The 965,818-nt window shown below is 54.3% G+C and overlaps 294 protein-coding genes and 6 pseudogenes across 300 annotated transcripts, besides 6 other annotated features; 140 read left to right on the forward strand and 160 right to left on the reverse strand.

Moving 5' to 3' along the window:
* Positions 1–893: 893 nt before the first annotated feature.
* On the reverse strand, positions 894–2,434 carry NCS57_00078800 (uncharacterized protein; the record flags this gene model as incomplete). Its single annotated transcript, XM_053050867.1, has 5 exons — positions 894–1,215; positions 1,276–1,338; positions 1,396–1,843; positions 1,899–1,963; positions 2,016–2,434. The coding sequence occupies 5 exons, from the start codon at positions 2,432–2,434 to the stop codon at positions 894–896; spliced, it is 1,317 nt and encodes a 438-aa protein (XP_052919382.1).
* An 8,282-nt stretch (positions 2,435–10,716) lies between these two features.
* On the forward strand, positions 10,717–11,247 carry NCS57_00078900 (uncharacterized protein; the record flags this gene model as incomplete). The annotated part of the gene is made up of 1 exon (XM_053050868.1): positions 10,717–11,247. One exon carries the CDS (start codon positions 10,717–10,719, stop codon positions 11,245–11,247), a length of 531 nt encoding a protein of 176 aa, XP_052919383.1.
* Positions 11,248–11,714: 467 nt separating this feature from the next.
* NCS57_00079000 (uncharacterized protein) lies at positions 11,715–14,117 on the reverse strand (the record flags this gene model as incomplete). The annotated part of the gene is made up of 6 exons (XM_053050869.1): positions 11,715–12,159; positions 12,216–12,900; positions 12,953–13,024; positions 13,077–13,388; positions 13,438–13,463; positions 13,531–14,117. 6 exons carry the CDS (start codon positions 14,115–14,117, stop codon positions 11,715–11,717), a joined length of 2,127 nt encoding a protein of 708 aa, XP_052919384.1.
* Positions 14,118–15,414: 1,297 nt separating this feature from the next.
* Positions 15,415–21,554, reverse strand: NCS57_00079100 (DH domain-containing protein; the record flags this gene model as incomplete). Its single annotated transcript, XM_053050870.1, has 3 exons — positions 15,415–15,531; positions 15,586–16,683; positions 16,731–21,554. 3 exons carry the CDS (start codon positions 21,552–21,554, stop codon positions 15,415–15,417), a joined length of 6,039 nt encoding a protein of 2,012 aa, XP_052919385.1.
* A 3,835-nt stretch (positions 21,555–25,389) lies between these two features.
* NCS57_00079200 (Telomerase reverse transcriptase) lies at positions 25,390–29,289 on the forward strand (the record flags this gene model as incomplete). The annotated part of the gene is made up of 10 exons (XM_053050871.1): positions 25,390–25,785; positions 25,838–26,141; positions 26,191–26,361; positions 26,414–27,156; positions 27,204–27,665; positions 27,716–28,571; positions 28,637–28,705; positions 28,768–28,935; positions 28,988–29,096; positions 29,151–29,289. The coding sequence occupies 10 exons, from the start codon at positions 25,390–25,392 to the stop codon at positions 29,287–29,289; spliced, it is 3,417 nt and encodes a 1,138-aa protein (XP_052919386.1).
* Positions 29,290–29,478: 189 nt separating this feature from the next.
* NCS57_00079300 lies at positions 29,479–31,233 on the reverse strand (annotated as a pseudogene). The gene is made up of 2 exons: positions 30,534–31,233; positions 29,479–30,473 (listed from the first exon to the last, which is right to left on the reverse strand).
* Positions 29,479–31,233: a sequence feature.
* Positions 31,234–32,440: 1,207 nt separating this feature from the next.
* NCS57_00079400 lies at positions 32,441–33,971 on the forward strand (annotated as a pseudogene). Its single transcript has 2 exons — positions 32,441–32,549; positions 32,602–33,971.
* Positions 32,441–33,971: a sequence feature.
* A 664-nt stretch (positions 33,972–34,635) lies between these two features.
* NCS57_00079500 (uncharacterized protein) lies at positions 34,636–35,841 on the reverse strand (the record flags this gene model as incomplete). Its single annotated transcript, XM_053050872.1, has 1 exon — positions 34,636–35,841. One exon carries the CDS (start codon positions 35,839–35,841, stop codon positions 34,636–34,638), a length of 1,206 nt encoding a protein of 401 aa, XP_052919387.1.
* Positions 35,842–37,733: 1,892 nt separating this feature from the next.
* On the forward strand, positions 37,734–38,815 carry NCS57_00079600 (Mitochondrial thiamine pyrophosphate carrier 1; the record flags this gene model as incomplete). The annotated part of the gene is made up of 3 exons (XM_053050873.1): positions 37,734–37,766; positions 37,819–37,871; positions 37,930–38,815. 3 exons carry the CDS (start codon positions 37,734–37,736, stop codon positions 38,813–38,815), a joined length of 972 nt encoding a protein of 323 aa, XP_052919388.1.
* Positions 38,816–38,912: 97 nt separating this feature from the next.
* On the reverse strand, positions 38,913–40,325 carry NCS57_00079700 (IU-nuc-hydro domain-containing protein; the record flags this gene model as incomplete). The annotated part of the gene is made up of 4 exons (XM_053050874.1): positions 38,913–39,258; positions 39,309–39,956; positions 40,037–40,122; positions 40,275–40,325. 4 exons carry the CDS (start codon positions 40,323–40,325, stop codon positions 38,913–38,915), a joined length of 1,131 nt encoding a protein of 376 aa, XP_052919389.1.
* A 480-nt stretch (positions 40,326–40,805) lies between these two features.
* NCS57_00079800 (RED-N domain-containing protein) lies at positions 40,806–42,482 on the reverse strand (the record flags this gene model as incomplete). The annotated part of the gene is made up of 2 exons (XM_053050875.1): positions 40,806–42,285; positions 42,337–42,482. The coding sequence occupies 2 exons, from the start codon at positions 42,480–42,482 to the stop codon at positions 40,806–40,808; spliced, it is 1,626 nt and encodes a 541-aa protein (XP_052919390.1).
* A 440-nt stretch (positions 42,483–42,922) lies between these two features.
* NCS57_00079900 (DNA repair protein REV1) lies at positions 42,923–46,392 on the forward strand (the record flags this gene model as incomplete). The annotated part of the gene is made up of 2 exons (XM_053050876.1): positions 42,923–43,167; positions 43,218–46,392. The coding sequence occupies 2 exons, from the start codon at positions 42,923–42,925 to the stop codon at positions 46,390–46,392; spliced, it is 3,420 nt and encodes a 1,139-aa protein (XP_052919391.1).
* Positions 46,393–46,528: 136 nt separating this feature from the next.
* On the reverse strand, positions 46,529–47,104 carry NCS57_00080000 (WSC domain-containing protein; the record flags this gene model as incomplete). Its single annotated transcript, XM_053050877.1, has 2 exons — positions 46,529–46,751; positions 46,809–47,104. The coding sequence occupies 2 exons, from the start codon at positions 47,102–47,104 to the stop codon at positions 46,529–46,531; spliced, it is 519 nt and encodes a 172-aa protein (XP_052919392.1).
* Positions 47,105–47,995: 891 nt separating this feature from the next.
* On the forward strand, positions 47,996–48,922 carry NCS57_00080100 (uncharacterized protein; the record flags this gene model as incomplete). Its single annotated transcript, XM_053050878.1, has 2 exons — positions 47,996–48,269; positions 48,333–48,922. Exons 1-2 carry the CDS (start codon positions 48,182–48,184, stop codon positions 48,920–48,922), a joined length of 678 nt encoding a protein of 225 aa, XP_052919393.1. The 5' UTR covers positions 47,996–48,181.
* Positions 48,923–49,456: 534 nt separating this feature from the next.
* On the reverse strand, positions 49,457–50,490 carry NCS57_00080200 (Thymidylate synthase; the record flags this gene model as incomplete). The annotated part of the gene is made up of 2 exons (XM_053050879.1): positions 49,457–50,306; positions 50,360–50,490. The coding sequence occupies 2 exons, from the start codon at positions 50,488–50,490 to the stop codon at positions 49,457–49,459; spliced, it is 981 nt and encodes a 326-aa protein (XP_052919394.1).
* Positions 50,491–52,163: 1,673 nt separating this feature from the next.
* NCS57_00080300 (Amino-acid transporter arg-13) lies at positions 52,164–53,209 on the forward strand (the record flags this gene model as incomplete). Its single annotated transcript, XM_053050880.1, has 2 exons — positions 52,164–52,271; positions 52,319–53,209. 2 exons carry the CDS (start codon positions 52,164–52,166, stop codon positions 53,207–53,209), a joined length of 999 nt encoding a protein of 332 aa, XP_052919395.1.
* Positions 53,210–53,542: 333 nt separating this feature from the next.
* On the reverse strand, positions 53,543–54,226 carry NCS57_00080400 (uncharacterized protein; the record flags this gene model as incomplete). Its single annotated transcript, XM_053050881.1, has 3 exons — positions 53,543–53,903; positions 53,959–54,046; positions 54,115–54,226. The coding sequence occupies 3 exons, from the start codon at positions 54,224–54,226 to the stop codon at positions 53,543–53,545; spliced, it is 561 nt and encodes a 186-aa protein (XP_052919396.1).
* An 888-nt stretch (positions 54,227–55,114) lies between these two features.
* NCS57_00080500 (Cell division control protein) lies at positions 55,115–56,999 on the forward strand (the record flags this gene model as incomplete). The annotated part of the gene is made up of 2 exons (XM_053050882.1): positions 55,115–55,163; positions 55,237–56,999. The coding sequence occupies 2 exons, from the start codon at positions 55,115–55,117 to the stop codon at positions 56,997–56,999; spliced, it is 1,812 nt and encodes a 603-aa protein (XP_052919397.1).
* Positions 57,000–58,912: 1,913 nt separating this feature from the next.
* On the forward strand, positions 58,913–61,540 carry NCS57_00080600 (Arrestin-C domain-containing protein; the record flags this gene model as incomplete). The annotated part of the gene is made up of 2 exons (XM_053050883.1): positions 58,913–59,527; positions 59,582–61,540. 2 exons carry the CDS (start codon positions 58,913–58,915, stop codon positions 61,538–61,540), a joined length of 2,574 nt encoding a protein of 857 aa, XP_052919398.1.
* A 739-nt stretch (positions 61,541–62,279) lies between these two features.
* NCS57_00080700 (J domain-containing protein) lies at positions 62,280–63,077 on the reverse strand (the record flags this gene model as incomplete). Its single annotated transcript, XM_053050884.1, has 1 exon — positions 62,280–63,077. The coding sequence occupies one exon, from the start codon at positions 63,075–63,077 to the stop codon at positions 62,280–62,282; it is 798 nt and encodes a 265-aa protein (XP_052919399.1).
* Positions 63,078–63,968: 891 nt separating this feature from the next.
* Positions 63,969–65,643, forward strand: NCS57_00080800 (uncharacterized protein; the record flags this gene model as incomplete). Its single annotated transcript, XM_053050885.1, has 4 exons — positions 63,969–63,996; positions 64,079–65,356; positions 65,415–65,488; positions 65,557–65,643. 4 exons carry the CDS (start codon positions 63,969–63,971, stop codon positions 65,641–65,643), a joined length of 1,467 nt encoding a protein of 488 aa, XP_052919400.1.
* A 2,294-nt stretch (positions 65,644–67,937) lies between these two features.
* On the forward strand, positions 67,938–69,078 carry NCS57_00080900 (uncharacterized protein; the record flags this gene model as incomplete). The annotated part of the gene is made up of 3 exons (XM_053050886.1): positions 67,938–68,083; positions 68,138–68,690; positions 68,743–69,078. 3 exons carry the CDS (start codon positions 67,938–67,940, stop codon positions 69,076–69,078), a joined length of 1,035 nt encoding a protein of 344 aa, XP_052919401.1.
* Positions 69,079–69,397: 319 nt separating this feature from the next.
* On the reverse strand, positions 69,398–70,351 carry NCS57_00081000 (uncharacterized protein; the record flags this gene model as incomplete). Its single annotated transcript, XM_053050887.1, has 3 exons — positions 69,398–70,014; positions 70,123–70,201; positions 70,271–70,351. 3 exons carry the CDS (start codon positions 70,349–70,351, stop codon positions 69,398–69,400), a joined length of 777 nt encoding a protein of 258 aa, XP_052919402.1.
* A 462-nt stretch (positions 70,352–70,813) lies between these two features.
* On the forward strand, positions 70,814–74,497 carry NCS57_00081100 (Pre-mRNA-processing ATP-dependent RNA helicase PRP5; the record flags this gene model as incomplete). The annotated part of the gene is made up of 1 exon (XM_053050888.1): positions 70,814–74,497. The coding sequence occupies one exon, from the start codon at positions 70,814–70,816 to the stop codon at positions 74,495–74,497; it is 3,684 nt and encodes a 1,227-aa protein (XP_052919403.1).
* A 780-nt stretch (positions 74,498–75,277) lies between these two features.
* On the reverse strand, positions 75,278–75,915 carry NCS57_00081200 (uncharacterized protein; the record flags this gene model as incomplete). The annotated part of the gene is made up of 2 exons (XM_053050889.1): positions 75,493–75,915; positions 75,278–75,436 (listed from the first exon to the last, which is right to left on the reverse strand). Exons 1-2 carry the CDS (start codon positions 75,694–75,696, stop codon positions 75,278–75,280), a joined length of 363 nt encoding a protein of 120 aa, XP_052919404.1. The 5' UTR covers positions 75,697–75,915.
* Positions 75,916–77,897: 1,982 nt separating this feature from the next.
* On the forward strand, positions 77,898–79,867 carry NCS57_00081300 (uncharacterized protein; the record flags this gene model as incomplete). Its single annotated transcript, XM_053050890.1, has 3 exons — positions 77,898–79,380; positions 79,443–79,589; positions 79,641–79,867. The coding sequence occupies 3 exons, from the start codon at positions 77,898–77,900 to the stop codon at positions 79,865–79,867; spliced, it is 1,857 nt and encodes a 618-aa protein (XP_052919405.1).
* A 1,736-nt stretch (positions 79,868–81,603) lies between these two features.
* Positions 81,604–82,380, reverse strand: NCS57_00081400 (60S ribosomal protein L35; the record flags this gene model as incomplete). The annotated part of the gene is made up of 4 exons (XM_053050891.1): positions 81,604–81,609; positions 81,697–81,922; positions 82,016–82,155; positions 82,378–82,380. 4 exons carry the CDS (start codon positions 82,378–82,380, stop codon positions 81,604–81,606), a joined length of 375 nt encoding a protein of 124 aa, XP_052919406.1.
* Positions 82,381–82,812: 432 nt separating this feature from the next.
* Positions 82,813–83,599, forward strand: NCS57_00081500 (Golgi SNAP receptor complex member 1; the record flags this gene model as incomplete). The annotated part of the gene is made up of 3 exons (XM_053050892.1): positions 82,813–82,881; positions 82,933–83,046; positions 83,096–83,599. The coding sequence occupies 3 exons, from the start codon at positions 82,813–82,815 to the stop codon at positions 83,597–83,599; spliced, it is 687 nt and encodes a 228-aa protein (XP_052919407.1).
* A 127-nt stretch (positions 83,600–83,726) lies between these two features.
* On the reverse strand, positions 83,727–85,005 carry NCS57_00081600 (uncharacterized protein; the record flags this gene model as incomplete). Its single annotated transcript, XM_053050893.1, has 2 exons — positions 83,727–84,405; positions 84,464–85,005. The coding sequence occupies 2 exons, from the start codon at positions 85,003–85,005 to the stop codon at positions 83,727–83,729; spliced, it is 1,221 nt and encodes a 406-aa protein (XP_052919408.1).
* Positions 85,006–85,172: 167 nt separating this feature from the next.
* NCS57_00081700 (Dihydrolipoamide acetyltransferase component of pyruvate dehydrogenase complex) lies at positions 85,173–86,701 on the forward strand (the record flags this gene model as incomplete). Its single annotated transcript, XM_053050894.1, has 2 exons — positions 85,173–85,347; positions 85,416–86,701. The coding sequence occupies 2 exons, from the start codon at positions 85,173–85,175 to the stop codon at positions 86,699–86,701; spliced, it is 1,461 nt and encodes a 486-aa protein (XP_052919409.1).
* A 1,744-nt stretch (positions 86,702–88,445) lies between these two features.
* Positions 88,446–89,253, reverse strand: NCS57_00081800 (Gluconokinase; the record flags this gene model as incomplete). Its single annotated transcript, XM_053050895.1, has 2 exons — positions 88,446–88,889; positions 88,984–89,253. 2 exons carry the CDS (start codon positions 89,251–89,253, stop codon positions 88,446–88,448), a joined length of 714 nt encoding a protein of 237 aa, XP_052919410.1.
* Positions 89,254–94,149: 4,896 nt separating this feature from the next.
* On the forward strand, positions 94,150–96,421 carry NCS57_00081900 (Dipeptidyl peptidase 3; the record flags this gene model as incomplete). Its single annotated transcript, XM_053050896.1, has 3 exons — positions 94,150–94,274; positions 94,371–96,100; positions 96,153–96,421. The coding sequence occupies 3 exons, from the start codon at positions 94,150–94,152 to the stop codon at positions 96,419–96,421; spliced, it is 2,124 nt and encodes a 707-aa protein (XP_052919411.1).
* Positions 96,422–96,989: 568 nt separating this feature from the next.
* Positions 96,990–97,973, reverse strand: NCS57_00082000 (annotated as a pseudogene). Its single transcript has 3 exons — positions 97,848–97,973; positions 97,203–97,538; positions 96,990–97,142 (listed from the first exon to the last, which is right to left on the reverse strand).
* Positions 96,990–97,973: a sequence feature.
* Positions 97,974–98,373: 400 nt separating this feature from the next.
* On the forward strand, positions 98,374–100,767 carry NCS57_00082100 (uncharacterized protein; the record flags this gene model as incomplete). Its single annotated transcript, XM_053050897.1, has 1 exon — positions 98,374–100,767. One exon carries the CDS (start codon positions 98,374–98,376, stop codon positions 100,765–100,767), a length of 2,394 nt encoding a protein of 797 aa, XP_052919412.1.
* Positions 100,768–102,205: 1,438 nt separating this feature from the next.
* NCS57_00082200 (uncharacterized protein) lies at positions 102,206–103,033 on the reverse strand (the record flags this gene model as incomplete). Its single annotated transcript, XM_053050898.1, has 4 exons — positions 102,206–102,298; positions 102,406–102,471; positions 102,571–102,815; positions 102,886–103,033. 4 exons carry the CDS (start codon positions 103,031–103,033, stop codon positions 102,206–102,208), a joined length of 552 nt encoding a protein of 183 aa, XP_052919413.1.
* A 1,737-nt stretch (positions 103,034–104,770) lies between these two features.
* On the forward strand, positions 104,771–105,494 carry NCS57_00082300 (GOLD domain-containing protein; the record flags this gene model as incomplete). Its single annotated transcript, XM_053050899.1, has 3 exons — positions 104,771–104,968; positions 105,028–105,235; positions 105,289–105,494. The coding sequence occupies 3 exons, from the start codon at positions 104,771–104,773 to the stop codon at positions 105,492–105,494; spliced, it is 612 nt and encodes a 203-aa protein (XP_052919414.1).
* Positions 105,495–105,963: 469 nt separating this feature from the next.
* On the reverse strand, positions 105,964–108,885 carry NCS57_00082400 (uncharacterized protein; the record flags this gene model as incomplete). The annotated part of the gene is made up of 1 exon (XM_053050900.1): positions 105,964–108,885. One exon carries the CDS (start codon positions 108,883–108,885, stop codon positions 105,964–105,966), a length of 2,922 nt encoding a protein of 973 aa, XP_052919415.1.
* A 1,445-nt stretch (positions 108,886–110,330) lies between these two features.
* Positions 110,331–111,289, forward strand: NCS57_00082500 (uncharacterized protein; the record flags this gene model as incomplete). Its single annotated transcript, XM_053050901.1, has 2 exons — positions 110,331–111,129; positions 111,177–111,289. The coding sequence occupies 2 exons, from the start codon at positions 110,331–110,333 to the stop codon at positions 111,287–111,289; spliced, it is 912 nt and encodes a 303-aa protein (XP_052919416.1).
* Positions 111,290–111,436: 147 nt separating this feature from the next.
* On the reverse strand, positions 111,437–112,732 carry NCS57_00082600 (uncharacterized protein; the record flags this gene model as incomplete). Its single annotated transcript, XM_053050902.1, has 2 exons — positions 112,397–112,732; positions 111,437–112,300 (listed from the first exon to the last, which is right to left on the reverse strand). Exons 1-2 carry the CDS (start codon positions 112,664–112,666, stop codon positions 111,437–111,439), a joined length of 1,134 nt encoding a protein of 377 aa, XP_052919417.1. The 5' UTR covers positions 112,667–112,732.
* A 377-nt stretch (positions 112,733–113,109) lies between these two features.
* Positions 113,110–114,592, reverse strand: NCS57_00082700 (Pru domain-containing protein; the record flags this gene model as incomplete). The annotated part of the gene is made up of 4 exons (XM_053050903.1): positions 113,110–113,656; positions 113,856–114,357; positions 114,411–114,480; positions 114,542–114,592. 4 exons carry the CDS (start codon positions 114,590–114,592, stop codon positions 113,110–113,112), a joined length of 1,170 nt encoding a protein of 389 aa, XP_052919418.1.
* A 418-nt stretch (positions 114,593–115,010) lies between these two features.
* Positions 115,011–116,037, forward strand: NCS57_00082800 (uncharacterized protein; the record flags this gene model as incomplete). Its single annotated transcript, XM_053050904.1, has 4 exons — positions 115,011–115,050; positions 115,117–115,156; positions 115,375–115,757; positions 115,808–116,037. The coding sequence occupies 4 exons, from the start codon at positions 115,011–115,013 to the stop codon at positions 116,035–116,037; spliced, it is 693 nt and encodes a 230-aa protein (XP_052919419.1).
* Positions 116,038–116,575: 538 nt separating this feature from the next.
* NCS57_00082900 (DNA replication complex GINS protein PSF1) lies at positions 116,576–117,338 on the forward strand (the record flags this gene model as incomplete). Its single annotated transcript, XM_053050905.1, has 3 exons — positions 116,576–116,602; positions 116,657–117,189; positions 117,245–117,338. The coding sequence occupies 3 exons, from the start codon at positions 116,576–116,578 to the stop codon at positions 117,336–117,338; spliced, it is 654 nt and encodes a 217-aa protein (XP_052919420.1).
* Positions 117,339–119,115: 1,777 nt separating this feature from the next.
* Positions 119,116–122,647, forward strand: NCS57_00083000 (uncharacterized protein; the record flags this gene model as incomplete). The annotated part of the gene is made up of 5 exons (XM_053050906.1): positions 119,116–119,413; positions 119,477–120,172; positions 120,222–120,364; positions 120,414–120,960; positions 121,014–122,647. The coding sequence occupies exons 1-5, from the start codon at positions 119,176–119,178 to the stop codon at positions 122,645–122,647; spliced, it is 3,258 nt and encodes a 1,085-aa protein (XP_052919421.1). The 5' UTR covers positions 119,116–119,175.
* Positions 122,648–123,078: 431 nt separating this feature from the next.
* NCS57_00083100 (uncharacterized protein) lies at positions 123,079–124,170 on the forward strand (the record flags this gene model as incomplete). The annotated part of the gene is made up of 1 exon (XM_053050907.1): positions 123,079–124,170. The coding sequence occupies one exon, from the start codon at positions 123,079–123,081 to the stop codon at positions 124,168–124,170; it is 1,092 nt and encodes a 363-aa protein (XP_052919422.1).
* A 5,594-nt stretch (positions 124,171–129,764) lies between these two features.
* NCS57_00083200 (Kinesin-like protein) lies at positions 129,765–132,681 on the forward strand (the record flags this gene model as incomplete). The annotated part of the gene is made up of 2 exons (XM_053050908.1): positions 129,765–130,530; positions 130,589–132,681. The coding sequence occupies 2 exons, from the start codon at positions 129,765–129,767 to the stop codon at positions 132,679–132,681; spliced, it is 2,859 nt and encodes a 952-aa protein (XP_052919423.1).
* Positions 132,682–135,423: 2,742 nt separating this feature from the next.
* NCS57_00083300 (uncharacterized protein) lies at positions 135,424–137,259 on the forward strand (the record flags this gene model as incomplete). Its single annotated transcript, XM_053050909.1, has 1 exon — positions 135,424–137,259. One exon carries the CDS (start codon positions 135,424–135,426, stop codon positions 137,257–137,259), a length of 1,836 nt encoding a protein of 611 aa, XP_052919424.1.
* An 846-nt stretch (positions 137,260–138,105) lies between these two features.
* Positions 138,106–139,593, forward strand: NCS57_00083400 (TAFII55-N domain-containing protein; the record flags this gene model as incomplete). The annotated part of the gene is made up of 1 exon (XM_053050910.1): positions 138,106–139,593. The coding sequence occupies one exon, from the start codon at positions 138,106–138,108 to the stop codon at positions 139,591–139,593; it is 1,488 nt and encodes a 495-aa protein (XP_052919425.1).
* Positions 139,594–139,941: 348 nt separating this feature from the next.
* On the reverse strand, positions 139,942–141,039 carry NCS57_00083500 (uncharacterized protein; the record flags this gene model as incomplete). Its single annotated transcript, XM_053050911.1, has 2 exons — positions 139,942–140,285; positions 140,340–141,039. 2 exons carry the CDS (start codon positions 141,037–141,039, stop codon positions 139,942–139,944), a joined length of 1,044 nt encoding a protein of 347 aa, XP_052919426.1.
* Positions 141,040–141,559: 520 nt separating this feature from the next.
* Positions 141,560–142,498, reverse strand: NCS57_00083600 (DUF3074 domain-containing protein; the record flags this gene model as incomplete). The annotated part of the gene is made up of 1 exon (XM_053050912.1): positions 141,560–142,498. One exon carries the CDS (start codon positions 142,496–142,498, stop codon positions 141,560–141,562), a length of 939 nt encoding a protein of 312 aa, XP_052919427.1.
* Positions 142,499–143,042: 544 nt separating this feature from the next.
* Positions 143,043–144,795, reverse strand: NCS57_00083700 (uncharacterized protein; the record flags this gene model as incomplete). The annotated part of the gene is made up of 3 exons (XM_053050913.1): positions 143,043–144,179; positions 144,235–144,432; positions 144,547–144,795. 3 exons carry the CDS (start codon positions 144,793–144,795, stop codon positions 143,043–143,045), a joined length of 1,584 nt encoding a protein of 527 aa, XP_052919428.1.
* A 2,566-nt stretch (positions 144,796–147,361) lies between these two features.
* NCS57_00083800 (uncharacterized protein) lies at positions 147,362–148,642 on the reverse strand (the record flags this gene model as incomplete). The annotated part of the gene is made up of 2 exons (XM_053050914.1): positions 147,362–148,494; positions 148,546–148,642. 2 exons carry the CDS (start codon positions 148,640–148,642, stop codon positions 147,362–147,364), a joined length of 1,230 nt encoding a protein of 409 aa, XP_052919429.1.
* A 3,090-nt stretch (positions 148,643–151,732) lies between these two features.
* NCS57_00083900 (uncharacterized protein) lies at positions 151,733–153,400 on the reverse strand (the record flags this gene model as incomplete). The annotated part of the gene is made up of 3 exons (XM_053050915.1): positions 151,733–152,096; positions 152,152–152,759; positions 152,810–153,400. The coding sequence occupies 3 exons, from the start codon at positions 153,398–153,400 to the stop codon at positions 151,733–151,735; spliced, it is 1,563 nt and encodes a 520-aa protein (XP_052919430.1).
* A 431-nt stretch (positions 153,401–153,831) lies between these two features.
* NCS57_00084000 (NADH-ubiquinone oxidoreductase 12 kDa subunit, mitochondrial) lies at positions 153,832–154,293 on the forward strand (the record flags this gene model as incomplete). The annotated part of the gene is made up of 2 exons (XM_053050916.1): positions 153,832–154,057; positions 154,136–154,293. 2 exons carry the CDS (start codon positions 153,832–153,834, stop codon positions 154,291–154,293), a joined length of 384 nt encoding a protein of 127 aa, XP_052919431.1.
* Positions 154,294–154,679: 386 nt separating this feature from the next.
* Positions 154,680–155,316, forward strand: NCS57_00084100 (uncharacterized protein; the record flags this gene model as incomplete). The annotated part of the gene is made up of 2 exons (XM_053050917.1): positions 154,680–155,004; positions 155,060–155,316. The coding sequence occupies 2 exons, from the start codon at positions 154,680–154,682 to the stop codon at positions 155,314–155,316; spliced, it is 582 nt and encodes a 193-aa protein (XP_052919432.1).
* A 316-nt stretch (positions 155,317–155,632) lies between these two features.
* NCS57_00084200 (WH2 domain-containing protein) lies at positions 155,633–156,992 on the reverse strand (the record flags this gene model as incomplete). The annotated part of the gene is made up of 2 exons (XM_053050918.1): positions 155,633–156,793; positions 156,870–156,992. The coding sequence occupies 2 exons, from the start codon at positions 156,990–156,992 to the stop codon at positions 155,633–155,635; spliced, it is 1,284 nt and encodes a 427-aa protein (XP_052919433.1).
* Positions 156,993–157,901: 909 nt separating this feature from the next.
* On the forward strand, positions 157,902–159,137 carry NCS57_00084300 (uncharacterized protein; the record flags this gene model as incomplete). Its single annotated transcript, XM_053050919.1, has 1 exon — positions 157,902–159,137. The coding sequence occupies one exon, from the start codon at positions 157,902–157,904 to the stop codon at positions 159,135–159,137; it is 1,236 nt and encodes a 411-aa protein (XP_052919434.1).
* A 139-nt stretch (positions 159,138–159,276) lies between these two features.
* On the reverse strand, positions 159,277–160,600 carry NCS57_00084400 (uncharacterized protein; the record flags this gene model as incomplete). The annotated part of the gene is made up of 5 exons (XM_053050920.1): positions 160,424–160,600; positions 160,267–160,371; positions 159,832–160,205; positions 159,717–159,784; positions 159,277–159,662 (listed from the first exon to the last, which is right to left on the reverse strand). The coding sequence occupies exons 1-5, from the start codon at positions 160,586–160,588 to the stop codon at positions 159,277–159,279; spliced, it is 1,098 nt and encodes a 365-aa protein (XP_052919435.1). The 5' UTR covers positions 160,589–160,600.
* A 1,632-nt stretch (positions 160,601–162,232) lies between these two features.
* Positions 162,233–163,258, forward strand: NCS57_00084500 (AB hydrolase-1 domain-containing protein; the record flags this gene model as incomplete). Its single annotated transcript, XM_053050921.1, has 1 exon — positions 162,233–163,258. One exon carries the CDS (start codon positions 162,233–162,235, stop codon positions 163,256–163,258), a length of 1,026 nt encoding a protein of 341 aa, XP_052919436.1.
* Positions 163,259–163,966: 708 nt separating this feature from the next.
* Positions 163,967–164,887, forward strand: NCS57_00084600 (uncharacterized protein; the record flags this gene model as incomplete). The annotated part of the gene is made up of 1 exon (XM_053050922.1): positions 163,967–164,887. The coding sequence occupies one exon, from the start codon at positions 163,967–163,969 to the stop codon at positions 164,885–164,887; it is 921 nt and encodes a 306-aa protein (XP_052919437.1).
* Positions 164,888–165,676: 789 nt separating this feature from the next.
* On the forward strand, positions 165,677–166,657 carry NCS57_00084700 (uncharacterized protein; the record flags this gene model as incomplete). Its single annotated transcript, XM_053050923.1, has 1 exon — positions 165,677–166,657. The coding sequence occupies one exon, from the start codon at positions 165,677–165,679 to the stop codon at positions 166,655–166,657; it is 981 nt and encodes a 326-aa protein (XP_052919438.1).
* Positions 166,658–167,140: 483 nt separating this feature from the next.
* On the reverse strand, positions 167,141–170,210 carry NCS57_00084800 (uncharacterized protein; the record flags this gene model as incomplete). Its single annotated transcript, XM_053050924.1, has 3 exons — positions 167,141–168,695; positions 168,970–169,257; positions 169,915–170,210. 3 exons carry the CDS (start codon positions 170,208–170,210, stop codon positions 167,141–167,143), a joined length of 2,139 nt encoding a protein of 712 aa, XP_052919439.1.
* Positions 170,211–172,448: 2,238 nt separating this feature from the next.
* Positions 172,449–173,630, reverse strand: NCS57_00084900 (uncharacterized protein; the record flags this gene model as incomplete). Its single annotated transcript, XM_053050925.1, has 4 exons — positions 172,449–172,848; positions 172,899–173,072; positions 173,123–173,256; positions 173,301–173,630. The coding sequence occupies 4 exons, from the start codon at positions 173,628–173,630 to the stop codon at positions 172,449–172,451; spliced, it is 1,038 nt and encodes a 345-aa protein (XP_052919440.1).
* Positions 173,631–174,194: 564 nt separating this feature from the next.
* NCS57_00085000 (Rhamnogalacturonate lyase) lies at positions 174,195–175,869 on the reverse strand (the record flags this gene model as incomplete). Its single annotated transcript, XM_053050926.1, has 2 exons — positions 174,195–175,567; positions 175,617–175,869. The coding sequence occupies 2 exons, from the start codon at positions 175,867–175,869 to the stop codon at positions 174,195–174,197; spliced, it is 1,626 nt and encodes a 541-aa protein (XP_052919441.1).
* Positions 175,870–176,688: 819 nt separating this feature from the next.
* Positions 176,689–177,171, reverse strand: NCS57_00085100 (uncharacterized protein; the record flags this gene model as incomplete). The annotated part of the gene is made up of 1 exon (XM_053050927.1): positions 176,689–177,171. One exon carries the CDS (start codon positions 177,169–177,171, stop codon positions 176,689–176,691), a length of 483 nt encoding a protein of 160 aa, XP_052919442.1.
* Positions 177,172–179,134: 1,963 nt separating this feature from the next.
* Positions 179,135–180,283, reverse strand: NCS57_00085200 (uncharacterized protein; the record flags this gene model as incomplete). Its single annotated transcript, XM_053050928.1, has 1 exon — positions 179,135–180,283. One exon carries the CDS (start codon positions 180,281–180,283, stop codon positions 179,135–179,137), a length of 1,149 nt encoding a protein of 382 aa, XP_052919443.1.
* A 1,545-nt stretch (positions 180,284–181,828) lies between these two features.
* NCS57_00085300 (Annexin) lies at positions 181,829–183,320 on the forward strand (the record flags this gene model as incomplete). The annotated part of the gene is made up of 3 exons (XM_053050929.1): positions 181,829–181,868; positions 181,935–182,983; positions 183,033–183,320. 3 exons carry the CDS (start codon positions 181,829–181,831, stop codon positions 183,318–183,320), a joined length of 1,377 nt encoding a protein of 458 aa, XP_052919444.1.
* A 1,059-nt stretch (positions 183,321–184,379) lies between these two features.
* NCS57_00085400 (uncharacterized protein) lies at positions 184,380–186,774 on the forward strand (the record flags this gene model as incomplete). The annotated part of the gene is made up of 3 exons (XM_053050930.1): positions 184,380–185,045; positions 185,169–185,693; positions 185,746–186,774. The coding sequence occupies 3 exons, from the start codon at positions 184,380–184,382 to the stop codon at positions 186,772–186,774; spliced, it is 2,220 nt and encodes a 739-aa protein (XP_052919445.1).
* Positions 186,775–188,845: 2,071 nt separating this feature from the next.
* NCS57_00085500 (BTB domain-containing protein) lies at positions 188,846–189,946 on the forward strand (the record flags this gene model as incomplete). Its single annotated transcript, XM_053050931.1, has 1 exon — positions 188,846–189,946. The coding sequence occupies one exon, from the start codon at positions 188,846–188,848 to the stop codon at positions 189,944–189,946; it is 1,101 nt and encodes a 366-aa protein (XP_052919446.1).
* Positions 189,947–191,250: 1,304 nt separating this feature from the next.
* On the reverse strand, positions 191,251–193,188 carry NCS57_00085600 (uncharacterized protein; the record flags this gene model as incomplete). Its single annotated transcript, XM_053050932.1, has 1 exon — positions 191,251–193,188. One exon carries the CDS (start codon positions 193,186–193,188, stop codon positions 191,251–191,253), a length of 1,938 nt encoding a protein of 645 aa, XP_052919447.1.
* A 5,726-nt stretch (positions 193,189–198,914) lies between these two features.
* NCS57_00085700 (Ppx-GppA domain-containing protein) lies at positions 198,915–200,798 on the forward strand (the record flags this gene model as incomplete). Its single annotated transcript, XM_053050933.1, has 3 exons — positions 198,915–199,024; positions 199,084–200,553; positions 200,609–200,798. 3 exons carry the CDS (start codon positions 198,915–198,917, stop codon positions 200,796–200,798), a joined length of 1,770 nt encoding a protein of 589 aa, XP_052919448.1.
* A 219-nt stretch (positions 200,799–201,017) lies between these two features.
* NCS57_00085800 (uncharacterized protein) lies at positions 201,018–203,532 on the reverse strand (the record flags this gene model as incomplete). The annotated part of the gene is made up of 7 exons (XM_053050934.1): positions 201,018–201,160; positions 201,213–201,407; positions 201,459–201,798; positions 201,853–202,178; positions 202,249–202,363; positions 202,456–203,207; positions 203,478–203,532. The coding sequence occupies 7 exons, from the start codon at positions 203,530–203,532 to the stop codon at positions 201,018–201,020; spliced, it is 1,926 nt and encodes a 641-aa protein (XP_052919449.1).
* Positions 203,533–205,052: 1,520 nt separating this feature from the next.
* On the reverse strand, positions 205,053–206,817 carry NCS57_00085900 (uncharacterized protein; the record flags this gene model as incomplete). Its single annotated transcript, XM_053050935.1, has 4 exons — positions 205,053–205,156; positions 205,205–205,730; positions 205,781–206,166; positions 206,214–206,817. 4 exons carry the CDS (start codon positions 206,815–206,817, stop codon positions 205,053–205,055), a joined length of 1,620 nt encoding a protein of 539 aa, XP_052919450.1.
* A 4,574-nt stretch (positions 206,818–211,391) lies between these two features.
* Positions 211,392–215,119, forward strand: NCS57_00086000 (uncharacterized protein; the record flags this gene model as incomplete). Its single annotated transcript, XM_053050936.1, has 2 exons — positions 211,392–212,882; positions 212,942–215,119. 2 exons carry the CDS (start codon positions 211,392–211,394, stop codon positions 215,117–215,119), a joined length of 3,669 nt encoding a protein of 1,222 aa, XP_052919451.1.
* A 1,001-nt stretch (positions 215,120–216,120) lies between these two features.
* NCS57_00086100 (uncharacterized protein) lies at positions 216,121–219,745 on the reverse strand (the record flags this gene model as incomplete). Its single annotated transcript, XM_053050937.1, has 3 exons — positions 219,357–219,745; positions 217,820–218,542; positions 216,121–217,732 (listed from the first exon to the last, which is right to left on the reverse strand). The coding sequence occupies exons 1-3, from the start codon at positions 219,539–219,541 to the stop codon at positions 216,121–216,123; spliced, it is 2,520 nt and encodes an 839-aa protein (XP_052919452.1). The 5' UTR covers positions 219,542–219,745.
* A 2,118-nt stretch (positions 219,746–221,863) lies between these two features.
* NCS57_00086200 (uncharacterized protein) lies at positions 221,864–225,404 on the reverse strand (the record flags this gene model as incomplete). The annotated part of the gene is made up of 3 exons (XM_053050938.1): positions 221,864–222,470; positions 222,522–222,613; positions 222,663–225,404. 3 exons carry the CDS (start codon positions 225,402–225,404, stop codon positions 221,864–221,866), a joined length of 3,441 nt encoding a protein of 1,146 aa, XP_052919453.1.
* Positions 225,405–226,053: 649 nt separating this feature from the next.
* NCS57_00086300 (uncharacterized protein) lies at positions 226,054–227,614 on the reverse strand (the record flags this gene model as incomplete). Its single annotated transcript, XM_053050939.1, has 2 exons — positions 226,054–226,656; positions 227,018–227,614. The coding sequence occupies 2 exons, from the start codon at positions 227,612–227,614 to the stop codon at positions 226,054–226,056; spliced, it is 1,200 nt and encodes a 399-aa protein (XP_052919454.1).
* Positions 227,615–227,914: 300 nt separating this feature from the next.
* NCS57_00086400 (uncharacterized protein) lies at positions 227,915–229,246 on the forward strand (the record flags this gene model as incomplete). Its single annotated transcript, XM_053050940.1, has 3 exons — positions 227,915–228,404; positions 228,460–229,092; positions 229,140–229,246. 3 exons carry the CDS (start codon positions 227,915–227,917, stop codon positions 229,244–229,246), a joined length of 1,230 nt encoding a protein of 409 aa, XP_052919455.1.
* Positions 229,247–229,703: 457 nt separating this feature from the next.
* On the forward strand, positions 229,704–232,268 carry NCS57_00086500 (uncharacterized protein; the record flags this gene model as incomplete). Its single annotated transcript, XM_053050941.1, has 1 exon — positions 229,704–232,268. The coding sequence occupies one exon, from the start codon at positions 229,704–229,706 to the stop codon at positions 232,266–232,268; it is 2,565 nt and encodes an 854-aa protein (XP_052919456.1).
* Positions 232,269–233,392: 1,124 nt separating this feature from the next.
* On the forward strand, positions 233,393–234,661 carry NCS57_00086600 (SGNH-hydro domain-containing protein; the record flags this gene model as incomplete). Its single annotated transcript, XM_053050942.1, has 4 exons — positions 233,393–233,870; positions 233,995–234,040; positions 234,091–234,279; positions 234,382–234,661. The coding sequence occupies exons 1-4, from the start codon at positions 233,660–233,662 to the stop codon at positions 234,659–234,661; spliced, it is 726 nt and encodes a 241-aa protein (XP_052919457.1). The 5' UTR covers positions 233,393–233,659.
* Positions 234,662–234,815: 154 nt separating this feature from the next.
* Positions 234,816–236,140, reverse strand: NCS57_00086700 (COP9 signalosome complex subunit 4; the record flags this gene model as incomplete). The annotated part of the gene is made up of 2 exons (XM_053050943.1): positions 234,816–234,845; positions 234,905–236,140. The coding sequence occupies 2 exons, from the start codon at positions 236,138–236,140 to the stop codon at positions 234,816–234,818; spliced, it is 1,266 nt and encodes a 421-aa protein (XP_052919458.1).
* Positions 236,141–236,918: 778 nt separating this feature from the next.
* Positions 236,919–237,859, reverse strand: NCS57_00086800 (uncharacterized protein; the record flags this gene model as incomplete). Its single annotated transcript, XM_053050944.1, has 5 exons — positions 236,919–237,295; positions 237,365–237,495; positions 237,558–237,584; positions 237,646–237,761; positions 237,827–237,859. 5 exons carry the CDS (start codon positions 237,857–237,859, stop codon positions 236,919–236,921), a joined length of 684 nt encoding a protein of 227 aa, XP_052919459.1.
* A 1,049-nt stretch (positions 237,860–238,908) lies between these two features.
* Positions 238,909–241,365, reverse strand: NCS57_00086900 (DNA polymerase lambda; the record flags this gene model as incomplete). Its single annotated transcript, XM_053050945.1, has 1 exon — positions 238,909–241,365. The coding sequence occupies one exon, from the start codon at positions 241,363–241,365 to the stop codon at positions 238,909–238,911; it is 2,457 nt and encodes an 818-aa protein (XP_052919460.1).
* A 1,797-nt stretch (positions 241,366–243,162) lies between these two features.
* Positions 243,163–243,474, reverse strand: NCS57_00087000 (uncharacterized protein; the record flags this gene model as incomplete). Its single annotated transcript, XM_053050946.1, has 1 exon — positions 243,163–243,474. The coding sequence occupies one exon, from the start codon at positions 243,472–243,474 to the stop codon at positions 243,163–243,165; it is 312 nt and encodes a 103-aa protein (XP_052919461.1).
* Positions 243,475–244,148: 674 nt separating this feature from the next.
* NCS57_00087100 (Ammonium transporter) lies at positions 244,149–246,207 on the reverse strand (the record flags this gene model as incomplete). Its single annotated transcript, XM_053050947.1, has 4 exons — positions 244,149–244,726; positions 244,783–245,543; positions 245,649–245,713; positions 245,854–246,207. The coding sequence occupies 4 exons, from the start codon at positions 246,205–246,207 to the stop codon at positions 244,149–244,151; spliced, it is 1,758 nt and encodes a 585-aa protein (XP_052919462.1).
* Positions 246,208–249,440: 3,233 nt separating this feature from the next.
* On the reverse strand, positions 249,441–253,156 carry NCS57_00087200 (uncharacterized protein; the record flags this gene model as incomplete). Its single annotated transcript, XM_053050948.1, has 3 exons — positions 252,489–253,156; positions 251,713–252,400; positions 249,441–251,630 (listed from the first exon to the last, which is right to left on the reverse strand). Exons 1-3 carry the CDS (start codon positions 252,989–252,991, stop codon positions 249,441–249,443), a joined length of 3,381 nt encoding a protein of 1,126 aa, XP_052919463.1. The 5' UTR covers positions 252,992–253,156.
* Positions 253,157–256,762: 3,606 nt separating this feature from the next.
* On the reverse strand, positions 256,763–259,971 carry NCS57_00087300 (Mediator of RNA polymerase II transcription subunit 16; the record flags this gene model as incomplete). Its single annotated transcript, XM_053050949.1, has 8 exons — positions 256,763–257,676; positions 257,734–258,015; positions 258,066–258,179; positions 258,229–258,348; positions 258,395–259,045; positions 259,095–259,347; positions 259,399–259,753; positions 259,805–259,971. 8 exons carry the CDS (start codon positions 259,969–259,971, stop codon positions 256,763–256,765), a joined length of 2,856 nt encoding a protein of 951 aa, XP_052919464.1.
* Positions 259,972–264,303: 4,332 nt separating this feature from the next.
* Positions 264,304–267,661, forward strand: NCS57_00087400 (uncharacterized protein; the record flags this gene model as incomplete). Its single annotated transcript, XM_053050950.1, has 2 exons — positions 264,304–265,167; positions 266,204–267,661. The coding sequence occupies 2 exons, from the start codon at positions 264,304–264,306 to the stop codon at positions 267,659–267,661; spliced, it is 2,322 nt and encodes a 773-aa protein (XP_052919465.1).
* A 1,252-nt stretch (positions 267,662–268,913) lies between these two features.
* On the reverse strand, positions 268,914–273,683 carry NCS57_00087500 (Vacuolar protein sorting/targeting protein 10; the record flags this gene model as incomplete). Its single annotated transcript, XM_053050951.1, has 2 exons — positions 269,596–273,683; positions 268,914–269,535 (listed from the first exon to the last, which is right to left on the reverse strand). Exons 1-2 carry the CDS (start codon positions 273,522–273,524, stop codon positions 268,914–268,916), a joined length of 4,551 nt encoding a protein of 1,516 aa, XP_052919466.1. The 5' UTR covers positions 273,525–273,683.
* A 2,139-nt stretch (positions 273,684–275,822) lies between these two features.
* Positions 275,823–277,682, forward strand: NCS57_00087600 (uncharacterized protein; the record flags this gene model as incomplete). The annotated part of the gene is made up of 2 exons (XM_053050952.1): positions 275,823–276,125; positions 276,195–277,682. 2 exons carry the CDS (start codon positions 275,823–275,825, stop codon positions 277,680–277,682), a joined length of 1,791 nt encoding a protein of 596 aa, XP_052919467.1.
* Positions 277,683–278,554: 872 nt separating this feature from the next.
* NCS57_00087700 lies at positions 278,555–280,667 on the reverse strand (annotated as a pseudogene). Its single transcript has 4 exons — positions 280,235–280,667; positions 279,960–280,167; positions 279,694–279,903; positions 278,555–279,617 (listed from the first exon to the last, which is right to left on the reverse strand).
* Positions 278,555–280,667: a sequence feature.
* A 1,927-nt stretch (positions 280,668–282,594) lies between these two features.
* NCS57_00087800 (Alpha-1,2-Mannosidase) lies at positions 282,595–284,782 on the reverse strand (the record flags this gene model as incomplete). The annotated part of the gene is made up of 3 exons (XM_053050953.1): positions 282,595–282,828; positions 282,881–284,220; positions 284,281–284,782. 3 exons carry the CDS (start codon positions 284,780–284,782, stop codon positions 282,595–282,597), a joined length of 2,076 nt encoding a protein of 691 aa, XP_052919468.1.
* A 539-nt stretch (positions 284,783–285,321) lies between these two features.
* Positions 285,322–286,180, forward strand: NCS57_00087900 (uncharacterized protein; the record flags this gene model as incomplete). Its single annotated transcript, XM_053050954.1, has 3 exons — positions 285,322–285,639; positions 285,699–285,920; positions 286,016–286,180. The coding sequence occupies 3 exons, from the start codon at positions 285,322–285,324 to the stop codon at positions 286,178–286,180; spliced, it is 705 nt and encodes a 234-aa protein (XP_052919469.1).
* Positions 286,181–286,253: 73 nt separating this feature from the next.
* NCS57_00088000 (RRM domain-containing protein) lies at positions 286,254–286,952 on the reverse strand (the record flags this gene model as incomplete). The annotated part of the gene is made up of 3 exons (XM_053050955.1): positions 286,254–286,550; positions 286,607–286,823; positions 286,873–286,952. 3 exons carry the CDS (start codon positions 286,950–286,952, stop codon positions 286,254–286,256), a joined length of 594 nt encoding a protein of 197 aa, XP_052919470.1.
* A 405-nt stretch (positions 286,953–287,357) lies between these two features.
* On the forward strand, positions 287,358–288,572 carry NCS57_00088100 (Actin-related protein 2/3 complex subunit; the record flags this gene model as incomplete). The annotated part of the gene is made up of 3 exons (XM_053050956.1): positions 287,358–287,580; positions 287,648–288,475; positions 288,532–288,572. The coding sequence occupies 3 exons, from the start codon at positions 287,358–287,360 to the stop codon at positions 288,570–288,572; spliced, it is 1,092 nt and encodes a 363-aa protein (XP_052919471.1).
* Positions 288,573–288,811: 239 nt separating this feature from the next.
* Positions 288,812–289,645, forward strand: NCS57_00088200 (uncharacterized protein; the record flags this gene model as incomplete). Its single annotated transcript, XM_053050957.1, has 1 exon — positions 288,812–289,645. One exon carries the CDS (start codon positions 288,812–288,814, stop codon positions 289,643–289,645), a length of 834 nt encoding a protein of 277 aa, XP_052919472.1.
* A 191-nt stretch (positions 289,646–289,836) lies between these two features.
* NCS57_00088300 (2-iminobutanoate/2-iminopropanoate deaminase) lies at positions 289,837–291,010 on the reverse strand (the record flags this gene model as incomplete). Its single annotated transcript, XM_053050958.1, has 6 exons — positions 289,837–289,953; positions 290,007–290,210; positions 290,267–290,280; positions 290,340–290,395; positions 290,545–290,591; positions 290,954–291,010. The coding sequence occupies 6 exons, from the start codon at positions 291,008–291,010 to the stop codon at positions 289,837–289,839; spliced, it is 495 nt and encodes a 164-aa protein (XP_052919473.1).
* Positions 291,011–292,197: 1,187 nt separating this feature from the next.
* NCS57_00088400 (Dolichyl-phosphate-mannose--protein mannosyltransferase) lies at positions 292,198–294,611 on the forward strand (the record flags this gene model as incomplete). The annotated part of the gene is made up of 3 exons (XM_053050959.1): positions 292,198–292,449; positions 292,508–294,143; positions 294,193–294,611. 3 exons carry the CDS (start codon positions 292,198–292,200, stop codon positions 294,609–294,611), a joined length of 2,307 nt encoding a protein of 768 aa, XP_052919474.1.
* A 1,381-nt stretch (positions 294,612–295,992) lies between these two features.
* Positions 295,993–297,444, forward strand: NCS57_00088500 (uncharacterized protein; the record flags this gene model as incomplete). Its single annotated transcript, XM_053050960.1, has 3 exons — positions 295,993–296,691; positions 296,752–296,980; positions 297,029–297,444. The coding sequence occupies 3 exons, from the start codon at positions 295,993–295,995 to the stop codon at positions 297,442–297,444; spliced, it is 1,344 nt and encodes a 447-aa protein (XP_052919475.1).
* Positions 297,445–297,677: 233 nt separating this feature from the next.
* On the reverse strand, positions 297,678–299,197 carry NCS57_00088600 (uncharacterized protein; the record flags this gene model as incomplete). The annotated part of the gene is made up of 2 exons (XM_053050961.1): positions 297,678–297,809; positions 297,872–299,197. 2 exons carry the CDS (start codon positions 299,195–299,197, stop codon positions 297,678–297,680), a joined length of 1,458 nt encoding a protein of 485 aa, XP_052919476.1.
* A 5,768-nt stretch (positions 299,198–304,965) lies between these two features.
* On the forward strand, positions 304,966–307,308 carry NCS57_00088700 (Zinc finger transcription factor ace1; the record flags this gene model as incomplete). The annotated part of the gene is made up of 3 exons (XM_053050962.1): positions 304,966–305,715; positions 305,779–305,993; positions 306,045–307,308. The coding sequence occupies 3 exons, from the start codon at positions 304,966–304,968 to the stop codon at positions 307,306–307,308; spliced, it is 2,229 nt and encodes a 742-aa protein (XP_052919477.1).
* A 1,908-nt stretch (positions 307,309–309,216) lies between these two features.
* NCS57_00088800 (Glutamine amidotransferase type-2 domain-containing protein) lies at positions 309,217–311,015 on the forward strand (the record flags this gene model as incomplete). The annotated part of the gene is made up of 4 exons (XM_053050963.1): positions 309,217–309,843; positions 309,896–310,306; positions 310,354–310,890; positions 310,944–311,015. 4 exons carry the CDS (start codon positions 309,217–309,219, stop codon positions 311,013–311,015), a joined length of 1,647 nt encoding a protein of 548 aa, XP_052919478.1.
* A 1,159-nt stretch (positions 311,016–312,174) lies between these two features.
* NCS57_00088900 (uncharacterized protein) lies at positions 312,175–313,229 on the forward strand (the record flags this gene model as incomplete). Its single annotated transcript, XM_053050964.1, has 3 exons — positions 312,175–312,563; positions 312,649–312,897; positions 313,013–313,229. The coding sequence occupies 3 exons, from the start codon at positions 312,175–312,177 to the stop codon at positions 313,227–313,229; spliced, it is 855 nt and encodes a 284-aa protein (XP_052919479.1).
* A 4,078-nt stretch (positions 313,230–317,307) lies between these two features.
* On the forward strand, positions 317,308–318,210 carry NCS57_00089000 (uncharacterized protein; the record flags this gene model as incomplete). The annotated part of the gene is made up of 1 exon (XM_053050965.1): positions 317,308–318,210. The coding sequence occupies one exon, from the start codon at positions 317,308–317,310 to the stop codon at positions 318,208–318,210; it is 903 nt and encodes a 300-aa protein (XP_052919480.1).
* A 435-nt stretch (positions 318,211–318,645) lies between these two features.
* Positions 318,646–319,977, reverse strand: NCS57_00089100 (uncharacterized protein; the record flags this gene model as incomplete). The annotated part of the gene is made up of 2 exons (XM_053050966.1): positions 318,646–319,140; positions 319,198–319,977. 2 exons carry the CDS (start codon positions 319,975–319,977, stop codon positions 318,646–318,648), a joined length of 1,275 nt encoding a protein of 424 aa, XP_052919481.1.
* Positions 319,978–320,363: 386 nt separating this feature from the next.
* On the reverse strand, positions 320,364–321,894 carry NCS57_00089200 (uncharacterized protein; the record flags this gene model as incomplete). The annotated part of the gene is made up of 5 exons (XM_053050967.1): positions 320,364–320,869; positions 320,916–321,420; positions 321,473–321,599; positions 321,666–321,697; positions 321,751–321,894. The coding sequence occupies 5 exons, from the start codon at positions 321,892–321,894 to the stop codon at positions 320,364–320,366; spliced, it is 1,314 nt and encodes a 437-aa protein (XP_052919482.1).
* A 1,739-nt stretch (positions 321,895–323,633) lies between these two features.
* Positions 323,634–324,104, forward strand: NCS57_00089300 (uncharacterized protein; the record flags this gene model as incomplete). The annotated part of the gene is made up of 1 exon (XM_053050968.1): positions 323,634–324,104. One exon carries the CDS (start codon positions 323,634–323,636, stop codon positions 324,102–324,104), a length of 471 nt encoding a protein of 156 aa, XP_052919483.1.
* Positions 324,105–324,362: 258 nt separating this feature from the next.
* NCS57_00089400 (uncharacterized protein) lies at positions 324,363–325,636 on the reverse strand (the record flags this gene model as incomplete). The annotated part of the gene is made up of 2 exons (XM_053050969.1): positions 324,363–325,268; positions 325,319–325,636. 2 exons carry the CDS (start codon positions 325,634–325,636, stop codon positions 324,363–324,365), a joined length of 1,224 nt encoding a protein of 407 aa, XP_052919484.1.
* Positions 325,637–326,614: 978 nt separating this feature from the next.
* On the forward strand, positions 326,615–327,658 carry NCS57_00089500 (TFIIB-type domain-containing protein; the record flags this gene model as incomplete). The annotated part of the gene is made up of 1 exon (XM_053050970.1): positions 326,615–327,658. The coding sequence occupies one exon, from the start codon at positions 326,615–326,617 to the stop codon at positions 327,656–327,658; it is 1,044 nt and encodes a 347-aa protein (XP_052919485.1).
* A 3,916-nt stretch (positions 327,659–331,574) lies between these two features.
* Positions 331,575–332,921, forward strand: NCS57_00089600 (Asparaginase; the record flags this gene model as incomplete). Its single annotated transcript, XM_053050971.1, has 1 exon — positions 331,575–332,921. One exon carries the CDS (start codon positions 331,575–331,577, stop codon positions 332,919–332,921), a length of 1,347 nt encoding a protein of 448 aa, XP_052919486.1.
* A 1,751-nt stretch (positions 332,922–334,672) lies between these two features.
* Positions 334,673–339,114, forward strand: NCS57_00089700 (Phospholipid-transporting ATPase; the record flags this gene model as incomplete). Its single annotated transcript, XM_053050972.1, has 3 exons — positions 334,673–335,074; positions 335,134–338,606; positions 338,661–339,114. 3 exons carry the CDS (start codon positions 334,673–334,675, stop codon positions 339,112–339,114), a joined length of 4,329 nt encoding a protein of 1,442 aa, XP_052919487.1.
* A 193-nt stretch (positions 339,115–339,307) lies between these two features.
* On the reverse strand, positions 339,308–340,727 carry NCS57_00089800 (Sacchrp-dh-NADP domain-containing protein; the record flags this gene model as incomplete). Its single annotated transcript, XM_053050973.1, has 4 exons — positions 339,308–340,174; positions 340,226–340,298; positions 340,348–340,504; positions 340,556–340,727. The coding sequence occupies 4 exons, from the start codon at positions 340,725–340,727 to the stop codon at positions 339,308–339,310; spliced, it is 1,269 nt and encodes a 422-aa protein (XP_052919488.1).
* Positions 340,728–341,116: 389 nt separating this feature from the next.
* Positions 341,117–343,034, reverse strand: NCS57_00089900 (MFS domain-containing protein; the record flags this gene model as incomplete). The annotated part of the gene is made up of 4 exons (XM_053050974.1): positions 341,117–342,240; positions 342,290–342,380; positions 342,427–342,690; positions 342,741–343,034. The coding sequence occupies 4 exons, from the start codon at positions 343,032–343,034 to the stop codon at positions 341,117–341,119; spliced, it is 1,773 nt and encodes a 590-aa protein (XP_052919489.1).
* A 1,754-nt stretch (positions 343,035–344,788) lies between these two features.
* Positions 344,789–347,811, reverse strand: NCS57_00090000 (CUE domain-containing protein; the record flags this gene model as incomplete). The annotated part of the gene is made up of 3 exons (XM_053050975.1): positions 344,789–346,107; positions 346,162–347,352; positions 347,511–347,811. The coding sequence occupies 3 exons, from the start codon at positions 347,809–347,811 to the stop codon at positions 344,789–344,791; spliced, it is 2,811 nt and encodes a 936-aa protein (XP_052919490.1).
* A 1,722-nt stretch (positions 347,812–349,533) lies between these two features.
* Positions 349,534–350,733, forward strand: NCS57_00090100 (uncharacterized protein; the record flags this gene model as incomplete). The annotated part of the gene is made up of 1 exon (XM_053050976.1): positions 349,534–350,733. One exon carries the CDS (start codon positions 349,534–349,536, stop codon positions 350,731–350,733), a length of 1,200 nt encoding a protein of 399 aa, XP_052919491.1.
* Positions 350,734–351,167: 434 nt separating this feature from the next.
* Positions 351,168–353,263, reverse strand: NCS57_00090200 (Fe2OG dioxygenase domain-containing protein; the record flags this gene model as incomplete). The annotated part of the gene is made up of 2 exons (XM_053050977.1): positions 353,119–353,263; positions 351,168–353,053 (listed from the first exon to the last, which is right to left on the reverse strand). Exons 1-2 carry the CDS (start codon positions 353,180–353,182, stop codon positions 351,168–351,170), a joined length of 1,950 nt encoding a protein of 649 aa, XP_052919492.1. The 5' UTR covers positions 353,183–353,263.
* Positions 353,264–354,041: 778 nt separating this feature from the next.
* Positions 354,042–354,976, reverse strand: NCS57_00090300 (Ribulose-phosphate 3-epimerase; the record flags this gene model as incomplete). Its single annotated transcript, XM_053050978.1, has 4 exons — positions 354,042–354,305; positions 354,360–354,605; positions 354,668–354,794; positions 354,861–354,976. 4 exons carry the CDS (start codon positions 354,974–354,976, stop codon positions 354,042–354,044), a joined length of 753 nt encoding a protein of 250 aa, XP_052919493.1.
* Positions 354,977–355,797: 821 nt separating this feature from the next.
* NCS57_00090400 (CFEM domain-containing protein) lies at positions 355,798–356,597 on the reverse strand (the record flags this gene model as incomplete). The annotated part of the gene is made up of 2 exons (XM_053050979.1): positions 356,352–356,597; positions 355,798–356,250 (listed from the first exon to the last, which is right to left on the reverse strand). Exons 1-2 carry the CDS (start codon positions 356,427–356,429, stop codon positions 355,798–355,800), a joined length of 531 nt encoding a protein of 176 aa, XP_052919494.1. The 5' UTR covers positions 356,430–356,597.
* A 939-nt stretch (positions 356,598–357,536) lies between these two features.
* Positions 357,537–358,855, reverse strand: NCS57_00090500 (Protein phosphatase methylesterase 1; the record flags this gene model as incomplete). Its single annotated transcript, XM_053050980.1, has 3 exons — positions 357,537–357,703; positions 357,768–358,588; positions 358,641–358,855. The coding sequence occupies 3 exons, from the start codon at positions 358,853–358,855 to the stop codon at positions 357,537–357,539; spliced, it is 1,203 nt and encodes a 400-aa protein (XP_052919495.1).
* An 8,609-nt stretch (positions 358,856–367,464) lies between these two features.
* NCS57_00090600 (Zn(2)-C6 fungal-type domain-containing protein) lies at positions 367,465–368,972 on the forward strand (the record flags this gene model as incomplete). The annotated part of the gene is made up of 3 exons (XM_053050981.1): positions 367,465–367,870; positions 367,925–368,260; positions 368,314–368,972. 3 exons carry the CDS (start codon positions 367,465–367,467, stop codon positions 368,970–368,972), a joined length of 1,401 nt encoding a protein of 466 aa, XP_052919496.1.
* Positions 368,973–371,522: 2,550 nt separating this feature from the next.
* Positions 371,523–372,185, reverse strand: NCS57_00090700 (uncharacterized protein; the record flags this gene model as incomplete). The annotated part of the gene is made up of 3 exons (XM_053050982.1): positions 371,523–371,853; positions 372,039–372,106; positions 372,177–372,185. 3 exons carry the CDS (start codon positions 372,183–372,185, stop codon positions 371,523–371,525), a joined length of 408 nt encoding a protein of 135 aa, XP_052919497.1.
* A 3,142-nt stretch (positions 372,186–375,327) lies between these two features.
* On the forward strand, positions 375,328–378,726 carry NCS57_00090800 (C2H2-type domain-containing protein; the record flags this gene model as incomplete). The annotated part of the gene is made up of 1 exon (XM_053050983.1): positions 375,328–378,726. One exon carries the CDS (start codon positions 375,328–375,330, stop codon positions 378,724–378,726), a length of 3,399 nt encoding a protein of 1,132 aa, XP_052919498.1.
* Positions 378,727–382,158: 3,432 nt separating this feature from the next.
* On the forward strand, positions 382,159–384,510 carry NCS57_00090900 (TRP-N domain-containing protein; the record flags this gene model as incomplete). The annotated part of the gene is made up of 2 exons (XM_053050984.1): positions 382,159–384,046; positions 384,104–384,510. The coding sequence occupies 2 exons, from the start codon at positions 382,159–382,161 to the stop codon at positions 384,508–384,510; spliced, it is 2,295 nt and encodes a 764-aa protein (XP_052919499.1).
* A 321-nt stretch (positions 384,511–384,831) lies between these two features.
* NCS57_00091000 (RNA-ligase domain-containing protein) lies at positions 384,832–385,950 on the reverse strand (the record flags this gene model as incomplete). The annotated part of the gene is made up of 1 exon (XM_053050985.1): positions 384,832–385,950. The coding sequence occupies one exon, from the start codon at positions 385,948–385,950 to the stop codon at positions 384,832–384,834; it is 1,119 nt and encodes a 372-aa protein (XP_052919500.1).
* Positions 385,951–386,465: 515 nt separating this feature from the next.
* On the reverse strand, positions 386,466–389,049 carry NCS57_00091100 (uncharacterized protein; the record flags this gene model as incomplete). Its single annotated transcript, XM_053050986.1, has 5 exons — positions 386,466–386,508; positions 386,570–387,186; positions 387,236–387,408; positions 387,461–387,538; positions 387,585–389,049. 5 exons carry the CDS (start codon positions 389,047–389,049, stop codon positions 386,466–386,468), a joined length of 2,376 nt encoding a protein of 791 aa, XP_052919501.1.
* A 1,273-nt stretch (positions 389,050–390,322) lies between these two features.
* Positions 390,323–392,222, forward strand: NCS57_00091200 (uncharacterized protein; the record flags this gene model as incomplete). The annotated part of the gene is made up of 3 exons (XM_053050987.1): positions 390,323–390,468; positions 390,531–392,013; positions 392,067–392,222. 3 exons carry the CDS (start codon positions 390,323–390,325, stop codon positions 392,220–392,222), a joined length of 1,785 nt encoding a protein of 594 aa, XP_052919502.1.
* Positions 392,223–393,155: 933 nt separating this feature from the next.
* Positions 393,156–393,806, forward strand: NCS57_00091300 (uncharacterized protein; the record flags this gene model as incomplete). The annotated part of the gene is made up of 1 exon (XM_053050988.1): positions 393,156–393,806. The coding sequence occupies one exon, from the start codon at positions 393,156–393,158 to the stop codon at positions 393,804–393,806; it is 651 nt and encodes a 216-aa protein (XP_052919503.1).
* A 224-nt stretch (positions 393,807–394,030) lies between these two features.
* On the reverse strand, positions 394,031–395,091 carry NCS57_00091400 (uncharacterized protein; the record flags this gene model as incomplete). The annotated part of the gene is made up of 4 exons (XM_053050989.1): positions 394,031–394,215; positions 394,267–394,548; positions 394,599–395,003; positions 395,067–395,091. The coding sequence occupies 4 exons, from the start codon at positions 395,089–395,091 to the stop codon at positions 394,031–394,033; spliced, it is 897 nt and encodes a 298-aa protein (XP_052919504.1).
* A 1,027-nt stretch (positions 395,092–396,118) lies between these two features.
* NCS57_00091500 (uncharacterized protein) lies at positions 396,119–396,663 on the reverse strand (the record flags this gene model as incomplete). The annotated part of the gene is made up of 3 exons (XM_053050990.1): positions 396,497–396,663; positions 396,287–396,437; positions 396,119–396,193 (listed from the first exon to the last, which is right to left on the reverse strand). Exons 1-3 carry the CDS (start codon positions 396,532–396,534, stop codon positions 396,119–396,121), a joined length of 264 nt encoding a protein of 87 aa, XP_052919505.1. The 5' UTR covers positions 396,535–396,663.
* A 1,763-nt stretch (positions 396,664–398,426) lies between these two features.
* Positions 398,427–399,539, forward strand: NCS57_00091600 (uncharacterized protein; the record flags this gene model as incomplete). The annotated part of the gene is made up of 2 exons (XM_053050991.1): positions 398,427–398,940; positions 398,992–399,539. The coding sequence occupies exons 1-2, from the start codon at positions 398,685–398,687 to the stop codon at positions 399,537–399,539; spliced, it is 804 nt and encodes a 267-aa protein (XP_052919506.1). The 5' UTR covers positions 398,427–398,684.
* Positions 399,540–401,273: 1,734 nt separating this feature from the next.
* On the forward strand, positions 401,274–403,271 carry NCS57_00091700 (Aminotran-5 domain-containing protein; the record flags this gene model as incomplete). Its single annotated transcript, XM_053050992.1, has 6 exons — positions 401,274–401,291; positions 401,474–401,591; positions 401,641–402,554; positions 402,605–402,848; positions 402,901–403,027; positions 403,073–403,271. The coding sequence occupies 6 exons, from the start codon at positions 401,274–401,276 to the stop codon at positions 403,269–403,271; spliced, it is 1,620 nt and encodes a 539-aa protein (XP_052919507.1).
* A 917-nt stretch (positions 403,272–404,188) lies between these two features.
* NCS57_00091800 (uncharacterized protein) lies at positions 404,189–406,457 on the forward strand (the record flags this gene model as incomplete). The annotated part of the gene is made up of 2 exons (XM_053050993.1): positions 404,189–404,400; positions 404,486–406,457. The coding sequence occupies 2 exons, from the start codon at positions 404,189–404,191 to the stop codon at positions 406,455–406,457; spliced, it is 2,184 nt and encodes a 727-aa protein (XP_052919508.1).
* A 402-nt stretch (positions 406,458–406,859) lies between these two features.
* Positions 406,860–409,873, reverse strand: NCS57_00091900 (Zn(2)-C6 fungal-type domain-containing protein; the record flags this gene model as incomplete). The annotated part of the gene is made up of 4 exons (XM_053050994.1): positions 406,860–408,204; positions 408,259–409,000; positions 409,053–409,566; positions 409,640–409,873. 4 exons carry the CDS (start codon positions 409,871–409,873, stop codon positions 406,860–406,862), a joined length of 2,835 nt encoding a protein of 944 aa, XP_052919509.1.
* Positions 409,874–413,146: 3,273 nt separating this feature from the next.
* On the forward strand, positions 413,147–415,432 carry NCS57_00092000 (Zn(2)-C6 fungal-type domain-containing protein; the record flags this gene model as incomplete). The annotated part of the gene is made up of 6 exons (XM_053050995.1): positions 413,147–413,216; positions 413,281–413,300; positions 413,360–413,460; positions 413,517–413,744; positions 413,805–414,410; positions 414,472–415,432. The coding sequence occupies 6 exons, from the start codon at positions 413,147–413,149 to the stop codon at positions 415,430–415,432; spliced, it is 1,986 nt and encodes a 661-aa protein (XP_052919510.1).
* A 2,355-nt stretch (positions 415,433–417,787) lies between these two features.
* On the forward strand, positions 417,788–419,909 carry NCS57_00092100 (uncharacterized protein; the record flags this gene model as incomplete). The annotated part of the gene is made up of 7 exons (XM_053050996.1): positions 417,788–418,075; positions 418,160–418,207; positions 418,279–418,365; positions 418,462–418,612; positions 418,673–419,195; positions 419,248–419,463; positions 419,516–419,909. 7 exons carry the CDS (start codon positions 417,788–417,790, stop codon positions 419,907–419,909), a joined length of 1,707 nt encoding a protein of 568 aa, XP_052919511.1.
* A 729-nt stretch (positions 419,910–420,638) lies between these two features.
* On the reverse strand, positions 420,639–422,269 carry NCS57_00092200 (Glucanase; the record flags this gene model as incomplete). The annotated part of the gene is made up of 3 exons (XM_053050997.1): positions 420,639–420,989; positions 421,041–421,607; positions 421,661–422,269. 3 exons carry the CDS (start codon positions 422,267–422,269, stop codon positions 420,639–420,641), a joined length of 1,527 nt encoding a protein of 508 aa, XP_052919512.1.
* Positions 422,270–425,430: 3,161 nt separating this feature from the next.
* On the reverse strand, positions 425,431–427,220 carry NCS57_00092300 (uncharacterized protein; the record flags this gene model as incomplete). Its single annotated transcript, XM_053050998.1, has 2 exons — positions 425,431–425,526; positions 425,577–427,220. 2 exons carry the CDS (start codon positions 427,218–427,220, stop codon positions 425,431–425,433), a joined length of 1,740 nt encoding a protein of 579 aa, XP_052919513.1.
* Positions 427,221–429,149: 1,929 nt separating this feature from the next.
* On the forward strand, positions 429,150–429,683 carry NCS57_00092400 (DNL-type domain-containing protein; the record flags this gene model as incomplete). The annotated part of the gene is made up of 1 exon (XM_053050999.1): positions 429,150–429,683. The coding sequence occupies one exon, from the start codon at positions 429,150–429,152 to the stop codon at positions 429,681–429,683; it is 534 nt and encodes a 177-aa protein (XP_052919514.1).
* A 262-nt stretch (positions 429,684–429,945) lies between these two features.
* NCS57_00092500 (DRIM domain-containing protein) lies at positions 429,946–437,912 on the reverse strand (the record flags this gene model as incomplete). The annotated part of the gene is made up of 2 exons (XM_053051000.1): positions 429,946–436,483; positions 436,531–437,912. 2 exons carry the CDS (start codon positions 437,910–437,912, stop codon positions 429,946–429,948), a joined length of 7,920 nt encoding a protein of 2,639 aa, XP_052919515.1.
* Positions 437,913–438,227: 315 nt separating this feature from the next.
* Positions 438,228–439,907, forward strand: NCS57_00092600 (uncharacterized protein; the record flags this gene model as incomplete). The annotated part of the gene is made up of 2 exons (XM_053051001.1): positions 438,228–438,244; positions 438,299–439,907. 2 exons carry the CDS (start codon positions 438,228–438,230, stop codon positions 439,905–439,907), a joined length of 1,626 nt encoding a protein of 541 aa, XP_052919516.1.
* A 1,595-nt stretch (positions 439,908–441,502) lies between these two features.
* NCS57_00092700 (M-phase inducer phosphatase) lies at positions 441,503–443,359 on the reverse strand (the record flags this gene model as incomplete). Its single annotated transcript, XM_053051002.1, has 4 exons — positions 441,503–442,637; positions 442,693–442,909; positions 442,984–443,137; positions 443,186–443,359. 4 exons carry the CDS (start codon positions 443,357–443,359, stop codon positions 441,503–441,505), a joined length of 1,680 nt encoding a protein of 559 aa, XP_052919517.1.
* An 11,791-nt stretch (positions 443,360–455,150) lies between these two features.
* NCS57_00092800 lies at positions 455,151–458,280 on the forward strand (annotated as a pseudogene). Its single transcript has 2 exons — positions 455,151–456,225; positions 456,272–458,280.
* Positions 455,151–458,280: a sequence feature.
* A 168-nt stretch (positions 458,281–458,448) lies between these two features.
* NCS57_00092900 (Proteasome subunit alpha type) lies at positions 458,449–459,460 on the reverse strand (the record flags this gene model as incomplete). The annotated part of the gene is made up of 3 exons (XM_053051003.1): positions 458,449–459,096; positions 459,157–459,381; positions 459,458–459,460. The coding sequence occupies 3 exons, from the start codon at positions 459,458–459,460 to the stop codon at positions 458,449–458,451; spliced, it is 876 nt and encodes a 291-aa protein (XP_052919518.1).
* A 2,164-nt stretch (positions 459,461–461,624) lies between these two features.
* Positions 461,625–462,425, forward strand: NCS57_00093000 (uncharacterized protein; the record flags this gene model as incomplete). The annotated part of the gene is made up of 1 exon (XM_053051004.1): positions 461,625–462,425. The coding sequence occupies one exon, from the start codon at positions 461,625–461,627 to the stop codon at positions 462,423–462,425; it is 801 nt and encodes a 266-aa protein (XP_052919519.1).
* Positions 462,426–463,167: 742 nt separating this feature from the next.
* Positions 463,168–464,557, reverse strand: NCS57_00093100 (uncharacterized protein; the record flags this gene model as incomplete). Its single annotated transcript, XM_053051005.1, has 2 exons — positions 464,288–464,557; positions 463,168–464,232 (listed from the first exon to the last, which is right to left on the reverse strand). The coding sequence occupies exons 1-2, from the start codon at positions 464,480–464,482 to the stop codon at positions 463,168–463,170; spliced, it is 1,260 nt and encodes a 419-aa protein (XP_052919520.1). The 5' UTR covers positions 464,483–464,557.
* A 497-nt stretch (positions 464,558–465,054) lies between these two features.
* On the forward strand, positions 465,055–466,385 carry NCS57_00093200 (uncharacterized protein; the record flags this gene model as incomplete). Its single annotated transcript, XM_053051006.1, has 4 exons — positions 465,055–465,129; positions 465,291–465,448; positions 465,590–465,652; positions 465,713–466,385. The coding sequence occupies 4 exons, from the start codon at positions 465,055–465,057 to the stop codon at positions 466,383–466,385; spliced, it is 969 nt and encodes a 322-aa protein (XP_052919521.1).
* A 1,134-nt stretch (positions 466,386–467,519) lies between these two features.
* NCS57_00093300 (uncharacterized protein) lies at positions 467,520–468,185 on the forward strand (the record flags this gene model as incomplete). Its single annotated transcript, XM_053051007.1, has 1 exon — positions 467,520–468,185. One exon carries the CDS (start codon positions 467,520–467,522, stop codon positions 468,183–468,185), a length of 666 nt encoding a protein of 221 aa, XP_052919522.1.
* A 748-nt stretch (positions 468,186–468,933) lies between these two features.
* On the reverse strand, positions 468,934–470,409 carry NCS57_00093400 (26S protease regulatory subunit 7; the record flags this gene model as incomplete). The annotated part of the gene is made up of 4 exons (XM_053051008.1): positions 468,934–470,046; positions 470,094–470,208; positions 470,265–470,356; positions 470,407–470,409. 4 exons carry the CDS (start codon positions 470,407–470,409, stop codon positions 468,934–468,936), a joined length of 1,323 nt encoding a protein of 440 aa, XP_052919523.1.
* Positions 470,410–470,866: 457 nt separating this feature from the next.
* Positions 470,867–472,635, forward strand: NCS57_00093500 (T-complex protein 1 subunit delta; the record flags this gene model as incomplete). Its single annotated transcript, XM_053051009.1, has 4 exons — positions 470,867–470,929; positions 470,982–471,033; positions 471,087–471,742; positions 471,793–472,635. 4 exons carry the CDS (start codon positions 470,867–470,869, stop codon positions 472,633–472,635), a joined length of 1,614 nt encoding a protein of 537 aa, XP_052919524.1.
* A 384-nt stretch (positions 472,636–473,019) lies between these two features.
* NCS57_00093600 (uncharacterized protein) lies at positions 473,020–473,510 on the forward strand (the record flags this gene model as incomplete). Its single annotated transcript, XM_053051010.1, has 3 exons — positions 473,020–473,109; positions 473,163–473,275; positions 473,333–473,510. The coding sequence occupies 3 exons, from the start codon at positions 473,020–473,022 to the stop codon at positions 473,508–473,510; spliced, it is 381 nt and encodes a 126-aa protein (XP_052919525.1).
* A 353-nt stretch (positions 473,511–473,863) lies between these two features.
* NCS57_00093700 (uncharacterized protein) lies at positions 473,864–474,233 on the reverse strand (the record flags this gene model as incomplete). Its single annotated transcript, XM_053051011.1, has 3 exons — positions 473,864–474,004; positions 474,079–474,116; positions 474,173–474,233. 3 exons carry the CDS (start codon positions 474,231–474,233, stop codon positions 473,864–473,866), a joined length of 240 nt encoding a protein of 79 aa, XP_052919526.1.
* Positions 474,234–475,037: 804 nt separating this feature from the next.
* On the forward strand, positions 475,038–476,187 carry NCS57_00093800 (Abhydrolase-3 domain-containing protein; the record flags this gene model as incomplete). Its single annotated transcript, XM_053051012.1, has 4 exons — positions 475,038–475,094; positions 475,149–475,541; positions 475,590–475,857; positions 475,907–476,187. 4 exons carry the CDS (start codon positions 475,038–475,040, stop codon positions 476,185–476,187), a joined length of 999 nt encoding a protein of 332 aa, XP_052919527.1.
* A 1,035-nt stretch (positions 476,188–477,222) lies between these two features.
* Positions 477,223–478,320, forward strand: NCS57_00093900 (SHSP domain-containing protein; the record flags this gene model as incomplete). The annotated part of the gene is made up of 1 exon (XM_053051013.1): positions 477,223–478,320. One exon carries the CDS (start codon positions 477,223–477,225, stop codon positions 478,318–478,320), a length of 1,098 nt encoding a protein of 365 aa, XP_052919528.1.
* A 665-nt stretch (positions 478,321–478,985) lies between these two features.
* On the reverse strand, positions 478,986–480,572 carry NCS57_00094000 (uncharacterized protein; the record flags this gene model as incomplete). The annotated part of the gene is made up of 1 exon (XM_053051014.1): positions 478,986–480,572. The coding sequence occupies one exon, from the start codon at positions 480,570–480,572 to the stop codon at positions 478,986–478,988; it is 1,587 nt and encodes a 528-aa protein (XP_052919529.1).
* Positions 480,573–484,652: 4,080 nt separating this feature from the next.
* NCS57_00094100 (uncharacterized protein) lies at positions 484,653–487,916 on the forward strand (the record flags this gene model as incomplete). Its single annotated transcript, XM_053051015.1, has 1 exon — positions 484,653–487,916. The coding sequence occupies one exon, from the start codon at positions 484,653–484,655 to the stop codon at positions 487,914–487,916; it is 3,264 nt and encodes a 1,087-aa protein (XP_052919530.1).
* A 1,169-nt stretch (positions 487,917–489,085) lies between these two features.
* Positions 489,086–494,255, reverse strand: NCS57_00094200 (uncharacterized protein; the record flags this gene model as incomplete). The annotated part of the gene is made up of 2 exons (XM_053051016.1): positions 489,086–493,788; positions 493,835–494,255. The coding sequence occupies 2 exons, from the start codon at positions 494,253–494,255 to the stop codon at positions 489,086–489,088; spliced, it is 5,124 nt and encodes a 1,707-aa protein (XP_052919531.1).
* A 598-nt stretch (positions 494,256–494,853) lies between these two features.
* On the reverse strand, positions 494,854–497,046 carry NCS57_00094300 (uncharacterized protein; the record flags this gene model as incomplete). The annotated part of the gene is made up of 1 exon (XM_053051017.1): positions 494,854–497,046. The coding sequence occupies one exon, from the start codon at positions 497,044–497,046 to the stop codon at positions 494,854–494,856; it is 2,193 nt and encodes a 730-aa protein (XP_052919532.1).
* Positions 497,047–499,364: 2,318 nt separating this feature from the next.
* Positions 499,365–505,254, forward strand: NCS57_00094400 (uncharacterized protein; the record flags this gene model as incomplete). The annotated part of the gene is made up of 6 exons (XM_053051018.1): positions 499,365–500,036; positions 500,090–501,553; positions 501,606–502,738; positions 502,785–503,579; positions 503,635–503,882; positions 503,933–505,254. 6 exons carry the CDS (start codon positions 499,365–499,367, stop codon positions 505,252–505,254), a joined length of 5,634 nt encoding a protein of 1,877 aa, XP_052919533.1.
* A 365-nt stretch (positions 505,255–505,619) lies between these two features.
* On the reverse strand, positions 505,620–506,437 carry NCS57_00094500 (uncharacterized protein; the record flags this gene model as incomplete). The annotated part of the gene is made up of 2 exons (XM_053051019.1): positions 505,620–506,141; positions 506,375–506,437. 2 exons carry the CDS (start codon positions 506,435–506,437, stop codon positions 505,620–505,622), a joined length of 585 nt encoding a protein of 194 aa, XP_052919534.1.
* A 1,029-nt stretch (positions 506,438–507,466) lies between these two features.
* NCS57_00094600 (ATP-dependent DNA helicase) lies at positions 507,467–510,733 on the reverse strand (the record flags this gene model as incomplete). Its single annotated transcript, XM_053051020.1, has 1 exon — positions 507,467–510,733. The coding sequence occupies one exon, from the start codon at positions 510,731–510,733 to the stop codon at positions 507,467–507,469; it is 3,267 nt and encodes a 1,088-aa protein (XP_052919535.1).
* Positions 510,734–511,853: 1,120 nt separating this feature from the next.
* NCS57_00094700 (uncharacterized protein) lies at positions 511,854–514,064 on the forward strand (the record flags this gene model as incomplete). The annotated part of the gene is made up of 3 exons (XM_053051021.1): positions 511,854–512,345; positions 512,528–513,964; positions 514,020–514,064. 3 exons carry the CDS (start codon positions 511,854–511,856, stop codon positions 514,062–514,064), a joined length of 1,974 nt encoding a protein of 657 aa, XP_052919536.1.
* A 4,154-nt stretch (positions 514,065–518,218) lies between these two features.
* Positions 518,219–520,480, forward strand: NCS57_00094800 (uncharacterized protein; the record flags this gene model as incomplete). The annotated part of the gene is made up of 1 exon (XM_053051022.1): positions 518,219–520,480. The coding sequence occupies one exon, from the start codon at positions 518,219–518,221 to the stop codon at positions 520,478–520,480; it is 2,262 nt and encodes a 753-aa protein (XP_052919537.1).
* Positions 520,481–524,893: 4,413 nt separating this feature from the next.
* On the forward strand, positions 524,894–526,905 carry NCS57_00094900 (BHLH domain-containing protein; the record flags this gene model as incomplete). Its single annotated transcript, XM_053051023.1, has 2 exons — positions 524,894–525,424; positions 525,496–526,905. The coding sequence occupies 2 exons, from the start codon at positions 524,894–524,896 to the stop codon at positions 526,903–526,905; spliced, it is 1,941 nt and encodes a 646-aa protein (XP_052919538.1).
* A 441-nt stretch (positions 526,906–527,346) lies between these two features.
* On the reverse strand, positions 527,347–527,843 carry NCS57_00095000 (uncharacterized protein; the record flags this gene model as incomplete). Its single annotated transcript, XM_053051024.1, has 2 exons — positions 527,347–527,659; positions 527,821–527,843. The coding sequence occupies 2 exons, from the start codon at positions 527,841–527,843 to the stop codon at positions 527,347–527,349; spliced, it is 336 nt and encodes a 111-aa protein (XP_052919539.1).
* Positions 527,844–529,086: 1,243 nt separating this feature from the next.
* Positions 529,087–531,207, forward strand: NCS57_00095100 (Protein-tyrosine-phosphatase; the record flags this gene model as incomplete). Its single annotated transcript, XM_053051025.1, has 3 exons — positions 529,087–529,144; positions 529,342–529,647; positions 529,703–531,207. 3 exons carry the CDS (start codon positions 529,087–529,089, stop codon positions 531,205–531,207), a joined length of 1,869 nt encoding a protein of 622 aa, XP_052919540.1.
* A 791-nt stretch (positions 531,208–531,998) lies between these two features.
* On the reverse strand, positions 531,999–533,839 carry NCS57_00095200 (Protein kinase domain-containing protein; the record flags this gene model as incomplete). Its single annotated transcript, XM_053051026.1, has 3 exons — positions 531,999–533,152; positions 533,220–533,258; positions 533,323–533,839. The coding sequence occupies 3 exons, from the start codon at positions 533,837–533,839 to the stop codon at positions 531,999–532,001; spliced, it is 1,710 nt and encodes a 569-aa protein (XP_052919541.1).
* Positions 533,840–534,200: 361 nt separating this feature from the next.
* On the reverse strand, positions 534,201–538,304 carry NCS57_00095300 (uncharacterized protein; the record flags this gene model as incomplete). Its single annotated transcript, XM_053051027.1, has 2 exons — positions 534,201–538,172; positions 538,251–538,304. The coding sequence occupies 2 exons, from the start codon at positions 538,302–538,304 to the stop codon at positions 534,201–534,203; spliced, it is 4,026 nt and encodes a 1,341-aa protein (XP_052919542.1).
* Positions 538,305–540,969: 2,665 nt separating this feature from the next.
* On the forward strand, positions 540,970–541,608 carry NCS57_00095400 (N-acetyltransferase domain-containing protein; the record flags this gene model as incomplete). The annotated part of the gene is made up of 1 exon (XM_053051028.1): positions 540,970–541,608. One exon carries the CDS (start codon positions 540,970–540,972, stop codon positions 541,606–541,608), a length of 639 nt encoding a protein of 212 aa, XP_052919543.1.
* Positions 541,609–543,288: 1,680 nt separating this feature from the next.
* Positions 543,289–545,194, forward strand: NCS57_00095500 (MFS domain-containing protein; the record flags this gene model as incomplete). Its single annotated transcript, XM_053051029.1, has 3 exons — positions 543,289–543,527; positions 543,587–544,203; positions 544,263–545,194. The coding sequence occupies 3 exons, from the start codon at positions 543,289–543,291 to the stop codon at positions 545,192–545,194; spliced, it is 1,788 nt and encodes a 595-aa protein (XP_052919544.1).
* Positions 545,195–546,676: 1,482 nt separating this feature from the next.
* Positions 546,677–547,746, reverse strand: NCS57_00095600 (uncharacterized protein; the record flags this gene model as incomplete). The annotated part of the gene is made up of 4 exons (XM_053051030.1): positions 546,677–546,814; positions 546,864–547,357; positions 547,417–547,529; positions 547,583–547,746. 4 exons carry the CDS (start codon positions 547,744–547,746, stop codon positions 546,677–546,679), a joined length of 909 nt encoding a protein of 302 aa, XP_052919545.1.
* Positions 547,747–548,673: 927 nt separating this feature from the next.
* NCS57_00095700 (uncharacterized protein) lies at positions 548,674–550,296 on the reverse strand (the record flags this gene model as incomplete). Its single annotated transcript, XM_053051031.1, has 1 exon — positions 548,674–550,296. The coding sequence occupies one exon, from the start codon at positions 550,294–550,296 to the stop codon at positions 548,674–548,676; it is 1,623 nt and encodes a 540-aa protein (XP_052919546.1).
* Positions 550,297–551,672: 1,376 nt separating this feature from the next.
* NCS57_00095800 (RRM domain-containing protein) lies at positions 551,673–552,551 on the forward strand (the record flags this gene model as incomplete). The annotated part of the gene is made up of 5 exons (XM_053051032.1): positions 551,673–551,821; positions 551,985–552,008; positions 552,065–552,121; positions 552,225–552,352; positions 552,451–552,551. The coding sequence occupies exons 1-5, from the start codon at positions 551,781–551,783 to the stop codon at positions 552,549–552,551; spliced, it is 351 nt and encodes a 116-aa protein (XP_052919547.1). The 5' UTR covers positions 551,673–551,780.
* Positions 552,552–555,787: 3,236 nt separating this feature from the next.
* NCS57_00095900 (SWIM-type domain-containing protein) lies at positions 555,788–557,200 on the forward strand (the record flags this gene model as incomplete). Its single annotated transcript, XM_053051033.1, has 1 exon — positions 555,788–557,200. The coding sequence occupies one exon, from the start codon at positions 555,788–555,790 to the stop codon at positions 557,198–557,200; it is 1,413 nt and encodes a 470-aa protein (XP_052919548.1).
* A 338-nt stretch (positions 557,201–557,538) lies between these two features.
* On the reverse strand, positions 557,539–559,266 carry NCS57_00096000 (Protein kinase domain-containing protein; the record flags this gene model as incomplete). The annotated part of the gene is made up of 1 exon (XM_053051034.1): positions 557,539–559,266. One exon carries the CDS (start codon positions 559,264–559,266, stop codon positions 557,539–557,541), a length of 1,728 nt encoding a protein of 575 aa, XP_052919549.1.
* Positions 559,267–564,341: 5,075 nt separating this feature from the next.
* On the forward strand, positions 564,342–567,315 carry NCS57_00096100 (uncharacterized protein; the record flags this gene model as incomplete). Its single annotated transcript, XM_053051035.1, has 7 exons — positions 564,342–564,344; positions 564,599–565,067; positions 565,155–565,822; positions 565,893–566,762; positions 566,824–566,866; positions 566,940–567,095; positions 567,212–567,315. The coding sequence occupies 7 exons, from the start codon at positions 564,342–564,344 to the stop codon at positions 567,313–567,315; spliced, it is 2,313 nt and encodes a 770-aa protein (XP_052919550.1).
* Positions 567,316–570,236: 2,921 nt separating this feature from the next.
* NCS57_00096200 (TauD domain-containing protein) lies at positions 570,237–571,709 on the forward strand (the record flags this gene model as incomplete). The annotated part of the gene is made up of 5 exons (XM_053051036.1): positions 570,237–570,480; positions 570,579–570,809; positions 570,877–570,944; positions 571,039–571,193; positions 571,265–571,709. 5 exons carry the CDS (start codon positions 570,237–570,239, stop codon positions 571,707–571,709), a joined length of 1,143 nt encoding a protein of 380 aa, XP_052919551.1.
* A 2,696-nt stretch (positions 571,710–574,405) lies between these two features.
* On the forward strand, positions 574,406–576,416 carry NCS57_00096300 (3-phytase; the record flags this gene model as incomplete). Its single annotated transcript, XM_053051037.1, has 6 exons — positions 574,406–575,105; positions 575,157–575,224; positions 575,287–575,348; positions 575,397–575,539; positions 575,594–575,799; positions 575,850–576,416. The coding sequence occupies 6 exons, from the start codon at positions 574,406–574,408 to the stop codon at positions 576,414–576,416; spliced, it is 1,746 nt and encodes a 581-aa protein (XP_052919552.1).
* A 553-nt stretch (positions 576,417–576,969) lies between these two features.
* Positions 576,970–578,615, reverse strand: NCS57_00096400 (Ammonium transporter; the record flags this gene model as incomplete). Its single annotated transcript, XM_053051038.1, has 3 exons — positions 576,970–577,505; positions 577,556–578,479; positions 578,546–578,615. The coding sequence occupies 3 exons, from the start codon at positions 578,613–578,615 to the stop codon at positions 576,970–576,972; spliced, it is 1,530 nt and encodes a 509-aa protein (XP_052919553.1).
* A 4,014-nt stretch (positions 578,616–582,629) lies between these two features.
* Positions 582,630–585,039, reverse strand: NCS57_00096500 (uncharacterized protein; the record flags this gene model as incomplete). Its single annotated transcript, XM_053051039.1, has 3 exons — positions 582,630–584,618; positions 584,673–584,912; positions 584,956–585,039. 3 exons carry the CDS (start codon positions 585,037–585,039, stop codon positions 582,630–582,632), a joined length of 2,313 nt encoding a protein of 770 aa, XP_052919554.1.
* A 544-nt stretch (positions 585,040–585,583) lies between these two features.
* On the reverse strand, positions 585,584–587,083 carry NCS57_00096600 (Cellulase domain-containing protein; the record flags this gene model as incomplete). Its single annotated transcript, XM_053051040.1, has 1 exon — positions 585,584–587,083. One exon carries the CDS (start codon positions 587,081–587,083, stop codon positions 585,584–585,586), a length of 1,500 nt encoding a protein of 499 aa, XP_052919555.1.
* A 2,984-nt stretch (positions 587,084–590,067) lies between these two features.
* NCS57_00096700 (G-PROTEIN-RECEP-F2-4 domain-containing protein) lies at positions 590,068–591,692 on the reverse strand (the record flags this gene model as incomplete). Its single annotated transcript, XM_053051041.1, has 4 exons — positions 590,068–590,451; positions 590,502–591,272; positions 591,324–591,562; positions 591,614–591,692. The coding sequence occupies 4 exons, from the start codon at positions 591,690–591,692 to the stop codon at positions 590,068–590,070; spliced, it is 1,473 nt and encodes a 490-aa protein (XP_052919556.1).
* Positions 591,693–599,432: 7,740 nt separating this feature from the next.
* On the forward strand, positions 599,433–600,378 carry NCS57_00096800 (FolB domain-containing protein; the record flags this gene model as incomplete). The annotated part of the gene is made up of 2 exons (XM_053051042.1): positions 599,433–600,098; positions 600,148–600,378. The coding sequence occupies 2 exons, from the start codon at positions 599,433–599,435 to the stop codon at positions 600,376–600,378; spliced, it is 897 nt and encodes a 298-aa protein (XP_052919557.1).
* Positions 600,379–600,571: 193 nt separating this feature from the next.
* Positions 600,572–601,294, reverse strand: NCS57_00096900 (uncharacterized protein; the record flags this gene model as incomplete). Its single annotated transcript, XM_053051043.1, has 2 exons — positions 600,572–600,715; positions 600,767–601,294. The coding sequence occupies 2 exons, from the start codon at positions 601,292–601,294 to the stop codon at positions 600,572–600,574; spliced, it is 672 nt and encodes a 223-aa protein (XP_052919558.1).
* Positions 601,295–603,971: 2,677 nt separating this feature from the next.
* On the forward strand, positions 603,972–606,047 carry NCS57_00097000 (UTP--glucose-1-phosphate uridylyltransferase; the record flags this gene model as incomplete). The annotated part of the gene is made up of 4 exons (XM_053051044.1): positions 603,972–604,076; positions 604,472–604,567; positions 604,624–604,700; positions 604,757–606,047. 4 exons carry the CDS (start codon positions 603,972–603,974, stop codon positions 606,045–606,047), a joined length of 1,569 nt encoding a protein of 522 aa, XP_052919559.1.
* Positions 606,048–611,107: 5,060 nt separating this feature from the next.
* On the forward strand, positions 611,108–611,943 carry NCS57_00097100 (GPI-anchored domain-containing protein; the record flags this gene model as incomplete). Its single annotated transcript, XM_053051045.1, has 3 exons — positions 611,108–611,300; positions 611,353–611,751; positions 611,804–611,943. The coding sequence occupies 3 exons, from the start codon at positions 611,108–611,110 to the stop codon at positions 611,941–611,943; spliced, it is 732 nt and encodes a 243-aa protein (XP_052919560.1).
* A 1,495-nt stretch (positions 611,944–613,438) lies between these two features.
* Positions 613,439–614,032, reverse strand: NCS57_00097200 (uncharacterized protein; the record flags this gene model as incomplete). The annotated part of the gene is made up of 1 exon (XM_053051046.1): positions 613,439–614,032. The coding sequence occupies one exon, from the start codon at positions 614,030–614,032 to the stop codon at positions 613,439–613,441; it is 594 nt and encodes a 197-aa protein (XP_052919561.1).
* A 1,997-nt stretch (positions 614,033–616,029) lies between these two features.
* Positions 616,030–617,049, reverse strand: NCS57_00097300 (Abhydrolase-2 domain-containing protein; the record flags this gene model as incomplete). Its single annotated transcript, XM_053051047.1, has 1 exon — positions 616,030–617,049. One exon carries the CDS (start codon positions 617,047–617,049, stop codon positions 616,030–616,032), a length of 1,020 nt encoding a protein of 339 aa, XP_052919562.1.
* A 464-nt stretch (positions 617,050–617,513) lies between these two features.
* On the reverse strand, positions 617,514–619,412 carry NCS57_00097400 (PNPLA domain-containing protein; the record flags this gene model as incomplete). The annotated part of the gene is made up of 4 exons (XM_053051048.1): positions 617,514–618,245; positions 618,297–619,104; positions 619,154–619,284; positions 619,353–619,412. The coding sequence occupies 4 exons, from the start codon at positions 619,410–619,412 to the stop codon at positions 617,514–617,516; spliced, it is 1,731 nt and encodes a 576-aa protein (XP_052919563.1).
* Positions 619,413–620,069: 657 nt separating this feature from the next.
* Positions 620,070–621,353, reverse strand: NCS57_00097500 (uncharacterized protein; the record flags this gene model as incomplete). The annotated part of the gene is made up of 2 exons (XM_053051049.1): positions 620,070–621,044; positions 621,096–621,353. 2 exons carry the CDS (start codon positions 621,351–621,353, stop codon positions 620,070–620,072), a joined length of 1,233 nt encoding a protein of 410 aa, XP_052919564.1.
* Positions 621,354–622,067: 714 nt separating this feature from the next.
* Positions 622,068–624,029, forward strand: NCS57_00097600 (uncharacterized protein; the record flags this gene model as incomplete). Its single annotated transcript, XM_053051050.1, has 4 exons — positions 622,068–622,090; positions 622,907–623,265; positions 623,320–623,431; positions 623,483–624,029. The coding sequence occupies 4 exons, from the start codon at positions 622,068–622,070 to the stop codon at positions 624,027–624,029; spliced, it is 1,041 nt and encodes a 346-aa protein (XP_052919565.1).
* A 472-nt stretch (positions 624,030–624,501) lies between these two features.
* NCS57_00097700 (uncharacterized protein) lies at positions 624,502–625,203 on the reverse strand (the record flags this gene model as incomplete). The annotated part of the gene is made up of 3 exons (XM_053051051.1): positions 624,502–624,668; positions 624,778–625,090; positions 625,156–625,203. The coding sequence occupies 3 exons, from the start codon at positions 625,201–625,203 to the stop codon at positions 624,502–624,504; spliced, it is 528 nt and encodes a 175-aa protein (XP_052919566.1).
* An 8,596-nt stretch (positions 625,204–633,799) lies between these two features.
* On the forward strand, positions 633,800–635,689 carry NCS57_00097800 (uncharacterized protein; the record flags this gene model as incomplete). Its single annotated transcript, XM_053051052.1, has 2 exons — positions 633,800–634,560; positions 634,615–635,689. 2 exons carry the CDS (start codon positions 633,800–633,802, stop codon positions 635,687–635,689), a joined length of 1,836 nt encoding a protein of 611 aa, XP_052919567.1.
* Positions 635,690–638,292: 2,603 nt separating this feature from the next.
* NCS57_00097900 (uncharacterized protein) lies at positions 638,293–640,355 on the reverse strand (the record flags this gene model as incomplete). The annotated part of the gene is made up of 5 exons (XM_053051053.1): positions 638,293–638,344; positions 638,698–638,762; positions 639,083–639,229; positions 639,286–639,499; positions 639,688–640,355. The coding sequence occupies 5 exons, from the start codon at positions 640,353–640,355 to the stop codon at positions 638,293–638,295; spliced, it is 1,146 nt and encodes a 381-aa protein (XP_052919568.1).
* A 1,216-nt stretch (positions 640,356–641,571) lies between these two features.
* Positions 641,572–643,222, reverse strand: NCS57_00098000 (uncharacterized protein; the record flags this gene model as incomplete). The annotated part of the gene is made up of 4 exons (XM_053051054.1): positions 643,074–643,222; positions 642,945–643,019; positions 642,305–642,893; positions 641,572–642,259 (listed from the first exon to the last, which is right to left on the reverse strand). Exons 1-4 carry the CDS (start codon positions 643,120–643,122, stop codon positions 641,572–641,574), a joined length of 1,401 nt encoding a protein of 466 aa, XP_052919569.1. The 5' UTR covers positions 643,123–643,222.
* Positions 643,223–643,538: 316 nt separating this feature from the next.
* On the forward strand, positions 643,539–644,606 carry NCS57_00098100 (uncharacterized protein; the record flags this gene model as incomplete). Its single annotated transcript, XM_053051055.1, has 1 exon — positions 643,539–644,606. The coding sequence occupies one exon, from the start codon at positions 643,539–643,541 to the stop codon at positions 644,604–644,606; it is 1,068 nt and encodes a 355-aa protein (XP_052919570.1).
* Positions 644,607–644,776: 170 nt separating this feature from the next.
* NCS57_00098200 (Tubulin-specific chaperone A) lies at positions 644,777–645,195 on the reverse strand (the record flags this gene model as incomplete). Its single annotated transcript, XM_053051056.1, has 2 exons — positions 644,777–644,956; positions 645,016–645,195. 2 exons carry the CDS (start codon positions 645,193–645,195, stop codon positions 644,777–644,779), a joined length of 360 nt encoding a protein of 119 aa, XP_052919571.1.
* A 624-nt stretch (positions 645,196–645,819) lies between these two features.
* On the reverse strand, positions 645,820–647,748 carry NCS57_00098300 (uncharacterized protein; the record flags this gene model as incomplete). The annotated part of the gene is made up of 2 exons (XM_053051057.1): positions 645,820–647,433; positions 647,485–647,748. The coding sequence occupies 2 exons, from the start codon at positions 647,746–647,748 to the stop codon at positions 645,820–645,822; spliced, it is 1,878 nt and encodes a 625-aa protein (XP_052919572.1).
* A 1,307-nt stretch (positions 647,749–649,055) lies between these two features.
* On the forward strand, positions 649,056–655,290 carry NCS57_00098400 (Conserved oligomeric Golgi complex subunit 4; the record flags this gene model as incomplete). The annotated part of the gene is made up of 7 exons (XM_053051058.1): positions 649,056–649,223; positions 649,289–650,462; positions 650,514–651,845; positions 651,894–652,369; positions 652,716–652,792; positions 652,845–654,045; positions 654,094–655,290. 7 exons carry the CDS (start codon positions 649,056–649,058, stop codon positions 655,288–655,290), a joined length of 5,625 nt encoding a protein of 1,874 aa, XP_052919573.1.
* A 405-nt stretch (positions 655,291–655,695) lies between these two features.
* Positions 655,696–657,228, forward strand: NCS57_00098500 (Threonylcarbamoyl-AMP synthase; the record flags this gene model as incomplete). Its single annotated transcript, XM_053051059.1, has 1 exon — positions 655,696–657,228. The coding sequence occupies exon 1, from the start codon at positions 655,933–655,935 to the stop codon at positions 657,226–657,228; it is 1,296 nt and encodes a 431-aa protein (XP_052919574.1). The 5' UTR covers positions 655,696–655,932.
* A 159-nt stretch (positions 657,229–657,387) lies between these two features.
* NCS57_00098600 (Coatomer subunit zeta) lies at positions 657,388–658,119 on the reverse strand (the record flags this gene model as incomplete). The annotated part of the gene is made up of 3 exons (XM_053051060.1): positions 657,388–657,628; positions 657,691–657,931; positions 658,008–658,119. The coding sequence occupies 3 exons, from the start codon at positions 658,117–658,119 to the stop codon at positions 657,388–657,390; spliced, it is 594 nt and encodes a 197-aa protein (XP_052919575.1).
* A 338-nt stretch (positions 658,120–658,457) lies between these two features.
* NCS57_00098700 (DNA helicase) lies at positions 658,458–661,629 on the forward strand (the record flags this gene model as incomplete). Its single annotated transcript, XM_053051061.1, has 3 exons — positions 658,458–658,797; positions 658,845–659,717; positions 659,771–661,629. 3 exons carry the CDS (start codon positions 658,458–658,460, stop codon positions 661,627–661,629), a joined length of 3,072 nt encoding a protein of 1,023 aa, XP_052919576.1.
* A 192-nt stretch (positions 661,630–661,821) lies between these two features.
* NCS57_00098800 (uncharacterized protein) lies at positions 661,822–663,576 on the reverse strand (the record flags this gene model as incomplete). Its single annotated transcript, XM_053051062.1, has 3 exons — positions 661,822–662,553; positions 662,600–663,340; positions 663,394–663,576. 3 exons carry the CDS (start codon positions 663,574–663,576, stop codon positions 661,822–661,824), a joined length of 1,656 nt encoding a protein of 551 aa, XP_052919577.1.
* Positions 663,577–664,190: 614 nt separating this feature from the next.
* On the reverse strand, positions 664,191–666,703 carry NCS57_00098900 (SPX domain-containing protein; the record flags this gene model as incomplete). Its single annotated transcript, XM_053051063.1, has 3 exons — positions 664,191–664,472; positions 664,524–666,125; positions 666,176–666,703. The coding sequence occupies 3 exons, from the start codon at positions 666,701–666,703 to the stop codon at positions 664,191–664,193; spliced, it is 2,412 nt and encodes an 803-aa protein (XP_052919578.1).
* A 1,328-nt stretch (positions 666,704–668,031) lies between these two features.
* NCS57_00099000 (Arginine N-methyltransferase 2) lies at positions 668,032–669,382 on the forward strand (the record flags this gene model as incomplete). Its single annotated transcript, XM_053051064.1, has 2 exons — positions 668,032–669,295; positions 669,348–669,382. 2 exons carry the CDS (start codon positions 668,032–668,034, stop codon positions 669,380–669,382), a joined length of 1,299 nt encoding a protein of 432 aa, XP_052919579.1.
* Positions 669,383–669,557: 175 nt separating this feature from the next.
* NCS57_00099100 (Phosphotransferase) lies at positions 669,558–671,920 on the reverse strand (the record flags this gene model as incomplete). Its single annotated transcript, XM_053051065.1, has 6 exons — positions 669,558–669,981; positions 670,032–670,486; positions 670,538–670,948; positions 671,001–671,026; positions 671,083–671,205; positions 671,881–671,920. The coding sequence occupies 6 exons, from the start codon at positions 671,918–671,920 to the stop codon at positions 669,558–669,560; spliced, it is 1,479 nt and encodes a 492-aa protein (XP_052919580.1).
* Positions 671,921–673,395: 1,475 nt separating this feature from the next.
* On the forward strand, positions 673,396–674,979 carry NCS57_00099200 (Dolichyl-diphosphooligosaccharide--protein glycosyltransferase subunit 1; the record flags this gene model as incomplete). Its single annotated transcript, XM_053051066.1, has 3 exons — positions 673,396–673,736; positions 673,796–674,647; positions 674,700–674,979. 3 exons carry the CDS (start codon positions 673,396–673,398, stop codon positions 674,977–674,979), a joined length of 1,473 nt encoding a protein of 490 aa, XP_052919581.1.
* Positions 674,980–677,506: 2,527 nt separating this feature from the next.
* On the forward strand, positions 677,507–678,560 carry NCS57_00099300 (uncharacterized protein; the record flags this gene model as incomplete). Its single annotated transcript, XM_053051067.1, has 2 exons — positions 677,507–678,121; positions 678,174–678,560. The coding sequence occupies 2 exons, from the start codon at positions 677,507–677,509 to the stop codon at positions 678,558–678,560; spliced, it is 1,002 nt and encodes a 333-aa protein (XP_052919582.1).
* Positions 678,561–679,805: 1,245 nt separating this feature from the next.
* On the forward strand, positions 679,806–681,397 carry NCS57_00099400 (Inorganic diphosphatase; the record flags this gene model as incomplete). Its single annotated transcript, XM_053051068.1, has 5 exons — positions 679,806–680,396; positions 680,549–680,668; positions 680,726–681,069; positions 681,122–681,205; positions 681,256–681,397. The coding sequence occupies exons 1-5, from the start codon at positions 679,821–679,823 to the stop codon at positions 681,395–681,397; spliced, it is 1,266 nt and encodes a 421-aa protein (XP_052919583.1). The 5' UTR covers positions 679,806–679,820.
* A 222-nt stretch (positions 681,398–681,619) lies between these two features.
* On the reverse strand, positions 681,620–682,023 carry NCS57_00099500 (uncharacterized protein; the record flags this gene model as incomplete). Its single annotated transcript, XM_053051069.1, has 2 exons — positions 681,786–682,023; positions 681,620–681,732 (listed from the first exon to the last, which is right to left on the reverse strand). Exons 1-2 carry the CDS (start codon positions 681,964–681,966, stop codon positions 681,620–681,622), a joined length of 294 nt encoding a protein of 97 aa, XP_052919584.1. The 5' UTR covers positions 681,967–682,023.
* Positions 682,024–682,249: 226 nt separating this feature from the next.
* Positions 682,250–683,475, forward strand: NCS57_00099600 (uncharacterized protein; the record flags this gene model as incomplete). Its single annotated transcript, XM_053051070.1, has 2 exons — positions 682,250–682,545; positions 682,599–683,475. 2 exons carry the CDS (start codon positions 682,250–682,252, stop codon positions 683,473–683,475), a joined length of 1,173 nt encoding a protein of 390 aa, XP_052919585.1.
* Positions 683,476–684,444: 969 nt separating this feature from the next.
* Positions 684,445–685,542, reverse strand: NCS57_00099700 (Methylthioribulose-1-phosphate dehydratase; the record flags this gene model as incomplete). The annotated part of the gene is made up of 3 exons (XM_053051071.1): positions 684,445–684,538; positions 684,603–685,127; positions 685,373–685,542. 3 exons carry the CDS (start codon positions 685,540–685,542, stop codon positions 684,445–684,447), a joined length of 789 nt encoding a protein of 262 aa, XP_052919586.1.
* Positions 685,543–688,737: 3,195 nt separating this feature from the next.
* Positions 688,738–689,395, forward strand: NCS57_00099800 (uncharacterized protein; the record flags this gene model as incomplete). Its single annotated transcript, XM_053051072.1, has 2 exons — positions 688,738–688,896; positions 688,952–689,395. The coding sequence occupies 2 exons, from the start codon at positions 688,738–688,740 to the stop codon at positions 689,393–689,395; spliced, it is 603 nt and encodes a 200-aa protein (XP_052919587.1).
* A 1,525-nt stretch (positions 689,396–690,920) lies between these two features.
* On the forward strand, positions 690,921–692,827 carry NCS57_00099900 (uncharacterized protein; the record flags this gene model as incomplete). Its single annotated transcript, XM_053051073.1, has 4 exons — positions 690,921–691,037; positions 691,138–691,429; positions 691,490–692,274; positions 692,324–692,827. The coding sequence occupies 4 exons, from the start codon at positions 690,921–690,923 to the stop codon at positions 692,825–692,827; spliced, it is 1,698 nt and encodes a 565-aa protein (XP_052919588.1).
* Positions 692,828–693,931: 1,104 nt separating this feature from the next.
* On the forward strand, positions 693,932–695,702 carry NCS57_00100000 (Methylmalonate-semialdehyde dehydrogenase; the record flags this gene model as incomplete). Its single annotated transcript, XM_053051074.1, has 2 exons — positions 693,932–694,595; positions 694,648–695,702. The coding sequence occupies 2 exons, from the start codon at positions 693,932–693,934 to the stop codon at positions 695,700–695,702; spliced, it is 1,719 nt and encodes a 572-aa protein (XP_052919589.1).
* Positions 695,703–699,281: 3,579 nt separating this feature from the next.
* On the reverse strand, positions 699,282–701,431 carry NCS57_00100100 (uncharacterized protein; the record flags this gene model as incomplete). Its single annotated transcript, XM_053051075.1, has 4 exons — positions 699,282–699,574; positions 699,628–700,668; positions 700,720–701,099; positions 701,172–701,431. The coding sequence occupies 4 exons, from the start codon at positions 701,429–701,431 to the stop codon at positions 699,282–699,284; spliced, it is 1,974 nt and encodes a 657-aa protein (XP_052919590.1).
* A 3,916-nt stretch (positions 701,432–705,347) lies between these two features.
* Positions 705,348–706,732, reverse strand: NCS57_00100200 (uncharacterized protein; the record flags this gene model as incomplete). The annotated part of the gene is made up of 2 exons (XM_053051076.1): positions 705,348–706,096; positions 706,192–706,732. The coding sequence occupies 2 exons, from the start codon at positions 706,730–706,732 to the stop codon at positions 705,348–705,350; spliced, it is 1,290 nt and encodes a 429-aa protein (XP_052919591.1).
* Positions 706,733–707,261: 529 nt separating this feature from the next.
* On the reverse strand, positions 707,262–708,100 carry NCS57_00100300 (uncharacterized protein; the record flags this gene model as incomplete). The annotated part of the gene is made up of 3 exons (XM_053051077.1): positions 707,262–707,567; positions 707,617–707,909; positions 707,956–708,100. The coding sequence occupies 3 exons, from the start codon at positions 708,098–708,100 to the stop codon at positions 707,262–707,264; spliced, it is 744 nt and encodes a 247-aa protein (XP_052919592.1).
* A 1,267-nt stretch (positions 708,101–709,367) lies between these two features.
* Positions 709,368–711,951, forward strand: NCS57_00100400 (uncharacterized protein; the record flags this gene model as incomplete). Its single annotated transcript, XM_053051078.1, has 4 exons — positions 709,368–709,781; positions 709,902–710,578; positions 710,632–710,922; positions 710,976–711,951. 4 exons carry the CDS (start codon positions 709,368–709,370, stop codon positions 711,949–711,951), a joined length of 2,358 nt encoding a protein of 785 aa, XP_052919593.1.
* Positions 711,952–712,275: 324 nt separating this feature from the next.
* Positions 712,276–714,024, forward strand: NCS57_00100500 (uncharacterized protein; the record flags this gene model as incomplete). The annotated part of the gene is made up of 1 exon (XM_053051079.1): positions 712,276–714,024. One exon carries the CDS (start codon positions 712,276–712,278, stop codon positions 714,022–714,024), a length of 1,749 nt encoding a protein of 582 aa, XP_052919594.1.
* A 126-nt stretch (positions 714,025–714,150) lies between these two features.
* NCS57_00100600 (uncharacterized protein) lies at positions 714,151–714,648 on the reverse strand (the record flags this gene model as incomplete). Its single annotated transcript, XM_053051080.1, has 2 exons — positions 714,151–714,339; positions 714,391–714,648. 2 exons carry the CDS (start codon positions 714,646–714,648, stop codon positions 714,151–714,153), a joined length of 447 nt encoding a protein of 148 aa, XP_052919595.1.
* Positions 714,649–719,995: 5,347 nt separating this feature from the next.
* On the forward strand, positions 719,996–724,003 carry NCS57_00100700 (uncharacterized protein; the record flags this gene model as incomplete). Its single annotated transcript, XM_053051081.1, has 1 exon — positions 719,996–724,003. The coding sequence occupies one exon, from the start codon at positions 719,996–719,998 to the stop codon at positions 724,001–724,003; it is 4,008 nt and encodes a 1,335-aa protein (XP_052919596.1).
* A 377-nt stretch (positions 724,004–724,380) lies between these two features.
* Positions 724,381–725,187, reverse strand: NCS57_00100800 (uncharacterized protein; the record flags this gene model as incomplete). The annotated part of the gene is made up of 1 exon (XM_053051082.1): positions 724,381–725,187. The coding sequence occupies one exon, from the start codon at positions 725,185–725,187 to the stop codon at positions 724,381–724,383; it is 807 nt and encodes a 268-aa protein (XP_052919597.1).
* A 450-nt stretch (positions 725,188–725,637) lies between these two features.
* NCS57_00100900 (DNA replication complex GINS protein SLD5) lies at positions 725,638–726,414 on the reverse strand (the record flags this gene model as incomplete). The annotated part of the gene is made up of 3 exons (XM_053051083.1): positions 725,638–725,997; positions 726,051–726,231; positions 726,290–726,414. 3 exons carry the CDS (start codon positions 726,412–726,414, stop codon positions 725,638–725,640), a joined length of 666 nt encoding a protein of 221 aa, XP_052919598.1.
* Positions 726,415–727,072: 658 nt separating this feature from the next.
* Positions 727,073–727,831, reverse strand: NCS57_00101000 (uncharacterized protein; the record flags this gene model as incomplete). Its single annotated transcript, XM_053051084.1, has 2 exons — positions 727,073–727,247; positions 727,302–727,831. 2 exons carry the CDS (start codon positions 727,829–727,831, stop codon positions 727,073–727,075), a joined length of 705 nt encoding a protein of 234 aa, XP_052919599.1.
* Positions 727,832–728,276: 445 nt separating this feature from the next.
* NCS57_00101100 (Peptidylprolyl isomerase) lies at positions 728,277–730,253 on the forward strand (the record flags this gene model as incomplete). The annotated part of the gene is made up of 3 exons (XM_053051085.1): positions 728,277–728,346; positions 728,394–730,054; positions 730,116–730,253. The coding sequence occupies 3 exons, from the start codon at positions 728,277–728,279 to the stop codon at positions 730,251–730,253; spliced, it is 1,869 nt and encodes a 622-aa protein (XP_052919600.1).
* Positions 730,254–731,612: 1,359 nt separating this feature from the next.
* Positions 731,613–732,947, forward strand: NCS57_00101200 (Phospho-2-dehydro-3-deoxyheptonate aldolase; the record flags this gene model as incomplete). The annotated part of the gene is made up of 4 exons (XM_053051086.1): positions 731,613–731,618; positions 731,687–731,744; positions 731,837–732,739; positions 732,790–732,947. The coding sequence occupies 4 exons, from the start codon at positions 731,613–731,615 to the stop codon at positions 732,945–732,947; spliced, it is 1,125 nt and encodes a 374-aa protein (XP_052919601.1).
* A 709-nt stretch (positions 732,948–733,656) lies between these two features.
* On the forward strand, positions 733,657–734,814 carry NCS57_00101300 (uncharacterized protein; the record flags this gene model as incomplete). Its single annotated transcript, XM_053051087.1, has 2 exons — positions 733,657–734,170; positions 734,225–734,814. The coding sequence occupies 2 exons, from the start codon at positions 733,657–733,659 to the stop codon at positions 734,812–734,814; spliced, it is 1,104 nt and encodes a 367-aa protein (XP_052919602.1).
* Positions 734,815–735,052: 238 nt separating this feature from the next.
* Positions 735,053–735,733, reverse strand: NCS57_00101400 (uncharacterized protein; the record flags this gene model as incomplete). Its single annotated transcript, XM_053051088.1, has 4 exons — positions 735,053–735,348; positions 735,404–735,508; positions 735,556–735,673; positions 735,728–735,733. The coding sequence occupies 4 exons, from the start codon at positions 735,731–735,733 to the stop codon at positions 735,053–735,055; spliced, it is 525 nt and encodes a 174-aa protein (XP_052919603.1).
* Positions 735,734–736,476: 743 nt separating this feature from the next.
* NCS57_00101500 (Nuclear architecture-related protein 1) lies at positions 736,477–738,210 on the forward strand (the record flags this gene model as incomplete). The annotated part of the gene is made up of 1 exon (XM_053051089.1): positions 736,477–738,210. The coding sequence occupies one exon, from the start codon at positions 736,477–736,479 to the stop codon at positions 738,208–738,210; it is 1,734 nt and encodes a 577-aa protein (XP_052919604.1).
* Positions 738,211–738,238: 28 nt separating this feature from the next.
* NCS57_00101600 (uncharacterized protein) lies at positions 738,239–739,218 on the reverse strand (the record flags this gene model as incomplete). Its single annotated transcript, XM_053051090.1, has 2 exons — positions 738,971–739,218; positions 738,239–738,905 (listed from the first exon to the last, which is right to left on the reverse strand). The coding sequence occupies exons 1-2, from the start codon at positions 739,135–739,137 to the stop codon at positions 738,239–738,241; spliced, it is 834 nt and encodes a 277-aa protein (XP_052919605.1). The 5' UTR covers positions 739,138–739,218.
* A 482-nt stretch (positions 739,219–739,700) lies between these two features.
* On the forward strand, positions 739,701–740,118 carry NCS57_00101700 (uncharacterized protein; the record flags this gene model as incomplete). Its single annotated transcript, XM_053051091.1, has 2 exons — positions 739,701–739,947; positions 740,006–740,118. Exons 1-2 carry the CDS (start codon positions 739,812–739,814, stop codon positions 740,116–740,118), a joined length of 249 nt encoding a protein of 82 aa, XP_052919606.1. The 5' UTR covers positions 739,701–739,811.
* A 5,371-nt stretch (positions 740,119–745,489) lies between these two features.
* Positions 745,490–748,235, forward strand: NCS57_00101800 (uncharacterized protein; the record flags this gene model as incomplete). Its single annotated transcript, XM_053051092.1, has 2 exons — positions 745,490–746,730; positions 746,783–748,235. 2 exons carry the CDS (start codon positions 745,490–745,492, stop codon positions 748,233–748,235), a joined length of 2,694 nt encoding a protein of 897 aa, XP_052919607.1.
* Positions 748,236–749,297: 1,062 nt separating this feature from the next.
* Positions 749,298–750,042, reverse strand: NCS57_00101900 (uncharacterized protein; the record flags this gene model as incomplete). The annotated part of the gene is made up of 3 exons (XM_053051093.1): positions 749,298–749,569; positions 749,844–749,937; positions 750,016–750,042. The coding sequence occupies 3 exons, from the start codon at positions 750,040–750,042 to the stop codon at positions 749,298–749,300; spliced, it is 393 nt and encodes a 130-aa protein (XP_052919608.1).
* A 737-nt stretch (positions 750,043–750,779) lies between these two features.
* NCS57_00102000 (DOMON domain-containing protein) lies at positions 750,780–752,117 on the reverse strand (the record flags this gene model as incomplete). The annotated part of the gene is made up of 3 exons (XM_053051094.1): positions 750,780–751,127; positions 751,187–752,016; positions 752,072–752,117. The coding sequence occupies 3 exons, from the start codon at positions 752,115–752,117 to the stop codon at positions 750,780–750,782; spliced, it is 1,224 nt and encodes a 407-aa protein (XP_052919609.1).
* A 2,417-nt stretch (positions 752,118–754,534) lies between these two features.
* Positions 754,535–756,070, reverse strand: NCS57_00102100 (uncharacterized protein; the record flags this gene model as incomplete). The annotated part of the gene is made up of 1 exon (XM_053051095.1): positions 754,535–756,070. The coding sequence occupies one exon, from the start codon at positions 756,068–756,070 to the stop codon at positions 754,535–754,537; it is 1,536 nt and encodes a 511-aa protein (XP_052919610.1).
* Positions 756,071–757,485: 1,415 nt separating this feature from the next.
* On the forward strand, positions 757,486–759,045 carry NCS57_00102200 (uncharacterized protein; the record flags this gene model as incomplete). The annotated part of the gene is made up of 1 exon (XM_053051096.1): positions 757,486–759,045. The coding sequence occupies one exon, from the start codon at positions 757,486–757,488 to the stop codon at positions 759,043–759,045; it is 1,560 nt and encodes a 519-aa protein (XP_052919611.1).
* A 490-nt stretch (positions 759,046–759,535) lies between these two features.
* On the forward strand, positions 759,536–760,959 carry NCS57_00102300 (CYCLIN domain-containing protein; the record flags this gene model as incomplete). The annotated part of the gene is made up of 2 exons (XM_053051097.1): positions 759,536–760,003; positions 760,114–760,959. 2 exons carry the CDS (start codon positions 759,536–759,538, stop codon positions 760,957–760,959), a joined length of 1,314 nt encoding a protein of 437 aa, XP_052919612.1.
* A 1,843-nt stretch (positions 760,960–762,802) lies between these two features.
* NCS57_00102400 (U6 snRNA-associated Sm-like protein LSm8) lies at positions 762,803–763,359 on the forward strand (the record flags this gene model as incomplete). Its single annotated transcript, XM_053051098.1, has 3 exons — positions 762,803–762,977; positions 763,033–763,109; positions 763,165–763,359. The coding sequence occupies exons 1-3, from the start codon at positions 762,950–762,952 to the stop codon at positions 763,357–763,359; spliced, it is 300 nt and encodes a 99-aa protein (XP_052919613.1). The 5' UTR covers positions 762,803–762,949.
* A 250-nt stretch (positions 763,360–763,609) lies between these two features.
* On the reverse strand, positions 763,610–765,066 carry NCS57_00102500 (IU-nuc-hydro domain-containing protein; the record flags this gene model as incomplete). The annotated part of the gene is made up of 4 exons (XM_053051099.1): positions 763,610–764,595; positions 764,654–764,823; positions 764,877–764,979; positions 765,027–765,066. The coding sequence occupies 4 exons, from the start codon at positions 765,064–765,066 to the stop codon at positions 763,610–763,612; spliced, it is 1,299 nt and encodes a 432-aa protein (XP_052919614.1).
* Positions 765,067–766,818: 1,752 nt separating this feature from the next.
* On the forward strand, positions 766,819–768,045 carry NCS57_00102600 (uncharacterized protein; the record flags this gene model as incomplete). The annotated part of the gene is made up of 1 exon (XM_053051100.1): positions 766,819–768,045. The coding sequence occupies one exon, from the start codon at positions 766,819–766,821 to the stop codon at positions 768,043–768,045; it is 1,227 nt and encodes a 408-aa protein (XP_052919615.1).
* Positions 768,046–771,956: 3,911 nt separating this feature from the next.
* NCS57_00102700 (uncharacterized protein) lies at positions 771,957–773,186 on the forward strand (the record flags this gene model as incomplete). The annotated part of the gene is made up of 1 exon (XM_053051101.1): positions 771,957–773,186. One exon carries the CDS (start codon positions 771,957–771,959, stop codon positions 773,184–773,186), a length of 1,230 nt encoding a protein of 409 aa, XP_052919616.1.
* Positions 773,187–773,863: 677 nt separating this feature from the next.
* NCS57_00102800 (uncharacterized protein) lies at positions 773,864–774,499 on the reverse strand (the record flags this gene model as incomplete). The annotated part of the gene is made up of 1 exon (XM_053051102.1): positions 773,864–774,499. One exon carries the CDS (start codon positions 774,497–774,499, stop codon positions 773,864–773,866), a length of 636 nt encoding a protein of 211 aa, XP_052919617.1.
* A 384-nt stretch (positions 774,500–774,883) lies between these two features.
* NCS57_00102900 (Rhomboid domain-containing protein) lies at positions 774,884–776,536 on the forward strand (the record flags this gene model as incomplete). Its single annotated transcript, XM_053051103.1, has 1 exon — positions 774,884–776,536. The coding sequence occupies one exon, from the start codon at positions 774,884–774,886 to the stop codon at positions 776,534–776,536; it is 1,653 nt and encodes a 550-aa protein (XP_052919618.1).
* Positions 776,537–778,918: 2,382 nt separating this feature from the next.
* Positions 778,919–780,799, forward strand: NCS57_00103000 (Deacetylase sirtuin-type domain-containing protein; the record flags this gene model as incomplete). Its single annotated transcript, XM_053051104.1, has 1 exon — positions 778,919–780,799. One exon carries the CDS (start codon positions 778,919–778,921, stop codon positions 780,797–780,799), a length of 1,881 nt encoding a protein of 626 aa, XP_052919619.1.
* A 699-nt stretch (positions 780,800–781,498) lies between these two features.
* NCS57_00103100 (Ubiquitin-like domain-containing protein) lies at positions 781,499–783,078 on the reverse strand (the record flags this gene model as incomplete). Its single annotated transcript, XM_053051105.1, has 2 exons — positions 781,499–782,582; positions 782,633–783,078. The coding sequence occupies 2 exons, from the start codon at positions 783,076–783,078 to the stop codon at positions 781,499–781,501; spliced, it is 1,530 nt and encodes a 509-aa protein (XP_052919620.1).
* Positions 783,079–783,479: 401 nt separating this feature from the next.
* On the forward strand, positions 783,480–783,922 carry NCS57_00103200 (U6 snRNA-associated Sm-like protein LSm6; the record flags this gene model as incomplete). The annotated part of the gene is made up of 3 exons (XM_053051106.1): positions 783,480–783,657; positions 783,724–783,837; positions 783,897–783,922. Exons 1-3 carry the CDS (start codon positions 783,546–783,548, stop codon positions 783,920–783,922), a joined length of 252 nt encoding a protein of 83 aa, XP_052919621.1. The 5' UTR covers positions 783,480–783,545.
* Positions 783,923–783,984: 62 nt separating this feature from the next.
* Positions 783,985–785,018, reverse strand: NCS57_00103300 (Methyltransf-11 domain-containing protein; the record flags this gene model as incomplete). The annotated part of the gene is made up of 4 exons (XM_053051107.1): positions 783,985–784,388; positions 784,445–784,530; positions 784,581–784,591; positions 784,665–785,018. 4 exons carry the CDS (start codon positions 785,016–785,018, stop codon positions 783,985–783,987), a joined length of 855 nt encoding a protein of 284 aa, XP_052919622.1.
* A 47-nt stretch (positions 785,019–785,065) lies between these two features.
* NCS57_00103400 (uncharacterized protein) lies at positions 785,066–786,439 on the reverse strand (the record flags this gene model as incomplete). Its single annotated transcript, XM_053051108.1, has 2 exons — positions 785,066–785,088; positions 785,647–786,439. 2 exons carry the CDS (start codon positions 786,437–786,439, stop codon positions 785,066–785,068), a joined length of 816 nt encoding a protein of 271 aa, XP_052919623.1.
* A 1,816-nt stretch (positions 786,440–788,255) lies between these two features.
* Positions 788,256–789,575, forward strand: NCS57_00103500 (uncharacterized protein; the record flags this gene model as incomplete). The annotated part of the gene is made up of 4 exons (XM_053051109.1): positions 788,256–788,688; positions 788,819–788,847; positions 788,901–789,041; positions 789,195–789,575. Exons 1-4 carry the CDS (start codon positions 788,511–788,513, stop codon positions 789,573–789,575), a joined length of 729 nt encoding a protein of 242 aa, XP_052919624.1. The 5' UTR covers positions 788,256–788,510.
* A 782-nt stretch (positions 789,576–790,357) lies between these two features.
* NCS57_00103600 (uncharacterized protein) lies at positions 790,358–791,990 on the forward strand (the record flags this gene model as incomplete). The annotated part of the gene is made up of 2 exons (XM_053051110.1): positions 790,358–790,828; positions 790,950–791,990. The coding sequence occupies exons 1-2, from the start codon at positions 790,595–790,597 to the stop codon at positions 791,988–791,990; spliced, it is 1,275 nt and encodes a 424-aa protein (XP_052919625.1). The 5' UTR covers positions 790,358–790,594.
* Positions 791,991–792,600: 610 nt separating this feature from the next.
* On the reverse strand, positions 792,601–793,415 carry NCS57_00103700 (uncharacterized protein; the record flags this gene model as incomplete). The annotated part of the gene is made up of 2 exons (XM_053051111.1): positions 792,715–793,415; positions 792,601–792,664 (listed from the first exon to the last, which is right to left on the reverse strand). Exons 1-2 carry the CDS (start codon positions 793,266–793,268, stop codon positions 792,601–792,603), a joined length of 618 nt encoding a protein of 205 aa, XP_052919626.1. The 5' UTR covers positions 793,269–793,415.
* A 1,727-nt stretch (positions 793,416–795,142) lies between these two features.
* Positions 795,143–796,144, forward strand: NCS57_00103800 (NodB-like proteiny domain-containing protein; the record flags this gene model as incomplete). Its single annotated transcript, XM_053051112.1, has 1 exon — positions 795,143–796,144. One exon carries the CDS (start codon positions 795,143–795,145, stop codon positions 796,142–796,144), a length of 1,002 nt encoding a protein of 333 aa, XP_052919627.1.
* Positions 796,145–796,417: 273 nt separating this feature from the next.
* On the reverse strand, positions 796,418–797,476 carry NCS57_00103900 (uncharacterized protein; the record flags this gene model as incomplete). The annotated part of the gene is made up of 1 exon (XM_053051113.1): positions 796,418–797,476. The coding sequence occupies exon 1, from the start codon at positions 797,453–797,455 to the stop codon at positions 796,418–796,420; it is 1,038 nt and encodes a 345-aa protein (XP_052919628.1). The 5' UTR covers positions 797,456–797,476.
* A 1,256-nt stretch (positions 797,477–798,732) lies between these two features.
* Positions 798,733–799,641, reverse strand: NCS57_00104000 (uncharacterized protein; the record flags this gene model as incomplete). The annotated part of the gene is made up of 1 exon (XM_053051114.1): positions 798,733–799,641. One exon carries the CDS (start codon positions 799,639–799,641, stop codon positions 798,733–798,735), a length of 909 nt encoding a protein of 302 aa, XP_052919629.1.
* Positions 799,642–803,271: 3,630 nt separating this feature from the next.
* On the reverse strand, positions 803,272–804,941 carry NCS57_00104100 (uncharacterized protein; the record flags this gene model as incomplete). Its single annotated transcript, XM_053051115.1, has 2 exons — positions 803,272–804,646; positions 804,700–804,941. 2 exons carry the CDS (start codon positions 804,939–804,941, stop codon positions 803,272–803,274), a joined length of 1,617 nt encoding a protein of 538 aa, XP_052919630.1.
* Positions 804,942–805,712: 771 nt separating this feature from the next.
* On the forward strand, positions 805,713–808,682 carry NCS57_00104200 (uncharacterized protein; the record flags this gene model as incomplete). The annotated part of the gene is made up of 1 exon (XM_053051116.1): positions 805,713–808,682. Exon 1 carries the CDS (start codon positions 805,740–805,742, stop codon positions 808,680–808,682), a length of 2,943 nt encoding a protein of 980 aa, XP_052919631.1. The 5' UTR covers positions 805,713–805,739.
* A 175-nt stretch (positions 808,683–808,857) lies between these two features.
* Positions 808,858–809,342, reverse strand: NCS57_00104300 (Acylphosphatase-like domain-containing protein; the record flags this gene model as incomplete). The annotated part of the gene is made up of 5 exons (XM_053051117.1): positions 808,858–809,007; positions 809,062–809,136; positions 809,189–809,201; positions 809,245–809,279; positions 809,331–809,342. The coding sequence occupies 5 exons, from the start codon at positions 809,340–809,342 to the stop codon at positions 808,858–808,860; spliced, it is 285 nt and encodes a 94-aa protein (XP_052919632.1).
* A 382-nt stretch (positions 809,343–809,724) lies between these two features.
* NCS57_00104400 (uncharacterized protein) lies at positions 809,725–810,899 on the forward strand (the record flags this gene model as incomplete). The annotated part of the gene is made up of 3 exons (XM_053051118.1): positions 809,725–810,143; positions 810,200–810,576; positions 810,631–810,899. The coding sequence occupies 3 exons, from the start codon at positions 809,725–809,727 to the stop codon at positions 810,897–810,899; spliced, it is 1,065 nt and encodes a 354-aa protein (XP_052919633.1).
* A 586-nt stretch (positions 810,900–811,485) lies between these two features.
* On the reverse strand, positions 811,486–813,181 carry NCS57_00104500 (uncharacterized protein; the record flags this gene model as incomplete). The annotated part of the gene is made up of 4 exons (XM_053051119.1): positions 811,486–811,914; positions 811,969–812,424; positions 812,492–812,884; positions 813,068–813,181. 4 exons carry the CDS (start codon positions 813,179–813,181, stop codon positions 811,486–811,488), a joined length of 1,392 nt encoding a protein of 463 aa, XP_052919634.1.
* Positions 813,182–818,854: 5,673 nt separating this feature from the next.
* NCS57_00104600 (uncharacterized protein) lies at positions 818,855–819,918 on the reverse strand (the record flags this gene model as incomplete). Its single annotated transcript, XM_053051120.1, has 4 exons — positions 818,855–819,318; positions 819,390–819,681; positions 819,761–819,779; positions 819,878–819,918. 4 exons carry the CDS (start codon positions 819,916–819,918, stop codon positions 818,855–818,857), a joined length of 816 nt encoding a protein of 271 aa, XP_052919635.1.
* Positions 819,919–821,461: 1,543 nt separating this feature from the next.
* NCS57_00104700 (Gamma-glutamylcyclotransferase) lies at positions 821,462–822,424 on the forward strand (the record flags this gene model as incomplete). Its single annotated transcript, XM_053051121.1, has 4 exons — positions 821,462–821,514; positions 821,606–821,637; positions 821,699–821,748; positions 821,873–822,424. 4 exons carry the CDS (start codon positions 821,462–821,464, stop codon positions 822,422–822,424), a joined length of 687 nt encoding a protein of 228 aa, XP_052919636.1.
* Positions 822,425–823,021: 597 nt separating this feature from the next.
* NCS57_00104800 (RRM domain-containing protein) lies at positions 823,022–823,860 on the reverse strand (the record flags this gene model as incomplete). Its single annotated transcript, XM_053051122.1, has 5 exons — positions 823,022–823,116; positions 823,169–823,401; positions 823,486–823,592; positions 823,715–823,787; positions 823,841–823,860. 5 exons carry the CDS (start codon positions 823,858–823,860, stop codon positions 823,022–823,024), a joined length of 528 nt encoding a protein of 175 aa, XP_052919637.1.
* Positions 823,861–829,436: 5,576 nt separating this feature from the next.
* NCS57_00104900 (uncharacterized protein) lies at positions 829,437–830,456 on the reverse strand (the record flags this gene model as incomplete). The annotated part of the gene is made up of 2 exons (XM_053051123.1): positions 829,437–830,353; positions 830,411–830,456. 2 exons carry the CDS (start codon positions 830,454–830,456, stop codon positions 829,437–829,439), a joined length of 963 nt encoding a protein of 320 aa, XP_052919638.1.
* A 412-nt stretch (positions 830,457–830,868) lies between these two features.
* NCS57_00105000 (Golgi apparatus membrane protein TVP23) lies at positions 830,869–831,782 on the forward strand (the record flags this gene model as incomplete). The annotated part of the gene is made up of 4 exons (XM_053051124.1): positions 830,869–831,091; positions 831,152–831,200; positions 831,261–831,544; positions 831,625–831,782. Exons 1-4 carry the CDS (start codon positions 830,995–830,997, stop codon positions 831,780–831,782), a joined length of 588 nt encoding a protein of 195 aa, XP_052919639.1. The 5' UTR covers positions 830,869–830,994.
* A 730-nt stretch (positions 831,783–832,512) lies between these two features.
* On the reverse strand, positions 832,513–833,764 carry NCS57_00105100 (uncharacterized protein; the record flags this gene model as incomplete). The annotated part of the gene is made up of 2 exons (XM_053051125.1): positions 832,513–833,261; positions 833,323–833,764. 2 exons carry the CDS (start codon positions 833,762–833,764, stop codon positions 832,513–832,515), a joined length of 1,191 nt encoding a protein of 396 aa, XP_052919640.1.
* Positions 833,765–836,777: 3,013 nt separating this feature from the next.
* On the reverse strand, positions 836,778–840,227 carry NCS57_00105200 (uncharacterized protein; the record flags this gene model as incomplete). Its single annotated transcript, XM_053051126.1, has 2 exons — positions 836,778–838,139; positions 838,191–840,227. The coding sequence occupies 2 exons, from the start codon at positions 840,225–840,227 to the stop codon at positions 836,778–836,780; spliced, it is 3,399 nt and encodes a 1,132-aa protein (XP_052919641.1).
* Positions 840,228–841,219: 992 nt separating this feature from the next.
* On the reverse strand, positions 841,220–842,246 carry NCS57_00105300 (uncharacterized protein; the record flags this gene model as incomplete). Its single annotated transcript, XM_053051127.1, has 3 exons — positions 842,111–842,246; positions 841,972–842,061; positions 841,220–841,923 (listed from the first exon to the last, which is right to left on the reverse strand). Exons 1-3 carry the CDS (start codon positions 842,196–842,198, stop codon positions 841,220–841,222), a joined length of 882 nt encoding a protein of 293 aa, XP_052919642.1. The 5' UTR covers positions 842,199–842,246.
* Positions 842,247–842,663: 417 nt separating this feature from the next.
* Positions 842,664–843,929, reverse strand: NCS57_00105400 (Protein phosphatase; the record flags this gene model as incomplete). The annotated part of the gene is made up of 3 exons (XM_053051128.1): positions 842,664–842,719; positions 842,773–843,452; positions 843,508–843,929. The coding sequence occupies 3 exons, from the start codon at positions 843,927–843,929 to the stop codon at positions 842,664–842,666; spliced, it is 1,158 nt and encodes a 385-aa protein (XP_052919643.1).
* Positions 843,930–848,806: 4,877 nt separating this feature from the next.
* NCS57_00105500 (uncharacterized protein) lies at positions 848,807–853,731 on the forward strand (the record flags this gene model as incomplete). The annotated part of the gene is made up of 4 exons (XM_053051129.1): positions 848,807–848,822; positions 849,279–849,671; positions 849,788–849,945; positions 850,012–853,731. The coding sequence occupies 4 exons, from the start codon at positions 848,807–848,809 to the stop codon at positions 853,729–853,731; spliced, it is 4,287 nt and encodes a 1,428-aa protein (XP_052919644.1).
* Positions 853,732–855,146: 1,415 nt separating this feature from the next.
* On the forward strand, positions 855,147–858,875 carry NCS57_00105600 (uncharacterized protein; the record flags this gene model as incomplete). The annotated part of the gene is made up of 3 exons (XM_053051130.1): positions 855,147–855,171; positions 855,231–856,243; positions 856,299–858,875. 3 exons carry the CDS (start codon positions 855,147–855,149, stop codon positions 858,873–858,875), a joined length of 3,615 nt encoding a protein of 1,204 aa, XP_052919645.1.
* A 789-nt stretch (positions 858,876–859,664) lies between these two features.
* Positions 859,665–862,992, reverse strand: NCS57_00105700 (uncharacterized protein; the record flags this gene model as incomplete). The annotated part of the gene is made up of 3 exons (XM_053051131.1): positions 859,665–859,822; positions 859,883–861,563; positions 861,616–862,992. 3 exons carry the CDS (start codon positions 862,990–862,992, stop codon positions 859,665–859,667), a joined length of 3,216 nt encoding a protein of 1,071 aa, XP_052919646.1.
* Positions 862,993–864,169: 1,177 nt separating this feature from the next.
* Positions 864,170–866,673, reverse strand: NCS57_00105800 (annotated as a pseudogene). Its single transcript has 5 exons — positions 866,541–866,673; positions 866,416–866,439; positions 865,682–866,356; positions 864,492–865,629; positions 864,170–864,440 (listed from the first exon to the last, which is right to left on the reverse strand).
* Positions 864,170–866,673: a sequence feature.
* An 860-nt stretch (positions 866,674–867,533) lies between these two features.
* On the reverse strand, positions 867,534–868,074 carry NCS57_00105900 (ATP synthase subunit e, mitochondrial; the record flags this gene model as incomplete). Its single annotated transcript, XM_053051132.1, has 3 exons — positions 867,534–867,607; positions 867,724–867,904; positions 868,054–868,074. The coding sequence occupies 3 exons, from the start codon at positions 868,072–868,074 to the stop codon at positions 867,534–867,536; spliced, it is 276 nt and encodes a 91-aa protein (XP_052919647.1).
* A 678-nt stretch (positions 868,075–868,752) lies between these two features.
* NCS57_00106000 (uncharacterized protein) lies at positions 868,753–870,895 on the forward strand (the record flags this gene model as incomplete). The annotated part of the gene is made up of 2 exons (XM_053051133.1): positions 868,753–868,879; positions 868,929–870,895. The coding sequence occupies 2 exons, from the start codon at positions 868,753–868,755 to the stop codon at positions 870,893–870,895; spliced, it is 2,094 nt and encodes a 697-aa protein (XP_052919648.1).
* A 739-nt stretch (positions 870,896–871,634) lies between these two features.
* NCS57_00106100 (Aldo-ket-red domain-containing protein) lies at positions 871,635–872,724 on the reverse strand (the record flags this gene model as incomplete). Its single annotated transcript, XM_053051134.1, has 3 exons — positions 871,635–872,000; positions 872,053–872,624; positions 872,673–872,724. The coding sequence occupies 3 exons, from the start codon at positions 872,722–872,724 to the stop codon at positions 871,635–871,637; spliced, it is 990 nt and encodes a 329-aa protein (XP_052919649.1).
* Positions 872,725–873,260: 536 nt separating this feature from the next.
* On the reverse strand, positions 873,261–875,037 carry NCS57_00106200 (Peptidase A1 domain-containing protein; the record flags this gene model as incomplete). The annotated part of the gene is made up of 3 exons (XM_053051135.1): positions 873,261–873,957; positions 874,007–874,783; positions 874,847–875,037. 3 exons carry the CDS (start codon positions 875,035–875,037, stop codon positions 873,261–873,263), a joined length of 1,665 nt encoding a protein of 554 aa, XP_052919650.1.
* Positions 875,038–875,646: 609 nt separating this feature from the next.
* Positions 875,647–877,393, forward strand: NCS57_00106300 (Alpha-1,2-Mannosidase; the record flags this gene model as incomplete). Its single annotated transcript, XM_053051136.1, has 2 exons — positions 875,647–877,221; positions 877,277–877,393. The coding sequence occupies 2 exons, from the start codon at positions 875,647–875,649 to the stop codon at positions 877,391–877,393; spliced, it is 1,692 nt and encodes a 563-aa protein (XP_052919651.1).
* Positions 877,394–877,573: 180 nt separating this feature from the next.
* On the reverse strand, positions 877,574–878,437 carry NCS57_00106400 (C3H1-type domain-containing protein; the record flags this gene model as incomplete). The annotated part of the gene is made up of 1 exon (XM_053051137.1): positions 877,574–878,437. The coding sequence occupies one exon, from the start codon at positions 878,435–878,437 to the stop codon at positions 877,574–877,576; it is 864 nt and encodes a 287-aa protein (XP_052919652.1).
* Positions 878,438–878,650: 213 nt separating this feature from the next.
* NCS57_00106500 (CAP-Gly domain-containing protein) lies at positions 878,651–880,482 on the reverse strand (the record flags this gene model as incomplete). Its single annotated transcript, XM_053051138.1, has 3 exons — positions 878,651–879,794; positions 879,852–880,254; positions 880,311–880,482. The coding sequence occupies 3 exons, from the start codon at positions 880,480–880,482 to the stop codon at positions 878,651–878,653; spliced, it is 1,719 nt and encodes a 572-aa protein (XP_052919653.1).
* A 441-nt stretch (positions 880,483–880,923) lies between these two features.
* Positions 880,924–881,989, reverse strand: NCS57_00106600 (MaoC-like domain-containing protein; the record flags this gene model as incomplete). The annotated part of the gene is made up of 3 exons (XM_053051139.1): positions 880,924–881,693; positions 881,763–881,811; positions 881,870–881,989. The coding sequence occupies 3 exons, from the start codon at positions 881,987–881,989 to the stop codon at positions 880,924–880,926; spliced, it is 939 nt and encodes a 312-aa protein (XP_052919654.1).
* A 1,140-nt stretch (positions 881,990–883,129) lies between these two features.
* NCS57_00106700 (uncharacterized protein) lies at positions 883,130–884,509 on the reverse strand (the record flags this gene model as incomplete). Its single annotated transcript, XM_053051140.1, has 1 exon — positions 883,130–884,509. Exon 1 carries the CDS (start codon positions 884,459–884,461, stop codon positions 883,130–883,132), a length of 1,332 nt encoding a protein of 443 aa, XP_052919655.1. The 5' UTR covers positions 884,462–884,509.
* Positions 884,510–886,217: 1,708 nt separating this feature from the next.
* Positions 886,218–887,633, reverse strand: NCS57_00106800 (PLCXc domain-containing protein; the record flags this gene model as incomplete). The annotated part of the gene is made up of 1 exon (XM_053051141.1): positions 886,218–887,633. One exon carries the CDS (start codon positions 887,631–887,633, stop codon positions 886,218–886,220), a length of 1,416 nt encoding a protein of 471 aa, XP_052919656.1.
* A 1,770-nt stretch (positions 887,634–889,403) lies between these two features.
* NCS57_00106900 (uncharacterized protein) lies at positions 889,404–890,150 on the reverse strand (the record flags this gene model as incomplete). The annotated part of the gene is made up of 1 exon (XM_053051142.1): positions 889,404–890,150. Exon 1 carries the CDS (start codon positions 890,013–890,015, stop codon positions 889,404–889,406), a length of 612 nt encoding a protein of 203 aa, XP_052919657.1. The 5' UTR covers positions 890,016–890,150.
* A 6,583-nt stretch (positions 890,151–896,733) lies between these two features.
* Positions 896,734–898,142, reverse strand: NCS57_00107000 (S-adenosylmethionine synthase; the record flags this gene model as incomplete). Its single annotated transcript, XM_053051143.1, has 3 exons — positions 896,734–897,195; positions 897,253–897,918; positions 898,059–898,142. 3 exons carry the CDS (start codon positions 898,140–898,142, stop codon positions 896,734–896,736), a joined length of 1,212 nt encoding a protein of 403 aa, XP_052919658.1.
* Positions 898,143–899,692: 1,550 nt separating this feature from the next.
* NCS57_00107100 (GPN-loop GTPase 3) lies at positions 899,693–900,752 on the forward strand (the record flags this gene model as incomplete). Its single annotated transcript, XM_053051144.1, has 2 exons — positions 899,693–899,740; positions 899,901–900,752. 2 exons carry the CDS (start codon positions 899,693–899,695, stop codon positions 900,750–900,752), a joined length of 900 nt encoding a protein of 299 aa, XP_052919659.1.
* Positions 900,753–901,141: 389 nt separating this feature from the next.
* NCS57_00107200 (uncharacterized protein) lies at positions 901,142–901,672 on the reverse strand (the record flags this gene model as incomplete). Its single annotated transcript, XM_053051145.1, has 1 exon — positions 901,142–901,672. One exon carries the CDS (start codon positions 901,670–901,672, stop codon positions 901,142–901,144), a length of 531 nt encoding a protein of 176 aa, XP_052919660.1.
* Positions 901,673–903,130: 1,458 nt separating this feature from the next.
* NCS57_00107300 (uncharacterized protein) lies at positions 903,131–905,924 on the reverse strand (the record flags this gene model as incomplete). The annotated part of the gene is made up of 2 exons (XM_053051146.1): positions 903,131–905,131; positions 905,181–905,924. The coding sequence occupies 2 exons, from the start codon at positions 905,922–905,924 to the stop codon at positions 903,131–903,133; spliced, it is 2,745 nt and encodes a 914-aa protein (XP_052919661.1).
* Positions 905,925–908,412: 2,488 nt separating this feature from the next.
* Positions 908,413–909,973, reverse strand: NCS57_00107400 (uncharacterized protein; the record flags this gene model as incomplete). Its single annotated transcript, XM_053051147.1, has 5 exons — positions 908,413–908,496; positions 908,544–909,276; positions 909,350–909,586; positions 909,638–909,661; positions 909,948–909,973. 5 exons carry the CDS (start codon positions 909,971–909,973, stop codon positions 908,413–908,415), a joined length of 1,104 nt encoding a protein of 367 aa, XP_052919662.1.
* Positions 909,974–911,913: 1,940 nt separating this feature from the next.
* On the forward strand, positions 911,914–913,574 carry NCS57_00107500 (Nitrate/nitrite transporter; the record flags this gene model as incomplete). Its single annotated transcript, XM_053051148.1, has 3 exons — positions 911,914–912,065; positions 912,119–912,487; positions 912,554–913,574. The coding sequence occupies 3 exons, from the start codon at positions 911,914–911,916 to the stop codon at positions 913,572–913,574; spliced, it is 1,542 nt and encodes a 513-aa protein (XP_052919663.1).
* Positions 913,575–915,324: 1,750 nt separating this feature from the next.
* On the reverse strand, positions 915,325–916,226 carry NCS57_00107600 (GPI-anchored domain-containing protein; the record flags this gene model as incomplete). Its single annotated transcript, XM_053051149.1, has 2 exons — positions 915,325–915,941; positions 915,995–916,226. 2 exons carry the CDS (start codon positions 916,224–916,226, stop codon positions 915,325–915,327), a joined length of 849 nt encoding a protein of 282 aa, XP_052919664.1.
* A 4,479-nt stretch (positions 916,227–920,705) lies between these two features.
* Positions 920,706–922,257, forward strand: NCS57_00107700 (uncharacterized protein; the record flags this gene model as incomplete). Its single annotated transcript, XM_053051150.1, has 2 exons — positions 920,706–921,697; positions 921,750–922,257. 2 exons carry the CDS (start codon positions 920,706–920,708, stop codon positions 922,255–922,257), a joined length of 1,500 nt encoding a protein of 499 aa, XP_052919665.1.
* Positions 922,258–922,662: 405 nt separating this feature from the next.
* NCS57_00107800 (uncharacterized protein) lies at positions 922,663–924,821 on the reverse strand (the record flags this gene model as incomplete). The annotated part of the gene is made up of 10 exons (XM_053051151.1): positions 922,663–922,995; positions 923,047–923,269; positions 923,318–923,418; positions 923,466–923,568; positions 923,619–923,803; positions 923,856–923,862; positions 923,908–923,978; positions 924,039–924,083; positions 924,136–924,709; positions 924,763–924,821. 10 exons carry the CDS (start codon positions 924,819–924,821, stop codon positions 922,663–922,665), a joined length of 1,701 nt encoding a protein of 566 aa, XP_052919666.1.
* A 544-nt stretch (positions 924,822–925,365) lies between these two features.
* On the forward strand, positions 925,366–926,814 carry NCS57_00107900 (uncharacterized protein; the record flags this gene model as incomplete). The annotated part of the gene is made up of 2 exons (XM_053051152.1): positions 925,366–926,275; positions 926,327–926,814. 2 exons carry the CDS (start codon positions 925,366–925,368, stop codon positions 926,812–926,814), a joined length of 1,398 nt encoding a protein of 465 aa, XP_052919667.1.
* Positions 926,815–927,527: 713 nt separating this feature from the next.
* NCS57_00108000 (uncharacterized protein) lies at positions 927,528–930,123 on the reverse strand (the record flags this gene model as incomplete). The annotated part of the gene is made up of 3 exons (XM_053051153.1): positions 927,528–927,776; positions 927,828–929,990; positions 930,040–930,123. 3 exons carry the CDS (start codon positions 930,121–930,123, stop codon positions 927,528–927,530), a joined length of 2,496 nt encoding a protein of 831 aa, XP_052919668.1.
* A 1,015-nt stretch (positions 930,124–931,138) lies between these two features.
* Positions 931,139–932,134, reverse strand: NCS57_00108100 (uncharacterized protein; the record flags this gene model as incomplete). The annotated part of the gene is made up of 1 exon (XM_053051154.1): positions 931,139–932,134. One exon carries the CDS (start codon positions 932,132–932,134, stop codon positions 931,139–931,141), a length of 996 nt encoding a protein of 331 aa, XP_052919669.1.
* Positions 932,135–935,159: 3,025 nt separating this feature from the next.
* On the reverse strand, positions 935,160–937,341 carry NCS57_00108200 (MFS domain-containing protein; the record flags this gene model as incomplete). Its single annotated transcript, XM_053051155.1, has 8 exons — positions 935,160–935,388; positions 935,455–935,547; positions 935,602–936,040; positions 936,296–936,666; positions 936,717–936,778; positions 936,828–936,984; positions 937,041–937,263; positions 937,320–937,341. The coding sequence occupies 8 exons, from the start codon at positions 937,339–937,341 to the stop codon at positions 935,160–935,162; spliced, it is 1,596 nt and encodes a 531-aa protein (XP_052919670.1).
* Positions 937,342–939,593: 2,252 nt separating this feature from the next.
* NCS57_00108300 (Cytidine deaminase) lies at positions 939,594–940,241 on the reverse strand (the record flags this gene model as incomplete). The annotated part of the gene is made up of 3 exons (XM_053051156.1): positions 939,594–939,656; positions 939,714–939,795; positions 939,889–940,241. The coding sequence occupies 3 exons, from the start codon at positions 940,239–940,241 to the stop codon at positions 939,594–939,596; spliced, it is 498 nt and encodes a 165-aa protein (XP_052919671.1).
* A 637-nt stretch (positions 940,242–940,878) lies between these two features.
* On the reverse strand, positions 940,879–944,944 carry NCS57_00108400 (MAP kinase kinase kinase; the record flags this gene model as incomplete). The annotated part of the gene is made up of 2 exons (XM_053051157.1): positions 940,879–941,420; positions 941,476–944,944. The coding sequence occupies 2 exons, from the start codon at positions 944,942–944,944 to the stop codon at positions 940,879–940,881; spliced, it is 4,011 nt and encodes a 1,336-aa protein (XP_052919672.1).
* Positions 944,945–955,430: 10,486 nt separating this feature from the next.
* Positions 955,431–956,519, forward strand: NCS57_00108500 (2,4-dienoyl-CoA reductase ((3E)-enoyl-CoA-producing); the record flags this gene model as incomplete). Its single annotated transcript, XM_053051158.1, has 4 exons — positions 955,431–955,485; positions 955,551–955,744; positions 955,798–955,862; positions 955,910–956,519. The coding sequence occupies 4 exons, from the start codon at positions 955,431–955,433 to the stop codon at positions 956,517–956,519; spliced, it is 924 nt and encodes a 307-aa protein (XP_052919673.1).
* A 1,232-nt stretch (positions 956,520–957,751) lies between these two features.
* NCS57_00108600 (uncharacterized protein) lies at positions 957,752–959,207 on the forward strand (the record flags this gene model as incomplete). The annotated part of the gene is made up of 2 exons (XM_053051159.1): positions 957,752–958,373; positions 958,423–959,207. The coding sequence occupies 2 exons, from the start codon at positions 957,752–957,754 to the stop codon at positions 959,205–959,207; spliced, it is 1,407 nt and encodes a 468-aa protein (XP_052919674.1).
* A 339-nt stretch (positions 959,208–959,546) lies between these two features.
* Positions 959,547–961,547, reverse strand: NCS57_00108700 (uncharacterized protein; the record flags this gene model as incomplete). Its single annotated transcript, XM_053051160.1, has 5 exons — positions 959,547–959,617; positions 959,669–959,836; positions 959,885–961,232; positions 961,292–961,392; positions 961,502–961,547. The coding sequence occupies 5 exons, from the start codon at positions 961,545–961,547 to the stop codon at positions 959,547–959,549; spliced, it is 1,734 nt and encodes a 577-aa protein (XP_052919675.1).
* Positions 961,548–965,818: the final 4,271 nt, after the last annotated feature.

The raw sequence follows: 965,818 nt of genomic DNA on the forward strand, positions 1-965,818 counted from the left end.
TTAACTCTGGAGGTGGCGCTGACTGGTTGATCTGTCAGGTTGATTGCGGCTTAGGTTGCGATTGAAACCGCTGCAGGGGCGTCGGACCTTTTCACCAACAACATTAAGGCCTTAGCTTAGCATTGCATCGCCATCTTTTTTGACATGGTGGTATATTTGGTAGTAACGTGTTCGTTAGGTATCTTGGTAGGTTGACAATTGGTTGGTTGGTTGACAGGTAGGTAGCCTAGCCATGTTGTAGTCCAGCTCCTCAAGCAGCCAGCGCTCTCTATGATATCGTGATCAGGTAAACAAACACCTGTATAACTTGACGCATGAACAAAACAGAAAAGTGGGTAGAAGAAACTCCATACCGAAATGTCGGTATGGGGGTATGGTGTTGAGAAAGAGGAAATGGACAAGAAGAAGAAAAGAAGAAGAACCCCAAAGTCGACTCCGCAAACAAAATCTCAACCATGCTCCCCTCCAAGAACACCCAATCATCACCAAATCTCTCCCTTCTCAAATGTCTCCTTCAAAATGATGTTGTTGTTTCGTGATGTATACCTCATCTGGCCACCATCATCATGCCTGCCTGCCCCTGGCTCGCCATCGGATTGGATGCCGGCCATGGATGCCATCTAGATTCGTTCCCGAGCAAAAGACAACAACACCGATCCTGCGAGGCAGATTTCCTTCGCGTCCCTACCGGGATCTTTTGCCTTCCAAAAATACGCCGTACCATAATAGAAATGCGCCAACCAGTGCAGCAGCTTAGCATCCGTGTGTGATAAGCAACCAGCGCCAATTTTGGCTCAGTCCGAGGCTGAGCCCCCAGAAAAGGTCGGGGTAGCGACGGCACCCCATTTTTTTTTTCCGATGGCGGTGTTCGTTCCAAAATATCCCTCCATCTCTCAAGTGTTTCGTCGACCCTTGCACTTGTCGTGAAGTAAGTGTCCGTTTCGAGCGGTGGTCCTTGTAAATTCAGCTCCGCAGTTGGGACACGTCGCTTTGGCTGCTTGTCCAGACTTTTCGCGTTGGTGCCTCAGAAGGTTGCTAAATGTCGAAAACTGGCGTCCGTTACATCCGTGCTCCCAGCATCGTGGTTTTGGCCTGCTCTGCACAACTCGGACGTGTCCCCCCTCGTGTGAGCTGGTGCTGCCCGAGCCCATGACGGCCGGTACCTGGTACATGAAACCAACGTCCTGGCCAACGGGTATGGATGTCGGTCGCGTGCTGTCATGAACAACAAAATTAGTCAATTGCGCCTCAATCCGTGCGGGTCGGCGATAGTACCTGTAATGCCCGGGTCCTGCATAAACTGCCGCATAGTCTACGGGCATGTTGTAGTTGGCTTGTCTGGTCATCGCAGATTAGCATGGCCCGGGCGCCGCCCTATCGAGGCAGGGGTCTTACAAGTTCTGTGGGTATGCTGTTGGGTACACTGATGCTGATTGTGCTTGTTGGTCCTCCATCGTCGCTGAGCTGTAGGACTGTAGGTATGTCGAGCCTCCCATTGTCGTCGCCGGTTCGCTCATGAGAGTCACGGGAGCCGGAGAAGTTGTGTAGGCTGGAAGATTCATGGCAGTCGTCGCACTGGGGAGCCCCATGGCTGGCGGCGGGGAATCGACGTAGGAATTGCTGCTGGCTCTGCGCATTCGGCTCACTAGTCTTGTGTCCCGACGTGCTTTGTCTTGGTGCCGCTTAAGTTCTCGCTGGTCTGTTGTAAGGGATAGTCGTGGTGGGCTCGAGGTCAGTGATCTCGACTGCGGTGGTGGCGAGAGGCTGGTTCCAGAGACCGGACCCATTGATGACAGACCAGTGCTCATCATCGAATTTCCAGACGCATTCGACTCTAGAGGGCCTGTAAAGGTGGTCAGTTCCAGTTGTGGAGGCGATTCAGGGAAAGGTCTTCGTACCTGGCCAAGTGAAGGCCGACCTTGGTCCCATGGAGAAGGCCGGATCAAATTGGAGAGCGACAGTACTGCCATGGGCATTAGCTTTAAATCAATGTGCTGTAGCTAATCGTGATATACCTCATGTCGGATGATCTCTCTGTTTGGCGAGAGTCTGATGTCAATGGCTGTAGTGACGTCCTGCCCTGTTGTTGGCGAAGAGACGAAGTAGAGTCCGACTGCAGCTGGTCCGTCTGACTCCAGCTCGAATTTAGGCCGGCCGGAGTTAGGACCGGAAACGGGGAGTAGGGTTGAGAGGCAGGTGTGGGGAGGTAAGATGACTCTGCGGCCGACGAGCTCAGGTAGGTCGTTGACGAGTAACTGTTTGGCGAGGAAACTTGGGGCTGCCGCGAAGACTCGAGCGGGAGACTCTGGGGTGAGGCAGATATGTTTGAGTTGATGAACTGCCCTCCGGTGAGCGAGACTTGGCTGCCGGCAGTTGATCTGGCGGGCGGTGAGTTCATGTTGTCACAGCTCCCATCTGTTGCGGCCGGGTCCATCTTGACTGAGGATGGAGGGGATGGGGGAAGGTAGAGAGACTCGGGTTGAGACATACGGAAAGACAAGGAGTCAATGAGGTCGATGATAAAGGAGGGGTCTTGTCGACTCGAGGTGCCGGTGCGATTATTAAGTCACAAGCCGGGGGAAGAAATCGGGGCTTATAAGAAGCCTCGCGAAAGCTGATCAGAGATGGAGATGCATCGAAGCTGGGTTGAGAAGTGATCTATCTATGGAAGACCCTCTGAGCCCCAAACACGTTCAGGGACAGGATGCCGACACTTATGAGAGAGGCAGTACAAGGAGTTTTGCAAGTTGAACGTGCATAGGAGTGGAGGAGCTTTGACAAGAAACCGTTCTTAGATTGAGTGACATGGAAGAAAGACCCGGCAGGACAGGAGCAGGGCAGTACATACATTGACAGGGTCCGGATGGTGGCCGTACGTCGAGCAATGAGAAAACTCGCCGGAGCAAGGGTATGATCATGGCGGGAGTGGCACCACAGGAGATGGGGATGGGGGAGCCTTCGAAGGGGGGGTGAAGGACAGAAGGGGGGCGTGTTGATGCTTACAAGAGATCCAGCACCCATGCATGGAGACATCGCCCAAGAGACCTGTGGTCACAGCGCAGGTATGTGGCGTAGCGGGGAAGAAGCGAGTGTCGATAGGCCTATTGACCTGACCGGCAGCGTGTAGGACCCATGTCAAGGTGACCGGCCCTACCAGGCCATCGAGGTGCATGCCCGCGGTTGGGCCATGGCATGGGGTATGGCAGGGAGTGTGTGGGCAACCCGTGGCTCATGAATGGAAGCCCACCTCAAAGAAGCTCCATAGACTGCGTGGATGGACTGCCACTGAAGAGACGGGCGGGTCGTTACAAGGCCCAACGGTCCCTACCCAAGATGGAAGACCGGGATCATGAGACGACAGCCGAGCTGGGGTTGGAGCCGCAGTCATGTCGCGGGTATTTGGAACTACCAGGTCAACTTGTCGACCTAATTAGTCCCACGATGGGAGACCAGAGAGACGTAAGGTGACCAGTACGTACGTCAGTGACATTTGGTTCACTCCCGGTGGGGAGTCAAGACCGTCATGTCTATCATCTGTCCAATGCGAGCAATATGCGTGCCACTCTGAAAAGACCGAGCAGCGTGCCAGCTCGCTGAATTAAGCAAAGGTTGGTTCAACACTGCCGCATTGAGTTGGGCCGTTGACCTCGTCCCGCATTCGATCCTTGAATTAATCAGCGTATACGAGTCGGTCAAGTAACGATGGAAGTCTTGGTCCTCGCTCGAAGGACGGCAGTTGCTGTTGATTGTGTTTCCAACAGCGTCTCCGTGGGCGCAGAGCTCCACGCTCGCAAAAGGCAGAAACAGTTGAGGAAAGCCGTAGGATCGCGATCCCTGCACCTGGTGCTTCTCTCCTCAGAGCTTGGCGGGTAGGCGGTCGAGACAGACGAGAACAAGACATGAGTCGACTAGGCGAGCTAATTGTAGGGGGGCTGCGCACTCATTCGCTCATCCTCAGCCCAACATGCGGACTCTCTAGGGGCATCACGTCTCTGGCTTGTGGGAATAGACCGGCGATTTGGTCTACCCGACTCCTGCCAAGAGGGTTCGTCGCCCATCGCGTGGGCTTTCGGTAAAGCGTCCTTGATGGAACATGATCCAATGGCTTGCTTGGGCCCAAGCCAAATGATGAAAGGCGGGTCGGAGACAATCAAGAGTTCCAGGGCCAAGGTAGCGGGCTCCTCCCCAGCTAGCGAAAGGGCGGTCCAAGGGTCAGGGAGATGGGATAATGGGGACCCGCGCACGATGGCATTGGTGTCGGCGTAGACTTTTGCCGGGGGGTAGACGTCGCCGGGCGCCCGCTTGACGTGCCGTTGACATGAGTGCCGTCGAGTCGAGGGAGTGCAGTGCCGTGGGAGGGATGGATGGATGGATGGGGATGGAAGTGGGCTCGCAAGCTCGATACCTACCAACTCATACGTCGCAATCTTGGGATGGGAAGCGGGTGCGTGCGCGTTTCTCGACAACTGTGCCCAAGCGACACAGACGCCTTACCGCTTCGGGCGCTTGGAGAGAGTCGGCCGCCCCTCCCTGACTAGCCCGAGCTCTCTCGCCTTTCTCGCGCAAGGAGGGTCGGGAAGAACGATGGAAGGCGGGTGGTAGCGTGGAGTCGCGGAGTCACTTCGGCAGGCGCAACTGGCAGGCGCAATGGCTGCGCTAGAAAACAGGATGCTTGCAGCCGTTGCGCGGGCGCTCCCCCGTTGCCGCGCCGCGCACCTTACCTTACCTTTGCCTTGGATAGGTGCCTCAGGTTCCATTCCCAGCTTAGCGCGAGCAAAGGTCAAGGGCCCCCTCGGACTTTCCCCTCATTGCAGCAACACAGCCAACAGCACCTCCAAGGAAGGTACTTCCCAGTTGCCAGATCCCTTCCAGCTACCACGAGGACTCGCTTAAAGAAGGCAACTATTGGACTCCTCAAAGGGCAGGTACCGAAGATTATGAGCCTTGATGCCTTTTCCAGCCCTCTCCATCTCGATTTTTTGCGTTGGCGACTGTGCCGCTCAATTTTCCCATCCAGGTCGTTATCGAACGTTGTACTCTTATGCCCGATATAGCTACATCGAGGCGGTACCTACTATTTTTGATCCATGCAACACGACCTCAGAGCCACAGTCTTGGACGACTATCACTATCACTCACAGCCCCCCCAAGATGGCCTGCCTGGCCTCTTCCAACAGGCCCCCCAACTTGTCACCCGCCCGCAACCACTCGAGTCACCCTCCAACTCCTCTCATCCAGGCACCAAGAACATGCAGAGAAGCAGGCACCGAAGTTTTGGTCGGCACCAACTCCTTTAAGCGCGTTGCTCCCGTCACCTTGCAGTGCCCTCGCAGCTTGACTCACATGAGCAATTCCAAGTTCATCTTTGATCTGATTGGAACAGTTCTCGTGCTTCCCGCCGACTGTCTCTCCCTCTCCTTCGCGTTTCTCGCGCAGCGACTCGCTCTTATGTTGATCGCGAACAACCCTTGGCAAACCTTCTTGAGCACTGACTCAGACCAGTCCCAATTCGTGGCAGACTTGCGGGTGCGAATGCGACGAGAACGGCAGTGGCAGTGGCAGCCAAGTACGAACTCTGGCTCTTACGCTGACTCTAACCCCCGATAGCAGACTGATTGCAACACAGGGCTCTCCACCAGTCACTTAACTTAGTTGATGGTGGCTAGTAGGGGCTTGGGCCGACGCTCGTAAACTGCCCCAGACGGAAGTGGCCCAGCGCTGACGGCGTCTAATCGATCCAATGAATGCTTCCCTATCTGCTAGCACAGGCGCGCAAACAACCATTGCTCAAGAAAGCGGGGATCATCGAGGCCAGAAGGCGCAGTGCGACAAAAGGACATTGACGTGGATCAGCAGCTCTAGCGCCGTGGCCCCGGTGTGCGCAGAGCCCCAATCGGAAGAATTGGCTTGATCACAGCTTGGCCCCGTGGACCACTGACTGTCTCTGCCTTCCAGACCCCGGCCCATCCAGCTTCAAGGTCCATGCCGGTAGACATCACGTTGCGCATGCCTCGCAGGGCTTGCGTTACCTCTTCCCCCCTTGACACAACCGGCTCCAAGGCTGGGGCTCACTGCAAGCCTCGTTACAGATCAGAGCCTGAGCCCTGGACTGCGGTATCACGCTTCTCACCCACCGCCCGCCCACGCCATCGCATCGCATCGCATCGGCATCCCTCGCGAGCCACGCCACAGGCGGTTGATAGATCTTCGCGACTTTTCTCTCACAGCTCCAACACAGCCTCCTCCGCATCATCAGACCGTGACAGAAGCTTCAAAAATAGCTTCACAACTCGAAACACTCGTTATATGACAACTCATGCATTGGGGCAAAGCAAAAGTGAGCCCTGCATTCGCATGTTTCATCGCTCACCGGTGACCAGCAGTCGCCTTTGCTTGTTTTCACTGTTACACGCCCGTTGGAAACTGGCACTCTGGACAAGCCACTCACTCGGTGATGGAAGGAACTCAGAGTTGCACCGGGCACTGCAATCGACACCTCTATCATGGTATGATGGGGTAATTTTCGGGGGAGGGTAAGTAGTTTGACTGCCAGGGATGCGTACCTTACACCCACTAGTCTTGGTACATATCCTCGATCCCCGAATGTCAGACCCAAATCCCGCTTGCCAGTTCCAGATCGACCAGCCCAAACGTCTATCTCGTCTAGAACTGGAAAGTTGGTTGAGTCAGCACTTGTTTCAATGTTGCCGGGTACAGTAAACTAGGTTTGAATAAAGATGCTGACCCAGGAGCTCACGAAAAGCCACATTTGTCCAACGAGTCTAGGTATGACCAAGATGGCAAACGCTAGGGATTTCACGCAGTTCTTCACCAGTATCGCCGATGGATTTCAATTCATCGTGTCTGGACCACGGTTATCAGGATTTCGCAAAAGGCTCAGGGATGCCAAGGAACGCCTACCAGTTCCAGGCCCGTTCAAACCCAGTCCAGGTAGGTCCAACTACAACATTGGGCATCAGAAATACCTTATTGCTTCTCGCAAGGTATTTGACTGATACCAGACCGGCATTTAGACGGTCATGGGAAGGTTGTGGCGGGTGGAGGTGGACCGGCGCAGCCCTGCAGACGATCGTTCCCCCAGAGCGCCCCTTTCCTGGCGAGTTTCGACGTTCAGAGACAAGTCTCAATGGGTTCGGTTCTGAAGCAATAAGGTGTGACCGACGCGCGCGGCATCCCCACTCGTCTAGGGTCGACGACATGGGTTTGACACCAAGTCGATTTTGGAACAGCTGAACATGATGAGGCTTGAGCCACGTCCGACCGAGCCATTCCAAATGGCACCCAGTCTTCCCCAGGTCAAGGACCGTAAAACAACTATTCACGAATGAAGACCGCCACCCTCGTTTCAGACAAGGACACATCAACCACGGTCCCGTGTTAATAGAAAACCCCCCAAAAATGTCTCCGGACATGACCGTCAAACGGTTGCAATTCACGCACACAGAAACCCTCCGGATGCCACTAACTACTGGCCGCTATCACTTGAGGGGGCTTAGCATCGATCGACAAGGGATACAGTAGCTTGCAGATTGAATTGTCGCTGCCTACAGAAGTCGATCAATACCTGTTCGGTGTTAACCTTCAGCGGCGATTTACCACTAGCTAGCTCGTGTCTGGCCGGCCAAGGAACGATCATGACATAACGCAGGACAGTATGTCTTTCTTGTCATGAGCGCAGCCGAACTGAACACCAAGCATCATGCTTTGTCATGCCGCCAGTGTCAGATGCATCCGTGGAACGCCGAAATTGGCTGCAAGATGGCTAATGGTGCAAGACATTTTAGGGGACGTCCGACCAGGCACTCTCAGCCTTAACGAGCTGAGAACCACTACTGTCTAAACGGGATATTGGTCATGCTGTATTGGTTCTAATACGGAGCTGGAACAGTGCTGCGTCTGCCGGGATCCAAGGTCGACGAGAATACCAGGTCAGGGGAACCGCAGAAGCAGGTCAGCACAGATGTTTACGCCCGGCAAGTTTGGAACATGGTGCCTGGGCACGTTTCATGATCGTCTACACATGAGATCCTACGCCATCAGGATGCGGTTCTTGGAAACGGAGCTGCGGTAGTTCGGCGTGTTGTTGTAAGTCTAGCTCTGATGAACTTGGCCAGAGTCCCCACCAGATGTTGAACGCCTCACAAAGATATTGCAGATGGGTGGTACCGAGAATCCTTCGTCCTTTTGGAAAACCGACCACGGGGATCTTCATCCTCCTGTGTTAAAGCATCTCTTGAGAAGGTGTCTAAGCAATATTGAGTGGCCCTTGCGGACCCTTCCTACGCTTCACAATTGCCCATTTCCTGCGACGAGGAGATTCACAGTGGGACGATCTACTAATCTACAATTCACCCTTGGGTATGGTACGGCATGACGAGATAGCAGTACTGGCAAATGGTGTGACGCCTGGAGCGATAATGGAGCTATATGAAGTGGCAATCATGAGGGGCTATGGGTTCACTGGGGATGGAGCATGGGGCTATTTTCATGTGATGAAGCACTCGATGAGGGCTCCTGCGCATCCTTTGGGTCGCCTCCAAGGGCACACACAATGCTTCTAGGCCTCGAATTAGCCAGGCGCCAGAACCGCCAGTTGCGTTCAGGCCCTGATCGCAAAAAGTAGGGGGCTCGTTGTCGAGAAAATCTGCCTTGGGCAGTCTCTGCCAAGTTTGGATGGTGTAAGTGATGTTGTCTTGGGAGGAAGTGCGGCGTAGTTTACAGCCAAGGAGACGAACCCAAACGTGGTCATTTATAACAGTCATTGCTAATATTTGTTTGCCATATGCGTTGATATTGGCAAGTAACAAGCCAGCAGCTCTCTAGAGGAGCGGAGGTGTGGTCGAGATAGTAAGGAGGGTTCATTGACGATGAACAAGCACTGTTTTTTATGGCAAAAACTCACCATGGGATGGCCTCATGAGCTCTGGACTCGAAATGCCATCACGATTCTGATGCTTGGTCAATCGTAGCATGTAGTGTTAGTCCAAGGGGGCCTAGAAACGTAGAACAATCCCTAAGTTGTGCCATCCATGATGCGGAAGTACTGCAGTTCTCGATATGAATCAGCTTAAGCGTATCGGGAAGAGATTCGGCAGCTGTGAAAGCTCAGTGGTAGTGCATAGAACCCTCGGCAGCAGAACGAAGTCGGCAGTGCTCACCATGATGTTGGAACTTGAGAGTAGTCCCTGAAAATAGAGAGTGTTTTTTCGCGGAGGGGGCTAACCTTCGTGGACTTGACTAATGAGGGAAAAGCTGTTGAATGTAAGCATGATGGCTCTGCTCTGATGTTGCCGGCTGCCAACCTATTTTGCCTCTGTAGGTTTGGGGTTCCGATATCGCCTGTATTTCGTCAAAGCCATCTGTCTATAGCTATCAATACGGCTTCAGAGGCACGGGTCTCTATCATGAGCTGTTAACCTGGGATTATGGCAGTTTATAGCTACAAATGAGGTCTTGCGCAAGAAGAAACATCATGTCTCGATGGAGGATTAATCGCGTGAGCTGCCTTTGCTAAGGTGAGGGTGTACACATTACGAGATTACCTAATCTCTAGCATCATATACGAAAATATCTGAGACCTTTGGGGGGTTTTAATTGCTCTTTTCTATCCTTATCATCTTCATCTTGAGTAAGTTATCTTGACCAGGCGTTTCTGAAGAGCATCTCGTGCCCATGTCTTGATCACCAACTCGCACACTTAAGCATTAAGGACAGATAAGGCATCTTACAAACAACTTGAACCTAATATGTGTATACCCTGTAGGATTCAAGAGTTCTCTTCATCTCAGACATGCCGTTGTCTATTTCCCATTCGGAATACGAGAGGTGGTGCTCCCGTCCGAAGCCGTTATGCGAGGCAGTATAGGGTAAGCGACTTGACCATATCACCATGTCATTGATCGAGTGCTAACATCCAGGCTTATGACGGTTTCACATGCTGCGTTTCGTCTTTATGGCGTCGTCGACCACGCGTTCTCTCGGCCTTATTATCGGATCTCGCCTTATGCGAGAGCTCTACCACGTTTCGTGGCTTGGGTTCGCTTTACACAGCTCTTGTTCGTCTGCAGTGAAACTATGAGATACAACAGAGCAGGGAATAGGCCGATGGTGAATATTGGGTCTCACAAGCAAAAAAGAAAACGAGTTACATTAAAATCTGTACCTACAATATCGTGGTCATGAGATAAAGCTTGTGATATCCGACTGGCAGGTCTCAAGAACGAGTCTTATGTAATCCATCATCTTTCACTCTCTCGTGTCTCCCTTGACCGCATGATCTCTCATTCACACCCGGAAACGACAGCGTCTTTTATTTAAAAAAAAAAATCAACATTTACTGTTTGACACGCGTTTCTTCCTTGTCTCTATAGACAAACGTGTTCTTTTATCTTGTTACGGACACGGTTGCTCGTTGAAAAAAAGAGCGCAAAGATTAAGACACTTCAGCGCCGCTGGTTGGTACTTGGGCTCTATTAGCGACGTAGAGTGGTCGCCAGGCAGCGACCGCCTCTGCCCATAAAGACCAGCGACAACAACAACACTAGGGAATCTGGTCAAGAGAGAGAAGGAAGAAGAGGAGAAGAAGAAGCTCACGTATCAACCGCGACACGAAAAGCGCAACCCTAACAACGAATATACACCATATCTCGCACATCCCAGCTACACTCTCACACCCCGGAAAACCCCTCCCCCGCCATGTCGTCCTTCTTCGTCGAGCTCTGGGAGGGCATCTTTACGCCCGGCCCGACGCCCACCCTCCTCAAGGCCGCCAACGGCTCCTTCGCTGCCCTCCAGCTCGTCCTCCTCCTCCTCCTCGTCGCCACCTACAACATCCACTGCCTCGTCCTCTCCATCCTGTGCGCCGGCCTGTGGTGGAGCGTCAACTGGTTCGCCGCTGAGCTGGCCGTCGCGCAGCGCGAGCAGCGCGAGAAGGAGGAGAGGGAGAAGCGCGAGGCCGCCCGGGACGACACCACCACCGACGACGAAGACGAGACCGAGACCGAAGTTGAGAAGGCCTCCTCCGCACCCGCCGCTGCCGTCCCGAGCAAGGCGCCGCCTGCCAAGGATCCCACGACTCTTGATGCCGCCGCCGCCGCGGGGCTGGAGCCCGTCGAGCCAAAGGGCGAGGTGACGCAGCGCGTCGCTGCTGGTGGCACTCATTCGAGCGTCAGCACCGAGGACGAGTGGGAGAAGGTGTCCGAGGCTGAGAACGAGAAGGACAAGTAGAAGACTGCGCTGCGCTGCGCGAATGCGCGTGTGGTGTGCGCGTTGGCAGCTCAGCTCGTCAACGCCATGACGACGATGGATATAACAGGAAGAGATCGGAGATGACGGACGGCGGTGCAAGAGGCGCGACAACGGTGTTGTTGGGGATACCCTTTGCGAGATCTGTCATTTCTGCCTTGTACATGGGACAGCGTGGACGTATTCATTCATATTACTACCCTCAGACTTAGAGGCCATCTCTGGCCATATCTTGATATATGATTCTAAGCATCGCAGCACCTCTATAGACGTGCTCCATGTTCCCAGTCAGACTCCGGTCCTGCCGCGTCTAGTTGCCCAGAGTATATACCTCTTTTGCCTTCCCTACCGATGCGCTATTATACCCAAATCCAGTGTGACAATTCGAAACTCTAGATTGCTGATGCCATGTCTATGTAAGACAGTCCTCAGCCCTGTAAATACCCAAGTTATAGATCTTTCAGCTTCCGCGTTACATGCGCCGCAACCAAGCTGCTCATGGCGCCGATGAACAAGCAAACCGCAATCGCATTCGGTCCAGTCGGATCTGACGGTTCCTTTGAATCTCCAGCCAGCTCAGGGCTCTTTCCCGGCTCCAGGATGGCAAACACGATGGTGGAGATGAAGGTTCCGACAAACTGCGGTAGCGTCGTGTAGATGTTGAGAATGCCAAAGTAGATACCCGACAGCTCGCCCGTCGATGCTGTCGGAGGTGAGTCGCCCGGCCCATGCTCTAGACGCAGAGGAGCCTCATCTGAGTCGAGTTCCGGCAGCTCGATATCGGGCTCGTCCGAGATGCGACGATATGTGCCGTCGGCACCGGCGCCACCGCTGAGTTTGTTGACCTCAACGCCGAGAAAGGCGGATGGCGCCCACATGGCAAGTGTCCACGGTCTGTAGGTTATTCATGAGTATGAAGGCACGACACTTAAAGGGGATCTGTCACTCACATGCCGCACAGGCACACCAGCGCTGTCGCGAATCGGAAGCTCGTCGCAAAGGGCGCCAAGGACATGGCGCCAGCAAACATCAAGTGCCCAATCATCCATGCAGTTAGTAAACTCGGCTTCACCTTATTGAAGCGTGTCAAGAAGCCTGCGATGGCCTGGGGTGGCCGGTGAGTATACGAATTGTCTTCGGGCGACTGCACAAACATGGGCAGCACCCAAGCCCCGGCAAAGGTGATGATGGAGTAGATGACGAGCGCAGTGCTACCAATACGCCCAATCGCTCCAAGAGTATCCTCAGACTTTCTCGCGTCGGCTGGCACATCGTAGCGGAAGTACGTTTCGCCTACCCATGTGGTGCTGTAAAAGAGAAAAGGGAACCAGCCGATCCACGCCCAGAACTGGGCCCAGCAGATGGACTGGATTCGAGGAGGAAGGTTAAGCAGAGTCGAGTAGATCTGACGGAAGACCTTGAACCGACCCTGATGCTGAGTAGGCTTGGATGAGATCAATACGCGCTCTGTGACGGCCCAGCATGTGAGAGCTGTTGAGCCCAGGATGGAGACGGTCGAGATGACAGTGAGCTGCTTGAACTGCGTAGAGCCGAGCGTGGTTCCAAATATTTGCACCAAGTCAACAGCTCCAGCACCATAGGCGATCATGTGGCCGATGGCAGACATGCGACTCGCTATAGGAGAAGGCGTTAGCTATGCATGCAAACCAAGTAGAGTTAAACCTACACCAAGCTGCGCCCGACTGTTGCTTATCCAATGGTAGAGTATCTACAACGAGACTCTTTGCGCATGACATGACTGAATCTGTTAGCAAGAAGACACAAACATTACGTATGTTTAGAATACCAACCAGCATTGATGGCAAAGTCCACAACATAGATGGCCAGAACAGCTAGCACTATTGTAGGACGTTTCGCCCCCTCCTCGTCTTTCACCACCCATCCCACAATCTCTCGTGTGAAACCAAGGACGAGAAGATTGATGGCGACAATTATAGAGCCAATGACCATGAGCGGTCGTCGACGACCCCATCTTGACTTGCTCTCGTCCGCAATGACTCCAACAACGGGCTGGACTACGAGGCCGGATAATGGACCAGCAATCCAGACTAGAGAGGTGCTGCTCTTGCTAAGGCCGAGATTAAGCAGATACGGTGTGCAATCTGTACGAGCGTTAACAATTGATCGCTTAGCTAGGAATTGTAGACTAACATGTCATTTCAACACCCCATGTGAAGCTGAAATATGCCACACGAGTTAGCGACTCGGACTCTATAGGTGGTATCATGACAAAAAGACACGTACGTCACGCCAATGGTGATAAAGTTCAACAACACCATTCGCACCGCCTCGGTGTTGCCCTTGATCGAGGGCGTTCCCGACCAGCTCGCCATGTTGGCCGGGTTATATCTTTCGCGCCCGTAATCCTCGCTGTCCCTGTCGAAGCTGTCTTCGCGATCGTCGTTCGTGTCGAATTGCCTGAGGGCACGGCCGTTATGGGCCTCGGCGCTGGAGGAAGAGGGTGTCTCTATCGGAGGAGAGGCTTCCCTGGACGAGCGCGACACGTCAATGGACAAGACCGAGGCCGAAGGCGAAGGCGTTGCTGAAGGCGTGGCCACGAACGAGAAGGACGATGATGGGGAAGACGAGCGGGCGGCGGCTGCTGAAGGGACGGCAAGGTGCGTGCTGGACGGGGGCCGTCGAGGGTTCTGATGCTGTGGTCGTGATCGTGAGCGCTGGTTCTGTTGCTGCTGAGTTTGAGGCAGAGTCTGAGGTTCAGAGTTGCTACATTGCTCCTCGTCAAGTTGCTGATGATGCTGCTGTTGCTGCTCAGGCTGTTGCGGGTACTCCCCATGCCCCCCCTGCTCTTGCGGCGAGCTTGTCGCGGGCATTTCGTGTTGTGTGGGTCATGGAACGGAAGCAAGAATAGACGGGTACCTTTTCTTACGTAGCTTGTACCAGGGTATAAATGAAGCGAGAGGAAGATGAGGACAGAAAAAAAAAGGCTTGGCAGATGCTAGAGATAATGAATCCTTGGAGGAGAAGGCTAGATCTATTTCTGTTACAAGGAAGGTGCGGTCTGACTCCGCTGCAACTCTTACTGTACCTAATGTAATGTACCTGCCCCCTTACTCTTGTTTAAGGGAGGGTGGCTAGGAAGGTGGGATGGTTCTCGTTTCCCTTTTCGGTAGGCCCATCATCGGCTCCTGCCCGCCTGTAGTGGGCGGGCGGGAAGAGCCTCCGCCAAAGTCTGGGGTTTTAGTTCAGAGTCACATGTCAACAGTAACAAGGTCTGGGGCAAGAGTCCACTTGGTGTAGATCTTTGCTACTCTATGGATATAAGACCTATATCACGGCTTGATCGACTGTCTCGACATTGGCAGGGTCCATTATATCGATTCTACAGTACATCCCACCTATGACTTTTGGAATCTCCAATTTGTTCAACCGCTGGGTAGCTGGTTCCACCCTGATCAGTCTCCTTGTCACGCACAACACCGTGCCTCAAGCTTTTGACAATCATTTATTGTTCTGGTATCTCATTCCAAACTCGGCTCAGCACCCTCCTCCCTTGTCTCTTATGCATGCCCTTCCTACTTTAATATGAGCCTGTAATATTCATGGTGCAATGCTAGCAATGCGAGCCCTGCCCGCCAAGTTTTCTCCTTGTTCCTCCACCCGCAACATCCGAAATCTTACATACGCTGTTGGTATTTTCTTCTGAACGCCGAGCTCCCTTCCTCGTCTCCTAGTCCTCGACACATGGATGCTTTCTTCCACCTCCTCTGATGTGATGTGACCCCTGCTGTACTTGTACTTCTCGCCATTCGAGGACATTAAAGGAGAGCCAAACCACAATACACAAGTCCAAACAAATGAGAGCTCCTGAATCAAACCGCACACGCAAACACAATAACGCAACTTCCAGAATAAACAAGGGTCAGTGTCTGATCCATGAAGCAAAGAACAAAAGGTGGTAAAGAAGATCAAGAAACCAAAAGGAAAGACGGGCTCTCATTGCTGAGCGCCTTTCCTCCTCGTTGCGTTCCAAATCGCATGTCCGTGGAATAAACGCCCATAGCCCCCTCTTTAGTCCTAGTACATAACCTCTTTGATGCATTACGTAGTTCAATAGTAAAGTCAAGTCATCGCTTGCTTGCTGATGCATGAGTTGCAGCTTTGCCGCCGCTAGAAATCGGCCAGCTTGGCAAAATGTTTCGACCAGATCCATCCGACCTGGTCACTGGGATCGTCCTGGTTCTTTGCCAACCAGAGCTCTCCTTTCTCCGCGATCACATCGAAAATCTGGAACAGGAGTCAGTCAATCCCCCTTGTCATCCCATGAGACGGTTTACTTACCTCGCCAGCCTGATAAACCAGGTATGGGTAACCAGCTTCATGCTTTGTCGTAGCAATGTTGAACTCAAATAACGATGCTGCTAGCCAGAGCACATTGTACCCATCTGCTGTCGGTCCCCGTTCCCGTGATGATGCACGGGACGACCGGGCACTGTCTTCCGGTCCGTCAGCCATCGGCAATGCTGAGTGGAAGAGGCCAGAGAACCGCCGTCCTTCCTGAGGCTGGTTCTGAGAACTGTATGTGGTGTGTGAATCTCGGAGGTGGTGCGTATTCGAGTCGGAGCTCTGTCTTGGAAGACCACCAGAATCAAAGCTTCGTCCCGTGCTTGGTCTGGTGGAAGCAGCAAAGGACCGTGAGCTGCCTGGCATCTCTGGGGATAAGGGTGACGCAGTGCCTTGCTGGTGACCGCTGATACCAGCATAATAATCACGGTAGTAATACTGGTGCGGACTGGGGATGGTTCCCGCTCCAGCGCTGGTGGGCGACATGGTGTATGAACCGCTGTGACGCTTGAGCACATCTGGAGGTGGGAGACCTGGTGCCTGTTCGCCATTGACGGAATGACCCCGGCCTCGCGAATCGTTCTCCGATGGGCGTGACCGTATCCTGAGGGATGATGCTTCATCCATGCTTCGTGTGGTTGATTGAGAGACTCTGCCACGATATGCAGGGTTGAGGATTCCAACATTGGCCACCTGCTCTTGTGCGTATGGGAAATCTCGATGGAAGGTGGCAACAACATCCTTGAGGTCTGGCATGTCAGGGCAGTCACCCAGCACCACCTTCATCTTCTCCTTCCAGATACCGTACCACTTCGCCTGGATATTGACAAAGTTGCCAAGACAAATGTTGCCGATCTTTTCTGTCAGGGCAGACAGTTTGGGAAGCTCTTTCTTGAGAGTGTCGTTCAGGGCCTCGTATTGCTCGACAAGCTCGTTGAGCTTCGAGTCGATGCTCTTGCCCGCACGCTTCAACTGCTCGTAACGCTCAAAGTCCACGCGGCGCTTTTGCCGCTTCTTCATGGCCAGTGATGGGTTGCCATATGCCTTGATAACATGTTCAAACGGCTCAATAACATGCTTTCGAACTTGTGACAGCTATGACTTGTCAGCATGACTTCATCGGGATGTCTTTCTTCACTTACATGTTCCTCAAGCGCAACCTTTTCCAAATCCTGTATCGAGATGTTGAATTGAACCCACTTGCTCTCCAGCTCGGGATAGTTTCCAGGCTGGAGTCTCATGACCAGCTCGATCGACGACAAATACTGGAGAAACTCGTGGACATAGGCTGAAACTTGTCTCGTGTAGAATTCGACATCCCGGAGCACGACCTGCAGTCGCAGATAATCGTCACCAAACTTCTCGTTGAGCTTGGCATAGTCGGCGTCCTCGGATTGGCGGCTGCCCGAACCCTGAAGTTTATCAACTCGTTTTCCGAATGCCCGCGCAAACCCAGCCTTGACATCAGACTCTTTCCGTTTCCTTCCCACGATTTGCCCGACCAGTTCAAAGTTCTTCTTGGTTTTGTTAATCTCGATAATGGCTGTTTCGAGAATATCTTTGGCCTCAAGAAGGCCTTCTCGGTCGGGGTGGTCCTGCGGCGTGTGCTGGAGAAGAGTCATGATGAGATTGGGGTATTTGGTAATGCGCTGCATTGGCTTGATGAGGAGGGAGTCCAAGTCCCATGCAGCTGTCAAGTCCTTGGCAACCTCATTGCATTCGTTCAGCCACACCTTGACAGTGGGATCTTGCTGGATCTGAATGAGGCGCTTTGCCGCTCCGTCACTGTTCCTCAAGAAGCCCTCATGAGCCAGCTTCATCTTTTCCATATTGGCCTTGAAAACAGGGCCGAGCGCGACAGTCCGATCCTTGGCATCATCGATATCCGCGGGGTTCAAGTGACCAGGCTCCGACATGAATGAGCCCTCTCTGGAGAGATTCGAGCGCCGACCCTGCATTGCATAGACGGCTGAGACTGCTTCCTTGACTTGAGCAAAGAATGAAGTGTGGAACGAGATGATCTCATCCGTGTTGCGGAAAATGAGCTTCACAGTGTTGCCGTCGAGCTTGGGGCATGCTTCGGCCGTCCCCTTGTAGATTTCTTCGACGATATTCATATCCCGGACAAATACGGCCTCAGTGTCGACAAGTTCCTTGATTACGTTTCGACGTTGAATCAGCCGCTGCTTCTCCTTTCCTGTCGGCCCGTTCTTGTCCTGTGCCTCGGAGGCCCCGTCGCCATTGAGCGTCGCTGAGTCGGCAAAATATTGGTTCTGTGTCCCCAGGGAGGCTGTGTCCATTGACTGAGGAGTCATCATTGTTGGCATATAATCTTCCGAGCCACGTTCAGAGTTGACGAATGTGCTTCCGCTTTGCGACTGTTCATAAAACACACCGGAAGCCCTCTGAGAGTTGCACGCTGAGCCAGATGTCGAGGCAGGAATAGGTGGGGGTTCGTGATTCGGTGACGGAAAGTAGGAGAAGCTCTTGCTCGCCCTGTTGGAGAGATAAGGGACCGAGAATCCATCACCTGTATCAAGTTCCGGAAGCTGATGGCCTAGGTATGGCGATCGACTCGAGTCTATCGAGGGACGGACTTCAGGCTGAGTACTGTGCATCTCTAGGGGTCGGATTGTCGGCCCTCGATCTCTATGAATAGACATGGTTTCGAAGATTGTCACATGGCCATGGTCGCCATTGTCGTCCTCATCATCAATGTCTGGGAAGGCTGGCGAGCGGGTTGCAGGAGACACCTCAGCGCTATCGACGGTGTAGTCCGTCCATGTCGACTGTTGACTTGCTCGGTTAGGTGCAGACAGTGTCGGTACCATGAGATTCGTTGAAGACTCTGGGCGCTGATGCTCATAATGGGGGTATTCGTTATCGTCTGTGCCGTCAGCATCGAAAGATTCGCAGGTAGAGGCCCGATGAGAAGAAACCCGATCGTCAAATTGCGATTCCGACCTGCACTCTTCAGTTCTGTTGTGGTCATCCGTCTCCTCGGTGCAGGTATCGGTGATAGCGCCATCATCCTCATGGTGATAATGCACAGCGCCCTCATCTGCCTCCGATTCTGTCTGACATTCTGATTCATAATCATGCTCGATGCGAGGAAACGGCACCGTCTCTTCCCGCTCCTCGGCTGGCCGCGGTTCCTCGTAGGGTGGATGAGATGGCAAGACGGCAATGGTAGCCTCGAACAGTGACTGATGATCTGGTTGAGAGCGAACATCCTCCTCAAATACAGTGAACGCTCCCGGGATCACAGGCTCCTCAACCGCGCTGTGCCTCGGTGTCGTGTCATGGGAGTCCTGGATCGTATCGTGCGTGGTTCTCGGCTGTACCGGCGAATCGGGCTCATCGTGGAATGGGTACTGATACTCGACCTTTGGAGGTGTGACAGTCCTCTGTGCCTGCGGGCTTGGTGGTTTGACAATGGTGATTGGCACTTGAAGCGGAGACAGGACAGGCCTTGGCGGAGTCGTCTGTGGCTCGTTATCGAACTGGGTCGTTTCTGACGTTGCTGAAACTGCAGTTTGAGGCCGTACTACAGCATCGGCGATAGGGCTGGGGGCTGGGAAGCTGCCAGGGACGCCGAGTGTAGGTGAATCTGAATCCCGGACCACAGACTCAGCAGGTGGTGTCACTTCTGGGCTTGCAATTGTCAGTGCAGCTGGTGGTAATGCTGATGCAATATCAACAGGACTCATCGTCGAGTCGTCCATCGCTGGTGAAGGGTGATCCTCGTGGGTATCCAGATGAGCCTGTCCGTGTGACACTCCAGGATCTATCACGTTCAAGGCATTTTGGACTTCTGTAGCTGTAGATAATTCTGGAGAACCAGGCTCTTGGATGACTGGTGGCTCCGGCATTGCATGACTGTCTGGAATCGGCGGAACTGGAGGGATATCGGAGGTCGCTGGAGACTCTACTGCATCTGGCTCTGGGGTCCGCGGTGATGTCCCCGTAGAGGCAGAAGCGGCAGCGGCGGCCTTTGCCTTTGCCTTTGCAGTAGCCTCCATATCCCTCCGCCTTCGTTCCGCTGCCTTCTGCCGTGCCTCGAGGGCCTGGCTCTCACGGATAGACTTAGTATACGCGAGTCGAATGTGTTCTCGCCGCTGCTCGAAATCGATCGGACCGACAGATATCTTTCGCCGTCGAGGGGATGGCTCTGCAATCTTGGACGGTGGGAAGGAAGGGGGAGCCGGGGACCTAGCCCTCTCTACTGCCCTCATTCGTGAGCTTGCCGTGGTGGCCACGGAGACAGGTTGTCGGGGTCGAGAACTCCTCAGGGGAGGAGAGAGCTTCGGCGGGGGAGCAATTATATTGGCCTGGAGCCGATTATTACTTGTTGGTGTGACGAGAGACCGAGGTGCCGCTTTTCGAGTGACGCCGCCCTGGGTGGGTGTCTTGGCTCTCGAAGTCGGTGTTTTCGCTCGGCTTGTTGGAGTACCTGCCCTTGATATTCGGCCATTAACCGTTGGTGGCCTTTTGAAAGTAGAGGGGGAGTTGGAGCGTGTCGATGAGGGTGTCGTATCGCTTGGACTGCTGAGTTTTCTCACTGAGCGCGGTAGCTTGGACGCAGATCCACCCCCGGCGGTGGTATTAGAGGCGGTGCCTTTTCGAGAAGGCGTCTTGCGGGAGGGGGCAGAGCCCGATTGAGATTTGGGAATATCGCTCTGTGACCGCGTGTGGCCTTTGTGAGCGGGATCCTGTGCGGGCTGGCCGTCAACACCGTCGCCGTTGAGGCTACGATACCAGGTGCTTGGGGACGAGGGCTCGGCGACATCTGGTGGGTCAGATAGGCTTCTCTGGTGGCTCCAGGGATGGTGCAGGCTGGATTCAGACGTCCTCCGTGGGCGGACGCCCTCAATGCCATAACCAGCAGTCAAGAAGTTGCGCTGCTCGGGGAGGATCTCGCCGAACAGCAAGCCTTGAGAACGAGAAGGTGTGGGGGAAGCAGAAGTTGGTTGAGGTGGGGATTTTGGTGCTAGGTTGGTCATGGATTTGGAGGCATTTGGGTTTCCACTAACGGCGCTTCGTGGTTTGCCTATACGACTCGCAAACGATTGAGAATTATTCGAGACCTGATCCTCGGCAACAAACCTAGACCTCTGAGAACGAGCCGACGAGGAGGATGCAGACGGACTATTTGACGTGCCGGAGCCGTCACGCAATGTCGAGTAAGACGTTGCACCGTTTCGCGGCTGTGTACTGGGCCCGCCGACATCCCGCCTAGTCTTAGCTGCAGCACCTGTATGCGCCGGGGCACGGGGGATTGAAGAAGGTGCAGCACCATTCTGGTCGAACCGCTTCTTGAGGTCCCTCACGCTGGGGTGAGATGCAGTGGGCTTGTAGCCCGGGAGGGCGGGCCTGTTGTCGACGGGATTTGAGGCGGAACGCAGGTTGGTTCTGGTTGGGGAGAGAACGGGGTGCTTGGGGGTAGAGCCGTCACCGTTGGAGCGCAACGACGGGCGCGGGGTGGAGGCGGCCATGGGAAGTGTCTCGGGGTGGTTCTGGAAGGGGATTGCCCGGTAGCTCTTGTAAAAGTCGTCGGGATTTACGGGGGTGAAGGCATGATGGGCGTTTGCGGAGGTCGGGTCGAGGACGTCGTCGGCGTACGGCGCGGGAGGGTGGGAGTAGGCGCCGTGATAGTCGAGATGGGATGCAGGGGCGGCTGCGAGAGCAGGATCGAGGAGGTGATGCTCTGGGTGCTGATGATGGCGGAGCTCAGGGTCGTGAGGCAGCTGGCCCTGGAGGTAGGCCTGGGCTTGAGCGTCAGCGTCGCGGACGAGCCGGCGTTCGTGGTCGAGGCCGAGGTCGCGGGAGCGATGGAGTCGGTGTCGTTGGGGATGGCGATGTAGGTCTTGGTGAGGCTCGAAATTGGGATTTCCAAGGCCCGAGTCGACGTCTTGGAGGTCCGGCTGGAGGCCCGCGTGGAGGGCCATATCCATGTCGTGGTCCATGGTGGCCTGAGCATCGGTCAGGCTCGTCGAGCGGAGCGACTGGTCGGGGGACTAGAGACCCATGCAGCGAGCATCGATGCGTTGGCGTTTGGACGTTGTTGGTGTGCGGGCGGGCGTTGGTGTGAGGCGTACTCTCGATAGGCGTGGGTGTATGTAGGTAAGGTAGGTGTAGGTACTGTACCGTAGTGTAGGTCGGCGGGCGGGCAGCGAGTGCGGTAGACCTGGCGACTGGGAGAATTGTAAATGGACCTGGAGGGCGCAAGACGACCAGGGGGTGGGAGAGCGTCACCGGCTCTGGCAGACTCTCACAGGTTCACAACTGTGGGAGCCATCCGCGGACGACAACGAGTGAGCAGGAGCAGTAATGACGGGATGGGGCCTGTCCACACCGTCCCAGGGACTCTAGGGGAGGGATGAAAATGGGAGTGGACACTCTCAGTGGAGGCAGCTGCTGGAGTCGGCCGTTCCAACTCGTCATCCGCAGGCCAGCTTCTGCCAGAGGCTTGGGGGCCCAGGGCGATGACGGGGATGCTGGCACTTGAGATGCAATGCAGCACAGCTTTGAGTGAGCAGGTCCGTGATAAATGGGCACGAGCTGCTGGAGGCGCAGATGAGAAATTGCCAGTATTCCGAGGGCACAGGGCAGGACAGCACAGGGCAAGGTCGTATGAGGCTCGAGAAGGTGTGGTTCTCAAGGGGAGGATCCTCGACTGGACGGGAATGCTTCACAAGGAGGGAACAGGAGCAGCAGATATGAACAACAACGACGGCAAACGACTGCAAACGGCACCAGAAGCGAGCTCCGGTGTAGGGAAGGAGAGAGAGAGATGGGAGAAAGAACGATATCTCAAGACGTACAGAAAAGTACGGAGTGAGTTGAGGTCCCGGCAGGGTGAATACAAGCGTCGCGCGATAATCTAAGGTAGAGACCGCGGCGGCCTCACAGGGCTCGAAAGGTACAAGCCAACGGCACCTTCCTTTGGTCTTGGTGGAGCTCCCGCCGAGTTTCCATTCTCTCCAGTGGACAACCAAAGCCAAGGGTTGGAGCAAACGCCGGCGGAGCTTTCACTGGATTGGCTCCTCCGACTCTTTTTTCCCTCCCAGGACTCTCACCACCACAAGGCCCGGTAGGTAGTGCAGTCCAGTACTTTGCAGACCCTGGGCCGCAGAGCTCCAGGCCAGGTACCGGCAAGCTCCCCGCCCTGCATTCTGATGCAGCGGGTGGGTTGCAGTGGATCGTTAGTGGACGGCCTGCCTGTGGTATCCAGGACTGGACAGACTGCCACGGCCAGAGGATGACGGCCGGCCTGTCTGTGGAGGCCCACAACAGCACAGTAGACTTTCATGGGTGTAGGTGGCCCAGCGCGAGACCAAGACAATGGGAACCAACAACTGACACCTCATCGAGGCCCAGAAACTCAGGGCGGGCTTCCATGGATTGGACCCAAGGCTTCTGTGCATCTGTAATGTGCATTAGGTACTGTGCATTACCTACTGCAATGTGATGTTGGCTGTGAAGGAGCCGGGCCCCTACCACTCGTGCAGAGTCGGCAATCAATCCATCCATCCATTCTTCATGGATGCCAATTGATCCATGGATGGAGATGGGAGGGAGGGACACGAAATGCCGATACATACAGATGCGCTCGGCCTGAATGAATGTTTTACACACCATCTCATTGCAGCTCGTGGTACAGTGCACCACATAACTGAGCACTGGATCCCGATCTCCTCGCTCGTCGGGATAATATTTAGTGTCTCTCTCGAGTCTCCCCATTGTGTTGTGTGGCTGGGGGCCTCCCAAAGGGTTTCCAATGGATGTTTCTTAGCGGATGAAGATGCGACATTGGTCTTAAACACTGCATTGGCCGGCGAGAGCAGCAGAGTCGCGAGAACCAAGCAATGGATCGAGGTCGTCGGCCTCTGTCTCCCCTTGACAAGCCTCAGGGGTTCCCAGCGATCCAATCCATTTCCACCCTTCACGGTAGCGACCTCGTCTCGCGGCCACGAACCGTTTCGTGTGGCAGCCGATCCGTCAGCCTCAATTCCATCCGCTTGGCCAGTTCGTCCAGTACCGCGAGCCGAGCCCAGATGGCGACATGCACTGTGGCATTGATCCGCGGCCTGCTGTGCTCTGGGACATGCAATTTGTTGCGTTGCTGCTGGTCCCTGCGATGGGATAGGATGGGTAATATCTTGCATAGAGAGCGAGAGCCCCGCCGGGCGACGGATGGACTGGACGTGATGTGGTTCAATCTGCCGCCTCTGTCGCCAGATATTTGGGACAATTAATCAATGATTGATTGCTAGATATTGGGTGCCCCAAGATCCATATCCATCCATACCAATGTTACCCCGGGCCGTCTGTAAGTCTTGCCGTCCCCTGATGCTGTGCTTCCACCACCCCTTTTTGTCCCCTACCCATTTCGTTTCTTCTGTCGTGGCTTCCCCCCCCCCTCTGGTAAACATCTTGATCATTGTTGGGGGACTGTGAGCTGTCCAAAAGGTGGGGGATATCTCGTCATGTCATCCGTGGCTATCCATGGATCCAATGATGGATGGACCGACTTCGTGTCCTAGCAACAGGTTTCTATTTCTATTTCCATATTTCCATCCAGGGACCGCCTCCCGACCCCAGTCTGTCAGCGACTCGGTCCCTCTTCCCTCGCTTCCCTTCCCCTGCCGACCCCTGACTTGTTCCGCCATGATCCATGATCTGTGATGGGAGCTGGGTGTGCCCTGGTCCTGGCTTGTCCCGCGCTCGGAAGCTGAGGCAGATGGGCTGCAAAAATTTCCCTCTCTTCCATCCATCCCACCGTTACCGGTATTGCCGGAGAGAGAAAAGAATGAGGGAAAATTTCCTCTGTCTTTGATTACCCTGTCTGCCGATTCTCCAGACTCCAGACGACGTGGTTGTAGATCCGGGGTCCCATGCTAATCAGCCAATTCAATCGATCGTACCATGCCATGCCATCTGGACAGCAGGCCTGGGTTGTCACATTTTTTGTTTGTATCGCGCCAGGTTGCCTGGCGACCGGGTCCTCTCCGTGCTCCCCGTTCCTGCGTTGTGCTACTGTGCTGCTGCGTGTTGCTGCTGCTGGAGCTTGTGACGATGCTGTTGTTGCTGCTACTACCGCTCTTTTGATAACGATTGTCCTCTCCTGCAGCACAGCGTCGCTTTCTGTAAGCCACATGAAATCATCCTCAACTCACCCATCCCACCCTTTGTCTTTAACGGCCGCATACCCCTCGAGATGCCGTGCTTCCATGCCTCGTACCTGCGCAAGCGGGTGAAAGTCAATCCACTTGTTCTTCCGAATAGGCAAGATGGGAAGCAAGGGGCTCATGTTGGCCGTGGAGGTGGAATTCAGTGATAAGACAAGTAGGGTACTTGGCTTGGCCCTCGGCATTGCTTTGCTGCGTACGAAGAATTCTACTCCTATTTCGAACACGCTATCCACCACACATTAGAGAAATTTGGACCAGACTCGACCATGCCACAATTCTTCCCTCCCCATCCATTGACAGAGGACGTCTCTTGTTGTAACCTCTGGTGCTTCAACTTGTCGATACACCCGCGCTCAGACCTCGAAAACAGTGCCACACCCTTTGCGAGTCCCTGGCGCCCGCCGCACGCTAAAACTCGCACCTTACCCAATTGGGACCAGCTCCCGAGCTCCCTGAGCCACTATTTTAAGTAACAGCCACAGAAATCGATCGGCATCAGGACGATCTTGTGGCTGTGTTACTCTCCATCTCCATATCTCGACTTCAGGAAACCACATGCATCGCGATAACAGGCGCGACGTGAATGGTCAGCCCACGATCTATCAAAATGATCGTAGGGAAGAAGCGCAAGCTTGACCCCGAAGACACGTCAAACACACCAAAGAAGAAAAGTTCATGCAGTGACACGCCTGTGAGACGCGATCTTTTGGAGCGCTGCTATGTTAGGGTCACTACACTAAGAGACCATGTTCTCTCCAGCTTGCCGCGAGGTTCCCGCCTTCGACGCAAGAAAGTGGCATCAATCGGCCAGGGCGACAACATTGGAGAAGTTGAGAGTCAATTGTCTCGGCTATTGGATTCATCTCTTGTTTGTTTTCGTGACCAAGCTCGCGACAGCGATGACACGCGATGGGAGCAATGGCTTGTCTTCTCGCAGAAGGAAGATGAATCTTATGTTAGCATTTCGGATGGAATCACCGGTTCCATGTATTCGCAGTCAGAGGTCCGTCTTATTTCCATTCTTTATGTCTTCTCGTTCTGACTTGCCTTCCAAGATTGTCGACTTTGTCGTGTGGCTCCTGTTCTCTAGAGACTTAAAAGCTGGACGACGGCCGAAACATTTACTTTGCGACGGCTTCAGAAAATCAGCTGGACCAGCTGATCGGGGAAATACAAGTATCCCGGGACTCTTCAGCCTCTACCCCAACTCCCATGTCAAGGCGCTTAGGGAAGCTCCTTGGCCACAGTTGCTGGCACTCCTGGGCCGAGCTGGCGAGAAGATCATGATCGACTTACTTGTTGATACTTCTGTCTACATCAATATACAGGCGGGTTTCAACAATTACTACCAGCTCACTGGTAAATAGCACCTGTTGCTTTCTCTGTTTCATTGTACTGACCTCCCCAGGTGTACCGTTGTCAGAGCTTGATCTTCCCGGGGGTAACGTATCACTTGGAAATGGATCTTCCAATGAATGCCGAAAGCCTGCAGATATCACATTGGTGAGAAGCAGAATATTCTATGCCAAGCCTTCTCTCACTTCTCGAGGCTCGATCCAACCTGGCTACAAGCACATCCGTAATTCTATCTCATTGTTTATCAAAGAATCAACATCGCTGACATTGCGTAGATGTTCTGAACAGATACCCCCGTGTTCCGGACCCAAGTGATCCCCAGAAATCTGATCAAAACGTTCAGCGACAACACATGCTGAAAATTATGATGTACATGTTTCCTCGTCAGTTTGGGCTACACAACGTCTTCACTTCGCAAGTGGATTTCTCCAAGACCTCCCAAAAGTTCCAGGACTATACGTTGAGAGAGGACGAAATCGCGCCAGCCTTCCAACCAAAGCCTGGACAGACTGGCATCCAGATGCCGAAGATACCCAAGAGGCTTCGTGGCGACTTGGAGCAACTGGTTGAGCGTCTGCAAACTCGCCATGGGCGTTGCTCATACGTTGAACTTTTGCGACATTATTGCCCCTGTGTCTTTGATAGACCCCATCGAACTCGGAAACCGAAGATGGAGAAAGATTTCGTCTCATCTCATAAGCCCAAGCAGTCCCAACTTGTGTCAACAGCTTCGCGCCGAAGGAGGGCATTCTCTCAGAAGCCCCCTGAAAAGGTATGGGCAAACACGCAAATTCCAGCCTTACCAGAATGCAAGTCTCTTGTCGACCTCGCAACTCCGACGTCTCAGGTCTCGGCATTTTGTCAAGCGGTGCTGTCAAAAATCATCCCTCACAAATTCTGGGGCGATGAAGACGTTCAGAAGCATAATGAATCGATGATAATGCAGAAAATCGATCATTTTGTTAAACTAAGACGGTTTGAAACCATGTCGCTGCATGAGATGTCACAAGACTTGAAGGTAGGTAATCTTCTCGACAACTGGCTTAACTTAGCTGATCATTCAAGATCCCAGATATAACCTGGCTTCAGCCTCCAGGCTCCGCTGGCCAGAAGCCAAGCAAAACGGACACTGCAAAGCGACACGAGATTTTTCATGAGTTTCTCTATTTTGTGTTTGATTCTCTCTTGATACCCCTGATCCGCAACAATTTCTACGTCACTGAGTCTAATACCCACCGATACCAAGTCTTTTACTTCCGACACGAAATCTGGAAGCGCATCGCAGAGCCTGCCATGGCAGATCTCAAGGCGGATATGTTTGAAGAGGTTAGATTGGACGAGGCATTGGCTGTCCTCCAATCAAGGCGGCTTGGCTTCAGCCAAGTTCGTCTGTTACCCAAGGGTGACAAACTCCGCCCCATCATGAACCTCAGGCGGAGGGCTCTGACCCGAGGAGCCTCAAAAACCCTGGGGCCGAGTATCAATACCATATTAGGACCGGTTCATACGTTGTTGAAGCTGGAAAAGGTCAGTGAGGTCGCTACCACTTTACAACCAAGACTAACCACGGGCTTTAGGATGCCAATCCCTCGAAATTAGGGTCTACCATGTTCTCCGTGAGTGATATATACACTCGGTTGAAGCTTTTCAAGGAGTCCCTAGGGCCTAGTCATGATAAGCTGTACTTTGCCAAGATCGATGTCAAGGCTGCTTTCGACACGATCCCTCAACCCGCAGTTATCAAACTCATGGGTTCCATACCAAGCCAGGACAAGTACACCATCATGAAGCACGCCGAGGTCAAGCCCGGTGAGCGGGCTCTGCTCGAAGGTGAAAAGTCCTCATCCAAAGCCATCCGGCGATGGCACGCAACAGCCCTGACCGAGGGCGAACCCTTCAACTTTACCACACGGCTCGAGAGGGATTTAGCAGGAAAGAAGAAAAACACCGTCTTTGTGGACAGTGCCATGCGAAAAACTCACAGCGTTGGCGAGCTCCTGCGCCTCCTGACCCAGCACGTTGAACAGAACCTAGTCAAGGTTGGCAAGAAGTATTACAGGCAAAAGATAGGCATCCCACAAGGATCTGTTCTTTCATCTTTCCTGTGCAACTACTTCTATGCTGATCTCGAGGCCCAATATCTGGGATTCCTAGCCTCGCCCGACACCCTACTGTTGCGACTCATTGACGACTTCCTCCTCGTGACACTAGATCAGGACAAGGCTGTCAGGTTTGTGGACACGATGCACCAGGGCGTCCCCGAGTACGGCGTTGTGGTCAACCCGGCAAAGACTTTGGTCAACTTTGATATGTCGCATGATGGCACTCCTGTTCGCAAGGTTGATGGTCAGGCAGGCTTCCCTTACTGCGGAACCACCATCAACTGTCAGACTCTGGAGATTACCAAGGACAGACAGCGGGACGCTAATCTTGGTGAGTCTGATTTTACTATGAATTCTACACGATATCATGTAGGGACATTGCTTACGCTTAAACAGACGTGTCTGCCTCTCTTACAGTTGACTTTGGTCGAACACCAGGTCAAAACTTCCAGCGCAAAGTGCTCAGTAAGTCCACCCAGTATAATGTGGTATAGGTATTTGCTAACAACAGGCGTTCCTCCCAATAGATGCCTTCAAGATCCAGTCTCATCTCATGTTCTATGATACATCCCACAACTCAACACGAACTGTCCTCACATCGCTCCAAGGGGCGTTTGGCGAGACAGCCAAGAAGATGTGGGCATATCTCCGCTGCCTTGGAAAATCACGACAGCCCAGCGGTGAGCTGGTAGTCCGTAGGGACCCTAGATCTCTTCCTGTGAATCCTTTTACTAATTCTGCAATTAGGAACTATTATGAAGGTCATTGATGTTGCCTTTCTTCTCCTGACTAGCAAGTCTCGGACGATGCGATACCCCCAGTATAAATGCGACGTTCGCAAATCACAAGTTGCACTGTAAGTAGTCCAGACCTTGGAAATGAATGTGAACATGTTTTCTGACAAAACTAGTGTGGCCTGCTTGGCGTTTAGAGAGGTGTTGGCAGCGAAGCAGAGCAGATATCAGCAAGTTGTGGCCTGGCTGCGCAAAGAAGTGGACAGACTCGCTTCTGGAAAGCAGTATGAGAGTCGCTCGAATTCTCAAACGTAATGGGATGAGGCATAGGAATAATTAACTGAACCATCCAAGGGCGTTTGTTTAGTCTGTTCTGTATTGTGGGAAATCCCAGTCTATAATACCCGAATACCCATCCGTTTCTACCCAGCCATCTATGAACCTTTTTGCACACGTCCAAACACCTCTATGTAGCCTGTTGACCTTCGAGAGATTCCTGATACATCACATCTGCAGACCGCTCTTCCACCAGCTCTTGTCTGAATGCCAGAAAGGAAAGAGTTCTCTGTTCCATCTCCACCAGTGGTCGTTTGGATGACCAACCCCTAACCACCGCAGCGGAGAAATTGGCACAGGCTCCAGGAGCCAGAGTCCCGTAGATGCAATATCGTCCGTGAAGAATGGGGCCGTCAGGTATAGCCAGGCCAAAGAGGACACCAAGTTGAATGCCTGACGGAGTCGTCGTGGAGTGCCCGGCAAGTATCTGTCGATGGCATGGTTCACAGCATGTTGCAGAACAATACCGGGGGGCTGAAGGAGGAAGAAGCAAGGAGAGCGCCAGATTTTGGTATCTCGCATACAGGAGATGCTCCCGGCGGCGTGAAGTAGTCCAGACTGGAAGAACGAGATGTACATGGTGATGACCTGGGTGACCAATGTCTTCTTGCTGAGATAACCCTGATCAACCAGATACTTTGCGGGAGCAACAAACTGAAGACGAAAGGTCTGATGCCACCACGAACCCCACCAGCCAGCTAGGCCTCTATCAAGGACCTGGGAGAATGAGCCGAAGATGGAGGTGTATTGCCAGAGCTCGCCACGTGCTGGGAACAGAGGACTGAAGGCGAAGTACTGGTACAAGTCGTGGAGGTTGAATATTGCCTGGATAGGAGCAAAGATACCACCCAGGCTGAAGAGTTCCCGGTACAAGAGGAGAAGCCACGGGGGAAAGCGACTTAGGAAAGGGGGCAGCTCGAGGCCATGATCAGGGCCATAGATAAAATAGGGGTCCTTGACCACAAAGACGGCCAGGAAATCAAGCAAGGTGTACATGACGGCGACATTGCGGATTCGCGTCCATACAAACTCTGCTTGGGTGAGACTGCGCTGGTACCCGCTTCTCGACACAACAGGCATGCCCTTGAGAGATACAGGGTCTCCATCACGGACATTGTGAGGAATATTAGGCCTAGGAACTGAGGCGATAGAACAGTTCCAACCTGTCGAGATGTCAGAGGATTCTTGTCATGAATGTACTGTAATCTAGAACGAAGACTTACCGATCTTTCTAAAGTTGGTGGCAAGATCAAAGGTCCAGTTGAGCCTCTCACCAAACGAACCGTTCTCAGGGAAGGTCTGCCAGACGCAGCCCGAGTCCTCAAGACTGTTGTGCTCTCCGTCATTCTTGGCCGCGGGGACAGATTCTGGCTTCCGTTTTCGTAATCCATCTTCCTTGGATGATCCGTTTGCCTCCTTAACATGATGCTTGGACGCCCCGTTCATCTTGGTCGAGCCTTTGGCAACTTTGACGGCCCTCGCATAGTTTGACTGCGGATCAGTCCAGACGAGGAGGTTCAGAGTTGAGAGGATGCCCCAGATTCCCATTAGCCCAGAAGCATAAGCGCAGGCAACGTTCATGCTTGACATGGTGCGGATTATGTTGATGTCAAAGACAGCAACGAATCCGACGATGAGCCACCGAGAGCGGTATAGCCATGGCCGGTTTCTGTGGGGGATAGCAAGGTAAACTGGAGGTAGGATGAAAGGCCCGAGGAGACAGTATGGGAGGACTAGGGGACTTCGAGTACCCTCAGCAACTGCGCGAGCAAAGGTCTCCCTATACTCTATTCGAGCGAGATCCGCAAGATCTGGTAACAGGGTCATGGTTTGGATATATGGGTTGGGGTTGGGGTTGGAGTTGAAGTTGACGACAAGGGTCAAGGTTAGGTTGCAGCCAACGTTGCCTGGAAGGAGCAGCTTTTCTAGAGTTGTATGATCTGCGCCTGAAGCTATTTCATGACGCGGATAGTCAACGGTTAGGGATTTCTTGGAACTGTGCTCCGAACTCGGGCAAAAGGACGAACGCTGTGTGTAGTACAGCCACAATAAAAGGCTCGTTCAAGATAGGATAGAAGCGAACGCTGTGCTCGTCAAGAGCGTCTCAAAAGAAAAACAAGGAAACTGAATCAAGGAACAGGCTATGAAAGGATCATTGATCGGGGCCCGATTTGGTGATGGTGATGGGTGTGGAGAAGGATTTTTGGGCCAGCGTGAAGATCTGGGACAAGAGATTCAGGGTCACACGGTCGATGACAGAGCAAGTCACTAGGGCCTGCCTTCCGAGCCTAGCAGCAGGTCTAACAACTGTGCATGTTTTTCTGCCTTACGCTGTCTCACTAATGAATGAATTGCTTCTTTGTCCAACGTCAGCAGAAGCACCAGTAGGCTGAGGCCGCGTCTTGCATCGTCAGAACGTAGAGAAGCTTTTCAGTGGACGTTTAGTGGTCTCAGGGCCTTGGAGGGTGCCACAGCACGCTGGGCGATAACCTACCGATGCATGGACCGGGGTCGTGGTTGCCGCGTCTGTCTGTTCAGGCCCAATTTGTCAAGTCCTCAGGAAGGTGCCACGAGGATATTGTTGTAGGTGAATATTCCGACCATGGAAGCTTGCGAATACCATCTCCCATAACAAATAACTCATTCATTTACCTGACCATCTCGTTCGCCCATCACCGTGAACTATCAACAGAGAAGCTACAACGGGGCGCTTACGACCCAAGTCGATTGCCGCCCGCCCCATGATCTACAGTATCTCAACGCTCATTCGGCTGGTCGGACTCGGACTACCGCATGGACCAGACTCCTCACAGGGCTGATGCCTCAATGCAACCCCAAGCTTTATAACTAATCGTCAGCCGGAAGCGGTCAGGCGCTTGAGTCGCCTGAAGAACGGAACCTTGTTGTCTCTCTCTTTCACAAGCTATCGTTCTAATCGAGTCCCAGGTGCTGACGAACAAGGCTCCATTCTCGCCTCAATCCTTCGTGGCCTTTTTAGGCTGTAGCTCGAACCATTAGTCATAACCCTTCCCGTCTTCCTTTCCTTCGGAGAGAATGCGTGGCGTAGGCACCTAGGCGCCCGAACAAAAGCACCCGACGCCCGACACCTTGTCTTATTGATATCAGCAGCCGCTCTGAGTTGGCCCAGAACCAGCGCATCATCTGGCCAAACATGGCATCTACTGCGGTTGCACAGACTGCCGATTCCGTGCCCAAGCACCGGGCATGCGATGAATGCCGTAAGTCCGGGATAGTGGTCGTCCGTCAGCTCGGAGACTTATCAGTCATCAGGTTCCCGAAAACTCGCCTGCTCTAAGGAGCCCGATGGTTGCTCCCGTTGCAAGAAGGAGGGGATTCTATGTCACTACTCCCCCCAAAAGCCAATGGGACGTCCTCGGAAGAGACGACATGTGGAGAGTGAAGCCCCCCTGCCGCCTGCTCAAGATGTGTCCGGACCTGGAACTACAGGTTTGACATTTGCCCACGGCTTCCATGACCAAGCTCATGATTATCCACCCTTACCCTCTGATGGTTTTGATCAGGGACTCGGCTTCTTAGACGAGTCTGCCTCTTCAAATCTCGAGTTCTGGGACTTGTTGCCAAACAACTACCTCGATACACTTCCTACAGATCCTCAGTTACTCCAGCACGATGCACCGGCAACCCAAAAGACCTCTGGGGGTCCTCCATTGACTCTCAGTGGCGTAGACCTTCTTGGAACTATCAGCTTTGACGAACCCGATCTTTCACAGGCCCTTGTATCTAAGGACCTCAACGCATCACTACAGCAATACATGGCCGACCAACTCAGTCCCCGGCAGATACATGACAACTCAAATGCCTCTACACCACCCGACTCGACACTTGGAAGCGACCACGGCACGTCGGTTGGCTCCCCTGATGACAACGCTACGATACCACCACCTCCTTCGCTACGTTCTGTTCCCACTGTGCCCTGTGGGTGTCTATCATCGCTCTATCTTGCGCTGGACTCTCTCACTCGCCTTCCCGATGAGGTTATACCGGCCATGCGTGTTGCTCGTAACGCATCCAAGATCGCTCACGATGTTATTGAATGTTCTGTCTGCTCCAAACCTCTGATTGATGAGCCGACGAAGCCGCCCCCGATCCAGTGCTTTCAGAACCTTATGCTGATAGGCACGCTGGTGCCGTCTGCTTGCAACGCCTACGCTACCATTCTAGAGATGGTCGATGCCGAGACAGCTGCTGCCAAGAAACATGGGCGATCATTCTGGTTCTCCTTTAAGGATATTGGCGGTCTGTGGGGGCGTGTTGGCGACAATGCCGGCTCATGTTCTGTCATTGAGAATTACAACAACAAGAGCCTGGAGCCTGATATGTGGAGGCTAACCATTCGCGGACTCCTCCGCCTCGATGTCTACGGACTCGACGAAACGGGCTCGAACGTACCGAAGAACCAGCGATTCACGCAGCCGGGGCTCAGAGATGTCGTCAAACAGCTCGAGGAACGGAGCCGCAAACGCCATGAAATCTTGGATGCCCTCATAGCTGCTGGTCACCCGCATGACGGAGTCTCTGGTGTCATTTACCCCTCAAAGCCATGCACACCAGAGCAACGCACATGCGTCAAGGTCCTGGAGACTGCGCGGATTGCCCTGGACAACCTCGTGATTGCCTGATGCCGCCATGAGCTTTACTAATATGAACTTTCACAATACATGAGCGCAAGATTGATGGTGGACGAATATGAAGGTAGATGGCATGCTTTGTCTTTTAAAAATTTAGGTGCTCATTCGTTTGCGACGGTACTATTGGAGTTCTATTTGAGTTATCCACGCACCAAGGGCTGTGGGACCGGAGTTTGAATCTACTTGAAAGCCTTTTGCGTTGATGAAAACGACTTCTGTCACTATATCATGATTTAATACGAAACCTGCTTTCTGGAGCTCGTTGTGCTCTTTGACAAACATCTCCAAATGTAGGGAGCTCCAGTAGGATCCCACTAAATAGATCGCCGTGTTAGAATGGGTGGTTGGCCATCTTTGCCTGGGCCAAATCATATATGACCATCTGTATGATTCGCATTTCAAATTTGATTCATTCTTTCAAGAGGCACACACTGGCCCAATAGCCATATCCAAGACCTTGCTAATGCATGACCCCAAAACCGTCCAAAAACTCATATCGCCTTGACTGGAATTGTCCCCAATCGTATGCCCATGATAACGCCTTACATGCAGACTGAGATTTCTCAACCATGACTCCCCACCTTGCCACTCATTTCATACATCAAATAGGAAAAAAAAAGTCGCTGGCATTTGTCATATTCCCTTCATTAGATGCTCAATCGTGATCCTCCACCATACCGAGAACGTCAAGCTCGGTATGGATGATGCGTTCAAACTCCTGACGATCGATACCCGAGGCGCGGGCAAGCATGTACAGACTGCGAATACTACGCGAGACATGCTGCTTGACGCCAAACTCGTTCTGCTCCTGCTTGCCGGCTGAGGCTTCAAGCTTGGCGACCGTTTCCGACCCGTTGGAGCTGGCGCTTGAGGCTGGGCGCGGGTGCAGGAGAGCAGCGTGGCGCTCAGAGTCATCCCCGCTTCGGGTTGGGCTTGAATCACTCTTGTCGAGCTCGGCCAGTGTCCATGCCCCTTGAGTCTCGTTAAGTTCTGTGGCTTCGGCAGAGTCGTGCGTCACGACCTGTCCAAGCCCAAGAGGTGGAGCAATCTGCGCCTGCTTTGCCGCCTCTTCCTCGTCAGGATCGTGGTTGTCCATGGCGGGCTGGACAGTGTCGTACTGCGCAAAATATGCGTCCTCGGCTGAAGACGTGTGGTGGTCCCCAACTTGAGAAGTTGGCATGGATGGAGGAGCGGGTGACTGCTTCTGGGCGGGTGTGCGAGCAGGTGTTGCATCATATCGCGCCCAGTAATCGTCGTCGTCGTCCTCATCTTCAAGACCGCCATTCGGGACGTGTAAACTGTGGCTGGTCGCACTAGTTGTTTGCTTGGTCGCCTTCTTTGCTTGGGCCTCTTCAAATTGGCGCTCAGCCTCTGCAATATTGGAAACACCGCCAAACTGCGAGAACGGAGAAGGCTTATCCGTGGTAGTCACCTCGCCAACCCTCCACCCGTCACCGCCCCCTTCTTGGTCGCCTACACAGTAGACGAGCCGAAAGGCCAGGCCAAGATTGGAGAGGGCGACCAAAGCCTGCAGGGTCTCTTGGTCGACCCGGCGGTAGCGGATCTCAGCATCGTAATCCCAGTCTACCTCGACCTCTCCGGATACAGGGTGAGGCTCAAGACTGCCGCCTTGGGCAATCTGGGTAAGCTCAGGCACCTTGGATGTATCGTAGCAGAGAAGGCGCAGCCATGGCTCGGTACTTGAGGAGGACAGAATATTGACTCGTTGACGGAGGATGGGAGATAAGAGAGGCAGAATGCCAATGGCCGGCTGCTTCGAAATCGCGGCTGGTGGAATGGCAGGAAGAAACGGTGCCAGAAGCTGCGCAGTGTCTGGAGGAGGGACTGGAGCGGTAGCCATTGTGAGAGTCCGTGGCAGATTCGAGAGAGAGCTTGGTAGTGCAAGCTGGGAGTCGTCGGGTGTTATGGTGGCAGCGATGCCTCGTCCGGTCGTCGCAATAACGAGATCGAGATCGTGATCGTTCGAACCAGGTGGCTAGGCTTCACGTGTAACTCTGTGCCGTCGCTTCGGTCGGACCGCGGCGATGTGGTGGATAGCTATCCAGGGAGCTACCTCGTCAACACGTGCAAAGAGGACGGACAAGGATTTGATGGAGTCGTTTCGAGTAAGACGAGTTGAAGGGGAAAGATGATGGAATATGGGTGGGAGATAAAGAAGAAGAGTGCGGGAGGGTGAGGTTAATAAAGAGAGAGGAAGAGAGCCGGGAACAGAAGGTAGAGGATCGGAGATGCGGCAAGTTGCATCAGCGGGTAGTTGCCATCAAGTGACGTGCCTCCCAGTTGTTCTAGTTCTAGGCTCCGGCCCTGGGTATCGTTCGTGTGTGCGGGCTGGGACTGAATTACAGCGAGTACCGACGGGCCAGCCAATAGGAATGCCGGAGAAAGCAACCTCCCAGTTGAAATTCCGGGCTTCAGGGACTCGGAGCAATGGAAGCTAACGCATTGAGGGGTGCAGTGAGGCTGAGGAGGAGGACCGCAGTTCGTGGGGTACTGTAGGTACGTAGAGACGCGACGGTTGAAGCCCCACGTGGGTGCCGTCACCGGTTGAGCTATGCTGTTTTTACGTTGCAGCTTGTTGTTGTGTTTAAAAAGTGATCATTTTCCTCACCAATTGAGATGTGACCTTCTAGAGCTAATGTGTTTGGCATTGAGTTGTCGTTAGTTCAAGCGGATGGAAGAGCACCCCCAGCCTCTACTATGCCGTGCCTCACTGTGCCTCGCCTGCTTCACTTGCCTCACTGAGAGATTCAACGCCAACATCGGTTGAAATTGGTTGGTTCCAGCGGCCCGAGTTTAGTGGAGCCTCGCGACGCTTTCAAATCGCCCAGCCTTGCAGGGTTAGCCCGTGTACAAAAAGGTCCACTCAGTCAGGAACCTGACATAAAAGCATCGTGTGACTTGGGCACAAGCCTCGACACAGAATGAAGGCTTTATTCTGACTGCCCCCCTTTCTCGGCACACGGTAGCACAGTATTTCTTGAGACCTGCATGCAGGGTTCGTTCTAGAGATCCCAACCTCGGTCCAGCGCAGGGGCTTGCGAGCGATCGATGGATATTAAAGCCCCCCAACAGCCGCCATCGGAACTCAACATGAAAAAAATGGCTTGAAGATACATGTCCGACTTGACTTGTCCGGTTGGGAGGCCGCTCACCTGCTCTGTTTCCGAGGACGAGAGACATGCCTGCTTCCATCGAGATCAAGACAAGAAGACACGCAGCGAGTGCACCGCCTACAGCCGCCTCCACCCGTCCACTCTGAAGTGACCATGTCGTCACTGCATCGTCGGAGCGAGCGGGCGGGTGACACTGAAATTTTCGGCGCAAGTGGCCACGGATTTCAATTCCCGTGACGATGACGGCCTCAACAACCCAAACATGCAAAAAACATCATGCTAGGCGCTGAACTTTGCATGGCATTCATCAGAGCTGTCATGTCTTGATTCATCTATTAATTATCGATACCTACCTACCGCATATTAACCGTCTCGTGCATTCCTTCCTCATCGGCATAACTGCCCCCGACGTTCCTTTGTTCGGTCATCTTTCGACCCTTATCAGTAACTTTCGGGTTTTCTGGGTCATCGCCTTCAGCAACTTCGACAACTCTTCATCGCCATTACCATCGCCTGTTGCTCGGATCGTTTGCGCGTATTGCAGAGCGCTCTTGATATCCGTACCGCCCATTGATCTATTTGCGCAGAGCCACGGTCCGACAGGGCCTAGGCCGCGTGTATGTCGCACAAAGAAGGTCACCTCAAGGATGAGGTAGATATGCCAGTTTTACGCTTCCTCCGACAGAAGCTGACTTGGTGAACAGGGCTCCAGACTCCAGACTGTGTCTGCGGGTGCGATAGCAGGTCTGGTCTCTCGGTATGTTGTTGCCAGCTCCCGCTTGTCGAATAAGTGAAGGCTGATTAATGCTATCCAGCTTCGTCGTCTCTCCCCTCGACGTCGTCAAGATCCGCCTCCAACTTCAACCTTTCTCCCTTTCCGATCCCCTCGCACCCCTGCGCGAAGCTCCCGCATACCAAGGAGCGTTTGCGACTCTAAAACACATCCTGAAGTATGAAGGAATCACAGGCCTGTGGAAGGGCAACGTCCCTGCCGAATTGCTGTACGTATGTTACGGCGCAGTTCAGTTCACAACCTACCGCTCGACGACCGTTTTTCTCCAAACCGCATTCCCGACACGCCTACCCGATGCCGCCGAGAGCTTTATCGCTGGAGCCGCTTCCGGTGCCGCCGCAACTGGTATTACATATCCTCTCGACCTGTTGAGGACGCGGTTTGCGGCTCAAGGACGTCATCGTGTTTACCGGTCGCTGAGAAGCGCCATCTGGGATATTAAACGTGACGAGGGTTGGAGGGGGTTCTTTCGGGGCATTGGACCTGGCCTCGGCCAGATTGTGCCGTTTATGGGCCTCTTTTTCGTCTCATATGAGTCTCTTAGGATCTCGTTAGAAGGCTTGCATATGCCTTGGGGTAGTGGAGATGCTACTGCAGGCATGATGGCTAGTATCATAGCCAAGACGGCCGTGTTCCCCCTCGACCTGGTGCGGAAACGTATCCAGGTCCAGGGTCCATCTCGAAGTCGATACGTGTATGAGAACATACCGGAATATTCAACGGCGCGGGGGGCGATTCGATCTATCCTACGAACCGAGGGCTTCCGCGGTCTTTACAAGGGCCTACCGATCAGCCTCATCAAGGCAGCACCAGCGAGCGCTGTCACTCTTTGGACTTATGAGCAGACGATGCGATTCATGCTTAGTTGGGATTCAGGCGCCGAAGCGGTCATTCGGGAAGAATTATAGACAAAAAGTAATCTAATAGAGTCCTCATGATAACCATCAATCATACCCATGAATGCTTGCGCAATACGATCCTCCATTTCTTGCCTTATCCATCTCTTTAGTTAGCGCTCTTAAGCTCGGCATTCTTTGCGTCGGCTCGCTCAATGCACTCCTCAATAACCTGCCAAAACTTGGTAGTGTCGACTCCGCGAGGAATCCTCACACCCTCCTCTCCTGGGGGGAGGAGCTTGGCCAATGTACGTCCCGTCTGCTTTCCTGCCCTGGCCTCATCAAAGGTGCCCTCTGTGATGACAGTCACCTCGAACCGCTCATTGTGCTCCGGCGGCTCACTGTGCTTGGCATCCCACTCGAAGAAGGGGATTTCGCTCTCAGTGCCAATGAGCACAGCGGCAACGGCTATGGGATCATGCAGGGGAGGTCCGGCGGTGATGCCAAAGGTATCACTGTGATTGTCAACTTCAAGTCGCACGAGTATCATGGGAACTGGACTTACGCATATGTTTGCGCAAAGAAGTAGAGAAGCTCAACGAGCATGGTCCGCAGGGTTGTCTTTCCGGGACCTGTCTTTTCGGCTTCAGGCCCGTATAGGAGCATCTCTCTCACCTCGGGGGTTGCCAGCACCTGGTGGCTCAGGTCCAACGGCACAATCGTGGTCTTGGCCGCGATCTCCTTGGTATGAAACACTGTCGCGGCAGCTTCTGGGTCGACGAGAATGTTGAACTCGGCCCAGGGCGTGTAGTTGCCGATTCTGGGATGGCCGTCAACTTCACCAAGGGGCGCATCCGAGAATCCCTCGCCGATGGAGCCGCCCATCAGACTCACGCCTTTGACATGGCTGATGAGCTCCGGGTACTTGCGGAAGAGGGCGCCGACGTTGGTCAGGGCGCCGGTGGCGACGATCCATGCGGTGCCGGGGGCTTCGGCGCGGATGGCCTCAGCCATGGCCTCAACGGCCGGGACGGAAGAGGGCGAGACAAGTGGCTTGGGGAGCAGATCGGTGCCATCGAGGCCAGAGTCGCCGTGAATGTCTGTTGGCGCGTGGATGGCAGGGCGCTCAAGGGCCTTGGCTAGACCGACGTAGAGTGGGATGTCATGCCTGCCGATGGCGGTGAGGAGTGAGGCGGCATTGTAAGTGGTGTTTCTGCGCGATAAGGACAGGTTAGGAAACGAGGAACCGTGGGTGAAGCCTTTGTTTCTCTGGCGTAAAGTCCAAGGACTTACTCAAGAGGTGCATTGCCAAAGATGGTTGAGATGCCGAGTAGTCTGATGCTGGGGTGGTACGCAGCGAGAAGGATGGCAAAGGCGTCCTGCGAGGTTGTTAGTAGTTGGTCACTCAGACAAGACGCCACCGAGAAGCGAGTGCCAGGGGAGCAAGAATGCAACTGAATCTTTGTCGCTTATCTCGATACCAGGCCGCAACCCAGCTCGATCTGAGATGCCCATGGCAGCTTATACGTACATCATGGCCCGGGTCGCAATCCAGCCAGACGGGGATCTGAGCTTCGGACATGGTTCTAGGTAATGAAGAATGAGGCGGGTGAAGACGGGTAGGTAAACGGAACGAAAGTCACGGAAGCAAGTGTATTTAAGAGAAAGAGAGGATATCTTCTTCACACGCAACCATATGTTTCTTAGATTAAGTTGGAGTTGCGACGTTTCATCAGACCAGGGGCACTCTTCACCTTCCCTTCTCAATCTGACGGAGCTTATGGTGGGGTTTGCCCCTCACTTGTCCTATCGCTGGGTCTGCCAAACAAACAAAGACCTTATGTGCAACAGTGCACGCCAACGTGGTCCACTGACTCGACTCATGGCATCAAGGGAGAATTGCAGTAACTGCTGATTGAGTCTTGGATGTTACCAATAACGGATTGATACATGGCACTGGCAGTGTGGACGAGTATTATGCGGGGAGTGCCTTGGATGCGCCAATCTAGCTGGCCTGTCATTAGCCACGCTTGCATGAGGTGTTTCATGACACACAACTCCATCATGACTTCTTCCGCTGCTCCATAACCCGCAACACATCGGCGGCACTGTTGGCATCGCCCTTTCGCTTCTTCGGTCCCCGTTTTCGCTTTGATGATCCGCCTCGAGCTTTACCCTCACCGTCGTCATCCTCCTCGCCCCAGTTCGAGAGCTTGACCCGGCTATCGTCAAAGTCCTCCTCATCAGCGAAGCGACTGGTACCAAAGCCCATGTCAAGATCCTCATCGTCGCGATCTGCCATCTGGAGGAGCTTCTTTCGCCGTTCATCCATCGCCTTGGCCCGCGCATCTTCATCCTGGTCCTCCTCATCGGAATCCGCATCGCCCTTGTCCTTCTTGATAGGGTTGATAGCAGCTGCACGCTTGATGGCTGCCATGATGGCTGGGTCCGACATTGACGGCGCTTTGCTCTGTTCTTCAGATACAAGGCCAGTCTTGGCGCCCTGAAAGTAGTTCCGTGGTGCAGCTGGTGCTTGAGGCTTCGGCGGTGGAGGCATAGAATTGCCGGTAACTTCACCTTCTTCTTCGTCTTCCCCTCCCTTCTTTTTCCTTGACTCTTCATCGCCTGCATCAGAGTCTGAATCTGATCCATCCATGCCTGCCAGTGGATCGTAGTCGTCACCTACTCCCTCAAAGATGTCAATGTCTTCCTCCTCTTCTGGTTCTACCTTTTTGCGGTATTCCTCTGGAACCTCCATTCCAAGCGGCTTTGCATCCTTGCCCGGCATCAAGAGACCAGCTCTACTGGCCTCGGCTTCCTTGTCCTCCCCGGGTTGAATCTTGCGGACCTTACGCTTCTCGTGTCCGTCCTCGTCCACGATGATCAAGACCTCTCTCCCTTTGCTGTCTCGTTCTATTCGTGACCCGGCCTTCTGCTTGGCTCCAATCTTTTTGAACCTGTCTCCCAGGGCATTTTCCTGCTGCGCCTTGGCTGCCTCTCTTGATGCCTTCAGCTCGGCCAGAATTTGATCTCGTGTTCGCTTCTTCCCAGGCGCAAGCGATACTGTCGATAATTGTCCCTTCTTCTTTTCGGTCTTCTCTTTGGCGACAGCTTGAACCTCCTGCCCTTCAAGTTGATCGAATTCATCGTCGACGTCCAGCTCAGGCTCGGCTTGTTGCTCCGATTCTTCCTTTTTCTCCCCGTAAATATCGTCTCCGCGCCGAATCTTCTCCAATAGTTTAAAGTCGAGGCCCTTCACCAGATGGGTGCTCCCTAGATCTCCACCCGCAATCTCGAATCGTCGCTTTTCGAAGGTTTCTTGGTCAATTTCCTCATCTTTTAACTGCTTTTCAAGCTCCTTAAGTTTCTCGGCGCGATCATCTTCTGCATCTTCATCGCGTTCTTTCGCTCGATCGACGTATCCAGAGGCGAGTTTGACGCCCTTGGGATCATATGACTTGAATTTCTTCTGAGGTCGCGTCGCATGGTTTCGCTCGGCGAGCTGTCGCGCAAAGTCGGCTTGGGCACCCCCTACAGAGCGTCTATCATTATCACGTCAGCAAGCAGCTAGGGACAAAATCGGGGCCACTCACGGTGTCATTGGGATACTCGATCGTTGGCGCGAACCCAGCGTACTCCCACCAGGGGTAGATAATGAGGCTGCAGAGGCGCCATCTTTGCTAGCAGAACTCTTTTTCGAGTTTGCGTGAATAAGCTTCCGGAACTGTTCGTTATTCATAGCAGCGAAAGGAAAACGAGAGAGTGCTAAAAACAAAAGAGGTTGGGTTGACAGCAGCAAGGTGGTGAATGGAAATCGATGTTCAGCCTTGCGACCTGTGGCTGACATGTGTGGCGCAGTAGACAAGTCACGGGTTGTCGTGTTCAAAGGCGCGTCCACGTGCTCCACTTTACGCGGTCAACATCACTCACGCATCCGCTCTCCATGAAAGTGAGAGCTTCACCAACCTCCATCACGAACACGCGCTCATCAAGAAACGGTTACATTATCATGGTTTTCAAGCTTCTCAACATGCCTTCATTTTGCAGGAGCTCCATGTGAAAGCAGGGAAAATCTTGAGGCAAAATATGAGCGCCACCCACGATCGAGGCGCGCATTCCTATCCACCAACATCAGCGTGAACTCAGTCGACAGGCTTTTATCACATCACGAGGTTCAAGATGGGGAGCGTTCTCGATAAAAACTCTTCTCAAGTGAGGAAGCGCATTGAATCTCACACCTTTGAAGATGAAGGCGGAGAAGAGTACGATGCCAGTTCCTTCAATGGTTTCGGCGACTACTTTAGGCGCAAGAAGATCAAACTCCAAAATCTGGATGCCGAGATGCGCGAGTCATCAGACAAGCCTCAGATCTTCAAGGGCATCGTCGCACACGTTACTGGCTACACTCAACCACCTTTGCATGTGTAAGTGATGGGCCGTAACTCCTATTCTGAGTGGAGCTCACAGAACATAGCCTTCATCGCGAGATTGTGCAGCATGGCGGTGGATTTCTCCAATACTTGGACTCCAAGACCATGGCCACTCACATCATTGCCTCAACACTGCCCCCCAAAAAGTCTGTTGACTTTAGTCGATATCGGATTGTCAAGCCCACATGGATCATGGAGTCAATCGAGGCCGGACAGCTCCTCCCTTGGTCCAATTATCGTGTCTTGGACGAAGGACCCAGGCAAAAGGTGCTCAAATTCGACAGCAGTGGCGGTCTCACACAATCAACTCCCCGTCCAAAGCAGGGCTACCGAGAACAGACGGACGGCAGCTTTTACACCAGCCAGCTTAAAGCCGCATCACTACCCAGCCAAGCGCTTAGTGAGCTTGCCGAGAAGGCGCAAACTCCAGTACGGCCACCAGCCGGCGTTTCGCCTATTACGCCAAACACAATGGATATCGACAGTCCATCTTCTGAGAGGCTAAGCACGCCTCTGGGGCGATTATCACGAGAATCATTGCCACTAGGGTCGAAAGATGCTGGGTTTGCAGAAGAGGGCCTAGGTGCGACGGAAGCAGACAGTCCTTCTATGTCTGCAAAGCAAACCAAAGCCCCAGACACATCAAAACCAATGACTTCAGAGGAGCACAATGCATGGTTACTGTCTGATCCTCGGTTACGAAAGTCGTCAACCGCCAACCCCGATTTTTTAAAGCAGTTCTATTCGGAGAGCCGATTACACCATCTCTCCACTTGGAAAGCAGAACTGAAGTCAAAGATGCAGCGACTCGCTGCGGAAAAGGGTCTTTCAGGTATCAAGATCAAAAGACGGCCTGGCTCAAGACGATATGTTATGCATGTCGACTTTGACAGCTTCTTCTGTGCGGTTTCCCTAAAAAAGCACCCAGAGTACAGCGACAAACCGACCGTTGTCGCACACGGCACAGGATCAGGATCCGAGATCGCAAGTTGCAACTATCCAGCCAGAGAATTCGGTGTCAAAAATGGCATGTGGATGAAGTCGGCACTTGAAAAGTGCCCCAATTTGAAGGTTCTGCCCTACGACTTTCCTGCGTACGAAGAAGCAAGCCGCCAGTTCTATGAATCGATTATGAGCGTAGGCGGATTGGTACAAAGCGTCAGCATTGATGAAGCTCTAGTCGATATTACTTCCATCGTGATGACGAATACCGGTTCTCAAGGCACTGGACAAGATGGTGGGAACATCAGCAGAGAACGTGACATGGCAGACAGCCTTGCCAGAGGCCTTCGTGAAAAGGTCAAGTCGCAGACGGGCTGTCATGTTTCCGTTGGAATTGGCGCAAATATCCTACAGGCCAAAGTAGCCCTGAGAAAAGCGAAACCTGCGGGACAGTACCAAGTGAAACCAGAGGAGCTACTTGATCTGATTGGAGACCTGAAAGTTGAGCAGCTCCCTGGAGTCGCTCGGAGTATTGGTGGCAAACTTGAAGAAATCGGCATCGTTCACGTCAAAGACATGCGAGATTTATCAAAAGAGCGTCTGACAACAGTGCTTGGCCCAAAGACGGGCGAAAAGCTCTGGGAATACGCCCGCGGTATCGACCAAACGGAGGTCGGAGAGCAACCACCACGCAAATCGGTTTCAGCAGAAGTCAGCTGGGGCATTCGGTTTGTCAACCAAGCGGAGGCCGAGGAGTTTATATATAACCTCTGCAAAGAACTCGAAAGGCGGCTCTTGAACGAGCAGGTCAAGGGCAAGCAGTTGACCATGAAGATCATGAGAAGGTCGATGGATGCACCTCTTGATCCTGCAAAGCATCTAGGTCACGGCAAATGCGATACCTTCAACAAAAGCATCACCTTTGGTGTTCCCACCAACAGCTATCAAACCATTGGCAAAGAAGCCATTGCAGTACTGCGGTCCTTCAAGTTCAGCCCCGGCGATCTTCGTGGACTCGGAGTACAAATGACGAAACTCGAAGCTATCAAAGCGAACGCAGGAGCACCGGATGGAAGTCAGAAGAAACTTGTCTTTACTGCTTTTGCGAAACCGTCTCCCGCCAGGAAGCCGTCTACGACAGAGCAGATTGATGAGATAGACAGCCCAGAGAAGCCAAAGAGCACGCCAAACCGTGAGGTCCAGCTGGACCCGATTGCTGATGATCCCTTGACACCTCGAAAGCAAAGGATACACCCTGCTATGGCTCTTGCCAGGGCCAGTCAAGATGATGCGAAAGCAAAGACTCCTCTCAATATTTCTGGGACGCAGTTCATTATCCCAAGCAACGCAGATCCCTCTATCCTTGCAGAACTGCCGAGTGACATCCGCAGCAAACTCATGGCACAAAAGTCGAGAGCAGCCGAGGTTCGCGCTGAGTCTCCCGCATTGAAGTCGAGGTCTCAGAGCCCGATGCCGCTCGACATGATGCCGTCTCAAGTCGATCCTGAGGTGTTCAATGCACTACCCGATGATATGAAGGCTGAGATTCTCGCTACCTACGGGCAACAGCCAAGGCAGACCACTCCACGTCAGTCCCCCAGGAAAGACCGCACTATCCAGCCAAAGAAGCCCAGTACACCTACGAAACGAGGTGGCGCGAGAGGCTTGTTTAGCAAGGCTCAGCGGCAAAAGGATGCCCAGGCTGGTCTGTTGCAGACTAATTTCCGAGCTGCGGCTTCTGTGGGCGACGCCTTTGAGGAGGAAATCGAAGAACTCGACCCAGAGTTCCTCTCGGAACTACCAGAAGACGTGCGAAAAGAAGTACTTGCTGATCATCGGCGCCGGAAACTGGCCCAACAATCAGGACTTGATGCTCCCTCGCGGAAGCAGAATACTCCTGATCCCGAGGGGCTACTGCCAGGTGGCCAGCGTAGAATTCAGTTCGCCCCAGTGCCACGCAAGGTCACATTTCCAGGTTTAGGGGTCAGTTCTACTCGAGAGGTCAAAGACATGCTAGACGCATGGCACGGCGAGACGAGGAAGGAAGGGCCTCACCGAAGAGATGTTGAAGTTCTGGAAAAGTTTCTTGTGCGAGTGATTCAGGAAGAGCGCGACTTGGAGAAGGCAACCAAGTTGGTCAAGTGGTTGGATGTTCTTGTGGAACAAGATGGCCGAGATGGAAGAGGCCAGGAGTCTTGGAGACGGTCAGTTCAGAGTGTCAAGGATGCTGTTCAGGGTGCAGTGAAGCAGCGAGGCATGGCTCCCCTGAAGCTGTGAAGATTATGGCCAAGGAAATGATGCAAGTCAGGATCGCGAATGACAGGATAGACATGACGTTATACCCCTTTATTAGACATCGCTGTTCTATGTTTTTTATACAACTCGAGGTTTTCTCGACCTTGGCTCTCATATCTTAAAGGAACCATGCAGCCAACACAGCAGTGAGTAACAATGGCCATGGTGTCCTTGTTATGGCTGCCGAGTCTGGTGCATCACCCCCTTTTGACAACTCGTATATGCTCAACTTTAATGGACCACCACAGACTTGAGAAGAGTTTCCCTCGCATGGATTTGTGCAGTTATCGTCGTGAAGCTTCTCTGAGAGGGCAGATAGATACGGGGCGCACCAGCATTCCCTGGAGATGGAGTGTATTAGTCAAGAACGTCAGCCTCTAAACAATGAAGAAGCTCACCGTGACCATTCAAGTCCAGCAAATGCATACTCGGTGCCATTGAAAGTGCAAAATTCGAGACACATAGGAACCGTCATCTTGCCCGCCTTGACAAGATGGGTACCACCGGTGAGGGCACGTTCCTCGGCAGAGTCTTTGATATCGGTCGTCTCGTTGTAGCAGCCATAGTATTTGTACTTGTTAGATTCCCGATAGATCTTTGGGTCTTGACTTCCGGAATCTCGGATGGTAAGAGATGTTACGCGGCCGATGAGGAGGAATAGGACAGCAATAATGAAAGGCGACAGTCTCGACATTTTTAATAATATTGGTAAGATGTTTGGAAGCCGAGTTGGCGGAAGTGGTGGAAGGCCAGTGTAAGAGACACAGCAGATGATGAATGACGGCACAGGACAGTGCTACACCACCACCGAGAGACAATACGGAAGAAGGAAATGGAACTGGAGGAAGGAACACATTTTTCGAGAAGGCTGAATCTCTTTACATCTTCCCTTAGAGTTTCGTCCATGTTTGGTGGCGGAGGATCCTATACGCAGCAACGCGTTGACAGGAATGAGAGGAATGGAAGTGACGGATTTAGCCAACGGGTTGCCCGAGAGCTAGTCTACACTACTAGCTACAGAAAGAAGATCACCTCTTTTCATCTATTGGAAGAGGCGCCTATTACTATACAGTTCCTAAACCGGGTTATATGTGAGACATGGGACGGAAGAGACAGCCACTGTGGTTAAAACCAGCCGGTTCCGTCTTGACGCCTTATCTACGGAGTACGCCATGGACTATCAGTCAAGCCATTATATCATATCAGCCAAGTGGTTTATCAATGAACTCTTGAACTGATCCGTGCAGCTTCTAGAAAGGCCCATTCTTCTCTCTCCACAGAGTGAATCTTCAGGCCAATGCTCTCGTGCCAATTTAAACCTCGCCCGGTTTGTGGAGCCGTCAAGAGCCTAGCAACCACTCACAAACCCCACAAATACTGGGCAACCTGGTTAATCCTCAGCGTTCTCCAGTCACTATCGCTGCCCACTTGACGAGAAGCTGAGGTCGGGTGCAGTGAGGACAGCTAAGGTACTTCAGGGCTTCCCCGGTCTACCACCAAAGTGGAAGGTACTTGCTCCCGCCTTCCTCAATTATCTGCGAGGCTCCATCACCTACTTCGTCTCCTCTTCTCCTCCTCCTTCTCCCACTTTCTCCCCTCTACAACTCTCTCTTCTATCGCGACACTTTGTCAACGAGGTCGTTGGCTCTTGGCGACACATTCTAATCGCTCAGGCACATACGCGCTTCAGCCTACGCTGTGCATTCCCGCCTCCGCACTTTGCGACAGATCTCGGCCTCGCTTCGCCTTTCAAACCCCTCCCTCCTCCATCATGAGCTCCTTCATCGACTGGTCCAAGACCACCCGGTCCAAGAGCTACCATGGATCCGGTTCTTTTGCGACTTTTATGATCATTGCCCGTGAGTACCTCCTCGTGCGATCATGATCTTGTGTCCGCTTCCCCGCGCTGACTCGTGCCCTAGCCGTCTGCTTCTTCCTCGGCGTCCTTTTCGCTTCCTTCCCCTACGACTTTCCTCTTCTCTGGACCAAGGCGCCCATCCCCGACAACTTCTTTGATCATCTAGAGACGCATTTGAAGTTTGTCCACCAATCGCCGCCGCTCATCAGCCGCATCCTCCACATCATCATCTCTGTCGGCTTCCTCGGCTTCTTCATCAAGCTCTTCCGACCCAGCGAGGCCAACTTCCTCTTTGACGGCGCCTCTCTCATTCTCTACCTCATCGGCTTCGGCGTCTACGTTGCCAACATTGTCAAGGCTCTGCGAAGCGTCAGCGCCGAGATCTGGACCAACGATGGCTTCGACGGCCAGACGCACGAGGGCGAGAATGGCGAGCTCATCCTTGGTCGCGAGGACAGCCTGAAGGTTCTCTCTGCTAGCAACACCATCCTCGCCCTCGTCCTGGTCGGAATTCTCGTTCTCCAGGCTGGTCAGTGGTATGCCGAGAAGAAGGAGGCAGACGATGCTGCTGCCGCTGCCGCTGCTGACGCTAAGGAGGCTGCTGCGAAGAAGGAGGGCTCTCCCAGCAAGGCCGCCACTAAGAAGAAGCAGTAGAGGGGCTATTGACGGTGACAGCACTCGCTTTGGGGACGAAAATTGCATGAACTGCCATCATGTCTTGGGCAGCGTCACTGCGTGTATGTGCTACTTTTGATGCATGTCTATATCGTTGGATACACCTGCATGATTAGCAGCAAGTATATGTATGAATATAGTTGTGATATATTGATCCATACACCACATTGCTTTCACTCTTCGACCATCTTTCGCTTGGCTAGATACTTGATTCCTAAACATGATGAACCCGAGATAAGGAAAGGGGCATTGCCCCCGCTGACTCCGGACCTCTCTCATCAAGATTCGGGGATCCGCCCCTGGATCGAGCTTTGGTTGATAAGCCTATGAACCTCGTATGATGCTCAGACATCAGAAAACTGGAGATGGCACGGACGTAAAATATTAAGCTGTCAAATCTAAAACAGGGTCCTTGTGTGCTAAAACTCTATCCTAACGCCATCTATCATTATAGCAATCGGCCAAACCCATATCCTTCCAGCGTAGACGGTTCACTTAGTCTCATACAAAGTCTCAAACGGACATCTTCATGGCAATGGTCTTGTGAGGGTCATAGCCCTTGATAACAAAGTCCTCCGCTTTCCACCCGTCAATGCTACCGCCCTTCTCTCGGGTGATCTCCAGTTCTGGAAAGTCGCGGGGTTCACGCTCCAGTTGCGTGTTGAGGGCATCGACATGGTCAAGATAGACGTGTGCGTCGCCCATGACGTGAGTCAGGCTGCCAGGAACCAATTCGCAGACGTGCGCCATCATGTGTGTCAGCAGTGCGTAGCTGGCAATGTTGAACGGAACCCCAAGCCCCATGTCGCAGGATCGTTGGTAGAGCTGGCAGTGTAGATGGCCCTGGGGCTTGGTCTCGGAGTCGTCATCCTTTTGTCGGGGGTAAGAGACGTAAAACTGGGCAAACATGTGGCACGGTGGGAGGACCATCTTCTTCAGATCGGCGGGGTTCCAGGCGGAAAGAATCAGACGGCGATCGTATGGGTTGGTGCGCAGCTTGTGAATAATCTCAGCGAGCTGGTCAACTCCCTGGCCTGTGTAGTCCGTCTTGGCGTCGACGTACTCGGCGCCAAAATGCCGCCACTGGAAGCCGTACACGGGGCCGAGGTCGCCGACCTCGCGGTGGTTGAGACCGAGGTTGTCAAGGAATTCGCGAGAGCCGTTGCCGTCCCAGATCTTGATGCCGGCCTCGCTGAGGCTCGTGGAGGATGTGTTTCCCTCGATGAACCAGAGGAGCTCGGCGATAACGGCACGGGTAAAGACGCGCTTGGTGGTGAGGAGGGGGAGGATTGGGGTGCCGTTATTGTTGAGGGAGAACTTGAGGGGTCGAGGGGCAAAGATGGAGTATGTGCCTGTACCGGTTCTATGAATGCTGTCAGAACGATGTCGGTCATTGGAGGATTGCTTCTTTCTTACCTATCTGGCCGACGCTCACCGGTTTCTAGGATTTCTTTTACGAGATCCAAATATTGGTGTTCCTCTTGGTTGACGGAGGAACTTGAGCCATTGGAGGGCTTCTCAGCGGAAGGAGCTTGTGAGGCAGTCATTTTGGCAAGAATAGTGATCAACTGTTGAACTGGGAGTCAAGGGCCGGCGATGTCCTCTACAAAGGGACGAAATCAATTAAACATGCAGACGCGTCTAGTCGCGTCCCACGCGATACCCCTTGACCCCACCATCAAAAGACAATGGAAAAACATTTCTGCCGCTGCCGGTCATCCTCAATTCACGTGGCGACCCCCATTCCACCACGTTGGATCCCACGTTCCTGAAATGAGCCTAGCTCTGCATCCCACCCGTAGACGGGTGAAGCCGTCGCAGGTACCGAATTCGCGCAAACCAACAACACATGGAATTACCGATCACGGCATTTGGCTTGCAGTTTGTGGCCCTCTCCCCCACGGACGTGTTGCCGCCCTGGTAAGACGGAATTCAGGGATGGGACCCTGGATCCACGCTGAGGACTTGACGGTGTGTGGCTGTCGTCCTTGTTGAGCTTGCAGTTGGCCTTTCAACGATCCCTTGCCTGGGCATCATCACAGATCACAAAGCCTATGATGTCGAGATATAGAGCCACGATGCCCATTGAGCACGTCAGCTTCACAGAACGGTAAAAAATCTGCTCCATCGACCCGAACAACGGGTCAAACCCTGGTCGGTTATGCACCTGGTCCTCTTTGTGAGCACTAACACGAGCAGCACCGTGATGGCGCCTGGACCGGACACCGGACTGGCCATCTAATCAATCAGTCGATCAAGATGCAGGACGCTAAAAGACTCGTTCCAAGGTTGCAATTTGCCAGGGTTTTGCAGAGTTTCCAGGGTCATCGACGGTACGAACGGATCCGTTGGAGCTCAGGAACCACTCCGAGAGCCACGCCAGAGCCCCTCATCTCCTCCGACCCCTCCATAACGCCGGCTCAATTGAGTCGGGGTCCCTGAACTTGGCGTCCTCAAGCCGCGCACGGTCGATCAGATAAAACTCTGCCGCACGCAATTGGGCAGCCTTTGAGCGAAAAGCGGAGGTCCTGATGTCACATGCCGGGTCGATAAGCTCGATAAGTAGAATTTTCTGCTCTGCTTCGAGATCCACGGATGGGGGGGCCCGGCTGCGCAACTCACTTCTGGTGTAGTTTCATCTGCACCCAACGCCCATCGTCGTGGAACTCGCAGCACAGGGCGCGGTGATTTTGACGTCGCAGGCCTAGCCCACCGAAACGTGTCGTGACCTGACCTGGTGGACAAGCTTCGCCCTGTAGCTGCGAGGTCGCCCCCATCCTCTCCGGCAGGCTATTTTTCTTTTCTTGCTTTGCTTCTTAAGCCCTCGACTCGCCCTCCATCCCACCCCGAGGTGACCCTCTCACTGTTCCCCTACGTTCCCTCCAAGAGATGCCCCGCGGTGGTCGCTGTCCTGAAAGTTAAGGTCTGCTTCTGAATCGTCGGGCATTTCTCCGATATTCGCGCATTCGACAAACGATACTCGTTTTCCTTCTATTGTCATTTGCCAATATTGGGTTGGCTTTCGTGCAGCCGTTGAGCTTCCATTGCGACTCATTGCCGAATTGCCCCTCATCCGATACTTCACGATACCACACGGACATCGGCCACGACACCGCCATTCGCCAATCTTTCCTACTACTCCCGGCCTCGGCCTTTCTTCTCCCCGTCCCTCTTCGATTTCCACCTCCCTAAGTTCCGCCTCGGCCTTCACAATATCACAATGGAACCCAGCCCCATCGCAGTCGAGGCTTCGGCCCACTCGCCCGAGTTCCCCCTCAAGGGCAAAACCGCCCTCGTAGAGGCCATTGAGGATGTTCTATGTGGATCGGTGAGTTTGGCCGTCCAAAAGTTTCCCAGGTACTAACATCCCCATAGATTGCCGGCGCTGTTGGCAAGTATATCGAATATCCTTTCGACACGGTCAAGGTCCGACTACAGAGTCAACCCGATCACCTCCCATTGCGATACACTGGTCCCCTAGACTGTTTCCGACAATCTATAAAGAGTGATGGATTTTTAGGGCTATATCGAGGTATCAGTGCTCCTCTTGTGGGCGCTGCTGCTGAGACCAGCAGTCTCTTCCTCTTTGAGAGCCTCGGTCGCGAGTTGTTCTTTATGAGCGGCTTTGCTTCGCGAGAGAAAGGACTGTCTCTGCCCGACCTCTGGGTGACTGGCGCTTTCGCCGGCGCATTTACCTCTTTTGTCCTCACACCCATTGAGCTCGTCAAGTGCAAGATCCAGGCACCTGGACTTGGTGATGGATCTAACCGCGCCCCCCTTCGCCCGATCCCTGTCATCAAGGAAGTCTTCCGGCATGAGGGTCTGAGGGGCTTCTGGCACGGTCAACTCGGGACCCTGATCCGAGAAGCCGGCGGTGGTTCAGCTTGGTTCGGTGCCAAAGAAACGGTGACAACCATGTTTTACCAGGCCAAGACAAAGAAGGCCACTTCAGAGGCTGAAAAGCAGAAAATCCTAGATACCCCTCTTCCTCTTTGGCAGCAAGCCGTCGCAGGCGCCTCGGCCGGTGTGTCTTACAACTTCCTCTTCTTTCCCGCAGACACCATCAAGTCCCGGATGCAAACAGCACCTGTCGGTGACCTGCGAGAGAGACGGACATTTTGGAATGAGGGCTCGGCTCTCTGGCGGCAGCATGGGCTACGGGGCATGTATCGGGGATGTGGCATTACGTGTCTCCGATCAGCGCCGAGCTCTGCTTTCATTTTCATGGTTTACGACGGTCTAAAGCGATACTTCCCCGTGCAATAGTGCGACAAGACAGAGTGGCATCATTCGATGACTAGGGCGATATTTCATTCACGGAAAAGGGCAAAAGGTTTCTCAGGGACTTGGCGGATGTTATAAAGAGCATTTACGAGGCGTTATATCTTCGATGTGGTTTGGTAAATTGGCAATGCGGGCGGGTTGGGGCAAGAGCTGAAGGTATACATTATTTCCCAAACTAAGAGGAGGATATTGAAAATGAGAGGTTGGTATATAGACGATTAGAGGGGGATTGACGTGGACATGGTGGTGAAAAATATGCACCAGGCCAAAAAGTTTCCTCGAACATACACAATATGGATCCATTTGAGTATTCTCTTACTCCTTCTTGGGCGCTTCCTTGCCCGACAGATCCCAGTTGTTCAGGTATCCAATGCTAGTGCAAAGGTAGGTGGCAAAGCTCAGCCAGCCGAGGTATGGGACCTGGCACCAAGCGGCAACCGAGTCAATGGAGCTGTAGAGGTATGTCAAGTAGCCATTGACTCCAACGAGGGTGATAATATCGACCGATGCCTCAATAGGACGGTGGAGGCCAAAGAAAAGAGGGGTCCAGAGGAGGTTGAGGCCGAGTTGGACGCTGTAGAGAGTCATGGCTTGTCGAGCGGTACGGATGGTATCAGGGGAGGAAAAGGGGGAGAGGCCAATGTTGGCAGCTCGGTATGCAGCGTAACCCATGACACTGGAAATGGTCAGCTATTGCCATCATGGGTTGAGTATTGGTAGAGGTTGCTTGCCCATAAAGGACAGTCCAGACGGGGCCGAACAGCCATGGTGGAGGGTGCACAGAGGGCTTCTTCAGTGAGAGGTATGTCTTTTGGGTCTCTGGGACAGGAGAGCATCATGTCAGTATTCCAGCCATCGAGAGAATCTTGAGAGGGAGAGGAGCTCACGAGTGGCGCTCAGTCCGACAGCTGTGCCAAGACCGACGGGCAGCAAAACGGACACGGCAGGTTTGAGGAAGACGGCATCTGGCAAGGTGAGAGCGGGCACGTAGGTCGTCATGATGAAGGTTCTTGGTGTGGTGAATTGGACACGATTGATTAGTTCCTGTTGAAGAACAATGTCAAAGGAAGATCTGGTCCTGCAGAGTGTGTGACAGATGAAGGTGATTGAATTGGCTGAAGAGACAATGACGTAATATATATTTTCTTCAGAGAGAGGAGACACCGCCCCAATGCCGAGGCATTCTTTAATTGTGCTCCCGTCATGTTCGTGTGGGTGGCCTGATGGAGTTGTTCTTTGAGATGCGCAGCCGTCACAGGCAGGATGACGATCGGAGTAAACGATGTAGGTCGACGAGCCAGAAGCCTGCATCTCACTCCACGGCCAAGACGAGCCCATGTCCCCTTGCGCTCTGGCGAGTTGGCTACCCCATTTGGAAGCGTCAAGCGAACACCCCTGGCCTTCCATCGGATGTATCCATTCTCGCCGTCGAGTTGATCGAAGAAACAAGCCCAAACAATCGGCAATCCATCGTAGATTATTATCCAATGGACGCGCTGCTCGTCCTTGTCACGACCAGGCGTGACAGGCAGGGAGATCCCCTGGAGCTGACAGGGGAGATCTCGCGTGAGGCTCGTGGACCGTGGCTGACACAGCGCCTCGCGACTCTCGTGCACGGGCCACGTCTTTAATTGATTCGACTTCGCGATATCGCGTCTCGACGCGCTTGACACGCCTTGACGCTCATCGCGGCGCGCAGGGCCGAGAACATGGGGCTCCATCTAATATTTCCCACTCACCCTAAACTGCAACCGACAACCACCCATCACGTCGATTGCAACTTCTTCATCTTCCAAACCCCAGCACCTCAACCTACCCTGTTGGAAAGTGCCATCGACTTTCCATCTCGTACATCCTCACTGGAAGCTGGAAGGTGCCATCACAACCATGGCTCGAGCAACACTTGGAAAGAGAGCCCGAGGCATCGACGAAACCGGTAAGTCCCTTTTCGAGCACGGAGCAAGAGGTTCGCCTTCCTAGCAACAGTTGCTAACGAGGATTCAAAACAGATGAGCCTTGTGTGGTTGCTACTCCCACCAAGAGAAGTCGACGCTTCACAAAGACTGTCTCATATAACGACGAGAATCAAGACCCTACATACTCCCCCTTCGACGATGAGGAAGACGATGAACTGGCTGAGCTTCCTCCTCCCCGAACACGACGATCTCCCTCTCAAGCATCGACAAAGCAAAACCCCGTCACACCTTCAACTCCACGACATCGCGATGCTCTCTCGGTGCCCCCTACGACGCCTCGGCACGCCGTCATGTCGGCAGGCAAACTCTTCAAGCGACTGACACCGCACACGCCTCTCTCGCCCAGCGCAGTCCAAACCATCTACCACTCGGCTCGACAACTATTCGCCCGCGGTGCTGAGCCTGGCCAGCTTGTTGGCCGAGACGCTGAACGCAAACAGCTGACCGAGTTCCTCGACCGATGTTCATCGTCAAGCCCCAGCGGCTGCCTCTACGTTAGCGGGCCACCAGGGACCGGCAAGAGCGCCATGATCACAGAGATGACCAAGAAGTACGCCGAACACGAGAATGTGCGAGCTGCCTACGTCAACTGCATGAGCGTCAAGTCCTCCAAGGATCTTTATACTACCCTGCTTAGCTCGCTGGGCCGCGAAGGCGACTCGTCCGAGGCCGAGGCTATCTCGGCTCTGCAAACAATGTTTGCCCCCAAAACAAAATCGAGCACTGCCTACCTCGTGACTCTTGACGAGATCGATCACATTCTCACTCTGGGCTTGGAGAGTCTTTACCGGGTCTTTGAGTGGTCACTGCAAAAGAACTCCCGGCTTGTTCTGGTCGGCATTGCCAATGCCTTGGATTTGACAGACCGGTTTCTGCCCCGACTCAAGTCCAAGAACCTCAAGCCCGATCTCTTGCCATTCCTCCCCTACAATGCGGCTCAGGTCAAAAACATCATCACCACACGGCTCAAGTCTCTGATGCCTGCCGGAGGCAAGGAGGGATATGTCCCATTCATCCACCCTGCTGCCATTGAGCTTTGCTCTCGCAAGGTCTCGAGCCAAACCGGAGACATCCGTAAGGCCTTCGAGATTTGCCGGCGAGCATTGGATCTGATTGAGGCTGAGACTCGATCGAAGCATGAAGAAGAGGCCCGAGAGACCTTACTGCAAATGACTCCCTCCAAGCGACCCCTGGGAGAGAACATCAACGGAGCTTCGGGTGGTCCGAGAAGCGTGGTTCAGATAATGGCGAACTCACTAAAGGGACTCACCGCAGAGACGGCACCACGAGCGTCCATTGGGCACCTCAACAAGATCACCGCTGCCGCTTTTAGCAACGGCACAACACAACGACTCAAGGCCCTGAACCTACAGCAGAAGGCAGCACTGTGCGCCCTTATAGCTTATGAGAAGCGGCTTCGAGCAGCAGCCAAGATGACCCATGGTGGCTCTACCCCAGCCAAGGCAAAGCTATTGTCACCAACCATCAAGACTCTTTTCGACGCATACTGCCAACTGTGCACCCGAGATTCCGTCCTTCACCCCCTGTCCAGCTCCGAGTTTCGGGAGGTTGTGGGCAGCTTGGAAACTCTTGGGTTGGTCAACGCATCAGACGGGAAGAGCGGCAGTCTTGCGGTGCCACAGACACCTAGCAAGAGAGGCCGAAAGGCCCTGGCTGCGTCTGGAGACGAGCGAAGAATCACCAGCTGTGTTGGAGAGAAGGAGATTGAGTCCGTTGCCGAGGGTGTTGGTGCAGGAATCCTGAAGAGCATCTTGAGCGGAGAGGCACTGGATTAGACCGGAAAAAGTGTCGGGAGGATCATGTTACAGCATCGCAAGGCGTTCTGGTTGTTTCTCATTACAGTATGAGGGGGGTTGGAGGTCTTGATCATTGTCTTGCATTACAATGCGTGGATTGGTTTGCATGGGCCCTGGTAGGAATCCAGGACCCCAGGATGGATGATGATACCATGTATGTAATAGTAGTCTTTAGATGTTGATGTTTGACGGGCAGGCCGGTATGCCTACGCCTATGGGGATGAGGGACACATTGTCGAGGAACGACGATGAATGTGTTGATAGAACAAATGGATGAGAAATGAAAAAAAGAACGAAAATGATTATTTGCCAAGGATCTTACTCACTTGTGAGGTTTCGCTTGACTCAACCTGTTGTCAAGGCAGCCAGGTACGCGGTATGCCGAGATGCCTACGTATTCATGCTCCCCGGCAGTTTGCAATAACCTCGCCTTGAGTTGCCGTCCACATCCTCTTGTCCGCAACCCCTGGCCCAAGGCTGGTGTAGTCATCTCGAAGAGCCCCATCCAAACACGCGAGCGACGGCTTACAGTTGACGATTACCTACATGGGACCCATGGAGTGAACCAGGGCCGAGGGCGGCGCCTCAACCGGATCCAGCCACGCCGCACCGACCAAATTTCAATCATGGCGCTTGACAGGGGAGAGGATCGGATCGGTTGTTGCGACTGACGACTCGGAGTTTGTGCCATCCATCCCCATCCAGGGAGCCTGAGCCTGAAGAGACCTGGCCTGGCCAGGGTGGTTGTCAATGCCCAATGCCGCGTAAATCTGCAAATTGCCAGAACCGGAACCCCCTTGGGATCGGTATCCCACCTAGCCTCGCCGGGAACAGAGTCGCACAGGCAGGTCCACTTTGCTTGTTCGTCCCAGGATCTAAATCCTCGGGCGGAACACGCGAGACAAGCTCGTCGTGGCCACAACCAAGCTTTTCTTGGCGAGGGCGATAGCCCGTGAGGTCTTGGCATATGCAAGCCTTGATGACATAGGGAATTACTGGAGAACTGTCCAGTCTGTCTCTCAACACTGGAGGCCTGAGCCAGCGCAAAGACTCGACGGCGTCAAGCAGGCGAATTGACCTCGCCCCTTTGGTCGCAGGGCATGTTGCATGCATTCAGCATTCAGCAGCGCAAGCAAGAGGTAATACTGACAAATCAAGAGTGGAGAGAAGAGTGTCCAACAAAGATGAGTGGCACGGCAAAATGGCCTTGCACGTTGTTTGGCGCAATTCGGGCTGGTGACGCTCAGATGGATGGATGGGACCTGGCGATGGGCCCCTGGTTACGTAGGCTGGGGGTGCCCGCACTGGTAGGGCCACCTACGCTACGGGGCTCCCGTCACTATAATGGGAGCGTTCCAGTGGCTTCTCCAGCGCTGCCCTCCACTGTCACCTCGGGCAGGTTCCTTCCATCCTAGGTTCCCGCGCCCGAACCTTCCAAACCTTCAATCGTGCGAACTTACAGCCCGCCTATAGCTCCTTCTCCCGCCGGCGGCCCTCCACCTCCGCCTCCGTGTGCGACCTCGACGTTCTCGCACACCCTCACTCGCTCATACTCATCCGCCAAACTTACCCGGTCACTCAAATCCTCTCTAGCATAGATGCTACTCACATCTTTCAACATCGCTCCTCTCCCCCTCCGAAACTCCTCATCTCTCCAGAAATCCGGATCCATCCCAGGTCTCTAACCCCCCTCCCCAGAGCCTGAACCTCGACGACGCGCCCGCCAGCTCAGCGTCTCTGCTCACAAACACCGAAGCCCGCATTGTACGCGAGTCAGCACCCTCACGAGAGACACAACTGCAGCGAAGGACGACTTCACGAGCCTGCGATCCCAGGCCTGCGACGTCGGTTCCCAACCTCGACGTCGATCTCGACCTCGGATCCTGGTCTCCATGCCTTCGGCACCACATCTGGGAATGGGCCGTCGGTCGAAATCCTCCCCGTCGCTCGCTAATCCTACCTCTGCGCCTGGCGCCGCCGCATCCAACTCGTCCAACGTCGCGTCCTCGTCGCCCGTCGATTCCGCTGGCTCGTCGACATCTCCCGCCCCTCGGGCGACCTCCCCCACCGCATCCACCTCCTCTTCTACGCGCCCGAGTTTCCTGTCGCGCCTCAGCCTCCCTCTTTCGCTACGCAACCGAAATCGCAATGTCGCCGACTTCCATATTCGTGCCGAGGAGCCCCATCGCCGGTATGGCGCCGGCGACCATGTTCGCGGCGCCGTGGTCCTCGTCATAGTCAAGCCAGTGCGGATCACTCACCTAACTGTGTCGCTGCATGGCTATGTGCGAGTGCTCAAGGACCCGGCTGCGGTGGCCAAAGCCCAAGGGAGTATTGTGATGCCGCAGAACGGTGACTCAGCGAGACCACGGTATCACGGCAATGGGCTCGCCAGCCTCTTTCAGGATGAGCAGGTGCTGAGCGGCGAGGGAAGGCTAGAGCCGGGCAGGTACGAGTTCGGGTTCAACCTTGTATTCCCTGAGAAGGGTCTACCAAGCAGCATCGACGTATGTCCCTCGCTTGTTGGTTTGCGACTTGAGAATGACTGACCAGCGTCACAGTTTGAGCGAGGGACTGTCTCATACATGGTTACAGCGACACTTACAAGGCCAACATCGATCGCCCCGACTTCGTCCTGCGAAAGAAAAGTGATGCTAGTGGAGAATGTAGATATAGGAGCGCTACAGGCACCACGGCCACGAACAATCTTTCTTGAGCCGATATCGAAACGAACCCGGAGGAAGAAGTCGATGATGCTGGACAAGACGTCTGCGGCCCCGTCAGAGGTCAATGAGCTTGGTTCAGAGCCAGATCCTGTTGAGACGCCCACAGAAGAGACACGCGAACATGCCGTAGATACTCGAAGCCCGATCCAGAGCGATATGCGGAGCGAAGTGAGTGGAGAGAGCGGCGTGAGCGGCAGCACAGGCGTTAGCCGGCCTGATCTCACACTGTCCCAGGTTGGGACGCTGACATCAGCCAAGCAGCAGGCGGTGGACAAGAAGACTATTACGGCGACGATAGAGTTGATCAAAGGTGGTTGTTTGCCAGGCGACGCCGTATCCGTGCGGGTCACGGTTCAACATATCAAGCGTGTCAAGAGCATGACGGGTGTTATTGTGACGCTTTTCAGGCAAGGAAAGATCGACAGCAACCCACCGCCTGGCCTTTTTGACGGGTCATTGAGTCGAGAGGACGTGGCGCAAATGGACAAGGATGAAGTGTTTCCGCGGTCAAGAACCGGCCTCGGGGGTCTCTCACTAACATCATCGGGTTCGACCAGCATATTCCGCAAGGACTTGGACCAGAACATAGCGCCTCTCATCATCGACCCCAGCACCATGCAGACCTCGGTTACTGTCACTGTAAAGCTGCCCGACGACTCGTTTCCGACAATTAAGGGTGTCCCCGGGGAGATGATCAGCTTCAAGTACCTAGTCGAGGTAGTGGTTGATTTGGGTGGACGGTTATCCAACCAGATGCAGACAGGTCCGGCATCCAGATTCGGATCATATGGCCATGGGAACTCGGATAACTATACTTATGGGCCAAGAAGGGGGGCCAACATTGCGGATACTTCACAGCTACGGCACGAAAAAGGAGTCATCTCAGTGGCAATAGAGACGGTCGTGGGTACCACGGACACTTCGAGAGGAAGGAAAAGATCGAGAGCTTCACCGACATCACGGAGAAACCGAGCCCCTGAAAGCGATGACGAGGAAGCAACAGGTCGAGATTCGAGTCACGGTGATGAAGGGCCCCATGAGACACATCAAAACAATGGGCAATTGTCTCCTAGCGGCTACTTTCCATCACAGCAAAATGGGAACCGCCATCCGCTGCCTATCCCCTCACATCCTCCTCAGCCATATTCACAAGTTGTGCCCTTGCAACCTCCTTCGCAACCTCCGCCTTCCCATCCGGGTTATACTCACGCGCAAACCAATGGCTTCGTTCATCCTCCAACTACTCCCGCATATATACCCCCCCCTGAAATACCAAACCAGAGCAACCTGTCGGAGAAGGATAGAATACGGCAGGCTGAGACAAGACTATTACCAAGTCAGCCTCCAGAGGCGGGTCCATCCACCAGCAACGAAGACGAAAACATTTACGATGCTGAGGACACACCCAACGCCCCTCATCTCCCTGCCGACTCGGCTCCAAGTGCTCCCAGCGCGCCCAGTGCCCCTGACGCAGGTCCTTCAGCGCCTACAGAAGACGACATCGAGGTGGCTACAGCACCGCCGTCCCATGCTGTGGAAGACAAGCAAGAGATGGAGCGGCGACGATTGATGCAAGAAGCCAGCGCTCCGCCAGAGTTTCCAGAGGATATGGACCGAAGGAATGGGGGACCTTCAGGCGAAACGGCCCCAGACCCAGACCCAGAACCAAGTGCGCCTAGCGCCCCGGTTCTCGATGACTTTGATGATGACTTTCCAGGATATGGATCTGGCGCTGGACCATCTGGAAGCTCACGACACGGTGACGGGGAGCAGCTGCCAGCTTACCAGCGATGACATAATTTATATTGACATATTGGAGTACATTGCTTGGATTTACGATAATACGATGATGAAGATATCTATACAATCTTGGGGCACTGTGGCCGAGACCAAGGCGTTTGGATATAGGTGTTGGATTATGGATGACATGGAATGGATACTGATACTGTTGAGATTGTCAACAGGATGTTATATACGGCCAACTTCACGACATAAGTTCTGTCTCACATTGAACAGAAGATCTACTGCCGAGGAGATGTCTCCCAATGGAAGGGATAGCGAAACCACAGTCTATTCCCCCAACACCAACCGCACCAGAGTGGTATATGCACATGCATACAATTCTACAAATACAAAGAAGCAAGGCTCACGCCGTCGTCTATCTAAAGAGGAGATTGTCTTTTGCATCCCCGGACATGGCATTGGACAAGGTTTTTTCCCTACCCGTGCCCTCATTATGCATCTATCTTATCGGCTGGAGGTCCAGGTCCAGACCCATGAGCCCATTGTCTGGGCAGATGACGACAGAGTCGTTCGATGCCAATACCGCCATCTCACTCGGCGATCTGTACCTAATTATAGGTCCCCGTGCGCCGGAGCCTGCGCCGAGATTGATCACTCCTCTGGACGTCACCCCTCCGAACTCCGGAGTTTTTTTTAATGTACATCCTCCCGCTTCCGGCGCCGGAGGTCCGGAGCCTACCCGGACGTGATTTTTTTCTTTTTTCTTTTGGCTCGTGCTCACAGTTTTTGTCTAATGCTGCAGCACAATGTGCTTACCCCTCTCCCAGTTATCTAGGCTCTCCTTGATATTGACCCAGTATCGGAGGCGCACCGCTTCGTGCTTGGCAGCCTCTATGTCATCGTGCTGAAAGGCCCGCTCCAGCACCTCCTCACTCTGGGCGATGCGGCGGTCGTTTGCGGCGCGGGGCTCGGCGAGGTCATCCTCGCTCTCGGCTTCCTCGATCTCCTCGCGTGCCTCGAGGACGAGCATGAGCAGGCCTGGCTCCTCAACCTTGAGGGTCTCGTCGTTAGCGACGTCGACGCCGCGCAGGGAGAGCAGATACTGAGCTCGCAATATAGGATTCGCGAGCGTCTTATAGGCCTCGTTGATGCGCGCAGACATGGCCTCGGCGCGGGCCTTGTCCGCGGCTGGGTGCATATCCGGGTGCGCACGCGCCTGTAGGCGGAGGAACTCACGCCGGAGGGCGCGCACGTCGATGGGGAAGTGTCCCGCTGGGGGAGGTCCGTCCGGGAGCGTCTCGGGGAAGAGATGGTAGTGTGTCGTGGGCGGCGCCGGGGCGGAGGACGGCGGTGCGGACTCAGCGGAGGAGTCGGCAGCGCCGCCAGAGGACACGGAGCGGACTTGGACGAACGACGTTGCCGGCGCCCGTGCGGCAGCCGCGATGGCTACATGGCGCGGCGCAGGTGTTGCGGCAACGAGTGGACGATGCGAGGGCGCAAGAGTCGAGGCTCGGCGAACTCGGAGTCGACATCGGAGACAAAGCCGAGAGATATCGCGAACAACCGGGGAGGCGACGGGGGGCCGCATGGTTGATCAAAAGTGAGCTGATCGCAAAAAGGTAGGTCTAGCCGGAAAAAAAAGAGGTTGGTATTCCTGCCTTTGATCACGGAGGCTGGGAGATATCGCTTGGAGGATTCCAAGTGCAGGTTGTTTTGTGCCTCCTCCGGGCCAAGCGGACAATGTCGTAATAAATTGTTAGCGTCGGGAGGCTGAGAAGGAGGAGGCTTCTGGAAAATGTGGCTTGAGACTGTGGCGCGTCTGTTCCTGCAGAGGGGGAAAACTGGCGGCCCGGGATGGCACCAACAAGTACCAAGTACACGCTGAATGGGGCAGGAGAGAGCGAAATCTGGGGTGCCGGGGTACATGGCGCTTGAGAGAACATTACGTCGCTGGGTCCTTCCCTCGGGCGAGGTCGGCGGTCCTGGTTCGGGGTCCAGTCCGATCCAATAGCGAGGCAGCCATTGATATCAACGGAATCTGGAATAGTCGCCGTGTTTCGTTCGCGCAAAAAAAAAAGGTAAGATGTCATGGAAGTTTTATATCCTGCTCCTGAAATAAACCCCTGCTTGGTCAAAAAAGGATCCATTGCTCGTCATTTGATTTGATATCATGCATTTCTGAGGTCGCCTGCATCTCTTTACCTTCTTTCCTTTTTTTCCCCCTCCCCGCCTTCAATTGTCCTGTTTAGAACACACGCGCCCTCCTACTGCAAGCTCTGGGCGCCAGTCGCAAATCCCGCCGCCCCCAATCGATAACACAACCCCCAATCCCGAGATTCCAATTGGAAAGCGGGATAGTATTTGCCGAGTCGAATAGTAGATCTGACCTTGATATCCAAGGGAGAGAAGCTTCTCATCCTTTTCATATTCTCTCTCCTCTTCCCCTTTCTTCCACCCGTAGTCCACAACAGAAGCCATCATGGCCAAGGTATTCGACGCTGCTGAAGGTATGAAGACCCCCCCCAAACTCCACCCTCTTACATGTCGCCAGAGGGTGCAATTCCACTGACACGACATCCCCTCCGCCAGTGGCCAAGCACAACACCCCAGAGAGCTGTTGGGTCGTCCTCTATGGCAAGGTCTACGATGTGACCGAGTTTCTGCCATCTCATCCTGGCGGAAAGAAGATAATCCTCAAGCTCGCTGGTAAGGATGCCACAGAAGAGTACGATCCTGTCCACCCTCCTGGAACCCTCGAGGAGAACCTCAAGCCCGAGGACATTCTCGGTGAGATCAACCAAGAAACACTCACCGAGCCCGAACCCTCATCCGAAAAGGCCGTCGTCAAGTCTGGAGACGACATTCCGCCCCCAATGGGCTCACTCATGAACCTGGACGAGATCGAGGAAGAGGCTACCAAGCGCATCTCGAGAAAGGCATGGGCCTACTACTTCTCGGCCAGCGACGACCTATGGTCCAAGAGCTACAACAACTTGATCTACCAAAAGATCCTTCTCCGCCCTCGAGTCTTTGTCGATTGCACGGCTTGCGACCTCACCACAACCCTTATCGGCAATAAGGTCGGCCTTCCCGTCTTTGTGGCTCCGGCTGCCATGGCCCGACTGGCCCATCCCGATGGTGAGCAAGGTATCGCAAAGGCATGCTCACGCTTCGGCGCCATGCAAATAGTATCCAACAACGCCTCCATGACACCCGAGCAGGTCATTGAAGGCGCCAAGCCTGGTCAGACCTTTGGCTGGCAGCTCTACGTCCAGAACCAGCGCCACAAGAGTGAGGCCATGCTGAAGCGCATCAATGCCATGCGTGACTACTACAAGTTTGTGTGCTTGACTCTGGACGCGCCTGTCCCTGGAAAGCGTGAGCTCGACGAGAAGGCCAACTTTGACTACTCTGAGCCAAGTCCTGCAAGCGGTGAGAGCAAGCCTGGTGCTGGAGGTGTCGGTCAGCAGCTCTTCTTTGGCACCGCTGCCGACCTGACATGGAAGACGACGCTGCCGTGGTTGACCGAGCACACAGATCTGCCCATCGTGCTGAAGGGTCTGCAGACTCACGAAGATGCCTACCTGGCGGCTCAATATGCTCCTCAGGTCAAGGCCATCATCTTGTCCAACCACGGTGGCCGAGCTGCTGACACAGCGCCTCCGGCAATCCACGTACTCCTCGAGATCCAGAAGTACTGCCCCGAGGTGTTTAGCAAGATCGAAGTGTGGGTTGATGGAGGTATTAAGCGTGGAACCGACGTTGTCAAGGCGCTGTGTCTCGGCGCAAGCGCTGTCGGCATCGGTCGTGGTGCACTGTTCGGCCTCGGAGCCGGAGGTCAAGCCGGTGTCGAGCGGGTTCTCGAGAGTAAGTTCCAACCGCGATTCCGGACATGTCCGAACCCTGTCTAACACATGTAAACCAGTCCTCGAGGCGGAGACGGCAACGTGTATGAGGTTGCTCGGAGCCAAGAATATCTCTGAGCTTGGGCCTAGATTTGTAAGTTGTCTCCCCAGGTTTCCCCAGACCCTACCCCGCTTGGCGATCTCGACTAACTGGGTCGGCAGGTGAACGCTCGACAGGTGGAACGAGATATTTACGATGGCGATGCGGGGTTGGACCGAAGAGGCCTGTGGACGAGATCCAAGCTGTGAGAAGAGCCATCATGAGATATTCATATGTCAGATAGAGGCCTCGGCTCACAGACGAGGCGAGATCTTCCCCAAATGGGGCCCCGCCTTCCCCAGTTCAGTACCCCTGTCCGCGATGGCTGCGGCAAGGTCGGGGACGGGGATGACGGTTGGCGCCATGTCCGGGCGGAGAGGCTTGGGGACTTTTTGTTTCTGGGATGGATAATACAAAATTGGCAAGGACGGGCACGGTGGACTCGCGCGGCGTCATCCCAAGGAGGTTGCAGACTGTAAGGCACCGGGCAGAGGGCATTGGGTGACGCACGTGTCAAAGTACCGAACAGCTGAGGAACATTGCATTGTTCAGCGTAGATTTAAGTTGAAATTTGAATATCGAATATGAGAAGCGGCGTGAAACCTGGAACCATGTGAGGATATCTTGGCCGTCAGGGTCCAGAACCAGTCAAGGAACCGAGCCTGAGTGCCACTTTGACTTGGCAAGCTTGTGATCGAAGGCTGAGGATTCCGTTTGGCCGTCAAGAGGCAACAACAGTGAATCAGCATGCTGCACATTGGCTGCAATGTTGCACAATGTATCATTGTTGGCGGTTCTCATCTGCAGGGACAAGGGCATGCACCAAACAGCACCTCACGCCCCCCATGCTGATCCTGTCCAAGCTTCGGAAGGTGGAAAGTTGACTATCCCGCAATAGATGTCCCGGCCGAGATGGTGTGCCACAGCTGCCGGTCGGTCGTAAGAGCTGAAAGGTCCGGAGGCCGTGAGCCTTTTCCTCCTTCAACCAGCCACTCCGAGGCTCAAACATCAACGTACAAGGTGGCGGCGTCTGGTGTCAGCTCTGCTACTGTATCCAGAATGGATCGGTTGGCTGTCATGACACGCCACTGTGCAACTCTAACACGGCGGGAGAAATTGGCGGCGAAAATCCTGTCGCAAAACCCTCGCCGTCATGGATGCATTTCTGTTAGGTGAACATTCCATCTCTTGGTCGACTGATCAGGATTAGCTGCGTGGGCGCTCCACAAGGGGAGATCAACCACCCATGCCAGGGTCAAGGAATTGAATTGTATTGGCTTGGCTCTGCTCGCAATGGCCCATGGTTGGCTCGTGTTCGCAACCCTCGGTCTGTCGCGTGCACTCCTCCATCCTTCAGCTTTTACTGCACAGCTTTTGATACGCATTTCCTTCTCGGGCCCTTGAGCACTGGATGTCTCGTGTCAACTCAACAGTCCAGAATTTTACCGTCGTATGTCAAGCCAACGCTCGGTTGCAGAGCCGCCCATGGCGAAGGCTCACCGTTATAAATCGTGACCCGTCCATCACCAGACAACAGACTTGGTGGGAACAACTCAGAGGGTCTTGAACGCAAGGTGTATGTAAAGCGGTGTTGTCGCCGCCACACCCGAGAGTTGACAACACCTCAAGTGGCGACAGAACTTCATGAGCTCAGTGCTATTATTGCTTCCCATGTGGATGTTCATGTGCCAGTCAGAAGCGGCGGAATGCAACACCCCTTTGTCGTCAATATGCGGGGAAACCAAGCTTTCGGGGCCAGCGTAGGAGGCACTTCGTGACTTCGCAACTGTCTTTGAACAACTCTTTTCCCTTCTCGGTCCTTCTCCCGTCCCCCACAATTTCGAGGGCAGCAGGGGTGGGCGGCCTGCCGGCCATCGTCCGTCTTCCGGGCTCAATGGCCAAACATGGGGCCACTGCAATTGGGGATTTCTTCATCTCGTCGACTCGTCAAATTCACGAGCTGCCGAGGGACAGTTTGGAGATTGGCAAGGAAACGACAAGGGCCCTGAGGGTCTGACCAGGGTCTGTTTGCGACTAGGCACGTCGAGAAGCGCTCGTCCTCCCACCCTCTACACCCTCGTTTCCATGCAAGGCAAACCTGGGGTGTAGCGCCGTGCTGTCTCGTCGGCCACTTTCCCCTTTTGGCAGTCAATGCCCGGGGGGCAGATGCAAAGTAACAAGATCATGGCGATCTGGTCTCGGTGCTTGTATGTGTCGAGGGTGCGCCGTCTGCGCACTGGTGATGTACCGCAGATGCTGAACCCCCTCTCGTTCCGTTGGGTCATGGGCGGCCAGATCAACCCCGACGCCATCCTACTTAAACTCAGGTCTTGTTCCACCCTTGTTGTATGTTGAATGACTGGTTTCTCTTCATTCGCTTCCACCACGCTGTCCGTGCTTCAACCTGTCGCAAGTCCTTTTTTATATATAGGCAGGAGTTGGCTGTTCTGCTCGTCCACAGGAGATTACAAACAACCACCCAAGCAAGACATCCGAGCTCAACATGTCGGATAAGCAGGAGCTCTCCCAGACGGAGAATGGACCCATCGCTGGGTCCAAGAAGAGAACATGTGCGCGACACTGCAAGCGCTTCTGGTGGATCTACCTCATCGTGTTGTGCTGTATTGTTGTTCTCGTTGTTCCCCTGATGTAAGTCATACCGACCTGTACTCACCACAGGGATGGCTGACCCATACTCGGTAGCATCTTCGTCGCCGTCCCGAAAATCGCACAAGACAAGGTGAACAAGGCCAAGCTTGAGATCCAGGGCGTCAACATCCTCGAGACCGAACCCGAAAATTACCAGATGCAGATCAACTCGACCATCACCACCGATGGCAAGATCCATGCCGAGATCGATCCCTTCGAGGGCGATATGTATCTCGAGGACTGGCCGCCCCATGTCCCTTTCGCCAGAGTGCAGTTCCCTGAGACCAATTCCAACAAGCACCAAGTCGTCAACGTCAGTCAGCATATCGAAATCACCGACATGCAGGAGTTCACCCGATTCAATGTCTGGTTCCACAACAACGAGACTGTGCGCGTCACCATCAACGGAAGGACAAAGGTCAAGCCAAGGGGCTTGACGCGAAAGTATGGCGTCGACTTTAAGAAGACTGTCGAGCTGAAGGGCTTGAACCATTTCGACGGTACTGAGGTTACCGACGGCCACATTTCCTTGGACAGTGGCAAGGACGGTCGCAACTTCAACGGCACCGCCAACATCCCCAATGCTTCCGTTTTCACCCTGGATAACGTAAGTCATATGTTCCCCATATAGTTCACCTAAGCTTACCATTCCTGCAAAGGGCAATGTCACATTCACCAACTTTATCGGTGACGAAGAAGTTGGTACCCTGTATATCAATGATCTCGTACTCAAGCCAGGAAGCAACATTGTCAAGATCACTGCGAACATGGACCAGACTGCAGTTCTCAAGGCTGTCCGGGCAGAGCCCTATTGCAAGACAGGTGTTGTCCCCTTCAAGCTCCTGGGCAAGTCGGTGATAAATCATGGTAAGAACCTCACATATTTCGCCGCGGCTTTGGGGAGCTCGAACCAGACCGTCGAGATCGATATCGGCTCCATTCTCAAGAAGGACTTGGGGTACGATGTCAAGTGTTCTTCTGATAGCGACGAGTAGTTGCAGGATCTGTACGTCGAGCGTGCAAGCGCGCGCCGGCCGTGTAGCTGCAGGGGACTGCCAGGGATCTCGTGAAGCCTCCTTCACCCTCTTTGTTGGCATAGGTCGTCTGGCGAATAATATGAGGATGGGTGCTGGGAGGAAGGGCGTATGGCGGATTATGATACCTTTGATGCGGGTCACCATGTATGTCGGTTAGGACTATCAAATTTAACTGTCGAACTCTCCCTTTTCGTCGGGTATCATTGTTGTTCATCTAGCTCGGGCAAGGGATGCATCGTGTGAGTTGGGTTGACCTCGGGTGTCTGGCGACCTGTTCCTATTTCCAACCACCTTTCCGCTTCTCGCCTCGAGAAAGTCCACCCGTCACTGCTGAATTGTCGCTCGGTGCGTTTGTAGATGGAACAAAGTCGATGGCGGTCCTGCCACCGCTCGTCTTTTCGGCCTCTTTCTCTTTTGCGAGCTTCTCGCGGCTTTTTCGCAGCTTGTCCTTGAACGCCCATTCAGGAAAGGCACTGGGGTCCCATAGTTCAGTGCTGATGGTAGTCGAATACTGGCCCCGCTCATCGACGTCGACAAATTTCATCAACTTGTCCATCAGACTGGGGTTCTTCAGGGCTGATGACTGCTCCAGCTTCGCGTTGAAGTGAGTTCCTTTCTTCTTGAGCTCAAGAAACTGTTCGAACTTCTTGTTGGCCCCTGGCGGCGGTGAGCCAGGCGGTGATGGCGGGATGTCCAAGTTGGGTGCCGAAGGAAGTGTGAGATCGCGCAAAAGGGCACGATTTGCTGAGTATGGTGAAGAGGGCCTTTGCGCAGGGTCTTGGTCGTCGATCACAGCTTCTTCCATAGGTGGAAGTGATGGTCCTAGGGGAACAGCATTCTGCTGAACTGGGCCGATAGCAACAGGCTCGTTGCTTTGAGATACAGGTGCGGGTTCTGTATCGCGGTGAGTAAGTAATAGACATCAGACTTTCGCATGTTGAAAAAAATCAGGAATGAGGTGGCGAGAGAATTCTAGAAGAGGGTTTTGAGAGAAATCCATACCTGGTAAATTAGTAGAGGAAGTCGCGTGTTCCTTTTCCTGGTTCCTCGGCTCGGTCGCGACTGCGATTGTCACAGGTGCCTAGGGAAAACGAGGCAGGTGAGCCACCCATCAAGGCCATTGATTCGCGAGAGGAGGTTCAACACGTACCTTTTGTTCCGATACAGGCTTCTCTACCTGTTCAATCTCATCGTCTTCATCACTGCTTGCATATCCTACAAGACCTGCCATTTTGGACTGTCGTGATAAAGCAGAAGCCAGGAATGAGGCTTGGTGAGAGCAGGTGGGAAGGGTGTGGGGCCGAGGTGGTAAATCTGAAACTATTTTGGGCTTAGCGCGGCTCCTTTGCTCGTGACTGACAGCCTCAAGCGTTGGCGCCTTGGGGAAAACCTCGGGCTAATCACCCCAGACTTTTAGCCATCCATCATCTTTTGGGGACAATACAGTCGTGCCTGAGATTCTCGAGAACCCACCCCTCACAGCGTCACCCTTGTAATCTCCATCGCCAAACCACGTCGACGCTCATCCCAAGCTTCTCTGCAAGCTTCTTCTGGTTCTGGGCAACTCTCATCCTTGGGTGTCAGCATCTGCGCTACCTAAGACGCGCCGTTGGCACTGCCAAGGCTTCGGTCCCCCGTTAAAAAGTAGTACTCACCAACGAAGTGTCCTGCTGAGCCTGCGAGACCACCAACAATGGCTCGGCTGAGAGACTCGCGCTCACCAAGTCCTGCAGGCAGCTCTCACAGTTCCCGCCGTCACCGCAAAGATGACGATCGCCGGGAACGGGATCGTCGCGATGACGGGAGGGACCATCGCCGGCGCACCAGGTCGCGCAGCCCTGATGTGAGAAAACAACACCGCAACCCCGGCGGCCTTTATTCTGACGAGATTGTCCGTGACCAGCCCCGATACCGCGACCGCGATCGTGATAGAGACAGAGACCGCGGCCGAGACCGGGACTATTATCGTCGCAGAGACCGCTCGCTAGACCGACGCGACGATGACTACTACCGCGGCGGACGACGAGACCATCGAGACAGAGACCGCCGGAGATCGCGAAACCGCTACGATGATAGAAATCGATCGCCCGACCGTCGACGAAACCGCAGCCGGGATAGCGATCGAGATTTCAGAAGGCGAGACGACTCCCGCGACCGTGTCCGCGGTCGACGTGAGGGTACGGCTGACTCCCTTGCTCGCAGCAACCGTGAGGATGGTCGAAATCAGAGGACCCCGCTAGGTGACAATGGGAATACCGCTGCCAACGAGGCCCAGAAGTCCAAGACGAATGCTGCGCAAGCCGAGATCGACAAGAAGGCTGAGCGACTGGCAAAGCTTGAGGCGTGGAAGAAGAAGAAGGAGAGCGCCAGTCAGAAACAAAAGGAAGTAAATCCGAGTCAGACAAGAAATCTCTTGGCTGAAATGGATAAGAAGGCCAGCGGCGCATCGTCAAAGACAGTGTCTCCGTCAGTTTCTGCTGCCGCTTCACCTGCGCAAACGCCAACCACTGCATCTCCCATTACTCCTTATGCCGGAAAATTCGATCCCAAGGCCATCGCAAAGAAGTCGGCCGCGTCACGATCACACGATGCTTCCAAGCCAATTCTGGGCTCCATTGGAGGCCCAGCCGAGAAGATCTCGGTTCCCGTAAAGCAAGCAAGCAATGGTATGGTTGGATCCCCTCCTTTCACATTGAATTTGATTGATGAGATATTCGCAGCGTCGGCCCTCCCCGCGAACCGAGCCAAAGCCAGCGGGTTTGGCTTCGTCAAGAGCCACGCAGAAAACGAGAAGCTACCCACCAAGCGCAAACTTGATTTGGACGAGGAAGACACAACAAAGAGGAAGCTCACGAAGCTTCCTGCTCTCCCTATCGAGGCTGACGATACTCCTTATGCTGATCAGGACGATGATGAGTCTGATGGAGACAACTTTGCCGAGAACGAAGAGGAGGCGGCCGCAGCAGCTCGCGCCGCACACGAAAGGCGACTACAGGCGGAGAACCAGATGGACCAGGATGAGGACAAGACCACAACGACAGAAGCACAACCCAACGGGGACGCAGTTGCGGATAACTCGGCTGACAAGGCCCCGGTGCCTGAGCAGATGGAGGTTGACGAGGAGGATGAAGTGGATCCGCTAGACGCATTCATGGCTGATCTCAAGCAGACAGAGGGGAAGAAGCCTGCCAAGACATCAAAGACACAGAAGGTCCAGGAACCCGAAGCCTACTTCAGCGATGACGAATACAACTTTAACAAGGAGGAGAACGGCGACCCCAATGCTCTGCTGGCCATGACGGCCAAGCGAAAGAAGAAGGACATCCCGACAATCGATTACACCAAAGTTGAGATTCAACCCATCAGGAAGAATTTCTGGGTGGAGCCAGCCGAGCTCAGTCAGCTCACAGAAGCCGAAGTTACTGATCTACGCCTGGAACTGGACGGGATCAAGGTCAATGGAAAGGATGTGCCTAAGCCGGTTCAGAAGTGGGCGCAGTGTGGTCTCACTCGCCAGACTCTGGATGTTATTGACAACTTGGGATATGAGAAGCCTACACCGATTCAGATGCAAGCTCTTCCAGCTCTGATGTCTGGTCGCGATGTCATTGGCGTAGCCAAGACTGGCTCTGGAAAGACTGTCGCCTTTCTACTCCCCATGTTCCGCCACATCAAGGATCAGCCTCCGCTGAAGGATACAGATGGTCCCATCGGGTTGATCATGACTCCTACTCGAGAACTGGCAACACAGATTCATCGCGACTGCAAACCTTTCCTGAAGATGATGGGCCTCCGAGCTGTATGCGCATACGGTGGTGCCCCAATCCGGGAGCAGATTGCTGAGTTGAAGCGAGGCGCTGAGATTATCGTGTGCACGCCAGGCCGCATGATTGATCTGCTTGCCGCCAACCAGGGTCGAGTCACCAACCTGAAGAGAGTCACCTACGTGGTGCTTGATGAAGCTGACCGAATGTTTGACATGGGTTTTGAGCCTCAAGTCATGAAGATCTTTGCCAACATGCGACCGGACAAACAGACGATTTTGTTTTCAGCGACCATGCCTCGCATCATCGACTCGCTGACCAAGAAGGTCCTCAAGAATCCAATTGAGGTGACGGTTGGTGGACGAAGCGTTGTTGCCAAGGAGATTGAGCAGATTGTCGAAGTTCGTGATGAAGCCAGCAAATTCCTGCGTGTTCTTGAACTCCTTGGAGAGCTGTACGACAGAGACGAGGACGCTCGCACGCTCATCTTTGTTGAGCGCCAGGAGAAGGCAGACGACCTTCTGAAGGAGCTCATGATCAAGGGCTATCCATGTATGTCGATCCATGGAGGCAAGGACCAGGTTGATCGTGACTCGACCATCTCGGATTTCAAGAAAGGCGTTGTGCCGATCCTGATTGCAACATCGGTGGCGGCTCGTGGTCTCGATGTCAAGCAGCTCAAGCTTGTCATCAACTACGACGCGCCAAACCATCTGGAAGACTATGTTCACCGAGCAGGCCGAACAGGTCGCGCCGGCAACACCGGTGTGGCTGTCACGTTTGTGACACCAGAGCAGGAGAACTGTGCGCCGGGCATTGCCAAGGCACTCGAGCAGAGTGGACAACCTGTACCTGAGAGGCTGAATGAGATGAGGAAGGCCCATCGTGAAAAGGTCAAGTCTGGAAAGGCCAAGGACACGTCAGGTTTCGGTGGCAAGGGTCTGGACCGTCTGGATCAGGAACGAGAGGCCGCTCGTCTTCGTGAGCGCAAGACCCACAAGGCCGAGGGTGAGGAAGAAGAAGTCAAGGAGGACAAGAAGGACGAGGATGACAAGGCAGAGAAGGCTCTCAGCGCGATCCGGGCGGCAGCATCAAGCGTTCAGGCTCGCGAGGCGCAAAAGGCCGAGGGGGGCGCAGAAGCCAAGCCTACACAGACCGTCAACACCAACGTGGTCAAGGACAAGTCCAAGGATCCGCTGGACAAGGTCAGCTCGGCAGTCAGCGCCATCAACAGCCGTCTTGGAAAGGCCGGCCAGCTTCGTGCTGGTCAGCCCATCGACAACAAGGGCCCAGACGCCGGAGCGTTCCATGCTACCCTGGAAATCAACGACTTCCCTCAGAAGGCCCGATGGGCTGTCACCAACCGAACCAACGTGGCCAAGATTCTGGAGGCTACAGGCACTTCGATAACAACAAAGGGCAACTTTTACCCGCCGGGCAAGGAGGTGCCGGCAGGGGGGGAGCCGAAGCTGTACATCCTTATCGAGGGCGACACCGAGGTTGTGGTTGGTTCCGCTCTGAGCGAGCTGACACGTCTGCTGAGAGAGGGAACAATCGCGGCTGCGGATGCAGACAACAGGGCGCCGGCAAGCGGCAGATACACCATTACCTAGAGTTCAGGATGGCTACGACCATGATACAGAGACAGACTGCATTCTACAGGATGAGGAAGGTAAGTGTACTTGTATAGGGCTAAATTGTTCCAAAAAGGGGCGTTGCGGAGGGTTGTAGGAGATAAGGACTCTGTGCAACAGATTTTGGGAGTCTTGCTTGGGTTAAACATATAGTCGATGAATTGGCATGTTTATGATGCAATTGAAGTTATTCAAGTATTACAGCCATCCCCTCTCTGTACCAACTCGATTCGAAGTTCAGACACCTCTTGGCCAACCAAAGAGGTCAATATTCATGCAAGCACGACTACACATAGGAACTCCAGACGGGTTGTAGAATGTTCTAATCTCCTCGCGGAGATGGATGTCTCATAGTTGTGTACTGGCTACATGGCCGCCTGAGTAGCACCCGGGTCGAGGAAAAGGAGACACCAACCGGTATACACCATTTAGCTTGTCCTCCCCGAAAGATAGGAAATATAGTATAATAAGAATAGGAAAAGAAGCTTTAAAGCTTTACATTTATCATCATATATCTTCAGCTAATTATTATGCTTGAGAGAAGCTAGGTGATTAACCGTCTTGATATTCTGGTGACTCGTTTATTTCTCGACTCGCGTCGGTAGGTACAATGAAATCAAATCAACATCCGTCGTTCCGCCATCCTTCAAGCTCATTTTAACTTGCGTTATCAGTCACGTCTTAATAGAGTGCGCCATCAAACAATGCTCTCTTCCTCGCTCGCTACCCCATGCGTTGTCCAAAAAACCATACTGCTCATCACGCCCAGTTGCGGGCTTCGGCTGCTTCGTCGGCGTCGCGGGCGCGCAGCTGCTCCTGGCTAGCATCTTTGAGCGTGTCGGAGCGTGTCTGCTTCTTCTGCGCCGCTAGCTGTGTCTGCAGTTTCCCGCCTGGTTTCGCGAATGCCTTTGCTCGAGCCTGTGTCGCATGGCGTCAGTCAGTATGCGCGCATTGAATTACTCAGGTCTACTGACCTCTGCGGCTTCGGCAGCTCTCCTCCTCGCGTCGTCGGCGTCGCCCGATGCCTCTGCCGGCGCTGCACCTCCCAGAGTCCGTGGCGGACCTCCCACTGTTGTCGGAACCGGTGCTGTCCCTGAGGCTGGGGGAGGCGCGGAGCCCAGGACGCGGCCGGGCTGTTGAAAGGCCTCCGACTCTGATTTTCCACAGCAGTTGCCCATATCTACCGGCGCGATCTGTCGCGAAGCGTCGATGCGGTGAGTGCGGTTTTCGGATCTGGGCGGAGAGAGAGGGGGGCTAGCTCTGTGCGATACGAGCACTTGGGAGTCGAGTCGATAATTTTTTGGGGTAGATATATGGCGTTGAAGCTGGTACTTTGCAGGTGGACAGCGTCGCCGCGACGGGCGAGGCCTTGACGATTCGAGTTTCGTTCTTGGTGCCAAGATCCGACGTTGAGGGGAAGAGCGAGCGATGCTATGCTGGGGGTAGCAGGAAGCGATATTTGGTAGTTGCTGCGCCCCGCGAGGCTCAGTGGTTAGCGACGTCACGGTGCAGGGCCTGTGATACAAGTGCGCGTGACGGGCAGGAGCAGGAAATCACGCGCGAGACAGTCAGAGCAGTAATGGGCGAGGCCAGTGGTATCCCTTTTTTTTTTCCGGCCCTCAAGTAACAAAAACTGGTTCATTACGATGCTCCGATACAATGTGTATCCTAGCGGAGCTTCGGCGAAGGGTCCATTCGGTGCGGAGGCAGGTGGGGGCCGAAGGGCGGGGTGAGGTCCGGCTGTCCTCCGCGCCGTCGGCGTCGGCATCGGCGATGGAGGAGGGGAAGTCCGCCGTCCGTCTCAGTAGGAAGCATCGACATTGGCCTCGCGGGGGGGCAGCGCCGGGCTTTATGATTGGAGCTTGGGGGCTGCAGTTTTTCGTCGTATTCATGGGTGGTACTGGGTTGGGTGAGCGATCAGAGTGACACTGTCGGCGGACAAATGTATCCAGCATAGTTAGTTTAACACCCAGCATATTTGTCACCATCTCCCAGTTAGAAACGGACATATCTAAGCAAGACGCTGCACCCCCGCATACCCAGAGGACAGAATAACAATGGGCAATGGGAAACGACTACACGAGAGAATGGAGAAAGAGCCATCTTGGTGACATCGTGTAGGGTAAGGCGGCCAAATTCCAACAGCCCTTGTGCCTGTCAACTGGCACCACCTACCTTGCGATATGGCTGCAGGAGGACGCTACGACCAGACTTGATAGGGTCTCACTCGGAGGATTGCCCTAATTGAATTTTTGCTGTCTAAAAAACACACGGCGAGACCGTCCCGCGTGTGAGATAGGGTCATTGTGTTCGTGGCTGGAGGCTCATAAGCAATAACTTGCACCACCAAAACTCAGAGAGCAGACTGCGGTTCAGGTCGACGCTTCAGCTGCAAGCCGCAGAGTTTAACGCAGGCTCTAACTGGCACAAAAAAGGCCGGGGATGCAGCAAAGGGCATCAGGGTCGTTCTCCCGTAGGTACCTACATCAGACGAGCTAGTACAAAACGAAAAACCACTTCCCACGCGAAATAACAGCAGCATCGAATCAGGACTGACGGACGGTCAACCACCGAGTTCTTTTATCCCACGTTGTATCCACTAACCCTGACCCTTTTCCCGTATGGCTCGTCTCTGACATGGTATCACAGTCCCTTGCCTGTTCCCCCCATTCCCTCGTGTGAACCCTCACCACTGAAGAGGTCCTCTGAGTGGGGGAGAAGACACAGAGACAAGGCCCAGCTTGTGGTCTCATTCCCTCAGCCGAGCCAGACCAGACCATACCAGGCGCTCGAGGACAAGGACAAGACAAAGACCACAAGGCAGCCAACAGCACAAACCCCCACCTACCCATTGTGGTGGTGCCTTTCTTGCTTCTGCCCTGCTCGCCGTCGTTCACTGTTGAGGCAATCCCCGACCCGTGATTCGTCAGTGGCTGCCGTCCCTTGGCGACCCGGCCCCCACATCAATCCACAGTGGTCCTGTCCACTGAAGCCCACCAGTAGCGGCTCGCTGAACCTGCCTACAGTGGTCCACTGCAGCTCACAAAGTGCCTGCGACTTGCTTGTGAGTGCCCCTCAGTCCTGGGACTGTCGCTCAGCCTTGGTTCCCCCCGTGGATTGAGCCTCCAGGCCATCAAGGTTCTCACCTCTTGGCGCTCACTGGTCCGTATCCTCTCTCTTCTGAACATCCCACTCGGGCCGCCGCCCGAGCCATCCATCCGCGCAACCATCGCCGTAGGTTTTCTCTTGCACAAAAAGTCAAGTCAGTGGCAGTTGCTGTGGCTGTACGAATACCAGTACAGATACCAGTCCGGCCGGATACCAGTTAGCAGTAGCACTCGCCCATCGGATACCCCCCTCGCCTTGCGTCGTCTTCATCATGGATCAATCGGGCATCTTTGCCCATCATCATGCCGCCTCCTTCGAGTCCTCAGCCGATAAGGTCGACTACGGCTTCGACTACCACCTTGGCCACGATGCTTCGCTAACCCACGGTCTTGACGCACTCGGCACTTGCAACAACACTGAGAACGCTTGTCTCGATCAGCGCTGCTTCGACCACTATGGCAAAGCCTCCTCGACCCCGAACACCGCCCTGGACCTTGGCATCGACATGAACTCTGACGCTCCCTCCAGTCCCCGACAGAGAGCATCGTATGGTCACTCGCACCCTCATCATCAGAAGACCTCAGCTCGCTCCACCTGCGTCGCTGGCACTGCCAACATGAACCCCGACCCCAAATCCGTCAGAGGAGCACACAGGCAGAGGCAAAAGCGAAAGAGACAGGCTGCTCCAGTATCGCAACCCCACGATCTTCACCAGTCGCATCATGTCCACCAGATGCGTTCGCCTCAGGTCTTCCATCATGCCCAGCATAGCCAGAGCATCGAACCCATGACTGCTCTCCAGGCTTTCGCTCAGACTCCTCAGCTCAACTTTCACCACACCGACTTCCATACGCCTCCCACTCACTTCCAGCAACCCCTCAACAGCCCTGATTGTGCCGACTGCTTCAATCCAACATGGGTGACAAATATGATGGACCCGGCAGCCAACTGCATGTCCATGCAGTGGCCGCCGTATGGGGGCGCTGCTTCGGCTGCCTGTAGCTCCGCCTGCGACGATGTCAACTGCTGGACTCGGTGCGAAGAGGGTGTCGACGACCAGTGCTGCTACGATGACTGCTGCGCTCAGCTTGACATGTCGCATGCTGCGTGTTGCTTCGAGCCTACCTGCGCCTCCCTCGAGCCATGCCTCGACTCCTCATGCCAGGAGGCATCGATTCCTTGCACAGATGCCAACTGCATGGGCACTCCCGCATCCGTCTCCGTCACCACCCCATCTGCCGAACCTGAGCCCATCGTCAACGCCCTCGTGAGCCCTGTCGAGCCCGGCCGAGAGATAACCCCAGACGCCTTCGACCAATCAGCCATTGGACATTTTGCCCAGGGCTTCTCTAACGACCTGAACTCGACTCATGGCTTCACAAATGACCTAAGTCCGACAATCAGCCAATCGCTTGACCACCAACTCACCCAAAACCATGCCAGCCAAGGCGCGAATGAGGCCAGTGGCTTTGCCATGCCCACATTTCCTTCTGCCTCCAAGTCCAAGCCAGTCGACGAGCAGCCAACAACCGATAACGCTGAGCACTTATGCCGCTGGCTCTGCCTGGACGGCATCGCATGTGGCCAAAAGTTCGCAAGCAACAAAGAACTCCAGGACCACTGCAAGAGTGACCATGTCAAGAACCTTAAGAAGGGCCCTAATGGGTTTTGCTGCACATGGTGGGGTTGTGCCCGTCCAGGGCCCTTTTCGCAGAAGAGCAAGCTTGAAAGACATATGCAGACGCATACTGGGTGTAAGTGATGCCATTCCTGTGCTCCCCTCTTCGATTCGCCAGACGAATGCTAACCGAAACAGTCAAACCCGTCAAGTGTGATATCTGCGGCATCTACCTTTCCGCGAAGCAATCCCTCGAGCAGCACATGCGCACCCACTCGGGTGAAAAGCCTTGGAAGTGTGAATACCCCGGCTGTACCCAGAGCTTCAAGCAACAGAGTGCTCTCAGTAAGTCCGCAGACCACCGAGACCAGGATGCCATGCTAACTTGAGCCCCAGCTATGCATATGCGCACTCACACTGGGGAGAAGCCACTGGTATGTGAAGTTTGCGGAAAGCGGTTTGGCGAATCATCCAATCTCTCCAAGCACCGTCGCACACACAATATCCGGGGGAACCATGTGTGCAAAATCTGCCAGAAAGATTTTCATCGACTAGACCAGCTCCGTCGGCACATGCAAACGCATGCTCCCGACGGTGGTCGCAAGGGGAGTAAGAGTTCTTAACCGCCTAAGAAGGGCGAAGGGTGCCATATCGACGCAAGTCGTACTTGAAGGACGGAGTTCTTCTGTGTCTTTTCAAAGCGGCATCGGTGTTTTGGGCGTCATCGTTGATCATGTCAGAGTTGATTTTGGGTCGGATTTGGTGTTTAGAAAGTCAGTGCAACAAGGATCGGGCGAAAAAGTCGTATATCATTAGATACCCAATTGCCGTCGTGGATAAGAGAGGAAACCTCCCACGCGGGGGTCACGAAGTTAGTCCCAGACAACAGAAATGAGAGCACATCTTTAACCAGCACCGCATGGTTCTGGTAGTCATCTTGGAAGCTGCGGATATCTTGGCTCATAGCTCGGTGTCTTGTGGCTTAGGATGTCGTTGCCATTGTGGTGAGTCGTGATGGTATGCCACGTCGACGTGGAGTGGCCTGCTGACGTCTCATTGTTCCTCTGTCGATGCGTTCCCACCATTCGTCCCTTCCGGTGAACTAGAATATGCTCGATGTTGATCCATGATTGCAAGCCGAGAGTCTCTGTTGAATGAGAGAGTGCGTCGCTTTGAGAAAGCATGAGTAGGCCATGAAATCCAAGGTGAATAGTCGTGGAACTGGCGGCATCCCACTCGGAAGGTCAAAGCCACCAACACCTGGTTTGAGCTTTCCACAGTCAAAGTCCTCATCCATTGAGACGGGAGGGTGATGCGCTGGCATCAGAACCTCTCAAATCCATGGCCTCTCTTCCTGTCCTCGGGCCCCAGGCCTCGGATATCGATTTCTGCTCTGCGACGAAGGCATCCAGTGTCGCCGTTGCGGGGTTCATGATGCTGGATGTCCGATACCTCCGATTATCATCCAGTTGGTGTAAATCAGCATGACGGGGTCATCCATCTGAAAGAGATGACGAAGAGCGCAAGGGAGCGGCGCCGAGAAGGACTCGGGATTGAATGAAGGAGGGGAAAAGTGAAGAGGAGGCGAGATTCCTTTCCGTTTGCCTTGCCGATTCGAGGCATGTCGTTGGGGGTTGTGGTGGGGTGACGCGGGTTTGGCCGTTCCGAGGCGCCTCACTGGAGACCGATACGTAGATGGATTTCCGCCTGGGTGGTCACCAGGACTTGCCTTTCTTGGTCGTGCGAGTGTGTCGAGGTTTGATGCGAGGTCGAAATTCATTCAAGGGGGGTTGCTACATGAGCCTGGGCTTTTCTAAATCATGTGTGGAAGGTGACCTGGCTGTCTCTCAAGGTGCTTTTCTGGTGCCTGAGGTTGCCGTTGATCGTTTGATTGATAAACTCAGGCATCAAAGGCACAACGGGAGCACCACCGGCTCTCGCTGGACCAGGCCACTGGTGCTTGGCAGCCACACCCGAGTGCCTACCTCCTGCACAGTAACACTGCCCGTAAGAACAATCACCATACCGATGGATGGATCCAACCCAGATCACCATGTATCGAGGCAGTCGGTCTTCAAGGCATTGAACTTTGCACATGCACTCAATGGACATTTTTGATCATGACCTCATTTTTTCTTTTTTAAACAGACTGCCTGACCAGGCAAGCCCATCATAGACATCCCGTCCCAGAACGAGGCCAAAACCGGGAAACAAGTACAAGTCAGACCGAGATTCCCTGAGCCATGCGATGCAAATTTCGAAGCCTTTTGTTCAGAGAAAAAGCACGCCACGCCCTCCATACCCCGTTTCCTTTCTACCCAGATGTCCGCCATCCCCGAAAACTGCAAGTGGTTTTGATTTAAGCCTGCAATTGACTGTTAGCACACACATCCATGCAGACGTTTACCACGTAGAAATCCATATCATTTGTGGCGTCGGGGCTGCTCCGTACCTTAATGGCGAACTTGCGCTGGGGGAAGTGAACGCTGCGCTTCTTGGCCTTCTCCAGCACGCGGGACTTCTCATCGGGTGATAGTCGGCGGCGGATGGCACGGGTCTGCTTGGGTCGGAGGTCGAGAGGAGCGTACTTCTTGTTCTTGTAGAACAGGCGGAGCTGAGCCCTTTGCTTGGCGTTGATAACGGTAAGGACACGGGCGATCGACTTGCGGAGGTCGTGGCTGTTAGAGATAGACGCATTAGCTCGCGTGGTCTCGTCAAAGATTTTTTTTTTCCTTTTCGCGATTCGAAATCGTCGGAGGTGGGTTGCTCACATCTTGTTCAGCTTGGTGCCGGACGAAGCGACCTTCTGGATGCGAAGCTGACCGAGCTCGCTCTTGAGCTCAGCGAGCTGCTTCGTCAAATCATCCTTGTTCTTGCCCCAGAGCGCACCAGCCTTGACCTTGCCCGACGACTACAACAACCTGTCAGCGATCCGTTCGTCTCAAATAGCCCCGTGTGTATGCGTGTGTGGTGATGTCGGAGTCATGGCCAATTCGAAAGTGTATTCTCGATCGGGTGTTGGATGTGTGTGTGTGGTCTGTCGAATAATTTCGAGGGGTGCTGCTGCCACAGTACAGATGGACAACTCGAGGCCGCCGTCTGTCTGGGCGAGGGCAAGAAGGTGCGTACTCACCATCTTGAATAGCTTCGAAGTGGTGTGCGAAGTGTGTCGACGAGTGTGTTGGGAAAATATCAGCCTCGACCGTCACCGTCCGTGTCGCGATGGGATCGTTTGGCGTAGGAATTTAGAGAAGTTTGCCGAGAAAGTGAAAAATTGCCCTAGGGTTTGGGAAGGGGAGGGAAAAGTGGATAATTCGTGATGATTTGCAATTTTTGATTGGGCTGTGGGCGGCCCCGCTATCCTGAGGGGCTACTCCTCACGTGCCGATTCTCGTGACCTAAAATCGGCGCTAGCGCAGGCGGTGAATAATTCTGCCGCTTCCTTGGACCAGGTGTCGGTCGGTTGTCGTCAGGGAGTTTGGTCGAGGAGCTGGATGGTCGATCAAGCTTGTAAGAGTCCATCACGCACGTATTCTTGTCGCAACTACCCTTTCAATCCTCACACATAATGTCTGCGCCGTCAGGTAATGCGGGCTGGGCCCAACTAAGGCAGCAGGCCCGAACATTAGAAACCCAGGTTCGCAGAGTGGCATCATGCGCCGAGGGCATTCGCTGACGTCGTCACCAGACGGAGAACCTCTTCCACACGTATTCCCAGTTCTCGGCGGCTACAAACATCCCTCCAAAGCCCACAGATGAGGAGCGCAGCACTGAGAAGAAGCTTGAGGAGCTACTTCAGAAGGTATGCGTCCACAGCCCAGCTTCATCAACCGTATTAACACCGTCCTCAGCGCGAAACTGTCATCGACCAGCTCGCCCGCCTCCTCGACTCCGAAGCCGCCCTCACCTCGTCTGCCCTTAAACAAAACAACCTCTCCCTCCTCCGCGAGAAGCTCTCGGGCCATAAGCGGGACCTCGCGCGGCTGCGATCGACCCTCCAGCAAGCTCGCGACCGCGCCAACCTCCTGACCAACGTCCGCTCCGACATTAATGAATACCGCCAAAACAACCCCGAGGCCGCCGAGGCCGACTACATGCTTGAGGAGCGCAACCGCATTGACAACAGCCACAACATGGCCGACAGTGTTCTTAGCCAGGCGTACGCCGTTAACGACAGTTTCAACCTGCAGCGCGAGACCCTGGCCAGCATCAACCGGAGAATCACCCACGCCGCGAGCCAGGTGCCAGGAATTAACACGCTGATCACGAGGATATCGGCAAAGAAGAGAAGGGACGGCATCATCATGGGGGGCTTCATCGCTTTTTGCTTCATTCTGTTCTTCTTCCTCTCGTAAAACGGGATTGGGGCAGCTTGCCTATGGGACAGGCGTTCAGGGGTATCAGCGTGTTTTGTATTGTACAACATGGTGGGGTCATGGGTGTCTAAGTTACAATGCTCTTCCGCGATGGGAAGGCGCCTAATTACAACGGCTTGGGAACCTCTAGATGTTGTTTGCCCGGATGTTGCTCCTTTGCTGTGGCTGGCATCGTGGCCTCCCTCTTGATCTCGTCCACCAACCGTGAGAGACCCTTGGCCAATCCCTCCTGCTCAACGGGATGAGCCGTTCCACTTCCTGCCCATCGGACGCGGCAGTATTGGTCGACAAGAAAGATGTAGCCGACTTTACTGTTGAGCAGTCCGATCGACTCACGAATGTCGTCGGTGATGCCTCGTCGCACGAGGAAGTACTTGTCCCAGTCCTTCTCGGCGAATTGCCTCCGCAGCGATCCCATAAAGAACTTCACCAACCACGCCTTGCCCGCGTTGTCTTCGTAGTTGATATGAACCATCTGCGTGATGTCGGGGTGTTGCGCCAATGTGTCGTGTAGCGCTGGGTTTGCTTCATTGGAGGTGAAGGACTGGGCCTGCTGCTCGGCCCAGCGGCTGCTAAAGATGGATACGACGCTCGCCTTGCCCGAGAGGAGAGGGGTGGTGTCGCGCGGGTTCTTGTCCGTCTTGAGGAGGGTCTCGCCGTAAAAGTTGGGGAAGAAGAGGGAGAGCTCGGCTTTGAAGAGTCGCGGGGGTGCAATGAAGGACTTGCCTTCGTGGTATTGCAGATTTCCCCAGTCTCGGAAATAAGGTCTTGATATCTTGGCCGTCCTACAGAATTATGTATAAGAAAAAATGTCGATTCGAGCCCTCCAGCAGTTGTTCTTACAGCTCTTTTCGCCTTTGCAAGTGCTTGTCGTAGTTGACAAAATCTTCGCGGCGCTGACGCATTGATCGGTGGTCAATGCCGGTGTTCTCACCAGCCTTGGGCGGGAGGGGCATGCCAATCGGCCGGGGGAGGGGCTTCGGCGTAAAGACGCCCTGCTGTCGCTTGCCGTAGCTTCGCGGAGCTTCGATCGGGGTTCCGGCGATACTTGCTTGAGGGTCCATGGAGGCACCGGACCCGGGCTTTTCGGTGGTCGCCGCCCGCACGGCGGAGGACGTGAACGAGCGACGGGCCTGACAGAAGAGACATGTCAATGGCCGGCGGGTGAGGCCTGAAAGGGCCAGGTCGAATCGTCGTGACGCCATGGCCGAGGCGTGAGTGGTTGATGATTGCGGCTCTTTAACGTGTGGAAATTTCTCAGCCAAGGGTTCTTCCATCCCATGTCCCCACATCAAGATAAGATTTGGAGGAGCACGGCCGGGCTGTGGGGAAGAGAGAGCCGAGGACTCGGTCAGATCGGGCTTTAGTTTCAAGACTGCCGTCATTCCCCCGGACTGCGGTTATCCACGGTCATGAGCCGACCGAAGCCAGCCTTCGGCTTAGACAATGCCTTCCATTGCCATTGCCTGCCTTCTCCTCTTCCTGGGAGATTGAAATTCTGACATGTCCTCTCCTTGATTCTTCTTCTCGCCGGTGCAATTGCAAGTTAATCATGTTTCTTCAGCGTGGATCTCGAGTGCTGCGAAAGCAATGGCATGTCGCCAGAGGCGTGGGCCAGATGGCCATGGCGTCACGGGCACCCATGAACGCCTGTCCTCCCAGATGGTTCAGCGAGTCGAGGAGGTTAATGGCTGTGAAGCCTGTGCTCCTAGCCGACATTGGCGAAGGCAAGTTAATCATCTACACTGTCCGCCTGGTGATGCACCCCGGGAAGCGCACGACTAACACGCACCAGGCATCGTCGAGTGTGAAGTCATCCAGTGGTTCGTGGAACCGGGCGCTCGGGTCGAGGAGTTCTCCCCGCTATGCGAGGTCCAGAGCGACAAGGCCTCTGTGGAAATCACAAGCCGCTTCTCGGGCGTCGTCAAGAAGCTCTACTACGAGACGGGCGAGATGGCCAAGGTCGGCAAGCCGTTTGTTGACATTGATATCGAGGGCGAGGCCAAGCCTGAGGATGTCGACGCCGTGGTCAGCCAGCAACCCGAGAAGGAGGATGTCCCTCCCCCTCCACCGTCCTCCGCCTCGGAGTCCAAGCCCGAGCAAACACAAAAGACATCTCCAGCACCTGCTGGGACACCAGTAAAGGAGAAGGGCAAGTGCGCAAGCCTGGCAACACCGGCTGTGCGACACCTCTCCAAGGAGTTCAAGGTCGACATCATGGATATTGATGGCACCGGCAGAGATGGTAGAGTCCTCAAGGAGGACATTTATCGATTCGTCAAGGAGAGGGATGCCAAGGCCAGTGCCCCAAGTGCGCCGTCGTCTGCACCACGGGATACTTCAGTGCAGACGGAAACGGTTGTGCCACTGTCCAACACCCAGATGCAGATGTTCAAGACCATGACACGGTCCCTGACTATCCCGCACTTCCTCTACGCGGACGAGGTCGACTTCTCAAACCTGGTGGAGCTGCGCAAGCGTCTCAACCGTGTAATTGCCCACGGCGCCACGACGGACGGACAGCCCTCCAAGCTCTCCTACCTCCCCTTCATCATCAAGGCCGTGTCCCTGGCGCTGTATCAGTACCCAATGCTCAACGCCAGGGTGGACGTGGACGCCAAGACCAACAAGCCGTGCCTCGTGCACCGGTCGCAGCACAACATCGGCATCGCCATGGACACGCCGGGGGGCCTGGTGGTGCCCGTGATCAAGGACGTGGGCTCGCTGAACATCCTGTCCATCGCGGCAGAGCTGTCACGGCTGCAGAGCCTCGCGGCGCAGGGCAAGCTGTCGCCGGCCGACTTCCAGGGCGGCACCATCACCGTTTCCAACATTGGCAACATCGGCGGCACCTACGTCAGCCCCGTCATCGTGGAGCGCGAGGTGGCGATCCTGGGCATCGGGCGGATGCGGACGGTGCCCGCGTTCGACGAAGAGGACCAGCTCGTCAAGAAGCAGATCACCAACTTCAGCTGGAGTGCTGACCACCGTGTCATTGACGGTGCCACCATGGCCCGGGCAGCTGAGGTTGTGCGACAGATAGTGCAGGAGCCGGACATCATGGTGATGCACCTCAAGTAATAGAGAGCGTTGGTGTAACTAGCAAGCAGATTATCAAAAACAATGTAAACGAGATAGACTGAAAGAATAGGGAATCGGGCTGTGATACATCCGATGCTGATGCAGACGGTTCGTCCATCCTCATCTGGAAATAGCCGATGTTCCTATCTGCTCGCACTTACACAATAGGCATAGACAACCGAACTTTTGTCTTCTGCTGAGATACTAGAAAGCGCATAATGCAGAAATTATTGATTCCGCAGGAACATGGCTGTTGCCCGGATTCGCGACGAGCCCTGCTGATCTCTGTCCCCATGACCTCGCCGTGCGTCTCGCCCATGTAAGTCGCCGGATACGTTCATGCACCCCGCCTCGAGGAGCTGTCACTCGAGGATCGCCTTGGCTCTGAGGCAGGCTGTGACTGTGAGATGAGCAGTCATGATCATGCCAGCTTGGTCAGCGAGACGTGGCCGCTCACATGTCGACGAGTGCTCGGTCCCTAGTTTGGCGATGTGGATGGGCAGAGGAAGCCATGAGCTGTCAAAGCCGGTAGGTTCGGTATCATTTCAGGACAAGGTAGCATGTATGACATAGATAGTGTGCTAGTAGAAGCCGGATCAATACCTACAATCCCATTGACTTTGTTGGTCGTGTGCAGCCCGACCCTAAACTGTTTGCTTTTAACACATGGTTGCTCGATGGATTGCCTAGGTATGATGTATTACCCTGCATCGAATGACACGAAGTCGCAGATGGGGGCATGACATCCATCCATCGGAGAGAAGGCCCTTGCATCAAACTAGTCCGTGAGGCCATCTACCGCGTACAGTCCCTAGCTACAGTAATTAGGGCATCATCTGGTCATTGATCCGTAATACCTCGGAGCGCACTGGTCAGGCGTCGTGCCATGGTGGGAACCGATGGAGGCGTTTCGTGTCAAAATTTTTCTTTGCATTCCACCCACGTCTCACAAGAGACTGATGGGTTTTGCTCGAGGCTAATTACCTGACATGGACATGGGGGAGACAAGGGAACCCATGCTGGGATGGGGATGGGGCGGTGACCCCTGGGCTGGGCTGGGCTGGGCTGGGGGTGTCTGGCCATGTGCCGAACAAACAATGACGACCACAAGCATGCTCGTGTCTCTTGCCTTGAGGTCATCGTATCACAGTCTCAGCCATGGATGCGATGCGACAAACCCCAGACTCAAGAGCGTCAACCCCAGCTTTTGCCTCCCCGTGCCATCCCGCGCGCGGCGTCTCCCTCGCATGCCTAGCACAACGCCCAAACAAGCAACACGCACACACACACACACACAAACCAAGGATGTTCTCATCCCCTTCCCATGCCCGTCCCTCTTTCGCCAATCCATGCATGCAAGCAAGCAGCCCTCACCCCGCACTCCGCCCGAGACTGGCTATGTACAATTGGTTGGCTCCAACTTGAACGGTCTGCAGGGGCTGCAACCAAGGCCGCCGCCTAGTCAGAGGCCGCGGCTGGCTTCACCGCATCGGAAAGCTGTCCGAATGGGCGGAGCACCGGCAGCAGCGACGACGCGCGCGCCTGATTTCCCAACGCCATTAAAAATCCCTTTTGAAAAATACTCCGTTGTTAATGATTCAATGTCCGTAACGCTGTGACTCCCGGCTCGAAAACTCTTTTCGGATGGTGTTGGCTGCAACGACACTGCGTTTGTGAGTGCCTGTGGGCCTGTGTACCACCATGTACAAGGTGTGATATGATATGATGAAAGACCGCATCACGGCTATGAGCTGTTGTCGGCCTTGGTCATGGTCTCCAACACGTTGGCCAGGGCTTCCTGCTGCACCTCCTCGAGGGTTTTGCTGACATCGATAGTGATGACGTCCTTCTCGTCACTCGAGGGCCGCTCGAGGATGTCGAACTGGCTGTGGACCATGTTGGCGCCCATGTAATGATTTTGTCGCTTTTGCACGCGGGCGAGAAGGACCTCTTCGGCAGCGTCGAGGAAGACAAAGTGGATGAGAATTCGATGGTCGTAGTATCCCGCCACCCGGATCACATCTCGGTACTTTCGCTTGAGGGCTGAGCAGGTGAGAACGACGCCGCTGGATCCGGCATTAAGGCGGTGGATTGACTCTTCTCGGAGAGCAGTGAGCCAGTCCCAACGATCAGCATCCGTCAGAGGGATGCCATTTCGCATCTTTTCGATGTTGGCAGGGGGGTGATACTGGAGGGCCGTGTTAGTGGTGACGTTGTGACGCCGCAAATCGTGGGGGTAAAAAACCCCCGCGGGATGGGAAAAAAAAGGGTCTAGTACATACCGAGTCACCCTCAACATAAGGCATGCCCAGAGTGTTGGCCAAATATTCAGCGACTGTCGTCTTTCCACATCCAGCAGGGCCCGTAACTAGCCAGATGTGCTGCTGCTCGTTGGTGTTGTGGCCGTTGACGGCAACCGAGTTGAGGGATGGGGGTGCTGCCGTCATTGGTGAGGAATTGGTGGGGGTCGCTTGGAGAGATGGTGGCAAGGCGATGGAAGTTGGCGACTTGGACGCCTTGATGGGCAGAGGAGTGGAATCGTAGGAAAGCATGGTGGAATAGTTGTCGAGAATAATATGATTCGTGAGGTAGAAAGTGAAGATCGGTGCTGAAGTAATAGATGCTTCCTTCTCTTAAACGCCTATTGCATAATGGTACACGAAAGGCTGAAGTCGAGGTGACAGATGCAGTAGGTCAATGTCTGCCTAGTCCTAACAAAGCAATTGATGCAAGGCAATGTAAGGTTTTGAGTGAAGTAAAACGGGACAAACACAAACGTCAAAGAGACACAAAGAGCCCGGTGAAGTACTGTAGGTAGGTTGGACAAGATTCCGGGGGGTCAGGGGGAGGCAGACGACGGATCTATATAAGGTTGACGACGGGAAAAATGACAATTCAGGCTCAACAAGACGGGGAGAAGGCCGTGACAGGCACGACGACTTGGTTCGTACAGCCCATCTGGGCCTGGCAGTCTTTGCCAATTCCATTGTCCAAGTGACGTGGGGGGGGAGTGTGTAATGATGGTTAGGCCCCAGTGGGCCGGGTACAGGAGCCTCCGCCTGCCCTCCAGGGGCGTGGACAAGCAGAGGGGAGGCGTGTGGGCACTGGAAGCCTGGCAATGGAGGTTGAGAGAAATAGGGAGGACGGGCATTTTTCCCCTTTACGAGTCCACTCTGGCACCCGCCATCTCCTGGAAGCACCGTGGTGAAGCAGTGAGTGTGGAGTTGAGACCTTGGTGTGTGGGAACGTGGAGAAGAATGCCAGGGCCCGTCACGGACGGATTGCTAGACCGACAAAACCTGGACGGGACTGGACAAATTTGTCACCATGATGAGTCTATGTCCGTGGTCAGTTGGTGTTTTGGGCCCTTCTAGAGAAATTGCTTAGTTATTACTCACTTGTGCAACTCGAAAATGCCAGCAGAGCCTCGAAACCTACCTCATCTCGTCGTGCCACTCTTTCGTGTTGTGTGCGCGTGCTGGGTCACGAGGCCATCTTTTTGCTCCCGTGCTTGGCGGCAGTTTGATGTCACCGTCAAGACACAATCATTCATCATCCTCTCACACAAGGCAAGACTCCTCAAACAATTGCGAGGCGGCTTTGGGCGGACAACACCTCAGCCTCGAGGCGCGCATCATGCTGCATGCAGACGTCGTCCATCCAGAGACCGAGTCTGGGCAGAGACGGTAGGGGCAAATGTAGCAAAGCGACCTGTGAATGCATCGGATTGGATGGGAGGCTGAGTGACTCCCCCGGAAAAGAATCCATGCAGTGGAGGTTGCTTTTCCTTGTCGACCACCCAATTCCCGCCTTTTTGCAATTCCTGTGTCTGTCAGCCGTCACACTCAGCAGCAGCCCTGGTGCCCGCTCTGGCCGACCACGCAACGTCAATTGGTGTAACGAGCTCCAATCATTCCCCAAACACCGGCATCCCCAACAATGGCCCCCATGCTCTCTCCCAATGACCCCCCTTGGAGAATGTCCAACCTGGGTTGCCAGCAGCAGAGCGGTCGGTCGGTACAGCAGGAAAAGGATAATGACAAACAATCCTCCCTGTCTGCCGACCAGACTCTCACATCCGCAGATCCAATACGCATCCGGCCCGACTCTACGGGCAGGACGGATGAGCTCATGCTGTACGCAATGCCCACGCACAGCAGGTTTGCTAGTCCGAACGAACCGAACCCCGGATTTCATGACCAAACTTGACCGAAACACCACCTTGACCATGGCCGATGATCGCCACCGCGCCCAAGGGGCTGGGTCAAATCTCCCGACTCGAGTCAACGAGATCCCTCCCGTCTCTTGACCCAAAGACGTTGGGATGCTGCCCCAGGTTTATCCCCTTGCCTGTCTCATCCCGTTTTCCTCAATGGCTCATGGACTTGGACCAGCTTGAAGCTAGATGGCTGCGGCATCTGGCCCGGCACTGCACGAGCAAAGTCGGTCATTGCTCATGCTGGGATCAGGTCACGACGGCAAAGCGCCCCCTCGTCTCGTTTTGGAAAGAGGCGCCGGGCGGTCATCGCCGTAAAACTTCTATGTTTGTCGTTAAAGACTGGGGCAGACGGGATCAGTCGGTAGTGTACCTCCGCAGCGCGGCACCGGCACAGCCCATCAGGTCGTCTCAGGCGGCAGTCATGATCTGGACGAGAGGATGCTCGAATGAGGGAGAGAGCCGCGGCAACGGCAGCAGCAGCAGGAGCACAGTAGTTGCAGCGGCCAACACAAGGCTGATCAGATTATTGCATGCTTGTCTTACAAGCTTGCATCTGCATGGGGAGGGCGCGTGAGGGCAGGCGTTGTCTTCCCCGCAGAAGACTCAGCTCGAAGGACCCCTCGAGTCTGCTCTGATTCAACCATGCACCCGCGGTTGAGGATCCGTTTGCCGTGAGGGAGGAGCTCCGTCAAGGCAGAGGGTGTCTCAGCAGACACATTGTCTTCCACCCCCAACCCAACCAAGAAAAGAAAAGAGGCACAAGGGGAGAAAAAGCGGTAGCGTGGAGTGTGGAGCTGGCGCGTGGGGGTCGCAGACCTGAGCAGGTCAGGTGGTGGTGGACCTGGCGCTGCCCCACAAGCTACTGGAAGCCTCACCCAGCCAGAAGATTCCAACCGACTTCATCAAAAGGAACAATCCATGATTATAAACTTGATTATTAACATGAACACGATGCTCACCGTGATGATTTTGCAATTGATAGACACAGGTATCAAGCTTCAGTTAGAGAATTACTCTGTGAGAATACCTATCACAGAGTGACTAACATAATCACAACCACAGATTTCAACTTCACATCCTTCAACGCACAACTTGCTGGCATGTACGCTTTGGCATGGCCCTTTCTAGGCTTACTCGGCTCAGCTTGACTCGGCTCAATAGGGGGAGCTATTTTGCTTCCCCGGCCGGAATCATCACCTCAACCTGGCCAACCACAACCGCCTGTCGCCCTCCCACCCTCTCACCACGCCCCCTAGACCGTCCCGCCCGGGTGGATGTCTAGATTCCGAAGCGCTGGCTCGGTGGACGACACCAGGTCGGCGCCGTTGATCTTGCTAGTGCTTGCTTGCTTGCGTGCAGGAAGAAGCCCTGGTCTCCGAATCTCGAGTTTTATCAACGCCACACCGCTTGAATCTGTCTCCGATTCTGTTGCATCTCTCCATGTGTTGTTTGGCGAGCACTACCATATAGTCCTCTTCCACCCATCCTACGGTGTTGCTTTATTCATTACTTGACGACTCCTGTATAGTCCTCACTCGACTGCCGAACTCTCAAAACCTGCTTTGTCAACCCTTCTCGAACCCTGGCGATGGAGCCCCGGACCGTCTCTCCGTCTACACCCGTCCCTGGCATGTCCCACATGGCAACGCGGTGAAGCTGCGTCTCCAAATTGCGCTGCGTCAACCAGTCAAATTTTACGAGGACTCGTGGGTAATGTGACCTCCAAAGGTAGCATGCGCTGTGCTGAGCGCCCGAGGCCTCTTGGCCGACATTTGGCCATCCATGACACGATATGCATCTCATCTCGTCCGAAACCGCTGTGTATGCCGCGGAGTACGGCACAGCCCAGGCTTCATGCAAGACTCTGGACTGGCCAGTGGGGTCGTCTCAAGGTAAGGAAGGCCTCGGGAAGGAGATCGGGAACTTTCTCGGTTCGGCTCGCGGTTTGAACTTGTCTTGTGCTGTTGCCGTGGGGGTCGATGAGCGCCAGATAACTCAACAGCTCTTTTGGCTCTCCGGCATGAAGCTCGTGAAATTGGGCACTTGAAGTTGGGCAGACATGGCGGATGCTCAAGATTCTCGCATCGATTGGTTGTGAACTTGTTTGCTATCTCCTCATGAGACTATTCGCGCAAGTTGCGACTTGCTGTTCTATGTCGCCTCGACCCAGGATAAGGAGAGGACATTGGTAAGCTATGCGATACCGATAATAAATATTGGAATTAGGCAATATGTAACGGTTATTAGCTCTTAGTTAGATCGAGATTAAGGTACTCTTATGGACGTCTCACTGACCTTGGTAGTGATACTGGAAAAGGATCAGTCTCGTACTGTTGCGGACATATTACAGCAAGACTAGACTATCACTACGTGAGTTCAAAAGAATAGGCAATATCGAACAAGAGTTTACAATAGCACATGGGGGATTTCAGTTATGGGATAATGCGAGAACAACGATATGCCTGTATTCAAGAGCCACTTGATTAGGTACCTGACGGATATACCCCTTCAAACAACACCACTAGGGCCATGTCATGATACGCATTATCTTGGCATCCAGAGAGTCATGATCAGGCAAAACAAGGCTTCACGTGCAATTATGGCACTACCCGGGAATCATTTCTATCCTCGAAATTCTGGAATGCTACATTCCGCGTGACGCATGTGGGTTGACGCACAGGATGTGGATGTGACTGCGACTGCCACCCGATGCAAGTGATTTTGGTCCAATCTTTTCAACTTTCAACTTCCAAGTTGCACAAGGCTGAAGACTATTCAAACAACCTATCAGGTCCATCCCATCCTTTTGGATTGATTGGGTATTGTTGTCTTGTTGAAGCTCGCAACCAGTGCAGGCGTCCGTCCATGATGCCCTAAGTAGATGTCATGGTGGGGAAGGCACGCCTGGCTACAGTTGGTGCTAGCCCTGGTTGGCAACTGGCCGCCGCCTCACGCAAAGATCCCCGCGTTTTGCCTGGACACGTTTGGCAGCTGCGTTGCGTTTGTGCCCAGATACAAAGGATCGATTGGCCGACGTGACGTGAGCACAAGCGGCATGCCTTCTCCCAGCTTCATCTCACCGTCTTTCATTCTTCGAAGACTGCCATTTCCCTCCCTGAGAACCGCAGCATCGAAGCCTTCTATCGCCGCCATACGACGACCCCTCCCTCACGTTACAGCTTCCTTTGGACGTCAGAGCCTTCGAGCCTTTTCAGCCTCTGCCGTCGTCATGAACTCGCACGAGCTGGCCCACTACCTCGCTGACCAGCCGCCCTCGGTCGTCAGGCTTGAGATTGAGAAGCACTTCGAGCCTCTGACTGACCAGCAGAAGCGCTATGCTCACTTTATCAGCAAGTAAGTCATCTCTGGCCGGCGGTAGCTCCAAACTCAACCTGCCCGAGTTGACCGCAAGCTATCACGTGGGCGCCTCAATGCTAACCGCCCCTCTAGGGCCGCCTTTGCTGGTACCAGGATCGTCCTGCGCCAGATCTCTCCCGAGTCTGAGCCCATCTACGATCTGATTCTGGCTCTTCACAAGTCTGCCAAGGGCGACTGGAACGCCTTGGCCAAGCAGGCCGGTGTCGAGGAGGATGAGGTCACTCGCTTCCTCGAGTACGCTGCCATGTTCCTCGGCAACAATGGCAACTACAAGAGCTTTGGCGACGCCAAGTTCATCCCCCGCTGCAGCGAGAAGACTGTTGCTGCTCTGGCTGCCACCTCCCCCGAGGCTTCCAAGTTCTATGAGGCCACAAAGGGTGGCATCTTCAGCGCTGACAACCCCGCTATTATGCACTTTGGCTACCCCGATGATGGCCATATGACAACCTACTATCCCGACTCTCCTCACATCACCAAGGCCGAGATCAAGGCCGTCTCGGACTGGATGGAGGCCAAGGGTCTCCTGCCCGAGAACAACCGACTCCGAAAGCTCCAGGATGGCAACTTTGAGATTCTGATTGCCTCGGCCGTCAATAACATCCCTGCTGAGGGTGGTGATATCGGCAAGGAGACCGAGTTCACCATCGAGGACGGGCCTCTGAAGGGCAAGACTATCAAGCTTGTCTACGGCGACTATTCCGCCGAGATGAAGAACATTGCCACATTCATCAGTGGAGCTGCAGAGAACGCCGAGAACGATACCCAGAAGAACATGCATATTGCCTACAACAAGTCCTTCGAGTCCGGCTCTCTGAAGGAGTTCAAGGACAGCCAGCGGTTCTGGATCAAGGACAAGGGCCCCATGGTCGAGTCCAACATCGGTTTCATCGAGACGTACCGAGACCCTGCTGGTATCCGTGGCGAGTGGGAGGGTTTTGCCTCCATCGTGAACCTTGAGCGAACTCGGGCCTTTGGCGAGCTTGTATCCAAGGCCCCCCAACTCATCCCTCTGTTGCCCTGGGGTAGCGAGTTTGAGAAGGACAAGTTCCTGTCCCCTGACTTCACCTCTCTTGAGGTCCTGACTTTTGCCGGCTCCGGTATCCCTGCTGGCATCAACATTCCTAACTACGATGACATCCGACAAACTGAAGGTTTCAAGAACGTTTCCCTCGGAAACGTCATGAGTGCCAAGGCCCCCGATGAGAAGATTCCTTTCATTCGTGACGAGGACCTCGAGGTCTACAAGAAGCAGCGAGACGCTTCTTTTGAGGTCCAGGTTGGCCTTCACGAACTGACTGGTCACGGTTGCGGCAAGCTCCTGCAGGAGACATCTCCTGGTAACTTCAACTTTGACAAGGAGAACCCTCCTGTTAGCCCCGTCACCAACAAGCCCATCACGACATGGTACAAGCCTGGTCAGACCTGGGGCTCCGTCTTTGGTAGCATTGCTGCGTCATACGAGGAGTGCCGAGCTGAGCTTGTCGCTATGCATCTGAGCTGCGAGTTCCCCGTCCTTAAGATCTTTGGCTTTGGAGATGGCTCCGAGAACATCAACGGTGAGGCCGGTGATGTGCTTTATGCTTCATACCTCTCCATGGCTCGGGCTGGACTTGCCTCTCTCGAGATGTGGGATCCCAAGAGCCAGAAATGGGGACAGGCTCACAGCCAAGCTCGCTTCTCCATCCTCAAGTGCTTCCTTGAGGCCGAAGACGACTTCTGCAAGCTTGACTACAAGGAGGATGACCTTTCGGATTTGACTATCAAGCTGGACCGCTCCAAGATTCTCACGGCCGGCCGAGATGGTGAGTTCTCGCTTACCCTACCCTGAACGTTAAGCTAATATGTTTCTTTTAGCTGTTGCGAAGTACCTCCAGAAGCTTCACATCTATAAGTCTACTGCTGATGTCAAGACCGGTACCGACTTTTACGTCCACATGACGACTGTCGACCCCGAATTCTGGGGCAAGAAGGTCCGCGACACTGTTCTCAAGAACAAGCAGCCTCGCAAGGTCTTTGTTCAGGCCAACACCTCGTTGGACGAGGCGTCTGGAAAGGTTTCGATCAAGCACTACGATGCGTCGCTTGCGGGCATGATTGAGAGTTGGGCGGACCGCGACCTGTAAATGTGGATAAACAAGGAGAACACATGAAGCACAAGTCATGATGTGTACAGATATGAGAACATTAACAAGTCATGATCCTGTAGAGGCTAGAATCTGTAGAATAGAAGAAGCAAGAACAAAACATGCTGTGTCGACAGCCAGGCCACAGCCAGAAGTCCACCCTTGGTTGCAGAGTTGATAAACATTCTAGGCCCAGGGCGCACCACGCACACAATTTGAAACTTGAACTCCAAATCCCACCAACGACAGATAAATGTTCAATCTTGGCTCAGATTAGACAGAAGCAGCGGAGTTGCATTTTTTTCGTTCCTTTTCACCCGGTAGACGGGAAATCCAAAGTGGGATTCATCATCATTGGCCTCTCACCGGAAGCCTCTAGATTTTTTGTATGCTCGTTTGTTTTTTGACTGTAAAACCTGATTACAGACGCCAAGATGTGACCGATGCCGTCGACTTCCAAATGCAATTGGCCAAACCAGCCCATTTCGGAGACCCTTCCCGTTCTACTAGAACCCGTCGTGTGTCGCAACCCCGGTACTCCCGCCGCCCCGGCACAAGATGGACGCATTTACCAGGCCATCTCGTGGGGCTTGTCACCCTTCCGCAAGCTGAAGGAGCTGGCGAGGTAGGAGGCCAGCAGGTCCACCTTCTTGATGTTGGCAATCAGAGCCTTGTCGATAGCCTTCTGGTCGGCGGCGCGGCTGCTGTTGATCTCCTTCTTCTGTAGCCCGTGTGTCAGTTTTTGATCTCATCTGTCCTTTGGGTTGCAAGTCCGTCATACCTGGGGCTTCTCTCCCTGCTTGAAGAAAGCCTCCTCACCAGCCTTCTCCTTGGCCTTCTCGGCGGTGAAGTACTTGGGTTGGGAGATCTCCTCAATCTTCTTCTCGTCGAGGCCGGAGATATCGACCTTGTAGGAGGTGGCGATGACGTATCGGGAGTTGACTCGTCGCAGGGGGACACCGTTGATCTTGAAGGGGCCGGTGACGAGGAGGACACCCTGGTCGAGGGACTTCAGGAGGATGACACGCTTGCCACGGAAGCGGCCAGCGAGGAGGATGAGGACAGTGCCGGGCTGGAGGGACTTGCGAGGAGTCCACGATCGGACGGCCTTGCGGACCTGTGATTTGCACCTGTTAGCGACTGATGCTGGAGGTTGCTGGTTTTTAACAAATGTGTGCGTGTCGCCAATCGGTATGTGGTCGTGGGTTGCTGATTGTGTGTGTGTGTGTTCGATATCGTGGGACTTGAAATATATCAAGCCCTGTCGCTTCTCTCTGGTCGTTCTGCGCCGGCATGACAAAATTGCCAACGGTCGAGCTGATCTCAATCCGCCTCCCCAAAACTCCCAATCCACGCGCCTCCCCAAGGAAAATGTGCAGCTGCTCGCAAAGAGCCATCATCATCATCACCGCCAGAAGAAACTCACCTTCTTGTTCTCGGCATCGTCGTCAGCGGGGTACCACTTCTTCGCCTTCTCCGAGGGAGCGGGAACCTCCCGGGTCGTCTTCCCGAACGTCTTGGATGTGGGCTTCGCCGACATGGTGACTCTCCTGGCTGGGTGACTTGGGTTGGGTGGTGAAGGAAAGGAAGACACTTGGTGTTGATGCGCCCGAAATGTTGGAATTCTGTGTGAAGGCCGCTAACGAGTTTGTGGGAAGCAAAATGTGAACCCTCTGGCGCTAGCCGAATGGGGAAATGGTACGTGCTACCCGAGAGTTGGACATGGGGCTTCTTGCACGTGATGCTGATAAGATAAGAGCTCAAGAAAGTGGCTCCCGATGACGGCGGCCGAAGATGCGAGAAAGTGCTCCAGGCGTCATGAGACTGCTGGCTGAGGCTCTGTGCCGAGTAGATAATTGAGAGCTTCCCCCTCGAGATAGGATCTTTGATCCTGCTTTGGATTTTTCACGATCGCTCTTTTCTACTCTTTTCTTTGTAATCGAGTGCACAAGATGCAGGCTCGCAGACAATTGATCACTTCCACCCAGCGCCTGGCTGCTGCTGGCGCGCGGACCCGATCCATCCGACCACTTACACGAGTACTCGCAGCTCAACCTCTTCGCCCAACTCCTCTGCGATTGATCCCTAGCCTGGCCATCCGTTCGTACGCCAATGGCCGGCCGCACCCTCCCGGTGGCACTCACCGGATGAACATGGGCGGCGAGGAGGAGAAGCCCGCGCTGGAGCAGTTCGGTATCGACCTGACTGCTCGGGCCAAGGATGGCAAGCTTGATCCCGTGATTGGAAGAGATGCCGAGATCCAGCGGACGATTCAGATCCTGTCTCGGCGAACCAAGAACAACCCGGTTCTCATTGGTAATGCTGGTACCGGAAAGACGGCTATTCTTGAGGGCCTCGCCCTTCGAATTGTTCGCGGTGATGTCCCCGAGAGCGTCAAGAACAAGCGGGTCATCAGTCTCGACCTTGGCTCACTTATTGCCGGTGCCAAGTTCCGAGGTGACTTTGAAGAGAGGTTGAAGAAGGTTCTATCAGAGGTTGAAAAGGCCGAGGGCGAAGTTATCCTGTTCATCGATGAACTCCATACTCTTCTTGGCCTCGGTAAGGCTGAAGGCTCCATTGACGCTTCCAACCTATTGAAGCCTGCCCTGGCTCGTGGTGACCTCCAGTGCTGCGGTGCCACGACACTCAACGAATATCGCCAGATCGAAAAGGATGTTGCACTGGCTCGACGATTCCAACCCATCATTGTCAGCGAGCCCTCGGTTGAAGACACTATCAGCATCCTTCGAGGTATCAAGGACAAGTACGAGGTCCACCATGGTGTCCGAATCACAGACGGTGCTTTGGTGGCTGCCGCGACTCTATCGAACCGATACATTACCGACAGATTCCTCCCAGACAAGGCCATCGACCTTATGGACGAGGCTGCTAGCCACCTCAAGCTTCAGCACGAGTCCAAGCCTGAAGACATCATGCGTCTCGACCACAAGATCATGACCATCCAGATCGAACTAGAAAGTCTCCGGAAGGAATCAGACGTGGCGAGCAAGGAGCGCAGGGAGAAGCTGGAGAAGGACCTCGCCAAGTACAATGAAGAGATCTCGGTGCTGAACAGCCGCTGGGAGAAGGAGAGGGCCGAGATCGACTCAGTCAAGAAGGTCCAGGAGGATCTCGACAAGGCCAGGTTCGAGCTTGAGCAGGCGCAACGAGAGAACAACTTCGGCCGCGCCTCAGAGCTCAGGTTTGGTGTCATCCCGAGTCTCGAGCAGAAGCTCCCTCAGGAGGGAGAGTCCAAGGAGTCCAAGGCTGAAGACACCCTCATCCACGACTCTGTCACCTCGGACGACATTGCCAATGTCGTGTCTCGCATAACTGGTATTCCAGTATCGAAGTTGACATCCGGACATATCGAAAAGCTGGTCCACATGGAAGACACCCTCAGGGAAGCCGTCAAGGGTCAGGACGAGGCCATCAAGGCCGTCTCCAATGCAGTTCGTTTGCAGAGAGCCGGTCTGAGTGGCGAGAACCGACCCCTGGCCTCCTTCTTCTTCCTCGGACCTACCGGTGTCGGCAAGACGGAGCTTTGCAAGAAGCTCGCCGCCTTCCTCTTCTCGACAGAGTCGGCGGTGGTCCGGTTCGATATGTCAGAATTCCAGGAGAAGCACACCATCTCCCGACTTATCGGTGCACCGTCTGGCTACGTCGGTTACGAAGACGCTGGCCAGCTGACCGAGGCCGTCCGCCGCAAGCCATACGCCGTGCTACTGTTTGATGAGTTTGAAAAGGCTCATCGCGACATTTCTGCCCTACTGCTCCAGGTCCTCGACGAAGGATATCTCACCGACGCTCAGGGCCACAAAGTCGACTTCAAGAACACCATCATTGTCCTCACATCCAACTTGGGTGCCGACATTCTCGTCGGCCAGAACCACCTCCACCCTTACAAGGAGACGGCCGATGGAGACATTGACCCTTCAGTCCGCAAGGCCGTGATGGACGTTGTCGGCTCCGCGTACCCGCCCGAGTTCCTCAACCGTATCGACTCGTTCATCGTCTTCAAGCGCCTCGCCCTCAGCGCGATCCGCGACATTGTCGATATTCGTCTTAAGGAGCTCCAGCAGCGTCTCGACGACCGACGCATCGTCCTCTCTGTTCCGAACGAGGTCAGAGACTGGCTCGCTGAGCGCGGCTACGATCCCAAGTATGGCGCTCGTCCCTTGAACCGGCTCATCACCAACGAGATTGGCAACCACCTGGCGGACCAGATCATCAAGGGCCAGCTCAAGATGGGTGAGACTGCTGAAGTCAAGATCCGTGACGACAAGGAGGGTCTGGAGATTGATGTCAAGCCCAAGGAAGAAGCCGCCCCTGCTGCCGCTACTTGAGGAACTTTGGAGTTTATTGGTTAACGAGTTTATGTGTTCCATGTCTATTTAATCACATGTAGTATTTTTGTACAATAGTATAGCATAGTCTCCCACTGTAAATAACGGCAAGAGAAAAAAAAAAAGATAGTCAGGATATCATGATAACATGGATCCAAATGTAGAATACCAAGTTTGATACCCAGTTCAAAAACACCTCAAAGAGATGCACATCGAATGTCATGCGCACTGTTGCCCGTATTGTGACAAGGTGGAATATCCCGCCACCATGATGGCGTGTTGAGGCCTGAATGGCAGCACCACATTCCCGTTCCGTGAGGCCTTGCAGGTCACATCATGATGAATGCACCCACCAACGACAGACTCCACACTCATCTCGTTGTCTCTCTCTCCACAGTCTTGCAGTGAGGAGGGTTACTTTGGTAAGCACCCTGTGGTGGAGAGTTATCCCTCACTATCCTGCAGTATCCCAGAGTTGGCGGATAGTTGAATGACGGTCCGCTACCAGTCTAGCATTGTCACCTGCTAGACAACATAACCCCCTTATCTTTCCCAAGTCCTAAACCACAGTGACGAATCCCTCGCCAAGTCGTTTAGCTGACCTCGGCAAGTAATCATGTAGGACTGCATACTCCCACTAGCCCAATCTTGGAGGACACTCATCATGAACATGGATCTTCCAGATCAACTGGTTTATCATGGATGAAAAATAGATTCTACGTTCCATCACCAAGCACATCTACACATCCTTTTCAAACGTGGCATCTTTAGAAAAAACAGACATCTCTACGAGAACAGTCCAGTCTCGCATTAGCTCCTAATTCATGCGTTTCTCGTTACTCGGGTTCCAGTCGTGGCCATGCTCCCTCATGTCGTGAAAAAAAAAAAGACACACAAAGATGAAAGAAAGAAACCAGTGCGCCACGGTGTGAGAGACTAGGTATCGTGCGTGTGGTGTAAGATCTGTGAGGATGCATTCTTTTCAAAGAGCAAACGACACCCGAATTGACGACTGTACAAATATCCCGGGATTCCCCAAAAGACGCCTCCCATCATCACCCGACTTTTCCTCCAAGGGAAGAAAAAAAGAAAGTACGTTCTGTGTTCCTCGGGGTGAGCTGAGCTGGCGACTCTTGCGAGCAGGAATTGATTGACCGGACCGGAAACGCGAGGCGAGGCGAGGCTCACGAGGAAGCACCAATTGAGAGATTGAGAAAGAGGGAACGCGGAAAAGAGGTTGCTTTAACAGAAAACGTCAAGACTGAGACGCGACTTGTTTGGTTCAAGGATCATCTTCGATTGGTTGACCGATAACTTTGCAAATTACAACCGAAACCTCGAATAATCAAAGTCGAGAAAAGAGCCATGTGAGAGTATGTGGCAGAGAGCTGGAGGGAGAAGGCGGGTTTTGTTCAAAGGAGACTTCTCGTCAGTCTTTCTACTGGTGGCCAGCCTTTCGGAGCGTGTTGGCGAGCCACTCGAGACCCTCGTAGAGACCATCACCGGAGGTAGCACAGGTGGACTGGATGTACTGTTGGGTGGTGAAGCCTGATTAGCATGTGACTTGGTATGGCGAGATTTTGCCCGGCGTCTCGAGACCGAGCAGTCGACATCGGAAGACGACCGTCTTGTACTTACCCAGGCGCGTTGTCGCAGGCTGTGGAGGCCAAGCTTGTCTGTGATCTCGGCGGCGTTCATGGCATTCTATCGTAGGCATCACGTCAGTTCAAAGTTACCGCGGTTACATGGATGGATGAGGGGGAGAAAATGGAGAGACGGGGTCAAGGTGGGGTCGTGACGTACGGGAAGATCCTGCTTGTTGGCAAAGACAAGGAGAATGGCATCTCGGAGCTCGTCCTCGTTGAGCATGCGCTGAAGCTCCTCTCGGGCCTCAACGATACGGTCGCGATCGTTGGAGTCGACGACGAAGATGATACCCTGAGTGTTCTGGAAGTAGTGCCTCCACAGAGGTCGGATCTTGTCCTGACCACCGACATCCCACACGGTGAACTGGATGTTCTTGTACTCTACGGTCTCGACGTTGAAGCCTGGAGTGGAAAAAGACAACGTGTCAGCGTTCTAGCGCGATCGCAGCGGGCGGGCGGGGGCAGAGCATACCGATGGTGGGAATGGTGGTGACGATTTCACCGAGCTTGAGCTTGTACAGGATGGTGGTTTTACCGGCAGCATCAAGACCGACCATCAGAATTCGCATCTCCTTCTTCCCCCACAGTCGGTCGAACAGCTTCGAAAAGGCGAGACCCATGTTTGCGGTTTGAGGCTTGGACGCCTGTATGAATTGCTATAGAGTAGAGGGATCTGAGAGGAGAGGCGCAAGGTCAGCGGGGTCAGAAGACGGTGTGTTGAGAAAGGAGGACGTGGCGAGGGGCAAAAGGGGACGAGGCTAGATAAATGGAAGAGGCAAGACAAGACAGGCTGAGACAGAAGTGGGAGGGATAGCAGACAAGGGAGGAGGAGGCTGGTGATTGACTGATTTGATTGTTGCAGTTGATGATGCAGGAGGAGGCGGGACAGGTTTGCTTTATGGGCGAGTGTCGCGAAAGGACACCTAAGATGATGATGGTCGAGGCAGCGATCATGGTGCTCGCCATCACCATCTCCCGACTGTCATCCTAGATTCCCTTGGGCCATCAGGCACATCTCGTTCCAGGCTGCCGTATTCGCCCGGCTGATGCCAGGTGTACTGCGCTGTGCAGGTGCTCATGCTCAAGTGGCCACGAGGCGGATCAACGGGGGACAGCTGAGAGCCAGGCGGGCGGGATTGAACGGCGACGACGGCGAACACGGAGCGGCAGCGCAACAAGAGAAGAGCCCAACCATGAGGCCATCGCCAGCGGGGGGTAAACGGGAAAGCTCGAGACGGCAGCGAGGGCAGGATACGGCCGCAGCCTGATGGAAAATGACTCTGAACTGAACTTACTGGATCGTGGGGCGGTCCGTTTGGGTGGTGGTGCAGGAAAAAAAAACCGACGGCGACGATGGGGTGCGGCGGCTGTCGTGTGGTTTGGGGACTTGTCGGTGTAAGAAGTCGACGTGCTCAGAGAGAACAGGACAGAACGGAACAGAGGGGGAGATAGATCCGTTGATCGAATGGCTGGGCTGTGGCTCTTTTGGGCTTTTTTTGCGGCCTTGGGCTGCTGCTGGGGCTGGGGCCACTGGGGGCCACTGGGGACCGTGCTGGCGGAGGGCAGGTTACTGGCTCGCGGGGGCAGGGAATTCTGGAGCCTGGCGAGCAGCAGGTACTAGCCTGCCCTGGCCGTAAGCTACTCGCAGTGGATTCCAAGGACCGTTCAGGGGGAGAGGGGAGCTGAGACAGACTGGAGGGGTACGACAGACAGCAGCACATGTGCGTGCACCGCCACAGTCAGGACTTTTGCTCTGATACGAAGAGAAGAAAGAATGAGCAGAGAGAAACAAGACTGAGTAGGAGTAAATAGATACAATGATACTATTTCCAATTCACCATGATATCACATCTCGTCTAATATCCTACCATGCTCGACTCAATGCCACACTCCAGATGCCGCGCAATCGTGACCCGCCCCTGGCTTATCAGTCCCGCCATCTCATCCCTTTCTGAGGTGTTCGCAAGGACAGATAATCGACAAGCACAATCCCGCCCTCGCCTCCCAAGCCACACACACAGAGAGTGAAAGATCCACACGAGCCCACTTTCCCCCTTTTAGGCTGGACCGCCTCGGGATTGGCTTTGCTGTTTTAGAGGACAGCAAAGTTGTTTGATCGTGGCTGAGAAGGGGGGGTGCACCAGCCACAACCGAGGCTGGTGCTGGCCGCTGCGGAAAGGTGTCAATTCGCGACTCCATGTGTTGTAGCTCCAACAAGGGGAAACTTGATAGATGACCTTGACAGTGTAATCGCCCGGATCAAGATCCTCCCGCAGGCAACCACGACACTCCCTTGACCTTCTCTCACCGACGACCCTTCACTCCTTCGGGCTTTTATCACCAAAAACACAGTCATCATGCACTTCTTCACAGCCGCGAGGGCCCTCCTCGCCGCCGCCATCTTCCAGGCCGCTACCGCTCACAACATCGTCCTTCCCGCCCACGGCCGCGAGTGCTTCCACGAGACCCTCCACAAGGATGACACCATGACCGTCACCTTCCAGGTCGGCGACCGGGAGTTTGGCAGCGCAGGCAACCTCGACATTGACTTTTGGGTACGTGTCCACATGGGGGGGAGACACAAACAAGAAGTGATCTGACTATGGATGGATAGATCAACAACCCCGCCGGCCAGTACGAGGCCAACGAGAAGAGTGTCTCCAACGGCGACTACTCCTTCACCGCCAAGCACGACGGCAAGTACGTCTACTGCTTCGGCAACGAGAACTGGGGCGCCAACACCAAGGAGGTGTCGTTCAACGTCCACGGCATCGTCTACGTGAGCGAGTCTGATCTCCCCGCCGACCCCCTCGACCGCGAAGGTTAGTATCCGAAAACAGTGCACTCTAAAGTTCCAGCTCACACAATCTTCCAGTCCGCAAGCTCTCCGACCTCCTCGCCCAGGTCAAGGACGAGCAGCAGTACATCATCATCCGCGAGCGCACCCACCGAAACACCGCCGAGAGCACCAACAGCCGAGTCAAGTGGTGGAACATGTTTGTCATTGGCGTCGTCATCGGCGAGTCCCTGTTCCAGGTCTGGTGGCTGCGACGCTTCTTCGAGGTCAAGCGCGTGGTATAGATGGGGGTTTTGAGAACGCACATTGATTTAGTACCCGCGATTTGCGAGGACCGCACCGGCGCAAAAACTGGGAGACGAAAGAGCCTTGGGAAACTGGATGGGATGCTACACAAAAGAGCGGTCGGGAATATGCTCTATGTGATAATAAGTGTACAAAATTTATGTCTGAAGACGGCGACCTTTAATCATTCCTCACAAGCTGAACGAATCACCAGGAGTCGTGCCATATGATTCAAGGTGTAACCATCAAGTTTAACCAGTCTAATCCCATATATATGTATATGATATGTATACACTACACCATCTGAAAGATCCAAGGCATCATCCAGGTCATTCATTATCATTCCGTCTCATTCCTCAATGGCAAGACATGAACCCGTAGACAAGACGACCAGACAAGCAACCTAACGCCATCCGCAACTCCGAACAAATGTCAAGAGTAAAACAAATAGAAAACCAGAAAACAGCTCTATGCACCTGGGTCAGACTGGCCTTCTTGGCCGTCGGTGCCGGGCTTTGGGGCTTCAACAGGTAGCTCAACCTCCTTGACGGGATGCAGCAGCATGGGTGGAAGACACATCCTTCCCTCGCCGCCGCGCATGTTGCCCACGCCCTTACCCTTCTTGCTCTTATCCTCAGTCGCCTCAAACTCCTCACCTCCGTCATTGTTAACCCGGAGGCCCAGCCATCGGCGGTACAGGTTGGGCGCAAAGCCCGAGTTATAGAACCACGAGAGTCCATGCATGTTGTGCTCCCTGTCACCAAAGATGCTCGTCCGCGAACCACCACTGGAGCCATCGCGGCCGTTGTTGTAGACCTGCGCCATGTACGCCGTCGGCCAGGACCGGTCGACAAAGACGGGGTGAGGCGCTGAGACGGCCTTGTAGCCATGGTGGAGAGCCACGGTGGCAGGCCACATCTCTGGGAAGGCAAACTGCTTCTTAAAGGCTGTCATCTTGTGCATGGTCGTCAGAAGTCGGCGAGACATGCGCGAAGTGGTGATGATGTTGGCACGGCGAGGCGGCAGGCCTTCAGTGCGGTTAAAACCCGTGATGTCGTCCTTGAGACCCCAAGAAGTGCCGTCAGGGTTGAAGATGGGGTTGAGCGCGATGTAATCGGCCTCCTCGCCAACGCCCCATTGGTAGTGGTCCTTCTCGTAGGATGTAGGTGCGACAGGGTCGTTGCCAGGCTCAAACCAGTCATTGTCATCGTTGGAACGCAGAGGACCCCAGACGGTGCGATCACCCTTGGTGTCGGCATCAGGAGACTTGCCATCGAGATCGAGGCCAGGAACCTTCTTCCAGACATTGTCAGCACCAACAACACCCATCTGGCTCTGGACGCGAGCCATCTGAGAGAAGTCCTCCCAGCTGCCATGGACGCTAGGGAAGTAGAAGCGAGAGTTGCGCTCCCAAAGACCCTTGCGAGGCTGGTCTCTGGCCCAGTTCTCGAGCTTGCTGAAGAGATCATAGTAGTGGCCGGTGTAGCGCACATCCATCTCCCACTGCCAGAAGTAGTCGTACTCGGGGTGCATGTAAGCAAAGTACTGCATCGCCATCGATAGGCCGCGGTAGACGCCGTGGACGGGCAGATCAGGACCGCGAGTAAAGTGGTCGTAGATGCCCTGGTACAGAGCCAGCATCTGAGTCTCTGACCAGAGGGTCACCAGGCCCCTGAATTCCTCAGGGATGGCCTCCTCGATTCGCTCCCGGTAGGTGTCTTGGTCAGCCCAAACAGGGTGAGCAGCCTCGTTCTTGATCTGAACAAGCAAGTGGATGTCATAACGACCGCCAGATGTCACGGCCAGCTCGGTGATGAGGGATCGAATGTTGGCAATATCATCCTCACGCCAGTGGTACTCATCCCAGCAGCGTACAACGACAGCAGTACGTGCCTTTTTAACCAGAGGTGCCTTAGCCTGCTCGGTGCTGGCAGAGTTAGACTTCTCAGTCTTGGTCTCGTGGGTTTCTTCGGCCTTGGACTCTTGAGTCTTTGGTTCCGCGGTCTTGGATACCACAGGTGTGGGCTCAGCAGCCTTGGACTCGGCAACCTTGGACTCGGCAGCTTTAGACTCGGCAGCCTTGGACTCGGTAGGCACGGCCTGTGTGGACTTGGAGCCTTCGGACTTGACCTCCTCAGTCTTAGGCTTCTCACTGTTGGAAGCCGAGGGTTCAGGGGTAGCAGCCTCCTTTTCTGTCTTGGTCTTTTCCTCCTCCACGCCGCGACGCTCAAGAGAAGGAGATGGCGCTGGCGCCTTGGGTTCATGGATGAAGAAGCCATGAGGGGTAAGAGTCTTGGGAGGAAGGGCCTTGAAACGGGCCTGGTTGGCCTTGAAGCAGCGACGCTGGACCTCAGCCCAGTCAACCTGTCGGTAGTCGACCTTGGGTGTCTTGTCCCAGACGGCATCTGAGCCCTCCTTCTGGCCATGTTCTCCAACACTCAGTCCACCGTTCCTCGAGGAATAGCCATAACCGTAGGGTCCGTAGCGACCATAACGGTCGAAACAGATGTTCTCGGGCAGATCCAGCACTTCGTAGGATCCAACAGCGTGCTCGGGGAATCCTTGAGGGCGGCCGTTGTAGTACCGAAGCTGAGGAACCCGGACCGTGCGGTCAGCGTCAAGGAAGCATTCTTGAATGTCCATCTCTTCGCTTCGTCCAGGATATCCGTTCCAGCCGTGGCTCTCGGGGAGCTCTCGCTTGGCCTTGGACTCCTCTTCAGGCTTCTTTTCGTCCTTGGTCTCTTCCTTAGGCTTGGGTTTGCCTTCGGCCTCTTCTTCGATTTCCTTGGTGGCTGCCTTGTCGGTCTCATCGCTATCCTTGTTTCCCTTGACCTCGTTCTGATTATTCCATTCGTTGCCTTCTCCAAGCATGGAGGGCTCGTCCTTGACGTGGGGCCACTCGGGCTTGATCTCCTCCATTGTAACCAAATTCTTTAGTCCTCCATAGTATCTCTCCAGGAATGGGAACTTCTCCCAGGCAGGAGGAGGCGGTGGTCGACTCTTTACCTGGCCATTCGCGACCTTCCAGTTCTCCACCTGGCTGGCTCGCACCAGGGTCAGGATCAGAACAATGATGAAGCCTATTACGAAGCACAACAGATATCGTGTGACCTTTGTGGGTAGTCGGTATGGGTACACTCGGGCGATTTTCCGGCTCAGAGGGAGCGGCTTCTTCTTGTGCTTTGGCAGCATCAAAAGTCCGCTCGAAGCAGACCCAGATGTATGTCTTGAGGAACCCGGCGACGAGCTGCCTGGGGAGTAAGGCTCGTCATCCTCATCGTCGGTAGAGTAGTCGTCGTCCGAGTATCGTTCCTTGGTCGGAGAGCTGATCTTCTTATAAAGCGGCAGCTTCGGCTCGCGAGGCCGCAGAGGATTTGATAGCAAACCCATGCTGGGAGCTGGTTCTATAATGTCCTATATCTGGTCAACTATTGTTGGTGGAATGCGATGTCTCGGGACTGACCAGCAAGTGAAGCTCCCTTGGCCCAATTTGGGCAGATTCTCAGGTTCCAGCGGCGTCTATAGTCGGGTTCAGATCGCTGGAATGGACGTGTTCACGTATAAGCAGGCGTGTTAAAGAGTCGTCAAAAGAATCGTCAAGGCTATACGGAAGGAGAAATCATAAAGGGAACAGAGAGGTAAAAAGGAGACCTTTCCAACCCTAGCCGAGACAGAGTTCTTTGCTGCGGCACCCAGACCCATGCATCCGTCGTCATTCGCTATTTTGTTTTGTTAGGGATCATGCGGTTGCGGGGCAACAGGCGAGCTTGGCCTCGACTTCGGCCGGCCATTGTTCCATGGCTTCCGGTAATTAGCATGCATCCGCAACCAGCCAGTCACCGAGAGTCCTGGCATTGACTTGCACAACTCCAGACGGTCAGTGGAGGGCAGTGCTTGGGTAGGGTTGCATGTGCATTTGGGTTTGAATATGGTTTCGGGTATGCTGGACGAAGCAATGAGGATATTTCCTCCTCACGTGCTACCCATAGCTGCCTATTCTTGTACGACGGACTGAGTGATACAGCTTCTTCACCTGCAGGCAGTCCAGCTTAAACAAATAAGCACCCATTACTGATCGTCACTTTCTGTTCGAATTAAGGACATACTGAGCGCCCCTAGATATGCTGACCACCCAGTTCACCTTGTGTCCAGGGTAGCACTCACCTCGTCCTACACCGCGGTGTCCTATCTCCTCCCGTCCCGCTTAATACATCAAGCTAGACCGTATTATGACCCAATGCACCGTCGTCATCCCTCGAGATCCGCTCTTTGGAAGCTCAGTTAACCTCAACCCAACGTCATGGCTCAACGCCAATCAACCCCGCGCGGGGGGAAACAAAGCGCCTGGGCTTGAAACGAGACACGGCGGCACTGCAGGTGCAGCTTCCGTTGGCTGCTGGCCTCAAGTGCTGATCCCCGCGTAGAGCAAAGCTTGTGCGGCTGATGTGACGGCGCACAGGAGGCCCAATTGCACTTCTTTCGGGCTGTCGGCGTCAGGGCTTGCTCTGCTTGGTGTGGTTGGTGGTTGGATCCTGCCGGGCATCAGATGACGATCCCCTCCTCTGGTTCCTGCACACAGCTCCAAGTTTCCCGCCTTTCGTGAGAATTTAGGAAAGCCGCTGAAATATTAAAACCTGCCTTCTCGCCTGGTTCTCTACGTCGAAGGGGGGTTGGATGTCCCAAGTCTTTGAGTCTAGGCTTCTCCCATTGGTTTCACGTCACACTTACACGGGCGTCGCCCACAAAGAAGATTCATCGTGGCATTGTGGCCGACGACCTACTACCCAAACATACCCTACAACACGGCACTATAATCAATTGGTACTGCCACTGCCATGTCCATCGCCATCACGTCAGCCGAGACCCTCACCTCGCCTCCTCCTGATCTCCAGGGTGAAGTCGAGGTCGAGGCGCTCAACATCTCATGCGTCCTCCGCCAACAGCCCATCTCCGTGACCCTCGACGGCCCTACCATATTCTTGTCCGCTCTTGCGCTCCTCCTTGTCGTCCATTTCCTCGAACCCTATCACGCTGAGCTCTTCATCGGTCTCGTTCCTCTAGTATTGCTCATTCAGAATGATTACCAAAACTTCCTAAATCTGGGTCCCGGCGGTACGCCTTCGACCTTCACCGGTTACATCCGTATAACATGGTTCCGCCTGTGGTCTCTCAGTGACCCCTTTGTCCCACCAGCGGCGGACCCAACCCGTCTCCCGACATCTGGCATCCTCAATCGATATCACCTCCCGTACCGCGCGGGACCGCGTCCCATCGTTGCAGGCATCGCGCCCCAGAGGCAGCTCGACCAACACGGGTCCCGAGGGTGCTACCGTGCCGTCCGCAGGTCCATGGAGAAGCTGGCGAGCCGCATCCCCAAGAAATTTGGCACCGAGAGATCGTGCCTTGAGAAGCATGGCTTAGCCCTCTTTGCGAGACACCCACTCCAGACAAACTGCCAGGGCGAGATCTGCCATGTTCATGATTCAGATCACTCGATGCACATGTGCCTTCACCCGGATGATATAAAAGAGGTGCTAGACAAGGGCTGGGGCCAGAGACACCCCCTCGCGTGGAGGAGTCGCTTTCTCAAGAGCCCAGTGTCGCCCGACTTTGTCATGATCTATGCACCACGAGGTGAGATATGTAGATTGAGCATGTTAATCAGCAACCGGCTAATATAGCTTCCCAACCAGATGATGAAGAATTGCAAGTAATCTGCAATGTTATCGAGGCTGCCATCTGGTATACAGTCGCCGAGGATATCGAAATGACTACACCTCTGAAATCTACCTGACCCTACCTAGATTATAAGAGTCAAGGAAAGGAAAAACGAATTAAAGCCTATTATGCAGCCGGAACTGTCTACGTTGTCCCTATCTCTTCTGGGTTCTGGGTATCTTACACTCCAATCAAGACTCCAACTTCAAACATGAACGCGCCTCTAGTCAGAGTCTTCAACGCTCTGATCCTGCTGTGACCTTTTGAATTTCTCCTTTCCTGATGCCAGAAAAGCCTCCACTGTCCGTCCATCAAAACTCCTCCCATGCATGAGTTTGATGCATGCGAGCGCTGAGTCTGCATCCTTAAACTTGACCGAGACGATGCCTTCGGGCTCTTGGTCAAAGAGTACCACGTTCGTCACTGTGCCCAGCTTGGCGCATTCTTCTCTGATGTCCTCCTTGATTTCCAAAAGGGCTGCTGGATCCTCCTCGAGCTCCTCCAGCGTAAACATGTGCCGTAGGATCACCAGCTTGTCCCATTTTGTCGTCGCCTCAGGCTGCCCCGCGTACGGGATATCGTCATCCCAGTCGGCCAGCTTCGCGTCCAGTTTCTGCGTCTTCTTGATGATCTTTTGCCTGTCACGATCGTTCTTCTGAGGCTTTCGCTCCGCACCTCCGTTGCTCTTATCCCCAGAGGCAGCGCCATCCTGGTCATACTTGACCTTCTTGTAGCTCGAATCTGCAGCCTGGACCCTTATCCTGCCCTCACGCGTGCCACTCGGGTTGATTCTAAAGTCTGTGTCGTCAAGAAGCATGATAGCCATCTCGACACTCTGGGGCTTGAAGAAGACGATCAAGGCGTCGCCCTTAAAGTTGCCATCCGGGTCGGTATAGAGCTTGATGCGTGGTGCACCGCTGTCGATTTCCTCGGCTATGACGCCCCCCTTCCGGGAGAAGAGCTCGTGTACTTCTTCAACTGTTGTGTCGGCAGGTAGACCGGTGACATAGACTGCAGTATTCTGTCTGGGCTGTGGGGGTGCCTTTTGCTTCTTGTTTGGTCGTGTAGGCCTGGAAGTCTCTGTAGTCTAATGCATAAAGGTCAGCCTGCTGAGGTCTTGATCGAGAGGTGACTCCTAGAGTGTCGCGCAATGACGTTGCGATCGAAGGAAGTAGAGGCTTACCTCTGAACCCGGGCCCGACCCATTCTTCCGCTTCCTTGAACCCTCATCTTGAGGTCCTTGCGATGTGTGTCCCCCAAGGAGCTCATGTGTATCAAAAGGTTCGGGCTCCAATGGCTCGTCGTCCGTCAGGATCCATCGCTTCTGATCAGCGTCGAATTCGTATTCGTTGCCATCGTCGTGAACCGCGATAAACTTGTTGTCGAGCTTGGAGAACGATATGCGGTCGTCGCCATCGAATTCGCGAGGGTCTGTCGGGAACACGGCCTCCATTTTGACAATGCGCCGAGTGTAAAGGGCGTGGAATATGGGGTTGAAACGAGGCGCGCTGAGAAATTGAGGCGAGTGTTGATGAGCTAAAGCAGGTACGACCTGAGCGCGGGTACGTCAGTGTGAACGTGGGGCCGCTTCATGTCCACTGCCCTGGGCATGCATAAGTTGGAATGGCCCACCTCAGCTGGAAAGCGAGTTCATCTTATGAGCCGACTTTCAAGGTAGAATACGATGCTCTCTAATAGGCAGTTTACAGCATACGTGCAAAGAACTGAGATTTGATGCCATTTTATTGTCTAGGGTTGAAGAGCACCATAAGTCATCACGATTGCGCCGCTAGCTCTGTCAACACCGGACGTTGTCTATATGCTTTTCCATCAACATCAAGTCGTGAAGCATAGCCGGGTGTGTCCACCCTGTACAAGAATGTTCCTCATAGCTCCTTACTTCTTCTCCTCCTCGACTGTCTTCTTGACACCCTCAACAAAGGCCTCGACAGCCTGGCCTCCGCCCATTGGCATTCCACTTCCACGCAGATATCCGCCATCCTGGACCTTCACTCCAAGAGCATCTGCGATGCTTGGCAGTCCTCCATCTCGAATAGCCATGGTCAAACTTGCCAGAGCTTGGTTAAACTGTGGACTTCGAAGAACCTTCTTCAGTAGGCTGCGCTTATCGTCCAGCGAGAGGGAAGCCTTGGCCGCCTCAACAGCAGCCGCTGAAGGGTCCGACTTTCCATCAACATCCGATGAGCCGCTTGCGAGGACGACGACGGTAGGCGGGAGAAAACTGATCAGGGTATCGGCAAACTCCTCGGTGGCTGAGTCGATCATGGGCACTGTGATCGAGGTCGGCAGTAGGTGGTTGAGGTATGGGTACGCCTTATCACCCCCACGTTGTTGCTGTCCTCCAGCAAGTCCGGACTGGCCTCGAAGAGACTCCAGAAAGTTCCTCACGGCGGCGGCAGCATCAGGGGCTGACGAAGAGGCCCTGAAACGACGTCAGCGCTGTCACGGTTCGGGTCAACACCTCAGATCCAGCGCGTGGACACTAGTTCCCAATTCTTCTCGTCACCACCAGGAAATCTAGTTTTACACTGTTTGACCCGCTGTCCCAGACCAGTGATATACAAATCAAGACCCATATCGCGCGCGCCGTCCTGTTTGACCATGCAAAGGGAATCACCTACGCTCTCGCACCATCAGCTCCTCCTTCTCGCGAGCCCTCGCCCTCCTCTCGGACATCTCCTCCGGTGGCATCGGGGCCAGCACCACCGCTGCCGCTTCCACGGTGGTCATGAGGGTCACGGTGGCCCTCGACGTCCTCCATGGTCTCGTCTCCGTCATCGGGTCGGTCATCGTTGTTGCGGACAGCCGCAAGCTCTCTGGTCACATCGACCTCGTCGCCCTGCAGCAAACGGTGAACAATGTCACCAATCTTGCGATCCCGGGGGCTGAAGTAGCTGGGATCGCCGTTCCGGCTCTGGGGCTTCGACTGCAGCCAGAAGAGGTATCGCTGAGAGGAAGAAGAGAACTTGAGAACGAATATGCGGCCGTCGGTCTTGGATGTAGGCTGAGGGGTCGTAGTGTACTCGTAGGGAACGAAGCTACCGTCGGTAGGCACCATAATTAGATCAAGCTCGGGCTGGTCCAGCGGGTCGCTCCGCTTCCGCCAGCAGAAGTGCACGAGATCTATATCGACTATCAGTCATATCGCAAGGGCAAACGGCACATCATGCGCTAACCATCCTCGGAGTATAGATAGATATAACCTGGCTCGGATTGCGGCTTCACCTTGAAAGGCTTGGTCGAGGTCTACAGTTGAGGCAAGTCAGCGCGTGCCACAAGTCACATTCAACGATGGCGTAGGACATACATCGACCTCGCACTGGCCGGCCTTGAATGTGATGATCGGCGCAATTGGCATGGTTGATGACTTTGCGATCTAGAAGGGGATGAGTTGGGGAGATGTTGAAGGAGAAGAAGTAGAGAGGTGAAAGTGTGAAGCTTGAAGTCGTGGGAGCCTCTTGGTTGGCAAGGCTGCAGGAGCTCTTACGTCGTCGAGCACAATGGAGCTCAGCTTAGGCCACCCCTGCCAGCCTGTGGCGCAGAGAGGCTGTCACCTCGGCCCGACATTTCTCCATTCACCGCCGCCACGTTCCCCTCAGCGACTGATGCCACTCGCCCCTGCCCCATTACAAGCAATTTGGTTTGGGTGAAAAATCTCATAAACCCCACCTTGGACATCGACCAGACAACCCATTTTCTTCCTCGCAATCTCCCCCAGCTCTACAAATACCCGACCTCTTTCCTCTCCCTTTCCAAACTCTTCATCATTCTTCAAAATGGGCTTTACCGATCTCCTTACCGATGCTGGAGCTACCGGTATGTCTCTATCTGGCTTCATTAGCGCCCAGCTTTCTCGCTCCTCAGTCACTGACAGCTGATCAGTGCTCAACACCTGGTTGAGCACCCGCTCCTACATTGTCGGGTACGTATGCCTTCAGATCCCGCTCTCTACCCCAAATCACTTTTTCCCTTTCGATTCGACACCTCTATGATGAGACAAATTGGTCCGTGTTTCGGAGGCGGACTCAAGACCCGCCGATTGACGAAGCAACAAGCACTTGTGCATCTCTGAGTCGTTTTTTACACACCCGATGTTTCTGCCTAAAGCCAGGGTGAACAATGTACTGACATTGCCAATAGCCAGAGCGCCTCTCAGGCTGATGTCGCCGTCTTCAAGGCTCTCTCCTCTGCCCCTGACGCCGAGAAGTACCCCCACGCTGCCCGATGGTACAAGCACATCGCCAGCTACGAGAGCGAGTTCGCCACCCTCCCCGGTGATGCCGCTGCTCCCTACAGCACCTACGGCCCTGAGACCGCCGAGGTGACCATCAACCCCGCTGAGGCCCCTGAGAAGGCTGAGGGTGGTGATGACGACGATGTCGACCTGTTCGGCAGCGACGAGGAGGAGGACGAGGAGGCTGCCCGCGTCCGCGAGGAGCGCCTTGCCGAGTACAAGAAGAAGAAGGAGGCCAAGCCCAAGACCATCGCCAAGTCCGTCGTCACTCTCGACGTCAAGCCTTGGGGTAAGAACTTCCATGTCCGGGGCTGTGAAAAATTTGCTAACAATTTTCAGATGACGAGACCGACATGAAGGCTCTTGAGGCTGGTGTCCGTGCCATTGAGAAGGATGGTCTTACCTGGGGTGCCTCCAAGCTCGTCCCCGTTGGTTTCGGTGTCAGCAAGCTCCAGATCAACCTCGTTGTCGAGGACGAGAAGGTCTCTATTGGCGATCTTGAGGAGGAGATCCAGGAGCTCGAGGACTACGTCCAGTCCACCGACGTTGCTGCCATGCAGAAGCTGTAAAAAGTCGCGCGTAGCTGAGTCGACATGAATGTGATGAGCACGACGGCGAGGATTTATGATGGACGGTATTTGATGAGCCACATGAAGGGGGAAGTAGTCATGAATCCTACCCCTCGTACCGACCAGAGACGATGAAATAAAATAAAAAACACCATTGATCGTCAATGATTTCCTGAGTCCCAAGTCCCCGTGTGTAGCGACCATCTTAACATCGTACCATTCCAACATCAAGGTTCTCACAGCCAGCCCCGCCAGCTCTTCACAAGCAATGATGCTGAAGGAGGGGTAATTTTTGTAAGTATCAGATTCTATCGCTGTAGACCGTATTTTGGCGGGGTAGTCGAATCCACGGACGCGCGACGAATGGAACCCACCAGGCGCGGTCACCTGCATTACGCGACGCCAAATCTTTGCTGCATCATGATGAGAATGCCATCCCTGGAGATATAGGCAAAGCCCATCCCTTGCCCAAATTTCCCTTTGGTGAACCCTCAAGCAGGCTCTACGTACGTACTTTGTTTGTGTTGTTAACTGCACCATGTACGGAGACCTGGGCAACAAACTGGTACAATCATCTCTGTCACATGTTGGTTATTCAAGTCGCTAACATTGAATGCAGGTCCAACATGCCAAGCGAACCCAGAACCTAACACATCTTCCCCCATACCAAGCCGAGATCGTTCGGGCCGTAACACGAGAAGTGAGGGATCTCGACAAGGATGTGGCCGAACTACTAGAGCCGTTCCAAGGCTCATTCGATCCCAGCGCTGACCAGGCCGTCGCCTGCACGTTGCTCGTGAACCACCTCTCGATGCGAAGGAATAAGCGATGTCTACTTGCATATCATCGGACACGGACAGATAAGCTGGAAGAGCTGGTGTGGAATGGAGCAGACGTTGTTGACCTCTCTGGCCAACAAGTGCGAGACGGCGCCGGCCACTCTACATCAGGAGGTCCTGGGCCCAGCGATGCCCCGACCAGCAGTCTGAGTCCGCAAGAGGAGGACTATGTCAGACAGTATAGCGACCTACTGGCAGCATACAAGGGCCAATGGACGGATATCGATCTCACAGGTAGCCTAGAGCCACCACGGGATCTGTTCATCGACGTTCGGGTACTCAAAGATGCTGGCGAAATCCAGACGGAGTATGGGTAAGTGCTATATCGATGCCTCTTGGGGGATGATCTTGACTGACCATGACTGAAGCGCGATTACATTGACCAAGAACAGTCAATTCTACGTACGTCAGGGAGACGTCGAACGGCTGATCGCGCAGGGATATCTGCATAAGCTGGGTTGATTCGACCCAAAGCTTAAACAATAGCGCAAGCCATCGTTCTGTTCGAGTTATTATACCCTGTGCTTAACGGCTATGAATACCATTATCACATGTCGCATCCAAATGTTAAAACGGCCCTCTCTCGTCTCTTGCTCGGGTTGCATTGGAGACTCACAAGCCACAGTATGGGGTAGAGATGCCACCAAACGAGCCACATCTTTAACCTCCTCACATTGAATGGGTGAGGAATCACAAGACGGATGGTTTCCAGCAACGATAGCCCTCGGCAAAGGATTATTATTCACAAGGTAAGATGCGTTTTGTGATCCTGTGGAGAACATGGCCTTCCCCTCAAAGCGAGGCTAAACGCAAGGCAGTGGAGTTGACTTTGCTGAGAGATCCAGCTGCTAAGTTAGCATGAGGGGTCGCATCATAGTGAGCAAGGGAGTTGATGAAACTGACTGCTTGATAAACGCAATCCATATTCCAGACCCTAGAAGCCAATGTTTCGATAACGAATGGAAATGTCTCAAGAATACACGTTGCGACTGATGCTGCTTATCTGTGACGAATCACAGGTTTCAATGCGACTGAAACTGGCTAGATGGTGCAACTGCTACTGTGCAACTGGATAGGCCAAGCATCACGGCTTAAACGTCAATGTCAGGCAATCAATCCATAGTGTGATGTTTATTCTGCGAACATGGCATCAAGACGCAGGTAGCTTGCGTCATATGCCGTGTGAAGAATGAAGTGAGAAGAGGCAATTGCTTAGGCTAGTGATAGAGGTGCACAAGATGATGCCATTGGGCAAAGGTGTTTGAGCAAGAGTCTGGCCCAGCTCAAGCAATGGATGTTTCTGGCTTCAATTGGGCACAGGAATCCCACAACGGGCCGCTCGTCAAGCGAAATGAAACGCGTCTGCATTCTGGTTACCCCCGGCAGAAGGGCAATGGTTTAGTGCCTGTTGACGCCCGTCGTGAGGTCTCGGTATCATGTCTGCTTGGATTGTGGGAACCAGGTTGACCCGCCATCGCCATGGTCAACTCTCCCCTCGGCCGCCCATTCCAGGTTCCCGCCGACCGAGTGACATTTTGGAGATTGACTCTATTCCTTTTCCTTTACATATCCCGTCTCAATTCTCGCCCACGCAACAAAACACAGCGCAATGTCCGAGCGAACCTCTACGCTAAAAGTCACAGGTTCGGCCCGCCCGGCCAAACTGGGCAGCCGTTGGGACGTGATGGTTGCGTTCTCCTTGGGCCGTGGCGGCTGTTAGTGGGCTTCTCGGTCTCCCCAGGCGGGTCCATGCACGAGAAGAGGCTGCTGTGCATGTCAATCATGTCGCATGGTTGTAAGCCAAGGATCCATCCAGAGAAGAACTACTGCTTCAGTTGAGTCTAGTGCCGTCGGGTCAGTAGCACGAGGGAGGCGAGTTTCTGGACCCAGCAATGGATGGAACCCAGTCCACAGCCTGTTGGTCAGGAGATTGGTGCCTCTTTCACCTGTACAGTAAATAACCCGTTGTCCGTCTTGTGTGTGCGGGCGCTGGACGGACTTGAACTTTGATAGTGCCATCCATGATACGACCCACCTGGGATCCTTCCCGTCATTGAATTTCGTCACTCGATTCCCCACGAAATTCTCGCCATCCCATCCCATCCTATCCCAGTTTCTTGTGAGCACTTGGCTCGGAATGCTTCCATGATCTTTTCTCAATCGTGTCTGAGCCTCCCTTTCCGGCCTTGAAGAGTTTTTTTTTCGTTGTTATTTTTTGCTCTTGTTGCTCCTCTGTGCTCATGCAACATCACCCGCAGCTAGCTCTTTAGCTGCATCCCAAGCCGGCTGGGAGCAAATCATGTCGTCGCCGCTGGGCTTCACTCCGTGGCGGAGGAGGGCTCTGAGCTCGACCTCGCAGCGCGATCAGGACCAGGCGCAATTGCGAGGCGGCGAGCCCTCGAGCCCTCCTCATCCTCACCACGGCCACAGCTCTCACCTCCCAATTGCGACTCCGAGACCGTCCTCGATAAATTCTGTTCCTGGTCATAGAGAGCCCATCAGATCCTTCATCCATGGATCCGTGCGAGACAGCTTGGGTAAGTGCGCCAAAGCTCCAGAGAACCTTGTCCGATCTTGAAACTGATGTTTCTCCACTGCAGTCCCGATCGACAGTATCCAGAATGCCCGAACCGTTCGCGAAGACACTGCAGAGCTTGCGACGTACTTGCTCTCCGACCCAAAGACTCTGCAGAACCCGGCCTTTCTCCAGCGGGCAAGGTTTTCCCACCAGGAGGCTGTAGAATCCGAGACCGGCGATGATGCGTCCACTCTCGACAACGTGCGCTCCTCACAGACCATCGTCGAGGTCTCGGAACCGCCGTCGCCAGAAGGTGAAGATGCCGACACGGAGGCGCATGCCGGGCCGTCGGTACTAGCGAACCTACTCAAGAGGTCCCCTCCGCAGTCGGTCGTCCACGATCAACAGGACGCCGACAATGGCGACGAAAACGAAGACGGCAACCAGGCGCAGGCAGGAGAGTCTCGAATTGATCACCCAATGGACGATGCCACGGAGCAAACACCTCTGCTCACACGCATCATATCGGGTGGTCGGCGATCCTACATGTCGGATCTCGAGGGCCAAAAGGCTCCAACGAAACGGCCATGGATCACCAACCTTGTAGGAGTCGGTCACAAGATGGAAGAGAGAATGACCCATAGCGTTGCCGTCGCTGTCAACCCAAGAAGATGGGATCACCGTGCGCTCTGGAACTCGGTGGTAGTCAACCCTGCCTCATGCCTACCTGCTGTCGCTGTTGGACTCCTTCTTAACATCTTGGACGCTCTATCTTATGGTAAGTTTTGGTGGCATTGAAGCTGCCAGACAGTGACTAACGCAACCAGGCATGATCCTTTTCCCTCTAGGAAAGCCAATCTTCTCTCATCTTGGTTCAGCGGGCATCTCAGTCTTCTACGTTAGCACCATTGTTTCGCAGATCGCCTTTTCATCCGGGAGTATTTTCAAGGGCGCGGTTGGCTCTGAGCTGGTCAGTGCCTTCATCCTGACTTTCCAATTCACCAGCTAACATCGATCAGATCGAAGTGGTGCCCTTCTTCCACAACATGGCTGCAAAGATCACCGAGGTTGTTGGGGAAGACAACCCCGATGCCGTGATCGCCACCACTATTGTGTCATTCTCGGTCAGCGCCATGTTGACCGGTCTCGTCTTCTATCTCATGGGCCGATTCAAGGTCGGTTACATGGTGGGCTTCATTCCCAGACATATCTTGATTGGCTGTATCGGTGGTGTCGGCTGGTTCTTGATCGCAACTGGCTTTGAAGTCTCGGCGCGTCTCGATGGCAGTCTTCAGTATAACCTCGACACACTCAAGCAGCTGACAGACCCTGCAACTGTACCACTATGGGTGACCCCCCTTGTCTTGGCCATTATTTTGTTTTATGGACAGTCCAAGATCACGTCCAAGTTCTTTCTGCCATTGTTTATTCTGGCGATTCCCCTCATTTTCTACTTTTTTGTGTTGGCGCTTGATGCATTGGACGTGGATGACTTGCGCAGCCATGGCTGGATATTCCAAGGTCCTCCTTCTGGCGAGCCTTGGTGGTATTTCTATACCCTGTACAGTGAGTGACACTCCTTGGATCCTTGACAATCGTTTTGCTAATTATGGTCGCAGAGTTCAAACTCATTCGATGGGACGCTGTTGCGGAATGTATTCCCGCCATGCTTGCCCTCACATTCTTCGGCATTCTACATGTTCCAATCAATGTTCCTGCTTTGGCCCTCAACTGCGGAGAGGATCATGCCGACCTCGATAAGGAGCTGAGACTTCACGGTTACTCCAACTTTCTCTCTGGGTGCTTCGGTAGCATCCAGAACTACCTGGTGTATGCAAACACCGTCTTCTTTATGCGATCAGGCGGAAACAGCCGTCTGGCTGGCTATATGCTGGCAGCCGCGACATTCGGCGTCATGGTCATCGGCCCATCTCTCATCGGCTTCATTCCTGTCATGATGGTGGGCACTTTGATCTACGATCTCGGATTTGAGCTGCTTCTCGAGGCTCTCTGGCTTCCCCGCAAGAAGCTCAAGTTGGCCGAGTATCTAACTGTTGTGGTGATTGTCCTGGTCATGGGCATTCACGACTTTGTTGTGGGCATTGGAGTTGGCATCTTGTTGGCCTTTGTGTCGCTCGTTCTGCAGACTTCGCGGGTGTCTGCTATTCGTGGGAACTATTCCGGCGACATTGTTACTTCGACTGTGAGACGCAACCCCTCACAGCATCACTATCTGCACGAAGTAGGAAAGCAGATCTACATTGTCAAGCTCACAGGCTATCTCTTCTTCGGAACCATCGTCAGCGTGGAGGAGAAGATTCGAGGCCTATTGGAGGACAGCACGTTTGCTAAGCAGCCGATCAAGTTCTTGATTTTGGACATGTGGCACGTCACTGGGCTGGACTACTCTGCGGGTGAGGCCTTCAACACCATTAGCCGTTTGCTCGACAACAAGGACGTCATTCTCGTCCTTAGTGGTGTTGACGCTGAGAGTCAGCTTGGTCGCAACCTGAGGGCCGTTGGACTCGGGAGTGATGGTATTGAGGTCCTAATGCTGCCCAACCTCAACTCTGCCCTGGAGAGTTGCGAGAACGAACTCCTCAAGACCCTCTATGCCAGACAGGAGGAGCTCAACTCCCTGAAGCGCATATCAGCCCAGAACCTAGATGTGCCCGCGGCCAAGACGTCGGGCCTCTCGTCTTTTGATCCGCCTTTCAACTCACCAAGACGCAACCATCTTGCTGAAGCTGCCCGCGATGCTTTGAGCAACCTTGAGGTCCAGCGTCCTACCAAGTGGCAGGGTTTCAAGGAACCTCTTCGTCTCATGCTTCAGATCTTCCAGGGGCTGAGCGATAAGAATGAGGATTTTTGGTTCCCTGCGACGACTTACTTTACACGACGAGAATTCCCTGCAGGCACCGTCCTATTCCGACGGGGAGAGGAAGCTAACGGATTCTATATGGTGGAACGAGGTATCGTCCGCGCCGAATACGACCTTCCGCAGGGCTGGCTGTGCGAGAGCATCGTGGCTGGAACGACGCTCGGGGAATTGCCCTTCTTTTCAGAGACTGACCGAACGGCCACGGCGGTCGTGGAGCGAGATTGCGTGGTTTGGCTGATGGATAGGGACAACTGGGCCAAGATCCAGAAGCAAGAGCCGGATGTTGGACGGGAGCTGCTGAGGATATCGCTCAAGCTCACTAGTGAGAGGATGACTGCCATCACCTCGTATATCTTGACGACGGCGGGCTAGGCCGCATGTTGGGCCATAAAACGACCAATCAATATTAGTTTTTGGAAATATATGACACTTCATGCTGAGGGTTGACTGGAATGTTGGAGTTGATGACCACCGAGGAACCAGGTTAGTCAGCAGCTAGGTTGAAATGACCACATCTAGGGTAAATCCACTTCCTCAGATATCTACCACAGGCAGCAACCTTCATACATCTTCCACTATCATCCCGCCCTGGTTCCTCGATAGCCATATCGTGTGTAGGCTTGTTTGTGTTGTTAGGTTGTTGTTACACACACGCTCAAGTGCTGAGGAGAAACCTGACGGTTTGGTGTCTCCACTGGTTTGCCACTTCGAAGGGCGTGCAACGACATATCAAACTCGGAGTTGCAAAATTGAGATACTTGCAACAGACAACTTCCTACCAACGAGCATCGCTATACTCAAATATGCCGCAAACTATAAGATCCATCCTCGGCAAGTCAGGACGAGTTACAAAGTCGTTCAGGCCACCTACAACTCGCAAGCCATCATCTCCAGCACCACGTAGGCCGGCGCGAAAGGCAAAGGACAAAGATGCCGAACTCTTTCAGGACAAGCTCGACGATATGGGCCTGGCGAAACTGCTAGAGGAGGACCTCAGCCTCAGGGACATCGTACAGGCCATGCGCTATATCCGCTCCCGCATGTTCAGCCTAGTTCCCTCAACAGGGTTCAACTCGACAAGAACGGCGGAAGTGCTCAACTACCGCGCTACCACTGCGCCCCTCGTCACAGTTGGACATCTCAACGCAGTGCTTCGCTCACCTGGCAAGGTGGAGAGGGAACTGGCAGAGCTGACGTTAAAGGGCGTTGTGCGCAAAGTCAGAGTTGAGAGACGGGGTGGGATGGGCGAGGCGTTGATCGAGATGGCTGATCTCGAAGACATGTTGCAAAGAGCAAAGCTGAGCGAGGATACGAGAAACAAGTTTAGAGTGTTCCTGAAGGAGAACACAACCACGCAGACCTTGCCACATGGCGTCTTGGATAGCAAACAGGCGGACGAGCTTGTTAGGGCGGGATTCCTCACAAGCTCTACACCCTCTGCACCCGAGGGAACTCTCGACATGCGGCCGGAGGACCGCACGACGCTTACTTCCATCCACCACGTTTCACGCTTCGCTTCGGGCACCGTCTCAGCCGTGGGCGGCCGAAACGCCATCCATCTCGCCGGAGGAGGCGGCGGCTCCCCGGCGCTCACTCACTCGTCCACATCTCGATCCGACCTCCGACTCGCCATACCGGGCCACGGTCGACACCTTAAGTTGGCGTCAGCAGCTGTGGAATGGGTACGAGATGCCATGGGACGGACACGCTGGGGCGAGGCCCCGGAGAGCTGGCTAAAGGAGCGGTTCGAGGGCGGTGGCCTATACGGACCGCGGTGGAAGGAGTTCTGGGGTGTTGAGTGGACGTGGGTGCTAGGGGAGGCTGTTGGGCTGGGAGTTGTCGAGGTGTTTGAGACGGGCAGTGTGGGGAGGGGGGTGAGAGCCTTGGGGAGATAGAGTGAGAGGGCATCTACGTATTCTACGGGCAAGTTACTTTGGGCGTTTCTTGGATGGGCACGTGGTCTGGCGTTGTTCATGGGAAAGGCAAACGCGGCAGTTGAGTTAAGTTGAGATGAAACTGCTCGAAATGTACAGATACAGAGACATCATGCATAGATTGCCAAGCTTGAATCGACTTATGTTCGGATAAGACCGAGAGTCTCCATTCATGCGGCAGAGTTGAAGGCCTCATAAGCGAAATGGTGGACTCGACGAGACAATCTCACTGCAAGTGCATACTCCATACCGAGGAATACCGTCTGAAACTCGTAAGAGAGGAAGCTCGGAGGAGTCCCCGATACGTACGAGTTTAATCTCCCGGATGAACACAAGACTCAGGCCGGTTGCGACTCGAGAGTGATGCTGGCTGGAGTCTAGATGCGAAAAATATGGATATTGAGAGGAAAAACTCCACGTGCAACCAACAAGACGAGTTGACTCGGATAGTGGAAAGCTTGCAGAGATCGAGTTCCGTTTTCAATGAGCTTGAGCAACTCCTCGACGGGGGGGATCCTACAGCGAGGTGGAACTCTGGCCGGGGCTGGTGGCCTCGTCTTTGCTTTTGGCTCGCCAAGGTTTCGATTCCCTTGTGCGGACGGACAAGGGACATCCTGTTCCGTTCAACGGTTGGATTGATGTAACCCTTCCCCCTGTCGAGAGGAATGTCTAGGCTCAGCGAGGAGGGAAGGGGGGAAGAGGGAGGCAACCATGAGTTGCACGGGTGCGAACTACTGTATGTGCATGGTATCAATGTGCTTGTTGTGCGCACATCCATGACACGGGAGAACCAACATGATAATGCCGATCTCAAGAAGCAGGGCCTTGATATCGAGCTTTTGGGCCTTGCGCATGTGACAACCCTATGCAACTGATCAGACACGGAATGTCTTGGCGAGCGTTGCCAGCCCGTTGCGCACGTTTCGAATTCCTCTCGAGTTTTCCTATGGGCTGCCTTCTGCCATGTGGAAACGATTCGAGGCAAGGGCTGTCGCGCCTGGGGCGGCTCAGGCACACACACACAGAGTCAGAGCTATGCCGTTGCGTGGGAAAAGAAAGAAAGGGGGGAGGGGCAAAAGCAATGTCGGCAATGCGATGTCGATCTCGGGGGAGGAACATGACCCTTGCTGAGGCTGTGATGCTGTGCAACCCCTCCAATGGACTGGTATGTCCCTCTGGCTTGCCCTGTCTCTTGACATCAACTCGTCGCGAAGGAGCGAATCAGCGGGCATAGTCGATAGGGCGCCCGGTTTTCTCGGTCGTCAGCTCGCTCAGGCTGCATATCCCAACCACTGGGGAGCGTCTTCAGGACATAGACACTAATGCGCGGTTAGTAGTGGGCGAGGTGACGACGCCACGTGCTGCTGAGGTTCGTGATAGGCGGGAATGGTGTTCAGCGACCAAGATGAGCAGAGAGCCAACTCAAGAGGGATTCGAGGACGCAACAACAGGGGAGACGGCAGTAGTTTACTGATAGTGCGAATGTTCAAGCAAGTGAGCGTCGCTATCACACCGAGGAAGCATGACGAAGCTGTTACCCCTGCAAGCAGACAAAGCCTCTCAAGGTGAAGCGGGCTGATAGTGTACCCGAGACGGCGGAAGCTGTCTCTGATGAACCATGTCGACCAGGGCGAGAGAAGAGGCGAGCTTTTCTCCTAGCGACGAGCAACGAGATCTGGTCGCCTCGTCCCACACAGCTGGAGCTGGGCTGGCATGCAATGCCGAAGCTATCGATGGGATATTACTAGTTTTCCCTCGCCTGCCAGATCCTTTTCGCCGAGGCTCTGGTATCGGTGTCGGGTGGTTCGAAGGCCATCTCTTTTTTTCTTCATGGCTGGGTTGCCGGGTACTGGTAAAAGGGGGCACGGACAAGGGTCCCCCCCTCCAGGCTTTTTGACAACTCGCGATGCCCATTGACGAACCGTGCTAGCAGCCAAGCCCTGGGGGGCTGCTGAAATTGCATCCACAGCAAGGCTAGGACTCGAGCCAATGGTGGACGACGAGGCGGCGGGTTGAGAGACGACCAGTTGGTTCACTGTGATCATGGGGGCCCTAGATGAGACAAGCCATGGGGCTCTTTTGCGATGTCTTAATGAGTAATCGAGGACGACGTTCTCCGTCGGCTCGGAGTTTCAAGGCCATTACGATCGTGCGTTGCATCGTGGCTTCAGCCCGTCTCTGTCTGTAGGTTCGTGCTCTGTCCAGTTCATGATGCTGACGGTGGAGTATAGACAGTTCTGTCTGTGCCTGCTTGTGCATCGGGCCGCTCTGGTCATGGCTCGGCAGACGCACACACGCACAGTCGCCTCGCTTATAACGCGTCCAGTACAGTTTCCTCTGTGCTCCATTAAAGGCGTGCTATCACCGTCTCCGCAAGTCCGGGGGCGTCGATAGCATGTGGCCAGGCGTTGCATGCCAAGTGAGTGTGCAAATCTTTTTGAGGAGGGGCATGCAGGTACGGATTAGATCTGCATCCATGGCACAAACATGCAATGTCGACTAATAATGAACGCATCATGGACAAGTCTGTGACACGGCCTGAAGATGCTGATATGCTGTTGCATGGAATTGCACGAATAATGCATCTCGACTGCAGATGAGAGGCAAGTCTCTACTGCAAAGTCTGCACAGGTGAGCCTCGTGGTGTGTGATGTGATGAGTGATTGTTGGACCAGACGTGGGCTCCATCGACAAGGAGCAAAAAGGGGCGTCCATCAGGGCAGGGCCGAGGCGAGGCTAGCCTAGCCGTATCGGGACCAGGTGGGCGTTGGCAGGGGAGCAGATGCGCGAGAAACGCAGCTGTGTGAGACATGTCAGCTTTTCCTTTTTCTATTTTATTCCCAATGTTCTGCCATTACTGGTTGAATTATTGATTGGGATGCAACTGCAAGAGGGAGCGAGGACTGGCTTGGCAGGGCTAACAGAGAAAGAGGGCTTGGAATTCTCGGAGACGAGAGCTGTTCTCGGAAGAAAGGGGGGGTAGACTCGTATCGTATCACTCACTAACTGACGCATTGCAGAATGAGATGAAAGAGGCGTACGTACTGGTCGAGAAAGAGAAAAGAGAGCAAGGTGATGGAGGCGTCTAGTCTCGAACCACAACGTTGCTTGAAACGGACCATTCTCGGACACGGCTTTCCTCCACCACGTTTGAGATTTCTCTCTATGTCGGGAACTAAGGTACGCAACCTTATTAGTTCAATAGTTGACAAGAGGATGGACGGACCGACCGAGTGCTACTGTACGACGGGATCGATCTTGACGCAACCAGCCGACGGACGAACTTGTGGAGAGATGGAGGTTAGGTTGCCCGGCCGAGAAGTCAGACTGTCATCCATCTCATCGAGCAGCTCCCGTCTTCTGGCAGCTTATCTGGCGGGTATTATTGCAGTAGCATTGCAAGCGAGAGCGTTGGATAACTTGGGTCCATGTAGTGCAATTGGATGGCTTTCTTTTTGACATGCTTCCCTTTCACAAGAGTCTCGATCCCTGAACCCTTCCTTCCTTGGATTCCAAATTTATTTGTTTTTTCCTGCCCCCCCTCCACTCTTTCCTTTCTTTGGCTGCCCGCGCCCCCCACCCCACCTTCCCAGAGGACGACCGGGGAAGAAAGATGCCTTCAGGCTCGCTGAGTGGTCCCGGCCTGGACCCCTGTCGACGACCCCGGGCGGCTTTGGCCGTGGCCCCCCGGAGGCTGGGTCGACCTCTTTTGCCCAATGTAACCCGAGAATATGAACGGCTTGCATATCGTAATTACCGGCCCTGTAAAGTACAACCTCGCGCCTTGTGATGCCGCTATTCGGCGTGTTTCGTCTTCGCATTATAGTTTAATGGTACTTTGATGTCCACTGTAAAGGCCTCCTGTCGACTGGTACCTCTTCTAGTGGCCTCTCTTCCAGCTAAAACGCTAGTGCTGTACGCACTGTAACCGGCGCCGGCCTCTGGTGCTGCAGTACCGATACCTGGAAGGTCAGGTCGGGCCTCTGCTCAGGTGCTTTCCATGAGAGCCGTTTTCAGAGTTACCTTAACCACGCTCGTTAGCACGTAACAAACACGCTTTCGAATTCAACACTCTCACATTCGACTTTTGATTCCATTCATCTCTCGTTTCACCATACTTTCGTTTTCAATCTCATTCCCTCATTTCTCACTCCTTTCGTCGCTCCTTCTTCCCAGTCTTCCTTCCTGCGACCCGTTTAGACCCGCGACGTCACGCCACTCACGCCAGAAGCCCACATCCAATCCATCCATTTGTGCTGTGTTGTGCTTCTGCACTGCGCTGCCACGGGTCTTGCACGCGTGTGGGACTGCATCCCAGTTGTCCCAGCCCTTCCTTTCCCTCCAGACTCGCCTCGACAGGCTCTCGTTCTTTTCCTCCCCACTTCATCAACACCAAGAGCAGGGCAGAAAGTGGCACTCTTTGCGGTAATCTCAGCTGGACTGTGTCATACATACCTAGAACCATCACTCGTCATCTCATCTTGCCCCCAGCTGCTAGCATCGACGCCGGCATCCAGGCGACCTCGGCTCCATCTCTCTGGCTTCAGCCCGGCCCAGCCTGGCCATCAAACCTGACCCAGCGCTTACCATTGTGCAACACGCGGGCAATACATTACAACACTACAGCGCACCTGTAAGATCGATCACGCACCATCGGCCGCCAGTACACCAGCCTTCCAGCCAGCCAGGTCCTGATCTTGATCCGTGTTTTCTTGTCCCGGTCTTGTTAGTCGACCCCGAGACGCCAGAAGGACCCGGCATCGTCACCGTGCCCCAGTCTGCAAAAAAGAGACGAACAAGGTCACTTACCATCATCCGCAGCATCCACCCACGCTAGTCTAGCTCCCAACCTGGACTTGGGACCTTGCTCTCTCGTGGTGGTCTTTGCTTTTTACGAAGGGGGGAAGGGTTCACTTCCTCATCTCCTGTTGTGTCGCTCACTTGGACGAGGGCACCTGGAACGCTCCTCAACGCCGCCGCACCCCCTTTCAACTACATCCCTCTTTGGACGCTGGGAATTCCTTCCCTCGACATACTCGACGGCTCAGTACGTTGCTGGTTAACTTTCTTTCAATCTTGCTTCCATTCTGTTCAGCCTGCATCCTTTTTGTTGCCTTCTCACTAGGAACCTGCCTCCTGTCGCTATCATACGCTAGTCCCGTCGACTGCCCCAAAGTCACTGACCACCAGACCCCAGGTCAATCCATCCAGCCTCCGCGAGAGAAACACCCTCCCGAGTCCGCCCCGTCTACCCGCGTTCCAGCGATTTATTCCTCCCTTGATCGGCCGCAAACAAGTCCACCCTTGCGCAGGACGTCGTCGAAGCATTATCGAATTTTCTCTGTCCCTTGCGAATCGAGCGCCCTCCGCGGTCGAGACTGACGTTGAATCCAATCGAGCTATCATTCGACTTGTCGTCATCGTCCGAGGGAGTTCATGGACCGACCGACCTTTTGAACGGATAACCAGACTTTCTACCGGGCTGCTAGCCCCGAGCTTGCGAGTCCTTCACTCTCTTGACTTTTTTCCCACTTGATTTCATCACACACGCTGCCATGACGACTACGCTGCCGCGTCCATCGCGGCCTTCGGTCGGGCCACCGAACATGGCCTTGCCCGCTCTGCCCGTGAGCAAGACGCGCAAGAGCACCGGAAATATCCCCTCATCATCGACCTCAAGCAAGTCAGCACCTGGTACTCCCAGATCAGGACTCCGGACGCCCTCAACTCTGAGCCTCGCTCCTCCCAGTCCATCACCCGCACTCCCGCAGTCTAAGCTTACTGCTGGTGTAAACGGAGCGGGAAAGACTATCCGAAAGAGCGTTAGCATTAACTCATTCCCACAACCACCTAGAGGTGATACTCGTGTGCCGCCTAGCCCGCGAGCACCTGTCGACAAGAACCGAACATCCAGGAAACCTTCCAAGGCCAACAAGGACTCGATGTATAGCACATTTAGCTCGAGCACCCCCAGCTTCCTCAACGGCAGCGCCGATGGGAAATCCATCACCAGCGTGCGCATGTCTGATGGTCTGATCAGTGTTTCTTCCCCACCCCAGAGCAGGAGTTCTTCGGCGCAAGACTCATACTCAACATCGGCTACGACATATGATGATCCCGTAGAAGGCTCGAGCCAGAAGCCCGATGCCACTGCTGATAAGCGAGCGTCGAAGCATGATGGAAAGGGCAACGTCGTGGTGAGCGTCCGAGTCCGACCGGATGCAAATGGTAACAATGGGAGTCCGGACGGCGAATGGATGGTTGATGGGCGCAAGTCGCTTATTTCATTCAGAGGAAAAGATGGCGGGGATCATTTCTATGGTATGTGAATTCCTGAGGGTGGCTGGCTGCGAGCATCACTAACCTCCCTTTGCTTTAGACAACGTTTTTACGACTCACGATAACAACTCCCGAGTATACGATCACATCGCAAAACGGCTAGTCCGACGAGTTATGGAGGGCTATCATGGTACTGTCTTTGCCTACGGTATGACCGGCACAGGCAAGACATTTTCGATGCAAGGAACTGCCTCATCACCAGGCGTGATCCCCCTCGCCATCACTGATATTTTCTCTTACATCCGAGAAACACCCTCGCGAGAGTTTTTGCTGCGAGTCAGCTACCTTGAGATTTACAACGAAAAGATTCATGACTTGCTGAGCATGCCCACAGCTGGCGGCATCGGCGGCGGCACACAGCAGGATGAGATCAAGCTTCGCGAGGACAGCAAGCGTGGTGTCTATGCCACACCCCTAAAGGAGGAGATTGTGCAGAGTCCCACCCAGCTTCTACGTGTCATTGCCCGGGGTGACCAAGCTCGGAGGACAGCCAGCACCCAGTTCAATGCTCGCAGTTCGCGAAGTCACGCTGTCGTTCAAATTGTGGTTGAGAGCCGAGAACGCATGCCAGGCGCCAGCTCAGCTGGGGAGAGCAAGCGATCCGGACTTCTTCCCGGTGGTGTCCGCGTGTCAACGCTGAGCTTGATTGATCTTGCTGGTTCTGAAAAGGCCGCCGAGTCAAAAGAGCGGAGACAAGAGGGTGCTCACATCAACAAGAGTTTGCTCACTCTAGGAACCGTCATCTCGAAGCTTTCAGAGTTGAAGGAGAAGGAGAGCAAGGGTGGAGACAAGGAAGGAAAGCATCTTCCTTACCGTGATAGCAAACTTACTCGACTCTTGCAAGGAGCTTTGTCCGGAAACTCACTCGTCAGTATCCTCTGCACCATCCAGATCGGTGCTGGAAACAGCGCCGTGCTAGCCAATAACCACACCCTGGAGACGATCAACACCCTCAAGTTTGCCTCGAGAGCCAAGAATAACATTGTCAGCCACGCAAAGAGAGCCGAGGAAGCCCTCGGAGCTGGTGGTGAAGGAGGCGCGAGGGTGTTGCTTGAGCGTTACCGGATGGAGATTCTAGAACTAAGACAGCAACTGGATTCTCAGGCCAAGAAGAAGAAGAAGGAGGAGTCCGAAGAGGATAAGATCCAGAACGAGGTGGAGGAGAAGGCGCGGGAAGCTGAGGCTGCAGAACGACACGAGGAACAAATTCTCGAGATGCAGCTTGCCCGAACAGCACTCAAGGAGCGAATCGATCACCTGAACCGACTCATCCTCAGCTCCAAATCAATCGGTGTCAACTCGAACGGATCCATCAGCTCTCTTGGACAATATGCTCGCTTCTCCCAGATCTCACTACCGGCATCGATTCGCTCATCGGTCGCTACGTCTGTGGGCGGTAAGTCGCTCTTGGAGCGAACATCATCGATGACCTCAGCATCATCCACCATTGGACGTCGGTCTAGCGGCGGCCAGAGAATCGGAGACGAGATGGGCGAGGTCGATGACGACAGTGCCGGGGAGTTTGGAGACGGCACAGCTTCTTTGACGGCGCAGAACCGTGCCCTCCAGGCTGATCTTATGGACAAGAACCGGTATATCGCGACATTGGAGAAGCGACTCCTCCAGGCTCGCCGTACAAGTTCCAGCCGAGCTTCGGTGGGTTTCGCTGCGCCGAACAAGGGCATCATGGTCGGAGAGGACCATAGCGTGTCTGCGGCACTTCGAGAGAAGGACAACGAGATTGCCGATTTGCGAGCAAGACTGGACGACAAGGACAGGATGCTGGCTGCATTGCGGAGTGCGGCTCGATCCCGGGACACGGCTGAGGCGACAGTTGAACCTCGATCACCGCCTCCGCAACAAGAATCGCATCCTCAGACGCCAACTGAGACGAAGCCAGCAGAATGCGAGAAGAAGCGAAGCCGAGGGGTTGATGAGATGAACAATCTTCTTGATGAGATGCTCCAAGATCGAGTCGAGTCTGGAGAAGTGGTCCGGGGCAAGCGAGGAAGTTTGCGTCTGGCCAGCGGTCCGAAGATGGACTCGCTAGCAGAACCCAGCATGGAGCCGCTACGACGAACACCGACACCAAGCCCGATCGAGGAGCCCAAGGCTGTGCCGGCAGAGGTATAGAAGGGGACGTAGAGAGACAAGTGGTATTTTCCTTGATTCGAGAGCGATGGGAGTGTTTTGAACAGAACAGAACAGAGTGAAAAGGCGTTTCACACCGGCGTTAAGGAGGCGGGATACTATTCCCTCAGGGGAAAAGGGATTTTGTTTGCGTTATACCCGATTTTACTTTCGTTTGTCATAGGCAAGGAAACACGGGAATGGCCAGGTCTAGGAGGACTTGATTGTTTCTTTGGCAATGTGGGCGCCTGCGTTGTTCATTTCCGGGACTCGGGGAGGTACATCCCGCATTGTGTTATGTGAGTTAATTTATTGCGACCAGGAAGCGAAGCAGGCGGCCAGATGTCTATACTGTGACATGATTTTCCTTGGTTGAATTTTGTTTGGTGCTTAACGCAGAGAGAGGCGTTGTCTGTACTACTACTACATGATGGACGGCGGAAGGAAACTTGGTGGCGGAAATCAACGGTTGAGTTGCTGTGGCGAGATAATGACGGGGAATGAGAGAAGATAAACTCGAAAGGACAAGAATGATAGAAATTCCTGATGCAAGTGCTTGTTTATTTGTGTGCAGAGCAAAGTGAGTGAGGCTTGGATTGTCATGGATGTCACGATGGTTCGGAGACCATGGTTTTGGCTCGCTTGGTTTCACCAGGCCCATGTCGGTGAATGCAAACAACCATCTCTTGAAGAGGCAGTGGGTGGGTGTTGAAACTCGGAGGAGGGATTAGAGCACGATGATGGGCTGACATGGATGATGCTGGAACGGGAGATGGCTGATTCGGAGAGTATCTGTAGCATGAACTGGGATGCAGATGGCGAGACAGTCGGGCACGAAAAAGGTTGGCACATGGTTTATGCAAGGAAGCGAGTCGTGTTTGCTGGGACAAGGACGAAACACGGGAGGTGGGAGGTAGGATAGAAGATGCGTGATTGGGTGGGTATTGTTGCAGGGAGTACGGATGTGTTGTTGGCGATGGCTTCTTCTTCATGATGGCTGTTATGACTATAAACACCACTTGGAGAGCCTCAAATAGGCCATCGGACAGAGTTGAGATGAAAGAGAGCTTCCAGCCGTCAACAATGTCGTTGAAATTGGGGGAGCGCCGTTGGATGGACCAAGAGTAGGACGCCCGCTGATTGGCCCAGACCGTTGAGAATTGCCCAATGTGAAACAGGTCTAGAAATTAGCGAAAGTTGAAAGTCCCCCCGCCAAGATTAGCCAGGAGCTGTACCTTGCAGAAGCGCGGGACCGGGGTCAGCGAGAGTCGTCGAGGACGAAGGTTCGAGGTGATGTGAGCCCATGACAACTCAGAGATACGAAGAGGCGGAGGGGAGGTCTGTTTCGGTTGCCGCTGACAAAGTTACATTCGCGCTGGTGTTTGCCATCGGGTTAGTGGGCAAACTTGATGATCGACAGCATCCCAGTCGTATGTCAGTCTGTAACAGTCGGTGACGTTTGATTGCCGGGAAAACGCAACATGCAGTGTCTCCCGATGACGGTCTGGCGTCGATGCTGTGACGACGGGAGAAACATCTCTTTCTTGCTCAAGTCTGTGCGCCGAGCTGTACACGATAGCCATCCGCCCCCTGCGCAATCAACCTGCGACGGCCACTCCCTTTTGGTGTTGCTGCTCAGCTGTGATCCCGCCGCGCGACCTCGTTCACAGGTCTAGGCTTGATTACTTGGTGATACGGCCTGAGGAGCGGAGTGCATGTGTAGATTAGTTGGAGGTCATTTGGCGTGTAGGATGCTCAAGGATTGAAGCTAACGGTGACATGTCCATGTAAGAGTTGGATCGCGCCTCTTGACGCGACTAAGCCATTCAAAGGAGGAGGTATTGTCACGCCTTGTCTGCGGCGTCAGGTAACATAGGTAACATGATGACGGCTCACGCGTTAGCTTTACTGGCACTATGATCCATGGATCTGAGTGAGGTCACTTTGGGCTAGAGCATCTCGAAGCAGACCATGCCTCGGAGGTTCCTTCCCATCCGGGATGCTCCCTGCCAGCCCCATCTTGGGACGGACTCGCCAGATTTCTTCCTTCCACTCTTGACCAACATCCAATACCTTATCCATACACGTTGGGGACTCGAGACCTTTTTTTCTTCCTTTCTCTTCTCACCTGCTTTTGGCTTCATTTCTCTCATGCGCGGCCTGGAGGCTTGACGTCTTCATTTCACTATAACCGCCCTTTTTGATCTGCTTCTTCATACGCTCCTTCCAACCCCCGTCCTATTTCTCCGTCGTGATCTTTTCTGGACCGCCCTTTTTCTACCCAACAAAACGAACGACTCGTGTATGTCCGACTGGACGCTTCTGCTTCTCGCCTCTTGTAGCAAACAAACCGCTGGATGGGCTTGCGAAACGAATTGATGACCCGATCCCGTTCATGACGACGACTCCCGCTGTATCCGACCTTCTATCTTCCATTGTCTGAGCATCGGCGCGGACGACACTAAGCTCCCGTCTTTCTCCATTATCAGCAACTCGACCCGTGTTTGCTCCGGTTGCACCAACGGCTTGAAGCCCGCATCGGATATACAACCCCAATTCTTTCTTGTCACTCCTTTACAGTCAGAGATCTTCCTTCGAGAACGACCTGGTTTGCCGTCTCCGGAATCCTGACCTTCTTATCTTGCGATCTCACTGAGCTCCCCCGATCTTCGACCTTCGACTCCCATTCAACCGTCCAAACTTGATTGTTTGGTTCACTTACACTCATTTATAAACGAATTCATCATGTCGGCCCCGAGTCAATCCAAGATGCTGGTTGTGCCGCCGGCGCTGAACCTGCGCCGAGCTGGCTCTTACAACGCTCAGGATCGTGGGCCTCTTTCTTCTACCACTTCAAGATTCAGCTTCAACCACCTTCTCTTCTCTCCGCCACCTTCGCCAGCTCTTCCTGCGCTTGTGCCTCGACCCCCGAAGAGGACTTCGAGCCAGATCCTGGTGACTCGGCCGAGCCGAGTGTTTCGACGACTCTTCCTCCTCGGAGCGCTGCTTTCGATTATCTACGTCATGGGACTGGCCTTCCAGAACCCCGATGTCATTCCCGCCGCCGTTTGGCCTTACTTTGGCCAGGAGGAGTTTGAAATGGTTGGACAATACGATCTGCCCGACTTCCCAACTCCTATCCTCATCAGTGACAACAAGGGCCGCTCCAAGTGGACTATTTCTATTCCTCCAAAGCATGATTTCCCCCTGACCATGGAACAATACGCCGAGATGGGTAGCCAGTGCAGAGAAGTGTCTTCGCGAGCCCGAGACCTCCACCGTAAGGCTCCTATAACCGAGCAGGAGATCGTGAACTATGATGCCCGAGACGACTACTTTGTCGACATTTACGAGGCTGAGAGGTCCGGTCTGTTGCCACCCGGCAAGGGAATGCGGACCAGGGGCAAGGGCAAGTTCGTTGGGTTGGATAAGAAGCACATGAAGTATAAGCCTGTTTGTGAGAGCTCCATGACTTTTGTACTTGAGACTTCCGATGCCGGTCTTGGGAACACGCTCATGATGCTGTGGACTTTCTACGGACTCGCCAAGCAGCAAGGCCGAGACTTTTTCATCGTCGACTCCCGCTGGGCTTATGGTCCCTACACTGAGATCTTTGATGCCCCTCCTGTTCCCGATTGCCGACCGCCTCCACGACACCACATGGTTCCTTGCCCCTTCCAGGCCCGTCACCTAGTCGTCTCGGCGGCTACAGCAAGGGAAGTCTTCCCCGCGCTGTTGGCCAAGCACCACCGTATTGCCGGCACCGACAACCCCGTCAAGGACCTCTTCCAACTGGCACGCACTGGATTCGAGGATCTTTTCTCCTTGAGCGAGGATGACCAGGCTTATGTCGATAACCGTATAGTTGGTCTTCAGGCCAAGGCCAAGATGGGAGACACACTCACCACTCGTGCACCCATTGTCGGTCTTCACATTCGCCATGGTGACCAGCATCCGCTCGAGTTTCAGTATCGCGACAACTACATCCCAGCCGAAGTTTTCCTCAAGCAGGTGGAACAGTTTGTGGACGAACACTACAACGCATCCGAACTCGAGGATCCCAAGCAGCGTCACTACATCACCCTTCTTGCTTCTGACGACCCAACAGTGCGGGAAGAGCCCCAGTTTTCAAACGTCATCCTCTCTCAGGACCGAATCCGCCTGGCCTCGAAGGGAGCCATCGACCAGGCGCACGGCAGCTCGGAGCTGCTCCACAACTTTGTTGAAAAGACGTTTGGCTGGGAGGGCGGATTCTTTGCCGCCATGTTCTGGAACCTGGGCGTTGACAGCAAGAACAATGCTGCCGAAGCCCCTGCTGGAGTCAACGTTCAGGGCGTGAACGAAGAAGCCAGACACATGGCGCCACCATCAGAGGAAACGCTGAGATTGCGAAGCCTCATTGGGCGTGCGTACATGATGGACCTTGCTGTGCTCTCCGAGTCCAGCGACAAGATTGTGTGCGCAGTGAGTGCCATGGGATGCCGCCTGCTGGCCGTCATGATGGGATGGGAGGACGGCATGGAGAAGGGTGGCTGGAAGAACGTGGATGGATCGTATGGGTGGACTGGCATTGACTGGTGATGGCAGTCACCCGAACATTGGAGAAGGGTTCGACAATCCCTTCTCGTCCATCGTTGAGTTCATAATTCACCATCATTTTTCATGAGGCGAGGCAGGCATTGGGTGGCGTTGGTCGGCGTTGATTCTGGAAAGCAGCATGATACCGATCTTTTCTCTTTTTATTCTTTTACTTTTTGAAAAAAGCACTTGAACATGTTGGACAAGAGTCCTCTAGAAGCATATTCTAAATTTCAAACCATTACCCTCTTTTCAGTTGATGAGCCTCGTCGTTGCTTCATGTAAGTTGTGAGCTGGACTGGTACAAGTAGCACTCTTTCTCAACATATTAGCTCCTAACGTATTCAACCATTGGCTAGAAAATGAGTATCTGTAACTGATGGTGAATTTGAATGCAGATGAATTTCCAGCTAATAGTCCTATGCAAGCACTTGGGAAACTGCATGTGTTTGTTGTTTATGAACGAAATTCACATTCAATTGTTCAGGCGCCAGAGCGGATAAAAGCGGGTCCAAGCCACTCAACTCTGCGCTCATCATCATTGTTCCGCACAGGAGCAGGCGCGGCTCGACTTTGGACTCGTCCCAATCCACAAACTCCAAGCGTGCTTCATTCACATGAGCTCCAACATTGATATATTGATTACGGCATTTGGCCACTCTCTGAGCATCGCCTCGCCTTGCTGAGGCCTTTCGCTTTCATTCCACTTCTGACGCGATCAAGACACCACCGACCGAATCGCGATAGCTCTTCGATATATTGACCTTGATCTGCGCCGAGCACAGAAGCTCATCACAGCCAACCTCGTTCACGATCCCTCCCCGAGCCTAGAGCTCCCCCGTCGCCGCCATGTCTGGCTCAGCACCCGGTTCCGATGCTGCGCCTGCAGCGCCCCCGAAGCCCCGTCTCAAGATCAACGTGAGCCGGTCCTCATCCTTCGTCGAGGCCAAGACCAAGAAGGCCCCCTCCGCCGCAGCGACTCCCACAGAGGGCGGCGGCCCTCGCAAGGTCAAGCTCAAGATTGGCAAGTCGCAGCCGACGACGCCCGCGGAGCCCCCGCCGCCAAAGACAAAGGCCGGCAGGCAGACCAAGCCGACCCAGAAGCTGGTGGAGAGCAAGAAGCGCGCCCACGACGAGCTGGACGACGATCTACCCCTCGCTGCCTCGTCCCAACAGCACCTGGCAACAAAGATCAAGCTCAAGGCGTCAAAGTCGGGCGTCACGCCGACATTGGTCGTGAAACCCAAGGGGCGCGCCCCCGTACACCCGCCCGGCGACGGCTACGATTCAGAAGCTAGCGATCGCGAGAAGGACCCTTCGATCGAGGAACAGTTTGTGCTGAGGATGCCGCCGGGAGAGCACTGTGAATATGTGCGACAGTGCATGGAAAATGGAAAGATGGGCGTCGCGCGCGCCCAGGGAGGAGCCGACGTTCAGCTCAAGTTCTTCGAGGAGGACACGCGGCGCGCCGTCATGACAGTCAAGGGCCAACCCTTTGCTGCCGTCATGGTCGATCTACCTACTATTACTGAGGCCATGAAGACATGGGATCGCAAGTCGTTCCTCAAGTCGGCCGACATCTGCCAGATGCTCCTCGTTTTCCAAAAGGTCTCTAATGAAGCCGAAGCCAGGCAGGTGCCTTTACCGTCAATGATTGACCAGCACTTCCGATGGCCGCACGGTCTAACACCACCTATGCACGACTGTGTGAACCGAAGATTCGCCAAGACCATCAGCCGCAAAGAAATCGAGGACAAGGAGGCAGAGGTCGAGCGTCTGTTGGCCGAGGATGCCAAGGCTGGTTCAACGCGATGGGAGTGGGTCGACGAGAGGCAGCAGGAGGAGGACGAGTACGGAGCAGAAGAGGACGCCGAGGGCGAGATGGACGACGGCATGGACTACTTCCAGAGCCAGGATGTGTTTGGCGAGGACAACGATCTCGAGGCCGACCTCGAGGCCGCCTTTGCCGACGACTTGTTCGCCGAGACCCCCGCAACCGGCATGGATGCACCCACGCCTCTCACAACAACACAGGTCAACACCCCGGCGGCCATCCAGGAGAGCATCGAAGCAGACGAGTCTGAAGAGGTCTCTGATGACGATGATGATGACGATGACGACGAGGATCTGGATGACGATGCCCGTGCCCAGCGCGACGAGGAGCAGGGAGTCAAGGATATTATCAACGACCTCAAGAAGCAGCTGGCCAACAAGCAGGCTGAGCTGGCTCGCACCCAGAACAAGATCCTGCGTACTCGTATCGAGCAGACCATCAAGCAGCTCAAGTCGGAGATTGAGCTCAAGAATTCCTCCATTGGCATTGAGACCGATGACTAGATGGAGAACAAGCATCATGCAAGGCGGACTTATACAGGCTATGCATTCTACCCGTGGCATATTGCCATACTGGGAAACAGGCTACACGATTGGAGAATGGCGTACGGTGTCACCCAAGGTTTGGGAAAAGGGATGTTTGATTATCGGCTTAGAAATACCTCTTTCAATTCCATCAACATTAATACGTATTCCCCCCTCATGGCCTTAAAACAATATCTCGCCCATCTCCATTACCTGTCCGAAATTCCTTGTTACCTGTTCTTCTACCGCCATTCTTCTTGACTCTTTGGAAAAGATGCTCATCTTCATCGCCAGGTCTCATCAACCCTTTGCACGAACAAATCCGCTTCACATCTGCGCCAACAATTGCACAGTTCGGTGTCTCTTGGTGACCAATACCTCCGTCGCTACATCAATCACATCCCGCCAAGCCACGCTGTGGCAGAGCTCCGTGAGATCATGAGGACGCCATGGCTCGCCAGTTTCCATCTTGATAGCCTGGAAAACTCGTTTCTGGATCGCCCGTTGGAGCACCTTGGCAATGCCAGGGTCGCGTCGCCCTTGCTTCATAAGATAGTTGGCAATGAACTCGGGGTCTGAACACTTGGTCACTTTGTGCTCTCGGTTCCAGCGTTTGGTCGAGTTGATGGTCTCAGTAATTCGGTACTCATGGTCCGACGAGACGGCAAGCTCTGGATCAAAGTTAGCAACCGGCAACGGTACTTTGGCAGATTGGAGATACTTACGTTGTTGTCGATTGAGGACGACGGCATCCAACCTTTCTCGACGCATCGCACGAGTCTCCATTCTCGGGTTTGACTGCTGGGCTGGCAGAGCCCGAGTAGCAGAGGCAGGGGAGGGAGCAGGGGGGGCAGAGAGCAGAAGAGCTTCTGGCATTTGGTTGCTGCCCAACATCTCCTTGATCTTTTCAAATAGATTTCGATCCCTCAGAGCGAATTGTCGGTTTTGATCCCTCAGAGCATCGAGTTGCGCTCTGATATCATCCAGCTCCGCCTTCCATTCCGCAACTTCTTGAAGCATCTCTTGCTGCAGCTTGGCAATATCAGCCCGGGTCACGGGGGGTTTGTCGCCGTATTGAGCCAAGTGTATCTTGACAGCTTCAACCTCTCGCATGTATTTTGCCAGGGTAGCCTCATTCTCGCGTCTGAAATCTTGATCACCGGCAGTCTTCATGGCGAGGCGCTGGATATTACGCTCGAGGCGCAGGGCATGTGCGTTGAGGTTACGAAGGTTGAGCTCAAAGTTCATGCTACACAGAGCTTGGGCCTTCGCCTCAAGCTTGCTGGTTGATCTGGTTGTCTGGTTTACGGGGTTCGCGGATAGTGGGAATGAGGATAAGAGGGGGTAGCAATACTGGGACTGGCTTGGTTCAGGGGAGACAGGAAGCTGCACCACGGGGTCGGAGCGGCGGCGATAGAGGTCCATCTTGGAGGTGAGGTCCTGCTATGTGAAGAGACTGTCAATGACAAGGATGTTGTGATGGTTGCCAATGTGTTTGATGAAGCAGGTTGGGTGGATTCAAGTGAGATGGACGAGAGGAAGAGAATCCAATGTGAAGGTGGTTGAAGAAGGTAAGTTTTAATGAGGCTTGGGGAACAGGATCAAGCTCTTTATCTACAGCCGGTGATGGAGGAAAGAGGAATCCAGCTACCTGCCCGTGGCAAGAGGTGAATGGGCGTGGGAGAGGAAGGAGCTCATGAAATCCACTTACACGGTTGAGGGAAGGCACCCTGCAGACGACACCTCACCATCAAGCATCTTGACAAAATGGATGTCTTTCTCGCTGGTTGGTAATAAAGACCCAGAGAGTCTCAACATGGGTGTAGAGAGTGGGTGCAGACATATGATTAGCTACAAGACATTCACATATTTGATTCTCTGCATTCAGCTCCAGAACTCGTACAAGTAGACTCGTACTATCACTGTATCCCCTCGCAGCTTTCTACTACTCCAAGTCCCCGATAACTTGAGCATCTTTTCCCTTCTTCCTCTCCTTTGCAATCCATCGTAGAAACATGCCCACATCCTTCGCAATCTGTCCCGCCAGGCCCAACTTCTGCATCCACATGGGCACCAGACCTCTCGCATCAGACGCTGTCCCCATCACCCACTCTATCCTCCCATCCGCCAACTCCCTCACCCTCTCGACACTCGTATACGCTGCCGGTACTGTACCCTTATGTGAAGATTCATCAGCGTCATCGCTGGCCTGCATGGCGATCTGGACAACAAGAAATTCCTTTTGGCCCTTTAACGAAGTTGTGGCCTGCAGGACGGGAAAGACGCGGCGAGTAAGAGGGCCTGGGAGCTGATGAACTGCCACTTCACGACGAAGCGTCCAATCCGTCCATGTCGTGCCCTCGACTTCGACCTCTATCCCTCTACAATCCCACTCCTGCAGCCTTGACGAGCTCAAGACGCTCGGTGTAAAGGCCGTTTCCGCCTCTGCATGCTCCTCTTTAAAACACCTCAAAAACTCGACCCAATCCGCAGTACCCTCTTCCTTCTTCCCAACGTGAGTGCTCCGACGCAATGCCCAAGTTTCTGACTGAATATTGCCTGGCTTGATGCCCAGTGATGAATGGGTCTGGGCCAGTGCGTCGAGGGTTTCCGAGTCGACAGTGCGCTCAAAGAGATGCACAGCAGCCGTAGAGCCTTCAAATGTCTTAACTGACTTGTGCTTCCATAGCTCGGTGGGAGTGCGTTGTTCTGTGGTATGATCTGCGGCTGGACCTTCGGATGGTACGGAACTGATGAAGGGGAGAGCCTCGAGGAGGATTGAGGCGAGAAGGACCTTGAGTTCCTCAGTTGTGGCTCCTGCAGGTGGGAGTTTCGACGGATGGATGCCCCAAAGGCGAACAAGAGGACCATATGACTCGCTCATGGTGTCTTCGGTAGATAGGCTCGCCTTGAACTAAGGGACTACAGGTAAGTTGAGGATGACCTCTGTCGGGATGAAAGAAATTGAAATCTTGATAAGCTGACTAGTACTGAGGATGTATCTGGGATGAAGCCGCAACAGTAGAAGCAAGATCTGCTGAGAGTGTGTGAGAATGTCCCTAGCAAGGTATGAAACCGTCGACGGCCATCAACTTGCCCCTAGTAATCGTCATTGACGGAGGCTCTCGTCTCGGTGGGGGCTAGCTCACATTTCGAAGGCAAGTTTAACCAAGACACACATCATCTCATTCCAAAAACCACCAGCAACATGAAAAACAATAAGCAACCCAAAAATACATCAGTTTAACCATTTCTTATTAAATATGTATAAGTCTATTGCCAGAGCTTTGCCGGCATTGCATGGCAAATGAGTTCTTTTTTTAACCCAGACCAATCATTATGCACTCAACTCCTCAGCACGCCCATCGCATTGCCGCGTATATACAAGTGGTTTTCGTATTCTCTCATCATTTCTGTCAATTTCGAATCTAGTGGCGTCTCTCCCAGCGAATGTTGGCAGGCTCCAGGGGTCGCGAGAAGAGCGAGGCGTAATCGGTGCCAATAAGAGTGTTGCCGCCGTCGACGTTGCTGAACTTGAACTCACGGACAACCTCGGCCACAATGGTCTGCAGTTGCGCGTTGGCGAAGTGCTCGCCGATGCAGCGATGACGACCGGCACCGAAGGGCAGGTAGGGAGAAGCGGAGCCCTTGCTGACAAGGCCGTATCCGTAGTCGATCTTCTCTTCCTCCTCGGCGTTGTTGCGGGCAATGGTAGGGGCGTTAGGCGAACCGGCCTCCCATCGGTGAGGGTCCCACTCATCGGGGTTGGGGAAGTAGGCAGGGTCGGAAGCGCTGACACCGGGAGCGGCCAGGAGAGTGTGCGAGGTCGGGATAACATACTTGGTTCCGGGAACAGGCATGGGGGACTTGACGGCGCGCATGATAGAGTGGATAGGGGCGTGGAGGCGGAGAGTCTCCTTGATGATGGCCTGGTTGAGAGGGAGCTTGGCAAGATCCTCAAACTTCAGAGGGGGGAGGTCGGCACCGAGAGCCTTGACCTGCTCCTGGTAGAGCTCCTCCATAATGTGGGGGTACTGGGCGAGACGGAGCATGATCCAAGAGCTGGTGGAAGAAGAAGAGTGCTGGCCGGCCATGAGGAGGGCAATCATCATATGGGCGACCTCGTGGTCGGGGACGGGGGTGCCGTTCTTGTAGGTCGAGTTCATGAGATGCTTCATCATGTCGTGCTCGGTGTCATCGTTGTCCTTGTTGCGGCGCTCCTTGATGGTGTCCATGTAGATCTTGGCGACGGTTCGCTGAGCGTGGTCACGCTTGCGGTTCCAGGGGAGAGGAGCCCAGTGAAGCATGAAGTTGATGGGGGTGAAGCCCATATCAAGGTCGTGGTAGAGAGCGGCGAGGGACTCGTCAAACTTGCTGCGGATGACGCTGCCTTGGAGGGCGTGGGAGGCGGTGAAGATGGTGATCTCGGCCATCTTCTTGGGGATATCGACAATGCCGGTCTTGCCCTTGAAGTCGGCGCTCTTCTTGAAGTAGTCGCGCACCTCGCCAGAGATGATGGGGACGTAGGATCGGAAGGCCTCGGTGGTAAGAGCGATCTTCATGAACTATCATAGGCTGTCTTAGCATTCAGTCATGGAAGCGGATATCGTTATCTCTCACCTTCTTCTGCTCCATGAGCTTGGCGTTGGGGCAGTCGTAGACAACATCCTTGCCAAAGACGGGAGTGGTGAGAACAGTGTAAATCTCCTCAGCGCAAACGTCCTTAAGCTTTCCGTTGAGAATAAAGTCGTTTCCGGAGGGGCCCACGGCAACGGTGGTTTTCTTGCCGAGGAGGACAAAGGTAAAGACATCGCCGAACTGGATCGCGAAAGTTAGCCAATACTGCTCTCTGTCTTTGCTGCTGGCAAGCATATTTGCGACCAGGGGCCAAGTCCCCTCTCAATTGAAAGGCTATAACTTGTCTAGACTCACCTTGGCGCGGTTCTCCTTGAAGAAGCGAGGGGGGTCCATTCCATAGGTGACAGTGCTTCCAATGAAGGGGAACCAGTGGAACACCATGGGGGGCTCGTTGGGGTTGACGAAGAGGATCTGGCTGAGCACATTGAGGATAACGGAGAGGACGACGACGGCACCAAAGCCAATGCCGACCTGCTGGCCCAGGGGAAGCTCTTGGAACTGCTGGGCGAGCGGGTGGCCCGCGATCTCGTGAAGGAGTCCCATGGTTGAGGGAGGACGGGAGGAGTAGAAGGGTTGTTGCTGTTGAGAGCGGCTCTCTGGAGAAGAAGGAAGAGAAAGAGGAGGGAGAGGATCGTCTTAAACGTCAGGGAGAGCACAATTCCCAACGACGAGTCCTTGAAAAGAAGAGACCGATAGGGAAAACAAGAGAGAAGAAGACGGCGAAGGAGATTAACTGATATGTAATTGCGCCAGACCCTGACGTTTTTTTCCGACCAGGGGGGAAGGAGAGGATCAGTTGGGGACCCCACCCACCTGCCGAGCGGCAATCACTTGGAAGGCACAGAAGGTTCCTAGCCACAGCACGGCACACCGCCTGGACACTCTCGGGAGTTAGTGGGCTCGTCCCCCTGTAGGAGTTCACTCTGCAGCACCCTCCGCCTGTAGTGTCCGCTGCTGTGGCGAGTGGGTGACGGGACCTGCAACTCTGTGCCTGGCAGGTGGATACCTCAATCAGGGCCGATTCAGAGCCTGATTGGTTAGTGTGTGCGGATTCGTATTCGTATCTCTATTAAATTAAGATCTCGTCCCTCCTTTTTCGCATTCTTATCCATCTCCCCCGCCCAGTTTGACTTGCATCCGTCGCTGGAGCAAGCTTCGTGGCTTACATAAACTCGATCACCGCAGATGATACTTCTGCCATGCTTCAATGCCTACCAGCCAACTTCTCTAGGACCAATTGCTCGTGATCGCATTCCTAATGCCGCTCGAACTTGAGGGTCGAAAAGTTCTCCCCGTCAAATTGATCCACTAACGGCCTCCTGGTCCTTGCCCTTGCGGCTCATTGCAGTGCTGGGTCTCTAACCACGTACACCTTTAGAAATGGCCTGATGAGTTGTCAGCCGTGACAGTGATTGGCCGCCTTTCGCCCATCTCTTCGCCATGTTCCGAATAAGAGGATGGTCTTTTCCTTTGCCCATGAGCCGTGCCTTTTACCGGCCATCTGGCGTAACGATGCTCGGATCATATTCAGGGACCTCGATGAATAAGGCCATTCAGGCCATTGGTCAATTCCTCCTTCTTCTCTTTCGCGACCCTGGGGAGCTGTTGGCGATGGGCGTCCGCTTTCACATGCTGGTCGAGTCCGAGCCGGACTCTCGCAAGGGTGTTGTTTGTGTTTCTCCAAGGATATCCTTCAAGCAATGATCCGCTACATGCCCGGGTTACATCCCCAATACTCGTTTCTTTATCGCAAGAACTTGAGGCTGCCATCATGTACGAAGAACCTCGCTGAGACTGTGTTATCTAATCAGTGGATGTCTGCAGGATCTGGTTGCAAGTCACTGTCACTAACAACAATGCCCATCACCTGTAAGAACTTAAAAGATTCTAAACCTTCAATTCACCCAACAAAGCTTCCAAGCCCCTGACAATTCCCAAAACCCCCAGTAGTTCTCAAGAAAAAAAAGCGTAGTCTTAACCGCCAACCGCCCCGGATCGCTCCGACCATCGACCGCCGCGCCTCATACGCACCCCGCTTGTGGGCTGACGTCGCGGCCCTTCCGTATTCGGGAGCGACGGCGGCGAGCCGGCCCCGGGCCCTCGTCTCGTCCTGTCCCGGCCGGCGCCGACTTGCGCGACGGGGCAGGAGGCCCGGACAGGGGCCCCATGAGGGATGCCGGCAGATGTCGTGAGTGCCGCTTCCGACTCCTTTGGACTTAGTAGTTACTGTTCCCTTGTTGGCCATGCGTCAATAATCGCAACCTTGCTCTGAAACGTACTCGTATCTTGACTCTGTTCAAGATATCCGTTTCGTTGGCGCTTACCAAGTCGCATGATGAGCTGACACAGCCGGTGCCTTAGATCACTCACTGCAACGTAGGAAGACCATGCTCGCGAAAGTCAACCCAACATGAGTCTTTCCCCGCCTATGATGTCTCATTAATTCGATGTCCTCACGGGGCTCAAAACCTCCCAACAGTTTCCAATACCACGCGCCCACGAGACACCCACTCACGTTACCTCCTCTTGCAAGTTTAGTTGTTATTCACGCGACCAAAAATTGGGACAGAAGTCGATCACTCGCTCGTATCGAGAGGTCATGTCTTGACATCTAGTCACGATCAACCGCGTCTCGAATTCATGCCGATTATTCGACAACAGGGTAGGCATTTTTCAAAGAGATTTTTATTTCCTATATTCCAACTACCATACTTTGAGGGGAATAATTACCGACGCCAATGTGTGGAGAGCATCTACCCGGTTGCAAACAACGGTATAGCCAATCCCAAACATGCAAAAAATGAATCATAGAAGCCATCCCATAAATCCCCAGTGTATGTTCCTGAGAAGCGCGCAAAGTAGAATATGATGCAACAAGATATCCCCGCCTGTGTGTGTGTAACGAGTCGTTAGATGAAAAACGCCGACATTACCTCGCTGGGACCGTAGCTTTGCGTATCTCATGACCATGACCGCGCAGAATGATATCGTCAGTGCCCAAACGCCCGCCCCCTCGAAAAAGTCGCCTCCAGAGTTCGGAACGAAGTCCTGTCCGCTCCTCAGAGTCCGAGCTCATTAAACAAAGAAACCCAGAGTCATGTCCTCAGGTCTAAGCAACGATGCTCTTTCCCACGGCCCCCCAGCGAAGCTTGCGGAGGCCGTTGCCAGATGACCGGATAACTTCCTGGCCACAAGACGTGGTCTCGTTGACGCTGCCCACGCTCCCAACACTGGCTGCGAGCGCCTCTTGCTTGCCGACCTCTCGTCCGATAACGTAGCCAGCACCAAATCCAACCACGGATACAAGGACCACGACACCAGCGCTGACAACCCAGGTGAGGAGCGTCGGAGAGATGTATGGCTCTTCCGCCTGCGCCGTTCGCTTCTTTTTCGTAGCCCGTGGGGCCGTAGCCGATCCGGAGCTGTGCTTGCCCCTCTCCGAAGTGCGGGAAGTAGATCTAGCAGGGGAGGCCCGTTTGCGTGGTGGAGACGGCGCCGTGGGTCGTTGGGCCCGCGGTGGCTCCGTCTCCAGCTCCGACTCCGGCACGAGTCGCAGCTCCATGGGTTGGTTGCTGGGTCCCACGCCCGTGCTGGCAGCCCGCTGAGCCTCTGCCTCCTCCTTGGACTTGGGCAAGCCTCTCGCCGCATGAGCGCATGAGAGCAGCGTCGTCAAGGAAGCGCGCAGGGCGGCGTCGTTCTCCTCCCGAACCGAAGGGGACATGAAGCTGGGACCCGCACGGTGGGGCCGTGTCTGGGAGGAGCGCCGGGAAAACGACGACCGGGCAAGACCGCTGTGAGGATGAGGAGGAGAGACGGTTGGAATAGCAGGAGCAGACTCTCGTCTTTGGGCTTGGTTCGTTGGCGGATGAGAGAAAGCATTTGGCTGAGGTTGGAAGACGGGTTGGTCGGATACCCGCCCAAGCGCGGTGACGTTATCTCCGTCCGACTCCGCATCGGAATCCATGTCCTCATCATCATCATCCTGCCGCACGTTCTCGGTTGAACTTGTAAGCAGACGGTCCTCTTCGCTATCGCTCTCGTCGTACTCTTCCTGACTGCTCAGATCGGCGGCGTAGACGTTGTGGATGGCTGTCTGTTGCTGCGGAAGGGATCTTGTTGAGTTCTGGGGGCGCCGCCGACGTGCGTGCGGGTTGCCAACGCGCAAACCGGTGGTGACGATCTCATCGCCGATACTCGACAACGAAGATGAAGAAGGCTGCGACGAAACCTCTACCCACGATTCTGATGTCGTTAGCCCACGCGCGCAAGGCAGAAAGGGGGACAAGGACAAACCATCAAAGCGTCTCTGTGGAGGAAGCCCCGGACTCGATCGTGTTCCAGTCCTCGACACCCTGCTCCCCTGCCAGCTCTGACCTGCTTGTTCAGCCATAGTTTCTTTTGTTCGAGTCGTCAAGAGACAAGTTTGGTTGAAAGACCGGAATGTTAAGAAGGGAGATCAGATATTGGGAATCACGGTAATAAACTGCCTGGGCGCAGCAACAAAGCGTGGGGGTATTAGATCGGCGCTCTGCGCAAAACCCCGCTTATCTCACACGATGTCGAACCAGGGACTCGGCGCTCTGGGGTGATGTTATTCGGAAGGGGGAATAAGGAGAGGAACAAGACCTGCAGAAGCGGGAAAGGGTCCAGAACGAAGCAGAAGGGGATATTAAAAAAGAGCAGGCTACAAGGAGGTCCTGGGCAGCGAAGTCGGGGGTAGGTCGGTGAGGATGGGGACGGGGTGTTGTTCTGGCACGCCTTTGTTAGAGGCACGAGAGCACGTCCGGTAGCACATCGATAGCGGTTTAGGTAGAGGTACTTGACAGTGTGTGTGGGGGCACAGTGCGAGCGCATCACGCGCCTCTGTGAAACGCGGGCGTGTCACTGTCGGACACCAGGCCGACTTGGTCTCGTCGAGCATGCCGTAACGATGACGCCGATGCTGTCGCACACTGTGCTGTCATGGTCCCGAGGGCGGTGAGGCAGCCATTTATATGTACTGGTACTTGACGCCCCGCCCGTCTTTGTGAGCACGCAGCACGAACCAGCCGGTCATGAGCGCAGGGGCGGGGTTCTACTGCCCAAAAGAGTTCGCATGGAGGCCAGCTTCAGTGAGTGAGTGAGCGTCCAGTGTGTTTAGGTGTCCTCGACAGGAGGGAGGTGATATTGGCCTCATTTCGATAAAAGGGGCCATTCACGCCATAAAGCGTGGCCAAGGCCTTTGTTTGCGTTTCGGCCTCATGCCGAACCTCGAGGGTCTTGCCTTGTCTCGTATGGATCCATGGACGCTTTGTCGACGTGGATCAACAAGGCTTGCTTATCGATCTATCACCTTGCTTTGATCTACATGCCCCATCAAGCCAGCATCCAAATAAGCCTTGAAAACTACAAACCAAGATGATGGTATCTTGACGATATTGATGAGAAAAGTATGCCTTTCAACTCTATAAAAGCCACGTTAGATATACAATGGTTCTCTCTACTCTCCAACTTTTTTGTTTTATTTTATTTCCAAAACATGCGGTTCCTGTCCGACATTAAACTCCCGCGTCTCGTGTCTTCCTGGTCCATGCAGAGTCCCTGCTTATTCCCCATCGCAGCGGCCATGGCGTGGTGGCATCATCGCCCAGCGCCTCAGCTCAGCCCAAGAATCATTCCAAAAGTGCGCCTCTGCTTCTGGCTTTGGATCCTCTTTGCGTCATCCAGCAGCAGCCCTTACAGAAGCCCAAGCCTCAAAAACTTACGCAGCAACAGTCAGACAGCTGAAAAAAGATGGGCGTCGTAGTCGCCAGCTGACTCCCAACACCCAGACTCGCTTCTGATATGCCCTCCTCAACAAATCGTGTTGTCAACCCACAGCGTATGGGTATTAACTTGCTTATGCGTGTGTGGGATCTCTCCAGACTGGACCCTCCACGCGCGGTGTCTCATCGTTGAGCAATAACTGCCTATCCTGGGCGTTGCCCAAAGCGCAATGCTGTGCATCCATAGATCCTCGACGACATCTCTTGATAGGTCGCAGCCGATATTAGGAGCATGTGCCTAAAGAGAATTCGCGCCGTCTTTTGCGAGGCCTTTATTAACTAAAAGCCCGATGTGAGCCCATATGGAACTCATCCGTTGCATCTGCCGCATCAGCTTCCAGCACAACACATGACCCGGACGACAGAATCGTCCCACTACGAAACACTCACGCTCGCTCATCATGACAACCTATACAGCACGCAAGTAAAAGGGGTCTGGTCCCGTGACGTCATGAGGAGAAAACATGATCAACGTTTATTACGCTGCTGAACAGGTAATAGATGCCCCACGACCCTCTGGTGCTGGAACTGCCACTCTCGAGCGGTTTAGGTTCTCTCCAAATTAGCCTTTGGAATAGGTATACCCCGTATCGTAAAGGTAAGTTTAACCTTTGATACCTCTTCTAGCTTGATACGCTTGTTGATAGCCTTGCTATCTACGTCGATCAAGCCAGACGAGAAAATGGCTGGCAGACTCTTGGCTTCCTCGATGGGTTACTCACCAGGGCAAGTCCCCCAAGCGCCGGCCGCACGTCTTTGCTGCCATCTCGCTCCTGGACCTCAACCATGACTTCAATGCTAGGTGCAAGACCCAGGTTTCAGGAGTAACGCAGAACGGCATGAAGATTGGGCTGAGCCCCTGGTGGGATACCGATTGTCATCACGCTGATTACTCATGGTTGGCATTTGACGAGGACTTTTACAAGAACCATCTCAAGCATAAGCTACATCCAGACCAATAGGACACGGTCTGTAAACACATGTAGCACATCTATCGAATCACATATAAAACACCAAAGTTATTGGAACAAAAATGATCAACTTTTATTACGCCCTCTACCTAGTACATGTGGACGGATGCCGGTGCCCCTTGAGAGCAACGCGGCAGTGGTATACTTACCAACATCAACCAGAAGAAACAAATCCCAGATGGCAACTGAACATGGACAGGGTGATTAAGGAATTAGGGTGGGTGGTCGTCAAAGGCAGGGTCATCGTCAACTGAAGCTCGAGTCAGGCGAGGCAACGTAGGTCGTTTCGTTGCGTTTCGAAAAGCCCCCAGGACCCTCAGAGCATTCGCACGAACCGACTTGGTCCACTCCGCCCTGTCCTCTTGATAGAAGACTGGGGGAGAATCTTCCCAAAGAGCCGTCAAATCCCTCATGAAGCCCACGTGGTGTCCGTCTTGTCGACAGACTTGTTCAAAACCCAACATCAAAAAGCTGTAGTCGCCAGTGATGGCGTCTTTGCTAGATGCCACGAGCCCACGGTCCCCAAGTGTATATGCCCCCAGGTCTATCATGGCTTCACATCCATGGATGTGAAGCGTATTCTCAAAGCCCACGACTCCTCAAGGGAGGTATAACTTGTGTTGAAACGACAGCCCACAAAGCCCACTTTAATGGTAAACCCGCCATATGCCCACTCGGTCTGCAGTATTATGCATGAGCCCACGTTTAGTCGAACGAGATCTTGGTGCCGGAGTAGCTGGCAGGAGTGCTGTTAGCACCGGTGCCGAAGCCACCACGACCACCGCCACGACCGCCACGTCCACGACCACCACCGCGGCCACCACCACCACGGCCACCGAAACCACCACGGCCGCCACCACGGCCGCCACCGCGACCGCCTCCACGACCACCTCCGAAGCCACCACCACCGCCACCCTGCTGGGGTCGGCTGCTGGCAAAGTCCAGGCGGACGCTGCGAGACATGCGTCCGTTGCCGATAGGAGCACCGTTCTTGGCGTCAATGACAGCCTTGGCATCCTCAACAGAGTTGAAGCTGACATAACCGAAACCCTTCAGGTTACCAGAGTCACTGACATGTATGTTAGCTTGAATAGTCTTCTAAAGTGTTGACTGTTTGAACTTACGGGTCGGTGGGAAGTCGGACGCTGGCAACCTCAGCGATCTCGCCGAAGAACTCACGGACGGCATCCTGGTCAACGTCGAAAGGCAGGTTGCCGACAAAGAGAGTGTCGCTCTCGGGGCTGAGGGTGTCGCCGTGTCGCTTGGCGCGGTCGGCAGCACGGCCCTGGGGGTTGGCATCGGCAGGGCGAGCGTTGGCGTAGTCGAGGTTGAGGGCACGGCCGTCGAGCTCGAAACCCTGCATGGCCTCGTAGGCCTTGGTGCAACCCTCAGGGTTGTTGAAGTCGACGTAACCGAAGCCACGGCTGCGACCAGTTCCCTTCTCAGTGACAACACGAGCGCCGACGAGACCATCGAACTCCTTGAAGGCCTCGTAGAGGGCATCGTCATCGATGTTCCAGCTCAGGCTACCAGCGAAGAGGGTAGTAGGAGCATCAGTCTTGGTCTTCTTAGCCTCGTCAGAGTCGATGTCGTCCTCGGCCTTGCGCTTCTTGGAGGGAGCCTCCTCAGTCTTCTCAGCCTTGGCATCAGACTCCTCAGAGCTGTCATCGCTGTCATCAGAATCCTCCTCGGAATCGTCAGAGTCGTCCGAGTCGTCAGAGGAAGCGGCCTTCTGTTACTATGTTAGTATAAAACTTGAAAAGAGGACACGGTAAGACAAACCTTCTCGGCAACCTTGGCGGCGGGCTTCTTCTCCTTCTCCTCAGACTCGTCGTCAGAGTCGGAGTCAGAGTCAGAGCCAGAGTCAGAGCCAGACTCAGAGTCGGAAGAGTCAGAGGACTCAGCCTTCTTAGCAGGAGCCTTGGCGGTACCGTTGACCTTGGCGGCCTTGGCCTTGGGCTTCTCCTCCTCCTCAGACTCACTGTCGGAGTCGTCAGAGTCGTCGGAGCCAGAGTCAGACTCGGAGTCGGACTCAGAGTCGGAGGAAGGGGTAGGAGCCTTGGCCTTGGCCTTGCCGTTGGTGGTGGACTTCTTGGTGACCTTCTTCTCCTCCTCAGAGGAAGAGTCGGAGTCGGAAGAGGACTCGGCCTCGCTCTCAGACTCGGACTCGGAGGACTCAGACTCGGGCTCGGGGGCCTTCTTCTTCTTCTTGGAGTCCTTCTCCTTGACGAGCTTCTTAGCGGCAGACTTGGCCAGCTCCTTGGACTTGGCCTTGGAGGTCTTGGAGGGCTTGGTGATGCCTCCGGCCTTGACGGCGGCGAGGGGCTCGGCGGCCTTAGCCTTCTTGCTCTCCTTTGTCTTGGACTTGGCCATTGTGAGTGTGTGTGAGGGGGATGGAAGGGGAAATGTCTAAACGAGGTGAATAGACAGAATGAGGATGGAGAGAAGCGGATGCAGAAAGAGGATTTCAGTCGCGCCTTGTATACCTTTTTAACCTGGGAGGTTGGGTCGACTGGCGCGGCAGAGTTTTTTTTTTTTTTTTTTTGCCAGTCAAATGGTGGGGCAGTAAAAGCGGTGAATGACCCTTGCTCCGGACAAGGAAGGTGGTCTGGGGTCTGTGCTCGTCTGTGCTTGCCTGAGAAATCAGGTCGGCTGTCATTGGACATCCAAATCAATTGAAGCTTCAAGCTACGGACATCCTAAGTTGCCGATATCGACCGAGTCCACATCGAAAGCCGCGCCCATAGTCCCTCGCTCACGTACCCAGTTCGAAACCTCCGAGGCCTCTCAATCCGATCGTCGCCATGCCTACCCCCGAGTCCGAGCAGTTCAAGGCCCAGAAGCCTACCGTCCCTCCCACCTTCAACGGCGTCAACTACGATGATACCAAGGCCTTCAAGGCTGCTGAGGATGCCCTCATCCGGGAACAATGGGTCGGCGCCATGATGACCCGACTCGTCGGAGAGGAGCTGGGCAAGTGCTACGTCCGTGAGGGCGTGAACCACCTCGAGAACTGCGGTCACCTCCGAGGTTAGTCGGCCGGATGGAGCTCGCGGGATACAGCTGCTGGGTTCCTGCCCTTGAGCATTCACTGATGACGAGCTACAGAGCGATACCTCCAATTGCTGAAGACGAACAAGATCAAGGGCACCAAGTTCCTGCAGCAGAACTACATCGACCAGAAGGAGGAGGAGCTTGACCGGGCAGCCAAGGTGCACACCAGCGACAAGCTTGCCAAGATCAACCAGGACCGGTTCGCTTCGTGAGATTCGAATTGGCCGGTGCGTGCGCTTAAGAAAGAGGATTGAGTAGACCTTGGTTATCTAGATGCGAGGGAATTGTGGTCTTGATATCAAAGGCATCGAGTTGTCACAACCTCGGTTCTCGTGGTAATGGTGAAGCAAACACCTAAACCCTGTATGACTGTGTATATATCAGGAAGCAATGAAACAAAAATGATCCACGAGTTGCTATTCAATTGCATGATATGTCCTTGGTTACTAGTCACTGAAACTCGCGGGCATTTATCGCGAGGCTGACAATTGCCGGTTACCTTCGTCCTGATTGGCCGCTCACCTCACACCTCCAAAATTTCTCCAGAACAGCGAGCCTTGTCACCCACCATCTCCCATCACCCACCACCACATCCATCATGTTTTGCACCAGGTGCCTCCGCGCCACCGTATCGCGGCGTCCGCTGCCGCTCCTGCGGCAATTCTCGACAACAATTCCCTTTCGAAACGCCGAGCCCGTCTTTTCGACGCCTATCACCGGGCCCGGCGAGGCCTTGCCGGACGCTCCCATTCCCCGGTCGTCCTGTCGAGCTGGGACCCCGCTGAACGGACTCAACTATTTCAAGGGCGGCCAAGACCCCGTTGCGAAGAAGGACGAGGAATACCCCGAGTGGCTATGGTCGTGCCTGGATGTTCTTAAGAAGAGCGCCGATTCGGAGGACGCAGATGCCGGAGACGAGTTCTGTACGTCGTGGAAGACCCCCACCTAGCATGAATTCTTGCTAATGATCAATTCCAGCAAAATCAAAGAAGCAGAGAAAGCTAGCAGCCAAGCGTCAGAAGGCCCTCGAGGCCAAGCTGCTTGCCGAGGGCAACCTCGAAGCACTCGCTCCCAAGGTGCCCTTGCAGCACCAGTCCATCAACATCCTCGGCGAGGAGAACCAGGGCGTCGAGCACAACATCGAGGCGGCAGCGAAGCGAGAGGAGCTCAAGAAGGCGATGCGCAAGGAGAGGAAGGCCAAGATCAAGGAGACCAACTACCTCAAGTCTATGTAAAGTGCATGATGAATTGGGTATACCTGTACACTACCAGGAGGCGGATGGAACTCGACTGTACTATACATTCCAGGAGGCATGACGATTTACACATGATTGAATATAATTTTCAACGTGATTTGGTCCGCTCGTTGTGAGCATGATTCCATTAATATGGCTGTTTCATGATATCCACGCAAAAAGAGACATTGGGGAATTCGCCTTTATTCTAAAATTTCCAATCTATTCAAACCCCGCAAGTATCTACCTGTGAATGTTATAGAAACTCCTGTGGTGTCAAGAGCACAGGCTGGCTCAACTGGAGCTGCATGAGATCTCACAGAGCGCTCAGGTCCAACGGCACACTGCTTCCTCGCCCCGCCCTGTACTTCCTTGTGCCGCCTACAAAATCTCTTGGTTTGGGGAACAGACCCTCGTCCTTGAAATGCCACCTGGAGTCATTAATCACCACATGTGTGCCACCTGTAGCACCAGGTGTCTGCGCAGGCGAACCCTTGGCGGGGCTAGGAGATTTCGCTCCATTGGCTGTCAGAGTAAACATGCTGGGGTCCAACATGGATTGGCGGAGAGAGGAGCCGCGGGAACGTGTCACTGGAGGCGGCGGTGAAGCTGCAGTTGGAGGTGCTGGCGCTGATGATGGGGGCGGGGGGGGCGCGGAGCTTGGAGATGCTTGGCCAGCTGCGCGGATGGCAGCTTGAGCAGCAAGCGAGGGTGTTGAGTGAGACGCTGCAGGTGGTGGAGGAGGCGGGGGAGGTTGTGCTCGCGGCGTGGGAGATACACTTGGGCGAGGAGGAGGAGGCGCCGCAGAAGGGGGAGGTGGTGGAGGTGCGGGCGGAGCTGGAGCGGAGGACATTGGCGGAGGGGGAGGAGGAGGAGCTGGTGCTGACGGCACAGATGGCGGTAACGACATGGACGAGGGCTTCCGCGATGTCGGGAGAGGAGGCGGCTTCTTCCCTATCGGAGGAGGCGGAGGCTTTGATCCTACCGGAGTCGTCTTCCTCAAGTTCGATCCTCCGGGAGGCGGCATCGGAGGTCGGCCAGGAATCGCGGGAGCAGCCCCTATCGGGGGCTTCGGCGCCCCAAAGGTCGGCGGTTTCGGGGCGGATGTTGTAGGCTCGGGATCGGACAGATACGTCGAGTCGGAGTTGGCACCGGTGTCGATACCTCCCCCTCTCTTCTTCAACTTGGGCATACCGCCAGCGAAGAGACCGCCTAGCTGCGGCGCCGCGTCCATGCCTCCTCCCGCCGCATCGCGAGACCCCTGATCGCTGTTGCTCCTGGCTCGGTTTCCTGGCACAGGTGGTGCCAGTCCTCCTGGAGGCTTCGGTGCACCGCCCAGAACTGGAACAGGAGGCGCGCCTCCGATCGGAGGGCCTGACGAGCTTGATGAAGATTTGCTGACCTGAGGGGCGGAACGGTCATTTGTGACGGCTTTCTTGAGAGCTTTGCCTTTGTGAATGTCGGAAAGTAGAGCGCCCTAGCATGGTTCATTAGATTCTGATCGATTCCTCCTTGTCGCGATTCTGGAAATGCTTCCTGGGCATGGAACATACTCGGTTGGGCAATCCTCCAGCTGCAGGCCGTCCAGGAAGTCCTCCTGGGGGAGGAGGAGGCGGAGGAGGAGGACCACCACCACCAGGCGGCGGAGGAGGGGGTGGAGGAGGAGGAGGCGGCATGGCAGCGTCGACTTGTGGCCTTGACGATGCTGAGTTGGTGTTGGCGATATGGTGTCGTTCGATGGGATCGACAGGCCGTCTAGACTCGCCGGGGTCTTCGGGCGCGAGAGCAAAAAGGGTTCGGTCCGCTATAAGACAAAGGCAAAGGGCGGTATAGCTGTTGCAAGCTGACGAACTGCTGCTGCTGATATACGGGTGCTCGAGTATAGGCGCCTAATAGAAGGCAGCAGCCAAGAAGTGAGAAGTAAAGGTTGAGGATTGAAAAGCTGAGTCGTGGTACCCAACCTTAAGGTCAAGAGCCAGAGCCAGTTTCGTCATGGTCAACGCTTACGCTGCAAAGGGGGCACAGCATGGATGCAGCCCAGCCCGCCCAGCCCAGGATCCATCCTTAACGAGGGCCACCTCATGGGTGAGCCCCGCTTTCGTCCATCGTTCTAGCGCTTGGTCGCTTCGATTTTAGCGGGCATGTCACTGTAAATCAGGGCCTGATTCCACATGTTTGTCACTGGCTGCGATTTCGCTTCCATATGTTTCTTGGGCTTGTAGAAGTGGCATAAAGCATAGATGACACAATTTGGCCTCTATTTTGACATGGGATGATCTTACAAAGCCTATTATAACTATCAGGTAACCGTCAATTATTCAAGTCCAAGTTCAGGCTGCCATTTAAATACCGGCTTTGAGATGAGAAGAAGCAGCCTATCAGAGTCCCTGTTTCGCCATGGAAGTGGGTCTTGACCTTGTGCGAGAACGCTCCCTCTGATTGGCGACGATTTTCGACATCGGGAAATATTCAAGTCAGTTATCGACATCCGACGACCAAAAGAGAGGACGGCGGCCTTCAATTGGGGCTGAATCAACGGCCAAAGACATCGAACCCCGCGACTTCACCCATCACAGGCTTCTACCATGCGACGAGCAAGCCCGCGGCAGATCGGCAACGTCTGCCATCGATGCGCCTTTGCGCCGGCTCGAGCGGTCGCCAACCAAGCCTTCCTCAGCGGCGCTCTTCTATCAAGCGCTCGACATGTCCGAAATTCGACCCTTAAGCCCTTGGGCGTGCGATGGGTCGCAACATCTCCGTACCCCGATCTCAACATCCAGCCACCCGACGCCGCGAGTGTCCCGAGGCAACTGACGGACCCGACACAATTGGCCAAGATCGTGGGGGACAGCACGAACAAGTTCCTCTCGACGGATGGGATCCCGGCGAAGCAATTGACAAGCGCCGCTCTGGAAACATGTCTCAGGGCTGCGGAGGCCCTCCAGCCCCAGGTTCGGAAAGCTGAGGCTCAATCACGGGCGTCGACCTCGAAGCTCATGGCTCTGGGGGCAGAGAGGACCGGTAACAGGCCGATCAAGATGGACTCGCAGCTGGCCGACAGCATCAAGAAGATCTCATACTCGGCATACACCATCATATCACACCCCAATGTCGAGATAACCCCCGAGTTCCTCGAGCTGTATGTGGTCATCCAGGCGACCCTGGGCCGACCCGAGTCCCTCCCCGCAGTCCTCGACATGTTTGCCAGCAAGAAGAAGCCGGTCGTCAAGAACGGCATCGTTCAGTACGTTGCTTCAAATCCCAACGCTGCGATAAAGGCCGTCCAGAGTGACGTGGCCGACATGGCCCTGCAGAGTGCCATCGACGCCAAGAACCTGGATTCCGCCTTGGGCATCGTCGAGGCCTCGTTCAGCCTCCCCGCCTTCAAGCGCCAGAAGCTCCTCAAGCACGCCACAACCCCAGCCCTCGCCCTCGGTACCCTCCCCTTTGGCATCTTTGGTCTGGCATCTGCCTATGCCGCCTACTGGCAGAACACCATGGACATCACCACGGCGACTGGAATCGGTTTTGCCGGTATTTCGGGTTACTTCCTGGTGGTGGGATCTATGGGCTTGATCGCCAAGCTGAGCAACAAGGACCAGATGAAGCGTGTGACCTGGGCGCCCGGAACGCCGCTGCGTTACCGATGGCTGAGGGAAGAGGAGCGAGCGGCGATGGACAAGATTGCCTGCGCTTGGGGATTCAAGGAGCCCTGGAGGCACGGAGAAGAGTCCGGACCCGAGTGGGAGGGCCTCAAGGAGTATATGGGCTATCGGCAAATGATTCTTGATCGTGTCGAGTTCATGGAGGGCATGAGCTAGTTTTCTCCTTGTCGAGGTTCTTGTAAATCATATATTTGTATAAAAGACATTAAAGTTGAACGAAGCTTAGCCCCCTCCAAATGGATGATGTCAAATACCCTTGAAACCAAACACCTTGCATTCCCAAGATACAGTCCTTTTACGCGTCCCGTTGATACTCGTTCCTAGCCTCGGTATCAGTCTCATACGTGACCCCGTATGTGGTCTTCCGCACAATCCCAATTTCGCTAGGTGCATCGTTGCCTTTCAACGAGTCCAGGATGTATTCCTCACTTGCCCCGTCGGTGCGGAGGACTTCGCTCTGGTTGAAACCCTCAGCGTGCCGGGGTCCGACATATGGCCTCCATGCCCCAGGCTGGTCCCCAGACCTGTCGCTGAGGACATAGTCCTCGGAGCTGGAGGCCTTGGAACCGGCAAACCAGGCTGGGAAGAGAATCGCCAGGAACATGCGGCACATGGGCAGGCAGGCGCAAATAATGGCCATATTCTCCTCGATCATGGTCCATAGTGTTGACGCGATGTCGTCTAGTCAAAAGCCCTCAGTATAAGCCAACGATATATCCTAGGAGATGTACGTACATGTTATGTCGGAGCTGGTGGTTGAGAAGCGGAGTGTTGTCGCGCGCATGATGGACGTGACGGTGACACTTGAGCCGATCAGTATATGCTATCATGAACATAGAGCAGCACTTACAAGCCTCCCATAGCAAACACTAACATTAGTGCTCTCTTGTGAGCTACCGACAGCTGGCTCGCCCATATAGGCTGCATAGGCAGTAACAGGATCAAGATGTCGGTGGCGATCGAGAAGCCGGCGTTCGCATACCAGTTCTTAGTAAGACTGATACACGTCGGTTGCATCGACTTATCCCAGGCTCCTCTGATGGGCTTGCACTGCCAGATGGACGACGCGGTGGTTGCTATCATGTAGCAGGTGATGAGAGCCATGAGGGTATAGCAGGATATGCGGAACCATCGCTGGACGAAGATTCGGAGGTACAGGAGCAGGATCGAGATCTTTGTAAGGTTGATGGTGAGCTTGTAGAAGATCTGGGCGACATAGAAGAGCTTGAAATTGGTTAGTGTTGTCTGTAGGGGCTATCGAGGGCTGGAGATGGTGTCATGTTACTTTGAGTGCCATCAGCTTATTCTGGGGAGCCAAGTTCTTGATGTGTTGACCAAACCCATACTCGCACGAGATCATCATCAGAATCTGCACGATCAGAGCACAAATCTTTGTTGTCAATGTCAGTACTCTGCTGGAGGGCGGGATAGCTTCAACTTACAAAGGATAACAGAATGGTCCAGTCATCCCAGCCCAAACCCGACCTCTTGGCTATCCGACTCCAGAACCGAATAAAGAGAAAGACAGGCGTCAAGACGAAGAAGATTATACAAGGAATACGGACTTGAGCTGCGTTGCTCTCACCCGGAGTGTTTCCAGACACCATTGTTGGCAGATGGGGTCTAAGAAAGACATGTATATTGGCATGTGGCACCCCAGATGAAAATCACAAGAGAGCACTGGATGGGTTATATCTCGCATAAAAAACTCACCAGGATGTCTCTTGTCTCCTGTCTAGCCGTACCACGGATCCGCCGCCTTCTCTCTCAAGGTGGAGGAGACATGCTCGTTGCTTCTGCAAGGGCGGGCCACACGTCTACGAGAGCTGAAGACGACACGAATCGGCCTCTCCCGAGCCGATGCCCAATAGAAGCTTATCCAAGCTGGGAGCGGCACTTCATGACGACAAAGGACCAGTCAGTGGAGGAGACGGCACGGCAGGTGATGCTCAGCCGGGCTTAGATCGGTGATTGTCAACAAAGAAACGCGGGCTCCGATTAGCCTATTCCACCCATTGTTTCTTCTTCCATCTTCTTCAGCAAAATTGTAACTTGTGGGCGATGATGACTGGGTGCAGCAACTGTCTAAGACACGGCTCGCTGGTTGGACCGATGGGATCGAGACAGGACCATCTCGAGAAGCCACAGCTGAAACATGCCCTCGGGGCTTTTGAAGACAGAGTTTGAGGATGGGGACGATGCCCGTAAACAGAGGGGATTCAACGAGATGAGGTGGTCCCACGTCTACAAAGGGTCTTGTCCCGAGAAATCATCGACCACACCTTGTCGAAAAAGGCTTTTTCTTGAGTGTAACCTCGGAACATTCGGTATCAGACGATTTTTCTTCTCCTCCTATTGTTCCCTCTTCCGAATTCCAACCAGAACAAGGCTCTCTATTGAGGGACGGGCAAACATTGTTAGGTTCGAGATTTTGTTTGTCTTTACTTGCGCCACCAACACTCTCAACTCGTCTCAACCAACACAGCCTATTCAAGAAAAATTCCAAAAAGTTTCGGAAGTGGGATGGCGGATGTTGGTTTTGAGAAAGTTTCGCTGTGGGAATCAGGCACATCCAGCTGAGAAAAAGCAACGATTGCCCTTGGGTCTTGTGTCTGGGATCGCATCAAAGGTGAGCCGCCTCTGATGGCATGAATAGAGGCGGTACAGCAAGAGTAAGCATATTGAACATTTCCCAGGATACTCCTTGCTGACAAGAAGCTTGTTTAGTTTCTCTTCTCACTGAAATAGCCCAGAGCCTCATGTCATTGAGAGATTTTCACCCGAGGTCGAGGTATGCTAATCCATCAAAGTGGACTCGCCGGCACAACTGAGACAGGGATATCCCCTCCTTGTCAATTACAAGCCTCGAGTTGCACCCAAGTCAATGTTTGTTAACAACTCGGCCTGTGATGTTTGCTGATCAACATGCATAGCCACCTTCTCTCTTGGGTAGAGTCGTCAAAACATCTGAAACAACACCGATTTCCCTGAAATTTACCCAACGACAACCACCTCGCAATGGATATTACATCGGAGCCCTTGGAATGTTGGTCGAGATGCCTCTAAACCGCGGCCCCTCCCGGGGGTTTTCTACGGCTCCCCGCAGTGCGGATGGCATGGGTTGGATGTCAACAAGCCCAAGGTTGTATTACCATGGGGCATGAGGCTTTTCCCGGAACAAAACCCTTCTTTATACGGTCGCCGTCCCTCGCCTCTAATTTCCTCTGCGGCATCCTCTCGCATCCCATGCCATGAAGTTCTCACTCGCCTCCATCTGCTCGACTGGCCTCCTCTGCGCCGGTCTCGTCTCTGCGCAGGCCAAGGGCTCCGTGTACGATGGCGAGGTCGCCGAGGACATCAATGGATCCAATTACACCTATCCATGGCCGGTGAAGCTCTTCAAGTTTACCAGCCAGCTGCAGAAGCTTGAGATGGCCTTTATGGATATTTCGCCTGAATGCGACCCCAATGGCAAGACGGCTCTTCTCCTCCATGGCAAGAACTTCTGCGGTCCTACGTGGGAGGGAACCATTCGGGCTCTGAGCCGCGAGGGATACCGCGTTGTGGCTCCCGACCAGGTGGGCTTCTGCAAGAGCTCCAAGCCTTCATCGTACCAGTTCAGCCTTCACCAGTTTGCGTGGAACACCCGCGGGCTCTTGGATGCCCTCGAGGTTGATAATGTCACCGTCATTGGACATTCCCTTGGAGGCATGCTCGCAGCTCGATACAGCCTCCAGTATCCCGAGTCAGTGGACAAGACAGTCATGGTCAACGCCGTCGGCATGGAGGATTACGTCCAAAAGGGGGTTCCCTACGTCAGCATCGACACCACATACACCTCTGAGAACGCCTCGAGCTACCAGTCCATCCGGGGATACGAGCAGGCGACGTACTACATGGGCGAGTGGAAAGACGACTACGACAAGTGGGTGAGGATGCTGGTCAACATCTACTACGGTACCGAGCGCGACAACTACGTCAAGAACCAGGCACAGATCGTCGACATGGTCCTCACGCAGCCCATCGCGCACCAGTTCAAGGACATCAAGACGAAGACTCTCATCATGGTTGGCACCAACGACACCACAGCCATCGGTGCGCAATGGGCGCCGAAGGAGGTTGCGGCGAAGCTTGGTCACTTTGATGTCCTGGGCAAGGAGGTTTCGAGCCTCATTCCGGATGGACATCTGGTCGAGTTTCCTGGACTTGGTCATGCGCCGCAGATTTCCCATCCGTCGCTTTTTCATAAAAAGTTGGTTGCGTGGTTGTCTGAATGAGTGATTCACAGTCGTGGATTGTTGAATTGTGCCAGCCTGTTGGATAATTGGGAATAGTACATATTAATTCCATGTCAATTCTGCCAGACATCATTCGCCTCTTTAGCCCTTCTCGTGTCATGCTCTTGTGATCAGAACCAAGTCATGTCCATTGCTCACTTCTTCATCTTTCATATCCAGAGCAGTTGTCGCCGTTTGGATGTGCTCGTTTGTTAAGAAAGGGCGGTAGTTCATGCAAGCCAATCTCATAGTAAACGCACGAATCCTATTGCTTTGTTAGGCATTTTTTTATTAGCAAAAGGTTTGTTGTTCCGTTTCGTTTCTAAATGCCCTCGACCATTGCTAACGCCATAGTCAAGTGCGTGCCAGCCTCCATGAGAGCTGGCAATGAGTCGCATAACTTGGGAAGGAGCAGAATTAGCTCAACGACAAACAAACACTTGATCGTTCGTTCAATTGTCCAAGATTTTGCCTTTTTCAGCACTTCGAATGGTCATGTCCGGTTATAAGATCTCTCGTGATCGCCTCACTGGACTTTTCATCTTCAACCCGAACAACAAACTGGGAACAGCTTCATCCGCTTGCGCGTTCCTCTTGTCATCTCCAGCAACACAAATCAACTCAAATACGCCCTCGAGGCAAGTGGAAACCCCCCTGATATTTTCTCGTGACCTTACTAACATTGCTTCCCAGCCAGCACTTGTCAAGATGAACATCCCAGGCCTAAGCAGCGGCAAGCAGCTCGAGACCGGGGTCGCCCCCTCCATCGGTAATAGACGATTTGTCTACCTCTGGCTTCTCGACTCCTCTCGTGGCCCTGCCGGTTCTCGCAACAACCAGCCCGTCCTCTACCGCAACAACAAGCCCATAAAACAGTTCAACTATGCCGCCATCGCCGAGTCTCTGGTCAGCGACATCACCAAGACCGAGTACCACGTCTTTGTGTACAACAAGGTCAAGGCCAGCGAGCCGTCCGTTCGCTCCGAGGGTCCTCCCCAGTGGACCGGCGCCGGCTCGAACCCCTTCTTCCCCAAGAACACCGAGGAGTTCAAGGAGATGAATCACTTCCACGCCGTCATCGCCTATGACCACCAGGCCAAGGGGCAGCCCAACTTGAACCTCACTGTTGGCCACGGTGGTCGTGAGTCCGACTGGGAGGAGGGCAAGCCTTTCTACGGACTGACGCCCTTTGAGGATGTCGAAAAGGAGATTCCCGGTCCCTCCAACAGCGCCATTTGCATCACCATCAAGTTCGAGCTTGAGGACGCTTCCGCCTACGAGATTGATGAGACTGTCGGCAAGCCTCCCCTGACCGACTGCATCTCGCCTGTCTACAGACCCGACACCGACAAGTGGCTCGACACCGCCCGCCTCGAGATCGCCCAGAAGGGGTTCCCTAACTACCTCTCATTCAACATCCGCTTCGTCGAGTCTCAGGGAGAGCACCTTCTCGACCCTGTCCCCGTCCAGGCGCAGCTATTCAACATCTCCAACATTACGCTCTCTGACGTCGCCACCAAGGAGACTCCGTTCGGAGAGTTCGACACCGTCACGTGCGTGGTCAAGCTGGCCTTCCCCCGCAAGAAGGAGAATGTTGAAGCCGAAGGCGATGTGATCATGAAGGAGTGATCCACTGATCAATCCAGGATTGTGGTGGTCGCAGTAGCAAAGGCAAACGTGGAGTAGCAGAAGCAGTAGTGGTGCCAGGTAGCACAGAATAGCATACAGCAAAATGTGTCTTTGTTACACAACCTCAAATTACATGCCCAAGCAGTTTGCCTCTCAGTGACTGACATCCCTTTCATTTGCAAGGCCAACACCATCAGCATCCTGAAAGAGTGTCACATCCGGACTTCCACCTCCGGTCTGTCATCTATTACTGTGATAACCTCCCCCCTCCTGAAAGGCCCCAGCAGACCGGTTCTCGTGGCCCTCTGCTAGAAGCTTCACAGAGAGACTCATGGTCAAAGGTGCACTCACTCATAGAACACGACCACATTCACAAAGCACCGTGTTCAGCGAAACAGCGTCCCATTGTCTCCAACGAATCCAGCTCCCCCCTGACGAGCACCAGCTCCTTTCAATCATCCGCAAATAACAGCTTATATACACGCCGCGAGCCCAAAAGATGCCGCCGCCTCGTTCAGGTCAAACTCGCCCAAGACACAAAGCGCTTCTTTGAGAAGCTCTTTCTCCAGCCCAGCAAAGTAACGTAACCTGTGCGACAAGATAGCTTCTCGTGATCACCATTATTTTTTTCCCTACCACGCTTTCACTATCCCGCTGTCAACTACCGACCTTGCACAAGTTGCATTGGCAGCAACGGGGATTCTGTCGACTTAAGAGAAGGTGAGTGGGCATGCCCCTATTCCGAGCGCTGACAGAAAGAGGTGTAGCAGCGATAATTATTAAATCATAATGTCTCATCATCAACGAAGGTCTAGCACGTCGCATACCTACCAAGGTCATAGACGAAGCTCTCAACACGCCCGAAGCCGTTCCGACAACCATGGCATCGCTAGAAGCGCGCCCACGTCTGGCATCACTTACACGCCTGGCTCCGTTCACCCCGACGACTTCTATGACCGCGACGAACTGGAGGTAGCCGACTCATACACAGAAGGGCCTGACGCCCTCCAAGATACATACAGCAGCCCCCAATCTGATACCCGCGTCTCTTATCCCGACCCAGCGCAGTATGCTAGCCAAGGTCGCCAGACCGCGGGGTCCTACCCCGGAGGTGTGGCTTACACCAGAGGCGGCACCTATGCTGGTGGAAACACGCACACCAGGGGAGGCTCTTTTGATGCTAGGAACTATTCAAGGGGCGCCTATGACTGGGGAAGCTATTCCAGGGGTAGCACTGATAGTCCTAGAGACTATGCCAGAGGAAGCACCTACCCTGGCAGAGACAACAGAGTGTTCTCGTACACCCTGGACGGCCACTTGATACCAGACCCGGATCCTTCACGGAGATTCCCTGCCGACCACTACGATGCCTTGGGGAACTACATCGGGGCTCCTCCAATCTACTCCAGCACGACCGGCTTCATCTCATTCCCTCGATACCCCGAGCCCGAAGCACCACATCCACCTTCACCCCCTCCCCCACCACCAGCCACTGCTCCCCAGAACAACCGCCGGTCTTTATCAGGTCAACTTGTCGATGGGGTCCGCAGCCTCTTCTCCCCCGAGCCGGCTCCTAGCGAGCCCCAGTTCCCTCCCCAGCCCCGGCGGACGGGCGTCTACTTGTTCTGCAGGCACCGCCTTAACGACGACTGTGCTTGTATCACACCCCTTGAGGACAACGAGCCGGGAGACTACTGCCAGAGATGCTGGGAAGGACGGTGCAAGGGACCACGACCTCCAGGGTCAACACCAAAGAGGTCCTTTTGGTAAGAAGTAGAGCTGATCTTGTGGGCTTACGACGTAGGCAAGTACCCGAGGAAACTTGGATGGGATCATAGAGCATGGAGGTCATAATCAGGGCGTAGCTAATGGGAAGCGGTCAACATAATCAGCGTTGCTCTGCGGGTAGCTGGGATTAATAATACCATAGAATGGAATAGACACCACAAGACTCCTCTCGACCAACTGAATCACACAACAGACAATGAGACACAGAGATCCTTGTGCCAACTGACCATAGTTTCTATCTAGTTGAGCTATAGTTGACTTCAAAAACATGGGCATCTTTTTCTTTTTTTCCATCGCCAGACCTGGCATCGGATATAATGCTCGAAACAAGAAAAGCAACAAACTCGACTCCAGCTGCTATGCATATCTTACCAACGCCTTGCTTACACACCAGAGATCCCACCTCCCGTTCTAATACATATGTACAATGAATGTGCCGCTTCGCTTCGTTTCCTCTTGTCTCGGTCACGATGTGACTCGTCTGACCCACAGCGACGACGGCTCAAAAGCTGCTTCTCTCTCAAGCCGTTTGTTGGCTCGGTAGAGCTTCAAGCCCAAGTCATACTCCTCACGTTGAATCTCCGCCAGCTCCTCTTTGAGTCCCTCGACTTTCTTCTTCTCGATCTCGCGCCTGCGAATAACATCCGCGCTTGCCAAGAGGTTGTCGGTAGGCATCAGCTCCGTCATTTGCTTGATACTTTTATTGATGTTGGTGCGCCGATGGGCTAGACTGTCAAGTCGGGCTGTAAGGTACGCAACACGGTCGTTTGCTGACTGCATTTCGGGAGGCGCAAGTGGGAGGGCTTTGTCAGTCACGAGAATAGATGGGGGTCTCTCAGTGCTCGTTCGATCCTGGCTTGCTGCATCCGACCTCAAGGAGAGACTAGACGTCTTCATTGAAATAATGATAGGATCATTTGAGGCCCTCTTGAAACTATCGCCGCCGGGAACTGGCCTCCTACGGTCCATCATCGACGGGAGCTTTGAAGTAGTGGGCATCGGTGGTCGATCTTCGTCGTCAGAGAGGCGGGGTGATTCGGGAGCGGCCGTGTTGCATGTGGTAACGCTGAAACGCGAGGGGGGCTGAACCCAAGGATCCTCAGGCGCAAACAGGCTCGTTGGCTCGAGGTTGTTGGGGAGAGGTGCGGGACCGGAAGCAGTCTGTTCCGTCAGGGCAGAGTACACCGAACTCGAGTAAGAAGCGTGAGAGATGTGAGCAGAGGGCGACGGCTTTCTTTTAATGGCCTTTTGCTGATCAGGCATCGTGCTTGGAGTGAGCAGGGGCGCCGCATGAACCGGCCGTGCGGCATGAGACGCTACAGGCGGCTGAGAGGGGGGAGAGCTAGAGTAGGGAGGGCTAGGATAAGCATGTGAGGTACCAGCTTGCGAGGTAGGCTCGGGTGATGGTGTTTTGCTAGCATCCTTGAGCTTCTGATTGGATCGCGAGGGAAGCAGTCGTCGGACCGTTGAAGCTGCGCCGCTGGGACTTTCGGGAGATGTGCCACCGCCAAGTCCAACCCGTTTGCTGACCCTGCGCTGCAGAGACAACGGCGCAACAGAGGGGTCGTCTCGAACTGGTTCAACCAAAGGAGCACGGCCACTTGCTCCGTTCCATGGTGGTCTACTCTCAACTGGCTCGGCCTTCAATCTGAGCTTGCGCATCCGCTGTCCAAATGTCGTGGGAGGGTTGGAAGGGCGAAGAGCCCGAGGTCCCGTCACGGTAGTAGTGAGTCCAAAACTGTGTGGAGGTTTGCTAGAGGGGGCCTGCTGGCTCGCTGCTCCCTCCCAAGGGTGCTTCCCATGCTTCTCCTGGTCTCTGAGTTGATCGATTGACTTGGACTCTCGAAGAGGAGAAGGTCTGTGATCCTGGTCCCTTGTCTTGTCACGACGCATGGTCGGAATTTGGCTGCGAGGATGTGCGTGCGACTGAGGAGAGGGTGTATGTCGAGATTCTTGAAGAAGCTCTAGCTGAGACATATCGGGTGCCTCATCGATAGGTGAGACATCTTCATGATTTCCCCTACAGGCAAGGCATCGAATTAGTGAAACGGCTCTGCGTTGCATCCACCGCATTTTGTAGACGTTCAGGTATAGACAAAGGCCAAAAAAGGTTGTGAGAGGAAGGTGAAGGGATTCCAGCCGTGGTAGCTTTGAAGATGTCGTATTTGAGAAGTGTAAAGAAAACGACAAGGCTCTCAAAGAAGACGATGGAAATGCCAGAGCGGACAAGAATAGTAACCAAGAAACGTGGGATGGATGAAGACCAAAAGCAGAGTTGACTTGGGAGAACTCACCCATTTCGTGCAGCGTCAAACTCGGGAGAGCTGGGCGGGGAGATCTCAATAGCCGTTGGGCGACCGTACATGTCTTTGGCAGGCGCCTTGGCCTTGGAGCGACCAGTAGAGGAAGGCTTGCGATGAGGGCGGGAGTGGGAGTGGGAACGGGAGTGGTTGTTGTTGCTGTCGTCCTCGTCGCCGTAGATGGAGGAAGTAGGACGCCAGTGAGCTTCGTCGTCGGCCTTAAGTCGTTGATTCCTGGGAGGAGCCCGTACTCTAAGATCGTCTGAATCGAGGGGAGGGGAGCTGCGACCAAAGGAACCCGGTGTCAGTCAAGTGCAAACGATCTATTGCTGCTTCCAAGTGCAATGTAGGACATGAATCATTGGGAAAAGGCATTGGTCGAAGTCGAGGCTTGGGGAGGAGCAAGATGGTGGTTGCTGCGCAAAGAAAGTTGAAGTGGTGGACGCAGTGGCCCCAAGTTCACGGTGACCCTGTTTCGTCTTGTCCAGTCATGACCTGTCAGAGCGTTGGCCGTTGGCTGAGGCAGGTGCTGTGGTCGCCAGCGGTTCCAAAGGATCCACGCCGTCCTGCGCCATGTGCTGCGAGCGTGCAGATCCAGAACAATCGTGTGGCATAAAGGAAGCCCGATTCGTGGCTGATTGGAAGCCAACGAATACCTTCATCTTGTCGTCGTCGTACTCGGCAGAATGAGGCGTTCAGCTGGGAGACCTGCTGCGCCTGCCTGGCGTTGGCGTCCAAGCGTTCAGGTTGGCGTGGGTGCCCATGTCATGACGGGGTGCTGCGCCAGGAGAACGCGACGTCTGCCTATGATTTGGGCCAAGTCCGTCCATTTCGAGAAGGGCGCACACGACAACGAGCGCCGCAGTAACACGATATCCAATGCAAATGTCGCGTGTGGTGGAAAAGGCTGATGAAAACAGAAGAGCTCATGATACTTACAGTTGACGTGGACCAGAAACGTCTGGCTGTGGAACCGTCTTTCCACGGCGAATCTCGTACTTGAAGGGGCCGTTCTGGATGCCGAGGCCGTTGAGTCGGTTGTCAAAGTCGTTCTGCCAAAAGGCTCGGTCCTGGTCTTCGTCGCTGTTTCTGAGCTTGTTTACACTCGAGGTGGATTTGCTTAGAGGAAGAGTCTGGGTTGGGCGAAGGAATTGTCGCTTCTTGAGCTCTGGAGGCGGCAGCTGGTGAACACTGGGGCCCGTGGCAGTTTTCAAGTTGTCCCACATGGCGGGCATCCTTTCATCAGGCGTCACCGTGACAGTGACAGATCAGGTAAAGCTGCTTCAAAATACTAGGCCGGGCTTCGTTTCCTCTCCCTCGCAGTGCATACGGCTGAGACTGCCTGGTCAGCAGTGAGAGTGCCTCGTGCTGCCGCTAGTTATTTTTGGTCCCGGGCGTCCACAAGGAGTAATCAGCTTGGGTCGGCGATGAGACGCGCTGACAGGAGACGACAGTAGCTCCAACGGCAGCGCAGTAAGCTGCAGGGACTGGCAGTAATAAAATGTCGATGAAGGATGCGAGTCGAGCGGGGACCAGAATGTGGCGGAGACAGAATCCAGAAGCTAGAACCTGGGGCTGAGGTGATGAAAGATCGATTAATTGCAAGTATCGCTGAGTTGAGTCGAGTGTAAGGAAAAGCAAATGAAGGATCGAGTCGTCTGTTGTGGGCGCGAGTCCAGCTCCAAGCCAGTAATGAATGGATGGTCAAGCAAGTGATTAGAGCTGAAATGATTAAAGAGTAGAGAGAGAAAGAAGAACGACGAGAGAATTCCAAGGAACGGATACCTTGAAAGCAAGGAGGAGAACGTCCTGGGGTTCTTTATTAAATGAAATCAAACCCAGGCTGGTCTGTCTACCTACGCAGAATAAGTGCGACGCTGGCTGTTGGCTGGTCGGGGCGCACGTCTCCAGCTTGGTGGTGTCTTAATTTAAGGCCTGGTGCTTGCTCAGCGAGGCACCACCACCAACAGATTTCCTTTTTCCCCGGTTCCTCGAGTCTGAGGCGCCTCTTGCTCAAATGAGACAGGGATGCCCACCCGACGACGGCTTCTGTTGATGTCTAAATTTGTTACCCTGACCCGCAAAGCGGCCAACCAACAAACCATGAGACCCTGCATACCTCCAGTCCAGTACTGTCAAGACCGCCAGATCAAAGCGCCAGTCTTGCAGGTCCTCTTTAGTACTGTTTGAGCAAGATCCATCGACAAAGCAGTCGGCTGGCTCTGGGAAGGGCGCCAAAGCCAGCGACGCCAAGCGCCGTGGTTGATGTGGCAGTTTGAGTGTGGCGATGTGGCACGACTGGATTGAGAGACCTGCACGTAGTCGCGTTGCAATGGTCTAGCGCTCGACTGACATAAGAGACGAGCGCTTCTGCTCGACGACAACTGTTGATGTTTGGCGCGAATTGCCTGACCGGCGCTTGAGCATTCATGAGCTTGGTTCAGGACCGAGTTCTTATCGAAGCCCTGACCTGATTGGGATCACTCGATCAATTGGAGCCTGTCCAAGATCAGGAAGGATCACCCTCACACTCACAACCCGGACAGCCAGGGTATACTCGCCCAGGTTGAGGTGCTCACAGTTGATATCAACATGACACTCCGAAGGCTTCCAGAATAGGTCTGGCCTGGTTGGCTAATCCATTCGACACACGATTTTAGGTTCCGTACCTGCCTTACCGCGCTTGTTAGTTTGGATGGAGGTTGCCGTGGCCCGTTTCAGAAAACTCAGGGGCTCAAGATGAAACTTGGAGCTGCACCCGTTGCGCCTTCCATGGGAAACGACGCCGAGTGGAACCCGTGGAAACAGCCGCTCGCTCGGCTCCTGCCATCCCGTCCACACGAACGTTGACGGATCACCGGTCTAAAACACCACCAACCTTGCCTCCGCTGCCGAGGCTAAGCTGTGTCTGATTTTCTCCGTTCCTCGTCCCCCTGGACCGTTGGGGATATCCTCCCTAGCCCTATCATCGACCCTGATCCCAGCCCTGGCAGTCTTGGCCTCGCTTTCATCTCGTCCCATGCCGTGCCTGCCGTCGCTACCGTCGCTACCGTTTTCTCGCCAAAACCTTTATGGGGAAGTCAGGAGACTCTGCTCGACTTTTTTCTCTCCTGGCCCCTGCAGCGTACGCTCACCGGCAGACGACTATGTTGCACTCGGGACGATCCTGTCTCCTCCTTATCGGATTGTCTTATGAGGAAACATTGCGCAAAGATCGAAGCTTGCATCTTGGCGAGCGAGAATCGCTGATCAATGGCATCTTCGAAGCCAGTCACATTCCCTCTGGGAATCATGACAGGGACCAAAACACCCCCTGCTGAAGGAAGGCGACGGTCCTCGCCTGTCAAAATTAGGAGCGGAAATACGCTTGTTTTTGTCAAGGTATCAAGTTCCCGACGGGAGAAACCGACACAATAAGATTACATTATCAACACCGCCGTTACCTTCGCCTTGCGCAATCAACTAACATCGTCTTACTTCCAATCTCGCAAGATCGTATCCCCCTGCTTGATTTGCGCCGCTTCGAGTCCATACGCCCACAGAGCGTTCCGATTGGCGACATTTTTGGACTCTCTTCCGGTATCCAGCTCGTCTGTGCCATTTAGATACAGTAACTTGCCTGCCAGTACTTCAACCTCGAAGCAGAGACGAACTGCATCTCCAGCGCTCTTCCACAGTGGGCGGAATAGCCCATTGGGGTTGAACTTGACAGCAATGGGAGCCATGAGCGGAAGAAGCCACCTGACTCCAACAGTTGTCATCAGAAAACCGCCTCGTCGAGTAAGATCAGAGCCCATGGCCCCAGGATCCAACCCAACTACCGAGACATGAGACAATTCTGGGTCTCTAGCGAGGCGGCTCGCCAATTCATGCCTGGAACCATTAGTTGATGATTCTGAAAAGCCTTTTAAGGTTCGACTTACATGAGCATCACAGCGCAGAGCTTGCTTGCTCCATATCTCCGATAACCGGTAAACCATCCTCCACCACTGTCTGGCCTGCTCCACTTGCCTTTGGCGAGCTCCTCTGCTCCAGGGAAAAGAGTATCCCAGCCTTTATAGGGCTCCCCATTGGTGTTGTTTCGTTCATCGTCGATGCTGAAGTCAGTGTCAGTGTATCCCAACTTTATCTGCTTAGAGTAACTCACTCGTGCGACCAACTACCGAGTATGAGGATCCGGCCCTTTTCTTTGTCCATGCTTTGGAGTAGGAGAAGAGCCAACAGCTGGTTCGCCAGATAGTTGACTTGCCAAGTGGTCTCGTATCCATCATCCGTCATGGCCTGCAGTGTTAGCACCTCCTCGTGTCAACACCCTTCTCACTTACAATCTTCTCATGGTCTTGATATGCAGCGTTGAGAATGAGGGCTCTGATTGGGGGGAACTCCCCAGCAGCAACACGCTGGTTGATCTCAGTGGTTGCCTTTCGGACGCTGGACAGCGAGCCGAGATCCATGTCCACTATGTCATGTTGATGTGCTTTAGGAGCAGAACTGAGAACCTTCTTGAGGTGCGTCGCTGTCGCAGCTTTCCTGACAGTATACACGCCAGTGTAGTTGCTGGCCAAGTCAGGTTTCTTGAGGATATCGGCGACAATAGCAGAACCAAGTCCCCCATTGGCGCCAGTCAAGAGGATAGTTCCTTGAGAGGATGTCATCTTGAATGAGGTGGATATTGATTGAATAGAATAGATGAATGGAATCGAGGTTTGTTTGACCTTCATGACGAAGTGCTCGCACTTATACACCCTCCTGTTCGGACCTTACCCAAATGTGCATGCCCCGCTTTTGTTAGTACCGGAACCAGAAGTTCATCAGATTTGCTCACAAATCCGGGTCCAGCACTAACAGATCGGCTGATATAAGCCATTTGACCAAGTCCGCAAAGTCCGTGTCAACTGAGAAGGCTGCAGCCAGATCACGACTGATTAACTCTATTAATCTCCAATGAGGTCACCACAGAGGGGAACCCAATCAGAGGGTGTGAGCCATGGCAGACACAATGCCAAGGCCATGAGTGCTGGCACGAGACTGGTCAACGCAATTTGCGAGTGGCAGGTTGAAGGAATTCACAGAAAGCGGTCGTCACATGCACGGAACGCGCATGTCAAATAGCCGGAAGCAAGCTCAACTAAATTATATGGCCGCTACTAATATGTACAAGGTGAATAAGTCTATCTGACAACATGTCTAGGCAGAGCCCAACATATTCCAACAGCTGCTTAGTAGAACAGCTCAACGGCATCAAAGATGAAGTTGGGGTTCAGGTAGGTGGTGCCAGAGCTTCCCGAGATAACCTCAATGGTGATGGTGTTGGCGCCCTTCTTGAGAGTGCCGGCAGGGATGACAGCATCGTACACCTCGCCGAGACCACGGTAGGCACCACGGGTAACACCCCGAGAGTCGACCTTGGTGGGCGCACCGAAAGCCTTGGTGAAGCTGTTGTTGACGACGACCTGGGGGCGGCCGCTAGCAAAGGCCAGGGTGGTGCCGATACGGAGGGTAGCCTGGCCAGAGATGGCAGAGTCCAGGTTGAACTTGATGGTGACGGGGTTGTTGACGGTCTTGAACAGGGCCATGGGGAAGTCGCCGACGGAGCTGGATCCAACGGTGTAAGTCAGAGGGCCCCAGCTGGACATGCGCTTGTCGCTAGGGTGCATGCGGAGCTGCTTGTCAGCGTTGCGGAAGCCCTTGGGCTGGCCGTCCCAGTCGCCGATGCGGAAGACGCTCGTGTGCTTGCCAGTGGTGATGTCCGAGTCGGCAGCGATGGAGGAGGAGGCGGTGCCGCCAGCCGAGACACTGACGCTCTTGGAAGCGACCTTGAGCTCACCCTGGTAGAGGACCATGGTGTAAGTGCCGGGAACCATGAAAGGAGAGGTGAAGTCGCCGTTGGAAGAGGTGTAGGTCCAGTACTGGTAGTTGCTGTTGTACCAGTGGACGACGCCCTGGAATCCGGACTGGACGCCAGTGGCCTTGCCGCTGACCCTGCCGCGAGAAGCGTCGGTGGTGAAACCGGAGATGGACAGCTGGCTGAAGAAGCTAAAGTCAAAGTCCTTCTGCTTAGGGATGCCAGAGCGGGAGAAGGAGAGGGCGTACGGCCCGTGGAAGCCCTGGCGGTAGGCCTCAGTCTGAGCGTGGTTCGAGTTCATGTAGAAGGTGAGAGCGCTGAAGCCGCCGTTGTTGTTGGTGTTGATGTCGCGGAAGAAGGGGCCGCCGGAGCTCTTCTCGTAAGAGCGCGAGGGGTGAGCAACCATGCAGGCGTGGACATCCTTGGCGCTGTTGCGGAAGCAGTAGACGCCGTTGTCGATGAAGCGCTCCGAAGAGTAGAACTTAGAGCGGGTCTGGCCGTTGACGAGGAAGACGTCAGAGCCCTCAACGGCAGAGCCACCAGACGTGTTGGAGGCATCGCCGAAGGGGTACTCGTCGGGCAGCTTGGAGTTGTCGAGGCGAGCAATGTAGCGGAGCTCACCAATCTTGGGCTCAGACTTGGTGTCGGTGGCCATGTAGACGATACTCTGGCCGTTCTGAACCACGTAGTAGTGGGTGAGGGCAAAGTCACCGTTGTTAGCAGTGCAAGTAACCTTGACATACTTGTCTAGTCTTTAATTAGCATTTGGTTCAGGCAAAAATCTACTTGGACGCACTGCTGATGGTGGTGTACGAGAGAGAGGCCGAGCCAAGGCCAGAGGCGATGTGAGAGGTCTGCGACTTGTATTGGTACTCGGTGCCGCGGAACTTGATGGAGTTGATGGAGCAGTCACTCTTGCTGACGGTGATGGAGAAGCCGTTGGAGTTGCCAGAGTCAACGACCAAGTTGTTGCCAGACTCGGTGGCGCCAAAGGCTGCCAGAGCCGGGGCGGCGCCGAGAAGGGCACCGAGATACTTGAAGTTTACCATTTTCGGGCGACGATATCCAGATCAAGCGCGGCTGGTAAATGAGAGACTGACGATTCGGAGACGAAATAAGCGAGAGAAACGAATCAAGAAAACAAAACGAGAGAATGTAGAAGCGATTGAAAGCACAAACAGAGAGAGCTACGACTTCACCATGGATAGCACCAGGTCAGTATATACATAGTTTCAAGCTTCATCGCGTGCGCAGCACATGCCCCTCGATAGTGGTCCTGACAGCTCCTGAGATATATCGGCAGGTCGCCGCCGATTGGAGGAGAAACCAATCGAGTCGCGCGCTCGGAGGAAATGGTGAAACGGGAGGGCCGAGACTGCTACTCAACCACCCACGTCCCCAAGGGCTAGACAGGGATCTCCCATCCCCCATGTGCCGAAGGTAGGGTCGCCCGAGAGTGGGAGATGGGATCATACCTATAGCTGGCGTGTATAGAGCACGCATTAGGGGTAGGAGCCGAACCTCCGGCTTGGTTGACTTTCTGACGGATTGAGCCGTTGACGGACGGAGCTTGGGATGATTTCCCAATATGGCATCATGGTCGACGGGTATTGGTGGAGATGGGGGGCCGCGTCTGATGCAACCCTCTTGACGGGTGTTCATTTATATGAACTAATAAGCACTACAGTAGCAAATGCGAGATGGAACTTGAGTTTGTTAACTTTTCTGTTACTGTAAACTTATGGCCTTATTCCTGTGACTCTTTTGAGCCAGCTATGGTCCTAAAAGTCAATATCTATCCCTCACCATCCAAGACATCAGATGACAATTGTATCCCAAACGCCGCCCAGCCTTTCCCCTGTAAACCCCTAGACAAAAAAGCCCACAGCCGCCCAGAGCCCAAGAACAGCCACCGCCATTGTCTTACTGACAGAACTCTTGGGTCCCACGCTCTGGCCCCCATCGCTTGTGCTGCTGGATTGCCCACCGTTGTCGTCGTCGTCGTCGTGTCCGTCCCCGTCGCGCTCAATCTGAAAGTTGTAATCGTCTGTATATCCTGCGGGTGTGCACTTGGTCCCCTCTGACATGGCCATCTCCACAGACCAGTGTCCGGATGCACATCTCTGGAATGAGTTGGTCATGCAGTGCCACTGTCCCTCAGTGCTGCAGCCCGAGCCGGCCTCCTCGGCGCGTCTGACAAGTGTCCGGGCGACAAGGTCCTTGGGGGGTGCCTCTGGGATTGTGAGGTCTGTTGAAGGCGTTGCCAGAGATGGGAGTATGAGACATGAAAAGAGAATGAAGAAGGTGGCTATTGTGGCCGTTGGCCGAAGACGGAGAGTAAAGAATTGCATTTTGGATCCGGTGCTCCGGGCAAGATCGGCAAGATCGGAGGCGGAGCCGGCGAGATGTGGGGAAGACGGACCGAAGCGTTGAAGCGTAGACTTGTAGAACCGCAAGTTTCAACCTTGACTTGTCAGGATAAAAGGATAGGTTCGCATTCAAACTTTTCCAGACAATTCTCCCAAGGGGACCTGCATTTAAACATGTCAGGTCCCCCTCCCCCTTTTCTCACATACCGCCTCGCATCATGTTGGCTTGAGTGAATTGCTGCCCAGCGCCATTCTGTGGAAGAAGCGGTGGGGTCGACCCCCGGGACGTGGATCAGTCTCATTGGAGAAGCCAAGGGGGGAAGAGCAGCAACAATGGTGAGATGGCTTTCGAGGACGAGGCTCGAGGCCCGTCACACTGCGTGACTTATTGTGGGTTTTTTTGCTTGTTAGCGGTGATGCCCTTTGCATAGGGTTGGGGTTCCTGATGCTGGGCGGTCGTGTGAATCGTCATGAGGGCTCGTGAGGCTGCCAATCAGGTGTTGTTTTACAAAGAGTGGGAACCTATCCTTCTGAGACAGCTGAAAGCGAGTTTCTGCATCACTGGAACCATTGGTTGTCGAATCAGCTACGATCCTTGGCTGCCGGGGTGCACGTGTAAACGACAACTTGGAACTTGACGGTGTAGACAAGAGACATGGACTGGCCCCGGTATTCATGACGTTGTAATAATTAAAGTGATAAGTCGAGAACTCTACCCCCCTAAAGGAAATGAATATGTACTTGTTCATGTCAAGACGTGAAGCTGCACTTCAGTTCATGGAACACACCCCTCCCAACTTGGCCATAGGTACTCAGAAGCACAGCAACCCTTACCAATCCTCCACCATCGCAACATAGCGGGACATTCCCTCAAGCATTCTCTGGCGCAGTCGCGGGATGGGTCTCCTTGGGCTTGTGCTTCTTGGCCCGTTTCTTGTAGGTGACGTAGGCGGTCCCGGCGAGGGCGGCGACGAAGAGTCCGACCATCACACATAAGACGATGGCAATTGCCTTAGAGGGGTCTTGAGGTTTCTTGGCTTCTTTCGTGGTGTCGGTGGTGCTGTTGAGCCCGTAGGGCTGCTCGAAAGGTCCAAACACAACGTCCATGATGCAATGCTCTCACCAGCTGCTTCGGTGGTGCTGGGGGTGGTCAGTAGCTGGCAATCTGTACAGGAGAGAACGACGAACTATGTGGAAGTTGTAGGAGATACTGCAAAAGCTGTCAAGGTTTCTAATCCAGCCGATGCCTGACGAGTTGCGGTGATAACCTTGCAGTCGGAGGAAGTGAGCGAAGAGGGTTGGGTCTGTCCATGCTGCCTTGGTTGCGGGATGCGCCGTATTTATCTCGTGGGTGAGAGGAACTGCGATATTTGGTCTTATTGAAGCTTAGTATTGTTCTTGAGACCTGTCAGTTTCAATTTTACTGCTGTTTCGCCACGTTTTGGTGGCCTGCGTAGTCTCATTCATTCGCGCTAGCATTCTTTGTTCTTTCGTTTGTAGTCAGAATAATCCATTGATATATCATTTAAGCAACCAACCAGGTGACCGGCCATATCCACAATGGGTAATACGGCTTGTTTGACAGTCCACTAACAGAGCTTGCCAGGGTTGCTTGCGTTGTGAGTCACTCGTCTATTGTTCACCAGACAGTCTGTAACTTTGAAAATGTGATATCAATTGAAATTAAGTACTCATTACATATGGACAATACGGCCCAGCGCTTGGTCCGTATGCGCCTGTCCATGGGTCTATAGTGGTATAAAGAAGAAAAAAATGGTACAAAGAAAACCTTTAGGATGCTCCCATGCGGACGCTATGCATGGATCCATGTGCAGTTTCCCATTCGCCTTCCATGCCGCTTACCTTGCCTTTATCCTGTTCATTAAACGCATGCTGAAACGTGAATTCAATGACCCGTCAACTTTTTCGTAAATCATGTGGTGTATCAAACTGAGAGCACGGTGCCGTTCCAACCCGCTGGGTAGGTGGTGTGCCACGAGCCATCGTCCTGCGATTGCGCAGGGGGTGTGGGCTCAGGGGCTACAACTTGGGCAACCGAGGTGGTGGTGATAGAAGTGACGAGCGTGGTGATGTGGATCGGAGCCTGGAAAGGTACAGTAATTGTTGGCTGAGGCTGGGGCTCGACCTGAGTTTCATGGCCACCCACGTTGGTCTCTGGGGAGGGGTTAACCTCAACCGGGATGTCGTTGGAGGGGGCTGTCGTCTCCTGAGGAATCGTGGTAGTGTCGCTTGTCGTCAGTGTAGCGAAGGTGGTGGGCACGGGAATGGTAATAGTGCTTGTGAACATAGGAGGAGCAGGGAAAGGAGGAGGTTGGACCCTGGTCTCGGCAGGAGCAGAGTTTGCGCAACTGGATGTCGTAGATGTTGTAGAGATCGTCGATGTTGTTGACTCCTGGGTTGACTCTTTGGGCTCAGCGGGTGGGCCTGGCAGTTGGGGTTCTGGTTCAGAGGTCGGCTCTGGAGCTGGAGCTGAGCTCGAGGTCTCAGAGGTAACTTCAGATGTCGACTGGGGGACCTCCTTGGAGGTGGTCGTGGTTGCTGGCTCGCTGATAGGCTCCGGTTCCTGAGACGGCTTGGGCTTGGGAGCACTGGGTTTGGGAACAAAGGGTTCAGAAACACTGGGCTCAGGAGCCACGGTCACAGTGCGGGTGATTGGTTGCGGTTGTGGTTGTTCATCGACGTTGATGATTGAGATGGTGGTAGGAACGGCCTTGGTGACAGCCTTTGTGACCGTCTTTCCGGGGGCCGTGACCGTACTCGCGTCGCCTGTTTTCGTGACAACATGTGTGACGGGCTTCTTCGTCTTGACCACGGTCTGAATGACTGTCACGATCCCATCGCCGTCTTCGTCGCCGCCATTGCCGCTGCCGCTGCCGCTGCCTTGGCTGCCGCTCCCACCGTCATCACTTCCTGAATCGTCGTCGCCAGAATCATTGTCGCCGGGCTCCAGGGGCACAACTGAGTATTTGGGCTCGTCGGCAGGCTCACGAGGAACAATCACTGGTCGAGGAAGTGCAGTGATGGTGGTGTAAGAGGCGGAGAGAGCCAGTAGAAGGGGGAGATACCCGCGCATCTTGACGAGGCTTCTTCGCCAAGGTGACTTTGAATGGTGAATTCAGAATGATGGGGATTGTCCTGTAGTGTTGATATTTATGTGTTGTTGTTGTTGTGGGTGTTTGCAGGTGCTGGCACTGGCGGCTGTGAACAGCCGTCAATGCTACTTTGGCAGTGATGTTTGTGATGCACTGCTGAACGGGGAACGGACGTGAAAAGGTGAGGTAGGTAGAGGAGAGATGCAGATTCTTACTTGAAATGAGAGAAAAATTGAAAGGGAAGGCTACAAACCTGGGGTGCCCTGAATTTAGTTTTAATCATTGCAATTGAGATGGCTGGAGGTTGATGAATACACGGAGGTTGGAGGAGCCACGGCAGAAGGTGACTGGCGCAATTGGGCCAGGGACTGCCGGGGGCTCGAACGTTTGTGCTTCAGCGGTTCAAGTGAAGGGGATTCACCAGCCACCCACAATAGTCGTCTGCGCGCTGTGATTGGCTGGTGCGTCACCCGATGGCTTGACCTGCGTCTTGGGTTCAGCTCTTGGCCGAAAAAGACTGGAGCGCCCTTGCATTGAATGTATGTGATATTTGCTAGGGCCTCAGCTGTGATTAAGTTGCATCAACCCCGATTCCATTCTCTTCTTTTCGAGACTTGGAATCACAACGACTTTGCCTTGCAGTTTGCCGCCGGATTGCGATACCACCCCCGAGTTGCGTAAGTTTAGTGGCGGTGCTAGCGTCTAGTGGCGTCTCCCAAAGTGGCTGGTGTGCCTGACTGAATCCGGAGTCCAGGACCCGAAGTCACGTTGACACTGACGAAGTGGGATGAGCAAACCTGGTCCATGAGAGGGACGGGTTGGGTCAAGAGAAGCATGATGATTGCTCCCGCACAGCCTCGACTGATTTCCCGCGCTGACGAATATCAGTTTTGATAGGGTACAGTAGAAGAGACCTTTCACTTCACTTGAATCCTAGCAGTGACCTGCATGCACCTTGATTGTCGACATGTCACTGGGCGACAATGCGCCCAAGAACTGTCCGCGTCAGATGCTTGGCCCGCAGAACCCAGAATGCTTAAACATAGAACACCCTGCTTCTACGCGCGTACAGTACATAACTTGTACCTGCTTCTGTAATGGGTGGACTGGCTGGGGCAAAAAAGATGCGAGATCCCGTGGAGCGAGCCAAAAGATGACGTCCAACCGATGCTCGGATTCTGATTCTGTTCTAGCTGATGGGTTGGGCTAGGTTGTTGCTCCGCCTCCGAGCAGCCCACATCGTGACGGCACCACCATCCACAACGCCCAAGCCCAAGGCTGAGCAGGTGCAGCGCGTCTGGGCATTTTTCAGGTACCTACCCAAGAGCGATCGCCTACCTACTTAATAAGAGAAGCCTCGTGCCACACTCGACATTGACTTTTCCTGTTCCCTTTTATTCCTTTTGAACTGTCCAGCTCCAAAAGCGCATTTACCCCTCCATCCATCCCTACCGACATATTCCGTTACCCCTCAGTGCGGACTTTGAAATCTCGCGACAACAGACAAAACACTCATTTCCAGCTTCATGTCTTATCAAGGACAGGGTTACGGTCAACCTTATGGCCGTAAGTTTTCTTTCTCTCCAGCTCGTACAGTTGAGCTTTTGCGACACTTGTCTAACACATATTTAGAGCAGCCGCAAGGCTACGGCCAGCAATATCCCCCTCCTCCCCCTGGTCAATATCCCCCACCTCAGCAACCGTACGGCGGCGGATATCAGCAGCAACAAGGAGGATATCCTCAACAGGGAGGTTATCAGCAGCCTCAGGGCCATTATCCACCTCCCCAGCAGCCTCCATATGGAGGATATCAGCAACCACCTCCTCCTCAGCCCTACGGCGCCCCTCCAGGCCAATACGGCGCTCCTCCTCCTCAGCACCACCAACAGCCATATGGCGGTCATTCGCCCGCTCCGCCCGCGCCCTACGGTGCCCCTCCACCTGGTGCACCCTACGGAGCGCCACCTCAGCAGTATGGCGCGCCGCCAACACAGCCAACCCCACCATCGCTGGGCTACGGTCCTCCTCAGATCATTCAATGGGACGCCAATCCGGATGCCCAGGCGCTGCGCAAGGCCATGAAGGGTTTTGGCACGGATGAGAAGGCATTGATCTCCATCCTCTCTAACAAGGACCCTCTGCAGATTGATACCCTCCGTGCAGCTTACGAGAGAGCCCATCGCCGGAACTTGGTTTCTGACATTCAGAGCGAGACGAGCTCATGGTTTGAGAAGGCATTGGTTCAATTGGCTCGTGGTCCCCTTTTGTCCGATGTTCACAACCTCCACGAGGCAATGAGCGGACCTGGCACCAAGGAACTTGTTCTCAACGATATTCTGCTTGGACGATCAAATGCCGACCTGCAGGCCATCAAGAGCGCTTACTACCACACATTCCATGATAAGCTCGAGAATGTTGTAAAGGGCGATCTCAGCATGAAGACGGAGCGGCACTTCATGCTTGTCTTGGCTGCCAATAGAGCTGAAGATTCTGCCCCCGTGGACCCTCGCCAGGTTGACGACGATGTCATGCAAATCTACAAGGCCACCGAGGGCAAGCTGGGCACAGACGAGATTCTGGTCTGCAGCATATTGAGCAAGAGGAACGACAACCAGATCCGCGCCATTGCGCATACCTACAAGCAAAAGTTTAACAAGGATCTCGAAAAGGTTATCAAGAGTGTAAGTTTAGTCTCTATCACACACTCAGCTCCACTTCTAACATGCGTAGGAATTCTCTGGCCACATGGAGGATGCACTCCTCTTCCAGCTGCGCCATGCCACCGACAAGTACATGCACGCAGCCAAGCTTCTCGAGGACTCAATGGCCGGCATGGGCACCAAGGACCATCTTCTCATTGCACGTGTTATCCGCTTCCACTGGGATCGCAGCACACTCGCCAACGTCAAGGGAGCCTACCAGCAACGATACGGCAGAAGCCTGGGAAGCCGGATCAAGGGAGAGACCTCGGGAGACTACAGGAGGACCATGCTGGCAGCAATCGGCGAGCCCTGGTAAACGACTCAACGAGAAAAGAAAAAGAGATGGAAACAATGGGACGGTTAGGATGCAAGATTGCAAGTGGGATTGGGCTTCGCAGCCTCATTACGGCCGTTTTCTATGATCTGGCGTTGGGGACCTGTTTGGCACTGCGGCGGCTCTCGTCTGGGACCTACTTGGGGCAACGGCAGCATAACTTAAGATACCAGATATTAAAGTCATTTCGTTCCTCAAGTCGTATCCTTGTCTCATATTAACTCGTTGAATATTAACAGCTTTGAGTGGCAATATTTATTGTCACACCCCAAGTGGGCAGGCCAGAGCGCTGACAAAGGTGACATGCTTATAACCTGTCATTCTGTTAGAGCAGGATTGCCAAGTAGAGCCACTGTTGATTGTCCGATTGAGTTGACTTTTGCTGCAAGCAGTGGGTCTAATGGATAAACTATTAGCATTAGGTATTAATTGCTTATGAAATGCTAGTGCATAGTTAATTAGTGTGTGTGTAAGAATAATAAAGAAAAGCAGCACCTTAATAAGTGTTTTCACATTAAGGAAGAGTTAGAATTCTATAAAAGAGAGATGCACATATAATGCCTTTATTACACACGCATGTTAGTATTTTTATCTAGACAAACTATAACAGCTAGGCTCGTGATTAGTCAAACCATATAAGCTGTGGAGCAGCTAATAAAGATGCCCTATAATTTAGGCACTAACACGAGCACATGGTGCCACTTAGCTGCGTTATAGTGCATGAAAAAGACGCTAGCGAATTTTTATAAGAAAAAAAGGCCCCCTCCCCTAATTAACGCGCCTTGCCTCTCTCCCGCTCAGTATCCCACGCCTCGGCGCGCGCACAGGCAGCCTAGACCCGGATCGCCTTCTGACTTCTCGGCACAGCAAGTGCAGGGACGCGTCTGGTGAAGACTTCCTCTTGCAGAAGGGGGCTGCTCAATTGAACATTGAACAACTGTAATCTAATCTCGTTTTTTCTTCTCCCCTCCTCCTTTTAATTCTCGATCTTCTTTTGCCGCATGCGAGCTTCTCCCTTTTTCTACCCATCCTTTGATATCGATGGTCGCTGAATCATCAACCTCTATCGACACGCTCCTCGCATCCCTGCAGGATCCCGATACTTCTGCCGAGGGCGAAGCCAGACGCGACGCCTTTGCACAGTTTGTATCGGAAGCATTTGCAAAGGGAAACATGATGGCCCTGCCAGCTGGTGTGCCTGCGCACAACGGTGTGAATGGCACAAACGGAGCCGAACAGGTTGCATCTCCTCCGGCTGCCCCCACTGCGCTCTCTCCTCCAACCCTGCCTAATGGTCACTCTGCATCGCGTCGAGCTTCAAGTGCTTCAGCTTCAGCCAATTCTGCACTTGTCGCACCGATGGAGAGGGCATCGCAGGCTGGCTCACCAGCCCAATCCTCCCCGCTCGTGCAGCACAAGTCACCTCCGGTGCAGCAAGCTGCCCTCAACCAAAGTTCTCATCAGCCTTCTCAGACGCCCAACGGGTTTCAGCACCAACCATCCCAAGGGCCTCCACAGCAGGTTCAAGTTCATGGGCACGCTTCACCACAAGCTCAGGCACAGTCGACAAACGCTGCTCAAGAGACAAACGAATATCAGCAGTTGCTTCAGCTCATTAACAACTCACCCGCAACCGCCGTCCGTCAGGCTATTAGAGATAAATGGGACAAGGCCTTGTTGGGTTCACAGTACCACATCGCTTTCCTAGTAAGTCTTGCATTTCCAGTCATTTACAACGTTAACTGTTATCATCTCGTCTTCGGTCGCACTTATTCACCGTCGCCCACTTCATCTCATCCCCTCTTGAGTATCAGCTAACACACCCGACAGTTGAATGCAACAATGCATCAGGCTAGCCCTGAAACCCTCTCTCGGGCTGTCCGAGGTTTCGGTCAGAACCTGGTGCAAACTTCAAAGCGAGAGATAATGGAGCATCTCAGCCCAGATGACTTTGATGAGCTCGTGGATCTGATACTGCCTCGCGTTAGTAATCAGTTCCTCGACAAGGCACTTGCGAGACGCCTAGAGACGATACCGGCACGACACCTCGTGAATGCGTTGGCACGGGCTGAGCGACTGGGGTACGATGTGCAGGATATCGTCCAAGAGCAAAACGGCGAGCATGTCATTCCATCACTGCACTCAATCTCCTTGCCCCCTGGTTCACAGCCAGTTCCAACAATGGTTTTGAGGCAGTATCAGCCGACGCCACCTCTCCCGCAACAGCCGCCACAGGCAATGCAGCAGGCTCAACCAATGCTGCCTATGACTGTGCCCCAGGCCATCCCACATCCTCCAGGTGTCGTTTATTGCCAATGTGGCTGGCCTTGCACCTCGAAGGAAGCTCTTGACTATGTGAGTTGGAAATGTCAAGTCTCGCAAAGCCAATTTCGCTGACATTGAATAGCACCTGAAGAAACGAGCCTGCGACAAGGTCAGACCTGAGGATCAGGCTGGCAGAGACATCTGCCTGCATTGCGGATGTAGGTTTGGCAGCGGCGGTGGCCTGTTATACCATGAGAAATCCAACGTCTGCGGGACATACAATTCCGAGACTGGAGAACAGATGCGGAACCTGATCGCTGCGTTCCGCCAGCAATCAGGTTCTGGGCAGCATACACCTGCTGCTCCAACTCCACCTCCTCAGGTGAGGAACGTGGTCATGAGCCAGCCACCACCCCAATCAACTCCAAATGTTGCATCTCGATCGAACTGGACGGCCTCCCCACAACCCTCGCAACAGCCACCAAGCGGTACGCCAGGTCGTGATCCATATGCACATCTCACGGAACAGAAACGAATCGAGTTTGAGACCAAAATGCGAGAGGCTGAAGAGCGATATGGAAAGATGATGAGGGATGCCATGGAGTTGCCGGAAGCCGAGAGGGGAGTTCGCCTGGCAAGTCTCAAAAACAGCTACAATACCAAGATGAGCACGACACGCAAGAAGTATGGCATTCGGCTCCGCGAGAGGCGAACTAAAGAACAGATCGCGGCCGAGCAAGCTCGAATCATGGCCCCATCAAGCAACAGCGCTACGCCAACTCGTGATAGCGAGTCTCGTCCGAACAAGAGACCGAGAACTGATACTGAGGAACCAGCGGCTACTGGAGGACCCAACGGTCAACAGGACAGTCCCCGCAAGAGAGTTCCTGTATCAGAAATGGGTGGGCTGTCGGGGTCACAGGCGACGGCTGAGCTCACTGATCCGACAACCCACCTAAACCCAACGCAGCCTCGATATGTGCCTCCAAAGTCGTTGACTGGCACCGGCAGACCGCAGTCCAAGATGAGTGAGACACCGGATCCCGCCCGACAAGGGACCAGTGCATCCCTAGTGGGCACCCAAGCAGATCCCATGTCGATCGATGATGATTCGGACAGCGACAGTGACAGCGACAGTGATGACGACGATATCCCGGCCACCCTTCCCTAATGTTATGGATCAGTGAGCATGAGCACAGGAGCAACGGCGTTTGGGTTTGCATGCATTAGATACCCCCGGAAGAAGAAGCGAGAAGGGACGATAACGGGTACGTTCCAGTGCAGCGGGGATGGAGTTTTGACATTCAACACATGTGATGATGGGATGGGGCATGGGAAACAGGAAACGGATCTGCGACAGGGCCTGCGCGCGAGCTTGGCAGCAGCAGGTCGATAGAACCACGATGAAACCAGGAGAGGAGGGTGGTTCGACATGGGCACAACGGGGAGCTGATCACACATGGGTGCCAGAGACTTGATCACATTGCTATCACACGGAAATCTGGCACCCAAACAAGAAAGATCTTAAGGTATTTGGTAGCACGTCCTGTGACGGCGTCCTAATTCACACTCAATCATCTATGGTTAATAAGACAAGTTGATGCCCAACGTGAGGTGCAGAGTAAATATAGAGCTGACAGGACACAACAAGCAAAGAACCTCGGTTTCCATTGATGCGTGGAATTGATTGGTGATTGGTGATTAGGTGGTGTCGTTGTCAAAGTGAAGATGCAAGCACTTTACTCGAGACTATAAGGGTTTCATGAGCTGCGAGAGGTCGTGTCGCGCGGCTGGCAAGAAAAGAAAAGACGAAAAGTTTCGGGTTCTGGGCCGATGACGGCGTGAGCAAAGTTTTAGTTTCCAACGTCGAAACCGTCCGTATCCTGCTTTGGGAAGCCGCGAGAGGCGACGGCGGTTTCAGCAGCAACAAAGGGGGGAAGGCACCAACAGATGTGTGTGTGTGTCTTCCCTCTAGGCGCCGGCCACGGGTTCACGGGACGTTCCTCCCGTCCGGGGTTCCATGTGGAAGCCCGCACTCTGGTGGAGATGCCCACTGCAATCTTGGACCGCCAAACCGCTGATCGGACAGGAACAGAGCTTTGTGCGGCTGGTTTGAAACGCCAGACGATGGAGATGACCACTCAGAAGAGTGGTGTTGCGTTTTTTACTTTGACTCTTTCCGTTGTTCCTCTTTTGGACTGTTTCCAACTATCGCGAGGTCTTCGTATCGGACGATGCATTGTCATCTCGGCTACCTATTCGCCAGGCCTCAAGAATAATGCCAAGGTGTCCTGCAGGAACAGACGGCTTCACCACTTGCAGCGCTCGCATATCTTGTGCATCCCCAGCAAGAGATGATGCAAGGCCCCAGATAAGCTCAACGCTGGCTCACGCGAAGCCACTGCAAGACAGCGACGATCCCTACGACTTGACTCGACACGAGAGCGCCCAGTGCATCGCGGTCCACGTTTCCCTCTTGCGTCTCCAGCTCCGACTGGCTGCTCTGGCGCCGGCGCGGGTCCCAGGCACGTTCGGTTCGCCTCTAGCAGTGTGACGGGCGCTGGGCTGGCTGCAAGGGTCTGGCTGCTCACTGGAGGGAATTTCTTGCGCCAGAGGGCGTTTTGGATCCGGCGACTTGAAACGGTGAGCAACGACCAGGGCCTGCTCGATCAATAGGCTTCGCTGCTGGCTGTATCGCCACCAGCCACGGCTCGCGCCTTGGAGCCTTGGGAGAGCAGGGCCCAGCAACGCTAGAAGCCTCCGAGGCTAGAACACGGCCCATTCGATTCGCTTTGAAACCCGCCAGGGGCCATCTTGAACGTTCGTCATGTGGGTGAGCAGCGCCGTGACTGGCCCAGCGACCGCTGAGGAGGCAGGCGAGCCAGGGGGTTCAAGCGAGCTTGTAAGAGGACTCTGGCGGTTTTGTCGACGAGCGTTGCCCCGGATTGTTGATAATGCTACCTTGGGCCACTCTAGGGACGGCTCTTTCGTTTCGTCTTTTTCTTCCCTCTCTCTCCGTTTGTTTTCTTCACTCTTTACTTCAAAGCTGGCTGTGCCAGGTGCATTTTCTTAAACTACTGCTAAAAGCCTCGTTTCTCCTTTCCTTTCGTTTTCTCTGCCAGTTCAGACTTGCTCTCGCTTCTTGTCTCTTCGTCCAAGCTGGGTCTTGTCTTTCGCTCATCACTCTACGATAACCTCCTTTCTCAGCTCTGTTGACAGTCGCCTTTACCACTACTACCACCATGGTTCCCATCTTTAGCCCTACCGGCTTTGGCCGCTTCCTCGACAGTCACAGCCGGCGTACTTCAAGTAGCACCTCTCACAAGCCGGCGCTGTCACCGTCACTGTCACAACCTTCTACCGAGCCAATGGCAACCGTACTCATTGGTCCCAAGCAGCAGCGCTTCAAGGTCAACAAGCAGCTCCTCTGCGCAACCTCGCCCTTCTTTGCCGAGCGCTTCGACGACCCCTCCAACTCCTCGAGGTCCATCTCCCTGTGGCTGCCCCGTGAGTCGGCCTCCATGTTTGGCCTCTTTGTCGACTGGGTCCACCTCGGTCTCGGTTTCCGTCAGCATCTCGATGAGGCCGTTTCCAACGCTTATGATGCTGGAGATGAGGCCACTCGCAACATCCACTGGTCCATGATTCGCCTGCACCTATTTGCTTCCCGTCTTGGTCTCTACCGCCTTCAGGATCTCTCTATGGACGCCATCCAGGACCTCTACCTGCGCTGCGACTGGGATGTCCCTCCTGGACTTGTCACATTCCTCTACACAGAATGTGAGGACCTCGCCGCTATCCGACTTCGACGCTGGGCTGTCGCCATGGTTGCCTTCTCCTTCACTGGCGGACCTCGCCTTACCTTTCACCCTCAAGACTCTACTGCCTCGGAACCAGCTCGCTTCAGTGACCTGCTCGAGGAGCTCCCGGAATTCGCCGCCGACTACGACATGCACATGAACAAGATGCGCCTCTCAGGACTCGACATCCGCTTCAAGAACCCGCAGCTGCGTATCCCGGCCAACCGCCTCCGCAACGAAGAACGCGCCTTTGGTTTCCGACAGTGCTCCTTCCACTCACACCGCGCAAGCGTCGGCGAGCGCCGGTGCCCTCACGATGCCGGATCGTCAAAGCACCGCCGCGTGCACCCGCCGGGAGCCGCCGTGCCAGAGCAGAAGGGCTCCGAGTCGACCGGTCTCACGGCGCCGACACGGAGGTACCGCGACGTCGTGCCCAAGCCCCTATTCTCCGGCCCCGCGGATGAGGAACCGGGAGAGGACGACGACGAGATAGCCAAGGCCATCAAGCACGTGAGGTCAATCTCGAGTACGCTCAAGACATGAGGAACGTTTTAAACCCTAGAGTTTTTTCCCTCTCCCACGCGTCGGCGGTTGAACCTTGGGGGGTCTCCTTTATCACCGTCATACCCCCGTCACCGCCAAAAGACGGACCGAGCTACCAGCAACCAGGCACGAAACTCTGCTACACGAGGCAAAACACACGTTTTTCCCCCCTCTCCAAGAACCTTTCCGGGGTGCAAACGTGCTACTGTACCAGCCAGCGCCCATGTAACTGAACTTGGTGGCTCGAGTCCCATCCTAGCACAGGAGCGCTGTGCCCTCCCTCACATCACCCCCCTATGTCCGCGACATGGGGGAGCCTGACGTCTGTCGACGATGCTGGTCATTCCAACCGGCCTTTTCTTTTTGTTAGACGATAATTCCCAAATATTATACTACCCCCGGCGGGAGCTCACTGGACGAGTAAAGCAAGCCTTGACTATGATGTAGATTAATATTCTTTGTACCTAGTAATTAATACCAATGCACATACGAGAAGAGACAGCAGCAGATGACCACAATGCCTTGACATGTCCGTTGATAAGAGTCCTCACACCTTCATTGTCTATCAAGTCGTTGATGCATGCACTCATTCACATCACAATGGCCAAGAATAGTTTTACATCATTTTAGTCATTCCTCATTCTATGGACATTAAGCTCCTTCATGCCTCTCGTCTAGGCTATTCCCTTTCGCTATCGCGTCCAGACGAGGGGGTAGATACATCATGTCCTCATGGCGTCATCTCCCCTTGGCGGAGATGCCCGTCCATACTTTTCCCCCCCGTTCCAAGAAAAAAATAACACGGCAAAAGGGGCGGCTCTGTTTGGCCGGCCAGCTGTTCGTTCCATCATATCATCATGAAGCTTGCAAGATCATTCCAGTCCAGGTTCTGGAAGCATGAGAAGAAGAAGAAGTGGTAGAAAGGAAAGAATTCCCGCTGAAAGCAAGTGAGAAGGGTGAGGTCTTGTGGGGGGGCAAGTATGGTTGGCCATCGTGCGAGGACATGTTCCAAACACAAGAGGGTGTTACATGATGCCGACATATAAAAGGAAATGGTTGAGAAGTGGTCGAAGAGGGTGAGATGAAAAAAGAGGTGCAACAAGAAATGGAGCTGTCGTCGAAAAGCTGCTGCCGTCTAGATAATGCATCATGCGAAGTGGTATGCGTCGTGTGACACCAACAGGTCATGTTCAGTCGATATGTCGGCGTCCATGGACTCGTAAAACTCGTCAGACAACATGAACGTTCTGGGCAAATGTACAAAGGAGACATGAAAGAAAACATAAAAGCACGTGGTATCGTGATTAGAGAGGTGATTCGGATCGGCGGCGGGGCCGGTCTCGACGGCGGAAGTCCTTAAGTCGTTCGTCGATGTAGGCAAGTCGGCTTGCGAGGGAAGATCGGGTAACAGCAGGCGTGTTCTCGCTCACGCTCAACTGCTGAACCGTGGCAAAGGGACGGCGAGCGGCATCAGCATCGACGCCATTGCCGTGTGAGAGTCGGTTGGGGTATGAGAAGCTAGAGCCGCTCAAAGAGAAGGGCGAGCCAAGTCGTCGGGGAACCTCGGTGACGGGAGGAGCCAGCATGTTATGATCGCCAGCTGCCGGCTGAGAAGCTTCGAAGAGCTGTTGCAAATTCTTGCATGGCGCGATCGTCTTCTCAATCTCGTCAAGAGCCATTTGATGCTCTTCCTGCTCCCGGCGAAGAAGTGCGTCGGTGTCTGATGTAATATCGATAATAGAGGCGGGGTCCACCCAGAGATCCGAACCAAGGCTAGGTCGCTTGGTCTTTCTAGGCTCGTGCATGGCTTGCTTGGTCCGGCGCTTCTGGGTGGATCGGCTGCGCGTGAGTCGGACTGGGGACATCAAAACACGGCGCGGGCCGCCCGTGTGGGTTTGTCGCTGCTGCTTCGCGTCCACGACGAAGCTTGAGGGTAGGGAGCTTGACGAGCTCGAGCTAGGCCCGTAGCTATGCATAGGGAAGGGAGAAGCGAGCCGGGTTCGTTCCGACTCGAGCGGCTCAACTCCAGCAACGGGCGCCAAGGATTCAACATTTGGTGGCGGAGATGGGAGCTCATCATCAGGTTGAGAATTGGTGAGCTGGGCCAGAGGACCTTGTAGCTGCATAGATTCAGAGGTGCTGACCGCCAATGACATGGCCATATCTTGACCTGAGAAGACCGAAGGCGAACGGGCGAGTCCAGCACGGCGATTCCAGAATCGAGCGGCCGAGTTTCCGTATGGGGTTGGGCTAGGAACAACATGTTGGTTACCACGCGCGTTTGTCCGGACGCTCATCTTACAAAGCTCGCGGAGTTGAGCACGGGTAGCGGCACAAGTGTGAGGCCACTGCACATATGGGCCAGAGGGTCCCTGGGCGGTGGGGGTAGCACTACCGCTGTTCTGGTCGGCGGCACTGGCTTGGGCCTTGGATCCTCTCCAGCTTCTCTTGGCCTCTCGAGCAACTCGCAAGCAGACTCCGTGAGGGGGAATACCACTCTTGCCAACGCGGAAAGGTGTGACTTTGGGATCCTGCAGGTACATCGTATATGTGGACCACAGGTGGTGAATCATAGGCCTTGTCCACGGCGCCCTCCGCAGTGTATCTCTAGGAACTGCCTTTTGGGGCGCCTTGATCGTCTTATCGTTATCCTCGACGGATGACAGCTCGGCAAAGTTATCAGCCTTCTCGGTGTCCGGACTCACACATTGGCTCAGTTCCTCTGAGCTGATGGAGAAATAGCTGAGCAGGGATGTGCTAGTGTGAGTAGAGTGGGCAGTAGAAGGCCGACTGGATTCGTAGTCTGGGCTAGACTCGAGGCTACTGAGAGTCGAGTCGATAGACCAGTTCGGATACTGTTTCGGGGAGAGCTCAGGCAAGGCGCCGGGGGCGGGAGTCTTGGGAGGTGAGAACATGCGGTCCGAGCCGCCGTGCGGTGTCAGAGGCATGTCCTCCATGTCGCTCAGTTGTGAAATAGGATACATAGTGTCTTCCATCTCCTCGTCCATAACGCGGGGCTCCTCAATACTGGGAATGGGGATATCGGCCGCGGCAACTGACGCAAGGAATTGTTGGGTGGGTGCATTGAGATTAGACGCATTCCTCCTCTTGACTCGGAATCGCGGTCGCGGGGGCGACGGGGGTTGTACTTGGCCTGCGAGAGTAGGCTCAGGCGTCGTGGGGATTTCGTCGCGACGTGCGCTCCGCGACCAAGGGGCCGCGAAAGGCTGGAAGGGAGGCATGGTGGAGCGGGAGCAACGCGAACTGCGCAGCGGTGTCGCGTGAAGCCCAGGGGAGCTGGTATATAAGTAGCCAAGGGAGGCAGCGTCAGGCGGACCGGTTCGAGCGCGGAACGAGACGATGCAAATGTTTCGGTATGCGACAATGTTGTCTTGGATCCAACACGCGGGCCGCAGAGTTGACGGTTGGCAATTAGCGTTATCGGCAGTCTCGAAGCCCAAGGTTCAGACGTTGGCGACGTTGCGAAAGGATATTAAAGCCTGCGGTTCGTGGTATAGTTTTCGTGGGTATATTGATTCTGGTCCCCGGAGACGCGAAGGTGGGAAGCACGCAAGGAAATAGGTTAAGGATTTAGTCGACCCGATGTTATGACATGTGCGATAGGTAGGTAGGCAAGGAAAAGGGGGGTGTCTTGGTCGTCAGTCGTGATCGTGATGGTCGTCTGTGGCCGTGGTCGCCGGCGTCCAAGTTGTTGTCACCGCCGCGGATCTTAGTAGGGACTCGCAGGCGCAAGTGAGCGAGGGCGACTGAGGGCTCTCAGCCAGGTGTCACCGTCGCGGTTTCAGGTCCCAAGCTGGACAGACGGTAGACAAGCTGAGCTCAAGCAACCGAAGGACGGCGCAAGAAGCACAGAGGAGCACGGGGGACACGTTGAGCGCGCAAACGAAGGACTGGAATGGAGAAGATGTGAAGATGAGAAGAGAAGGGAAAGGCGGCAGAAGGAAGAGAGTGTGGGTGTGGCGGGCGGATGGTGTGTGATATGTACCAAGTGAGCGCGCTGAGTGGAAGGTGCAGTCGGCAGGTAGGTCTGCTGTGTGCTGTGTGGGTGGGGAGAGGGAAGGAAGTACAAGTACAGGTACACTTGACGACCTGAGGTGCCCTACAACTGGGCAGCCAGCCAGCACACCACAGCCAGAGAAGAGAGAGACCACGGCCAGAAACAGCAGTCGGGGGGATCCAACTGGACGAGGCCCCGTCGAGGTGGGCCAGCAGCGAGAAGCGGGTGGCGCGAACGATGCTGTCGAGGTACCTGGCAGGCGGGCTGGGCTGGGCTGGATGGTGGATGCCGGCCCAGACGGGACTGATCAAGGTTGCTTGCTTGCTGCTTGTGCTGTGCTGTGCTGTGCTGCTGGTGCTTCTGCTTTGCTTTCTTGCCTGGGGCCACACCCTGGGACCGGCAGCAGGGAACAGGGCTTCTGTAACCCCGTGGTGGTCGTGTCCCCTGTTGGAGCAAGCTTCTCGAGGTCCACTCACTGCGCAGAGTCTGAGGGTCGACGAGTTAGTTGGGTTGCGGCCGAGCTAGTGCAGAAGGGGCCCTTGACCAAGCCCACTCTGGCAGCACCCGTCACAGGAAGAGGGCTCAAGCAGCGGTCAGTGGACGACGAGGGCACGTTGCGCGAGTTCGAGCAAGGGCCCTTGGATAGTCTGGTTAGTCTGTCGAGTTGATAGGGTGCGGCTGGGGACCGAGAGGTTGATCGAGACCAGGTGATAGAATGGAGATGAGACGGTCGACCGAGACCCTGCGTTGATAGTCAAAAGATGGCGAGGCGAGAGTAGTCAGGGACGGTGGATGGATACTGCAAGTAACTAATATCTCGACGTCGACAATAGGAGAAAGAATGGAGGCTTCGGTTGTGATTCAGGTCAAGGGTGGCGTTTGATGGCCGACTCCTGAGCCTTTCCCACGGTTCAGAGGCGGTCAACCACAGCCCGCCGTTGGTATTCACTTGGACTTGATCGGGACCTCGCATGTAGGTACGCAGCAGATGCGGCGTATGGCCAACGCGGGTGCGGGCGTGTGTGTGCGTGTCTATCTATGTATCTATTGTATTCCATCCAGGAGTACGGCTGAATACCACCGCACTCGTACATATAATAGCAAACACCAACAGACTTTTCGATGCTTTGGTGCGTATTCAAGTTTTCGACGGACTTCGGGTCCAGTAGAATGGGAAACGCGATCTCAGCCAGTAACTCCCGTTTGTTTGTTATGATCGAGGCTGAGACATCCATCCGCAGCACAGCTCTCGAGTCTCGTCCTGGGGTCTCGGGTAATACCACACCTTGGTGCAAACCCACCATGCAGACGGGCCAGTTGACAATTGTCTATCGTTTGGCCCGGAGCGAACGTCAGCTTCGTAACTAAAAACAAAGGTCGGCAGCTAGGATGAATGACGATGGGCCGTCTCGTCCTGCTTGCTCGTCCTGCCCGTCCAGAGGCTGAGCGTCGACACACGTTTCGTCCCCTGCCGGAAGCCCTGGAGGCGTAACAGAAGCCAATGCACGTCGGCGGCAAGAAGACAAGCGACTCACACACATAACTTATCGGACTGAGGGGGGCATTTTTCGCACTACCGACGCAACAGAACGGGTCAAGATGACGATGGCACCAACGTCAACATCTGGGAAGCCATCGTCTCAAACGTCTATCTACAAACGCCCTACTGCCCAATTCGCACGAATTCAAAGTTTGCACGCACTCTGCTAACCTAGAGCGCCGTCTCAAAAGACGAACAAAACAACTGAAGGTTCTGATGCTTCCGGAGGCGCGTCTGCGCGAAATCAAATCAACATGGAGCACGCGTCGCCACCAGCCACTCACGGCCGACGAATCGTCGTCAGATAAACTTGGGCAAGCCAACCCCAACTCTCCAGACTGACCAATCTCGACGAACCCCTCTCTCAGTGCGGAGGAGTCCCCATGTCGATATCCCCTCGGTCCTCGGTGGGCACTGCAGCGCCCCGTCCGCTTCTGCAGCACAACCCGGGCTCTGATGTACGTGCAGCACCACACACGCCTGCTCAAGCCTCTCTCTCCAGACGTGGGCATTCCATCCCAGAGCAATGGGTGTGATGAAAGAGGCTGGCTGGTTGTGTGACAGACAAAGCTCGGGCCTTGGGTCAAAGGGGGGGCAGCTGGCAGCTCTAGCTTCGCACGACGAGGGGCAAGTCAAAAGCCGGCAAACGAAACAGAAACGGCAGAGAAGTGTCCAGGCCTGCTGACTGCGTGCTGGTTTCTACCAACCAGACATCGAGCTGGCCAACAAGTCAGAGGAGGTTGGCCAAGGCTCATATCGCTTCACGGACTATATCTTGATCCGCCCGCTTACCGCTGTTGGCTAACCAGGTCCGTCTAGCCGGGGTACTGTCGAAGGAGAAGGATCAAGGAGCTGGTGATGGCAAACCGCATCACTCACTGCTTCAGCGCCAGCTGAGTGAGCTGAGCTGGATACGATCCATGATGGGGTTCCTTTCGACCCTGGAGTAACTAGCTTCCTGTGTCCCACTTCAACCTGGATGTCCCGCCGTGTGAATGCAGAGATAATGAATGGATGCGACGTTCTGGCAAGACTTTTGACGATGGGTTTACACGGCAGTGCAACGTGCGTCTCCCGCCGTCGATCTCAACCGTATCAGGCTCAGAGCTAGCTAGGGCGACTCCCCCCACGTTCCATGGCCAGAGCCATATCCCAGCATCCTGGCCAGAGAGAAGAGGCACTCAGTCTCTGGAGTGCAGTGCAGCGCAACGCACTTTTCTGGGCCGATATGATGCTTGTCCCGGTACGTATTCCCGGAGACAGGGGGCCATGCTGCAGCATCGTACGACTTCTGACAAGGGGAGCTCTTCTCGAAATAGAGAGGCAGAGAGAAAGATTCACGACATTTGCTCAATTCGATCGCCATCAACCTCTAACTCGCGGGGCGTGGGTTGAAAGAATGAGAGGGATGCCTTGACAATCTCGATCCAGGTCAGCTTGATTGACATCACCGCCGCGCCGGATTGTTTTTGTCGCGGGCTCGATTACGTCGTTGGCAATTCCTCAAACGCGCGATGCGGTTCTCGTTGCTGAGCCCTAAAAGCTAGCCCCAAGACAATGTAGCGGCCATCTCATGCCTTGGAGCGGCAATGCAAGCAGGCGATGGATGGCATCAAACGGTTTTCCACTTCCCGTGCGGCCCTAGGCGCGTAGTTTCTCTCTCTTGCTTTTTTTTCCCCTCCCCCTTTTGCGGCGCCCGCCGTCCAAAAAATGCCATCTGGTCTTGTTTTGTTTCGCTTCGAGTTTGTTTTGTTGATATTTACTTTCAGTGGATATCTCTGTCCGAGTAACAGGAACTGGCGCAGCCTGTCAGAGGCCATGGAGCGCGTTGAGCTACGTACGGAACGCCGCATGCGCATGCGCTGGCTTGCAGAACGCAAGGCGCATTCCCGACTCCTTGCTGCATCCATCGACAAGCTCTTGTGTGGTCTCGTCCTTTTTTCTCATGGCTGGGCTGGTACGTGCAGTGCAGGGCCCTTTCCTTGGGGCTGCCGCGGGGAGCTAGCCTAGTAAGCTGAGCTATCGGGATCGACAGTGAGCGATTCAGCGTCACATCATATCATGGATGCTGATGCTTCTTGGGACTGCCTTGATTCTGCTGTTGAGGATTGTTGGGTATGGCATCACTCTCCCCGACACACCTCGGCTGCGGTCTAGACCTCTGACTCCGCACTGAGAAGCCTCGACTTTCCTGCTGCAGAACCGACGATCTCGACACAAGAAACGGGGGTAAGAGTCTTCAAAAGGACCGAGCTCACAGACCAGAGGAGGCTCAGAGCCCTGGTCCTGGTCAACTGTCATCCGGACTCCGGGCAAGACTGAGACATACAGAACGGACCACGCAGGTACCTTCACAACTTAGGGGGAAATGTCAACCGGGCCTCGCCGCGGGTGACATTGCCGGCGCTTGTCTTGTTTTTTTCGGATTCAGCGTCCTGGGCGTTGAGGATCCCCTGGCAGGCGAGAGCATAACGGCGAGGCCATTCCCGAAGCAGGTTGGCATCGCCCCTGAAGGATGTACTGTACCTATGGTCCCTGAACCAATCTGTCATCTGTTGTTCCGACAAAGAGGCCAGCCCGTCAACCCAACACGTATTCATCGTGGCAGTCCCGAGGACGACCAAGTGTCAAGATGGGACGGTCCAGTCGGGTTCGTTCGTGGCGGCCCAAGTGATACCGCGCCAACTGGGGTTGGTGTTGTCTCTTGATCAAAACAACAACAATGACAGCAAGATGCCTCATCCCCCATGCTCTGCGGCTCACCCTGGAAGACATCTTGAGCCTGCAACATCCAGTTCATGCGAGAGTCAAAGGATATGTCTCCGAAGGCCTTTGCCTCAAGGTCGCATCCAGACGCAAGACATGGGACGCAGAGCATGAGACGCAGAGTACGGCGCTTAATCGTGCGTGATCGGTCACATCCGCAGCGGCCATCTTCCTTCTCATAGCTTCGCCCACGTGCCGCGTCCCATTCTGAAGGCCATCTAGGCCGTCGGCGACCCAAGTAGAAACGTCAGGCACACTACGCCACGCGCGCTTAAATCCATGCCTTTAGAATGTGATATGGCCGCTTCCAAGGCCTTTGAATCTGCCTTGTCGGGAATCTCGTGGTTGGTAACAAATGCCGGACCTGGCGTTGAGCCGCTCCGAGAGACGGCGCCGTCGCGGGGCATCGGCCACGGAATGGGGGACCCCGCCCTGCCCTTACATGAGAGTTCCTTCCATTGCGGCTCCACGAACGTGACCCAGTTTTGAACCTCACTCAACTTTTCAAAGCCCAGCAAGGCAACAAACGATACGCTTCATGAACGCAGCCTGGGAGTCAAGCTAAATGCTCTCTCTTGGCTTTGAATTACCCCATACACTCGCTTACTTTACGATCCATCAGGATTGGCAACTTACGCTTGATCATGTCTACAGCAGCTCCTGACATCATCACCCTCGACAACTTGTCGCAAACCCTTACGCCATGGAACCCTGAAGGCGAGAGTCAGCTATATGCCATCGTCGACATGGGCAGGCATGTCTCCTTCTCTGATTTTGGAGCATGAGCGAGCACCTGGCCTAACACCTTTCTAGCAATGGTATCCGATTCTCCATTACGTCTCTTGCCCCTCCCTTCACTCGGCTACTTCGTCCCATCTACTCAACTCGAGCCCCAATTTCTCTCTTTGATGCCCTCACCACTACCTCAAAGGGCCTTGTATTCCCTTCCGAGACCATCAATGCAGTTGCCACTACCCTTGCGCGCTTCCAAGAGGTTGCGGTGCAGCATGGAGTCCCAGGCAGGCACATCACCATTCTCGCCACCGAGGCCATGCGGCGGGCAGACAACGCCGCCGACATGCTTGAGGCCATTGCCTCTAAGACGGGAGGTCTCAGAGTGAGCATCTTGGAACCTGCAGTCGAGACCCTCTTCGGTGCTATTATGGGTTCGCGAAGTGGTCTCGCAAGTGTCGACGGTGGCGCCCTATTCCTGGACCTGGGAGGCGGCAGCGTGCAGATGACATGGGTCGACACCAGCAAGGCTAATTACGAGATCGAGGCCGCCCGAGCGGGTGTGAGCCTGCCCTTTGGAGCTGCCAGATTGATCCGCGTCCTGCACGAGCAGCCGGCCGATGTCCAAGCCGCCGAGATCTCCAAGCTCCAGTCCGGTATGCAAGAGGCATATGCGAATCTCTGCTCCCGCTTCCCAGCTCTCGACGCCATCCGGGCTGCCTGCATGCAGGGCCGCGATGCCCGCGTGAACGTCTTCATGTGCGGCGGCGGCTTCCGAGGCTATGGTAGCATGCTCATGCACAACGACGCCGTGAAGCTGTATCCCATCTCGTCAACCAACGGCTACACTGCTCCAGGATCGCTCTTCTCTCAGGTTCAGAGGATGCGTAGGATCAACGACGAATATGATGGCCGTATCTTTGGCCTCTCGCGCCGCCGCCGCCAACAATTTCCCGCCATTGCCACCGTGATCGAGGCGTTTCTGGCTGCTGTGCCTAATGTTGGCAATGTGACATTCTGCGGAGGATCCAATCGGCAGGGCGCACTGATGATGAAGCTTCCCCTTGAGATTCGTGAGAGTGACCCTCTCAACGTTCTTGCTGCCGTCACGGCCGAGGAGAAGCCAATCTTTGATGCCGTCCTGGATGTCCTGAAGAACGCTTTCCCCAAGGAGGTGGACTTTTCTGCAGTGCCGACCGTCCTGACTACTGGCTTGGGTGCCTTGTTCGTACGCGAGATATGGGCTCGTCAGGGGTATGATGCAGACAACAACACTTCGTTTGTACTACACCATGCCATTACCCGAGACGCTGACGCCCCTGGTCTCTCACACGTCAGTCGTGCTCTTCTCGCACTGTCGACCTCAGCCCGATGGGGAGGGAACTTGGGACCTCTGGAGGCACAGCTTCAGCAAAACCTTTCTGATCTCCTCGAGAATCAGCACAGAGATGCCCCATTCTGGGCCTCATACACTGGTGCCGTGGCTGGTCTCATTGCCATGGCCCTACCCGTGCCTCCAAGGACTGCAGAGGAAGTCAAGAATGCCATCAAGTCAGTAACACCATTGCCCTCTTCCGAATTGCAAGATTATCTAACAGTCACACAGCATCACATCACGCATCAAGAAAGCCGAGGACAAGAAGGACAGAATCATGTTAACGATCGGAGTCGCCTCCGCCAACACAGAGGGTGTCAGTTTAGAAGATCTCGCCGACAGAGTCGAGGGAGCCGCCAAAAAGAACGGGGGGAAGAAGCCAAGGTTCAAGATAACCGCCCAAGTAAGCTTGCAGTCATAACACACATTTTCTCGTCAAAAAAGAAGAGCAAGCCCAATACATGAATTCGACCTATTGAACACATTTCATACGCAGCGAGCGTCATTACATTCGTTACCGTTAAGGACAGCCATGTTTTTTTTCTCTGTTTTCTTTTTCCTTTCCCTTTTCATATTCGTCATGTTCGTTATCGTTATTTCATTTCGTCTCCCAGTAATGACTGGACGTGGATATGCGAGACTAGCCATCATCGCATGAACCACCCTTGGATTTGCCAGCAGGCTTAGAACGTCGCTTGGTGGAGAGCTTCTTAAGCTCATGGCTAACCACCAGGAGGCTCAGCCTCTCATCAATCTTGTATGGCGACCGTTGGATCCCCTCGTCTGGTCATGGTTAGTGTCATGTTGGAGGATTGGGCCAAGTTCGGTCACTTACAGAATCCCTTTCTCGCATTCATCATATCTTTGGAGAACTGGTGGATCTTGGCGATACGGCTCGACCCAGTGGGATTTGCCGATTCCTTAAGCCAGTCCATAGGCATCTCCAGCCTCTTAGGAGTCTTGAATTGGCAGTGATAGAAGATGGCAATCAAGGGGAAGAAGACGTTGTATAGGGTGTCATAAGGCATGGCTATTCAAGTTTGTTAGCAAGGTACTTGAGCTCCGAGTTGGGGTTCCTTACCAACGGCCGGATCCCTTGTGGCGCTCGGATTACGCATGAAGAAGTTGTCATGCGCGATCACCAGCTCCCTATACATGAGCATGAGCTGCCACAGGCTAGCCCAAACGGCCATTCTCTCGCGAGACTTCAGGGGCTCCTGTTGCGCCAAGCACTCCTCAAGAAGCTTGAGGATATCGTGCTCATGAGACACAAGTGCCTTCCATGCGATGCGCCTCAGCTCAGCTTGGACGGTAAATGGCACGTGAGAGAACTTGTTGGATGAGCTGCAGCAGGTGAAGGGAGGGGCCTTCCAGATCCTGAAGAAGCAGTTCATGGTGTGGACCTTCGATACGAGCTTATGCTGCGACACAGTCAGCTTGATGTTGAAGTGGTAATAATGTCTCGATGGACTTACCTTGGGGAGATCATAGCCACCCTCCGAGTAGGAGAGCAAAAAGTTTTGCACGGCATGCTCGAAGTGGGTGCTGCGCTCACGCTTGATCTGGGCCTCGACCCATCGCTGCAGTTCAGTATAGCTGGGGAATCTATCGCGCTCAAAAGCGGCATTCCTGGGGTTCTCATCAAGACCATTCTGAGAATGGTATGCCTGGACCGATGCGCGGAGGTAGGGAGCATCGGGCTCGCGGGTGAAGAAAATGAGGATATCCCTGGGCTTGGCCGTGGGAAAGCGAGGGTCGTCAACGCAGCGGCGCTCCTCGGCGGGGTTGGGGGACCAGACGTCTGATGTGATGTGTCTCAGCATCATGTCTCACATTCAGATTGGGGGAGCCAGGGGGGTTGCTCGACATACCGGCGACATGACGAATCACGGGCGGAGCCACGGCAGGGGTCCTACGGGTACAGACCAGGTGCGAGTGGTCTGGGAACGCCTTGCGGCAGTGAGGACAGACGCCACAATCTTGACACTAGGATTGGCTCAGTTTTGCATACATGAGAGACGACAGAGGAGGGGAGAGGAGAGGAGAGGAGAGATGCTGGGGGGCGGGTTTTCTCTTACGCGGGTCTTGGAGATGCGGCACGGCAGACAGGCCCCACTCTTCCGGACGTCGGCCGTCTGGTCGGGATCAGAGAGGTGCCTCGACCTCTTGTCCAGGCTACTACTGCCAGACCTCTGCCGCTTGATGCCGGACGTCGTCTGCGTCTGGGGGGGCGAACCCCGGCGGGATGACGACTCGCGAACCTGGATGCGAGGTGGGTAGCCCCGGGGGGTGTGCTTGCTGGGAATGGCCTGGGGGTAGGTCCATTTATCATCCTGGGCCTGGAACTCTTCGAGGCTGACCTGGGGCCGGCGCCGGTAGGGTCCCTCGTCGGCGGCATCGAGGAAGACGGAGCCCGAGTGATCAGAGGGGGAGGTGCTGCCACCGCGGATGAGCTCTGGGGGAGTCTGGCCCATGGACTCGGAGCTGGTCCTCTCGCCATGGTCGGGGCTGAGGCCGGGGGTCATGGTGAGGTACCCGGACCCGTCCCGGTCGAGGGAGAGGTGGTCAAGGAAGGGTTGGATCTCAGTGATGAGCGAGGGGAGGTCCCTGTGGCTGTTGCGGCCAAGGGAAGAGGTGCAAGGAGACGAGGAAGAGGACGAGGTCTGGTCCGAGGAGGGCCGGGTGGAATCACAGTAGAGCTCCCAGTCAAAGACGGACCTGAAGAGCTCATCATAGTCCAGGCCCGGGGAGGTGGGAACACGCGGGTTTTCTTGACCCATCTGGGAAAAGTCCCTGGCAACAGCCCTTTTATCCATGCTCGAGACGTCCCCTTCGGATGTAAGTCAGGTCACGAGGGGGGGGTGTGTGCTGTGTGTTGATGCGCTGCCTTCTGCCTTCTGGTGGAACCTTGGCTTCCTATGCTGGACGAATTGAAGCTTGCAGCAACTTGTCAGAAGACGATAAGGGGTCGGGCAAAAAGTTCCAAATGTGCCTGATGCTTGTGCAAGATCTGAGCGGTTCAGAGACACGTCCCGGCACCAGAAGAGTTATAATTCGGCCTTTCATCGAGCCTCATGGTCCTCATGGTGGACTCGCTCACTTACACGCTTGCGCCGGCCCGCCGTCTGATTGGCCACCCCGCCGCGCGATCCCATTAATCTGGGCCAAGAAACATCCCTGCACTCACCGAGAATTGCAACCTTCGCGGGCTTGGATTGGCCAGAGGCCAGGGCGTGCCCCGGTTTTCCAGTCGGGGGCCAATGGGTTGGTAAAGCTTGGTGGTTTGAAACAACTTCATCTCTTCATCAACATGAGCTCGAGGTTGGATCTGCCGTCAACCACGGGGATTCCGCTTCCAATGGCTGAGATGGGGTTCTTGACACTAGTTTACAGTTGGATTGACCTAGTAGATGCCCGATATTCAACATGAGAGTCTTGGTGTTGTTGGCGAACCGTCTCCCCCATACGCTCCTCTGCCCTCCTGCTGAGCAACTCTACATATCTCTCTTCAACTCACCTATTGTCTCTATTTCACTGTCTCTTTTGACTCTTTATCATATCTACTACTTCAAATGAGCCCAGGATCCGAAGCTGGTTGTCTTGGCTACATCTGTTCCTTTGGTGAGAATGCCCGTCTCTGAGCCGTCGTCAAAGTGCGAATAGCCTCATGTGGGGCATTCTCGATCAACCCCTGAATACATCAATTAAGCTCAACCAATACCCAACCAGATCCGCCCTTTCTTATTTTTTACTTTCCCGAATCCTCATACTGTCTGCTCCGTGCCTCAATTTCTAAGAGCGATTTTTTAAGCCGGGTGTCAACCTAAAATCGCTAGCGCACACATAGCCGTTGAGCTCACGTGTCGTGGTGAACGTTTAACCACCCCCTAGTCAGAATTGGAAACTGATAAGCATCTCAACAAAAACCACCGCCACTTTATCAGTTTAACTGCTGCCAATTGGTCTTTTCCCCTTTGTCTTTCTAGTGCCTGGGGTTTTCACTTGGCAAAAAAGGGGAATTGTTTGTCAATCGAGTTGGTATAGGGTAAGACATGGGGTTCGTCAACTTTGCCTGCAATCGAGTCACTGTTATCCCTGACACCACATACGGTCCATTAAATACAATGCCTTGCGATTTTTTACATTGTGCTCTTGAAGTAATAAAGACAGTGACAAATATGTGTTCATGTTTATGTGATATCCGTTTCGCAACCATTCCCACCCTCACCCCCGAGACCAAACAGACATCTCCCGAGCGGATATATAGAAAAATCACAACGGAGGATATCCCAACTCCTAGGAAACTCCCGGAATGACGCTACTTGATCATACTAAGGAATAAAATCAAGTAAATTGCCGTTGAACTACTATTTACGTTATTTAGTAAGGGGAGCTAATGGGAATTTATCGAGTTCCCTTCAAGTTCTTGCACTAACCTAGACTTTTGATCGTTTTCTAATTTCCACTTTATTGAGGTCGGATAGACCAGTGACTGGACGTGATATATCGTGAATACTTTATGCGATGTTGATGTTCCCATCCAAGAAACATGTCTCACTCCGCCGTGGCGGCTTGCCATTGTGGGCGGTCTGTTGAGAATATAGAGGTAACCTGGTCGTCAAGGTAAAAGACGAATGAAATGACACCATTCCGATGGATGCTGTAGTGGTCAGGATCATGTAGCAGGAAGCTGCTTTGGCTTAAGTCCCGCCTCTCGATCCAAGATCATACGCCGCAGGAGCTGGTCTTGAGGCGTTGTCATGGAACACGACTCTCTTTCTGTGGCCAGGTCAGTTGATACTCCTAAAAGTTCCAGGACCTACTTACGAAAGTAAAAGCTCTCAGTTCGCAAATTCATAAATGCCCGCACAAGGGTCTCATCCTCGTCCAGAAGCTTCCGTGTGGCTGCAACCCTGAAGTCTGTGTACAGCGGACTGGTGACACGGAAAAGGGCGGCATAAATTGAGACGAGGTAGTGGTAGAAATGTGTGCCCACCTCCAGCTTGCATTCCGGAAAGCCGCTGTAGTCCTCGGGGACATGGCATGGGAACTGCTGGAAGGCGATATAGGACCGGACCAGTTTCCGGTACATGAGGATCAAGCACCACAGGCTCGCCCACAGAGCTATGGCGTTGTCAGGGCCGATACCAGCGGTGCCAAACATGAGTTTCTCCAACTCGGACAGGACCTCTTTCTCGATTGGTTGTGAGGCTGCCTTTGATATCTGACCGAATTGCGTGTGCAGAGCGCAAGAGGGCGGTGTCGTCTTGCCGTCCTCTTCAACACAGAGGACTAGCCCTAGTCGTATCTTGGTTAAGCAGTTGAGTTTGTGAACTTTTCGCACAAAATCATGCTGCAAGTTGTCAGATTGCAAATTATCCAACTGCAGGTCAAGATACTCACCATTGGAAGAGATGCGCTCGACTTGCTGTACCTCATGATGAAGGCATCCACAGCTTGCTGGAAGCCGATGCACCTTGTGTCCTGGTGAACGATAATATTCTCGACCCATTCGACTAGGTCACTTGATGGAAGAAGTTGTGGAAGAGCATATCGTGCACTCTCCTCCCGGTGCAACTCGATATGACCGTCAACCTGATTCATGACAACCCAGCAACACAGCCAAGGCGGTGTCTTGTTGCCATAATAATCCTGAACCTCAACCTCCAAGGCTGGGTTGTCGACATAGTCCATGGATATCGAGACTCTGCGAGGCGGACCGAGGTGGGTTGTCCCGGCGATGAGTTCTTGGTCGAGCAAGCGTGCAGTGTAGTCGATGTAGTGAAGGTCTAAGATGTCAGTCTAGGCCGGAAAGCTTCCACGCGGGCGAACTGACCACCTGAACTGAACCTCATCTTCGTTAATCTCTCTCGGATGCATAGCTGAAGCCCAAGAGAGCCAGCAGCCTTCTTGCATGCCTGGCATGGCTCTCCAACACCGCACTGGAAATGGAAAAGATCAATCATCCACTCATAAAAAGCCTCATCCTCTGGCGGATACTCGCGTGTAAGTGAGGGAGCACGTACCGAGATCCTTCGCACTTTGCATCGGAAACAAGCACCGGTCTTGCGTACTTGGGCAACCTCGAGTCTCCTCTTTTCGTCAAAATCCTTTCTCTTTTTCTTGATGCCGTCAGGTTTGGCAGGATTTGAAGGGAAGCAAATGACTGAGTAGTTGGCAGACGGGTTGGTACGAGTGGTGGTGCTCCGTCGCGATTTCGGGCATGCTCTGTTTTCTTGCCCAGCAGGTTGTGCTTCGCTTTGTGGATTATGGTCCAGGGGCGTCTGTACGCTAGTCAAAGTCGAGCTGATATCATATTGTGCCGTGGTAGCGTTTTGTCCGGGGTCGTCCGAAGAGTCCTCGCAGAGACCCTCGACGTCAAGCCATGTCTCCAGGTCATCATCAATAGCCGAGACGCTTGCGGGGTCGATGTGAGCCATTGAACATGCGTCTGTTGATGATTACCGAAAGGTTGAGCCAAATCAAATAAAGATTGAATGGAGAACAACTCCGCTCATTGAGTTCTTTGCTTCTTGGTCACTCAAAGATGCTTCATCAGCCCGATAAAAGTGGGACATGCAGAGTCCATGTCCAATGAGATGGGGAAGAGGATTGTGCTCGGTGAGATTGAAACAGGAAGTTATGTGTCACGTGGTGCGCTGTCTATGCAGACATACCCGACTAACAGCGAACAACCGAGCAAACAATTTTCGACTGAAGAATGCCCTTTGAGCTAGGATGCTGCTTGATTGATTATTCAGCGGAATTTTTATCAATCAGAAAGCCATTTGTCCGAGGCAAGAAAGAGCACGTTGCATGAGTGTCACTGAGACGGTGCGTCTCTCCTATGTCTCATCATGCAAATGCCTGATGGTCAGCACCTTGCAAACTCGCGACCAATGCCGGCTGAGTCGATGCCAACAGTTTAAGGGAAAGTCTCTGACCTATACGAGCCAAATCTCTCAAACCGAAAGCTATATGAAGGTCGTTCTAGTTGGTGGGAGTAGGACTTTTCGCAGTGGCTCCCGTTTACGGTTTCAGGAGCAGGAGGAATAGGACTGGACGGGGAACGACAGCCAAGCCCACAAGACGAGCGGAGGAACAGGACAAGGCCCTAGACAGGGGCCGGGTGGCTCGATTTTCCGGAACATTCTAAAAACGGCACCAGCGTGGGATCACACAGCCCGCGGATGCTGGGCCAAGAGCTTCTGATGTGCAGGGCCAATTTCGGCTGCTGCTCAGCCCCTCGAAACAAGCCGACGGAGCCACATTTCCTGGGCTGCCCATGCCAGGGTCAAGGGGGCACCGTCATGATGCAAGCGCAGATCTGGTGCGGGTCGTCATGGGTGCGAAGTTGGGTTGGGAGGGACGGAACCCTTTTAATAGACCCGTCGCCAAGACGTCCACCGCAAGAGATGAGGCGTCGTTCTCCGACGGTCGGGACGCCGTGCTCGGTACCGTCGTACGGACCTCCATCGTCATGAAGCACCGGATACCTCATCAACGCGGCTGGCCGGGGGTTGCGGTATTGTACATGGGCGTTTGCATCCTGAGGTGATACGACAGCGACAAATTCTTAAAATCCAGACCTTTCCCGCCCTTGGTTCACCGTCCTCTCTCTGTCGCCACTCGTACATGAGTACCTTGACCGGCGCTACAGTACACACGAGTCGGCTGAGTGGGTTAGACTGCAAAGTACGAGTCGAGTACGAACTGCAACACCTCACGAGGTGACCTTTGGTAGGCACGTCACTAACAAATAGCTCCAAATTTCACCATCAGGTACCGCGACAAGAAAACTGCAATACGACGTGGAATCTCGTACTCTGCGCGTATCCCCATGGCCGTTGGATCAAGGGGAGAGATGATCAATTTGTACCGGACGAGACAAGACAGCCAACGCCGTTCAGGAGGTACCGTAACTCCGGAAAACGCAACTCGGCTCGCAGATCTTACGACGGCAAATGTGCTCAGCGGCAGCCAAGCGCCCACGGCCAGAAGGGCTGAAAGCAAGCAAAATAGCACCAAAAACAGGAAAGGGGGCGATGCTGCGGGCGGGCGCTGGCTGACTGTGATGACATCTAGAACAAAATATGTCGATGAGATCCATTGAGGGATGACGATGGGCGATGCTGCTGATGATGGTGGTGACCAAGATGATGATTCCGTGATACAGCACGCTATCATGGCACGAGTCGGTGGTGAGTATTGACCATGACGATGATGCTGCCTACCAGCCAGCCCCAGCCCGCCTTACTGCGCCGTGCAGCTGCCGTAAGTTTCGGGTGAGAATTGATGCCCGTTGGCCGGCCGTTGACGACGCCTTCGACGACGACGACGACAACGGCACCGGAAACGACAACACACCTGCGAAGCCGAAGCCAAGGCCGCGTGGATTTCGGCAAGTGGTGCTTTGCAATTCGGGAGGCAGCTCGACTAATTAGTTTTGGAAGGGTATCATCCGCGTCAGAGGAGGTGGTGAGCTGAATGCACCAAGACTGCATGCTATTGAGGAGGGGCTAGTGGATGATTGATTGATTGACAACTGATAATCTTGTTTTTCCTAGAAGCTTCTTTCTCTCTGCCCCGTACGCACGCCCTGACAACGACGTGCTTGCTGTATGTACTGTCACTGTCGCTTTCGGGTTGTTCTTCTTGGCCGCCGCGTCGCCCAGAGGAAAGCTGAAACCACGAAACGACCAAGCACTGTGTGCGGCAGGGACACCGTGGGGTTGACGGTTGGCTCTCACTGATCCGGAGTCCCTGATCCCTGGCGGCGCCGCCCTGGCTTGGTGGTGTCGATGCCAATACTTGGGCTACCAACAAAACAGGCGCTTCGCACGCACACAAGAGGCCAATGCCGTCTCATCCAATTCAGCCTGGTACAGGAAAGACACAGGAGACAGATCAGACAGGACAGGACCCTACAGCATGCAACACAACAGCACGCGCTCTCCGGCGTGGGCTGGCTGGGCTGGGCTGGGCTCCAGCTGCAAGTCACCCTCAGGTACCTGACCGGCTCTTCACGCCGGGACTGGGCTCTGGTACCGAGCGAGTACCACCGAACGTTCTGTCTGAAAAAGGGTCCCCTCCCATTTGCAATTCTCATTCATAGGTCCAATTCACGCCTGTCCCCTCATGAGGCTCAATCCCGCGCTGTCATTTTCCGCGCACTCTCGCCATCGCCGTCCCCAATTGCATATTCCCCCTCTGTCTCTCAAAAGGTCCCCATCCTCTCGGCCTCTTGGTCATCCCCGGGCTTCCATGTCCAGGGGTCAGGGAGAGGGAAAGGAGGGTGACCTTTTTCTTACTGTGTTGTACTGTACTGTAATACTCACAATCCCTGGTGGGAGATCCCAGCGGTTGCCCAAAGCCACCCCGGAAAACAGCATTGAACGAGCAGTGGACGAGATTTGGCCCTGACGAGTCCCTCACTCTCAGCTGGAGCCCAGTATTACTCTGTACCTGCCACAACGGTCAATGGTGCGGGAACGAGAGTCAGGTGTTTGTCATGCTGCTGGATATACGGGAGGAACAAGAACCATCCATATCCATACGTTCATGACAAAACATGGAGAAGAGAAAAGGGGACTAGTGACTGCACATCATAGATTCCAACAGATCCATTCCATCGCTGGAATACGAAAACACACCCCAGACAATGATGTTTTGGGATTTTTGACCAAGGATGGCAAACCCTGAGATCATCTTGGCCTCTCCTCTCCTCTCACGCCCCGTTGCTTTTTCAGCCATGACGGGATTTTATTGCTCGTTTCCTTGCCGATATTGGATGAGGCTTTCGTTGTGACCTGTTATTAGGCGGGCTCCCTTACTTAATTCTCCTACAATCGGTCTCACTCATCCGGGACCTGTCTCTTGTGAGGTACTCCACTTCTCATCACCCTCAACTCACTCCGCCGTCTCGCGAGAGAGAGAGAGAGGAGGACAAGAGTCCAAAGCCCAGACCCCAAAGAAGACGCCAGAGCCCAGAGGGGACCCGCCTGCTATGCCTCGTCTCCAATCCCACGGCTCCGTGTTGCGTACCTGCGACACGAGCAGCAAGGCGCTGAGCACGAGCACGAGCCCGGCTGGGGCTGGACGAGACAGCAGCAGAGACAGACACAGGCACAGGCACAGAGTAGAGTGTCCACGCACTGTCTGGATACACGGATGGACGTCTGCAACTTGACGGGCGCCTGCACTCTCTTGGAGTGTTTTGTTTTTGTTGTTTTTCTTGCTTGATTTCTTCCTTTCTTTTCAAGCTCTCTCTTTAATTCCGGCACAAGGGGACATATTACACACCCCTTGTCCCAAGCTCAGGAGACTATACCTCAACTTACGTAGCAGCGAACAAGAGACGATGAAAAAAAAAAAAAAGACAGAAACTTCATCCACTCACGCTGAGCCAGCCAACGTCATCGCGTCTCCACCCGCTCCCGAGCCCCCGAACCCGTTGATCCAGAGACCGGCGTCTGTCGCCCCAAAAGTAGCATACGAAGTACCTTGCGAGTACTCCCTGGATCCAGACTGACAGCCATCCAGAGTCGAGCTTTCTTGCTCGCCTATGGGTCCCCTCGCTCTCGGGGGCTCCTCTAAGGACCCCATCTCTGGGGCTTGTCCTGGCGCAGGGAAGACCCGTCCTAGATCTGACACGCAGCCACAGACTAAAATACTGTGTGCCCTGGCGTGCCTAGCGGTCCATCCATGGTATTCGTGCAGCAGCCCTCTGGCAGAAAAGAACGAGAGCCTGCCTGTTTCTGCTGATTCCTTTTTCCAAAACTGCTGCTTCCTGCGCTCTCTCTCGGCCTGCGGCTGCGGACATCCCATACCTACATATTCTAGCCTGGCCGCGACCCGCCAACCCTCTCCCTCTCCCCCCCTTCAGGTCCTCCCTCGTTCGTTTTCGATCGACTACGCCGTACCGTACCTCGCCACTCCCCAGCTTTTCCAGTTCCATTCTTAGTAGCAGCATCTCGCTGCTGCATGTAACGCTGGCGTTTGCTGGCCGCTCATAATGCCCAGCATGACGTCGAGCAAGTCCTTCCGGGCCTCCATCATACCCGCGTCCTTCTCCATGCTGCGGTCCAACACTGATCCTGAGTCGTCGACTCCTTCGTCCTCGGCCTCTTCCACCGCTGGAACTTCGACTTCGACATCCCACGATCCCCGCAAGAAGACCTGGCACAAGTCAAACACCGTCGACCTTTCCCAGCTGCGAGACAACAGCTCCAATCCCGGCTCTGCACCCAATTCCGACAAGAAGGACGCCGTACGACACGACGATCAGAGCACCTCAAACGCTCAAGCTCACACTCGCTCACCCGAACGGCCCAAGACCCTCACTAAGCGCAGCAGCGGCGGGGACTCCAATAAGTCGGCAACTCTGCCCAAGTCTCAGTCCACAACCAACCTACCACCTGCCAAGCAGCAGTCAAACCGAAAATCTAGATTCCGTCTCTCATCGCTTCTCCCCTTGATCACGCTGCCCTCGGAATCCTCACCGGCTTCTCCCAAAAAGATGCCAGCCAAGCAAGCAGCACCAGCGCCTGTGCCAGCGCCAACAACGGCACCACCTGCACCGCCAACAACCACACCAGCTGCGGCACCTCCACAACCTGAAGTACAACCACCACCCGTGCCAGTGCCAACACACTCCGTACCTGTGGCCGTTGCAACCGCCACGGCTCCCGCTCCCGTTGCCGCACCCTCTCCTGCACCCACCAAATCTTCCTCTCCCACCAACACCTCCACCACCACTAACACGGTGACAACGGTCGCAACGGCTCCCACAACAGTCGACGACAGCCCATCGTCCAGCACCCCGAGCATCGTCGAGCCCACGGCCCACATGCCCGAAGAGCATCGCCCCGGCTTGGCCATCACCACTCAGGATCTGCACCTCCCTGGGTCTGGTGGTTCCCCGCCCAGCGAAGCTTCAATTCCCACACGTGGGAGCGACAGTCTCGAGATGCCTCAACCAAGCCCCAACCCTCAGATCATGGCTCCGATCCCGCCATCACCTGAGATGCACCGGGCTGTTCTGGCTCCTCAGGAACCCATGGTTCCCCCTCCCCCTCCTCCGACGGCTCCCGTGGAGCACTCTGGAAAGCTGCGCAAGGAGAACCCCGATGCTCGGCGAAGGAGCGGCTCCCTCCAGCACATCGCGAATGGCGGCGAGCCTCCCGTGCAGGGCCTCAAGAAGCGGACGACATCTCCTGTCCCCGATCGCGGCCGTCGATCATCCTCTGTTCAGTCCCCCACCGTGCGCAACAGCAACAGCAAGAGCCGCGTTGTCTCGACGCCGCTTTCCATCCGACCCAGCTCATCCAAGGGCGATGTTAGCCAGAGCCCGACCCGGGGCCGTCTCCGCCGAAGTTGGCTGCCCGGCGGAAGATCCCGCTCAAACTCTGTCGAAGTTTCCAACGCAAACGATTCGAGCGCCTGGGTCCTGTCCGACGACACACGAGCCGAGTACAATGTCTCGTTGCTCAAGAACGGAGAAAAGGTAGGTGGCATCGTCCCCTGTTGCACCTCAGTTTCAGAGTTAATCATTGTTCCTACCAGGTCCCCGAGCTCTGGAACGAGAGCGGAGCTGTGCTCGTTTACCTGTACCCAAAGGGTAGCGGCCATGGACCGTCGTTCAAGGTCCAGGAATTTACCATTAGCTCGTCCTACATCTTCAATGAACTCATTCAGACAGAGCGAGAAGCGCCCGCCGGTCGAAGCCGAGCTAGGAGCTTTGGTGGCCGTGATAGCCTGACTGCCGAAGACGCGGCCCGATACCTCTCCCCGCCAAACTCACCCCCCGTCCCTGACGATGGATACGATGACCTTCGCCTCTATCTGCCTACGGCCCCGCCTACTAGCTCCGGGCAGCTCGCGGCGCCTGGCCCCGGTGCGCAGCCGGACCTCGACCGACTGATCGGTATCCGAAATCTGTTCGCCTTCTTGACCGGACAGCCTCTGGTAGCAACCAAGACTCGACCTACCAACTTCCACGCTTTTCTTCAGATCGCCGCGCTCCTGGAGGAGTTTGGCTTCGTGAGCTTCGATGGGGCCACTTTTGGAGATGCGGTCGACCTCAGCTTCGGCTTCTACATGGACCAGCACGCTCTTGCGGACTGCCGACACAGCAGGGAAAAGACACTGGAGGCATTGATTCTCGGCGAGCGCATGCGATCTTCGGATCTTTACAATGAAGCATTTGCTCATGCTGCAGGCAAGTACGCTGCGATTATGGAGCTCCGACTGCCCCTGTTCGAGCAGGTTTCGCCCAAGACTCGCGTGAGCCTCGAACGTGCCCATTTGGACCTGCTCAACCGACAGCACAACGCCAACCAGCACCTGGAAAACTTTGACTTCCCGGCCATCTTTTCTGGCATCGCCAACTCAACCTCGATGGCGGAACTCAGGCATGTGCGCTTCAAGGTGTGGAAGAACTCTTTCAGCAAGATGCGACACTTTGTCATGAGCTACTACAAACACACGTTTGGTAACTGGCCTCCCAAGGCCAGCAGCAAGAAGAACCCGTTCGCCGAAAGCGGACTGAACAGACTGGTGCTCAAGGTCCTGTACTCGGACATGTGTGCGTTGTATGACCTGATTGTGGACCGAACCAACCGCACATCCAGAGTTATGGACGAGGTGCCCGCTCTTTCTGAAGAGACTGACAAGATGATCATGTCGGCTCTTCGAAACATCATGTCTGAGTTTGATCGCTCAAAGCCACCCGTCCTCCCTCCCGTTCCTTACGACTGCCCCCAGCTGCCCGTGGCCACCTCGATTCTGGAGACGTATGACACGCTTCCTCCTAAGAAGCAGGCCAAGTTCGACAAGAACATCAAGGAGCACGAGCTCATCCTCATCCTCAACAAGGCGTACAACTACGATACCAACAGCATCAAGGTCCCCTTCCTGGACAAGTTCAAGGAATTTGAGTTGCGAGAGGCCCGAGGCAAGACGCCACTGGACTTTGCTGATCAACGCATTGGCTACTGGCTCTTCCTCTACACGGTGATTCAGTCGCTGCCTGTCCTGGTGGTGGACGCCCCAGGCATGCAGTTCACGGAGGGAGTCGAGTACTTCCTTTGCGAGCCTCCCATGGGCAATCCCCCGTGGATCGGAGACCAGCAGGTCAAGAAGATGTGGTATGAGGTGGCTGGAGGAGGTGGCCTGGTGGAGTTGTCTACCGACGCGGTTCTCTTTAGTGTGGAAGCCACCTACCACCGAAGTCACTGCTGGCTTGCTGCTGCGCAGTGGGATGAGAATGGCGGTTCAGCGCTCCCGGTACAGGCGACGGAGCCCCCTCTGTCACCGCTCGAGCCTCCTCGCTCCATGTTCTTGGACGGCGACGACTTTGTTCCCACCCCGCCCCCATCTTTCGGCGGACTGAACACTCCTCCCTCGCCTATGGGTAGCCCCCAGGCTGCCCTGCGACCCAGAACACACTCTCCAAGCGGAAGCCGAGCCAACCAGGCCTGGCGATCCAGCATTGCCCTTGGTCTTGAGCCGGTGCCTCTCCAGCCCCCGAGCCCCTTTGGAGAGCGGAGCAGCTCCCTGGGAGGACGACCTGCTAGTGTCATGCTTGGCTCGAGAAGCCAGTCTGTCGGCAACCTGGCCGCGCTGGGTAACGCTCATGGCTCCCAACAGGAGTCTCCTCCTCCGGAACCATCTGGAGCCACCTTTGACGACATCTTGGGTAACGAAGACAAGAAGCCAAAGAAGAAGAAGGGATTTTTCTAAATCAACAATGGGCTGCCTGCCATTTCCTCTCTCTGGGAGCTCCCAAAAAAAGGCTGCGGAGTTCCCAATGTTTTGTACATGTTGGGGGTTGGGTCTCGGACTTGTTTTCTTGCGTCTCTTTTTTTTTTTTTTTTTTTTTTTTTTACCTTGCCGGCACTGGAGTGCTGCTACTCTTCTACCATTGCAACCGTAATTTGGGTCTCGAGCTCGTTTCTTCTTCTATTCTGACGAGAGCTAGTTGGCTAGGTACATGTTGGATAAGGCTGTTTTTTAAGGTGTTGTCTGCTTTTTTACCATATACGTACGCGCACGCACACACACACGCACATGCACGCAGATATTTTGGACAGGAGACCTGGGCGCGCAGAACAAAACATTTTAACGACTTAGCATGAGAAAATCTACACAGATGTAGTCGGAAAGGATACTTTTAGAGTTGATAGAGAGCCATGTCCACATAATTGGATGGATAAAAAAAAATGTTTAATTGTTCTTGAATTGAGTTTTGTTGTATGTAGCGTGGAGTTGGTGTGTATGTATGTATGTCTAGGTATACTGTATACCTGGGTACTCAGATAGAATCCCTGGAAGAGGTTACCATGATGTTTACCTAAAGGATTGATAGCTCAATGACCATTGTGTATCAGTCGCTCTATTCGCACCGTTTGAAGTCAGTTGTATCTCACCTCCGGAAGACATGTCATAGGATAGTATCAAGAGTTGTCATGATGCCTTTCCATCGACTCCCGTCGACTCATGCAGGATTTATATTCAGTCTTTATCTGTCCCAGAAGTTGTCAAATTTTAATGCCTTGCCCTGATCCCCGAATTTCCAAACTCCAATTCAAAATGCCCAGTACCCATCCATAGAGATTTCCTCAAGATCCGTTTATATGTATTGGCCGTGATATCATTACCATGCTTGCCGATGCGAGAGCCCAGTCTCGTGCTATCAATTATCCCAATGTTCCGAAAAACGCCATAAAAAAGAGAAGAATCGTTCATGATAGAGAGACCTTTGTCCAGCGGCCTCTCTCGGTGTGCCACCACCTCTCCTTCTCTTTCCTGTCTGCTACGACGCCGTCGCGCATGTTCCAGCGTCCAGTACAGCCCTCACGACCTCCAGCAAGACTCTCACCGCCATCGCCGTCCAGGTCACGCACATCGACTAGACCGCCCTTGTCGTCTGTTGTGCCCGGATCCGACATGAGGTAATAGCGGATGACACTGCCTGGTGTGCCGATGAAGCCGGCCATGGCAAACGTCTCGGATATCGTGCCGTCCTCGTCGACCACGTTGACGGTGAAGCGGGGCCGGGAACGAGCCGCCTCGAGACGGGCCTGAGCGGCGAGGCGCGCCGTGTGGAGGCTGGTGTAGGGGGCGTGGCGCAAATCGCCAAAGAAGGACATTGGGGTCCGTGGTGAAGGGAGGGGGGAGCTGCTGGAAGACTTGAAGAGACGTGTCGGTGACATGGGGCTGGTGTTGGAGCTTGGGGCCACGGCGAAGGGGGTCACATCACCAGGCTGTTCCGTGGTTCGGAATCGATCTGTATGGAGATCGATCCTCTCCACGGGGTAGCACAGCTCCTGGAAGATGCCGTCTGGGTCGTTGAGCACGCGGAGGGCCCTCAACGCGGGGAAGCCTCCGGCTGCGATGCTCCGTGCGAGGATGTCGTCGGCGGCGTTGACGCAAGATGCGTGGCTTGTGATGTCCCAATGCAGCTTCTTGACGCTGCTAGATGCGAGGTAGGGCATCATCCATAGGGAAAAAGTGTCGTCTTCAGGCATGACGGGCGGGAAGGCTTGGACGAGGGAGAAGGTGATGAGTGACCTCAGATTGGAGAGAATTCGTGCGAGAGCAGCAAGGGAGGTGAGGGGTGTATGGCGCAGGGTCAACTTGCGCAGGGGCACACCTGAAGAGTGAGTCGCAAAGGCAGAGAGGCCGCTGGAGGAGATGCCGCTAATGTGAGAGAGGGTCAAAGACTCCAGCGGGGGGAGGGCGAGAAGAGCAGCGTCGTTGAAGCTGTTGGGAGGGAGGTTACACAGGTGGAGGTGCTTGAGTTTTGGGAGGTAGCTGAGTGTCGATGTGAGGAGGCTTTCGGGCGTCAGAGTTGCTCCAGGAAGACAGTGGACTGTGAGGGTCTCGAGCTGGGACCAGTTGTCATGATGGCTCAAGAAGGCGGCCTCCTGGAAGGGTTTGAGCTCCCCAGGTATAACCAGACCCAGCTGCCGCGTACTCGACTGGATCCTCTGCTGCTTCTGCAGCGGCGATGGCTGGATCAACCAGTTCATCTCCTTGAGGTTGGTCCTCGTCGATAGTGCATGAAAGATCTTCTTGAACGAGTGATCGTAAGTAGTCGACAGACCGGAGAGGCTCTCGAGATTGGGGCAGGCCATGACAAGCGAGGCGACGAGGTTGTCGTAGTCGGCAACGGTGGACCCCTTGCCCGGAAGCGGCTCGGGGGCCGGAACCTTGAGCCGCCGGACGATTGCGGCGATCCGGGGTTTGGCGCGTAGCAGGCGCCGGAGCATCATGACTCGGGCGCCCTGAGACAGCTTAAACTTCTTTTTGTGGGCGGCCGAGTCTGGGCCAACCAGCTGAATGTCTTCGTACCTGAACCAGACGGGAATTTGTTAGCTTGACGCCACCCGGCATCTCTGGCGATCGCATTCCGAGCATGGGAAAAAAAAAAACACTTACAGGGCTTCTTGGGCGGGACCGTACCACTTGCGAGAGACGACGCACATGTTGCAAACGTCTCGCATCCAGCAAGTTGCACAGCTCCCGCTCTTGTATCCGACATGGAGTTCCCTCAGTTTCTCCAGAATGACAGAGAGCACCTCGATAGGCAGCATCGAAAAGAGCTCGTTCGGCTTGAAGGGATCTCGGACGGGTGCCTGTTTCTTGATGGGCATGGGTCGTTGATACATGTAATCAGGCCGCCAGTGGGCCATGGAATCTGAAGTGTCAACACTGGTTCTGCTTCCCCAGGATGGGGTTCGTCTTGGGCCCATGCTTTCCCGGCTCTGAAGAGATGACATGGTGGTCATCGAGTTGTTGCTGAGCTTTCGAGGCCGGTTGAGCTTGACACCAGGAAGACCATCGCCGCTCCTTGTGGGGTCGGCTAATGGTGTCTCCAGGACAGCATAGGTTGGACGTATCGGGTACGAGGTGCGAGGCAAGTTGTCCTTGGACTCATTGGCGAAGAAATCGTCCATGGTGTTCTCCTTTACCGGGTACAGGTCCGTCGGTGACTTGAAGGATGGAGGATGCATTGGCTGAATTGCAATCGTAGGCTCTCGCATGGTGAGGTCTGCTGATTTCGATTTTTCCTTGGACTTTTTGTCATTCCCTCGCTTTACCGGTGGTGGTCCAGCGTAGGCAGATGCTCTCTTCGACCTGAGTTTGTTGGGTCCAGGACGACTGGTGAACCAATGTCAGTTTGAAAGAAGAGAAGAAGAGAAAGAAGAAAAGGCACACAAAGTTCTACAACTGCGGGAGAAGAAAAAAAAGGCAAGTATACATAATGAAAACTCCCCGATGCATCCATGAAAGGCTCCTCAGCGCAAAGCACAGACAGGCGGGCTAGGCACACTCGGCTTCAAGTCCATCCGTCTAGAACAGTTCTGACGTATGTGAAAGAGCCTGGGTGATCTCTTGGCTCCGCGTAGCGCGAGGCTGCCAGGCACCTGGGGACGCCACCAAGGGGAAATTGTGGACAGGTAATCAAACCAAAGTCGTCGAGTTGAGCGCTAGTCCCGTCCATGTTGTTGGCGGCAGCCAAGCCCAAAGCGCTGGGGCAACATGTGCAGCCCGTGAGACACTTCCGGTGCTCGGTAGACGGAACGAGGAGAGACATGATGGAGGCGTTCATCAACTAGCAGTTGCTCTGGCTTGACAGCTTTGTCTGGCCCAGCAACTGGTAGCAGCCCATCCTCCAGGCTGACTCGGGGGTTTCAGAGGGGTTCAGCGCAAGAAAGAAATAAGCATACACTGCCCAAACCACCACTGCCACTGCCGCTGGATACCGAAAAATGGGTAATGGTCAGATGCTGGTAGGATTGAGGCGTCCTCTGTCTTGCAGCCGCCCGCATATAGAGAGAGACGGCCCAACGGGCCACCTATATTGGGGCCAAACTACTGCACTGTACAGCACATGTAGGCACGGGAAAGGGGTTCGGTCCTGATCTCCAACGAACAAAAGAAAAGAGGTAAAAAGGAAAAGATCAAGACTCACACAAGGTCGGTCGAGTGTCGGTTCATCTTACCCGACAAGGGATCTTCGTCAATCATGGTGACGGCCCACACGTGCTTGCGGAACTCGTCGGCCCTCTTATCCTCAATGGCCGACATGGAGCTGCGCCCAGGCGAGAAGAAGCGCTTAAAGTCCTTGCCATGGTGGTTGTGCGGAACCTCGAACATGGCGGTCGGGTCTTGGTGATGCCAGGCCAAGCAAAGCTGGCTGGCTGGTGGAGTTGTAAGATCGGCGAACCGGACGGAACGGAACGTCAACACAATATGACAGGGTGCTCGATCGTATATGTTCCAATGGCGCTTAGATGTGAGTTCGTATGGGTGTCTGCATTCAGCCCTCCCAGAAGGCGGCGTATCAACGTCTGAACAAGCTCGTAAACCTCGAGGATAATGAAACGAGAGTAGGACAATGAGGCTCCCGGGAGTCTAGAAGAGGGGAAGACGGCTTGAAATAAGAGAAGAACAAGGGAATAAATCGATCGACCAGCAAGAAATCAGGGAGAGCGGTCGGGAGAGCACACAATAAAACGCCTCTGCATCAATTGCGGCGCCGTCGGGACAAAAAACTCAGACATGCATGGCAAGCGTCGAGCAGGTACCGCACCGAACAGTCAGTTAGTCGTTGGTTTCCCCTTTCGCCTCTCTGAGCCGCGAGGCCTTGATTTCCAGGTTGCCAAGTTGGTTATGGTGGTGATAGTTGCGTCGTGAGCACGTCGTGAAGCGTCGAAAACAAGCTGACCAACGGGAACCGTCAAACTTAAGTATCATCCTTCCCATGGCCAAAACAACAACAATAGCAGCCGAAGGAGCCATGCTCGCGTCCAGAAACAGCGACATCTCCCAAGAACCACTGTTCTTCCTCATCCTCGGCCGTGGCGGAGCCAATGACGACCCACCCCTTGGCCAAGGCGCCCATGACCATTCCCTGCTTTTTGCTGTGTTTTGGATTTTGCTCCATCATGGAAACCTGGGGTTTGAGTTAGCATTGACGCCAGGGAAGGTCAGCAATAAGGAGAAGTGCCCTGTAACAGACAGCCTCTCCCTCCAAGCGCCAGGACGGACCCAACCCTCGACTAGAGCCTCATTAGCGGCGCCCTTTCTTGCGCCATCTTCCCGCCACAGTTCGAGATATCCAATGTGTGAAACCATGAGCCGTGATGGTGACGATGGACCGCCAACCACCCGCTAAAGGTCAAAAATAGTACCCTGTGGAGGAGCACAACAGCATCCCTGTACTGTACCACCAGTCTTGATGGCCTCACGCCTTCGAATCAGCGGGTCCTCACGACCCCTCACAGTGGAATCGTTCTTACTTCTTGTCATCCACTTGTCGTTCTCCCTCGAGTCCGTGGCCCGCCCGGGGTGTCCCAGTCGGAGCATTTGGGGGCGCCGCTGCAGCGGCTAGCTAGCATCACGTTGATCGACCAAACTCCGGCTCCTCCTTGTCGGCGCGTCTTGCTGTTCCAGTGAGCGGGACAGATTGACAGCAGGCAACCATCCTCATCTGCTTGTGCGACAAACCTAGCTCGCCCCAAATGAGCCAGGGATCCCAGCCATGCTGCTAAGATCAGAGCAAGCCAGGCCACGGGAGACTCCCTTGTCTGCTTCCCTTCCCTCTGTTTAGCGGAAGCCGGGAACATGGCCCTGGACTCAGAGTAGTAGCAATCGCCATCCCGTGCTGACCGAGAATGCAATGAATAGCGGAAAATCGATAATGTCAAGCTGCTGACGGCATAAACCCTCCGAAATTGCACTCACGCAGCCCCCGTGCTGGCCGACTAGCCATCCCTCGCCATCATGTTGGCAAGGCATGTCGTCAACTTACTCAGAGCTATTGCTTGCTGGGTGAGTGCCATCCGCTGTTCCCCTCTTGTCCAGACCGCAACTGACTTCCGATGCACTCGAATCCTTCTGACCGCACACCGTATCCGTACATGGGCTCCTGTTCTGTGCATTCGCTGCGGGGGTTGTCATGAGAGCGATCCTGGCGGGATAACCGCGCCTTCACTTCTGCCGTGACAAGTGCTCGGCTCTGCTTCGCTCTGTTCCTTTGCCGTGGCTTCATCCAAACCCACCTCTCATCATCTGCTTCCGCTGTCACCTCACGATAGCCCTGTTGTCTAAACCAGACAGTAAGGATGCCTTGACATGAAAAATGCCCCAGGACGTCGCTGCAGCAAACACCAAAAGGGCATCTTTTGATCTCCTCGCCCCAGTGAATCGCAAATCTCTGGTCCGTCACAGAGAATTCCACGCTTTAGACTGCTAGGATCCAGTCCTGCTGCGAAATTGTTATTCAAAGTATTCCAGCCAATTCCAAAAATCCCAATTCCCATCCTTGTATCTTATGTCTATGACGCCCAGCTCCAAACACCTTCACTGCCGTCTTTCCAACTTGTAAACTTGGTTCTGAAACCTAGCTTCCACCCATCTCCAACTTGGCGCGGGGGCTGGTGGCGCAAGCTGCAGCCGCAGCAACTTGGCTTTCCTTCACTCTTCGTCTGCTTCAACTGTGAACCGCACTTTTCTTGCTGGACGCGCAGCGAGATCTCGCTTATCGGATGACGACGCGTTTCCTCCAACTTGGCCATTTGCACCTGGGCCAGCTTCGTGTGCTCGCTTCAAACCATTCGTCATTTGGGGAGGCTCCCCCACACCATCCTTCTTCCTTGTTGGAGAATCATCCAGTACCAACCCGTCGTCTGGATGCATGGTGCGGCCAAAGCCTCTTCCGAACACGTATTGAGGCGTATGTAGAGGCGCCATCTGGCTTTCCTTACTGGTCTTGTCATTGGGCAATGGGATGATTTTTGCGTCCTTGATCCAGTTGTAGATTCGTTCGACCTGCAATATCGTCTTGGCTGCATCATGTTCAGCTTGTGTCATGTGTTGCTTCCGCTCAATGATAATTTCTTCGATGCTGTTGCTCAGCACCAGCGTCTCGACTGAGACTGGTTTCTGCTGGCTGATGCGTCGCGCTCGACCAATTGCCTGCGCCTCGACCTGAGGGTTGAGAACTGGGCTGATGAAGTAAATCCTGGATGCAACTCTAATATCTAGACCGAAGGCGGCTTGCGTAATGTCCATGAGAAGGACCCTAGGGGTTCCATTAGCAGACGATACCCAGCCTGAGAGTGAAGAGGGTTACCTGAAATCGGGATTCGCAAGGAACGTTTTGACATATTGGCCCTTCCTCTTGTTAGTGAGCCCTCTGGCATAGATGAGGTGTTGAATCTGGAGCTGTCCATTGTCAGTGGCAAGTCTTCGGCATAATTCCCTCCAAGCTCACAGTTTCGAGTACGCTGGCTAGATACCAAGCAGCGTTTTCGTTTTCATAGAAAACAACAATCTTTTCGTCCTTCTGATACTTGATGATGCCATCGATCAAATAGGAGAGCTTAGACGACGCGGTTGATGTGATCCTCGCTGCTTCTAGTGGGCCAAGGGCACCATCTGCAGCTGCCACCTCTTCGGGCTTCACAATGTTGGTTCTAAGAGTCTGCGTGGCTTTGTGACTGTCGTTTCCCAGTTTCGTATTCCCAGCCAGGGTTTGCGACCTGTCGCTGGCTTGTTCGAGAGACTCATCCAACATACGACGCCTCTCGATAACGCCTTCCTGGATCAAGCGGCCATTGAGCAAAGAGTTAAGTTCCTCAGGTTTCAAGGCCGACTTGTAGATTAGTTTCTGAAGTGCCAAGAGCATGCTTGACGAACTGCACATGGCATCATCCAAGTTGCCATCCAGGGACCACGCACCGCCGAGATTGTGCGGAAAGCCATTGACACAGACTGGCAATTCATGAAATCGGTTGCTGAGTGTCCTCACTTCATTTTCCATGGCCACATAGCCAATTCTAATTGCTTGCTCCAGGAGGCGTTGATCTTCGGCGCTGATAGGGACCTTCTCGCTGCGAAGGAATTCCTCTGCAGTATTGACAGCCGTTGAAATCATGTCCTTTGAGAAGAAAGAGCCTCCGAAGAAACAAGCTTGCTGCAGGTTTCGAACCAGTTCATTTAGGGATTCCCTTTGTTTCTGATGGAAAAAGTAATCCCTATCTGTTCGTTGTGACTGAACTGAGTTGAAAATAATCATCATCGAGAAGACGTTGACAGACAGTTGGTCCTGGTACGATCCTTCTAGGACAACCACCTTGTGGTTCACAGGTGGGAGAAGATCGCCCACCTCCGCGAACTGGTGTCGAATGATGAGAGAGTTGAGTGTCGATTTCAGACAATCCGAGCGGCCACGGCCAGCTGACGTGTGCTTTGGTAGCATCAAATACACCTTCGGGTCAGCCGTGGTATCTCCAACATCCACGAGCTTGTTCGCCCAGGGTCGAGCTTTCAAGTAGACAGCTGTAAGAGATCCAATTCTCTCCAAATCCCTTTTTTCCATTTCAGGGCTACTCCCAGTAATGGGCTTCGCCGTATCAATACCACTCGCATCATCGTCATAGTGGGTGGTAGTGCCGTTCCCTGTTTTCTGAGCATCGACTCCGAATAACCCTTGAGATGGTGTTCCTGTAACAGCCCAGCGGGATGAGAAATGCAAAGAATCCAAACTGGTGAGCAAGTTACTTGGGTTACTGATCGATGAATTACCAAGCTTGTGCCCTTCATCAAAGATGCATCGCTTGAAATGGATGTTGGACAGCGGAGACTCGCTTAGTTTGCCGCCCCCTTGCCGGGCCAGAGTTTCGAGACGAGTCTGGGAGAGAAGAATGAGGTCGTACTTCAATAGGTCTTTGGTTGGCGGTAGCTGGATTCCCTTGGTTATCACAAGAACTTTCAAGCCCTCTGTATGCTTGCGGATCTCTTGCTCCCATTGTTCGACCAGGTTAGCAGGCACTACAACGAGGCTGCAGTTGCTGAGATACAGCAGTTTCTTAGGTGGTTCGATGCGCTGACGGGACCGCCTTCCAACGTAATGAGGCACGGGCGGTGGGAGATAGTAATAGCCTGGGTTTCCTTCCAGGGCCTCGATGCAGCGTTCGTAATCATCCCCAGTCTGTTCCTTGAAGAGGTCAAAGTACGGTCTCCATGGTACCGAGTTTCGGGTTGCGCAGGAAGCAGCCATCACGGACAGCGAAGCAAGGCGCTTTCTCACAGGGGCGTCTCCGGCACGAAAATGCTCTGGGGGATGGGTAGGCAACGATCGAGTCGCGAGGATGAGGGCGAGGGTCATGATTGTTTTGCCAGAACCCATCTCTTCAGCTAGAATTCCACCAGACACTCCATCATAATAACGTGGCTCCTTGAGAACCGTACCGGCGACGGGGTCCAAATACCATTCTCTGCTCTCTTGGTCCTTGACGTGGAGTAGACGTGGGTCAAGTACAGTCCCTGGCTGAACTTCTTTTTGTAACATCAACGCTGCCGACCTTCTTTGGTAAGGGTAGAGCTGAGATTTGAGGCCGGGAACTTGGCTCTGGAGCAGGTCGTACATGGCAGATTTCGAGTACGGGTCTAGTATTAACTCAGGATCGGGGTCAGGGGATGGTATGGTGTTGAATAAGTGCAGCAGCGACACGTCCTCGTCAGACCCGTCGCTCTGGCTTGCGTCTTCATGCAGACGTGGCATGTCGGCGCGCTGGCATTGGATATCGCCTCGCCAGGCTTCCTGAGAATAATCCAGTTGGCCTAGGATCTTCCTTCTTGCTTTGATCAGTGTGGCGTCTGATCGTTTCACAGTGCTGCGCAAGATATCATCTGGGAGGAGGTAAACTCGGAAGGTGCCTCGCTCCGAAGTCCGATGGGGGACGCGGAATTCGAGCCTGATCCATGATGCTTCAAGTAATTTCATGCATGGTGCGAGCTTTCGGGACTTTCGAAGTGATGATTGCACGTTTTGGGGAAGGAATCGTTGTTGAGTGTCAAGGTTGAGATGGAATGGCGAATCCGGCAACGAGTCAAAGGTCCTCCAATCACCAAGTTCATCGAGAGACCAGAGTTCCGAAGTCAAAGAGCATTCCTCTCGAGAGACGGACAAACATCCAGCGGGTATGAGAACTGCGCTTTGAGAATGCATCATGCATCAGACTGATAGCCAGAGAGTCAGACAAGACGGCGGGTCAGCCGAGTCCGGTGCAAGCGAGGGGAACGAATGATGTCAAGTGTCCACATGAGCCGCAAAACTCAAAAGGAAGAACACAGGATTGGCTCCTCGGAGTCTTTGTTGGTGTGAGTGAGAGTGATGGAGGAGGCAGAGGTGTCAAGGTGCAGACGGATGCCTAGGAGCGTGGAGGTTGTGATACACCGTGCTAGTGAATCAGAGCACTGTGCGTCGAGGCAAATCTCGAGGAAAGCACAACCGAGTCAATGGCATTGTTCAGGCATCGGCTCGGTCCTCGCAAAAACAGCGCGTACTTCTTTAGATCAATGGAATTCTGAATAAATTGATTAAGTTGACGAGGTAAAATGAACGTGAAAAATCTGACACGCCGTTATCAAGTGACCAACACCAGGCTCTTTTACCAGGGGCTCCCCCAGTGTGTAGCAAGTCACATGATCTCGGTCAGCAACGATGATGGCGGCAACAACACGCATTGGGAAGAGATTAGTGTATTATATCCTCCAGCTATCTATGCATAGTTGATGTTTGTGTGCTCTTTCTCGGAGGGTGCTCGCTGTCCATGCTCGAGTCGATGTGCTTCTCAAAGATGGACATTCAAGGCCAATCTTCATGAAGTAGCCTCCCACCTTCCAAGGAGCCCAACGTCAAATGCCTTGAACTTCCTCTCCTGAGCTGGCAGCAAGTGACTGCTGGATGACAAGCAATCCTCGGCTGCTCTGATGGCTGAGATGGGCAAACTGATTTCTTGAACATCCGAGATCATGGAGGTGGTCAACTTCTCGCCCTCATCTACCGGGATCTGTCTGTAGAGTATCTTCATTGCTGTTTTGCTGCCAGTGGCTGAGGAGGAGGCGTACACAACATTTGGGTTCAGAACCCAGAGAAAGAGATTTGTCTTAGTTTCGTCTGTCTCTGCGCTTTCCGGGCCCAGAATGTGTGGCGTGATGATAGACTTGGAGGATCCTGACCGGGAAATTGTTGCCATAAGAGTGGCTGCCAGGCACTCAGAACTACTGGGCCTGGGGCTTGGTTTGATGGTTTGGCAAGTGATTTGCCATTTGAAGAGCGTCACGGATGATGCCAAAATGTTGAACAGGCCAACCTCAGTCTGGCATTTTTGGCAGAAGACATGAAGAAACTTCTTGGCCTCGTTGTCATCCAAGGCCAAAGAGGAGAGGTCGAAGCCAGCATCCACGGTTGAGGGCGAATACTACAAGGTGTAAGCAGCTAATCGATAGTCCAGGATACATAAACATTGTTCCTGTGAGCAAATATGCCTCCTATTAATCTCCTGTTTCCCATATCTTTGAGAAGCCGGATGAAAAAGAGTGGCTGCGTCTTCTAGGTCACGCAAGGAACCCGTTCGGTAAAGAAGGTTTCCAGGAGATTACCAGCCCACGGAATGGGAACGACGATGCATTCATCTTGGGGAGTTGTATCGATGGCCAGATCACTGAAAGGTTGGGTATACCGACATGGACATCTTCTTTCTCCCCAGTCTGGAAGCTGGGACCGGGTACAGGCGAGGTCAAGCATGGAACAAAAGCAGTCGCGTCAGAATCGCCACTTACCTTGACACCTTTACAGTCAGATTCCGAGAAGAGGAATGAGGTGAGGTCGACGAAACCAATGCCCGGCTGGGCAGATATAGCATGGTTGGCGCCGTAGCCCTTGCTCGCCAGCGATTCAGGATCTTGCTGGTCGTGGTCATGGGGTTTATGGCAATGCCAAAACTCCATCATTTCAGCCCAGTTCTCGCTTGGCAGATCTTTCCAGGCTTTTATGGCGTGCTGTGTGACGAACTCGTTGTCGCAGTTACGACAGCCTATCCGCGAGCCAATCTCTATATCGACTGAGGTCCATGGCAGGGCTTGATTTTCCAGGGAGAAGTGGGCGGGCCTTGCCTCGGCTGGAGACACGGGCAGTCTCCAGGACAGAGCAGGGCGTCCATTTGTCGCCACCGGAAGGGCCGCAGTGAGGGCGACTTGTGCCGGGAGGGATATGGATTCTGTCTGCCCTTGATGGGTTACTTCAAGGCGCCGGCCTTCATTTGAGATTTCTGCCTTGGTAGACGAGTCGGGAGGTGATGACAAGGACGCGACAACCGATACTTGTCTGATATTTGATAGAAGCTCGGCGTATATCGATATGTCCTTTGAAGCTGCCATTGCGAGAGGGCAGAGCGTATGTCGACGTGAATAGTTGTGATGTTCAAGATGAGAAGACGCGAAGCCAGACTGCAGATTGATAGCCCACTGCCGGTTGGTCCGTGCACGCGTCACTGAGTGACAGGGCACCTGAGAGTCCCCAAAGGAAAAAGCTTGCCCCGCCATTTTGTTAGTGTCCGTTGAACGCCCCCAACGGAACCGGCGTCGGCCATTTCTACGGCTCACTTGGACGTCATTGTGATCTTGCTTCTCTCATTATCAGATCACACTCGTATCAGTTCCACATTCTCATTTCTCACAATGGCTGGCCTCTTATCACAGGTTCCCGTCGTGAACCGACTCTTGGGACTGGTCTCAACCCGTCAGTCAATTGACGTCCCCCCGGTCGAGGTTCACTCGATTGAGACAGACCCGGACAGAAGGGCAAGATGTCTAAAGCATCTGTTGAAGGCCAATCACGCCAACTACTCAATCGTCTACCACAATCTTGAGTTCGACAACCACAACCCTCATGTCCTCAGCTCGGCGTACCTCCTTGGGGCAAGTGTCTCTCAGCTGAATGACATTTACGACAAGCAGATTGTTGAGCTAGAGCCATGGGTGCCTTCACCTGCGGAGATTGGTGACGATGATTGGGAGGAGCTTCGAGGGGACCGAAGATACCAGCGTGCCTTTGTCGACTATTTCGAAGACAAGCTTGTCATGCGCTTCAACTATGACTGGCGACAAGAGATGGTCCATTATTTGTTCACGGGCGACGAGCCATTGTGGCATGGTCTAATTGGTGGCCGTATGACTATCCTTTCATCCAAGGACTTGCGAATTTCATTAACTAACACTAACAGTTGGACACCCTCTCATTCATCTTGGATATGCCTTTGAGATGGACTGCAAGGAGGTTGCGATGGAGTCACTAGGCCTCGCTTGCGTGCAGTACAACTTCTTCCACAAGTACATTGACAACAAATCCTACACCAAGAAAGCTTCCTTCACCTCCGACTCACCGCTTCAGCTGCTCATCAAGATGACCAAGGACGAGCGGTTCAATGCCCTGCCAAAACACCCCGATCTCGACGACCTGCCAGAGATCTTCGAAAAGTACGAGGATCTGATCCTGGAGTACTGGAATGCCTGGGAGATTAACGACCCTCTCAAGCAGTTTGAGATGTCGCAAGAAGCTGCAGTGGCTATACTGGTTGCCACTGTTCAACCAGGAACTCATGCCTTCGATTTCTTCCTTGTCCATCTCTTGACCACGAGTCATGCTGTTCGAATTCTGCTACCTTACTTCCCGAAAGAGCACCACATCACTCTTGTCCGAGAGTGGTGGCTTCTGGTGCTGGCCGTCTTCATCGTCAGGGGCCGACCTCTGCCCAATCCAGACAATGTGGACAGCGACCTGAAAGGCAGGGACTGGAAATACGTCGTGGACAAGGCTCTGAACTCGTCTTGGGCCACCGATGCTCATTACGTCAAAGGTTAGGCAACCATCTCTCATGTTTGAACCATGACTAACAGGTGACAGCGATCCGCGCTATGAAGGAGGCGTCGCAGACTTGGGGTGATGCTAACAACCTGTACCTCCTTGCCGCCCTCACTTTCGTGGACAACTTTCAAGGATGGACATTTTAAGGGTTGAAAATGCTTGCAGAGCGTCTAGTTACGATATATTGAACGAAAATTGCATCAGGATGGCTACGAACGATTGTATATGCTGGCATTGGAAATGGGTAACGATATTTGCATTGTATTAGTACCAAATATTCAAATAATGGTTTGAACAAAGGAGATGAAACTATCATCATAGAAAGAACTATCTATGCCAATACCGTCTACTCATCATCAAACCATCCATGTCTTGTATCAGTGAGCAACTGTCGAGAGCCCTGCTGAGGTCATCGAGTGCGAATTCTCCACAAATACTGTGCTGCGGGTCCCTAGCGCATCGACAGCCCGTTCACGACGCCATTACTTCGAGACTCAGCATCTTCATCAGCTTATACGGCAATCACCTTTACGAAGCTTCCGGGCCAATCGCGCAACCTATCAGCCGCGGTATGCTGTCCCTGCAGATGCATAATTTGCGTTGATGGCTCCGCCCGCGAAGCGCCGCCGGCGGAATGTCGTCGACGCTTCAGACGACGAAGATGAGCCGCCCCGTGCGAACACGCTCACCAACTTCCTGCTCTCCTCACCGAGCTCGCCCCCAAAGATACGCCCTCCTGTCGCATCGCCGAGCCCATCCAAGAGCAAGCCCACCACTGGGAAGCTCTCCACGACTACTTCGAACCGCCTGCCTCGTCGACCGCAATCGCATAGGAACGGCACGAGCCCAAGCTCCAAGAAGACCAAGGATGTTGGGAAATCAGACGACAAGGGGAAGACTGCAGATCTCAAGACTCTGTTTTCAAATCAGGCACAGCGAGCTGCGAGGTCAGGAAACGGGGATAGGCGGTCCGTTCCTCTCGACGACATAATAAGCGATCCCATCTCGGAGGATGATGAGATTTCGGAGCAGACAGCGGGCACTACGGGCTTGGTCGGCCAACGCGCCAAGAAGAGAATCCGAGGCAGCTCTCAGACAACTTCATCGGAAGCTCCTAGTGCCAGCCAGAAGTTCTTGAGGCCCCCAAAGCCAGAACGCCTAGCAGCAGCTGATGAGGACCTGCGTCCTTGGTCAGAACGCTTTGGGCCGAAGAATTTGGAGGAGTTGGCGGTGCACAAGAAGAAGGTTGCGGACGTTAGAAGATGGCTTGAGGACGTCATGGCTGGGCGCATGCGTCAGCGCCTCCTCATCCTCAAGGGCGCGGCCGGGTCTGGCAAGACGACGACTATGCGGCTCCTGGCAAACGACATGGGCTGCGAGCTTCTTGAATGGCGAAATCCTACAGGAAGCTCCGGCCTTGGCTTTGTTTCGACATCGGCGCAATTCGAAGAGTTTCTTGGTCGCGGCGGTAAATTCGGCGCCCTAGATACAGACATGGCTGGGCCTCCCATGCAGAACAGTTTCCATGGGACACATAAGAAGGATTCGAAGCGAATCATACTCATTGAAGAGTTTCCCAACACCTTTTCGAGGTCCTCTACAGCTCTGACATCGTTCCGCAACACCATACTACGCTACCTCGCCGATAACACGCCCTCATTGTCCACATTCGCAAAGCCTTCGCGACAAGAACCTGTGACGCCGATGGTCATGATCATCTCGGAGACTCTCCTGACCACAACCTCTGCCTCGGCAGATAGTTTTACAGCCCACCGACTCTTGGGGCCTGAGATCCTACGGCATCCGGGGGTCGGGGTGATCGAGTTCAATGCTATTGCGCCCACCTTGTTACAGAAAGCGCTCGAGTTGATCGTGCAAAAGGAAGCTAGGAAATCCGGCCGGAGGAAAACACCAGGTCCCCAGGTCCTGAAACGCCTGGGTGAAATTGGAGATATCCGGAACGCCGCGTCTTCTCTCGAGTTCCTCTGCTTGAAGGGCGATCAGCAAGCAGACTGGGGCGGCAAGGTGGCATTCACAAAACAAAAGAAAGGCGTCAAGGATGCAATCAAGCTCACACATGGGGAGCAGGAGAGTCTGGAGCTAATATCTCAGCGTGAGGCAAGTCTGGGCATCTTTCATGCCGTTGGAAAGGTCGTGTACAACAAACGAGATGAGGTTGCTCCTCGGGATGACAAGGTGGAAAACCTACCAAACTTCTTATCGCACCACTCGAGGCCGAAGCGCTCTGAGGTCTCAGTCGATTCTCTAATCGATGAGACCGGAACAGACACACATACCTTCATATCAGCGTTACACGAGAACTACGTCCTTTCGTGTGAGAGTACAGATCCTATGGATCTCTCTACCCCAATCGACTACGTCAACGAATGCATCGAGTACCTTTCCCAGAGCGACCTCCTGTCCCCTTCAAGAGACATCTTCTTTGGTGGGAGAGGCGGCTTCTCCGGCCGGGACTCTGGCAGCCATCTCCTACGTCAGGACGAGATGACGTTCCAAGTCGCGGTCCGCGGCATGTTATTCGCCTTGCCAAACCCAGTCAAGCGGAAAACATCGTACACAAAAGGCACCGACGCGTTCAAGATGTTTTACCCCACAAGTCTCAAGCTCTGGCGTACCAAGGAGGAACTCGAGGGTCTTGTGGATATGTGGTCTGCGAAACTGCTCAAGGGCGAGGACCATGCGGCTACAAAGAACCTCACCGACGGAGCCATCGCGTTCCGTCGTCCACAACAGCAATCCTCGGCAGAAACATCTTGGATGCATCGCCAGCAACGGAACCGCCCCCTTATTGTGAAACCACAGCCAGATGAGGAACACGACAACGCGCCCCTCCTCTCTTTGGGCAGCGCAGCACGCCGTGAGATGCTTCTCGAGCGGCTTCCATACATGGCTCACATTGCCCGCGCCCGCAAGACGTCCAGCTTCCGGCTCCGCGACCTAGAGAAGATGGTCTCGTTCCAAGGGATTAACGCTCCAGACCAGGATTCGGACGCAGAGGAGGATCATGCACCAGGAGAGGCGTGGGCAACCGATAAGCCATCTGAGGAGGCAAGCCCGCGGAAACGAAGAGCGGGTATTCAGTCCGGTGGCGTGACAGGACTGCTGGCTCAGAAGTTGGTGCTGAGTGATGATGATATCGAAGACTAATCAGGGCCGGGGCAGGGCAGGGCATAAACATCACAGTGTACAAGAACAGGATTTTGAGTTGATTTGATTTGATTTGATTTTGCTATTGGGGCCGGGATCACGGCAACGGGGGGCTGGAGCAAAAGGGATAATACTGGATGGTTTGGGGTTCTCGCGTATACCACATATACTTTCAATCAAGATAGAAAACAGGGCGTATACAGACCTTGCAAGTGGACAAAGCATTATCACGTTGAGGTGATGTCACAGCTCACTGAAGTCTATATCGTGTGTTGAATGCTTGATCAGGGGGATCAAGTTCTGAGCTTTGATGGATGGAATTGGTGTTTAGGGGACAAACTGGAGGACAAGCTACCTTACCCAGGAATTGAGTTTATGGGTCTGCACATTGGCGTTTTTATGACGCGCCACAACCGCTGACGATAATCACATTGATGGTGAAGCTCAGCAAAAAAGAGAAGTCATCCCAAAAATTAGGAATGAGGGCAAAAAAATAATTTGATGAGACTGGGACTCGAACCCAGGAGGATTGCTCCATCAGGAATCTTAGGTTGTTAAGGTGACCTTAACCTGACGCCATAACCAACTCGGCCATCTCACCGGAGGTTGTTGAGGGGAAGGTTGCAATTGTGGTACAATCGCCTCGCGGTCACGAGCAGGCAGGCCGACAATCTCCAGGTGATAGCCCTGGTCTTACTACCTAGGTACAATACATATGGCGCTCGTATTTCTGTAAGCCTGGACTCTGACGGACTTCAGTGATTAATTGCTGCTCCTCTATTCATAAGGTGCACCGCACATTGAGTGACTCTTCATCATTGGCTGAGGTGCTCGTGATCAGGCGTGCAACTAACTACCCTACAAGGTAGCCGCAATTCAGCTGAGATGGGACAATGAAGCAACAATGCTTGCCTCTTATTGATGTATGAGATTAATGGTGTATTTCTTGGTTTTTACCTATGCGGTTATATAATAGGCCGTTCTAGGTACTCCAATGCAGTATTGTGGCTGGCGCAAGCATCATATGTACTCTGAATTCAGCATCTCGTGCTCGCATGTACTTGCGTGACCGAAGCGAACAATTTAACACCTACACAATCAATAGCTCGCCTCGTTGAGCAACTGCGCAGGTCATTCAGAACGCCGAGAACCAACATTGGATACACTTCACCAGTCCATCATCCCTCAACAGCTTTCACATTGCGCGTCTGGCCATCGAGTCTCAAGTCTCCCGATTCAACACTGCACAGACGCCCGCCAAACCAGGCTGTGCTACAGCTGCTGCCTGTCTCGCCCGCTTACACTCACACGGTCTCAACGCCATTCACCTTCATCACCCCCACCCAACTCACAATATCCCCGTCACGCATCCTCCGCCCGAATCTCGAATCATGGGGCGCAAGACCCTGCGAATCCTCTGCTTCGGCGACTCCCTGACCTCGGGCTATTTCGCCTGGGGTATGGGCTCCCACCCCTACGCTCTCAAGCTCGAGGATCGCCTTACGGGTGCCTTTCCCGATGTCGACTTTGAGGTGGTCGCTGATGGCCAACCTGGGGACGTTGCTTCCTTTGAACGCTTTCGCAAGAGGATGGAGGCTGCCTGTACGTCAAATTCACTCATCCATGTCGTGATGCTTGACCGTCTTCACGCCACTGCTTGAGCCTAGCTTCAGTGTCAACATACTTCTCAACGAGCATATAACTAACGATATACACCTTCACGCAGGGCGCAAGAAGACCTTCGACTGGACCATCATCCTAGGCGGCACCAAGTTAGTTCCATATTCCCCTTCTCACCGCCCACCTCTAACTGTGAATATAGCGACATAGCCTACGCCATCCCTCCAGCCCAGATCTTTGCAGCCCTCAAAGGCATCTACGACATTGCCCTCAGCAAAGAGCACAAGGTCCTTGCCCTTACCGTCCCCGAGTGCGAGGCCAAGGGTGAGCGAGGCACCCAGTCCAGGCATGAGCTCAACCAGATGATACTCAACAACAAGGACACCAACTAGTAAGTCACGGGACATCTTTACACCTACATAATACCTACATAATACACCACTCGGATCAATACTCACCACCAAGCATGGAGAGACCAGCTGACAGTTAGTAGCTACTCCTTTGACCTCCACGCTCACATCCCCTTTCACTCGCTCTCGGAGGCGGATCGTGAAAAGTACTGGGATGACGGACTGCACCTCCGCGATGATGGCTACGACTGGATGGGAAATCACATCGCCGACGCCCTGATAGACATCCTGCGGCGCGAAGGCACCCCCGGCAGCCCGTCCCAGCTGGAATTCGAGGATGACTTCGTCTTCGAGGAGGAGGAGGGCAACCCTCGCAAAATCAGCGAGGGTTACGTCGTCGTTCGCAAGAAAGATTTGGACTAGAGTATTGGCCTGTTCATGATGCCAGTCTAAAACCAAATGAGCCAGCTACATGGATATGCATTCATTTCATCGTGGAGGAAATGTCCTCGATGCCCAACCCCCCAACGCCGTGCGCAACAATAAGCCTTGATGCTTCTTTCTATCCCTTCTTTTTTCATACATTGAGATTCACGGCCACAAATTCCTGGGAGATAAGTAGTTAGCATCAGGCATAGTAATCAGCAAATGAAAAGGGATACTCACGGGAAACTCCTTTTGCAACGTGTTGGTGACGTTTTCCACATCTTCAGCCAGACTCTCGACGTTGTCGTCCCACTTTCGCATCTCCTTGCCTACAATGATCTCGGCTCTTCCACTGCCCTTCTCACCCGAAGCCTCGCCACCTTCAAACCATACTATGCCGTCAACTTGGTCCATCCTGCCGACTAGACGGCCCTGCTCAATCATTCGAGCTGTGGTCTCCTCCGCCTTGTCGGCATCGAGGCCAAGGAGTGACCCGAGGGCTTCGAAGCGGATGTTACTGTAAAGCCTGGACGCACCCAGGAGGTTGTGCTCCACGACAGCCTTGGCGAGCACCGTGGAACCATCAGAAGTCGTCGCCAGCTGGTGCGGCTGCAGACCCTCGGCGAACTTGTCCACCTCCTCAGGCGACAGGAGTCGGTCGAGGAACATCTTTTCCAGAATGCCAAACTCCTCCAACTGCACTGATCGCTCATCCTTGTACAGACGACCCAGCGTGCGACTCCTCATGGGGCCTGCGGGGGCCAGGACGGCGCACTTGACGGCCATGCTAAGAGTATGTAGCCGTTCCTCCTCGGCGATGGCGGGGGAGAAGCTGATCTCGTGGTATCGCTGCGAAGCAGACAGGAAGTCTCGCTTGGCATCCTGGATGCGGGCCTGAGATAGCTTGAAGTGCAAGTTCAAGTCCTGGTCTGTAACCAGGTGCATGATGTTCTTGAGCTTGTTGATGTACATCTCGGCAGCCGTCGAGTCGTCCACCTCGAGGTAGTTACGCACGATGCGGACCCACGTACGGGCCTTTTCCTCGTCCGTGACCTTGCGCTGCGAGCTCTCGAGGGGAATCTCGGACAGGGCCTTTGCGGCGTCGAGAAAGTCTTCATTGTTCTCATGGGCGGTAGCGACGAGCTCGCGGAGCGTGGCGCCGGCGTCGATGAATGAGGACGACGAGGGTTGGGCAGAGATGGTGTTTAGAGTCCGGGTTCCGACCTCGATCCACATGTCCTCGTTCTTGAGCTCGCGGAGGGTGTTGATAAAGGCGGCGAGAACGGACCTCGTGGCTACGATGCCGAGAGCCTGGTTAAAGATGGAGTCGACGACGGCATTCAGGTCATCGGTAGCGGTGGCCGGTGAGGAGAGCGTCTTGATTTCGGCGAGGAGCTGCTCGTAGAGGGGTCCCTTTTCCCCAGCAGCGGATTCTGCTCGCGAGATGGCCTCGGCGACTTTGGGGTTTGGCGCCATGGTTGTCGGTCGTCGTCGGGGAGGTTGATGAGGAGAGGATGGAAGCGATAGGAAGTTGGTGAGCGTGAGTGGAGGTGGAGTTGCCTGGCCGGGCCCCAGCCTGGAAGTTGAGGCTCACTGCAGGCGTCAGTGTGGAGGGGCAAGCAGGGGACAGCTTTAGCGGGGTAGCTTGCTTGATTAGCGCCAGATATTGACCGCGGCAAGCTGACCTTGGAAGTCTGTCTGAGACTCCACGCTGAATTAAGGGTCCTGATGGATTTCAATATCCGGGGGAAGAGTGTTTTCTTGAGAGATTTGTTAGGCAGAAATCTTTCTCTATCGCAGAGAGGCGTTGGTGATAACATTACCCCATACAAGCTTAATGCAAGAACCCACGTGGACACCTTCAACGGCCAACATTATGGGAAGAACATCTTCCATTGTTGACTGCCCAGTATCTACAATGGATGACACATGTTGTAAGCTTGATAGTAAAAAGACCCGGGTTATCCGAGCCGGAGGTTATTCCAGACGTTTATGGGCATCGATAAACATACTGCTCCCAGACCAGACACCGACTGCAAGTCTACTCGGTTATCATATTCCAAAGTCTACAATGCTACCTATAAAGACAAGGCCCAGCTGACTATTGAACCCTCGAGGTATGGATAATCTTCCAATGTTATGCAAATACCCAGGCAGACATTCACGATGCCTCCCTTGACAACTGCCAACCACGCCTAAAACGCCAACCTAACCAACCCAAGAACAAAAAACACCACCAACAGCCAACCTCCGTCTATTTGTTATGCCAGAGCAAGGTCCGGAGCGAGTCAAAGTCGTTGCAGTCCTTGTAGATGTACGTCATGCTGGACCGCAGACTCGACTGCAGGTCCTCGGGGTGGTAGCGGAACACAAGCATCACCATGGCCCACGACAGCGACGCAAACGCCGGCCAGGCGTAGTGGCTGATGGTCGAGTGCAGCGGCTCCGAGGACACGACGGGGAACCCGTGGCCCGGCTTGACGGCGATGCGCGCGAGGGCGAGCATGACGCGCGCAAAGACGTAGATGACGATCTGCTGGTTGACTGACGAGATCTTGCCTGTGCGCTTGGAGCGCCCGCCAAAGACAAAGTAGCCTCCGACGAGGCCGCCGACGAACGAGTCGTAGGTACCTATAACATTCTCTCCGTTAGAACTCGATGATCCTCTGGTGGTCCATGGTTCCGGCAGCTATGACGTACCCTCCTTGCCGGGCGTAGAGCCAAAGTATTTGAGCGCCAACATGGTCAGCTTGTAGATGACGGCGAATCGCGCTAGGTTGCTCGCATGGTGTCTTGTCGCTCGTAATACCAATCCAGCCTTGTGTCGGAATCTGCATCACAATGCGCGTTAGCTCGTTCGGGGGTTGTCATCTCGTGAGGCGGTCCAACGTACGTTCCAGAGCGGAAGAGGAAGATCATCCTGCAAATAACCAAGTTAGCGACGTCGCAAACCGTCAAATGTGGAAAATGAAGATGCCTACACCAGCGCGTGCGGAAACCGCACTTTGGTTCCGTAGACTGCGCCATTGCGCGCCGTCTTGATCAGCGACAAGAGATCATGGTATCGCGGGTCCTTGACGATCTCCTCCAGCGCGTTCTGCCCGAAAGCCCCGTCAGTACAGAGTCCCTCCTCCTCGTCGCAATGTATCGATGGGGCCGTACCTTGACTACTTCAATCATCGCCGACGACGCCATCGTGTCCCCCAAGCTCTCGAGCCTCGGCAGAAAGCACCTGGTCCTAATCCACCAGAGGAAACCTGGGCGTCGCAGGGTCTCAAGCTAGCAGCGGGTGCAAGGGAAAGGGTCGGCAGGGGAAGCCTCTTAGCACATCGGATGTTGTCGTCGTTCGATTCCTCTCGTGAGTTCCACGTGCCAGGGGTAGGATGTAGTAATCGGAGGTTGTTTTCGTAGGTGTCAAGACATTTATCAATAGAGTTGAGCCTCCCATGACTGGATGGGACTCGACGCACGTCACCTGGTCGCGAGCCTCGGATGTTTGGGGTTGCGCTCGGCTTGTGCTGCGGAGACGGCAGCTTGGGCCGGCACCCCCCCAAGGCCCCGCCGCTGGACGGACGGCTTTAGGGGACGGGGTAGTAGCCACAAAATAATAGCACACCTTGCGAATAGTCTACGTTTTTAATTTGCAAAACCACAGCATATAAGGCTTATTATCATAAAAAATAAGCTCACATATAAATATTTGAGGGAAATTTTTATCCCTTTTGTATTTTTATTTACTTATATTGCTCAAAATTACGCCTGTATGGTCGGACCAAGTTCTCACTGCCTACATCTACTGTGCCATTTTTCTCGGTCCGGGTGACAGGGTACACTATGACGCAGGGCGGTCTAGGGGATCCGTCCACTGAATGTCTTCACTGAAGATTTGGAGCACCTCTAGCTCGATTTCATGGAGAAAGGGACTTTCACATGTGATCCATTACGGCTCGAAGGAAGCTTCCAATGGCCAAGATCTGGGGAAATGCCACCTCGACTCATGCACGGCCAGATTCACATGTGCAAGTGGACAGGCATAGTTGAGATCCAAGGCAGGTACGTATATATCCCGTGTCCAAGGCCTCCATCAAAGACAATCTTAAAGATACAAATGCCTCGAGACCCTCTCGAATTCAACCCATGTCCATCGTCTCCAATTCCCCAAACTCCACGCTATGCTAGTCCAAATACCGTAAATTTTGACCTCGGTAGACCAGAAATGGCCCGAGGGACCCTCTCTGAGGCCCTTAGCACCACCGTTCGTGAGGTTCCCGCCACTTGACCCCCAGAATCTCAAATATCCTCCTCTCATCACGTCCTTCGACAAGTTCTCCCTCTGTGACCTTTACTCGCTGCGGCCCACGCATTGCGTCCTTGTACAAGCCGCGCTGGTTCAGTCGCATTCCCTTTTTGGACGCCAGGAGTCGAATGCTGCGGTTGAATATGTCGTTGCCCGTAAAGTACAACAGAGCTGCTCCTATCTCTGTCTCAGGCACCAGCAGGAAATCGATGCGTCGCCAGATGGGCCGGTAGTTTTCATCGTTGAAGCCGCTGATCTTGGGCAATACGCAGCAGCCATGCCACTTGCTGCCGTCGCTGGCTGACCTCGACGAAGCCAGCCTCGCGACGAGAAAACCCTCGGCTTCAAGACGATGGACAAGGTCGTCAAGAAACGGTCTCAACTCTGACGATGAGTCTGTGTTTGGCTTCGTAATGATAAAGTCGATATCGCCTGATGTTTCTGCTCCCCGCCTGTAGCTCCCACCGATGATGAGCTCAACGTTTGGATCAACCTGCTGGGCGCCTTTCCGCACCACTGTACCCAGAGCTTCCACTTCACGCCGCGGGATCCTGGTGTTGAGATCATGGTAGTGTTCGATGCCAAGTAATTGATTGGGTGAGAGCTTTGCCTTGGTCTTGAGATCGTCAAGAGTTCTGAATCCCTGAGCAAGCCATTGCTGGGCCTGGCTGGTGCCAACGCCGTAGATTCCAAGAAACAACTGTAACGCCTCGTCCATCGGTTCCTTCTGAGCGTATTCAAGCCGCCGCAGTCGGTCTGTCGTGACAATCTCTTCAACCTTCTGTGCTAGACGTGCCCCGACGCTGGGGAGTCGCTGCGCTTCTTCTGCCGTCGTCACCTTGGTCTCTTGACGCTTCAGAGTGCTGATGACCTTGCGGTAGGCGGTCGTGCGCCAATGATCGTTGATCTGATCGTAGTAGTCAGCCATGGATTGGAGCACTTCGATGGTGCGGGCATTTGGATTCCCCGCTTTCGCATCCTTTGCCCCAGCTGAGTTGCAGGCGAACCGATCTTGAAAAGCGAGTTCTTTGCGACCAGATCGTGTCTTTCTCCGTGACTTGCGCCTTTGAGCTTTCTCGTCTTCTGAGCCTGAAAGATGGTGCTCGTCTGATCCAGTATCGCCCATCTCTATCACAGTATGGTTGTCGTCTTCGTCGACATCTAACGGGAGGTCCTTGTACTCCATCATTAGTTTGATGTAATCGGATAACTCATCCTTGTGGTCAATGATCTTTTGAGGTTGTTCTGCATCATTCATCCGACTCTTTCTGGTCCCTAGAGCACCTGCCGAATTATCTTGAATCGCCCTGCCAGAAGACTCTAGGTCATCATCCGAAGCCTGTTTCGGAGAGGATACCATGGGTTCGAGATCGAGAATGACTGGTTGTGAGTCCGTTGGAATAGGTGTTTCAGAGACTTGACTTGGACGTGAAGACTCTCCACTCATGTCCGGCGTGCTTCCGGGAGGGATATAATCCCATCTCTTTGGGTTTTTGTGAGCTGGTTTGATCTGTAATGACTGAATGGACTCCTCAGAGCTCGATGGCGTAGTAGAGACCTTGTCCTCCTCCTGGATCACAGGTTGGCCCACGAGCTGGTATTTCTTCTGGCTATGCACAAGAAGCGCCTTGAACTGAATACAGTCGATCGGATAGTCCTCGTTGACCACCTTGGGTGGGAGGTTCTTGTTGATACCCTTCAGAATCCCCTCGAGGTCCTTGAACTGAATGTGCTTATCGACGATGATATGCGTTGCGATGCGCGGCGCCCTCACCCATGTCGCACCAAACTCGCGGGCCTTTGTTATGCGCAGCCGACGAGCCGGTGCAACGTCATCATCGGGGACGTAGAAGAATGTGAGGTCCTTGAAGATCTGCTCGCTTTCGGGGCGGAGCTTGAGCAACGGCTCTCGCTTTCGCTTCCTCATTGAGATGTTTGCCGACGGAGAGTCGTCTTTCGCCTGGCCCAGGTGCCGCCTAGATGGGAACAGCGGCGTAGAACCACCCCTAAGGAGGCCTTTCTGGACTGGTCGCGCGGATTCGGGGATAGGTGTATCGTCGACTAGGATAGCCCCAGCGCTGTGTTGGTTCAATAGAGTATCAAGTCTGTTCTTCTGGCCTGTCGTTGTCATCGGTGTGCCTTTGATGACCTTGGAGCTCCCGGTAAGCTCTATCGTCGGAGCCGATGAGATTCTTCTAGGTGTGACCCTCGTCTGTTGAGACTCATCGCCCGTCAGGTCCAGCACGATAGGCTCCTCGCGACTCGAAGATTTGGAGACGGGCCTGGCGCTGAAGAACTTGCGACAGCGCTTCCTCTCCGTCTGCTCATTCGCATCGAACTCGTCATCGCTGTAGAGCGGCTTCAGTTGGTCGAAGAATGCTATTTTCTCTTGCAGTGAAGCCATGCCGTGAATCTATAATGGGTTGACCTGGCGACAAAGAATGCTGGTGTTGGGTCGTGAGTCGCGGCGATGAGCGCTTAAATGCCTTCATGTCGGTAACGGCCTCCGCTGATGCCTGCACTTGAAAGCCGCAGTCATGTGAGCGTGAGCTGAAGCGCGCAGATGGAGACGAAGCCGTCGATGCTGGTTGATTGTCAGGTAACGATTCACGTTGGACTATGACCTTCCGAATCGATGCCTGGAGGCCACTCATGATTGGCTGCTTGGCGCTAAAGCCACCAATGACGACTGTCACAGGCTGCGACGAGCACAAGGATATTCCAACTTCAACCACACATCAATCACCCTGAATCACGACCCTTTGATAGCTGAGGAGTCAATTAGGATGCATTGCTCTATCAGGGCACCTGCCTGTGCATAATCATGACGGAGTGAATATCCCACTGATACATGCCATCTCCCCGTCCTTGTTCACTCTGTGTCATACCCCTCTTCTTAATCCTCACCATCTATACTTTCCAATTCGCACTCGCAGTCCCTTGATATACTTAGCTCGGAGTGTTTAGACACCGCCGTCAAGTTGTAATAGTTTCGGCAAGATTGGTTCTGACACGACTCCAGGGCGCCGCAGCCTCCTTCCCACGAGTAAGAATTTCGGTCCATTGCGTGATACCAAGAGTGGCTGGGTGTCAAGGTGACCCCGCCGTTGTCGTAGACATCGGTTTTTTTATCGTTAGCGATGATGAACTTCGAGTAGGTGAAGTTAAGGCCGTCTTCCGGAACAATCGGTAGCCCTCTCGGCGCCATGATCGTCAATCCCGTGCTTGTTGACGATGAAATTGTCGTGGCCGTGTGTAGTCCAGTGCATGGGACATCTGTACCTGTGTGCTTTGATACACATCTATCCTCTGGGAGCAATCTGATGCTAGTCTGTGGGGTAGGATGTTCTCCGAGCATCCGCGGCCAAAGCCGAAAGCGGTGGCAGTCCCAAGAAGCAGAAAAGCAGTCCATTTCTGGGAGGTGCGATGGCCCTTCTGCTGGAATGATGGATGCGGCTCCTCCGAGACGTAGAGTTTGAGCCATGACCTTCAACTCTTCAGCACCAAGTGGCTCAGAATCCCCCGTGGTTTGCGTAGTCGCGTGCTCAAACTCGACCATCCAACATAGAACCAGGCTAACGGAAAGCTCAGAGACCTCCGGTGCGGCTGAAATAGACATGAGAATATTGTGATGGTCGCATACCTCACGGTTGAGCTTGCGCCCCGGTTCTGGGTTCTGGTTTTGGCAATGCCTGAAGTTGATCTTTACGTCAAGGCTGCCGATGGACTCTCTCAATGCCTGATTGACGCGAGCTTCGATATCTGCCCATGTGATGGCCTCATGCTCGCAGAGACGCACGTATCCTTGCCTTCCGATACACAGACGCTCGTTGCAGGGCTTCTTCGCCTCCTCGGTTAAGAAAACGGTAGAAAGGTGGTCGACTTTACAGCCGGAGCAGTGCAGCCACTGGTTGTCGCCTTCGTAAGTGCTGAACTTGCAGGCAGCTGATAGGCCGTGTTTCTTCCTGTTGGTATATCCCTGCTGACAGTTCACGCAAAGCAGGTCCCTCCGAAGGCGTGACGCAGCTTCGTCCAGCTCCGCAGGGGGGCCATCACTTCTGTCCCTGGCCTTCACCTCGAAGCAGTGTCTGGGGATTCCGAAATGTTCGCCGGATTCCCTCTTGCATAGCTCGCATTTCATGCATCTGTCGTATCTTGAAAAGGGGTTCTTTTGGAACGCTTTGGTGTCAACAAGACGTCTCTAGCGTCTCGAGACTTGACGGAGACAGAAGAGGGCGGCCGCGTCTTCGTCGTTGAGGAAGCGCATGGCCATGACGAGAATCTCTTCCGAGATGCTGTAGATGCGACTATTCTCGAGGTTGTATTGGTGCCTCGCCACCAAAGGGTTCATGTTTTGTTCGAGGATTGACAGCTCGGCTTGGACTTGCTTTCGCCACTGTAAAAACTCGGGAAATGTTGTGGTGTGGTACAACTTGGCTTGCTCGTTCTCTTCAGAGTCGTTCTTATCCCCAGGCCCCGCGGCCGTTTCGGGGGAAGGCGTCGACTCCTCCATCGTCGAGTGAGAGGCGGGTGATTTTGCGAGAAAGGTGAAGCTTCTCGCAGTCGAAGCAGATGTTGGAGAGGATGTGTGTGCTGTGCGAGCTTAGGTCAAAGAAGCCCTCGAGACATGCATGTTTCTTAGAATGAGAGAAGCCTAAGATTTACCTAAAGTAGGCATTTAAGCAGCACATTGACAATAGCGGGTGCTGAGGTAACCCGCCTACCTTAGGCACATGTACTCCTCTGGAATTGGGCTTTCTTGTTCGTTTCCAGGAGATGTTGAAAATGAGGTGCGATGCGACAACACGGTGGTTAGTGCTGGCCTGGTACAAACTGGTCTTTGCGATCAAGAAGCTTCACCTAGGGAGTTGTCAGACCCGGTGGGCAAACTGCTAGAAAGGGTGGGGTGGACTCACGAATAGGGTGACACGAAGAGTAGAGACAAAGAGCAGAGCTTGGTGAATATGTATGGTTTAATATTCCAGTTGCCGGTTTCTATATCCTGAACCTGCATAGTATGCTAGCATTAACTTGTCGTCCTAATCTACAAAGAGTCCATCCGAAAAAAGCGCAAGCCAAAACACCGGGTATCTATATCCGAACAAATAAAACATGACGCCGATTGATGCGTTCAATACATGGTGTTCCCCCTTATGGAGAAGCGTCGGAAGGTTAACGAGGGAGCGCTCACTGGGGGAACCCCAGAGGAGCAGGCGGAGGCTGACCGCCAAACATGCGGGCATCTATCATGGGAATGCTGTGCTTCTCGTAGGGATGGAACGCTGTGGGATCCGCGGAATATCGGCTGCCGGCCTCGCCCTCGACGTCGTTGACCACTTCCCTAGTAAGCTCAACGTAGTCGTAGGCGAACTCGCCGATCTCGGCGTCGTCGATACCCAGAATCTCAGCTTCTTCGGAGACGCGTAGTCGGAGACCGGGGATCAAGTTCATGATGAACAGGATGAGGCAGGTGACGCTGAACGAGTATAGGCCTCCGCAGAAGGAGTCAGCGAGCTGGTACCCCATCTGTGCCCAGTGGTGGTGAATCCAACCGCCGTTGATTCGAGAGTGGCCATCGAGGGCTGCGATAGTTGGGCTGGCGAAGAAGGCGGTGCAGATGTTGCCGATCAAACCACCGACGCCGTGGACAGCAAAGATATCGAGAGCATCGTCGATACCGAGGAGGAACTTGACCTTGGTGGCATAGTTGGAGCCAGAAGCGCCGAGGACACCAAAGATGACAGCAGCCCAAGGAGGAACGTAGCCTAGAGGATGTTAGCTGGTATCCTTCGAGTGTGTTTGAGTGTGTGGTGGAACATACCGGAGCCAGGGGTAATGCAGACCAACCCTGCGACTACGCCAGAGCAAAAGCCAACTGTCGAAAACTTCCTCTCCAGGCGGTAATCCAGCAGACACCAAGTGATGCCCCCCACGCAAGCAGCCAGGTTAGTGACCACGGCGGCCATGACACCGCGCAGGTTGGCAGCGAGGGCGGAGCCGGCGTTGAAGCCGAACCAGCCGACCCAGAGGAAGACGGTGCCCGTCACGATGTGGGTCGCATTGTGAGGACGGTAGTTGAGCTCGTGTGTCCCGTGGCCTCGGCGCTTTCCAAGCATCATGGAGTAGGCCAGGGCAGCGCTGCCCGAGGCGATATGCACGGGGGTGCCACCGGCAAAGTCCAGCACACCCATCTTGTTAGACCATCCATTCGGGTTCCAAGTCCAACAGGCGATGGGGTCGTAGACAATAGTGGCCCAAATAAAGATGAAGATGACGCATGGGAGCATGCGGCCACGCTCGGCGACGGCGCCGGTAGCAAGGGCGACGGTCATGGCGGAGAACATGCCCTGGTAGACGGCGAAGAGCATATCCGGGACGTGAGCGGAGCCCACCGAGGGCCGGGCCAGGACATCTTTGAAACCAAAGTTGGCCAGGTCACCGATGAAGGGGCCCGACGTGTGAGAAAAGGTGAGAGAGAAGCCCCAGAAGAACCATTGGAAGCATGTTACCGATGCGCTCATTACTGAGAGCCATACTAATGAGAGGGCAGATTTGCGACGGGCGAGACCCGAGTAGAAGAAGCTGCATGACGCATGTTAGCCCACCGACCAATCTAGATGGAGATGGATTGTTCGCCGAGACCAGACCGACAAAAGGGGACCCAGGAGGAAAATTTAAAAGACTCACCCGACACCAGGAACCATCAACAAGACGAGAGCAGTGGACGTGAGCATCCAAGCGATATCTCCAGGCTGCGGGCGCAGAGTGTCAGCTTGCGGGCGTTGGTTGCGGGACCCCCTGTGACCCACTGGTGGACAGAGCGGGCGTCCAAAGGCAGTGCGCAGAGGGGGCTTGGGCTTGGTGGGAAGGGAAGGGCAGGGTAGAAACTCACCTCATACCAGATGTTGACGTCCATCTCGAGGGGATTGGCGCCAGTCGCGCCGGTGCCGTTGTACTTGAGTTGGGTCGCTCCTCTTGCGTCGCCGTCGCCGCCCATGGCAGCGACGGTTGATGTGGCCATGGATGAGTGCAGGACCGCAAAGGTCAAGAGCGTCGTCGATATCGGTGTCGCGTGTGGCAGAAGGTGGCGGGACTGGAAGAGACTGCGACGGGCGAGTCTCTCATGACAGGGGTAGCTGGGGCGCAACCTCGAGGACGACAAGTTGGACGGTCCTGGGCCTGGGGATGCGGCTTGATAAGTAGGGCTCCCCGAGGGGGGAGGACCTGCTTGAGGAGCTGCGGGCATGTCTGGGTTGGCTGGGGAAGGAAGCGATAAGGAAATCGATAGAGTGGTTGAAGGAGAGAGAGTGTGTGTCGGGCGACGGCCCAGAAACTGGAAACAGAGTTATCAGGATACGGCCGTGGCGTTTTCCGGCGACGCACTGGACCCAGCGCGATGGGTACGGGGGGACAAATTAACTCGCACACTACGCCACCTATTCAAGGCATTTGACTGCTCCTCTTATTTTTCCTGCCCCCCACCCTGCAACCTGCCTCCCCCGGACTAGCCCCCCGGCGTAGGCGGACGCTTATCGATTTGCGTTACCGGGCCTCATCATCGTCCTCATCAGCGCCAGGCACTTCAAATGTCATCCAGGTATGAGAAAAATGTCATTGCGCGCGCTTTGGTCAACAAACTCTTCCATCCCAAAAGCTTCAATGCCCATCGATCGATTCAATTGCCGACTCCCGAAGAGACATCCATATTGTCAAACACCACCCGCTTAATCATCACCATGACAGTCAAGAACAACAAGGCATCAAGAATACCGTGCTTCGCCTCACCGTCCATTCATGCTGTGCCCTGGCGCAAATCTCTGCCCTATCTGACACCAGCACATCTTTCCTCCCATCATCCTCAATTACTCGCTACATCACTCTTCAGGTAAAAGAAAGACAAACGGCTACTAACCCGGAGATAGACAGGCTCGCAAGACACCCCAGATCTTGGGACTGATAAGACCCTTACCTGAACCCCAGATCCCTGAACTGAAATCTTGCCCCTGGATTCCTTTTCTCATGCTTGCCCTCACTCACTCACTCACCCGCCAGGAGCCGAGATGCGCCGGATTGTTTAAAAATCTCCCAGCTGTTGTTGGTTCCTTCTATTGACCAGGTTCTCAGATCTACCGTGTCATGGAACTTGCTTGTTCCTCTGCTGCCAGCTCGTGTGTAAACACGAGCTTTGATGTCTTTGAGACTCCGTCAGAGGACGGCACGGCAGCACCGGAAGACGCGGAATGGATGACGGAAATGTTGCTTAGCCTTATCTCGAGGAAGCTATTCATCATCCCGACTACACGGTCGAACCCTCCATTACCACCACCAGCATCAAGTGTAGCAACACTCAATCTCAACAACCCGCAGACAATGGCCTCATCGAGCACACCTTCCCCAGCTCAAGTCGCCATGACCTCCTCCTCCTCCCTGTCGGGAAAAAGAAAGGAAACGTAGGTACCTATGTACAAAACCTCCAAGCCTCAAATGACGTCCGGGGTCTCAGCTGCTGATAAGCTACCCCACGTCCATTGGCCGCCGGCCCAGGTGGGGGCTATCAAGACATGTACGCCCAGCCTCAAGCGTGCGTCGACGGGACAGGACGAGGTCACAATGTCCTTGTTGATGAATCCGGCATTCATTCCCATGAATCAATCACAATGGCTTTTTGCCTTGTGATTTGAGTTTCACGGCTTTGCTTTTCTCGAGACGGTCACATTTGACATGTCCCCGTTCCATCCGCGGAGTTGATCACAACTCTAACTTTAGAGAAGATTGCTCAGGGGGAAAGATTACGCACCATGGATCAAGATTCCTACCAGGCTTGTTGGTCAAGGTTTCAAGATAGCGGAGTGATAAGCCAGAAGGCTTGAGCGTCAGCGGCAGGTACAAACACAGCAGCAGTCCGCATCGTACGGGGCGGCGGTGATGTCCTCGCGACTCTCTAATATTGATCTCAAACACATTCGTAAGAGTAGTTTCTCGGCGATGTGCTGAGTAGCATGATTTGTCCCTTCGTGAAGATCATGAGCTGTAGCTGGCGATGCTCTGTGGTGATGATCAGAAACACATTGCACTGCCCCCTGATCTGCCTTCAACTGTTATCACTCTCGCAAAACTCGACAATTGATTGCTATGACACATCAGACCATTTCTCTCAGGTACACACATGTCGAGTTGCATCCCCCAGGCCGACTATCAACGACGTCAGGAAAGGTGGCGCTTACCCCTGACTACTGCACGGTGTGTCGAGCATGGAGAGCCAAGTAACGGGACTGACCATCAGAGAGGGAGCCTCACTTTCCTTCCATCGTACGCTCGATATGCATCCTTCTTGATAAAGAAGGTCATTAACTATTACACACCGAATGAGGAATCTCACTCTCCCTGTTCCCCTGTGATGATCGGGGTCGTGTTAGCTCAACGCTTGCCATCCTCCGCCGTAACCTCGCCTCCCGGAACTTCCACTTGCATGTTCCTAGTGCTATCTGGAGAGTTCCTGGTAATTCCGGGGTAGTCATATCAGGAGGACCGGTAAATTTTCCCCAAAAGAGGAAATTGCACAGGAACGGGTGAAAGGATATGAGACAGAGTTGCTTTGACCTGTATAGACGCGAGATTGCGAAGGCACGTGAAAAGATAAACCAGAAGACAAGACGATTTATAAGAGAAACCAATGTGGCAATCTGATCTGAGACTTGTGTTGGTTGAATGAGTATAGACAAATACCGGGGTATAATGGTGATAGTGTCCGTGTTACGTACCGCTACTATCGTCCAACGGACCAACGGAGCACTTGGTTCTCAACTGGAGGTCAACTTGGCAAAAGCAACCAATTCTCAGGCCGAACTGAGGCATTGGCATTGTAGGCACGCAGTTGAATAGCCCATAAAGTGCAAGTTGCGAAAGGGTATTAGCACCGTACTTTGTTGTAACCAAGAGACCTTGGTGTAAGAGAACTTATGCATATCACAAATAGCAGATGAACCATGGAGTATTGTTATGTATCAATTGACTTGATAGGCTATGTATATTATACAACCCGTCGACTACGATTCTACACTCCTCCCCGAATAGCCAAACTGTAATACAAGACATTATATACCAAAAAGGGCCGCGGCCAATGTATGGCCTGCGTAATGTATATCCAGGCTTTAGAAAGCCCTTCACCGTCAAAACTCCAGAGTGCCTTCTTTTATTCCCAATCGCGAGCGCCAACATATATGTGTGCGTGCGCGGCACCGTATCCCAAAGAATATTGTACCCAACTCGGCCCATCAGGTGACTCTTCCAAGACCACCGAGGATATGCGTAGCCAGTCCCATTTTGCCAGGCCGCTATGAATCGTTGCCAAATATTGACAAGTCATGAAATCAAGAAACTCCGTTTCGCTAAATGCAGCATCCGTGTCAAGACACCTGATATGTGCTCCCTGTCCTCTTCTCATTAGGGGCGTATCCCATTCTTTAACGTCCTCCTCTTTCAACCACTCAGCGTCTTGAATCTTTCCTCAAAGGACTTCATTTGCTCCTGCTCTAGGAGCTTCTGTAATCGCCGCGTCTCGCGGACCGCGGCCTCGCGCTCGTCTTGAAGGTTCAGGACCTCGATCTGAGCGGCGCTCATCCTGGCGACAACATCTTGCATCTCATGCTCAGCGTCCTCGAGGGCCTTCTCGAGTTCCGAAACGCGCTCCCGGAGCACCTCCATCTGGGCAGCATCCTCAAAGGACTTATCCGTGATTCGTGGAGAAACAGGGCCAGGGAATCGCGCACTGAGGGGGCTCAGGAGCGAAGGCTTGCGGCCCGATTGGAAACTAGGAGAGCGCAGGCCTCCTCGGGTAGGGCTGCTCATGCGCTGAAGATGGGCGTTGTGAGCCTCACGGATCGCTGTGATCTCCTCCTCGTGACGGTTGACCCGATCCTCCGAAGCTGTCTGCGCAGCAATGAGCTGTTCCTCCATTGTCCTGAGGCGCACCTGCAGGTCGGCGATGCGGTCCGAATTGGACTTGCGATCGTTCTCGCCTCGAGTCACGGCATTGGCGAGACGCTCTCGGAGCTGGGCGTTTGATGAGAGTTGATGCCGAACCTGGGAAGCAAGCTCCTCCACCCGACGGGCAGATTCGTTGAGGTCATCGGCAAGGGCTCGCTCGCTCTCCATGGCCTTGCCCTCGCTGGCGCTGAGCTCATCATACTGGTTCTTGAGAGCGTCAACCTCATGCTTGGCGGCGTCACGTTCGGAGACGGCGATGGAGAGGGTGCGCTCCAGTCGTTCCATGGCGAGCTGGGTCTTATCATCGTTTGCCGTGTCGTGCTCGAGCTGCTTGATGCGCTCCAAGGAGTCGGCATACGCAGCCTGCAATTCTTTGTAGGCCTTCTCCAGGGACTCTGAAGTGACAGGTCCATTGGGGCTGGCAAATGAGCCGCTGGAAGTGCTAGAACCACTCGAACGAGCGAATGATTCCGGAATGAGAATGTCCTTCTCCTTGAGAAGGTCACGCAGGAGGGCAATTTCCTCCTCGGCTCTATCGAGATCCATCTTCAATCCACCAAGGCCATTCTCCACCTGATACTTCTGCTCAAGGGCATCCTCAGCGCGGCGTCGCAGAACGTTAATCTCGGTGCGCAAATTGGAGATTTCCCTCTCGAAACCAGCCTTGCGCGGTGACGTAGACATGAGTCTCTCCCGTTCGTGCTGCAAGATGCGGATCTTCTTCTCGTTTTCTCGGTTTTGAAACTCCTGTCGCTCAAGGAGGCTCTTGAGAGCACTGTGAAGAGCATCTCGCTGAGCCTCGACGTCCTTTAGCCGCTCGGCGAGGGCTTCTCGAGATTCCGCCTGCACGTTCTTAACACTGTTGGACCTCGAAAGACCCGATGGCCTCTGTCCTCGGAATGAACTAGTCGCGACTGAGTTTGATCGCGCAAGGCCCCCAGACATCGCGCGGGACATGCGGTTGAGGGGAGGTGTCGAAGTACCGGATTTCGAGCCTTGTCGTAATGTGTCGTTCTCCCGCTTCAGCATCTGGAGCTCTTGTTGCATCTTGGAGGACTCGTACGTAAGATTTGAGTACTCGGCAGCCTCTGCCTCGAGGCCCTCAACGCGCGCCCTCAACTGGGGAACAATCTCATCGCGGAGATTATCGCGCTCGCTGCAAGCTTCATGGAGCTCCCCTCGGATGGCGTTGATGAGGTCCTCAAAGTTGTTCTTAACTGTGCGCTCCTCGGACAATCGCCTCCGAAGATCGCCGCAGGTTGTCTCGAGGTCCTTGAGTCGCCCGCTGGCATCTATGTTGTTCATTTGAGCCAGATCAACTTGCGACGCCCTCTCGGCAAGCTCCTTGATCTGTTGATCAAGCGCTTTTCGTCTCCCCCGCTCATCTTGTAGTTTGTTGGTAAGTTCTAAACGTATCGAGGCCTTTTCTTGTTCGGCTCTTCTATGGACCTTGTCCAGTTCGTCTCGGCTTAGTTCGCTGTCGCTCGTCTTGGCTGAACTGTAGCCCGAGTCGGAGTAGTAGTCGCTGGTCCTCTTTCCGGGGGTTTGAGAGTTGTTGATTTGGTCTTGAAGTCGGTCCACCAAATCTTCCAGGTCCATCTCGCGCCGAATAGAGCTGGCTAGCTCGACGCTGATGGCCTTGAGTTCTTCTTCCATTTCGTCGATTTGCGCAGAAGTTGAAGACTGTGAAACTTGTGAGTATGGTTACCACATATATTGCGACCATTAAGCCACCCCTGGCTATAGTGTCATTGGATATGCTTACCGTTGAATAGGGGGTATCATTTGCTCCGCCGTTCCTCCCAGGCGAAATGGGCGACGATATAGATGAGAACTCCGTGGCGGATGGTGAAGGCGCTGCCCAGCTGAAGAGGGCAGCGAACGGGGAGGTCTGGCCGGGTGACCTTGGCAAGGGTTTGTTCAACTGAGGCGACGGCGTGGTCTGAACAGAAGGTGGTGTTTGTGCCCCGTCAGGTGGTGTATCGTAATTGGCGACGTCGATTGCGACCTTGTCAAGTTTCAGATGAGGAGGTGTTGGCTTTGGGGCAAACATGGGCGCAGGGGCGGGTTTGGATTTAGGAGTTTCGGAAGCGATTGAGCCAGTTTCTTTGACGTTGACGTCTGTTTCATCAACGTGATCGACTGCTCTGACAGCGCTAGGACCAACGACGGTTTCTTTGTCACTGGAATCGACTTTTGTGACCTTTGCGACGGTTGCAACCTTTGCGATCTCGGCCTCTTCGTCACTGGTGTCGTCGTCGGTGTCGCTCTCGTCGAGCACGGTCTCGGGGTTAACGTCTGGCGCAGAGTCTGACTTGAAGTCTGAGATCAGATCATCATATCCATCCAGGACGTCAGAGAAGTCAGAGTGCGAGGCGGTAGGGCTGTGGCCCGGAATGTTCTGCGACCCGGCGGGAGTCGCGCTTAGGGTCGCCAGACTTTTGTCGGAGGGTCTACCACGAGAGGATTCCAGTCAGCAACGGGTTCCATGGGGAGGTGGGATTCGGGTATGTGAGACAAAGAACGGACGAAGGGACTCACTGGCCAGCCGGCGGCGAGGCACGGGCTGCGGGAGAGAATTCGTACAGCGTAGGACTGTCGACGGAATCGGGCCTGGCGAACCTCTGGTCTGGCTTTGGGAGCTGCAGCGGCGAGGGGAGTGGCGATCCGGAGGAGGAGAATCGGAGTGCCAGAGCGGAAGCCGACGACGAGAGAGGTTTGCGCTTGATGGGCGGCCCGGTCGGAGAGGTGACGGAAGCGGACGCGGGAGCAGCAGGGCCGGAGGCGGAAGAGCTGTAGTCGACCGTCTGGGAGCGAGAATGCGCGGCCGCGTTCCTAGGGGAGGCTTCGGGCAGGCTTCGAAGTGGGTGGTCCGATGTTGAAGAAGACCGGCGAGATATGTCGTCAGGGTCAGTAGAAGCCGAGGCAGATGGAACGTCGACAGGAGGTGCAGTAGTATCAGGACGAGTATCAGAGTTGGAGGTGGACAAAGAAGGCATCGGCACTGCAACAGGCGCCGGGGCGGCGGCCAGGGCAGGTTCCATATTTGGAAGATATACCGACGACCGTCTCGATACGAACCCAGAGGTCAATTCGTATGAGGCCTTGGACTTGGGGGAGAGCGCGGCAAGAGCCCAGCCAAGTCGAGTTGGTGTGAGTGGTGTGGGGGGTGAAGTCGAGACAAAGGGCGTGTGACGTGTTGACCCAGGGGCCAGCAATAATGTCTTATCGCCGGAAATGGAATTGACCCATGGATAGGCGGGATGGGATGGGATGGGATGGGATAGAATAGCGGACAGTAAAGGCAGGCGAACGAGTTAGCAAGAGGAAGAGAAGGAGCCCCAGGAGACGAAGTGAAGGGATGAGATGGAGAGAATGAGCACGCGCCGAGCTAGAGGGGAGAATTGCAGCGATGGCTGGGGACCATGCGCGCTGGTCGACGGTCGGCCGGACTCTGTATCGCCGCTAAGTCAGGGGTCCAATGGGCCTCGAAAGAGCTTGTCGACGCTGAAAATGGCCTTGTTGAAGCCTTCAAGGGGACGGGAGAAAGGGGGTGGGGATGCAGCCTCGGTGGGGATGACGGGCGGTTGGAGTGGGCTACTAGGTAACCTAATCCTGGACCGTGTGCGTGGGACCCCCGCAAGCCAGACCAGGCCTCTTCCAAGGCAAGAAAGGCTTGGTTCTTTGGGCTTGTTTGCCAATCACCAGGCCAGAGTAGGAATCTCGAAGGGGTGGAATGGCGAGGCTTGAATGTAGAACGCCTCTGGCTGGCTGACCATGTCACGGCCGGCAGCAAACGACGAATCAGCCAGTCAGACGACGACCTCGCAGCGGTGCCGAGACAGAGGGCTGAACCACTCAGAGGTCGTCCGTACCTGAGAAGCGCCGGGAACCTGGGGGAGGCCGTGGCCTGGGCGACCAATTGCGACCGAGTGACCAGGGTGACTTTCTGGTGATGGTGGTGATGAAGGTGAAGATGGCGGACAGAGACGCGAAGGCAGGGGGGTACCTGCGCTAGCGCGAATGCTCAAGGTTCAAGGTTGCCCTGGGCGCTTCAGGGATTCGTCCAGTCGGTGGTGCGTTCAGGGGGCAGGCAATTACTGTAATTGACGATTGAATATCTCTGCGCAATGAGCGGCATAACCACTTGCTGTCTTTAGTTCATGTATAGGCAAGGAGTGGGCGTCTGCAATGTAACCTTCTAGATATCTGCCAATTCGCCGCTCTGAGTGGACGGTTCTTCTGCTGTGATGTGGCACGCGCAGCTGTAAGTGGGAGGGAGCCCAAGACCACGCTGACGGGTTTCTGCGATTGATTGATTGATTAATGGTTGATTGCTGGAACGGCCTAGTTCATCTGGTTGGCCCTCTGGCAATAATAAAATCAAACCCTTGATGGGATGAAAGAGACGAGAAAAAGAGACGGACAAACAACAAAGGCCAACCCGTGGTCAATGCCTATGTGTGGCTTAACGTGGTTGTGCCACCGAAGCCATGAGGCATGAGAGGGAAGCGCAGGGCTGGTGCAGGGGGGGCATTCACCAAGAGGTGGACGGCATGAATCGAGATTCCTGGGATCAGCCTGGTATTTTGATCCATCTTCTAGCGGGTGTCACGGCCATCTTTAAAGGCCATGCCATGCTGTGTCATGCTGTGCAACCGACACTTGTATCGTGATCGTTACCGTTCGGCGGCTATCAAGACGGGACGCTCGGTGCATGTATGCACGTAGCCGCCCGTACTGTTGAAAAAAGCTTGTTTTACTTCAGCGTCTGCTGAAGCAAGTGATATCATCTGCAGATATTTCTCGTCGTGATGCCCAGGTTATCCTTGATTCCCCCAGCAACAACACACCACACAAACCCGCTTTACCGCTCGAACCAGCCTGGAAGGGTCTATCGAACCTCGCGTGTCTGCTAGTGCTTCACGTGCTTCACATGGACACCGCGCTAATTAACGCTGGCTCGCAGAATGCAATCCAATGTGATGCAGAGACGCCGCCGGTGACAGGACAGGCTTGTAAAGTGCAGACCCAACTTTATCTTCAGAGCCGAGCGCAATAGCTAACGCTGGATCGTTAATCAACACCCCCGGCTCTTTCTTGGAACGGCAGGCCAGATGGCGGTGAGCAGCTTGGAATCACACTAAGCGCCTTGTCATACTTCAACGGCTCTTTGCAGTTCCATTGGCGCCCTGGCTAGAGCAGGAACCGTGTCATTGATCGACGGCGCCGCGGCTTCATCGATATGTGCACGACGTCTGCGGTATCAGGAAGTGTTCGGCACTTGATGATACCGACACATAGTTTACGCTTCATTTCCCATCATCACATCCGCTCATAGCTACCAACTCTCAACTTGTCAGCCTCCATCTCAGGGTCTTTTCCCTTCAAATCCCCGTCCGTCTCCGTCTTGACTGAACCTAAAACGTAGATCAGGGTCCAAGGGAACGACTCGGAAATTTGAACAAATGATGCAACCCTGAATCTACTCGGCCTACAAATTGCATCTTGATCACATCAGGCGTCTTGCCTTGGACGGCTCGAATCTGGGGGCAGTTCCGCTAACCAAGACGAGGTCCATCTCCGTTTTGCCCAGCAGGGGGGAGGGAGGTCCATGATGTGCTCATTTACGAAAATACAATGATGAACCTCTTTATTGCCGTGGCAAGCTGACGCTAGTAAAGATGCGTCCATTTGTTACCATGAACTTTCGATAACTGCCGCCTCAAGGGTAGATGACGAGTGAGCTTGTCGATCTCTTGTTCTAGCCAGCAAACCCCTTCCCTTCGCAGAGGAACAGCGGCATATCTCGGAAGACGGCCAAACAGACCACCAGATCAACTTCATCAGACCAAGACGCCGTCTCCAAGCTACCGCGTAGTACGCCGTCAACCTACATATCTCTCCTCGAGTCGAGGCCAACGAACCCTGATCTCCCGATCAAGAACGTTCCCACCCCCACCGATCGAAATGAGTGGCGCTTGCAGCGCGCAATAACCACATACACAGACCTCTTCCAAACCAATGCCGATCGATCCCTTTAGTATCAGGGGAAGATACGACGGCGACGTTGATCGCAACCCTCGACGGAGGTGTTCGAGTTGCCGCCGATCGTAGACTCGGCTTGCGTAGTTTCCGGGGCTGCTCTCCGTTCTGGGAAAGACAGGCAGCCTCTCTCGTAAAATCGAATCCCTTTACGGAAGCACAGCTGCTGTAGGGTATTGGCATCGTCATGGGTCAAGATGCCATTGGGCGCGTGCGTGAGATGACATGATTTGCCCATCTGCGCCCATAATCAAATCAGCATGTAGCCCCGAGTCTGCAGCCATCATCTAATAGTTTCTTCATATGCGTGTGATTACTGTGATTGCTGATATTGTATCCGGCTGACTCATTTTATTTTTACCCGTTGCGAATCAACCTGTCCTGTTGGTGGCCCTGAGACATGCCACCAACACCATCCGAAGTTATCAGCCGAGACCTCGAGGCAAGGCGCCGTGTGAATTGTGACAGATGAAAGCTGACAGAACCAGAAACCGGGGGCACGGGAAACCTAAGACAGACCGCATTGGGATGCCTTATTCCCACACGGCCGAGTTGAATGTGGCTCTTGGTCAAGATCGACAACCAACGGCCGCTCGACAGGTTCTCTGTGAACTCCCCTATACCTCAGGATCATGGGACACGTAGGCACCGGGCACAAACGAGCAACTGAAACGCTGTTTAATGATATGTTATCTATACGCTGTTATACCCAATAACCCACTGTAATAAGAATCCAATAGAGACGCCTATTATGCCCAGAAAAAGCTCCATCACGAAATCGGCTTCCCCTTCGGCAACAGAGTCCAGTGGCCACTACATGAGCACTTGCGCTGTTGACCCAGAACAAATGTAAACCCAGGACGGCTGCCAAACACATCTTCCATGACTGCCGCACATCGCGTGCATCGTCTCCATTGACGGTTGGGAGAAGGTTTTATCTCCATCCGCTTAAACACGTCGACGTAGAACATGCCCCGTGCCTTCTTCTCCGCTAGGCTGTGCTCATCGTCTTGAACTTCCAGGAGGTCGTAGTTTGCAAAGAACAGCCGTGACGGGTCCGTGGAACTTCGGAAAGCTGGTAGGTCCGTGGTGAAGAACTTTTTCATGATCTGAAGAAATGCCGGCGGAGGCGACGCAGCCAGGAGCATAGAGAGCTCGAACTGGATTCGCGCTGTCTTGACTGCCACATCAATCTGCTTCCCCTGCGGCGCGTTATGCTGGGCCTTGACAAGGTTTGGGAGGAAGACTTGGTAGGCTTGCCTGATCTCCTTGCTGAGCTCAGTCAGGAGAGCCTCAAACTCTGCCACCTTGACAAGCCCCGACGACGTCATTTGCTGCATCTTTTGATATGCCTGCTGTAGCTGAGGGGCTGTCCTGCCAGTCGATGAACCATCTGCCACGGCTGACTGTCGACGATAAAAGTCAATGGCTCGTGTGCTCAAGGCCTCCAAGTGGCCCAATCGACGGCAAACTGCCGACAAGAAGCCTCGGCTAGACGAGCTCAAGAGGAAATGAAGTGAGATATTTCCCTTTTCATGCAGGTATGGAGCGATCTCGTTAAAACGCTCTCGGGTCAATAGCTCCAAGAACTTGTTGTCGTTCATGAGTTCGAAGAGACAGTCAATCAACCAAGCGACAAGATCCAAGGCCCATTTGCCGCAGCCAGCGAGTGTTTCCACGACCTCTGCATCAAATGTGAGCGGCTACCCTTAGTACCAATTTGGGTGACCAGGCTACTTACCAGGTTCATCTAGAGGACTCAGCTTTTCCCTGACAGTCAGGGGAGTATTGCTCGCAATCGTAACAAGAACCACGGCGTTCCGCACGTTTAATGCCAGCATGGAAAACCTGCCCTGGAAAGATCGAGAATTGAACTCGCCGCGGAACCCCAATGCGTTCATGATGCTAAAGCAATACTGTAGCGAACCATTTCGCACAAGGGCATCATGGTGGGTATCCTCTGAGTAGTCCACTTGGATTTTGAGAATCCTGATCAGTTCCGTAATCCAGTCTTGGACAAATCCTGTTCTCTATAAGCGAATATTCACGCTTCTCACGGCACAAGTAGCTTACTCTTTTTCGTGGTGTATGGCCGGACAATGGCAAGCATGTCATCGTAGTTGTTTTGGTAGAACATCGACGGTGCAGCTGTCACGGTCAAGGCAGCAATGCTTCCGGAGTATTGCGCTAGATTCATCAGTAACACGTCCATAGACTTGGGTAGGAGTGGACATACGATCTTGCATAGAGTTCCCAATATCGCCTAGAGGAAAATGCAGCTTGTTCCACCTCACCTTTCCATCATCGCCCATCTGAATCATGGAGCAGTAGGTAGGCGAAAAGGCCACTTGCTGGCCTAAAGAATTGTTAACGCAAATCATCATGTTGGCGAAGAGACTTACAAGGTCCTTCATCAGCAAAGGTCCATCCTAACTGTCGAAGATTGATAACCTTGGTTGTGTCTTGGTTTGTATAGAGCTCCTCAAATGTGAGTCTGTCGCGAAACTCGACCGTGCCATCCGCAAAAGCCAGGACCAGCACCTTGCCAAAGTGAAGTGTGTGGAATGCGATTACAACCTTATTGATAATGACGGGAGCAACCTTGCGAAGTTGTGTGATGTTGGGAAGCTCTGAAGAAAGGCTGTTTCGTCGACCCCCGAGCTGCTCAAAGGCCTGATGTAGGTGTTGTCGTGACTCGACGGCTTCCCAGCGATCGATGAAACTCTGTGCCATTTGATAGGGCCCCTCACTAGAGGTGCGCGACCTGACAACGACAACCATTGGCGGTGTGGTGTTCATACCAGTGCTATCCATGAGTGAGGGGAGAACCTCCAGATGAGAGAGCTCGGCCATGGAAGCATCGTTGTTCGAATCACCAGAGCCGCCCTGCAACCAATTCGTGGTAGCTAGGTGTTTCTCAACCAAGGATGGGTTGAGGTTCCCAGCTGGCCGGCCAGCGCTCTTGTCGGGCTGAGGTGTTTGGCCCCAGTGTATCTCGATCCTGACCAGCCTTAATTGCTTTGAACTTGTAGCCAAGGCGAGAAGTAGGTGCTCTATTAGTGGTCAGTACTTGTATATTGGGTTGATGGGGTATATACGCACTCTTTTCGGAGGCAAAGGCAGCATGAGTGATGACATCATCAGATGAGCTGACGCTCTCAAGCTCTATAGTAGTTTCCTCGATCCTGTTGTTGTTTTGCGACCATATCATTCTGAGAATACCGTTTGTGGTGAGAGTGAATAGAGCGCTCTTTGCCGGGTTGGGGTGTGAGGGACCACCAGCTTGAACAAAAGAGCTTTCATAAGTATAGCCGTTGCCATGCTTTGTCGCTGGTCCGTACATGACATTGTAGGACTTTCATACTCTGTTAGAAGGAAATTCAAGGGCTTCCCGACCTGCACATACCTGTTGGTTGGATGGAGTGATGCTGAGCCAGTAGGCTCCAACGACGGCGTGTACATCATCAACGGGATCAGTGTCCCATTTCCTCTGGAGAAAAGGATGGTTGAGCGAGATGGAAAAGCTGACAATACTGACACGCCCAACTGCATCGATGATGGCCAGGTCAGGGCTGCTCGTGTTTGCCCATACCAAGTGGACTAGAGGGACAGCGGGCGAGCCCTTGACAAGGGGACATGTGGTTGGTTCACTGAGGTCCCATGAGCCATTGTCTGTACTGCGCCGCAGATAGCGAAGCTCGAGATTCTGGCCGTCTGGTGTGATGGAAGCGATGGTGCCGGTTCTCGACCAAGACACAGTCCTGTTGTGAGGTTAGTTGAAGCGTCCACCGACATGTTTGCAATTTTCATACTGGCAACACCCTCGACTTCTCAGATCGTCCATCCTCTGCTGGAGCTGCTTGCTTGGAGCCCTTACGGGAAGCGAAAGGCCCACGGCATCGCCAAACAGGTCGTCGACATCGTTGAGGTCCACTGGCATGGCATTATCCAGCATGAGAGGCATCTTTTCCGCAGTCATTGGAAGAGCGACGGGGTATCAAAAGGAAAGGTCAAAAAAAGAAGTAAGAATACATGAGTAGCAAAAGTTTAACCCTGATTCACCGATCCAACATGACCGGGCGATGAACAGTGATGTTTGAGTTGTAGCTGGATAAAGTTAGAGAGATGGATGGCTGGACTGAGAAAGGCTGAGGCTGAGGCCGTGGGTGTTGGCTGACACGCTGTCTCATTGGCTTGTGCTTTTGCCTTCAGTGGATGCCACGCCGGAAAAACGACGGCAAGACATAAAAGTTCACGACGAGACGCGTTGACTTTAGCGCGTCTGCATCTCTCAACTCAGAGAAATTGAGGCCTTCATGTGTCATTGAGATTTCTTTGTTCATCTGGATGAGATGTTGACTACCTCATGCAGACGCAATTTCATATTGTCTTTGTCTTGGAAGGGAGATTGGAAAGATGACGTGTCTTCTGGCACTATTGGCCACGGGAAACTGCTTCAACCACGTCTTTCAAGTTGAAGCTTGTTGAGTCATCGTCCACGATGTTTGCGTTGGCTCATGCTTTCACCATCTTGAAGCATCATGAACGCAAGAACTGCAATCATGAGAGGTAGCTGACCGAGGTGCGGAGCAACTGCCAGCTGAGCTTGTGCTCACGTGGCCAGTTCGGTTCGTCTACACGTCCGTGTTAGCTCGTGCCATCTCACAAAGACGATTCACTCCGAATCACTGTCAAATTGCCATCGCCTACGCCGCCTAGAGAAAATCGCACCATTCCTCCTAAGACGCTTAGCCATCTCGGCAGTTGGTCTTCGCTCACTGCGACGTTTGACACGCCGGGCTCACCCTGCCTGGCGATGTGGTTCCCGGACATTGGTGTCGCTAGGCGGAGCCACCGATGGCTATCGCGCCACGCCCGGACGAGTCGAGCACAGGAATGGGGCGACTCCTTTCATCACGGGCCCTTGGATGCAAGTGCACATATGCACGGCAGACGGTAAGTGGCGCCCAGAAGCGAAGCCTGGCCCTGAAGAGTGCGTCGTCTGTGCTTCTCATGTTGTGCTCCACACGCTCCCATGGGCGCAGTTTCAGGTACATATGATATTATGGCTTATCGACGATGTCAACATCTCCATACCCTCTCCATCTTACTGTGTGTTTCCAGAGACTCATCTCCATGATTACGTATATCTTGAAACTTGCAAGGGAACATGTTCAAATACGAACCCGGCATCACCGGGCCCAAGCCCGTCTCGGGTTGATCGGGAGGGTCTGCTGCTGGGATAGGTATTTTGAGGCTGCTTCCCCGTGGTCAACGGTGAGCTGCCCTGCTAGTCCTGCCCACTCACTGTTGTTGGCGGACCCCGGAGGCGGCTCTGAATGGAGTCGATGTGCTTGTGCAGCAGTGACCCACTGGGACCAGATATACGACGACCTCAACCAGGGCTCGTGGGTCGTGTTGTGACCCAGAATGTTCTCCAAGGCAATGGAATGGCCCTTTAGAGTTGAGAGTTAAGCTGTTGGGTTACATGGACGTTTCTCTTCCCCAGATGGATCGCCAGGCTGAAAACAATGTTTTGGGGTTATTTGAAGGACATCATGACGCTCGTTCAAGCGTAACGCAATAGCTGTCGTCAGCAAAATAGGCCAAGAGACCAAGAGGGATGAACCCCCGGATAGTCCCTCCTGGCCACTATCACGGCTCACGGCACTCTCGAGACCGGGGTGAGGCCTAGCCTGGAGGATTTCCAACAACTTGACTTCCCTTTAGTCTGACTTAACTTGTTGACTAGATTGAAAACTCGGTGAACGAATTGCTAAAAGCTTGGCTGTCCCGTAACTGATCTGTACCTCGTACCGGAGTCCTCTGAATTCGTTCCACCACGGCCCATCGGGTTGAAGCCGTAGGTTCGTCGACGGAGTTGTGTAACCACCACGATAATGTGAATCACGACGGTTGGCGTAACTGCCCACGTCCTCGGCTCCGTCATCAGTATCGGCCGCGGCGAGGCGATAAATGCCGCCGGCATCGTTCCCAACAAGCCCCAGGATCCCTGGGATGCTCATAATTGCTTTGCCTCTCAACGCAGAAGATGATCCAACGGCCAGGGGATCGAAAACAGACGATGTGCCTGAACTAAGCCCAAAGTCAATATCTTCAAGGAGGAACCCAAAAAGTTGGGGCACCAATGTGGCACAGCTAGTTGCACAGGGGTTTGCTGGCCGCCTGTTGCCAACGTCAACTGCTCGCTCTCGGTCGCCCTGCCGCGAGTTGCTCTCGCAAGAACCGGGCGACAGACGTCAGAGCTTAGCTCGACTATTCGGGAGAGATGCCCAAAGAGACTCAACGGGACAAGGCCGTGGGCCACATCAGGAACCGATGGTTCAGGAGTGGTTCCTTCGGATGCCTGTCACAGGGGCCGCTTAAAGATAGCATTGAACGGTTGGGCGAGCCCTGGCTAGTCGGGCGCCGGCCCCGGTTCCCTGTGGCTCTCAGTGTTGCATGGAAATCTGGCAGTTGATCTCACATGTCTTGTCGTGTCCTCCTGGATGTGCTGACGATGATGGTTGGACGCGAGGCGGCTGCATGAAGCCGAACAGAGTTGAGCTTGGCATCCAAAGGAGGACGAAGGAATGCAGGGTTAGGTGATTGGACAGACCCAAGTAGCTGGTAGAAGCCCCTGAGTTATCGAGGAAAAGGAATTTCGAGGTAAAAGTGATAGATGACTTAATTAGGTCTGACGTTGGCTACCCTTGGCTCGTCGGGCGAGAGCCCCAGCCGTGCAGAATCGAGGTTGGTGGAATCGAGACAGCGTGGATCCACCGATGTTTGCTCCCGTCTCTGGGGGGCGCCTGAGGTCTGAGCCTCATGAGAACGAGTGAGCAAGTTGACGGCAGCGAGCGAGCGGTGGATCACATCGCTCTGGCTTCCACCATCCACCGGTGCAGCGGGCCCGGGGCAGAGACGGCCTTGCAGAGACGGCCTCAAAATGGCCAATGCCAGGTGCATTGGTGCCCCCCAGACAAAGGGGCTAACAGAGATGGATCACGGCTTGTAACCCCCCAGACTTAGTCAAGCTTGCAGCACTCGGTAGAGCTCTAACGTGAGCTGAAGCCCGGCTCTCCGGTCGCGGCGTTGAGATGGCGCCCCCCTCTCGTCGAGGTGCCATTATTCAGCCGAACGCAACGCTCTGCTGCCGTGAAGGCGCCCGGGATTTTGGGATGCCGGCTGTGGTGCTAGACTCGAGGCTAAAACGGATTGGCCTGGTGGGTTGCAAGGGCGGACGGTGAAGGGCAAGCAAGGCCAAGCATTGGGGGGAGGGGAGGCCACGAACTGGGGGCCATTTCTGCCAGGGACCAGGGGCTGAGGATTGGCGGCGACGGGCACCGACATAACTTGATGCAGCGCCGTGCTTCAACAAGAATGTGACCTTGTCCATGCACATACGCTGTAGATCCATGTCTTGTTCGCCCGTTAGCTGGCCTCTGCACGCGGACTTTGTTCGTTTCGTAGACCGTTCACTTTGGCCTTTTCGACGGGACGACGGGGACGAGGACGAGGACGGGGGGGAAGGCCAGCGGTCGGACTGTGTCCGTACCTATGAATCTGGAGTTAGTTATGCCGCCCGAAGCTCATGACCCCATACGACACTGGCGCTGCCGCCGGTGAAGTTGGTTACCTAGATAGATCGTGGGTGGCCGGCCTTTTTCCCATGTGTTTTTATTTTTCTTCTTTCGTCATATGTAGAGGGGTCCAATCTCCATTGCAACGCCAAAATCCTCGAGCTCCTTCTTCCTTTTCGCAATCTTTGACCTCTTTGTGAGAGAGGCCTTTTTACTTTCTAGCAGCAGCAGGAGCCGGCGACCGGGCAGTTGGTTCACGTCATCAGACTAACCTCAAAGGAGAGATCCCGTACCTGCCGATTTGCGAATTCACGGTTTCCCGACGACGACTGCCACTGCCTGCGAAGGAAGCACTATGAACGATACCGGGGTCTTTGGGCAAGTGTGAACAGGAGTAGCGACTTCCTCCGTCGCATCCACGTGAAGCCCTCACCAAACCTACTTCTTCCAAGAGTCGTCGACTGAGCCCGGCCAGCTCTACTCTCTCTCTCTTGTTGTCTCCCCCTCGATCTTCACTCACACCAACGGCAAACGGAAAAGGCAAGGGCGAGAGGCGCGCCCGCGGGGGCCAGGTTGACAGCAGTGGACCTTGCATCACGGTTCATTTCCAAATCCCTTCATGATCAGCGCTCGCCATCCAATTCAATCACCGCTCCCTGTCGCAGAAATCTAAAACCCTGCTCCTTTAGCTGCCGCCTGCCCCAATCGACTCTTTACTGGGCTTCGTCATGGGCCAGGGCGATGGAGAGGATGCGACGCCGGTCTTGAGTCCTCAGTGGACTAGAGGCGGATGGCCAACGCAAGGTGCAGCCGCAGACGGCAATATCGAGGACGATAACAATCGTCTTACTGTCAGCGATATTAGCGACGCCGCCGAGTCGCCTTTCGATGTTGATAATAATAGAACCTTCCTCGACACTGAGACCCTCTGCTCTCGCTCTGGCAGTTCGTCCCATCATCTACACCCAAGGCCTCTGCATCATTACCAGCGCCGACCAGTTCACGCCGACAGCCGTATACATGCACAGCACGCACATGCGTATGCACCTGCATTCGCAAACCGCCATTCTCGAGACCGATCCGAGCCGCAACTGCAAACAGGGCGACGCCACCCTCCTGTCGAGCTCGACCTCAGCGATACTCTGACTACTGACGAGGACCGAGATTTCGGTGACAAGAGCTTCTTGATATCTCGCCCAGCGAGCATCGCGACCATGGCCATGACAACAAGTACGACGGATGTATCGCCTATATCATCGGGTCTGAACCATCCATGGCGGGTCGAGCTACGTCTCCCTACTGAAGCTCTCCCCGATGACGGCCAGTGTCCCAACATTCAACAATATCACGACTTGCTCAGTGAAATCGACTCCGAATTCCTCTTTCCCGATAATGTTCTTGCCGCAGTCGACAACCGCCCATCTTCGTCCCGTAGCCACCTGCTCCACTGGCGGCGTAATCGAAGCTCCGGGTCTGATTCTTCCAACCCTCGCGTTTCTTCTGATTGCCAGCCTCCAATGGATGATAGCCGGCCGTCAACGATTATTACGAGGGAGGAATTCGAAGCACTGCCACCCACGATCCAGAGAAAAGTAAGTTTGCTTCTTTCATTATTCTCACTTGCTAGGTTATCGTTTCTGTTCGGACTACATTCATTCCGTCATCCTCTCATCCACCGAATGGACCGAGAAAGACATGCAGACGGGATGCTCATTCTTGACGCCAGCCTCGACGGGCTATCTCATTCATACCCCTTTCCCTCACATCTTCCCATTAACCCAGAAAGCAAAGCCGAGAACCACCGAAACCATGGTCTTGGGTGACCTTCTTGACAGGGCTGCTTGGACAAGTGTCTTGCGATATCTGGGTTAGACAACACGGCATAGGGCGGCCATGATTCGACGAGTCCTGGCTGTATCCGCATCCACGGGTGCTGCTCTGCAGCTGCCGGGGGGTTAGTTGCCGCCTGGGCAGCAGACGAGCAAACCAGTAGGACCGTTAAGCACTCGGCGGAAGACCAAGACCACTCCCAAAAGCCACCGCCCACTGGCACCCATGTCTCGGCCATGCCTCCTCTGGCCTGGCTCATGGCGCCCGTTGTGGTGGCTCCACGCAGTCTGTGGGCTGGGCGCTTGGCCATTGGTCGAACCAGGCTCAATATTCTCCCATGTCTTCCCCCAATGTCCCCTAGCATCCAGAGCTGAGCGACAAAGTGAGCTCTCTCCTTTGCCCAGCAATCACATCCCCAGCCCAAGGCGCTGTGACAACGCCCTAGGCCTGCAGTTCCTGGACGATCCATGCCACTCGGAGCAGAAGGAAGCTCGTGCACAACCAACAGCCGGACCTCATCCGCCCCAAGACAGTGGTGTTCGGGGCCCCACGAGCCCTCACATCAACGACTCTCTGCCCTGCTTGTGCCGCTTCGTTCCTGGATTGAGACATGTCCATTCCCTTTCGAGTTTTGCCCCTCTCTCTCGCCTTAAGAACCAAGGATCCCCCTCGATCACCTGCAGTCTACTATCTACTGTTCACTTCATTTGTCTTGATGTAATTTCTGGGTTGGCCGTCTGTTGCTTTGATCGTTGTGTCTTGTGCCAATTCCGGGTGCTAAATCTTGACCTTGTGCAGTACTTTTCAACAATTGAGCGATCACAATTCACCCATTACCCCGGTTTGGAGTCTCGTTCATGCCTCGGGAGTGTCGGACACGACCATCTATCACCCCGTTCTTCACTGCCCAAGTCTTCGAACTGGGGCGAGCTGGAGAGGCCAGTTACCTCTGATAGTTCGACCCTCTACTCGAACCGCCGACCTCGGATTACATCAACGGATCAGCGGTTCTACGCGAATCTGCCCGAGAAGATAAAACGCCGCCACCTGACGGAGGAGGAACTCTTGATCGCCCACGACCGACCAAAATCAACCTTCGAAGCCGCGGAAGAACCATTGGACCAAGGCAAGAAGCGTCCGTCACAAGAAATGAGAATGCAGTCTCCCCAGTCCAGCCCAGGGCTGTCTGAGGGCCAATCGTCCTTCTCCAGCGTACAGCGCCGAAAGAGTGACAGAGAACCTTGCCGTTCGGACAGCAACAGGCCGGATTCTTTCTACGATAGCTTCCGGTGGCTCGAGGATGAGGAAGGCCTGGATCTGCGTCTGTACCTGGACGACTACCACATCAATCTGCGTGAGGAGGTGCCAGTTCCAAACAAAAGCCGCAGACCATCGTTCCGACGACATCTGTCGATCAACAAATTGCCATTCGGCAGACCCTCGGTTTCTTACACCAGACCTCTACCCAGGGAAGGGGTTGTGTCACCGACCTCTATCTCTCCTTCAGCCTCTCAGAACTCTGCCATTGGCTCATCGGGGCACATTCGACGCAAGTCTCGCGCCCTATCCTTGGTGTCCCCCAATAAGCAGATGTCACCACGCTCATCCCCTCCTATCGATCCTGCCGCAACTCATTATCAAGACCCCGAGGCCCGCCAGAAGCTGCGAGCGTATCTTGCCTCACCCCAAAAGTTTGATGAGGCAATCGAGTTTGGGTTTCCATCCAAGGATGGCTCGCCCCGGGAGCCCACATTTACCAGACCCGTCGGGTCCAAGAAAGAGAATGCGAAGGAGCCAGAAAAGTTCCGCAGTTTCTTGGAAGACGACCGGTCATCAAAATACAGCGATGATGCATCAGTAGCCGAGCCCGACTCACCGAAAACACCTCAGCTGTTTGACAAGCCGGTGCCGGTGCGACCAGCCCGGACAAGCACTGAGCAGCCTCCATGCGCCGCCAGGAGCGACAAGAGTGTCCTGGACCAGGCTTCTAGTCGAGAGATGACTCTTCGCATGACGCTGACGCGACCGGATCTTCGGCAAAGTGAGGATCAAATCTACGGTTGGAAGCAGCCCGGAAGCAGCCGAGGGGGCTCTTCTCGGGATGACTCCTCAACCAACACTGTCATCTATGCTCGCGATGGTAACCCGAAAGAGAGCATCGAGAAACAACTCGCGGCCCTGGACGAGTGGGGTGAGGACGCTGATCACGACAATGGTGTTGTGAAGAGGTTCTGGAACCGGGTCAAGCGGACATGATTGCCCTTGACGACCTCTTATTCAACGCCCTCTCAATTACCAGAGAGTACTTGAGAACTATCTGATGCCCTCGTGGCGCTTCTACGGAAGTTTGTTCTTTGCGGCATGAGGCTTTCATGCCGATGGGTTTTTAAAGCGAATCGTTACGATATGATCTCCTTTTCGTCTGTTAACAAATACCCCAAATTGTTTTTTAATCACCATAGACTCCCATTCTGCTTTACTAGTCACGGCCTCGTTGACTTACGGGGCGGTACCATCCATCGTTTAGCATATCAACTACAATCACTTAAAGGACAGGGAGGAGTTGAGGGAGTTTTCTTGTTGCCTGCTGTTTTGGAAGGGTTCACGTCATCAATAAAGGCTCCTGGTTGCACTGGCATCAGAATTAGGGAGGGCCAAGAGAATACGACTCGGAGTTGCAGGCTGTGGGCCCTTGGGAAGCAAGGCGTTGTACCAAAAGCGAAATCCATATCGAAATGACAATGAAAAAAAAGATGAAGAAGAAGACAGTTGTGTAACTTTGGGCACATGTGCTGACATGGATGTTTGACACATTGTTTGTCCTTGTGTGACCGTATATAACTTTGAACAACCTACCTCTTGAGGCAACCTCTGACCTTGGAGTAACTCTTGGACTCTGTGTGAGTTGCACCACCTCCCACAAGGAGAGAGGGAAGAGGGGGCCACAAGAGGCCAAACAAGGAGTAGCACAGAGAAGGAGACGCATATGCGAAATGTCGTGTGTCGAGCCAAGCTCCGTGGCGTAGCAGTTGGCGCCGGGCGGACATGTGCGTTGGAAGGGTTTCGTGGCTTGCAGCGCCGGCGCCGTGCCGTCGGAGCCTGTGTCCGCCTCCAGTCCGAGAGGGGGGGAGGGGATATACTGTGCCATCTCGATGCCAAGGAGAGGACCTCCTCTCGTTTCGGCTGTATCAGGTTGCCAAGATGCATGCTGTGATATCCGATACTGGGTTGTGTGTTCCAGTCTGCAAGGACTTAAAGATAGATATCAACGCGGATCCAGTCTTAGAACCATGCTTCATATTCCAAAGAGTACAGATAAACTGCTAATTATACCATCCTGACCGTCCATTCTATATCCCCAACGAAAGGAGTATCCATCCGCTCATCCTCAACATATAAACCCATGCCACTGTATTTTTCGGCGGCAGTCCCTCCAGTCAATACACCATATTCTCATGTTACAGTCCAGTCCCAGTCCCTGGATTCCTGTCGTAGCTCGTACAACCCATCAAACCTCTTCGTCGCTCTCCTCGCCGAGCAGCTCTCCCTCGTCATCGTCCACCATCGAGTAGTCGCTTCGGGCGAAGCTATCGCGAGTCGTGTACCGTCTCGACCAGTTGCCGCCTCGGCTTCGGTTCGAGACCCGCTCGTACACGCCTGTAGCAGATCGCCACAGTGAGGTGATGACGAGCGGCATCGCAGCAGCCACTGCTGCCACGGCAGATATGGCGATGACGGGATACTTGACCCATGGCTGATCGCTGTCAAACGTCGAGCTGTTGTCTCCCAGTCGGATCTGGCCGAATTTGCCATTCCAGTTGCGCCAGACATACCAGCCGATGGCGGCAGCCAAGCCGATCGGGATCACGACGGCGAAGAAGATGACCCAGCCCGATGTTCGGCGCTTGCGCTTAAACTCCTCCTCGTATCCCTCGCAGGCGTGCTCCTCTGATGTCTTGTCTAGCTCTACACCGTTCTTACAAGTCGTCAGCGGCAGGCGACGATAGCCCGTCGGCTCAAACCAGGTTGTCTCGTTAGGATTCTGCTTGCACCATTCCTCGCCGGATAGGGGCTGGAAGCCTGGAACCAGGGAGCATTGCCCATGGTTGTCTAGCTCGTAATTGTATGCACTGCCTCATGTTAGCTTTGCTCGACTTGACTCGACTCCAGTCGTCAGGGGCTTGGCTTACCATTCGAAATCTCGTCGGGTGCATTCGCAATTCTCGTATCCGTGCAACAGCGAAAGCGTCGCCTTGTTGAAGCACTTGCGATCCTTCTTCTTTCGCAAATACTTGGCCACGTGCCCAAAGAAGCAGTCGTTCTTTTGGAGCGGGTGCTTGGGAGACCACAGTTCGTAGTCAGAGGCAGACGCATCATCGCTGTACTCGCAGGCCTTGTCCGTCAAGCCCGTGAAGTCGATGTTGACGGCGAACAGTTGCTTGTTATCTGATCGGCACCACACCAAGAAGTTTCGGGCCGCTCCGGTCTTGACCGAGGTCAGATCTAGGATGGTCACCTCTTTGTCCGTGAATTGATACTCGTTCCATGTTTCGCCCTCGTCAAGTGAGTACGAGACAGACTTGGTCTTGGCGCCGTTTCCATGGGTAGCTCGCTCTGCGAGGACAATGATTGAGCCCTGGTCGCCATATTGCCAGGTCCAGGCGCCCTTCTTGACGTTCTTCCAGTTGATTCCGCCATCTGCAGACATGAAGGTGTCGGCATCCTTCATCTCCCCAAGAGTCGAACCCACATTTCCAACACCAAAGATCAAGCCAATCGCTTTGCTCGCCGAGAATGTCCTGCGCTTGTTATCCCGCTCCGTGTAGTGATGCAGATGCAGAGCACACTTGCTGTCACCTGCGGAGCTGCACTTGTACGCCTTGCCATCTACGTCCTTCGAGGGGGGTGGCAGGAAGTCCCATTCCGCGCCGTCATTGTGCGAAATCTTGGTCTGGATCTCCTTTTTGCCATCCTTCTTGTCGGGGTTGGCGACGACGTTGATGAGGGTAACGCCCTCAAGCCCGGCAACCTTTTCAAAGTCCACATAGCCAGCCTCGTCCGAGTTCACGTTGGAGGCACTCAACACGTACGTCGTACCGTTGGAGTTGCTCTTAATGATCGAGCCACGGCGTCGACCAGCCGAGAGGTCGGTGGCAACAAACAGGTTGACGGCATGGTTAGAGCTATCGAGAACGGTGTACAGGGATGAATGGGTGTCGTGGAAGTTGTACGGGAATTGGGCCGCTTCAAAGTGCTGTCCGTCGAGACTTGCAATTGCCTGCAGTCCAGCCTTTTCTTTGCCGGCCTCGGTAACCTCATCAGTAGCGAGAATGAACTCGTTCATGGTGGCGAAGCTTGCCACCGTGCCATGGTGGACAAGCTTGTCATCGACAAGGAAATCATTGATCGTGACGATGGTCTTCGGGGACTCGAGGTTCTCTTCTTGGTGGACGAGACAGACGATCTGTGTGAGAGGGCGGTACTTGTATGCAGAGTTACCCGTGAACTCGCACTTGGTCGCATATCGCAGCAGCGTCTTCCAATGATCGCCACGGTCGGTGGAAATTGACGCAGCAGGGAAACAGCTCTTGCTTCCGGATACGTCGTCGCAGTGCTTGCCGACCCAGATAAGCCAGTCCTTCTTGTCCGGGTGGAAGCTGAGAGTGAAGTCATCCGAGGCCACGGGTGTCTTGAAGCTGTGGAAGGTCTGACCACGGTCAATCGTGTAGAGGACCTTGTCGGTTTTGGTTGAGAAGAACATGACATCCTTGAAGTAGTCGTGATGGAAGATGGTCATGATATCTTCTTGATCGAGGATGCGTTTCCACGACTTCCCGTGGTCCGAGGTGAGCCACACCTTGTTTTCCACCTGTACACTGTTGCCTGTCCTTTCTCCGATGGGCCTAGCGATAATGGTTTCGTCTGTGCCCGAGCTTGAGTCTCCACGGATGAGATAGTACTTCTGCATATCCAAAGCTTCGGAGTCGAAGTCGTTCTTCTTATGCGAAATCTCGCCGTTTGCTGGAACGCTGGGAGACGAACCATCGCCTCCAGAGTTGCCACCACCGCCTTCGGAACACTTTCGCTCCACCTCATCGTCCTTTTGAGCACCCTTTGTTCGCTTGCACTGGTTTCCGGGAATCATTCGCCAGCCGGACGATCCCTTGAATTTATCGTCCTTGTCCTTGCATGCGCCCTGTGGCATAGGAATGGATCCAACCCTCTTGCAGACAGTCCTGTCCTCAGGGTCTCTCAGGAAGTTGTAATCGCATTCGAAATCGGCATCGGTACAGTCGCAAGGCTCATTGATAGGCTCAGGATCCTTAAAGTTGCTCTTGATAAAGCAGTCTGCTTTCTTGGTGCGGCGCTTGTACGTCTGCTTACGGCCCATGATGCAGGTCGCTTGGCCCTTGTCATCCACTCGGGCATTCCAAGACTCCATGTCCTTGTCGCCGCACGTTGGCTTCTCGAGGCTCTCGAAATCCAGAGCAACCATGTGATACTTCTTATCATGCTCGCCGATGAGGAGGAACTTCAGGCTGGTCGAGTCTTGAGTGGTCGTGAGGAGCGCAGGCCTGATCTTCAGGTCTTTCGGCAGTGGGACAGATTCCCAGGTGTCACCGTAGTTGAGCGAGTACGAGACTTTGTCAACGTCCTCTTTGGCAGAGTCGCGGACGGCAACAAGGATAGTGCCTGAATCACCAAACTCGTACTTGTGAGGGCCCTCAAGCGCCTGCTTCCAAGTTACTCCGGCGTCATCAGACACGTAGAGGTTGGAGTCGTCGAATTTGCCAAGTGACTTGCCCGTGTTTCCATTGCCCATGACCAGACCAGGAGCCGGACTCGAAAATATGCGTCCGATGTTGTTGATCTGGGTCATGGAGTGGAGGTGAATCCGTTGATCGCCAGCCTTGACCGGCTCAAACGTTCGACCGTCATCAAAGGTGATTTGGGTGACAACAACCTTCTCGGCGCCGCTTTCGTCGACATCCTTGCCATTCTCGACCGTGTTGACAAGGAAGATGCCTTGGATACCGCTAATCTTCTCAAAATCGACATGACCCTTGATGTTGCGGTTGGTATACGGGATGTTCTCGGTAAAGTAGGTGCCATTGGAGTTGCTCGTGAAGATAACGCCCATGGGCCTGGACGGATGAGATGTCATGACATCGATCTGGATGCTATAGTTTGTGCTCTCGAGCACAGTATAAGCCTCTTGGTTGATCTGGTGGGAATGGTCATGACTGTCGTCGCTGGGGAACATGGCCCGGTGCCACTGGTTGGCATTGGTCGTGACGTAAAGAGCCATTTCGTCGCTGTTGGCAGATGACGAAGCCACGAGGATGAAGCTCTTGACGGCAGCCAGACTAACGACTCCAGTCACGTCTCGGTTGCTGTCCAAAGTGGGTTCGAATTCCTGGTATTTGCCATTGTTCTCCTTCTTGAAGAACGTGTCCGAGACGCACAGCTTCTGACTCGTCTTGAAGATGCTCAGAGGATCCGTGACAATACATAGGATTCTTGTCTTGTCCAGATCTTCATCTCCAGTTGTAAATTCGGTGTTGGACTTGGCCCACCAGCAGCCCGAAGTACTGGGGCGCAAGGGCTGGATCGTCTTAAAACCATCGAGCGTGTAAGTAGTCTCCTCGTCGCAAAAGATGCCATCGCAATTCATGCCGTTGAAGATGATGCGCTTCGGATCGCCGGCGTGGAAGATAAGGGTATCGGGCTGGAAGGCGCTCGGCATGGAACCGCTGTCGAACTCGGTCCAGCTCTTGCCTCGATCTTCTGTCTTGTAATGCTTCCTGTCCTTGGTAAGGACAAAGGCAGTCGAGGACTCGAAAGGGTGGAGATAGAGGAACGCCGAACCCCCATCGGGGAGGTCTGACACTTTATTCCAAGTAAAACCAGCATCCTCGGATCTGTAAATGTTTCGCTCCTCGATATCTTGAAAGACGATGACGTCGCTATCTTCGAAATAGTTCAAGTTGAGCGGAGGATGCTCGAGCATCACAGAGTCAATCTTGGGCTTGTCCTGCTTGGCTGACACTGCTGTCCAGAGCAGAGAAAGCCAGAAGACGCGCCATGAGAGTGCGGCCCAGGCTACGGACCTCATCATTGCGACGGAGCTCGGGTTGAGGGTATCATGAAGGAACGAACGGAGCCGGCGGGGACAAAGAGAGTTTATCTCGCGATGCCGCGATGATTTCGGGCGGCAGAAAAGTCGTGGATGCTGTAGCGTCGATTTCAAAGTCGCAATGTTGTGATGGAAGTGAGCGTAGGACACTTTGCTCCTTGGAGGGACGAGGCAGGCACGTCAGCAGTGAGGCGGCAGCTCGTGTTTCGCCGAGTGTGGCGCAGAGCCTCGCGCCACAATTGCCGGCCCACGCCATTAGGCACCGGCGCCTCATGTGGCTGGTGATAAGGACAAGACATTTGTGAGCTGTGAGCTGTGAGATAAGAGGTCCATGAATAGATGATGTTCTTTTGTCCGTTAATCAACTCTATGATACGCATTTGAGGTTACATGTCGGGTCACCTGGCCTCTCGGCCAAGCTCAGATCACGGATGCATCTAGACTAGGACCGTAGCCAGATTGGTGAGTCCTAGCTGCTTACGAGGTATCCATCTAGCAAAGTAGCTTGGATGGAGATACCACACAAACCATGATTGACGAGCCAAATCTTATCCGCATAGGAGTGAAGATACTATCGCTGGATGCGAAGTAGATAATTGCTTGATTGCTGTTGGTTGTACCACGTATCTATGGAATCAGAGCTTGGTGATGCTCTAGAAGGTTACCCGCCAAGTAAATATCCGGATGCATGACAATGTTATATTCCGATATAGTGGAATCCGATCGGGGTCTTTGCCTGCTCATTTTGAAATAGTTTCGCCAATTCCACTTGCCAAAGCCATCAGCACCGAAATGGACGTCATACTATTAGATCTCACTATCATATTGAGAAACGCCAGCTTGTTTCTCCCCAAGCTGAGGGCCAGATATGTCTGAAGCTCAGCGAAAGAGGTGGGCTGACCAAGATAGGAAAGGCGTGGCAAGACATGAAACGCAGCGGGGCTCTGCTGTGACGCGCCCCTGGTTCGGCGTTGGGCTGGCTCCGTCGTCTTACATGGTGCAGCTCAGGGCAGGACCAGGAGCTTGACGCAGCTAACGCGTAGGCGGGGACGGTTAAGCTGGAGAACGCGTCCAAGCTTTGCCCCTTTTTAGATATAGCATCGTATTTAATCATTGTTTGTTGGCATGGTAGAGTTGGTGGCAGGGCAGCATAATCGACACAAGATGAGGCATCGAATATGACATCAACGTGGCACATTGTTGCCGAGGACCCGAAGATCAATCAGCCGAAGATCTAATCTTTCATGAGGAGGGGCATTCTCAATGCCTGTCATAAGCGCAAAGCTCACTCGTTGAGTTAAGGGGAGGGATGCTTCCTGGAGCTAGGCGTTAGCGCAATGCGACACCACCCAGGCAAACAAACCAAACAAATAGAGGAAAACATGGCACGTCAGCAAGTGCGCATTGAATAACCAGGTATTTCTTCATCACATGTGGTGGTGTTTGCTGACAGTGACATCCAACATGTTCTGGCAATGTGGTGATAGTACCCAGGTACCTGGCTCAGAAGTACCTCGTAGCAATTATCTTGGCGTTGTCAAACAGGTACCGTTGTCTTGTTTCAAGTCTGGGCGCAACCCGTCAGGATTGAGTTTGCTTCATGATAGGTGCCAGTTGAACCATCTTTAGAGCTCTGAAACTAGAATCACGAGGATATACGGAGGCTCCGTAGTAAGGCTGTCTCAGGCAAAGGGCATCGAAGCTGAGGAGCAGATACGGCCTCGTAACGAAGGTTCTGCAACACTTCCAGCAAGGGCGGCCAACCCTTTCATTTCCTCAAGAGGGATTGGATGTGCCTAAACACTCTGCTTCTCTCGACTGCGCCACTAGGAGCCCCCAAAATGCAGGAGGAGAGGAGGAGAAGGGAGACTATCCGCCCCCTTGCTGGTCCTTGACCCTTGAGGCCCATCCATCCGCAGTGTGTGCAGCGCATGCGCATGCTTTGCTTGGAGCGCATTGATGCCGGTGGCCAGGATTAAAGGGTACCAGTAGGCAGGTACCTCCGGACCCCTGACTCGCCCCGGCTGCCGCTTTCCCACTTCTCCCCAATCCCACTTCACGACTCCACGTGCTTGTTTTGAATTCATCTTTTCTTCCCTTCTCTTCTCTCTCCCAAACACAAAAATCTTTAATCTCCATCTTCATCATCGCCTGCTACATCTTGACATCGGTCGCTTCGAGTCGCGGCCTCACTTTCCCCCCGCTTATCCTCCGAATACAGCTGCTACACCGCGGTAGTGAACGTCTATTCCCCACGAGTCGCATATCCCCGTCATCGTCATGGCGGCCACTTACAAGCAGTTCCTTGCTGCGCCCAGCTCGTCGCTGCTGGCCGACACAGCTGCGCTGTACTATGTGACCACCACAACCACTTTTTCTGGCCCGACCCAGATCATTAAGCACCTCAATGGCCTTCAGAAGGTTGTCGCCAAGAAGAAGGAGGAAGTCTTTAACGTTGTCGACGGCAGAAACGTTGCCGTCTTCGAGATCGACACCGGCCTGGGCTTCCAGACTGGCGGCGGCCCTTATCTTCCAGGCCTCGATGACAACTTTCTGTCTGCCCGAGACGTCTATCTCCCCATTGTACGTCATTCGCCTGGGCGCATTCGCTCTTGCGCAGGCCGAGGCGCATACTGACAATGCTGGCTCTAGACTCACTTTGTGTCATTTGACGAGGCGGGCAAGATTTCGCAGATCCGACTCCAATGGGACCAGGGTTCACTTCTGAAGCAAGTCGAGGTTATCGGCAAGTCTGGTCGCAACTGGCCCATTAGGGACAGCCGGGAGCAGATCACCTACATCCGATCAGCCATCAGGTCTGCTGGCACCGCGCCTCCCGCTCCTCTCAGCCACAACGAATCCATTGTCCGAACTCGAGGCAACTCCAGCAATGCCTTCCGAGACCCCCATGCTTCCCTGCAGCTGTTTGGCTCTCGCGAGGAGATTGAAACTGAACCCGTTGCTGTTGTGTCACCCTACGCTGGCACCCGGCCCCGACAGCGATCCTTCACCGAGATTCTGGGCCATGAGCCTGATTCACCGAGTTCTGGACGCCAGCAAATATCGCCCTCCAAGGCTGGCCAGGGTAAGAACTTCCAGCCTATGCGCCTCTTCGATGGTTATGAGCATACCGACGTGCCAGATCAGCCCCTTCAGCAGAACAAACGCTATATTCGCCCCAACCCCAACAAGTATTCTCACTTTGACTTTGCCGATGGCAGCGACCCGCAGGATGCTCCTCAGAAAGGCGTTTCCATTGACGAGAAGCCCAAGTCTAAGCACGATAGTCAATGGTCCTTTGAGGATTTCGTCACCCCCCAGAAGGTGAAACCCTCCCGGGGTATGCGAACTCAGGATGTTCGCCACTGGGGCGCGGATGAGAACACCGCGGACGAGGCCGCTGCGCAGCCTGCCAAGCCTCGACGCGATGCCGAAGCACACTTCGAGCTCCTTGACGACGGTGAGAGAGTGCCCCAACCACAGCGCCCTGGTGCCAAGCCAAGAGGATATGCCCACAACGAGGGCCTTGGGCTCTATAAGAACCAATTGTTTGACACGGAAGAAACAGGATCCAACGAGCGCCCCCTGGGTAATATCACCAACGTCAACCGCGGAAAGGACTTTGACCACCACTTTGACATCGCCGACCAATCTCCAGCCCACCAGAAGGAAAATAAGCCTGTTCAGGAGCCTACAAACGACTCTCGAATTCACATTGCAGGCGACGGCATGGGGGGTCGAAAGGGCACGAACCGGGACTGGCTCTATGGTGAGACTGAGGAAGTCGCCCAGTCTATCCCTGCTCGACAGGCCAATGTCGCTGCCGCTGGCGTTCCACTCGGCAAGAGCAGCAAGATCGCCACTGCCGGTGACGGCATGGGCGGTAGAAAGGGAACTGAGCGCGATTGGCTTTACAGCGAGACCCAGGAGGAATCGTCCAAGTCTGTGCCTGGGCGGAAGCAAGGAGCCAGCGGCGTCCCCAGTGAGACCCAGGATAGCAAGATCGCTATTGCTGGCGACGGCATGGGCGGCAGGAAGGGAACAAACCGTGACTGGTTGTACGGCGACCTGAGCGAGCAGCCCCTCCCTACTCGAAAGCAGCCCACAACATCGGCCAAGAAGGACTTCTGGGACTTTTAAGTGCCAGGGAGTGTTTGATTAGGGAGCACAATGGGGGCGTCTACCACACCCCCCTCTTTGACCTTCACTGTTTTATGTTTGCGTGTTTCTCTTACTCGTTTTTTTTCTCTTTTTAACGATGTATGCGTACATACGGCTCATGGTTCACGAGGGTTCATTCTCGGCATCATTTTCCACATTGGAAACGGGCTGCTTGAAGAATGAGCGCCAGTCCTCGGAATACGGTCTTTGATCTTTTTGTCTTGTTTGTGTTTATGCATCATGTTTTTGTTTTTCACGGCCTTACATGTAGGGTGTTGAGGGAAAATCGGACCCGGACGGCGCAGAGCAGAGCAGACCAGGAGAATCCGAGAATGGCTATAAGTGCCGGCATCCATTGGTGGACAGGTATGATGGCTCGTGTCTTTGAAAAAAAGGGGATCTCGTGCTGCGGCACAGGAATGTATCGATATCATCTGGGAGCTGAATCAGATACTGCCTTCACCTGGAATCCTTCAAGAAGCACATGGTGATGATAGAATGCGAAACTCGTTATTCATGCTCATCAACTGAGCGTAAAGTACAAATACCCTAGCCCGTCAACCCCGCCTTTGACAAGAGCGAGTAGGCTTCGGTGCTGTTTGCTATTTAAACTCGTAGTGGTATCAAAATTATCCGTGGCTCAAAGGCCTGATATGTCCCATTTCCATTCATCCATCCATCAACGCCATAGGATCCAAGCCCTGATACATTTCCAAAATGAGGCAGCTCTGGCTGCAAAGGCGACCTAATCCGTCCGACTCCAGGCTAATCCAAGTCCCATTGTAATGATACAAAATCCCAAGCAACCCTGGCCCAACCTGCGGCTCTCCAAAGCGACGCAGCATCGCTGTCTAGCACAAAAACTTGTAGTACTTCTTCCATGCCGGCCAGCCCGCACGTTCCTCGCGTTCTTGGGCGACCAAGATGGGGACGTTGAAGTCGCGGCGACCCGTATCGAAGTCCATGTCCTGTATGGTGACAAAGGTGGTGCGATAGTATAGCTTGTGGCCGATGAAGAAGATGAGAACGCAGGGAGCGCCCACCCACTTGTGAAAGAAGTTGCTTGCGATCTCAGCGCTCGAATCCTCCTTCCAGCCGATAGGAAAGGCGCCGACCCAGAACTGGGCGACAATCACGAGGACGTTGAGAATGATGCCCAAGTAAGAGCCGGCAACACCAACCTGAGATTGAAAGGGGAGCTCCGAGACGGAGCGCCCACGGGCTGCCCAGGCGCGGCGGAAGCGGATGTGACAGACGCAGATAGAGCCCCAGGTGATAATGGTGGAGAGTCCTGAGATGGACATAAGCCAGTCGAGGACAGCACCCTGCTCAGGGAGATCGGCGAGAAAGGCGATGAGACCAAAGGCTGCGGCGATGGCTATGGCGACGAGTGGTCGGCCCTTGCGGTCGACGTAACCGAGAATCTTGGGCGCTTGGTTGAGGTTCGCGAGGGCGGCGAGTGTACGTGAGGAACCAAAGACGGCCGAGTTTCCGACTGAGAGTACGGCAATCATGATGACGGCGTTCATGATCGAGGGCAGGACCTGGATGCCCGCTTCCTCAATGGCGATAACAAAGGGGGAGGCCTTTGCGTCTGCATCGCTTTCACCACCGACCAAGCGAGGGTCATCGTATCGAACCAGGAGCCCGACCAATGTCAAGGCGACGATATAGAAGAGCGTGATTCTCCAAAACACCTGCTTCAGGGCGGTTGGCAAAGACTTGCGGGGGTTAGCAGTCTCGGCGGCAGCGAGACCAATAAGCTCAGTCCCAGCAAAGGCAAAAGCCGCCGTAACAAAGACGCTGCACATGCCTTTGAAACCATTATTAAAGGCGCCAGGGTTCTGCCAGTACCTGCCGCCGATGTAACCGCTATCCGGTGTGCCGCCGCAGTTGAGAATGATTCCGAGAAGGCTAGTCAAGGCGCCGCGAGTCAGTCAAGGGGTCTGATGATAGATTGGCGTCAAGCGAGGTGGTGGGGAGAACTTACATGAAGCCAATGACAGCAATGACTTTGATGATAGAAAAGATAAACTCAGCCTCACCGTAGCCCTTGACGCCAAACATGTTGATGAAAATGATGATGATGAGAAATACTGAGACGAAAATGGCGCGAGTTAAGCTTTCATCCCAGTATGAGAGGGTGAGGGAGGCGGCGATGATTTCTAGCGGCAGCACGATCAGCCACTGCATGGCATAGCTATCATGATGGTTAGCGTTGCAATCAAAATGGCTACAGAAACAAGAGGAACTCACTTCCAGCCCATGGCGAATCCCCATGAAGGATCAAGAAATCGAGTGGCCCAGGCTGAAAAAGAACCAGCAATTGGGAAGATGACGGCGAGTTCTCCTAAAGCCTGGCATGTACAAAATAGCATGGTGCCAACTATTGAAAAAGCTAGCAACAGCGATGCAGGACCACCGGCTGCTAGAGCTTTTCCAGAAGCGACAAAGAGGCCAGTACCTAGGTTCCATCATGTTAGCGTTTGCTTCGGAGATAATCCTCCAACGCTCGAGTCGCCAAAACATACCAATGGACCCTCCAATAGCAATCATCTGCAAATGCCTGCCCTTGAGTTTCCGCGCAAGGCCCGAGTTGGCTGTCTCCAGCATGGCAGACTGTATGTCGTAGTAGTGGACGCCATCGTGAACCCTCCCGCCAGCGCCACCCTCGAGCTGGCTCAACGGGTCGGCCGTGAAGAAGGAGGAGCTGCGGTCACGCTTGAAGCCATCGACGAAGCGGTCCCAGTACCGCGGCGGCGCATCGTCATCGTAGTCGGGTTCGCGCATGCTGAATGAGCTCCCCGGCGCGAGCGACTCCTCCTTCATCTTGAGGCTGCTGCGCTCAACGTCGGGTTGCGGCGTCATCCTCGCCCGCCGTGCCGAGCCCACGCTTTGTCGGTCCCGGGACTGCTGGGCGCCGGGACGGCGGGAGCTGGCTGCGGGCAGGGGACCTGTTGCGTCGCTGCCAAAGGTTGGTGGTGAGGGCGACAGGTAGGTAGTGAGAAGGCGATCCAATGGGCGAGGATGATCTCTGTCGTTGGTCGAGTTCGTCAGGGTTACGATTAAAGGTGGTAATGAATAAGCGATGAAATTAGATCAGGTCGTATCGTCGTCGTCGTCGGAAGCGTAAGATCGAGAGGGAACCTGGTGTTGTCTCGGTCGGCATATCGCCACCAGGTTGGAAGCTCGGTGGTGGATGTACAAGTCGGCGATGGATCGACAGATTTCGGGGCCGAACTAGATGGAGAGGTGTAGACGTCGAAGATCCCGGAGGAAGAAGCGAGCGGATGAGATTATCAACAGAATGAATTCCCGCCTGTGTAACAAGATGAGAGAGAGACTAGATAGGCCAACAAGAAGGAAGGGGCTGGAGGCAAGAAGATGGTGGTGGGCTTATCAAGCGTCGGTGACAAGATGCCTGGTTGCTTGGCGTTGACGACCTGAACCGAACCTGGGAAGGACAACCAACTTAAGACAAGCATGGGAATGGATGGATGGAAGGCAGGACATGCCTGGGGGCGGCTTCCTTCAAGTCCCTCCTCCCTGGACCAGAAATGGATAGGGTCCCCTCCATTAACTACTTGGTCAATGGGCTGCAGGCTAAAATGCATCATCCCAAGGCCCAGCTGTCAAACAGCCATCATGCTGTATCCGTCCACGGATCCATCCTCGAGATTCCTTGCACCGTCACCTGTTGGCCAATCTCACTTCGGTGGGGAGAGCGCTATCTCTGCGCGGGGGGCCCGCTGAAGACCACTTGGACCGGGCTCCTAGACGTGTGTGGTCCAGGCCCACGTCTTTTTGAGCCCAGTTTCGTTAGTCCAGCATGGACCCAGGTGTTGTACGACGGGAGAGATAAGAGTCAAGAGAGTGGATGAGACTCGGTACGGTACGGTACAGGTACGCAGCTCATTGAAGGACAGGACAAAGGATGAATGCGAATACCCTCTCGAATGTCTCGTGAGCGTGGGCATATCGTGTCAACTCCCAACGGTCAACCCACCAAGCTCCCGTCGATCAATACGACCCCCGTCCATCACCCGGCGGCCATCAACACCACCAGAAAGACCCCTGCCCGACCGCCCGCCCAGGCCAGACCATCTACAGCAGGTGCATTCATTAACTTTTGGCGTCCTCTCCAGGATCCTTACCGCTCTGTCGCCTCGATTCAGCCCAGCCCATCGCGTGCCACACCCTCCCACGAATCCTCGCCAATTGCGTCTATCCGAGAAAACACTCGAGATCCTCGGGTACCGGCGTCCTCCCCCCTCCCTCTCTCTCGGTTCCGACCCATTCGAAGCTTGGCGACCTCCTTATCCCACGTCGACAAGAGAGAGGTGTTGCGTGCCGTAGAGCTGTGACCAGCCAGCATCCATCCCCAGCGCCTCCTTGCCAGGGATCATGCTACACTTGGCCTTTCAGGGCTGCCTCTTCTCTTGGCTCTGCTCGACGATGCGTTTCGTTCAGAACCGAGCTCTCTAATCTGAGAATTGATCACATGCAATCTGCCCCAAAGACGGGGAAGCGGAGCCTGCCTAGTTGTATCAAGGTCCTTGTCCTTCGACGTGCACGAGCCGCTCAACAGATCGTGGCAACCTGGTTCACTCCATCTTGAACAAACATGGCAGCTCCAAACTGATGAAGCAACGGTTCGTTAGCCACGCACATGTGGCTGCCGCAGGGTTCAGGTACTAACATTGGTAGATAATGCTTTCGGTATTCTACGAGTGACCCTACGTACTGTCCAAATGCCGCCTTTGCTCTGCTGTATGAGTACATGTCATGTCCAATCATTTTATGTGCAGCCAAGACTCGCTTCCCAATGAATACTATGCCAACACAGCCCCAATTCCCTTGGCTCCTATCACGTCAAGTTGCGGCCAAAGGATCAGGTGCTCTTCTTCTCCTCCGTGATTACCTTTTCTTCGGAACCCGTGTCTGCGCTTACGGGCTTAATAATCTGACCAGATGCGTCTCTTGGCTTTCGCTTCCAGCCTGTCGAAAACAGCGTTGGTAGATCAAATCTGGGGAACGGGTGGCCCTCAGTGTTGATCACAACCTTGTCCAGAGGCAGAAGGTCAGGGGGTGAGAACAAGAGGTAAAAGTATTTCAATGTCTCGGCCTGTTACGGTGTCAGTGGCTTCATATCTAAATAGTTGCGGCTCGTCACTCACCAGCCAGAAGCTCTCCATGTTATCTCGAACCTTGGGCGGCACGACGTTGGCGTCTCGCAGGCTCGTAAAGCCTCCCCCGTTCCTCACGGCCGTGTGGTTCATGAAAGACTTGAACATCTCCCATCCCCATTCTCGGTACTTGATGTCGTTTGTGATTCTCCACATGTAGAACAGACTCTCGACCGTCTCTGGGCGTTGGAGGTTGTGGGCGTCCCCATTTTTGACGATAAAGTCGCTGCGCCATTCAGCGTCAGGGGCTGGGTCGAACACCGCCGGGCTCTGACGGGGGCTGCCAAAGGGTTGCGGTGGATTGTCAATTTCGAAATAGGTGATCTCGGCCGACAGCCCTGTCTCGGTGAACTTGTACATTCCCCAGCAAGTTTCCATGATCTCGCGCGCCAGCTTGATGTCCTCTTCGTTCTTCTTGGACCACGTAGGCAGCTTTCGGGCCTCAGCCTCAGTCAGACCTCCAGTGGCTCCCAGTGCCATTGTTCCAGGCATGAAGCAAACGAGGTGATCCATCTTGGGGCTGAGGGCTCTGTCCAGTCCAGTGGGTCGCTCCCCGATGATCGTAAACTGTGAGTTCTTGGTGTATGTCACCAGATGCTTGCGGACACCCCTCAGTGCTTCGTCCCACATATCCTCGTAAATGGGCTCTTGCTTATTCGTCTGGAGATACTGCTTGATGAGATACTCGTAGTATGAGTCGCCACGGCTGCCGAGTCGGATGTTTTTGCCCTTGAACTCGCCCGTGGTAGCGTAGACGTAGATGGGGACAAGGCCATCTTGAGCACCGTTGTCATCAACCACCTGCATCACCTTCTCGGCCCGGTCCCAAAAGTCCTTTTCTCCTGTGAGCTTAGCAAGATACTTAAACTCGAGCTGAACAGTTGTGGCCTCGGCAGTAGACGATGCTCCCGCATCGGCATGGGATGGGATACCCTCATACTTGTGCAAGTTGACGCTCGCATAAGGAACACCAGAGGGGGAGTCGAAGGCACTCATCAGACGGTCGGCCAAATCCTTTGCCTTTTCGAGGTAGAGGTCCTCCCCGGCCGCGCCTTCGTCGTCCTCGGTCAAGGGGGCGAGATGTGGGAATTCGTTGGACAGGTAGTGGGCACTGAGCAAGCCACCCATCATGCGGATGGTTGTCTCAAAGGTGTTGACATCCTGGTCCTGGTCCCATGTTAATGAATCTGAAATCCACCCGCGAGCATCTTGCACCCGCGATGTCAGGTTCATCAGAATCATTGTATCGAGGGCATCAATTATGATCCAACCCAATCCCTTGGGCGCCATGTTGTTGCCCCTCTTGGTGACAGGGTGGTACTCGTCATAACCTGTCCGGGTCCCATGTTAGCATGCATACTCTGTCTTAAGACCTGAGAATCTAGACGCACCCCATGCATATCGTCGGTAGGCGTCCCAGCTCAGCTCGAACGCCTCCACGACACGGTCTCTCCTATGGTCCCAATTGGCCTTTTTGTCGTCTTGAGACAAGCCCGAGTAGCTCCAGTCGGTCGGTACGGTGCTCTTCTGGGATTGTTGTTTCTTGGACGAAGAACCGGTCCAGTATAGTAACGTCAAGACGATAAAGGTAAGAAAACCTATCACCCTCTTGCGCTTCCATAGCGGTCGTCTTTGCTCGTACGGCGAATAGCCATATGGCTTGTCCTTGTACATGGGCAACCCCTTCTTGGAGCTTGCGCCGGAGCCCCAGAATCTGTCCTCGAGATCTCGATGCCGGTTTTCGAAGGAGGGTACGTTCTTGGGGATGGAAAAGGCCATCGCTAAATCATGGGCGACGGCCAGCGATGCCGATTCTTGTTGGTTCGGGACGTTTCGAGGATGCGGACGGTTGAAGGCGCTGTTGCTTCGGATGTTGAAAGGGTCGCGGATCATTGACTTGAGCTGGTCATTTCGGGATGGAGGGTTCGTGGTGTTGTTGTTGATGCAATTAATAAATACTTAGCCGGAACGGATAAAAGGCAAATAAATAAACAGAGTTTGATGTACAAGACTGCAAACAGCCAAAGTCAAAGATGGAATATGGATGCAAAAAGGAGTTGAGTTTGTAGGTACAGTAGATATAATAGTAGTAGGTCCGGCCCCGGAAACACGAGGACAGAATGTCACTTCGAATAAAAGCGACCTTGGGGACTTGGCGAAGCACGAGACCACAGGCGCCGTCCGTAACGTAGCCTGTCCTCCGTCCATGACGACCACCGCCCCCGCCGAAACTCATCAATGCACCGGGGAGCTCTGGACCGCGTCTGCCCTGAGCTTGCGGCCCCTGTAACCCTTTTGTCGTCCATTGCGTGTGAAGGACCCGCGATTTTATTGGGTCGTCAAGCGCCAGTCCACAACTTCGATGGACACGAACCAACTTGAGGCCTGTCGATTAAACAAGGTGCTGATTTTCTCGGGAGAAGGATACGACCATGAGCATCGCAAACTTTCCTTCGCTGAACCCAGACGAGTTTACAGAGGCGTGCCATCACCTGGAGACCCAGTATTGCCATGCTAAGTTGGGTCCGGAGCGGGCACGCTGGAAGCTAAAGGTGTGCACTGCTCTTTGCACCGACTTCTCCTTTGAGGGGGGTTATACGACATATATCCAGATCAGACGCCCGCTACAGACAGATCTAGATCATGGGGATCTCTCGCTGGACTTGGAAAACTTCTCCTTCTCCGATGAAAAGAGTCATGATGTACCGGGTGGAGACAGAGATATGATGGACGCAGAAGAGGCTGACGAGGTAATAAATCCTCGGTGGAGTTTGTCTTTTACTTAGACCGTTGTCTTACGATATTCCAGGCCGCTATTGTGAAGCCCCAATCTCGCCCAGATGTTGGCCTGGTGGAATACGAGATTCATCTTCATCCTACGTATCGCGTGCCTTGTCTGTGGTTCACTTTGCGCAATCTGCCCCCAGATGAGCCCGCATTCAATATTGACACCGTCTTCCGCCGCCTTGTCCCCGATGAGTACAAGGCGGGCCTCCGCGCGCTCGGAGCAGTTGGAGGCATCTCGGCCGATGTGAGTACGGAGACGAGAGAGCTGTTTGCACAAGTCAATTCAAAAATCCTGGGTATCGTCAAGATCGGTTGGCCTAACTAACACCTTGCTCGCAGCATCACCCTGTCACGGGTGTCCCGTCCTTCTTTGTCCACCCCTGCTTGCTCGGGGATGCCATCTCCAAATTCGAGTGCGACAGGACAAACTACCTGATGATATGGGTCGGGCTGGTGGGAGGCTGCGTGGGCTTGTGGGTGCCCAAAGAAATGGCGATCCAATGAGGCGATTTTCTCGATCCCGTCGTTTGACGCGGTTTTCTCTCTCATCGATATAGCCGACCATTCATACGCATCATTAATCATCATCGCTGTCCTCCTCCATAGCCACGTCCGAGTCACTGTCCTCGTCGTCGCGTGTTCGCTTCTGGCCACGGCTCCCGGGGCTTCCAACGTCCTTCATCACATGGTCGACATTCGCGGCGGGCTTGGCAGGGAGCCCAGCGGGCGCTGATCCAGGAAGAGGAGCGTTGAAGATGCTCTGTTGAAGTTCGGTCTGCTCGACATTGGCAGCGCCCGCATTTGTGGAAGGGATCTTGAAGGTGCCGTCGAGCTTGGCCACAAAGTTCGATTTCGACTTGGCGTATTGGATTTTCTAGAGAGCAGCGCGTTAGAGCTACTGTGTAAGCGACACCGACAAAGGAGACCAACCAACTCGCGGCCCAGGAACGTCTGTCCTTCGAGAGACCTCATGGCCTGTGTGGCTGCTTGTATATCTCGGAACACGATATGGGCTTGACCACGCATCGCCATCGTCTTGAGGGCGACGACATCTAGTACAGGACCGTATGTGGAAAACAACATGTACAAAGCCGTTCGCAGATCGGCTTTCTGGATTTTCGAGGACGGAAGGTTTGTGACATAGAGACTGCAACAGTCAATACGCAGTTATTAGAGATATATCGAAGGGAACTGACGTCTGGTTCGGAGGAATAGGCTGCACCTTGGCCGGCAAGGAGGAGCTGGGCTGGAGAGCGCGAGAAGCTGTGGTGGCCATTGTGACAGATGGCGGAAGGACCGAAGTCTTGGTTCGATATTTCTGCGCTTGTGATCGATATTATAAGTCCTCCTTGACAGTCCCTAAGCCAAAATCGTGTAAGGATGCGCGGGCGCGCCAGGATCGAGCGTACTGATATTGGCGGTGGTGTAGTAGCGGGATGGAGATTTTTCGCCGCACGACGAATTGCCAGCCTCGTCCATGAGGCGCTGCCGTCGGCTGCTGTGGCCCAAGCTTGCTGGAGCTCCTACGTAACCCCCCACCCCCACTAGCCATCTAGCCAGCGCAACCTACACAGCCAGCATCTATCGTCAGCGCCTAACCAACCCCTTCTTGTCTCTCTCATTCTCTCAATCGACTCGAAAGCGATAGTAGAGAGCTACTCCTATCGCCAACACCTTCACCATGGCCGCTCCCGAAGTTCACCACCTCTTCCACAACCCCATCGCCGACCACTCGTTCTCGGCCGATCGTTCCGTCCTCGCCGTCGCTCGTGACACCGCTGTTGAGCTCTACGGCAGAGTCGGCAATGCCTACAAGCTGAAGGACGAGCTCAAGGGCCACGACAAGACGGTCACGAGTGTCGACATTGCTCCCAACAGCGGGCGCATTGTGACCTGCTCTCAGGGTAAGAATGCGCAGCTACCCCTATACCGACAAAGCTGTTCATGACGCTAACACGACATGTCACTTAGACCGTAACGCCCTGGTCTGGGAGCCCTCTCCCACCGGTTACAAGCCGACTCTTGTTCTGCTCCGAATCAGCAGGGCTGCCACGTTTGTGCGCTGGTCGCCGTCCGAGACCAAGTTCGCCGTCGGCTCCGGCGACCGTGTCATCGCCGTCTGCTACTTTGAGGAGGAGAACGACTGGTGGGTTTCCAAGCACCTGAAGAAGCCCATCCGCAGCACCATCACGAGCGTTGCCTGGCACCCGAACTCGGTCCTCCTTGCCGCCGGCTCCACCGATGCCCACGCCAGAGTCTTTTCTGCCTTCATCAAGGGTATGGACGCCCGTCCTCCTCCCGGAGTCTGGGGCGAGCGACTCCCTTTCAACACTGTCTGTGGAGAGTACCTGAACAACTCTGCTGGCTGGGTTCACTCGGTTTCTTTCTCCCCAAGCGGTGACAGCCTTGCCTTTGCTGCTCACGACAGCAGCATCACTGTTGTGTATCCCTCCGGACCTGAGCAGCCTCCCCGCGCTGTTGTCACTGTCACCACCCAACAGCTGCCTTTCAAGAGTTTGATCTGGACCAGTGAGGATGAGATCATTGCTGCCGGTTATGACTGTGAGGCCTTCCGCTTCCAGGGAGGTGAGGGTGGTTGGCAACTGGCTGGTACCATCGAGACAAAGGGCCGCCCCAGCCTGGGCGAGCACCGTGAGGAGTCTGCCCTCAACATGTTCCGACAGATGGATCTGAAGGGCAAGGCCAAGGACGACACTCAGCTCAAGACGGTCCACCAAAACACCATTAGCACCGTTCGACCTTTCGAGACTGATGGGGAGCGTGTGACCAAGTTTAGCAGTAAGTCACAAAGTCATTCATTGTCATATGTCAGAAAAAGCTAACAAAGGCTGTAGCAAGCGGCGTTGATGGTAGGGTTGTGGTCTGGGCTGCGTAGATTGTCCAGGGGTAGATTGCCAATGACAAAGACATGTAGAACCATCAAGATTCACACCGACAAAAACTGGTCATCTTCTCGAATGAGTGCCTTGTGTCAGGCCTCTATCGCATGTGCCAAAGGTCTTTTTGGTGTTTTATCTGCCTTGTATAGTGCACATACATATATATATATACATCTATTACAAGGAAGAAATCAGGCTCCCCCAAGTTCTTACCATCACTCAACCCTCACCCACCATGTCTTCTCCTGAATCCCCTAGCCGATTCATCTACGAGCAAAACCCGTCCATGTCCGAGCGCAGAGACGAGAGCACGAATCTAAGCAACTATCCGTCTTCTATTCAACCTTCAGAAGATTGGCCTGACTCACCCGAATATTACGACCGGTTCTCCCCGAACCTAACACATCATGGCCATGGACCATTCGCGGACGGCATCCCACGAGAAGCTCATATAGCGGCTGGACCTCATTCTCGAGATGTCACCCCTTATGGGCAATCATCTGAACGAGACGATACTAGCACCGTGATGTCCCTGTTCAGTGACAACGGCGTGCCTGAACACGTCGCTCACGCCCTCAACGACCCAGGATTCCGATGCTTCGTCGCCCGACAAGTACACGACATCTGTCTTGGAGTTAGTCAAGATTTCATCCAGGGTTTCCGGCACAACATTGAACAGCGGCTCTCGGAGCTTCAGCATAATGAGTCTCGTCGTTTCCCAGACCGTATTTCTATATTCGACGAGACGGCACGAAGTCTCTACAGGAGCACACACGTAACGACTTCTTTGACGACTAACACGACCGGAATCTGCTCTATCCTCTGGGCCAGGGGGAATGCGTTGCAGATGCTATCTCCAGAATCGGTATCTAGAGCGCTAGAGAGTATGAGTGTGGTGAACGCAGCTGCGGAGGATATCGCGAGGGTCTTTGATATTGTCTTGGAGCGAGGGGACGTCCACGAGGCGGAGGCGAGGAACGTCCTCCAGGCTGGAATGGCATTTTGTGAAAGACTGGAGTATCTGGATAACCGTGAGGATCTGGAGAATCTGGTTCGCGTTTTTCCGTGAGCACCAACTTGCGTTATTGGTTTCTGGGGCTCTCTTGATTGAGTTAAAGTCTATTGGTTTGTTTGTCGGGGCGTTTTGAGTCAGGGTGTTGGTGGCGAGCACATGATCAGTAGCTGGGAGGAAACATGACAGATTTGATCTTCTTTTTGATTGACTTTTTTGGTATCCTAACTTTTCGTCAAAGTGAGTGTTTAAGGGAGAGCAATGACCTCAATCTCAACATCGACGTTCTTGGGGAGAGTCTTGACGGCAACGCAGCTGCGAGCAGGCTTGTGGGAGAACCACTTCTCGTACTCGGCGTTGAGCTCCTATAACACCAATTAGCCATGAAGATACCGATATATGTCACGGTGACTCATACAGCAAAGTGAGCCATGTCAGAGATGAAGATGGTGGTCTTGACGACCTTGGCGAGCTCGGAGCCAGCCTCCTCGAGAACGGCCTTGGCGTTCTTGCAGGCCTGCTCGGTCTGGGCGGTGATGGAACCCTCAACGAGCTCACCCTCAGGGGTAAGAGGGATCTGGCCAGAGCAGTAGATCATGTTGGGGGTCTTGATGGCCTGGGACTGTTGAAGGTCAATACACTGGTGGCATGAATGAGGGGTAGCTCTGGGAGCCATACGTAAGGGCCAACAGCTAATTGAGGATCCGTCAGCGGACATTCTACGACATTCAGGTGAAAAATGAATACTTACCCGCAGGGGCGTTCTTGGTGAAGATGATCTGCTGGTCGGACATGGTGGACTGGTGTCTAATCGAACGTGTGAACCTGGCTGCCTCTGATACAGCGGGAGGGAGAACAAGACGCGGGGCGGCAGCTCTGAGAGAAGAAGCGACAAAGCGGGGAGCTCGGCGCGCGGCGAGAGATGGCAGCATTGGATGCGGTAAGAAACTACCTACCTGAAGAGAGAGAAGATGTTTGAGATGTGATGAAAGAGGTCAAGTTCCTTTTTTGGTTGCGTCAAAAGATCGGAGCAAGCTTTCAAGCGGAGGGACGAGGGGCCTTATATTCGACAAAGCTCCGGCAGCTCGGAGGGGCAGCCGATCACGCCGCCTCCAATTCGTCGGAGGGTGGAAGCCGGTGGAAAACGGCGGCTGAGCCTGGGCTAACCATGGAGCGCGCGCTCTCTCATTACAAGCGCATTACACGTGTAGGTACATGGGATCAGTTAACTGGGCGGTCCTGGGCTCCGTTGATCGGCTAACTGTCGACGTGTCTGGGGTGAGAGTGTTGGGTTTGCCCCGCAACGCGCCCTCCGGAGACGGCGGCCAGGGCCGGAGGGGTCCCGCGGTTCGGGGGATTACGTACAATATCCTTGACGGAAGTGATGGTTCTATATTTTGAGGGGAATGTTGATCGAATCATGGGAATATATATAGGTGATTATGAGATGCAGGCGCTTCAGGGTATGTGTAGGAATTCAATATGTCCATGAACAGGTTGCTCGACTCGTAGTTACTGATAGAGCATTAATGCCCACCCCGAACCTCATACAAAGGGACAATTCCCAAAATTATAAGAACCTGGATATGGATACCAAATACAAGGCGATTAAGACAACCAAATCGATTACTCTACTCTGCAAGCTGCACCATGGGTTCTGCGTCACCGCCATGAGAATCGTCTTACACGGACGGCTCTTATCGATAAGCGTCGTCTTCAGGTCAACATCAGCTTATGGTTACGCATACCTTGATGGAGCCATCCAATGTTAATATGGCAATGCCCTGTTCAAGGGGAAGTCAGCGTCTTATACTAACCTAAGAAAGTCTCATCATATGAATAGCCCTCTTTCCCTATGTTACTGGTGTTACAACCCTCAATCTATAGTAGCCGATGGCATTCAGCCCTGCCCGATCAACCCGAAGCCCGTTGGTAACCAGTAAAACGATGAACCGCCGGCGCACTGTCACCCAATTGGTCCCCTTTGTCGGCTCCAGTCAATAGCGCCTCTATCCGGGGCGTTAGGGCGTCCCAGTGGGCGATAGAGCATCTGTTAGTACTAGGGGCTATCAGACGGCTGGTGGTATAACATAAGCGGGGCAAGCCATCACCCCCTGCATCCCCATCACAGCTGGCTAAGTCACAAGGAAAAAAAGGGAAGCTAGGTGGCCAGGTTGTCCTCGACGGCAGCTCAGCTCAGCTCATCGCCAGGAACTCTTCAACTCCAATCCATTGCTTCTGCAAAGGGAGGTCTCCATCTGCCCCTTTTTCTACCATTCTTTTCTTCTTCTTGAGGCGCGCAATTCTTTTCTGTGCGTTTGCCTCTTCAATCTGTCCTTCTAACCGCTCCTTTGTTTTATCTTCCTTTACCCACTGCTGTTTGCTGGTTATACCTGGCCTCTGAGCCTCCTCCATCACCCCTGAGGTAAGTTCTGAGACTCATCGTTCCTTGTTGCGGCTTGTGAGACCCTGTCGCGACGCTGCGTAAGCCCATTGCGACAAGCCTCCAAGTTTTCGCGTCGGAACCTTCTCTTTAAATTTCCCAGAAAGCAACCCTTACTGACAGCTGTGCTTCATCATAGCCTGCGCTTCCACGGTCGACTCCCATCATGGCTCGCAGCTCCACGCCGCAGGGCAGCCTGCGACAGAGGGGCACTGCGTCCAAGAAGGTTTCTGACGATACTTTCAGCCCCGAAACTGAGCTTGATAAGCTTGCAAAGGCCGGCGCCCAGAGAGCTGGCAAGGGCGAGGTCGAGTACAAGATTGGCCTTGCCATCATCACCATTCTGGCCTTTGTCACTCGATTCTGGGGTATCAGCCACCCCAACGAGGTCGTCTTTGACGAGGTGCATTTTGGAAAGGTAACTTGGCATCATTATCTGTCGGCTGATTCGCAATGGCTAACCAATCGACTCGCAGTTTGCTTCCTACTACCTCGAGCGAACCTACTTCTTCGATGTCCACCCTCCCTTCGGAAAGCTTCTCTTCGCCTTTATGGGCTGGCTGGTCGGCTATGATGGCCACTTCCACTTCGAGAACATTGGCGACTCCTACATTGCCAACAAGGTCCCTTACGTGGCCTTCCGAGCTCTGCCCGCCATTCTCGGTGCCCTGACCGTCTCCGTCACCTACCTCATCATGTGGGAGTCTGGATACAGTCTTCCCGCCTGCATTCTCGCCGCCGGTCTTATCCTCCTTGACAATGCCCACATTGGCCAGACCCGTCTCATTCTCCTGGACGCTACCCTCGTCCTCGCCATGGCCTGCAGTCTGCTCTTCTACATCAAGTGGTACAAGCTTCGACACGAGCCCTTCTCCAGGAAGTGGTGGAAGTGGCTCATCCTGACCGGATTCGCCCTGTCCTGCGATATCTCGGTCAAGTACGTTGGTCTCTTCGCCTTTGTCACCATTGGCTCCGCTGTCATCATTGACCTCTGGGACCTGCTCAACATCAACCGACCCAATGGCGCTATCAGCCTCCAGGAGTTCGCCAAGCATTTTGCTGCTCGAGCCTTTGGCCTGATCATCATGCCCTTCCTGTTCTACCTCTTCTGGTTCCAGGTCCACTTTGCCGTCCTCAACCGCTCCGGCCCCGGTGACGACTTCATGACCCCCGAGTTCCAGGAGACCCTCAGCGACAACGTCATGCTGGCCAACGCTATTGACATCCAGTACTACGACAGCATCAGCATTCGCCACAAGGAGACCAAGACCTACCTCCACAGCCACGAGGACCGATACCCTCTTCGCTACGACGATGGCCGTGTCTCCAGCCAGGGCCAGCAGGTCACCGGTTACCCCTACAACGACACCAACAACTACTGGGAGATCCTGCCCATGAACGACGACAAGAAGCTGGGTCGCACCGTCAAGAACCACGACCTGGTCCGCTTGAGGCACATTGGTACCGACAAGATCCTGCTCTCTCACGATGTCGCCTCGCCCTACTACCCCACCAACCAGGAGTTCACGGCTGTCTCGATCGAGGATGCCTACGGCAAGCGCCAGAACGATACTCTCTTCGAGGTCCGAATTGAACATGGCAAGAAGAACCAGAACTTCAAGTCCGTCTCGGGTCACTTCAAGTTCATCCACAATCCAAGCAAGGTCGCCATGTGGACTCACACCAAGCCTCTGCCTGAGTGGGGATACAAGCAGCAGGAAATCAACGGCAACAAGCAGATTGCGCCCAGCTCCAACGTCTGGATCGTTGAGGACATTCCCTCGCTGCCCGCCGACCACCCCCGTCGTCAGAAGCCTGAGCGCAAGGTCAAGCAGCTGCCCTTCCTCCAGAAGTGGTTCGAGCTCCAGCGTGCCATGTTCTACCACAACAGCAAGCTCACCAGCAGCCACCCCTACTCGAGCCACCCTTACCAGTGGCCCTTCCTGCTCCGCGGTGTCAGCTTCTGGACTCAGGGCGAGACCCGCCAGCAGATCTACTTCCTGGGCAACCCCTTCGGCTGGTGGCTCGCGAGCAGTCTTCTTGCTGTCTATGCCGGTATCATTCTTGCTGATCAGGTGTCTCTGCGTCGTGGCATTGATGCCCTGGATCACCGTAAGTAAATCAGAGTTCCGATGTCGTTCCTATGCTAATAGCCCTTTAGGCACTCGTTCCCGCCTGTATAACTCGACTGGATTCTTCTTCCTCGCGTGGGCCACTCACTACTTCCCATTCTACCTCATGGGACGTCAGCTCTTCCTGCATCATTATCTTCCAGCTCACCTGGCCTCTTGTCTCGTCGCCGGTGCTCTACTTGAGTTCATCTTCAACTCGGAGCCTGCTGAGGAGCTGACCATTAAGGACAAGAAGGTTGCCCCTAGCCCCAAGCACCACGTCACCGCCCGAGAGCGATTCGCTGGCCAGAGTATGCTCAGCGCCTGGATCGCTTGCGGTGCTGTGCTGGCTATCATCGTTGCCGGCTGGTACTTCTTCCTTCCCCTGACCTACGGCTACCCTGGCCTGTCGGTTGAGCAGATCCTCCGAAGGAAGTGGCTCGGTTACGACCTGCACTTTGCCAAATAAATGGTTGCGCAAGCATATTAATCGACTTGTTCAAGATTTAAAACATCTTGAAAAGTCGACGTTAGTGTAGGAATATATGACGGCTCCTCAAGGGGTTTATGCAATCCCACCTTGACACATGGCAAGGTCTTGGGACAGATCAGGGGTTCTGGGGAGGAATGTAACATACCTGACGAAGCAATCTCTCTTGATATGACGAAAAGGTGGAAGAGGGAGTATAGAGAAGCTAGTTGCTAATTTACTTGAGTATCTCAACTGATTGTGTTGTGTTTGCAAGTGTATGAAGCTCGTAAAGCTCGCGACTCACTCAGGGGTTCGGATTGGCTAAAACAGAAATAAGGACTTAAGCTAATCAGGCACATATTAACCCACATAGATCCTGTAGCTGGCGGTAGGACTGGTGAATTGACATCAGCCAAGCATCTAGATCCACCACCTAGGACAACCTCTCTGCAACTGGCACAGCATCAGGAAGGTGAAACGTTACCGACTCTGTCACAATCTCGCTGTCAGTCAATACTGAGGCTGTGTGCAGCTCACTGTTGGTGATATCCAGGGGCTCACAGGTGAGGATCCCTAACTTAGGGATGGGAGCCCCCGCAAATGATTTGCCGATAACCGACGCTTCCGGAGTGTCTCCTAGGATTGAATGGGGTGCGGTACTTGAGCGTAGCAGAAAAGTGATTGGGCAGAAACATACAGCGCGTTATGTTTGCTTTCAACTCCCTGCTAACAGCCGCGTCATACCTGAAGGCTGTGTTCTGATTAGCCAAGACGAAATGTCAGTCATGGCTGTCACTCCTGCAGCATCCTGTCTCAGCTAAGCGGCGGTTTCCATGTGCAGTGAGAGCATCAAGCCATGATATTACCATGAAGACTAGCTCTCGGACGCGAATGTCATGGATCTGTCTTGTAGCTTGTGATTTGCTGTCCAGTAAAATTCAATACATAGGCCTATGTTTGCTCACCTGGCAAAACACACTTTCGATCAGTGAATTGATTAACTAACAGTAAGCTCCATCCTTCTTTTCAAGGCCTGTCAAGGTGCCCCTTAAGGCTTTGTGGAGAGCCTGCCAAGCTCTGGCCCCATTACCATATCTCGTTAAGAAGAATCCTTAAGGTTCGTATTGGACCCAATGAATCCCCAGACTTTCCATTTATGTCAATTTACGGCGTGGTTTGATAAAGACGCGCGCTAAGTAGCCGACATGTGTCGTCTAAGCCTCCTTCCCCCACACGTGTTTGCGAGATAGGTGGAATGCAAGGAGCAGAGGGACAGCGGCCGACTTTGCTGATCTCCCCATGTCAAAGCTCGAGCTGGAACGCTGGCAACATGATTACTCCCGCTCTTCACCTACGTTTCACATGAGTACTCGATTCAATGCTTACTCGGGCTAACCGTCCAGGAAGTTCCACTAGCGTAGAACGTGGCTGGAACTCTCCCTATGATGCCGCCTTGCTGTCCTCGCAATCGAGCTTTCGTCCCCTTCAAGGAATCATGATCTCGCATGGGAACCGTCTCTTCCTGCGTCGCCTCGTCCGCTCTCGAACCACCAAGATCCTCCTCGTCCTTCTCATCGTTGTCAACATTCTTGACGTCCTCCGCATCCACCGAAACATCCTCGATGCCGACCGCACGCCCACCCCCAAGCTCTCGCAGCCCGCAGAGCGTATCTACATTGCGAGCATGCACTTCAACAACGAGGACATTCTGAAGAAGCATTGGAATAATGCCGTCATAGAGCTCGCAAAGACGCTGCACCCTGAGAATGTCTTTGTGAGCGTCTACGAGAGCGGAAGCTGGGACAATAGCAAGGCCGAGCTGCTCAAGCTAGACAACGACCTGGAGCGACTGGGCGTGCCGCATCGAGTGGAGGTGTCAGATGTGACGCACGAGAACGAGCTCGAGGCCGAGAATAAAGATGAGGGGTGGATTGATACTACGAGAGGGAAGAGGGAGCTGAGGAGGATACCATACCTTGCCAGGCTGAGGAACAAGACGCTCCGCGACCTACTTGAACTGCACAAGAAGGGCACGCGCTTTGACAAGGTTCTCTTCCTCAACGACGTGGTCTTTACGGTATGTTTGCTCCAGTTGACGGTCTTCCGCAATGGCTTCTCACTCTCTGCGACTGGATAGACCGACGACGTCCTCAAGCTTCTCGATACCAATGGGGGCGACTACGCTGCTGCTTGCTCACTCGACTTTTCCAAACCACCGAGTTACTACGACACATTTGCTCTAAGAGATACTGCTGGCCAGTCACACACCACACAGTCATGGCCCTACTTCAAGAGCAGCGCATCGAGGAACGCTCTGGTTAATCATCTAGATGCCGTGCCAGTGACGAGCTGCTGGAACGGGATTGGTTAGTCTAGAGTATTCCTCATCGTGGTCCATATGCTGACCGAGATAGTTGTTATGCCTGCCGAGCCCTTTGTTTCGTCGTCCAAGCTCCGCTTCCGTGGAGTTGCAGACTCACTTGCCGAGCACCACCTCGAAGGGTCCGAGTGCTGTCTCATCCACGCCGACAACCCACTCTCAAAGACCCGCGGCGTCTACCTGAATCCCCGCGTGCGAGTGGGCTACAACATGGCCGCCTACCAGGCCGTGCACCCCGAGCAAGGAGCCTGGGTGTCAGTGTGGGACATCTTTTCCGGCCTCTGGATCAACCGGCTAAAGCGCTGGACGGTGGTGATGTTTGAGAGGTGGGTGGTGAGAAGGCGTATAGCGAGATGGGAGAAGGAGGGCCTGGGAAGAAGGGAGCCGGGTGAGTTTTGTTTGATTAACGAGATGCAGGTTCTTGTAGCCCGTGGCTGGGCACATGTATGATGAGTTCAATGGCACGGCCAGGGAAGCAAGGCTTGCCCAGTGAGATACCCAAAAAGAAAAAACACGATTCTCTTGTCTATTTATGATATGAGATACCAGCCCACAAAATGGGCGGCTGAGGACGTTGATAGCGTCAATCCATGAGATCAACAACCTATTCTAAGAAACACAAACTCGGAAAACAGTACGAGGATACTGTAGTTTTGCAACATTTATTCATTCATTCATTCATCTTAAATATGTCTTCTCAACCCAGGTTCCGTCCAGGTCCTTTGATTCATGCCATCACTCTCAGAAGAACCGCACTCACTCTCAACTTCAAAGGACACGCCATCAGATTCAGCGTCCCAGTAATCCTTTTCAACCTGTTTCATTTCGGTTAACCCACACTTACCATCGGGGATGGTGGAGATGGCTCTGAACGTACCTCGATATGACTGTTGCTGTCGTCGGCCAATCTGTCAGCCTCAGGGGCACCGTTGATAATGGCACATGACGCTGCAATGCCATCAAGGAAGCCGGTGATGTCGTCGATCAACTCTTCAATGGTAGTGGAATCGGTGTTGATACTAGTTGGCGAGTCAACAGATGCATCGGCGTTGATGTTGCTATCATCGGCCAACCTGTCGATAACCGGAGATTCGGGATGCATATCATGCCTGTTATCGCCATCGCTGGTCATGCTCCCAAAGCCGGAGTCCTTAACGGGCGTGGTGGGCGACCCAGCATGACCATCGAGACTGCTACCATTGTCATCGTCCAAGTCTCTTCTCATTTCAGAGGCAAGGGTAAGGACGGTACTTGACTTGGGCGAATCGTCCTCACGGCTCCCGTGATTATAAGGAGGGACAATGGGAGGCAGCTCAGGCAACTTGGGTGCCTGGCTCCCATTCTCAGAGGGAGATTCAACCAAAGCGGCTCTGGGTCGAACCATAGCCTCTAACTGAGTGTCGATGAGGAGCACAGGGCGTCTGCTGTTGACGCTACCTCGCTTCCAGCAAATGTCCTCTTCAGCCGCTTGGTTCTTCTTAGGCACCGCGAGGCTCAGAGCATTGATGCGTTCGTTGAAGCTTTCATAGCCCGCCCCGAGTGGCCAGACAACGCCAGCATATGGGAGATCGAGTTGGCTCCAATCAGTGGGCCGACTCCCACAAGGGGACGACACGGTAGAGGAAGGGGGCGAGCGATCGAAACGTGTAATGTCGAGCGAAGACGGATCCCGAGAAAACGGGCTTCTACGTCGGCTAAGGGTCTCCTTGGTAGGAGGAGCAGAGGGAAATTGAGGTGTGAAGGGGCCCGCGCTGCCAGGGGATCCAACAGCGAAGAGATCCAACCCGTTTGAGTCCCTGCCAAAGTCCCTCTGGATTCTGATCGCCTCTGTTGCGCCGTACGAGATCTCGCTGCCTTCGTTCGAAAGGGACTTTCTGATCTCACGGTTGGCCGCGTCGCGGGCGGCGATGATACCAGAGTCGTTACCGTTGTTGAGCCAAGAGAGGGTCTCCTCACGCCCCTTGGGCGGCGGCCCCTCAAGTGGTAGACTTTCCAAGGATGGTCTCCTTTCGTAAGAGTCTCTTCGTGCACTGAACCGACTCTCTACTGAAGTGCTTCTTTCAGTGACATACCGTCTCTCTGAGGAAAGAGATCTCCCTGAGACGGACCTGGTCTCAGGCGCGACATCAGGGACGTCGGTCGAGTCGTGAACCCGTCGGACGGAGAGGCAGGAGAAAATCTGGCTGAACCACTCCAAAGCCATGGTGATGATGAGATTGTGGAAAGTTGCTTGCGGTGGTTTGTTCGTCTCTCCGAATAGTGTCCAGAGAGATGTGTTGCAAAGTCGATAGTCAGGTGTGGAAGTTGCAAGAAGACTGGCTAATGACAAGACTGGTTATTATACCTCTGGTAGGTTGTTCTTGGTACTTGACGCAAATAAGGAACACAGTCTGTACATTTCCAGAATAAACTGAGAACAGGAAATAATATGGGAACGTCTTGGAGTTGTGTTGGCGTTTTGGAAGATGGTCATGTTCAAGGTCTTTGTTCTTCAGAACTCTGCATTTCTCAGGAAGTGTACAACGCATGGACAGCCAAACAATGACCTTGTTGCCTGAGAGCTGTGTCTTTTTCTTTCACGGTGCAAGCTAGGCAGATCGCAAATAACGATGTAATCCGAGGTGAGCTGGCTAAGTTACGATGGGATATAAGAGTTCATGGAATGCCGTTCCAAAGTACAGATAATACACACTCGGTACTCAGTATCAACAGCAGCAGAACTCTCCCCAGAGACCACAAATCACACAGTAACCATGTGCGTTTATGAAGGGTTCAAGTATACCTGTGGACACACCATCTACGAGCGGCGGTCCACATGCTGGGGTTGGTTCTGGGAAAAGTTGCATTTCGTCGACTGTTGCTACGCACTCGTCACATGCACCGGCGGGATGCCTCCGGCATGCGAAACAGAAACTTACATTAAAGAAATTGATATGAAGTGTTTCAAGTGCCAGGAAGAGGAGATCGAGGCACAGAGGAAGCGGCCGAGGGAATATCAATATCCCTTGGCGGATTTGCCGCCCACCTCTTCGCAATTCGACATGTCGCTATCCGACTATACGCAGGGAAATTATTCGCCGCATGATCCACCTGGGTTTCAAGCTCAGCAAGGGATGCAGTATCCCCAAGGTCCTCCTGTGGCGGCTAGTCAGCAACAAACACCTCTACCTTCTCCCGCTGTCCGGGAGTCGCGATTCAACCGCGGTCAGAGTCAAAACTTGGGAACAAAAGTGATGTCCCCAGCTGCGTATCTTGCCCAAGAGACAGCCTACCACGGAAATCTGAGTCAGTCCTCCAACAGGGGTGAGTCTAAAAGCCGCCGCCGCCACTCCTCTCAGGGACCTAGTTCTACATCTCATCGTTCACAGCACTCTCGCCCACAACGCTCTCGCTCCCAACCCCGAGATGGCAGCCGCAGGGAGTCAACATCACAGGATCAGCGTCCTCATACTCAAAATCAGAATGGCAGTCGTCTCCCGTCACGTAGGGAGTCCAGATCACGGGATCAGCGATCTCACTCTCAACATCGGGACGGCAGCCGATCCCGACGGCGTAGGGGGTCGACATCACGAGGTGAACGTCCTCCACTGTCCGCGCGTGGTAGGCCTACCTACTACAACGATCCGACTCCAACGCGCTGAGACTATCTCAGAGTGTAAGTACAGGTGTTGAGAAGACAAAGTCAGTGTGTGTGGTTAACATGGGACATCAGGTAGGTTAGGGGTTGCGGGATCTGCAAACATCATCTTGAAGTTGAGTAGTTTGAAGCTGTAGTAATTGATCTGCTCGTTTAGACATATAATTCGCATTTGTGACCGTGAAAGTGAAATATCAATTTTATTAATTACGACGGTACTTAAGTCCCATCTTAATCTCATCTCAAATGGGCAACACGTGTGTATGGACTGGTTCTTTGAGACGTGGACCTTGATATGCAGCACGACTAAACAAACAAACCAATTCTCAAGCTCATTACCAAGGCCACGGATGATACTGGACTCTCTTTTAAGTCATCAACTCACCGTCAGCGTGAGTCGAGATAAAATAAGAAAACCTATAAAGATAGATCGTGAGCTGAGAATAGTAGCACCGTCAAGCCACGCATGTCAGTGCCAAGGGTCTTGTCATGGGATCACGTCGCCGACTAGATTCAGAGATGATCTAACTTGAGCGGGGACAAAGATAGTACCCGAACGAAAATAAAATGCTGCCTTGAGGCCTTTCAAGGCCATCGTGATCCCTTGCAGTTAGTCCAGGAACCGTGGTTAAAAATGGAGATGATGCTAGATCGAGACTTGAGATGTGTAGGCAACCAGTTAATCGGGAACTTCTGCGATGCCCCTGCCAGATGACCCCATCGCTGGAACCCATGGAGCGTGGAACTGGACTCGACACTGTATTGTCGAATCAGGGCCACCAATTCACGGGTGCCTTGACCACGGGTTGTCCTGGTTTAGATTCTTACGAGGCTATTTACGACCTAGCTCCCTTGAACCACCAGCGAAGATCTCGAAAGGTTGCAGCCACTCCGTGAGACAGCGGGGGTTGTTCCCTGTTCTAGGGTCCACAGGAAAGGATGGACGGGGACATCAAGGAAGGAGAGATCTCTGAACCACTGCTAAATCAAGCCCAAAAGAACCAAAAGAAAAGAGCATACGTAGCCCCTGCGAGTCCGAAATACGGGTGCCTTGGGAATGGGGTTCGCCAGCCGAGGCACCCAAATTTGTCCCTTACGCGAGAGGGTCACGGGCAGGCTGCCCGATAAAGTCGACGGCCATTGGCTCATGGCCGGGACCTTTTTACGAGTCGACGACACTCTGTGTTTGACCGAGCGCTGCTAATGGTAGGGCTGAGGTTGAGCTTGCGTGGATACATGTGCCCTTTGATTGAATGGCTGCATGTTTGCGTACTTGGGTGACGACTTTGCGCAACTCGGCATGTTTCCTGTCGTCTTGGCGCCAGTTGAGACTGCGATGGCTTCATACGAGCGTACAGTTTTGTTTAGACCAGTGACATGCCAAGAACAAAACACTCACAGACGCGTGACTGGGTGACGCAGGTTTCAGGGCCCGACGACCACCACCACCTTTACCATCAAAGAGTCGGGATGCAAGTGTCGCGGCAACGGACCCTAGGACGATGAGAGACGAGATGGGGCCTCAGGACGCATACCTGAGGACAGGTTGCCCGCAACAGGGATGGAAGAGGGTGGGAATGGATCTTTGGAGGAAATTGGGGGCCGAAAATTGCGAGCGTGAACCAAAAGGGAAATCGCCGAACCGCTGATTGAGTCAACGGTGACAGGACATTTTGTTTCGCCCCGACCCCTGGTCCAGAGAAGCAGCCCTACGTGTGGATCAAGCGGAGGTGGTTGTGGTCCATTGGCCGCTGGAGGGGGGCGTGAGTGCATGCAGATGAGCCCACGCAGAGAGACTTGCTCGCAGCCAGAAGAGGCGAGGAGGACTCTTGGTCTTGGGAGGGAACGAGGTTATTCTGGTGCCGGCAGACTCAGACTCATCAGTGAGTGACATGCTGGTCGTGCCCCGGATCGCGTCTCAACTAGACTCATCGTGGTGGCATCGTAGGACTTTGGCCCTTGCACTCCAGATCCAATGGATCCCCCTCCAAGGAGGTCCCTCGGTGTTTGTTCCTCAGCAAACGAACGATATGCATGGCAACTCGGCAGTGCAATGCCCTTTCCATCCAAATCCTGGACTTGCGACAAGGTAAAACGATTCAAAACAGATCCAAGCACGAGACTCTGGAGTTGATGTGCCAGAGTCGGTCCCCATCAATGCACCAGAGCTGCATGGAGGCTGCGCAACGCCAGGTCCATCGCAGCAGCCATCGCAGGCACAGCCGTAAAAGAGGGCTGAGGTGGAGGGTCGAGGTGCATCAACTTCCAACTCGGCCAACAAAAGACGGGCAAATCAAAGGACCGCGGGCTCATCCTGGCCAATGCTCGACCGTCTAGTGGAAACCTAAGCAGTCAGGAAGCGACTCACGAAGATGTCACGGAAGAGCGAGCTCTCTGGCTCTGACAGACACGGGCCATCTGGGAGATGCAAGTTGCGCCAACGGGGCAGACACCAAGAGGAGACCCCTCGCAACGGGCGTCGATCCCTGCATCGACTCCGCAAGGCGTTTCGATAGGCTCATGGCCACGGTTGTGCCATTTGCTCGCAGCAGGAGAAACACCACCAGCATCCGACGTCATGGCCACAGTTGAGTTCCTTCGTTCGGTTCGGGAGACGCACCCAGGGAACAACACCATTTTTTTTCATCCCACCCCCTTGCCCTTTTCCAGACGCCGTCTCGCGTTGATGAGCATGGAACCCTCGTAAGCGACATCTGTATGTAAAGAAAAGCTCATGACTTGTCAATGAGCCTGACCAAAACAGAAGGGCCCGAGGCCACGACAGCAGAATACGCAATGATGTGCATATTGGGGGCCAAAAGATCACTGAGAGTCTGCACTCTTCCCCAGCATTTCATCGCAGGCCTTGAAATCGTCCTGCGCATTTCGCACCTGCGCGCGCGGAGGTTCGCCGATGTGATGCGCCTTGAGGAGACACGGACTAGACGGACCGGTCTGGTCAATCAATGGCGAATCGTCCTAACGTGACGCCGGACGGCGGACACCTGTACGAGAGCGGGTGCGAGAGTGAGCGGGGCGGAGTTTGTGGAGACATTCCCAAGTCGCCCGTGATAGTCGAGGCACCTGGGCCATTAACACCGATGCCAAACCCGCTGGTTCCGGCCGGCAGCGTGTGATGCGGCTCTGCGACGGATTTTTGGGGGGGATCCGGGCGGAAATTGCTGTGGAATGCTCTCCCCGTCACAACAACCAACATTCTCGTCGCAGGAATCTCTGCCAGATGCCACAGTAACTCGCCCTCAAGGTGCCCCAGAAATTGTTAGTGACCCTATCGCCGTAGACTTTGCGCAGGGATACGCCTCCTCCGCACAGGCTACGCCTCAGCCCGCGGCGCCCCCTAATCCTAATTGGGCCGGGCCTCCAGGCAGCAGTCTGCCATGGGCTGAGAGGGCGGTCTCCCCCAGCTTGGTTTCTAAGCACATTGGGGAAAGTGGCATTAACCCCCAAATCCACCACTTCGCCCTCTCTCCCTCTCCATCAATCCAACTCCTCCCTTTTCTTCCCTTCCCATCATCGTTGCCGTCGTTGTCCTGAGGCCGCCGTCGTCAATCGATTCTTCTGCGTCTTTAACCCCCCCGGCTCTCGTCTTACGGACCCTGCACACCCTGCGTCGCTTGGCAACACGCCCCCCTCCGCCATCCCTCATATACCCTTTTACGCCCCGTCCTCTTCTGTCCAGTTCCACTCGCCTCTCTCTGCATCCCCCTACGACTTGATATCTAACATTTTCCGTTTCAACCGCCGACTCTCACGCGCTCGTCGCCCGTCGTCTCGTCAAACCAAACGATCCTGCCGAACCCTGCCGGGTCATCTTTCCGCGTGAGAAATATATCTGTTTGGCCCCGACTCGTTCATCCGCCGCCTTCCCTGTCATCCTCTTGGTCGTCTCGCGCCACCCGCCGCACCTCGACTTGTTGACGACAGGATTGACATCCGCTGCGCGCCCTTGCATCTCTATCACTTGGTACGGTTCATATTTTATCTCGTCTTGGTCTTCGATTTCCATCTCGTCACGCCGAAATTGTTTCCTTTCCGGTTTCTTCCCCCAGACATTTGCCAAACAACCTGGCATTGGTCAATCCCCCCAAACCCAAACCTGGACTCGGTCAACGTCTAGGCCTTTTCATCCCTCTTGGGTGTGGGAATTAGGAACCTCGACTGTGACTCACCATCCCGTCCTCCACTATCAAGCACTTGCTTGCATCCAAGATCGATCTTGTCAACTAACGGGACTCCCCGTTGCAGCTTCAAAGACACCCGTGGCTATCGGTCGACTGTCCTGTCGACTTGTACCCACCTCTCAGGTCTAAGCCATGTCCTTCTCCCACCCACGTCGAAGGACTCCGGTGACTCGCCCGGGCAGCGACACCGAGAATGCCTTGTCCCTTAAGACCAACTCGACCCTCCGTAAGGGTGCAACCTTTCACTCTCCTACTTCTCCTGTCTCTTCAGCTTCGGACCTCACCTTTGTCCCTCCTCGCCTGTCTCGATCCCAATCTCACTTGGATGATGTCGTCGATGCCAACCGACGTCGCATCGCCTTGACCTTGAACGACATCGACGAGGCTCTGGCCAAGACCGAAGAGCTCTCTCTGTCGCCCAGGTCCCCCAAGAGCAAGCCCAAGTCTCTTCGGGACACCAGCTTGCCCATCCCTCGCGGCTTCCTCGAGGGGCCCATCGTCGACCCAGCCATGGCTAAGGAAGCTGAGAGGCGCGTATTGCGTCCTCGTTCTGTCCGACACTCACGGCACCATGCTTCCGACAGCGGCCTTGGGACTTCGGTGGCTTCCACAAACGAGAAGCATGCTGCAGTCACTCCATCAAAGGAGACAAAGACGCGCTCCGCCATCACAAGATCTGCAGCTGCCTCCACAACAGAGAAGCTTCCAACCCTCGGCTCAAAGGCCATCAACCGCATTCACGAGCACACATTGCGCCCACTGTTGGCCAAGCCAACTCTCAAGGACTTTGAGCCCATAGTCCTTGACATTCCACGAAGAATTCGATCAAAGGAAATCATTTGCCTGCGAGATCTTGAAAAGACCTTGATCTTTATGGCACCGGTAAGTCAGCTTCTGACTGATAATGGCGTTTGGGGAAATACTTATCGGATGCTGTGTGTGAAGGAGAGGACCAAGTCCGCCGCCTTGTACCTCGATTTCTGCCTTACCTCCGTCCGATGCATTCAAGCGACCGTCGAATATCTCAGCGACCGCGAACAAATTCGACCTGCTGATCGGCCTTACACTAACGGATATTTCATCGACCTGAAGGACCAGATTCTTGAATACGGAAAGCAGCTCGCCGCCAAGAACAACGGCGACGACATGGATGTCGACGCGTATGTACCCAGCTTTGTTCCTCTGGATTACCCAACTAACTCCTCCCCAAGATCTGATGAGATCAAGCTCATCGGTGGTATTGCTGAGAACGGACGTCCCGCCGAGCTCGTCCGCGTCCGAAAGGACGGCACCTACATTTCCCTGGAGACCGGCAAGCCCGTCGACGTCGACGAGGCTCCCATGAAGATGAAGCGCTCCCTGAGCCAGCAGCTGGAGGACGAGGAGGAGATCCAGCGATCCATGGCTCGCCGCAAGAAGAACGCCTCCCCCGAGGAGTTGGCTCCCAAGAGGTGCCGCGAGCCTGGATGCAACAAGGAGTTCAAGCGCCCCTGCGACCTGACCAAGCACGAGAAGACACACTCTCGACCCTGGAAGTGCCCCGTCCCGACTTGCAAGTACCACACCTACGGATGGCCTACTGAGAAGGAGATGGATCGCCACCACAACGACAAGCACTCGGATGCTCCCGCCATGTACGAGTGCCTCTTCAAGCCTTGCCCGTACAAGTCCAAGCGCGAGTCCAACTGCAAACAACACATGGAGAAGGCCCACGGCTGGCACTACGTGCGAACCAAGACCAACGGCAAGGTGCCGCGTAACAAGCCCGCCAGCTCCACCCAGCAAACTCCTCCTCTCGTGAACGTTTCGACTCCTTCCACCACGCCCACCTACAGCGGCGTTCCCACTCCTCCTCAGCACGACGTTACCCAGTTCGTTGGCGCTGACTTCCCTCTCTACCCCAACGAGTCGGACTGGATGTCGATCAACAACATTCCTGCCGAGTCCCTTGATCTGGACTTGACTCTCGACAGCACTTCTCCCGCCTCAGCCAGCCCGTACGAGCAGTATGCTCCTTACCAGAACGGCTCGGCCTTTATCCTCGACAACGAGGACCTGTACGCTGCCCACATGCAGCTGCCAACTCAGCTCCCCACGCAGGACCAGATGGCCTTCTACAATCCCAACCCTAAGATGATGGCTCAGCAGCTGCCCATCTACCAGGCGCCTCAGCCTGTCGCTGTTCCAACTGGCGCCCCACACTTCTCGCCAACTGGCCAAGAGACGGCTATGCTCTTCACCCCTAATTCACTACGAGACGTTGATGAAGGATTCGATGATTCCTTCGGTGGAGAGGGGATGGACTTCCCACTCTTCCCTAGCGGAAACGGCATGACAAACAAGGCAAATGAGTACCAGCAGCCACTCTTTGGCGAAATCCCAAGCGCCAACCTTGGCTTCTCCCAGACCTCGCAGCAGGACCTCTTCCAGATGGACCTGTCCAGCATGGACTTCCAGCAGAACTTCACGGACTAGATGCCTAAAGTTTCAGAGGAGCCTCGTGTGAAGGTGGAGAAATAAAAGAGCACAAGGCTCGAGATTGTATCATGCCCCCCTAAAATTACCAATCAGTTTTTTGGTTTACGATTTACGACGAACTTTTCTCAGGCCATCGAGAGCGCGATGAGGCCTTTCATGTAATATGAGCAGATTTTACCTTGCCCCTTACGTTAGCTTTGCTTGCTTTGTTGCTTGCTGCCGTCTTGCAGAGACGAGGGGAGATGGGGGTTTGAGAATGGAGGGGAGATTAAGTGACCAAATTGGGTATCAGAACACGCAACACATCACTACACACACAACACCATATGACACTGCACGGTTCGGTTTTTGCGAGATCTGGTTTTCACTGGTATAGAGTTCGCCCCTCTCTCGTACAGTATTCTTAGGGATAGAAATACACCCATCAACAAGTATTGGTTCTCGGCCTTGACGTGTGACTATGATTGTAGACTTGCCTTTGGTCCGAACCATGCAAGGATTACATGGAGGTAGATGATATTCGTTTGTCAGCTATTGGGTGGCAACTTGGAGTGCTACCGTAAGCAAGGGTTGGTCTAGATGCTTGGTAAAACTCGGGCTTCAAGGCCATCTTGTCCTACCATGATGAGGCCGGTTAAAGCATGGGTCTAGATCAGGTTTATCTGAATAATCAGTGACAGCTTCCCGTACTTGCCAGATCTCCCTCTACAGAGCCCAGGTGATCAACTTGTCCATAGGTGAGTATATTCAGCTTGGGCAAGTTGCGCCAACAACGGTGAAAGTGACGGGTTTGTTTTGGACTATTGCTCTATCAGGAGTCATCGCAATTTAGAAGATTGATAAAATCGATGATTATCATTGATCGATCAGCAGAGGATCTGACAGTCGCTACCAATCCAGATCTCAACGGGTGGCACGGAGTAGCACACTCTACAGTCGGGCACCGCATGCCGTCCATTTAACCTCACCAAGACGGTTGCTTTCCTTTTTGCCCTGTTTGTATTCTGGCTGTACTTTCATGCTCGTGGTATCTTCGTACACCACATATTTTGATGGGAGGCTCGCTGTCGTAATCATCTCGACCACGTACTAGAACGTCAACGAGTAGCTCAACTTCCACTTAGACCCCATATCGCCAAAAGCACGAGTTCTCACCACGGTTCCGGTGCTATAGCATGTTCTAGGCCATCTTCCAATTCATTTACCTTTGGGTCACCAGGTTTTGACTTTTCGGTGTTGAGCCCAACATGTCCCTCAATGGTGGTTCACGGTTACAACTGTCATGCGTGACAACAGCAAAGTCTATGTTGACCTCTGTGCTGTTGTTAGTTGTGCGCCCGAGTTACGTATGGGTAGTCATGGGGCTTCTGGGATTTGGTGTGTTTTCTATCGTGCTCGTTACTCGAAAACTAGCTCCTGGGATCCAGCTCGTTGAGCTAGCTTCAACCACCTACCCTTCTTGGTCGTCTTCACTCCAAGTCGACCACGGGGGTACTTGTGCTTGAATTTTCAGGTCGATCCCTAAGTTTACTGTCGGTTTATTGAATTCACACATTCATAGGTAGGCATGGTTTACTTCTGTTGGTTATGTCTAATTGTCTTGCTACCGACATACCACCGACATGACACTCATCATTTTCGTAACGGAAATCTGACTCCGTGACTGTAGACTTTGGCACCTGTGTGTTCAACAACCGGTGTTTTTATTGCTTGTACGAGACTTAGTTTCTGATAGTGTTGAAAAATGTATGTAGATGGCACGGTTCCATCATTCTGGGCTTCTCGACATTGAGGTCCAGGGTAGCAAAGTGGAGACGTGCAATCTCGGCCCCCTTGCGCGAAGGCCAAGATCCATGACTGTTCTTCCTTCACGCGTTCTCAACTTCCGGCAACAGCACGCGCAAAATGTGCGGCATTCACGCCGTCATCTCATCCAACGCCGGTGATTGCATATCTCCTGGACTAGAGCGATGTCTTATCAACCGAGGACCAGACCACACAGGGACCGTACAGGCTCAGCTCGACGGGAACGAGCCCGATCAAGCTGGCCTTTTCTTGACCTTTACGTCGACTGTATTGTCGCTACGAGGAGATCACGTTGCCAAACAACCCCTTACCGACCCTGCCTCGGGTTCTATCCTCTGCTGGAATGGAGAGGCTTGGGGGCTCCGAGGAGAACCGGTTCAAGGCAATGACGGCGAAGCAGTCCTCGCCCTGTTAGCTGAGGCAAGCCGTAGTGCGGCACACACGCCAGGCCAGATTCTCGATGTCTTGCGAGCCATCGAAGGGCCTTTCTCTTTTATCTACCTGGACAAACCGGCGAAGCGGCTCTACTATGGGCGTGACCGCCTGGGCCGTCGGTCACTGCTCATCAAAGAGGGGCTGCCATTTGCCCTTTCGAGCATCGCTGAGACGCCCGTCGAAGGATGGAGCGAGGTCGAGGCTGATGGATGCTATACTCTGGAGCTGGGAGAGGTCGCAGCCGGCGGAATGGTGCCCCTGCGACATGACTGGACACCAGACACATCCATGGTGAGTTATGTGTGAGTATACGCCCCGAAAAGCCTGCTACTTACGTCTTCAGGTCTCGAGCATCGGCGTCTTCAACGAAGAGGTCCCTCAGCAAGCTACCAGACTTGTTCCGGATTCAGTATCCGTGCAGGATCTGCATTCGCATCTCGTCGAGTCGCTCAAGCTTCGAGTTCTAGACGTGCCGCTGCCACCAAAGGCCTCTCATACTGATGCAAGAGTTGCGGTGCTGTTCTCGGGAGGGCTCGACTGCACCGTGCTTGCACGGCTTGCGCATGATCTTATCCCCCTTGACCAGTCTATTGACTTGATCAATGTGGCGTTTGAGAACCCCAGAATAGCTGCCCAGTTCCCGGGATGTTCTCGGGATGATCTCTATGAGAAGTGCCCTGACCGGTTGACGGGACGGAGTGCTTTCGCAGAGCTCAGCCGAGTCTGTCCCGAGAGGAACTGGCGATTTGTGGCAGTATGACCATCTTGACCCTCTGGCGTTTTGTTTATTGACCACCGCAGGCGAACGTGCCATATACAGAAAATCTCGAGCACAGAGCCGATATTATTAGGCTCATATACCCACACAATACAGAGATGGACCTCTCGATTGCGTGCGCGCTGTATTTTGCCGCCAGAGGACAGGGACTAAGCGAAACGATAGGCGAGCCAACGCCACAACAGTACAGCACAACCGCGCGCGTATTGCTATCCGGACTGGGCGCCGACGAGCTGTTTGGTGGATATGGCCGTCATGGCGTAGCGTACACGCAGCGCGGCTACTCGGGGCTTGTCCAGGAGCTGAAACTGGACGTGGGCCGGCTGGGAAAGCGAAATCTCGGACGTGATGACCGGGTCATGGCGCACTGGGGCCGAGAAGTGAGGTTCCCGTACTTGGACGAGCGATTTGTCAAGTGGGCGATCGAATGTCCCGTATGGGAGAAGTGCGACTTTGAGAACAGCAGCGACGAGGGATCTCTGGATGCAGAGAAACGAGTGCTGCGACTGGTAGCCCAGTCTCTTGGCATGAGCACGGTTGCGCGGGAGAAGAAGAGGGCGGTAAGTGCACGGCCGATTGTTCTGTTTCCAAGTGTACTGACAAGCTTGGCTAGATACAATTCGGGGCTCGGACGGCCAAGATGGAGAGTAGCAAGGTCAAGGGGACGACGCTGTTGTCTACGTGAAGTTAGGGCAGTCGAGTGACTGTAGAGAAGAGCAAGGAACTCGGCAGTGATGATTCTCAGATACTTCCGAGGCAATTGCAAACCATGGGCCAACACGGGCTGAGCGAGTGTGCGTTTGCTGGCTAGTACAGCTAACCCTCCGCGTAGTCTGGTGTTTTATTGCATGGGCATTGCCAATGAAGTCGTAAAGGCAAGTCTGAGCCGAGTAGTATGGATGGTTAGACATTATAGCGTGGTGTTTTGCAGCTAGAGGGGGAGTAATAAGACAAAATTCAGGTACAAGCGCAAGTTTCGCTCAGATATCATGTCACTTGGGGACGTCAATGGATGTCAATGGACGGTAACCATGTGTTTTGTGTGTGTAGATGTGCGCCCCCTTGCATTGTGACCTGAGACGCACCATGTGGTGTTGAGGGGGAGGGAGCCAGTGAGAGACTCTAATGCTTGGCAGCTCGTGCTGACAGGGGAAGCTTGGCAGAAGCGAGGACGAGACAAAAACACGTGCGATAAGCAAGGACAGGCCGAATTGGATCAGACATGGCATTGTTTTTTGAGAGAAACGAAACAGACAAGTCGATTGAAGCGGTCAGGGGTGACCAAATATAGAGTAGAGCTGCTATCTAGAGTATCAAATGGCGGTGGTCAACTGAAAATAGTGGCTTGAGTGGTGCGACATGCCCCTGCCTTCTCTGCCTGCTCCTGCCTTGATGCTGGGCGTCTATCGCATCGATACGAGGAGGAAGGAGCTCCGGCGCTTCCACTCGCTGTCAGAGTTGCCGTCTTGTCCCGTTCTTGACCTTTCCCCGTCTCTCGCGCGCGCCAAATTGTCGATAATGGATCGATGAATCGATCGATTCTTTGCTGCCTCTTTCTTTTCTTCCCTCTTTTTATTGTTCCATTGATTCTCTTTTGAGGTCGAGATTCCTTCTTTTTTCCTCTTTCTCTCGTTATTCTGTTCATTTCAATTGATTCTAGCGCTCGTTCATTCGCCATTGTTCTTTTTCTGCCTCTCTTGATCAATACCATCTTTTTTGTTACTATTTCCATCTTTTGTTACTATTCGCATCCTTCGGCACACGTCACAACACCGATACGAGGCCTCTCAATGCTTCACTGAAACACACACACATATCTACACTTCTACTTACTATACCCCTTCATGTTCGGCTTCATCCAGGTCAGGGACCGGGATTCCTCTTCTACACACGCAAGCCTGTCCGCGACAGGTATCAGCATCTTTAACCACCAAGAGTCCGACGCCGACGCCATGCGCAAGGGAAACCGCCCTCCGCCGCTGAACCTCAGCATCGTGACCCGACCGAGGTCGCTGCCCCGGGTATCCAGGACACCCGTGCTTCTGGCAAAGGAGCTGACGCCCCTGCTGACTCCCCTTCCCGAGGAAGAGGTCGAGGAGGACCCGCAGGGCCCGGTGGTTCGCGCCGTGAGGATATCAGTCGACTTCCTGCAGATTGTTTCATGCATGCTGGTGATGGTGATGCTGGCCATCTTCCTGGCATCGTACCCGGGGGCTGCATCGTCGAGTTATGGGTAAGTTGGGAGGACCCGAGGGGAAGGATAGCCTAGAGGGAGAAGACAAGTCAGAACAGGATCACTAACCTTGGGGGAACTGCAGAATCAGAGCCTCGATACTCATGGCAGCATTAGCCTGCGATGTCGGCCTCGGCATCTGGTCTATCCGCTTCTACGATCGGCCGTGGTCCGGCCTCGCTGTGGTGCTCCGGATGCTCACCGCGGCGGTGCTCGTCGGGAGCTTAGTGGGCTTTCTCGCAGCGGGAAGAGTGTTTCCGGCAGACTACACGTACTGGAACCTGGCATCCTCGCAATCCGGCGGGCCGGTGTTGGGTCTTGTCTCTGCAATTCTGTAAGTCTCAGCTGCGAGCCCGTCATATCCCAATCTCTTGTGCTCTCCACACCAGAGCAGCGGGAGAGACATTTTTCTCTTCTTGAGTGAAGTTTGCTGACTGACTCGGCGATAGGGGCTGGGACCTGGTCCATGTTCTGCTGTCTCACCGGATCGTCGGTTGTTGGCTGTGGATGCAGTGCTGGTGGCAGCGGCTGCGGATGCGGCGGCGGTGTATGACAGCTGGAGCTCGGGGACGGGCGAGGAAGATGGTCGGCGGGCCCTGGTGGTCCGCCTCACGATCCCGACGAACGGCAGCCGAGTCGAAACGAGGCTGGAGCTGCTCGTTGTGAGGTATTTGGAATGGACAGATGAGGAGTGGAAGTCGAAGATGAGTATGGAGCAGCGGAAGTGCTCCCTCTGATATTGAGGTTCCACGTCAAACCTCGTATCCCTCTCTGGGCATATTCTTTTTTTTAATCATCACGACGACTGTGTCGAAGGAAGATGGGGCATTTACATTACATGAGTGACATGGACATACAGATGCCCAGTCAAAGTGGATGAGCAAGACTCTGTTACATACTGAGGGGGAATACACGAGATGCTTTCCCTGGTAGGGGGGAAAGACAGAGGACAGACGGACCCATGGGGAAAGTAATGACCCGTAGAGATGCATTCATGATAGAGAAATTTCACTCTTGGGGTTGCAACGCTGAATGCTGGGATGGTAACTATGGATGTTGGTGATGGTGAATGATAGGACCACAAAGAGGCTTTTTGATTAGTGCGTATGCGTGTCTGAGACCACGTCTTGGGCCTGCTGCTCTTCTGGGCAGGGGGGGGCTCTTCTTTTCTTCTTGGGCCCCTTCTCTCGCCCTTCTGTGTGGTCTAGAACTTTGCTTTTTTCTGTCCGACTGTAGCATTGTCTCTGATTGCGTGGTAGCATTTTTTCTCTCTCAGTATTTTCCATGCCGAAAAGTGCCGTAACGGTCAAAATTGCCGGTCAATGATGCTGCTTGACATGGGCAAATGCCGTGTGTGCAGGCCAGGGGCTGGTGACTTTTCTTTTGCCTCGTGGCGTGTGTTGCCCTTGCTTTGAGATGATGTCTCCATTTTGATGGATGGGTATGGTATGAATATCCTTTCTTATCTGGGAAGAGTAAAAGATGTGGTTTGCCCTATGGTTATTGACTGCATTCTGCGAGTACCGCGTCCCTGGTCTTGTTCATCGTGCAGGGCCTTGTTTATCTCGCATGTTGAGAATCTTGTTTCCTTGGAACTGGTATTACTCTTACTGCTGCTTGAGTCTGTGATGCTTGCTGTGTCTGTTGGTTGCGTCGTGTTTGCTGGGAATGGGTGCAGGGCGTCTTGCAGTAGGCGGCGGGAAAAGGTGGAAACGGCTGTCCCAAACAGGGCATCGATTGCCGTTCTGGGAGCATCAGATCATGGTTGGCGAGTGTCGATCACCCGAGAATACAGGGGTAAAACTGACGGCCTACCCAGGAGCTTGAGCTGAGGGCTGAGGGAGAGAGTAAAAGAGACCCATATCGACAAAGTGACAGTTGACAGACTGTTGGTAAGACTGTCTTTGTCATTGCTTGGCACATGACCTGCTGAGGTAGCAACGTTAGTAGGCTTAGAAAGTTCCCTCTTGCTTTTTGCCCTGAACCTGACATTTAGCTACCAATTCAGTTCCGCCCTCCATCTCGTTAATTAACGAGCTGTCTGTGTCATGATGGTCTGTCAGTCTGTGTCCCATGGAGCCGGGCACGTTGAAACGCGGCGCTAAAACAAAACGAGACACTCCAATAGGGCGAAGTAACATACCACGTCCTATGTCAGAAACACTAGATTCAACACCAGGGAGAGACCTGGGGACTTGAAATGCCAAAGCGTCACCGCTGCCACCAACGTCAACCTACCGTAGTTTTCATGCTAGACGTTAGACCGGTGGCCACCACTATGGCCGCCATAGAGATCGAGCGCCCTCCAAGATAATCAGCTACTAGATGTAGGACAACACGGCAAATGCGCGCCCTGAGACCGGGGGGACCCTTTCCTTGGCGTACATCGGAGCTCCCCCATCCCGTGGCCACAAAAAAAGAGGTCAGGCTTGAACCTGAACCCTCTGAGGCTGTTGGAAAGCGTCCGTGATGCTCCACCTGTTGTGCGCCAGCTCCGCTCGCTGTACCTGAGGCGACGGGAGGCGGCCCCAGCTTCAGCCAAGGCCACCTGGTGACCTACTCGATCCCGCAGAGTGAAAGAGAGAGGCAGCAGGCTCGGCGCTATCGTGAGGATGTTGAGGACAAATCAGAGGCTGCATCTGCTAAATCCCATGAGTCGTGGAGAGACATGGCTAGCTGGGCAAACAACTAATGTCGACTAGAAGGCGAATAGCCTCACTCAAGAGGGCAAAGATTTGCACGCCTAGACGACTTCCACCAGCTTAGCAGGCGCGACTTCCGACGACCTCGAGAACTATACGGATGTGTCTCTGTCTACCTACCCTAGCACACAGTCAAAAGCCCATTGGGCCGAAGTGACGGGTCGCCCGTTTTACGAGCTGTCAATTGCCACGGAGCTAAGACGGCTGGGACATGCAAGTAAGTCATTGATCAAGAGGTGTGAGCGGGAAGACTCCATCAACGGGTCTTGGCCTTTGATTAACACACCCCCTTGAAATGGTGCAGCCCGTCAATGTGCGTCCTTCTCAGCTTATGGTACGGCATCTCAGGAGAGGGAAACCGATGGCAATTGAGCCGTCTTTTGACCAATTTCGTCATAGACTGAACCTCGGTACTTGTTCAATTGGCTGCTGAACTGGGTTCTCCTTTCTTCCCCACGTTTAATGTTTGAGGCGACCAAAGGTGCTGGGCTGACTGAGACCAAGGGTAAAGTAAGGAATGAGAGAGACACAAGACTCTTTGACTCGACTCGTGGCTTGTTGGTCTATCGACTGTTCTGTTCTGTCTGGTAGCCTCGCAGCTTGGCAAGGCAGTTTGTCTGTCGATCTGCCGAAGTCAAGAGCCTTTGACCCCTTGTTTATTGCAGAGTATCATTTTTTACTGGAAATAGACTCCGCTGCACTGCAATCCTTCAGAAGACATGTACAGGTCAGGCTGTTGCTGTTGCATGGGAGAGCACCTTGGGGTCGCTTCCGAAATGGGCCATGACAACGGTCCAGAACCCGAATCCTTCGGGAAACGGAACTCGCGTCGACTGTTCCTGAAACGAAACTCGGATGCGTTAAGATTGGACCAGACTGAAAGGTAAAACAAAAACTTTCAGGGACCACGCTTCGAGTGAGAGTGCGAGACTGGGGTTGTAGGGGTCCCGCTGCGGCCCGAGGTCCTTTGTTATCCACCACCGCCCGCCGCCCGCGACGCCGAAATCCGAACGAACCGGTTGACACTCTCTAACTTTTTTTTTTTGTTTCCTCAGAGCAAACAAAACGAGGAAATACAGTAAGCTACCCTTGTAAGCTAGACTGGTAGCAACTGCCGGGCAGGGTGTAGAGCCAAAGTCTACCTCTTGGCCCCAGCTTACAACACACACGCCCTCTTCACACTCAAGAGTGATCGTCAAAGAATCGAACAACTGAAAATCCTGGTCCTTGTTGCATATGGATCACCCCCCTCTTGGATAGTTGTCAACACCTTTGCGGACATCCTCTTGCCTGACCGAGATGGGCCCCCCGTCGACGATCCCTCCCCCCCTTCTTCAGTTGCAGTAGGGCTGCTTCTTGTGCTCGGTAGGACACTTCCGAACTGCTACGCCAGATTCTTTGTTTCTTTCAGCTTTGAAAATAGAGAGGCTACTAGCAGTGTAACAGGTCAACCGAAACATTGGCAGAGATAGTAGAACCAATAAACCCAAAAAATGATATCACAAAGTTTACAGAGTCCAACGTTGGGTCAAAGGGAGGTGACGCTCCTGTCTCACTTCCTTAGCCGGACCTTGGAAAAAAGCACAGAGCAAAAAGAGACCAAGGATGTGGGTTACCACGGGTAATCTTGTTCATGTGGACTTTCTCTCTGTGGGGGAAACAAAACAATGCATTGAAACCTTTTGGCTCGACTTACATGGATATTGGGGTGTGGGGATGTCAAAGACAAACCACGGACTCGAACCTCCTGCGGATCACGGGAGATTGGCACTCAAGCAGACTTGTTGAGGACTACGGTGAGAGTGTGTGTGAGTTGTCAGTCCAGCCCCCTTCGGGAAGAGGAGACAAGAGAGACCTTGGGCTTCTCATGATGGTCGATTTCGAGTATATATAGAGCTTCATCTTCCCCCCCATATCACCACTTCTTCTTCATCAGCATCAGCATCTCATCTCCTGCTCTTCACTTCCCTTCACTTCTCTCACAACAACTCAAATCCAACAAAAGCACTCGCTCTCTTTCACTTTAATTACTCTTCTTCACCATGTTCTTCTCCAAGATCGTCCTCGGCCTCGCCTCCATGGCCTCCATGGCCGCCGCCATCCCGGCCCCTGACGCCCTCCTCGACACCACCTCCTCCATCGCTGCCCGCGACTTCACCATCCGCGATGACTCTTCCCTCGAGGCTCGCGGCAACTTCAAGTGCCCTACCGGCATGTCCTACTGCCCCTGGACCCGTGCCTGCTCTTGCCCCCCTGGCCAGGCCTGGGACGGCAAGGCTCGCAAGTGCACCGGCAAGGTCATCACCGGCTGCTGGCCTAAGCCTTCGCCTTCGGCCTTTGTCGATGTCAAGGTGAAGCTCGGCGCCTACTGCGCTGCCTCTCCCTACAAGATCGTCAAGTACGACGCCCACCACGCCTACTGCCAGGCCAGCCTCCTCAACGTCGTCTTCCTTGCTCCCCTCGAGATTGACGCCGAGATCTCTCTCCTCGGCGGCAAGCTCATTGACATCAACGCCCGCATCAGCCTCGCCCTCAAGAACGTCTGCGGTGGTCTTGCCGGTCTCTACCTCGAGAATGTCCTTGATGCTGTTGCCCTCTTCAACACCAACAAGTACGGCTACGCTGTCCGCCCTGGTGATGTTGTCGGTGGCCTCCTCTACGCTGTTGTCGACCTCCTGAGCGGCCTCACCTGCGCCCTCGGCCTCGGTGGCTGCAAGGTCTACGACTGTGTCTCCTACTGCACCAAGGGCTGCAAGAACTACATTGACGTCAAGGGAACCATCGGTGGCTACATCAACGGCCTCATCGGTTTCTGCCTCGTCAACGATGTCATCCTCATCGTCAACAAGGTCGGCGCCATCCTCACCGTCACCGTCAACAGCCTGCTGTGCATTGTTGGCAGCCTCCTCCGCAGCCTCCTCGGCATCTTCAGCTGCAACTGCTAAGCGCCCGGTCTTTTGTCTTGAAAACCGGGTGCTCGCACTTGAAACATACTTACACTCACTAAAATTGGATATAAGGAGATGGGATGAGCTATGATTGGCAGTGTTAACTTGGAGGATTTCATTCCTTACAATATTTGGGCTTCTGGATCCGGTCGCCTTAATCCTTTTCATTAATAACTGTACATGAGTGCACGTAAACAATATAACATGGGTTGTTTTGAGAATCTTGAGCTTCAATGATTGATTGAGTGATTGCGTGCAGTAGAGTGAAACTCGGAAATAACATCTCGGGGGAACCGGCCTTGGTAAAAACTACTCCTCAGTTCCATTCCAAAACTCCTGGGTATTGATATCGACCTTGATATCGACAGCCTGTAATGTGAACAATGTACTAATACACAACAATCTTCCAAGTAAGCCTTGTACAAACTTGACCTATGCCCCCACAGGCTCCATGATCTGTTTACCAAAACCATCCACTGAGAAATGGCTAAAAGATTCTTCATCATTCTCGTCCATCAAGAGACTCCTGTCTTCCGTCTCCGGGGGCAACTTTGCGTACAACCCCTCACCAGCCTTTGCCCACGTTGGCGGTAGGATATCCTCATCCTCTTCAGGTGCTGTCGTGATGACTTCAATAACGCGGGTACGCTTTAGTATCTTCTTGGTGGTCTTGTGCTTTGACCTTGCCTTGCTGCTTATAATAACGTGACCGTGCCGTGGCTTTTCTTCATGCTTTGATAACTTGTGAACGCGAAAGGGGGTTGCTAACTGAGCCTCCCAGTCTGGTGAATCAAACATGGGCAGATCAGGGTGTCTTTTCGACACAGACACAAGGATGTCGACAAGGAGGTTGGGCTTGAGCTGGTCACATAGAGAGAGGATGTTCAGAAGATCAGTCTTGCGCATCTGGTCAAAGTACTCGGTCCGCTTTGCTACAGTGTTAGCGTTGATACTCCCTACAACCGCTGCAACCGCTTGACTTACCGATGAGTCTGGAGCGCGCCCTGCGCCGAACCCGACGAGTCCAGGCTTTGCGGGAACGACGCCCCTTGGGAGCGCGGCCAGGCGCTTCTGGCGAAGCTTCTCGACCTCATACTGCCGCTGCTGGTTCGACTTCCCCTTGAGCCTGACCGCCTGTTCTTGATCTGCAGCGCATGCAGCACAGACGAATATCGAGGCAGCCATGGCCTCACTGGTGATCGTGGGAGCGTGACACTGATGATGCCAGGACCTGAGACAGTGCGCGCACGTAGCCAAAGGGCCCTGGCTCGTCTGCGCAGACCCCTCGCATTTCGAGCACTGCACCGGCTGCACCGTGGGTCGAGACTGGAGGCTTGGCTGGAGAGCATCTGTCCCCTTTGCCACCGGGAAGGCGACCGTGCTTTGCGTAAAGTCAACCTTTTCCGTCGATGACTCTCTCTTTCTCTTGGCCCCGGCGTTGGACGAGCTCCACGCGGCTGAAGTTGGATTCGTTGACATGGGCAGAGTCTGGAGGAGGGGCGATGCCGACGGCACTGGCAGAGTTGCATCCAGATCGTGAGCCACTTCGGTCCTTGATTTTTCGAGCATGTTTTCTTGGCGGCTGCTCTTTATGCGGTCCATGATGATGGAGGCGTTGGATGAGAACTGAGGGGTGTACGAGGCTTGATCTGGTGAGGGCGGCCTCAAGGAGGCGCCGCCTGCTGCAGATGTATCACCGTTGCGCATGTCATGATCGGCAGATTCGATACCTCCCACCATAACTTGATCCTGTAACCCATCCATCTTGTCGAGATGTCGAACCGCGTCCACTGATGAGGCCTGTCAGCTCCTATTCGCGAGCCAATGGTTGGGCGTGCTGAGGAAGGCGTCGGCGCTGAAAGTCGGAGCCAGATGAGGACTGAGAGAACAATGAAATAGGAACAATTGAGAATTGACCAAAAGAATTTTTGAAAAACCTGTTGCGCCAAAGTTGGCTCTGACGGGGAATTGAAGTCGATGGCATGTGAGCTCAGACTGAGATGTCGCGATAAACCTCAGACACGTGGGGTCACGTGAGTTCCCTCGACTGAGAAGACGCCGCAATTGTTCTTCCTTTGGGCAATTTAAATGCCCTTGAATATTATTTAATTCATTCATATAGGTACTCTATTCTTTTTTCTATGCGCGCTTTATCCGACAACGCCCTTTTCTCTCAATGAGATGACATCGGCTTCACTCAGTCCGAGATGCTCCTGTAGCACTTCATCCGTGTGCTGGCCCAAAGTTGGCGGCACACTTCGAATGGTGGGAGGAGTTTCTGATAGCTTAATGGGTGTGTTGACCATCTTGATGGGACCGCACTCCTGATGGTCCATCTCGACCACCATGTTGCGTGCCTTTGTGTGCTCGTGGTTGAGCGTCCCTTGGACGTCGTTGATGGCGGCGTAGGGCATTCCCTTGCCCTCAAAGATCTCGAGCCACTCCTGTGTCGTCTTTAGCTTGGTGAGCGCCTCGATCTTGGCCTCGAGGTCTTTGCGGTTGGCGACCCTATCGGCATTGGTCTTGTAACGCGCGTCGTCCTTCCAGTGGGATTGGCCGAGCCCATCGCACAAGACGCCAAATAGCCGATCGTTACCTCCTCCAAAGAGGATTCCTCCGTCCTTGGTTTCGAATGACTTGTATGGCACAATCGAAGCTATTCCAGTTAGCAACTCGCGCTTCAAGCTCACGACGAGACTCACGATGGGCCGTGCCCCAACGACCGGAATCCTTCTTTCCGCTGATCAGACAGCTGCTGGCGATGTTGGCCAAGGTCGCAGTCTGGCAGTCACTCAACGCAACGTCAATATGCTGGCCCTTGCCAGACTTGGCCCTTCCGAGGAGCGCAGCCATGATGCTGTTGCTAGTGTAGAGACCGGTTGTTAGGTCAGTCACTGCAACACCAACCTTGACTGGTGGACCGTCCCGTTCGCCGGTAATGTGCATCAAACCAAACTCAGCCTCGACCATTACGTCGTAGCCGGCTCGGTTGGCATACGGGCCCGTTTGGCCATAGCCGGTGATGGAAGCATAGATCAATGCTGGGTTGATCTTGCGGAGAGTCTCATAGTCCATCGAGTACTTCTTCAGAGTCCCCGGGAGGTAGTTTTCGACCAGAACGTCGCATTTTGCGGCGAGCTTGTGGAGGACCTCGACTCCCTCCTTGTGCTGAAAAGACAGGCCGAGAGACTTTTTGTTTCGGTTCGCCTTGAGAAGGATGAGCATCTAAACTTGACCATCTAGGGGAGGCTTGACATACCCCAAGGAAATAAGCAGACTCGCCAGGTCCCTTGGCCGATGAACCCTCCTTGTACTCGGCATATGGGGGCCCCCATGCCCTGGTGTCATCGCCTCGAACAGGGTGCTCGATTTTGATCACCTCAGCGCTGCGCGGTTGGCCAAGTTAACGCCTGGCCAGGGCCTTGATGACATCCAAATCCTCCTAGACTCACCCAAGGTCACCCAAAATCTGAGTACAGTATGGCTATGACGGTCAGCGCTTGCTGGGGGCAGGAAATTGCGGATAAGAAAACTCACGCCGGCTAACACTCTTGTCATGTCCAGCACGCGAATGCCCTCAAGCGGAAGACCGGTTCCCACGGCGCTCGAGTACCGGCGGACGCGCAGCAAGCCATTGAGAGGCTTGGAGCGCAGGGATCTGGCGGCAGTGAACAGGCTCATGTTCCGCGAGGCTAAAGGGGTTCAGAGGCGGTGCAAACAGAAGTTCTCAAAGAAAAGAGCCAGAGGGAAATTGAGGTTAATTAAGCCTTGAGAGATTGAGGCGATCGAGACGTTTACACCGGAGCCGGAACAGGAGCCGGAACTCGAGTTGATCTTGGCGGTTATGAGCGGCGGGGATTCGGGGCTCCTCGGCATGCGATAGTGTTAACCCGCGCCGGGCGATCAAGCGTCAAGTCTTCGGTGCCGAGTCAATCTTGCCGTTGACGAGTGTCATCGGCTCCGAAAGAGTTGCTGAGGAAAAGGCAGGCATTTCGGAGCCGGTGTAACAATAGCCAGTCGCATCGCAATAATGGGATGACTTCAAGTTGAACATTGATTGAGACACGACGGGAAAGATGGGGATATCGCCGCGAAACAAGTGCCAATTGAAGCGAGCGTGCTGCGAATTCACGCTGGCTTGCGTTGCATTGTGGGCGCAGCAGAGCAAAAAGTCTGGGGGTCGTCGATCATCCATCCATAGCGGCTGAGGCAGTTTGCGATGGGCATCAGCCCCCCCTCTCTGTGATGGAATCAAGCAAGACATTCATCATCGCGCAGCTAAATTCAGGGTTCAATTCGGGCTTTCAATAGCAAAGGATTGATATACATCCCTTGCATGAAACATTACAAACGGCCCGAGACACACCGACTTAAAAAAGAAGAAAAAAGCATCTGTTGAGTTGGCTTTTTTGCTCTCTTGTATCGAGCAAGTCCTTGCTTACAGTAATGCCCTGTCCTCCAGGCGGACCGTGCCAGTCGGGGCTTGCTAGAATGTTGGCTGTGTACAGTAGAGCCATTCCATTTCCATGCCATGCCATGCCATGCATCCATTTATGGCCATGGATGCGATTGCAGCATCTCCCCGTCTCGAACATGCTGTTCTGAAACAATTTTCTCTGGGTCATTAGCTAAAGTAGGACGACTCGGGCGTTGTTGGTCGTGATCCAGGCGTTGACATAGCCTCCACCGGCGTCTCGTATTGGGCATGGCCCATCGTGAAGCTTCTCTTTTTCGTTTCGTCGCTGTCGAACACCCCCCTGCTCGTGCTTGCTTTCCGGCTTTGACCAATCCGCGCCTCAGCCTCCCTTGGCGATCTATCACACTGCAAGCCCCAGGCCCGCATGAGGCTGTATCGGAGGACTCCCAGCGAGCGCCATTCTCAGCTTTCCCCCCAGACCTCGAAAGCCTCAGCTGCTCCTTTCGCGGCCTAACCCTTTTGTCGCATTGACAGCGAGGCGAGGATCCCTTGTTCTCCTAGGCCTTACTCTTGTTGGCGATAGGGTTCTCGATCCGTCATTACACACCGACCTAGGACGGCATATGTACGTTTACTCAAGCCCTCGCTGGACTCTGAAGCCAATTATAGAAACTGACAAATGAGCCGCCCGCCGTGCGCCCACCCTCCCGTCCGTCTCCCGTATCCCGTCTCCTCCTCTCCGTGGACGGTCGGAAGATTAAGGTATAGTGCTTTTGATAACCCAATTACGTGGCATTGCGCGGCTCGTAGCCGTTGCATGTTGGTTCCCCATTACCCAGGATCATGGTTCTCGTTCCCCAGGATTCCCCCACCTCCGTAGTGTCGCAGACATACATAATACGGGCGTTGTCTGCCCTCGTTGCTGGAGGGAGGACTTCTCTGGTAAAATGTCATCGTTCTTTCGTATCTCTCTCGTTTCATTTGTCTTGTCATCATTGCCGCCATGGCTATTCTATCGTACATCTACTCGTGGGTGAAGCCGCGCCAGAGTCGGCAGGACGACCAGTCCAGGACATTCACCTTTATCGGAAAGAAGAAGCGCACAAAGTCGGACCTCGAAAAGGTCGAGGAGGAGGATCACCAACGCCAGATCATGATTCGCAAGTCATTACAGAGCCGCGCCTCGTCGCGCGCCACCGACAGGGTGGAGTTCGACGACGGCGATACCGAAGAGGAGGAGCGCAACCCAGGCCTCAAGAGCGACTGGAAAGCCTACGAGGCCGATATCCAGCGCAACAGGTCGAAGCTGATGCGAATCCATCCCGGAGTTGATCGCTCACGAGCCCGCGCCGGCTCCTCGTCGAAGCGACCTCAACCCTACCCTTCCCCTTCAAGCTCAGCAAACCCCCAATCGCCGACGTTATCGATTACACCTGAAAGCCCAGCGTCACCGGGGATCGGAAGAGCATTTTAATACCCAAACAAACAAGCCCATGATTATACGAGACAGAAGGAACGGATTACAGATTACGACCCCGTGTCATTTGGATTGCGCAAGGAGTTGGATATACCACATGGCTACGCGCCTACACCGAGACGACTTCAAGATTGACGTCTTCAGAATCATGTCAGAGGCATAATGTAGATTCAAGCCTCTTTTAGTTTTACCGGAATAATGAAAACTTTCAACCTTTAACCTCCTTATCCAAAGATGTCGTGGCTGTTCCCCCTTTTAGGCGCCAATCTCGTTCGTGACCTCGACAAACTTCTCCCACTGCTTCCAGGCCTCGCCGCTCTTGAGAGCCCAGCGAGCCCTTCTGACGCCCTCCTTCCAGCGCTGCCCGCCGGGGCCTCGCTCCTTGATGACCTGGCCGTCGTCGTCAGGCCCCATGTCGCTGGTGTCGGCCTCGCAGATGCCCGAAGTGACCAGCAGGGCTGCAGTGTTGATCAGGATGAACTCGAGGAGTGGAGCATCATCCGGCAGCTCGTCGTGCAGGATCTTGGAGAGGATCTCTGCATTCTCTTCGGGCTCTTTACCACCCGACACTGTGTCCAAGGAGTGGGTGCTCAGGCCAAAGTCGCTGGGATGCACCTTGAAGTGCTCAACCTCGAGCTTGCCCTCGCTCGTCTCCTTGACCATCCAGCAAAGAGTGTTGCCGGCGCAGCTGACCTCGTCGAGCTCCTCCTCGCCGCAGATGATGAGGGCCTTTTTGAAGCCGGCCATGCACAATGCCTCCGCAAAGGCCGGGCCAAGGTCTCTTCGGCCGACGCCGATAACGCGCGCCTCGAGGACATCCTCGACGGGGTTGGCCAGGGGCCCAAGATTGTTGAAGACGGTCCTCCAGGGAAGCTGCTTGCGAACAGGCGCGACGTAACGCATGCCCGTGTGGAACACTGGGGCAAACAGGAAGGTGTAGTTGGTGGCGGAGTACGCCTTGACCAGTGTGTCTGGCCGGACGGCGCTGATGATGGGAGGCTTGGGCTGCATGCAGTTGACCAGGTCGGCGCTACCAGACTTGGAGGTGCTGGCCTTGTTTCCATGCTTGGACACCATGAGAAGTGCCGAGGCAAGGATGGAAGACGTGGTGCTGATGTTGAACGTGTTGTGACCATCACCACCAGTCCCAACAATGTCACACTGTTAACAGGTTAATATTAGAGAATGGGAGCGGTGCATGCAAACCTCACCAGACCACCTCTGTAGTTGCCTTCCTTTCTCCCCCTTCGCTCAATGACTTCCAGGAGTTGCTCGACGGGGATAGGGGCAGCCGCTTGGCGCATGACCCGGGCACACTCGGCCAGGACATCAGCCCTGAAGTCCAGCCTTGTGAAGTGCAGGGCCATGAGGAGCGAGGCCGTCTGCGCCTCTGTCACCTGGTTGGTGAAGAAGTGCGAGATGGCCTCGGCAATCTCCTGCGGACTGACATTGGTGTCGGTAGGCCAGAGCTTGGTCAGAAGCGGCTTAATGTTGACGGGCGGGAGGGCCTCTTGTGCTTGAGATGCCATGTTTTCTGAGCAACGATGAGAGGAGAAGCCGCTGGAAGTAGAGCGAAGGTGCTAGATGGTGAGCTGGGAGATGAGGCGAACCACAGGGAAACTATATAGAAGTTGCAATCCTATACTTTCTTTGTTAAAACCTCTGACTCTACCTTTCGAGATGCTATTGACTCAGTCTTTGTTCGAGGGTACGTACCTGTTTGCGGAGTGGTTCATATGCCCTGGATGATTGGCCGACCTCGGACAACAATATTAAGCCACCAGGGAGACAACAATCAGTATCAGGATGTCTGAAGGGGTCAAGGTTCAGTGAGATTAGTAACGAGATGTCAATCTTTTACTAAATTTCAAAGAGGTGATACTCTGCACTGGGTTTGTTATTGTGGTGTTGTCGTTTCAATGAATTTGCCATTTTCGTTGAATGAGGCTGGAGAATCCCATGGAAAGGGAAAGTTGTCGGTGTTAGCATGGAGTACCTAAAGAAGAGAAAATTTTGCCTAATAATGCCAAAATGTCAGGTACTCTTCGCTAGCTTATCTAACCACACTGTCCTGACAGCGGGAGCTTAACAAGTGGGGTGTAAGACACCAAGACAACAAAAGCCAATTTTCAATGCATATGCTCAGGTAGTTTGGAAGCGTCTCGGGGATTCTGCCTCATTATTATCAGGCCGTTGGAACGCCTTAATAACGGTGTCTTGCTCTTTCAATCACTTTCAACTCATCTCACTGGTTCGGAGTAACCGCCTGTGAGGCACGTGAGGCTGCCTAGCACCGCCCGCAGTGAATCACTGCGCCTGCTCGGGCTTTCTTGTGGCTTAGTCATCACTTTGGAGGTTCATTTGGCCTCCTCTCACCTCTTTGAGGCGGCCATTCATCATAACCTCAACAACAACCTCTGGAACCTCTGAACCTCCGCACTTCAGCGCTCCTCAGACCCTAAAGCACAATACACAAGTCTCAAGCGGCGGAGCGACACTTCTCCAACATGGTACCGCCTGGCAGCGGCGATACGAAAGAGGAGGCCTTCCAAGAAGATCTGAACAACATCCTGTGCTGCCCCGACTGCAGAGAGATCCCGCCAAACCTGATCGAGGAGTTCTCCAGTGGTGACGTGGTGTGCGAGAGCTGCGGCGTCGTAGTCGGAACCCGGATCATCGACACGCGCTCAGAATGGCGTACATTTGCCAACGACGACCAGGGCGGCGACGACCCTAGCCGTGTCGGTGGACCGCAGGACGAGTTCGTTGAAGGCCAGCAGCTCGCGACCACTGTGGCCTTCTCCGAGTCCAAGGCCCACAAGGCTTTGTCCCGCACTCAGAACAACACCAACCAGGACAAGGCTCAGAAGGGCCTCATGCAGGCATACAAGGAGATCGTTTCACTGTGCGAAGCTATCAACATGGGCCAGAACGTCTCCAACGCCGCCAAGCACATCTTCAAGCTCGTCGACAAGCACAAGTTCCTCAAGGGCAAGCCCCAGGAGGCCGTCATCGCTGGATGCATCTTCATCGCCTGCCGGCAGAACAACGTGCCTCGAACTTTCCGCGAAATCTTCAACCTGACCAGCGTGAGCAAGAAGGAAGTCGGACGTGTGTTCAAGCAGCTGCAGTCCTTCCTGCAGAAACTGCAGGGACAGGACGGCGAGGCGACAGGCCTCAACACCGTCACAAACTACGAGAACACATCCGTGGGCGCCGAGGATCTCTGTGGCCGCTACGTGTCTCAGCTCGGATTCAAGTACCAGCAGAAGATCTCCAAGATCTCCCGGGATCTGGCTGAGCAGGCCAATGAGATCTCGGCACTCGCAGGCCGATCACCCCTGTCAGTCGCCGCGGCATGCATCTACATGGCATGCCATCTCGTCGGAGAGCCACGCCCGTCTCTCCCCATCGCCAAGCAGGCGGGTGTCAGCGACGGCACCGTCAAGACTGCGTACAAGCACCTATTCGCTGCGCGGGAGCAGCTCATCAAGAAGGAATGGCTCGAGAACGGCGGCAGCATGGACAACATCCCCCAGGTTCAGGTTTAAGAACTGCGGGTGAAGGAATTGGGCATTGAAATTGTTTATAAGACGTGGTTTACAAAGCGATACCGGAACAGACCAAAGATTGTCTTTTCTCTTTATATTAATATATGATTTAAGCGACATCCCGTCTCTCCCATGTGTTGGTGTCCCTGATTGTCCCTGAATGTCATGCTTATTCTCAAAAAGGCATTGTGTCGTGTGTGACGATAGCATCAGTGAGGGAACTTCTCTACGCCTGTTGGCAACACGGCCGAGTTTGGTAGTATGAATAGTAATCTGAAATACCCGTCCATTCAACATAATGATTGTGACCTTTATTGTTGGCAATCCGTGGGGTTCCCAGGGGCGAAGTGAGTTGAAGAATATGGACATGTCACAAAACACTTGACTGTTGACCCCCAATTGGGTCATCCTAATCAGATTCTTACTGACACCTTCCGTTTCTTGTTGTCATATCATTGAAATCTCAAAGCAAGTGAAAAATGATCTCAGACCGAGTCAAGTGGATTGTGGCTACTTATTAACGGACCCTCATGCATGTGCTCAGGTGCAGGCGAACCATACATCGAGTGTGTCAAATGGCTGCACAGGGAACTGAGTTGGTGTGTTCAATATTCGCTCTTCAGTTGCATGGCTATTGCATGTATTTCGTGAATTTTGTAGGAATTTAAACAGTTCATCAGCTGCCAAAAGTCTTCGTGTTCAGTCTGGTGTTGGAGCCTCAACAGGGAGCCCGGTTGAGTAGAGTGACGGCCGTATTGCTTATAATCGAATGTATTAAACACTTGTTCACCAGCCTGCCCACCTTGATGCGAGATATCGTATGCCGAATATGAACGGCCCGGATGTCTCACACGAGGTTTACAGATGTGTGTGCCAATGACACTGTGCATATGCTTGATCATGATCACTCACAATATGCACTCCAATCTTATGCCGACTGCAGAGACAAAGTCATGAGTGTAACTTTGTATCTCTACGTACGTTGCAGCCGGGGTTGGTTTGCAACGCAACAACCTCGCAAAAGCTCGTTCTGCACTGCCAGGTCCTTTCGTTCTGCCTGCTGCATCGCACCCTTGCCGCGCTGGGCAGTCCCGTGGGGCAGACCCCCATCACGATGCGGATACCAAGCCGCAGCAGGGCCCAGGTCCAATTGCAACCGTCGCAGCCGATGGGACGTCGCCGATGGTCTCGGAGGCCCGAAGGGAGGCATATGCACCTGGGCACGCACATCTGACAGGAGAAAGGCCCAGAGCCAGAGCCTAGTAGAGAGAAGCCGGGCGCAGAAGGAGAGCCGGCATCGACGCTACGGCACGTCTAGGAGGGAGGCGTCTTCGCTTATCATTCGATCGGCTGCCGGGGGTGCGTGCTGCAGGGCATGTCTGAAGGCCGAGTTGAGTTTCTTTTACAAATGCTCAGTAGGCGCTGACGGCGCTCGCTTGTATCCATCGTGAACGGGCGACAGAGAGAGCCGTGTTACAACGGGGGCCCGGCGGGCAACGGGCGCTTGGAAGGTTCCATTCCAGCCAAGACTGATGAGATGGCGCATTGGCAGTCAAGGTGTCTGGACCCGCGAATAAGAGTCGCGACATTTGACGTTGGGGCCAGCTGCGAGTGCCGGCATGAGTTGTTGTCAAAGTGGAAATTGATGGGGCGGGAATGCCGTCGAAGAAAGCGAGCTCCGCCGGATGGACCATGATGGCTTTACAAGGAAGAAGAGGAGGGGGAAAAAACCTTTCAACGTATCATTCGAGACTGGAGCTCTAAAGTAGAGGCCGGAGCTTGGAGCAACGGGGGATCCCGCCGGACGATGGCTTCACGGACGGGTGATGGTGGCATGGGGTGAAGCAGCCGGACTTTCAGTTCGGTGAACCGGCTTGGACGGGTCGGAAGATCTGAAACCGTCTGGGCGGCGGACGGCCCTCCGGGAACGGCAGACGGCGGGGCTTGGCACTGGACTGAACGCCGAAGGAGTGACGATCCAATGCAAGCTACGTAACTTGTGTACTGTACTGTATGTATACGGGCGGCTCGTACACTGGCCACTGCATCTCCATGTTGGAGTGAGTGACGTGAGAAATATTATACGAGACTATTGAGCCAGGAAAGACCCGGGAGGTGGTTGCGAAGAACGATGAGGCGCGTGTCAGCGACATCATGTGAATCTAATTGCGAGATGGTGTTGCGCCACGGCCGTTGAGTGGTGTGCTCCTGTTGCTCCTTGGGGGGTGGTATAATCTGGAGAAAGGACGACAACCTTTTTATCCAACAGCCATGAGGTTTATTACAGAATGGATAGAAGCCATTCCAGATTGAGGAGATTGATGGACAAAAAAACAACGGGACACGGACATGCTCCAGAAAAAAACTGCCCTGGCATGTGAGAAGTTTTGATGGAATTGCCTCATATGGAGAACGGGGCATCGGCTGAGGACCCAGGTTGGGAAGCCCCACACGATGCCAGGCACCCTGACATGTACGTGCTTGCGTCTTGCATCTTGCGTGTCTTTTTTTGTTTTTCTTGATAATGATAACGAATGTTTTTTTAAGAATTATGCTGTTGATTACTATTGTTTACTTGTTTGTCTCTTCTCGAACCGAGGGATGAGAAGAACAAGAGAAACAAGAAGAAAGAAGAGTCAAGGGTCGACAACTTGCCCAGACCAGGCTTACGCTATCTAGCAACAACACCCATGGATGCAATGCATGTCATGCCACGAGTTGTGCTTTAGCGCACGCACGCACGCGCGTTTCTGGGCACGAGCGAGCCAGAGCCATGATTGCCATGAGCCGTGAACGTTCATCGGATATCCAACTCCAACTCGACAAGTCGGCTAGCAGGGGTTGGTAGACGTGGGATTCTCGAAAGGGAATTCTCGACATCCCGGAGCGCTTTTTGAAAGCAATCCCTGTCGAGGACCTGCTTGTTAAGGATTGGATAACTTTGGTTCAGACCATCCCATCCATGGATCCATCCCTCCATCCATCCCATCCACTGCCATCCTCTCTTGCCGGTAAATTGCAATGTTGGTATCGCCATGCACGTCGTAGAAGGCATTTCGTACCTAGCCTGCCTCCTGTGGCCAAGCAGCATCCACTGTCTGTAAGCGACGTCGCCCACCATGGATTCCATTCATGGGCTGGGACGTGCCTGCCCACATTCACTCGTCCATATCGGTGCAGATACAGGGCACCCCCATCTTTCACCACCACCACCACTGCTACTATCACGCTGCTGCTACCTCTCTCCCATCCACATCCATCCATTCACCACCACCACCACGCCAGGGTCCATATTGCTTGCCCCATGCTTGCTTGCCTCTGCCTGTCTGCCCCATAACAGCATGGAGCAAGCAACTTGGCCCCAGCCCGGGGTGTGGGCTTGCTAGGTTGCTTGCTTGCAGAAGCACCAGCACCAGCACCAGCACCAGCATCCACCATTGTTCTGCAGCCCGCATCGTGCAGCCAGTGGCTTGAGGCAAGGTCAGACCTCGGGAAACGGGTTCACCAAAGACAATAAAATGCAACCATGTCAGACCATGCTCCGGCGCACCAGGGTCGTAAGATGGAGTAGCTACAAGCTAGGTGTCTTGTCTACAGTCTACGATTCGTCTACCGGCCCGATGCACCGTGCTCAACTCGACCTCTGGATTTGACTAATTATAAACCGCTCCCGATGGTTCAACAGACGCATCCAAGCAGAGCTAGCTGCCTACCTTGGTTAACAACCAATCTTCAGCTCAGCTCAGCTCAGTCTCTCTCATCTTCACAGGCTGGACCTTGACGAGAAGGAAAAGGCGAGGCCGAGAGCTAACCGACCCGCCATCTGACGAGATCTACAAGGAGACAAGCTGTGTGTGTGAGAAGGAGAAGGCTCGTGCATCGCTCAGAGATCCAATATCAAAGAGATCCCGTCGTGATGATGCCTAGCTTAAAAACCGTCCATGCCCGCGCCTTGGTAGCCGCTGCTCCCGTTCTCTGCTCCGGGTCCGGAGCGTCGTCTTCTCTCAGTATGGCTTCATCTTCCGTTACCTGGGCTGCCTACCTGTGGCGCTTCATCGTGAGCATGCTGGCGCCCTCGACTGCCCTGCTCCCCTTTGGCGCCTGGGCCGCCTCCGTCTGGGGCTCACCCGTCCCCCCCGAGCTGTACCTCCAACCTCACCACCACTCGGCTCAGCAGCAGCAGCCGATGCAGACGGCCCTGCCTTTTGGTGCCAGGACCGTCTCCGACTTCAACTGCTTCTCCCCGAACCTCCCCAATGTCACCATCTACGCCACGGGGGGAACCATCGCCGGCTCCGCGGGCTCTGCGCACCAGACGACGGGGTATCATTCCGGTGCCCTCGGCGTCCAAGCTCTCATCGACGCCGTGCCGCAACTGTGCAACGTCGCCAACGTGCGCGGTGTCCAGTTTTCCAATGCCGACAGCATTGACATGAATTCGACCATGTTGATGATGTTGGCCGAGCAAATTCAGGATGATCTCGACAGCCCCTATACCCAGGGCGTTGTTGTGACGCATGGCACCGACACTCTTGATGAGTCGGCCTTTTTCCTCGATCTCACCGTTCAGAGCGACAAGCCCGTTGTTATGACGGGCTCAATGAGGCCTGCCACTGCCATCAGCGCCGATGGACCCATGAATCTGCTCTCATCCGTGACGCTAGCTGCGACGGAGAGCGCCCGTAGTCGGGGAGTCATGATTGTCATCAACGACCGCATTGGATCCGCTCGCTTCACCACCAAGGTCAACGCCAACCACCTCGACTCTTTTCAGTCCCCGGACAGCGGCCAGCTGGGCACCTTTGTCAATATTCAACCCGTCTTCTTTTACCCGCCCTCTCGTCCGCTTGGCCACCGCCATTTCGACCTTCAGCGCACCAATGGGCGCTGGCCCGGGCATCAACTCGCCCCTGATGCGGCATTGCCTCAGGTTGAGGTGCTGTACGGTTACCAGGAGCTCAGCGTCGGCATGTTCCAAGCGGCCATCGACCTTGGCGCTCGAGGAATCGTGCTCGCTGGACTCGGCGCCGGTTTTTGGACCTCAGCAGGCACCGAAGAGATCCGGAGAGTGGTCCGGGAGACGGACATTCCCGTTGTGGTCAGTCGGCGACCGGAAGGCGGTTTCGTTGGCCCATGCGAGGCAGGCATCGGCGCGGGTTTCCTGAACCCTCAAAAGGCGAGGATCCAACTTCAGCTGGCCCTCGAGACGGGCATGGACAATGATGCCATCCGAGCCCTGTTTGAGCATACAGGAGTGCATTAAAAGGGGGAGGCGAAGTGAAGCTCAAGCAAGCATCATGACTTTTTGCATTTCAACAGCATCAACAGCACATATTACCGACAGCACAAGTACACGACAGATGAGGGTAAACGACACCAGGGTGACAGTATCACCACATGCATGCATAAAAGAAAGGGATGGTATTTCAGGGCGCATGAATTTTTTGCTACTTTGGGGGAGCGAACCAAAACAAAAAGGGGTTGGCTATCTGCTTTCAACAAAAGATGATTTCTGCTGCGTTTTACCAGCCCGGGATGGGTTCAAGATGGTATGGATACAAAAAGGTATGGGTGGTATAGTGTCTTTTTTTACATTTGCAAAAGTTGGTGAGCTAAAGAGAAGGAGAGTGTCATAGTAGAGTAATCGTAATACGTACGAGACCTATGATATGATATGAGCTAGAGGGAGGGTAATGAATAGTTAAGTTAATAGCATGACATTTCTTACAGCTCATTTACTTTGTCCATCTTGTGTAACCGTTGAATGACGTCTGGAATGCAGTCTGATTGTAGTTATTAAAGATGATATGATGTTGCTTTACAAACAAAGACCCTTGTTCAACGTCACCCGTCTTGGCTTTCGTCTCGCCGGTTTAAGCTCCTGCGGAAGAAGCAAAACCGACAAGCGAGGTGGTACAGTGCTACGTGGTGGTGGTACTACGTACATCAAGGTAAGGTATGGGTACTCTGGGCGCGGACCGCCAGGCGAAGAAGTCTAGAAGGGTTGAGCAGCTCCGCTATTATCGAATCAACTCGGGGCAAGGATCTCATGAATGATGAGAGCGCGGTGGAGAGGTGCGAGTGGTCCTTGACGTTGTCAGACCAGGGGGTGCAGAGCAGGGCCAGCACGGACATTGTTCTGAATTTGAGGCTGCGATAGCAGGTACAGAGCAGGGAACAGTGGCTGATGGACGGGGATGGATAAGAAACGGTGCCTTTTTCTAGGAGCCCTTGAGGTCCACCATAACGGTGACAGTTGTTCCGTCAGGGAAGTTGGATGTAACTCTGCCCCAAGATGGAGACGGATGTTGAGACGGTCCTTGCAACGTCCTTGACCATGATCTAATCTTGGAAACGATGGATTAGACTTTGAGCAAAGATTGGATGAGGAGCTGAGCCACCGCCATCACAGGCCAGCTCCACGCTCCACGCTCCACGTTCCGCGCGTACACGCACTCCATATTTCGCCTCCAGTCTATCCATCCCTTCCCCCTGCGGCTGACGGGACGACCTAATTTTCACCTACTCTGGGGTTTTCGGGGAGTCCGAGGGACCGTCATGAGAATTATCATGGCCTTTGCACACGATCATCACTCGGCCTAGGACGAGGCTACCGTTCGTTATCCATCACTCTCTTTTTTCTCTACTAGTGACGGCCCTTCCAGCCAGTCGGACATCGGGCGAAACGGCCCCGACCACGCCACGCCTCGCTCATCCCTTCCTCGTAGCGTAGCATAGCGGTACAAGGCAAGGCAAGGCAAAGAAAAATACGAAGATCGAGATCGGGCCACTCCAAGAAGCCGAAACCCTGGCCTGCCAGGTCCAGTCTTTCCCCCCTACAACGGCCATTAGGTCATGGTCACAATTCCAAGAGTCGGAGCACGGCACGCAAGTCACTCGTTCGTTTCAAGACGCGCATCCAACTGCTTCCTTTGCAGCTCGCACATGGCCTTCCTCCACGACTAGCCTCAGCCAGCTCGCTTGACTCCTTTTGACGCCAGCCAGCCAGCCATCATGTCCCCAGGCCGCTCCGACCCGGAGGCGCGCCCAGGGCCTGAGCCGCCGGGCAGGGACTCCAAGGTCCGTCGCCGCTTCGGCCGTAGCAGCAACGACGCCAGTCTCTCTGCGCCGCTGGCCCGTCGCGTCAAGGATGCCGCCGCGTCCCTCTACCAGAAGACCGTCGTCGAACCCATCTTACGCCGTAAGCACATCGTTGCTGCCACCGACGGGCGACATATCCCCCTGCAGCTCGAACACGACAAGCCTCTGATCGACACCCGCCGTGGCCTCTCGTACGTGTCCAACAGCATCCGGACGTCGCGATATACCGTTTGGGACTTCTTCCCCAAACAGCTCTTCTTTCAATTCTCCCGCGTCGGTAACTTTTACTTCCTATGCGTCGGTGTGCCGCAGATGGTGCGTATAAACTAGCTCGATGTGACGGAAATGGTGCCATTGCTAACCCCTGGATCTAGATCCCGGGTCTCTCGACCACCGGATCCTACACTACCATCCTACCACTGCTTTTCTTTGTTCTCTTGACTATCTTCAAGGAAGGCTACGACGACTACCGACGATACCGCCTCGATCAATTGGAGAATGCTGGCTTTGCGACAGTTCTTGGGAGAGAAGATAAATATACGGGCAAGCTGAAGCCAATTACTCGATGGAGACGATGGAACCCCTTCTTGATCAATTCGACTGCCGAACCTCACCCCGCCCCTGACGAAGAGTTCAACGGACTACGATGGGTTCCCGTAAGATGGAGCGAGATCAAGGTTGGAGATATTGTCAGGCTGTGTCGTGACGAACCTATCCCTGCCGACATAGTCCTGTTGCACAGCGATGGAGAGAACAAGCTCGCATATATCGAAACCATGGCCCTCGACGGCGAGACGAACCTCAAGAGCAAGCAGGTCGCACACGCTTTGGAGAGTTGTGACACTCTCGAGGGAATATCCAAATGCGACGCCGAGTTCGTTGTCGAGGACCCGAACCCTGATCTGTACAACTTTGATGGTCGCGTGACTGTCAACGGCAAGACGGTCCCATTGACTTCGAGCGAGGTCATCTACCGAGGCAGCGTCATGCGAAACACCAATGCTGCCATTGGCCTGGTCATCAACACGGGAGAGGACTGCAAGATCCGCATGAACGCCAACAAGCACCCGAAGGCCAAGAAGCCCGCCCTTGAGCGTATCAACAACAAGATTGTCGTCACCCTCGCCTTCTACGTTGTTGTGCTCTCCGTCGGCGTGTCAGGGGGATACCTTAGATGGCAGAAGAGCACCGAGAGGCACTCGTGGTATCTGGAGCACGCCAAGGTGCCATTCTACCAGATCATCATTGCCTTCATCATCATGTTCAACAACGTCGTCCCTCTGGCCCTTTACATCAGTCTGGAAATTGTCAAGATTGGGCAGCTCCTGATGCTCAATTCAGATATTGAGATGTATGATGAGGAGACAGACACCCCTGCGCGCTGCAATACCAACACTATTCTCGAGAATCTTGGACAGGTCGGCTATGTCTTTTCAGACAAGACGGGAACTTTGACAGACAACGTTATGAAGTTCCGCAAGATCAGTGTTGCGGGAACCGTCTGGTTGCATGAGATGGATCTTGAGCCCAAGGTCGATGAGATTGAAGCAGCCAAGTTGGGCGACGAAGAGTCATCCGCCAGCGAACCATCTGTCTATAAAACTGAACCTGTTACAGTTGTTATTAGGGAGGAGCTGCAGGAGCCGACTTCGCCGTTGCCGCTCGCATCTCCATCTCGCCCGTCCATGTCACCTCGACCATCTATGTCACGCCGCCCCTCGATGGCCCCCTCGAGGCCTTCAATGGCGCCTTCTAGGATGTCGTTTGGCAGTCGCAGATCATCATCTCAGTGGCGCTCAACTGGACGCCCGGATCATGTCCAGCCCGATGTGACGACAAATGACCTGATTGAGTACATCCGTCTTCGACCCAACTCGGGCTTCGCCAGAAAAGCAAAGCAGTATATCTTGGCGGTAGCACTATGCCACACTTGTCTGCCAGAACACAAGGAGAATGGGGAATTGGAATTCCAGGCTGCGTCTCCAGATGAGCTCGCCCTTGTGAGGGCGGCTCAAGAACTTGGCTATCTTGTCATCAACCGCACGACTCAGACGATCACGTTGCATATCACTCACCCTGATGGACAAGAGGAGGAGCTCAAATACGAGGTCTTGGATGTTATCGAATTCACCAGCGCACGAAAGAAGATGTCCATCATCGTTCGTTTCCCTGATGGACGTATCTCGGTCATCTGCAAGGGTGCCGACTCGGCTATTCTTCCCCGGCTTAAGATGTCGCAGCTCGCTAAGCAAAAGGCAAATGAGGTGCGCAAGAGTGCTGATCTGGAACGCGAGATGTACCGACGAAGCGAGCAGCAGGAGCCGCGGAACAGTTTCGGCGGCAGACCCAGTCTTACAGTTCGCCGGAACCCGGGCATCTCTAGGGATAGGAGCACCAGCAGACGGCCCAAGACGGACAGAAGCAAGTCCTTTGAGTTCAGCAGACTTGCTCGTCGCTCTGAGGATAAGCCTCGTCTGTCTATCGCGACCCGCGGGGTGTCGATCGACGCACCCAGGGGTCAGTACTTGAATACTCCAGTTCACTACCAGCAGCCCTTGCCCGATCACCTGGCGTTCTTGGACGATCCAATCATTCTTGATGACTCGGAGACTTTCACAAAGTGCTTCAAGCATCTGGATGACTTTGCAACGGAGGGACTGCGCACTCTACTCTTTGCGCAAAAGTTCATCTCGGAGCAGGATTACAAGACATGGAAGAAGGTCTGGGACGAAGCCTCGACTAGTCTCAACAACCGTAAGGAGCGCATTGAGGAAGCCGGTGACATGATTGAACAGGCCTTTGATCTGGTTGGCGCAACTGCCATCGAGGACAAGCTGCAGAAGGGAGTCCCTGAAACCATCGACAGGCTGCGCAGGGCCAACATCAAGATCTGGATGCTGACGGGCGATAAGCGGGAGACGGCTATCAACATTGCGCACTCTGCTCGAATCTGCAAGCCGGGCTCTGATCTGTATATCCTCGATGTCAGCAAGGGTGGCTTGGATTCACAGTTGGTTGCCTTGTCCGAGGATCTCCAGGCTGGTTCGATTCACAGCGTGGTTGTTATCGACGGCCAGACGCTGGCAGCCGTGGAGAAATCACCCGAGTTGTCTGTTCAGTTCTTCAAGGTCATGCTGCAAGTCGATTCGGTCATCTGCTGTCGAGCATCACCGGCCCAAAAGGCGCTCCTCGTCCGAACCGTCCGGTCCCGTCTCAAGTCGTTCCGAGGAAAGAAGAGGCGAGGACTCACTCTGGCAATCGGCGACGGCGCAAACGACTTGGCCATGATATCGGCAAGCCATGTCGGCATTGGTATTTCGGGCAAGGAAGGTCTCCAGGCTGCTCGTGTGGCAGACTACGCCATTGCTCAGTTCCGGTTCCTGCAGCGGCTGTTGCTTGTCCACGGGCGATGGAACTATGTTCGCACCGCCAAGTTCATTCTTTATACGTTCTGGAAGGAAATGTTTTTCTATCTGCCAACGGCTCAGTATCAGAGATACACTGGCTACAGCGGTACTTCTCTGTACGAGGCCACAAGTTTGACTGTCTTCAACACTCTATTCACTAGTCTTGCCGTTATCTGTATGGGAATCTGGGAGCAGGACCTCAGCGCCGAGACGCTCCTGGCTGTCCCCGAACTCTATGTCTTCGGGCAGCGCAACATGGGTCTGAACATTTGGAAGTTTGCCCGGTGGATGCTTCTCGGAGCCGTCGAGGGAGTCATTGCTTGGTACGGTGTTTGGACAGGCTATGGATGGATCTCACCGTCTGCGCGAGACCAGGGGCTGTATGCTCTGGGCACGCTCACCTTCTCGGTCGGGGTCCTCTGGATCAACTGGAAGCTCTTGTAAGCAAAGCAGCCTTTGAGACTAACATTCGGAACATTGACTAACTGTCACAGTATCTTTGAGACCCATTACAAGTCAGCAATCGTCATGGTAAGCTTCTTTATCACTACGATTGGCTGGTTTGCTTGGCTGGCCTTCCTTGACGGGGTTTATGCGCCCTCGCCTTCTGGTCCATATGCCATACGCAACAGCTTCACTCATCTTTTTGGCGACGACGCCGTGTGGTGGTCAACTCTGTTCATCGTTCTCGGACTCATCGGGCTCATGGAGATTGTCATGAAGTGCTCTAAGCGGCTTCTTCTCATCGGCGGCCTCTGGCAGTGGCCGCCCTGGGGTCAGAGTCGACGTGGAGACAACATCGAGGAATGGGACGTGGAGCTTTGGCAAGAGTTGGAACAGGATCCTGCCATGCGGCAACGCCTCCAGCGCTTGTCCCGTGACGAGCCGGTGGACGAGGACGAACCTGACCTGGATGACATTATCATTGAGGAGGAAAGGGGACGGTAGCATATCTAGACGGGGGGTTGTCTGGCGCTTCTTTTGTTTCTGTCTGGTGTTTTGATACCCATAACCTACCTAGACAACGAGTGCTGGTTAGTACTTGATCAGCGGCATCATTCATTGGCTGTTTGCATAGATTTTCTTATTACGATACACGATATATAGCAGAGCAATCTAATAAGTAGAATACGGTATCACTCTACTCCTCCACAACCTTGATCTCTATTTCGACGCCTGCCTGTGGCCCCTTCAACCTCTCGACGAACTTGTCACCCAGCATGGCCGACGTCAAGATGCCTCCACGTTGGTGAGCCGGCGTACCGCCTTCAAGTAGCACAAGCGCCGCCTCGGTCAGTGACACGCCTGTAAAGACGTATGGGTCTCCTTGGTACGCAAACTTGACCTCGACACGGCGTGACGTCCCTTCTTGGTCAGGTATGGCCACGGTACGATACGTGAAGTGGTTTCCTCTTCGCTGCTCTTCAGACGGACCTGTCCCTGGTGGAAAGAGCGTCTTGGTGGCCAGGTTGCGTAGTGGAGGGATCTTGGTGATGGCAGTGGTAAGAAGGATAAACCCAGCACGGAACATCCAGGCCATAAATGGACCAGACTGTCTCACACGCGATGAGAAGAAGAAGTTCTTGCCGTATCCGTCTGGACCGAGAGAGTATGACTCTTGGCCTGCGAATAGACCCCAGCTGCGACCGATAATGCCCGTCTCTATCCCCGTCTGTGAGCCCTCGACTAGAGCACCCATGCCTTTAACCACCTGGACACCAAACACATTCGGCGCAGGGAGCACACCGCGTTTTGCAATTTCAGCGCTGCTCCTCGGTATGGGTGACAGTACAAAAGGTGCCGATGCGGCGGCGATCCTCGCGGAGCCGTAACTCATCTCGAGGTCGCACATGGAGTTGATGCTGCCACCACTGAAAGAGCCCCGGAGATCATCGAGCGAGACGAGCACCTCGCGAGTTGGGAGGGACATTGTTTCGCGGATGTGGCGCACGGCGAGGTAGGTTGGGAGGTCGGCTGGTACAGCACCCCAGCCGGCGGTCATAACTATCTAGGTGTGCTGTCAGTCGAGGTAAGGAAAGTTGCACAGGAGAGAGGTTACTCTTGAGCCTGATTTACGGGCTGTTTCGTCATACTTGGCTATTATGCCCTGCATCCACGGCATCTCTCCACTACTGTTTCTTTTGTAAATCGGGGGTTTCTGCAGTCAGTTGGAATACTTACCAGTCAACGTAATCAGTCCCATTCTCAGCGCAGGCCTTGATTACAGCCGTTCCACAGGTCGAAGAGTATGGACCAATAGTGTTGATAATAACGCGAGCCGTCTGGGCAAGCTCGGCGATGGCAGTGTCCGAGTTGAGATCAAGGGCGTAGACGGTGCCTGGAGTAGTCAGCATGGATGAAGGGTCTGGTGAAGCGAGGCTTGACGGACATGTTGCTCCTTTCCCCTTGAGCTCTTCCTGAAGATCCTTGAGCTTTTTCTGGTTTCGACCTGCGATGGCCCACGAGACGGTGTTGGGGATGGCTTTTGTCATGTAAGCCGCACAGAGACGACCCGTGTACCCAGTCGCACCGAGGAGGACAATATCAATCTTGTCAGCCATGATTCTAGTATATAAAAGAAGACTTTGAAGATCTGTATAATTAAAAAGGAATAAGGGTTGCTGAAAGACTTCTTTTATAAGTCAAAGACTCGCCTGTCACATCGGCCGAGTGGCGGACGAATCGAGGCCCGGCCCCACTCTTCGGCGTGATGCAGATCCGGGCCCGGGGGTCGTCGTTGGACGGAGCGGGGCCGGCGGAGCAATTGAAGGCCGGTCAAGCACGACTTTACATGTATAGCATGACGGGATGAGCTGATGAGCACGATGTTTTCTGGATCCCTTTCTTACGTGAGATGAGGCAATTGAGTCATATACCAATTTTGTATATTATATTCAAATCTTCCTGCTTGGACCTTCGACACTTCTTCATCTATATCTCATTTCTATTACTAACCTCTTCTCTCAACATCTACCGTCTCCTCATTCATAACACCCTCACTCCTCTCTCTCCTCGCTGGAACCTTGCCAATAATCTCCATACCCCTAAACGTAAACACCACCAGACCCAGCGCCATGATCAGGATGGCAAAATTGGTCCAGCCTCCCGCGCGGAGGCCCTTGAGCGACGGCGCGTCCCAGGCCTCGACGGGCCCAACGTTCTTGACGTCAACACCTCGGTCGCTGGCCATGACAGAAGACTGGATCGCCGTGGCGATAGCGAGGGCAATGGCTCGGCCGATCATGCCTGACGAGTTGATGAGGGCGCCGCCGATGGCTTGATCCTCTTGAGGCAGTGAGTGAGAGGTGAAGAGCGTGAGGCACGGCCAGGCTGTGTCAGCACCAATAACGGAAAGAATCATAGCCCACATGCCCCAAGCAAAGTAAGACGTTGTCGGAGGAATAGGCACGGCATAGAGAACGGCAGCGATAGAAACACAAACATGCCCGATAGCGAGAATGAAAAAGGTCGGGATGCGGCTAAGCAGGTGAGCAGTGATGAAAGCAACAATGAAGCCGCTGACACCAGTGGGGATGAAGCGCAGCATGGTCTGCAAAGGTGAGAGGCCCTGGTAATCCTGGAAGTAGTAGGTGGCATAGATGAGAAAGTTGTTGAAACCACCAAAGAAGAGACCCATGATGCACATGACGGACGTAAAACGCCAGTTGTTGAAAATAGACACCTTGACTAGGGGCGGGCGGTCCGTCTTGTTCTCGAGATAGCGCTGCCAGAAGAAGAAGGCAACGATGATGAGAACCGACACGACGATGAGGACGGGGATCCACGGCGCCGTCCATCCGACCACGTTACCCTCGGTCAGGGCAAACATGAGGGCCAGGAGTCCGCAGGTGATGAGGGTAGCGCCGATCCAGTCGACGGCCGCCGTCTTGGCCCGGAGGTTGTCGTGAGCCGGCCGGAGTCCGGGAGGAGGGGGCGGGATGAAGAGCACGCCGGCGACAGAGATGAGGCCGGCCATGATGGCGAGGGCGCCAAAGACCCATTTCCAGCTCGCCCACTCGGCGATGAGACCCGAGACAAGGTTGCCGCAGACGCTGCCGAGGGGGGCTCCAGCGGCTGTAGAGTGTCAGTCTGTGCCTGTGTTCCAGTGAAGAATGAGACTCACCGTATGCGCTGAAGGCATAGTTCTTTGCCTTGCCAGGGGGAAACGTAGTACCTAGGATACCAATAGCAGTCGGCACATTCGCAGCAGCGCCCTATCTCGTCAGTTTATCACTCTTAAGTCTATCACAAGCAACTCACCAAGCCGTGCAGCCCCCGAAACAGGTCAAACGCAATCTCGGTCGGGATGAATGCGTTGACGACGCAGCATATAGTAACCCAGAAGGATCCGAGGATAAAGATGAGGCGCTTGCCATAAATGTCTGCGATGCGACCCCAGAGGAGGAGGAAGCATCCAAAGGTGAGGACGTACGAGGACACGATCCATTGCTGGCGCGTGTCGGGCACGTCGAGGGCCTTGCCGATCTGGGGGAGGATGATGACGACGCTCTGACTGGCGAGGGTCTAAAATGTTGTTAATGATAAGTCAATGCCATTGTTTAAAGTACACTCACATTGAGAAAGGATGCTCCCGTCACCGTCGTGACAAGGGCGATGCATCGCGCCTTGGACAGGGTCAGCTCGTTCTTGGAGTCGATGGAATCGTTGTCGTTTTCATCGTCGTTGCCAATGGTGCTGGCATCAACAATGTCGTTGAGATTGGCATTGTCATTGTCATTGTCGCGGCCGAGACTCGTCCGAGTCTGTGGCGTTTTTTCATTGTTTTGCTCTTCCAAGACAACACCATCATTCCTCTCTGTCGCAGAGCTGACCCCGATCTCGGCCTTCTCACCGTCGCGACCCGTCATGATGTTTTCAGTGTCAGTCACTCTTCAGCAACTCGTCAAGTATACAGGATCCGTCTCAACGAGTCAATTGAAAGACAAAAACCAACTTCTCTCTCTACGAGCGTCTCATTTCTCCCAACACGAACCGGTGAGAGACGTGGGTGGCAGGGCGTCAGGTTAATATATGTCACAAAACACCACCACCCAACCCAGACAAGTGATTTTTTTGCCAAGAATGCCCCCAATCGCATGCATTCTTCCTTCTGCCTGTGGGGGCATAGCAAGGTCGGAGGTCATTAGGCGAAAGGATGGCGAATCTTGCAGGCCTTTGATTTGATTTGGTTATTATTCCCGGGGGGGGAGGGAGGGTCAATTCCTCCACCACCAAGATGAGAGAGAGACTCTTGAGGCACAGCTTCTTTCTCTTCTCATTGACTGGTGTATCCTCGTAACTCCGAGAAGGCATCAACCTCAAAGAGCACTGCAGATGCATTGGCAACTCTATCCGGCCGGGGAAGCTGAGAGACTACTCCAACTTGGCGTATGGAGATGATGATCCCCCCCGCTTCAAAGACCCCTGGGGAACACAACAGCCGGGTTTTGCTTCCGAAGCCAGCCATCTCCAATGTTGGACAGACAAAGAGGTAGGGCTGATGGTCTTGTGACGTTTCTCTACCTATTCCGCTTTTATTATTATCCCCCGCTAGGAGTCAGCTAGATCTGTTCGAGTCAGTCTCGGCAACCCATGTCGGCAGACAAGAGTTAATTGTCACGATAAAACATGATCAACTCCCACTCTTGACGTCCCTTGACTCATCGTGGCTTTCAACTCTGGTGCAGTAGCTCCCTACACCATCAACCACATCCTACCGGTTCGGGTTACACACCAACGCCCAAGATGACTTTGATTTCAAAGCATTGAGACTCTTCCCCTCGGTTTTATACTACAACTCCGACTGGAACATCATCATCATCACACGTCAATCACGAGAACCCAACTTGCTTCCTTCTCCATCAAGTTTTCTGGTTTTCATTGACTTCATTGGATTCGAGCCCATAATCAGAGGATCTCTCAATCTCAATCCCTTTGCTTCGCTTGGTTTCGCTTCCCTTCACGTCGCTTCGGGTTTCGTGTGTCTGGCGAATGTCCTATCCTGCCATTCCACCAATATCGTCACATCCCATTCATTCCAGTCCATCCATACCCATCCATCCCTTGCACGCCCTTTTCCTTTCTCGCCTCCACTCCATTTCAAAAAGAATACAGACCGCAAAGGAACTATAACCCCCCAGTCTCCCAATTAACAAATCCAGCCCTTGCCTTGCTTGTTGTTGCAGCCCTCCCCCCGAAAACAACCAAATATCAAAAGAAGCAAGCAAGTAAAGCGTTGCGAGGGGGAGGACACTAAAAGACACGCGCAATCCCAGTTCGTTCTTGTTGTTGTTGTTTGATTCCGGTCCGGCAGAGCACCGCGAGAAAAAACAAATAAAGACCACGGCGGAAACGAACGCCCTGCCTTTCCCTTCCATTTGCCATATGCCACCTTGATCTTTTGAGGTGATTCTCGAAAAAAAGAAAACAATCGTACACGTAGACACATCGAGGAGTGTTGAGAGAATATTCGCCTTGCCCTGCCTTGCCTTGCTTTACCATGCCATGCCTTGCCCTACCCCGTGAGCCCCATGCATCATGTTGATTATGCGTCATCGTCGTCGTCCTCTACGCCCGCTTCCTCCAATGCGTTCCTCAATAACTGGGCGTACTCCATATTCCTCTAGTGGTAGTTACCACCCCAGCCGCGCTGCTGTTGCTGCTGCTGCTGTTGCTGGCCACCGCCGTAGTAGCCGCTGCCGAAGCCCTGGCCGTAAGATCCGTAGGGGCTGTTACCATGCTGCTGGCTGGCACCCGCGTTACCGCCCATACCGTACGCGTTGCTGCCGTGCAGGCCATGACCTTGGAGGTGGCTGGGGTATCCAGCACCGTAACCGCCCATCTGCGAGTTCTGGGGCGGGGGGAGACCGGCCTGAGCGGCCGGGGCATTGGTGGCCGATCCGGGGCGAGCTCCGCCAAGCGATGGGGATGGGCCTGCAGCCGTCTTGGTCTCGCCAAACGGCTTCAGCTCATCAGTCGAACCAGCGTTGCCAGGCTGTGTCTGGCTGTTGAACGACTGTCCCTGAGACTGGAACGAAGAGGCGCTGCGTCCGAAGCTGTCGTGGACACTACCAAATGCGCTTCCTCCGAGACCGGGCTGGCTGCCAGCCTGGCTGGTAGCAACACGGCCGTAGTCACCAAGACCAGAACCCAGGCCGCTATCGCGGTGCAGAGAAGACTGGCCGAATCCAGCAGGGGACGACGTGTGGTCATAAGGCGCATTAGGCGACATGCCGTACGGCTGTCCATACATGCCACTCTTTCCATAGGGGCCGAATCCGCCCTGACCATATCCAGAGTAGTACTGGTGGTAATAAGGGCTGTTGTAATAGGGATGGTTGTAGCCGGGATACTGCTGGCCGTGTGACTGTGGCTGCGATCCCTGGGCAGGCTGCTGTTGAGCAGGCTGCTGAGGCTGCTGCTGTTGCTGAGCCTGGGTCGTAGGGTTAGGGGTGCTGTTGCCGCTGTTCTGGGCATCGGCCGCACTTCCGCCAAATCGGGGCTGGTTGTGCAGCGCGCCGCTCTGAGGATACTGGCTGAGGTTATCCGCCTGTGATGCTCCGTAGCCGGCAAAAGGTCGCTGTTGGGAGGCAGTGGCATCCTGCTGTCCCTGTCCTTGCTGGCCAAATTGCTGGTTGTAATACGCGTAGGTAGCATTGCGATCGGGTTGGTTGGCAGTGTAGTATGAGCCGTAGTCGCTGGGCGCAGAGCTGAAGGCGCCACCAGGCTGCTGGGGCTGAGAGGTCTGCGTGGGGAAGTTGTCGAATGGAGGCTGAGAAGAAGGGGTGCTCTGCTGGTTGAAAGGATCCAGAGGCTTCTGAGGAGCTGCGGCGGCCTCTTGAGCACCGGCCTGACCGAAGCGACCGAACTGCTGGGCGTTAGCGGCGGGGGCCTGGCCAGGTACCTGGGCCTGAGCCGGAGCCTGAGTCTGCGAAGCGGGTGCTGGGGAGGTATTAGTATCGAGGCTGAGGGTCGAACCAGGGTCAGATAGCATACCAGTCGGGGCGGCAATGGGGGTGACAGTAGAAGCAGGCTTCTGAGCGAAAGCTTCGGGGACAGCAGCCTGAGTAGCAGGAGGAAGGGAGGTGCGAGGGTGAGCAACAGGGGAATCGGCGGGGGGTTGAGCCCGAGTCTCGGGCTCCTCTCGGTCGCCATCAATGTCTTCATCGGCATCGGCCAAGTTGAAAGCTCCAAATTGGACAGCGGCGCGGTCAACCTCACGGTTGCCAGGCATGCGCACAGCTTCCTCCTGGTCAAGCACACGTCGTTGGTGGTGATGATGATGGCTAGGAGTACGGGTGGTTCGTTCAGCGGTGGCCTTGGCGGCAGTGGCGGCAAAACCGCTGGCATCAGGTCGAGGGGGAATATGCTGCTGTTGAGCAGCCGAGAGAGGTGTAGCAGTAACACTGGCAGGGTTCTGTCGAGGGTCCCAAGAGTCAGCGGCGGTGCTTGCGGCGGTACCAGTTGGAGGTGGCTTAGAGTCGTCAACAACCTGTTCAAGATTTGTTTCGGTGAGCTCGTCCTTGGAGGGGGGTAGAGCCACCTCGGGCTCTACGACGTGAGGAACTTCGGAGGGAGGAACGGTATCGGCAACGGGGGTGGTTTCGTCAGGCTCGGCAACAGCAGGGGCAGGTGCGGGCTCGGGTTCGGGGGCGACCTCAGGCTCAGGCTCGGGTTCGACAGGTTCGGGAACAGATTCAGGTTCAATAGGTTCGGGGGCGGGCTTAGGTGCAGGAGCTTCCTTTGGCTTGGGCGGGGCCTTGGGAACGGTCGACTGTCGCAACATGCTCGCCCATGTCTTGACCGGAGGAGCGGCAGGCTTCGGGGCCTCGACATTCGCAGAGGGTGTGGGCTTCTCAGACAGAACTTCCTTCTCCTCTGGGACATCACCCTTGGGTTCGTTACTGCCCCAAGCAGATGACTCCTCTGTGGGGATAGACAATTGCTGGTTCTCCTTGGTTCGGGCGCCGTTGGTAGGAGCAGCATGGGCAGATCGGCCGCGAGTGCTGCGACCCCCTCGATCCGTAGCTCGACCTCGGCCGCGTCCCTCAGATACAGCACGACCGCCGCGGGCGGCTCGAGGACCGGTAGACGTCGCGTCGTTCGAAGGCGCAGGAGCTTGCTCCTTGGCCTTGGCTCGGGAAGCCTTCTTGGGCTTTGAGACCTCGCCCCATTGCGAAATGGTACCTATGACGATCGCAGGTTAGCAGCAGGATCAGCATGTGTGGTGGGTTCAAGGGCGAGGGCGTGGGGCGCGCAGCGACTTCCAGCAGTTTGTGGATGTGTAGCGTGGCCGCGTGCGGTGAGAGAGGACAAGGCAGGGCAGGAAAAAAGGCCACACATACCCTCAGCGATGCGAGTGACGGCTTCGTTCTCGTCGCCGTTGGTCTCCTGGAGGGCGAATAGGACATCGGCCTCGGACCAGTCAGGGAACATCTCGCGGATTACCGATGTCTTGTCGCCATATTGCTTTCGAAGCTCGCCAAAGTCGCCTTCGTCTTCAAATGCAGCCAGCGAGTCGTCGGCTTTGTGGTCGGCCTTGTCGCCATTGGGTCTACGGCCGCCTCGACCGGCGAAACCTCCTCTACCACCACGGCCGGAGCCTCTGCCGCGCGAGGCGGACGTCCGTGAAGTCACTTCGGACATTAGATGGGTTTGTTGTGGTTGGTTATGAGCTGAGTGTGCGTAGGTATGCAGTGTGTGGTGGGAGGAGGAGAGCTAGGCTCAAAGTGTGGAGAGAGGAAAACAATGGAAGGGAAAAAGGCCTGTCAGCTGTCCTCTGCGGGAGCAACAGGCAGGTGGGAGGAAGGGGTCGACCGTGAATCCGTGGTCGACAAGTGAAGGCGTCGATGAAGGAGAGGCCGGGAGATGGAGAAAAAGTGTGGAAGGTTCTGGGCAAAGGGAGAGGGAGAGGAAGAGGAGAAAGAGGCACGAGGTTTTCCCCAGAGGCAGAAGAAAGGTTCAGGTTACGAAGGTTTTGCCTCTAGCGGCTGGCCCGTGGTGACGCCCCAGTCCCAGTCCCAGTCTGAGACCTGGGCAGCCTGTACTGTGCTGCAAAGGTTAGTGCCCCTCCCAGGTCAGGTCCCTCCACCTAGGCTCCTTCAGGCCCTGGCACCCCTTCGTAACACGTCGACTCAGGCGACAACCGCGCCCGCCTGTGCTGTCTCTCAGCCCTCTTACAGTGGGTGGCTCAATCGAATGCCTCGGTGGTGGCACTCGACTCAACTGATCGCGTCCAGAGTTGGCCAGCTTGGCATTCTGCCCAATTGAAGCCGTCGGCGTCGACGCTTGCCCTGACCGGAAGCAGATCGCCCTGGACGTGTTTGCCAGGTGGCGCAACCATGGGTACCTGACGGGAACCTCTCATCTTGAAGAGCGAGAGTCTATGCTTGCCCGTTGCGTTGCGTTGCCGCTGCCGTCCGTCTTGTGCCACTTCCATCGCTACGACCACCGGCCCTGGAGATCAGACGGGAGGTACCTGCGCAACCTGGAACCAAGACCAACAACCTTGACCTTCCTTGCTCGTTTAGCCCCAAGTCGGGTCGAATCAAGGATCATCCAGCTCTCTCCGTCTCCGGCCCCAGCCAGAGCCCACACGAGACCTGGCCGCCACCTACTACACAAAGGGATCGAGTTCAAAGCTGGAGTAGACAGCGTCGCATTCGCAGGGAAAAGATATGCCAAGTTGATGCAGCGAGACCTTGCCTTCCTCCTCTGGGACTCTGCCGACTCCCTGCTGCAATTGAGGCCTTGCTGCCCTGTTATTGCGCCCATTGGAGATTGCGACCATTGGATCTGCCCGCGTCTCGTCATTTTAGGGTGCCGCGTATCTCAGCGACTTCGGTAGCTGTCGCTCCAGTCCTATCACGCACGCCGGCTGTTTGCGCTTCCAAGGCTGTGTGCGGTGCGGCTGTCTCTGGCTCAGGTATCGGTACCCGACAGGCCGCATCCGCCAGGCAACCCCAGAGACAGGACAGGTGGCCATGGATGTCTCAGTACTTTGGCGACGGTCCAAATTTCAAGCCAGGGGGCTGCGTCAGGGCCCACCTGAGCTTCCTTGCTTGAGCGGGCGGTTCACACATTCACATCCATCTCCATTCTCCAATTCGCCCCTCCCCCAAAGCCACTTGAGGCTGACAAGCCCCTGGCATCACATGACACGTTTTCCGCCCCGCTTTGTGGCGTCTCGTTCGACGATGGCATCATGTTTGAACGTCGAGGCCGCATGACCGCAATGCGTCTATCGCAAACACCAACCCCGTTCCCGAGTACGCGATAATTACGTGGATTGCGTCGAGTCAGCTTCTTTCAGGGCAGGGCGTGCCACCGACATTGCTTCCCGTTTATCCCAATTGACCTTTGTCCACAATGTTTTCCACCAAGTCGGTCAACTCGCTCAAGAACCTCTTCGCCTCCTACCACGAACCCCTCCCCCTGTCCAAACAGCAGTCTCAGAAACTACTCGACGGTCTCAAGACATCCTTTCGAAAACAGCTCGACCGCGAGTATGGAGAATCCTCCGAAAGCCCACCGCCTGCCACGAAACATGCCGATCCGCCTAAGCCTATCCGATTATCCGCTACGAACCGGCATTTGAAGGATATCCTCGCGAATCCCCTCTTCAGCTATAACAAGGATGTCACATCAACATTCCCCACGAAAATATCTACGTCAGCGCTGGTCGCTCCGCAACGCGATCCCATGGAGGTTTTCGATCATGCCGTGGCTAGAGGATTGATGACACCGAAGGCCGCCATTGGTTGTATGATTGCCAAGTCAAAGCAGCTACAAGCACAGGAGCCTGGCCTCGGAGGTCTTGCCTCGGCAGGAACAGCAGCGCGTATTGTGCGATGGCTCAAATCATGCGGCGCAGAACAAGATCTTCGATTCCTGGACAACCAGACTTTTGTTCGAACATTGGCTCCATTCTTGGTTGCTGAGGGCATGGAGGAAGTAGCTTGGGAGTGGTTATCGCGGACAATCTACGATCCTTCTAGCAAGTTGTCCAAGGAGAAGCGCCTGAAGAGGGCATCTCATCTTCTTGGTGAGCTTGTCCGGACAAAATGCCAACCCCAGTACGGCAACCTCGATTCGGGCATTTCCACCATGCTGCAAGCGCAGGAAATGTTCAGAGCCAGTCCTCTGCTCTCGGAACTATTGGTCTCCTCGTGGAGATCGGTCTCGTGGTTCTCCACAGTCGAGGCCTACAGCCGTCCCGCGCCATCCGAGGAGCTCTTTGACGCCCACATCGCAACGGCTGATCGTCTACCGCAGCCATTCCTCATGGAGCGAGCTCACCTTCACCTCTATCACCCAACACATCCCGACCACGTACCAGCGCTCCAGTTCTTCAAGGACAAGGAAAGACTACGGAGACTGGTGCATGCTGTTGGGCCTAAGAAGTCGAGACCTGAGAAGTTGAGCGTCGTCTCCTGGCTTGCGTTCCTTGGACATGACACCGTCAATCATCTGACTCAGTCGGGCAGAACTCAAGAGGCGCAGGGAGTAACGGAGTTGTTGCAGGCGGAGGTTGCGAACCTATTCAACGACAAGTTGGAGCCAGCTTGAGGATTATGCAGGATATCTACCTCTACATAATCAGGCTGGATAACTACTATGCCTCTTGAGCATACACCCATATCTCCTGAGCCGTAGTCGCCGTTATGCTTCGGCGGGCCCTGAACAGAGAGCTCCTACATAGCTGGGGCAAACAGGCAGAGAGATGGAAGGGAACTAGCTCATCAGTGCCCAGCTGCGTACAGGGACGTGCGCCAGATTGAGTTTCAAAGAGAACTCTTGTACTATAGAAGGATTTTGGGAACAGCGATTACCAGTTCATAGAGCTGACATTTTACGATACCATGAGTCGGAGCATATCACGCAGAAGAGCACCATCAAATTGGATAGGTGGGAAATACAAAATATTTTCAAAATCAAATCAAAATCAATCATTGCCTTGCTTTTTATTTCATGGTATCTATCGCTGCGATATGGCAGACATTTTAGTCAGAATCGCTCTGTGCTGCATCGGGCGAGAAGCCCTGGAACTCCTCCTCCTCAGACTCGTCCGGCGCAGGGCCCTCGCCAGCATCAGCCCTCTCATCGTCACTGTCGTCCTGCTCCTCGATCTCAAAAGCGCCCGAGATGTCCCATCGGTCACCCTTGGCGCTCTTGCTGACGTACTTGATGAACTTGAGGGCGCCGCTGTCGCGCAGGACGATGGTCATCTTGTTCCAAGCGGCGGCCTGGAAGAAGAGGATGTTGTCGTCGTCGCTGCCCGTCTTGTACACGGCAGCGTCCTCATCGGCGTCGTCGTCGCCAGACATGAAGATCTCCTGGCCACCAACCTCGTCGGCCTCCTTGGGCGCAGGCTCATCCTTCTCAACGGCCTTGCCCTTGCCCTTGCCCTTACCATTAGTCTTGGCCTCCTTGCCGTTCTTCTCGGCTTCTTCCTTTTCCTCCTCCTCTTCCTCATCGTCTCCCCAGCCAGGTGTAGGAGTGAAGCCGAGGTTAATCTCGACTCGCGCCTTGCCCTCATGGCCGGTGGCCAGGGTGTAGTCCAGACCTCGGCGGAAGCGACGAGCTAGCAGATCTGCGCTCTCGATGGTGGTGTTGGTGGCCATCTGGAGCCATTGGCGGAATTGGCGGCTGGGGAGGAAGATGTCGAGAAGCTCCGTGATGGGCGACTCTTCTTGGGAGGTGCGCAGCTGGTCAGGACCACTGGGCTGCTGGTAGAGGTAGCGGTACTTATGAGGAGGCTTCGCGACACGCCATGACGAAGTCTTTTCTATCGTGGGGGTATCTTCGGGTGTAGGCTTCTTCTCCTCAGCTTCGACATAGGCTCTAAGGCGCTTGGCAAACTTCTTGCAGAGAATGTCGGTCAGGGTGATCTCAAACACCTCGTTGAAGTGCGACGAGATCTGGTCCAGGGTGTCAGGCACCAGGTACGTGGGTGAGAGATACTTGAGCAGGAACTCGAGGTCAGCCTCGTCGAAGCCCTCCTGGCCCGACTGCGAGCTGTCGACCTTGATAACCTGGGGTTGAGGCATGTCGTACTGGGCCGGGTTGCCCTGGAGCTGCATGAGGCCGCTGTTCTTTGCGTTCCTCTCCTCCTCGCCCTCGATGTAGCCCTCCTCGCCGAGCTGGGGGATGTGGAACCAGCCGCTGATGGCCATGCGGACACGGCCGCCGTCCTTCTCGAGCTGCTCCTTGGTGGCAGCGTGGTAGACCTCCTCGACGTCGTGGAAGCTCTCACCGGGCTGAACAGCGAAGAAGCTCAGCTGGTTCCATGCTGGGGGAATGACCTTGGTGACATCGGGCAGAGGGGTCTTGGCGACCTCACCGTCCTTGTCCGTGAGCTCCTGGATGGGGAAGAGGCGGAGGGCACCTCCCCACTCGGGCTTCCAAGTGTTATCGGGGTCTACGAGGTAGAGGATGTAGCTCACGCGGCGGCTGCCGATGACGTCGTCGTGACAGAGCAGGTAGCAACCGGGCGTGTAGATGTTGATAGCCATGTCGGTCTTGCGGCCGCTCAGGGGACCGCAGGCGGTGATGTGGGAGACGTAGTCGCGGAAGGACTCGGAGTAGATGGCGTCGCGGAGCTTGAGCAGCGAGGGGAGTTTGGACAGGGACTCGTCGTCGAGGCCGTCGAGGTTGGCCAGGTCGCCCGACTGGTGGATCTTGTAGATGTCGGTCTCCTTGGGGGTGAACTCGACGTTGGCCTTGATCTCGGCGCGCACCGACCGGAGGAGCTCGTCGTTGACGAGGCCGTTGATGACGGCATGCTTGTAGGGCGCAGACTCGGCGTACTGCTCCGTGTACGAGTCGAGCACGTCCTTGTCAAAGAGCCCAGCACGGAAGCGCTCCTTGGCCACCTCTGCGCTGAGAGCTACACCGTCAAAGTCAGTCAGTGGGCGAGCTCTGGGTTGGGGGGGAGCAATTGGGAATGCGCACAAGGCTTGGACTTCTTGCTGATGGCGGCCGAGGCATCGGCGCGGGAGTCTGCCTTTCTCTTCATCTTGTCCCTGGGCAATTGACTCTTGCAGCCAGAAATTGTGTGGATGAAGGAGTTTTGGAGGAGAAGAATTTCGGGGCGTTGGGAGTGTGCGAAGTCGCAAAAAGATGGGCTGACGTCGCCAATCTATAAAAATTCTGGCTCCGAAAATCGACCCATCATCCCATGGGCGGTTCGCGCGCCCCTTGTACCCTGCGTCTGTCTGTCGCATTGGAAAAATACACGGGCTGGGGGGCAGCCACAAGATTTTTCTGTCAATTCAAGATTTCTTTTTTGTTAAAAATGTCTCTCGAGATCGATTTCCTACATATTACAAGTCAATTGCCATTGGCAGTGTCTCTGCTTGCTGCACCGAGTTGTACTCTCTTGTAGCCGCCACGGGCGCTAACACGGAGCTCCCATGATGATGATTCGAGAGCTCCACCGCTTTATCTGATCGCCTGAACCACCATGATGCACAGTGGATTATACATGGTTTATGCACCTAGACGCCTGCACAACATTGGCAGGCTCATGGCTCTGAGATGGAAAGGATCCAACTCCAAGACAGAGGGCAATTGTTTGCATTGGTCTTGTTTTAAGACTCAGCTAGAGCCGCCGAGGCTGGCGCTTAGTTTACCAATAAGCTCGAATAGGCAACATCATACCAAAAGAGTTGGTCAAAGCAGGGAGACGGGATGGAAGGAAACACTAGCAGACAAAAGTCAGAGACTCAACAGTAGGTAGACTGGGATCTATTCTCCAAGAATTCCTAGAATAATCAACTTTTTCGCGTATAATCATCTCTCATCACATACATCATCGCTCAACTCCCGTCTATAAATCGCTTATCCGCAACACACACACACTCAAAACTCCCAACTTACTTTGCCTTGCGGTCATCCACCGACTTGCGCAGGAGCGAGATGACCTCGGAGGGGTCCTTGGCTCCGAACACGGCGCTGCCAGCCACGATGACGTTGGCACCGGCATCCGCGGCCTGGTCGATCGTGCCGGGGCCTAGACCGCCGTCGACTTCGATGTTGAGCTCGGGGTACTTTTCTCGGAGGGCCTGGACCTTGGGCAGCTCAGAGGCCATGAACTTTTGTCCACCGAAACCGGGGTAAACCGTCATGATCAGGACCATCTATTATTCCATGTCAATATCTCTCCCGTAAAAGCCATCCAGGCGAGATCTTACATCAGGTCGTTCCTGCTCCTCGGCGTTCTCCAGAATCTCCCACAGCACGTCGACAGAAGTATCAGGCTTGATAGCGATACCAGCGAGCAGACCGTTGTCGTGGATATATCGGATCAGCGCCTTGGGGTTGGTCTTCTCGTCGGTCTGCTGCTCGGGGCTCTCGGCGTCGCTGGAAAAGGCGGCCTCGTAGTGGAAGCAGTAGAGGTTGCAGCCGGCCTTCTTGAACTCCTTGACCCATTTCTTGGGCTGATGTCCCCATAATTAGCCCCTGTCCATGCTCTATCAACCGCCTAGAGAGTGCTGTTTACCTCTGCAATCATCATGTGGCAGTCAAAGGTGCCTCTGCCAAGTGCCTCGGTGGGCTGGTCGACGTGGCCTCGGATCGCGGCGACCACGGGAGGTCCAAAGGTGATGTTGGGTACAAAGTGACCGTCCCTATCTCAACTGTCAGCACTCGATCGCACATGGCAAGAGACTCTCCTGCCATGGAGGCGCACTTACATGATGTCGACGTGCAGCCAGTCGGCGCCCTGCTCCATGGTGCGAGCGCAGTCATGGCCGAACTGAGCAAAGTCAGCCGACAGGATGGAGGGCGCGATGATGGTCTTGGGAGCCATTGTTGAGGGCGTCTACGGTCAGCTGGCGAGAGGGAGACGGAGGTATGATGGTGGAGAGAGAATAAGAGGTGACTTCATGGTCAGAGACTGTTTGGGGGGTCCCGTCTTGGTGGGGTTTCTTACCCTTTCGCCAGTGACGTTGTTGGCGGGGTCGTCTCTTCAGGTCCCAGGAACCCATTGGCGTTGCTCTCTTTGGCCCAGGGACCTTTGGTGGGGCCTTCAAACAGTCTTGCCAGCAAGAGGCCTGCTCAATCTCTCCAGGCTGGCTCGGCGCAAGGGATAAACTGGAACAATTAACGATAGGGCCGAACAGGGGTGAGTAGCGGATAAGAAATGGTGTCATGATTCTGGTGTAAGTGCTGGTTCGACGTACAAGATGTGGGCATGCCTTGCCATGGATCAGGAGATAAAAGAGGTAGAAGCAACCCACCAGACCGACATCTTTGAGCTCTACACTAGATGCTTCATATCATCGAGGGCATGTCCTTACCTCTCTGAGCCGAAGTTATGATCCTTTGCTGTGTTAGTTATTCGACCTCGTTCAGCAGATGCCAACCCAAAGGATATCAAAACGTAACCCAAGTCCATGTGTCTTCAACGTAAATCTATTCGTAATTAAAGGCGGCCTTGCGGCAACCGTATAGTCTCTTCGGTATACATGACTGGCTCTGTAAACTCGATGTTGTAAAGAAGAAGCTCACTCTCTCGTCGCCGTCGATAGTATTACCCCTTCCTTTCGTTAAACATGTTCCCTCTCTTCAAACAACTCCCACCGCCCATCCCAAGCAATATCCGTCCGATCTCTATAGGATGCTTGTCCCTCACAGAGCGAGAGCCATCATGACAGCACCCAGCACTCCGGCCGCTGTTCCGCGCGAAGCACCGTTGCCGCTATCAGCGGAGCTGGTCTCGGCGGCACCGCTACCGCTGGTCTCTGTCGAGGTACCGGTCTCGGTCGTAGCCGCAGCAGTACCGCTGGCGGTGCCGCTGGTGGCGGTGTTGCTACCACTGGCGCTCGCGGCGCTCGCGCTCGTATTCGCACTCTCCTTGGCCGAGTCCTTGCAAACCACCTCGTCGGGGACCTCAACGCCCGAGGTGGAGCAAATCTTCTTCGCGTAGTCGACCGCAGCCTCCTTGCCCTTGTCGTCGCACTCGTCCTCGAGGCAGCACGCGATGCCGTCGAGGAAGCTCTCGTTGCTGCAGATGCACTTGAAGTCGAACTGGCCACATCCGGCGATGCCCTTGCCCGTGGTGTACTTGTCGACACAGGGTTGCTATACACAAAAATTAGTAAATTAAAGGATACACGGCTTGCAATGGCGACTTTTCACGCGACGAGCGGTGAGATTGCGGTCGTGATCAGGGGGGCACGTACAGCGCATGTAGGGAGCTTATCCTGCTGAGCAGACGCGAGACCCGCGAAGAGGGCAGCGATGAAGAGTGTAGACTTCATGATGAACAGATTGCGAGCCGTGCAGATGGTGATATCTTTGTTGAAGAACAGGATCGAATAGCGACAGCAAAAGACGGACGAGAGAGCTTGGGCTTTTGTATGCTTCAAAACAAGGTTGTTGAGAACATCAGCGTTCGGTCCTTCGGGGTCGTCGGAAGGTCCCCCAGTTGCAGGGCGACGGTTAATTATAAGGCCAACCCCGGAAATCATGGATCATGGGCCTAAAACGCGCCATTCCCCAATGATGTCCAAAAGCCCAGCCAATCGCTGCCTCGTCGCAATTCCACGGGTTCTAGACCGGGAGATTTGATGCCGGCACATGAGTCTAGTAGCAACTATTGCAGCGAGTACGACAAAGTTCAACAGGGTTGACAAGGAATTACAGTTTACGTACGTGGTAGCTTGAATTGTTGGGTAGGATTGTCATCCATGAATAAGAGATCAAGCCTTGGAATCAATAAGAAACACACATTGGATGGGAAGTACGTCTGTCCACGAGGACATGTCCTGCCAAAGGCCAATTTCCCCACTGACGATGGCGTCTCAATAGCAGCCATGGATGCCTCAATAATGCAGGCTTGTTACCGATATGTTCAATGACATTCAACCATCACAAATAGGTATGCAGCCCATGCCAAGCCTTAAACTATACCATCTTCAAACATTGACAATAACAACCTGTCTGCTATTCCTCAGTCTATAAGCGCCAGCTCGCTTCTATCTCGGGTCCAGCCCAGTTCCATGGATGACAATCAAAAGACTACATGTACCTAGCCCCATGCTCAATAGACGCCTCCTCCCGCGGATCCTCATGTCTTGTCCCCGGCACGGCACCCATCAGAAACTCGTCACAGTCGCACAAGCAAGGACATAATGCAGTTGGTGCCACCCGTCAACATGTACGTGATGCTGCCTGCACCTGCATGCCATTGTGTTACCCATCCATCCATGGATGCCGATGCCCACCCGCAGCTCTACCCTGACCCCGGCTTGTTGGTCGCTCCTCTTCCGAGGGTCCGGATTCATAGCGCAGCCCTACAGCCAGTGCGAATACGTACTCGAGAAATACGCATGTTGGTTGTTCGTGGCTGTGACTGTGACTGCACATCATACTCTCTTCCCTTGCTTGAGCAGCTCCGACACCTTGGGGGGCAATACGAGAGTGCTCCGGTCGTTTCGGCGGTAAAAGTCCACCAGCGAGACAGCCGTCTTCTCTGGCAAATCTTCATGAATGAAGTGGCCCGCTTCCGGAAAGACTTGCAAGGCGTATTTCCCTGTGCACACACTCTGGTAAGTACCCAATGTCTCAAGGGGTGTCACTGAATAGCGCCGACATACCTTGCATCTGGCCGATGGTCAACTCAGTGTCAAGTCGGTCAGTCCCAGCCAGCAGAAGCAGTTTTCCTCCTCTAGCCTCGAGGAATTTCTTGCTCAAGCCGACAAACCAGCCTTCCCAGAATGGCTGCGTTGCGCCCAGGTTGGTCCGCCATCTCCAAGGACGCGTCGGGTCTTGGTTCTCATCAAAGACCAGCAGTGCAGGAACAGACGTCCGGGCAGAAATCGAGTTGCGGATCGTTCGCGATCGGACATGCCAGTCAATACCTGCCTGCAGCGTCGCAAATCCCGAGGGTCTCGTAGATAGGTACGTATGCATGCTCTGCAGGGCATCGATGGCTGAGCCCTCCACCACATCCAGCACGACATACCCCAAGACTGATGTTCCCAACCGGCCCGTCTTGGCCAGATCAGTCACGACGGCTCCACCAAGGGAGTGTCCCACGAGCACGATCGGGGGCATCCCTGGCCACTTCATCTCAGACTTGGTCAGCTGGATGACGTTGAAGAGATCTGTCGATAGTGTCTCCAGCCTCAGATCCAGTGCCGCGTCTCCCGGTACAACCGTCGACCCGTGACCTCTGCAGTCGAGGGCGAGAATGCCAGCCGCGGGCAGTCGTTTTTTAATCTCAGAAGCCACCACGGCAAACGACAGCCCAGAGGATCCTCCTCCATGGTGCATTACAAACAGTGGCCCCTTGTCCACTGGCGATGTCAGGTAGGCATGATAGACCACCTCGGAGTCCTGCTCCGACCTCAGGGACAACTCTCGCTCAAAGTAGGTGGTCCAAGGGATCTGCTCGAGGGTCCTACCACGGGCGACTCTGCGAAGTGTCAGTCCCGCCATGGATTCTCAGCAAGATGCGTTGGAACTACCCTTGAGGTCGAGCAAATAGCTTCTGGTTCGGCGATGGGATGACGGTGCCGGTGGAGGAGACGGACGATGCCGAGGATGCAGACGAGGAGTCGTCGTCCACAGGCTCCGGAAGTTCAGGGACCTGATCAGTCTCCTGCTCCTCGTCCAGCTCGTTGAAGATGTCGTTGGACATGCCATACTTGGACTTTGCCCAGGCTCGCTGTAGGTCGCTCATGATGGATCATGGGCTGAGCTGAACTGAGCTGAGCTGAGAGGCGGGGTGCAGAAGAGAGGCGTGCCCTCCACCAACGAAGAATGGCAGAGATGTTTTGACCGATGCTTGCGCTCGATGTTTCCTGCCTCTTTCTGCTTTGGATCCGTCGAGGAGCCGCTTCTCATCCGGTCCTCCCGCTCTCTCTTTCTTCTTTCCGATTTCTTGTTTGTGAAGCCAGCCGCACTGATGATGATGGTTGGGCCACAGTGTCGGGCCTGTCAGCCAACCCGACTTGTTTGCAGGCGCAATTACTGGGGCACAGTGCTCGCTTCATATTTGGTTGTTCACACTGTAAGCGTCCTGCCTACCACCACCTAGCCATACAGTGCGGTGTCAGTCTTCCCATTTTATGGCGTCTGGTTCTGAATCATGGTCAGCATAATGTTCTGTCCAACTCATATTTTGAAGTACTGCCATGGAAAGTACGGTCTGGCCCAGGGTCTGGTGGTATCGCTCGAGTGACAGGCGCTGACAACTTGGACGAGGATTGGCATCAACATAGTCATGAGAACACATGTGCGACAATCGAAGACGCTCGACCGGGGTATGGTGGTGTTAGTCTACGGATTTCTGGAGTATAGGTCGGATGAGTGGTATTCTGTCACTGTGTCCGATGAGTATCGGGCTGAGTGTCAACTCGCCTCACCATCGCTTACGATTTACCCAACCATCTCGCCCCTCTGCAGCGCAACCACGAGGCCATGGGTTTCATTGGATGGCATGTACAGAGTACACAACCCTGATCAGCCCGAATGCAGTGACTGGGCCAAGAGTCGTGATCTTTCCTGCATGGGGAGTTGATCATCAAGGAGGGCCTCAAATGTGTTCTAGGGTAAATCCATCAGCTCGGCCAAACCAAGACACACCCACCGTTCCAACTTGGTGGCCTCCTGTCAAAAGGACCACGACTGATGGAACCTCACAGTACTTGCCTCTTGCTCACTTCTGTGAGACAAAGTGTTGTTGCAGTGCAGGATCGAAAAGTATCTCCACCTGTTGAGCGGTGCCAGCTCGATCCGGCGTTATCTTTCAAGCACACCCACCTCGCGTAAAGGTTTTCAAAAACATCCATCAGCGAGTGAAAAAGGCATACTTTAAAAAAAAGTCGGTAGTTTTCCGTACTCACAACCAAGAGCCCCATACTTTCACCCTCGCATGATCTTACGCATGCGTCGATAGGGAAACTACAAACCCAATTGGAAATCACTTGCCTCTGCAGAGCTACTGGAATCTCACTCGCACCCTCGTCGGCGCGCATCCTCGTTAAACTCTCGGCGAGATTAGAAACAGGCGTAAACCCTGGTCTTGTGATGTTAGTTAACTTCCCTGTTTTAGCCGACCAAGCTAAGAAGATCAATCGCCTAGTTGGGGAGACGAAGTTGGCTGTCTGGTGGAGTGCCTGGAGGGGTGTCTGTCATATTCAGATGGATGATAGAACTTGGTCTTCCTGGCCGACAAAATGATATCTCGAATCTGTCACAATGAGGAGGGGCTGTGGGGAGTATAGTAGAGGATCTTATGTGTTGGTCCCTGGACACTAAGGGACCATTAGGGCCTGCAAGCGACGAACGCGCGTCAACCACGTTCATATTTGGGGTACCCATCATCTCGATAGAGTTGAGACTTTACCCTCATGATCACTGTAGACGACCATAGACGGTCTAAGTGAGTACCATCGCTCCCGGCTTCCGGGAAACCGAACCACGAAAGGGTTAACCAAATAACATAGTTGCCAGATAGTCCGAAGTTAGCCAACCGAGAAAGAACCCTGATCATCGCCAATCCTTTCCGAAGCTGTCCCTCAAGATAATGAAGGAAAAGGCCGCTGACCGGAAAGAAGAACTCACCTCCCCAGCCAAGCGCCCCCAAAAGCAAAAATCCGTCGCAAGGGAGATCGGGAGTCTGAAGTTGATGGTTCCGCGTACCAGGGCAGCGGCTTGAGAGACAATCAGAAATCGTTTCCCTGGGATATTTCTTGACCTGGGGATCAATGGCTCCATAGCAAAAGTGACATGGTGTCGCAGACCTTTGTTGTCGATCTTAACTGATTGAGCCAGCCTACCAACCTAGGCGTCGCAAAAGAAAACATAAAGTCTATCCAACTGCAATGAATCCCCAAATGGGTTAGCTAAACGAGACCGCAACATCAATTGCAACCCAGTTTAGGAACCAACAGTCTCGGTAGGAAGTGCAACCGGTTTTCATCGCCCGCCACTAGAGCCACTCCAACTTGTTCCTGCATGTTCGGACCGGGCCCCCGGCGTCTGTACAGATGAAGTGGTGGGCGAAAGAGAAGACTGGGACTGCTTCTTTTGAAGGGGGGAGAAAGCGCGTGAGCAGAAAAATTGAGTATCTCAAACATGTGACCATACAAGCCAAGTGGCCTTCAGATCGACCCAAGGGTCGAGGCTCTTTTGTCTCCAATCAGACACAGCCTCTAGTTGAATGAAAGGCACTGGGATGAACGTGCGCCATCAAAGCTCGGTGAGGTCACACCTCATAACCTTGTCGGGTTTCCTCACAACAGCCAATCCATCAAGGCAAGGTGAATGGCAGGTTGGCCTGGATCTGTGAACGTGGGGGAAATCTCGTTAATGTCCGAACGTGGGGGCTCTGGCAACCTAGAACCTGTTCCGATTCCGGTAAAGATCGTCTACCGCTCCAGAATGTCTTTCGGGGAACGCTGGGAAACGACGGGTTGCTCAACAAGGACTAGAACAATCAGCCCTCCCTGTGGCAGCGAGCAGATGGCGAGCAGACGCTGCCCCAAAGACGCGGGGGACCTGAGACTTACTGTAGCTGAACAAGTCACAGGTCTTGGGCTACTGTCATGGTTTGGAACAGGCAAGACGCCCCTCGGACATTTTCCTGAATGTCCAAGGGGCTGCAGCCATCAGGGATCTAAGACCCCGTGGATCGATCTAGCGGTGGCGTCTCATGCAGTCGGTCATTTTATCTCTGGGGGCCAGCAGGGCTTGGTGTTCGATCGGCCTGACAATCCTTTCCCACCTAGATCGAAAGGTGCTGTCACTTCTAGCTCATCCAGGTATGTAGAGCTGCTACTGCATGTCTGTCTTCCTCCCATGTTCGCGCGAATCGTTTGAGAGCGAGGATATGGGAAAGTAGAAAGGCAGACGTATTTCCCATGTAGCAATGAGCCACCAACGACGCTGGATACGCCACCCCACTGATAATATACTACAAGATCCTTTCGACTGTTACAACATTAGCCGTGTGGCAAACGGATATCGTCCTGTCAGAACGGCAAGAACTCGCGCGGGCTCTTGATTCGGCAGTAATGAAATGGCTAACTCGAGAGAGTAACGGTCGCTGCTGCTTGACGCTATTGCAGCCCTTGAACCGGCATTTGGCGTAACGTTCCGGCTGTTGGAGGAGGGTAACGGAAATTATGCGCCAATAGCTGGATTCTGATCAGTAACATCCAGCCTGTCCGAGCGAAGAGGGCTGGCCTTGGCAAGACATAACCGAGTCAGTCAAGGTCGCGTCAGAACTCCGTACTTGGTACCAAAGGAAAGACACGATGGAGTCAGGGTCTTGCTCGCGGCAACAACCGGCGACTTGTGATTCCGTGGGTGCCCCCGCAAGAACTGGAGAACTGTACGGCACTTGAATGCTCCAGCCGCCGCTGGCGTGAGGCAGTTTCGATTTTCCTTTATTTTGACGAAGAGACCTGGCTTGGTCGTAGCTCGAATTCTCGGAACAAGACGGGGAGGTGTACAATCCTCTGGAATGTACAAGTCGAGGAGCGTGTTGTCTCACAGGGAGGCTAACGCCTGGGTGATCCGAGTGGATAAAACCCTGGTAGATGCTAACTAATGGCTGACAGAGGAGTCCGACCTTGGTCGGCATTTCTGATCCCATCCGATTCATGTGCTGAAAGCATGTCATCCCTGCTCGGTCATTGCGTCCGTTTTGGGTGAAGCTTTGAGGCCCCGTTGCTCTGGGTGTTTCGATCAATGACAGCACCATGCATCGCCAAGAAGAATCACGAGAGGGAACATGTACATGTAACATGAGGTGTATGCTGATATCACCGCCAGGTGAGAGAGTGTCTGGCTCTGCCTCTGCCTCCCAGCTGAGTGGCACGAGGGGTGGAGAGCACAGACTGCCGCAGACGCCCTGGAAAAAATTGCGACTGCATCCCATCCGCAAATCCGGAGAGCCGACCAGACGCAAGATTTCATCAGATCAAGGTGGATCTTGATCAACCAGGCCCCCGTAAATGGTCTCGTGGAGAGGTGCGTTCCCTGTTGTGAGAAGTGACGCAAACCGGCATGCCTGCTGAGAATCTGCTGTGTGTCTGACAGCTCTGCAGTAGATTGGAGCGCAAGTGGAAGCCAGTTGCGTGTTTGGTCGAAACCTTCAAAGGCCGTGGATGGAAGAGAAGGAGATGATGGTATCCGCGAGCCCTCTGAGACTTGAAGGCTTGGTGTGTACATTTCTACTGGAGCCCATCCAGTTTACCCACTCCGAGAATGCAGTGTCCCGTCATTGGATCCGGCAGGTTCTCTGCGTGTGCTGGGCAAAGAAGGTTGAAGGATGATGGCATCTCTCAACCTAGCCTGGTCAGGTTGGCAATGGCCACATCGGACCATGTCTCGAACCGTTCGATGTGAGGAATGATAAGAACTCCGCAAACTACCACGGAGTAAGCTGCGCAAGAGGGAACCTTGAGGCAAGAGGACAGGCCCAAGAACGGGCGCCTCAGGGGTTGAGAATGGGGTACAGCGGTGCGTCGGCAGCTCCCAATGGACGAGTTGAGAATGGGAGAATAAAAATGGCAAATGTCGCTCTCTCTAGCTTGTCCAGGCGGGGACGAGCCTTGAATGATGGGTGGGCCGGCACTTGGTAAGTGGCCTCCATCTGGTGGAGGGGAGGGAGTGTGAGGTGGAGACAGCGGAAGCGGAGAGATAGCGCACCTCTTACAGAGATCTCTGCCTCCCGATGAGGAAGCTTGGAGCATGACAGGGCACGTGCGTCTGCGGGAGGCCGATTCCCGTCGCTTCCTTCCCAGAAAGTGGGTCTGAAGTCCCTGCCAAGCTGAGCCTTGCTCTTTCCTGCTTGGTGCCCTGTTCCTTGTTCATCACTGGCCTGGCACTGACCTGACTGTGAAATCTGCTCTCTCTGCCTTCTCGTCGGTTCCGTCGCACGCCAATCGCGGCCAAACCGCTCTGATGAAGCCTATTTCGACTCTCTTCCTGTCAGTCTCCTGCTGGCCGCTGTCGCCACTTGCAGCCACTCGCTTTCCAGCCACTCGCAAGCTCCGCCCCGACTCAGCTAGCGGCGGGAGTACCCTCAGCTTGACACCTGAACCTCCAACGGGAGCAACCTGAACTCTCCAGCCATCCCGGTCACTACAGCACCTGTTGCCATGCCATGCCATGCCCCTGAATTAGCATCGTCGCTGTCCCCGTGTTGGTTTCCACTCGAGATGCGATGCGAAGAGATCAACATGTAAAGATGGAACCCCCGAACTGAACTGCATTCACGACCCGTCTTTAGGGGTCCTCTCGGTTGTTCAATGGCGCGCTCGCACTGCAACCAAACTACCTATCACCGCTGCCGAAACATGTCAGAGCCACCCAGGCCTGCCAGAATCACCATAGCGCCCGGCAGCGCGTGATCCTTCGCCTCAGATGCGGCCTCAGCTCTTTCAGCTTTCTCCCTCATTGGGGTCCTAGCAGGGCCATGGCCGCTTACGGGGCTAGTTGGAAAAGGGGCTCTCGCCTCCAGTGTCCGGCTCCCCGCCTAGAGATTTCTTTGAGGCTTGGAGAAGTCGGAAACGGGGTCGCCTGGCAGCGTGTTTGTCCTATCGGATTCGCTGGTTCCTGCTCCCAACAAATCGACTACCCGATACCGTATCCACAAGGCATCACAAAAGCTCGGAAGAGGGGTGATGGCAGCTCCAGCCAGAGATGCTATCTAGCGCGTAATGGTAGTGTTCTTGCATCTGGCTGGCTCAAGCTGTCAGGGCATGAAGCAGGGAGACGCACAGACACACCAGATCAACCTCTAAACAAGAACGCTTCCGTTGAAGCGACTCAGGAACCCAGCTCTAAGCTCCCTGACCACGGCGTGCAGTGTAGCAACGCTTGGCCTGAACCTTGTTCTGGCCCCCGTTACCACATCGGGGGTGACTTTGCGGGTTGGTCGGCCACATTGTTTGTCCGTAATTTGGAGCGCGCATCGGCGCCAGCCAGGATCCATGGATGTTGACGCGTCTGTGTCACTCAGTCATCTTGGTCAATTCAGTTCTGGCGGGGAGTGGCTCCAAGACACGACACCACGCTAACTCCATCTACCCGGAATTTCCACAGCAATCAGAACTTGAGAGCGACAAGGAGAAAAAAAAAAAAAAAAAGGAAACGAGCAACGGCAGCTTGCAGTAGTACATGGAGTCCATCCTTTGGATCTGGGTGGCGCCGTCGCAAACAAGCAGTTGGTCCCTTTGGACATGAGCATGACCATTGCTTTTTCTTCACCAAGGAGTGGGTGTCCGAATCTAGACTTCAAACACATGTGCGAGTGCTCGACGGATGGAGAAGTCTGATCATTCTATCGGCGCTTGTCTCTCCCGACCAATGTCCACAGAGGCGGGCAAGCGGAGAGAAGAGAAAAGACAACAATTGTGCATAAGGCGTATGTATCCGCAACGCGCTCCTTGGATGCTATGGCACGACTCAGATCAGTGGAGCAGGGACCAACAACCGGCTTCCTGGTGACCACTCTCCAAGAAGTGCAAGACAAAAGTGGGATCGCTCTGGACGCAGCCGCAGTTGGAAATTCTCTCTTTCGTCATTAGAAGAGGGTTTCTGCGGGATGGAACCTCCACGATGCTGCCTCGGGCCCCAATCTTTGATCTGCCCTCCAGAGGAGGCCCCATTGCCAGGGGTTTGGACCAAAGACGGGCAGACGCTTTGCAGAGGCTGGAGATGGAGATGGGAGATCAGCCATGTCGACTGGCCGACTGGATAGTCGTGGTGCTTTGTGGTCCATGCAATCTTGGCACCGCGAGCCCAGCTTGCAGGAGGGCGCTTCCGTATCGGGGTCTCAACTCATCTGCCCTGCCGCCACGGCATTCGTATACAGGGTTAGAGGCTCGTAACAATAAGCCTCACAGAAGGAGGGACGTTGGTACGGATATACACACTACGTATCCCTACGGGTCTGTTTATGGGCCTGGCTTGACTGCCTTGAGATCCCAATTATTGATCACAGCCCTAGTGGGTGCTTGAGCCGCTCCACGATTCAAGGTGCCGCATAGCGTGCTTACCTGAAACTCCAAAGGATCTTGATCTGTGGCCACGGATTCTATATCGGGGTTCGACGTCCAAGGGCTCCCCAGGTGGATCGTTTCTCATACGATCTTGGAGGTTACCGCGTCTATGGGACTGAAATAACTTCCAGAGTGTTTCCCTCTCGGATGCTAGACAGGGCCATTTAAGGAAACTATCGAGACGTCGTCGTTGGATATCTCAAGCCATGCCATGCCATAGTCAGCACGACACCCTGAACCCCCAGCTCCTTTTCTCCGGCGTGCCCATCACGTCCTAGGCTAAGAGAGGTCTTGGCTGCTCGTCATCATCATATCCGCCCATTGATCCACGACAGACTCTCTTATATCTGGCCTCGGCCGCGACCCTGGGAACCGCGCAAAGACACTCGGAGAAGAAACGAAAGACAATACGGCAGGAACTCTCAGGCATCGTCGATCTTTGGCCTGTTGACAGACGCCCATGTCGTTCAGGTTGCACCCCAACTGCCTCTGACCAATATTACCCCCCGGTGGCGCTCCAGACGCTTGCTGTCACCACCCATTCATATCCACCATTTTAGTCGTCGGTACTAAGCGGCCAAATACCCACAGCAGGAACTGCGTGCTAGTCGGTTAACCCTCCGACTCGACACCGCGATTCCTCACCCCCCTCCCCGGTTCGTTGGCTTAGCTCCCGCTGGCCATCTTGAAAGCATAGGATCCTTGACCTTGGCTCGCACTAGAAGTCGATCTGCCCCCCAGGGACAGGATTCAAATACTTCAAGGGGACCGCACTGAACCTGACCAGGGCAAGGCCATCGTTCTCGTTCTCGTCTACATATTCTGTGCTCGGTATCTCGGCCCTTCCGCTCTCGTCAACCGGCTCGCAGGCGTCTCACCACGGATTCACTGTCGTCTACTTGACTTGGCAAGCTTACTGTTGCCAACTCTGGGTCTCAAAGCTGCGGGTGCCGCCTTTACAAGCAGACACCTGCACAGCATTCTCGATTGGCCCTGGCCTGTCACACGCCTCTCTGTCTTGCATACCTACAGGCACGATAGGGCACGAGTGCCTTTCTTTCCAGCCTCTTGCATCGCCGCCCAATACATGCTGCCCTCTCGCCATTCTCTATGAGATCATTTCCAGGCCCGCGAATTACCTTGTCCTGGAACCATCCACTTTGCCACCGCCCTATCTACCTTGCGACCAACTCTATATTTCTCATGCCTTCAAGAGCTCCTGGCCTCCCAACCTGATACTACAACTCATCTCCTGGACCACAGGACCTATTCCATGGCCCTCGCTATCCCGTCATCCAGTCACTCGAATCCCTACCTCTGTAGTTCTGGTAATCTGGTGACGGATCCCCTGTCATCGTCAGTGCCCATGATTTCGGTCATGTCTTACCAATACCCACCTCTGCCTCCTCTCAGTAATGAGATGGACATGGCACATTCAGGCTACGTGCCATCCTACACTGTCCCTTCACAACAGCAGCTCTCTTCCTTGGGTATGGCCAATGTCCATGATGCACCATTGCCCAGCCAAGACCACAACATGGGCATCAAGGGGCCGTTTTCAACGTCAAGCGCTACGCCTTTACACCCGCCGGAAACAGAAGCTCAGCAGCAACAGATGGGTACCTCGGGAGAAAAGAAGAGAAACAAGCTTGGATATCATCGCACCTCGGTAGCTTGTGGTAAGTTTCATCTCTGGTTTGTCGTCATCCTCACCTTTGGCTAACCCACCCAAGGCCATTGTCGACGTCGAAAGATCAGATGTATCCCATCCCCATCTGATGTCCAAGGTCGATGCATAAACTGCATCCGTTTGAAGAAGGAATGCAGCTTCTATCCGGTAGACCAGCCACCACCGGACGACTCACGAGCGAAGCAAACCTCTCGATCTTCGGCCGGCCCTAAGGGATCATCTGCCTCATCATCACCAGCAGCGTCTACTAGCAACCCAACGGAGCGACCTAAACCATCGAAGCAACCTTTCAGCCCATCAACAGCACAAGTGACGCCCGTCACAGCTCCAACAGTTACGGAAGCTCCCGGAAATGAGGGCTTCCCACCTGAAATGAGAGGTAAGTCATCTCTCTCGAACTATGGGCAACATGATACTAACAGGGATGTGAAGTGTCCTTACCATCGTCGACAAATCTTCCTGCCTTTGAGATGGGTAACCAAAGTGTACCTACCTGGGTGCCAGCAGACTCATCCCAGAGCCCAACATCGAAAACAGCAGAACCCAACCCGACTTGGCGATCTTACCCAGCAGAATCGCCCATGAGTGCCCAGTTCTCCCCATTCTCTGTGTCTCCAGCGTCGGCTGGTTGGGCATCTGGAAGTTCAGAACCCCCCTCTCGCGAAGACATGGCCTGGGCTCATTACGCGCCCCCAGTACGATCCATGTCCTATGGTGGCGAGCCCATGCCTGGCCATCATACACCTCAGTATCATCTGATGGCCCCTAGCCGACAATACGAGCGGAGATCTTCTACGTTATCCGATGTCTACACTCCCGCGATGGATGGCATGGTTCCGGGATTCGAAGCAGGCACCACAACGAGTATGGATACGGCTGTTCCTCTCTCGGCCGGAGCAGTGCCCCCGACCGGCTTTGAGACTTGGGAGCAATCACAAACACAAGCCAACTACACCTTCCCACGGAGTTCAGAGGCCTACGGCGCCTGGATGTACGGGGAGAGGGGACGAGGCGCCCAACTACAGGCGGTTGACGCCAGCCATCAACTCACCAATAATGGGGTCACAGCTGGCATTTACCAGAACCGATAATGACGGATTCACAGTACAGGAGCATGTTTGGGCGTTGTTGTTTCTGAGCATTGGTTGATTGTGGCTGGCTTTCTTGTTTTAGCTTGGGAAGTAGGGCTCATCAAGGCCTTCAAAACAGGGGCATCTGGCCTTGGACATGTGCCCCCGTTCTTGTAATGTTTTATGCCAGGTATCGATATGAGGAAATGGTATATCATAGAGGCTAATACCCATTTTTAGATGGTGGTCTATTTTTTAAGATGGATATTTCTGCGATCCTGAAGTCCCTAAGGTTGAGTAAGCTGCACAGTTGAACTTTGTCGTTGCTAAGCACCTGATGTCTTTCTATGATAATCTTTAGATCAAGACTAGGTATTCTTCTAGCAAGCATGCCAAAAGTCTTGCAGAAATTATTCACCCCAGTCAACATATTTCATCTTCGGAGGCCGCCTCGCCCGACATTCAGGAATTCGCCCTCACATTTTGACGATTGACACGGGATTCCGTCGCCCAAGGCCACGCTCTAAATCATGTCGAACGAATTTGGGGATCTCATCGCGCAGATCCTCTGTAGAGGGTTCTTCAGCCTCTACGTCTTCATGATTGAGTACCAAGTTATCCAGAAACGACGACATGCGATAATAGCAAGGGGAAGACAATTTCAAGAAAAACTACGCCTCCCGGAATACCTTTGACCCTTTTCGGAACAAGACCCAGGCATGCGGGACAGTGACATGCGTAGGGCGGCTACCATGTTTGGCTTCTCGTGGTTATTCTCCACCATCGATCGGCCTTTGGGTTGGGATACCCATAAAGGGCACGGTACTCGACCCGGTTGTTATAGGCTTGGGATTCGTCAACCCGATCTGTATGATATGCATCGTCTGGCTTGACCTTGTTCTGACGAAGCGATACCGGCTACATTACCTCCATCGAACTGGACGGGTGCTGGGGGAGCCGAGCCTGGAATCAGACATCGGTGGCCTGTGGGCTTTCATGTGAGAATCACGTACCAACTCAGACGGGTCAAAGAGTTGCTGGACGAGCCGATTCATGCTTGGTCCCGCTTGTTGGGGGCCGTGTGTGTTGGGGGGACGTTGGCGGAGCACGGCTGGCCGGCAAACCACATGAGAGAAGGGCCGTGAGGTGCATGACGGGACAAGGAAGATGCACTATGAAAACTTGCAGCATCTGTATTGGTCTCCATGGTGTTTAATGAAGCATCTGGACGTGAGGCTTGATAAAAAATTTCAATCACACGCGCTGGCGCCGTAACATTGCTCCACCCAACCGCAGTCAAACGGCTTCAACTCGTTTCTTTTTTCATGATGGAAGCTGCAGAGCTCATCTTATTTCCATGGCCCGATATTTGAGGTTTCACAGCAGGCGCCATACTCAATATCTCCATGTCGGCAGCAAAAGGATTGGTTGAGGGTGGCGGATCCGGCTCAGGCACGTGCCCTCAGGGCCTATTGGAAGTTTGGATTTCAGCAAGGAAGACATGAATGCGATGCAGTGATGTGTACTTTTCTCTTGTTATTTGCAGTCTAGTTGCCCTTTTATTGGTTCAATGGGACCCGTACCATTCTTGAAGTACTGCAGCTGAAAGCTGAGGGCATCAAGGGCTCAACACCATGATTGATATCACGGACCCAACTTGGCGCTGGTTTGTGAGGTATGGCCAATTCAATTGTACTGCGTGACTCAAGATTGCAATCGGCCACAAAAGCCGTTTACTTGGACACGGTGTTTAAATACATTTTCATCAGTGTTTGGTGGCGACGTGATTCTAAAAACTTAATATCCCCGAGGGCTACGACCTCATATCCAACCCAAACCTCAATCAAGCACGCACAGAACTCCTTTCCAGATATTGACAGAGATCAACGCAGATCAAAAACAGAGTAAGTCCCCTTCAAAGCTCTCATCAATCGTGTTTCTTCTGAAGCTCATCATCATTCAAGCACCCTCATCAGCCACCGCCAAGTCTGCACCATGGGACACCTCTTCGCTGCATGCGTGGACCATCTCCTTGCACAAGCCTGCAAGGAAATCGAAAAGACCGTGATATACTATGGTCAGCGCACTCAAAGAGCGCTTTGCCTACCCGAATGCATCTGCGTCTTCTCAGATGAAGTACCGGGCATGCCCGAGTACGACTTCTGGATGGCCCAGCGAGCACTGACAGTCTCCTTCATTGCTTGCGGTTGGACGCTGCTGGTGACAATGCCTGAGCAGCACTTGACCTACTGGGATCCCTGGGTGATTGGGCTGGGGTTTGTTAACCCCGCCGTTGTTGTCGCCATCGTGTGGCATAGGCTGGTTCAATCGAAGCGACGACGCTTGGCACAGATTCCCTTCTTGCTCCGGGTTAGTTGAGCGGCACTGGAGCACTCGAGACTCAGGTTGATGGATAATGAGAATATGATAATGCCAGAATGAAAAGTAAACAGGAAACCCAACCAAGAAACACCGCTATGCTCCCCGAGTGAACATTATAAAGCTCCTCCACATGGTACTAATAGCAATCATCAGAAAAGCTGTCAAGAAAACCGCCACAAATCGCCACTATTAAACCAGACGCCAGGTGAGCACCATCAACGTCACGTAAGCACTCAGACTGAGGACCGTCAGCAGCAAAACACTGTTCCCGCTCGTCCTAAATTTGCGCTTCAGTGTTCCATCAGGTGACGCGGAATTGAAGAATTGGTGGTTGCCCTCATAGCGACGGTAGATGGCCACCAGCATCACTGCCACTCCATACACTGCGAACAAAGCGCCGATGGCATAGAACTCTGAAGTGAAGATCTTGAGGATGATCAGTGCAAATGAGAATTGGCCTAGGGCTGTGCGAACGTATGCGCCTTCGAATGTGCGCTGAGCCGCCCGAATCTCCACGAGCCTATACGAGACACCGGCAGGTTAGAGATGAGCATTACGAGGGGCAGGGTTACGGGAGTGAGGGGTAGAAACCCCCACAGGTCATCCAAGCCAAGTGCCAAGGAGATGGAAGCCTGTGGCCAGATCCATCTGCTCTCGGACAAGAGATCTGGATCAAGGCTATGTCTGCGGCAGAAAGCCACCTACTCTTGAGTTGTCAAGACGACAGACCGCGCCCTGTGGAGGCGCAGGTGAAATTGATCATCTGGATTGGGCTATACGACAACTACTTGTCAGAAGAAGCATTCTAGCAGATACGTGCTTGCGGGTTATTCGGTCACGGACCTGGAACATGATGGGCACAGCGGCGACAGGAGTCGCACGAGAGCTACAGCACGGTGCAGCGTAATGATGCAGCAGAGCCCCTCGGGCGTAGGTAGGTGAGGAGAGAACAGCGAGGTTTTGCAGAAACAGAGGACGTGCACGATCCGCTAAAATGCAGAAGCCAGAGGCGATGAAGCTGGGCGCAGGACAACAGTCAGAGCATCAACGTTGAGTGAAGATGGAGAAGTGAAGTTAAAGATGGATTGGCTTGATTCGGATTAGCGGGCCAAAGGTGTCATGGGCGCTATATCAGGCGCGACGCTCGGAAGGAAGGACCGGACCCAGAGGAAATATCGTCACGTGCAATCGGCAATTCGGGCACCTCACAGAGAACGTCGGGGACCGTCTTGGATGGCCACATGAACCAACCTAGAAGTCACGGCGATCAAGAACCAGAGACGATACATGAACCTGTGAATGAACGCAGCATTCGGCGCTTCATTCCATTTGCAGCACATCCATGTTTTTGAGATGACAGAGCCGAGCGGCAGATAAACAAATCTCCGCATGGCTTGTGCTTGACGGAGCACTGCCCCAGTTTGATCTCTCACTCAGCAACTCACCAGCAGACAACTTTCGACTCGACATCGAATTCCTCTGCCCAATAGCCATGTTTCTGCCACACAGCCTCGAGGTTGGTTCGTGGGTTTATTTGTACTTGGCCTGCCTGGCAGTCAAATCGCCCGAGTCTTGTGACTCCAGACGCTTGGACTCAGTAACAACCCGCCGCTGAGGGTCGCGCTACTCCCGACCTTGACAGGGACCGACATCTTGGCACATTTGCACCACGATTGAGCGCTTTCCAGGTCGCGCATCGTTGCCCAATCAGGAGCTCATCATGACTTCTTGACAGGACCGCTGGGAGAAAACTGGGGAAAGCTGCAGAGACACCTGCTTCAACGTCACATTTGAATCATTGTGGTCGACAGAGTTGGTCTAGGTTATTCTTGAGACTATTTTCAGCTTGACCAGTTGCCCACAGTCCCCGAGATCCACCAACCATGCGACCGAGAGATTCTTGTTCAAACGTTAATCGGGCGTAAACCACTGCATGCAAGATCCGCAACCTCGCGCAAGCAAGTGCCTGCCAGGACAACGCATGCTGCGCAAGGCGCTTTTCGCACCCCTTGCCATGGACAGTGTGGCATTAGAGCATGTCCATGAAGACTGCCGATGTTCCCCAGTCAATGGTCTGTCAATGATGAAATCTGACGGCGTTTCTACCGAGGCTTGCCCAGAGGTTCAAAGAAACGCCGCTGCTGACACGGGAAGACTTCCAGAAATCATGCCCTAAAGGAGGAGCTGGCGAGCGGTGATCGACACGATGATAGACCTATCGCACCATGCATGCGCAGCACAGGCGAGAGGCTGTGTCCCTCCTCAATCAACTCCAGTTTCAGCCGCACCATAAAGTGGAAAAACTCCGTCAAGTTTGAGGTATCTTCTCAAGCAGGGAATCAAACAGAATCGTACCGCTTCTGCCTGACACCTGCAGGCCATCGCCATGGTATTAGCTCGGATGCCTGGGAGCGGTGATAGACCAAGAAAGGATGCTTGGTCGAAACAGGGTGGCAGGGTCAAGCCGACAACCGACTGAAAAGTGCCTCGTCGCCGAGACACGTCTCACGCCGGCAGCAGAGCAGTGACATCAGAAAAACCCTACAAGGCTGATGGAGTCTCCCCCCCGACGCTAGGGTTGCAGAGCATCGCTTGAGGTGTGTGTCTGGTACGACAATATGCTCTGTAATGGTTCCCAAAAGGCGCCCCCTGTCCTGCCTCGTTCAAAGTCGAACCAAGACAAGCACCGCCGCAACTGGTGTTCCTCGCACGCACACACAAAGCACCAGCTGTGGTTGACCCGTTCCCAAGTCGGGGCATTGGAAAACGCCTTGGGAGATGGGCCAGAGGCTCTGAATGGTTGGATGATGGACGAGCTGGAACAAGGGTCTCTCATGGGGCGTGGGGCTGGGTTGAATGCGCCTCGGCTCCAAAGCCCCCCCATCCAGAACGCCTAGCGGAGATGGATACGGGCGATAGAGGCATACCGTTTCCAGCGGGCCTGATGCGAGAGTCCCGTCCAGCTGTGTGGTCTGTGGTTGCAATAGACACCAAACGACCGTTTCCCCGGCGGTTCAAACCCTGCGACTGGGCACTCGCTGGTCCTCTGCTCTCCAGCATGGCTCGCACAAGCAAGGGGACGGACCAGGCTGTACAGTATTGGATGGATGGATGGATGTCACGCCTGCGCCTGCAACGCCCCTCGCTCTGGACCAACTACCGCACGACCTTACCGCCCTCGTCTTTTTCTCTTGGGATCAAAACGCCGGCTCTCACTGTTCAAGCCTCATTTCATCCACCTTCGCCTCTGCCACAGTCGCTTTTGTGTCTGCCCTCCAGTCAGCCTCTGCATAGTATTGTCCCTGCGCCGCCGACTCTGGCCTGTCCTGATTTGCTCTCACTTCAGTCGCGAGCCCCTCCTCCGCCCATATCACAGACGCCGGCTTCCATTTCCAGTGAAACCCCCCTCCCACATCTCCCCTGCCAGCTGCCCCTCAACAAGACACTCACTCACTCACTCACTCGCCTCGCTTCTCTGCACATTCTGCTGCTGCTTCAATCCCTCCCGTCTGCTTGAACCTGCGCGCCACAATCCTGCGCCGATCTCTTGTGTCTCCTGCTTCTGTGGGTTCGCTGTCCTGGGTCAAGTAACCTACCTTACCTGAACTGAGCAGGGGCATCGGCGCCCCTAAGCGCTCTTTGATCCGCTTTCACGCGCGACGCCGCGTTCCAACCTCAGCCCTTTCCCCCTCCTTCTTCCTCTCAACCCGACTTCAAGGGAATACTGTTCTCCTTCACCTGTCACTCTCAACCCTACCGGCGGCTCCTGTTTTTTTGCATCCTACCAGTCGCCGCGACCTGTCTGAACCTTGACGGGCCTCGTTCTGCAGCCACGATCGCTCTCTAACGGAGCCGATCCACCTCCCACCTCCGCCGCGCACCGGTCCCCAGGACCATGATCCCCAGCCTGTGATCTGACAGAGGGAGCACGCCCAGTCAAGATCCACTCATTGCATATATACTCCCATTCCTCCCTCTCCTCCCAGTCGCAACCATGGCTTCCACATTCGAGGTCCAAGACCCCCATACTCAAGCCTTCCCTGGCCAACAACGCCCATCGACCTCCTCCATCGACTCGAACCAACTACCACCCACCCTGTCGCGCATCGATAGCGAGTCGCTGTCGCCCATCAACTACCTCGAGACCCCCGGCTCCAACTCTAGCCTTGACCAGTACCAGCCCAGTGACTATAGCGACTTTGAGGAGGACCCTTTCTTTGGCGCCGACTTCAACAACATCGAGAGAGTCGATCCTATCTTCCTTGGAGACCAGGCCGTGCTTGGCCCGTCTATTTCTCCCGGTCTTGTGTCGGGTCAGGATGTGGACATCAACAACTACAATCCGTTGACTCCCGAACAAACGGCGTCGGTACACACAAGAACCCCTCAGAGTGACCTCTCCCACGCGATCAAGGGATCGGCCCCTCCAGAGCTTCCCAATTGCATCTCGCCACAGGTGATCCAGAAGCAGTTCAACCCACCTCCCATCGTCACACAGACCTCCTTGACACCCAGTCAGAGTAGCAGCTGCCGGTCCAGCGAAGACGGCCTGGCGCCCAGTGTTGCGGCCATGACTAGTCCTCGAGTTACTGTCTCGATGTGGGGTAAGGACGATGAGACCCCTCTTCATACCTCTATCGAACGCTCCTTTGAGGATAGTCCGACTACAGTTCGCGGCGGGTTTGAGTCGGCCGGGGACTTGATATCCTCAAGCGACAATTCCGCAGCCCGTGACTCCACAGGGCAATGGCAGCGCAACTCGGTGACTGGACATGCTGGGCTGGACCCCAACAACCGTACCTCGCAGGAGACGCCAAGTATTAACGAGCTGGCTACTAGGCGAAACGACGAGGAGCGGAAGGGAATGGTTGGTGATTGGTTGACCAATAAGATGAATGACCTTTCTGTCCAGCCGGCAGAGACGTCTCAGGACACTATCAATGAGCTCAATCGCCCACGCGATGATGCTCATGACGGGGTCCCATTCAACCGCCAGACCGAAAACAGGGTCATCCCTGGCCAGACTTATTATCATGGCAAAGGCGAAATGAACCAGACAGACTACGACATGATCGCTGCTGACCGGAACTGGGCCGATGCTCCGATGGTGCATGGTATCAGAAACGGAGCAGATGGAAAATATCAACCAGAAACGTCGGCGGCTGCCATGGAAAGATTTGAGAGAATGTGCCGAGACACTGATTCAATCATCTCAAGAGCCGCCACGTGGGGTACCCGCCGGCGAAGTCTCCCCAGTCTGTTTGACCTCGACATGTCCGAAGTCACCAGCGGCGGCATTCTCAAGAAGCTCTCTGTGAGCCGAGGGGACAAGGGGAGCAAGCCAGGCGGCCTGCTCAGGGGTCTTGGAACATTGGTGCGTCGGCCTAGTACCTCTCAAATCCTTAAGCGTAATCGCACCGGGAACGACGATGAGAGTATACCAAGCAACGATAGCCGAGGAAGCCAAGACTCGAAGCGCGATAGCATCTCTAACAAACGCGAAAGTCTTGCGCCACCGGTCCGCATGGGAAGCTGGGGCAAGAAGCCCATGCCCTCGATCAATACGGCTATAGTTTCTATGGGTAGCAACATTGCATCCATTGGAACTACACACGCCCGCAATGGATCCGTTAGTGCCACACCTGTGGCATCTGTGACTTCGCCGAAGAGTCCCTTTGGCAGCCTCTCTATCAAGGGCTCCATCCGGCGACAACGAAGCAAGTCGGATCTTCCTAAGCCGACACCAGCCAGCATGCAGACAGAGAGCCACCCGACTCTTGTGTCGATGTGGAAGCGTGAGACGGGAGGACCACCCGTAGCCGCCTTGGCCAAGACCAAGAATACGGAATATGACGATGACGACGACGATGACGAGGACCTGGATGAATCCGATATGAAGACAAACCCCAACATCATCGACAACATCACTCCCAACCTTGAAGGATTCCAGCAGCACATCATCGATCTGAATCCCGACTTGGCCAACACCAATAACTATCTTGTTGATCGTATTGCTTATCAACAAGTGCAACGTTACAAGTCCTTGCTTAAGAACAAGGTTACCCACCTCGGATTGGGTGCCAAGTGCCCTTCCGGTATCCTGTGCATCGCTAGAGGTGGCTCGGCTGCTCTTCTCGACCAAAACAATAGCCCTCAAGAACTTGATCCTCTCTCATCGCCCAACGATGTCGATGACGGGACCCCGGTTGAGGGTGCCATCAACCATGAGAGCTTCCGCCAGGATATTCCCATGCCTCCGACCAGCCGCCTGCCGGCCGAGTTTGAGTGCCAGCTTTGTTACACGAGCAAGAAGTTTACGAAGCCCTCTGACTGGACCAAGCACGTTCACGAGGATGTGCAACCCTTCACTTGCACCTGGGACAAGTGCAGGGAGCCAAAGATGTTCAAACGCAAGGCTGACTGGGTTCGACACGAGAACGAAGGACATCGCCATCTTGAATGGTGGACGTGCGATGTTGAGGCTTGCCATCATCAGTGCTATCGACGTGACAACTTCCTTCAGCATCTCGTGCGAGAGCACAAGTATCCTGAGCCAAGGGTCAAGACCAAGGCCGCGATAAAGAAGGCAGGCGGTGCGGAGCCAACATGGCAAAAGGTTGAGCAGTGCCACCGAGAGACAACGAAGCGGCCACAAGATGAGCCCTGCAGGTTCTGTGGCAAGACGTTCCCGACCTGGAAGAAGCTGACGGTTCACCTGGCAAACCACATGGAGCAAATATCGCTGCCGGTGCTGCGTCTGGTGGATGCCAAGGCCAGCGAGCTCGAAGCAGACACTGTCATCAGCCCAATTCAGGATCCTCCCCCACGAAACATCCTCACAACACCTGTCGACCAAACTGTTTCTGATATGCAATTCCCTGGGGGGGCTTGCGGGGGATTTCCACCAAGTACTCAACAGATGCAATTTCAGCAACCGGGCCACCTGATCTACCAGCCAGTCATGCCGACGGATGCATATCAACAACCCCCTGGATTTTACCAAGACCAGTTTGGCAATGTCGGGCCCAATCCGCATGCGGAGATGGGGATGCATCCTATTAACCACGGCGGCTTTAACCACGCCGCGCAGATGCAGGAGATGCCTGTTGCTCGCCAAGGGGGCTACGTGCAGCAAGGCCCTAACGGCTATATGATGCCGAGCAACGGGGTAGATTCATACACCCAAATGAATGCGCTTGGGCTTCAGCAAAACCACGGAGTACCGATGCAACAGATGGGGTACGATGGGATAATGGACCCGTCCAGCGGCAATGGAAGCCCATTTAGTGGACAGGGATCAGTATCGCCTTATTCGCACTCACCAAACTTGAATGCCAACAACAACAACAATGGCGGAAACATGTGGAGTGATGGGCGGATGCCTGGATATTAGCAATGGGATGTTTAGCCCGAGACCTGAGGACATGAGTGATGACTGCGGCTGTCCTGGCTCGCACCGTCTACGAGTGAAGCGGGATCTGGGGATTATTATTATGTCTGGCGGCATCAGCCAGACCATGAATGGTAAAAGGGGAGGATGGCAATGTATTTGGGATACCATGACGATTCTTACGGGCGATGATTTGGGCTTATAGGCGAGAGCCTGTTTCTTTTCTTGGGCCGACTAGATTTCTTGGATTCTTTCTGGGGGTTCTCTGGGAGGCGAGGGTGTTGGCGACGGATGACTCGAAGCTTTGAGGCAGAGCAATCTGGAACGGCACCATAGGGACATTGAATAAGGAGGGATTTGAGACAAAGCAAGACGAGAAAGGGATACAAAGCTGGCGCCAGGGTCTTATTTATGAATGAAAATGTCAAATTGCATCTTGCAGCGATAACATCGAGACTCTATGATCTGCACTTGGCATTGCTAAATATACCGGCTGCGGCACGAGATGGGGAAGACATGGGAGGCTCAGCGGGAACACGCCTCTCGCGTGAGCAATGGATGACGAAGCCTGGGTCTAAAAAGAGCGATTGCAAGCCAAGCTTTTCGTCTCAAAAGGGGGCTTGGGGCGGTTGTGGATTCCATATGGACTCTGAGAGTGTGTGGTGGAGGATAGAGTTGGGATACGCTTGGGAGGCGCTTGGGCCATATGTGAAATCGGCCGGGCGTTTGAGGTTGATGGGCGTTAAAAAAATCTGGCTTATTTTGTGGTCTCATGAGATGAGAGAGATTGAGCAGACTGATACCGACTAGCTTGCTGTAATTAGTTCTTTGTTCATCTGCTCGCGTGTGCTATTACTGCTACGCGACATTCTCTGTCCAGCAGGTAATATCTACAACAAGGGAATCGAGAAATGTGACCGAGCCTGGCCAAGCAAGGATCGTTGTGGCTGGGTTGGTTACCGAGATTTGCAATGGCCGCGTCAACCCTGGCCATGCTGAGTAAGGAGATGATAGATGGATGGATCAATGTTTCTATCTATGGATAAATAAATGGATGTTGGCGACGACGACGGTGGTGGCGGCGCTGGGTTCATCAAAGACCGAACAGGGTCGGCTTCAGTCGGTGCCCGGTCTCCCTTTTCGGGGCCGAGGACTCGTGACATCCTTTTCGACAGATCGGCCAGAGCACGAGCACACGAAAAGAGTCTGGATTGCCTTGTTGTAGAGCTAAAGTTGCAGCAGCGGCTGCTGAGACGCTGACAAGTCAGTGATGGAACATCGAGTCAGTGGCGACATGACTTGACACGGCCGAGTGTCTGGACTACGATCAACGGTGGCATCGTAGCGTAGCTTCCTCCCGAGCGTCTGGTTTGCCTTTGCTGATGACAACAAGGACGGAAAGGCGGCACAGAGGTTTATCATTCGTCTTGTGTTCCATAGACAGGGCAACCTGGGACGCAATATGTGTGGAACACACCGGCTTGAAGCACTTGATGCCGCGTGGGCCTGTACCTGCAGAAAAGGAAGACGTGATTTCGACCAAGGGGGAGGGCGCCGAGGTTGGACACGGGCTATTCCTTGACGAGGGACAGAGGAGCTTGGGGCAATTCATGACTTCCATGGATGAAGCATGGGTGCTTGGATTTTGCGGTCGGGAGGCTTGAGGCGGGTGGCAGATCATTTCACGCCAGAAGGTTGGTTGGATAGTCGAGTCGAGGCTGAGACTTGGCAGCTCGAGACATTGAGCGGTTGGTTCATATTGATCAATATTCAAGAGACATTCAATTCATGTCTGGTTCACAGCGAGTGAGGAGGAACCCGATAGACGAGTTCGTGATGATGGATGTTGGCACATGAGCTGAGACGACAGACGAGATGTGCATGCACAACCACCCACAAACCCGAACGGACGTTGAATAAGCATATGGAGCAGGCCAAGCCCACCGCTCTGGCTGGGAACAGCTTTCTTTTCCTAAGCTGGTTTCAGAAGAAGCTGGGGTCGACCGCGTCTTGGCCTGGGACTGGTCAGCCGCTGAGAAGCCACCGTCTGAGAGGGAGGGTCGGGTTCTGTGGGTCAAAGGGTCAAACCCCTGCATCTCAAGACCTTCAAGAACCTGCTTGGACGGGCAGAAGAGCTGCTGGAAGCAGCAAAAAACGAGCGTGAGTGTGCCTTGAGCCAGGACCCTTGATGCGAGCCCCTGGCTGACGGTCCACTGAGGCTCCACGGGTGGGAGGGGCCCCCCTGGCAAGCGGGTCAGGGTTCTTGGGTTGGCGTCTCAGGGGTTCGATCCGTCGTCGGTGGTGGTTCGACAGAGCCGTTCTCACGCTCAAGGATGGTCGAATTGCTTGATTGCCCACTGACGGATGGACGTTGCTGTTGTTGATTGCTGACTGCGGCGACTCCAGGCGTAGGTCGTAGCTTCCCCCGCTGGTGGTTGGCTCCTGCCCGTGAACTGGAGGCCCTTTGGTGTTTGGGGCGTCTATCAATCGGAAGGGACGCCTCCCTCCCTCCTTCCTGATGGTTGGATCATGGATCGCACCTCAGAACCTGGAACCTCCTCCACCTTTGGGTTGGGATCCCCGTTTAGTTCTCGTTTTTCTGCTCGTGCTTCCTTGTCTCGTCTTGTCTTATCCTTTCTTCTCTTGGGCTTCTCCTCTTTTTCCCTCCTCTTGCTCTTTCTTCCCTCTCCTCATCTCTCTCTCATCACATTGGTCTTTTGCATTGTACAAACCCATCTCAAGCGTCGTTTCTGTCAATATTCATCTCTCCTTTTTCACTGTCTTTCTTTGCAACTGTTTCCGTCCAAAGAAGGACATGCTGCTTCCTTTGCGGCATTGTCGACTCCTGGCCTCTCATTTCAGCATCACATAACGCGCCCAATCGGCCCATCCCATCCGTTAGACAGACTCGAAAAAGCCCCGACCCTCCCTTATAAGCGGACTGGTCGCCCGCCCATCACGACATCCTCACTCAGCACCTCCACGACACACGACACCCACGAACGATCAAACGCCGGCACGTTGGAACTTCACGGGCGTCTAGGCAACTCGTTGCCCTTTCACTTCTTTTCTTTCCAGGTTGATCCTCGGCCATCTTTGCGCGTGCTTGCACTGCCTTGCCATTAACCTTTTGAGATAACTTGCATCTCCGCCATTCATTACACATACAGCTCTTCAGCTACAGTCTCTCTCTACATCTCTATTTTATCGTCTTGATACCATTCCTTACATCATCTTCCAACGATTTCCAACTATTTCTCGGTTTCTTTTCCGCTATCCATATCAATTTTCTTGGATATCACTACTCAACTGTGTCTCTTGACTATACCCTGACGACCAACACTTTTCGAAGCCCAACAACTCGATCCAGTCGCGAACGAGTTACGAATTTCCCGTCTTTTTCTCTAGTTTCCTTGTACGACACTTTCTTCGAAAATGACTCGATCTCACTCACAGTGGAGCGCATGGAAGGTGGTTGCGACGGCCGCGGCTCTCGTCACTGGCGTTCTGGGTGACAATGTTCTCAAGACTTCTGGCTTCTCCGACTGCGGTACCGTTCCCGATATCAAGGTTGAGAGGCTGAACCTCAGCTACGACAACGACAAGCAGGAGGTTACTTTTGATGTGGCCGGCACTAGCAAGACGAGACGGAACGTGTCTGCTTATCTCGAAGTGACGGCATACGGCCGCCAAGTCTATCAGAACAGCTTCAACCCTTGCGAACAGGGTATCAAGCAGCTCTGCCCTGTACCCGCTGACCATTTCGCTGCCAAGGGCACTCAGAAAATCCCCGCTGAGTGGGCAAACAAGGTCCCTGCCATTGCTTTCCAGGTCCCCGATATTGCTGCTCAAGCGACTCTTAAGCTCCTGAGCCTCGACGACGACAAGGAGCAGGTTGCCTGTATTCAATCCCAAGTCCAAAACGGCAAGACTGCCTCAGTCAACGCCGTAACCTACCTGTCTGTCGGTGTCATTGGAGCCGCCCTCGTCGTCTCTGGTGCCACGGCCGCATCGTCTGCTCTTGGTGGTGCTAGCGCTGCCAGTGGTGGTATCCCCAGTCCCAGCTTCGCAGAGACTTTGGGATGGTTCCAGGGCATGGCCATGAACGGCATGCTGTCAGTCGACTACCCGCCTGTGTACCGCAGCTTCGCGAAGAACTTCGGTTTCTCGGCCGGTATCATCCCCTGGCAGCAGATCCAGATCTCCATCGACAACTTTCGCGGCATGACAGGAGGTGACCTCACCACGGACAGCGTCGAATTCCTCAAGAACGCTACGCTCGTCTTCCCCGACAACTCGACTAGCACTCCGGAGCAGCACTCTTTCAAGGTCAAGCGAGCTTTCGACACTTTTGAGTCGTTGGCCAGATTGGCCACCCGTGGTGAGCTGGAGACTTCAGTCGGCGGCTCAAGCGAATCTTCTGAATCTGGCGAGTCTGGTGCTACCAACGTCATCTCCGTTTCTGGAATTTCTGCCTTTGTCCAGCAGTACAGCGTCCCCAAGTCCAACACCTTCATGACTGTTCTGCTGGTGGTTGCCATCATCATTGCCGCCATCATTGTCGGTATTCTTCTGGTCAAGGTCATCCTCGAGATTTGGGCCCTGTTCGCCAGCTTCCCCAAGTCTCTGGCTGGTTTCCGTCAGCATTACTGGGGCTCCATCGCTCGAACCATCACTCACCTTATCCTGGTGCTCTACGGTATCTGGGTTCTGTACTGCGTGTTCCAATTCACCCAAGGTGACTCGTGGGCGGCAAAGACTCTGGCTGGTGTGACGCTGGCCATCTTCACCGCCATCCTTGCCTTCTTCACGTGGAAGATCTTCAGCACCGTCCGCAAGCTCAAGAGCTCCGAGGGTAGCCCCGACGGCCTATACCAGGACAAGGAGATCTGGATCAAGTACTCCCTCTTCTACGAGTCGTACAAGAAGGAGTACTGGTGGATCTTCATCCCCACCATCGTCTACCTCTTCGCCAAAGGCTGCACCCTTGCCGTTGGCGATGGAAACGGCCTGCCCCAGACGATTGCCCAGCTTGTCGTCGAGAGCATCATGCTCATTCTACTCGTCTGGGCTCGACCCTTTGAGCGCAAGTCTGGCAACGTCATCGGTATTGCCATCCAGACTGTGCGAGTCCTGTCGGTGGCTTGCATTCTCATCTTTGTCCACGAACTCAACATTCCTCAAGACAGCAAGACGGTTGCCGGCGTGGTCCTGATCGCCGTGCAGTCCGCCCTCACTGGTCTTTTGGTGATCCTCATTATCTGGAACGCCATCAACCTCCTGGTCAAGGAGAACCCCCACCGCAAGCGAAGAAAGGAGATGGGTAAGTTGACTCGACATGGCCTGATGGATGACGTTGATACTAACCAACAACCTACAGAGAAAGCTCAGCGTGACATGGACACGCTCACTCCTCTGGACGCCCGCAACTCGCTCCTCCTCGACCGCAAGGACAACAGCAACACTAGCATCAACATGTTCCCCGTCTCGGCCCCCATTCAAGAGAAGCAGCACCAACGGTCCATGTCCCGTGACAACTATGTTGCTGCTGAGGAAGGCCTGCGGGCAAACGATTACTCTTCGAGCCCTCCTTCGTACTACCGAGATCTGACCGCCATGGACCACAACGACTCGCAAAACGCCCACGGCGCTGCCCCTGTGGCCTGGGCCCATAGAGCGCCAAGTCCGCCAGGCATGGGGCGCTATGACAACGAGTACGGTGGTTACAGCCCTCTCAACAGGCAATCATACGGGTACGGAAACGGGGGCGGCTACAGAGGCTTCTGAACGACAGTGACAGTTAAGCCTCACGATCCATGACTCTTGTATTTCTATTCCCGGGTCTGCTTGTACATACGACGCTCATGCCGAGCCTTTCTTGTCTGTTGAGAGAGAGTCAGGTCTTGGCTATATGTACAAAGACAATTTGGGTAGGGAGGGACCGAATTCACTTCGGAGGGGGGTATTGAAGCGAAAGACTTTGTTTTACCACGGAAGCGCATCACCATCTTTTTGTCCAATAGAACCTTTTAACTATGCAACACTGTCAATGGTATCCTTCGTAACTTGGTGCGAGCTATATAAAGCCTCACTGGCGTATCGTATCCGTCACTCCCCGTGCTTGATCAGGTACGAGTTCGATATGGCCTTGAAGCTGAACCCGCCATCCTCTCGCTTCAGCACGATGCCCTCCCTCTTCCTCCCGTTAACGCCCTTGCCCTCGGCCCGCTTGACGAGTTCAGCCACGCTCCCTCCAATCTCGCGCAACAGCCGATATCCATGCACAGGGACGTGCGGCACACCCAACCGTGGCGCCCAGTCATCATGTACCTCCCTTGGAGGCAGGTAGCGCTGGGTGTCAATATCCCACACAGAGAAGATGAAGAAGTTGTGCGTGTTCTTGGGGAAGCCCTCGTAGTTGGCCTGGATGCTAGACCCGCACAGCTCGCCCTGGATAGCTACGTTTCGACCCAGCGCCGAGAGAGTCGTGGGGAGGTTGAGCTTCCGTGCCGTGGACCAGAAGAGCGGCGGACTTCTTGGGTGGCCCTCGACGAGGGTCCGGTTCCGGGAGCACACGCCAAAGCAACCCGAGGGGTCGGTTACAATCTCCGGGGCCAGGAGCGGGTAATGGGGGCTGTCGGCGCGCACATAGAACACTGTCATGGACGAGCCGTCCATCTTTGTGGACTCCTGAAACACCTCGTCTGCATGGGAGTCAAACACCTCTGGCATGTTTTGCACACGCTCCTGGTCCGTCTTGAGGATAAAGTAGGGAAACTCTGGTAGAGCAGTGCCCCCGCCGGAGACAGGCAATAACGTCGAGGGATCCTCAAACTTGCGGACCTTGAGCATGTCCTCGAAGCTAGTCTCCTTCAGCTCCTCGGGAGAGAGTCCCTCAGAGGCGGCGACTACTTCTGGGAACTTGGACAGCGGCATGAGCAGGCCCTGCGAAACGACGCCCCGGACCCGGCGCGTCCTGATTCGGATATCCGGTGTGGGGCCGTTGTTATCGCCGTCCGGAGCGGGGTTTGCCAGAAATGCCCACCGGGGGTCCGACCCGGGCAGGAGGGAGTCGATCTCAAAGTACAGGCCGCGGTCGCCGGGCTTGAATTCTCCAATGGCGACGACGCATGTCCAGCCGTCAACCGAGGCGGCTACGGTGCGGTCGGCGCCGGGGATTGGTGTGAGGGCTGATACTTGCCGGACTGTGACGAGCTTTCGCGGCATGATGGGCAAAAGATGAGTTAAAATTGGTTTGATGGTAGGGTGCTGTCCGACTTGGTATCCATTTATATACTTGATAGAGGCAGGCTGGATTTATATAACGACTCCATCCTCTTTGTTAGGTCTGAGCTCAGCCGGCCAGATGAGTCAACCCAGCCCGTTGACAAGGATGTTTTGCTTTGGGTACATTCAAGACCAACACGACGATGCAGCTAGGCTGTGCTCTCTTACTAGAAATTTGTATCATCTCGTATTGAATGCAAATTACAGGCCTTTCTTATTCATCTTGGAAACACTCAACTCGAGACGCAGACACCCAGCTCAACACAGTTACAGGCACATGTGCTTGCTTTGGATATTGTGATATTTCTCTTGTAGCTTGCCATCTGCCCCAATGGCATATCCCAGATAGCCCTGTGATGCTTCGCAAATCGCCCAACAAAGTACAGCACCGGTAGAGCTAACAATAACTATCCTTGCAACATTGAACCCCGCTTATTCATCACACCCCAGCCTCATCACGTAGACAGTGCAAGGCATGCATCAACAGCTAGTCCAACCCTGGAAAGAGGTGTGTTAGCCTGAGCTGACCGAAAGACGATGGATCATGCATGTTACTCACCTTCCCTCCTTCTCGTATACCACATCACTAATCACCTCCTTGTCTAGATCTGGGAACATGCCTGCCAGCGTTTCGACGACATTTGCGTGCTCAGCCCGGGAGAGTCGTTGGGCTTCTGCTGCTTCGGCACTCGCTTGCCGTGCAGCAGCTTCTTCTGCCGAAAGCTCGTGCCTTGATGCTGGGTGTGGGGGTTCACGGGGCTCTTCACGACTCTGCCGAAGCTGCTCTGGCGGTGCTGGAGTGCGAGGTGCACTACTAGGACCTGGCTCGCTGGTGGCAACAGGTTCGTCGGAAAACATCCTTCCGATCGTGGACAGCGGTCTCTGGATTGTCTTGAGAAGGCCTGTAATGGCCGCCTTGTCGTCACCCGTGTAGCCATCGTTCGACGTTGAACGGCGGGGTGCGGGCGTGTTTTGCCCATCGAGAGATTGCCGGCTGGCCGGCTCACCAGGAGGTACCGACTTCTCGTTAAATACGGGCTGTTGGGTCGTTGGTGGCGATGCTGCATGCTTCTCGGCAATAGCTGAGACAGCTGCTTCTACGTGCCTTTCAAACTCATCATCCGTGATAGTTAGAGTCGTCCTATCCATGTTCTCGATGAACTGAATGGCACCCATCTGAGGCTCTGTTAGTATGTTAAACTCCTCGACCTAATGAATGTCTTACCAGGGAGGACAAGTAGTAGCCTGCTTCGCCTCCAAGCTTCTCCTGGTTTCTGAACCGAAGGATGTACTGCACATTAGACACCAAGTGGTCAGGGTTCGACTGCAAAACAACATAGATGAGCAGGGGCATGAAAGAGTCGGCCGATGAATCCGACTTGTTGTGTTTCAATAGACCTGCACCGTATTAGTGGACGCTTTCAGCCGAGGGAGGGTCTGGTCGTCATACCAAAGATCACCTTGCAACAGTTTAGGACGCAGATGATCTTGTCGCGCGGTGCTCTGTACGACTTGATTTTGAGTAGTTCTGCTCCAAGTTAGCGATAAACCACATATATTTTGAATGCGCTGACCTTGCTGAGCCAGCTTCAGGAAGCGGCGCCCACTCTCTCCAACAGGTGGAATATCCAGATGCTCCTCCTTGACCCAACCGTAAATGTTAATCTTTTGGGTAACGATATCATCCCGCTCGACATCTTCTTGATGCTGACCGCGTCGGCCAGGACCGAGGGGGATATCACCTCCCTTTCGCTTGGGCTTTGCCCCAGGAATGGGTTTGGGCGGCATGATGGCGGGAGAGAATGTTTGCGTGTACAGCCTATTCATGACCAACTTCTCCATTCCCTCACGAGCATTGTCAAACTCGGCATCCGAAACATCTCTCCAGACCTCGCAGAGTGCCATTTTGTTAGCGATGAAGGCTAAGAAATCCCCAATAATCTTGACCTGCTCATGGACCATCCATTGCCGCTTGGCGAATTCCGACAAGAAGGACTTGAGGTATCGCGCTACTGGGTCTGCCTTCTTATTCCGAAGCTGCTCTAGGAAACGGTGAAAGTCGAAGGGAAGAACTGGTTCTGGCTCTGGCTCGGGAGGTGGGGGTCGATGCGCTTGAGCCGGTGAGCTTGGAGTGGCCACGCTCGCAGTACGCTCTGGTTTGGGGCGTGGAGGCGTTCCATGGATTCCGTCCTTGGGGGGTACCGGTGGCCCATGATCATCGATGCCGGCATCGGCTGATCCTGCTGCGGGAGGTGAGCTGGTCGAGATGTGTAGGCCTTGAAGCTGTCCAGATATCGACGGTGCAAGAGGTTCGAGGCTCGACTTTCGGGGAGGATGCTGGACAGGGTGTCCCAGCATGGGCGACGCAATCTCTAGCCTGGGGCTCATGACTTCTTCCTCGCCGGGTCCGCCGCCTATCTCACTGAACTGCTCCATGATGCTCTGAATCTCGGACCGTGATCTGCCTTCCTGCTCATCCTCGCTCAGGTACCGCCTCTCGTCGTATTCGGCATCTGACTTGGAAGGAGAAATCTCTCCGGGGTGAAGCGAGCGGGTGGCATTTGAAGGAGTTCTTGAAGGTGGCTGAGAAGTTGTTGGGGTTGCAGGCGTGGGGTCGACGTAAGTGGAGGGTTCGGCGGTGAGGTACTGCGTAGCGGTGTCGTTCGACGAGGGAAGTATCATGGGCTTAACGGTCGCCAGGGATGAGGACTGTGCGTTTAATGCATCGCTCCCGGTTCGCTGGTGGCCAGCGACCTGTTTTCCTCTGGCCACTTCCGACTGAGGCTCCCCAGCGGCTGCATTCTCGCCTTGCAGTGGTACGCTCGAGGGCTGGTCCTGGAAGTCGATCAAGTCCTCCTCGGGGCCGCTGTTTGACTTTGGAGCATGCTCAAGGCTTGCATCTCGGTCACGTTCCCTTGTATGCGTCTCCCCCGCGGCGGGGTGTTTGGCAGACGTCACCTCGACATCGGGTTTGCTAGGCAGCGTCTCGTCGGGGACAAGCTGGCTGGAAGAGGTTTCGGACTGCTCCGGGGGAGACATGCAAGAATTCGGGCGGTTGGCGGTGGAAGAGGAGTCGGGACGTCAAGGCGAGGGGTAGGATTGTATGAGATGAGGGGGAGAGCCCATCCGCAGTCCTACAAGGCTGAAGCCCAAGGTTGTATTATCTCGAGAGCGGGGAGCTTGTCGCAGCTCAGGGAAAGTCGGATCGAGAAGCTGGCGGTAGGACCAAGTTGGAGGGCGTCAGAAGGTTCCGACGTGATGTTGGGGGAGAGTCTAGGCAGTAAATGGCCAAGAGAGTTTGTTGGTTGCCGCTGGTAGTGATGTTGCTGTGTCAGCGTCAAGTTCGAGACAACCAAGACATGGATGACTACCTAAACTTGAAGCTGGCGCGCGTACCTTCATGGATTCACCCATGGCAGGACCCCTCCTCCCTCCTTCTCCATCTCCAGCGGCTAGCTCCGCTAATAAGCACTTGGAACCTCCCTCATGCGTGTTACACCTCGGGCGTGCAAATTGGAGTGGGTCATAGTAGAAAATCCATTCTGGCACAGGGGTCAAGAGCTGTATTTCACGTGACCGAGTTCATCCGGTGTTTAAATGTTTTTTTATTGTATAAAGTTAATGGATTTTTCTAAAGAGTAAATTCTGATAAGATATATGAAAAGAAATATCAAGTCCATTGTCAGGCCATAGCAGCATTATGCTGCAATATACTGCTTAAGTAGGGCTTGTAGGTGTGCCACACAATTGCACCTCGAAGCCCAATGTGAAGCTATCATAACCTCCCCCTCCCTCCTTGGTTTGATAGCCTACACGTCTCCAATATGCCAATAAGAATAATAAGGCTGCCTATACACTGTAGCTGTATCCCTGTGTTTACATGACCTTGTAATCTCTTGTTCTTACCTTCTTATCATACCATTTTTCTCAGGTCTCTGCCCTTCGTCATGGTGGTGCGATTAGTATTTCATCTGGTGCGGGAAGACTTATCATAAGGCTGAAATCAATTTACTAGCTCCATAGATGACGAATTTCCCTCACTAACACGCCGGGCACCAAAAACTGCAGCACTTCTTGTGCTCATTTTTTTCTCTCTCGCTCCTGCCCCGCCCCCTCCCTCGAATCCTCGTTCCGCAATCGCCTCTTACCCCGCCAAACTTTTTTTCCCCTTCTCGCCGGGCGCGAACGAGAACCACTCCCACTCGTTGTACAGCCTTGCTTTTCCTTTTTCTTCCTCTTTTTCTTTTTTAAATCTTCTTCTCCTCCCCTCCCTTTCTCTCCATCATCAATCCCTTCTCTTCTCTCCATCACAATGTCCTCTCAGAAGATCGCCATCGTCTCGGTCTATGACAAGACCGGCCTGCTGGACCTGGCCAAGGGTCTCGTCCAGCAGAATGTTCGCATCCTTGCCTCGGGTGGCACTTCCAAGATGATCCGGGAGTCAGGCTTCCCTGTCGAGTATGTACACAATAACAAATACGAGCCTACCTGATCATTGGTGGCTAATTGGATCTCTACAGGGACGTCTCTGCCATCACCAAGGCCCCCGAGATGCTGGCTGGCCGTGTCAAGACCCTCCACCCCGCCGTCCATGCCGGCATCTTGGCCCGAGACCTTGCCTCCGATGAGAAGGACCTCGCCGAGCAGAACATCAACAAGGTTGACTATGTCATCTGCAACCTCTACCCCTTCAAGGACACCGTCGCCAAGGTCAATGTCAGCATCCCCGAGGCCGTTGAGGAGATTGACATTGGTGGTGTCACCCTCATTCGTGCTGCCGCCAAGAACCACAAGCGTGTCACCATCCTCAGCGACCCCCAGGACTACGCCGGTTTCCTCAAGGAGCTCGAGAAGGGCGAGATTACTGAGGCCAGCCGAAACAAGTACGCCCTCAAGGCCTTCGAGCACACTGCCGACTACGATGCCGCCATCTCCCAGTTCTTCCGCAAGGAGTACGCCGGCAACGGCCAGCAGCACCTGGCTCTCCGATACGGTGCCAACCCCCACCAGAAGCCCGCCGCCGCCTATGTCACCGAGGGTAACCTGCCCTTCAAGGTCCTCGGCGGTGCTCCCGGCTACATCAACCTCCTCGACGCCCTCAACGCCTGGCCTCTGGTTAAGGAGCTCAAGCAGGCCCTCGGCAAGCCCGCTGCCGCCAGCTTCAAGCACGTCTCTCCTGCTGGTGCCGCCATTGGCCTTCCCCTCACTGAGGATGAGAAGAAGGTCTACTTTGTCCACGACATTGAGGGCATTGACCAGTCTCCCCTCGCTCAGGCTTATGCTCGTGCCCGAGGCGCCGACCGTATGAGCAGCTTTGGTGACATGATTGCTCTCAGTGACGTTGTTGACGTCCCCACCGCCAAGATCATCTCCAAGGAGGTCTCTGACGGTGTCATTGCCCCCGGCTACGAGGCCGAGGCCCTTGAGATCCTCAAGAAGAAGAAGGGCGGCCGTTACTTGGTCCTCGAGATTGATGCCGACTACCACCCCGGTTCCATTGAGACCCGCAGCGTCTACGGCATCAACCTCCAGCAGGCCCGCAACGATGTCCAGATCTCTCCCAAGCACTTCAGCACCATCATCACCCCCAAGGACACCGGCTCCCTCCCCGCTGATGCTGCTCGCGACCTTACCATCGCCACCATCACCCTCAAGTACACCCAGAGCAACTCTGTCTGCTACGCCGTCAACGGCCAGGTCGTTGGTCTCGGTGCCGGCCAGCAGTCCCGTATCCACTGCACCCGTCTTGCCGGAGACAAGGCCGACAACTGGTGGATGCGCTTCCACTCCCGTGTCCTCGGCATCAAGTGGAAGAAGGGCACTAAGCGCCCTGACAAGAGCAACGCCATTGACCTGCTTGTCAGCGGCCAGCTCCCCAAGGACGGCCCTGAGCGCGAGGCCTTTGAGGCTGTCTTCGAGGAGGTTCCCGCCGCCTTCACTGCCGAGGAGCGTGAGGCTTGGATGAAGCAGCTCTCCAAGGTCTGCGTCTCTAGCGACGCTTTCGTAAGTACCATCTCGCACTATAGTTTCATTAGATTTGCTAACATGGATGGCAGTTCCCCTTCATCGACAACGTCTTCCGCGTTGCTCGCTCAGGCGTTAACTACATTGCCGCCCCTGGTGGCAGCCAGAACGACAGCGCCGTCTTCGAGACGGCCGAGAAGCTCGGCATCACCTTTGTGGAGCAGAACATCCGTCTCTTCCACCACTAAACGATACCCGATGCGGGACTTTTCTTTATGCTTCTGTTGTTTGGATTGGTAGGGAATGATGAAAAAGAAGGCCTTTGATGATCAGGCCGTCAGAGGAAGGGATGGCAAAAAAAATTGTAATCTACAAGGAAGGTTACGATGTTGTATATATGGCATGATATAGACTTAACGCTGCGCTGTGACGCTCACCTCAACGTGATGATGATTTAACCACTTGCATGTATGCGCCCCATCTTCTGTTGCAAGTATGTCATATGTGCGAGAGCCTCAGTTCTTATAAAGGGCGTATCAAGTTACACAAGTGAAGGGAGTAGCTACGGAGCACAAAAGGTATAAAAGAAGATGCTGGTACTTTGCAACAGGGAAGATGTCTCGGCGTGTGTTAAAATTGCAGTGCAAAAGTGGATAAGAAAGGCCGTACGGATACAGATCCCATGAACGTTCTGGACCATCCCATCACTGGAGCTCGGCGTGTGCTAAAATTGCAGCGCAGAGCAGCCCGGTTCTGGTCAAGCGGAGCTCGACGGTTTCGGCCTTTGACGTCGCCTCCAAGCACCATCCGTCGATACAGTCAAATGCACATAATTCTTGAGCCCAATATGGCTGTCCAGAATCTATGCTGCGTTCATTCCTCAATTCCCCTTCCCAGTGTCAAGAACTCACCAAGTCTACTTCATTCCACCTGAGTATTTTGGGGCAGCTGAAGCACCATCACAATGCCCCGCTGACATGTGGCGCCTCTAGTCTCCCATCACCGAAAGACTCATGCCGACAAGGCAGATAGGGCTGAATATGTTTGTATTCTCGAAATATGTGTATATTTAAAACGTCTTCTCCCTCAAGCTTACCCTGAATTAATATCGCCGTGCCTGAGTTCACAGTTCGCCAGCCCATAACTCAGCAATCTCATATTCCATATCAATCTAAACCATCATGGCTTCCACCTCATCAGACACATCTGTACCTTACCACCAAATACGCGCTCATTATGACGACAAAACCATAACGGTCTATCAAGCATACAAAGAATCCATCGCTAGAGATGCCGTCGCCGCTCAAAAACTCAACGCATCCCCCGACTTTAAGCCCGGCCGCATGACATGGGTCAAGCCTAGCTGGGCTTGGATGATGTACCGTGCCGGCTACTCATACAAAGATGCCCGCCAATCCCACATTCTTGCCATTCGCATGACACACGAGCATTTTGTCGGACTTCTTGAACGTGGCGTACTGTCAAAACATGCCAAGAAGGCTCCTGAGGACTCGGCCGTCAAGCGTGAGAAGACCAGTGACGTGAGGATTCAATGGGACCCTGAACGGACGCCGAAGCTTGGGGTGTTGCCATATCGGAGCATCCAGATCGGCATCCCTGGGGCGCTCAGTACACGATGGGCGGACGAGTGGATTGTCGAGATTGAGGATGTCACGGAAAAGGCCCGTGAGCTGAAGAGGGTCATCGATGAGCGACCAGACATTACTGAGGAGGAGCTCTTGGAGTTGGGTCTCATCTTTGAGGAGAGGCCATTTGAGGTGCCAGAGTCTGTTCATGAGAGGCTAGAGATTACAACGCTCCTTGAATCATGAGCTCAATCATAGCATCACTCTTGTATTATCGATTTACAAGCAGCACAAATTCTACTATAGCAGATATCCAACAGCGGGGCTTTAAGACACCATACAGCTCCTCAGTGTTAATGATTGTATTAGGTGCTTTTTCTACCGGATCCTAAAGACAAAACACTACTTTTAACTTTCATAGGTAGTTAAAAGGGACATGTTTTTCATCAATACATTCAGCAACTACATTCTCAGCCGCCGACCACGCTTCCGCCGTTACAATGAATCGTCTGACCGCTCACACAGGAACTATCACTTGATGCCAAAAACACTACGCAGGTGGCGATCTCTGAAGGCTGAGCAGGCCGCCCCATTGGGCTTGTAAACTCCTTTTGGGCCTTTTCGTTCATCGTGGCCGGGATGAGAGGGGTCCAGACTACAGGTCATGTTAGCTGCCTATGCCAGTTCTGAAAGAGACGGCACACACCTGGCCCTGGGGCAATAGCGTTGACACGAATACCCCTACCAACGTACTGATTGCTCAGGCCTCGTGTGAATGAGATTATGGCGCCTTTCGTCGAGGTGTAGTCGAGCAGGTCAGGCCGGCCGATGTAGGCGTTGATGGATGCGTTGTTGATGATGGTTGCTCCCGCCTTCATGTGAGGCAAGGAATACTTGGAGATGTAGAAGAAGGAGTGGATGTTGATGTTGAAGGTGTGAATCCACTGGTCCTCGGAAAGATCCTTGATGTCCTCAACCATCATCTGGTCTGGTGCTCAAGTCAGAATCGTGACTGTTGTACTCCTCAGTTTCACTTACAGGCTGCATTGTTGAAAAGGATATCAATTCCCTTCATCTTCTCCACAGCAAAATCGACCAGCTTCTGGCAGTTCTCCCGCTTAGACAGGTCGAGGGAGATGAGATGGACTTTTGTGCCCTCCTTTTCCACCTGCTGCTTGGTGTCTTGCGCGTCCTTTTCTTCGTCGGGCAGATAAGCGATGACGATGTCAGAGGCTCCCTCCCGACCGAACAATACAGCCGAAGCAGCACCAATGCCACTGTCTCCTCCGGTGATTATGGCTCTCTTTCCTTGGAGCTTTCCAGAGCCTTTGTAGGTCCTCACATTACCGCCGGCTTCAGGTAGTGTGTCCTGGACAGGCTGAGGGTCAGGCATGTCATGATCCTTGCCTGGAAAGTCCTGGTGGGAGACAGGAATATCCTTCTCTAGCACGTAGTCAGTATGTATGCCAAGCTAGCTGAGAGACTATCATCGAGGGGAACGCGTACCGTTGTGAAAGTCCCGAGTCGTCATTTTGTACAGGTTTCTACCGCAGGCGTCAATCGACTACCGACTATGTTGTAAGAAAAGAAGGTATCCCTGAGAGGTTTTCTCTGGGGGTCTCATTCTCAGGTTTAATACCCGCTCACTATCTACGTTGCGGACCTTTCAATCCGGACTCATGATTGTGATCGATCGATGACGACATAAAGGGCAGGGCTTGAGAACTGTCGTCACCGAACGGGTCAGTTTCTCCAGCCGGGCAATCACTCTGAATTGTCTTGCTTTACTAAGGTGTGTAACTGTCAGGCTTTAAAGCGTCTAAAAACTCAAGGGCATGGTCAAGCTTGATCATTGCGGCGCTGTGGATTGTATTCACCGAGTATTTCCAGCATCTTGGCCTTCACTGCACGAGGATGACGGCGGTTTCCCGTTAAAGGAAGCCACCTCCACATGCAAACGACATCTTTCGATGGACTCCCTTATCGTCATGCACAAATACCGATCGGGTGTAAACACGCTCCGGTGACTCCCGTGCATCATGCCCGGAATCCGGAGCGGCCCCACAATGCCGGGCCGCAGCCTTGCTAGCCGTCATGCTCAGTCGGAGCCACGGATTTGGATGCAAGTCCGGCCGCGAGAACAATAGGCCCGATGCACAAGCGAACAGTGGCTCTTGGCCTTGGAACGCGTGCTGAGCATTAAATTAGCAAGCCCAGGCGCTGTCGCTCTGAAGTCGTCTTGGTTTCGTCTTTGGAACACATCACCCACGACCCGGTGTCCAAACAGCAAGTTTAAATCCTCGAAGGCAATGACAAGTCCATAGTTTAGTACAGTAAAATGCGCAATCCGTCTAAGCAATCGAATATTCCTTACATGGCGGACTCTTGACCAAGTCCACGCCCCTTGATTAACACCCCATGTGACGTGCCATCGGTCCCAAACACGCAGGGTTATGCTTCTCTTTCAAATACAATTGCCAGCCCAAAACTGAAATCGATCAAGTTCCCAGAACGCCAGGTTCCGCGTCGTGCTCTACTCGCTGGAAGTTGTGTTGTTGTTACAGAGCGATCGCGCCTCTTCGGCTTTCTCGGGCGTGCATGAGACCTTGGATGCCGCAGAAGATGAAGAATGCCTACATAGGTCAGTTTCTGGTTCCGTCTAAAGGTTGTGGGAGAGTCGGGGGCTCCTATGAGCCTCGAAGGATACCCGCGACAGGGGCACGTACAACGTATACGAGAACAGCTGTGAAGATGGTTCCCGAAACTGCCTTGCCATCATCGGGGTCTGACACGCCGCCAGTAAACTCCTCGTGGCCGGTTCGGTATAGGAGGGCGAGGACGCTGAGGATAACGATGGCAAAGACGGAGAGGACGGTGCTGTTGGAGCTCGATGTTAGCCGCGTCATGATGGGGGATGAAGCTAGGGATTGGCGAACCAAGACCAGGCGTTGAACGCGCTGACGACGGGCTTCATGATGGGCAAAGGTTGTGGAAGCTCGGAGATTGTTGAATGAACGGAATTGCGTTGCGAGCGACGGGATGCGGATTCGGTTGGCGGCGTCGATGCTGGAAGCTTGCTTGGAGCTGCCTGCTTGGTGTTGCGTCAAGGTGTCGCTGTTTGGCTCCTTGAATTCCTGCCTCAGTGGTAAGGCTGGAACATGCGCCACAGGAGGCGCCTAACATTGGCAACCGCCTGTGCCACACTGGCTCTGCGCCACATCACCACCATCTTGAATCTCCAGCTCACTAACAGCAAACGGTCAATCGATATCATCACCATACTCTGGCTCTTCGGATTAGATAAAACCGCTTGGCAACGACTTACCTAATCTCGTCGATCCCGACTTACACGAATAACCTCAATCGAGGATCTAGGGGATCTAGCGATGGCGCTTGGGAACGCCTCGCCTGGTTCAGGACGGAAGTTCGGCCTGCTGCATACGTAACAGGAAACGCAGATATCCTTTCAACGGCCCAAAGGCAATTGAGATGAGCAACTCGTATTCCCCGAAGCATCTTGAGGAGCCGCGACAACCAGGAAAGGCACCGTGGGTGATGGTTTGATGCCAGCTACTTTGGTCCTAGGAAGTGCCCCCAAGCCGTTCAGGCGTGGAACATGCGAGCTATCGAAGGCTGATGCCGATCCAAGGGTGGGCTAGTCAGTCTTGAAAAGGGCAAAGACGATGCGAGACGGCATTGGTTCCGCAAGCGACCTTGGCGTTGAGGGTGCCGGACGTGGCAATGCGGCCAATGGTTTTCGGGAAGCAACCTCGCAGGGCTTCATACGAAACGAAACGAGACGAAACGCCTTCCGAGCCAGGCCGGAAGACAGGGCAGACATCCCACGCGTACCCATTCATGATCGCCCGCTACGGTGCAAGTCTTTCTTCACTTAGATGAGGCTATTAAATTGCGATCAAGGGCTCATCTCAATGCAGACCGCCGTCTTACCGGTGATCCCTTCTTGTTCAAGCCTCCAGAGCTGACATCCCGCGCGCCGACATCGCTGAAGCTTGGGCAACGGACTTGAGGGCATTCAGGGTCTCTCAAAAAAGGGAACTCGTGATGTTATCATTACGCACTTGTTTCTTGTCTGAGCGCGACGGCCAATGACCAATATAGCATCCGGAGCCTAGCTCACAGGTACCAACCAGCCAGCTACCTAGGCGCTGTGCGAGGTTACGCACGCCAGCAACCCTCCTCCTCCTCCATGCCTTGGCGGAACTTGTCAGCGACTGACTGCACTGCCACGGCCAGAGGGCCAGACTTGGATTGGAGCAAACACGGACCCATGGAACAATTGCGAGTGCTTTGTGCAGAAGGGGGGATGGACCACAAAGCCCGTTCTGCCGTCGCAGCCGTTCAATCAATCAATCCAGCAGAGCAAAGACGTCGCGCCGTGTTGAAACAGCAAGCCACGTCGCCAATGAATACGGGCTCCCGCTTGTGCCCCCCGGCACGTCATGGCCAATGGGTGCGCCCAGACGCCAGCACAAGGGGGACTCGTCGCTTGTTGGGCGCTGGCATGGACTGGCATGGCATCCATTACAGCACAGCTGACGCCCTTGGCCCCTTGCCTCTCAGAGGAGATGACTTCTTCCCCGCGTCTGTAGCTGAGAATCTATTCGTGGGGGGAGGGATCTTCGGTGCTCGTCAAGATGCGGCAGAGGCAGAGCCTCTTCTTGGCTCGAGTTTTAGTGCAGTGGTATCCCCTCGTTTATGCCGCTAGAGAGCCCTGCCAGTCCCCCAGCTAGTCTAATTACCTGGCAGCATCCAGCCCATCTCGTAACCCGGGTAGTCAGTCAAACGCCAGCCGCCCGCTGTCGGCAGTGATGACGCCCTGCACTATATAGCCTCGACTTGCCGCTGCTGCCAGCTGCCGGTTTGCCTCTCACCCTTTCTCCTCCCCCCTCCAATTCAGACATTGCATATCCTTCATTGACTCACCTCCGGGCTAGACCCATTCTCTATTTGACCCAAGAGGTCCCTCGCGTTCGCTCACTTTTTATTCCTACAACCTACCTGCCAGTACCTACAGTACCTGTCTGTCGCACGCAGCCTATCGCTTACACTGCACGCATACGTCGTTCTCATCTCCGATCCGCCATCACACCCTCGTTCAGAATGCGAGTCCACGCTACCTTGGCTCTCCTCTTGACGGCCCTCGCCGGCCAGGTCGTCGGCCAGGATGCTGAGAAGGTCATGGACAACCCTCCCGGAGTGCCCTACAAGGCCACACTCCCCAAGGAGCGCTTCTTCAAGGACGCCGAGCTCCAAGGCAACGCCAAGGGCTCCATCCTCGCCGTGGCAACCGACAGCGGAAATGGCGTCAAGTTTAAGGTCAAGTTCAGCAACCTCCCCAAGGAGGGTGGCCCTTTTAGTAAGTCCATGCATGCCCATCGGCCCCAGCAACGTTGCTAACAATGCACAGCTTATCACCTCCATGCTGCACCCGTCCCTGAGGACGGCAACTGCACCGAGACGCTGGCTCACCTCGATCCTTATAAGCGCGGCGCCGAGACTCCCTGCGATGCCAAGGACCCTGCATCTTGCGAAGTCGGTGACCTGAGCGGCAAGCACGGCAAGATCGACAGCGACCCCTTTGAAGCCGAGTACATCGACTACTACGCCTCAACAAAGGAGGGCATCGGTGCCTTCTTTGGAAACCGCTCCTTTGTGCTGCACTATGCCAACAAGACCCGCCTGACGTGCGCCAACTTTGTCTCTCAGATCGAGACCCCCGCGACCAACGAGTCTTACTCCGCCCCTAACTACCTGCCGACTCCGACAGAGACTGTCAACCCGGCTACTGAGACACCCAGCTCCGGCCCCAAGACGCCCTCAGGTTCAGGCACACAGGAGCCTGAGCCCTCCTCCACCGAGACCGGGTCGTCCACCACCCCGAACGCGGCCTCAACATTGGCCCTACCTGTCCACCTAGCCCTGGCGGGTGTCCTTGCTCTTGCCTTGGCGCTATGAGGGATGGGTGTTTGATATTGGTTCATTTATTACACTAGGGCGAAGCAAACATGGTTGTTTTTTTGAGATTGTCGAGATGCGAACAATGAGCAGGAGTTCCGGACTCACATAGGTAGTAAAAGAAAATAAAAGGATCTTTCAATTTGATGACAATATGTTGAAGTCGACGTCTTGAAACAAAGTTTAAATTGGCTCGCTTACGTGACCAGCCCTACTATCCCAGCACTTGATTCTTCGATATCGACAAGGTTGTCCATCATCTGTTTGAGATTGAATGGGTTTCCACTTTTCAGCCTCGAAACGGACAAGGGTATCAGCGTCACAGATGTCGATCTGGAGAGAAACACATTGTTTCCACTGAATCAAGGCGTGGCAACAATGGGCTGATAGTTGACTTTTGTGTCTCGGCTCTGATATGTGTCCTCCTTCCCGCTTACAATCTCATGATCACTTACCTAGGTACACAGGCAGGCAGGTATCTCATGTTAATCCAGGGTCCCCCGTTTTCTCTTCATCTTGGCACTCTCCCTCTCAGTCCGCCATGGTCAATCAATCAATCTGAAAAGCATAGACGCTAGACAAGTCGGCGCTTATCATGTCGGCGGCGCCGTTGACAACGGTTGGGCGCTTCGGACTCGACATCTGCAGGTCCACCTCGGCTGGTTTTCTGGGCGTTTCATGAAGGGCTTCACCAACACCAGCCATCAACGACGGCCTTTTCAGAAGTTTCTAAGCTTCGCCTTCTGCCAAGCGTCATTATTCTTTCGGGACCGACCACTCGCTCAGCCCGGGACTCGGCAGTTTTCCCCTTCTTCTCTCAGACGTTTTGAATTGGTGGCTTTGAACGCCGAGGCCCGGCCCTAGCGCATGCAGCTTTCCACTAGAGCTGACGGGCGTCGATGAGCGTCCGGGGTTGTCATCTCTCGCCCCCTCCATCTCTGCAGCAGCAACATCCAAGGCAGCGACACCAGGGGCTCCTCTTCAAGTTGGCAGCCACCAAAGTCCACAGCATCAGCTGACAAGCTTCGGATGTCGGGAAGGAGACGAGGCTTGAAGGATCCTCCAAGTCCCCGAATAACGAAACACCATCGACCTGGCTCCCGGTATGGGATAGCGGCCCGCAATGAACGGCGAAATGCGAGATCAACAACTCAGCCCTGTGGCCCCGTCCTGTGGAGACGGCATCTGACACGTCCACTCTGCCCTCACCAGCGCCTGGCACCTTTTTTTGCTGCCTTGTGAATTGATTCCCCCTCGTCATCAATGGACCGGTTCCTGCATCTCATCTTCAGCTCCGTGCCCTAGGGCGAGCTAAAGCCTATTTCTGGCAAAAGCCATGCCGCACTCGAGGCTTACCTCTTGGTGTTTTGTGGAGTTGCACGGATACCAAATGCTATCTTTTCCCTTTGAAGAAGTAGCCTCCGATGGTGTCTAGCAAGGATGCCAGTGTTTGCTTTGGAGGAGGCATACGTATATATATCGATTGACGCCTCGTATCTGGGGAGCTGAACTATCTTCGCTTAAGCTGCTCGCCGCTCGATTTGGACAGTTGACGATCTTTTCCCTCCGAGAAACTCTCCTTTAGGAATCATCTATCGAGACAACTCTGCACTGTCTCTCCTCGTTATTCGTGGGCTCGGACTTTGTCGCTATTAGGCTGGTTTACGAGACTGTCTCGGCGCTTAGCAATCGCCACAACGCGTCTTGACTCTTTTATCCACATTGCGCCTGCACATGGCTTCTTCGACTCTTGTATGTTGCCGATCTATTCATCAACCCAACCAACCAGTTGTGGATTCTGTACAATGCCCGGTTGAAACTTTCTACCCCTTACATCACATTGGCTCAAGCTCCTTAAGCCTGGCACAAACCACCCAACTATGCTACATGCTGTATATGAGGCCATGGCTGATACTGACTGTCTCTCCCTACAGACAGAAATAAAGACGGTGGCTTCTCAGCCTCTCAGGATGGCGGTTGGAACAGGAGTCATGGAGTATAACTCGTCGGTTGACAGGTTCAGAGATGACGAGTATCCCAACATGGCCCAAGGTGTGCACGTCCAACACCCCTGACTTATAAGTTATGGCTGACCTTTCAGGGGCCTATCTCGATCATGGCGGCGCCACCATCTACTCTCGATCTCTCATAAGCAGCTTCTCTCACGCAATGATCAGCAACCTATGGGGCAACCCACACTCGGAGAACCTACCAGCGAAGCTCTCGGGTGAGATGGTGGATAATATTCGTGCCAAGGCTCTCGACTTCCTTGGTGCTGACCCTGACCATTTTGATCTTGTGTTCGTCGCAAACGCCACGGCCGCTATCAAGCTGGTGGCAGATGGGTTTCGAGATCTCGGGGAGAAGACACCGACAAAGAGCTTCTGGTATGGATATCACAGGGAGGCTCACACCAGTATAATTGGTGTTCGGGAGCTTACGTCTGGGGATTATCACTGCTTTGAGGATGACGAGTGCGTCGACAAATGGCTCGACTATCCCTCCAACCCTGAGGTTCGAAAGAGCAAATCCACAGGCTTGGGCCTATTCGCATATCCCGGTCAGTCGAACCTCAGTGGCCGCCGGCTACCAAAGGGATGGTTAAGGAGAATACGAGAGAACCCTCAGCTTCGAAACACGTACACACTCTTTGACGCCGCAGCCCTCGCCATGACGACGTCACTCGGCTCACTGTTCAGCGACCCCTCCGACGCACCCGACTTTACCTGCCTCTCGTTCTACAAGATCTTTGGATTTCCGGATCTCGGCGCCCTGGTGGTCAGGCGGGCGTCGGGACACGTACTCAACCTAAGAAGATATTTCGGAGGAGGAACGGTGGCACAACTGTTTCCTTTGAATGGTGACACTCGCGTTGCGAAGAAGGTTCCCGGCTTGGGAGATCAGTACGACATGTGGAACATCCATGACGGTCTCGAGGACGGGACTCTTCCGTTCCACAGCATCTTGGCCCTCGGACTAGCCATTGATACCCATATTCGACTCTACGGCTCTATGGTAGGTTGCTGGCAGTGTTATATGAACTTGATGCGCTAACATACTCACAGGATGCTATTTCTCGTCATTGCTGCTACCTGGCCCGTTCCCTTTACAAGAGTCTTGTGGCTCTCAGGTATCCCAACGGTGCTCCCGTTGTTGAGATCTACGTCGACGACCCTTGCGCATACGGAGACCCTTCGCGACAAGGGGCGACGTTCGCCTTCAACATTATGAGGCAGGATGGCACCTATGTTCCTTGGACGGATGTTGAGAAGCTAGCCAATGATGCTGGGGTGTATATTCGAGCTGGCGGTATGGAGATCTGGCTGCTGTCCCAACGTACTCTGCTGACTGTGGTTTCCAGGTGTCTGTTGCCCCGGTGGTGTTTCAAAGGCTCTCGAGTACGAGGAGTGGGAGTGGAACAGGATGTTCTCGAGCGGACACGCCTGCGGTGCTAACGAGATGGCCATCATCAACAGAAGGCCAACTGGGTAAGCTCACTGGCGATTTATCTCTATCAGAGCTAACATGCGTAGTATTGTTCGCGCCAGCCTTGGTGCCATGACTACAAAAGCCGACATTCAAGCTCTACTGCACTTCCTCCACAACCAGTTCATATCAGAGGCCAAGACAGCCCCGTTGCTTGAGCCTTCCAAGGATTCGATACATCTACCTCTGCGAGAGGCGTATGCGATACATGGGATGGCCAACGAGGGCTACCTAAAGGATTTGTAGATGCTGTGTATGTCCTGGAAGTGTCTTGGGATGATTAATATTTGGATCGTTTACAACCATTCTTCTACTTTGCGAGTTATCAAAGGATGGCGTGGAGCATAGACGAGGGCGTGGGAGTATGGCGTTTTGAGATAAAAGGCTTTGGATTCGCACAAAATCGAATGGATTAGATATATTGATAATATGTACAAATACTAAAACATGAGACTTTAAAACATTCTTTTGGCATAGAGCAGCTTAACAAGCACTATCGCAATTCTAACAATACCTCCATACCTACCTACCTATCCAGCCACCAACAGCTTAAGTGAGACTCGGAGCTTGAACAACGACCAGCTCAACCAGGCTCCGATGCAAAACAATAGACTGGTCAACACCTATTTCACATCAGTATGAAATACAAAGGATGAAAATAGGCGCCTATTGATGCATATTTGGTTGCCGGTGGTTACAACCTATCACCTGTCGCTTTGTGAAACCTGCCTCGATCAACATTGCACATTGGTCTGCACGTGATTCCTATGGCATCCAAACCACCACACTTCAGGCGCAAATGGCTCTGAGAAGACAAGCACTGAATCACAGCCAGTGACGGGTCATTTTTATCAATTTTCTTCTCTCCCTCAAAACAAAATCGTTGAGAGAATATAAACAGATTCCATCATCTTTTTTCTCATCCACCCTTTTTTCTTTTCTTGTTTTCTTCTTCGCTCCCTCCAAGCTACCCACCCTGTGGAATTCTCTATCGCTACACTAACTACCTACCTACCCCACGCTAACCATAGCAATCGACAACGCTGCTTGATCGCTCTTGTGCGCTCGCCCTTCCAGTCCAAGGCATTTGGACACGGCCAACTCCAAGGCGAATGACCTCATCATATTTGTAGCCCTTGGTGCTACCCTCGCGGCCCTGAAAAATGGCAAAGAAGAAGAGCAAGCAGGCTCCAGCTGATGCTGGTGCTGGGGCTGGTGAGGGGCAGGATGCGACGCTTGAGAACGCTTCGCAAACACAACCACAACCACAACCACAGCCCGCCACGACCGCGGGAGGGTCCAAGAAGACCTCTAAGTCACCCAAGACGACATCATCGACATCATCTTCGCAGACTCTCATAATATGTCGAAACAAGTACGTCCCCTGCTTACCCTGTGCTCCTCTGCCAGCCCGCTGCCCGTCTCCCTCGAGTTCGCCATGTTGACGCTCCAACTTGCAGGCATTGGCGATTCATTTCGGCCTTTCACGGCCCATGGCTTCAAATGCCCATCGAGATACTCGAAACCATCGCCAACGTCAACTACAACACCCCGCGACCCCGACCCATCGACCCTGCCGTCCTCTTCGACATGACCAAGATCCGCCGGCTCGTCGACGAAGCCACCAACCTCGCCGTGAGAGCTGCTAGTGACATCTCCTCGCCGATCATGACCAACGTCAACGGCGGCATGCCCGGCGCATCGTCCATGTCGGCCCTTGGCATGGGGGGACCAGGCCACGGGACCAAACTGAGCCGTGAACGGAAATTCCGGATGAGAGAGCAGGCCAGCCAGAAGCTCAGCCGTGCCTATCGTCTGGACGAGATCGCGTGCAGCGTCGCGACCATGCAGGGCTCGTCGCCGATAGAAGAAGTCGCTGGACTGGTGCTGCAGCGCAGCCCGCAGGATCCTGACGCCAAATATGTGCACTTTTTTCATGAAAAGATACCCTCGCGCCAACTGGCCGAGTCCACCAGCCTGGAGGCCTTGACAGAGGTGATATCGGAGAAGCCGAGCGAAGGGGAAGCCCTACGCACCCGCGCCATCGTGAGGACTTTCAAGGAGGATTACGAGGGGGCTGCTCAGGACTTGACTCACGCCTTGTCAATAAGTCGCTTCCATCAGCCATCGCACCAGAAGCCTGGGCAGCAGTCGCAAACTCAGGAGTCAAATCAGGGCCGAAGGCGGCCCCAAGACGTTATTTTGGCCGACAAGGACCAGCCGACGAGTCTAGAAGGACAATTACTCTTTCTACGAGCCACGGCGTACCTGACAATGGCTTGCCAGCACGTGGCAGACGGCATACCTCCAGCCCAGGAAGCCAACGGACACGCCGATGCAGACAACTCGGACGGGAACCCAGTCCCTGAAGCCAACGGGCGAAACTCGCCCGACGCTGAAGCAGAGCCTGATGCTGATGCTGACGCAGAGGCATCACTCCGCAAACAGACCGAGTCTCGAAAGCTTGTCAAGACATATGCCAAGCGGGCGCTCCGGGACTTCATATCCTTCATCTCGCAGCTGGAATATGCACCGAATCTTCCTACAGTCATCGCCAAGGACTTCAACGACCGCGTTAACCTTGCGGCCCATGGCGTCCGAAACCCGAGACCCTCCGAGGCCACCTACTCTCTGGAGCCCTATACCATCTACTCAATCGCCGACCTCTTTGCCGCCGTACCTCCTCCAGACCTCCCCCCTTACCCTTCTGAAGAAATCACCAAGCCCGGTAAGACATCGGATATGCCGTTGACGTGTGAATGGACCACCTACCATCCTCTTCTCACCGAGGCGCTGCACTCGCTTCTCCTCTGCCACATTCTGGTCCAGACTTCGCCCAAGGAGCTCCTCCGCCACACATACATGGTAGCCCGACTTGTCCGCCAGGCTGACGGCTTCCCCATCTTCCAGGCCAGCCGCTCCCAGGCCCGGTCCGACTGGATGGAGGTTCTCCGCCGCACTGAGAGCCAGCTCCAGCTGAGCGCCTCCTGGGAGACTCTCTGCGCGCCCCCTCCCCTACCTTTCTACTACGATACCCACCTCACCAAGTCCAAAGCCAAGATCTCCGACGAGCAGCGCCGGCAGGGCCAGGCCTTCCTAGACGCCTTGGATGACGAGCTCATCGAAAAGGAGATGCGTGCCGAGCAGGACCGCCTGCCCATCGCCACCAACATCCCCCCTGCCCCTGTCTACGGTGCCGGTCTAACGACCCACCCAAGTCTCCGGCGGTGGTCCGTTGAGGACGGCAAAGACTACCCCATCCTGACCGAGCGGGCCGCCGCCGTCTCCCAGTGGCTGCGCGAAGCCCCGGTTGTTACGGGCACCACCAGGCGCAAGAAGCGCACCAAGAAGTCCAGCAAGTCGGGAGCGCTAGGCGACTCTGTCGAGAAGCTGCGCCTCGAAGACCCCGCTGGGGATGCTGCGGAGCCGTGATGATGGCCTTCTCTTGCTTTTCTACCCATCTCTCTCTGTCTTGCTACTTGCTACATCTAAAGCACTTTGCATCTAAGGCGCTTGACCTCCCAACATGTCTTGGTGTTGGCATCTACGCATCTCTTGTATGGCAAGGGCAAATCTTTTTGACGATTCCCCTGTCATGACTTGCTTGACCGATTACTTGGGTTTGTAACGAGGTGATAGGCTACGGAGAATACTTGGAGCATGAGCAAGCAGGCCTATCATTGAGATATCCATAAAATCACGGTTCTAATGCTACAAGAATCCCCCATAAAACGCCAGTCATGCATGCAAATGCCTTGTACCAACCAATGCCCGCTCCCCCGTGCCGGTTCCGTCTGTTGCGTGAGTTCGTCTCGTCTTCAAGTCGCTGCCCCCTCAGTACCATCTGTTGTTGTTTGGTACGTCGCCCCCGTTGAGGAACGCGTCGATGTCGCCCATGCCCTCCGTCTCGAGCACGTTCATTAGCTCCATCTGCTGTGACTGTGTAAGGCTGCCTTGGCGACCAAAACCGTAGTCAAACTGAGGAGGCGCAACATTGTTGGTCCCGAAATTTTGCAGTCCAAGACCAGCCCCCGACATGTCACCGTAGTTGCCTGTGTTGCCCATCCCATTGTTTATGAAGCTGTTGCTCATGTTGGCAAAAGTGTAGGGTGATATGAGAGGCGCTGGTGGCGAGAACCACAGGTTGGGGTCACTCAGTGTCGGCAGAGGCCGCTGTTCAGGGGCAGCTTGTGTCTGTGTCACTGGCGGGACGGTGAAGGTCGGTACACCCTGGGAAGGTTCGATCTTGACTTGGGGAGACATGTTCTGCACAGGTCCTAGCGGAACCACCATTGGAGATGCGTGTTGCATGATGGGAGTGGGTTGCGCAGTCATGGTGTTTGGGGGCGACAGTGTCGTGCTGGGTGTCGGGGTCGTCATGTTGCCGGTCGGTACAGAATCAGGGGGCGTGGGAAGTTGATCCGACACATGGTCCGGAGGCGATGCCATATGCTGCTCAGGAGTGGTAGTAGCCGGCGGTGTTGGATCATCCGGAGCTGCCTCGCCGGTCTGCATATAATCGGGAGGAAAGTACGAAAACCTCCGGCCTGTTGGCTCCCCACTGGCAGGGTTGAAGAAGATTGAGTTGGATCGGAAAGTTGGCTGAGGCGGCGGGTAGTTGGGGTCGAATGCGAACGAATTCATCGCCTCCGGCGGAGAGTTGAAGACATGGCTGAACTGGGGCGGGTTGAGGAAGGGAGCCTGTTGGGGGTTTGGTTGGGAGAAGGCATCGGGCGGCGAGCTGGGATCAGCAAACGATGGGGGTGTCGTGAAGAAGCCACCAGGCTGTCCTGTCGTAGGGCGTGCGTCGTAGCTCTGTAGACAGGCTTTGGAGAAGATGGAGTACAGCTGCGAGGCAGATGCGGTTCCGGGCCATCGCTCTGCGCAGCCTTGCAAAACTTCCATCGAGATGTCGACGAGCTCTTCCACCTCCTTTCGAGGGTGCGCCTGTCGAACCTCTGGGTATGACACGGTCCAAAGCAGTGTGTTGAGAGACATATTGACAGTCAAGAGGAACACCCAGCTGATGTCTCCTCCGCCTTCCATTTGCTTGGCATTCAACTTGATCATAATGGCTGAGCTTTCGAAGCAGATCTTGGCGGCGCGAGGTGAGGGTTTTGGTATTTGGGGAGATGGCCTGTACATGAAGATGCGCATCTGGTGATATCGGCCAGTAAACCTATTAGACATGTTAATAACCCACTGCCAGTTAATATCTTGGACCAGCACATACCATGACTTGCACCAGCTTGGGCTCGTCGGCGAATTATCGAGCCAATCTTGATTCATCTGCTCAACTCTCGCAAACCAGGGGTGCTGGTCATTCCTAGGGTCGGGCTTCTTCTTCTCGTACAACGTCCTTCGAATTTCCGCCTGGCACATTCTCATCTTGTAGAAGTGAATAGCCACAAGCTTGCGTTCGCTGGGTGGGCCGGGTTGGATCCCCTGATCGGTGATGTACTCGTCGTCGACAGTCGCAAAGAAATCCACGTCCAGGCGGTCGTCCCCGGTTGCGAAACTGTTAGGTCTTCCCATGCTGTGCGCCAGGCCGTACTCCATAGCAGCAACTGTCCATATTAACCGTCGTCGCATGTCAATCGTCTTGGCACTCAGGTTGTAACTGGGGCTGATGGTCTTCTCGCTTGCCAAGCCTTCCTGCTGGCATATCCTGGTCGCAAGACCAATAACATAGTAAATAGGAATTCTTGTCGGGGTGAGGAGCGAGTATTGCCCGAGCAGAACAAGGCATTGCAATGTCTTGAGGTCCTTTGTCTGAAGGACGTCCTCAAAGTTTTGCATTGCGGCCAAGTAGTAGCTGTCGGCCAAACCGGCATATAGAGTTCCCGGTTTCTGCAAGCTAATTGCGACAACCATGCGAACGATGAAAAGTCGGTAGGGGTCGTTATCACCGTTGTAGACTGCATCGACGTCTTGCTCGAGGTCCTTCTCGTGCAAAGCAGGCCAGAAGAGTTGAGCTGTCAAGCATTAGCGTTCACAATACACATGAGCATCGCACGCGATATTCACCTTTTTGGTTGAAAACCTCTAGCAGCTTATCCATAATAGCCCTCGTCGGTAGGTTCTCCGCGGGGTGCTGGCTGATCATGGGGTAGCTCTTCCGCCTACTGTTGGCAGTCGGTCCGGTCATCTGAATGGACTGCATACGGTTCGGCTGGGTACGAACGCTGGGGATCAGATCCGAGATGCGCTTGGAATCTGTGTATGCTTTGGCCTGTTCCATAAGCAGGCGCGTCATGGCGATGCCACTGCTAGGTCCTAGATATCGAGGGGTTTCGTCACCGCCGTTGAGGCGAACCATTCCGCCTGGGCGCACCATATCCTCATTGCTCCCGGGATACTCGTTCTCTTCGTCGGTATATTGGCTGAGCTCAGCCTCGAGTTGTCTAACGGTGTCCTGTAGTTTGATGACATAGTGGCGGTTGATCTTGCGACCCTTGGCTGCGTCGAGATATTCGCAAATCGATCCAGACCTTTCGCAGGGTAGGCAGCGCGGTAGATTAGGATCGCATCGAGTTTTTCTCTACGGGGGGACAAACATGTCAGCATGAACACATCCTGTCGACACTGATTCGGGGAGATAAGTGGTATCATACCTGCCGGCAGCGACAGCACGCTGTCAGAGTATGAGCGATGCGCTGGCCGCCGGGGCCGTCGCCACCCGATGACGAGTCCTCATTCTTGACCATGGGCATGGGCTTTCTGAACTGTGGGTGTTGCTGCCTCTGCAAATGCGCCATGGGATGCTGTGGGTGGCTCATGAAGGCGGCGTTGTTCGGGCGAGGACCGACATGGCCAAAGCCTTGTCGAAAGATGTCCGCCGGGTCCATTGGGCGGATTGGCGGGATCGTAGGATACGATGTTGGCGGGCCTTGGTTCTGCGCAAGGCCCGTGAGGCTTATACTGTCGGTGTCGTGAGCCTGTGCGCAGAGCGGCACGGTCACCTAGGCACGGAAGACGGAGGCAGGACACAAGGACCGGCCGGAGACGTGGAAGGGAACAAGGTGGATAAGGGCAGAGAGGGGGTATGTCTTTTCTATCGGAGAAGAGTCAAGAGTATAGATGGATAATTTGGCAGCGGCATAGCCGAGAGCTGAGTAGACCAAGTAACTCGCGAGAAGCTTATGTCGTGAGAATCGTGGGGAGGTCAGACACGAGAAGACGATGTATGTACAGAGCAGGAGGTAGGTACGGTACTGGAAGGTAAGGTAGGTAGGGTAAGGTTGAGGAAGGAGGGGCAAGTGAGAGGCAGCAGGGAAGGCCAGTCGAGTTAGACCACCAGCTTGTGTTTAGCAGCTGGATGGTTGGTTGGTCAGTTGGTTCGCTAACGTAACACCCCTCCACTTCCACATGGACGAGAGGCGAGTGTCTAGGGTAAGGTATTTTGGCTAGGTCAATTGGCGGGGGATTGGATGAACCAAAGGGGAAGAGTTAACAGAAGGATGGTCTAGACTCTGGAATGATCCAGTTCCAAGGCTAAAATGGCATCGAATGCGGAGCTCATCTCTATAAATGAAAAGAACCTTTCGGCAGAGTAATAAAAAAAAATGTGTGGCTTTTTTCCTTCTTGTGTTCCTGGTCCCATCCAGGCAGGGTGACCCTCGCTGTATGGATCTAATGTTTGATAGCCCAACGACTGGCTGTTTCATGGTTTCGTCAGGGCAGCTGAACTGGAGTCGAGTGGGCTTGGGCGTGGACCAAACAGAACCCTTACACGCCTCGAGGTCCTCTGCTCTAATCTCTCCGGGTGGCAGTCCAGCTGGAGAGGTGCTGGGTTTTACCTGGAGCGGACTAGCCTAGGTTTCTAGCGTAGATCTACAGATGACAGATGCAAAGGCCCGATCAACTCGGCAGAGAAATCGAAGACATTGGATGGCATCTCATGTGGATGTTCAAGGCTTCGACGAGGGTTCCGGAAGATGCGCCGTTCGTCATGACAGCGAGGGAGAGAAGAGGGGCCTGTGTCGCGTGTAAGCCGTGGCTCACCTCACGTGTGCTGCACGACGTGGTTGTGAGCTAACTTGGCAAAGTGATGAAACGCCTCATCACCACAGATCGGATCCATCCACGATTCCCCGACCTGGTTTCATGCATTTGCCGTGGGTTGTGTTAGTCCACTCAAGCTTCGACAGAGGAGCATGTCACGCCACCCGTGCCACGCCTCTGATACCCATATTGAAGCGCCCTTGTATGTAGTCAAGCAGGCGCCTACTGTATAGGCAGGTAGGAATATGTAGAGGTTATATTGCGTCTGGCTGCTTTCATCATATCATCCCCTTCTGACTCGACATATGACGCCTCCTTCACTGCGTTCATATTCCCTCGTAGTGGCTTGGGGCCTCTGCGTATTATGTTGAGTATAATAAAAGTGCTCATCATACACCAAGTACCGGAATCAGCACAAAGAGCGGCTCCCACGATATCCCCTCCGTTCATAAATATCTGCTCCGTTTCCTTCTCTGTAAAGTCCGTGAGGGTGTGACCGAGAACGGCGGAGGGACGCATTCATAAAACCCATGCCCTGTTCTTTTCCTCTAGTGCTTGCATCCTCGGCTAGACTAAGATGGGGGCAGTGTGACATCGAATCTTTCATATTCCCGGCACCGATGGGCGCCAAAAAGCAAAGGTTATTCCATCAAGAAACCAACACTCAGGTACCGGCGATCGGGATCATGAAATGCGCCGATTTGCTGGCAGTGCACCTCCGTAGCTAGCTTCTCGGCGGGACTATGAAGTTGAACTCTGCCATCGGGGAAAGCGAACCGGATTGCCCGATGAAGACGAATGTCCGACTCTCGTGATGGGTATCTTGAATTGGAATTGCTACTCTTTGACACCCCTGGGCTTCCATGGTCTTCTCCAGAGAATCTGCCAGGACTTGGTCAAAACGTGTAAGTTCTGCCTCCACCACGGGCTTATCTGTTGATGACTTAGGAAAGTCTTCACGATGAATACTTCCTCTGCCTTGTTGGACCTGTCCCTCTACACCTGTTGATGGAAGGCATATACGACTCGCCTGCCTGCTCCACCAAATACCTATGTTAACAACCATGGATCTCGTTCCTAGGCTCGTATTCACAATGCTTGCCCCTCTATCACTGACATTCTATCTTCATCAAAACTACTCAATTCCCGTCGGCGATATATCCGCGAGCCCCCCGCACCCCCACGTCCGTCCGCTACGGTTCTGCTGCCATTGCCGCCTTGGCTCTGGCTTACCAACACTGCTGTGCAATCGCCTCCGCCCATTGAAGACTGGTCTCTCCTCTCCCTTGGGCTCCATCCATTCCACTCTGAGTGCCCCACCTGACAACGACGGGACTGAACTGAGGTGAGGTGTGCGTGCGACCGATGGATGAGACGACAGGCTGGGGTTCATCCTCTCGCGCCGCGTAGTCAAATCTCATGGGTTTTCATCCCCCCTCATCTCATGCTAACCCAGCTACCTAGGTAATTTCTACTGCATCCTTCCGATCCCCATCCCTCCTACCAACAACGGCTCTGTTTTGCCTTAGCCGACATCCTTCGCCTCTGATCCGAGACCAGCATCAGAGTCCAGTCTGACATTAGTGTCATTCTCGACGCGCCGAGTCGCCGGCCTCATTCCATTGTTTCAATATTCATCCCGCAACCGTCGACTCGGGCCCTGCACGCCAACCAACGACGCCAGTCGAAGTGGGTTAAACTGCCCGCCCACGACCACCACCACCGCATTCTCTTCGTCTGTCTCTCACGCCCCTTTTGACTGTCCTCGACATCCTTATTGCCGACTTTCTGGTCAGTCACAGGGCGTGCGCGCGCTTCATCTAGAGACAAGCACAGGACAGAACCAACCGGCTGGTTCCGGTCCGTTTTTCTAGAAGCCAGCCTGGTCCTCGTGGCCTCAACTGCCCTGTTCCCCTCTGAAGTGGAGAAATTTGACGACATTCCAACCGTCACCATCAGGCTCTCATCATCGCCCGTTTCTCACGCTCCATCTACCTTGCTTGCCTACCTCAAACGACTTGATTTTGCGTTACACCACGGTATTTTCATTTCCTCAGGGTTTTATCCATCGATAGTGCCAAGGCAGCGAGCGCCTGCTCTTCAGGTTCCTCGACAAGATGCCCCGCCCTAGCTTCTCTCACAATCCTCTTTTGAGGGTCTCACGACCTGTCTCGGCTTGCTCCCGATGTGAGTTGCGGCTTCTGTCTACCTTGTGATGAAATTACAAATGCTAATTCAATGCAACGTCCAGGCCGGACTGCCAAAGTCAAGGTGAGATAGATACCCTGATGACTGAATCATTGCTAGTAGGCGAGGCTAATTCTGTTTAGTGTGATGGTAAGCTGCCTGCCTGCACAGCCTGTGAGAAGGCTGGCCGTGCGAGTGAATGCTCGGCAGCGAATGACCAATTTGCTAGGGGCAAGGAAAGAAGGTAAACGGCAGCCTATGATCATATTGTTTTGTATCAGACCACTGACTCTAGTTTAGCTATGTGGCAGCACTCGAGTTACGGATTGAGAAACTCGAAAGAAGGCTTCAATATGCCAAGTCACGGAAGGCATCGGTTGCCTTGCATGACCCTGACACAGCTCTTAATACCCAGCCAATGGATAGAAGGGATTCCCTGGCCGCCATCCGCGCTGCCGTATATCGCAAGGCGGCGCGGAAGAAGGAGAATTCTGATGTCAATTCGCTCGTATCAGACTTTGGTTTTCTGTGAGTGCTCTGCGTGTCGCCCTGCGTTGATGATATAGGGAATCTAATGCGTGTCGATAGTTCTGTTAATGCCACGACACGAGATTTTGAGCCTATATCGACAAATATGACATTTGCGAGACTGGTTTTGGCAGCCACCACGAATGATGCCCTTCCAGAGTCACCGGAATCTCGGTTGCCCCCTAGACATATCGCCCAGGGAATTGTTCAGCATTATATCGAAAACGTCCATTCGATGTATCCTTGCGTTGCCGAGATGTCCCTTCTGACGGCCATCGATGATCTCTACCAGCAAGACGATCGGGCGATTAGGGATTCTGACTGCTGGATGGTGTGGATGGTTCTTGCCATTGGTAGTGCCGTCCAAAGCCAACGAAATCAAGACGAGCACTACCGCAACGGCGTCGAATACGTCACTCGAGCCATGAGTTATGCTGACGGCGCCCTCGCCCCTGGATATGTGACGCAGATCCAGTCTCTGCTTCTACTCACACAGTATGCGATGCTGGACCCTGCACATTTTGACAGCTGGCACCTGATAGGGTTCACAGCACGGGCAATCGTCGACCTCGGCTTCCACCAAGACCCTCCCCAGTCTGCCGTCTCTGATAAAACGGCTCTTGATATGCGAAGGAGGATATTCTACTGTGTATATGCCCTTGATCGGTACGTTGGTCCCAAGTATCTAGAATTCTAGTCGATCGTGTTTCCTAACAGGCCTGTCTAGTTCCATCAGCATGGTTCATGCGCGGACATTCTCATTCACCGATGATACTATCAATGTCGCGTACCCTGCAGCAGCCCCACGAAGGTCGTCAAATACAGGAGGCATTTTAGGGCAACCGGCTGTTGATCCTGCAAAGCTGCTCTTTGAGCTTCGACGAGCTCAGTCCCATTGGTACCAAGTGTTGTACCAATCCGGATCGACGCCCCTCCCGGATCCAATTTCGTATATATGGAGGGTATGTCTTGACATGCGAGAGTGGCAAGAGACTCTTCCAACCGATCTTCCCATCGACATCCGGCAGTTATTCGAGCAGGAGTTGAGATATAGCTATGTATACTGCATTGCTCCTTCGGCCAGGGCGCCGCGTATCACGGATTATAATCGCATCCTCATATTTGAGCACTCGATGGCATATCTCGACAGCGTTCACCGAATTGCCCACCAGAGTGAGAATACTGGATTCTGCACATACCATGACGTGCTGAGGGTCTTTTTTATGGCCAATCAGTTCCTCGCCGTGTTGAGGGATGCAGAAGACATGCTCCTGTCAGGAGTGCCGGTACCGATACCGATACCACCGCCCGGCGCGGCGCCGCCCCCACCCCTACCAAGACGACTGCAGCCGCAGGGGCTCAATGGAGAGGACAACTTGGACCGTAGCCTGCAATGTCTAGAGAAGGTTTCACAAACGTTGGACGCATACGCAGAGCGATGGGCGGATGCATCGACATGGCGGGAAAACTTTGCAAGGGCATCTAAGGAGCTGGTAGAGCGACTCAGGAGGCGAAGGGAGATGCGCGATGCGGCAAGGGAGCAACGCCAGATGCAGTACCAGAGCGGAGGGACGCCGCCGCAACACCAAGGCGGTTTACAGATGCAAAATCCACAGCAACCTAAGGAAATGCGATGGGTGGGGGTTGACGTTGGGCACATGATGCGAGGAGGTCTTCCTCCACAATGAGACTTGGGATGGAGTGGCTGAAGGGTTTATGGATAGATGAAAGGAAAGGAGATGGTCGCCCTTGTTGTCTTGTGTCGAATCGGCCGTGCATAAGAAGATCCTGGACACTTGATTTCCAATGTCGCTATTGTGACATGAGACTGGGCGAGAAGGCTAAGGGGTTCGGGGTTTGGAGGAGGAAGTACACATGAAATGTAGGCTATCACGATTAGTATGGACCTATGATAAGCAACAATTTTTGCAGTCTAAAGGCAGAGAGAAGGAAGGCAAGGAGCCATCAGGTAGGTGATGGACAAGGGTTACTGATGGGCGCGTGGGATGAGATAGGTGGTGATATCTTTGTTGGCGGGACATGTGCCGGCGCTGGGATTGAAAGTGTTTTGTGATAGGGGTAGGAAATAGCTGAAATCGAACCGGTAATTTCCAATGTTTGGTCTTATTGCGACGACGGTAGGCAGAAAGAGCTAATGAAACCTGTGTACTAGTGAGCAGCAGACTCTTTGGATGACCGAGGTTAAGACAGTGTGGATGAAAAAGGAGGCTGAAAGGCTTGGGGAGGAAGTGGACATGGATGGGCTCGAGACGAGTTTTGTTTTCCGGTTAAAAGGCCGAGTCCAAGAGATGGGAGGTTCCATGGCATGAGCCCCCTCGTCATTTGGACACTTAGGCTAAATGGAAAGGGAATGGATGTCTCGCTCTCGAGGAGAAGTTGTGTGTGTTGAGTCGGAGGATAGACTCGATCGATCAAGTGGAAGCTGGCTGTGCTGTAGGTGGAGAAAATGCGGCTTGATGGTGGTCAGGCGACATTTTTTGTGTCATTTCGATGTCGATATTGATTTGAACGAGTCCAATCAGATGGGATACCAGGCATTGATTGATGCGTATATAGGGCGTATGGTGACTGACCCCTGGCTGGTTCATGCTCTGCTCTGGCCGATAATGTCCGAGGGCGTTCTCACTTCGGTGCGGAACCGAAGCAGAGAGGAAAAAAGAAGCGGTCCTGTAAGCATCGAGTCGACTCGAGGGGACGGGAACGGTCTGGCACTGCCAGGGGCAAGCAGATAAATGCCCTGCAGCTAATGTGAGAGTCGGGTGAGGTGATGGGCGGCGGTTCTTGGCGGTGGACGGCGGCGGCTCGTGGCCGAGAAGGATCGACCTTGGCTGGCCGGGATTGTCTCGGTGAGTGGTGTGTTCTCACCTTGCAGATTGCACGGGCGAGAAGGGACATCAGTTGACCGAAGGAGGTGTAGGCATCTGGTTAGTCATTCTAGGGATTGAAGCTCGTGGTTGAACAGGACATGATGATGAGCGATGGCATGGTCAGAGTGGGTTTCTTTGGTACAGCATCAACACAACACAACACAACACAGTATGAGCATTGTCTTTATCTTAGATAACCTTCTCTTGTAAATAGAATCCTCCGTCCAAACAAGTTAGGCCTCGCTTCTTTCTCCACGATATCATCTTGGTTGGTGATGGAGATGCGGGGAAGATAGGCCCAACGACCAGCTACTCCGCACGGCACCAGAGAGCGGAAATGGAAATCGTGGAGGGAAAGAGCGATGCGGGTCTCGACGTCCTTGGTCTGAGCCTTGACCACACGGAGAAATTCGACCCGGATAAATTTTCCACCAATGAGAACCCCGATCTAGCGACACGACGCAACCATCACACCTGCCCACGAGTCCTTCCCCCATTCCCCACACCCACTTCTAAACGTCCCAAACCTCCAAAGCCAAAGCAAATCAACCCCCAGCGTCTGTGGAGGTGAGAGGCTAGCCACAGGAATCGGGGGCGAGAGAGGCAATGGACGCACCCAAAACCGACATAGCTCCCGAGCTGGTGGAGGAAAACGACAAGGGGGGTTGGCAGGGCTCACGGAACTCGGCACGGCACAGCAGATGAAGGGGACGTATCATGTTGAGTGCTCATCACGATGGAAACACCAAGAGATTCGCCTTGGCCGTTCGCAAGCGCCCGTGGGGGAAGAGACAGAGAGTCAAAAAAGTATACGGCTCCGCGTTGGGGGTTAGAGTCCGGCTTTGGTTCGCGGGGGTCCGTCCCAAACTGAGGCTTGAGCTCTGGAACTAATGGAGAAACCGAACCACAACTTCAGTCGAAGCAAACGTCACGGGCCGACCAACTAAGCGACTGCTACTACAGTGCTACGTGCCGGGTTCAAACTTTCAGGGAAGCTACTGCAGCTAACATGGGCATTGGTCTCTCATACGTGATCTTCCTACTCTGTCTTTCCCTAGTCATGAGTCTCCTGTTCCTTTTTGCCTGGTGGAGCAGGCTAACAGTCTCGACCTGGGGTCTGGGGTCCGGGGGAGGACTATCTCTAAAGATAAAAAGATGACGGGAGAAGCCTTTTCTTCTTCTTCTTTTCTTCTGATCTCTGTGCTCAACCATCCCTCTCTTCCCTCCCCCTTCCTTTCTTATACAAAGGGGTATCTCTCTCTCTGCCTTGCTCGACAACCAAGGGGTTCCTGTTCCTGTCTTTTTACAATACACAAGATCCCATATACGAGTACATCACAAGCCGTCAAGATGGTCAGCAAGACAAGAACCTACAACTGGTTCATTGCCATGGTGGCAGCGTCCTGCATGACGCTCTACGGCTTTGACTCCAGTGTTTTCAACGTACGCAAAGCAAAACCCTTCCCCAAACATGACTCGTCTCCCGCCCCCAAGAACGTCCATGGCTGACTCGTATCAAACATGCAGGCTCTCCAAGCCTCTCAGCACTGGCTCGACTGGTTCAACCTCGACCTTGTAAGTCGGCTCCCCTTGCCGCGTCTTGTTCTTGGCATCTCGTGGCTAACCATGGATCGCCCACTCTCTAGAAGCGGGACAGCTACACTGTCGGCTTGATCAACACGTGCTACACCATCGGTGCTATTGTTAGCGGCTTCTTCATTGGTGGCCCCCTGGTATGTTCAACATCCTACATACCCTTGTCTGCCTCCAACTCTTCCCCAAATGCAGCCAAGGGAGCCAAGAGTGTGTGCTGATACCCCCCATCATAGGCCGATCTCTGCGGTCGAAGGGCTGGCATGGCTGTCGGATGTTTCGTCACCATCATTGCCGCCTTCATCCAGGCCTTTTCACCCAAGGGAAAGCTTGGCGTCTTCATTCTCGGCCGAGTCCTCATCGGCATGGGCCAGGGCACAGCTCTGAGTACGTGACCACCCCCCGGCTTCTCGACCTGAAGTTATACCCGTACTAACCCCCACTCAGCTGCCGGTCCCGTCTACATTGGCGAGGTGTCCCCCGCCAGCATCCGAGGCCAGGTCATGACCTTCTGGCAGCTCTTCTACTCTGTCGGTGCCTTCATCGCCTACTGGATCAACTACGCCTGCGGCCTCCACCGCGAGGAGCTCGGCGAGTGGGACTGGCGCATGGTGGTCATCTTCCAGATCATGGTCCCTATCATCGTCATCGTCCTGCTGCCCTTCCAGCCCGAGTCCCCGCGATGGCTCATCAAGAAGGGCAAGATCGACGACGCCCGCGCCGCCCTGCGACGGATCCGTGATACCGAGGAGGAGGTTGAGGAGGAAGTGCTGGCCATCCTGGCTGCCATCGAGTACGAGAAGGAGGCCATCAGCCCTGGCTACGGTGCTCTGTTCAAGGATCCTTCCATCAGGAAGCGTCTCTACCTCGCCTTTGTCCTCAACGTCGGCCAGCAGCTCACTGGCCAGGGCACGCTCAACACCTACTCGACTTCCATCTACAAGCAGGTCTGGACCTCTTCCGAGAAGATGTGAGTTTCCCTCCTGTGCTTCTCAAGTATAGTGCTGACTCTTGGACTGTAGCAACCTCATCAACGCACTCTGGGCTACCATGGGTATTCTATTCACCCTCAACGCCGTCTGGACTGCTGATCGCTTCGGCCGCCGCTGGCTCTTCATGGTCGGAGCTGCTGGTATGGCCGTCTGCATGCTCATCGTCCCTGTCATCGGTCTCGCGACTCCTACCCCCAAGTCGGAGCCAACTGCCATTGGTATCGTCGTGATGCTGTACCTCTTCATGTAAGCTCATACACCCTCATCTAAACCAACACACCTAACAGAATATCTACAGCTTCTTCTACAAGCCATCTTGGGGCGCCGGTGTCTGGATGTGGACCAGCGAAGTCTTCTCGGCCAACGTCCGATCCCAGGCCGTCGGAATGGCCTCGCAGTGCCAAAACGTCGCCAACACCATCTTCCAGCAGTTCTTCCCCACCTTCCTCGCCAAGACGGGTCTCAAGTGCCTCTTCTTCTTCTTCGGCGTCAACATCCTCCTCGGCATCTTTGTCTTCTTCTTCATCCCCGAGACAAAGGGCATCGCCCTCGAGAACATGGACGCCATCTTTGGCGGAGCCGACCACACGGAGAAGGGAGCCCAGATGATCGGCGTCGAGGTGACTCCTGCCGTGGAGCTCAAGGATGGAGCTGAGATCCAGCAGGCTGAGAGGAAGCGCGAGGATGTTTAAGGGAAGGGATTTGAGGAGACGCCTCTCTGGTAGACTTTTGTATGAGCCATGATGAGACAGGCAGTTGTTTTCATACGCTGTTTTTGTGTAGATACCAAGATGGAGTCAATACATGGGTATGCCCCTGAAATGTTTATGTGTGTTGGTAAAGGTCCCGAGTGAGTTGGTGAGATTTCGAGAACAGCTCTATGATTTGAGTTGGGGGTAATTGATTCTTTTTCTCACAGGGCATTATAGTCAGCGAATGCATCAAATTGATCATATGATGGAAGGACCTATCCTGGCGATCAACGCAGCTCTGTAGGTAGATTACTCCAGCAACAACGTTCCCTTGGCCCCTGGAATCCTACTATATAGGTGCTCTAATGAGTCGATCATATAAGAGTTCATATCCAAGCCAAAGGCATTCATACTTTCAACATATTGCATAGCATCTCTCGTCTTGGGACTATTGCGAAAGTCGGGTTCAGGGGTAAAAGTCACTTGGCAAACAAGGCAGGCAGATGTAGTAGATAACGACAGATTGTATTTGCAAAAGGAAAAAAGTATAATACTGGAAAAGGCAAAAAAGGATGTAAAGCTATGTGCAGGAAGAAGAAAAACAGTCAACAAATCATCTCTCTTTCAGCATCGTTTGTTCACGACCACCCCCTTTTCTCCCTCTTTCAACCCCACTCATCCACCTCTTTGTCGCAACTTCTTTTCGGAGACAGGATTATCCTTGTCAATCTAGTAGCACTGGGAGTAGTAGTCGTTGATCTTGTTGCACTTGTAGGGAGACACGCAGGCGGTGGGGCCGCTGTAGTTGATGCCGCCGCACTGGCCCCACTGGGGGACGGTGCCGACGGGCTCCTCGGGCTCCTCAGGCTCCTCGGGGTCGGGGTTGTTGCCGCCGGTGCCGGAGTAGGTGCTGCCGATGGGACCGAACTTGATGTTGGAGAAGCTGACGCTGGAGTTGGGGACCTCCTTCTCGAGAGTGGCGGGGACACCAGAGTCCTCAGGGCAAGAGCCACGAGCAGAGCCGGGAGTCTTGGAGCCCTTGGGGTAGGTAGAGTCGAGCCAGAGCATGTTGGCGTAGTGCTAGAATGTCACGTTAGTGTCTTGTCCGAGACTCAGGGGTTAGATACTCACGTCGTGCCACAGGCTCATGACGAGAACCATGGGCTTGGCGAGGGCGTCGTTCATACCACTCCAGCCACCCTTCTTATTGAAGTCATCGGGGTCGTTGAATGCAACCTTCTGGGCCTTGCAGAAGCTGTCGGTGACGGAGCTGCCGGGGTTGTTGGCAATCTCGGACTGGGGGTTGCCAATGACCTTGCCGTTCTGAACATAGAGACGCTTGATCTCAGAAAGCTTGCCGTCGCTGCCCTTGATGAACTGGGTCACGACAGTCACCTTCTTGGTGGTATCAACGTTGAAGCCGGAGCCGGGACCGTAGAAGGTGTGGTTGCCCTGGCGGTAAGGGTTGAAATCGCAACCATCGGGATCGCAAGTTCCAGCATAGCGAGTAGAAGAGTAGGTGCCACCGCAGGCATCGCCCTCGCAGGACTGCTGGGTGAGGCTCTTGCAGGGATGGGGAGTGTAAGCCGTGGAGATCTTGTTGGCCTCCCAGATATCCATCTCAGGGCAGCAGGTGCCGTACTTGCCAACACCGGCGTTCTTGTCGCTGGCGGAGGGCTGCCAGTCGTCGGAGTTGGCCTTTGATGATTGTCAGTAACTACCCCTGAAAACTGGTAACTCGAGATACTCACAACTCCGTTGATGAACTTGACATCGCGAGGGCACTGGGCATCGCAGTAGCCAGTTCCGTACTTGGCACCGGCCTTGTTGGTGCTGAAGCGGCTCTTGCCACCATCCTTGTCCATGGAGACGAAGTAGAGGGCGCCGTTCAGGCCGCATCCGATGTTGTTGACATCGACATCAAAGGTGAATTCGTTGCCCAGGAGGTCGAACATCTGGTAGTTGTTCTCATCCTCCATGAGGTAGAGACGGCTGCCAACATTGGTGCTGTATGGTCCAACAGTCACAAACTTGAGGTTGAGCTGGTTGCCGCTCGAGGTGACTCCGTAGGTGCCAGAGTAGTCGGCACCATCAAGACAGCACTTGTCAGCGCAGGTCTTTCCATCGGGGCAGAGAGTCTTGTCCCAGGTGTTGCCGGTGTAGCAGTTGGTGCTGCTGGAGGTGCTATGGGTCCATCGCCAGTTGGCGTCAACCACGACAGATCCGCGGACGTTGCTGCAGCCGCTGGATGTGCACTTGGACCAGGTCAAGGCAGGCTTGCTTTCGGCGTTGAGGGTGCAGGCTTGCTGGGCACGGGCGGTTGCCAGCAGAGCCGAGGCGGTGGCGAGAATGCGGTACATTGTGAATTGAGGTTGTATCCTTTGTTTGAGTGGGTGATGAGGTTGTTGAGATGAGGCTGATGAGGAGTATCTGAGATGGGAGGTCCAACACCTTATATAGTCGTCTGCTCGTCCATGGAGTGGTGGCAATACACAGTTGACAAGGCCATAGTCGTTAGTCCCTAGCTCATCGTGAGCATGTTGAGTATGGAGTCGTGGCTGTGGAAGCCGTGATGCCGATAGAGAGCTCCAGCTTCACTCCCCAGACCAAGACCGGGTTTCGGGCCGCCTCTTCCCTCCAAGGCACTGCCTTGCTGCCATCGCCACTAGCCCATCCGAGCTCCTCAGTTGATGAACTGAGAGAATAGGCGCACCAAGACCAGAGAGCCATCACCTACAGACATCGTGACATCCAAGTGGTGTAGGTGGGTACGCTCTAGAGCCTCTGGTCTCCTGGCTCATCTCCGCTTACCGTCCAGAATGGTAAAGATGAGATGATTTCCCACAAGAGACCATGAACAACAACCGCATCGGTCCGCCTTTCCAGGATGAGGTCGACCTGTAGCCTCCGAAGAGGCTGCACTCGCTTTGCCTCCTCATTGGAGGAGCTCCCCAGGTTGCGCCCAGGACAGCCATATGTGAGTGGCTAGGGATGCCTCGAGGGAGACGTCCTTCTCCGGAGGCTCGAAAGCGGCTGTCATCGTTTCCCCATTCTCGGGCCGTCGCTTCCATCGAGCGTCTGCCGTGAGCTAACGGAGCGTGGACCTGAGGCCAAGGACGGATCATCCGGTGATCGGATACCCCCCCTGGAAAGGCAACTGAGCGGGAGAGCTTCACCCCGCAATCTTATTCAGACATTCGCCTCCCAGGCTAGCAAGCCATTTAGCCGTGTGCGTCGGCAAGGGAAGCCATCCCATGACTGGTCGAAGGATTCTCGAGCGTCAAGGCTGAGGTGTTGTAGGCTAGAAAGGCGCTTGCCACGGGCGAAGGGCCTTCGTACGGGTCGTTTTTGCCCGAGTTTCCGACCAAAGCCGTGAGTGAACTCGAATAAACTGCAATTTTAGCCCAAGAGCGAGCAGTCAAGTCCGAGGAGTCTCGTGGTATAGGCGAGATGACGGAGAAGATTGCCCTTTGCACACATGGAGGATTCATGAACAGAAAATTGGGCATCCCAGAAAGCAGTGAGCCCACCCGATATTCTTTCAAGTACGTACTTGTTCGTACGAGGTTGTCCTATGTTAGCATCAATAGTTGCCTCGATGTGTCTCCCATCAGAGTCTTGTTGGAGAGGAAGTGCCCCTCGGCGCTTAAGCCCTCCTGTGTTTCGTTCTCCATAACCGCAGATTCAATATTGGCGCTTCAACTGCATAGAGCTGAAATCCCGTATTGCCCTTTCTCGACAATAGGGCTCGAGACGAACACGCGTGAAGTCATCGAGTGAGACGGGTCGACGGCACTTTCGGGAATGCAGCCGTCGGTTTCCACTCGCCTTCCAGCTAGTTTGACGCTCACGATGATGAGGATGTGCGACCATCGTCACATTGAGGCTATCGTACGTTGCTCATGTGCCATCTTGTCTATCCCAGACCGACACTCGAGTCATGTGGCAGGCAGAACTTGCGGAGCCGTGGACCCCCTGACGGACAAGGTAATAAGGTTGGAGAGCTTCCCGATCCAGATCCAGCATTTTGCGGGTTTTCCATGAGAGGTCGTGCATACATGGGTCTGGAATCACCACGTTGCCTTGTGAGGAGGGCCTTGGGTAGGGGTCTCGGCGAATCTATGTCCGGCAGGCACCTTGGCGATAAGAGGTCGCATGTGATGGCCAGGTCGCAGTAACTAATTAGCACCAAATGAATGGCGTTTATGCTTCAAGCGTTGAATGGCTGGTCGGTCCGGGGAACTTATGAATTAGCTTTGGTAGGATCTGCGGTAGCTGTCGAGCGAGGTCTTGATGTTTCAGGGTTCAAGACAAAGTCAAACCCTGATCCTTCGCCATCGAGAAAGTCTATCAAAGCAGAGAGGGCCCTTCAGCCTTGTCCTGCCGAGGCAAAGACAAGGCAGATGCGATCCCTCAGCCACTCGGCCACCGCAGGCCGAAAGGTGGCCCTGAACCCTAGACGCTGGCTCGGGTCGAACCGCCCTATGGCAGTCGCCAAGCCGGCCGGTACTCCAGACCGGAGGGAATGACCGCACGTGGAGGAGGTGGCCGAGATGCGACAGTGATGTGACTTCCCAAAGGAGCATGCGGGGTGCTCGAGTGGCCGTGGTGAGTGGTGGACGGATTCGATCGTGGAAGGGGTTCCTCCGGATTGTCCCAATATGGACAGCTTCTTGGTGTGATGGGATGGATGGTTCGACAGGCGAGGCAGCAAGGGATAAGCGGCTAGGGTAGCATGCAGCAGCACCCATTCTCGGGCTCCGGAAGGCCGTTCAATGCCGGTGTTTCAGGGCCATGATGAAGGTTGATGGTGTCGCGATTGGGTAGAGCTTGGTCTGGAGGTCAAAGTCAGGTGGCACACGTGACGACCAAATGTCGTGGTCATCACCTGCATCCTCCAGGCATGGATGCTTCAACCGCCCCCTTAATCAAGCATCATGCATATCATGTCACCTCTTTTTGGATGGAAGCCACTTTATTGCTCCTTCGAGGATCAACCTTGGCAACCTCCCTCCGAGGGCACAACCATAACCATGCTACCACAGCGTCCATCCATCAGGCGTCGGCTCAAAACACCCCTTTTGCACTAATATATTCTACAAAGGTGGTACTGGTACTGCACAATACTCTACACCTCGCCTCCATCCATCCATCCATCCTGGCTGGCTGGATGGCTGGCACATCCCCGTTTCCACAATTACCAACGTCAAAAACCGTCCACTGAGGAATCCATATCCTCCCGAGACGCCGTAAAACATCCCTGAGTCCCAAAGCCACCGCCCCAAAGCTTTTGCTCGCAAAAACAAGACTCCCGAAATGTGACTGATAGGATAGATATATGCAATGCCCTTGTGTCTTGGAACGAACTCGCTCACTGAACACGCACGGGTTGCCAGCGTAGGTGAGTGATAGACGGCGTTCGGCTAAGCTGTCTGTCACTCTTGCTTGGCGACCGTGAACTTTCACTCGCCCGAGCTTCAGGGGCTGCTCTTCTTTCTTGCTGCTTTCCATCTGTAGGTTCCTAAACAATACGAGGGTCTTGGAAATGAAGATTTTTGCACTGGCGAGGAAGCCTCTGATCTCGCTCATAGAGATATCCACAGTTGGCACACAGGGTCTAGGAACCGTCAGTAACAAGTCAACAAATCCTTGAGGAGCTGCACCTACCCTTGGGCCTGCAGGGCCGTCTCGCACTGCCCAGACGCTGGTGCCCCATATCTGGCAATGCCAGCATCTCCACTGGAGTCTCTCTTGGTCCGTCAGAGCTCCGCCGCCTCCATATCCGCCCACGTCTGGAGTTCCTCGCCCTCCCGGCGTCCCTCCTCGGCCCAGCGGACTCAGGCTTCGGAATCTCCGCTTCTTCTTGGACCTCTCGCCTCGTCCCATCCGCTCCTCCTCGACCTCCATCGGAGCGCCAAACGGTGTGCCGCCCAACATGCCTGTCGTGGAGCTGAACCGTGCCGTCTCCCGACGTAACCGACGGACTTGACGCTCTCGGTCGCCTTCTCGCTTCTCGATCTCTTCATTGCTCAGGAACTCTACCTTGGGTTCCCAGTCATCTCCTAGGTGGTCGGGATCATATCTCCAACCAGCCTCCACACCATGGGCGGCATCGTTTGGCAGTTCTTGCTGTAGCCCACCCCATCCGGCCACAAGTCCACCCGCCTCGCAGGCCTCCTTCTTTAGTCGCAGGACAGCCTCATAGATAGCATGTGTCATGGCTGGAATCCACTCTCCGGTAAGTCCTAGGTCAGCACACGTCACCTTGGCAAACGCCTCAGCAGTGCCTGGTGGGTGCAGAAGAGACCATTCAAACTTGTCTGTGTACAACATTGAAGCCAGATTAAGGTTCAAGTTGATGATGCATCGATATGTATCGTCAGGGTTGTAGTCATCAGAATCGGGGAGAATGGGAGTCGCCTCAGCTGTCACATCTGGGGCCTGTGTCTGAGATGGAGTGGGTGCGCCTCCTGTCTGCGCAGGTGTGTCTGGTCGAGAGGTGCCTCGGATCGCAGAAGCGGGAGACTCGTCCCGAGACTTGAGAGCGAAGCTTGGTCTTGGGGTCAATCCGCTGGCCGTCGGTTGCGGGAGAGAAGGAGCCGGCTGCTCTGCATGGAACAGCGGGTGGAGGGCAACGCCCGCATACTCCTCGAGCTGTGTCCGAATCTGTTTGCTGATCTCGGCGATGGCGTTTTGCCTGTGAGGAAGGTCGAGATCCTGCACCAGAGTCTGAGCAAACTGGTCGGTCGAGATCAGCGTCTCGTGGAGATTCCAGCAGAAAATATCTCGCAGCTTGTAGGGCACCGTCATCTCCTGTTGTCGATACTGAGGGAGGGAGATATCGACGGTGTTGGGATTCGGTGTTGGAAATGGAGGCGGGGGGACGAAGGCCGGAACATCCAGGTCGATCCGGATCGGAATCAGTGTGAGCGGCAATGTAGCCTGTACCGCATTCTGCTGATCACTCCGAGCCAGGCGATGCTTGGCCATCCAATCGCGCCAAATGCCCTGGACGTCGACGGGCTCCTTTGTGTCCTTGCCTGCCTTCTCGGCGATGTCTTGCCTGCTGACCGAGTCCTCCTTGCGCAAGCTTCTCAAGCCGGTGGGTCGTCTTCGGGTGTCGTCGCTATCCTCATCCAGGTCGTCGTACCCATCTTCGGCGTAGTTGATGATGGTGGTGCCTCGCTTGGTCGTTCTCGAGACGGGGCCAGAGGGCGCGCTCGGCAGTACGGGGGTGAGGAGAGAGTTGTTGTAGCCGCGCAATCGCGGCGCGTAGCTCGACAAGAACGCCTGGGGCTTTGATCGTTCCATTGTGTGCGTTAGGGGACCTCGAGGGTCATCCTATGCTGGACCAGTAAAGGGAGCTATGCCGACGCGCGAGGACTCGTCTCTCGCTTTTGCTCCAGTGCGCCGGGACGCGAAAAAGACCACCAAGGTGCCGGGACCTGTGCGAAAGTGATGGAAAGTGCACAGTCGTGGAATGGGAGGGGACGTGGTGACTTTGGCGTGTCTGTTGTGATGGCTTCAACGCTCGATGCTTGATGGAGTCGCGAACTGGGGGCCTTTTTCTCAATCGCGTCGCTCACTGTCTGCCACAAATTCGGCGTTTCCCTTGGAGAGCACTGACCACCTATGTGTTGTATTATGTAAGCGTGCGTGATCGCCTACCCTGGACCTTCACATCAGAAAGCCTGGTTTTCTCTCAGCAGCTGTGAAGTTGGGATGACTCGTTGATACCAGCTGAATCTGTAATATTATTCCATCTTAATTTCTATACGTAATTTCTTCCTACTCTTAATAGGTTACTGGTAACCATGTGCATGCTTGATGATAATCCAACTAACAGTGACGAAGTATGTACGTGAATGAACCCCTGACTTCCCCGAAAACCGTTACAGCGATCCACATAATGAAATTCAACCGTTGCGCAACACATTCGTGTATTACATCTCGACCCAATCAGTATTCCCGGGGGCACACGATTAATCAATAGTCGTCACTCAGAACGGCGTCTGCCCAATTCTGGCAGTCGTTAGTGGTGATCACCTCGTCGACATGGTAGACTTACATGTTTCCCTCTGGGTAGAAGCGGCAAACGTCGAATACTCTGCATGGTTCAGACACGCTGTATGCTCTCGCACAAGCGATGTGGGTTGTTTGTGACCACATGCACTGGGCTGTGGTTGTCAGCTTCAAGCTCGCATTGCGAGAGCTAGTGGCCACTTACACCAGTGAAGCCAAGGCTCCTTTCCATCGCTGATGGGCTGTCCCGTGTAAAGCCTCTCTTGCGAAAGCCAAGCATTCACGGCATTCTGAAGAGGTGTGTCGTGGACAGCATCGCACTGGGTAGCTGTCTGCTGAAAGATGTTTTCACCCTGCAAAGGTCGGAGCTCAGGAGGTGCGTGACTGAAGGGTTGCGCTCCGGATCCCATCTGATTTGCCCAATACTGTGCGTAGGCTGCGAGATCTGGGCTCCAGCCTAGAGGGTTGATGCCCTTGGCCTGACGGGCTTGGTTGATTGTGTTGATGGCAAGGACGAGGTCGTCGTTTGCGGAGACAAGGGCGGCGAATAGGAAGAGGGTCAAGGAGGCAAGAGTAGGAATGAGCATCATAATGAGAATTCTCGGAGTTTTCTATAGAGGAACGAAGGAGTGATACTCAGATGCTGGTCAATAGGGAGATGTGATGGTAGGATTTCTGCAGAGGTCGGGAGTTATTAAAGGAGAGGGATCATGAATTCTCTGGGACTTCGAAAGTAACTGTTTTAAGAGAACAATTGCGAGGAAAGAACGTCCTTCCTCCCATTACCTGCAATTGCTTAACTTGGTAGCAGCCGTTTATTGAAGGCAAGTCCGCACATGGGCTGAGTCCTGCCATGTGGGCTTGATAATACCTTATCCATCGCAGGCACATGGTTCTGAGACGTGGCATTGGCACCAACACTTCCAATCTTAGGTATTTCATGATAGTTTCAAATATTTAATTATAGGCCTTCCCCGTCAACATGGGACTCGAGTGTAGTCAAAAAGCACAGGTCGACCGTGTAAGTGCGCCAACTGCCGTGATTCGTCAAGATTCCATGATGGGCCTTACTAAGTACCCGGACCCACGAATGACGTCTCGCGGCAAAGCAACCCCGGATGTTAAAACATTTCTCGATTTCTCAACCCCGGCTTGACCATCACCACTTACATCCACCAAAAAAACCCTACCTTTCACACTCGCCCTCACAACGCAAAAATGGCCTCTCGCTCGACACCAATCGTTTCCTCGATCCTGCGCCAGCTCCGCTCGCAGCCCCAGCGCATAATCCGCGCTCGCCCCGCCGCAGTTTTCCAACCCTTGATCGCCTCCCGCGCGGCGCATTCGATCCCCCGCCCGCCGACGCAAAAGTACGCGCAGCCCAACCGCGAGCAAGCACAGCCCGGAGAGGAGCCCAAGAGCGAGGGCGACCGACCAGAGATCAAGCCGTCGTACTATCAGCTGTCCTTCACCTGCGTGCCCTGCGGCCATCGCTCCCACCACAACGTCTCCAAGCAGGGCTACCACTACGGCTCTACGCTTATTACCTGCCCTGAATGCCGAAACCGTCACGTCATCAGCGATCATTTGAATATCTTTGGCGATCGCAAGATCACCGTCGAGGATCTCATGCGGGAAAAGGGACAGCTCGTCAAGAGAGGAAGCCTGGGTGAGGACGGCGATATTGAGTTCTGGCCAGAGGAATCTCTTGCTCAATCTGAAGAGGGGACTGGAAAGACCGAGACTTCATAAGTCGCCATATGGATCCAAAGATGTACGAATAAAGATAAAGGAGCACCATGTTATATTATAGAGTAGAGGGCATTGGGTGGCGTTGGTAGGATACCCTTCTCATAGACAAAACATATTGATAAAGATTCGCCTTGGTGGCGTTGTGTATTTTCCCAATCTCATCTACAGTGAACTTTTATATATCCACAAGCTAACGCCTTGAAATAGGTGCTGTCTAATGCCGAAGACTCCCAAACGCCACTTGATGCTCGACACAACTTGTTCACCACCGCTTGTACGACTGCCTCATCACCTTTTGCTCCTTGGATCGCGTCTTCTTCCGCTCCTTGTTCTTCTCAAACTTCTTCCGCTTGTCCCGTCCATACTTCTCAGGGTGCGCGAGCGCCTCGATCTTTCTCTTGCTCGACCGCTGCTCTCTCTTGGCCCTCACTTCCTCCCTGATCGCCAGCAGCTGCTTCGTGTACTCGGCCGTTCCAAACTTCTTCTGCAGGGCATCCATGAGAATCTGCGCTCTGGTCTTGAGGCCCTCGTGCTTTGTCTTGAAGAGCTCATCGTTCGAGAATGGCGGCGCAATCGAGGGGTCGGTGAGGTTGTGCAGCGGCACTAGGATGGTCTTGAGAGATGGCTGCAGGCGATCCAAAGGAGACCTGCGGCAAACAGTCTCAAGAACCTCCATAGCAGCAACCTTGGGCGTGATGGCCACCGCTCTGGGAGGGATCTCCCTTCGGATGATGTGAGACAGCTTCCAGAACAGATGCTGGAGATCCGTCTTTCGTTGCTTCTCCTCGACTTCATCAGCGTCCTCCTGTTCCTCTGCCTGTTCCTCGCTTTCGCTCTCTTCTTCTTCTTCGACGGGAGGTCGCACGGGCAGGCGAGGAGCCAGGAAAACGAGAACCTGGACAGCCTCTGCTCCCAGTTTCTCATCCACATCACGAGTCGCCACAACACCAAGCGCCTGTCTGACAAGATCCTGTACCTTTGCCAGATCAAGTTCAAGTCCATAGCTGCCCTCCACCGCCTCGCCAATAGGGGTGCTACCAGCCTTCTGTGCGAAATCAGCCAAGAAGGAGCTGATCAGCCCGATGGATGCCACCTTGACAGGTGTATCAGGATGAGAGAGACACTTGGCAATGTTCGCCCACATGTCCTCACTATTGCTTGCCAGGATCTTGTCGGGGAACACGGTCATAGAGGCTCGGACAACTCCCAGCGCAGCCTCCAGAAGCTCTCCGTCAACTTCACGGATATCCTCAGCTTCGATGACGCCGTTGACCTTGGAAATAACAAGCTTGAAGTCCTTCTTGTTCTTCGAGGCGTTTTCATGGGCTTCGAGGTAGTAGCCAAAGACTTGAAGGGCAAGCTTGATAACTGCCTCGTTCCCATCCTTGTCGAGCCACGAACGCAACAGGCCCAAGAAAGTCTGCGTCCTCTCCTTGTCAGCCTTGCGGAAGATCTCCTTTAGCAGCTCACCCGCTGCAAGTCGACACTTCTCGCTGTCATCGTTGGCAAGGACAAAGAATAGCGGGAGGAAACAAGTGGCGGCAACCTCCTGGACGAAGTCATCGGAAGACTTCATGAGCAACAGGTGGACAATCTCCATGACAGACAGACGACCACCTTCTCGGTCGTACTTGAGATTGGCGACGATAAAGTTGAGCTGCTTGGCCCAACGGGCCTTCTTCTGAGGGTACTCTCGAATGAACTGGAAGAAGGCGCCTCGTGCCAGATCACGAGTATCCTTGTCGTCGTTGGTGATCATGACTGTTCCGACATAGTCCATAGTGTCGTAGATGGCTGCGGTTTCGATATGTCGGTCCAGAACCGATCGCAAAAAGTTGAATGTGACGTGTCGATACAGGGGCTCCGTCAGATCATCCTTAAGCTTGGCAAGCAGCATGTCGATTGCCGCGTCCTTGACCGGCACATCTCGGCGGTCTCGAAGGACAACAGCCAGCATCTTGAGCGCTGCTTGAGACAGGTCAGTCGTGGTAGAGACCGCCATCGAGATACCCTTTGTTGCTTCCTTGACAGCAACCTTGTAGAGCTTATCGGCCTGGTCATCAGGGAATGGCACCTTGACGATGACAGCCAGTAGTCTGAAGGCTGAGATCTTCACCTCATCCTCGCCGCCCACAAAGGCATCACCCAGAATAGGGACAAAGCCAGAGATGTTGGCAGCATTCCTCAGGCTGTCGTGCTTCTTCAAGATGGCCCGAAGAATGTCGACGGCGAAGCGAATGAGCTTGTAGGTGTTCTTGGTTGTCCTACCTCGCTCGCCGCTCTTCTTGGCACCCTTCTGGACCAAGTACTTCTTGACCCGCGGATCGATCTTCTCTTCAACTTCGGGCTTCTGTGAGTTGTAGACGTCTTGAATGACCTCGTAGCAGAAGACCAGAGTGTCGCGGCTTTCGGCAGCTGGGTTTTGAAGGAGACCGGCAGTAATACGCGTCATGAGAGCATCAATCTTGCGAATCATCTTGAGGTCAACCTTTTGCATCAGGAGGGCTCGCAGAGGCCTGACAAGCTCAATGAGCTGGTTGACGGACGCATTCTTGGCAACCAGCTCCATCGAGTCCTGACTCTTGCTGCTCTTGATCTCCTTTGTCTGGCTGGTGTATCCTTCGGCATCCTTCTCCTGTCCGATCACGCCGAAGATGTCGTCCATAATAACCATCACGATGGTTGGAAGGCAGTAGTCCAAGTCACCAGGAGAGTAGCCAGGGATGACTGCAACCAAGATCGAGTGCATCGTGTACGAGAGCACATGAAGCTGGTATCCTCTGGTGAGAGCTCCTCGAAGTTCCCTGAGAATGAAGCCAAAGAATGAGGGGCCAAGGTTGACAGCAATCTTGACCAGGGTATCTCGAGCCATGTCTCGAGCCTCCACAGATTTACTTCGAAGAATGTGGCTGATATCCGTCAAGACACCGGCCAACTTCTGATCCATTTGCTCCGAAGGTAGGAGTTTCAGGAGCCTGATGATGACCACACCAACAGGGACACGGTAACTGACCTCTGACTCATCCTTCAGATGAAGATGCTTGATGAGCGTGGGCAGGAAGGAGTTTTCTACCTCGGCATGCAGCTTCTCTGACTTTGGAATCGTGAGAGGAAGCCTTGTGCTGGTGGATGACGAGGCATCGACTTGGTCCACTTCCATGCGTTCCTCTGGAATCTCCTCAGATGCAGCAATGAGGGCATCAGAAAACTTGCCCAGGAGACGGATTGTCTGTTTCTGAAGATCGGGCTTTGACTCGACGTAGCCGATGTACCTCTGGAAGGTAGTACGGTAATGCTTCCAGTGCAGAGACTTTGCCAGGTTACCGATAGTATTGGTCGCCTGAGCACCGAGTCCATGGTCATCACTTCCATCAGTGCGACCGAAAATGAAATGCTCCAGAAGTGGGATAAAGAACTGAGCAAGATTCTGGCTACCCATCTCCTTCTGGCTGTTGGCAGCCTCGAGAATCTGAAGAGCCTCCAATTGCCTCGAGGTCGCAGGACTCAGAATGTTGAAGAAGAAGGTTGGCTCTGCAGTCTCCTCTGTCCTGTCATTCAACAAGGCGCTGAGGTCGGCAATGGGCTCCCACTCGGGCATTGTCATTATGAGGTGTCCCATGACCCGGAGATACTCTCGTCGAGCGGTGTCGGAGGGTTCGCGGGCCCCGACATAGAGAGCAGGGAGGATGACGTCTCGCAGGTAGGTGTCGAACTTCTCCTTTGACGCATCAACTGTACAAGCAGCCACATCTCGAATGAATCGTCGAATGCCATCGGCCGAGTTTGATGAGAGAATTCCAAACTCTTCGTCGTCTCGAATATGGAAAATCAGGTTGTGAAGCAGAGGAAGCCACTGCTTTGGAGTGAGAGGGACCTCCCGGTCACCTGAAATGGAACTGAAGGCGGCGAGACGTTTGTCGTAATCTGGCTCCTCGATCCGACCCTCTTTGAACGAATTGAGGGCTTCGCAGAGTCCAGCAACTTCCACCAGATCATTGTCTTTCCCAGCGAGAGCCAGCAACGCCCTTGACAGGGACTGTCGGTTCTCTTGGTCCTTGAAATAGCTGTAGAGAGATGAAACAGTGTCGTATACGTCGTCAAGGAGTGATCGGTCCTTAACGGCATTGGAACGTGTGACGTATTGTTCAACAATGAGGAGGATTCTACCCTTGAGCTTAGGGCTGACTCGTCGCGGGGGTTGGTTCAGGAGGAAGATGGAAATCTTGATCACAGACTGAATGTCCTGGGGATCCTGAACAATCGGCGCCAAAGACAAGATGGTCTCCACACAAGCTTCTAACAGGTCATTGCTGAGGCCTGACATATCCAGAACGGTTGTGATCTGGGCTAGGATCGCTGCAGCATTCGTGTCAAGGAGCTCGGCTTTGATAACCTCGTTGTACTCCGACTCTTGAGCGGGCGCGGTGGCAAGCTTCACTAGGTTGCGAATGATTGCTAGCACATGAATCTTGACCTCGTCCTTGCCTTTGGTTGAGAGGGTCTCAATGACCTTGGGAAGAACTCCATCCGGAAGAACCTTGTCGTGTGGCGCGAGGAAGAGAGCGACACGAGGAAGAACTGACCAGGTCGAGAAGAGCTGCAGCATGCCCGACACTCCCTGAGTCGTCTCGACAGGTAGATTGTCAAGTCTTGGAACAACAACCTCTTCAATGATGATGTCTTGATACGGCGCCCACTGGAAAGACTGTGCGTTTTGGAAGAGCGCATTCAGACATTTCAGACCAGTCGAGCGGATCACTCTGAGAAGAGAATGTGTGCTGGCCTTCTCCTCCTCCTCCTCGTCAGGGGGGTTTTCCGGATCCGCGCCGTGTCCGCTCAGTTGTCGACAGGCGAAAACAAGGCAGTAAAGAACTGCATTGAGGAGGGTTTCGACATAGGGCGTTGCGTTGTTTCCAAGCTCGGAGATGACAGAGGAAATCATGTTGAGGAAGCCCATTTGCTTTCGAACAGGGAGCAGGGGTTCGTCAAATATCTTCTTGGATGCGCCGACAACCTTGACATCCTTCAGCTTTCCGGTGGCGATGTCCAAAAAGCTGCCCATATCCTCAACGCTGAGATTTCGCAAGACAGCAAGCCTGGTTGCGTGAAGTCCGTGGCGACCACTCGCCGCGCCCTTCTTGGAGATGGTTCGACCATAGAGCAATCGAAGGAGGACAGGCATCAACTCGGATCGGTGTTCCGCCTTGATGGCACTGTCATCCTGAAGGAAGACAGTAAGCTCGTTCTTGAACCGAGCTTCGTCAAGGAGAAACTCGAGGTTTTCTTGGTAGGTCTTGATGGCTTCTTGCTTCCACGCAAGGATAGCCTTGAGAGTGACCTTCTGAACTTCAACATCACCATTCTCCATCAGCTGAAGAAGTGCAGCATAGACTTCTTCGTGCTGGTACAGGACTCGAGGGTTGATGAACTGCGAAAATACGCCAACCATGGCTTTGCGATCCGCGAGAGACCAGGTAGCGCCTTCAGAGGTGTCTTGCTCATCAGCCGAGTCAGGGGTTCGGTCGTCGTCGCGCGCCCATGCGAGAAAGTGTGGAACAAGTTGACGAGACCTTCTCTCTGCAATAGCAGGGATCGCGTTGAACACTTTGAGCGCGCGGGATCTAGAGTTACCAGCCGCAACCTCTGCTGTCCGTTGCTTCTCGTCGAAACTTTGCAGCATCAAGTCATCTGGGCGGTCAATGGCCTCTTCCACCTCATCGGCAACTTCTCCAAGCCGGCGAACTGCGGTGCATTCAAAGTCGGAAACAAAAGTTGGACCCGAAGAGTGGGTTTCTGATTGTGAAGGGCCCCAGCGAGCCGAAGGAACCTTGAGCCAGCGGAAAGCAACCTCGCAGACTGCTTCCTCTCCAGCCTTGGTTTGGGTGATTTGTTTCATTGTCTCCACGGAATCATCCCAGACGGGCGAGAGCTTGACTGTCAGCATACCGTAAAGGAAAGACGGAACTGCTTGCTGCAGCCACGACTTGTCCTCAAATGACGCGTAATTCTGACCCAGCTTGCGAAGGTGCATAGCAATTGTTCTTGTGTGTGCGAGGCCCAGGGGAGTCTGCTCAACTTCGATCATAGTGTCAACGCTGTTGAAGGTATCTGTAACCGGGTTGAGTGTCTTGAGCAGCTCCAAAGATGCCAGGCGAATTTCGTGAGACGGAGAGCTCAGGTTCTCAATCAATGACTTGATGACTGGATCTTCTTCGCTTGTCGAACCCTCACTGCTTGTGCTGCTTTGTCTCTCAGTCGTCTCTTTGCTTCGAAGAATCTCCTCATAGGCAAGATAGGCGTGGAGGAAGCCAATAGACTGTGCGAAGCGTGGTACAGCAGCTCGCAGCAAAGGGCTTAAGGCAATGTCGACAGACCCGGCAGCCTTGCTCATACGAAGGTAGGCATGGAATCCTTGGCCAACAATAAAGTGAACCTCATCAGATGCAAGAGAGGAGGAAGGTCGCAGAGCCAACTTGAGTTTTCGGAGTAAAAGTTCGGCGATGCGAGCGTTTGTGGACGGATGAACTGTGGTCAGCTCCAGAATTCGGAGCAGAGCAGAGTACTTTGGCAGACACCTGTCCCTCCAGACCTGAGGATCCTTGTTGTAAGGTCCCCTCTCAGGGAAAGGCGAGATCTCCAAGCGCTCAAACTTGGAAACGATCTGGTCCTGCCAGGCTTGCGGCATCCGGCAGCTGTCCTTTTCGCCCGCGGGCGGAAAAGCGCGGTTCTCGATCATCTTGGGCAACAAGACACATAGCATGTCCTCATTAGGGCCTTCAGACCAGTGGTTGGCAATAAACCTGACACAGTTAGTCCTGCGATTCAACATAAAAGCAAGGGAGCTTACTTCTGGAAATCATTCCGGAACAGACTTCCGAAACGTTGAGCATCCAGCTCGCAAAAGTATGAGCAGAAAGGGATGAACCATTTCATGAACGGCTCCCGGCTCAGGGATTGAGTAAGAGAAACAATATGGGGTATTAATGCGTCGATCGGCGCGTGATGCCATACAATGGCGATGTTGACAATAACAGACTTCCACACAACACTCTCGGCATCCTTTGGCACTTCGAGCGCCGCTTTAGTAACATTCGACAGCATTTCGACAAAGTTGCGGATAAGAGGAGCCCAGTCGCTCAGTCGATATCCCTTTCGAACTCCAGCCAGGGTGCCGTAGATCCTGAGTAGAGGAATTGCTTGCCACTGACGATCAGCCGCGGAAACGCGCTCTATGTTGGCTTGAATCGACTGATGAACTCCCTCGGCGAACTCTCCAAAAGTGTCGACAGTCGCATGGTGAATCACGCTGGTCAACACACCACAGACGACATCAGTCCAAATAGTCTCCTCTGCAAGGCTGCGCTCCTCCTCAGGGATAGCATCGACCAAAGCGGCAAAAATTGTTGGACCAGTCGAGTGGATGATGTTGTCTGTACCCTTGATGGCCTCGGCGAACATGGTCATCAATCCGTCCTTGTAGAGGGTGAACTGGCGGTCAGACTTGATGCTGATGAGATCGTCCCGCGCACATTCAACCAGGCGCTTGAGAGCCGTTTCACGGTGCGACGGCGCGGCGGCCTTCTTTACCAGGAAGCTCAAGGCTTCAGCGGCGAATCGGGCGATATGAGGAGGATGTCGCGACTTTCCGAGTAGAGGTGCCATGACCTTGAATGTCGGTCGCAGGTCCGGGACGAGCAACTTGGAGAGGTATTTGAATAAAAAGGCGAGGGAGCCAAATGTCCACTCAATGACCTCGACAGGCTGAGGTTTGGCGGCGATTGCCACCATCAAATCCAAACTCCTCCCATAATGTTTCTCGAATCGGACTCCCAGGTCGTGTGAAAATGCTGTAAGAAGATCCAGAAGAGGCTCCAGAGCTTCCTTGTCTTGGCCTGAGATGAAATCGGCCAAAAGGTCCATTATCCGCTGCTCGAAGTGCAGGAGCTGAGGGAGGCTCTCGCACAGCGGATACACCTTTGTCTTGAAGGCGGAGAAGGGCTTCGAGACATTGAGCTCTCCCCATTTCTGCAGCCCAGTCTGGAAGTACGACGTCGATGTCGAAAGGTCTTCGGTCTCGAGGTCATGGCGTCGAACTTTTCGCAACGGTTGCAGGGAACTGAACTTGGAGATTTTGGTGCTGAAAGACTCCCATCGATGATTCTTCTGGTGCGGTGTCAGATTCTTGTTCTTTCGCACCTTGGCGATGCGCCCGGAGGAGTTGGACGGCATCTTGGCGGTGTTGCACGCCGAAAAAAGAGATTTGCAGAGTGCGATTAGAGGTCCAAGTCTCGCTGCGAGAAGAGCTTCACCGCGAAGCGGCTCCCCGCCAAAATTTCCTAACTTTTTTCAACGGTTGATACGCGGTAAAACCGATAAGGCGGCGCTAGCGTGAAGCGCCCCACTCTGACCAATCAAGGTCGCGCCGCAAACTCTTATCTTAAACGCGCCCAGGCACTTTCATCATCGCACCTGCAGCTTCGACTTTCATCCGTTCTCTCTTGATCGCGTGAGAAACCAAGAGGTCCTCACCACACAACAGCCAAGATGGCGGCACCAAAGATGTATGTATAATCGTTCTGCTTGATAGCGACCCAGACTGAAATTTTCCTATTTAGTATCGTCTTGGGCAGCCTCAATGGCCAGCTAGAAACCGCCTTCAAGAAGCTCGCAACGCTACATTCCAAGAACAACTTCTCCATGGCCATCCTCACCGGCGATGTGTTCGGCCCCGACGACGACGACGCAGTTTCTGCCCTATTGAATGGAACCCTGGAAGTCCCTCTACCAACCTACTTCACCATTGGTAGCAACCCTCTGCCCCCGCGTGTCGTCGCCAAGGTCGAGGCCGAGGAGGACATCTGCCCAAATCTCCACTTCTTGGGCAAGCGCAGCATCACCAAGACATCTGACGGCGTGCGCATCGTCGCCTTGGGTGGTCAGCTCGATACAAACATTGTTGCAGGCCAGTCGAAGGAGCAACACCTGCCCCTCCACACCGTCGATGATGCGAACAGCCTGCGCGGCGCCAACAGCGCTGATATCCTCTTGACCTCGATGTGGCCCGCAGGCGTATGGACCGGCTCCCAAGTTGCTCTCGATCCCACGAACCAAGCCTCCATAGCTGTTTCGGAATCTATCGCCCATCTATGTGCTACTCTCAAGCCTCGGTACCATCTATCCGCCTCGCCAAGCAACTTCTTCTACGAACGCGAGGCCTTTGTGCATCCTACCAAAGAGTCCGAAACCCCTGCCGTCACGCGATTTATCTCGATGGCGCCGTACGGCAATGACGCCAAGGCAAAGGCGATATATGCTTTCAGTCTTAACAAGGCTGACGTTGCTATTCCCACGGGCGCTACGTCGTCGCCCTTCAACGCCCCCAAGAAGCGCCCGGCGAAAGACGACTCATACAGCCGATATGGCCGCGACGATCGTGAGAGGGGCTATCGTGGTCGACAGAAGCATCGCCATCGGTCTCCTCCACCTGGTCCCGACAGATGTTACTTCTGTCTCTCCAATCCTAATCTCGCTGTTCATATGTGCTGCAGCATTGGCAATGATGCCTACGTCTCAACTGCAAAGGGCCCTCTCCCTACCTCTTCCACCTTTGCTGAGCAAGGCCTCTCTTTTCCTGGGCACTTCATCATCGTCCCGCTTCCACACAACCCCACGATCCCAAGCATTGGCTCCGTCTCGGATCCAGAGGGTGACGCCGTAAAGGCGTACAACGAGATGACGCGCTTCCGCGAGGCGATCCAGGCCATGATTGCCAGCAAGAGCTCCCACAAGCTCGGCGTCGTCACATGGGAGATTAGCCGTGAGCGCAACGTCCATCTCATCTGGCAACTTCTTCCCCTGCCGGCCGACCTCATTTACAAGGACGTCGCCGAAGCTGCGTTCCGCGTTGAGGCTGAGAACCAGTCTTATCCAGCCTTCACCACTCGCGACCTCACCCTCGCGCAGCAGGCCGAGTCAGGGGGCGACTTCTTCCGCGTGTGGCTTTGGGCAGACGACGGCGAGGACCGCATTAAGGGTAAAACCCTCGTCATGCCGCTGCCCTCTGACATGCGCTTCGATCTGCAGTTTGGCCGCCGGGTTGTGGCCAAACTCCTGGGGCTCGAGGACCGCATCATCTGGAAAGACTGTGAGCAGACGGTCGAGGAGGAGACAAAGGATGTAGAGGCTTTCAGGGAGGCGTTCAAGGAATGGGATTTTGCTGCTTGATACCCCTGAATGGAGATGTGCGTATATATATCGGTAGCAACAGATGCATGGGTGGCGTTCAAAAGGGCGGGTTTGGGATTTTTCACGGGGTTATTTCCTCAGCCGAAATATGATTCGGAGCATCGAGATGGTATCTAGCAGGAGGTAGAGAAGCCGTCGTCTAATGCAGAATAGAGTCAGTCGGCCTTGATAGAACCAAGATGCAAACAAAGACAACTCAACCATGTGCACTTAACCTTATGCAACTTAAGCCGATGTGACTGACTTGGCTAGGGGACTTGATTCCGTGCAACTCGAACCTTATGTGTTGCGAAGTTCGTCACACGATAGTCTCAACTCGCTTACCACAACCACCAATCACAGTAGAGAACCAGCAAGTTTAACTTTAACTGTTTTCCCTCAATTGTAGGTATCTACTAGCCAGGGGAACCCCCCTTGGGCAACGTAATGTACAACCAGCAAAAACCACATCTTTCGCCAGCCATGGAACGTTTTTCCACACCTCCTGTCCAGCTAGTCCTACAGAAAAGTACAGCAGTAACAATCTTTCTTGGTACCGCAAAACCAGAGGGGCCCGGGATCAGAGAACAAAAAAAAAGATACAAGGTCCAGGCCTGAGGGTTTGTTTGTAATTGTTTCCATCTTCCCTATTTTCTCTCCTGGGAAGGGATATCTGAATATGTATGTTGAACAAAAAAAAAAGTTGGTTAAAAAACCGGTCCCGTCTTGTCAGGTTGGGGGGGTATAGGTGCGACAATATGCGCAGACGGGGTGGAGGTGGGTATCCGGAAGAAGAGGATACTGGTATCAAAAGACTGTCGAATAGAGAGTACCGAACGGCAGATGCGACTCTTGTTGTGTCAGGCCAAGGTGGCCTTCTGTAGGTTTCCTTTTCTTGGTATTCCCAAGGGGGTGGCTTTCAAGGGGGAGCCATGGGTAAGGGAGATACCGAGACATTTGGTGTCGAAATGTCTATTGCGAGCACCGCCACAGTCGCAAGGGAGATGATGCTCCCGCGACATGTCTCAGGAACCAAATGCAGATCGAAAACCCGTCAAGAACAAATGCATGTCGAGTAGCAAAAAAGAAGAATAACGCGCACGCCCAAATGCTGAAGGGGAGGGGGTTGGCTCCCATGTGTGTGTGAATGAGGTTCCATCAATGGACCAGATACGTAAACGTGTAAATGTCGAAAAAAAAAACCATGAACCGGTCTGTGATGCATAAAACGTGGAAAAAAGGAAATCAATCGATGAGTGAGAACTCGCGCCGTGATCTATAAGCGAAAAAGTCGTTGCGGTCGTGGTGGTGCTATGAGCATGAGACGGATTAGGAGTGTGAGGATTAGTTGCAAGGCGATGGTTGTCGAGGAAGACCAGGGCAAGTATTATTGGAATCATATCGCCATGGTCCAGTGGCACGATGGATTCATCAGATGGAGGAGTTTTTGTGAGGAATCCGCTTAGCAACGTTGTCGGAATGAAGAGAGATAGATGCGGATGACCATAGACCTGAAAGAGCAGACTCGATGAGACCAGCACCGATGGAGTCGGACTCTACCACGAGCACAGACAAAGTCGGGAAGATCGACGTGTCTAATATGAGGCCATACGACGGGTATGTGATCTCTCTCCGAGGATAGGTGAGTTACCAATCATGGCAATGGGAGGGTGTAGATGTCGTGATGAAGGTCGGCTCGGAGCAGTCGGTGACTCGTCCACGCAAGGTCCACGCTGGCCAAAGGCAAAGGTCGCAGCACGGCTGAGGCCCTTGCGAGACTTTAGCCGACCCATCTCGCGCTCGCAGGTGCGCTGGTGGTTCTCATCCGACATCTCAACGTATTCTTGGGGGTAGCACCGGCCTCGGTGCTCAGCAAAGAATCCGGAATATCCACCATCCAGGATGTAGACTTCAGGATATGTAAGCTTGGGATACGACTCTGCATTCACGGTGCGATCCTCGGATCGGACATGGCGAGCCATGAGGGGAGCACGGTGGGCTGAGTATTCGCAGTGGAAGATGAGGAGGACACGCCCGCTCATGGGAGTATCGAAGAGCTGGCGGGTAAGGAGGTCCTTGTCATTGTAGTTGACAGCGCCATCGATGTGGCCACCATCGTACTCGTACTCAAATCGGCAATCAATCACCATCTTCTGGTCAAATTGCTCACAGTACTTCCCGTCCAAGACGTCCACAAGGGTTTCCCTGGTAATACGGGGGATGGTGTCGGTTGGATCCTCGGTCAGGAAATGGGGGAGGGCGGGCTCCTGTGCCTCCTCGACATCCATAACCGATTGCAGTGCAGACGAGGTGCTCTCCTCGCCCTCAGACTTGCTCTTCATGATGTCAGCGGGATGCTCGAACATGCTTAGTGACCGGCGGAACTGCTTTCGGTTTCTGAGAAAGGGGTTGGATTGCCGGCGAGAGTGACAGTTCATGGGCGAACCATTGCGAGCAGCGTTGAAGTTGAGGAACTGGGGTCGCACACGGGATAGAGGGAGACCGGGGCAGGGGCTGTTGGCAGAAGCAGGTCGTCGCTCTTGGGGTGGTGATGTTGACTCGAAGCATTCACTAAGGGAGAGATTGGAGCTGGTGTGGTTGAGACGGGAGCCCGCACCGAAGCGGAAAGGGGGCAGTTCGCTGTCACCTTGTGACCGACTAGGCACTGCCGTTGTGCTGAGACCCTTCATTCGTGTGAGAGAAGGTCTCCGCGGCACAGCTATCCTGCGGCTAAGGAAGGACGTCAGTATGGATACCCTCAGGAATGTGCCAATATAGGACTGACTCAGCCACGATATGCTTCGGCGGTTCCAGAGAAGACTGCCGCGAGATGGGAGCGGGTGAGTCGAGCATCATTTCGTCGTCAGCGGCTGGAGTTGACCCAGGCGTCGGAGAAGTGATCTCAAACTGTGTGAAGAAGGGTGCCTTGTGAGGTAGAGGCGAAACCTCCATGAGCTCGGTCAGGGGCGCGGGCGACGAGGAGGGCAACGGAGGAGTCGTGACTGCTTCCAGGAAGATAACCAATTAGTAACCTGGGACCCTCAACTTGAAGGTATGGACCCGTTGGGGTTCTCACCTCGACCTTCCATGCCACCCATCATGCCGGCAGTGAACAGGGCCCGTCTCGGAGTGGGGAATTGCGGACTGGTTGTGATGTTAACCAAAGACACTTGGCCCCGAGTACCAGGGACAGACGCAACGAACCTCGAGTCATTGTCAAGACGAAAGTTCTGGGACAAGTCAGCAGCCAGACTCGCAGCAGGCGAGGAGCCCCGTACGTCCTTGACGTTGAAGTAGTCGGCAGTCTTGTGCAATTGCTCGCGCAGGCTCATTGTAGCAGAGGTGACCGAGGCGGTCGAGTAGTGAGGGTGTCCACGGAACACATCGCGGCTGCCCCATCCGGGAACGGGCATCGGGCGGTGCAGAGCCGCAAGGGGAGAGGAAGCCTCCATGGTTGAGAAGGTAGGTAGGCAGCGGGGGACGATTCGAAGGAACTCGAGTTGAGTCGAGCTCTGCCGAAGCACGCCAGCTATCGGTAGGTATTCGGTATCAACGACACGGCGATGGAAGATGCAAGAGGATGTTTCTGCAGTAAGTCAATGCTGCAGCAACTCCTCTACCAAGACACTATCGAATGAGTGTCTGAGCAAATCCCTTGCAAGTATCGTCCGTCTTGAGGTCGACTCGTTGGTCAGGGAGTGGTCTGGTAGGAGATTGGCTCGTAGCGGGGTCGGTGTCGACGTCGTCGTTTGTCGTTATAATCGTTCCAAGGACATTTGAGGACGTGACGAGCGAGTGTCGACGCAATCGTGGATTTCGTGAGAGACAGTCGTTACGAAGCAAGTCAACACAGGAGAGCCGGGAGATAAGGCCCAGTCTCTTGAGTTGGACGAGATTGTGAGGAGAGTTGGACTTCTAGAGCGTGGGCATCTAGACTAGGCCAAGTGCCAAAGTGACCGGGGGGTCGCTAGGTGCGTTGCTGGGCGGATGGCGGAGGACCAAACGCGCACACGGCAGAGGCAGAAATACGCACAGGACCAGGCAGAGACAGATGCGATGCAATGCAGTGCTTCTGAGCCAGGTACCCAAGACCTTTTGTTCCACCCAAGGTCAAGACGAAAAAAGATGACGGAGAAATAGCCCTCTAACTCTTGTCCTGCCTTCCTTCTTGTTCTGTCTTTCGTCTCGTCTTGGACCACGGTAGAATTGTTCGGCCGGGTTCTTAATTAGTGACGAGGCGTTGCCCGAAGTACAGTGATGCAGAGGAACGAGTGGTTGGAGTTGGATGGATGATGACCAGAGGTCGACGACGACGGGATGGGTGGGAAGGGGGAGCAAGGCAAAGATCTGGATGCGGGAGCAGAAGCCTTTTCAATGGCCGTCTCAAGAAGACCCAGTCACCCAAGCCCAGGCAGGCCTGGGATGGAGTTTTTTCAGGCGATCCCAGGTTGTTAGGGGTGATTTGGGAGCTTGCTGGGGCCCTGGGGGTCGCTGGGGAGCGCCGACTTACAGTGGAGTGCAGAGGGTGGTTCAGTGGACGCTCCAGGGGGTGTGAGAACCTCGAGCCTCCGACCGGAGGGGGTGTGGAGGGCGTGCACCATCAGGTGCCGTGCCATGGCCCCTCGACAGCATTTTACCCACAAGGCACAAGGCACGGCCAGGGCCTCGCTGCGCTGCAGGACGCCGTGAAGCAATCACAGCGCACGCCGGTCCTCCTCAGCCAGCCCGCCGCCCACCCGCGAGGGCTGCTGTCGCCGCTGAATGGACGTCGCCCCGGAGGCCAGCGCGCGGTTGCTCAGCGGAGGTGGGGACGTCACCTTGGGGGGAACCTTGCTCGGGCGCTTAGCGGCCACGCACTAAGCTTCCAGCGGACAAGGCCCCCAGCTGCTAGCTAACTTAGCAACTGGCAAGAAACCAGGCCGAGGAGCTAAGCTATGCCAACTGCGATGAGAGGTCTGTTCCTTGGATTGGATCCAATGCTGTGCAGCCGAGTGTGGGTGTTTTGCATTAACTGCCCGGGCTGGGCTCGGTATTCCATTCCCTCATGCTGTCTTGTGCTTGAGGTGCTTTACCTTAAGCTTAGGTAGGCGTTGTCTGGGCTTGCAAGTGCAAGAGCTATCCAGAGCTGTCCCATTCCCAAGCAGCTTCTAGAGCTTCAGCCCACTTTTCGCCCACGGATGCACAGGCACAAACGTCAGGTTCGCATAAAGAATACCACCCACACTGGCTGGCGAAATACATGGGCCAGTCTCATCTTTGGCTCTGCCTGTCATTGAGAAGAGAATCAAGATTCAAGCTGGTTTCGAGAAACCAAGTTGCAAGCGAGCAAGGCCACTGTTTGGGCTACTCTTCAGATCTTGCATCATCATCATGGCTCAACTCAGCGACCGCTTCTGGCAAGACTTGCATCAATGATGGCCGCCGACCGACCGTGTATTTCCCCCTCTGCACTGGCTGGCATTGGCATGCCCACCCCAGACAGCCATGCTCACACACGCACTCACTCATCCACATCTCACACACTGGTCCCGATACGTCTCTATGTCATGCACCGACCACCTGGGTTACATCATCGCGTCCAGGGCAAGAGGCGGTGAGGGCGTCAACATATACAACCCATGCATGGCCTGAGATGCGTCCTCTCCCGTCCCGCGATAATCAACGGTCGATTCCAGTCCCTGGTTGGCGTCGGCCGAGTAACATATGCAAGAAGCAAGAGATAGATGAAGACCGGCAGAAGACAACAAAGGGAGCACGCTCGAGTCAAGCCTGCGTGCGTGCATGCGCATCGTCGGCCCACGTAGTTATCGAGGGACAAAGAAAACGGGCCTGCAGGAAAATACAGAGCCACAGGACTCGATCTCAAGCCATCAATACACGCCACGAGACACAGAGCTTCAACTGGGCTTTGTCTGGCCCTCGAGACTCAGCACTATTCCGGTCAGATCTGATCTGGGATCCATGATATGGATGCTGTGGCTTGGTGCAGCTTCCGCGTCTAGTTTCATTCAATCCACCGTTCCTCCGGGATTGGATCAAGGACTCGACAACAATGCCCCTCTCGTCACGTCAGTCGTATCTTTTGTCGCCCAGCCAGACATTCGAGATGGGGGGCGTTTCCATGTGTAACGATCCAGCAACTCGGGGCCGGCTACCGCTGCTTAGTGAACGCCTTTGTCTATCAATCTCGACGCTCGTTCGACCATGCAGGCTGCCACAGGCCCGGAACGGCGACATGCCTCCGCGACCTGGTTGAGACAGCGACGGTTGAGTCGCAGACGTCTAAGTCCGGCGTCGGGCTCTCTCGTCACTGTCGTCAGGGCAAAACGAGACAGGTAGAGTGATTGTGAGTCGACTCTACGGCTTCATCTCGTCCAAACAGAAGAGCCGCCCTGCTTTCCCCGAATCTCCCTCCCTTGAATGCAATTGTGGTCCGTCGCTAGCTCGTCTTCTTTGTCCTCAGCGGGGGTCGCCTTTGTCTCTTTCGCCTGGTCCCTTGCCTAGAGGCTCCAGAAGTCTCCAGTTCAAATGTCAAAATGTCTCCCTCTAGTGGACGGACGGGCCTCTATCCTGCGCTAGGAATAGCACAGCACAACTCGGTGTCAGTGCCAGTGCAAGCATTCCCATGCCCACCCGCCCATCTAGCACTGCCAATCGTGCTATCCGGTGGTCTTTGTGCCTTGGGCGCCCCAGGAATGACGTTAACCACCCAGCCGTTTGCCTGGGATCTTGGCTACCTACGACCGACAACCAAGGAAAAACCGGTTCTTGGAAACACTGCCTCGGATGGAACAGTTCATGCTCCTTTGACGGCCCCTTCCCCCCGGCCTTTTACCATCTTGTGCCTGAATCCGCCCTGGCTCTCCTCATGTGCGCTGTGTTTCAATTGCTAGGCCCTTGCTCCAGCTAGGCAAGCTCCCTTCCGTCGTCCCCAGGAACATCCAGGGCCTGGCCGCCTCGGCGTCTCTCGGATGCCCCCGTCATGTACGGACCAGCCAGGGCCCTGCTGAAGTCTGAAGCCGCCGGCGCCCGTGTAACCTTTCACGAGGCCATTCTCCCCAGGTCTCGGCCTCGTCGCTGAACGAGCATATCCCCGTCAGAAACCTTCTCAATGTCCCAAGCCTCTCCCAATGCAGACGCTGTGGCGAGAAACCATCAAAACGGCTTCTCGCACGCTGAGTCGCTGAGCCAGCGATGGAGCCGTCGTAGCAGAAAATCCAGGGTCCCTCCTCTACTTTGTCTCAGACAAATCACACCAGGGCTCAGAAACAGAACAACGGGTTCCACACCCAGCAACAACGAATGACAGTGATAGATTGGCGATTTGGACCAAGGTCGACAGAGAGTGACTCCGAATAGGCGCGGTGATGCTCAATCCGGCGAAAGCTTGGCGATCGAGGCCAGAGCCTACGGAGCTTTTTTCGACTCATAGAGAGACAACGAGCCACTGTGCCTCAAATATTCAGAGATGGGATACCACTTGACTCGACAATTGACACTGACACCGCTGACGCTGACGCGACGGCTGCCAGAATTGCAGGTCGGCGGTTGTACAAGGTTACCTACCTACCATCCATGATACCAGCTGCAGTTGCTCGGTTGGCAGCAAGATCCAACCCATGTCTAGCTCGATGCTAGTGTCCAGAGAGAGCAGTTAGAAACGGCATCGCAACAGGGAACAGAGAGCGGATAGCAGCTGGACAAGGTGAAAAGGAGGGGGCGTGTGAGCTATTGTTAGCTGTAGTTCGCTGCGCGTACGCGAGCAGTTCATGCTCGCAAGACGCAAACTCAGCCCATTTGCAGCGCAATTGCTTCAGGTTTCTGTGTTCCCCCATGCTCGATCCATCAGGCACAGAACTCCCTTCAACTCTTCCGAGATCCAATTGCCTTGCAGGCTGCGGGATCCCTCCCAAGGCTGAGAATGCGGTTTGCAGATCACCCCCGACACTAGGTCTAATTACTCGACGACCGCCCTCTCGCTTGAGCAATTGCTCCGTATGGACAGATACGCAGATACGCGCTGGACAGAAACAATCAAATGTGATTCGGATGCTGCAGAAGAGAGGAACACAAGGGCGGCTTCCAGACTTTCCATGGCTGGCATTTGACTCTCCCCAATGTCCGACCCCACGTGCGCATGACGGGTGTAGGAATGCAGACATGGTGAGACTCTGGTGAACAAAGGCCAAGCTCGAGGATGGACGGATGGCTTGCTCTCCCGGCCACCTCTTTTTTTGACAACCGCGGATCGACAGTATCATGTCGCCATATGTCATGCCTTGCAGACCCCCAGGAAAAGTCTCCAATGCTACCTACCAAGCTGGGAATGAATCCCAGGCGTGGCCAGATACGGCACCGAGGGAGAGGCAAGGTAAAGCAGGCTATGTCGCGCCGTGGCGCCGAGATTGGGATGCCGTCAAGCAGTCAATAGCAGGCGTCATTCGCTGCGGGGGTTCCGGTGCCAAGGATGGCATTATCTCTAACTTGATAGAAGCTGGGCAGCCTCTATCATGGGAAGCCTCCAATGACAGAGTGTCGCGCTCTGGTAACGAACTTGGGTTGCTGATCATCTCATCCGCCAACCCCGCCCTCATCCTTGCTCTCTCTACCTTACTCTGAGACGCCTCGAGCTCCAGGGGAAGCTTACGTCTTTTCTTCTTTGTTCAGCCGGGCGCTTGCTGTGTCGAGTCTGAGCGCATTGATGTCCTCGGCCTTGTCCTGCCGAAGGAGCTCTGAACCTCGAGTTGGAGGTGGACGGGGCGTTCTTTGATGGAGTCGATCGTGGATCTCTTTTTTTAGGGACCCTCCGGGTCAGATGAGATCGGCCTTGTCTTGGTGTTTGTTTTTGCCGGTTTCTTTGGGTTCTCATCTGAAGGGAGTTCTTTGAACGGTGAATAGGCCAAGTTGATCTGGTTGGTGAGTTCTTTGTTGGGAACCGCCCAGTCTTTGTCGCCAATGGATGGACGTCAGCTCTCCCTTGACATGGCTGTCAGTCAGTCAGTCATCCGGCACAAAGGGAATTGACTTTTTTTGTGACATCCGTCCATCCAGACAAGCCATGATTGATCCATCAACTCCACGAATGGGTCCTCGTGAGAGGAAAGCTCTGGCCGCTCAGCACCACCAACTGCCGGCAATCGCCTGTTCAGCCCCTCCTCTCGAAACAAGAAGCTTCCCCAAGCTATCGTCTCTACTGTCTGTCTGGTCTGGCACAGCCTCCGCCGCGCGTGCTGATGCTATCGCTGACACTGCAGCAACACCACCACCTCGGGAGCTTCTTGGACCGGGGTCCTCCCCTGTTCGCCGAGTCCAAGGTGCATCTAGCCCTAGACAGGTTGAGGGATGAGATGGGGTTCGCATGGGTGTGAGGAGAAAAATAACTGGAGTCCAGCTTGCTCTGGCGCACCGCGTCGGATGGATGAATGTATTTGGTAAAGTCAAGTGCTCTATTTCATTAATTGAAATATCAGTCTTGAAGTAGTCAATCGCAATGATGACATGTCTCCAAGTCATGTCTCTAACGATGAACTTCAAAGACATCAAGTCCAGCAAGCGCGCGAAAAAGTCGCGACAGGTCGGGTCGATTTGTTTACTTCCTACCCTTTTTGGCCGTGAACCCGAGCCAGATTTAGCTGCATCATTCGTGCCTGGGAGCTGCAGGAAAAAAGATGGGCTTGTGACTGCGATTGCGACGAGTCAGCGGCCGCCGTTTTTGATAGTGTGCCCTGGGGCTTGCATATCGATTGTCAGCATCAGCATCAGCATCACCAAGAAACACGAGACTTGGACAGAATTTCTATGCAGCCCATCGGTTTCAAACAAGGAGCTCGGTCCATTGCTTTTTGTGCTCCATGCCATGGCTAAATTGCCCTGTAGATATTACGGACGGGACCGTCCAAGGCTGACGATCAAGGGCTGGGCTCCATCTTTGTTCCCATGTTCCGCGATGAAGCAGAGGCCACTCAATGCTCAATCGTCAAGTCAATTGTTGCAAGTGGATTGGTCGAGTCGTTCTTTTCTCGCTTCTTTCCACCTTCAGCCCTTTCTGCGGCGTCCAGTACAAATCTCGCTTCCTCTATTTGTGTGCATTTTTCCTTTCTTCTGTTCTGAAGCTTTGGGCGATAGCGGGGACCTGAACCTTTTTTTCTCTCTCCAGGGTCCCCCCCACCTCGAAAACCTCCACTCACTCTCATCAGAGTCGGCGTGTTCGTAGCGATATCCAGGATCCCATGTTACACGACCTAGACATGCACTGGAGACACCTTCAGCAGCTTCCGAACACTGTGATCGGCCTAGCATTGCCAGACTCAGCCACGGCGGACTTGGTATTGAACCCAAAAGATCGCCAATCTCGATTTTTGCTTTGGCCCAGCCTCGTCAATCAAGTAATTCCTGCTCAAGAATGCCCTCTTCCAAGGTCGGGGATTTTCCCAAATTGGATGCGCCTTGAACTCTTTTGGGGATCGGCCCTGGTCAACAGACACTACGACGTACACTCCCTGGCATGGCATTGTCGGTGGAGCTGCACGCTGTGCAAGGTGCGACGGACGTGAGGGAGAGGCCTGGCAATGAATGCATCCATCCATGGCTGGCCTCGCATATGGATACGGACCCAGGCGGCCGTCTGGCTTGGACGCTGGGAGTGTGTGCTTTTCGCTTGTGCTGTGTTATGCTGTATCGTCGATCCATCGCCTTTAATCCCGATCCCCCTACATGGCACCGTCTCAGCATTCGACGTCATTCTTGACCATGTGCCGTCTTTCTTCTTATTAACGATCGTCATCGCTGCCGACTCCTGCTACATGTACGTTTTGCATTAGGTAGACGGTCGCAAACGGTCCCCGGGCGATGCAATGCTGCCTCACGCCGGCTCGACACGGCGCACTGCCGCTGGTCTCAGCCGAGCCGCATCACAAGCCCACCGCCCGGCATTGCACTCGCCATGTACATAGCAACGGAAAAGATGGGGAGGGTGGCTCCGTTTTGGCTCTTCTGAAGCGTGCACGGGGACGGTTAGAGTCTGGAGATGATGGGCCTCATAACGCTGCAAGCTTTTGTCCGTTGCTCCCTGCCCTGCCCTGCCCTGCCTCTGCTGGCCAGTCAGCCGTCGGACGAGCCGAGGCGGCGGCGTTGCTTAGGCTGCGCAGCATGTCCGCTCATCGGTCTGGCGGGGGGGAGAGGCAAGCTAGTTACTGTCTCCATGGGAGATTTCCCCCCAGAGACGAATGATGTTGCAGAGGCCGGGTTCCACGGATGGTGGTGAGCTGCAGCCCAGCCCGCAATTGTCAGAGATGACATGCCACGGTCCAATAGCCTGGCCCAGAATCCCATCAAGCCGGTCAAAGTTCGCAGCTCGTCAGCTCGCCTTGGGAATCCATCCATTCAATCAATCCCTCACCTGGGCTGGACTCCTCCCAATGCGGGATGGACCGCTGCTTTTTTAGCTCCACCGCGTCACCCCTCCAAGAATCAGAGGAAAAAGCCCTCTCTCCTAGAGGCTCACCATCCCTACCATCCACAGCGTCTCCTGACCCTCGAGTGAGGGGTAAAAATGCCCGCAGTGTGATGGTGTGATGCATTGTGCAGGATTCCGTTAGAGCAAGAGCCAGGGCAGAGCTGGAACTTTTCCGAGTGCTGCTGCTGTGCGGCGTTTGAAGCCGTCGGGATGTGGTTCGTGGGGTAAACATTGACACCCGCTAAAAAGTCCAAAGTAAACAAGCGTTGGACGTGTCGCGTTCTTTTTTCCTGGCGTCGGTAGCCCAGTCAATTTCGCGTGATCACGTGCCCTTTGTTTCCTCCCTTTTTTTGCTTCCTTTCCTTTTTTCGGTCCCGGCCACCGACCGGCCCCACATCGCCCCGGACCTCCGTCTCCGCCGGCCACCAACAAGCAGCTCCAAGACAAGAACCAATCTACGATCCGTCTCTGGTTTTTCTTTGTCGGCAACGACATGTCAGATAGTCGGCCGTGGCTGTCTGGTAGCTCGAGATATTTCGGCGCCTCTTCTCCCTTGGATCGCTTGGCGAAAGACGCCGTCGTGAATTGCTTTCTTTTTAATGGCTTGTGATAATGTTTTTTTTTTTTTCTTTACCGACTATCTTTGTCTCTGGCCTGTCCCTGTCACCGCTCCAGGCCGGCCATCCCCAGCTTCGGCCTGCAATTGTTGCTTGGGGGATCTGGGATTGCAGATGCACGTGCCATCAACTTTGATTTCACCAACCAACTGAACGGGCCGTGACAGGCTCATGCGTCTGTGTCTATGATGAGCCGCAAAGACTTACTCATTTCCCCAGCGTGCCACGTCCGCCTCTAGAGTGAGGCTGCCGGCTCGAGACATGTCTTGCCACATGCCCGCATACCAGAGCTTCCGCGTACCTGGCTAAACTGGCCAAGATTTACGTCACTTGGCACGCACTTGACCTTATTCGCAGCTGTTTAAGGTGTGCCGGCGTGAATCTTGTCTTATTCATCATGTCCCGAAACGTCCACTTCAGCCTGCCACAGTTCAGTTCGGCGAAGAGTTGAGCAGTAGACTAGAGCCTGTCAACTTTATAATTGTGCAATCTCCCCGTATCTTGCCCGAATCCTGATCAACATTCTTGCGCGTGGCATGCATTCGCATGCTCAGTATGCACAATGGGTCCCGTGAAGCTGTCGGTCGCCGACCCACACAGCAACCAAGCCAAACTGACAGCTTCTTAGTTATCCCTCTCGGTTCGACATAACATATCTCAACAACGAACATGGTCCTTGTGTCGTACGACCAGACGAACACGTAGCCAGCCTAGTGCACTGCAGTCAGGCTTGCGGCTGGCCGTTTCTGCGAGCACGGGCATGAAATTTGCCCGGCCGGGAAATGAGAGACCACCTCTCGTCCAAGACCACGCACGCACGCTGCGCTGCGCTGCGCATGTCCAAGCTTCTTCTTGTTCGCCCCCGACCCAAGACTGAGACCGCACGCACAACCCTCAGGCGAGGTATGCGGGCGGACAGAGTCGGGCCTCTCGCCTATTCCATGCCGTGAGCATAGCTCAGCCGCAGCAAGGTCCTGACCCTGCGGATATGAAGCCATTCGGATCTTGTTCCCTCGTGGCATTTCCGCTGTGGGTTTGCCTGCCCTCCGCCAAGATCAAAGCTCAGATGAAGACGTTGTGAGCGGAGTCCCTAATTCGGGGTAGCTCAGGGTAGCTCCGAATAGCTCACTCAGGGTCCAGCAGCTAGCTCCGTCTCAGGTGTCTGTCTAGATGCGAAATGTTTTTTCTCGGACGATGCGGGCGTTGTAATTGCAGAGCCTTGATTTGGGTCATGGCAGCTGCAGCTGCAGACGCAGACGCAGACGCAGCCTGTGGTGGTGTTTGCCATGGTGTTGCGTAACTATGCATGTGCGTGGATGCGCCTCTATGGATACAACGCAGTCAGTAAGTTGTGAGCCTCATCTTTGTGCACGCACAACACAACTTGTTGATGCCCCGCTGGTCTCTTTAGCGTTGAACCCCGTTACTCAACGGTGGCATGGCATGGCATGGCATGGGCAACAGCTCCGATGTTTGCGCCGACTGGCCCTGTAAAGCATCTAAACAAACATCACCAACCGGAAGCACAGCGTATCGTGGCCCTGCGGGTTACACGTCGTCCGGGTAGCATCAGGCAGCTCCAGCGTAAAGATCCGGCTCCTCCGCCCCGCCAAAGATGGAGAAAACGCGGCATTGAAGCCATCGAAACATGGCCTTGCGATGTTGTGTGTGTGTGTTTTTGCTTGAAACAGTGTTTCCTGATGCTGACGACCACTAAACACGCGACTGAGAAGCAAAGCAAAGAGTCGAATCTATCCCAAACAGCAACCCTGTTCACGTAGCAACTTGACAAGTGACCCGATGAAACGCAACCTTGTTCCCCGCTCGCCGATGTAACATATAACCCCAGTGCCTGGGTCAATATTCATGCGTCGAGCTTATGTAGCAGCAGCGAAACTCTGCTGTTCCTATTGGCATTCCAGAGCCCGCAGTCAGGGGCGCTCGGGATGGGGAAGCAAAGAGATTTTTTTTCACATGGTCTGGATTGGGCAGTGGAGAAGCGAATGCGACTTCACCGGTGCAAAGAAGGTTTTTGGAAAAGAGCCGCTCTCACCGCGGAAGAGGCCCGGGAGTGAATTATAGACTTGGGTTCCCATGCTGGCGGGACAAAGCTATCCAGCCTCGCCATGGCTATGTGCAACTGCCAGGTAGCGGTTTACCAGCCACACGAGGCGAGATTAGAATATCAATAACAATATAGGCAATTAAACATACATAGAGACCCTTGGCGTGAGGAATAGGAGAGACGGAAAAATTATCATTGCTATCAATTATTATTCTTATCGATCAAAGTGCCTGGCCGAAGTCCCATACCTAGTGACATAGGGTAAGGAGCAAACGCGGAGCGAGACTTCAAAACAAAGGGCGCGTTTAGTCACTGGCTAACTGGGACCGGAGTTTTGGTATAGTTCTGGGCTAGCTTGTGGGCTCTTTGTTCTCGTTGCTGAGTTGACTGAGGCTCCATGGAATGCAGTTGACACCCACCATCCTGTGGGTAGAATAGACGAGTGCTGGCGGTGTGAAGTAAACGGACGAACTAAAGCATGGAAGTGGGAATACAGTCTTCACCGTAAAACTGTGAAAAAAACCGCAAGAAAAAAACTCTGCATACGGTCAACAATTGCTGGTTAGAACGGTGGGACGAAGAGTTTGCTGGAGTAACAGCCGGCAAAGAGTTGTGAGTCAACGAACACTGGTAAGGATCATTTCACCGAGACTACGGTAACTCACGGTAACCTATTCCCGAGTCAGCCGAGAACAGTGTATAAATACGTGCTGCGTTATGGGTTTTCGGATGCAATTGCCAACTCCAGTTCACGTGTTCCTTCACAAGAGCGAGTTCAGTCTGATCATTGAGTAGATGCATCAGTGTGTAACTGGGCAATTGAAGATGAGACAAGACTCTTTAGTGACTTCTGGGCACATAGCAAGGCAAATAAGAGAATTTATAACAGCGTAATCAGCCAATACCAAGTTCCTCGGCCGTATCAAGTAAATCTCGTCAAGTTCATGAAGTTGAAGATTTCTAGAAGCCCCCCACATATGGTTCATGGCCGGGACGTGGGGTTGCGGGGTGACTTTTTAGCGGTGAGGACTGGCAGAACCCGAGGTCCCTGTAATTTTTTTGAAAAAGTATCGCCAGTGGTGTCGCGATAAGATCAGCGCAGCCTTGACAAGCTATTCAGTACCTCAACGTTCGAACCCCATAAACACTTGAAAATGGGTCAAGGTGGCAAGAGAAAGCGCGCGGCCAAGGATGCCGCTCAGAACCCCAAGAAGCGCAACAAGAACGACTCCAATACTCCTGCGAAAACCGCCCAGCAGCCGAAGCCGACCTTTGATAAATCGCCCTTCGTCGAGACGCCATTGGGCGACGAGCGCAAACGAGAAGCTGGACTCTACGAGCTCCTGGGGAGCGAGGATGGAAACGACCGGATCCAGGCTGCCGATTGCATCGTCTCTGGCCTCCTGGACGGAGAGGGAGTCCCAGAGGCTGTCCTGCAACGGCACCTGGACCGTCGCCTGTTCCGTGGACTCGCGAGTGGCAGAAATGCTTCGCGCCTTGGTTTCAGCCTGGTGCTCACAGAGATCCTCGGGCAGCTATATGGCGAAAAGGCGCTCGCCGAGTCCAAGTACCAGGGACTTTCCTTCGACAAGGTCCTCCAGATCCTGACCGAGAAGACCCAAGCCATTGGAAACATCCCCGGACAGGAGGAGAGAGACCACTTCTTTGGCCAGCTGTTTGGAATCGAGTCCTTTGTCCGAGCCAACATCCTCTTCCGCGACATCTCGAGGTGGAACACGGTGCTTGATCTGCTGCTGAAGCTCGCCAGCAAGAAGGTGTGGCTTCGCTCGCAGTGTGGATGGGTCATTGTCCAGTCCATTGAGCAGATGAAGCAAAAGGACGCCGAGGCGACGCTGGAGAAGGTGTCTGAGGCGAATCTGGGCAAGACCCCTGAAGGTGTCGCCATCTGGCTTGTCGCAACGAGCAAGTTCCCCGATCTCAAGGTCAAGCCATGGAAGAGCAGTCCTCTTTCCAAGAAGTCCCTCGGCGACGTTGCTGCTGTCCTGAGAGAGAGTTTCCAAGATCAGAACAAGGAGCAGAATGAGCGCGGTCAGAAGAACAAGCAGGCTAGCTGGACTGCGCAGCTGCACTTTGTATGGGATATCATCCTGGCACACTACATCAAGGCGGGAGAATCTGAGGTGCACGAATTCGAACTGTTCTGGACTCGTGTAGTTGATGGTAAGAAAACCTTCAATTCTCTGGAAGCGCATACTAACCCCTATAGACTCCCTCTTCTCCAAGGGCGCTACCGAGGGCCAAAAATTCAAGGGCTTCATGGTGTTCCAAAAGATGCTCGAGGGACTCGTCGACCTCCCCTCCCACATCCAGGTCCTCTTCAGCAAGAACCTCACCTTGTGCATGATGAACCAAGCTGCCAAGGAAGACCGATACCTCCACCGAGCAGCGACAAAGGCCCTCCGCGCGATCGAGGCAGTAAACACGGCTCATCCCTCCACTTTGATACCCCTGTTGAAGAGCCTCCTGGGCCAGAATGGCGCCTACAACTTTGACCAGCGAACCCGCTCGAAGACGATCGACAAGATTCTGCAGAATGTGACGGAAGAGACTGGGCTCGAGGCGATCCAGATCATCAAGAAGCCTCACGACGGCTTGGCTAAACAGGAGGCTGATGAAGCTACATCCACACTTCGGATCTCTGCCGACTATCTGTCCAAGATCCTGACCGCTTCGGCATCGTCTTCGTCTGGCGAAATCCAGCAAGGCGTGTTTTCTGCTGCCCTGCAAGAGCTATCACAGCTGGCATACTCCCAACCTAAGAACATCCCCTCAGAGGTCCTGACAGAGGGCATTCGCGAGCTTTGTCGTACACGCCTCGAGTCCTCCTTCGCCAAGGTCAGCCGAAGGACAGAGGACTATGGCACTCTCTGCAAGGCCGTGGCTTCCATCGACCCTGACTCTGTTGCCATGTCCGAGGAGATCAAGTCTGCCGTTCAGGATGCACTTGCGAGAATGCAGAAGTTGCTGAAGCGCAAGACGAAAGACGACGACGAGAAGAACCTCGCTCAGGGCCTGGCCATGCTACATGCTGTGTCTATTTTCCAGCTGTATAATGAAGATCCCGATGCGATGGAAGTCCTCAAGGACCTCGACCAGTACTCTGACCGACTCAAGAAGGGCAAGTCCGCTGAAAGCGAGGAGGGAAACTCGGAGCTTCTAGTGGAAATTCTGCTCTCAATGGTCGCAAGACCCTCATCCCTTATGCGCCAGGTCTCTCAGCAAGTCTTTGACGCATTTACACCCAAAATCTCTGCTGCAGGCCTGGAGCTCCTGACTGACCCCCTGGCATCCGGCGAGAGCACAAAGGGCCAGAAGGAGCTGTTCAACACCGAGGATGACGAGATGGAGGTTGATGGCGAGGAGGAGGGCTCAGATGACGATATTGAGAACGACTCGGACATTGAGATTGACTCTGATGTCGAGTTTGTTGATCTCAAGCAAAATGGGGACGGAGAAGACGACGACGAGGAAGAAGATGAAGATGAGGAAGAAGGCGATGACGACAACAAGGATGAGCCCCAGGACCTGGACGAGTTCCTCGAAAAGATCCTCAAGAGCCACCGCCTGGACAAGGACGCCGACGCCGAATCATCAGACTCTGACGGCGACATGTCCGACTCGGAGATGTTTGCAATCGACGAGCAGCTCGCGGCGGCCATCAAACCGCGCATCGAGAACCGCGGCTCCGATTCCAAGAAGCAGAAGCGCGACGCCAAGCAGTCCGTCGTCAACTTCAAGCACCGTATCCTCGACCTCCTTGACATCTACGTCCGTAACGAGTCCCTCAGCCCCCTCGCCCCAGCCCTGCTGCTGCCCCTTCTCGGCCTCATGCGTACCACCAGCACAAAGGCCCTTGCCACCCGAGCGTGCGAGATCATCCTCAACTACCAAAAGGCCCTCAAGAAGGCTCGTGGCAACCGCCAGGAAGCCGATGAAGCTGCTGAGGAGGATGACCTGCTGAACCTGCTCCGCCAGGTGCATGAGGCTGCCGGCCAGGACAACGCTCATGCCTACGCCAAGGCCGCCAGTGCGGCGAGTCTCGTTGTTGCATCAACTCTTTTCGCAGCCGACAAGACCAAGATTGAGGACGTGGCTGCTGTGTATGCTACCTCGCAGTGCAACTGGGTGCTTGGTAAGACGAAGCTTCAGAGCTCATTCTTTGCGGACTGGAACAACTGGTGCCAGAACCTGGCCTCACAGGCCAACAATGCTTGATACCCCTAGAAGGATATCCGTCGTTTTTTGTAAATAGATCCACGCCCAGACGAGCGTACATAGATAGACCGGAGATAATGTCATGTTTGCAGATGAACCATTAAAATTCTATGATCCTGTCATCATGATAGTACAGGTGCCTTGGTTTTCTTTGACACAGTGCTCCCTCTAGTCCTCCATCTTGTCGTCATCCTTTCCATCCTCATCATCATCGTCCAGCTCGTCCTCGGCCTTTGCTAATCTCTCAGCCTCCTCCCGCAGCTCCTTTGGCACCTCGACGTGCCGTCCCTTGGTGGGACCGTCGGGCCCGCTGATCCAGGTCATCTCCAGCTCAAAGTCCTTGTCCTTGTTGTCCTTCTGCGCCACGTAGATGATGCGCGCAGCCTCCTTCACAGCCTCCTCCAGGGTGATGTTGCCGGCGGGCAGGTCGAGCTTCTCGAGCTCGGCCTTGGCGGCCTGTCGACCCTTGCCAGTCGCAGCACCGTAGTAGCCCCAGTACAGACCACTGGGCTCGATCATGTAGAGGAAGGGACCACCATGCTTGCCCTCAATCTTGCCGCCAGCGCCACACTTGGGTCCTGAGCCGACCTCGCCGTCAACGGGAGTCTCTTCGGGGGTGTCGAAACCACCGACGATGGCGGTAATACCGAATGGTCGAACGGAGCCGTACATGGTGTAGGCCTGAAGGTAGCCGCCCATGCGGGTAGCCAGGTCGGATGTAGGAATGGGGGTCCTGAAGTTCTGTCGCCAGCTCTGAGCCTCGTCGCGGGCGCGGTCGACGAAGTGACGTCCATCAGGGACCATGCCGGAGTACACCTGAAGAGGGCATTAGTTAAGAAGCCCGAGAGGCGAGCGCAGTAGTAGAGGAAAACCTACAACTCCAAGATGGCTATCGACAGTAGCGATACGCTTGTTGGCGCCGGGTTTTAGGAGCTTTGATGCGACCACCTTTTCGACAGCTAGGACGACACCGTCCTTGCATCGAATACCAATGGAAGTGCCGCCATTCTCCACTGCCTTGACTGCATATTCGACCTGGAAGTTGCGGCCATCGGGGGAGAAGATGGAGTTGAGGAGATCGTAGCCCGTGCCTATCGACGTCTATGAAGGTCAGCACCCGGAAGCTCTCCCTGGGGATGACGACAGAGATGGTTAATGACGTGCGGGACCTGCTCACCATTTTGTCTTTATGCTCTCGTGAATTTCGTAAAGTTTAGCTCGACAAGGCAGGGAGAGATGGTTGGGAATTGGGGGAGGAGAGAGCTTGGCTGTCGAGGTGCTTGCGATGGAGTTGGCTTGGAGCTTCACCTTCAGGCAGCCTGGAGCTGCGTGTTGCAGTTGCACGGCACCGCCCGCAAGGCTGGGGAGCTGGTGCCTGAGGCGACAAATGTGTCAGCCATAGAACACCAGCCACAGGTCACTAGCCACGATCTGCCACTTGTAGCCTCGATCAACGAGCCACATGATGGAAGTGGCTGTGGAGGCTAGTGAGATGCGGGAGTGGCTTAGGAACCAACCCACTAGCCCCTCCCGTGTGACATCGGTTTCCCCTGCAGCAGAACTTCGAGAAATGCGATGCAGGACGAATGGATGGTCCCGTTCTAGATCTGATATCCTTGGGGTCTAGAGCGCGCGTATTTGCATGGGGTATTTAATGCCATTTCATAACCATGGATGGCGCTCGTCGCAAGCACTTTGAGGTTTATGCCTTTTCGTTGCTGCCTAGCCGTTCAAGACTCAGGAAGCATCAGAACTGGTCTTAACCGTCCTGACCGACTCTGGAGATGAAACGGCCAAGTCTCGCCCGTTCCGAGGCCCATTTCCACCGTCAAGTTGGCTGCATGTCTTGATGCTGGAGCGACAAGCGTTCATAGCGCCAACCCTTGAAAGGCCACTAAAGGGCCACTACAGAAACAGAATGACCAGTTCGTTGCTAGCGGTGAGTCTGAGCTGGCACATTTGTTGAGGCCTGACGTGAGCTAGCAAGGAGGGGGGGATGGGTAAGAGAGACATGAGGGAATAGAGTCGATCTGCTCTGATCGGACAAGAGGCCATGAATATCAGAAGTGAGGATGAATTGTTCATGCTTCCAAAAGCAGAACGTGGCCGGCCGGCTTGTTGATCAAAGCAGATCGCTTGGAATGGGCGTGAAATGCATCATGGATGCTTTGACAGCCCATGCCTGCGCGCTTAGTGCTGGTCGTCGTGTGGCACAGGCTCATTGGGTCACGCAAGCCCGAGGGGCCGGGGTGCTGTAGGAAGTGGTTTCCTGACTCTGAACCCTTGACGGCGTGAACAAGTGAATGCGACGAGTGAGTATTGACTGCCTGGCTTGGGGAGATTAATTGAACTGTTGCGATGAGCAAGATCACAGACGCTTTGTGGATGAGTTTAGAGCAAAGAGAATGGCAGCGTGCATCAACAGCGCTTCATCATGATGGCAATCATGTGCCCGTGTCACTTGCCTCCGCTGCGTCATGACCCGAAAAGGATGGCAACCTGAAATGACAGGGAAGGAAGGGAAGGAAGAAGGGAAGGGGTCCCGCTGTCCCACGTTGCTTGCTTCTGCACAGTACCCCTCCATCTTCACCCATCCACAACCTTCAACTTCTGCCGCTTCAATCAACATTGATCACTTTTGTTCACCAACTTTTTGTTTGACAACAAGAAAGAGACGCTCGTATCTTCAACATCCCCTTTATTGCATTCCTCACAGCATCAGCCAATCTACCACATCATCCCATCCTTCCTGCTTTGTCTCTCCCCACCTCGACTCGGGCAAGCACCCCGTGCGCTCCCTGCAATCCGACCCAACGGTCCACCGCTCTTAGACAAGCCCCTCCAACGCCCACGTCCCGTCCACGCCCAATAAAGGGTCCCCCGAACGAACCAGAGAGACAAGAGCTCTTTATTTCTCGTCCCTTTTGTCTCCTCTGGCTTTCCTTCTTGTTCTTTAACACTCCTTGCTGCCCTTCCAGAGGCTTAGCTTAGCTCCCAAATAAAATCCCACCGTTTGTTCCCCCCGTTCCGTCTGCGCCGTTGCAAAAGATACCGAAACACCTCCGTCTATATCACCCCGCCGCATTCATTGCCACCCCAGTCCAGCCAACTCAAGCATCCATCTCAAGTTCACGACTTGACCTCAGCATATCACTGACTCTGCCAAATCCCTTGCTTTTCTGACAGAGAAAAACATTGGAATATCTGCTTTCACAAACTTGCGTGCTCTCACAAAAACCACAACTGCACAGCTCAGCTAGGTAGAGCGACAACCCACCCCCACCTTGTGATCTGGATATAGCTTGCTAACATATATCACAGTTCGCATAGCCATATCAATCATCATGGTTTCTATCCAGCCCAACATGCAGATGCAGGATGACCTCGCTGCCCTCTTTTCCCGAAACCTCACCTTCAACCCAGAGCCTATTCCCGCCCCGGCGCCCATCCCTCAAGAGCACCACCCAGAACCTGCCAAGCCCATCGTCTACTCCTCTGTTCACTACACCCACTCTGCCCATATCGCGAGGCCCCAAGTAGCCCCCCAGGAGCAGCCTCGACCTTCCTCAGAACCTCCCCAGACCGAGGGCCCCAGTGTCGAGACTATCCTGCAATACCATGGCGTGAACCCAAAGACACTTACACCCTCTCAAATTCAGCTGTTCAAGGTCGCCGACCCTCCACAGCAGGAGAGACTCATTGAACTTTGGAACATCTGCCCTCCTAACAACGGAGGGGATATTCCCGCTCTGGCATGGAGTAGCACCAGCGTCGAGCATGAGGAGCAACTCGCTCGCCTGCGATATGACAAGTTGACTGGGCGGAACCAGCCAGTCATGAGCTTGGACGGCACTCCAGTTCAAGCAGGTGACGGTAGGTGGGTTCAGAACACGGAGGAGGACATGGAGCCCTACATGGCCTCGGGCTATGAGGAACTTATGCGACGAGAGCGCGAGCGACAAGCCATGGACAGCCAGCCGAGGAGCACTTATGAGAGCTGCGGTCCGTCTTACACCCACGCTACGGACCCTGTCTACATGGGCCCCGACTTTGCCCGTCAACAGCAAATGATGGAGATGGCGACCCAGTATGGCGCCTATCAAGGTTTCCGAGCGCAGGAGGCGGACTCGATGGATGTCATGTAAATAGGCATTGTCCCCTCTCCCAAGCCAAGCATCAGAATAGCACGGCCACGCAGTCTGCGGCCACGACAGATAGAGGCTCTGGGAGAGGCAGATCTACTTGTATGGGGGAAGTTTATGCACGAGAATGAACGAGCAAGACGGAAACATGATTGAAAGGATGGCGGGTCTCAGGAGATACCAGTTGTTATTGGCACCCTTATTTATCTACACACAAAGGATGGACGAGCTTATGGACGAAACAATGGCTTTTAAGGATTATGGAACGGTTGGCGCTGGGGGGGAATTCGTTTTGCAAACTACCACAACTCCTTTCTCCTGTACTTTCCTTCAGGTTGTCCAGCTGTTGCGTTGCAATGTGTGCTAACGTTGTGTCTTTTTAGAGAACGCAGATGGCAACAATCTCGTTGGCCAGAGGTACGTCGTTCTCCCCATCAACAGCAACTCCTGCCCCCTGATGATTCGTACTCACCAAATTGGCCCTGGTGCGAGCGTGATGTTTACTTGATGTATTGTTGCCCTGTATATTTCACTTTCATAGTCCAAGTTAATACATTGGTTTTGTTTCTCAGTTTGATATCCACTGTGTTGGTATGTGTGCCTGAACCTGCTCCTCGTTGTCATCTTAAACATACTCGTATCGTCGCCATCATCCTGAAAGGGGTATCAAATTCCATCTAGGCTTGAAGTGAATGGTCATCATCGTGTAGTTCATCTATAAGGGGGTTTGTTTGTGCTGGTATATCTAAATCCCTGTCTTCTCGAGCTTCTTTGCCAGCTCGTCCACCTCCTTGTCCTTGACGGGGATAACGGGCTCCTCCTGAGCCTCCTCGGCCTCCTTGATAAGCTTCTCGGCACGCTCCTCGGGCTCGATCTCCTCCTCCTCCTCTTCTTCCTCTTCCTCCTCACTGTCGAGCTCCTCGAGGTCGCTCAGGCTGTCGACTCCCCAGTCATCCTCGGCCACGACGTCACCGCCGTTCTTCTCCTTGCGCTCCTCGAGGAGCTCCTGGAGAGCAAGGATCGACTCGTCGTCCTCGGTGAACTTGTTGCCGTTGAGCTCGATTCGCTTCAGGGCAGGCAGACCATCCTTGGCGGCGGCGGCAAATCCCTTGACACCGGCGGCGGTGATCTCGTTGTACTGCAACCGCAGGGTCTCGAGCTTGGTGTTGTCGCCCTTGGACAGGGCACCGGCAAGCAGCACACCGCCCTTGGCACCCAGAAGAGAGTCACCGACGCCGAGCTCCTGCAGTAGGGTCCAGTTAGAGACAACCTTGGAGAGGGCTCTGGCTCCGGTCACGGTAAAGGTGTTGTCTTGAAGGTCAAGAATCCTGAGCTCGGAGGCGTGGTTGAGACCTTGGCTTAGAAGATGAGAGATACCCTCCTGTCGGATACCGTTCTGCACCATCTTGACCTCCTTAATCTTGTTGTGAAGGCTGTAGGTCTTGGCCCAGGCCGTCATACTGCCATTCTCGAGTCGGTTTCGGCCGCAGATGACGGTCTCGAGGTCAGGGACCTCCTGTCCCTCCTTTCTGGCGGCCTCCTTCTTGGCGTGAAGCTCGGACAGGGCATCGGCAATTAGGATACCGGCATGGGGGCCCAGGCCGTTGTTGTTGAGGTAGAGGTGCTGGAGAGGAACGTGGGCGGCAAGGAAGGCAACGAGGGGCGCCTGGGTGTTCAAGCCGAAGGCGTTGTCGTTAAGGTTGATGGTGTTGAGCTTGGGGAGGTTGAGGATCGAGGTGAGGAGGGAGGAGAGAGCTTCGGGGATCTCGTTAAGGAGTCGGCCGGTGAAGATATCGGCGAGGTTTGCGACCTGGGAGAGGGGGTGTTAGTGAAGAGTTGGCTAGAGTGGCGGGCTGTTGACTTACTCTAAGGCCCTTCTTGGTCGCGAGAACCTCACCAAGAAGCTTACAGGCGCCTACACCCAGAGTGTTTCCCAGCAGGCGAACCTCCTCGACGTCGTCCTGGGCCCGGAGACTGGCGATATGAGGCTCGAGATCCTCGGCGGTGTCGAGCTTGAGGCCCTTACCCTCGAGGGTAAAGAGCTTATCAGAAGGAGCCATTCTATTCGTAAAAAGTAAAGCGCACAAAGAAAAAAGTCGCCAAGTGCTGAAGAGCAAGGATGCTGCTGCTTGTATGTCGCAAGAAGTTGTAGCGGAAAACTGAAGACTCGAGGCCAAGCGGGCAAAAGACTGTGGGAGTTGATTCAAGGTGGGGGTGGGGCAAGTCGCAGATTAGGCAGTACATTGACGTCCGAATGGGGCTTGGACTGGGAATTTTTTCGCAATTTCCCATCGCCATGGGCAGCCGAGCCATCGTCTGCTGAGTCATCCGTCGAGAACCCGACTTTTCCCCTCGGGTCGGAAAAACTTGGGATGTGGTTGAAGTTGTTAGGTCACCACTGGTCACCTGCCGTTCCGCCGGAGGCTCAGAGCAACCACGGTCAAGAGCGGCTGCATCAGCACGTGACCGCGTCCAATCAGCGTCGGTCCATTTCGGAACGCTCGATAGGATTTTGTCTGATGCTAATGATCTCTGCTGAGCCCTTTTGTCCTCCGACCCCGAGAACGATTCCCCATCGACGTCTCACATTCGATCGCGGCACATCCAGCAGCGACGGTCTAGCTTGCCCATAATGCTTGCCAGGTCGTGCTTGCGCTCGACGCGCACCTTCAATGGCCTCCGGAACGGCCCTTCCGCTGTCTCCAAGGTATGGCACGATCCAGACGAAACCCGCGGGTGACGACGAGCTTCCCTTCCCGTTTGCCGAGGGAACCTCACCACGAGCCTCGACACGCCGCAACCACGCCAATCGCATCAGGATGGGCCTGGAATACATGTATCCAATTGCTGACTGTGTCTTTTCACCAGCGTGCCGCCTCCTCGAGCTCCAGCGCCGCCGGCGATGCCTCTGCCACTCGATTGAACGTGGCCGCCGCCGCCTCGACCACCCTCGCCCTGGGCTCCATTGCCTGGTACTATCATCTCTATGGACCTGTGGCCCATGCCATGACTCCCGCTGAGGAGGGGTACGTGCTGCTCCCTGATGACGGTCGCCGCGCTGGCACATGTCGTCCCGTCCCGAGCCACGGGATGAGGCATAAATGCTGCAACGCATCGATGATCCGTACAATTGATGGACGTGACAATTGCTGACCAGGCCATTACAGTCTGCACCCCACCAAGTACCCTTGGGTCCACAACCAGTGGTTCAAGACCTTCGACCACCAGGCGTAAGAATGCCGTCGATGCCCGCTTCACGACCAGGTCGAATTGCTGACCCACCCTCACAGTCTCCGCCGTGGTTTCCAGGTCTACCAGGAGGTCTGCCAGTCCTGCCACTCCCTTAGCCGAATCCCCTACCGATCTCTGGTCGGTGCCGTCTTGACCGTTGACGAGGCCAAGGCCCTCGCCGAGGAGAACGAGTACCCCGGTGAGCCCGATGAGCAGGGCGAGATCCAGATGCGACCTGGAAAGCTGGCCGACTACATGCTCCCTCCTTACAAGAACGAGGAGGCTGCCCGATTCGCCAACAACGGTGCCCTTCCCCCGGATCTGAGCCTGATCATCAAGGCCCGCCACGGCGGCTGCGACTACATCTTCAGCTTGCTCACTGGTTACCCCGAGGAGCCCCCCGCTGGCGTCCAGGTCGCTCCCGGCATGAACTTCAACCCCTACTTCCCCGGTACCGGTATTGCTATGGCCCGTGTCCTGTACGACGACCTCGTCGAGTACGAGGACGGCACGCCCGCCACCACCTCTCAGATGGCCAAGGATGTTGTCGAGTTCCTCAACTGGGCTGCCGAGCCCGAGATGGACGACCGAAAGCGAATGGGCATGAAGGTGCTCGTTGTGTCGGCCTCGCTGTGGGCCGTCAGTGTTTGGGTTAAGCGATACAAGTGGGCTTGGCTCAAGTCCCGAAAGATCGCCTACGACCCCCCCAAGGAGGTCAAGGTCCGCCGCTAAACAAGGTGTCAAAGTCTCATTTGTATACTAGTCGCCCCCTAGAGCAGCTCCTTTGTCGGCGGTGGCGGGTAGAAAAGAAGGCGAAGTCGTGGAAGGAAGGAAAGCAGGAGGCGGATGTTAGAGTGTAAATCAGATGAATCGTTCCCAATACCTTATTCGACCTAGTACTACATCTGGAGTTTTGAACACATTGGTTCCCGTGTGACGTGTGTTGAGGGAGTTTGAGGGAGTCTATCTATGCAAATGGAGGTTGAGGTTGAGTTGGCCAACAAAGTTCATCAACGGTTATGTATGAGGTATCTGAGTATGCAACAGGAACTGCACATTGCCTGGTCGCCGTAAGATATATGCCTTGTGGCGTAACCGTGCACAAGCTGTATAATTTATTGAGATATATATGAACATAGATCACTGCAGTGTCGGGTGGTGGCATGTGAAGTTGCATTTATTAAGTTTCACGTATGAGATCCTCGACCCAGTCCAGCTGCGAGTTTACATATATGACGAGTTGAGAATGCAAACACACAGCACCCCTGCATTAAGTGGACTTGGAAAGCCAGGTGATACAATTGAGTAGAATTCACGTACGAGGGATTATTGCTGCCTGTTGGTATCATCGTGCTGCGTTCACATTCACGATGAGACTAGGAATCCACTGGAGTTGCTGAGCTTTAGTGGTCCACCAATATTCACAGTGGACAGACGGATTCATTAGTGGTCCACCAATATTCACAGTGGACAGACGGATTCATTAGTGGATGCTCGCCACGATAACTCAACAGACGCTAGCGTTCCCCCTCCACCTCCCGGCGGAAGCACCAGCACCTGGACGGACTTCCTTCACGCACGGAGCACGGAGCACTCTCGGCGGGAGCAGGTGCCTACCTCCGACCAACGCCTCTTCCATCCCATCCAATCCACTCACTCGCCATCCATCCTGTCCAACCTTCAACCTCCTCTTCCTCTCTCACACCACGCCCTTCCACGACCAATTTTGATCCTCCTCCTTCTCTCTCTGTACGAGTTTCCACCTCTCTCCCTATCCTTTCCTACCTAGGCGGCCCCCTCTCGCTGAGCCGTGCGTGCCAAAACAAGCACCCACCGGCGACGGCATCAAAAACATCGCCAGCGACCATGCCCTTCGTCAGTGAAGACATCCGCCCTGGGATCAAGCGAAGACTCAGCGACGACCATGAACCGACGTCCTACCGCCCCGACCAGCCCAAGGACTTTTACCTCCTCAACCAGCGGTCCGACCTCACCCCGCGCAAGATCCTTCCCCTGACCAAGCGAGCCCGCATCACCGAGGATGACATCCTCGCACACGACAACTTTACCTATACCAACTCTCACAGACGGCGCCGTTCCTCACAGCTCAAGATGATGCCGGTGCAGCCCCTTTTCGCCAGCCGTCCCTCACCTCGGCCAACCGGTGCCGTCCTCGCTCCCTGCCACATCTGCCACCGCAAGCCAACGAAAAAGTCCGACCTCGACTCGTTTGCCGAATGTCAAGGCTGTGGTGAACGAACGTGTTTTGTTTGCATTCGAGAGTGTCAAGGCTGGAACCTGGATAGAGACACATTACTGTCAGAACAGGAAGCGCTCTCGAGGTCTTTTCATATGCACGACGCCGACGATGATCAACCCCCACAACGCAATGTCAAGGGAGGACAGGAAGCAAATAAAGGATGGGATGCCGTTGGACACCGTTCTGTGGTATGTAGTCGATGCTGCATAGAACGCGGTGCAGAAGGAGACGTTGCATGTTTGGGCTGCTTCTCGCGGATTGAGGGCTCCTGAAGGAAGAATACGGGCAGCGTTAGTGGATTTTTATAATGACGATTAATGATGGGATTCTCGCAACTGCTCTGGGCGTACACGTTGCATCTGGGAGTTATTAGCAAGCGTATCACTCTTCGACGGGGGCCCTCTTCTTGAGCAGATGAGGCGGGGAAGGGATGGGAAGGGGACAACTACATACGCATCATCATGGGGAACAAGCATTTGGGTTGGGCAATGGCGTTTCATTTCAAGGCCTCGGGCGAGCCTCGGTTCTGATGCGCATGGTATGGATGGTTGCAACACTGCTTCGGGAATCACTAGGTAGATAGATAGAAACATGGATGTCAGCAGCATCTTGTACGATTCAGTTCCTGCAAGTATTGTTGCCAGGAGCCTTCCTACGACGAAGGGTATTAATAAAGTCCTCAACTCAACATAGTCAATGTTCTGTATCTAATGTGAATTCAATCGATGGTGGCCACAAGGAGCAATGGGAAACGTTGCTATGGCTGACTGTGGTGAGGAAGATCTAGTATATAGAGAATGAGCTTGAGGCTACAAGAAGCCCGCAAGCTCACATCCTCCAAGTTAATTAATACCTAGGCATTCACGCTTTAAACTGTGCTGCATCAAACATTACGAGGAAGATCTAAATGGCGTACTGCTTGTAAAAGCAACTTGTTCATTGAGGCGTCTATAATCCCGCCCATCCAATTGCCCTTTACTCATACACCGCATTAAATTACACCGCTGCCCAATGTCTACCTTAGTTGTACTGCATGTACGTCGCCGTCGAGTTAAACTTGAGGTTGCCCTTGATGACCTTGTCCACTGCGCTGAGGAAGTCCTTCTCCGATGCCACCTTTCTCCTCGCCCGGATGGCAAACATACCGGCCTCAGTGCACACACTGCGCAGCTCAGCACCCGTCGCGTTGGGGCACAGACGAGAGATGAGCTCCCAGCGGATGTCGCGCTCGACGGACATACTCTTGGCGTGGATGCGCAGAATGTTGGCCCGGCCCTCAAGGTCGGGCAGTGAGAACTCGATCTTTCGGTCAATACGACCCGGTCGCATCAGGGCAGGATCCAGGGTGGAGGGTCTGTTGGTGGCAAACATGACCTTGATGTTTCCTCGTGCATCGAAACCGTCAAGCTGTGTAATCAGTTCCAGCATAGTTCGCTGGACTTCGTTGTCTCCACCGGCACCATCATCAAATCGAGCACCGCCGATAGCGTCAATCTCGTCGAAGAAGATGATGCAAGCCTTCTTTGTCCGTGCCATCTCGAACAGCTCTCGAACCATCCTTGCACCTTCACCGACGTACTTCTGGACCAGCTCGCTACCAATGACTCGGATAAAGGTGGCGTCTGTTCGGTTGGCGACAGCTCGGGCACAGAGGGTCTTGCCGGTTCCGGGAGGGCCGTAGAGCAGCGCACCCTTGGGAGGATCAATACCAAGGTTCACGAAACGCTCGGGAGATAGCAGGGGCATCTCGACGACTTCTCGCAGCTTCTCAACCTGCTCCTTGCAGCCACCGACATCGCCGTAAGTGACATCAGGCTTCTCCTCCACAGTCATCATGGTAACGCTCGCGTCGATCTTGGGCGGCAAGGGAAGCATGATCTGGTACTTGTTGCGGTCGACACCAACCCGCATGCCCTCCTCGATATCTGTGGGACTGACCCGGTCACCAAGCTGGACAACGAACTTGGCGATCTGCTTCACGTTGATGACGTATTTGCTCTTGGATTCATCGCCCTTTTCGTCGGCAATGATCTTTGTACACCGCGCAACCTGGAAGGGCTGCTCCTCGGACATTCGTTGACGGTCGGCGGCGACATCCCATAGATGTGGTGGCGCAAGTCCTGTGTCGGATTCCTGTTGAGAGTTAGAATTGCTGGTGGGAAATGGACTGGTAGTCCAACCTTGACGCCGATCTTCTCATCAACGCTTTGTTGCTTCTCCTTGATCTGCTTCTCGAGCTTCTTGATGGATGTTCCGTAGGGTGCAGCACCGTAGGTCTTGAGGACCTGAATATCCCTACCAAGCGTTAGCCATCACGGAGCTTTCTGTCATTGTAGGCGCATCGTTCGTACTCGTCCGTTAGAGGGGTGATCTTCTTCTCTTCTATCTCATCGTCGGCGAAGTTCTTCTGGTACTTCTCCCAGTTTTGACCGGTTGCGGAAGGCTGGAGCTGTCAGTAGGCAAACAAGCTTGCGAGGGCGCGCAATGACGCACCATGATGAACTCCGCAGGTCTGACAGATCTGGTGTGTAATTATGCGAGATCGAGGATCGTATGCGGTGAGAGTGCGGGGGGTGTTGGTGCTGGTGAAGAGAATGGGAGAGGTTGATGGGTTGTTGTCGACGTCGTGGTTGTTTGGGGATGGAGGTGTCAGTGAGGGCCTTCCGTAATCTGTGAGTTGCCTTGAGCTTCAAGCACGGACCCACACCATGAGGCTGCTGCACGGCTAAGCCACAACAGGCTAGATCGAGGAACCCCTCGGAGCTGGAGGATCTGTACCCCCGATCCAAAATTTCTGGGTGACAATTCCTATGGCGGAGTAGGGCAGCCTAGGGAGGTGGGACATTGTCAAGGCTGCTGGATTCTGCTGCGAAGTCGTGTTCCTTCAAAAGCCCCGCCATCAACATCTTCGTTCTGTCTTGAGGATTCCTGGCACCGCCAACTCGTTTTCAAAATGTCTGCCCCGGCCGCAGCTCCAGCCCCTGCAGCGGGTGGCGCCAGCAATGCTACTTTTCGTGTACGCAGAGCTTCCACCAAGCTTTTGAGCTCCCCGCTGACCATGTCGATAGGATAAGGAGAAGCCCATGGCGGTGCGCTCCTCCAACATCGTCGCCGCTCGAGGTACGGCGCCCTCGGTCTGCTTTAGCGTCTCTTTCATGCTGACCATCCCATAGCCGTCGCCGATGCTATCAGAACCTCTCTCGGTCCTCGAGGAATGGACAAGATGATCCGTGGTGGAAAGGGCGAGACCATTATCACAAACGATGGAAACACTATGCTCAAGAGCATGTCGGTCATGCACCCCACAGCAAAGATGCTGGTCAACCTTTCGGGCGCTCAGGATGTGGAAGCTGGTGACGGTACCACCTCTGTTGTCGTCATCTGCGGAAGTCTTCTTGGTGCCGCCGACCGACTTCTCTCCAAGGGCATCCATCCCTCAGTTATTTCCGAGTCCTTCCAGCGAGCTGCCGCCGCCGCCGTCGAGGTCCTCCACGAGATGTCCCTGCCCATCGCCCTCACCGATACCGCCTCTCTTCTCCAGGCCGCCAACACCTCGCTGTCGTCCAAGATTGTGTCTCAATACTCGAACCTCCTTGGTCCCATGGCTGTCAACTCTGTTACAAAGACTATCGACCTGAAGACCGCCGACAATGTCGATCTCAACAACATCCGAATCGTCAAGCGAGTTGGAGGAACGATCGAGGACAGCGAGCTTGTCGATGGTCTGGTTCTTACCCAACCCGTGCTCAAGAACGCCGGTGGCCCAGTTCGCATGGAGAAGGCAAAGATTGGTCTGATTCAGTTCCAGCTGAGCCCCCCCAAGCCTGATGTATGTGCGATTTCTTGATGCGGGTAGGAAATGATGCTCACACTTTACAGATGGAAAACACCATCCAGGTCAACGACTACCGACAGATGGATAAGATCGTTAAGGAGGAGCGATTATACCTGTTGAACATGGCCAAGAAGATCAAGAAGGCCAAGTGCAACGTCCTGTTGATCCAGAAATCTATCCTCCGTGACGCCGTCAACGACCTATCACTACACTTTTTGGCCAAGCTCGGCATCCTCGCTGTCAAGGACATTGAGCGCGATGAAGTCGAGTTTATCTGCAAGTCCACTGGCTGCAAGCCTATCGCTGATATCGACTCTTTTACCGAGGACAAGCTGGGTTATGCTGATCTCGTGGAGGAGGTGCAGTCTTCGGGATCGCGCATGGTCAAGGTTACGGGCACCAAGTCGGTCGGCAAGACTGTCTCCGTGGTGGTGCGAGGTGCCAACTCTCTGATTCTGGAGGAGGCCGAGCGAAGTCTGCACGATGCGCTCTGTGTTGTGCGCTGTCTGGTGAAGAAGAAGGCTCTCATTGCTGGTGGTGGCGCCCCTGAAATTGAGATTGCCGCACAGCTCTCCAAGCAGGCGCGCAGCTTGACGGGCACCGAGGCCATCTGCTGGAAGGCTTTTGCGGATGCTATGGAGGTGATCCCTACCACGCTGGCTGAGAACGCTGGCCTCAACAGCATCAAGGTGGTGACGGAGCTGCGACACCGTCACGAGATGGGCGAGAAGAACGCGGGAGTCAGTATCAAGTCGGGAGGTGTCAACACCAACATCTCCAAGGAGAACGTTCTACAGCCCCTCCTCGTTAGCACAAGCGCGATCGAGCTGGCGGCCGAGACTGTGAAGATGATTCTGCGGATAGACGACATTGCTTTGACCAGATAGAGTGAGATATCCCTCCAGCGGGGTTCTGCCTTGGGTTGTATGAGAATACCAAAATGGGGCATGAGTCTGCTAAAAGTATTTACGTTCTGTATTTCGCGGGTGAAGTCTTTGTGCGTTTTTTGTGTTTGTCAGCTGAAGTGTCGTAAGTGGTGTTTGCAGCGCTCATGAGGAGTTATTGTAGTCGGCAGGTGTAATAGAGGCCGCTCCTGCCATAATCGCAGGTCAGAGCAGATCACCCTTTGGAATTGTCACTCAACAACAGCAGAAGGCTCAACGAATTCTCTCCTTTCATTCAACTACAAGACGGCAGGCATTTGCAAACTCGAGAGCCTATTACTCCAGTTCTTGCCTTACAACGACTTGGGAGTCTACCCCTTCTACACCATGGCTGCAGATGATGATTCCAATTACTCGAGCAACGACGAGAATGACCCTAGCTTCATTGCTATGCAAGCGCAACAGCGTCTCTTTCAGGTCAGAACTATGATACAGGTGAATAGCATTGGTAGATGCTGAGATGTATACAGCTAAAGAGAGATCGAGATGAGCGCTTGAGCGCCTTGGTTGAGGACTCGGCGACAGCTATGGAAGAGCTACGCAGCCGCGTTGTCGCATACCAGAAAGAACGGCGTTCAAAGCAGTAAGTCTATGCTAGAATGAGCAACATTAGGCTTAGAACAAGGCTGACCGGGAGAAGGGCTGACGCCTGCGCTGCATCTGTCATGAAGATTGTCGAGGCCGTTGAGCGCAGAAAGGAGATCGAGCAGCGGATGGAAACGCTTGTTTCCAAGGTCAACGATACAACTCGAGAGGTTGAAGACATGATGAAGGCAGGCTTTCGTGGGAGGGAGAAGGACATGAAGCAAGCCAGGTGATTGCCAGACATGCATGCAGCCATGACTGGACGCAACGTGGAGGATGCTATGGCAGATCTTGAGACAGGATTTCTCAAGCATGAGATCATGAACATTGGTCAAATCAAACAATTCTCTAACCAATTGTGCACTGAAGTCTTTCCGACAGCTTTAGCAAAGTCAATCCCTTTTCCGAGAGATATCAGAAGGTTCCGTAATCAGATCGTGGATATGTGCTGTGCCCGTGTTTAAGCGGCACATCACGCCACCACCGAGAAGCATTTCTGAACCAGAGAGGAATACCGAATTGGATTGCCCGTATGTCTACAATGTATTGTACACGGCCTCTATGACCGATGGCGCCGTCTATTCTTTTAAACCTGGAATCCGTATCCCGACATGCATGTGCGGTACTGCTCCACCAGCGACTTGCAGTCCTCGGCCGGGTCCTTTGCGTTTGAGAAGAGCATGCACTCGTCTCGCTTCGACTTTTCCTCCTTGCACACGCAGCAGGGCTATTCGGTTTGAGGCGTCAGCTATTGCGATTGAGGGGTGGAGGGCGCATATCTCGAGGTTGGGAAGCTCTCACCTTGGGCTTGTCGGAGGCGGCGGTGGTGGTGTTCGTAGCTAGCACAAAGAGTTAGCGGGGGATCCAGTTTCCCGGAGCAGGGGTTTGTCCGTACGGTTCGGCTTTGCGACAGCCACCGGCGAAGGGGCAGAAGGTGTCGATTGTGAAGCTCCCATCTTGACTGATATGTGTATTTGTCTTTGAGGAGAAAGAAGGGATATCGACCGGAGCTATGGGTGTAAGTAGGGTTGGTTCGGAATCGGGCTTAGCAGGCCATAACTTTTTTCAATGGCGAAATGCGCTCCTGGGACGAGCAGATTTCTAAGCTTGCTGGATGACCAATCATTTGTCGTCGGCTCACGTGGCGTCGCGACGACTTCGTGAAAGAATCAACTTGCTCGCTGACGTCATTTCGAGATTTCTAGTAGAGACTTTACAACATATATATGGAAATGACCCTTCATATCTCCCAGTTACTGCCATTGACCTGTGCTACCATATTGACTTTGAGACGAGGCATTGGCCATTATTCATCTTCAAGTCTGGGGAAACATCTTCAAGGTGGTTGCCGATGGTGGGGCCGGCGTCTTCCGGATGCGCAAGGGTCCAACCGTCACTTGGCGCCGTCGGACTTAACCCGGTAACAACAAAAGCTGTCACGGTTGAGATGTTTCCTTTTGGTCAGCTAGTTGCACATTGGACGAATCTCTGTCTCTTCTGATATTAGATGTTGACATTGGTTGAAATGAGAATGGTAGGTGTGGTCTTGCCCAATCACAGGTTCGCGCTGCGCTTACATACAGTCGCAACGCGTACAGTAGCCTGGTCCACCTATGTTGATGCGTTAGGCGAAGAGGTAACATTGACTTCGATACGTACATGCATACATTCCGTCGCTGTCGTTATTGTTGTGTTCAAACCTACCACTCGTGCCGGTCTATCCAAGAATACCCAATTGATCAAGATACAATTCCTTCATCATGCTCACCATTGAAGAGACCCGTGCACTCGGCGAGGTTCACCCCGAGTTTGAGCCTGTGAGCTTAGGATCATCACTTCCGTACACACGAGGCTACTGACGTTTCATCAAGATTGTGAGATGTTACAACCCAATGCTCAATGCTTGGAACATGGATACCGATCTCGATGGCATCCGGGAGATAATGGCCCAGGTCCGCCTGGCACGACCCAAGCCTGACCTCGACTCTCTATCTTACCGCATGGAAGACATCAAAATCCCGCTGAGGGATGGCCATGAAGTTGATGCTCGAGTATACACCCCCAAGAATGCACCGTCAGACGGTTGCCCCGGTGTCATCGTGTTTCACGGAGGTGGGTTTGTGTTAGGCGATCTCGACACCGAAGCTGGGCTCTGTGCTACCTTTACCGACCTTGGAGGCGTCGCCGTGAATGTTGATTTCCGCCACGCGCCAGAACATCCTTTCCCTCAGGCCATCGAGGACGCCTTTGATGCTACCAATTGGGTGAGTATTATCTAACCGCATAAGAAAATGGCATGCTGAGTGAAACAGGCAGCCAAAAACGTGAGCAAGCTGGGGATCGACCCTGCCAAGGGCTTCATCATTGGTGGCACCAGCTCTGGAGCCGACATGTCTCTAGCTGTCTCCCACCTCTGCCAGGATGCTGACATGAAACCCCCTCTGACCGGCGTCTATGCACCCATCACCTCTGGTGTCAACGAAGAAACAGTTCCTGAGAAGTACAAGGACCACTTCTTTAGCAAGGAGCAGAACGCCAATGCACCCGTGTTCAGCACAGAGTCGATCAAATTTGTTCACTGTAGGCATTTACCCCAATTCTCGCAACAAATCACTAACTCGTGCGGCAGCCAAGTACAAGCCCGACCAGACGAGCCCTCTGGCGTTTCCTGTCGCATTTCCTACTCACGTTGGTCAACCCAAGACCTACTTCCAGGTCTGCGGGCTGGACCCAGTAAGGGACTGCAGTCTTGTGCTTGAGCAGGTCTACAAAGACGATGGAGTGCCTACCAAGATTCACATATACCCAGGTTTGCCTCATGCGTTTTGGGCTCTCTTTCCGGAGCTTGAGATTAGCAGCAAGCGTCAGGAAGATGTCGTGGAAGGTCTGAAGTGGTTGCTCGAACAGTAGAGTGGGTGCGTCAACTCACGCTATGTTGTCCAATGCCTTGAACCAAAAGAGTCATATCTATCGGGAAATATCAGAAAAGTAAACAAAATGGATATTCTGCCACCATGTTGCATGCTCAGGCGTCAGTAGCCTACGTCAATACTCTGGTGACGTAGGCTGGTCGTCGTGTAAGTGACCAGGGCAGCGTAATGCCAGGCACCACAACACACGTCAAATCTTGAATTCGAGTCATTGAGAAACGCGGGGAATCGCTTAACTCTTCATAATCCAACTTTATTCGACCGGTGTTACGAGGAAGCCCGAGGTTGACGGTATCAAGCCGCGCGGCTGTCTAGTAGACTTGATGTGGCGACAGGACAGGCGCCAATGTCAATGACTCAGCTTTTCGGTTGCCTTTCCACAGCCGTGTTTTTGGTGTTCGGGCTTTTGTTCAGTCCATCCATTCTCTGCTACAGGGGGCAAATTCCAGCAATGGAGACCTCTCCGCCTTCTAGCCCTCCTCGGGGCCGAATCTGTTAAGGTGGGCAGACACTTTCCGGCACGTGAGGCAGAAGGCCCCGCGCCAATTGGCGCTGCTGGCCGACCACCTCTCGGGACCGACCGATCATCGTGACCCCGGACCCCGAAGGCGAGAGTGAGGATTGGACGCGCGGCGAAGATTTTTGCCCGACCTGACCGTCTTTTTTTTCTCGAAGTCCGAGATGGTGTGCGAACTTGTGTGGTGTTCCTTTATGCTCTGTGTGGTTCGATGACTTGCGCAAGTGTGCCAGCCCTACCACTTCTCTGCCTGGAGTTCAGGTTACGGAGACGGTTACGTGTGAGAAATCGCCCCCCTTGCCAGAAGTGTACTTGTATTGCCGTATGTGGGAAGACAAGGTGAGAGGAGTATATAAGTCGACACACCTGACCGTGTTGGAACAATCTTCCCATCTCCAGCTTCACTCACATCATTCACTGATCTGACAGCTTCTCAACAGCACTTCTCCGTTTATATCTACTACACACATACAACAAGACAAGGCAAGACAAGTAATCATGAGCCCGAGCCAGCAACCTTACTCGATGCCCTTCTGGGACTTTGTCCAGTCATTCGATCCCAATCAGGGACCTGGTCGCGGAGTTGATCACAACTCTGCCTCCCACTTCCCCTTCATGGCCGGTTACCCCTTTGGAGGACCCGGAGGTCCTGGAGGTCCCGGTGGCCCTGGTCCTCATGGAGGTCCTCATGGAGGTCCTCACGGTTTCCCTGGTCCCCATGGACCTGGTCCTCGCGGTCCTCCTCCTCCCCCTGAGGCCGATGGCTTCGTATGGGGTCCTTGGTATCAGGGCGCTGGCCCCTGGGATCGTCCCCGCGGTCATCACGAGCACCATCGTTCCGAGGGTGAGTCCTCGACTACAGACGTAGAGCGAGATGCCAACACCAACAACGAGAAGAGCGAGACCCCCGACACCATGGCTGCCGATGCCCCTGATCCCGAGGAGGTTGTCCCTGACGAGAACCAATGCGGTCGACGTCCTGGCTTCGGTCGAGGCCGTGGACGTGGTGGTCCCCGAGGTGGTCGATGCGGCCGTGGAGGACGAGGCGGTTTCCCTCACGGCCCTCGCGGTCCTCACCACGGACCTGGACCTCATCCTCCTCCTCCTTATCCCGGCCAGGGCGGCCCCTTTGACTTTTCTGGCCTCTTCCGCGGCTGGGCCGGTCACCCTTTCTTCCGCAACATTCGCGAGCAGGCCCAGCGCTTCCAGGACAGCCAGAACCAGAACGACTCCAACTCTTTCAACCCTCCCGTCGACATCTTCAACACGGAAAAGGCCTATGTCCTCCACGTCGCACTGCCCGGTGCTAAGAAGGAAGACATCGGTGTCAACTGGGATGCTGACCGCAGCCTGCTGAACATTGCCGGTGTCGTCCACCGCCCTGGTGATGAAGAGTTCCTGAACACACTCGCCACCGGCGAGAGAAAGGTCGGTCTGTTTGAGCGCAACGTGGCGCTCCCTCCCGAGGGAGTCGAGGAGCGTGACGAGATTGACAGCTTTGGCATCACGGCCAAGATGGAGGATGGTGTCCTGGTGATCACGGTTCCCAAGGTTGAGCGGGAGTGGACCGAGATTCGCAAGGTGGACATTGAGTAAAATGGATGGAACATTGGACAGGCAACAAGACGAGCAAAGATATCCTTGAGTTTTTTGATGGTTTCGCATATACCTGGTTTGGTCTGGATTGGTTCGTTTGATATTGGCACGGCTTAATAGTTCACGGCTTGCATCGATATTGGTATTATATAGTTGGAAAAAATTGGAAAAATATTATATACATCTTATCACTCTCATGATGAAACTTGTGACTTGGACTGACATTTGACTAATTAACGTGATGCTATCCTCTAAGAATAAATACAAAGGAAAATCTCCAACATGACATTGTAACGTGTCTATTCAGTCTATTTTAAGCTGAACAAAGTGAATCTTCATCTGCGCTAGGCGTATGCAAATGGGTATATGCTAGAATGTAGAGGGGTTTCAAGGGGGCCGGATTCTCCAGGCCCAAGTTAAAAAGTTGAATAGAATGCTCCAAAGCGCTTTCGTGACGACGGTAAAAAAAAAAAAAGAGGTGGTGGTGGAAGTTCTCGCGTAGTCTTGTTGGTTTTTCCGCTGCTGTAATATGCAATTTCGAGCCATGTCCTTCCAGAAGAAATAGAAGAAAAGATAATCAAGGGAATAAGATAAAGCCAAGAAACTCCAGTTAACCCCCCAACGTCCAATCATTATTGCCAGTTCACTTGTATCGGCATAAGTAGTCATGATTCTAGCCCCTTGGCGATCTCTTCGCGTACGTGGCGGCACCACTTGAGTAGGGCCGCCTCAAAGTCTACCCAGACCTTTGGGGACGTGTTGTAGACGACTCCAAGGGCGTCGACGGTCAGCATGACCTCGAAGCGTAGCTCGGCGGCCTTGACCCAGTAGCGCAGGTTATCGGCGCTGCGGTAGGGCTTCTGAGTGTCGGTGTGGAAGGTCGGGATAGCGCCCCAGCGCCGCCGGGACTTGTGCACTGCGGCATTGTGCAGCTTGACCAGTCGCAGGCCGTTCTGCATACTCTCGAGGAAAGGCGTCGGCTTCTCGGCTGTGGGCGACATGGGCGTCCATTCGGGCAGAGGATCTGCTGTCGTGTCCATGGACAAGAGGAATGCTCGCTCCCGCTCATACTCGCGGCCGGTCCAGTCGCCCTTGAGCCATGTCCAGCCATCCCGCTCGGCCCTCTCTGCGTCCTCTATCTCCTGCTCCTGCTTGAGGATACCAAACACGCTGTCGACCCAGGTATCCATGGTCTTGATCTCCTCGTCTCTCATGCCATCCTTGAAATTCCGGGTGGCCATCTGCTTCAGCACCTCCATGACGGCCAAGAGGTCAGCCCTGACCTGCTTCTCGGGTTTTATAGAGTCGAGGCGGTCGGGCAGCTCGTGAGCCGTGTAGTACATCTTGGCGGCGCGGATAGCCAGAGTCACAACGTCGAGCATGTGCATGCCCTGAAGTTCAAACCATCCCTGAGAATTCTCCGAAGGCATGTTGGGGTATTTGGGCGCGTTGGGTGGCGCCTGATAAGTGCCAGCTCTCCGCTCTTGTGCCTCCTTTAATGCCTCTCTTGCGTCGCGTAGTGTCTGCTCGAGTTCGGACTTGAGTTCCAGGATGGTGGGCGGCTTGGGCACCACCTTTTCGCGGTGGTGATAGGTGCTCACGGTGGGAGGGAGCATGTCTCCAGGCTCGCTGAAGGTGTCGTCGTAGTAGTCGTCTATCTCCTCAATCGGAGACTCGACAAGATTATCTGTGCCGAAGCCCTGGGCTCCAAAGTCGGGGCTGCTGCCGGTGGAAGCATAGGAGGAGTCGACATCGGAACCCACAATCTTGGGAAGGGTACCGCTGGTATCCAGAGCTGAGAGATCGAGGGTTGCCCGGTGCGGCTGCTTCTTCCTGGCCAGCTGGCCACCCTTGCCGTCGAGCAGGCCTGTCCGGGCAAAGTAATACTGTAGATGCGCGATGCTGCCCAGGCTCATGACACTCTCACGGGAACGGGCGCTGGCGGCAAAGTCGGTGCCCTGGGGCCGCATGTATCCGCGGCGACGACTCCGGCCATCGAAGCTATAACTCGAGTGTCGGGAGGTTGAGATGTCGGAGCGTCGGTGCTTAAGGAGACTGCCGGTGGAATGGCGGTTGTACGGCTCGCTCCCGAGGGAGTCACGGGAGGCAGCATCGGTGCTAGAGCCGTGAGACCATGACGAAGTGGTGGACAAGCAGCGAGAGAGCTCCGGACACGCACCGATGGCAGGCGTTGGCAGCGCATCGGGAGGCGGCGAGTCGCAGCGGAAGGACGGAGTCTGGTGGTTGGCCATCATGTCTTGGTGATGAAAGGGATGCCTAGCCAAGGCGAGTGGATGGATGGTTTGTCGAGTATTCCAAACTTCGAATGCGATCTCTCAGAGTCGTCCAACAGAATTATCCCCGCGTGATCAACGTTGATTCTCGGCCTGGGCGGTAATGCTTGTTGACGGTGGTGTGCCGTGAATGATGATCTGCACTTACACAGATGCGCAAACACGACAGATGAGGTTCCACAGCAACGGGCAGCTTTCAGGAGCTTGAATGGATGCCACTGCAGCTAGCGAGTACGCCAGTGAAAGCAAAGCAACAGCAACAGCAATCGAGGGGCAGCGAGAGAGAAAATGGCAGCGCGACAAGGGAGGGGAAGGTTTAAAGTCGAGCTCTGCGAGGGACAGAGGGGGAAAGTGAAAGAGAGCACAAATCGAAGGGGTAATACAAGGACGAACGAATGGATGGATGGCGGATGGTGGATGGACGGGATGGGATGGATTATTTCCAGGGGTTCTTTGGTGATGGGGCGACGGTTCCAGGCTGGCCGGGCTGGTTGGCGGGACAGGCCTCGGGACTCGACAAGGGTGAAATTACTTCGCGTCCGTTCGTTGGAACAGCGGGGGAAGTGCGCGAGGATTGGCGGAACCAGAGAGCTAACGATTAGCAAGGATCGGGAGAGGAATTGGGTTCCAGAAGGTGATGTGATGTCAGGGTCTTGTGGAAAAGTCGGTAGAGGACAGGCAGAGAGAGAGCGGGAGACTTTAAGTGCCTGTTAGTGAGACGTTGAAGCTAAAGAAGGAGATGCATGAGCGTGCGTCTGTTCTGTTCTGGTGAACATGGATGGGCCTCTTTTCTTCTTCTGAGGCACGTTAGTTGGTTTAATTTGTTCAACAAGGGGGCAGAATGAAAAACAATGGCTTGAACAAGAGAGAAGTGATCGACGATAAGACAAGCCAAATAGGTGCGTTCTGCAACCCAGCAAGAACCAAGACCGTTGAGGCGGATTCAACTGGCCAGGGGCTCACGGCTCCTATGGATGTATGCAGGAGGTAGCTGGAGCTTCTCCCAATGGAAGCTGGAGCCAAACAACTCGTGCAGTAGCGCAACGTCCAAAACCACAAGAGATGCACGGGTGTGAGATGGGCAGGGATGAACAGATGGAGTCGTCAAAGCATTCAAACGTCATGTGCGACGGGGGGAGACTCTTTATCACGGCGCTGGGCGTTGACGACACACACAGACGTAGGCTTGTCTGAGAGCCCGTGTGTCATATCCCAGGGCAACCTTTTAGTATCTGTCCTGCTGCGATCCATCCCCAAAACGAGCGAGTTGAGAGACTCCATCTCGAAAGTCAGACTCAGCCAGTCAGAGAGCTAGGCTGGTTGCTGTCTAATCTCCTCCAGATTGATTGGAATCTGCTACGTTTCTATCCCGCTGCCGCCACGCGCCCACATGTCTCGGTTGTCCTGTCAATCGCTAGGTCCAATCCTCACGGGACAAAGTTTCAGACATATTTTCAGCAGCAGAGAGAAATTCCTCCATGATCGATCCCATCGGGGAATACCTACCACTCTCGCTCCGTGCCCACAGGCAAGGCAAGGCAAGGCATCTTGAATCCCATCCCCGGGTCAGATCCCGGCTCCGAGGGAAATTCCTCCGTGATTGGACTTTCATGCAAGCCACGCGGTTGGCTGGAGCTCCCTGGGGACCAAGCTCGGAGCTCCCGTTGAAGCTCTGGTCAGGTTGCATCTGGATTGCAAAGGACAGTGTTCGATGCTTCTAGCTCGAGACGAGAAGAGAAGTGTGGGATAAATGATCGTGTTATTGTTGATCGACACGTGCGAGCTCCGTCCGTGTGGCCTTGGTGCTTCTACCTCTGTTCCACTCGATGGAGGTCCGTCCGTCTATTTCCCCAAGGCTGACCAGCTCTTTTCGTATGCACGAGGTTAACTACCCAAGGATATGGAGCCTCGGCATTCGTCTGGCATCCATAGGGAGCTCGTATCAAGAACTTCTGCCCAAGAGGCGACTCAGCACTCCTGTGAGGCTATTTTTACAGCACACCCAGGCCATAAGGCCAAGGCGATCTAGGCCCAACTCTAAGCGGTTGACAGAAGGCTGACAGGTGCCTCACTGGTTGCCTCTTCCTTGCCCATATCTTCTCTAATATCTTTGCTGGTCACCAGAATCTTATCAACCAGTAGCAGTGTCTGTGCAACCAACCATCGTCCAAGTCCATAGACTATCGATAGTACGACATGCCCTCTCCCCATCCGAAATGCGTATACCCATCTGCCGCCTCTAAAAAGGCATAACCTGCGATGGCTTGCATTATCCGGCACCTGGGCATGGGAGTGCGCTAGTCGCGCGTGGTGCTCTAAGTTGAGGCCGGACTCTTGTTAGGCGAGATCAGCGACCAGGGAGGGCCGTCAGTTCATCAAGAGGTCGGCCAAATCAGAGGCCATCTCGAGAAACGAAAAGATCCATCTGGGCCCCATCCCCCGGTAGATACAGTATCCCTCGTCTCTGCCCGTCAATCTGGGCGAATGTAATAATTGCATCCCCGTGTTGCGCGGCGCGGCGCGGCGCCGGATGGAGATGGATGGATGTCATGATGGATGATCATGGGTTTGGGTGGACGTTGCCTGGTGCATTTGTTAGTCCACCCGTCGGTTGCTTCCATGAGCCTCGTAACCGTAAACTTTGGACGGCTTCTTCCATTAGTAGATCTAAATAATAAGTAAAACTGCCGGATCAAGTCCAGTCTCTTCTTCATTGAATCCATCTTTCTCAGCTCATTGGAAGTTCCTACCTTTCAAAGCCGAAAGCCGCCCTTGTCCGGTCTTCCATTGCGCAAGGAAGTTGCACCCCGTAGATTGGGCCTGCCGTCCATTGCCTCCTACCCTTCCAATTTGGGACTCCTCATCTAAGAGGCCTCGGCCAGCTTCTCAGTCGAATTTCCCAACTTTTTCTTTCTTTTCGACTTCTTTTTTTCATCCTCGGGTGTTCAATTACGGCCTCTCACACTTTCATGCAGCCAGCCAATCTTTGCCGCGTCTCATTCTTCTCATTCCGGCTTTCTCCCTCCGAAACCCTCCCCCTTTTTTGTCCCCGCCAGAGACGCATCGGTCCCTTTGACCCATCGGATGATACTGCGAGCATTTGATGAGAGGGCTGCATCATACGCTCACGCTGCTTTCACGGCCTTACTTTTTTTCTTGTCCCTTCTAGGCGACGACGTTTGACGAGAGCACCTTCTATTACCTACCATCACAAGACTTCTCTTGCAACCGATCTACGCTGCCGACACGGTTTGCGCCCATCACTCTTATCCGTCTAGGAGGTGCTCCAACTCAGGCCTGCAGCTCCTACTCTACCCAGGAAGGGACATTTGACTGCTCATCACAGCTTTGACAGGGAGCCCAGCCTCTCACAGCAACCATTGCTACTGTCTCCTGCAGGAGGCTACTGGGCTTTTCGCAGGGCGCCCACCTCCAATCGCCGCGGCAGCCTGCGCTGCATCTCCCGCTCAGTGGCCACCCACTGACCCTCAGACCTTGGTCGTTATCTCCACTCGGCTCTAGCTGACAGCAGCTCCCAGCCCATCCATCGCATCCTGTATGTGTATGCGTGTGAGCGTGCGTTCATCCAGTCAGTCAGTCAGTCCATTACTTGCACCGGCACTGGCCTCCTGCTGCGCCTGTTGCAGTACCATAGACTGTGGATAATACATGGTTGGGCCCAAGTGATTCGTGGCACTGAAGACAGGAGGCAAGACAAGACATTTGAGGGAGACAAAGAGGGAGGACTCTGCTCTCAGCTCAGTGCATGAGTTCGCCCCGCGCAAACGCTCATAAGCCCCGAGCTTCTCACGTTTCATCACGGGCATTCAATCTGTCCTGTTTCCCTGTCTTGCCATCTGGAGAAAACAGAGAAAAACTCGTTTCCGAATCTCAAGCGCCCGGCCTTGTCGAGCCCTGGTTGCTGGTCCCTGGACTTGATCCTGAACCCGAGCCTGTCCTGTCCGCGCTTTAACCTGGCCTGGCCCGGCCAAATTCTGGTTGCCCTCGCCTTCCGAGGGCGCCAACTCCAACGATTAGATGAGCGCCAGCCATTCGAACGCGACGACTCCTGCAGTCGAAAACAGCGACTGGGCGTCAAAGGCTGATCCGTTTTTGATAACTCCTGCGACAAGCCCTGAGGCTAACCGATCTGCCGGCGTGGGCCACGACGAGTGCGACGGCGGCCGGGACCATGATGCCCCCGTGGGCGGCCTGCTGAAATTCGCTGACGTCCCTAGCCAACTATCTCACCTGCCCTTCAACCCCGGCTCGAATGATCCCTCCTCCACCCACGCCCCGGATCCCAATCCCAATTCCAGCTTGCTCACCTCCTCGTCCTCTGCAATCGACACGACGACAACTTTTCTCAACTCGCCTGCCACCACTTCTTCCACCGCAAACACGACTCCTGCCGCCTCTGTCGCGGTTACCCCTGCCACGACAACAAAAACAACCACCACCGCGCTTCTCACGTACCCTACTCCAACCTCACCCCTGCCACCACCCTCTGGCATTCGCAAAACCTCCCCTGGCTTAGCTGCCCGCCTCAAAGCTCTCGGTTTCGGCTCCCAAAAACCTTCAACGCCCCCAACCACGCCGCATCATCCCGATCACATCGGCCGCCTCGACGAAGAGCACCTGCGCCAGCTTGACGAGAAACATCAGGCGGGTTCGGTCAAGTCGGTCATCGCCCGGCGTGGTCGCCCGTGGAAGGGCGCCGGCGCTTTGTCCTCCTCCAAGCCCGCCGCCCACGATCCTGCTCTCGACTTACCGCCCTTCAAGGTGGACGACAACGATTCCATCGTTACACTGCTGCCTGAGATCAGGACCCCCGAGCCCCTGGACATGGATACTCAAAAGTATCGTCTGCCCGACCATACCAACGGCAATGGAACAAAGGTCACCCTCGATACCCGTCGCGAACACATCGAGCGCACAACATGCCCTCCATCCCCCGACGATGGATGCGTGCCTCCTCCTCCTCCCCCCAAAGACACCCCTCCCATCGTAACGCCTGCTCCCGCCACACCTCCAACAGACTACGTTCCGAGCCTCAATTCTTACTTCACCCCTGGCCATAACCGCCCTGGATCCATCTACACCTTATCTCGCGTCTCCTTTGCCAACCAACTCGCCCAGTTGACATCATTGCAGCTTCCCGACGCCGAGTCGCTCTCCAGCCAAGTCACTGCCATCCCAACCGCCCAGGTTGCCGCTAAAGCTCTTATCAACGCTGCCGAACAGATCAGAAGCTGGATATCCAAGGCATCAGAGGTTGTAGATGGTCTTGACAGTGAGGACGATGTGGAGTGGGCCGCTGCTGGAGGCCGAGAGGGCCTGGCTGAGGTGGAAAATGCCATTACACGCTTCGAGGAACTGGTCAAGGCCTATGTCAGCGCCATCGAGCAGCTGCAAGGCCGCGATGATGTTTCCAACGTACCCCTCAGCGACTTGACTCGGGCTGTCACACAGATGGAGTCCATCATGCAGGAGTGGGCCAAGATCCGACGAACACTACAGACCGTGAGGGTACAGGTTGAGATCGCCATGGAGTGGGAGGAGCTCTGGAACAATGTCCTTGGAGACGTCCAGGGCGAGATGGACGAGCTGAGCAGGCTGGTATTTGAAATGGAGGAACGCCGTCACAAGAGTCTCATGGCCGCGGCCAGTGCGGACACGGTCGATATCGGAGATCTCGAAACTATCGTCGAAGAGAATCCTCACCAAGCATCCAGACTGCAAGCGCCGAACCGCTATAGCCTACCCGCCTTCCCTGTTACCCCTAACTCTCCCGGCGCTGGCACGCCAACCTTGTCGCAGGATGACTCCAGCCTCCTCGCTCTCTTTGCTCGTATGCAACCTCTGAGAGCTTCTCTCGATTTCCTTCCCATGCGATTGTCAATGTTTGAGGCGAGGGCCGAGCAATCTTTCCCGACGGCATGCGAAGAACTCAGTATGCGACGTGAGGGTCTCGATGCTAGCTACAAGAAGCTGGAAAAGGATGCCGAGTCGCTGCGCAAGGAGCTCGGCGAGGATCGATGGGTTATTGTCTTTCGTGGCGCTGGTCGCCAAGCCCAAAAGATGCAGGAGTCTGTCGAGCGCTCGCTCTTTAAGCTCAGAGAAGCTGCCGATGCAGGACTGCATCTGACAAACCAGCCTGCCATGTTGAAGAAGCTGGAAAGCTATGAGGCCAAGAAGACGCATTATGGACCGGCCATTGAGCGTGTCTTATCCATCATCGAGAAGGGAGTCAAGGAACGCCTGACTGTCAACGGGGAGATTCTCCGCCTCCATACCGATATGCAAGCTAGATGGTTGGCGCTGAAGCATCAGATGAAGGACGCCGAGTCCTTGATTGACGAGATTCACGCAGACAAGGGCCAGCAGCTCCGGGATTCCATCTCTAGCATGCTGTCGAATGACCATTCGACTTTGGGCAGTGGAAGGGAGACACCAGGTAGCTCGCCACCTTCTTCAGTCATCATGTCAAGCCTAGGCATGGATCCTCATACGCCAAAATCGAAGCCTCCAAAGATGCGAGCCACGCCCGGGGCCAACAATCGGCCGATCCCGTCGAACCGACGACACTCTTCCCTGCCAGCACCCACATCACAAATTGGCAGGAAGCCCGGTTTCTCTCGCCTCTCCACCGTCACTGGTTCTTCATCAACAACCAACTTAGCTCCTCGTCCGGCGGTCAAACGACCAGAATCCACGCTCCCTCAGCGTCCCCGTTGGAATGGCTCGACAAACACGTCAGACGTTGACACTGGTCACAACTTCAAGCCTCTCACACTTACCACACCGAGTCCCTATGCCAAGAAGAGTCCTATCGCGCACAAATCAGCTGGCTCGATTACACCAGGGTCAAGCAACTCGAAGTTGCCGAAGCTACGGAGTCCCCTTGCTCGCGCCTCGTCGGAATCCCCCAGAGTCGAGGACACGCCCACTAGAACTGGACACTCGCGCCTTTCGTTCCGAGAACGACTTGCATCTCCTGGCCCGAGCACTCAGCCACTGCCAAAGCCGAGACTTGCGTCTCACAACTCAACGACGGCTCTTTCGGGCAGACGGTCTTCCCTGCAAGCAGCAAGGTCCATTGGAGCTGACGGAGAGAGGCAAAGCAGGCCTGCCAGCTCGCTCGCTACATCGTCGAGGAGGACTAGTCTTCTCCCTCAGCCAAAGGCTAGAGAAGGCGAGACTGGCCGTGATAGCCCCCAGGCGCTTGCAGGTGCTCGAATGGCGATGCGAAGAGCTCCCCCACTGGAGCCAAAAGACATGAAGCCAAGATGGCGACACTGAAATCCTTCCTATCTACGAGCAACAACACAACCACCACCCCGAATATTCAGGAGACGGCGACTTCTCCTGGATATATGTAACATCATGTTTTACCAATTTGAGTTCTTTTACAATCCCCTCGAGACGGCACATACACACGCAACATATGTTGTTGGTTCAGGGGTCGCAGGAGCCTGGCGCGCCATTTATGAAAGACCAATTTTCTTTTGAACAGCAAGGCGTATCAGGTTGAGATAATGGCGGTCGGCGGAGTTTCAGGAACGGCTCTTAAGGGATGACGGCCTTGAATCCCCCATTCTTTTTCCCTTGTGAGCACTTTGACGTCGGACGTGGCGGTTCAAAACTCTCTCTGAACGCTTTCTTTGTTTTCTTCATGCCAACTCAATGATGCGCTGTAATTACGGTGGAAGGAAGGGAACAACCAAACAAACAAATGTGCAGCGGTACGGCAAGGTACGGTATCTTGGAGGGCTGATTATCGTTGAATGAACAAGTCAAATCAAGCGCTATACCATTATCACATCAGATCATACCCACCCCCCAGATGCTGTTTATCATGAGCTACGAGCCTAGATTGAGGGCTTCTGGAAAGGAAAGGACAGGGAGGGAAGGAAAGGAAACGGGAAATAATTTAATTCAAGGAATCCCGGAAATGAAAAGAAAAGTGTTCGAGTTGTGATGTAAATGGTTCCTTCATTCATTCAGTCGTGATGTAACCTTATTGTCATTTTCGTAATGCGTTTATCTGAGTGATCCCTCTTTCGTTAGGGGCCACAGCTATGTAGCTAAGTAGTAGCAATAGTAGTAGTAGCGCTGGTTGTGATAGGTATAAACGAATGCAGAGACCTCCCTGTTCGTGAGAGGCAACGTCCCCAAAACGCCATGCGTGGTGTAAGAAATATCAGCAAACCCCTCTCCTTGATCGCCGCCCATGCAGAACAAATCGCCATGAAACTCCTGTCCTCACACTGCAACCATTTTTTCTTTCTCTATGCTCCCGAGAGCTCGCCCCTTTAGCTTCGTCGAAGAAAAATGGTCTTGAAAAGTCATGCATGCCATTGAAATATCATTCGCTCTCCGTGTCAACTCGGCCCCCTTTTTTGCCGTCTCTCCTCTCCTCTGTAGTCGTCATTATCGAATCTCAGAGGCCTCGAAACGACCTCCCTCCATTAAGCCGGCATCGCCTTGATACCGCTCTTTCGCTGCTGCGGCTTGCTGGCCGCCTTTGCTGCGCTGCTGGTGGCCTTGGCAGCAGTCGAGGTCCCGCTGGCCTTGCGAGTAGTGCCGGTGCTCTTGCGCTTCGTCACTCCGCCTGTCGACTTCTTGCTGGCCCATTTCTTGCCGCCCCCTGAGTATCGTTTGTTGCCGCCTCCGCTCTTGCTGTACGACTTGGGCTTGCTTGGGCCAGCCTGGCTGCCGAGATTCTCGAGTCTGCTGTGCCACTCCTGGACGGCCGCGGGTTGGTTGGCGCCAAAGTAATGCGAGTCCTCGCCGTCCTCGTCTTCCTCGTCCATCTCGACTTCGGAGCTGATCAGATCCACAACCTCCTGGCCATTGGCACCAGACTTGCCAGGATCCATAATCTCGCAGTATCCGTTGTAGTGTCGTTGCAAGATGCGGAGGATCTTGGGCCCGTGCTCCTTGACTTTGTCGGGGTCGATACCAGGGATTTTCTTCATCATGGGGAGCGAAGTGGTCCAGTGAATGGCCATGAGCTGAAAGTCCTTCTCAGTGAAGAGTGGCTTTCTCAGGTCCTTCCGGTTGCGGATCTGCTCCTCTGCTTTCTTTGCCTCTTGGACAAATCCGTCGACAATATCTCGGTGTATTTCGTCCAAGTCCTCCAGCTCGGTTCTCATTGAAATCGAAGGCCCAGGTTGTCGAGAGGGAGGTCTCGATGGCCGATGACTTGGCAGCTCATCAAAGGCATCCTCATCATCGTCATCATCGTCCAAGAATCCACCATTCGCATATCGGTTTGGCATGACAGCTTCTTCGTCCTCGTCATCACTTTCCACAACACGCGACTTCTTTCTCCGTCGATCGACAGGAGAAGACACGTAGGTTGAGGGCATCGTGACATCCTGATCCTTTGACTTCTTGCTGGCTTTCTTTGACCGGGGCTTGGCCGCCTTGTTAGACGCGCCCTCTTCCGGCACTTGGATCGACAGCATCAGCTTCCGTTGTCCAGAAAGAAACAAACGGTACGTCGATCCGAGCCGCAGATACTGGATTGCCATGCCATGGTTGCCGACCTGGTTGTCTTCGTGAAAGGCCTTCTCGGCCGATAGCTTGTCGATGACTCGGATCAGCTCGTGCTTCTTAAGACCCTTTGCCATGCCATGCCAGTTGTCTGATAGTTGTGCCTCGTACTGGGGGTACTTCTTCCCCATGAGAATGTCAGCACACTGTGCCGGGGTGATTCTGTTCTGCGCCTGGATAACCTTGATGGCAGCAATGGCATACTCTGAAAAGTCCTGCTGCTCAAAGATCAAGCCGGCCTTGCAGTTGTCGCAGGTCTTGTTGCACTGCGCCCCCGTAAACTCCTCGCCAAAGTACCGAAGAATCTCGGCGCGTCGACAGTCAGATTTGTTGTCACAAAAGGCTGTGACGCGGTTCAGCATGGCCATCTGTCTCTCCTTTTGTTCATGACTTCCGTCGCCATCAGCGATCAGTCTCTTCAGGACCCTTATGTCCTGCTTGCCGTAGAAAAGAATGCAGTCAGACGGCTTGCCGTCTCTGCCTGCCCGACCAGTCTCCTGATAGTAACCTTCCAAACTCTTTGGAAGTCCGTGATGCATGACAAACCTCACATCAGGCTTGTCAATGCCCATTCCAAACGCGATTGTTGCAACCACGATCTTGATCTCACCCCGTTGCCAGGAATTCTGCACCTCGACCTTTTCCTGAGGGTCGACGTGTGCGTGATAATGCCTGGCCGCGATCCCATGTTGCGAAAGACTCTCTGCAACCTTCTCTGCATTCTTCCGCGAGATGGTATACACAATCCCACTCTGATTGGGGTACTTGGACTGGACCAGCGAGGCAATGGCCTCAATCGTCTTGTCATTGGTTGTCTTTGGACGAACTTCATAGTACAGGTTCGGACGGTTGAAGCTCTGGCAAAACGTTTGACAGTTGTCCATCCCAAGATTGTGTCTGATATCGACAATGACGTTCTGCGTTGCCGTGGCAGTGAGTGCCATGACCGGGACTCCAGGATACCTCTGCCGGACTTGGCCCAAGGTCTTGTAGTCTGGTCGGAAGTCATGGCCCCACTGACTGACACAATGAGCTTCGTCAATGACAAGACGCGCAAATTTGCCCTTGCTATGGAGTGTTCGCATGCCATTGTTGAAGGCGACGTTCTTGCTGACCATCTCTGGCGTAACATACAAGAGCTCGATGAAGTGCTCAGGGCTTCGCTCCTCAAAGGCACTCATCACTTGTCTCTTGTACTGGGCTGAGCACTCGCCATTGAATGCGACAGCCTGTATGCCCAGGGCTTTCATGTGGTCCACTTGATCTTGCATCAAGCTGAGCAGAGGCGAGACAACGATGGTAACACCTCGAGTCCTTCCACTCTTGATAACAGCCGGGAGCTGGTAGCAGAGGGATTTGCCACCACCAGTTGGCATCAGGACAAAGGCATCCTTGCCCTCCAGCGTGGCATTGATAGCCTCGAGCTGGTTGTGGCGGAATCCCTTCATTCTAAACCGGTCCTTGAGCATCCGCTGGACATCGGGCGACCATGGGTGTCTCATCAGCTCAGCAGGAATCGATTCAGGGGCCACCGAAGGCAAGGGTCTCTTTGACGAAACTCTGGACTTTGAGTTGGGAACAACATTGCCAGAAGTCTCCGAGAAGATCTTCCTCGCGTTTTGCGAGACGGGAGCATGGGACTGACGGGTCTCGTAATCCTGTGCAAAGGCAAGCATCTCCTCATCGTCGCTGAAGTCACTGAATTCATCGCCAGCGCGGTGGTGCATCGCCTGAGGGGTTCTTCGACTGCTAGTGTTGGCCAAGTTAGTCGTAGGCCTGGCCGCTGGCCGGAACTGAAACTCGTCCAGGTCAGAAAAACTATCCCCCGCGCCAAACTCCGCTTCTTCTGCTTCCGCAAGTATAGGGTCTACCATCATGGATCTCGGGGTTGGTCTTGAAGTGTTTGTGAACTGTCTCGGGAACGGGACAGCGGAAGTGTCAGCGTCCTGAGAGAGAACACTCGCCACTTGGGACGCCTCGATTCTCGAGCCTGGAGGGTTCCAGTGAGAAGATCTAGGTAACTGGGTCTGATGGACCACTTGTGTCCCTGTCTCACTTGCCGGTATAGTATCCCTCGACGGCATTGACATGTTGACGCTGCTTTGAAAGATGGGCTGGGTTCCCATTACAACAACCGGTGTGGGAGCAGGGGGCTGTTGGACACTTGCCAGGAAGCCAGCAACGTCCAGTCTGGAGCCATCGATGGTCTTGAGGAGGGCTTCTTCAACCTCCTGAATCTCATCGGTGAGATCATCGAGTCGAACTTCATCCTCGTCCGTATCGATACCCTCGGCGTACGCTTGAGCAATCTGCTGGGCAAGCCCCTCTCGTTTCCCACAAAGTCCTCTGTACTCCTCCGCGGGGCCCCCGAGTTCTTTGATGGCTTTCTGCTGCCGTCTAAGCCGCTCCTTCTCTGACTTGACCTCACTCCGCTTCTCCTTTGGCCATCGCTCGTTGATTGCTCGCATAAAGTTCTTGTCATTTTGCTGGATGAGCTTATCAACAAACTCGCTCCATTTAGCCAAGGTTGATGAGTCTGATGCCAGCTGGGCAAGGAAAGCAGGAGCTTGGCTCGATCGGGGAGGGGCTTCGCCGGAAGAAATTGCATCAAAAGAAGCGTCAGGAGCTCCTCTGGTAGTCTGTGAGCTGGTCGCTGCAGATGCGGATGCTTTGGAAGAAGTTGTCACAGGGGAGGCCTGACGCTGGGATGACGATTGAGAGCCCACATGGGCTGCAGGGAGAGATGCTGTTACGGGCTGCGCCTCAGGTGAGGTACGGCGCTGTGAAGATGACTGGAAGTCTATCTTGACTGCAGGTGCCGGCGCCGGTGCCGGCTGTGTCTTGGGTTGCACTGTCTTAACAGTGGAGGCCTTGAGTGTAGCTAAGGAGCTGTTATGAGAGGGTGGCGTCATGAACTCTTCATCCGAGTCGGGGATAACCAGTTCATCTGGGTCCATCAGCATTCGGGGGGGCAGAGACTTGGCCTGGCGTGCCGGTTCGGAATCCCCAAAGCTCTGGGAATCTTTCAGGGGGCTCGTCGCTCTCTTGGTGCCAGGTCGGGGCTCGAAGATGGATGGTATAACCTGAGGCGATCCTTCACGAGCCAGCTGGCTGCGCACCCGTCTTGAGGGCGACTGTAAGATCTCCTGGTCTTCCTCGCTGATTGGAGGGATCTCGGCCGACGAAGGGTTCTTGAAGCCATCGCGAGTTCGGCGTGTACGAGTGCTGCGTGAGCCATCCTTCCGACGTGTCCCTGATCGGCTTCCGGGGCTTGGGGCAGGAGGGTCGGTACCAAGAAGCTCATAGACGTCTGGAAAATCACCCAAGTCGCTGAATTCTTCTTTGCTGATTTCGTTGCTCTTCCGCTTCCTGCCACTAGACACAGGTTGTTCTGGCTCGGGCCGAGACGCATAATCTTCACGCCAGAGCTTCACATCGCTGCCAAATGACAGTGAGTCCGAGGAGACAAGGACATCATCGGTCAGGTCCATGTACTCGATCTCGTTGGCCTTGAGCTCTGGAAAGTCGGGGCTGCGCGATCGAGGTCGGGACGGAGCGGGCGTCTTCAGTGGCGGCAAGCCAGATAGCTTGCTTAGTTCTGGGGTTCGTGCGCCTATGAACAAGTTAGATTTGACATATCAACAGTCTTGTGTACTTACCATTGTTGGTCTGACCGACAGGAGTATCTTGTCGACTGAGGCGATTGGGGGTGATGGAAGAAGGGGTAAGAAGCTGCTGGGGTCTTGAAACCAAGCTGGGCTTCTTGGACTTGGAGCTTGACATGAGACGGGCCATGGTGTCGTCCTCCAGTATCACCTGGTCCGTATTGCGCAATCCATCAGGCCCGCCCCGTCCATTGGATGAAGTCGACGCGTCGTAGTTTGTGTGTGTTCCGTCCCCTGGCTGAGCCGGTGGCCCAGACTGAAGAGTCTGTCGTCCCTGCGAGTCCGAACGTTGTGATTGGGACGAGGTGGTCTGGGAAGCGTCACTGCAACTGGGAAAAGTTGGTGTTGCAGGCTTGAAGCGGGCTTGGTCGTTCAACAGCCAGGACAGGTGCTCGGAAAGGTTATTGCGAGTCATGAAGCCGACACGTATATGTCGGAGCGTCTTTCAGCTGCCTTTTTGGAAAACATCGAGGTGCTCGTGGCTTGTTTTGTCCGGGATGAGAGGGGTGAGCTTGGAGAGGGTCAGCTTGTTATCGTGACCCAGGCGGCCGTGATGGCTGTCCCGCGCGTCACGCGTCAGTGGATCAGTGGATGCGAGAGCACGTGATTCATTCCCACCCCGTAAAGTGCTGACCATTGAATCAGGCAACCGACATCTCAACCAAGACAACGCCACAACATGACTCTTGTTTGCAGTATGCATCATACATCTACATTTCTTTGAGTTGTCGTCTGCCATTGCAATCAGATTACAGGACATTGCGGGTAAATACTGCTCCCTTTGAAAGAACCCACGGGTAGCCTACTGCGGCAGGTAGCCATTGGTCCAATGAATTACTTGATGTCACTTCAAGCACTATTGGACGTTTAAGAGAGACGTATACAATATTCAGGGGAAATTTTACAACACTCCAACATTATAGGTACAAGCCGATTTCCGCCCTAACCATGTCCCATCAGCCGAGCTCCAGTAGGTACCTTCAGTGATGTCCGAAAGACAAAGTCGATGACATTTAGCGAGAAAGTTCGTTGACTTGCTGTACGAGGAGCTGATATTCGGCCTCGAGAAGATCTTCCTGGCCCGCAAAGTCACACGTTGCAATCAAGTCCTCCAACTTCTTGCGGACCTCAATGCCCAAATTCTCAGACCCGCAGGGATACCTTGCGGGGTCGAAGCGCACCATCATCCTTTCTGCCGTTTCCCCGATGGATATTTGATTATCAAGGAGCTTTTCCCGCAGACCCTCGCTCCAGGCATCTACCTCCCAATCTGTTGATGCATCAATACCTACCATACGACAGATTCGCTGGGCCACCGTTCCTGAAAAGAATGGCTCAGTCACGGATTCCGGGTCGTTTTCCAGAGATGCGACAAGCTCATTCAGCCCCTCGATTTCCTTCTTTGTCTGCTCCCAAGCCTCGCGGATGATGTCCAAGACACGGACAACGGTTCGGTTAGCTTCGTCGAGTCCTCCAACATCCATGTCCTGGAGTTTGCTACGTGCTTCTCTCCAAGCCACGGAAAGCACCCGCCCAGTGTGTTGTAGTGGGATTAAAAGCTCGGCAAGCCTCATGGGACTCATCCTTGGAACCCTGGGTGGCTGGGAAATAGGCACGAGTGTGTCGTTGAGCGAATCTTCGCCTTCCAGAGATTGCCGTAAAAACGGCGTAAGGGAGTTGTCAATATCAAGTCGAAGCCCAGAACGAATCTCGATATCCCCAGAAGATATCATTTCGTTTAGTGCGACCTTCAACCTTGAACACATCTCCCGCTTGCGGAAAGGCGGGTGACGCTGTCCTGAAGGCTTCCATCGCCCAGATATGGTCTCATACTCGTCGACAGGAGGTCTGATGGTCGTCTGTGGTAGTTCAGGGGCTTTCCAGATAGGCCCTATGATAGTCTTGGTGCCAAAAAGGGAGACGCGACCTGGAGAAGTAAGATCCCGCAGCAGGGGGATGTCAGCCTCTTCAAGACAGAACCTCTCGCCGCAGAAACGCCCCTCGGCAACGATATCGGGCATGGCGACCTCAACCAATTTCCTATCCGTAAGGGCATACGAGGGTAAGCCATATGAGTAGACATTGTCAAAGTTTATCAAAGCCATCTCGGTGGTCGAAGGGGGGGTAAATGGCAACATGCCTGTAGGCCAAGGGATATTAGATCCCGGCATGGAGGCAGGGAAGACGACAACCCTCGCCTCGGGAGAAAATACAGATGATTTTGCTCTAACACGAGCAACAAGATTCTTTATCTCCCCCGCGTCCAGGGTCGCATCCTCAGCCGGGTAAAACTCATCACTCAACTGCAAATCCCGGGAGAAGAAGGCATGTATGAAGCGAAAGGGGTGGATGTACTCGAGAAGTTGCTTCTCTTCGTGATGTCGGAGCCAGTGTTCAAAACCAAGAATGAATTCGTCAACCGAGACATCCTGGATCTCCTGACGCTCAGTCAAGAATGCCTCTCTCTGAAGTTTCGGGTGCGCTTTGATGTCGCACCAAAGCTGAACAGCAAACAGCATGGACTTGATGGATATGCTATCTTCCGGATGCGCGGTGGAAAACTGATGAAGCTTGTATAGCAACAATGAAGGGTAGAGCAAGTTTGCCATGTATGGCGCCTTGTAGAGGAAGCCCGGTTGGCGTCTGTTACCCTTTAACAGGAACAGTTGCGCATCTGGAAGCATGCGTGACTTTGGAGGATTTGAAACCGATTGTTGGCGGGCAGGATCGAGTAGTCCGTCTGGTTCTCTTGGTTGGCAGACTGAGAGAGGATATCTTGGCCCATCAATACCACTTCTAAATAGGGCGGTACGCTGAACGACGTGTGGGTGACGACCGTTCGAAAGAGAAGTCCAAGAGGCTTCAAGCTGTCCATATACTGATCGAGCACTGCTGCCTTCGAAAGCATCACAGAAGTTGTCATCTGCCTCCAAGGCGGTTTTCATGGCAGAAATGTTTCCAGGGACAGCAGCCGGGGCAGTCAAGATGACTTCAGTACTCTCAATACGGCCACCGGGCACCCGTTCCAGTTGACACCCTATTGACAGATCGTCCGAGATAATTGATGGAGCGGTCCCCGCAGGAGCGGCTCGAAGCATTACAGGTGTGAGGTTGTACCTCGAATAGCCCACGAAGAAAGCACCGGGGCGAGTCGAGTTCTCTTGAAGCTGCCCATCTTCCTTGTATGCGAGGACAGGGGACATCATTTCCTGAAATTTGGAGGGCTTCCCGGGTGTGCTTTTGGCATCTTTGCCGAAGTTTGCTCCATCCTAGAGATCGCAAGCTCTTGGTAAGACGTCGCAGACAACCCAGTCCCGGACAACGGCTTCGTGCCGCTCGTCTTGAGTTCGGGCCGATGCGAAATGAGTAATGAACTTGAGCGAGCTCACTGTTTCTGCCAACTCGTATCTGTCGTCAACCTTCAAGCATACGCTGTCTGATACAGCGTCCAAGAGGAATCGTGTGCCCGACCAGCGGGGTTTCATGTCCAAAGACATGTCGGCCTAGTTGATTAGGTACGCAATACTGAGAGAAAAACTTGAAGTTGTCAGGAAGACATGCCTGGACTTGGGAGGCTATACCTACTTCAAGGAGATGGAGAACCAGAATCTCAAATTGAAGGAGAGGTGGCAACGTGATCAGGAAATGCTTCAGCCCTGCCAGTGCAGGAGGAGGGGCTATGCGCGCCCGCAGTTACTGGTAGGGCCAATATCAGACAATGGATACGAAATATTAGCAATATCAGCTCGCCATGGCAAGGCGCTCCAGCAGACAAGACTTAAAAAATCCAGAAGGTGGATGAAGAAGGGAGGTTGGGTGAAGATCCGAGGTGGGGTAGGTGAAGCAAGAGAACGTTCATAACTAACAAGGTGACCAGATACAAACGGCTTCTCTGTTGCCATGGGCGACCCATTTAATCTACCTAGGTGTAGATGAATGAAATCCAGATGGATAATTCCTATTAAGCCAAAATTCTTCAATCGAGAACAACAGATTTCTTTTGGACGTCAAGCAGTATGGTTGATTAGAGGTGCAAATAGGTGGTCTACCCTGGGGGAGGTGATAATTACAGAACCCTCGAAAGCACTGTTTCAACCCACCTACTTAGTTTATAGATAAAAGTATGTAACATGTGTGAACAGAGCTATCATATTGAGTTTTCATAATAAATATCGGACTCTATACATAAATAGTTGTTTATCACACAGCTTATCGTGTTGAAGCCTTGTTGGCTCCTGCATCCATTTCACGAATATACGTCCTCCAAATTGGCATACAACCTCACAAATAGCAAACATCAAAGCTGAAACTCGAAGACAAGGAAACTCGACGAGCGAAAACTTGACTGAACGCTACTTAAGTTCATTCACCACAGGACCCTGGTGTGGGAAAGCCCACTCACTGTCTTCTGACGAGGTTAATTCCGCGATTTCGAATTAGAAGTCTTGGCACAAGATCATCGTTGGATAAACCAAGGACGGTGGCTTTTGACCCGCCTCAAGGCGGTATTGACGGAGTGGTTCCCCGCAGTAGAAGCTGAAATGTTTGCGACGGCGCGGTAATGATGGTGGATGAGATGAATGGAAAGCGGTCAATCATACGATAGGGTCAATTGCCGAAGATCTGCTGAGTGAGAAAGAAGTGCGAGACGAAGTGCGAGATGGAGTGCGAGATGGAAGGTTTTCTGCCTGGGGATGGTGTGATGGATGCGAATAGCCCCTCACCGAAAGGATGACCATGGAACTTGAAGCATTATTGTCTTATGCAGTGCGAATTCACGATGTATCACCAGCGTCAAGTTGTTGAGCGTGATGTTGATCAACTCGCCAAGGGAGGTTGGCGATATTAGCCAGGCACCAGCGGGGCCATGAGCCTCTCAAGACCCTCCCAAGAGCTGTGTAGCCTGCAGCAAGCACCTCAAAATGAGGTCTCACACACTGTGATCACGGGCTTTCGCGCGTCGAATCCTCGCTGCTCCAGGCAGCACAGCCCCCGGCAACTCGCAAACTGCCACCAATGCGCGCCGCAGACGCGATCTAACCATGTTGCTGCTAGCTCGGCATCAGCTCGCTGGAGCTTAACTGGAGCTTCAGCCTTTTATCGCGGCCAACGAAGCTGGAGGTGCCAGGTACTCCGCATCGCCATGCCGCCAGCGGTGTGATGGGTGCGAGGCGGGTGGACGGCTTCGGTATAGTTGACATGATGGCTCAACGCACGGCTTGGTATAAAGGCCTCCAGTCCCCTCCTCTTCGTTCGAGATGAATTCTTCTTGACCAGGTCACCGCTCATTCAATCGACATTATCATACCACTACTTCTCCAATTGTGACCTCACCAAGCTCCTATTCGCATTGGATCACCAACTCGCATCGCTGGATCTCGGCGACTGCCCTTTTTGATTCCCCCACTTACACCTTCCTCTCCTCTCCTCAACCTGACCTCATCTCACCGTTTTTATTTCTTCGTCCTCTCGTCTTTGTTCCAGCATCAGCTTTCCCTTTATCTCTACCCAAAACATCGCAATCATGGCTGATCTCCCTGAGCTTCCTGCTCCCCACTCGGAGCTGGCCAGATACATCTCCGAGAACCCTGACAAGTCAATGATCGAGATCTTGGAGCCGTACCGCAAGTATGAGGCCAACCTGCGATCCGTCTATGCTCAGGATCGCCAGAACCCCATCCTTGAGGATCCCCATCTCAATGTCCTGCCGCTCTTTACCAATGACACCAAAGTCATCACCACCCGAGCCAGGAACCTCGAGGCTGAGACCGAAGAGGAGAAGTCCAAGTACATCATGGCTCTCCCAGACGACAAGCGCCGTCCTCAAGGTTCCCCTGCAACTGTCGCCAATGTGACCGAGTTCCAAAAGAACTTCAACGTCTTCTCTGAATCATCCCTGGTCGACTTGGACTGGAGCAATGTTGTGGCTGCTGGCTCTTCGGTCGTCAACTGTCTTCTCCCTGTTCCCAAGGAATTCAACACCACCAAGCGCAAGCTCCGCGAGTATTACCATGAGAAGTTCTGTCCCGCTTCGGATGTCGATCTCTTCCTCTACGGGCTCACCCATGAGCAAGCCATCGAGAAGATCAAGACAATCGAGCAAGCTATTCGAGATGCCCTTCTCAACGAAGTCACTGTGGTGAGAACCAAGTATGCCATCACCATTGCCAGTCAATACCCCGTGCGACACGTTCAGGTAAATGATCCACCTTTCCCTCTTTGAAATCATCAGTTCTGACGCCATTTGAGATTGTCCTGCGAGTCTACAAATCCGTCAGTGAAATCCTGACAGGTTTCGATATTGACGCCGCTGGCGGCGCCTATGATGGCAACCAGGTCTATGTAACTCCCAGAGCACTGGGCAGCTTCATCACCCAGGTCAACCATGTTGACCTCACTCGCCGAAGTCCTTCCTACGAGAATCGCCTCTCCAAGTACTCCCACCGAAACTTTGAGGTCTACTGGCCCGATCTTGATCGATCTCGCGTTGATCCGACCATCTTCGAGAGAAGCTTCCAAAGGACGCTGGGCTTGGCCCGTCTGCTTGTCCTTGAGAGACTACCAACAACGTCCGCCCGAGAAACATATCTCAACAAGAGGCGCGAGGAACGTGGTCGACCTCAGGTGTACAAGGGTCGAAATGTTCTCTTTGGCAACATCAAAGATCACCACGAAGACGAAATCGCCGATTGGCTCTCCGAGGAGGACGTTTCTAACTACCACACCTTCACCGTTCCTTATGGTCAGCATTTCAACGCAAAGCGCATTGAGAAGCTCTGCTACACGCGCGATCTCCTCCTCAATGCGGAGTGGAACCAGCCCGATGACAGAGAAGTCTACCTGCATCGTCACCCGGCATTCTTTGGCCGCGTCCAGGATGTGGTTGAAGATTGCTGTGGCTTCTGCCCCAAACCAGTCACACCCGAGGAAAAAGAAGTCGCGGAGAAGGAGGCTGAGATTTACATCAAAGGCGAGGTCACTTTCCTCATTGATGACCCTGGCCGACAGCAGATCGGCTCCTTCAATCCCCTGACAGAGCAGGACTGGACTGATATGGCTTATGTTGGAAACACGGCCAGACTTTGTCAGTCCATCGTTGATGGAGATGTCGATGATGTCTTGAACTGGCTCAGCCAAGAGGACTCCGACCCTAACAAGCGAGACTACACCGGTCGATCGCCGCTCCATCTCGCCGTCATGACTTCGACCCCAGAGGTTGTCAAATGTCTCGTTGATCACGGCTCTCGTATTACGGCACGCTTGGCTGATGGAAAGACTGCTCTGCACCTGGCTGCTTCCCGAGGAAACCTGGAAATGATCAAGATCCTGATGGAGAAGAGCATCGAGAACGAGGAGGCTGAGGAGGAGCGTCAAGACAGAAAGCGCCAGGCAGCCAAGAGAGGCGACTCTGATGGCAAAGACGAGGCGCCAAAGGAAGCCCATGAGGCCGAAGCTTCCGACAAATCGGATGAAGAGTCTGATGGTGAGCTTATTGATGCAGAAACAACCGACGCAGACACAGTATCTATGGTGACTGGATCCTTTGTCAATGTCGAAAAGGAGAAGGAAACCGACGATGATCTGGTTCCCGACGAACAGGAGGACGAGCCGGACTACTATCAGATTGATGTCTTGGCTTGGGATGTCCCATGCTCGCCCCTTCATCTTGCCATTTCAGAAGGTCACGAGGATGCTGTCAAGCTCCTCTGCGATGTAAGTTGACAACCATCCAATATTTGTGAAGTACATAATAACCTCCTAGCAGTATGGTGCCGATTCTATCCTACCAGTCAAGTTCATCAACAAGAACAACGACTCTGATACGGGCGCCATCTTGACCCTGGCCCTGGCGTTGTCGCTGCCCACTGGCAAAGCCAAGTCGATGGCTGAGCTCCTTTTGAGACTTGGGGCCGTTTCTTCCCAGGCAGACTCGAACGGATGCACTGCTTTCCACAGGTACATCGAGTCTGGGCAAAGGGACCTCATCGATACACTGCTTGACACCGATAAAACGGGCGTCAAGACAGCCATCAACCACTTGGTTTTTGCCAGCAATTACTGGAACCCCGAGGCAATTGCCCCGATTCACAGCGCTATTGAGACCGGTGACACCATTTTGGTGCTGAAACTTCTGAACAACGGCGCCTTGGCCCAGATCGACTTTGAGACTTGGTTGAAGGCGGCCAAGGTTTCGCCATCGCACTCCGGCAGACTGGGGAAACTGGAAGAAAACCAGAGGAAATTCAAGGAGTCAACAGAGCAACCCTTGCTCGCAGCTATCCGTTCTGGCAACGCTGAGGTGGCAATCAAACTTCTGGAGAATGGCGCCAATCCCAACGCATTGCCTGGAAGCACCGAAAGCCTCATCTTCGACGAGTACAGACGCACCTGGAACAAGGGGCGTTCAGCTCTTGACCTGGTTCGTACATCACTGAAAGGCCTCCGAAAGTACACCACCAAGAAACGCCGAGTGGTAAAGCCTACAGAGCCGACCGGCACGGCCGAGTTTCTGGAAAAGTTCAAGCCAGGTACCTACTCACACTGGATGGTCTCTGAACAAATCGAAAACGCAAAGTGGACGTTCAAGATTGCAAAGGAGAGGTATGAAAAGGACATCAAGCGGCAGAAGCGTGCAGAGCTCAAGGGGGAAGCCGAGAAACAGGGAGCCATCAGCGAGGTTATTGCCAGTTTTGAGGCCATCGAGGAAGCTCTCCTCAGTCGAGGTGCAAAGACCTTTGATGAGCTTCATCCTGATATCAAGACCCAATCGGACACCAGCCGTCGTGCATCTCGCGAAGAAGAAGCAGAAGACAAACCTGCGAAGCCTTATGAGTTTCACTTTTCATTCCAACATGACAGCGAGATGACAGTGACAAGAAGGGATGGCTATATCGAATTGTAAGTATTGCCGCATATTTGCGTTCTTTCTTCTAACCGATTACAGGATGGACGCTGCGTGGTCAGGAGACGTCGAACGGATCAAGTCTCTTACTCTCCAAGCTTGGGGCCCTGAACAAGACCAGCCGCCCTTGGTGGCCGCGACTGCGGACAATGATGGCAACACCCCATTCTCGGTGGCCTTCCTCCGAGGCCACCATGATGTTGCACGGGCTATACTTGAGATTGTCAAGGTGCAGTGGTCTCCGCCAGAGAAGGAAAAGGTTCGCTTCAAGATGGAAGCTCGCGAGGAAGATGAGTACTCAGATGAGCGCTCGGATGAAGAATCCAACGATTCCGGCGACGAGCCCCGTATTGTTTCCGAGAAGGTGCAGCAAAAGTTCACCATTGACGACATTGGCCATGTCTCCATGCAAGTCAAATCCCACACCAAGCCGGTCGACTACATCTGCTGGGATGTTCCTCGGTGGCACATAGAGAACGGGAATGCTACTGGTCCCCGTCACGCCGGCCGCTATCGCATCAAAGAAGGTCTTTTTACGCACGTCTTGGAGAGAGATGATGTCGCAGGACTCAAGGCTCTTCTGGATATGGCACAACACTATGCTGGAGAGAAGTTTGAAGGAGATGAGGGAGATGAGGACGACCATGTTGGCAGCTTCACCTTCCCCCAGCTTGACTTCAACTATGCAGTGAACCATGGAAAGACTCAGATGCTTGCATTGATCATCAAGCGAACGGGCGCAGGCATTCCCCTCGATCATCTGGTCAAGAAGAGTGGCGTTGAGCTGAAGCAAAAGCCGCGATACTACCAGGGACTCACAGTCTATGGCAAGAAGAGGTATGTGCTATTCGATTTGGTGGCCGTGTGTGTTTGATACTAATTCATGGCACAGGAAGGACTGGGCGACGGCTGGTCGCAACATGGTGGTTAGGACATCAGGCCAGAAGACGCCGCCGCTTCTGCATGCCGCTTTGGCTGGCAATCTGGAGAGTGTCGAATTTTTCCTTGGAGACGCCCCTCATAGACTCTATAGCGAGTTTGGCAAGTCCAAGGCTGCTCGGGAGGACTCTCGACTGAAGCACCTCAAGGAGAGCCCGGGCGGCTTCGACCGTGCCATCTCAAAGTGGCTTGGAGCCGACAGTAAGTGTGTTGACCAAGGTTGGAATACAGGGTGCTGACTGGTGCTGCAGACGATTTCGTGATTCACTGCGCAGTCGCGGGTGTCCCTTCATCCCACGCAATCGAACTTCTTGAGTATCTTGTTGAGGCTTGCCCAGGATGTCTTGAGAAGAAGAACGCAGATGGCGAGACACCACTTCTGGTTGCCTGCCGCCTTGGACGCACCGAATTTGTCAAGATTCTGTTGGGGGCCAATGCCGACCAGTCTTCCCGCAATTCAAAGGGTCAAAACATCCTTCACGCAGCGTTGGAGAATACCCCCAAGGCTGGACAGCTTCGCAAGATGTTGGACCTCTTTGACCCAACCCTCCGCAGTCACCTGTTCTTGCAGCGAAACAACTTCAACGAGAACGGCAACACACCTCTGCACGCCTGGGTGTCGCAAGCCTCTGGAGTTCAGTCCGACGATGATGCTGGGTATAATCGGCACAGGAACAGGTACTACTACAGAAATACCACCAAGCCCTACGATGATCAAGAGAAGGACGCGGTTGAGATGCTCAAGCTTTTGCTCGAGTACTCCAAGGGCGAGGAGCTAGAGATGCTCAACGCTGCGGGCGAGACGTGCCTTCACACTACCATCATGCACGACATGATATCTCTGGCTCGTGTCATTGTGGAGTTCAAACCTCGATTGCTGTACCGGGAGAACGCTGTTGGCCGAACACCTGCTGAACTCGCCCATGACCGACTCACTGAGCAGAAGTTCAAGAAGCCTGATAACATCAAGCAGGATAAGCACGACTGTGCTACCTATCTCATCAACAAGAAGAAGGAGGAATTTGCCGCTCACGCCAACCCTGAAGCTCATACAGAGGAACAAAGAAGAGAGCTGCTCACGAGTCTGGGGCTCAGCAACACTTACAGCGCGGCCGAGTTCTCCCAAATCATGCGCTCCATGGGCGAGAGCAACACGAAGCGCAAGAGAGACGAAAAGAATCTCAGTGGCAGTGTTGCCAAGGTTGTTGCATGGGATCTCTGCCTCACCGCGATGGAGAAGCACCCCGAGCGTCGCCGCCTTGTGAGTCTGAATGAGGCCAACGACGTGGCCAAGAGGCTGGGTGAGAAGTATTCGGCATCGAGGTACTTTAGCATCCAAGCCAAGGCCGAGTCTGAAGATGGCGAGGAACAAGAGGATCAGGCAGTTGACTTTGCTACATCTCAAGGTCGTGGGGCCTCGGACTGGATCACGGAGAAGGATATCAGGGGTTGGGAGAAGGATGAGGGTGAAGAGGACAAGAAGGAGGATGAGGAGAATGACGATGACAGTGATCTCGAGAGTGTTCTATCGCGCGGCAGCTACTGCGCGAATTGCCGCGAGTATCATCAATAGCTTTAGGCCTAAAGGAAGGCTTTCGTTTGGCCAAGTTGATGGAGGAATTGCTTGATTGATGATTGTGGCAGTTGTAGATCTGAGACGAGCAAATTGACAAAGACTTGAATGGTAATTTCAAAGATGATGGGCAATATTGCGAATGCATGATGAGCTGTTGATAGAAAATGCATCTTTTGTTTCTTTCATAGCTAGATTTAATACTATTTGCTCGATCCTTTGGAGCGATTGACAGGAGATGGTCCCAACCGACTGGGGAGATAGATATCATGCTTTAAAACCAGTGGAACGCCTATGTGATTGCATCTTGTCCCTCAATTGATCATATCATTAACAGAGAGGTCGTCATGTGCCTCCGTGCCCTCTTACGACACATAGACAACAGCCTGGGGTGCGCCATCACCCCAGATGCCAACAACAGCCATGACGAAGCCCAGGGAAGAGAGCGCCGTCCGGGCGATGTAGCTTCGCGCAAGGGTCTCGACTTCGGCTCTCACCTCCTCGCCGTTGACGTCGTCAATGTCCTCCTCGCTAGCGGGCTCGCTGTGGCTATCACCGAGAACTTCGTAGCTAGCTTCCATCTTGGCGCGGGACGACTGTCGAGGTGCGGCGGGAGCGACTTGTCGGGGCGCGGGGGATGGGAGAAGGGCGGGAGCAACGGAGGAGAGTGTGGCGAAGAGGGCCGTATAGAGAAGGTAGGGGTGGCGGGCGGAGCGCGGGGCGAGGAAGAAGCTGATGAGGAAGGGCGCCGAGGCGAGCGAGGTGAGGGCTAGGACGGGAGCCTTGAGGGCATCGTTAAGGATGGTGAGACCCTGAGAAGCCGAAGAAGAGGAGGGGAGACGGAGGAGCGAGGGGAGGGCGAGGGTCGAGATGGAGTAGGAGACGCCCTAGAGATGGATGTTAGCGACCTGAGTTTGCGATGCGATGATATAGATGGAATGCGATAACAGCCTAACGCATTGTAACAAGGTCAAAAGTGTGCAACGATACTGTTGTCAAGACAAGTTTTCGATGGGATCAGAGCTTTGAGTTCAGATACGCGAACCAGGGCAAGGATGTTTCTTGGAGCTTGATATGATATCACTTGATACCCAAGTCCGAACAGAGGGAGAGCACGTACCGTCAGCAAGCCGAGCGAAACGGTGCCGACAAACTTGAGGAGCGAAACGCCCGTCGCAGTCATGGCTGAGAAGATTGATTCAAAAGCTCGGTCGATGGTGTTTCAATGATTTGAGATTAAAAAAAGGTTGACGTTGAAAGAAGAGGAGGGGGAGAAGGAAACCGTGCGAACCGACGTCGGGATGAGGTGATGAGATCAGTGACGACGGGATGAGAGCCCGGAAACATGACATCCCAACCCAATCCTTTCCTTCCCCCGGCTTGCCGAAAGCGGGAAGCAGAGCCTGTGATTGGCTGCGACGGACATGAAGAGCCGGGGCTATCACCGTGTGTGGCGCAAGCTGCGGGGGTGATGTGGCTGATGAAGCTCGGCATGGAACGCCATAAGAACGCGTCTGGCGCTTCCGCGTCTAGAATGTGGGGCACTGTCGCTTAAACACGAACCAAAACCACATCCAGTCGCGTTTTTCTCTGCAATTTTCTTCCTCTCCTTCAACAACTTCCCAACCCTCCAAAAACGCCCATATCTGTCTTTTGTAAGTTCCCGCCACATCCAATTGCATTTCCTTCCATCTCGCATGATGAGCTCCTTTTTTTCAAACCCTCCTCAAGCTTTAGGAAGAGCCGTCTGAGACTGCCCTCGAAACATGCACTTGCCAGCTAAGCTCCTGACAATGGCCGGTTCGCCTCCTGTCCTGCTGTGCGCCGCTCCTCTCTCGGGGGGTGTGCTGCACGCGGGACGCCTTGGTGAGCTGGTCGTCGGTGAGCCTGGTGGGTGCGTCGGGGGTGGTGGTGCTTATAAATTGGGTTTCTGAAGTTTCGAGATGTTGCCTCTTTTGTTCTCTTGGATCCATATGTGGACGAGTAAAGAGCTAACCAACAATAATAGGACTCTTACTGAGACGAAAGACGTGGCAAATGGGTTGGGGTGTTAATCATTGTTGTTGATCAGCAAGACGTAGCTTGCTGTCGTAACTCGTCCATTCATGCATGATCCTTTTAGTCTAGATACCTAATGTTACCATGTGTTCCGTTGACCATCATGATGCTCCCATTATTCTCTTGAATCGGCTCACGACAATGTTCCAAAACGTTAAAAGTCACTGTCGCTCTCATCCACCACCATGGCTCGCCGGCCACGGATTGCCCGTCTCGTAGTCACATCGTCCTCCGACTCCTCCACAGCCGATCTTCCACCAGCTTTCTTCTTAACAAGCTCACCCAGCTCTGGGATGTCTTCGCTTTCCTGTGTGGCCGAGAATCGTGTTGGTACAAAGAAAGGCTTCGCCGTTTCGTCCGTTCCGGGCGGTTGTGATGCGCCTGTCGAGATTGGTGATGTGGGAGCTTCCCTTAAGCTCGATATCGGATGGTTGTCGGAGACGATGAAGTCGACCAAATCCTCGCCGTCATCAGAGCCATCCGTCTCCATCAGATCACTATCTCGATCGCAATCGTCGCCAACCTCATCGCTGTTGATCCCACCGGTCTTGCGTTGAGTCTTCCGCTTCCCCTTCCCTCGAGGCTTGCTGCCTTTCTTCGGTCGTCCACGACCACGGGGTGTCGCCTCTTCCTCCTCTTCCTCTTCTTCCTCCTCGTCCGACATCCCATCGTCCACCATAGAACCAAGAACGTAGGATTCCGGCTCCAGAACGGGAGATAGTCTTCTCCTCTTGGCTTGAGGCTGCGCCTTTGAGGGAGGTTGCCTGTTCGCCTTCTTTTTAGCTGGTGCCGCTGGTTTTGTTGGCTTCGCTCTTGCAGGCGGTCTCGCTTCCTGCGGTTCATCATCAGATCCAGCAAATGCAGGTACTGGGATCTCCAAGTAGTCGCTCGTATCCACGGAACGACAAGGCAGCACCATGCTTTCTGGGTCAGTTCCCATCTTCTTCCACATCTCAACGCAGCGTTTTGTGCGAGTTCCATGCTTAAGTTTGAAAACCGGCCGCAATTGCCGCTGCAACTCCGGATAGGCTGTCATGCTTGGTATTGCCGTTTCCTCCACGACGGTATGATTGAAGGGCAGGTCACGATACGCCCGGTTGAGCTCCTTAAGCTCCTCGTCGTTAAGCAAAACCCTGCTCTGGTCTGGTACTTGAGCGATGTCACTAAGTTCCGGGTTTTGTCGTGCCTTTGTTTGCTTGGCTTTACCGCCAACCTTCAACATGCTCGCCACACTCTGGAAGCCCGTCTCCACTCCATCAGGCATGTGGAACTTCTTTGGAGGTTTCTTCTTTCCAGCCGGAACTCGACGTTTCTTGGGCTCTGGTAGTGACGTGTCTTGGGTGTTTTCGACGGGTATGTCAACGTGTCGCTTGTCGACCTCTGGTCGGATGGCCCTAGGAACAATCCGTGTCGAGAGATCAAAGCGGAAGTTGAAGCGACTTCCCTCGCAAATGAGGGTTTGCATCTTTTCGTAGTTGTCCTTAGATTTGGCGAACTGGTCTTCCTCCTTTCCACGCATCAGGAGCAACACGATATTGCCCGCCCGCTTTCGACCTGTTCGGCCCATTCGCTGCAGCATTCGAATTGGCGACGCTGAAGAATCATAGCAGACAATGAGATCAACCTGGCCAATGTCGAGTCCTTCCTCGCCAATAGATGTCGCGACGAGAACGTTGAATTCTCCTCGTTTGAACCTTTCAATCGCCGCGATCTGCTGGGCTTGCTTCATGCCTTCTCCTCGTTTGCCGTCGGCTTGCCCAACGAAGACACTAGCTTTGATGAGCGGCCGATGGGTGTTCAGCATGCGCACGATTTCGTCCGCCGAGTCACGGTACTCGCTGAAGACAATCACTCGTGTTGCAGAGCCCTCTCCCTTATCCATGAAGTGGTTCAGCACGCAATCCGCCAAGGCAGTGAGCTTGGGATGGCCCACGAAGCCATCTGTGCGTAGCCACTTGGAGATTCTGTCCATCATCTCCTGGAAGTTGGAGTCTTGGATAAGTTGGCGCTTGTACTTGGACCCTTTCTCCCCCTTGCCTTCCTGCTCACTGCGCAAGTCGACGAGATTGTCGTAAAACGGTTTGATTCCGTGAAAGTTGAGCAGCTTTATGGAGTGCGCGATACTTGTGAGAACGTTGAAGACGGCTCGCATCATATGTTGAACTCCCTGGTTTGCGTGCCTCCCGCGTGATGCAAACCATTCCTTCTGAGATTGCATCAGGCCATAAGCTGTGATAGCCATGGGATTCCGTCCGAACCAGATATTTTGTGATGTCAATTTGTCGGTTAAAGGTTTCAGCGCCTTGGTGAATAACTCGCTAACAAGACACATCTCGTCGGATGGGTCAAGAACAACCTGTTCGGTATTTCTCTGGTGGACATATTGGCGGATATCGATCGAATCCTCAGTACGAATCTCGCAATGGGAAATTCCAAGGTTGTCAATAACCTCCTGTACCGTCTCGATCTTTGATCCAGGTGTGGCAGTCAGCGCCAGCACACGGAAACTGTTGGAGAAACGACGGATGAGTTTCGTGACCTTGGCATAGGCATATTCTCCAACTGCTCGGTGTGCTTCGTCAATGACTAGCAAAGCGATCTGCTTTGGATCCGCATAACCATGGGAAATGTCGTTCAGAAGAGTCTGCGGAGTCATGAAGAACACCCGTCGCGCCTCCCACTCGTCAACACGCAGAGCTGGGGGGATATCTCCCGTCAAAAGAGTCGTCTCTGAACGAGGGATTCCAGCGATGTTGTAGCACGCATCAACCTGTTGTGCCACGAGGGGCTTCGTAGGGGCAACAAAGACAAGCTTGGCGGTCTTCGTCCACCGGTAAAAGTTAAGCATAACGGTTGCCGCAATGAATGTCTTTCCTAGACCGGTTGGTAGAGCCACCAATGTGTTGTTGAAAAGACTATTCTTGACGATGCTGAACTGATAGTCGCGGATGGCGCCTAGGTTTGTGGGGTAAACCCAGGTTTTCATGGCCTCCTCGTCTATCGCATGATGAGTCCGCGCCTCTGGGGGAAGATCGGCACGGAATACGCGTGCAGTTGCTGGCTGTGATGGTCTTGGGCCATCACTCGATATCGAGCCACCGAAGAGGGTCGTCTGACGCCAATTTCCTGAACTCGTCCTGCTAAATCCTGACCGCGCAGCCTGAGGCGCTGAGATTGTCGCAGAAGCGGGTGGCCTTGACTGGGGCGGCTCTGGAGATGAGAAGGCATCTGATGGAAGATCCTCCAATTCCAAGGCCGCTACAGCCGCCGGATCCTGCTGGCTGGTCGGCTTGGAAACTTGGGGCGCCGATTTCTGTATGGTTCTTGTGGTGCCTTGTCCACCAATAGAGGATGAGACCTGTTCAAGAGCCGTGATGAAGTCCTCGTCGGCAATATCGTCGTCGAATTCGTCACTGTCCATGGTGAAAGCAACGCCGCAGAAGCGGCTATCCGGAATTTATAGCAGAATACAGGAGATCAGAGCATCATGAACTGCGAGGTAGTCCAATTGTGCCACCTCAATCACTGTTGACAGAAATATTGACAGTTGATGGTTGGTAAAGATCCAGGCAGGAACGCGTCGCACTAGCTACCAGGCCTACCAAGCCACGCCAAGGCGAGAAGAGAGAAACGCGAGGTCACGTGCAAAGACGGGCAGACATCAATGCAGTGGTCATTCCCTTTATCAAAGCCTGCCGTGCCCAACAATACCTACCCAAAAAGGGGTGCATGAATTAGGAAATTTCTTGGATAAAGAGCGCTAGAATAACGGACAATCTGAAGGGCTCTTAAAGGAAATTTTATCAGAGAACAAAGGGATTATTCACCAATTTGGCAAGCTCATGTCAACGCACCGTGTTCGCGGGCGAACGTTTCACTGACTCATATCGGGTGCTAGTCCCAATCAGGTATATTACTGCAAGGCTGCCTGCTTGCCTGGGAACCTTCACCTTCGCACCAGTGGGGCTTTGCAAAACGTCACATCGACCCCCAGAAGAACCTTTGCGTTCTGGCATCCTTTTCAACGAAACTCTACTCATTCAACTACAAACGCGCATTCCCACGTCAGAAGAACCAGCGCACCGCTACTTCTCGCGTTCCGGAAGTGCGACAGCGACCACAAGGCGATTGATTTTCCGTCGTTCCTTCCCCTTCAAGCTCGACCCTCACACGACTCTCCTCTCACCGAGAGACGCCTCGCCTCGCCCACAACAGCGGCGACAGCGACAGCGACCAGTTCTATTTCTGATCGCCTCTCCACTGCAAAAGAGTCTCACCGACTTGAGCACAAACCACCACCCATCGCCTCGCTCGATATTGCGCTCTCGACTTGAACCACGGGCTCGATCATCTCGAACGTCATCGCTTGATCTCTGTTCAACTCGTCGAAAGCTTCGCGCAACATCAACCTCCAAAACAAAACCCAAGAAAAAAAAGACCACCAAACAACCACAAAAAAAACCCTTAAAAAAAACCACTACAAAAAAACAACCTACAAAAAACCACCTACCGTCACCGCATCCCTTACCAAGCCTATTACCATGGCGCCCCGAGGTCGTCAGACCACTACAGCGCGGAATGCGACCCGCAAGGCGAGCGCTGCGTCAAGAGGTGGCATCTCTAAGCGTAAGGCTGGTGGTCGCATGGATGGCGATGGTGACTTGGACATGGACAGCGCCGGTCGACGCTCGAAGCGGCCTGCAAATGCAGACTCGAAGCCCACCAGGTCTAGTACCCGGCTCTCGACCACAAACCCACGTGGCGCTTCGCGGAACGCTCAGAACGTCCTGAAGCACCTGAGCAATGGCTCAGCTTCGTCTCTTGCCTCTCGCATTTCTAGCGTATCTTCCGGCAGAGGCCCCAAGACACGGTCACAGGACATGACTGGTCTCAAGATGGTGCGAGTTGGTGGCTTGAAGGAGAGCAAGGCTGCGAGCAACCCCGGTGGCGGGCTCAACGATCTTCTCGGCTTCCTGGAGCGCAAGGCTTCATCACTCCGCACCGGATCAAAGCGAAAGGTCGCAATCAGAAAGGTATGTTTATCATTGACGGAGCATCAGGTGCGGACTACACGACGCGACAACGCGAGACTTTGGAAGTCATATGTCGATTTCAATGCGATCTGAATGCGATTTAAATGCGATTCACGCTAGATGATTACACCCACCCGCACCTTGGCTCATCACCTTCGACATTCCCTGCTAACTCAGTGTAGAGCCACTATGTCGGCGACTACGTCTACGTAGGAGCGACCGAGGAGGACGTGGAGGAACTAATTAAGCTCAACACCTTCACCTTTGCCGGCGCACAATTGGAGGTCATCCGCGTGGATGAAATACCCGATCGCGGCAGCAGAGTCGAATCCAAGGAAACCCAAGAGCTTCGAGCCAAGCTCCAGGAAATTCTCAGCCAGAGATACATTGGCGCGAACAAGTTGCTAAAGCTCGACGCCCTTGCTGCGGATCCAATCCTCGTCGCCCTAGGCATGTTCGACACCCGTGAGCGAGCTCTCAAGACGCTCAAAGGACTCATGGCCATCTGCGACGGACTCTTTAAGACGGAGAAGGATAAGCGCGATGCCATCGAGAGCATCAGCCTCGCCAACAACAACATCGACGACGTCGCTCAGGTAGAGGTGGTGGCTACAACATTCCCGCACCTCAAGAACCTCGACATGAGTGGCAACCAGGTGGCCAACATGCAAGCTTTCCAGCCATTCAAGGGAAAGTTCAAGCACCTCGAGACCATCTACGTTACTGGCAACCCTATTGAGATGGCAGACCCCACCTTCGCAGCCACTCTCCTTGAGTGGTTCCCCAAGCTGCAAATCATCAACGGCAACCAGCTGCGCACACCCGAACAAATTGCTGAAAAGGAGGCCGCCTCAAGACCCAAGCCGATCCCTCAGAACGGCCCTGACTTCCGAGATGTCGGAGGCGTTGGCGAGAACTTCCTCCTGGAGTTCTTTGCCTGCTACGACAACGACCGGCCTGGCCTGGCATCTCGATTCTACGACGAGGACAGTCAGTTCTCTGTCTCCATCAGCACCCACTCAGCCCGGGACCCCGACGCACCTGCCCCTATGCCATGGGGATCATACATCAAGCTCTCCCGAAACTTGACCAAGATCAACCACCAGAACGCCCGTGTGCAGCGATTGTTCCGAGGTGCCAACAGCATCCAAGACGCCTGGAAGACTCTCCCACTCACCCGACATCCCGACATCAAGCAGGAGTTGACCAAGTACATCATGGATTGCCATCCTCTGCAGGGTCTTGCGGACCCCAGTGGTCAGAGCCCTGGAGGCGTTGACGGTCTCATCATTACGGTACATGGCGAGTTTGAGGAGCAGGATCCAGGCACCAACGCGACTGGGAAGCGCAGCTTTTCCCGTGTCTTCGTTCTTGGACCTGCCAAGCCGGGTAGGGGAGTCATCCGTGTGGTCAGTGACATGCTGTCTCTTAGAGCGTACAGCGCGCTTCCCAACGTCTTTGCGGCTCCCACTCCCCCTCCCGCCGCGGCCGACCAGCACCAGGCGATGATCGCCGAGCTTTCAAAGCAAACCGGCATGACGCCTCAGTACTCGGAGATGTGTCTCACCCAGGTCAACTGGGAATTCGATAAGGCTTTGGTGATTTTCAACGAGAAGAAGGTATGTGATTTCTTTTTTTATCGGCTTGTAGTAGCGGTAAGCTAACCAGATTCAGGCCCAACTTCCACCAGAGGCCTTTGCCACGATGGCCAGCTCATAGGTTGACGGCCAATGCGTGATGGCTCTAGACATGCCTATGCCCATGCAGGGACTCTACCAGGCGATGCAGTATTAAGCTTTCAATGACTTTAGGGGGGTGATGAAACGGCATTATATCAATGATGGGATGAGCAACAGCCCACCTACAGCGATGATTTGGAGTTTGGGGCATTTACGGACAAGCATTAGAAGGCCAGCAGAATGGTCTGGCGTGGCCTGGGAGTGGTATAGGGGGGCAATGATTTCAATCAGGAGGAAATTGGGACTCGAGGTTGCGGGACTTTGTGCCCGCCTTGTATAAGTGATCAATAGGGGTGTAACAAGAATGGACATATGGTACCACAAGAAATACTGTTGAGTGAGACAGATGATTTAACTGCCGTGAATGGACATGTACATGTCTCAACATATGATGCGTGACTGAGACAGGTCCAGTTATCCAACAGATATATTGATTTCGTCCTTTGTAATGTGCCGCTGCAGGGTTTTTGCCAGTCCTGTTGGTAAGACGCTGGCTGAGGCATTCATCTGGTCAAGACAGCACGGCAGTCGTGTGATCTTCAACAACTGCCGATGATGTGACAGGCCAGTGTGTTGGGATTGGCCCAGAAGCCTCTACCCGTGGGAAATTGAGGGGCGGGAGCGGGATGTGATGATGCTCTGCATGCGAGTTGGAGAAGGGGCCAATCAGCTGCATTCCACACCATCCTGTGTGAAGCTTCTGAAGAGCCGCGCGCTCTGTTATCACATTCGGATCTTGGCGACATCGAAAGCCGGTTTAAGGGTGGCCTCGCCACCAAAGTGGCCGCATATCCTCTAGGGTAGATGCGAGGGAACTAGACGCGTGTGCCACCTGTGGGTGAGATGTTGGCGCTTAGATGGCTACAAGTGACAACATGGCAAACTGTATTGGCTGGAAGTTAAGCATCCCACATCAAAAAAGGGCATGAAAAGTCAGTTGCTGACATTGTCCATGCGTGGCGCGATGGTTCAACAAGCGTTTCCCATGATTCCACGTTGAGGGTTTCGACCGCAGAAACGCATGACAAACTTGGCTGGCAACTGTTACCTCACATCTGGAAACGGCGACGATCACCATTTGCAGCAGGCAAATCGGGAAATATCAGTTCACAAATCATGTTTTAGCTCATATGGAAAAAAGCCCGGTGTTGGAGATCCAGCGTAGAGCGGTCGATCAGGCATAGTGGTACGTAACAGTAGACGGGTAGTGACAATGAATCCAGCGTAGGGTAAACATTACTAAGTGAAACTGCACTTGAGGATGGTAAACAACGTCACTAGTTGACGATAACAGCACGTCATGTTTCTCGTATATAAAAATTGATCATCGTGAATAGATGAAGGACTCCCAAATGGCACTACCCGATATTCTGGTTGACGCGGGTCTGTCAAGTGGCCGGCCGACCTGCCGAAAAGGGACCCAGATGACAGCTCCTATCAGAACCAACGACGCTGCAGATGGTGTGCGTTAGCGAGAGCACACGCCTGAGATGGCGAGATCTCGACGAGACCGGAAGCACGTGGAAGGACCTTGGAAAAGCCCCCCGTCATGATTATGATGGAGCGATCTCTGTTGGAAGGGCAATGAGGATCGACACGAGGTGGGTGGCCCCCCGCCCAGCGAACCTTCATCCCGCGAAATGCAATCAATGTCAACGTCTCTGGTAGACTCTATTTGCGTCTGTCCATCTCGCAGACGAGTTCGAGGAGCGGAGAATAAAACCAGCTCACTCAATAAGAGCGTCAGGTCGCTATCCGACCCTGGTCACCTCCAGGGGTCAGGGATTCAGGTGGGCGTTATGGCGCGTTTCATCTGGAGGCGGCTGGGTGGGGATGGGACCGCGGTGCCTGGGAGGACTGGGGTGCTTGTCGAATTGGTTGGTGGGAATCCTCTCAGCAGAGTGGGAGTCGAGTCGAATCCATGGCGCCTCTCTCACCATGAGGGTATCACTCAGCGAGCGCGAGTTCGCGCTGTCAAGTGACCGAGTTCGCCAGGTCGCATGGAGCAGGGAACGCACCCGGCGTCCGGTCCTCACAATTTCTCATGCCAATCCAGTCCAATCTCGCTCGGCCGGTGAGAGTCGGGTGGTAGGCTATACGGGGAGCTACTTATGCACGGGGATTCTAGAGCTGTGTGAGGTGCGGAACGTGTTGCGCGTCTCGTCGCGGGGGGAAGCGTATCAGGTAGAGGACGATGTGAGGGAGAGCGACGTTGGTTACGTAGGCGAGCTCAAGCGGGCTCAATCAACACGAGAAGATACCTAGAGAAGCCTGAGGATTCTCGTACCTGTCGACGGGCATTCGTGGCATGTAAGTCGATGCGAGGGAATGGGGAAGAGATGCTGCGAGGGGGGGTCTGGGCGCTCAGAGATTTCCATGCATTGCTGGCCTCTCTTATGCAGAGGGCGCTATCCGAAATGCAAATGCCAGAATCACAGAGGAGCCATCCAGCCTGTGGCCGTGCTCAGAATCTCATTACCACCGGGTGGTACTGGGCATTTGTGCGCTACCTATATGGATGATACAATACCCCAAGTGCTACGAAAAAAGGTGACGAGCGTCCAGGGTTCTAGTGGCTGCTTGGTTGCTCGCCCCCTCCCCTATTTTAATCTCTTGATGCCCAGGATGGAAGAACGGGCCTCAATGCCCGGAGCCTTGTCCTGGGTGAGGTGCTCTCTGCCAGGGTCCGTGGGGCCGCGCCGCCCCCCTGATCGGAGGCCTGGAGGCCCTGAAGGCCCTGAAGAAATGCTCCATGCCACCAATCGGCAGCCTGCATAGACCGCCGGGACCCTTGCAGCTGGGCGTCATGGAACGTTTGGCGCGGGGCCAGAATTGGCCAACCAGGAACCTCCGCCCCTGGGTGAGACGTCCAGCCTCTGAGGAAGGACCCGCCATCCCTGCTGTTCTCGCATTTCGTATCGTCCATCACTCGCTGTTGGCGCTGGCGTCTCACCTCACTCACTCCGCCTCGTCCATGCTCTCTCTCAACTCCATACTAAGCTGCTATGCCCAGGTCAAAGCTCACGATAATGGCTGGCTGGCCGGCTTCAACATCGTAGCCGTTTCTGCTGGCTTGCCGAATCACAGGCGTTTCTGTCCTTAGCACCGAAAAGCAAATTTGCCCTGGCTCGTGTATTGCACTGAGGCTTGCCCAGTGGCTGTTTGCAGCATCCAAACCAGGATCCCACGAGCTTCAACCCCTGTTCGTTTGTGTCTCTCGATCCATGGATCGTCTGCTGAGGCCCTGTCTTTGCTCGTCTCTCTGACTCCGCCTCTGACAAGGCCCCCGTCTCGACTCTCCACTACCTGTTCGTGCCAAACCCGTCGTCCTCCTGTCCTGCATCGTTCCTCTCATTCTCCCTCTCGTTCTGGCCTGCTCTGCTTTTCGCGCTTGTTTCTGCCGCACACCCATTCCAGACCTCGCAACACCGTCTGGCACGAGAGCGTCGAGGTTTATTGCCCATCGCTGGATTCCCTCCTTTTCCCACGTAGCGCGAATTCACACGCCCGAGTGCATTCCCCTGCCACCTCTGTTTCGCCTACCTGCCCAGGGGCATACCGAACAAACGTACGACCAACAGCCACCCACCTCCCGCAACCTGTGGCCCCCGACTCGAACCTCACTTCTTCCCCTTCGACGACGGCGACGACGATCTGCTCCTATCCAAGGCAGTCAATGTGATCTCTTCACGTCGAACTATTCTCTTTACCAATACTCGCACCTGTGGTGTTGAGACTTCAGCCACCGTTCCACTCCTTTCGACGCTCGCTGTCTGTCCGCTGCATTCGGCCAGCTCTCCCCAGCTTTCGCCTCACCATATCGCCACGTCTGCTAGCTGCAACTTTGTCTGCTTGCGACTGACCTTGTTCATTCCCTACCCGCGAAGCCTTCTATTCGATCCGACCCCGCGTCCCGTTCCTTTGGCGCGACCCGTTGCTTCTCGTCTTGATCACCGAAGTCGAACTTCGACCCCCAAACCGACGATTTCATCACCACTGGCCCGTGGCCAAATCGCTGCAACGACTCGATCCGCGACGCGAATCTCATCCGAGCGAATTATCGAAACCGCCATGCCATCGCAAGTCTACTAACTTAATCACGAGGTTGTAATTTGACTGGGAATTTCCGCTGCGATGAGTTTACCGAAGCCACCATCGCCTCTGACGGGGGCGTGCTCTGTCATTCATGACAACACACTTTATGTTTATACGCAAAATGCGTTCATGTCCCTACCATTAGAGAAGGACGCAGAATGGAAGAAGTTGGCGACTGGAGAGAAGGTCTCCGGCGGGGTTTGTGTTGGTACTGACTCTGGTCTCTTCGTCGTTGGTGGTACCGGCGGCTCAGACTCATATACCGGTCTGCAGAAGTTCACGTACGGGGACAAGAAGTGGTCGACCATTACTCTCTCAAGCCCGATCACGAAAAATCTCCAACACCATGGCGCGGCTTACCTCAAAAGCACCGACCGAATCTTTGTCTACGCAGGCACGAAGGATGGAAGTGAAACAGCAACGAGTGAGGGTTGGGTTATTGGCGCTTCAGAGCCACACACCATCCTCGCGGCAGGACCAACTGTATCGGCTCTCAACCCTATTCTTCTTCCCTGGTCCGACACCGATGTTTGCTTTGTTGGCGGCAGCGACTCGAACACCGCCGTCTCCTGGTATAACCCCGACGCCGGCTGGCGACTATCCGGAACCACCCTTTCCGAGCCCATCCCGAGTTCTATGCGGGCTGTTCTTGTACCCGGTGACGATGGATCTATCAGCCTCTACGTTTTTGATCTTACCGCGAGCCCCAACAAGGTCCGCCGTCACCTGGTCTGGACCGCCGACAACCAACCCGTAACCCTCTCGGAGGCTTTGACGAAGCGCGATGCAACCGGAAGCGACTGGCCAGCGTACAACGCAACATTGGCACCGAAGGAAGCGCGCAGCAACGACTATACAGTTGCCCAGGATAGCAACGGGAAGATCGTTTTCGTTGGCGGCAGTGACAAGCTGCCCGTCGCCATGTTTGACGGAAAGGAAAACGCTTGGATGGATTCTGTTAAGGTCTTGGGCTCTGAGCCACAGAAGCTCCTGGCCGAAACGACCTCATCCAAGACCTCCTCTGCTACTAAGACCTCTACCTCCACCAAGTCGACTTCCACCAAGTCATCTTCGACCGTTTCCTCCACGAGCACGGAATCATTTACCACGGACTCATCGACCTTTTTAACCTCAACTGCCACTGCGACAGACAGTTCGACTGCCTCTTGGACTCTCTCAGAGTCTAGCACCGCATCCTCGACTGATATTGTCCCCGTCGGCGGCGCAACTAAGAGTGGTGATTCTGGTCTTAGCTCCAGTGCTATTTTGGGTATCACACTGGGAACGATTCTTGGATTCCTGGCCGCGCTTATTGTTATCCTCCTGCTCTTGCGTCGTCGCAAGAAGACTCGCCAACCCTCACCAGAAGCTGCTCATGCTCGACACAACTATCCTCCTGATGAGAAGGACCCGATGGCATTTGGTAATGGCCAGCTTTCACCAAACTCTGCCCACTTCCGCGGTCACAACTCTCAGCTGTCTCAGGAGTCATACTCATCCATGGCTATCCTGATGGGCCGTGCTGGAAAGAACAAGACCAGCATCACCCGAAAGCCCAGCAGCGGCACTAACCGAAGCTCTGTTGGTTCCCTGCACAAGCAGCTGAAGGCTACAATCAGCAAGCCCATCCTTCAGGAAATGCAACACCCCGTCCTGCAAGGTCAGGACACCAGAGGTGTTGCTTTCGACCCAACTGTTGCGGAACCTCGCCCTCGCAACGGACCTCTTGAGACGCAAGACGGCATGCGAAGAAGCTCCGGCTGGAACCGATACTGGTCAGGCGGCAGTGCCCTCCAGATTCTCGGCTTCGGTGGTCCTAAGAGGAACACTGTCGGATCCGATAGCGAATCTCACTACTCAGATTCGATTGCAGCCCGCAACCCCCGTGTTACGCAGGACTCTGCCACTGTACCCCCCTTGAACTTTGACTTCCGGCCTGAGATGAACCGCGTCAACTCTGGAAGCCCTGTGGTGGCAGAATACAGCAAGATCCCCTTTAGAGATGGAGTAGCTGGTAAGATTGAGCGCCCCACCTCAAAGGCGTCCTCAGGCTACTCCAGTGGTATCCCTGAGAGTATCAACGAAACTTGGGATCCCGACTATAAGGCGAAGCCCTGGGGCACAGATAGAGCGCCCAGCAGCGTCTATAACCCGAGCTTCTACTTTGGAACACCTCTGTCGCCGAGTGTTCCTCCCCCTCCCCGCAACCCTCCATCTGGTGTGAGCACACAACCTCAGCTCGCTATGGCATCGACATCGTCAGATATGAGCTGGCTGAATCTCGGTGACCGACGAGTCTAAGGACTTGGAGCCTCGACGAACCATTATGAAGCGTCTAGGTTCTTAATGCTCCCCTAATGAGGCACCGATATACCCCATGATGTTCTGACGCAAGCATCTCCTTCTCAAACATATGCAAAAGTCTTTACGAACCGCGGATGGATCTGTTTTACTCGCAAGGAGCGGTTCTCGGCGAACAAGATTCGCCTTTGGCGCATCTCGCGCTCTGTCACTCTTTTCTCCTTTCACATCTCCGTGCACGTACATACGAGGACGCGCACTCAAACACACTCACTGCTCCTCGTGGACCCAGCGTCTATCGGGAGGAGCCATCTCTTTTCTCCTTTTTGATAAAGCATCGCATGAATCGGCGTCGGCACCTCACTGCTCGACCTAATCTGTCTCATATTCCTTTTTCTTTTGCCCGACGTTTTCGCTTTCCCTGTACATTCTAGACGCGGACCCGGGACTGGTCGTCTTTTTTTTTTATCTTCCCTTCTGTCGATCGTTGTTGTTCTTATGATACCACCACCTCCTGTTGTATGTAATTGGCTAGAGTAGCAAAAGGGGAGGATGAAGTCAGCGGGGGAGATGTAGACGGAGATGTGAAATGGAGAAAAAGAAGTGACGGGTGGTAAGGGTGTTGATAGTTGTTGTGGAGGATGAGGAGGAGGGGACGTGGTTGCTGGCCGAGGTTGAGCGGCGGCAACTATTTTGTTATGTCTGTATGTGATGGAGAGTAACGCTGAAGCGGGGGCTGCAAAGCCGGAACTTCACCCAATAAAACGATGTTAAAATCACTGTCGAAGCTGTTGATGTTGTTGAGTTGTGTTGAGAGCAACATGTCTTGACTCGTGAGATGTATATGATATAATTATCATACATCCATGAATCAGTCCCCAGCTCATTCAATGCATCTTGGCCCACACTTTTCCTATCTTCGGTCCCGTCCGTGGTCTATTAGATCAGACTTTCGTCAAGCTGCGGGCCGGGCCTTTTCTTTGTCCTGTTTGGGAGCACGTGTCTGCATCGTGAGCACGTGCCGATTGATCGGCCAAAGAGAAGATGGATGGGAAGAGTTGAAGGGGATTGGTGCGTTGAGGTAGGGCAGAGTTTAATTCCTACCTTGTTTATATTGTCCGAAGAACGATGTAGATGTGTGGCAATCTCGTTGTAGCAAGATGACCGCTCTATGTTGAACTGTTGATGCCAATATGGATACCTACCTTGAGATGCAAGGAGCAGGCCAAGGTACAGAGTTCTGAGAGTGGTGATATACCTGGACAACCCCCCTTTAAGCTCAGTTCATAGGGCACCCTCACATGATTACAAGCAACTCGGTTGAATCAAGCAGCCGAGCTCCAGTATGCTCAATTATGAATCAAAATTCTCGTTTGTTTGAGTGTAACTCATGGTTACACAAACGTTGCCAGTTTTCAACGATTCCCCACCCCAAGGTTGGCTGAAGCGCCAGAGACACGCAGAACGAATGGAAGATTTCTGGAAAAAATCAGGTGCTTTTCTGCAGGTCGACAGGCCAGACCAACGTTGTTGGCCTTGGACCCTGAGCCTCACCCCGGGTTTGTGCAGCGCGACGTGGGGGGAAGAGACGCCCCGAGCGGGTGAGATGGAGCAACGCCCGGATGGTGGGGTGGCCCTCGGTGAGTGTTTTGGGCAACTTGGCTCACGATGGGCGCGGGAAGGGCGACTTTTTGCCGCTGTCAGGGCATTTTTGGCAAGCGAGCTTGTTGAAGCACGGACTGGAAGGTTTGCCAGATGGCGTTGGGTAAAAAGAGAATTTTGCTCTTTGACTGAGAGGACGGTGTAAGTTGGTTGCTCAACGGTTGCGAGTAGGCTTGTAGTTGAAGGACTATGTATGCGAGGTTAGACAAAGGGGGTTACTTCTGGATACTATGTAATTTAGCCAAGCAACTGGAAACTCGGTAGCACCCAATACCTTCTGGGACTCGCCGTCGTGTATCTCTTAGTCAAGAGAATCGGAGACGGAAATGGTCCCGGAGAGAAACAGCTCCATCCAAGCACGTAAAGCGAAAGAGCCCCGAAGCTTGGCGTGTTAGTGCGGAACCCTCGAAAGGAAGCGAGGAGCGGTAGCGCCTTAGGGGTCGTCCGTGTGTCACCCGGGCTATCGGTAAATGGGACGGCGGCGGTTGGGTTTTTGAAAATTTCTCATGTCTAGTCCAACAAGAAAGGGTCCAGAGACGTTGGTTAATATTGGGTTCGTCAGTGAGCTAGAAAGATGGAGCTCAAGATGCAGCAGGTGGATGTTTGGTCTCTCCCTCCTTGCAGGGTTGCAGGCAATTTCACCCACACGCCGGCGAATTTCTCCGTTTGGGACCAGACCTCGTACAGCACGGCACGGCTGAGGTGGATGGTCCCTGAAAGAGCAGCGCCCCTGCAGAGTAGTTGCTAGTCGAGGGACCGGTGATCGGTCGGAAGAAACCGTGGTGCATGTTATGCTGAGCTGAGGTGTAAAGGTGAATCCGCGGACCGTGAATGGACGGACGACGACGGGGCAGGCGAACAGTGTTGGATACGTCGGGGAATCAGGCGGGCGGTCCACTCGAATGCCGAATTCGATGAGGTGCCTCACTAGGACCCAGAGCCGGATACCTCCCGAGAGGGACCAAGCCCACTTGTCTAGCAGATGCGAGTGAGGGTTGGGGAGTTTCTAGGAGAGAGAGCATGGATCGGGGGTATCATGTGATGGCGGTGTCGACGAGGTTGACGGGACGTTGGGTGGTACAGACTCGAACTTGGATATTAGGTAACTGAGCTGTGAAATACAAATGGGGGGACAGCCTGCATGTGAGAGATGGAAATGCCAAGATGTCATCGATTTCCCAAGAAAGCTTCGACCGAATCATCCCCACGGCGGCCAACTCTTTTGGACGAGTCAACGCAACGGCCAACAGCAGCAAGGAATCCCGAGAGATTTCTTTGGATCAAGCCACGAGCGCCCCCGGGGGGCCTGATCTCGTTGCAACCAAGAGCGATTCGGGCCTAGGCGTGGACGCATGGGCCAGAGGTTGCCCACCACTGAGCGCTCAGGAAAGCCCAGCAGCAAGTGCAATGAATCTCGGGACAAGGGGGCATCCCACGCGGGCGGCAGCCACAAGCCCAGTTTAACAGCATCGTGCAGAGCTCCTCGGTATGGGAATCAAGGAGGAGGGAGGTCACAGCCTGGAAGGCATACACGACAGCCATCCATCCATCCATTACAGTGATGCGACCCTTGATGCTCCTGTTTTCTAGCCCAAAGGCTAAACAGCAGCAGCTGGACCACCCCTCTTCAACAGAGATGACGACTCCCACACAAGATGGAATCTCTGTAGAGCACCGCGTGAGCCGTGCTCGTGAAAGGCCCTTGCTCTGTACCGTACTGTGCTCGAGGCATTGCGACGAGGTTCTAGGCCAAAAGGACCAACCAGGGTTTGCCATGCTCCTCCTCCTGTCCGCCCATCCATCCATCCCATCCCATCCCATGGAGTCCTTGGAGATCCCCAGCTGACAATGTCCTGCAGGAGATGGAAATGGATCCATTCACCTAAACTGCCAAGTACCGGTACCTTATCCTCCTCCCCTGCAACCTGCTCACTGCGACCCTTGGGCGCAACTGAACGTTCTGCGTTTCTGTGTTCCATGCACCCAAAAGAACAAGGCTAGCGCTTCCATCTCTTCACTTTAGGCGTCGCCCAACTCTACCTTCTCTCCACCAGTAAACCCCACCCTCACCTGCGCAAACTCCACTCTTTGGACAAAAAGTCTCTCTACATGTTCCCATCCCCATTGCAAGCCCATTTTCTTTAGTTGCTCCAGGTAGTCTACTAACTGGGTAAGAGAGACCACCCAGTCCTCTGCTCGCTTCTCGGCCCACCAACCACCCTCAGCCGCCTTCGCCTTTCATCCTCCTCGTTCGCCCGCTCCACGAACCACTTCTCATCACCCACCAACCGCTGTCGACAATCGTCCTCCCCAGCCTGCGACCCAGGCTTCTCTCTTCCCTCTCCCTCGGCTTTGGTTGAGGCCAGTTTCAAGACCTTCAAACGCCGTGACTTTCATCTCGTCACAAGGTCGTCGTCCTTCGGTTTTTTTTCTCTCTCCTCTCCCGCTATTGCCAGATATTCCCGGTGCATGTAGCACTGCCGATCGACCGGCTTCGTCCTCCGACTTGATCGCCTGCATCGCGAGCTCTCGTGAATAGCTCTCTTGCTCCGAATCGAGTTCTATTTCGCTTCGCTCTTCATCGTTGAGCAGTCCCCGACTATCGATCCCAAAAATTTCCGCTTTTGGTGCCGTTGACACTATTTACACGTTCGCGGCCCCGATTCGTGCTGCCCGCCTATTATTCGCTCTCGAGTATCGATCGCACCCTCGCTTGCACAACCCCCCTCGACGCTCGTCGTCGCCTCGGTCATGATGAGTTCGGCGGCGTGGGACGGACAGGACCAGGCCATGACCTCGACTACCGATGAGGACTTTCACCAGTTCATCAACATGGCCAGTCTGGGAGATGGCATGCACTTCGACTTCCAAGGCTTCCCCGATGGCTCAGCACAAGGCCTCATGAACCAGCCGCGCGACGCTCCCGACACAATCATGACCGACACTGAGAACCCAGGCCTCATGTCTGTCGCCAATTCAATGCCCATGTCGACGTCAACCGGCCAGCCCACCATTCCCGCCCACATGATGACACCCGCCAGCGATCCCATCTCCAACATTGATGCCCAGATCCAATATCTGCAACAGCAAAAGTTTCAACAACAGCAGCGCCAGCTGCAGGAGCAGCAGGCCGCCTTCTTCCACAGCCACAACCACTCTGTGCCTCCTACACCGCAAAGTCTTGAGATGCCCAATAGCGGTCAGTTCTACTCTCAGGCTGAACAGGTTTCGCAATCGGGCGTCTACGACAGAGGATATCAACGCATGAAGGACCAGCAAGATGTATGTGCTCCTCTCACTCTGGAGCTGAAGCATACCATGGCTCTTTTGCGCTCCTTGCTAACAATCACCAGCAGATGGCCTTCACACCACTTGTCTCTCCCGCAGTTACCCCTCTCGATCCTGGCTTTCCGATGAGCGACAGCTTCGTCGCCCAGAACCCCTACTTCAGCCCTCTCACATCGCCAGCGCTCATCCCACAGAATGATCACTCCGCCGTCTACAACACAAACTCTCCGATTGAGATGGACCCTGAAAACCCGGCCCGCCCCGTTTCATCTGTTATGGATTTGTCAAAGAAGACGAGAAGGAAGGCAGCTGCCAAGTCAAGCCGGAAGGGCAGTGTTCGAAGCTCACCCATTGTGAAGCCGCAGCGTCAAAAGATCAGACCTAGCCCAGCTATTGTCTCCCAGGTTCTTAATGAGGTGGATGAGAGTAACGGTGCTTTCCTCCCTATGCCCGCGACGTCGACCGAGACCTCAGCAGAAGAAAACTCATCAGTGTCTCCCGAGGCCCTTACAGACATGCCCCCGCCTCCAATCCCCAACAGGAGATCAACAAGTAAATCTCCCTACATTCAAGCGCAAATGGGAAATCAGCAGACTCCGATCTCGGCCCCTGTGGACTCTCATCCGGCCCCAGCGACCCCAGCCTCACTCATGAAGCTGCCAGCATCCAAGGCACACAAGCAAGCCGCTGGCCATCACGAACCTGCTGTCTCTGAGCACATTGAATCGCTTGAGTTGCCGGAATCGGTATCTGGTGGCAAGACGCCCGCCCCAGTTGCCTCACGTGTCTCTATCCAATCTCCCATTGTAGAGCCTAATCCTGGCAAGGGCTCTGGTTTCCAACCCTTGCCATCCCCCGTGTTCCCGAGGCCTTCGGGGCCGGCTTCCGCGAGTGCCAGTCCTCAGCTGGCCCCAGGTTCGACAGGCCCCTCCGCAAGGAAAACTCCGCAACTCGCGCCCCGGTCAAGCAGGAAACGTTCAACAGGCTCGGTGCATGTATCTCCCGCGTTATTGCCAAGGATATCTCCCAGTATCAAGCCCCTGCTTCCTGGCACGCCTGGTATGACGTCTGCGGAGAGTGCTGCTTCACAACTGCTCATGTCAAAGTCCAACTACCAGAATATTCTTGAGGGCAACAAGGTGCCGGGTGTGTCTTATCCAAGCGAGCTGTCGACAAATCTCACATCCAAGCGGACGTCACATAAGATTGCTGAACAGGGCCGTCGTAACCGAATAAATTCAGCCTTGCAGATTATGGCAGGACTTCTACCTGGTGGTGACAAGGGCAGCGCTGGAGAGGAAGTGGATAAGAAGGAAGGGAAGCAGGCTAATGCCCAGAACAGCAAGGCCAGCGTTGTCGAGAATGCCATTGTGCATCTGAAGAACCTCGAGCAAGAGAATGTGGACCTGAAGAAGGAGGTGGAGGAACTAAAAAAGCAACTCGAAGGGTTGAAAGGAACCGAGAGCAAGGAATGACAAAAACGACGACAGAAGAGCACTTGTGCTCACGACTTGAATGGGCTTCGAGCGAATCGAAAGTCTTGATTGGGACGGAGATAATATCGCATCTTGGTCGGGCCTGGTTGCATTTCGAGTTTTTCGGGTGGCAGCGGTTCTTTATTGTTATTCATGTTGTTGTTTTGCTGGTGAAGCGGACTGATAGACAGGCGGCTCTGGGCCACACCACACGGGGCGGTAGATATTGGGACCCAGCTTGGACATTACGATGCCGGTAGGAGTTGGAAGGTGACCAGGTGGTCGTCTCTTGGGACTGGAAAGGCAAGGTCGCTTGGCGGTGTGGCTGGCGCGTTCACGGCGTGGAGCATATGGCCATTATTTGGATTGGATATGACCTGGCAGTCTAGCACGTTCGAACAAGTTCAAACAAAGAAAGATTTGCATCCAACGATACGGAACTCAGTTCGAAAGTCCGGGGCCATGTTGTTGCTGTTGGCCGAGGACGTCAGTGTCTAGCTGCTCCATGACCTCCACCACAAGTTTCAAGCTCTCCATGAAGCCATTGACGGCGACGCGTAGCATGCGATTGGTGGTGGCCGTGTAGCGAACCTCGAGGATCTGCGCATCGTGGTCGCTGGGGCTGGGGCCCTGCGTCGGCGCCGGGACAACGGTGAGCTGTCGCCTGACAAGTGGAGAGAGTTCGGGGTCCACCTGAATGGCCTTGAGAGCGGTCGTGGCCAGTCGTGGGTTGGGAAACGGGATGTTGAGGACACTGCGCGGGCGGCAAGAAAAACAAGGGTCAGCTAGATGCCGTCATGGGTGGGTGGAGGACGTATAGGGCAACGACGACAACGCCTAGATCGTCATCACAGGGATGGGATGGAGGGAGATGATGGAGATGGAGGGGGAGTGGCTTGCATCGAGCAGGGAAACTCGGGATCGGGAGTGGCGGCCATGGCGGTCATTTCCCAGGCATTGCCGTGTCTCTTTGTGATCGATCCCCAGTCCGTCTAAGGAAACGAGGGCAGCCCTTAAAGTTCGGGTGCCGATTAAAGAGGGAGGGAGGGGAAGAAGAGGGGGGCGTCGTCGGAAGGGAGATGGAATGTAACAAGATGTGTAAGTCGGGCTCTCTCTCCGCCCTCCCGGGATATTCTAGGGCGTGTTCGCAGGGGGGCTGTTCCTCTCAGAGTGTTGCGCTTGAGCTCTTGTCTTGTCTGAGGTTTCGGCTGTGTCTGTTTTGCGTGCGCGGGGAGATATTGGTTGGCGGTGGGGCTAGCGGTGGGAGGAAAACGACAGAATTGGCCAACCAATGCCAGAGCCATGAGTCAACTTTAAGCTGTTTAGTTTAATGTGTAGACATGGTGGAACAAGCCTCGAAGTATATTGGAGGGGAAGCTGTGATAACCTGGGATCGCATTTGCTGCAACGAATGAGCTCGACGTTGACTGAAGATGGCATCCATAGCAACGACATGGATCTATTCCAATGTTTTCTTTCCATCGAGTGTGGGGTCTTTCCGATCGAGGCCGAAGAGCAGCGGCCGAAGGGTTGGGGTTGTGGTTGGCGGTCACCAGCCACATGAGCCACACGCGACCAGCCCGGCCCAGTGCCCAGTCAGGGGGGGTTAGCATGTTAGGCGGCCGGACATGCAGCCACAGGTTGGCGGCGGCTGCTTCATGCGGGTTGCCATGGAGACGAGTTGCTAGCCCACCCCTGGGCAAGCAACGGGGGCCGGCTGCTGTTTTGGGCAGGGGTCTCACCCAGCGCAGAAAATAACAGACCGACCAAGGCCAAACCCATACAAAAACATCGTGGGCCCGTTCTGGCATCGACATTGACAACCACCACCTTCTCTTTCTCTCCCATTCGAACAAAAATACAAGACTTGCTCTTGCAAGTGTTTGTCTTGTGCTGGACGCCCTCCCGACCTGGGTTCTTTGCTCCCCTCCCTTCAGCCATCAAACGCCTTTTCCGCTGCAGGTTGCCCGTTGATTTCCCACCGTTACCACGTCACCGCCTGCATTGATATCACCACCACGCTGAACTCGGGCCTCGCACCTCCCCTCGATCTTGTGACTGTTTATATTTATATATCCTTGCCGCTTTCCCGACCGCTCGCAGCAGCTCCCGCTACTTCTTCCCCGACGGTATCGCCCGCCGGTTTGCTGAGCTGAGAAAAGAAGCGCAACCCAGTTCACCATGGCGCCTTCCACCCGACATTCGCAGAACATGGCGCAGATCATCGAGTACATCCCAGGTATGCCTGAACAGCTGCGATGCTTCAATTTCCTCCGTTTCCCCGTACCATGGCCCTTTGGTTGTCCAGGCTCATGTCGCATTGCTATCCCATCCCGTCGACGGCGCTGCTCAAGGGCCCACCGTGCACCGTCGACTTCAACAACAACATCAATGTCAACATCCGTTACCCGGCCACGGCACTAAACTATATCCCAGATCGCCTTTACCTCGCCTCTTACTTGAATCCTCCCACCGACGACGACCTCTTCCCCTACCCTGAGGCTCCTGCCTCGCCCAGGAAACGAGGTCAACGAGGACCTACCCCGCTCGCCAAATCGAACCGCACGCCGCCATGCTACTTTACCGTCGATGATACCCTCCTCTACAACGCCTTTCACCATGACTTTGGCCCTCTGCACATTGGTCACCTGTACCGCTTTGCCATTCAGTTCCACGATGTCCTGGGTGCGAAGCGGAACAAGGATCGGCCCATTGTGTTCTGGAGCGCCGCTGACCCGAGAAGTGAGCTCATCCGATGAAATCGCGCGCATTGCGGAGAGACTAACAATGAGACAAGGTCGTGCGAACGCCGCCTGCATGCTCGCGTGCTACATGGTTCTCATCCAGAATTGGCCTCCTCACCTGGCCCTGGCCCCGATTGCGCAGGTTGACCCTCCACTGATGCCCTTCCGAGATGCGGGTTACAGCCAGGCCGACTACGGCATTAGCGTTCAGGATGTTGTCTACGGAGTGTGGAAGGCCAAGGAGGAGAAGTGCTGCGACCTGGACAACTTTGATCTGGAGCAGTATGAGAAGTTTGAGCGGGTCGAGCACGGAGACTTCAACTGGATCACTCCTAACTTCCTGGCTTTCGCCTCTCCCCAGCATGAGCCCGTTGCCAAGATCACCGAGGACGATGAGATGTTCCCCTTCCTTCCCCGGACGTTGACGGCTGTGGATGAGCACCCTACTCTGCCCAAGCCCTTCAAGAACGTGCTGACGCACTTCTCGGAGAAGAACATTGGCTTGGTGGTGCGACTCAACTCGGCACTCTACTCACCCTCATACTTTGAGGCTCTGGGTATTCAGCACCTTGATATGATTTTTGACGATGGCACCTGCCCGTCGCTCGTCACTGTCCGCAAGTTTATCAGACTCGCGCATGAGACAATCACCATCAAGAAGAAGGGAATCGCTGTGCACTGCAAGGCTGGTCTTGGCCGAACAGGCTGCCTGATCGGCGCCTACCTCATCTACCGCCATGGCTTCACTGCCAACGAGGTCATCTCGTTTATGCGCTTCATGAGACCCGGCATGGTCGTCGGTCCCCAGCAGCACTGGCTGCATCTCAACCAGGGCACCTTCAGGGAGTGGTGGATCGAGGAGAGGGTTGAGCGAAGGCTCAGGAGGGAGATGGCTGCTTCCAACCCCGTCCCCAGCACACCCATCCGTGCCATGCAGAAGACTTCTCTTCGCAACGGCCAGACCTCGACACCTCCCAACCGAAGCCCCTCAAACCGCACTCCACTCAGCGAGGTCGATCACGATCGCAATAACATTGGCGTCCAAGAAGACTATCTGCCAGCACCTACACCAGGACAGCCTCGCAAGACTGTTCGGGACCGTCACCACCCTTACCAGCGGTCGGCTTCTGGAACCGTCGAGGAGCAGCAGACCATTGAGCAGGAGACAGAGTTCATGGCCAAGCACCGCACTCAGGGCGCTGAGTCTGATGAGGAATGGCACCTGCGCATGCGCAGCCACCGAAAGGTGTCGCAATCGCCAGGCCGCAGTGAGAAGTCGAGGTCGGTCAGCCAAACGACGGGCACGATTTACATGATCGACAACGACTCGTCCAAGGACGCCGAAAACATCGGCTCTCTACGGAGCAAGCACGTTGACCGGGTTGCTAGCACCCCCGGTGTTCTGACCAAGGTCCGTGGCAGCAAGCGCCAGGGCGAGTCTCCCCTCCGAGCAAAGGAGACTGCTGGTATCCGCAAGACCAGCGGCAGAGTAGGCAGCGCCAGCCACGCGACGTCGGCGACAGCGGCCTCGACGGCTCGCAAGGTCTCTGGAGCTTAGAAAGCCGGAGTCCAGCATGCGAAGCCGCTCAAGCGGTCGCCGGCTCGACGGCGCGGCAAGGCGAACGACTCTACCTCACGATCATGACTCACGTACGTCACGCACGAGCGATCTCACTCACGTCCTGCATGCATTGGCGTTTCAGGCTCGAAAGGGATTAATGGATGGGTGTTTGTGTTTGAATGAATGTCCAACCAATTCTTTCTTCTCGCGACTGCTTCTCAGCTCTGGGCATTCTAGTGTCTGCCATTTTTCAAAGCTGGAAACATGATTGGATCTAAGCAGCATCCAAACATAATCATCATGGCCATGTGGTTGAATGGAGTTTTTTTCTTTTTGGCCAAGAGAAAGAAAGGGGAGATGAAAAGATGAAGCGTCTCCGAGGTGAAGAAGAATGAAAGGGAGAGGGCATCAGGGAGTTTCAAAGTTGCGACGGCGTCCAGGAGGGAAGGGATATGATATTTCTTTTGCTATTCATTGTTTATTCACCTGTACTGGTTTGTTATTATATTGCGACTTTGGGGTATGGCATTGATTGGCATTGGCATTTTTCCGTATTGCAGCCACCGAGGATGCGAGGCGGCAGCGGACTTTTACGACTATTATATATACATTTCAGAGAACTGAAATAGATTACTATGCTGTTCATATTAGTTGCCCTGTTGGTGATCTGATGGTGTAAAGGTGTTGATTTGTCTACGTTTGCTTGTTCCTCCAGGTCTCGATGGAAGTTCAGTCAACTCTTCTCATTACGTCGTTGTTCATCTAAACTCATTTCATTCATCAAGTCGTCATACTCTAATGCCTTCGAGAGCCGTCACAACCTCTTCCAAAACCTCGGCTGCCTCGGTACTCGTCATCTCCTCACTCACACTCAGGCACTTTTCCACAACATCACGATATCTACGACCAACCTTGCTCCCCAGACCTGGAACGAGCACCGCGCGAACCACCTTGTCCCGCCACCGGTCTGCAGAGTAGTGAGGTCTATGGTAGGCCTGGAGGATCTTCCAGAGTCCAATCTCGAGGAGGACCAACCCCAGACTGTAAATGTCCATGGGCTTGCAGTGTGGGAACCCTCGTAGCGAGGCTGGGTGTCGGTGTAGGGTGGCGATGGAGGGGTTGCGAGGGGCGACGGACAGGGCCTGGTCAAAGTCTGGACGCGAGGCGTCGAAACCTGTGAGATACGGCCGTTGAATATCTGGGACGAGAGCGGCGGCAGCAGTAGGGGAGTGAGCCGAGGTGGAAAAGGCCGAGGGGAAGAAGAGAATGTTTGCACTGCAGAGGCTCTTGTGCAGCCAGTCGAGGGAGTGGAGGGACCAGAGCGCCACAGCTAGGGTGTGAGCGAGACGGACGCGGTCGTCGAGGTCTGGCGTCTTGAGGTCCGGGCTGGCGATGAGTTCGTGGAGGGTTGAGAAGGATGGTGAGGGTGCCTTGTATACGAGGCCGTAGCGACAGTGGGATGAGTCGTCGACGTAGCCGACGCAGTCGATGCTGTGAAGATCTGGATGACATTCTGAGGCTGAGTGCATCATCCGGGCGAGGTCATCGAGACGGCGGACGTGGGCGACTCGCTCTTCGACATCATCACGATCATAGTCTACCCATTCAATGACGACGTCGCCCGCTGTCTCATGGCGGCCCTTACTTCGCCCACGATGGTTGCTCTCCTTCTCTTCCTCAGTCAGCTCGAGCGCTGGACGAGGCACTTTGAGTGCAAAAGTGGGTTTGAAGGAGGCCTGGGGCCGCGTGTCGAGATTGATGCGGAGCTTCTTGAGGTTGGCCGAGGTGGTGAGCTGGGGGTAGACGCCCGTCGCGGCCGTCTCGAGGAGGGAGAGCTGGGTGAGATCGCGCTGAGCAGACTCGAGGAGTTGATGTGTCCAGGCGCGTTGAAAGGATGGGAGGTGAGAGAGGGGGAAGAGACGTTCAAGACCGTCGTTGTAGTCTTGTGGTTGAAGATTAGCCAATGTCGGTAAGGAGGCGTGGGCTGGTGAGTTGCCGGGTAGAGGTACCTCTTAAGTCCTTGAGTAGGTTTATAAACTTTTCTTTGTCTGTTACAACCATGTTTAGTTCTCAACTGTGTGATGATATAGATGATGGTATGTGAGAGCTCACCTCCTATCACCCACTTGGCCCTCAGCCCCAGTTCCTTTCCCCAGCTCCTCTCACTCGAGGCACTCGAAGTCTTTACCAACCCATTCGATTTACGACTCTCATCGTCTCTCGACCCCTTTCTCGAAGGTGAAGGCGACTTCTTGCCCCCTTTACTCTTCCCCCCTTTGACCTCCAAACTCGCACTCCTCCCCTCATCCACAAGCCCATACCTCTCCTTGAGCTTGTTAAAGTCTGTCACGGCGCTGTGCAGCTCGCCCAGGATCTGCAGTGCCAGGCTCCTCAGCTGCGGGTTCCGTGTGGACTCGAGGTGCGCCTCGAGCCTCCCCTCGGCGACGCCCCAGTCGCGGCCCCAGACGACGAGGCGCATCTCCTCGATGCGCACCTTGCACAGCAGCCGCTGGCTGTCGGTGTCGAGGTTGGCCGCCGTCGTGAAGAAGCCGTAGGCCTGGACACAGCCCGCAAAGAGCTGGCCCAGGACGCCCACCACGCCGAGGGCGGTGCCGACGGCTTCGGCCATATGAGGTAATTTGTGAGAGGGATTTACGAGGGGTTTACGGAGGGTGTGAATTGTTTGCTTCACGACTCGTTCTCGTGGTTTCGGTGGGTTTGAATGATTTAAAACAATCGACGGCGAGGGCTAAGCTTGACTAGAAGGCGCTTAATAAGCCTCTCTCGACCCGACGATCAATCGAGGTTCAAGTTGAATTAATGAGGGCATCAAATGCGACAGTTTCAAATTCTTTTGATCTATTATAATGATACAATTTATAATCTATTTTCCAACACATTCATATTCTACTTTTTAATTAATAGCCCAATCTATAACCATCAACCTCTGACCAAGACCATGCCCTCATGGCCTATTAAGCCTACTCTTCTTACTGAAGCATCTGTTGCATGGCGTTCAGCCTGTAGCTCTCTCTCCGCTCCATCAACTGAGAGTGTCGTCCGCTGTCGACAATCTGGCCACCCTCGACAACAAAAATCACATCGGCCTTCTGCACAGTGTGAAGTCGGTGAGTAATGGCCAGGACAGTCGTGCCTCGCGACGCCCTCTCAAGACCCTCCTGTAGGGCAGCCTCGCTGGCAGCATCGAGGGCACTTGTGCTCTCATCGAGGAGGAGCAGTCGAGGACGACGGACGAGGGCACGAGCGATGGCGAGACGCTGTCTCTGACCACCCGACAGTCGAGACGCAGATGGACCACACTCAGTATCATAACCGTCGGGAAGAGCAGCAATAACATCGTGGATGTTGGCCAAGCGACAAGCCTCTTCGATCTCCGCATCAGTAGCCTCATGTCCTGGAGGAGCACCCAGGCCCACATTGAACCGCACGCTGCCGTCGAACAGAGCTGGGTCCTGAGGTACAAGGGCAATAGTGTCGCGGAATGAAGTCGGGAGCTTGGAAATGTCTTGATCATCGATGAGGACGGTGCCCGAGGTGGCCTCGTACAGTCGCTGCACAATGTTCATGATGGTCGACTTGCCAGCACCAGAAGGGCCCACGAGACCGCAGAACTGGTTGGGTGGAAGGGTGAACGAGACATTGTCCAGAATGGTGACATCGGGGCGGCTAGGGTACGCAAAAGAGACGTTCTTGAACGTCACCTTTGAGCCACCGCGGCGTTGGTTGTCCTTGGGGCTGACGGTCTTCTCTCCTCCAGCAGCCTCGACATCGTCGCCCGCCTTTGAAGGGTCCTGACCAGGCTTGCCAGTGTGGGTGCTCGATCCCATGTTGACGACCGTCATGACTCGAGACAGGGCCAGACGAGCTCGCGAGAACTCAGGAGCCAGAGAGAACATGCCGCTCCAGAGCTGGGCACTGGTGAGCATGGCCACGAGGATGATGAGGAAGTCTGTCTGCGTGTATTCGCCCTTCATGATGAGCTGCGAACCCCACCAGTATGCCAGCGCGTTGATAAACGTGCCGGTAGTGTATGAGATGGCGAGCCAGATGTTGGTGAAGACCGAGGCGCGCACCACCTGCTTCCTCGGGGGCTTTAGAAGGCGCGCAAACCCTTCCATGTACTCGTTCTCAAGAGACAGAACAGCCACGGTTCGGATCGACTGGATAGCCTCGGTGGCAAGCGAGGTGGCAGTGGAGAAGGCTTCACGATGACGTTCCTCGTATCGAGCCAGCATGCGCAGCTGCATGAAACCCGAGCCAAGCAAGATGGGAAGAGTCACCAGACATACCAAGGCGATCTTCCACGCAAAGATATGAGAGATGATAATGGCAATAAGGACATTAATGAGGATGGCAAAGATGGTACCAAACGTCGATCCACTAAAGGCGCCAACAGACACACTGTCCTTGGTGATGATGCCGAGCAGACTAGTCGGGGTGCGGCCTTCAGACTGGTGCCAGTGGATGCCCTGCTCAAGCAGAGACCTGAAAGACAGGACCCGAAGGTTGTAGAGGAGTCTCTCAGCAACGATACCGAAGCCCAGCCAGGCAAAGAAGTTGGCGATAAGCTCGACACCTGCAAGCATAAAGAAGAGACCAGCAAACATGCGACCCAGAGATCGAATGCGATCCACAGTGCTCGCGCAAGGGTTGAGAGCACCGACAGTGTAACCAAAGATGATACCAGAACCGGAAAATGTGGCTCCAACGAAGACGGCGGCGATCATGGCAAGGGCAAACCAGCCCAGAGATGGGCGGATCAGCCAGGCAAGACCCCTCATAACGGAAGCGAATGGCTTCTCGGCATCCAGTTCCTTGTCCTTGGGCTCTTCCTCCTTCTTTTCGCCCTCGGCCTTGTCATCCTCTGAAGACTGAACCTCGACACCCTCCTTGATCTCAGCCAGGTCGGTCTTTTCGTTCAGGGACATTCTCAAGGTCGAAGCGTCGATCGAGTCGCCAGAGACGGATCCTGCCTCAGTCTTGGCGTGACCAACGCTCTGCAGCTTGGCCATGCGGGCGAATTCACCATCTTCCTTGGCCATGAGTTCAGTATACGTTCCCTGCTCGACGACGCGACCGGCCTGCATGACAACAATGTTGTCGGCGTTGCGGATAGTAGAGAGACGATGGGCAATGGAGATGATGGTTCGCTTCTCAGCAGCAGCGCGCTCCACAGCAAGCTGAATTCTCTTCTCGCTAGCAGAGTCAAGAGCAGCGGTAGCCTCATCAAGGACGAGGATTTCAGGGTCGCGGATCAAGGCACGGGCAAGCGCAATTCTCTGTCGCTGACCACCGCTCACGAGTGAGCCCTTGGGCCCAGCAGACGTACCATAACCAGACTCGAGACGCTCAATGAAGCTGGCCGCATCGGCCTGTTCAGTGGCGTGCTTAATCAAGTTGGCGATCTCAGCGAACTCGGGTCCCAGAGAAGCAGCGGAAGAGAGGGCGTCCTGACCCTTGGCAGCAAGCTTGGCGAGCTCGGGACCCTTGAGCAGTGGCTTCAGGTGCTGGTGAGCAGGCTTTGGCGAGTTGACAAGTCCAAGTGCGATGTTCTCAAGGATAGAGCGGTCAAGAAGAGAAGGCTCCTGCTGAACAAAGCTGATGAAGCTTCGAAGAGACCTGACATTGAGCTCACGCAGATCATGACCTTCGAGCTCAACGGTACCCTCTGTGGGATCATGCAGACGAGCAATCAGAGCCGCAATGGTAGACTTGCCACTGCCAGAGAGGCCGACGATGGCGGTATACTGTCCAGCCTGGAATTCCAGATCCACGTTCTGCAGAACGGGCTGGCCGGGGCGCGATGGGTACTCGAACGTGACATTGCGGAAGGCGAGGGACTTTGCCGAGCTCGGTTGGAGGACAGTTCCAGCGTCTGAAGTTCCGTCAATAGCAGAGGGAGCGTTGATGTCTTCCATGAGACGCTGGTATGCGGCCACAGCACCTCCCAAAAAGGGGAGCGTGGGAGCCATTCCACCAAGCATCACGCACGCGTCGACGAGAAGGTAGACGATGGCGTAGATCTCACCAACAGTCGTGCTGCCATCGTTCTTTTCCACTGAGTCTGCGATGCGCATACTACCTTGCCAAAAGGCAAGGGCGTTTCCAGAGTAGGCAATGAAGTATAGGAGACCGGTCTGGACGGCGGCAATGGACGCCTTCACAATAGCGTACTTCCTAGAGCGTTCCATGTGCTCAGAGAACTTCTCCTCAAGACGGGGAGCGGCTCCAAAGGCTTGAACAACTGCGACATGTGAAAGAGCCTCAGAGGCAATGGAAGAGGCTGAAGCGGCAGCGTCGTTCTGGCGGATCGCGAACTTGCCAAGATATCTCCCTCCGAGGATGCCAGAGAGGAGGAAGGCGGGCAACATGCAAACCAAGATTCCAGCGAGCCTGGGCTGCTTGGTGAAGGCGATGATGAAGACGGTGACGAAGAAGCTCATCGTGACGATGATGTTGCCTACCTTCTCCGATGTGCCGGCCTGGACAGCTGTAATGTCGCCATGGAGTCGGCTTGAGACCTGACCCGAGGCACCGCGAGTATCGAAGAAGTCCGGAGGCTGTCGCAAAAGGGCCTCGACGTAGCGGGTTCGTAGTCGCTGGGCCAGGCGTTGGCTGATGATATTCCAGCAGGTGAGGTGGCCGTAGATTAGACCAAGGGCAATGGCACCAATCCAGGCTGTCTTGATGACCTTGTCGTTGATGGCAGCCTCGTACTCGAAGGGGTCGACGGAGCTACTGGCACTCGAGTCCTGGCCATCAGCCGCGCATGTAGCGCCGTTGAAGTTATCGATGAGCTGACCAAACAGGACGCCCATGAGAGGGAAGGGGACACCGGCAGCAACGGCACACAGCGTGCCCAGGATGATGAGGCCGATGTCAACCCATGTCGGTTGGGCGGAAAAGAGAAGCTCAATGTAGACAAAGACTCCCTTGATTGACTAGAAAGGATGTCAGCTGCTCGCTCGAGTTGGTAGACAGAGGCTCGGAAGTTCCGAACGGCAAGAATTGTTACTTACGGACCATACGCCACCCTTGGGCTTCTCGGCCGCCTTTTCAGGCTCGGCGGCCATGGCTACAGTTTCCTGTTGTGTTTCTGGCCTGGCAGGGAAGAGGAGTGTGAACCAACAACTCTATCTCGATGCAGGCAGATAGGGCCTAGGCGTGGAAAAGGTGAGGTTGCTGATATGGGCGGTCAGAAACCGGTGTGAACTCAGAAGAGAGAAATGAATGGCGAGGAAGGAAACGAGTCAGATGTTGCATCTGAGGCGCATACCTTCGAGCACGGTCACCAGGTGATGGGCAGAGAAAGTGATCAGCAGAGAAGCCGATATAGGAGCCCCTAGACCCAGACTACTATCACGGACGTGGGTAGACTACCTATGTATCTACACGAGAACTCCATCACAGCACTGGGGAGCTGCGAGGAGAGATACCATGTTTTCCAGGGCCGTGGGAGTGAAGCGGGAGATTGACACAGGCCCACCGAACTGCAATGGCAAACGGCATTGAACGTGGTGGCAGATTAATGATCCAGGGCAAGATCAGCAACCTTGGCACGAGCGGTAGCCTTGGGGCGTGGGTGAGAGGTGAATCCATGAATCCTTCATGTACCTACATGGCACGCACGGGATGTGGGCGGATGGAGGATGTGACCATATGGATTCTGATGTTACTCTACACAACTTTGAGTAGTTCAACAGGCAGGTGTATGGAGGTAGATGGATACTACCCAACATAGTGCGTATGTAAGTGGACAAATAGGTAACCATTCGCGGATATGTGGGCACGGGGGTTTTTGCTGGTGAGCAGGGGGTTCAAGGTGTTGAAACCTGGCCGCCGCCCATCTTCTTCGCCGCCGCCGCCGCCGCCGCTGACGAGGGAAAGGGACAAGGACGAGGAAAGGACGGGTAAGAGATGAGAGGCCATGGCAATGATGCTAGCAACGGATCCAAATGCCAATGAAATGCTAAGTGGAATTAGTCAAGACGAAAGGGAAAAAGTGGAAGTGAGACATTTTGGTTCGACCAGAGAGAAAAAACTTGCAAGTCTGAATGACGATCCTAGGCGTGATGCAAGGATCGGCCAGGGCTTGGCATGTCGGAAGATTCTGAACGAGTCAAGCGGGAACCGGGGCATCAGATAAGATGGGGTGATTGATAAGATGGCGCAGAAAACACCAAGGTGGCCAAAGATCGTCGCAACCGGACGACGAACGGGAAAAGCGATTGAATTGGGGGATCATCGCCGAGAAAGCATGGACGTTGCGCGCGTGAGGAATGTTGCGGTGCCGCTTGGGCTTGGTCTCGGTCTCGCAGGGAAGGCGTGGCATCCCGGTGGAGTGATCGACTATAATTCTTTCCACGTTTGCATATAGCATTGGGTCCCATTCCCTCAAGGAACAGGGATTCATTTGCGCAAAGCAGGCAAGAAATTTCATGAGTGGATGGAGGAGCGAAGTTGAGTAGCATCGGGCTCGGTGATTGATAGTCGCGTTGTCTTGGCATAACTCGGCATATCCATGAGCGGATCCGACCAATGGTAGGATCCTGAACAGGGTCCGGCTTTCTATTGGACGATGGGGGTTTAAAGCCGCATTGTGGGGGAAGGAAGGAGAAGAAGGGGCGCCATGGGGGGCGCACCCACGGCACCTTTCTGTTAACAGAGCAAAGCTTCGGCGTGAAGCCCTTTATACGGCTAGAGCCAACCTTGTGGGAATAAAACATTCAAACTCTGACCTAAGCGTAAAAAGGCGTTTTTATGCTTATTCTTTGCTCGGCTGTGGTGCACCCAAAAAATGCTCCGATATCCGGAAAAGCGTTTACACGGTGGATATGGCATTTCTCGCGTTGGCCCTGTCCTTCTCGCTAATACGCGGATGGAGTTAAGATTTCTGCTGACAGAGGTGATTGATTGTCTGATCGCGGACAAACCCCGGCACGGGAGGGGAAGCAAACCGATGGCAATGGGATCCCGGACTCTGGCCGCCCAGACGCAGGCTGTAGGGAGTAGGGAAGGAAGATGCCGAAAGCATGATTGGGCAACGACCAATTAAGGTTGCATTTGACAAAAGAAAGCACACAAAGTGGGATCGCCAAGGCGGCGAATTTAGGTCGTCCCATCCAATGCAATCTGATACGTTTTGTGCCCTATGGAACGCCTCCAGGCAGCCTTGTATTGTCCCCCCCTAAGACTCCGTTTTTGACCGACTGCATTTGCCGTTCATTTCGAGACTAGGACAAGGGGGGTAAGTCCGTCATCACTTCGGCCGACGAAGCTGACGACATGTTGGCCCAAACCAAGGCCTGCTCAGCTCTGTTCTGCTCTGCTGCACGGCACGCTCACTTCACAGGTAAGGAAGGTAACGTAAGGTATCTCACACACAGACGGCACATCCCCGCCAAGATGGTGATCAACCCTCCCCAAGGTTTCACACGGTAGCACCTTGCTTGCCCAGCGTCCGTCCTTGCAGGCCCGGCCCTGACCCCGTTGATCAGCATGGCAAATCGCCATCTTGCTGCTGCTTTCTCCTCGAAGCATTCATTCCGTGCTCGGCGAGGGGCCCATTGCCTGCGTGTATAAGAAGGGGGCGACAGGAAGCCTCAACCTGGTCGTCATCACTGTTGCAACCATTCACGGAGGCCTCATATCAAATCAAACCACACTAGACAAAAAGAATAGTCTGGACCAACACTCTCTTCTCAAGCCACCAGCCAACACCCCCAAGCCAATTTCATCATGCCACAGGCAACTCTCCGCACCGAACGCCTCGAGCTGTTGCCACTCGCGCCTAGCCACGGGGACTACATCTACCAGCTAGACTCGGACCCTGAAGTCATGCGATACATTGGCTACGGCAAGCCACTGAGCGCCAGCGACTCGGCCATTGTCCACAAGCTGCTCCTCGAGACTGCCTCCCTGGGCACAGGTCTGGGCTGCTGGGCCGGGTTCGCCGGTGATGAGTTTGTCGGCTGGTGGATTCTTGCCCCTAGCCAGAGCACCAGCCGGCGCAGCAGCAACAGTAGCACCAACAGCAGCGAGACGGAAGAGGATGAGGCCTCGACTCCTCAAGTGGATGTCAAGAGGGTCGAGTTTGGCCTGCGGCTCCTACCCAAGTTCTGGGGCCAAGGGTTTGCCAAGGAGGGCTCCCGCGCCGTGGTCAAGCACGGTCTGGAAGAGCTAGGCGCCGATGAGGTTTTCGGCGAGACCATGGCTGTCAACGCTGGTTCGCGGGCCATCATGTCCAAGATCGGGCTGAAGCACGTTCGGACGTTCCACAACCAGTACGACAGCCCTCCGCCGGGGATCGAGGAGGGAGAGGTGGAATACAGCATCACCAGGGACGAGTGGGCGGCGCTGGACCCAAGCCGGAAATGAAGCAAAAGGGCGTGCGTGTACAATGATTGTATGTAGATGAGATGTAGCAAATAGTCTGCTTGAGCGTCTGCGGCGTTTGGATAGCGTCAGAGTTGGAAACACGGCAGGGAAATTTCAAAGGTCGATCAAGGGGCGATACATAGCTAGCATCAGCTCCAGTCCAATTATTCTTACTCTTTTTTGAATCTTGTACCCAACCTGCTGGTCAGGAGCGATCGTGATGGGGGCACTCACATGCATTGGCGAGACGTTATCGGTTTTGGAGTTCCCGATCGTCTGGATCGTCGTCAGGTGCTTGCAGAGGAGGTTGTGCTGTTGGTTCAAGGTAGGGCCGCGCGGCGAGCGGCAAGGGGAGAAGGCGTGAAGAGTGTAGTGTGCATGTGAGATGCAGGGTCAACGGCATCCTCCGCCCGCAGATGATGGGATGGGTCATGTCCCCATGGGTCTTTAGAATCGTCGTTAGAAGTCAAGACACTCATGAGGCACAGCGTGGGGGAGGGTGAAGACATGGCACGGTGTGATGGGAACTCGGGGTGTTGGAAGTCGGATACTTGTCTCGGCACTGCGGTGGGTGCTCCGGTTCGAAAACCGTTGGCTCTTGTGCAAGCCGGGATCAGGCGTTCTCGGACAAAGGGTGGGATAGAAGGTAGTATTCTTGGACAGTTGCTCCTCGGCCCAGGGCCAGGGGCATCTCGTCCCCCTCGGCTCTGGTTGGGCGGTAGCGTCGTGGGGGGTTTTTGACTCTCTGTCCCGTTGTTGGTTCTGCAGATCTTGGCAAAGTGGGCGGGTCAGCTTGTCAGAAATGGTCATGATCAGACAAGACCGGGCATAAGTTGGATATAGTGAGAATCTCACGAGGCGTGATTGGGTTCGGGGACAGATTGTGGCTTGCTGCGCCAAGGCGAGAGCCCGGCACCTCTGCCCCGGAGGCCATGTGAGGTGAGCCAGGGACGGGCACACATAACACATCCAGAACGGATCCATCCGTCCATTCACTCGGATGAATAAGTTAGTACGTACTACGCTCCATGAACCCACGCCATGCCTTTCTGCTTTGGCCCCCAAGCTCAGACGATCCCGTCCCAGAGCCAAGCCAAGGCCAAGGTTCTAGGTTTGGCCCGGACGCTATTCGTCGCTGACTTCAGGGCCTCGGAGGAGGACCCCCCCTACCTTAGTAGCTTAGCTCCCTCTTGGTAGTAGCCCGGGCTCCATTTACTCATGTTGAATATGGAAACAGCTACCAACAGCTCCTTCCATTCACTCAAAACAGTCGACTTGTTCCGTGGTTGGATCTTACCCTTTGATCTGATTAGATAAAAATTTTCACCCTCTTCCGATCTCGGGTTCTTTCCCCCACTCGTTCGCCACTTGTAATCTGAATTCTCGACTGAGCATTCTCTTGACCATCTTGTGCATTTCCACCCCATCCCATCCACATCGGCAACTGCGGCATCGTCCTATTCTGGAATGGACCTCATGGGGGCCTCGAGGGACCTCCTGGTCCATCCTTGGGCCTGGGACATCGTCGGTCCAGGGTCTCGATCCGCGCATTGAGCTTAAATAGTAGCTTCTCTCTCTCCATCTTATCCATCTTGTCTTTCGCTTCTCTTCAGCATCAATCACTCGCAAAGGCGTTTGTCTTCACCTCGAGTTCAAACCCCTCTTCTGCTCAAGACGACAATGTCAATCCTCGACAAGATCAAGGCCGGCGTCGGCCCCAAGGAGGCTCGCCCAGAGGCCACAGAGACTCCTGTCACTGAGGCTGGTATCAACGCCGACGAGAAGGCCGATGTCAACCAAGACATCAACGATGCCATCGACCAAAGCGCTCCCGACCAGAGTGCTTCCCATGGTGTCCAAGACATCCAGGCCATCACCTTGGTCTGGGGCAAGGGCTCCCTCGCTGCCCTTCTCTGTCTGTATGCTTCCCTTAACCACCTTGGAAACATGAGAAACACCATACTAACCTTGTTTCCAGCATCTGGCTCCTCTTCCTCGTCCAGGGCTTCCGTATTTCCATCTTCGCTGTCATGCTGCCCTATGCCACCAGCGAATGGGCTTCTCACTCCCTCCTGACTGTTGTCGCTATTGTCGCTGATTCCATGACCTCTGCCGTCTACATCCCCATGGCCAAGGTGCTCAATGTCTGGGGTCGCGCCGAGGGTTTCCTCCTCATGGTTTGCTTTGCCACCATTGGCCTTATCCTCACTGCTGCCTCGCACAACCTGGCCACCTTCTGCGCTGCCCAGGTCTTTTACTCTGTCGGCTTCGGAGGCATGATCTACACTGTCGGTGTTCTGGCTGCTGATGCCTCCAACCTCCGCAATCGAGGTCTGACTTTTGCCTTCACCTCGTCCCCTTACATGATCACTGCCTTTGCCGGATCCAAGGCTGCTGAGGCCTTCCTGCTCAACGTCAAGAACTGGCGCTGGGGTTTTGGCTGCTTTGCCATCATCCTGCCTGTCGTCACCTTCCCCCTGTACTTGGTTCTCAAGATCAACCTCCGCAAGGCCGTCAAGCAGGGTATCGTTACCCACCAGAAGAGCGACCGCACCATTCCCCAGAAGATTTGGTACTTTCTCCGCGAGTTTGATAGTGAGTGGCAATCCCGGCCTTGGCCATATTTAATACTCTCGTGCTAACAAGACTGACAGTCGTCGGTGTCTTCCTCTTTGGTGGCGGCTTGACCGTCTTCCTTCTGCCATTCACGCTCGCTAGCCACGCTCCCAACGGCTGGAAGTCCGACTACATCATCGCCATGATCATCGTCGGCTTCATCGTCCTCGTCTTGTTCGGTCTCTGGGAGTACTACTGGGCTCCCGTCCCCTTCCTCCAGGGCAAGTTCCTCACCGACCGCACCGTCATTGGCGCGTGCCTCATCGACATGACCTACCAGGCCTCGTACTACTGCTGGAACCTCTACTTCACCTCTTTCCTGCAGGTCGTTGCCAACCTCAAGCCTGCCGAGGCTGGATATGTCAACTCGACCTTCCAGATCGTCTCGGGTGTCCTCCTCTTCATCGTTGGTTACGCTATCCGCCGCACTGGCTACTTCAAGTGGCTCTTCTACCCTGCCATCCCTCTGTACCTCTTCGCCCAGGGCCTCATGATCCACTTCCGCCAGCCCAACCAGTACATCGGCTACATTGTCATGTGTGAGATCTTCATCTCCATCGCCGGCTCCATCTTCATCCTCAACATGCAGTTGGCCGTCCTTGCTGCTGTCGAGCAAGAGTACATTGCCGCTGCTCTGGCTACTCTCTACGTCTCGGGTGGTATCGGTGGCGCCATCGGCGGTGCCATCTCGGGTGCTATCTGGACCAACACCTTCCTTCCCGCCCTTCAGCGCAACCTGCCCGAGGAGGCCATGGCCAACATCACCATGATCTACAGTATGCTCCCGACTCAGCTGTCCTACCCCGTCAACAGCCCTACGAGACTCGCCATCCAGAAGTCTTACGGCTACGCCCAGACCCGAATGCTGACTGCCGGTCTCGTCATCATGACCCTGTGCGCTATCTGGGTCTTCATGCTCAGAAACATCAACGTCAAGAAGCTTACTCAGACCAAGGGTACCGTCATGTAAGCTGTTTTGGGCAGCGAGCGTCCTGGGGTCTCACTTTGCCAGCCTGTCTGGCGCAATACCACATGTAATATCCATAGTATGGACTACTGCTAGATTGTTTAGTATCTAATCTGGCAAGGTTGAGTTTGTCGGGCAATATCCAACCCAATAAACATCTTTCTTGCTTAGTTGTCAGATCTCGTATCTGTGTAATCTTCTCTCAGCTCCCATCTCGGCATGGTGAATTAATACCAACAAACACTCTTGAGTCCATTTCGACATGAATTATGCTCTATCTCACCAGGTGCCATTCGTTGGATATATTGTATAACTTATTCGTCTATTGGCCTCCCGCGATAACTTACCGTCCAATCATGACACTCGCCACTTGTCACTTTTCTACCAGAAAAGAAACCATTTTCAGAGGGCCGTTGAAATAGGCATGAATCTTCGTTTTATACATCATGACATGGCTGGTAGTTGCTGTGCCACGAACTACTGATCGCGTGACCCTCAGCCCTATGAGCATATCTCGAAAGGATCATGATAGCTCATATGCAAGGTCTGTAGGCGAATGCCAACATGTCTTGGCATATTTGTTTAGTCTAGAACACTTCACTACAATTGGCATGGCTCATGGTGAGTCTCGGTATCGGCCAAGGCTCCCCAGCATCTGCCATCACGTTGACCTACCATCCATGATTCTGTTATCTGCGCTCCATTTACAAGTCCGGGGCCCTGTAGTGTCGATCGTCGTAGGGTAGTTTGGTCCGAAAGACTACAGTGGCGTGCGTTTGTTTACATGGTTATGCGAGGCTTCGGTTGGTGGTTGTTTGAGATGCCAGATGTCGTGTAGGTTGATATTAAAGTAGATGATCAAGTTAGTTTGATAGCGACCACCGGCTTCCTATTTTATAAGCAAACAATCTGGTGAGGCTTTGATAAAAGTTATTATTTTCTTAGGATTACATGTTGTTTACCCCTTTGTTTACCTTGCTCGTTCGCAACTTGTTATCTCACAAGCGAGCAAGTCAAGCTCTCCATGTCCGAGTAGCAACTATCATGCAAAAACACTCCAGGGCCACAACGCAATGTTCCCGGCGATCCCATTTAACACCCAATTCGTTTATTCATACTGAGCTCATTCCCGCGTGAGAATTTAAATCATATGGTACTACCCCTTCGTTTGTGGAATAGTAGCCGCTTTCATAGGTACTCCGTCCATCTACCCTAGAACCAGGCTGTTTCCCAGCACCTTTACATAACACGTCTACAAGGCATAGTAAATCGTCCATGTATTCATTCCATCTGGTTTGCTATAGAAGCAGCTTCTAGAATCACTTGCAATATCGTATCGACCCGCTGCTCCTCCATCTCTCGCAACTTGGCGTCAACCACTGAGTGCAACTTTTCAGACCGTTCCCAATGTAAATAGAAAATGCCCTGTCAACGCCGGACACCTCGGCGCCCTCTCTCTGCTGGGCCTAGCTCGCCCGTCTGGGCTTAGTAGACCTTCTTCTTCTCGTCGATGCTGAACTGGCCGGGGCCGCTGTTGACCAGGAGCAGGAGTCCGCCGACGATGGACAGAATCTGGAAGAAGTCGTACTTGGCAAAGTCCTTGTGAGGGTGGTGCTCGTGAAGCTATAATCGTTAGCTGCTGTAACCGTGGGATCAAAGCACCCAAACTTACAGTCCAGAAGTTGTTAACCAGGAGGTTAAAGATGCTCAGAATGACAACCAGAAGAGTGGCGCTGTACTTGGCCTTGAATCCAACGACGACCATGACGCAGGCGACACCACCCAGGATGGAGACGAGGACACGCCACAGAGACCATTGGCCGCTGAAAACAAAGCCAACGAAGAGGAAGATGAGCAGGACGCGGCCAGCCAGCTGGAAGTACATCTTGCGGTCCTTCTCGTCGATCTGGGGGAGACCGGCAAAGGCCTTGGTCTTTCGGACCCACGAGTCGGACAGGACCATGACGAGGCCACCAATAACGGATAGGTTTCGGAGGAAAAAGTTGAGGTCGAAGATGAGGCCGTAGCCGAGGGCCTGGGTCACGACGACGCCCATGAGGCCGGCGACGGCGTAGTCGGAGTGCATTCGGATGATGACGAGAGTGGAGCACGAGAACATGGCGAGAATGTTGGCGAGAAGGAAAAGGTGCGTGACTCCGGACGGGACTGTTTCAAGTGTGAGAACTCTCAACTCGGCTCTAGCTGGTAAGCGGCTGGCGTCTTACTGTGTCTGTAATCCCGCAGGTAGAGAAGCTGGTCGGACCATTGAGTGATGATACGGAGGGCATCCTCAAAGAAGGTGACGACGATCAGGAAGCGACCAATTGCAGGGAGATAGCTGTTCAAAGTTAGCTCTCTGAAGCTTTCCTCCTGGCAATAGACTCGACTCACGGCTTCACGGGCTCGCTGAGGTTATCGAGAGCGTCCTCAATCTTGCTGGTATAGAGCCGGATCTGCTCGAGAGCGCCCTCGCTCTGCTGAGTATCGACACTCTGGGCGGCACCGTAGGGCGCGGGGCCACCAAGGCCGTAGCCAGAGTTGAATCGCTGGGACATGGTTGTAGAATCGTAGACGAGTTGTTGCTCTCTCTGGTCGCGTGCAGGCCTGCTGACGACGAGTCACGACGGGCGGCAGCTTATTGGTGTCGTCGTCGTCGTCGAGTGAGTCTTGAGCTTGTATGAGGAAGCAAGCCGAAGAGGGTTGAAGGAGAGGACCAAGCAAGCTCGAGATCTTGTCCTGAGAGCTTGGCCAAAAAGGTGGGATCGGCCGCGGGGGTGAAGAGAACAACAATGAGAGGAGGTGGACTAAACGGCGTGAGAAGCTTTACAAACGAAGATTAGGAAAAAAAGAGAGCGTGCGTGCAAGGGCAAGGAGAGACAAGCAAGACGAACGAGGCGTCGAGGTGAGTTGTCCTTTGCGGTTCAATTGGAGCCGATGACCTCAGAGAAGGAGGGTTACTTAATTGTAACAACGGTGTCCTTTCGAGATCCCGTGATGATGCGAGGTAGACGTGCCCACTTTTTAGCTCCCTTGAGTGGTCTTTGGTTGGTACTCCTGAATCGAGAGGGACCTGTCCTGCAAGGCATGCTACCGGGGCAGGTCAGGTACCGTCAAGCTGGAAGGTACAAGCACTACCGGGCCTCCGTCGCGCGTAAATACGGGACCCCAGCCACCAGGGTCGGCAGCTAAGAAGCCCCAAGAATGGAAGCTCTACAATGGCTGCTCTCTAAGTGGCGCACAGCCTCTGTTCTGCGTCTTGCTGCACCCTCGGACCTTGACCTTCCGAATCTGCACCATTGAAGTATCCGTATCAATGCTCTGTAGATCTTTTGTAATTCAGAAGGTTGAATAGACGCCTCTTCCATCTTGGGGCTGTGCTATGACAGAAACTCAGCTGCTCATCATACAGAGTACTCACTAACACCAAACCTCCAGTCAGCTTAGTCAGTCCAAGATACACACATGTTCCTACAGCCCAGCATTCAAGACAAGACATCAGAATCCATCCAACCCACTCTCGGCTCGTCCAAGATCCTCAATCCGCCCGTGTCATCGTACTCTACTCTTCCCTCGTTTACTGCCCGCTGCATCTCCTCCCGCAAGACGGTGCGTTCACCTGAGACGGGATCCCACTCCCAGCCCTCCTTCATCCACATCCATCTTAGATATGCCCTGAGCTCCTTGTCGTCTGGCCGGACCCTCATCCACTCGGGCTGAAACTCTGGCTCTCGCCCACCCCCGTTCCAGTCCGTGGCTCGGCCGAGCAGCTCATCACGGCAAAATATCCGCCAGCTATCGATGGCATATTTGCCTTTGGTGAGATGTCCAATCTCCCATGCTTCAAGGTCATGCTCATCCGGGTCTTCCTCCGAAGGTGTTGAAGGGTTGCTGTTTAACTCTTGAAATACTTTCGCCGACGGGTCAAAGTCCCTTCGGTCGTAATTTTTCACCTTGTATGTCTTGCCAGCTCTCGGCGGATTGTGCAGGAAACCTTGGGCATACTTTTGCATCAAAGCCACACGGTGAACTGAGAGCCCAAGATGGCGTATCATGCCGACAAGCTCATCCGTATTCGCTAGGTCGACAACCGCCATCGGGGTGGGGAAACGCTCCTTGAACTTGTAAAACACGGGAATTGCATGAAGACCCTTTGTTCGAATCAAAAAAGTTACCGCAATCAGCAGCCAGAACGGTTCGTGTGCAAACACTTCTTGAATAAGGCCAAACGTTTGCGAGGTGAGAGGCGCGAATGGCACTGCAGATATTGTGCCACGAGGCGGTCGCTTTTTGGCTTGAGGCTTCTGCTCTGGTGCCGAAATTGGTGGTGTAAAGTATGGAGATGTTGAACTGACATGTTTCACGTCCAGACTTTGATCTCCTAACAGGCCGGTCCAATTTTCAGGGGCCGTTATTTGATCAGAGCACTGCCCTTGAACCAACTCATTGGGATTATTGATTTGAGACTGGAGATATAGCTGGTTTGAGACGTAGTTGAGGTTGCCATTCTCAGTTACTGGTGACGCCACAGACACACAGCCTTGGGCAAGATTCAATAGAGGTAATTGAGTCGGGATGCTCCACCTGTGGCTTTCTTGTGGGCGTTCGTCTTGGGGCTGGTCGGACCAGTAGTGTGATGTAGTGAGATGGCGCTTCGCGCTCTCCGGCGGCTGAGAATAGGGCAACCCGACTTCCGAGTCGCACCGCCGTTGCCGCTGATTGTCGAGAAGCCCGGCTGAGGACGGTGGCCGAATTTCGGGGTCGCGCTCCAGCTCCTTTGCCCGAGCAATAAGCCGATCAGTAGCTTCCCATGGCTCCGAAGTTGGTGGTTCCAACCCATTCCATATCTCCCAGACGTAGGCAGCAACATCTTGGCCATCTAGACTTTGCTGGTCGTAGCCGCTCAGCCTCCGGAGTGATTCGGCGCAGTCAATCAGATAGTGCCAGTCCTCCGAATCTGCGACCAGGCTCTGCTGGAGAAGCTCCTCGGTCTCGCTTGATGCCCGACTGGATTCGATGACGTCGGCGAGGAAATCCCGGGCATCTCGCCATGCGTCAAACGTGCGCAGGACGTCGTGACCGAAGCGTGACCGGGCGGGGTCGGACATGTCGATCAGCCCCTTTGAAGGTGAATGAGGATGCGGGCGACAGAGTCAAGTGTGCGGGAACAGGGTGGAAGCTCGCATGGTGATCCCGATGAAAACCGGTTATCGAGGATGTATCTGGCCGACGGCAAACAGTTGATGAGGTTGAGCAAAGGAAAAGGGTTTAAATGAGGGAGACAAGGTTATGGTTATGAACAAAGAGTTCAAGTTCATGACAAAGTTATCGGCAGAGTTTGGTGAATGCCTGAAGTCATGGAGTCATTCACGGTGTGTTTGTGAGGTTGAGTTTTCAGCGTTTGGTTGGATGCACATCTTGTAAATTGACTAGAAATTCACAACTCGGAACGTTTTAGCCAACATCTAAAACAACAATGACAACAAGAACGTTTATTGTTGCTTTCAAACTAGCCACACAGCCTCGGTAAGGCACAGTAGGTAGCAGATAACCTCGTATTACTCGTTCGCGTATCTCTCAACATGGGACAGTCTGGAACACTGTGCTCGACGTCGAGTCAGACAAGAGGAAATGGGGCCTTGAGCAAAAGAAAATCGGCCCTACGGTCGAGAGCGAATATGCTATCACCTGCTGGGGTTGGCGTTGGTTGATTCGGGCAAAGAACGGACGAGAAGCTTGCAAGAATGGAGAAGGAAGGCCCTCCACGTGTCCTGGCGACTGGGTTCCAGGGGGCCTGCAGTGCACCTCACCCTCTGGAGCAACTGAAGCCAGGGACCGCCAGGGACTGGATTGGACCTGACCCAGGAGCTGGAAGGCTTCGATGCTTGTTGCTGGGTCTGCGCCCTCGGCATGGAAGTGCCGCTCTTTTCCAGTGGTGTTGGGCTTTTGCGGGTACGAGTGCATGCGCCAGGCTTCACTCACCTGGTACATAGCCTTGCCGGCGCTCTCCACCAAAAATCACGGTGAGCCTCATGTACCACGTTGGTACTCTGCTCCTTCCAACCACGACACCTGGACAGGTCGCGTGATGCAGTACGACAAAAAGTGATGTGGAAGGCGAAAAAGAAACACTGACCTTGAACGCAATTGCCCATCTTGAAATGACCATATAAACCAAAACTCACCAGAGCCTCACCCGCCTCCTTCAACGTCATCCGAACCATCTCTCATTCACGTCTTATCTCTTTTCTCCTACTGTCCAGTACCGCACCTAGGCTACAGTACAGTGTGCAAACGTGTTTCCCAGTCAGTCAAGTGACACCCGTTGCTCTGCATCCTCCGCTTTCAATCACGCCAAACGCCCAACCTAGCACTAGCCCGCCAATTAGAGCCCTGTATCGCGGCAAGGTCGGACCACATCTACAGGTCACGTGCGCTATCGCATCGCCCCGACTCGATCCTGTCGCCAGTCTTTCGCCTCGCCTCGCCGCCTCCGCTCCGCTCGCAATTCCATCTTCCTCCGTATTCCGCCCACCGCGCTCTCCCCGTTCCCTACAGAACCTGTATCAACATCATCAACATCATCCAAGAGATGAGTAGTCGCGGCGGTAAATTAGCCCCAGAAGTCAATCGGTATGTTTGTCGCCAGCCTCGCCTGCGCCCGCGCTCGACACCCAGCACGAATCAACATTGAACGCCCGACGCCCCATCCATTCATCACCCATCCCATCCCGACCCCCGATCTGACCCCACGAACACCTGCATGCTGTATCAGATGTCGCTAACTGTTATCCAGAGCTCTGTTCGTCAAGAACTTGAGGTATGATGCGACCGATGTCGACGTGTCCGACCCCCGACTAATCGATGCCGATTTAGCTACAACGTCACTCCGGAGGAGTTGTTCGACCTTTTCGGAAAATTTGGCCCAATTCGGTATGCACAGGCCCCGAGCAACCACAGCGGCAACCCTGGCGACGCGCTCTCACGTCGGCTCGAGTCGCACAAATCGATGCATATATACTGACGGTCTCTGCAGCCAGGTTCGACAGGGTATCGCGAGCAACACCAAGGGCACAGCCTTCGTCGTCTATGAGGACGTAATGGATGCGAAGCAAGCCTGCGACAAGCTCAACGGCTTCAACTTCCAGAACCGCTACCTCGTTGGTGCGTCGTCCTTTCTTTCGGCTTGTCCGTCCGCTGCGCCCTCGGACATTGCCTCGGATGTAGCCTCGGACTTGAACTTGCGCTGACGACGTGAACAGTACTATACCATCAGCCCGACAAGATGGTCAGGTCAAAAGAGGACCTCGAAGCCCGCCGCGAGTCTTTAGCTCAGCTCAAGAAACAGCACGGTATCGATTGACAATCCGACCGGTCTGTAGATAGCCTGCCTAGGAAGTCGACTTCCTCGTCTGCAGGCCGGTCTTCGTCTTCCCCCAAATCTCCTTCGCCGGATCCGAAGACGATCCTCCGAAAAGGCAGGGCCCCGACCAATAAAGCAACCACCAAGAGTCACGCAGCCTCGCGAGTTGTCCGCTTCGACGATGGATTGCGACCCGCACTCCAAACCTGTGCATGATGTAATTCTTATTGTACCACTTGTTTGGAGGGGGCTCCAGGTAGGGAGCTCAGCATACACATCAGCTTTTCGGTGGTTTTTGGTTCGGACTCGCCTGACACGCAAACACCTCTCCTTTTACGGCTCTGGGACATGGTGCACTGGGGAAATTAAGGTTGATTCAGCAAGTGGCGATATGACCAGTCACAAACTGCTTTGGGGATCTGGCCTGGGATAGGCCAGATGTCGTTTTTGCTTGTGGATAGCTTTTGTTGCGGTGTTTCGTTTGTTTTTTATCTTCTTTTCGAAGCCATGGCCATGAGAAGCCAACCCCCCCCCTTCCCTTTGTCACAGTCTGCTTGATGGGTTCCAGACCGTACAGAATTGTGACCTTGACTGGCCTTGTCTTTGCCCATTTTTCTCGGTGGCTTTGAATCGTACGATATCACTGTTACTTTGACGGGTGAGACGAAAAAGGAAACACGCATGTCGTATGTGGATTAGAAACGAGTTCAGTTTGATAAGGGATAATGGAACTCGATTCGCAGAATGGAGGTTGTGACTTGACAGGCACTCGTGATGTTGTGTTGCTTGTAGCTTACTTCCGGTTTAGGCGTAGACTTCTTACTCTAAACTGGACTGATTTCTGAATTGTAACGTTGGAATTCGAGAAATGGCGGGAGTTGTCAAGCTAGGGTTAGCTCTGGGTAGGTAGGGATGCAGCTAGACCGTTGTAGTAGACAACTCCATGCACCTCTAGACAGCTTTGCTGCAGAGCCAAGGGGATACCCCTCAAGCCTGCTTCTCTCGATCGCCATGTTCCTTGGCACCAACATCAGTCTTGTTGGTCGATCCAGCATGTCGAATCCCCTGCAGGTAGGGAAGGGAAGGGAGGGTAGGGCCAGCCAGAGTGTGTGGTGGAGGTGTCCGGACTTCTCGGTGTGGAATAGGGGGTTGAGATAGACACGGATGGATCACCGTCAACCACGACCAACTTGAAGATACACTTTGGCGAACTAGGGCTGATGACGAACAGGTTATCTGCATTGCAGCAGCACGAGGGAGAAGAACTGTATCCTCCTGCCCGCCCCCAACAGCGGCTGATCTGTTGAGAAATTCTGACATGACCTCCTCCTCCCTGCCCGGTTTCTACAGTCCAGTCCATTCCGGACCCGACAGTCTGGTTCCCATCCTGGCCATGATGCGGAAATTTGCCCGCCACCAACACGGAGCTGCAAATGCAGTGATCCCCATCGTCGTCACACGGCAAAATGCCGCAAATGTACGGATACAGCTCCGCGAGCTGGTTTTTTCCTCCCTAGGACGGGGGATTGAGCTCGGTAAGGGCGGGCTGGCATGTGGCATGGACTCAGGAGTGGACATCGGGATGTCAGCTCGGTTGATAACAGTATCTCGCTTCCAGGCGAAGACTTCAGGCTCAAGCACAAGCTCAGAGAGATGCCTTGGAGTAGCAACTGGAAGCAGGAGAATCTCGCTGGAATCTTGGTCACTTGACCAGATGGACATGCGGCGGGATTCCTTCAAGCGGAGTTGGAAGGGGGCTGTGGTCCGGCAGCTCAAACAACTTTCCACGTCACGATTTATGGATACGCTGTACATTTCTCCTGCTAGCAAACAGACAGACAGACAGACAACTGCAGCCTCGGCCCCGTCCGGCGTCGAGAGAGATCTTCGTGGCGTTGTTCTCTTGTCCCGTCTACAACAAACAAGCATCGGGGAACTAGATACCTGCCTACCTACCTACCCAGGTGGTAGTCGGTATAGGGGGGGAGAAAAACGCCTTGCCGTGTGACCCAAAGCCAAGCCCGGGCGCACGCTCGGCCGCATCGACAGCGGCCGTGGATAGAGAGACGAAGAGGAGAAGGAGAGAAAGAGAAAGTGGAAGATACTGCTGTGCAAAAAGTCTCGATAGACAGACGCAGAGAGAGCAAGGTGGTCGCAGACGCGGTCGCAAGCGGCGGCCGTGGAGGGCTCTGACTGGTGGTGCAAGCGCCGGCGGGTGGAAGGGCGGTCGGGTGCGGCCTCGTGGCTTAGCGGGGGGGCTTTGAACGGTGAACCAACTCGACCTTGCCTGTCATGACCGCTGGGAAAGCCTAGGAAGAAGAAGAAATGTAGCTACTGTAGCTATGGATGCCGATAGAGGCCACGATGGAGCGGTTTCAGAGTGCTGGCTGTGGTGGCGAGGTGAACAAGTTATGGGGTTGAGCAAAGGCTGTGTAGCTCCTTCCTGCTTCCTGCGTGTGTGTTGGACTGTGGGTGCGGATAGTTCGCGGCACACACAACCCTGCACCTCGGAAGGAGACACCTAGTTTTCACAACCAACAGCACACGTCTTGAATTGCACGCACGCACGCATCCACCTCAATTTCACTGAACATCGACAGACTTTCCTCATCCAGGAAAGACTGTATGCACCCTCAATCATCTGCCGAAGGATCCAATCCTTCCGTTTTCCTATTGTGGACTTGTCCGCACCTCGCCAGCCCCTGTACCGTACGGTATTGACAGTAGCTTGGAAGGGCTCCGCTAGGCCATCGTCATGGCGCACCACACGCACAGCACACACACCCAGAAGCCCGGATGGGTCTCGCGAGCCGGACCACCCTTCTCAACCTCCACAGCCACGCGCACGCACGAGCTCGACCGCCTAGACAACCATACCATACCTACCTATGCACCTTGGACAGGTAGGGGGAGCTTGCTCGATCTCGCGATGGATGGATGGACTGTGATGGGGGTAATCAACTCTTGCCGTATTGGGGGCCCACGATGACTTGACCCCATCATGCGTCCTTGTCCCCGGCCTCGAGGCTCATCACCAACCGTCGATGGTCGCAGCTTCGGCCACTATGGATGTATTGTATACTAACTAGCATACTTTGACTGTCCGTCTCTCTACCTAAGGTATACCCAGGTATCCAAGCCCGATATTTGCTCTATAAAGCCATTTCGGAATCCTCCCAGACATGACCCGTTTCCTTTCTCGCTTGCAGTCTCATCCTCCTCTTTCTCAATAGCCAATGTCTGCCCCAGTGTCTCGCTTCAGCAGGCTGTCACTCGAGAGCATGCCCCCAGAAACCCGCTCTCGCACCAGGGCTCAGTCCCTCTCTGCGGAGTCAGAACAGCCCTATAGAGATGATGAGTCAAGCTCATCCTCCTCCGGGTCGGAGCTGGACTCGGATAGCTCCGACTTTGACGATGACAACTCAGAGTTTGGCGACGCTGAGCCCTCGGCGATTCGCTCGCCCACCAAGCTCACTTATACCGTCGACCATCTCCCAGAAGCCACCCAGGAGACTGTCCGCGATACCTTCAAGGAGCCTCCGAGGATCGCACTGCAAAAGTGCCGCCGTATCAACAACACCTATGCCTTCCAGATGACGGAGCTCGTCACGCGCTCCATCCGGATCCGCGCTCCAGAGAACGGCATCTCCAACCTGAGCTGCTCGTGCCGGAACGACGGGCAGCCCTGCGAGCACCTCCTGTGGCTGCTCGACCAGATCGTCAAGCAGACCATGTACGATCATGACTTGGCCAAGCCCTTGAAGATGAACCAGGACGGCTACGCTGAAGAGATGGGTGATCCCTTCCAGCAGATTGCAAACTACCATCTCGACGTTCTTGCCGATGGACTACACTGCCAATTAGTTACTCCGCATTCAGAGTATAACAATGAGCCTGATATCTACCGAGCCCAAGAAGCTCGAGAGATTCTCTCCTCAGTCTATGACGAAGACCCAGAGTCGTTCAGACCAGACATCTTTGACCAAATATCACTGGGCAAGAAGCTACTCAAGCGGCACGACCTCGAGCAGACCATCTTCCGCATGCTCCTGGACAACCACCACTTCTTTCATTACTTTCGTTCGGCGTCCCGCCCCACGGACCCCGTCAATGACCCCTTCCGCAAGCTTACCCAGCGCATCGACCGTGTGCTCCGGGACCTGGACGCGGATCAGTCGCCGGCAGGGTCCGAGTCCCCTCGCGACGTCCCCTGGGCAGCCTCTCACATCCTTGGCTGCGTCCGTCGCATGCGCCACGAGATTTACACGCGCGACAGCCCACTCTCGGCGCGCGAGGCCCTATCTGCCGCCCGCAGCCTTGTCCACATCCTGGACTCGGTTGTGGCCCGCAACCGCGACCAGGGCCAAGCGAGCGCCCCGCGCGTCGACCGCAATCTGTATCTGCGCCTCGTTGGCGATCGTGATCAAGACTTTATCCTCAGCGTGTTAAACCTGATTCCCGAGGCAGCAAGCCAGTTTCTGCATAACCTCGAAGATATCCTCGAGCGGATCGAGTTGTATGGCGCTCCGGCAGGCTACGTCGAGCGGTATCGTGCCATACTGGGGAGACTGAGGGCGTCGAGCACAGGATCAGGGCTGAAGCGCTCCGTTCGCCAGACGGGAGGGCGGAGGACGAAGCGGGTGAGGTGAGGGCAACCTGGAAGCTGGTTCTTCACGGGATGGTTTATTAACAACGGAACTCGCTCCGAGGAGAGAGCACGTGTGTACCTACGTTCTTTTCTCCTTATGAAATGGATAAAAAAATACCTTTGTCAATTCGATACTGACTTTATCAAGCCTGAACTGAGTCTTGTAGCAAGGAAGGAAAATCGAGGAAACGCGTGCCACTGGCTGAGCGGTTCATGGGACCCGCCACCTGTCCCCCCTCGTGGATCTGTTCTACTGTACGTAATGCTATAGTGATTGCGCTGTTGTGATGCTGTGCGTGGGGGCTGTCTTGTGCCGAAATCAAGATGCCATCCATGATATCAAACCTTGAGTCCAGCCTCATCGCGGAAGGCCTCAATCTCCGCGAGAACCTCCTTCAGCGTAGGCCGGTCATAGTAGTTCTCCTTCCAGCTACCCGTCTTCATACTCTCAATCCTCTGGCCTAGCCACTCCTCTGAAGCCTGAATCTCCTTGGACCACCAGTCGCGCGCCGTTTGCTGAACCTCCTCGGGGGTAGACCGACCAGTCTTCTCGTACTGCCGGAGCACGAGCTGATTGCGCTCCCTCACGATCAGCCTGCTTAGACCGGCCTGTCTCCCACGCGTGCAGCGGTCAATGAGGCGCCGCATCGGTTCTGGAGTCGTCGTATACCCTGGGAACTCAACCTGAGGCTCCCAGCGATACGACAGCCAGACTGCGGCTCTCTGAGGAGCACTGTTCCCCTCAAAGATGCACCACAGCACGCGACCGAGCATGTACACCTCGCAGGCTTCCTGCTCTGTCGGAGTGAGGCAGGCCCAAGGAACATTGTAGCCCTTTGACGGCCACCTATATTCCTCGCCTTCGCCCATCTCCTCCCACCCAGGCAGCATCTCAGTCAGTATGTTGGCGTACTTCTCGCTGACTTCAAGCGGAATTTCTTCATCAATAGCAAGCAGCCTCACGTACTCGAGAGCGTTTACCTCAGGAGCGGCAAACTCGCACCAGACTCCACGCTGCTCAAAGTCAACCATGACAGCGTCTCGAGAAGCTGACAGCACAATGTTGTCCAGTCTCAGGTCGGGATAGAACATGTCGGACGTCTGGCGCAGGTGGACGAGGGCCGAGGCCAATTGGAGGGCCCATTTCGTCTCGTCAGCCAACCACACCATTTTGTGTATCCTGAGGAAAGGAATCAGGTCACGCAGACTACCGTGAGTATGATACTCCAGCGTAAAGCCAATGACTGCCACCTTGCTCCCAAAGCTGCATTTCTTGGTCACGAGGTGGACCGGCCGAGCAACAATGTTGGGGTGGGGTTGAATGGTGAGGAGCTGCCTCAACTCATGGTAAAGATACTTGGTGTAACTGGTCAGTGCCTTGAAAATCCACGTTTTTCCTTGGATCTTGACCAGGCAAACGCTGTCATGCAACTGTGAGACGTACGTCACGTCGTTGATGTCCACGGTAGGCGGCAGCTGCACATCCTTACCCCAGGAGTTCTCCAGGCCGGGTACAGACAAGAGCTGTCGCTCCAGGTAATGAGTCGGGGCGACCGAGACTTCTGCATCTGCAACATTCACAGGCAAATTTTTGAAGACAATCCTGGATCCAAAGGGAATGTTCTTGAACATCTCAGTGGGGTCTTGCTGCTGAGAAGTCCAGTGCTGAAGGATGCGAAGCACATGGCGAGTGACACCAAGGTGCGCGATGCGCTTTGCGCTCGTAGTATGAAATGCCACATCCACGTCGAGAACACAGCGAAGTTCCGATGACAGCTTTGCAGGCTCTGGGACAAAGACATCCACTCGCATCGGCGAGATAGAGTCGACAAACAGCGGCACGGCATAAAACTGGCTTCCAAATGCGGTGCAGCCGTCGATACGCCAGAGGGGGCGCTCCAGCGCTGCGAGGCTGTCTATCCGGTTCTTGGGATTCAGAATCGAATCCTGCCAGCTGACAGCCTGGTCGTCCTGGCCCACCAAGTCCGGGACCGGGTTCGGAACATGGTCCGAGAAAGCTGCAGTGGGATGGATGACATCGTGAATAGACTGCTGGCTCAACTCCATGGCACGATGCGACGCAGACAAGAGGAGACCTATAATAGAAATGGCCCGAGTCAGCTACAAAATGTGCTATAACCGTACGGCGAGGCAAAAATCACCTGCGGTATGTCTCGAATGTCTCGAATGCTACCCAACCCGACAGGCGGTTAAAGTGAGGGGTTCTAGACTCAGATGCAAGGGAGCAAAGGCTCGAAGTTTTGCGAGGAGATCAGCCAATCTGACCAGGGAGCAGCGAATGCAGGTTGAAGACAGAAATCGGCAGGCGAATCTACTGAGAACAGCAAATAGAGTAACACAGGTTGGCGCTTTAACTGGCAGAGTTGGTCGACTGCAAGTTGTTGTGCGACAGATAGAATCCAGAGGTAAGCCGTTGGCGGATGGCACAGCCGAGTTTGGCGAACGGTTCTGAGGCTGCCCGGTTGCTGGACTTGATCACATGATTCGACCGCCGTCTGTTGGTCCTCAGGAGCGGAAGGTGACTGATCACACTTGCCGTTTGGTGATAGGCTATGTCCCTCGCATGAGGAACAGCAGCGACAGTTTCCATGTGAAGTTGACGACCAAACCGAAAGCTCGGCGAGAGCGGTCGAACCCCGAGTTCTCATGCTCACTCGAGTCACCTTCGCTGGGTTCCACTTGGGCTGGCAGATGGCGGTGGGCTGCTTGCTCAACAAAATCACCATCCGTGGGCAAAGGCGAAGAACACCAATCGTTGTCGGGTCGGCAAGGCAAGTACCCGTTGCCAGGAGCCGGAAACACAAGAGTTAAATGGCGAGGCTGGGTGATCCAAGAGCATGAGAGCTGTCACAAATGTTTGTCTTCTCTGCTCTGGCGTCGCAAAAAGTGACATCCTATGTGGTCAAGCCGTCATTGAAAAGGCAGCAACCGTTCAAAAGCGTTTTCAATCTCCTGAGGGGCGTTTGAAAATATAACGGGGTCGGGACGTGTCGTTTGCTCAAGGCTCTTTCGTTGCCGACAGCATAAGCAGCCATCCATGGAGCAGGACCGCCTGTTTGTAGCTGCGTTACGACCGGTAGATTTCCTAGGTACAGAGACGCGATCAACCCAAGAGCCGACGCATAACATCTGTTTCAAAGTAAGTGAGCTTTGGTGCACAAATCTCGGCACCAGGATTGCCTTGAGAACCACAGGGCGTAATAATACTCAAGGGTCAAGAGATGGATGATATCCTAGCAGGGAGAAGCTGCTTGGAGATGAAGCTGGGATAAGCACCCAGGTAGAAGCAAATAAAGCCATGAGGAAAGAAAGGCCCTGGTAAGACACGAGCCCGGGGTCTCAAGCTCAGTGCTCAGACTGTGTTACAAGGGCGAGCCCATGTTTGGGTTTGGCCATCACCCCGTCAACTTTCACAAAGCAAAGCTGAACGTGACAGAGAACTCTCGTAGCAAGAGTCTCGCGTTTGAGCGAGAGAGGGAGACTTGAGTATATGGAGATGGATATAGGAGCAGGTACAACGAGGAACAGCGAGGCACCCCAGGTCAAACTCGTCAGTCAAAACTCGCTTGCTGATCTGATCTGATCAGACAGACATAGCCGAAATCGACGACAATGCAGAGCTTCCGCAAATAACTCAAAGTACCATGACCTTCGCTTCGAGTATCCTGGCAGCTCCTGAAATGTTTGCGTGGGGGAATACCGGACTTCTGGGAACAAGGGCTGTGAGCAGACCGGTGAGTAGTCACATCTCCAAATCCCAGGATTACCGACCACTTGGATCCTGGGAACCGTCATCTCCATCTGCATCGGCACGCGTCCCCTGGACAGTCAGCTGCGGCAGGTGTCTTGCGTGTTGCCGATTGCTCGTGTTGCCAAACAACCTGTTGGTCCCCGACATGCCGGGCTCGGCGTGCCGAAAAGCCATCAAGTGCCGTCTCATTTTCAATTCTCGAGAGCCAAGCCGGAAGATCTGGGCAGTGCGTAAAGGTTATGTCAAAATGATCCAGGATGAAGCCGGGGAAGCTCCCGAGTGGTTATCCTTAGTCGTCCCTATGGTGCCGCGTTGCCATGTCGGTGGCATCTTGGGGGATGGATGCATGGCATGGCAAACAGACGCCATTATCCGTGGGACGCGGAGCGGGCTGGACCTTTGAATCATGACCGGGTAGGCGGCTGCATATGTGGCTTGATGGGAAGTGGTTGGGCAAATGAATCTCCGCGACGGCATGACAACGCAAGGGATTCATGCGTGTCTATCCATACATGAAGCGAGTCAGGGCAAGGTTCGCCTAGGAGGCGGGAAGATCCGATGGTGGATAGCGACTAGACTAACGAGCTAGCGGAGCGGGAGCCATGTGCCATGTGGATATTCGAGTTTAGGTCGGTTTCTAGATGCCAGTTCTCGAGGTCGCGTTATTTTTATCTTGCTGCTTGGTGCAGATGAAAGAGGAGAGTGGTGAGCCAGGATGGAATTGGTTGATGCCATTGGGTTGGATAATCTCCATCCAGTTGCCTGGACTCAACGGTTGTGGTTGTGCCTGGATGGACCTGCCGTCAGTTGTCCTGGTGGGGACCGGTCAACTCCATCGTGCCTCCTTCGTGAAAATCGCCCCGACCCGATTTGACTAGGTCAAGTTAGGAGTCGCTTAAAGTTTTACTAGGAAGGTGCATTGCGACTCTGCGCCTACCTACGTCACGGGATATAGGAATCAACTTCCGAGGTCTTTCCAACAGCCACTCCTTGCAACCTACAACCACAGCCTACCTACGGATACCTACCCACCGTCATCCTTTACAGAGCGACCTCACCGGCCTTTGTCTCCAAGGCTCCATCTCATCTCACGCCCTCACCTCGCAATACCGTCCTTTGGATCAAGACGTGGCGGGGAAAAGAGGTAACATGCCCGGCCAGGCACAGGCACAGACAGGCATGCACATGCCGTCACTCATCACGGAGGCGTTGCGGTGCGCCTCGCCGAATACGACTCGACAAAGGGCGCCATAGCTGATGTTGAAGCAAGTTCGTTGGTCTTCCATGTTTGAACGGGTGAGATTGGCGTGGCACGGCTCGACAATGCCATTGTGCAGCCAGTTCAGTCAGTCCAAGGCGCAACCCGCAATTAACAATCATGCACAAAGCCGGATGACGATCGGTCCGATGCCTGTCTCTGGGAGACGGTCAATGAGCGATATTGATTCCTGGTCTCACCGGTCCCCGCCCCTGCTCTCCACTGTACCAACCAAAGTCTTTGCGTGACGATGGCGTACAGGTGTCTTGTCACATGGCTCTGAATCAAGCAACGTTGTCCGGCACACTCAGCATCATGTTCGCCACCTCGCCCAGCCTCGACCAGGTCTGTGGGTGAATGGGAAATTGCAAAGAAGGAAAAAAAGCTGAAGCCCACAGATTCTGTGGACTCGGCATGCATTTCTGCGCTCGGCAACATTGGGACACTGAAAATGCCGGCCGCGCGCGTGCCCTTGTTGTGTTGGCGCACCTGCACTTTACGGCCCCAGTTGCATTGTCACAAATGGAGATGCAATCCTACGGTTTGCTCTCGCGATCGGGCTCCCAAGATCGAGCCTCAACTGGCTACCATGTCAAGCGTAAGCCTCTTTTTCAACCCCTGGGTGGCACTTGCGAATTTGTACCTCTTGGAGCCGTTACCCGTCGTTGATGTATCGATTACCTGAGGAGTTTCGACAACCCCGGCCAACTTGGCTTTGCGACCTACCTATGTAGGCAGTGTAAGAAAAAGCAAAATGACGCTGCGGCAGGCCAACCCCGGCTATTTGTGCAACCATAACCACTAGCCCCATGTCAATCACATGGGCGATTCAATCCACCAACGACCGTTGTCGCGACTAAATCCCGTGGCCATGGGACAATAGTCCGATCAAGATTCGACTGATAGTCGATGGAACGAGGCCTGGGCATGGCAAACTGGGATCTGAGTTGGCGGATCGAACCACCCAGACAGCCTTAAGCAAAAGTCCAAGTCTCTGAGTGCCTGGTCCCCGTCTTCGACAACCCACCTCGCTGTCGCCTTGTTCCCAGCATCTCTCCACCTGATCGGGAACTCCAGGCACACTGAGCGGCAGGGCGGGTAATAATCCCCAGGTCCTCCGTCCGAGCACCGCAATCAGACGGGCCCCTGTCACTCCATGGTACCCCTCAGACCGGTCAAAAACTATTCAGCACGGAGCCATGTCGACGTCGTCCTCACCGAGTCCACTTTCCTCTCTCACAGACTCGTCCATCATCACCCTTCCCAGCAGACCGTCAAGCCGTTACTTCATTCGCAACGCCCAGTCACTACGGCCACCACACCGCCAGCCGCCAACCCGCTCAGCCCGCAGCCCGCATCGGCCGTCATCCCTACCTTGATCGCGGCCGCGAGCATACCGGTCCTGCCAGCACCACCAGCTACTCGCTCCAGACTCTGTGTGTGCTAGTACCACGACTGAACCGAACCGTTCAGTCCGCTTGCTTCATCGTCGAGTCGAGAGCAAACACCGCGGGCTAAGACAAGGCTCTGCGTCTTTTCCTAACAGGCAGTCCCGAGGCTTCCCAGTCAACAGCCACGGGCATCACACCAACATCTCGAGGCGGCACCATCGTCGTTGGATCTTGCGCGCATTCGAAGTGAGCCGACGGCGCCTGGTTGGGCTGACCCTACTTATCCCCTCTCCGCCTAGTTCCCCTCTGGATTCCTCCGGCTCTCTCATCGTACCGATCTTCCTCTCTCATCGACTATCTGGAATCGTCTCTAGCCGCTATTTTGGCATCGGTCGTCGTTGGCGCTCCACTCGGCGCACTACGGGGGTTCAACATCAAGTGTCCCGGTGATGGCTTTCGTGGCACCTTAGCCTACCACCACACTCCCCCTCCTCTCACCCCGGCGTCGCTCAACTTTGTCCGGTGTTTCTTGGGCCCAAGCCGGGCGACCCAGGCATTCCTTGTTCCTGCTTGTATTTCCTCTACTTTGGTCCCCACGTGGTGGTACCTCGACCTTTGTCTCTAGCTGCTGCTCCTACTGCCGTCGCCGCTCCTGCTGCTTGCTGCTACTGCTACTGTGCAGTCTTTGTTCCACACCCCGTCCTGTCTCACTGCAGCCATTATGGTAAGAGATTCCCTCTCCCCGGTTGGCGGCAAGCTGCATGGGTTATATCATTGATTCCCCGTCCCATCGGTCTCTTTGGGTGGTCCCTGCGGCTGTTGCCAATCAACCCCCCCGTTTCCTCTTGTCGCCGCCCCATCATGGCTCTCGTGCCATGACTCTCCCGGTCAAGCATATTCTTCTTGACCTCGCCCCCAAGCCCCTCCCAGCAGACCCGACCCAAATGTGCGGTGAATTGATTTTTTCCTCTTGTATAGAATCCTCATTACCCTTTTAAGGCCAAGAGATCTCGCCCCCCGCCGGGGGTTGAAGACTCAGTGCCTTCATCAATATCTTTTACCACTCCTGTGGACCCCAATTATACTACTTTGCCCTACGAGATTCAACAACATCTTGAACAGCTAGCCCAGTTCTATGGACTGACGTCTGGCTACCAAATTCACCAAATACTCGACCAGGAGCATTGTAGAAAGAGAAGAAGAGTAGACTCGTCGTCACTTCCCATGGCCCCTGAGCGTGGATCAACCTCATCGCAGGGATCCTTGGAGAAGCTTCCCGTGTCGACTCCCTTTGACCAGAATCAAGAGCAATATGGCTCGTCTTCAAGCTGGGCCGACTCTGCCTCGGCCTCTGGGCCGTCCTCGACTTCACCAATAACCAGACGTATAGCTGACTTGAGCCTGCTCCTCTGCCCTTGCTGTGGGTATGGCCTAAGACAACCAGATGGTATGCAACCAATTCCTTGGTCTCACTTTGAATCGCCATTGGCGACCATCATACAGCGCCAATGATCCTGACTAACGCGGATTGAAGGATATCAACAACTTTCCACCACGCCAGCGGTAGTGCCCGACCAGAGCACGCCGTACGTGGCGGAGAAGCAACCATCACTGCAAATTGCGCCTCCTGAACCGTACACCGACACGGTCCTTGGTCTGGAGCAACAGTCTACTTTTGACTACCAGCAACCCGACCTCACCAGCGCCCCTCTGACAAGCTTTCCTCTGTTGCCTGACCAGACGACATTGGCAGCGCCATTGATTAACGATGCTGGCCCAAGTCAGCAGCACCAGCTGCCGGCAGGCGACTTCTACCCCAATCAACCTCTCAAGCAAGAGACCCAGTTGGAGGGTCAGCCGATGATACCGGGCCAGCACCTCATGACCCAGAATCTTGCACAGGTTGGGTATGGTTCCGATGCCAATCTTGTCAGCACCACTGGTCTGACCCCGCATGGGTTGGTAACAGCCGAGGATATTTCTCCTTACTGCATGGCCCCAACTGCGCAACTTGGAGGAGATGCCTTGCAGGGCGGATGGCCTGAAGTTCATCTACTGGACCAACAACCCAATTTCGAGATCATCTTGCCCAATCAGCGAGGCGGAAAGCGAGGCCCATTCAAGGACCCCAGTCTTCGCGAGCAAACCGCCCAGACTCGGAAAATAGGGTCTTGTATCAGATGCAGAATGCAAAGAATACGCGTAAGTCATGAGAAGTTGGCCGCTTGTGCCAACTTTGTGTGAAGACTGGAAACTGATGATATCCTTTCAGTGCGAGAACAATCCTGATGAGGAAGGGGGACCGTGCCTAACCTGTAAAAAGGTGTCCAACTCGAGGGCAGGACGGTTTCCATGCCTGAGATACAAGATCACAGACATTCGGCTGTTCAAGCCCGGTCAAGTGCCTGGCTATGAATGGACACGAAGGTGGAACAACAATATCTCGGATCCAATCCAGAACTGGGCATCAGACGAGCTCAAAACCATCTATATCTCGGATGGGCTTTCGGCCAAGTGCGTCAAAATTGAGGTTCGACAATTCATCCCCCAGACTGGCGACAAGCTGGTGCGCACATGGGACTACAGAGGGACCAAGAGATCGGTCTCAATCCCACCATATGCACTGGTGAATCTTGAAGAGGTGAAGGAAGCGTATCAAGACCACATCCGAGATAGCATGAAGGATGCCTTCGGACGATTGCTCGGCCCCCGTAATGGCCTCTTGTTCAAGACGTATGAACGCGCTTGGCACATATACCAGGACCAGTCGACCTCGACAGAGTGCCATGACCTTCTCCACCAGACACTGATGCTGTGGATGTCGGTCCGTCTGACGACGAGGTCAAGCTTCATTGTCGGAAATGAAACGCTGGGCATGCGTCGTGACATCCTGGACGAGACAAGCCCCAACCACGGCATGATTCCCCTCCCGCCAGTGCTTGGTGCTCAGCTGGACCTCATCTTGATCCACCACATCCAAACGAGACTTCGGAGAGAGCTGCTAGACAAATTGCAGAAGATGATGTCCAAGAACAAGCAGAGCACGTGGCTGGTGACGTACCTCGTAGTCTTCATCCTCTTGCACAACACGGCTCTGATCACGGCGCACGATGCCGGATATGCGAAGAAGCACGGCATGAAGGTAAGAAGGCCAAAGGGAGTGCCAGGCGGACTGTGTGGATTACTAACGCGTCATTTGGTAGCGACGTTTCGCGCGTGAGGAGAAGGTGAAGGAGTACCATCTCGGTAAGGAAGCCCAGCCTTTTGTTGATTCGAATGCGGAGGGGAAATGGGGGCTAACCTCGTGGGCGTGAACTAGGAGCCAACATCCTGTTAGCGCACTTCCACTACTGCAACAAGGGCATCTACCCCTTCTCGGAGGATTGCAAAGACCAGGACCTGCGAACCCTGGCAGGCCTGGATGAGGAAAAGATCAAATTTGTGCACACCACCAGCAGCTGCGCCAGGCGGAATCGTAAGTCGAACCCAAACCCAACCCAAACCCCCAGTCTGCCGGTCAGGCCCACCACACCCCAGGCTCTCCATTACCAAGTCCCCGGGGCAGCGCTAACGTACCATGTCATGGCATAGGGCCGGAGTGGGAAGAGCTCCGACAAGCAGGCGCGTATGAGCATGATTACTTTTTCGTGAGCCAGCTGTTTGAAGCAAATTGGCAGCCTCGGACCACCATCTGATTGGAGGTTCGGCAAGGGTAGTAAGGGAGGGAGGCCAGGGAACGCCCCCACTGAAACGAGACGGGATGCAGAGTTGGCATCGATTGGAGAAGCAGGTACAGCAGCACAGCACACATGACATGCCTCTGTGTCCAGTGCGATGAGGCTGCAGTGCAGGTTGGCCGAGAACGGATGGGAGTGTCGAGACTGACGACGATAACGATGATGACGATGACGATGACGATAATGACAAGGGCGGTGACTATGGCGGCATTCGTATCATTAATGCTTGTATTTTGAGATGAGAACCGGCATGGCGTGGCGTGGCGTGGCGTGGAATGAATGGATGGTATGGGAAAAGGAAGACCAAAGGCGGGCTCTGGCTCTGGCTCTGGCTCTGGCGTGCATGCTGTCCTAGGAGTTCCCGAGGGATGGCGGTACAATGAGGCGGCAGACAGCCAAAGAGAATCGGTTCGGGAGGTATGGATCGAGAATGATTCAAGAGTGCGGTCTCGGAACAAGCTTCAGTTGTGGTGGTGATTGGCGTTGACGGGTAGGACGAAATGAGGGACGGACAGGGCAGGACGGGATGCGTTGAAGGGATCTACGAAGCACGGTGAGCGGAGAGCGGCCCCCCACAGCAACAGCCGAGAGTTGTTCACCGAGGCGGGTTGCGGCGTTGGCGGGTGTGTCACCCGCCCGTCCGTCCAGACACAGATGGCGGATGGGATGCATCGAAGTCGGGGCGGTCTTGTGAAGGCGGCCGGGGGCCGGGGCCCGGGGAGACCATGCCGGACGGGCCGAGCCTGGCAGCCAGCGAGCGCATGCCTCTGTCCTCCAATGGATGATATTGTCTTGTCCACCAGTTGCAAGTTGCACTGTGCGTGCGGTGCTGTACTGTACCGTCCATGTGTGTCCCCCCACGGCAAGGAGTAGGGAGAGGGAGGGCGGACGGAATGAGGCATAGCCCAAGGACATGGCTGGCTGGCTGGTTGGCTGGCAGAAGGCGCCGTCACGGTGCGGTGTTGTTTGCAGCGCAGAACCGCGGCCGGTGTTGAGATGTGGTTACCGTGAGGTGAGCTTCCGTCCGAGACATCGGTCTGGATGCTACGTTGCCGGAGAAGCACAGACGCGGACTCTGCGCGGCTGCTCAATAGTCGCGGTCAACGACATACAACTCACATACATACTCCGTACACGAGGAAGAGATCCATTGCACAACAGAGCTCCCGAGTTGTTGGACAAACAAGGAACCTGGTCAAAGCCGTGTTGTGTGTGTTACGGTGTGACAAGAGGAAGCGGTAGATGAGCAGCGGCAACGACAGCAACAACACCAGGAGCAGTTTGAGATGAGCGATGCAAGCGTCCTGCTGTCTGCCTCCCTACCTCCCTACCTCCCTACCTCCTTGTCTTGTCCCTTTCCATCTATTCGGCGCTAAACCCACGCCTCTGCCTGCCCAAATTCTTATGCCAACCAAAAATTGCAAACCGACCCTTGAATGAGCCAAGCAAGGTTGAGTTGTTAGTGCGAAACCGTTTGTTTCTAGAGCGAGACCCACGAAGCACCCATGTCAAGCCAGGTAACAGCCCAGTACCTACTATTCTTTGCTAAACATGGCAAAAGGACCACTCATGTTGGTACAAGGCCAGGTCCTGTGAAATAGCTACGCAAGCCACAGCCAAACCATACCTCCCAAGATCAACCATGGACAGCTGCCCTTCAGGCCTAGTCTTTCCTTTCTTATTCCTTTCTTCTTTTGTGCTTTCTTTTTTTCCAACCTTCCCCCTTAGCCTCATCATAGAGACTTTTCTTTTTGCTTGCTTCCTCGTCTGTTTTAGACTCGCGACTACGGGGAAGGGGGGGTCTTTTCCCCAGGCCCTGCCTGATAGTAGGTAGTCCGAGTAGACTGTCTCTTCCCCCCCTCCCCTTCTCTCTTGCCGCCCCTAAGTCGGTGCACTGGGTGTGTACTAGATGTTCGTTTCCTTTTGCCTGTGGCAGGATCGACATGGAGTTAATCAAGTCCTTCGTTTGTGTTCTTCCGGTTCCCGCCTGGTACAAGGCATTCACCCGTCGGTGGGTATGCCATCGGGCTGCGTTGTGTATCTCTGAAGTAGCTACCCGTCAGTCCTCAACCCCCTGGCATCAACTCTGGACACCCGGTCTATCGTGTACCTAAGGTAAGCAAGCAGTCGGCGACAACGATATGATGAGAGAGGATGAAAAAATTTTCATGGTCTAGAAAGAAGGAACGAAACATGGCGAACGAATGGATCGATGCACAAGGCCACCCTCTCCTCTCCTTTCTTGTCCCATCCCAAGCCTCCCCGTCCATGTAAGAGGGATCATCTCGGGCGGGAGCTATATTAGTTCAAGAGCTCCTCTCAACTTACCCCTTCTGTCCACAAAGGATAGCTCCTCCAGTTCTCTCTAGTCGTCCTTGCCTTCCTCCTCTTGCTCAACTTCATCTCCCCCTTCTGCCTCTTCGTCATTGTCTCGCTTCGCTCCGTCCCCAGGTTCATCAACGTGCGCCTCCAACGTCATCTTTCTGTGAACCCAGGACAGGCCGCGATACCATCAACGACGGACCTTCTCCTTTTCGTTGCTTGTCCCTCTGTGACTTCCCTCACCTCGAGACACTGTCCAAGACATTTAAACCCGCCGTCTCGCACCGTTCCAGTCCTTGTCACTTCTGACATTCTCCATCACCTCTTCAACAACACCTCAGACCTGAAATCTGATACAACCCAGTCACCCACCCATTCGTTCGTTCATCACCTCTTGTCTTGCACCAGTATTAGACAACTGCTCGTTGCGTCTTGTGGGTTCTCAGGCCCCCCTTCACGTCTGCCCTTGAACGGCAAGCTAACACGGGAAGCATTTCAGCACCAGAACTTGACACTTGGAAACAAACACCCTCCCTTTACAACCAGAAACCATCGCAATGGCATCTTCCATAGCCGGGCCCATCATTGGCCTAACCCCAGTTGTTGGGCCATCTTTTGCGGCCGCTGGCTGTGCGAATCGCGTGGCAGATGCGCCAGCAGGACTCCCCGAGGGGTGGCCACGGACTCTCGATGAAGCCATGGCTTGGACTGGTAATCAATTCGCGGATGAGTCGGACTACATCCACACTCTGAGTGAGTCGGATCTGCAGGAAGCTGAGAATGCTCTGCGGGTCTTTAAAGGTGCGTTCCTCTGGTGTCTCGTGGCTCCCCAACGGCGGCATGGCCCCTAGGCTAGTCGCTTCGTTAGTCGTTGGACCAACATGCTAACCCAAAAGCAGCGCTGGGCCTGGACGGAGATCTCGTCTCTCGAGACAACTTTCCCCTTCCCACCCTCGGCCCACGACTGGACGAAATTCGCCGAGATGTCCATGATGGCAAGGGTTTTGGCGTTATCCGCGGCCTGGATCCACACAAGTACTCAATCGAGGATCTGACGGTCATGTACCTTGGCATTCAGTCGTACATTGCGAATCGCCATGGTCGACAGGACCGAAAAGGCAACATGCTAGGTTTGTATCTCGGCTGATCCCTGATGCCTGCTCCACGCCCTTTCCCGAAACTGACTGCCCCTGTTAGTTCATATCGTCGCCGACAACTCATCCAAGCTCAAGGCCGGTCACCATCGTCATTCTACATCTCCCATTGTAAGTCTCGTCGGCCCCAGATCGTCGCGTCCGCGTCCGCGCGCAGGGAGGCAACATGGCTCGCTAACTTGCTCTCCGGACCTTCCACAATGAGGAAGCCGGCGACGTTGTCAGCTGGCTCACCCGAAGCACCGCGGCGTCGGGAGGCAAATGCATCATTGCTTCGGCCTACACCGTCTACAACGTCCTGGCAGCCAGCCGCCCCGACATGATTCGCACGCTGGCCCGATCTGACTGGCCGTTTGCCATGTAAGTGCCCAGCACGGGATCGGTGGCTTTGTGTGGGGGAACACACCCAGACTGACATAGTATGGCGTTAGTCCCCGTTTCCAGTGCAGACCGGTCCTCTTCCATCACGAGGGAAGAGTCATTATGAACTTTGGCAGAGTGGCGCTCACGGGAAATGCCGTCCACCCACGCTCGGCGAACCTCCCGACCGTTACGCCGCGACAGATGGAGGCCCTCGACGCCATTGAGGCCATCGCCAAGGCAGCTCAGCTCGAGATCGGCACCCAGGCCGGCGACATTCACTTCATCAACAACCTGGCTGTCCTGCACCGACGGGAAGGGTTTGTCAACGGTGAGGCGCCCCGGGAGCGTCGACACCTGGTCCGCATGAGGCTTCGGGATGATGACCTTGGTTGGGAGCTTCCCGCCGATCTGAGACAGGAGTGGTCTGCCGCCTTCAACCAAGAGGCTCCCAAGATCTGGCATCTTGAGCCCATGCCCGACGGTTTCTTTCCGCTCCGGTCTCAGGCCAATTGAAACCGCATCTGCCTGGCATCCTCCCGCCCCACGTCACTGAGGGGAGGGAGACTTGCAGGAGGGGAGATCACAACATCCAACGTCTCCTCATTCGAGACATCTGTCGACTGCACCTAAGGTATCCGTACTGGAACGAGATTGCAACATGGGCGCGTCGAAAAAAGGTAAGGGGGTCCATGGATTGGCGTCTGAGGGCATGGGGTATTGGGAGAGAAAACAAAAGTTCGGGCTTGCATGGTTCCCTTGGTGCATTCTGGTATCGAATATGTCTTTATCCGGTGTCATGGTCACGAAAAGCAACAAGCATTGATTTGTCTTGGTCGATCCTGTGTGTTGGTATTTGAAATGGGGCGCTCGGAAACGGCGCGGGCCAGGCTGACAGCCCTGAGATTAATACATTGACATTGTTTGTTTCAGAGCCTGTGACGAATAGACTCCCAATGTGGCAGAGATGAGACGTTTCATCGATCAAGATTCTCAGGAACAAAGAGGTTGTTGAAATGAGATGTGATGGCTGGGTTGTGACTGAGATCTAGCCTAGACCCTGCGTCTAGCACTTTGCTGGGTTGGGGAATGGCGCCTCAGGCGGTGCACACAGATGACCGAATCTAGATCGACAGGCTCAAGGGGGCATACGATGGTCCTTTGGGTAGCACTGCAGCGTCGAATCGGACCCCAACTTGAATGACTGCATGTGGCGGTGGCCGACGGCGAAGCCATTGAAGGTCATCATCTCGACCAAGACCAGACGAAATATCAGACAAGGGATACAGTAGTCCGTCTGTTTACAGAAAAACTGGCGGGAAACTGGCATCTGCATGGTCGCTGTGGGCGGGCTGCACATGACGCGGGCGCCGCGAAATGGATCTCTTGTGCCAGAAGGGCGGGAGGCTAGAGGCCACATGATTCGAGGGCTGACATGAGACAAGAGCTCTAAAGGTAGGGGTTTAGAATTGCTGGGGTGTGAGTTGCTCTACGCAGCACAGGTGCTGCGTACGTGAGAGGCTCGGCAGATGAAGGCAAGGCGGTTGATGTGTCATGCAGGCTTAGATCGATAACTTTTTTTTTCTTTGCCGAGTTTCGCCAGTATGTAAGATATCCCTTGGCGGCAAGTGCACATCCCTCACCTCGAGAGGGTGAGAGAGAGTGAGGGCGTTGATGAAGGAGGCGAGCCGCGTACTGAGTACGGACAAGTTTCCTCGATCGACCGGTTGTTGATCCATCGGCGCCAGAACCAGAGTTGCTTTTGCCTAAATTGGTATGGTAGACTGCCCAGATGCCAGTACAGGTTTGCTTTTGTTTCCGCCGCTGGAAGAAATTCCTTTGTATCGTCATCTCGGCGTGATTGTCGTTGTCTCCATCCTCGCCTTGCATTCCTCATCTCTACTTCCCAAACGAGGGAGTCTCGACATGATTACCCCCATGCGTGTCATGATCGCGATTCAATGGCGGTGAAGGCGGTGTGCTCGATGATCGGGAGGTAGATGTAGACGGGACATCAAGAATGAATGACAAGATGGCGGCCGTGATAGGCAGGCATGGTAGAACCCACCCCGAAAAGCGACGGCTGTCAGAGATTCAGGGTAAAGGCACTGGCTCCTGGCCTGGGGTATGGGGTCGATGACAGTGAGTTGTCTCAACGACGGGATAAGGTACTCGGTACTGTAGGTAGTTCACGGCCTACGAAAGACGTCCGTAGGCTCCATGAGGATCGACTCTCCCGCTCCCAGAGCCATGGCCATGGCCTTGGCCGTTGGCCGTTGGCTTGCCCTTAGCGCAGGTGAACGGTTCTTGGGTAGATCGGGCCCAACGTGGATTCAGCCATGCATGGGGACCGATGTGAATTAGGATGGGATGAGAGAAGAGATTAGAAGCCCAGGTAGAGGCGAGGTGGAAACACGAGAGAAGGCGCGGATCTTAGTGGACCATACAAAGCAAATACGTCACAGTGCGTAGAACAGTGCAAGATAAAGGACGATATCTCTGGCCTTGGGAACGCGCCCAGGCCCCCCTGGCAAGCCCAGCAGACGCCTCTCGAAACCGCTGCCATCGCACTGGAGCTCTCTCCCTTGCGCCTCTTTTCGATTGCCCTGCCCACTCTCAAGGCTTTAACATCCATGGCTGACGGTTGGTGGCTAGCGCCGCGGCGCCTTGGAGATCTCCATCCCCATCCCCTCCCCTTGTTCTCCATCTCAAAGGCACGTTCCGGGGATGCACAGTGTCAGCCCCGAAAGCCTATTGGTCCCTGCGCACGGCCCCCCTTTCTTTCTACGCAACATCGAGAAGCCGAAAGCCACAGGGGCTGGCTGAGCTGACCCACGCAAGGTATCTCCCGCTCCTACCTTCCACGGCGCGCGCCAGGGCTGCCACGCTACATACACTACGCTCTCAACCACCTCTACAAGCATCACCTGGCATCAGCAGAAGACGCATCCTCGCTCATCGACTCGATTGCCCCAATCCCAGGCCCCAGATAGAGCATTGCTTCAGCGCCAAGTGGCTGGGAGTTGTCATCGCGCCCGCTGCTGCCGCTGTTTCCGCCCCTGGAGCGGCTCCAAAGGGGGACATCCCCAGACCGTCGTCTGGGCTGGCTGAGAGGCTGCACTTACTCACTCGTGCGTTTCTGCTGAGACAGCCATCTATCTCGAATCGTATTTCGGGCCTGCCATCGCAGATCGCCTTGGTTGTACATCACAATGGCGGCATCATCAGCCCCTCGCGAGCCCAAAGATGGCTACCACCTCGTACATCAGGACGACAGCCACGACGATGGCCATAGACCGCCTCCCGTTCCCCCTGTGATGCCTCGGGGTCCGGTTCGGACTTACCGGAATATGACTCTGCTCCTCTCGGGGCTCGTCGTTATCCTTCTGGGCTCAAACCTCTATCTCAGCCTTCCGTATGCCTTCTCCGGCTCCGGCTGCGACCCACCCCGGGTGCCCCAGTATTTCCAGACTTCGCCGCAGCTATGGCCCGGCGCTACCGCTACCGGTAAGCCGGCTTTTATGGCTCAGACTCACGTCTTTGAGCCTACGGCTACCTTTGTCCCCAACGACCCCCTTCAGACCTCAATCCCCATTGAGGGCATGAAGGAGGGCAACCAGAGCATCTTCAAGATGATGGGTTATCTGAGCCCTTACTCGCCCTCCCCTGGCTTTGGGGTGGATGAGTATCCCATCCCTCAGGGTGCCGAGATTGTTCAGGTTCAGATGCTGTCGCGTCATGGTGCACGATACCCAACTCCTGGTTCCAATGTGGCCGAGCTGGGTGAGCGTCTCGCCAATGCCTCTGGCAAGTTCAACACAAGGGGGGCTCTGTCCTTCCTCAATGACTGGAAGTACGAACTTGGTTACGCCATTCTGGTGCCAAGGGGCCGCCAGGAGCTCTTCGAGTCCGGTAAGCAAGCATAAGTCTGTCTCTGGCCTTGATACTAATCGTCTGCAACAGGTGTGTTGCATGCCTATATGTATGGCAGCTTGTACAACCCCCAGAGCAAGCTTATCGTTCGAACAACGGTATGTTCTATCCCACAAGAATCAACCTTTGGCCAGGAGTGGCTCATCGCTAACTTGTACAGACTCAAGACCGAATGCTCAAGTCGGCTGAGAACTGGATGGCTGGCTTCTTCGGCTTGGAATGGTATGTGAACGAATAGTCACTGCTGAAACCGCGTATTGACCCTGTTAGGACGAACAATGCTACTATCGAGGTAATCATCGAAGCCCCCGGCTTCAACAACTCACTCGCCGGTGGCCTCGGTTGCCCCAACGCAGCTAAGGCTGACTACAAGGCGCCCGTGTCAACCTGGGTTGAAAAGTATCTGCAAGATGGTATGCCCCCTACTTAGAAACGACTGGATGAAACGACACTAATTGCACATCCAGCTACCGACCGATTCAACAACATGACTGAGGGATTCAAATGGACTCCCGAGGATGTGTATGCTGCTCAGACCATGTGTCCTTATGAGACGGTTGCGTATGGTTTCAGCATGTTCTGCGACCTGTTTACCTATGAGGAGTGGCAGGGCTTTGGGTACTCGGTTGACCTTGCATTTGCCTCGGGCGCTGGGTTTCACAGCCCTGTGGGCGTAAGTATTTCCCCTTGTTATTTGGTCGAGTGATGCTGACAGTATCGCAGAGGGCGATTGGCCTCGGTTACCAGCAAGAGGTTATTGCTCGACTTAAGAACCACACGCTGGGCTATTCTGGCTCTCAGATCAACACGACACTTGACAGCATGGAGGAAACTTTCCCCTTGAACCAGAGCCTCTACTTTGACTTTTCTCATGACACCAACATTGTCTCCATCTTGACTGCCTTTGGCTTCCGCCAGTTTGCCGAGAAGCTCCCCGCTGACGAGTATCCGGGAGACCACAACTTCACGGTGGCTCACGTAACTCCGTTCGGTGCCCGCCTGGACATCGAGATCATCAAGGCACCCAAGCCTGTCTCACCAGACAGGACCGGTTACCTAGAGGGCGAGGAGACCAAGTACATTCACTTTGTGCTGAACCAGCGCACTCTTCCTCTGGGCAAGAGCTTCCCGGAGTGTGACGCCAACCGCAAGGATGGCTGGTGCGAGTTGGATACCTTCCTCAAGGTGCAGGAAGAGATGGTGGACAAGGCCCAGTTTGATTACGCTTGCTTTGGGGACTACCCGTCATTACCATACGGCGAGGTGACCGACGGTGTGCCCCCATCCTGAAGTGTGTACGATAAGAGGTATATATGGCTGTGTACGATGTAGGATAACATCATAGCGAGGGGTGGCAGGGCCACAACAGATCTTTTTCATATTTAAACCGGGAGCAAAGATTGGCATTTGGGAACGATGGATGCCAGATTCGCTACATTTCAGGCTTATAGGATCAAGTTTACTTGGGGACGCTTCAAAGCTGGATAATAGACATGGATATTTAATTCACTATAGCTGCCAAGGTTCAAAGATATGGACATTCTGATTCCATGACTATCTAAAGTATCAGACTGCAAAGAGGGATTGTATGTGCGTCCTCGACGACTTGGAATCACTTTTCCGAAGCCAGCCAGATAGATATACATGTGCCTTTGCGGGTATTAAAATCAAGATGTAGTAGATTGCGAACAAGATTTGAAAAACCGTAAACGCCTTTGCCGGCTACTCCCAACGACCATTGTGTGTGTAGTGTAACAAATAAGGAAAAATGGCCAAGCACACACACTCTCTATACCGCTATAAAAGATAGATTTGCAAAATGAGGTCCTCCATGAGAAAGCGTTTAAGCCTGCTTCTCGGGGATCACCTTTTCAGGGGTGTTATCGATGGAGGGGGTTTTGCGGGCATCAGACAAGCTGGGAGTGTTCATCATGGACTGATGCTCCTGGATGCCGTGGGTGGGCTCGAGGACATCACCATCCTCAGCAGGCTCGTCACGCTGGGGGCTCCAGGCGAGGAAGTCACGGCGGACCTCGACGTAATCGTAAGAGAACTCGCCGTGCTGGTCGTCATCCATACCAAGGAGCTCAGCCTCCTCAGAAGCGCGGAGCTTAAGACCGGGAATGAAGTCGATGATCTTGGCGATGACGGCGGACATGACAAAGGCGTAGGCGGAAGAGGCGACGATGGCGGCAATCTGCCAGCCGATGATGACGTAGTTGCCGTCGAGGAAGCCGCCAATGGCACCGGTGTTGACGCCGTCGAGGCCGATGATGGAGCTGCTGGCGAAGAAGGCGTTGAAGATGAGACCGACCATGCCACCGACGCCGTGCTCAGCGAAGACATCGAGGGAATCGTCGATTCGGACAAGGAACTTGACTGTAAAAATTGTTAGTGATGAAATTGAGAGAGACAACTTGTCAACTTACCCTTGGTGGCAAAGTTACAGGCGACACCGGCAACAACACCGAGAATGATGCTGGCCCAGGGGTCGATGAAACCAGAGGCAGGAGTGGCAGCGACGAGACCAGAGATGGTACCGGAGCACCAGCCGACCATGGACCACTTGCGAGCCAGACGGAAATCGAGGAGGCACCAGGTCATGGCGGCGAACATGGCAGTCAGGCACGAGTTCCAGCAAGCCATGACGGCACGGAGGTTGGCACCGAAGGCAGAGCCACCGTTGAAGCCGAGCCAGCCGAACCAGAGGAAGACGGTACCGAGGGTGATGAGGGAGATGTTGTGAGGGCGGAAGTTCATCATCATCTTCTCGTTGCGGCGGCCGAGGACCCACGAGTAGGCCAGAGCCGACATACCGGAGCCGATCTCGACGGGGACACCACCAGCGTAGTCGAGGACGCCGTTTTTGAAGCCCCAGCCGTTGGCGTTCCAGACCCAGTAAGCGAGAGGGCAGTAGACGAGGGTGGCCCAGCAGAAGATGAAGACCATGCTGGGAATGACACGGCCGCGCTCGGCGACGGCACCGATCGTGAGGGCACCAGTGACGGCGCAGAACATCATCTGGTAGAAGGAGTAGAGAAGGGCGGGGACGAGAGGAGATCCGACCGAGGGGGCGCCCCAGACCTTCATAAGACCGAAGTGCTTAAGGTCACCGATGAAGGGGTTGCCGGAAGACTGGGAGAAGGCGAGCGAGTAGCCCCAGAAATACCACTGGAAGACGATGACGGAGAAGGACATCATGACGACCCAGAGCATGGAGAGGGCGGATTTTCTGCGGGCGAGACCCGAGTAGAGGAAGGCGATGCCGGGGACCATGAGGAGGACGAGGCAGGCGGAGACGATGATGAAGGCCTGATCACCGGACTGGTACCACTGGTTGAGGTTCTCGGTGGCTGTTGTGAAGACATTGGTTAGTATACTCTACAAGCTTGGCGTTTGGTGATGGTGTTGATGCATACTGGAGTCACCGCCGAGCTCTTCATTGGTACCGTTAAACGGTGTCGGGGGTCCGACTTCGACGTAAGACATGATGGGCAGGTTGTAGTAGGATTTTCTCTCGGTTATCGGTTCGTGGTGATGGAGTTGTTGTCGAGGTCGACGGGGTCGATTGGGATAACGTAGGGCGTCACTCAAGAGATACAAGGATATGAAAGCAAAGTGAAGTAAAAGGATCGAGTCACTAGAGATGGAATAGAGTCAAGAATTGACTAAGAACTCTTCCCGAGTCAGGTAGATGTAAGACTGGATGGGAGGGAAGGATATCGAGAATGAGATCAGAACGGGCATCGAGAGTCTATATATCGAGACCGGAGGAGCTTGTCTGAGTTTTTCACCTCAGCCCAAACCAAGCCCGCCGCCTCGGGTACAAGCCCGGGCATGGACTGGGTTTGCAGATCCCCTGCGGGTTGATGAGAGATACCCCATGAGAGATGGACGAGGGCTCCAGACCAGAGATAGATAGAGGCGCGATACGGCGCGGAGAGAGAAGGGCAGGGCAAAGATAGAGATGGGTACGTACCCCAGGTCTTTCGCTGTGAGTGAACGAGAGCCAGCCTCCATGTACAAACAGGTTGGACACATAGTTTATCGGTACGTACAGTAACAGGCCGATAGGCAAGGTAGAGATAGCGGCGTCGTGCTTCTGCCCCAGGAACCAGCGTGGACCCCCCTACGATAGAGCTGGCGCTTACACGTTTGGAGGCATGGCGTCTGTTACATGCACACCTCCCTGACCCCGATCGAGCACCGTTCTTGGCCTGGTTCCTGGCCAGATCCCCTTCAACCCCCGGTCCTCCGGACAGAGTCCGCATTCTACTTTCGCCCCCCCATTCACCCGAGGATTTCGCACGCCCTCCGAAGGAGTCTCTCGGGACATGGCGAGTCCGTGGAGCTTTTGCTTCGCCTTGTTGACGTGAGAAGGAGGAGAAAAGCGGCATTGCCCATGGGGAAGCTTACTCGGGAAAGCTACGAAGTGGAGGATCAGGATCACGTACACGACTTTACAAGATCCATGATAAGAAACCTACCCCCAAAAATGAACATTTGAAACGGCTGCCGCAAACGGAGAGGGAGGGGGCGTTGTTCGGGAAAGGGCGTGCATGACGCTCTGCTGTCTCTGTCAAGAAACCTGGGGGCATAAGAAAAAGCTCTTGCTTCAATTGCTGCTCTGCTTGCTTGGGTCGCTGCTCCGGGGGCGCCGTTGACGTGTGATATTGGCTCCCCTCGAAGCGTGGGGTTCGGCTATGTGCAAGACACTCAATTTGGAGTATGGGGGATAACAGATGTGTGTGTTGTTGCTGCTGCTGCTGCTGGTTGAGCTGAGAGAGCTGGACTGATATCCAACCGAGATTTGGGCTTGTGTGTGTGTATCTCTGTGAAGGGCCAGCTGAAAGTCAAGTCTCAGATAACAGAATCTTGGCTTTAGACAATTGTCGCGTGATGGCTTCTCCAGTTGCTAACAAGACACAAAAAAAAAAGATCTCGAGATGGGGTTCCTTGAAACCGAAAGTCGGAGTTGCAAAAAGTGTCAGCTGTAGCTTAGCGGATCGCCGGACGATGACGATGGGTAGGTAAAACGATGTGTAAGTGCCATCGATTACATTACTTGTTCGACTACCCACGAAATGTGCCCCCCGGTCTCTCCAGCCCTGAATCATCAGCTCCGGCTCCCCCATCCGGGTCTCCCCGAGGTGAAGAGTACGGAGTTACACCTTTGGGAGCTCTTGTAATGCGTCGCTGTAACACATGGCCAAGGCCTTAGTAACGAGATCGGACAAGATACGAGATTTTTCTGAAGCCATCTCGACATTTTTTACTCTTCCGATGGACCGACCATCACTCGATTTCATCTCTGCACGTGCAAGATCCAACAGACAGGGAAAAACTGACTGCACAAAACCTTAAAGAGATATTCCGTTACTTGATCACGTCAGTCGCTGATAAGAAAAAAAAAACAATCCCCAAAAGAAAGGAAAACAGAAGAAAATCAAAACACGTCCAATTGGTTCAAATGTCCTCTCTCTAACGAGTCAAACCTCGACTTTTACTGGTCTCACGTGTAGAAAAGCCATCTTTTCTTATCAAAAGGCGCGACACCAAAAAACCGAAGAAGCCTTCTGTGATTGTACTGTATGTATGTACATTTGTGGGGGAAGAGGCTGTGCGGTACCTGATCCCATTCGGTGAGTCAAAAGTTTGTTTAATGAAAATAATTGGAGTCGGACCAGTGACTAAAACCCCAGACACATGAACAAGGGTCGACCAATCAGCTTCGACCTCGCCTCATCTTTGGTTCAACGACATCTCTCATTCTCGTTTGTTGATCCAATTTTTTCATGTCTTGTCTGTCTCGTCTTTGTATTTCAGCATTGCTACCGCTGTCGCAGTTGATAATCAATTCCGACACACGTCATGAATGATATGCTGCATCTTCTTGGTCGTCAAGCCCGCATTCAGCTAGTGGTGCCCCCAAATCGCCAAAAACTCTTGGCCTACATAACCCTCTACCACCCCCCGGCGCTACACCTTGACAAGAGCAGAAAAGCCAAGCTTCGTTGTCCCAGGGCCCACGATTGATTCCCAATCTATCCGGGGCATCCCGGGGCGGCTGAGACGGATCCTCCATCCGTTACCGTTCCTCTGGCAAAGAACCTCGGGCAGCGGCACTCAACTTTTTTTTCTTGCTTCAAGAACCGCATCCACTGCCACGGTAAGGACCAATCCCCCCTGCTAGACTTGGGCATGGACGAGAACAGCAAGCATCCTCGGTGAGGCCGCCACCAGGGAAGAAAAAAAAGACTAGGTATATCGGATATGAGCACAGCAGCACGGCATGTAATTTACACTAGGTCAAGGTGAACGAGCACTGGGCAACAGTCGATTTCTGTCTCGACAAGATGAGATGGCTTCATGTCTTATCTACGCCCAGTCACTCAGACGACACACACGAATACGCACACGCACACACACACACATTTCTCAGCTTCAGCTTCACCCCAAGCAACAAGCCACGGATAGCGGGAAAAAACCTCGAGATCCAGTAAAATCTCACCTACCAGGAAAACCACATCCCCAGGTTTTCTCCTGTCCCCCCTATCAGAGTCCACTCATACACACCTTCACTCACACTTGAGCCTCCCTTCCCGTGGCGCCGGTCCATGCCAAGTAGTCAAGCTTTTTTTCCCATCCTTATCTCGCCCATCGGCCAATCACATCCCCCCTGATCATCAAAGACACACAAATCGCTTCTGGTCATGATCGTATAACCACCCCCTATTTTCCGCTATCTTTGATATCGTCACGCCACTTTCTAGAAGCTCGCCCTTGTCATTCTCTTCTCCTTCTGCTCTGCTCCCTCCTTCCCCGGCGTGGAATGGGCTCTGCTTTGCGGGGGCAGCAGCTCGTCCCGCCGACCCGGAACCCCGAGATACGGGTCCCCGCACTCAAAGAGTGACCCAATTCATACTTGTCACCACTCCCGATCCCGGTCCGGGCCCCCGTCTCCATCGTCAGCCGGCTCCGCTGCTCTGGGCTGGGGCTCCATGTGTTTTGCCTCGCCTTGCCTCGCGGATATCTACGTAGTAACTCGCCTTTTAATCTTCGTCATGGGTTTTCGTGATTCACCATCATTACCCCGCCTATAGAACCGTGGGGTATCTAGATGGATTGGTTGCATTGTCTTGCTCCAGCTTCTCCAGACCAATCTTTCAATGGATGTCAACCTCGTTTGTCCAAGTATCCACTACCACCCATGCAACAAACTTCCAATCCTTTGTATTTCATACTCGTGTCCCTAGATCTTCTGCGACGAGCTTATAACTGGCATCAATGTCTCTACCTCAATCCTCCAATATGCATATCAGAACATGATAAATGTCGACACAGCCATCAATGCACCCCCAAAATAACCCCCAATCACAATACACAAGAAAACAGTCCAGTCCAGTCCAGTCCAACTCCAAAGAAACCATCCCAAGACTCCAAAAAGTGCACCCAAACCTTGCGCCGGGTATCCTTCATCGCCTAGATTGAAACAACGCCTTGTCAATATATGCAAAGCTTTCCCGTTTGCTCGTTCCGCGTCAACTCATACGACAAGATGTCGTGGTTTCGATAGTGAAGCATCAACCGATACCGCCGTGGCAGCCCGGGCCCTCCTGTTAGCCCGTTTCCATCTCCCTCACCCGTTTGGATTGGGCTCAGGGCCATGCCGTGCATCGGCCGAAGCACCCTCCTGTGCTCCTCCTCATCTGACTGTGTCGGCAACACCCACTCTACTCGGAACCCGTGTTCCCAGATTCCTTCCTCACGCTCTGACGGCACAGCCTTGCGTGTCAGTGTCAGGAGCACCACCCGCCCAATCGGTGACCCAATCACCACCAGGGAGAGCTCTGGCGCCAGCGCAATCATGTTGAGTCTACCCGTTGCATGGAAGTGTGCCACGAGCCCTACCTCCTTGAACCTGCCAAACCTCAATGCGTCTGGGCAGACAACACCAAACTCCACTCGGCGGTCCCAGTCCGACGTCCGAGAGAATGGCCGCATCTCAATATCCTTTTCGTACGTCCGTAACAAAAAGAACTTGCGTTTAAGTCCCGCCAGCCGGGCTTCTGGTTCTTGTCGATTGTGGTTGCCGCAAGGTGGTCGCTTCAGGAAACCTATCATCCGGGATTCTTGTCGAGGTGTCTCGAGTATTTCGCCGCTGTGGGGGAAATAAGTCATGTCGGCCTTTCTGGGAAGAATCTCCTCGTCTGAGTTGGTCCCATCCTCACAGATCTTGCCATCAAAGTCGTCCAGGAATGCGTTGAGCGTATCGAACGAGTCGTGTGGCGTGAAGGGGGCAACCAGAGCGTGCTCTACCGTGCCTGCCGGGAACGTCCCGCCTGCAGGAATTATGGCGAAGGCTTCGGCGCCAAGAATATCCTGATGGTTGTCGTCCTCTATGTCGTCTCCATCATCCTCCTCCTCTTCGCTTCCAACCTCCGTATCTTCAAAATCGTCTTCATCTGCGCTTTCGCCGCCGCTTTCTTCACTGTCCAAGAGAGCGCCAGGTCCTTGAAAGCCGAACGGCAGTTGCAGCATATGAGGGTGAGCCTGAGCCATGACAGGCTGTGCTGCCCTTCGATGCGGGTTGTTTGGGATCTTGTTGATGGCATTCTTCACATTGACCAACGGGTGGCTGCACCCATTAGATGCGCGGATAACTTCGACTTGGCTCGTATGAAGGCCAAACAGCTCCTCGCTAGTCCGTACTTTCATGAAGCAACTGTCGTCCAAGGCGAGTACTCCCCAGCCTCTAGTAGGGGAAGGATAGAATTCCTCGCTCTTGAGCTGACTGAGGGCTTGGATGGCCACCGGGCCTTGGTGGGCTTGCCAGATATCCGCCAGCCAGACGGTTCCCTTGATATCAATTGCACATACCTTCTGGGCCTGGCCTTCAAAGTCATCCACAAAACAAATGTTGGGCATATTATCCGCGTCGCTGCCCATTATAATGACGATCCTCCAATTGCGGTTTCGCCGATGACCGGTCTTCTTTTCTGGCTTTTTAGGTCCCTGGGAATCTGAGGGGGCTTCTTTCCGCCTGAAAGGGTCTGATGTCAACGCCAAGGCAAACACAACTACCTCGTGACGGTTCGAGCTGACAGCAATGAGGCGGGACTTTTGATGTATAGCCAACCCCCATGCAGACATGCCGACATTCTCACGGAAGAAGGGCCTTGGTGTAGCTCTGTGCGACGAGCCAGTAGTTTCACGGCCTCCAAAGACGTATCTGCCAATATTCTTCGTGTAGTACGCAACCACGTCGCCGTCATCGTAGCACGCAAGCACAATCTCGTCGTGCCCAAGTAGCCCAGTGATAATATGGTTGATCAGATGAGGTCTTCTCGGGTCGAGATATCCTCCGACCGAACGGGAGTAGGGGCTCGGTTCGGGCTTGAGCTGAAGATCGGGGTGGCAAGGAAGCGATTGATGCGGTACTCCGCGGGGTTTGTAGACGAATATGTGGCCTTGGTAGGCGACAAAGTAGAGCTAGGGTAGGTGGTCAGTAATGCACACATTCACCGGAAGGCCGGGAGGTCGCACATTGCACACTTGAGAGAGAGCCGTAAGGTTGTTCCTGTAGCTCTGCATGCTCGGTACAAGTCTATAGATGGAGGATTCAGGGCCGGCCTGGTTCTCATCATCTTCGGAAGGCCACGTAAAGGGGATTTCGGCGTCGGTGGGGTGCAAGCCTAGGGACAACCGTTCGCGCTGGCGGATGGCAGCTCTGGCCCCATCGCCAAACTGATCAGGCGCAAAGCAGTTTGTGTCAGCCGCAGAGACCTAGATGGCAATGAGAGGCATGTCCCATGCCCAAAAGACTCACCCGCTCGTTGGCGGTTTGCGCGTAGCATTTTCCCACTGAAATCGGGAACTTTGCAGGGGCCGAGGGTGACGGTTGGCTTTCCATCAGCAAGCATTCAAGGATGCGCGGAGGGGAGCCTCGTTGCGGTGTTGCACATGAACATTCGGATAATGGCGATACGGCAAGGTGCGTTGCGAGTCGCGACCGGGAGATCAGTACGACGAGGCTATTAGAGTTGAAGGGTTAAGTTGTGTGATGCTGCAGGACAACTGATTGTGCTTCTGCGGTGGTAGAGAGTGAGAGGCGAGGTGAGGTGGCGGGGCGCAGTGCCTCCGACTTGCGCCTGTTATCGATAAGGAGCTTGCTCACACCTCGGCAGGCGCATTCGGCGTTGAGAAGGCATACGCATATTCACACGGTAGAAGCCGTCATCTATAGAATCATAACCTGGCCCAAACTCGCAACTTGAAATTCAACGTTGCTAACACTATCTCTGTTTGTACCCCTTTTTCGGAAATATACAATCCTTGACACAAACTCCGTTCCAGTTATACTCCAATAAATCTTGAGACCCGTTCGCATTTTCATCATTTCCCTGAAATTCGCTGCCCAGTTTCACATATAAACGCCGAGTCTTCCAAATCCGTCCTCAGGCCGCCATCAGATCTAGCATGTCCTTCATTCGGTAGTCCAGCACCGGCGTCACCCAGTCATCATGCACTAGCCCGTACGTCTCGGTCGTATTGCCCTTTGGCTTTCGTGCGTTGAGGGCCCAGTATCCGAAGTCGGCGTTCTGCTCTCGGAGGAAACGCATGAGATGCTGCCAGTAGTTTGCATCGCCGACAGATGGCTTGGACGGCGCACCAAATTCGCCGACCCAAACGGGCGCCATGTCCTCCTCCAAGATATACCCCCAGTTATGCCGCATGGTCTTTGCAAACGATTCGTACTCACGCAGAAGGAATCGTCCTTCCCAGCTGCCCCAGCCCGACCACGCGTAAACGTGCGCTGAATACACTACTCGATGATCCACGTCAAGCTTAATAGGACGCTTTCCAACATGTGATAGGTCGTTGGATGATTCGGTGCCTTCGACAATGACAAGCCAGTTCTTGTTCATTCGAAGGAGCCTGTTACCACAACGTTCTGCGGCTGTTGCCCACTTGGACCATGGCATCGTTCCCCAGAGACCACGAATCTCGTTCCGGAGGTCAACACCAATGACAAGTGGATTATTCACATGTGGTAACATGATAGTTTCCCAGTGCTGAATCCACTCCTCCTCGGTCTGCTTCACGGGGCAGAACGGTCCCAGATAATCGTTGGCCCAAGCAGCATCGCATGGGTCCGCACCGCAGCACCATGTAGCGCTCGTAATGTGGTTATTAACAATCACGGCAATGCCCGCCTTGGTGAGAGACTCCACGACGGCGTGGAAGACATCCATGGCCCTCAGCCCTACCAGGTCCGAGTTTGCACGAAGGTACCTCGCATCAACGGTTGGGTTCTTGATGACCAGCTCGTCAGCATAAGGCAGTCTGACGCTGTTAAAACCAAGACGCTTGATAGTCTGAGCAATGTCATCGCGGTGCTGGATATCCAGCCCCCCTGCCACAAAAAGCTTATCGCTAGCTCCATACCAGTTCACCGAAGCAAGCTTGAAGCGCTCACCGCGGGCGTCAACGATATTGCGACCCTTGGTCCGCAGTGGCAGCGTATAGTTGGAGATCTGAATGTTCTTGGTGGGCAGCTGCAATGGCCTGTGGCTGAAGCGTTCTGTTTCTGCATCTGGTGTCCACTTCTGGCGACGAGCAGTCTCTATATTCCACCTGTAGGTCCAGGCAACGCCGAGAACCAGAATCGTTACCAAGAGGAAGATGGCACAGCACCGACTTCGGAAGCATCTGCCTCTTCTTCCACACCTCCTGGCTGGCTTTTTGTCGGCAGGGAAGCGTGTGTATGAATAAAACCTGGTGGACTCGAAATTCGAAGGATTCTCGTATTGCTGCCCATCTCCATTCCTGTCTTCATTACCATCCTCTTCGTTGATCCAGTCGTCAAGCAAGCGGCTCCGTTGACCGGTGTCTGTCTCCGGGATGCGGGGCCGCTTGCCGCGAATGAAGGCCGAGAGTCGGGACGCCCCACTCATTGTCAGGATGAAAGGCTGGCCACCCACAATGGGATTTTGTCGTGTGCTCTTGGGGTTTCCAGCTGATCTCGTCTCGATCGCACGTTGTTCCGTATCTTCAAGTCGGATTGGTATTCCCCTGTTTGGGAATTCGATTGCGTCTCCAGAAGATCGTTGGAAAAGCGACTTTCATCGCGTACACAGCACACCAAAGACGTCGTGGAATGACGCTATCTCAGCATCAGTACTCGATCTGACCAGGGCAGTGGAGGAGGATCTTGAGGCAGCCATCTCACACGAGGGTCACCTCGAGCTATTATACCTCTCACACCAGCTGCTGAGCTCAGATAAGCTGTCTGGTCCCTGGGCTGTGGTGCCCTTTTCGGATGGGCCGGAACAGGATGCAGGGCGATCTGACCAACTGAATGTCGACTGGCCACTGAACGAGGAAGCACGCGACACAAGAATTGGACATTGGACGCTTCATCGCAACAACGTTTTGAACCTAAATTGACTTCCCAACAACAATTAGAAATAAGCTTTGGGAATTTTGACTTTATTTTACTCTTTGTTTACTTCTCTGATGAACAATTGATATAAATTATGATTGTTCGCCATATTCCATCACTCAAGTAATGGCATTACAGTGTAGTGTGCCTCATGTTTCGGCGCTTCGCACTTGGCAAAAAGCCCGTGCCGCCGATTACGCCAGCAAGGACATCGATCACAATGCCTCACGCCGTGTAAAGCAATATGTATTATTATTAGTATCTACAATGATGACAGAAGCCATCAGTCACAATAGCAAAAAACACAGTCATTAATACATAACGGTATCAAAACCCAATACCGAAGCAATGTGTATTAGAAGGCGAGGGTCTAGGGAGAGTTGTTGAAAATACTATGTGTAGTGAGGAAATACGAAAATCTGACGCCCATAAGTCTTTCTTCGAGTCGAAGGATCATTCCCTACCTACCTAGGTACTGACTAACCTGATCGTATCTCCAAAAGGTTGTCAGAATCGCAATGGCGTCGGATAGGTAGAAGAGCCTAATCAAGTGACGAATTATTTCGGAACAATCGATGCTCGAATTGCAAGGAGCCCAACCAGGCCGCCCGATATGTATTTCGTTCCCAGTCTAATATGTAAATGTCCATTGCACCACCCAAGCTTGATCTCAAACCTCACGGATTTAAACCCCATTGATAGGTATGTCCTCGAATCATCCCAACCTAGAACGAGATCCGGAAAATACCAAATTGTGCCTTAAGACATGTCGCGGGCTCTGACTTCATCGGTCAAGCGCAGAAGATCCCTCGCTTGCTGCTCAATCTGGTCAACAAGAAGCTTCGGCTCGCGGGCTTCTGTTGGGAGGTCGTCGATATCGATCTTTGGCCCCAGACCTGCGTCGCCAGCTGAGCCAGCTGCAGCAAACTTCTTGGCACTCTTTTGGCCCAAATGGATTGCAAGTCCGCAGCTATGTACCTCAGCAGCCATTCTCTCAAACGCGTCATGCTTGGAAATGCCCTCCACCTACGCCTTTTGCGGGGTGTAGTCGGGTGTGAGTTAAACATAGTCACTCTTGCCCAGGGTACCTGTGGTGTCGCGCCAAATTGTGTTCAGTCTGGCCTTTTTGTCAATGGTCATTGCCATAACGGCCGTTGCGCCTTGCTTTCTCGCCTGCTTCCGAACCTCAGACTCCCGTCCTTCGTTTCCATCGATCTTCTGTTGTGTCTTGGGCAAATCCTTAGGAGTATCATAACATAATGATACGCTGAGAGTAAGTGAGCATAATCTAAGGAGAGAGTGTGTATCTTCTAATTATGTGCTTAATCTTTACATAAAGATATCCTAAGTTCTCTTCGAACTATTGATTATCCTTACCTATCTACTCCGTAGATATATAAGAATCCCTTCACCAGCCACCACAATAGGTAAGCGACGAAGGTGCGTTCACTACCTACTATCGTACCTGGGTACCTCGCCGACGACACCAAAACCTCATCTTCGCGCCCACCAGAGACCACCACCAAAGGGGTAAATGACTTCACTCGGGAGGAGAGAATCTCCTACGTTGACCTCCTTCGGCTATAGGAAAGCCCAGTGACCAAGGAATCATCAGAAGAATACTTTCGTCAAATGTTCCGCGACTAGACCACGAAGAAGGTGCCTCGGCCATCGCCCGACATCACAACGCCCGACATCAACGCCAAAGGGGTAAAGGCGGGTGTCTGGACGGAAGACCTTTCGCCAAACCCCCAAGAAGCGGAAGGCTGATGAAAATGAAAATGGAGGAAGAATATGTCGCATGCTTCCTTGGGCTCTAGGTTATCTTGTGAACGCCTAGTACGTCGAAGAGTCGGCCTTCTCTGTGTAATTGAAAGCAACCACATGAGGTGACTTTCAATACGACTTAGTTCTGATTGATAGGGCTCTTTCCTGGTAGTCAACGGCACGGAAGACAAGCTTGCGGAGCGCATAGATTGAAATGTAGTTCAAGGTATGGTTGTATTGGAATGAGATAACCTGATATCTCAAGGTTGATGTTGCTCACTTAGTGAGGCTCTTTTGTCCGCAGCTACCGGTATGGTTACAAATCCATGTCCCAGTTCCCGCCGGCGCTCTCTAGACTCGTCGTCTTGGTCGTTATTCTACATCAGCAAACCCTCGGGTTTGGGGTTTGCTAGAGTCGACATGTATCTCCGCGCTTTGCTCCCCTCCTTATTCAAAGTCGCGCCCATCTCAAATATCAACGCCTCGCTATCGTGTCAAGAAAAGTCCTCCATTAATAATAAAAAAAAAAAAAAAAAAAAAAAAAGTAGATCCAGTCGTTGGTGTTGCTGATCCTTCTCTTACCGAGGACCGGCGTGTCAAGAAAAGCTTCGAGGCTTTGCGCGGTAGCTGTCGCAGCGGTGTGAAAGTCGTTGGTTGGTTTTGGGTATAATTATGCGTAAATATGTGATTATCGTCTCTGAATGCTCTCTTCGTTCAAGTATGGGACTTTTATGTTTGGTTCATGCTCAATGGGTGCATGTCTTTGTCTTTATATGTCGGCATAGCAAACGTCTCTCCGGCATCCCATGATGTAGCTGGCGGGGGTCTGGGGCTCGAGAACGAACGCGCTGGCGCATGGTAGCGAGCAGTTCGCCCAAAGTAGTCGGGGGTTCTTCGTCCACTCTCAGGGGACTTCACTGGAGTAATGGGTGTTACCGCGGCGCTCGAATCTCGTGAGAGCATCTCGTACGAACGTGTGCTATTCTTGGCATCGATGTGGGCATCCACCGATACAAATTCTTTCTTGTTCTTGAACGGCTTCGAGAATAGTTCGAGCCATCCTTGGGCCATGGACCATCGTCCGAGGAAGAAGAGTAGCCAAAGGCCGTTGAGCTATCACGAGTTAGCTGAGGTTCAGATTAATATTTGACACGTCAACATACTGCGAGAAGAAGCAACACAGCCGTGACGGTTGCTTCGTTAAGGACAAGTGCTGTTGCTTCGTCGAGACAATTGGCCTTTTTGCCGTTCTCCAACACCAGGCACTTCACCCAGTCCTCAGCCAATGTGGGGTCGTCAGTCACAGACTGCACGACGTTGTCCTGGAATACAAAGATGACACAAAAGAAGATGACATCGGCGATGATGATGAGAACGATGGCAATGCCTCGCCATTGAAGGGCGATGACGCGACGAACCCTGCGGTATGCTTGTCGTGGGCTCATGGTCTTGATGCTTTGGGTGTAAGTAGGCAGGCTAGAACCCTCTGAGGACGCGCCGTTGTCGCCCAGGGCAGCCAGGTAAACCTTGATGCAGTAGCCAAAGGTGGCAAAGGTGATGATGACAGTCAACCCGGCGAAGAGCATCAGAGGGATCCAGAAGTCAGCCAAGCTATTAGAGTGGTTAATGTGACATGTCGCCCCGAAGCGGAACGAGACACCGCTGAAGACGAGGGCCAGGATGATGCCCAGAATAGGAACTCCCCATCCCGCCGCCTGGGCAAAGATCATAAAGTTTCGGCCAACAAGAACCTGCCAGCAGATCTGAAGGTGAAGCGATACGGATCTGAGAAACACCCACATGACGCCAGCCCAGCCTCCGAGGAGGAGGAATGCGCCCGAGGCGCCACAGACCTGGCTTGTCTTCATGCTGTGGGGGGTGATCTCATTGTAGCATTGATCCGGTCGCGCTGCCAGCGGAATCACAAAGCCCAGCTGGTTTATTGCATCAGTAACTGTGTGCCAGGGCCTAGAACATCAACTCACATTCATTAGCAACACGGCAAAGGTCAAACATATGCTCAGATAATGGCGGTTGGTCTTGTCCACGGGCAAGCATGCCCATGATAGGAGCAAGAAGACGCAACACAGAACACTAAAGGCAGCGACCCAGTTCGCGACCGCCGTCAGGGTCTCGAAACGATCAGGGTACACCCAGTCGGTCATGGGACATGGCAGGCAGCATTGCATAGTGCCCACCGTTTGACAGAGCCGTCCATCGACAACTAAGTATTTGTTAGATAACCCGACAACAATCCTAGCTCAGACACTCTTACATCCACCCTCGTCGGGAAATAGCGTTTGGTCGAAGAACGGCGGTGGGCATAGGTTTAGCCCAACCGTAGTGTTGGCCATGGTGAACGAAAACCGGAAAGAGACTGTCGATAGAAATCAAGGGCACTGGCCACAACAGGCGCAGGTCCTATCGAGAGAGGGTTCCCCAGTCCAGTCGATAGAAGTCGAAGGTCGGTCGAGTTCAATGAGATAGAAGGTACGGTGCTGATCGGTCGATTCGATATTGAGTAGAACAGTTGACGCCGGTATGAGTTCAGTACGACTATAACACGGCGAGCGGTTCGTCGATATGTCGAGGATGTGACACCAGGCGGCAGTACCGAGATGGTTTCGATGGGGTTGTATACAAGCAATGGTGAATGGGGGTTGTACACAATAGATGGTGAATGACCTTGTATACAAGAGAGGGTGAATGAGGTAGGATGTCGAGGAATCCCAAGACGGTATAGTAGACAGAGTATTACACAAGAAGCATTATCCAAGACAATAGACAAGACGGCAACACCAAGATGGTGCGGTCAGCACAGAGACACAAGAGACAGACAACGAGCAAAGACGAGGTCGCGCGTGGGGAGGAGGGTAGGCGGGTCATATAGGCTGGCGGGATGGAGAGAGATCTGGATATTTGGCCAGCAGCACTACCGGCATCAGCACCACTCGCAATACGGGGATCGAGGACCAAGCTCGAGGCGAGAGTGGAGGTAACGGGTCGCCTCCGTCTTGTTGCCACCCCTGCCATGCTGGGCCGAGAGAAGGCTCGAAGAGTTCCTTTGCATCTACATCTCTCCCACCCTTTCGGGGCCGTATAGACCACGGGCGAGGGCCCTCTGTCGGGCATGGCACCGGGACCAGGGCAGTTCTGACAGGGACCAATGGGGCCGTGATGGAGGGCTGAGTTGACGACTCCTCAGGCGCTGCGACTACTGGAGACCACGGCTTGAACCGTCATTGGGGGGGATGGTGGTCGGTGATGACGAGCGGGCGCCCATTCGGAAGGGAGAAGAGGCGGAGAGAGGAGGGGCATAGTGAGGGAGCAGGGGTTGCTGGACCTCCACTGGGAGTGACCCACCAACACGCAGCCCTGAGAGGCCCCAGGGACTCGAGAGGGTCTCGAATGGGGCCCGTTTCCCAAGAAGGGCATCTGTTGCTGCCAGGTCCCAGGGGTAGAGGCGAGTTTTGGCGGAGCCGGAGGTTTTTAGGTGGGGAGCAGTGTTTTCACTGCAGGGGTGAACTCCAGGGGTGTCGATGTGTGTCTCGGCCGCCACGACACTCCCCTTGCATCCTCTGACTCCGGCGACACGGCCGCCCAACCCCAGACCCCGGTAATGAGATTGTGGGCGATGGGTGACCTCACTCACTCAACCCACGACAGGACACTCAATCCCAGCAAGCCCTGTATTGGTATCAGGTCGGTCGTTTCTCCAGGCCCAGATCGATGGTACTCGGGGTCCGTGAGTCCAGCTTGTACCACAGCCAAGTAGGTGGCCACGTTGAGAACCTCAGGGCTCGTCAAGTCGGCATGTCATTGGCAATTGCCCAACCAAACACCAGGGCCCAGTGGTAAAAAAGAGCTGCAGAGGAGATGAAGAGACTGCCCAGGCTATCCATACAGGCCAACCATAGGCCTCAATCTGCCTTTTCCGCCCTCACAGGTGGTACAGTTTGTTCCATGCTGACCTTGGTAGTTGGGGGCTACTTGACCGGACCCTGGCGGGCTGGGCTGATTTTGAGATACGTTATGCGAAAAAGAGTCTGCTGCGAGCCTTGGTTGGGTCTTGGATGACGAGTAACTGTGCGGTCTCGGCTATAGTTCGCAGGTTGGGACTCGAAAAGATTTCGTCAAGAGGCGCTCGTACCTATACTCGGTCCCGCCGGTTTGATCATGGGTTAGGCGTGCTTTGGTGGTGGCTGTTTTGCGGGGCGGCGTTTCTCGAGGCCTCACTGCGCCATTATCAAGGGTCCTTGTTCGATGCTCTTGGGCGCCTTGTCATTGAAGGAAGGTGGATTTTCTATCGATAAAGTCGTCATTCCAGAGACGTCATCGTCATCACCACCACTGTCGACGTAGATACCGTACGCAGTTCTCGGGGCCACGTTGCTCGCCCACCATCGAAACGGTGAACGCTCGAGGAGGGCCCCATCCGGGTGCCGTTCTGCGCGTCTCAGGGCATCCGGTCGGTCCCTCAGCCGTGCTGGGCTCCAGGTTGATGGTTCTGCAGAGGGGCGGAGTTCCGTGCAGCCGTTGAATCTGCGAAGCTTAATGGGCGGGAACCAACGAGAGGCGCCGCCACCATAGTGAGTATTTCTGGAAACCAGGACGGATACGTCGTGCGATACGTCGCCCTGGCCGAATCGACTTGCTTCTTACTGCCTGCCTGCCTGTCTGCCCGTGGAAGAGGGAGCTGGGTTGAGTGAGTCGCATTGTCGCATCTAAGCGGGGCATGACGAGCATGTCCAAGTGTCACGGGACCAGGCCTCCTTCCAGTTCAAGGCCATCATCGCGCCCACAATTTGTTTCTGATGGCCCACGGTAAGCATTCAAGGATCTCTATCTTTCCCATCCCAATGCTTCATTTGTCAATTCAAGCACGCGTGTGCGTACATGTGCCTCAACCGGACATGTTCCCCTATGGGACGATGATGATCTCGTGCTGACTAGATTGTCCATCACAATACCCCATCACCATCTCAAGCAATGCCGATATCGTACCCGTCACCATCCACCATCGAACGAGGCGTTCCTGTTGGTGCGCTGCCTTTCAAGCACATTAGACTTCCCTAACGCTCCCGCTCATCCGCTTCTCATCACCCAGTCGCTGGAATTGGGTTATGTGGCTGGTTCTGGAGCATCAATATCAACGCCTGTTAAGGCTGATCATCTTGTGTTGGTCTCAAGCCATTGCGAGAGGTTAAGATCTATTCGACAGACTGCAGCCAGTAACCTCGCTCACAGTGCTCTTGAGCCGTCGCCCAAAAAGCACTCAGACGAGACACAAGCCGTCCTCGCGCTATGACTGGCCTCTCGGCCCTTCTCCCCTCCCCGCTGATTTTCTCCACTAGACACGACGCACCCTTGTCCATCACACCCTATCACTCCTTGTCACTCCCGTCTCGCCCATGCTCATGTTCATTGATCCTCTTGTCGCCGCTTCTGTCTGTTGGTTGTGACTCGCAGAAGCCCCTTGTTCACATGGGCATGTCATTGAGCCTGCATCTGGCCTTTGCCACTCAGGAACCAAGTCTTCTGTCCTCTCGCGATACCCCGACTTGGCTTCTGATTTGCCTCTTGGAATTTGACTCTCGAGTCTCCCCACAATCGTCGACTTTGTCAGGCCCAGTCACAGCGAGAGATGCCATTTCCACTGCAATGGCAATCTCGCGTGCCTGCATCAATAATAGCTGACTGGCAAATGCAAAACAGACAAAGCACGCCTATTATTGACTATAGGCATGGACTCGTCGATATAAGCTGCATAACGCACCCGGAGAGGCGGGAATTTTCAACAGAGCTCACTTCAATGCCTGAAAGTCACCACCTGCCAAAAAGTTTTCCCTGCAGTATATCAGACCAGGGCCCAGGTTGCAGATCTCCAGTGGTTGGTGATCGAAGGCCGCCGAGTTGCCGTTCTGGTCGTATTGTTCCTTTTGTCCAACCCGATGCAAGCTTACATATGATGATCACATCACATCAGGCCATCTTCTCCTCAACATCCTTCACATGGAGGAGACTCCAAGCTGGTATGTCGCATCTGCACCTGAAATCGAAAGCGAGAAATTGAGCAGGTCGAAGTCGACCATCCCAACAAAAACAAAGGAGTTGATTGACCGACAACGGCAAGTTGGTGTGCCACACTCTTGATGCAGGTACCTGGCATTCCCCGGCCGGCATGGGCCAGAGGTCTGTCATGTCACTCCCCGGTCAACTGTCAGCCACTTCCGCTGCAACTTGGAGAAGTTGGTGGTGTGTCATCTTTCTTTTTCTGTCCCTTCGGTCCTTTCTTGTGACATCCCCAAGACACATGCGGGAGAAGCCAAACGGCTAGCCATGTGCACTAACAACTCGGCCGAGCGAGACACATCCCGCTGTCTTTGTACGCGTAAGAGGACCAGATGAAACTCCCATTCTCTATACTGCTCGTCGACAAACCTCCTGAGGATCCGAGCGAGAGACGGCTGTTGCACCAACTCGTTGTCGGCCCGCTTATCAGACCCTCGCCAGAGTCCACATCTATTCTTGGGCTGTCTGAGTCCGGCGGACAAAAGGGCCCGGGAGGCTCCGATGGTTGTTGATGGAGAGCCAGCATCATTTCTGCAGACTTTGATTAACACCCTCCATCCATCATCTTCCCCGCATTCTCCCTTTTAGCTTGCCTCTCTTACACCCATTCGGCACTTCGATCGTCAGAATAATTAGAAAAGACAGCATGTGAGGCCGACAAGTGTCGGTCATCAGCACAGCAAGATGCCTCAACAATTCCGGACTCACTGATTTATGGCGGGGTTTGATCTCTTTCCGAAACGCCCTGCATCGAAAAAGCCTGCGCCGGTGACCGAGACTTTGACATAGTCACGGCTCACATGCCCTTTACGGCCGTGTGGCGCTTTGTCCATTTCCATTCATCTCCCTTCCAGAAGCTTACCAGTAGTGCTGAAGCCTTCAAGCCTCAACCCTGTCCCGGTTGTTAGTGCCAAGTTTGTTGTGTGGTGGAACAAGTTCCAATTCCTGAGCTGGAGTGACGCCAAGAGCTCGCGATGCAGGGAGTTTGACCTTACATGAGAGAACAGCACAGGGCAGCATAGCATGTCGAGCAACCCTCACTTACATAAAGCGCAAAGTTGCTTTCAAGGGCGTTCTTTCGTCGCCAATAGTCCCCTATGGTAATGCCCGAAACGGCTGAGAATCAAAGACGGCCTTGGTCTCGGAGAGGCGAGGGCGGACCTACCAATGCCACCAATGGTGGTATGATCCAACTGTCGGGAAACTTTGACGAACATGGGACATCACTAGCCTCTATGCAAACCCCGGCCTTCAGCCCTTGACTCTCCCGCCGCTGCTCGGAAGCGATGTCGATTTGGACATGAAAGACTTGACCGTTACATTGCCCCTTGGCAAGAGATCCACAACTCATAAGCACAAGGCTGTGGTGGGTAAAAACGTTGCGATAATCGGAAAGGTCCCCAAGGTCTCTTGGCGTGCTGTTGGAGCAAATTTCACCTGCTTAGTGGCACTCAATTCAGCCGACAAGAGCGCAAAATTGGACATTCTTGACATGCACGACGGGTAAAGAACCTGCATGATACTCTGCGGCGCCTGTCTGGGCGCGACAGGGGTCTTCTGAGCGGTCAACTTGATCGGTTCTGCGCCGGGCCTCTACTCTGCGCCGAGTTGCGGAAAGCTAGGACTTATACAGGGCAAAACAGAGGATTGGATGACGAAGTTTGGGTGTCAGTAAGGGCACGGATGTCATTGCCGCGAAGTGATTCAAAGGACTGAAACAACGGACACAGGTTCAATCACTAGAACCACCGAACCTACTGTTCTCTAGAAGACGCGACGTGTGGCACGGTCCCCAGACTCCACGCACAACATCACCAAGGCCAAGAACGGTTTGGGTGGTTACCGACTCAGGCACGTCCCGCATACCTAGTCGTGGGGTTGGAGTTGATGAGACCCATGGGTCGTCCGGGAGGCTAGCTGGATTTGGTTTCAACGCCGGGAGCGTTTGAGCTAGATCGCTTGAGAATTCACAACCATTTTTGGCTTCAAGCATCATCTAGTAAACCTGGAGTGCTTGAGGCCAGGCTTAAGATCGCCGTTGAGGTCCAGCTCCAGGGGGGGCTTGCGAGGCCAAGGCAGGCTCCGTCCGAGGGGGGGGGCAGCGGAACTCAGAGCACAGCACTGACAGGCAAACCTAAAGGAGAAGGCTGCCTGGGTATACCCATGCCAGGTTTCAAGATGCCCCTCTTCCAGAGCGACGTTGTGCTTCACTGTTGCGGGTTGCGTCGCAAGGCATCGGAGTTGCAGGCACACTGCTCCGATGAGGCTGGGGCTAGTGTTGCCGTATGTGGACGAAAGAGGCTTGCTCGTGTATTGACAGCAAGGAAGCAGTTGAAGCCGTTATTTCTCTGTTCCGATCATAGTCAACGCCACTAGGCTGCATTTTAGCAGTCGCAAATTACGGATGTCGGGACGAGAGAGTGCGGAACTACTACGTTGCTGCAGCCGCGTCGTTCAGGCCTCAGGCCTCAGGATAGCAAGCAGTCTTGGGGTTTAGGCTTTGAGGTCGAAGTTTATCAACAGTTCGAGATGGGGCCTGATGTTGCGCTTGATGTTGCACTTGGATGGTGCCATCGTCTCCCGTTTCGAGGCAGGGACAAGATCTGTTGTCAGTGAACCCATGTCTTGGCTTGGCAGTCGGTTGGAGTTGGGTTTCACCTTTTGGTCGCGACCATGCCCTATCTTGGCATCTTCAGGTCTTGGCGGAACGAGCTCAGCTTGTTGAACGGCCCGTTATGGAAATGGAGGCTATAGGTTGGGCAACCGAGTATCATCTCAACTCCAGCCTGCCATCCGAATCTCTCGTCCAGAGATGCCGTGTCTGGTTCCCGCGGACCCCCGGGCAACCAGCCTGAGACGGCGGGTTTTTCCTGGTTTGGCTTTCAGTTGAACCGCGTCTGTAGGCTCGACTTCCGTGTGGTTACCAGGAGCCCGACCAACTGGAACCGAATCGTGCGCGTCTTTTTTGAGGGGATCCCCCCACGCGGTCGCGTTAAACCGCACAGAGAAGGTCGATCACACGGTGCAGTAGACGTGTTCCAGAAACGACTCAGAGCCCAAGAGATAGGGAGGGAGAAACAGGTGTTTCCTCATACGACAAGATGCCCGAGCGCATTGGTCCTTGCAAGACGCTCGTGCCAGGACGAGGAGTGTACGGCCTGGTCTGAGGTGTGAAAAAATGCAACCCTGTGTGTTCCTTTGCGGGAAGGATGCGGCCGGGTGTCTTGGGATATCTGGGCTCGGGGAGTACATAGTAATCTATCGTCGACAAACTCTCACGGGTCGGGTCGCGGAGGATTAAGATGTTGCATATTGGATGGTTCATTAACATTGAACACTCGAGGTTATGTTTGTGGAAACAGATTCATTAAAAATGCTACCAAGCTCAAGTCTTCAAAATCCTAGTTACTGGTGTCCTGAGCCAAATGTGAACAGCATATATGACACAGTTTGAGCAAACCAGTTGCTTCGTATCAAAGGAACACCTCAAATTATTAGCCAGCAGCGTGGAACAGTAATAGATCCTCCTCCGACCAGATTTCTTGATACTTCCCTGGTTTGAGTTTTGCATCCATCCAGGACGTCTCGATATTGGTCTAGGGTAGGCGACTTTACTAGTGGTCTTGGTGAGGAATAGGTGGGTGAATAACTTAATCGTCAACAAGCACTGATAGAAAATTATACGAATTTTGTGCGGGTATGATCAAAATCTTGTCTGTGGTTTGACGAGAATGTACTATTGTTATATTACTTGGTGTGACAAGCTTTCCTGATTTTGAAATGGACGGTTGTATGGTGACAGTGGATTGCCTTTGCCCCGCCATTGACTCTCATTTTAGCCTCACTCTCTCCAAAGTCTTCAGTGACATCAACTCTCGACAACTTGATCAGATCCAAGAAAAGACTGGTCGACAAAGCAGGAGACTCACACAACACGGAGAGGACTAGCGAAAATCTCAACGTCACAGGCACATTTATCCAAGCCAAACCAACAAAAGCCGACCCATCAACCACTATCCACCATGGCCGGAGAAGCCCCCATCGTGTCATTCAGACGACTCTCGAATGACGAGGGAGACCCCGTCGCCGTCGTCCGCGTGCGAAACCTCCAGACAACCATTCAAGGTCCCAAGGACGCCTGGGGTCGCGGGGCCAAGCAGCAGCCTCTCCTGGTATCAGCCGAAGTCTCGCTCACCCAGCCCTTCGGGACGTCGTCTGCCGATGACAAGGTCGCCTCGGACACGGTGCATTATGGTCTGCTCAGCAAGGCTATCCTAAGCACCCTGGGTCGTCTTCCCAAGTCGGGGTTGTCACTGAGCGATGTCCTGAATGAGCTCTGGATCGATCTCACTGGGTTCCGCTACAACGGCCTCAGAGGGCCCTCGACAAGCGAATCGAAGTCGTTCCTAGATATCACCTTCATTCGCCGACTGACCATCTCACTCGTTCTCCCCAAGGCGTCCCTAATGGGGAGTGCGATTCGTCTCTCTGGATCTGCCCTCTTCAGCAACTCGTCGCTCACAACGCGGAGCCTGGAGCTCGGCCTGGAAGGTCTTCGCGTTCCGACACTCATCGGTGTCAACAGCAACGAGCGCACCGCCAAGCAAGTCGTCATAGCGAATGTACGGATAGACGAGTATGAGACCATGTACGATGACTATGCTGTCCTCGAGAGTGTGGTGGTCGATGTGAGTATACCGATGTCAGAGCGAACGGACGCAAGCTTACAGTTTATAGGCCATGATCGCGTCGTCGTATGAAACACTGGAGGCTCTGGCAGCAGACCTCTCGGTGCACATTGCTAAGCAGCTGCGATCTAAGCGTGAGGAGTTTTATGGAGCGATCATTCGTATTGGACTGGAGAAGCCTACTGCCGTGCCCCTTGCTGATGCGGCCTGTGTCGAGTTGACAGTCAAGACGGAGGATGTCAAGATTGACGAGACCCAGACTGAGGTTAAAACGGAATAAGTCGAGACAGAAGAAAAGATCTAGGAAAATGCAATCTAATTGAAAAAGAGAGATATGAGATTTGAACAAAAAAAAGACTTGTGTACACTGCTAGATATGTGATTCTCCAATACGCCCCTGAAACTCAACCATGGTACACGAAAATGAGACGAATTCGCAAATCCACGCCTGAACCCCCCCCGTGTCTTTCCATCTATTCCATCTTCAAACCGCAACGAGGAACGTCTCCCTTTGTGACGGCGCGGATGAAGTCGGGATCTGGATCAAACAGCATGACGTGAAAGTGCTTGACAGCATTCACAGACTGCAAAGCCCGCCAATTCTTGAACCACATGACCTGTTCTCGTCAGTATTCATTCATTACGAAGGTTAGATCCGAGTCTATCACATGTTCATTAGGGACATTTGCCCGAAACGTCGTCGTCACAAAGTCATCAATCTCCTGCCTCGCCCCGTCGGCCAGGTCCCCCGTGGCAGGATCCTCGACGAGGTCAAACTTTGTCCACACGACGAGGTGGACGATCCTGGGGTCTATTCCGTATGGCGCATCGTTGTGGAGGATCTTGTAGTCGTCCTCAAACTCAAAGGGTGCGCCGCGCGGCGCCACAGGGGCAGACCAGCCTAGCCGCTGGTTGAGGATGAAGTTTGCGACGCTGCCGTGCTTCTTCTTGAGGTAGAAGACAAAGGCCTTGTAGCGGCGCAGGGCAGAGGGCACGCGCTTGAAGACCTCGAGACGGTTGGACTGGACGATCTGGCGGACCTCGTCCCAGGAGAGGATGTGGAATTCGGAGTCTGGGGTCGAGAGGATGCCGACGTCCTTGGCTGAGAGGTTCTGGAGAAAGTCGGGACACTGATCCGTCCTCTCGTCCTCGGGGATGTTGTAGTTCCAGTACTGAAGAGTCTCTGCGCTGCCCATTGTCGTGCCTTACAAGATAAACAAAGGGATGAGTTTAAAGGATTCAAGTTACGGTGAGATTTGGGCACCGGAAGGATTTATTATCTCTGAGGTGCGAAGGGATAGCACCCCGTCAGTTGCAATAAGCCGGCCGGCGGTCCCAGGGGCGAAGATATCGAGTCAGAGGATTCTAGACGGCGATGGCCCGTTCGCAAGTCGGTGAGCATACGATGTTTTTTCTTGATGATGGCGTCTGCCTGCGATGACGAGGCGTGAAGCTCTCGAAGCCGAATAACCGTTTTACGTGGGGGAGAAAACGGACCGTTTTCCCACATGACGGGCGGCCGGCTCTTCTCTTCTCCACAGGGCTGCAGATGACATGAACGTAGCCAAGCGCTCTGTATTTCTCGTCATCGTGGCAGATATATGGGAAGCAAAAACTTGGAAAACACCTAGAAGGGGTTGCACAGAGTTGTAACATGTTTGTAGTGATGGCATCAAGTTTCCACTTTGGAGGCAGCGTCGTTGAAACCTATGCTTGCCAGCTTCGATTGGTGGATGATGATGCACTGGCGGGTCCCAGGCCCGGCTCATGGGCAGTGGAGGTTGTGTTGCAGGCGATAACAGGCTGGGGAGAGTCTTGGCTCTACCAGGTTGCTTTTTATGGCCTTTGCCTTGCCATTGCCACCCTATGAGTGAGTGAGTGAGCGAATGCTTCCCTTCCTTTGTCAAAACAACTCAAATCGGTTATGCACGTCGGCCAACATCCATGATGTGACATGACAGTTCGGCTTGTGTCCAATGCCGGGCCCACGTGGCGAAAGGCATGAAAGCGCGCACCTGCGAGCCATACAGAGAAAGAAAAAGAGATCTTTTGCCGCAGCGGAACGGAACGGGAGAGGCGCTTAGAGATGGGATGGTTGTCGTCCAGGCCAACCGACCGCCCTCCGAGAGAGTTCCGGTCCGTGTCTCGAGGCGATATGAACGAGACCGATGTTGCCCAAGTGATTAATTGTCACAGCCTCACTCAGGCGAGAGTGTATCTATCCCTGGCCTTGTCTCCTTCACATGGTAGAGAAAGACAACGGCAACTGGTTCGCAGGGAGATCGACCGGGAGATGGCACTAACGTTAGCTACCTAGACAAGTCGTCGAGTTCGTCCGCTCACTCACTCACTCGCATGCCTCCAGCTATCCACTCTCTGTGCTTCACTTCATTTCGCCGGGGCCCAGACAGACTGGATTGCTGCTCGTTTGCTTTACCCGGCCAATGACAACCCCCAAGATATGGGCCCAAGAGCCGCCTGGCATGCCTGGCGATGGGAGCTTTGACCTGGGGCCTGGGAAGCTTGGGCCTTAATTTAGGTGGACATGGAAAGGCGGGACTTCATGACACCTGTACTGTACTAAGAATGGAACAGCTTAACAAGCTCGTTCGTTCGTTGGGAATACTACAAGCAGATTTCGTTTCGTTGGTGAGTGGCGTACTACGTAGTAGTCGGCCTGGGAGCGAGATTTCGCCCACCGGCAATAGTAGGTGAGCGGTTTTGTTCGCCTCGAGTAGAGGCCGCCACCAACAAGGTCTAGTCAGCAATGGATCGGATATCATGATGGCGATGGATACCGGTATCTGCTGCATTGGATCCAACTGCAGCCACATGCAGTAGAGTAACAGCATCGTCGATACTGGCTTGAGTGGTTCGCCGCCCATCATGATATCCACCACAACCTCTCTCCCGTTTCCGTTCCGTCCACGTCGTGCATCTCCTCCTCGGCTCAGAGACTCGTTCACGGCCTTCATCCCGAACTTCCTCTAGAGGGGGGATTCCCCTGGTTGGTTGGCACGCCACCGAGGGAGATCGCTGGTGCAAGTGGTGGGGTTGCTCCCCATGTCCAAGGCAAGACCAGAAATTAATCATTACGACGAGATCCCAGATACGATGTCCATGTCCAGCTAATACTGGAAAAAAGGAGAAACAGGACATGCCCCCATTCCCAGTTGCCTGAGCCTACCCGGTGTTTTGTTTATATTTATATCTCCCTCGTCTCCCTCTCCGTGACACAAATCATAGCCTCTCCCCTATCCCTCCAAGCCTGACAGCGTCCAACAAGGTGAGCAGAAACAGAAAAAAAAAGCCTCCATTCCCTCAATCGTAGGCATATCATGATGAGACATTGCAATTGCCAAGCCCCCGACGTCAACAAAGACAAAATAGCACAACACCACCGCATGCCAGCTCAACAGCTAACGCCCCAGAGCTACTAGACCATTGCCGAATCCATCATAACTTGACCTGTCGCCCAAAAGGTTGCCTCTCTCCCCAACGTAACCTGCCTTTGGACAAAAGGAGCAAGAGACAGGAGACTATCCGCCGAGATAAACGTCACTGTTACTGTCACACTTTGAACCGCGCTTTTTTTTCAGTCGCTCATCTTTTTTTTGTCGACTCTCGGCCTCGCCACCCCCACCAACACCTTCCAGTTCTGCTGGCTGCTGAGCTACGGGCATCACCGCCCCGCATCCAATCCATTCTCCTCCCTCCTTTACCTTCCGTCATTCCTGACCCAAACTTGAACTCGACATCCTCCATCCTCATCCTCTTTTTTTGAGCCCTTTTTGCTCTTCACATTTTTGATCCCTTCGAAGCCTGACAGCTTGTTTTGCTCCATTTCCTCCTGTATCCCTCGTAACCGTCACAATGGCCAGTGCAATCAAGAGCGCGCTGCCTACCCACCTGAAGCCTCACGCTGGCAGTGATGATCAGCTCTTTGAGCGCCGTCATGGCAAGACGCGCAGTCACATGGTGAGTCCTTCATTGCCCTCCAGATCCCTCAGTTCTGCGAATCCTTCAAGAAAGGCCCTACGATTCAATTCAGGGGGGAACCAGTGACAAGGCCAACATCTTGAGCCGTTGCTTTGGCGATGATAAGGCCTGGTTGTCCATGCGCCCCCTGGAGCTCCAGTCACCAAACGTCGTTCACAACCGCACACGGTGGAATCGCCGTTCTGTCACTCTCTCGACTTTAAAGCTACTCTGCAAAAGCCGAAAATGATGGGACAACGATTCACTGCCCTCGCTGCTCATGATCGCGAGCTTCCCTCTCCACCCCTTATCCGCCCACCCTCGAAACACCAATTCCCACGCAACCAACCGAAATCAACGCGAGTCTCAGAATCAACTAACACACTATGCCTCAGGCTTTCGAGAACACCTCGACCAACGTCGCTGCCGCTCAGATGCGAAATGCTCTGACCAACCTCGCCGAGACCGTCAAGGACCCCGAGCAGAAGAAGGCAAGTTGCGAGCGGTGACCATGGCTTCACCAACATGTGCTGACCGTGCTTCGCAGCTGTTCGATACCGAGATGGACAACTTCTTCGCCCTCTTCCGACGATACCTTAACGACAAGGCCAAGGGCAACGCTGTGTATGCCTCACCTCCAACGAAACGTATATCCAGGCTGGTTGCTGATGATCGCATAGTGACTGGGACCGCATTGCTCCCCCCGCCCAGGGCCAGGTCGTCGACTACGAGGACCTTGCCAACACCGAGTCGGTCCAGTTCCTGAACAAGCTGGCCGTCCTCAAGCTCAATGGTGGTCTCGGTACCTCGATGGGTTGCGTTGGTCCCAAGTCGGTCATCGAGGTCCGTGACGGCATGTCCTTCCTCGACCTTTCCGTGCGACAGATCGAGTTCCTTAACCGCACCTACGACGTCAACGTGCCTTTTATCCTGATGAACTCGTTCAACACCAACGACGACACCGCCGCCATCATCAAGAAGTACGAGGGCCATAACGTGGATATCCTCACCTTCAACCAGTCCCGGTACCCCCGAATCTACAAGGACTCTCTGCTCCCCGTCCCCAAGAACTTTGATGCCTCCATCAACGAGTGGTACCCCCCTGGCCACGGTGACGTCTTCGAGTCTCTGTACAACTCGGGCATCCTCGACAAGCTCCTGGAGCGGGGCATCGAGATCATCTTCCTGTCCAACGTGGACAACCTGGGCGCCGTCGTCGATCTCCGCATTCTCCAGCACATGATGGAGACCAACGCCGAGTACATTATGGAGCTGACCAACAAGACCAAGGCCGATGTCAAGGGTGGTACTATCATCGATTACGAGGGCTCGGTCCGCCTGCTGGAAATTGCCCAGGTCCCCAAGGAGCACGTCAACGAGTTCAAGTCGATCAAGAAGTTCAGGTACTTCAACACCAACAACATCTGGCTCAACCTCAAGGCCATCAAGCGTGTTGTGGAGAACGACGAGCTCGAGATGGAGATCATCCCCAACGGCAAGACCATCCCCGGCGACAAGAAGGGCGAGTCGGACATTTCCATCATCCAGCTCGAGACGGCCGTCGGTGCTGCCATCCGCCACTTCAACAACGCCCACGGTGTCAACGTGCCCCGTAGACGATTCTTGCCCGTCAAGACCTGCTCTGACCTGATGCTGGTCAAGTCGGACCTCTACACCCTCAAGCACGGCCAGCTTCAGATGAGCGCGGCCCGCTTCGGTGACGCCCCCCTGATCAAGCTGGGTGGCGACTTCAAGAAGGTCTCGGACTTCCAGAAGCGAATCCCCTCCATCCCTAAGGTGCTGGAGCTGGATCACCTCACCATCACTGGTGCCGTCAACCTCGGCCGCGGCGTGACACTCAAGGGCACCGTCATCATCGTCGCAACAGAGGGCAGCACCATCGACATCCCCCCCGGTTCCATCCTCGAGAACGTCGTCGTCCAGGGCAGCTTGCGTCTTCTGGAGCACTGAGTGGAGAGGAGGCAGGCCTGGAGGGCCATGTTGTAGGTGCCAGTTGGCTCGCTCAGTGGCAGGATGTTGTTGGAGTCACTTTGATCACGACCTGTCGAGAGTGGATAAAGACGGCTATACGAGGGCACACACAATGATGGGGTGGAAGAGAAGAGCTAATATTGGTGTCATGGTTGAAGAGGAGGCGAGTCTCCCAAGCCTACGCCTACGGACAAAAGGGCCCGGTAATGGGCGACCAATCGCTTCTGATGATGAGAGATATACTTTGCGTATGTACGTACTTGGCAAAACAGCAATAGCTCGTTACCTTTACATAGGGTACAAGAGCACATTTTTAATTGAAAAAGGACAATGGCAATTTCTCTCGAAATGAGTGAACGGACATGGTGAAAAGGAGGTGGTGTTTGTTGACATGGACGGACTAGTCATGGTCATGAGTGATGGTGACGCGCCACCAGATGGCATTGACTTTTGGCGGCGGCGGCATCGACTAACCCAAGCCAACCAACAATCACCCGAAGGTCTATCCTAATTTTGGGATCAGATCGAAATCTTAAATCTTGGAACGGCAAGTTTGGAAGCCCGGACTAAAATTGGACGTGGCTGGGGAGTCACGAGAGTCACGAGAGTCGAGGAGGACGAGGCCGAGGCAGGAAGACGACGGATGGCCATGTGGTGTCTGTGTTGTAGGCCAGGTCCTTTGACTTTTGGAAGCGCCGTGAAACACGAGAACAATTGCATGAAACAAAAGTTACATCTCGGTAGGGTAGCAGCGGTGGCTGACTATGGCAGACTCGAGATGATGCATGCGGCATGAGTGACGGATGACGGAGGCGTCAAAAGAGGAGAGGAGAGCCAGGCAGGTTTGAGGGTGAGACGAGGGGTGAGAGTGTGAGGGGAGGGAAAGGCTGGGGTTGATGGCCGCAAACAGAACAGAACCAACAATGCCATCATTGATAGACACTTGGAGATTACCCGGCTGTATAGCTGCTATGAGAGGGAGATCAAAGGACCTGGATCGACACAGTCATGACGCTCCATCGGCGAGGCATTTCAAGGTGATGTTCAAATAGAGCTAGGGTGAGCTGGATAGCTTCAACTGCTGCATGACGGATCAAGTGCCGAAGCCTTGGTCCAGAGGTACGTAGGTACATCATGTGGACGTAACCGTTGTCGCCATTGTCCAATGCCACGGCAGGAGGCATTAATAAGGATATTATCGCGGTCAGGCCAGGAAGAGGCCCAGTCGCCGATAACCAACAACGCCGAGCGCCCAGCCGGCAGCCCGGCGTTTTGGAGAAATAGGTCTGGGGAGATGATGGGATGGCAGACGGGCCATCGAGAGAGAGTTGACCAGCATGCAAAACCTTGTCCAAGAGCAACGACTCTTGAGCCAACCAGGGACTGTATGCTTTCTACCCAGGTCTAGCTCTCAGAAGGACCCATCATTCCACGAAGCGGCAATGCACGTCGTTGCATGCGGGCGGGGCTGAGGGAGATTGCGTCGCTGATGCAGCCCAACGAGAGCTGGCCGGCCAGTGGGTAGAGACACTGCAAAGAGTGGAGATGAGCAAAGGAGGAACAAGGGCCAGGCGTGGACGCTAATGCGGTCTCTAGGCCAGGGCGAGAAGAAAAAGTTGGGGTTCCCGAGCTGCTTGCTCATGATTTGCTCCTTGCTCCGGTGCGCTTCAAGACTCGAATCCCGGACCACACGTTGGATCGTCGAGTCTCGTGCTTCGTTCGGTTCGATTTGGTTTACTTTTTTTCTTCACTTCTTCAGTCTAGGCTCTTCACTGCCAGGGTATCCATAGATCCATACGGAGAAGGGCGAGACATGCTGAGAGGAGGATCTGCCCAACGGTGTAGAACCTGTCTGAGAATCGCGCCTTCGCCTTGCCCGGATTTGCTTGACCGTTGGGTGGCAGCCAAGGCCCTGCCTGCGACGCTGATGAGACGCACCACCGAGGCGATGCAGTCGGCTCAATAGTCCTAGCAGTAGCAGCAGTAGCTGCCGGCCGTCGGCCTGGTGTCCGTCTGTGAGCCTGCGGCGTGGCGTAGCCGATGCTGTGTGTATAAGGCCATCAGCCGCGGTGGGCGATGCATAGCTGCCTTGTGCTATTGGAATCGGTCTTCATAAACTGCTCAAGTGTGGATAAGCAAACTCTTTTGGGGGCTGCGAATACCACCATTGACGTCGACCCATTGGCTATCCACGACTTCGAGGCCATCGGCTTTGACTCAAAGAAGAGGTCGCCGAACACCTTGGACACCATCACTCGCTGCTTTCCGACCATCCATCAATCATGCTCCGCCACCAAGCATTGCGTGACGATGGGAAGAATGAACAAAACAGTAAACATGCCGACCCAGAAACAGCACCAAAGGGCCGCTAGAGGCGGCGAGGCGGTTTTGGAACCAGACTGACGGCATGCGTCACCATCCATTGATCGATGGCATGGCAAAGGCTGGGGAAGAAGGGCGACCATCAGTCCGGCTAATTATCCATCTCGAACCAGTTCGACCAAAAGAATGCATCGTACGTAGGCCATTGCGTATGCTGTCTTTGCCCCTCCATCTCGAGGCTCTCGGCATTGCAGAGTTCTTCAAGTCGGGTATGGGCTAAGAAGCAGGATGAAATAATGGATGCGTAGGGCAAGCCCGCTCCTGTCGATCCGCCAATGCCAGAGAGGGAGCCGGTCAGCATGTAAAGATCTTGCATGGAACAGACTGACTGGCGTCTGCATGCTGTGTTGTCTTTTGCCTGTTGTCGTTGCCCTCGTTGCCCTCGTTGTTCGATTTTCAGCCCAAGCAACGCAGCCACCCCGCACCATCGAGGCACAACCATCCAACCTAATTCGCAGCTAGACGCACCCACCCGGGAGCTGTTGAGCGCTTGTTGTGTTGACCGAGAAGGATGGAGACGCTGTAGGCGCTGAATTGGCAAGCTCCTGAGCTACCCTGGGGGATATGATTCGAAGAGACCGGCAACTTGAACAACGCCCCTTTCATCAACGCTTCCAAGAAACATGAGAGTCATGGCAAGATCCGGTCAAGTGGATTGCAGGGAAGAGAGGCTGCGCAAGCTCGCCATTGGAGCTATCGAAAGGCCAAGGGGGCGAGGTCATTAAAGTGTGGCCCGAAGAGGAAAGGTCGGTGCGCTAACGAGATCACATTCTAAAGCGGCAAGCATCCAGACCGCCCATGAGTAACAATCTCTCAGTGATTGCAGGCGACAACGCTGAGATTTTCCCGAAAGTCATCTGTCCAGGACGTTGGCGACATGGGCATGGGTGCTGATCCTGTGCTCCCCCATTCTTTATCGGAGAAACGTGCAATGTGGGCATCGGCAAGGGGTGAGTGAGGTGTAAGAGAGACAACAGCTCGTCCTGCATGTTTGCTACCGTCTCAACCCAAGAAACGGAAGTCATCGGCTAACGTGCCCAAACCAAGACACAACAACAAAGGCCTCGCTAGCGTCGGCTTGTTGAAAGGCCTGCAGCGCCTACCATTGCTGGTGATGTACATGTACCGGTAGCCCAGAACCAGGCTGCAGAACAACGGCTAGCCGGGCAGGAATACCAGCTCCGATCTCCGCCGGAGAGGCGCGGCTAAAGGGACGTACCACCATGAACAGTGCAGTGGGCGAGTAAGGCTGGAGATGACCAGAGATCACTTGGCCGCGGAGAGCGAGAGTGGACAGGGCATTTGGCCACCGCTCGTAGGCCAGAATCAAGACTTGATCCAATAACGTCGCGGCAGGCCCGTTCGCCCCCAGGAAAGTATAGTAGCATTAAAGGAAACCACCGAAGGCCAAGAGTTGGTTCAGGGAGACGACTCCAGTTCTGATGGATCGAGAATCAAGGGAAAGGCTACATGCTCTGCGCAGCCTGTGGGTGGTGTCGGATGTCGTGGGCCCTCTGGCCGGGCGCGTGCCACTTTTTGGCTGCCAGGCACAGCAACTCTACAGGTCGTTAGCTGGTCCTGCGGCTGGGGTGTCCCTGGACCGCGCCCGCAGCAAGCTTGGAGCTTGATCCAGAATAGGCATAGCGCAGGCATGCTAGACTGGGGCTCACTAATTTCCCCAGCAAGGGTTTGATATCGTCCGTTCTGGTTCGGGGGCTCGGGGGTCCGTGGCTGGCCGGCCTGTTGGAGGAATGTGATGATGAAAGGGTTTCTAGCGAAAGTGAGCTGGCCAAGGATGCTGCACTGAAGCATTGGCCAGTTGCCTCCCTACCCAGGTAGGCAGGTGTGGCATGAGCCGAGCGACGGCCATTGGCAAGTTCGGCCGGGCCAGGACAAGGAAGTTGCAAACGGCAAGCCAGAGATCCCAAGCGAAGGAAGGAAGGGGGGAAGAACCATCGTCGTCCACCTCCACAGACGCCTTTTTGCACGCCTCACACATCACACACCCCAACCAGAAGGAAAGTGACTCCCACTGTCTTTCCTTGCCGGGGGCCACCAATCTGTCTGTCCCCCCTTTGATGGATGAGTGCTCTATGATCCATTGCCGCTGTTCCGTTGCCCTTTATAATATCTCTCCCTCCCCTTCCTTTCCGATCCCTTCTCTCTTGTTCTCCATCAACGTCGCCCTTCGTCAACTACAACCTCGTTGTTCCTATCTACCTAATGTAAGTCGATAGTCTTGAGACTTCCTTTCATAGTCGGATCTGCCCTTCCCTTGCTTGCACCTGCACATCTCTGGCACCGGCCCGACACTGGCAATCGGCACACACCCGTTCACGATGGAAGTCAACCGCCAACCAGTCGAAACTTCAACGTTCATTCCATTGCGAGTTGCCACTGGGGAACAGCTGCTGCCACGGATCAGTCGCCGAGCAACGTCAAAAGTGTCGGGTGCCTGAATCACTTCTTCCAAACTCAAACCAAACACAGCCAAACCCCACATGATTGTCAACACCATAGCAACAACAACGGCAACACTATTTAACAGCTTCACTCGCCCTTTGCTCATTATCAGACATCCAAACACGACTATTTACTGACATCCGCGACAGTAATTTTAGTCACTCTTTCAAACCACACACCACCCAACCTTCAAAATGAAGTACACTTTCGCTACCATTGCTGCCTTCGCCTCCGTGGCCATGGCTACCCCTGCTTTCCTCAACAGCAAGTGGGACGTCCAGGAGGGCAAGCCCTTCACCATCAAGTACTCCGGCTGTGAGGGTGGCTGCACCATCATCCTCCAGAACGGCAAGTCCAGCGACACCAAGGACGTCGAAGTCCTGACTGGTAGGTTTTCATGAAATCAGCTTGTGCGAGAGCGTCCCTAACAAGCAAACAGCCACTGCTGAGGGCGACTCTTTCACCTTCACCCCCGGCAACCTGCCCTCCGACACCTACAACTTCAAGATTAAGAACAACGAGGACGGTACCATCAACTACAGCGGACAGTTCTCTTACCAGGGCACCGGAACCCTCCCCTCCAAGACTGAGGCCGAGACCTCCGCCGCTGAGACCTCTGCTGAGGAGACCACCTCTGCTGAGGAGACTTCTGCCCCCGCTACCACCTCGGCCACCACTCTCACCACTGTTTCCAAGCCCGTTTCTATCACCACCAAGGAGAAGACCACCACCGAGGAGCACACCACCATCCACACTCCCATTGCCACTAAGAACGCTACCACCCCCATCCCTACCACCAAGAAGGCCACTTCCACCGGTGAGGCCAGCTCTACCGAGGGTGAGTACACTTGACTTGATATGTGACGGACTGTGCTAACATGCCTCGCCAGGATCAGAGACCACTGCTGCCGAGACCTCGGCTGCTGCTACTGGCAGTGCCACTACTGTCCCTGAGAGCGGTGCCGCTCGCATGACCTCATCCCTGGCTCTGATTGCCGGTGCCGTTATGGCCATGGTTTATCTGAACTAAGATATGGGCATGATGTTTATGCATTTGCGCAAGGGAGAAGAGCGGGTTGACGAGTTTCGGCTTTTCGGTGTATAATCTTCTTTAATGATGCCTCCTTTGATTTCTTTTCGGTTACCCCACGAGGCGTCTGCGGCCGGCGGTTCCCCTGAAGAAACCGCCTGAGGCGGTTTCTCTGAGTGTTATGAGCGCCAGGTATTTTAGAACTCAATTGGACTCGATGTTGGTCTACCCTGCTACAACTGTTTCCTCTCGTCCCTTGTGTGATGTGATATGAGGTGTTGTGTCGTGTATCACGGTGGTTCGTGCTTTGGCGGATAACGGCTTCATCTTGTCATGGAAGACTTACAGATGGGAGGTTTGCTCCTTCGTCTTGAATTTCTCACACGATCCCTGGCCGTGGAGAAGATGCAGCTAGGTCCTTGCCAGTCGTCTGCATTTCCTGTCGGTCATTACAGGTCGCGCACGCAGGTACCCTATGATCTACCCTGCTCGGCCGCGGCCCAATTGGTGTTTCAGAATAACGATTTTTTCGACAGGACGAATGAAGAAAGGGCTCGTTCGGCTCGCTGGCCGGCAGGCATGCGGCCGAGGGGGAAAGGATTTGGCTGCACTGCCCTGCTGGGGAGATCCATGATGTACCATGTGTTTTGAGATGGGGCTTGGCAGTTTGAGAGATGGCCAGGGCTTTTTGATCATCTCGGCCGCGTTTACTCGATGCATCAAAGGATCGTCTGCGTGGGTGATGATCCGATGCTGTTTGATGGATCGTCGCGCAACAACGAGAAGAACAAAAGAAGTCACCCTCCCCCATAGCGGTAATTAGAGGCTCTCTAGGTCAAACACCAGGGCCGTGGCAGGATGGAGAAGTGATGAGCACAAGGGACATGGCATGGGGCGCGCGTGCGACAAGGCCCAGATATGCAACCCATAGGCCTGGCCAGCGAGATCGGGAGACGGCCGCAGAAAGGTGCTGGGGAACAAGAGATGCGCAAGGAATTTGGCGACTGGACTGGGTCGGATCATTGTCGATCGTTTTCTCGCATGTTTGAAAAATGGAGAGGCTGTGGGACAGTCTTGTTTCAACATTGATTTGCCACAAATTGATTCAATTTGATGTCATTTAACTCCATGCTGCCTCCCTTAAGTACAAGTCCTGTGATCCATGATGTACATTACATTCTTAACATTCCATCTCTTCTTCGGTGTGGTTGAACAATCTCTGTCTGTGTCTTGGGTATCTTCCGCTATAATGTCAAAAAATCCGACCAACAATTAAAAAAACGCAAGTGGAGAGGCACAAAAGCATATGCAGTAAATGACAGCACCGTCTGCCATCCGTGCAAAATCATGTAAGTGAAACGTGGAGCCGCGCGTGACAGCAGCTCTAAAGAATCCTTCTGGCTCACGGACTTCATCCTGTCTACCTGACGACATTGCCGCCCTTTCTCTTCACCATGGGATCCTCGCTGATGTGGGAGATGAGGAAGAGTACTTTTTACTTCATCATCTGCCGATTCTTCTTGGCGAGGATCCCAGCAGGCGTCGCCATGTCAGCCCATGCACCGATCTCGCAGAGACCGTCCGCATCACAAGCGGTAGCGGGACTGTAGGTTTCAGAGAGGTCCGGAGGGGACATGTCTGTGGCCCGGGTGTTGGACCTCTTTGGGTGATAGCTGGGGCTCATAACGCTCGGGTGGGACCCCTCGGGACCGTTGTTCTCCATATCGAGGCGGAGGACGTTGGAGGCCGTGAGGTCGTGGACGGAGCCGTTGACGGAGACGGTGGCGGGGCGGGTCGTCTCGGAGCCGGCCGATGTGGAGGCGCCGAAGCCGATGATGGTCCAGTCCTCGTCCATCATGTCTTGGTCTTGCGGGGGTGCAGGAGCGGGCGTGGGCTCGAGCATCATTGACATTGAGACGTCCGAGGTTGGAGGTGGTGGAAGCTCGTGACCGAAGCCGACGCCTAGGAGGACATCGACCTTGTCTCTGTACATGGACTCTGACATGTCGAGGTTATCAAGGATGATGGAGGAGGAGGCCGACGAGGTAGGCTCGAAGAGGTTGCTCTGATTGATATTCGCGGCGTCCATGGCTGCGGGTTCGAGTTGAGATGTTGGGACGTGTTTGATCAGTGGCAGAGGGAGGGCCAGAGAATGATCGGCAGAAGTTTGATGTTCTGTGTTGGTTCGGCACGGAAGTGCCGTGGCGCTCTTGGTGGGTGGGTGATCACGGTGGTTGCGGCACAATAAGCCCAAGCACCGACAACAGTGGAGGGGTTGATAAAGCCCAGATAAGTCTGTGATGGTAGAATGAGTAGAGCAGTCTAATCATTCTCAAATTTCGGTTGTAGAAGAAAGGTAGGAGAGAGAAAAAAGGAGAGAAGAGGAGGGTGATGTGTGTCTTTTTGAACCCCGGAATGCACTTCTTGGTCTTGCAGCACACTGACGCAGCCAACTCTCCTTCGCTTTCCCTCCTTGGCCCGACACCATCAGAAATGGCCAACCAGCAGCGCCGCGACAACCCATCAACTCCCACCACCAACAGACGACATCCATCTCACGGCCGGTCTCGGGACCGACGCGAAGACAGCCACCGGCCCTGGAGCCAACGGCGTGCGGCGCTCTCGCTAATCGAAGACCAGTCTGATAACCCGAGGACCCTGAAGCTGGAACTTGGGGAGCGAATCCGGAGCTCAACTCTGGGGAATGGCCTTGGCTGGAGCTCTTTGTGGCGTGATTTGTACATACAGAGCCTCCTCTATACCGGTTTGGCCTTAGAGCTACGAGGCGAACGGAGCTATCATTGACCTGCCAGAGCTCCCCTAGCGCTCTCGCCTCACTCTTTCTTTCTCCGAGCGCCCGGTCAGATGGAACAGCTACAGCATGCCACTGATCGAGACATTATCCCCGCGATGTCAACATCCACGTTGTTGGTTGGCGCCATCTCTCGCGTGTGCTGTGCCGTGCTGCGCTGTGCTGCGCAACTCGCTCCCTCGGTCTCACTGCTACGAAGCAAGGGGTTAACCATGGAGGGCACTCTGCTGGGCACCACGCGGGGCTGATTTGAAGGGTTCCCAAGGATTCCAGCATGAACGACGTGCCCTCGACTCCCCCGAGCGAGGACGGACGAACGCACGCAAGAGGGAATTGGGCATCTCTACCCCGTATCCATGGGATGACGAAATGCTCGCGAAAGCAATGACGTTGACACCCGACGCCCCGTAGGGCTGGGCTGGTCATCTCTCCTCAACCAACACGACTCGTCCGTTTACTCTGTTGATATTACGAATCAGCAAAAATTAGGAATGCGGAAAAAATCGGCATCAACGCGTCTTCCATCGGCAGATTCATTCGCGGTAAGCACTTACATCGCGCATCTGTTGGCGTTGGCTTGCTTGGCAAAGCGTGGCCAACGACCCAACGTCCGGGATGTTGTCACGAGGGAGTCGTTTTTGAGCCTCAAACCGGCAAATCGGTCCCCAATAAGGCAATGCCCGACAGCATGAACCACACGAGGGGCACTGACAGGTGAACCCTTGACTATGTTTATCGCCAATTAGGTTTGTTTCCTCTTTCCTCATCCCGCAGCTGTGAGGGAATATCAAGACACGTTTCGCCACCTCAGAATGACGCACTCAGGGCTCGACAATCTTTGTTACAATGTTCTACTTACTGTACGACATAGGATGTCGTGTCCTACCCAAGCATATGACAAAGCTGGCGTCTATCCATACATTAGGATCGCCAGGTCTGTCAACGAGTCCTGCTCTACGCCGTTGTCTCACAAGCATCCAACAAGCCACCATTCCGATACATGCTTTATTATTTGCGCGTCTATGAGTCAATCGCTGTCTATTATCCTACACAAACCCCTGGTTAATGCCGCGTACACGTGATGCAGTGCATCATCGTCGACTTGGTTGGCCAATTTTAACCACAGAGCTCTCGTCTTACCTGCAGCTTTCAGCTGGAGCTGGTCTTCCCCCTCAAGGATCGCCCACTGCTGTCAAAGATGACGAATCTCTCGCCCGACGCCTACTATAGCGCGGTTATATGATGTTTATCCCTCATGAGGTGTGACTCACACTCTACATGGTTGAGCCCATCATGAAATTCATGAGGTCAAATCTCAAAGCGTCGCTTGAGAAGGGCAATACCTCGAGCAGGGCTAAAAGCAACTCGTCCAACACCCCCCTGGTTATCGCGTGGCCAGTATTCGACTCCTCCAGCTTCACATGGAAACCCAGCTGCATCAGCATCATCTGGGCTTCCTTTGCGTGCGAGCGGCTGACCAACTCATCGTTGGGCGAGTGCATCAGCACGATGGGCGTTGCCGTGCTGAACTCCCTCTCGTACTTGAACCGGGCTTCTTCAGTCCATTCAAACTGGCGGAGGAAGTGCGCCACGCGTTGGTGCCGTGCCTCCATGGACTGGTCGGGTTGCGCAAGTAGGGGGGTTGGGGAGACGGCTTGTGGGAAGGACTGTTGCTGCTGGCCGTTTTGAATGCTGAGCAGGCGAGGGTCAATCAAGCCGTTGCCCTGGCCAAGAGCTATGCCTCCGATGCCACCTTGGTTGTGCTGGCTGTTCTGAGAGAAGGGAGGGTCAGGGGTCTGGATCATGCCCAGCGTCGCAACATCCTTCATGTCCCTGACAAATGGCATCCAACCCCCAAATCCGATCAAGCCCCCGAGGGGGCGCTCCATCTCGAGGAGCGTCATCATGGCGACGGCGCACCCCTTGCCGACGCCTCCAAGGAATATGTTCTTCCTACTGATAAGCTGCGCCTCGTCTTCAACTACCATGTCGACTTGCTCCGCCGCGTATATAACGTGCGCCCACTGATCCAGGCTCGCCGCCTCGCCGCACTCCAGCTGGGGGTACTCGAGGGCGTACCAGTCTCGCCCTCCCTTGGGATCCAAGAACGGGCCATCCGGGAAGATGAACCGGGCTCCTGGGGCGACCTGGCTGACGAGGGTGGGGAGGAGGGCGATGCAAAGGGCGTGCTGTAACTCCGCACCCGAGGAGCCGCGATCGTGGAGGAGGATGAAGGTGGTGTTGTGCACCGTTGTGGGCTCGACCACGTTTCTCTTTAGTTTCTGGCCTTCCATTGTAAGTTGGAGGTAAGTTCGTGAGTGCTGTTTGTGTCAGCTTGATGGCAATACTTGCCTTGCTACGTATACGTTGGTCTGATGTGATATTCACACTTCCTGTGAGTAACAGACAATATGGCTACTTGGCTTGTGGTGAATGAAGGCCAGGAACAATTGGCTCTTATACCATTGCTGATGAATGAATAGGCAGGTGGGCTATAACAACGCCAAGTATAAAAGGTTCATTGTTCTCAGTGACACAATGTTGGGTGAACTCGAGTGTAAACCGAGAGTGAATAGTAGCATCACATCAGAGGCAGTGCAGTGATAGAATAGTTATGAAACCAAGACCCAGAACAATGCTATTCTTTGAATCCCATCCTTTGTCCCATACCTGTTCGTATTCAAGGGTATGCTTGCTTGCTGTACAATTGTGTCCTAAACGAAAACAAGGCTACTAGTTCACACGCCTGAAGCTTCTTTCAACTTGCATCAACGTCCGTGCCAATCGACCCAAAAGCGCCGTTGCGTTCCCTCCTTTCGGCCTCCATACTCGCCGCCATGCTCCCCTTTCGCCGTAGACCGGGGGCCTTGAATTTCCTCACAACCTGATACGACCTGTCCAGCTCGTTCTCGACGGCGCATCTGATCCTTAGGGCTGCCACGGCAGGCCACACGCTCCTCTCGCCCCTCAAGATCCAATAGTTGAGCGTCTCCCGTGTGGGTGTCTCGAGTAGTCGCACAAAGTCTCCTGCCGTCACCTCGGGCACTAGCACCATGGAAGCGGCCGGGACTTGCTCGTCGACTAGGAAGCGGCGGATGCCTGCGGGCAGTAGGCTCAGCGTGTCCAGCTGGCGAAGGCGGTGTCTTATTTCCAGCCCAACCATACGAACTAGAAAGGCAGACACCTGAGTCGTCTTGCTCCTAGCTTCGACAAGGGACGGCCCATGCATGTCGGACTGGATAAAAGGAATGAGATACGGTCGAGCTTGGCTGACAATAAAATGGTTGACGTTGAACAGCTCGGCTATACGTCGCAGAGGTGAGTCTCGGTCAGAGTAGGACGTGTGTGTCCAGTGTCGAAAGTCAATTGTGTTGGCCGGCGCCCAAGGAACAATGTTCCCCTGAGCGTCCTTGCAGAGCATAGTTGTCTTGCGGCGACCATATAGTGATGGTGAAGACGCATTCGATGCCACGGCAGCTGTCCAGATCAACTACTACATGTTAGTATTGGCAGAAGCAGAGGCTCAACGGCATCAATCTACCACATTGGGGGCAGTGAGGTAATTGAGGAGCGTTGGAACGCCTCCTTGACCCTCTGTCGCTACCGTAATGTTCAAGACTCTCTTACTGCGGTTATAGGCTTCCTCAAACGTTAGATCACCAACATTGGCCCGGACACACTCCTCTAGCACAGTAACATCAAGGAAGTAGCCCTCTTTTGAGAAGCGGCGGATCCTCCTAAGCAGGGTTTGCCATCGTGAATGGAAACTCGAAACGTCGCCATTCTCAGTCCCAGTCTTGGGCGCAAAGGCTGACAGGTCAATACCATCACCACTCAGGACAGCAGGGAGCTCGTCCTCTGTGTGTACCGCGACAAGGGCCGCGATCAGGGCGCCTGTAGCGGTGCCGGTGATGATGCGTGGGAGCAGGCCGCGCAAGAACAGGGCCTTGACGACGCCTAAGTGGCACATGCCAAATATGGCACCGCCCTGTAGCACCAGCGTGCTCCTCCCAAAGGCCTGCCTCGTGTCATGGATGCAGTCCAGCTTCATCTGCGTCGTCAGAGACGGTCCAGTTCCATGGATGGCCGACGGACTGGTCGGGAGGGCGCGAATGTCCTCGACTGCCTCGGCGATCTGTGTAATGTATTCCTCGATAAGGTATTTCGTGCCGGCAAACGATCGGTTATATAGTTTGGGCGACGTGATATTCCCTAGGTTTCTTACGAGACCGGATCGTAGGAGGTTGACGAGCTGTTGAAAGTTGCCATCTTCGCGGGCGCTAGCGAGGGAGTCGAGTCGTTCTGCAATGAGTCGCCAGTCATAGTACTTGGACGCCGGGTTATTCCTCCTGTCGACGTGTTAGCATCGGTCGCACAAGCGTCACCAAGGACAAGTACCATAGATCAAGACCAAGAAGATTGTCCAGGTGTAGTGCAGCTTCTTCCCAGTCCTCGAAAGCCTCGGCAGTCCGCAAGATGTCCAGCCACAGCTCGACGGGGCTCTTGCGCGAGTACCAGCTGCGCAGCTTCTGCAGCGACATGGTCAGAGACGGGACGGGATGCCAGGAGAAGCAAGCCAAGGGGAAGGGGGTGTTACCCTCTGCCAGAAGCTGGCAACGTCGACGACGACACCCCAGACGGCGACAACTACCCCCATTATCGTTGCCGAGGGACGATCACAAGCACCATCGAAGAGGGCCGAAGGGGTCGGTTCGAGCGCGGCAGGAGGATCACGCGCATCTAACTAGGTCATGGTCGTACGGGGGGAGAGCAACAATGCAATGCCACATGCAAGGCCGAAGTTCGACTGCTTTGGGCTTCTAGCCTCAATATCAAGAGGCGATGGCGCGGCCGCGAGACCGTTCTTATAGGATAAGCTTATGGTTGTATTCGTTGAACTGTTGTTGTTGGGTTCGTGGAGCTCCCCGCCCTTCAACAAAGCACGAAGCTGGACGCTAATTTCAGGCATGTGATTGCCAATGAGATCACCAGACTTCAGACAATCTCCGGCATTTCGCCCATAATACCCATGCCAGGCAGTGGCGAATGTACTCAGTTTGACGTCTATAAAGCAATTGATGCATGTAGATACGCGAAAAGGATCAACCAGCCCTGCCACAGATATGTAGAACATCCTCACGAGTTGTCGCGATGCGCCAGACGAGGGCCGTCGCCGATGCGCAGCCAATGATGGCTTGGGGTCGCCCAGAGATCCGAGATTATCATGTATTATCATAGTACAGACCGTCTCCTGCGCAACTATCATTTTTAGGAGCTTCGAAATCTTCGCCAAACAAGATATAAAAAACACCTCCTAGTCGTCATCATCATCAATGACATTCCTCCGTCGAGCTCTACCCGCCACCTGTTCGACATCGCTGCCCTCGGCATCTTCATCGGGGCTGCGGTCTCGGGTTCTCTGCCTCTTCGAACGAGGCTTGTCGTCCTCATCCTCATCCAGCAACTCCTCTTCGTCGTCGTCGTCGGCCTGGCTGTCCATCTCTTCAACGTCACTGCCAACGATAAAGCCGTCGTCGAGATCGTAGCCCTCATGTCGCCCAACGGCCTCGGCGAGTTCTTCATCTGACTCGTCGTCGCCTCTCCGTGGCTTGGGCCTGGATGAGCCGGGAGCACCACGCTTGCGGGATGACCCAAACCCTCGGCGTCCCCCTTCAAGTTCTCCGATCGATAGATTTCCGCGTCCAGATCGACCATAACCGCCGTCCATCTTGGCCGCAGCATTCTCGCGTCGTCGCTGAGCCTTCATTCTCTCCTTCTCAGCCAGCTCGGCCTGCTTCTTTTGGAGTTCCGGGTCGCGGGTGGTTCGGATGATCATATCGCCGCCTTGTGAAGGCTTGCTGGCCTGTGCCATTCGCTCGGCCAGAATGGACAGCGCATCGTCACCCACAGCCTTGTTGGGACGGACATTGTACTGCTCTGTGATGTGGCCAACTGTCATGAGAAGATTGCTGTGCAGTTCGGCCGCGGCAGCATAGTAGTGACCGTCGTGGATCTCATTGTAGGGCTTGTCGGGTGAAGGAGCCAATGCCTTTTTCTGGATTTCGTAATGCTCGCCACCAATAGAGATGGTGACGGATCCGTCGCTCCAGCGGAAAATGTTGGTGTTGCTCTTGAGTTCGCCGGTGCTGTGATCTCTTCGAACTCGAGCGACGTGTTTGGGGTGTTGAGCCTTGGCGTTGGCCAGATCAAACTCGGTCGGCTGGAACGTGTCCGGGTCGTATTCTTCGGGCATTATCTTGACGAACTTGGGAATACGCATTACTCGAAGCTAAAGGGTGATTAGCGCTTTGTGTCTGATGAGGCGCATCACAACACTTACCGCGCCATCCTTGGGTTTCGGAATTCTATGCCGGTACGTCTTGACACCCATGACAACTCGATCCCTTGTCTGGAACTGCATCTGATCGTCATCGTCGTTACGGTAGCGCGCGTAGCTATCTCCTTCGGGGTCTGAAGCGAGGTCATCGTCGTCGAGGACGCGCTCCTTGGTGGACGCAACATCCTCGTCACCCTCGTCGCCGAAAAGGTCATCGCCACCCTCGTCGATGGGGTCAATGGGATCTTCTGAGTCGGACATTTTGTAATGTGAGTTTCAGGAAAAGCGAAGTGCCCGATAAGAGATGGAGTTGGTGGAAAAGGCGAGCTGGTGCTGGGCGCGCAAGGCGAGAGTTTGAAGTCGCGAGGCTTTGGTCTTGGTACAATTTGGCGATCTAGGCCTGAGGCTGACTATTCACTAGCCACACCTGAGCTCAGCCACACATCTCTGGGCAGCAGCGGGTCAGTGGAGAACAAACGCGACCAAACCTCAGGAGCAGCAGATTTCTCGCTTATGTGCCTGAAAAAAGAATAGCGTGCCTCAGGTGGCCTGCAAAGCCAGCCGCAGGAGGAGCAAGGGAGCTTTGAGTGAGGTTCAGGTTCAGAGGGACCAGGAGCAGGAGCAAAGAAAGACCCGCGTTAGCGTGTGGCGCTTTTTGGGCAGTTACGGGGTACGTAGCCGCTCCATGCTGTACGGTCCAGCCGCCAACGCCGACACCGACACCTCAAAAACCCCCTTTCTCGAACTGACGCTGCTGTTTGATATTCGATATTGAACCTGACATCGCGCAGCTTCGTCCAGCGAAAGAGGGACTTTTGATAGCGCCTTCTCCTCCTCCAACACCAGCAAAAGATCTCGCCCTCGACTCGCACGGCAACAACCAGCGACTGCATTGCAACCTGCACCCCTTGCGGTCTCCCTCTCACGCTCCCTCTCACCCCGCCTTTCTGCCAACCTACCTTACCTACTGCAACCATGTCGAATCTTTTTTCCGGCATGTAAGTACCCAGCATTCTTTGTTTGCCTCTGGTCTTTGTCCTGTCTGTTTTGTTTGCGCTGGGCGTTTTCCTGCTGCTTTATCTGAGGTTTCTTGCATCATGCCTCATGTTGGGTTCGTGGTCATGAAGAGAGGAAGAGAGACATCAGCAAGTGAGATGTGAGAGGTACAGGCAATGTTATTGCCCGCTGATCTCAGCCTCGTACTTCTTGTGCAAGTGCAACATCGCCAATCCACGGGTTTTGATGCATTCAACCTTCTTGGCCATGACCCGAAGCCAATCATACTGTCCTTATCTGGCGTCGCGGGGCAACTACCGATGGTTTGAGTGAGGTCAGGTCTGGCTGTCCACAACCGAACTCTCACCATGTGGTTCCCTAGTACGACATCCAAGACATGTTTTCTCAGCATGGCCATGAGCGGCCCGACGCCGTTCCAGGCGTTCCCGGTCGCCGTTCACACTGTCCCAAGGCATGGGAGTCTTTATCAGCCATTTATGGCGATACTGCAAATCTCGCGGCCTTCAATGTCAAGGATTTGGCATGATGGAGAGCCTCCGGGCATATATCATGGCGGCTTTGCCTCCCTCCCCTAACAAGGGCGCCACGGAACCGCGGCCGCCTTCTCCAAACGAGGCGCTTTGCTGCAGCCGTCGTTGGCGGGCCTAGCAATGTTTCAACCAACTGCACCCGTCTCAGCATAGTGTGCTGCCACCTCAACCCATCCTGACTCTGCCATGCCAGCTCGATCCGGCCTCGCCTCGCCTCTCTTTGTTTTCTCTTCACTCTCTGGCCTCGCGCTGACAAGACTTGGATAGTAACGCCCGTTTCCGAGGCGGCTCAGCTAAGCCCTCTGGCCCTCAAAAGAGCCCGACTTCGTCCACTGCCAGCCAGCCGCCACCTCCAGAGACGTCATCTCAAGGGAGTCAATCCTCGGCGAGCCTGGCCCCGAAGGTTCCTCCTCTGCCCAACTCTCCTTCGCTCGCCCAGACCATCGGCATGGATGAATCCAGTGGCGCCGTGGCTAGCGACGACCTCATCTCTGCTTACCACCTGCCTCGACCTCTTCCCCTCTGGCTCAATGCCCAGTATGCCAAGCACATCGTCAAGGGAAACTTTATGACCCTCAGCGCTCGACCCAAGACTGTTGAGCAGGGTGAATGGATTGCGCACCAGGGTATGCTGCTTCACGTGACACCGCTTCTTTATATTTGCTAACTCATATCAACAGTTGTTGAGCATTATCGCAACCTCTGGAACTTTGTCCGGGTGCTACATGAGAAGGAAGATGACGGATCCTCCATCTGCAACTCGACTTCCTGCCCGCGCATGTCGGCTGGAGCGTAAGTGGTCATTTGCCTAGGTGGTTCATTACATATACTCACACATACCAGCAACCACTCCTTCACTTGGCTCAACAGAAATAGAGAGCCCGTCGAGCTTCCAGCCTTTGAGTACATGACACTTATGCAGCGATGGATCTCGGGCAAGATCGACGACACCAACATTTTCCCGACCGACCCCTCTGGAGTCTCGTACTCGCACAATTCCGCCATCACCACGACACCTCTCTCCCAGCTGACGAACCCCGGTGAGCCCGAATGGATCGGCAAGCGATCGGGCTTCCCTGACAAGTTTGTCGACATTTGCCAGATGATCTTCCGACAGATGTTCCGCGTCTACGCCCATCTGTACTGGGCTCACTTTACCGAGCCCTTTTATCACCTCAACCTTGAGAAGCAGCTCAATAGTTGCTTCTCCCACTTTGTGCTGACGGCTACTGCCCTGGACATGCTGAAGCCTGCCGAGCTTGAGCCCATGCAGCCTCTGATCGATCTCTGGGCGGCCAACGGGACCTTCCCGCCGGAGTCCAAGGCTTATGAGTATGCCAATCTCCGGGCGGGCGAGCGTCTTCTGCAGCTGTCCGGTGTGAGCCAATAAACCTGGGCGCATGCTATCATAGCCGTAGCGGTAGGGTCGTACGGGAAGCGGGAGGAGGCAGAGCATCCGTCAAACGGATCAGGGAAGATGTGTACAATCTTGGAGCCATGTATCGAGACTGGCATTTGGAGGATCCAGAAGAGAAAGAAGGGCAAAGCATATTTCTGCAGGAACAGAGAGCTGCGGATTGGAGTTTCGGGGCCTCGACAAGCTTGAGCTTCGTATAGGAGTTTGGCAGTAGAAGGCAAGACGGAAGATGGAGGAAACACGCAAACCGACCGGCGGCTTTGCGTCTTTTTTGTATCATCAGCACTTCGAGGCTTGCTTCGATCAAATACGAATTGATTTCGCTCATTGGAAACAAGGACTCTCAGCAAAGAAAGATGACGACGAAATTCCACAATTATAACCCCCAGTCCCCATACGCCAGTCACACAAGTTCGTACATGCATCAAGATCAGAGATGGACGCCTCAGCCACCCTCGGGCTGCTCGCTACACTGCGCGCCCACCTCGCTAATCTTGTATTCGACAATGATGGGCTGGTTCTCCTCGACGATAAATCTGCCAGAACCTACATAGAGCTTGTCTTGGAGAGGCTTGAGGCCTGAAGCATTCGTCTCGAACCTAACCTGGACGACTATGAACATCAGCCAGGGGGTTGGCGAGCATACCAGCAGACGCATGGCAAGGACGAGATGTTCAAGGGGCATCTCGAAGCGCAAATCTTATGAGAAGGACAAACTCACAGGCGTTCCCAAACCCCGTGGTAGTAGCATTACCGTCCCCACGGATGACCCTGCCCTCGTCGCCGGCCACCCCGACGACGCCATTGTAACTGAAACGAAGCATGGCGCCCGACGTCGAGTCCCTCGCGACGCTAGATACGTCGAGGCGGACCCTCTGGCCGTCCGGGTCGCGGCGCAGAAAGTCGCTCCCGTGAACAAAGGTGGCCTCGAGCGGGGGCTCGTAGCCGGGCTCGGAGACGAGGGTACCGAGATTGGGGACGAAGGGGATGTTGAGGAGGTCTGGGTTTATGACAAGGGGAGCGTCGATGTAGATCTGCCGCGTGTGTCAGATAAAAGGGGGTACTATCGCGAAGCCGTACGTGAATGATGGAGACGTACTTGTGCTGTAAAGGCAGGGATGAGGATGGGGAAGTTGGCAAACTTCATGTTGAGAACTGCCGGTCTGTCGTCGAGCGTCCGATATCATTCTCCTTTTCCCGCTTTGGTGGGGACTGAAAGGGGGGGATTCAGTCGCCAGGGGGGGAGGCAATTTGTTCGTCTTTTGATTCTCCCCCTTGTTCGCTTCTCGGCTCGCGATGTTTTCCTTCGGCGAAGGGAGTTTCCCCTCCCCTCCTTTCTCCGGCGCCCGAAGCCCGTCCCCGTCGTCGCATTATATCTGTCTCTTTGCTCCGAGGCCGCGACGACGGGAACGGGGTGGTGTCTGTGTTCGCGTGGAGAGAAAAGTGTGCCCCAAGCGAAAGGGGGGCGTCTCGGTTGCATGGCACACAATGCGGCACTGGGAAGGGGGAGGAAGGGTCGAGAGTATCTACCGAAGGGAGCTTGTTGTTGTTGTTCATGAGCGAGCCTCTCTGTGTCACCGAGGGACGGACACGGCGGCGGGCCATCATGATAGGGTAGGCAACAACGCGGGGGATTCGTGGGGAAGAGGTCATGGGCGATCTGGTGAGATGAGAGAGAGCAGCATCACACATCACAGGAGTCACGACCACAACAAAGAGAGACTTGGATCTGAGATGGTGTACGATGATAGAGCTTCGCCAGCGACGGCAGACAACGAATCAATGTCTCGTCCCGCAGCGTCCCTTGGACGACCGAAACCGAGTCCATGGAGTTGATCATCTCGACGACTCCAGGCAAGGGGATGGAGATGGGCTCGAACAGCCATCGTGGGTGACTCACGAGTCACCATGGCACAGATCTTGGTCGCGGCGCAATACAACGATACCGCAGTCAGGCCCAACCATCCAGCCTGTCGTGTCGTTGGGCCTTACCGACAGTTGTCGATATTATTTTGGAGAGTCTTGGTCATGAAACTTGGTTTCAGCCTCTCCTCCTCTCCCTCTCCGTGGATCTCTATGGAATCGGCTCGAGGTGGCTCATCGACAAGTTGACGTTGCGTCCCTTGTGCACACCAATTACCGGGCCGGCCACTGCGGCACTGCAACGCAACCCCTTAGACTCTTGACTGACAGACGGCTAGAACACATGGAATCTCAGGCCACACCTCGGTCCGAGTGTCGTGATGGGATGGTCATGGTGAATGAATGTGATGTCAAGGAAAATCTCCCGTCGGCGCAAGCGAGGCTCAGGCTCATGTCTTCGTAACCAACATGGAAGACAGCGATATTCCGGGAGCCACATCCACATCCGCATCGTACCTTTGAAACATGGAGCAAGATCCTGCTGTCCGCAAATAGGTCCCGCAAGCTATCGCTGGATCTCGGGGCTGTCGTCCGTCCTGTCCCGTAGAGGTCGGGGATCCCCCCGCTTACTCCCATGGCAGTCTTTGACATCGGAAACCACCCCAGCCCAGCAAGCCACTTGTTTCAGAAGTACGACCAGTTGCGAGATCGAGTGGCCACAGAGCTTCTCCAGCCATCCGGATCCCTGGACCCCAGATGTGGCGGAGCACTCTCACTGCCCTTCACCGCCGGACTTTTTTCTTGGGCTTGAGCAATAGGGTAGCATACGTCGAGCCCAACATCATGTTGCAGAGAAGGATAGAGAAGGCTGGAAGAGGAAGATGGATCCGATGCTGCAGTCAAAGATAGTGGCTTCCAAGAATGGAACCTTTCAACGCCCAGCTTCGTGTTGCATCCCAAGATAGATGCCAGGAACCACCTTTCCTGCAGGTGTAACTTGATCTGAGAGGATCATGCGGATGATATCATGGATGGCTGCTTTACGAACTTGGGTTGCATGTTTGCCGAGTGCATGCTTCCGTGGACAAGAAGCAAAGTTTCAGATCTTGCTGCCCATCGTCCATTTCGACGCCGTGGCTTTAATGTCTTTTTGTATCGTGAACGGTGTCTCAGATTCGCAAATAGAACTCCATTTGGGAGTGTAATTGCACCTGCCAGACCAAGGCTAGTCCTGTTGAGGACTGCCTCGTCCGTCCAGACCTTCAAGAGAAGCACAGCATGCTCAGTCGTCGTCGACATGCCGTGGGCGTCATTGCAGGTCCCCGGCTGCGACATGGTTGTCACACAGCTGACGTTTTCCAGGTGACCAAGATTTCTGTATCATGATCAAATCTATGCTCCCATGGCATCTTCCGGCCAACTTCGAATCCCTGCGGTCCAAGTTCGAGCAGTTTTCAGTTGGTCTCCGTCCAAGTTTCAAGAGTCGAAATAAGAGGTGGGGTGCTATAGGTCCAGCATCATCCTTAAACAAAAATAGGGTCTTCTCTTGGACTCGATCCTCCCCTCCAGCCTTTCGGTCCACAGCCTCGCGAACTCGCATGACGCCTGCCTGGTCAAGGCTGGCGTCATCGAGGCTTTCTCGAACAGTGCTTGCAAATGGCAATCTCCAGACAGGTGGATCGTTATGCTGAAAATTTCTTCACCTTCGCATGTGGGCGCGGGTCCGAAATCTTGTCAGGGATACCCAGACCGCATATTCGGAACGCGAGTTTTTCCTCTTGGCATGGGTGAAGACTCTCTCCTAGCGACACTGGGACTGGGAATCCTGTTGTTGCTCACTCGACTTGTGGATGGTCCAGGGTGGTCTGACCCCATTGACATCAGCTTTCACATGGAAGCTCCCAGTTGTAAGTGAGTTCTGGGCCATGGGGATCCTCACTAGGATGTAGGAGGGGATTGGGGACTGTCCAGGGTCCAGGGTCCGAGTCATCCTGAGCCCAAACCAGACTTGCTGTTTATGGAAAGAGTTTCGGAGGTTTCGAGGCTGCGTCATTGCAAACATAACATCCAGCCTTGGCCGGAATATCTCGTAGGTAGGTCAGACAAGACAATACCAGATAGACGTCATGGGTGCTTGGGATCAATGCTGCCTGCACCAGGTCAGAAACCAGAGGCTGGATGCCTCTTTGAAACCGACATGACCGATCATGGCAAAGCTCTGCGTCGGTGGCGTGGGGGCCAGCGATTGCGGCCGAGAGTCAGAGTCATAATGGCGGTATCAGCAATGCTCGCCAATGAGTGGACAAACTGTGGTTGTTGGGCAACGACTTCGGGCGGCGCTCTACCAAGAGGATTGTGAGTAATCATGTTAGTGTGGTGATGAAGAAGCCATTGAGAGCGGCTGCAGGCCCCTTCTTGTCAATGTGGCCGGCCTCGATATGTGATGAGGCTCTGGGGATGTACAAGACGCAGCTCTTGGTAACCATAGGATGGGTTCGAGAAGACCCGAGAGAAAGAGCACAGCCCACTTGATGGCCAGAAATGGCCAAGGAGAACCGCGTAGGGAGCAAGCCTGGCTACCTGGTTGCTTGGACAGGCAATCTTGGAAGCACATGGGCATGTCGAGAACGGCGCGGACCCAACCAAGGTCAGCCCTCTGGGCAGCCAGGGCAGCAGAGACGGCTCGCCTCACCAAAGTGATTGGTTGTGATGGCAGCTTGGGCCGTTTTGGACGGCGCCGGCCGTTGACCCAACCTGACCCTGCCGGGACATGATCCGAAGGGGCCAGCTGGTGACAGAAATAAACGCACACCTCTTACAGGAGCATTGAGGGTCTTGACGATGCGCCTGATGTCGTTAGCAAGCGGTTTAGCTAAAATGAAGGGGAAACAAGACAAGTCGGTGAGTTTCGACAAGAGGAGTGAGGAACAAGTCATCAAGTTGAGCCTTTACCGCATTGCTAGGCGTAGTCATTGAGGGCATTCGGGGCCGATCTGCAGGTTGACTCTCTGTGTGTGGTGTTTTCTTTCGGGTGCGGGCCCGGAAGTGAAGGGTTCTCTGGGTTCGAGGCATGGATCGAGTCGCACACCGAGCTCCAAAACCCCAAAGCCATGACGCTAGAGCATCTAGGATCCGTTCGTAGAGGAGCTAGTCAGCAGGAGCAGGGGTGGCAGGGAGACGAGGAGCCTGACTTTTTCCTCTGGTCGCTCTGGAGTCTGGAGAGGACGCGCACGCGTGACGGGTCGGGTCCCATGAGAAACACACCGACAAAACAAAGAGCTCGAGGTAGACACCATGGCCGGCCCATATGCGGCCATGAAGCACAGTGGAGCCGTGAGATCAGGCTGTTGAGCCTAGTGGTTGAACGTAGGACAGGACAGACAGGGAGAGGGCGTGCGGACGTGCGTGCGTACGCATCATGTACGCGCACATGTGGGAGCGTGGGAACGTGAGCGCGTCCAGTGCAAGTCCAGCCACCCAGAGCCAGAGCCGTCAATGGAGGGATCTCTTGGCTCGAGATGTTGCTTGCGAATCGGACCATGGCAGCAGCTTTGGTACGTGATATCAACGATGGTATCGCAGCCGCGCGCGGGGGGAGAGTGTGGTGTTGTCCATCAATCATCAAATAGCGGCATTGGCGGCGGGATGCCGCTGTCAAGTTTCATGATGCCTGCGATATTGTCGAGATGGCCGAGGTGCGCCGAGTCAACTTGAGGTCTTGTCTGCACGGGGCACGGTGATACTCGGCTCAGCTTGCGTGAGATGTGAGAGATGCCTGACAGCTTGGGGGGCTTGGGGGGCTTGGGGGGAGAGCTCAGCTCAGCTCAGCTCGGTTGAGCTCAGATCCGAGAAATCCCAGATCCATTACCGAGGACCCCGTACATCCGCCTACCTACCTAGGTAGGTCAATACGCAGCATTGAATCTGTGGCTGCCCTGGTGATGAAGGCCAGGATGAAGCCGGACGGGATACGAAGTCTCGGTCCAAGGTGAGGCGAGGCGAATCGAACCGTCCATGGATCACTGTGGCGCGTACAATGTATGGCTCAGGCACAGCCGGGGCTGGCGGTAGCTCGAGAGCCAAAGCTCGAGGCAGAAAGGCAGAGAGAGCTGTCTAGACTGGATGCCAATATGGAGCAGTCAATGCCGTCTGTTGCATGTTGCGTCGTCTCAGAGCCATTAGACTTATCCGGGGCGCGCAGCGAAGCAGTCTCAGACAACTGGAGGTCCGGCCTTGCTCGGCGTCAGCCATCGGTACTTGGACGGGTACGTACCATGGACCGTGACCGCGCTCCCATTAACGCGCTCTTTTTACCCCACGGCCCACCAGACAGACCGTGCAATAGGAAGCTTGCCATTTGCGTCGGTGGCTCTCGGCTGATGCAGAAACGAAGCCCAGTGGCCGTGGCATCAGACCAAGAGAAAAATAGCGTCCGTCCTTTGGTGCCCAACGTCTGGAACTTTTAGCTTTGGCCTGGGCTGCCCGTCTTGTCACCTCAAAGAGGGCTTTGGCTTTGAAAGGGAAGGCGGCCGGGCCGGTCCAGCAGCGCCCGAGGCTAAACCTTTGACAGAGAGATGTTTCTGAATGAGAAGTGATGCTGGACTACTAGGGACGCAGTTGGGCAGGGCGTCTGCCATTTCTGGACGTCTGCAGTGCCGATATAGGGCGTATCAAGTTTGGCACATGGCTTCCCGCGATTAGATCCAGCCCGGCCGGTCTGCCAGGGCTGTGACAAGCTCCTTGGGCATGGATTTTCTTTGCTTTTTTCTTCGCCGTCTTGCTGGATGCTTCATGCTCTGGATCCATATGCCTCTTCTCCGTCATCTTCTATGGCTGCTTCCTTTCTCATCGAGCCCGCTCGCGTGTCGGTTCCGGGACACCATGAACCCCCCTTGGCTCCCAACCCGTACCCTCCCATGGTCCCTCCCCCCTGGTAACCCTTCAGCCATGACACCACCTAGTGGCAGCTACTGGCTAGGCGTGCTCTTGTGAGCGTGGGGTTGCCGGGATGGTGGGCAGGTTTTCTGGGCAGCGAGCAGCAAAACCATCGCAGAGCACGCAGCGCAGCCATCGACGATGGCCTCATTGCACAAGCACCGCCCATAGATAGATCAGATCACGGCCTGATGGGGTAGAGAAGGGGGGAACGAGAGACCCCAAGGCCTGTACCGTACAGAATAGAGCGGCGGTCAAGTGACGCCGGACCATCTTGAGCTCACACGAGCTCACCACGACGAATGGTGGCCATGTTAATCCTCTTCTTGTGCCGAGCTCGGATGCCACATGAGGAAAATCCCCTGCCTGGTGTGGACGACTAGGCCCGTAACTAGACGGCGGCACAGTCGGTTTGCATCTGGCATGGCATCTCATCAACGCCGTCGTTGGTGTAGCTACCACAAATCTCGCTTTCCCACTGTCGTCCATTCGCGAGATGCTGGCCCCGTTACGTATTGTTGTTTCCACCACGATGGCGATATGGAGTCCATGTTACAGATCTAGCTGGGTGCTATCATCACCGCTACTATGACTACGTACGTACCAATCCGATGACGGTCATGTCGATTGATTGTTGACAATGGGAGATGGGTAATGATCCGTCGACACCACCCCTCGCGCTCAGTTGGCTGGTGAGCCTTGAGCCCTTCTCAGCCTTTTTTTTTCGCCTGGTGTGCTTGGCTCTTCTGAGGCCTGCAAAGCCTGACCTACGCCTCCACACCCACATCTGATCTGGAAACCTTAGAGATGCTCTTATTCACCTCAATGGATGGGTGGTTCGTTGATGAATGGATGCTCACTCAACGCTCGCTTTCTTGCTCACTCACTCATTCCTTGCCTAGGTTCTCACTCATTCACCTTTTTGCTCATCCTAGTCTCCCCATCACTGTAAATGCACACCCATATAAAAAATATCGCTCGGCACACCCACGGGCAACCCGAGCAAGCCCATTCCCGTTCTTCTTGGAGCTCTGCTCTCTTTGGAGGCGGCCCCATCCATGGCCGGGCCAGGTGGGTCGGGCTCTCACCCATGAAGCTCACGTCTAAGAGGTCCCCTGTGAGCCCCGAGAGACCTGTTCCATGGCCGTGTTTCTTCAAGCCTGGGTATCGCCGTCGATGGATATGGATATGGATATGGATGTATGTACTTGGCTGGTGCTCCACACGCACAAATGCCGGGTGTCTGCCCCGGTGAGGTACAAAACCCATAGCAGCTCCTCCCATCCCATCGAGCTGCCGGCTGATGAGTCCATCACGCTTCCCAAAGTAGCAGTCTGTTGTCGTCGGGTTTTGCCCCTGCTTCTGCTTTTATACCCAGCCCATACAATCCTATCCTCTTTTGTTTCGGCCGCAGACCACCCCCGAGATCTGGAGTGCAGCATCCATCAACGCCATCCATCCATCCCTCCACCACCGCCCGTTGCCTGTATAAATCGTACTGCTCTGCTCTGCGTATCACGCCAAAGAGGACGCAACCAGGAAACCACCCCGGCCGTCATCAGCACCTACCTACCTATCGAGAGCTTAGCCCACACACATCCGCCCGCTGGGTAGTACACATCCATACCTCTTTTCTGGAGACGGACGCACACCTTGTTTCCGACTGCTGTGGTGAGTGCTTATGGTCCCGTCCATCTCCTTGTCGTCGTTCGTTGCGCGCTGCGCTGCCCTGCGCTGCATTCTGCACTGCAGTAGCGGTAGCAGTAGTAGCAGCAGAAGCAGCAGCAGGACGGAGGTCCAGTTGCGCGCTTCTTTGTTTGGTTTCCACCCTCCCTCTTGTTGTCGTTGGCTGCTCAAAGTGAGCATCGGCCGTTGAGCTTGTTGCCCTTCCCGTCACTTCCCGTGCTCGCCGTCTAAAAGTTTCCGGCTTCCCGTCCGCGGTCCATGCCATGCCATGCCATGCCGTGCCATTATTGCCCCATCTTCTCCCACCAGCCTCTTTTCGAGTTTTTTTTCCACACACTCTCGCCATCATTCACAACCAGAGAGATCCCTGAATCCCCTCAATATCATTTGTGTTTTTGCCGGCCTCAGCCTCACATAGAGGATCCTGCGGTTCTTTTTTTGGGTTCAAGGCGATACGAAACACAAGTTCATGAAACAAAGCCCTACTGCGTACGCACGCAGCAGCACCGAACCCCACGCTGCCTGTTAGGTTTTCCCTTCTTCTCCATCGTCTGCTGCGCCCTGGACAGAGAAAAGAGAACCTGGACGGCTGAGCCCATCATCCATCATCCTTCTCTCCATTCATCCAACCCTCGGTAACAGGATCTGGTACCAGAGAGGTACGAGCCGTTCACCCTTCTTCCCCTCACAAAATCGAGTCACCATCGTCGTACCCTTGCCTTGGACTTGGCCCTGGCCTGCCACTTGACCCCACCAAGCGCCCACTCGTACAGGACCTCAGATTCACACGCCCACGCCCTGGTGCTAAAAACCGCTTGTTCAAGTGCCAAAAATACACACCCGTCCATCAAGTGCCTCCCCCCCGGTCACCTCAACTCTTCCCCCCGTCCTGTTCTCCATCCATTCCCATTCCCCGTCCCCGTCCCGCCCGAAGGCTCCCCTTCTGCTCACCGCTGCACACCAAGCATCGATTCACTGACTCCCACACGCAAAAAAAAAAGATCATATTATTTCCCGCGCCCCTCCCCTCAAAACCCAACCTCTTCGCTTTTCCTCTCTGTGCCTCGTGTGCTCTTCTTCACCTTGACCTTGGGTCTCATCTTGTCCTTCTTCAGATTTCACCCCCTTGCCCTTCTTGGCTTCTCCTTCTCTTTACAGCCTCTGCTTGTTTCTTCTTTTAAACACTCCCCCCACACATCTTCCTCTCCTCCTCCTCCTCTTCTACATATACCCACCCACACAACAACACATTCACTACAATGACTTCAACATTCCCAATGCAACAACCATTCTATCGTCCAGCTCCTCTGACCGTGGACACGACCCATTCACAGAAGTACTTCGAAGACGAAGACAACAGCGTATTAGACGACAACATCCTTGACCAGAACAACATCGACTCCGGTCTTGAACTCTCGCCCCCCATGGCTGACAGCCGCCGAGAATCCTTTGCCGTCGGGCCTCCTCTGTTCTCTCCCAAGACCGAGGATTGGCAGTCGGTCGACATGCAGTCGGTTCCTTCAAACAACCCCTTCTTGGACCAGCACAGCAACAACCCCTTCATGCGCCTCGACCAGAACCAGCCCAATGTCTTCGCTCAAACAGCCAACTGGTCCGGTACTTGCACTCCTCTTCATCCCTTCGACGGTGTCCCTGCCGAGTATGATGCGAATGCCTCCATCTTCCAGCGACCCATGGCCGGCCCTACGCCTTTCACAAATGCCGGAAACATGTTCACGCCGCTCCCCGCCGGTAACCAGTCCATCCCCACTTCCCCCCAGAAGGAGTGGATGGCCCCTCACCAGGCTATGAACAAGAAGATGCGACCTAACAGCCCCGCTATCCGCTCCCACAACGATATGCGACGAGGCGATGGCATCCGCAAGAAGAACGCTCGCTTCGACATCCCGGCCGAGCGCAACCTCAGCAACATTGACCAGCTTATTGCCCAGTCTACGGATGAACAAGAGATCAAGGAGCTCAAGCAGCAAAAGCGCCTGCTTCGCAACCGACAAGCAGCGTAAGTCACTTCCCCACTCACCCCAACCCTTGTCTGATGCTAATTCCCCACCAGCCTTGACTCAAGACAGCGCAAGAAGCAGCACACTGAGCGTCTGGAGGATGAGAAGAAGCAGTACACAGCTCTCATCAACGACATGGAGGAGGAGATGACCGAGCTCCGTGGCAAGCTTGAGCAGCTTCTCCTGGAGAAGCAATCATACACCAACTACATCGAGAACCTTAACCTCGAGAAGGAGGAGATGATCCGCTCTCACACTATCGAGACTGGCGAGCTTAGGAAGAAGGTCGGCGTCCTCACCGAGCATGTGCAGCGACTCGAGAGCACCGCCGTGCCTTCCAACGCGACCGGCAACAACGGCTTCTCGGGCGCATTCGACGACATGAACGACATGGGTATGGGTGGCGCTTGGGATGCATCCAACTTCCTCCACGACTACCCCGTCGAGCCCGAGGTCAAGCAGGAGATGGCCATTGTTCCCGCCAAGAAGAACGAGAACAACCCCTTCAGTGTCGAGGGCGACAAGCCCGCCGCTCAGGGCGGCCTCCTCTTCATGCTCTTCCTCGTCGGCGCCTTTGTTCTCTCGAGCCGATCGACCCCATCGATCCCCCGCGTTTCGGAAGACGTCCGGGCTGCTTCGGCCACCCTTCTGGACAACGTCCTCAAGGACGCCGGTGTCAACTCTCAGTCAGCGAGCCTGCAGGCGGCTGCTCCTCAGCCCTCTGGTGCCGCCAACTGGGGCAACGCTATGCCTATGAACGACATGGTGATGGAGGGTGTTGCGCCATCGATGCTTGCTGAGCTCGGTGATGCACTGACCCAGCCGACGCAGGAACAGACCAACGAGCAGATCTTCTCCCTGTCGGCGGCGCAGTACAACGGTGTCAACTCGCAAGAGTTCCTCCAGAACGCTCCCGAGAGGTCTTCCCCCAGCCAAGGTCGCCGAAACTTGGCCGATGCCCTGGCGTCGATGCGAACCACAAACAAACAAAACGGTGCAGCAGAGGTCTACACGCGCTCTCTCCTCTGGGACCAGATCCCAAGCGAGGTAGTGCGCAACTTTGCGAAAATGGTGGCAGAATGCAACAACGCACAGAATGAGCAGCAATGCAACGAAGCAAGGACATGATGAAGACACGGATAAAAATGTCACGATGACGACACTCACGGCTTTTGTTTCGTGCTTAATGCCTTTGATTTATTTGGTTCTTTTCTTCTTCTTTTATTTCCTCTCAAGTCTTTTCCTTGAGTCGGCTTGATCGATTTCCTTCCTCTTTCTGGGGGATGAGCCGCCATATACTCGACGTCTCTCTCGCGCACACCAGACCTGTTGCTCACGCACCCAAACGGACGGTTTTCTTCTCTTCCCTTCCCTTTGTCGTTTTCTTGTGGATTTCCTACTTCGGAGTCGTTTTTGATTTCCTATGGATCTATCTAGCAAGCGAGCGAGTATTGTTTTTTGTGTGATTTCCTCTGTCTTGAAATTGGATACCTCTGCACTTTTTTCCTGGGTCACGGCGAACTTGGGGACGGCGGCGGTGTGGTGTAGGTTGAACAGGGGGGTTTGAGTCGATGGGGTAGGACTTGCAAGCGCAGCGACGGCGATGGCAGCGGCGAAACAGTAGCCAGCCAGCGGTCAGCAGCAGCAGCAGACAGATTCTCTACAGGGGCCCAGTCCAAGTGAGTCTGGACATTATTTGGCGGGACGGTTTTTCTCGGTGCATGGAAAGGATAGGATCTTATGGAAGGGGGGGTGGGATGGGTGGACATTGGACGGACATCGGTTGGATCTTTGGTATGGGCATGGGATTGAAAGGGTGAGATCAGATGAGATGGACGAGATGGAGATTGATGGATGCATACTGTCCGACGAAGGACGACAACGACTGAAATGGGCAATGATGACGAAGACATGAAGCTCGTCGATGAACCATTGTTTTTTGTTACATTCTTGAAGCGACCCCCAGCCCCAGGCGGCCTGGCATTTTTGGTTGCAAGATATTTATGATTTGGATTTTCAGTTTTACATTTTTCATTCATGGAGCGAGCATTGAACAAGGAAGAAAAATGTCCATCTCAGTTTGTTACATAGTTCTAGTGTATTTACTTTGGAAGCAAGCAAGCATCTGAGCCTCTGGAGGTGGTAGAGTAGCTTGGCTTGACATAAAAGCGAACATATGAATCTTGACCATTGTACCTATCTTTACTGCCTCGTGCCATCTTTGCCAGATTTGGCTGTTCAATGCGACAACTGCGCCCCAGTAGAGGAGAGAGTTGCACAGCCCAACGAAGGATGATTAAAGTCCTTACTTTGGGCTGACTTGACGTGATGGATTGATACACTTTTCCCTCGTCTAACCCCCGGCCAAGAGGTCATCTGGGCAGAGACAGACGAAGATAGCGGGCGTCATCAGGCCTTGACCAAAACGAGGGAAGCGCCCGAAAGGCCCGCCGCGAGACACTTGGGCTAGAGTGAAACTAGAAGTTGAGCTACTGTTACCAAAAAGGGTGTTCTGTCCAAGACAATGTCTTGGCGGCGCGCGGCGCTGGGACGGCACGGGATGCGGAGATGGGTGGGAGGGTTGCGTCACTGCCACTATCTCTCTTGCTCACTACAGTCCCTAGAGAAGGCCTCATGTTTGAAGGGTCGATTCTTGTCCAATTCTTCGATTCACGATGCGCTCACACCCTAGTGAGACTTTTGAACTATGTGCAAAAAAAACAAGAACAAAAGCTGCCGTACAATCTCCTCCCCCCCGCGTCCTGCATCTGGAAGTCTTCGGCCGGTGTTCCGGTGCTGTCGAGACCTGCATGATGCAGACTCAAACGCAAGATGCGGCTTGTCGGGGGCGCCACAGTCTCAAGAGTCCTAGATAGAGTAGGAGTTGACGCCTGAAATCCGGGCGAGAGACCGCCTTGGGCTGCCTCAACACCATGTCCCGCTGACTCCTCTCGTCTCCTCAATCTTCAGCCAGCCCATTCTTCTCTGCTCTGCTGGCTAGCTCCGTGTGTGCGCGCAAGCAGGTTCATTCATGCATTGGCCTCGACCTGCGCGGGCCGCCATAACAGGCCGCATATGAGCACCCGCAAAGGCCAATGAGATGTCCTCAGGGCTGCTACAAAAGAGGCGATTGGGCAGCAATGGACAGCGCACCTGGGGATTGGTCGGATCTTTGTCACGGGGTGTTGGACCTGAGAGAAGAGACGACAAAGGCGGTCGTGGCGAGGTTGACCGAGGAATACAGGGCAGTAGTCCGTATATCGGTGTTCAAGTCTACCAACACCCATCCAAGTCTATCTAGGGTCTAGTGTAGTTGGACCTGGATTCAAGTGTCTCAATATATGTTATACGTGCAACAAGACATACGAGGGGCTTGTGCTCTGTTCAATAATAGCATCGTACAGCACGGTACAGCACGGCACAGCACAAACCACCACCAGTTTGTCTACTCTGTCCCCCCCCCCCCTTCTCAAGGAACCACCACTATGTATCCAGAAACATGAGACCGATATATCCAATACGCTATAAACAATGTTCTCTCTATTCGCCCCCCTTCCACGGCGGCAGAGCCGAGACCTGTCATCAGCCACCCAGACTCTTCATCCTCAGATGATGCGATGCTTACACGGCATCATCACATCGCCGAGATGCAAATGCGCGCGCATCCTCTGTCGATTTCCGTGGCACGCGAGTTGAATGGATGGGCTTGTGCCGCCGTTGCACAACAGTGCCTACTTACGGCTACCGCCCTCGCCTGGAGGGTCATACTTTTCCTTCCAGATCCTATGCAAGCATCGAGTCAGCGTCTCATGTTTCTTCACTGCACTGTCAACCCTGCTGCTGCTACTGCTGCCGTCGCTGCTGATGCCGCGCTCTCAAACGCAAGCGACTGGACGCCTCTCCGTTGCACCGGCAGGTCGACCGTCTGATCCATTGTGCCTCCCCCCTGGAGGCACAGCAAGCACGGCGGACCGAGAGGCCCCGGGGGCCACGAGGACCTATCCTGAGAGCTTCGCCGACGGACATCGCCCCGAGCCGCGCCAATGGCACCAGCAGGGGTGGTAGCAGGAATAGCTACAGCTCGGCATGTACGCAGACGGACGGGCATATAGCCGCACAGAGCCGGTTGGACTCACCAAGTGTTCCCCAGTGTCTTGTTTCCAGCCTTCTCGGCCAGTCGATAGTATCGGGCTGCTGCGAACTGTACAGGAAGTCAGCCTCATGTGACGAATCGAGCATCAGCGTCCGTGGGGGTTCAGAAGGAACAGCTCAACAGAGCGACCAAAGACTTTCTCTGATGGTTTCTGCAGTCGATGCCTGAGTCTCATGCAGGGGTGTTGGGCACCGAGCCGAGTTCGAGAGAGAGAGCAAATCAAAGGCCCTGGACACACCGAGTTTTGAAGTCGGAGACTTGATTGAGCCTTCAATCGCCGAGGGACCATCTGACCAAGAGCCGCGTGTGTGCTGAGACGGGGAATACGGAATGCATCATGGAAACATTGACGTTGCTGGCGCACATACCTTGTCCTTCTTACACCCGAAACCCTCGAGGTAACACCAGGCAATCTCGTTCATGGCATCTGTCACATTCGTGTTATGCTTGTTCAGCTTAAGCTCGCTCTCGTCAGACTCACCAGTGTCTCCCAGGTTCGCCGCAGTCTCATAATACTGCACAGGCCCAAGTCAGCAAGCATTCCTCCGCGCTCGTCCGGATTCCAACATACCTGCTTGGCGGCGTACGGGTCCTTGTGGATTCCCCAGCCGTGGCGGAAGCAGTTTGCCAGCTCAAAGATGGCCAGCACCAGCTCGCCCTTGGCCGCTCCGCCCTTCTTCATGCCCGCCTGCAGAGCCAGCTGCTCGATCGAGGCCGAGTTGGACGCCGCAGCCGACAGGTACTTGACGGCGCCCTCGGGGTTCGGTGCGCAGCCCCATCCGTGCCTAGACGATAACGAGGTCTCGGGTCAGCAATCGAGGACGTTGCTTTCTTCAGTAGATGCAAGACATTGTCGCCGGATCAAGGTTTGACTTTTGGGGTTCCTGCAGCAGCCTCCCGGAAAGCTTCAGCTCTCCAAGCCACTACCCGCGACAAAGTCCCCTCTCCGTCCACCCTGTTCTATCACGCTCACCTCAAAGCAAGACCGTAAAGGACCTGACTCAGCGGGTTGTTGGCACCCTGGGGATCAGCCAGACGCCCAAAGATGCGCGTCGAGTGTTCCAGGTCGCCCTCCTCGTGCAGTCGGATAGCCTCCTGGATGTCTTTGTCAATCTCCTGTGTCGAGACGGCGCGGGCCTGGTCGCCCGAGACTGGCGTCGCAGGCCGGCTGGTGCTCCTCGCTCGGTCGTTCTGGCTCGCCAGGATGGTCGCCCGCTTCTCCCACTGCGACTCGGCGCCGTCCTTGTCCTGGGGATCGTTCGGGGCAATGATTTCGGGCAAGTTGTCGGGGACGCTCTCGGAAGACTGCGGCGCGGCGCGGCTCAGGTGCAGACGTTGCGACAGGCGCCTATGGCCGCTCTCCCTCTTGGAGTTCTGGCTCGACTCGGAGGCGGAGCGGGACCGGCCGGATCGGAAGACGTCGAGGGAGCGCCGGGGCTTGCTGCCGGAAGCCGGCTCCTCTGCAGAGAGGTGCAAGTTGTCGTTGGACTTGACCGAGGGTGGGTAGATTCGCTCCTGCGTCGTCGTATCGGACCGGAAGATGGCAAACTCGGGCGCGGCGAGACGGTCGACCGTCTCCTTCTCCGGGGGCTGGCCCGCGGAGAGGTCGTCCTTCTTCTTGAGGATATCTCGTAGACCCATTTCTGTTGTTGTAGGTGTGATTTGTAGATAGGTACAGCGACAACACCACCACTGCCCACTGGTTTCTTGTATGGAGACCGGGGAGGTCCGTTCACGAGATGAGATGGGTTCGGCTAACAATAAAGCGAAACGAAGATTCGCGCAGAGACTATCCCAATTCAGAATCGCAAAGAATGGATAGTCGAGTCAGGAAGAGAGGAATAGTTTCCCCGGAAAATGTCGTCACATCGTCAGGAACAAACCTCATGCTATTTCAGTCTCTGGAACGAGACGGGAGAGGAGAGGATCATGCCCCTCCATCCATCCATGGTTCGCCCGCAAACAGCGGCGCTGGGGCTGAGTCGAGGCTTCGCACTGCGGTCGGTGCTGCACTTTCACGCCGTACAGGACAAGACAGGACAGGAATCAGTGCGAGACAGCCTATGAAGCCTGGCCTACGCGCCACGGCCATCTGCACTGTCAGACAAAGGGCACTAGGATCAGCCGCCGCCCCTGCTGGTTCGTTCGTGTTTGTTTGGAGAGGGGGGAGAGGTCGTGAGATTTGACCGAAGGCGAAGAGGGGCACTGGGGCTAAGGATCAGATGGAAGCCATGACCAGTTGCCTCCTGCCTGTATCAGTAATGATTGTTTCTTTGTGTTTTAGATGTTTTAGCTAATGATAGTGACTGGGGTGTAATAAGCTGGTTCATCGATAACTACGATCTATTTCAAAACATGTTCATTGTTCGTCAAGGAAGCTATGGCCTACCATCCCCAGTGAACCCTCCGTGCTGACATCGGTGCCCCTCACTGCAGATGACAAGGGGCAACCCCTCCAAAGAACTCCCTCTCCACCAACAAAACGGTCTCCCAATGGATCCATCCATGACAGTCAACATCATGTTTTCACAAGTGTGTTCCAGAGACGATATTAAACTTCGTTTTACAAAACTTTTTCATTATTTCTTCTTTTTTACAAAGTGAGATATTCCTCTTTTTCAAAAACAACTTCTCATCTTTCGGATCTTGTTCTTCGTTCATGCCTTTGCACAGCCTTCATGTCCCTCAGCTGTGCCGAATGGATGCGGGTGCGTTACGGGGTATCTCAAACACATCGGATGCCAAAACTCCTTCCCAACTTCCCCGTGCCGGATGAAGCAACAAATCAGAGCCGGCTGATGCCGTTCTCTACCTGTGAAAAGATCGAAACATGCGCTGCATGCCTCAACTTGGTCGTCTAGATGGACAAGAAGTCCTTCTGATCCTCAAAGTCCTCACAGTCCGAGTCTGCGTCGATAAACTCGGCAACCTCGTCCGAATCAACGTCGTCAGAGTCGCCTGCCTCGTCGTCACTCGAAACGTCTTCCATGGGCTCATCCTCTGCCTTGATCTGATTCCGTAGGACGCTTGCCCTTTCGCGGTGTGGCAGTTTACACCCCTTGACCCTACATCTTCCAGTGTTGCTAAAGTCAGGGCACTCAAACACGTGGCGCTCAGCGCATTCTGCCCCCTTGCTGCAATACCCGTTGAACCCAAAGTCCCTACAGACCGGGGCAGCTGGAGACGCTTTGGAGTGAGTATACGGACAGTCAGCCTTGGCACAGTGGCCTTTGGCAAAATGCAAACAGTTGGGGGTGCGCTCGGCAGTCATGTCATGGGAAAGATCGCAAGACTCGCCGTTGATGCATCGCCCCTCTTTCAAAAAGTCTTTACAAAGGGCCACCTTGTTGGGGTCGTGCATGTAGCGGCATCGAGGGCCCTTTGAACAGGATCCTAAATAGGGGTAGTATGTCAGTTTCGTCCCATACGCACCAGGTAGATCCAGGGAAACGGCGTTTGAGTCGCTCCAGGTTCGGAAAGAGAAATTACCAGTCGTTGAGAAGATCTTGCACGGCTCGTTGATCTTCTTGACCATGCCGCTTCGCCTAGGGGCTGTCAGCAACTTGGTCACCCAGGGCGCTGTAACATACCGCTGGTCGTTGACAACTCGATTCGCCACTAGGTTTCCTGTCTTGGTACGGTAAAACTTTACACCAGCAATGATGGCGCTCTTGGGAGTCCGGGAAAATGCGTTGGGGGCATCTGCGCTAGGTAAGGCACATTGAGCGTCGCCTGTCTGGGGTGTGTACGCACCAGAGACTTTCACAAGCTTCTTGCCACCGTCGACGACGCGGAACTGGATGCCTTCAACAGATAGCTCGTTGCGGCCTGTGGGGTTAGTTTGCGCATTTGAGGCACTGGCTTTGTGTTTCATGAACTCGTCAAACTGGGCCTTCTCGCGTTGCCGATGGCCGCTGATCTTTCGCTGTCTCGTCTGTTCGATCGCCTTGGCCCGGTTCTGCGTCTCCTTCTCATACACGTTCGCATTAATGAGTTGTCGGTGGCGATCCGTCTTGGAAACCCAGCCGGGTGGGGTCTCGGCGCCGCTGCTGGCAGATCGGGAACTCGGGGAGTTTGCGGCATTGAGCTGCAATGTTCGATGGTGGTGAGCCGCCGGCGGCCGTGCCACTCTATGTGATCGGGCTGGGTAGGGCGAGCTCGCGTTACGGTATGTGTTGCCTGACGGCGTCAACACGCTGATAATTGTCAAGTTTGATGAAGTAAACTCACTCCGATGATGCGCCGGGTGGTGGGATGGCTGCGACCGTACTCCTGCTTGCTGATTCTTGTGGCGGTTGATCTGACCTGGAATATCGTGAGCCAAAGTTGCGTGTAAAATCAATGATGGAGGGCACGAACCCGCAAGTTGACCGATGCGGGCAAGAAGCTCTTTCTCTTCTTCTGACATGTTGGTATTCGTGTTCTTGTACAGTTTTTCTAGGCCACTGCAAAACAAAAAGCGTGAGTAGATTAATACAGGAATGAAGGTGAAATCGTGGTGGTTGTGATTGAAAGCAGTCAACAAGCGACTGGAAGGCATTAGAAGTAGGTGCATCATCCAAAGCTTAATATTAGTCATCTCCACTGGCAGCCTCATTGGCCCGCCACACTCCAGCGCTCATGCCAATCGCAAGGCTGAGCCTTCCATTGTTTGTTCCATCTCCATCATCCTCATTATTGATTTCAGCGGAAAGACGCATATTTCCACCTTGCAGACCATTTCGTTTTCTTACGGTATCTTTGTTCATCTCCCCATAAGCTCCACGCCAATCAACACATCGATTTTAGGCATACAGCCAGCAAAACTAAAATCCAAGCATCACCATGGCTTCTTCATGGGATCTCTTGGACCCAGAGGAGGAGGCCGAACTTCACAAGTCGCGATTGCTTAATGTGGAGGAAAAGCCATTCAAACGAATCACAAAGCGCCTCAACAGCTTGACGACACTCGCCGCACCTAGCGGCGCCTCGAACGGTACCAACCCGCCATCCAGCGAAGCCAAGGGCAAGCTCGAGCAGCTCAAAGAAGAGCTTGCCCTCGACTTTGCCGCCTTCGACAGCTCCATCACGCGCCTGCAGTTCCTCCACGATGCCAACATCCGCGAGCGCGAACGCTACGCGGCCGACCAGGACCGCATCCTCGGGGAATGCCAAGCCGTCCGACAAAACAATGCGCTGCTCAGAGAACAGCTCGAGGCTGCGCAGGCCACCCTAGCACAACGCAAGAAGTTCGACGAACTGGCAGAGAAGATAACATCGAATCGACTACTTAGGCCACGAGAAGACCAGATTGCCAACCTCGCCAAGCTTGAGGAGGAGTGTCGCGAACTCGAGCGAGAGAGCGAGACCTACAACGAGACATGGAGGGAACGCCGAGATCAGTTCAACCGAATCATGGAGGAGGGCATGCTTCTGAGACGGCAAATCCGCGACGAGAAGGAGGAGGTGGACCGTCGCGAGGGCATGAACGAGGGCGCCGAGGACGAGGGCGAAGTGGATAAGGTCGGCCAGACGCCCAGGAACGAGCCCAGCGGGAATGCAACACCACATCCAGATGGGGACAGCCAGGCCAAGGCAGACATCGAAGCTGGCACACCAAACCCTGATACCCTTAACGGTGGAAGAACACCCATGAGGGACACCCCGGGCCCAGACACTCTAAAACCGCTGCCTGGACACATTGGGTCTCTGGGACGCGATGGAAGCCTGGCTCCTAGCCGAGACGCATCCCCCATGCCACAACACGATGAGCGCAAGGCCGAGTCAGGGGAGGATATTGATATGGAGGACTCTGAGGCTACGAGCCGGGTTCACGACGATGGAGGAAACACGCCCCGGGTGACCATTGAGCCACCCGAGGCCAACGATGACAAGATGGAGGTGGATAATTAGCTTTGGAAAAAGGCAGTCTACAGGAGGAGCAACGTTTGTAATATCATCTTTCAAGATACCCTCAGGTTTATGGAGGTCTAATAGCGGTCGGTCTTTTTGTAATGGTTGGGTCAACTAAGTGGTATCGTAAAAGCAAGCAGCCTCTCCGTCCTTTTCTTTGTATGCATATTCTATGCGCCGTTCTGAGCTGCCTTGGCCTTCTCCAACGTCTCCTTGGCCAGCTGCACCTGCTCCTCTTGTCCGCCGGTCTGCTCGCTCACGGTGATCTGCTCTTCCAGCTTCTGGACGGCGGCGACGATCTTCTTTCGTAGGGGCTCGAAGACGGCCTTGGTCTGTTCCAGGGCGGTTTGCTAAAGAGGAAACCTGTCATTAATAATAGTCCTTGGTGGGGGACAATTGCACGACCTACCTGCTGCTTGAGCATATACGTGCCATTGCCGTCCTCATCGCCCTGTCCGCTCTCGATCTTTTCCTTCAGGGCCTTGATAGAAGCCTCCTCTTGTTCAACCTCCTTGTGGTACGAGGCTTCCTCCTTGAGGAGCCGGTTGACGGAGCTCGTGGCGATGGCGAGGGGTGTTGGCGGGGCCATGGTGTTGTGATTTCGAGGGACTTGATGATGGAAAGGGTCCGGTTCGAAAGTCGCAGAGAGGGAGCAGCTCCTCTTAATATGACGAGAGAGACAAGGGGCAGTAGGCAGCGAGAAAAGGCTTGTCGGGAAGAAATTCGGTGCCTGTTGTTTGGTTCAAGACAAGGAGAGCAAATGAGATCATGGCTCGACGTGGGGTTTATGTCCATGGCGGGGCAACCTCCATCTGCTTCACCGCGTTCATGACAAAGGTTACACTTCTCAGGCAGCAGACAGTACAAACTCCATAAACCATTTCGTGAATAGCAACGTGCAGTTAATCATTCATTGAGCCAACTACATAGGTTTTCCAACAGAACTTGTCTTCACTGAACCAACTAAAGTATACCGACCGACCGCTCAACGGCGTCCGTCCAAGTCTTGTTAACCACTCCCCATTTTCCCATATAGCCTCCATCCAAGTTCCGCATGCCATGGTATCTCCCTAAACGCCGACAACGCCATTCGGGTGACCTCGAGTCGACTGTCCCCCAGAATGCAGGAATTCAATACTTTACACGACCAAACATGCCGCCCTTCCAAGCCTTCGTTATAACGCAATGAGCAGGTATCTTGTCATCCAGAGAATCACGCCGACACGGCCACGGCAGGCGCAACCACAGCGGCAGGCTCAGGTTCGTTTCCGTCTTCTTGAGCCATCTCGCCGCCAGCCTCCCTCTCAGCCCAGGCTCCCCAAAGGCCTCGCTTGGCCCGTATCCGGATATCGTCTCCGAGTCCTGGGCCCTGCTCAACCTTGATGGCGTCCTTGGTTGCAAGCACCAAGCACTCAAAGAACATCTTGGTAGCATCAGCCTTGCTGGTCGCCTTCTCAGGGCAGAGGGTCTGGAAGTTAACCGCCCTCTCAAGTCGCTTTCCGGGGCTGTCGGCGGCATCGGCGCCAAATCTATCTCGGAGGACATGAACGGCGTGCTTGGTGCCCATTGACACAGGACCGCTCTCAGTAGGGTGAACAAGAGGGTAAGTGGTATCTTCAAAGCCAGGCATCGGGGTGCCAGGCTCCTCCTCGTCCAAGTGCTCAGGCGGGACACCTCCATCATCGCCGGGGATTTCGAGCTGAGTCTCTTCAGGCGCCACACTCAGCTCACCGCCAAGGCCGCCTTCACCAAAGCCCATTTCCGTATCCTCGCCGAGCACCAGGCGTGGAGACTTGGACGCGCCGTGATCGCTCTCGACATCGGCGATTCCGCTATCCCGCTTCCGCTTCAGCTCGTTCAAGCCGCGAACAGCGTCTAGTGAGAGCATTCCTCGTAGTTCGGGGGCCCAGGCAGAGCTTCGTCCCTCCATCATGATTGATGAGACAAATCCACCACTCTTCTGCATGTCCATCAATGCCAGCAAAAAGGGATCACGGGGGAGGAATCCCGCCTCCTTGATGATGTTATCCCGGTTGGCCTGCTGTTGCTTAATGTGGTTGCTGGAAAGAGCAATCTCCTCGTCAGGCGTCAAGATTTTCTGCTTCCTGGCGCGTTGCGCGGGTCGTCGGACAAGAGTCTCCTCTGCTTCGTGGTCGGGTTCGTAAAGATCCGTCATCTGGTGTCTCGAATACTCGTCCTCCAGATTAGCGGCGACCTCCTCGTCAATATCGGAGAGCGGTGACTCGGAAATACGCTCGCGAGGAGGGGAATGCATCATGGGCATCTCGGTCAGGTCTTCCTGTGGGACACCAAACTCCATATCGCCGCCCATGGCAATATCTCCTTCGGTGTCAACAATCATGGGCCCGTGCAGCTCAAGAGATGTCTCGCCCTCTATGCTCTTCTGGACGCCTTCAACCTCTGATCCACCAAAATCAGGTTCCATAGATGGGGCCTGACTGGCCCGACGACCACGTTCCACCTCAGCAGTTAGGTCTTCTTCCTCTTCTTCCAGTCCAAAATCCAAGCCGAGATCGATAGTATTAGCACCTGCCATCATTTCATCCTCTGCGCCAAAGCCACCATTGAGAAACTGGCTGTTGTCGTACTCTTCCTGCAGGTTGATGTCTCTTTGGCTCGGACGACCCTTGCGACCAACCTGGCTCGTAGCGACGTCTTCCACTTGCGACAAGAGCCAATTTGCGTCGGGCGGTGGGGGCAGTTCAAAGTTGTCGTAGGGCGTAATCTTATCCGGAAGCGTCAGGGCCTCGCGGTTGGGCAGCTGCAAGCTAACAGCCATATCATTGTTTCCCGTGGATCGGAAAGCCTGGAGATTGTTAGCATGCGATTAGGAGAGTAGAAGACGATGGAAACTAACCATCTTGATCTTCATCATAGCTTCATTGCAGTCGTCCAATAAGTAACGCGTCTTTCGTTGATAGATTCGCACCACACCAAGCAACAGCTGACTGCTTAGTCGCAGGGCCATCGGCGCCTGGTTAGGTGTGATAATGGCCTCGACACTGTCCGTGACATTGGACTGGAGAATATGGTTCTTGGAGAGCTTCCGTTCAATGTTGGCCGAGAGCCAGACGCGAGCGAGCGGCCCGCTCTTTTGGAGCAAATCATGAGAGTAGAACATGGTGCTGTCGCGCGCAGACGCAGACGCGATGCCCAAGAAAAGAGAGGTGGTAGCTGCAAGGACGCGCCAAAAAGTTGAGGTTGAAATATGACCAATACGTTTGGAGGGGGAGAGGCGGGTGGTGGTTGAGCGGAAGTGGTGTGGATAAACACGAGGACCGGGGGCGCGTTTGAAGGTTGGGCGCGGTAAACAAGCTCAGTGAAAGGATTGCTCTACGCGCAGAAGCGGCAGCGCGAGCACCGCAGAGGCATAAAGCAATAGGATTATATCGCGCGATGGGGGTGATTGCTCGGCGACAAACGTTGAGACGATAGCGATGGCTTCGGAGATCGATGAGGCGTGTGCGCTGAATGTCGCGACGGATTTTAGGAAGGGAAATTGGGACCTTGACCTTGAAGAGGGGAGGTGGCCTTGGTCGTTCGCCAACGGTAAATGGCGTGGCTGGGGAAATGGTGTGTGGTTCAGCAAGGCCCGCACGGATCACGCTTGCCTGGCTCGGCTCCGGATAAAATAGTGTCCGATGATTTCCCCAGAGCATCGCCAAGGTGGCTCTAGCTTCAATGCGCAGCCAGCCTGAAGTATTGATGATTCATGAAATATTCGAAAAATAGCAGAATTCTATCTTTTCCTTATTGTCTAGCTGTCTTTCATCTAATTTCTTCGAGGCGCAGCCGAATCAGCCTCGAAGGATCAATCGCAGATTCACTCACCCGCTTGGACAGCAAGCATCATTGGCCTTGGCATTTATAAGCCCGGACAAGCTGAAGTCGACTGCTCCAGCGACGGGGCAACGCTACGTAGTCTCCCTCTCGCTGTTACTGGCCAGGAATGAACCAGATGGGCGCCACCGGCTCTGAAGCTTTCAAGGTTGATATGCAAGCCCCTGGCAGCCTTGCCGAGTCTGGAAAAGTACTAGCCCGGCCCGCGCTCCATCGAGGACAAGACACCTGGACATGTTGGATTTGAACTCTGGGGCTTTCCAACACATCCGCGCTTTTGTTACGTCCTCGCTGGCCTCTTCTCACGTTCGTTCTTTCGTTGCCGCGTCTGCCCATGTCAAGATTCCTTCGGCAACGGGGCTGAAGCGAGTCTTTTCGTCGACGGGACTCTAATTGCCATCGGAAGATTCTTGTCCGTGGCCACCTGGCGCATATCCTGACGTCGATCAATCATTTCAACATTAGACCGAACCTCCCTCCTCATGACCTCGCGCACTCACTCCTAGACCGGTCTCCCATCTCCCATGCATTCGACGCATTCCTCGATTCGATTGTGACAAAGACACCGGCGCAAACTTCTTTTTCAACATGCAGCTGCCATGGGCCGGCCGCGAGGGCCCTGGACATGACTCCCTTCTACCAATGTCCAATATCCCATCCATCACTGGGCTTGTGGGGGATCTTACCGACTCTGGCGATGGTGATCGTCAACAGCGACCAGGTCGCCATGTCAGAACTACCTCTGCGCATGCACGAGTGAGTCTTACTTGGCATTTTCTGTCGTCTCAATCGCTTCTATTGTGTTGCTGACATGTCATCAGAACGTGGCCGACCAGTTCTCCTACATGACCCCGAGCGAAGCGGCGGCGAACCTACGAACCTCCCTCACGCATGGCCTTACACCGACCGAAGCTTTAACTAGACTAGGCGATTATGGACCAAACGAGATTCCGCATGATCCTCCCGAACCATTGTGGTTGCGCTTCGTCAAGCAGTTCCAGGAGCCCCTGATCCTGCTCCTCCTCGTATCGGCCGGAACATCGCTACTCCTGGGTAATATGGATGATTCCGTCAGCATCACGGTCGCCGTGACCATCGTGGTTACCGTAGGCTTTGTGCAGGAATATAGATCCGAGAAATCTATTGAGGCTCTCAACCACCTTGTCCCGAACCATGCGCATCTCGTTCGTGGTCAGAACAAGGCGCCCCCTGTCGGCAAGACTCCTACTTGGCCTCCACGTCCCGATGACGGCGAGCCGGCGCCTTCTCCCGGCTCTGTTACCCCCATTAGCGATATACTAGATGCCACTTCTTCCAAGGTTATGGCTTCTCAGCTGGTTCCTGGCGATCTTGTGCTCTTCACCACGGGCGATCGCATTCCGGCCGACATCCGGGTTACCAAGGCTGCGGATTTGACAATCGATGCTTCGAATCTTACGGGAGAGACAGAGCCTGTAAGGATTACAGTCGATGCTCGTCGTCGTGGTCTTGGCTCCTACGCTTTCGACAAGGCACAACATCCACGACCCGGATCGCTCGCTCCCGATGAGCATGCAGACTCTCACGGAGATGGAATTCATAACATTGCTTACATGGGAACTTTGATCAAGTCTGGACACGGCCAGGGCATCGTCTTTGCAACTGGAGGACACACGCACTTTGGCACTATTGCGACCAGTGTGTCTGGTACTGAAAGCCCGCGATCCCCTCTCCAATTGACCATGGATGATCTCGGCTCGCAGCTGAGCAAAGCTTCATTCCTGGTCATTGGTCTTATCTCGATTGTCGGTTGGTTACAGGGAAAGAAGCTCCTTGAAATTTTCACCATTTCGATCTCACTGGCTGTCGCTGCTATTCCGGAAGGTTTACCCATTATTGTCACCGTTACCTTGGCTCTTGGAGTGCACCGTATGGCTAGGCACAATGCGATCGTGCGAAGAATGCCCAAGGTTGAGACACTAGGCTCTGTTAATGTCGTCTGCACTGATAAGACCGGTATGAAGAGTCTCACTTACAATTGAAACACCACTGACACTGTATTACTAGGAACTCTAACCACGAACCATATGACGACCACTCGAATGTGGTATTTTGGAGCCCAGGAGCCGGTTCAAGTTGATTCTGATAATGAGTCTTTGGATACCAATCCGGACCTCAACCAAGCTACCCTGCGGGTCCTTCGCATTGGAAACATCGCCAATGATGCGCGACTTGCCCAGAAGTATACGGAACACGGTCAAGCAGCCACGGCTGTGCTATCCTCGACTCTTGGGCGAGATCAAGTGTCCACCTATACTCGTTGGGTTGGCCAGCCTACTGATGTTGCCATGTTGGATCTTCTTGACCGCTTTAAGGAACACGACGTTCGAGAATCTATTGGCCCTCGAGTGAGCGAGACGCCGTTCAGCTCCGAGCGGAAGTGGATGGGAGTTACCATTGGCTCAGAAACAAGGGGCGACAAGGAGTATGCCTACATGAAGGGTTCTATCGAAAAGGTTCTTGCCGCGTGCGACACGTATCTGGAACAGGATGGAAGGGAAATTGTCTTGGACTCAGCTCGTCGTCAAGAAGCTCTCCAGGCCGCTGAAACTATGGCTGTCCAGGGCCTACGAGTCCTAGCATTTGCGAGCGGCTCGGTCTCACGACCACTGAGGAACAGGTCAGCACCACGCAACACACCTGGTTTCGACAGGAGCGAGAGCCCTCTCTCTCACAACCCGGATGATATTTATAAGGGCCTCACATTTGCTGGCCTGGTTGGCATGCGTGATCCTCCCCGACCCGGAGTTGGACGATCCATCAGGCGGCTGATGCGGGGCGGTGTCAAGGTCATCATGATCACTGGTGACGCCGAAACAACAGCCCTTGCCATCGGTAAGCAGCTTGGTATGAATATTGCGGCTCCCAGCGGCCATATGGGTGGCCAGGGTACCGTCAAGTCTGTTCTCCGAGGTGATGAAGTCGACAGGATGTCCGAGGCGGATCTTGCCCAGGCCATGCAACATACGACGATTTTTGCGCGCACGAATCCCGATCACAAGCTGAAGATCATCAGGGCGCTTCAATCCAGGGGCGATATTGTCGCCATGACTGGAGACGGAGTGAACGATGCGCCTGCACTGAAGAAGGCCGATATCGGTATCTCTATGGGCCGTCACGGAACAGATGTCGCCAAGGAGGCAGCGGATATGATTCTGACAGACGATGACTTTTCGACGATCCTTCGTGCTATCGAGGAGGGCAAGGGCATCTTCAATAACATCCAGAACTTCTTGACCTTCCAGCTGAGCACGAGCGCCGCCAGTCTGGCTCTTGTGTTTATCTGCACATGCTTCGGCTTCAAGTCCCCATTGAACGCCATGCAGATTCTCTGGATCAGTAAGTAGCAGTGAGGTACCGTTTACAGCTCGAGCTAACCATCAACAGACATTATCATGGATGGACCTCCCGCTCAGTCTCTGGGTGTCGAGAGAGTAGACCCCGACGTCATGACCAAGCCTCCCCGAAGACGAGGAGACCCTGTTCTTACTCGCGCACTCATCTCACGCGTACTAACATCGGCCGCCATTATCACCATCGGAACAATGCTCATCTACCGGCGCGAGATGGTGGCCGATGGCCAAGTGACGCGACGAGACACGACCATGACCTTTACTTGCTTCGTTTTCTTCGATATGTTCAACGCTCTCAGCTGCCGATCCGAGTCCAAGTCGGTACTACGGGGCGAGGTTGGACTCTTTTCCAACAACCTGTTCAACTGGGCCGTCTCCCTCAGCATCGCGGGCCAGTTGCTTGTCATTTATTTCCCCTGGCTTCAGGAAACGTTCCAGACGGAAGCCCTCGGGTTCTTCGATCTTGTACGACTATTCATTCTGTGCAGCACGGTGTTCTGGGCAGATGAGGTACGGAAATATCTTAAGTATGGAAAACGGCGTTTTGGCAACGGATACAGCCAGGCGGTTTAAGGGGCAGGGCTAGGGGTAAGGTTTGATGAGGCGGGATGTAATTGTAACCAAGATACTGTATAAACTCAAAAATGACTTTGGCGTAAAGGCTTTTAGAATTTTTGAGGATGACAAACTTTTAAAGGAAATAATTATTGATGCTCGAATGAATCCACAGTGCAATGTGTGTCCTATTGAAACCATGAGACATCCATTGCTGGTGCAGGGTAAGCCTCCAGGGAGCTTGGTGTTAATTGCGGGGAGCATCGTCGACTTGCTTGCTGCGTGTCACTAACAACGCCAGCTACCCATATACTCGCCCTGGGCCAAGTTGCGCCAGGAGCTCCACGACCCTTCTCCGCCTCGACCAAAGTCCCAAACGTCAAGGCAGCGATGCGCCGTTCGAATAGAATACTTCAATGACAATGTCAAGCCTTCCAAACGGCCTCTCCCACCGCCCAGACCACGATCACACCGTCGTCGAATCCACCACCTTGTCCCTTCAGAATGTCACGACTGAGTCTGACATCCGCGATGCGCTCGCCGCCCTGCACGCCCGCGAGACCTCTATAACGTCCCGTCTCGATGCTCTCGTCGCTTCCCAAGCTGACCTCTCCCGCGACCTCGGTCGGCTAGACCTCCTGCGGGCAGGACTCGGTGCGCAGGTCATCGCCGCACGATCCATCGGAAATGACATGCTGGCAACTGCGGCGGACACGGCAGGCCGACTGAGTGATAAAGTCAAGGAGTTGGACCTGGAGAAGAGCCGAGTCGAGGAGACGCTTGGGGTAGTGGAACAAGTTGCAGAGCTCAAGGCATGCGTCAATGGCGTGGTGGGTTCCATGGGTGCCCCCCAGGACTGGGAGGCTGCTGCTGGATACCTGTCGAGGGCGAGCAAGGTGCCAGATGAGATCGTCAAGGGTCCATTTGCTGTCAGCATAGTACCCAGCGTCGAGGTGCCCGACCCGCCGTGGGTGACGCTGGAGGATGCCAAGGAGAGCCTGTGTGGTCTCTTCCTACGAGAGTTCGAGAAGGCGGCAGAGGAGAGCGATGGAACCAAGGTCACACGGTTCTTCAAGCTCTTCCCACTGATAGGTCGAGCCGACGTCGGTCTGGATGTCTATGGACGATACGTGTGTCAAGGTGTCGCCGGCACAGCTCGAGCGACGCTCAAAGACGCCATGGGTAGCCAGCGCAAGGAAGGATTCTTCTACGCCAACGCCCTGACGAAACTCTTTGAGCACATTGCGCAGATTGTCGAAGGCCACGGAGGACTCGTGGAACGTCACTATGGCTCTGGAAAGATGATCCGAGTTATTGAGCGCCTGCAGATGGAAGCCGACGTCCAAGGAGGCATCATTGTCGACACATGGAGCGACGAGAGAGGAATCGACAGGAAACTCACCGATGTTAGGAGCTATCCTTTCTCGTTTCTCGTTCAAAGCTTCCTACCTCAGCCACCACGAGGTGGTACGCCGAGGGTGAACTCGCCGGCGATTGGGGTGGGCAACAACCCTAGAGAGAGCGAGGACGAGGGCGTCAACATGAAGGAGGTTGACGGCCTATTAAGTGAAATTGCCGTGATGCTTGGCCGGTGGTCATTATACACCAGGTTTCTTGCTGGCAAATGCAAGGTAAGACGAACCATTGGGACCCTTGTAACACAAACTCATATGTTATAGGACCCAAACACAGCAGACGACGCGCCGCTTGTCATACCTGATGTTTTGATCAAGTCGAATCTGTATCGAAAAGTGTCGACAAAGCTCACGTCGCCATACAACGTCATGACTACCTTTTTCTTCCGGCGATCCGTGGAAAAGGCATTTCAACTGGATGAATACCCTACCGGCCTGTCGTTGAGTCTGAACAGGCACATTGACAGCAACGCTCCCTATATCATCTTGGCGGTCGACGATGTCATGTACATCGTAAACGCTGTTATCCAGAAATCCATCTCCACATCACAAAGAGACGTCATCGCCTCGGTGATACCAACTATCGGGCGAGTCCTCAGCTCCGACTTTGTTGGCATGATCCAGCGCAAGATGCGGGATGAATCTTACCCCAAGCCAGTGGTCCAAGGAGGATTCCCACCTGAGGAGAAGATTATTCACTTTATTGTTCTCATCAACAGCCTGGACATGGCCAACGAGTATCTTACGCGTATCATCACGGGCCGGATAGGCGATTCTGGTCAAATACCGAATGGCGATGTCCAGAGCGGGCCACTCAAGGACTCATTCCCCTTCGAGAGGGATGTCACATTCGTCGCTAATGCCCTGCACACACTTCAAACATCTTTCATCGGGAAGACGACCGAGCTTCTTAACGAGGGCATCCAAGTGCTCTTCAACCAGGTTGTCAAGCCCAGGTTACGCCCTGTGTTGACTGATACATTCCGTGACGCGGACTACACGCTTTCCGAAGACGACCTGGCCGAAATCGCCCAGCAGAACGATGAGGACGAGGACGAGCTCATCGAACAAGTGCCACGGCGCTTTGAACATGGCTGGGATCAGCTCATGAAGCCTATTGCAAGACTGATGACACCTGGAACATACAGCCAGCTCCTGGACATCACAGCACGTTACCTATCAAAGATATGGGAGAAGAAGGTGCTCGGATACGCAGGACGTACCAACGCCCTGGGTGCGATTCGCATTGAGCGCGACTTTATCGCCTTGGTAGATGTTGTTTCTAGAGGGGACTATGCTGTGAGAGAGGTGTTTTCCAAGGTACTGCAGCTTCTCATGGTCGCAAATATGGAAGATGAGGAGTGGGATGAGATTATGGCGCAAGATGGAGAGGACGATGGCATCGACTGGGTTCTGACTGACGAGGAGAGGAGGAGGGCGAGAAGCTTGGTCAGGGGCTGAAGTGGCCTCCATAATCTCTCGATGGAGGGCGGCGTTGATGATAGACAACTTGATGCACTGTAAAAGCACGTTTCATGAAAGGACACACAAGTCTGAGGCAATCTAGAGTGGATTATTGGTTCAGGCAATTAATGAGGATATGGGATCCATGACATATGCAGGATAAAAGCCTAGAGGTATGTATGGTGTTGACAGTGAGACGGGAGTGAGTAGCCACTCGCCCTAACTGAGCCAGTGGAGGGCCACTAAATAACCGTTGTAGGGGCGTCAGGCGCACAGGCACCACTCACTTTTGCCTTTGGGCGCTGCCTGGTTGGGGCTTTGTTTGTCTGGGTGTGAGTCAAACCATGGATCAAAAAAAGAGCAAGTCCCGTTAGTTCGTCATGATGAGTGAGCATGAGGATGAAATTTTCCATCGCACAACCATCGCGAACCCTCACAACCAACCGTCTCTGTCGCTGCCGCTGCAGGCATATTCACCATTTTACACACTCTGAGAATACGGCTCTCTACTTCTTACGTCGAAATTTCACCAATAGCGCACGCAACGTCGTGCCGCTTTTCACCCCACGGTCACATCCCAGTCTGCGACCACTTACATCGGCGCTATCCTCAAACTTCACGACACAGGCCTCGCCCACCATGGAGACGCGCATAGTCAAGGTCTCCAGCAAGGGAAGCCTGGGTCGCTTCCGGCCAGGCGAGGGACTTGCCAGGTTGGATCACTGGGAGGTTCAGTGCGAGGACAAGAGTGCCCTCCAAGCCCTGGAGCAGGCAGCCCACGAGTTGAGGACCACACCCACGCCTGTCGCATTTCCCACTGAGACTGTCTATGGCCTTGGAGCGGATGCTACTCGGAGTCCTTCGGTCAAGGGGATTTACTCTGCCAAGGGGCGACCCTCGGATAACCCCCTCATCTCACACGTCTGTGACTTGGAAATGCTGCGCGAGTATATCGGCCAGGTTGAAGGAGGCCAAGATCCTATACCAAGTCGATACAGGACCTTGATAGAGCGTTTCTGGCCAGGACCCCTGACCATCCTGTTACCGAACCCTCAACCTACGAAGCTGGCACCAGAGGTTACGGCAGGCCTCAAGACCTTTGGTGTGCGCATGCCCTCCTCACCCCTCGCCCTCTCCCTCATCAAGCTCGCCGGTGTCCCCCTTGCAGCACCGTCAGCCAACGCCTCCACCAAGCCCTCCCCAACCACGGCGCAGCATGTCATGGACGATCTAAGGGGGAGAATCGAGCTCATTCTGGACGGAGGGCAGTGCGATGTTGGCGTGGAAAGCACCGTGGTGGACGGACTATGTGATCCTCCCGTTGTCCTCCGGCCAGGTGGTATTGGTTTGGATGAGCTGCGAAGCTGCCCTGGCTGGGAGGGTGCAGTGATAGCATACAAGGACCAGAGCGAAGAGGGCAAGGCCGCACCACGAGCTCCAGGGATGAAGTACAAGCATTACAGCCCCAAGGCTAGAGTGGTGCTCTACGAATCGAGTTGCGCCAAGGGTGCGACGGGAGTGGCCTCGTCTGAGCTGGCGACTGCGACGAATGGAGCCGTCAATGGCCATGCCACCAACGGCGAGAGAAAGACGAGAAAAATCGGAGTCATTCGTACCCAACGGTGGAAGCAAGGAGCTGGGTTGAGATGCGCCAACCTTCAACGACAGAAAACGGTCGATGAAGATCGAGACTCGCCATTTGAGGTGACCGAGGGCGACCTATTGGACGAGAATGAAAAGCCCATTGGCAAAATTCTGGATATTGATCTTGGAAGGGATACTGAGGGGATCGCCCGGGGCCTCTTCTCGGCGCTCAGGGAGTTTGATCGGCAAGGCGTAGACACCATCTTCGTCGACGGCATAGAGGATAGAATCGACATTGCTGCGGCGGTCATGAACCGCCTCCGCAAGGCGGCGTCAGAGATTAGAGCATGAATGATGACATCAATTAGAACACCAGCACCCTGTATAAATGATCCCCCCCTCCCTCCTTATCCCTTTATCGCCCAGACCGGTGGCATCAAGTCTTTTTTTCTCTTGTGGTTTGCATGCGGCGCTAGAATAACGACAAAATCCCAATGAACCAGCTCTTGCTTACAGGCCCTGCCGGAGCCAGTCCGCCAGTTTCGACTTTCCTAGCTGCGCCAGGTTGTTGACGCCCTGCTCGCTGAGGTCGATGCGACCCACGGGGAGGTCCTGGGTGGGAGCTCTGCTCACGCGCTGGACGATGATGGTGGGGTCGGTCTCGAGGATGATGCCGTCGTCGACGATCTCGTCAATGGCGAGGGAAACGAGGTCGTAGTTCTCGACAATTGTCCGCTTGTCCACGGATTGCCTGCGTTTTTGCGCCGGTTAGTCTATTGCGACATGATGAACCAAAGAAGGGAGGGAACTGACTTGAAGAGAAGGTGGAGAGAGTCCCTCAGTGCGAGGACGGTGTTGTACAGCAGAATCTCGTTCTCGTCGACGCTACCGACGACGTACATCATGACGTCCGACTCCATCTTGTACAGCACGATCCGGTTGTCGTAGAGGATGATGTCGCCAGTCTGCTTGGCCGTCTTCTCAATGAGGCCCTTCTCAAAGGCCTTTTGCGACTTGACATCGGGGTAGGGGTTGGAGGAGGCGCTCGAAGGGCCTGTTCAAGATCGGTCGTCAGCGCCTAGGGACAGCTACACAAGCCAGCCGAAGCTCAGCTCAGGGGATCAATGTACCGTGGGGCGCTGAGTGCGGCGGCTGAAAGTACTTTGCGAATATCCGGGAGCCATCCTCGGTGCCCAGGATGAGGATGGCCTGGATGGAGAAAAGGGTCATTCCAGGAGACATGATTGCGGTTTGTGGTTGAGTAAAACGCCGATGCTGGCTTGTACTTTGAATAGCTGGATGGAGGTCCCCCTCCAGATGCCAGCGATGCCACCTACATGCGATGGAGGGATGTCGGCCCAACGTTTAGCCGGGTCCGAGTTCAGCACCGTCTGCATGGTCGTTTCTAATTGGAGCATCTCGCGTATCTCGACCACTTTACGCGTCTGGAAAAGGGGACGCGTCCGTCACCCTGCCAATCCCCTCCCCCTCATATTCTCCATCAATTTGCCAAAATCAACAGCGGCTCCAAAGGACAAGGTTACCTCTTGGACGACCAAACCCGTCATCCATCACCCACCATGTCGTCACCACGGAGGACGCGAAATTCGCAGTCGGCGACCCCTCGCCGCTCTACACGCAACAACTCGGAAGCCAACGAGACCCCCCGCGCCGGCAACAGCAGACAGCCCGAGCAGGCCTCGAGTCCCTTCTTCTATCAGTCGTCGTCTCCGGGGCGCGACCAGAATGGGCTCCCCGGCGATGTATCATCGCCATTGAGGCAGATGACCAACAGTCAGAGCACCCGTGCTCCCAGCGGTATTCCCAGCTCGCCGCTGCGCCAGATGACGGATACTCAGAGTGATATCGATCCTGAGAGAACCCCTCGAGCCAACCCCACGACCCCCGCGTTCCCTGGAGGTAAGATGATTTACAATGGTTGACGACCCAGATGCTGACTTGAATAGGATCCTCTCCTATTCGATACGACCCCAGCTCTAGTCCTGGGCGATCCCTGCGACACCAGTCTGAATTTCGAAGTGAGGGTAGTGGCCTCTTCCTCAGCTCTCAGATTGGTAGTCCCGCCCCTCACCGTCGAGGAGACATCAACTCAGATGCCGCCCGAACCCCCCGTGCAGCTCGCCGAGTCATTCTCGATGATGCTGGCCGTGTTGTGCGTGAGGGGCCCGTGGATGGATCCGATGCCGCTTCCTTTGCAAACCGAGATCCCAATACCTCCGAGGCTGATGTCCTTGGTGGACAAGGACAGAGTCTGATCTGGGGCACGACTGTCTCTATTGACGACACTTTTGCCCACTTTAAAGATTTTCTCCGCAACTTTACACAAAAATACCGAATGTACCGCGATGGTGTGTCTGATGAAGATGTTCGGGCGGCCCCCGATGCCGAGTCGAAGCCGTACTGGGAGGCGCTTGAGAATATGCTGCTCCTGGGTACGACAAGACTCTATCTTGACATCTCGGACCTGAACCTCTATCCTCCTACCAGAAAGCTGTGGCATCAGATCCAGGCCTACCCCCAGGAAATTGTACCTGTCATGGATCAGTCGGTCCATGACATGATGGTTGAGCTTGCCCGAGCCGAGACCATGAGGTCTCGTCCCTCTCAGAGCAGCGCTGGTCATCAAGTAACCACACCTGGAGCGCAGAGCTCGGAACCCGTGTTCCCCAGTTCTGATCACCCCGAGGAGGCCCCAACTCCCCGAACTCAGCCTGACCAGAACCAGCCTTCGCTGGAGGACCAGGTGTCGTCGTCTATTTACGTTGTTCGGCCGTTTGGCTTGGACAAGACGATCAACCTGAGAGATCTTAACCCAACTGGTGAGTCCTCCCTGATTATCCACTTACTCTCGACTTAAACTCACATGTGCTAGATATGGATCGCCTCATCTCCATCAAGGGCTTGGTCATCCGAACTACCCCTGTTATACCTGACATGAAGGATGCCTTCTTCCGTTGCAATGTCTGCAACCACTCAGTCAATGTTGGCCTGGACCGTGGCAAGATTCGAGAACCCACCGAGTGCCCTCGTGAGATTTGCAAGTCCAAGAACTCGATGCTGATCGTCCATAACCGATGTTCGTTCGAGGATAAGCAGGTTATCAAGCTTCAGGAGACCCCTGACGCGGTGCCTGCTGGACAGACGCCTCACTCAGTCTCAGTCTGTGTCTACAACGAACTGGTCGACTTCTGCAAGGCCGGTGACCGTGTGCAACTGACAGGCATTTTCCGCGTCAGCCCCGTCCGTGTGAACCCCCGCCAACGAGCGCTCAAGAGCGTGCACAAGACATATGTGGATGTGCTTCACATCCAAAAGGTTGATAAGAAGCGTATGGGCGCTGACCCGTCCACTCTGGGCATCGCAGGCGAGGAGGAGGCCGAGCATGGAGAGAACGAGATGGAGGAAACCCGCACCATCAGCCCCGAGGACGAGGAGAAGATTCGCCAGACGTCACAGCGAGACGACATATACGAGCTCCTTGCTCGGTCTCTTGCCCCCTCAATCTACGAAATGGACGACATGAAGAAGGGTATTCTTCTGCAACTCTTTGGCGGTACCAACAAGACGTTCCACAAGGGTGGCAGCCCCAAGTATCGAGGCGACATCAACGTTCTGCTCTGCGGTGACCCCTCGACGGCCAAGTCGCAGATGCTCTCGTACGTCCACAAGATTGCTCCGCGCGGCGTCTACACTAGTGGTAAGGGATCTTCCGCCGTCGGTCTTACTGCGTACGTTACCCGCGACCCGGAGACGCGACAGCTGGTCCTCGAGTCTGGAGCATTGGTCCTGTCTGATGGTGGTGTCTGCTGTATCGACGAGTTCGATAAGATGTCGGATGCCACGCGCTCCGTCCTTCACGAAGTTATGGAGCAGCAGACTGTCTCGGTTGCCAAGGCTGGTATCATTACTACACTCAACGCGCGAACCAGTATCCTCGCCTCTGCCAACCCCATTGGCAGTCGCTACAACCCTGACCTCCCCGTGCCTCAGAATATCGATCTTCCTCCGACGCTTCTCTCCCGTTTCGATCTGGTCTATCTCATTCTGGACCGCTTCGATGAGAAGAATGACCGTCGTCTTGCCAAGCATCTTCTCTCGCTCTACCTTGAGGACAAGCCTCACTCGGCTCCTTCCAACAACGACATTCTCCCTGTCGAGTTCCTCACCCTCTACATCTCCTACGCGCGTTCCAAGATTCAGCCGACCATCTCTCAGGAAGCCGCCCAGGAGCTGGTTGACTGCTATGTGGCCATGCGGTCTCTGGGCCAGGACGTCCGCGCTGCTGACAAGCGAATCACGGCCACAACCCGTCAGCTCGAGAGTATGATTCGTCTCTCCGAGGCGCACGCAAAGATGCGTCTCGCCGAGGTTGTCACTCGTGATGACGTACGTGAGGCCAACCGCCTCATCCAGAGTGCTCTTAAGACTGCTGCCACGGATGCCCAGGGTCGTATCGACATGAGTCTTCTCACCGAGGGCACTAGCGCAGCGGATCGCAAGCGCCGTGAGGAGCTGCGTACTGCCCTTCTGCATCTCCTAGACGAGATGACGGCGGGAGGCAACTCGGTACGATGGGGTGACGTTGGCCGCCGGCTGAGCGAGGGTGCCAGTGTTCCTGTCGAGCAGTCCGAGTTCAACGAGGTGATGAGGGCACTCGAGGCAGAGAACGCCATCACGATTAACGGTGAGGGCGCGAGGAGAACGGTCCGCAGGATTACGTCTGTTGCTTAAAGAGGGATGTGATGAATGGCAGGCATGATGGATGTGTAAATGATATACCATGTAGACGACGCTTTGGGGGCTGGGGTGGGATTGGATCTCCTGGCTGGGTCAGGCGTTGGGCATGGCTACGTACGATAGATAGATGTATTATCCTCATTTAATACCAATATTAAGTTGTCAATCGTTACGGACAGTTCAGCACTATTTCTTTGATCCTCGCTTGACCTCGATGGCCGCCTCCAAAGCGTCCCTCAAGGTGTCAATCAAGTCGCCTTCATCTTCAAGACCAGCCGAAATCCGGACGCTCTCCTCCTTGACGCCCAGGCCACGCATATACTCCCTCTCTTCGACCTTCTTTCCAAACACAACCATGTTATAAGCAAACATGATTGTAACGTGCCCACCGAGGTGTGGACTGGGATAGAAACCACAGCGGTTATAAAAGGCCATGGCGCACTCGACGTCGCTGAACTCGACCGTCAGGAGACATCCATAGCCTGGCTCGGGGAGCTCGGATGTTCCAGGGCGCATGACGGCATCGTACTCGGTCTTGCTGGGTAGGAGACCTGGGTACTGCACGTTGATGACGGGCGAGTCAGGGGCTTCCTTTGCATCGTGGAGGAACTTGGCCATGGCAAAGGCGTTGCGGTTGAGGATCTTTGTGCGCTCGAGAAAGTCGTGCGAGTTGGACAGCAGAACCTCTGCATCTGAAGCAAAGAGCTCATTGTGATGCGATGCCTTAAACAAGGGCTTCAAGACGTCGTACTTGGGTGATAGAGGGTTGAGGACGATGGAACCGCCCATGACGTTGGACTGGCCGCTGAAGGACTTTGTGAGGGACGTCAGGAGAAAGTCGGACTGGGGTAGGACGTCGACGTTGGCGAAGCCACTGACTGTGTCGTCGACGATGAGGACGAAGCCATATTTCTCAGACTGGTCGAGTTAGTCCTGTCTAGCTCTGTAAAGGGGGGGAACTCACCAGCTTCTTCAGACGGTACATGTCAGGGGTATCAAGAGTAGGATTTCCGGGGATTTCGACAAACACGTAGCTGACAGGCCTCCCAGCTTTCTTTTCCTCTTCAAGCCACTCCTCCATGACCGAGAGACCTTCATCGTCAACCTTGCCAAAGTGCTTCCATCCGTGGGGACACTCCTCGATGAGGTGGTGGTACGTGTTGTGGAAGATGATGCCCAGCACGACGATGGTGCCTGGACGGTGTTCCATAAGGAGATTGCTCGAATGGAAGATGGCTGCCATGCCTGTTGGGTACAGAAACACATCTTCAGGTATGCACTTGACCTTGTCTGCGTCCAACGGGGCTCGCTGGAGGAGTTCAACGATTCTCTCTCGGATACCTTGATGCGCCGGACCCTCGGGCGTCCATGTCGGCACCGGGAGAACATCACTCTCAATAGACACTTCCTTGATACTATCAACCCCCTTCAAGAGATGCTCTGCTCCACGGATAGAGATGCCCAGGCCCGGGTTCTGCCATGTGAGCATCATGGTGGGCATATACTGCGGCTCAACAAAGATGGTGTACACACGATGGCCCGCAATCTCGACGCATCTGAGAGATACGTCCTCAGCTTTCATGCGATGCTTACCGCGGCTCTCGAGGGTAATATGCCGGACCGTGTAAGGCCATGCAGCCGGGTTGAGGTAGACCAGAGCAGCTTTTCCCTCTTGGCCAACGCGCTTTGCAATCTCTTGGCCGAGCTGTCACACATTAGTCAAAGGAAACAGCGAAATATCAAATATGGTATCCTCACCAGCGCGGAAAAGTGCGTGGGTGCAAAGCGAGGATATATGTGAACAAGCCTCTTCAAGGGTCCATGATCGCCATCGCGAACGGCCTGGGCGACGTCCCAACCGGGGAGGTTGGTGATGACGCTGTAGGGAGTCTGCGGAGGAGGAGCGTGTCCAAACTCGGACTGGGTCTTGAGGATGACCATGATGATTTCCCGTCTGTTGATTTATTCTTCGATGCTTTTGGGAGGGCAATTCAACTACAGAGACACGAGGTCAAGCCCATCTTTATATGCGTACCATGTACAGAGACGCCATTGTGTCACCTGGACTCTAGAGAATACCTGGGCAGACGCCTTGGTGATGGAATCCTAGGATAGAACCAAGTCTCGACCCAAAAGGGCTGAATCAGCTGAAATAAGCCCGCTCACCAAAGCTTCGTTAGTGCACCTCCTTCACCGTGAGACAGTCAACGGCAAGGCAGTCTTTGGCGTTGACAGCTAAGCTCCCGTGGCACTAGCAGCACCAGCTTCGCCGTGTCTGGTCTGACGCATGTCACTGAGGCGCTCATCAAGGGTCGGGGACCATGGAAGATGCCGTGTAGCTGGATAGTTTTGTAACTTTAACTCTCGCACTAGCCAATGATATTACCCTCGACAACTCCTAACCACCAAACTAAACTCACCCCTTCAGTAGCAACAAATTCAAGCTTACCGCCGCACAGCAGCCCCAAGGGCTGGGTCCATCTCTTTCACCAATCAACCCCGCCCGGAATGATGATATACAACTGCCAACCAAACAGAAGAAAACCCCCTTTCCTTTACCAGATCTTCCTCTCTCTGCCTTCGAATGCAAAGTTCAGGGCCACTCCCAGAAAGAGCGCCGCGCAGAGCACACTCGGACCCCAGCGGTCATAGTACTTGACAACCTTGCGCGTTCGTATCGCGTTGCTTCGGTACAAGTACGTAACCACCGAGTAGCAGAGACTCATGATGGCCAGGAGAGTAAAGATACCAGCCACCCAAAAGTGTGCTGGCGTAGTATGGGTACCAAAGTTGAGCAGTGTCACAGCAATAGTGCCAATATAAATCGAGTATTCCAGCTGCATTCACGTTAGCCGTGTCCACTTCATTGCCAGGAAAATCCAACTTACCCATCCCAAAAATGTCCTCTCGGCCGCAAAGTACACCTTGGGCTCGACGCGCACAGGCACGTAAATCTTCTTTCCGTGTGGTGCCTTGAACTTCTTGGTCTGAATCGGCGCCGTCCCAAACAGTGCCTGCAATCTATCGCTACGGGGCACCTGCGTGCTTCGAGGCGCCGGGATGGCATACTTGAGGGCCGACACCACCTGGTGGGCGGCGGCTCGGCTCTTGGTCGAGATGAGGGTTGAGTAGTAATGCCATCCACCTATCCTCTTGGCCTGCTCCAGCTCAAAGCTTTCATCGTACTCGTCATCCGAGTCATAGATGGGATAGTCCTCGTTCTCAGCGGGCAAGTCCGCAATTTGGCCCTCGACATCTGCGGGAAGGGGCCGGCGTCGGCTACCGCCCTGGGCGCTTGACTCTCCGTTGGTGGGATTGCGGCTCGAAGGTACCAGTTCCTCGTCGTCAGAATCCAAATCATCCTCGTCATCCGAAGTAGTCGTGGTTCCCGACATGCCGGGTCGTCGGATACCAAAGTCATGGCTGACAGGCTTGCGAATGTCCACATCCATCTGAGGCATCCAGAAAGGCAGGAGGTTGATCCTGTCAGGGAACAAGCACGCCGTGCCATGGATGAACTTGGAGAACTTGGGAACGGCTTCCACCAGGTGAGAAGAGATCAGCTGGCGAACCCATTCAGGGGGCTCCTGTCCAGCCTGAGTCTGGAGTTTGACCTCCAGAACGGCATAAGGGAATCGCACAATATCCTCAGGGGGCAGCTGTGAGAAGGGATAATCAATGCCGATATCCATGCGCCGCCAGTTATCTCCAGATCGAGTGCGCCCATCCAGGTTATCCTCTCGGACCATGGTGAGCTCCGTGTCGAGCGAGATTCGCACTCGAGCATCGGCGGGGAGCTGGAAAGCTGTGCGGTTGTAGAAGGATCGGCAGACAGGCTTATAACCCTTCTTGAGCACCGAGTACTGAATCTCCGAAGCCAGTCGCTCATCCTCAGCAATGGCCTTTTCAGACTTCTTGCCCTCCTTGCGCGCCTTCTCAAAGATGGCAGCAGGAAGCAGCTCTCCCCTCATGTACGCGTTGATGTTCTTCTCCTTGGTGGCGAATCGTGCCTTGACCGACTTCTCGCCAGTCCAGTCCTCACGATGCGTCTTGCGCTCCACAAAGATGGTCTCGGTCTTCATTCCTCCATACCATCTCAGACGAATCGCCTCGGCACCCTCAGTCTTCTTCAATCGGCCCTCGTACAGGTCCCAGGTCTCGGGGTTGTCGTAGTAGATCGAGGTAATTGCCGAGTCCTCGGGGTCAAAGTCCTTGTTGGCGTTGAAGACAAGGACGGGCAAGTGCTTGAGGATGATGAGCTTCAGCTCCGTCACATTGTCGGGGTGAACCCAGTATTTGGTCGTCTGTCGGATAAAGTTGGCTTGGCCACCACCAGCGGCGCTGTCGCCCTTGACAGGGTTGCCTCGCGTTCGGACAAGATCGTAGAGCTTCGACAGCTTGATGACGGACGCATCGTAGTTTTCCTTATAGAAAGGCTTGGCCTTGAGTCGGGTATCGAAGACGGGGCGCAGGTGCCATCCGGTCAATTTCTGTAACCATTAGAAGAGCTCAATCGGCGCGGTTAGCGTAGGCATCTTACGTCGTGCTTCTTGATAATCTTGTAGAATCCCGTATAGTTGAGCTGGACAAACTTGGCGAGATCATGGACGTCTGCGATAATATCACTGAGATCCTCCTCGAGAAGCATAAACTCTTCCTCGCTGGGGCCGTTCTCGTCGAGGCCGCGCTCGTTCAGGCGATTGACCACCTCCTTGACCTCGCGCTCGCTGACAGCGATACGGCGCGAGATCTCCATAGCCTTGACCTGCTGCTTGGTATGGACCTTTTCGAGCTCGGCCTCGAGCTTGCCGACGAAGCGCGTCTCGTCATCCTCGGTCCACTCAGGCCCCTTGGACCCAACCTTGATTGGGCCGGTAGGACGCTTGAGCTCGTCCTTCAGTCCATCGTAGTCGATGTAGTACCATTGGTACTCGTGGATGACGCTGGAGCGGAGCTGCTCGCCGAACTTCATGACGACGACGCCGGGCCGGACCGTGGGGGTGCGTTTGCCCGAGCGGGTGCTTGTCCAAGTCTTGGAACGGGTCTTGAGGTCCTGGACGATCAGCATGAGCGCATTGAACGAAGTTGGAGTCGACACCCAGGAGATGGATGTGATGTGAAGTGACGAATAGCGGACGCGAGAGTGATGCTGAATCAAGGCCTAGAAGCTCATGAAGAAGGGAATCGATGCAACCAGACCGTACGAATCAATCGATGGATTGCCGGTGCTGGCGCTGATGCTGGTGGTGATGGTATCCAGGTCTTCGTATGCTTACCTGTGGTAGGAGAAGAAAGAGAGGGAAAAAACGTCAGACAGCGCGCGAAGTCGGTGGAGTGTGTGTTGCGAGCGGAGGAGGCGCAAACCGGGCAGATGAGACGGCAGGTACGGCACGTCTCGTACTGTTGTACTCTCGCCTGTAGGTACGGTAGTGCCAGGTCGAAGTCGGGTTTCCCTTGAGTCGCTTGTTGATCTGTCGCTCCAAGGAAAGGCCGTTCGCCCAAGCAGAGAGACGCGGCAGGTCGTGCACAGGGTGGAGCTTGTCCGCTAGCGCTTTTCTGCTCAAGCGTCAAGCTGTTGCTCGTCGTTTACCCTTGGTTCGGCGAGACAAGCTCGAGATGCCTCGTGTGGGATTGGCCAATCGCGTAGCTCCTATGCGGAACGTGCACGTCACTGCAAGGAACCCAATGGGTAGAGTTCCAGCACTAAAATACGTAAAAGAGCCTGCCCGTCGTGCTAGGGAACCCGAGGTCCACTGAGTTTTTAGTGGCCGTTCCCCGTTCTCTTCTCCCTTGAAACCGACCTGAGGAGAGACCTCGCTCCAGCGTCACGCCAGCCTTTTCATACCTGGTCACCACGAGCTCATTAATTAGCCCAGCCTCACTTCCAAGGAATGGCCTCGACCATCCAGGGTGCCTGTTGGTTCTCCTACCACAACTGCGCTAGCAAAGCAAAGCAAATGCAAGCAATTGAAAAGTGATGCAACCACGGCAAGCCAAACCCTGTCGGCATCCTATCCGGCCACCGAGCTGATGCAGTGGAACCGGCCCCCGATGGGCCCCGGGAAGGCTTCGGAGCGGGGCAGAGTGGATGCCTCTCGGTAGAGAATTCGATATTTCCTGCGTCGTCCGGCGCATCGGTCAACCCTAGCTCCGGCCGAATAATTTTTTATGTATTTTTTTTCTTCGTCCTCTTTTCGGACTCGGTCGACGCGCGATTTGACACTCCCTTCGGTAGGTGCCGCTCCGATTGCCCTTGTCATCTCATTCACCCTTGTCTGATTTACTGGTGGTAGCATTGATACCCGTCCTCGAGTGGCCGATACCCGAGATCGATTTCGTGTGCCCCTCTTACAACCCCACGACACATTTTGTGTGTGCGCCCCTCCACAGCCCATCATGACAGCACCGACAGCGAAGATCGATGACTCCATGCCTGCGCGCATCTCCGCAGATTGCCCAGACGATATCCGAGAAGTTCTATATCATGCATGGGGCCATGACCGGAGCGGTCTGAAGGCTCTGCTGCGAACCACCGGCAAGGCCAACGCTCAGGATATTAAGACAGGCGAGACGCCTCTACATGCAGCTATCCGCGCCTGCGGGCCAGCCTCTCCTGAGGATGACAGCGCTGATCAAGAGGAGGACGGTTGCGTTGAGGAGGCCAAGGAGATTGTCCAGGACCTGTTCCTCAACGGCGCCATCTGGAACGATGTCGACAGCAACAACGAGACCCCCGGCTGCGTCGCCCTCCGACTAGGCCGCAAGACCCTATACAATCTGTGCGTCGAGGCTGGAGTTCGCGCAGAGCTGCTCTTTGCCTTGATGGGCGGTGACTATGAGCAGCTGTCCTCTGGCTCAGAAGATGGCGATGAGATGCACGTGGACGAGAACGAAGACGAAGTCCCCCAGCTCGTATCCACCGAAGAAGTCGTCGCCGCACCCGAAGAAGCCAAATTCGTGCCCCCCGATGCAAAGGAGAAGCCCGTCACGAGCGAAGAATACCTCAGCTCCAAGCTGACATACGACGACGCCAAGCTCGTCGACTCGGATCTGAACGGTGTTATGATGGCCTGGGAGACGGACATCATGCGCCGCTCCGTCGCCGCCCTGGTCCCCGACTCGGCCCCCGGCAAGCGCATCCTCAATATCGGCTTTGGCATGGGCATCATCGATGGCATGTTTGCCGACCTCAAGCCCTCCCGCCACCACATCATCGAGGCCCACCCCTCCGTCCTCGAGCACCTCGCCCAGCCGGGCTCCAAGTTCGGTCCTGAGTGGGAGAAGAGCGGGCCCGAAGAGGGCGCCTTCAAGGTGCACAAGGGCAAGTGGCAGGATGTGGTGCCCAAGTTGCTCGAGGACGGCGAGGTCTACGACGCCATCTACTTTGACACTTTTGGCGAAGACTACTCGCAGCTGCGTCACTTCTTCACCGAGTGTATCATCGGTATCATGGACCAGGAGGGCCGGTTCAGCTTCTTCAATGGACTCGGCGCTGACAGAAAGATATGCTACGACGTCTACACCAAGGTGGTCGAGATGCAATGCGCCGATGCCGGCCTCGATGTCGATTGGGAGGAAAGCGACGTCGACATGGCTGGCCTAGATCAGGCTGGCAAGGGAGAATGGGAGGGCGTGCGGCGACGGTATTGGACCCTCGACAGTAAGACACCCAACCACTTGTTTCTCCGAGTCATGCTGACATTATTTCCCAGAATACCGGTTGCCCGTTTGTACGTTCATGGGCTAGACGCTCAAGTGCAACAGGATGAGGGAGGGTTCGTCTGTGACACGCTGTTTGGTAGTCCTCAAGCAACCCCCTTGTCTCTATTCGTGCTTCATTCATGTACACGTCTATCTCCGTTTTGCCCGTTCCTTTAACCATTGATACCCACCCACGCCTTTGATTTATCGGTCCCACGCTCTCATTTGAAGTTCTCGGGGTGGAGGATACCCGCCAGGTTGCCCTCGTTGATTCGCTTGAGGGTTAGGGCGGCGATCAAGGCAGCGCCGACACCGCTACCATCTTCGGCGGCAAGGACCTCGACGGGGTCCTCGGCCCTCTTGTTCGTCTTCTTGGGCCAGTCGAGAATCTCCCGCAGAGCCTGGGCGCCTCGCTCCTTGAAGAAGGGGTACTTGTTGAAGACCGATCCATCCGCACCGACATGGCATGTCTCGTAGTTCTTCTTCTTGCAGACAGCAGCAACACCGCAAGCCGAGAGACGAGCAGCTCGTGTGCCGATAAGCTCGGCGGTCTTGCGGATAAGCTCCAGCTCAGGGCGTGTACAAGCCAGGTTAAGCTTGGATGAGAACAGGTCGTATGTCTCCTGCAAGTTCTCAAAGGGATCCCTAGAAGCGCAAGGTTAGCTAGATCATGGTGTCAGGCGCAGGCAACATACTCCTCGATGAAGGACAAGAAGGAAGCATCCAGGCTGTAGGGCTTGCGGAGCAAGGAAATGTCCTGGTTCTCGAAGATGTGCACATTCTTGTTGTCGTGAAGGTCGACCATGATAAGTCGGAAAATTTCGCCCAGGTAGAGACCGGCAATCATCTTCTCGAAGGCCTGCTGGCCAGGGCGAGGAGACTCCTTGTCAATGATCACATCGTAGACAGTTCGAGGGAGAACCTTGTGCTCGTTGTCAAAAGCTCCCCACTCGCAGTTGATGGCCATGGGCAGGTCAGGGGGGAGGTTCAGGTGAGCAAGCTTGGGAATGGAGCCGCAGTTTTCAAAGTAAGCTGCGTTGCAACCAGTGCCGAAGATGCAGCCAATCTTCATGTCCTCATCGGTATAGGCCGAAGCAATCAATGTACCAGTAGTATCATTGATCAAAGCTGCCAGCTTGATGGGCACACCCTATGACATCTTGTCAGCGGTGTATTATAGGATTGGTGTAGTTCAACTTACCCGTCGGGTCAAAGCCTCCTCAAACATGGGAACAACGTTCTCGCCCTCGACACCTTCAATGTCGAAGCCCTTGGTCCATCGCTGAAGAATACCCTCATCGATATAGTTCTGGGTAGCGGGGTAGGAGAAGGTGAAACCCAGGGGAAGCTTTTCCATATTGGTGCAGTCGCCATGGTGTGTTTCGAGGAACTGGAAGAGACAGTCGGCGATGTAGTCCCACAGCTCCTCCGAGGTAGCAGACTTGAGCTCCTCAGGCATGCGATACTTGGACTGAATGATGTCGAATTCCGACTTCTCCTCTGTGAGTGTGATCTGACAGACTCGCAGGTTGGTGCCGCCCATGTCCAGGGCCAGATAGGTACCAGTCTCGTAGCCATCGGGGAAGGACATGACCCAGGTAGGGTTCATAGGCTAAATGTTGGTTAGAAGCGTGATTGATATGCTGTGATGTATAAAAACTCACGATGCTGCCACCCTCAACACTGAGACCTGGGAATGCAGGTTAGCCAAGTCGGGTCACGATGCCACGGATTTCCTAGATTTACCCTTGGCAAGCTCAGAAACGAAGTGATCGGTGATCTCCTTGAGCTTGGCAGAGTCGACAGTCAAGAGCTTCTCCAGCTTGTGAATCTCGTCAGCCAAGTCCTTGGGGACATCGGCCATGGATCCTGTCATTATGTCGTCAGCGCTGAAGTGCGGCATTGTTGCGTTTGTTTTGTGAAGCAAAAGAAATCGCAAGAAAAGTTGGGCAGTGGAAGTTGCTGAAGGAAGGAGCAGACGGGCATTTAGCTTCGTCAGCTGTCAACACCACCAACAGTGCAGTCGCCGCAATTATCTTGATATGGCACTGGCACTTCAGTGGAACAGGCCGCTAGTTGGCCCACGGAGATCAATGGACTCAACCCTTAGCGATCGTCTCGTCTCAACATTCCTGTTTCCACCTTGAGATCACGGTGACACGGGTGGTGGCGGTGGAAGCGAAGGTATCGATCGATCGCCCACACCGACGATGAAACGAAACTTCGAGGGACGATGAGACAAATATTCAACCAGATCTTGTCCAACGACGCACCGCATCCTCGCAAATCTCTCAAGGAAAAGACGGCTTCGCCTTTTACACGGATGCTCCGGTCCAAGGCCGGGCTGGGCGGTCGAATCAACAGCGTCATCACCACGTATCTCGGCCATGGCTCGTCAGCCCCACCAACCCATTGTCAACGGGCAAAAGCTAACTGAGCCAGGACAGCGTCCATGTCCAAGCAATGGCACACCGAGACCGTTCCCAGTAAAACATGCGGCACATCACAAGACACCAAGCAGCTTGATCAAGAGAGCATACGTACCCTTTCGGGAGGGAGGACGACGAGGTCCGAGGCCGACCATTTTGTCGATGAAGGTTTGGCGGGGTTGGCGGGGTAGTTCTGGTTGAGGCTGACAAGAAGATGACAAGACGCGCGGAGCTAATCAGGGACACACGGTCGAGAGAAGAGCAATTGACGAGTCCAAACCAGAATAAGGAATAAGGGGGACACGGGGGTTTTAAAGGAGTTGGGGTGGATGGTGAGCGAGGTGGAGCAGGTCGAGGTGAGTCGAGGTGAAGACGCCAACCAGCCAGGTCGCAGCCGTTGAGCGGGAGATGCAGCAAGGTTGACCTCAGGGAGTTGGCCTCAAGCATGGAACCTGGAGCTGGAGGGGAGGTCCCGTCAGGAATCCATCCGCCCAAGGTACTTCTACATGTCGACGGCTCTGGGGATGTATCCGGCGCCTCGCTTTGGCCGCCCAGCAGTGCGTGCCGGGCCAATTGCGTCCCTGGATGAGACCCAACTCGCCCATCTCCGGGCCCCCAGACCCCTCGGCGGCCGCATGTTTCTGTTGTCAATCCATTGCAGTGGTCTCAGCTACGTAATGTCTTTATCTGACCGCTTGCACTGGTTGCACGAGGTCTGGCCCCCGGATAGGAAACAAAAATAAACTACTAAAAAGGAAGTAAAAGAGAAACCGCTGCCTGGCCAAACATGGTTCAAGGTTCGATAAGCTAGCTCCTGAGGAGGCGGCGGTGGCTTCCCGACGCCCGACGAGGGCGTGGGTGATGCAGTCTGGTCCGGTCTTGATCGTCTCCAGATCCCACGCCCTAGGCGAGGTAGTGTTGAGCTCTTGTCGGCCCGTTGTTGGAGGGGGCAACAGCTAGCAGCGATAGTCGACTCAACAAGGCGGGGGAATGCGCAGTAATTGCCAAGATGCTTCCCACGTCTCAAGAGGGGGGCCTCACTGATTCACCCAGAGGAAAAAACCACCCCGTACACCGACAATGCGGATGGCTTCGTCTTCGTCTTCCTCGTGCACATATGCACCAGGGTCGGGGGACTTGGGGGTCGGCCGTCCAGCAGCTTGGTGACATGATGTCAGGGCCCAGCAAGCCACATGTGACCTAAAACCCCTTGGTGTTCGTGGGGGGAAGGGCCAGTACCTGGCTTCTCTGCCGGCCGGGTACCTTGGGCTCGTGAAGAGCTCTTCCAGGTTTGCCGGTTGGTGATCTGATCTGGCGTTTTGCCTATATGAGCTATAGTTGCCGTCCCGGGCTCGGCGCTACTATCTGCCGAGCTCCCAAGCTTCAGGTGGCTTCTGATTGGTCAGCTAGCTTACCCTGCAGCTCCCGCTGACGCGCGCCAAATGGGCAACGTATGCTTTTTGGGAGCTGTCTCAGGAGGACTCGCGAAATCGAGGTATCTTGAGAGTTGCGAGCTTGCAACAACCAACCTCGACCACGATTTCCCCCGGCACCCGGCCTCCAATTTCCATCTTCAACAGCTTTGGGTCTGCTCGGTCAATGAGCGATCCCCCTTTCTAAAGCTGTCATCATGAAGCCGTCCGCGATTGCTACGGCGCTCCTGAGCTTCGTCTCTACTGCCCTCGCGAGCGCAACCACCGAGACCTCCAAGGTCATCCTCCCCGCCGACTTTAAGCCTCCCCAGGTCTTCAAGAACGCCAACCTGGTGCATGTCATCTCACTCGAGAAGAACTATGTCAAGGAGCAGATCAACGTCCTCATCGAGAACGTCGCATCCGAGCCCCAGACCGACTACTATGTGCCATTCACTGCCGACCAGCTGTCCCGTGTAGGTGGCTTCGAGGTCAAGGATCGCAAGGACGCAAGCGCTGGACCGTTTGTGGCCGAGGTTGTCGAATACGATGCCCTCAGGTATTTATTTGTGGCTAACCCTGACATGTGCCACCATGATGCTGATCCCATCGTTCCAGTGATGTCCAGTACTACCGCATCCAATTGCCCACTCCCCTCAAGGCCGGTGCTCAGCAGACCCTCGGCATCACCTTCTACTACCTGAAGGCTTATGCTCCTCTTCCTGCCTCTATTCCCCAGGACGAGAGCCAGTTCCTCACCTACGACTTTTCCGTCTACGCCCCGTCGTCCTATCCCACCCTCAAGCAGAAGACCGAGATCAAGGCTATTTCGTCCTCGATCCCCGATTATACAAAGCTCCCTGGAAGCGGCAATGTCAAGGAGTTCCCCACCAAGCAGGGTAACAAGCTCACATACGGCCCCTTCGATGAGAAGCCTGCGGGCGCCATCTCCCCAGCTCAGGTTCGATTCGAGTTCACCAAGCCCGTCACCCACGTTGCCGAGCTCAACCGTGACATCGAGGTCAGCCACTGGGGCGGCAACATTGCCTTTGAGGAGAAGTACGATCTGTACCACCGAGGTGCCAACCTCTCGACCCTCTTCAACCGAGTCAAGTGGGCGCAGTCGCAGTTCTACAACCCCACCACCCATGCTCTCAAGGAGCTCCGAGTTCCTCTCCAGATTGGCAGCGTCGATGCCTACTTTGTCGACGTCATTGGCAACGTCTCGACCTCTCGCTTCCGTAGCAACAAGCGAGAGTCTCTGCTCGAGCTGAAGCCCCGATACCCCCTGTTTGGTGGTTGGAAGTACCCCTTCACCATTGGATGGAACTCTGATGCTGCCAACTTTTTGCGCCGAACTGCCACTGGAGGCTACGTTCTCAAGGTCCCCTTCTTGGAGGGCCCTAAGCAGGCCGAGGGCATCGAGTATGAGCACATCAACGTCAAGGTCCTCCTCCCCGAGGGCGCCGAGTAAGTCTAACCAAAATTGCACTGGGTCTCGACATGTCTAACAATGAAGCAGGAATGTCAAGTTCTACACCAACGTTCCCGAGTCGGCCATTACCTCGACCTCGATCGACCTCACCCGAACCTACCTTGACACCATTGGCCGAACGACCGTGACCATCAAGGCGAGAAACCTTGTGGATGAGTTCCGGGACCGACAGCTCATCATCTCGTATGATGCGCCTCTTGTGAGCGCTCTGCGAAAGCCCGCTGTCATCTTTGTCAGCGTGCTGGCAGTTTACATCACGACCTGGGCGCTTGGCAAGGTGCAGACGGGATTCAAGCCCAGGAAATAAGATATATAGAAGGAGGGAAACATTGTCTTTTTGAGCGCTCTTCACACTTGCATGAACAGCGGGAGCTGCTCCTGGGCAACGATGTAAAAAATGTAACATAGAAAGGGATTATAGTTTTCTATTGAAATGGATTTCAGCCGTGAATGGGTCTGGTGTACTAGGCGCATGTCATCTGACAGCTGCCACAAAGTTGTCAATTGTGTGACGGGCCTCAACCCAATGGTGTTGGTGTTGGTGTTGGGGCTACAACCCATTGTATAGCTGAGAAGAGGAGTGCAAGGAACAGGGTTGAACCAGGTAATGGCGAGGAAACATGCACCAACTGTAGTTACGCATTCGTAGATGCCTAGATGCCCTGTTGAGTTGGGTTGAAGAGGAGGAGCGCTTGGACAGAGGCAAGTGTGGATAGAGGCAGTGCCGTTGTCAGATGATGCCTCAAACTGGTCCTGACATGAACAAAGTAAAACCTTTGACTCGCTTCATCCGAGGCTTCAAACCCAACAAAGCCACAATAAGGCAGCTACTAGCCCAACTGGGGCTGACCGAGCCCAAGGTTGTGGGAAGTTGGTTGAGCCCGCATCCTTGGAGCCCAAGTGGTCAAAGACTCGGCGTCCGTCAGAATAACCAGCTAGGTCTAGGGTGGTTGAGAGTCAAGGCTCGCATCTGCAGGGCATTCTGCTGGTTCCATATTGGCGGTTACTTCCAGTGACGTTACCTGCAGCGACCGCCTGCGGCGCAAGTAAAGTAAAGTACCGGTATTTGTTCAGCCGCCCGTCAGCCAAGGTCGTGGTTGATGGTGTGCAGGTGGAGTGGGTGGGCGAGGCACGCTCCGATGGTCATCCCCGTCAAGGACCCCTCCCCTTGCTTGCGTGGTGGTGGGCATGGGTTTAAACCAAAGAAACCGGGCAAGACGCCAGCGTCAGTCATGGATGGAAAGCCAACTCACTCGTATAAGATGATGAAGGGGTCCCCCCCAAAGTTTTTTTGCCCTTTGTATCTTTTCAATCAGCTTGACCAAAACTTCAAGCGTAAATTTGGGCTACGAACCTCCATCTCTTCTGTGCCAGTGTACTCAGCCGCTTCCTCTCGACTTACACGATTCGCTCTCTGAGCTCTCAAACCTACCTATCACAACTCATCTCATCAGCATCACTGCTTCAAGTCAGCCAAAATGTGCTTCCGCACTGAGCCCAGGACCAAGTACTACTATCACGAGGAGATCATCCCCGCCCGGCGTCACCACGGCCATCACCACCACCACCATCACCACTCCCGCTCTCCTAGGGCCAGTTACACCAGTGTCACTCGCCGGTCCTACAGCCACAGCCCCAGGGCTAGCTATCGCACCAGCGGCCCCGTCGCCTACGAGACTCGCTACGTCTGAGCACTTCTGAGCAAGCAATGTCAAAGATCTCTCTCTCGATGACGTTGTGCTGAATAGACTGGTGATGATCTATACTTGGCGGTTGAAATTTAGCGGCATTGGCGGCTTCTTTGACGTGTAACGCGAGACGCGACATGTATAATATGATATTGAACGGATCAAGTGGACGAATGGGACGGCGGTCATTTTGTTAAGCTGGGCGTTTTTGTTATCGTGGAGTAGGGCAGGGCAAGCAACACGACGAAATGGGTTAGAAACGTTACGGTCACATAACACGAAAGAAACAAACATAAAGATTTTTTTGTTCCATTTTCTTGAGCCTCACTCACACCAGCCTTGCTTCAGGCCCCGGGAGCCACGGACCTTGATCACTTCCATGACATGGTTGAGCTTGACTGGTGGTGTCCAAAAAAGAGGCTGTTGACGTAGCTGTCGCCTCCGGCGGGGGTGGAGGGTCCCGCTCAAGGTCGCAGGGCTGGATCTGTGAGGGCGTGTGCATGACATCACCCTGCATTCCATCGCCATCATCATCGCCGAGGTCCCTCCAAGAAAAGAAAGAAGAGAACCTAACTTGGGTGATGTTGGTGTAAGTGCGCGCGTGTGTGTACTGTACCTTGTTAGCTGAGGACGGGTCAAGCCATCTTGTCTGCCGAAAGCAGGGAAGACGGCATCGCAAACGTCAGTTCTTGAGGGTCTTGGAAGGGTCCTCGTGGTTGTTTAAAGCCTGCATACCCCTGCTTGCAGCCTTCAAGGAGCTTCTCACATTGTAACCTCTTGATGCGGACGACGATTACGATTTACAAAGTATTTTCCCACTCGAAGCGACCCTGCAGCTAGATCCTTCCGTGTCGCCTTTCATACGGTGTAAGCAATTGCCTTTCTGTGAGCTCATGACTGCTCTGCCCGCCATTCGTGCTGCGGGTGGAATCATGGGTCTTGGCTTGCAGGACGTTCTTTGGAAGTGAAGCTGACCGCGACAAAGAAAGCGCGGCCCATCCAAACTTCCCCTTCCAAATAGTTTAGTAAAAGCGACCTTACCGTGGTTGTCGTCGTCAAAATGTGAGTTCACCTTTTGTAACCCTCGTCTGTATCTCGACGTCGCCCTCGCGCCATTCCCGGATATACCGGGCAACATCAACCACAATGTCGTCACGCTTCAGCTTCGATATATCCGCCTCACCTCGCCCTGGCTCGTACATCATGGAAGTGCCGGCTGACATGGCCATGTCCCACAGGAACCGCGCACTCTCGATCCGCTCCAACAAATCGAAGGGGGGCTCCGCCTCCACCTCTAACAAGCGGGGCTTCTCCTTCAACTCACTCCGCGGCCAGGTCCAGCCCGAGCTGTCGCGCAAGCTCTTCAAGCTTATCAAGTCTGAGAACAACCTCATCAACGCCCACGAGACGGCTGGCCGCGAGCGTATTTCTATCGCGACGCAGCTGTCGGAATGGGGAGAGCATACGTGCGACGATGGCATCAGTGACATTTCGGACAAGGTGGGAGTCGTCCTGAGCGAGATGGGTGAGCAGGAAGATGCATACGCTCACTCGCTGGATGATTCACGTGCCGTGCTTAAGGCCATCCGGAACACCGAGAAGAGCGTGCAGCCCAGTCGCGAACACAAGGACAAGATTGCCGATGAGATTCAGCGGCTGAAGCTGAAGGAGCCCGGAAGCGCAAAGCTACCTGTACTCGAACAAGAGTTGGTTCGCGCCGAGGCTGAGAACCTTGTTGCGGAAGCCCAGTTGACAAACATTGTATGTCGTCACTTACACCGAGCTGCTCATACTTTGCTTACATAGTCCACAGACCCGACAAAAGCTCAAGGAGGCTTACGCTGCCGAGTTTACCGCGACTATCGAGAGAGCCGAGAAGCAAATTATCTTGGCCAAGCATGGTCGCCGTCTGCTAGAGCTTCTTGATGATTCGCCCGTGGTGCCCGGCGATACTCGGCCAGCTTACGAGCATTCCGCCCAGGCCCGCCAGATCCTCAACGACTGCGAAGACGACCTCCGAGACTGGCGTCCCGAAGCTGAGTCTTTCTCTACACCTGCCCAGAGTCGAACGCCGAGCATCACAGAGAAGGGCAAGGAGCCAATGGTGGCTGACGATACGCCCTCTCCTGTGCAGTCCGAGGCGACTCCTGTGGCCCCGACAGGAACCAAGTCTTCCGTATATGCCGAAGTTGCTGGTTGAGATGACGATTGCTGGAGTAATTGATACCTGAGCCGGGTCTCATGTGTCTGAGCCGGGCAGTATTTGATGGTTGTTTGTTTGGCTTGAGCAAGCACTGGAGAGTATCGTTGGCTGTGTGACAGTTTACCTCACTACCTACATGTTTTAGTTTCGCTTGACCTGCGTTTTATTTGTCTTGATTACTGAGGATGGTTTTCGAGTTTGCTGCTGTACTATTATATCCCACACGCCCACCTGTTTATTATGTCAGCTGAATAAGAATGATTATCTTTGGTCTGATCTCGCAATGCATCCAAATGCCGAGGTGTAGTTGAAAACGTGACGACGGGCTATCGGGACTGGATAAGTAGGTACATGTAGCGCAAGGATTAGAGCGGAGCGAAGACGGACGGCGCGCAACCTTGGCCAAGGCCCGAGGCTGAGCAGTTTGAGATTCTTGGGTCGCTGACCACCAATCGATATGAGGTGATCGTTGGCGTGGGTCAGGAGCGCAGCTTCTTGGAGCGTTGAGGGGCCTTCCCCCCAAGAAATGGTGTGGATGGATGGAGTCGAGCGTCGTCGTGTTGGACAAATGAGACGGGCATCTTCCGGTTACGGAACGAGCAGGAATTTTTCATGGGTGGTCTCAATGGCGTGAGAGGGTGAGGGAGAAGAGATATGAGGTCCAGTGTTTATAGCTTCACCCAGTTGTAAGTCAAGCAAGGTATCAAAATATCACTTGATATCAACACAGACTTGGGTGTACAACTGCTCGAAGTTTGCTTAGGCTCATCGGACAAATCCTCTCAACTTCGGGCTGTCGGCTGGCTGTGTGGATCTCAAGATGAAAAAGACAGGAACCATTTTGGCACAGCCGAGATGGGTCCTGTTAAGTCCAGAGAGAGTTAGCTTCCGGTCAGCAAGTTCCGTCGTCCGATGGACTTTGAACGCAATTCTGATCTCCCTCCCGTTGCTGTTGCTTGTGCATTCCCGCCCCCTTTTTTTTCCCATTCTCCCGCCTAGAGACCCTGTAGCCAGCCAGCAACCCAAACAGTGAAAAACGACCTCGGTCAAACTTGAAGCTCAACAGCCGACGACCGCGGGAGCAGCCAGAAGAGGCACAAGCTTAGAACCCAATTGCCGTGTTCTGAGTAGGGCCAGGTGTATTTTTATCACACCCCCTTTCCTCATATCTCTCTTCCCTTCTTTTCTCTCTTTTTTTCTTCTCCCCTTCTTTCCGGGCCTGCTCCACTTGAGGCGGTCCGCTCACTGCCCCGTTTGATGCTCCGGCCACAAGGCTCCCGAATACTGCTATCATCGCGGCTACCCGCCGGCCGCTCACTGCAGCACCACCCTCTATCCTCCGCAGCGCCGCTGCCACTGTTGCTACTGTCGCAGGGGCCACAACGGGGGCCACCCGCACTGCCGCTACCGGCATCGCTGTCTCTGTCGCCATCGCTGTCCAGAGGGCCAGGCCGGGCCAATCATATGTCGCACCTGGCCACACGTCGCCCTGGAGCCAGGCCCAGCCTGACCCAGCAGAATACCCCGCCCCCTCCATCCACCACCTCTTCCTCTTCTTCGACTCTTGAAACTTCTTCTCGTCGAACTGCCCAGCTCGCTCGACACTTTACTTCTTCTCCATCAAGCGCTTCCGCACCAAAGCAGAACAAGATGGCCTCTCCCTACACCGTCCGCAAGGTTGCGGCTCCCAACACCCTCGAGCACCGCGTCTACATCGAGCAGGATGGCCAGCCCATCTCTCCCTTCCACGATATCCCCCTCTACGCCAACCAGGAGCAGACCATCCTGAACATGGTTGTTGAGATTCCTCGATGGACCAATGCCAAGCTCGAGGTATGTTACGTCAATTGCTTCTCTACGCCCTCTTGTTGCGCTGTTTGAGCTACCTTGGTAGCTGTCGTGTGCCTGCAAAAAATTACCCCAACCCCTCGCTTGGGCATCACCGTCTCTCCAAACCGACCCCATGCTGACAATCTGCCCACCAGATCTCCAAGGAGGAGCTCCTCAACCCCATCAAGCAGGACATCAAGAAGGGCAAGCTTCGATACGTCCGAAACTGCTTCCCCCACAAGGGTTACCTCTGGAACTACGGTGCCTTCCCCCAGGTAAGATATTCCGAGTCTGATACGACTCCAATCCAGACCGCTCACACTTGTAACTAGACCTGGGAGGACCCCAACTCCATCCACCCCGAGACCAAGGCCAAGGGTGACAACGATCCTCTCGATGTCTGCGAGATCGGCGAGCTCGTCGGCTACACTGGCCAGGTCAAGCAGGTCAAGGTCCTCGGTGTCATGGCCCTTCTCGACGAGGAGGAGACTGACTGGAAGGTCATTGTCATTGACATCAACGACCCTCTTGCTGCCAAGCTGAACGACGTTGAGGACGTCGAGCGACACCTGCCCGGTCTCCTCCGTGCCACCAACGAGTGGTTCCGTATCTACAAGATCCCCGATGGCAAGCCTGAGAACCAGTTTGCCTTCACTGGCGAGTGCAAGAACAAGAGGTGAGCCGGTCCTTGGTGTATCTGTCGGCATCAGTTTCTAACAAATGTCCAGCTACGCTCTTGATGTTGTCCGCGAGTGCGCCGAGGCCTGGGACCGCCTCATCACTGGCAAGACTGCCCCTGGTGGCGTCTCTACGTGAGTAACCTCAATATGCTGCTGCCATACTTATACTGACCATCATCCAGCACCAACGTCACTGTCCAGCAGTCTCCTTCCCGCGTTTCTCCTGACCAGCTGCCTCCTCTGCCCCCCAACGAGGAGATTCCCGCCGAGAAGATTGACAGCTCCATTGACAAGTGGTTCTTCATCAGCGGTGCCTCCGCTTAAGCGCAAAAAGGCGTTCTCATGTAAAAAATTACAGATCTATCCGATGCATAAGATTTGAAAAAGTGAAGCATGACAGAAGAATACAAAAAAATATGATCAATTGCCGTTATACTATACAAGACTTGTGATGTCGTGGTCCCATTGGCTCCGTAACATGGACAGGAGTCCTCGCTTCCTCAAAACGCCGTTGATGCATAATTGGTGGTACATTGTAGTTGATATTTAATCGGTCAAATCGGCCGTCTTCTGCAGCTGACGAGAGTGACGGTCTACCTCCTCGACCAATCCCTTGATGTTGATCTTTTGACAGTTGAAGTCAAGCTCCTTGCCATCCTCTGCGCTGGATTAGCCATTGACCACTCCCGAGCAGTCTATAGGGGTGACGCACTGAACTTGACACGTAGCGAGCTGGGCTCTTTCGAATCTCGGGGCAGGATAGTCGTGGTGATGGTTGTGCCGTTCGCTCGGGCAGTCGGAGGCATAAACGTCAGGAACAGGCGGGCGGGCTTTGCGCAAGCCGAGAACGGGTTGAACTTGGCCGTGACCTCGGTCATGAATTTGGTAATCATCTCGACGACGTGGGGACGCAGCTCGCGTGCAATTGGCGGGACTTGAGGGGGATCAAACGTCTCTTAAAGAGGTTGCTCAACTGGCTGCTTCGTGATGCTGAAATTTCGGTGTTGAGAACGTGGCCCCGGTAGATGCATATCGCCTTGGTGGGGCCGACTCGACAACTGCAACGTCATGATTCCGGGGGGACCACGTTTCGACATGAGACTGAATTAACAACTTTTGCCCACCACGGACGTTTACTCTTCTCCACCAGCGAATCTGTTCCTTCAAAAGCTCAACATGTCATTCGAGGGCCTGCAGGAGCGCCTAACGGCTCTGCAGGAGACCACCACCCAGCTCAAGGAGCTCATCGACCGGCTTGCGACCCTCAAGTTCCAGCCTGGCTCCGTGCCCCTGACCACCGACGAGGAGAACAGCGTCAGCGGGGAGCTCAGCACCGAGATCACGGGTACTCTGCGGGACGGGGAGGAGGAGTATGAGATCCTACATGAAGAGGTGGAGTTTGTTCGCGCAGCGGAGCATGATAGGGCAAGGTTGAGGGAAGGGGTGGAAAAGATTGGAAAGGAGCTTGCGAGGTACGGCTCATGATGGGTGAGAGTCTTGGATATCACCCACTGATAATCTATAGTTGCCGTCTATCCTTCCGCAAGGCACGACTATCCGCAAAGCAGAGCCTCTTGCAGGCGCAAAGACTCGAGCGCGAGCTCATGGTTACTTCATTCTCGCAACCCACTTCAGAAGCCGGCTCCCTACACCCAGACGACGAAAAGCCCTCGGCCGTCGTCCGCCCTGCGCGCCAACACCATGCGGTCCAACAGCACCAGTCTTCCAGTCTCTCAGGGGAGGACCGGGAGGCGGTCGGGGCGAGCGCCAACGTGACCAACGCCCTGCGGCGCACACACGACATTATCCAGGCGGAGTTGGCGCGCAGCGAGTTTGCGCATCAGACACTCACCGAGTCTTCGGCAGCGCTGAAGGAGCTCAACGAGTCGTACAGCTCGTTGGATACCATGCTAGCGAATTCACGGAGTCTGCTAGGGACGCTAGTACAGTCACAAAAGTCCGACACCTGGTACCTACAGACGGCCGTTTACATGCTCCTCACGACGTTTTGCTGGTTGTTCTTCCGGAGGATATTATACGGGCCGCTGTGGTGGCTCGTGTGGCTGCCTCTCCGAGTATTGTTCGGGGTGGGAACCACGGCCGGCGGCGCGGTGATGCGCGCGGGGTCCGGCGCCGCCAAAGTGGACGAGGTTGGAGATGTAAGTCAGGGGGTCCCCGTGGAGGGTCTGCCCGCGAAGGATCTACCTACTGTCCAAGTGGGCACTGAGAAGGAGGCGGAGGTGCTGGAGGAGGTGGATAAGATCCTGAATGTTATCGAGGAAGCGAATGAGCAGGACAACATCACAGAAGAGGGAGATGCTGACAGTGCCCGGAATACCAAGAAGAGAATGTGGGAAGAGCCTGAGGTTGTAGACCAAGAACGGCCTAGAGACGAGCTCTAGGTTTAATAATATTCGCCTTTTGCCAATGCAATCAAAGTCCTCTTGAATGGTTTACCATTCATTCACTCATACCCGGGAGCCCGCAACAGTATCATGACTCTTGGGCTACTACAGAGAACAACTCAAGTCACATCAAGTCTAGCATTCTTGTTGGTCAAGCTATTCTGGTATAATATTTTGTATTTGAGCAGTATCTCTGGTCAGTTGCCCAACTCATGCCGTGAGATGACACGATGACGATCCCCCCGGAGCTGTTGCCTGCTGGCCCCGTTCACGGGGCGTCTGAGGCTGAGGGAATCCTTCCGCATGGAACCTTGGATTGGATACGAAAACAACTGTAGCGTGATTATGGCTAAATGCGTTGGCATGAAAGAGTGATGCTAAGCCGCACATCAAGGATAGGACTTCACTGGGCATACTGGCTCATTGCTCTTTAAAGGGGATGTCCTAGGGGACGGTTTGCTTATAAAACATTTTTTTCTATTCAACGCCCCCTGATCTCTACTGGAGTGATATACCATTGACATCCAAATTTCTATAAAGATCGAAAACTCCACCTCATGACCCTTTACTCCTTTTGAACCACTCTGGACGAAACGACTCGAATCATACCCCCATCGCCATCATGTGTTTTTGCCTTCCCGCCGGACCAGACGAGAAATCGTCCACTGGCCCCAAGAAGCCCTTCAAGCCCATAACCTTGGAGCTCCCCTTCGATCTGAATCATCGTCTATTTGGTAGTTCAAAGCGCCCTCGAGTCTTTGTGGGCAAGCAGAGTGGCGGGGTTGGCGAGATTGCTGGAGGTGCAACTAGAGATGTAACTGGAGGTGCGACGGGAGCAGCATCGCAGCCATGATGAGAATCGAGATTCAACCAGAACCTGCATTTGAGACAAAGCGAGAGACCGACCCTCGTTGAAAGGGGCGTATATGGTTGCATTTAGCGGTTGAAACGCCGTGTGATTCAAAATCAGGTTCGCTGGGGAGCGATCTGGGGGACATCGCTGATCCATGGAAGACCGAGCTTCTTCATCTCAACTGCCAGCTGGAAAAGGTAGTCGAGACTTGGTCAATGTTAGTCATTCGATCTATTCAATAGACGACCTATAACGGGAATTGTGAACTCACCTCTCACACTGGGTCTTGGCCTTGTGCACATTGTCACCCCATACATAGACACCGTGACGTCGGACGAGGACTGCATATGTATCGGGGTACTTGTCCATGGCCTCCTCAAGGTACTCGGTCAAGTCTTCCTCGTGAGGAGTGTTCTCAATCACGGGAATACGAAGGGTATCATGATAACCCAGGTTACCAGTCTTGGTCATTCCACGTCCAAAGCCCTTGATCTGTTCAATGTTGTTGATCTCGAAGACACGGTCCTTTCCAGGGCCCTGGGCCTCAAGCAACAGAGTGACAAGCACAGCCCACTGAGAGTGAGTATGGATGCAGCAGCCAGCACCCCGGCGGGTAAAGGCCGCGAGGAACAGAGGAGTGCACTGAGAGGGCTTGTAGCAGGGGGGTGAGCGCAGGTACGTGCGCTGCTTCAACTTGTTATGGTTGGGGTCCTGCTCAGAGATGGCCATGACATAGATGTCGGTGTTCTTCATGAGCTCCTTCTGGACGCCCGAAGGGGCAATGTAGACTAGGTCACTAAGACATTACTGTGAGCATCATTCACAAATGAGGCAATTCCTGTTAGGAATTGAGCTTCAACAAGGCTCGAGAAAGCCATTTCGATAACCCAGCTGAAACAGAGCATCTTTCCTCACTCGAGAAGAGCAACCAACACATGATTCGCAAGTAGTCCGAGTCAATTGCAGCTGAACAAACTTTTGCTCGAGACGAGATTAAGGCGGGGTCGCGGGGTAGTTTAGATTGCTGGGCTGAAAACATACTCATCTCGAATAGAGCATCCTCCTCCGGTTCCCGTGACCCAGCCGAGGGTCCAGAACTTGGCGCACAGCGAAGGAATCAAGTTGGCCGGGTGGTTGGGGTCCTCGGAAGTGATGAGGGCATCACCAGTCGGACGCTGCTGCTCCGCCGCCTCGTCGTAGAACTCGGGCATTGCGTCTTGAAACGCCGGAACCCAGGCGTGCCGGAAAGGCCCAAGATTGGCCGGGTCTGGAGAATGGTCCGGGGCGTTGCTCCGATCTCAATCGGAGCGGCTGAGGCGGAATACGGAGCCCTGACGGTAGCGGTAGCGGCAGGACGATGGCTTGGGATGCACGGGAGGGAGAATGAGATGATGCCGAGCGGAGAGTAATGCGATGGCAGCAGATGTTGGCGCCGAAATGGTGAGAAATGGGCAGTTTGTTCAATCTTAATCGGACGCCGCACCTGCCTTGGACCTGGGTAAGAGGCCTGCTACTGGCTGAAGAGACCCGGGTTTCCGGGCAGGTGCTGCTGAGTGCTCCGTGCCATTGCCCGTCACCGTCCTTTCAAAATGGTGGGTCTCGAGAATAGAATTTTTAACCAATCCGAAGTGGTAAAAACGTACCCTGCCAGTGAGGTCATGGCTGCCCAGGCTAGAGCAACCTTAACAATCAGAAACGACGGCTCGACAACGTTGGACGCTCCCTGGCTGCCACTGGGCAACGTTGGGAGAACCAAAAGCAACCTCAGAAGCCCAAGGATACGCTCCTCGAAGGCTACCCAAGATGCATCTAACAAGGAGCAGAGTTTTCGCATCCAGGATCATGTGTCGCCGCCCTACGTAATCTACATGGCATCTGCCTTGCTTGGCCTTGATAATTGATGTTGTATTGCGTTGGAGTGGCAAGGAACCAAAGCGACGGTGAGCTATGAATAGGAACGGGACACAAGCGAAATGGTAGGTGGATTTTATGGAAACGGGGGAGCCGAGGAGCGGTCGAAAGGCGGAAGGAGATTGAACGGATGCCTCAGGTACCAATGACATTGGATTGGATGGATGGACGGACACTGTCTGTCACGCATTGATAGCTGCCGACGGGGATGGCGTTGGAAATCATCTCGGTGCATGAACCCGGGTCCCCAAGGCTCATCTCATCTGAGTGACTCGATCAGGGCGGGCCAGCCAACTGCCATTGACAGGGAGGTTTTCGCTTGGGTGATGACTGGTCATCAACGGGGAAGCAATCTTCAATAGGTAGGCGAAAGGCTGACTGCCTTGGAAGAGGCCTGGGCGTCTCGGACCCTGGACTGGAACCTCTGATAACGGTGGACATTAACCCGTCCACAGCAAAGCACGGCAACCAGTGTCACGCTTCCGTCCCTGGATCGGCTGGATCGCTTTCAGCTCGCAGCGCCAGCCCAGGGTACCACAGAGGCCTAATGAAAAGGATATGGGGGGACGGGGGACGCCGGGGAATTTGCTAGCGGGCCTGGGTCTAGGCTCGTATTCATGCGAGGCGACAACAAGAAGACAGGCCAATGGTCAGCTAACCAGACGGCGTTACAGGTCACAGCACAGAGAGAGCCATCACTCACCCACACAGCTTCCGACACGCGCCGGCAGACGCGCCACCAGCGGCGAGCTGTCGCGGAAAAAGCTTGTGCTGTGCAGGGAGCGCGTCCATTCATTGTTTGCTATTGAGACAAGACAGACCACTCGAGGCAGCCAAGAGAGTTTGTTGGGTGGTGACGGCGCGTGGTTGACGACGCTTGACTGCATCCTTTGGTCATGGCCGAGCACCTGCATATGCCAGCAGAATAAATGTCTTGGGGGCTCTGGAACTCTTCTTCTATCCGGGAATGGCGCAGAACCCCCGAATTCTGTCTCGATGATGGCGCTGGGGAGATGAAAGCATTGCGCCTCTCGAGTGTGTGTGCTGCTGTTTACGTTGGATCTCGAGCATCGCCCGACCAATTTGGGTGTCTCAAAGAGATTCCAGCTTCACTCCACCGTCGCCCCCCAGGCCTATTACCGTCTAGCTCGCTGCCACCCCCTGAGACAGGCTCGAGTCCAATCGACGTTGAGAGATCCGACGCTAGCACCGGCAACTAGACGCCGAGCCCAGAAACATCACAACGGGCGAGCGTCATATCAGCGCTGGAAACTTGGGGTTCAGTGGTGGAAGACAGCCCGAGTCCAGACAAAGGGAGCAGGTCAGGCCGCCTGGGCATCCATCCGGATGGTGGCCATCTCGCCCGGGCAACCTATGCAACACGAGCTAGAAAGGAGGCGAAGCTGGGTCATGATGGATGGATGGAGGAGTGGAGGATCATCTATGAGTGGGTCCTCTCCCAACGTCTTCCATATCATACGGCTGGCTTTTGCTCGATCACCGATCAATGGCACAAGACATGTCGAGACAGACAAAAGAGAAAATCAACGCGAGGCAAAGAAAGAAAAAACTGCACACGATCTGCATGGAGCCGGAATTGCAGGGACGAGACGCTCAAGTGGCCGTTTCCCCCCGGTCAGGCCATGGCAGCTCGCAGACCAGGGCCGCCAGGGACGGCAAATTAGTGCTGGTCTGCTGGATCATGGCTTGCAAATTTAAAATTGAGGTCGGCGGGCTTCCCCAGACACACCTTGACACATCCCAACACGGTTGATCGGCAGACCATGTCGACAGGGCAGAGTTGTACTGTATGTACTCGGGCTCGATGACCTGGTGGCTACTGTGCCACGATGCACGGCGGACGTGTTGCCAGTGGTTGAATCACGAGAGTGCCTACATCCTGGGTGGTTAAAAAGTTGATATGATACAGGCAGACTGACAACAACAAACCATCATGCACGAACACCAAACAGCAGCCCTCCCAGACAGCTCCGCCCCGACGCGGCAAGCGGCTTAATCAGGCCGAATCATACTGGGCCCCTAGCAATCCACAATCCTGAACCGAGACGACCCAATGGCTGCAATCCTGGCGCCCCGGCATGGGTCTCCTCCCCCCCATGTGAGAACATGGGTTCCATCCCCGATGGACTAGGCCAGCCTTGGCGCGACTACTTGCCCCTGCTTGCTGCGGCTTTGACCCTGAGCTGTTGTTGACTTTGGCGACATTGATGGTGACTTGTGACTTTGGGGGGCTTTCCCCTGGTCCTGAGCATTTCTGGTGGCCTGGGGCCGCGGCCCCTTTGCCGTGGTCTGCCCTTCATAAGGACCTCGTAGACCCCGTCGCGTGCCATTGAGTTTCCCTTCCTCCTCACCTTTGCTGTCAACTCAATCGTCGTTCGTTAGACAACTCGACTCTTCTTCACAACTCTCGCTTGAGATCTATCTCTTGTTTACACTACTAATTCTAATTTCCAACCCCTAACAAATCCATCAAGATGCGTTTCACCTCCGTCCTCGTTGCCGGCGCCTTCGCTGCCATGGCCTCTGCCCAGGGTACTGCCACTGCTTCGCTCTCCCCCGCCCAGCAGTCCCAGATCGACTGCATTGACGCCTGCGATGCTGGTGATGTCAAGTGCCAGTCTTACTGCATCACTGTACGTTGCCCAGAGTTTCACACGCTACCTACAAGCCACTAACATTACCAACCAGGTCCCTTCTCCCAACGAGAAGCAGGTCAACGCCACCAACGAGTGCGTCGCCGGCTGCCCCAAGGGCAAGGGCTCCGAGGCCGACACCCAGAAGTACGCTGCCTGTCTCCAGGATTGTGTTGCCGACAACTACTGGAAGACCGTTGACGGTACTCCCCGCGAGACCGCCGCCTCTGGCAGCTCCGATGATGAGGACAAGGACTCCAGCAGCAAGGCTGGCTCCAAGGCCACTGCCACTGGCACCGACGCTGACTCTACTGCCGCCGCCTCTGCTTCTGCCTCCTCCGACTCCGACGATGATGCTTCCGAGACTGCTTCCGAGTCCGAGGCCTCTGGCACTGCTTCCGGCACTGCTGCTTCCTCCACTGAGACCGGCAATGCTGCCCCCGCCCTTGTCGGTGGCGTCTCCCTCCTGGGTCTCTTCGCTGCCGTCCTTGCTCTGTAAATTGGACAGCCTTTTGATGTGTGGTTGATTGGAAGGATGTAATGGGTTTGCTAGAGCGGTAATGATGGATGGAGTTTGATATCACATGAACATGTTGGCAGCATGAGAGGAGGACCTCCCGGTGGTCGTTTTTTCATGGACAAATTTGGGACACGTTTTGCGTTCACATACAAGCTCAAGACATGGGCATGAATACAATACCACTTTTTGGCGCTCTGCGTCACCTGAAATCATTGATTCCCTTCTCACGAAGTGCATGAAACAGTGAAGTTGTGATTTGTGTGGATCCAGTTACATGATTGGTCCACGACTACCGATTGGGACAACGAGGCGCTCACTACGTGTGTAAGCGAAATGAAGACCTCGGAGAGTGATCACAGCTGACTTTGCCAGGGAAAGGCTGCGAGGCTGGCCCTGTAATATCGGTCAGAATCCTCATGTAACTTTGGCAGATCGAGATGTGTCTCATCTTACTCGCTGCAAGCTCTCAAGCTGCTGTCTGTTGACGTCTCTCCATGTTCATCTTCAATGACACTCGGCCTGCAGATGTACCGGTACCCTTGACGCCACGAAGCCCCCCTTCCAGTTCTCGTCCAGTTCTCGATTCCATTAGGACCGACTAACTTAAAGCAAGTCATCATGATTGCTCCCACGGGATAACGGTTTTCCTTATCACTGATGTCACTGGCGGCATGATGAAGTGCTCGATTCCCAGATAGGCAGTTTAGCCGCTCATGAAACTATTTGCCTTGAATGCGGGAGCGAGTTGAACAAGTCCAACAGCACCAGCGAATCATGCTCGGCGGCAGTGGTTCCATAAAGAAAAGGGTCCTGCCTGTCCTGCATTTCACTAGTTGGCAAGCTTCCGGGATTGTTCCTCTGGACGACAATAGAATTTCAGAAAAGGCTTCTCTCCATTGTTCACTGCAGCCTCGGAATTGACTTGCACGGTGAATAGGCCGGCCTTTTTCAAAACAGTATGATATTACCAATGGGCCCGGCCACCTCATCTTCTCGAGCCTTCTACGGGAAATTCACAACCAAACTAAGCTTCCGCGCCGAGGCATCCATTGCCTGAGGTGGAAGTTCCCCGCCCCCAAGAATCGCCGGCAAGGTACCTGGACCTGCCCTGCCCACGTTCGGCACCCGCACCACGCCGCACCTTCCTGCTTAGCGGGCCACTGTACCCCCCGCCCTGCGCCTTGCCGTGTGTGTGATCCCTGAAATTTAGGGCGGCTCTGAGTGAGCTTCTACGTGTCCTCAAGCTCCATCTCCAACGCCAAACAGCTCTCCACCATTTCTTTGTAAAGACGCCACCTCTTCGTCACCTCCCTCCCGGCTTCTTTTCCTCCAACCTCTTGGAAACTTTTCTCTCCTCGAGCGCTGGGAATCCCCTCATCGAGCGTGGTCTCTGTTGCGATTGTGTCCTATCCTCTCGTCCAATTCCTCTTTTACACGCGCCGCGCGACTGGTGACGTCTGGAACTACCCGTCCTCTACGGAGCTACCTTGTTACCGCTTTCATCATGAAGATTAACGCTGTCGCGGCCCTCTCGGCTGCTCTCCTCGCTGGCAACGTCCACGCTGAGGAGACCAAGCCCGACGAGGCTTCTGCCGCTGTGCCCAAGGTGCCGACTTTCACTGTAGGTCCTCACCGTCGCGCTTCCCTAAGCTCTCGACAACTATCAGAGCTCCCATAAGCATGTGCTGTGATCAATTGGAAGCTGACACTCTGTTCTATAGCCCACCACCATCAAGGCCGACTTCCTTGAGCAGTTCACCGACGACTGGGACCAGCGATGGAAGCCCTCTCACGCGAAGAAGGACACGGCCGGCTCCGACAAGGAGGGTGAGGAATGGGCCTACGTCGGCGAGTGGTCCGTCGAGGAGCCCGTCGTTTACAAGGGAATGGAGGGCGATAAGGGTCTCGTTGTCAAGAACCCCGCTGCTCACCATGCCATCTCGGCCAAGTTCCCCAAGAAGATTGACAACAAGGGCAAGACCCTTGTCGTCCAGTACGAGGTCAAGCTTCAGAGTAAGATTTACCCGTGAAACCTAGCTGTAGATGGTTGCGGCGTGCTAACATGTTCTTTAGACGGCCTCGAGTGCGGTGGCGCCTACATGAAGCTCCTCCGAGACAACAAGGCTCTTCACCAGGAGGAGTTCGCCAACACCACTCCTTACGTGATCATGTTCGGTCCCGACAAGTGCGGTCACACCAACAAGGTCCACTTCATCTTCAACCACAAGAACCCCAAGACTGGCGAGTACGAGGAGAAGCACCTCAGCTCTCCTCCCACCGCCAAGATCGTCAAGACGACCGAGCTCTACACTCTGATCGTCCACCCCAACAACACCTATGTCATCAAGCAGAACAACGAGGAGGTCAAGACTGGCAGCCTTCTTGAGGACTTCCTCCCCGCCGTCAACCCTCCCGCCGAGATTGACGACCCCAAGGACACCAAGCCCGATGACTGGGTTGACCAGGCCCGCATTCCCGACCCCGAGGCCAAGAAGCCTGAGGACTGGGATGAGGAGGCTCCCTACGAGATTGTTGATGAGGATGCCACCAAGCCCGATGACTGGCTTGAGGAGGAGGCCATCACCATCCCCGACCCTGAGGCTGAGAAGCCCGAGGACTGGGATGATGAGGAGGATGGTGACTGGATCGCTCCCACCGTCCCCAACCCCAAGTGTGGTGATGTCTCTGGCTGCGGTCCCTGGACCAAGCCCATGAAGCGCAACCCCGACTACAAGGGCAAGTGGACTGCGCCCTACGTCGAGAACCCTGCCTACAAGGGAACCTGGGCTCCCCGCAAGATCAAGAACCCTGACTACTATGAGGACAAGACCCCTGCCAACTTTGAGCCTATGGGAGCTGTAAGTTTTCTTGGGTGACTATGATATCGCAGCAACTAACTGGTGATAGATTGGCTTCGAGATCTGGACCATGCAGAACGACATCCTCTTTGACAACATCTACATCGGCCACTCTGTTGAGGACGCTAACAAGCTCGCCGAGGAGACCTTCGGCCTCAAGCACCCCGTCGAGAAGGCTCTGTTCGAGGCTGAGAAGCCCAAGCAGGACAAGGACACCAAGTCTCCCAACGACCTCAAGTTCCTTGATGACCCCGTCTTCTACGTCAAGGAGAAGCTCGACCTCTTCCTTGCCATCGCTGCCAATGACCCCATCCAGGCTGTCAAATTCGTTCCTGAGGTCGCCGGTGGCATTGCCGCCATCTTTGTGGTCTCTGTTGCCTTCCTCGCCGCTCTGGTGAACCTTGGCACCTCGTCTCCCGCTGTCCAGAAGACTGCTGAGAAGGCGAAGGACAAGGCTAAGGAGGTCAAGGACAAGGCCGCTGAGGCCACGACCACTGGCGCTGAGAAGGCCAAGGGTGAGGCTAGCAAGCGCAACACTCGCAGCCAGTCGTAGGGGACAGTTGATAGATCTCGGCGGACAGGTGTTGATTTGCGAAGGCAATGACATCTAAAAACAAGCAAAAGAAATGTGCTACAGAAAAGAAATGATAGGAATGCGTAAGAAGGAGTGTCAGTTTTGATCAGTTACCTGATTTCACATGCATCAAGGGAGCAACAGCAGTATCAATTTGTTGATACCTCGTTGAAGCTACTTCACTTATACCTGACCCGCCGCTTGTCATTACTGATAAGCTTGGGCCATGACGAAAGGAATTTGAAAGCACGGCGCAGGCATTTGATTTTATCGTTTTGAATGGTGTTTAGCCAGGTTCTGTCTGCCTTGGTTGATAGTTTGAGGTAGTCGAGTCAGTCTCAGCTTATTGACCCAGATAGGCAAGAATTTGAGAACAACCTTGTCTATACATATAGTGGCTCACCGGCGCCTTCTAGGGCCATGTGATGTCTTTGCCACGATAACGGTTTCCTTTTTAACTCGCGATACTGTAGTTCTTGACGGGCGGTTGCCCTTCGTGGAGACGAAGCGAACAGCTTGATGAGGCAGGTTGTTGGAGATAGTTGAATTACCCGATTAGGCAGGCAAAGGGAGACGGGAGGAGTTGAGGCTGTCCGCACTAGTTCGGCGTTCTCACAACCGGGCCCAGAGAGTCCCAACCTCGGCCATTGAGAGGACAAGAGACGGAGGACGAAGGCCGGGTGAGGCAAGAACGGGGATCCATCGGCATAGACGGCAACTGGCGGCATCGGCACAGAGATCGGGGCGCAGACGGCAACCTTGATATTACCCCACACTCTGTAGCCGCTGTTTTGGAGCTGGAGGGGGAAGGAACCTGAGCCCTGGAGAGAGCTTATCACACATGGTAGGTACGCCCCCCACATTGACGGCGTCGCCTCCGCACCGGCACAGCTACCGGTGCACACCTATCCAGTATAAAAGGTGTCGAGAACCCATGACCTGTGCATTCTTTCGATCCATCTGAGCTGCAGGTTGATTCCTCGTGGATTGAAGAGTCCAATTGCTATTCTTCTTCTCCCCCCTTGCCCCTCCATCTCTTGCTCCCTCACTTACACACAACCTACCTCCCTCCCCGTCGCCATCATGCGTCGCCTCATCTCCCGCGGCATGAGCGCTTCTAGCCGTTCCTCTCCGGCTGCCTCGTCTCGATCCTCCCTCCTCGCCTCCTCCAGAATGACCTCCAACGGTCCCTCGTCGGTCGCTGCCAGGCGGATACACGCCACGGCCAAGCAGCTCCAGCCCGCCACTGCCGCCCTGGCCTCGACCGCCACGAGCTATCCCACCACACACGAGAAGCTCGAGGCCGTCGACACCCCATACTTCATTAACAATGAATTCGTCTCCTCAAAGACTGACAAGTTCATTGAGCTGCACGACCCGGCCACCAACAACCTCGTCACCCGTGTCCCCCAGATGACCGACGAGGAGATGAAGGCGGCTGTTGCCAGCGCCGAGAAGGCCTTTGAGTCTTGGAAGAACACTACCGTGATCTCGCGCCAGCAGATCATGTTCCGCTTCGTCCAGCTCATCCGCGAGAACTGGGACCGCCTCGCCGCCAGCATCACCCTCGAGCAGGGCAAGACCTTTGCTGACGCCAAGGGTGACGTCCTCCGTGGTCTCCAGGTCGCCGAGGCCGCCATCGCCGCCCCCGAGCTGCTCAAGGGCGAGGTCCTCGAGGTGTCCAAGGACATGGAGACCCGAACCTACCGTGAGCCTCTGGGCGTTACGGCTGCTATCTGCCCCTTCAGTGAGTACCTAGTTCCTATACTGCCATTGGCCTTTTGCTAACATGTATATAGACTTCCCTGCTATGATTCCTCTTTGGTGTATCCCCATTGCCACCATCACTGGCAACACACTTATTCTCAAGCCCTCTGAGCGCGACCCTGGTGCCGCCATGATCCTTGCTGAGCTCGTCCAGAAGGCTGGCTTCCCCGAGGGTGTCGTCAACATCATTCACGGCGCCCACCGCACCGTCGACTTTATCCTCGATGAGCCCGCCATCAAGGCCGTCAGCTTCGTTGGTGGCAACAAGGCGGGAGAGTACATCTTCAGCCGCGGTTCTGCTAACGGCAAGCGTGTCCAGGCCAACCTGGGTGCCAAGAACCACGCTGCTGTCCTTCCTGATGCCAACAAGAACCACTTCATCAACAGCGTTGTTGGCGCCGCCTTTGGTGCTGCCGGTCAGCGCTGCATGGCTCTGAGCACCCTCGTCATGGTTGGTGAGACCAAGGAGTGGCTCAATGAGGTCGCCGAGCGAGCTAGGGAGCTCAACGTCAACGGTGGCTTCGAGCAGGGTGCCGACCTCGGACCCGTCATCTCTCCTCAGAGCAAGGAGCGCATTGAGAGCCTCATTGCCTCTGCCGAGAAGGAGGGTGCCACTATCCTCCTCGATGGCCGTGGCTTCAAGCCCAGCAAGTACCCCAACGGAAACTGGGTCGGCCCTACCATCATCTCCAACGTCACCCCTGATATGACCTGCTACAAGGAGGAGATCTTTGGTCCCGTCCTGGTGTGCCTCAACGTCGACACCATCGACGATGCTATTGATCTGATCAACAAGAACGAGTACGGCAACGGCACTGCCATCTTCACCCGATCTGGCGCCACTGGCGAGACCTTCCGCAAGCGCATCGAGGCCGGTCAGGTGGGTATCAACGTGCCCATCCCTGTCCCTCTGCCCATGTTCTCCTTCACCGGTAACAAGAAGAGTATTGCTGGTGGCGGTGCCAACACCTTCTACGGCCGACCCGGTATCAACTTCTACACTCAGCTCAAGACGGTGACTGCTCTGTGGCAGAGTGCTGATGCTGTGGCTAAGAAGGCTGATGTGGCCATGCCTACTCATCAATAAAAGGGTTGCATGATGGAATTGAATGATATTGAAATTAAGCGATGGGTTCAAAAGCAGGAGAAGGAGAATGAATGAATGAATGAGTGGTGGAAGTAAGGACTATAATTACTAGTCGCAAACAGGGGCGCAAAGCAGGCCTCATTTTGGTTTCAAGTTGAGCCATTGAGAATATCAAAACGACTGCCAGTTTCTCGGCACATTTACATATCAGTCCTCACATTACTCGTGCACCCATCCAACATTGTATCTTGTCGTATCCTTCCCGCCTGAAGCAAGCATGGGTTCCTGCATCTCTGCACACTTGTTGCATGCACGGTTGCAACGCGGGAAGCTTAACCAGGATGGAATGCAACGCAAGCAACCAAACAAGAAGCGCACAGATGAAGCACAGGCTCCCCCCATGCGCCCTAATCTTTGCCCGACCAAGAGTCCGTGGCGTGGGCAAGTCTACTAGCGTTTGGTCAAGTGCCGGTAAACCCCCAAACTTCAAACAGAACAAAGACGAGGTTGACGGTGTTTAACGCCTCATTCACAGGGGTCATGACATCCATGGTTGGGGCGATTCTTCCCATTGATGTGAATACGGGAAGTGGCATTGGATGGAATTCACTCTAGATCCAAGAGCTTTTATAGCTTCTAGACTTCCTCGCTCTTGCTCTTGCTCCCTCCTTCCTTCTTCTCTAGCATCACCAACCAAGTCACGAGACATACGACCAACGGCATATTCAGGGGAAGAGCATGAAGCCCAGAATCTTCCACCCTCGCTCTTTTAAAGCGTGGCTCAAGCAAAAAAGCAACGTCTTCTCTCGATCATGCCGCAGATATCAACAACGCAAGTCTGGACGCAAGAGCCGTGATTCCATCCGCATCACGGCCGGTGAGCCCATTATCGACGACAAAGCCTGGCACGCGCCAAAGACTCGCCATGATAGCTTCGATGACTCGTCTTCTTCTTTCACGCAGACTCTTGTTCAGTCCAACGACTCTCGTCCTGTCTCTTCATCAGAGAATACCAGCTGCCTGGATGGCACTCGAGGACCCCCTTCACCCGTACAAGATACTCAGTCAGATCGATCTTCTACTCTCTCCTTCCCTAGGTTTCCTAGGAAGTATAAGCAACTACGAGGCTCACCACACCTCTCTCTTCTCGAGAGTAGCAAGCAAAGCCGGAACCCTCAAGATCTCATCCCTGCCGCGAATAACGGTCAGCCAGGAGATTCAGATGCCCCATCTTGCAGATCACAAGCTGGGGTAGATGGACTTGTTAATCTTCCATATTCACTTTTCCTCCAAATATTCTGCCTTGTCCCTCCACACGAAATTGTCCGGTCTCGACGGGTCTCAAAGACACTGCGAAACACTCTCACAAGCCAAACCCTCTGCATGAGCTTGATTCTTGACTTCTTTCCCCGGGCACGAGAAGCAAGGATTCTTCAGGGTTTGGCCACGGGAGAGAATCGTTCAGAGATAGGGGACAATGACCTCGACACCACGGATTGGGCCACCGTCTTCGCACGGTTGGCGCGTCGTTACTGGCATCTCAGCCAGGGGAAGCCATGGAGACGAAGCGAGATCGTTATAAGAAAGGATCTCCAGGTTTCTCACGGTGTGAAGCCTTGGAACAGATTCATGCATGGGCGCAATCTGACCGCCGACTTCCATCACTGGGATCCTTTCTGGACTTATGCCCCCGACCAGGGCTTGATCATCTACCCTGCTCCGAATTCGAAAGCCTGGATGTGTTGGATTTCCGGGCTAGGGATATTGAAACGGGTGATGAGTGTGTGGTGCCCTTTCAACTCTCTGGTGGATCTCTCATTCGGGTCCATGTCAGTCATAACGTTCTGATGTTCGCCTTTGTGGTGAAGTCAGATTCAGGATGTCGCTTCTTCATCGAGGCGTTTGACATCATCATGAAACAACCAGCACTGCCACAGCTAAGCAGCAAGGCTAACAACAACCTCCGAGACGAACGGCTTTCCCAGCAGGCCTTCTCATCAAGAGGCCCATCTCAGTTGTTCAGCATGGACAGACCCTTAGGCTATGAGGGCCGTTTCTTTTGCACCCACAACAGCACACACTTTGCCCTATACAAATGGATTCCGACCACGGATCTAGCTTTCACTGTTGTTAATCCTTTAGAGGAGTTGATCGTCTGGGACATTGGTTCTCCAGGGCCAGGCCCGCGTCCAGAACGTAGTGAGCCGCGACGCATATTAACACACCCAACAAGCGCCCTCCAGCACTTGGGGCTGTCGCAGAATTTTGCCCCCCGTCTACGAAGCCTGGAACTCGACAGTATCACCCAGGATGACCACACTGGCTCGGCCTGTGGCCATGTCTACCTGGTCGAAGACGATCATGACTTACTTGCAGGCCCCCATGCAGGCCCATCCTCGGGAGTTGGGCACTGTGTTCAGTCAACCGGTATCCCTTTATCGGATATTGGCCCGACGTGGAAAGAAATGTGTCTGGGCAAGGCTCCTCCTGTCAGAGGCGACTTACCTTTCTTCGACGCTCACTACTTCCATCAATCTCAAAATACGACGCCAGGTCTGGCGAGGTGGCAGAGGATACAGAGAGGGCATACTCCCTTTCATTATTCATGCTCAAGTAGGCCCCAGTGTTGGCGCCATGAAAGCTTCCCCTACATCACTGTGTCCCAAGCTCACGACAGGGCAGCGGGCGTACGTTTCAAGGCCCTCCAGTTCTTTCGCCGCCAAGACATCACTGTCTCTTTTCCGCCCGGCATCTATCCTCATCACACGGATAAGTGGGAGGGGAATCTACTCAGGGAGCACCCATTGGGGAATGAGCAGTTATCATTCTTCTTGGGCAGGTTTGACAGCTTAACGGCCAAGGGCTGCATTTATGGTGATGAGCGATGGCTGGTGGGCGAGGACACAGGCGGCCATATCAACGTACTGCGGTTTTAGAGCAAGAGTGGAGGCATCATGTGGCACATACGACAGGGCATGTAGGTATTGAGAGAACACGGCCCAGATGACAACAGGTCCAGATGGCAACACCACGGGTCATAGGTAACATGGATGACAGTCAAGACAACGACTCAGTCGACAAGGACAAGTTAGATGGCATCACAAATAAAATGAATTGCATAGGAGCAGCTACTAGCTATCTCACATGTCGTTGGTTCAGTAGCATCATCCCCCTTTTTTAGACAGCAGACAGATAATACCGTCATTGCCTTGACCCCCCTCCTCTTCTATCTTCCACACAGATGGTCCCTCTTTAAATGTGCTCCCTTCTCTTCCCCCTTCTCTTTCTAGGTTTTAGGAGTGGCGATTAGCCAATCCCCCCTTTTTTCCTTCGCCGAGGCCAGCCCAAGCTCAGTAGGCAGGGCGAGGGATTTCGGTATCAAAGACGAAAACAACAAAATGAAAACTCCGTGCTCCCGGATATACAAACAAGATGATGTCGCCATCGAGGGGGTTCTCTTCCCTCGAGTTGGAGGGGGGGTCCGCTATCGCTGGTCCTTGAATCGGGGGTGAGGTGGGTGCAAGTAGTCGCGTGGGCTCCAGCTGCTCATGTCTATAAACTCATTATCGCCCTCTGGGCTTACTGCGTTGGGAGTTGCATAAATCCGTCATAGTACTCGTCAAGCCATCGAGCAGCTTCGACACCAGAGTCGTCCACGCCCGAGTCCCATCTGCCAAGAGAGCCAACGTAGCCGTCGGGGCGCACGTTGACAATGGCCACCTCGCCAGGTCCAAGGCTGCCGAGCCACTTGTTGGTGCACAGCGAGCCACGGGTGTCCTGGTCCGGAATGTCGTCGAGATAGAAGGTCCATCGGCTGTCCTGCAGGAGAGGGGGGAGGTCCGAGATCTCGATTTCTGTCTTGGGCATGGTTGCTGGGTCACGGTTAGCACGGTGGGTAGTCACGCTGAAAATGAGGGTAACTCACTGATGAGGGCAAATGTGAAGAGGTGGCTGACGACGGTGTATCGCTCTGGCCGGTAGTAGATATCCTCGGGGGCAGAGTTCCGCGGTTGGTTGGCATAAGACGCACTAGCCGCCGCAGATAGCCTGCTGATGAAAGAGTCGGTACCAGCAATGGCTCGGCAGAAGGTCTCGAGGAAAGGACCCGACTGCTGGACATCCCACATCAGGAGGTAGATGCGGAACTGACCCAACATGGGAATGTCAAGCTGGATATCGACAGGGTTGGAATCGATGTAACGAGTCACCTTGGCAGGGGGCAAAAGGCAACCAGGCTTGACATCTCCCATGACAAACTGGTTATTGCCCACTCCAGGTCGGTTGATGGCATTTTCACCGTACTCGGCACCGATACCAGAGATGAATCGGACGTTGGTCCTGAAGTTCTCAGCAAGGGCAATGGCGTCTCCACCGGCGATCTGGTTAGCGTGCTCATAGTCAAAGTTGACCAGATCCAATGCAATCTTGCGACGCTCTTCCTCATAACTCTCAAGCAGGACCGGCTTAGCCAGGCCGCGAACCGCCAAGTTCAGCTTCCAAGACAGGTTCCATGAGTCGTGCATTGAGGTGTTCATACCCTGCGCCGACTTGGGAGAGTGCGTGTGACTGGCATCACCAGCAAGGAATGCCCTGAGGTGGCCGTCGCTGAACCGGCTGGCGACTCGCTGGCCGACCTGGTAGCGACCAAACCATTCAATGTACTTCCACTCCAACTGGAAGGGCGCCATGATCTGCTTGGCGCGCTTCATGATGAATTCCTGGCCCAGGTCGCGACGATCAAATTTGGCGCCTGCCTTGAGCTCGATATAAAATCGAGTCATGTTCCTCTCTCGGGGAACAATGAGAATTGATCCATGCTCCTGCGAGTAGACGAGGGTCTTGGACCAGAGATCGGGGAAGTCCGTAATCAACTCTCCATCCAGGACACCCCAGATGGCGGCCTGGGACATACCAACAGCCTTGACATCCGGGATGCTCTTGCGAACCTTGGAGTGCGCGCCGTCACCTATGACAAGTCAGTTTTCATGCGATCGTGGCAAGACGCATCATCACTCACAGCCGACAAGGAATTGGGTCAGGACAGATCGCTTATCCTGGGTGACGTTGGTGCGACAATTGACCTGAAGGGGTCCCGATGCGTTGTCGGAGACATTGTACGACTCAAAAGCCATGTTTCGGCGAACCTCCTTGCCACGCTTCTTCATGTCTTCGAGGAAGAGACCTTCAACCATGCCCTGGTGAACAAGAAGAATGTAGGGGTCGAGGACATCGATAATAGGCGGGTAGTGAACTTCGCGGCCAAGTCGATGGAGGGGCTCATCCGCTGTACTGCGCCAAAAGGAAATGTCGAAGACACGGACACCACGTTGTAGCAAAGTGTCTGATAATCGCATCTGTCGGAAGGTCTCGATCGTCTTTGGTTGCAAGCCATCGGCTCTGTTTACACGAGTCAATTGGGATTTTCTGGGGTAGTTACCCAGCAAAGCCGGGTTAAGAATGGAGCATTACCTTCCCACAGGTGTCTGGTCTGCTCGATCATCGACAACCTCAACGTTGATGCCAAATCTGGTCAGGTTGGCGGCCAGCATCAGGCCGGCGGGACCTGCGCCGACAATGCACACTTGGCATTCTAGAGGGGGCTCGGGCAGGCTTCGAAGAAGGGCGAGAGGGTCCTGGGTCGGGGGAGGCGAGCCTTCCTGGCGCGCGCGGCTGAATGGGTCGTCCATTGGTGTCATTGGTGTATCAGGCTGAATAACGCCGGGAACCATTATATGGTGGAAGATGTCAGGAAGATGACAAGATCATGGACGACCTCTGTCAGATCTGGCGGTGGACAGAGTGCCGTCCTGGAGCGGTTGCGACAGGCACAGGCGGCGGGCGAACGGGTGGGCGAAAGGGTAGAGGATGCTGCAGGAAGTACGCTGGCGAGACGTTTGTGGGAGGTCGCGGTGAGGGGGTCTGCGAGGCGATGCCCGGTGAGGTGATAGCCTCCGAGATGGTCCGTCCACGCGGTCGACAAGTGCCGTATCACTCTTCGGGGATTTGTCCAAGCTCCCCGCTGTCGTTTGAGGGATCCTCGCAACCAGGGTTCGATGCGGATTTGGGAGGGGTCGATATCAGAATCAAAGAATCGACAATGTCGGGAGGAGACTTGTTGGATTCGGCGGGAGGGGAGCGCAGGACTAATTGGATATATGATAGAATAGATCGACGAGTTGGAGAGTGGAGGATGGATGGGGCTGTCGAGCGTCGCGGGGCAAGGCGACGATTGGACGAGCTGTAACTGGCTGACAAGCTACGGGCTGATGGGCACGCAGGCGCAAAGAGGACCACGACAAACGACGGCGAGACAACGGCGACGGCGACGGCGGCGACGGGGCCGAGGGCGAGGACGAAGGAGCACGGAGGGGGACACCGAGGTGAGGAAGAAGAGAAGAAGAAGAGAGAGGAGAGAGGACTAAGTATGAAGCTATTCCGACCCCAAAAGGCAGATATAGGTCAGGTAGGGAAGACCGACCGACGAACGGGCGCGCAGGCAGGTGCCGGAGAGTCGGGGATGGTGGGAAGTAGCGACCAGGGGCTACGAGACGAGGGAGGGGGGGTGTACCGTTCTGTCGTAGGGATAGGTAGGCTGTACCGTTGCTGTACCCGGGCACTTGCTTGTTCGGGGCAAGAAGGAAGGGGGATCAGTGAAAAGGACGGACAGGGTCAGGCAGGAAGGACCAGCCAAGGACCAAAGACCAAGGGCAAAGGGCAAAGGGCAGGTGAAAGTCGGGTCACAATTGCCTTCAGAAAAAAAAATGGCATGACACGATTGTCGCCAGCGCCCAGCAGGCGGAGGCGGGTCGGGGGCATGCGCCGCAAGACCTGATGAGGAGACAGAAATGGGCTGATTTCGCGGGAGATTTTGCTGGCGCGCTCCCACACGGTCCACTCAGCCGACACGGTTGACACGGTCCACTGGGTCTGGGTAGCTTCCAGGGCCCTTCCTGGGACCCTGCCCGCGCAGTAGCGGCCTTGACTTTGACTCTTTTTTCTCTTGGCCTGGGTCCCCTCAAGACTCCTCAAGAGTCCTCGAAAGTCCACGAGGGGTCCACACCCGCCTGTGCAGCGCCAGCTCCGCCAGATGATGGGCCGATCTGATTGGTCGCCGAATGACAAATGTTCCTTGCGGCTGGGTCGACCCCAGAGGGCAGCCCGCTATGATGAAGCAAGAATGGAGTTTGTTGTTGGAGAAGAAGAAGCAGCAAGACAAGAAAAAAGAAAGATGCCCGCATTTTTGATTCAAGAGATGCCTCAAGCGCCCCGTCTCCATCGAGTGCGGAAATAAGCATCTGTAGCCAAGATCAATTGACAAGTCCAGAAGCCGCCGGGGAGATGCTGACAGCAGCCCAGCCTTGATTGATGGACCTATGATACAGACAGCATGAGGGGAAAGAAGCAACATGATCCAAAGATCCGCCTAGAACGCTCGCCCACGCTATGCGCCCAGGCCAGACCAATCCTCCTCATTCATCACCACATGCAAACAGTACGTACTGTCACCACCACCATCTTCACAACCCAAGACAAAAAGACGTTGAACCCGTGCCGAGCTTGCGCCGTTGCTGGGCGAATCCACTCATGCACCTGCTAGTTCCGATGAAAACGTGCGTGCGTGTGTGTGTGAGCTGTGTGACTGACTGCTCCGGTACTGGGGGTCAGCTACTTTCTGGGCTGTAGGTTGTATTTCGTGCAACGTCCTGTCCGCATATGCTAACCTATTCTGCCCTTTTGGTATATGGTGCAGTGAGCTGGACAAGGCCAGCACCTGAGCGATGGAGGGTCGGGGTCTGAAGTGGCCTCATGTAGAGTTCCTCCGCCTGCCCTCTCTCGCGCTCGCAACTCTTTCAAGTCGATAGTCGTCATGGCCAGGACAGGCTATGTACGGTACGTACGTATGTGGACTGGACTGGTTGAGGCAGTCATCAGATGGAGCCATCCGTGGTCCAGCATGGGTGAGGCGGACCCAGCCCATCTCCCACACCGGTTTCCCCGGTCGTTCCCACGACGTTTCGCCAGATAGATGACGGGTTTGGCCAGCACACAGATGGCTCGGCAGACAGACGTGCTCCAGCTGAGATGGCAGGCGTGGGGATTCGGGGACTCGGAGCAAATCTGCAACAGAGCCAACATCATATGCTCTCGTGTCCGCACTAACTCGACTCGTAGGGCTCTCGGTCCATGATCCAGATGGGATCTGGCAGTAGTTCATTCAAGCTGACACGGCCAGGTCTTGGCTTCCGCCTTGGTTCATGTTTATTGCCATGCTGACGATATTCGGGGATTTCTCGCAACATTAACCATGGATGCTGTTGTATCCAATCTGCGGCTCGTGGCTTATTACGGGACAGCAACAGCAACACCGCCTTGCCAGATGATAACGCTCAGGTTCTGCTTCCTTCTTCAGTCATCTCCCGTCATCCAGCCGTTGAACCCCAGTCCTAGTCCCGCAGATGCGGTCTATGTAACTAACTACTTACTGCCCTGGGAGCAGTCCCAACTGTCAAATTGACAATGGTAATATGGGTCCCTCGCCACGACATGCAGCGAACGATGATCATCTCATGATGGTCCGGCAGGCTGGATCCCCTGCGAGACCCTGAACCCGTCCGCAGTTGATTATGTTCCGTTACCGCTGCCGCTGCCGCCGCCGTTTATGGCAATGTACTTTGCTGTCTTGAGCTGACGCCGCAGTAAGCGAGCGCATCTTGCGCCTGGTTGCTGGACTCTCTCTCACGTCTACGGTATATACACACACGCCTGTTGGTCCGTCAATTGATCGAATCACCAAGCACAATCCATGCCTGACCATCACTCGAGCCTGGCAACATTTCATATGCACCGGCACCTTGTCGGACTCGGGGATTCGCTCGCCCAGACGCAATGCCAACGGCCAACAGCCATCACCAACACCACCAGATGCATCCCCGACCACATCTAGAGCCTGCTATGCATGTGGATGTACCCAGGTACCAACCGTCGGTCCCGGAGACGATACGATGCACGGGCCTGCCTCTCGTGCCGTTTCATATTGGATCCTGAGCCTCACCCCGGAGACAAGCAGAAACGGACTCGGACTTTGACGCCCAAGCTCCTGCGCACGCCCTCTCTCTTACATGGGAGGTTCGTAAGGCGAAGCAAGCTCCGTGTCCTCTTGTCGGACCTTTTTCACACCGAAGATAGAGTCAGTGCCTGGTCCCTTGCCTTCCCTTTGCAGCCCCGCCTCGAATACCCGTTGTCCAATTCGAAATCCCTTGACTCGGGTCGATTGTGGCAGCACCATCATCAGATCCTTGCGATTATCTCCATCACCGGCTAAAAGAATTTTTCATAAAGAATTTTCCTTTCTTTTCTTTTGGTTGCTGGGATTGCAATCGATATCTGAGCGTCGTACGGTATGTTAGTCATGGAAGTTATGCAACCCACATCCATTATGGACTTGTTGGACACGATGAACTCTCAACTCCCCGCTCACTTGCTTCTCTCTTGGCCTTCTCCCTTGCCTCGTCCCTCTTACTATGGAGCTTGTTTAGCTCGACAAATGCCCGGCATGCCGAGGCTTTCTTGCTTCAGCCCGCCACGTTTGACCAGCTAACCTTCTCCTAGCAGCGTCTGCATCATTCATCATGCCCCGACAGCGGCCTAGACGCCAGGGACCAGCACTGCGCTCTCACTCGTATCATTTATGCCCCTCTTAAGATGATGATCGTCCTCATAAGCGGCGTCCACGTCCTCAATCACCTGTCTACCCCTAAAGTTGTTCATATACGACTGCGCCTTGGCTCTCAGTGGGATGGCATACCAATCTGGCAGCATACGGAGAGCGGACAGAATCATGCCGAATCCCGGGATAACAACGTAGCCGCTGCGTCCTGTGAGAACCTGCTTGATTACGGCGTCAGCCACAGTCTCAGGCTCAAGCTGCGGCATGAGAAAGTCCGTCTTTTGATCATAGCCAGTAAAGAGAGCGGTCTTTGTGTGGCCCGGGTGGACTATCACCGTCCGGACCTTGGGGGCGTTGTATCTCGTAGTCAGCTCGGCCGTCAAGCCCTCATGGAGAGCCAATGAGGCGGCCTTGGAAGCTCCATAATCAACCATGTTGGGAATCGTCAGCCAGGCGGCGTACGATGTCACAGTGACAATCATGCCATGGTTGTTGGCGACCATATCGGGGACGAACGTCCTGGCCGTCCAAAACGGTGCAAGCGAGTTGACGTCGAAAGTGAAGCGGACGTCGCCCGGCTCTGCTTCCAATACCGTCTTGCCCCGGGCCACGCCGGCGTTGTTGATGACGACAGTCGGGTGTCCGACCTGAGCCCTGACCTTTTCGGCCACGGCTTCCACGTTTTCGGGCGAGCGAAGGTCGCATTGAAAGTGGTGCACGTTGGCCGCTGCTCGCGTCAAAGTTAGCATCATTCACTTCACTCTTTGCTCTGCACCTCCGGACCGGGGTCCGAAGGATGGAGATGGAGGCGGGAGAACGGACAGACGGCGAAGGACATGGGCTGGACATCCAGCACCACGACCGTTATGCCCCGCTCATCGAGCAGCTTGACCATATGGCCTCCGATGCCTCCGGCACCGCCAGTTACCAGTACGATCTCTCGAGTCCAATCATACTTGTCGTTGACCCAATTATTTCGAGCCTTTTCCGACGCCCAATCGCTGGCCCAGCGGGCGAGTGCGACGCAGAAGAGCGTCCCGAGATGTCGGGAGGCGGGATGGAGTTTGGCGAGGTCTTGGCCCGACTTTGTGAAGCGAGCGAGCAGCACAAGTGGGAACAAGAGGGCCGGGTTTAGCACGGTACGACGGAAGAGGCGGAGGACGACATCGGCACAGAAGCCCTCGCGTGGAATCAGACCTTGATGCATCGGCATGACGGCGGTGATGCTCGGTGGGGCCGGATGGACGTGTAAGTGATGGACGGTATCGCCGGCTCGCAAGGTAGAGAGCCGAGTTCTCAAGGAAATTAGAGTGCGAAGCCACAGAATCAACGGACGGGTGATGGTCTCATCTTTAACGAACATGACAGCTCTCACATCTCGAGCTCGAAGCTCCTGCTTTCACTTCATTGGAGCCTCGGCACGCTATCCCATGATAGCGTCCGTGAGAGTTTACTACACATTGGGCAAGCTGTTTGCGAGGGGGTGGAGAATCAGAGCTGCGTTGGGAAAGCCATTCGCCAACTTTTCGGCATAGTGCTCTAGCCGAGACACGGCCAGCGAATGTTTGCCTGTTGAGGGCCAAGAGGGCAGATCCGCGATGTCGCAGTGAGTGCATCACTTACACGGACCGAGACGGACAGCCTCGGCGAGGCATGGTCGACCCCGCAATGGGCCGCCGTTGGAGGATGGGAGCGGGTTGTGAGAGGCTGGTTGGTTTGGCGAAGTGGTGACCTGCATTGGCTAGCCGAGTTATGTTGGTTGGCGGCGTAGATGGGATAGGCTATTTCAACAGCTATCATTGAGGTTGGAATGTCTTGGACAGCGGGGGACGGGCTTGATCAAGTAGGAGCTCCGTCTTAAGGGCGGCCAGATATTTAACAATGGTCAATATTTACAGGATTGCGACCATTATGCCCGCCAACCCCCCAGCATATGCCATCAACCCCAGATTGGCGATCGACGCCCCAGAGTCCTTGTCCCCCGCCTCAACCTCTGTCGCATCTCCTGGGGCAAACAGTACGCCGACTTCGTTGGCCGTCTCTGCGTCGACATCTTCATATGGAAGCAGCTCATTGGACAAGTCGTCGCAAGAGGGGCGATCGTCATCCTCTTCGATCGAATTAGTGACGGAAATAGGGACGTCGAAAATGGTATAGTAGTCGTCGCCGTTGAGTCTAAAATTTTGCCGGATGGAGATCTATATAAGTCAGCATCATGTGAGTTGGGGCGGAACACCATTCAAATACATTATAAATGCCCCGGTCGCTCTCGTCATCCTCTGGCTTGCCGTCGCCCACTAAACAATCGGGCCAGACCCAGTTGACGTGCTTCACGGTGCTGTCGGGTTCCTGCGCCATGATTTCGCCGAGGCTCGCGTTGTTGGCGCTAGCCGTGCCATTCGAGATGGTAAAGTTGCGTCCCGTGGTGTAACTGTAGAGAAACATCTCTATGCTGAAAATCTGGCTGGGGGCATCTTCTTCGTATGGTGGCAGCGGCAGCTTGCCGTTAGCCGTCACGTCGATGGAGATATGTAGCGTGTCTTGAGGGTATTAGCAGAGCGTTGGTGTTGAGCGCATAGTACCTACCACCTCCCAAAGGAGTGTCTGGTTGAGGGGCATTTAGCACAACGAAACCAGGGGTGAAGATCTGGCCGTTGGAAATGGTAAAGTTGCCCGCCAGCGACTGTCCAGCCAGGACCAGCAGCGGCACGAGCAGTCGTGATACTGTCATGATGGTGAATGTGCACAGCGAAAGTGTGAAACCGGGGAGAGAATCACCAAAGGAATCATGTTGGAATTAATTGCCTATATCTACAACTTGAAACCGGAAATGACGTCCGTCAAATCTCTCCAGATAGGTGTGTCCATACCCTGGACAGACGTTTTTGGAGGGGTCATTTCTGGGCAAAAGTGAGAAGCGAGATGACACGGATATTCAGCCGGTTAATCATGAATGTATTCTTTCAATGCCTCAAGATGCTCTGTCAGTGTGTCAGAAAGAAGTCTAGAAGCAAATATAGAGTCGGTGTAGAATATTCCGCGGCATGTCTCATCTTGCGCCTGTCAAAAAGCAAGTCCATTCTCTCAGATCCATGTCTGTCTCATCTGAAGTCTGAAAGTCGAGCCCTGGGCAGGGATCAGATGGCGGCCCGACAACTTTTTGTGAATTAACTCGAACGGAGGCAGGGACTAGCTTGCATAAAAGAGACTTTGACAAGCACACGGGGCCCAATCTGTGCAGACGCGAAGCAACCCTTGAAACCACGTTCTAGAGATGGTTCATGTCATGTCAAACCATGCGAGTTTGACAGGTCAGGTTGCTTTGGTCGCATATATGTGTCCTCGATATAGCCGAGTTGAACATCCAATCCATATGGCAACACTCTCGAAGGATCCATAACGTCAAGGAAAAGGAAAAACCATGGCGATCCAGATCCCACAAACTCGCATCGATCGGTTGTGGCGGTAGAAGGACTCCACTCACCCACACAGCGGAAAGAAATCAAGTGGAGAAATGGCATTTTCCTTGCCCTTCCATTTTCTCTCTTGGCGGGACAGGAACAGGAAAAGAGAGCCACTTTCATCGTTACCGACGGCGCCCTCCGACGGCCGAGTGAGGCGCCCGCTTCCTTGTGTTCTAGCCCCAGGGCCCCGAAAGCGTGGCTTTTGGCTCGCAGGACGGACGTTGGAAATCAGGCTGCGTGCATCTTGTGGAGCTTTTCTAGACAAACACCATCGAATCCTACGAATCTCGACCCGGGCAATTGTCTCTTACTGGTCCTTGTTACGTTGTTCGAGTGGCAAGCGCTGCGAGTTCGCCTATCGGAGCTTTTGATAACCTCCATCTCCATATTGGATTGGCTTATCAAATCAACCCCGCCAACCAATCCACCAACACAACTCTGCTTGCTCATCACATCACATCAACCACGCCATTCATCAAGGGTTCCCTACAAGTTACCAATTGCGCCTTCTTTACTGCCTAGCTAGCCGGCACCATGCTGACTCCGCGGCTACCCAGCCTTATCTCCCGGCATGGCCCTTCCATGTGGCGCTGCTCCGGCCCCGGGGCTCGGCCGGTCCATGCCCAGCGCCGCCTCATGAGCGCGGCCGCGTCACTGGCTGGCGTACGAGAGCTGCTCAAGGTCACGGATGAAGTTGCCGACGCTGTTGCCAGTAACAAGCCTGTCGTGGCTCTCGAGTCAACCATTTACACCCACGGAGCGTTGGGCAATGACCTGGCCCGTGAGCACTCGGAGCTCGTCCGCAGCCATGGAGGTATCCCGGCTATTATTGCCATTGTTGATGGAGTGCCCAAAGTCGGTGCCTCTCCAGAGGAGATTGTTCAGATGATTGAGAGTGGAAGTGCTGTCAAGGCATCCAGAAGAGATATCGCATATCTCACGGGAATGGTAAGAGGGAGTTTGTTTTTGTGAATGATGATAGTTCGGCTATAATCGCCAACTATCAGAGGATTTCTTTGCTTTCATACACCCAGCAATCATCACACACGACTAACTCGGGTTATCCAGGGACTCACAGGACGTAAGATTCATGGAGGAACTACCATCGCCGGAACTATGCTGCTAGCAAGGCTCGCCGGTATCCGAGTCTTTGGCACTGGTGGCCTGGGTGGTGTCCATCGTGGTGGACAGGACTCAATGGATATTTCTGCTGATCTCACCGAGCTGGGCCGAACCCGGGTTGCCGTCATCAGCAGTGGCTGCAAGGGTTTCCTCGACATCCCTCGGACTCTCGAGTTCCTCGAGACCCAGGGTGCTTATGTGTCTACCTTTGCCGACGGTAGGTCTGGCAATATTGACTTTCCTGCATTCTGGGCCCGGGATAGCGGTGTCAAGAGCCCTTCTGTCGTCTACACCGAGAAGGAGGCCGCTGCCATCATCCTGGCCCAGGAGAAGCTTGGCATCGAGTCGGGTCTGCTCTTTGCGAACCCGATCCCCGAGGAGTTCGGCATTCCGGCCCCTAAAATGCAGGACTACATCGAGCAGGCTGTCAGGGAGGCCAACGAGAAGGGCTTCACTGGAAGCGCCAACACGCCGTACATCCTGGGCAGGCTGAAGCAGCTGACGGGGGAGAAGGCGGTCATCGCCAACAAGGAACTAGTGACATCCAACATCACCCGAGCCACCAATGTCGCTGTCGAGCTGTCGAAGCTCATGTCTCCCGGGTCCGAGCCCGTGAAGACTTTGTAAGTTGCGGCGATGATTGTACGGTCTGGGGATAACGTAACTCTAATTGTAGCAGTAGCAATGCAACACCTGCTGCTCTACCTGCTGCCCCCTCTCAGCCCCAGGAACCTGATGTCGCTGCGGATAGCAAGGCCGATATCCTTGTCGCCGGGTCCGTAGCCATTGACCTGAGCTGTGACTACTCCGCCCCCAAGTCAGGCGATGCCTCGCCTGTCCTCCATACCTCGAATCCATCCAGCATCAGCCAGTCCATCGGAGGAGTCGGCCACAACGTCGCGCTTGCTGCACACTCCGTGAGCAAGCATGCCCGAGTTAGACTCTGCAGCATGATCGGCGACGATGTGTAAGTAAAAGTCGGAAAGACGACCCTCGCATAAATGCTGATGCAAAAACCAGCGCTGGAAAGACTGTCCTAAACGGGCTCAAGGCCTCGGGTCTGGATACGACTTACATCCGACAGCTTGGCCACGAGTATCACGGTTCCAACAGGACAGCCCAGTACGTTGCCGTCAACGACGCCAACAAGAACCTGGTCATGGCCATGGCTGACATGGGTATCTTCACACATCACTCGTTTCCGGAGTACTGGAAATCCGCTGTCCGAGGCACCAAGCCCAAGTGGTTGGTGGTCGATGGCAACTGGAGTGAAAAGGACATCCGGGCTTGGCTAAAGGCAGGTCAAGATCAAGGCTGCAAGGTCGCCTTTGAGCCCGTGTCGACAGCCAAGTCGATGAACCTCTTCTGCCGCCAGAAGGGCCACCCGAAGCTTCGAGTCTTCCCAAAGCCCACTGTTGATATCGCGTCGCCAAACAGCTACGAGTTGGAGGCCATGTATACTGCGGCTCGTGATAATGGCTACTTTGACTCTCCTGAGTGGTTCGACGTTATCGATGCGTTTGGAATGAGGGGAGCTCGAGATCGCTTCGTCAGAGCGACCTCGGCAGAATTGACAGATGCAGGAGTCCCCGTTCAGTCTGTTCAACTCCTCCCCTACATCCCAACTATCGTGACAAAACTGGGACCTCAGGGCGTTCTTCTGACCACTATTCTTGGCCGCGACGACCCTCGACTAAAGGACCCTGACTCTGAAGAGTACATTCTCGCTCGAGCGACAAGTGATCACCCAAGCGTTGGCGGTCTATACATGAGGAAGTTTTCAGCCGCTGAGAGGGTCAAGAAGATCGTGTCCGTCAATGGAGTCGGTGACACATTCTTTGGCGTTTTGATCTCTGGTTTAGCGCAGGGTGGCAAGGTTGAGAATCTGATTGACGTGGCCCAGGCGGGCTCTGTTCTCACCCTCAAGTCTCCCGAGTCTGTGAGTCCCGACTTGCACCGGCTGGAGAAGGTTTTGGCGCAGGCGGCAGCGCTATGATTAGGATATCTGAAGTGGAGTTGAAAAGGGAATGGGAAATAAATAAGAATACCCTAGGCACCAACGCAAGTATATTCAAGTTCATTGACGGTCATGAAGTTCATGGATTCGTATATTTCCAGGGTTAGGGTTGTTGTCAGCCTCTCTGCATCACTTACACGTGATTGGTCGACTCCCCACTCTCCCACTAGCAAGACGAGCCTATCACGGCCCGTCGCTCATGCAAGGCTGTGAGGACCCTCTAAAAAAATTCCACGCCCGTCGACATTTCGCCCAAGCCAGAACCTACAGACTTCCCATCCGTCGCGAGACTCAGCAGCAATAATGGCGCCGCCGCAAGACGAAGACATGCAGGACCTCACGTCCTCTGAGAGCGAGGATCAGTTCGACTCGGAAGATGAGGTTCCAAAGCAAAAACCGACCGTCGCCCTCTACGACAAGGACTCGGACGAGGAGGAGCTGGAGCGACTAGTCCTCGGCAACAAGGCGAGCTTCCGGGCGCAATTGTTCAAGGATGACTGGCTTTTCGACTCCAGCAAAGAAGCAGAGGGCAAAGAGCTTGAGCTTGTGGGGCAGGACACTGCTGGGCTGGAGGATGTCGACGATGCGGATCTTTTCATGCTCGACACGGGCTCCGGGCCAGCTGCAGGCGCTGAAGTCACCAAGTCTACGAAGCCTGTAGATGGCAACGCCCCCGCTTGGGAAGATAGCGACGACGAACGATTGGTCATCTCTCTCGCCGGAGCCACGCGCCTACGAAAGCTGCGATTAACGGAGGCCGAAGACCTCGTCAGCGGAACCGAGTACAGCAGAAGATTGCGACAGCAGTACCTCCGACTGAACCCAGCGCCGGCATGGGCCCGCGAAGCAGACGGACGACCTAGCAAGAGGAGACGACGGTCCTCTGCCGCTTCCGATTCTTCAGATGCCGATAGCGATTCCGACTCTGAGATCTCTGCCCAGCCCCTCGAGAAGTTTCTCCGCGACGTCAACCGCCTGGCTGGAGCTGGATCGACAAAGAAGCGACGACTACGACCCGAAGTTATCGACATCCAGAGGACGAGAGAGATTCCAGACCAGCACAAGGCCCCTGTTACCTCCCTCTCCTTCCACCCAGAGTACCCAGTCCTCCTGTCGTCAAGCACAGCATCTGTTCTGTACCTTCACCACATCGCACCCTCTGCGCATCCCACGCCTAATCCCCAGTTGATGTCGGTACAAGTCAAGCAGGTTGACGTGCGAAGGGCCGAGTTCATGTATCCCAAGGGCGACAGGGTGTTTTTCGCTGGACGACGGAAATACTTCCACCACTGGGACCTGCAGTCGGGCACGGTGCAAAAGACGACGCAGATTCTCGGCCACCGACTGGAGCACAAGACCATGGAACGATTCAAGCTCAGCCCTTGCGGTAGATATATGGCGATTGTGGCTTCCACCAAGAAGGGCGGTGGTATCATCAACGTCATCAGCACGACATCAATGCAGTGGATCGCCGCTGCCAGACTCTCGAGTGTCAACGGCATTGCTGATTTTGCTTGGTGGAGCACTGGGGACGGAATGACCATCCTGGGCAAGGACGGACAGGTTGGCGAGTACAGCATGGAAAGCCGTTCTTTCGTGGGTGTCTGGAACGACGAGGGTTGTGTTGGCGGTATCGTCCTGGCTCTCGGCGGCCACCAAGGCCCGACGAATCTGGGCGAGGATCGTTGGGTTGCCATCGGTTCCAACAGTGGCATCACAAACATCTACGACCGAACCGAGCTTATCGTTCCCAACGCAGAGGATCTTACCATCAAGGAACGGCCGACACCCACCCGAGTCTTTGAGCAGCTCGTCACCCCCATCACACACATCGCCTTCTCCCCTGATGGCCAGCTCATGGCCTTTGGAAGCCAACACAAGAAGGACGCGCTACGACTGGTGCATCTGCCGAGCTGCACAGTCTACCGTAACTGGCCCACGGAGCAGACACCTCTTGGTAGAATCTCAGCGGTTGCTTTTGGACGACAGAGTGATTTGCTGGCGGTTGGGAACGACACGGGTAAAATTCGATTGTGGGAGATTAGGAGTTAGGTACATAATGAGCATGAGAACGGCGCATGACTATTGGCAGCTTCTTTTTTTTTTTTTATTCCAGTGACTTTGTCCATCCCCAGGAACTTCATCTCCCTAAACAAACAGGAATCGTATCCTATTCAATCATCCAAACATGTGCTTCAGCAATGCTCTAAGCGGGTCGCCCTTGGGGAGTTTGTTCTTTGGGTAAAAGGAATCGGTCTCCGCCGTGTATTTGACCAATGCACGTTTGTCCTCGAAGAACTTGACGTCGTCGGGCTTGTTCTTGCTCTTTAGAAATTGTCCGATGTTGACGTTCACACTCTTGATCGCCTAGCACAAGTCAATATTGAGACCCTTCTATATACAGACATGTTGACATACATCGTGGCACTTCTCTTTGGTATCAAGGCTACTGGAGAGGCCGAGATCGACGCAGAGACGCTGGAAGTCTTGCAGGGTCCCGCCTCGGATATAGGCCTTCCACCGAGTGACAAGCCGGGCCTTCTTCTTCTTCTTCTTGCGGCCAGAGGGCTTCACGGAATCGATAGTCAGGCCAGCGACCCCCTTATATAAATCTTCTGCTGCGTCCTTTTTGATCCAGCGCGACACGGTTGTTGCAAATTGTCTAAGTTGGTACATTGTGTGAATACCTGGTAGGTAGATGAGGTTTATAAGTGAGGTGAGTCCTGGATCCAGGTCGAGTGTGTTTAATGTAGAGGAAGGTAAACCAAAAATAGGTAAGGATAAGCGATCAGTAATGCTCTCAAGATGGGAAAGGCTGAGTAAATAGGGACATGAATAAGCCTGAAATGTTTTGATATCACACACGAATGCTGTTATCTAGTGGCATGCCACTCGCCGCAGAACGCCTGGCGGCATGTCCCAAATGCAAGATGCCGGTTGGATTCTCAAATATACAGGTATTCATAAATTGTGGTACTCTCTTTGGTTCCAATTCGACAAATAGGGTTAGCAAGTTCAACCCTGAATTGACATGGCCACCCACATCTATTGTTTGTTATGCGACTTGCCGTCGAAACCTACTCTCAAGGCGCTGTACAGGACGCGCCCAGTGTGACGGCCACACTTCCTCTGGACAGCTGAAGCCTCCAGACGAAGAAGACACGACACCGAGGCATCCCTAAACCCATTACATCGTTGTGATGGGGACACAAGCCCGCTCCTCGACTTTGATTCACTCCACAAGGGTCTACAAAGCAATATTGAATCATAGTTCCGACCTTGTACTTACTAACTCTTATATTCGATGCTCATCCGAGTCCTATCCGATAAGCCTTTGAAAAAAACAACTTCCTCAACAGGGGTTCATGCTTACACTGGTGCTCACATGCCTAGGTATGGTGCCGTTTCTCATCAGGGGACTATCAAAGGTATGACTGGTGGGCTCTACCGAGTTGCACAACAGAGCTAGACACATGAAATAATTCACCTATGCCTCCTTCGGGCAAGGAACAGGGCTCTGGAGGTATTGTTGGATAGGTGCAGCAAACCTCAACTCAGAAGCTCTAGGCTGTGAACTGATATATTCCACGAAATGGATACTGCCTTCAACAGTTGATCGGCTTCCGTAGCTCAGTTGGTTAGAGCGTCGTACTAATACTTCAGTTTACACTGTAATATCGGTGATGCGAAGGTCTCAGGTTCAAGCCCTGGCGGGAGCAATCCCATTGGCCGTCAACTGTTATTTTTTGCTCTTTGATGCTCTTCGCATCTCTCCTTTTTACTCTCAATCCCACATATCTCGCGTTTTCCGTGGTGTTTCTATTTCGGGAGTGGGTTACCCAAATAGGCAAGTTTTGGTCTCGAGGCCCGGGAAGGAGGCCATGGCCGCGACTTCCTGGCCCTGACTACTCCAGCTCCTAGCTCGCCTGCCAGGAGCTTAGCCCAACGTCAAGGACCCAAGGACTCCCTGTTGTCTGTCGCTAACTAGTGTCCTTTGGGGGTCTTAGGCGCCTTTCGCTTGCGCTCCGCAATTGATTCGCATTTGCTCATGCAAGTCAGTCATGTTGTTTGATGCCTTATTAATTACCTGCAGTGACGTGGATCTTCAGAACGTGGCACCAAGCAAGCCGAGTTTCGACGCCGGTTGGAATCCGGGGTCATGAGTGGGCTTTTCTGCTGCATGGGGCCTCAATCCGAAAATTCCTCTTTGGACTTCCTTCGTCTTGGAGTTGGCCACGACAGCTTGGGTGTTATTGTTGTTGTTGTTGTCGTTGTTGCCTCAATGCCACGTTGACGACGGATGAAGGTGCAGCGTTTTGAGGAGAGCATAACAGTTCACGGGACCTACCATGCCGATACAATTCCGTGTGGCCGCTACCGAATCCCGATTCATGATCACTTTCGGGCTGTGCCGGTCAGATGGTTCCCGGCAAAGCCGCTTGCAGTCTATAGAGTTACGGGGTGGTGATTCTACGTGGGTTGCAACTCTATGTTGCCTGGATTTACAGCCACGGACTTATCCTGCCGTGGGTGGATAGAGTTAACCTATATGGCAGGTAGGCAGTGCCCATTTATCAGGATTCTTCCAGATGAGCCCTAGATTGGCTCCGAGAAGTCAGACAACTATACCGGGAATGAACGGACATAGCCAGGTCGGTGTAGCGGGTGATTGAGCACGGCCGGCGGGTGCCGGCCATCATCGGGACAAGTCCTGGCCGTGACCGATAACGAGGCATGTCTGCTCCAGACGGATGAAAGCCGGGGAAGACTTTGATGGGGTTGCCGGTCCCGGTGCATCGGAGACAACTTGTGCACGGGTTCGTGTACAGTATGTGAGGGAATGGAGACAGCCGTTGAAGCGGGGGACAACTGAACAAGTAGAGAATGCGAGGCAGTATCCGAGTAAGGAAGAGTGGTGCGATCTCATGAGGCAGAAGAGGAAGATGCGGGATGATAGGTGCCGTATTGGTGTAGGGTATGTAGATGGACGATAAGCTGGCATGTGCAGCCGGAGAGAATCGGGTGGATGGAAACATGGGTTGGTAAACAGGCACTGACCTCGGATGTATGATGCTCATCGAGTCGAAGAGTTTCTTGTTGTGGTATGTGTCGGTTCTGGCGATTGTCGAGGCACGGGAGTTGGATGTCGGATCAACGGGGCAGGGATGGAAGACCAGGGTTGAGTCGAGCTGGATTGGCCGGGCTATGGTTAAAGAGGACCTCAGAAACAAGACAAAGACTCGAGGAATCACATCTGACAGAAGAGGAAGAGTCTCAGCCCTGCAATGCGCTGCAACGCAATGTGTGTAAAATGGCACCCCGTACCAAAAGAATGGAGAAGCCTGGAAAGCCCGCGCAAGCATGATCCGACTTTGGCAAGTTGGATGAGCAACAGACCTGGACCAATGGCTGGGACAATTCGCAGTGGGCAGATGGTGACGTCTGGATCCTGGACTCAAGGATCCCATCGCCAACCGGGTGCCAACCCACGCAGGCTCATGCGAGAGCTTTCAGAATTTAAAGGTTTTTCTTTTGCACCAGAGCAGCGGCCAACCGCCAAATTGCGCCTTGCAGCGTGGGCAAGTCAATGCAGTGCAGGGAGCGCGGGATGTGTCCGCGGGGCGTGGGTGACGGGTTGGCCAGACCTTCTGTCTCGAACTCGTTGTACAATTGAGGCACGGCTTGGCTGAGATTATGTTGTTTTCCAATCTCGTCCACTCGCTGCTGCTTCTGCAAGACTGTAGTATCAAGAGGAATGGGGTGGTGCAGCTTGTAGGGGTCTAAGGCTCAAAGGCTCGAGTTTGGTTGGCCAGCTCTGATCGGGCTACTCATTGCCGAGCCAAAATGAGCGAACAAGAATCAAGACAATAAAAACCAAAAAAGACCAGACATGATGCCACCGGGATGCAGCCAACCAATCCATCGGAGTCAGGAAAAGAAACTTCCAAGAGGCTGGCTGACCTCGAACTCACCATGGATCCAGGTCGGTCAGATGCTCGGGATCCATGATCAATCACCGCCAGGTATCACAATCCCACTCCCGTGATCGTCAAGACCTGGTATGCGAGTAACCTGTGGCGTGGATTGTGACCGGGAGCAGGGATGAATCCCCCGATCGCCCTCTTTTACTCGTCCCAGATGCCGAGACCTGAGAGCAAGACGAGATGAAGAGAGGGGTTCGTCTGTATTAGCGAGAACGGGAACAGAGGACACTGACAGGAGAAAAGACCCTGAAGGGTCCTGCTTCAGCTGTTTCCATGGAGACTTCCTCTCAGCTGAGGAGGCTAGAAAACCAAAGATGGAGTAGAACACAGTTGGCTTCTGGATTCTGATCTGAGGCGAGCAGGAAGCTCGAGCCCGAGACTGAACCTGGAGTTGGGAATCCTAGGAGTTAAGTTTTCAAGACAAGTTGAACCCGCCCATATCGGACGATGAGCCAGGGCGTTGAAGGAAGGAGGCAAGTGGTGCCCGAGCTTGTGCCTGCCTCCACCAGGCAGAGCAGGCACGGGCAGGTACAGGCACGGACTTGGACCAACGTTGGACTTTCCATTTTGCTTTTTGGGGGATGCCGCCTGGAGATGGGTGACCAACCCCCAATATCCGCTGAACCCACAGAGGGTTACGGGCGCTGGCCGAGCATGTGTGATCCATGGATGGCCAAGGACGCTGATGGCAGGTGCGCACGGCCTGGATTCAGTCAACTGAAGATATCTCCCTACCTATCCACCAAAAGATACTCGCCTCAGGCATCATCTCAGGTACGGCTGGCGTAGCCAGGAACCGGCCGAAGCTGAGAGATTGACGACAATGCACGAAAAAGGCCGACATCAGACCACACCCTCCCCCGTCACGAACTCGACGGGCTTCAACCCGGCCGGAAGGCATGGGTCACGCCCTCACGGTCAGCGCGGCGTGGCATGATGCACAACCCTGCCTACGAAGAACCCACGGAGGCTTTCACAGGAGTCCACAGGGACCACCCCCCTCCCCCTCTACGCCGGCGCGTCCCGGCACAGCAAAAGGTTGGATCATGACAAGATTGACAGTCCACTTTGGCCCAGAGGCACACGGGCAAGATGCTCGGGTCCTGCCAATCTGACCCGGGGGGAAATCGATCCATCCAGTCATTGGCAGCGGCATCAATTGGTGCATGAGCATTGCTTTACCGGGCACGGCCAAGCCAAGGCAATGAGCCACCAGCGGCTCCAGCAGTGCTTAGGCGAGAAGCAAGCAATGAGCAATGAATGGGGCGCGCACGCAAGCAAGCACGCAGGTCAGAAGCATGCGATGCGATAAACCTCTTTAAAAGTGACCCGCCGCACTTCATGCGCCCCTCCCCTCAGGTTCCAGTCTCTTCCCTCTTGCTCGCCAGTGAGAACTCGCTCTTTTCCATTTCGAGATCCTTCAAGCTCCAGCGGTTCACTCTAGCTCGCTCACTTGCAGGCCGACCGCCTTCAGGACCAGCCACGACCTTTTCTTGCCCTTCAACGTCCATCGCATTAGATCGGGGGAAACTACTGCGCGCCCAGCACATCACCCACCAACTGCACTGCGCTGCGCTGCACAATCTTGGGAAAGCCTCTCCGGCCATTGATCCATTAATAACCTCCCGTTATCTGGAACCGAGCTTGACCGACCGAGCCCTTTTTTTTTTCCCCTGCTGTCGAGATTTTTGCGACTCCGCCCAGGTCTCAGTCGATCACTCAACTAGTCGCAACTGGCATCCCCGCCTCCGCCTCCGCTTGTTCATTGCTTTTCCTGCCTCTTTTTTACTCTTCCAGCCTCGCGATTTGAATCTTTTTTTCTCCTTCTCTTCTCTTAAACTCGCCCTCTGTCGCCAATTGACCTTTTCCACCTTCGGCCTCGTTCTCCAGAACCTCCAATCGTGTCTGCGCCGTCCTCGATGGACCCTTCGTGTCATTGAGGACCGAAACCCCAACCTTCACTTTCACGCCCGCGCACCTTTCCAATCGATCACGGAGAAAAAGTTAGGAAACGAGTCTGCCCGTGAAATCGACCCAAGATGCCGCTCCGACGGCCGAGTACCTCGGGAGACGGACACTCCGTCGCATCTTCGTCGCCTTCATTTTCTTTAGCGGGTACCAAGCGCCGCTTCCCGCTCCTAGGCCGGAAAAAGACCCGAAATTCGGACCTCCCCCGGCCGTCGTCTGTCGTATTGCCTTCAACTTCATCTTCTCAGAAGCTCGCCAACGTCAAGCCCGGCCTCCGAGTACACGTCCAGGTCAAGTTTGAGAGCCCAATCGGCACCGAGCACGTACGCGACTATGAGGCCTCACCTCAGCTGAAGGCCTCGGATCGTATCTGCCAAGCGCTGCTCTCGCGCCTCCAGCATTGCTCTGCAGAGCTTATCACACGCCACGATTCTACCGCTCTCGACCCACTCCGCAAGCCCCATCGTGATGTCAAGCCACTGCGCTATCGCATCACATACCGCGTGGAACGCGATGGCCTCATTCTTGTAGAAAAGTCGCTACGCTCTTTCCAGGAGTACGAGCTGACCCATGACGACGCTCGCGAAGTTGTCAATGCTACCGACCGCATTGTTGGCTTGTTTTTGGTGCGCCACGATCCCGGCTTCCGGTGGTCTGACGCTGCCGATCCCGAGCCGGCCAACGCCGAGTCCGAAACTGTCCGGCCGTGCACCGGCCGACCGCAATCCACCGCCTGCATTCCCCGATCCCGGTTCGCCAACGACACTCAATCTTTCGAACTCGTCTCGGGCTATGCAATTGAGCTCTTTTTGCGCAGTCGCTGTGCCACCCGCTACCCAGAGAACCGGAATGCCTCTATCAAGATTGATAGTCGCCAGCCCTCCCCCCTGACCCTCCTTCTCGGCGAGGAGCTGATGACCCGTGTCTCCAACCTCGTAATTGACCCTGTCGACTCTTGTAAGCGCAAATTTGATAAGCGCCACAAGACTTGCAATGGGTTTGAGGGTAGCGGTGGCTGCACACACATTGAGGATGGTGCCGTTGACATCATGGTCAAGGTTCGCAACAACCTTGGCCCTGATTACACATACTTTTCCCATCGCATCCAAACAAGCAAGGTCTTGTTCAATGATCCTCAGGGTCGCGACTTTGACGAGTTCGCCAACCAGGTCAAGGCCAAGCTGGAGAAGGCTCGTGATATGACTGACAAGTCTATGCGTTCTCTGGATGACCTCACCCTCACTATCCGTGAACTACGTGGAAAGAATTGGTCTGTTCACGAACCTCTTGTTGTTCGGCTTGACCACTCGGTCACTTATTGCCGCCAAACCATTGAGGCTGTCATGGAACGCCTTCAGGCTGGCATCAGCAACGTCCTGGAGCACCATGAGGATGCGCTCGCCACCATGACCGTTCACAAGCGAGGCCACCTCATCTACGATGGTTTCCTTGACGGTGCTGGTGGGGATGATAGCATTCCTCTGGAGAAGTTTGCCTCTCCCGACTTAGAGAGAAAGGCCCTCGAGGCTCACCTGAAGGAGCGCATCCGTTCCGATATCACGATGCTGTGTAAGGACACTTGCGCCATTGACTGTCCTGACACGCTACCAAACCTGCGTCTCAAGTCAAGAGGTGCTGCTGCCTCCTCCATCGGAGCGGCATCGTCGATTGTACCCCCTCCATCAATTGGAGCCACATCGTCAGTTGCGCCCACCCCCTCGCTGACCGCTTCTGCCTCACTCCCCCGACCCGAGTCTGAGGTTTCCATGTCGGGATCTCTGGGCAGCTCCCGTTCCGAGCATACGCTGTCAAAGAAGATTGGCCAGACGAACTTGAGAGATAGCCCTCAGGCTCCTCCCTCGCCCGCAGCTCCTTCGCCTGACCTGCGCCGAGTACCATCTGGTCTCGAGATGGCCAAGAAGAACGGTTACATGGCCGACTTCATCGCAGACGACGAGAACCAGTCCGAACCCCCGTCTACTCCGAGCTTGGTGGATACTGATAGCATCAGCCCCCGAGACAGTATCGTTGTAACCCCCAAGTCCTCGCGTGCTTTGGCCCAGGACCAGTCCAACGAGGGACTTCGAATCATCGACGACGGACGTAGGATCATCTACCAAGAGCAGTCCGACATGGACGCCATTGCTAGCGGAGTGGTTCAATTCCATCGTCCTATCAACGACGACGACGAGCCCATCCAGCTCACAAAAGAGCCTCCGATCGAGACCCCGGAAAGAAGAGCGGCTCGCCGATCTCTTGATACCCGCATGCCCGACCTCTCTGGCGGCTTGGACTCTCCTTTGGCTGAGCCCAAGAAGGATGACGCCCCTGTCTCCCCAGCCGCCCAGAAGGAAGAAGAGCCTGAGAAGCCTGCACCTGTGCCTGAGACCCAAGAGGCCAAGGCGGCTGAAGAGAAGCTTCCAACTGAGGGTGTCTTGGAACACTCGAGCACGCCGGCCTCGCCTGTGGTCGAAGAGCTCAAGCCCGAGGAACCTACTCCCAAGCAGACGGAAACACCTGTTGAGGCACCTAAGGCAGCTGAGCCTGATGCCAAGATCGAGGTCGCTCCTGAGAAGGAGTCTGTTGACTTGGTACCTCAGGTTGCCGAACCTACCGAAGCTCCCGCTTCGACTGCCCAGAAGAATGAGACACCTCATGCTTCGCAAGATGAGCAGTGGGAGATGGTCGATGCTCGCGATGCTCCGTCAGACCCTCAGGCCATTGTGCCTCACACAAGATCTGAGACGAGCTTCGGGACCACCCCTCCAGCCAGCCTTCGTGGAGACGCTGAGACAGCTGAGGCCACTGCGCCTGCTGTCCCTGTCGTAGCTGCTGAGAAGACTGAGGCGGATGAGAAGGAGACACAACTGGCCAACGAGTCTGAAGTGCAAACTCCAAAGGCCACCCCGGTCGCTCTTGAGGTTACGGAAAGCGACGACGCCTCGAAGAAGCCTCAGGAAGAGACTGTTCTCAACGACTTCCCCAAGCCTCCTTCTACTCACTCTCAGGTTGAAGAGCCTCAATCTAAGGAGCCGACCGAGCCAGTTGCAGAGACTTCCACTGTTGATGCACCCAAGCAGGAGCCCTCGGAGGAGCCCGCTCAGGAGAAGGTCGTCAAGTCCAAGGAAACTGTAGTTCCTGAGGAATCCAAGGAACTGTCTCACAAGGCTGAAGAGGCCTTGCCTGAGACGGTCCGAGGATCCAGCGACTCCGGCATCTCTATGGAGGAGCAGGCCAAGGAGACAGCCAAGGAGGACAAGGTTCAAACGCCTGCCGTTGCCGAAAGCGCCGAGGCGGAACCTTCGCCTTCGGTGCAAGAACCCCTTGCTGTGCCTGCTGCCGAGCAAGCCTCTGAGAAGCCATCTGAGACTGATGCTCCCAAGGTCGAAATCACTGAGTCTCCTGAAGTCGCCCAGGAAGTGAATGCGGTTGCAAGTGAGCAGCCCAAGCCTGTGGACGACGATGAAGCTTCGTCTATCCCTGCCACACCTACCGAGATGCTTGCAACTCCCCTCGAGACAGTTCTCGAGGAAATCCCTGACTCAGCCATCACTGATGGGTCAGAGTCCCCCAACCTGGAGCCCTCGTCTGCTCTCCGCGATGGACGTGCTGAGCTGCCACGCATCGCCTCGGCTCCTCTCAACGCGCTCCCCACGTCTGACTACTTCAGAACGCCTCCTGTGTCCGAGAAGGACCAAGGACCAGCCCCTCCTTCGATTGATAGCTCCAACCTTCCCCTGGTACTTGCTCGTCCTCGTCCCCGTACCAACACTCTCCCCTCGCGCCGTTACTCAACCGCGCTGACCCTCGATATCGAGGCCGAACCTTTCCACCGCGACGGTGATGAATCCCCCACTGGCGAGCCTCCCAAGAGCGCCAGCGGTGTGTGGCACAAGGATTCGAGCCACCGCCGCCAGCCCTCAGCTGGCTCAGTTGGCTTTGTCGGGCTACAGGATCAGCGACGCCTACACAGCGTCGGCCTCCGTAGCGCCCTGATGCCCTACCGCTGGCAAGGAATGCAGCAGCGTGGACAGGGTGTCTGGGAGGGACGACCCAGCACCTCGCACAGCCAGGTTTAGATTCGATCTCTTGGATGATGCGTGGATATTGATTTCAGCCATTCGTTAGACTTTATTTCAAGACATGAATGAGATGAGGAAAAGAAGGATAGGATAGGACGGGACAGGACAGGATTGGACCGGATAGGATAGGATAGGATATATGGACACATAGAGAGTAAAGGGAGCAAGTTGCCGGCTTGGGCACCAAGGTGACAGCCTGGCGATGGCGTTTGGGCCGACTATTGATTTTACGCACGTATTCGTAGCACTTAGAGTCGAAGCATGACATTTTGCAGAGGATACCATATCAGGCAAATTATAACGACGGATGCGCATTTAACACGAGTCTCTCGCATTGATCTATATGATTGAGCTCAACTAATGGCCTCGAGTATCTACCAAGGAATGGTGCCCTTATCATCCGTAAACGTGCCTGTCTTGCCATCCGCTCCAAGAGTCGCAGCTTGGCAAATGCTGACAGCTCCAAGGCTGGGGTCGTCGGCTCCCTGGAATCCATTCAGAGTGGTCCCGCAGTGATGGCCTGGGCAGACAATGTTGATCTTCCACTGCGGATGGTCCTCGTATCTGATGGCGTAGTGAAGGGCCAGCATGTTCAAGGCCGACTTGCTGTACGTGTAGACGCCATAGTTAGGCTTGTGAAGGGCAGACGTCGGGTCAGCCTTTTGGGCCAGGCTGCCGAGGGCGGAGGTGACAAAGACGATGCGGCGTGTCTTGTTTGAACGCTCAAGGAGCGGGAGGAGGGCGTCTGTGACGAGACCAGTGCCGATGACGTTGGTGTCGAAGACGGCCTGCATGCGAGCGCGGGGGGAAACGTTCAGGCTAAGACCAGAGATGGCGCTGTTGTTGATGAGAACATCAAGACGGCCGTATGTGTCTTGAATGGACTTGACTGCAGCGGCGATGCTCTCGTCCGAGGTGATGTCCAAGACGAGAGGGGAGACACGGAGGCCTTGGGCCTGGAAGGAGGAGGCGGCCTCTTGCACGGCGTCTGGGCGGCGGCCGGAAAGGATGACGTGATAGTCTGGATGTTCAGCCGTGAGCTTCTTGACGACCTCGAGACCGATGCCTTGGTTGGCGCCGGTGACGAGGACGATGGTGGTTTCGGGGGTGATGGTGTTGGAAGACATGGTTGTGTGTTGATTGAAGTGCTGTGCTGGTGTGATCTGATATGTCCAATCCATCGAGGAATGAGACCCTTCTTTATACCATCGAGAATAGCATGTAGATGATTTGAATAACTCATCTTGGAGACATGTCGTCGCCTTTGAGATGCTATCTCCGATGTTGGCTGTTCATGAATCCTAAGTCCGTGATTGGACCAGGGCATCGAGGCCACTCTGAGATTGATTACCCTTTTGGGAAACCACCCAGACCAAGTCTTGATGACAAAATCCTCTGAATATTGAGTCATGGTGATCAAAAGTGAATACTTGGAGTCTCGAGGAACCAATTGCGTGACTTGGATGGAGCCCGCGCGCCCCGAGGTGTTGGGGCTGATGCTGGAACTGCAGTTCAGCCTATATATCAGTTGGACCAGCCTTGTATGGCATATGTGAGCAGAACTGCTGTGTCCAGCTTCATTCACTGAGCAGCCGAATAGATAAAGGCCCCAGAAAGTAATGAGTCTGGGCTCACACAAGCTCGGCGTCACCTGCTTCGACCAAGTGCTTGGCGCTGGACCATCTGAGGATGAGGATGTCGCCATTCTCTGCAGGAAGAGTAACGTCGGCGTCGGTGCCCTCGCCATGGACATCCCCATCCTTGAGCATACGGATGAAGACGGCAGTGTCCAGGTCGGGCGAGTCAATCATGCTGATGTTGCCAGCGGTGTCGTTGAGATTCTGCAGTTGCTGCGGAAACGACGCCAGGAAGGACGAGAGATAGTGGTTGTGCAGCAGAGCCTGGTGCCTTGTCGCGTAGGCCACCTCTGTTGGCGAGAGCCTCTCCCTGAGTTCCTGGCTTGAGAGGTAGTGGAGGGTGTGCTTGTCGATCTTGAAGGGGACAGTTAGCTGCGTGTTCTGGCCGATGAGCCTGTGCAACTGACCTTGGCAATGCGGGCTCGCAGATAGCTCCTGACGAGGAACTTGTACCTCTCCAACTCTGTCTGAATAACGATGAGGGCAAAGTTTGTCTTGGGGTCCATGTCACCCGTCATGTCCTCGACCTTTTCGATCTGGGACTTGATGCGGGCATTGACGCGCTCAAACAGGCCGTCAGTGGGCCATCTGTGAAAAACCAGTCAGTCCGAGTACTCGAGAATAGCGGCCATTCATTTCTACTCACTCGAGCAGCTCTGGCGCTGAGCGCTCAGCGACCCAGAGACGCGTCAAGGCCTGCAGGTCGCGCGTCTCACTTGGGACGCCGTGGGAGACGGGGTCAACCTGGCGGAGAATGTCGTCGATATCCATCACGTGGGGACTACTGGTGAAGCAATAGAAGAGGTTCAAAGTGTGCGAGCTAGCGCAAGCTGCAGTGTTTTGCTGTAAGGCGGCCTTGAAGTACAGGTAGGTGGTGGGGTTGGTTGGTGATGTTTGAGAAGCACAGTTTCTGTGGGAGCGGGGCCAAAATCCCCGCCATCTCGCACCTTGACTCTTGCCTCCGTCTCATCGATAGACAAGAACCTGTCATTTTAAAGCACAACTCTTCTTTAAATATCTAGCGTAAATATTTAGAGAAATGAATGATTCGTTTTTGTCCTTATCCTACAAGGCTGCACCAATGGCATAGAGTCGTCGGCGTAGCTCAATCCACATCCTTGATCCACAGCCTTACAGGACCATGCCTTCTATCCTTCAATAGGTATGCCGATATCTACATATGGTGGGAATGATTTTTTACCCATATATCTGCCATGTATTCTAGATCGCAGAATACCGTGTATCCGTCTCTGTCATTATTCGCCTCATTTTCTCTCTCGCTGTCTTCATCCCACTCTTCCTCTTGCACACGGCCATCAAGTCAAGTGTCGCCATGAAGCCTCCATTCTCTCATTCATTCATTTCTGCTCAAGTGTGCAGAACCCTATGGCTTTGGTTGGTAATGACTGACCTACTCACTGTAGAGAAATCATTGGACCTTCTTGAGAGGCTTGTGAGCCTCCTTTTGAGCAGCCTGGTAACCGTTGACTCGCGCATAAACCCACTTGAGGCATGAGGACGAGACGGTAACCAAACCAGCCGAAAAGGTGAACAAAAGCACACGCTGCTCCGTAGATAGGAGCTCAAACAGAGGATACGGGTACCTGTTGTCGAGTAAGCATCATCATACCTCGCTATTGGGCCGTGTAAAGGCTTACCAGCCGTTGTGGCTGAAGCAGAGCTCAACCCAATACCAGTAAGCAAACGCAACAACCGTGCTGATTGCCATGATGGTGTAGGCCGGGATAGTCCACGGCGGACTCAGAAGGATCAGATCAAGTGTCAGAAAGACAGCTGGCGCAAGGTGGAAGCCCATATCCGGCAACATGTCTAGAACAAAGCCGTCCGCGATGAGCAGATTGGGGTCGATGAACCTAATGCCCCAGTAGAGGATGGAAATGACAACCTCCAGAGGCGTAGCAAGGACGGCTACGGCATTCTTGGCCTGGAAAAGCGCATGGCTCAGCGTGAGGTCGGCCAAGACTCCGAGGGCAAAGGCGATGAGGGAGGCAGTTAGACCGATGATAGTGAGGAACTGAAAATGCCAGCCATACGACACGGAAAGAGGCGTCTCCCACACCGTCAGGAAGTGGAAGTTGTAGCTGAACGAGGCCAAACCAAGAACGTGAAGAAGAAGCGAGACGGAACGGGAGGGCGACGTGAGCCGCTGAAGAGGGTGTGCTGCCATTGTGTTTAGATGGAGGATGATGGCTGTTTCTAGTCCACGTTTAAGGGGCAAGCGGCAAAAGAACAAACTCGATTGAAGAAATCAGACAAAATAAAAGGTGTCCTTCTCTATTTACAGACGACATGAGATCAGGATCCAAGTGGTTTGACCCGTCCCCGGAGTCTCGGACCTGGCGTGAACCCGTCATGACCTCAATGTGGACCTCGGCCTGCAAGGAAGCAAGCCTGAGTAAGCTCACCTTGGTGGGTTACAGTGTGAAGTTGGAGCACCAGCCACAATTCGAGGTCGCGCCACATGAGGCTGACTTTTTTGCCTGGACGACGATCCTGCGACGATCCAGTCGCGACACTCAAGTACAACGACAACAGACAACAAGACTTGATACTCGTGCCGACTTTCGAAACCATTCTGAATCAAAGTTTGGCGCTTGAAGGCGACACTCAAGATGGCAGCGGATGACGACGACAATCGCTCTCAGAAGCGTAGTCACTCCGAGTTTCGCGACGATGCATCAGGTATGTCCATCTGTCGCGTTCCCATCACCAAGCTAACCAGCTCCCAGACAGCTCCTCCGACGATGACATGGGCCCTCAGCTGCCTTCGGAAGCCCCAAAGAAGAAGCGACGAGTCCTCCCTCACGAAAAGCTCTACGTCGCTGCCCTGCCCAAGTCTACGCGATACTCCAAGTCCCTGATGCACAAGGAGCAGATCCTCTTTGCGACATGGACGCCCCTGACCGAGTTCCTCATCACATCCTCTGTGGACGGCGTCGTCAAGTTTTGGAAGAAGATCGCCCAGGGAATAGAGTTCGTCAAGGAGTTCAAGGCGCACAATGGCGAGATCGTGTCGGTTTCTGTGAGCAAGGATGGACGGAGCTTTGCGACTGCTGGCGCCGACGAGACGATCAAGATCTTTGATGTGATCACCTTTGACCTCCTGTCCATGATTTCACTCAACTACACACCAAACTGTGTCTGCTGGGTTCACTCCAAGGGCGCCTCGTTGCCACTGCTTGCTGTTTCCGAGCAAGCGAAGCCCCTGATACACATTTACGACGGAAGAGGAGAAAAGGAGGAGGCCATTCACACCATCAAGGGCTTGCACAGGAAGCCGGTCCATCTGATGACGTTCAATGAGCAATACGACTGCGTCGTTTCCGCCGACGAGGGTGGAATGCTGGAGTACTGGCGGCCGAGTGGCAATTATGAAAAGCCTGAAGGGGTCTTTGAGTACAAGAGCTCGACCAACCTGTTTGATTTCAAAAAGGCAAAGTCCGTACCTTCATGCCTCTCCATATCTCCCAACGGCAAATATCTCGCCACATTTTCCTTGCCGGACCGAAAAATTCGCATCTTCGACTTTGCGACAGCCAAGCTGCATCGAGAGTACGACGAATCCCTTCAGGCCACCGAGGAGATGCACCGAGCGGGCACAGGGGCAAACAAGCTGGATAACGTCGAGTTTGGCCGAAGGACCGCCCATGAGAGGGACATCGAGTCGCAAACGCTCAAGTACAAGTCTAATGTCATCTTTGATGAGTCGGGCAACTTTATCATCTATGGCTCCATGCTGGGGATCAAGGTCCTCAACACATATACCAACCAAGTGGTCAAGGTGTACGGAAAGGACGAAAACTTCCGTGCCGTTAACCTAGCCATCTACCAAGGTCAACCTCAGAAGAAGGGGGTTACAACTGTGGAGATGGGTGCTTCTAGCAACCCGCTGCTCCAAGAGTCCGAAACCCGAGATCCAATCCTGGTGGCAACGGGTGTTGGCAAGGTCCGATTCTACATGTTCAACAATGAAGAAGATGTTTCCAAGTCAACGCGAGACGTTCAGAACGAGCGACCCACGATGCTGGGCCAGAAGAAGGACTCACAGGTTAAAAAGGCCGAGACGGGCACAGGAGCTGTGATCCATACCACGTATGGAGACATTCACATCCGGCTGTTCCCCGACGCAGCACCAAAGACGGTCGAAAACTTTGTCACACATTGCAAGAGCGGCTACTACAACAGCACCATCTTCCACCGTGTCATCCGCAAGTTCATGATCCAGGGCGGAGACCCGTTGGGTGACGGAACAGGAGGCGAGAGTATCTGGGGACGCGAGTTTGAGGACGAATTCAGCAGTCTGAAGCACGACAAGCCGTACACGGTGAGCATGGCCAATGCAGGACCCAATACCAACGCCAGTCAGTTCTTTATCACAACAGAAAAGACGGTAAGCTTTCCTGAACCGCTTTTAGTATAACGAGAGAACGTATAACTAACTTGTAATGTAGCCCTGGCTGGACGGCAAGCACACCATCTTTGGGCGCGCAACACAAGGATTTGATGTTATCCACAAGATTGAGAATGTGCGGACGCACAAGGAGAAGCCGGAGGAGGATATTAAAGTCCTCAACATTGACATTATATAGAATAATGATACAAGGTGCTGATTAGCGGACGAGGGCGTGTCTGCTCAAGTGTAGTATGCGTGGTCCTGAACGTGCCCAGCCGGGTAGGTAGTTTCTCTAACTTGGCCTTGGTGCTCCCTTGCGCCTGCTCTGTCGTGGTACATACTTTCTACCGCCTGCCATAGCTACCTTCCATTTCTTCAATAGGTTCCTGCCAGAAGAGCCGCGTCACATGTCAAACGGTGTCTTTCTCGTTTCTCTGCATTGACACGTCAGTCAGCTTATATACTGCATATCCCCACCTGCAGACATCGAACTCTCACTACAGTGGTTGATCACAACCACACATCTTCCGTAGTATAGTGGTCAGTATGCAAGCTTGTCACGCTTGAGACCCGGGTTCAATTCCCGGCGGGAGAGAGTCCAGCCATCTGTGATACACAGGAAATTTTCTTTTTGTCTTTTTACCTTCCGAGACAGGACGTTAGGGTGGTATGTTTCCTCAACTTGCCTGCCCAGAGCATGAGGCGACAACAACAGCAAACATCAGCCCAAATGACGTAACCGGCCAATGAGGATAATACAGACAGGGGCGTGTTCCATGGGTTTGTTCTCAGGGCGTAGCAGTGGGGCCGTGGAAAGTCAAAATCACAGCTGCAAGGGACATGTCGAGCCCTTTGGAAGACGAGAGATTGACATGCTTGACATGGACGACATGGCTGGGGGACGTGGCATTGACAATGGAAGCGGCGCATGGAAAGAAGGAAGCAAGCAGGTTCAGCTCTGGCGAAACAATAGAATCGGAGTTCCCTAGCGCAACAAGCGCTAGAAAGGTGGCGGTTAACTACCTTAGGTTTTTTTTGTTTTTTGTACTGTACCGCAAGGTTGTCTGCCGTTTTTTCAACTCCCGCGAAGAAGGATGGAGGAGTGACTCAAGCCAATTAATTTAGAGGGTGTAGAGGCAGGGGAGAGAGAAAAAAAAACCGTCGCAACAATGAGGGTACCCGATCTGCCACCAGGCCCACGCGCGCAATCGATGTACTCCCCTTGGATCGACTGCTAAAACCGGCGCGGGAATGGCGGGGGCAACAGGCGGCTCCTCCAATCATGCGGGGCAGTTTGGCAACCATGGAGTGACTTCTTTCGAGTTTTTGGAGCAAGCAGTGAGTGTGACACACCGACGCCGGCGCAAAGGGACGGGGTCACCTCAGGGTACGGAAATATAATTGTATACTTTTTTTTCTCCCGTTACTGTAATTTTCCTTCTTTCCGTCTTCATACCCTATCTCTCTATCTCCTCTCCTCTTGTCTAATTGGACTTGACTTGATCTCTACCATTGACTTGTATCTCCTGTCTTCTACCCCGCCATCACAGTCACCATGTCTGTACGTCTACGCTCCCAAGCTCCCTGCTCCCTTTGTTCCTTTGGCGGGGTGACTCACGAGTAGCGCAGCAGTTCTTCATCCAGAACAAGAATGTCGGCAACCAAGCCGAGTCCGAGGATTGGAGAAGTGAGTAATACCTCCTGGCAATCTATATACGCCCCGGCGATCTCTAGGTCTGCCGGCGCGCTTGATCTCGACCAGTGCTGACCAGCTCTTAGTCCGCGGCTATAACCCTCTGACTCCCCCCGATCTGCTCCAGCACGAGATCCCCCAGACCGCCGAGTCCAAGAAGACAGTGCTCGAGGGCCGCAACGAGACCGTCGCCGTCGTCAATGGCACCGACGAGAAGCAGCGCCTGCTCGTCGTCATCGGACCCTGCTCCATCCACGACCCTGAGGCCGCCCTCGCCTACTGCGACCTCCTCCTCAAGGAGAAGGAGAAGCACAAGGATGAGCTCCTCATCGTGATGCGATCCTACCTCGAGAAGCCCCGCACCACCGTTGGCTGGAAGGGTCTGATCAACGACCCCGACATTGACGGCAGCTTCAAGATCAACAAGGGCCTGCGAGTCTCGCGACAGCTCTTTGTCGACCTCACCTCCAAGGGCATGCCCATTGCCAGCGAGATGCTGGATACTATCTCTCCTCAGTTCCTTGCCGATCTGCTGTCAGTCGGCGCCATTGGCGCCCGTACCACTGAGAGCCAGCTTCACCGTGAGCTTGCCAGTGGTCTCAGTTTCCCCGTCGGCTTCAAGAACGGCACTGATGGCTCGTTGAATGTGGCCATTGATGCCATTGGCGCCGCCGAGCACCCCCATCACTTCCTTTCCGTCACCAAGCCCGGTGTCGTCGCCATTGTCGGCACTGAGGGCAACCACGACTGCTTCGTTATCCTCCGAGGTGGTTCCAAGGGCACAAACTACGACGCCGAGAGCATCGCTGCTGCCAAGGAGGCCCTGGCCAAGAAGGGTGTGCGACAGCGACTTATGGTCGACTGCAGCCACGGCAACTCTCTCAAGAACCACAAGAACCAGCCCAAGGTGGCCGCCGATATCGCCAGCCAGATCTCCAAGGGTGAGGACGCCATCATGGGTGTCATGATTGAGAGCAACGTCAACGAGGGTAAGTTACCAACAAGCCGTACCATTCGAATGCAAACTAACAGAGTCAAGGCAACCAAAAAGTTCCTGCCGAGGGCAAGTCTGGTCTCAAGTACGGCGTGAGCATCACGGATGCCTGCATCAACTGGGAGGACACGGTCACAACGCTAGAGACTCTGGCACAGGCTGTCAAGGACCGCCGCAAGCTCGCCGGCGTCAACGGCGCCTAAGCTGTAGGAGTTTGGAGGGTTGGGTGCGCCGAACTTGGTGACGAGGAAGATGGTCATGGTCGTCACTGGATGTTTCAACAATGAGTCCTGGGCCTGGGATTGGGACTGCATCTTGTCGCAATAGGTCGCGCATTTCGTTTCGAGGCTTGGAGTTTATAAGGGTGTTGATTTTCGGGATAGATAAAAGCATCAAACATGGTATGATGACTGAGGGCGCATTCAACAAAAGAAGGCGCCTACGCTGCGCTCCGTGTTTGACCGAGCAAGAGAGAATGGAAGCAATCAAAAGCATTGAATGATATGAAACGAGGCTGTTGATGGTGTCTGTGTCTGCCTTGCTAGTTCCCGTTACTGGGGCGCGCGAGCGACATCGCATACTGTTTGTGCTCAGTCACGCACACTGTACGACCAATGCTCATATTTGTGAGGTTACACGCCACACCAAGCTCCACTGTCCACACTGTGCTATCTGAGCTTCCAACTGGCGTTTTTTGAGCAAGCCCAATCCAACTGATAATTCCGTCATCTCGACCCTTCACCCACTCAAGCCCAAAATCGCTCATCGCGATCGCCCAATCCTAATCACCATCTCGCGATCCCTATCGAGGTCCATCACTACTCTCACTCCTCCATCTTCGATCATCGCTCCTGAAGCCATCAACGGGTTTCATCGACAAAAGGAGACGCGGTTCCTGTGCCTGGCGCGATTATGGCACGCGACTATTCACCCGCCGAGTCTCCCCTGTCCTCCATGGACGAGTCGGAGCCTTACGAGGAGGACGGCCATGAGCTGTACGAGACGAATTTGCGACCCTCCAAGCGCCAACGGGTCGATGCTGGCTCTACAACATCCTCTGCCGTCGTCCCCGACGCTGAGCCCGAGACTGTACCAGAGCCTGACCCTCTCGAGGGCATGTCTGATGTCTCATCCGACACGTCGGGCGACATCCCCAGCTCTCCGATCAATGCGCGTCTCGATGAGGAGGACTTCCAGGACCAAGTGACCGTTTGCGACTGGGACGGTTGCCCGGCTGGTGACCAGGGCAACATGGATAAGTTGGTCGAGCATATCCACAACTCGCACATTGAGAATCGGCAAAAGAAGTATACATGCGAATGGAGAAGCTGCAACAGGAAGGGTCTCCCCCATGCCAGCGGCTATGCCCTCAAGGCACACATGCGCAGCCACACAAGAGAGAAGCCCTTCTACTGCTACTTGCCAGGTACGGCGCACCTTGACTCGCGATACGCGATAGCTTATACTGATGATTTCTTAGAGTGCGATAGGTCTTTCACTCGGTCAGATGCATTGGCAAAGCATATGAGGACAGTCCACGAGACCGAGGCTCTTCGTCCCTCTGATCCCGTCCCCAAGTCGATGCAGTCGGGCCCCCAGGGCAAGGGAGGCAAGCTCAAGATCATCATCAAGACCAACCAGCAATCGCAAGGCGCCCACGACGACATGGATGATGCCGCCAACGGCGACGACCACACCTCGGAGTACTTTACGCCCCTGACCGAGGACATCTTCGCTGCTGAGGAGCTCGCCTACCCGGTCGACAAGCTGTACCGAAAGTGCTACTGGGAGGCCAAGTGGGCTGAAGAGGTGGGTGAGTCGCTGAAGAAGGAGTGCAAGGAGTGGGAGGATGTCTACTATAAGGAGTGGCTCGAGAAGGAGGTGCTCCTCGCCCAGGTGATTAAGAGTGAGGTGAACTGGCATGAGCGGCGACAGGCTATCCTGACTGGAGCTGCCGATGTACACATCCCCGGCACTGTAGAGAGCGTCGAGGGAGAGCGGGCAAACGGCGCACAAGGAGAGGTTGTGGCATCCACCAACGGGACAAAGGCGGCAGGTGTTGCTGCATGATGGGGGCTTTTAATGGCGTTTTTGTTCTTTCTCTTTTCCAGTCGGGGCATCGCAACTGGGAGCCAGCCACGGTCTCCGATACGGTCGGTGACCTTGTATTATTATATCTAAACGGATGTGGAGTTGATGGAGTTGGCTACGTGACTTTTGGGGAGAGCTCCAGCAGCAGCATAGGTCGTCAGATGTTCGGGACCGTACAATGAAATCATGATTCAGCTTATACAAATAGGATGTGTTGTTACAGGGCCTTCTTCTTGGCTCGATACGACTGAGAGTTCTTGAAGGGGAACCCGCTCGTGCTCTGGTCAAACTTGTGGTAGCGGCTGATCATGGCCTTGTCGCTGGCAAACATGATGCAGTACAGCGCAAAGGTGGCAAAGATGGCGCTCCCAACGCAGCCGAGTAGGTATCCAGTCTCGCGAGTCCAGGCAAACCAGCCGTAACAGTAGAAGGCGGTCGAGGCGTGGTGTAGCATGGATATGAGGACGGCGGCCGAGGCGTAGGGCGAGGGGGTCGTTCCGTCGGAGGATGCCTCTGAAGATAGTGGTTAGAAAGACCGTCAGGAGATCTGGTAGAAGGGTGGAGGTACCATCTGAGGAGGCATCGAGAGGGAGGGCGCCAGAGAGGACGACGACAATGAGGCCCAGGGCGAGGAGGGCGAAGCCTAGGGAGCGGGCAAAGTACGTCTCAAGGGCTGCACACATTAGCACCCATTCCTCACACAGCTTGAGAGTATCTCACGAGTTGGTTCGCCGCCCCCAGAGCGAAGGATGGAGCCGACAAAGGACGGCCAGACGATGAGCGGAAACGCCTGGGTGCTCAGCCAAGCGAGGTTCCCGAAGCTGTATGTCGCGATGGCCTGTGGTGCGTGTCAGCAAGTTGAATGAATGACGCTTATGGGTAGGGATCGTACACTCATTGTGACGAATTGATGTCTTTGATAGATCAAATATCAAATAAGAATCTGCGAAAAGACCTGGTTGGTGGTTTAGAAGCTATAGCTGAAGCTGAAGCTCAAGATGGTTCCATCATGGGAAGCTGTCCTTTGACATGGGGGGAGATCCTCCCCCATCGACGTCACCACGGCGCATTCGGCGACCGACCCGCTTACGAACGGCCCATATCCCGATCTGTCCGTTGTATCATTTTCCGTTCTTTTGCCACACACGGGAGGAGGCCGATCTCGCATCTCTAGTCCCGCAGGCACAGGCGACAAAAAAAACCATTGCAAATCCTCACATTTTCATTGCCCGCTCTCCCCAAGAACGGAGCCTTCCCAAGCCTGCCTGCCTGTATCGGGATTTCCGAGGAGTTACTAAAACAGCCCTTGGTCTAAGCCAGGCGCCGCCCGTCTATCGTCCTGCGCTTCTTATCTTGCCCTGCCCGTTGACTCACGGAGTTGTTTCTTTCTCTTGTCCGTCACAATCTTTCCAATCATAACGTCTTGATTTGCACCTGAAGATTTGCAGAGGTTTATTTATTTGTCAGCCGCCTTTGCGCCGAGGGTCCGTCCCCAGTAAAAAAAACTAGAGTCAACAACTCCCCGGCTTCCACTTGGGCGCATCCGCCACTCAACTTTATACCAAACAACTTCCTGATACTCCTGTGTTGTCTTCGCCGCCGTTCTCCCTCCCTCTATATCGCGATTCAACACCAGGCGCCATGAGTGCCATTCTCTCCGCCGACGACCTCAACGACTTCATCTCCCCCGGTGTCGCGTGCATCAAACCCATCGAGACCCTCCCCGCCGCCCCGCCCCCGCAATCGCAGTCCCTCGAGACTGAGGTCATCCTCGACGGCCAGCAGCCCGCGGCCAATCCCAACGCCCCCGCCCAGATCTCTCTCACAGATTGCCTTGCATGCTCTGGCTGCGTAACATCCGCCGAGGCTGTGCTCGTGAGTCTTCAGAGCCATGCCGAGGTCCTCACCACACTTGATGCGGCACCGGCCTTGAGGGTCGTCACCGACGATAGTGGCCGGTTCAGGGTCGAGGGCTTGGAGAATGAGAACGCGAAGCTCTTTGTGGCTAGTGTGAGCCCTCAAACAAGGGCCAACCTTGCCGCAGCCTGCGGTGGGAGCGTCTCAGAGAAGGATGTCGGGCACATGCTGAGCAATCTGTTGCGTGGGCCAGACGGTATTGCCAACGGCGGGCAATGGAAGAACGGCTTCACATGGGTGGTCGACACCAATGTCGCGAGGGAGGCTACCCTTGTGCTCGGTGCTGAAGAAGTCCTCAACTCGGCGCGGTCTGGCATGGCCACACCTGCGAAACCCATCCTGGCATCCTCATGCCCCGGCTGGGTTTGCTATGCCGAGAAAACACACCCTCATGTCCTCCCACATCTCTCAAAGGTCAAGTCACCGCAGGCTTTGATGGGCACCATTCTCAAGACAACCCTAAGCCGAACACTCGATATCGCCCCCAGCCGCATCTGGCACCTGGCCGTTATGCCATGCTTTGATAAGAAACTTGAAGCCAGTCGGGAAGAGTTGACGGAGGAGGTCTGGGCAGGAGGCGAATCTCGTGGTCGCGGAGTCCGGGATGTTGACTGCGTCATCACGAGCAAGGAGATTCTCATGCTTGCAGAGTCAAGGGGACTCAATTTCTTCGATGTACCCAAGACGGCACCACCCAGCCCGACTCTGACGCCGTTCCCCGATCCCAAAATCCACGACTTCCTCTTCCCGCGTCGACGGTCCAGAAACCCACCTCGCGAGGCCGGTACTTCAGGAGGCTTGTTGCACCACATCCTTCAAAGCCGAGCAGCGCAAACACCCGGCGCAGAGATTGTTCACACCCGTGGTCGCAATGTTGATGTTGCCGAGTACTCTGTGGTTGTGAATGGCGAGCCAGTTTTCCGTGCCGCCAGATATTATGGCTTCAGGAATATTCAGAACCTCGTTAGGCGCCTGAAGCCAGCCAGACCGTCCCGAATGCCTGGCGGAAAGCCCTTTGGAAGCGCTCGCAAGCCGGCAGGAAAGGCGGCATCCCTCGAGCACAGCTATGTCGAGGTCATGGCATGCCCCGGAGGCTGTACCAACGGTGGCGGTCAAATCAAGGTTGACGACCCCGTCGTCATGGAGCGAAGGAATTATTCCGGAAAGCCAGGTCCGCAGGAGCAAAAGGACTGGCTAGCAGAAGTTGACGAGGCCTACTTCTCGGGAGAAGAGGCCGGCATCGAGGTTGGCGAGGAAACATTCGAGCATGTCGTTGGCGGCATCTCCCACTCATACATAAATGATACCCTGGCGCATTGGGCGGAGATCACAGGCATAGGACTTGATAGACTGGCATTCACGAGCTATCGTGAGGTGATTAGCGACGTTGGTAAAGACACAGCCACAGATACCGAGAGGGTGGTACAGCTGGCGGGAAAGATTGGAGGCGGATGGTAAAGCTAGTCGATAGAAATAATCAACTGCCCTAGCCTCCTCTTCGAGCGAAGCCAAACCCTCCCCGTCCACTTCCGTCTGGTCCTCTTGGTGTTCGAATGGGAGCCTGCTGCTGCTGCTGCTCGTCCTGGGGTGTCTGATTCCTCCTAGGCGATGGCTGGTCGGGCTGTCGCCTTTGGTTGTTGGGTTCAGGCTTCGGGGTGTAGTTTGGATCGTACAGCTCGCGGCCGGAACCTGACATGTTCTGCCTCCTCGGGGCGTCAAACGAGCGGTTGTCGTACTGGCGATTCTCATACTGGCGGTTCTCGCTGTTCCTATATCCGCCTCTTCCCCTACCCCGACCACGGCCACTGAAGTGCCCATCCGACCGCGGTGGGGTAACTGTGCCCGGAGATGAGGCTCCTGACGACGGGTTTGACTCGCCAAAGATCTTGGCTCGGGCCTCCTCGTACCGCCGCTGCTTCTCCTCTCGGTCTCGCTTTTGCTTGGCACGAATCTCTTCTGGGCTCATGGGTACCTCCTTCTTGGCCTCCTCGTTGTCGTCTTCGACGGTCAGCTGGGACATGCCAGTCACGGGATCCCGCTTGGCGATGACGGGCTTCCGGCTGAGCACCTTGACCTGGGGCTTGAAGGGGGTTGTGAGGGGGACGCCTGAGTTGGAGCTGGCTTCTATGTAGTGAAAGGTTTGGGGAGTGTCCCTGTCGCAAAGAGCGTCAGCAAAGAACCGGACTAGCATGTCAATCGCAACGCTGAGGGGACGTACGCAGACTCCCACAGCTTCCGATTTTGTTCAGCGTGCTGAGCAAGGCGCTCGGCCTTGGTGAGAGGAGCCTGGGGCGCCGGTTGCTCAGGCTCGTTCACGACCTTGTCGGCCTGGGCCTCCCAGTCGTCTTCCCAAGCATCGGGAACAGGCGCCTTGTTCTTGGACATGGTCAATTCAGGAGGGCTTTCCAAATGGTGACTGCGGTGATCTAGATATGTCAAGGCCTTCGTCTCCTTTTGTGTCTTGAAATCTGGTCCGGGATCGCAGGGTTGAGCATGGGGTGAAGCAAGAGCGTTTGGGTGGTTGTTGTTGGGAAGAAAATAGGCTGAATGGAAGCCCAAAAGCTGGGAGGAAACTCACGACGTATGGGGGACCTACGTTTTTTTCTTGCCTGTGCAGGAGAGCAGCGCAGCGCTTCAAGGAAGGTGGCCCGCTCAGGATTACGCCAACCTGGGGAAACGCGAGGGACCTGGGCGCAACCCGCCGAACGGCGACATGACCGCCTGCCGCGCTTGTATCTCCGAAGTCGCTTCTGTCAAGCCCAGATCTTTAGCTGGGCAGTTCAGGTCAGTTTGGGCTGGTACTAGGTGGGCAGGTATGGAAGTTGCGGGGTGGCTGCTGGTTGGTGGGGCAGGCGAAGGGAAGCTCAGCCTTTGAGACGAGACGCAAGCATCAGCTGAATCACCACCTCTCCTCTCTCTATGTTGAGACGTCGTCTTCTGCTTCAAGTCTCAAACCATCGCTATTATTTCCGGTTGTGCCTCACATAATCCGGTGCTCTTCTTATTTCCTATTATTCCCCCTACCATATCCATCGCAAGAGTTCCGTCGTTATTTCAACATGGCTGGTGGTCCACGTCTCTCGCCCATGATCCAACGTGAAATGGCTGATCGAGCTGCCAATACCAGTGCCAGAAGAGTAGCTGAGGAGTATGAGGCAGCTAGACTAAGACTTACAGACCAGACCTTCAATATGCGTAAGTGCTGGAGATGTTGGGTTCTCATCATCAGTCGCTCTGGCTGACAACACTATAGTGAGCTACCCAGACCCGCTCGCCCCTCGGAAGCAGTTAACCACGTATCCCCCGGGGGTAACACCTGAGATGGAAAAGAAGTGGCTTCAGGCCATCGAGCAGTCCAAGAAATGAGTTGTAACTCTCAATATGACTTTCGGTCTGGCGAGGAACGGTCCGTATCAGGGCTAGAGGGGGTTCAGTAATGGGAACGTGGTTCTACACGGAGCCTATGGGCATTGATGGGACCCAAGGGCGTTTCTAAGATCAGTGCCATGGTTATCCATGGATAAACTCTACTGGCGGTTGCTAGGATAGCTGGCATTGTGGATTGCTGCCTTAACTTGGAGTGACCTGCACGTCGACTTGGAGGTGAAGTCGTCACAAAGATTCCAATCCCTGTATCGCCTAGTCCAGCTAGTTATGCAGGTTGTGAATTCCAGTCACATATATCAAAGGCTTGTATTTATATGTGCACCAATATGGAATTGCAAGAAGCCCCAGTATCCAATCCATAGTCAAGAGGGACATACTCGATGACATCGAAGAAGCTCTATCACCCCAGTCGATCTCGTGTAAAATTTAAGTCCTGTGCTCGAAGAATTCATCGCATTGATACTCGGATTTCAGCTTTTTTTACTTCAAGTTCTGTAGTCACGGTAACTCCAAATCTACAACACTATGAGCCGCAAAGCAATACGAGCATTCTTGTTGTGGGAAACCCGGCAAATATACTAGTTCATCGAGTCTCCTTGACATTCTTGAATATTAAGAATACACACTCAAAAGGCAAATCGTCTATCTAGTCGTATCCTCCTGGAATCAAGGAACTCCATCACGTGCATACTACTGCAAACTGGAGTTGGTTCCTGCGTGAATGCAAGGCATATGAAAACTGGCACTGCCGACCATAGCCCCCTTGCGTAGACAATGGTGTCAGCGTAGCTGTAAGCTGATGTCGGTATGGCCGCAGTATCGATCAACGAGACCCGAGGTTACCACTCAGGTGCTGTGATCTTCCAGGCATGCTCCTCGCCCATCCATCCGAGATGCAAGATATCCGAGCAGGGGGAAATAAGAAGAAATGACTTGCGGGCGGCATCACACCTGACCGGGTACAGGTCTGTATTCGAAGGTGTCTGGTCCGGGGTGTCATAGCCGGGGTGCAGCCCAATGAAGCCGTAGCAAGTTGACAGACATGCGGAGGTGCTGCAGAGGCAGGGAGTCGATCAGGTCGCGGGGTGACCATCCCATCGGGACCGAGCTCTTGATGGGATTTACGAATGGACGATGGCCATTTGGCTGTGTTGCCCGAGGGGTGGCTTGGTCCGCCCACTCCTGTCGTGATTGTAAGTGATTCCTGTGCAACATATGATCTCAAGGCAACCGAGACAAGGTCAATGGGAGAGGAACGGATTACAAGGTGTATGTAGTCAGTAACAGTGTGTAAATACCATTGCTTCAAGGCTGCCTGCATAACTAGGCGTTCTAATACCAGCTAGTCTCGATGCAGCGTTTCCCGCAGTTTGCCATCCAGTCATGTTGGGAGGGTCAAAACACAGAGCGCAGATTCAACCACGGTTTACTAATTAATAAATTTATGTGTTTTTGCAGCAACACGTATGTAGCATTCTCGAATGACATTAGCGAAATGTTGAGGCCGGAGATAGTGGCAAGACCCATGTTGCAGTCGACCCTGTCGGCCAAAGGGATGGAAACAGTAACCGACTCGTGTCGATCTCGGCTAGCCATGACACGTTTTGACAGACACAGATATCGGGCTTGACGTTCCAAAAAGGATCACACACATCAGCCTAGCAGCCCGGGGCCTGGGGACGCAACCGGGTATTTGGAATTGGAGCACAACATGTGAGTGTGAGAGTGTGTCCCCGTGTGTGTGCGATGATGACAGCAGCGGAACTGGTTCCCCAAGTGATGGCCAATGGTTCAAGGTCGAGCTCTCAAGCTGGGCAGGGAGGGTCATGTTTGTGGCGATTGCTGGGATTCCCCAGCTTCCATGTGAGCAATCAAGCAACGTCCAGCATACCAAGAGAGGGCTGGACCTCTCTCAAACATGACGGGTCGCGGGAGTCGCCCCGAGCCGAAGGAGCGTGGCTCGATAGAGTGGCCCGCGTGATCATGAAGATGAATGAGGAGAAGCAATGAGTGAATGGCCTAGGAGACGCACATGTCGTCTTATTTTATTGTCGTGCCGTGGGCCAGAGAGAGAGGTGCAGATATCGGTCTGGTCTTGGCACCAACGGACGTGTCTCGGGCTTCATGACTGGCAAAGACGTCATCCGTCAGGTCGACTGAACCCCTCCAGGGCCTGTATTGCTGGGGAGCAATACTCCATAGGAACTCCAGGAACGCTCACCGTCGTCTCATCTTGAGTGGAATCGAGCTAGCTGCTGGATAAGTACGCACCAATCCAGCACGTACATTCTGCCAAGAGTGAGGTGCGGCGCCGGAAGCGTTTGTAGCTGATGATGATGAGGGCTCAAGTGAGGGGAGCATGCAATCAGAAGCTTGGAGATCTCTTGTTGAACCCCGCCGAATCAAGTAAAAAATGGAAAACAAGCCCCACCAAGATTGCACCAAACGACCACCTACCAGACCGGCCAAGATCGCCTCCCGCCAGCTTGAGCCTGAAGCCTGAGCTGTGCAGCGGCCGGGCAATACGCACTGTGGCCGGCCTCTTGTAGTAATCCGCAGCGTGTGCCTATCACGACCGACGGGACCTGATCCCAGACCAGCTGGAGCTGCTTCCAGAATGAACCTAGACACCGCTGTTCTATTCTGTTCCATCCCGTCAGCAAAGGTCAGCACTGAAACTCAGCTCAAGCCCATCCTTCCCGTATGCTGTGCAGACCTCCCGCTCGATGGCAGAGGATCCGATAGATACATCATATACCTGCCACCAGCCCTTTAAAGCAGTCTCGCCCACGCTAACATTGCGAGTCTCATGGCGCCATCATTTCATCGAGAGGCGGGGTTGGGAGCGGGCCTGGTCCTGTTTGTTGTTGGTGCTGAGGCTTGCGCGGATGGCGCCGAGCCAGCTTCGGCGCCATCTTCTAAACTGCAATGCAGAGACAGCCTGAAAATACCAAAGTCGAGAAGCCATAAGGCAGATGCAAGCAGAACAAGGCTGTAAGCCTGAAAATGCCTAGAACAGAAGGTGATGTAAGCAGCCCAGACTATCCCGACCTCAAGAGGGAAAAAAGCTTGGATGAAAAGTGAGGTACCAGGCGAAGCAGGTGAGGACAAACCTCTAATAAGCTTCCCATCAGCATCAGGCAAACATCAACAATGCACAAACTCCACCTCTGATAAGCTCGCCCGTTTGAATCCTAGCCCCGACTATCCTGTCCTGTCCTGAACTGTCGAGGTACAGTACAGTATCAGGAAGCAGGAGCCTCGGTCGGGATAACGTTAGGTCTGTTGCAGCGGCATCCATATCCATTCTTCATTGGGTTCTGCTGGGAATCCATCCATCCATCAATCAATCGAATCGCAGCTCCGTTGCATCGCACTGTACGGGCGCCTCTAAACTCCCCCAGCCCACACCCTCACTCACTTCGCCCCAAAGACGTCTAATTATCATATCCATCACTTCTCTCTGCCTGCCCGCGCCATCCTAATCTTTCCCCCTCTCTCAACATTAAACCATCGCATTCCCTGCTCACCACGAGGGCCCTCGTCTCTCACCACGCCCTCGTCCTGCTCTCAACCCACCACGCAGCTATTCCGGGGCCAGCGACGCCCAACCCCGACGACATTCGACGACTCACCTTGCTCACACTACCTACCTCGCCCCTCTCCTCCTCCTCCGCCGCCGCCGCAACAAGTCGGCCCTGTTTCTAAGCCGCGGCAGCTTCCCCCATCCCAGCTCTTCGCCGCCATGTCAGGCACTGAGAGCGCAGCTTCAAACCCTGGAGGCTTTGACCTCCTACGAAGGGCCACCCAGGCCATGATGTCAAGGTTCGTGCTTGCTTTCATTCTCTATGTCCAATTACAGTTCCGTTCCGCCCTCTCTCCAAACCTCTTGCCCATTTTCTGCATATCCGTTGGGATCTCGTTGCGGCCCCAAGCTGGGGTCCTGATCCCGACATCGAATATCCCGGCTTGATCCCAGGACAGTTGGCAAGCCCCTCACCAAGCCCAGGCGTCTTGGAGCTCGATGGTGGCAACGATGACGGGCCCTTCAGCACTTGAGCCAAGCAGCTTCAGCAGCGCCTCCTCGAGTCAGCCTCCTGTTCCGGCTAGTTTCAGTGGCCCCCGGTCCTCGACACCGCCTGCCATGGAACCCACCATGGAAACCCTCCCGGAGCTCTCGCTCAAGCCCTGCGCTCGATCAAGCATCAATCCCACGCCAGAACAGCGCCCTGAACATCTGCAAGTTGCTGAGCTCAGCCCGCACCGCTGCCCTGCGCTGCAGGCACTCTAGGAGGTCCAGGCACTGGAGGTCGCCGGCCGTAGGGCGTTGGCGGACTTGCGGCTAGGGCATGGGGTGCTACGGATCGTCCGCCAGTGGACCACCAGAGCTCTCAAATTCCTGACGGGACCCGTCGGCAGCACCCTTGGGCAGCACAGCAAGTCTCGATCCCTGGATAAGAGAGCAGGAGTAGGCGGTTTCGATGCAAGGACGCAGACTCCAATCAAGGCCTTGTCAAACCCTCAACTTTGCCATCGCAGTGGAACCAACCAAGCAGTCACCGTCGTCTCGGAGCCGTTGGGTTCCAAAACCTGACTTGGCTCCGGCTCCAAAGAATGGCCCTGGCGGCATTCCCACATGCAAGAGACAGCTCCTCTGCTTCTGGTTCTGTCGCAAGGCCTGACTCGCCTCCTCCGTGATTGGGTCCAGTCGGCCGGCCTTGGAGTCAGTCAGTCCCTGCGTTTCCATCCCATCGCCTCCGACCCCGCCATCAGCTCTCGCTCCCACGTCCGCTCCGTGCCTCCCACGCAAGATACATACATACATACAAGCAACCAAGTCCTGCTCCCCTCGGTCAGACAAGCCTCTGGACAAGCCCACCCCCGGCTGCATATCGAGCTTTCTTTTCCGGAGCGAGGTGAAAAAATTGATCTCGTCATCCCCCTTTCCCTCGACTCCCGTCGACAGCCATCGAGGTCCCAAGCCTCCACTTGTCCCCTCGCTCGCGCTTCGTCTTACACGGCCGCTCTCGGCAAGGCCTCGCATTTTTTATTACTGCTGGTCCTGGCGCGCTGCCCGCATCCACACCAGAGCGAACACACCACTGGCCCTCTTGACCTTGAAAGGCCTTTTTTCGATCCCGTGTTTTTCTCGTCATAGTCGCATCGTCAGAGCCCACCACTGCCGCTATTGCTCGTCGCCGCCGCCTGTTCCCTCACGACCTTTTGCCCTGTTTCCCCTCTAGTCGACGCGCTTGGCAGCCGTCATGAACTAGTGTTCCCACTTTGCCCTTCCCCGCGCTGCTGCATCGGCGCAAAAGCATTTATTCACTCACTGGAAATCTCTTACAAAATGCATGGGGTTAACCAAACCACCAGGTCCGCGGCCGCTGACGAGGATGGCGCCGATCACATCGGTTTCGATACTCCTCGATCTGGTGTAGCTACTCCTCAACCCGATCTACAGGACAAACGCTTGCCCGGCATCATGAGCTACTTCGGCCAGGTTCGTCAACGCCCTTCTAGTACAACCAGTCACAGTCTGTCTTCGTCCAAGCCCAATCGTTCTTCCCAGAGCGCTGTCACTCTAGACCGAAAGCAAAGCCAGCCCACTCCACCAACCGACCTGCAGTTGCAGGCGCACACCGAAAGCTCTTCTCGCGAGTGTGCCTCTTTGGCTTCAGATCGTTTGCTTCTTCAACATGAGCCTCTCGGTCTCGAGCCAAGAAGCAAGGAGCGGGATGAGCCCAAACTTTCCAACCCCTACCCATCCCCACCCACTTCTCAGCCCTCATCTTCTGGGGGCTCTATTTCCCAGGATATGATTTTTGCAGCCCCAGATTCAGGGGCCGACGGCAAAGCCGCTGCCGCTGCAAAGTCTTTAACACAGTCGCAAACCAAGAAATCTGCAGCATCCCTCTTCACCACTACCCATTACCAACCCTCCAATGACCCATTGCCCCCTAAGCTCGACTCCAACCACGCAGCACCTCTCAAGGACTCTGATCCTCCCTCACATCCTGAAGCACGTTCCACCCCGAGTGCTCGCCCTGCAGCCCCCGGCAAGTGGTACTCTCTTGATGGACTCAAGGAGCTAACTCGTATGACGTTCAAGAGCGGCCCCTCAACTCCTACTCGAGCAATGTCGGCTGCTCGACCGTCCGGTTCCGATGGCAGGGCCCTCTCCTCCGGGAGGACCAGCCACGATGGCGCTGAAGTCAGCGGCACTCAGACTCCCAGGAGCTCAGGCGGTACACAGGCGCCGGCTGCCAAGGGAAAGCTGACTATCAAGATCAACGAGGCTCGGGGACTTAGAAAGAGCCGAGATCCTTACGTCGTGGTCGTTTTCCAGCGCAGTGAACTCATCTCAAGCGGCCCCAGGCACACTGAAGAAGATGACAACCTCAGTGTCGCCACACCCGGCATGGGTGGAATTCCCATCCAGCGACAGGGCAGCGATTCTGGCCGCCCAATGGCTATCCCCATGAGAAGCCGCCAGAGCAGCAACACCAGCATCAGTGACTACAACACTTTCCGGAATCGGTCGGCCCGGCTTTCCTTCACGAACCCCAAATGGGATGCTGAAGCAGAATTGTAAGTTGCTAACCAAGTCAGGTACCAGAGTCAAGATACTGATCAGCCATAGCGATGTCGTGAGCTCCGAGATGCTAGTTGACATTTCGGTATATGACCATGCCGCCTCGGGTGAGGAGTTTCTCGGCCATGTCGATTTCCAAGCCAGCAGAGACCCCGATGCAGTTGTCCAAGGATGGTTCCAGCTCCAAGGTCATGCCGATACAATGGCAGAGAATGCACCCACTGGCGAGATCTACGTCCAGGCCGTCTATCACAGAGCCGAGAAGAAGCACTTTGGTCCAACCGACTTTGATATTCTCAAGTTGATTGGCAAGGGCACTTTCGGCCAGGTTTATCAAGTGCGAAAGAAGGATACGCAACGCATCTACGCCATGAAGGTTCTCCAGAAGAAGGTTATCGTGCAGAAGAAGGAAGTCGCCCACACCGTCGGAGAGCGTAACATTCTCGTTCGAACAGCCATGTCTGACTCGCCATTTATCGTCGGTCTCAAGTTCTCTTTCCAGACGCCCTCAGAACTTTACCTGGTTACCGACTACATGTCTGGAGGAGAATTGTTCTGGCATCTCCAAAAGGAGGGACGATTCGACGAGAAGCGGGCTAAATTCTACATTGCCGAGTTGATCTTGGCCATTCAACACCTCCACAACAACGACATTGTGTATCGGGACCTGAAGCCTGAGAACATCCTCCTGGACGCCAACGGACACATTGCTCTGTGCGATTTCGGTCTATCCAAGGCCAACCTCACCAAGAATGACACGACCAACACATTCTGCGGCACAACTGAGTACCTTGCGCCAGAAGTCCTCCTCGACGAGTCTGGCTATACCAAGATGGTGGACTTCTGGTCGCTCGGCGTCTTGGTGTTTGAGATGTGTTGCGGCTGGAGTCCTTTCTACGCCGAAGACACGCAGCAAATGTATAAGAATATTGCTTTCGGCAAGGTGCGGTTCCCCCGAGACACCCTCTCGCAAGAGGGCCGGAACTTTGTCAAGGGACTATTGAACCGTAACCCCAAGCACCGACTGGGCGCTACTGACGACGCGGAGGAGTTGAAGAGGCACTCCTTCTTTGGTGACATTGACTGGACGCTGCTTTCTAAGAAACTCATCACTCCTCCGTTCAAGCCCAAGTTGAAGTCTGAGACCGACGTGTCGTACTTTGACCCCGAGTTCACGACTGCGCTGGATCAGAACGGATCTCTCAACGAGCGTGCGGCGGCACTGGCCAGGGGCTACGCGGCTTCGACTCCCCTCTCTCCCTCGGTGCAAGCCAACTTCCAGGGCTTCACGTTTGTGGACGAAAGCGCGCTGGATGATCACATGCGAGACCGAGCTCGAATGGACGACGAAGATATGGATGACGCTCACGGGCACCACGATAACGACGACTGGGACAACCTGGACGACATCGACCTCAGAAAGGCGAACCGGATGAGCGGCATTGTGAAGACTTCTGCTCACGATGAGCACATGGTGGGAGGCTCACACTTTGACGTATAACCGGGGCAGGTATTTGCATTTTACACCCGGATCAGCTTCACGGCGTTTCGACGATGATTAGGGGGGATTTTATCCGTGTCATAAGAAGAAACAAAAAGTAATATTTCGCAAGCCAAAAAACCCAACCCAACCCAAACCAGACCCGCCCCCATTCTGTTTGCATGTGGGCCATGGATGATTAATTGTGGAATTATTTGCATCGAGGTCGGATGGTATTGCATTGCATTGGTCATCGATCGTGCTGAACAGGATTCATGGCGTTTTATGGTTGTGCAAACAAACAAAACAAAGAGGGGTGAGAAAGAGGTTTCCCCCTTGAGTGTGTGCCTCAACTGGAAGGGCCATAAGCAGTAATGAATGAGAATGCCAAAGAAAACGACGGGTTGCCGGGAACCCTAGAAGGGATCTAGTGCACCCATTTGAGTTTTGCTGAGCTCTGTTTGTGCCTGAAATAGTCTAGTGATGATGTAGTCATAGTGGTTTGTGTGAGTGTGTGATGGATGACGTTGCTTGCCACCAGACGATGATTGACGCGAGTTGTGGATTATCAAGGCACTTGATAGTACATGTTGTAACAGTTTCGTCTCCTTAGGGATGCAGCCAAGTGAAGATGTCAGAAATCAATGTCGATATCAGAAAGCACTGGTGACGTAGATGACTAGATCAACAGCTCTGCAGTGTTATCTATGCTATGTCCGAGCGGGTGACGTTGAACCAATGCTAGGCCCAAGGGCAGACGCCATCATCAATGCTCCAGAGTTAGCCAAAAGGTCACTCTAACTAGGATTCGGGCATTTGATGGTATCAGTTGCTTGTGCTTCATTTGGCATTCGCATTTCGCAATGAGTTCCTACAGGCAACCAAGAGGTTGGATTTTAGGAAAAAGTACACAGGATTATAATCCCCATTCCACTGCTTCTCGCAGCCCAACTCTCCTCCAAGGCTGAGCTGTTGTCAACCTCTCCCTCTTTTTCTATCCCCATCTAGCGGCGCCTCGGGCGGCGGGAAGTGGCCCGAGGTGCCAAGTCCGGGTCAGCTAGGTATCCTCGCGAGGAAAGGCGCTTAGTGGTGAGCCTCATCCTCCTCCTCGGCCTCGAGCCAGTCAGCAACCTCGGGGGTGCCAGAGGCGGTCTGGGCAGAGGCGTCCTGGCCCTCAATCTCGACGGCCATGCTCTCGTACTCCTTCAGGCTGCCAGCGAGGTCGGTCTCCTCAGGGGAGGCGGGGGTCTTGGGGGCGTTGAAGGTCTGGACCTGGCCCTCAGAGTCGGTCTCCTTGACGGCGGGGATCTTGTAGGCCTTGAGCTCCTTGAGGTAGAGCTCCTGGACGAAGTCGGCTGTTGGAGAGAGGTGTCAAGTCAGCAATTGAGCAACCATCGGACGGATTCAGGCGTTTCTGGGGCGCATTGGGCGTTGGGACTGCGAATGGAAATGGTGGACGTTATCCCGAGTATGATCGTGGAGGCTTTGGCGACGTCGGAGCTCGGGTGGAGCGCAGCTTCGGCTATAGGACAGATCCGACCGACGACAATGAAGAATCGACACAGGGCGAGAAGGAGTCGGAAATCGCAACGGCGGGGGATCAAGGCATCGACAGGGACAGCATCTTACCTCTCCGAGAGACGGTGGGAGCAATGAAGCCCCTCATCTGGACGGCATTGGGTCGGGCGACTCGAGAAACGGCCGCAACGGCGGAGCGAGCGCGCTATAAAAGAAGTTCTCGTCAGCGCTCCTCGCTCTCGGGCAGACTTGGTATCGAGAATTCGAGGGATCAATCGCTTACCGAAACCCGGGACAGTTGGCTGAGCATTTTGGATGGCTGGTCGTGGCTCAATTGGGTACTCCGGGGAGATGGGGGAATTGAGGGTTTTGGGGAAAAATCGTGAGAGTGCAGGCAAGACAGGCGCCCCCCCGGCTAGAGCGGTTCGGCCTTGCTATCGCGGTGTTGGTGCCTCAGGCCACACGCACGGTTGCCCGGAGCTTTACGGGTGGTTGACGTCACGTGACTTTGGAGGGGAACGATTGGCCAGATCTGGACCCAGATTGGCGATCTTGCTGCACAGCTTTCGGCTGCTGGGAATAAGCTTGCTTGATCCAACATCGACGGCTTATACTGGGCTTCTTTTTGCCTATATCTGTTTTATTATCTTACAATGCTTCTGTAATGCATCTCACAGTGCTCACACCACGGCTTCAGAACCCTTCCCCATCAACTACGGCATCAATTGTGGCGAGTGCCCCCCACATAACCCTCATGACTTCATCGTCCGATACTCTCTCACGCCATGAGCCATGATGATTCGACTTGGATCTATGAGAGGATCCCATTCCATGGCCCCGTGTTCATATGGTAAAGTCAAACAAGCTAACGATCAAGAGTCTTTTGATATACCCCCCAAAAAATACACAAAAAAAAAGGAATGATTCAGGAGCCGATCTGTTCTATCCGTCATTTTCGGCTCATATTCCCGGCCTTCCCGTGGTATCACATCCTTGAGCTCCTAAATTATTCAACGCCCAACCATTCATGGCATCAATCCTCCAACCTTATCGCTGCTCCTCCTGGGACATTTGCGGAGAGATTGACTTGGCGCGAGCCGTCCTCCTCATGCCGCCAACAAAGATGCTACCAGTGTAAAGCAGGGCCGCGATACCAGCAATGACCGAGTAGGCAATGATATATCCCTTGGAGGAGTTTGCAAGCTGCAGGCCCAGTCCTCCGTTGATGATACCAAGGATCATGAGGATTCGACCGAACCAGATATGGACGTGGCTGATGACCCCTCGCTTGCCATGGCTTCTAAAGTATCGGTGATGGGCGAATCCAAGAATGGGTTGGAGACCCATCAGCGCAACAACAATTGTGCCCATCTTGGTGTGGGTTTGCTGCCACCACTGGGAGTAACACGTTAGCACGGAGTCACGATGCGAGTGCATTCAAAAGGTTGACTCACATAGCCCCCGTCACGGGCATAGACGTAACCAAGACCGAAGCCAGCCCACATACCCAGGAAGGCGATGAACTGCCAGCCGGCGTGGACCAACCAGTTTCCAATGATGGGCATCAGAACAGCTCCCAGGGGGTATGCAGCAAGGAAGACGATGGACATGATGATACCGTGAGCTCTTAGCACGGTCTTGCTCGGGCCAGAGGACTCGGTTACAACTCCAGAGTTGGAATCGGAGCCGGAGCCGGAGCCAGAGCCAGAGCCAGAGCCAGTCTTGGAGTCTGAATCGGAATTCGAGTCGGAATCGTCACTGCTGGAAGTGAAAGGGTTGCTATCAGAGCTCATGGATGCCTGAGCAAAGTTGACAGAGAAGCTGCTATGCTCGTCGTGCTCGCTGATCCTCTCCGAGACACTGGTCGAGTCTAGGGAGTCACCATTCTTCCAGGCCGCGATCCACGAGTTGGATCCCTCAAAGTCAAGACTATCGCAGTCGCCGCACCGAATGTTAGCAATCAGCTTGCCGCCAGAGACGCCAGAGCCGGCGAGGAGTTCAACTGCTGTCCGCCTTGTGTATTGGGGCATGACATGACCGGTGCCAGTCCGTGTGCTGAGAGTCACGTTGCCGTCGCCGTTCTGGTAGATGAGGAACATCTCGGCGCCTGACATGCTGGGACCGATACCGAGGCCGGCCCATTGGACGCTGCTGGGAGCTTCCATCTGGAAGTAGATGTTGCCAGAACCCGAGCTAGCGGACGCCTCTGGGACGCCCCAGCGGAAACAGACGTCTCCATCGTTGGGGCAGAAGGCCGAGGTGACGGCTGATGTGCCGTGGACGTCTAGAAAAAGGCCGTGTTAGTCGGGGGATACATGATGGCACTGAGAGCCACTCACACAACGCCGCCGTGGAAGCTAATAATGTGCCAACTGTCGACTTCATATTGGATCGAGATCTCTGGTGGATTCTGATTGTGAGAAACAGTCAAGATGGAATATCTCACAAGGAGGGCACGTCGATGGTCATATATGCGCACATATGGGGGGCGCCTCTTGTAACACGGTCAGGCCCATCTCGAAACGGTGATGGGTTGCGTGCGCTACGTGGTAGCCGCGGACTGCAAGCCACGTCCGGCACCAGAGACATGCCCTCCACTGCCTTACGAATCCCATGCACGTTAGAGGCTCGGCAGATGAGCTCTAATTGGGGTAGTTCCGTCATCAAAGGGAAGGGGGACGATCAAAGAGAAGCGCCAAGCAGGGGGGCGTGCATTGGCAAGACACGGTGTAATGGTCAAAGATGGGCACGGCACAGCACAGCATGAGCTTGACTGTGATGCTGTCGTCAGCTTCGGCTCCGCCCTTTGATGCCCAGCCCAGACCGTTTCTCCTCTGGGACCAGTGCGCAAATAGGGTTTCATCACATTGCCACGCTATCATGGGCTCAAACCGTTGCTGCGGATTCGGCAACTCGGCGAGGGTGTTGGAGAATGAGATGGTCAAGCCGTTTGGCCAGGTCTATGCGATTGGCTCGAACAAGCCACTTTGAAGGTAAAACTGCGTGTCGAAGCCGCCGTTATTGGCCCCTCGTTGAAAAAGGTGCTGACGCTATGAGGAATACCACAGCAATCGGCCAGCGAGGCTCCGGTAACTACGCACAGTCTGCTTCGTGGTTCTGGGTGCGTGAGGAAGGGCGGCCGACCCCTACCGCGATAGCGTCGGTAGATCGAGCTTAAATCAACACAGCCCACCCGGGAATGGGACCCATCAGTATCGAGGCCAGGGAATGCCAGACTCGAAGATGCCTCTGGAAAATCATGTCCCGATAAAGGCAGCTTTCTTGCTGCTGCTTGTTCCCCCGGCGGGGAGTTTCATGCTCCCGGCGGGCCATCCCACATGTCCTATCCCACGTGGTCGCCGAGACCTCAATCTACGAAGGTTTGCGGCCGAGATGATGAACTTAACGAAGCTTTCCTCTACCGTCTGTTCGGGCGCACAAGCCAGTCCTTCGTATCGCCTTATGAGCTGGGGCATCAATGTCACTGGCCCGGTGGACGTCAAAGTCGCATGGGGAAGAGGCCTCCACAAAGTGAAGACGGCACGTCCAATTGCAGAGCCTGAATTTGCAAAATAGACCAGCGCCAAGGTCTAGAACTCGAGAAGAGTACGTCAGCCAGGGCCTCTCTTCTTCCCCAGACCAGACAAGGGTCGTTACAAGAAGGGGTAAAACAACAACAAAACTCTATGGAAATTAGCGATACGCAAGGTCCATTCAACGAGCTCTGTGCACAAGAGAGGATCCCGGTCTTGGCGTATTCATGCTTAATTCCTCCCTATGATTTGACTCTTTGATGATTCATTCATGACTGAGCAGTCGATCCCGCGTCGCCAAGACTGAAATCTTGAAGCTGTGGCATGCAGGTATCGACGCCTCGCGCTTGGGGGATTGCGTGGCCCTCCTTCTCGGCGTCCGGGGGGGAAACTCTAGTTGCAGATATCTCAGACAAGCATTGGAATCGGCAGAAGAAAAAAGAGGGCATCATGATAGTGTCAAGATCCTGTTTTCGTCCAATCCTTTCTTTCCGATTCGGTATAGATAGGGAGATGGAGGAAGGTTTACCTTTTGTTGGACGCGAATACGTGCCATGCGGGCTATCAAACATAAACACACAACACTCAGACCCATGACATCTACACAAGAGAATCAATGGACCTCGGTCGGCAATTGTCCAGTAACTGACCGGCTCCGTAAAGTCCACAGCAGATGCCGGCGCTAGCAATCACTGAGCCTCTCGGCTAGATTGGTTGCACTATACGACAGCATAGAGAGACGGACAGACAGGTGTCTCATCCTTGCGCCGGATGTCGTGACCCGATTATGTGAGAGTCTGTTTGTCCAACTCTTCACCCTTCCCCTGTCATGTCCATCATGATGCTGCATCGCTTCGCTCAAGCTGCACTTCTCTCACCATCTGCCAGCTCAGCCTCTGCTTACGTCGTACTCGCACAGCTGGCTCCTCTCTCGAGCATTACCGATCTGACAAGGACCAGTCGTCTCACACACTGTTGGCACATGCATCATCATCGTCACTCGCTGCGAAATGTGATGCTACACGGAGACGCGACATTCCGTGCAACATTCAAAGAGTCTATTGTACTGTAATATCTCTAGCCGACTCCAGGCCGTTCATTGTCAGACAGCCATCTCTAGCTGTGCGTGGATCTAAGAGCTCAAGAAAGAAAAAAGACGAAAGGCAAAAAAGACACGCCGCTCGCAAATACGCCAAACTGCTCCATTGGCCCAACCCCAAACTCCTCGTCCCCTATGTTCTGCTGCTCAATTCTCGCTAACCACATCTCTCAGGTCTGAGCAAAGGCTGCGAACGCATCGTTGTTCAGCAAGCTCGACGATGCCACAAAGCTGAACCCGCCAAAGAGGTCATCCTTAGGGGCGCTCCGGGGCCAGGCATCCTTGTTGGTCATTGTCGGGCTGATGGATAGCTCCGTGAACTCGGGGGCGAAGTTCTCGGCCAGCTCGGGGTCCGTGATCATGGGTTGGATCGGCGGCTCAAGCTCCCGGGCCGCTAACTTCTTCCAGTCGAGCTTGCGGAAGAATCGATGCTTCTTCATGGTCTGGAGGTCCTTGGGCATCACCGCGCCGAGTCGCTTCTTGGGGTCCTTGCGAAGAAGGCGAGTGAGAAGGTCCTTGGCATCTGGGCTCAAGAAGTATGGAAGCACTAGCTTCTGCTTGACGATGTTGTCCTGGATCTTAGCATGATTTTGTCCACGGAATGGCGGGTTTCCGGTCATCAAGTCGTATCCGAGTGCGCCAAACGACCACCAGTCAACCGCCTTGCCGTACTTCTTGCCCAGCACAACCTCAGGCGCCATGTACTCGACCGTCCCGAGCATCGAGTTGCAGCTCTCGTTCTGGTCGACAGCCACCTTGGACAACCCAAAGTCGGTGAGCAGCAGGTGGCCATCCGCATCCAGGAGGCAGTTCTCAGGCTTGAGATCACGGTAGACGACGCCCAGGTCATTGTGGAGGTGCGAAATGGCCAGGAGCATCTCTGCCATGTAAAACGACGCCACATCCTCCGAAAACATCTTCTCTGTGTTCAGGTGGGTAAAGAGTTCACCGCCCTGTCCATATTCGAGAATCAAATACAGCTGTTCCTGATCCTGGAAGGCATAGAACAACTTGACGACAAAAGGGTGCCTGTTGACCGACTCAAGAATCTGTCGCTCGGTCTTGGTCTGCTCAACCAGCTTCTTGTGAACCACCAGTGAGGCCTTCTTGAACTGCTTCTGCGCGTAGAGCCGTCCAGTTGCGCGCTGCTTAACAAGGAGGACGGTGCCGTAGGTACCCTTGCCAAGACACCGAAGCTGCTCAAAATCCTCCGAAGTCATCTTGCGGTTGGGGTTGAGACCACCCTCAAGGGTTTCAAAGTATCCACTACGTCCGCGGACACTCTCGCTGACAAAGTCGTTTTCGAGGTTGACTTCGTAACTAACGGAGCCCTCCGAGCCCTCGCTACCGGCCTCGCTGCGGACATCCTCTCGGCTCTGGGTGCGGCTGATGATTTGCTTTCGAAATTCCAGGCCTTGCTGACTTCCGGCGCGGCTCATGGAGTGGCAGGGAGAGCCGCCGTCAAGGCTCAGAGGCTCCATCTGCAAGCGCAACTTGGCGATGCCCGACATGGCAGGGGAGGATGTGGCGCGAATGGTAGGGCTGCAGTTGGCGCTGACGACATCGTTGATGAGGGTTCGTCCGCCATGGTTCTTGCGTCTTGGAGTCTCGTTGTGTCCATGGTCGGAGTCCTCGTCGCCAGAGGCGACAGGTGTAGCCTGGAAGCCGCGGACGGTGGTGACCGCGGTGGGCGCCTGGCTTATCATGATGGGAAAGATGCGAAGTGGTAAAAGGTCTCGAGGGTTCGGAACGACACGGTTGTCCTCTGACCACCACTACACACGAGCACTCGTCCTCTGTCAGTCAGGGACAAGTGCGAAGGGTTGCGAATTTCAGGCGAATCCGCGTCGACGCTCCGGATCTGCGCGGGGCTGGGATTCGAAGTGACGCTCGATCTCGTAGAAGCTCGACGATACACGCATCTGGTAGCGGAAGAAGGAAGTACGGAAGACGGCGGGCTTTGCTATATGCATTTGGCAGTGGTCGAGGGCTGGAGGAAGTCGAAACAAGGGATCTTGTTCACCAAAATGGTGTAAAGAGGAAGAGGAAGGGAGTCTGGCGAGACAAAGGACGGGCCGAGAATTAAAATGGAAAAATTGGAAAAAAGTTGGTGGCCCTGGACTGCCCGGTCCATTCAGGCGGCACACCCGCTGCGGCATCCGACGCTACAGGGCACCTGGCCGGCTTTTTTCAGGCGGGCTTGGACTGACTGCAGGCCCGTGGACGCCCAAAATGTGTCCTGCAGCATTTGGAGCCACCAATACAAACCCGGTCCGCTACACCACGCCACGACAAGAGTCCAGGCCACGGGCTGGTGGCCCCTGTCGCGCTGCCCATTTGGAACGCGGGGAGGAATTAAAGGGCCCCAGGCTAACAAGCGGCTGCCAGTAACCATGTCGTACTTCGTACGTAAAAATAGCCCCTGAAGTCAGGGGGAGAGAGGCGCCGAAGGTGGCTGCTGGAATCTAGAAACCCAATATTAAAGCAAACCTACGTGTCATGGACCAACAGGAGCGACATCAAGATTAACCTTCATCATATGATGCCCCTTTTCTGACTTCTCGTGGCTGACTGCCTAGCACTGCCTTTTTGTCCATCCCTCGGGCAAACAAGCTCTGCCTCTGCAGACGCCGCCTCCCTCTCGCCCCTCTCGCCCCGTAAATACCTCTCGCCAACGAAGAAGGCTCCATCCACTGCTGACCGCACGCATTAAGCGAGCCCCGACAATCTGGAGACCTGACATCACCAATAACCTGACAGGTTTGGAGCATGCGGCGATCAAGCGGGCAGCAACGGTCGGGTTCCGATTTACAGGGGTCTCTTTGCGCTAGAGTCTCCAAGGAGCGCTAAACCCCAAACAACCTGCCTCTTTGAACTTTGAACACGGGCTGTCGTCGGCCGCCGGCGAAACAAAGCGCCGTCCAGATATGAAGCTCTGGAAATTTCACGTCCGCCAATGTCGCGTAGGCAGCTCTAGCCAGCACCCATCATCGACAAGAAAACTACAGGCGTCACCAACGTCACAACTCAGTGATTCAGCCTCCAGACTCATCTACTCTGATTCATTCGTTTACACATTCACTGAGAGATCCTATTCGTCAGTTCTTCATCTTCCGGCAAGATGATGCATCCATCGCGGCAGGCGTATGTGGAGGACGCCGAACCGAACCAAGGCATCGCCTTAGAGGATCTCCCCGATGATCACGACTACGACCTTCACATGGGAGGGACCGGTGTCGCACCCGAAAAAGCTTCTGCCATTCTCAACCAGTTCAATCGAAAGCGACTCGCCGCCACGATCGCTGTACCAACCGACGATGGACGAGTTCGCGCGAAGCTCAGAGAGATGGGGGAACCCATGACTCTCTTTGGAGAAGGACCTGTCGACCGCCGAGACCGATTGCGCGAGCTTCTCACGATCCAGGCCGAGATGGACGGCTTGGAGAGTGGTGACATCACCATGGAGGACGCCGCCGACGAAGCGCAAGAGGAACAGGAGGAAGAATTCTACTCAAGAGGTGGCCCGGAGCTTCTGAAGGCCCGAATCAAGCTGGCCGAGTACTCTCTGCCCCGAGCAAAGAAGAGGGTCCAGTTCCAAAAAGCCGAGTCGACTATACCCCTACGCACACATGTCAAGTTTCGAAAACAGATCAAAGAAAGGTTGCAAGCTTTTGAGCTTCAGGGCAGTCAGACAGTTGGAGAACGACACGTCAGTATGACCAGGATATCACCAAACGGAGAGATGGTTGCTGTGGGCAACTGGGGTGGACAGGTCAAGTTGGTTGAGATACCGACCTTGACAGAAAAGATGACCTTCCGCGGTCATACCAACAAAATCAGCGGCCTATCTTGGTTCCCCGGTGCCACTCTTCCAGAAAACAACATTTCTCCCGACACAGTCAACCTGGCATCAGGCGGCGCTGAGGGCCTCGTTCATCTCTGGTCACTGAACCAGGACACGCCCCTGTCAACTCTTCAGGGCCATTCGCAGCGAGTTTGTCGCATCGAGTTCCATCCTTCCGGACGTTATCTAGCTTCCGCATCTGAGGATACTTCGTGGAGGCTTTGGGACGTGGAGACTACGGCCGAGGTCCTCCTCCAGGAGGGTCACTCGAGAGGTGTTTACGCTGTCAGTTTCAACACGGATGGATCGTTACTGGCAAGCGCCGGTCTGGACAGCATTGGAAGAATCTGGGATCTGCGAACCGGGCGCACAATCATGATTCTAGATGGTCATCTCGATGGCCACATCAAACCCATTCACGCTCTAGACTGGAGCTCCGACGGGCACCGGGTCTTGTCTGGATCCGCTGATGGCTGGATCAAGTGCTGGGATGTCCGAAAGGTGCAGCGGACTGGTGGAATTGGTGCGCACACCAGCGCTGTGTCTGATATGCGCTGGTACAAGGGCCTTGATGATCCGTTGGACGGAATACCCCCTGGTGTTGATGACAAGGGTGCCCAGCTCCCCAAGAAGTCAAGTACATTCTTTGTTTCAAGCGGGTTCGACAAAAATGTCAAAATCTTCTCGGCCGATGACTGGACGCTGGTGCAGACGCTCAGCGGACATACGGGACCGGTTGCGAGTGTAGATTACAGCAGAGACGGAAAATGGATTGTCAGTGGAGGACATGACCGCACGGTCAAGCTCTGGGGCCGCAACGACGGTGAGGGCATCTAATGAGGTGGGCGGATAGACCTGGGTAAAACGGACTGCGCTTTTGATACCCCAAAATTTTACTGCTTCTTTCGGTAGCAAACAACTGAGCTGCCATGATTGTTTTCTCGTGTGGTTGCATTGACGAGATTTATTCTTCCAAAAAGGGAATTTTTCATCCGAAGCAAACAGAAGAATTATCCAGATTGATTCACTTTATCATTCCCTCAATCGGTGGAGTTACATTGAATCTTCCCTTTTGGTAGTGCCACACCCCCCACCGGATCATGTGACGCCACCCTGTGCGATTTAGGTAGTTTGCTTTAGTTTGCCGTGCCCCTGCCGCCAACCTCGTCGCCAAAGTCAGGTTTCTTTGACTTCTCTTCTATACCTCGACACTTTTTTCTGTTGATCACCATCTTCGCCTCTACTCTCAGAACAGTCGAGACTTCTCTACGAACCAACATCGTCGCTCTTTCCCGAGCATCGCGAATCCAGGCTCTCTGCTACAGCCATGGCGAGCATCGATCGCTACCGACCTCCCAGGGAAGGCTATCAGCCTCCGAGCCTGCCCGCAAACCCTCGACCGGAACGCGATTCCAGATCACGATCTCCCCGACGACGCGATGCGGTCCCCCCGGCAGTTCCTACTCCTCCCCAGCACTCGACACGAACATCTCCCCCGAGACCCCAGCGGCGCCGGAGCCAGGCGTCGCCGGCGCAGTCTGGCGCACAAACACCAAGAGCCGGCCCCAACCAATGGTCTTTCACCTCCAACGAGGTGCGAAGCACGCCCAGCATCATCGAGGGCATCGCGCCGGCCGAGGAGAGGATGCGCAGAGCCAAGGGGGTCAACTTTATCTACCAAGCTGGAGTCATGCTGGACTTGCCTCAGATAACACTCTGGGTGGCCGGCGTCTTCTTCCATCGCTTCTACATGCGCTGCCATATGCTCCCAGAGAAGGGCGGCATACATCACTATGTAAGTCATTTCAACCCTCAGCCCCTCTCAGTGTCACAGACACCATGACAATGTGCCCCTCGATCTTTCATGCAGCTCACCGTAACACGTCACTGACACTTCTCCACCAGAACATCGCTGCCACAGCTCTCTTCTTGGCAAACAAGGTTGAAGAGAACTGTCGGAAGACAAAGGACATCATCATCGCGGTTGCCAAGGTCGCGCAGAAGAACGCCAAGCTCATCATCGACGAGCAGAGCAAGGAGTACTGGCGATGGCGAGACAGCATCCTGACGTACGAGGAGGTCATGCTGGAACAGCTGACATTCGACCTGATGATCGATAACCCTTACCAGCACCTGTTCAAGCTTCTGGGCAAGCTCGAGATCGTACACAACAAGCATCTGCGACAAGCGGCCTGGGCGTTCTGCAACGATGCCTGCTTGACGGCCATCCCACTCTTGATCGAGGCGCGAGACGTCGCCATTAGCGCAATCTTCTTCGCCAGCGTGCACACGAACCAGCAGATCGATGATATTGACGGCGAACCCTGGTGGAAGCACTTGAAGGGCGATGAGGATCGGTGCTCCAAGGCTATTGAGGTGATGCGTGAGTTTTACACGGAGAATCCGCTTAGAAAACAGAACCCGTCGCTGCCATCCCCAGCCTTTCACCTTGAGAACACCCGACGACGAGGCGATACCCTGCTGAGCCAGCCCGACACACTGTCGTCGACAACAGGCACCCCGATGGAGGGTGACCGGGCGAGTCGAAGCCCTGGCGCCGCTTCCAGAGTCAACGGCGTCAGCAAGGATGGCCGAGAAGGAGGATCGCAGTCCAAGTCAGAGGAAAACGACTATGCACCACGATCACCCCTAAAACGGAGAGAGCCCGACGATGGCGAACCCAAGAACGAAAGGGCCGAGAAGCGAGCCAGGCACTCTGAGGATGAAGAGGGCGAGCTGGTCGAGGAGTGAGACGGCGAGGCACTGGCTTTGTATTAGTATGAGACCAAGAGGCGTTCCGGTCTTTTCCAGTTAGTTGCAAATCTGTGTCTATTTGAGGGGGGTAATCGGTATTTTGCAAGGCATCGTCTGAAGGGTATGGACAGTACGGCACAAGGGAGGGCGCTCCCAGGGTTTGGCGTTTGGATGCAGTTGGTAGACGCACCAGCGATGCAGGTATTTTCTGATGATCATTCAAGGCACCATAGATGAAATTGCTAAAAGACGGTTCTGAGAGCCGCGAATATAAACGTTTTACGATCTATGTTGGTATTTCCGCTCTTTCGACGTATGAACATGGGACACATGTTTGCCGAGTGAGCATCGTGCCTTTTTGACCTCCACTCTTGCTTGTTCAACACGGTCGGTGAAGCTATCGTGCCCATTACCCACCACGACTTGTGGTGTTTCAACAACACCTGCGTTTATGGCCTGAGACATTCAATCATGCAGAATTCGTTGATTGTCTCGGCAACTCGTTCGTGAATATTCGTAATCCAGAACGGGAGATCATCATGCTTTCTACCGGCATGAACGCAACCTTGATGCATGTATTACCCTCTCTCCTCTCTACCCATTCCCATATTTGCAAATTGGAGCCTCAAAATGGCGGTGATTCCAATGCCAATCTCCCGCCAGCCTCTTTTGGTCACCCAAACCCACTTGACAGCGGGTCGCTGCTACCTTCCAGCCTCACCGCAATCTCAAAAAGCAGAGCCTCAGGCCGCACCGCCAAAATTCTGCCAATCAGCCCTCCTCACCGCCCAGCAGGCATCAACTATATAACCTCGCCTTCCCTCTCACAATTTTATCTTCTTTTTCTTTTCTCCTTAGCTCTCTTTGCCTTTTGGCTTAGATCAAGTGTAGTATCTGTTCTTTTCAGTTTAATCTCTGAAAGGTCTCTAAGGAGACCAATCGTGATTATTCCTATTTTTGGCAGTAGGGCGGCTTCCTCTGTGCTTGCACATGATCCCGCCCACAGTGTCCCTGGTATTACACTGCCTCCAGGTGACGCGAATTTCACACTTGTTGAGCTCAGTTTTCATTGCTTTCTCAGGCTTGCCTGGGTGGTGAGGAAGACTTGTAGACGTGCACAAGCCGAGTGCCTGTTGAATTGTTGATCCTGCGTCCACCGCTAGTCGTGCCCGCAAATAAGTTTCTAAGGTGCCGTGGTTGTGTCGTAGGATTTGGTGGCACTGCCGTTCCAGATTTCTACTCGAGCTCTCTCCAGCCAGTGTCATCTCGACATGGATTTCATTGACATCCATCTTGTGCCAGTGAAGACAGGACTTTCCAGTGAACGGCCGCCATCGACGTGATGGCCATCTCTAGGGTAGCCCACCTATCATTGACTTCTCGCGGATGATATCTTTCACCAAGTATTGCTCTACTGTCCAGTCGCATCACGGTCCCTCGTAGTATTTCTCTTCACGAGCTTTGCCCGTGTTGTCGAGTCTCTCCTGTGTGCAGGTCGCTCGCTTCCTGGCAGGCGTGCAGGGCGCTATGTCTGCTCCTGCCCTCCATTCTCCATCTACTCTTTGAAGCTTGATATGGAAGTAGTGGTTTGTACCTTCCCCCAGCAAAACCAGCCAGCCACGAGCAACAGCGGTGAATCATGCAAGCTTGCACTCAAATACTGCGCCAATTTGTCTCTAAACTCTACAAATAAACACTCGTTGCCTCGCCTGTGTCTTTGCCATTATACAGGAAGCTTTGTCCTGCGGTGTCGTGCAAATGGTGCCTAAAGTGGGTTAGCGCTAACCTCCCAGAAGCTCCTCCAAAAAGTCCATCTCGGCAGCCCTCTGTGAATATCTAAAACAGCTTCACCAACACTCAGCCACGATCACCGCCGTGTCCTGCCGCCAATTTCATACGAGCGCATACATATAATTCAAACGTCCGCCTGAAACTGCACATACTACCACATAGGCCCTCTGAAGGCATACCTCGCCCCGTCGACACCATGGCTACTCTCGGCGGATACCTCAACAGTAAATCACCACCACAGAGCTACGAGGACCTGACAACAGCTGACACGTACCATAGAGAAGGTCCTGATCGTCACAGCAGACTCGAGAATCCTCGTCGGAACCCTAGCAGCCTGCGACAACACAACAAACTTGGTGCGTGCCTTACCCCTCCTCTCTACTGGAGCCTCCGCTTACCGAGCCCTCCCAGGTCTTGAACAATGCGATAGAGCGCATTATCCGAACTCCCGACGACCCGGAACCCTCAGCCCAAGTGCCCCTGGGCCTATACCTCGTGCGTGGCGACAATGTCTGCTCCATCGGCCTCGTGGACGAGGCGCTCGACGATAGCATCAACTGGACAGAAGTCAAGGGCTCAGCGATCGGAGGCATAAAACACATTTAGAGCATCACCGCCAACACAGAAGAGGGGTCACATACACTGCATTATTATTCCCACGTGTTTCTTTTCTAGGGTACGGCATCTATGGCGGGAAGACTGGAGTCACCTGTCTCGTGAAATTGGCAGGATCTGGCGTTCGAGTACAAGGAGTTTAGACAATTCATTCTGGCCTTGAAGACGGCCACTTCGATTCATATACTTGGATTCATCTACTATATAGAGCCTGCACATGACCAGCGAGTGCCGGGCCATCCTAGTCAAAGATCCTCTGCATCAGCACCTCCTTGAAGATATCGTGACCGGGAGAGTCAATCACACGGTTGACACGGTTGCCCCTGCGCACGCTCAACCAAAACATGTCGTCACCTGGAACCTGGTCGAGGATCTGGATATGAGGGTCTTCGTCTGGGTTCGCCGAGAGGGCGATAGCAGCCTCGGCCGGCTTCACCCTGAGCCTGCGGTCAACGACATGCATGCCGCGTGTCCACTGACCGCTGGTCTCGACACGGATATCCTCCAGCTTCTCAGGCGTCTTCCACTTGGGGTCATCCCGGGTCAACATGTACCAGACAGTCAAGGGATCATGCAAAGAAAGACCAGGCTCATTTTCATCTCCCTCCATGTCTTCGATCTTTTGGAATGCACCAGTGACAAAATGGGACACCCACTGGGCGAGGGGGCTTCCAGCATCGACGTGGGCCTTGACATTTTCCGCGAAATAGTTCTTGTGAATGAGATGAGGAGTTGTGATGTCAAGTGGGCAGAGTGTCAGCTTGAGCTGTCGAGAGAGCTTGGCTGGGTAAGGTGGCAGTGTCGAGAGCTCCTGGGGCACCGCCGGCATCGTGAAGCGTGGGTTGAACGACGTCAAGGCATATACCCGGGCGGCTGCCACAGCATCCGCGTAGCAGTTAAACTCGGCGACAGGAGTTACATTACCTTCGCACTCCACGGCTCCACCCATGACCACAAGCTCCTTCACGCGGAGGAATGTCTCAGGGTCCTCTGCAGCCGCCATGGCCACATTGGTCAGAGGCCCAACAGCCAAGATCGAGATGGTGTCAACGGGGTTCTCCTTAAGCAGACGAAGGATCTCCTTGTGGGCTGGAGCCTTGGAGGGGGTGAAGAAGGGGGAGTAGTCTTGAGCACCCGCTGCACCCTCCTTGAAGAGCTCCCTCCAAGTCTCCGAAGGAGAGAGGTCGGGATGAGCCTCATGAACGTTATGCAAGCCATCGGCGCCGTCTAAGCCAACCCTGTTAGTGCGATCGAACAGAGCCAGCAAGGATTAGTTGGAGCTCACGGAAGTAGTCTGCCATAAGCTCCTCGTCGCAGAGAGCATGTTCCGGACCGACAGCGACAATAGGCTTGCTCGCCTTCATGGCTTCGTAGCCTTCAGTCCTACCAGAGGACTTTCTCCACTCGAGTTCCTTTCCAAGAACATGGAAGAGAGACACAACGTTTCGAAGGCAGCTACCATAGCGTTAGTCGAGCACCTTGGATATTAAGTCAGGCTATGGTGTCACCTTTGAAGAGGAACATTGCCGTAAGTGACAGAAACCATGAGAACCTCAAGCTCTTCAGGACTGGCACTTAGAGCCAGAAGCAGAGCCAGGATGTCATCGACACCTTGAGCTTGTTAGAGGATAATGGAAAGAGAGAAGTTGGCTCCATACCTGGGTCTGTATCGATAATGATCTTTTGCTTAGGAGCCATTCTGATAGTTGTGAGACTGAGTGATTTCTAGAATTCGGCAAAAAGTTCTGTGTTGTAGGTAATAAGGGTCCTTAGAGTGAGGCGAGAGACGGTGAAAGTAAGGCGGAGAGATATGCGCAAATTCCAAAAGGGAAGGAGCGGTGGGATCGAATAAGAATGTCCAATAGAGCCAAGTCAACTAAACCAAAAAGATAAGGAAAGCTACTTGAAGCTAATGGTTGATAGAGATGAAGCAACTTGATTCACTTGTTTTGCTCGCGGCTTTACATGGACCTTGCTTGGGGTTTCCCCTCCTTGTCAGTTTTGGGCAGGTGGGGTGACAACTGCTGAGATAAGCCTGGAGGGCCCAGTTCTCAGTTCGTGAGACATGTCGATCTCCGGCTGTAGAGCTAGTTTTATCTGCTACGTGATGTGAGGTTGGGAGCGACGTTCTGAGGAAGTTCTACACGAGCACCTGTCATCCCGTCAGCAGCCCGAGAGGTTATACAGTTCCAAGGCGTCACGGAGCTTGTGAGACCTGTGCAACTTGGGTGGTCTTGGCTCTAGGAGTGAGCTCACGAGGGCATCCAATCGGGTGCCGCAGAAGCTTGCGTATTGTTCGCTGAGTAACACAAACTCGACCACCTCATGCGCACGTGACCATCCCATTGTCATTTGGGTTTACTGGAGGACTCGCTGCATCTCCCGCTAGAGCAGGTGCTGTAGCGCCATAGCCAGGGTGCCGGAAATGCCCCAAAATTCCATTCTCCGGGGGTCTTCCTCCCTGGCCGGCCTCCCCTGAGCGCCCCTGGCTTCGTATTGTCGTCAATAAAGTCCACCTGTCCATTTGCTCCAGTTGCTCAAAAAGCAGTCGAGATCTCAACGGCAGGAGGCGGAATTACCTCGTCTTCCTCTCATCATCATCATAACCTTCTCCTCACCAAACCCTACCCTCTTATTTCCATCCACCAACACTCATTTGCCCCACGACTCAGCTTCATCTGAACATCAACTATCGAAAGCCTCGCAGTGAAATTGCCTGCGCCTGTCCTCAATCAAACCGACACGTGTACCACTTCACCCATCTTTGGCTGTCGAGGTACCTCTCCCTGCGACCGTCCCCACTCGATATTCCCAACTGTGAGGGCCCCTAAGAAGCCCCCGCCGCTGCGCTACCTTCAGAGCGAACTGCCCGTCACATCCCCTGCAGCCCGGGGCCATTTCAGTCAATCCCGCGACCCTTCCTCGCCTCAGGTTGCGCAGAAACGACTGGCTGGCTGACTTCAAGCCACCTGGTGTCTTCCTCGTTTTGCGCCAAGCTCTTGACTTGTTCTCTCGACCGACTTCCGACTCCTCTCCCCCTTTCTCCTTCTTCTCCATCGTCGACTCTTTTCTCTTCCTTTTCATCCGTCATCTCCCACGCCGTCGACGCTTACCCTGCGTGGGCATCCGATTTGCTGTTGAAGACAATCTGGCCTCATGATTGCGACAGCTTAGCGGCCCCTCTACCTCTAGGTGCAACTCCAATTCGCGCCTGCGCATAGGCTCTCGTCCTTGCTCCCCAACCTTGAACCATCAACCTCTGCATCAGTCTTTGGCTTTTCTTCTCGGTCGTTGACCAATTCGCTCGTCACTCTTACGCTCCTGCGTCCCGTCCTTCCCGCTCATCCCCTGAACCCCAAGCTCGAACTCGACCTCGATCCCTCCCTCGTCCGAAGCTCGAGTCAAACCCGAATCGCCAACAATCCCATTTCTACCCATCACCAATTTACAATGTCTGACGATATGAGTATGCTCTACACAATTGCCGGCTATATTGCCATCTTTGGCGTCGGCTATGTGGCCTACCACTACTCCTCGCAGAAGCACCAGGCAAAGGCTGCTCCTGTGAGACCGGCCAAAACCCAGCAGGCTGAGCCTCGCAAGGAGGATAGGAAGAAGAAGCAGCGCATGGAAACCTTTGCTTCGGAGGCGCAGGAAGCCTCTAAGAAGGCATCCAAGGCCAAGGAAGAGGCTAAAGCACCCGACACAAGCGCCTGGCTGAGCAATTCCAACGACAAGGATGAAGTCGATAACCGCGAATTCGCCAGACAACTCGCCAAGGCCAAGGAAGGCACCAAGTTTGCGGCCAAGGCGGACTCTGGCAAGCAGCGAGAGAAGTCTGTCAAGCAGTCCCGCGCCAACAAGATGGCTGGTGCGACCGAGGACAAGGAGTCGGCGCCTTCTTCTACCACCGGTGCCGACGCCGATGACGACCAGTCTCCCGTCACCTCGCCCGAGGTTGGCCCCGCCGTTGCTGTTGCCGGCGACGTCTCCGACATGCTCGAGGCCGCCCCGGCCCGCCCCAGCATTCTGCGTCTGACCGATACCGAGGAGAAGAAGAAGAACAAGAAGGCCCCCAAGGCCGCTGCCCCTGTTGAGACCAAGAAGCAGCGTCAGAACCGCAAGAAGGCCGAGGCCGCCAAGGCTGCTCGTGAGGAGGCTGAGAAGGAGCGCAAGGTCCTCGAGGAGAAGCAGCGCCGTACTGCTCGCGTTGCTGAGGGCCGTGCTGCTAAGGATGGTTCTCAGTTCATGGCTGCTCAAGCTGCCAAGTCTGTCTGGAAGGAGGGTGCCCCCAAGGCTCCCGAAGCTCCCAAGACGAACGGTTTCCACCAGCCTCTCGACACCTATGAGCAAGCCCCTGCCAACGCCGTCAACGCCCCCAAGCCTGCTGGTGGCAACTGGACCGAGTCCCTCCCCTCGGAGGAGGAGCAGATTGAGATGCTTAAGGACAATGACGACGAGTGGAGCACCGTCAAGACCAAGTCGAAGAAGGCTTCCAAGAAGGCGCCTTCGGTTGAATCCAGCGACGAGCCCTCTGCTCGTCCCGCCGCTCAGCCCCAGCAGCCCATTGGCAACAAGGCTTCCAAGCCCACCCAGTCCTTTGGATCGTTCTCGGCTCTGACCAACAAGAACGACGTTGCCGATGAGGAGGAAGAGGAGGAGGAGTGGGACGTTTGAAGAAAACAAACACCCTCTTTCTAACGGCATCCTCGCCCAATTCTGTACACAACGTGTCTCGGAACACGTTTATTTCTCTTTCCCTTTCACTGTTTTCTAGTTGGCAACTTTCTTTTCTTCAGTATTTTTCCCCCTTCCTGCGAAAAATTGGATCCTCAGACGATGTCCCAGACAGACATTGTCAGGACCATGGTCGGGTGCGGTAGCACAAGCGTTTGTGGTTGGGAGTTCAGGTTTCATGGTCGAGATTTATTCTATCGAAGCGAGACACCACGTCGAAGATAACGAATCCGATGGAATACATCACGGACACAGTTCACATCTACGGTCTAAAAGCGAGAGGCACATGCCAGCCGTGGGATCGAGGGAAGCCTACGGTCGAGACATAGGCTGAAAGGGGGGACACGAGGAAGCTGGGTCATGCATGTATGTATTGGTAGCTCATAAGCACGCGACAATGATCGCCAAGAGGAAGAGAACAAAACGAGTGATAATTAGCTGCGAATCAAATATTGAAATGATGTCCTGTGTTGCTGTCTGAGTAGTGTGCAGTATGAGGGGATAGGCTGGGCTTGTTTAGGACTCGAAAGACCAACTGCCTACCTCGGCCATGGGATTTGAACGGCCTGCTTGGAGCTGGCGGTCAAGGCAAGGATAAGGTTTGTGTCCACATCTTGGAGGCAGGGCACGGGCAAGGGCAAGGGCTCGCAAGGGGTGTATTACTGTAATCATGTAGGTAGCAATGGCTGGAGGAGGCCAAGGTCGGATAGAGGCATCTGTGGCGTGAGGAATGCAGAAGCCACGGCGTTCTGGAGGGGGTTTTTGAGGCTTACACGAACTGAGGAGGCGGTTAATAGGTAAGTGCAGGGCGGGTTAGGGAAGTTGCGGTATGATGAGATGGATGACGGGAGAGTCATGGATTCATCATGGGTGCCCAGGGAGGTCAATTGGGGGTGGCATGTAACAACCCCAGAAGCGAGGAAACGATTGGATCTTGGCGAAGGCCGATGCCGATTTGCCAGTTGTCTTGTCTCGTCAAAAGTTGCTGTGGTTTGATATCTGCGGAGAGTTCATGGGTGAGATCCATAGCTTGGACTCCATCATGACGCCCCGGCTTGACCGTCTGGCTCACATGCATGAGACTACATACAGTCAAGAGTGGCGGGAGGGAAAAAAGAGCTCAGATGGAGACTAACTTTCATGATGAACGAGAAGCGGCGCTGCGCTGCTGGAACCTCTCAAAAAGAAGAGGCCCTTGCATGGTGGTGGTGGAGCGAATAGGATGAGGTGATGCAGGCTCATGTATGCATGCCATGCTCTGGCGATGCGACGGAGACGAGAGGGAAAAGGATGGGTTGGGAGACACGTCGGCTGGGCAGCTTGGCCGCGCCAAGCCGGATGATGAGGGAACGAGTTGGACCGAGAGAGGGAGTGGATTGGTGTGTTTCCGGAGCTGGTATCCAATAGGCGTAGAGCAGACACGGCACCGAAGGCCGAGCCGGGGATTACGGGATGCGGGACGCCGGTGGGCGGGATGGATTACTATGGATCGCGGGTGACGAAAGACAAGAGGCAAACCGGAATGAACGGTACTGCAAAAAGTATGAGATCGGCAGAGCCGGGAGGGGGGGCACTATGATTACGGAGACAAAGATCTGATCTTGAAAGATTTTAGATCGAAGCGAGAAAGGGAAAGACAAAAAGACAATTGGGATGCGCGGTGAAGAGCCAAAGACGTCACCAGGCGGATGGAGGCTGGAAGAGGCGGCGGCAGAGTTTGGTGCCTCGTGTTGGACAACCGGCTAACAAACATTAAACTTACCGCCGTATCGACAGCACATGGCGAGGAGAGTTTTCGAGAGGTTGTAAGGGTACGAATCCATGGTCAGTTTTTTTTCGCTTGGTTCATGCGTACGATAGATTTCAATGCAACGTTGAGGTTGGGTGCGCAATGACAATTTTTGTTGTGTTGCATCTTTTGAAAGCTGAGACTTGGATGAGACGGCCAGTGATGGACAATTACGGCGACTATCAAGTTGATGGTCTGATTCGGGCCTGTAAGCCATTAGTCTGGCCCGAGGAGGGAAGGGCTAGGTATCTAAATATGGAATATCAAACATCAAGGATTGCAGATACAAACAATTGTCTATTGCAAGCCTAACAATATCATCAACTGTCTGACTTATTCCAACGTGCTCCCTCCAAATGACGCGTGTTTCCTGACCCTCATGCGGGTTTGCAAGAGTCTCAGAAGGTCTAGGCCACCCGCGGCACCCGACCCCACCCAGCGACCAAGGCGACGGCGGGGGGGTTACAGTAGCTAGACGCTAGGTACCTGGGTTATTGGTGGACTGGCGCCCTTGTTGGAAGGTCCCTGGCGTCCATGCTTCCCCCTCCCCTCCCCTCCCCTCCCCCGTCAAGAGGATGGAAGGAGGATCCATGGGGTCATGGATATGCAGATGAGAGTTGATGATACGCCTTCGCCATTACCCTTTTGGTGGGAATCCTCTTGTCGGGGCTTGCGTGTCTTGAGCCGATTGAGTTTGACATACCACCGTGGCATTGCAGATAAATGAATTGACTGCGTCGACTTCTTGTCATTCCACATTGTCTACCGACTATTGCAACTCAGTTTCCCAGGTACGGTCGGGCCCTCGCCCTGAATGCATCGTGGATCAGCCCGCAGATAGGTCGGGGCCTGTCGAAGCCAACCTCTCGAGTGCTACAGTAGCGCGCTGCAACTCCAACCGCACAGCTAGGTTTGCTTGCAGAAGTGGCAGCGGCAGCTCGCTCTGCTCGCCCAGCCTGCGCTATTTGTCTTGACTGACGGGTTGTCTGCCTGTGTGATTCGCGTCGCCGCAGCAGCGCAGCGCAGCGCATCGCAGAAGCGGCACCATTTCATCACCGCCACCTCCTCCGCTCCATTCGGCAGCGGAGCTACGTATATAACGACGGGTCAGACCCTTGTCCGCATCCCGACACCGACGACACACGACGACCGACGGCCATCAAATCTCCCATGATTGCCCATCAATTGCGGCCGACCGCGCAGCACAAATCAATCGACTCTCAGCCTAGCCAGACCATCAGCTCTACCCTGACCGTTCGGTGCTCAGTGCCACCAAACAAGCCCCCTCCTCCGTCCCGTTTTTCCCACCTCTCACTCGGCTAGTGCCCGCCGCACCTGGCTGTGAAACGTCGCCGCCCCTTTATTACCGCCCAGGAACGGTACGAGACACGTTCATCAGTTATTGCACTACCGTCTGCTGCTGGGTCTCTCCAATCTCCCCACACGAGGAAGACGGGTCTACGCAGTGATACAGCATTCCGAACCGAGGACGAAAGGGGTATACCAAGACCCAAGGTAGAAGGGAAAACGGCAGCTTTTCTATTCAATCCTTACGGACTGGACTGAACCCTCCTCCTTCTTACTCCTCCTTTCGGTTTCAGCCCATCCTTCGTTTATCCCCATTGCGGACCGTTCTGGCCACTGCTGGCGTTGGCCCAAACTCCCACTTTGGACTTGCAGAGGCGCCACGCCTCGTCCACCGAAACAAGACCATTTCATTTACACTCATCAATCCCCGGTTTCCGCCTCTTTTTACCTACTCCTCCGGGTTCCCTCAGTCTGCCTGCCTGCCTGCCTGCCTACGTTAGGTGGTTTCCACAGTTGCGCACATCCCAGCCAGCACCACGACAATCAATCTGCGCTCTGCTGGTCTGGGCCCCTTTCTCGTTCCATATCTCTCTCTGATGTTTGTGTGCCTCGTGGTGTAAAGACGGCTCATCCTTTTTTATTGCGCCTTTCTTTTTCCCGTCTACTTCGTGCCGTTTCAATTATTACAAGACCCAAGTCAAACAACTCATTTATGCCGGGTGCCGCCCGATAAAGGCGACGACCGACGACCACCATGTCTCTCCCCGTCGCAATCCAATCCGCCGTCTTCTACATCCTCGCCTGCACACCATGCGCCCAGGTACGGCATCGACAAAAAGCACGCGAGCAGGCCAAGAAGGAGCGCCAGGAAAAGGCGAGACAAGAGCTCGAGGGCGAGCAACCGACAGCCTACCAGCATCCTCAACCGTTCAACACCAACCCTTACTGGCAGGAGGAGATTAGCATGGGACCTAGTTTACCCAAGAAGTCGGCCAGCAAGAACTCGAGCCAGCGCGGTCTCACCAGCTCCGGCGGCGACAGCAGCGTTGTCAGCATATCCGAACAGACGAACCCCGTATTAAGCCGGACACATGTGGGCGCCAGCACATCGGTCATCGCAGAGGATGAGGAGCTGTCAGACGACTGGAACCGAAGGCGAGGTTACCAACGCGAAGACGAGGAGCTATGGGGACAATGGTCAGGCCAAAAGTTGATGGATGCCATTTCTAAGGCGCGCGACTCAGCTGGAAGGTTGATCGAGTCCACCCTCGGTCTCGAGAAGGAGGTGACAGAGCAGCAACGTCACGACTTTTACTTCCCTAAGAACCCTCCCATCAACGAGTACCACCCACCCGTCGTCAGCAGCAAGATCCCCTCGCGTAACGCCCACCAATGGATGTTGCAGCCACCACCCCCGGCCAAGATCATGGAGGGCAAGGTTCCCGTGAGCCGCGCAGGCAGCTCAGGAAGCAAGTCAAGCGGCAGGACTCTGATCGGCGAAGATGTTCAGCTCGGTCGCCTGGTTCAGGAGAAGCTTGTTATGGAGAAGCTCAAGCGGGAGAACACCAACCCCACCGAAACCGAACTCATCGAATCCCTCTTCCTCACTCGAACGAACCGATCCCTCAGCATCCACCGCACACGAAGCCTCTCGTTTGACGCATCCGACGACTCGCTGGATAACGGATTTGCAAAGAGGCGGTCACGACTACGACCCGTCATCGCTCCACCAGGACTCGATTCTTCGGACGATTCAGACTCTGACGCCCCGATTCCCTTTTCGCAAAGCGCCATGAGCTTGAGCACACGCCGCGCGCCTTCGTCCGCTGGCCACGCCGCCCAACGGCCAAAGCTCGAGACCATCATGAGCACGAGGTCGGCAAACAACAGTCGACTAGCCTCGAAGCGATCCAAGCGACAGAGGTCGACTCGATCAAAGAGGCTCTCGGGAGCCGCGTCCCCCGTCGGTGACGACAGCGACTAGAGTTGACTAGTAGTCTGCAACTGAATCAACCCTCCAAGCCACGGTTCCAAAGCCGTGGCAACTCCCCACACGACTTTCTTCAACACCGTCTCTCCCTGCTGGGCAATGATCCCTGGCATTCCCTCCCCTTCAGACACAATGTCTCACATTACTCCGTCTCCTTTCTTCCTCACCCCCTCTGATTTTCTCTGCACGTTTTTCCTTTTGGATTAGGCCTCTGTTGATATTGTTTCTTTCCTCTTTTTTGTCTATAAGCATTTTCTATGGGAATGGTCTGGAGTGGGAATAGGTCGCATAGCAAACAGGCGTTGGTATGGGCCGTGCTTTTTTTTCTGTTCTTCTTTTCTTGCAAAAAAAAGGGAGGCGATACATGGTTTTAATCGCCAACGGCGCAATCATCAATCAACTTGACCCCTCGCGTCTGATAGTACCGAGGGCATTCCTCAGCACCCTTTTTTATAGCTGAGATGTTGAAAAAAATAACAAAATTGGATTCAAACCTCAAGGTGTCCTGTCCTCGCTGTGACCGTGATGCATGCAAACCCCTGATTACGATGTCATTATCGTCTTGATAATGTCGGGTTCCTTTCTGGGTATTAACCGCCATGATGCTCCTCGCCTCCTGAACGCCGTTCACGTAGTGTTTTTCGTCGTTTTCCAAGTCCTAGTCCGGTCCTTCATAGGTGCATGCCTCCCTCGTCGTCATCCGTCTCTAGGTTCCTCATTCGTTCCTCCAGTGCTCTTTGTAGCTGCTCATCACTCAGGCTGCCACCCTCAGGCCGGCCTGCGTCACGGTCCATATGAATCTCGCCGTTCCGAATCGTGCCCGTCTGGAAGGTGCCGTCGCTCCACGCCTCATGACGGCTCTCGGCGGGTGCTGAGGTTGCGGCGGCAGTCTCGCTGGGCTGTGTATCTCCGTTGACCTCGACGCTGGCTTTTTCGCCGTCGCCCTCCCCTCGTGAAGCTACCTCATCACGGCTCTGGAACTCTGTCCAGCTGATCCCGCGGTCCTCGACCTCTGCACGGATGAGGGCGATGCGCTCTGCCATACGGTCGATGACCACCTCGTTCTCCTTGATAGCGTCTATGCAGTCCTGGTCGGGCTCTTGGGCGGCGGCAGGGGCCGACGAGTCGGAGAGCGCAGTAGCGGTGCCCTCGGCAAAGGGCTTGAGCTGGTCGTTGGAGTATTCTAGGTGTGCGATCGAGTTGCGAATCTCAAGGACCTTGAGGTGGAGCATCCCGACTGAGAGGTCCTTGAGGGCGGCGGCGAAGCGCTCGGGAGCGATGGGGCGTGTATCGGCGGATGTTGACATGATGGCGACTGTATGTATGTCGCTGGTGAGATGATCGTTATGCCTCGAGAGGGATCGACAAGCTTAGATGTTAGGTGGAAGCTAGATATTGGAAGCTCCAAGTTAAAGATCCAAAGAGAACCGCGGGGCAGCTTAATCATGGTGGGGGTTTGCCAGGCTTCCGTGTGTCGGTACGTACCCCTCCGTCCCGGGCGATCCCTGCCGGTCTGTCCGTCGAATTGTTCGTCGAAAATCCTCGGCCTCATGGATCCCAAAATTAATTCATGCACTAAAACCCCCCCATCATACCATCATTGCTCCTCCCCCGCGTCTGGCTCTTCTGGCCTCCCTCTTTCCTGAGCCAGTGGCTCCCGTGAGCGCATCCTGCGCATCAATCTCTTCACAATGAGCCTCTTTGCCTGCTCCAATTCCTCCCGAGTCCTGCTGAGGTCCGCCCTCCGCGGCGTGGCCTCCAAGGCTTCGTCTTCAGCACCGCAGCCGTTTGCGCCCACAAGATGGATATCTGGATGTGCATCTCGGAGTCGACAAGGCCTGTGCCTTTCTTCTTCGGATGCTAGGAGTCACAATGCGGCTTTTGTGACACAATATCCCTCCTACGAGACCCGACGAACGCTCTTCTCCGACAGGACGATCCGGAAATATGAGGACCTACCAAAGGACTACAGAGACCAGGTCGGCCTGCCGTTTAGAAATATAGATCTCAAAGATGGAGAAGTGCTCGGGGTCTTTGGAAAGGGCATCAATGCCAAGAGGGCCAACCATCTGCTTCGCATCCTCCATGGCCGCCGAGTCGCCGGCACCCTCGACGACCCGGCCTTTGCTATCCACACGGCATCGTTTACCAAGGATCAGATCGAAAAGGCGCTGAAATATCTGCGAAAGTCGGTTCCCGTGGATGAAGTGATCAATGCAGGTCTGCGGGCCGAGGACGAACTTGCGCAGTTGGAACAAGAGATGGAGGCCGCAGAGAACGAGAAGCTTGCAAAGGAAGCCGCTAAGAAGGAAGAGGCCAAGGCTCCCGCTTCGTCTTATACGCCTGACCCCGTCTACGGCCACAGCAAGTTTGACGAGATACGAGCGCGCAATGTCGCCAAGCGCAAGGCACAGGAGGCTGCCGAGGAGGAGGAGCGTAAGGCGGCCGAGGCTAGGGGAGAAGTGGCTTCTGGTCCTCTCGCCAAGGTCGGCGAGAAGAAGGAGCGCCAGATCACGAACCCCCGCATCGCCGAGTACCACCGAAAGGCCCAATCCGACCTGGAGGCACCCCCGGAGCTCAAGGCCTGGGAGCGTATCCTGCCCTCTGCTACCGTTGTTGCTCTCGTCATTGGTTTCCTTGCTGCCGTCGCTACAGTCTATGAGGAGCCCGACGCCAGATACCGCGTGTTCCCTGACATCTCGACAGCCCATGCAACACTGGGTGCCATCATTGCGATCAACGTGCTTGTCTGGGCCGGCTGGAAATTCCCTCCTCTCTGGTCCATGTTCAACAAATACATGATCTTTGTCGTGGCAACCGTCAAGCCCGTGACCATGTTCACCTCACCCTTCTCCCACCAGAAGCTCAGCCATCTATTTATCAACATGGCCCCCCTTTGGCTCATTGGCAGCCTCGTTCATGACGAAGTCGGCCGTGCCAATTTCCTGGCACTTTACCTGGGTTGCGGTGCCGTTGGCTTCCTTGGCAGCTTGGTAACATATACGCTTCGCGGCTGGTTAAGCATCACGTCACTGGGCGCCTCGGGTGCTACTCTAGGCCTGTGCTCAGCGTACTTCTGGGAGCACCGTGATGATGGCTTCAGATTCTTTGGTCTTCCGGAAAACGGTGTGCATGGAATCGTGTTCCTTGCTCTCCTATTTGTGCCTCAGCTTGCGGCCTTTGGCAAGACGGCCAAGTTCAAGGTTGATATTGCGTCGCACATCGTTGGCATGTTTGCGGGTATTTTGGGCATCGAATACCTCAATCGCTCCGGGGAGAAGCGCGAGCGCAAGGTGATTGACATGTCTGCTGGACAAGGTCAGACTGCAACCCCGTCGCAGTAGAAAGGGGACTGCTTCTCGGGTGGCCGAGTAGACGGGGTGAAAGTAGACGGAGTTGTTTGAACCAATGTATTATACAGAACTTTTGGCATACCCTAGAATTACGTGTACGACTGGAATAACGCACTACTCTGACGAAGATACTTTGAAGAAGATAATGATCTGGTAACATCTTGTAACTTCCCCTGGGCTGTCCCTTTAGATGGCGCGAAGTTGGCGCGTAGTACGCGCGCCTATCGCGCTAGATCTCGCGTGGGGCCTGCAAGAGATTCACGGTGGGGACTGTGGGGCCAAGGGAAGTTTAGACCCCGGACGATGATGCCAGAGTGTGGCGCGTCTCTCTGGCAACCAAAACTTGACCGGATCACCATGGTCGACGCTTGCCGAGAATTGCGGGCTGGAGACGGTGTTTGTAGGCATGGGTTATTGTTGACAGGATGGTTTCATGCTGTCAAGGAGTCGGTGTGGGCCACTAGTGTATGGGCATGTCTTGTTGGTTTGCTGGGTTGGTTGTTTATGCACTTCATCAAGTCTGCTTGCTCCTCGTGGGTAGTAGCAATCTCTTTGTCGTAGCTTGACCTGATGTTAGTGAGCTGGAGTAGATATACACTCGAGGAGTTAATGAGGTTTCCTTCGACTCTTGGATAGACTCCAAGGTGGTTTGGGTTACTCTGGTTACTGAGGGGTGTAGAGTTTCAACGGTGTGCTAACTGTGGTAACGGATGCGCAGTATAACGTTTCTAGGCAATGCGTTTTTCGGCAAGCGTCCATGCGTGAATGTGCCTCTCGTTTGGATTAACGGGGAAAAGCACAATTTCCGAAATGAGGTTGAGGAGATCGAGAGTGGTTTGCCTAGGAACTAATGCAGCTTGCTCTGGTGATCAGGCACGTGATGTTGGACAACTCCTTGGTCTGGAACCAAAAGAACTTGAAGAAGGTGGTACAAGCACCTGCAATGTGAGATAAACAGGCCGGTTAGATGCATCCATATTAAACGATGAAAGAACTTTACATCTGCATAATAGTAACTAAAGAACAAGGGAATTTCCTCGACTGAACTGACTGGTCGTGGTGTGAAGGCTTGGGTGACGTGTCAAAGGATAATGACTGGCTTTGTGGGATGGAAAATGGGGATGATGGGAAGACGAGTCGAGCCAATTAGGGGGGCTTGTGTCAGACAGAAGTGCCACGCTGCATGCAGCAGATGTGAATCATGGTCATGCCAGTCTCTCGGTAGGGAGGGACGGGATGGGCGTTTGTTAGACTCGGCGGTGTCTTCATGTTGCATGAGCGAGTGTGTGGTATTTGGACGAATTTACGCCGGCTAGGCTCACTAGGCGAGCACTGCGGGATTAATTGCTGATACACAAAGATGGCGCAAAGCGGTAATAGATAGTTTTTGTCATCTGGTTCTTTCATCTGTAACTCGATGCGGGTCGTGTGCCTGCATCATGTCCCAGACTTGTCAACCTTGACGTATCTGAATACTTGGCGGCTCAGCGCAAATCTGCCTACCTACAGTCAGCACAACTGTGGCATTGACGAGCATCAGCTCACGCACCGCCGAATCTCACTGTTGGCTGGCTGGCCCTCTTCCTGACCACAACAGGGCCACACGACGTAAACATCAACAAACCAACCAGAACCGGTCTCCAGCCACATTCACCATTCACACACCCCGGACCAAACAGTCGGCCCACCTAAACCCGCCGGTTCCTTTTCCCAGGGGCGGCCCAACTTTAACATCCCCACCACCACCAGAAACCTGAAAGTCTTTGCCGCGATCCTGCGCAGGCTCTGGCTCTTTGGGCGCTGTGGCTGGTGGGTAGCGAAAACGCTAATCAACACACTCCATCTTTTGCTCGCTCCCAGGGCCCCGGGCTGTTTTCCCTACCGTACCTTGCTTGTTGCTGTTCCCATTCGACTGGTCAAGGCCCTGCAGACGCTGCTACAAGCTACTCCCCCCGAACCCGCTCTGCCGATCTGGAGCCGCCTCCGTTCAACTCGGTTCTCAGTCATTACCTTTACTTTCCCCCGAGATTTGCCTCTTCTCTTTCCCTCTCTCTCTCTTCTTCCAACTTTTGAATCAACACTCGCTCCTATTGTTCCCTTTGCTACGCACGGATTCTGCACAACAACCCGTTGAACCCATTTTCTTTATTCCCCCGGTTCCCGCTCTAGAGACTCGACTGTTCAGCTCAGTTCAACCCGCACAAAGGCACACATACCCACGACCCTCCTGCGACTTTTCCTTTTTTGCGCCATGAGGTAGAGTTGGAGCAAGCACGCACCTCCCTCGCGCCTTCTCCTTTAAACCTCAGCCTCGCCCACGCTCCTCGTTTTCTCACTTCTACACAATTCTCACAAGGAGCATCTCGGCTCGCCATGAGCACCTCAAGCCCGTTAACAGCCCTTTCCGACTCGGAGCAGTCGACCCTCTCGTCGCCGCTCTCAAACCTCTCAAAAACGCCATCCCTGCCTTCCTCGCCCGATATGCCCGTCGACCCGGCCAAGCGCTATCCCTCACCGACGTCCACCACCGTCTCAGGCATTCAGTCTCCTGTCAAGCTAGGCGAGCCCATCTTCGACCACGAGATCGTCAGCAAAGCTCTCGATGACTCGGCCGACGGTCCTCCGCCCGCCAAGAAGCGCCGAATTTCGCCCCCGAAAGAGCGCACCACCGAGTACCTGGATCTGATGAAGCCCGACGAGGAGTTTACGCCTGAGGACAGTCGCCAAATGGAGAGGCTGGTCACTGCGCTGCGCAAGAAGAAGAAGATTGTTGTCATTGCTGGCGCTGGTATTTCTGTTTCTGCTGGGATTCCCGACTTCCGTTCCGCCACGGGATTGTTCGCTACCGCCAAAAGCCAGCATAAACTCGCAGGATCTGGCAAGCACCTCTTTGATGCGTCAGTCTACAAGCACGATGCGACCACGCGGTCTTTTCACAAGATGGTCCGGGAAATGGCCCAGATGACGCAGAGCGCGAAGCCCACCCCCTTTCACCACCTACTAGCGTCATTGGCTCAGGAAGGCCGTCTACTGCGCCTTTATTCGCAAAACATTGACTGTATCGACACGTCGATGAAACCTCTGGCTACAAATATTCCTCTCAACCCCAAAGGACCATGGCCGGCTACGATCCAGCTGCACGGCAGCCTCGAAAAGATGGTCTGTACCAAGTGTGGCCAACTCCAACCCTTCGATGGCAGTGTTTTCGATGGTGCAGAGGCCCCACTTTGCGGCGCCTGTGTGGTTGATGACCAGGTTCGAACTGCCCATGCTGGAAAGCGAAGCCACGGTATCGGCAGGCTACGACCGCGATTTGTGCTCTACAATGAGTTCAACCCCGATGAGGAGGCTATCGGAAACGTGTCTCGCGCCGACCTTAAGGCACGACCTGATGCCGTCTTGGTTGTTGGTACAACATTGAAGATTCCCGGAACCCGCAGACTTGTCAAGGAAATGTGCCAGGTCGCCCGAGGTCGTCGAGATGGCATCACTGCTTGGATTAACCTGGACAGCGAACCGAAGGGCGTTGATTTGAAGAACTGCTGGGACATCGTGGTACGGTCTAAGTGCGACAACGTTGCTCGGCTAGCCGCCCTTCCCCCCTGGGATTGTCCTGTTGGAGATGACTATGAGGTCTCTCAGGAAGAGCATCGCGAGAGCCAGGAGCGCCGCAGCAAGACAACATTCGCAGTCAATATTCCTGTGAATCCCGATATCGAGACAGAGCTTTCAGGAAAGCCGAAGCAGTTCGAGCAGGTGCAGGGAATTCCGACACCCAACGCAAGCCCCAAGATCTCAGCAGCCAAGAAGCCTGCAAAGACCAAGCAGAGCAAAATTTCATTCACCGGCAAAGCATCAACAAACGACAAGTCGAACAAGGTCACCAAGCCTCGCGGTCGCAAGCCGGGTAGACGACCCCTCCCAGCCGATCCACCCAAGAAATCAGCCATGCAGAGCTTCAAGGCGGTCAAAAATGTCGCAGCTCAGGCAAAGACGACGAAAACTGGACCGAACGGACCGTCGAAACGGGATGTCCCGGTCAAGGAAGTGTCCGATGCCACCACCCTCCCCCCTCTGCGCCCCGCGCGCAGGGTATCTCAGGAAAACTTTCTCTACAAGCACGAGCCGAGCGAGAGGGCGGACGATTCTAGCTCTGGTCCTCCTTCGTCTCCCACCATGGCGCCATCGAGACGGGGGCCCGATACCATCTCTCCCAAGTCAGTTCCTGCGAGTCTGCGCAGACTTATTGATTAATATTTCACCCCTGGTTTTTATGGAAAACAAAAGGAACGGAGCAATGTCTTTCTTTTTTGTTCTTTGAACAATAGAATAGGGCCCTGCATATGGCTCACGTCATGTAACGTGGATTCTTTGGCATTGGCGGCGCATGGGGGGATTGGTCGGTTCGGTTGGTTGCAGATTATGAAGCACGCACGCTGCCACGGCTTGGAGCGAGCGGCTCGGGAGGCGGCGCATCTTATGTATTACTAGGAGATACATCATTCGTCTCGCGGCTGGTTATTTGTTTTGTTTTGTTTTGTTGCGATCAAGGCCATGGAAAACCACGCCCGGTTCGGCCTTGGGGGAATAGAGGCGTTGGGGATCTGTCTATGCCACGAGCTAGACTCGGCAGACAGGGGTCATCATTTTAAGCCAAATACATAATAACTGTATCATACAATTCATAACATGAATGAACCTCAATGGGCAATCGAAACTTCCATGCCAAGTGAGACTCGCTGTGAAAGTATTTGCTCGCAACTAACGACTAGAAATCGTATTCCTGGGTATCATCATCATCATGTGTAGTAGGTAGGTATCCTTCAGCGCCATGCCCTCCTTCGCAGCCAAAGATGTCTCTGTCGTCTCGCGATAATGCAGCTCGTTCCAAATCCACCAGCTGCCTTCCAATCGTCGAATGCAAACATCATGGGTATCCCATATCTTCCCCAATCACTGGATGTACACCTCGAGCGTGTCCATGTCCTCAATCTGGGCCTCCTCCATCGTGACGTGCTCCTCGAGGCGGTCGCCGTCCCACCACAGTCCAACCTGCTTGTTCGGATCGACCTTGCGCTGGGCGCGGAAACAGGTGATGAGCGTCTCGACCGTCGTCTCGGGCCGTATCGTTAGGCCGAGGTCCTCGAGGTCCCGCGACTTGAGCACCACCTTGAGCTTGATGTCGTCGGCCGGCTCCTCCTCTTGGTCATCGTCCTCCTCTGAGATGTCGCCAGCTTCGCGTCTCCGTCGGAGCTCCTCGTTGCGCTCCATTTCCTGGAACAACTCGGGCGTCCAAGCCTCCACGTGCACGAGGGAGCGGTTGTCCTCAAAACCTTCTGACCCCTGACCATCTGCGATGACGCGCCCATCGCCCTGGGGTCTGATGCCCAGGCTGAGGAGAGTCGAAGTGTTGTAAATCTTCTTCTTGCGCCACGTCAAAATCACGTCGTCGACGGGGATGGACACGCCCGACTTGTTCTGGTAGCTTGACCAAGTCTCACGGGTGAGGCGAAAAGGTTTGTCAAAGAGGTACTTGAGCTTGAGCGGCCTGGTGCCCGGGACCTGGCTCGTTATGAGAATGTCGACGAATTCCTTCTTTGGCTTGCCGTCCAGGCCCGTCTGCAGCAGTGCTTGATCCCTGTCACGCCGCTCCTTGGCCTTGCGGACGTACTCTGCAAATTCGTCGTCCTCAGGGGGCGGCGACGGTTCTTTTGGTGATTGCCTTGAAGAGGTGCGGTCCACGAGTTCCACGATGCTAGCACTGCGACGGGACGCTGGTACAGAGGTGGGCTTGAGGGAGACATCATCCGAATCAGAGTCGGAATCTATCGAGATGACATTGGTAGGCGCTGGCGGGGGTTTAACCATCTTTGGCGCTCGACTCGGGGTGCTCGGTTTCCTCTGAAAGGGAGTTGGCGATGCGTCTCGGAATGGTTCGTCGTCGTCTTCGTCGAGTTCCAGGGCTGGTATGGGTTTCTTGGAGGAAGAGCTGGAGCTGAGCCTTGATCGCTTCGAGGGTGGAGGGGTTACGAGTTCACTGCGAGGTTGTCAGTTGAAGCGCACGATATTGTATATAGCATTTCTAACCTTGCGCGATCAGTTGTATCCTGAGTAGCAGGCGGTTGTTCAGCAACTTCGCTGCTCCTTGGTCGAGCAGGCGAAGACTGAGAACCAGCAGCAACTTCGGGACCAATTTCGTCACTGACAACGGGTTCGTCCTGATTCACAACCTCTTCCGACTCCTCCCGCGGACGTTTCTCCCGCGCGGCCTCCCTAGTGCGACGCTCGACGTCCATCTGATGCTTCTGATGCCTCTTGAGGCGCCTCTCACGGTCTGCGGCAACGATGGGCGCCATCTCTTTTGAGCGCCGGAACAGGGACAGCCCATCGTCGTCGCTCTCCTTGACCTCCTCCTCCTTCTCGTCAGGCTGCGTGGGCGTGGGCTTGGGCGCGGCGAATCGGCGCAGCGCGGTGGGCTTGAAGGGGAGCTTCTTCTTGACTATTGGCGGCGACGCCGCGCCTTTGTCCTCCATGATGGCCGAGTTGAGTGTTGGGTCAGTCTAGTGGTTGATTGGTAGTAGGTAGTAGTAGCAAAAACAGGCCCCGGGCTCTCTTCTTGTAGTGCATCAGGGACGTTAGTCGGGTTATTGTCTGTTTCTTTGTGATGGCACAAACACGGATAGTAGCACTTTACGCGCCTTGGAGTGGCGTAGGTCCCCGTCGACGGGCGGGATTGTTTGTGAGGTTGGCCAGGAGCCCAAAGAAATAGCGAGCGGGGGACCCGCTGAAATACCCCTCCAGGCGACCCTCGCCCTCTGTAACGGGGCGTTAGGGGACCTCACGACGGGAGAGGGTGCGCCACAGTGCGAGAAGGCGGCGCACTCTCAACAACCTTAACACCACGACGAGGCATCAATTCTTTGGTGTGGTTCCTCCAAAACCAAACTCCACCAAGACTATCAACCACAACATCCATCATCTCCAACCGACACTCGACACCATGGAGAACGGCAACATTTCGCAGGGCGAGGGCAAGGACCCCTCCAGCTTCCTGAGTGACATCATCGGCAACCCCGTCACTGTCAAGCTCAACTCGGGCGTCGTCTACAAGGGTGAGTGTCTGCTGCATCGCATCGACGCCCGCACATGTCCGGGGCAATAGCTGACGAGTAGAACAGGCGAGCTCCAGTCGGTGGATGGATACATGAACATTGCTTTGGAAAAGACCACCGAGTTTGTCAACGGACAGAAGCGCAGAGAGTACGGTGACGCCTTTGTTAGAGGAAACAACGGTGAGTATTCATTTATTCTCTCGCTCTCATTTAAGCCACCGAGCTGACCACACCTATAGTCATGTACATTTCGGCAGACTCATGAACGCTTAATGCATAATGAAAACCTGATTGATCCTCATCCAAAAGCGTTGTGCCTGTTCCCATTCAAGAACGCACAGCTCCTTCCAGACGTGTGGTCCATGCAAAGAACGTGCACCCATGGACCTCAATCTCGCCCTTCTCATTGAAAGTCCCATCACCCTCCTTAACGATCTTGTCAAACTTTTCTCTGAAAACTCGCCTCTCCTCTCCCTCACGGATCGCATTCCAGCTAAGCGTGTTCACCCGGTCCCAGAGAGCCTCCGGAGTCAGCCACACCGACCACTTGATCTTTTGAGTCTCGATAGGCGTTGTGAAGAATGGCGACTCTGCTTGAGCCTGGCGCTCAAACACCTTCTTCCAGAGCAAGTGCCGGAAGCGGGGCTCCTTGTCAGCCTTTTCGTTGAAGTTGAGCTCGCTCAGCTCGTGCTCCCACTGAGTGGACGGGGGCCAGCTCTCCGGGCGGTTGTCTTGAGGATGCTGTCAGTTTTGAGAAACCCTCATCGGGGAGAAAGATGTATCTCACAGTCTTCGGCATTCCAGATCAGACCGAGCTTGGCACCGGGCTTGAGGATCCGGTGAATCTCTTGGAGAGCTTCTTCCTTTGCGAACCTTGGACTTGTTTAGAGCCTCCACCTGGATACCTGTTACTGCCAACTTACCAGTGAAATGCCTGTGCCGATATTAGTTGACTCTGGCTGACCTTCAAAGCATCGCTAGGAAACCCCCAACGGTATATAGCTTACCTGAGCCACGATACACCCATCCGCCCACCCATCCTCCACATCCTTCATCTCGGCCGCCGTCCCGCCTCGGACGTCCACATTGGGGAGCTTCTTTGCCGCCAGGTTGTCCCGCATAGAGTCGAGAGGCTCTACCGCCACAATTTCATACCCCTCGGGCCTCGCAGCCAGCAGCTCGGTGAACTTGCCGGTACCGGCCGCGAGGTCAAGGACCTTGCTACCAGATTTACCCTCGAGCCCCAGGTGCCCAAGGAGACTACTGACAGACTCTGGAGGGTAAGAGGGCCGGTGCGTGTCATAAGACTGCGCATCGTTGAAGCCCTTGGTAGCAACATCATTAACAACCTGGGAAGCCATTTTGTGGAGATTTCTGTCTACAAATCACGCAATTTCAGTTTTAGTTTCTATTGGTCACTCTTCTGTTTGTCTGTAAAGGAGTCAGTACGCTAGAGAAGAGTGAAGAAGGGAAGAAGAAAAGGAACGACGTTGAACGGGGTCGTCGCCGCCTTTTATACCCTGAGCAGGTCGTTCGCTTCCCCGCGATGCGGACCCCTCGCCAAGGGGCGGCCTGAATGGTGCAATGGCACTTAGATCTAGTCTCCGACTGTGTCATCAGATCCGGAGCCTGAAACGGCCCGACGGATTTGCAGCGGACGACGATCCTTGTTGGAGATTGAGTGAGGGCAAGAGATCTCAAGCCTTGAGCCATTCCCAGTTCTACAATATCAAGTGAGGAGACACATCAAGAAGAACCAAGCATAGATTTGCTAACTTGTTGATGATCTGGAAAGCAGCCGTTTCTCTGACCTCAGAGCTTTTTGCAACTTTGTCCGGCCTGGGCTTGCTCTGTTAGCGGCAGGTCGATGTTCGACCTGCTGGTGAAACCTGTCGGTCTGGCAATGTGTAACATCTGGTGCGCGCTCTGCTATGTCTGGCCTGAATCCCGTCGGGAGGGCTACTCTTCCCCGCGTCGCTCTGGTCACACCATGCCGAAAGCTCGTCTGCTCTGTGACGCTGAGTGCCAATTCAGACATTGAGTAATCCAGCTCTGAGCCGACAGCAGATACTTGACTCAAGGACCAAGTCGTTGGCGTCTGTGCGGGAGTGCCAAAAGGATCTCGGAGACTCGTCGATGTCGAAGTGTCGCTCCTTCGCCAGTTTCTTTGGCGCCCCGAGCAAAGATTCTGATGGGGTGGCGTAGACATGGGCTGAACTGGCTCAGCTTGACCCAGCTGTGTGTGGTGGTTGAAGGGCTCGACGGGTGAAATAGTGTCGTCTTGTTGGAGTCGATGAGTCGGGATACTCTGAGACTCGATACTCGGATTGGAACATGTTTTACCAAGTTCAATCATCCTGCCCTTCCCCTTTGACATCTCCACTCGGTGGCCGACGAGCGTGGCCCCTGGGGCCTTATGGCTGGACTCGGGGGTATCGGGGCGCGAGATCCAGATACCTTCCACCTGTACGCCGTTCTGAATAGCACGGATGCCAAAAGGGATCTCGGGGGGTCGCAGATTCTCGATGCCGCAGTGCGACATGAGAGAAACCCGAGCGCGCTTCTCCTCGTCGATGATTTCCAGGCGGCGCATAGCGCGGTTCGTCCACCAAAGCTTGATGAGGCCGAGGGCAAAGACAAGAACGATACAGCAGCCGAGGACCTGGGGTGGAAGTTGACGGTTAGCGACAGTTTTTTGAGTGGTTTGCCAACAAAGAGGCGGCATGGTACTTGCAAAGGTCATTTCTTGCCAAAGCTCCCAGTCGACAAAGAAGACACTCATGATGATGCAGTAAGAGAAGGACCGTTGAGAAAGAGCGTGAAAGAAAGAAAGATGGAATATTGTTTTCAAGACATCGAGTGGTGGTGGTTCCAAAATGGTGGCAATCAGGTTCAAAAAAGCGACAGTGAAGGACAACCGGGTGCCTGATAGAAGGACGAGGGAGGCCTAAGGTAACGAAGAGATGAGCTCCTGGGGTAGATGGAGCGTCGTTTAGGGATGAGCACGTGGTATCTCGATCGCCTTGAGCATGGAAGGAAAGGAACCACGGGATAGACGAGGCAGGTATGCTGAAGTTGGCAGGACGGGCCTTCAGTTCTTCCCCTGCGCAGTGTCACTGCAAAGCTGCCACCCATGGATCATGGCGGACGGACATGTTCGTGGACTGGCCGAACCGGTTTGTGGCTGATCAAACAAAGAGGCATGCGGTCGACGATGAATATAAACAGAGGAACCTCGCTTGGCTGCTGGTGGTACATCCTAAATACGAGACGAAGGCGCAAACCTGCATATGGGAAGGGATCTGATATTGGATCCAATGGCACCGTTGGATCGGTTTGAGAACCAGGACAGGGAGTGCGGGAACTAGCAAGTTTGCTTGTTTAGTTGGAGACAGGAAGTTTCCGAGACAGGGAGTATGTATGCGTTTGGATATTGGAGTTATTGATTGGTCTTGCATAGTCGTATTGCTGTTGACTGCCTTGCCCACCTACTCCAGTAACATCAGTAGATGCACAGGTGCATACTGTATGTGCCGAGCAAACCATTTTCAAGACTCGATCAAATAAAGATGGCGATTAGGATTAAAGTAGGTGGTATTATCCTAGGTAGAGAACCGCCATAGTTCGCTTCACCTTGAACACGGGCCATGTCCATCCATTGAAACATGTTTCGGGTGTTGGCATATGTGCAGAGCAACAGTCGCAAAGTCACAACAGCAAGAAGCGAACAGCAATCAGGCCCATGCCGTGCACCTGATGAGTCCCGTCAGTGGCCGGAAATCCACATCGGCCGACGTTGCTGCTCTGAGCAAACAAGTCCCGATGCAAGAACGGGGGCCGCGGGTCGGACCCCGTGAGGCGAGTCGATGGACGGATGGAGGTTGGGATCGATCCACCGGCTCGGATGGGCCGGACTTTTCTTCTTTGGATGGAACATTTCTTCTTCTTCCAAGGTGATTAGACCACCCCATGTTGATCTAGCCCATCTTTCTCTCCAAGTCGTCATCGACAAGTATGCCAAGGATATTCGGACCCAAGGTTGATGATGGCCCAATACGGCACAGATACGGCGCCGGATTAATTGAGGGGTGACGAAAGAATGGAGGGCACAGTCGGGGCATCGGTGTCGATCAGATGCCGTCGAGGGACGGCCGCCCCGAGGCTTGACCAGACAGAGACTGCGTAGACTTTCCAAGCTTGGCAGGTTTGGGGGTAAATCAAGTCCCTGAACCTGGGACCTGGCCCTAGGTCGATCTGCTGCGCTGGCGATGGATCCGCGGATGCTGATGCTCGGCTGACATGCGTTTTCTGGGCCATGGCTGTGCCAATGCTTGTCGAAGCTTTTTTACTCTGTTTGTGCTTGGTACTGCCGCTCTTGTTGCCGCCGTCTCCTGATTTGTTGGCGTATTTCCTCCCTACATGCGCAATCGGTCCATTCTGCCTCTTGACTCGATACAGCCAGGCTATTCTGCATCGTTTCACACCCTCAGCAGAGACAAGTGCCACATCTGATTCCTCCCTCTCGTCTCGGTTTCTTCTTGTCCGTGCTCCCGTCCCCGTCCCCGGTCCCAGGGCAGGTCAAACTCGAATCAATTAAACGTGCCCCGACCCTCCCGTGCTCCTTGTCTTTACTCTTGTTCCTGTTCCTGTTCCTGCCCCCGTTCATCATCTTCCGTCTCGTTCGTCGTCTCCTTCCCACTTGGACTCGGCGTATTCTTATTCTTGTCCCGCCTCCGACTCCCTTTATTTTAAGCTTTTATCCTCCTTCAAACTCAACCTTTTGTAAACAACAAAAGCAAGCAAAAAAAGCATCTCTTTCCAGCAGAGATCATCTATCCATCCATCCATCAACCATGCCTATTCGTAACCCCTTCGCCCGCCGCCCCGGCAGCATCGTCGTCCAGGATGAGAACCAGCGCCCTGATACCGCCCCCGGCTTTGAAAAGGTCGACACTGTCGGTTCCAAGGCCACTTCGGTCCTCAGCATCCGGAATACCAAGAACCACGACACCGGCGAGTACAAGATGAGTGGTATGTCTTGACTGCCCGTTGCCCGATCATCCATCATGCCCCTCACCGCAGAGAGGGGGACTGAGACAGGCGGCGCAATCCGGAATTCAGTCACAAGACCAAGTTGGCTAATTCAAATCTCGCGCAACAGTTGTCAATGACAGTGGCGTCTATCTTCCTGTAAGTTGATATTTCACTCACATTTTCTCACCAACTAAGCTGACCGCGCATAGCCATCCCCGACCGAGGAGAAAGGACAGTGGCCGCGCAAGTACCTCTCAACCCGCAACTCGACAGACACCCGCAGCAGCTTCGGCGATATTGAGCACTTTTCCATCTCCCGAGAGTCTTTCGATTCCTACCGCAGATCATTTGTGCGTGCTTTCCTCTCGTCCCTGCCCTGTTCCTTGCCTCGGGCACGGTCGCCCCCAATTGACCCTCGGTCCATTGCGCGACCGTTGCCGCTTGGCATTCACCCCAACCCAAACGTACGACTGGACTGGACTGGACTGACCCGATGACATTAGGACATTTCCGCGCGATCACCAGTGCCTAACCCAGACTTTCCCCCTCGCCAGAGTCTCGATTCTGCCCGCCTTCCTCGCCTCCCCAGATCCGCAGTCGAGCGATCTTTCAAGCAACCGCCCACCGCCGAGGAGCGCTTCGAAGATGTTGGTCTAGACGACCACAAGCAGGCTCAGCCCCAGCCCCAAAAGCGCAGCTTCTTTTCCAAATTCTCCGAGTCCCGCGAAAAGGACGCCTCGGCCCAACCCGCCGTTTCCCGCTTCCTCATGCATGGCCGCAAGAGAGCTCAGAGTGGCCAGGGTTCAGAGCTCGGCCCCATGGACAACAACACAAACGCGCCGCCCAAGGTGACGGTCTCGTCCGAAGGCCAGGAGATGCAATGAGAAGAGAACCATGACCAAAGTTTCGCCCTTGTATGAATGTATTAGAGATACCTGGAGTTTTCGTTTTCTTTACCCCGGCGTTCACGGTAACCGGGTCAGGATCAGGGTCAGGCTAGAAACGCATTCGTTACGGATCCATTGGGTACAACTCGGTTAGAGGCCCGAGGACTCTCGCTCTGTTTGACTGGAAGTGGCTATTTGCGACTGGTGCGGCATTATGAACTGCCCAAGATGAATGGTATGTGGCAAGGGCTATGTCCCAAAGAGAAGGGGGGAAATATGAGCTACATAATGGTAATGACAAGATTTATGCTCTGCAAAGCATCTGCAGCTATGCGTTTTTGTGATGTCTGGAGTGTTGTCAGAGTCATTGACTTATAACCGATGGAAACCATACGGTATCAGCAGACCTTGACCAAAGTCTAGTAGTTTCGCCAACAAGACTAAACACCAAGCACGAGTGCAGCTGACAGCCTCATTCTCGTACCTGACAGCATCTCGCATCAATCTCGTCGCAAAACAAGAGCAAATCCGATTCAAACCGCGGCTGGTAACCGCGGCCGATGACGGAGAGATAGAGAGCCCATTACCCACCCTCCAGCTGATGTCAAATTCACCCACTGCTAATGGCGTGCTGTAATCGTTGGATAAGAGCCCCGCTCATGCTCCTCGGAGGGCGCGCGGTTAGCCAATGTCGAATTTGCGAGTCATCGTCACGAATTGTCGGGGGACAAAAGGCTTCTTTTCCTCCTCTCTTCTCAAACCTTTAAAAGCAGCCTCTTTTCCCCCGTCAGTTGAACTCATTTGAGGCGGCGTGTCTTGTCAACTTAAGTCAAGTACAGCTTCTTCCTCTTTTACACCACAAAGGTTGCCCCTCACCTCCGCACCCACTCACTCGCGTCGGCCAACAATCGGCTGCATCACCTGCTTGTTCACTTGAACTTTGCAGAAGAAGAGAGACAGGTGTCTCAAAAAACAAAAAGAAAGAAGAAGGAAACAAGGAGGAAAGAAAAGCAAAGATGGCTCCTGAAAAGACTGCCAACGGCACAAGCTCCGTCCCCGCTCCGGACGGCACCGCCGACGCCGGGGCCCGGCTCGAGAGCTCCGTCGCCGGACTGTCGCTCTCCTCCCGCGCCGTCCACGCCGACGACGGAATTCAGGCTCACCGGGCTGTCGCACCGGCGATGCACGTCAGCACAACTTTCCGCTACAGTGATGACCCGGAGCAGCTCAAGTCCTGGGATAACATCGACGTGAGTGCTCTCACCTTGACGATCCTTTGATCTTGTTGGTGTACTTGGTCGACAAGTCCACTCAAGACCAAAGACCACAGCAACAATCATAGAGTCCAACAGCCAATGCTGACTCGCGCAGCCCAATGCTCCCCTAGACTCTCACGTCTACTCTCGGGCCACCGGTCCCAACACGACCCGTCTCGAGGCCGTCCTCACCTCGCTGCTCGGTGCTCCCACCATTACTTACTCTTCGGGCCTCTCGGCCTTCCACGCCATGCTCGTGCACCTCAACCCGAAGCGCATCGCTATCGGCGACGGCTACCACGGTTGCCATGGTGTCATTCGCATCCTCAACCGCCTCACAGGTCTTCAGCAGCTGCCCCTGGACTGTCCCGTCGAGGACCTCCAGCCCGGCGACGTCATCCATGTCGAGACACCTCTCAACCCGACCGGCGAGGCTCGCAACCTGGCTGCCTATGCTGAAAAGGCCAAGAAGGCTGGCGCCTATCTCACTGTCGATGCGACCTTTGCGCCGCCGCCCCTGCAGGACCCCTTCAAGTATGATGTTGATGTAGTGATGCACAGCGGCACAAAGTACTTTGGCGGTCACTCAGACATGCTTTGCGGTACTCTGTCCGTCAACCCTAAGCACAAGGACTGGGCCAGGGCCCTCATCGAGGATCGTCTTATTCTCGGTTCTGTCATGGGTAGCCTGGAGGGTTGGTTGGGTATTCGCTCTCTGCGCACCCTCGAGTTGCGAGTCCTCCGCCAGAGCGAGACGGCAACCGCACTGGTGGCTTGGCTCGCTGAGCAGAAGAAGGATGCTTCATCCGCAGTGGGCACCCTCGTGGAACGCATCCAGCACGCGAGTCTTCAGCCCGAGGCGGCCGTTGAAGGCAGCTGGCTGCGGGAGCAGATGCCCAACGGCTATGGCCCCGTCTTCTCGCTGTACTTGAGCGATGGTGAGGTTGCCAAGCGTCTCCCCAACAAGCTGCGGCTATTCCATCACGCTACCAGCCTGGGTGGCGTCGAGAGTCTGATCGAGTGGCGAGCCATGACAGATCCCAATGTTGACAAGCGGCTGTTGCGGGTTAGCATTGGTGTCGAGGGTCTGGAGGACCTGAAGCAGGATCTTCTCCAAGGTCTGGAGGCCTTGAGGAAGGAAAAGGGAGGCCAGTAGAGGAAGCAAAGTATGGATGGACCAGGTTACTAGAGCGGTTCAGAGACGTTAGAAACGAAATGAGATATCAGCCCAGACACGGATGGAGAAAGAATTGATCTTTGAATAACAAAAGGAAAAAAGAAAAAAAGACCAATGACAAAGATCCCCCTCTAATCTATGATGGAAGCCGACAGAACGAGTGGCCGGAGAATGAAGCGAATGTAGAAAAAGGGTCAGGAATTCTCGAGAGCCGAGAACTCGCGACAAGAGAAGAGAGAAAGAGAAGAAGACCCAAGAAATCTATACCAACAAAAGCCAGTCCAGAAAAAACACTCAAGACACTGGTCTTCCAAGAGAGTGTGAAGCAGCTTTTTCCCAAGAATGAACGCCGAAACCCATGGTTATCCGTAAACCCCCAAGTCCACCACGGCCCCAAAGTGAAAAGTGGGAAGCGAGAGAAGAGAAGAAGAAGAAGAAGAAGAGAAGAGAGAAGAAGAGAGAGAAAAGGAATCGTAAATCTTGACAGAAGAAATGCGCCATACCCGTGTATCTGTTTTTTTTTCTTCTTGGTGCTTTGATGTGAAGTGAAGTAACGTTAGGAATGAATCGTTAAGTGGGTGTGTGACGATCACTCGGGAGGAGGGAGCCAGAGGCCATGCCAGCTGCTCAGTGGCTTGTACTTGACTTTCCGTCTATGGTTCGTGTTAGTGCTGATCTTTAATATCCCGTGCTGGAAACATACCGAGAGCTGTCTGTGCTTGCAAATGCCCCTATCCCGCGCAGGTCTTGGTCTTCAGACTGGTGGTAGTCAGTCTGACGGTAGTCGACGGTGCGGTAATCCATAGTCCGAGGTGCCGGGTCTCGGGATGAGGAGGGAGCGCCGTTGTCATAGGGTCGGTAAGGTACCGAGTTTCTTGAAGGGGGAGCCAGGTAGTCGTTTGTCGTAGCGTGCATCTGATAGTAATCTCCAGTTCGGGATGTAAAGGTTGCAGAGTCGCTGATGGCAGGAGAGGTTGTGGGAGTCGTAAAGTCCGAAGCAGCGTCCATGGCCACGGTGGGTTCCTGAGGGTGCTGCTGAAACTGCTGCTGACCGAGCCACTGGTTGACCATGTTTTGCCGTCTATCGTACGCGTTCGGGCTTATCCTTCTCATCGACGAGGTCTGGTCTGGTGGTGATGATACTGCAGAGGCCCGCTGGAAACTCGAGTCCCAGCTGCCCCGGACTGCCTCGTCGCTCCACTGCCGGGAGCTCTCCGAAGAGCGGTGGTAGTTGTTGTAGTCTTGTCGGCGATCCATGACTGCCGTCAAGGAATGGGTTATCTGATTGGACGGTGTAGGTGAGAGTTCTCTGGTTGAGTGCTGATGATCGCTGTGATGATCTGGGAGTTGCTGGTAGTGAGTTGTCGCAGATGAGATACGAAACAAAGTGTAGTAGTAAACACACAATGACACGAATGATGATGCATCTTCAACACCACGTCTGGGATCGTCATATTTATCAAATCCATGGCTGCACGCAGTTTCTCTGTCCCTGGCATGTCTAGTGACGGTATCCATTCGCACCCGCTCCCTGTCCAAGCTCGCGCCCCATCAGCGCCTGTGGCTGAAGCTACTATTCGCTGCGGGGATTCCGGGAGGCCTTTGACGCGGCCAATCAGAGAGCTGGGCCTGGCAAGAAAGTGTGGCCGTGCTATGCTCTGCGATGTAGCGACTGGGATCGACCCCGGCACCATGCCGAGGCGCCTGTCAGCTGCGTTTCCAGAATAGGCATAGAAGCATGGTTTTTTTGGTTGCGAGAAGCGACAGGGCAAGGGTCTGGTGAAGGGTCATCCCCCGCAGGCCGCAGGTTGTGGGATGTCACAGAGCGTGATTGTTTGCCCAGGACATAGTTCATAGAGTCAGAAGATGTTTTGCCTCTGAAACTTTATGGGCATCCATCATGCTCAGCTTATTGTGAAACAGAGAGTGTCTTGTATCGGATGGATAAGATGCCGTCATGCTTAGTAGCACGATCTGATTCCGAAGCCTCTACTTTCGCAAACATGCCCGATTTACTCAAGTCTAGTTCTCGTGAGGAACTTGTCCTCCGAGAAAGCCGGCGTCTAGTCAAAATTTTTCATCCCATCCGCATCGTGAGGTTGATCTGCATGGTGAATCGATGGGCTCCCTCAGACTAGGCTTGGCATGGAATAGTGGAATAGAAGCCAAGCTTTTGCTTAAGCGATTCTCGATTAAGAGGATGGCGGGCGATAATTAATCTCCTATTGGTCTGCCCTATGATACAAGCGGTTCAAACGCAGATGCTGCGGACCATCTCTTGTCGTCTCAGACGTCTCGGTAGGTTCTGATGGGCCATCCATTCATCCTGTCTCCAGATCTCGATGCCCGTATGCAAGAGGTAACTCCACACCGCGCAAAATGATTCCCAAACAAGCGCCCCTGACGGGAACCAACATTAGCCCAGCCATCCCGAGCACCAAACACCAGCCACGGCGCGGCAGATCGAAGCCAATTCACCAGACACCACGATCGCCTAACGTCCCAATAATCTGCCTTGCAAGGTGTGGCTTAAGCGCGGATGCCCCACATGCCGATCGCACTCGCGCACCGGGAGCCGAGCTAGCCGGGGTAGGTTTGTGCCATTTTTGGGCCGTCGCGCCTCAATTACTCGCCAATCTGGTAGGGGTGGCAGGTGGGTTCCGTGGCGCCTCCCTGTGCCACAGGGCAATGCGCGTCTCAGCCCAGTGCACGGGCCTGATTCGGAGCCCTCCTGAACGTAGAAACATTGTTTCCCTGGTCAAGTTTGATTGAAAGTATTATCAGAGAAACATTTAAAGAACAATCAAGCATAAACAGATTTTATTAAGCACCACGTCACTAAGATAATAAAGCGGAAAATATTTTTACCATTATGATATTTAAAGAGATTTTTAAGTCGCCCAGTGAATGAAAAAATTCAGAAACATCACAGCGGACAATGCAGCCAAAACAGTCCCATGTATTTTTGGTCCCACAGGGAAGCCACTTTTTCGCGCTTGACAGCACAGACTCAGGGGAGGCCCCCGCCACCTCTTCTCGTCTGACTGGTCAGGACAGACGCCGTGCATAAGCGCAAGCAGGTACAAGCGACGTGCATGCGGCTCCACTTACCTGACACATCCGCAGCCAACATGGCGCATCCCTTTTCACTCAACCTCTTTCCATCTCCCCTCCACTACACCACGCTCGAGGCTCAACTTGCATCTCCAACAACAGCCTCCCTCCCTCTCCTCCCATACCGACGCCTCAGGGAGGAGCATGCGCGGGCTACACATTCTCGTGTGTGGGTCCTCCGGCTGCCGCAACTCTTGCTAGATGCCCCAATGGTCCGATTCTCCCTCTTCCGCCTGCCCACCAAGCTCCGGCGAAGGGTCAGGCGCAACCGCATGGCGACTCTCATCGCCCTCGTCGTCCTCGTAGGCCTCCTGGTCTTTCCCTTCTACTCGGCATACTGCATCTACAAGCCTCCGCGTTTCCTCATCGGCTGGCTACGCAGGAAATATCCCGACGTTCTCTTCGAGGAGACGACCGACCAAAAGATCATTGCCCTGTCCATCGATGATGCGCCCTCCGCACACACGGACGAGATTATGCAGGTTCTGCAGGAGAACAATGCACACGCCACCTTCTTTGTCATAGGCTCCCAGGTCGAGGGTCGCAAGGATAAACTGGTCAAGCTGGTCAAGAATGGCCACGAGCTGGGCAACCATGCCATGCACGATGAGCCCTCGAGGTCACTCAGCAATGAGCAGCTGCTGAAGGAGGTTCACATGGTCAAGGAGATGCTGACAGAGGCGTACGCGGCCAATGGAAAGATCCTCGACAACAACTACTTCCGTCCAGGCTCGGGCCTATTCAACTGGCGAATGCGTGATGTGCTGGGAAACCAGGGCTTTCGCATAACGCTGGGGAGTGTTTATCCACACGACCCTCAGATTCCTTACCCAGACACCAACGCCAAACACATCTTGAGCATGGCTCATCCAGGTGCTATCATCATCTGCCACGATCGAAGGTCGTGGACACTGCCCATGCTGCGTATCGTTCTTCCCGAGCTTAAGCGGCAGGGATACAAGATTGTCACCATCACTGAGCTCGTGAAATCTGTGTCGTCACAGACCCTAAGACAGTGAGATATTATCTGCTGAGAGGCGTATCTGACCTTGAATAAAACATAATGGTGTGGAGATTTGGTATATAGAAGGCTGTACAGAAGATTGCGGCGATATGCATGGAACACCCGGAGTTGTTAATGGAGGAGGCAGCATTTCATGGGTTTTGTTTGTATATGGACAATGGGATTATGGCGTACTCAAAGAATAATCTCTAATGACCCATCTTGTTGGACGAGTTTAGCAATCTTGTATCTGGGGGATGTCAGCCTAGAGTTTGTTAGCACACCTATTTCAAGATTGGATGAGGAACACAGACGTAAATTCCAATGTGCCTGTGACAGTTGCACGGCACCCATCAATATACCTCCTGACTAGACCTGCCAAGTCTTCATCAGGTCCTGCCATCTGAAGTAGTCTTTCTGCTGCCTCATCAAACTCCTTCACTGCCGTCTTCATCCTTTGCTCCAGTTGTGCCACAATCTCGTCCAGGCTTACCCCCGGCTCAACGAGCGCCGAAACAGCGTTGATGACACAGTCGGTTCGCAGTTCCTTCTTGAGAGATAGCATATCGTTCAAGAGGCTGAGGAGGATGCATGCCTGTAGCCGCATCCGGCCGATCTCGGGCGCCGAGGTCAGAGCTGCCGGCAATGGCTCATCTGTGGCATATGGAACGAGACTGCAGAGCATTGTGCCACCGATGGTGGCTAACCGCAGATCCATATAGGAATTGAAATCGGGGATTCGACGTTCCAAGCGAAGCTTTTGCTCAGCTGCACACGCGGTGACGAAGGCCCGGATCTCGTAGTGTAAGCGGCAACGTTGGTCGACCGGTGCTGTCTCGCAGAAGCGCGACCCAAACTCTTGAAACACGCGGTTGATGGGATCGTCCTCATACGCTGGCTCTTCAACATGCGTATTCGTCCCATCAATTTCCAAAGCCCTCCGAATCATGTCAAGCGTCTGACATCTCCATCGTTCAGCCCGAGCAAAGTCGGCAGCCAGGTCCCCCTCGTTGGCATCCACGGCGTCATCCCAGCAAACCAGCCAAGCCGTGTACAGCGCCAAAGTCTCGAGCTGTGTCTTGCGAGCCTGGGGGTACCAGAAAGCTGTCAGACGGGCGATGCCGTCCCGCTTCCGGCTGGCGACGAGCGGATACGTCACTGCCATGTGGTCGATGGCGCTGTCGACAATGGGCGTAATGTGCGCGTGGTGGCGGTTGAGATGGGCACGCGGCCATGAGCGGAGGACGGCTCTGAGGTCTGGTATTCTGAGGGTCTGGCCGCGGAGGGCGGCCACTATGGCTGCTTGGCTGAGGCGGCTTGCCTTCATTGTGAGAGCTGCAAGCTGGCTTGTCGAGGTGGTTTGGAGAAGGGAAATGGGTCGTGTTCCAGCCCTATGTGTAAGATGACCAAGATCACGGATCACACCAAGACAGGGGATGAATTGAAGATAGTGTTGAAGTCAATATTCTGCGCCATTGGATTACAATCGCCTCTATTCAAGAGAACGGTTAATCCCGTAAACTCTCATCAGGCTCTTGATGACAATTGCGCCTCGTTCTCGAAGGAGACGAGAACAACATCCATCATTCCTCAACAGCACCACCCGGGTTGTCGGGACCCATTCCTCTGTTCAAGCCCCTAGTCTCAAATAAACTCGTTTCGAATTTTCCATGGTAAAAAAAAAGTCTAAACGGAAAAAGGAGGCGTCTTCTTTTTCGAAGAATCCAAACGCCATGGCTGACAAAAAATCCACAAGTTAAATTCCAGTCCATGTCCCTTTTTTTTCGACAACGGGGTGACGACGACGACGGCTAGTTGAAACCGCTTAATAGCACCAGCCTCATATTGGTTTAATTTGAGTGCCGGTTTCTAGTAAACGAGACGTGTTTCCGATCCTGCAGTGTTCCTTGCGGGATGACAAGGGGGGGTAAGGGAGGGCGGACGAAGGATCTATTTGCAGATGCACCGCATAACATCTCCTGAGTGATAGGCCGTTTCAAGGTGTTTCATGGCACAAATGCATGCAGGTTAGCACAGTAATCAATGAATGGATCATGAGCAGTCCTGCACAATTCGGGAATCGGCAACGAGAGAAAGTAAAGTCAAGTGAAATGAAATGAAATTCTGCCGTGTATGGCGTGAGAGAGAGAGCGGTACTGTATCCACATCATAAGATACACAATCATGAACAAGTCGGTCGATCAAAAAAATCGATCAAAAAAGAAAAAAGGTATTCCCATTCCCATTCCCGTTTCAACGCCCATCGCCGACTCCAGCCAGGGAATAGTGCCTAGCCAGGCGTCGGTCACAATCAATGGTATTCCATCCATCGTTCCCAATCCTTCCCTTCCCTTCCTTTCCTTTCCTCCAAAAGCCAACACATCAAAGGTAGACCAGACATAAAAAAAGGAAATTTTTCAAGGGAGAGAATAAATGTCGCTGTATACAGCGCCCGAGTTATGTACCTTGCTCATCCATCCACCGTCGTCCTGCCCAGGACTTTTTGTTGTTGCGCCCCGCACCCTCTTCGTGGTCGTAAGATGTCTATCAAATATGTACAGCCGAATAGAGAAACCGGCATGCCGGTGGTGAATCATGGGTTGTCTAGATCCATAGGGGTGTTGTTGGCTTGGCGTGTGACACCTCTGGGAAGAAGCTGGACAGGAGACTTTGGACATCGCCCAGGTAGTCTTCGGCGGTGAATTTGTGGAGGCCATTGGACTTGATGTATTTCAAGTCCTCCTCGTCGTCCTTGGTGTTTGATGTCTTGGCGCTGTACTCCTCGGCGAGCTCAGTCACCTGTGCTAACTCTTGACCGAACGGGTGTGAGTCCTTAAGGGGAGTTCGCTGCTGGAAGGAAGGCGGAGGAGCAGGGGCAGCCACTGGTGCGGGCGCAGGCTTTGCTGCAGGTTTCTGGGTCTGGCCGGCAGAGGCGTAAGAGGCTGATGAGGCTCGGGTCGAGGTGGAGGATGATCGTGAGAAGGTGAAGCTGGCCTTTGTCGACACGGAGTGCTCAGAATCCTTGGACATGCGCGAGACGGATCGTTGACGGGCAATGGCCTCGTATGAGTTCTGCTTGGTGTGAGAGGGCGATCGCTTGGGGATGGCGGGAGCTTCAGCGATCTTGGGCAGCGTCACGACGGGCTTGTTGTCTGAGACCATGAAGTAGGTTGACAGGTGGTTCGGCTCGGGGCCAGAGCAATCCTCCACGGGTGAGACATCGGGGCTTGTCGGCGGTGTCGATTCGGCAGTCGAGGGCGCCTCAGAGTTGGAGTCTTCAGATCGGAGAGAAGACTTGCTGCGGAGGGCTTGCGGGATGTCGGGGGCGTTGTAGGAGAGCATGTTGGTGGTGTGAATGAGCTGGATGGGGCCAGAGATCTTGTGGCGCAGAATCGGGAGGTGGTGTCGGTCGCGGGCCGAGTTGCTGCGCTGAGGCGACTTGGTCATGTCGGCAAGATCATGATGCCCGCTGAGCTTGTTCTTGCGGGTGGTGAAGGCGCGAGAGAGCGACATTTTGAAAATTTTCTACTATTATTCCTTGAGTTGTCTGTTGCGAAATTTGGCGGTTTGGCGGGCTATATGCAACTTGGAAATGCTGGTGGTGAGGCGAGTTGCATCCAATGGTGAATTAATTTCGAGGCGTCTTGTGATGGAGGGATGCTCGAGCGTCGTTGCACTGACTCAAGACAACAGGGACAGGCTACAATTTTGCAGTAAATCTTTGCCAGCAGGTGCCAGTTGAGTGAGGTTTGCGAATGAGTCGTGCGAGGGTGTATTTGGTTTGGTTTGTTGGATATGTAGTGAGACAAGGAGTCCAGTCCTTGAGCGTAAGAGTTCCAACTTCTAGAGCAGGATTGCGACGTCTAGTTGCGGGTTTCCGAAAAGGGAGAGTGGTTTAGCTTCGACACTGTCTTTGCAGTGATAACAGCTGGTTTGCACTGGTTGTAAATGAACGTTCAACGTCGAAACGGTGTGTATCGGTCGGTATCCGGGAGGTTCGATCGATCCTGCGACGGGGATATACCGAGCACTGAAAAAAGGTGGGCGAAGCAGTCGTCCAATGGGAGTGATAATGAGAGAATGATATAAATCAAGCGCACTGAGAGGCGGACACGACCGGAGAGAGTGGCGATCGTGAATCGGCGGACGCTTTCAAAAGAATCGAAGATACAAACGAGGCCTTTCGACGCAGCAAGGAGAGGCGATGCGTTTGGAGGATGGAAGGGAGAGAAAAAGAGAGGATCGAGGAGTGTGGACGCGGGGACGGGGGGACGAAACAAAAGATATGGATCCTTTGCACCATTTCCTTTTTCAGTGTCGACGGAGGTGACTGCTCAGTGCTCAGTCGACTCAAGGCTTGACTCTCTCCCAACTTGCAACGGCCAGGCCGCCCCTTGGAGGCTTTTATCCAAGGGACCCCTGTCCCTGTCCCCTGCCCGCATGCGAGCCCTCGTTGGCCGAAGGGCTTCCCACCCATGCCGACGCCCCTGGCTAAGGCTCCGAGAAAGCAACACATCCTGGCTCCGCGCCAACGTGGGTTTTCCAAGGCGAGTGGAACAGATGCAGGCCTCTGTCCAATGGCATGTTATCTCTCGTACCCTCCCTGGTCTTCGCTCCACTGAAGTGGCTTTCCGCCGGCTCCTCTTTCTCCTCCTCCTAGGGCGAGAAGGAGAAAAGCCCGCGGCCGGCGCCAACAGAAAACCAGCTGATGTCTCTTCCCAGCTGTGAATGGCAAGATTGGTGGCCCGACTGGATTATTCAGTGCAGGGGCGGTATCTCTTTGTTTCTTTGTGCCACCCTCGGCAATGCGTCAGCTGTAAATCGTTGCAAAACAATGCATGTGTGTGTGTGTGTGTGTGTATCTAGAATCTATTGCCGTGGTAGACGCGCTTCGACTTACAGATTCAAAGACGAAAGCACAAGAACATGCACTACACCATGCGGCCCATCGCGGTCCCACCGCGTCTTTTTCGTCCTTCTTTCCAATTTTCTTATTTTTGCCTCCCTCGTTGGGCTTTGCTTTGTCCCCCCTCTCGCCATTTTGGGTCCGGTCCGTCCTCCCTAGGTTGGCTTTGTTCTGGGTTGTGCTGTGCAGATTAGATGCGGCCTTTTGTTCAACCCTCCCCTCCATCAACAACAGTCACGTTTTTTCGATGTTGGGGACGCGACTCCCCCACCAGGAACCCTACTCTCCCATTCACCGTTCAATACAACCCTCCAGCATCACGCACCAACTCTTGCACACAATCCATCCACCACTCACTGACTTGCACCGACCCGCGCGCTACGCCAACCCAACCAGTCGCCAACGTTGGAGCGGGCCTGAAGAAGAAACAAGAGTCCATCTACCGAGTCACATTCGTTGGCCCAAAATCACCAGGGATGGATGCAACCTGCAAGCACTCAACTGCAGTCGACGCCCAACTCTCTTTGACAGCTTGGCTCACCGGACGCAAGATGCACTGTACTGTAGGTTGACGCGGACGGGCGGTGATGAGTTGTCCTTGCTCTAGCCCAGCTGGCCAGCGCACAACCCTACGATACGCACCCGCAAACGTTTGTCTTTCCCTGGCCTGCGTCCTGATTTCTGCTTCCAGCGACCCACTAGTTGGCTTCTGGCCTGATCAAGCCCGCAACTCAATTACTGGCTAGAGATTTGAGCATGCCATCCCATCGTCTTCGGATGGGATGAACCGTCTGGGTTGTGTGTGCGGGCGCGTCTCCCGCCACGAAGCCACGCCGCGCCCCGATCATCTAGGATACCCCGTTCATTAAGGAACCTGGGTCCATTGAGGAAGCAAGACGAACCGTGACATGGCCTCGTCGGAGAGAGATTGAGGCGTCCCTCAGGGCCGTCACGGTACAGGGCCTCTTCAGGCCGTGGTTGGCCCCTTCTCCAGCTGCTCGTCCACGTTCTCTCCACACTCGCTCAAGGCCCAGGTTCGCCGCCATCGGGTCATGGCTGATCCCGCTCGAGAAACAGCCGTCCCTCGCTCATTGGATCCTTGTCTCGACGCCTCGAGCGCCCTTACCGTCCCTCCTGTTTCAGGCCCCTGGACACGTCCCCTTGTGCCTGCGCAAGCGGGCCTGGCTAGGCGACAGCTGGAGACCTGGGAAGCGATCCGGACGTGACGAGATGCAAGAACACGACTAAAGAGCCTGATAGACCAGTTCATCATCACTCATCACTCATTAGACCTTGACGCCAACGCCTGCGCACTACTCGATGAACAACACAAGGTCACATTACAGTTCCTCCCAAACCCCTGCTTCGCGCCCGTCTCCTTTGGGCAGGGGTGCCTTAATATGAGAGGAGACAAGAGACCATCAGCCGGAGGAGGCCCCTGCTCATCCATCTCGTGGTATTTTTGGGTTGGACGATCCTCCGCCGTCGATTAACGAACGTCAAGAAGGGCCACAGCTTCAACCGCCAAATTCAGTGAGTGTCTTGGAACCCATCATGCACCACCGTCATCCCAGCACGGCCATGCCATGCAGGTACCAGACCTTGGCACAAGCTCTCTCACTCTCATGATCTTGTGATGCAGCGCACAAGGACTCATTTGCAAGGCAAATTACACCACCTACTTTTGATAGTACAAGTGTCTGTGAGCGTACGATGCGTTGCGCCAAGTGCCACCGGCCTATTTTGTGCGCCTTTGACGCAATCGGGTCCGATCTTTAATGAGCCGACTCATCCACAAGAGCATCATGATCAATTGCTCAATCACGGCACGGAACAGTCAGTTTGGCACGGCTTCCCAGACTTGCGTACATAGGTTCACTTGATTCAGCCTTGTCCTGCAGGGGCAAATCCTATGCTATGCGCTTCGCCCCGTTGACCCAAAACGGGCTGTGATGTTTGAGGATGTTACTTTTCCGTTCCCGTTTGCCTAATCTATCTAGTCCACATTGTATTCATCCAGTCCTCCCGCTGTGAAACAGTCCTTGTACGCCGGTGTGTTTCCCCCAAGCTCGTTGTTTATGGGACCCCCCAAGAGCAAGACATGGCTTCGATATGGGCCAGAGACATTGCCCAATAGGGTCGCCATAGGGGTCGAGTGAGACATGATTCCAATCCAGATCGGGGATATCGGTTTCTTCTCTTCCTGATTCACCTCTTCGGCATGGCCGGATTCTCGATTAATCCTCATCCATCGAATCATCATCCTCCTTCTCATCTCCCTCATCGTCGCTCGAGCTGTCATCGTCCTTGTTCACACCAACTAGGCGGTCCTCAGACTTGCCGCTCTGCTCCGGCACCCGCTGAGCAAAGGCCTTGCGCACCGACGCGTTGGTGCTGGTATCCCACACGTGCATTGTGCCCTTGCTGCCGGCGACGGCGAGACGGAACGCAACCTCCGGATCGGGAGCGAACGTGGTGGAAAAGACCTTTCCGACGTCGAGGTTGCGCGAGACCACGACCGACGGCCCAGTCGGCTGGATGTTCCACAGCTTGACCGTCTTGTCGGTCGAGCCGGTGGCCATGTACCCGGGGACCACGGGGTTGATGTCGAACGACGAGACCGACTCGTCGTGGGCCTGCAGCGTCCAGACCGCCTTGGTGTGCGTCGGGTCGGACGGCGCATTTCGGATGTCGTGGTAGTGGATGACACCGTTCTCGGTCGAGACGAAGAAGAAGTTGGGGTCGTGGGGATCCCACCGCACGTTCTCGACGTCGCTCTCGACTCCCCATCGGGGTGCCTTTGCGTCCGGCGCGCGCATGTCGGCCGCCACCACGGTACGATCGTAGCTACCGCTCAGCAAAACGGTCGCCTCGGTCGCGTGCCACGCCAGGGAGCACACCTTGTCAGTGTGGTAGGTGTACGACTTGGCGCACTTTGTGGTGTTGAGATCCCACAGCTTGACCGTCTTGTCGGCCGAGGCAGAGGCCAGCAGGTTACGGTGCTGTCGGTTGGCGGCCAGCGAGAGGACCGCGTCGACGTGGAACTGGTCATTGGCCTTCTTGGACTTCTTCTTCTTCTTCTTGAGCTTTTTCTCCTCCTCGGCGTTGCCCCCCTGGCCGAGGATGGCGTTGGGGTACATGCAGTCGATGGTATCAAGGTCCCAGATCTCGATATCCGGGTCCATGGTACCGACCGCCACAAAGTTGCCCGTCGCATCCTTCTCCGCGTCGGGCTTGTTAACGGGCATGTCAAACCACTCGACGCACAGCGGGATGGCGGGGAGCATGATGTCGTGGTGCACGTAGAGGTTGTCGGCGGCATCCTCGTAGACGTAGACCTCGAGGTGAGCCATCTCATCTTCCACCTTGGCCGACACAATCAGGTTGTCCGTCGCCAGGATCTGGAGGTCTTCCCGGTCCTCTTCCTCGTCCAACTTGTCGGCGTCGATTGTGATGTAAGGGTCCTCCTTATTCGACTCGTAGTAGGCAAGCGATTTGATGTTGCCAAACATGCTCATGCCCTCGCCTTGGCCGGGCTTATCTTCTTCTTCGTCGTCGTCGTCATAATGTTCCAGGTCATACTCCTTCAAGTCATCGTCGTTAATGTCAATCCTAGACGCCTCTGTTAGTCTGCCGTATCGTCAGTCGTCTCTCGAGCTACGTACTTTGTCTTCTCGGCCGGCTTATCGTCATCATCCTTCATGTCTGCATCCTCCTCCTTCTCCTTGGCACCATCTTTAGCAGCGCTCTCCTGCGCCTCCTCCAGGTCTTCTTGGGCGTCGTCGAGCTGGAGCTTTGCGAGCTCCGCTATCCGCTCAAACTCGGCCTCGTCGAGTGTGTACTTCTTGGGGAAGGGCGCAGCGAAGCCCCTAGGGACCCATTGCGAGGCTGTGATCATGGACGACATTGTGACTGTCGGGGTATCTTCTGATGGTCTTGATGAAGCCCAGTTGCGGTGCGAAGGTGGGCGCTCCAGATAAATTTCCTCCAAAAATTTCTTGGTGGGGTTTATCGATAAGGATTTTGCAAATCCGCTTGGGCTCCTCTATGGAGGTTGAGTTACATTGGTCAAATACCTACCTACCAAGGAGCCCGGCAGTTGCTGAAATTCATTAACTACCGTCTGGATGGGCTCGCGAGCTCAGCTTATATGATAGTTACTTTACTTTAAGACTACTCGGTAATGTCGACGATCTTCAACTTCCTTGCACTGAGCATACGATTTAACGTGTGTCTTTTTCGCTGTCGTCCAGATCTCAGCGACGAAAAGTGCTATATGAGATTTTACCACCTAGCAAGAAAGAATATTATTTAAATACTTGAATCACCTATATTGCTCAAGCATCAACTGTTATGCAAGGGTGGGCATCCCGCATCTAAGTTGTATATCCCGACTATGGCGTGGGTGTACAGGGTATTTAGATCGTATTTCCTATTTGCAATTATTTCGACCAACCGAGCTACTGATCGTCATTATACTGTACGCGCATTTGACTAGTCATAAAAATAGATAGTTAAAGATGTATAAATAAACAGATTTCTGATATCCATGTGGAAGGGAACTCAATTCATACCCTCTATGAGATGTCCCGGTGCACGTGATCTCCGCCTTATCTTATCTCACCACCTAGGCAGCTTGATTCTGGTTACGAGATTCGTCTTCTAGACTGTCCGGTCAACAACGCAAAACTTCACCACCGCTAAAATGGCAGACGATCGAGAATACGACGGATACAATCCCAATCCAAAGAGGCGCCGGCTGGATTCCGCGCGCCCACACCCACATCAAAGGTTTCAAAATGGATCGTCGCGCGGCTCAACCCCTCGAGCGCAGTCGCGGTACGCGCCTACACCTCCTCGGGAGCCTGAAGGACCAGCACCAACCGAAGAAGACTCGTTAGTACTGGATCGTGACTGGTACGGTGGTGATGAATTTGGAGGCCACACGTTTGGAGATGATACCCATAACCCCTTTGGCTCTTACGAATCAACATGGGAGACACAACGACAAGAATCAGTACAACACGAAAAGATGTCGAGCCGGTTCGACGCCCGACGGGAACAGAGACAGCGGGAAAATGATGCGTGGGAGACGAACCGAATGCTCCAGTCAGGTGTTGCGCAACGACGAGACGTGGCAGCCGATTTCGACGACGACGAGACAACCCGAGTCCATTTGCTGGTGCATGATCTGCGACCGCCATTCTTGGACGGCAGGACGATTTTCACCAAGCAGCTTGAACCAATCCCTGCGGTAAAGGACCCCCAGAGTCACATGGCTGTATTCAGTCGAAAGGGCAGCAAGGTCGTCAAGGAAGCACGGCAGCAACGAGAGCGACAGCGACAGGCCAAGGAAGCTACAAGCATGACCGGTACGACACTGGGAAACATCATGGGGGCAAAGGACGAGGATGGCGACTCTGCGTTACCGGTACCGGCTGAGGATGATATCGACCACAATGAGCGCAAGGGCAACAAGTTCAGCGAGCACATGAAGAAATCAGACGGCGCAAGTAACTTCAGCCAGAGCAAGACATTACGGGAGCAGCGGGAATACCTTCCTGCTTTTGCAGTTCGCGAGGATCTCCTCCGCGTCATCAGGGAGAACCAGGTGGTCATCTGCGTGGGTGAAACGGGTTCGGGCAAGACGACCCAGTTGACCCAGTTTCTCCACGAGGACGGATACGGAAGCACTGGCATGATCGGATGCACACAACCACGTCGAGTTGCGGCAATGAGTGTGGCGAAACGAGTGGCTGAAGAGATGGAGGTGAAGCTCGGAAGTACCGTCGGTTATGCGATCCGTTTCGAAGACTGCACCAGCAAGGAGACGGTCATCAAGTACATGACAGACGGTGTCCTTCTTCGAGAGTCCCTCAATGAGCCCGACCTGGACAGATACTCGTGCGTCATCATGGACGAGGCGCACGAGCGTGCGCTGAACACGGATATCCTGATGGGTCTGTTTAAGAAGATTCTCCAACGGCGTCGCGATTTGAAGCTCATTGTCACCTCTGCCACAATGAACTCGAAGCGTTTCTCGGACTTCTTCGGTGGCGCCCCCGAGTTTATCATCCCCGGTCGAACGTTTCCTGTTGATGTCATGTTCCATCGGTCTCCGGTGGAGGATTACGTCGACCAAGCTGTCCACCAGGTACTGTCGATTCACGTCTCCATGGGCCCTGGCGACATCTTGGTTTTCATGACGGGTCAGGAAGATATTGAAATTACCTGCGAGCTGATCCAGAAACGACTGGATGCGCTCAATGATCCGCCCAAGCTCAGCATCCTGCCCATTTACAGTCAGATGCCAGCAGATCTCCAGGCCAAGATTTTCGACAAGGCTGCGCCCGGTGTACGCAAGTGTATCGTTGCCACCAACATTGCCGAGACAAGTCTGACGGTTGATGGTATCAAGTACGTGGTGGATGCTGGCTACTCCAAGATGAAAGTCTACAACCCCAAGATTGGTATGGATACCCTCCAGATCACACCAATCTCGCAGGCGAATGCTTCGCAACGTTCGGGTCGTGCTGGTCGAACTGGGCCTGGAAAGGCGTTCCGACTATTCACGGAGAAGGAGTTCAAGGAAGACCTCTACTTGCAAACGATTCCTGAAATCCAGCGCACCAACCTTGCCAACACAGTCCTGATGCTCAAGTCACTAGGTGTCAAAGACCTCTTGGACTTTGACTTTATGGACCCCCCTCCCCAGGACACCATAACGACCTCGATGTTTGATCTCTGGGCCCTCGGGGCCTTGGACAACCTTGGCGAGCTCACAGAACTAGGGAGGAAGATGAGCGCTTTCCCTATGGATCCATCTCTGTCTAAGCTGCTTATTACGGCAGAAGAGTATGGCTGCAGTGAGGAGATGATCACGATCGTGTCCATGCTCTCAGTCCCCAACGTCTTCTATCGGCCCAAGGAGAGACAGGATGAGGCTGATGCTGCCCGTGAAAAGTTTTGGGTGCACGAGTCTGATCACTTGACGTACCTCCAAGTTTACACGAATTGGAAGGCCAATGGCTATTCAGATGGCTGGTGTGTCAAGCACTTTTTGCACCCCAAGTCGTTGAGGCGAGCCAAGGAGATTCGCGAACAGCTCTTGGATATCATTCGAATGCAGAAGATGGAACTGACGAGCTGCGGGATGGACTGGGATATTGTCCGGAAGTGCATCTGCTCCGGATACTATCATCAGGCCGCTAAGTACAAGGGTTCAGGGGAGTACATCAACCTACGGACGAACCTTGGAGTGCAGTTACATCCTACCAGTGCCCTCTACGCCGGGCACCCGCCCGACTACGTCGTGTATCACGAGTTGATCCTCACCTCCAAGGTTTACGTGTCAACGGTTACGGCGGTGGACCCGCACTGGCTGGCTGACCTGGGAGGCGTCTTTTACTCGGTCAAGGAGAAGGGATACTCGGTGAGGGAGAAGCGAATCACCGAGGTCGAGTTCAACCGGAAGATGGAGATTGAGGCCAAGATGGCTGACGATAAACGCAAAGAGGAGGACCGGAAGCACGCAGAGGAGGAGCGGTCTCAGAAGAAGAAGAAGAAGATTGGCTCAGACGGGAAGAAGTTTGTGACGCAAGGAGCTGTGAAGAAGCCAGTCATCAAGAGGCGGGGGAGAGGGTTCTAGCGATGGGTATCATATAGCATTAGAATATAATTGAACATGAGCCAGCGTTCTGGGTTAGGCAAACTTGGTGTACCTTGTTATTGGCTTGTTTCCTAAGTAATACCTTGCTTGTTCTTGGTGCTCATTTCTCGTAGGATGATGTTGTTTCTGCTTCTAGGTATCGCGTCTTGTTTGCTCAGCGTGTGACATCAAAGCTGTCTTCTCCCTCGACAATCTCCCTGTCTTCCTTTACGACCTTGGTCACTCTGGCATGCCTGGGCCCATAATCCACATCCTTGAGGAACTTGGTTAGGATATCTTCGGTGGCTTGGGCCTCGCCCTCGACCTGCCCAAGCAGTCAGTACTACCGCAAATACTCGAACGCAGTGTCTGGAATCACCGTATCATCCCGCGTATTTCGGCACCATCCTGTGACCCCATACTCTCGAGCCTTCTTCCGCGTAAAGTATCTGCTCTTGGTTAGATATGCCGCTCTCGGAACATCTCAACGGGACAGAGCTTCGTACCGGAAGCCGACACCTGGTGACGTCAGTAGAGAGCTCTGGAATGACCCGGGACAAACATGCCTTGGACAGTTCCGTGAACGACAAAGTATACCTTGAGGCATGTCAGTGATGGGCCTGTACAGCTGAGAATGAGTTTGCATACTCGCTTCGTCATGGTTGCGGTTTGGTGTACAAGGCAAGTCGTCACGTTTGCTAGGAATGCAGAGGGATGTAGGGATGGAGGGACAGGTGTGTTACACAGCAACTACAGTGCGTGCATTAAACGGCCTTGCATAAATAATAGCTACACTTTATAGGAGACCCAGACCTAGAGTTGCTCTGGCTTTTAATGTCATACAATCTTGCTCAACCCAAGGCAAGCTTGTCTTAGACACTGTAGCGGGTAATTTGCGGGTCCCTCGATAAGATAAGGTTTTGGCTAGTTGATGTCACCCGCCGGATGTCACCCAGAGGAGATCAATCCATCCCCAGCTCCTTTGAACCACCAACAAACAAACCATTCACACACACCATCGCAAGCAAGCCGGTAGCCGTCCATGGACACTGCTCCGACTGCAGAAGCGGCGCCGGAGCCTATACGGTTCCGCGCCGGCAAGAAACGAAAGGCTTACCGCCAGCGCACCGAAGACCAAGATCAAGACTCTGCAGACACTCCAAAGTCTCCCGCCAGCGCGACCGCTACGGCACCCGAGGATACAGCAGTGCAGAAAGGTACAGATGAAGGTGACGACGATGCCTCTGTCGCCGCGGCGCTTCGGCTGCGAAACGCGCGGAGAGGACGACTTGGCGGCGTCGCCTTTCGCAACTCGAACCGGCCCGATGAAGAGATCAACGACGAGCGTGCTCTCGTGCCCCGAGAATCAGACGAGGCCTCACACGACGCCGTGCTAAACAGCGTCGCGAATCGATTCACCCACCAGACCGGAATGCTGGCCGACCTCAACGACAAGCACATGTACGTCTGACCCCTCAGGCACCGCACCTCCCACCACGCACAACTAATCATTCAAGGATGGAGTACATAGAATCCCGGCTGTCTAATCGCGCGAGTGGGAACACATCCCAGAGCAAATCATCCTCCGCACCTAGATCTGACGCTGCGCCGCATGCGACATCCGCGCCACCAAAGGAGACCAGCGGCCGCGAGGTCATGCAGGGCCACCTGATGGAGATTGACCTCGGCGACGATGTGCGGGACCGCAACGTGGCCAGGACGGAGCGCATAACGCAGGGCGGCGGCGGCGCCCAAGAGGACGTCCCGCAGGGGCGCCGCGCAAAGAAGCCCAGACTTGGGAGGGACGGCAAGCCGTGGCGCCCACGAAACCGTCGTGGCAGCGACGCCATAAAGCGAGACCAGCTCGTCGAAGAAGTCCTCCGTGAAACTCGGCGTACGTTTATACCCCTTGAACCTATGGATGAAAGATGGTCTAACAATCCACCAGTGGACGTGTACGAAATGCCCGATCAGGCCAACAAGGCCTCCGACGTTGAACAGGACGGCGCGGCCGATGACCGACTGGCCGAAGAGTTCCGCCAACAGTTCCTTGAGGACGTGGCTCAGAGACAGCTGCGGAAAAAGAAGCCCACCAACCAACCTGCACGACCTGGGTCCGAGGATGTCCTCAAGGGCCCAAAACTGGGTGGCAGTCGCAATGTTCGGGCACAAATGAGGGACCTATTACTCAAGAAGGAGAAGGAAGGCAAGAAATAAAGTCAATGGGGCGTTCTCATCCTTGCTCTATAGGCGTTTTCGGTTCGTCACATGGGTACACGCATTGGGTTGGCTTGGCTTGGGTAACTATCACGTCCACATTATCATGCATCAATAGAATATATACGACTGTTCACAACTTGATTCGACACAGGACCTTTAATGATTCGAGTTCCCTTGTTCGTATTGACTGCCTAGTCTGTAATGATCGATGTTATATCCTTCTGTCGACCCAGAAACCTAACCAACGGGTGAATCATGGAGATATTTCCAATATCCATCCATGTTCCCCGAGTTGAAACCAAAAACTCCTTTACCCAACCCATTGTAGCAAAAAAAAAAAAGAAATATACCAAGAGGGCAGAAGCAGCGCCCTATATAAAAAGGAATGGAAAGTCATTTGGCACAGGCGGTGCCAGGGGAGACCATGATTCGCCGTCTTGATCGTGTGCAGGTCCATCTGCTCCCGTCATATGCCCTAACGCCGCATCAATGTGAAAGAAGCCTCATGAATCCCCTAAATGGTAACTTAACGAAGAGCAAGAAGAAGAAAAAGAAAAAGAAATAGTGATTCTCAAGGAATCACTTATCTAATGTCGAGCTGGAAAGGCTTGAACCGTCCGCCGATTGTAGCGCAGCGGGGACACTTCCTTCGTGCTCCATGCTCGGCCATGAGCACCTCGACACAAGTCGGGCAGAGGCCGCAGATACACTCAGTGCATGCGTATGAGTCCTTGAGCAGGGAGAAGCCCTGACAAGCGGCACAATAAATCTGAATGTTCTGGGCCGAGTATGTCGGTGAAGAATCAGAAAGCCCCCGGGACCCAATGTGAAAGTTTTCGCCGCTCTCACCACTCTCAACAGATGGGAATGGCTCTACAGCATCTTGACCATAAGATGGAGGTGTGAGAGCCTGTTGGAGAGGTGAGGCTTGGTAGTTGCCAGGTTGGAATTGCGTTTGGTGGGAAAATGGAGGCAAAGATGCCCTGTGCATTGAGACCGGAGACTGCGGGACCTGCTGAGTGGTTAGTAACGCTATCAGGCAGGGGAAATTGGGGTTTGGACATACAGGAGTTCGATCTTCATCAATATCTCCAGCAGCAGAGGCAGCCTGATCAGCTGCGTCGATGAGATCTTCCCATCTTTTCCCGAAATCTGTAGAGGGTTCGACAGAAATGGCTTTTCTATCGTTCCCTGGTCTGTATCGCTCTTCATTCTGGATTCTCCGCAGCCAGTCGGTTGCGGATCCTCTCGAATTCTTCTTTTTATGGTGAGCCTCCCTTCCTCGCTTTGTTACTGACTGTTTGCGGGGACGGCTAGGACCAAGGGGGCGTTGGAGAGGTGGAAGGGTTGATGATCTCCCGGGAGGTGAGTTTGCGAGGATAGATGGAAGAAAGTCGCGCTGTCTGTTGGACTTGGCCGAGGAATAAGGGTCGCTGGTGATATCGTGATTCGAGAGGTTGAGAGGCGGCAATTCAATTGACGTTCGCGGCCTTCGCCGAGCATCCATATCTGAATAATATTCCTGCTCATCATTAGCCCTGTTCGTCGATGCCTCTGTTATCGATAGGCGGCGGGGTAGCTCAACTTACACTATCGAAATCCATGTCCCGCTCACTTTTGACGCCATGCAGCTCAGCCAGGGCGGCTGCTGCACTGGCAGTGCCAAGCATAGGACCAGACGGAGGTCCAGCACCGCTGAGGTCCTCCACACGACGGGGAGTTCCTGGGTTGCTGGACTCGTCGCGGTGATAATTGTGTCGCTCGTGAAAGCCTTGAAGGTGGTCAACGGGCGGGGGCAAGCCGGGCTGAGAGTGGGACAAACCCTGAGCTGTTGGAGCTGAGGTCTGATCGGGATGGCGACGCTCCGACGGTGGGGTATTGATCATTAGCAGGAAGCTCTCTTCGGTCGCCGGAAGCTTGGAAATGTAGTGTTCGGGGTGTGCTCGACGGATATGTTCCTGCATTGAACGATATCTCTTTTCCTGTATTTGGTAATTCAAGGTCAGATGAGGGACGTTCCCGAGAAACATGAGACGCTCTCCAGCTCAGTACACTGGCGAGGTAGGGTGGTGAGACATGACGAAAAGGTCGGGTGGGTGCAGGATTGGGAGACTAAGCCCAGACGCAGGGACAGAGAAAATGAAAGCCAGACGTGGGAAACTTACCCCGATACACCTCTTGCGACAGCTGGAGCCATCTTGGTTTCGAAGGGGACAGACCACTTCATTGTTAGAGTCTGTAATTGAGAAAGAGGACGTTAAGGAAGATCGAGGCGGCATCTTGACCCCACCATGCGCAATGGCTTGCTGGCGGGGGTTGTGTAGCGATAAGATGCTGGCGATGAAGCTGTATTTGTAGATGCGATAATTTCAATTGACGGTAATGAAGCTGTAAAAGCTAGGGACATTTCAAGGCGCAGCTCGTTAAAAGCGAGATGAGCTGCCCTTGAGCATGAGCAAGCTTGCTACAGGAACCGTTTCGGAATCGGTCCAATTATGCGGCGGTAGTGGCGTATGCGATTGCGAGGGTCGAGCGAAGTTGCGATTGATACGTCGTTGAAGCTAAGCAATGGGATCGATTCGAGTTAAGATGCTGTAAAACGTTGTTGAAGCGTCGAGAATCGACGAGGACAGCAAAAAAGTTCGAGAGAAGACGGGTGATCCGTCGAGAGGAGGGTGGGTGAATAGCAAGGAAGAGGGTACGGAGGGGAAGGAGGAGAGGTAAGGTAGGTAGGTAAAGTATGGAGTGGGAAAGGAAAGAGGATCGGAGGATGGAGCTTTAGAAGGTAGAAAAAAAAGACGGAAGGTGGGAGGCAAAAGATGCTTTTGGGTAAAGCGTGTGAGAACAGGTGAGTAATAAGAGCGAACAAGAAGGCAAGAGCAAAGGAGTGAGTGCAAGAGGCAGACAGACAAAGGGTGTGTGTGTCGGCGCGAGTGTGTGGTGTGTGCTGCCGAGCTGAGCTCTGTTCTCTTACACAAGCAAGAACAAGAGCTTTTCGGTGCTCCAGACGTTTCACTCGCTCGTCCACACTCACACACCAGACACAAAGATCACTCACGGACCAGATGACCAAGCTTGGAGTGAGAAACACACAGACGGACCCCGACCGAGGGAAGGGAAAAAATTACATCCAGCAAGAGAGAGAAAAAAAAAAAAAACCTTGCGGGAGGGCGTGTGGGAAACGGATCCAGGCCGGTACTGAAGTGTGCTTCCGCACAGCAACAATAACTGCAGGCGATAAAACCTCGACGACCTCGACAAGGGCACCACAACCACAGCCTGAGCCTGAGCGAGCTCTCCCATGCCTTCTTCAACTGCCAGACCTCCGCCTCCACCACTGGCGATCTCAGCTGCCTCGAACGACTTATCGCCCGGGACCAATGGCGTCAGGACGTAGCTCCGGGGGTGCGGGTACGGGAGCTGTCTAGTAGTCTTCTAGGCCCATGCGAGAAGCAAAAAACCTCTGCCACTCTTTCCCTGCCCTCTGTCTGGCTGCAGGCTGGGCGCCAGAATGGGACGGAGTTTGACGGACTGGGACTTGACTGGGGCAGGCAAGCTTTCAATCTTGCAATCCTCGAGGCCTTTGAGAAAGCTGCTGCAGCAGGGTCCGGAAGAGCCTGCTTCGTCCAGTAGCAGAGCGCAACACCAAAGCAGGTATCAGCAAGCATCAGCAGCTCGAGAAGGGCATGGCCCAAGCGCCTGCGCGGGCAAATCAATTGGCTCCCATTGCAATGACTCGGGAGGGGTGGTGGCAGCAGTGGAGAGGGGGTGGCTGGCGGTGGAGCTTCCTGTCTGGACGGATGGAGGTTGAGAAGCAGAGCAGACGTCCCTTGGCTGTTTATGTCCAGACGTTGCTGCCCTGTGAAAGGTGCTGCAGGCCCCGACAAGCTCCCCCAAGAGCCAGGAAGCAGGGGAGCAAGCTCCATTCGAGGTGGAGCTGGTCCCTTGTTCAGGTTTGTTCAAGATCCCCTTCTCTTGGTCCATTGCCAGAGCTTGCTTGCAAGAGATGCGATCGGTGGAGGCAGAGCTAACCACCACAGCACAGTACCAAGGCAAAAGTCTCGAGCCAGTCAATCAGCAGCTGAACTGGGTCGCGGATCACGTCCCCCTGCGATGCCAATGCCAGAATCAATACCTACACCCGGCCGGCCGGGCCTCGTCGACACCATCGGCTTGCGACAGGTACCTAGCATGTCGCAAGAAAAGGCCCGGCGCCTCCAAGGTTGGCCATGTCTGGAGAATGGCCAGGGTCGGCGGGGCCGAAACCCAAGGTCAACTGCCACTCACGGGTCCTGTCCCTAAGCCAACTCCGGACGTGGTTATCACATGTACACGACGAGTACCTCTGCATGACTCTCGCCACGAACTGGTCCACGGGACCATAGCTACACAATGCTGTTGGAAGCTGGAGCTCAAGCCCTGGGCGACTAGACTTGAGCTGGAATCACAGAGGCCGATGTGGCGTTTGGAATGCGACGGTTCGCAGCTGTGGACATGGAGAGATTCGACGTGAGAGTCGTTGCCCCCCACAGTCAGATGAATATTGAATCATGTCCTGCTTTAAGGGGTATGCAGCTCCTTTTTTTTTTTCTTTCGAGAAAGGGGATGATGGAATTTTCTTTTTCGATTTGGTGGTGGAGGGTAGCTGGCGAGAGGGGGCAAGCTTCGAGAAGCTCTATTCATTGGAGAAGAGCTGATGCGCAGCAGAGCGATTGGGGGCACGAGTCTTGCCCACAGCCCAACCTGGAGCCCTTGTCACCACAGTCTCGGGTCTTGTGAGACGGTGACATCACCGGCCAGGGGAGCGGGCAGCTCCTCGCCCTACGAGTACGGAACCGGCATTGCTGAAGGTGCAGTACGGGCGTGCGCAGAGTCAGACAAGTGAAGGGTCCTCCCCCTCGCTTCCATTATTATTCGACTCAGGCAAAGCTGCAAAGCGCTACACCCTTCTCATCGGGTCGTTCGCCTCCTAGGAAGGCGGTGAGCTGATGTCCGAAACGTCCAAAATCATGTGGCGATAGAGTGGACAAGAATTTACTCCTGTCCATCACGTCAAATCTGTCGCTTGACTCGAGCGAGGCAGCCAGCCAGCTGCAGGTCCGGTTGAAAGCGCACGAACGAGCTTGAGGGACGCCGGTGACAAGGCATGGCATGCTGCTAGGGGAGTCGCCTGGAACAAAGGGACCGGGAATGGCAGCGAGCGTCGCAAGACTCGAAGGATGAAGCGCACACATCCAACCCAAGACCGCGGAACCGAGGTCGCGCCCACGATAAGTCCGGCTTTATTTTCGAGGCCCTCAGGGCGGTGACCCCGCGCCGCAACCACCGGCCACTGCGAATCTCACCCCAGCGGCAATCGTCGACGGTACCTCAGATGCTCAGCTCCATGACGGACATGTTCACCATCGCACCCTCGCTCTCGACTTCGGAGATACCTTCCGGGCCTGGAACCGTAAGCCTGGCACAGTCAGCGAGCAATTGCTGAAGCTCGCCGACAGCTCAGGGCTGATGTGCTTCCTGGCAGAGTCACAAACCGGGTACGGAAGCTCCCAGCTGCCAGAGAAGGGGTGGGAATATCCAGTGGGAGAGGTGGGAGTGCGTGTGGGGGCCAACTGGGGTGGAGATGGATGAAGGGCGCCGGGCGAGCAACAAATAACGACTGGCGGCAACGTCTTTTTTTCTCTTCTCCAGGGTAGCCAGCTTTTTGGCTGTCCTGAGCTTCCCTTTCAGATGGATGAGCAACGTCTTGAGTCTCGAAACTATCCATATCAGGTCTGCCAATCTTGGGTCCTGGACTCAGATACCTGTCGAGAGCTTCCCCGCGTGGTCCACGCCGCTTCCCAGGAAACAACCGGGTTAGCCCTTCGACTTGGACTGCGTTGGCGAAGAGAGGGAATAAAAAGGCTCGTTGTCGGGTCGCAATCCATAGGCGGGCGGAGCTTGGGGCAACTTGGGTTCGATCCCATGACCACCAAAAAAACAAAAACCTTGGACGAACATCCATGCTCGACAGAGGGTAGAGTCAATAGGCTGCTTCCTGTTCGCGCCTTCGAGACCCAAATCTCCACCTCTTGCTTGGCTCTACTGGATGGTTACCATGCTGTTGCCGCGATAGCCACGTTGTGTCCGTGGTTCCAGAACCCTTGAAGGCATGGGTGTGCCCATTGAACAATTTCCAGTTAGTCAACTTTGAGCTCAACTGGCCGTCTTGTAAGACAATGGAGCACGGAACGCCGGTCGTCCATGACTGAAAAGCCATGGGTTTGGCGAGACAAGGCTTCTCACTTTCCTTGTCCCTTCACCGAGGATTATCAATCTTACCAGCACGAGGTTGAAAACGACATTCCCTTCCCTCAATCATCAAGTCTGGACATCGTTATGTTTCTTATCGATCTGAGCAGCTGCGAGACTCGGCCGAATTCAATGACCCACCACCAATCACTCGAGCCTCGAAATCGTGGAAATAATCATCTGCTACCCTTACCACTTGAGCATGTTATCAGAAAAGAAGCGGATGCCACCATCATTTTATGCGACCGACCGACACATAGCCCAGCACCAAGCTCGCGTCGGTCGTTCATCACTCCACCGATAAGCACTGCAGAAACGTGAGTGGGCATACAACAGCATCCGCTGTCAAACCGACATGTTGGAACGGAGGAATGTGACTTTGCGGATTTGTGCCACTCGTCTCATCGGCCATCTCCTTCTGCTACCTTTTCTACACAGACTAACTGGTGTGTTCCATGACCTGGACTACGCCAGACAACCCAATGCAACTATCAGATGATGGTCGAGCCTGGGCTCTCTGTCGGGTTGTCTTGGAAGTCTAGACCTCCGACGACGAGCCAGGCCAATCGGCGCTGATCTCCAAGCAGACGATCCGAATGGCTTCTCTGAGAGGTCCATTTTGCGGCCCCGAAACCACACGCAACGACAACGATTTTGCCGTATCCTAGTTAATATCGGCATGCTCGCATATTCTAGATACCAATGACCCTTACAGGTTACTTGAAAGCCCCCGATCGACACAGGGCCGCCAGCCCAAGCTTCTTGGAAGCTTCCAAGATGCAGATCACCAACCCCAGCGGATTGTCGGCTGGAGCATCTCGTCATGAAAACTCGGTCAATATATCTGCTTAGTGGCGTTTCTCCCCACAATCGACGTCAAACTGTTGAACCGTGCGGTCCAGGGGTCGTTGCTATTCTTCTTGCGCTCGCCTGGGATGTCCGATTGGAGACTAGGAATCGGACCCCCTAAGCCCTTTGGTATAGGGCTGATATATGATTGCGCCGAGAGGCGTATGAGTTGATCGGACAGTAGACTCATTGTCGCCTGCCACGGCAATGGTCACCTGGTGGAATGCCTCACTGTGCTACATTTATTGCCAGCAGGGTTATCACACTCGTTGCGCCGACTTTGCACGATTAAATCAAGGAACAAGGCATTTGTGCAACTCAACCATATAGGTTTGGGTGGAAACGGAGTGTATGTAACTCCTCAGTCCCATGTGGCCAGGGCAAGCTACCCACAGGGAGGTCTCACAAAGCTTCTCTGAACAGCCCGGCATCCGTTGCTCGTCTTGAACCCGACTTCGCGTCTGGCATCCAGTTGTCAAGGAACCTTATGAACCCACATGACGGTATAACCAACTTGGGACTGGGTCAAGTTGTTCAACATAAATTCATATGTGATGTATCAAAGGCAAGTCCCGGTCTCTAAGTCAGGATCCGCAGCCTCGACCTAGGGTATCATCCATCTGTCCATTCCATCTTGTCACTCCATGTACCCAGCCGTCCCCGTTATACACCCCGCCATATCATGCATGCTGGCTTCCTCCCTTGGGGCCGTATCACAGTCCCATGTGAGACTTGCTCCATGTAACACTCCAGTCCTAGGAGTTCGTTTTCAATGTCCAAAATCTCCAAAACCACACCACCATTTTAGTCATTTACTTGAGTTGCTTGAGGATTTCTGTCAGGAAGTCCTCAAAACTTAGTGTGATGTATCCGTCGCGGTCGTCGTCGTACTTCTTAAACACATCCGTCATGCGCTTCAGAGAGATGCAGCTCTGGACAAAGAGATCAAAGCTCATGACACCCTCGTTGCGCTTGTCGTATGTGTTGAAAAGCAGTTCCACGAACTGGGGACTGAGTCGATATCGAAATGCGACGAGGGCGTTGTTGAATTCGGACAGGGAGATGTTGCCGCTGTGATCGGCGTCGAAACGATCGAACAGGGTTCGCCATGAGGCCAAGAAGGACCATAGACCGCAGAACTCCTCAAAACCAATAGTGCCACTCCGGTCCGAGTCAAACATTCGGATCATCATGCGAACGGTGTGGGGGTCGAAGGCGGTCCAGTCACCGTTGACTAGCGCGGCGGAGAGCTCCCTTTCAGAGAGATGACCAGTCCCTGGATAAGGGTCAGCAGGTTGCTCGTAAAGCTACCCCCTTGCAGGAAGGGCATCAACAGGCGATACTCACCATCCTTGTCTACGGCGCGGAATAGGGGCAAAAGCGAAGGGTCGGAACCAGAGCCATCAAGGGCGGGTGAAGGGGGAGGTCGCGAATTGAGGGTAGGACGGCTGTGAGGCTGAGGCGGCCTCGCGCCAGGGTTTGGAGGCGGCGACATGTGACCGTAGCCATGCTGCTGGCCTATCGAATGAGATCGAGAGTCTCGGTGAACTGGCAAGGGCTTATCATATCGAGGCTGCTGCTGGTGATACTGCTGTGGAGGGGGTTGTTGCGGGGCAGGAGTCCTCGACTGGCCAGGTTTCTGCAAATACAAGGTCAATATGATGTGCTTCCTCCCTCGATGGCTGACCCATCAGCATGGGAGAACAGGCGAAACGTACGGGGTCTGGCTCGGCAAATCTGTACGAGGCGCGTGGTTAGCACTGGTATCGTGACGTTGACTTGGGCGCATCGCAGAACCACCGTTGGTTGGCGCGGGGGAATGAGGGGCAACTCACCTGGGGAGAGCATCCTCATCGAAGGGACGGTTGTAAGCCATAGTGATTTGTGTGATCCAAGAGTCTCGTTGTCCTGGAGAAGAGTTGGATCGGTAGGAGAACCTTTTAAGAAGGGAGGAGAGCAAGTAGGACGTCGAGTATGACGGGGGTTTTTGAGGTCGGGCTGAGGTGGTGGTGCGCGGCTGAAGAGTGCCGCTGGGCTTGGACTGGACTGGACTGAGCGTCACAGATGGCTGCGTGCCTTTTTTGCGCTTGGTTCTCGGTAAGGCCCAGGGGGGCAGTATGAGCGTGGGGCAGTGTTGTCTTGTCGGTGGAGCGTCGAAGTGAGCAAGTGTGGCTGAGCGTGGGAATTTATGGGCGACGACGAGAGAGCGAGAGCGAGGGTCGGAGAAGCGGCTCCCACAGTAGGAGTTTTATCTGACGGACCAGGTTTGGCGATCACACGCGAGCAGTGGATGGATGGTTCAAGCGTGACGGGAGCCTGGTGACGTCGGTTTCTGAGAGGTGGAAAGATGTGTGTGTGTGTGTGTATGGTTGTAGGTGAATGGGACAAGTGCTGTTTGTATTAGAAAAGGATTTTTTTTCTTAAGAGATCAATGGGAAGGCACGCGGACAACTTGGCCAATTTGCAAGGGAAGCAAGGACCTGCTGCGTAAAGCCTGACATGCCCTTGCACCTTCCCCTGCTCAAGCTGATGGTTCTGGAGACGGGATTACGTCGTCGGGCTCGCATCCAATTCAGGCTGAGGAATGAGGAAGCCTGACTGCGCTGCGAGGACCTCTCATGGCTGGGCTTGGCTTGTCTTGGCTTGGCCCCTAGGCAGGCCGATATCCGTCCTTACGGTACGTAGTCCCCTGAAGAGCCCCGTGGAACGCCCTGTAGGGATGGATGGAGGCGCCAGACGCTGGATGGACGATTCCATGGAGCGCTTCCATCTGCAAGTCAGCGTCTGCCCATCTCCAGGTGCAGTAACTAATCTGTCAGTGACGCCGGGCGCCCATGAGCCACTGCAGAGGATGGCCTCAGCCACCCCGAGCACAGCATCCATCCAATCTCGGTGGAGGCGCGGAGCGGGCAGCGGCCATCTATCGTGATCCACCGTCTTTACACATGGACTGGACTGGGTCCATCCGTGCATGGGATGGGAATGGATGGATTTCAATCTCTTGCCGGCCCGCCTTCTGGATCGTCTGCGGCTGCGGCTTCCCGCGTATAGGGCCCTTGACATCCATTGGATGCTTGCTTCTTACTGGCCCATCCGTAGGTCACCTCATCGCATTGGATCGATGGGACAAGGCATTCCCGTTCCCATCCATCCCTCTAATCCATCCATGCTTGCCCCTGTCCTCCCCATCTTGTCCTGAGAGTCACAACTACCGAGCAACCTATTATCACGGGCTGCTATAGCACTTACTCACTTACACCTTGCCTTAGACTACCTAGAGCGGCTTAAGGACCTCGTCTAGTCCACTATTCCATTCCGTCTTGCACAACCGACTAAGTACGCACCTCGCAAGTCCCGGCAATATGCTCATCACCATTATTAATACACCTTGATTCCAGTCCTTGGCCTCAACCTCAGCCATGACCGTCCAAAACGCCCAAGACACTTCCGAGTTCTGGTTGTACGGATACGGGTGCGCCTCAGCCCTTTCTGATGTGGCTACACAGCCGTCGCATCCAAATATTGATTCCCAATACTGACGCAGCCCTCTCCGTGATTTATAGGAGCCTCATCTGGAAGCCTCCGCCACACTTCGGTAACTAACTCACCCGATGTCTCGACCCTTGTCACCAGTTCGCTGACGCCCGCCTTCCAAGATCGGAGAATCCCTGGATGGGTCAACGGCTATGTCCGACGTTTCTGGCAGGTCTGAATACCCTCAATTGGCTGACCACCTCGACTTCGTCCAGCTGACTCTCTCACAGGCCAGGCATGACTCCAACACTTGACGAATAAGACAACGGTTCTTACTAACAGTATCCTCCAGTCAGGATCACCGAGGCACACCCGAGGCTCCCGGTCGTGTTGTCACTCTTATTGAGAGGTCTTACTGGGAACAGTTAAAGGATAAAGACGGTCACGCATCTGCACCGGAGCGTGTCTGGGGTGTCGCTTATCGAATCATTCCCGAAAAGGTCGCCGAGGTCAAGGAATATCTTGACATCCGCGAGATCAATGGTTACTCTATCCACTACGCCCCCTTTCACCCTGCCGACGGCTCACCCTCGATCAACACCCTCGTCTACATCGGCACTCCGGAGAACGACCAGTTCGTCGGCCCCCAGGATCCCCAGGAGCTTGCCGAGCACATTACCCGCAGCCAAGGGCCCAGCGGCCCCAACATTGACTACCTCCTGAACCTCGAGGAAGCCCTCAACGAACTGGCCCCGGACAGCGGCGATGTTCACATCCACGACCTCGCTCGCCGTGTCAGGGAGCTCCAGAGCAGCGGCAAAATCGCACACCTGAACCCTACGCCGACCACCCATCAGCAAAAGCACAGCACCGAAGAGGCGGAAGAGATTGAAGACCCAAGCCCCTGAGAGGAAGGCATGTCGCTTGAATAGACTGTATCCTGGTATAGCATAGACAAACAGACACGTATAGACGGTCCTACCTGGCTGGTCAATACAGGGTTAGACACAAGACATTCAACAACCTCAATTACGCCGTAGAATGAATGCCTTGTCCACACTCGCAGTACAAGAACGTAGTGCTCGGCGAGACCTATGATTCAGAACCAATTCCACTGATAGCCAAGGTCATATGACCAGGTCAGTTATGCAAAAGCTTGACAAGGGGACCTCACGAGACAAAAGGGAAAGGATCCAAATAGCACTAGGTTGCATTTGCCCGCCCAACAAGGCAATCTCCATTGTCTTCCCGCACAAAGTCATTAATAAAACGGCCGTGTCAAGATGGCAAACCCAAATGCCATGCCTTTTACCATGTCTCAACCCAAGTGCCCGGGTATAATTCTGCGTCCAGCGTGCTCACCGATGCCTAATCATCCAGTCATACAAAGGATTCGCAAAGCCCAGGTGCCGAAACTCGTCGAAATCATTGACCCTCGCCATGTCTCTCCTACCCCCTGAACGGTCCTCGTGGCCCACTCCTGGTGCGCCTCTAGCTACAGTCGACTAATAGCCTCGTCCGCCCTGGGGAGGTTGCTGGGGCTGAGGAGGGAGCTGCTGCTGAGATGGGTCGGGGTATCCAAACTGCGGCGCCACGAATCCTATAGAGCAATTAGCCTTGGGCGGCCTGGGGCTGTCATCGCTCAAACATACCTTGGGGAGGCGTGCCGTAAGCCTGCTGCTGCGGCGGAGGGTAACCACGACCATACGGCATCGGAGCGTACATGTTCGGGGGTGGGACTTGGTAGCCGGGTCCAGGGGGACCCATGCCGTACGGCATAGGCCCTCCGAAGCCTCGTCCAAAGCCGCCGCCGCCGCCTCTACCGAATCCGCCTCGGGGGCCGTTGTCGGATGCCTTGTCAACTCGAATCGTTCGTCCGTCAAACCTAGTACATGTTAGACCTCACTGCCAACAGGCGATCGATCACAGCGAATCTGCCATCGGAAAGAGGAAACAGAGTGACTCGTACTCGACGTTGTTCATGGTGGCGATGGCTTTCTGGGCGTCTCCCTCCTGGGTGTATCGCACAAATCCAAAGCCGCGGCTGCGGCCGGTATCGCGGTCCTTGACCACAACCTTTCCGTGTCCATTGTTAGAAGCCGCTTCGTACTCTAGCGAGCACTCGCACCAGAGCCACAAGAGAATGCAGAACCAGGAGTGCCTTGCCAGCGGGAGAAGAAAGGAACGGAGTCACATACAGCTTCCTCGACGGGGCCAAACTCCTCGAACTTCTGGCGAAGAGTAGCCTCCTCAGTGTGCCATGCTAGGCCACTTATCTTGGGTCAGCACAATGCGATAACCGCTCACATGGTGATTTGACAAACCCGATGAAAAGCTTCGACATGATGGATATCGTGGGGTCTTGAGTCTGTCCAAGTGTTAGTTGTGGTTCAAAGAACGGCAACGGTCCGGTTCTCCAGCATTCGGCGGTTCATCAGCAAGGCGTCGCAAGACCGTGAGGCTGAGAATCAGAGTTGCGCATCTTCGTCTTTATCAAAGAGAGGTAGATAGCTAGACAGACTCTGCCGTCACAGCCGTGGAAAGGGACATGTTGCTTGCAAACCACGCGTGGCCTCGACTGGAAGCGCGCGCTTACATTCGCAGGCGGCGCAATCGCAATCACAGTCGCAGACAGGGCAGAAGAATAGGAGGCCGCAGAGAGCGAGAGGACATACCTATATTGCCTCAAGCAGGTATGAATACTGACAGCTCTGTCAAAGGCGCACTCGATCTTGCACCGGAGCAGCTGGACTTGTGCGCTAATTATCGAGATAGCTGACAGGTAAACGTGGACGGATTTGAAGTTCAGGGAGAAAGATGAGAGTGGAGCTCCAAAGACGGGAAGATGGTGCGGACGCAGTAGCTTAGACGACAGGACAGACAAAAGGACGAGAGGGGTCTTTGAGGGCGCGGGCGGAGCGTGACCGTGGAGGTTATGTATGCACCCTGCAGCGAGGCAAGGTTAGGCACGTTGTATCTGTAGTCCGGATCGGTACCGGCGTTGAATGACGATGCCGGCCAGGGGTATCTTGTCGTCTGCCTGTCTCTAGACTCAACTCTGGGCTGGGCTTGGGTTAGTTGGTCTTGGTCCTAGCAGGCGAGCCCAATGTCAAGCAGCACATGCAGATGGATGGCGCTCACTCCTCGCTCGCTTCATTTCCGCCATCCTTTATAGCTCAGGTCCAAGTCTCCCTCCTCCCGTCGATCCTCCGGTGGGCTCATCCGTGGAGGCAGTGCTGGGTGAACCGTCACCGCGACAGGCCGGGGTGCCATGGGTATGGGTCACGGATGGACGTTTCGTCGTCTGCGTCTGGCACTGGCAGGGACCCAGGGCCCTTCTTCCAAACAAGCTTTAGGCGGAAGAAGCAAGCACGCACGGCAAGCACAGGGGGAACGCAATGCCCACCAACCTCACCGTGGCGATGGGGGGGCAGACACTGGCGTCCAAGGGCATGAGAGGACGCTCATGCGGGTCTGTGATGACGACGGCCCCCCTCCACATCCTGGCAGCAGCCTCTCCACGCAAAAGCCAAGCACCGCGGCTAGCTCAAATAGCTCTGTGCCCCTAGGCCAAGCATAACTGCCCGATGATCTTGCCCCTTCTCATCATTCTACGCCGATTCCATTCGTTGCTCGCATAGCCCCCTCAACCCACATGCCCCAGCATCCCGGTCCTTGCTCCTTGCGCTTTTGGTAGGTAGCTTATATCGGGACAAGACACCGGCCTGCGCCATGGACAATGTGAATGAGAGACATTGGAAACCTGCCACATGCAGCCAATTGGCCGCCATCCGTCCAAGAATTGATACCCAAGACCTGCTTGTTGCAACGACGAATCTCTCCCTCATGCTGCCCTATGCCGCAAAGATGCCACGCACCCCGTCCCCGTGCCTGACCTTGAACGTGCCGCCCTCTTCGTATGCTGGTGCTCTCCTTTCACCATCTTGTTTCGAGCCCCGCTTCGCCAGACCTATCTCAAACACGTGCTGCCCCTCTTCCACCTGGTGGTGGAGGGCATTGATTCAGGGGCGGCGGCACCGTCCAACAAGCCGAGACGGGGAATAAATAGAACGACGCGTCTGCGAACCATCGTTGTCATCGATTGTTCCGTTTTGTAGATCGTTCGAGAAGCCGGGAAGGCCGCAGCAGGAGGGAGGGGAGATCGAGGCAAGGGTATGCTGCAAGTATGAGCCATGCTTGAATAAACCAGCAGTATCCGGACTCTGGAATTGTATTGCGCCCCGACATCTTTCGACGACGTGGAAACCATCAGCTTGGCGGTAAACTGAATGCAAGCCACCCTAGAGCCCCGATAACTCCGACTCGTAACCATCGCATGAAACACGCGTGTGCCAAGGGGTAGTCTCGCGCTCCTTCGTATTGTGCTTTCTGGAGACGGGATGGAAAGATGGGGCCTCACAACCCACCGCAGTCCCTGCGATTCCGCATTGCCCGCCGCTCTGGTTTGGTGTCTTGTCGCGGAAATCTGCAAAGAACCAAGTTAAGGACGAATTAGAGACTCGTAAGCGAAATCCGTGTCAACGGTTGTGCTGGCAGATGCAGCGCGTTGAAACGCCAGATTAAGCGTTGATGCGATGCTACCTTGGCAGCGCCTTAGCCGGTTGATCTGGCCCCCTACTCGACGCCAAGACAAATACCCGTGTCGGTCCATCTCCATCTCAGGGACCATTCATCGCTTGGCCCAACGGAGATTGAAACTTTACGCATTGTCGGCTGATTCGAGTTGAAACCGATGGCGTGGGTATTCTTCCGTGCCAGGTATTCATGCCGAGTACACGAAACGCATGCCTGGGAGAATTGCAAGTGAAACATGACTTGCGACAGGGCATTCAATTGCGACCATGCGGAACCTGCTGTCGGTGAAGACCCTGAAATGGAAGCGAAGGTCTCGTAAAGAGGTGCAACATGTCCGCAATTTCCAACTTGCGAAAAAGGTGCTAGCTACCTGGGTAGATAGAAAGGGAGGCGAAAAACTTGTTTCTTGATGTTTGAGGCGATTGATGATGTTTTGATGCAATTCAATCGAAACTTCAGACGTCAGTCAGGCACAGTCGGTGGGGACAGGGGAGCGTCTAAGGGGAAGGTGCACCTCCCCATCAAGCCCATCTGCATTTTCTCAGGAGAGCCTTCCATTGGCAGATAGATACCTAGGTAGGTAAATAGGAAGGAAGGTGCTCTCGAATTCAAGACCGATGAACTTTCTTTCCTGCCTTTTTGCCTACCCAGGAGAAGTCTTGCCTAGGTTTCTCTTTTCCACCCCTAGCGAGGCAAGTGGCAGCAAGAGCAACCTTGCACCATGACAACTGCTTAGTTCACTCAAGTTTTGTGATGAGCAACTCTCACGATGCACTTCTGATCCTGTTTTCTGGGTATTCCCCAAAGCCCTTTAATTTCTGTATCCTCGGCCCCCTCCTTTTTTGACTGAGACGACCTGAATGAGTTATCATCGGGACCACGGCCATCCAAGCGCATGGCATGAAGACCAACACGGCCCTGCCAGGAGCTTTGCGCAAAATGTCCCAGAGGCCGGCTCCGATGATTTTGGCCCTGTTCGTTCTTGGTTGAATCAAACATCGCCTGAAGATGAGGTCACCAATCACCAAGATAGCCTCAACCAAGGTCTCGATCGCAGTCGCTCGTTAGGTTGGCGTCCTTATAATCTTCCCATTGCACCCATCCCTTTGCATAATCGCCAACAAGGAGAACGACGCTTTGATCGAGACCAGCCGATTGCCAGAAGCCCCGAAAGATTTGATAATGACAGCTATTCAACAAGGGGATACGAAGAATCCGTGGCGATGGGGTCTGATAAGGAAAATAGAAAGAGACATCGGTCACCAGAGCGTCAACAATCACCCAACTTCACTTCCGATGACTTTGCTTTCGAAAGACGGCCTAGACACAAAACCCGACCTGATCGTTATGATTCGAGGAAACGGGATGACGGAAGAGCGCGAGCAGCTAAAGGCGAAGCGAAAGGGGCGAGAAAACAGACCCGGGCAAAGAAATCTCGACTTCGTTCGAGCCGAGACGTCATGAACAACTTTACATCAAGTTTTCTCGGAACCTCTAGGATAACTGTATGTCATGTCTATTAACAGGGAACGCAAGCTGGGAACGACGCTAACGTGCCATATCTTAGTTGGATCCCGAACTTCGAGCCGGCATGTCCTTGAATGTTCGAAGTTCTGCCTATGCTGGAAGAGAACGTGTGTAGCTCTGCCCGTGCTGGTCTCTTTTACTTACTATGATGCAGTTGGCGACCTCAGGTTCAACGAAATGCGTTTCTTAGAGAAGCCAGAAGAGCCGGCAAAGGGACATAGTGCCAGGAATAGTAAAGAGATCCGACAAGAGGGGAATAGGAACGGCTTCGAGAGGCATCTCGTGGATGCCTCGAGCTCCCGCCAATCAACCCCAGCTCTTAGCACCATAACTTCAAGGAGCGCGGGAAGTGGGAGACTAGCAACTCAACCGCAAGAGGCAAGGCCCACATCACAGAACACCTCGCGGGGATCTGGATATCGCGGCATCAGTTTCGAGAGTTGCCATGGTTACATGCCAGGCAAAAGCTCATCTCTACCTCAACGAGGCCGCTCAGGATCGGCAAACCAGGCAGTGTCTGTCGGCTCCAAAACACCTGAATGTGTGCCCGAAGACCTCATTAAGACAGGAGTTTTTAGCGGCACAGAATTTCTGTCTCGACTTGGGCATCGCCGAAAACAGCCATCGACTGTCCCTGACACCAATGACCACACGTCAGATCCTGCCGAAACCTCAAAATCGCATCCACACAGGCGCGTATCATACGAAGACAGAGGAGTGATGGTTAGCCCTGAGATGGAGAGATCAGAAAGACCAAACCAACCACTCCCAGTGACAGCGGATCACAGTCACCAAAGTACAGCAGCTGGGACATCACTATCAACCAATCTTTTGACTTCGGAACAGCAACCAAAAGATCTTTCGATGCCTAGCGGAGACCCCAATCGAGTTGAAGCTGACAACCCAAATACATCCGAGACATCCCACTGTCTTGACTCAGGGGATCAGGCAACAGATGGCAAAGGACATCAGGCCCCTACTTGTCTAGTTCCTACACAAACTGACAAAGGTTCATGCTTCGAAAAGCGCCCTGAGTCCATTTCTGAAACATTAGAAGGAGGCCATCACTATATCCGCAGTACCAACCGAGGCCTTGACCTTGGCATTGGCCCAGATTCAAGTCTCTGGAAAGACCGTCCTTCTGTTCAATCCTTGCCACAGCGATTTTTGACACCTCAGTCTTGGGAACATGCCGCGGGGTATCCAAGGCACTATGGCTGGCAGAGGTACCAGGGCACACCAGCACCTCTATCAGATTTTGGCACCCGGTACCCAGAATCTCTCCATCATAGGGTTTCCACCCTCACACCTATCACAACACCGTATCCAGCCAGGCCGGAGCCCCTGATCTATGAACAAGACGAATTCCTCCCCAATGAGAAAGATCCTGGAGTGTTCCGACAATACAATGGTGGAGAAACCATGATGGAGTTCATCGAAAGAATCGAAAATGAGGTAATGGAGAGATGGAATGAACCACAAGATCCATATGGGGTCGCTATGGGTGGTGACAATTTCGAGGCCAGTGAGATAACAAGGCCGGCCTCGAGGAATTCGCAACCCCCACTCCAGCAAAGGGAGCCTGGTGGTCAAGGACGTCAGGGCTCGTTTGTGGATTGGGATAATCCTCTTAATGCACCAAGGCGTTTCTTGGGAAGGACTGCCACGGACGAAGATTGCGCAGAAGCAGAAGCCGAAATGATTTCATTTTGGAGGCCAAACCGGTTCTAGGGCTAGAATCATGAACTCGACACTTTGAGAGGCGATACATGTATAGAGGTGGCTAACTGGCTCTCCTTATTCAGGCTCCTGGTCCTTCCATTTCGTCCGCAAGCCCTCGACATCAATACCGCATTGCTCTGCCTTGGCGATGACGGCGTTGGCTTTCCCTACAACAGGAACATCGATCATCTTACCATCAAGCGTCCATGCACCTCTTCCAGAGACAGAGGCCTTTGCATCAGCAATTGCGACCCTAATAGCCCACTCGACCTCCTGCTGGTCCGGAGCAAACATACGCTGGGCCACTTGGACCTGAGTGGGATGAATGCATTGCTTGCCGTTGAAGCCCATGGCTTTGCCCCCAGCACATTCCTCCTCGAGAGTTTTGAGACCTTGTTCTCCCTTGTAGGATGTGCAGACAAGATCAATGGCGCTTGGAAGCTCAGCAGCGCGGGCAGCGGTAACAATGGCAGACCTGGCGTATAGGAATTCGGTTAAAGAGGGTGTTCGAGTTATGGACAGATCCAGGGCGAAATCCTCAGCGGCAAAGATAAAGCCACTCAAGTAAGGGGATGCCTTGCAGATCTCGGAGAGATTCATGACGGAGCGTGCCGACTCGATGAGGGCGAGGATTTTGATGGGATTCTCTGCATCGGGTGCGTGACGCTCCGGAGCAACGTGTCGGAGGACGTCGGTTACAAAGGTCAAATCGGCAGCCGAGTTGACCTTGGGAACCACGACAGCATCAACATGGCGGAGAGGGGCGAGGGCAGTCAGGTCGGACAGTGCGAATGGAGTGGACACAGCATTTATGCGGACGGCAAGCTCTGAGATTCCGGAGGGCCGGGCGTTGAGGCCGGAGATGTGGTCCCTCAGCTGGTTCCGGGCAGTGTCTTTGAGGGAGGGGGTAACGGAGTCTTCCAAGTCATATGTGACGTTATCTGAGTGCAGGCCCAGGGACTTTGTGAGCATCTTTTGAGATGAGCCCGGAACTAGAGAGGATAGTCAGTGACAGTTTCAAATAATTGAAGGGTTCAAAAGTAAAGTACCATATAGCAATGAGCGGCGGATGATGGAAGCAGATCGCGCGGCCATGGTGACGGTCTTTTGGGGCCTCTGATTAAGATGTGGTTTGGAAGGTTGTTTCCTAGTGACGGGCTACAAAGCTTGGATAGATTATATGCGTCGACGTTGGGCTGTTTATAACAACTACTACTCAGCTTCAAATACCAAGACGCCGAAGAGGAGAAGGTTGAATGCCGACTCGGATACGGCTTATACGCCGAAGCTGGACCCGCACGAGCTCATGACGTCCGCCCGCCGGCAGTTCATCAAGGGCCGAGGGTACCTGGGGTGCTTCCCGTTGTGGAATTGTGCCATGCGCGACCGCCTTCCGTAACGGGCCGTGTCAGACAGGGGTTCCCGATCATCATCCCTTTACTAAGGACCAACCGTTGCGCGGCTCAAGGCCACAGCTTACGGGGGATGAACAGGTAGCTTCAACTCAACCACTTTAATCGCTACCCACGACACACACGCACATCGAGAGACGAACGAGCCCGAATCGCCTCGCGCATACGAAGCGCTCTCTTCTCCCGTCGCCGAATTTGTATCCAGAACAATCGCTGAAAGCATGGATGCCACGCAACCACAGCCCGCCGCGGGCTCTCTTAGCTGGCGCCTCAGCGCGCATCCCATCACGCTCCTGACGTTTCTCGCTTTCCGGATAGGTGAGCTTTTCTCTGGCGACAGCTTTCGAAGGCGCAATTGCTGACCATGTTCAAACGCAGCGAGCATCCTGGTCTACTTTCTAGGTGGTCTCTTGTTGACAGATAGCATGTGCGTCTACACCACGATTCCCCTACAAACCTTGCAAAGACCGCTGACATTGTACACCAGGATCATGATCTTCATCATCACCATCCTCCTCCTCGCCGCCGACTTCTACTACATCAAGAACATTGCGGGCCGCCGCCTCGTCGGCCTCCGGTGGTGGAACGAGGTCGACCCCCAGACGGGCGACTCGCAGTGGGTGTTTGAGAGCAGCGAGCCCGGCACAAAGGTGGTCAACGCCACCGACAGCCGCTTCTTCTGGCTCGCCCTGTACCTGCAGCCCATGCTCTGGGTCATCATGGCCATCCTGGCGCTCGTGTCGCTGTCCTTTATGTGGCTGCCGCTCGTCAGTACGTTTGATCCTCCCTATTGAAGCTCCGAATAGCTTCACACCCTGTCCCATGAAATATTCTGCTAACTCTCCCTCTAGTCATCGCTCTTGTCCTCACCATCATGAACACCCTCGCCTTCTCCCGCTGCGACAAGTTCAGCAACGCCTCCAACCTCGCCGGCAGCGCCTTTGGCACCAGCAACCTGGCAGGCAGCATCGCGACCAACATGGTCAGCAACTGGTTCTCGCGCAGCTGATCAAATGTCAGCACACGCTAGTAACCCTCAAGGCAAACCTTTTCCATTCCTGGCCTTTCGAGGGAGTTCAAAAGAAGACAGGAGACGTGTTTCGTTGTCCAGGAGCAGGGTCATTGGGGCCATCCAATTTGTAGAGTAAGGGAATGAGGTGTCATCAACATTGGGTTGCGGTTTTACGGGCAAGATTTCTGCGGTTTCGGCGCCTAGGTATAGGCAAAATATGTACGACTATACAATCAATTATTCATTACCTTCATCTTTTGTATAAAACAGGGTTATAGACGTTTTGAAAAGAACAAGTCTGAGTGCCACCATTTGACAGGCAGGCCAGACGAAATTAGTGAATCCAAAGTGTGTAATATTACCCTCATAACTTGAGTCCATACTTCTTAACGCTACATCAATATACATCCAAACGAGCTGATAGATTTTTTACCCTTCATCATCTCGCAGAACATCCATGGTATTTCTCCAAACACATAACCAGCTAGCCATGCAGGGGCACCTCGGCCAAGCGGGCGAGGCACGTGTGGCAACGCTACGACGACGACGACGAACGGATCAAGCAGGGTACACGAGTGGCCGACCCGACAAGCGATAGTGAAGAGAATGATAAAAGTGACGACCCAGAACTCCAAGCCCAATGACGCGCGGAAACATGATGCCCTTCGACTTCTCTGGTCGACAGGCAACAAACGGCCTTGCCCAGGCGAAGCAAAGCGAAGCGGCACTACCGTCTTGCAGCACGCTCGATCTCGTCGTCCAGCTCGCGTTCCTCTTCCTCCAGCCTCCGAATCTCCTCGGCCGTCATGCCATCCTCGACCAGGTGAGCCACATTGGATGACATGCCCTGGGGCGTAGGGGCGTTGCGGGAGCCCGTGGATGTGCGAGGGAGGTTGTTCGGTGTAGGAGTTCCGCGGGCCGTCTGCTCCTCGTGATCGTGGCTGATGTTCTGGAGTGCGACGGGCTGAACTTGGTTCTCATCCGAGTAGGGAGAGTTGGGTGAATCCGTAGCACGACCGTGAGTCTCCTTGTCCACAGTGTACGCTTGCTGAGAGGTGTAGTCCTCGCCGAGCTGCTTGCTGCGACGACGTCGGCGGAGGAGAAAAAAGGCCAATGCACCAATGATCAAGAGACCACCGATCACAGCGCCCACAGCAATGCCTGCCTTTGCACCAGTGGATAGTCCACCACCTCCTCCACTAGAGTCCGAGGCAGAATCTGTTGCTGAAGCAGAGGAGGTGGCTGTCGCCGCGGTTGTCGTCTCGAGAGATACCTCGCTACTGGCCGAGGCCTCTATTTTCTCCTGCAACGTTGTGTCGGGTTGGGATTTGTTACTGACAGTGAAGTAGAGCGAACGAGTGTTGCCAGTAAACTTTTTGTCCTCGGACTCCCAGTCAACCAGAATCTCCATGGTCTTGTCAAAGTACCCCTTCAGGATGGCTTCATCAAGCAAGAGTGTAAGTTCATGGTCGGTGACTTCAAGGGATATAAATTAGCAAGCAAAAACACACATGATAGTATAGTCAAAGCAACACACCTTGCTGAAACCCCTTGGTTAATTCAGGGTTGTCATCCCCCGACTTGTAAACGGCATTGGCAATTTTATTGCCACCTGAGCCGGTTGTTTGCCAGTAAATGTTCTTCAGGACGATGTCGTTGGTGCTGTACTCGATGGCGGCGTGGCCATCGCTCATGTAATAGACGGGAACGTAGTGCTCGCCCCTGGGGAATTCGACATATGTTGTCGACTGGCCACCGCCAGTACCCCCTAAGCCGCCGCCTTGATTCTGTCCTGAATTGTCCCCCGGCATGCCGCCTTTGTCTGTCCTGGCAGCAGCTGCTGTGCCAGTGGTCGCAGTTCCGCTTTCCTCGGGACTTTCTCCCTCCAAGCCACCGCCTCCACCGCCTCCACTGCCGCTGGGCTCTGCAGCCAATTCTTTGGCGTCATCCTTGATACGGGTCTCTGTCACTGCCTCCATCTTGAGTCTGTTGTCGATCAAGTCGAGTGAATGTCGGGTTTCGAAACGGCTATCCTTCTAATGCGGAAACTCTTTCACACGGTTTTTCGGCTCGGCCTTGTCGCCCAAAGAATCGTACGCTCCGCTCGCTCAAAAGCCCAACACGCCTCGGCCAGGGAAGAGGCTCAACTCAAGGATTCGTCGTCGTGATCGTGAACTCGTTCTCGTGGTGGTTTATTGGTGTTGCTCCAGGTCCAGAGGATGGGACTGTTAGTCCCAGGGGACAGCGAAATGGAAGATCACCACGGATGGGAGAATTGGTGTTTTTCGGTGATCGATGTAAGACGCAAAAGGTGAAGGAGAGGAAACAAAGACAAGAAAGAGTAAGAGTGAGAGCGAGCGAGGGCCTTACGGGCTGGGATGGGATGGACTGTGCTTGGTTGTGCTTGACTGGGCTGACTGGGGTGCCGGGGGCCAATGTGACCTTGCTGCGGCAAGCCATGCTGGCTGGGCTGGCTGGGCTACTGGGCTGGGCTTGCACCACACTCCATCCCTCCTTCCCCCGAAGCAACCATCCAGATAGAGGACAAGTGTGAGGTGGCCCAGCCCAGGCAAGCCCAGGCGTCTTCAGCCCGGCAAGTGAGACCCTGTAAGAGGCACCACCGCGGAATGTACAACCAGGTACCTCGGGGCAAGGGTACAGTACCACCAACAGGCCGTCAAGCCGATTACAGCAATCACGGCGACTCACCAGCAACGGACACCAGACAATGGTGGGTTCTTAGTGCATGTCCATCGCTCATCAACGGGAGCAAAGCAACGGCCAGCTACAGCATGGCATGGCATGGCATGTATGCGCCGTCCGTCTGATGCATCAACTCTGAAACGCAGATGGGTTTGCAACATGTCAATGCTACGCGGTCAAGATATCTGGCCAACGTAATGCCCGATTCACCACCAGGCTCTGGGTCGTCCGTCTCTCACCGTCTCATCAAGGTGCGGAATAAAAAACACAGCCCATCCCTCAGCTGAGATGCAAAATAAGCCCAGCAAGAAGGCTTGGGGGGTTGCGCGGACTAGGACCCTTGGATTCTTGAACCACAAGTACCGGAGTGTATCGGTAAGCACTAGGCGCTGAATGAGTCTGTTCTCGGATGACTGACGAGGAATGGGAATGAAAAGGATCCATGGATTTTTGTTGGATCTGACATGGAAGTGGAGAAAAACCTGTGAGAGTGAGCGGGAATTATCAAATGTGCAAACATGTAACACCTGCAGCCATGCGCATCTTTTTTCTGACGAGCGTTTTATCTAAACAGTGTGTGCAGATGAACGTTGTGGAAGAAGCCATCCATTGGATCTGTCAATAAAAACAGCCATCAAACTGATCAACCAACTGAACCTTTAATACGCCCAAGTTACTTAAAAGTACCTCCCCAATATTACGGCAAGACAACCCTTAGCTGGAGAGGGAAAGAGTGGGGAGGGGCGGTGCAAGCCCCGGTCGGCGACTGCCTTCCGCAAAAAGGGATTCTGCCCTATGAAACGCCCGCGCTGGAGCACCCCACCCGTACCCCAGCCCAATTGGATCCCCGGTGCGGCTGACAGGAAAGGCTTGAAGGTAATCCCAGGGGTGGATCCACCTCGAGTACAGTACGACTGGATACTCGGGCGTCCACTAGATTGCTCAATGGTCGGCGCGTCGTCTTACACTTATTGGCGCTAAGCCCCGTCAGCTCTTCTCCCGCTGATGCTGATGAGAGAACTGGTTTGGTTCGGTTCTGTCGGTCGGGGTATTTAATGAATTGATTCCAATACGGCATCAAGTATCGACGACTGATCCAGTCTCGTGGCCTTTCGTTCTCCTTCCTGTCTGTTGTCGTGGTGGTGCGGTAAATGAACATCCATACCTAGAATATCCCATCTCTGCTGATCAGGCTTGACGCCTCAGACATGATGGTCGCAGGATCAGAGAGGGATGGGATGGATCCAACAGCATGCGTCTGCGGTTTTTTGTTTTTCGCCGCCCCCGAGTTGTCCGTGTGTACTGTAGATCCATCATCCGTCGTCTAACGACAATAGACGGAGGGAGGCTAGGAGGACAGTGCCAGTCCTCGTCTCCCGCTGTCAGCGTCGTCTTCGAGAAGAAAATGGAGCCACCATCAGAGAAGCCAACCCATTCAAGTGTGAAGCTGCTGATAATATCCCATCCCTATCGTCTTGGCTGGCGAATCGCCTGTCATCCTTGCTTCCATCCCTCCCCCTCGACCAATCCAACAAGCCGTGGCATGTGCAAAGCCTCACTCGGGCGACAGAGTTTTCCTCCTTTTCCCTCTCGGCTATGCTGTTGCACTTTTGTACACTCAGCCGCTCTCTTGGAAACACCTCTTTTTCTTGCGTTACCTTGTACTGTCGGCTCTTCGCTTCAACGCCCTTTTTCGCCACCGACCGTTGACTTACGGCCCCTCCCCGGTGTAGATCTAGCCCCTCCCCTCGAGCCTCGTTGTTCTCTTGCCAATGCTATGGATCAAGGCCCGTGGGACACGTGTATTGTGCTACTTGTCGTGTAACGAACTGGTGAATAAAGGAGGATCAAACGTGCCCAGTGACATCCATGCCTACCTATGCTTAATATAGATCCGCCAGACTCGACCGCAAAACAAAGGCTACCATCCACATCACACAATCTCCCCCATGATTGGTCAATGTCTTCCCCGTCGAACCTTTTATATGTGATGGTGGGTATGATATATCTTCTCTGTCTTGTACTGCTGCTTTGTTCATCTGCTCGTTGCTCATACCAGATAGATATGAGACTAATGCCAGGCCCGTTTTGCTCCAAGGATCGCGACAACATCCAAAAATAAGCTACGCCTCCGAACAAACTTGAAAAGGCTGGCCGGGAATCTAACACCCATCCCCTTCCTCACCCATCAACCAAGAAACGCCTTCGGATAAGTGCAGATTGCCTCATCCCGTCATCCTGATTGCCCCCCGCTCATGTCGCCCATAAAAGAACTCCAGTCTGGCAGGTTTACGCAAATGTCATCGAAATCTCCTTCTCCTTGCCAAAGTCGTCATCATCCGGGTCATTCCAGGGGTCTCGTATGGTCATGGTTGGCAGCGTGTGAGATGACTTGATCTCTGGCCGGTTCGGTGTCTCCTCCTTTGGTGGCACTGTTGTCGATCGTGGAGGATCGTCAAACGACGTATCAAACGTCATCTGGATCTCGTCCTCATCCCGGGCCGAGCCGTATGCATTGCCATGTCCCGAGCCAAATCCACCACCATACGCTGCGCCATAGTCCGGCGGCGATGCTTGTCTGGTGTAACTCGGTGTGTAACTGCGCGAGCGCTCCTGTGATACCCCAGCTTCACGCGAGTCCCGCGTTGCAGTTAGGTCGTCTCGAGAACTGTTGGCGGCCGCCGGAGACGATGGAATCGACGCCATATCCAACTTCATCGGAGGCAGCGTTGACTTGATCTCCCTCACTTGGATCTCCTCTGAGTTGCCCCCGCGTGCATCTTTGGCAATCTCTGCCCTGATTGCATCAATATCAAACAGTACGCCCCGGTTGGCGTCCTCATCCTTGGTGCTGGCCTCGCCCTTAGCCTCACCCTTGCCTTTCGTGTCGTCGTAGATCTCCCAGTCTTGCTTGTCTGCGTTCTTTCGTCGCCCAAAGAAGCTGAACCGCCCGCTCTTCTTCGACTTTCCCTCCTTTTCTAGCTCTCTTCGTGCCTCTTCGATCTCGTTGATAAGCTCCCTCTGTCGCTCGGCGTGATTGTCTGGATCCGGGTCCTCAATTTCGACAAACTCCTCGCTCTCCACAGACCATCCACACCTCATAAGCAGCGTTGGCATCTGTTGTCGATAGTCCATATGACCCACCACGAGATCCGTCACATCCATGTTCTCAATCCAGGGCATGTCCTCGATCGGAGCCAGACCCGCAACTCGACGGATGCCTCCGCTCGTCAGTCGGAACAGGTATCCCAGGATCCAGTCGTTGCGGTTGAAGGCGTTGACAAACCGCCCAGAAACCACCGTCTTGGCTCGGATATACTCGTCCTTATTCACAACGATGGGCGAGCCAAACATGTAAACGTTTTGAACTATACCAACCGCGCCCTTCTTAGATAGCTCCTGTAGGCAAGAAAAGACGACTCGAGCTCCGATGGAGAATCCGACGAGCGTGATTGGGCGAGTTCCCAGGTTACGCTCGAGCAAGGAATCTGCTAGAATCTTACCAGCAGAGGTGGCTCGATCTAGAGAAACTGCCCATGGGTTATCGATGAGATATGAAAGTTTGGTAAGGATTATCGGGAGCTGTAGTGCCGACATGAGAGCGGCCAGAATGGTGGCACCCAGAATTTGTTGGATACTCTGAGTGAGAGCCTATCGCTCGTTAGACAAGCTTGTCCATTTACAATAGGTCATAGAACTTACCTCGGTAGCCAGGATATTAATGGTGTCTCCCATACTTCGAAGCATCTCGGGTTCGAATAGGACTGAATAAAGGTCTCCCATAACAGGGTCCACTGTACTGAAAGGCAACCGGACATCATCGACCTTGCCCGTCAGCCACCCCGAAACGGTCACGATCAGGTTGACACGTTTGTTGTTGTGCAGTGGCCGGTACTCAAATGTCCTAACTGCACCGGTTCTTCGGCCGGCCGCCCTGCCACCGATGATACTTCCTGTCGTCGCTGCACCTGATGTGATGATGGCTGCACCACCGACACCACCCAGGAAACCACTCGTACCCGTCACTCCGATGGCTGTCAGACCAGTAGCTAAACCAGCACCGATGACGGGTGCCAGCAGTCCAGCCGAGAGACCAATTACCAAACCACCACCTACGGTAGCCAGACCCATCATAACGTAACGTCGAGTCAATGCCCTCTTTCTGCGGGCCTCTGTATGCTCGTCCTCGTTCCAGTTCTCCTTTTCGGCGGCTTGCTGCATTTCCAATGCTTCCGTGACCTTCTTCTCGAATCGACAGATGTCAAGCCACGAGATATCAAGGCTCTGGCCGACCCGCTCCAGCAGAACCCTTGAGCGTGCGTCGTAGACCGAATCCGCGATTAGAATCAGAAACAGATCGCAGAGGACGGTCCAGCGGAGGTCGATATCGATTTTGGCAGTGGTTGGAAGCTGCGAGGGAGTCTTGACGTCGGGAAGTTCCTCGACGTCAGGGGCCTCATAAGGTGGAGGGGCTTCCGTCGGCGTCTCGTCTCCCGAGAACAGCGACGGTGTGCCAGGCGTCGAGGTGCCCCCCGAGGCGTTGTCGGCCATTGGGTTTACCACTCTCGAGTTGGTGTTGAGGGCCGGCGCCAGGTCCTGGGGCATGACCCCATGATCAGCGAGCTGCTCGATCATGACCTGCTCTGCCTCGCTGATTTCCATATGAGCGTAGAGCCGGAGCATCATCTTTTGTCCCCACATCATCATGGCTTCAGATGCGAGGCTCACTTCTTTTTTCGTCTTCCTGGTTGTCTCTAGGGTTTCTGCCTCCTTCACCATCTTGACAATCTCCAGACGTACCAAGCCGACGTATGCGACTCTCTGTCCCTCCGTGAGAAGATCCTTGGTTGCTTGCATTTGGGAGATGGCATCACGCCCCTCATCGTCGTCAACCATGCTCGTTCCATTGGTCGGCCTGAAGAGATACTGTGTGTTGTCGTCCATGCTCGTTGCCGACTCGGCATCATCATCTACGAGGACACGGGTATAGCCCTTGCCGGCACCTCCAAGTCCTGCGTAGCCATATTTCTCATCCTCCTCGGGGTCGTATTCTTTGGCAATCAACTTGTTGTCGTCATTATACATATCATATCTGGCATATGACGGCATTTCCTGCCACTCATCATCCTCGTCCTCCTTTTCCTCGACCTTTGTAGAAATGTGCTGGTGGGAAAACTCGGACACGCCTTCTCGGTGGCTAGCATTGCTGGTCCCGCGGCCCCGAGCGGCTGTGGGAGATGGAGGATTCGATTTCGACTCGGTGGCATGGGATGGTTGATCTTTGTCGGCCGGTACTTCAACATTCTCAGGCTTTTTCGAGGGTTCAGTCGCCTCAGTCTGTGGTTCTGCGGGCTCCTTCAATTTGGAGTCGCTGGTGGATGCCGGGTTTGGCTCAGGGGATTTTGTTTGTACCGCAGGCTTGGACTCGACCGGCGCAGGCGGTTCCTGTGGAGCAGACGGTTTCGAGGCTGGTTCTTCGACAGGTGTAGGCTGTTGAGAGCGGGCATCCTTGAATTCGTCATCGTCATTATCGACTGGCTTCGTGGCCTCGGCAACGGCGGTGGTCGGAGTCTTGTCTCCTTTCTCCTCGGGAGCCTTCGGTTGTTCACCGCCTACAGCATTTGTGGCCGAGTTGCCCTTCTCTTCTGTGATCGGCTCGACAGGTGCATCGATCTTGGGAGTGGGATAACGCCTAATGGGGAGGCCAAAGTCATCCACTTCGACGGCCTGTGTAGTCATGATGTCTCGACGGTCGGCGGGTCCTGGCACTATTCGGGGTGACGTGTGGCGTCTGTGGTTCGAATGGGACTCTCTTTGGGGTAGAGGCAGGTCGTTGAGAAGCCGATATAGGAGCTGAGAATGATCGGATATCGGGAGAATCGAGAGGGCCGCGGTCTGTCACCATTCGACCCAGAGGACTCGCTGTAGTCTGAAGACGGACCCTGGCCCTCGCGGTAGCTGCGAGACAGAAGACTCTCGTCAGGGTTGGGGGCCGATTGGCGAGTAAAGTAGGATGATGTAGGTGGTGAATCGACCAGATAGACCACCCCCCGATGTCAGGGATTGAGCAGACTTGCTGTAAGAAAGAAGGGCGAACTTATGAACCCTCGTCCCTCTCACAGAAACCTCCTATATTGACGGGACTCCAAGAAGGATGGATGACATTAGGTGGGGTGGGCCCATCGGATGGCTGAGTCGGCGGCGGGTGGTCCTGGCGGATGGTAGCGGCTGGCGGGACTTCCAGTGGCTGCTTAGTGGACGTTTCGTGAGTTTGCAGTGGGGGCGGGCATGCATCCAGGATGGCATGATGGGTCTCCCATCACTTCAACTCACGACTCCATGCCATCACTTGCAAGCCCCGGCCAATTTCGCACTCACATGCCTCACGCGACCCTTGATGTCTTTTTCATTAAATGCCCGAGGTAATGAGTCCTTGCCGAGAGCCGTCTTAGTATCTTGGTCGTTTAGTGTGCGCAATAAGCTCTAGCTGTTGGCTGGCGTATGAGATAATCTTGACTTCCATTTTAGGATTACACGCTCGTGACAAAATCTAGATCCTTTTGATTACGCCCCTTGGCCTTCTCTTCGCCTGTGCTATATTCCTCGGGTATCTGTACCAGCGAATACTCCTCCTAGTAGGCCAATATGAACACGTTCTTCGTTTGTGATGCGCCCCTCTAGCAGCATTCCTGTCTTGGAATCCTGCCACAACCGATCCTTCACTTCATGCCTCAACTCTCCGCTTCCCCTGTGGCCTCGACAGGCTCAGCCTTGGCCTCTCCCTGATCGGCCGTTGAAGTGGTAGCCTTGTTCTTCCGCCGTCTCTTTCTCTTGGCAGGGGCTTCTTGTGTGTCCTCCTTCTTCTCGGATCCTACTGGTTTTCGCGACTGTCCTTCTTGCTTCTTCTTGGACTTCTGGACTGACAGTGGGTTCGGTCCCTTGGTGCCGTAACTCTTTTTCTTTTTCTTCTTTTGCTCTTCTGCTGAAAGAGTCTCTCCATCGCCAGCCTGAGCCTTGTCCTTTTCATCGTCTGAGTCCCCGTCTTCTCGCTTTCGCTTGCCCAGAGCATTCTTGAGCTCGGCCCGGAACTTGCTCCTCTCTTCACGGGCTCGGACCTGGACACTCTCGTCGGCCATTGGCTCCAGAATCATGACGCTTCGCTTGATGTAGATCAGAGGGACGCCTCTGATACCCCGTAGCATTCTTCGCACATCCTGATCCTGGCTGGCAACCACATAGCGGTGCTTGTTCTGGTTCGTGTTCTTGGGGTCGACAACGGATCGAAGGCATTCCTGCGTGCTCAACGGTTCGGGGTACTCGTCGGGATGGTGACCACATCGTCTTCGCTCCAGGGTTTTGGCTAGATCAATGGCTGCGCTCACACCGGGTTCGTTCTTTTTGGCGTAGAGTTTTCGAATCTCGCACTGCGTAATCACTGGGGTTGTTAGTACTCGTTCGGGACTCGTTTTGCTGGCAGACGTACTGGGCTTAACCTTGCCGTGGACCGTTCTCGACAATGCTGGCTCAAGGTCCATCTTGAAGCGAGAAGAGTCTTGCACCATCTCGGCATCGACTGAATTTGGTAAGCTTCATCTTCTCAGGCGCAAGTCGCGACAACTTACCGAGGACCTGGTACGGTTCACGGAAGCCAAAAGTCATGGAGAATTGCTCCATGAGCTTCCGGTACTGCTTCGATCTCTTGCCTCTCATTTTGGAGACGCGATTGGCGGAATAGGGCACAAGGTAGGTGACTGAGGTTCAACAAGCTGGATGCGACGGCGTTGAAGACGAGCAATAGAAAATAAATTTCTTATCAGCTCGACCGGCCAATCTGCGGCACGTGCGATAAGAGGCGGGTCTATCTATGGTTGCTCCTCTCTTGCATGCCCCGCTATCCCACTAACACCGATGGTTCGCCATGATCATGTCAAGCTGCAGCTCTCTTCTGGTTTGTATACCTATGCTATACCTTGATCTTAGTATACTTCTTTCTATGTAATTTAAATCTGACTGAAGCATCATTCATTATAAGTACTATCCGATCCCGTATTGCGCCCGTTCAATTATCTGTATACCCTGTAGTCGGAGCATCATTCCACATGACATGACACTCTCCCAAGTCTACTGCAAGTCTCTGTAGAGCGTCTCAGTTGTCCAGCAAAGAGACTGTTGACGTCAAATCTCGTTTTTTACGCAGAGGGCTGCGACAACGCTGATATCGTCGAGTTTTCCTAGTCATGTTAGTCGGGCTGTCTTCGACAAAGCAAACTGCGCCAGTACTTACCACCTTCACTCGCCAAGCCTTCCTCGATCGCATGCTCCATGAATGGACTTTCAGCGAAAGGATCCACGGCAATCTCCTTTGCAGCAGCCATAAGATCTTGCGCTGCTATCCTCATCCCTCCATTGCGACCACCGGTGCGATCACCCTGGTGCGCCTCTGCGTGCTCCCCAGACTCCCATTCCCTCACGCTCTTGAGTATCCTTGTTACAATCTCATGTTCCCAGAGATTGTCGATTACCCCGTCGCTCATCGCAAGCACAATGTCGCCAACTTCTAGATCGACCTTGTCCATAACCGCATTGCCGGTGGGAGTGTCGGGGCTGTTGGTCCCCAGCTGCCGCGGGCAGTCGAACCAGTGCCACTGCTCCACCGTCTTGTAAATCACCCTCTCGGCACTTGGCCGGAGGACCATGACCTTGCAGTCGCCGACATTAGTTACGTAGAGAACAGGCGATGTTTGCTCCTCATCGTCTGGGCAGGTTTTGAAGTGCAACTGCGCGCCACAGGCCGTCGTTGTACCTAAGCAGTCGTGCGACGTTGTCGCTTCGAGGGTCTGTTCGTACGCGGTCTGTAGACTGGCAACGGGGTCAGGTTCTTGAGGAGGCTCCGATGAGAGACAACGGATGCGCTGCTCCTCAATAGCAGCCGACCAGAAATGAAGAATCAGTCTTGACCAGAGTCTGCACCGAGGTCAGTAAAAGTTATGATAACCTCGGAAGTTGTCCGGCAATGTACCCAGCATGCCCTCTCGGACGGGTCGCCCAGGCTCCCACACCGTCGTTGGCACAGATGAAATAATCGCTGGCGTAGACAGCATCGTCGCCGTTTGTCTTGCCTCTGATAAGCTCCCCGTTGACAAAGGCGCGACGGTCGCGGCTCTGGTGATGCGTACTCAGAGGATCTGTGAAGGACGTAGACGGAGGGGAGAGAAATGGCGGGGGGAACGGGCGGGGCGTTCGTTTGGCGAACAGGCCGATGCCAGTTTCGAATCGAAAGGGCAAGACGGGAGGGTTATGTGAAAGCGGTGTCGCTGCGGAAGCGAACCACCTCTCGCGACATGGTCGCCATGTCGTCGTGTGTGCCAGGCGTCGCACCGTGAGCGATGGTAGGAAGGTTGTCGGGAGGGCCGCCAGAGTTGAAGATGGTGGACTGGGCATTCCAGCTGTAAAAGCCAGGCGCAGCCCCGTGGAGTTGCTGGCCGCAACCTGTGATGGGATTGCTGCTTTGCTCTCTGCAAGAGAGATGACCACAGATAGGTAGCGATCCGAGGAGTGGTCTGGGCGACCGACTCGCGAGATACCAGACAAGGTAGCTGAGATCAACGACAAGGACACGTGATAAGCCCGATACCGCACCGCACCAGAAAAAGGGCGTCATCCAGAACAGAGAGACAACTTTTGAGTCAGGGCGACCAATGGCTCAGAAACACTAGCAACATGCTGCCCTCTCCCGCTAGAAACCGAGCCCCTTGTTGACCCCAACCGAGAAGGGGACGGCTAAGCCGAGGGGTTCATGGTAAAAATTTCCCCTATATTGCTCCCTGAAGGGGGACGGGCTCCTCTGTGGCCTGCGGTCGACCTGCTGCTTTTGTAAGAAGCTGTCCTCGAAAAGTTGAGCTTCGGGGATCGTCCGTGAGGGTGCAGCGCCCAATCAGAGCATCACATGGCGTCGCTTCGCCCAACCTAGAGCTACCCCATATTCTCAACAGCTGAGAAACAGTTGAGGGAGATGGTTATCTGGGGAAGCTGGACAACCGGTAGAGCCAAGAAGCCTCTATGATGTCAATGATGGATATGTTTTGCGACCATGGTGGAGGGGGTCACAAGCAGCAATGCGCCACTGTTCTGATCTTGCGTGACTCAAAGTGACAGTCCTGTTGCGGTCAAAGACAAAAACCACAACAACCAAGAAGCCGTGTCAAATGGAAGTACTTTGGAGTCTGGATTTGGAGGCACCACGTGTTGTCGCCAACCGCAAAAGGTGAGCATCTACACGTCATGAAACGCCAACCTGAAGATCACAAATAAGGTGTGCCTGTGTAGAAGAGTACCGCACCTTGTTTGAACCAGATCTGGAGGATCGAGCATTGGATCCAATGCCAAGAATGGAGGACTCTCGACCACAGGGCGCCCTAATGATATTGGTGTCCTCCACTCCCTTGAGCAAGCCATCAACATCGACGATGAAATGAAGACCGCCAGATGACGCATTTTATTGGGACTCCCATCATCACGTCTTATCCTAGTCCCTGATAGTTCCTACGAGGAGGGTCCCATAACTGCACACTACAGCCCATAGTTCCATGCGCTTCAACGGTAGGTAGGCAGGAAAATATTGGGGGCACATGCAGACGGATAAGTTATTCTGCCACAAATTAACAATGCTACTGGGAGAGTTTTCGTAATGAAGCGAAAACTTTAAGAATTGGGGGCAGTTTTGTTGCATCGTATTATTGACGAATATTCGTATAAGTCCAGGCGAGCACATATTTTTCTGCCATACTACATAGTAATGCCCTGGTTCAAATGAACGAGAACTATCGCTGAACTTGGCCCCTGGGAGCAACTACAAGACATGACGTAAGGGGTTGGGATAAATGGTGATATTCAACTGGAGCCAGGAGGCCCATTTCCCAATTTGGTGCCATCTTGAAATTCTCTCTACCTTGCACCAGTAGCGCCGGGTGACCCGATCATGCCGACCTCCGTGCAGACGTGATCCCAGCAAGCATGAGCGCCTGTCTGTATCATATACGTAGCACGTACAGTATGGTTGAACCAGAGGGTGAGTGAGTTGTCGGCTCTCAAATGCCTGACGATCAAACAAGGTGGAACCTGGCTGATGGCACGGGGGGGTTGCCGGCTTGTACCGTATTAGCACGTACTGACTTTGAAGGTGTTGCCGATTACAATCAAGACTGACGAGTTCCCCATTGTTTGACGCGCAAGCTCTTCGCCTTTGATGTTAACCGCCCAGTGAGCGTATACGCCAGGGTTGTCGTGATTGGAACTCTGGGCGGATCGTTGGCGGCTGAGTGAGCATGCATGGTTAAGGGGAAGCCGATGTTGCCGGGTGGGTTGGCGATTAATCTTGCCCTGACATGTTTGTGTGGGAATTAGAGCACCAAGACGTGGTGATCTTGGATGCATTTCTACGCCGCATGATGCATGACACGCCCGTCAGACTCAGGGTGAACAACAACGCGGAGGGCACCAAGGGTTCCCTCCGGTCATGCCGCATGTACTGACTGGACTGCGTATCCTGCCTTTGCCAAGTGGTGAGAGTACGCACAGCCTCCACAATTTGGAATCCGGGACAGAGTTACTTTCCTCTGACTTTGAATCGTCGTCTTGACCTTCTCCAGGTTTGTTTCTGTGTGAGAGGACCCCTGGTTTGTTTCCATGGAAGCCCTTGCGCAGGCTAGGATGTGGGATTGGCGGCCGCTCGTGGTCCAGACCACCCCAGTAGAAGTGACGACGTGGAACGTGAAAATCTATCTGTCGAAGAGCCTGGAGATAGTACCTATGCTTGCATAGTTGGGTATTCAGTCAATAGGTGAGGAGAAAGCCGCCAAGCACACCTCATTTCACAGTCTAGTATTCGTGGAATTGCCAAGGTAGATCCAATATCCTGACGCAAGACGAGAAACGCATTCTGACAAAAAGGCTGCTCGACGGTGTGCCAAGCTTTACATGACCCGAAGCTAGAGCGGATATAGAAGCACTATTAGAGCCCGCTTTTTCGCCTTGCAGGACCCCTTGTCGCGCTGAGTGGACGTTCTAGCGGCATTCAGGCGCCTCGAGACGCACTTACAGACAGCGGGATGGTGGAGCAGCGTCACCAAGAGACATGATGTTGAGGCTTGGCAGAGGACACCACTGAGCAATACGAGAGCCGGCTTCCACCCCGGCTCGGCGCGGTTTCGACCAGCGCGGCAGTGAGCCAGCGAGCCAGCGAGCCCAGTGAAGCGGACTCGACGGTAGCAGCGCGAAACATGCGACACAAGATGGCGAACCGGAGTGGCTGGCTCTAGATCGCTGAAGCTCGAGCGTGGGGACGGCGGTAGTAGCATTGAACGACCGACAGCCCCGACGATTGGGAACTGGCGTCAGTGACGACGAATCCATGCCATCCATCGTGGGAGGGACTCCACCTCATGACTGGGGGCCTCTTGGGACCCCAGCCACTGCTGGCAAGCATTCTCGTTTTCTCGTTCTGGGCGATGATGAAGACGACGGCCTCAGTGGAGCGGCGGCAACAACTGCAGCGGCAGGGTAACCAACCTACAGCCGGCAACTCTGTGAGACAGACAGAAGCGAGAGAGAAAGGCTTTTGCCATTCACCATCTTCTGCTGTGCCGTGCCATGGCTTGGCTTCTGGTGTATCGCGTGCTTGGCCAGGGAAAAGCCGTCTCGAAGAGCGTCATGAAACCTGGAATAGCTGGCGCCAAGATGCGCAGACGCGCGCCGTCTTCTCATGTTGCACCACGCACGTCTGGATCTTGTTGGATCATGGATAACTGGGGCCAGTGCTGGGATGGTTGGGTGGCATCTCTCTCACAATCGAATCGCATACAGGACAACAGCCCGCTTATACATGAGATTTCTTTGCCGTCCACTCAGTCGCCTCTGTCGTTCGGAGAGGGAAGGCACACACCCGATCTCGTACCTGCTCTGCGTTTCCGTGACTATTTTCGTTTCATGAGAGGCGTATTTGACACGCCGGCCAAAAAAGTATTTAGAGAAACAATGATCCTCCCTGGTGATTCTCCCACACATGTAACATCTCCTCCCTCTTCCGGCCTCGTTCTGTCGTTTCCTTTGTGAACCTCTTAGTTGTCTGCTTCTGACCCGGTCCCTGCTTTCACCATCCTTTGTCGCATCCAGCCAGTCTGTCACTCGACTCACCGACATTGCTATTGCCCACTCGGTGAAAAGAGGGTCATTTTTAGTGAGGGCGTTCGGTTCTGGACGTGCACTTAGACTTCTCGCCCAGCCCGCGGCCGCTCGTCGGTGACGTATGCCATATTGGTCGACCAACATTTTGGCCCGTCACCACTCAAAGGCAGACCATCCCATCGACGGACGGAGCAAGCAAGCAAGAAAAGGCACGCAGCTGGACTGGACCCTCCTCCCGCTCGCTCCGCGCGTCTCGTGCTCCAGCTCGCAAGATTTAAAAGAGGGACCCCCGCGCCGGCCGAGCATCGCGACATAGAAAACCTTGGTTTGGGACAACCCTCCTTCTTTCACCTTCCAAGAAAAACCTCTGGCTCTGGGTCTTGCCAGCCTCCTCCAACAGATTTAAGCTACGGGAGCCCGCAGCTCCGGAGGACGCACGCACGCACGCACCGACGCACCGCGACGACGCATTCCCACCCCCACCACCACCGACCCGACGACGATCCTCCAAGCCCGACGCCGGCCACCTCGTCCCGCGTATTCAGTGATTATATTAACCGGCTGCAGCAGAGCCAAGCCCTGTGTCGCCTGTCTTGCCGTGTATCGCAGTCGCTCTCTCCTGTCCATTGCGTCCCGACTGCCAGATTGCGACCTGGATGTCCTGTTACCCTTGGCACGGCTAAGAACTGACATGCCAGTCGTCCGACGCATCCGCAAGAGCACCACCTTTTGATGGATACAGACCGGCGCCGAGCCCCAAAGGGAGTCTAGAGTCTCAACGTACAATAACGTTAACCGTCCACCCACGTCCCAAGAACGCAAGGGCTGCTTGGCCTCTCTTTACTTTTTTTGTCTGTCGGTTTCGGTTTCGCCCTGACTTGGCTGATCGTCGAGGACAAGAAATAATTAACTATCAAAGACACTTGTCCATCCGTGTACAACAACACACATCGTCATCGTCGTGGCTGGCGCAACCCCTTCATCTCTCGGCGTTCCCCTTGCTCTGGGCATCCCTTGCGCGCAGCCGGGTCAATTGACTGTCTCTCCCTTCCCGCCGAGCGAACGAGGATTAACTGCCTCGATTTTCATTTCCTGTCTCACAGATCTGCCCCGGTTGAACCGGCCGCTTCGTCAACATGGGTCGAAATCGAGGTGCGTATTCGTGCATTCGTAAAAGAATCCCATTCCAGCTCAGGCCCTGTCCGCCCGCCAGGGCTGCCTCATCGCATGCGCCATCAGCAGATGGTGGACGTGCGCACCGGTCCCTGCCCGGCGCCCACTGGACGGGCAGTTGACGCTCCCCGCCGCCGCCTGCGACACCCGCCGCAGGGGGGGAAGTCAGGTCTTCTGGGCGTGCGTCGTTCTCGCTACGGCGGGGGAACACACAAGTCCCACGGGCTGGGCCAAGTTCCACTGGCGCCGGCCCAAAATTCCCTGGGCTAGCACATTCAGGGGACTACTGGCAGCCCGTTCAGCAGGGTCCTTGAGCCCAAGGGACACCCGACCCGGCCGGACTCCATTCTCCCTCCCTCTGGTCTCGGCTCCCCGGGAAGCCATATTATCTCACCTCATCCTGTCCTGGTGCTAACCTGTTGGTTGAATATCTAGTCCTTTCTTTTATGTCCCAGTTCTCTGCGGGCACAAAGACACCACCTCCTTCGTCCTCTCCCCCCTCCGGCTCGCCGTACGGACACCGCAAGACCACATCTGTCAACGAGCCCTTTCCCGATCACAGAGTCAGCAACGACATTTCTCGACCAACTACACCGCCGTCACGACCAGATTATGGCACGCCTGTGAGCGGTTCACCCATTGATACGCCCCCTCGTCGACGCAGTTCATCACGACCCCCGTCTATGGTCCTGGCACACCAACCGCCCATCATGGATATCACAGAGGACACGATCCCGGAGCTTCAGCCCATCTTTTCCTTCCTCAACAGTCACTCCAACAAGCTGTACCAGGAAGGATATTTCCTCAAGCTCGACGACCAGAATACACGTATGCTTGATCTCGCACACCCTCTCGTCCCCTCCCCCCACAGAGCCCCTACCGCCAAGCCCCCTCCACTTGAGGCGGCCCATTCACACGTGCATTTCGGGCTAACTAGTTGACAGAGGGCCGCCCGAACCCTGATAGAACCTGGACCGAATGCTTTGCCCAGCTCGTGGGAACCGTTCTGTCACTATGGGACGCCGCCGAGCTCGATGCCGCCGGTGAGGACGGCGAGGTTCTGCCCAAGTTTATCAACTTGACAGATGCGTCTATTAAGATGGTAATTGGCCTCGTCCCTTAACGCATGTGAATTGTCACTTGCGGAAGACTAACACGACTGCAATAGATCGAATCTTTGCCCACGAGATCTAGCGATGAACAGCCCCTACAGAACATTCTGAGCATCTCAACAGCCGGAAGGAACCGCTATCTCCTTCACTTCAACTCGCGCCATTCACTGCTACAATGGACCGCTGGAATCCGGCTCGCCATGTTTGAACATTCCACAATGCAAGAGGCCTATACTGGCGCCCTCATTGCTGGCAAGGGCAAAACGCTTAACAATATTGGCGTCATCATGGAGAGGTCGCGGTTCAAGACCGAAGAATGGGTTAGGGTCCGCTTCGGTGCCGGTGTTCCTTGGAGAAGATGCTGGTGTGTCATCACACCGCCTGACGAGAAGGAGTACGCAAAGCTGCAGAAGGAGATGAAGAAGAGGTCGCCATATGACCGTTCTCCAGTCCCAACTCTGAAGGGAGATATCAAGTTTTACGACCAGCGCAAGGACGGCAAGAAGCAAAAGAAGGCTCAGCCGATTGCGACAATCACGGACGCTTACTCGGCATATGCCATCTATCCTCAAGCCAAGTCACTGATCGAGGCTTCGACGCTGCTCAAAATTGAGGGTAACATTGCTATCCACACCGACCCACCGTCGTCTACCGAGGGCTTCGTCTTCATCATGCCCGAGACTCACCCAGCCGTCACTGGTTTCGAGATGTTGCTCCGGTTCCTCTTCCCCACCTGGGATACCTTTGGCCTGTACGGTCGTCCGGGAAAGCTCGTTGCCAGCATCCTCGACTCCCGATCTCTGATGTTTGCCATGCCCAAGAGCTCACGTTACGGTTATCTCGAAAACCTCGACGTCTCCAACCTGATTCTCGAAGATGGTAGCTCTAACTGGGGCGAGAGAGAGTGGAGAAAGAAGCTGAAGGAAGCGACGGGAACAAGGATGAATGCGATGGATGATGCCCCGACCACTCGATCCCGAAGTAACAGTCGGAAGAGCGTCAGACTAAGCTTTGGAGACGGTGCGAAACAGAGAATCGGGTTCCAAGACCAGCAAGGTCCTACCAGGTCCTCGCGCTCATTCTCACTGACTGAGCGCACGCGAACGGATTCTGCACCTGCCGACCCGTCACGGGTGGCCTTTGGCCAAGGTGGTCATGGCCGCAACTCCTCTGACCCCAACCATCTGGCCGGTCCTCCTCCTCCTCGTCATGATTTCAATGGCAACAGCCCCTATTCTGGTTCGCCTCAGCGTGGCCCAACCCCTGTGGGCGGCCAATATCAAAACCAGGCGCCTGCTGAGCTCGGCAATGGTTATGAGAACAACCGGGGTGCTTCAGGCTCTCCACCTTTGAGAGATTTGGATGGCATGCGAAAGATGCATACTCCGGAGCCCGTTTCGCGACCCCCGGCTTTCAACCATGGGCCCCAGGCGCGGCCCGTCAGCAAGGCGTACCACTCTCCTGAGCTCCGTCGGGCTAACAGCAGGCTTTCTAGCTCCACGCTTGCCCAGCTTGCTACGGCTGGAGGCTTGGGCGGACCAAATGATTCGAATCCTTCTCCACGAGAAGGCGAGGTGGACGCTGCGAGATCTGGACCATCGGTACCTCAATCACACGCCAACTCCGTAGGGATATCTGCTAACGACAACCGCTCGCGTGAAGCTTTAAGTCCGCCAAACCAGGATCCCTCCTCCAACAACCTCCCACCACCGCTCAATCTCCAAAAACAGAGATCTCGATCCCCCCTAGCCCAGTCCCCCTACGGACCTCCAAGCCCTTATGCGCGTGGACCGAACTCCCGACCTGGAACCTCGGACGGTAAGCGGTCTCCCATGCCCCCAGGTATGGGCCCTCCACGCTCCCCTCATCCGCAAAACCCCAACCGTCGACCTGACATGGGACCCGATGGACGGCGACCTTCAGACCCTCGCCGCCCTGGACCTGGACCTGATGGACGGCGACCCTCCGACCCTCGTCGTCCCGGACCTGACGGACGGAGGCCTTCTGACCCCCGAGGTCCCGGACCCGACGGCCGGAGACCCTCAGATCCCCGGGCCCGTGGCAACGGACCCCCACCGCCAGGCCATGGCCCACCACCTCCTGGTCCTTACGGCAACTTTCGGCCAGGCCCCGGCCGATCTCCTGGCCCCCCTGGACCTCCTGGACCCCCCGGGCCACATGGACCTCCCATGCAGATGGCCCATCGAAAGCCTGTGCCCGAGAGAGCGCCGACTTTTGAAGCGCCGACCTTCGAAGAACCCAAGGCGTCAACCATGTCGACCAGCAGTGTCGTGACAGCCAACGAGATTATCGACCACTATGCATTTGATCAAGGCCGCCGACCTGTGGGCACCCCAACCTCTGACAGAAGGCCGCCCCCACCTCAACGACAGGGCAGCAACAGGAGTGGCCAGAGCAGCCATTACGACGACAGCTCCTCTGTGAACAGCATCGACTATGCTAGCACCCACAAGTCTACTGAAACCAAGAAGTCTGTGGAGCGACCTCGCGCTGGAGTTCTCAAGACAGTCGGTGGCAGTGACGAGCCTGAAATGCCACGAGACGCCGGCTATGACATCCCAGAGATCAACTTTGGGCCAACCATTAACTACGGCGCCACGCAACAGCACAACAGAACACCAAGTGCTCTGACTCCTGGATCAGACCCGGCTCAAAGACCTTATTCCCCTGCGGACCAACGACCAACACCGCCAGCGCACAAGTCATCTGGATCCCACGGATCCCAGGGATCTCATGGACGCAAGGATTCCGAAGACATGAAGCGAACGATGGCATGGCAGCCAGGTGCATCGGCTGCACCGTCCACCTCCCAAGGCCTCAGTGCTGAGCAGTTTGTACAGCAGAGAGCGGCCCATGCTCGCAGCGCCTCTAGCAACACGCTGAGTGGAGGTCGACCTACTACGCCCGGCGGATCAATGAAGCGCACCAGTTCTTACGACATGCTTCAGGGCCTCCAAGGTGGCCCAGGTCGGCATTCACGAAGTAGTTCAGCTGAATTGCTCTCCCGTCCCGGGTCACGCGGTGCGAACTCGGCTCTCAATTTTGCCAGCCCGGGAGATGCCCCGACTCATCTCAGCGCTCGCGAGCAGGAGCAGGTTGCTCGTCTGACCGGGGCGCCACTGATCAGTGTACCCGGGCATCAACGGCAGGGATCCCAAGGTTCCGCCATGTTGGGGCACCAGCGACAAGCCTCGTCTGGCTCAGGTTTGGTCGCCGCCATCGAAGCCCGAGAACGGGAGAAGCAGCAGATGAAGCAGGGGATGAGCAGCCAGGCAGTACAGCATGCGATCAACCAGCGACAGCAACAGCAGGCCGCCATGGCATACCAACAACAGGTCTCTCAGCAGCACCAGCAACAGCTGGCTCAACAACAGATGGCGCAACAGCAGATGGCCCAGCAGCAGATGGCTCAGCAACAAATGATGCAGCAGCAGCTGGCACAGCAGCAGCAAATGGCTCAACAGCAAGCAGCATACCAGCAACAAGCCTATCAGCAGCAGCAGCAAATGGGCGGCGCATACAGCACTATGGGTCGAGGAGGCGGAGGCGGTCAGTATGGCGCTGGGGGAATGCCGTATGGCGGACCCCAGCAGGCGGGAGGTTACGGACAACCAGCCAGTTTCTCGCGGCCGCTCCGGACACCGCAGCAGGTTGACCCCCGGTTCGTGCCGCCACAGGGTCAGTACGGCCCGGCGCCCGGATCTCAACAGGCGCCGCGCAATGTCCACCCACAGTACCAGGGGCAGGCATTTTAAGTTATGAATGATGGAGCGAAATTGACAAGATGGGGTCTCTAGCTAGATGCAGTATGCGGATGTTGACGGAGAATAACATGAGCATGGGAAGACTATATGGAGCAGGCACTGATGCATGCATACACGGGCGTTTGGAGGATGTAAGAGTAGAGCGAATGATTTGACGACAACGGTCGAGAAGCAGCCTTGCATATCATGGTGGGCATAGGAAGCATCTGCATTTATTTAGGAAAAGCAATAAACAACATAGATGCATGTTGAATCTGGCATATCTTATTTCGAATACTGGCGTTGTCTGTGTTGGTAAAAATGAGCCAAAGTATCAAGACCCAGGCTGGGCAATTGAGTTCTCAACGTTAGTTACGGCGTTGAGCGAGTGGTTGTCAGAGGCTGGCTTGTCACGGATGAAGCCATCGACCAAAGTCCCTGGTGGCCTCTCGATCGGTGGAGACTGTGGGGCCTGGGCGAACCTGAGACTCCCTGGCAGGCGTTGGCGTCCAGTGACTTTTTCTATCCAGGCCAACTCTGAAGGCGAGTCTCGAGGCCGGGCATTGTCTATGGCGGCTGACCGTTGACGTTGGCTAGGGCTTCTCTCGTAGGCTGCGGCGATGCGCGTGACTTGGACGCGCCTCAGGTTTCTTTTCGCGGACTCGCGTGAATTCGGGAGAAGCGAAGAGAAGAGAACGTGACGTGACCCTGTTGACAAAGGCTGGTTTCTGTGTAATCAGATGAGCTTGGTTGCTGAGGCATCCATCAAGCAGGGGTCTTTCGTTGGTGATCACGGCACCTCGATTCACTTCCCCGCCGCTGAGGAATTGCTTTGTAGGTGGTTCATGGCGCCAAAAGTCGCTAAAGAGGCGGCCCCTAGGAGACACCAGAGGGTGCCTAATTGACCTGTGAAGGGCCTGAAGCGCTGACCAGTTGAAATGGGATCCATGGATTGATAGGTTCCCTCCATGCCTGGGTTGTTAGTTCTCTCACCCTCATTCACTGAGAGATCGGCCCTAGCCAACCAGGGCCAGCAAAGGAAGTCCTTAGACTGTCGTGACGTCCCTCGTCTCTTCCTTCGGTGCTTGTGGTTTCTTTTTCCATCCCGCTCCCCTCTCTTGGCTCTCGATTCCTCCAGACATCTCTGCCTCTTTTTTGTTTTCTTTCTTACTTACTCTTCTTCCTCGCACAAGACAACTCCGACGCGACCGAACAGGGATAATCCACAGCTTCCCCCAACTTGTCCCACGTACAGAAAGCGATCGATCCTGCCTGCGCCCAAAACCTCCCGCCTTGAACATTTGCGCCTGCGGCCGCCGCGCAACTCTCTTCCACGATCTCACCCGTTGCACCGTCGCAGCCTTCGATAACTTCCAAAACGGCAATCTGGCATTGCTTCGCGGCGTAGGCTGCTCGGGTCGCTCCCAATGGACGGCGACGAGCCCACGCAAGGTATGTTTTCCCTCCGACTCGATCCAGCTCTTGTCCAGGCTGACCTAGGCCCCCAACAGCAACCCAGAATGTCCTCGACCCGCGCCGAGTCGGGAAGCAGAATTCGGGCTTCTCAGACGAAGACATCTCCGACATAATATGCGTACTCTACCCCCATTCCGACTCGGCCCGCCTCGAGCTGCAGCGTCTGGTCCAGGAGGACTCTCCTCACATCATCGGTAAGGACGAAGCGGACGGTGTCGAGCCGGACTACGACTTCGAGGACCAGGCCGGTCGCTTTCTCGCCAACCCGACGAATACCGGCAGCCATGCCATCATCCTGCGTCTCTCAGCCCAGCTCAACAACCCTGCGGCCGGCTTCGTCTTTGGTCGCAATCCAGGGCGCTGCGATATTGTCTTCAAGCACGACCCGCTCAAGAGAGTCAGCAACATTCATTTTCGCATCTATGTGAACGAGTATGGCTCGGTCATGATCGAGGATCAATCTACCAACGGTACTTGGGCCGACGGCAACCTGCTGACCGCCCATGCCAATCCGAACGCCAGAGGAAACACTAATCCTCCCCTGACAAAATGGGTCTTGACCTCTGGCTCCATCATCAAAGTCTACCTTCACCAAGAGGCTAGGGACCTTACCTTCCGTGTCCGCATTCCGCGTCGTGATAATGAGTACGACCAGGCTTATACCGACAAAGTTGAAGCTTTCTTCGTGCGCCATCAGTTGAAGCACCAGACCGAAACCATCACTCCCGGGCCCGGCGGTCACGTCGACCTCTTCAAGGATCCCGTCCAGGCTCGATTTAAGAGAGAAGGGACTGGCGAGATCACGCAAGCCAACTCGCGATCACCACGCAACAGGAGAGAGACTCAACGGGAGTGGACGGGCTCTGGAAAGTACAACCGAACCGGATCAATCGGAAAGGGAGCGTTTGCTGTGGTTCACAAGGTAACTTCCAAATATGACGGCCTGCCCTATGCGGCCAAGGAGCTTGAGAAGCGCCGCTTCATCAAGAACGGCGTGTTGGACCAAAAGGTTGAGAATGAGATGAAGATTATGCAGCGGGTACAACATGTGAGTTCTCAAGGCTGCTCTCATACCCCTACTGAAACTGACCGCGAGTTTGTAGCCCAACATCGTTCGCTATATAGAGCACTTTGAATGGGATGACCGGTTGCTCATCATCATTATGGAATACGTTCCAGGGGGCGATCTGGGCAAACTCATCTCGGACCAGGGAGCTTTGACCGAAGGCGTTGTTCGGATCATGTCAGCACAACTATTGAGCGCTTTGGGATACTTGCATGCCAACAACATCACTCATCGAGATGTCAAGCCCGACAACATTCTCATCAACTCGCTGAACCCTATCGATCTCAAACTTACAGACTTTGGCCTGTCAAAAATGGTGGACAGCGAGCAGACCTTCTTACGAACGTTTTGCGGAACGCTGCTTTACTGTGCCCCAGAGGTGTACACCGAGTACGAGGAGTATGACGACCACGGAGTGCGTAGTCGAGGTAAGAGGATGCGGCGCGCACCTCGTCAGAGATACAGCCATGCGGTTGACATTTGGTCGCTGGGCGGCGTGCTATTCTATACTTTGACAGGTTCACCTCCTTATCCCGTCAAGAGCGGGATCAGCTATTCCGAGCTGTTACACAAGATTATGACGACCCGACTGAACATTACGCCTCTGCAGCGAAACGACGTTTCAGAAAACGCCATCGAGTTTCTTTGCAGAATGCTTCAGAGACGGCCCGAGCACCGTGCAACGGTCAAGGAGTTGGAGAACCATCCGTGGTCCACTGGCATGGAGTCGGTAATAAGCGCGTCACAATCGTTTGATGAGATCTCAGAGGATGAGGATATGCTTGGAAACTTTTCTCAGCTTCAGCGGCGTCACTTCGAGGAGGACAGAATCAGCGACTCCATGGGCGAGGAATCAGAAAAGGAGAACTTCAGCGGGCGACCAGAGACACAGCAACCTAGACTATTTGGTGAAGTGGGCATCTCTGCGATTGGCAGCTCAGGAGTTATCCCGGAAGACTTGCTCAACCTGCAAGCGAGCAACCTCAGCGGAGGGCAAACCGAAATCCTAGGCAAGGACGTGGACGAAGCTTATCAGTCAGACGATTCTGCCACGCCAAGGAGTAGGAACCGCCGGACTCATCGTCAGACCAACATTTCTATCGCCCAGAACCAGTCGGATGATCAGCTGCAGAGTCTGGTGGAAGATGTGGCTTCTCAGAGCTTGGGTGGCAATGACTCTGTCGTGCAGAACCTTGCACCCTCGAACTACTCTCTGCAGTCGGCAGAATTTAACACCAGCAAACGCAAGCCCCCTTCACAAGATACAAGCGACGAGTTCGACAGCACACCCGTCGGAAAGCCCACTATGAAGAGGCTGAAGTCAGAGAACAATATCGAGAATCTGGCAAATGAGAACTTGGAGGAGTACAAACTGCTGGCTCAGGTGCCGCAGATCGAAAGACTGGGCTCAGGACGACAACTCGACGGCCCCTACAACAAGCAGGGCTTCTGGGAGCAGGACAAGGCGACTTGGCATTTCAACTACCCGGAAATGACTCACCTTCAATACAACGCCTTTCAAAAGGCTGCTGTTGAGAGGAGCGAGGAGTTTGCGCCAGGAAAGACTCCTCTCTGGGGCCTGGCTATGAAATACTTCCCCCCCGTTCCACGGACAGGAGGACGAGCTACACTGGGCCGGTCAAACTCGCGGATGCCCCTGACTTTTGAGAATCAGGGCACGACTGATGACGCGATGGAGTTTCCGCCGACTGCGGCTCCCGTTGACAACTCTCAGATCCCCGACACCCTTCCTGTGCACAACCCAATCATTGTGCCAGTCCCGGAAGAGGAGCCCAACAGACAAGCCGTCGGGATGTTCGAGTCCCACCCTCAGTCATGTCTCCCCATCTCCTTTCCTGTCACTGACACGCTGGTGTCATTTGGGCGTGGACCGGCGAATACTGAGGTGTTTGAGGACAAGTTGGACGCACGAGTACCTAAGTACGCACTGAAACTGCTACTTTGGAGAGACGGGGATGGCTTTGACCCTGCAAAGGACCCTGCCAAGGTACCCCCTCCGTGGCTTCGAGATGGAGGAGACCCGAACTCGTACTGCTTCTACATCTCGACCAAGGCCTCAGTTGGAATTCACATCAATGGCTACTTGCTTGCTTCGTCTGATGCTAAGAACCACAGCGGACCAGCACATCACTGGGCTCGAGTCTACAACGGGGACTCGATAGCAATTTGGGGCTCAGACGGCAACGGCAAGCAAACCACGCTCGTCTTTCGGTGCTTCTGGGGTGCTTCTGCCCAAGAACGTGGAGAGGATAAGTCGCCAAGGCTGGCCTCCGCAGCCCTTGCCCAGAAGCTGGACGCTGCTTGCCAGAAGGCAGAGAAGCGCATCAAGGACGTGGCTGAGAGGAAGAAGAGGGGCGAGCAGATCAAGGCGGATTGGGAAGAACGTCTGATTCATGTGGAACGGGAGCGTGAACGCAGTCGAGCATTCCAGGCGAAGCGACTGGAGGCGATTGAATATCTTACCACGGTCTCAAGACAGACGCCGCTTTCGCGAATGGCTTCACCAGCAAGCGCGCCCCCGACGAGCTACGTATTCGGGGCGCCAATGTCTCGCCTATCTCCAGACAAGGAGAACACCATGCCCGTGCCATGAAGAATGGCGGAACTACGAAATTGACTCCAGGAGCTTCTTCATCGTTGGGCTCTTGGCACATTACACAAAAAAGCAAGCGCGTCATTCGGGAACATAGGAGGAGCAACGGGCTGTGTTTGTGGGATTAGCATTATGGAAGGGTAATCGGGCACGGCCTCGGCAGGCGAAGACAAGAATCATGATTGCTGTTATACTTGAGTGGTATTTGGAATCGCCTTTGGGCTCATGGGCTCATCTCTAGCGGACGACGGACGGCAACTCGGCATGGATGGGTTAGGGACTTACTTTGTGGGAGTGTATATGGGTCAAGACAGAAAAACGACATAAATAGAAAATGAAATATGATGTAAATGGGTTTGTGTCTGTTGTGTGGTGAACAAGTGGTTGTTATCACAGCACTTGACGTGTTCTCATGAGATAGGGGTACTTGTAATAAGTCACAAGCGACACCTAGTGGATGATTTGACAAACCGTTTATTTCATCAGGCTCTCTTGACTTCTCGAAGAGCTAGTCTAGATGATGAAAACTAATCATACAGCAATGGCCGCTCACGGCATTAATAGTAATAGTACAGTGTCATGACCTCATTCATTCCCTAGGTTCACCATGTCCGTCCAGAGATCAACTCTCACCCTTCCAACATATATCATTCATAAGTCCCCTCCAAAAAGTCAAATATTCGTCATCACGTCTCTTGTCGAGACGGGTGCCTCTTTAGCAGGGCTTCAGGGCGTGTGTGTAGGTTGTAACATTGCTGAGAATGGAACCCAGTTGAGTGCCACCAGGCCTTAGGCAGAATCGCTGTCCGAGGTAGGGTGAAGTACGAGCTTACCTTCGGTGACAATGTTCTCGTCAGTGTCTTCGTCCGAGGTGCTAAAGTCTCTGTCGGAGCCATCCTCGTCGTCGTCCGTCTCGATGGATGAGGCGTCGGAGAGGGTGTGGTACTCTGTTGAGTTGTCTGTTAGCAACGGAAAGATGATACAAGTGTGTATCTCGGTGAGCTTACCAAGAAGATCATTCGCGCAATCAGAGGAGATCTCGCAGAAGGAACCTGCCTCCTCAACAATGGGGACGGGGTCGAACCCGTTGTTCCAGTAGAACTCGTCCGGCTTGCCAGGGGAACTGGGACGGTTGCTCTGCTTGGCTGACTTCTCAGAGCAGCCGTCAGGGGCGCTGTAGAAGGAGAACCCAGGGAACCGACGCTTGCGGGGCGTGTAGTAAGGGTTGCTTCCGGCATCGTCTGCAGCTGAAGTGTAGAAGTCGTCATCAGCAAAGGCAGTGTTGACGTTCGTGTAAGGCTGAGGCCCTGGGCACGGTGTCCCATAACCCTCGGCCGACCTGTAAGCGCCGAATTCTTCTTGGTAGTCTCCAGCAGTCTCATTGAAGTCGTGGCCAGACTGGTGGCGGCCAAAGGGACTAGCCCGACTTTCAGGGGCAGTCGACGCCTTGTTCTTGGACTTGTTGAAGAAGGAACCGAAGCCGCCGCCCGAGGGGAGGAAGGATGGCAATGAAGTAGTAGACTCCAAGTACTCCTCATAGTGATTGTGAGTGTCCTTGGACTCGTCGGCAGTGTAGGCAAAGGGTCTTCGGAACCCACTCTCGTCGGCAAACTTGGTTTCGTGAGGAGATCTAGGGTTAGAATAGAAACCACGGTCTTCGGCTCGATCAAAGTCTCTGCTGAATGCGCCCTGAGAGTATCCTTTAGAAGGAGTCGTCGTTCTGAAGCTTTCAGGGGTTCGGAAACCTGACCCCGGACTCTTCATCGAAGACCGACCACGATGAGGGTGAAGGTAGTCGCGGGTATCCTTGTCCTTTTCGTGGGAGTTGCCAAAACTAGACTTCTGGCGAGAGATCAGAGGCGAGCTGGGAGGTCGAGAATATCTCTTGTTGTCCAGAGGAGTGTCAGTCTCAGCCTCAGATGCCTCAGTATCTGTTGGCAGAGTCGTTCGAATGTCAACAGAGTCCTTGAATCGCACAGTCTTGCTGCCAGACGACTTGGATGAGGTCGGGATAGAGTCACCGGATCTATCGGACTCGATGGACGCCTCTCGAGGTCGAGCATGCTCGAATGGTTGTTCCTTTGCCCGTCCGGGGCGCTCCATGGGCGATCTCTCTTTAGTCAAACGGGACGAGGGTCTACCACGCTCACGCACATGTGCTTCATCGAATGGAGTGGGAGTTTGTCCTCGAGAATGATGCCCTGGCGCGAGATCTTCGATGTAAGGTGCTCGATAGTTGGCAGGCTTCTCGGGTCGAGGAATAGACTCGGTATCTATCTGTCCAGAAGAGCGACGCTGAGCTCTGCGGCTAGCAGATCCAGTGACACGAGTAGGATAATCCGGGGAGAGCGGGGAGACATCTCGATGGTTCGGACGAGCGTCGTTAGGACCAAGGGGCCCAGAGCGTCTGTCACGAGGCTCTCTGTACCGAGCGTCCTGATGTCGAGAAGAAGCCTCTCTCTTGGGAGCTGGAGACTCGTGAATCTGGTCCCTGTCGCGGTGTTTCTTGTCCATTGTGCCGTAGCGTCGAGGAGAGGGGGCTCTTCTATGCGGAACTGGAGACTTGAGAAACTGATCTCTAACACGAGACGGCCCACGGGTGCTCGCACACTGAGGGACCATGGAGTCGACTTCGTCATCAGGATCGGATTCGAGAGGTGTCCACCGCGTCCTTTTATCTGGAGAGCCCTTCAAAAATATTGTTAGTGAGGAGTTCCAAAGTTGTCGTGTAGAAACTCACTGTGCCAAGGACAGACATCTCGACAAGGCCAATGTCGCCTTGGACCTCCATCCGGCAGTTGCCGCAATAGTTTCGCAGGATGGGCTCGCCTGGGAGGACGGGATGCTCCCTGTGAAACTCTCTAGATCGCGCAGAGCCGCAGCTGAAGCAAAAATGATAGCCCTCGGCCACCCCTCGCTTGACCCTCATGTCCTGGCATTTCGCACAGATACTGAGCTTTCGTATTCCATCCGGAGGGTAGGGATACCTTTTATGGAATTTTTCGGAGCGAGAAACGCCGCAATAGTAGCAGAAGTGAAATTCGTCACCACGCTCCGGGCTCTGCTCTCCCTGACTCTGTAGTTCTTGCTGAATGGCTCTCTGGGTGATTCGGGTCTCACCAAGAGTGTTCTCGGAGGGAAGCTGTGGTGATTTGAGTCTCAACAGAGGAGAGCCGGGTGTGGTAGATGTCGACGGGAGTCTGGCATGCATCGTGGCCTTGCCCGATATGGCCTTGTTCAGTGTCGAGTTGAGCTTGTCTTGGAGAGAACGAAGGTCTTGACGAAGAAACTGATTGGCCGGCTGCTTTGACAGATCCGTCATCTTTCCGTCGATGCGCTTCTGAATGCGCTGCAGTTCTTTGGCGTAGGGCCCCGAGTCTTCAGCCCAGTCAGAAATGGTGCTTCCATGGCTTCGCTCCTTGGGCTTCTCGATTGGTGACTTGGAACAAGGAGGCGCGGCGGTAGGTTGCGCAATATCGCTGGTGAGATACTGGGCCGTCTGGACCGGCACCTGAACAGTCGATGGTCGATTTGGTACAAAAGCAACTGGGTTTTGATAGTACACTGGTTGCTGTGGCCGAACGGGCACAGCACCAAAAGGTTGATTAAGATTAGACGCAGAAAAAGCCGAAGCGGGAATAGTACAGTGGTTTCCCGACTCATGAAGGGGTGTGAGAGGCGGGAATGTTGCTGAGGGTCGTACACAAGAAGCAACGACATGCTTGGGCATGGCGTGGGCAGATGACCGGCGAGAGGTCGAGAAAGAGGCCGAGGACCTCTTGGAGTTGGAGAGGGAAGAGGAGGACCTTCGATGGTGGCGATGGTAGTGTCGTCTCTTAGAAAGGCTCTTCTTCTCCTTCTTGTTCTTCTCCTTGTCTCTCTTCCTTAGTGAAGGACGTCTCTCGGTGCGGACCTCTTCCTCGTCGTCAGAGGGAGCAGAGCTCTCAGACTGTGAATCTAATTCGTCTTCTTCATCGTCCTCAGAATCATATTCAATCCTGATGCGACCATTCTTGCCACCAGATCGTCCGCCAGGCGTAAATGGGAGGCCAAAGGCCGCCGCCAGGAGGTCAACATTCGGACCACGCCGGCCGCGAGCCTTGCTGAAAAGGCCCATAGTTTAGTAACCCAGAAGGAGCACAGGAAGGCGAACCAAGTCTTGGTTTCGATCTATTGGTGAAGAAACAAGTCTAGGGGCGGATCGGTTTGAGGTCAAATGAGTGACTGTGGTGGGTGGTAGATGATAGGGGTGAGATGGAGGAATGAGGTTGGAGATGTGAGGTTCAGATTGAAAGTTTTAACACGCAAGAACCAAGAGAGACGCGTCCAGGACTCTTGGATCTCGTTTGCCTGGCTAGAGGGCCCGTGTGCGCGTCGACTTGTCTGAACAGCTGTTGCCAGCTGGCGGAACTGGCAGCTGTCAGTATGCACTGCCACCCACCAACCACTGGTGGCCTTCGGTTTTTCGGAAATCCAAAGACATACCCTGGATGATAGAATGTTTTTGATGACTTTGTCAGTCTCTTTGGTATCCTCGCTGCTCAAGTCTGGAAATAGGAGTCAGTGTCGATCCTCAGCCGTTTCACACAACCCAGGTAACTCACCGAATGCTCCCGTAAAGGCGCAGAGGCTGACACAATGACTCGTGTCCGATTTTCTTGATATACCGACCACTTCAAATGCCTTCCGGTCGAATCTTTTGCCGTAAATCGGGGAGATCAAAGCTTCGTGACCGCGGAATCTCGGAGGTGAAAGCTTTGTTGGCCGACTCAAGGCGAAGAAGTGTGACGATGATGAAGATGGTTGCGAGTGTAAAGATGAAGATGAACAGATGTGAGTTCAAAGAGATGAAGACGAGCAAGGTAAAGATGGCCTCGTAGGAAGTTGTGTTAGTTGCGCCTTCTTTCATTTTCCCATCCTGCGCTCTTGCCCGATCCCTTTCACCCTCCGTTTACATTGTATTGCCTTGACAATTCATCACAGCAAACGGCCGCTTTGTCTTTGAGAAACAATATCCTATTTCGTCATGCTCCGTCTGCTCCGCCTCTCGCGTTTGAAGACAATGAACTGTAACATCGCAGCAAACGGACGCTTCGGAGCTGGATGCGGTAGGCTGCCATATCGGGAGCCGACTACATCACACCAACACAAAGAAACCCGGCCTCTTCCGCGTCAGCTTCAGTCAAAATAATACAGTGATATACATTTCGAATGCGCTTTTGTCTACATGCATCCCATATGGGCATCCTTTATCCTTTCCCTATGTAATCCCGCGCAAACCTACTCAACTCCATCTAGTCAACCCGGAGAACACGGGCGCCCCTCTTCTTCTGCGACTTCTTCTTCTTCTGGCCACGGTCAAACGCCGCAACAGCCGCGTGGTCACGGCCCACGTTGTCAAGGTCCTTGACCTTGTAGATGCGGATGATCCAGTTCTCGCTGGTGAAGGCCTCCTCCATCGTGTTGAGGACCGGGCCCTGGTCAGGCAACCGGACACCACGCACGCGATCAGCAACCTGGCCAGCGGGGAACAGGTTGGCGTAGTTGTAGTACGACATCTTGTACCTAGAATAGTTGTCAATATCGGGCTTCCCCTAAAGCAAGAGTAATACTCACATCAAGCTGTTCTTCATTGTCTCAGTGGCATCGGCATCCACCTTGTACTCGCCGCGAGGCGTGAAGAAGTTGCGCTCCTTGACCTCATCGGGCCAGATACCCTCGGCAATACGGACCATCCAGAGGAACTTGTTGATATCATCTCCCGAGTATCCGAGGAGACCACCAAACACAATGAGGACGTAGTCGACCTCGTGCTGGCGCATGATGGGGTAGCTGACCTCCTCACGGGAGCTCATGGCCTTGCCCACCGTCGCGATGTGCGTGTTGTTCCACGTGTTGTTGTCAACCAGAGTAGGGCGGTCCGCCATGCCACCAATCTGGTAACCGTAGTCCCACCACGACATGATCTTGGCGTCCTCCTTGGTGTTCTGGCGAAGCCACTGGTACGCCTCTCGGTAGTCATCAATGATATGCTGGCTACCATCAGGCATTCGGCTGGCCAAAACGACCGAAGGCGACGAGTAGGCGTTAGAGGTGACCCAGGTGCAGTGAGTCACAAACATGAGCAGGTAGACGGTCATGGCAGCAGTCACAACAATCTTGGAGAGAGTCGTGTAAATGCCAACCTTGGGCTTCTGCGTCGCTCGCAGACCACCCTTGGCAGACTTAGAGGCGTCACCAGCCTTGGCAACATCCTCGGGGCTGGGAGTCTTGATCTGAAGATAAGTGTCGAGAACCTGAGAGACCGCAATGGCGGCAGCAACACAGACGACAGGGGTTAGCGTCAACATGAGACGGACCATGACACCGGCAAAGTAGCTGGCGAAGAGAGAGTAGACGACAACAAAGACATGCTCATCCCGCAGGTTCTGGAAGCACATGTAAACACCGGCAGGGAAGAGCCAGATGAGAAAGTTGAGATCAAAGAAGAAAGATGGCCAGGCGGTAGGCTGGTGCTCCGAGACGGAGGCAATGATGGGAATGTGAATCTTGGCGTAGCTGGTATCCCACAGAGAGTAGAATCGACCGTTCCAGGGGGCAATGTATCCAAGGGAGGTCAGGCCGACAACGCCGGCGACGCCAACACCGAATACCGCGAACAAGATAGTGTAAACGAAAGTCTGGAACTGCTTGCCAGAAATGGCAGATCGAACGTACTGGATGAAGCCGATCAACTGAACGAAACCAAAGATGCCTGGAGAAGGATTAGCATTGGAACACAGCTGGTGCTCTTAGATGGATCATACCTAGCGCAGGCATATGCTCGCTAGTCTTGACAGGCAAGAAACCGACAAAGGGAATTTGCATGCTAGCCAACGTGCCCAGCGCGTACCACGTTGTGTAGCTGACATACAGGCGAGTGCTGTATCGGCCCATGGCAATCAGAGTGAGGGCGTGCACCGGCAGCAGACATGTGATGAAGGCGTATCCACCCCATGAGGCGACCATGTAGCCGTAGGACAGCGCGCAGAGCGCGCCCCAGAGCATCGAGCCCAGCTTGAGAGCCTTGATCCAGAGGAAGAAGGTGAAGACGAGGAGGAAGATGGCAATGGCCTCGTTATCATAGCTGCCAGCAACGGATCGCGAGATGTAACCGGGGGCGATTCCCATAAAGATGGCAGCAAGAAGACCAGCGGATGGCGAGGTGGTCATCTCGTTGGTGAGAAGATAGGACGCGTAGGCAGTCAGGCCCGAGAAGGCAGGGGCGAGAAGAACGCAAATGTTTCGAATGTCGACGGGGACAGTGAGGTAACGAAGGGCGTGGTAGATGACGCCGCTCGTCACCATGAGACCAGGATAGAGGGTGCCTCCGGTAACCCGCCCGAGAGGATACCATGTCCGGTCGTCAAACCAGTCCCAAAACTTGTAGAATCCATTGGCGACCAAGTATTTCGTCGCTCGGAAGTTGAACCACGGGTCGACTATCATGGGGTTAGTTCGACGGCCTCGACGCCTCGTTAGTATCTGGGGGTGGACTAACACTCGTGGATAATGCTTTCAAAACCTGCGCGCAACGAGTTAGCAGCCGATTCTTCGTCGAGAGCCTGCGCTGGAGAGCTTTGCCCACAGCGCAGAGCGTGTATCATGGGCAGGGGAAAGACTTACGAATCACAGAGAAAAGACGGCTGGAAATGGCAGCGCCGGCAATGAGAAGAAGAATAACGACCCTAAGCAGGGTCCTCGTGTCTTTGCCGGTCACCGCGGAAAGCACATCTTGGTTGTTGGCCGCCATGATGAGCTGCGATTGTCGACGATGGTTGCCCCTTGGAGTTGATGCAACTTGTCGAAGACAGACGAGACGGGCCCGAGATGTTGAAACTCCACTGGGGAAGCAAGAAGGACAGCTTGGAGCTTATGCCAGCTGTGGCCACACACACCACAGGGGGAGGAAGGTGGATGGGGCCGTTTGAGGTACGTACCTCTCTTTCCTTTTATGAGGCAGCGCGCGTCCCCCCGTGGCCCCGTCCCCTCCCCTCCACTGCACAGCCGGGGCGCCCGCCGGAGCCGCAGTTTCGCCGGCTCTTCCCCAGGAGCTCAGTTATCCAATGACGACCAGGTCATTCTACGTCAACCTGATGAATCGGCCGAGAGGGGGAGTGATGGCACAGCTACTTGCTGTTCAATTAGTTTGGGGGAGTCCATTGAAGGAGATTTCGCCCACTGAAGGTCAAAATGACAATTGCTGACTGTCTTGGCACCTGTAGCTCATCATATGCCTGAAATATTGCTCAATTGCTTTCTCTGCCCGTTGCATCATCTCAATGGCAAAGACCAGCTCCGGTGCCAGCTTGTACTCCCTTCACTTCCAGACAATCCAGGTGCAGCAAGTTGTAAACCAAGCCATTGACGTTTTGTCGTCTAAAGTTGTTATATTGTACACCCGTACACTTGTGTAGCAGGGACCTAAGGAAACATCTATGCAGGACCGCCACGTATATCCTCAAATCATACACCGAGTCTTGAGTCGAGGCTCGAGGCTCGGATTATGCCTCCGGTGGATTTGTTTCCCTACGGTTGGCCGACCTTTTCGCCCGTGACTTTCCATCTGTTCTTCCGCCTCATCCACTCTTACGCTTTTCCCTTCGCCACGACCCCATCTTAAGGGTTCTCCTTGGCAACCTTCAGCAGCAGCTTCTCGAGGTCGAACTTGGGATCCGCGGGGTCGGTAATCACTGTCCAGAGTTAGCCCGGGGCATCCTCAACGGTCGGGATGCATGAGATGCAAAATGCCGCCCTCCAATTGCTCCCTAGGGGGACAGATTGGGCAACGATGCCGGAGCCGACATACCAGAGTCAGCAGCTGATGTAGGGTTCTTCTGCTTCGCAAACTCCGCCTTGGCCTGCTGGATCAACTTCTCCTTCTTCTCGTACTCGTGCTGGGCGTGCTCGGCTCTTTGGGCAGCGAAGATAGCCCGCTGGTGGGTGAAGCCGTAGAAGACGCCCAGGCCGAGGGCGGACCACCGCAAAACCTGGAAATAACTCAATTAGCCTCGTCGTCAAGGCACGAAGCGATTGTGCCGCCCAGAAGGTCGCGTTTCCGGCGTTGTCGAGTGCTCGGGGTCGGGACACGGTCGAGCGGGCGGCCGAATCGGCGTGGATAAGGAAGGATAACACGCACGTTCACTCCGGTCGAAGCCATTGGGGAATCGGGTCGCAAAAACTGCGCGATCGAGTGGGAAAGCGAGAGGATCGGTACAGACGATAGTCGTGGGTCGACAATGGCTTGTCAATGGACCCTGTCGGGGGTGGCTCGAGGGAATTAGGTGCGTCGGCTTGAGGTGAAGAATTGAAAAGACGTCGGGAAAAGTCGCAGTTTTTCCAGGTTTCGCTGTAAAACCAAAAAAGCAGCCGCTGGCGGCTGGGAGCTCGGGCGAACGACGGGAGCTGGAGCCAGTGACAGTGAGCCGGTCGATGGGATCACGTGCCAGGCTGAATCTTAATCCTCCAGGTACGTACCGTTCCATTGGCACCTGGCACTCCCACTGAGCACTGTCCCTGACTTGTCCCCTGTGCAGGGGCTGCCAGGGTGCAAGTTTGCTGGACGGGCTGTCGCATCCAATTGGACCCCCATTCAGCAGCTACTCAAAGTACTTACCAACTTTGTCCATACACTGCATCATTACTCCAAACAACGCGATCTCAACCACAAAGACGCGCCACGGTACACCGAGATCAACTTGTCCTTTTCTCTCGTGTTACTATTAAACCGCGCCCGCCCACGACTTGCGCCTCTGCACCTCCCATCGCCTGCGAATCCCGCCATCCATAGCTTCCCAGAGATCGACCTGTCCCGCGATGGGACCGTGGAACCTCCACCATGCAGCAACGTCGAGATGAAATCCTAGCAAAGAAAGCAAAGCTCGCAGAGCTTAAGCGGCAGAGAGAGCTTCGGGCCAGCCAGGCGACCGCCAGTCGCTCGAGCATAGGCACCCCTAGCGACGTTGGTCCCCTGACCCTCCACCGCCTTGGAATTGGAACCCCTCGTTGACATAGTCTCTTCACCGCAGTTGATATCCCCGACTCCCGGAAGAGCAGATAACCGCCGCGAGATTGAATCGCTCATCAACAGCTTGGTGGGTGACAGCAGACCTGGCTCCACCGTCACAGGAGGCGCTGCCTCTCCTGCCCCTCGTGGCAGCCGTCCGAACAGCGTGTTGAGTGCTGGCGAACTCAGCAACGAGACTTCCGAAGTCGCCTCTCCCGGTCACATCCAGCCTCTTGTCCTACCTCCGAGCCTTACCACTGTTCCCCTCACCACCGTCTTCGAGTGCCCACCGTCTCCCGTAAAAGAGGTCTTCTCATACAGTAAAGGTGTTCAAACGACCGAGGAATGGACAACTCCCAACAGGACCAGAGCTCAGTCTCTCATTTCAGAAGCCGATGATATACCCGTAGCAACTTCGACGCCCAGCAAGAGGCTGAGCAGGAGAGAACGGGATCGAGAGGAAGAGCTCCGACAGAAGATCAGGGAAGAAGTGGAGGAAGAACTAAGGGCGACAAAGGAGTTCCTGACCGATGGCGTGGTACCTCCGAGCACGTCGATGAACTATCCTTCAAGGAATCTCACTGCCGAAGAACTCGACGCCGTGGCGCAGTCAGACGAGTTTGTCGACTTCCTGGAAAAGTCTACCAAAGTGATCGAGAGAGCCCTTGATCAAGAGACGTACGATATCCTTACCGACTATGCGCTACAAGGTCAAGATGTCGAGGATGAAGACGAAGAAACTGGCAACACCGGCGGCCGCGGAAAGCATAGAGTGAAGGAGGTGGCTCAATTCTTTGATGATCGATGGTCCAAGAAGCGCATGATCAGCGGAATCGACTTCTCGCCCAAATTTAGCGAGCTCGTTCTCGCATCTTACACCAAGAACCCAACGGCGCCCCACGAACCTGATGGCTTGGTTCAGGTCTGGAACCTTCACATGCAAGATCGCCCAGAATACGTCTTTACAGCGCAGTCGGATATCCTGACAGCAAAGTTCTCGCCTTACCACAACAACCTCATCATCGGTGGCTCATACAGTGGCCAAGTGTTGCTCTGGGATACAAGAGCAAAGGCGGCACCCGTTCAAAAGACTCCCTTGACCGGATATGGACACGCTCATCCTATCTATTCGGTCGATATCGTTGGTACTCAAAACGCCAACAACATCATTTCTTGCTCAACTGATGGCGTTGTGTGTGGCTGGACCATGGACGTGTTCGCCCAGCCTCAGGAGTTGCTCGAGCTGAAGAACCCCAGCCAGGCCAAGGTGGCTGTTGAAGATGTGAGCCCGACGTGCCTTTCTTTCCCGGATACAGATCCTACATTCTTCCTCGTCGGTAGCGAGGAGGGCACCATCTTCCCCTGCCATCGATACGACCGAGCTGGTGCCAAGGCCGGCGTGGACAAGAAGATCAGCTACAAGGGACACACCGCACCTGTCATGTCAGTCGACTTCCATCCTGCCAGAGGTCCAGTGGATCTGGGTGACTTGGTCATCTCTTCATCACTGGATTGGAGCGTGAAGCTCTGGAAGGTTCGGGCACCTGCAGCAACTTCCACCATTGGCTCTGGGGATGGTACTATCTCGCCCCTGATCGACTTTGTGCGCGAGGATGTCGTCTACGACGCCAAGTGGTCACCTGTCAAGCCCAACATTTTTGCCTTGGTAGACGGTGCTGGCTGGCTCGAGCTCTGGGATATCGCTGTCGAAACTGAGGAACCTGTGTCGCGGATATCACCCAGTGCTCGAAAGGACGGTAGAACCATGCTTTCAAAGAGTCTGAACAAGGTGGCATGGGAGCCCAACGATGGAAAGCGTCTTGCCACTGGTGGTATCGACGGATCCCTCACAGTGTTTGAGGTGGCCAGCGGTCTGGGAGGCAAGGAGGGCTTGAAGAATGAGGACTGGGCAAACGTGAAGAAGCTTGTGAATAGACTTGAAGCCGTAGGGTCGAATGGCGCGTTGATGGATTAAGGACGTGTGTTGGAGTATTGGCGGCATAGTGGGCGCATTTCTTGTGTCTTCAGGTAGTTGACCAGAGAAGATGATTGTATACCCCTTGAGATTTTATACCTTGTGAGAATTGTCGAGGTCGTCTAATCATGCATTCCGAAGCTGTTTAGGTCCCGATCATTCAAGTATAGATACTACTCTCCAAGCTTTATTGGACGAAGCCAGCTATTTAACATTCTTGGGGCCTTCATCTAGTGGTCTAGAGTCTATAGTTCTATACTTGCACCATGTAATTTATTCTTATATTCGTCTGTTGACAGGCAAACCCCCTGTCATCCTCAGTCGAGATTGGACGTCACGTGCATCAGATCCACCTAAGTGTTTACCAACTTTTCGCTTGAGCCTCAACAACTTTCCTCTCTCTACCTCCTACCTACTCCAAAAACTACCGGAGATGAGACAGGCACCAGCCGCTTAGCACCGCTCAGCTGCTGGAGGTTCATCGCCTTCCCGTGCCTGGCCGTGTGACCAGATACGTTGAATGGCGGTGACCAGTTGTACTGGTAAGTTCTTTTCCTCTTTTCACGACGCGTTCAACATTTCATGATGGCATTCATTTTTATGAATTCTGCAATTCTGAATGCCAATTTGGCATCCTGTGGACAAACTCTAGCTGAAAATATTCAATCTCTTGCAATTGTTGTCTGATATATCCTAGATAGCATGCTAATTCATCAACAGATTCCCCTTCCAACTACTCTTAGGTCTCCATGGGCACACCCGCAGGGTAACGGGAACCCGCAGCCTCAAAGTTGTCCACCAGTGGCTGGATAGCCTGCATCTCCTCCTCGGTGAGCTGGAAGTACTGGGTGTTCTCCTTGACTCGGGCCGCTGCGCTGGCTCCTGGGATGGGGATGATGGTAGGAAGGTGGTGACGCTTGCTGAGACCCCTCACCCAGGCAATTGCCAGCTGGGCTGGGGTGCAGCCCTTCTTCTTGGCGAGAGCTTCGACCTCCTCGACGAGCTTGAGGTTGTGCTGGAAGGCCTCGGGCTGGAAGCGTGGCATGATAGAGACGATGCCCAACTCCTTGAACTCGGAAGCGTCCTTGAACCGACCAGAAAGCATCTATAATAGTGATTAGAACTAAAGCAGTTTGCTTGAAGCTGGTTTTACTTACACCACGGCCAATAGGCGCATAGGCCAGAACTGGGATGTCATGCTCGGCACAAGCTTCGGCAACCCCGTTTCTGAGGATGTCGATGGAGAACATGCTCAGCTCAACCTCGACGGCAACGATCTTGGTGATCTTGGCGGCCTCGTGGATGGTCTGGGCACTGCACTCGGAGAGGTAGATGCCACCGATCTTACCCGTGTCGATGTACTCCTTCTGGATGACGCCAAAGGTCTCCTCGAGAGGGACATTGGGGTCTCTCCTCGAGCAGGCAAAGGCGTCAACCTTCTTAGTTCCACCGAGCTGGCTGATGATGTTGTCAAGAGATCGTCGGATGCCCTCGGGTGTGCCGTTAGGCATGTGGTTGTCGAGATTGTGACCACCCTTGATGACGAGGAAGACCTTGTCGGCATCCTCGGGATACTTGGTGAAGTAGTGCTTGAGCAGTGTCATGGAGTTGTACTCGGGAGTGCCGTAGAACTCGGCGCCGTTCCAGACGTTGCAGCCGTTTTCGAGAGCAGTGCGCATGGCCTCGATGGCCTGGTCCAGAGGGGGAGGAGTAGGACGCCAGGTGAGGCCTGTAGGTTGTCAGTTGAGATGCCATGTGAGGTACAGTGAGGTCATACCCATGAGGCCATAGCCAAGAGCGCCGACTTCCTTTCCAAGAATCTGAGGCATGTTGGACTTGGTATGAATGAGGTGGCTATTGTTTAAAGGCCTTGGAAGTACAAGATGTAGAGGAGATGGTGGAAGTCAGTTTTGAACTGATGCTGCTGCTAAATGATTCTATCCTGAACGATATAAACATCCATTTTATATTCACTTCGTTAATCCTTCCATCGGTCTTGGGTGTAACTCCATGTGTATCATTATCGGGTTTACAGCCTCGACTGGTTAGATAAACCCGTCAAGCTCCACGCCGCGTGCCGAGACCCGCCGGCAAGTTCCGCCTCATGCAAGGAGCATGGAGATAGGCGCAAGGCCAGGTTCTATAAACCCGCAATGGAAATAGTTGATCCCATCTATCAGGGCTGGTTGTCAAAAAGTCATCCACTTGTAGAGTAGGTTGTATGACGTCCATATGAAGCATGCTAATCAGATTTGCCAAAAACCGTCACCCTACCCTTACTATTTGAACAAGAAGTAAATAAATCTAAATAACATAAAAAAGTCTGGTCATTATTTGCAATTTAGTAAGCTCGTGAATCATTCAATCATTTCCGACCATGGCTGGAATAATACGTGTTGCCATCCATCTCGTACACAAAGTGAGACTGTCCCTGCATCTCTGGGGGCATCGGTTTACACCCGGCCATCTCTTGTGGTGGGCTCCAGGCTGGATAGCTCGGTGTGGATTCAACTGAATGTACCTTGGTTTCGGGAGATTCATTGCTTGATTTTGCGTTTCTTCTTCGGCGGATGAGAAAGAAGATTCCCAGGCCAATCACACCCAGTCCGACTACGACGCCGGCGACTGCTCCACCGATGACGGCGCCGGAGGGGGAGGTGGAAGAAGTTGCTTCCTCTGGCTCCTCAGTCGTCTGTGTCTTCTCTTCTTTTGATGGTGTTGCACTAACAGATGGCTGAACCACTCCGCTGGCGTCTTCGCCGCACTTCTTGGCAGTGTCCTCGTCAAAGACTCGCACCAGCTTGCTGCTCTTTGACGGATTGGCCTGCCAGAGCGTAAAGGTTCCTGCGTCGTGGTTCACCATGAGATACGCCGCGGTGAGAAAGTAGCGGCCCAAAGTCGCGGGCTGGTCGGCAACACCATTCATCAAGAGCTCTTTGACGTTGGATTTGGTAACTCGAGCTCCACTGCGATCGATGTCGACAAAGGGCACGATGTACTGGTCGTTTGGCACCCGGATCTGTAGGCCAGAATTAAGGTGGAAGGTGATGTCGCCATCGAATCTAAACAAAGTGTTAGCTAACACCTGGTAGCCAAGATTCAGGAACCTACACTTTATCGGCGTCAAAGAGACGAGCTGACCAGTGGAGGCCGTATGAGGTCTCTGTGTGGTTGAATCCGGTCACTTGCTCAAACCTGCCAACGTACGCGCCTGGTGCCTCGAGAAGGAGCTGTCTTTGGGGGACGATACAGCAAGGCAGCGCAGTGTTGGAAGGGAAGATGCTCTCGTCAGAGCCATCGCGAAAGTTGACCCGAATGTCCGAGACGGTGACCTTCATCCCGGTCCAGCAGCCCGGAGTGCCTGTGTAGTCGTCGTAGACGAGGGGTGCCGTGTAGTTCCTCCCAATCACCTTCTCCTCGTCGTATCCGCCGAGCACAAGGGAACCATCGATGGGTTCCTTTACCCACATCCTGCCCCAGAATATCGACCACACTCGCGAACTGATCTTTCCGGCAGCCCGGAGAGCGTTGAGGTAGGTCGAGTTGGAACCCAGGCCGAGGGGGTGGAGCAGCGTGTAACCGGCATCCCATTTGAGGCGCGGGATCCCGATGGGAAAGTCCTCCAAGGCTGGTGCTCCCTCGAGGGTGATGTTGTCGGTGCCAGCAAGACTAGTCGACACGAGTCTCTTGATTCCTGCTTCTGAGCCTTGAAAGGTCGCCTCGTCCGTGGCGCCGCCTGCATCCCCAATGTCGCTGGCTTTCTCGAAGGACTCAGACTTTTCCTCGTTGAACAGCCCGCCTCTTCGAATCTGGCAGATGCGATCGTTCCAGATGACCGTCTTGTCGCAATAGGACTGGTCATCGTATATGTAAGTGTTGTTCAACTCTCTGTGTAAACCAGCATGTTAGTAAGTCTGATAGCCACTTATAAAGTTTGGTGGGCTCACGTACGCCCAAGGTAAGAGCACAACATTCTGCGTGGGAGATCCAAGTTTTGTCGGGATCCCTTTCATGAAAGACTTCGCAACGTTGGGAAGAACTTGGACATCGCGGATAGGAAGAGACAGGGGCTCCGTATCACAAGATGAGGCGCAACTGGCCGGAACGACCAGCAACAACAACAAATACAGAAACCGACGCATTTTGGTTTCTTGCGGGTTTGCAAGACAAGACAAGAAAGAAAGAAACTTACAGAAAAGACGGTCGGGTACCTGAGACGACAAAGGAGCAGGACTCGCCCAACTCAGCGGCGGATCACGGGTGAAGGAAGCGTAGGATCAACAAGGACACAACCAACAGCATAAAGACGTTATGCCATTTCCAAGCTTTTTACGCGCCCGGATCGTTGTCCGAAGAGGCAATTTCCAAGCTGTCGGTAACGAGCAATAATTTTGGTACAAGCTTATGTTTCAACAGGGATATATATGCATGCCTCAACCAACAACGTCTGGTGATTCGTTATATCGTGGGCTTTGGGTTACAACAAGCTGAATTCGGGGGCTGCGCATCCTACGCTCGGCGGCAATTCGCAGGCGCCTCCCTCTCACGTGGGTCACCCAGCAGCCGCGACCCCCGTTCTCGAGGGCCTTTTTTTAGGCCACCTAGATTCGCGCGCTCCATGCCTACTCCCCCTACTCCATGCTAAAGCTAGACAACATATTCCTAGGGGTCTCTTGTTTCCTGTCGACGAGTTGTCGACTTTCTCTCTTTTCTTGAATCCTTCCACTGCGATCGATCGCATTGGCCACAGCATGATCTCGCTCTCTTCACAACCGTCCTTACCACGCAAGGCGCTGGTCGCCGCTGTCGTTGGGGCGCTGCTGTTCTGGCATCTTCTATCCTCATCAGCGTCTTTGTCTACGCCTAGGACGAGCGGCTTGGACTTTGTGCCAAGCTCATTTAACTGGTCTACTCTGCCGCAATTTCATCCTCCTTCATCAATCAAGCCCCTACCGACTGAGGCGCCTCACAAACTGCCCCAGGTCCAGGCTAACCAGGGCAAGTTCCAACTCACTTCAACAACCAAGACCCGCCAAAAAGCCGTCCGTGATGAGTTTCTGCGCAGCTACAGGTCATATAAGCAATATGCATGGATGAAGGATGAGCTGACGCCCATCTCCGCTACGGGAAAGGATACCTTTGGAGGATGGGCAGCAACACTAGTCGACTCTCTGGACACCCTTTGGATCATGGATCTTAAAGAGGAATTCAATGAGGCTGCTCAAGCGGCTGCCACGCTCAACTGGGGCGAAACTCACGATGGCGCCGTCAACTTGTTTGAGACGACGATCCGTCACCTTGGAGGTCTTCTTAGCGCCTATGAACTAAGCGGCGAGGAGGTTCTACTCAAGAAGGCCGTCGAACTCGGCGAGATGCTCTACGTGGCCTTTGACACCCCCAATCGCCTGCCTGGCTTCTGGCTCAACTTTGAAGACGCCCGGACTGGAAAGCAGGTCGCCGGCGTCCACGACCCGTCTGCGTCCCCTAGCTCCTTGGTGATGGAATTCACAAAGCTCTCGCAGCTCACCGGTGATCCCAAGTTCTACGATGCCACAGATCGCGTGACGCAGTTCCTGGTGAGAATCCAGAACGACACGCGCTTACCGGGAATGTGGCCTCTCTGCCTCAACTTTCAGAATGAGCAAGCAAACGATAACACCTTCTCCCTCGGAGCACTGGCCGACTCTCTATATGAGTATCTACCGAAGATGCACGCGCTACTGAGCGGCTTGGATACGAATTACGAGTCTATGTATCGTATAGCCTCTGATACTATCATCAAGCATCTGCTCTATCGACCTATGCTACCAGAGAAGGACGACATTCTATTCTCTGGTGACGTTCACGTCAACGACGACAGGGCCGAGTTGGTCACCGAGAGTCAGCATCTCACCTGCTTTGCTGGAGGCATGTTTGCGCTGGCCGGAAAGCTCCTAAACATCGAGGAGCATGTTAATATTGGAGAGAGACTTGCCCGAGGCTGCGGGTGGGCATACAAGGCGTTCCCCACGGGCATGATGCCAGAGATTTTCAACCTTGTGTCTTGCCCGACCCTCGAGCCGTGCGAATATGAGAAGGAACGATGGGTCCCTGAGAAGGAATCTCTCTCCCCAGGCTTTCGGAATGCCCGGGACCCGCGATACATCCTCCGGCCCGAAGCCATCGAGAGCATCTTCATCATGTATCGGATCACGGCCGATCCCCAGTGGCAGGACATGGCGTGGGATATGTTCCAAGCCATCGTCCGCTATACCACTACCCAGCATGCCAATGCGGCCATCGAGGACGTCACTAATACAGAGACTGCCCAAACCGACTCAATGGAGGCAAGTAGAACTCCTTGTTAGTGATTGATCATAGTATACTAACATATCGATGCAGAGTTTCTGGCTATCCGAGACCCTTAAGTACTTTTACCTCATCTTCTCACCCCCAGACTTGGTGAACTTGGATGAGTATGTGTTGAATACAGAAGCCCACCCCTTCCGCCGACCATAGTGCGAGAGTTGGCAGTTAGAATTACTATGTATAAATAATGAGCGATTGCATCTTGGATACAGAAGGACACGAGACCCGTCTATGAGAACGTTAGGCTAGAGCATACACACGATAATATCCCGCATGAGCATCTTTACCTCAATTGCGACGTCACAGCTACAACCTTATGCTATCGCGGACTTAGATCTCAATTAGCATCCCTTCCGCTGCTTCCACTTTCTGTCCTTCCTTGATCTCTCTAACCACCGTAACGTTGGCATCCACCGCTGGCCGATTCATAATCTTCTGTCCCTGTTGTCCACCATCGTTGACCTGGCGTTGAGACACCGCCTTCTGCTTCCTCTTCTTGACCGACTTGCGCGTTTCTGCGGCACGAATCACCTCTGGCGGCATTGGCATGACACCCCGTGCTTGGAGCCACCAATCCGGGAACGTCTCGAGTCCAACCTCTGCGAGACCCTCGGGTGTCGTCGGCATGGCGTGTTTAAATCGGCATGAGAGCCCCCATCTGCACGCCCCGTAGCGGCACCAGTGTCGGCACGGGGATGTCAGAACTGGAGTCGGCGACGTAGTCGTTGTGTGCTCTAGCCCCTGGCTGTTGTTGAGGGGGTTGTGCCGGCTCGAGGCGAGGCCCTGCGCGGGTTTGAGCTTCTTTGGAGCCGGCAAGGCCAGTGTAGGCTTTGCATTGTCCCCAAGCTCGCCGGCTTCAGAAGGCGGCGGAGAAGAGCTGGGTTCGGTCTTGGAAGGGCAAGCGGTCGAGGCATCATCGTCGGAGCACAGCTGCTCCTTTTCGCTGTCATCTGAGATAGAGGCAAACTTAAGCTGGTAAGTCCCGGCCTCGGCGTGAAAGGGTCCCAGGTTGATCATGTCCTCTGTCTGCTCTTGGGGCAGATACCGGGGGACTCCGATGACTTCTAGCCATTCGGGGAGCATGTCGGCGGGGATGAGAGGAACAGCTGTTCCGGGACGGACGAGGACCTGGCCGTTGGGAGTGATTTGCTCCAGGCCAGGCCTGATCAGAAAGAATAGAGGCCTGGGAGTCATAGTTTGGAGAGCCTTTGATGTGGAATGAGTGAACGTGTTTAGCAGACGACAACTCGCAATACTCCTGGGAAATCTCTGTCTTTATATAACAATACCATAGGAGGACTGTTCTTGGATTATCAATCTTGCGTGTCTTGTTTCACAGGCACTCACAGTTTGCAATAGACAAACACAAAGCCAGCACACATGCAGTTTCGCGTAGGGTTTGTCCAACTATCGAACCTCCACGCGGATCTTGACATCCAACCCGTCCACGCAGTATCCCAGCTGCCTAGGCCCGTCCTTGAGTTCCACCTCTCTCTTGACCCATCGTCCTGCCTTGCCTGAGCTATCCTCCGCGGCGTGTGTGTCTATCCCCTTTCGTTCCCTCTCTTCTTCGGCTTCCTCCTCGTCGCTGCTGTCTCCCTCTTGGTCATCGAAACCGGCCACGGGATCCCACTCGCCAGTCTCCCAGACGAGTCCCATCTTGAGGGGGGACATGTCAAAGAGTTTTCCAGCGACTCCTTTCACAGCGTAGATGTCGTATGATTTGGGAATCTGTGTGACCTTCTCTTCGCCTTTGCCCAAGTGGAAACCAACTGTAACTAACCTGGCTTCAAGAAATGCAGGATTGACCTCTAACCGGCGGTTGATGGTTGGCTCACCATACATCTCGCAAAGTTGAGCATAACGAGGATGATGGGCTAAAACTTCCGCCTCTGCATTCTCTGGCACGGCCGCGAGCTGTTTTCCAATACGAGAGAGATAAAACATCTCGGCGTTGGTGCGGTCAGCAGGCGTGACCTGGCTAAAGTTGAGAGACTTGAGTGAGGCAAGACGGGCCACGGCGAACATGTGAGACTCTTCTGCGGATGAAGCCTTGGCATCGATATCGGCTGCATCGTAGAATGGGTTGTGTCCAATCCGCAAGCCTGTTAGACCTGGAAAGTGCTTGGGTAGCTGATCCACAAACGTCCATGACTGGATGTTGTTGTAGGAAACGTCGAGATACTGAACAGAGTCGGAGAACATGGGACCTTCAGAGCCTTCTGGTGCAACGGCTGAGATGTTGTTCCCTTTGAGGTGGATGTTGCGGAGGGCCTTGAGAGCTGTGAGAGTGCTGATGTCGGCAAGTGTCGTAAACTCGTTGATCTCAAGGTTGATTGAAGTCAGAGTAGATGCAAGAGTTCCAAAGTTGACAAGGGGAAGGCTATGAAGGTGATTTGAACCAGCATCAAGTGCAGCCAGGATGGGGCATTTGACGGCGATGTGGCAGACTTCTTCCCAACTCAGCATTGTCTCCTCAAGCGACAACTCCTTGACGCCATCAATCACACCCGTGGTTTGATTGTCCAGAACATCCTGGAAACGGTTTCCACTAGGATCGTGTTAGTGTGTTGTTTGCTGTTTACGACAGACCGGGAAGAGGACACACTTGATGCTCAGATGCTGAAGGTTTGGCAGCTCACGACAAATGTCGAGCACAGGGTCAAGCCGCTCAAACAAGTTGCGGCTGAGGTCAAGCTGGGTGATCTTGGGACACGTCTTGGCTATGACGCCCTCCTCCTCATGCTCAGCCCTCGGGGTAGCGACCTGCAGGTCCTCAAGGATGACGACGGTGAGCTCGGCCACATTGGCCTGCTTCCTTCGGATCTTCTCGAAGCCGACCTCCTCCGCACGCTTCCCAAAGAAGATGATCTCCTCGGCTGCCCTCCGGCCGTCGGGAAGGGTATACTCGGAGGCGTACTTGTGGTTGACGGCAGCCAGAAAGTGCCGCGGCGGGTCAGCAGGGCGCGAAGGCCGAACAAAGGATGCAGCGGTGGGGGACTTTGATTTGCCTGTGGCCGGGTCGTCAGTCAGCCAGAGGGGAATCTAGACCGGTATGTCGTGTTACATGTAAAGTAGCGGACGCCCTTGTGGCATCCGTCGTGTTTGCCCCGGGCCGAGTCGTCCCATTCCACTCCGAGCCAGGTACCCGTGGTGCCTGCGACCTCACCGACGAACCTCACGGTGCAGAGGGCTCCATCGTAGGAGACGCGCTGCCCAATTCGGTGGGAGGATGACATGATAATGGTTATTTGGGGAGATTGATATTGGCTGTTATTGAGTGCGCGACTTGATGATGGTCATGGTTGATGGCGGCCGATTGTTGTTGCGTTGTTGAGAAGAGAGTCCGACTCAGGCAGCAGAATTTGAAGCATCATCCATGCGGTGCGTGAGAGAGAATTTGTGTGGCCTACAACAACAAATTGCAGCAACACAAGAGGCAGCAGCAGTTATCGACAAATACAACTAATGCAAGTTTCCGATTGAAACAATTTCACGGTTGCACACTTTTTTTTTTTTTAAGAAAATGTTTGATTAAAAGAGGTATCTTTGTCGCTGGCAAACACAAAGCAAAAGCAGAGGCCCGCCTCGCTAGACAAAATCAAGACAAGCCAAGACTGTCCAAGACAACAGCGAACGGTAACACTAACACACGCTCACGTTAATAATGCATCAATCAATCACAACCGGCTCTTCCTCTCCTTCTCCTTGGCGACAACTCTAACCAGCGCCCTTCCGTTTGTCAGGCACACCTTGCCCCCTGCCACCTGAACGGTGAACCGTACCTCTTCGTACTCGCCCGTCCTCTGCCCCGTCCGCCACACGCTCGTGATGAGCTTGTCCCCGGGAATCACCGGGCTGGCAAACCTCGCCTGGAACTCCCTGAGGTTGGCCGGGTTGCTGCCGCCCAGCTCCTTCAGAATCTCGTGGCAGGCCATGTTCCACGAGTAGAGGCCGTGCATGATGGAGCCCCCAAAGCCCATGCCCGCCCCCGGCTCGGGCGTGGCGTGGAGCGGGTTGTAGTCGCCGTTGAGGCGGTACAGCAGGCCCGACTGCTTGGTTGACTGGTGCTCTAGCACCAAATCGGGCTTCTCGTCTACCGGCGGAGGGAAGCTAACCGTCGGCGGGCCCTTAGGTCCCCCCCAGTTCCCCTGCGCGACATAGAACGAGCTGGTTGTCACCCGTGAGTAGACTTCGCCGCTGCCCGCGTCCACCAAGTCAGACTGCGTCTCGACTACGCTGCCGGGGTGGCCCTTGTCGTAGACCCCAATCACCTTTGTGCGGAACTCGAATCTTTTGCCCTCGGACGACACGGGAAGCCGCTTCAGGAACTCCATCTTGCGCTGTCCGTCGACTACACGACTTGGGTCAAAGTCTGGCACTCCGGGAATCTTGACGGCCTTCTGGGCTGCGTAAAAGTCCACCACGTCCTGTGTGTCGCCCTTGAAGACTAGAGTTGAGTAAACCATCAGTAAGCTAAGCACATACATCTGAAACCGAGGGTATTATTAGAACTCACGGAGAGCTACGGGGTATGTCGGGAAGACGGTAAAGCTGGGGTGAAGTTCCTGTAGGGCTGCTCAGCAACCTGTCCGTCTCGCCTTGAGACTGGAACTGTCAACTCACGTAGAGGAACTGAAGCTCATCGTCGGTACAGCCAACTGTGTTGGCAAAGAGCAAGACATCTCGTCTCAACCACGAGACTCTCTGAGGAGGATATTGATAACCAACGCCTGGTCCAGACATGATGTATGTATGTATGTAAACTGAAGAGAAGCAACAAGAGGAATGTGTCTGAGCATCTCCCTCCCTTCTCAACGGCCGGAAGGGCCTCGCCTTTTGTCCTACCCCGTCCCAGCGCCCCAAAGGGCTGAACTCGTATAAAAGCAGCCCATCTCTTGGCAGCGATTCCGGCCTGTGTAATTACACTGGTACGATGGATGCCTCATGGCTTGGTCGCTCGGAGCCGAGGCTCACGGAGCTGTGGAGCACAGCATGACCTTCATTATCAATGGGCGTCAGCCAAGAAAGAGCTCTTTTACGAGCTGCCCTATCCCTTGAGCGACAGCTGCAGCCGCCAGATGCACAGCCAAAAGTCCCTCGCCAGCCTCAAAGACAGAGTGTCAAGATGGGATGGGATGTGTGCCCAGAACCGGAGACGGAGACGGAGACGGAGGAGAGACAACAACTGATTATCTAGATAATCGCTAACTAAAATAAAAGTGCAACCGAGCGCAACCCACCCTTGCTGCCACCTGCTCTCTTCTGACACATCTCCACCCACCTACCTTATTCTTGCCAGCTCCCCAACGTTAGCTTATCAAAACTCGCCACTAACATCAACACTAGCCAAGCGCCCAGCAACAGAAGCAGCATCGCTCAGCCATGTCTTCCTCATCAGCTGAGTGCCAGCACCGCTGTGCCCAGCTCATTTCTTTTGGGATGCTTCTCCAGGACCTCTCTACCCGCACCAACCTGCTCCAGCAGGACCGCCCCTCGTCGGCAGGCCGCCCACAAGCTGCCTCGGCTCAACAACCCAAACCTGATGCCTCGTTAGACCAACCTGGGCAACTCCCCGATAGGACCCTTTGACTCAGCTCAGCCAAACTAGTCAGGGGTCCTCCCGCTTAAAACAGGGGCCAGTGTTCCGGTGTCCGGTGAGCCCTATCCCACTTCATGTCCGACCTTACTCTACGAGTCACAAGACTGACAAGGTGTACTCAAAGAGATCAATTGATGGCTAGCTACATATACGGCATCAGTGCTAGCTGCTGTCGTTTCAAAAAAAAAAAAAAAAAAAAAAAACTGTACAAAAGAGTGTAGATCGTCAAATGTTGATGCTCAGCAATGGATAGTTGCGGCATTCTGGTATCGGTTCGCTCAAAATCAATTGGCTCCGCCAACTCTTCCCTTGGCTCTGTCACATTCCTCCAGAAATCGATAGATCCCTTCAAGACCCTCGTAGTCTTCCGAAGGTCCCGCCATGGAGCTAGCCGGAGGTGACATGGTCTCGTATCCCTCGGTCTCAGTCAACCAGGGGTTGTCAGCCATCTCATCCATAAAGGCTTCGCGAACAAAGTCATCGTCGTCCAGGGAAGACACTTGTTCAAAGTCGTAACCCTCCACAGATCGGACCGACATGGTCGGTGACATTGCTGACTTGGTGGTGTCAGGAGCAAAGGGAAACTTGAGGGCCATCGGGACGCCAACTTCAGTGTCAAAGTTGGGGTCCTGACCAACAACTCCACGCTGAACCCCAATGTCATCGCATAGTCGCTCAATGGTTTCAGCGTCGACTCCAGGGAACCGGACTCGCAAAGTGTTGTGCTTCTCTAAAAGAACCGGAAGGTCGCCTAAAATTGCAAGTCTGCGGAGATCCGCAAATATCGCGGTGAGATCCTGCAATGCTCGGCCAAAATCAGCAGACAGAACATCGAGGAAACCCTCAGTGTTGAGGGAAGCGCCGGCGAGGGCGGCCTCGGCCTTGAAACCGGAGGTCTCAGACGCAAAGGGGATGGCGGCAGCGAGAGGGCTGAGAGCCGTGACGGTGGGGCTGAGCTGGAAGTCGACAAAGGCGCCGGGAGCGGTGTGAGGGATGGAAGAGAACTTTCGCATCGCTTCATCCTCCATGGGTGACACGGCGCGGTACTGACGGTCACCGCGAGGTCCGAGGCCGTCGTATCGGAGCTTCTGCCCAGAGAGGAAGAAGGCCCTCATGGCCTGCGAGACATTCTGCACAACCTGGGCCGGAGCGGCCGGGGTATGCGAGAAGTACCGAGCTCCGCCTCCGAGACTGTACCCGCCGGCGGTCCGGGGCATAGCACCTCCGGTCAAGTTCGGACGGAGCGTGCTGGCGAAAGGGGCTCGGCCGGAGAACTGTCCAACACGGCGAGAGGTGTTGGAGACCGGGAGCTGGGATCGGTCGAACCGGGCGGCCTTGGGCTCGGAGCTAACAAATCTCCTAACCACACGGTTGATATTCTGAGCAGCGGAGCTCGAGAACCATCGGGTATGGCGCTTCTGCTGCCGGAGGACAGCGACGGGGTGAATTGGCTGGCGGGCGACTCTGGCGGTCTTGAGTGTAAGATGATGGAACTCGGACTGTAGCGGCCGCGTCATAAGGACGAGCTTGGTCCGAACCACGTTTGTGGTCTTGGCCACGGCGACTCGGAGGAGCCGCCGGGCCATGGGACCCAACAGCGCCTCTAAGGACGCCATCTTGAGGTTTCGTATCGTTTCCGATCCAACTTGGGGTTGGAGAGTGAGATGTAGAGGGGGGAGGCGAGGCATCCAGCTCGGGAGTTGGGGCCCTTTATGCGGCGATAAGATTCGCCACAATCCAGATAACGGAGGATCTCGGCAGCACCGCCACACAGGTACCGTGGCAGAGATTGCGGGGCACCCTATACCTAACACGGCCTAGCGTACCCTCTCAGTCAGCACCCATATCTTCGCGCTCCAAGAAATTTTTTGATTCTTCTTCTTCTCTAAAACTTCATCCTTCAAGGTCTGGTTTGCACTCGCGACACGAGTGTGTCGTCGACCCAGCATGACCATGACCTTCAATTGCTTCTAGGTAAGACCTCTCTCCTCTTCCCCGCGACCTGGACCTTTCTATGATGATTACTTTACACGAACAATCCAAATCATACCAAAACCATGGTGATTAGCAATCTCTAGAATTACACTGAGAAAGCTTTGGATCCCAACACTGAGGATACCTTGTCAGGAGCTTTTACTGACAGACTTCAGTTTGTTGAGTTTTTTCTCGGCTCTTTCCCTCGCGTTGCGTGTCCGTCTGACGCGCTCGTTTCTTCTATGATCAAAAGGTTGGTTCTTTTCTGCACTTTGCTCCCTCCCCCTCTCCGTGTGATGAACAAAACGACACCAGGGATTCCTCATTCTTAATATACTATGTGGATACTGTTGTATTAGTTTCAGCCTTGTCTGACTGGAGATCACAACGCATCATTGCTTTGCCGCTTGTCTGTGTTGACGCAATTGCTAACTCGCGTTGTCAATAGGTAATGCAATCTGTCTCTTCTCTCCCGAGCCTCGCCACTATATGATGAAGATTTGAACGAACGGGCGGACATAACGAGTACTGCTGCCTCCCGCCCTAGAAAAGCAAGGACGTACAAATCCTTGTGGCGGGTGTGTGGTGGGACCTCTTGTTGACACTTCGTCACCTGATCGTGGCTCTTTTGGAATTGGATTCTTGTCTCCATGTCTGGCTGAGGAACCCGGCGGCTGACTGTTGAGGATCCAGGTACCTAGAAAAAGAATTCTCTTCTTCTGCTCCATCTCTTTGCATGATGAGTTGTTTCAAAGTATTCACACTGTTTGACTCGCAACCTTCGGGCTTGTCGGGATATGAACACAATATCAACATCTGATTCCATTGGTATGCATCTGCCTCTTCCCATCTTGGAGGCCTGTCACTAACTTACGTAGATTTTTCACACTTGCACCAAAACCATAAAGCTATGAAGCGACGCTGTACTGACAAGCTCGTCGTAGGTAACTTGCGATGTCGTTGTACTTGGCTCCGTCCATCACGTTATGGTATGACGCCTCTCTCTTCGTCCCTTCCCTCCCCTACCTTATGATGACTTCTTACTATCTATTGTTCTATCCCTGAGTTCATCATGATGAACAATCAATTCACCTTGGAGAACTGATCTGGTTCCCATCTCTGCGCTTTCATCTTACAACCAGCACGGGACATGGCTGACCAGCATTGACAGGTGCATGATTTATGATTCATGAAGAGTAGATGAATAAAACCACAATACCCAATTGATACCTTTTAGTGATTTGTATTGGCATTCGTGTCGGCGTGACGTGCTATGTATCCAAGTCTAAATAACCTGCCTCCCAAGTGTACTACCCATCACAAACACCACAACACCCATCGTGGTTGTTTGCGTTGCACTGTCCAACCGCTGGCGGGTGGTTGGTCTGGTCATCACTACTAGTGCTTGACCTGCAGCTTCGCGTTCATGCCCACGATGCATCGGATGAGATCCCAGTCGTCGTTGGCGCCCACCCAGTCTGTGACAACAATACCAGTGCTGGCAGAACCAATCTTGAGCTTCTTGGGACCCATGCCATCCTCACCGTGGCGTATGCACAGATACTCAATCACAGATGGGTTGACCTTTTGAGCAATGCGCTCCGGCCAGCACGTGGCGTTGAAAAAGTTGCTCGCGCTCAGGAAGTTGACAAAGAATGGCGGGATGGCGGCGCCCTCCTTGTGGCCAGTCATTCCGCTGATGAAAAAGTTTTGCTCAGCGGCACGCTCGAGCTGGCGACGCGTGTAGTCAATCTTCTTTTCGATGTTGTCGCTCTCGGTGATCTCGTAAAAGTCTTGGACGCGGATGAAACCACCGCCACACTTGCCGTCCTCGCAGTTATCAGGCCAAGCAGCCGCATCGATGCCCCAGCCTCGCCCGTCCCAGCACGACTTCTTCATTTCGTTGTCTAGGTTAAATCGGCGGACGATAACGATCCGTCCACGTGCGCGGCCGAGAGTGGGAAGCTTGGGCTCGGTCCACCAACGGTTCCGCTTCTTATCGACATAGCTGGCCTTGAGGTACTTTCCGAGCTGTTCATCGGTTGCCTTTCCAGTGCCCTCCCGCTTGATGCTCATCAGGATAGTCTCGCTGGGGTTCTCATCAAGGAACTTGTAGATGTCTTCAAGCATATCCTTGAAGTGCTTGGTTCCAGTCAAGGAGATAGGGAACACGCTATGAACCAGAGCAAGTTCGTCGTTGTCGGGATTCGCGGAGACACGGATGTCAAGGAAACGGACGCCATTGCGCAGCTGTTCTGGGACGCCAACGGCCTGGCATCGAACCGAGGGGAGGGCGGTGTGGCAGGTGGGCGAGTTGTGAGTTCCTGGAATGGAGAGCAGCGGGAGGGGCCATTCATCGTGAAGCTCTTTCATCCAGCTGTTGAGACGGGCGGAGGAAAAGATGGCAAGGAAGGCTCCATTCGAAGTGTAGACAACTGTCAGGTCGTGCTTACCGCCATCGAGCTTCTTCATAACAGAAGACTTCTTCGACGGGCTCGGAATGTCGACCTCGTACTTGTGGTCCTCATATTTGAAGGTAAGGCGAACGACCTCTTTGTGCTTATCGGCGGATCGAATGTTGGTGTCTTTGGTTTTGAAAGGTTCGATCTTCACGGACGCCTTTTCCTTGTGGATCGCATCGCCTTTGGCATGGGTTTGGTGGGAGCTGAAGTCGGTGGCATTGATGAAGCCAGTGACTTTGCTGGTCACGTTTGAGAGGATGTTTCCCGTCGAGACGCGTTCGCCCTCGAAGCGTTCCACCTCGATAAGCTCAATTGGGTTGATGGTGAGATTTCGAATGTTGAGATTCGCCATATTTGCGGTTGTCGCAGGATAAAGCGTGGTTGGAACAGAGGGCGTACGAACACCTGTAGGCGCGCGAAGACTCAAGGGAGGTAACGACGGCCAGGCCGAGAAGAAGTTGAGGAGATCGACAATCGGCAGAGAAGTTGATCTCCCAATGTTGAGGTGAGCTCAGGAGTCAGGGCAGGCTGGGAGGAGGGGCAGGGGCAGAAAGCGGCTCCTGGCGCAGGGACGAGGGTCGAAACCATGGATGAGGTGGGGAGCTACCCAAGCCTCTAGAGATCAGCGCGCGGGGTCAATTGGACATTCGAAGCTCAGGGCGGGGACAGCGTGGCAGGGTAAAGCGGCCAAGACGCGGCGAGAGGTACAGAAGCAGCTGAAAAACGACCCTGAGAGGGCTGAAGCTGCTGCTCTCCCCCACCAGTCCGTTCGTAGCAATTGTACTGTATGGTATCCATGTCCGTGGGTGCCGGCGCTAGGCTGGCCAAATAACCCTGCATCCAGCCAGCAGTATCCCACGGTTCCAGCACGCGCCCTCGACCTAGAGGGAGCCTCGAGGTGCTCCTTCCTAAGTGTACCAAGAGGTAGACGGCCACCTGGCAGATTTGAGTTCTTCAACCGTGTCAATGACGTGCTCAGGTCAAGCAGGTGCAGGATGAGAGGGGGATTGCCAGATCCATGATCAATACAGGTACCGTAAAAGCTCCAACCTATAAAACCCAAGTATTCAAGGGCAAGTCCCATTGAGTAAGTTCCCGTCATGTATTGAAGGTTCTCGAAGTGGCATCCCACCAACATGGAACCAGCCCCGATGGACTGGACTGGCTTGGGCTGGCTGATCCCGATCCTCTGAACTGGGATCGCGATGGAGGGACCGAGGGACAGGACGGCCGTGCGCTTCTTGGGGGAGGCCGGGGGAGCAACCATTCCATCGGTAGGAGACGGGCGCAGAATAAGGAGTGTGGTGATGTTTGACTGTGCGAGGAGGAAGGAAACGCAGACGCCATAGCGTCGTAGGCGCGATGACGGCGGGTATGGCGTTGAGGAGCATACAGTTATTGACCGAGATAAGACTGAGGGCGCTAAGCGAAAAGGTTAATCCTTTGAGATATGGCACGAATAGCATAGGAAGACTCTGGAAAAGGCCAATATTAGCAACGGTTCTAAAAGAAGTCCGAAGGGGGACAGTACTGGGAAGACAGGGTGAATGGTCTATGGTTAGAGATTGTAGGACACTCGAATTTGCAGACTTCAAATTTGCGGAGTTGGTAGGTGAAGAAGAGAAAGTTGTTTTATTCATCAATTCGTCATAATTTGATTCCTGCCTTGTCTGTAAACGACTCGTTTCCTGTCCGATGGATGCCCCTTCCTCCCGTGTTTGTGCCACATGCCAGCCTCCAGGTTGCATCTGCCTAAACTCCAAAAGTCACCAGTTCTTGGTCATCCCATCCCCATCCCCAAATGCCAACCAGCCCAAGGGCCAATTTCCTTGTATCTTGCTCGCTCCAACTTTGGTGTCAAAGCCTAAAGACTCAATCCAAAACGCTCTCAGAATTCACCACGCCCCGTAACAGATCCAGAAACGATTTTTTTTGCCTGAGTAGGAAAAGGAAACAATGAAAAACACTTTGCATCATCCCTCCCCGATTAATCGCCAGAAGAGTGGCGGATAGGATGGGTGAGTGGGGTGAAGAGTGTGAATGTCGTCTTCGACACTCAGAGAAAGGAATTCCAAGCTCTAAAGGTAGTGAAACCACCATATCCAAGACCCAGTACCTTTGCTCACTCGCTGGCTCGGCGTCGCTTTGCAGCTGATGCCTCCTCCTCATCTTCTTCTCGGGGTCGTCGGAGTGGTGCTTCAGCTCGACGTCGAAGAAGCTCGCCGACGACCTCGCGGCTACCGACAACATTGCCAGTGCCTTCAACGACAATACCAGCATCAACCTCGATCTTGAGAGGACGAGGGCAACCTGACTCATCGATCATGGGGATTCCGCACCTCCCAGAGCTACCCTCGTTCAAAGCCTGAACGACAGCTCTGGAGATGGCATTGGCTTGCTCCGCAGGTGTCGCCGTCAGGCACACAATGTTGTTGCTGCGTGATATGTTGACTGCGGTGTTGATCCGCAGGCAGATGGGTGAGCTATCTTCGGAAACCTCATCTTGATCATCGGCCACAGCACCAGGGTGAAGGGTAGCATAGGGGGCTTGCTGCTGCTGGGACTGGATGTTGTGGATCATGCTGGCAAGCCCTTGTCGTGCCTGGATAGCACGGGCTGTAAGAGCAGTGAGGTCGGGTACTCTTCGAGGAGTGTAGGCGGGAGGAGGGGAGTTGTCCTTAGGAACGGTGGTCTGAGAGTCCTGGGGCTGAGTATTGTTGTTTGGGGCATCCATGATGTTGGAAAAGGTGTTGATGTGAAAGGAGAAGATGGAGGTGAGGTTGGAGTTTGTGACTTGGATATCTGGGGTGAGACAGAGATATATGTGAATCACTGTCAAGAGATGTTGTCGAGGGTGGAGGGGTGAGTGTGCTCCTGAATCAGATGTGACAGGATTGTGACGACAGCGAGGTCATATATAGAAGTTTTTCAACGATGTGATCGCCGTTGATTCCAACGGGTAACAAGGAGTGGATCTGGACACAATAGGAAAGGGTGGATGGGGTGGTAATGGTCGAGAGCTTTGCGCCACCCACAGCGGGCTTGTCTCTGGCGCGTAAGGTACGTGGTGGTGGAGGAAAGGAGGCGATTCTAGATGTAGCTAGAGAACAAGAAAGGTTGAAGTTTAGGGCGGGAAGGATATCTACATATAGACCCAGAGGTGAAGAAGAAGGAAAAGAGAAAAGGGGAAGCTATCCCCACGTCGAGCGTGGGTAGTCAATACAAGACAATACTACCCACCCAGGTGCAGAGATGGGTAGTCAATACCTGATTCACCTATTGATTGTGCGTCCGTGGAGCCACCATGGGCATTCTCTTTTTTTTTTTACAATCAGCACCAAACAGGGATCTGAAAAAGAAAAACAGTAATCTACCCGTCCGGGTGTATGTATGTGTGTGGGCGTGGGTGCGTTTGTCTTGCTGCCGCCATGACATGCATGGACCTTGCAAGCCATCATTTCCCGGCTGGGCTGGCCGGGGAGTGGTGGATGGGATACCGCGACCACAATGGGCAAAGAAGAATGACCGTAGATGGACAAGTCAATGAGGCGAGTGAATCGATTTAGACACACCTTGGTCTCGACAGGTTGCTCAATCAGGCTCGGCACGCCCGCTGTGCTAGGGCGTGACTGAGTCGCCAACACACTACGGATGGATGGTTGCCCACGCCATGGCATGGACTTCTGGGTCGGCCGAGTTTAACGGGTCGGCGCTTGCTGCGGCAAGGACGGACTTTAGACTTGCTCTTGTGAGCATTTCTCGCTGCTCTATCATGTATTCTGCTCGTCTCAGGGTACAAGCACTCCCCCTCCACCAAGCGGCTTGAAACCAACGCGAGGGCCACCCATTGAATACCATCTCCGTGGAATGGGATGAGCTCTAGTACCGGATAGGGCAAGGTTAGTCGCAGGCGAAAAGTACCACAAGTAGCATTGTGGTTTCTGTGGATCAGTTATTCATGCCACGGCGTTTGCAGGGCAGGCGGGCAGGCGGGCAGGTAGCCGGCTCATTGAATTCGTCTTTTGGGCGTTCCATCTTTGTTGGGTGCCTGAGTGCTACCTATTCAAACTGCCGGCCGCAGTCTCCACTGCAATGTTCCTTCAATGAGGCAAAACAGCGAGGGTTCTGGCTAGAGACATCAAAGCATACAACGTCCCGTGCATTAGTGTCGTCATCTCTCGCGTGCATCGTCGGGACGCCGTCATATTTCCCTTGGTAAAAGGATGGGAGGTACGGAGTAGGTAGGCAAGGGGTTCGGAGAATCAACAAGAACCAAATCACGCACGCCAAGGCAAACGAGGACTCGTCCAAAGCAGAAAGGATCTATCAGAAAAGGGAAAGAAAAGAGGGTGATCATCACTTTCCACGCTGTGATCAGCATTGTCACCAATCTGAGACAGGAGTGGCTCATTCCCGGCAGGAATAACGTGTGCCTTTGCCTTGGCTGGGGTGGAGGGATGCCTCAAGTCTATTGTCTAAACGGACCGGCGAGACGTCCGCGGGTGTGGGTTGCGGACACGGAAGGAGGAGCAGGACGTGGTTGGCAGGTGGGAAGGTGGGGCGCGGCTTGACGGGGCTTGACGGGGCTTGCAGCTTCCTATTGTCCCCACGGCGCGCTTGCTATTGTTGTCCGACAGCCCCTGCCAGCCCGCAGTCCCGACCGGCCGGGCTGAATAGGCGCACGGGCACCTGCCGCCTATTGGACTTCAGATTAGGTTTAGCGCCCGCGCCCCAGACCCGCTTTCACGGGGCGCTCGAGTGAGCCTGCCGCAACCATCTCACCTCTTGCTCTTGGAAACCTCGACTCTGACTCTCCATCTCCATCTCCCTCCCTCACACTCCTCCCACTTCCCAAGCCAAGGAAGAAAAGGACTTCCACCAACACAGTGTCACGGCTCCATCTTCAGGCCGCAGCTGAAGCACAGCACACATCTATTTTCCTCCGTCCTCTCCGTGCGGGGGCGTCGGCCAGCTGCATGACTTCACGACAAACACATGAACGAGAGCGACGCCATCTGCCTCCTTGGTCACCCGCGTCACCCGTTGGCGCGACAGCTCACGCTTCATCACACCCTCTGCGGCCTCTCCCCCTTCCATCTCCAGCCAAGCCACTCGTCACTTATGCCACGGCGGGCAACTTCGACTGTTGTTGACACACGAATGAACATCACTCCATCAAGGAAGGGCCCAAGATGCAAGTGCACATGGCGCTCTCGCCCAGCCCTTGGGTGGTGTGCGGCTTCACCTCTGGCATCCGTCCCCTCCTACAGATCCAAGCCAAGCGACCTCCCGGCCGCACCGACTGCCAAACCATCTCCTCGGTTCTGTTGTTTGTCCAAGCTAGGACCGTCCTTGGTTCCCATTTCGCCCCCTTTTTCGCCTTTTTCGCCTCCTCTGTCTACATTGCCCTGTTTTCGGATACCAGCGCAGTGACTACGCTATAATGGCGTGCCGGGATGATCCTCTGCTCATCCGGTCTGTTGGGTTTGGGTGGGCAAAACCAGGCGGTGGCCAGTGCTACCGTGAATTACTCCGAACCTCGCTCACGGTCGTGATAGTGTGCTATTCAGAAGAGAGAACAGGCCAACAGTGTCTGACAACTCAGAAGTTAAGTAGCTTGGCCAGCTAAGCATCGTCATTTTTCACTTCATCTCCATCCGACGGGCATTGGATGGGGTAATAGCACGGGTATTTCGCATTCAGCCCACACACAAAAGTTTGGAAACCTGGGGCCTTGTCCTACATCCTTACATAGGCTTTCGTCAGCAAGTGCCGATGCCTGTTTGGAGATTGGCTGTCCATCTGCGGCTGGCCTTGATGGCTTGACTTTTGTTTCAAGCAGAGGGTACCCACCTCCATGATGAGACTTCCTTGGTATCGCTGCTACGTCTTGTTCTATTCATCTCACACCAGGTTCACTATCTATGTGTTCATCCTACCCTGTTGGGTAGCTTTGGTACACGCCCCCTCTTCACAAGTTGTTGGGAGAAATGCACAATGGAGATTTCTGACGAGAAGATGGATCACACGGGAACCGTCTTGAGAAGAACAACAATCGCCTGGACGCAGCGGCTGGCGTCATGAGCTGAAGCAGTTCATAGGAAGAGGGAGCAGCCAGAGTGAACCCCTCAAATCAGACGACCAGGAGGCTTCTCACCCGGGAATGTGCGCTGAGAATTGTCCCATGGTTCCTATTCGCTTGGCTATCCTCTCATGATTTTAAGTTGTGGCTGTTCTCCATCATCCCAAACTACTACGGAGTAGGTTAGGGATAGCCTACCGACAGAATCGATCCTGCCCACCGGCTCAGGTGGCAGACCATGTTGAAGCCTGCTCCCAGGTATACCAATAGTCCAAAGCGGTCCGCAAGCGCCAACCGCACCCTCGGTTACCGGGTCAAGAGTGCTTTTTCGGATTCTCGCTATGAACCCCTGGCTTGCTCTACACCATGAGCTGATACCCATCGATTTCGTGGATTATTTGGTCCTGACACATGTTTCTCCTAAGGTATGATGCTATTCTGACCTTTACGACCTTTGACAAGTTCACGCTTTCGATTCAGCTTCGGAAATTCCGGATCATGCCTCTACCCTTGTCTGTGCACCTCGTGCCAGCCCTACCACCTATGGCCTTGGAGAGCTACCAAGGAAGCAGCTCTATGCCAAGGCGCCGGCGTTGTCTTGGGTGCAACCAGGATGGACGACTGGGAAATGCTCTCTGATTCTCCGAGTGCGTGGGCTGCAGAAGGGACTCTGCGGGTGTGGCACTCACCAACCTCGCACCCAACCTACACAACGCCTTAACGTTTGTTCATCCTCGTGGTATACGGGGCCGCAACTGTACGGACGACTACTTCCCGTCCCCCGAAAACGCGGCCACGGGCTCTGTTACCGGCACTTGATCCTGCGCTCGCAGCCCTCCATGGATGCAACTCGATCATCCTACGACAAGAACTAGTCCCTGTTTAGGAAGGAAGGAAGCATCGTTCTTTGTGCCGCGTGGATGCCAATGTGTATTGATGCCTGAATACATAGATCGATCACGGAGAAATGCGTAATATGATGGAAGGAAAGATTTGCTTCCCATTAGCGCAAGCAGCTAAGAGGGTGGTTATTGAGAGCAATTTTTGACTCAGAGAACTCACAAACTGCCTTGCCAGCTTGTTTTCTTGACTCGGACACAGGAAATATGCCCATGATATGATACCAGCCTTGTCTCACCAGATCATCAACGGCAGGACGAAACGCAAGGTCATGAGACAGAACTTGAGAGATAGGCTATTACGACGTTGAACATGACATCGAAAACCATGCAGCAGACCAGACTCCTGCATGAGATGAGTTCCGAAACTGGCGCCCTCACCTCCATCCACCAAGCGCCGGAACAGCTCGCTTGACGAACCATTGGCACAAGTGGTCCAGAACGAACGGCAGTGACATGGCAGGTCATTACTGGATCCTATCCGAGTAGGCTTTTATCTGTGAGTGAGCGTTTATTCGCTTGCGCAAAGACACGGCTGGGCCTCATCGATAGCCTCACATCATTCACCTTCTCAAGTAGGCTTCCCTAGTCTCGGCCAAATTCTCTTGTCCTTTTGTTGTCGCTCCAACACATGGCTATCTTCTCTCAACCTCGATAACCGTTCGATTCTTCCCGCTCGCTCGCTGCTCAAGATGAAAACGGACAGACAATAACCGCCAAACGTAGTCAAGATGGGGTCGAAGAGTCCAGACCCGGCGGCATGCCATCCGGAATAGGATGTGACAAACTTGACAATTCCTTACAATAAAAACGGCTTGAAGACAATAGCTGTATCTCTCATCTTCATCTTGATTCGCCTGTTTGGATCCAGGGGCAATTCCACTTTCCCCATAGCCCACCATGAGGCCACTTTATGCTCAGAGTTTCTCGTCTCCCCGTTTCTGGTGTCCCGTATGCCGCCTCCCTGAGCCACGCCGAACCACGGTCCGCCTGTGGCTAGTAGCTCTGAGGAATTCTGGCGTTGAGCATCGAGCTTGACTAGAGCTCAAGGGTCCCTCTCCCTTGCTTGAGTGAGACGTGCTGGTCATCAGGGGGTAAACTTGTGCGGCAGAGAGTCAATATAGACGGGTCCTGTGCCGGGAGTAATGTGACGGAATACCAACATGCCGGCCTCCGGGCTCCGCTCTGCCAAACTGGCCTCGCGCTTCGCGTTTCATCTCGAATGTTAATATTTGACAAGAGACAAAGATCTCTTTCTTCTACTTGGCGCTATCTAACCATCCATCTATGGTCTGTCCCTGTATTGTCCTATCTAGCTTGGACCAGGATTGGCCATCACAGGCGAGTCCTTGTTAGTTGTTACACAACGCAGGGAGCCTTGAAGATAGAGATGACATCACATTTGAACCATTGCCAAAGTCAAAAAGCAGAACTGTTGCTGCCTATCCGGATGCTTCCGCCCTGACAAAGGGTCCAGAGGCCTTCTAGAACTCAACCTTGAGAGGTAATTTGTAACGCCAACTGCCGAGTCCGGCCATCTTGAAGTTGCCGTGGAGGGGGTCGAATAACGGCGTGCCGGCTATGTGATAACGGTTTGAATTGCCGGCCATGTATGTGTGAGAAGTGAGACGTCCCCGGGCGGGTTCCCGTGAGGTTCCCGTGTGTAAGATTGCCGGCAGCATCAACACAGCCGGGTATCAGTCAGACAGAGAGCAGCAAGGTTCATCATGTCCGTTTGCGGCCATGAGCCTCATGACAATGATTATCGCTCCGTTGTCGGCCATCGTTGACATCACATGTTCGATTTGCTTCACAAGGAACTTCACAGGGATCAAGACTATCAAGAATGACCGTGAACTTGGTTTCTTTCATTTCATGGTTCTGGCTGCCGTCTACTACCGCAGCCACAGGACGCATCTAATTGTCGCCCCATCTTCTCATGCCTAACCCAAGATCGAGAATGTTGATCCATCCACCGCCATATCTCAGCTCTCGCCCGCTTACTGCAAAAGCTCGGCTAGAGATCCAGGAAAGAAAAGATGTTGAAGTTCTTTTGTTTCCCCGTCAAGCGCCACGTTCATAAGTATGTGTCGTGTCTCTTTTTGTCATCCCCTTGTCGTCAGGGTATCGTCGTAATGCAAGTCTTTGACTTTTTGCTTCGCCTCACAAATGCAGGTTTGCCCTAAAATGTCTTTGTTGAAAGACGCCCACTCCATGCCTGGTATATCGCGAAAGAAATTTCCCGCAGCCGTGGAACCAAAATAATGGTTTTTTTGGAAAACAGAACAAAACAGAAGCCGGAAACCGCCCGCCCTCCCTTCCGGTGGGAGATACAAAGGTTTCGTTGAGAACCGTACGCCGCCTTGAGTTGCCAAATCAAATGGACTGATTAAACATCTAGGATGAATATATGCAGAGAGCTGTTGAATACTCTCTTTCCTTCACGAAACTTCGCGAGGTTGATTGATGGCTTAGTACTTGAGCTCCTTGGGCTGCTCCCAGCTGAAGCTCTGGTTGGTACCGAAGTGACCGTTCTTGGCCGTCTGGAGGTAGATGGGCTGGTCCAGGTTGAGCTCACGGACGATGACACCAGGTCGGAGGTCGAAGTTGTCCCGGATGATCTGGACGAGCTCCTCAGAGGTCTTCTCGGAGGTGCCGTAGGAGTCGACGTAGATGGAGAGGGGCTCGGCGACACCAATGGCGTACGAGAGCTGGACAAGGGCACGTCGGCAGAGGCCAGCGTTGACCAGAGACTTGGCGATCCATCGGCCGACGTAGGCGGCAGATCGGTCGACCTTGGAGAAGTCCTTGCCGGAGAAGGCACCACCACCGTGGGCACCCCAGCCACCGTAGGTGTCGACAATGATCTTGCGGCCGGTCAGACCAGCATCACCCTGGGGGCCACCAATAATGAAGAGGCCAGAGGGTTGAATCTGAAAAGACTTGTTAATATCAAATGACTCACTGACTGGGGGTGATCAAGAACTCACGTGGTAGATGGTGTTGTCATCAAGGTACTTGGCGGGGATGACCTGCTTGATGATCTTCTCCTTGATCTCCTTTCGGAGGGCCTCGGTGGTGATATCGGGAGAGTGCTGGGCAGAGACGACGACGGTGTGGACGCGCTGGGGAACGACAGCGCCGTTGTCGTGGCGGTACTCGATGGTGACCTGGGTCTTGGTGTCGGGTCGGAGCCAGGGGAGGGAGCCGTCGCGGCGGGCAGCGGACATGGCAGCGTTGAGCTTGTGGGCGAAGAGGAGGGTCAGGGGGAAGAGCTCAGGGGTCTCGTCGGTGGCATAGCCGAACATGATACCCTGGTCACCGGCACCGAGCTTCTCAAGGGCCTCCTCGTAGTGAAGACCCTGAGCGATATCGGGGGACTGCTGCTCAATGGCGACGAGCAGGTTGCAGGTCTTGTAGTCGAAGCCCTTCTCGGAGTCATCGTAGCCGATGTCCTTGATGGCCTCACGGACGACCTTCTGGTAGTCGAGCTTGGCCTTGGTGGTGATCTCGCCAAAGACCATGATCATACCGGTCTTGGTGGCAGTCTCGCAAGCAACCTTGGAGAGGGGGTCCTCCCGCAGGCAGGCATCGAGAATGGCGTCCGAAACCTGATCAGCGATCTTGTCGGGGTGGCCCTCGCCGACGGACTCGGACTGGATGAATGTTAGCAGCGGGGTCGAGGAGGGGAACAATTGATGCATGAAGCCTCGGTTTAAGACCGTGGTGTGAATGCCGATGAAGGCCGGGCTCGGGGTCGCAATCTCGGGGGTAGGCGAGACGAGGAGGGACCTACGGTGAAGAGGAAAGATCCCTCGTTGTAGTGCTTCCAGCTGGAAAGCTCGGCGTGGACGCCGTTGGTGCCGTTGGTAGCAGACATTATGTGAGATGAAAGGGAGGGAAGGATGAGAGGTGACGGAAAAGCTGTGCCGCGGGGGGAAGTCCAACTGTGATGACCGGGAGAACGGAGTCACTGGAGACAGATTGTTAGATATATATCGACAATGAAGCAATTGGGACGAAGACGTACCACGGAGAGTAGACGCTGGAGAGCCGAGGGAGGATTGAAGAAGTGGAAGAGGATGTGGAAGGAAGAGAAGAAAAAAAGAATCGAGCGGGAGGTGAAGGAAAGAAAAGGCGGGAGGGAGGGGGATGTGCGAATACGTCGAGCAAGTGGGGGGTGGGAATTTGGATCGAGTCGGGCACTTTTGGACTCGGGCAGCTTATGTCACTTTGCACGGGAATCAAGGGGCAGTGAGACCTTGACGTCGTGCGAATGAGTCGAATCAATTGACGAGCTACTATGTACATATCTGGCCCCTACTTCTTAATGCTACATGCGAGGGGCTGGTTCAATGGATTGGCTTGGCTTGGCTTTCTTGTTGGAGCAGGGGACAAGAGGCGGGGATGTCGAAGAAAAAAAAAAGTCGTTGACCGGCCGTCGGTCGCGGCAGTTTGTTGATCTACAGGGCCAGATATTAAGAGAGTACATGCGTCCACTATGGGGAGCTAGCGTGGAGACCATGTACACATGCTATCGGCAGCGGTAGCCGTCATGGAGGGGTAGCAGAGCAAACTTGGAGGGGGAGGTTCTTGATTGTCTCGGACGCCGAAATTTGCAGCAGAATTGCGCCATCGACTTGCCGCCCGCCGTTCCTTGAACCCAGCCCAACGAGAGGGCACGGAACGCCTTCTATCCCCGCTAAAGTACGCTGGGTTCCTGGGACTGATAGAACCTCAATGACTGGCTGCCCCCGGGGGCACATGGGCTGCCATGCCGAACCAGTCGGCCTCGATTCCTCCTCCATGACCACCCTGGCCAGTACCCTGACCGCCTTCCATACACGTGCGCCGACGTCCGAAGAGCGCAATCGGGCGGAGAAGCACGAGGGAGGGAGGTTAATCGGGATGAGCCATGGACATGGACATGGACGGGGACGTGGAGCCATCATGATGGCCGTTTAGCCTGGGCATGATGGGGCGGGGCAGGCGCTGAAAGTCAGCGAGGGACCGGAGAGTAAAAAAAAATTGCCCGCCATAATGCCCGGGACAGGGTGCGAAAAAAAAATCTATCCCAGCTCTTTTTTTTTCACACAACCCCACCTTGCCCGACGACGTCAAAGTTTGACCACCGCGTCGTCACCGTCAACTGGCATTACTGTATTCTCAAAGGCTGTGTAGCACTCGCTGACGCCCAACCGAGCCGGGAACTGCCTGTAGCCACTACCTAGACCTTGCGCCTCTGCACGTCCTTAACAGAGTCCCCGGTCTCGCTTTCATCCAAGGACTGGACCCTTATCAGGCGGGGCAGCTTAGATAGCTCGGGGTACCCAACGGGGAAGCTAGAGGTGATCGCAGAAGCTCCCCTGTCGTGTCGACTTGACGAAAACACCAACCCCCCATCATCAACAATCCCCGGCTTCATTCAATATGAGCAAGTTCGGTGCCATGGTCATGGGCCCCGCGGGCGCGGGCAAGGTACGTTGGGCGCGAAACGAAACCCTTCTTCTCCCTGTTGTCATCATCATCATCAACCTTGACTCACTCAAGTCTTGCATCATCATGCCCGATATGCGCTCTTCAATTGCGTGCTTGCCACTCCCCCAACGTCCCCTGGCTAACCGGCTGTCGCCTGCAGTCCACCTTTTGCGCCGCCCTCATCACTCATCTCCAGCTCAACCGCCGGTCCGCCTTTTACGTCAACCTCGACCCTGCTGCCGAGACGTTTGAGCATCAGCCCGACCTTGACATCAAGGAGCTCATCTCCCTCAAGGATGCCATGGAGGAGGTTGGTCTGGGGCCCAATGGCGGCCTCATCTACTGCTTCGAGTTCCTCATGGAGAATCTCGACTGGCTGACCGAGGCTCTCGACTCTCTAACTGAGGAATATCTAATCATTTTCGACATGCCAGGCCAGATCGAGCTCTACACACATGTCCCCATCTTGCCCGCATTGGTCAAGTTTCTGTCGCAACCTGGCGCCCTCGACATCCGCATGGCCGCCGTCTACCTCCTCGAGGCTACCTTTGTCGTTGACCGCGCCAAGTTCTTCTCCGGTACGCTCAGCGCCATGAGTGCCATGCTGATGCTTGAGGTGCCTCACATCAACCTTCTATCCAAGATGGACCTCGTCAAGGGTCAGGTCAAGAAGAAGGATCTGAAGCGCTTCCTCACTCCCGACGTGGCCCTCCTTGACGACGACCCTATCGAGCGTACGCGTCGCATCACAGAGGGACCCGAGGGCGAGGACGATACCTCTAGGCCGCCAGATGAGAAGGATCAAGTCATGAAGGGCGCCAGCTTCCGTCGTCTAAACCGTGCTGTGGCCGGTTTGATCGAGAGCTTCAGCATGATCAACTATCTCAAACTGGACGTGACCAACGAGGACAGTGTAGCAGCTATCCTGAGCTTTATTGACGACTGCATCCAGTTCCACGAGGCCCAAGACCCCAAGGAACCGAACGACGAAGAGTTTGAGGATCAAGATTAACGGTCAGATAGTGACTACGAGGAAAAGATGGTACATTCAGTGACATGGGATATCAAAGTTTGCATGGGATCTTGATAGTATTGCATAGCGCTGGCGTTATTTGCGTCGTTTAGTACGAGACCGAACTGAATAAAGGCATGGTTGTCCATGGTCTCAACTCTCGCCGAGACAATCCAGCTTTCCGTCTCTTTCTGCCAAAGTTTAGGTAATTATGTAGATAGTCTCCTTCGTGTGCATATCTTCGTGCGTCGTTCCGAGTTTTCCTATCGTGCGTCCTTCTCAGGGTATCCAAATAGTTGTTGCTGTTCTCGGCGGGACGGAATCATCGCTGGTGGTTTGGTTTGGTTGTTGTGTGGCCCGGTCATAAAAAATCATTCCTTGTCGCATCATCATCTCGACCTCGCTCCCGATTTCGTTCCGCCCGAACCTGCCATGCCCTGCTGGGCCTCGTACTTGTTGTACTCCTCCAGCCAGACGTCCTTGATAACCGCCAGGTATCCCGCCACCTTTCCTCCCGCGATGGCCATGTCCTTGGCACTCTCAAAGACGCCACGCTCCCACACCCAGGCGGCTATGGCGAAGAGGATGGCCCAGGTCGCGATGCGCATGGCCAGCCGCGTCCACCACATGAGCAGGCGACGGATCCAGTTGAGGATGATGAGAAAGGTGGCGAGGACGAGAAGAGAGGCGATGACGCCGACGAGACCCTGGTTCTCGGCCATGGCCGTCATGAGGCGGTCGAAGAGTGGCTCGATGATGGGGGCCGCCGTATCGAGGAGGTTCTGCGCCTGGACGAGGACGTGGCGCAGGAGGATCTGGATGGGCGCTCGCGGATGGAGGACGTGTTTGTTGATCGAGTCGACAAGATCCGGCGGCAGGAGCGCCGAGAGGAGACTCGTTGCCAGCGTCGGCGATTCCATGTCTGCGACGACGACGACGACACCGTTTTGCGATGTCTTCTTTTTTGGGGTCTTTTGTGCAGCCGGAGTAGACCAGCGCCGTTGTAGATGGGCGGGACAAAGCTAGTATCGCTGGGGTTTTGGAGAAGGTTTGGTGGATTTGATGCGTGGCTTTTTATTAGCGGTGTAGCGGTGCAGGGTAACTTCCGCGTTCTTGGGCAGGTGAATGGTGAAAGGCAGCGCACCATCACGTCAACGGGATCGGAGAAAATAATGGTGACATTGAATATTACGGTAAATAGGCAGTTCCTTCCATATATGTGACTTGCTTGGGCGAGTGCAAATACCCGATCGTGGTGGACGGGAAGATGCATTCACTCTTTACATCTTGACATGTGACAACCCGACCCTGGCTAACACAGAATTCATCAACCAAACTGTAGTTGCTCACTTACCTGTGAAGGGAAGCGAGATCAGGGTTGCTTGGATAGTAGGTACAATTACACATTTAATTCGATATAAGGCACGAACATGTAGTTTGGTATACTATTAAGTTTATATACTCCTTGGCATGCCTTTGGACATGGTCACTCTATGGTACAAAAAGAGCCAAGATGCCCAGATCAAACAAACAAAAAGAAATGGTGCCAAAATCAGCAAAAAAAGAATTTGTAGGAGATGAGGGACAAGGGATTTGAACCCTTAACCTTCAGGAAATTCCAGTGTACTGGAATCTGACTAATGAGGGAATTAGAGTGTTGAATTTTGAGTTGATGACTTGTAATGACTTACCGCGCTACCGTTGCGCCAGCCCCCCGTTGGTGAACGTATCGGTCCTTAATAGCATACAAGAGCCATCCACAGAGCCACCCATTTCTCTGCGCTTGAGAAGACATGGTTGATACTTGACAATAGATATACTGCAAGACAGCAGCTCTGTCATCGCCAACCCGTCTCGGTTTTAATCACTAGGCTGTTGGCAGCCTGCTATAGGCGTCGCATGAACGGTTACTGTTGTTCAAGCGGGTGACTGATGAATTGTGCCTCGTGCGACATGTGTGTCTGCGCAAGGCCACAAACGTTGCTAGGGTTTTGGATACTCTTTGTCTCAACCCCAGTCTGCCATCTTACAACCAGAACAACTGGTGTAGATGGCAGCCCGTCAATGATATCCTGATTGACACGTCAAACAGTGGAAATTCGCCCCTCTCCTAGGTAATCGTCACTCACCCACAAGGAGAACGCACACAAACAACAACGAAGCACAACTGCATGCAACAACTCAAGTAAAGATGATTCGCTAGACTGAAGGGTATCGAACGCGAACCTGATCTAATCCAAGACAGCTCTCAACTCCGTTTGCTCCAAACTAGAGCACCATATGTAGGTTGTCTGCCATGCAAAGCGCCGACCCAGACCTACACCAAAGCCACCCTCATCTAACCTTGCCCATCCCAAGTTTGAGGCCGTATCCCAACATTAACAATCCTCTAGCCCTTCTAGTATGCGCCGTGCTGCATCAATCCTCCTCCGGTACATTCGAGCCTCTGAGCTGGCCCTTGATGCTTCCGTCAATCCCAGGACGCATTTGCCGAGGCTGGCCACGAGCCTCTCTACCAGGATCCCATCTTCCTTTGCCAGCCCTTGCACTGCAGAAGACCTTCCGCTGCTCTGCCCACTGCCCGTGCCCCCCAAATTGGTTGCTCCGTTCATAAGCGTCTCCGAGATTTGCTTCAGTTCTGGATCCGGAGACCCCCCAGGGGTACTGTCCGTCGGTGTCAAGACTCCGGTAGTAGCCTTGGACTTGTTGACAAGAGGGAAGCTTCTGTTGGTCCCTGTCGACTCGAACGATGAAACAGACGGTCGATGATTAGACGAAGCGACTACACTATTAGTCGGCCGGTGAACCACCGTGTTGCGTCGACCATGAGGTTGATGGAAGTCAACAGAGTTATTCCTGGAGCTGTGGGTGCTATTGTGCGGAAACTGGAAGCCCCCAAACGTGGTACGCTTGGAAGTAGGGGGTCCATCCGAGTCTTCAGGCGTTTCCAGAATAGTCTCAGTCGTATCGTCAATTGTCGAAGTGCGGCTTGCGCGTCCCTCGGTTGCCGTCGCAAAGGTATCGAATGAAGATATCGTGTCGATGCTTGTCCTTCGGTCAAGCTCAGGCAAAGGACCCCGTGTGGTCTCCACCGAGTCTTCTGAGCTCACGCTGCCCCAGCTCCCTCGCCGTCCTAGTCGCTGTTGGCTGATCGTCCCCATTGCTGAGTGAAGAAAGAAGTGCTCATAGTCGAATGCATCCTCGCGATCCTCGTGCGAGACAGGGTGCTGCAAGGTATCGTGGTATAGGGACTCGCCGCTCTCGCTCTCATAGTCCACAAACTCGCCCTCTTCGTCCTCTTGTTCGCCTCGAGGATAATCTTGTAGACCGCCCTCCACATCATCCTCCACATTGTCTGGCACGCTATCCGGCGCGTTATCCGGCACATTGTCCTGCGGACTGTATTGCAGATCGGCCTGTACTTCCTCATCCCCTTCTGCGCGTACTTCCCCCAGGTTGCCTTCCCAGTTCTCGCCCTTATTATCGACCTCATCGACGCCATTCGACTGTGGCTCGTCCTTGACGGCAGGTTCAGGGTCTGGTACAGGCGTTGTTCTCTCCTCAACTTGCGCTTCCTCAGGATTGGCTTCGGGGGTGTCCTCATATTTGGCACTTGGCGCCTTTTCTTCCGGTTTGTTAACTTCTTCCACCTCCTGATCAGGCGTGTCCTTGGCATCCGCGTCGTTGTTAGTCGGATCAGTGTTCCAAGGAGCCTGCCAGGGCACTGTCTCAGGTCCAGCACCCTTAACCCTCCGAGGCTCAAGGAATCCTTGGTCCCACCTCGCGTGAGTAAATGGGCTGGGTGTCCGGAGGCTCTGTAGACTGCGGCGTTTTAGACTATCGGCTCGTGCTTGTTCTTTCAGACTCGAGATTTTGCCTCTCAGATCCTTCATCTGATCTTTCAAGTCGCGAACTTGCGCAACTGACGCTGATCGGGTTATATCTTTGTCAGCAAATGAGCCGAACGTTGGGCTTTGCATGTTGAAACTCTGAACGCTGTCCCGATGCCTGTTGCCATTGAAACCATCTTCATCCTCGCTCAGGGCTTCCAGTGTCGTATCCAGAGCATATAGAGGAGTTTTGTGTGTTGAGCCGCCATATCCCCCCAGTGCATCAGCGCTTCTGGACGAAGTCAAAGGTTGACGGTAGCCTCCTGCAGCTCCCAAGGCACTAGCAGATCGCTGAGGGTATCCAGGGCCGCCAAAGTCGTCTTGTAAACTGATGTCACTTTGCATTCTCGAGTGACCCATTCCTAAAGGATCGGTGGAGTCTTGGAGGGATGTCGCAGGTCGGACGATCGGGGGAGATGGTGTTGAGCCGTCAGACATGGGGGAGTAGTAAAGCGAGCTTCTCGCTCTCGATAGGTTTCCTTCCATTGTCTATAATATCGTTAGCATAGCCTCCTAATCTCCAAGGCGTAGACCCTACTGTTAATCTTTGCTTCGCGTTGGCTAGTATTTGCTCTGCTCTGTCACTAAGAGAACTGGTGGAATACCGTTCCTCGCCGACCGCCTGTGTACGGGGAACACGAGCGGTCCTGGGCTCCTGCGCAGGGGTTCCCTCGACATATGAGGAAGCCATGCTCTCCTCATCGTCGCCCTGGAAATTAATATCGTCAACACTGACGGAATCATCAAAATCGGCAAACGGGGCACCGTGGCCTTGAGATGTGACTGTGGAGTTGGATTCGAGAGATGACCTTCTCTCGCGCGACAAGATTTGCGACCTCGTCTTGATGCGCGACACGCCCATTGTGGACGAAGGTGGCATAGTCATGGTAGGGTCGTCGTCTGACAGGTGTGATGAAGGGCGGCGCTGTCCCCTTCCAACAACACTCTCAACCTCGGTCACCTCGCCGATATCCGACAGCATAGTTCCATTTCCGTAGATGATAGGTGTTGAGGGGGGCATGCTCATGGGTCCGGCGACAAAGGGGTTTTGCGATGGAGGGAGGTGATAGCGCATGTCGTTTGTTCGGCCATTGTTCCACATCAGAATGGGAGACTGGGAGCGATCATCGAGGGACTCATCGCAATCGTAATCGGGCAAGATCATATCGGGGTTCGTCAAAGTAGGCGATCCAGGCACCGGCCCGTAATTCAGGGACGAGCCAGAGCCTGATTTTCCATGGCGGACATCGCGACCGTGAGCATGCATGGCCTGCGCTGCCATTGCGGTTCGACGTTGTAGCTCGAGTAAGGGGCTGGACCAGGTAACTTGTTTGTTGAATGTTTTGATCGGGGAGAGTTTTATCTGTTGGCGCGTCGATCAAGCCGTCGGGGGGATTCAGGACACGGTGCCAAGTCAGAACTGGACAGCCGGCCTCAAGTCGGCGACGCACGCAGGTTGACTTGCAGAAGGCTTTGTTCTCTTTTTGCTTGTCGGCAGCTGGGCGCTTCCGTGATTCGATAGTATTGGAGGTGTTGTCTTTGGTGACGTCCGGTTAGTCGACAGATGGCACCGTGGCGCAAAAGCTAGAAGCGGCGGCGGGTGGAAGTCAGGATGTCGATCTGACAAAGAAAAGAAGCACGAGGTGATAGGGAGCGAGCGACAGGTGAGTAGAGACGAAAGAAAGAAGCAGCGCGGAGCAAGAGACTGGATCGAAGAAGGCGTTCTAGTAGCGAAGGACGCAGTCAGCGAGAAGCCAATTTGGCATGTCTAAGAACAGGCTTGAAAAGCCAAGGGGAGGAAGATGGATGTCGAAGTAGCAAAAAACTGGAGATGTGATGGTGATGTACGGTACGGTACGTCCGTGAGGGTAGGTACGTACCAATTGGCAACTCCCGGCATGGAGCTTTCAGCTCGGACGGGCAAGCGATTATGCAGCTTCAATCCAATGGATGGAGCCCTTCTTCCCCCGCGCGCGCGCGTGTGTCTGCGTCAAAGACAAGACCTGAGGACCTCTCAGATGGATGGCTTGCTTTCACAAGAGGCAGGCGAGAGAAGCGCTGGCTTTAGCCGAGACTCGAGAAAAAGCTTCGATGGCGCTGGTCAGGGGTGGTGCAACGGGAACGGGAACTGATGAGGGAAAGCTGGCCGTGGAATGGACGGAATGAAGCCTCAGATTGCGGCGGCGTCAAGCCCCCCTCCAGGGACTAACGGATGGAACGTTGGGGGACTTCTAATTAGGGGACCTTCAGCGTGGAATTGAATGTAGTCCATGTGAAACGGGAAACACGGGGGAGCCCGCTTTGTTTCGCTGCTTCTTTCGAGACCTGACGGATGGATGGGCACCTGGCTCTTGTTAGCGCGTCCCTTTGGCCTTGATTGGCGGCTTTTGCTATGTGGAATTGAAACAGAAGTAATATTAATGAGGTCGCAGTGGGAAATCAAGCAAGAGTTTTCGCGTCGGAAGCCTTATGAGGACTCGCGATGGGTGCTACTCTGAGATCTGCTCCGTGCGACACACATTGCATTGCTATCATCACAAGAAAAAGGGATGGCCGCCCTAGATGCGAACCGAGTCCGATAATAGAACCATGATCCGTCGTCGCCAAAGAGGTAGGTACAGTAGCCGCTGGCCCTTTTTCCAATTGGGTATGCTCCGGTACCATGGATGGCTGGTAGCATATGGAGATGTTGCACCAGTTAATTTCCATTCCATCATGGACAAGGATCATGGACCAAGCACCAAGGACGCAAGGACGCGTGGGAGAAAGGGGTTCCCCATTGTTCCCAATGGCTCACCGCTCTCCTGGGACGACACTGGACGAAAATGGTCCACCGAGGTTCGAGGCATGTGTCTATCTACCCTTTTTGATGGTTGTTGATAGTTCTCATGGACTTGAGATGGCTGTGGTTGAGATGTACCATTCAGGAGCCAACTCGGGCTCTTAGCGTCACGACAGGCCCAGTGCGACAGGGTGAATATTTCGCTCCCGATACCAAGTGATGAGATGCGCAGGGCGAAATGTGCCAACGTGGCACGCTCTCACCTTTTCAATCTCATCACCATTGTCCAATCCCCCGTATTCCAGATGCAGCCTCAACTGCAACTCTGCGGGGCCAATGACTGCCGAACTGGGTCACGATGGTGGGCGGCGAATATTGGAGGAGTCCAGATGAGACAACTTGTCATGTTTGACGAACCGCTGAGAGTCAACGAGGGTTGGCTTGGCTTTTCAAAGCCGCAACTGTCATTTATCAGTTTGAAATGTAATACAAACACATGTATTATCGGGATAAGCTATCTCGATAACGCTTCGAGCATGAGACCCGACGGCGATCATGAGATCTCATAGATGAACTGTCATGGCGAATTGCTCATGAGTCGAGTAATTAAAACCCAATTGCGATTTTGCCATGTCTCACTGGTATTTTCAGAATTTCTTCATGGCTAATCGCGAGATTCCCTCCATGAGCTCGGCTGTCTCACTGGCTGTACATGATACCAAGGCAGGGCTTCATCACAGCGGCCGCATCTCAACGCATTGATTGTGTTGAACAAAGTCTCATGTCGTACCATTCTCCCAACTTTTCTGATTTATCCCATATCTAGTGTGACTCCTGAATAAATAAAAGCATTTTCCTTTGTTTTTGTTATCTCAAAGTTTCAAGTCCCAAAACATTCTACTTTTCCATGGTCTAACCTAAAGCAATCGCAGGTATCATCTCTCAAAGCTCCCTCCAATCGTGAATGTCAAGCATTCAGAGACGATATTTAGTCGTCCGCAAAGGCCTCAGCCCGGGCCTCGATGTTCTTCTTGTCCGACTCATCCTTGGACGGTCGGTTGGCAATGAGGCGCTAGCCGGTCAGCATCAAGATGGTTATGGGGGATCACAATGTCTTACCACCAAGTTTCTCAACAGAATAGCAATAGTGACCTTGCCGACAGAGGGCACATAGATCGAGGCCTTCTCCTTGATGGCGGGGCCGTCAAAGTTCCTGTACGAGGAGAAGTTGATGCAAACAGCACCATCACGGATGAGCTCGGTAGGGACCTTGAAAGACTCGACGGGGACACCGCCGATAACGACGTCGCTCAGAGGAAGGCAGTCCTTCAATCCCCAGCCCTCCTTGTCCTCGACCTGGTGGCGGGGCTTCTTGATACCCTGTCCTCGGGTGAAGAGTTGGACGCCAGTGACATCCACAGAGTAAACGGTAGCACCGTCGTTGGCGAGAAGAGCGGCAAGAGGACGGCCGTTGACCTCTGATCGGTTAATGACGGTGATAGTCTTTCCGAAAAGTCGGTTGCCCGAGGCCAGGATGGGGTTGTAGATCTGCAGGTACTCGAGGATCTTGACAACGGCAAGAGGAGTGCAGGGCAGAATCGACTTCTTGCGATTCTCGGGGGCATCCAAGTAGCGAATGTTGTAGTACATGTTGTGAATGTGCTTGTGTCGAAGACCCTCAACGTCCTTGCCGAGCTCGACAGTCTCCTGGACGTACTTGTCGTGGGTAGGGTTCTGGGGGAAGATGGGGTAGTAGACGATCATGCCATCGATGCTCTCGTCATCGTTGGCCTTCATGATCTCCTCCTCGAGGAGCTCCTTGTCAACCGTTCGGAGGTCGAACTTGAAGCCGCTATGCTATACATCAGCGCCAAGCCCAGGGGCATCACCCGACAGACAGGCGACAGTCCGCAGGAAAGTCTCACTTCTCTTCACACGTCTTCTTGGACCACTCGGCGTACTTGACGGCGGCGGGATCACCATTGGCGAGGAACGCAGCAAGCGTAGGCTCGCCGGGGTTGGAACCTTGAACCTTGGCCAGCGTCTCCTTGACCTCGGTGAGGAGTCCCTTGGCGATGGTGTCGGCGGTGATGACCTTGCAGGTCTTGGGAACTTCAGGGGCAGCCATTGCGACTAAATGAATCTCGGAAATGGTATTATATCTAGAGATAAGTGTCAGTTTGAATATTGAGGACAGGACGCCTCTCACTCACGATGCGTCACACTGAAGAACCCCACTGTTCTCGTTGAGAGCTGGCTGTTACGCTTCTGACGAGGAGCCTACGTCAGTGCGACGCACGTGATGAGGGGAAAGAGACCAAAAGATCAGCAAAGAGCCTCATACCTTGGGGACACGGCTTGGATCAGTTACTCCAAAGATGGAAAATTGAAGAAGAGAGAAACAATAATTCTCGGACCCCACCAAGAGAGAGTCCGATCATGGAGGGGCATTTCGAGGAATTATCGCAGAAAAAATTCAGACCCCTCCTTCCCTCCACTCAGAGCCCGAGTTGCCCCTCTTACCGTCTCCGGTTTAGCGCCGAAGGCATCGCCGCAGGTGAAGCTTTCTAGGTGCTTCAAGTTACCATGATCATTTCAACAATGCATCATGTCTTTGCTTCTTGAACGAGAATCTCGGCCGAGGAAGACTGGAAAGACATTGAACTCGCCAAGCTATATAAGACGAGAAACACGGATTCGCCGCGAGTCAAGCGAAATTCTGGACTATTCGAGCCTCATTCCTCTGAAGATTACGAGGCCTAAGCGACGCGCCAAGCGTCCTGCGACAAACACAGGGCCAGCCTCATCGACGCTCCATTGCTTCCAGAACCGACAAGAATTCTCAAGGGATCAGAAAGGGAATTTGGGCTTTTTGGCGCTCAACCGTGAACCAGTTTCAAGTTTGAAGGTGGCAGCCTATCGCAGCATTTTGCCGAGTCGTCGTATGCTTTTTGGTGGATGTTTGGGTTTGGCTAGTCGCCAGACAAAAGTCTTGTCAGCTCTGGAGCATTCCACGCCGCCAGGAAAACCGAATTGACTGGATTGAAGAAGCGAGTGCTTCTCTTGATGACTTGCTAACTGGGAGGCTCAGCCTTTTTCTTTCGCAGTTCCAAGACGCGCTAGGCACGTGGTTGGCGCAACAGGGACCTCCGCGCCCGTCCAGGGGCAGCGATTGCCGGCCAACGAACTCTCCTTAACCATTGAGCTTTCCACCAAAGGTCAGATTCAACGATCCGATTACCGGGGATCGATGATAACTCTCCCGCCTGTCCGGGATCCAACTCTGTTTGACACGACACCACCTTTCGACGGCCGCAACGAGATAGGACTATTGGTTAGCGCCTTGTCGCCCTTTATCGCCTCCTACCTATATATTGCCCCTACCCCGCCACAGTTTGCTCCGCGGAGATTCACGAACCATCTACTTAACACCACCACGACCTTATCTCTCAACTGTTGGACACTAGCCATACATCGGCCAGACACCGTCGCAGCGCCCCCAGGATCGCGCCAGCCTTGTTCTTATCACCGTCTTTCGTCGCCCGTTACTCCGTTACGTCAGGACCCTGGGCCAATGGTAGCATGATTATTTGTCTCTGGACGATCTGCTTATCATAGATGGGGAGCTTGAGCCGCACCTAGTGGTGTCGGTCAGGCCAGTACCGTCGGCATATGGCCGCCTCATAGCCTGCTTGTGGTGCAGGCCTTATCTTTGCCATGCCCACGCAGGAACGAATCCTTGGAATTGCACCTCTTGAGACGCGGGACCTGGAAGTTGCATAATCATCATTTGCAGGGAAGCTTCATATGTGGATTGACCCTATTCTGAGGAGTGATCCCCTATCGTTACTGGACCAGGGTTTCAAAAGACAGCTCGCTCGCCGTATAAGGGTAACCAGATAGTCTGTTGAAAAACTAGACTACACGAGCTTCAGCAACCGATAGGCGTCACTCCGAACCAGCTGTACACGGGTTCTAGGTGGCCGCTGCAGAGGCTAGTCCCTTGTCCGGCTCAGGGGACAGTTGTTGTAGCCCCGGAGGCTCTGTCACTCCCACCAAGACGGCCCGCTCTAACCCCCGTCGTCGCTCCCGTCGTTATCGGATCAGCACGGAACCGTGGGCAGGAATCTGGTTCAAGCATCTCCGGGCTCCGGAGCATCACGTCTGTTCTCACCTCTGCCCTCGGTGAGACTTCACAAACACAGATAGAGGCGCATTATCGACTTGAAACTTGCAGGACATTCATAGGAGATCCGGAGATGCAATTTTCTAGATTGCCCTACATTTTGGGTCTTGAAGAGGACTGAATTGTTCTTGTATATATGTGCTGGGTATCATCCTTCTTAAACAGGATCAACAGGCTCAACACCAGCAAACAACAACACAGTCGCCACAGACTCTCGACCCTCCTTTTACTATTCGATCGCTTCCACAAGAATTGACGACATATCTTGAGGTCTCTTTGAGTCCAACGACAACCCCGTTCATCATGGGTTTTCAAATCGCCCATATGTGGAAGGCCCCTGAGGTCAACCCGATCAGCCGGAAAGCTCGAAGTGTGCCAGTACTCAACCCTGTCGACATCTATGGTCGTGTTTTCTTCTTCTCCTGGATGGGTTTCATGCTCGCTTTCTGGGCATGGTGAGTTATTTGAACGGGACTTGCTTGACTGTGGTGTATTGACTAGACTCTAGGTACACCTTCCCTCCCCTATTGACTGTCACTATCAAGAAAGACCTCCACCTTACGCCTGCTCAAATCGCCAACTCCAACATCGTCTCGCTATCGGCTACGTTCTTCCTCCGATTCATTACGGGACCACTATGCGATCAGTTTGGACCACGACGAGTTTTTGCTTACTTGATCCTTCTTGGTTGCTTCCCTATCGGCCTTGCACCCCTTGTCAAGAACGCAACTGGCCTCTACATCTCTCGATTCTTTATCGGTATTCTGGGCGCGACCTTTGTGCCTTGCCAGGTTTGGTGCACCGGTTTCTTTGACAAGAACGTTGTCGGCACCGCGAATGCTTTGGCTGGTGGATGGGGAAATGCTGGTGGTGGAATGTAAGCCAACCCTATACCTTCACAAGACAACGATGGCAGGACATTAAATACTAACTGGGAATCTAGCACCTATTTCATCATGCCTGCTGTCTTCGACTCTTTGGTTGCTCACCAAGGCCTGACCCCCTCCAAGGCTTGGAGAGTGACGTTCATTGTTCCTCTGATCTGCTTGATTGTCTGCGGTGTGGGCATGCTCCTGCTGTGCCCCGACAGCCCCATGGGAGACTGGGACGACCAGGCCCAGCAGGTCCGCAAGAACATGGAAGCACATGGTGTTTCTACTTCTGGTGATGTTACACCAGTGGGTACACCAGATCGCTCAGGATCGGACGAGGAGAACAGCCCTGGCTGCGAAAAGGACGTCAAGGTTGGTGACCACGAGCATTCGATTACACGCAACGAGGCCATGGAGATTGCGCAGGGCGAGATTGTGGTCAAGCCCAGCCTCAAGGAGGCGCTCCCTGTTCTCTACTCTCCTCAGACCTTCTTCCACGTTGCTACCTACGCTTGCTCCTTCGGCGGCGAGCTTGCCATCAATGCTGTGCTGAGCGCGTACCTGAAGAAGAACTTCCCGCATCTGGACCAGACCAAGGCGAGCAACTACGCTGCCATCTTTGGATTCCTCAACTTTGTCAACCGACCCCTCGGTGGTGTGATTGCCGATATCCTGTACAACAAGTTTGGACGTAACCTTTGGCTCAAGAAGGGATGGATCACGGTTTGTGGTCTGTTGACCGGCGCTCTGCTCATCCTCATCGGCCGAGTGAACCCGGCCGAGTCCAACGGCGGCACTGTGGGCACCTTTGTCGGCCTCATCGTGCTCATGTCGGTCTTCCACGAGGCGGGCAACGGTGCCAACTTTGCGCTTGTGCCGCACGTCCACCCCTTTGCCAACGGTATCCTGTCAGGACTCACGGGCGGCGGCGGCAACCTCGGCGGCGTCATCTTTGCCATCATCTTCCGCTTCATGAACCAGGGCAAGGACTTTGCGATGGGCTTCTGGGTCATTGGCATCATTCACATTGCGCTCAACCTTGCGGTGTGCTGGATCCCTCCCCTGCCCAAGGGACAGGTTGGCGGTCACTGATGTGGAGTTGTGGGTATAGACACAGTACCTGTTAGGGTCTCTAGGGTGTTTAATGGACGAGGTGCCACGAGATGCGCCAAGATAGAAAAAAGGGCAGATGGAGCTGGAGTATGGGTTATGGTTATGGCTAGGATATCCCGTCGCATCCGACGACAACGTTAGTGTTTTACTGTCGAAAGCTATTCAACATGGAACTTTCCAGCTCGCTGCCCACCCCTTGTCATTTCAATCTAATTACTCCCTCGATCCTAGGGACACACGTGCAGAAGCAACTACCGACCGACGATCTCACTCGACTTCAAGGCTTCCTTGACAGCTCGTCATTGAATTGATGTGACAGCCCGCCGATCGCGTCTTGTTGTCGGTCGCCGAGACAATGACGTGCAGAATGAGACAAGATGAGATGCCCCTGCCGATCAAGCACGCGCCCAAGGGAGGGCGTGCACAAAGCGCGGCGAATTTTCCAGGTTTTTTTTGTTTGTCTCTTTTCATTTCAAGGGCAGAAGGACGCTGTGAAACCCGACGACGAATCTGAGACCTCTTGCGCGTACGCAATCGTATGTGTCTTTGTTCTCGACATTTCACCGCAGGATTAGACAATTTGACCACCACCCTTGAGCTTGTTCAACCCATCCATGACATCAAGCCAAGGGCATAGGGAGCCCGGTTTTCTTTAGTGCTTGCCCGTTGAACAAGGGATAAACGCTCCAAAGCAAAAAAAAGTGGTGACAGGTGAAGATCCTTGCCGATTCTTGGTGTGAAACTCGTACAACAGAGAGCTCTCATCAAAATATCCAAACTCTAACCAACGACTGAGGTATATACTAGGCACAACTATATCCCTTGCTAATTTCACAACCAAGGCAGGCTATCCTGGCATAAGGTTTGAAGCTTATTCAACTGTCCATCTCTCGGTACGAGGTGCTGCGACTCTGCATCATCCCAGCCTTTCACTCAGTTGGCGGGAAATCGTGGGAAACGGGAGCATTCCAGTGCGCGGCGGGACGGCCGCAAGCCCATGCACGCACACTGCGGCGCCACTCCCGGGCACGATGAAACGGGCATCGCAAATGCTGGGGCATTCCATTCCAGCGTGGGGTCTCATCTTGAGTCGTGGCGTTGCTAGATTGCGGCTTCGGAAAGGATTCTTTGACAGATGACCGGTACGCTTGCGTGACAAGGGAATGCCGGGTAGGGGCTGGATGGGAGCAGCATGTTGGACCGTTTATTGTCAGCCTGACAATAGATGAGATTAGATGTCAGAAAGAGGCTGCTTCAGATAGATCAAGTCTAACAAAATGACAGAGACAAGAACATGATGTGTGGTTTCTAAGAAGCCCTTCAGCAACTCTGAGTCACGTAACAAGAAACAGCCTGTAAATAATGGGCATATCAAGTTTAAGAACATCAGTGACATTTCATTATGACATTACCACTAAGTAAACACACAAAGCTGGGTCATATGTCTATTAGACGTAGCAGCAAGGAAACACGCGGCAGCTACATCAGAAAGGGCTTGATCAAGACAAATAACCCAAGTGGGTTTTAAAAAGTTTTTTCCTCAAATACATTAACAATCCAGAATACCTTCCAAGCTCGGGAATTACCAAATCAACGTATGTGCGCAAAAAAGGCCGGATACCCAGACTGCTCCATACCAGAAGTAACAAGAAACCCTCTAAATGCAGTCATGCCGTCATGACACCACGTAGAAACCAAAATATGATACTGGTACGCGGTTTTGCTTCGCTTACAGAGCGAAAGCGGCCATGACGAGACCGGCGACAACGGCGACGGGAGCGCCGAAGCGGGCAGCACCGGAGACGGGAACGGGGGTGGGGGTGCCAGCAGCAGGGGGAGCAGCAGGCTGGGAGGGGTAGACGGGAGGAACGGGGTTGCTCTGAGCAGGGGGGTTGGAAGGGTGGGTGTAGACGGGAGGAGCAGCAGGGCCAGTGGCAGTGGCAGTACCGTTGCAGGGGACAGAGGCGGTCTTGACAACAGGGACGAAGGTGGTGGCAGGCTCAGTGGTGTTGCAAGGGACGGTCAGGGTCTTCTCGACGGCGACGACGGTGGTGTGGGCACCGGGAGCGCTGTAGACCTGGGAGACGGAGACAGTCTTGGAGCCGTAGTGGGCGGTGAGGGTAGCGGTGCCATCATCGCCGTAGACGGGGGCCTCGTAGGTGGGCTCGGCAGCCTTGGTGGGCTTCTCGGAAGCGGGCTTGTCGGAGCCAGCAATCTTGAAGGGGTTGGAGTACTGGAAGACCTCGGGGTTGCTCTCCAGCTTGATGACGAGACCGTAGACGTTCTTGTCACCGAGGGAAGCATCGACAGCCCAGTTGTAAGCCTCAGCGTCGTTGGAGACACCAGCTGGTTGGTTGTTAGTTATTTGCTTTCTAATTGGCGCGCGCGTTGCTACTCACTGGCAATGTCCTTGATGGGGACCTGGGTGTTCTGGGAGTCACCACCGATCAGGGAGATGGTGACGAGCTGGCCGGCGTACTTGGCGGGAGCGTCCCAGGTGATCTGGAAGCTCTGGCCGGCGGCAACGGACTGCCAAGCCTCGGGCTTGAAGATGGGGTCGAAGTCGGCGGTCTGGGCGAAAGCCTTGGCAGCGAAAGCCAGGAAGGCGGCGGCGGAGATGGTGAACTGCATTTTGGCGGTTTTGTTGATTTAGAAATTACTGTATATAAAAACAGGGAAAGACTGGGGTAGGTAGGGAGTTGGAGGAGGCACAAGGCAACCGAGAGTGTTGGTGAAAAGAATGTGGTAGGCTAAAAGCCGAAAAGAGTGACTGGTTGGTATGTGCTGGATGGTTGAGAGGGAGAGAGAAGGGAAGGAAAATCGAGAATGAAGCCGGGGGTTTTTAGAGATAAATGCCGGAGGAGGCTCGAGGGGGGTGAGCGGTCGTGAGGGCGTGGGGCCTGAGGCACGAGGCACGAGGCGTGCGGTACGTACCCCCGAGACAATTTCCAGGTTGGGCGAACCCTCGACGGACCATTGACGCCAAGGACGACGCTAAAGCAGGTACCAGGACGCCGCAGATGCTGCCCTGCCCTGCCCCTGGTCTTGTTCCCTGTGCTTGTGCCTGGCTGTGTGTGTGTGTGCCTGCGTCGGCGCTTGCAGCTCCTGCGACCTTCTCACCAGGGCTTGGTACGTACCCGACCGCTTCTCTTCATCCTCCACACACAGCCTGCGGGACGGTTGGTCGGTGAAGGCGCGTGTTCAACGGCTAACGAAGCTAGCCCAGGGGGCAGCAAAAGTCGGCGCAGGGCATTGAATCTCGCATCCAGGGCAGGCAGCAGCTAATTGGCAGCAGTGTTAGTGTATGTCCTCATCCCCCTGAGCGCTGCTCCCCATGCCCTTGCGCCAGTCAGAGTCACCAACCGGCAAGTCGCTTTCGCTCTCGATTCTCGCGCCAACGAACCTCGTCGACACCCGTCCATCCAATCTGCCGGGCAATTCGGGCCAGACCGATCACAGTTAGGTTCCCCCCTCGTCGGCCAGGGGCAGCACACGCAGAGTTTTGGAGGAACAGGAACCTGGGAACCTCAGTCTCGCAACGGGCCCAGACTGAGATCGGGCCACGAGCCCGAATGCTCTCTGGCTCTATTATGGGACCGCACCCCTGCAAGCCCTTCTTCGAACGCCGTCTAGCAGCAGAGGGCAATTTAACTTGGGTGGGCGAGGGTCTGGCGATTGGCCGCACGCGGGGGGCGCAGAGTCGGCGACCCCCGCTTGGCATCCCATCCCATCCAGTCTCCGTCAAACTGATTGCTCCGAATCCATGTCCCATGGATGGCGCGCCTGTCGAGACCTTCTTCTCTCAGAATTCAGGCTCTTTAGGGGGAGAGAGAAGGCCGTTTACCCGCTGGAGACGCTATCGAGATGCTGCCGTCTAGACCTTGGGTCTGGGCCTCGGCCTAGCAGTGCAGTGTTTAATGTTGCATGGTTGAGTATGCTTATGCGATATGCCGCCCGTAAAATGCGAGCCCGGGGGCATAGAAACAAAAGTCGCAGATTGATTGAACTGAAGGGAAGGGAAGAGAGCCATCCGTTCATTGACGGACGCTTCCATGGAAGATCCCGACAGGTCATGAAACGCTCGAGCCAAAAAGTCCAGGGCGATGCAACTCCCCAGGCCAATCGCCTGCCAGCAGCTTACATGCAAACCTGGCTCGACCTCTTCCCTGCTCACTTGCCGTATGTGGGAGTCGCCGAGAGAATCAGCGGGCAGCAAGGCAAGCTCCCAAAGTCTGTTGCTTCGTACAACGTTGTATAGATTCGTGTTGTACTACGTCAACTCGATTGACAGCACAACGCACCGGGTGCCCGCCCTCCTGGAGCAAACAAAAAGGCACCGTCACACACACGGCGGCTGCAGACAAACTTGACAGCCAGTTCGAGGCCTTCACCTTCTTTCTCCAGAAACGCCTCTAATAGGGCCTCGCCCAGCCGCTGTGGCTCGTAGGGCTGCTTACTGCCCTTCTTAGCACCGACCCCAGCCGGCTGGGCAGCCGGCCGCCCAGAGTCGCCGCTTCGCTTGGACTTGGACGGGGTGCCATTTCGAATAGGCGAGGCGGCGCCGTGACGGCTACAAGGCCGGTCTTCTCTGGCAGCGGGGGGGCAATCTTGGAATAGTAAAGGGGTAATGCCCGAGAGGAGCAAAACGCAAATCGGAAAGTTTGGAGTGCGATCATGGGGTACTATGGCACCATCTGGACACTGCGACTCTGCAGAGTTGTATGGGGTTGGCTGCTCAGCCTGACTTGACAAGAGGGTGCATTCAAGGCCTGAGGGCACACGACCAACATTCTTGTTGGCTTAGAATGTTTGGGCTTCTGACCTACAGGCCCATAAACACTCTATCTGAAATCGCTGACAAGCTGCGCCGCCTTGCAGAACATAACCGACATTCGAGTTTCACACTATCAAGACGCGGCCAACAGGCAATTCACATGGAACGCAGCAAGCATCCATATCGAAGCCAGTAATCCCCTCATGGCCAGTGCTCCTTCGCCCCCCAAGCAGGGCATGGATCAGATGGAGCACCTCATCTGCGGCGCTCTCCCATCCCCTGACGAGGACCCTAGATCCTTCCGCTTACCTGTGGCAAGCCGACAAAGACGCCTTCAGCCTTTCCTTTCTTTACCGCCCTTCCTCCACCAATGGCACCGGCAGCATCGTCCGCATCTAATCTGCGAAATCTGCTGCTGCAATTAGGACATCTCTGACGCGACCTGCCTTGCCTTGCCTTGCCTTGCCTTGCTTGCCCTGCCTGGTTGAATGCGGCACAATGACGCGCCCCCATGTGTTCGTCGATCAGGGCAAAAGCCACCCGAGCCAGTGGGCGGCCATTATTCGCCAGCACTGTCTCGGTCGCTTTACAAGGAAGGGCGAATAGGAGGGCCAAGACCCTGTATGCTGTCATCTCGGGGCATGAAAGTGCAATTCCTCAAACCTGTCCTGTGATGCTTCTCCGCAAACAGGCTGGGAGGTTAATTCAGGAAATTCGCCAATTAAACGTTGACGCCCGAGCCGGTCGCCATCCAACGGTCCTCTCTGCCACAAACGGCTCGTCCCCTAAACAGCCACAGCTGAGCCGTAGCGCTGGGTAGGCGTAAACTACACCAGCCCGGCGGTGTCTGGAACGCGCCTATTGTGACTTGCTAGTCGCGAGTAGGCTTCAGCTCCGGGTACGCCACTGTTATGCTTGATGGCGATAGTTGGAATTGCCTAGTAGTCTGGAAGCCTCCTGAGTGGCCCGTCCTCGAAACATCCCGAGCGAATGGTGAGGGATTTTGGCCAAGAGCTGTCAGACGGCGATGAAGTCGATTTGCGCCATCTAGCCAAGGCCCGTTCTCGGTATGTGGTAAGGCCGGAATGGACCAGACGAACGGTCGGAACGTCGACCAGGATCTCTCCTTCACTCGGAGACAGAGCACGACTCAAGCCCAGTTCCGAAGACTGTCTCACCTCGACCTCGTCCACGGGCCGACCATGAAAAAGGATGAGTGAGAGCAGACAAGGGATGTCTTGACTGACAAGAGACGACTTGAGTCAAACCAGGGAGAATGGGTTTGGTTCTAAGAAAAGAACACACAAGCACAAGGAGCAGAAACAAAAGCAAAACATGGTACGGTCTCGACGACTTGGCCACTGGTTTCAACCAGCAGAGAAGAAAAAGGGCAACCATTGCCCACATGCAGAAACAGCCCACAACTGAGAAACACAGCACAACAAGGGAACGCCACTGTCTGTCCTCTTTCTTTCCTCAGAGCCACATGGCGCGCGGCACGCGATCAATAGCCTGGATTGTATTGACTGTGTAACTTGGCGGGCATTCGGTATCCCCCTATTGCCCATTGGCCTTCAGAGTTGAATTTTTCACGGGGTAGAGGTCCCGGTCGCGCCGTTGCTGCAAAAATAGATAGTTTGATTGCCTAACCGTCCCCCATCACAGACAGACCTGATCTGAGGCCCGGCACCTGTGAAAGGGGGGGCGGCTGACCGGGAGAAGAACCAGTAGACTACGCACGGAATGCCGCAAACCGAGCGCCATGGCTGAACTACCGACCGCCTGCATGGTTTGAGCTGCCCATCTGAGAGACAGGGCGGCAATTGTGGTAATTAAGGAAGCTTCTTTCTACGATGGAAGCACAGTCATTGTACTGGGCTAGGGGTACGCAGGAGGAGCTGAAAGTAATCAATCTTTTGTCCAACTCCATTATAGGAGTCGCAAGAAAAACTAGGACTGTAGGTCGGTCGTTTGATGACTCGTCGTCTCACAGCTGTTCTGGCCGCAGCCAATGGTTTCGCTGGTCAACTCCCGTGTCACAGCGGAGATGAGTAGCCCGGCGCCAGGCTCAAAGGACGAATCTCTGCATGAAAATTGCAAGGCCAATGAATTTGGCCGTTCCGCTTCCCCAACCTCTGGTAGTTTCCGGATCTTCAGGAGTGGCTTGCGAGGGCGCTGACCAATCATGTCCTTCTCTTGGACAACACAGCTTCAGCTCCTCAGCCTCGTGCCCCACATTGGTTCTTTGACTCCAGCTGTCAGCCTCGTCCAGACGACCTCCCACCCTCTGGGGCCTGGAACTACCTAAATTCAACGAGGCTGAACTGCCATTCGCGATGGCTTCCGACGACGAGCGTGCAGGCGATTCGCCCCGTGGTAAGCGTCGCAAGACCCATGGCGATTCATCTCCCCCTTACGCGCCTCGACGCGACGGCGAGGACGACGATGCGAGCCGTTCGCCTTCTGCGCACCAGGGGATGCGAAAGCTCTCGATCCGTGAGCATCGCCGAAATAGCAGGACTATGAGTCCAAGTCCCGGCGATGATGGCGCCGATCGAAAATACTATGATGAGCAGAGCCGTCGCACCTCGCGCTCAAGATCACGGTCAAGATCGCGGTCCAGGTCGACCACTCGCTCCGACTCTCGCCTGCGCTCGCGCCTTTCCTCGCCTTCAGTCTCCCGATCACGATCACCCCGCTCCTCACGCTCTCGCTCTCGATCTCAATCATCATCCACACGCTCCCGAACAGACTCGCTCTCACCGCGAGCTCCGCAGCCGACTCCTCCTCCCGAACCCTTCAAGCCCAACTACCGCGCCCGCCTCGTCCTCCACGGCCACACCAAGCCCATCTCGCAGGTCCGGATATCCCCCAACGGGCGCTTCATCGCTTCTGCATCTGCAGATGCCACCGTAAAGATCTGGGATGCTGCGACGGGCGCGCATATGGATACACTGTTTGGCCACATGGCCGGTGTGAGCTGTCTCGCATGGACACCTGATAGCAACACCATTGCAAGCGGCTCAGACGACAAGGCCATTCGCCTTTGGGATCGTGTTACAGGTCGGCCGAAGACTACTGCGCGAAAGACGGAAGCTGGCCAGGAGATGGCGCCTCTGAAGGGTCACCACAATTATATCCACTGTCTGGCTTTCTCGCCAAAGGGCAACATTCTTGCCAGCGGGTCCTACGATGAGGCCGTCTTTTTATGGGACGTGAGAGCTGGTAGGCTCATGCGTAGTTTGCCTGCGCATAGTGATCCTGTTAGTGGGATTGACTTTTGTTGCGACGGAACGCTGGTCGTGAGTTGCTCAACAGACGGTTTGATGTAAGAACCCCCTCTCGTGTGATGAGTTTCACTTGCTAATATGTGTGCATAGTCGTGTTTGGGATACATCAACAGGCCAATGTCTCCGTACACTTGTTCACGAAGACAACCCAGCCGTAACCAACGTCTGCTTCTCCCCCAATGGCCGCTTCGTCCTGGCTTTTAACCTCGACAACTGCATTCGCCTATGGGACTATGTCGCCGGTAGCGTCAAGAAGACGTACCAAGGCCACCTTAATGAAAAGTTTGCCGTTGGTGGCTGTTTTGGTGTCTTAGACGGCGCCCCTTTCATCGCCTCTGCTAGTGAGGACGGGAGCATCGTGCTCTGGGACGTCGTGTCCAAGAATGTTTTGCAGAGGGTTGAGGGCCACGCGGGCGTGTGCTTTTGGGTGGATGTTCATGAAGAGACAATGGTCAGCGGGGGCCAGGATAACACAGTCAGGGTATATCGACACATCAGAGATGCTCCTGTGACCAATGGGACAACAGTCAAAGAGGACCAAAGCTCAAGGGACGAGCTGTCGATGAAGCAAGAAGATGTCGACATGGCCGAGGCTTAGACCATCACACCCCGTATGGATAGCGAAGGCGTTTAATGAATCTATCATGGGATGGACCAAGATGTCCAAACATTTTCTGTGCCTGTCCTAGATTGATCTTTACATCTTACACGTGTTTCCTGCGCACTGCTAGTTCCTCATGAATGTGAGATCCTAGACCTGAGGCTCGAGCCTTGCAATAAATGCTCATCTCTGCTGCTATGAGACACTTGTCTCGACCGTTTTCAGGCAGTCCAAAAAAAAAAAAAAAAAAAAAAAATCCAGCACGCTATTCGTTGTTCCCCGAAAGCAAGATGACCATGACTCCCCCCCGAAAACCAGAATCCTCAACCTGTCCTGCAACGCACCGGTCCATTTTGATCACCTCACTGTACTCACGAGAGTAACAAGACCAAGGTTAAAGTCTCAGTCAAACTCAACCTCGACGTTTTGTGCCCCAACCCGCTGCCCATCGTGGTAGACTGCAAAGTCGACAGTCCCATCTTCGCATGTCATCTCGACGGTATAACTCAGCTCGTGGTAGACGTTTCCGATGGGGTTGGTATACAGTGGGAGCGACCCGAGGCTCACATGCTTGTTCCATCTGATTGTGCACAGCCGTTCAACGGTGTGGTCATTTCTCGAGGGAACTGGGTAGGACGCGGAACAGTGTATGTCATTCTTGACAGACCCCACGGGCCCTGAGTAGAGCTGGTAAAAAGAATGTCGGACTGGACGTTTGTTGGTAATGTCATCTCCCTGCGAAACATGTCAGTGAGAACTTCGGCCTTGGCTCGTTCTATTAGTTACCTCTTTCAAGAACCACGTCATTTGGTTGTGCGCCTTATACCTCTGTTCCATCTCACACCAGTACTTGTCAGTCTGTAGATGCTTGAAATCATCGAAGGGCGAGCTGTTGGTGACACCGTAACTCATGCGGGCAATCCTTGCCTCTACCCTCACACCAATGTCTACAGAAAGGTTCTGCTTGGAAAGCTCGTGAACGACAGCGCCACGGCAGATAGCGGTCCACCTGAGGTTGTCAGTCAAGTCATTTCTTGGTTTGGATAATACCACTCACGGTTTGCTGCCCTGAGCCTGTAGGACTGACGAGTCAAACTCGGTCTGCAGCCGGTCAAAAAGATATCGGCAACGACCAAAACCGCCGACGAGAATGATGTGCTAGACGAGTTAGCACAGGCTTCTTGGGGAATGGGTGAAGAACTGACCTTTGGGTGCTGAGAGTACTTTCTTTCAATGGCATCATACTGACGGCGCACCAATGAGACAATCTTGTCGACAATGGGAGAAAATACGGACAGGATCTCGCCCCTAGGAAACCCTGTTAGCCTTTTTGCCGTGGAGAGAGAGTATGAACATACGAGGTGAGCTCAAATGCACGGCGGCGTTTGAGCTTCCGGGGAGCGTCATTGCAGGCGTCGGGCAGATCGACCAGCCAAGTTCTTTGCTGGTTCGCAAACTGCGGCTTGATGCCGTGCTCCCACCCGTCGTTGAGGAATCTCTTTTCCGCTGCTTTGCTGACTTGATCCCAAGCTCCTCTTGGGACCTTGGATTTGATGAGATTGAGAAAGTTTTCATCGAGAAAGACTCCACCACACAGGGCTCCTGTTCGTAGTTAGCAAGCCAACTCTATCGCGAGGTTTTGGTCACTTTCCATCTCCTTTGACACACTCCTTGACGACGAATGGCTCTGTCGATTGGATCTTGTAGCTGACGAGGTCCTTGTTCGTTTTAGTCAGGGCTACCTAAAGCCATGCTTGGTGTTGGTGGGAGCAACTTACGACTGTTCCGCCTCCAGCATCGCAGACAATGATGGTATCATCTGGCTAGCCATTGATGTCAGTCTGGTTCACCTCAAGTGAGATATAGATGGAATACCTTGATGGTTGACCTCTTTGAAAGGTCCTGGATCGTAGTCAAAGCCGCTGCTTCGGGCTCTGAAACGAAACGAATCGTGGTGGCGCCGCAAGATCGGGCATCAAGGATGCCAGAGAGGCCTGCAGCTTTCTTCATGTGTCTCTGAGCGTATGGGGGCCAGATGGCTGGCAAGGTGATGATGACATGGAACTTGGACTTGTTTAGCAGCTCAGCGCCGATGCTGCGCTTGATGGACTCGATGCCATGGTTCCATAGCTTCCTGAGAAAGCAAGCAATGATTTCGACGGGCTGCTTGCCTGTCGCTTCCTGCAGACGACGAGTGTTGGAGAGCTGTTCAGATGTCGCGACATCGGCTGGAATGTCGCCTCTCTTGAGCAACAGCAGCTTGAACCACTTCAAGGCGTCCTCGTCGGCAGGGATGGAGTATCCCCAGGTGGCATCATTATTGCTGTGGTACAACAGCTGAGTTGGTGCTTTCTCTTTATCTGAGCAGTGGTTTAGCTCGGCCTCCCAGCTTGTCACGATCGCAATGTCGTTTGGCTCCCGTGAGTATGCCCAGGCGACACCCGAGTATCTAAGCAAACAAGTGTTAGCACACCCCTGCTGATGTGTTGTGAGTAAACCTACGTCGTCCCAAAATCGATGCCAATGATTATGGCATCCTCGGTTGGTTGGTTCGTTGCCATCTTTGGTCGTAGTTAAGATCAGTCGGTCTGGTTGGTAGGTAGGTAGGATGGTTGGCTGGCAAGTTGGTAAGTAGGTAGTTGTCCAACTTTTCAATGTTGGAGGAGAAGAGATGGAGATTGACTAAGGAGAGGCAGGAGTAAGTGTTTTTATCTGATACACGGAGAGGGTGAATACAAAGTTTGGTGAGTGCCCTTAAGGACATGCATTCATCCGTTGGTCAGTGAATCATTGCCACCTGCCTGCTCAACGGATCGAGTTACCTAGGTATGAAAGTAGCCTTGGAATTTCTTTCACATTTTCTAACTTCTTCACTGACTTTCTCTCTTTCTCTAACCTCTCTCCTGCACCCACACTCCACACACTCAACACCATCTCAGCCGCCCCTGTCCGAACACCAAAGAAGGTTTTTAGATCTTTCAGGCTTTCACCAGCAAATCATCTTGCATCTTCTTTTACTTAGCAGCCCTGAAAGATACTTTACCCTAGGGACGCGCGTTCATCGGATCTGCGCGAGCTCATGCATCTCCTTTGACGCTGTTGGCCATGAGCTCTGAACCACAGTGCCACGACACGGGTGGCTCCTATCCACCTGGGCCTACATCTGGATCTTGTGGTGTTGAAAAGGAACAACTTGAAAACACCAGGGACACCGACACCGGCACCGACAGTACTGCAGCCTCTCCATCTCATCACGCTCAGCAGCTGGACCTGGCAACCGGCACCAACAACCACGAGCACGAACCTCAAGATCAAGAGCGGTCTGACGGCTGGACCGTGGAAGACCTTTTGGACATTCAGGAAGAGAGACACCAAGGGATCCTACAGGAAATCCGTGCTGCAAACGCAGAGGACAGGATCCTTTTGAACGAGGTGATGGGGCAAAACATATCTACGAATCTCGGCCTGGGGTTCCAGCGCATCGAGGAGTTCTTCACAAACTGGTCGCAACAATTCACTCAGCACCATCTAGCGAGCAAAGTTGCCTCGCTTGAGGAGCGACTGAATCTGGCAAACCAAACAAACCAGAAACTCAGCGAGGATTTCAAAGAGATGCGCACTAAACACAGAATCGCCTGTACCAAACTCGACAAGGCTCTCTGTGAGAGAGACGAGCAAAGGCGCCTCGCAGATGGAGGAGCCCTTGCCAACTCTACCAAGGCGACAGACGATGCTGTTTTGGACAAGTGGAGGATTCTCAGCTACAACATTCGCACATTGGCCTATTCTTTGGCAAAGAGTCCTCCATCTCAGAGCCTTGATCAGATCGCTCTTTCTCGGCTGAGCTGGATCTCGCAGTCACATCAAGAAGAGATTCATGACCAGGACTACCGAGAGCTTCTTCTCCAAGGTCACCTGTGGCGCATGGTCAACGGCAAAGTATTTAACGTTGGTCCTCGCCTCTGGGGTGGCCCTGGAATGGCCGGCCTCAAGACTGTCCAGAGCAACCTCATCAGTAAGTGACATCCATCTTGTACTTTTTCAAAGCATGAGCTAATCTTTGAAGATCGTCTCGGAGAGAAAGCTCTAGAGCGCTCTGGGATTTGCCAGCAAGCTGCGAGATGGCTTGCTCAAGGATCGAACATCCTCGACCAGCTCTGGGGCTGTGAGCCAGAAGGTGTGAAGGCCCTTGCCAACATCGAAACTACACGTCTCATGCCATTCCTCTCGCCTCAAGACGTCGGCCCCAATAGAGTGGACAAGGTCAAGGATGAAATCAGCGTCATCATCGAGTGTGCTGTGGAACTGGACCAGATGTTCATGTGCTCCAAAGCACTCTTCCGGGTCCACTGGAAAGATCAACAACAGAGCCATTCCAAGTGCCAGCGATTCAACTTGAGCACCATGGACCCGCTTTCCTACGAAAACGAGCTGTCCTCAGAGAGCATTGTCGAGATGGTTATTTCGCCCTTTCTCTCCAAGGCTGGAAACGCCGATGGCCAGAACTACGAATCTTCGATGTTGCTCGTCAAGGCTTCTGTGGTCTGCAATTAGCTCTGTCAATGACAGGCTTGATGAAATGGAGCGGAGGCAGGGGAGTTGAAAGGGAGAGCAGAGTTCAGGGACATCGCCCGCATCAAGGCAGAGGATCTCAAGTTGGGGAACATTCATGATTTTGGAGCCCAGATACATGGGTTTATGATATGTGCTAGGCCTGGGCTAATGGTCGATCATGTTTTCTGGTGGGATCACATAGCGACAACAGATAGACAGCATCAACTCAGGTCATGTAGGCGTGTGTGTTACTCTCCTCTGTTCTACCGTGATACTCCCATAAGGAATACTCTCAGGACCGATGGCTACCTGTATTCCTATTTAGGTCAACAGTGGCATTTAAGAGTATCCCAAGTCAAGTTAACGAGGCCAGTACTTCTACCCTCTCATCCAAGGCGAGGAGAAATCATCACAATAAACTGGAGCCAAGCTTTCAACAGATCAATTGCTTTTCATTTGAACAATAACTAAAAAGAAATTACATGTTAAACCGTCCCATCAGGGGACACGGAATCCGCATGGACATATGTATGCTCTTCTCCAGTCGCAATAGCAACCACTTTCGTACAAAGCCACACACTTATATCACTCTCCCCCTTTCCCTTCTCGAATTAGGTATTAAAGTGAAAACCTCCCCCCTTAAAAACTCCGACTCCCATGAAGCTGTTACAAAGGAAAAAGAAAACGTGTCTTGTCATCAAGGAAGGGGGGTTTTAGTAATTCAGGCCGAGACCGAGCTTGAGGGATGCCCCTATTCCGCTCGACTGGTTGTCGGTCTTGGTGTCGTCTTGGTACTTGGAGGGGGAACCGCAGCTGAGGTCGTACCAGACGTCTTCGACTGTCGAGTCGATCTCGCGGATATCTTTGTAGACGGGCAGGCCGTAGACGGCACAGCGGGGAGCGCCGCTACCGTTGTGGTAGAAGCGGTAGGCTTCGCAGCCGCGGGTGGATGGTAGGTCAAGCTAGATCATTTGTTAGCACTTGATACGAAATCAGGAGAAGTAGAAACTTACCTTGCAGAACTGGTAGCAGCCTTCGAGGGTGACGGGCATGCCGTAGCTGTCTTCGCTAAACTCGGCGAGGAAGTTCATTCCCGTAGCCTTACCCTTGACACCACAGTAGGCAGTGTCGCTCCTGGGAGCACCGTTCTCGGCATCGTCCTCGCAGATGGTTTCTGTGGGAGCACTCGATGTGGTAGCTGTAGTGTTGAGGTAAGACGACGAGATGGGGACCATGGAGGTGTCGATGATGCATGGCTCAGTGGTCGAGGACTCGATTGAAGTCGTGGTTGTCAAGAAAGGCGTCACGGGGAGGGTGGTTGGCTCAATCGAGGTAGACGCTGGGTCAAAGGCAGTCGAGACAGAGGCGGAGCTACCCTGCGAGGTCGAAGCTTCAGGAGTGAAGGTCGAGTCGACACCAGACGACGAATCGCTTGAAGAAACAGGGAGCACGGGAGGAATCGTCGAGTTGCTAGGAGGGGATGGAAGGGGATAAGCGTCAGAAGACTCGCTGGGGAAGACAGGCTTGGTGTAAACCGGGGGCGAGTAAACAGGCGTATCAACAGGCTTCGTGGTGACGGGCTTTGAGTAGACGGGAGTCTCGATCGGCTTGGTGTAGGCCGGAGGGGTCATTGAAGAGTTTCCGGAGGCAACAGGGTCAGAGTAAACAGGTCTGGTGTTGACGGGTGTGTAAACGGGAGCCTCGTTGGTAGACGAGCTGCTGGAAATAACGGACCCGGGGTAAGCTGGCTTGGTGTTGACCGGGGGAGTGTAGATGGGATCATCGCTGGTGGAAGAGTTTCCAGGGATGATGGGCTCCGAGTAAGCTGGCTTGGTGTAGGCGGGAGGTGTGTACACCGACGGATCAACAGGAGTGGTAAACACAGGAGAGACTGTAGACGAGTTGCCGGGGACCACGGGATCCGAGTAGACGGGCTTGGTGTTGGCGGGCGGGGTGTAGACAGGAGCCTCGCCGGTAGAGGAGTTACCAGGAGTCACAGGGTGAGGGTACACCGGCTTAGTGTAGACAGGAGGTGTGTACACGGAGGGATCGGCGGACTTGGTGTAGATGGGAGGAGTAGCCGACGAGTTGCCAGGGATCACAGGCTGAGTGTAAGCGGGCTTGGTGTAAACCGGTGGGGTGTAAACGGTGGGCTCGATGCTCGAGTTGTTGGGCTCTGGGTAGACGGGCTTGGTATAAACAGGCTTGGTATACGCAGGAGGGGTGCTCGAGTTACCAGACGGGTCAGGGTAAGAAGGCTTAGTGTAGACCGGCGGGGTATAGACGGTGGGAACGATGCTTGAGTTGCCAGACGGGTCGGGATAAGAAGGCTTAGTATAAACCGGGGGCAGAATGGTAGAGTTACCAGAGCCAGAAGGGCGGGGGTAGACGGGCTTTGTATACACAGGTTTAGTGTAGGCCGGAGTCTCGATCGAAGAGTTGCTGTGTCCAGGCTCAGGGTATACGGGCTTGACGTAGGCTGGTCTGGTATAGACGGGAGCATCAGACTTGTAACCACTGGGAGTGTTGTAGATGGCGGACTGGTGGCCACTTGCGGAGACGTGTTTGTCGACAGGCGTAGTGTACATAGGAGCAGCGATGGTCGAGTTCATGTAAGGGAAATCATCCGTGCAGGACTCAGTCTCATCAGGGTCTTCGGCATCCTTTGTCTTGGGTGGGAGATAGGTCGCGTTGATAGGATGGTAAGGAGAGCCAGTGTTATACTCCCCGCCGCGGTTGGTGGTCTCAGCAATCGGGTACGCAGCGTTGGTCTCCTTGTCGTATGATAGCGTAGAAACATACTTGCCACCAGGCAGGTAAACAGTGCCATTGCGGGTGACAGTCTGGGTGCAGTCGCGGCAGATGGTGTAAGACATGTTTGAAGAGGCAGTGACGGTGACGGTCAGGTCGAGAGTCGTAGTTGAGACGTAGACGCCGCCGGTAGGGCACTCAATATCCGACTTGAGAGTCTTGGAGTTGACGGTCGAAGTGGATGTGTTTTTGGGAGCAACATATTGGGAGTCGGTCTTGGTGTATGTGTCGGGAGAGGCATACTTGGCGCCAGGAGTGTAGACGTCGGGCTGGCTGTAAGCGTTTGCGTAGTAGAAAGCTTGAGAATCAGAACGAGCAGCCATTCCTGCTGTAGAACCCTGCGGTTCTTGATCATCTCGTCGAAGCTGGATCACTGTCAGAACATGTCGGTTTCTGTATCTTTCAAACCCATACCTTGTGGAACCAAGTGCCCCGTGGAGCGGCCTCGACAGCCGTGGCCAAAAGGCCAGCGGCGCCGATGAATGTGGGCAGAAGCATACTGCGGACTTTGTATCAAGATGAAAATAGGAAAAGAGCAGCCAGTGAGAGGATGAGGCTGTTGTGAGAGTGTGAGAGAAGATGCTGAGTCTGGTGGTGAGAGTTGCATCTCTGGGACGCATCCCAAGGCCTTTAAGTACGACTTCATCTTGTCGAGGGCTGCTGCTCAAGGAGTCAATTGTCAATCAAAAGGGACGAATATTGAAGACTTTCAAAGGGTGGTATATTGAAGAGGGAGCGTCGGGAGCCCTTACAAGGGGCGGTCGTGGGGCTGTTGATCCGTTCAAGGGAGTTGACGCCGCAATCCGCACACACAATGGACACAAAGGGAGACAAAAGCAATGTTTGCCCAGATCCGACGAGGGGAACCAGAGACATTTTCGGGTTTTTATTGAACACCAGGTCCCTATCGATTGAACGCGACTGACACTATAATTCGTCAATCGAGACACAGACGATGCGACGGGACGGGGCACGAGAGTTGAAGTCTTGTGGGTGTGGGTTTGTTCTATTGCCGATAGATTCAATCGCCCTTTGGCTTCATCCCGCCCACCTCGCGCAAATGACAATCAAGATATGATAGGGACAGTGTGAGTGCGAGTGTGAGTGTGTGTAATTCGCCCTAGAATACAGGTTCGCACAGCTCAACCAAGTCAATTGGCCTGACCTATGGCTGTGTGATAGGTGATCCTCCTGTCGGGATGGATAATGCAGATGTGCTGGAATGGGTATCAAGAGGGTCACGCAATCGCCGTCGTGCCCTTTGTAAGAGTAAAAAAACCAGAAACCATATGCTGATGCCGAAAAAAACAAAAACAAGCAACCGTCAAACAACCAATCCGCCGTCCGTGATGCAATCGTGTCTGCCAAGGTCCTGGTCCTGTCCTGTACTGTAAAGCAACGTCTGTATCGTCCTTCCTTGCTGGCCTCGGTCCCGCCATCCATGTGCGAGATGCCGCGGCGATCCCAAGCCAACGTCCCCCATGCTTCAACTTCAAGTCTCGTTCTCGACCAATCAATCTTCCCAAATCGTCTCTAGATCGAGATCCCCTCTCCGCTCCGCTCCGCATACACTCCAACGCTTCCGTTTGTCTCTGGACCCAAATCCCATTGTGCGTCCCCGGGGCTGCCCATCTTTCCCCTTTGAGTCCGACGAGTCGTTACCCTCGGCGGCATCCGCGGCAGCTTTGAGCTGCGCAATTCGCTCGGCTTCCAACGCAGCTTCTTCGGCATCAGGCGTGTCAGGAATAGTCTCCAAGCTAGAAATGCTGGGGCTTCGTGACCTGGTTGAAGTTGGTGTTGAAGGGACTGATGAGTAAGTGGTTCCGTAGCTCCCCGACAGAGCATCGTAGCTCCGGTACGACGAAGTAGATGAGATTGATGAGGATGGAGTTGGAGGAAAGGTTGCCAAGGAGCCGGTGCTGGATGATGCAATGGTCCTCAGAGGGGACGATGGCCGACGCAGGCGAGCAGGAGTGCTTGATGAGAAGCCTAGGATGGGGGAGCTGCTTCGCCTCTCCCCGTGCCTCCGCTCGGGTTCCAGTACAGATGTTCGAACAGGAGAAATTGGCGGAAAGGCCTCATCGGCAGGCTTCCGCGGGATTCGGACGCGGCTCGGAGATCCTGAGGGACTGGTTTGGCGTCGCTGGGGCGAATAGAGAATATGGCCCGAGCCGTTGACTCCGGGCATGGATTGAGTGCGAGACATTGGGGGCGCCAGGCTGGTGGTGGAGCGGGATCGAGAATGAGCACCAGAGAGGGGAGAGGTAGTGCGTGGGCGGTATGGGATGAAGGTGGTGGTGGACCACGAGGGTGAAGCTGGCGATGTCGGACTAGGGTCGGTGCTGCGTCTCAGGTTTGGCGGCTTTCGAGGCAGGTCAATGTTGAGGGTCGAGACGGAGTTTGGATTAGGAATCCGCAGAGCGGGAGCGGTTGGGGGAACCACAGGAGACGAGGAGACAAGAGCAGGTCGGAACTCCTCCATCCGCTCCGTCTCAGGAACAGGCTCCATGTCGAGATTGGTAATCGGTGGATGGAGGCACGGATGGAACTTGGGGCCAACCGCTGTCGTCAGGGCGTCAACGGTGGCATGTGTCGGCCGAAGCTTGATCGGTGTGTGGGCGACAGGCGATGGCCAGGCGCTTCGAGGATTTCGGTAGGGGAAGCGATGATCGGATGTGGTTCTGGGAAGCTATGCCGACGGCAAGAGTCGGTTGCTTGGAGCTATCTCTAGGCGGTGCAGCTCTCGCAGATCCGAGCCAAGAACAGGCTGCTTCAAAAGCACAAGCTCGCGGGATTGATGAAAGTCGCTGCAGAGGCGGGGTCGAACAAGGTTGGAAGGTTCAGAATCGGGCTGGAAATGGCGGTTCTCGATGTGTGGAGAGATGGAGGAGAGCTGTAGAGGGCGGGCGATGAAGGAACCCGTGAGGAGCGGCGAACAAGGTCCAAGGACGAAGAGTCGAGGGAGTCGGCGAGTAAAGAGGTGGTGGTGGCGGAAGAAGGGATGGGAGGGAGGTGGTAGAAGGAGGAGAAAAGGACAGGAACAAGATAAGCGGCGTTTAGGTCGTGAGGCGTTAAAAGAAAGGTGATGGGAGATTTCAAGAGGACGACGGGAGCTGAGCTGAGGGAGGACGCTGTGAGCGTGTGAGTGACAAGCACGAGTGACACTGGGCGCGTGTGACGGTCAAGGGTGGAAGGTACCTTGGGTGGAGTGGAGGGGGGCCACCCACCGATGGAGCAGACCTGGGGGAACGTGCGACAAGCCCGCTAGGGGCCCTTTAGCGGCGGCGGAGGTTGACGGCCAGTGGGTAACTCCTCTGTCAGGGCGGTGTCCCTCCTGTACCTGTGGATATGTAGCATGGCTGCCAGAGGCGGCGGCGGCGGCAAAAACGCGACAGACCCGGCTCTAAAACAAAACAACAAAACCGCCGGCGCCACTCCTAAGCTACATAACATTCCAGACAGGCAGGCTGCGTCCTTCCATCGTTGGAACGGGAGAACAAGACAGAACATGTCTGGTGCCAACGGTGAATTCTCTGTTTGTTGGTACTCAGATTAACATGCGGGGGGCCTCGATCGTCGTCGGGGGCATTGACGCATTCCGTTCCCCCTCATCAACAACAAAACAATAACCCTCTGAAGATCCACGGCAACGTGCTACGTCGTCTTGCGCCCTTGATTCAGTGCCCATCTAGCCAGGCAACTAGTACACATGGCGATGCGCAGCAGCCTAGGGGAGATCTTCAGGAGCTACATGTCCAATGGTGGCCCCGGACCACAGGTTCCGTCCCATCGTCAACGCCGCCCTTCCAGAACATGTCCGTCTACAATTCCCAATCCCCGGGTCAACTCCCTGTGTCGGTGCCGGCCGTTGTAGACCATTCGCCTCTGTGGCCAGTGTCTTTCCTGCTCCGGGATTCATAGTCCAGACTCATCCTCCCTTTTTGCTCTCCCAATTCTCCGGTATCCCCTGGGCTCACCATTGCCGAATGCCCGGGTCTCTAGGGGCCTCGTGGACCCCTTCACGGGGGAGACCGAAGAGCTCGAGCCTTGTCTGGGCTTTTGCGTTTTTTGCGAGCGAGGCGCCAAGAGGAGCAACAAATCTGTGAAAAGGCCGCAAATGGCTCAGCCCGCGGCGGCCTTTGACTGACTCTTATGCAGCAGCAAAAGGGGAGCATGAACCGAGCATGCATCCATGCATGCATAGATAGTACCTGAGTAAGCCATCCTTCTTCATGCACGACCAATTCCTTTCATCCACCCATCACATGCTGCACCTGTACTGTGTTGCGCTTAGCCCGCCATTGAATGAATCGCAAAGCCAGTGGCCACCAATCTGCTCCCTCTCACCGTCCGAGTCAGTCAAGTGTCGCTCGCCGCTCAGTGGCCCGTCAGTTTAAACGCTTGACGCCCTCTCCTCTAACTGGTCCAGTCGGTTACTCTTCGCGCGCAGGGATGCGCCCAGGCTCCAAGACAAGCCTGTGAACGGAGAAACGGGGATGCGCCCAGCTCATTGGGCAGCGCCCATCTCGACGGCACAGGGGGGCAAGGGTCAAAGTCTCCGTCATGACGTCTCGCTCTGGTTACAGGTTTCCAGGTTGCCCAGCATGAGCATCTCGTATTGTTCCTTTTTGTTGTTTTGTTGTTATTGCCGCCTTGCATGAGCTGCACAAGATTGAACCAGCAACGGTATCCTCCAACTCGATTGGATCTCAACAAGCAAAACAACCAAACTATCCCATCGCAGCTGAACCCCGGATTTTCTAAACCTCGGTCTCTTGCCAAGGACCCTGCACTACTGCACGACAGGACAGCCAGTTCCATTTTTAGATGCCGCCAGCAAAGAGGCTCTGGCCGCATCCCGGGTCCCTCGAATTTACCCTCTAACATTATCAAGGACCAGAACGAGGTCATTTGACACCTATAAGCTCTCATGGTGCCGAGTTCCCCTCTTATCTGCAAACCTAGACGTTTAACATAAATCATCGGCCGATAAAACCCTCACCGTTCAAACACCGCCAAAAAGTGACACGAGATTTCGTCCCTTTCTCTTACGAGCCATCTACGCGTGATGTCCTTGGCAATGCCGCCTGCAGAACCATATCCTCACGATTAATTCCATCAACCAGCTTCCTTCTTGACTCTCGATTCCACTCACACTCGCCTTCTCTGGGGAATTTCAGGGGTTTCGCTTAATGCCGACTCACGCATCATGGCGAATCCCTCCAGACACGTCACCGTCTATGTCCTGATCTAGTCGAATTAAGCTCATCCAATAACTGACCGGCAATTCTCAAGGCAACCCTTGTTATGGTGGCCTGAAATAGGCCATCCTAGATCGCACGGCTTCACATCTCACACACTGTTAGCCCACGACTTGACCTAGCCAAGGTAGATCTTGCACAGTTACACATACTTAAGGTCCATGCGCCTTCTATCACCCAAGACAGATTCTATCTGCCTCATCATGGAATAGCCATCCTCTTCTCGAAACCCAACTCTCCGAATTCGCTCCGCGTACTCAATCTGACTCGCATTTAATTCCCGCGCCCAGCAGTGTCCGCCACACCCTTCTCTCCAGTGGTACCTGGCAGAGGTGCATCCCCCAGAACCTCTTCCAACTTGCCATGGTCCTTGGCTTCCTGTACGGCTTCCACCTGCGCGACCAGGCGTGACTCTCCCTTCTTCGTCTTCCATGCTGGGGGCGCCCCCTTCTTGAAGAGCTCTTCCACTTCCTCGATTGTCTTTCCGCATGTCTCAGGGTATCTGGTTCATCCGCTAATGAGCTGGTCGAATTGCTGGATAGGTATCAAGCCAAGGTCTGGTACTCACGTAAAATAGGCCTGAAGGGCAGATCCGATACACAAAACACCAAAGATGACGAAAATCTTGTACTGAATGTTCTTGAATCCCGGGGGAGTGAACCTGAGTAGTCATAAGCGGGATTTCGCGTATACAGTTGTCACTCGTTCCACTTACATTCCAAGAGCAAAGTTGAAGAGCCAGTTGGCCTCGGCTGCCATGGCCATACCCGTCGCTCGAGTGCCTGTAGACCAAACCTCGGCTGCGTAAATCCACGCCACAGGAGCCAGTGTGAGGGCGTAGACAATGATCAAGAGATAGCTAAATGCGATGACGGTATAGGCCGGGGAGCCAGTGACTCTCATCACCACATTGGCGTTGCCTTCAACACCTCCGGGAACAGGCACTGAGTAGGCACCGAGCATCGCAGCAACGATGAAGTGACACACCGCCATGCCGATCGAGCCCCAAACCAGAAGTGTGCGTCGTCCAGTCTTGTCGATGAATGGGAACATGATCGATGTGAACAGGATAAAGAGAGCATACTGGACACCCGAGGCGATGAGGTTGATGTTGCCCTGAAGATTGGCCATCTGGAAGACGTACGTCATGTAATCTGGGATGCCAGGTTAGCTTATGAACAATAGGTTTTCTTTCAAAGCGCTGGTGATAGGAGCCCATCGGGGCGAGCCGGCGTGGATAATGCAGGTGGGGCCGTGCTCCACTCCACCACACGGAGGCCGAGTGGGGCCAAATCAGGCCGGGTCCGATCACGATGCGGTATCCAGACCATGAAACATGAAAAACACCACATCTCCTTCGAATCTTGGTCTTTTTCGCTGGTTTAAATATTAAAAGGATAAAAACTCACAGACTATCACGTTGGCTCCACTCATCTGCTGCCAGGCTTGAACAGAAAGTCCAGCCATTGTTCTCTTCCACATTCCGTTCTTAAAGAACTTGCGCCAACCTCCGCCGGCTTCACGCTCAGCAGCCAAGGTCTCGGAGATTTCTCGCCATTCGGCAATGACTAGGGCATCATTTCTGTCTCCTCTGGCTTGAATGTCTGCCAGAGTCTGGATGGCCTCCTCCTCGCGGCCAACCTTGGCCAGCCAGCGGGGAGAACGAGGGAGGAAGGGAAGGCCGATCATGAGGACAACGCAAGGAATAAACTGGGTCCCCCACGCAGTTCTGAAAGAAGCAGTTCCCGGGATGAAACCGCAGCCGTAGCCAATGAAGTACCTGGGAGCATGAAGTCAGCTGTTGTCCTCACTGAAGGGGGCTGAACTTACATGATCAGAATTCCCCACTCAATAGCCAGCTGCTGGATGATGATGATACGTCCACGACGTTCCTATAATTCGTGAGTACATGAAGTCCAAGTTCAAACCTGACAGACATACTCTCTTGGCAATTTCGGCCAGGTACACAGGGACCTGAGAAGAAGTGATACCAACGCAGACACCATTAAGGAAACGACCAGCCACAAGCATACCAAATCCGTTGACAGCCACCTGAAGTGCTGTACCCAGAAGCCACCAGAGACAGGCAAACATGATGCTAGAGACTGGTTATTAGCAATGGGCCAGGAGCTCATGCATAAGGTGACACTATACCTGTCACGACGACCCCATTTGTCAGAGATAGGGCCGGCAATCAGACTTCCAAACACAGATCCAGCAGCAAGGGCAGATCCAATGGCTCCCTGTCTAACACCACTCGGGTTGTCGAAGTACTCGATGTACTGGGGTCTAATGACAAGTGCAGCAATAGACGAAATATCGAAACCGAAGAGCATGCCACCGACTGTGGCCACGAGGGCCACAAAGTAAGTATTGGCTGTTAAAAGAGGCGTTATTGGGCGTCAAGACATAGGTCACCGCGGTAGAACGTACTGATTTTTGGAAGTTTCGCCATTGTAAACCAGTTCACTATGCACAAGATTGACCGCCTTGGCGAGGTTGAATGAAGACATCAGTTCGGGAGAAGGGCAGCGTCGGAGATGTTCCGAATTTATGCTTCAAGTCGTGGTCCCTGTCTGGGGATTACAGTACAGCATTTCATCAAGCTGCCCATGGTTCCCCAGGTCATCGGGTCGTGGTGACCCGCTCATGATGGGCCATGGAGAGGCTCGGCACTAGTCATTCGTCTTGATACGCTCTGGGCCCGCCGAGACTCAATACGTTTGGAGATCAAGATCAATCAGCCTTGATGAGGAGTTCGCTGAGCTAGAGGTCATGATCCTTCCGATGCAGACAGGGTGATCAGTTGCCAGCACCAGCTTTTCATAGGCGCGCAAGAAGAGACCTGCTTGGCTTTTTCTTGTCATAGAAGTACTGATCTCATAGTCAGCATCTTTGATGATCAGGAGTTTGAGCCGAGCTTGACGCGTGTGATAGCTCCTGCTGGGAGACGTGGATAACTGATTGGTGTTAGTCGTCACAACGCTGATCTTTGAGGCTCTTGGCGTCAAGAAGCAAGATGTTGGCTCTTGGGAGTATTCGGGCCGATTTATGCACAAGCGATTGGTGCGGATTTGATAACGGATGGGCAAAGGTGACAGGGTAGATGTGAAGCTCACATAACGGCATCATGCGGGGGAGACTCAATGTATGGAGGATCGGTGCACCAGCCCTAGGAGGGAAATCGTGCACTGACAGCGAAGCTCCTGAGTGGACGGCCAAGATGCCAGGGTCGCAATCTTTTTCGAGGGTGGGTAGGTTAACAAGAATAAGCTTGCTCACGGGTGGGAGGACCGAGGGTCTAGAAGTTGTCTCCAAGTCATGAGAAGGGTGTGAAGGTCATGATCTCAGCGGGCCGTGCTTCTCTCCATGCTTTCCATCCCTAGTGTGGTAGCTTATTTTCTGGATCTCGTATGAGCATCCCCCGCGATTGCTAATCTATCGTAGATCATTTGCCAGGTTCTTAATTACCAGAACCTCGAAGCGGCCGAGTAGAAGAACATGTCCTCCCTACATCAAGGACTAGGTTGCCAGTCCTGATGCCATCATTCTCATCCCCTAGGTAGCATGGTATCAACTGTCGCCCATCTGAATCATTCGGCAGCCTGCATGTCTTGGCCCAACAGGGCTCAAAAGTGCTCTCTTTGCCCTACACAGCAGAAGCCCTCTTGGCCCTCGTCTTCATATTTTGGGCCCGCAGTGTCGTACGAGCTGCGTGGGGCTCTTGGGGTTATTCCTATTGCCTGGGAGGGCAATAGTAATAGCTAAGGCGCATAAAGAGGATGTGATCATGTGTCGAATTAGTTCTCACTCAAGACTACCGTTAGGAGTGTTTTTGGGAGAATTCTAGGTTAGGATCTGCTCGGCCAATTTGTATTCTACCTGATATTATTCTAAGAAACACCTCTGTTAGAGTAATGAGATATAACCCTAGTGTTGTAGAGCTCGGATAGTAGGCGAAATCGATGCCCTGCTCAGGTAGCGCTATCTACGAATACCGGCAGACTAGAAATCTCTAGAATAGGCCACCAACAGCTAATCCAGACATCACCCAGTTTACACAGGAACTAAGTTAGAGGGCGAACCTGTTTTGTGGTGGCCGATTACCCTATGTTGTGGTTCCAAGACAAGGCCCTCTACACATCCTAGTTATCACTCATTCTCCCTTGAAATGACACTGAGACAGCAGAAGGATTCGCTGATATGGCCAACGCATTAGCAAAGAGAGCAGTTGAAATTGGACTCGGGTCATTTCTGGTCATGTGAGTTATCTGATCTTCATCAACACAACAGCTGAACATAAACAACATTTGTACTCGTGTCGTAAGTAAGCATGTCTGATTTCAGCTCCTACATACAGGCGAACAGCTCAGGTACTCATGTGCACACTCCCTGCTTTTGCCGCCAGCCCTGAACTGCATGGAAGCATCCCAGATGGCTCGAGCCTGTTGGCCATCTACTGGCTTCATCACCTATTGGAGGCTTTCAAAATCTCCCGTGCCGAGGGAGGGGGGTCAGGCACATGGCATCCTTCTCCCCTCCAACGATGCAGCGGATGTAACCCAACCGGCGTCCATCGCCATGCGGTCTGCCCAGCCATGGACGCAGGTGCAGACGCACGCGCAAAACACCATCGCATGAAAATTCGGGTGCTGCGGTGAACCTTACACCAACATCGCCCTCGCTATTAGTTTCGTTTTTGCTCATTTATGTCCTGCTGAGAGCTTCAGGCGGAGGAAGCTGATCAGGCCCAAAAGACATGGGTAAAAGCTGCGCGCATTGAATGAGTTCATGTTCAAAAGGCAAGGAAAGGACCACACAACTGACCAGACCAAGCTTCACGACGATAAAGTCCTCATTCTTGTCAAACATGATGATTGGCGTCTCCAGCGTGCAAAACTCTCGAATACTACATCGCCCAGACAACTCACCTTGTCAGCAAACCTGCCTCTCTTCTTACTGGCCCCGCCTCGCCTCTCACACCCCCGACGATGGGACTCACAACTGCCTGCACATGCCGCAGGGGCTCGCCGGAGGCGCAATGTCGGTGGCGACGGCGATGGCCCGGAACCCGCGATGGCCGCCCGTCACGGCGGTGCCCAGGGCGACGCGCTCGGCACACGTACCCACGGGGTATGACGCGTTCTCCACGTTTGCGCCGTCGATGAACTGGCCCTCGCCCGAGAGCACCGTGGCCCCGACACGGAACCGGCTGTACGGGCAATAAGCCGTCGCCTTGGCTGCCGTCGCGCGCTGGCGGAGCTCCGAGAACTCGTTCGGCGTGATGCCGTGTTGCTCACAGATCTCGGCGGTCCTGGCGGCGTCGCCTTTGGAAATAGTCTCTGGAGTCTCCATTGTAGTTGACTTTTCTACGCTGTTGTTGAAAGGGAGTGATCGAAGGGAGAAGGGAGGGGTAGTTATGTGTTACCCAGCTGAGATGAGATAGGCCGGGCCACGTACCTATACAAGGAAGGTGCCGTGTCCCGCGGTGCGGGCCGCCCTTTATCAATGACATCCATCATCTCCGCATCGGGCGCCTCCGTAGCTGCGGGGCTGAAGCGCCGAGACGACGGACCCTCGGCCGCTTACCTCTCTTATCACCTCTCGGCAGTTAGCTACTGCACATGATCATGAACAAAGTCGGCATCTTTCGGTCCTGCCAAATCCATATGCGTTATTAGATGGTATCTCGTATCCTGTGGCCTCCTTGTTTATTGCTATCATGACCATCATGCACCCACGCTTTTCCTCCCCGGTAGCCAATCTCATTACAAATGCCTATGTACAAAAACTCCAAACTCGTCGCTCATGTAGATCTGCCCAGCTACCTATAAGAGACTGGTGCTCGAGCAAACGATAGAATATGTCCTCGTTCCATTTACCTTTCCTTTCCTTTCCTTTGTTTCACCTCCTCTTCCTCAACTCAACATGGCTCAATTTCATCTCAATTCGTCCCCCTGTCATGTCAGAAGGCGCTGTTGGACTTGAACCCCTAATAAAATCCGTCAATACCGCCCAGTCTGCTTGACGTTGAGCTGACTGTTGGTGTTGACTGGGCTGAGCCGCTTGAGTCGCTCGGCGTGGCCGGTTCCACCACCTGGCTTCGAATCGATGTTATCCATTCATGCTGCAAGAGTTCAACCGCCGACGACCGGTTTCGAGGATCCCGTGCGAAGCATCTCTTCAGGAAGTCGATTCCTTGCGGGCTGAGCTGGTCAGGGGGCGGGAGCTGAGGTGGGTTGCCTTGGGCAATGTTGTACATGATGGCCCATTCGTTGTCGAGCTGTGCCCACGGTCTTCTTCCAGTCGCCATCTCTAGGATAACGCAGCCAAGGGACCAGATATCAACTGCCCCAGGCTTACCAGGATTTTCGCCCTTGATCACCTCTGGTGACATGTACATGGGTGTACCAGTCATAGACCTGTTTGGCACCGATGTTTGCCGGTCCGCAAGCGTGCGGCCTTGACGAGCAATCACCTTAGCTGCGCCAAAATCCACATACTTGATGATACCATTGTGGTCAAGGAGGATATCTTTTCAACGGTTAGTTTTCTCCGCTCTGGTGACAAGTCAGGATACGATACTTACTTTCAGGCTTGATGTCTCGATGGGCAATGCCGCTCTCGTGCAGATAGACAAGACCCTCGAGCAACTGAAGAGCATACACCATAATAACCTGCTCGTCTTCGATTCGGCCATGCTCCAGGAGGTTGGCCAGAGATCCTCCTGAGCAAAACTCCATAAAGATGTACACCCTATCTCGGTGGACTTCAATGCCGTAGTAAGACACCACGTTCGGGTGGTCCAGGACTTCGAGCACGCCCATCTCTTCTCTGATCGCCTCGGCGATTGTTGGGATGAGCTTGGGATCCTGCAGTCGAATCTCCTTGACCGCCATCAAGTGGCCTGTGTCGAGGTTCATCGCGGCGTAGACGTTGCCAAATGTTCCGCCTCCCACAAACTGGCCTTGCTGCCAGCGCATAGTGACGTTGGTTGCAGACGACGAGAGATATGCCAATGATCGGTCGACTTCGTTGTTACCTTCCAGTACTCGTCCGACTCCTTGTCTCTCGGCCACCTTCTCCCGTCGGTACTCGTCCACTCTCTCCAACTCTTCCATGCGCTGCTCTGTGATGCAGCGGGAAGCCTCCTCGTCGTTCAACATCCTATTCTTGTCAAGCTTCCTAAATTGCCCCACCAGCGCTTCGATTCGCTCCTTTTCGGCTTGGGCCGCAAGGTTCGATCTGGCGCCCATGATGTCGAAGTGCGAGATAAGCAACGACATGCACCCTGCAACCTTGGAACGAAGCTTGGCGTACTCATCTTCTCCAAGCGCCAAGATGTGACGTCCTCGCGTCATGCCCATTGCGAATTCGAGCGCAAGGACAGCCCAGCGAAACGTCTTTCGATCCGACGCGATGCAGTCATCGCAGATGAAACTCACCCAGTCCAGTGCGAGCTTGGTCAGCTTGAGATTATTCATCTGCCGTCTGTTGCTGTCCATATAGAGCAACGATCGTTGACCAAATTCTGTAGCAAACACAAAACATGTCTGAATCAATTCTTGGCAGTCTTTGCCCCGGGCTTGCTTCCTGATGATCTCGACACTGTCCATGAAAGTGTTTGAAAGCTTGTATGCCACCCTCCTCAGCTCGGTCAGCCTTGTGTTGACTTTGTGAATGTTGGACCTCGACTCTTGCACAAGGTCAACATGCATGTCCACTGCATCGAGGAACGCCCTTCGCGCATTGTGCAGTGTTTGGGGGCTAGAAGCACAAAGTCGAATGTGACCTCGCTTCAAGTCGATGTTCTGATCTCGCAGTGGCACAGGGATTGTTTCGCCGAACCAGTTGAGCGGATCCTCAGGTCGAAGAATGAGTAGGTATTGCTCCCCGAGCTCGTCAGGGAACTGATCCTGGGACGTTATGGCCATCATAACCTGAACGTCCTCGAGCCTCTCCCGTAGGTGAGGGGATGCAATGACATATGTGTTGTCCTGCTCAAAAACTCCAGTGTCCACCTGGAAGTGTGCAGAGGCAACCAGCTGATCGTAGAATTTCTGCATTGTCTCTGGGGTAAACGAGATGCTGTAATCCGACGCATGCTCGTAGTTGTCACTCAACATTCGGCTGAATCGTTGAAGCATTCGTTGACGAACTCGAACCGAATCAAGACAAGCCTTGTAACGCTTGCTCATCTCTGTTGCGCTCTCCTTGGGCTTCGCCTGCAACTCCTTCTCGAAAGTCTGGCTCAGTCTGTTCAACGCCTTGAAGGTCAACGAACTGAACTGCTCCGCCACTTCGATGTGGCCACGCTGCAGATGACTACCGATTTCGTTGGCAAAGTCCCATTCTTGAAACAGAAGTTCCGCCTCCTTGAACGTGTTTTTGTTGCCGCTCAGTTTCCAGTTCAGCATCTTGAAATAATACTTCAGTGCTTCCAGCACAACTTGGTCGAAAGACTCGTCGATGCAAGGGGGCAAGTCCCATCCTGGCTCTGGATTCGCGATGGAGGTGCATTCCAGTTTGATTCGAATGGCGAACTTGAGCAGAAGTTGGAACTGAGATATCATCTGGTTTTGCATCAGGGGGTTTTGCTGGGCAGATTCCTTAACTCTCCGAGCATAGGCCAAACGTGTTCGAGTAATCTCTTCGATAAGGCGTGAGGGGAAGCTGATGAGCGTGAGGAGTTCCTCGAGATACGGTGGAAGATGCCGCTTGCGGAAAGGGGCGGAATTCCTGATGAGCGTGCCCTTGGCCTTGTTGATAACAGTCGATATAGGCACGAGCATACCCTTCTCGTCGTCGTCGTTGTACAGAGATTGAAGTCCATCCTCCTTCATGAGCCTGTCCAGGAATGAAGTCTCATCGTTGCTGATGCCGTTGACAGCGGGAGACCTTTGCTTGGTTCGTGTAAAATCCAGATCATCATTGCCCACCCATTTCTTCAGAATAGAGAGCTCGGTGTTGATCATTTCGTTTGTGTTGTACCACGAGATGATTGCTTCGTGCGCTTCCTTGAAAGCCGGGGAATCTGCCGCCTTGTGTTCTGCTGCGAGCGCAGACCAGGAAGGATACAGGTTCTCGCACTTCTCAATCTTCTTCACCATGTCCTTGACTTGCTCATATGGTGGTTTTCCAACCTCACTCTCTCCTTTGACTTCAAAGTTGATAATCTCTTCCAGCGTGCGGTCCAAGGTAGTTCGAGCTTCCTCAAGCATACGTCTCTGGACAGGGACATGTCTTCCGCAGACCTTGGAACGAATGCCTAGCCATAGCTCGGTTTTGTGAGCGGATTTGCCGGCCTGCTGGTCGGCTGAGCCAATCAACCGTTTCTTCTCTTGCCGTACGACGTCTCCTGTCAAGACAGCCTCCAGCATACCATGCCACTCGAGCCTCTCGCGGTTTTCTGGGTCTTTTAGGTCTTCGTCTGTGGGTTGGAGGTTGTCATTCCCATAAAACATGATGGTTTCTTGATCAAAACGATCATCGTATGGGCCCTCTGATGACGGAGTCTCCCCTTCCGAATCCGAATCGTTCCCGTTCATGCTCGAATACGATGTAAAGTATCCACCACTATAGTCTTGCCGGAGTTTCTGGACATATGCTCGCTCCTGGGCGCGAAATCTGCTCTCGGTCTTTAGCGGGCGTGTCTTGGATGACGATCGGATGGACTCGGTGAAGGATGGGGTTGCTTGTGGATGGCCTGGTTTTCTCGACGTTGCCGGATTGTATGTGCTCGAGGGCGTCCTCGCAGGACCCAGCGGCCGCTGTGGCCAACTGCCGTTGGGATATCCGGCGCCATCTTCACCGGTGCTGCCTCGCTGTGACTTGGGGTTTCCGTTGATGACGGTCCCAGGATGCAGTGAGGTCAACGATCCGGTATGGCCCGATGATTCTGTGTACCGGGACAGTGTGCCCAGCTCGTCTTGACGCTCTGTCGCATGGGGGTCGCCATTGGATTCGTTCGCACCGTCGTGTCGGTGGCTGTTGATCTTTTCGCAGTGCTCGTCTTCGGTGCCCGAGAACCGTACCCCTCGCGGTGATAACTCGGTCATCCTAGTGCCTTTGTCTGGGCCAGCACCCAGGTGGAGGTGGAAACCGATAGCCCCTCAACGCGGCTTGTGGACTCGTTGGCAGAAGAGGAAAAGGAGTCGTGGATGGCGATAAGGGCCAGCATGTGGAGAAGTGCGCTTCTTCTCGAGATGCCGGGCGAACGGTTTATGATGGATCGAGGATGGCCATGGGGGGTTGAAGCTCGGGGGAGCTTCCGTTGCGTTGCAGGCAAATCGAGATGAATCGCATGGAGGAGTGGCGACGGAGTGGGCTCCATCAGGCTCGCTCAGCAGAGAAGCGCGCGCAACCAAGGCAAATTTACGCCTCATTCGCGCTTGTGATTGGCCTCTCCGCGTGGCTCGTGCGGCTAAGACCGGGTTTAGCTGTGGCTGGTGGTACCACCTCATGAGAGTGTTGCACGAGCTCCTTGTGGCTGCTTGCTCCTTTCCATGCCATCATGAATGGATGGCATTGGATTGAGCCTTGAAAACGTGGGAAACCGTTAATGTGCGTCAATACAGTTGTGTGTCAAGCGGGCCTTGTTCGACGGGTAAACATTCACCTGCCAAGGGTAAAATGGGCCAGTACAGTAATGCGACCGATACTACCACGTGCCACATTCCTTTTCCTCAGACTCCCAATTTGACTATCACTAAACATTGTGAAATGTTTTGGGTACCTACCTATTCAATGACATGTGAAGAGGCGCCCATTTTTCTTGGGTCCGGTTGGACGGATTGATTATCCTTCCATACAACCTGGTTGATGTCCTTGTCCTTATGGGTGGGTGCATGTCACATCGATGTTGTGGCACCTCGCTTGACACATGGCAATGGCAATTGTCAACGTTGGCTCAACTGGTTTCTTACGCCGGGAAGATCGATCGTTACTGCACCTGATAACAAGTCCAGATAAAGCTACCTAAGCCCTGGGCTCCCCATGAGCCACTTGTTGTCACTGTCAGTTACCTCGAGTTACCCTAAACATGTGGGTAGTCCCAGTCAGAATAGTGACATGTATCGTATTGACCATGCTATGACACACCAATAAGTACTGAGATAACAAATAATGATGGGGGAATCCACAGAGTATGCCCCGAGGGTTTCATCCGCATGGATGTTCACCACCAGCCTGTAGTTCCATGACTGCAATGTGGTTATACCAGCCATCAGTTAAACTGCGGGGGACTCAAAGGAGATGGTTGCCTCTACAACAAGATGCAGCTCGCCGAACGAGAGTAAATGTGTGAGTATCCATAATGGTTGAATAATTCCTGATGCTGTGGTACCCCCGAGAGATATTTCCAACAGTCTAGCTCTGGACATCGTGCTGAGGCTTACAAAGGAAACTTGTTTAGAGCTGGATCTTCAACCACGCACATTTCGTAGCACCCTAAACACTATCTCCAAGAGTGCTTAGTGACAGACTGGCCCTCAGCAGAGATGGCACACGCTCCGGTGCAACTTCCAACAGCTGCTGGATCCAGTCGGGAATCTAGGGAACCCGTAGCGGATGGAGTCAAATGACGGGATCCGACAATTGCCCTGTTCCTGAAAAGGACGTGTTATCTAGAACAAACGAGGATGTGTGTTGATGGAACTGACGGGGCATTCGTGGATTCTTCTCCCCGAGGGAGGTAGGTACTGTACTCCATCTGTAGGTATAACTGGACGTTGAAGGTCCTTACTTACACCTTCAACCAGCTTCCCCACCTCAAGATCACACCAAACTCCTGGCTGCAGAAAACCTCCCATTACACTCTTGGCAAATACGTCACTTGAGGACACAGACTCCACTGCAAGCTCGCCAAGTGTTGCTGGTCAACCGGTATAATAGAGACAACAAACCGAAAGTCGGTCTAATTCGTACCGGGGGTAACCCGAGGTTCATTCACACATCCAGAACTTTTGCACCCAACATCCATGTGATCAGGTAGACTGCAGCGACGACAACCACCAACCTGGTTGCTGGCACGAAGCGAACGTGTGACGAGTCATCCTGCAGTCTTGCAGATATTATCCAATGTCGGTCTGCAAAGTGTAGCAATAGCAGAATCGCAACTTGCCGACATAGCCTCGTGCGACTTACTAACGAAGAGCAAACAATACCGATTGGGATGGCGCCTCAAGCCTGCATGAACAGAATTGCACGAGGGGCGACCAAAAAAGTCCGAGCGAAACACGATGGACTCGCATATTATCGCGCAGGCAACTGGCCTCGAGTCAGTTGCAGAGCACATGGGCACTTCTGTCCGTCCCTCTAGGAGCCTCCAAGCTGGCAGGCCGAACCACCCGGCACGCTGCGTTGCGTTGCGCTGCGTGGGATAAGACCACCTGGGTGGTTCGGCCAGAAGCCATCCAGACACCGACCGTCGTGTAGCAGATGAAGCGCGAAACTCAGGGAACTGTAATTTGGGCACTAATGGCTTAGATGAAACTCTGGACAGCGCTTTGACCTGATGCCGCTGGCCCGATCCGGTAAGGAGAGGGAAGACAAACAAAGGATTTTGGAGACAGTCGGTGGCTCGGATCCCTTCTCCTTGGGGCACCTGTTTCTGGGCAGATACGACCAGGTCGACTGCTGGCCCCTTCTCACCCAAGTCCGTGAGCCCTCGAGTGTCGATTTGTCTGCAAGTGACGGTGTTTAGAGTTGAACGTTTGATCTTTTCCACGTGGCGACTGCATTTTTGGCATCGAATAGTGGCTGGTGAGGGCCACACTAGGTGGGTATGGGGACGGCTTCTGCCTCTGATCGACATGGCACGGCTGTGGCTGGCGACATGGGCGCATTCCATCAGTCCAGGATATCCTCTACTCGCGTGATTCAATCTCCCCGATCCCTTCTCCGAGCCCGGTGGGGAGCCTGGCATGATATGAGCATCGGTTGGAAGTTTGTTCCCCTTCGTTTCTGCTAGACCACCTCAAGCGCCCGACCATGGACAAGTCGTCGAGGTACTTCCAGGGGTTGTGGCCATGCCGTGGAGGCTTACGGCCGTGGCGGCTCCGTTGCGAACACCACGCGGCCTGGAAAGCCAATTCGCGCTTGGGTAGCACCAGCACCAGCAAAAGCCGAGCTGTGTCCACACTGACACGCTTCCAGCAAGGGTTGAATGGAATTGGAAGCTTCTGTCGACCTCAACGGAGCTTCGCTTCGATCATGGTTGCTCCTAAACTAGTACGCGACGCCGTCGGACATGTCCTGCCTTGATGAGGGCCAATAGTTCAGCGTTAGATTGACTGAGGCGTTGTTTGGTCCAGATGCACCAAAACCTCACGTCATGATCTCGAATCCACAGTCAGCATCTCTTTGGTTATCTCGAGCTGAACAAAGGAAGATTGCGATCCATTTTTACCAACAAGTCCCGGGACGAATCTGCTTCTTGATGAGCAAAGCCTCAGCGATATCGAACAAGGGAGTGCCCTGCAGATGTTGGCATTCAGCTTTGATCACTAATATGCATTGTTTGCCATAACGCCTGAGCTGAAGATCTTCATGGCCCTTGGCGCACCCTGAGGCGCGCTCCAGGAGGGTATCCTGATTCATGAGGCTACTCGGTCGTTGGTTCCAATAGACTTCTTGGCATGCGGTCAATCTCATCGAGATGATATGAAATCGGTGCAAAGGGACTGTATCCTGGTCATCGCGGATACTCGCGAGGTCCTGGTGGATAACCATGTTGCTGCCATGGCCAATGCTCGTGTATTAGTTGGTCATTGCACCTCAATCAACATGTCTGAGGGAATAGAAGCCGCTTTGTGACCGGACTAGCAGGTCAAAGCTGTCAAGGCTAACCGGTTCCATGGCAAGCGTCGTTCTCGTTGCCTTCCATGGCCTGATCCGCCGAGTAAAACGTGGTTGGTGCATTTGGTGAACCAGTACTGCATGCTGCTCCGCTTGATCAAAGGTCAATCAATGTTTGCATCAACCCACACTAGAATCCTGCTGGTGTGCATGGAAGTCATCGAGGTTTTTCTTTTTGCAGCTGTCTAGCGATGCAGGTAAAACGGTACCCGTAGTGTGCCGTGACGATGGAACCTTGCACCCTGTCGTGTGCGGGGCATCTTGCTAGGCCGTTCCTGAGCTTTGAGCCCGGAATATCAAGCTTGACGAGGGAACCTGGGTGCGAGGCTGCGCAGTCTCGAATCCAGGACAGGGTGTGCTGAGGTGAATGAAGCCGTGGAGCCCTCTTGCGTTGGTGATAGAGGAGGAGAGGATGGTTCTGCCTGGACTAGGGCATCCGAACAGGCCCATGGGTGCAGTTGGCTGGTGGGTTGATGAGGAGACGAAAGCTTTGGTGATGCCGAAAGCAAGAAACCAGACCATGCCAAAAAGATGCCGCCGGGCGTGGGGTCGGGAGGCCAAACCCTGGCTAGGGCTGACCAGTCTGATGTGCGAGACGCAGAAGGAGAACCATGTACTGTAGGTACCCGAAGGTTCGCCTCGCTGGCTGTCACAGCTTGGTGGAGAGCCAGAGGTTCACCCCGGATTTGGGCTGGATTTGACATGTCAAGCAACCGAATACCTCTTGATGTTTGGCCAGCCTCTGCTAGGCGATCACGCCGAGGGTTTCGAGCCAGTGGAGCCAATAGGCAGTGTCACCGTCTGGTAGTCCGCGAGCGTGCGTGGCAACCAGGGTTGCTGGCGGCCCAGGGCATGGGCGGTTTGTTGATCGGCGTGCTTGGGCCGTAACTTGATACCAACACCAACAGCCGACCAAGATAGATCACGGGGCGGGAGTTGGTGGGCAGCAGGGACAAGGTGAGGACCAAGATGCAGCACAACGAGACGAGACCTGAAGATTGAAGATTAGAGGAAAATAAGAGACCAGATGTTTACCTCCGAAGGAAGCTACCAAGGTACCCGAATGGATATTCTGTGCTGCATCCTAGCGTGCAGAACTGCAGCAGCAGACTCGCCCAGGCCAGGGCTGATTTGCAAGGGCGGTACGATGCAGGAAAGCCAAAGCGACGGATGGATGAAAGCGGAGGTGGAGATGGGATGCTGCATGGAGGTGGAGGCGGGAGTGAAAAAGTGGAAAGGAAGGCACCACCTTTTCTTCCAATGTCCTTCCTCAAAACTTCGCCGTTGACAGGAACAAGGAGTGAGAAGCAAGGGCACAAAAAAAAGGGAAGCTACGAATGAGTGGACAGTGGAAACTCGCTCATGCTAGCTCTGGCTCCTGCTCCTGCTTCGGCATCCTAATAAGACGCACTGATCTCAGCGAGAAACTGGAAGGTCCCCCCCTCCGACTGGCTTGCTCAGGAATATGTACTCCATCTAATGGAGGAAGGAGAAGGCTCCGTGCCACGGCATCCGCAGCTTCAAATTTGAGAGCCGCCAAGACAGTCCACCACCATCTCCACCGCCAAGGCCCAACCCAACAGATGCAAGGCCTTGATGGGCGGACTGCCTGGCTGGCTGCGTACGCTTCAGTAGGCAGGCCCGTCATCAGCAACTTTTGCCAACCTGCGACGCTAGCGACCCCTGCAACCTCTTGTCTGAAAAGGTTGCTGAGGCCCTTCCCTTGGTGCTGGGTGCTTGGGGCATCATCGTGCCCTGCACACATGGATGGATGGCAAAATGTGGTGAGCTCGGTTGCACTCACGGATCTCCTAGTCAGGTATGCCAGGCCATTGAGTGCTCAGTGTGCGTGGTATCCCCTTGCCCAGAGGTCGGCATCCGAAGCCGGTGCTATGCTGTGTGCAGTGCTGTGCTGGCACTGCAAGCTCTCGCGAGCCTGAGATAGGTCCTCTGCAAGCAATTTGCATGTGTCCGGCATTTGGGACTTCAGTACTACTGTACCTATCGAGATCCCAAGGTAGGGATTCGCTCGCCACGACGACCATTGGCCGTTGAAGAATTTGAGACTCCCCCTTTCCCACCCCCTGGTTTACGAGTTGAATACCTAGGATAACGCCCGTGAATTCATTCCAATCGAGCGTCAAGATGCCGGCGCATCGGCAGGGAAGTCATCCGTGGCTCCCGACCCGCCCGCCTACACAAGACGGGCCAAGTTCCGGCCGCTAGAAATTCGCATCACGAAAGCGCAAACGTTGAACATCCAAGGATCCATCGCCAGGGCCACTCCGCCGTGGCGCTGACCCTAATAGTACTGGCGGCCGATGGAAGACTGGGAGAAGGAGGCAGATACAGTATCATGGCCGGCCCTCAGGGTGCGGGAAGGAATCCCACCCCACAGAGTTTGTGCAACTCCCACTGTTGACGCCATTGAGACGCCATCCCAGCGGGCGGCGGTTCGGGCACCGGAGGTACGCGGCATTCTCTTTTTCCTTCTTGACGGCCGCCGTTTTTTTTTTTTTTTTTTTTTTTTTTTACGTTTAGGGGCAATGGGGCGGAAGTCGGAATGCCCTCTTGGATTAATCCGGCATGCCGGGCTTGTACAAACCCCTGGAGGAGCAGAAACATAGGCAGAGCAACCCTTCTGTCCGTGGACGTTGCGGATGGATGGCTGATCGAAACAGCAGCGTACAGGGATGCAACAGAGAATGGAAGTCGAGACTGGAGCTGATGGTGCGTGCCCTGGCGTCCACTGAATCGCTCGCAGCGTCTGCTCGACTCGCCCTGCACAACCCATCGAGGCCGGCGTCCAACAGCCAGAGCTCAGCGACTGCACCGCACAGGACCGCGCTGCGCAGCGCTGCACGACACTGCGCTTCTGCTGCTCCATGGCTGCCCACGCTGCACCTCACTGATTGAAGGGTACGTCGGCTCCCGGTACCACCGCTGCGAGCTGGCCCGTGAGTGCTACCTACTGCAACCCCGTGGTTCGAGATTTGGAGCCCTTGAGCAGGCCTAAATTTCCCCCCACCAGCTCCAAAGTGACGAACCCGCTCCACTCGCCGTCACAGACCCGGACCTGGCTGGAACTCGACACGACATGGCACACGGACAGATCAGACCCTGGGCCGGGCAGAATGTCTGGTCTGTCCTGTCCTTTCCTGTCTGTACTAGCTGCTTTCCTCTGGCATCCCCGTCCGTCTCTCTCTGAAGCAAAGGCGTCATTGCTCCCCGACCCAGACACGGGACATGGCACGGTCTCATCGGCGCCGTGTCTTAAGGGACCCTCTGTCCCCGTCCCGATCCCCCATCCACAACCATCGCCAGTCCTCACAGGCTTTACATCCATTGGATCCAATCCAATCCAATCCAACCCATCCCACCCCCTTCCCCGATCCCTTTGCGCCTGTCCAGTCCTTTCTTTATTTAAGATTTCCCTGGTAAAGCAAGCCAACCCGACCTCTGACCTACGTCAAAAGCTTGGAGCCCACCATCTCAGTCTCAACTCTGCTGCAGTCCGAGGCCTGTTATAAACGCCACCACCTCATCTTTACCCATTGTCCCATTTGATACCGATTCTCAACGACATCAATTCGTTGCAACACCTAGGAGACAGCACAATCTTGGGAAGCACTTGGTGGCTGTTGTCGGCGTTTTAAAATACTCGTCTCGCGCAATACCACGACCAATTCCTCTGGGTTCTTCCTACAGGCGTAAAGCTAAATTTCCGTCCTCTGGTATGACTGCACTTCCCCCTTAGAAAGCCATACATTTTTTTTTTGGGGGGCAATTCCGTTCTAATTTTGCCTCGCAGTAAAGTGTTTTCTCTGTCACCATGTGCGACTTCACCAAGAACTACTACATTTACACGTCCTGCACGGATCCTGGCACCCATTTCTGCAAGACGTCGACCGATGGCAGTCGAAAGCATGCTTGCCCAAAAGGCCCCCATGAGCGCTACATTGTGCTACCTGAGAGCTGCCCGTTGTGTTGCGGCTGAAGCTGGCTGGCTGGCTTCTTCCATCTACTTCACAAAGATTGAACCCGCCCGTCGAGAAGACCGTGCTTTCGACTCTGATCGATAGGCTCAAGGGCACGAATGTGCTTCTTCGAGCTCTAGGGTACTCGGACCGGGATTTCAACATGAAAATGTCGTCATTGTCAGCTTCAGCGGCGGGCCCCTTGACGGCAGACAGGAGAATGTGCTGAGGAACTGCCCTCTCAATAATGGCTGGGTATCGTGCTCCCCGGACAAGGCCTCCTACGATCGAATACCAGTGGCAGCCCGGATGCCAACAAAACTAAGCAGCAATAACTTAATAATGGACGAGGTGTTCGAAAGGGAGAGCCACGACAAGGCAGACCTGGATTCGGTATTGCCTCTGGGAGTTGGCTTTGAAAGTTTAGACTTGTGCTTTTGCCTGGAAGGCCCGTATTCAGCAGGATCTGGAAATTGTATACTATTCTGGCGTATTGGGTTATTTGGGAAAGAAAGGGATACATGGGATATCATTGTACTTGTTCTGAACGACCGAGGTCGGGGGGCTTCTTGGAATGGCCAACGCCATGAAATAACAGGGCAGGCGCGATTCTACGGTGTTAAAAAATATTGGAAAATAATATGAGTTTTAAGTGTCATGTAGGTTACTGTGGATGGCCAATTGTCGTTGCTGGAGTGTAGAAGGGGTTTGCAACTACTTCGTTTGTGTCGAGTGAACTAGTGTGAACAGCTATGTCAGCATGCTGGGGACGTCTGGCTGGCAGATGTGATGTGATGATGTTGGTAGAGACTGGTATGTCAGTCAGCCATGGCGCTTCACACGGGCATCATCTCATGGCAACACTTTTTGATATTGAGGAACAGGGCTGTTCCTGGCCCGTGGTCTCTTTTGGCTGCATCTGGGATAACATGAGCGTCCATCATGAGACGGGATGGAACTGTACTGTTGGTCAGCCCCAGAGCCCCTCCCACCCTTTCCAGTTTCTGACAGCTCGCTAGACAAGCCTCCCCCACCCCTTTGCCGCAGAGGCACGTTGACGACCGAGACAAGAGGCAAGAAGTGGGAAAGATCAGAGGACGGACATGACCGGGGATAAGTTTCAGACTGCGGGGAGCGAGGGGCGGGAGGGGGAGAAATAAGCGCGACGGGCGTCTTGGCGACCTGGGTATCATGACCCGAGGGTGCCGCGCGGGAGGCTGAGGATGTGCCCTCGGACAAGGCGACCTAAACCCTGCTGGGATAGATAGGGATAGGGGGGAAAAGAGACCCAAAAAGGCGACAGGAAGCAAGGCAGGGCTTTTTACTCTGCAGTGCAGTGCAGTGCAGTGCAGGAGAGGCCATCCTGGAAAGCCAGATCTTGCCAGATATATCCCTGCAGCCACCGTCTCAGGAGAGCCAATGTTTCGGGGTCGCTTAGACTTCAGATGAAGTCGTCCCGTGCCGTCACTTTCTTGGCCCGTTTTCCCTCGTTTTTTTTCTGGCCTGACGGTGCCCCCTCACTTCCACCCCCTGTGGCACCCGTTTCTTTGGCTGGGAACTGGGCGCGGAATCGAGGCTTGCGCGCCGTGTTAGTGACACGCCCGTGCAGATGGGGGGAGCTGGAGCCACGTACCGGGCTACCTACCTCATCCTCGCATAAGCAACGTTATATCCGTAGATATGTGACGGGTAAGACAGGGCGGGCAGGCGTTGAATTGACTCGTCAGTTTGTATTATTGGCAACCTGCGAGTAAATTGCTGCAAGACCACAGGGCGACCCAAGCTGAAAAATGCCGGCGGGGGGTGAAGCTACGTGCCGAGCCGCAAAGGACAACGACACTGCTTAGACGAAACACGCCGTCCGTTGTCTGTGGGTTGAGTACCTGGAAATATTGTGCAGTCTGCTAAATTGGAACGTGCTCAGAGTAATCTCGTTGGTCAATTCAGAGGCCGCACGTCATTTATTTCTGGAACACGGCCCAAAAAGTTACTCGGGACGAAGACGCCAGCCTGCCTGTGGTGGAGACGGACGGGCTTTTTTGTCTTTAAAGCTGAGACGAGACGTTGGTATTATGAGGGCCCGCAGTCCAGGAACGAGTCTCAACGTCCACTCGTTTAATAGAAGCTTTGCAGGATCTTGCATGAGGCGAAAAACCACCCCCTTTTTTGCCATTGCTTGATTCAGGGTGCGGTGGAGAAGCTCGGCATATCAGATGTGCAATACTCAAGATTCGGCATCTCTGCAGCCCTGCCCTCGTAGATGCAGCAGGTATCGTATCTAGTACTCAGATCTACATAGATTGTCTGAGCTTTATGAGATGCGCTCTGAACCTCGTGTCGATACCAAAAAAACCTTGTCCTTGGCATGTGAGGAGCGCATGGGATGTGCGTGGTCCAGCAGCGGCCCGAGCCTCGGGAGAGAGGACGGCGCGACTCGGCCGAGACGCGTGAGAGAAGCGGGACCGACCCCAGATTCTCTGCTTGTTTTTTCGAGACCCACCCCGAGCCGAGGCACGCACGCGGTTCCGCTTGCATGGCCGGGGTTGGGACGAACTCAATTTCACTTCAGCTGAACTTCCTCCGCATTCATTCATACTTCATATATCGCGTTCCTTTTTGGCATCCCTTCGCGTGTCTCGTCTTGTCGTTTCTTTCCCCCCTTTAATCAATCACATATATAGTCTGTTATTGTGAGACCTAACCAGCCACAATGTCTGTTCCCGAGTCAACCTACCTCAGCCCGGTCTGGAGAGATGGGATCTTTGGTGAGTTCCCGCCCCGTGGTGCTCATGTGAAACCGTCCAAGTTTCTCATGCTAACTGTCTCATAGATGGTCGCGTTGTCTTTGTGACTGGCGGAGCCGGAAGCATCTGCAGCATGCAGACGCGAGCGCTGGTCCGTCTGGGCGCGAATGCATGCATCATAGGGAGAAACGTCGAGAAGACCGAGGCGGCAGCCAAAGACATTGAAACTGTGAGGCCAGGGGCAAAGGTGATTGGAATTGGAGGCTGCGATGTCCGAAAGGTGAGATTGGCCCAGCATCTGGGCTGGCTTGAATACTGACGGTCCTGCCTTAGGTCGAGAGTCTGCAAGCTGCTGCAGAGCGATGCGTAAAGGAACTTGGGGGCATTGATTTGGTCATGTAAGGCTTCGTCTTTGAATCAAGATCTTTGCTGCTAACAGAAACAGTGCTGGAGCGGCGGGCAACTTTGTTGCGCCGATAGAAGGCATGAGCTCCAACGCGTTCAAGTCGGTTATGGATATTGATGTCTTGGGCACTTTCAACACGATCAAGGCCACAATGCCTCACCTACTGCGCAGCTCAAACCCTCGAATTGTTTACGTTTCAGCGACATTCCACTACACCGGCATGCCACTCCAGGCGCATGTCTCAGCAGCCAAAGCATCCATCGACTCGCTCATGGCATCGGTGGCCCTGGAATACGGACCACGAGGAGTGACGAGCAACGTTATTGCGCCGGGAGGTATTGAAGGCACCGAAGGCCTGGCACGACTGGGCAGCGAGGAGGCACCCGAGCGCAAACAGTACCTCAAGGGAATTCCTTCTGGCCGACTTGGAACGGTGCGGGATATTGCCGATGCGACCGTGTTCCTCTTCAGTGAAGCCGGGAGCTACGTCAACGGACAAGTTCTGGCGGTGGACGGCGCAGCGTGGAGGCGCCAGGGCGCCATCAGCGTTGGAATCGACGTGAACATGGAGTATCCGGACTACCTGCTCAAGGGTGAGTTTTCACAGAATTTGAGGGATCCGCGAAAGAATGGCAAGGCGAAGCTGTGAGGTTGGATTGATGATATATACAGGATTCGCAATTGATGTGCGAGGTGATGTTGATATGGGAAGATGGATAGAGAGAAGTTGCGTTTTGATAGACGAGAAGAGGCTGTTTGGCTTATCAGCAAGACTAGGATGAGGTAGACGGAGATGCGGAGATGTTTATATCGCACGATAGATAAGATCTGGTATGCACTCTACTCGATTCTGACATCTCCGGTGATGCATGAGCTGATGCCCTTTTTGGGACGATCACCACCGGTTATTCGGCACCAAATCCTCAAGGATGGGGCAAGTCAGTGAACCCCATTTTTGAAAGAAGCAGCAGATATTTTCTCATACAGCATCCGGACTCAAGTTGACTCACATGCTTTACTAGCTATCGATGAGGTGAATGGGACGGAGGAGCACCCGGGTCTTGCACCGATAAAGTATCCCGAGGAATCCGGCCTGCAAGACGGCATCGATGATCAAATGCAACCGCGAGCCGGCCGATGTCCAATCACCTCCGAGCCGATGTCCGCTGGGATGCCAAGAAGATCAGTGCCGGGGCCGAACAGGCTGCATTAGCGGCCGCCATGGCAAGCCACTCACTGAGGGGAGAGCTTGTGAGCTTGCGAGCTTGATTCAGGCCGTGATGATACAGAGAAGAGAGAGGCAATAACTTTGATCGTCAGCCGTTAGCCTTCTCTGCAGACACTCTGCAACGTCTACATCCAACCAGTCAGTCCAATTGAACAACAGAACCAGGCATTATCGAGCAATGGAGAAAAAAAAGATGGAGTCTGAGCTCCTTCAGCGGGGTCTGACTCCATCCGCATCCCACCCAAAAAGACCACAAGCTTTCCCCTTCCCGTGGAATTGGATCATCGTGACTCTACTGCTACTCGCCCGATTAGGAAGCTGGCCCTGCCAAGGGCAGGTTCGACCACCCATTCGCGAGTTGCCCCATCCTTGAAGCAGCAAACACGGCAAGTTCAAGCCGAGGGCGGGGGGCAAGATCTTCCCACTATCCCTCCATCACAAAATAAGGCTAAAGATAATGTTATCTTTGGTCTCGCGCCATTACTTTTCTCGATCTCTCTTCTCTCTCTCTTTCTCTTCTCTTCTTGCTTCTCTATTCTTGTTGGCGAGTGCGGCTCAAGTTTCTTGCTGGCATTGTCTGGTCTGCCGTCCCTCTTCTCTGATACCCCCAAGTGTATAGCTTCAATCGACATCCACATCAGCTACCGCCCCCAATGCTTACAAACATTCTCCCCATTCTCCTCTCCATCCCCTCCCTCGCCGCGGCCGAGGATGTTCTGGGTATCTATGTCTTCCACCGTCATGGCGACCGCACTGCCAAGGCCTGGAAGCCCGTCAATCTAACTGCCCTCGGAGCTGATGAGGTCCACTCCTCAGGCGAGTGGTACCGTGACACTTATGTCGACAACGATGCTTCGCGCAAGATCAAAGGTCTCAGCTCTGATACTGCCGTCCTCTCCCAGCTCGACGTGACCGCCCCCGTGGACGCCGTGTTGCAGAACTCGGCTCTTGTCTTCCTCCAGGGCCTTTACCCTCCCGCCAAGCAGATCGAGACCCTCGCCAACGGCACCAAGGTTGAGGCTCCCCTCAGCGGATACCAGTATATCCCCGTCAACTCTGTCGCCAACGCTGCCAGTGCCAAGAACTCTGAGAATAGCGCATGGCTCCAGGGAAACAGCGGTTGCACCAACGCCGAGGTCAGCTCAAATGCCTACTTGTCCTCCACCGAGTACAAGGCATCGTATCAAGGCTCTCTTGATTTCTATAAAGACCTCCTTCCCGTGATTAACGGCACTTACGGGGAGGCTAATGCTACCTTCAAGAACGCCTACTCAAGTATGTCAAGCAACTCTTGGTAAAAGTACATGAATGCTGATACGTCCAGTCTTTGACCTCATCAATGTTGCTCGCATTCACAACTCCAGCATCCCATCTGACAATCTTCTCAACAAGCCTACTCTTGACAGGCTCTACAATCTCGCTTCTGTTCATGAGTGGAACCTTGCCTACAACAAAACTGATGCCTCTCGTGCTGTGGCAGGAGCTGTCCTCGCCGGCCAGATCCTCGAGTCTCTGGAGCCCCTGGCCAACGGTCAACCAGGACACCCCAAGTTCAACATTCAATTCGGCGCCTACGGTACCTTTATGGCCTTCTTCGGATCTGCGGGTCTTGACAAGGCATCCTCGGACTTTCTGGGTATCTGCGACTACGCCTCCTCCATGGCTATCGAGCTCGTTACCAACGCCACCAAGCCCACCGTCGACGATGTCAAGGTGCGCTTCTACTTTGCCAACGGTACTGCGGCCGAGAACACCCCCAAGCTGTTCCCTCTCTTTGGTCAGAAGGAGGAGACACTGTCTTGGAAGGACTTCAAGACTGGCATGTCCAAGTTTGCCATCGAGGACGACGCGGAATGGTGCAAGCTCTGCGGAAACAGCGACGGCACCTGCTCTGGCAACGGCACCTCTACTTCTAGCACTGACTCTGACTCTGACTCTGGCTCTGGCAACGGTATCTCAAAGGCTGTTGCTGGTGTTATTGGCGCTCTGGTCACCTTGGCCGTCATCCTGGGTATTGAGCTGCTTGTTATGCTGCTTGGTGGTCTGCGCCTGGTCAAAAAGTCAACTCTTGCTGCTGCTCGCTCGGCCAATGGTGGTGTCAAGGCATGAGGAGCTGGACGGTAAAGCTTCAAGGTTGGGCCCTTAGAATGAATATTGATAGGCTTGCATCGATAGGCTTGAATTAACTGTTTGATTGACATATCGTAACTGACGAGCAAAAAAAAGTTGTAAAGACAACTTGAGTCGGTGAATCATTCTTCCTCCAACGCTGATGATGAAAACTGAAATCTTCAAGCCCAGCCAAGAACCCCCAAACCTCACGAGAGGTACTAAACATTAATATGAAATGACATCTAGGCCACGCGGCCATAATCAGTTTGTCCATCCAGCTCTAACCCCTTTTCTAATAATGTGGAACAAGCAGCAAAGTTGTGTTGTGCATTCTCTTCACCGAAGACCGGTCAGAGCAAGAAGATCGTGGCGATAGTAAAAGGCTCGAACGCGTTTCCCGTAAACATCTGTAAAAACATCAGCACTGCCTCAACTGTTGTCGTGACCATTCAACTCACACATGGGAACACTTAGAAGGCAGACTCCAACTTGAATAGAGGCGATGGATATCATTGTACGCTCGATACCACCGTCGTTGATCCAGTTGTACGCGAAAAACGTCAAGACGAAGCTGAAAAAGTTCTTGAAGATGATCATGATGGTAAACCCTTCAATCGTAAGATCGCCTGGCAGAGTTAGCAAGAGAGACCCAGCAATGGCAACCATGAACCTACGATAAGCATCGACAATGTATAGAGAGCTTGCCACGGCACCAATCACCATGCCGGCAACCTCGAAGCCAAAGAAGACCAAGGGCACATGGTACGTGTACCTGCCCTCCAGCACTTTGCCAGCTGTTAGGCCAAACCCATACAGTCCAATACCACCGATAATCATCATGGGGATCACCAGCAGAATGCGAAACTCGGGCTCGTAAACGCCCTTGTTGAGCTTGGTCAGATATTTGACGCTCGAGTCAGCAAGCAGGCCCGCCAAGATGAAGCCAGCGAGGGCACCAATGAATGCACCTGTGTAGGTATATCCGGCCATGACCTCACCCCAGTAGTAGGGAGGCCCAATGAAGATCGCTGCCACGATGACTCCAATGAAGACGGTCCAGCCAATCATGGTTCCCTGAATCAGGCAACCCCAGATGAAGGCGGGATGGGTCAGCAGAGGAAACGGCCGCAACAACAGAACCCAATATCGGTCATTTGTTTTTCGGCCGTCGAATAGCGAGATTGACTGAATAAACGTCTTCTTGGGAGTGTTGATATCGCCGATGGGTTGAAGGGCGTTTGACCTGGGAAAGGCGACAAATCCCGTACGGCCCACCTCGCTCCCAGCTCGCTCTTCGATAGGCGACGAGTCAGGTTGTGGCTCAGACGCCGATGCCTCGTTTTTGTGTTCGCTGATTTCCGATGGCCCAGTTTCAGGCTCGACAACCGTGTCGGTATTCAAGTTCGCTGCTCGACGATACGCTGTCTCGGGGCAGAACAAGAACACGGCAGGTAAGGTAGCCGCGAGGAAGATGGCAACAAAGTAAAATGTCCAATCCCAGCCCAATGCCTCTGTGATCTTTCCAACAACGATAGGAGTGAAGAAGGCACCGCCAAAGACGGCTAGGTTGGTAAAGGCCATGCGAACACCTCGCTGGTGGACAAAGTATAGATCACCAACAGCCGCATTGAGTAGACTCTCAAAAGGAGCACATCCGACACCCTGGATAATTCTGGCCCCGATGAAGCTGCCATAATTGGTACCGACAGAGCCAGCCCAGGCGCTCGAAGCGATGAGGATACATATTCCGATGAGGAAGAGGTGGCGTTTCCCCCAGATACGACCGGACGGAACGAAGAAGATGGCACCCGCGCCGCAACCCAGCAGAAAGTATCCAGTCAGCAGGGCGACCTTGGTGAAGTCCTTTGAGAAATCAAGCGCAATCGTGATGGTATTGGCGGCGAGGATGGGACCAAGGGCGGTAGCAAGAATGCCGGCGAAGCAGAGCAGGAAGGTGATGAGGTCGCGTCGCCATAGTGGCCAGTTTAGCGGATCGTTCGGATCATCGGATGGTTGAGGAATCTGGGGTTTGCGTCAGTGCTATGGCCACCTATAGACCGACGAGAATACATGACGCGTACTAGAATGATGGGTTCCTTCCCACTCCTATCGAATTTGAGGTTTTCATGATGTTCGTTGGCGGCCTGGGGCTGAGAAGGGTCGTCGAAGTACCGGGTCGTACCTTTGCGGTGTCAGCGTGTCATGATCGATCGATATGTTGGGGGCAGAGCCTGGCGAGTGGCCAAGCACCGCGCACATCATGGGAAATCGGGATAATCATCAAAACATACCAGGAACATGCTCGACACCCGGAGCCTCAAGGATCCCCAATGCCATCTTAGCAAGGACGTGAGCTTCGATCGAGCTCGATGGAGTGAGTGGAGCACAGCAAAGGCACCCACCCGACAGCTAGGGCATGGCACGCAGCGTGCCAAGGGCAAGCGACCACACAAGACAAAGAGTTTGTCTTACTCGCTGTTCTCCAGCGGCACAAGGTGATGATACAGACAGGCAGGGCTGGTTCACCTCTTCCAGAAACGGGCGTCGGTGCTTGGGAAAGGGATCCGTGCAAAGAATGGGTGGAGATGGAAGACCCTCCTTTTTCGTTCCGTGAACTGGACTTGCCCAAGAGGGTTAAGCCGGAATGGAACAACTGCTAAAGCCGGGTGCCGGTAGTGGGGGGAGGTCCCATTTATCCACATCCACACATTCAACCATCCAATCAAGGCCGAATTGTCGATCACAGACAGCCTTCTTTCGCGATTCATGTTTCCCATGGCTTTGGGCTAATGATGGTGTTCTGCCCAGTCGGATAAGACCATATTGATGCTGCAATCAACCCTGTATAACATCATCTTCGGCCTGGAGCGTACGTCATATCGTCTCATGCATTGGTCGTTACTACTTCCGAATCTGGAGTTATCTGCCCTCGGCCCAATCAGGTCCTTACCTCAGCATCACACCTCTTTTAGCAGCAGCAGATCAGGAAAACTGGCAGCTGCTCCCTGGACCAATGCAAGGTGTTACAAGTAAACTTACACGGACGGGGACGGGCTGGCAGTGGCACCAACACCAAGGGGAAGGTGCCTCGGTAACGCAAGGTACATACCTACCTCGCGTGCGTGGGTAGGGCGCGGAAGGAAGGTGTTACTGCCGTAGGTGGTATGGATGTATGGCACTTGCATGAAAAGGCGTTGAGGCGTGTTCTGGGCCTCGTCCCCTAAGACAGAGCCCGAGGGGGAGGTCCATTGGTGGATGCTGTTCGCCGCAGAAATTGAGGGCCTGAGACACCGCTTCTCCCTCTCACCAGTCGCAAGCGTTACTTGTCAAGTTGTCGAGTCACTTTGAATGACGAGAAGCGTCGTTTCGGCATGATGACGACTCTATGATGACCTTTGTTACTTCTTTTGCTCTGCTCTCAGTTCATTCCCGTCCCTCACTGGACCCAGCAGAACCTTAGCGACTCCATCGACCCTCTTTGGTGCCGTCAAACCCTTGCCCGCCGTTGCTCGACTCTTGTCCGGGAGCCCTCGGGTGCGCCTTTAGATCCCCCATCTTGCGACATTAGTTTTAGACCCAGCGGGACCCTGGTCCTGGGGGCCCTTGATCCCCCTCGCTGGAGTCGCCGATTCCTGGTCGCATCGCGTTGCTTGTTCGGAGACTTCTTCAGCCACGGCCGACGTCTCAGCCATGGAAGCGGCTCTGGGGAATTCTAGTGGTCCACAGCTGGCAGTTGCCAACCAGCAACAACCCGGAAAAGCTGAGTGTCTCGTTGCCTCCGTTCGTGCGTCATGCGCACACTTTCAAGGGACCGGCCGGCTGAACTTCCCCCCAGGAGCATTAGAGTGCCGGGCCCACAAACATGTTGGCATGTTCAGCGGACGTTGCTAGCGTCGTGCTACCTTGATGCTTGAATATGACCTATCACCAACTGCTCCAGGTTGCTATCATGTTCCGTTACTCCTTGCAAGCAACCAGCGGTCACCCTTCGAAAACTCCGAAATCGAGCAGGGGCATGGATGGGCTGTCCCATCAGCCAATGTTGCGCCCTTTTGACATTGATACCTAAGCATACGTTACTGCTACCGATACTACCTGCTGTAGGAACAAGGACGGACGACTACGACGCTACCGCCGACGTGCAACTCCTAAGTAGCGCTCCTCCTAGCCTAACCTTCGGAAGATGTGGGGGTTAAAAACGTCCGGAAACAACTCCTCCCACGAGGCCAAGGACGGGATCCAGCAATTGGGTGCCAGCAATTGGGTGCCAGCGTCCAGCCAGGCTTCCCCCTGCTCAAACCATCTTGAAAGCCCCCGTACGGCAAGGCTATTGGATACTGGACCAGAAAATCCTACCAAGGATCGTGATCTACACAAACACCTTGTTCAGCTGAGATGAGTGTGAAAGATGACAATCCACACCCTCACGACACACAATGGTTGGCGGACCTCCCAGGCGTTGGCCTTGTGCCCCCGGTTCCCTGCATATTGCGGCTCTGGCTTTTTAGTCAACCTCCAACCTTTCTTCTTCTATTCTTTCAGCCGAGAATGACATGCCGATCGTGGCTAAATCAGGCCCTGGCTGAACTCAGCCTTATTTCCAACGGACAAACGCTCTGAGGATTCGCTGCGCTACACACCAGATTGTCTGGTACACATGGCTTGGCCCGTGGACCACCACAGCGGGGGTTGACCCGAGCTTATGATATGCAGCTACAGGTCCCGGTCCTATGAGAACTGATATCATGGTATCCCGGTCCATTTTCGAGCAGTCAGTCGAGTTAGTGAACAAGCCACTCGACCGAGTTTTTAGCTGAAGGAGACCGCCACAGGATCGAGTTTGGGGAATGCCCATAGGCGGTCAGATGCTAATTAGCAATGGTCGTTTGGCGAAATGCCATTGTTCTGTGGGACTGTGCTCGACTGTGCCACAGCGCCATGCACGCAAGGTTCTGCCACAACTACTGATGGTTGCATCGACATTCGTCACTCGCTGACTTGCATTGTGTGGGTGTCGAGCTCAAATTAGACAATCGTCGTGGGTAGGGAACGCAGCGGTCGACTCGATTGAGACGCAGAAATGACGCTGCCATGGGTGCCCTCCGGGCGCCACGACGGCAGTTCCAGCAATGACCGGGTCGGGTCAGGTCAGGCACAGGCACCTGATTGATGAAGAAAAAGTTGCTTGTTGCTTCCCAGGGCCGGCGCGCGCTAAGGATGTGGGCATGGAGAAGGCCGATCGCGAGGCGCTACCGCCGCCACGACGCACTTGCAGCGACAGAGGCACCGGCACAAGCAAGGGTTGAAGAGAGAAGAAAAAAAGGAAAGAAAAAAAAAAGGAGGGCAAGCAAGCAAGGCCGAAGCGGACGTGGTGACCGTCTCCCCCACACACGATGGATGCCTCCCAGCAGAACGGTTTGTGTCCTCACAGGCTCCGGCCGGTCGGTGCGGATGGTGGACGGGGTTGGGCGATCACGCAGAGAGCGGGCACCCGGCAGTGGCAACGACGGCGTTGACGCCAGAGGGAGTGTGCATCAGACGATGAAGCGCGAGTTCTTAAACGTTCTCTGTCGCGTGTTTGGTCGATTTAGACGTTTGGTGTGTATGCGCGCGTATCGATCGGGGTGTGAGTGGGCTCTGGATCTGGCAAGCTGTCATGAGAGGAACCGAACCCCCAAGGTCGGAGGGGAGAGGGAGCTCGATCCCGGCCCGTGGTGAGATCCGGCGATGACGTCCAGCGGACATGGATGCTACCTCAGGGACGCCAGTGACGATGCCTTCCCCCGGGGGCGGCCCAAGCTTAACGGTGCGTCCACGGCTGAGGTCACGGTACGGTGCTGGGCAGTGCAGCGCATCAACACCACCCTTGAAAGTGGAAGCGGAAGCGCAGCGCAACAGAGCAGAATAGGCAATGAGAGCTGTGCGGCGGTGGTGCGGTGCGGTGCGGCGCGGCGCCGAGGTGCACCGTGTATCAGTCAGGCGCCGCCGGGGCTTGATGCGTTGCGTGCGTTGTGTTGCTCTGCGTGGGCTCACTCTCACCACGGAGCTGGGCCAGGACGGTTTGATTTTCCTGGATACCCTCCACCTGGGCTCCCACCACCTGGTGGCTGCTCGGACGGGGCCTTTTGGCAGCTCTGACGGATTGCCAACCGCCTCTAGCTGGGGGAGCTCAGGAGCTTCGACTTCTGTCGAGTCTTGTATTTGTTCCCCTCGTCTCTCGTCGGAGTCGGACTTGGCTCCGGTCGAGTTCAGTTCACATCCTGCCAGTCCCCATTTGCGAATCTTTTCCGCGCCCTCGCTCGTCTCCGCGTACTGAAAAACTCTCTCCCCAAAGATGTCTCGCCATATCCCAACACCAAGGCCTCTCTAGCCGTCCCGTGGTTGTTACTCGTCCATCGTTCCCCTGCCCTGCGAGCCAAAGCAACGCCCGGCCGCCTTTGCATCCCATCCCGCGAACGTCTGCAAGCCGTTTTTCTTCGTCGAGAAGCGCTTGCTTTGCTTCACTTCACGTACCCCATTTAACGCCCCCCCTAGTCTGGTCCTGTCCTGTCGTCTCCTTCTCCCGCTGGTCGCCCGCCTCAGCTCCCTTGTGCGTGCATTCTTGTTGT

The sequence above is a fragment of the Fusarium keratoplasticum genome, chromosome 1, assembly GCF_025433545.1.
Source record: "Fusarium keratoplasticum isolate Fu6.1 chromosome 1, whole genome shotgun sequence".
Taxonomy (NCBI): Eukaryota; Fungi; Ascomycota; class Sordariomycetes; order Hypocreales; family Nectriaceae; genus Fusarium; species Fusarium keratoplasticum.